Source organism: Lathamus discolor, chromosome 2, assembly GCF_037157495.1.
Source record: "Lathamus discolor isolate bLatDis1 chromosome 2, bLatDis1.hap1, whole genome shotgun sequence".
Classification (NCBI taxonomy): domain Eukaryota; kingdom Metazoa; phylum Chordata; class Aves; order Psittaciformes; family Psittacidae; genus Lathamus; species Lathamus discolor.
In genome coordinates, this window is record NC_088885.1 from 84,964,532 (window position 1) to 86,051,467 (window position 1,086,936).

The 1,086,936-nt window shown below is 39.1% G+C and overlaps 3 protein-coding genes and 1 long non-coding RNA gene across 16 annotated transcripts; 3 read left to right on the plus strand and 1 right to left on the minus strand.

The window, feature by feature from the left end:
• Nucleotides 1–215,175: 215,175 nt before the first annotated feature.
• CTNND2 (catenin delta 2) lies at nucleotides 215,176–870,562 on the plus strand. Of its 12 annotated transcripts, none has more exons than XM_065667609.1 (24): nucleotides 215,177–215,445; nucleotides 229,260–229,355; nucleotides 340,927–341,060; nucleotides 476,031–476,143; nucleotides 565,257–565,291; nucleotides 565,774–565,890; nucleotides 585,990–586,162; nucleotides 595,474–596,041; nucleotides 617,282–617,476; nucleotides 635,314–635,566; nucleotides 702,655–702,787; nucleotides 721,800–722,013; nucleotides 739,600–739,783; nucleotides 769,750–769,867; nucleotides 773,236–773,421; nucleotides 782,889–783,062; nucleotides 793,792–793,942; nucleotides 828,956–829,166; nucleotides 832,498–832,582; nucleotides 840,557–840,682; nucleotides 854,271–854,397; nucleotides 858,428–858,559; nucleotides 865,656–865,729; nucleotides 868,171–870,562. In XM_065667609.1, the coding sequence occupies exons 3-24, from the start codon at nucleotides 340,932–340,934 to the stop codon at nucleotides 868,429–868,431; spliced, it is 3,759 nt and encodes a 1,252-aa protein (XP_065523681.1). In that variant the 5' UTR covers nucleotides 215,177–215,445; nucleotides 229,260–229,355; nucleotides 340,927–340,931; the 3' UTR covers nucleotides 868,432–870,562. The 12 variants fall into 12 exon arrangements, 11 of the variants coding, with proteins under 11 accessions (XP_065523678.1, XP_065523681.1, XP_065523677.1 ...); XM_065667608.1 differs by lacking the exon at nucleotides 215,177–215,445 and adding an exon at nucleotides 216,410–216,499; XM_065667606.1 differs by lacking the exon at nucleotides 229,260–229,355 and having other exon boundaries at nucleotides 215,176–215,445.
• A 76,168-nt stretch (nucleotides 870,563–946,730) lies between these two features.
• On the plus strand, nucleotides 946,731–995,653 carry DAP (death associated protein). Its single transcript, XM_065667618.1, has 4 exons — nucleotides 946,731–946,872; nucleotides 953,490–953,586; nucleotides 991,569–991,611; nucleotides 992,841–995,653. Exons 1-4 carry the CDS (start codon nucleotides 946,818–946,820, stop codon nucleotides 992,958–992,960), a joined length of 315 nt encoding a protein of 104 aa, XP_065523690.1. The 5' UTR covers nucleotides 946,731–946,817; the 3' UTR covers nucleotides 992,961–995,653.
• A 15,124-nt stretch (nucleotides 995,654–1,010,777) lies between these two features.
• ANKRD33B (ankyrin repeat domain 33B) lies at nucleotides 1,010,778–1,051,587 on the minus strand. Its single transcript, XM_065669302.1, has 4 exons — nucleotides 1,051,165–1,051,587; nucleotides 1,024,362–1,024,491; nucleotides 1,019,081–1,019,221; nucleotides 1,010,778–1,013,877 (listed from the first exon to the last, which is right to left on the minus strand). The coding sequence occupies exons 1-4, from the start codon at nucleotides 1,051,585–1,051,587 to the stop codon at nucleotides 1,013,027–1,013,029; spliced, it is 1,545 nt and encodes a 514-aa protein (XP_065525374.1). The 3' UTR covers nucleotides 1,010,778–1,013,026.
• Nucleotides 1,051,588–1,062,301: 10,714 nt separating this feature from the next.
• Nucleotides 1,062,302–1,081,954, plus strand: LOC136009287 (uncharacterized). Of its 2 annotated transcripts, none has more exons than XR_010610465.1 (5): nucleotides 1,062,302–1,062,364; nucleotides 1,070,413–1,070,522; nucleotides 1,073,333–1,073,517; nucleotides 1,073,635–1,073,716; nucleotides 1,080,998–1,081,954. It is a non-coding gene; the product is annotated as an uncharacterized LOC136009287 (long non-coding RNA). The 2 variants fall into 2 exon arrangements; XR_010610464.1 differs by lacking the exon at nucleotides 1,062,302–1,062,364 and adding an exon at nucleotides 1,062,388–1,062,657.
• The last annotated feature ends 4,982 nt before the right edge of the window (nucleotides 1,081,955–1,086,936 follow it).

Here is a 1,086,936-nt window from a genome sequence, read left to right on the forward strand (position 1 = left end):
AGAGAAGATTACCTGAAATAAAATCACGTCAGTTGTTCCACTTGGTGTGGACAGACTGGTCATGTCTTGCAGTGTGTTGTAAAAAATGCAGAGAAAAAAGGATCAAAGCTACCTTTTGAAATTTCAAAGGACACCTGAGCCTTATGACTGAGTTCAGATTAAACTAGACAGCTGCCAATCAGATCTAAAAGACGTTAACTTCTACTGGTAGCAGTCCCAACTTTCACGATTTGAGACTTAGCTTGAGAAAACTAACAGTCTTCAGTCCCACCAAATAAATGTCCACAGGACACCAATAAAAACACGTAGTATTTGTTGTGACATTTATGTACCCTAGAATCAGATGAAGAATTCCATTTCAAATAAGATGAATGCAACTGAGCTGTGCTTTGCATGGGGCAAAATACTGATTGCAAGTATGTAACCAGTCTAGAACTGTTAGGGAGGTGTAAATTCAGGCAGGTCTCAAAAATATCAGTCTTGATCATGACATGGACTGAGAACTAACAGAATTTCTAATACCTCCCTGAGAATCTGCAATGGCTCAACTGAAGAAGGTTTTTTATACTAACTGCAAAAGTGAAAATGCAAATATCAGATATCTTAGTTTGGTAAAGAAAGGCAAGCAGCAGTGTCAACCCATTGGTTTTGTAAAAAGACCAGCTTTTTAAAGTAAGGAAAGGAGGACCTTACATTCGGCTATGAGAAGAAATATTATTAAGGGAACAAAACCACAGCAAGGGACTAAACTTGAAGAGACAAGTCATATAATGGCAAAAATATTAATGAGAAAAGATCATTCTTTCTTCTATCATACAGAAAGACTTTAACTATAATAGTGACTAACTATTCTCTTCCATCTGGTGTATATGCCCACTTGAGACTAGAAGGCAGTCAGAGAAGTAAACCCCTTTGTCTCAGCAAGCCTTCTCAACTGAGTGAAAAGTTCTTTTCTGCCTTTTTGTCTTTTTTTTTTTTTTGTGACACTTTCCTTGCCACCATGTGCTTCAAGACTTTGAATTCAATATGATCTCCCATCCATAATGGGGTGAGGGGGAAGCTGACATTTTATTTGTTCAAAGTCTCACCAGTTCACAGCACCAAATTAATAGGGTAGAATTAATTTGTCTATTGGTAAAGCCAATTAATCACACTAAGCTAAAGAACCTTTCATTTAAAAGCAGTAAACTTTAAAATTTTATAAGGAAAGGAAAAATATTCTCTAAAATACACAAAGATTTAAATTTTTTTAGTAATCTTAGACCTACATTGGGTTGTAGAACTCTATGGCCTCCACTATAACTCAAGTGCAACACAATCCACACTAAAGTGATGGCATTAATGGTTGGTATTTAGAACTCATCAACAGTGTATAAATTTTCACTGAAATGGTAAAGATTAATCCACAGGAGTAGTAAGATTGAAAAGCTTTTCCCTAGACCAAAGAAAGTAGAGTATTTTTATTAGGGCAATACGAGCAGGCTCTGATCTTACATATCAAGTTATTGCTTACAATATACGTAATAAATTTAGATATATGCTTGGAATTATTAATGATCCTAGTACTCTGATAACATTGCAAATAGTAAATATTGCTATGGCAAATGCATTGTGTCTGAGCCCCAAATTAATGACTATTCATGTTAATAAGTATCTCCATGTCTTTCAAGCAAGCCAGAAGGTTCTCAATAACTTACTTAATAAACAGCAGACTGTCCTTGAGATGGTCCAATAAGAGTGATACCATATTACAGCATCAGTGCTAACCACTGAGAAACATTACAATTTTTTGTGGCTATAATTATTTGGAAACCAGAGCTAAAAAACCATCAGTCCTGAATTCCCTAGATTTTATACAGTAAAAACTTCGGTTCTGTTTCACAGTGCTGCGTTTAGTGCAGGAAGCGAGCTAAAACAAAAACAGATTCAAACTTTATCTATCCTGAAAAAAAAAAAAAAAAAGAAAAGAAGACAACTGTATGGTACTTTTATACTACATAGTTCAATATATAGTAAGCCACAAATTCAGAAATAGCTACAGAATGCTGCTGTTTAAGAATAAACCCACAGTCTTGTTTTCCTATAGTGTACTCCTTGTTCAAAAACATTTGCTTCGAAGGTCTATGGTACCATTTGTTAAGGGCACTGAGTGAAAATGTGCTTCTATCACTTCAAGAAAGTATTTTGCTGTCATTTTATCTTATTGTTGCCAACTCTAAAACCCATTTGCTTTGATAAGAAACGTCACAAAAGAACATTCAGCAAATCAACACTGTCCAGACTCCAGACATTTAATTATATATACTTTCCTCTGCACCTCATGATGATAGACTGTCATCCATAAGATGAAGTACAGAGAAAACTGAGACTTATTTTTTATTTATCTGACAAAGATAAATTTCTCTGATAGCATCACTTTTATTCTAGAAGTTATTATCTCAACCTGGAAGACTGACAGCATGCTTTTCCTGTTTTCATTCATCAGCCTGAAGCTTTTTCATGGCCTTGGCCTCTGTCTTCTTGTGAAAGACAACAGTATATCTAAAAGGACAACAGAAGTGCAACTTTATTGTTTCAATGAACTATCACAAGAATTCATTGTGTTGTTCACCTCTTCAACCTGTTTCCACACTGGAGCAGGTTGCCCAGAGAAGCTGTGGATGCCCCATCCCTGGAAGTGCTCAAGGTCAGTTTGGATGGGGCTTTGAGTACCTGGTCTAGTGTCCCTCCCCAAGGTAGAAGGATGGAACTAAATAATCTTTAAGGTTTCTTCCAACCCAAACCATTCTATGATTCGATAATTGTTAGAGTAAGAAACACTTAATATCAATGCTTTAAGCACATTCTCTTTGAGTGTGGAGGGATGTGGAGGAGTATTTTGTCTGTTAAGATTTGTAAGCCTCTGAAGCTCGATACTAGTGTCTGTCTTTTGAACACCTAGTAACAAAATCACACAAATTCAGATACAGCAAGACAGGATCCATGAGTATGTGCTACCCTGGGTTTTGTTACAAGAATGGAGCCCAAAAGAGTCTGTAGAAAGCAAGAGTTCTGCAGAGATAAAGGAACCTACATTGTGCGCTGTGGCTGCTGAGGCTAGCTGATGGCTGCAATCAATCCATATTCCAAATTCACAAAGGGCTGATTGTCAGCAGCCATCGGGGAAGTACAGAAAGATGCCTGAACTTCACCAATGGCACCTTTCCACTCCTCTACTACCATGTTGGTACTAGCAACGTTTCTTCTTTAGTGTACAGAAAGGCTTGACACATAGAACTCCAGTGAGAATTGCTCACTAAACTCAGCCTATATACTATGGGTTTGCAAAGACTGAACTGAAGCTTACAGTCTTTTCTGACAATTAAAGCAAAATAAGTCTGTCATAAGCTCACACAATCTGGCTACAGCAGCACCACAAGGTTTACAAAGGAACTAAGAAAAAAACAACAATGAGAAAGAATTTCTGTACCTGTTTTTGTAGTAACAGCTCAACAACACCATGGTGCTCTCAAAGGCTGAAGTCAATATAATAAAATATTCAAATGATGCATGTTGCAGACTCATTGCTGTCACCATTCAAGGGCACTTTTAACTAATTGTTGAAGCTGAGGAATTACTTTCTTAAGCATGCTAAATTTACAGAGGTATTCAAGCTGTTACATCCAAGCATAATTCTGCTTTCAATTTTTAGTGTCATGTGCTTCTTTTTTTGAATTAAAATATCACCGGTCTTGTTTACACAATAACTGTGACATTACGTTGGAGATAGAGTTTGCTTCCGATGCTGTTGGAAAAGAAGACTACAGAAGCCTCCATTTTTATCCAGAGTGCATCTCTATGGTAAAGACAAACTGGTATTCTAAATTTCTGCCATTCACAAACCATCTAAACTGCAAAACAGTCAGCAAATGCTATGCTAAGATTAGGTACTGTGTCAGGCAGCACACTCCATGGCAGTTTCCTTTTTATAATAGTTAAGGTTTAAAGTGAGTACAGGGACCCTTTCGGGTGATTCATAGAACTTGCTAAGAACTTGCCAACAAAGTTGAAGTTGACAAGCAGGTATTCTTTATTACAGCACTAGGAGACATGGGGTATCTCTCCTCCTCAAACAGACTGTGATTATGTTGTTGCTTAACATAGATATTCATTACATTTCCAGTAAATGTCATGCATGTTCATTAGATTTCCAAGAACAGCTTTACATAAGTCCACGCCCATTTCCATATGTGGCATAAGAACGTGGTAGTTGTTTTTGGTCGTTTCTTCATCGTCTTCCTCTTCATCACTTCATCCTTTGCCTGAATTTTGGGTTTCGAAAGTCCGGTTGTCATGCCAGCAAACACTAGTTCAGTTCTAGCTGGCTATTGTCAGCCACTTACCTAAGATAATTCTTCACTGTCATCTACCACAAAGCTCTTACCCACTGCTACTGTTACAAAGCTACCACTCTCAACATTACTTAACGACAAAGCAGAACTGATTTTACTTATTTACAAAAGTCTATACTTAATTTTGCATTTCTTTGTTTCACTTGCCTGTTGCTCCAGTTGCCTTATATTGGATAACTTCTCAGAAGTTATGACAGTCTGAGTACAGGAAAGAGCCTCGGTTTCCACCTACCTATTCACTCCCCCCATCTGAAGAACCCATGTAGTAATAATGAAAATGTTAGAAATGGCTGCAATAAGTGCAACAGAAATGTGTTTCACTGAGCTACTAGTAGTGTGTGGACACTCAACAGCACTTGCAGCAGATTTTTAACTGCTTCATCAGAACACTACTTTTTTAGGTCAATTTAGTGAGAAGTCAACAGCCATATGTTTTGTTCTGTACTAGGGCTACAGCTGAAATACATTCACTTATTTCAATGGGACCCATGCTGTACAAGACTGCCTGATCTGGAAGCCAGGAGAATATGAAACATGGCAGAGAAACCTGGCAAGAAAAACAGTTATTTTGAGACCCTTAAGAGTATCTCATATTGAAGACTTAGTGCAAATTTCTGAAGCTGCTGAGAGAAGATAACAGCCTATTCGCAGCTTCAACACAATGGAAATTGTCTCAAGAAGGAATTCTCTATGTCAGCCACTGCCCAGTCTGCTGTGTCCAGCTGGCCACTTAAGGTGACTAGAACAATTTTCAGACAGAATTAAGTTCTTGCCTTCTTTTATGTAATTTTTCACTTACTTCTACCCACACAGTGTGCTGTTTAAACAGCAGTGTATAATACAGCTGCATGAATCATATACAGACTATTCACAGTTAGTGGGAAAATGTGAGGGTCCCTGAAACAGATCTTACCAATAGTAGGTGCTAGTGCAAAGTAAGCATTTAGAATGAGATTCTGTTTAACCATAATGCAAATTTACCTACGGAAGAAAGAAAGAAGATTATATATATATATAATATATATATATATATATATAAAAAACATACATCACAAAGTAAAAAAAGAGCAGATACCTAGCTTTTTTCCTAGGCTTGTCTTCACTTAGAGATCTCCCTGGTTACACACGCAATAGCATGCAAGACATAATACAGCAGTATTCAGAAATCATACTGGTTGCCCCACATCAAGTTATAATATCAGCTGAAAACAAGTAATGAATTTTCAATATAATAATGTTGGATTCAAAATCATGGTTTTGAGCCTTCAGAATTCATACTCCTTTGTAACTCTTCTGTAACTCTGAAACTTGCCTTGCTTTTAGTTCAAAACAATTTACTATTAAAAAAATATAATCTTGTCATGAGTCATAAGGTGCAAATTCATCACATAAATGATGTTTTACAGGTCAAAAGCGAATTTCAGGGCGACGACCCAAAGAGAGAATATAACGTCAGCTTGTTCTCTAATTCCTTCATGAATAGTAGTCACTATTACTCATTTATATTTTTCCAAGTTTGTTCAGGTTAAAGAGCAAAAAATGTTATAAAAAGATTCATCTTACACTTCAGTCCAGATTGTAATAAAATGTTCCAAATGTTGACTGCTACAAAAAATCCATCTGCTTTTGTCATATTTTCTCTGAGGAGTTGAGGAGTAACTGCTCTTGTAACTTCTTTTTGCTCTGATGATTTCACAGGGCAAAGGGTTAGGATTGTGATCACATGATAAGTACAAGGTAGATAGACAGAAAAAAACATTTTCTATCTATCCATGTATATGGAAAACCTCTGGGGAATGCAAGATACTGCAGCTATGACAAGTGTGGACCTCCCTGAACTATACGACAAAACACTTCTTTCCTTGGCTACAGGGCACCATAGTTTTTTCCTTGACTTTGCACATATAAGATGTAGTGAATAAGTATCTTGCTGCTCCAGAGACAGTAAGGGACAGGGATGAGTAATACACAAAGTAAGCCGTTAACACAATAATCTGAAGCATTTTTATGTGTGAAAATTATGAGGCAAAGAAAACCATTATATCTACTTTTTATCCAACCACACAGGTGTAAATCCATTAAATTTCACGTAATTATATAGCATCTCTCTAAATTTAGACAAAGTAGTACCAGAAGGTACGGAGATGATAAGCTATCTTCAAAGGAAAATTTAAATTATTTTCTCTGTAAAGACTTTGTACCTGACAATAAGAATTGTGAGACTGCTGTCATAAATCAGTGTTCCTGAGTGTGAGTTCCTTCTGATAGTAAATATATGTTCCAAAGAGTGCTTTCATGAGCTGTGTTTTAAAATTTGTTCGTGTTCTTTAGGGCAGTGAAAACCATGGATACTGTCCAGAGACTAGACCTATGTACTGTAGGTCCAAGTCCTATTATGGAGAGATATTTCTAATTTTAGTGGGTTTGCATGTGTAAAATATAAAGAAAATCTCTAAAACTGTGAATTGAGTTTTGTTGGCTGGTTGGTCTTTGTCTCCATTTCTCTGCTTTCCTACATTTCAAAACTCCAGGATTTGAAGTCTTGAATAGTTTGCCTAATTATTTACAGGGTATGTTCCTATTTCGTTAATCCTGGCAGTCTCTTGTTTTAATTTCATATAGTTTTTTCAATATTTTTTCTCTCCTGCCTCAGTCTTCTTATTGTTCTACTCTTGATTCTTTTCCTTTTCTTCAGTGTCTCCTATATTGGCATTTATAATAAATTATTTACATTATTTAGGTTTAGTTATGGTTTTAATAATATTTGTTATATTGCATGACTTTTCTTGTCTCAGATGATCTGTTCCCTGAACAAGGATGATGCAAACATCTTTCAATTTGTATCCAAACCTCAGAAAACACAGTTGATTTTTCCTCTGAAACCTTTTTTTTTTTTTTAATTAATTAAGCATTTTTCTTTAACCTGTGTTGTGGTTTGGCAACATACTGTTTCCACAATCTTGTTTTTCATAAAGACATACCTTCACATTCTAGAATTGTGGCAAAAAGGCAGGAAGCAATTAAAAAGATGTTATTAAAAGTGTTACAGAGAAGCGAGAAGGCGGGTATGATTGTTACAGTTATTGTCATAAAATTTGTTTACTTTTAGAAGCAAGTAATTATTCTGTGATCCTTTATCAATTCTTTATAGTAAACACCTACCTTCATTTTTCTCTTTTTGTTGTTTTAAAATAGTTTTTTGAGTTACAACTTCAGCAGAAATAACCAGTAGTGGTCAGGTAACTCACAGCTGAGTGATTAAGGTTGCCTCGTGTTGCCATGTTTCCTTCTGGATTTTTTTTTTCTAGTGCTTTTTGGTTTGGAGTTTTTGTTTGGGTTTTTTTTTTTTTTTTCACTTCTTCCTTTCTTTTTCTATTTCACTTGAAACGCAAATGTCACCAAGGAATATAAGTGAGCACAAAAGTTCTTTTCCAGTTTTCAGTTTTACCTTGTTTTCCAGATTTCTTCCCCAGCTTCCTTCTTTACAAATCAGAAATATAGAACAAAATTTAAAAAGAAAAAGAAGAAAAATAAAGCACAAAACCCAAAACACATTTTTTCAGCTTTTTCATCTGAACTAATTTAACTGCAACATGTTTTAATGATACAAAGTTTTAAAAGTAAAAATATTGAATGGTGACCTTTTTATTTATATTAAACAAGAAGGGTAGTATTTTGATAAATAATTGGATTCCTCAACAAGACATGCAACTCACCTTTAACAAGGAATTTTTCTGGATAAAAATAAGTTCTAATGTTCTAAAAAATTATTTTTTTATTATAAAGAAAAAAATAATTTATAAGTGGTATTATTTCCTATATTTGTTTAAGCATTTCACAGGCCCAGGAAACACAGAAAGATGTTTTCATATAATCAAAGTTTTGGCTGCTGTTCATTGTCACTGCTGATCACACACGCTACTCACTAATAGAAAATTGTAGTATCTGATCTTGCATTGACTGTATTCTGACTTTTCCTGTCTTATAAATATCACATACTGAATAACATAATCTAAAAATATTTAAATTGTCTCAAAGTAATAAAAAATTTCAAGGATACTAAAAATATTTCTAATATAAAGGTTGGAGAGTAGTTACATCGGTTTTAAAACATGAGGTATCCACTTCAGTTCAGCTCTGTTTGAGAAACTTGCGACTGTGCACTGCAAGTAGTTACTGACGCCACAAAGATCCAATCAAGCTGTAAGGTACTTGATGATTGCACTTAGCACTGATTGACTAAAACATACTAAATTTCATTTTAGGTAGATAATTTGGAGGTAACAGTCCAAACAGGACATTCTTGGTTTAGGTAAGATGATGACATTACATGAAAAAATGATTTTTCTAAGCCCTTATTAAGTCTACAGAAGATTAGACTACAACCTACCATTTTCTGGAAGTTCATCTCATACCTTTGCCATTAACCTGACTGTCATTATGTAGGGAATAATTTTTTTTTTTCCAGGAGGCTGCCGAATCTCTGAACATGTAGAAACTGACACTGTAATCTCATACAATTGTTTAATTTTTCTAGCTTTTATGATTCAGATAAAATCTCTAAAGCAGCAAAAATCTATGACAGGGTTCTTGAGAAAATATATGAAACTGGGAAAAAGAATCCCTTAAAAGAAGTCAATCATAAATTATAAGATTATACTTGTATTCATAGGAAAGCATCTTTCTGAAGTTTTAGGAAAGATTCAACCCTTTTATGCTCAACAACGCTACTTTATTTTTTTTTTTTCTCTTTTATCATGTAGCCAGATTTAAAAAGGCACTGCATGATGTTTTCCAGCCTTGGACTTGGAGCATCATAGTGATGACTAAGTGACTATTAAAATAATCTTCCCCTTTCAAATAACCAGAGTTCATATTAATGACCAATAGTCAAAGAAATAGACAAGATAGTTGCACATCTTTGCAGTGATCCCAGTAAATTTGTAGTGACTACATAACTAAAAACCTGTGAATATTAATGATATTATTATTAATAAATATTAATGGTTTTCAAGAGACAGTAATGTGATTAGCAGTGGGCCATTTTCAGTTTGCACTGCAGTTTTAAAAGTGCCTTTGGATAACAATCTGATGCTGAACTGACATGTTCTGCTAGAAGTAAAGATTTAAAGGACTTTTCAACATCTTTGTTTGCTCCCCTCCTATATTTACCCTTTTTTCCATGTCTCTTCTATTGCTTTCACTTTTAACTTTTCCATCTTAGCCAGGAAAATGGACTATAAGCTCAGTCAGCTCAAATCTCTATAGTCATTGTGACAGAAACATTCAATAGAAGGTAACAAATAGTATTTCATTATAATTAGGATTTGCCAATACTACAAACATGAACTGGACAGAATTTTATTAAAGTTCAGCTGTGTCCTGACCTGCTTGTGAGGTGATTGTAATTTGCAGTATAGACAGTTAGCCTCCTTTTATCTTTTTCCCTTTATAACCTTCTTGAGTACAGTAATGATAATGGGATCTGATTCTTTCCATTTTATTTTTATAAGGAGCTTGGAGGTGTACACCATGGAGAGCTGTTGAATTACTGTCACGTGACCCTCAAAAATCAGCAAGAACAAAGTACAGTAAATTTCATTTTTGACACTCAATTATAATCCATAATGTTACACTATATATTCAAATAAAGAGCTAGTTTAATATTAATTTTATTCTCATCTTATCAAGAAGGTTTCATATCTTGTTTGATCTGCATGCTAGCAAAATCAGTTGTTTCAGGCTTTTCTCAGTGATTTCTGTGAAGTTATTTACCAGACACATTTATCTGTATGTTTTCTTGCTCATATGGTACTTCATTTCCTTAAAATATTTTGCCTTATTTATTTCCAGGAAAAAAAAAAAAAAAAAGCAGAATGACAGACCCTAATGAAAATGGTTTATATCTCAGGCAACACAAAATGATATTCCATCTATGGATTTAAAAGAAAAAAATATATATAAAAAGTTAAAAACACTAAAACCAACATTTTGATTCTATCCTAAATAACTTTATAGCGGGGTCATTTTCTAACCCCACTGTGGGTGTGGATACCCGTAAAGGTAGAGAGCATTCAAAGTAAATCACTGTCTCTTGTTAACTCAATAATTACGGTGACTGTGTTCACAAACCTTGATGTATGTGCTGTTGCGTCTGTTTATGGTAACAGCACATCAAGCCAGGACCACCTAGAAAATGTGGGAATCTTATGGAACATCCAGTTAACAGTTTACTTCAAGTGTTCACCATTCAGAGTGAAAGTCCCTCATAACTGGTGTCCCTCAAGGGTCCATACTGGGACCAATGCTATTTAATATCTTTACCAGTTACATAGACTTTGGAATTGAGTACAACCACAGCAAGTCTGCAGATGACACTGAGATGAGTGGTGGAGCTTGAAGGAAGGGCCCATTTGAACCTCATGAGTTTCAACAAATACAAGTGCAAGGTCCTGCTCCTAGGTCAGGTCAACTCCAAGCATAAGTACAGTCCAGGGGATGAATGAATTGAAAGTAGTCGTGCAGAGAAGGACTTGGGGTACTGGTGGATGAAAAACCAGACATGAGATAGCAATGTGCATTTGAATTCCAAAAAGCCAACTGTGAGCATCTCCTAAAGGTCCAGACTTTCCTAGCTTGCTTTGGCTTTAGATCTCAGACTTTTCTGGAAGAGCATGACACTTTAGAAGAATCAGTTCTGTGAGTTTTCTTCCAGTTGCATGCACTAGATATCACTGTCTCTTAACTGAAATAGACAAGCTCTCTTGCTTTGCAGCCAAAACTCTCAAAGTTTGTAGTTTTCTCAGTTAAATTTTTACTTTGTAATCTGAAAATTTTTTTGCCTCTCCATGTCTTAGGTGCACCACTTTCACGAGTATTACAACTAATCATACAGAAAAAGAGTGTATTTTGAGATAAAATATTTTCTTATTAACGGCCAGAATTGATGCAATGCCGTAGCACCTTACAGGAGAAAACCTCACACAGTTGTGGTTTTGTGCCATTGGCAGCAGGTCAGACTGGCAATGATGAGCTGATAAACAAAATAATTTTTCTGGTTTGTTTTGTTCTTTGACTCCATTATCCAAGTCATGCTATCATACTAACCCTTGAATAGTTGGCTGCACCAACTTTAAAGACTTCTATCTGCTGCAGTGTCAGTTAGGCTTATTAACCCTTTGCACTGAAACCATCATCTCATGTCTGAAACACGGGGGATGACAGTCCTATATTATCAAGGAGAATTTACATGTTCCTTTAATTTCAGAGAAAAGTGTAGAACTTTTTTGCTATTTAGTGTTTTATGGACTTTAGAGAACTGTAACTTCCATGGCTCATATTCAGCTCAGTTGATGATTTCTTTATCAACAATTCATGCAGAGCCACTGTGTGGATGATTAGGGAGTTTTCTGAGCCAAACAAGTAAGGAGGAAATATTCTGGCAAAAAGTCAGCTCTTTCATAATCCATTAGAGAAAATAGAAAAATGTATCTGTCAGTTTCACATACTGTGCAATACATTTCATGCAGGTTTGAACATTATTATTTCTCATTCAGGAATTTGAAAATGAAGGTACAAAAAGTACCCCTCCCACTCCCCAGATATTCACAATTTAATTCAGTAAAATCATTTAAATGGCACATCATGTTGGGAAAAAAAATTGTTCCAATTAAGTAATTGTCAGAGTGTCATGAAGTTATATCCACAGACAATTGTTTTTATTAGATGAATTTCCAGAATAATACCTGTAAGTATCATCAAAAGTGTTTGAATGTTAGAAGAATGTTCTGTAATGAGGCTGACTATATAAAAGCTTTAGTATAAATAGGACTGTTGGAGAACTGTAAGCCCCACAGTGGAATGCATACAACATGAAAAGAGAGAAATTCTTTTAATTAGGTTTACCCCTCCATGTAAGAATGAGATCAAATGTAGCCATTCAGATCTTTCCATATGTACAGCAATTAACTTCATTCTTACAATATATAAAGGCTTATCAAACCAGCAGTATCATCCTGATAAAAAGAACTGGTACTTTATAAAAGAATGATGTTGTTACCCATATTGCATTTCAAGACTGTAACCCCCCATAAGCAAAATACCATTACCACAATTACTCTCACAGGAGGGGGTAACTTTTGAAACTGTGTAATGCTGAAGTAATAGCTGACTCCTGTGACAGCAATTAAATCTTAACAAACAGCTAGGGTTCCCTGTACAGTAGTGGACAGACCTTCACCTTCACAGCAGGGGTCTACTGTGTTTTGTGGTTTCTAATCTGCGAATATGAAGAAGATCTCAACCAGGAAGCATGGCTGTAATACATTTCTAAAATGCATAATAGATTTAATAGAAAATACACGTAAGCCACATTTTACTGACTGAAACAAAGTATTTTTTCTTGGAAAGTATATCCACTGAAAGCTACCAACAAACATTAAACACTACTAAATCACATAAATGCGCACATAAATTGGTAAGCAATCATGAAAAGAGCCATTTGGCAATGCAACAAATACGTGTCATAAATATCATAAAAATTAAAAAAAAAAAAAAAAATTTATAAAAGTATACGCTCTGGGTCTTGCCCAGATACTTTTATAAACATACCCTGTATAATATGGAATGTATAATGCATTCATCGTAATTTGGAAATAAGTCATTTTACTGGAAATGAAATACATGACTTTAAGAGTTTTACAAATACTTTAAAATTTCCTGCAGTTTAAACCTGTCACAATGAGTTTCTATAATAGGTTGCATTTTTTGATGTGCACTGGAATTTTTATTATAAATTGAGTGATGGGTACATGAAAGGGAATATAAAAGTCTACAGTTCTTTCCAGTACCTGACAAAAAATTAAAGTAAAATGAAATGAGCAGCTAGTATACACTGATAATGAAGAAAATAAATCTTTGAAGAATTACAGCATGGTAGTTGTTTTTTTAATTAACAACTTTTGGGGATTTGTTGGGGTTTTTTTGTAACTAGCATTCATACCATAAGGAGATCTATGGAGAATACAGAATACACTTATTCATGTTCTTTAAACTGTACTCCAGGAATAGTATTGCATAAATGGGTTTCCCATTAGCCTTTGCAAAATGTACCACACCTTTCAAGATGTGGGACTTCATGAAAACTGACTCTTTATGCTACACACAAACACACATTTCAGTGGAGAATCATGTCATCAGTGGCTATTATTTTCTATATTTCTATATTAAGTTTGAAATTAGAATATTTCTCAACCACAGCTGGTAATTCTCTGTCCTGGCAAGAATCTTGTCTAAACAGTGAAAGAATCAAGCTCATAAGAACAGTGGCTGCCTCTCCTTTTGTCGTCTTCACTACAAGGAAAACAGTTGAGGCAGAGGAACCTTGGTGATACCTTTTCAGACATAAAGTGCTGGGAAGGGGAAAGACGAATAGTCAGAATTATTGTTAGGGAAGAGGGGGAGTGAAAGAGTGCAAAAGACTCAAAGCTGAAGAAATACAGTGTGGGAAAGGTAGGAACTTAGGAATGGTTTTGATAAGACATGTTGAAGAATATCCAGAGCTATAGCAGAGGAAAAGACAGAAGAAATATTGAGAGAAGAAGAAATGGTGCCTCAGAAGAAGAAGCAAAGAAAACATTGCTATGATCATCTGTGAGAGCAGCTCTATGTTTTGGGCTGTTTGCTCTTTGTGAGTTCCTGAAAGACTGGCTCAGAGGACAGGGACAGTCCCTGGGAGCCAATTGAGTTTGTCTATTGGGAACAAAAGTTTTAGAGCCTGCAGTATGCAGCAGGGAAAGGAGAGAAGAAGGATTTTTCTCAGAGAAGCAGCAGGTACCCTGAAGGCTAGGACCAAGCAGCAAAGACCAATCTGGAACATGCTGAATTTGCTATAGTTCAGAAAATAATTAAGTTGCCAAAAACCACATCTGGAAGCAAAGACATCATGGAGAAGATTATGTATAAACACATCTTTATTTCTGTTTAGTCTGATTTAAATTGAAATTTCCCAATTTAAAAAAAAAATAAATTAATTACTTTTCTATAATAAAAGCACTTTTTTTTTCTGTTTAACTTTTCTGGTCTTAATTGGAGACTCATTACAGGATCTCTGCATCAAAGGTCTGATGACTCAGGGTGCAGTATCTTTTTGAAAGACACTGAATTTACAGACACAAAGGGCAAATATCTGTGGGAAGAGGAGAGACAGGGTGGAACAGAAAAGCTATCTTTTTTGGAGACCTATGCTCTCACCTGGGAATTCTGCTTTAGATCGTATGTTGAATTCAAATGGATCCTTACATACAGTAAATTTGATTAAGTTCTCTGTTGGATTATTCTGGATTTACATTATTTTAATCTATGCTCTCCAATTACTGTGCTGAATTGATATGACCACAATTTTCTTTCAGTAAGATCTATCAAATGTAGTTGCCTAAGACATACCTGTTCATGACATACTTCAGGGCTTGATCCCCTGGGTCATCTGTCCACAGTAACCATTACTAACACAGCAGTAGATAGTTATATATCACAGTGCCATCTCAGCTTTTTGTCTTTTCTTGGTCTCAGGGTTATTATTGTAATAGTTCAGATAATTCCTTATGCAGTTGTTTGCTTTTAAAAAATTATGGCTATTACAGCTCAGAAACATTTATCCTAGCATGTTTCCTCTGTTCATATATTTGTTACAGCTAACATAGCACAGGGTAAAATAATGTTTTTTCTAACTATGGATTTATGAGCAAAAATGCTTGCAGTATTAATGGAAAGGATGTGCATAAATTCCCCTGTGCACTGATGGCATTGTATTTCCCAGAATGTATGTGTATTGCATGTCATTTGGTACTTAGTGTGCCTAGAATCCTCCCGGCCATTTCTTCAATACTTTAAAATCCAAGCCATTAAGGTACCATAATATGCACAGGAAGATGTTTCTGAAAAACTTTCACATAGTTACTGTTGCTAGGTAAATCACTCCCTTGACATCCATGTATTTAGATATGCTTCTCTTTCTTTGTCTCAGACCTGACACAATGACATGAATTTGGGGGCGGGGGTGAGGATAGATGCATGAAGCCAAAGAAGCTGCTGAACTGTGAGAATAAAAGAAAAAAAGTGAATTTCTTTAAGATATTTTAAATATATTTTCATCATATCTGGACAGAACTTCTTCTGACATTGTGTGGATATCTTATCAAGTGCAAGGATCAAGAACAACAGTTGCAGCTAAAAAGATATTTAAGCACAGGTCAGTTCTGGCACTACCTAATTGTTGAGCAATTGCACTCTCCACACTGAACTTGTCTTTTTCACTCCCAATGTACTTCTAATCAATACGTACATGTGTTTATGCACATCTGTATTTAGGCCAGTTTTGGATGATGTAAATAATGCAACGAATTATTTGTCCAGATCCTGAACATGAAAGCTTCAGTTTCAAAACTGAAACATGAGCATTGATTTCTGACTGTTGGGATTTATGGGATGAATACATAAGCTAGGTTAAGCAACAAAAAAGACAAAACATCGAAAAATCTGTGGGTGGTGAGTGAGAGAGGGAGCCTTCTTTTCCTACAGGGAAGAGCAGATGGAATTGACCTTTCGTATTCTACAACAGACAGCTAGACATTATCCTCAGATTCTTGGAATTAAACAGCCTTGCAGTAGCACACTAGTTCTAATGCAAATGTTCTGTAAAAGGGTAAAATCTAACCTATGTGAATGTTCAATGTATTTTTAACTGTACCAGTGATATATGTAATGGATAAGTTACCATTCACAGAATGCAAGATGTGCCTCACAGCTTCCATAGAAATTTCTTAGCCAACAGTTCCGTAAACAGTAGTAAAAAAAAAAAAAAATAAAATAAATAAAAAAATTGTGGAACTAATAGATAAAAAATGTTCTAGACCAGCCCACCATTTAAACAAGATTTTAATGGACACATGACAAGGCAGTTCACGTAATATCTCGCTTCTTTAATCAGTTTTTCGAATTTTTATCTGGAAACATTTGATCAACTTATTCTTGATCTGTAATCCAAAAATATTAAGCTCAGAAGGAAGAATATATGTTGAAATTTCTGATTTTCAGAGTCAAAAAAATTACTGGTAAACAGGATTCTTTATGTCACTGTGTCACTGACCAATAATTCCTGAAGTGGAAGAAGGCTCAGACAAGATGGACAAGGAGGATGCGTCCATGAAGCTCAGGGAATAGTGCAGTGTGACTGACCACTGCAGTTGCAGAGAAGCTGACTGTATCTCAACATAATGGGGACCAGAGGGTGGCCTTTGTTTTAGATAAACAGCTATCAACAGTTCAGTGGTGTAAATGATTCTGAGGAAATCAGGAAATCACTAAAGGACTCTGAATGTCTCCTTGAGTTAGGCAGATCAGCACAGGGGAAGTGAATATCTGGTTCAGCCCAACACAGACTATAAAAACCAATTACCTAACAAAAGTATTTCAAAGAGAGCAATAGGCATGAGCTGGCTTTTTCCTTCCCAGCATGATCATGAGCATATTACAGAGACCAGCAATTGGGACCACACTGGTATTGTGATTGAACTATGTAATGCAATTGCATTTTTTTGCCAAGTGCAACTTACAATTGTATTATGGTTTCAGTATATTTTGTATCATCATCCTGCTAAATCATAAATCCCGTGTAACATCAACTGTCTTCAACTAAATGTGATATTCAACATTACACCCTCCACTCATATCTAAGTTAACCTGGTCAGGGAGTATTGGACTCTGACACACTGATTTCCTTCCTATTAAGCAATGTATTTCCCTATGTTCATGTTCCATTTGAGAAGTTTAAATTATAGTTGTCACTAATAACATAAGTAATAGCATAAATGAGAAATCTTTATGCATGCACACACACACGTGCCACATAGCTAAATCTATGAACTAAAAATGCTAATTAGACATAAGTTACATACTTTAGCATTTTTCTTCATGCTCTTGCAAGATCACTTTTTAAGGGAATCAAAGCACTGCTGCCACAATTCTATTTTTCTTCTTTCTTAGTGTCCACATTTATCTTCACAAGCTGTCCATCTACAACTTAAAATTAAGAAACTTTTTGATGTCGGTACCTGGATCACTATTCTTCTTTATTTCTCTGATAGGAGTAATGTCTCAATTTGGGGATATTAAGGGTTTTTTAGCCTTACTGATTAAAGACATTGTAACCTTCCCAACCTGAATCTTTTAAGATCATATCCACTGCCAAAATAAAAGCTTAAAATTACATGGGGAAAAAAAAGCCCAACTGAGTAACTCAAATGCCTGTTAATTTCAAAGTGGTTTGAAAAATGCTACTATCTTATATGGAACATAAAATATTTATTGATATTTGAAAAAAAACTAGAAGGGAAGAATATTCTCAGGTTAACCCTGCAACGTTTTAGGCAGCGCATGATAACATGCTACAAATAAGAAACATTCCTCTAAATAAAAGTAGAAAATACAATCTGAAGCTTGTAAATCTTTTTAAGATCTTCTAATATCCACAAGCATACCAACAAAAGTGGTTGGGCCCTTTCCTCCCCAGCCCATCTCCCACCCTGCCCTTTCCTAAGTCCTTTTGTTTGCTATTACTGAAGGGCGAGCAATTCTGGATTTGAATGGAGCAGGGGACAAGCTCCTGATAACCCTGTAGGTGTTCAGGCAGGAAACAGCCCTAGAAAGCTCTCCTTGGGCCACTGAGTGACACCTCTGGGAACCTCAGTGCAGAGCAGGGGCCAGTGGTACCTGCTGCTTCCCTTCTGTGTGGGCATGCAAGGGGAAGCTGGGCTCGCAGCTGGGCAATACCAGGCAATAGGATCCTGGGGGATGGCTTGGAAAAGGAAGCTGGTGATCACTCACCATAAGCATGAGAGCTGCTAGTTGTCAGGGATCATCAGGAGATAGCCATAAACTCTACTAGTTTAGATTTTTTTCCACTGTGTATGTTCTTAATGCATTAGTAAAGCATGCAGTGTCCAGATATATTCTTCACTGAGGGGTGCCAATTGTCATTTAAGCTAATTAGAGAATATGATACTTTGGTGTGGCAACTCTGTAAACCAGCAAATGTTACCACTTGTTCCAACAAGCAATAAAAAGGAAGTCTTCACCTCTGGCAAATGAGAATCACAGAGAGAGGTCTCCAGACTTTGAAAATCCGATGTTATTATCTATACATGGGATTAATAAACTTTAAAATGGACCTTAATTTAGAAGACAGGACCCCAGAGTATTTCACTTCTTTGCTGAACACTTTAATGTATTCTTAATAACAGCAAACTAGAGAAAGAAATATAGTGGTATCATACAAATTGTCCACTTAATATTTGTAGCTACTTAGCAGACTTCATTAGGAGCACAAATAATAGCTTTATATTACAGAAAGCACACTTCAATTTACATAGCAGGAAGTAGTAAAAGAAATAGAATGAATAGAAAATAAAGCCATGTCTGCAGAGACTGCTAATTCTCCATCGTTCAAGACCTTTGGAAAGAGATTGGATAGCAGTACCAATCAAGAATTTTCTAGGCACAGCTGACCCTGCTTTAAGATAAAGGAATGAAATACGAGACCTCATTTATAGTGTTTCAACGAACAGTCAGCTTTCATGAACTATAATATGGATTTTTCCAACAACAGAACAGCAGCACATGAAAGGGTAAAAGCTGGGTTAATTTGAATGACATGTGCCAATGAGGAGAGGTAACACCATTTGGCTTTTAAAAAGTAGTTCAGCAATAATGATTCATAATGCTTTTGAATTTATGTAACACCTTTCATCTCAGAGCACTTTGCACATAATTCAGTGCATCACTGGAAAGGAGCCTCTTCAGAACTGGCCTGTGACAAGAACAGCAAAAGCAACAAAAAAAAAATATAGTTTTTTTCTTTACTTTGAACCATACATAGTTTTAAAAGGAAAACAGAAAACATAAAGCAATGAAGATATTCATGAATGCCTACACTAGCTGTGTACCTCTGTAACAAAACTGAGTTTTAGGAAATTTTTCACTGCAGATGCCAAATTGGTTGTCTATTTATTTATGAGTTTACAAAGAGCTTTCCACAAAACCACAAACAGAATTTCAGCAAAAGCAAGGATACTTCTTAGGAAAAAACATGTTAAATAGGCAGTAAAAGTTCTGCATTGCTGAAGTGGAAGAAAGAATCAACATGCAGTTCTGGTGTCCTCAACATAAAAAGGACATGGAACTGTTGGAACAAGTCCAGAGGAGGGCCACGAGGATGATCAGGGGACTGGAGTACCTCCCGTATGAAGATAGGCTGAGGAAGTTGGGGCTGTTCAGCCTGGAGAAGAGAAGGCTGCATGGAGACCTCATAGCAGCCTTCCAGTATCTGAAGGGGGGCTATAGGGATGCTGGGGAGGGACTCTTCATCAGGGACTGTAGTGATAGGACAAGGGGTAATGGGTTAAAACTTAAACAGGGGAAGTTTAGATTGGATATAAGGAGGAAATTCTTTCCTGTGAGGGTGTTGAGGCACTGGAATGGGTTGCCCAGGGAGGTTGTGAATGCTCCATCCCTGGCGGCGTTCAGGGCCAGGTTGGATGAAGCCTTAGCTGGCATGGTTTAGTGTGAGGTGTCCCTGCCCATGGCAGGGGGGTTGGAACTAAGGTCCTTTTCAACCCTAACTATTCTATGATTCTATGATTTGAGTAGCACACAAGAGAAACTGAGTAGAATATGCTGTGAGAAGAAAAGCTGTTAAGTATTTTTGACATATTTGACAATACCAGTCCTTATCATTTCTCCTTGAACAGGATACTTCTAACTGGGATTTAAAAGGGAGATTTTTGAGATCAGAAAAGGAAGATGGCATTACAGAAACCATGAACTAATGAAAATATTATCCATTAAATAATAAGCAGGAATAAATAATCAAGTTTGAATTTTAAATGCATTTTAAGGAAACGAACAGGTTCCATCAGAAATCTCATTCGCAGGGTGCTTCACTGCGATATTTTCACTAACCTAGAACTTAAGATCCATTTGAGAAAGCTTTATTTTTTTTCTTTCCTGAGACATTATACATCTGATTATTTCTTTAGTCTGTCCTATTGTCAAACTGCCCTATATATTTTCCCTTTCTTTGTGAATTTATGCCCCCCCCCCCCCCCAAGAAATTTATTACTTTTTCAATCTGTAAAATCTTAATCTTGGTTGTGTTTTGGACAATATGAAACTCTAAGGAATAATGATTCTTACTGTGTAAAACAGCTTTGCCACCAGTCACACATAAAAATAAAAGTATAATATTTCCGGAATACTTCATTTTCCTAATTTCCAAAAATTCCTCAAATTGTTGTCCTTCCATTTGCCCATTGAATGCTGAATGCATGTGCAACTACATAGTGAAAAGTATCTGTGGAGGTTTCAGGTTTTTCAGTGGGAAAGGGTAATTCCCTGAGCAGTGGAGTAAAATAATCTGTTCCTTTCACAATTTACTTTCATCTACTTTACATTTTCAAAGCACTGTAGAGTCAATTGATGGTTATCAGCGTTTTTGTGGGAAAAGCTACTGCTGTTATTACAGCTTTACAGAAACACAGAAATGGTGACTAATCGATAGGATTTACTCCACTGACAGTTTTTTGTCTTTGTATTTAATTACAGGAGTGGTGACTTTGATTCTCTTCTAAAGAGAATTTTACCTAGGATAAACGAAAGAATTTTTGTGCACCTCAGGTGATTTTGTCATCAGACATTATATGAAATCAAATCTAGCATATTTCCATAGAGATGACCTTAATCCTCTGGCTAAAATGGCAATGCAAGTAGAAGATACTGTACATAAATGTGCAAATAATGACCATACTTATTTCCACTTTCTTGGAAAGTTTGTTTTGGGATTAGGAATTTGGCTGTATAATCCTGTCTTATAAAAGAGAATAAAAATAGCAGTTTTGGCAGCAATTTCAGAGGATATGTGTTCTAACTTGTCCAGATTTCTATTGGAGAAGTTTGTGAAGTTGTTTTAGGCTAATTTGGTTTTATTACATGTACCGGTTGTTTGGGGGAGGTTGTTTTGTTAGTGGTAGTTTAGTTTGGTTTGGGTTTTTTTCCCCACAAACACTATATCCATGCCTTAACATGCACCCATACTTTTCATTTTAATAATTTATTAAAAAAAACTCTTATTAATGACAAGATTATTCCCCCCACACACATTTTTGCCTCAGCTAAATTTCTACAGAATACATGGGGGTTTTTTGCAAGAGCTGCTGATTTCCTTTGGAAATTTTGTGGCTTGTTTTTCTTCTTTTTATTAGTCAGCTGTGTTTTTACTACTCTTTCTTGATATTCTTCTGATAAAAACTGTCTCAAAATCACTTACAAAGCACTTGGAAACCTTTGTAGACTTCTGTTCAGTGTCATGTGGTGCTCTGAATTTAAGGAGGACCCGGGTAATTATAGACCAGTCAGCCTTACCTCCATCCCTGGAAAGGTGATGGAACAACTTATTCTTGACTCCATCACTAGGCATATCAAGGATGAGGGGGTCATTAAGAGCAGCCAACATGGTTTTATGAGGGGGAAGTCATGTATGACCAACCTTATAGCCTTCTATGAGGAAGTGACTAGGTGGAGGGATGATGGTAGAGCGGTAGATGTAGTTTTTCTTGATTTCAGTAAGGCATTTGATACTGTCTCCCACAGCATCCTCATAGATAAGCTAAGGAAGTGTGGGCTTGATGATCAAGTAGTGAGGTGGATCGAGAACTGGTTGAAAGGAAGAAGGCAGAGAGTTGTGGTCAATGGCGCAGAATCTAGCTGGAGGTCTGTGACTAGTGGAGTTCCTCAGGGGTCGGTGCTGGGACCGGTGCTGTTTAATATTTTCATCAATGACCTGGATGAGGGAACTGAGTGCACCATCAGCAAGTTTGCTGATGACACAAAACTGGGAGGAGTGGCTGACACACCAGAGGACTGTGCTGCCATTCAGCGAGACCTGGACAGGCTGGAGAGTTGGGCGGGGAGAAACTTGATGAAATTTAACAAGGGCAAGTGTAGAGTCTTGCGTCTGGGGAAGAACAACCCCATGTACCAGTACAGGTTGGGGGTTGACCTGCTGGAAAGTAGCGAAGGGGAAAGGGACCTGGGGGTCCTGGTGGATAGGAGGATGACCATGAGCCAGCAGTGTGCTCTTGTGGCCAAGAAGGCAAATGGCATCTTAGGGTGCATTAGAAAGGGAGTGGTTAGTAGGTCAAGAGAGGTTCTCCTCCCCCTCTACTCAGCCTTGGTGAGGCCGCATCTGGAATATTGCGTCCAGTTCTGGGCCCCTCTATTCAAGAAGGACAGGGAATTGCTTGAAGGAGTCCAGCGCAGAGCCACAAAGATGATTAAGGGAGTGGAACATCTCCCTTATGAGGAGAGGCTGAGGGAGCTGGGTCTCTTTAGCTTGCAAAAGAGGAGACTGAGGGGTGACCTCATCAATGTTTACAAATATGTAAAGGGTAGGTGTCAGGATGATGGAGCTAGGCTTTTTTCAGTGATATCCAGTGATAGGACAAGGGGCAATGGGTGTAAACTGGAACATAGGAAGTTCCACGTTAACATCAGGAAGAACTTCTTTACTGTAAGAGTGACAGAGCACTGGAACAGGTTGCCCAGGGGGGTTGTGGAGTCTCCTACACTGGAGATATTCAAGGCCCGCCTGGACAAGTTCCTGTGTGATGTACTGTAGGTTACCCTGCTCTTGGGGGGGGGTTGGACTAGATGATCTTTTGAGGTCCCTTCCAACCCTTGGGATTCTGGGATTCTGTGATTCTGTGATCCTTTGAATATTTAGTAATAATCATGACAATGTTACCATTCCACTAACTGTGGGGGTTTGAATCTGTTTGTCTTGTGAAGTATAAAATGTATATTTCATGTGCATCTTGGAAAAGCTGAGGATTTCCTTAGGCAGAGTATTAAAACAGTATAGGACATATCACATCACTTTCCTTACCTTGGACAAAAAAAAAAAAAAAAAATAGACCATACTGGGGTCCTTAACATTTATCAGATGCTGCTTTTTTACATGCCAAGTGAGCTGTATATTCTTCAAGGATGGTTAAAAATGGCAGAACTGTGAATAGACTTTACCACTATATAAGCCCATCTTCTAGTGACTACTTTCTCTGATTAAAGCTAGTGGGAGTTTTGAGTGAGGGAGGGTTGCAGGGTCAGGTTGACAGCATTATCAAAACATTGAAGAGAGAAGAATGGAAGTACTTAATGACGCAAAGACTTCTGTGGATACTCTGTCATCATTGTGTTCTTTAGTGAAATATATTCTCTGTCAGCCATCAGGCTCTTTGTAAGTACACATGAGCTGGGAAAAACTATTATTTGTGTGCTTTTTGGTGGTGTCTGGCCGCAGTCAGGTCAGAGTGTTTCCTTTAGCAATGTGCTAGACACTTCAAATCACGGAATTATTTAGGTTGGAAAAGAAGGTGGAGATCATTGTGTCCAACTATAAACCTATCACTGCCAATAAACCGTGTTTCTAAGCACACATCTTTTAAATATCCCCAGGCATGGTGACTCAACCACTTCCCTGGGCAGCCTGTTCCAATGCTTGACAATCGTTTTGGTAAATAAATTTTTCAAAATATACAACCTAAATCACCCTTGGTGCAACTTTAGTCCTTTTCCTGTTGTTCTATTGCTTTTTACTTGGGAGAGGAGACCAACCCCCACCTCACTACAACCTCCTTTCAGGTAGTTGTAGAGAGCTATAAAGTCTTCCCTGAGCCTCCTTTTCTCCAGGCTAAACAAGCACAGTTCCCTCAGCCACACCTCATAAGGCTTGTTCTGTGGACCCTTTAACAGCTTTGCTACCCTTTTCTGGACCTGCTCCAGCACCTTTATGTCTTTCTTGTAGTCAGAGGTCCAGAACTGAAGGCAGGATTCGAGGTGTGGCCTCCCCAGTGCCAAATACAATGTGACAACCACTTCCCTAATCCTTCTGGCCACACTCTTTCTCATACAAGCCAGGATGCCATTGGCCTTCTAGGCTAACCGGGCGCACTGCCAGCTCATATTCAACTGGCTGTTTACCCTGGAGGTAGAGGAGCTGAGCCATTACCCCACCCTTGTCTTTCAGAACAGTGGGCTACCTGAGGAGGAAAGCATGTTTAGAAAAGCATGTTTTCTAAAGCCTATAATTTTAAGTTAAATCTGGTCAATTAAGAATTAAATCCAGATAAACCTCCTGAAGTAATTTTGTCTTGCTGATTTTTTGATAGCTAATCTGAGTATGGAGCTTGCAGTCCTAACCTGGAATGTCTGGAGCTGTCCAAACAGAGCAAACAGCCTACGTGCCTTCCTCATCAGGTACTCTGCAGAGGTGTCAGAGGACAAATATTGTGTCCTTGATAGTATTAGACGGCTTTCTTATTTTCTGTTCCTCAAGGTTTGACTTTATTTCATGTCCTGATGAACACTTACATATAAAAAGTTTGAAACGGGTACATCAGAGGATGAAAATATAGTCCTACATTGATCTCTATTTTAGCAATCCACCAAAACTGTCACCCTTATTTTAATGTGTATCTGAAGTTTTAGTGAGGTGCAAGGGAGCAAACTAATTTGTGACAGCTCAAGGCGATGTTGGTTAGATGTGGAAAAACAGTTACCGAACTGAGATAAAGATGCCATTATCCGCACTAGTATTTTCGGTTATACAACATAGATGATTTGCAGTTGGCACAGACCTGTTTCCCATAGGAAACTAAAACTGCAGCACACTACTAGATTGTACTCATCAGAAGACCAGAGCAATCAGCAGTCTCCTGTTTCCTTTTGAGTAGGGAAAAAAAAAACCACCAGTACAGTCAGAAGGTTGGGATGAAATAAATGTTGTTACTGTATACATCCTTGTCATAGCTGAGAAGCTCAGCTTCCAGAACACAAAGTTCTGTCAGTTTTAGCAATGCCCATGCTGTTGTAGCTATGCCCTCTAGAATGTTTTACTGTGCTGTGAATCAGTTGTACTGACAACACTTATTTGTGTTTATTTACACTAATCAGCCTCACTTAGCATTTAAAGCAGAATAGTTCAAGCATGTTCATAAAGTATAGCTTTGCTGTTGAGGCAGTTATTGCTGTCTCATAAATTTTCACTTAACTGACTGTACTTTCGGAAATTTATTTTCTGCAATGGTCTTATTACTGATGCAATATAATTTTGGGTTTAAGTTTATGCATATTTTAAAAATGGCACTATTATGTCTCATGATATTGACAAAACATCTTATTTCCCTGTATTCTGCCTTTCCTTGTATTCTGTCTCAATGTAAGCCAGGAGTGGGCACAGAACACTGCTCTGTTTTGTTCATATAGTGGAGAACCGTTAAATATGCTCTTCATGTATGAAGGCTGAAACTGTTACCAGCATTTCTAGGGACACTGAACAGCTTTCCTGACTGTATCCTGATCTGTGTATCCAGAGCAGTTGAGCTCTTTGGAGGGTAGGCATGTTTTCTAATGATAGTTTCTATCTGTTTGAAGTCAAAGTTTCACTATTTTTTCTGAACCTTTGTGCTTCAGGACATTTTTCATTAATGTAATATATTTTGGTTTAGGATTTGGGGTTTTTTTGCAATTTTCAAGATCTCCTTTTTTCATTTTTTTTAGCAAGGGAGAAGAAAACAAAAACTGATGGATTAAATGTAAATAAATACACTGCAAATTAAAAAGAAAAAGAAAAGAGAAAAAAAAAAAAAGGATGGGATGCATTCCCTGAATTGAGAAAAAATCTCTATATAAAATTTTAAGAATGTATGAGGGTGCAGCGAGCTTCCTAGCAATGAAAAAAAAAAAAGAAACAAATAACAAAACCCAAAACCAAAAATCCCAAAATTAGTATTTCAGAACTTTGTGTTCTTTTCGTCATACAAGAAAATTCTAAAAAGTAGCAACAATTGTTTCAAATATTCATAGGATAAAATGATTTACAGCTGATTTGTAAGTTTTGAACTTACTGCAGAGAAACTTGCATGGATGCTTTTAACATTAGGTCTGGATAACTGCCTGATGAAAAAACTTTTATTTAATGAAAACCTCAATGGAGTTTCAATGGGAAGCTTTTCTTTATTCACATGTGACTAAGATCTTTCCATAAAGTGTGATATAATCTGCCTTCAGTACATTGCTCTCCATTAATAACACTTTGATGACTATTTGTGTCTTTCCACAATTTTTCTGCAGAACTCTTTCATAAGAAATAGGCATCCAATGCTGTGAATTTTTATAGATGTTTTTATCTTTCCTCAAATTTGTAAGGTTTTGGCAAGTATGTGACAGTTTGGGCTCTGACAGTTATGACAGTTTGAGACTAGCATCTGTTGAAGAGGTAACAAAGCAATTACTCCAACAATCCCAACAATATGTAAAATTTTATCTATAGATTTAAGTAGGCTACTGGTCATATTGACATCCATTGGCCTATTCAGAAGACTTCAATTGTACATGAACTTGGAAGACTTGCTATGCTGTCACTTAAAATTTTGAAGCCTGTCCTAGTACTTGGCAAGTTCTATATCAAGGTTTAAAATCACTAACGTGTTTCTTATTACATTTTGTCACTGCACTGTTAGAGATTGCTTTGTTTCTTTATCGTTAGAAGTGCTTAATGTGTGTTAAACTTTCTGTCACATAGACTCTGATATCCTACCTGATGTCACACTAGCCATATTGCCTAGTTACCAGTTACAAAGAAAAAAATTCAGAAAATTTAAAATTAAAAACCAAAACTACACCAACAAAAACCTCCTGCTGTTTGAAAAGACTTTTTCACTATTATCTCATTTTGGTAAGCAAAATGTCTGAAGAAATCTCTTTTTTTTAATAAAAAAAAGAAATCTGATTCATTTGATAGAAACTTACAAAAAATTATCAGTATATTATATACCCTGTGATCTGTTCTCTATTTAATCTTAAACTTCTTATATTTTACATTCTTAAGAAAATATGAAGGCATTTAATGAATATGGATTTATGCTGAGCTTAGTAAGTATCCATATTCTACACAGCAGAGGTAAGATAATTCTTTCTTTCAGGAGTTTATGATTTCCTATGCATGTGTAGGAATTTCCTACATCCTATAAAAAATTAATGGATCTTTGCCTTTAAAGAATGATCTTTAAAATAATCCCATTGAGATTAAGAATGTTAGGGATACTAGGAGAAAAAAACTACTTAGATATACATCAGTTTTGTTTCTACTTAAAATCAAATATGTTGTTTAACTGCGTGTTTTTCATTTCTTACTGTTTCTAAGCATTTTTTATTTTTTTTTATTCAGCACCCCTTGACAGTCAAAATGTGATAAATGTGCGATGGTTTCCTGTTACGCACAATAGACATTCAGAGTTTTGTTCAGGGGTTTGTTTACCCATAAAGTCAGGGAGTGTTTAACCATGTTAGCTTCTACATATTTATCATACAGTTTAGTTCATATGGAAATGGGAACTCTTATGACATCAAACTAGGCCTTTAGTTCTCTAGAAATAGCAATTTGGTTTTCTGTGTAGGCTACTATTTCCCTAATTTTGTCATAATCCCATAAATAGGGATTCCCACTAAGACACCAGGTCTATGTACATTGCTTTAAAAGCAATAGTGTTTGTTTTAAGAAGCCTTTCTTTGTGATTGATGACAGTAGTAGAAAACTGCCCAGATAGGTGTATGTGAGAGACCCAGTCTGAGCGAAAAATAGTATTCCTGGATCTAATATTTTTTTGTTGATGACTGCTTAAAGTGTATATTGCAGAAGAGAAAGCACCTGTACTTTTAATGATAGTGAAATTACTGTCAAAACAGGGTTAGCAATCAGTCTTTACATTTTCTATTGTGTGAAGAAATTAAAAGACTACATGAAACATCAGACGATTTCCAAATCTGGGAGCACTCTGGGACAATACGTATCATGCCAGGCAAAAATCTGGTCAGTTGACTAGATCCATACGTAGACATGAGCATCAAGTTCAAAACATGACTTCTCAAGCCCTCTTCTTCTCTGTCATTTAACTTTCCTCGACAGTCAAGAGCATGCTTTTATTATACAGCATGATGTGGATAAGAGATCCTGAAACAAACACCAGAAAGCTGACTCTGGGGATGGAAGCAGCACAGCTTCATCAGTGTGGGCTGAATAAAACTATTCTTCTTTTGGATGTGAGCTCCTTACTTCATGCAGTCCTGCACTGTGTAAGTAAATATGAATTTGTTTTATAATACCGGACTGCATTGCCAAAACATACTTGAAGTATCATCAGAAAAGATCCTTTAGATAATGTTATGCATATGTATAAATGGACAAACTCATGACCTGCCTTGATGGCACCAAGCAGCTGTCACTTAATTGCTGCCAAGGACTTCACATGCTGGACTGCACTGCCTCTTATGTCCAGTCCCATGGTATTTTATTTGCAAACTCCCTGTGAAATTAGGCAACAGTGTGGAAGAAGTCACCATTTCTAGTCTAAGCAGCTTAATTCACCTCTGGGATCTTTCTTCAGCAACATATAGTGTTCAGTGGACATGAAAGTCTTAGACACAATCTGCACCATTTTCTGTTGCTCTTTGTGAGTTAGAATGATGTGTTCAGCTCCAAATCAAGCCAGGTTTTTTATATTTTTATGTTTCTATAACCAACTGGGATACTGAAACCTTCATTGTCACTCAGCTCAGTCTTTCACAATCATGTCATATGTCATTTCAGATTAATTCCTTGACAGACTAAGTGAAATTTTCTTCTAGTAGGTCTGTAACTTTCTGTTGTTTGACCCAAACAATATATGTGCAGTTAACAGTTCTGATACAAAGGTTCATGAAGTTGTTTTTATCTGGATTGTCTCCTGAATCAGTTTCAGTCATCACAATTAACCACTTCAGCCTATATCTTCTCTCCCTCTCCATCTTTCACCTGCTGCAGCCCTGGAAATGAAGCCCATGTTTCTTGCAGAGCGATTTACCTGAATCCAGTTTGTTGACTGGTTTGTTTTCCCATTTAACATTTAACACTTGGGGCTAAAGAGAAGATGGAAGTCAATTATTGCTTCTTGCAGTGTTTGAATATTTCATCTAATCCAGCAGGAAAAGTACCCACTCTCATCTGTACGTTAATTACAGTACAAATAAAATTTTAATTACCATAACCAGAAACATCATTTTTATTCTAAGAAGATCATGAGGTAACACCAAAAAGACCCCATGTAATACTGTAAGTGCCACCCTGTTGCATTGTAAAGCAACCCTAACAACATTAGCTACTGGGCATTTTTCAGGCTAGAAATATACTGTATTACGTAGGAATCAGTTAACTTTTAAGGGTTGCATCATTTCTCTGTCCAGCTTAGTCATTGCATAGACACCTCATCTCCCTCAATTTACAGCATTTTGACTGTGTACAGTTCACTTTTATGTTCTCCTTAGGGAAGGATGGTATCATCTCTAACTCAAACCCAAATAAGATTTCAGTCTGTTCAATCAGCAGTCAAAGAGATGAAGATAATTTACCTTAAATCAGACTTTATTATTTTTAGTGCTCTATTCTGAAATTAATTCTGAGTTATTCTTGCAGGCAACTAACATATAATATTAAAAAAAACGGAAAGAAACACACTATTTATTTTTTCAGAAAAGGAAGTTGATGATGAAAGCAAGTGACTACAGTTCAGTCTGAGATGCCCCCTGTCAACAGATTTATCTTCTAGCTTGAAGGTCAAATTATATTCCTTTATTGTGCCCAATAAGCAAGTTGCAAATCTCTTGGTAGTGTATTACAGGGGGTTTTTTGTTTTTTTTTTTTTGTGAATAACTGCTAACATGATTTAACAGAGAAATAAAGTTACCTCTGTTCTCTCCTCTATTAAATTCTTTTCTCACATACTAAATTAGAATGCACTTGTCTAAAACAAAAACATTTTCTAAAATTTACTCTTTCCCATGTGCGTCATGAATTACTGACTTCTGCTATTATGATAAGACTCAATGTATTTACTTCATTGGTATTAGGATATACAATGCAACAGTCATTGATTTAGTACTGTTTGAGATAAAATGACGTATTTTCTTATTTGGTCCTATAATTGTCTTAAGTATTCCAGTGTTAACTACATTAAATACGTTGACCTGAGTTTCAATTTTAGTAGTCATTCTATTGACATTTGTAAGATGCAGCTACTAATGTAAGAGCAGCACACCGGCTAATCTTTTCATATTTATTTTCTAATTGTGTGATAAAATAAAAACTTTATTTAGAACTGAATAAGCTGCCCAGAGTACTTTGTGCTTCAGTTTGCTACCCATCTGTTCTTTGGCAATAGAGGTATGAGTGTTATATGAGGCATACTTAGAAGTGTGCTATCAACACAGTGTGCTGAGAATTTTTTATGGAACTTGCTGAAACTTGAACTGCAGCTTACAGCTATCAGCTTACATAGAATCATAGAATAGTTAGGGTTGGAAAGGACCTTAAGATCATCTAGTTCCAACCTCCCTGACATGGGCAGGGACACCTCACACTAAACCATGTCACCCAAGGCTTCATCCAACCTGGCCCTGAACACCGCCAGGGATGGAGCATTCACAACCTCCCTGGGCAACACATTCCAGTGCCTCAACACCCTAACAGGAAAGAATTTTCTCCTTATATCCAATCTAAACTTCCCCTGTTTAAGTTTTAACCCATTACCCCCTGTCCTGTCACTGCAGTCCCTGATGAAGAGTCCCTCCCCCGCATACCTATAGGTCCCTTTCAGATACTAGAATGCTGCTATGAGGTCTCCATGCAGCCTTCTCTTCTCCAGGCTGAACAGCCCCAACTTCCTCAGCCTGTCTTCATATAGCGGGTGCTGCAGTCTCCTGATCATCCTCATGGCTCTCCTCTGGACTTGTTCCAGCAGTTCCATGTCCTTTTTATGTTGAGGACACCAGAACTGCACACAATACTCCAGGTGAGTTCTCACAAGAGCAGAGTAGAGGGGCAGGATCACCTCCTTGGACCTGCTGGTCACGCTCCTTTTGATGCAGCCCAGGATATGGTTGGCTTTCTGGGCTGCGAGTGCACACTGCCGCCTCATATTCATTTTCTCATCGACCAGCACCCCCAAGTACTTCTCCACAGGGCTGCTCTGAATCTCTTCTCTCCTCAACCTGTAGCTGTGCCTGGGATTGCTCCGACCCAGGTGTAGGACCTTGCACTTGTCATGGTTTAACTTCATAAGGTTGGTATCAGCCCACCTCACAAGCGTGTCAAGGTCCCTCTGGATGGCATCCCTTCCCTCCATCACTAAGGTGATAAGAATACCCTGTTCCACAAGCAGTAGAAATATTTTTGAAACTCGAGCATATCAGTCTGTGATCTTCTCAGTAAAGATGGTAGAATCAAAGAAGACATACCATATACTTTGTTGTATCAACATAAAATAAAAATGTCGTATTTCTGTCTGTCCTCATTCTAATTTTGACACCCCCCAAAAAAGTATTACTGAGAATTACATAAGCACAAATTGTCCTGATGACAACTGTGTACTATTTCCCTGTAGCAAAGTCTGAACTCATAAAAGCTTATGTACTCCAAATTGTTGGGTTAGAGTAAAACTAAACAAAAGAATAATTTAAATGTAAAAGCAAAAAAAGACAAAGCAGCAGATCAATAGACTAGGTTAGAATATGTATGTGTTTATTATTTATGTATGTGTAAATAGAAATAACTGATTCCACTTTAAAAATAAATAAAATTGTTTGGGTGATGGAAAAATTAGAAGATCTAGAGTGTAGAAGATGGCCCTGAAAACGGAGTGGAAATTCCCTGGAACAAAGAGTTGGAGCAATAAAATATAGAAAAGACTATAGGCAGTAGACAGCTATGGGAAAGTGGGTGAATTCTGGTGGCAAACACTAAAAGTGGGAAGTGTCATATCAGAAGCCATTGTGCAGGCTACCATTAAATACTGTCTGCTGCATTATACAGCTGAAGACTGTGAAGACTTGTTTAGATGATTTTAGGGGGTGGAGGTGAAACATCTCAACCACACAGACCAAGAGTTTTATTCTTACAGGGTATTATCTAGCACATGAATGATAAGGCACACACTATAGACATGGCTTAGTTAACTGTTAAAAGAGCAGCCTAGACCTGTGGAGAAACTGTGTATATGGGCAGAGTGCCTCTACAAGAAGAAAAGTACAATTAACACTTTACTAGCTAGTTTACAACTACTTGGATATTACTTTTGTATGTTTTAGTTCTGTGTTTCAAGAAATTATACTGCATTGAATTCACCTTGTACAAAGGAGGTATCTGAAGGACATCAATTAGTGAAATTTTTTATTTCTTGCCAAGATTCCAGCTATGAAAAAGAGTGCCATTATGTGCTCTGTGCTGGATTGTGCTGGTGTAATTTATTCATAATCATGTATATGTGAATACCTTCAGTCTGTGCTTTTTGTCCTGCCATTATCTGATTACTTGAGGTTCTTTTCCTGGTTACATTTTTCTCAAGCTTTTCAACCACAGATATTTAAGGGTAGTTAGGTACTTAATTGCTGTGGAAGATCTGTGAAATACCATTGTGATAGATATTAAATACAGTCTTCCTCAGTTTGGATTTTTCAAGCACTGTGGAGAAAGTTGAGCAGTCTGGGTCAGATTGATAGATATTTTTAAAGACAAGACTTAAAGGAAAAAGACACTATGCTAACTGAAGATGCAGAAGTTCCATACCCCTCCCTCCTATGATACTCAGGATCAAAAAGAACCATATAAATTTTGCTGCTCTTCATTTTAGAAATGCAGCTGTAAAAGTTTGATTTGCTTTTGTTATTTAATGGCTATACAAGACTTGTGATCATACAAGCATTGTACATTTTCAGGAAAGAAAAGAACATTTTGGTTTTATAGTCTGTCTTTTACTATAGTCTGTCGCTTGGAAATAGTGAGTTGTCCCTTACTGACATGTGCCCTTGATTATCACTCATCCCAATGCACAGACAACCTGTTAGAATTGTGCATTAATAGTACAGCATCTACAGAAGGATGTGACCAGGGTTTTAATGCATAATAAGCTTTTAAAAGTATCTATCTGTCTGATTTCAAATATAAACCTGAAAAGATATTAATGACCTTGCTCCTAACCTAGAATAAAGTGAGACATTCATTTGTTGCAAATTGTTACAGCTTCTTTGACTGTTTGGCACTAACCTGATTTACACATGAAAAGAGTCTGGCCCAGTGAAAGTAAATGTATTTCCTGCACCATTTTAGCTGTTTGTTCTTGTTTCATCCCTAATCCTGTGTTTGGATGACATGAAAAAGAAATGTGCAAATACTGTACACATGAGTTGGAGAAGATTGTTTACTTTGGCTTGCAGATTCCCTCCATCTCCCATGGGTGAATTATAACTCCCACTGAATTTTAACTCCCACTAAAGTATTTGAAAAGAAGGACAGGATATCTTTCAGAATTTAGCATGCAAATAAATGGAAGGTTCCCTTACTGGTGAAAGAATAATAACATCATAGCTAATTCTGAAGAGGCACATGATGCGTTCTGTTTTAATTCAAACACTGAATTGTCTACCTACATACCAAATATTTTCAGAGGTCTCCTGCTCACCATGTATCTGTGCAGAAGTTTGAAGGCTGTGCATTTTTGCATAATGAGCAAGTACTGTGTGTCTTATTCCATACGAAGAGGGTATATGCACCTGTACTATTAACAAAATCTCTTTTTTGATAGTAACAACATTAGTCTTCAGTTGTTTCCACGAAAAAAGCTGAATCGTGCTCCCTTGGATGTTTCCCTGTAGTTTCAAGGCCTCCTCAATGGAGCAGACTAACACAACAGTGAACACTTAATAGTAAGGACAGTGGCCTGGCCAGCAATAGATGTTGCTGCAAGAATGGCCAAGAGACAGCAAAGTGCTTCTCTGGGACTGTGGAGGAAAATGCAGTTAACAGGGAATGAAGCCTTTCCTTCTCTGTGTTGCAGTTCTGGTTTGCTGGTTTGGCTTTCTTTTTTTTTTTTTTTTTTTTTATTTGTTTTTCTGTGGGTGTCGTGGTTTAAACCCAGCTGGTAATTCAGTGCCACGCAGCCGTTCGCTCACTCCCCACCTTCCTTCCCCCACTCCCGGAGGGATGGAGAGGAGAAATGGAAGAATGTAAATCCCACGGGTTGAGATAAGAACAGACCAGTAACTAAGGTATAACACAAACCACTGCTGCTACCACCAGTAATAAGAATGATAAGGGAAATAACAAGGGGAGAGAATACAACTGCTCACCACCTGCCGACCGATACCCAGCCCGACCCCAGCAGTGATCTACCCCTTCCGGGTAACTGCCCCCAGTTTATATACTGGGCATGACGTGCTGTGGCATGGAATACCTCTTTGGTTAGTTTGGGTCAGGTGTCCTGTCTGTGCTTCCTTCTGGCTTCCCCTCCTCCCTGGCAGAGCATGAGACTCACAAAGTCCTTGGTCAGAGTAAACACAACTTAGCAACAACTAAAAACGTTGGCGTTATCAGCGCTGCTCCCAGGCTAAGAGTCAAAACCACAACACTGCACCAGCTACTAAGAAGGAGAAAAATGACTGCTACTGCTGAACCCAGGACAGTGGGGTGGAAGAAGGGACCAAGAGGGATGGTTACTCATTTGTCAAGCATGACAAGCACATTTCTGCTTCTGGAAGGAGATGTAGGGAAAGACAGAATATTTGGGAAAATGAAACAACAGCAGAGTCTGTTTGTGTGTTGGTAATGCAAGTGCCATTTTTTGTTTTGTTTTTTTCATCTGGAGGAAAATGACAGGGACTAAAATTTCCAAGAAAGACTATTAATTTTGAACTGTGGCAGAATCGTCCGGGACTTCCACAACAATCGTGGCCTCCAGCCTGTAGACTTTCTTACTTGGTGAAAGAACAGGGACATAATGAAGAAAAGGAGGTCAGCCATTTTTAACCAGAGGTGGATTCTCTCTCCTGCTACAGGATTCTCCTGCATGGAAAAGAACCCCCATTGAGTGCCATGTGGTGACTGGTGGCACTGGTGAAGCTGGCTGCTCCTGACCAGATAGGACAGTCAGGGCTGGTAGTGCCCTCAGGGCCATAATAGTCACAGTCGTGTTCTGTCTCATGTACACTTTTAATTAGGAGTGTATTTCATTGATAGAGATGGATTTTTTTTGAATCATCTGTGTAGTTCCTGACATTACATATGAATAAGGCATATTTCAAGCACTGTAAATAATTTACATACCAAAAGCCTCTAATTGGCCATAATTTCATCTCTTTTCACTATAAATCTAGAAATATTTAAATCTCTTCACCTTTGGAAGTGAGCTACATTAGGTCCCACACCAGCTTATAGACAGAAATTACTTCTGTGTGTTTCTTTGCAAAGCTCTCCACCAGCAAGGTGACTAATAGCTAAGTGGCCTTTGGCTAATGTCACTATGTACTCTGAACTTTTCAGAAGTATTTTGTTTGGTTGGCTTTTGGGTTTTCTCGTTCATTTGTTGTTGGGTTATTTTTTTGTGTTTTGGACTTCAGCTACATGGTTTTCATCTTATTATCTTAAGCAAGTCATAGACAACACATAGTGAAGCAATACATTTGTATGTAATGAAGGATGAAACGTTATGTGATTTTTTTCCTTCTGCTAGCACACTAATTCTTGTCTCACTTAATTCTAAATTGTAAATTATAATAGTGAGAGAGAATAAACATGAAAACAAATTACCAAGCAATACAATGGTTGTTTTCCTGTTTTGAGGCAAGATATTTTTCTAAAACATTTGTTGGAACTAAATCAGAAATTAAGGATTTGATAATGAAATTAATAGATTAAGTTCTGTTCCCTGTAAGCTGCAAGAGTAGACTAGATCAATCTGGATCACAACAACCACTTTGAGTATTAAAGGCTGTCACTGAAATTGAAAATTAATTGTATGCATTGTCATGCTAGTAATTAGAAAGATTGAAAAGGTTTTGTTACGTCTCCAGAATGTCTGGCAATTTACATTTATAGGTCATAGGATATCATTTGTCATGCTCAGTGAATGCCAAAACAGATTTTAGTGGGAATACTGATTTTGTGTTTTGACATTTGCCTTGGAAGAGGGGAAGGGAAGAGGTCACTTGCTTGATTTTATTTGTTCGTAGCCACCCAAACAGACTGATCGAACTTGGCTCAGTTGCCCGGTAAGTTCAACTGCTGTCTCCATGTGGCAAGACCCTGAGTTGGCCTAAGTTTTAGATTGGTCTGAGTAGACTTTTTTCCTTATACTAAAACCTGTAAAACAAATTTGTATTTTAACAAAAGCTAAAATAGCCCCAAAGTTTTACAAATAGACTAACTGGAATGATTTTGAATACTAATAAAAACAATTCCTTTTGTTCAGGCTTACTCTTTGTCAAGAACATCTGTAGGGTTTTTTTGTTGGGTTTTTTTTTTTCTTAGTACAACAAACTCTGAAGTCTCCTCTAAGCCTCCAGATAAAGTTTCTTCTTTTATTTTTGTCACCTCTGTTACTTGGTTGTGTTTCTGCTGCCACTTCCCCCAGCAGTCTCCAGGTGTACAGCTTGCTGAACCCTTGTTCCTGGGTTTCCCTACCCTGCAGTCAGGGAATTATATTTTGTCTTTTGTGTGAACATCCTCAATTTCAAGAGAAAGTGCAGTCTCCCAAGGTGATCTGCGTATTTCCCACCCTTTTAGCCACCGCTTTGCTGCTTCTTCTGGTTAAAATAGATGAGAGCGCTAGCAAGGATGAGTTGTCTGTTTTTAATGGATTGATAGATGAACCGCATACCCTGAATACCCCTTGACTTTGTACTGCAATTTAGCAACCTGCATTCTCTTTATAATTACATATTTTTGCAGTTGACATGTTTCAGATCACAAAGTCTAAAAATTGGCTTCTAAAACCACCTTGAATTTCCAAAATAAGGCATAACATTGTTTAAGCCTTATTTTTTGATAATGTTAGTGAATATTAATCTTTATGTTCAGTTTTCTAAATAAATTACATTTTCTGATATTAGTTTTCACATCACCATTGGATTAAAACACCAGTTTCAATAAAATAAAAATAATAAACTATTTTTCTCAATCTAGCAAGAAATAATAGATCATCTTTTAGCCAAGTACATTTTTAGTACTCAGGTAAATTTTCAGGCAACCCGCATTGCAACTTTCATTATGATTTGTGTTTGGTTTTTTTTGCCAAACTCACACATTCAAGATCAAAAAAAAAGTTTTTCCTCTCATATTATTTTATTATTATAGTACAGTGCTTTGGAATTTATGTATTTATGACTGTATTCTGTAATCAAAGCACAAAACTATTCCACACGTGTAGTAGAAGCACACTTCTAAGTTAAGCAAATAGACTCAACATTAATACAGTAAGACAATGTAACCCATAGTGATACATTTGTATACATTTTCACCACTGAACTGTGGAAGGATTTGCATGCAGTTTTGACTATGGAAAAAACATGTAAGATGACTGGAAGTTTTAAGGTCAAGTCTTAGACCCATATTTACTATGTTCTTAAACTTCACCTACCTGATGGGAATCTTCTGGGTTTTGTTTCCAGACAGAAACAGAGGAGACAGAAAGATCATAATTTCATAAAGTAGTATGTAAAGTGATGTTGCCATATTGGAGGGCAAGGGGGATACTAGACTTGCCTAAACATAGTTATGTTACACTTACATAGATAGCTATTCTATGTATGCATGCAGTAACTATGTGTAGTACGTTACTATACTTAAATAGTTAAACTGAGTACTTCCAGTGAAATACTCCTTCCAAAGTAGGTTATTGCTGCCAAACATAAAATCCTTTTGTAGGAGGGAAAGTATTTTCATGCTTGCTTTGCGTCGGGTTCTATGGAATATTTGACTCTTAAACAAGGCAAGAGAAGTCACACAAGGTGGATTAACAGCTTGTACTTCTACTTGTTTTTACAAAGAAATCAATGTACATTTCAACAAATTTATGTTTAGGCAGACAGATGAGGAAATATTAAGTTAAAAATCAGTAGGGAACACATTAATAGACAGACAAGTGGTAAAAATTGAATCAGCTTTCTGTCTGATAATCAATCACAGGATTTTGAAGCTAACAGCTACAGAGAGAGGTACCATTTCTGAATTGATCTTCTGAAATAGTAATGGTCCTTTGGAGTGTCTTCTGCAGCCTTCTCCTCTTCAGACATTCTCTTTTTGTGGCAACATTTTACACATGCAGACCCTGAGAAACTTTGTTATACCGTGCCAAAAGCTTTGATATGGCTATTGTACATCTCCTGTCTGACATTTTCAATATGGAAATTTCCATTTAGAAATTGGTTTAGTACATTGACCAAATAAACCTGTGCTTTAAAGTTAGTTAACATGATTCTTTGTAATGGGTATGGGAATTGTATCCAGAGGTAACTCTCAGAATCTAACTTCAGTGCAGACATACCATAAGAGATAATCTCTCTTTCAGTGATTGTGTGTAAAATGTGGAAACACAGCATGGGCTGGTGAGAATGAGGTAGCAGTAAAAGCAAGCAAATTACAATGCGATTACTGAAGTCTCAACTTACTCAGACGTGGTCTGCAGCACACCATGTGCTTGCTGTATGCTACTACACAGAGAAATTCATAAATATAAATACCACTGCTATTCATAGGGCGCATAAACACAAGACTTCGCAACCCTTTCAGGATGATTAAAACTTCTGTTTTAGGATAAACGCAAGAAGAAAATAAGTTTAACTACAGTGAGGTGGGTGGGAGGTTTGGGATTTTTTTTGTTGTTGTTGTTTGTTTGTTTCTGTTTGGGAATTTTTGTGAATTGAAATAATAAGAATTCTGTTTTATATTAGATTCAGATTTGGCTCTTTAAAATGTTTAAGCTGCTCTAAATTAATCTAAAAGATAAAAGCATCCACACCACCAGGGAAACCCTGTTAGAGGCATCAGATGCTCGACTTGCACATATTCTTCAAAAGCAATCAGCCTACTTCTAAAAAACACTTCTAAGATCTCTTCTGACCAAACTACTGTTTTCCTCCCCCGTCCTTCCCTTTTCCTCACAGGAGCTCGGTACAGGCAGCTTTTCTTCTTTTTTTTTTGCCAAGTATTTTCCTGTTCACAAACATGAAAAATGCACTATATGGATAACAAGCTGACTAACTGTTGCTTAGGTAAGCCCAGGCCTGATAATTTCTTAGTCTTTTGGTGGGTAGTGAGCATTATTGTTTGTGATTTCAGCCCAGTTCTCAATGAACCAAACATTGTCGCTTCTCCAACTGCCGTAGAGAAGTAAAGCTTAGAATAAAATTGTCAGGTAGAACATTCTGATACCTCAGATCTGTCCTGTATCGCAGAAAATATTTATTATGAACAGCTTATTAAATCATTTCAGTTGAAAACATAGCAAAATTCCAGTCTGCAGTATTTTTTATCTATAAAACCTCCTCTTACAAAGAAATACTATTACAGCTTATTTAATCGTATGAAACACTGTTTCTGTATAGCTTGTATCATAGACAAAACGGCAAGATGTGTGTTTGGGCACTGAGAAAAAAAAACAACACAGTAAGTTTTACAATGCGGTCCACATACATCTGACTGATGTGAAATGGTTGCAGGCATCTGTTTTTCAATCATGAGAAACGCACAGCTGTAATACAATTAACGGATAATCTTGTCTTTGAAAGTTTATTAAATTGTAGTATACTGGGTAATCCCTATTATTAATGATAATTCAATTTATTCCTAAGGCTAACTACACCAGATTAGCGATCAAACCATGCTTTCCATTCTCAGCAGTATGAGAAAATGTATTTTTCTGTTTCTAATCTGTTCACGCTGAATTAATTCTATAAATATATATATATCATTAAATCACAGTTGTTTGTAGTGTTTTTTTTTAAAAAGAATCTTTTTATAAATCGTGAAGAGAGCACTTGAAGAGAGGTCTTCTAGGAGGCTCCTTTGGGTGCTTATCAGTCTGATCTTTTGTCTAAAGATCTGTTCTCAAAATCATGCTATGATTTTAAAACCTTGGGCTTGATGATGTTTAAATTCATTTCAGTTCTCCTGAGCATCACTGGTTGCACTTGAAACGTAAGATTAATTTGGACCACATATGATTAATATCAAATAAACTAAAATAAACAAACAAAAAGGTCATCTTGTTTTCTAGAAAAGCTATCCCAAAATTTTTAGGAACTTTCCCTTAGCTTCTTCGACCTAAAAGTCCTAACTCTCACATATTTTCATATTAAACAACATCAGACTTGTGTATCACAGTTTTGATCCTTAAAGAGTCTGTAACAAATTCTTAGGACAGATGGGACACTCAAAAAGCAATAGTAAAAGCTGCATTGCAGGAACGCAATACTGGGGAGCAAGACATTTTACACCAGAGGTGTTTAGTTGCCTTTTGTGTTCTAATTGATATTTAACCATCTCTTATGTACAGGAATAAAACTGCTCAAATTGAGAGCACTTGAAATCCTGTTTTGTACTCTGCATTTTAGTAAACAATATTTTCATGCTAGCCAAAATAGAATCAACTGATTTTATGGATTCTATGTTTGTATTTGAATTTTTTTTTTTGTTAGGAAAAAGGAAAAAATATAATATTAAGTCATATTTCTTAAAATGTATTGTTCTTTCTATTTTTTAGTTTTATAAAAAAGGATAACCACAATTTTCAAGGGCTCTGACCAGTTGCCCAGGCTAATTTTGAAATCAATAGATTAAAAAATATCTAAAGAGAGAAAAGTCTAGGGTTATTATGCAATATCTTGATTTATATACTTGCAACTCAAAAAAATATTTTTGAAAACACAGCCGAAACTGATACTCTTTACAGGTAATTTCATTGTAAAGTTCTTTCAAAAGAAAGGAGGGTTTAGCTCCTTAATTTTGTAATTACAGATTTGCTCTTTACAGAAACACAACATTTTGGCAAAAGAAAGAAAATAAAATGAAATTCCATGATCCTTTAAGGAATTAATTCCAAATGCATAACCTTAATACCTGTTCAATTTATTTTTCTTTAGAATCCAAAGCATATTAAGACTGCAGCAAATTAATAGTTCACTGCTGAGACTTAGTAAACAACTTTGTTTTCATTTGTTTTGGTGAACTTCAGCACTGTGTAGACATTATTGTGAGGAGTGCGAAGATATGGACTGAATGTTCAGGAGCTCCCCCACAATGTTTTCACAGAATTAAGATGAGTTCCTTCTAAGTATTAACCATGTGAACTGTGACACTGTAGTCAGTAGGACTATTTGTTGCAGGATTAGTATGTGCATAGCACTGTGAGAGAACTTTACACTCTTCTAGGGCTTACCAATATATAAGTAAAACAGTAGCAATGGTTCACCAGCTTTCCACTTTAATATTAGTAATTTCTTCTCAGTAAGCAACTTGCTATTCCTGAAATCCTCATTAAAGTTCATTGCCATAGTTTTTACTATTGTCTACTTTGTACTTATGTATTTGTACATAGCTAGGCATATTAGGCTTACCTTTTAAGGTTTCTTAGAAACATTGCCTATAGCTTCCTGACATATGCCTAGAGTTAGGAACGCCTGTAAAGAAGCAGAAACAAAACACTTCCTGCTAGCATACTGTAACAGAGTAATGAGAACAAATACCAAGGAAATGAGTTTATTTCTGAATAGATTTGACAATGAAATTACACAACCTTTGATATTTTACTCATTTAAAATAAAGCAAACAAGGCTCCTTGAATGTGTGTTGTAATGACATTCTTTAAGGTGGTTTTGGAATATCATTTATAGCATATTTTTGTATTTTCAGCTTTATAGTTTCTTCTCTCTGTAAAGAACTGATTTCTTGAACTAAAGTTGGGACACACAAAGAGAAGAGTTTGCACATGTCAAGTGAATTGAAAAGGCTTTGTTAGCTGCATAAAAAATTGTCAAATACATGACCTAAACTGTATGAAATGAAAGCACAATATCAGTCTTAAATAGTATTATTAAAATAGATTTTCTCTGTATTACATCATTTGTGAATATTAATAATAAGGAAACCTTGTCAAGCTTGAGCCATAGTCCTAAGAAAATTTATATCAGAAGTATTTTAAGAATAATCAGAATTTCTCTTTTATTTTTTTTTTTCTGAGAGCAGGCCATTACTCCCTCTCTAATGCCAAAGCTAGAAACAATAAATCTAATACCTTCAATTGTCTTTTTTTAATCACTATATTACTTCAAGAATAAATGATCACTTGAGCTACCCGTGAAAAGTATGTCATCCTATTAGCATTCTATCACGTGTTGATTATAGTCTACTCCCTCTGTAATGCCAAACCTGCTTTCTTATGGAAGCTTAATTTAAAAAGCTTATCATTAGTTTTGTATTCTTATACCTTGGAAATTATATATTCTGTGATTTTCCTACATATAGTTTGCACCCTTCATGTACTAGTGATAAAAATTATATTTAGACCATATATATTCAAGTAGGTGTTAAAAAAAAAAGCTTAGGAGCCTGAGTGCCTGCTGAAAAAGTGTGCTGTTTTCTTCAGTTTGTGCCACAACCAACACATTTTGAAATTTTTATGTACACATAACTGCTGAATAATTTTTTTTATTCATATAAGTGTCCAAGCACACTTTTAAACCCCTTAATCACCTGTTTTATATTTCTTTTTATTTGATAAATATTTTTCATCACTTAATTGCATACATATTTTTTGTATGATGGGAGAAGGTGTAGCAGCAATTATGATGTAGAAAGTAATGCATGGCAAATTCAAATAAATCTGCATGGGGTAATATTCAGCTCTATGTCTGAACTAACATTACTTCATCCTCCAAGGGAAAACTGGTGACTGAAAGTAATCCTTCCACCCAGCGTCCTGAGGTATGTTACACTTTTTTGTTTCAAGGACTTGAGGTTTTTTCTTTTTTGACTCTCCCTTTCATTGATAATTGCTAGCTCCTTTTATATAAGCAGCAAGACCATGCAAAAATGTGACAGCAAACAGCAATGTAAAAACCCATCAGTAACAAAAAAAAAGCTACCTAGAACCAATCTTCAATGCAGAAGTTGGTTTGCAAAAAAAACTTGAAAACAAGAATCCCCTTAAATTAGATTTCTAGGCTGACTCATATATTTTAGATCTGAAGCACTTGAGAAAGATACCAGTAATGTGAGAAATCTGAGTTTTGGATCAGTTCTTATGTTTTGTTTCTTGCGTATCTTGGATGTCGAAGTACTCACTCTTTTCGGAAGGTACAAAACCATTGGAAATCATTAAAAGACTTAAACTCCAATGAAGCTAAGTTCTATAAGAGCGTCATGCTCATCAGGTATAATGAGTTGTCATGCCAGCTGACTCTCACAGTCTCATTATCAGTATTTTGGCTCCATTTGCCCACACTGCTTTTTTGCCTGTTCTCTATCCCTATAAACCGTGTCTCCTACTGTAAAAGTGTAACTCACACTTTTTTTTTTTTTTTCGCATCCCTTTGGTAGTGCTGTAGACATTCCTAGTGTGAAACAAATGAGTAAAATAGTGTCATCCTGGAGCAAAACCATAAAAGGCCTTGCTCTTTTTTTCAGATGTCTCCACATCACATTTCTTAAAACTACCAGAGGACACTAAAGATGTTCAACACAAATGCAATTTCACTGGAAAAATTGTAAGGTTACAGTGAGGCTGGTTTACTCACTGGAAATTTCTGTACACACATCTTGTGCTGTTTTCGCTGCTTCCTTTGCCCTTTGGTTTGCATGGCATTGTAGATGCCCCATTGAATATATTCAAACAAATTTCTTCCTTCCAGAAGCTGTATGGTTTCTGTTCGCCCTTGTTGCTTATCCCCACTTGATATCAGTGATGTCATGAAACACCATCTGTTGCCATGGCAATGATCAGTGGTGTGTGGCGTGAGCTGTGATGATTACAGGTCTGCACTGCTCCACTGTTTTTTCCAGTCAGTTCACAGAGACGTCTTTTGTTTCACAGTATACTCCAAGTTGTGTTATTAACACACGTAGCCAGTTTTGTACGTATCTAAGTGCCTGTTGCTGTAGAAAATACATTCCCCAAACGGCTTCCCTTATACCCTTTTGTATGCACTGCTTTAGGGAGCATTTACTCCTTTGAGTAACATTGCCTTAGAAGTGTGGAATATGGCATATGGAAGGGTTAATTTCTCATGTGAAATACTACTTAAGTCAATTCTTCTTCCAAGGCCTAGAGGCAAACAGGCCCAAGCAGAAAGAATTGGGCAACTTGTGACCAGATATTAAATGAGGGACAAGGTGCTGTACAGGGCACTTTCACTAACAAATGTTGTCACAGAATTTCTCTCTTTCTTTCATTGTTTTTTTTTTTTTTTGGTTTTTTGTTTTAAAGAACAAAGGCGGAGCTGTGATTTACAACCCACATCTGTGTTCTGAAAGAGACAATTTTCTGACGACATGTCTGCCCGTGGAGGAACTCATATTCAGCTGCTGGAGACACAGCCGCATCTCAGCCTATCTCATGTGGTATGTAGCAAAGATTTCCTTTTAAGCTTACTTAGTCACAGTTTGCATCTGTGTGGAAAATGGACAGAAAAGATCATTCTGCTTAATTTTGTGGTCAACAATGCCCCACACCAAGATGTAGCTATCAGCTCTCATGCATAATTTATTAAAATGAAATAAGCTCAACTAGGATTTATCTGCACTTTTGCATTGGGCTAGCAAATCCTTTTATCAATTTTTTCCAACTCATAGTAAAAGAAAACAAAATTTTCTGCTTGCCAAGTATTTACCTAGATTTCTCTCTCCAAACTTTATGACTATGTGTGTTGTATGTTGTTTTAAAAGTTTAGAGAAAAAAAGAATACAAATTTTCTATCCATTCCTCATCCTCCATTAAGTGTATAATTGAATTTTCCTTTCCATCCCTGACCCAACCCAAATCCTCATGAAAACCACTGAACAAAACCTGGGGAAGTGAGAAAAAAGGCAACTATTCTGCTGAGTGCTGCAGAGGGGCAATACTCCTGTACCTTGGCAACACTGTCAGGGAAAGGAACTGTTCATGACTTCATATAAATCCTTCCTTTCACAGCCATGGGGCTCTCAAACTATGTTTAGTTTAGCACATCATGTGACGCAAAACAGTGGATGCATAGAGCACAGGAGCTGTGGTCCTGGAACACATCTTCCAATTTTTGTTACAACCATAAGGTTGCAAAAAGCGAGTCTGTTCTCTTGATACCAAAGTACAGCAAATGAGGACAATGGAGTTAACTTCAGAAATGTTTTTCTTATCTGAATAGAAATTTGGCCCTGAATTAAAAGCTGCCCAGGAATGTTATAATGTTGCTAGTGCCTTTCTTTAAAGGAAAGCTGTTTTGATTGTTGCTTTTTTAATAAAAAAAAAGTGTTCTGTGCTCATGTTCTTTAGATAACACTTGAACATCTCTGAACCATGCTTTATCATTATGTTTTGCTCACGTATTCATATTACAGGCACCTAGGGGACTTCAAATATTTCAGAGATTTTCTTTTTCCCCAAAGAGAAATTTTAAATACATGGGAAAAATATAATGGAATAATCTACTCAAGGCTGTATAAACATTCCTAGCATAGTGTCTTAAAATACTAATTGATGAAAACATTTCGCATTAATTTCTTAATTCACCCTTTATAATCAAAATAGGTGGTTTTGGGAAAGAAACCCACTTTTTTAAAAAGCAAGTCAGCCAAGCAGTTCCTCTGTATTTTCTTTCCGTTTCAAAAAACCTACAAGAAGTCGTCATAAATATTTGATGAAATATGTCAATTAATTTGCTCAGTTTGAATTACAGTTCTAAAAAACAGCGTCAAAAGGAAGGATTTATTGCTCCTGTGCTGGAATCAAAGATACTTTTTGGTAGGAAGTGTTCTTTCTTTGATCTCTGAGAAAAGGGTTTACATTGAGATCACTCTACATTTTCAACTATATAATGGACTTTACACATATAATATATTCCTGATTTAACCACTGGCTCTTATTTTCTTCTCCAGTCTTTTGTTCCTTGACAGTATAGAGGTGAACAGCTATGAGAATTAGAAGTTTAGAAATAACTGTTTAGTATCTAAAAGAATTGAACTTTCTAAGCACTGGGTTTATTTTATTTTGGTAAGGAAGGTGAACTGGATTGTTTAATTCCACTAATTCCTTATTCTCCTAGACATGGACAAATGTCTGTTTCTGGTCTGCAGGTGAAAGCCTCTTTCTCTCATTTGTTTCTGTCTCCTTTATCTGTTGTTTTTCTAAAACTATAAATTAAAAAAAGGAAGAATAAAGAACATTCATACGTATCCTATGGTAAACTGTCCCCTTTTTTCTTAATTTCTGTTCTTCCTGAGTTTCAACAGTATATCAATGTGAAACATGTGCCTGCATAGAGAGAGAGCGAGCAAGCGAACAGCAGTATTTGTTCATGTTTGTCATGAATTAATTTGGGATTTTGACATAAATTTGTGCTAGTCATGTATATAAGAATGTTGATGCCTTAACACGTCAATTAATTTTGCAATAGGATTAAATCATAGAACCATCACTGATTATTTCCCTGTCTAAATGTTTGGCATTTAATCAATGAAATGAGAATGTACCAAAACCCAGAACCTTACGTAAATTAGACTGGTTCCTTCAACAGAATATTAAATTGCTGTTGTTATTTATCATATCCTGCTTATCTGACACAGTTCTGAAGAAGGGGTTGCATAACCTAAAGGCACATGATCTCAGTAACTGCCCCATGCAGGAACTGCTGGCATTGGTAGAGTCTGGGTCTGCTTTCCTGTGCTCCTCCCACAACTGCAGGGATAAATTTCTTCTGTTCTTACCACATTTCAGTTGCAATTCCAGTTATTTCTTCAACAGCCCCTCGCCACTAAGGAACCAAAAATATCTGTTTATTATGCTAACTTTCCGGGTGTAGGCTGATGGCAAGTTGAACTAGCAGGAAGGGGTAGCTTCCAAACAGTGGGTAATGTTCTTTTATTCAGGCCACTGATGTGAGGATCAGGTAAATACCTAACGACTTTCATGCACTTATACTGAGGCAAATGCTCATGAAAGAGCAGAAGAAGCATTATGCTTGTGCTCATTTTCTTCATTCTCTTAATACCATTTCAAGCAATTGATCATCCACTGGGAAAAAGAACATCTAGGAAATTTTCCATGTGTGTTGTTGCTATGAGTAGCTGGAGTCCTAAGTGTGGAGAAAATTACTGTAGCCTATTAGCATAACTAATACATAAACAATACTAAATATTTTGCATTTTAACAGGCATTTTGTCAAAGAGGATAAATGCACCTTTTGTTAAAATTGAGGCTGTCTCAGTAATAGTTGTGGCAAGACAGTGTTGCTGTTTGCATTCTGGTTAAGAAAGAATACTGTTCTTCTTTGGCATGGAGCAATTTATTACGTAAATATCACAGTGTTACTAGCCGCTACTAGTTTATATTGTAGCAACATTGAAGTGTCTAAGCATTATTACTATATGATCTACTTGCTTTTGAGAGGGGCAGATACTGTTCCAATGGTTTAAAAGATTTTAATTTCCATGTCAGAGCTTGCTGAATCCACAGGAGAGAAAGACTTGAAATGTATCATCCATTCTTCTAGTAATGATGCTTTATATCTTTCAAGTGAGCAAAAATGTTTAATGCAAATGGCTGTGTGCATGAAAGATACTATTGTATGGTGCACTTTGGATTTCCTCAGAGACCTGTATACTATAACTGGGTGCCTCAGGTGATGTTAACTTTTTGACTAAAGAATTGAAATTGCCTCCTGAAGAACAAAGGGTATCATTTCAGCAGATTTGTATATTTCAGTGAGTCTTTTCTAATATTTAAATTGTCAAGTTCATCTTTGTAACAAAAAAATTATTGCACTGTTGGGTTTTTTTGTTGTTGTTGTTTTTTATTTTGCATTTTCTTCTTCCTAGCTTTATATGCTGTTTACAAAGCCTGCTTGTCTTTCTCTCATGTAACTCAAGTAACTGATCCCTGCTCAAAGAAGTAATGAAATAACCTCTAGTTCTGGCAAAAATGATTGTGGTAAAATAAATAAAAATACTTATAAATGCCTACTTTCAGATATTTTGTATTCTACTTTTATTTTATAGAACTTCTGCAAGGTAGTACTTCGCAGTTATAAAACTAGCATATCCTGAAGACACACAGAAAACACCGTGCAAAACTGCAATTATATTGTATCGTAAATACATCTGATTGCAAAAGCAGGGTCTTCTATCTATACTTTTACTTCAGGGTCCCTTTCACCTTGTTATTTTTCACATTAGTCAGATTAATTCCAGCTATACTGCGGGATACACCAATAACCAGCTAGTTCTACCTCTCCTTGTTTTGAAATCAGTTTAGTAATTCCTTCTCTGCTTTGAAATCATCAAGAAAAATATAATTCTATTCTTTTTCATTTTTTCTTAGTTATAACCTTGTTCAACAAGGAATGACATGTTTCTTAATGCATTTAGAATGCCTCTGTAGAATGCATACTCTTAATACTTTATGTAGTTTTCCCACCACCAGGTACTAAGCAGCCTTAGATTCTAAATGCAAACAAAACTTAAGATGCAGGTTAAAAATTAGACAACTTTCCTGTGTCTAAGAAATGAGGCAATCAGCTTTATGGAGTAAGGGACAAATTTTAATCTAAGGAACTATGATATTTCCACCAGCTGGAATTTGCATATATTTTTTTTCTGTTCATTATTATCGAGAAAAAAAACCCAAGCAGACAAATAAAAAAACAAACAAAAGCAAAACAAAACAAACAAAAAATTGATTAAAATACCCATTGTTTGTTTTTTTGAGGCTTTTTTTTCTGGAACAATTCTATATGGATAATTGAAATTTGGTTATATAAAGCCTTTATTTAAGGGAAATAATTATTTTAAAAAGAAAAAAAGTGTTAAATATGCTTTGAGTTAAACGTGTGATTCAAAATATTTGGGGAGCTGATTGGGAACACACCATTTCAAGTTAGTTCAGTGAATTTGATTCTACTGTTTATCTCAATTATTTCTCATGGAAGATGTGAGTACTCAGATGCATTCTGTGCTTGGGTCATCACTCTAAGTTACGAATATATGATCTACCTATTTGGAGCAGTTAGGAGATCTGGGTTGAAATCCATGCCAAGACAGAGAAGTGAGGTTTATTTAAAGAATTTTGTGCTAGTTCAGAACGCTGCTTGCTCAGAAATATTTTGCTTCAATATTGAAAGTGTTGGAATAATAATTTTATATACAAAAGATTTTTTGCACACATTTTCACAAGCATATCCTAAAATACATACTAAAAGTTTAATTTTTCCTCCCCAATTCTCATCAGAATAACAATTTGCAATTTTGTTCACTATTATTTATTTCCAGTCCTGTTAGAGATACTTGTGATGCAAAAATAAGACACGATTTACAGTCTTCTTGTCCTAGCAGTAAATTACCTCAGGGGAAGCAAAGCTCCTACTTGTCTAAGCAGAAGAGTTGAACTTGGATGTTATCAATTCCAGCTCTACACTCTTGTTACAATACTAAAAATCTCTCTTTAGTAAACATTACTTCAAAGCAAAATTGACAATATATGGTAGAACCAATCCTATTAAAGCACTCACAAAGCAGAACAAAAACTGGTTCAGCTTTATTTGGCTTAAACCCTCCCATTAAAAAATAGAACAAATCAGTGTAAGAGATACAGCAGATATGGCCAAAATAGGTGTAAGGGAAAAGCTTTCTGCTTTTGGTATGTGACAATCTCCAGTAGCTTCTGTTTTTAGGACAGACTATAAATTGTAAAATACTTGTAAACAAATCTAAAAAGGTAATTTAGTAGCCTAGTTATGATAATTTCAAAGATGAAGAGGAGTAATAGATAGTTCTACAGCTAAGCAAACGTAACCAGATAAACGTCTGGGCTGTAAAGTTGTCCAGGCATTTACATTCTAATATTCTGTAGACTCAGAATGATAAAACTACTGAAGTTGTTTTTAAAATTCTTTAGAAAGTAATAAAAAGACCAGAATTTGAGTGTCAGGGGGAGGAAACAAAACAAAACAAAAACCAACCTTTTAGTATGTTTGAGGACTCATTACAATCATGTAAACAGGTTTTCTGGCAGGAACTGTGGCCCATGGGGGACCCATGCTGCAGCAGGCTATTCTTGAAAGACTGCATCTCATGGAAAGGATGAATACTGGAGCAGTTCATGAAGAAGTACAGCCCATGGAAAGGACATATGTTGGAGAAGTTTTGGAGGACTGTATCCCATGGGAGGGACCTCATGCTGGAGGAGGGGAACCACCTCAGAGAGGGGGAGAAGGGCATAGAAGAGTCAGGAGTGGAGCTGTGCTTGGGAAGATGGGTTTGGTGAGAAGGTGGGTATGGTTTAGTTTTGGTTTTGTTTCACTATTCTACTCTAATTTTAATTGGCAACAAATTAATCTTCCACAAGTGCAGTCTTTTTTGCCCTGACAGTAATTGGTGAGTGATCTCTCCGTCCTTATCTTAACCCAGGAGCTTTTTAATTTATTTTCTCTTCCTGTCCTGTTGAGGATGAGGTTGAGAGAGCAGCTCCGTGGGCATCTGGCAGACAGCCAAGGTTAACTCATCACAGATTTACACAAAAGAGAGGTGAATAATTGTTGCATACCTAAAATGTGTGTCTGGCTTGCATTTTTTATTTGCTTCCTTCATACTGGTACTTCTTTCTGAAGATGTAGATATGCTTGAGAAGGTATATGTTGCATCTTTTTAGGCCTTTACAAGAGTGATTTTGAATGTTTAATTTAGTATTGATTTCTTTCACAAATCCTTATTCTTTCCATTAAAACGTCATATATTATTTTCATTAGTTACAAGTTCGTAAGGTTCAATAACACAGTACCAGAAGGACAGAGAAGTAATGATATGCCCCTTCCCTTCACACAAGCCTCTGCACTTCAGGGAGAGCATGGGAAGCGTCTCCCTGGGGTGGATGCAGGTGGAAAGAATGGGAAAACTGCTGGGCTCATTACAGTCCCCTTTTCTCAGCTTGTAAAAGCAGCAGTAGGCTGCTAAGCTTCTGCTTGCCAAACACCTCTAATTCAGTGCCTCCACCTTCAGAGGCAGTAACTGGGGCTGAAAGTTAACCTAAGGAGTTACCTTCCTCTTTCCCAGTAATTCTTGATTATTTGTTCACAGCTCCTACAGAAAGGCAGATTTTCTTTTCAAAGGCTGTTCACATGAACAGAAGGTAACTTACATTAGTCATAAAGAAAAACTGCGTAGTTTTTCTAGGTGATAAATCCTCTGGGGGATGCTTTCTCCTAAGAAGCAGTGTTTAAAACAAATACCAATTGCGTTAACGCAACAAGTAAAAAAGAAATTGTTTTTAATATTTGGTGCTGGTTGCACTGCTTTTGTAAATCTATGTCGAAACATTCAGTCACATTCCATGAAGATGTGATCACTAAGTCAGATAAGGAAAAATGGTCTTGTACTAAAATACTGGACTTTTAGGTATTTGTCTCATTCTTTTTTTTTTCACTCTTAACTACTGCCCACTACAATAGACAAGATTGTAGAAGAGTTTGGGTATAGACCAATCCTGCTACAGCAATTTCTATTCCTACTTACCTTCTGCTTTTTACTATCATCAAAATATAGAAGCTGTAAATGTATTAGCTGAATGCCAGACCTTGGGGAAATGTATGTGAAATTTAATAGCAGCCATAGGGTTGATGTACTGAAAAGGGATTTGGGGGTATTTGGAAAGCAATAATAAAGGGCAAGTGAATTCAGAAAGCCAACTATTAAAATGCTTTCATAAGAAAAAGAAATTTAACTTAGAGGGGCAATTTTTAATAAAAATATTGCTTGCAGGAAGAAAATTGTATGAACTAATGGAAGCTCAGTATGAACTTAATCCTTAGACCGAAAGGGTGGAAAATATGAGAACTTGTGTTTTTTCCTTTTAGGAGAGGCAGTTAATGTGGCCATTCTGGGGACATACGCACAGCATGCTGGTCATTTGGCATCTGTCAGAAGAACTACACCTCTTTCTTATTTTAATAAGAGGAAAAACTTTTTTGTTTCTATTGTGTGTTAACACTGCGCTATGTCTAAGGATTTCAAAGTTGTTAGGAGAAAACCCAAGCTCCTATGTCTTTAAGGACTCAGACTCGTAAAGCTGATTGAGGATTTGTGGAAGAAAAACACAGAAGTCATAAAATTAATTAAAAAATGAATAAATATTGCAACCACAGGCAATGACTTGTCTTTTGAGACCAGACAGGAATTATTTCTCTCCCCTGATGCTTAACTTGGTTTTGCATTTTTATCTCTTGATTTGGAAGTACCAGAAATGTGATATAAAATCAGGCAGTTAGGTGATGACTTAGGACCCTAGAGAAATTAATATCTCTCAAGTATTTTTTTAATGTCTCTTTCTAAAACATTTGGGATACCATCACATCTACTGCATGTTACCTTCCTACATGGTTGATGGTGATCACCAGAAGATACTTCTTATTTTTATGATATCAAGTCTTCCTAGACCATAGGATTTCTTCAAATTCGTGGGAAAAGCATGTTGGGGAGTAGAGCACTTGTAAGGCTGTTCAAATACCCCAGGTTTGCTTCACATATCCCTGTGTGACAAATGGCTTAATATTAGCAGTAACCTTGCAAATTATCCTTTTATCAAGTGAAATAAAGTAAAATAAAAGTGATATTACAACATCCAAACCAATAATTGAATTTAGAAATACACATTAACATTAAAGTGAGGCAATTAAAAAAAAAAGTCTTTTTATTCAGCTTAAACCAAAATTGTATTTAGAATGCCTCTTTCTCATTTCATAAGGACTGTCTTTTCATAAATGATTTGTACTGCAGTTTGTGCATCTAACATAGTAGTATTAATTGCTGAAGCACTTTGATTTTCAAACTGGTTTTGGATTCTTCTCAGGGTCATCCAGAGGTTCTACTCAAATTTCGTGTTTCACCATCAAAACATATTCCAACCACCACTAAAACCCTTCACTGTCTTCCTCTGCTGACAGATACTACAGTTTCTTATCATTTTTCTTTCAGCAACACACTGCCCAGTACCCATAATCTTCTCCAGCCAGTTATCGCTACACATGTGGCACCATCTCCGATTTTTCCTAGCTCTCTGTGGTTGAGACTGAACAGAACAGATGCCATCCCCTTTGAAAGACAGTATCTTTAGAGTGGTTGAGTTTGCAAGGGTGATTTTCCACATAGGATGGGAAGTAACAATTCCCTATGATTTTGATGCTGTTATTACATGATGCAGCTTCCATTTTATGAATCCCAGTTAGGGACTGGGAAGGAATTTTTGGACTAGGTCAGACTGACAGTAAGAACAGAAAGGATTTTATTAATCACTGTAGCAAGTAGTCTGCTTTATAACATTGTCTAACAGCCTTTACTAAAACTATCTTCAAGCCTTCACCCCTTCCTAGATTTGCACCTCCTGCATATTCTTAGAACTGCAAGCACAGACCCAGCTGATAATTTTTTGTGCTTTTTCTGTTGGAAAAAAAAAAAAGAAAAGAAGAAAAGAAAAGAAAAGAAAAGAAGAAAAGAAAAGAAAAGAAAAGAAAAGAAAAGAAAAGAAAAGAAAAGAAAAGAAAAGAAAAGAAAAGAAAAGAAAAGAAAAGAAAAGAAAAGAAAAGAAAAGAAAAGAAAAGAAAAGAAAAGAAAAGAAAAGAAAAGAAAAGAAAAGAAAAGAAAAGAAAAGAAGAAACTTCAGACTTATTTAGCAAGACAAAAGAATGTAGTATACTGATGACAATCTTGATCTGTGATTTTTTTGTGCCTTAAATGGTTGTGGATTATGGCTGACCTATCTCCATAGTTCTTAAGTGTGTTATAAGGTAATAAGAAGCCTTTGGCATCCTATGTTGTATGCAGCTGGCTTTGTGTGTGTTTGCATTTGCCAAACTTCTACACTGCTGTTGTTTGCAACAGTTGAGATTGACAGTCCAGGAGTTTCATTCAGTTTCTGAAGCTGAATAACGTAACTGAGGTTTGTAGATGACAGTCTGCCCAGGACAGACAGAGAACATCTATCAATTACACTAGGAGTTGGTATGGGTCTGGAGCATGTGTATCATTGTTGTTAAAAGTTAGTATTTGCCTAAGCACTGTAAAGTGAAGGTTTACATTGTGTATAATATTATAAACTTGAAGGGACATTTTTGGAAATTGTTTTTGAGAAGTCTCCTGAGTATGGAGTAAATATAAAGAAATTAATGTAGGAAAAGATTCAGATTGCTTTAATTTGGACCATATATTTGTTTCAAGAAATGTGAGGGGTGTATATATGTCATAAATGGTTTTATTTCACATATTACATCTTGCAGTTATAAAGGATCATATATTCATAGCTTCTGAGCTTTTCACTAACAAAGAGATTCTATGAAAATCTCTGAACATTAAAGAATATTAAAAATAGAAAGCAACTGTGCAGTATGACCTATCAATATAATATCACAGTATAATATTGCAGTGATAAATATTCACTCATTCCCTCAGGACTATGGAGTCATTAGGTTTACTTCAACACAAGAGCTTTGCACTTATTTTACCATTTACATCAATGCATGTTGGTTTGAACAACAGAAAACTACAATCATAACATCTAACTAGTGATTTTGTTGAATTTATAGCTGCACAACACCTCCAATAAAGCTGGAAAGAAAATGAGACTGAGGCAGAGGAAGAGGAACTATATGTGGAAGCAGTGGTACAGGGAAGGGGGTGGATGCTGACACAGGGGCGTATGGTTGGATGAGGAGACAGGAAAAGAGAGTTTATGTTTTCTGTATAAGAAGAGAAGAGATATGAATTTGGCCTAGGTTTTGTTTAGTAGTAAGTTCACATGTCAAAATGTGTTACTAAGAAACAACATGAAGTATATGCAAAGAGGTGCAGCTGAACTGAACAGGCTATTCCAATACTGTTGATTTTCCAGTTATATCCTTTGCTACCTCAGACACACCCAAAAATCTATGGAAAAGAAATATGTTTAATTTCTTTCTAGCTCAGTAGCAGTGCCAATTACATGCTGAGGAAGTCACAGATGCAATGAGAACAGGAAGCACAGCATCAACAGAGGATTTAATTTACCTTGTTACATCTTGGAGAAAGGTGACACTGAAGCATGATGCTAAGTTGAAGTTTTAGATGCACATCATGCCACCAATATGAAGCTAACAAAAAAGAAAATTCCAGCATAGTTCTACATGGTTTTCAAAAGGGGAACAACAAGAAAATGAGGAAACTAGCAGGAGCAGTCAAAAAGAAAAATATTTGAAAGCATGGTAACTGTGCCGGAAGCATGAAGCAGAAGCATACTGCCTGTGTGATTGTTTTGGCTGGGATAGAATTAATTTTATTAACAGCAACTAGTATAGAGCTATGTGTGCTGTTTTGTGCTGGAAACAGAACAATTCAAGGATATTTCAGTTATTGTTAAGCAGTGCTTACACAGAGCCAAGGACTTTTCTGATCCTCATACCGCTCCATCAGAGAGTAGGCTGCGGGGTATACAAGAAGTTGGGAGGTGAAATAGCCATGACAGCTGACCCCAACTGACCAGAGGGAAATTCCATACCATATGGTGCTGTGCACGTCATATAAAGGTAGCAGAAGAAGAAGAAAGGCGGGCACATTCAGAGTAATGATGTTTATTTTTCCAAGTAACAATTGCACCTGATGAAGCCTTGCTTTCCTGGGGCTGGTTGAACACCTGACTATGAGAAGTGGTGATTGAATTCCTTGTTATCCTTTTCTTGCATGCACAGCTCTTGCTTTACCTATTAAATTGTCTGTATCTCAACCACATTTGTTCTCATTTTTACTCTTACTATTATCTCCCCCATCCCTCCAGGGGGAGTGAGCAAGTGGCTGTGTGGGGCTTAGTTGCCATCTGGGGTTAAACCATGACAATCTGTCAATAAAAACTTAAGAAATTACATAAAGAAATAGTTAAGGAGCAATGTAAAGGAAGCTAATAACTTAATATGTCATTTTTCAAAAAAGCTGATTAGTGTCCAAGAAAATATAATTAATTCCAACAATCACAGTGTAAAAGAACAGCAAGATAGGTAACAAAAACATCTGAAGAACAACTCAGAAAAGTTCAAAACCTGATATTACACATTTTTTCATATACAACAGAACGAAGAAGCTCTCCAGAGGATCTGCAGAGATAATAGAACAACTGACATTTACAAATAATGTCCCAAGTAGACAAAGGTTCAAACATTGAATTTGTATTTATTTATTTATTTAATCCATGTTAACTACAGAGGAATTTGAAGTGTAGAAACAGGGACCCTTCTTTTCAGAGTATGTGCCAGAGGCTTTGTCTAAAATTGAAGTATTGGCGGAAGAGTTTATGAATCAAAGAGGTTATGTTAGCAATAACAAATCACCAGGAACAGATGGCTTCTGCCCCAGAGTTCTAAGGGAATTCGAATGCGAAATAGCCAAACTACAAACTGGTGTATAAAAAAGGACTCAGTGTCAGAAGACTGGAAAGTGGTTAAAACAATGCCAGTTTTTAAAAAAGAGCTCCAGGGGAACTATGGGTGAATAAAGACTAGAATTAAGAGACATATGGATAAATATGAGATGTCACAAACCTACTGGAGTTCTTTGAAAAGATTAGCATGCATTTAGAAAAAGGAGATCTGGCCACCATTCCTTTAGATTCGCAGAGTGCTTTCACTCATGTACCTCACCAAAGGTTTTTAAGAAAACTAAATAGGGAAAATATTTTGGAGGGTTAAGACTAATTAAAAGAAAGGAAACAGAAGACAGGAGTAAATGAACAATCATCCTTGCAGTGGAAGACAGTTCACTGTAGAAGTTCCACCTATGCTGGGTTCTTTGCTGTTCAACATATATGCATTCTGGAAAAGGCAGGTGAATACAGAAATGACATAAATTGCTGATTCTGTTAAGCAATTCAGGGTACTAAAGATGGTGCCCATCTGTGAAAAGCTGCAGAAGCTGAACAAGTGGGAGCTTAATTAACAGGTGAAACAATGTGTAGACATCTATAAGTTAAATTAATATCCATGTCTGAACTATTTTCCTTCCAAGATCTAAATCCTGCAGCTGGAAGAATGCAGTATAGGTTAGAAAATCATCTCCCTGATTCTCCACATCCCAGACTCTCAAATTTCATGCTACATATGTGTGCTGCATCTATCTTGAAACAGCTGTAAAATGTACTGGAGCCAGTCCTTATTCAAACCTTAGACGAAAATGTACTTAATCCAGAGCATGCCTGTGAAAACGTGGATGATTTGGCCTTTTCCTTGCAGTCCTTCACTCATGGTAGTTTCAAACTTAACTCATTTTATTTTGACTGTGCTAAGATTCTGCCATAATCAGTATATTTTCATGATGGTCAAAATGCAAATCTCTGAAAAATTTTATTTTTTTTTTTCTTCTTTACATCTAAAGTGGAGAGAAAAATGACAGACAGGGCTAAATTACTTTTCACATATGGATGCTCTTAATTGCTGTGTGGCTAAAAGCAGAAGATACATGCCAAAGGCATCTTAATTTTCACTTTTGATTGTATTTTATGGGAACTAATAGTCCATTTAATATGACAAAATTCTGTGCTTTATACAACAGAACAGTTTTTAAGACAGTGAACTCTTAGAACAAGTTACTTCTTAGAATGCTTACTTCTTAAGCATTATTGTCAATTAAGTTCTTTGCGGATTGCTTGGTTCAATATGAAATTTAAAGACATTTTGTTAGGCAATGAAGAAGAACTGCCAGTCATGTTAAATTGCCAAATTTTCACTATTCTGAAATTTTTTTGTTGGAAAATAATGGTGCAAATAAAGCTCTGTTCTAATGCTCCTACTTGGTCATGGTTAAAATGTGTTGGATTTCTGGGGGCTATTAATGGTGGAGATCTTGTGGCTTAACCTCAGCTGGCAACTAAGTACCACACAACTGCTCAATCACTCCTCTCTGCCCCAGGCAGCCCTTGCTGTACCCAGACTGAAGAGAGTTGTGAAAAATCAATGTTCATTGTTGTTCCTTCCTTAAAAAGAAAAGTACTAACTCTGCTACTTCCTCCATGGTAATTACTTGCATTCTGTATTGTGAAGTACTGTTTAAATGTACAACTTCCACAATGTCATGGTTTAAACCCAACCACAAAAGCTCGTTCACTCACATTCCCCCCCACCCACCCCCCCTCACCCCCCACCCTCCCCGCTCCCGGAGGGATGGGGAGGAGGATCAAGAGAATGTAACTCCCACGGGTTGAGATAAGAACAGCCCAGTAACTAAGGTATAACACAAATCACTGCTGCTACCACCAATGATAATATTGATAAGAGAATATAACAAGAGAATACGATACCACCGCCGAACGAGTTCGACCCCCCCGAAGAGAGAGAGCCTGCCCTTCCGGGTAACTCCCAGTTACCTCCCTGGGCATGACGTGCTGTGGTATGGAATACCTCTTTGGCTAGTTTGGGTCAGGTGTCCTGTCTCTGCTTCCTCCCGGCCTCCCCTCGTCCCCAGCAGAGCATGAGACTCACAAAGTCCTTGGCTAGAATAAACATTACTTAACAACAATTAAAACCAATTGGTGTTATCAGCTCTCTGCCCAGGCTGGAAGTCAAAACACAGAGCTTGCACCAGTTACTAAGAAGGAGCAAAATGGCTCCTGGTAAACCCAGGACACACAATAAGCAAATATAGGTATCACAGATTTACGATGCAGGTTTTGCTATAAATTCTTATTATGTTTTAATAGTATCTACATTTAACAGTACCAGTAGTGTATTTCAATAGAGAAGCATTCTACAGTTTCTTTTCCAGCTTAAGAACAAAAAATCTTTTTTGAAGATTTAAATCTGAAAGTGTGTAATAGGCTAACATTCTACAGGTAAATGTGTGAGACAATCGGAACTGAAAAAGAGCAGTGTATCAACCCAAATCACCCCTAGTGATAATCAGCCAAGAAATAATGCTGAACAGAACAAATACAGCTTTTCCTTGATTGATCTTTAGTATTTCTGATTAGCTCAAAATTGATTTTTCTTTTATGCCAGTCTAGCTTCATGAAACAGACGCAATATGGCAATATGGCAATATGCCATATTACTCAGAATTGAAATGCTGTTTATACAAAAGGAACAATCAAGTTCAGTAAATGAGGTTAGATATTGCATTTAACTTATTTTATGATTATTAAAGTAGTGCTAACCAAAATTGATCTTGCTGGGATAGAAGGGTGCGATAATGATTTCATTTTTAAAAAGAAGAACTGGAAGTAATGGCATAAGGAGGCTTTGTGCTGTTTACACTTTCAAATCCAATTAATTAGAAATCAAGTTTAAACAAGCAAAGAAGTGAGTCTTCATGAAAAATTTAACAACATTTCTGGAGATTGTTGGGAAAATAAGATTACGTTAGTTATGAAGACTGGTTCAGGGGAAGAGAAATCCTATCAGGGCCCTTAGTTCATGACACTTTAAAGGTTGGAAGGTATTAAGGGGAAATATCTTGCATTCTTGCTCTGTTTTCACTCTTTCCTAACCATTAATACATGCATACTCTGCTTATTTGTTTTCTCTTGCAGATGGAAAGATCTATCTATCTCTAATATATCCTCAGAGCCTTCCCTGAGAATGAGGTTAAGAAAAGATGTCAAGGAGCAAAAAAAACAAAAACACAAAAAAAAAAAAACACAAAAAAAAAAAAAAAAAAAAGTGTCCAAGACAAATCTGGGGCGAGGGAGCAATGAGAAACACAGAATAAACTGAAGGTCAAAGGCTCTAAAGTGGAAGAATGAGGAACCCAAAAGCTAACCTGTAAAATAGACACACCTCCAGCAGCACCCTCTGCTCCTGTGAAAGCGTCCAAGGAGACGGCTGATGTGCATGACTGGAAGGAAGATTCTGAGGTGGATGAATCATTGGTCTGACCCATTTCTGTGTAGCCTGCTAAAGTGTGTTATGAGACAGCACTGTCTGTTATCTGTGTGCAACGTGGAACAGTTACCAGTGGGTGATGTACTGTAGGTTACCCTGCTCTTGCAGGGGGGTTGGACTAGATGATCTTTTTAGGTCCCTTCCAACCCTTGGGATTCTGTGATTCTGTGATTCTGTGAGAGTACTTACACTGACAAAGACAAAGCATGTGTGTTGACAGATTGGCAGTGCGGCTGCAGGCTGAATGGGCTATGACAAGAAAGGCAATTTTAGTTGTCTGTGCCAGAATGGGATCTTCTTTCTTAGAAAAAAAGTTTAATGACATACAGAACTCTGAAGGTAAGTTAGACATGAAAATGCTTTCCTTAGTTACCCAGGTACCCATTACAAGCGGTTGAAATGCCTAACCACATAGCTTCAGAGTTTTTTTGATTGTTTCTGTTTTTTTACAGAACAGTAAGCAGAAGTTTTTCATTGAGTTAGAGAGGCCAGTTCTTTTTAACTTATTTCTATGAAGAATGTGTGAAATATCCAATATAGTAAAACCAGGATGTAGCCAGATATTACATTGGTGTTACTAAGTTTTACTTTAATTTACACCATTGAGATCTTTGATCTTCAGGTATCATTAGGTAACTACAATCTTTCCTTTTCTAAAGACAGTTTTTTTATCTTAAACACTCAGACAGTAAAGATATTCCTGTGGATTTGTTTCACTTGATGAAACATATGCAATAAGGATATCAATTTGTCATAATGCATTTTTTTAACATTATTTTTCTTGGTTTCTTCTATTCCATTTTGATTTTTCTAAGTTAAGTATTTAATACTAGAAAGCTTATACAATTGCAAGGAACTATAATAATGAGACACTCAGGACTGAAAGCATTGCAAGCTTTGATTTTGCTAGTAGGTTACTTTGTAGTACAAAACCTTCAAACATAATTTAATTTTGGTAGTCATTGTGATCACTTTCTTCATCTCTGTTCCTTGTGTTGCCAGCCACAAAAAACCCAAATCAAACCATACCAAAACTTTCAGTTACATAGGCACACAGTGTTGCATATAATGGAAGTGCAAATGCTGAGCATATTGTATCTAGTTCAGGATAAGTGTACAAATGCCATTCTTCTATGATTCAAGTGAAATAAGACGTTCAGTTAATTAATAATAAATTATTCTATTATTTCAAGAAAATTTGAATACTCTGATGCATTGCGTTCATTCAGTACTGTCTTCTGTAATCTGTTGAAAGAGAAATTATTTACCCACCAATTCATTTGTAAAACTGTGCATTTACTTACTTAGAGTTTAATTTCTTCCATCTGTCCTGATTCTCTCAAATCAATTATACTTAATTTTATTGCCATGATGGTTTTCATAAGAAGTCTTTTAGTCATAATATATCATAGTGAAGCTATCAGAAACCAGAATATTTTAGGAGGATTCACTAGCCACTAAAAGCAGTCCTTCTTTTGGTAAAGACTGATGCAGCAGTTACTTCCCTTTCTCATTTACTCATGAGTCCCAGTATTTTTTCAAATTCCTCTGTTATCAATATTCTTATAACAAACCAACATATTTGGTTGTCATTTTAATAAAATCATACCCTGTGTCCTATTTTAACAATATAATTTTCTAGGGATTTCTTCTACAATCTGAGGAAAAAAAACCCACCATGTTTTGTTGGTATTGTTTCCTTTCCTTCTGGGTGCTTTTTAGGATGAATGTTGAGCAGAAACTTTGACCTTTCAGCACATAGTTTTGTTTCTTTCATCATATAGTTTGTACTTAAATGCCTTTTTTATCCTTCAGTTTTATTATGAGTCATTTCAGAAGTGTTTCTCTTCCACAGTAAATGGAATTTTACAGGATTTTGATAAGTATATGTTTTGAAATGTTAATATAATTCAGTATTTGTGTTCATATTTTTAATTTAACTGAAAAATGTATATAGGATATTTACCTATATATATACTTGGAGGCACTCATCTCCTATTTTTATTGTTTCTTGTAATAATGTTGATTGAGAACTCCCCTGGTTTTTCAATATGTTCTCATCTACCTAAAGTAATTTGCAATATGGTTCTGAAAACTGTACTTTCCAGAGAGGTGACATATCCTATGTAATGCTTTAGAACAGGCTGAATTGGCTACATAAAAATTTATTCCGTGATGTCTAAATGTTTTTGTTTAAACCACATTTGAATTTCACATATGGAGGATCATCATATTAGATCTATTGGGGAAAATAAAACCGTTAAACCAAAAAGTCTATTTTTATGACAAAAAGATGGAATCTGGTACATAATGAAGGAAAAAGGTCTATAAGAAATGTAATCTCTTTACTGAGTCAACATAGCAACTGTGGGAATTAACTTATTTCAATGTCATTTTAATTTAATTGTTACTTTCAGTGGAATCGAATTCCGGAAATAATGTGATGCATCTGTGAAGAAAGCAAATCCAATCCTAAGATGCTCCAAGCAAAACATTTCCAAGAGAAGTAAGGAAGTATTAGTGCCATTGTATAAGATCCCACTTCAAACTCGTCTGGAGAACTGTACAGTTCTAGTCAGACATATTCAAGAAAAAATTGCCAAAATGGGAAGAGGTACACAGAAGGGCAATGAGGAGCATCAGGGGAACGGAGAATCTGTACTCAGAGAAGAATCTGGTGAAAGAGCACAGCTTGTTTGCATGAGTAAAATAAAGGTTGTAAGGACTGTGTTTACTGTCTTGAAATACATGATAAGGGAAGCTCTTAGAAAAAAAGAGTAGCTGTTAAAGCTAAATGTCAGTGTTGACACAAACACAAATGGGAATGGACTAACTATAATTAAATTTAGCATAGATATTGTAAGATGCCTGGCCATCAGAATAAAGAAGTTCCGAAAAATCTCTCGGATCAGAGAAAAAAAAACAAAAATGTATTTTTAAGGTGTTTAATTAACATTATGAAAGGGTTTAGCTGGATGTTTGTTATTACAGGGTCTTAGAGAGTTTACTGACTGCTAAATATGCTTGCTTGTATCATCATGGCATAATTAAAAAAGAACTAAATGGTAAAACAGCTTTCAGTTTCAATATGACACTTTGAGTGATTCTCTTTGAGCTACCGTGGTTTTGAATTATTTTCTTTTACTTGTAACTGATGTATTTTGTCCTGATGTTGACTCTGAAGAAACCTAAGACTATCTTTCAGTTTCTTTCAATTTCAATGTCAATTCTTTCAAAATTAAAAAAAAAAAAAAATTTTTTTTTTTTTTTTAAACTCTCATTCTAGTGGTACCTTTTAAGATTTGCTTTTACCGCCACTTGTCCCTCCAGGTTTTGTTCCCTTCTGCCCATATAATTCTCCATCCCTGAAAGTGTTGAAGGCCAGGTTGGACAGAGCCTTGGGCAACATGGTATAGTGTGCCTTGTCCCTGCCCATAGCAGAGGGGGTGGAACTAGATGATCTTAAGGTCCTTTCCAACCCTAACTATTCTATGATTCTATGTTGAACTAAGGGGAAGGAGATAAAATTTCAGAAGAGATCCTGAATTCCCTCAAGTGGACACATAGATTACCATTTTTGAGGAACAATGCTCTGCTGAGTTTTAGTCTCAAATTCATTGTGTGTTGAAATCCAGAAGGTGTATAAACATGCAGGAGCCAAAGGTCAGGTTCCTGAAAAAATCACTGCATTTCTGATAGTGACAAGTATCTACCATTTTATACTGAAATTAGGATTATATTTTGGATACTGTCATTTTGTAGAGAGCAGCCACTGATTTAAATATATATACTAAAAGACAAACCACATGAAGTTTGGGATGTACTTGCAAGTTTTCCTTTATTGCCAACAATTTTCCATTACATAATCAAATTGTCAGTAAAGTGGCAAGCAAATGAGTAGGCAGGATCCACCTGTTTAATAAATAGTGTTAAGATTTTGATTTTTAATAATTTCCATTGCACTTCATTTGTCAACTAATAAAAATCACTTTTGGAAGAGAAATGTGAGAATTTACTCAGTTTTGAAGTGAATAACATAATCCATGCAACAGTTATCTTCAGAATTGTTTAGATACTTGTATTAATGAATCCACTGAATATACCTGGTTAAAACTGAGTATCCTAGGCCTCTGTCATGTGTATTGCTAAAACAGTAGTAGGGGGAGATCAGCCTTCTGCTGCATTTTTCTTTCTGTTCAGCATGCTCCAAAATACCAGGGAAACAGATTCCAGAGGCCAAACGTACTGTTTATGTAGGTATCAGATATGAAGATGAAGTCTGTCAAATATATTTTCAGCTCTTCCATAAAGCCCAGTGCCTGAGCTCAGCCAATAGGAATGTCATAGGAAGGCTTCATGCCTTAAATCTTGCTTTTTTTGAAACAGTTGAGGCATGTTCTGAAACTTGAGACTACACTGACTGAAATGCATTACCATTAGTAGTTTCTGAGAAGCATAAAGGTACAGGACAGGTAAAAGTCCATTGAAAGCTCCTCAACATGAAAACTTCCAGAAAACTGCATTTTGCCTAGTATCAGTTCTGAGTGGACAGAAGACACACTGGACATATGCCACACAACAGGAATCTGTTGCTCTCAGCTCCATCAGCTACCATTATATCTTTCCAGTAGTGCTAAAATTCCATTAAATTTAATGTTAATTCAAAACAATATTGCTAAACTACTAGTTGATATCTCTGAGCCCCTATGCATTTCTGATCCACCAGTTATATTGTGTCACTTGACAGTATTGGCTCAATCCTTTGCAGTCTGATCCCTTAGGGTTACCCCTCAATCTGAAGTCTTCTATCAGGTATTTTATTTGTCAAAACAGAATGACTTCTGTCTGACCTACATAAACATTTCCAATTCATGTCTATAAAACACTCTGCTTTGAACTAGTTCGTTATCTTCAGGTGCATCAGTCACACAGATGTGATAGCAACACTTGTGCTTAATACAGGTGCCCAAACCATGGCTGAAGAAATTAATTTTCAGTTTTAAGTATATTCCTATTAACAAGAAAAATCAGATCATCACATAGCTGGTGTCTGTTTCTCATATATCACAGCTGAGATTTAACTATGCAAATAAAATCATAGAATAGTTAGAATTGGAAAGGATCTTAAGACTACTTTGTTCTACCCCCACCCCCACCCCCCCACCATGGGCAGGGACACCTCCCACTAGACTAGCACTCACACCCTTGTAACAATTATAGAGCACAGTAACTAAAACATGGTAACATGGATGTATGCATATATATGTGTTTGTATCTATGCATATAAAAGTTGTTATTTTCAAACAGCAAGTCTAAAAACAGTCTTTACCTTCCTGAATCTTGTATCTTTCAAAATAGTGCCGCTGTCTATACTGTTGTTTTATAGGGGTCTTGTCATTGAAGGCAGTTGCCAGGGATTCAGTATTTTCTTGAAAACTTTCAGGCTAAATATAAACTTAGGATACTTTCAGTAGATACCAATTTCTGAAAATGCTGACCATGGCTGATAAAGAAGAGTAATGTTCAAAGCAGGAACACATTCTAACATAACGCGGCCTTTCACAAAAACATGGAATGAGATCCATGAACTATATGGGAAGAGGGCAAAACACGTTATTGCTTTGTCAGATATTTACAAACAGGAATGTTTGGAATGTTTTGTCAAGTAATTTTGAATGTCTGTTCACAGAAATATAAGAATGGAATCAGTCTTCAATGGGCAGAGTAGCTTGCTGGAGTTCAGGGTTAAATTATAACATGCCAGAATCACTCCTATGTTACCCTTTTATGTTGCAGGTGAAAGTTCTTACAGGTCCTGTTTGCATCTCTCTACACAGATCACAGTTTTTATCTGTAGCACTCCTCTTTCACATATGCCCATTTTATAAAGACTGTTCCTTTCCCAGGTTCTTCATTCTGCTAACAACCTTTCTTTTCTTCTCAAAGACATTATTTTGTTAATCCCTCTTTCCAGAAAAACCTTCTTATGTCTGCTGAATTTATGTTCTTGGAGAAAAATAAATTAATTAATTAAGGTCAAAGATTTTAAATCACAGAATTTTAATGTGTGTTTAAATGCATATTTTAAAAGCTATACTTATTCATCAGGCAGATTAAAGAGAGCCATAAATCTGTACATGCCCCTTTGAAATCACTTCTTTTTTTTTCCATTTAATCTATCTTCAATATTCCTAGTAGGAATAATGCTCCAAAATAAAACTCCACATATATATACGTCATAGCTTTTTTCCCAGGAAATTCTACCTGTCAAGGGGGGAGTCTGTTTTAGGTTTTCTGTATTTTTATCTCTTGCTTTAAATCAGATGCTTGTAAGGCTCATGGATCAGAACCAAAAAGAAAGAGCAATTACAACTATGGTGTGAAGCCATATCTAAAGATCATATAAAATCAGACTTCAGGACACTTCACAATTGATGTTTACTCTGAGGGTAACTGAAATTAATTTCCCTCTAAATTAAATTGCAGCTCAATCTCTTGAACCTTAACTTTTTCAAAAACTTCATTGCATCATCCCCACTAAGAAAGTATTTTCCACAAATTTTCTACAGTGTTAACTTACTTCTTTGTAAAAAATGGTGTTGGGGTTGGTGTGTGTAATGCTCTGGGTTTGATCCTAACCTTTTCCTTAGAAAGTTTAGAGAGGAGACTGTTCACATACAGGCATACAAACTGAGTTAAAATGGTATCGGGTGGCTGTCCAGTCTAGTATGTTGTCTACAGCACTGCATCAAAAGAACATGTAGAAACTTTTCAGCCAATTATTATACAACAAACTTTCTTAGGAAAACAACACTTAGGGGGCACTGCTTTTTTTCTTCTGTTAAAGACATAAGGAAAATAATTCTGCAAAATCATGTGTTACTTGCGCTGAGATATATTGCACATATTACTTCCCTATAAAGTGGCCATTCAGCAATTCCAGCTGGTATTAAACACTTTCTTTTTTTTTTTTTTTTTTTAATATCAACCTATATCTCAGATGACAAATGATTCTTAATGTGTGAACTTAAGAAGCAGGACTTCATGAAATGAGAACAGTTTTCCTCTGTGCTACATGAAAATGTCATTTTGCTTCTCTCAGCATGCTGGACAGAGGTAATGTAATGTAGAAATGAGATCTAGGCCTTAAAACCAATTCTGTGTCTATAGGTTTTTCGAAAACTGAAATACATGGCAAGTACCTTGATGACAGGCAGCATGAAAGAGAGGAGATGTCTGAAAGAAAAATTCAGCTGACAAAGGTGTAATTTAAGAAGGCAGGCTCAATTTGAAATGCAAGTGAGATGCAATAAATCATTCTTTTAATAAAGAGATTTTTTTTTAATTGTCTACTTTCAGAGCTTTTTTATAAGCATCTGTTAGATATGTTTCATTGCATGTTTAACATCTTTTTGCTGCTTCCTAGATGGGAACTTTTTTACCTGATAACTTGATTTTTCTCTGACCATATCTGGTGTCTTGGAATATTTCTATAAAATAAGGTTTTCCAATTTTGTATGCCAGTAATCTAATATTTTACTTCAGTTAATTTAGGATTTGTTTCTTGATTATGAACCTTTGAGAAAGGCTATGAATATGTATGAAACAAATGGATTATCTTGGAAGGAATGATGCATTCTGTTTTGGAGAAAGAAAAAAGTAAAGATCGAAACAAAGCAGCTGAATTGAGCTAGCTCTACGATCATTTGACATTCCAGGATAGGCATCATGCACAGATTAAACCCACTGCTTGAATATGTCTTGCCCACACTTCCATCTTTCCCTTCCCTTCTGACTGTTTTACACAGGTGATAAAACCTGCTACACTCATGACAGTGCCACTGGCGGAGACTTAGGCCTCTGATTTCCCTTCAGCCCCATTTATCACCATTTTCCATGGGGCATTCTTAGACTTATCCAAAATTGGGGATTTAGAAACCTAATAAATAAATTCCGTCTGTATTATTACACCCTCATACACAGGCACTCACACATGTAAGTAGGCATGATCCCTTTAAAACGGGATGAACTTCCAGCTCCCATATGTAGTATTGGTGGCTTGGTACTTGCTTTGCTAGATTGTCACAGAAGTGTAGCTCTTCCTTGTTGTCATTTTCTTCACCCCTTTACTATCTTTTAGCTAAGGCTTCTGAGCATCATATGGAATCCTTCTCCAGATATTTCTGCTGTTGGAGGTAAGACTGGTTATCGAGTAATGGTCTATTCTCACAAGCAAATATTTCCGGAAAAGCCTGCAACTGTCTAACGTACATTGCAGCGGTGTTACCAGTGCAATGTGAGAATGCCAGTCAGCTCGTAAGTTTCTGGTCAGCTTAAACTGGTGACTGCAAAGGTAGTTGTGCTAAGAAGCTGCAAAGTCTCTGCAAAACTTTCAACATTTTACTGGCAATATTCAGTTTCTTGAGCCCACCCACATGATACCAGTTTTCAAAATGAAGCCATTAACAGAGCTACAAATAGTTTAAAAATCAAAGAAGTTACATTGAATAGGAGTCGACCTTATTTTGCGGTACTTCAGTATTTAATCAACAAGATTTTCTGACTCACTGAGATCAGCAGAAAACAAACTTATCAGGGTTAGCACCATGAGAAAACTATTAACCTTTGTTTAAATGCACACTGATTTAGGAATCAAAGAGGCACGCAGGAGTTACAAGTGATTGCTGTGAACATTAAAGAGTGGAAGTTTAGCATTCTCTACATTTAAAACAAGTAATTTCTGTCATAAGTTCATTCAGCACTAATTGTGGGAGTTGTTACTCCAGTTTCAGTGACTGGGAAATGAATGAAAACAGTTTATGAAAAGCTACATTTCATGTCTTTTGGAGCCAGAAGGAAAACTTCTGGAATCAAATTATTAAATAAATAAATAAATAAATTCGCTTTGACAGGTCAGTTTTGGTGCTGTAATTTTTGCCAGAATCTATGATTAACTAAGTGATCACAAATATTAGAGACATAAACAGCTAAAATTGAATATTTCTTTGGGTATGTTGCACATCTTTATTCATTAAGGATGACAGAACTGAGAGTCACTTGCACAATGGCTGTATTTTCTAAGAGGGCAGACTAATTTTATCATTATGAGATCACTTGAGATTATGTGAGTAGTCGCCTGTTCAGAATGCAGATAACAAAAAGGAATTTTAACATCACCCATTCATGTTTAGGGTGTAATTAACTCAGGTGATTTAGAAGTGGAATTGTATTTCACCAGTCTTGTGGATTCAGTCAAAGACTGTGTACTCTGTGGTGCCATTTGTACTTACATAAACACTTGAGAAAGGATGCACTCAGATGAACAATTCAGAAGCTTGCTTTTTTCCTTCATATTAGCATTCTGTCCCAAGGGCAGGATATACACTGTTTTTATAACAGGCTACTAACAAGGGATTATTCTTTTTTCCCCAACTAATTCAACAGTTTGGACTTTTCAGACTGTGAATTGATAAAGCTCTAAAAATATTCCTGAACAGATTTCACTAAATTATATACATGTTCAGTTATGCGTGTTAGTCCCAGTCATCTGTTAGATATGAATAAATACATTTTTGATAGAAAAAAATATCTTGAAAGCAAGAAAGACATTATAAGGTTTCTTTTAGAAAATAAAATTTACTCTGATATCTATTTTCTACAAATGCAATGAGAAAAAAGAATTTACAATTAGAATGCTGAGCTCTTTTAGTTGGCATTGCTGCTCTGACACACAAAAAGGCCCATGAGATTAATTATCTACTGTAAATTATCACACTGTTTCTTTGTGCTCCTTTTGCTCCTCAAATAAGTGAGTTTAAAGACATAGTAACTAACCAATGTGGTTGGGGTTTCTTTGGTTTGTTTTTTTTTTTTTTTTAGGCACTTATACAGCTCCAAATAGCATTTTTCAGTTAATTTGGTTGCTTTTCTTTAGACATTCACTTGTAAGTACTTGTTCTGTAAGATTACTGAAGTGTGCTTTTCTTGATTTACAGCTCGAACCCATGTATTCTCACCATGAGCCAAATTACTATAACTGTATTATGCCCTTATGGCATGAGCCACCAAAGCATGTGCTATTCATGTGGAGTCCAAATTATTTTGCAAGGCATTCAAATTTGAAATTTGGCTTTGCTGTATCTCATATTAACTTTTGAATTCATCATTCTTGGTATGCATTCCCTCCATTTATTTAATTTTTTAGTCATTGAGTTATTGTACATAAAATATTAATACAGTAATTTTGCTATGGAAATTCAGACAAAGGGCACATCAGGGAAGATAAAAAGAGTATCTGGCTTTGGGAATTGGCAATGGGAATGGAAATCTTTTCTTTGTTAAATCACTGAAGTAAATTATGTGCAACATAGTTAGGAAAATGTTTTGATCCAGAACTGTTCTGGATGTGAAAGGTTCCTAAATCTGTGAAAAGACTCATTTTCTTCAAAGAAATTCTGCCTGGCTATAGGACAAACACTGCATTTTGTGATCAGTCCCTGGGGTTAAGTGAAGGAAGGAAAGAGACAGAGATTTTTTTGAGGCCTCCACAGAATGCTACTCAGTTGAACCTAGGGCTAGAGAACAGCATTATTTGTAACAGCATGGTACAGCAATAAGCTTATTAAGTAGCTCAGAATATGCTATTATTAATATTTATTCTTTCAAATAAACGTGGATTTTTTTTGTGCTGTATAAAGATATTCTGCACTATAAACTGATTCTTCTTTGCAGTTCTTTTGTTCTACCTGGAAAAGATATGTAGCAATCTCCTGGGGTTTTCTTTGGATTTAAAAAAAGCCCTAAGGTTTCCTTTGAAGGGGGATTCCTGGAGAGTGTCTGGTATTCAGTGAATTTCAGAGTGCAGAGTTTAAACTGACAGAGACAGTCTTGTAAGAAGGGGAGCTGTTAACTGACATCTTCTCCCTGAGTAGATCTTAGTCCAATAGATGAGTAATTGAATGTTTTTACTTTACATGTTTCACATATTGTAACTAAAGATAGCCTGGGAAGTTCAGGTACCCAGTTAATATCAATAAAGCATTTCATTAATTTCAATATGTGCTTAAGTTCTATGCTTTCATTCTATTAGTTATACCATATTCTGATGTTAATTGTGTTAGGGATCCCTCTATGAAATGAGTAAAGAATACTGTTGTATTCTTCATAACTATATCACCAGTGTACCCAAAAAGTATAATATTAACTATACTTTTCTGAGAATTAATGATTAGAGAACAGGCTCTGAAAAGAAAATGTTTTATTAAAATGTTATACCTTGCATATTTGGAATACTGAAGTATGTAGAAAAAAATCTTACAGGCATAAAGGATTGCAGGCCAAAATCTGTAGCCTTAATAACATGCTAACATATTTCACTGTCCTATCAGAGTGCCTTCGAGCATGTAATTCACAGTTTTCAAGGAATAATCTCATGGGCCTTCAGTGGCACAGTAAATATTTACTCCTCTTTTTAGAAACTATGTTGCATTGGCTAAGCAGGAAAGATTGCTTCATAGAGGGACAATAACAGTGAGGGAGCAGGAGGATATGGTGTAGTTAAGACACCATTTCCAGTTAAGTGCTTGATAAAGAGGTTGTATAACAAGGCTATGAAGTTTGCAGTAAAAAAATCACCCCCATGACAGTCCAGACTGAAACTGACTCAAGAACATCCGAATCTTACGATGCTGAATAAAAATTGCAAATTTAATTCTATATCCACATAAGAAAATAAAACATGAGAGCACAGACAACACCATACACGGACCATTCTGGTTCAAAAGTAGCTACCACTGCTTAGAAAAGAAATCTTAATCATTGTGGATATCACTTTACTGCTCACAGGGTGTTCAAAACAAAATAGAAAACAGCAGTATACCAGCATATAATTTCATTGCTACCACATCTTGTGCACTGCTTCCCCATTGCTCAGGACTACGGAGAAAATAACAAGGTTGGTCAGAAGTACTCTCTACAGAAGAGAATAAACAAATAGCAATGCTTCTGTTTAAATAGCAGAAAACTGAGGGTTATCACAAAATCATGGCCAACATAGGGAAAGTGAGTAAGGAATAATTGTTCACTTAGATGGTCCTTAAACCATTGAATAACAGAAACTACTAAGTCATACCAAAAGAATGTCAGAGTTACATTTTTCTTCCTTTTTTAAACTCTGATAAAACCAGGATGTGCCGCTTAGTCCTTTGATGTGAGAATCGCCATACTTATCACTTTCTTCAATCTTTCAGGATAAAACTGCTTCAGTGTGGGCTGTCTGTGGTCCGTGTTCTTCTAAGGAACATCCACTTTCTCAATGGGGTTCTCCAGGGGCTGCAGTGTGGATACCCCCTCCAACATGTGTCCTCTCCAGGGTCTGCAGGGAGACACCTGCTCTATCAGTCTCTGCTGGGGCCACAGGGGCACCTCTGTCAGATGCCCAGCACCCCTCTGTCTCCTCCTGCTCTTGCAGGGCTGTTTCACACACTTTTTCTCCCCACCCCTCACTACTTATCCTCATTAAGGCAGCCCCTGCAGCCCCCCGCCATTACCAAAACCTTGAAACCTGCACTCAATACAACTGTTCAATTTTCAAATACTTGGGGTCAGATTTTTTTGCAAATATTTCTCGCATGATTTGCATTGGATTATGTTACTGAAAAGTTCGTATCTTACAATTTTAAAATAATGGAAACTTTGCAACTCAATGCAGAAATCACCCAATTTGTTTTTTGCAAGCCATGAATAATCCATACCTCTTCAAATATACTACATATTACTTTACAGATTCCCTCCCCCCACTTTTGCTGTGCCCACCTTCTTTGACTGTATATGTTTATTTTGTTGGCCCCAAATATTTAGCTTTTTGGCAATATGGGATATCCTTTTCAAATATTCCTTTCCATTTGCATGGCATAGGCTAATCTCACTTGTGTCAATTGAGCAATGACGACACAGAATGAAGTAGTTGAAAGATATCCAGATAAAATTTTTCAACATTACTTATTATTATTGACCATATTATGCTCAGTAGATGACATAGTAACATGGTAAAATATGGTAAACCTTTACAATTCTTTAAGTTTTAAAAAAAGTTTCTGCTGAAGTTGCGATGATTATTCTACAGATATCTCTTAAGAGGCAATTTTAATCTCTGTATGTTCTTCAGAGATATAACCATCTCTCTTATGACTTTTTGGTGACAAACGGCACTGAATTTTTTCCAGAACATTAAAAAAATTTCTAAAAATTCAGATTCACACAGAAGGCTTCACCAGAACTTCTAGCTTCCTCCCTCCAATATTTCATTTATTCTTTCAGAACAGACGCATCTAAATACTGTCTAAATGCTCAAGGACTGATCACAAGTCAGAATAAAAGCTAAGTCCTTTCACTAATCATAAATATCAGTGACAAAAAGATCTCAGGGGCCTACAATTCCTTGTGAAGTCTCTGATTATTTCAAGCAATAAGCCAATTAATACACTCAGATTGTTCATGAATAATGTATGGAAAGAAATATAGAAAGCATTACTGTCTTTGAAGAGCTTGTTTGCTCTAGTCAAGATCTTTTTTAAGGATCAGTTACTGTACATCTATAATTTTTTAGATCAAATACCACCATCAGCTACATGAAGGTCTCCAGTAACGACCAGAACTAGCAAATTACAACAGTGAACAGCCTGATCAAGAAACATTTGGTGCAAATTCAAGGTCTTGTTGTTGTGCGACACTGAATTAAAGAAAAATGTTAACTGAATATAAGCTTGAATTACAGCCGTCGTGTATAATCAGTGGGTTTTTATATTGTACTTTTTTGTGTTTTCCTTCTCAGAATCTTAGGTGGCTTTTGAATAACCAGGAACAGCTCAGTGCAGAGATGTTCTTGCATCTCGCTAGTACAAAGTAAGCTTCTTATCTACCATATCTCAGGAGAGAGAAACCTGAAAAATACATGCTTCTTGTTTAACCATAATGTATAACATATGCCCTTTTGTTGTTTTTAGTTTCCTTTATTGACACTTACAATTTCAGTGCATTTCCTGCCAAAAAGAAAGTAATACTTTATATTCATTACATTCTAGGGTTATGACAGTTTAAAGGCGCAAACGAAACAACTAGCAGACAGAGAAAAAAACAACTAAGAAACTGGTGTTACCCCTACATGGCAAGAAAATAATGTGCGCAGAAGTTGCATGGTCAGGATGCAGATTTTCTCTCTGAAAAGAACATACCATAAGGTAAGAAAGCTTTTATTCAGCTCACAGATACCAACATCTGCTACACCAGCAAAGACTGACTTTTCTTTCTGGATCAGGCTTGATTTTCTCCAACTTTTCCTTGGAGAGATAACAAAAAAAAAGAATAGTTTTCTCTTTTTCACTGCTATAACTTTTGTGGTTCTTGAATACTTTGGGGAAGAAAGTGCTTTGATAGTCCTGTGCCTGTCTCATTCTCAATTTCTGTGGAATTTCTACTATTTTCTGATACTTTTACAAAAGTTTTAAAAAGATGCCACAATGAACTATGCCACTACAAGCACCAATCTTCCTTAACTTTTAATTTAACTCTATCTGAATTCTATATCAATTCAGAGAAATTCCCAATGTTTGTTTGATTTTTTTTCTAAACTTGCTTGTTGTTTCAGTGAAATTATACATATGTGTTAATTCCTCAGCATATGGGGTTTCTCACTGGAGCTGGAACAACCAGATTTTTCTGAATCAGCAGCTTCTTCTCAAAAATAAAGGTTAAAATCACAGAATAATGCATACTGGAAAGGACCTCAGGAAGTCATATATTCCAACCCTCTGTTAATGAAAGTCATAGAATAAGGCTGCAAACCAAAGTTTCTGTTTTCAGTTAACTAAATGTAGAGTTGGGGTTTCAGTGTTGTTCTTGGCACTTCAGGAGTTCAACACCCATTTCAGGAAAACTCACAAAATTGTTTATTTTCTTTTCTTTGATATAATCTGAATTATTGTCGTGTTTAATGGCAACATTTCAAAGTGTAGAATAAGCTGGGTATTTCTTGCTAAAGAAAGCCAGATGATGTTCCAAAGTACCTGCCTTTTGGGAAATGTCTCAGGTATCTAGGTTCTTGTTTAATGAAACCTGATGCTTATTAACTGGATGGAAAATGATAATGTTAATATACATCTCTGGGTTTGTCCCCAGCGTTCTCCCATGTTTGAAAATTCTCCTAACTGCTCTTTTTAAAAGATTGATTAATATTTTTCTTTGGACAAAAGAATAACTTCTTTCAAGCTATGAAATGCTTTTAATTCCTACAAAAAATACAAAAATTTTATTTAGAATAAAAAGGAAACTACTCACATTAAGAATAAACGAGATTAGAGTAACACAGAAAGTTCTTTCTTTCTCTACTGTGCACTTATCTGGACACATACCTCCCTAAAGCACAGTAAAAATTTTCTGAACTTAATGAAACTCAAAATTCATTTAGATGCATATATATAATGTTGTGCAACTGAAACTATTTTTTTCAAATATTCATTTCATAATCTATCGTATTACACAGCTTCTTGCTTGCTATTGCATTGCATGGTTTTTAAACGGGTGACGGACTATTGCTAAGTCATTTCCAGAGCTTCTCTGACTTGTTTTCATAGGCTTGCTCCTTCCAGTTAAATTATAAACTAAACCTGACCACATTCTGAGCTTCTTTCTCTCTCCACCCTCAAAGTCCAGTTGAGTCACTATCAGCTTCTGGGAAAAAAAAGCTAAATTTTATCATAATGCCTACACTATGAAAGAAGTTTAAGACCTCCTCAAACTCTGGTGAGGAAGCACGGTGCAAGCTCCACTGACAAATTAAGTACAGGAAGCCTTCCAGAGGGAGACATTGGGAACAATACAAGAATTTAGCTAAAGCAGGGATTAAAAGCACAGAAGACAATTAAAAATCTCAGAGCTAACTTATTTCCTTACCTTTTCTATTGTGGTCTCTGTGGAGCATCTCTGCAAAGGCTGAGATTAGCATTTGATGGATCAGTGAAGGATCCATGGGGTTTTGACAACAAAATGACAGCAAGGAAAAAAGAAAAAGGTTTGAAGAACTATAGGATTTTATTTTTTATATTTTTTTTTTACTATTAAATTACAGGACAGGTAAAGAAGGATTGTGGAAAGGGAGCCTTAAGCTGCAAGACTATTAGTGTACCAAACAGTGGCTGTGTATGTCACTAGGTTCCATAGGAGCTCACCCACACTGGAGCTCTCTTGAAAGCATATTTTACAGTGAGGGTATTTGGCAGCAGCACACTTTGTCTCAGTGCTCAGTGATGTACTGACATAGCAGTGATGTTGCAAGCCAGTGCTTTGCACTGCTATTCTTCCCTCGGGTAGCCAGAAGCAGTTCCAGACATGTTTTGCACAGTGAGACAAAACTCATCAACAGTTATTTGTTCTGCATTGTCTGAGCCCTCTACAAGTTCTGTCTCACTTTGCTGAAATGATGACTTTTAGGCATATGACGTCTTAAAAGTAACTCACATGTTGCTTTTAACTTTTCCTGGTTTATATGAAAATAGCCAAACCAGTACAAAATGCAAAAGTGCTGAACAACATATATATATTCTTATGAAATAATCTGATTAATTCACACAGTCTTTTCTTATTTATTAAAATAAGACATTATTTCAGTATGTTTTAACAGAGTAACTTCCTGTACATGTTTTCTAAATAAGAAAGAGAAGGATAGAATTTTCCCTGGAAACAAGGCGGAAAGACTGGAGCAAAGAGGACCTACCCTTGGTGGCATAACAAGTCAGAGGATGCTCAAGCAAACTGAACGTATATGAGTCCATAGGTCCTGATAAGGTGCACTCATGACTGCTGAGGGAGTTGGCTCAAGTCATTACAAGGCCACTCTGCATAATCCTTGAATGATTGTGGTATCTGGGATACGTGTCTGAAGGACTGGAGAAAAACAAATGTCATTCCTATCTTCAAGAAGGGCAAGAAGGATTCAGGAAACTACAGACTGGTCAACCTCACTTGATTGCTGGGAAGGTGATGGAGCAATTAATCTTGAAAACTCTTTTCAGGCACATGGAAAACAAGGTCATCAAGAGTAGTCAGCATGGATTTACCAACATGAAGTCATGTTTTACCACCTTGATAAACTTATAAGATAAAATGACTGGCTTGGTAGAAGAGCAGTGCATACAGTTCACCTAATCTTCAGTAGGGCTTTCAGTGCTATCTGGCGTATGATCCTCATAAAGAAGCTGATGAATTATGGACAGACAGTGAGATGGATTGAAGACTGACTGTATTTCTAGTGCCGGAGTGTAATAAACAGTGAGTGGAACAATGTCTAGTTGGAAGTCAATATCTACTGATGTTACCCAGGGGTCAACACTGGCTGCAATGCTGTTCAACAGCTTCATTAATGATATGGATGATGAGACTGAGTGTGCCCTCAACAATTTTGCAGATGACACTGCTTCATTACTTTATGTTACAATAATTTGTATTAAATTATTGTATGAACTACAATATCATGAAAACAATTTCTCCTGATCAGTTTATAGTACCTTTAAATTTATGTGTATTTCACCAGATTATTTTATTTCCCTACAGTGATAATTTGTACAAGTTATGAGGTAAACCTCATTTTATGTTGAGTAAACAATTCTTGAAGTGAACATCTGTTTATGCAGTCATAGGTGCATTAGGTAGATGTTTCATACTGAGCTTTTTTTTTCTTTCTTCTCCCCTGCATCCCCCCACCCAATCTCAGAGATGACAGCAATTAGCAGTTAAGATCTTCTTTATGCTTTTCCATTCCAGCAAACAGTAGCATTTCTATGTATAGTATAAAGAAGTAATGATTTAGACTCCAACTGAAAGATCAACTGTTTCCCTGATGGTGACTGCTTTTCACTATACCACAACTTACACTGTGTTTTGAAGATACAAGGTTATTTTTTCTTATCAGTTATCATCCTGAAAAATCCAACAGTGCTCCAGTGGATGGCAAATTTTAAACTTCTTAAATATGTTTCTCAAAGATTATCAGTGAGCCACAAGGAACAGCTGTGTGCCCCTACCACCACTCCAAATCTGTAATGTTCTTGCTCCAAAAGGACTCCTTTCTTCTGTTACAGCTATATGTCTACATCCATGGAAAGTCAGAGGTGTAGAGAGTTTGATACAAAGACAGCAGGATTTTGGCAAGGCAAGGCCTGGAGACATTAAGCATGATTTCAGTTTGTGGTCCAGTGGTGATCAGCAAAAAATATTTCTTTCACATTGCAGGGTTAAAATTAGAAAGACATATTTTGCATTGAGTGAAAATCCACTTAAAAATGCAACCTTTTTCCCCACCCCACCGTGACCATTTCTGAAATACCTGCTGGGTCTCCATATATAGGAATATAGATATAGGAATTGCTCTTACAAAGCCAAGAGCAAAATACGATTTGGCATTCTAGCTGGGAATATAGTTGAGAAGTTAGTTGTGTTATGGGTGATTTATTTGTTTTCTCACTTACTTTTAAGTGCAAAAGAGAAATATATAGCGCCAATTGTGTGAAATTTGTTCTATAGGGAGTATTAAAGGATATGCACGAAATTAAAGAAATTTACAAATGAAAATCTAGACTAGGGGCTCCTGACCCTTGGCTTGGAGACAAAGTTGCTTACATCTTTTGAAGTTGTTACTAGTCACTGGGAATTAGAATGAGAAATAGCCTGTAATTGATGTAGCATATGTTTACACTTTGGCTTTAAAGCAAACCAATGGTCTCAATTGGTCATTGCTGAATTGCATGCATTTCCATACAACTTCATGATAATGGCCTTTGCAATCACATACTGGAAGTCCATACATTCGTCCACTTGTATACCATTACATCAGGTTTTACTACATACTACTGCATACTGCTGCATCACACCAGGAATTGTTACAGAAAATAGATACTCTGGAAACTTTGTCTTACTAATGCTACGATGCCTTCTGAAATAATTTTGACCATTGCATCTTACATCATTTCTTCCGTTCTTGCTGTGTAAACCATATGATCTTCCTCTAAAAGAGCAGCAGATAAGCCTGGATATGAACAAGCCACTGCTATTATGGCTGGATGTCAGATACCTTCTGGCATATGGGATGCTAACCAGGTGGGCAGCTGGTATACCCTATACAGTGTTAGGTCCACGGTGTGGCATGTGGCTGGGATGAATCTTGCATGGCGAAATGGAAATTTTACAGTTAAGAGACTGATTTTGACAATTACATTGCTGTCTGTAATGTGTGGGAGAGGTGGGATCTGTCATTCTGGCATGTCACTCCTTATGACAACCTCTTGAAGTCAACGTGGCTTTTTTTGGGTGTAGCACCATAAGGCCTGTAAGATGCCAGGAATGGTGAGAGTGCTGTGTGTGTGCACCCATGGCTGGCCACAGGTTTCTTCTAATGGCCACTTTTTGTTCATTTTCTCCAGAAGCAGTCTAGAGAAATTAGTTTTGACAGGTTTCTTCTGAGCTAGTAAGGAATGAACCATGATACGTTAGGTTGCTCTGACAAGAACTGTCAAGTAGCCAGGGAAGGGAGGTGTGAAAAAATAATGCATTGTCCTTGGAATGTGGTCCCTTGTCCTATAGTGTTTGACCCCAAATTTCAGTGTTGGCCCAGAGTACAGACTGTCTCCACTTGCCTCACAATACCTAGCATCTGTGGACGACATGTTGTACATGTTTGCCTTTTCAGACAAAGTTTTAGGTGACCTCATTACAATATATTGCACAAAGTTTTCCTGGCCACTGGTTGTTGTCCTTGACCTTCATTCAACCAGCTTTCATATTCCTGAAACAGCACTATTCTGTGCTTCTGTCAGAAGTTACTCAACCATGTTTCTCCATGTGTTCCTACTGGGAAATTCTCCAGGCAGGAACACTTCTTCCAGCATAATCAGACCAAAAATTCATTTGATTCCAGTCCCCAGGTTATCCTTCTGTGCTCCTAAGACTGAGATTACAAATTCTTTTTCTTTAGTAGCAGCTATAAGGAGTAACATATGTGCTGCAGGACCACATACCCAGAATGTTGTTTCCCGGCATGCAAGACCTGAATTTTTATAGCTTTTTGAAGCTTTGGTCTCACTAAGTTAAAAGAAATTCTGGCAGAAAACATTGGTAGGTACTTTTGCTCATGTAGCAAAGGAGGACTGGAGTTTGCAGGCTGTTAGTTTATTATATTCTGTGGAGGTGGCACATAAAACAGGATATCCTCTGATACATAATTTATTTGCTTTAATGTGACTGGAAAGTGTGGGTTTATGCAACTTTCTTCTCTAGGATGTCACACATGCAGTATGGGTCATCAGGTAATAAGATACTCTAAGTAACTCAGGTACCATTACTCAATATACTTTCCAATGTCACTGCTGAAATGGAAAAATGCCAATGCAGATAAATGCGACTGTAAAATCACACAAGCAATACAAGAGAATCAAAGAGGTGAAATACAATTACCATCAGCAAAACAGAATAGCCGCCGGAGCAGATCATTGTAATCTCTGAAGACACATTTTTCAGAGTTGTAGAAATTTCAAAGAAAACCATCAGGATTTCTCAAAAATTTTACAGAATTATGCAATAAAACATGAAACTTTACTGGTGCAGAATGAGCTTATTGGTAGTATAATTTATGGCAAATGACAGATTTCCCACACCATGACATATAGTTAAAATATTACTGGGATATTTATAAAATAGGAAAATGAGGAAACACAATTGGCTAAGAAGTTTGTCTAAGCAAAATTCCATTTAGCAAAGAGCAAACTTCATTCACTGAGTTTTGCACTTAAAGGATTTAGGCAAAATCACTAATACTTAACTGTTTCAAAGAATTATTCAAGTGATAGTCTGTGGAGACAGGATAGGGGGATATCCTTGTCTCTTTAATGACAAAAAAATTGGACAACACAGTGCACACACGTGTGTGGCTGGCAATGGATTTGACTAGGTGACCTATGATGTCTCCATGAAATCTAAACTCTCTGCAAATGTCTAATGGTGTAACCCAAAACAATGCCCCTTGGTAGAGTCATGAGCTGTGCATGTTCTTGGGACTTCTACATAAGAGAGGGGTGAGACTAGAACGGATTTTTTTTAAATGGACAGTGTTTTTTACTGTGCTATTTTTATTTAACTGAACAGAGCCCTCTGTACCTGCAGTTGCTAAAAGGGGCCAGCTACTATAAAAAAGTCAAGAAGTTATTGGAAGCTATCACGCCTTTTACGCCAAGTTGTTTCAAAACTGTTCAGAATAAGGAAATATTGTAGCTATTTTCAAACTTTGCTCTAAACCGGCCAGAGCGCAGAGATCTACTGAAAATGCTAGCGCTGGCAAGAAGCTCTGGCAGTGGCATCAAGCAGATTTAGCACTACTGTTTTGATGATGTTTAGCCTTCTGCATGCTTAATGTCTGTATGAATACATGTGGAGAAGATACCTTTTTAAGGAGTCACTACTCCCCTGAGTCTCTCATATTCCCTGAGTGTTCCCATCTGAACTGTTTCATATCCATGAGTCAGAGAAACAGCTTTTTTTTCAGATAAGAGCACAGAATATATTTGGAATTCTGGAAAAGAGGCTGTTTCAACCTGGACCAGACAGTATCCCAGCTGTCAAAACAAAACAATGACAAAACAATGCAGAATTTTGAAGACTATTGATTCTCATCCAGAAACCACGGCAGCTGGGTTATCAGTAAAACACAGCAACAGAATTACCTTTTATAGTACTCTGCTGTACTTGATGTAAGGCCCTGAATATTTGCCATGAGAGAAACTCAGTACTTTGCCAGTAGCAAATATCTGCTTTGAAGTTTCTCTAAAAACAGAGACTTTGTCTGACAACAGTTGGCAAGTGTCTCTCTTATCTCATAACTGCCATTGAGACTAAGAGGATTGCGATTTCCAGTTTCAGTGACATAGTAGATGTTTTTTACTGGAAGGATGACTGTAGACTTAAAAAAACTCATCTAACATAAGTAATAGCAAAATTACTCCAAAATTACAAATATCTTACTAGTTAAGTGGAAATGCTTGAGACAAATTAATCTAAAATCTATGTTTTCTTCACACCACAAAATAGATGAGTGTAGGACGAAAGTGAGAAGAATTCTAGTACATACACCTATGTAAAAGAAAAATAAAATACCTTATTCTTCACAGACATTATTTGCTTTTACTCAAGCTTACTTCTCCTGAATTAACATTGCTTTACCAGAACAGCCACAAGTTGCTAACAATACTACATGCTGTAGGCTGGTCAGCTCTCAGGTTTCTCCTTACAGCAGCTGATGTTGTAATAGGTGGCTTTAGGGACTACCATCATTGTCACATTTTTACAATGGGGTTTGGTTGCACGCAGCAGGAGTAACAACAACTGAATAACCAGTTCTGCAGAGTAACAACATAATACATCCCACAGTCCAAACTGCTCTATATAAAATATAGAAACTCCAATATTTAAAATCTATGATTCGATAATATTTACCAGTATGGCGAAATGCTTCGTCATGTCTTTCTGTAAAACTGAGTCTTCGCATTTTAAATTTATTGTAATGAATGGTTATGAGAAGTCTTTCTAGTGGGCAAGAAATATTAATCATACTTGCAAAACAGGAAAGGCAGTTGGAATGAAGCTGGGCTATTAATGAAGATGATTTTAGAACCAGTGCACATTTAAAAGCATTAATTACATGGATCTCCATAGTATGACAGACCTCAGATGGTGGTTCTTAAGAAACAGAATCACCTGAACACTTGAATTATGTAATTGTTACTGAACAGAACCGTTAATTTGAAGTACAGTAATCAGAAGATTGTTATAAATGCATATAAATATGCAGACAAAATTCAAGGCAAGTGTTTCATCTTCTGCAGCTATGCGCTTCAATCATTATAGTTGAACACAACAAAATTTGTGGAGAAAAGTAGTACTTTTAATTTGCTCAGCTGATGTTACTGGGAAAGACAGACATATCTTATTATACATTATTAGACATACCAGTGTATCAGTCTGAGATTTCAGCCATGCCACTGATTTTAAGGGGGAAGGAAGAACAGAAAACTGGAGGTTTTAGGCAAGTGACTGTTACAAAAAAAACCCTTAAATACTGGTTACAAAAATGTTTGGTTTAGGGCTGCGTCAAGCATACATAATAAAATATAATACAACTTCATGATTTTCCTCAGTGTTGGCCAAAGATGAGGATGATCTAGCTGAATTCAGGCTTATTCCTGGGGACACTGTCTTTATCAAAGTCACTACTCAATTCATTTCACCTTTCAAGTATGAAATTTACAAACTATAGAGTAAACAAGATATGTACTATCTTGTCCAACAGGAGCACACGGCCCAGTTTATTCAAATAGAAAGGAGTTGAGAAAAGGCAGTAAAGTGAAAAGCATGAAAATCCTGCTAAGCCTGCCAAGCAGGAAGGTTAGGCATGAACTAGCTTGGTTTTTCATATGGGGAATTCAGGAGGAGATGAGTAAACCCAGCTGAACTGTGCCAAAAGAAGTACAGAAGATGGGTGAATCATAAAACATAAGAATATTGCCATTATGTTTGCACCAGATTAAAAAAAAAAAAAAAAAAAAAAAAAAAAGAGTGCAGACTTTCATAACACACATTAATTTTTTTTTAATACATGGGTGGTTTTTGCAGGCTTCCTTTACAAGTATTGTTCAGGTATTCCTGTTATAAGAAATAATGCATTAATAGCTTGATGAGGATTAGCTCAGAAAAAGTTTTAGGTGAAATACTCCATAACAATTAGGTTTGTACTTCGATCCCTCAGGGTCTAACTTTTTGCAGTGGAGAATGCTAAAAGGATTTCTGAAATTAAAGCAATTACTGAGACATAAATTCTAGAACATCCAAACTAAATTATTTTGTGCTGGCATGACACTCTTTTTTTGAAAGGACTCAAAATCTGAACTTCTTATTTGAAACAATATATACTGAGGTGAGACATAAATCAGGATAATTTGGATTTTAATAGCTATGTTAATCTTGTATGTATATATACACAAATTGTGCACATATATGTACTGATTATTGAACTTCCATTCAACTAATATTAACTTTTAAGTCTTCATTATACAAAAGAAAGTGGATTAAAACTATTTTGGTATAACAACCTAGAAAAATTGCCATCTGAATCTAGTTTTAAGAAACATCAAGTAATCCCAAGCACAAACACAGACTGGGCAGAAAATGGATTGAGAGCAGCCCTGAGGAGAAGGACTTGGGGGTGTTGACTGACATGAAGCCAAACATGAGCTGGCAGTGTGTGCCTGAAGCCCAGAAAGACAATTGTGTCTTGGGCTGCATCAGAAAGAGTGTTGCCAGCAGGTTGAGGGAGGTAATTCTCCCCCTCTGCTCTTGTGAGACTCTATCTGGTGTACTGTGCGCAGTTCTGGGACCACCAAAACAAAAAGGATGTGGACCTGTTTGAGCAAGTCCAGAGGAAGGCCATGAAGATCAGAGAGCTAGAACATCTCTCTTATGAAGACAAACTGAGAGCATTGAGGTTGTTATATGTGGAGAAGAGAAGGCTCAGGGGAGGCCTTAATGCAGCTTCCAGTACCTAAAGGGACCTACAGGAAAGTTGAAGAGGGAATTTTTGCAAGGGCATGAAAGGATAAGACAAGGGGGAATGGTTTTAAACTGCAAGAGGGTAGGTATGGATTAGATATAAGAAAGAAGTTCTTTACTATGAGGGTAGTGAGGTACTGGAACAGGCCGCCCGGAGAAGTGTTCAAGGCCAAGTTGAATGGGTCTTTGAGGAAGGTCTATTAGAAGGTGGCCCTGCCCATGATGAGGGCTGGAATATGACCTTTGGAGGTCCCTTCCAACATAAACCATTTTATAATTCTATGATTATTTACAGACTGCTCAATATTGTTATGAAAGTTTTAAATATAAATCAAGTTTAAAAGCTTCTCATACATTTGTGTGATTGTTGTAACATTAGAATGAATGAATCGTGATATATAGAATGAATGTAACTTCCTCTTTTGTTGTTTTCAGAAAATGCATGAAAGGGACACATATTTCAGTGACATCATCCATGGCTCTTACAAGCCCATGAGCATTGAATGACATTTATGCTGTACTATATTTACCAGCCAAAATTTATGTGCAGCAAGCCTCCTGTGTAATTTTGAGCTGCTGTATGTAAGAGAAGTTCAACATTGTGTGCTCAAAAAATTGTTGCAGCTGACTAAATAGAGGATGCTGTTTCACAGCAGATAAAAAAGTACTCTCATAAATGTGGGATAAAGTTCTTTTCTCTCTGCCATGCGTCCAGCAGATGAACTGGTGATGAACTGGTTCAAGCCTTCCAGACAAAACTAGTTTGGGAGAAAAAAAAAAAAATTAATAAAACAAAATCCCTACCCTACTTTGATCTTACAAGTACAAATGTTAGTATAACGGAGGGAAAGGCAGTGTATAGGGGAGGGCATGGCAACAAAAGAGGAAAGAATGAGAATAACATTATGCTAATACCAATTCAGATTGCTGTAAACTTCTGTGCAGTTTTCCCTTGAGACTTAGACAACAACTTTTGAAGAGACTTTTCTTGTCTTTGTGACATTTTCTATATTAAAATGAAAGTGTAAAATGTATGCTAAAATGAGGGACCCAAGATGTCCTGGGTTCAGCAGTAGCAGTTATTTTTCTCCTTCTTAGTAGCTAGTGCAGTGCTATGTTTTGCTTTTGTGGCCTGGGAACAGTGCTGATAACACCGATGTTTTTAGTTGCTGCTCGAATGTTTGGTCTGGCCAAGGACTTTGTGAGTCTCATGCTCTGCCAGGGAGGAGGGGAGGAGGGGAGGCCGGGAGGAAGCAGAGACAGGACACCTGACCCAAACTGAACAAAGAGGTATTCCATACCACAGCACGTCATGCCCAGGATGTAACAGAGAGTTACATTCTCCTGATTCTCCTCCCCATCCCTCCGGGAGTGGGTAGGGTCAGGGGGGGCGGTGAGTGGATGAGCTGTGTGGATTGGTTTAAACCACAACACAAGAAAAATCCATTATTAAAATATTGCACTAAAATATGTGTATGAAAATACTGCTGTTCACTGTTTTTAAAATATAAACTTCTCTACCCATCCCTCCTATAAAGAAAAAACAACAACAACAACAAAAAGCAGGTTATTAATGACATTTATATGGATATAAAAAAATTCTTCCTGAACTGTTTGTTATGCCACCTTAATTAACTTAGTTATTTAGAACAGTTACTCACTAGCTTAAAATTTTACTGTATGTTCGCATGTGTATACATATTAACTCACAACAGTATTGAGTTGTTATAAATTTTTTCAGAATAATTTAACAAAAAAAAGAAGAATAGCCATTTGCAGAATTCTTTCTTACCAGAAAAAAAGAAAACTAACAAAACCCAGATTTATCCCAATAACATATTTGTTGTCTCCTCTTTTGGTTGGTTTTTCTGTTGTTGTTGGTTTTGTTTTGTAATGGTTTAGTTACACTGTTCTGTGTAACAAGTTTGACATTTCTTTAGGATTTGGTTATTATCATTCACAAGTAAGTGTTCCAGCAATAGGCCATATATTTCTTAAAGGGCCTAATTATAACACAACTGATAGTCACTGAGAAATTCAAATTAATCACAATATAATAAGTATTTTATATACACACTTTAAGAGATTTAATTTTTGAGAGAATACTCTGTGACTGAATTCCAAGATGAAATGCAAAATTCATGTTCGACAACAGATCAGCAACAATGTCTTTCCAGGATATACTGATCACATGTGACCCTCTGTATTACTTATTAGACAATGTATGTAGACAGACAGAAAAGCTGAATATCCTTAAAGGTGCCTTTTACCTTTAGTTCTTTTTTAAGTCTTGGAAAGCTCTATTAAACTCTTCTGAATGGTATACATTAGGGATACTTTTGAACCAAAGGGCTTCTTTTAAGCATACAGTAATAGCTTACTGGAAGGCTTAGCTTTGAACACATCCAACAGAGAATTGGAAAGGTCCCCATGTCAGGTTTTTGATTAGGAGATTGTGCATACATTTCAGATGGGTTTGCAGTCTAACAGAGGATGTTGTAGCAGTCCTGCTCTTACAAAATTAAATTAGAATTACAGTTTAAATGTTTGTTTGTTTGCTTGTTTCTCAGAGTTTCTGAAAACACTGGAAAGCACAACAAACAGCTTGTTACAGTCTGCTTTTGTGCCTTAATGAGACACATGCCCTGTGCATATAGACCTCACTGTTGATTCCTGTTTGACTCCAGACTTCTTATGTTAGGTTGCAACAGTGTACCACTGTCCTTTAAGCAGAAGATGTACCAGCAGACTAAGTTTTCAGTAACTTTTTTAATCCATGGGATGTAATGTATAGGCATGATTGACACCCAAACCAGTTTTATTGCCTTTCTGATTCTCTAGTTGTTTAGAACTACAATTACCTTCCTTCCCTGACACCATTACCCCCTTCCTAAGGTTCCCTGCATACTTAGATTCTTAAAGAACAAACTGACAATTAATTAATTAAACATACATACACATAAACTGAGGAAAATAATTTCTTAGTCTTAGACATAGGACTTATTAAGAAAACACAAGGCTCCCATCAGGCTACTTCTGTAAGAATAGACATAGTCATTGCATCTCTATAGAGAATATAACTCATATTCTTCAAACTGTAAAATATGTGTAAGATACAGGCCTGTAAAAATATTGTTATATTTTTTGCAGGGTAGAGATATTAGATTATGGTGAAACCCATTGGTAAAAAGTAGCTAGCAATATTAGTTCAGCTATATTCATCAAACAAGCTAGCATTAATATGCTAATAATGATTTTTTCACAGCAATTTTTTTTCTTTCAAACTACTTTTGTCACTTATTCCTGTTAATGTTATATGTCATGTATGTAATTTTGTGCTCAAGCAGGCAGAGGTCATAAACACAAACTGGAACAATTAAAGATCTTGTTGTCATCATCAAGTGCCAGGTTGTGCTCTGCCTTTGGTGGGTCATAAATACCTTTATTTTCTTTACTGTCTGTAAGGAGTGCTATGGAATTTGTTAATTTCAAATTGTTCTTGCAAAGTTTACAGTGAAAAAAGCAGAATTAGAGTTCAGAATTTTAAAATTACCTTTCTTTTATCTTGAATGAAAGCTTAAAATCTTCAGTGAGAGAAAACTTGTTAGTCTGGACATCAATGGTCATTATGCTACATTTTTGTCAGAATAAAGATCTAACTTGTAAGATGTGGGAGCAAATATTAAGTTGCTGTATATCAGTATTGATCTTTGCATTCACTTGGAGAAATCCCCGAGTCTGCTGAAACTAATTCATTTATACTAACTTAACACCAGTCCATAGTCTAACCTGTGAATTCAATAAATGCAATGTGAAGGATATGCTACAGAGAAAACATGACAGAATTCAAGACACTTGCTAACAGGAAAAGAATGAAATTTTGAACAACTTTCTTGCTTTAGGATTCTGCATCAGTCTCAAATGCATTATGACTGATGATAAACTAACTCATTTCTAGGGGATTAAAGCTCCACTCATTCATTTTTTAATTTGAAAGATGCAGTAGTGGTTAAAGGAACATACACTGCCAGGTAAGTCAAATTTGTTAAGTACTGTCAATATTTGTCAAGTGCCTTACATTAAACGATAAACAGTTTACTGGTGCACTGGCAGTTAAAAAAAAAGAAAAAAAGAAAAACAAAGAAAAAGAAAAGAAAAAAGAAAAAAGTCAAAACTGAAACGCAACCAAACAAAACAAAGCGGATCACTTGAAAATAACAAGGAATATGTTTTGACTGTATTTTAACTAGGATAGCAATATCAAAACCTTAGCTGAGCGAATGACAAAAATTCAAGCCCTGTAAAACCATTTTGACATACTGCACAACTGTTCCGTGAGCACTTGAAGTCAGCATATGTCAGCATTGAGCTAATAGAAGTGGTCTTGCTGTCATCCCTCTTAGCTACCTTTTTTTTCCCTTTCAGCAGCTTGGCTCCCTCCTCTTTTGCTGGTGAAGCAGGTGCATGGCTGGCAACCTGCATCGGGGAATTCCTCTGCTCCTGCTAAAGATCTGCTCTTTCACAATGAAGAATCTCCCTCATCAGGCCAGACAGAGATGAGGAGTTCATGCTCAGGAGAGCTAAAAACTGACATTACAGTATCTTTAAGATGCTTACTTGGACAAAGTGCCTCAGCCTTGTTCTCTACTCCCAGGCACCTTTTAAATTGATCCAGTGAGTGACTTAAATTAGTGCTTGCCATGGGCCTTCCTGTGATCTTACTTGGGCCTAAGAAATTTCTCTTCACAAACTGATTTGATATAGGAGGTGGCTAGTACCAGTCTCTTGGTTTATTCATAATTTGAGCCATTAAAGCTTTTGTTTTGAACATAAATCCAAACCATGAGGCCCAGGACTTGCACTGTGTAATCAGACTAAGAACAATGTGAACTATGTAGGGTTTGGAATATTATCCAAAACATTATTTTACTAGAAAAAATTTTTGCCTTTGCTATTTTAATAATACTTCAGCCCAAATAGACTTTTTTATTTAAAAGTAAATTTATTTTTTCAATTAAAGATAATTTTGTGTCCCTGTGTGTGTGTGTGAGGTTAGTGTATTTATTACCCTTTGTTATTGACTGAAGAAATGAAGAAGAAATGTAATAGCAAAATGCAAGACCTACAAGTTCCCAATTTAACTGCAACAGAACCTGAGATAAATGCACACATTTGCATATTTGAAACTCAAAAGCTTTTCTAGTAAGTGGAATAAATGTTTCTGAGCTGTCCAGCTGCTTCAAGTAAGATTATACTGCATATGTTTAAATTAACCACAGAAGAAGGTTAATTCTGGTAGTATCCCTGAGTGATGCCTTGCTTTTTTTTTAACCAGAATTAGAAAATTAGGTATTCCACTTAGTCATTTATTCATTAGTAGAATATAATAGATAAATGAAAAACACAAATCAGTGTCTTTGGCATTGTGTAAATAATGAAAAATATATTTCCCTACTGTAGATATATTTTTTATGACTAGACTAAGATAGTTTTCATTACATGAATATTACATTGTGCTGCCTGACTAAAAGAATTAATCTAATTTTTGTGGAAGAAGGCATTGTGTTTATTTCAATGAGATTGCAAAATGTGATATAGAGAGTTAGTTTTGTTTCACCTCAATAGTGTAATATGTCTTTGCAGTGACAAATGTACTGCAGAAAGCAAAGTTAGGCTTTGCGCCAGATTTGCAAGCACTGTACAAAAGCTTTGTTGTCCTGTTCCACCGGTTTTCACTCTAGGCAAAATTATTTCTGCCAAGCACTATCTGTTATAGTTGAGTAGAAAAAAAGGGGAGGTTAAAGAGCAAAGTTTAAGGCAACTTGTTTTATTTGCTGTGGAACTGCAGCAAGTCTGTGAAGCATAGCAGTCTCACTGAAATGAGCACACAATCAGGCAGTCTAGCAGAAGGCATATACTGGATCTGTATTGCCTTTGAGATGTCCAAAAAAGGCGTTACAAAATGAGGAGAGGATAAGGCACATGTTTTCTTCACAGAACTCTTCTCCTATCTTGATCTTGTGTTTTAGTGCACCTCTGAAAGTAGTACATGGCACAACTCATTTAAAAAGAGATTCTGATTTTTTGGTAAGTCTCGCAGTTTTTTATGTTGTTTCTTATCTCTAGTAAAAAAGATAGGTCCCCTGAGCTCTGTAGAAGGAAGTCTCCATAGCGCATATGGCTGCAGAGGTGAACCTGGGTTTCTTCCCATTCTTGATATCTAACAAGCAGGGATGATTACTATTTTTGGGCCCTGACAAAATACAATCATCTTTTCATTGAGTAACTTGGTCTAGTTAAAGGTGTCCCTGCCCATGACACGGGGGCTGGAACTAGATGATCTTTAAGGTCCCTTCCAATCCAAACCATTCTGTGATTCCATGATTCATTCTGTCAGTAGCCACCCAGGCTATAAAATTATTTTTCTTCTTTTTTGTTTCTTTCCAGAAGCACTTCAGAATTCCTTGGGCTGTAAAAAATGGACAAATATTTTGAAAAAGTAAACTCTGCTACCTATTAACCTTTCTGAATTCAGCTTTCTCTTAATGTCCATAGATACTGTCTCTCATGCAAGTAACAGCACCTAATGTAAATATTTGTGAAGCTGGACACCAGGGATAGGAGTTGATTCCAGTTCGTATCTTAGCTGGTTTAGTCTTTATTGGTAATGCAGAAGAAAGTGCAATTCCTTGATTTCTTCCAAAATACATCTTTCAAAAAGGCCAGCACTGTTTTGAAATAATTACATGTGTGTTTTTCTCTTTGATTGAGTTTCTAGAATGCTACGCTCTTTGAATTGTTTCTGTAAATGTATATTTCTTGTTGCGTTTTTAGGACTTTTGAGGTAGTCTGTCCCGGTCATTAGATTGTCACCATCACATGAATGAAAAGATGTTTTTATCATCACATGGAGGTCATGTGGCATTTGTCTGCATGTGTGGTGAATATTAGCTGTGAAAAAATCATATCTGAGGTTTGACTATCAAAGGTACAGTGAGTACAGATACCAATGCCCTGTGAACATGAGTGCATTACTGGAAGTATAACATAATTTCTGTTGTCATTGTTTTTTTGCAGACCTGATAGGGCTTTAAGATGGATAGTGTGGATGTCATTTTTTCTAGGTGAGCTGCTAGGCTTTACTGTAGGTGACATTTCCATTCTGCGCCTCTTTGCCCTCAGGCTCTATGAGCATCTGGCTGTTTGGGAATTTTATGGATATCTCTCCTTGTTGACTTTTTTTCTTTAAATAACTGGGGAAGGTTCTGTTTTTCTGGAAAAAGTTGATGTATGTTGTCCACATCCTTTCTTTTGTTCTCAACACAGCAAGAGACGTGAGATTTGTAATGTGATAAGGTACCTGTAGAGTTCAATCTGACCTCATTCATTTGTATGAAGCTCATTTATTTGAAATACTCATTTCAAGAAATTTTTGTTTCAGACTTATAGAAATTATATTGTTCAAATCTTGTTTTACATGTGAATGTTAGGGATATTTTTCATCAAAATTTTCATTTTAATAGTATTAGCCTACTAATTGCTCTGATTTTTCAGTACTTTGGTGTTAGCCTTTGCAAGATGCTGGCCCCTCTTAAATGATACGTTTCTAATCAAGTAGAAAGAATAATGCATCTTTTCCATTAATTTTCTGTTATTTTTCCTTAGCAGAGAGAACTACAAGCAGGAAAAAATATGAGGGAGCTCCGTAATGCCTGACCAAACAAACTGCTTTGAGTGACAGATTTCAAATTCTTAATTTATATTATTTATTTTCTTACAGCATAGATAAAGCAGGACATGGAGTTGTTAGAACAAGCTCAGAGAAGGGCCATGAGGATGATCAGGGGATTAGAGCACCTCCCGTATGAAGATAGGCTGAGAAAGTTGGGGCTGTTCAGCCTGGAGAAGAGAAGGCTGTATGGAGACATAGCAGCTTTCTAGTATCTTAAGGGGGGCTGTAAGGATGCTAGAAAGGGACTCTTCATTAGGAACTGTAGTGATATGACAAGGGGTAACTGGTTCAAATTTAAACAGGGGAAATTTAGATTAACTATAAGGAAGAAGTTCTTTCCTGTGAGGGTGGTGAGGCACTGGAATGGGTTGCCCAAGGAAGCTGTGAATGATCCATCCTTGGCAGTGTTCAAAGTCAGGTTGGACAGGGCCTTGAGCAACCTGGTTTAGTGTGAGGTGTCCTTGCCCGTGGCAGTGGGGTTGAAACTAGTTGATCTTAAGGTGCTTTCTAACCCCAGCCATTTTATGATTTTTGATTCAAATTAATGTTAATTTAGGTTGCATTTACTTCTTCTATCTGTCCTTGTGTACAGACAGACAAACCAAGACAAAGAGCAATATCAAACTGAAGAAGGGGTTGACTGTAGCAAGGCATCCAAAAAGTTTTGTAGTCAGTAGATTTTCTTTTAGCCTGAAAAATTGATGCAATGAAGAGCAGGGTGAGGGAAAGAGGAGAATAGACACTTCTTGTCTTACTCTGCAGGCAGTAATGAGTAGATGTCCAAGCCAGCTTTTAACTATAAAGAATTTAAAACTGTGGCCACAACAACCTCAGTGAAGGCTACTTGATTGTGGGTTATTCCCAGACTGAATTATTTTGTTGACATTCACTTGGTTTGCTTTAGTAAAAATGTAACTCCAGGCTCGTGTTTAGAAGAATCTCCTCAGAGTCACTCATTCTTTCCCAAGGAGGAATTTCTGTTTAAGTAAATTAGGCAAAGTTCAGAAGAGTTCTTCCGGCTTGTCATGTAGTACACATGATCCATGGCTCCAGAACAGCTTGTTATTTAGTTAGTCTGTGTGCCATGAGCACAGGGGACTGTGAGAAAGATCCACGTGAACAACTGTGTAATATTAATGAAACTGATTTCTTTCCTGGTTCTCACTGAGTAACCATTTATAAAACTGAAGTAAACTTTGATTTACTTCTCAGTTCTTACAGGTCATTGCTTAGGATAAGCTTCACTATTCACTACAATTTAACAACTTAGAAAACATCAGTAGGAAATACATCTGAACCAAGAAATAACAGACTGCATTTCTTCTTCTCTGGTAGAAAAATGCATACTTTAAGAACTAACAAAGTACTGTTACTCTGGAGTGATGCTTGAAAGAGGCATAGCTGAAGTAGATCCAGAGGGCGTTTGCCAAGAAAATGTACATCCTTCCTTGTCTGAAAATTGCGAGCACCTTAAGTACTTGGCAAAACGCTTTTAAGCAGAGCAGGCAACATTCCAGCTGCAAAATAAGAACTTTAAAGAGTTTTGATTAATTTGCCATTCAGACTTGTACAATATAATTATGTTTTCTCTTACCTGTTTGATTAAAGAAAGTAAACCACTTCAGCATTAGAGCCATTAATATCCAACATGCTGATCCTGGTGGGAATTTAATACTTCCTTCCATACAGACAGTGATACAATCACTTAGTGTGTGGGAAACAGCTTCTTTGTCTTCAGGTATCATGCTCTAACTAATAACAGCAAAAAGCAAAGCTGTTTTGCCATGGTCAGCTCATATGATAAAAGAGGCTGAGTCATCTCTGCAGGCAATAAAATAGACGTGTGCCTCCATAAGAGCTCTCTCATTACAAAATATTTATGGCATGTTTTTTCACAGCAGACTGAAAAAACTTAAAGTGGAAATAATTAAGTCAAGACAAATACGGAGATTGTAACCAATGCAAAGGCCTCTGAAACCAGTAAATTATAAATTGACTAATGAGGATATAATTAACATCAGCTATATTATCACTATTAAACTATTAAATCCTATAATTAAAGTAGTATGTTATGATATAGCCAGACAGAATTTTACTTAAAGGTGTGAATGACATAATCACTTAAAAGGCAAACAAGGCTAAGTCTAATTGCTCAGAAATTTTTTCTTAAAGAACAACCAAAGAAAGCATGATTACCTCTGCCTATCGTTCATATCACTGATAGAAACAGAATGCTCCCCCTTTAGAACCACCCAGGATTCAAACCAGATATCTCATGTATCTTAGGAGTGTCCTTTAATTTACTCTCATTTTCATTCAGGAGCTACTTCATGCAAATTGCAAAAGCAAGTTGCACCATTACTAGACTACAGATGCAGGCTCTCACAACCATTATTCTGCCTGATGTCATGAATTTTGAAAAGTATTTCATGCCCTTTCCCCAGCAGTAGCACAGCTTCTATTGTGAAGCCAGACTGCTCAGAGCTCTCCAGAACCACGGGAACTTGTCTTGGGAAGTGTGAGCTCATCTCATTTCAACTGAGGTGAGCATAAGCCCCTAGGCAAGTGCCACAATAGTATTTTCTTCCAGCATTTTTAAAGGAGTTGTTGCAATCACATTTAGTGGGAAATGGGCATGTGGGCAGATTTCTGGTTCTGCTCATAGTCCAAGGCCTCACTGGACCTCCATGTGCTTTTCCATGTGGTTAAGAAAGGAGAGGAGGTGGCAAACCCTGCTAGGTAGACAGCATAAAAAATGAGAAAATACAGCAAACTTTTAAGGCAAGCAGAAGCATGCCATCGATTATGCATGGAGTGATAGGACAAGGGGTAAAAGGTTTAAACTTAAACAGGAGATTCAGCTTAGATATAAGGAAGAAGTTCTTTACTGTGAGGTTAGTAAGGCACTGGAACTGTTCACTGCGTCACTCGTGGTTTCTCTCTTTGAGGAAGGTGGTCAGTATTGATGTTAGTACCCACTAGGACATTGCAAGGGTAATCATAATACCAAAGAAAAGGAGCAGATATTTGTAGATTTTCTTGTGTAACTGTGTCAGGGTTATTAGTCGTAATGAGACTTTGCAGCACTGTTAACTGGTCTAATGATAAATGTTTAATATATTTTAATTAGACTCTTAATGTCTAATGGCTTCCTATGTATGGCATGTTCCCTTTTGTCTGTAGCAGGATTTTGGGTATAACGAAAGTATTTCCAGTGTTGTTACTGGCTGAGTGAATACAATACTAATATGGAAACGAGTGTTGAACTTTGTCAGATTTTGGTGAACTAACCAACAGAAGGAATATAGGACTCAATAAATAGGCAGAAATGAGTAAACAAGACAGTAGAGGATAGCCATCAAAAGGCAACAATAGCAGTATTCATAATTGCCCTGCTAGAAGACAAGACAACCATCTGCCAGCCTGAAATCACATCCCCAAGGAGAAGGCAGATTCCTCCTTAGTGTGAACCTTCAAGAAAGATAGCATGGTTATGACAAGTTTGCTAATGTATCTCAGTGTTCCAGAGTTCAGGTATTCCAGGTGAGAGAAAACGAGAGACAGAGAACTCCCAACTAGTTTATTAATATGGGAAAATACAGAGAATCTAATAGATACAGTAAAGGATATTTCTCAAGAGTGTATACCTTACTAACCCCAAGTACCCTGTGAGGAGGATCAGGAAACCAGCTCCAAGGATCATCATCGCAGTGCAAGGAGGCAGGCTCTACTGTAGCGGGCATCCCTGCAGAGGCAACATTGACCTGGATGGTACAAAGTTCTGCTTCCTCGCATGGCATGAGGCTCGGGATTTCATACTGACAAAAATGCACACTCATCCAGACACAGCGGGCCAGCCTACATCAGAAGAAGTGGCAAGCAATATCTAGAAAGGTCTCCAATGGTAGAGACTTTTCTGGGGAGTTCTAAGTGTGGAACTTTCCAGGTAGGAACCAAAGCTGGACTCTCTGGGGAGGAGCCAAAGCGGGACCTTCCAGGGAGGAGCCAAACAGGACAAATGGTACTTTTCTATCTTTGTGTGTTTCACCACGGACCACTATCTATTGTCCCTGACAAACTCAGTATTAATGATCATGCAGCCTCATGGAGGAGATATGGCTTATTCCATGACACTGATCTTTTAGTGAGGTATAATATGTTTTCTTTTGCCTTCTTTGAACCAAGAAAATTCAGTCTGAACACATAACTTACACATAAACTCAAAATAGCACAGGAACTGAAGAGAAACCATGTGAAATCTTCCTTTACAACCAAAATTACTTGGTTAATCAACATCACAGGAAGCTGGTGAAACAAATCAATAGAATCAGAGGGCTGGTAAAATAGAAATAGTTTATTCAGGAAGCAAAAACAGGAAAAAATGAAACCAGTATTACACTGCACATCAAGAATGCTTTGAAGTCAGTCTCTGAAGTTGAGAAACAGGTGAGAGGCAAATTTGTTGCATTTCTCTGGATGAAGATAAAAGGAGTAAGAACAAAAGAAATGTCCTTATCAAAAAGAAGCTGTAGATAAAATTTTTGATCAGGCAACAGCAGCAACCAAAGGATGACATCAATGCTGGACTAAGTACCTAATTATTTATTGGGAAACAGTATGTAGGGTACAGTCCTACAAGATGTAGAGAGGATGACTTTGGATAGGGTAAGTTAAAGAGGTTCAAATGTGCAGAGAATTATAATATTCATCCTGGAGTACCTGATAAGTAATTGAGAGCATCTCACAATAATTCTTGAAGAAATGGTTAGAGTGTGATATTTCAGGAAGTTTACATTTCCAAAGGAAACTATATTAATAGAAAAATCATAGATACCGAGTTATAGATTTATTCCTTCAACTTCCCTTCTCAAATCATTGAGTAATCAATTTATAAGCAACTGAATGACAACAGTAAGAACATATACTGTTTCTGATCATTGCAATTCCTTTTTGACAATATAACTGCCCTAGAAGATAGGGATGAAGCAACACTTCTGATATATTTTGACCACAGTAAGCTTTCCAGCACTAACGCTCATGACATTTGTGACATTAGGAAGATCAGGTTAGATACTATGGCCATAAGCCAAACTCTCAAAACTCAGTGTGCACTCTTAGAGTAGATAGTAACAGTTTGCTGATAGGCCAAGAAGATATTTCAGACGGATAACTGGAGACATCTGGCTTGGGCCAAGTTCTAATCAATATTTTCCTAAAAAAAAAAACCAATCTAGAATGTGTTTGTAACATTTGCAGACTGTACCAATCTAAGGGGATTTGCTAGCTCAAAAAACAAGAAGAGAATTCAAAATGCATCTGGTGATATGCACGAGATTAAAATAAATGAAAAGCAACAAGTACTTTGCTGGAAAGGAGACATTAGACAATCCATCAGAAAGAAAACGGTTTGCTCTGCAGCGGGCACTGAGCTCTGTGGATTTCTGTACCTGGGGACTGCTGTGAGTGCAAACAGCAAGAACTCATCCCTGCCAATAAGGGGGATGACCCTGGCAATGACCCCAGTGCCAAACTCATCCTCAGTGATGGTGACTCCCTTCGAAAAACAAAAGGCAGGAAGTCTAAATGAAAATCTTTTCTCCTTCTTCTTGCTTCTGAGCTATCAAAAGCTTACCCCTCCACTACAAGACACTAGGTTCATTGGATCCTGCCTTTTTTAGTTGGAAAAGCTCATCCTCTTTTTCTGGGGCTGGCTTTAGCAAAAGGGCTGTCTTTGATTCTCTTAGAGTTCGTTTTCTTCTCCAAAAGCAAAGTATATTTGCTCTTATTGTTTTGAGACCTTGAGGAAGGCAGATTTCAAGGCAAAACATTGTTTGGCTGAGACAGGTTCCTGCCAAAAAATGACCTTCCACAGTCTCATTTGAGCCACATTTGGGCTTCAGGCTCTAACTGGTGAACAGAAACCAGAAACTCGTGGATACCATTTGGTAAGTTTCCAGCTTTCCATACTTTTCCCCTGACAAGGGACTTCTTGTGCTTTTTAATGCCACCATACTGGCTTTCTCAGGCTTGCAAACTCAGTGCCCTTACCTGGAAAGAAACAGTCAAGCTTCATAAAATGACTCAAAGAGAACTCCAACCTTAGGAAAGAGAGTGGGTTCCAGAGCCAACTCACTCACATGGCTATCCTTTGCTTTTTTACTAGAGATAAAATAATCCTCTTCATTAACAAAGTCATTAAGAATCTAGCATTCAGAATCTAACAGACCCACACTCCCAGAATAGCAGGAAGAGTGAGCAGAAAGTATTGCACATCTTGCAGGCACAACTTATGTTTCTTTTTATGCTTGGCCTTTAAGGTTTTCATAATGGCATGGGTAAATAAAATGGCCACAGATCAGTAAGAGGCTGGAGAAAGGCCCCAGAAGACCAGAGTTTCTGGGTATGAGATCTTCCTCTTCTAAACCACTGCAAAATAAGATCCAAGTTTGTGATTAGCTATGAATATTGCAGCAAGATCAATTATATCCATGTTCCTGTCTGATTTTAGTGCCTGTTTTGCACTGAAGAGGTAACACGGTAACGTGGTAGTTATCTGTGTCTTTCTGAAAACACATTAAACGGAACAATTGCACCATTAGAGTGCATGCTTTTTTTGTTGTGAAGATCTTGAATACCAAAAAAAAAATGGTCAATTTGGCTCAGGATCAGAGTTGTGTAACTGCAGATTTGACTCAGTTCTTCACCCTTAATGATAACAAATCACCGTACTTTCCAGAGGTTCTGTCCTTGGTACTGTTAAACAGGCCACAGTACCAATTTAGATCCTCTAAATACCAACTTCAATAGCTGGTCCCTTAACCTGCTAGGGAAGATCACCACTACTAGTTTTATTAATGCCTATTAGCTCGTATGACCCACTGATTGCCACAGACCTCTGCCTTCAGGTAATATAATTAGGTTAAGAGCCTTAAGTTTTTCTTCCTGTGTCAGCCATTTCTTTTTCCTTTCTTTCCTCCTCATTTCATTTCATTGCTATTCCCACTGGATTATTAAAGATTTCTGAAGCTATTCCTGCTAACAAGAAACCTTATTTCTCCACAGAATTAAACTTGATGCTCTACAAAGTTGGAAATTGTTCATTACTCTTTCTATAAAGACAGTTTTTCTGGAGGATGTTTCTTCTGCTAGGAAGTAGGAGATTCACATCATGGTAATCAATCCCTCTTACATTATATCCTTTATGAATAAGATCTCTGTCACTATTTATCTTAAGTTCTACCTAAGGTGAAATAACTGACTTGGTACTAATCCAAGTCGGATGTAATCCAGACATATCTTTTTTCCCTAGTTTTAGATTTAGGAGCTTAAGTGATTGTTTTTTCTGCATAGGCTCAGTCTTCAGTCTCACTGCAATATGTTTCTAACTTATTTTCTGAGTCTGATACTGAAAAGTTTTGTACCAAAATTACACTTGTGTGAAGGGAGAAAGCAACATAGGGTTTGTTTTTTTTTTTTTTTTTGAGAACAGAAATAAGACACTGAGCTCTTTCTCAGGCTGTTTGGATTGAGGGGTTAGATTCCAATGTATATCCAATAGTATATCTCATGAATTTAGCAGGTAAGTTTAATAGGGATAAGGGTAATAAGGAACGTTTGATAAAGAGGATCAATGCATGTACCTGCCATGCAAGGAAGTTTTTAATTAAGGAGCACAAGCAAAATTATTGAGATTTGCCTGAAATGCAGAAAGAAGACGCTATGAGAAAAGAAAGCCATAGGGCCCAACTGTACAAAGATGGCTTAGCCATCTGACATAGGCAACAACTGAGCAATAAGCTACAGTTGACTGCACAGATCTCCTTGATTTGTTTTTATGTAAACCTCTGCTTTGGCAAAGAGAAACTGTAGAATACTCTTCCTTTGTCAGCAAAGGGCTTATGCCTGATTATAGGTATTAAATATCAGGAATTGCCTACTGGGGCAAAGGAGCTGACTGTTCTGAAATCTTCAGTGGCTGTTTTTATCAATAGTTAGAGATCTCTGAACAAAGAGAAACTGGATCAGGGCATGTGTTAAAGTATTTTATTCCCAAGTGATCTGCCTTCATTGATCAAACTATATTCTACCAGAGCCAATATTATTGCAGGTGTCTTGCCAAGTGATATCTCCATTAGCATGTTAAAAAAAAAAAAAAAAAACACTCCTTAAAATAAAAAATTAAAGAAGAAAAAGGAAAAAAAATAATCACCCACACTGTGAATACATACGTGGACAAGCATTCCAAGTAGAAAAGTAATGGGAAATTACAAACACACTAATTATTTATCCATTTTCTTATCTTCTTCAAGATCTTGTTAGACTCTGCTGAGGTAAAACTGAAGACTATTCAGACTGCACTGCCCCATATACCCAAGTATTAGATTAACACATCAGGAAAAATGGAGTAAAAATTGACTTCTAGAAAGTATTAGCAGAATCCTTGTTACATTGTGGAATATCTGTTTTACTGTACAGGCCAGAAAGCCAAAATACTGTGTCTAAGTTGGTAAGAATGTAGAGACTGACAGCAGAGGTAATTAAAAAGAGCCTAACAAGCAATGTAAGCTGTTTGTACACCGACCTGTAAGGACTGAGTCAAAAGATTAAGTCCAGAAAAAAAGACACTAAAAGAGGACAGAAGTTTCCCTAGCAGAAAAACTTACTATAACCAGTCAGTCAGTTGGCTACTGTTTGTTTGGTTGGTTTATTTAGAGACGGGATTGCTAAAATATAATTAGTATAGGTGATCAGTTATTAAGAACAGCTTTCCATCTGCAAGACTAACTATAAACAGATCAAAAGTTTTCTTGGGTGGTTCATAAAATCTTTTTCACTGCAGATTTTTTTAAAAAGAAGGCAGCCAAACAGATTTCAGGGTACGGATTCAGGTATATTTATTTTCCTTCTTATGGGACAGACTGAATAGACCTCCTGAGGCAAGTCTGTCTAGAATTCTTTTAGATTTCATCTTTCTTCTCAGCCTGTGTGAAAAACTTGTGTTGTGCTACAGCCAGGTTGTCATGAAATAACTTGTTTTAAATTTAATTCTTGGGACTCTCTAGTACTGCAGGAACATTCAGATTGTAACACTGATAATCTAGTTTTAGGGGTGTTTTAAGATTATTTGCAAGGCCAAAAATCTTTCCTCAAACAAAGCAGTTCTTAATAGTTTCTTGCAGTAATTCCATGATTTTACTATCCCCAAATCAGCAATAGTATAGATAATGACTTTCTGCCTTCTAAGATGATGAAGCTAGATGCTTTTCACTCCACCTTTTTTTTAAGATTGTCTTTGTTCATTTTTAATAGACTTAGCATTTTATTTTCTCTGAATAGATTGATTTTTTTTTTCTACACAAGGTATCACACTATATCAGACATCAATTTCAAAGAAGTAGCCTTTGAAGTTAATTTTTGTTTCTAGTAGACCTTTCAAATGTTTCTTTTTAAATGGAGATTCAATAGCAAGGACAATCATTTCTATCCTTTGTTATTATTCTCACGGTTTCCTAAAACATTGTATCTACATTTCTATTGTTTAGTTTAAAATATTTCTCTATACAGAATCTGAACTGATGATAATTTCTAGCAGCCATAAATTATGTTTAAACCTAAAAAATACTAAATAATTTTAACTACTGTTACATAGATCATCCCTTGTCATTTTCTAGGGATTGTTTACTTACACAGGAATACTTAATTTTAGGAGGATTGGTTTGGGTATGATTGCCCTTTTCTGTTGGAATAAGAAGAGCAAGAGTCTGGGAAACAGGGAAAGCTTATCCAGGCTTGGAGGATGTTATTAGTAGTGTGTCTTGCAAGCCATCCTGTCTTGGGCTGCAGACCTCTCCTGACAACCTCAGTAGCGTGCAAAATTAGAATAGGTTTCAACCTGGATAAAAGCAGATTAGTGAAGTCATGCATGAATTACAGATCTGCATGAGAGTAGGGCTCCTCATAACAAACCCTGTCTATTCATTCATCTTTGTTAACGGGACTTCCTCTCAAATTGCTCTTACCCAGACAGCAAAATCGTCTCCTGACCTCAATACTTACATTCATCTTCACTCACAGTCTTTCAATCTTTTGTCCTTACAGAAGGATGTCTGTAAGATAACACTAAAGAGAACAGTGATAATGATTTATGGTAACCATCTTTCCTGGAGGAAACAAAGGATAATAAAAAATAAAGCACACGGGTTTGGATTCATTTCCAGCATTTCTGAAAGCAAAACAATTTCCTTTTATTAGAGATTTTTTTTTTTCATCTTAAATGTATGTCTCTATTTTCCACTGATAAACATTTCAGCTTTTGTGAACTCAGTCTTAAAACAATTGTTATGTAAAAAGTCTTATCACTGCACAAATCTTTCTGACCAAAGAAACAATTATTGTCTGCCTTGTATTAGAAATAGGTATAAAAATTTCCTGCAATTGATAGGGGTAAAAGAATTCAGATATGATTAGGAAAAAAAATTGTCCATTTAAGGTTTCTAAAATGGTATGTTACCAAACCTGTAAGTACATACTGCTCTGCACGGAGAAAATTTTTGCACACTTTTGTTGTTGTTGAACTGCAAACTTTAACCTAGACTTCTGTTTTCCTGAAGGTCAGCACCTTCCTCCAGAGGAAGTAACTGAATTGGGATGATGATTTGGATATTTCAGTCTTAATACTGATGCTAGCAATGAAAGCGTTTGTTGTTCTTAATTTTTTTTTCCTGGACTGTTTGAACCTGGGGTGTTTTTTTTTAAAAAAAAGAGTTACAAAGTTTGCACTATTATTTAGTGTTTGGCATCATAAACTTCAACATGCAAAGATGAATTTATTACTATTTAAAAACTAGAATATGAAAAAAATGGCTTTGTGAAAAAATAACCACACTTCATTTGGTAACAACATCTTTTCCTCATGACCTGTAAATGCAACACTTCCTTAGACAACACAGTTGGGTTTGTTGTCTTTGGGTTACTATATAAAACCAGCTTCAAGAGGCTGGAACCTATTTCAAAGGCCTTTACATCTCAGGGTATTGTGGCAACACCCTGGTGTTTAAAAAAAGGCAGAGGGTTAAGCTTCAAATAACTTAATCATGTTTTTTTTTGGTTTTTTTTTTTTTTTGTTAAATATTCATAACAGAGTTTAATTTCTGTTCATAAAATAATCAAACAGGAAATAGTTCATTCCTTTATCCAACAGTGTAATAATGAGCAACTGTCAAAAATATAATGATATTTCCGTGGATTGTGGCAACAGTTGTCACAAACAAAACCATATCTTTTTAACTTAAGTCTTTGTTCCTCTCAAATGAAAGAGAAGCTAATACATTGTTTTACCAAGATGAAGTAGTTAAGCTTTAGGTAAATCTTCAGTGATAATTTCATTTCTTAGTTTAACAACAGTCATTTTATTTATCTTGATTGATCTGATCAACTTAACATTGCTTCTCTTACTCAGTTTTAACTGGTACTCATAGCAATAAGGGGACAAAAAAAACCCCACAAAATCGAGTTGTTAGAAACTGCTCTGTAGCTGGCTTAGAGGTGATACCTTTACTGGGATTCTGACAATTATCTACGAGTGATGGAAAAACTTCTTCTGTATAAATGATACTCTTACTGTAGCAATCACCTCTAAAAATTCATTAAAACATCTCAGTTCACCCTTGCATAATCAATTACTCTCTCTGCTCACCATCACTTGTTTTAGGATAAGTCAGCCTAGACTTGATGCCCATAAAACTTGATATTTACTCCATGACACGGGAAATGAACAAAGTCTAAATGGCAAAGCATTAAATGTAGATGATATTTTTTAAGAACAGACCTATTCTGGAAATAAATTTTCACTTCAGTGGTAACAGAATGCCTTTGTGCAGAGTTTTATAAAATATGAGGTATCTAGAGATACGTTCTGAGTTACAATGAGATGTCTTATCTTCAGTGTGCTTATGGACACTCCCAGATACTTAGGAAAACTAGAATATCTGTATTAATACACAGAGCAGCTAAAATTTTGTTCTATTCATCAAACTCTTGAGTTTATTAGTTGTTAGGATTCCCTATATGTTAAATGCAAGGTAAGAAGTCTTACCTTTTGCCATCAATTCCTAAATGCTGAAGTCAGGCTGCAGTTAAAGGCCTAATTGTAATAATTATGAAGCAGCATAGCTTCGAACTCCTCAAGATTTACTGTGCCAGGTAAAGTTTTATTCTGTAATGAACTCCTACAAAAAGGAACATAGTGAAAATGAGAGGCAGCACCTGATAGCATGAAGTGATCTTTGCTCATTTTAATGACAGTTTTGTAAGCCTTAATGTTACTTATATTAAGCAAGTGAAGACAATATTAGATTTTGTATGTAGAGCTTAAGATTAATGTTCTGTTGGCCTAGGACAAAAGCCAAAGACTAAACTCTATTCTGAGCATGCCATTAAAAATCTGAAAATCGTAGCTGCTGGAAACATTTGTATGTATGTGAATATAGCTTTGCTACTAGTTCATGTTTTACATAATAAGTGCCAGTTAGACTCTATTTTCAATTTCTGTTTCTCTGACTTCATTATTTTCCTGGGAATATATTTGATTTCATACTAAAGAACAGTTTTCTCACTACTAAAGATGCAGTACATCAAGATAATGACAGGTACAAGCATAAGTCATCACATTCTCTCAGCACATAATGCATCCATCACAATGTGAATTTTATCTTACAGTTCTTCATTTCTTCTTTAAAAAGCACAGGACAGAGTTATAAACTATATTCAGCAAGTGCTGATGGAGGAGTCAAGATGTGAGAGAAGCAAGTTTTAACATTAAATAGTCATGTTCTTTTATTTTTGTATTAAAATAGTTAATTCTGATTTAATACTTTAATTATTTTTTCAAAATGGCTACAGCTTAACTGTAGGGATATTTAACAAGTTTTCGTGATATTTTTGTCCACTTTTATTTACTCAGCGAGTTGATTACTTCCTTATTTCTTGTAAAATTTTCTTCTTTATTTTTCCCTGCTTTATTTTCCACCACTCTATGGTCTACATTTCATCTTGACTTCTTATTTTTTATTTGCCAGAAAATTTGAAAATATCAGGCTGCAGATAAAAATACTTGCATAAGCAGGCAGCTTAATGCTGTAGTTAAATGGAGCAACTTCAGCTGACTTCATTTCGAGCAAAATCAATCATCCTGACACCCTGAAAATCCTCAGTGTCTCACATATTTGTAAAGATGAGAGGATGTTCTTCTGCTTCCTCAGCTTCTGTAAATGCATTATTGCTTTCCACCAAATTTAATTTTTACAAGAGTGTACATCTGCATTTTACCTGTATTTGTACATTAGGTTTTATTGCCCCATACTAAAAGATACCATAGATTTGGTATCACTTTTCACAAAGATACATTTTTGTAGCATAAAGCCAACCAGGAACTTTATTATGCTTTGCAAGACAATTTCAAAGGAAGAATGTCTACTGTTTTATAGATATTTGGATGCTTGAAGTCAGCCTTTAATTATATCCCCTGTGGAAAATAAGCTTCACAGGTATACATCCGAGAAAAAAGGGGATGAAAATATACCTGCTCAGATATGGAATATCTTCACAATGCATGCCTCTAATATAAAAATGCACTCCAAAAACAGAAGTTAAATTTGACAGAACCTATTAGGTCTGTTAATAGTTAAAACTCCCTAGATAACACAGCTTCAATGACATTTAACCTGTGTAGCCACTGGCTTGAAACGTACATACTCAGTTAGACTGTGGGAACTTGTCCAAGTCCTGAAGCATGAACTGTCTCCATCGAGCTTCTAGCACATTCATTTCAGAGAGCATTGGCCATATGAAAGTTGCCACAGAGCAGTGCTTTGCTTGAAAATGAGGATGTGATGCATTTGGAAAGAGAGATGAACCGTCCTGAATACCATTAGGTATGTAATTCTGGGCAAGACTTTGAAACAGAAAGCGCTGAGAACTAGCAAAGCAAGACTTGCATGATTCGGTGTGTTGTGCTGTGTGGAGGTAAAAGTTTGTCCCAGCAAATGCAAGATAAGTATAAGGAAAAATCTGATTTGGGGTAGTTTTTGTAGATGCAGGAAAGATGTAACATAATGCAGAAATTTGGGCATTCAGATTTAGAAAGCCTTAAGCCCAAAAAGTTTGAGACTTGTATCTTCCTGTTACGGCAACAACTGGGATTTCCTGCACCTATAAAGTGTTTTGCAAAGTGAAGTGAAGAGAAAATCAAGTATGGAGGACATCTTTCCTTCCTTTCCTGCTCAAATAACTGCAAATTCCATGTAACTAATAGCTATCAAGGGTTTTTAACATCTGAGTGCCACTGCTTACTAAAAATTACCTTTAAGAATACTGAAGCAAAAATAATTTTTTTGTTGTGCTGTCTGAAGACTTTTGTATGATGCAGTAAAACACAGCAATTAAACGCTTCCAGGAAAATAAACTGAGCAGCCTGCTAGGATTATTGCAGACAGAAGCTTTTTGTTACTCCAAGAGTGAAGAGCTAAGGAGCTAAACCTATAGCAAGTACCTCTGACCTCCTCCTTTACAAGGTCTCAGCTATGCTTACACACCCTCCACAAGGACTAGGGGAAGCAGGGCCAGGTCCTACAGATGTTGACTGGTTAGGTCCTCCCAGCTGCATTGCAGCATGCCAGTGCATCACGGGAGCAGTGGCAGTGTACCACAGCAGCAGCCTGTGTGCTCTGCCTGTCCCTCAGCACCCAGCATTACCCATAACCTGGCAGCAATGAGAAGCTCAGGGGATCCAACCAAATGGACCTGTTGGGTGATAGGACCAGAAGCCAGCCATGAGGCTGGCCCTGTTACTTGAGCAGGGGCCAGGGTAGTGTAGAACAGAGAGAGCTGCTGTGTGCCTTCAATTATAGTTTAGAAAAATCACTGGCACCTGTATACTTGCCAAAGCATTGTCCTTCACAGTGTCCCTTAAAAAAAGATAGATTACTGTAGACACAAAGACATGAAACACTACATCATAATAAGTGTCCCATAATTCAGTGACCAGGATGAGAAAGAGCATATTGTTCACCATTAAAAAATACCAGATGGGAAGTTAAACTTTCTCATTTCTGTCTCACAGTCTACCTAGAACTATCTCACTCTGTCACAAGTATTAAATTCTCTTTAAAACATCTGAGACTGATAATATTTTGCACAAGAAAAATTAACAGAATAAGGTAGATAAATTTTGATAAGTGATTTATGTGAAAGCTGGGTGCCACGAAAGCTGTATGAGTTTCAGTATTTATTCTACAAGAATAAAGGCTGTTCTTCCTGAGATTTAGCAGTCTGGTGGATTTGGCCCAGATGACAGCCGAACACTTACCCAGCTGCTTGTTCACTGTCAGTGGGGCATGTACAGAAAATAGGAAGAACAGGAATGAGAAGCCTCGTAGGTCAATCTAAAGGTTGGAAGATCGCTTACTGATAGCCATTGTGGGCAAAACAGACTCAACTTGGGTAAAATTAACTGAATTTATTGCCAAATAAATATTTAATTACTAATTTGAATAGTGCCAAACAAAAGACAAACACTTAAACAACACTTTTTCTTCCCCCTTCCCTCCTTCCACCTGGGAAAGCCCAGGCTCAACTTCACTCCTTTACTCTTGATTTCTCTCCTCCCACCCTTGCTGCTACCACCTCTTCAGCCGCTTTAACTACTTCAGCCCCTTCAGCAAATTTAGCAACGAGCAGAGGAAAGGTGGGAGAGGGGATTATGGTCAGCACATGGTAGTTTCTCTCCTTAAACTGCCTGACTGTGACAGCTATTTTTATGAGTTTATGCAATGGTCTTTATAAGTAAAATCTGTGTGAGATCTACCTGTGCACACACACATATATGTATGCCCTTAGACATATTTTAAAGTTTTATAATTTTAAATTGCTTTAAAGGAGAACTACTTATTTTGTCTTCCAGAAGCTGAATGGATGATATTAATTTGATTTGTTCCATTTAAATATATGTTGTGCTATTGTATAGCTACAGTTCTCCAGGATCCCTAAAGGAAAAGAATGACTTTTGTGTTTAGTTCATAAAAATCAAGTTATTTTTATGAGACACATTCATTTCCTACCCACAAAGGATGTGCTCAAAATGTTTATTTCACAAGTCTTTATTAGCTGGAGACTTGAAGAAACAGATTTGACCCTAATGTTGCCTATACACATAACATATACTTCATTACCTATGCTTCAGAATAAAGGATCCGCTATTCCTGTGAGACAGATGCAGTTACCTGATCTTTGTTTCCATTATCCTATTTAAATTCTCTAATAACTAAACTCCACAAAATGTGTATGTAATTTGCACAACAAAAAGCTTAGGATAAATTGGCACAAATTCTGTGTTTATGGCAAAGCAAAGCAGACTCAGGGGTTATGTGCAAATCCTGTTCTGCATCCTGCCGGCATGAGAAATTCAAACTTTTTGTTGTTTTTTCCATCTGTAGGAGTACTCTGTATATTGCTACCTGATAAAAAGATTGCTCTGGAAGTGACACTCTTTTTTTCTATTCCTGTTTTTGCTTTCCTATCTTGTGTTTCCTCTTCATGGCCTGGTATCCTGCTACTGAGCACTGCATTATCCAAGAAAGAGCAGCCTTTCTTTTTTCTCAAACTAAACCACAAGAGATTACTGCAGAAGGGTACTTTGAGTAGTTTTACCCACAGGTAGATGAGTCATGTATGAGGCTTAGAGCACTTAAACTGATCATATGCAGAGCCTGAATTAATGAAAACTCAACTATGGAACAGGAAAAGCAAGGTCAAACCACCCAAATCCCAGACTCTTGCCTAATCTTCAGCACCACTCTACACAGTAACACTTTTCTTCCACACCTTCTAAGTATCTACATCTTCCTCCTAAATTTATAATTTTCTACTCACTTTCTTATCAAAATTCTTCTTAGCCCTTTCTTGTGCCCTGTCCTATTTCCTTTTCTAACCAAATCTATTCTTCTTGCTCCAAAATTCTTTGAGTCATCTGGTTTCCTCACCACATCAGACACCAAAGTACTCTTTACCACCCACAAACAGCATATACTGCCAAAAATGTGAAGCTTTGATTTTAGTGTATGTTGTTCCACTGGTGGCAGTACTGTTGGGTGGATTGCATGGACTTTCATGGTTTTGTCCATAAAAGACTGTTTAAAACAACTTTTTTATTATAATAAAACTAGACAAGAGCATAACTAATTCTTCCTGTCTCCCCTCATCCCCCAGTGCAGTATAAGCTATTTTCTTCAATAATTGAGCTTTTTGACTTTCTTCCATTTTTTATTTAGTAATATAATCACGTTCTGAAGTAATTGCTAGGCTCAGGACAGGGTGGGTTATTATAGTTCTTTGTGAGAAACCTTCTGGATTTCTAAAATATAGGACTATTCTTTCCACAACATTTGACTGTTTTTTTTCCTCAAGACTCTGCCACTATGATATTTCTAACTTCATGTAAATGTTAAAATCAGTTGCTAGACAACATGTAGGAATCACTTTGAATGTGTGTAGGTGGCATTTTAGGAGGGTCTTTAGGAGCCAAAAGTTCACTGGTTCAGTCATTTAATTAGAATGAGGAAAATCGTCATGAATTATTTACATCTGGTATTTCGTTAGAAATTTTTCAGTTGATTGAGTTGTATTCAGTGTGGACCTAGCGTATGGTAAATTGACTTGTAGGACGAGTTAGTATAACAAAAATTAACACGGCATAACATATATACTTAAAGATTTATTATAACAGGAGAGGAATTTTTTACTACAAGTCCCTAGTACCCACAGGGTCTGCACACTTGAAAAGTAATCACATGGAAAAAAATTGAAAATTCAAAGGGTAACAAGCATAGTTACTGAAGAGCACTACAGAGTACCAATACTGCAAAGTAAAGTATTACCATCATTATGACTAAACAGCTTTAAAATTAAGTAATGTAAGTAAGGAAAATTTTATGTGTTCTGGACAATCAGTTAGAGAAAAAAATTGGACTGCCCAGAAAAAGCATTTCATTGAAGTTTGGATGAAACAACTAGAATGTGGGTTAAGGACCCACATATTAGAAACTAATGCTAATTCAACCAGCAGACAGTATTGCGATCTGATATGTCATGCCATCAAGCCTCAAAATTAAGGACAGACATCACTGGTTCTGTAATATATTTTATAATAAAGCAAAACCAATCACGAACAAAACATAGCAGATAACACAGCAGTTAATGTTTACTGGATAAGGTCTCTTTTAAGCCGTTGTTGCTTAGACTTTCTGTGTCTGCACAGTTGGACCTGTTTTGTCATAGAAACCTTACCTCTCTGTAGGATCTTTCTCGTGGCAAGAATGGCTGGTTGCTTTCGTAATTAGGTAAATGCTGTCTAAGTTTTAAAGCTGTGGTTGGTATGCGCAAGTTTAAAGTCTGCCTTGTGAAAATTAAAAAAAAAAAAAAAAAGAACCAAACTAAAAAACAAACAAAAAAAAAACCCCAAAAACAAATAAACAAACAAAAAACAAACCAAACCAAAACACAAAACAGCAAAGCAGTGCCAAATTGTCTCATTTATTCAAACCAAGCTCCATATATTGAAACTCAGTCTTTGGGGTGCAGGTGCATAGCAGGGATGCCCTGGGCAGTCCCATGGAGTTTGACAGCTAGAAAGGATGATGACTCCATGTGCTTTTGTCATTAGAAGGTAGAAATTCCCAGAAATTATGATGCAATATTAGAGAAATATGAAGCAATGAGCTTTCTGATTGTGAGCTGGAGCTATATTTTGCTGTATAGCTGGGGTTAACCTTAGGCAGAGAAAAGGAGGAACTGGCGTGGTATATTTTTCTTTTGCAGCATGCTATAATTATCTCAACAAAAATGACTTCAGATTGGTATCTGCACACTTCCTTAGTGAGAAGACCTGGTAAGTTCAATTAATGATCAGCAAGCCCTCACCAGAAAAAGCACTGTTTACTCAGAACAGGAGCGTTACAATGAAAATGAAAACGAGATGTGTCTGTCTTGCTTAGGAGTGGCCTATTCATATCCCAAAGGAAATATAAATCTAAATGTCTACTCCCTGCTCACTCAGCTCCTGGCCAGGTTTTGGCCTAACACACAGCTCATACTAAGGCCTGATGTATGCTGGGAGCAACACCATTAGGTCAACTCAAGAGCAACATGTAGGCAGGACAGGATGGACAGGTAGGGATAAAGGTCATTATGCAGCTGTTATCACCTGCTGTTTGCTGTCCCCTGCAGCCATTGTCTCTTGCATCCTTGCATATTAATTGCCTAAAGTTTCTTCAGTATCCATCAATTTATGGAAATGGCGTAGACCAAACTTACGAGCTGGGAGGTATAAATACAACAGCTTGCTCAAAAATATTTTGAAGCAGATCCAACAGCAGCCAGACTGCTGAGGCTTTTGTCCTTCCTCATGTGGTATGGGGGACACCCATACTGTGAGGGAGGAGGACGAATGGGCGCTCCCACCCATTACAAGGTAAGGGGTTTGCTCATTGACATGTGAGTTATAAGTTAGAGAACTTTTAAGTCACGAATTACTGATGTGAAGAATGAGTGAATTCATGTTAGGTTGGCCTGTACAAAGGAGACTGGGCCCACTTTAATGTATTAGTTTTCCTTCCAAATAAGTTCATAAAGTAAAATTTAGTTTACAGAGTATATTGTCCTATAAATTTGAGAGATTCATATGGACAATGACAGTGCCCCTGGTGATTATTATGCCTGTTACTGTAGCAGATTAGTCATTTGCAAACTGTCTATTCTTTCGGGTCAGGACTGCCAGTTTTGTATGTTTTATTTCCTTTCCTGCCTCTCTGACTAGGTCTAACTACTTCAAGTATTCCTTCTAGAGGGGAGAAGATTTCAACAGCAATGCTTTTAAAAGACCTTTTGGTTGCATGGCTTCACAAAAAGGATGTGGCCTTACTGGCCCCTAACATCTTCCAGATTCTTAAGGAGCATCGTTTAGTTCACCAGCTTGCTTTTGGGCTTGCTGCTGACTGAATTCCTGGAACCCTGTATATCATTTATATCCCTAACACAGTAGTCTTTTGCTACTCTATGGTCCTATTGCATTTGTCATAGTGGGTATTGATCACTCAAATTCAGGAATATTGATTTTCTGTAAGCTATGCTTTTCAATTATTCTGCATGTAAATAATGCACAAGCAAATAGAGCTTCTGTATAACAGTATACCAGCCACCCCCTCTTACAAATTTCATTTTGACAGTTTTTGTTACTGTTAACTTCCTGAATTGCTCTATTTATGAGTGAAATCACCATTTGCAATTTAACAGAAAACCAGGATTTCTTGTAACAGTAATTTCTGAACTAGCAGTTGGTTTCTGTTCTATATATGGGGATTAGGGTTTTATTTAAGCAGTAAAAATAAATCTCATCTAAAACTAGAAAATGTTGCTGTCAAGTGCTTATTCAATGCTATTTCAGTGCTGCAATAACAAATTAAAATTGATAATAGCACATACTGCATCCTACTGAGGATACCTGAAAGATCTAAAAATGACTATGTATTCAGACATAAGAATCCCGTAAGGTATTGCACACTTTAAGAGGAGACAAATCTACTGTGCCATATGGCAAATTGCAACCATATCCAAATAGACTGATTATTTTGTGGCTGTGGAATAAGTTTTCTTTCATTGTCTAAAGTAGAAACAATAGCTAATTTTCACTTGATTATGCTTTTATAACTTAAGGTAAGGAGGTTTTCTTCTGTTGGGGTTTTTTGTTGTTGTTGGTTTGGTTGTTTTTGTTTTTTTTTCTCTTACCACTGTTGTGAATAATGTTATCACAAACAGGACCACAAACTTATTTGGACGTTCATAGATGATCAAACTATTAATTTATTTTATCAAACCATAGAACTGTATGATTACATCTCCATTTAACTAGGTAACATCCATCACTTTTCAGACCATTATCTGTAAAGGAATAATGGAAAGTTTTTTTAAATGGTGAGGTAGCAGAACTCTGTCAAGCCTCCAGATTTTATTACCTCAGTTTACAGAAACACAAAGGAGACATACTAGAAAGGTGTGCTTCTCAAGATGCCTGTTTGTTTCGCTCTAGGAAATACTGGATCCAATTTAATTTGGGGGATTATCCTTCTTGGGAGATGGGCCTTAATCTGCATTTTTGATTATGATTTATTTTATTTCGTTTTATTTAGTGGGTTTAGTTTTGTCTGCATTAAGGAACAAAGCACCGTAACCTAGTGAAACTTTGATTAAGCAATGTGATACCTGAAAACCAGCAGTAGTCACTGGCAAGGTAATGAATTTTTGTGTTCACAAAAAAAAAATCCACTTCTTATCTTTAAGCAACATTTTATTATCAAGTTAGGGCACCCGAAATTTGACTTCAAGTCTACCTTTTAACAGTCTGCTGCTGTCCCGTGATTACTCCCAAATGTGAAGTGAATGAGTCATATCTTTCTTTTAAAAATGAGGTAGAAGCTCTAATGTTCTTTACTGGGTTTTTTTGTTGGTTTGTTGGGGCTTTTTTTCCATTCAAGGTAAGTGAACAGAAAGAATACCCACTTTATCTGAGGAAGATAGATAGTGAATAGAAGTTTCTGACTGTACTGTACCTATGTAAAATGTAGTAAGCATGGTGAGTCATTCCTTTCAGAATGAATAGCTACAACTGCTAAGCAAATACCCATGGAAAGACTTAAGCCTCAGTACACCCTGCAGGAAATATCCTTTTTTTTTATATATATTTGCAGGAAAAGTTCCCCCTTATTTACAGAATTCAAAACAAACCAAAAGACAGAATCTCTTTTTCAGCCCCTCTGTTTTAAGAAGTGAGTCTTTTTTAACATAAATATTAGCTTTTCTTCAGTGAAAGCCAGGAAGTTTAAATAACACCTTGTCATCAGTACCAGTTAGAAAGGCATAGAGCACATTCCCATTGCAGATGGGGTTGCAGAGAAACTTAGCTGCCAGACATTAAAAAGCACTTCTTAGTGTGAGTAAACTAAGTCTTGCAAGAGTCCTACAACTTGATAATATTTCATGAAGCACCATGACTTGAGAACAAGGCTCTGTTTAGCAAAACAGCTGAAGATAGTATATTTTTCTTAGAAATGACTGCTATAGGATGGCATACTTGCTTTCCATAGCTGCAGAAATCTCAGAAATTTAATGAAAGCAAATACATAAAAATAAAAGGCAGAGGAAAGCACATGAAATAAAAATGTTAACCCCAAAACCTCTAGTTTAGCCATGTTGTAACCAACTGTAAGTGGTTTTTTATCAGGAAAAGGATTATGCTATCATTTCTGTAGGCGGTGTTATCACTTACACTTACTATAGCACCATATAACAGACTTATATAGATGATTTATAAAACTCTAACTGAAAAGAGTCTTCCAGACACCCTTCTGAATTCATCTTTCTTAGCTGGACAACTAATGACCTGCTGTCCAACTACTTTTTTTTAATGATGTGGTGGGAATTATCTCGTGCTATTTTTAGTTTTCCATTTGCACCCAGAATCTCATAGGACAGTCCCCAGAGCTGATCTTACTAAGCCTGCACAGATATGAGTTCTAAGCCAGACAGCATGAGCTGGTTATATTGATACTGCTTGTAAGGTTCAAGTTTTGAGTTCAGACCAGTTGTCAATCTGTGCCAATATTTCCCCTTGCTTGGAGACTGATATTTCTCAAGCTGATGAAAACAAAATACAAAACCCCAAGAAGAAAGCACCGATAGAACTTATCCAAAGTAAATTCAAGCTCAACCCTAAGGCAACATAATGCCATACTGAACTAATTAAAGTATTAAATAACAGACTGGAAAGAGTCTATCAAAGTATCACTAAAAATAGCTGGCATAAGGTATAAAGAGATTGGGGGAATTTGGTTTATTTAATATGATTAAGAGAAGATTTGAGGGGAGCTAACTGCAGCCATCCATTTCATTAAGGATGGGGTATGCAAAAGAGGAACTCAAAATAATCTCAGATCTGAACAATGAAAGGATGAGAAGCCATACTCATAGACTGCAACGCAGAAATTTTAGTTGGACACAAGAAAAAATTAGTACCAAACAAACGCAGTGGTCAAGAGCTGGAACAGGTGGATGGCAGAAGCTGTGAAATAACTATACACACAAGATTTTCAAAACTGGATTGACAGGGTCCTAAGCAAACTCATCTAGATTTGAAGCTAGTCAGGCATTGCAAACTTGAGTGATCCTTTCCTTTTTTTTTTTTTTTTTTTCTATGATTTCCCTGAAGTATGCCTTAAACAACAACGCAGTCAGTTCTGGGCTTCCCTTACGAGACAGATAAGGAGCAGCTGGAAAGAGATCAGTGAAAGGCCACAAATACAATGAAGTTACTGGACCATTACTTCTATGAGGAAAGGCAGAGATGGATGAGGCTATTCAGCCTGGAGGAGTGCTCAGGGAGGATCTCATTCATGTGTATAAATAACTGAAAGGGAGATGCAAAGAAGATGTAGCCAGGCTCTTTTCAGTGGATGTCTATTGACAGGGCAAGAGGTAATGGGTGCAAACTGAAACACAGAAGATTCCCTCTGAACATCAGGAAACACTTTCACTGGGAAGGTGACCAAGCACTGACACAGGTTGCCCAGAGAGGTTGTGAGAACTCTACCCTTGGAGATATTAAAAAGCTGCCTGGATGTGGCCCTGGGCCACCAACTCTGGGTGACCCCGCTTGAGCAAGGGAGTTGGACCAGATAATGTCCAGAGGTTCCTTCCAACCGCAGTCTTTTCATGATTCTGCATTACATGCTATGCTAAATTCTCCGGGCACTGTGTTGACAATACAGATTAATCCTGTGAGTTTCTCTTTCTTTTTCATGGTTACAACTATAAATTACCTGAATGTCAACAGTATTCAATACTCAATGACTGGTTTTGTCCAATTTATAAATTTTGAAATTCTTACCACATAGTTATTAATTACTTAACAACTAATTGTGTATGGTTTGATTAAAACAGGAGTACTGAGTATTCATGACCTTTGTAGCCTTTAATAGAATTACTTTTTTAAAGCAACATTTGTTATAGGTATAGTAAGGTATTACTCAAGATAATTGAGGAAATGTCTTGCTACGTCCTTGAAAATATTATATAACCAAACTTTTAAAATAAATTGAAAAGCACCCCCTTCCCTCTCCCTATCACAGCAACCTTTTCTCTGGTGCTCACAGAAAATACAAGAAAAAAAAAAAATCTGAGTTTCGAAATGAGATTCAAATTAAATGCATTTGGCAATAAGAATTTATTCCCAGTTTGAACTCTAATACACAAAGTTCTATCAAGGTTAAGTAACAATTTAAAGAAATAAACACAGATGATATCTGCTGGTCCCTGTGTAAGCATCAGCAATGCAATTAAATAATTGAACTGTTCTACCTTGTGCTGGAAGCAACATTTTCCCTGGAGTAATTAATGTTCACATGGAAGCAAAACCAAATGCAAACCCCGCAACTGTATGTGACATGTTTAAGAAAGCCTTAGGTTTTATTTTTCTAATAGTGTTGGCTGCATAAAGCAAAAGCTCAAGTGAACATCTAGGTCTGCTATTTAACAAGACTCTCAAATATAGTAGCTGTCTAGCAACTTTGCTGTCTGAAGAACTCTAAGGTTTTATAATTATTTTTTCTCTTTGTTTGCTTGGTGTTTTTTTCCCTTCTCTTGACAGTTCTGGATAAGATTAACCAGAAGAATAAATAGCGCTTTTCTGGGGAACCCGTAAGCAGTTCACTGAAGCATACTTCCTAAGAAATGATTTCAACAAGCAGATTGGCTGATAAAGTTTCTTTATTTTTATTTTTTTTAAGCTGAGTAGAATTTTTTAATTAGGCTTAGTTTAGAATCATGTTCATTTATGTCCCACTTTATTTCTTAGAAGCATTTTTACTATAAATGAAATTAAAGGATAAAGTATTCTCACATACTGCACATTTATTATTACAGTGGCATGCCACAGACCAGTTCAATGTACAGATTTCTGTTTTTTCCGTATCATTTCCATCAACAGTAGGAATAGGGATAAAATTGTGGTGTTGGTTTGTTTGGGATGTTTTGAGGTTTTTTGTGACAAATAAATCAGCTCCCATTTTTTTAAGAATTAACAGGAATTAGACAATGGCAGTCCAGCAGGGCTGGGGTAGGTATACGGGGAATCATAGAATCATAGAGTGGTTAGGGTTATATATTAAAAGGAGAAAAATCAGGATAAAACACATGTATTTTTCTATTTACAATAACAAAACCTTATGCTCAGACAGTTCAGCTGCTTTGTTTCTTGCTGCCAGCTCAGAAACAAGAATGGAATCAAACGGACTTTCCACTCATTTGGTTTATGTGGTTTAATACTTGCCAAGTAATTCCAACCACAATTTCTTGGTTCTTTCCAGGACTTCTTAACTTCCTAAATAGGAAAAAACTGGTGCAGGATGTCCATTATAGCTGTGGGTGCAAGAGTGAACATTCTTGTTTATCTATATATTTTCATGTTTTAGGAAACTACTTGCCTTCCTTCAAAAATGAGATGAATTTAGTATTCTGCTTTCTTGTTACTTCTATTTCCCTTTTATTCATTTGTGACTGGAGCATTAAAGCACTGAATGGATTCTTCATTTTATTTTTATATGAGAATATAAATACACACTACAATTGTTTCTTATGGATTCACAGTTGAATGAAATGCTGAAGTACTATATTTTAATATAACACTTAGCTTTGTAAGTAAAGCAGTAGTGTAAAGTGGTCTGAAGGTCTGTTTGAGTTGAAAGATGATTGCAGATGCTCCTGAGACTTGTAGGAATTGTGATTCATTACTGGGTAGTTTATATTTGAATTTATTAATAATATTCTGAAATAATGCAAACTCTTGCCAGCGACAGAAGGATTCATGGAGAGTGTTAGTGCTTTGCGACATGACAAAATGACAGCTTTCACTTCAGTGTGTGTAAGTTGCTATAGAGTGACACCTTTGCTTTGCTGTCAAAGGTTTTCTGTCTGAAAAGGTGTCCAGTATGCCGTGCTGCTCATTAAGACAAGCAGAGTACGTTGGTTTCTGAGGAAAGCAATAGGGAGCTACCATCTCAGTTTGCTGGTTTAAACACTTTTCTTTTGCTCCACTGACAGTAGTATGAAAACAAGAAAACAAGACGACACTCAAGGTGGAGAATAAAAAATGTAAAAGCATTTACAGAGGGTATCCAGAGTAGTCAGTATAAAAGCAGTAAGACTGCTCTAGAAATAAGTAGGGTGGAAACTAAGCTAGAAATCAGTTGAGATTAATGAGATACAAAATGACTAAGCAGATGAAGGGCCTAACTGAGCTGAAAATGGATAGGGAAATATAGGATCCATATGGCTCCCAGTGCGCTTTTCATTTCTTCATACAAGTATTCAGAAGGAAGCTGTTAAAAAGAGTGGAGGAGAAACCAAGTGACTCAGGAACATCATGGCCTCATTCCAAGTTTCAAGGAAGACTTCAGTGTTTTGCTTCTGGTTCTGTTAAGTCTCTCTCCAGGTGGATAGATCTCATTCTCAGTTACTCTAGCATGTTTCTGATCAATCATTCCAGGGATGCACAGTCGTATCCGCAAGTGAATCTTTTTTGCAAAGATCTGCATTTTGCCTGAATAGAGATATTAAGCAGTTTATTCATTTTGGAGAAGCTAATGTCTGACACTTTCATAAGGATACACACTTAATTGAGGGAAGCGTGTTTCAAATGAGTGGTACAAAAGACGGAAATTCCTTCACACACACCAGTGGTTGATATTAAGACATAACCTTGTTTACTTCTAGCTCTAACCTCTCTCCCCTTTAAATTGTGCAGTAATTTCACCCAAGTAAAAGTCTTGAAATGATTCTACACCAGAATAGGAGCATGTCAGAGTGTTATATGGACCAGGGGACTCCCACAGCAAAGAGTATGACTGACATTTCAGTGCTACACGACATGGTGAAAAAGGCAACCACACTTAGATTCAGTTCCTTACCCTATCAAAATAATGTCAGGAAACTCCTGTTGCTGCTGTTGCTGCTGCCACTCTTATTAAGAAAAAGAATTCCAATCTTGTTTTCGCTTCTCGTGAATAAATTATTTTCTACTTATTTTTCACCAATTTTAATTTCAAAATATTTTTTGTGAATGCTTATTTAACTATTTCTCTTTGTTTGCTACTGTTTACAATGAACTTTTGAACTTGTATCTATAAATTGTATAGGCTAATGAACATCTTTCATTTCCTCAGAGTGTTTTCAGGTATTATTTTCTACAATCCATAATGCTCAGCTTATTCTGCTACACTGATATTTACCAGACTGAAAGTAAAAAAATATTCAAGATGGTTGACAGAGTATTTTTATAACCTCTAGAACCCTTACATCCTGATTTTATATAAAAGAATAATATTGACAGGTAGAATTTGTAGAAAGAGGGCAGGATTTCTAATTGTACTGTAAAAGATCTTTTCTTACACATTATCTTTTCTCTTAACAAAATGCTTGCCTGTCCCCTGCCAAATCAGATACAAAGCCATTAGAAAATGAAGATTTAGACTCTCCTGCTTCACCACTGTCATTACTGGCTGAATTGAAACAATTATAACAGTGATGAAATTCAGTAACAAGGACAGAGACTTAAAGCCTTAAAATAAACTGTGAGCTGTGATTATAGTAACAACAACTTCATTATAAAATTGAGTTGGGCCAAAGACAGTGGCTTTGGTGGCTTTGGGGGCAGAGGGTGTTTCTTCTTTAGGTTGAAAGTTATTGAAAAGATAATATGTATTTGTACACAGTACTTCCATTTTAACTTTTCTTTGTCTTTGTCAGGAAAATTCAACTATAAAATTATTTTCTCTCTGTTTTATGTAAAAAGAAGCAAAGTGTTCCTTTCTTTGAATTCATTACTCGTCTTTGGGCCTGAAACACTTTCGTTATCGCCAATACAGACTTTTTTACTTAAATTCCAGGCAAGCTTTTAGACCTAGTTCTTGGCTTCTATTTCAGTTCTTTTATCATTCAAAAGCATTTAAATGGTTTTAATCTTATGTTTGTAGCTCTAGGATTTAATTTCCTATTTACTTTTTTTTGGACATGGTTTTGCCAACCGCTTTGCAGAGAAGCTGGCTTATTTTTAAAGCTTCACTCCATCCCTACTTACAGATTGCAAAGAGACAGATTTACTTACAAAGAACACCCCCACCACAAGTGTCTTTGAAGACAGCTTAGCAAGAAGAGGAAGAGGTGTGAGAGAGGATATAAATGTGTAGCTGTATAATTAAGAAGTCATATACGAGATTTGAAACTGATTAGGAAGGCAAGGGAGAATACAAAGCAGTACAATTTGGATAAAACATATTGTCTAGCTATTCCTTTCCTTATTTGTATTCAACATATGAAGACCCAGAGAAAATACTACCTCCCTGATGAGCTGTTAACACGAGCCAGTATTACCAATGAACAGATAACAACTTCCCTCTAACACTTAGGGAAGAATTAAGTTTCAGTATGCAGTAGTATGTATACGTATGTATGAGTATATATATTCATATAGATACATATATTAGTATGCATGTTAGTAAAGCATAATATAGGCTATACTATTAGTATAGTATGGATGGTTTAGTACATATATATACACGCATACATGAAAACCCTATGCTAGATAGTACACATATATATATATGTGTACTTGTTAACATGTTTTCATAGATGTAAAGAAATAAACAGATTTTTGTTTTTTTGTGTACTTGTTAACATGTTTTCATAGATGTAAAGAAATAAACAGATTTTTGTGTTTGAAAGTATAGCTGGCAATAGAATTATTTTGAATTGCCCAGGTATCAGAATGGCTGAAGACATCACCTCTCAAAAAATCTAGTCTGATTGAAACAAAGTTTTAATCACCAGCAGCTTTTTGCTGAAACAAAAGTGACTAAATCTAAATGCGGACGAGAAGGGAGAAAGGAACAATCTTCAACTGTTCCTTTTCCCTAAGTGCCAGACAGTCCTTTTAGAGATCACCATTTCCTTTAACTGGTTTCTCAGTCTGAAATTTCAGGTTTCTACTGCTCATTGTTCAGAATTTAGGAATTATGGAGACACCTGGGAGACTTCATAGCCTGTTAGCTATGCAGACTTCATAGCTCCCTGTTAGCTAATGAAGGAGTAAAAAATTTCTTAGGCATGCTTAGTGTTCAAGATTGGTATTTAGACATACTTATCCTTCTGTAGCCAGCTGAAGTCTCTGGAACAGTGTTTAGTCAAATGATTGCTGTTAAACATCTAAAAATTAATTTGTCTTTCATAAGCAGTCGACTGCAGATTGGCGAGGTTCTTCAGAGGTACTCTGCAATATTCCCTGCCATACCTTCGACATATGGATTCACATGTAAGCACAAATAGAGGCATTTCTGAATTGAAAAATACCCCATCTCCCAAAAAAAGTTAAAAACCAGGAGTTCTACTTTTCTTGAATTCTCTCATTTCTGCTAAGGAAGTTCTCAAACCACTAAGCTATTTTTCTCAAGCCTGCTAGCTACTACCCTGTCTCCTTGAGCTCCTTGCATTGCTTGTTACAGCGTCTTGGAAATCAGGGATGCAGGCAAGAAAGAAAACCCTATGGAGGGATAGATGCATAGGGACCTGTGGAAGGCAGTCAATAGGAGTATACTGCCTTTCGAGAAGAAAAAGTGGAATTTTGCCCTTCTCCCTGCAGACAGGCAGTGGTACCACAGAGAGCTGGTTACAGAAAGCGGAAGTGAGACTTGGATGTGGGATGGGCAGGATATTGGTTGAATTCTGAGGGGAACAATGGCTGAATTAAACTCTTAAAATGCCTATGTACTTGTAATAAAAAAAAAAAAATGTGATGGACAATCTTCTTGGGAGTAGTTGTTTAGGGACTACATTGATTGTATTTGCTGGAGGAGGGATTTTACAGAACCACTGAAATATTAGATGTTCCCTACTTCCTGCATGACAAGCTGAAAGATACAACCAACAACCTTAATTTTAAAATGTTGACAAAATAAAAAAGGGGTCTTTGCCACTTAATGCATATTTTGAGAAAACAGACAGGCTTTTCAAACAAAGTTAGTTCTTTCATTCAGCTTGGAGCTGTGCAGGTCTGTTGCATTCTGGGGGATCATATTAAGTGTTCAGGTAGAATAATACAAGTGTGTGGACTGGAAGAACCTATGTAAGCAATTTGGATAATATATTTGAGGCTTTCAGAGACATGAAGAGAGACTGTCTTCCCCTGTTTCTCAGCCACTCTAACTCACAGCAGAAGTACACACTCTTGCTTTTAGTTTATAAATGAAGTGAGTTTTAACTGCCTGTAAAAACAGAACTGCTGGTACAAATGCTGCTAAGTTTTTGCGGAATAACACTCTGGGGAGCCATTAAAAAGAATCCTGGAATGTCATAGAAAAATCAAACATCATGACAGAGCATGCTTCAGTTGCTGTTTCTCAGAAGAAAGTGCTTTCAACTGAATTTCCAGCACCACATCCTAGCACATCCTGCATGCTTTCCTGGGTCTCTGCTTCAATCCATTTTCTCCAGTACAGTCTGTTAGGAGGGCTTGAGCTGGTGTGATTATAGTGCTGTGGCTAAGTCAATTGAAGCATATGAAGGTCTGCAGAATCTCTGTCTTGTTTAAATAAAGCTTAATTTCATGAAAGAAGAAGATGATCAGGATTTACAGGCAAAGATGGGAAAGCAGAGAAGGAAGAGGAATAAGTCTGGATATAGATTTACTTGTTACTGTCAAGCTTTGAAGACCTCACTTACAAATCATCTACTTGTTCCGTACTTCAAATACAAAGAAAGGATTTATAAATCTACTCACTTAATTTAGAATTTATTGGGATGATTTGTAAATTAATCATAGGAATTACATACCGAAGGTAGGATTTATAAGCCTAGGGGAGGATTATAAAGTATGATGTAGGATTAGTAAATCTATTGTATGTTTATAAATATATTTCCAGACTTCTAAAGCTACTACATATATTAGCTAAATCATGTGTTTTAATTAATGATGTGTAAATCAAAACTGAGTAAAATACTTCTTTTTCTTTTTAACCTAGCGGCAACATAAGACAAGTTGGTACAAGGTCTAAAAAAAAGAATATTAATGCGTACAATTTATAGAACAAAGTCAATATAGAATGCATGGGAGGAAGAGTAAGGGATAATACTGAAATAGAGACTTTCCAAAACTGGTTTCAACTTTCAGAAACCTCTCCAGATGGAACAAAGCAGCAGTCTAAACTAATAAATTCAGTGGTCACATACACGATAGTGAGAGAAGTCAGGACAGGGTAACTGAATAAAGCCAGGGAAGCGTGCATACGTTGTTTTGACTAGGCTAATTACAATAGACAATTCTGGTGACAGCGCAGTGATTAGAAACATCAGGGAAGTTACACTACAAGTCTGAAAACATACTGGCCACACACAGTAATTTTGGAATCTTTTCTCTTTTTTCCTTCTCCTTAAATCTTAGAGCAAGGGAAGACCGACTTGGTGAGCAACTGGCACTGAGCCGCTTAAACCTAAAGAACTGATTTATCTTCCAGATGGCGAAATTAACTGTAATAACAGCATGAGCAGTTTGAGATTTTTAGTAATAGCTTTAGCTTTTTAGTAAAATAGCTTTTTAGTAACAGCTTTCTAGAAGAAAAGCCTTATAGAAAGAAAAAAATGAGAGCTTTGCAGTAACCTGCAATCATTCAGTAGAAGACACCACAAAGTAGCAGTTAAACCCAGCCTTAAAATGCAAAAGAAATACAACTGGCAGCACAATGAGAACAATCTAAGCAATCTGACTCGCACTGTGAGTGTTTGAAATTTTCCTTGGCCGGCAGTCAGATTTCATTTGCCAACTTGTAGCAAGTTGCTCAGATTTGCTCTGTGTTTGTAAACACCCTACAGAATTTATTTTTATTCTGTTACAAAACTTATTTTTATTCTGTTTCTAAATAACCACAATATATGAGAAGAAAAGTCAAAGCAAAACTGGGACAGAAAGACCTTTAAAGGAAGAAAGTAAATGTGAAAGGACTTCGTTAAGTAGACAGCTTAATGGTATAAAAGTCACAATTCTCTGTAATTGAATGAAAGAGATTGTCCATTTAGGCTTCTACAGGCAAACAAATTTCATCAAAGATGCAGCACAAAACAAATTACTCAGGTGGTCAGTTTAATCCATATTTCGTTAATAATTCAACAATAACACTTCATGAAGAAATGAAAGTTCCCTTTTTTCCTTAAATGATGATTTTTACGCCAGTTCTATTTTTTCTTAACTACAGTGTAATTGTCTGTCTGACTAACCAAGCTGTGATATAAAGGATCACTCTACCAGATCTCCCAAAGTCCTGTGACCTAATCAGGATAGGTTTTTAATACTCTGTATTCCTTGCTAAAACTTACCAATGAAAGGACTAGCTTTGGCTCAGGAAGTCCCCAACTCACACACTCAGTCTTCAGCAGTTTCTGCTCTGAGAAGATGTACTACGTGCTTATCTTGGGTTTAGCTGTTTTTCCCTAGTCATCTGTTTTTGGTGACTGATGGAGACAGATTATTTGGCTAGACAAATGCTTGGTCTGAACTGGGGTAGCTACTCTTATCTATTTTTCAAGATTCTCACTGTTAGTGGGTTGCTTACATTAGCTGACAAGTGCTTTTCACCACTGTACCACAGGCAAAAAATTATGTGTAAAATGAATGGCTAACCAGACAGACAGATTTATCTCTATGTACATCTGTCTGTTGACTTTTGTTAGCCCCTGAGGCTGTGAGGTCACGAGATTAGTTCAGCTCCCTGTTTGCATCAAGGGAATGTCTTAGTAAATTACAGCAATAGGCTCAATCATTTATTCTGAAAATGCATTCAGTGGTCACAGAGTAAATGGAAGAACGGCTTCTCCTTTAACTCACTGACAAGATTTGAGGAAAGCTATGACTTGATTTTGAGTTCCAGAATAAACTTGCACAGCAGAAATTAAGGAAAATGTTCTTTACTGAAAAAGACCTCCTGTGTCTAGATAATAGGAATTGAAGTCATAGGATGCCAATTTTGTAGTTGAATTTGTATTCATTCATTTAAAATACAGAGGCATAAGAAAAATGCAAGCAAAGCAAAAACAATAAAGCAACAAAAACTGCTTAAAATTGAAACCTACATCAGGATAGCATTTAAGCATAAACAAGGATGAAAAGTTAGAATTGGGATACCTGACAGGTATTTACCCTCTCTCATTTTCCCACAGAACTCTTTCTGCAGTGCAATTGTATTTAAGAAGTAGCATGTTATCACCTCCCAGTCATCTAGAATGTTAAATCCTGCTTTATATTGCCATTTTGAAAGAGACGAGCCTGAAGCTTAAATATTTTCCTGCAGCTCAAAGTACCTTAAATTATTTCAATTACATGTGTATACTGCAACTGCAAAGTACAGGAAGACCATCCATTAACTCCCACCTGGTCCTAACCTTACTGCCTATTTCACTTATGCTGTACCATTCTCTTCTTTTTGTGCTTTTATTATATAATACTCCCACCCCCACCCCCCCTGTTAAAGGCAACTGAAGAGGGCTTCTTACTTGCATCTGCTTTTCTTAGGACTGTGGAATTGTAGAATCATGCAATTATCTAGTTTGGATGGGAGCCCCAGAGGCCAGTCTCATCCAACTTGCTGCTCAAAGCAAGTCTTATTAGATCAGGTTGCCCAGGGCTGCAACTACTGGATTCTTGGACAACTCCAAGGACAGTTTCTCCAGTCTCCCTGGACAACCTGTTACTTCATTCCTACCCTATCTTGTGAGAAACAAAAAATCCTTGTATCTAATCTGAATTTTCTATGTTCTAACCTGTGCCTGTTTCCACATGCTCTCTCACTGTCTACCAAAGGCTAGGTTCTTTGTATCCTCACAAGTAGCTTTAGACAATAACAAGGTCTCCCCTTAGCCTTCTCACTCTGTTTACTTTACTCGTACCCTATCTTGTGAGAAGCAACAAATCCTTGTATCTAATCCAAAATTTCCATGTTCTAATTTGTGCCTGTTACCACGTGCTCTGTCCCAGTCTACCAAAGGCTGGGTTCTTTTTCTCCGTATTCTCACAAGTAGCTTTAGACAATAACAAGGTCTCCCCTTAGCCTTCTCTTCTCCAGGCTGAACCGACACTATTCTCTCAGCCTGTCTTCATGCATTATGTGCTTCAATCCCTAAACATCTTGGTGTGCCCCACTGGATTCACTTTTAGGATATCACAATCTTCCTTGTGCTGGGGAGCCCAAAACTGGACAGAGAACTCCAGGTATAGTCTTGTAAGTGCTGAAGACAGTGGAGGGATCACTTCCCTGAACCTGCTGGCTACACTCTTATTAATGTAGCCCAGGATGTAGCCGGTCTTTTTTGCTCATGTTCAACTTGTTATCTGTCACAATTATGATAAGGTGACATAAAAAGGTGATGAGTGAAGTAATTATCCATTAACACTTCTCCATCATTCCAGCTAAGGTTTTTGACCTTGTACTTGAAAAATATACCATGTACTGTATTGTTACAGCTAATTTCATTATTTTAGCTGTTTCTCTTTTGATGTGAATAGACACCTTTGAAATTCTTTATGAACTCTATTAGAATGGAACAATTTTCATAGCCATGCCATTGTTATGCTCAACTTTACACGTGTCAATAGCACTGGAAAACAAACCAAGGAAACCGAGGTTCCAGACCTCAATTACTCACAAATGTATTTGTATCGATTTATTGAATGCATTGTTCATGAGCTCTCATTGCAAAGATTACACCGTTTGACATCTTTTTCCTTTTTTCCTGGCACTTGTAAATCAAACATCTATTTGAAAGTCAAGAAAGCATGTTTACATTACATGCTTGTTAACAAGAAAGCATACCAGTTACCCTCTCAATGTGCTGCTAGACCTTGGAAATAAGGCATGAAAAGGAAATGAGAGGTATTTGAAGTAACATGGAACATGAAATGTAGGAATGAAAACCTAAAAGTAAACAGCATGAAATGCAGTGTATGAACATGTGTCAAACTTACATAGCTTTGTGTCTGGATTATTCTATTCTTTACATAGGTATTTCAAAGATAGGGGGAAGCCTCTGTGTGTGTCCGTCCTATTTTTAACTCCTGACAATGACAGTTCTCTCATCCAAACTACGGGGAAAAGCAGTCCTGTATAGCATTAGCAGTAAAATCACGAACGATAATAAAAGAAGTGAAACTAAAAGGGTAGAGAAAAAAGCAAATGACCTAGGGCCAGCACAATTATACCCATCTCTTCTTAACAGATCCTTGTCAATCTCTTTTTTAAAAATTCACAATGATAGTAATTCCAAACCTTTCTCAGACAGTTTACTGATGTCTAAGTGCACCTAACTTTAGAGTTTCCTCTATGTCTAACAGTAATGCTATTTTATCCTACAATTAATGGTCCATACTATTTTCTACATTTTACTTAGAGTGAAACTAGACACAGTCTATTTCCTTCTTCTGTGTGGCAAAAAAAGAACATTCAGAAACCATCACTGTATGCAGAACTGGGGAAGAAAATGGAAAGGAGCTTATGAAGATGAGAATTACAGTGTTAGGTCCCTTTGTTACCTTCCAAAGAAGTTTTTTTCCAAGGTATTTTTTTATCCAAGTCTTTTTTAAAATTCTCATTTGGGAAACCTGTTCTTGGTATGTTAATTTTGTTTGCTTTATAGTATTTTTAGTAAAAATTCTTTAAAAATAGGCTGCTGGTTATTATTCATGATTTTATACTCACTGTTTTTACTGACTCTACTGGGTTTGGTTGGGATGGAGCAAATTGTATTCGTTCACAGCCTGTATGGTGCTGAGTTTGGGTCTGTGACTAAAGCAGTGTCAGTAACAGAGCAGCATTTTGCCTGTTGCTGAGCAATGCTTACACATCATTGAGGCATACTCTTTTTCTTGCTCTGTCCCTCTAGCTGGTGGGCTAGGAGTGTGCAAAAAAATGGGAGGGGACATGGCTGGGCAGCCAACCCAAATTTACCAAAGAGATACCCCATACCATATGTTATCATGCTCAGCAATAGTAGCTGGGAGAAAGCAGGAGGAGCAAGGAAATATGGTACACACCTTCCCAAGTTACTATTGCGTGTAATGAAGCCCTGCTTTCCAGGACATGACTGAACATCTGCCCCAGTGGGAAGTAATGAATACATTGCTTATTTTGCTGTGCTTGCATGTGAGTTTTGCTTTACTTATTAAAGTGGTTTAGCTTTTCTGATTCTCTTCCCCACCCCACTGAGCAGGGAGTAAGCCCGCAACTGACTTGGTGCTTAGCTGCTGATCAGGGTCAACCCAGCACACTAACATTACATATCAGAAAAAGCATTGTCAATCACAAGAATTTCTAAGTTTTTACCCGTTCACTTCAAACTCAGGGTCTTAGTAATTTTTAAAGGCATTTTATTATTTGCTTTTTTCCATCACTCCTTTCTCTACACTTCAAGTGATATTACTGGGCAATTTAGGAGTAAAAGAAGTCATAATATGCTTCATCTGGTATGCTAGGTGCCATCATAGTAGCTAGTGAAGCTGGGCACCCAAATCAGCCTATAGAATTACTAATAAAGACATGCATCTGACATTGTGGAGACACTCTCCCGCAGAAAATCACCCCATAGACTTCTCAGCATAGCCACTGTGGCAGAGGATCTCCAAGGTCATTCACCAGGGCTCCCAATGCCAAAACACCACTGAGGATATGCCTCTGCCTTGGGGAGGAGGCATATGGCCATTCAATGAGTGATCAGCATACAGCCCGGGATTTCAACTTTCCAGTTACACTTTCACACCACTATCTTCATGTTTCCTTTATACTCATTTACACAGAGTTTCAGCTGATACTGTATTGCCTCTCAATTTTCTTCCTGCAATTTCACAGGCAAACCTCATATTTCACGTCCTAAATAGCCTAGTATCATTAGCAGATTTTTACACATGACTGCTTCCTGTCTTCACGGGTATTTGGGGTTATACTAACCAGAAGAACTCCACTGCTAACCACCCTCTCCCCTGAGGGATGAATATTTAATTTAATTTCCTGTTTTCTATCATATAAATAGTTGTTGGACATGATGGTACTTTTACTCTTTTCACATTTATTTTCTTTAGAAGTCTTTTATGAAGGATTCCATCAATATTTTTTTTCTGAAAGTCCTCCAAATTAGACTCAAGGATTGTCTGGATTATAGGCACTTAATATGGAATGTCCTAGAATTAACAGTTATATTATGAAATGAGAAAGTAGACCAAGATTTAAAAGCAGCAACAAGTCATTAAAAAATGTATCATTAATTAGGAACATATAGGTGGCAGCCTCCTGCTGTACAAACATCTCTTAAGTACTAAGTTTCATAGTCTTAATGCCTAAAACTACGTATTAATTACAGATAGTTATTTTGCGGCATGTTCCAATCTTTCCCTGCTCCTCTCACTTCTTTGTATTGTAAAGACCATGAACTACTAGTTTCTCTCCTTCCCTTAGGAGATTGATACCTTATCAGCTCTCGGAAATGGATTTTTTTAGAAATAGAGGTCACCCCCCTAAAACCTTTTCCACTGCACAGGTAGCAGCTGCCTTATCTTTCAGAAATAGTCTAACTGATACATATCTAATTAAATTCCAATTGGTTCTTCCAAATTTGCTTTTAGTTTTTGTTTCTTCCGTTCACTGACCTGAAGAAGGATTTGATTGCCTGAAACCTTGTCTGATTTTCTTTAGCTATGGCAGTAGATGTAATAAAAGAAGCATTACTGCCGCTTGTAAACTTTGTCTTGCCTGTATCCTTACAGCAACACAACCATTATAAAGATGGTATCAGTTTAAATTCTCTCAGCAAGAAAAGAGGGCTACCTTCTTTCTCCTTCTTTAACTCTGAGATTACATGCAAGATTGCACAATATGACATTTTCTTCTTAACTTTATTAATTCTGGAAAATTAGAGATACAATTAAAGATAAAATTCACTATTTTATCTTTAATTTCCTTTCTTTCTATACAGATTTTTAGTCATGTAGTTATGTTTATGCTGCTCTTTTGCCTAATAGAAAATTAATGTATTAATAAATTTACAAGAAAAAATGTATGGCTTGGTTTGCATGCACCTTCAATAAAAAGCTTATTGTCTAATGTATTTTAATAGCAAATATCAGTATGCTACCATATTTCTTCTTTGGTATGCCAGCAGAATAAACATTTAATAGGATTAAAAATTGGATAAAGACATGTGCTATTTATAAACTTAAAATTCTCAACAAAACCAGTATGCAGTCTGGATAGCCAAGAACTATAGGAATGGCTAGAATCCAGTGTTGCCAAAGGCATATTCTAGCTTGTCCAAGATTTTGGTGATACTCATGGTAGTGTCAATACTCTGATTTGCCTTGAATTTTTACAAGTACTCCTAATATACTAAATTTTTACTTCCTGTTAAAAAAATGACAATCTTTCTAGCCATAACTTATGCTGCACTTCTCACATCTTCCACATGGTTAAAAGTAAATGGAATCTTCTTTTATTCCTGCACACAACTGTAAGGTACGAGGTAGACTCTGAATTCAACGTGATAACTTCTTGCAGGTTTTTAAAATGTCTGATTTTGGGGTTTATTTTGTATTTATTTGGGTTTCACATTTATTTTGCAGTAAGTTATTGTCTTTAGGAATCTCTAAACAGGACTTAGAACCTCATTTGTATTTTTAAACATTCTTAATAAAGGGATAAATAATTTATTTTTTGCCAAGAAAAAAAAACAACCCAACACAAAACAGCTAGATACAGTTCTGTATTTTATCTAGCTTCCCATTAATGTGGTGTTCATCAGAAAACAGCAGGAGAAATTCACCTCCAGAAGCTGCAGCAAAACAATTTAATCTAATTACTAGATATAGCACACTGCATGTCAGCTTCCAGACAGCATACTCAGCTAACTCTTGGTGTAGAGGAGGCATAGCAGAAAAAAAGAATAGATCATATCTTCAATGCTTAACTCTTGATATATGCAAGTGTTTCTTCTTAGGAAAAAGTGGGCGTGAACAGCATATGCTTTTATTCACACATTTGTTCCACTTTTAATTCTTCAACAAAGTGCAGTACGGATGAAGCAGTGCTTTGTTTCCAGAATGTTGAAGACTTAAAGCTGAAGCAGATTTTTTAAAAGCTCAGCAAAAATTTCATATCATAGAATCATAGAATAGTTAGGGTTGGAAAGGACCTCAAGATCATCTAGTTCCAACCCCTCTGCAGGCAGGGACACCTCACACTAAACCATCCCACACAAGGCTTCATCCAACCCGGCCTTGAACACTGCCAGGGATGGAGCACTCGCAACCTCCCTGGGCAACCGATTCCAGTGCCTCACCACCCTAACAGGAAAGAATTTCCTCCTTATATCCAATCTAAACTTCCCCTGTTTAAGTTTTAACCCGTTACCCCTTGTCCTGTCACTGCAGTCCCTGACGAAGAGACCCTCCCCAGCATCCCTATAGGCCCCCTTCAGGTATTGGAAGGCTGCTATGAGGTCTCCATGCAGCCTTCTCTTGTATACAGTCAATTCTCCCTGTACCCAGCACCCACCAGGACCATCATGTCAGATTTTTCAAAATAATTTGGCACTGCAATCTGACCATAAATTGGGAAATGTAGATGAAAATTCAACCAATCAAAAAATCTGCCACTTCATATATGCAAATTCCTTCTCTTGGGGTTCAGAACTAAGGATGAGCCTTACTTTGAATTTTACTATAGTCAAACAGAACAAAAGTTTCTTCAGAATTCAGGGAACTCAGCTCCAGCACTTGAGAGTTAATGTCAGATTTTTATTCCATTTGCAAAGACAGGACTAATCTTTTCCAGTTTCCTTGTCCTCTGAGCCATCAAGAGACTAATTTTAGCTGACATTGGATTCCTATTGATTTCTGACATTCTAGGTGAGAGTTAAGACATTAGTGACAATGAAGAATTACTTGTCTGCATAGCATGTTGTGTATTGCATCATTCACTACATGCAAGAAACTTTGAGCAGTGACAATGACAGCTTGATATGTACAAGACTTCAAAATTACTGATGTCACACAGAATATCAGGTTTTAAGTGTGGTTTAAAGTTCTTGACACCTAATTTGTCACATCCTTGCACAGAATTACGAACTGTGTATTTGTCATATTACTTTGTGTCTCCATTTGTACTTCCAAAATGATTTCACAAACATAAAACCATCAAATTATGATGATAGATTTTAAATGCTTACCTATCTTGTGAATGCTTGCACTAAATTCACAGCAACAGATTTGATATTTTGTCTTCCATACTTAAACATTGTGCATAAAACCATAAAATCTTAACTGTTCCCCCATTGAAAAATCAACTGCAAAAATATATGTTCATAAATTCATAAATAGAATTCAACATTTTCAATCTTCTTTATGATTATTGTGCACTTTCCTTATATTTCTACTTGTTTGAGGGTTTGTGTAAGGTGAGAAGCCTTGAAATCTTAATATAGTTATAATTACAAACTTTTAATAATCTAGCAGGATGTAAGATAAAAGCCACTTGAATAGCCTGAGGGACTATGTTGATTCCTTTTTGCACTCATTTCTTAGAGTATTAAAAATGCATTATTGGGAGTGCTCTGATAACTGCTTACATGTCTATTTATTCAATTCTGCAGTTGTTTATGTTAGAATTATGGACTTGGTTTTCTATTCAGACAGTTACTTTGCTCGCTTGCTACGTCTTGAAGCTATTTCAGTTCAAATTATATTAGAGACTCACATACAAAAGAATTCTTTGTTCACAGCCTATCCAACAAAATAGAGGGCTACAGAGGCATCTACAGCTCCAGGGCCCAGTAAATTAGGTCTTGACTAGAAAAATAAAAGAATAAAAGTTGTATGTAAGAGGGTGGATTGGATGTGCTGTTTGCCACCAAGAGAAAGGAAACTGTATTCTCTTATAAATTGAAAGTCTGTTTATTTTACATGTTAAAAAGAAATCACATATTTTTAGATAACAATCAAAGATAAAGAAGTTGGCTTTATATTCTTTTTTTCTATGATCAAAAAGAAAGAAGTCAGACTGGATATCTCCATGAAATTTACATTATTGTGGCAACTGTCCATTTTTATACCAGCCATAAAAGATGTGGAGGACAGCAGCTCCAGACCATTTAAATTTTGCCACACCCTTATTAGTGTGTGTACAGCAGTACAGTCAGAAAATGGGATGTATTTGCAGAGGCTGTTTCACAATAAAGTGGCTTTTATCTCTTCTTTCTGTGTTTCTATCTTTTTACAAAAGCCTGAAAATTAATTTGCAGTGCACTCTTCTACTGAAGCAACACTGAAAGATAGCTTTGGAAGGTCTTAGCGCTGAAAATCCTGGTATCATCAAAATGTTGCTTTATGACCCTTACTTTTAATGTTCATGTAATGAAACTGGTATCTTTTAAAATATTATTCACAGAGCAGAACACATTTTGTTTGTTTCCTGTAGATGTCTTATTAGCTACGTTATTTTCCTTAATATTTGTACTTAGCTAGCTGATGCATAGAAATAAGTGGAAGGTAATAAAATGAGATTTATGTACAATTTTGATTGTTTTACATGGAACATTACTTTAATACAAGCTGTATACAGTGGATTATTGTTAAGTTGATTAGCCCTTAATGTTATAGATAGGATGTGATTTTAGTCATGTCTGTGTCAGGCTGTTTGCAAACTTTCGCACTGTATCAGAGAAATCTAGCTCTATGTCACATTTCCCATTTGTTCAGTATTAACTTGCATGCCAATTGTACACATGCTATCCTTTAGTTACAGTCAATCTTGTTCTGATTTCTACTTTCTTACATTCACACTTCCCAGGGATGAGGATCCATTTTTAGTTTTATTTCAGAGCTTGTTACATTTTGTTTCAATCACTTTGAAGATCTTTAAAAGATTAGATCCTTTATCTGATTTCTAACCACGACACTATATCTGAATAAAAAAAAAAAAGAAAAAAGAAACAAAAAAACAGGCAGAAAGAATTTTGTCTACTGAAAACATTGAAAAAATTAATAGTATATTGAAAATATGTTAGAATATAACAGGCACTATTTTTGATTCATCTGTATTATTCCTATTATCCTTAAACCACTATGTTAACTTATTTATAATTTTATATACCTGTTGAATTCATTAATGTAGTAAACTAAAAGCTCATTCTTTAATGCTTCATGTGGTGTTACTTTGGACCAGGAGGGAATAATTGCTATTTTAAGAACCTTAGTCGGAAGCTATCAATCAGAATTATAGATAGTTTTTCATTACAGCAATGAGGTATTAGGGTTTTTTTCTACAATCATGTGGGCCAATGCTTTTTTCTTTAAAAGCCTTTTCTTAAATGCTTTTTTTTTTTTTCGCTTCAATGTTCACTTGAAGGATATTCACTCTCGATCAGTTGCTGAGGTGAGTAGCTTGAGAGAGGACGCCTGCAACACCGGAGCGGAGAGGGGAGAGATCAGCGTCCAGGAGCCTCACCTCAGAGCGACAAGAGCCACTGAGGAGGGAGCCTCAAGTCCTCAACAGGACTTGCCCAGGACTCGGAAGCTCAGCTCCCGCGAGGGGCTGACTCACAGGGGGCGGAGCCAGGAGGAGTGGCACCAGCTGGGAGTGGCTAAAAAACCTTCCCAGGGAGCGCGGCGACCAGAGGGCGTCGAGGCAGAGGGTCGAGGCAGTTTGCGCAACAGAGCCGGCAAACAGAGAGCGTCGAGGCAGAGGGTCGAGGCAGTTTGCGCGGCAGTTCGCGCGGGCAGGCGAGCGGCCAGGGAAGCGTTCCAACCGCCTCATCGAGAGGACTCGCCTGGAGTACAGGAGGAGGAAGGAGTGCTGAGAGACGTAGACGGATTGATTGACCAGATAGATCATGGTTACAACACGATCGAAAGCTGTAGTGAGTACTAATGTGGGTATCCAGACTGAGCCTTCCTGCAGACATGCAGCTGTGCAGGTCTCTGGCTGCAGCGAATGCCTGAGCCTGGCACTTGTATTGGAGGGAGCCAGTGATACTGCTTGTGTTCGCTGTGAGCAAATAAATGACCTGCTCAGGCAGGTGGCTGAACTGAGGGAGGATGTTGAAAGGTTGAGAGCCATTAGAGAGTGTGAAAGTGAAATAGATTGGTGGAACCACACCCTAAGGCAAGGGCAGAGGGAAGTGGTTCAACAAGATATGGATCCCCTTCCCTCCTACCATCAGACAGAAGGAGAGAGCTTAATGGACAAGGATGGATGGAGGGAGGTCCCTCCTCAGAGAGGTAAGCGAAAACCCTCACAATCTCTTCCTCCCTCCCAATTGCCCTTGAATAACAGGTACGAGGTCTTGGAAATTCAGGGCCAGGTGAATGGAGATGGAGAGGCAAATCTATCTAGTGAGTCACCCAGGGCTAGTCACTCACCCACATGCCTCAGAACTTCCCCAACCAAGAAGAAAAGAAGAGTAATTGTGGTGGGTGACTCCCTTCTGAGGGGAACAGAAGGGCCCATTTGTCGACCGGATCCACCCCACAGGGAGGTCTGCTGCCTGCCTGGGGCTCGGATTAGAGATGGTAAAAAGAAACTCTCTGAACTGGTGCAGCCGTCTGACTACTACCCACTGCTGGTTTTTCAGGTTGGCAGTGATGAAATTATTACGAGGAACGTAAGGGCAATGAAGAGAGACTTCAGGGCCCTGGGACGGCTGGTTAAAGGGTCTGGAGCGCAAGTGGTGTTTGCCTCCATACCTGTTGCAAGCGAGGGTGAAGGGATATATAAGAAGACTCTGCAGGTTAATGTATGGCTACATGACTGGTGCCAAAGGCAGGGGTTTGGGTTTTTCAGTCATGGGCTGCTGTATGGGACACCTGGTTTGCTGGTGACAGGCGGGATACACCAGTCCCAGAGAAGGAAAAGGGTTTTGGGGCAGGAGTTAGCAGGGCTTATTGACAGGGCTTTAAACTAGTTATGAAGGGGGGAGGGGATTTAACTGGGCCTGTTGGGGACAAGCCCAAGAGGAACATGCTAGGGATTGAAGGATGGCGGGCTAAGGAGGACTATCAGTCTCTTGTTTCACTTGTGGGAAAGGATAGCTTTTTAGACCCTGTCCCGCAGGGGAAAAAGGGTACTAAGACTGGCTCCCTGAAATGCCTGTACACCAATGCACGCAGCATGGGGAATAAACAGGAGGAGTTAGAAGTCTGTGTGCGGGCTAAAGGTTATGATCTAGTGGCAATTACAGAGACATGGTGGGACAGTTCACATGACTGGAATGTGGTCATGGATGGCTATGTCCTTTTTAGGAAAGATAGGTCAGCGAAGCGAGGTGGTGGAGTTGCTCTTTACGTGAGAGAGCAACTAGAATGTATTGAGTTCTGTCCGGGGTCGGATGAGGAGCAAGTGGAATGTCTGTGGGTACGAATTAAGGGACAGACTGGCATGGGTGATACAGTTGTGGGGGTCTATTATAGACCTCCTGATCAGGACGAAGGAGTTGATGAGGCTTTCTACAGGCAACTGGAAGTAGCCTCGTGACTACATGCCTTAGTCGTCGTGGGGGATTTTAACTACCCCGATATTTGCTGGAAGACTCACACAGCCAGTCATTCACAGTCTATGAGGTTCCTCGAGTGCATTGATGATAATTTCTTAATGCAAATGGTGGACGTACCAACTAGGGGAGCAGCGCTGCTAGATTTAGTACTCGCCAACAAAGACGGTTTGGTCGAAGTGGTGACGGTCAATGGCAGCCTTGGCTGCAGTGACCATGAGATGGTGGAGTTTAGGATCCTGTGTGGGAGGAATAGAATACCTAGCAAAGCCACAGTTCTGGATTTCCGAAGGGCCAACTTTGGCCTCTTCAGTCAACTGCTAAGGGAAGTCTCATGGGAAAGTGTACTAGGCGGTAAAGGGGCTCAAGATAGTTGGTTAGCATTCAAGGACCGCTTCTTCCAAGCTCAGGATCGGAGCGTCCCAATGAGTAGGAAATCAAGTAAGGGATCTAGGAGACCGGCGTGGTTAAACAAGGAGCTTCTGGGCAAACTCAAGTGGAAAAGGAGAATCTATGGATTATGGAAGGAGGGGCTGGCCGCTTGGGAGGAATATAGGACAGTTGTTAGAGGATGTAGGGAGGCAATTAGGACAGCTAAGGCCTCCTTGGAACTCAATCTTGCTAGTCGGGTTAAAGACAATAGAAAGGGCTTCTTCAAATACATAGCAAATAAAACTAACACAAGAGGCAATATAGGCCCACTGCTGAACGAAGTGGGTGCCCTGGAGACAGAGGATATAAAGAAGGCAGAGGCGCTGAATGCCTTCTTTGCCTCTGTCTTTACTCCTGCAGACTCTCCCCGAGGGCCCCGGATTTCTATAGCCCCAGAAGGAGTCAGGACAAAGGAGGAGTTTGCTTTGGTAGATGAGGATTGGGTTAGGGATCAGCTATGCAATCCAGACATCTGTAAATCGATGGGTCTGGATGGAATGCACCCACGGGTGCTGAGGGAGCTGGCGGAGGTCATTGCTAGGCCACTTTCCATCATCTTTGGTAAGTCGTGGGAAACGGGCGAGGTGCCTGAGGATTGGCGGATGGCAAAGGTCACACCAGTCTATAAGAAGGGCAAGAAGGAGGACCCGGGTAATTATAGACCGGACACGGGTAATTATAGACCAGTCAGCCTTACCTCCATCCCTGGAAAGGTGATGGAACAACTTATTCTTGACTCCATCACTAGGCATATCAAGGATGAGGGGGTCATTAAGAACAGCCAACATGGTTTTATGAGGGGGAAGTCATGTATGACCAACCTTATAGCCTTCTATGAGGAAGTGACTAGGTGGAGGGATGATGGTAGAGCGGTAGATGTGGTTTTTCTTGATTTCAGTAAGGCATTTGATACTGTCTCCCACAGCATCCTCATAGATAAGCTGAGGAAGTGTGGGCTTGACGATCAAGTAGTGAGGTGGATCGAGAACTGGTTGAAAGGAAGAAGGCAGAGAGTTGTGGTCAATGGCGCAGAATCTAGCTGGAGGTCTGTGACTAGTGGAGTTCCTCAGGGGTCGGTGCTGGGACCGGTGCTGTTTAATATTTTCATCAATGACCTGGATGAGGGAACTGAGTGCACCCTCAGCAAGTTTGCTGATGACACAAAACTGGGAGGAGTGGCTGACACACCAGAGGACTGTGCTGCCATTCAGCGAGACCTGGACAGGCTGGAGAGTTGGGCGGGGAGAAACTTGATGAAATTTAACAAGGGCAAGTGTAGAGTCTTGCATCTGGGGAAGAACAACCCCATGTACCAGTACAGGTTGGGGGGTGACCTGCTGGAAAGTAGTGAACGGGAAAGGGACCTGGGGGTCCTGGTGGATAGGAGGATGACCATGAGCCAGCAATGTGCTCTTGCGGCCAAGAAGGCAAATGGCATCTTAGGGTGCATTAGAAAGGGTGTGCTTAGTAGGTCAAGAGAGGTTCTCCTCCCCCTCTACTCAGCCTTGGTGAGGCCGCATCTGGAATATTGCGTCCAGTTGTGGGCCCCTCTGTTCAAGAAGGACAGGGAATTGCTTGAAGGAGTCCAGCGCAGAGCCACAAAGATGATTAAGGGAGTGGAACATCTCCCTTATGAGGAGAGGCTGAGGGAGCTGGGTCTCTTTAGCTTGGAGAAGAGGAGACTGAGGGGTGACCTCATCAATGTTTACAAATATGTAAAGGGTAGGTGTCAGGATGATGGAGCTAGGCTTTTTTCAGTGATATCCAGTGATAGGACAAGGGGCAGTGGGTGTAAACTGGAGCATAGGAAGTTCCACGTTAACATCAGGAAGAACTTCTTTACTGTAAGAGTGACAGAGCACTGGAACAGGTTGCCCAGGGGGGTTGTGGAGTCTCCTACACTGGAGATATTCAAGGCCCGCCTGGACAAGTTCCTGTGTGATGTACTGTAGGTTACCCTGCTCTTGCAGGGGGGTTGGACTAGATGATCTTTTGAGGTCCCTTCCAACCCTTGGGATTCTGTGATTCTGTGATTCACAACCCCATATTTTAAACAACCAGTTTAAGGTTTATAAGGGAATAGAAACAGTGACAGAATTGGGAAATAATAGGTTAAAAGTCAGTCAAGAGTTTACTGTAAAGTGTTTAAAAGTCAGTCAAAGAAAAGTTTTTAGTTTAACTTACAGGAAGATAGGCCTGATCTTGGAGGCAGGGGGACTGCAGCACAGTGCATATATTTCAAACAGGGGAAAGGAAAATGGGAATATGAGGCTACTTAGCTTCAAAATTTGAGAGATATTAGTACTAATTAAGTAATTGGGGTGAGCATATATAAAAGATGAGAGTATAATAAATGTCAGGTGTGAATTTGTTGAGACTCAATGTCCTTCTTTGCCAGAATAACTGGCTTACTGAATGGAAGGAATGGCAAATATGATATAAAGTAATTTCAGTAATATCTTGATGGGATCATATGGCATGAAATTCTTATAAACAAACTAGGAAAACACATTTTAGAAGTGTATGTTATGAATTATGTGAGCTACTGGGAACAAAAATTGCCAAGTAATTATGAAACATTCATTGTCAATGGCTAGGCTGTAAGTATACCTGCTGGTTAAAGTACCATGACCAGCTTCACCCAGGGACTTCATCCAGGTACCTTCTCACCCATTGGCTTGAGAGCTGCATCAAATGTCTGACTCTCTGCCTCCATCCCTGCCTTACCTCTAGAGTGTGAATGCTGTGTTGTGCCACCTGTCTTGTTAATGTTCTGGTTGATTTTGGACCTGTCTTGTCATTGCAATCAAGTCTGCTAGTCACTGGATTGTGGTTGAAACCAGTTACTATCATAAGATCTACTTTGCTTCCCATGCTAATGTACCATGGGTACAGTACTCCTTCATTAAGGTATCTGCCTCTGTCTGTCCTGCTGTCACCATTGTCTTCCTTTGCAAAGTAATCTCAGTCTGGCTGCTCCTTGATCGTCAGTGCAGGGATCATCTCAAGTGAAATCTGTCCTCAGTCCATTTCTACTCTCCACAGCACTGATAACATGCCAAAGCTAACTGCTGTGAAAGTTATGCATACTTGGAATACCCATATTGGAGAGGAGAATGAAATCCAATAAGATAATAGTCAGGGTCTGATCTACTGAGTAGGGTAAAGAAAGGTAAGTATCTTTCTGTATCCTGTAATGCTGATGCTCTCCTTCCAAACAGAAGAATTAGCTTCATCTCTGCCATGTTTTGCTTGGCACAACATTTCTTGCAAGCTTATAAACCCCAGGAAAAAAATAGAAAAAGTTGACACCACTGCGATCAGCTTAAAGAGTTTAGAATGTTACTTGTGCCTTTTAATCAAGTCCTGTTTAACAAAAAATTGAAATTAATATAGCTTTAATATACCAGTTAATAAAGTTACTGCATTTTATGAAGAAAAGTTACTTAGCCTTTTCCCTTTAGCCCCGGACAAGCTACAACTCCTCTTCTGAGATGAGATTATAGACACCTCTTCAAATAACCGCTTTTGTGCAGAAGTTCTGAGTGTATATGTGGATAATGACTTCTCTGCTCAGAAACACAGTTTCAAAGTAAGTGTAGACTAGCAAAAAACAGAAAATGTCTTTCTGTTGTTAGCCAAGGTATAGCATGAAAGCATCATAGATCTTTTTTTGGCAATGCACCATTTTATGCTAATACCTGTAGACACCACTAGAGTCAGGAATTTTACTCCATGGTGGGAAAAAAAAAAAATAAATTCAAGGACTGGAAAAGGTTGTCCAGACAGGCTATGCAGTCTTTACTGTTGAATGTATTCAAGAACTGGAAAAGCCATGAGTATTCTGATTTGATATTGCAGCTGATCCTGCTTTGAGCATCAAAGTCCATCCAAAGCCATTTTGAGTCCTGCTTTTCAACCTGACTTTTCCTATAACCATATGACAAGCAGCTTTTCATATCATTAACTATCAGGGTTTTCTTCATAGAATCATAGAATAGTTAGGGTTGGAAAGCACCTTAAGATCATCTAGTTCCAACCCCACTGCCATGGGAAGGGACATCTCACATTAAAACATGTCACCCAAGGCTCTGTCCAACCTGGCCTTGAACACCGCCAGGGATGAAGCATTCACAACTTCCCTGCGCAGCCCATTCCAGTGCCTCACCAATCTTACAGTAAAGAACTTCTTTCTTATATCCAATCTAAACTTCCCCTGTTTAAGTTTTAACCCGTTACTCCTTGTCCTGTCACTACAGTCCCTGATGAAGAGTCCCTTCCCAGCATCCCTACAAGCCCCCTTCAGATACTGGAAGGCTGCTATGAGGTCTCCACGCAGCCTTCTCTTCCCCAGGCTGAACAGCCCAAACTTTCTCAGCCTGTCTTCATACGGGAGGTGCTCCAGTCCCCTGATCATCCTCGTGGCCCTCCTCTGGACTTGTTCCAGCAGTTCCATGTCCTTTTTATGTTGAGGACACCAGAACTGCACACAATACTCCAGGTGAGGTCTCACAAGAGCAGAGTAGAGGGGCAGGATCACCTCCTTCGACCTGCTGGTCACGCTGCTTTTGATGCAGCCCAGGATATAGTTGGCTTTCTGGGCTGCGAGCGCACACTGAAGCTGGCTGATGTTCATTTTCTCATTGACCAACATCCCCAAGTCCTTCTCTGCAGGGCCGCTCTGAATCTCTTCTTTGCCCAATCTGTAGCTGTGCCTGGGATTGCTCCGACCCAGGTGTAGGACCCTGCACTTGTCATGGTTGAACTTCATAAGGTTGGCATCAGCCCACCTCACAAGCGTGTCAAGGTCCCTCTGGATGGCATCCCTTCCCTCCAGCGTATCAACCGAACCACACAGCTTGGTGTCATCTGCAAACTTGCTGAGGGCGCACTCAATCCCACTGTCCATTTCACCGACAAATATGTTGAGCAAGACTGGTCCCAACACCGATCCCTGAGGGACACCACTAGTTATTGGTCTCCAGATGGACATTATGCCATTGAGCACAACTCTTTGTGTGCGGCCGTCCAGCCAGTTCTTTATCCACCAAGTGGTCCACCTGTCAAATTGATGTCTCTCCATTTTAGAGACAAGGATGTCATGTGGGACAGTGTCAAACGCTTTGCACAAGTCCAGGTAGATGATTTCAGCAGCTCTACCCCTGTCCATCAGTTCTGTTGCCCCATCATAGAAGGCCACCAGATTGGTCAGGCAGGATTTCCCCTTAGTGAAGCCATGCTGGCTGTCACCAAGTGTAGAGAGCTTAACAACCGAATGGCTAAGTAACAAAGGGCATGATACCGTGCAGCTGGTGGAAATGTAGGCCTCCAGGGCACAGCAATCTCGTGGTTAATGTTTACCCTGATTTGCTTAAGAAACAGGATATGCATCTTGCTGAGATAAGAGCAACGGTATCTTGCTGGAATAGCACAATGGTCTTGCTTGGGCAAGTTGGGACATGTTGAAACATGTTGAAACAAGAAGTGGTCACAGTTACCTGGAGACCCCTGCGTCGACACAGGCTGACCAATGATTTTGCTGTATCTTATCAGACAATGTAACTAACCCTGCAAGCTATAAAAGTGGATGTATCTTGCTAAATAAACGAGACTTGCTGACCATGAGAGCATGAGGCTTGTCTCCCGCGACTCCAACAACTGGCGCCCGAACAGGGACCCTTCCCTTTGCCTGAAGGAGTTGCGTTGGGTGCAGGTCTCGATTTAAAGACGGCTTCTGCAGAACGGGAGTGCTACATCGGTGGGCTGCTCGTCTCCTGCTTTGGCCCAGAGTGCTGCATCGGCAGGCTCTGCTGCTACGCGCTGCCGACGCCTGGAGGGTGCAACGGATCCGGTAAAAATGGACAGGCAAGCGGCGTATGATCTTTTTACTGCCTTCCTCCGTCGTCGGGGGGTAAAAGGCTTAGATTTTGATAAGGACCTCCCTGCCTTTCTTTCCCATGCTCGGTCCCTCGGTATTTTTAGTGATCCCCACTCTATTCACCAATTATCGGAATGGCGTCGCTACGGCGATAAATTATGGGATCTTACATTAGACGATGATAAAATTGCTAAAAAATTATCTAAATTATGGCGCTTGATACATAACGAACTCTTGATGGTACAGGCAGAGAAACGTGCGGCCGAAAGTGCCCGTTTGGCACAAAATCAAAATCGTCACTATGATCCTTCTGCCCCTAATCCGCCGACCGTTTCGACAGTCGAGATACCCCCCCCCCCTCCTCCTCCTCCCCCTCCCCCCTCGGACACCCCCCCCCCCCTCCTCCTCTTCCCTCTCCCCCGTCTGCCTCTATTCTGGAAAACGGACTATCTGAGTCTCCTCCAAACTCCCTTCCTTTGTCTCCTAATGCCACGGAGCCGTTCCCCGGAGCCCTTTCGGACCTCGCGGAGGCTATGGCAAGTCAGAGACGGGAAGTTTGGGCTGCTCTGGCACGCCACGGAGTCGAAAACGGAGACAGGGTCCTTGCCGATGCGGCACAAGACCATGTTGCTACTTCTATGGCCTTTCCTGTTATTTTTCACCCTCGACCAGGCGGCGGTCATAGGGTAGATATCACTCAAATGGATTGGAAAATATTGGCACAACTCCGAGCTACAGTCTCTCAATTTGGGGTTACTAGTGAACCGGCCAAGCAGATGCTTGATTACTTATTTAATTCAATGATTCTCCTGCCTGTAGATATCAAGGGTATTGCTCGTTTAATTTATACCCCTCATCAGAAACTTACATTTGATGCAAGATGGGGGGAGGAAGCGGCTGCTTCAGTAGCATTACCTCGTGGCCGAGGAGATCCCCTTTTTGGAATTACAATGAATGAATTACTAGGAAACGGTGATTATACTCGAACAGATGCCCAGGCTGGTATAGGAGTAGAAAAATTAAGAGAGGTCATGCGGGTGGCAAAAAAGGCAATGGACAAAATTCGGGAGCCGGGGGGGCCCCCCTATGTATATGAACATTAAACAAGGCCGAGAGGAACCCCTTGGGTCATTTGTTGACAAATTGATGCAAGCCCTTTCTAAAGCTGGTGTTGCGGAGCACATGCAGGACGCACTCCTAAAGCAGTGTGTTATACAAAATGGTAATCAAGTTACACGCTCCCTTATCGCTACTGCTCCTGGCAACTGGGTAATCCAAGATCTCTTAGATAAAGCAAATACTCTCCCCTCGAGCAGTCAGATTTTTGTAGTGGAAGCCCTTAACAAAATTGGTGAAGGCCTTAACGCCCAGTCTAAAGATCAAAGCCAAGTTTTGGCAGCCCTTGCACCTCTTCAGGCGGCAGTTGCGCAGACTCGTCCAGCAGCTCCAGCCACCCGAATGAAGTGTTTTCGATGCGGAAAATTAGGCCACATTCGTCGCGACTGTCAGGCCCCTGGTGTTTGGACCCAAGTGGATCCCTGCTCGCTGGACTCGAGCTGCTCAAACGAATGAACAGCCCAGAACTCCGTCGTCGTCATTGTCTGCAGCTGATCCTACGCCCGTTGCTGGAACCACTTGAAAGACGTTTTGGGATTCGCTTTTCCTATTCGACTCAAGAAGAGGCAGAACTCCATTTGTTTTGGGAACTTATGAGAACATTTGATCGGATTTTGTCTCCTACTCGTCATTGTTTAGCGTGTTTACAAGATTATCATAGAGCTTGGATCAAAATTAAGTGTGGAAATTGTCACCAAAAGGTTTGGGTGTCCCAAAGCCAATTACAGGCACATGGTGCTTGTGTAAACTGTACCTGGAATCCCCATCATAATTATAATCCTTATAGAGCACTGCTGGCGGAGGCAGGTATAACTCCTCCCATAAATCTACCCTTAACGTATCTATTAGTCGAGAACCGGGAAGATCTGGAACAACGATATTTGAAATATCGGGTTCAGGAGATTCTCTCCCAGATTCAAACCGCACTAGCCACAGTGCCTCTAGAGATTAAGTGCGGTAAAGATGTGGGTATTCCGCTTTTGTGGCAAGTTAAACCTGAAGATTGGGATCGCATTTGTCGCCGTTTTCGGCCTCAATACAGAAGCTTGGGACACTCTAAACAAAATAGAGGAACGAAAAAACATGTGGGTCACTTGGGCTGAAAAAGTTAACCGAAGTAGTTTATGCCTTGCTCTTGCTAAAGCTTCTGACCCCTTTAGAACCTGTTTGATAGGCGTCCCAGCCAATTTTACCTTTCAGCTCAATATAAGAAAAAATGTCTCTGAAATCCAAGAATTTCACCTGCTTGGTTCTGCGCCTGCACAATATTGTTTTCACTTTGACTCTTGGAAGGACCCTTTTGGGCTTCCACATAACTCAGTAAATGTTTCCTCAAATAGGCCTTATAATGAGACCGCTTATTGCAAAAACATCACACACAAAACCATTGTAACGTCCAATACAGGCTATTTGCCTGATGGATATTTCTTGATCTGCGGTGATAGGGCGTGGCAGGGAATCCCCAGAAGCCCGGAGGGGGGACCCTGCTATATAGGCCAGCTAACAATGTTTGCACCCGACATAATGACAGTTCTTAAAGCCAATAAAACTCATATACGCCGTAAAAGAGCCACCACACAACTGGGCCCAGAGTGCTCCGATATTGTTACGCTCTGGGATCCTCCTGAAGTTATTTTAGCCAGTATTTTTGCTCCGGGTATAGCATCTGCTCAAGCTCTCACTCAATTAAGAAAATTGGCTTGTTGGACAGGAAAACAAATAAACATTACAACAAACATATTGTCAAATCTAGCCATGGACTTAGAAGGAGTCCGGCATGCAGTTCTCCAAAATCGAGCCGCCATAGATTTTTTACTCCTCGCACAAGGTCATGGGTGTGATGAGTTTGAAGGTATGTGCTGCATGAATCTCTCGGACCATTCTAACTCCATTCACAAACAATTGGCACAGTTGAGAAACAATATGCGAAAGTTACAAGAAACAAGTGATCCCTTTACCAATTGGCTGGCATCTTTCGGGCTATCTCCCTGGCTTGTTACCTTAATAGAAAAAATTGTTTTGGTGGTGGTTGTAATATTATTAGCAGTATTGCTTTTGCCGTGTATTATGCAGTGTTTACAGAAAATGATATCGAACGCTTTTAATCATAAAATGGCTATGCTTGCTGTTAAAGAAAACAGGGGAAGTGTAGAGAGCTTAACAACTGAATGGCTAAGTAACAAAGGGCATGATACCGTGCAGCTGGTGGAAATGTAGGCTTCCAGGGCACAGCAATCTCGTGGTTAATGTTTACCCTGATTTGCTTAAGAAACAGGATATGCATCTTGCTGAGATAAGAGCAACGGTATCTTGCTGGAATAGCACAATGGTCTTGCTTGGGCAAGTTGGGACATGTTGAAACATGTTGAAACAAGAAGTGGTCACAGTTACCTGGAGACCCCTGCGTCGACACAGGCTGACCAATGATTTTGCTGTATCTTATCAGACAATGTAACTAACCCTGCAAGCTATAAAAGTGGATGTATCTTGCTAAATAAACGAGACTTGCTGACCATGAGAGCATGAGGCTTGTCTCCCGCAACTCCAACAACCAAGCACCTTCTTGTTTTTCATGTGCCTTAGCATGCCTTCCAGGAAAATGTGCTCCAAGATTTTGCCAGGCACAGAGGTGAGACTGACTGGTCTGTAATTCCCTGGGTCATCCATTTTCCCCTTCTTGAAAATGGGGGTTATATTTCTCTTTTTCCAGTCTCATGCCTCTCTCTGGTCTGTGTTTAAGGTACTTAATAATATAGCCAATACAATTACAGCCTGACATTTTTAGTTAAAATTTCCACCTTTTTATAGATTGTAAACAAAAATGCTAAGTACACACATACTATTTTGGAGCTAAACCAGACTCACTAAATGAGACGGCACACATCTTACTTTGTATTCTAGATGACATTTTTCTGTGGCCAATTTAGTGTTGTTGTTGCCTGAATTGTATGTGTTGGTCTGCTGCTTTCTGGGTTTCAAGGCATTATATAGCTGTTACAGTACACTTCTAATACAATTCCTTTGTTAAAAAAAGTGAAGTCAATACAGTCTTTTCTGTTTGGGCTTTCTTATTCACACTAATGTTTACATTTCTAACCTCATAGCTGCTAAGAAACAACTTTCTGTTTCAAAAGAGAAAATAGACCATCTCTTTATATATCATCTTCTTTTCCCCAAGTTTCTTTTGACCTAAATGGAATTTTGGAAAAAAAAACCAAACCCCCAAAAAACCAAAGATCTATTGGAAATGTTTCACATCTGGTCAGAGGGAGAAATACATTTGATGGGAGCAGGAAATAATTCATGGTTCTTTCTTCACACTAAGAAAGATCTTGTTAATATGATGCCATAGAAAATTATCAGTTATACGAAATAATATCTTAAAAATTAATTGATGCTCTATAGACCATTATGACTGGGATTCCACAGTTGCAGAGGTCTGTAGAGACACCTTCACAGCATCAAGATCCAAGGGTGTACATCAGTGCTTAAGGTGTGACTGTCACAGCTGCAAGATAACTATTATGATTTAGAAAGCACAGAAACTTCTAGGTATGTTTGGTGACATTTACATGTTTTAATTATTAAATATTTGGAAGACTGTGATTGAAAAAGATGGGTAGGTTTGGCATGTTTCTAAAGCTACATGAGATATAATGAGCTTGACCTTCAGATTAATAGCTAAACTTTAGCTTAGTCTTCAGATTTTTTCTTTACAAATTTAATCATTGTGTCTGCATGGATTTGCAGATATTTCAACCTACATGACCTTTTGGGCAGAGAGGAGTCCTGTACAATGGAATGCTTCTTATTTTGCTTCTTAATGTGATTTGAAAAAACTTGTGATTAGAAACTTCAATATAGTCTAGAAACTCACAGAAACCAATCTTTCTCTTTTAAAGACAGCTGATAGTCCTACATTTCAAACTAAAGAGATGTCAAAAAAGTAATGCTACAAGTAATTCTGCATGATATTTTCTTATTTTCTTTTCCATTACAGAATTTCAAAGGTAAATAAAACATTAATCTGTACTACTTAAATGAGTTTTTTAAAGAACATTTAAAGTTAAATAGCAAAAGAAGCACTGGAAGTCTTTATGAAATAGAAAAAACCCTCAGCAACAAACACAGGAAACAGATATTACCCTATGCCTGGGTAAATATTTGCAAGATAAGCATAAACAGTGGTGTAAACAATTGTGTTTACTTATATAAGACAACTGGAAGCTGAATAATTTTTTATACAAAATATATTTAATTGAAAACTCTTCCGAGTAATTAAAATGTATAATTAAAATGAGATATGTTAAGATAGTCCTTGAAATGCTCAGAGAAGCATCTACTTGAAGGAATATTAAACAATATACAGAATAAAATACTATCATACATCAATATGCCATGATTTTGTTCCTTATGGTTAAGATTTTTTATCTGTGTATTGCAAAAATATTAAGAAACTACATTGCTTTTAAGTATTGAAAAGTTCCTGATCCTAACAATCCACATAGAGGAATCATATTTCTCCTGTGATAAGAAATAATGTGATATATCTAAGTATTTGGGAAGGTTTTTCATTATTTTAACAAATGTTACTGAAACCAGCAAATTATATTTAAATATTTACTTTAATTATTGATAAAAAATTGTTTTTTCATTTAAATTGTACAATATACAGCAAAGCAACTGCTTTATAAAAATGAACTAATGTGCATGCAACAAAGCATTATTGAAATAAAATGCAAAAAGAACATATTTCATAGAAAGCTGTATCCCTTTCTCCTGCTCTTTTTCTGATGTTACCATTTATTGGCCTGCACCATGATGTCTATATTGTATACGCACTTCAAAAGTACTGCAAATAGTTAATTGCTAAATTTCTTTTTAAAGCACAAATATATTGTCAGATAACTGTTTTCAATGTTTAAAGTTTTCCTATGAAAATTAGGATATTTAAAATCATTTTTACCTTTGTAAGTACACCCTTACAGGGGACTAAGCAGTCTACTGTCTTCCAACAGAAAGTTGATCATAATTTTTAAGACAAGTAAAACCTAAAAAAAACTATAAAAAGATCATGTAGTAAATTTAAAAGAAAAGAAATTGTAAGTTAAAAATCCGTACACGACTTTACTTCTGTGCTTCAGGGCACATACTATAATCTTCCACAGTATTATTATATTTTTGTGTAGTCAACTACATAGATACAAAATTGATAGAAAGCCTCAGCATTCTGATGAGATTGTATTTTTTTGCTGCTGTGTTGACCAAGTTATTTTTATCTTCCTGTGTATCATCCTGTGTCATCTGTTTCCTAGGCTCATTAGAGCATATTCACCTAAAAAAGTCATCTTCCATTCTGCTGACACAGGGATTGCTGATACACTTGCCACCCTCCTCTTTTTGTGATCTTTTACACTAAAGATCTTAATTTCTAAGGCAGTGAAGTGCTCTGTGATGCAGGGCATGTCTGTATGGCCCCTTCTAGATGAGATATTTATTAAATGGCTGGCTGGATGGATGGATTTGATGGGTCAGGAGGTCTTTCTGAGAGCTGTAGTCCTAAAAACTAAATGTGATTACATGAGGTGTGAAGTAGTAAAGGATATTTAATTACAAAATCACATAGGTTATTATTTATGAAGGCAGTGATGCATATTGAATAAGGCAATGGAGCGCATTGCTTTTATCCTTTCCTTTCAGTAAGCAAGGACATCAGCATCATTCTTCTGTAGGCTGTTTATCCCACCAGTAGGGGTTGTTCTTGTGAGCATAGCATAAATGAGATTCTTACTATCTTAAAGAAGACTAGGGTCTAAAACGTATTGCTATATTTGTTGTTAAACCAGCATTTACATCCTTAAGAATTTTTTTTCCTGAAACTCAATCTGTTGTTCTGTGTGTATTAAAAGAGACCCTATTCTGATGATTTTTTTTGTCATTCAATCATTCCCCATTTTGCTGGGGCTGAAGTGTGCCTAAGTCTTAGACTGGGGTTAAGCTAGCTGAATAGGCATGGGAAAACTGCTGGACAAGAGAAACTCCTGGATGGAATAAGATGGATGTATGGGGATCTAACAGAAGTTACAAAGGTGTCATAAGCAGATGGCTGGATTTCACTGGTGCTTCAGGACTTAGATATTCAAGAAACCACCAAACTTCACAAGATGCGAGCATGGGGCCCTTTGAGGAAGGGAACAGTGCAAGGCCTAGGAAATCTAAGAAATCCTGTCAGCCATACCATACATGGCTAAAATCACATTGTTAACAGCATCAGAAATGCCAAATTAGAGTGCAGATGTACCAGAACAGGGACTAATGAGGTGAAAAGTAATCAGCTACAGGTTGTTTATTTGATAGGGAAGAGTGCTGAAAAGGAAGAACCTAGGAGAGGAAAAGGAGCATATAAATTAACAGCTGAGCATGTGGCTGGGGCTGTGTAGGCAGACCACTCAGGTGGTCTCAGTGCTTGATTGTCACACCTCGGACAGGACAGCAAAATAGAATTGTTGTTTTGACCATACAAAATGTGGTGAACCTGCCTCTACCCTTAGGTGGATCAAGGGGATCCAGATGACTTTGTTTCCTAACAGAGGAGAAGGGGCAAGGCAAGCCTTCTAGACTCACCTTGTCGGCAACCCTTCTGGGTCTCACGGCACCACCACCTCCCTCACAGATTCCAGTCTGACCATAGGAATTATATGATTAAAAGCCTGCTACAAGATATGGGCAAGGTCTGCTATCCCATGGCTGTGGGGCTGTTTCAGATGGGTGCACTGTTGCAGAAAAAATTATATTAACACTGAATCAACACTCGGCAAGCCCAGAACAAGAGAGGAAAATTACATTAAATTATACATGAAAAACAGTCTTCTGGATCTGTTCTGCCGCTTTTAATTCCAAGCACAATGAAGAATTTTCAAACTTCACAAACAAGTTTTTAAAGTCTTCAGGAACTTCAGGTTTCAGCCTGGTCTAGGATGATAGGATGGAGAAGTATCACTGCGGGATAACTCTGTTTTTACCCTCTTTCCCAGGCTTCCTCTACTGAACACTGCCCAGAAATGGGTACAAAGTCAGGTTGCCTTTTTGTCTGGTTCTGCACAGCTAGCAGAGGAAGGGGAAGCCCTGTCAGGACATTTGCATTGATGCTTTACTTTCGGGAAGCTTCCTTGGAAGCACTGGTCAGTTTTACAGGAGGTTACGCATTGAGCAGATCCATGGGTTTGAAGGTGAACTCCAATATTTCATACTCCACAAAGTCTCCTCCTTTTCCGCTTAATGGAAGTATTCCACCTAATGGAAGTATTAAGAGGAAACATCATGAAGAATTTCTCCCTTGATAGTCTGCTAAAGATTTTTCCAAATGTCAAGTTGGTCTGGGTGACTACAGAAGATACATGACTGCACACCAAATAAAGTGTAGGAAAGTACCAAACTTTTTCAAACAATTTTAGGAGGGAAAAATACATTAAAATACCTTAACCAGAAATTTGAAGGTGAAGTTAAAACAAACAAGGACTAGTCTTAAGGAAGGGGATTGAAAATAAAACTTTACAAATTCTAAAATTTATAAAAGCTTCAGTCCCCTAGCCTACAGTCTAGGCAAAGACTTTAAAAGGTTATTGTCTCATCTGTCCACTAATGAAAGCAAGCAACAAGGTAAAATCGATCTGTGTGTTTTTCCAGCGTAATGGCCAAATGTAGCTTGTCTTCTTTAAATCTGACTGCTCTGAAATCAGTCTATAGTTAAAGGTAAGCAGGACTAATGTACCCAGTGTCTAGCCTGAGGTCAGTGGAGCATGACTGTCCTTCTTCAGGTCAGACGTCAAAACAGCAAAAAAGGTGAAGGTAAAATGCAATAATCTGTTCTAAGAGTAGCAACATCAGGGACAGGGACATGACAGGATTTCTGAAGTGAGTAATATTTCTCTTAAACATAATACCCTGTCCTTCAATGCTAATACTAAGTTCCTTTTCCACAGAGTTCTTTATAGTTGCCTGAATAGGAGAGGAATACGCTCAGTTTTCAGCAGGGGCATTCAGTCTCAGTATGGTCTAGATAACAGCCTATCAGTTAATGAAGTTCAGAAATAAGATATAATTCTCCAATAAATTATTTAATTTCTGCCCAAGCAAACTGACTTTAGCTAATATTGTGCATGTTTTGCTATAGTTCCTTGTAGCTCTGCTTCAAAGACTAGTCACATAAACATTGTAAGGCTTTTTCCTTTCCCATCCCACACATACTGAGAGTTAAAATAATATTGCATTTATCTTCACAGAATACATCTGCTAAAATGTGTGTGAGTACACAACATAAACAGTGCATGTAATACACAGACAATGCTGTCAACTACCGGTTGATGCCTTTGCTGTGTATACTGGAGAAGACTATTACAGAGATTCAGCTAATGCATGAAAACATTTGCACCTATTCTTTTACATTTACTTTTTTACCCCTACACATTTCCTTAAGATTTATTATGAAAAGCTTAGAAAATAGTAGAAGTTCCTATGCATCTGTTCTATTTTAACAGGGTTTCTTTAGAACGGCATGAAATAATAAAGCAGAATGTACTGAAACCTATTGCGCTACCTCCGCCATATGTAAAAGCTGAAATATTTACAAATACTGTTCTAACTACATGACCAAAAGATGTGCATATATTTTCAGTATTGCTGCCTGAATCAGAATGCAATCATTCACAGTAATAATGGATCTGCTTCAATACTTTCTCATGTTTCTAGGCTCTCATAACAAGAACATTTTTTTTGAGAATGGAACAAAATTGAAGCCGTATAGGAAAGTAAAATGCAAATTCCATAGCTTTCCTTTGTAAAGACTTTCTTTACTTGGAACACAGGTGCAAAATACCCAAATGTCTGTTCTTAGAGTTAGATAAAAACTTCAATTATGCTTATGATTTTTTGGCTGGTTTTGTTTGGCTACTTGCTGAGGACTGGATTGGGGTTTTTTTTTGTTTTTTTCCTTAGCTTATTTTTAAGAAACATATTTATGTCATCTTTCCAAAGGAAAAACTTGTGTCAGATGCTCTTCCAGGACTGTTTTGCCAACTTTGCTTTTTCTGCTGGAAAATTAAATACATATACATGTAAATTCTTTTTCAAGTGTTATTTGGCCATCTCAGTGAACTGCAAAACACAGTTTTATCTTCCTCTTCCAGTAGAAGTCTAGAGAATGTGTTAAATTTGTCTTTCACTAAAGTGAGCATAAGACAACATTCAACAAGCGTAACTCTTCACTGGGGATTGTTTGTGAGTAGAGGTGTAACATTTCAAAATACTTGCTTTTGTTGATGATTGTTTGTATTGTTTAGTACTTTCCTACAAGCAAATAGTTTCCAGAAGTTAATATTTCCTAATCAGAATGATTTAGAATGGTGTAAAACACATATGTACCATGGTGGAGTCAAGATATGACCCCAACTGAACCTCTCCTGTAGGTTTCTAGGAAAACTGTAACAAGGGAATATTAGAAGATCTAGAGTACTTTCTCTGCATCACATGGAACAATGAGTCAGGAAAAAGGTTACTTCAGAAAAAAAGAAAAAAAAGTTTGATGCTTCAACTTTTTTAGGCAGCATACTCTTGCCAATTAGCATTCCAATTCTTTTCCAGTAGATTGTCAGTAGATTTTTCAAAACTATTGTCATTAAGTTTTCCAAAGTATCAGAAAACTAGAACTTTTTTCCGCTATGTATATACTGAATTAATTTCTTCAAAATTTTCATAATTCATCTGTTCTAATCCCTTTAATGATTTTGTCAATGCTTTTGAATTCTCTATTTATTGATATAAAGTTTTATGATGAACGATGTCAGTCTGTAAGTTTCTACATTTTTCTTTCTCATCTTCAATAAATCAAGGCAGTTCTGAGCAAAGGTATTTATGAAGTCTAATCTACAGAATGGTGACACCAGCTAATATCTCAGAACCCACAAGTTTTGTGATAAGAACCCTGAAATATTCCTTGTTTTGCCATCAGAAATACTGCTCACATGAAGCATTCCTGAAAAAGCTAAGAAAGGAAAGGACAGCAGAGGGAACAATCTTCTTTCAAAAATTAAGTGTTAATTACTTTTAACAAAACCTCCAATTTTTCAAATAGAAAGTTCAGACTTTTTACGAGTTATAAGTAATAACGTAGTTGTGAGTATAATGAAGAAAAAAACAGAGAAAGGTGTAAGTTTATTATTAATTGCCTCTTAATTCACAACATTTCAACTTTACCATCCACGGAAAATTTGAAGGAGGTGCCAGGTGCTTTTTATAGATGTTTATGCTCAAAGCAAATAAAAGTTTCTAAGGAGCATAGCACAATATTCGTAATAAAAAGTCTATGTGTAAATGTAGGATTTGTTGTTTATAAAAGGACATATATTAAGAAATATGAATACAGAGAGCATGGAGAGAGAAGAGCAACATGGGAGGAATTTCAATTGACACAGAAAGATTTAAACATAAAACTCAGAATGTCATTTCTCTTGACTGTATTTATGCTTAAAAAATGCATTAATTTCTTTCTATATTTTAACTAACACTGCTTGAAAAGGGCAACTAACAGAATGGCTGGAATCCTAAAATTAGATGAAGTAGCTCTGGCTTTCCCAACTTCCTCCAGTTGAAGCCACCGGCACGGAAGACTGAGATGACAAGAATGAATGAAGATCAAATCTTAAAAACATAAGTTTTAATATTTATAAAATTGATGTTAATATAGTCACTTAACATTTGCAATGCTTATTGTCATATAGGTTCCTACATTGCATATAGGATCCTGTGTTACTCTGCCCTCAGATATAGTAATTACCCTCTTGCATTATTTTCCTGCTTTTTCCTTGGTGGTAATTGAGTAGATGGGAAAACTGTTATTTCTTTGCACGTTATTGGCTGCGGATCTCAGAGAAGAAGTCAAATTCAGGGAGGTAAATGTAAGGTAACATTATTATTTAGAGATGAAAGGATGTGGCAGTGTAAAAACTGTGGATATCTATCAATAGGATGAAGAATTTCCAAGGATGTATCTTGCTTAGCTTCATATAGCAGATCTAAGTTACTTCAGAGAGAAAGGAATCATTCTTTGAAAGGTCCTGCCTCTCCCCATGAGATGAAAAGGTAGTCTTAAACACCAGGAAAACTTGGTGGTTAAGTAAAGGTCAGCAAGACATATTTAATTCTAAATTGGTGAATTTAGGCCACTGATTCTATGCTCTTTGCTTGGCTTCATCATATTCTAAGTTACCAAACTAACAGTGTTTGTATACCACATTACAATGTTCTGATCATTATGGTTGCTATGGAAACTTAGCTCAAGTTTTATCAATATAAACTCAAATAATTGAATTGTGATTAAGCACAGTAGGAGAAAGAACAGCTCACACCACATCCTTGTACTTCAAAGCAAATTACAAGGTCATAAGTCTAGGCATGCAGGAACAGGACCTTCTGGGTACTCCCACTGCTCCCATCAAGGCATAGCTGAACAGGAGCACAGGCTACAGAGGCAATGGCTATAAGTCACCATTGGTACATGCTGTCAGTAAAGTACTGCAGTAACTTCTTTTGCCTACTGTGCTTCACTACAGGATAAAAATGGAACTTCAGGAGCCTTGCAATGGCACTGAGGGCCTGGATACAGCTGCAAAGTTACCCATTGTTCCATCTTACATCTACAGCCTTGCCCCTAAGTGTAACGTAAATTAGCTCTAGTTATCAAATAACTAGGTGCATATGTTCAGTGTGGGGAAAAAAATGTTAAACATTTATAATACTTTCTATCTGTGGAAAGACACAAGTTTTCAAGTCAGCACTAGAAGAACTCAGCTCAATAATCAATGATTTAGAATACAGTAGAAAAGAGTCAAATCTCAAATGACTAAAAAGGTTTTGGGCCCACAGCAGTAGGCCAAAAAAAAAAAAACCTTGGAAAGGTTTTCAGAACAGCAGGTAAATAGAAGAGATTGTTCAGTATTTGATAGTTAACAATTACAAAGCAGTGCCTACTGCAAGGGTTAATACAGAATCATAGAATAGTTAGAGTTGGAAAGGACCTTAAGATCATCTAGTTTCAAACCCCCTGCCATGGGCAGGGACACCTCACACTATAAACCATGTCACCCAAGGCTCTGTCCAACCTGGCCTTGAACACTGCCAGGGATGGAGAATTCACAACTTCTTTGGGCAACCCATTCCAGTGCCTCACCACCGTTACCATAAATAAATTCTTCCTTATATCCAATCTAAACTTCCTCTGTTTGAGTTTGAACCCATTGCCCCTTGTCCTGTCACTACAGTCCCTGATGAACAGTCCCTCCCCAGCATACCTATAGCCCCCCTTCAGATACTGGAAGGCTGCTATGAGGTCTCCATGCAGCCTTCTCTTCTCCAGGCTGAACAGCCCCAACTTTCTCAGCCTATCTTCATACAAATTGATGTCTCTCCAATTTAGAGACAAGGATGTTGTGTGGGACAGTGTCGAATGCTTTGCAGAAGTCCAGGTAGATGACATCAACTGCTTTACCCTTGTCCATCAGTTCTGTTGCCCCATCATAGAAGGCTACCAAATTGGTGAGGCAGGATTTCCACTTAGTGAAGCCATGCTGGCTGTCACCAAGCACCTTGTTGTTTTTCATGTGCCTTAGCATGCCTTCCAGGAGAATCTGCTCCAAGATTTTGCCAGGCACAGAGGTGAGACTGACTGGTCTGTAATTCCCAGAGTCATCCATTTTCCCCTTCTTGAAAATGGGGGTTATATTTCTCTTTTTCCAGTCGTCGGGAACTTCATCTAACTGCCATGATCTTTCAAATATGATGAACTGTGTGTGCAAACTGCAGGGTGCAGGCTGCTATGTGTGCATATTGCTGTCCTGGGTTCAGCAGCAGCAGTCGTTTTCCTCCTTCTTAGTAGCTGGAGCAGCGCTGTGTTTTGACTTTCAGCCTGGGAACAGAGCTGATAACACAAATATTTTAGTCTGACCAAGGACTTTCTGAGCCTCATGCTCTGCCAGGGACGAGGGGAGGCCAGGAAGAAGCAGAGACAGGACACCTGACCCAAACTGACCAGAGAGGTATTCCATACCACAGCACATCATGCCCAGGATGCAACGGAGAGTTACCCGGAAGGGCGAGGGACTGCAGGGTTGGACGAGCTATCGGTTGGTGCTCGGTCAGGTGGAGCGAGTTATCAGTGAGGTGTTGTATTGTCTTCCCTTGTTATTTCCCTTACCATTATTATTATTGGTGGTAGCAGTAGTGATTTGTGTTATACCTTAGTTACTAAACTGTTCTTATCTCAGCCTGTGGGAGTTGTATTCTTTCTGATTCTCCTCTCTGTCCCTCCGGGTTTAGAGGGAGCGAAAGAAGGGGGGGAGTGAGAGATCGACTGCGTGATTCATGTCTTTGTTTAAACCACAACAGTTCTTTTTGGCACCCAACATGGGGCTCGAAGCGTTGAGATAACAACAGATCTGACCAGATTAATAGTTACTCGCCACAATGCTGATTTATTTGCTCTCAAAGTTGTTTCTCTTGGTCACACAGTTTCAGAGTGCTGTACATTACTTAGAGCTGGTATTTGTTGTGTTAGTGTTTGTCAAGTGTGGGGCTTGGGCTAAGGTTCTTGTTTCACTGTACTTTATGGCAATGGCTTGTAATACGGGTGGGCTCCAGCAGCAGGGAGAGATGGACGTGGCCGTGGACTTGTACCGGGCCGTCCCGCTGCTCTTCACCGCCCTGGCCCTTGTCCTCGCCTCCGTCTTCGTGAGGCTGCGGGGAGCCGAGGGGGAGCGGCCCCGGGAGCCGGCGGCGGCCGAAGCGGCCCGGGAGAGCGGCCCCGGGGACCAGGCGGCGGCGGGAGCGGGTCCAGAGTCCAGAAGGAAGGCGGCTGCTGAGCAGCGGGAGGAGGCGGCCGAGGAGCAGAGCCCCGCGGAGGAGCCGAGCCCCGCGGAGGAGCCGAGCCCCGCGGAGGAGCCGAGCCCAGCCCTGCGGCGGCCGAGAGCGTCCCCCGGCAGCCGCCCGCCGAGCCCCAGGAGGATGCAGCAGCGCACGCAGCATTTCCCAGCAAGGCAGAGGAGGAAGAGCTGCACCCAGGGAAAGAGAAGCTGGTGGTGGGAGAGCCGGCAGGCACAGCAGCTGCACCAGCCCCAGGGACAAGCACAGCAGCGTCATTGGAGAGTTCTGAAGGGTTCGAATGGCCTCTGGGTACCCTTGGGACCTGCCTGCTGATTGTGATGGGGATCAGCATGCTGGCACACACACAGAGGGTGTTCTACCCACGGCCATTTTGTCTGATCTCAGAAGTTAAGCAGAGTCGGGTTTGGGTCTTGTCTAGGGTTAGATGACGATACAGGAGGAGCAGGATATTTTCCCCAAGGCTGGACAGCCATGAGTGGCAGTGTGTGGGGGACAGAATGAGCAAGTATCTGGTCCACTGGGCCCCTCCAGTGCTTTGGAAGTGTCGGAGATGGAAGGCAGCTCTATGGAGTCCCCAGCAACAAGCTGCAGAAACTGCTGAAGGGGACAGTGAATTATTTTGAGCCTGGTGGGCCCATGACACTTCAGGCCATCAGGGCAGACATGCAGCATAGAGATGGACTCATGATCGAGGGGTGGACTTAGCAATGGACACTACTGACCAGGCTATTCACGAGTGTGAGCACTGCACACAGCCTCTCCTGCTCTGAGAGACTGTTACAAGAGATGGAGCCTGACATCATGGATCAGATGGACTCAGCAGCTTTATAGGGACTGGTCCATGCACTAAGAAATGATTTCTTTCTCTCTGTCTGTGTGTGTATGTGGATGTATATACATACGTAAGAGAGATGGTATATTGAAAATGTGGATCTGAACATGACATGAATGGTATGGAATAAGGGGTGGATACTGTCCTGGGTTCAGCAGTAGCAGTCATTTTTCTCCTTCTTAGTAGCTGGTGCAGTGCTGTGTTTTGACTTTCAGCCTGGGAACAGAGTTGATAACACAAATGTTTTAGTCTGACCAAGGACTTTCTGAGCCTCATGGTCTGCCAGGTTCGAGGGGAGGCCCGGAGGAAGCAGAGACAGGACACCTGACCCAAACTAGCCAAAGAGGTATTCCATACCACAGCACATCATGCCCCGGATGCAACGGAGAGTTACCTGGGAGGGCTACGCACTGCAGGGTTGGCCGAGGTATTGGTCAGTGCTTGGTTGGGTGGGCCGAGTTTTAGGTCGGCTGGTGTTGAGGTGTTGTATTGTCTTCCCTTGTTATTTCCTTTATCATTGTTATTATTGGTGGTAGCAGTGGTGATTTGTGTTATACCTTAGTTACTAAACTGTTCCTATCTCAACCGGTGGGAGCTGCATTCTTTTTGATTCTCCTCTCCGTCCCTCCGGGTGCAGGGGCAGAGCAAGAAAGGGGGGAGTGAGAGAGCGACTGTGTGATTTATGGCTGACTTTTTTTTAAACCACAACAATTGCTCAGGCACAGCTATTCAGGAAAAAGATCTGGGTACCAGTTATGAAGCTCACCTTAAAAAGAGAGTTCAGTCCTCATCATCTAAATTAAGAAAGGAAACAGCACATGAGTAGTCTCAGTAAGAGTCAATATGACTCAGAAGAAGTAGTGAAAAAGCACAAAAGAAGCTTTTCTGAAATATGTCTACTTTAGTGAAGAATAAAAAGCATTACAGTATCAAAGAAAACAGAAGAAAAAGCAGAAAATAGTAAATCCCTTTGCCATTTCTTTCAGGAGATGAGAAAGGGCAGTCAATCTGGAACTACTATGTGTCATTCACTTAAAGAAATCCTTGCCACAAAATATCACTGAGAGGAAGTTTTAAGTTGAAACTGGAATGGAATTTGATGCTTACATATGTTGGTGAGTACTTCTGTAGTTCAACTCAAGCAGAAAAGTTTGTAAACTGACTCTTCAGGACCAAATGACCAAAGGTGCTTCTATCATGTGCCAGTTTTTCCCACTGTTTTTCTTATGGATTATTTCACACTGTCAAATATCAAACACAGCATTGTCAGGTTATGGCTAGCAGTACAGTTAATTAATAACAGTCTCCAACCATTTCTCTGACTTCTTCACTCCCTTATAGATATGATGATCTCAGATCACAACAATGATACTGCAATTACATATTAAATAAATCTGCAACAAAAAGAAAATTTAATGAGCTGTAATTGTTGACCAAGTTTTACCATGGGAAAAAAAAACCCAACTGCTAATTTATTTAAATACATAGAAAATACTGATGTAAATGACCTGCTAGAATCATCAAGCATAGCTGTGGGGGGCGATAGTAAGTTCGTGAAGTGGTTTTGGGTTTTTTTCTTTTTTCTTTTTTTTTTTTTTGACAGAGATCAGAACACTGGTCTAAATTTGCTCCTCAGCATAGATTCAACTTGATGTTGAACTGCAGTTCAGTTTCTGAGAAACATACATAGATAATAGTGTGTAGTTATTTCATAAGGATACTGTGAGAAATAATTAGGTAATAAAAAGCTCACTGTAAAAAGCAGTATTTTTAAAGAAGTTTTACATGAGACAAAATACTGCTGCAAATTCACCAATAACACAATATCAATCCATAAAACAAATTTCCAAGGAAAGCAATAGGAATTCTGTGTTAGAATACAGAGAAATTAGAAAGGAAATTAAGCAGATACTTTTGGTTCTGAGGGGGGCAAGTTTTTCTGGCTTGGTGTCACATGGCTCTGTGTTCTTTTTCCCTCAATGAAATAATTTGATCTGGACAACAAGTGCTGTAACAGACTATACAGTTGATTTGTATGAACATGCTAACTGGTCAGTTTTCAGGGTCTTGTACTCAGAATGTGATCTTTCACTCAAGGGGGCACTAATTTGAACCTCCAACTTCTATGCAATAGTTTATTTTCATGAAGCTCGTGGGAGCTTAATAGCTTTGAGTCCTCAGCTGCACTTTCAAATTTGGTTGAAATTGGGTACCAGGTTCAAAAGTTGGTGAGATTGACTGACTGACACCCAGATAAATGAACAGAGACATGATTGCATAAAACTTTTCTTCTGAGGAAACCAGAATGAAAAAAAACTCACATTATTAAAACATCCAGTAGACTTTTTAAGTTGCTAAGAAAGCTTCCATAATTACAGTACTATACTCCTAAGGCTGTTTGAATTTATATAATGGTTATAAACGTTATTCTTGTCTGACTACTTGTAAAATTGATGCATGCCACTCATTCTTAACAGCTGTTTAATGATTATTATTGTTGAATATGTGCTACCAACCACCTATAGCTGGAAAAAACAAAAGGCAAGACAAAACAAAAATCTCAGTATTCATTTATGGTTGTCTTCACAGAGGTCTGTAAACACCTGTTAACTGAGCTGGGAACATTATGAGCCCATATGAGCTGTGCAGATAAGAGTTCAATCCAAAAGAACTGAACTCTTACAGGAAAGCTCTCAAAGGACAATCATATAGTTATGGAATTGTTTAGGTTAGAAAAGATCTTTAGGATGATCAAATCCAACCATAAAACCAACACTGAGACGTCCACCACAAAACTATGTCCCTAAGCACCACATCTACACATCTTCTAAATACCTCCAGGGGTGGTGACTCTACCACGTCCCTGGGAAGCCTGTTCCAATGCTTTTCAATCCTTTCACTGAATAAATTTTAATATCCAATCTAAAACTCCCTAGCACAGCTTGAGGCCATTTCTTCTTGTCCTTGTTACTTGAGAAAAGATACCAATACCCACCTCACTACAACCTCCTTTCAGGTAGTTGAAGAGAGCCCTAAGGTCTCCCCTGAGCCTCCATTTCTCCAAGCTAAACAACCCAATTCCCTACTCATAGGACTTGTGCTCTAGACCCTTCACCAGCCTTGTTTCTTTTCAATTACAAGTCACTCATAAGTATTTTAAAATACTTTTCACCTTTTGAGAATCAAGCAAATACTTGATTCCAAAGTACACTAGGAAAAGCAGCGGCCTTTTGGTCATTTAAGAGAGTACAAAAATCCATTACAGTAAACTATGCTCCTAAAATGAATATTTATTCATATTCTGAAGTGGCTTACTTCAATAACTTCAAACTTCAAAATTCATCTTTGCCTCATTCCAATTGTTATGCTCAGTAAAAAGCTTGGCACTTGCCTAGAAGCAGAGGAACATTTGCTTTTAGAAATAACCTATTCTAGTGAAATTGTCAAGTTTATAATGTATGCAGCATTCAACAAAACCAAGTTACCTTTCTGGAAATTTCCAAATGCTTAGTTTGATTGAATTATTTAGTATATGAAAAGAAAGACCTGTGACAACTCACCCAAGTATAGATTTTCCTAGTATTTGTTTTAGTCAGGGAAAAGAAGCCATGGCTGGAAATTTGAAGCTAAGCTGAGGCTATGCAGACTCCATTGCTGGCATTAACATGACAATTTGGGTGCAATTTGGGCCAACATCACTGCAGCTTAACCTTGAACTACATGTTTTTGATTAAATACTGAGTAATGATACTTGAATTTTTAGCTGATATTTTTCAGTATTATGGCCATAAGCTATAAAAAGGTCAGATCGTGTTCTTTTTTATGCTTATAGAAAGGCTTCTATTGTCAGACAGAAGTCATATATGCTTGAGTTTTATGACCTGTTTTGTCCTGTATTGCAATTGTCAAGCACAGAGGAGCTGAGCTGTGAGGCCATTAGTTAGGGGGAGAAAAATACTGTTTTAGTTAATCAAGTTCTCCGTTTAGTTAAAATAACATTGGTCATATTTATTTCCTTTGTGATTTTTTTTTATCTTTTTATTATTTCAAAAGAAAATTGTCTCATGATGAAGAGCCTGGTATAGTGGCATTGCAACTGTACTCTAGAATAATGTAGGATTCAAATGTTCTGCCCTTATCACCTTGTGGTACTTTAGTCTGTCTCATAACAAGCAGCAAGATGGAATACTGAACAGTTTTTTTACATCAGTGGAGAAAGCTTACTGTACCATAATGATCCTCTTTGAACAAAATCTAAAAATGGTGCAATGCAGCTCAGCTCACCTTATGTCTAAAGGCAGTCCTTAATCATTACACTGGCTTTCCTGATGACAGAGCTATAACATGTGTTCTTGCATCTAATTCAGTTCAGCTAGAGTTTTCTAATGAGTTTGCTGCTAAGTGTAAATAACAGACAAGATGCCAAATTAAGGTACAGACATTTTTCATGAGAGGGCATTGTGTCTTTTTTAAATATATATATATATATATTTCATGTCTTGCTTGTATGCATTCATTTGCTCCAATGGCATCTCAGTGTTTTGTTTCTCTTTAAAGACCTTGGATGTGAGATTTTCTTTTAGATGAAGGGCTATTCAGAGCTTAGTGTTTTCATATCTTAAAACATTCCATGCTGAAAATATATACCCTTTCCACCACATGCCAGAAAGAAGACAATAAAACTGCCACAGCAGAATACACTTCAAGGTAAGTAACTGTTTTCTAGTTCTTTAAGACAACTTGTAAAAAGAAAATGGGCAGGTTTTTATAACCATAGTTTAAAGACTTGATGTATTTAACTTGAAACCTGGAGGAATTTTTATATCATCAGTAAGTTCTGACCTATTGATCTGCCTTCCATCTGGTGACACCATTTATACTCATGCAGAGCACAATCAATAGTATAGAAAAACCATATTTTTCCTGTATTACAGTGATATTTTAAGGGACAGTATAGTCAAGGGGGAAGGCTTCAATAAAAAAAAAATATATAGTTTGGGGTTTAATAGCTTGGTCATATAGATTTTTACCAGGGTTATTTGCCATATTTTACCATCAGAGGATCTGTCATCCCTGCAAAAGCCATTTTTTTCCCAGTTAAATATTTTCAGTTGGATAAACAGATAGGCATACTGCAGAATTAGTGTGCTTTCCTGAACTGTAGGTCAAACCTTCCTACCCTAGGATACTGGAGATTTCTGCCCCATATCCTTTAGCTCTTTGGCATAATTTAACCTAAATATTTTTCAAAAATATGAAAAAAAATCACAGCTCTTTCCCTAGCTTAAGCCGTGCAGACAACTATGACACAAACCAAAGAGGTTCCCAGAGGTTGTGTTAGGAAGGGGGAAAACAAGAGGACACTCTTATCTGATGCTCCAGCAGAAAGTGTTTAGAGAAACACAGGCTTCAATGCTGTTCTTAAGCAACAACTGTGGCTCAGTATTGCAGAGGAACACGTAGAAAAGCCCAGAGCCCAGTCTGACCTGGAACCACAGTCCTTCCTCACTCCAAATCCAGCAATTGGAGTTGCAGAGAGTGTTTCATGGGATAAAACTTGCCTGACACCACTGCTCAGGTAAACGAGATCTTGACTGTGTCTTCACAGCTCTGACTGACTACACCAAAGCAGTATACACTGGAGAAGAAAAAAGTATAAATTAACTTCTTATCTTGCTGTTGTCAAATTCACACACTTTTAACATATTTGGGGGCAGGAGACCAGAGTGTGATAGAAATCCAGATAGAAAATGCTAACTGGCCTTCAATATAGGGAAACTCAAAGAAATTTGCTTGGGCTACATGATTAGCAGCTTATCGAATCTATTTAGAATGCAATAAAAAGTGAAAACAGTAGTCTCTGGGGAAGCGAGGGGAACTGTATGCATAGAAATCTGACACTGTGAAAAAGACTGAGTCCCAGGTGGAACCACTATGCCCAGTCGTTAGGATGACAGCAGACTTGGAAATGTTGAGAAGTTAGACTGGTGTCATGCTCCCCCAGATCTGTTGTGCTGGTCAGAGCTGTACTGGAGGGCCTAGATTACCATGAATGAGAAGTCCATGAGTGTTGTGGAAGAAAAATCTTAGAACTTATTATTTACCTTCTATAGCTTATTAAATAACGTGTCATCTGTCCAACTCAGGTTCTCTCCAGGGCAGGATGAGAACAAGAACAGCACAACTATTTTTCAGCCATTGGATTTCCTGAATGCCATCTATACGCTGATGCTGCCTTCTCTGGAGTTCCCTGCATTCATATATGGCCATTATCTGACACTTTAGAGGAAAAGGGGAGGAAAATAAAACATAATTCAAAAGAAGAAAAAGATCTTGCTTGCCTTTGCAGTAGATTTCTATATTCATAGCCACTTCCATCAAAATATTTTGTGTTGTTCCCCTACAACTGGCTGGCTCAGTGAAAAAACAAGCTGGCTCAGTGAAAAAAATACTAAGAAATAGTAATAAGCATAGTGTGCATGAAATGCCTATAGAGATTACATGAATTGCTGCAACTCTACTTTATTCTTCTAATTATAGCCTGGAGTATACATATGCGTTTGCAACCACTGATGAAGGAGTTTGCAGCTCTCTGCTGAGGCACTGTGGCTTCACAACTCCAGAGAGGCTGTGTCTGTCAGTGCGATGCCCCATCTTAGCCACGATTTTCTTCACTTTAAGAACAAAGCCAGAGAAACTGCCAGGGAGTTCATCTTGCACAAAGTAGCTTGACTTCCTCTGGGCCCTGAAGCAATCAGCATCAAGTGGTGGAATCTAAAGAGCAGAAAGAAAAGAAAAAAAAAAAAAAAAAAAAAAAGAGGTAACTCGGGTACAAAATGTTTACCTTAAAAGTTAGGAAGAAATGGATTGTAACAGGGTAACTGCTACTGTTCTAACAGCCCTCCTTTGGGAATTGTAAATTCCCTGTAAACTTCAAAGAAAGAAAAGCTGAAAGATTATTCATCTGAAAACAGTGAATGAAGAAAAATGCAGCTGGAAGAGCAAAAAGGTGTTCACTCTTCAACAGCAAAAAAATTATTAATTCTTTAAGAGGAAGATAACAAATGTCAATATTGTGCACTTGTGCACTGCACAGCTAAAAGTAAGGGACAAGGGGCAGCTGGAAGTTTTGCAGGGGCCTAAATCAGTAAACACAACTAGTTTTGATAAACTGGAAACCTGAGGCTTAAGCCGCTGAGGACATTTCCTGTAAAATGGTACAAAAGCTAGATACTCCTTATTCCAAGGTTGTTTCATTTCTTGTTCGTTTTGCTAGGCTTGTTTTAGTCCTTTTGTTATTAAAGAGGGATGGAGTTAAATAGATAACAGCAAAATAAAAAAACAGGTTTCCGCTGAACAACAGGAAACCTCAGATTTAAGTGGAATTTTACATGAAAGATGAAGGCAAGACACTGATTTATGTGTGGTAAATGTTTTAAAGCAACAGAACAATCCCTTTCTTCTTACAGATGTATGAATAATGTCTTTGTTCATTACTTTGTTCATTAAGCCAAAATTTTCAGTGTCATCCAAGTGAGTGTCTGAACATATTCTCAAACTAATGAAGTTACTGTAACTTCCTTTGGGTTAGAGGCAACCAGTACTAACATGCAGGACTGAATTATATTTACTTTAAAAGGTGCCTGGAAGAGTTTCCTAGAATATGTGTGGTCACACTACCTTCCACTTTATAAAAAAAATGTGTAAGGGTCATCGGAATGCTTTAAAAATACCAGTGAAACTAGGCAGGACACTTGAAACATAGATTTACCTAAGGAAAGCACAGAATAGCATCAGAATAATTCTAACTTGAAAGAGTTTGACATGGTTATACCATGCATCACTCTGTGTTTCATAATGTCACAACCCACTTTTTATAAAGATATCGGAACATGGATACTATGAAAATGGGAAGATACACAAACTGCACAAGTCATAAGTATTACAGTAACCTGGGGGAGTTCTCTCATTACAATGAATGTTTAGACCTTGATATGTGTTAATAGACTATTGTATTTGGAGTAAACAAACCTATTCATAATGATCTAGCTTCCTTTTATTTCACCACTTGTTCTTACTTAGACTCATAAACTCGAGCATACCAACTCCAATATAGTGGTCATAACTGAAGTCAAATTCAAATTTGCAATACTCTTGCTTATTTTCAGAACTAGAAATCACAATTTTGTATACTTCAGCCATGTAGCCTAATGTTGCTTGGCTGGGTGAACTTAAATTCTTTTCCAACATAAACAATTCTATGATTCTAAAATGTTAAAATTTATTATTTTTATTTTAAAGACTTACTCCCTGGACCAGGTATAATCTAGGTACAAGGACACATTATCATATTTGCAACTTCATTGGAAATCTGCTTTAATCTGTCTGTCTTCAGTTTGGAGGGGATTTTTTTTGTTTGGTTTGGTTTTTTTAAGTACTCCTATTAAATCAACCTGGTATTGTGGAGCTGTTCAACAATTTCATAGTTGTAGAAGAGTGGTAGATGGTACAATCCCTTTTAATCTGTTGCTGGCTAACATTAAATTTTTGACTAGTGGTGTTCAGCTAGATGTCATGTAAACTCCATAGACAAGACAGTTCGAAGACAAGTTACAATACCTTCACTAAGCTAGATTTTAATAGCAGCCAGTACTCAACTGAATCCACACTCAGAAGGATAGATGTGATTGTCTGTATTCATTGTCCCCCAAAAGATCACTGCATGGTGCCACCTTTTAGGCTTAACATAACATATAAGAAAAATAAAACAAAACCAGAAAAAAAAAACCAACCAAAAAAACACCAACAAAACAAACAAACAAAAAAACCCTCTTGGAAGTGTATTAATTCACCTGTCAAAGATATTAACAGTGGCTTCCTGATACTAAAGAAGAGTTTGGAACCTGAAAGGAAATGCAACAGGCAAAAGAGTAAAGTGCTTCCTGGTAGCCTGAGTGAATATCACATCTGTGTATGATTTTGAGATCACATATCTAGACAGTGACAATGACAGTTTTTTAGGTTTGAACCAGACTAACATGCAGGAATTGCGTCAAGTGATATTATTAGAAGTCACTGTGTAATGAATAAGCATAGGACATTTGGATTCCAAAATCCTGAAGCCATTAAATCAAAAGGTCTACTGCTGATTGATTTTTAAAAAAGGAAATCACACATAAATGAGAAACATTTTTAGAAAAAAGGTTAAAGAGATTAATCATTCCCAGGGGCATTGTGACTATCTAATACCACCATATGGCTTCTCAAAGTAAAGGAATACAACCTAGCAGCAAAGACTTGAGAAAATCCATCAGGCTAGGGTGTATCATTAGAAAGGGAAATCCTAAAAAAAAACTTAAATTTGGATACTGGAAGGAATAAGAATGACTAAGAAGTCAGTTATCTGTAAAACCTCAAAATGGCAGCACCAAAAAAAAAGGGGGGGGGGGGGGGGGAGGGGTGGGTTGAGAAGCTACCTGCAGTTCCCACAAAACCAAAGAATAAATCAATTTTCAAACAGTTGAGGAAGGAATCTTCTAGGGAGTCTGTAGCTTGAGGAAATGAGTCAAAGCATGAAAAGAGCATACAGAGGCAATGAGAACAAAAACTACTTGTTTATGTCCCTGCTTAACATGGATAAGTCCAGGGAAATTTCTGAGCTGAACCTCTTTTTTTTTTTTAAGCTATAGACACATTAAAGGATACATCCAACTGTTGGCAGAAGTTATTGAAGAAATAGATAAAATTAATAGTGAGAAATTTTAAGACTGATTGATATTCATCTTTTGGCTGTAAGGAGGCTTGAAGATCAAACAAGTAAATCACAAATCTCTCAGAAAGTGTGAAGGCAGAGGACCAACATACATGATATTTCAGAAGGCTGTAGGGTAATTCAATGACTGACCAGTATCTCAATGTGTTGAGAAGGTTAATTATTTGAAACTGGCTGAAAAATAGAACTAATGCACACACCTGAATAAATATCAACCATTATGTTTCATAAATATGAACAATTAGGGTAGAGCAACATAGCTTTCACAAAGGAATAGCACTTCTCACAAACACACAGTTCTCTGAAGAAGTCAGCAAGCCTCCGAACCAGCAAGCAGGCTGGTACAGTGCACCTTGACTTTGAAAAGGCATTGAACAATGTCTTATACCAAAGGCTCTTAAAGAGAAGATGACTGTGGAGAATAGTACTAAGATGGATAAAAAAATCGCTCATTAAGAGATAGAAAACACATGGCAAAAGTAGTTTTCACAGGGGAGGAAGATTATCAGAAGAATCCCTCAGAGATTTGTACTTCACATAATAAGTTCTAATTTAGTCATTAATGATCTTGCGAGGTGGAAAAGTCTGTCAATGTTAATAAGTTATTTAAGACAGCACATATGAGCAACGGCTGTGAAAAATGCAAAAGCACTTCATCGTAGTATCTGCCTAGGGGACAAAATGGTGGATGAATGCACAGGAGAAAGCAGAAGTCCACTTTATTACCTTAAGTGTGCTTTAGAGGAAAGTTCTAGAAGTACAAAATTGAAGTAATCAACCTGTTTTAGAAACAATATGGAACCCTTAGAAAATACTGCTTCACTTCAGAATTTATATCTGCAAATTGCATCTTTAAGTCTACAGATATGATTTGCAGGTTTTGGACAGAACAGACTAGACTGAAAAATCTGTTTTGTGTCCTATTAAATCGAATCTAGATATAAAAACTTCTGATGTAGTGTTATAATCTAATTCTTATTTTACATACAGATAAACTATTTGATAGCTCTTTCCAATGTAAAGACCCAGAAATAAAGTTTTAATCATCATTAAGCTACACAACTTTTAATGATGTTTAAAATAAGTATACTGCAACCGGTTTATGGAGCTAGGCCAGCAGTAGAGTGCCTAATACATATTATAAAATAAAAAATACAACTTAAAGCAAAAAATCTCCTAGAACTAAGCTTGAGAAACATTTCTACATGTCTCTCCCCTGTGGGTCACTTCAGTCAAATAGGAGTTAATGGAAACTGTTGTTTATGCGTATTTTTCTGTCTTAAGAAAAGAAGGTTTGATAAATTCTTTACAAATAACTTCAGAGAATTTGCAGAAAAAATCCTCCACTGCTTAACCTCTGAGTACGGACAACACAGGTGGTTGAGAACAGCTACTGAGGATTATGTACAAATTCCTTTACCTCAAAACAGGGGAAAAAAAAAAGAAGGAAAGAAAAGAGAAAAGATGCCTACCTGGCTAGGTCAACTGAAAAAGCCACAGGTCACAGGCAAGTCACACAACCATCAAAATAACAGGTCACAGGCAAGTCACACATTCTTCAGAATGCACATATATGCAAATAACAGTGCAACATCTCTCAAGCTCCTGAACCTCAAGGCAGGAACTGGGGGAATGAAGTCACCCTCTTTGTGGGAGAAGATCAGGTTTGAGACCACCTGAGAAACCTGAACACATGCAAGTCCATGTGACCTGAGGAGATGCATCCCAGGGTCTTGAAGGAATTAGCTGGCTAATCTAGTGGCCTTCTCTGATTGAGTGACTAGGTCAGTGGACAAGGGAAGAGCTATGGATGTCGCATCTCTGGACTTCTGTAAAACCTCTGATATGGTCATCAGCAATGTTTTTGTTGCTAAATTGAAAAGATTCAGGTTTGATGGATGGAATGCTAGATGGATAAGTAATTGGCTGGATGTCCATATCCAAAGAATCATAGTCATCAGCTCAATGTCCAAGTAGAAACTAATAATGAGTGATGTCCCCCAAGGGTCCATACTGGGACCAACACAATTTCATACCTTCATCAGTGACACAGATAGTGGGAAGGAGTACACTCTCAGCAAGTTTGGAGATGACATCAAGTTGAGTGGTGCAGTTGATGTGTTTCAGGGAAGTGACACCATCCAGGATGCAGTCGGTGTCCTATCACTGGAAGTGTTCAAGGCCAGGTTGGATAAGGCTTTGTGCAACTTCATCTAAGAGAAGTTGTCCTTGCCCATGGCAGGGTAATTTGAATTTACAGGTCATTTCCAACCCAAAATGTTCTCTGATTCTATGATTCTATGATCCATAGAGTGATGATTACATTACTTTGTAATACAACTTTTGGTTCTTTTGGATAAAACACACAGTAGCATTCTACTGTGATGTCCCAAAATGGTCACTTTTGTGTAATCTTTCTCAGATTTATCAATTACTAAGTTATATTGAGCATTTCTAAAAATCTGCTTATAATATTTTATAGCAGCTAAAAATGAGAAAGTTAACTAAATTCTAATGGATGGGAACCTAGCTGAGAGTTGATTCCTTCTCATGACTGAAAGATGGAACTAAGTATGGTTTTTGTCCAAGTGTATTTGGCAGAGCATGCTTATGTTCATTGTGACCGTTTGTCACAAAGAGGCAGAAAAACATAATGGTGCAGACCTTCATACCTGACCATGCCTGTGCACCTGGCCAACACTCTCAGCACAGACAACAGTGAGATCATGAGAAACTGCATGGCCTCACAAGTAAACAACTAGAGAACTAACATAAAGTCAGTTGTTTTGTTGAGGGTACAAAAGTAGGATCCTCTTGTAGCCAAATCCAAAGCCTCACTTATGGGTAGACACACTGCATAGGAACTTTCCCAATTACCTGAGACTCCCAGCATCAGCTGTAATGGGGCTGCCACCTTTGAAGTGTGGGCCTGGATGATGATTCAGTAGTAATTGCTGATGTATTTTTTCTTAAGCTCTGTTCTCTCTGCAGTAATGATTTGATGTATTGCTAATTTTCCTCTGTACTTTACTTATATATGATCTGCTTTATTGTACTTATTTACTGTATATAGGGAGTTATATACCCAGTTCATGTTGATGTGCTTGTTTGCTTTAGTGTGCTTATTTACTTCAGTGTGCTTGTTTAATAAACTGTGCATATTATACAGCTAGTGTATTGTTTTGTTGCGTACCCTGCCTGTCAGAAGAACACAAATGTATATCAAACATGCAGAGGACAATTAGAGAAAAAAAAAAACAAACAAAAAACCAAACAAAAAATCTAGCTGGAAAAATGTGGTTTGAAATAATGAGAATGTTAAAAGATACTTTTAAGGAATAAAGCCGATCAACATTATCCAATGAATGTAAATAGTATTGACAATTCCTAATCTGGAGCTTGTGTATATAACCATGTAAATGAAGCATACATTTCTGCTTTCTTTTCTTAAGGTGCTGTTCTCTCAGCTAAAATAATTTTGCTTATAAGTGCTTGAAAAGTAGACCAATTTACAGAAATCATCTGCAGGATGTAATTGCCACCTAGTATTCCGGGCAGCTTTGCCCATCTATGGGGAGAAAGAAAAAGATAAGGGGGAAGCATAAAAGACAAACAATAAGAAAGAAGTGGAATTATAGACTGCTGAGAAGAAAAACTGCTGCTATCAGTCTTGCAGCTCATGAGAAACTGATCTGCAATTCATGAATGTGACAAAACACATTCTCCTTACAAACAACAGACCAGAAAGAAGACAGATAAATTGGGGCAGAAGGAAAAGTGCCCTGCCCAGCTACAGAACTGTGAATAGTATTTCTACTTAGGTAAATCCTTTATGTGTTTACAAAACAGGAGCATGAGGAATACAGTAATAAGAAAAATAAACATTTTTACAGTTGGAAAAAATGACCCCCCCAAAATGAAGAGGTAAATGAAAATTATTTGAAATTATATATAATCTTCAGCTCACTGAGGAATCCTCAAAGCCTCGTAGCCTTCATTTGGGAAGCTGTGAGAAAAACTGTTTGCATTTTTCTTGTAATCTAGGTTTCTTTCTGGCTGGTAGAAGTTGAGATTCTTTTATGTGTTTTCTATTGTTGTTTTGTTTTTTTCATAAAAGTAGAGCTCCTGTGATCCTTTGTTTATGACTCTTCTTTTTGTTTTATTACTCCACAGTAACCAGGTGTCTCTTTTTCCTTCTTTGTATTCACATATCTTTAAATGCATTGGATGGGAAATTGCTTTTTCTCCTCTCTGTTGAAAATGCACGGGTGTTGTTTTGCTTCTGGAAGCAAAGAAGGGAAAATTCATGGATCAGACTGAGTAGAGTTTTTATGAGTCTAGGCATTTTAAAATCAAGTCAAATACTACATGCTATGATTACTCATTCAAGTGCAAGCATAGCACTCAATTGCTATTTTCAACTTTATCAACTTTGGAAAAATACTGTCACAGAATTTTACATTACTTCTTCCTCCATGAGATTTTTGGTTCATTTTAAAACCCATCCATAGGACTTCTAGCCCTGAATCAGGGTTCTGGAGTTTCAGATTAACATGAGGAAATAGGATAACCTCTGATGTAAGAGGTCTTAAATCAAACAGCTACCCCATGTCACACTGTAGAAACCCTTATTTTAACATGTTCAGCTGCACAATAAGACCTTTTTAGAGCATTACAGCATCACCGTTTCCAGAGCAAAGGGTCTGCATGTTCTTGTGCATCAATGTTTCCATTATAAGCACTTTTTGTCAAGTAAGAATTTTTTTTTTTTTTACTTTTTTTTGGGGGGGGGGTATCTGTATGCAGAACAAATAAGGGTGATATCTCAAAGGAATTACACTAACGGGTTAAAAGTAATGTGCAGGATCACAATTGTATTTGTCCAAAGTGAATAAAATAGAATTCATTTCAGATTTATAATCACAAGAAATGAGGCTAATGAAAGGCACTAATAGCATCCCTCTAATGTGTTAAGCATAAGTATGGACTATGCATTACTATTCTGATGCAGAAGCATAGGTTTTCAGGCAAAGTTCTAGGTAATGGAGAAGAGTCTATACCTTTAAAAATAGCAAAGGTGTCTGGGATATCAGATTTTCTTGTTGGTCTCTTGAGATGACACTTTTCAAAACTTTATTTTATACCTGTATTAAGGCCAGAAAGAGATAACTAACTCCTACTTTGTGAATGTTCCTTGGAGCATATTTTTTATAACTTTGACTCCTTTTACATCACACTATGTTAATTCTTTACAGACATTTGGCAAATTATTGTTTTCTTAAGAATACTTCCAAATACGGATTTCATTTGTATATCTCAGCTTACTCTGGAAAATAAAATTTTCACTTATGAGTCACCATAAGAAAATTATAAAAAAAAGAGTTAGGTGTCCATGCAGGAAACAGAATTACAGAGTATGGCAAAGGTATGGAAAACTAGTCCATATTAAAATTATAATATTGAATATTTACAAGTAAGAGCAAACAAAAGCATTCAAAGAAATACTGAGGAAATTATGTAAATCCCAACCTTAGTGATTAGTAAATGGAGGAGTCAATTAGCTTGTCCTTTAACTGTTATTTCTGAAGCATGATTGAATCAACTTTACATCAAGGTCAATAGGAGATTTTCAGCTTCCAATAACATTCTTTCAGCCATGCCTGTACTGTTTATTACCTGTACTCTACCTTTGCTGTTATTTTAATATCTAGTGTCTAAAATGCTGTTTCATAATATATTATTATACTAAGAACTCAAAAAACCTCTGTGAAGATTATCTTCTGAACATGCCCTATTCTAGTAAATAGTTAGTAACAATTTGACATAGAACAAATGACAGAAGAATTTTGTTTGGTTTACCTTACAGACAGTCTTTATACTACCATGTTAAGGAGTTTTCCTCTTTAAGTGTTTGATTTATATAACAATACTTCTTGGGATCTCTACAAAGCTATTACTGAAATCAAACATTCTCTGTAACAGATGGTCAGGTTTGCACCGAACCTTCCAGTGCCCATTACCCCTTTATGTGCAGTATTCTCCTGAACTAGCAGATGCAGTGATGAGGAGAAAGCTTTTAAGTAATGCCTTGTGGCTTGTTTATCTTTAGGTTCTGTGTCAAAAGTGTGTTCTAAATGGCATAAGTGTCAACTAATGGAAGTAAAAGTCTCTTAGCAAGTACATGTTTTCAAGTTGTTTTGCCAGTGCTCTCAAGTAGCAAAGCAGAGGAGCATGGGTTTATTCTCCGCATAGCCCTACCAAATAGGGGAAGCCACTCTCCTTCAGTTTGACCAGAATGAAGCATGTGCTGGAGTGATTTGTTGAACTGGTACTTCTGAGTTCATTAAAAGCCCACTTAGTAAATGAAAAATGTTGTATTAACATTATTAAGCTTCAGAAACTAAAATCCTGTGATCTGTACAGCATGAAGCTGATTTCACAGTAAATTGCCTCATTGCAGTTTTTGAGCTTAACACATGTAATGAGATTAGAAACCCCTCACATGGATATTCCTAAATTCACAATATAAATGGATATGTAATGTCTATAGATTTTTTTCTTGTCTGTTATTTACCACCAACTAATAATTCCATCAGATGCATATTTTTCTTCTTTCATAATGCCTTGAAACTAGCTGGACTCAATTAAGCATTAACATAGAATCAGAATGGTTTGGGTTGGAAGGGACCTTAAAGATCATCTAGTTTCAACCTCCCTGCCACGGGTAGGAGCACCCTTCATTAGACCAGGTTGCTCAAAGCTTTGTCCTGATCTTGAACACTTCCGGGGATGGGGCATCCACAACTCCTCTGGGCAGCCCGTTCCAGTGTCTCACCACCCTCACAGTAAAGAATTTCTTCCTAATACCCAATCTAAATTTACCTGCTTTTAGTTTAAAGCCATTCCCCCTTGTCCTGTCACTATATGTCCTTGTAAAAAGTCCCTCTCCAGATTTCTTGTAGGCCCCTTTCAGGTACTGGAAGGATGCTGTAAGATCTCCCTGAAGCCTTCTCTTGTCCAGTCTGAACAAGTTCAACTCTCTCAGCCTGTCTTCACACAAAAGGTTCTCCAGCTCTCTGATCATCTTCATGGCCTCTCTTGTGGGCTGGCTCTAACAGATCCACATTCTTCTTATGATGGGGGCCCCAGAACTGCACACAGTACTTCAGGTGGGGTCTCACGAGAGCAGAGTAGAAGGACAGGATCACCTCCTTCAACCTGCTGGTCAAACTTCTTTTGATGCAGCCCAGGATACAGCTGGGCTTCTGGGCTCTGAGCACATGCTGCTGGCTCATGTTGAGCTTTTCATCAACCAACACCCTCAAGTCTTTCACCTCAGGGCTGCTCTCAATCCAGTCTCTGCCCAGCCTGTAGTTTTGCTTGAGATGTTGACTGACACCAATCGACTCCTTATTTTCCATGTGCCTTAGCATAGTTTCCAGGAGGATCTTATCTGTGATCTTGCCGGGCATTGAGGTGAGACTGGCCACCCCATAGTTCCCTAGGTTTTCCTTTTTTCCCTTTCTAAAAATAAGGGTTATGTTTTCCCATTTCCAGTCAGTGTGAACTTCACCAGACTGCCACAACTTTTCAAATATGATGGGTAGTGGGTTGGCCACTTCATACACCTGCTGCTTCAGGACCTGCAGATGCATCTCGTTAGGTCTCATGGACTTGTTCACCTGCAGGTTCCTTTCAGAGAAGGCTCACATTTTCCTTACTATCACCAGTATACCTATAGAAGCTTTTCTTGTTGCCCTTGATATCCCTGGCCAGATTTAATTCTCTTAGGTCTTCAGCTTTCATAACTTGATCCCTGACTGCTTGGACAACTTCTCTGTATTCCTTCCAGCCTACCCATCCTTTCTTCCACCTCCTCTAGGCTTCCTTTTTGTGCTTCAGTTTGTCCTGGAACCAATCAGGTCTTGGTCACCTTCCAAGTATGACTTGGAAAAGGTAACAACTTTGAGCCAGTACTTCAAAGAATAAAATTAGAAAAACAGACATTTTCATTATTTCTGCACAGCAAGCACACTGATTAGACTGTGACTTTCTGAATGAAGAAATTATGAAATGCTGGTAAGCAAGTGCTGGTATGACAAAATTTGGTTGAATTGTTTCATTGATCAACACCTTAAAAGACAAACTTGGCAGCATCTATAAGATAAAAAAGCAGAGAGAGTCTCAAAAATACAGTTTTTAAAGGGAAAACTTCCTTTTAGGAGCAGGTAAGGATTTTAGTGAGAAAGTAAATCAAACACATTGGAAAATGAAAACCTCGTCAAGAAATGAAAGCTGGCAGCAAAAGAAAACTGTAAGCCAGGTTGCTCATCCTATCTACGTGTGTCTTTAGCTGGATCAGAGTACTGGCTTGCTTTTAATATCATGCCATGAACAGTCAAAAAGTCTGCGGACACACACTCTGCACAACTTCAGACTTTCCCAGCAGAAGAAGGAAACTGAGGCGACATCTCAAATTCCAGCCTCACCGCTGCAACATGTGCCAAAGGCACAAGGTACATTGCCCTAGAGGAGACAGCCGAAAGAATTAATTCCATAAACCGTAAAGTACTCTTAAATGAATGTTACAACAGGATAGTCGGAAAGCGGCCTGTAGTTCCTGGTATAGGCAAGCTGAGGATCTCCCATGCCAGCATAACTATCTGTAGACGTACCAGTTGTAGCAGATTATTTTGTACCAGCAGAGCATTGCAGAGATACCCCACTGGAGCAGTAAATCTCGCCCAGCGTATTTCATTACAGAAAAAACTGCTGAGCCTGACATTTACATGACCTGTAAATGATATTGGTCTTCCTTATTTCACAGTAGACTGACCATGTTGGATGTCACCTCAGGTGATATGGGTATACTTAGGTTTATGTATATGGTTTTGTGAAAGAACTGTAGTACCAAACATTTTGGTAGGAAAAATCTGCTCATACCAACTTTGAGTCTTGCAATAAGCAAAATTAACATTGAACAAATCCACATTTTGTTTGTTGAAGAATCATAGAATATGACAAATCATCTTGGCCTACCCCAGAAACAGGTAACAAGGGGCTGTTTAAATGCTTTAAGATAGTAATCAAGCCCATTTCAGGGGCGCAGGAGTATCTGAGAAATATATATATGACACAGATAAGGATAAGCACAGGTCAGGTTTTTCTTCTGGAGTAGCAACTAGAAGCTAAATAGAATACCCTGTGCTGAAATGGCACAGGTAACTGAATAACTAACTACCCTATTGCTTATGGGAGAAAATAGAAGCAAAAAAAATCAGTTCAACAAACCCAAATACATACACTACCAGTTAAAAAACTTTTGGCTGCGAGCGCTAGCACTGATCACATGCTGAGTGATTATTCTGAACCTTTAAAAAGAAAGTCATCAAGGATTTAATGTGGCGCCAGTACTGAAATTATAAAATATATGCTGTGCCCTCCTTGTTTCACAGCAGAACCATCCGCCCTGGCCTCTGAAATGCACAACACACTCTTTTGTTTGGCATGGGGCGGCTGTGGGTGTCAGTGTGTGGGGAGGGAGGGAAGGCAGCATGTGTTCCCCAAATGCCCTGGAGAGAGCTGGGCTGCTGATGATTTCTGTTCCATCACTCCCACGTTGCTCTCCCCTGTTCATCTGCTTGTCCGCCTCAGCTCTCTTGTAAAAGCAAGAGGTGACTTACACAGCAGGCAAGCACAAGTCACATGTTTCAGTACACAAAAGTGGCTTTTGCATTTTTTTCATTTCAATGTGTTAGACAACGACTAGGAAAACATATACAGAATGCAAAGCTTCAGATTGCTAAAATGAATGGCAAGATTGGTATTCTCATGTATACAGCTATCTTATGCAAGTTGGCAGATGAGCATCCACAGTGACATATATGCGATTTATGGCAAACCCAGCTAGCTGAATGGTAGCAGAATTTGTGCCAAAGACTACTTTAAAAAAGAAAAAGAATATGTACGTGGACCTTATTTTCAATTCATTCTACAATTCAGACAATGGAGTTTTCCAGGAATAACTACAGAGTCATTGACAAACTTTATAAATAAAAGCATTATACAGTACACATTATCAATGACTATGCAGATATACACATAGAGTACAACATTTAAAGAAAATGAACATGATTCTTGCTTTTTTTCATGTAAACTACATTAAGCTTAAGTATGTGAACGTATCTTTGACAAACTGAACTGACTTGAACACTGTTTTGAAAACTGAAAACACAACTGAAAATTGAAAAAGCTGGAAAACAAAATGCATAATTTCTCTGCTCTTGTGTTGTATTTAAGCAAGTCAAACAATTTATTTCCTACATCATCTCTTCTCTTCCTGGTATAGTTTTCTTTTCATCATATGATCAGTTTCACTCCCTGTTTTATATTAGCATTATGTGAAATTATTTTAGTGAGTCCTTGCTTTCCCTGCATGCATGCTATGTACTTTAGATTTCGTGTACATTTTATTTAGGATATGACAATTTTCAATATATTGCAATCTTCTGTATTCTGTTGTCTTTGTTTTGTCATACGCTTATTTATTATATATATAAAATACTGTATGGTGGTAGATTTTTGACAGTTGAAGTCTCTCTGACTATACATTAGAGGTAAGATCTTGCTTGTTAAAGCAAGCTATAATGAACAGCGTAAAATTTCCATTCACATCCTTCAGTTCTGCTAAAAATATATTTTAGGTTGCTGGATAATTAACTTTTACCCCTCTTTAAGTATAGGCTGGAGTTCGCAAGGACCTGCAAGATTAATGTACCACAGAATGTGCATCTTAAAGGAGAATGACATTACCATTCAGTGCCTCATACTTCAGATGAGTCAATTATAAAATTTCAGTAGCGGCAACACCACTAGAGGATTTTTTTTACTTGAAGAGTGGCAAAATAATTAAGCGTGCCTTCTATTTTAATGCTTTCAGATATGTTCATTGCAAGCACTAAATTCATGCTGGATGCAGACTGAAAACTGATGAATTCAGATAATTTGTGAGGGAAGAGCAAAACATATTGGGACTGTATTAATGTATTTGTTAGAAAACAGCATTGATACAGTCTGCATGTCCAGGGATTAAAGATTTTATTAGCTCTTGGTTCCTGCATATTTTTCAATTAGCCGAATTTTAAGGCTAATGTTCACACAAATATTGTTGAGGAATGCAGAGGATTCATCTAAGCCTGCTTTTGAATGTATGGACTACAATTGCATAGAAAGAGTCTACCTGAATCTAAAGTAAAAAGGAGCTTCTCAGAAGATCATTTCTTAAAAATAAACAAAAAAGTTTGCTAAAAAAGCTACTACATTGTCAGGGATATTCTAAGATGCAAAGAAGAGGAATCAAAAACAACTTAGAAAACTCAGATGAGAAAAAATAGCCTGACTACTTTTCCATCAAAGTTCACATTCAATGAAAAAGAAATTAAAATAAAAGCTTATTGTTATTTTCGCAAGCTATCAGTTGGCTGCAGGTATCTGTATCTACTAAAAGCAGTGACAAATGCCTGTTTATTTTAAAGGGAACAGAATTTCAAAGACCCTTCAAAAAAAACCCACTGAGGAAGTTAAGGTATTTGACAAGCCTGGACAGAAAAAAAAAAAACAAAACCCAAATCAAAGCCAAAACAACAAAGCCAAACAAACCAAGAAAGTTTTGTTCTCCTTGGTCACACCTAATGAGATGTCACAGTCCAGGATATAATGGAATACAAACACAGATATCCTAATTACTTGGCATGCTGGAATTAACATAAGAAAATCAGACCAGTACTTTCCCTGAGATAATTTACCCTCTATGGCCCAGCACTGACATTCCACACCTGAGAGAGAGATACATCACCACACTGTTGAAGTGTTTTTCCTTTTCTTTCCAAAATCCTCCACATCATCCTAATGAAAACTACATGTGATGTTTTCACAGAGAATCTTGATTCTCAGCTACCATTTGTCTTGGAAAATTTCCCTCTATGAAACATCAGCTAAACCACATGCCTTCCAGCTTAGACAGAGATGAAGTGATACCTTGAAAATCACAGCATCCTCATGAAAGCTGGCAATCCACATAGCAACAGGAGACTGGAAACAGAGTAAGAACTCTGCTAAACATGTTATTTCTAACCAGGTAGTCTGTGAGATACTTCATACAGCAGGTAAGAGTCTGAAAGCTGCATACATGTTAGCAGAAAGCACATAATAGATGGGCTGAAAAGAACACAAAGCTGTCTAAGCTGTCATCCCATTTGGGATATGCTAAATACTTTGTATGGCAACAAGTAGCGAGCAGAGATTTACATAATACAGGATATTTACAATATCCTCCTCCTGCATGTCTTCAGATCAATGAAACAATTTACACCTACCTGTTTGGGTTTTTTTTTTACCTTCATAATATACCTTAAGAAAAATTAAATTTAGGACAGAGGAATAAAAAGATACAAAAAGAAGGAATATGGACCAATTTGCCCCTGCTCATTGAAGTATCCATGTTCTGTGATATTATGGATTGGCTGCAGATAAACTAGTGTACAGTCATGTAGATCTTAAGAGTTTCCTTATTGTTCTTTTTTAGAGGTACATATTGCTTTCCCATGGAAAACACATACCAAAAAATCAAACAAGAATAAGAATGATCCCATGATACAAGAAATCACCTTCTTAGAGCCATCACTTTTTCAAGACAGTATACTTTTTTAAACTGCATTGTGGGAAGATGTTTTTGGGTGTTGAATGCATCTAACATTTAAGTTTAAGCCCAAGTTGCCCCAAACTTAAGATAGATTCTTTAATACTTAAGAGAACAGCAAGTCTAGACTAATACATAACTTTCAGTGAAATCCCAAAACACAGAACACATACCTACCTCTAAGTTTTAATCTCTGAAATGATCATGTAGATCTAGCATGAACTAGATTCTCCTCCTTCATCAAATATAGACAATTAAACAGGAAGTATTAAAAATAAATGATTGCAATGTAGCCTTATACACAAGCATTCACCTGCCAGTGAGTACATGAATACTGAAAATGGAACCCATGGCTATCAGGATTCAAAGACTTGTACGCTTTAGCTCACATACTTGAGCTAAAGTGAATCTGCTGGTTGTATGAAAGCTTCATCATATATTTCATTGTAGAACAAAAGTGTAATGACCATCATATTCTTAAATTTCTTGCACAAATATATTTTGTACATTAAAGTTAATGATAGAACACATAAATTGCCACAACTCTGAAATTAAAGTCTCTTAAACAGAAAGTTTTTGAGAATCACTTTCTACAGTTTACTCAGTAATGTGAAGATATGTTATGGTCTCTAAATGTAGCAATAAATCAAAACTGTAATGCTAAGAGAAGTGTGATTTATTTCTTCCTTAATTTATTTTCATCCTGCTCTTTTCACTTCTAAAATATAAGGTAGTTTCAGACAAAAGCTGCTCTGGGGCCTGAAGGACTGTGCGCTTCACTATTCTGTGCTTATGAATGATTGTCTAAATCTGAATTCCCTGAATTTGTGGAAGCAAAGATCAATAAAAAGCCCATCTCAATGCACACATCTTCCTGACTATCTAACCCTGAAATCTATGGAACCAAGAGAGTATACTAGCTTCCCAATGTAAGTGTGATGAACAGTATGAGTCCTTGTCTTGAATGATAAGAATTTTATTTTGGACAAGGTCCATTTAAGCTATTTTTCCTCTTGAGTGATCTGTCAGTACAAAACAACTGTTACATGCAAAATTTTACTACAGCTGGCATTTTCAGATACTCTCAAATTTGTAGCATAAATCTTGGAACACCTTCAAGAGAATCATCATTCAGAATGTTTTGCTGTCTACTGACAATTTAAATAAAAACTAAAATTCCACTTTTTCTTACTTCTACCTTTTACTTTACATCTGTTTTCTACATTCTTCTGTGTTATTTCCCATTGTATGTTGTACTTAATGAGTGTATATTGTGAGTTTTGATTTCATAGAATCATAGAATATTTAGGGTTGTAAAGGACCTTAAGATCATCTAGTTCCAACCCCCTTGCAATGGGCAGGGACACCTTCCACTAAACCATGCCACCCAAGACTCTGCCCAGCCTGGCCTTGAACACTGCCAGGGATGGAGCATTCACAGCATCCTCGGGCAATCCATTGCAGTGCCTCACCAACCTTAAAGAACTTCTTTATACCTAACCTAAACTTCCCCCATTTTAGTCTGCACCCATTACCGCTTGTCCTATAACTACAGTCCCTGACAAAGAGTCCCTCTCCGGTGTCCTTGTAGGCCTCCTTCAGATATTGGAAGTCTGCTATTTTGACTATAATTTAGTCTTTTAGTTCTTAATATCCTGATATTTTCAGGCAGTATGCTCTTAATAAGTGAACAAAGGAGGGAGAGTTCAGAATTTATATGAATCTGGCACATAATGTGATTGCCCAAGGCAAGAAGAGGACATTAAAGATTATACACTGACAACTAGCCATGACTAATCATGGCTAGCTGTTGAAGTATCTTGCTGTGCTCTACAGTATGCAAAAATACTTTGGGAAACCCATAAAAATGCCAGCAAACCAGTAAAATTTGCAGAAACATTATGTGTATGTGGACATTTTTTTTTTTTTTGCCACAAAATACACATTCGTTTGAAGTTGCTAATAAAAAAAAAATAATAATTCCTAGGTAGGTTCCCTAAAAGTAAGTTCCACATTAAGTAAAATCCATATTACAATACTAATATTTCAAGGAACATAGAAATTCAGAGTAGCACTTGTTGGTGAAAAATAGAAGTTACTTAATATCCTGCTGAATGGTAGATGCCATGCTTTGGTGAAGAGCTGGAATCAGTCATAGCTCTTGACAATTTCCCAGGCTACATAAAGTCAAACAGAATTACAAGAGATACTGGCTATTTATGATTTAATTATTTCAGGTTGATAATATATTGTGCTGTTTTAGCAAACCACATCTCAAGTACTTTGCAAACATCATCTAATTTGTTTATAAATACGTCTCTCTGTTTGGGGTTTTTATGTATGCCATACTTTGTTTTGGATAAATGTGTTAAATTAAAATTAGCCACCCCAATAAGTAATATAGTAAAAAATATAGAAGCGGGAGAATGTAAGAGGATTTAATGTAGCATAGAGCTCATTTTAATATTAACAACTGTTATGTTGGAATTCAGCTTTTGAAAGCTGCAGTACTGCAGGTCAGACTGTATCACTAAGGCACATGTGTGGAGGTGCTACAGGGAGGCTATTCAAGTCACTGAAAGAATGCTTTTTCCTTAGATATATGTGTTACACCACTTCAGAGTCAGACACCCAAGTCAGATAGGGGCACAGACGTACAAACCAGGGTGAAAGCTGCTGTAGTTTAGCATTGCTGCAAATGCTTCTGCTTACAGTAAAGCAATTTTCCATATATCTCCACCCTACAGACCAGGAGGTTTGTAATGGTACTCAGCTTTAGTCATCTTGAAAGACTTGAGAGTTTTCCTGAAGTTTTTCATTACATGAATTCATGTCCTGAAGCAATTACAGATATGAGATTCAATGTATCCTGTGTTAAAAATACTGTGTAAGTCTCAGCTGACTTCTTTCAGAGCTAAGAATAAATCCATCCACGAGGTGTCTGTTTTAGTCTATTATACAGCGAATGACATTTCTTACTAACTCAAGTACATGAAATAAATAAAAAACTAGGTATGAAGGAAAAAACAATTCAAAAGAACAGATGTTTACTTAAAATTTCCACTAATTTTCAGTGCATTTTGGCTTATTTCTATTTAAAGCTTGTTTCACTAATCAGGAAGAAAATTAAAATATAAGATTTCTGTAATAAAGTTGCCCTCATGATGGATCTAGGTTAATTACAAGAAATGAAAAGGGGAAAAGAGGCATATATTTGCAGTTAATTTTTTAAAAAAAAATTCTTCTCTACCGTAATGTAATTCAGATTTTAATCTACCCTGTAAATGTCTGAAACAGGAGTAGGCAGATTCTGATACCCAGGTGACCAGATAGCCTTGGAGCAAACAAAACTTGCTAGAGCTTTTTTTTTTTTTTTTGGGGGGGGGGGGGGAGGGGGAGGAGTGTTTTTTAGCTTGAGAGTTCTCAAAAAATGTGTATACCTAATCTTGCCTGGCTAAACATTTTGAGTAGTGACTCAGGTCTTGGTTTGAGCAAACGAAAACTCCAAAAGAAAGAAGTGGCACGTAAGGGTTTTGCAGCCATGCTTAAAAATGGCTAATGTGTCCCAGTGCGTTCAGATGTCTCAGAAAATGTTCCAAATAAAGAGGTGTCTGCTTCAGACCCTGGGTGGCATCAAAATTGCCTGAAATAATTTTTTTTCAGTTGGTGTTCTGGTGTTGTGGATCACTTTTGCATGATCATTCATTTCTGCCTGAATGACTTATGAGGTATATATGAATGTGTGCATGGACGTATATATGTATATGTAGGTATACAGTCCACATATATACGGACATACATAAAAATTGAGTGTATGTATATGCTTACCATTGAGCAATGGACAGTGCTTCTGGGGCCCACTTGCTTAGCACAGTCACTTAGCACACCTTTTGGCACTGGAGTCTTTTACAGACCTGTCTGTCTCCTTCTAATGACCTCTGAAGGCCAAGACAGAAGCTCAGCCGTCTGATGCTGAGGCTCCAGATACTTAGCTGAAAAGAAAAAAAAAAGAAAGACAGGCTGCATCTAAAATACTTCACCATGTATATGCAACAAGAAGTGCATGTTAAGCTTGGTTTATGAACTGATTTTCATTATTCAATAAGATAGAGTATCACTGGGACTCATTAAAACAACTAAAAGTGTCTTTTGGGGAACAGAAGATGCTAAGCACATCTATATGTTTAATTTCATTTTTTGAGCAAGGAACACATCTTTCTCATGTTGCAAGTGACACAAAAGTCGGTCTCTATTGCTGCTTAGAAAAAAGGCTTCATAAGGATCTAGTAGCCACTTGGACACAAGTAACTGTCTGGATCTTTAAGATAAATATGTGACTCCTGACAGCAAGCTTTAGGAAAAGACCCAGCCTACATGCATATTTCAATCAGTATATTTATACATAGGTAAAGAGCAGTCAGTTTAATACACATATATTGCTGGAGTTGTTTTTGTTATTTACTTCTTGTCACTAAATGATGACCCATAAGAGTTTAACTTTTCTATACTTTCTCAATTTACTTACTAAACTACAACAGGGATCTATTTTATCTTATGTGGCCAATGAACATTTCAGTGCATTTTCACTACATTTGACAACTTGAATAAAAATAGGTATTTGAAGTTTTTAATGGATCACTTCATGGAGGGTCTAATACTTGTGGCAATCAGAGGGCTTATGCTCTTCCTCCCTTATTCAAACAAATGTTTTCTTTAACAAATAAGAATAGAGAAGCATGGGAATAACCATTTCAAATGTATCTAGATCAACCAGCATCTTAGATCTAGCAGTGGTCAATATCAAATCTTTTAAATAGAAACTTTAGATCTCTGCTAGGGATAAAGAAGTGAATGCTAGCAGTAAGATGAAAAGGATAAATAGTGCAAACAGTACCTGGCCATATTTGGCCATTTCGACTGGAAAGGAATCAAGCCAATGATTTGTTGGTACAGTAAAAAACAGGTCATAAAAATATGAAGAGGAAAATAATCATGAGCCTTCAACTATGCCAAGCAGCTGGGTTGAAATATTTCCATAAAGCAGCCACTTTCTATGCTGAAAACTGTTGAGTTTTCTCACTCCACTACCTACTGGAAAGATGGTTCAAAGTCTTATTTTGCTAAATAATATCTTTTTAGTTCCATTCTAAACTTACTTGTGCACAGTATACACCTTCATTTTTTTTTTTTTTTTTTTTTCATTTGTACCAGTATTATCTTTCAGGTTTAGAAACTCCTCCACAGTTTTCATTCTACAGAGGGAAGTGAAGGTCTCTCACAAAGGGATCAAGTGTGTACCATTCAGTCTTTGTTTAGTGAGACTATTAAACCATATTCTGCTAGTCATTGTTTGCAGAAAGTTCTGCTCTTTCTCTGAGCAGTCTCTGTACTCCTTTTATTACAAATTCCGTTTTCTTGAACATGGATGTTCACAATGTTTGTATTACTCTTCATGATAATTTGCTAGGGCCCTGTATTAATACTTTTTACACTCCTGCAAATTCTTCTGATATGTTTAATTGCATTTCCTTTCTCTGGGCCACATCACATTGATAACTTATAACCAATCTTGATGAACTCAAATTTTTCTCCTCCACTGTCATTTCCTTTTCATGAACATTTCATTTATGGAAGAAAATTCTTTCATTTATAGATGAAAATTCTTTTATCAATCTTTACTAGAAAGACCTTTTTGTTCTTCATTTTATACCCATTTCTATTTGCCTCTCTAGTCTTAATTTCTTTTTCTTTGACAATATATTCTAAGTTTTGCACACTGCAGAGGTCAAAGTAATTTATCTGCAGCTGCCTAGATAACTTTTTTCTTCTGGAAAGTTACTGCTTCATGAACTACTTTTGATGCCATACAACATCAGACTTTCAGTAGAAATCATTGCTACCAGAATCATTTTCATGCTTTTCCATGTTTCTGCAGTCAGAAATAAAAAAAAATGGAGGTAATCCGTCCCACCAAGTACTCCTTTCATTACACCGAGGAAGTACCTGATGAAGAGGTACAGACTCACCAATGTCATTTCATATATCTCAGTTTCCAGTTCCATACCATTGTTCTCATAGTAATCCTACTCCTGCTACATAGTTAGCAATGTCCCATTTTCCACAAAGAGAAGCAGAGTGCTAATTTAAGCTGGAGCCACGCCTGTAGTTATTTTGACCACTTCATCACTGATCCGAATGAGCTTGACTTCAGTTAATTACTTTCCTCTTTCTTAACTTTCTAATCTCCCTGATAAGATTCCTTGATGATCAATATTTTCTAATTTTTTCATCCTTACAGGTTTCCAGCTTCTTTTTAGTACCCTATTTCAACTGCGTAGTTATCCACTAGATCTAGAGCTCTCCCAAAAGAATTTCCTTTGTGCTTGGCAAAAAACTCCAAGTACTCTTTGTATGTTTCCTTCACATCATTCCAGAGCCTTTGACACATGAATCTTTATAGTCGGACCTCTGAATTCCTTTATATACCTCAAATCCATGATTTTGAACTAGAAAACATTATATAACAGCCTGTTTGTACATCCTTCCTTTTCATTTAATCTGAACAAGCTCAAGGTTGTGTACTCAGTACTTACCAGCCTTCTGGAATAGCTTTATTTCTTGAAATTGTATTACTTTCTAATGACAAAATCTCTCAGCTATCCCAAACACAAACGGCAGTGCTATTACTAATATTTTTTCTGCTATATGAAGAAATATGGATTGAAATTCTCGAAATCTATAGAATATTTTTATGTTGTTGTAGTGGTACAATTTTTTTTTAATCTTTTCCCAAAAATACAAAAAAGTCAGAACCTCTGCTTCTTTTAACACCTAACTCACTCATACTTGAGCTATTTCAGTGGGAATATTTGTCCTCAAAGAGTAGCAATTAGTAGATTTTTCTTTGTTTTTTCTTCCATCAGAATGTTGGCCTTTTTTTTTTTTTTTTTTTTTTTCTTTTTTCCTCTTATATCCACTTTTATTATTCTTACTTTGTCTGGAAGGCAATTAATTTTTCCATTTGCTAATTCTGCTTTGCCTTTAGGGCTGTCAGCTTTTTAACAGCAGTCCTCACTAGTGAAAATTTAGACAGATTTGTGATGTTTGCAACAGGCCTTTTTATTTCCCAAGTAGTACACTTTTAGTTTTCTCTTACATCATTTACCTTTTTGGGAGATTCCTGCCCCTGTCTGCCTCCATTTCCTTCTCCCTCTCCTCCTCTGGAAAGGAGACTTCTGTCTTCTTTCTCCTTGTCCTTGTCAACCCTTGTCACTTGACTCTCTTTTTACTTCCCCAGCAGAGCAAAGCTTGTTCCTCAGGCAACAAAAAAGACTTGGTTTTCCCTGTTTCAGGAATTATCCAAGCCAGACCATATTAAAATTGTGAGCTATTGGTTTGAGCCTGCATTCAGCAGTGAAGAGGGGGAAATATGGTAAGTTGCCGCTGGAATGAGATGAAGACTGCATATAGCAGCGTCCCAAAAAGCAGCTACTCTTGACTTCTGCCTAGTTCTTGTCAGTCGGCGGTCATAAATTTTCTTATTTAATTAGTAGTTTATGCAATTACGGGTCTAACAGCAAGGCTGTAGTCAGGCAAGGGTCCTGCTGTGTTTTTATAGTGACTTTTCTCCAAGTTTTTCCTTTCTAGACTTTAAGATCAAGCACAAGAAAAATAATGCCTGGGTTCCTTCTCTTTTGTATCCAGACTGATTTTCACACCATTTGTAATAAGCATTTTCAATCAACTTGTTTGTGCGTTAGGGTTCTGTAAAGAAGAAATGTGCTGAGAACACTACTGAATTGATTCTGTTTCAAAAAGGGACAAGGTCATTATGCGACTAAGTCGTCGGAAACTTCTAGTGTTAGACATTACTTCAGAGTTTCACTAAAGTTTTAAAGAGTTTAGTCATCAGCAAACATAGTAGCTTAGGTTCATGATAGATAATAATAAGCTTCATATACCACAAAGATAACCAACTATCTTCACATTTTATGATGAGTTCCTTTTGGTCCAGATTTGACCCTTATTCACTCTATGTAATCTCCTGCATAACGGAGTAATTTCCTGACCAAACTTCCCAAAACCTAGACTTCTGAGGGACAGTGGAAATGACAAGGGAAACTCTATGATTACTTAGAAATGTCAAACCCAGTGATCTAGCAGCGTTTCCATCTTTTTCAGTTTTGTTAACTGTAATATTGAATCAGCTTTACACTGAGAAAATAACGCATCTATTTCTGACAACTGTAATAACTGAGGCTCCTGAGGTCCATCCCAGTTGTGAGCCCAAGTGCTGCAAAGTCAATGAAGGCTTGTAAGATGTTCCAATATGCTAATAACATACTGAGGGGGGAAAGTAAAAAAGAGAGAGAAAAGATGGAAAAGTTACCTGAGAGCAAACCATATTACTCTACGGATACCATGAAAGGGCTGCACTGAAGCCACCTTGAGAAAAAAATGAATTAACTAAAACTGTTTTGTTGGAAACACAGTCTGTCCAACACCTGTCCTTAATCATTGTCTTTTCAATACTGTTTAAAAAGGCAGTTTGAAAGGAACAGATAGACACAGAATCCAACCATCATGAAGGCCAATGACTATTTTTTTCACTCCAGAGACTTTGGCTTTTGTCTGTGAGCCCTGAACTCGCCTCCCTAAGGATGTTACCAGATTAGCTCACTATAAAGCTAGCAAAAAACCCTTACTGATTAATGTGAGGCCTGACTTCTCTGTATCTTCCAAGGATCTTCCACAGTAGAATCTACTGTGATTGAGCTCCAGCCTTGGATGCTGAAGATCACAGAAAATAAAAACCAAACCGAAACCACATTTATCCTCCATTACTAGATTTCACTTTCTCCATACATGTTTGTTTTCTTGGAAAAAAAATAGGATAATTACCATCTTTCAAAGAACTAAAAATCAGAATTAACCTTTTTTCCCTATATGGCTTATGTCCCTGTGACAATATATTAGATTTCACAACAGAGTACATCCTTACATAAAGAACAACTTTGATACTTTTTGCCCACAGTTTTCAGTTTTCTAATCTTCAGTTTTTTAATTTTTTAAATAATTATTTCTTATTTTAACACTATTTCCTACTGTCTGTGAAATGTTAACTAAGTACAAGTATCTGTACTTACAACCTATTTGCCATCTGACGCACCATTACAATGGAATTGCCATATGGATATTGACAATTCACTATGTTTATTTATCCTTTTGGAATAAAGGCAGCTGTATAGAAGCTCAAGTACAAGTGAGCAACCCAATGTGACTGCAGATCTGCTAAATCATTGCCCCAAACAAACCACCCTCCATGGGCAGTGGCAGAACATCTGAGGAGATAGCAGAGACTTGGCTGAGAAATAAGAGGACATCAGACCACAGAGACAGAGGACGCTGTTCACACTGCCACAGCTGTTGTCCAATCTACATTCATCCATTCCTGGAAAAGTTTATGCTCTTGCCAGAACACAGCTGCTGCTGACTAATAAGTGCTGCTCAGAATAAGCACATTTTGCTGCAAGTAAACTACAGGCACTATGCTTCCCCCCTGAATACTGATGGAGAATGTAACTGAAATATGTTATCTTTAAATAGCCCTATGATAGCTTAAAGTATATTTTATTTTGATAAACAGGTAGGGGGCTTATGGAGCACTATGCATTCTATACCTACCTTTACATGAATGGTGCAAAATAGTGAGGGTCTTACAGACCCTGTCCGAGTAATAATTTTTATGGGTTAAAGCAGATTTCTAATTTTTCTGTGTAAAAGGTTACAATGGTATATGAAAAATGCATTTTCCTTTCACATGTAGCAGGATGGCAAGCACAAATGCAACCCAAAGTGAAATTATTCTGAAATCCTATGATCTTGTTAACACTTAGGTAATTTCTCCATGAATTATTTACAAATCTCTGTTCCTTAGACGCGTTCCCCACTGCCTACTGAATACATGATCCAGGTTATTTCATCTTCCTTTTGCATTATCATGCACTTCCCACGGTCTTGCCACAGTCTTATTTCTTACTTCATTTCTTCTGTTTTATCTTATTCATTCCAGGGCATATGACTCAACTTAAGAATTTAATTCTATTTTAGCAGGTAAAGTTTAAAAGTTTTGAGTCAGATGCATCACTGGATGATTTTTACATAGCCCAGTATAATATAATATACCAGTTTATATTTTATATTAATATACACTTCTCTTTATTATATGAATGTAAGGCTTGCCTCCTCCTCAGATGACACAACTATTTAAATCCTGTATTAACAAGGATTTAAACAAACTTACCAGCTTTATGATAGCTTGCTTTATGGTTGAAGGGGGTTCAGTTGGCCAGTTGTCATTCATCACAGTGAAATAGCACTGATATTTACTGATTATTGAACCTTCAACAAGCTGGATACACAGTATTTCCTTACCAGCTGACACTGTATTTAGTTGCTAGCACATTTGTATTCTGGAACTAATGTTATGAGGCTATTTGGTTTCATATTCCTGAAAGTATATATTACCGTAAAATGCAAGTACTGACTGGCCATGAATTGTTCATTTCTTAATGATTTAAAATCATTGTCAAAGCTGTTCGACTGAAATTATTTCACTTTTTTCAGCCCCTGATGTTCAAAATGTATGATATTATTTAGTTGCAAGAACTGAACTCCTTATTAAATATTTTACATTATCTCTGAGGTTGTTATTTTCAGTCTATACTTCTGTAGCCAACACTTCCAAGTTATGATGGAGTTAAATGATTTAAGTAGACTGAAAATAAGGAAAAATCATTCTCTGCACTATGACTAACCACTCTCGCACCTGAAGTTTATTGCCAGTATTATCTCCTATACATAAAATTCTTCAATCAGATTTCAGTTCCTAGCAATGCTTAACCAATTTGAACTGATTTTGTATTATATTCTGGGGGGAAAAAAAGGAAAAAAAAAAAAAAAAAAGGCTCTGTGCAAAGTAATCTCCAAAGAGGACTGAGATTTGCACAAGTGGAAGCTAAGGTGACATTACAGTTCAAAAGTTCAAATGAAACAGCACATTGTTTTTCCACAAGAATTCTGATATTTGATTCAACAGTGCTATCGTATGATGGTCCTAAAGGAATATATCCATTCCTGGATAGGGATCCTAAGGCTTTTATTCATATGGCTGAAATTAATTTTATAATGGACAAAACATCATGGTTCAGAAAAAAAAGGCAACTGATTAACACAGAATGGATTTAGGCAGTGTTTTGAGACATGAGCATGATATCAAGAAGTTGCTACAATGGCCATCTCAGCCTGGAAAAGGCAAAGACGGAGCTGACAGAAACCATTCACCTAGAAAAATTCTTCTGTGATTGTTACTGATTTTGTTAGTCTGGTTTATTTTAAAAACAAGAAGATTTGCAGTTAGCATGAGAGGAGATGTACTGTTGCCGGTTTCTACACAAAATGCAGCATTCATAAATAAAAAGGTCATTTTTATTTTGCTCAGGAAAGTTGTTGATATTTTTGCTTTCTCCATTTTCAAGCGCTTTGAAGAGCTGATGTTCCCAAAAGAATGGGAACTCTCCTTTGTTTATACCTAAAGTACACAGACATATGCATGCATGCACAAATATACACACAAACATCTGCTTATGTCTACCAGTTTATCAGATTTCAGATAAATTCATATTGTAAACACTTTTGGGACTGGTAGTACAAACCGGACCCTCTGACAAGCACTGGAGTTAGGGATTACAAGAAAATGGGAGGAAAGCATTGGGGAGACTCTGCTTAGTTTAAAGGAAGCTAAGGAAAACAATAGTTATCCTGTACCATCTGTTGGGAAAGATCCGGAAGGAAGAATATGTATATGAGGACCTTTTTAAGATTCATGGAATATAAGAATGAGATGACAAGGAAATAAGTAACAATAATGAGTGGATTGGTCAGGTAAAGTTCTGAGCCCTATATTGAAGCATGATGGTAGAAGTTCCAAGAATGGTAGAAGTTCCAAGAATGATAGAAGCACTGACCCTTTGGTATGCTGTCATGTGCACCACAATGCACCATATGTGACATTAAGAACAGAGGTATTTCCTCCGGCATATAATAAAAGGGGAAAAATGTAATTGCTGAGGAGCCACCAACCGCTGAAGACAGCTACAGACCGTAGGGATGCTGTTGGATCCACAGTGTTGACTATCTCTCTGCGCTCCGAATGCTTGCAAAATTTTTACCTTTTTTTTTTTTTTTTTCTAATCTGTCCTATCGCTATCTTTTTTTATAATAATCATCTTTTTTATAATAATTATCTTTTTATAATAAACAAACTGACCATTTGAGGTACTTGACCTTGTTTGCATCTTAATTTCACTCTGGGGATCACGAACGAAATATTTCCAGCACTAGGTTTTATCCAGTTGGACCTTAACACTCCTAAAATGAATTTTGACTCATAAGTAATAGAATATCTTATCACACTTATGTATAGGTTTTTGGTTGTAAATTAATATTTTAAAAATCAGATTGAGGTCACAGAGTGACGGGTTTATTCAGTTAGGAAAGGACCTTTGGACACTGCCTGTTCCCAACATCCTTCTCAAAGCAGGATCAATGCGCAGTACAGACCAGGCTGCTTTGGGCTTTGTCCAACCAGGTTTTGAAAACCTCCTTAAAGCTTTCAGAGACATCTCTGATATGAACACCAGTAAAAGTGCTGTGAGAACCTTTTGGATGTTTCCTTCTGGATTGATTCAGCAGATTACCTCAGAGCTACTTCAGCAAGGAATTTCCTCAGGAATTTCCCAGGTGATAACTTTGCAGAAGAATCATAGAATCATAGAATAGTTAGGGTTGGAAAGGACCTCAAGATCATCTAGTTCCAACCCCCCTGTCATCACAGCCTCCCTGGGCAACCGATTCCAGTGTCTCACCACCCTAACAGGAAAGAATTTCCTCCTTATATCCAATCTAAACTTCCCCTGTTTAAGTTTTAACCTGTTACCCCTTGTCCTGTCACTACAGTCCCTGACAAAGAGTCCCTCCCCAGCATCCCTACAGGCCCCCTTCAGATACTGGAAGGCTGCTATGAGGTCTCCACGCAGCCTTCTCTTCTCCAGGCTGAACAGCCCCAACTTTCTCAGCCTGTCTTCATACGGGAGGTGCTCCAGTCCCCTGATCATCCTCGTGGCCCTCCTCTGGACTTGTTCCAACAGTTCCATGTCCTTTTTATGTTGAGGACACGAGAACTGCACACAATACTCCAGGTGAGGTCTCACAAGAGCAGAGCAGAGGGGCAGGATCACCTCCTTCGACCTGTTGGTCACACTCCTTTTGATGCAGCCCAGGATATGGTTGGCTTTCTGGGCTGCGAGCGCACACTGAAGCCAGCTCATGTTCATTTTCTCATCGACCAGCACCCCCAAGTCCTTTTCTGCAGGGCCACTCTGAATCTCTTCTCTGCCCAATCTGTAGCTGTGCCTGGGATTGCTCCAACCCAGGTGTAGGACCTTGCACTTGGCATGGTTGAACTTCATAAGGTTGGCATCAGCCCACCTCACAAGCGTGTCAAGGTCCCTCTGGATGGCATCCCTTCCCTCCAGCGTATCAACCGGACCACACAGCTTGGTGTCATCGGCAAACTTGCTGAGGGCGCACTCAATCCCACTGTCCATGTCAGCGACGAAGAAGTTAAACAAGACCGGTCCCAACACCAATCCCTGAGGGACACCACTCGTTACCGGTCTCCAGCCAGACATCGAGCCATTGACCACAACTCTTTGTGTGCAGCCATCCAGCCAGTTCTTTACCCACCAAGTGGTCCACCTGTCAAATTGATGTCTCTCCAATTTAGAGACAAGGATGTCATGTGGAACAGTGTCAAACGCTTTACACAAGTCCAGGTAGATGATTTCAGCAGCTCTACCCCTGTCCATCAGTTCTGTTGCCCCATCATAGAAGGCCACCAGATTGGTCAGGCAGGATTTCCCCTTAGTGAAGCCATGATGGCTGTCACCAAGCACCTTGTTGTTTTTCATGTGCCTTAGCATGCCTTCCAGGAGAATCTGCTCCAAGATTTTGCCAGGCACAGAGGTGAGACTGACTGGTCTGTAATTCCCCGGGTCTTCCATTTTCCCCTTCTTGAAAATGGGGGTTATATTTCCCTTTTTCCAGTCATCGGGAACTTCACCTGACTGCCATGATTTTTCAAATACGATGGCCAGTGGCTTAGCAACTTCATTCGCCAGCTCCTTCAGGACCTGCGGATGGATTCCATCAGGTCCCACGGACTTGTGTGCGTTCAGATTTTGAAGATGGTGCATCTTCAAAGAACTGCAATGACACTTTTCCAGCCTAGGAAGTTTGAATAGGTTACTTGGTCTTACTGTCTGCATTTGTTTATGAATTAGTTCTGAACATACTGGTGGGATCGGAGAAACCTTTGACCTTTGATCGGTAGTGTCTTTAACAGGACTCCTTTAGGGAATTACAGAACTACCCATGGCTTCTATTTCAGTAAACATGATTCCTGCATTGACATCAACCCATAGTATGCTGGTAAGTAGTTTGTGAATTTGTTTTGTTGATGAAACCACAGGCTACAGTTTTAGGAAAGCAGCTCTTTCTTAAAGAAATTAACAAAAATAAAATTGTCTGCTTAATCTTAATTTGTAAATAGCAGACAGATGCTTGTTTTGGTAGTACTTGGCTTTGATGCTCTTAAGATCTGCTGTGTTACAATGTGAAAATTTGATTAAATGTAAACAGCTTGATTAAATAAAAATGAATTTGTAATGCATTTATTCCTCTGATAGAGCTACTTTCTAAGACTTAAATTATTTCATTTTAAAATATGTTCTCCCTTTCTAAACTGTCAGAATTAGGATCTACGAAATAGGTAAGAAAACTTTCTTTGTGACATGTATGGCATCACCTATAAAAGCACAGTAAAGTACAACATCTGAGTGATATTTCACCTCCATATGATATGAGATTACCTCTTCATGAAGAATAAAAGTTTGACCTTGGCTAAGCCAGGTCCCTTCCAACCATAACAATTCTCTGATTCTGTAAACTGTTACTCAGAATGTGACATGAACACGTTCTGATTAGATTTTTAAATTGTTTTTCATCATTCCAAAATTAAGATTAACACTATTTTTAGCAAAATGGAAGAAAATAATTACTTCTGTAAATAAAAAAAAAAAAAAACTAATACAAGGCAAAGGTTGAATTGCTTCAAGGATTTCACTGTTTTATGTAAAATTCTTGAGATTGAATGCAAGCCCATTTCCTCACATACCAAAATGTATAGTTTTAATATTTTTTTCTCCTGTAAGAATGTTAAATGTATTTCCTCTACATTAAACTCACTGAGAGCATGAAACTGTAGCCTAGTGCCTGTGCTTAGAGGAAAGCAGCAAGTAATGTGTAGAAGACAAGCAAGAAGTACAACTGAGGAAAACCCAATCTTTTTCAGACTATGGATTCATACTGATTATTTTCTGGTTTGTTCGGTTTTTTAACCTTGTAAATTCTGATTTTAGTTTTGAAATGGGGGACAACATAATTATGAAACACAGTCACTAAATCAGGGGCCTAAATATAAAGATATAAGTATCAATTTAGATACTTTAGAATTTTCTTGATCTAATTTATTTTAGAGAAGGTTACACTTGTGAAGAGAGAATTCTGATGTAGTTCGCAGTTTCCGTGCTTTAGATGCTGAGATGGACATTCACAAACTGCACTGACAGTTTATACTTGTAACAGTGAAATGGCAATTCCATTTTCAGCTCAAGTGGAACCTTATAACTGGATATTCTATTCAAGATCTTCTCAATCTTTTTCCTCCTACATCTTAATATATGTAATCACACTTTCCATGGCTTTCCATGACCCTACAACCACCGCTTTGCAGCAGCTCACCCTCAGATACAGAAGTGCTCCAAGATGTTTACTCTATGTTTTCCAGAGACACAAAAGTAACACCCATGAACCTGACAAAAACTTGTTCTGTGCTCTGGTCATAAGACTAAATAACTCATAAATTGAGATCTTCTGATCTACACAGAAATTGGCAGACTACATGAGCTAGAGGAAATGCTGAAATATTTCAAGACTTTATCTCTTAAAAAAGCAGAAGGAGAAGTGTGAAGATCAAGCAGATGGAGATTGTCAAAAGCCTTTATTAATGTTTGATTTTATGTATCACATTATATGAGGCACTGATACACTCAATCTTTTTACTGCTCCAGATATACATTAGATAGGATCTGTGTTGTCTGGAAAGGATTATAAACGTAAAACACCTTTTGTAATTGCAAGAAAGAAGTAGTAAGAGTTATTACACAGGAAGAAGATTTATAATGATGCCACAGGGCACATTACAAACAAACAGGAAAACAAATGAACATTAAAGGCCGGAAGATGATGACTTTATTGTTCTTCAAGGTCTGCCCTCACCATATGGTCTATCTAACAATCTATGATTGTTTTTACCTTTCCCAATTTTTTATGGTCCCTCTGTGTTACACACATAAAATGTTAGGAAAATTAACCACTGGCACATTCTGGTAAGATGGTTTGCAAACATAAAATGAAAAACCTCTCAGCATTTTTCCCTTTGAAATTAATACTAGCTTCATTTCGTGTCTAGATTTAAAACCCTTATTTGTTTTCTAGGAGTTAAGAAATTGGGTCCAAAATGGTACCTACCTGTATCTTACAATACAAAAAAATGTCTATTCTAATGTAATCAGAAGCAAGTACTGCCACTGCATTGAAAATCGGGTGGACAAGAGAGGAAAAAGGCCTGACAGCTGAGGTGATAGCAGCTCTTCCGCAGGCTGTATATTCCCCAGCATTTGACTATCTCCAGAGCACATACAACCCTTATTTCCATTCCAGAGACTCTGCTACCAGCTCCTAGCTCATTTACCTTCTTCAAGTTACAGTCAGAGCATCCAAGCAACATGGGTGGTCCAAGCATCTGAGATGGATGGGGCTTTGACCAAGGTATTCTAGTGGAAGGTGTCCCCGGCCATGGCAGGGGGATTGGAACTAGATGAGCTTTAAGGTATCTTCCAACCCAAATCATTCTATGATTCTATGTGGGAGACACTGACCTGCTGTTTAGAGTGCAGGCCACCACCCAGTTTTGGGGTGCTCTGTCTTTTCCTTTGAGACTTGCTCATTATTTCATGCTTTTCTTCCTGGCTAGTGTTACTTTCTGCCAGTTTCTACTTTCATCAGACTGGGCCGTCTGGCCCCAAGAGTGGAGCAGAAGATATGCTTTACAGGTACATCTTCTTTAATGGGGGCAGAGAGGTGAAAGATGTCAGAAACTTTTAACCTTCCTAAGTGAGGTGTATTTTTAGAACCACCTCCCTCCTTCCCCTTTCATACACAGGTGCAGGGTGAAGGATTTCCAGATCCCTACCTTGTCATTGAAATAACAGGAGAATACCATCCCCCACAGCAGTGGACATGTTTCCCTGTGCCTTCCTTCCTGGCATGTTAGTTGTAGGTGTATGTGCTTGTGTGGACATGGATGGCCATGTGGTAGAAGAATCACTTTTGGCCCTCATGGTTTTAAGAGCCCTTCATCACCAATAGGACAGAAGAGGTTTCTAAAATGCACACATACCTGCTAAGCTGATGGACAATTTCCACCCTTCCTGGGCTCACCCTTTTCCTCTTCCTTTTGATAGCAATAGCTTCTGCCAAACTGGAAAGAAGAGTAGCAGACGATGATACAAAGAACAGCCAGGAGCACCACCTTGACTATGCCTCTCAAAAGCAGAGTGGTGACCAGCTAGTGACTAGTCTCCTCTGAGTATTCTACAATAGTATGTGTAAGAAACACTGAAATTAAACCTAGCCCATTTTACCCTCAGTCAATGCCTGTGGGAGCATTGCTCTACAAATCTAAGCTCTGTGAATTTGAAATGCATAGTCGACCTTCAATAACGTAAAGGTTCTTTATGTTCTTCCCAGCACAGAGAATGCTTCATGAAGTAGGAGCTGCACTTTGATAGAGGGCTGTTTTGTGCAATGGCATGTTCTCCTGAGATGGTAAGGAATTTCTCTGCACAACAGCAACTGCATCTCTGACATGTCAGAGGTGGATCCAGTAGAAAAAGAAAGCTATAAAGGGTCTTGAGACTAAAGATACAGTAAAAAAAAATTGTGTTGGCTACAAGCAGGTGTTATAGTGCTATGGGAGTTTCACTGTGGATCTCAGGACAAGGAGGTTTGCCGATTTCTCTCTTCTAACCAAATCACAAAAGAATGGGAGGTCAAATGGACCTCAAAGCCCTTCTTCACTGATAAAACGTGGCACTATTTCACAGCCTGAGGCATGTAATACAGCCATTGTTTTGTTACTCACTGTTGCTCTTTCACGGACACCCCCTTGTCGTGGGGAAAGAGCCTGCATGCGCTTGTGATGTTGGGAGCTATGCTGGTGGTGGCATATGCCTCCGGTAGGGTCTCCCATACCAGACAGGTCTCAACTGAAGGGTCAGACAAAGTGCATCCATGGGCAGGATGGGCTCACTAGCCTTCGGGCAACCATCCTAGGAGAAGGACAACTCTTAACTTCAAACCCAGGCAGATGGATCTCATTTAGCTCTGTAAGGCCATTCATCTCAGAGAAGGACACTGTAACCAAGCCTACAGGTGAGGACTTTGCTGTCACTGTCCAAGCTCGCTAGGCCCTGGCAGATAAGCTTCAGGTGTAAAGGGTGGGGCCAGTTCTGCACATGCTGTGCCTCACCTAGAAAATCCACTGCGCAGGCCCGAAGGGTTTACCCACACTTGCAAAGCCCTGTAGCGACAGGTGAGGGATGAAACAGCAGGTGATAAGGTGCACTGGAAGCTGCAGACCCAACCCTGCATGCAGGTGGTTCAAGACATTGGTCGCTCTGTAACGCCAATGTCTCCTTTGAGAACTCACGCAGAATTGGTCTCGAGGAGAAAAGACAAAGTAGAAAGAATCGCGCCCCGCCTATACCACCCAAGGAGACCTTTCACTGTGCTTTTTTGCAACCAGATTTGCCTGTCCCACATTGGCCTTTTTAGTCATCAGCACACTTGTAGTAAGCGTGGGTAAAGCCCTTCCCAAATCTTCGTTCATGAAGTCAAGCCATCATGATGATGACGATGATGATGATGATGACGATGATGACGATGATGATGATGATGATGATGATGACGACTCACTGTTGACATGTATGACAGCATGAACTTAAGATCTTTTCTTGCATATTATTTGGTAGATAATTTTATTTTATTTTTTTCTTAGAGTGAATGGTCATCCTTTCTCAAAAATTAATAGAAAGTATTATTTATTACAAAGGACCAAGATACTGTGCCTTGCCAGATGTCATTTATTGTGTAAACACTGAGGCTATATAATGCTTTCAGCATAAAGGGACCCACCCTCACCCACCAATACTGAATTTTGAAATATAATAATTCTTACAGGCCATAGTGACAGCTTTTAACAAAGGAACAGCTGATCTCCTGTAGATGCATCAGTTGCTAGACTAAGTCATCTTTTAAGCCACGATGAGCTGATGAGTCCTGTTTATCAGCATGCGTGTGTAAGTAATCAAACCAAAACCAGTCAGAAACACTTAGAAATTATAATACTGGCATTGTTCATACCGATAAATTCCTGTTCAGTGACTCAGTTGGTAATCTGCTAGGTGTTTCCAGGTTTTGTCAAGTATTAGCTAGTATAATCGACTGGTATTAGCACTGTTTGCAAAACAGAGTTAATGAACTAGTTGTAGGATTATAGAACAGACTTTATAAAACAGGTAAGAGACAAACAAGGCATTAACACTCTCCTAAACAAGGTTATTGTATTAATCTTAAAATCTTTAATTGATAAACTCCAACAATTCCAATGACTCTGCATATCATGTACAGCTGATTTAGAAAAAGCCAACTAACTTTGCATTTTACTAGTTATAGATGTCCCTCTGTTAAATTTGTATCCATCTTATCTACTTCTGAGTAGGTATCACCTATTTCAAATGAATGTCATTTTACACATGACTTTTAAGCCAGAGTCATATTTTCACACAGTCTTACAGTGCAGTGAAGAGGAAGGATAAGAAGCAGCAATCAACTTAACTAATGAATTGTTCAGTTACTTCAGCCAAAAAAAAGAATTTAGGAAGTGGAGACTAAATCAGATTGCTAAAGATAAATACAAAATAACATAGGCAAGCATGTGGAAACAAAAGACCAAAGCATAAACCATATGAAGCCAACAACACATATCACAGTAACAAATGCATGCTAGCAGAACAGTAGAAAGAAATCCTGGCTCATTACCCAACAGAGAAAGAAACTACTAACAGCTAAGAAAAACCGTGTATTTCGTGCCCTTTTTGAATCTTGCCTTCCTAAAATCACCCACCTGTCAGTACTGGCTTCCACAAGTGATTACTTCACATCAGTGGGATAAGATCTCAGCCTAGAGCAAGGCGAAAACAGGTATGAACACATTTAGGTATGATATCTGTTTGGAATGAATATATTTAGGTAAGAAAGATAACTATTCAGAGATCAGCTGGCCCTAACAGATTTCATTCTAAAATATTTATGCAACTGGCTGAAATAAAGCCGTTCACTAGCAGTTATTTTGTAAGTTATTCCTAGGTACAAGAGACAGCCTAATGCAGGGTAACCTAAGAATGGTAAAAGGAAGCAAGCTGGAGGATTTAATTGGGATTTTACAGTTTTCCAGCTTCATTGTAGACCCTGAGTAACCTTGACACAAGAAACTAAACCATTTGCAAGTAGAAAAGAGACTGAAAGATTAATAGCAGCTAATGTGGTTTTGTAAAATATTAAATGTGTCAAATCAATATAATTTTATTCTGCAATGGGAAAATGAGACATGAATAGAATAAAAACACAGAAACATAGAAATATATTTTCACATAATGACAATAATAGAACTTCCAACTATGTCCTGCATGATATTCTGATAAACAGGTTAGGAAGACATGATTTTGACAAAATTTATTACAGGACTATCTGGATAAAATCCTGTACACGTGGGTGTTGATCTTGTTGGGAAACTGTAATTAGAAGGGTAGCTACCAGTGAATTACCATCCACAGTAGAAGAGGTCTGCTCAGAATATGTTTTTTTTTTAAATCTTGTAATTAATATATTTGTTACTGAAGTAAAATCAAGATTATTAAATGTGCGGATGATGGAAAATGAGGTGAGGCTGCAAGTTGAAACATAACACTGGAATTCAAAATTACTTTGACAAATTGCAGAAATGATCCAACAGAACACGAAATTCAGTGGTGAGAAATGCAGTGTGCAGTTCTGCAAGTAAAAGCTGAAAAACAACCTGTTAGAAATCAATCCTATGGGAAGAGATAAACAATGTAAGCATAAGAAGGTCACTCTTACAGGATCGTTTTTGAGACAACACACTTCCGAACCGTCCATGTGTTCAGATTGTGCACCTGTTATCTAGTCCTGTTATCCATATACCAGGAAAAGAGAAGAAAATTAGGTATCAGCTACGTACACTGAATATTTTAGGCAAGATTTAATTTGGGGTATTTAGTGGGTTTAGATACAATTGGAAAAAGGATGAGATCTATTGTATTGAAAAACAATGCCAGAAAACATTAGTTATCTGGACTATAAGGCTTCTTTACTAGGATCTTGAACTGTAGCAAGAGGTACATACCCTTTAAAATATTGCCTCCAGAAGTAACTTCCATTAAGTATGCAGGTGCAGTAGACCTGGTAGATATTTTGACCTCTACATTGGCTGGCTGGCTCAGCGCATGGGAATGGACTTTAGAGGGAAGTTACCTTAATCTATGGACTCTTAGAATCTGAGATGAACAAAATTGCCACCAGTTTCTAGGAATGTATGTTCTTTTTTTTTTTTTTTTTTGTGTTGCGCTATGTAAGATGCAATACTGGTCCTTTCCAAAGGAGTTTTTAAGGTTGAAGGCTGAAAAAGTCCATGCTATTGCATTCAGCAACCATTATTGTTAATCCCTGTATTTTCCTATATCTGGGAAAGTTCCTGCTTTTTCTGATGTAATTCTTGGAAAGGACAAAATGGCTTTAAATCCTACCTCCCCACTCTTTCACTGTTTTGAGCTCTAGGTCAAAGAAGTCTCCCAAATTCATAATTCATTTAAAATTCTGATTGTCTCACAGTGAGGGAACAGGTCTGGCTTTTATCAGACAGAAACACAACAGAGAAGGGTAAGCTGCCTCTGGGAACAGGTTGGGGTCTAGCCAATCAAAATTGAGACAAAATTGTTTGGTTATTTTGGCTTTTTTTTCCTTCACATAACAGTTTGTTCATCAAGTATTCTCTTTCTGTAGGAGAAGATAATTATTGAAAACTGAGCTTTTTAATAATTTCAGATCCGCAGCTGAAGAACATCATGTTAAATGAAGTCTCATGTGCAGCTTCTCACATAAGGCACTGCTGCAGTGAAATTGCCAAGAAACAGCTCAAGGAGATACTCTGGGGTATGTAGAGTGTTGCAGCTAAAATATCCTGGCTTTCTTTTTTTTTGCCAAATACTAGGAGTTCTATGCAGAATACACAGACTCTCACAGTTGCTCCTGTAGAAAAGCTGCCAAAGCAGCATTTAAATATCTGACACAGGACACTCCACAGGACTGGACTGGTTCTTGAGTCTTCATTTTAGTTATGGTACAATCCAAGTGGCTAGTTATTCATTGTTACCATAGGTGTTTTAATGTCTGCGTATTTCTTCTACAAGTAAAATACTGTGGAAAAATCAAAGTAATTTTCTGTAGCTGTTGCTCTCTTCAGGGCCTGCAAAAAGCACATTGTATTGCTTGGAGAGCACTGGGTGATATTATTATCAGAATCTTGCTCATAAATTATTCTAACAAAGAAGATTTGCACTTCTTGGGGGGGGGGTTGATTGGTCTTTCTTTGATTGGTTTTCTTATGCAGATGAGCTCTAGTTGCTCAAACATGATGGAAAATTAATTAGGGTATGTAGAAGGTAAAAGCTAAGTGAAATGTAAAGGATATATAGATATCTGTAATTTAAGAACATTTCTTGAGTATATTGTTGAAAAATAAAAAGAAGAAAAAAAGTAATAAACCCAACCTATATATGCAGACCCTAAGAAACAAGATAACAATGACAATATCAAAGGCCAGATCTCTCTGGTCACAGATTGAGGGACCACAACTGTATGAATCACTCAAGGCCTTAGAGAGGCCTCACCAGCTTTTTTAACTGATAAGAAGGGGTGCAGAGGGGCAACGAGAGTATCAGGGGTCTCACGGGAAAAAGGAAACTTACTCTCAGAGTCTCGAAGGGGTTCTTGGGAATGGGTGAAATTTATTACAGGATGTTTAAGGGAAAGAACTGAAGGCAGGGAAAGGGTCAATGCCTTTGTCCAGCTGAGCTCCACATCTGATCACTGCTGGCTGTCCTGTATTCCTGAGCCCTGTTCCTCACTCTTTTCTGTGTGACCCTGCTCTCTGTGTGAAGGTGTGTGGAGATGACCCACTAATACACTTCAAGTTGGACTAGCTGAGAAGTTGGAAGAGACCAGAATGCAGACAGACAAAAGGTCAGACCTGGAGATGGGTTAAATGGGGCCATGGATCCTGGGTGAACAAAGAGTGAAGGTGCATGAATGTACACTAGTAAAGTGATCATCTGGAGAGGGGGCACGGGACTTCACTGTGTCGTTCATTCCTGTGTTGTGTTTAGGTGGGTGCACACTCTGTCCATCTGTGTGGCCCACTGTGTGTGTACTGTGCTTATGCATCTACTTGGAACACATGCTAAGCCTTACTAACAGATCCTAATAACAGGAATATCAGAAAACAGACTGTGTAGGAGAAATCTCTTGGGCTTTAAACTCCTCTGGATTTGGCAAACCTTCATACATACCCCAAAAATTCTTCACATAATAGCTATATTATAATTTCTATTCAAAAATGATGGGGAGGAGGAGGAAGAGGCAGCAGTGCTGAATTGCCAGATATATAATCTTGTATTGTCACCTTTTAATTATATACCATCTCTCCATTAAGCCACTGAAGATTAGGTACAGACAATTGACTAAACACTTCAGGGGAAGCAGAGAGCTAAGTCTAAAGGTACTGCTAACTAAATAGTCATAGTTTCCTACATCTGCTTAAGAAAAGTGGGAATATGATGATGTACAGAGAAGGAAAACAGGGTCCCTAAGAATAAGCATGGAAGTCCATATAGTCTCTTAGCATAAAAGGGTATGGCATAGAGTCAATATGGTACTTGACCTGAAAGTAGCAACAGGTCTGCACAGAGCTTAGCAGCACAAAGGAAAAAACCTGAAGTATAACAGAGCTGGCTGTAGTAGACAATAACACTGAAAAGAAATCAGGTGATGACAGATATACAGAGACAGGACATCAAGAGCAAAGGAGACACCTGTGATACAGTAAGTGAAACAGCCTTCTCCATTGCTCTGGAAGGCTAATAAAGCGCCACTGCCTGTGCTGGTCTGCAAGGTTAGTCAGGACTGTTACTGTAATAGTCAGAAGTACATCATTTTGGCCATTCTCCACAACAAAATACAGCAATTTGCAGTATATGGTTGGCAACCTCACCTCTTCCAGTAACATCATGTTTCTTTGCCAACTACTTGTAAGATGGAAAGCTGAGACCACCTGGCAAAACAGTGGAAGAAAAGAAGCCCACCAGCATAACAGCCACATTCTATGCAATCTCTGCCTTTCACTGCAGTTTGCGTTTTGGTGGCTTTTTATACTTGCCCACTCTGAAGTATATTGGCTATATTCAGGGATTTTTTTGTACCCTGCCTGTATGCTATCCCTCAACCAAAGACCTTTCTAGTCCATCAGTGTGTGTGATATCCCCATTTTATAAGTGAAAAAGTAGAAACCGGTTAGCTGGAAGTCACAGACACATCCTGACTCAGTGAAGACCCAGAACAGAGCATCCTGACCCTCAAGCATCTGCTCTAATGCCAGCCTCATATACATGCTAAACAGAACACACTGAAGTCTCTTATCTTTATCACTGTAACAATCTTGAGATTGTTACTGGATATTAAAGTTCCAGATCACATTTCTTATAACGGACTAATGCAATATCATACCCGAAGAACAAGTCACTAAAACACTGCTGATGAAATATCCTTCACATACCAAAGTATTTTCCTTTACCATAAAACACTGAGCATTACTTCTATACATGAAACCTAACTGAAAGATAAAATTTACATATTCTTCAAATTAATGTTTGTCATTTTAATACTTTTAAACACATGCTGTATTCCAGAAAGAGGCATGCTTCTCTCTTTTGAGCTCCGTATATGAAAACAAACACTGTAGCTTTCAAGAAGGCTGTATTTTTTTCACCACTAGGGACTACTAAAATGACATGGCAGCAAGATTAAATGCCTCATATTTTGGTATTGTGGCTTACGAGTGCTTTTTTACAAGAAACAGAGAGGCAGGTCTACAAAGTGAAAGGCCATTCTAAACTTAAATTTCATATTAATGGTATGAAGATCAGAGTCTACACTATGTCACATGATTGCCTGATGCAGTATTAGGTTAAACTGCAAACCACTTTGCAAGCTACATATTGGAATAAATAAAAGGAAAAAAAAATCCAAAGATGGATAGTTGCTCACCAGTATTTTTCTGTGGAATATGTTCAAACTTCCAAAAGCACGGTATTATTCTCTGTTGTTTTGTAACAGCTGAAAATCTCCCAGGCATCACAAAATAACATAAACATAACCAAAGGTCACTGAATCTAACGATTCTCTTAAATTAATATCCCAGAGTAAAAAAGGATAAGATTTGCCATCTGAACTTTGTATGTGACAATAGTAACTTATTTTAGGGACACAGTTGACATGCGAAATGTCAAAGATCTTTTGTAAGTCAGTTAAAAGGTTTTACCACTTTTAAAGTATTCTTGTTGTTGAGTTTGTCCGATCTGTCCCAGCACACTTTAACATCTTTCCAAAAGGACTGACGCTGGGACTAAATATGCTATTTTTGAACACCAGTTGTTCTCATAGAGTATGGCCACAGTAGAAGTCATGGGAATTTCAAAATCCAGCCAAAATCACTGGCTAAATAAATCTAATATAAATACATTTTTAATAAGTCCTTGATAAAAAAAGGGAAATCTTTACAGTAATATTTATAAACATTTTATTTCCCTCTCTGGACTTTGTGCTACTTTACAGCTTACTGCTGCTTTTTTTTTTTTCTTTTTAATCTTCTTGCCTGAAAGGTATGAGAATACTAAACTTGGTTATCTTTTCTTTTTTAATTTAAGCCGGTGGTGCTGATAAAACATATCTTTCTGTTTCCCATTAAGTTAAAAATAACACAAGGGAGGTCAGATGTGCTGTAACACAGAGATTTAAGTAACAGGATTAGATGAAAATAGCAGGTACATTTTCTGCTGAAAAAGCATAGGGTAAGAAACTCAAGTTTTCCTTCAACAGCTGTTACCCTGAAACTGAAAGAGCAGAAGCAGAACAGGAAGTGAGGCAAAACACATCCTGCCCCTTGTGCTCCACCTGTTTTCTTGACGCATTTAAATGTCATGCTAAAGACTATCAAAAAGAACACAGTAGAATAGTGTCAGCCTTCAACAGAGGTATCAAGCTGAAGAACTTCTAATTGTTTAAAGGTTGTTTCACTATTTTTTCATTATTTCCATTTTTATAACATCATTGTGAAAATCTGATCTCCCAGTTAGAAAAGCGTGATGTTGAAAACTTTTGTAAGAAAAATCATTGTACCTATCCACTGCACGCTCATCCATTCTACTCTTAGGTTGAATAGCCATTTTCCATTGGCAGCAACTGATGCTCCTGCATTGCTGAAAATTATTATTTCTAAAGTTAGCTCATAGAAGTACGATTATTACTGAAACTATGGGATGAAGACAGGCACATCTCTCTCTAGTACAAATCACTTATGAGACTAGAGATACCCAGTTATGCAGGATAGCATGTAGGAAAAAGCTGTAAGACTGGTTAACATGCAAGAACCAGATGATATCACAGAGTCCAAGATTTTCTGAGACAAATTAATTTTGGGCATGACAGAGAGAATTATCAGGCAAAGCATGAGACAATCAGACATCTGCTTCACAAATATAAAGTACAGAAGACTTCAGCTGAGAAAAAGAAAAGAGGAAATGAAGTAGTTTTGTTTCTTGGTCTGCTTGGCTTAAATGCCCTTTTTCCAACAGGTAATATCAACATTACTTACCGGTACAGCGCAAAGAAGGGAAAACTGGGGTTTAGTTTGTTGAGATCTATTAAGGTTACAGGACTCTGTCCACATTACATCTATATCAGCACTAAAGTTCACAGTAGTTGCTGGGCCTCAGTATGTACAGGGCACGCTGGAGGACCTTGGGCCTATGTTGCTAACTGCTCTTTTGACATCACCTATCTATCTGTGACTTCATCCTTGGTGACACTGGTGGGGGAACCACTTTGCATGCACCAGAAACATACTTCAGAAATTCCAGGTATGGATGCAAAGAATATTACAAAGTATCCTCTAGTACACTAAAACACCAGTGTATATGCCACATAAGAAGACTAAGGGTAGGAAAATTCTTGCAAGGAATCTTTGCTGACTTGTACACCCATGCAGCTTCAGTGGTTTGGGCTTTCACAGCAGCAGGTAAACGTGTTACCAGCACATTTGATAGCTGGTAGCTATCAAATGAAACTGAGAAAAAGGATCTGAATAGGTGTCAGGTAAAACATTAGTTTCATTAACACTGGTAAAACAGATCAACAGTCTTTGTAACTTGAAGGTATGCTGACTGATTGAAAAAAGTGTGTGATTGTCAGAACATGATGTTCATGGAGTATAACAGCCAAGTAAATTTAGCTTCATCTTTCCTCATACTGACTAAATGTATTAGAGAATAGGCTAGAAAAAGAGCCAGCACTCCATAACTGCAAGATATGCCAATTCATACATTTCACTTTCAAGGTAGGTTGATATCTCAGTCCTACGCAATATGAGGTCTAACTGGATGCTCAACTTACTGGTTCCTTGAACTCCGACAATCCTTTACACTATAGAAAAATATGAAGTAAAACTCACACATAACTGGATTAAATAAAAGGATAATCAGTATAACAAGGTTTCACAAACTTCAAACAATGTAATTTTCTGAATCTGTGGCAAGATTTCTGCTGCCTTTTGCAGGGTGGTCATTATTGTTGAGATGGATTTTTGCAATACACAAGTACTATTGAAAGGAGTTAGAATCCTAAAGGTACAACATGGTTTTGTAAGTGTTATACCTTAACCTTAAATGCTTTTGCAGCTCTAAATGTGTTAAGGGATATATTCTAAGAATGGCTTGGCATTTCAGTTGATACTAATAGGAATAAAAGTGTTTTGAAATATTAAAACTAGACAGTAATTTGCAGCAGACTTTACATCGTACTGCTCATAAAACTGGGTCACATGAAGATAGAGTGAGATTACTTTCTTTCATGGGATTAGTGTTTAGAAATAATTTCAGAACATTCAGTTCTTTGTATAGCCTGTGCATGTACAGGATATGAATCTATAATACCAAACTTTCTCTTACTGGATGCTGAAAAGAACAATTTTTACATTACATTAAATTTTGTTTCAACTTCTGGCCATTTGTCTTCCAAATAATAATATACCAAAAAGTTAAAAAAAAAACCAAACCCCCCAAAACCCCACATAAAAACCCCAGACCCTCTTTAATTCAGATTTAATTGATAGGAATAATCAGTACTAACCTCTTAGTATTTTCATTATGTTTTTCATTTGAGTTGAGTAAAACTTCAACAGGCTTATAAATCAGGAACACTTTAAAAAAGTTTTATTATTAAATAATGCAGTCCCCTTACTATAGCTTGAATAAGAGTGTTGACCACTTGTGACTGACACAGACAACTGAATTCAACTGAAATTTTACCTTTTTATATAATTTTATAGGAAAAACTGACATATCAAAAATGCCAAATTACTTAGGAAATTAATGGTACCTATTAATTAAATAATAATTCTTAAAATGATTATTTTAAAGTCAAGCAGGTGCAAAAGAGGTTTTAACCCAGCAGTTTCAGAGTGATTTTGTTCATAACTGTCTGTCTGATCATCTGTGGATGAAGCTGAGAATAAGAAAATCCCAGTCAGGTCCTAGGGAGTTGAGAGTTGTATTCAGTACATACAATCCTACTTCCCCAATGCAAACATGCATTCATTTACAAAAGCTGTATGTACTACAAATTCTATTGTATCTTCCTATTGCCAGTCGAGCTTAGCACTTCAACAGTAATTTACTCATAACCAGATGGAGTCAAAACCAGCTGTGTCTCAGAACACGAAACACCTTATATTTCTTTAAGAGACTGCTGCTAAAAAACATTACCATGAGATTAGGGCACGAGTTTATGCAAATATATTTGTGCAAACCTTCTCTTGGACTTTATTTTTGTTGCATAGAAAGCCATCTCCATCCTGGGATTTACAGGTACTTTGCTGTTGGGTACAAAATGTTGTATATAATATTGTGTAACAATTTAGGAAAAGTGGAAAATACAAATAATACTACTATAATTCAGTGGTGACTTGACTTATTAAAGATGACATCATAGTCAAATAAGAGAGAAGAAATTTTAGTTATTTAAAGCCATTTCCACTTTGATTTCATTATGACACACTAAGATACTGTGTCTCAAGAAACATGCTGTTTCTTATCTAAAATATACTTCGATGGATGTTGTCAACTTCTTTTAATAATTCCACCTTTAAATAATTCTTGGAAAATGACAAGACAGTGTTTGCAGTAACTTCCTTTAAGCATTGATCTAGACTTGAAAAACTAATTATGCTCAGCTGATTATTCAGTTTATTCTTAATAAATAAAAAGGGCAAAAAACATGCTTTCCTGATTATATTCCAAACTGGCTAAAGATTTCCTGAAACATGAATGTGCTTCATAGAGCTAATTTTACTTCAGTTAGTTATGTTCTCAGAATTGAAAGCTCCCACTGACTTCAGTGTGACAAAGGGGGATGTTTGACCCTGACCATGATGGAGGCTCTCAGCAATCTTCCTATGAAGCACACGCTTAGTTTTATACATAATCTAAAAGTAAAAAAGTCAAACCACTCAGGAAATGCTTCCCATTCTGTTCAAAACTTCAGAAAACAAGTTCCCCAATTCTGTTCCAAAAACAATTAAACCAGGATTAAATATGGTTTATGTCAACACAGAACAACTAATGCTTGTGTCTAGGTATCCTACATATTAGAGGCTTTGTCTAACTGCTGACCAGTGTTCCTCCCCTGCCAGCTTCATCCTTTACCTGAAGATGAAATGTCCAAAAGAAAAAAATATATTTCTAGTTAGCAGGGAAAAGAATTACTGGCAACTAGCTATAGCAACATGCAGGCCTTGGGCATAAGCTTAAGCATTTTCTTATTATTATTGATCTTTATAATAGTAATTTAGAAGACAAAATATTTGAAAATTCCATTACTGAATTTAAATCTATCCATGTTACTACATTTTTTTTTTATTTTCTAAAATTTTTACTTGTCATGATTTTGACCAAATAAAAACTTGAGGCCTCAAGAAACTTTGTAAATCTTACAGGCAAATATAAGTGTCAAAGATGCTTTTGCCGCTCCTGTGCTTGAAACTCTTTGCCTTGATATAATAATTTCCTTTTGTTTTTCCATCTTTTTTCAATTAGAAAAACCCCACCCAAACAAACCCTTACAGACGTTAACTAAGAATTAGGCTACCCTAATTCTTACCTAATTAGGCTACCCTAATTAGGTACACCGCTCCCAGGCACAAACCAAGCAAGCCTTAGGTAAGAAACAGACTGCCTGCACCTGAAAAGGCTGGGACTGACCAAAAAAGTGAACAGCCTCCACCTAACTATGCTTTTGGCTTGTCAGAACAAGAGGCTTATTCACTAAGAAAGAAGTAGGCAGATAGTGACTGGTACAAAGAGGGTAATCCTTTCCAGAAGTCAGTTCCACTCCTTTCTACCTTCTTACCCCTCATTGCTCTCCCCTACCCTTTCTCCATGACAGCAGCAAGAGGAGCAACAAGGCACTTTTGAAGCCTGGTTTAGTTCCCTTGTCCCACTTCTTCTCCATATCCATAAGCAGGGCTCAGTCCTGACCCCTTCTCAGACCTCCCCTAGTGTCAGGTGCTGAAAAGGTGATGCAGGGAGAGTCAGGGAAGTTAAGCAGTAGGAGAAGGAGTGGTTCTGTGAATCCTGCGGTGTCTTAAGATGAATACTCTGTTACGCAAGATAGTGATTAGAAAGGAGGAAATTTTGTGAGAGAAAAACAGATGTCTTCAGACTCCTCCCAGATTCCTCCGAAACCTTTCTGCTTCCAGTTCTCCCTTCCCCTACAGAGGGTCTGCATTGGTTAGATACCATATTGCTTATTACTCCTCTATTTAACTTCCAGGCCAATAGCTTCCAGACTTACAGACTAGTACTTATCCATCAGGGAGAGTTGAGTATCTTAGGTGCATCCTTCATCAGCACACTCTGCTCATCCTAGAATTAGGCCAGATATGCATGATTCTCAGGACAATGAAATGCCCCTATTAGGTGGCTATATTTCAGGGGAAAAGAAAGGAGGACAGAGACTGTTTCTAGCCCTCTCTTTACTGACAGAAAAACCTCTCAGCTCTGAAGAAAAGGCTGGCTGCAGAAGATGGATCACAAGATGCTATGGTCGATCTAGGATGCTACGACACCCAGTAATTTTATTATCAAGTACATCTTGATGTTTAACAGTGAGGTAGTGACTCTAGGTATCTACTGGATAATACATTAAGTCCAGAGACAGATGCTGATCTCAGGCTGGGAATCACAAACCCAATGTCTTGCACTTAACAGACATTATGTTCTTCCTCCAGATGCAGATGACAAGCTGCTTTTTTCTTTTCTCTGTCCTTGTGAAATGGCAGCTACTGGTGGGTCTCTCCTTACTTTGCAACACTTCGGAAGTTTGAACATTTGTCAAGAAACAGGACAGCAGAGTTACACGTCTGGGAGTTTCAGAGTGGAAGACCAGTCTGCTTTGCAGTATAGGGCTCTAATCATGAAAGGGTTAAGTTAGCAAGCAGGCAGGTTTTATGCCTCCAGCTGCTGACTTCTCCAGCCTCAGACATCAAGGCCAGGCCTGATAATGCTGTTACAAGTTAGGACAATGGAAGGGGAATCAACTTTCCTAGTTTTTTAAGAGGAAAAAATGGACATAATCACTACAGATTTATTTAACCATTTACTGTTATGGCTTCTTGAATTGCTTAAGTAGGGTTCTCTGAATACTATTTTTCTCTTCTGTCCCTATGGTGCAACTTTGAAAACTGGTGTCCTTATTCATGAGGCTACAAATAGCTGATAAACAAGCTGGCTTCAAGGCAGTGCACGTAACATTCTGCATTTAGTCCTTTCCTGGGTAAATAGTGAAGGTAAAATGAAGACAAGTTATACAGGGAAATAAAACAGAGAGACCACAGGCAGAAAACAAATCTTTCTGGCGCTGGACACAGCACGAGGAATGGGAAGGGACGACACACTCGTGAAAGGAGCTGGCGCAACCACCACCTTAGCACCTTAGCGACGTGCGGCTGGAACTTAGTGGGGTGGGGCTCCTCAGTGGGGAGCGCTTGGGAAGCTGCGAGAAGGCCAAGCGAAAGGTGGCAGCAGCGAGTCGCTCTTCAGCTAGAGCGCGGCGGCGGGTCTCGTCGGGTGCCAGCGGGCAGAGCTCGACGGCGAGCACGTCCTGTTACCCCACGGCCGTTAATAAAGCGCTCCTGTGATGTGCGCGCCGGCCGGGCCCTGACACGGGAGGATGGCCGCTTTGACCCGTCCCGCGGGGGCCGCCGGCCTCCCCTCACACCGAGGGAAAAGCGACATCCCTCCCGTCCCGTGCTGCCGAGCCGCTGCCGGCAATTCACCGGCTGTAGGCGTTGCCCTGACGCCTCAGCCGAGTAAACGGGTTTCCCGACTGGCTGCGAGCGTCAATTAGCGGTAATTACCGCAGGCAGCAACCAAAACCCTGGTGTTTTTCCTTAGTCACCAAAACTCTGCGCGGCGAGTTACGAGGGTCGATGGAATGGCAACTTTCAGGTGAGTGCTGCAACTGCATTCTACGCAAGCTTTTCAGCGAAGGGCTAAGCGTGCACATCTTAAACATGACTGTCCCACGCCCTGCCCTCCCTGCTCTTGCCAAGACTTCTGAAAACATGGCACATTTTCAACCTAGGCTTCCCAAGAATGGGGAGGGAGAACCAGCCGAGCAGTAGGATCGGCTTTCCCTTCCCTGTTGCTTTTGCCGTTTTGCCTGCCAGACCTCAAGTTTCAGTCCCCCAGCCCAAGGCAGTGGGTGCAGCTGTCAGTGCCAAGCGACTGCTCCCCACCGACGCCCGCCAGCCGGCCGGCCTGCTTTCCTCCCCTTCCCCGGCAAACCCCAGTCCCCCGGCCGTGGGGGGAGGCACCCCGCTGCGGTGAGGTGGGGGCACCTGGCCCGGCCCGGCGCTTCCCGACCCCCGCCAGTCGCAGGCAGTGGCGGCGCCTCAGCGAGAGAAGGGCCTCCCGCCCCCTCCCTCTCCTTAGCGCCGGCTGCTCGGTCGCTGGCGGGCGGGCTCCTGCCGGGGAGGGGACAGAGGAGGGAGGAGCGGAGAAGGAGGGAAGGAGGCAGGGCAGGCGGGAGCGCGGCGGCGGCAGATGCTGCGGCGGCGGCTGTGTCTCCTTCGGCCACATCCCGCGGCCGGTGCGCCCGCCTGGCGCGCTGCGCTACGGCGGCGCCGCGCAGCCTGCCCCAGCCGCCGCCGCAGCGGCCCCGCGCCTCGCCCGGGCGGCGGGGCGGTGGGTGCCGAGCCCGCCTCTCCCCGGCAGCCGGCGGGCAGCCGTCCTGCGGCGGAGCCCTTCGGACCCGGATCGGCGCGCTCGCACGGACACGGGGACACAGGGACGCAGACGCACGCCGGGGTTGGGGGGGGGGGGGGGGGGTGGGCAAGCCGAGGATGTTGCAGCTGGGCAAGGTCAGGACCTTGCGGTGAAGCCCGGGGCCGTTGCTCGCCTCCTCCCCCCGCCCTCTTTCATCCTTGCCTAGCGGACTGAGGATTTGCTGTTGGGTTTTGGTGTATGTTTGGGAGACAGCAGGCTGAAGCGGCGCCGATCGGTGAGTACGACAGACACCGTAATGGTGCCAGGTTCTCCCCCCTCCTTCCCGCTTGCGTGATATCTCCTCTTGGTGCGGGCTCCTGTAGTGCTCCCCTCGGCGAGGCAACCGGGATGGGCTGGGCTGCTGGGAGCTGTGCGAGAGCCGTGCTTGTGCCTTCAAGCATTAGGGTAACAAAGTGCGTTTATTTCCCTTGTTTCTTCCTCCCTCGCCTTCCCGCCCCCCTCCCCCCCCCCCCCCCCCATCCTTTCCCTCTCTTTCTATGTTAGTCGTTGCTTATGTAGGGCATCCGCGGCACCGTGTCTCCCGACGCTCTGCACTAGAGTACTCGTTATGGCAGTGAAGTCATGGGCTGAGGAGGAGGAGGAAGGGGCCCGGAGACCCGCGGGCGGGGGCAGCTCCCGGCCCTGCGCGGAGCCGGGCGGGAGGTGCCGGCACGATGGCCCTGGCCCTGGGGCGGCTCTGGGTGGCGGCGGCGGCAGCTCCGTGTGCCTGTCTGTGTGTCCGTGTGTCTGACCGTGTGCTGTGGGGAGGGTGGTGGTGTCTTCCTTTGAAGCCACCGTCTGCGAAATCCTGCGCTCGAGGAGCGGTGGGAGGGGAGCCGAGATGTGCCCGGTGATGTTTCGTTGATCTATATTTAATGGCTGAAAGGAAAGATGCTTTTCTTTCCTTTTACCCCTACCGTACTCTTATTCTGGTGTGTAATGTGCTTGCATCGATCGGTCAAAGCGTAGGTTCAGCTGAATCGAGCCGCCACAGAGGAGGCGCAGCAGCGCAGGCGGTACGTGTAATACACAAATTCATCTGGTCGGGGATCTTGGAGAAAAATAAAAACCCTGAAGAGGAGTCATTTTAGAAACCGTGTTAAATTTCCCCTGGAGGGATTGGAGGCACGAATACGTAGAATACAGCATCTTGTGCAGAGACATTTTCTTTCTGATACTTTAAGTGTTAGGGTGTCGTAATTAACCTAGTGTGTTGTAGAAAAACACCCCAAACATGCAGAAAATATCTAGAAATGAATGTTCCTTTATTAAACACCCAACTGCTAACTTTATCGGCTGTTTTAGCTGATACTTATGCCCCTTAAAACATGTATGCCTTTTTATTGGCTATAACAACATAAAGTAAAAACTTCATGGTGCAGGTTTATTTTCACAGACTGTAGAGCTAGTCTGTATGTAAAGTGAAATCAGTGAATCGGCTTGAGCTGCGGTTTGTAGCAAACCTCTCTGTGGAGTACGTCAAGACTTGCATACCTCAAGATAGCGAGAGAACTGCACAGAATTATATAGAGTTTTATGTAAGTCTGTTGTGAGCTTCTGCAAAATCAAAGGAGGGGAAAATATCTTTTGTTATCCTGTGTTTAAGGATGTATTCATCTTGTCTGAAAAAAATTATCTGATTACCTAACTCATGTAGGCTGGATTGATACGTTTCAACAGCCCTAGTCAGCTGGTCAGTGTATAAATGACGTGGTGCGAGGGAGTTAGGTGCCGGTCTCCAGAGGAAGATGCTGCACATCCTACTTGTGGGCCTCTGGGGCTCAGATGGCTTTAGGGCTTTTGTGAGCCTGTATACCTTTATGTGGTTTATCTGGGGGGAGGCCCCAACCCTAAACCCAAACCATCTGGAAAACTGTGATCTGTAAGCAAAATGTGGAAGTTCTGCGGTGATAGAATACCCTTGTAAGACCTAATTCTGAGCCAAGTTGGTGAAGCTGTCTCTTCAGTCAGTGAATGACTTGACTCTTTGGGAGCCTTGACTTGACTATCAGTCTGCATCCTGCAGAACTGCAGAGAGCTTGCAATAGATCATTGTCATTAATGAGAAGTTGATTAAAGGCTTGGGACTGCGTTGAATCTGATTATGTTGAATGTTGTAGCACTGAAATAGGAGATCACATCTTGATCACGTTGTTCAGAGATGGTTTTTGCAGTCTGTTACATAAGAGAGGCTTGGGGGGAAAAAAAAAAAAAAAGGAGTAGCGGGCTGTGCTGTGTGTATGTACCAAAGGAAATACCCCTCAAAGCTGCTGGTGGAAGCCAGGTGTTTATTTCTGAATGCCAGTTGCATGACTTCTTGTGGATTGCAGGAAAGATCCTTTTGGAAGGGAACTCTAGCTTCCGTGGCCCAGTTCTGTTTATCGGGTACCTTAACAGATGTTAAAAGCAGTAAATAATAGCTCATCAGTGACACAAGCTTGTGACTTCTGCTGTAGTTTAGTTGTTTGTTTTTTTTGACTAACACTACTAAAATAACTTTATCCTCACATAATGAGCTCTGACAGACAGCTGCACAAAATCGAGTAGCAACTGAAAAAAAAATGTGTTTGCATAATTCTGATTTGCATAATTTACCTTTGCTGATGGATGGTATCAGTTTGATGGCTGTGGTTTGGTGTTAGGTGTTTGTTCCTGAAGGCACATGTAAAATCAACATGCTACAATGGAAGTGCTGGAGCAGCTTATTTTAAGGGTTTTAAGAAGTGCATTTTTAAGTAGGGCTGTAGATTGTCATGTAAATGGAGCAGATAACAGAATCAGCCCAACTCATGAGTGGCAAATTTTGCAGTAAATTTCAGATACATTTTCTGTTTCATGGTTCAGTGTGATATGATTTTTAGATCCTGCCACTTGTGGAAATTCCAACACATCTTTGTTAGTATTTCAAATGTGTATTTTGACAATTCCTAAAACCAGCTCTTTTCAGGAGTATCAGCAAGATAAGGAAAATACATCATTACGGTACTCTTTACTTAAATAAGGACTTGTGGCTTTGATGCTTATTGATTGGGCTTGTAAGTCATGAAGAGCTTGATATTTCAAGTTACAGCTGAGGTTTGACAAAAATGAAATTGATTGTTTCTCCCCTTTGAAGTCCTGAATGAGATCTTATTACAAGATGAGTTTTGGATGCTTATTTAACTGCACAATATTAAATGTAGTAGTCTAATTATTAGACTATTATGTTATTAATAATTAGTCTAATTATTATTTAGTCTAATTATTAATAACATAAAAGTAAGCCATCAGCCATAATGGAGACAGCATTTTTAAGTATAGCACATTTGTTTTTTGAATGACAGAATGACTCTCAAATAGGACTAAAATACATCTGCTTTTAAATGAGATTGATTCTCTCCCTCCTCATACCTCTTCCCCTCCGCCCCGAACAAAAGTCACTGCACCTGTAAAACTGTAAATTTTTCTGACCTTTTCTCTAGTTATTTATCCATTCCCCACCCCCCCACCCCCCCGATGGGGGCATTCTGTTACATCAGTAGGAACTCTCCATGCAGGACAGGTATGCTCATGCACTGTAGAACATCAGAACATCACCCTTTGGCTAATGGCTCTTCTCTAGTTAGGCTCACTTGGAAAAGTCTGAATTGCAGCATGACACACTAAAACAGTTTCTTCTATCCCCTTGGGATGTGCTAACTCAGTGTCATGAATGGGTTGTAATGCTGATCGCCTGACTAGATTCTTTGGCAGTATGCTGGACGAAATTTAAATTCAGTAAAATTAAAAGGAAATATGGTGTTGTTTATGTGTAAACTGATAGCCAAGTTAATAGATTTTTGGTTTTTATTATTGTTGTTGTATAGTTGCCAGTTTAGTGTAAAACTAAGAAATGGAGAAACATCTCAGTATCTATGAGAGCAAATATTTAGTATTTGTTTAAGTGGCTCTTGGCATGCTAACTCACAGTGCATTCTGCTAGCTCTTAATCTGCCTGTTCTACTTTACAAAATTCAATTATAGTAATAAGCAATAACTTCAGGAGATACAAAGCATGGAAGAATATGTATTATTTTGTCCTTTTGGCCACTGCCTATTTTATAGAAGTTTCTGAGAAAAAAAACCAGGCTTGTAATGAAGCTTTAAAACTGTACTTCTCAGACCTACCCAAAAGGTGGTAACTTTTTTTGATTTGTATGTAAAATAACCATGTTTTCTGTTATATTTTATTAGAGTTTATTGCATTAGCCATTATAGTTCTACTGTATGACAGACCGTTATTTTCCACTTGTTCTCATTCATTTTAAGAAGCCACAAATAGGCAGAGACCACTTTGAGCTGTAACAACCAAGTCAAGAACATCTTGTGAGTCAAAAGGGTTTGTCAGAAAAGGTTATCTGGGGGATGATTTTGCATTTTCCCCCTTCTACCCTTTCCCTTCTTTATTTTTTCTTGGAAGTTTACGGTTGGTTTCTTCATCTCCCAAAAATCTTCACAGTACAGAAACTTCCTTTTGGCCAAGAAAATGACTTTCAAAAATTGACAGTACAACTTAAATTTGTCTGTTTAGTGTAACATAAGCATATTCTTTCTTTAAGCCATACATACATTCTTCTGCCCTAACACAGTCAATTAAGTGACACCATAATATCCCTTTAAGGCTGAATTTTTGAAGAGAGACAAATGAAAATGCAGGTAGCTTAAATAGAGATTCTAATGATGTTCCTAGTGGTTCTCAATGCACTGGATGAGACTTAACTCTTCCATATTAATTTAGATCAGATTAATTTCTTTTAAATTAGTAAGATATTTGGGGCAATAATGAGGAATAAGTTTCAGAGTGGTCGTAGAAAATTGCTGTACATTTTGGCACTGCTGGGATTACTAAAATTTGTAATCTGCATCCTGTAAAAGGTATGTGCCTTCATTCACAACCAGCAAGCAGTTTGGGAGGGTGACTGGCAAGGGTCTCAAGGGTGTAGTAAAAGGCTCCAGACAATTAATTTCAAGGAATGTACTGTATTTTAATTCCCACTTTCCAGGAGGGTACTTCTGCCATTTTTGAATCTGGGTATCTGAAAAGCAAGAAAATATGCACTGGATGTTGAAAACAGAACACATGAACCTTAAAACTTTTCTTTATAGTATTCCATCAAAATACTGAATCTTGGGAGTGTGTGTATGTCTGGTACAGAAGCTGATGTACAGGCATGTGTGTGTGTTTTGATGTGGGTTTTTTGTGTTTGTTTTTATTTTTACATCATTTTAGATTAATCTGAGTGAAGAATCTAACTTCTGAAGGTGGCGTATCTGATTATCTGAATCAAGTCTTGGTATTCTGATATTTTCTCCTAATGTTGTACTTGGCTGGGTAGTAATTGGGTTTCTCTGAAAGCAGGTAGTTGTTGTCCCAGTCGAATTTGCTTGTTTAAAAATAATTGTTCTTGCTAAGAGGGTGACTCTTATTTTACCTGTTTGGCATATGGGAAGGCAAAAGCCTTTTCATGCTCAGTTTTTGACACGAGAAATGGTATGGCAGTGAATATAGAGGTTCATATTCAGTGAAAAGCAGAGTGAGAAGGCAGAAGAGAAGGCTAGGTCAGAGAATGGTTATCGAAGGAAACAGTAGCTTAAAGGTTTTCAACAATGGAAATTGCTCAAAATTAGACAACGAAAGCCTTTCTGGGCAAACCTTGTTGTTGTCTTGTATGCCAGAATTTTTAGAGAAATCGAATTCTTTAAAAATACCGAGAGGCATTCTTATGCCATCTTTTTTTGCACACATATTTCTTTCAACTGTAATTCAGGGCAGCTTTTGAACGCGCCTAATCATCTCATTTCTGAATGGTGTGATACATCTGAAAATGACATTCTGTGCAATTTAGAAGCTGAAGTCTCATGGAAAGTGAGAGTTGGGCTCCTAAATGGTGTGGATGCTAAATAAAGAGTGGATAATCTAGTGAATTCTTACAGATCAAAATCTAGGTCAGTCTTTAAGCATTTTGACAAATTTTAACAAAATGACTAGTCATATTCAGCACTTTCTGAATATTTCTTATGAAGTACCTCTGTCCTTGATTACCACATGATGGTAACCTGAACCTTGAGTTCAGTGCCTAACCTTGTCTGACCTAGTGTGCTCAGAAGTGAAGTGAATAGAACAAAAGAGACTTTGGGTGTTTTAAAAAGTTTGTGCTTTAATGAAGGAGGTTGACAGTAATTGATGAAGCACATAATTCCTGCTATTCTTACTGCAAATGGTTTTGAAGCTTGAGTTACAAGAATAACGTGACTTTATATGTGGATTTCCACTGTAGTACTGATGTATGTCATCTGGCAGTACAGGGGAGAACCTGAAAGTGTGATAGTACATCTCTTCTTTGTGTCAGTAATGTAGAAAGCTTAATGCATTCTTAAAATTATCATTGTAATTAAAATGACAGAAGACAGTTGGCTTCCGTTTCCTTTGTTTCTGTTGTTGAACCACGTTCATAGCATTAATGACCTGCAGAAGAATTTTGAGTAACAGGGTTGGAAGTTCTGCTTAGGGATCACCAAGTTAATTCCCAAATGCCTCTCAGCTATGTCTGCATGATTTTGAGAAGGTAAAGTTTGCTTAACTGTGAGTGAGAAAACTAGCATTTATATGACACCGTACTCATCAAGTACTAACTACTACAGATGCTTTTATTTTACTAATGACATACAGCATCCTATGGGCGAATGCATATGACAGATGCCACACCATTTCCTCTTCTTCTCCTGTGTAAGTATGGTGGCCCCTTAAAGATTTTATAGGTTCAGAAGTACGTATTTTTTTGGTTGAAAGAGTTTCTGACAAGCTTAGCAGATTATTTTACTTATTTTCTACTTCTGACTTGTGTTGTCTTTACCAAGAACAAGTACATTATTGCACAAAGCCTCAAGGGTCTTGGGGGACTCTGACTTTAATCTCTTCTAAGAAGAATGGACAGGTTGAGCTTAATTAAAAACATGCATGTCTAATCAAAGGGTAAATTTAGAATCGTAAGTTTTAAGAACTGGCATTAGAAACAAAGTAATGATAACCAAGAAATCTTTTTCACATAAATGGGAACATTGAACAGAAGCCATAGTATATGTGAGAAGCCTAATACAATATTCTGTTAAGCAATTATTTAATACTCCTAGGTAAATAGGTTCTTTTAATGTGTCATTACATGTGGGTGTTGTTTTTGATTTTTTTTTTTTTTTTTTTTTTGGTTTGGTTTGGTTTGGGTTTTGGTATTTTTTGGTTGTAGCTCCCTCCCCCAGTAAAAGCGAATTCCAAAGCATATTTTTCTAGTCAAATTAAGGAAGTTGGTTAGCCTCTTTTTTGTGAGTTTGCTTCCACTGGGATCTTGTGCACTTAATTCTCAATGCTAACTGTCATAATGAGCACTCAAAGGATGGATAATGCTCCTCATTTCAGAAAGGAATAAGCATTTCCTTGTATTCTGTGTCAGCTTATGTAGCATAGATCTATGCAGCAATTATTTTAGGTGGATGAAATGCAAAGGTATAGTATAAAACTTAACATTTACATCTCTTCTTTGCCCTTTTGAGGTTGAGCTTTGATCAGTTGTCTTAAATGTTGCCTCTCTGTAAATACCTTTTAATTAAAAGTAGCCAAGATTAATCAGCTTTGTAATTCTTACTTTTCTGTCTGCAGGTCTAGGAGGTACAGTGCATGTGTAGGTCTTGCTGTCTTTTTTTTTTTTTTTCTCCTAGTCTGTTTAAAGAGATGTGAATTTTTGATAGTGAGTAGTAAATATTTCTCCTATTTCATGTCTACTGGCATAAAAAGACTTAAACTAAGCAGAAAAAGACACCTGTTTTTGAGAGGTAAAACCAAGACTTTGATCATGTTTTATGACTTCCATTTATCTTAGAATGGCTGAAACTTTGCACTGCTAGATTAGGAATTTAGTTCGATTTCCAAAGTAAGATTTTATTTTTTCTTTCTTTCTTTAGTAAGTGCAGTGTTAGTATTTGAGGAATATTCTGTACCTGATACTTAATGCCAGTGAAGTGCCACATAAACTTCACCTCCTTTCAGAACTTCGGGACATTTTAATTTTTTTGACATCTGGCATCTTTGTCTGATGACCTGAACATGCTATTGTCATTTTCACTGGAAGGCCTGCTGGGCAGAGTCATTGCAAAGAATGTGATTTTCCTGTTTGTGTGTGAAATCCGTATATGCATTTACTCAAACTAGAACTGGCTGGTGAGGGGGAGTGGGGGTTTCCTCTGCAGCATTGCTCTGTCCACTGGAGTCCTCAGGCTGATGTTGCTGATGGATCGCTCTGTCTGAGACTCTCTCAGCATGGTCTGCCCTCCAAAAATATCCAGTGAGGAGCTACTTGGCTTTTGATTAGTGGTGATGACAATATTTCAGGTTCCCAAATGACACATTGCTGGTGATCTATTGACAGAACAGACTTGGAGCAATGATGTTTGTCAAGGAGCCAAAGACTCTGCAATATAAATTGCTTTTGCCCCCTTGATTTTTTTTTTGTTTTTTTAACTGTGGATCTAGTGTTTAAAACAGGGAAAGAGATCTGAGATACTGTTAATAGCAAACCAAAAAGAAAGGCTGGGGAAGGAAGGTGGGGACAGAAACAAGCAGGAAAACACAATTGCTGTATTGTCAATGAATAGGAAAGATGCTGGTTTGTTCTTTTACCACAGGTAGTTGGGACAGTCTTGATTTCCAGAAAATGCGTTTAGAAATCCGTTTTTCAGTAGTGCTTCATTTACAAATGTATCTCAGTTCTTACAGGATGTCTTGCACAGATACATAATCTGAACATGTCTTAAGAAATGTATTCATATATTCTGCTTGTATGCTACTTATGGAATTAGCTGCATCTGTGTTACATGTGTGTTACTTGACTATTAACCTCAAAAGCAATGGAATTTTGTATTTTCCCCCCCATCCCTCACCCCCCCAAAACCCAATTGTATTCTTGTTGGATTTGGTAACAGAAATCCAACCGATTCCATGGGAAGTGTGCTATTTAAGATGTGCCTTGGTAAAAATACTATTTACTCTTTATTCAACCAGCTTTCACTTGACTCTTCAACGATTCTACAATCTAATGTTTGTCATGACACAGTTGTGTGCACGTTTAAGAAAATCACACGTATTAAACAGGCAGGATGAGTACTTTCTAGCAGTTTATGATTTCAGTACTTTAGAACTTGTAAATTTTGCCATACTGGGTTAAATAATTATTTTCCAGATTTGATCAATATGTGAGTTACAGATTTGGGGGGGGAAAGGAGGGGGTAGAGGAGGAGTGGGAAGAGGAGGAGCAAATCAGAATGCTAGTTTGTTTAGCTAACTTACCTTACAGATACATCCTTTCTGACCTAGAGGACAATATAGTTCTGGAAGTATGAGGTTTGTTTACCTGATACTGTAGTATGCTTGCAATAAATGGAATTGCTCTCTAGGAAGCTGTATAGACCTCTAAAACAACTAAGTTTATGGAAATATATATTCTTAAGAATGAAGCAATTATTTCTCACCCTTCCACTGGTTTAAAATTTACTTACTCATAACATGTTTAGCACGCCTCTGGCAAAATACCAGGACTCCTAATATTTGAAGGGCTTAATATTCTCATTATAAAGTTTAAGTTTCCATGTTTTTCTAAATACTTTTCTCGTAAATCTTTATTTAAATATGGTCTTTCAGTTCCACTTTGGATTTAATAACTACGTAATACTGGCAGGTGGCCAAAATTTAAGGTTTGGTTTTTTTTTTTTTTGTCCCATGGTTTTATTTATGAGTGTATAATTTGTATTGCTATGCAATATAGTCATATTTTTGCTTAACAAAAGAGAATGAGTGGTTGGTATGAAAAAGCTGAGTTGACTAGAAGGAATGGGACGAGTGGAAAATGAAGCAGTCCTGAAATGCAGATGTATAGCTGTGCTTCAGAAATACACTTTGAATCTAAAATTTGATACTGTGAAATAAATCACAAGTCTCTTTCATATAAACTGCTGTAAGTTGCACACTGAAGGAAATGGAATACAAACCTAAAATAATTTTAGCTATCCTCAAACTCCATTGAAGTTACAGAGGACTTACTGCAGTGATGTTGCCTCCTTTAGGTGATCCAGAACATAACATCTCTACTTGTACCATTCCAACAGGCAAGGCTCTTGATGAATTACACAGGCCATCCAAGGTGCTATGCTTGCACTACTTACTGCTGAGGTTGGTTTCCCTTCCATGTGGGAGCAGCCACTGAAAACCCATACCACGCTTCTACGTAGACATTTGTACTTTCACATGTTGCCTCACCTTCATACACATCCTGAAGTATGTCTGTCTCTCTTACACCATATTAATTTAGTAGTACTGTAGTCTTGCTTGTTTCACTGTAATAAAACATATATTTTTGATTAAAAAAAAAAACCAAAACAAAAAAACCTTCACCTAACCTGAAGGTGGCTACTCTGTTTCCTATCAGTAAAAAGAGACATTTACAGAGTTTAAATTCTCTCTTATTCTTCTTTCATGGAATCATAGAATGATCTGGGTTGAAGGGACCTTAAAGGTCATATAGTTCCAAACCCCTGTCATGGGCAAGGACACCTTCCACTAAACCAGGTTTTTCAAAGCCCCATCATTCAAAAATATACAGAAAAATGGGTATTTCTAAATGTGTTCTCGGTATCCAAAGCTTGCACTTCTATCCTCATTCTGTGAAAGGGTTAGAGACTTGTGATTTATTTCATAATACCAGGTTTTTGATACAAAGTGTATTTCTGAAGCACAGCTATACATCTGCATTTCACAGGAACAGTTGGGGAAAGGAAGGGCAGCACAAAGCTTTTTCTTCTTTGCACATGAATCATTTTGGAGCTTCTTCTAAAAGGTGACTTACCCAGCTGAATGAATTTATAGGACATTGTGCAATGTTTCTGATGTTTTAATCTTCACCTTTTTCATGTATGTATAGAAGAGAAGAATAAAAAGGGACTTGCAATTTTAAGTTCTGAGCATTTATATTCCAAAACTTTTGAAGTTTGAAGGTAGATGCAGAGTTTCTAATAATACCTTAATATGACATTCAGATATTAACCCAAAACATCTATAGCAGTATTGTCTCTCTTTTAATTTTTTCTTCCTGTCAGGCAGGCTTCCTCTTTTGTAAAGACTTTTGTTGATTTGTCTTGAAACAGTCATCAATGGCTTCAATAGAAAATTTTAAAATCTGTGATCTTTCCTGCTCTCTGACAGGATGTAGGTACTATCACTTGTTAATAAGTGTGCATGGGTTATGTATTGCTTCCCTCTACAGTTTAGGATACTTCTTCATAGCTTAAATAATTTTATGGTGCAAGAAAGGTGGTGTTGGGGTCTGAAGCTGATACCTCTAGGTGCAGGCTAGCAGGTAGAAGTATCAGGTAAATCTGTCAGTTGTCCTGTTTACAGCTCTCATTTCAAATTTTCTTCTCATTCTACCAATATGAAACTGAACTTCTCAATGTTTGAGTGGAAATGTATTCACTTCTTACTGATACTGAATTTCAGTATGCTGATTTTGTTGTGAAACTGGGCCTTAGACCTAAGTTACAACAGGACCTTGAAGCTAGTTAGGAATATCCCAGGGTTTTCCACCTTGAAATTCAGAGTGAGCTCTGGCCTTTTACAATCAGTAACAAACAGAAGAACCACAGTCAGGACTATGATTCAGCACTCTCTCCCCATGCAAAGTGGTACATAACCAGCTCCCTGCCAGGGTCTGTTTAGAAAATAGTGTCATGTGGATTCATTAACTGTACCATATATGAAAGGCCGTATGCAAGAATGCAGATGGAGTAACAGACAGTAATGTTAATTTATCAATCATCTAAGTAATCATAGTGGTGGCTCTTTATTTTGTATTGCATCAGTGTTTTGATGACTGAACTTAGATCATAACCTTGTTGAACCTGTGCTGTCCAAAACATACTCACAGATGGTCCTGGTGCTGAAAAGTTCACAAACCTAGCCAACACAACTGCTAGCAAGGGAAAACAAGTCTAGAGAGGCTGAAAACAGGTCAGGTACCAGCATGAAAATAGGATCCTGGTTGCTTATGTACTCTGAGTTCCTTAGCACATGTAACCGTTTCCATGTTGCTTAAGCGAATCCTTGTCTCTTGTTGTACTGCTCTTGGTGCACATGTGGCATAAAACTAAATTTTGCTTGTATTCTTATGATATTTTTCCAGGTAATTAACACCATGTTTTATGAGATGCAGGAGGTTTTTTCCCAGACCAGGAAATGTCATTATTGAGCTTTGATCCCTTCTTTAAAAACATGAAAATGAGTTAAAAGGAAGTCATGTGGAGAGTGGAAAAAGGCGGGGGGTGGGGGGTGGGGGTGGGGGGAGAAGTACGGGGAATGAAGTCAAATGTACTAGGTCCATTCTCCTTGAGAAATTTGAAGAACAAACCCAAAACTTACTTTTGCAAGAATAATGAAGCTGTACAAAGTATCAGTGAATACTTTGCTGCTGGTCCTTTACTACAGCATTTGCACTCTTGAGTTAACATAGAGTGTATAAGGAATGATATTAAACAAGAGCCTGGCTATTGCTTGGTCACGTACTAAGAAAACTGGACAGGCAGCTTCTATTCAAGCTTTGTCATTGTACTAGCAATAATTTCTTTCTAATCCTTTCCTTTTTTGTTTCAAGCAGAAAGAAGCATTCTCAGAGCAGGAATATGAGGGAAAAATGTTTGAATTTACTATATCCATAGGTTGTTTTCTTCAAATAGGGGTTAAATTGATGTTGAAGTAATTAAAGATTCTTTCAGGAAAATAATTAGCATAGGTAAGCCCTAGAATATTTGGACAATTTTCTCTCACAAAACATGAAATACTACTCTGATTTTTGTTTGTCTTAAATCTCAGAACTTTTCAGATGCTTTCTCAACACTGGTGTGTTCTGATGTAATTTTTTTTTTTTTGACATTCATTTTGTAAGGATAAACAAATGGAACAGGAAAGAAACAAAAGGAAACAAAATGGGAAGGGGTCAACGTGGCTGAGCACCCTAGGCTTTGATTCAGTGGGTCATAAGGTAACTGTAGACTTTCTTTGCACTTTACTAGATAGAAGTTGCCTTTATCACTTCATGTGTTTGAAATGAAGTAAATCATCTCAACAAGTATGGGTGATGACTTAGGTGGCAAGAATGTATAATGATTTTTTGGGCATATTACAGATTGTGTTTATTGTTCTGGAGTAATTTTCAGGTAGTAATATAATGCACAATCAAAAATACATTTAATGCAATATTATTTTGAAAAATAAAATTTGTTAAACTTAAATTCCATGAAACATTAATTGTAGCTTTTGTACAGCTGCTACTATTTCAGTTAAAATAATAATTAAAAAAAAAAAGGATCGCTGAGCAGAAATTAATTCACTTTATTGGAGGAAACAACTTTGCACAGCTCCATTTATATATGTCTTATCAGCCTTGATAGTATGGTCTATTGAAATGTATAGTGAATTTTAAAACACCTGCCCTCTTAGTTATTCTAAATATCACTGTCCTAAATGCATGTATGTAAGGCGATCAGTCCTTGTGGGTTTTATACATTTACATTTTAGAAGCTTCTCAAATCATGTCTTTATTTTTCTTACCCATTGTTCTCTAGGTTGTCAGATTATAATCAGCAAGACTTGTGGAGTTAGCAAACCACTTGCCTCAGAAGGGTAAATACAATATGAATGACAGTGGTATTTCCTACAGATAAAATCTCAGGAGAAAATTCAGTTTAAAAACCATAGTTTCTAGAAGATAAGTTTGTTTGCTGCTATGTGTGGGTACAGCAGAGTACATGATCTTTACTGATGATAGGTTTTCTTTTTTTGTTTTTCCTCAGAGGATAGCCAGATTTAGACTCTTCTTTTCTTCCCTTTTTTTTTTTTTTTCTTTTTTCCTCCTTTTTCTTCCAATAGACTGTTCCACAGCTGAGCACTCTTCCCTGACATCACTGCCTGCTGCTCTCATGAGCTTTGCTCTAGGCTTCATTACCTGTGTTTTTAGCCAATATCTGTCTTGTTTTGGATACTGTTTTCTCCCAAGTTAGGGCAGAGGCTGTTATTACTGACAGGGAGCCTGAACTCACTCATCATGACTAGTAACATTAAATTCTGTGGCATCTCATTTATCTGTGGCTATCGGGCTGTCTTAGGATGGTTACAGTAGGGCTTTCCCTTTTATCCTTGTGTGCACTCTGGTACAGATGCAAGAATGTCTCTGATCAAATACTAATAAACAGCTGACTTGGGCTTCAGAATTACCCTGTAGGCAACAGTATATTTGCTCATGGAAGTGTGGAGGAGTTAGTACAGATCCACTTTTATCATGGCACCTGCCCATCCCCTACATGAAAAATTCTACTTTTGTACTAGTTGTAGGAGATTTAAAGTATCTAATGATTATCTTTGAAAGGTCATGGCGATCAGGGGAGGTTCCTGAGGACTGGACGAAAGTGGACGTCATTTCTGCTGTCAAGAAGGATAATCTGGGGAGCTACAGGCCAGTCAGTCTCACCTCAGTCCCTGGGAAGGTGATGGAGCAAATCCTCCTGGAAATAATTCCCAAACCTATGAAGGACAGGAAGGTGACTGGGAGTAGTCAGCATCAATTTAAGAAGAATATGTGCTTTACCAGCCTCATAGCCTTCTACAGTGAGTGGAAAGAAGAATGAACTTCTACTATAATGGATGAAGGGAGAGCAGCGAGTGCAACTTACTATGAGTTTATGGGAGACTTTTGACATTCTCCCATAACATACCCGTAGACAAGCTCTTGATGTATGGATTGGATAAATGGACAGTGATGTGGGCTGAAACATGGCTGAACTTCTGGGCTCAAAGGGTTGTGGTCAGCACCATGAAATGCAGCTGGAGGCCAAGCACAAACGGTGTACCCCAGGGCTTGATATTGCATCCTGTATTGTTTAACTTCTTCATTCGTGATCTGAATGATGGGACAGAGTTACACTCAGCAGCTTTGCAGACGATACAAAACTTGGAGTGGCTGATACGCCAGAGGATTGTGCTGCTGTTCAAAGACATATTAACAGGTTGGAGAAAAGAGCTGACAGGCACCTTGTAAAGTCCGTGAAGGAAGAATGCCATGTTCTGCACCTGGTTTGGAATAAATCTCACGCACCAGCACATGTTGGGGCCAGCTGGCCAGAAAGCAGCTTTCCAGAAAAGGATCTGTGGTTCCTGGTGGACAAGATGAACGTGAGCCAGCAGTATGCTCTTACGTCAGAGAAAACCCAACAGCTTTCTGGGCTGTGTTAGGGAAAGCATCTCCCTGAGGTGGGAGAGAAATGACTCTTCCCTTCTACATAGCACTGATGAGGCCACATCCAGACAGCTCTGCACAGTTCTGCTTTTCTAGATAATTCACAACTGCTCTTTGACTTCTGCTTTGGCATCTGCATTGTCTCAAAGAAATCAAGAAATTAGTGGGGTTTTATATCAGTTTAACTGTTACTTCACGTCGAATGAGGAACAAGGCTTTAAACTGGGAATAGAAGCTTTGGGACTGGGGAAGTCTTGAGTATGGGCCCCAGTGTGTTTCCAATACTTGCTTTCTGACACAATAGGCAACTGGTTTCTCTGCAGATAGGACTCTCTGTGTGTGGTCTTCAGATTGAACACTCGATATGCTGATCATTGCAAGGATGTCGGTTGCATTGGTTACTGTGGCTTGTCCAGTGTGTGAGAGAAATTTCTTGGTAGGCAGATGGCAAGTGAATGTTCTGATACTGCCTGAAAACTTAGATATAACGGGATGTAAAGGAGCTCAAAGCTTTGCATGGCTTCTAGTACGGTCCGTATGCCTGCACCAAGGGTGTCTGTGTATCACCATTCAGCCTTGTCTGAGACGCTTCTACATTCAAGAGCTAGTCTCCTGAAATACAAAATTCACAGTAGCTGGATCCCTGAGGAGCCATCATCAGGATATTTCAAGAGTCTCATTATGGTTTTCTCTGAAGCAGATGCTGTACGATTTTGTTAGCAGTTGGTCTTCATTTCATTTCACCATTTGCTGATGCAGCAGTTTACTTGGAATAACATGATGTCTGTGTCTCAAATTACTCTGATACTGGAACTGAAGAAGTATATGTAGCATGCTCGCTTTTTTCTGTTGTTCCTGGGATACCATGGACACCCTGATCTGTATTTTTTTTTTTTTTTTTTAATTTTCTTTCTCAACAAAACAAAGGTGAGATGTGTGCAGCAAAAGACCAGTCTCTGAGTCGGAAGGCTGTGGATTAATGCCTTTACAGTTTCAAACTATCCTAAAAATAAATACTTCACAGTTGGAGTTCACATTTCTGTGATATCATTGATGATGGGAAATGCCTGTTTAATATTCAGATTGTAGCATATTTTTTGATATATTCTTTTTTTCCCTTTCATATTTTTGAAGAAGTTGCATAAATCTACACAACTGCTTGAAGGACCCTCTGCTTTCAGTCTTGGGAGGTGATTATAGCAAAAAAAATAATGCTTAATGTTTGAGAACTAAGATCCATTTGTCTTGGATCTGGAAAACATGGCCTACTAAGATCCGAACAGGTTGCTTCTTTATATAGTATGGGAAGTTGCATCTTAACACCAACTCGATCAAAAAGTCAGAAAGCTTTTTTATCATAAAAAGTCCATTTCCATTTATATTTTGCATGGGCATGGTTTGGTGGGAAGGGAGAAATCGCTGGGCAAATTATGGAGAATTGGATGATTAATACTGCTTTTATTCAGAGAACATGAATGCAATTTTAATTGCATTTTACATAAAAAAAATCCATGTGACACTAACAGTTTGGAATATTGTTTTACTGTGCTGCACAGTTGGGTGATCTGTTATTTTGCTAGCTGTCTTTGGGTTTGGTTTATTTTTCTCAACTAGGTGAAATATTAGATTTTAAAAAGCTCCAGAGTCATGCCCTGGAAACTAGGTTCTGCCTGTCTTTTAACAGGGGAGTATTAATTGTGATGGTTTGTTTGTTTTTTGTTTTTTTTTTTCTAGTATGTGTTCTGAAGTACTCAGAAGTCATGGGGTTAACTGAATGAGATGAGCCATCTGATCACACAGAATGGGACCAGAACTAATCCTCTAATGTGCTGGTTTTGCATTCTCTCATAAACGTTTTTGTCTGTGCAGGTTACAGGCTTGGCTCTGGATCATAAGCTCTCCCCAGTTTTGTAATAATTACAATAATTTATCTTCTGAGTTGTTTCTCTGTGGGAGCAAAACCTCTAGAGGGTGCCAAAAACTGGTTTTGGTTCACAAAGCTGTTAGGTCCTGTACTGGTAATGTCAGAAGTGCAGGTCAGAGTTCAGTTCCTGAAGGATGTTCCTGTTCTCAGTAATACAGGTGCCTTAAAAATGCCTGCTTCTTCAGTTATGGTTCTAAAGTCTTTCTACTCTGTGGTGATGGTATTTTTTTATTTCTATTTATTTAATACTAGACACTAACTGTATGATTGACAGTACCAGTTTTATATATATATGTGTTTTTTAAACATACTTAATATTTAGTCATTATTTGTCCAGACAGGAAGAATACATGATGTTTTTAATGTCACACAGGTCTTACACTAATATAAATACTTTTTCTTTGACCGAGACTTCTTATAAGAGCAGAGTTTAGATGTCTACAAATTACACATTTTCCCATTCCTTTTTAAATCTGAGTCTTGCTCAACATCCTGCCCATCACTATTGCCAGGTTTTGAAAAGCCCTGGCTGCTTTAGGCACACATACATTTGAAATAAAATCCCAAAACTCGGGGGAGGTGAAGAGAGTGGAGGTGTTCAGTAAGGAAGATGAGGGGACAGGTACAGGGTAGAAACTCCAGGAAGAGGTTCTCTGAAAAGTTACTCCTAATTGACTTCTTGACATGTGATCACATTTTTAAGAGAAACTAAACCATATGTTTTTTTAAGCAGCACTGTTTAATGGCAGTTAAACGTGCAACATGACAAAAGCATTGCCAGTTGGACTATATATCAAGCAGTGTCACTGCCAATCAGCTGCAATTCGTGGTGAAGAGGACGCTATCAGAAGAGGCTAGTACTTGTTCCTGCTGCACCTTGTCAAAGACACAAAATTTACTTTTCTTGTGTCCATATAGGTGTGCCAAAAATACCTGGATATATTAATGTATTTTCATTTGAAATATTCCTAGGAATTCCTTGTGAATATATTCAGGTATTTTGAGGAGAAGGTTCTTCAGGGTTTTATAGATATTTGGAAGCTTCTGCTATAAAGTATGATCATTTGGGAGTTCTGTGTATGACCTAGGATTGCTTCTCCCACTCCTCAAGGTATGGGAAATCTTTGTATTCTGGTCAACATAATCAAACCCTGTTCATATTTATTCTAAAAATTCTGTTGATACCGGTGGGACTATTTACGTGAGTGAAAACCGTGGGATTTGTCCTATTGAATTTGGTAGTTTATATGTATTAACAGAGCATTATTTGTAGTGGTTCAAGATCATTATTTATTTACAGAAATTGTACTGAATATAAATTAATTGCATGGCCTGACAAAGGAGCACCTTCAGAACATTGCAAAATTAAGTGCGTGAAAAAATCCCCAAACAAATAACTTCTCTTAAAAAATAGTCAGCATGTATCCTTAATTGGAGATGCTCATTTTAAAGAGTCCTGGGGAAACATGGAGAAAATGGTGAGAGAAGACTAGCTATAAGAGGATGGCTTGTCCCAGTAAAATACAGACTTGTTATAATGGCAGGACTAGTGGGTGCAACTAATGTAATCAATTGGTTTTACCAAAAGTTAAGATACTTGCGTTTATGCAGCTAGTCACAAGAGTGCAGAGAAAATCCCGTGTCACTTCTAGGTAAGAACAAAACTTGAGGATTAAGGAAAAGGAGATGGGGGGAGGGTAAATATGTCCCAAATAAAAGCATATGGTATGCATTAGCTTAAAAATCAGTTGAATGATCTCAAAAAGAAAAAGGCTTAAGGATCCTTACCCTTCTGTGCAATCAGCTGAGATACTGCAGGTGTGTTGAGAAGGGTCTTACTGGAGTGAATCATGATCTAGAAAACACACCTGCAGAAGATGATAAAGAACCTTAAGCTATCTTCTTTTGCCAGCTGAAGGGAGTAAATTGATTGCAGTCTGCTAGTACCTCAAGGAAGTGATTTCCTTTGGAGGGCTTTTTAATTTTGTAGCAAATAAAACAAGGAGAGTTGATGGCTAATATTAAACAAATGGATTGTAGAAATGAGTTTAGACTCTTCATACTGGTTGCAGTTAACCACAGAAATGAAACTACCAAATGACAGTCTTAATACGCTTATTGAATGCATAATATATTTATGACACATAAATAGTAAGGTTGGTAAACAATTCTATTGGCTATCACATCAAATTACAGTATTTTCTGGCCTTACTAATGAATCCGTTACTCAACTAATGCATTTCAAAGGTTATTATTTAAATTGCTCTCAGTCGCTAGCTGGTGTTTAGTATACTGTTGTGTATTCTGCCCTTCCTTTTGAAAAAGAAATCTGAAGCTCATTTATTTATGCTTATGTTATCAATGGTAGTACCACTGGTTACATTACTAATGCTATTACTTACGTACTACCACTGGTTCTGGGATGATTCCAATAAAATCGTATATTTATAGGTACAGTAACCACTGTTTTCATTTTTTTTTCTTTGCATTTCGTGGTACTGGAATGTAAGAATCTTACAAGATTTAAAATCATGAACAGAATCTCATGTGCAGCCCTAGGGAGCTGGTTCTTCCTCCATCTGAAATTCATGAACTATTGGAATTCAATCTTTCTGCCTAAGTATTCCTCAAAACTAGCACGAGAAGGTAAATAATAGTGTTTGCCTTTTCCGGTTGTTTCTAGGATTTTAAGTCTATCCACTTCGTGAAAGTGTAAGGGAGAGTTTTGTTTAAATAGGATCTTTGCTAATAATGTAGTAACAGGTACTGGAAGTATGCTTTAGATGATGCCCTCTTTTGGTCTTTTGTTTGTTTGTCAATTTGGTTTGAAATCTGTCTTAGAATAATTATCATAAATGTCTGTTCCAAATCTTGGCTAATTAACTTATTGCATAATAGTTTTCTTTTTATAAAGAAATCTGAAGAAGTGTAACTGGTAACAAAATTTGCTGAAGCTAGAGTTAGTTTCATCTCTGCTATTGTTCACTAAGCTGCAGGAGTGAATTTTTTCATGGTGTGTGTATGATGTCACCAGATAAGACTGAGGAGCATAGGAAGACAGAGCTTGGTGTCAAATTGTGTGGGTTTTTCTGTAATAAATGTGTTGCTTCTAAAATAGTTCAGCTACTTTGGTGAGGTAGTCTTAAAATGATGCCATTCTCTGCAGATACTGGTGCGGCACCTCTAGCATAAGGCTTACTCTGTATAATGCTTTCCTGTAATGGTAACTTCAAAACTTGTTCCTAAACCTGACTCTACAATCAATACAGGCTTAGTAAGTATTTTGGTACTTCGCAATACCTGAGTATCTGGATACTTTAAATGGTACATGCCACTTAGTTTCTTAATAATACTATAAACAACTAGTGTTATGATGCTTAAGCTCATCCTTGCACTGGTACAATCTAGGCTTGGACAGCTGTCTAGAACACGGGTTTTGAGCAGCCTTGAAGTGTGGCAATATTTGGCTTTGCCATTTAAGAGTAAGTGTGTCTCTGCAATGGCTATGAATACTTACCTGATTGGCACTTCTGAAACTTAATTTAGGCTCTTCAGGTGTGCTAATTAGACATTATTAATTTTAAATGTCGTAATTGTGTTACGAAGAGCAAGAGAGTGTGTGTTTATGTTTTAGAGAAAAAAAAAAAAGAGATTGATGTTTCTGGTTTGCTTTTGTACAAATCCATTACTTAAGAAATAAAGATCACCTCCTCAAATTGGAGTAAAAACTACAGACAACTTTTACAAAATCCAGCTGTTACAGACTGACTGGTCAGTAGTTTTTGGTTTTTAGTAATCTAAACACCTTCAAGTTAAACTTTCATTTTTGGGTTTTAAGGTTTCTTTTTTCCAAGCCTTGAAGTATCTCTCCTACAGCACACCACTGTTTTTTTATTTCTTGAGGATAGAGAATTATATTTAGGGTAATGTGTCTCAATTTTGAGACAGAAATAGATTAATTAGCAATAGAAAGTGATAGCTCACTCCGTCGTGAATTTCTGCTATATCAGTCAAGTGTTAAATTGTTATATCCTGATATTCTACTTTTGGTGGTGCTGATTAGTAACTGCATCATGATGTCATTTACCTGTGTGTGAGGAAGAACAATCTAAATCTCCTGCGTCTCCAATGTAGTGAAGAAGGTTCTGGGATTACAAACTCTAATTGGTGTGTGCTTTTTTTTCTTTTAAGACTTTTTACATTGGGATTGAGCTCAAAGAACTTGAATTACAACTGTAGCAGTGAACTCAGTTTGTACTGATTTACTCATTTAGTATTTTACTTAATAGTAGATTATTTAATATGACAGGTGTTTATAGCATAATGAAATATGTATACAATATTTATAGCGTCTTATCACACTTAAGGTGGAGACATTTTAATGTTACGAAATTCCTCACAAATGTTTCTGTTGACAGGGTGACTTCTTGTGATTTACTCTAGTAAATACTTTGCCAAAGGAAACATTTGTGGGCATTTAATAAAATTTCAATGGTTAGAAAAATTTATTGGGAAATTATAGGACCTCTTATGAATAATGGAGAGCTTGTCAAACAACATAATTTTTTGGCTTGTAGCGTGCATTTTATGATTTCCTACATAAAGAAAATGCATGGGCACTTAGAGTGCCTGTATCCAGCTGATTCCAAGGCAGAATGCATCAGTCTTTTAAACCCTGTTTTTCGCCAAAATACAATGGCAGTTTCTGTGATTATCCTCTCTGAAGAGTAATGACCAATGTAACCCAAGCAACTTTAAATGATGCATAAACGATTTGTTATATGATGATACATATTTTAGAACAAGGTAATTCTACGAGTGTAATGACCAAAACTGTCACTTTTTTTTTTTTGGTGGTTTTTTATCTTTTATACTTGTAAATTAAAATGGATCAGATAATAATGAGGCTTCAGTATTTTTCCATCAATTATAGTAGTGACAGCTCTTTAGTGAACTAGGAGTTCAGAAATAGAGCATCTCATAACTAAATGAGAGAAATATGCATGTGTAAGTAGAAAACGATTCTTGTGCTTATTTTTATACTCTGTGTTTAACAGCTGCATTTTCAATTATGTGTGGCATATTAGAAGCCTGGCTTAAAGGCAGTACTGCTTCTGGTTTTAAAGAGTACATTGGGTTGTTTATCACAAGAAAAAGTTCTGAGTTGATTTTTACTCTGGATTTCTGTGGTGCAGACAGTGTTTTGGTGTATGAGTGCTCCATATCTGCCTGGAGAGATGTGGCATTGCCTTCAGTTGTATTTTGGTTACTTAAGCACTCTTTCATAGAATCATTTTTTTCAGGGGATGCAAACACAGTCCTGTAATCACTGTGTTTGGACTGTCAAGCTGTTGGCCTCTTAAAATGTACTCTTTATCTGTGGATTATTTTAAACTATTTTTTGGTAGTAATATGTGCACCCAAATATTTGTTTCAAGAATTTGGAAGAAACTGACTGCGAGCTTCTGCTTGCTGTAGGCAGAAGTGAAGTCTTAAAGTAATTTTGACTGTTTTCTGGTGGACTAAGTGCTGGTGGACCTAGACCAGCTACCTGCTAGTCAAAAGGTCAAGTTCTTTTTCTCTCTCTTGCTTCTTGCATTATTCTGTGAGGGGTTTGGATAAGTCATTGAAATTTCTGCCTTAAGCAGTGGATGTATTGTGCCCATTTAAATGGTGTGTAGCTTTCCTTGAGCCAATTTGGGCTTTGCCAAGAGAGATGTGTGTGCTTTATGCTGCTGTTGGGTTGTGCAGTCTGGATGAGTTATATCCTCTGTAAGGTGCAAAGACCAGCTTTGCACCATGGTCTGGGTCCAGAACTGTCACTCTCGTTCACTGTGTTGAAGATAAGGTTTTCAGAAAGGGGAACTGAAGATGCTTTCTCAATTTGTATAGATCATGCTTGAAAGGGCAATTGCATTGTCAGGTGAAATAAAAGAGCATTATGTAAGGGGTCTTGAAACATCCCCAAGCTGAAGTAATCAGGACAAGATTCAGTTCAGTTTGCTGACAGTTTGCTTTCTGCATCCTTCCTTATGGTAAATCTGTTAAAATTCACTCTTGACTCTTAACAAAGGAGGTAGTGGCCTTAATGATTAACTGCTAGCGTTATAAGACTAGCTTTACTTCAGAGTGAAATGGTATGTCTAATAATTTCATACAGATGAAATACGTATCTTCCAAAAATACCCCATGAGAGTATGTCACCCAAAGGTGGTGAAATACGTTGACTTACAGAGAACATTAAGCAGTATTTTGTTGGCATTCATAAATGTACTGGAAAGTTCATCATGAAGCATATTAGATGCTATGAAAAGTAACTTGAATTCTGGTGCAAACTGTTTAACCCATTTGTTAGTTGTAAATAAACACCCATTAATACAACTTATTTGGCTATTAGTGAAGCTCAGACTAGTTCAGAAAGGCATGTTAGCTTTATTAGAGTGGGGCATTTGTTGTTTTTTTTTGGAGGGGGTTTGTTTTGTTTTATTTTTTCTTTTTTTAGCTTAGTCTAAGAAAAACTGGTTCTATCTTCACAATAATTAATGCTTATGTTCTTGGTGCCCAAAGACACCTAATTCTACATAGGCATTTGAAGTGTGCAGTTGCAGAATCATCACATCTAATTTTTTTTTTTTTTTTAAAGACATGACCTTTTCTTCTTTGAATGGATTAAGAATGGGCAAATAACTCAGAAATGCTTCAGAAGGGAGTAAAAGCGCAAAGCCAGATTTAAACATGATTCAAAATGACGTTGGTAGAACTTTATTTTCACTTTTAGAATCCTGCTTATACAAATGTGCTCTCTCCTGTCCACAGATAGCCGTTGAGTTCAAGGGGGAAACTTGATAAACATGGACAGAATCAGGTCCACAAGCACTAACATCCTTTTTCACTGAGCATAAAATACAGTCTTTCCCAGATGTTTCAGAAGTTTTCATTGTCATCTTTTGAACCTGGTTTTGATGTGGTTAATTAAAAGATTCATTGCTTACTTAGCAAATAGGGGAGAATAAATGTTTTACAGTGTTTTATTGAGCACGGCCAGATGTCACATTATCAGGCTGTATTATTTTTCTTTGAGATTAATAGTGCTTTGTCTGTCTCCCAGATGTGTGCTAACCACCTGCTAGTTAAATATCTGTCTAGGTCATTGTTCTATAAACTCTCTTCACATATATATGCCGTAAGGATATCTCTTGTAAGATGGCTTTGCTCCGGTTTATGCTGCTTCTGTTTTTTGGCATTTAGAGCTCCAAGAATTGATCTCTGGAAGTGGAGGAGAAGTCCTTAACTCACTTCTCTGTCTTTGGGCAGTGAGAGGGCTCTTCTGTGCTTTCGGGCCCAGTTTGCAGCGGATGTGAGAGGAAAGACTGTTTCCTGGTTTGGCCAAAACCTCCATGCCGCTGCAGATATCAGGATGGAGAGTAACAAATCTGTCTCTTTCACCTACTAGTCCTGTCAGAGGAAAAGAGAGGTGCAAATTTCTTTTGCTATCCCTTCATCCTCTGCATGGTGTTTCTGGCATCCATTTAGCTTGTGAATAACTGCACCGCTTGTTTCAGATGCTCTTCACAGGGTCTTGCCAACAGCAGTGCTGTGAAATATGCGTGGTTCATGTGAGGTGCCGTGGCTCCCCACTGGGCTCTCAGTGGCAGAGCTGAGTGATAATAACATGGTCTTTTTGTTTTCACTCTGCCGTGGTTTAACAAGCCCGTGTGTAACGGTGGAGATTAATTCAGCTTTCCATCTGCTGACTTGGGACAGCATTACAGCCCTTTCCATTAGGAAGCTTAGGTTTACTATTACATGATCCAGTAGGATTTATTGTCATTATTTTGTAGGAATAATTTGGCACAAGAAGGCTGTCAGGCTGCTTGGCTTGCTTTGAGAGGCTCTACCCCTTGATAATTAGCAAAGCAAAATTTGAATGTAGGAGCCTTTTTGTGCTGTGTAGTCTGATCAGTGTGTTTTGTCTGATTCCCACAAGGAGAAAGAACGACTGTTTATGGTGGTGGTGCTACTGATAAACTGAGTACGGCTTGAATCAAGAAGAAGCTAGTCCTGCAAATGAGCCACATTTGCTTAATTTAAACATTCCATTGGGTGGTGCTTTTTTGGTTAGTGAGGGCTATGTGTGCTGTTGCTGACCTAAGAGTCAAGTCCATTACTGGGAGAGGATGCAGCCTTTATTTTTTTGTCTGCTTGTAAAAACTCCAGCTGTCAGTTCTCCTCACAGGGCAGCATGGTGGGCTCTTCGGTCTCTTCTGCATGGGATCACCACAACTGCTGCCACTGGTTTAGGAAAGGTCTTCCTTTTCCGGCTTCCCCCACTCTAAGGTTTCAAGACTTACTTACGTCCATGTCCTGATGTCATAGCTTTTTCTTGCAGCATAATTCCCTCCTCAGTGGGAAGAAGGAGGAAGAAAAAGTCTCAGCAGGATTTTTGCTGCTGTTACTGGATATCTTGGTGTACAGTGGCCTGCTCATTTTTAACATGCTTTTGAAGTGCTCTGTGCTGTCATCATCTTCAGGTATTTCAGCATGTGGTCTGTTTCAGACTGTCTGAATAAGATACTTTGTGTTTTATTCCTGGTGATCTACTCAACCCTGTTCTTCTCAAAAATCTAAACTACAGAGGGCAAGAAAGTCGCAGGAAAGGGATTTGTTTGTGGTCTGTGTTGTACTGGCAATGCTGGTGTTGCACCTTTCAGTCTTCAGGCTCCTGTTCTGGAAGCTCGATCACAATGCGCTGTCCTGAAAGAAGGAAGTTCTCTGCTTAGCATGAATTTATGGAGGAGAATGTCCAAATATCCCACTCTGCAGCACTGTCTAAAGACGGAATCTTATTTTCAGTACTGTGATATCTGTTGAGTTGTGATGCCCCTGCAGTAATTAGTTCTGTTTTAATACCATAGTCTAATCATAGAATCATAGAATAGTTAGGGTTGGAAAGGACCTCAAGATCATCTAGTTCCAACCCCCCTGCCATGGGCAGGAACACCTCGCACTAAACCATCCCACCCAAAGCTTCATCCAACCTGGCCTTGAACACTGTCGGGGATGGAGCACTCACAACCTCCCTGGGCAACGTGTTGAGCCTGCCTTTGCGATGAAATGAAAAAAGATGGACTGAAAGATCCATGTGCAGATCTGAAATGTATGGACAAATCTGTTCACCTCCTTCCATAAAACGCTTTCAAAATTGCCATGGAGATGCAGTGTAAGAGTTAGATGTTTGCTCTCACTGATGAAGCTGGCATTTGTACTTAATATGGTGCAGTTTATTGGATTTGTTAATTAGTTTTAATATGTGATTGAGGCTGCTTCTGGTACCTACAAGAAGATAGGGACTGAAGTTGCCAAAAATCAGTTGTCATTGCAGCTGCTTCTACTTTATGAAGAGATGGAGTGTATCTATGATGCAGGAACAACACTTGCCGATAAACGCCAACTATTTGCATCCAGTTGAGACACTGTTCAGAAGTCAGTTAAAATTACGGAAAATTAGTTTCTAAATGTTAAATTAAAATGTGTCCTTTCATTTAATGTCATATTTATCTTGAAGATTGAGGAAAACCATGAAGTAGTATGTTATTATAGGCTTTAATAAGCATTTACAGCTAATTTTTGGAAAATAGAAATTACTCCATCTGCTTGTTGTTATTTAGAAGTGTGTGATTTCTCAGGTGTCTAGGTGATGGAGCCAAGCTATTTTGGTGCACACAGGGTAAACTCACATTCACATGTCAATATGAATTTTCAAGTATACCTTTAGACAGATTTATGCATTCTCAACCTTCAACCTTTCATAAATTGAAATGATCTTTACCAGATATTAACTTGTGATACTTGAGCTCACTAAAATACAAGTGCTGAAAAGGAATGAAACGTTTACGAGATGTGTGGTTACTGAAATTTTGATAAAATAAGAAAATTAAACAAATTCTGTTTCAATAGCAGAAGCATTTAATTTTGTGTATTACATTATTTTTAACATGGGGAAAACCCCTTTTGAAGCATTGTTCTATTCTGTTCTTATCACCATGACATTTTGCAGAGATTCAATTTCCCCCCCCCCACCTTTAAAAATCTGGCTTCAGTGTTCTAGCAAATAATTTTTGGCCAAGCAGAGGTACTGTGCAGCAAATAACTTCTTATGGTATTTCTGGGTACTTTTTGAGAAGGTGAAGCAAAGGTTTGTAAGAGTGAATATTCATCAAAGCAGCAAGCCTATTACATGGTCTGTCAGTGCAGTCAGGTGCCTTAGCTGGAGTCAGCAAGCAAAGGCCAGCTTGTGTTTCTGTGTTTTGCTGGGCTCTTTGCTGATGCGGGGAGCTTGGGTTTCTGCTGTAAGTGTTGAAATACGTCCTTTTCAAATGTTCGGCAGAAAGTCTGTGGATCATATGGATCCCAATTTGCTAGTACTTTGAAGGCTTTATAAGCCTGTGTGTGAAGCACATGCTCTCTGCTGAGCCTGTTGGTTGAGGTGCATTTAACTGTGACTATGACACAGTGAAATAATAATTTATATTTTGTCATGTTGAAGGATGTAGATACTTGTTGTAAGCTGGGTTGTCTTTTTATCACATTGCAAACTAAACAGCAATGTGTTTTAACTGAAGAGAGTGTGCCTTTTGTCTTTTTCCCCAGTAAGGACCAATGGTCTGTGCTCTCTTCAGGGTGTGATAAAGTGAGGTTTTTCTCTGAGCTGGTGGTCTCTGTTGTGAATTACCCATCGGGTGTGTTAGATTACTGGCAGGTTTTAGAAGTACTCTGGCTTCTCTGGGCTTTCCTCTTGCATGTCCTGTTCTAAAGTGGTCTTCAAGCATAAGATAGAAGCATTTTGCCTGAGAGGGGATACGAGGTTCTTGCTCATGGTGGAAGCTCATCTCTTCATGTAATCCTGCTGTTCTGGCACACCCAAAGTAAATCTGACCTGCTGTGAGTATGCTGCTACCTACAGTGAGCCCAGATGTATTTGCCTCATTATGTATATAACATGAAAGTAGTGAGGAGATCATGTTGAGTTAAAGGAACGTGACTGGGCTACCCGCATAGCTCTAAGGTGACCAGAACTTTTGACATGTATCTCCCTAGACCTTCCCCTCTTAGGAGGTCTCTGTAGAAGCCTGGATGACTTTTACATTAAGAAAGTGTCAAGTTTTATTAGGAGGAAAGACATTTCATGGGTTGAAAAAAGAGTTAAAAAAGCTAAGACAGGAATAACAGAGGAGGATTGTGCGTAACTTTGTTGTTTAAACGTGGCCTGGCAAGGACAGCCCATATTGCTGGGCTTAGCTGTTGTAGTGGAAAACTGCATGGTTCCATCTGATTTTTGGGGAAGTTTTTTCCATTTTACAATTCTGGAAGAAATGCTGTTTGGCATAAGCATTGTCAGCATAGGGCAGTGTAGTGGGTTTGCACGGCAAGGTTTTTTGTGGTGGGGCTACACGGGTGGCAATCTGGTCCTGAAGGGCTGCACCCATGGAAGGGGCCCACGCTGGAGCAGTCTGTTCCTGAAGGGCTGCACCCATGGAAGGGGCCCATGCTGGAACAGTCTGTTCCTGAAGGGCTGCACCCATGGAAGGGGCCCATGCTGGAGCAGTCTGTTCCTGAAGGGCTGCACCCATGGAGGGGACCCACGCTGCAGCAGTTCATGAACTGCAGCCCATGGGAAGGACTTACATTGAAGAAGTTGGAGGAGGACTGTCTTCTGTGGGAGGGGCCCTACACTGGAGCTGGGGAAGAGTGTCAGGAGTCCTCCCGTGAGGAGGAAGAATCAGCAGAGACAGCATGAGATGAACTGACCACAACTTCCATTCAGTGTTCCCCTGTGCCACTGGAAGGGAGGAGGTAGAGAAAATCAGGAATAAAGTTGAGCCTAGGAAAGAGAGAGAGGCGGGGGGAAAGTGTTATTCAAGATTTGTTTATTCCTCATTATCCTACTCTGATTTTATTGATGATAAATTAAACCGAATTCCCCAAGTGGAGTCTGTTTTGCCCGTGATAGAATTGGTGGGTGATCTCTACCTGTCCTTATCCCAACCCATGAGTCTTTCGTTATATTTTCTCTTGCTTGTCCAGCTGAGGAGGGCAGTGGTAGACTGGCTTTGGTGGGCACCTCGCATCCAGCCAGAGTCAACTCACCACGGGTATTAATGACTAGTAGATCCTTACTAAGTGTTTGCTAGTAGAGCTGGATTAGCTCAGACAAGATATTAGGAAGCTAAGTAAGGAACAAGCTTTTAAATCTACTGTAAAATAATTTATTATGTTTTTTACTGGGTGTTTTAGTTGCATCCGTAAATAATCTTTCATTGTTCAAGTAAAAGAGCTAATTGAAGAGTAACTGTATATATACTGCCTAATGATCTTAGGCACTTCAGTTTAATTGCGGGTGTTCCTATTTACTTTGTAAATACTTTTAAAATCAGAAAAAAATTACACATTATGGGGAAAGAGAAGTTTACATGTCGAGATGGTCATATAATGTTCAGGTGTTTAAAAACTAGCATAGAAATACTAAAATACCTTTTGAAATGGCTGATTCAATGACGAGCTTTATCAGCTGGTACGTGCGCTGTGTGTAGGCTGGTTCCATTGTGAAATTCAGAAAAAAATACTGCCTATTTGCCAGTGATTTCTGTGTTCAGTGGGATCTTGGGGCAAATAAACCTGAGGAACACTGTGATACGGGGATCGTCAAGACTAACATTTTTGCTGTGTGCTTAACCCCTCTGTTTGCTGCTTTAATTGAAATTTACATGCTCATGGCTAAAGGAATACCCTGATATAATTAGAAAAATGTTGTGTTATTTTAAGGTTAATTTCACAATGAGCGTAAGTCATAAAGCAAATATGAAATCCTGTGAATTAGATGTTACGTTACATGGTCTGTGTATAAAATAGTTTCTCCTTTCTCTTTGCTAATGTAACAAAAGGGAAAAAAGAGGATACATATTCCTTCATAGCTGTCCAGAAGACTTTATATATGGTTTTACTTTAAGTGAAGAATTATGTCTATTTTGATTTTTAGTGTCTAGACACCGATGAGAAACGAAACAGGCTGACAGCTTTTTTCTTCTTTCTTCTTTAAATGAGTGTTAAATGGTAGTACACTAGAAAGTCTTCCTACCACCCCCAAGAAGAACATTACCCCTAACCTCACTGAATGAATACTACTGGAATGACCATACAGTGTGAACTTTGCTGAGAAGTATTAGATAAATTGTTCTTTATGAGGCAGAGGAGGGGGTAGAGAAGGTCAGAATTCCTTTTATCTGGTGTAGAAGCTAAGCCATGCTACACGTGGAAGATACGTGGCTAAAAAATACAGAGATGTTTGAGCTTGGTGAGGATACTTGTTACTGCTTGTGTTGTATTACAGTGTTAAATTCAAAAGTTATTGGACTAATGAATTCAGGCTGTTGCTTCCAGTTACGTTTTGACAGGCTTTGTATGACCTCCTCTCTGCTTTATGAGTTATGAGCAAAATTATCAGAGATCATAGAGAATGAATAAACTTCAGAACTAAAGTTCAGGTAGTTCATTTCTCTAAATCTGAACTAATAGAAGCATATGCAGTTTTGTGGGAGTGTTTGAATAGAACATGCCACGCATATTTTAGCTGATTTATGGCTAAATATGCGCACATAGAGGGGGAAAAATAAGGAGCTTGTTTATCCTGTCTATGAAGATTGTGTATGTTTCTTAAAAAAGAAGGGGGGGGGGGGTACCCCAAACCCAACATTCCCCTCCCTTCAAATTATTTTCTTTATTAACCTATGGTATTTCTTGAGCATGTTAGGCTTTACTTTGTATATTATTCATGCTGTCACTGTGCGTAGGGCTTCACTAAAGCTGCTAAATAAATGCATCAGCTAGCTTGCGCAAGAAGTCAGTTCAGCTGGAAGGCTGCTTCTGAACTTCATCAAGGAATGCTTAGAAAAGGAGTTAAGCAAACTGGAATACCTGTATATCTAGGAATTGTATATTTGCAGATGGTGATAAAACTTTCAATATAAAGTTGTTGCTTCCTCCAGTGTAATGCGTTGTCCTGCATTCAGACCTCTGTTCCCTTAACATGAGAAGCAAAAGCAGCAAAGTACATAGGCTGCAAGCTGTGAATGCAGTAGGAGTCAGCTTTGTGTGGGATTGTGGAAGCCTCTGCTCTCTTGTCCCTGGCTGATACTTCTCTGGAACAAAATAAAGGACATTAAAATATTAAGACCCCTCACCCCTTATAAAAAAAGAGTGATTAACTTCTTTAGATGAGGCATAAGTAACTGGTGATAAACTTGTGTAAAAAAATTGGAGTGCAAAAAGATTACCAGGCCTTAAAAACTGTAAGTACAAGAAAATGTTTTCTCAGATGGGATTAAACCAGAAAATATGTCCTAATACTTTAGGGTCCCTGCTAAGCACAAAGAGATTAGGAAGAAAATTCTGTAAAAGGCTATTTGTTGCATGCACACTTAGAATGGGTTTTATTTTTTCAGAAGATATCCTCCCATAGTCTCCTGTACCAGCCATGTAGTGAGATGTAGCAGGAATAAAGCAGTAGGGTCTGATCCCTCCTATTGCCTGTGTAGAGGATTGCAGTACCAGTCTTAAAGGTAATCTGGTTAGGAAACTTACATGTGTGGAAGAACCAGGAGTGTTAAATTGCAGGAAAGGGGCTATAGGAATGAACAGGTCTACTTGAAGCTTTTCCTGAGACCCAGGTAAAGAGGCAGAGGACAGAGATTAAGTCCCGATGATCCTCAAGATGAAAAGACTGATCCCTGGCAGCTCCTGATGGCTGCAGAAAGCCCACCCAGAGCAGCGCATGGCTGCCATCCTGACAGAAGGAGGACTCATCCTGGGAGCTCCTAGGCTCCCAAGTCATCATGGGGGGCCCTGGATGGATGCCAGTGTCACACTGACCCTTCAGCCTCGCTGCTGCTCGGACCTATGTGTTTTGAATTTGGTGGTGAGTATTTAGGTGTGAAAGTGAGAGTGTGTGAGCAAAGACAGCTTGTTTAAAAACAAAATTACCTTCCTTTCCTGTAAGATTTGCTACACTAACACTGAGATAGTGCAGCAATGTTTCCTACATGCAGACAGCAATGAGCATCTGTTCACCAGTGAACCATTTCGTGTGTTTCTCCTTACGTAACTAAAGCTTATGGGAGTCTTACGGGGTCTCTGTGGGGTGTTGCATAAGTTCTCCACAAATATCCCATCTGTGAGCAGTTAAGTACTGGAAAAACACTTAAACTAAACCAAACCAGAAAAATATAAACAGAGAAACTCAGTCACCAAGATGACGTTATGCTTCCTTAGTGCTTTGGTCCTGGGGTGCTGCTTGTGTGGGTCATGCTGCATGGTTGGCTTGGCTGGGGTGTGAGGAGGTAGGGGGGCTTACTGGTGTGTGTCTCCCTGCAGGAGAGCCTTATGCAGTATCGGGTCAAAGCAATAACGAAAGTTGTTCGTGGTTTTGTTTTAAATAAGAAAAGGAGAAGGTTTTGTTATATCTTTCTTTTGTGTTTTAGAAAAAAAGCTTTGAATGGCTTGTAGGATTTACAGGATTACGTTCTTTCTGTTTGAATTGCTGTTTCTTTAAAAATTGAGGCTGGAGGTAGATGATAAACAGTCTTGTGTATTTCACAAGCATCTGTGATCTGCTGAGTGTGTAACTGTTAATTTCTTGCTCTGTTTTTTTCCATGGGTCCGATGAATCAATAGGGGAAAAAAAAAAAAGAGTGGTTTGACTTGTGTCCCCTTCCATGGTACTAATTATAACTATTTTTCATGTCTCATAGTGTCATTGCCTCTGTTACTGCTTGCCATTGGGCTCCAGGAAGCCTTTTAATTTGTATTTATTTATTTACTTGTTAACTTGGGCTGTCATCAGGTTCTCTCATCTACATGCTCCAGCACATATGAAGATGTTCTGCCAAAACAAGGTGTAGTTGGTTGTTTATACTGTGGGTGTGTAGTAGCAGAAGTTTCATAGGTCTGCCCAGGGGTTGTTCCACCTGCGTTTGTTTTCCTTGAGTGGTTGTAAAGACTTTGCAGCCCTGGTGTGAGAAATTATGCATTCCTTTAGAATCATAAAATCAACTAGGTTATACACTTGTGTATGTCGAACAGGAGCAGGAGGTCACTAACCATTTCTTCCTGAATTATGGGACTTCAGTCAGCTCTCTATCTCTGCTGCCCAACTCGGGGACCTGAGTACCCTGAAGATGGCTCATGTAGGTATTAAAGACTGAATACAAAGGCAGCATTAAGTAGCTCAGCTTTTTCCTCATCCTCAGTTACTAGGCTTCCTCAAGTATCCGGTAGAGGACGGAGGTTCTCCTTGGCCCTCCTTTTATTACTAATACATTTGTAAAACTACTTTTTAGTATCTCTGTGGCAGTGGCCAAACTTAAGTGTATCTATGCCTTTGCCTTCTGTCTCTCTACATAACCTAACAACATCCTTGTACTTCTCATGGGGTGACAGTCCTTTTTGCCATGGGTGATGAATTCTCTTCCCCCCCCACCCCCCCACCCCCCCACCCCATCCTGAGTTCAAGCAATATTTCCCTATTCAGCCAGGCTGGTTTCTTCCTCCCTGGTTTGATTTTTGGGATATAGGGACTGCTTGGTCCTGTGCCTTAAGGGTTTCATTCTTGAAGAGTGTCCAGCATTCCTGAACCCCTTTGTCTTTTAGCAATGTTTCCCAAGGAATTCTGCCAACCAGCATCTTAGAAAAGGTGAAAGTCAGCCCTCCGGAAGTCTAAGGTGAAGGTTTTGCTGACCTTCTTCCTGACTTCTCCAAGGACTGAAAATTCAATCATTTTGTGATCACTTTGCCCAAGGCAGTCATCGCATCACCCACCAGTCCTTCTTTGTGAACAGCAAATCCAGCCAGGCATCTCCCCTGGTTGGCTCACTGCCCGGCTGCGTTAGGAAGTTATCTTCCACACCTTCCAAGAACCTCTTGGATTGTTTCTTCTCTGCTGTGTTGTACTTCCAGCAGACATCTGGTAGGCTGAAGTCCCCCATGAGGAAAAGGGCAAGCGATCATGAAACTTCTCCCAGTTGTTTGAAGAATGCTTCATCCGTAGCTTCATCCTGGCTGGGTGGTCTATAACAGACTTCTACCAGGCTGGCCTTTCACCTCATCTTCACCCACAAACATGCAGCCTTCTCACTCACACCATCTAATTCAAGGCAGTCAGTGCACTCCCTGACATACAACACAACCCCACTACCTCTTTCTGTCATGCAGCTCAGAGGTGAAGGGTGTGGTATATACACAGTTCCCCCAGACTGCTGAACTGTGTACTGTGGATGTAAACTTTGGCATAGTGAAGAAATCTGAGAGATTGAACACTGTCACACAGATGCAGCATTAGAAAAGTTGATCCATTGGGATGCCTGTATAAGCCTTGCTTTACATAGGCAGAGTATTGTTTGTATCATAGATCAGTCTGAGTGAATACAATTTACTGAAGCAAATAGGCAGTGGAAAAATTTTCTGTTTACATGAATTGATGTTGATTTGATGTAAGGAGATTAACTTGAAAATTTGATTCCAGATAATTCCCTGAAAGTGTTAAATGTATTTTTACCAGCAGTAAACTGATCTTTTATTAGTCTGAGTCTAGTCATCTGTTATTTTAGCTGCAGGGGTGCAGACTTGAAACTTTATTCAGTAGGAGAGAGATCTGTTGAAATGATTGTATTGGAAGTATATCCTAACAATGCTGAACAAATTCAGTTGTCTGAAAGATCACATTCAGATTATTGTGGTTAATCCATCTAATAATATATTTTTTATGAATATGTCAAGATTACAAGGCAACCTTATGAAGTCTAAGCTTTTACTTAATTTCATTGGTTGTTCTTTCAGGTATTTCTATTTCTTGCCACAAATTAGTACCATATTTTCTTTAAATTATTTTTAAATACCATTGTGTATAACATTCAGTTATTCTACTGGGATTCTGAAAGAATCTGTGTGTTACTTTGGTCAGATCCTGAAGGAGGATAGGGGGAGACAAAGCAGAACTAGTGTTAAGGTGATCTATCACTTTTCATTTGAATAGAAAAAGTTGCTGTTCAAATGGTTTCCAATACTAAGAGGACTCATGTTGCAGAGTTATGATAAATGAGCAAAGTGAATGAGAAGTAAGCTCTGACAAATCTGTAAGGGTATTAATAAATGAGATCAGATTTAAAACCTTAACCTGGAAACAAAACATATACCCTCTGCGTTGGTTGCATTTAGTGCTGTTTCTTGGTTTGTCTTTTTCACTTGCTTTGATACACTGAAAGTTTTTCTAGGAGACTGGCCAATCTGCTGGTGACATTCAGGAGTGGCGCAGAATTACCAATGTATTTCTTTGCTGTAAAGGCTGGAATATATTTATTTCAAAATATACCAGAAAGGCTTAATCCCATTGACTAAGTGTTTTTTTTCTTGATGACCATGCTGATGACATACTTGTCACTACTAGTCAAGCAAGACCAATGTCCCTCCTAACTTTTTTTTTTTTTTCATGATGAAAACATTAGACTTTTAATTTTTTTTGTCACTTCCTGCATCTTCAGTACTTCTTGGTGAAAAGTGAGCTTTCTGTAGCACAAGTCCCAGTTTTGGTAGCTCAAAGGATTGGAATATTCTTTCAATATTATTACTGTAAAAACATTTCTATAAGAAGTTAAGATAAAGATTTTTCTGTTTGTGAATCCTGTTTCTGTTTTTCTTCAGAGACTCTATTGCAGGATAAAGATGCTAAACTTTTCTTATTTTTATTGCTAAAAAAATTATCTTCCTGTAATAAAAATAAGCTTAATAAATAAATTTGATAACGAGGATCCAAACTAAGGAATATGATACCTGTACAAAGAATAAGAATAATGTGCTGTGTTGCTTCATCAGCACAGTTTTTCTCCTGAAATGTTTACATTTCAGAAATTATAAATTCATAAATTCATCTTAAAATGAACATACAAGTATCTATAAGATAGGGCCATCAGGTAATTATAAAATATGGTGGTCCGTAGAAAAATCATTCAACATGCATACGGTATTGAAACAATGTTGATTTATGCTTTATAACCCTCAGCTACTGATGACATCTTTTAGCAGTGACAAAGGCTTGCTTCTTCACAGGTTTAGAAAAAAGGTTTTTACTTTGAAGGCAAAATGAAAAGCTTTTTAATTTTCAACAGTTGTGAAACTTTACAGTTTTGGTAGAAAAAAAACATTGTTCAGGTAGATGGTAATGCAGGTACTTTATTTTCCTTTGGAAAACTACTGTATATTACAGAACTTGGTTTATAAAGTTCGTGGCTCAAGAGTTTCACAATTCTGCTTTCTCCCCCTGAGAAGAATAATGTATGCCTTTAAACTGTGGTTCATTTAATGCAGCTAAACTTGACTATCCTTAAGCTCCCAGTCTCTATAGATGGTGTAACATTATTTTATCTGAGGGAGGTGAGGTATGATGGTTACAGGGATGGCCTTAGATGGTAAAGGAAGTGCCGAAGAGAATGTAGATCTGTACCCAGTACAGAATGGGGAAGCTTTTCCATAAGCAAATTTGTGACTCTGCACTGAATGATACTGAGGAAAAACTGGTGATGAGAAAAATGGCTTACTGTGAGGTGAAGTTTAGTAAATTATGTGCACAATTAGTTCCAGATCTCGTGGAAAACATCCTGTGCAGCCAGACTTCAGTTTTTTGCTTGATATGGCTGTGTTAAGGTTTGATTTTAATTAATCTAGCTTAACTAAACATTTTTGTTTTCTTTATTGTAATTACTTTTGCTAGGGCTGTAACATTTAAGCACAGGTACATCAAAATGTTAACAACTGTAAAATAATTTTGGGTTTGGACAGTAAATATTTCTCCACAAACAGGAGTGTGGTTCTTGGCCTTACTTTGGCCAGACAGGAACAGCTTTGGCCTTTTTTTGTTTGTTTGTTTGGTTTTTTTTTTTTTTTGGCCAGAGTTGTATGTCAGGTACAACTTAAAATAAATCCCCTCTTTTTGGTGTTTAGAATGTGTAAATCTATCTGTTTGTGACAATGCGGTGTTATAAAGGTCTGAATATCTGACATGTTTGAAGGGGTGGAAAGCTGTAGTAGTGTCCCTGTTCCTATGTGGTATTACATTTTTTTCCATTTGTTCTTTAATGCCATGTTGCAAAACATTGAGCTCTTGTTTGGGCTCTTTTAATGCTGTGAATGTTTCAGGTTTTAATAATCTCTCAAATGTTTTTGCACATAATCTTTTTCTCTGACACTGTAAGTCTGGCACATTTAAGGTAATTTAATTTTAAAACAATCCAAATGTTTGTAAATTACTTGAAACACAGTTGGTATTTAAAAAGAAAAAAAAGCAATTATCTTTTCATTTACTATCCAAAATAAACAACAAATGCTAAGGAATTACTCTAATTCCTCTATTTGGCTGTTTTGAGGTAATTGATGAAATTTAATTTATCAAGGTTCTTAACTCTGCAAACATTTTATATTTAAAACTGGTTTGATACCCTTGAATGGGAAAGGCATGGCTGTCTCTATGAATGATACACATTACCTGAAGCAGAACAGCTTTTGTGCTATTAAGCATTGCTGATTTATTTCATGCTGACTAATTAGAGTCTTAGAGCCTGGCTTCAATGGGACTTTGAAGTCATTCTTAACTGGGCAGGGTGCCTCAATTACTGAGATGCTGAATGTATGGTATATCAACATGACTCACTAAATAATATACTTAGCCAGTGCTGGAGAACCTTTAGAGCACAATCAAAAAAATCTATTATATACAGTAGTTCTGTATTTCTTGCGAGGTAATTGAAACTTCCTCTGCTCTTGAATTCCCCACTCATCAATTATGAAGCATGTATCCAAGATGGGGTATCTGGGAGATCAAGGCACAAGAGATTTATGCAGACATGGTCATATCTCATATAACAGGATTTAAATCCATGGACCAGCCAGCACTAGGGGCAATGGAGAAGTGATTGCTATGCCTCTGGGTAGATCCCTACTGGAACAACTTTAAAGTTTAAAACCAAAAAAGAACCCCAACCCAAAATAAGTAACAAAAACTACAGCACCCCAAAATAACAATCCGAAAGACCCCATGACCAAAACGAATGTTAGGCAAAGTGTGGTTTGCCCTATACAAGAGACATGGTGGGAGCTGTTGTGTCTTAGAAGACAAATATCTCCTTGTACTTTGTGGATGCTAAGTGGAGGGAGTCTGCTGTTACCATATTGAGTCTGCTAAAAAATATGTTACTTTTCTTGGTGAGTGCCAGAATTTACAGTGGAGTAAAAATATGTATTATGCCTGCTATTAATTGCAGTTCATGTTGTACCGGTGTTCTGTTGCTTCAAGTACAGGGTTTTTAGAAGGATGTATACCACCACTGTCAAGTAGTGTATTGCCCGTCCCTATTTGGCAGTCAAACTCAGTCATAGAGGATAGTAAAGACTAACTAGTTGCAATGAACATTTTCCTTAGTGAAAGCCGGGCCTGACAGAAATTGCTTGGCTTTGGTAGACTAGCTTAGCTGGCTGAGAAGAGCACCTCTGGACTTAATCTTGGGTAGAAAGTATGTCTTTCCATTGTGTAAGTGTATGAATACAAAAAGGGTTCTTATGCTGTTAATTTTGGGGGAAGAGACACAAAAAAATAGGACGGTATGTTCCAATATCTTTGAAAATAAGTTGACCATAAAAAGTGACCAATAAAAGCATGCCTGCATTGAATTGACAGTGTAAAATCTTTGTTTTATTAAGTTGTGTTTGTCAATAAAGTATTGCATTTGTATTTCTCTCAGTTTAGGAAGTTTCTGTGAATTTTAGTACCATAATCAGATTTTGGCTTCTGAAATATTTGGTTTTACAAGTTGTTCAATGCATATTTCTTTAAAATTGGTAGAGCTTTTCTCTTCAGGGTGCTAGTTGTATTAATGTTGTTTTTTTTCAGGTTTGTTACAGCAGTCTCAAGTATGGTGCTGTATTTCTTGCAATGGCTCTTTAAAAAGTCCTGAAAGGTATCAGGTCTGTTTGCTGAGGGTGGGGAGAATTTCTCTCTTGGTCTGCAGTCTATGTGTATGGGAAGATTAAACCGCAGCTTCCTACCTGCCCTTCCAGAAGCTGACTTGTTGCCTTTATGCTTGTCTCGCTGCTTTAGAGGTGCTCCCATATGGGTTAAAGAGTTAACTGGGTTTTCATGGCATGCACACTAACCAAAGTATGAAGAATGTCATGGCAATAGGTTGAGTTCCCTACCTGGTCAGAGAGACCTGTCTGAAAGCACCTCTGCCAGGTAATTCCAGAAATGATGCTATGTGGTTTTGTAGCATGATTTTGTAAAACATTTGCAGTCTTGGCAACGTGTGCGCAAGCCCAGTTGTTCAGTCTCAGTTGGCAGAGAGGTATATACTGTTGTAATACAATGCATGTGTATGTCCTCAATTAAGTGAGACATATCAACACTTCTACAAGCACCTGTAGCCTCTGTATAACAACTGCATCCAGAAAAGAGGAAATAATGAAACTGATGCTTGTATTTTCCAGTCTGTCTACTGAGAACTCATGAGCAGAATGAATCCATTTGCATCTCCGCTGGAGAAGATGATCTGTTGGTTTCAATATTGATTTCTTTCACATAGTCTTTTAAAGAAAACCTGGAGGTAGATAATCACTATATTTAGTAGCTGGTCACATGGGTAAGCACGCTTAACTTTTCAAAGCAATTCCTGCAAATCAGCCTGAAGTGGGTGGTAGTGGAGATTTCTTCTGGAAGAGCGTGTTGGCTGAGTGAGTGGACATTTTCTTGGTCTGACCATTGCAGTAGTTCCCTATAAAAGGGAACTACCCTTTACTTAGCCTTCTTCTGGAAGGAAGGTCAGGTGTGTCTGTGCTATTATGTTGAGGGGCAGAGGGAATTAATGGCATTAATGGACTCACAGAAGTTCGTAATAGTTCATTAGTAGTAGTCTCATGAAGTAAGGTGTATTTTAAACTCTTTTGCTGTGGTAAAGATGATCCTCCTACAGCACTTAGACACAATTTCATTATAATGGCAAGTATTAATGCTTAATTGGTACTATATAATGAATAAATTATAAAAGAATGGCTTGTAATAGACTTCAGAATGTCATCACTACAATTTCTTAAATAAACATTTTTTTAAATACAGGTGGTATGATGTTAAATGTTCTATGAAAAACTCTTTAATTGCCTTTTTTTTTTTCTTTAGCTTAATACTTACATTTGAAATTAATCTCATGGTTTAAAAATTACCCTGATTTTAAAGATGGAAATAACTTCAGAGGATACAAAGTGAGTAACTTTTAATGATGAATTTTAGCTTTGAAAGAAAGATAAGAATTGTGTACACAGAAAATTTATTCAGCAATTGATTACTAAAAGGTAAATACTGAAGCACCTGGACTTAAAGATTATTTTTGCTTTTAAACCTTTAGGGATGTGGGGAAATGTCCTTATTTTTCTGTGGGTGCTAAATAGTTTAAGAGAAATAAAGCCTTTCTCTTCCGTTTCATTCTCTGCTGTTACAAAATTCTTGCTCTTTTTCTGTCATCTGTTTCCTCTGCTAAACAGTGGATTGTGTTAACATTTAAGCCTTTGTTTGGATAAATAGATGGTTTATTTTGTAAATGGTAGAGAGACTGATAGTCTCTGTAGCTTATTTGTTGTTGCTAGAGAGAAAGATGATGTTTTGCAGTTGGTTGTGTTTCTGTTTCACTGCTACTTTCTGAAGGGTTAAATCGCTTGGGCCAGTATTTTCTCCACACTCCTACAAATTGCAGAAATGAGATTCTCTTTTGGCCAGAATCCTCTCAATGTCGATACATTGATTCCTCATTGGAGAAATAGATTTAGTTTAGTTGTTACTCAGAAGTACAGCATGAAGACTTTCTCCTCAGCATTTTTCCTTTTATTTCTGCAGCTGTTATGGCTACTAGTATTCTGTGTGTCCTTAACAGGTAAGGGAGGCAAGTCTCCATCCAGACACAAAGATCTCCTTGAGTAACCTCTGTGTCTGTGCAGCTTTACTCAAACTTTTCATCCATTTGTGAGTCTGGTAAGTAGACCAGTGCACACAGTCCTAATGCAAATGAATGAGAAGTGGGCATCCAGGGTATTTGGTGATTGAGATTCGAAGTCCCACCCCTCCATTTCGTATTGTGATACTGAGTTTGTTTGCTAAGTATAAGACATGCTTGTCTTGTGTGAAAAGGGGTTTTGCTGGAGTTTCGGAGCCGTTGGTTGATCATGCCCTGAGGAGCTTGGTGTGCCACTGGCTTCACAGCTAACACAAGCTGTGCTGCGTGCTGGTGTTGTTTACATTTTCCTTCAGAAATCATGGCCCTGACTTGGTCGAAAATGCTGTAGTTACTGTAGATCTGTTGTATGTGTCAAGGTACAGTGACATTGCTAGATCCTAACGTGAAACCTGATGGTGTGTAGTTTAGTTGTTCATAGCATGGGGAGAGAGCAGCTGAGATGAGTGCTTTGAGTACGTGGGATGAGATGACCTTTGTTGCCTTTTCTCTGAGGGACTCCTTCATAACCCAGTTTCCATTGCTTTTGCCTTCCTTGAGTATTTTATTTCTGTTTTTGGCTAACCATAAATGGTAATTCATGTACAGAACAGATCCTGCTGACTGTAACTGCCTTGTATTTCTGCTGAGACCTTGCTGGAGTTTATAGTCAGCATTTTTGATATAGTGGAATTAATGTTTTACTGCTGCTTAATGTACAGGAAGTAACTCCTGTGGCAGAGTTGCTTGTTACTTGCCACTTCTTAAAATAATATTATTTTTTTTTTTCAGCTCCTTCTGTATTTCCCTGTAGAGAATGGTGCTTGTTCTCTGCAGTTGTAAGTGGATTGTGAAACTTCCCACCCTGAGCTGTATTTCCTTCACATTTGTTTTGTGGCAAATGTTTTAGGTTGCCTGGCATCTTCCCCAGACCAATTAACATTAAAATCTGTCAAGAACAGTTCAAGCAAAAGAACCTAGCCTCTAACGTGTCAGACTACAGTGAGCAATGGCATTTTTGACAAAATTTAAGACAAGCATCTTTACTGTTTAAATTATTATTCCATTTAGCTGGGATTTTCTTCTGCACTGTGTACTGTGTGTCTGGCAAATGTATTCCCTAAACATAAACAAAATGCTCAAGTACAGTCTCTGTTCCAAACATCTTAGAGTCTATAATCTCCCCAATCAAATACTTGTCAGATCCAGAATCAGATTTCTATAATCTCATTTTCCTTAGTCTCATGAACAGCAGAATTACTCCTCCATCACTGTAGGAAGAACAGGGAGGATTGCTCTGTGGTGAGGCAGGTTTTTTTTTTATGCCTGCAACTTCTTCCTCTGTCTCTAATCATCAAGTTGAGCCATTCTCCAGTGCTTCAGGCATGGTTATGGAAGATGAACTGAGAAAGTGACTTACATGTTTCCCTGCTGTACTTAAAATGTTGTTAAGGCATAAAGATAAGAAGAAATTTTAATTCATTTTTTTTTTTGCAATAGCAATTGATTTTGTGGTAGCGCCTAGGAAGTCTAGTCAAGGGCAGTGTTACAAACTTGTAAGAAAAAGCATAGCCTCTCCTGTGAAGCAGAACTGTGCAAATTTCTTATCAGAGGTGAGCAAGAGACGAGCAAATTTGTTTCAAGTTTAGAAGGCTCAAATACGGTCTTGCGGCATTCCCTGGCAGCCGGGAAAGCTAGCAGCATCCTGGGCTGTGTTAGACACTACACTGATGGAAGTGTTTAATTCTCCTTTTTTCTTTTTTGGCACTCATTGGAGCACACCTGTTGAGGTTTGGAAAAAAATAAATGAAGAAAATAATCGATTGAGAGCTGTTAAACAGGATTCTGCCATAGACTTGGGAAGAGTATCTGGGAGAACACACCTCCATGAACTGCCCTGTCCTGGTTCAAGGAACAGTCTGTTACCTAAATGTGAATTGTATCAAAATTTGCCAAACTTGCAAACCTTAGAATTGCGCACTGTCACAGTCTGACAACTGATGGGTGGTTGATGAACACTGATGGTCTCAAAGCCTGGAATGATCACAAAGGCATGAAATCAAAAAGACGTTTTTTACTGGAAGAGGCACAGAGGCAGTTTCCACCTTGCTGCTGGTTTTGTTGATGTAGCAGTAGTTCAGCATTCCTTCTGGCAAAAATGTGTTTTATCATTGGATCTCTCCCATAGAATTTGCATCCTGTTGTAAGTTTATTTTTCTCTGGTCAAAAAAAAGAAGTACTTCGAAGATGTTGGTAAACTTATATATGTAGAGGTGTATTTAGTTCGGTAACTTTATGATACTTTGATGTAATAAGGTCAGAAGGAAACTATTTCAGATTGCAGAAAATTGCACTTGGATTGTTTCATCCTTTGAACGTCAAGCACGAGTAATGTCTGCATTCAAAGTATTCAGTGTTTAATCATGTTCAATAATATTCAAGTTGCAGTCTTACTGGACAATCTGAGTAGGCAGCTGAAGTTCAAATGCCAAGAAAGTGAGCTTTTTAAATTAGCCAGATTTTGTCCAGTGTGGTTGGTTGCAGTGTGTAATAGTCTACAGAAAAATACCCAGTACAGAATTAAGGGGATGTAACTTAACCTAATTCAATTTGAATGCTGCAAGGGAGCATAGGGTATGAGGATACTGTAACAAATGTATTCACTGTAACAAATGTATTCACTGTAACTTTTTTGCAATGTGTGTTCGATTCTTAATCATCACAACATGTTTCAAGAACTGTGGATAGAGAATTGCTATAACAGCTTCTTCATATTTGAATAAATATATGTTAATAGCAAATGTGATGGCTGCCTGAGGCGTAGGAGCAGAACTCCAGAAATACTAATGAACATCCAGAGCTTTATGCATTTCTTCCTACTTCTGATTCAATGTATATTAAGTCTGCTGTGTGGATATAGCATTTCTTCCTACTTCTGATTCAATGTATATTAAGTCTGCTGTGTGGATATAGCATCTAGCAGCTGCCTTTGGAATGCATGTGAGTGGGATGGAGAGGACAGTGAAAGGGAAGTATGGGCCTGACTACATCTGCCAGAAATGTTGTTTATAAAATGACAACTAAACAGGGACTGTATTCCATAAGAGTTTTTCCAAGCAAAAATAGGCTGTGTTTTGGCATGCTTTTTGTTGGTGTTTGGCATGTGATTCTCATCTTCCCTTCAGTGCTGAAACAACTCCTAGTAGTCACCATATTATGTCTGTGGCTGGAAGACAGTTGTCTCCCACATGCTGCATCCTTCGCACTGATCTTTATATGGAGAAGCCAGAAAGTATATGCATATATGCCTACTATTTAGTTGATGGCTTTACTTGACTTGGTGGTGGTCTTTGTTCACTTACACTCTCAAACACCATGTTTTAGAAAGTGAAGTCTTAAAACAAATTGCTATCCCTAGGAGGCATACTTAATTGAAAGGTTTTCCAGATTTCAGTGTTGCCAATGGCTGACAAATAAATACATAAGTTTTAAATTACCCTCAAAGCTACTATTAATACAGTCTTTACATGGCATGACAACAAGCAATGTTAAATCGTATTTTAAGCAAAAGAGGTAACGCTTAGAAGAAAAAAGTGTATGTGCGCTGTAAAGCCAAAGACGTGATGCAGTTAAGCAAATACACTCCTTTCTTCATTTGGTTTTGGTCTTACATAATTAGAATCATCTGTTAAAAAACAAAACAAACAACAAAAAAAAACCCAAACAACAAAAAAACAACCAACCAACCAAAAAAAAAAAACCCACCCCAAAACCCAAACAAACAAAAAAAAAAAAAAACCCAACATAAATCCAATCAAATTATGAGGGCTTCTGTCTATTAGTGGATGGCACAAGTTTGTAACTAATGAAATTTGATTGTCATATATACTTAAGAGCACCAAAATACAGTTATTCCATTGGGTTCACTTTATGCTTTCTGCTTGAAAACACTTGTAGTGAAGTGGAACGTTGAAATATATGAGGTACATTGTACTAGCTTATACTTTAAAAAAAGAAAAAAAATAAATGTTTTCTTTCTCAAAGCTGTAAGCTCAGAGGTTTGTGTTCAGCTGTGAATAATCAACTGGCAATGCTCTACTTATTTCTAATTTTAGCATCCTTTTATGAATCTGCATGATATAGAAAATGTATTAAAGAATTTACATGAATTTTATCTGTCTTTGTGTTGGAGGTCACCATACCATAAATGGTTTTCTTTTGCGGTGTCAATTCCTGTGCACTTTATTTTTCTTGGTGGCCCCTAACATGCACATGTAATGGTATGTGGTGCAGCTCAGATGGTAATTAATTTATTTGTCTGCATTAATTAGAATTGCTTTTATTAAGAAAATCTGAAAACACACACACACACACACACATATGCCAAACAGCAAAAATAATTATTTAATAAATAGCCTGAAATGGTGTAATGGGAATTTGTGGGAATACTCTGAAACCATTTGGAGAAAGAAAATTAAGTATTCTGAACAAGGTCATCTTTCACACATAAAGTCTGTTCCTGGTGAATGATCAAATGCTTGTTTTAAATTATTTCTGGGAATAATGAAATAGTCTCAGCTATGGAGTTGATCAGATGTTTATGACAGACAGGTGATGTCAGATGAAGATATGCTTCATGACTAACTCCTATGCACCGGTTCATATTATGTACATGAGTTAAATGGTAAAATAGCTACCAAACTCTTGAGTGTTGCTAGTATGTTAACAAGTTGATTTAGATGATGGGAGACATTTGAATTTATCTGCCACTAAAATATTTTCACTATAATTTATTAGTGAGGATCAAAAATGGCATTGCTGTGCATAGGGAGATGACTTCTAACTGAAGCAAATGTTGTTGTGTTGTCAGTGTCTATTAAATTATGTTATAGTAGCCCTAAATAACACAAGCTCTGCTCTGGAATGTAGGAAGGGCACAGTGAAGTGATTGCTAATGGAAGCTGCTAATAAGTCAGTGTAATAATTGTGTGTGTGCTGATTTTGAAAATGTGACAAGTGTCAATAACGCAGCCAAAGTCACAGTTATGCTGGAAAGAAATTTTCATTTTGGAGACCCGTTAGGCTATAGTTACTTATTTTAAACCCCACTAATTACTGGAAAGGTGTCAGTGAGAGCAGTTAAATACTAGGTAGGCGCACTTACTAAATATCTTGGTTTTCATTTGGAAGTTAGTTGCTAGAGGACTCAGATAAAATCTGCTTGTATTTAAACTAATTCAGTAATTTACAGGATTATTATACTTGCAGCTGACTGGTTGTGTCCATTTTTTATTGTGATTAAGTTGTATGACACTGAGAACTGGTTCTCTAAGACTTTGTGCACAGCAGAGCAAAGATGAGATGTTTTGAAGTCCTTTGGTGTTGTCAGTTGGATTTTTGTAGCACAGTGGGTATATCAGTCTTAAAGAAAGGAGGACCCTGTGTGGTACTTGCATGCCTCCATCAGAACTTCTACTGGTTGCTGGGTGTGTTTACTGGGTGTTTCGGAAAAGGAACCCTGAAGGATTTGCAAATTAAGATGATGAAAGTTGAACATCCTTCCTAGGTCAGATTCTTTCACTTATTTTGCTCTTTCAGGTTCAGTTTAGGGTAGTGCAACCATGAGCTGAAAAAAACATTTATTAAAAAGAAAAATTATTCAGTGCTAAACATGGTCATGTCTCATTCTGTAACTTTCTGACTCTTCAAAGCCGTGCACATGAGAATATTCATGGTTGGTCTTGTATGGAAGCTGCTGTCATATCAGGACTTCAGTTTATTTTTCAGCTTCCTCCTTGATGTCAGGTATGACTGTGAAAACTGTCACTTACAGAGGCTATTGCAGAAACTTCATTAAAGTATTCAAGACTGCACAGTCCTCAACTTGTCCTAACAGGGGGGCTGGAAGTTAATCTATTTTTTCTGCTAACTCTTTTCTTGATCTTGACAGCAACTTTTCTGTTACAGGAGTAAGATAAATCTTGCTGGGACTAGCCACTACTAAGCAGTGGCATCAGCATAGCTCTCTAGTTATACTGCACAAGAATCTTCCATTTCTAATATTGAGGAACAATATATATATTGTTACATGTATTAGTTCCCTTCATTTGCTTTGTAGTTCACGTACAGTGAGTTTCCCTCTTTATTTCTCCTTGTGTTTTTCCCTGATGTTTGTTTCCTACTTTGTTAAACCAAGTTTAGACATTTAAAAGAATCAGTGGGGTTGCTGGCATGACAAAGGCTTGAAGGAACAGACCTTTAAATAGTGCCCTGGAGAAAAATCTTGGAAATTCATATTCAGAACCTGATTCGCTTTTTCTGCTTTTTTTTTGGTCTGCCTTCCCATGTTAAACATTTGGCAAAATTATTGTTGTTTTGTTAGCAATTGCTTCTATTCTTGTTTCTGGTACGTGGATAATGAGTATTTCATTATGTCTTGCATTTTTGTATATGTAACACACACTGCTGTGGGACTTGTGCCTTAATCAGAACTTGCTGATCTGAGCTGCCAGTTACCACACAGGTATGACAAAAGGTCTGTAGTTTGGTGGCTTTTTTTAGTCTGTTTGACAGATGTCAAGGTGAGGCAATAAACAGGGGGAAGAGATTGTATAGTTAGCAAAAAAGTAATTTTTCTGAGCTAGCACCTATTCCAGGAATCCTTCACAAATTGCCCCTTTTCCTTTTTTTTTTGAGCTTATTCAATCCAGTGCCCAAGGAAGGCTGCACAAAGACTGTGTAACTATTGCTTTTCTTTTAAAGCCCTTAAGGAGCCATTTGTTCTAGTAATTCCAGTTTGTAAAACAGTTCAAAAGTGTTTTCTCCAGCTGCAAAAGAGAGCATTTGTCTGTGGAAGAATGGAAGAGCTTAAATTTCATAGCTGCAATGTGAATATATAGTTAATATTTCCCTGTTTCCACTTTAATAAAAATTAAATGGTAACCCAAAGCATTTTCTCTATGAAATTTAATTGTAGAGAAAAAGCAGTGCTGCTGAACTGGCAGGTTGAGCATTTATGAGAAATCTCCACTTAATTTAGTAACCTACTTGGTGAACAAGGAGACACACAAGAAAAAAAATCCCAAACTACTAATTATCAAATATTTTAGTGCAATGAAATTGAATTTCTTGAATGTTTTGCTTTTCCCTGAACCAGTAGGTTCATTTTTGAGAAGTAGGTTACATTTTTGGAAAAATACAAACGTGTGTGGTGGCTCTGTGTCATTCCAACTGCTGGAGAATTTCTTTAGGGAAAATGCCCTAGGAGCATCCTATTCTCCTGTATTTCTTGGTTCTGGGAAATATTCCGCTCCAGAAGGGATGTGTATGCAGAGACTGCCTGCGTGTGTTTTTTTTTCATGAGGTGGACCATTAAGAGTGGTGCTTGGCACATGCCTTCCGGCTGGTGATACATGCTTGAGGTGAGGGTGGAGTTGGCAACATGCTAGGGGAAATAACTGAAGAGCTAAAGGGGTAACCGTTTGGTTTTAGAATAATTGTTGAAAATGTCAGTTTTATGCATGGAGGCACATCGATACTAAGAAACAATAGAATGATCTGCATGAGAAGTAAACAGACCGTACTTCTCTGTGTATATCTAGTCTGAAAACAGATGTACAACACTGACATTGCTCAGCTTTTGGGTTAAGACCATATTAAGACCATATTAGAAGCATTTGTTTTCTCCGTAGGAAAAATTAAGTTTTGTCTTCTATACGCTGTTTCTGTATGTATGTGTTCAATTTATTTTCCTTAATAAGGTACTATTGCAGCTCTCATTACTGACATAAAAGTACGTAATTCCTGTCTTGCTATCTGGTTTAAGTATCCACTTCTTTAGTGTTTTAAGGAAGAAAATACTTGAACAAACAATTGAATCAAAATCTGTTAATGGAGAGATTCAGGGTTCAGAACAGTCAAGGGGTTCTGGGGCATGGTCCTGGAGTGCCAGCCCCTTGGTACGTCTGTCTCTTAACTGCATGCCTTACGGGAGATCTGTTGAAGTAGTTTGAGCAGGCTCAAGCTATAATGCGCTTAAGATCTCATTATGCTTTCTGTTTGCTTTAAATGGATAAATATCTTCCGGATGATTTTCAGTGGGATCAGGGTCTTTTTCCCTCATTACTTCTGTTTTGTGAAATATACATTATTTTTTTAAGACGCTTCCTTCCTTCCTTCTGTCCTTCCATGTTATTTACGGTAACATCCCTGGTAATTATTGCCTGGGTGAATTTGAAAGTAAGACTTCTTACCTTGTTTCACTTGGGAGTAAGAAGCAGGCAGAATTGAGGATGAGAAGAGGAAAAACTCTGCTGAAGTTCACAACTTTTTAAGGTCACCACAGTATCACAATTTTAAAACTTATTAATCATTTAGTAAATTCATATTTTTAGTATTTAATTTATTAAAAGTGTAAAATAAATTTATCACCATTTTCATGGTACTTAATTAAATATATGAATGTATTGTGCTTGTCTGTTGCCAGAAATAAAAATACAAAGGAACATTGAAAATTTTAACTCTTGCCTAAGAAATTCAGCAGCATGGCCAGGAAACAATTGTTTTCACTATTAATGTAGTTCTCTTCAACCCTTTTCGCCAAGAGTCATACCAGTAATGAGGGATGTCACCACTGCCCTCACCTAGCAATTTAGGTAGTGAGAGCAGCTTAGGGGGCAGCTGATACAGAGACTTGTCTCCTGTAGCTGTTTTTGCAGCAATGCCATTAAGAAAGCTGCTAGAGGTACACTGTAGTGATGGATTTATGTTAAAGGTTGATAATTTGTATTTAGGGTATCATAAAATAAATCAAGGAGGTTCCAGTCTGCCTCAAATTCTGTCTAAGGACAATGCTATGTGTTGCTCCTTAAGGAAAAAAAAAAAAAGTAGTTAAAGCAGCCTGGGCTTCAGTTAGTTCCATTATATGCAGTAGTCTGTGATTATCTTCATGCTGTTTTCTTGCTCTGTCATGCAGGCTTTTTAATCATTTGCAACAGTAAAGTAAGATAAAGCTTATACATTAAATAGTGAAAACCAGTATGTTTTGGACAATACTGTTTAAGAGATTGGGAGGGAGGGGAAGCAGTATTGCAGTTTTCTCAACTTTTGTACGACTATTTCTTGTGCTGTTTAAAATTGATAGTACTTCTGCTGTTTCTTCTGAATTAAGCTTGTACCATGAATAAAGTCTTCTGTGTCCAAATGAACTTAGTTTTATTACGTCTGTGTGATTACTGAAAGGGGGGTCTCGTAGAAAAATCTGAGCTGGATACCCGACCTGCCCATAATGAGTAAGATTGTGTCCTGCTCATCAGCTGCGCCTGGGAAGATACTGGGGGATGGGGGGAAAGCAGGAAGGGGGTGAAGTGAGAACTAGGGATGAAACACTCGATCTGTATCTGGGAGTCCACTGACTGAGTCTTGTTCCTTTTATTTTTGTTCCACTCCTTTTAGTGGAAATGGTGTTCAGGTACTGACAGTGCTACTGCAAGCTTTCATGTTCTCGGTGTAGTCTTTCTCTGGCTCTTTCTGAGGCTTCCATTTCTTTGGGAAGTTGTCTTGATTATTTGAACTTTGTGTAGGGGTGTTTGTGGTCTTTATTTTGAAAGTGCTTTGTGATTTTATTTGTCAACTTTTCATAAATTCCTACTTACAATATTTCATGGACATAAAAATGAAGGGGAGGATGAAATTTCATATAGTGCACTCTGACATGGATATGATTTGGCTGAAGAGTATTTATAGGTTAATGTCAGTCTTTTTAGTGAGTTTGGAAGAACTCTGCCTTCTGTCCCAGGGAATGAGAATGATTGGTACATCTCCAGAACTGTAAGTATGAAAGGGGACAGTTTGCTTACGGCTTAAAGCACATTAAAATTTAGATTATTTCTAAAATGCTGCGACAACTGACTCAATTTTTGGGATGGTACTTGATGCTGAAATATTTTTCTAAACAAATACTTATTTTTAATTTGTCTGTGTTTGTTGTACAGAGCTGGAGGAAAAAAATCCGCAAAATGCAATAAACTCTTCTTTCTCAGCTAAAAATTGAGCTTTCTCCTTGATGACAGTGGGGTATGTTACTGGAAATTGTAGATGTTTTGCAGAACAGCTCTCTACCTTCACAATCAAGCAGAAAAAATACTTTACTAGTAAAGTTTATAGTTGTATTTTATGTTCCGGTATTCAGTAGATCAAGGAAGTCCTAGAATGCTAATATTTGCCGCTCTTGTTCTCTGTAGGTAAAGCCGGAGTAGTTTTAAGTGTGTGCATGTGACAGATTGAATAAGCAGAAGTAAATTGATCTTACTTCACTGGTATTGTTTGATAATGGATACATACATTGTGTATAAAATAAGATTTTTATGCATTAAGTAGTTAAAAGGAAATTATTAGTTCATACAGAGAACCATCAGTTTGAATTCATATGAACTAAATCTGTAATTTAAAGGTCAAAACTGTTAATTGTTTCTCCAGGTGGGAGATTTACTAGAGATTAAAAACTACTTACGTGTCAGGCTGATACACTACTGTGACTGATCTGTGATACAGGAAAGAATGGTGTTCCTAGCACAATTTACTTGATCTCTGAAATTTGTAATTCTGTAAAGGAACCTGCCAGGGGTGCTAGGTACTGCACTCTGCATAAAGTTCCTGATACTGAGGTAGAGGTGATTCCTGAGAAGTTAATTTTCTATGTGTTCTTAGTATTTGGTGTTCATTTCAGGGTTCAGTCATTCAGAATTGCGAGAACTCACGCTAGGATGTTTATCAAGAGCAGGCAAGCACATAGATTTTCAGTGAAGTCAGTGCTTGAAAATAGCATCTGTGCTGTTTACACACTGCACCCCTGCATTACATTTGACTGTGTGAATGCAGTGTGAATCACTCTTTTCCCCGGTATCGTTTTGCTGGGCAGCACCTTAGGATCAGTGCTCATGCTAGTATGGAAAAATAGGTAGTGGTGGAGGTGGTCTATGCTTTTTGACTTTGGTGGTGTTTGGTTTTTCTGGCCAACAAACCAAAAAGAGAGGAGGCACAGGGAGGACACTGATGCTACTGTGCCAGTTACTCTAGCACTTTGAAGGGAGAGCAGGAAAGAAGAGCACTGCTGCGAAAGTACAGGGCTATATAACTTTCATGAGTATGGAAAGCAGAAGTTAAGCAATCATGGTTAGAAGTGTGTAATGTTACGTTACACTTCATACAGTTTGTAGGTCAAAGAAGCCCATCTTAACTTGTGAAACCAGAAATTTATTGTTAGTCTAACTGAAGTTGTAGCAGTCTAATCAAGAAGTGTAATTTTGATTGAACTAATAATGCCAGGTTATTTTGGACTCAAAACCTCCTCATTAACAGTATGCTTAAAGTTGTTCATAAACACCCTTGCATTGACACCTTTTGTGTCCTGCCCAACCATAAATCATACCCCTAGGTCCTGAGGTTACAGTTTCCTTGAGGATGGTGGGGCAGGGGAGTGTCAGCATCTTTGGCTCTTCCCTGGGGGTGCCGTGATACTGTGTGAAGGGGAAGCTTCTCCCCCCAGTCTGTTTGCGACTGGTTTGATATATTTAGAGCCTTGTTCATCCACTCTTTCGTTTCTGAATAGCTCACAGGTAATTGCAGAAGCATTGCTTATTTCACTTGGCTCTTATCACGATATGGTTAGAGCGCATCATGGCAGAGTCAGCATTAAGCTGTAGCAAAGGAAGCTCCTGTTAAGCTGTGGAAAATATGTAGAGTCATTGTGCATCTATAGGAAGTAACCTTCCTGACACTCTCCTGACACTTGCCAATATTTGCAGTTACAGTTAAAGCAGACCTGTGACCATTTAAAGCATTTCTGATGAAGCCCCCAGGCCACAGTTATGGAGCTGCCTGTGAGCTGCTGATGCCCATCACTGGGACTGCAGCTGCAAGGAGGAGGGGCACACTGGGCCATGGCATGAGCATCCTTGAGCTGAGGTGCTTGGGGAGGATGCTGAGGGCAGGCGCAGAGAAAACAAGACTTGACATCGGTGATGGACAGTCCATGAGCAGATGTTACCTAGCACTCCACATATGGATTTATGAAGACCATTTGTTAGCTTAGGCCACGTAGTAGCAGTTCACAAAGACACTTTTTTTTTTTTTTTCCCCAGATTATGATCCGACAAGGCCAATTTGGGCATATGAGAAGGTCAAAGTTTGAAGCCTATGTTGCCATTTTTTTTGTATTTTAGATCTTTGATTCTGCTTTAAGCCTTTAGCTTTCAAATGCCATTGATTTTCATTAGAATGGCTTTGTAATCTATTTCAGAACTGCTGTCGTAAAAAAAAAAAAAAAAATTAAAAAATCTATGTTGTTAAGGAGCTATACCGATTTCCCATTTTGGCCTCTTTCCAGCCTTATAAATTGGGATTTAATCAGGGCTACAGAACTGAAATAGATTTTACAGAGAGTAACAACCCATTAATAAAATCTTTTGCTTAAATAAGTCTTTAATTGCAGCTCTATACAAATCTTGTGGGTTTCTTAGTGCTATGACTTAGTATTGACTAATATTTCTTCTTCAAGAGAAATATATGAAGAACTATATTAAATAGAACCAGATCTGGATCTAAGCTTTATTTCCCTAACCAAGTATATTTTGAGTGTCTGTCAACCTTGTATAGCACACTTGATTCAGCAGTTTAGAATTCTAAATTATGAGGATAATCTAAAGAAATTTTCAAGCCTTGTAAAAACCCTGTTAGAGCTTTCTGTTGTGTCTGTCACCCCTGTCATCCATCCCCCCTCTCCCTATCAGTTCTAGTGTTGGCAGGGGGGGAAATCTGCCCAGCCCAAATATGAAAATGAGACAGTGTTACTCTTAAGCAGGCAGTATTTATTCCACCACCATCCCGCTGCCCCACCCCAATACCATCTTTCTTTCAGACTACATATCCCACTGAAATACCTGAAGCAGTCTGGTAACTGTTAACACAAGCTGTCTTTAAAAAGCCTGCATAAGTTTCCCTATCAGTTGTACTATGTTCGGTTTCAGATTTTATTTGGAAAGGGCCCAGTTGAAAGCATTTCCTCTCTCCCTTTCAACAAGCCTGTGAAAATGAGAGATTGAGAGGTGTCTTGGTATGTTGCTGCAGAGCTGCCTGTTACAGTCAGTGATGTGTCTCTGGCTGATTAACATAAGCGCTACTCAACATGGTAAAATCACTAATCCTTGTATAATGAAGTGGTTGTGCTGCTATTGCTCCTGTGCACTGTCCTTCCAGCAAAACTGTCTTGTTCCTTAATTTCAGAGTTCTCAAGTAAGTGACCATGCTAACTTTCTGGGACAGGGGTTATCTTTTTCAGCTGTATGCCCAGGGCCCATTTTGAACTAAGCTACAGGTTTTGACAGCCTATACCTGGGCATCTTCTCCCATACAACTTTACAGTTATTAGAGTGTAAAAAGGTCTGGTATGTTACAGCAAACATTTAGTACATTTGTGACCTAAAGATTTCCGACCTATTTTCTGATAAAGAAAACAGTTGGACTTTTTCCTTTGGAAGTAGCTCAAGTGTTACTCTGAGCCTAACTAGCTCCCAGTCCCAGGTTGCTTTACCATTCTGACTTGGAAGCACAGCTCTTTGGAAAAAGGATATATGATTTTTATTTTTTTTAATTGGTTCACCATTTATCCACAAATTAGTTGGTAAATTTGTAAATTAATCTTTCAAGTTTGCGTTCCAAATAAAACTTGCCAAAGGAGTATTTGCATTACTTTATGCAGGTGGAATAATTACCTTAGCTAAATAGCACTCCGTAGATTTTCAGCTTAGATAAACATGTTTAAACAAACAGAAAAAGGCAGAGTCATAAAACTCTAAATAGTCTTTAAATCTCAGAACTAAAATCTCAAACTCGTGAAATCTCTGAAATTCTTTAAATCTACTGCCCACCCCCAGGATATGTAAAAATGGCCTTATGTAGCACACAGGCAAAATGAAGTTCATTTTCCCCCTCTTTGCCAAGAATCCTGAAAACTGGCATTACCCTAATCCTTCCGAGGGGTTTTACATCCTCCCAAGTCAGTTCGTTCTAATACAATATCTTTGTAAAACTTGTAAACATCAAGTAAGAAAAAACAACCCAGACTTGCTGTATCTTAGGAGGTTTTTTTCTATGTGTATGAGTATAGCTATGGAACATGTATTTCGCTTAGTCAAGGGAAGGAAAACTAAGGGTCAGTAATAAAATGCTAGAAATGACAATTGTTTTTCAGAGGTTAAAACCCAGAAATGATTAAGGTAATGGATAGTATTGGGGTTGGACCAGAGCAGTTAGGCCTTAAGTGCTTCAATTAAAACAAAACCAAACCCAAATAACCAAAACCTCTAAATTAAATAATGTGTTAATTGTGAGAGTTAATGAACATTTGTAAATTAGTTGGAAAATTTTTTCCCAGTCACATTTTCATGTTTGTTATCAGAATGACTCTTCTAATGACCTTTCAAATACGATACTTTAAGAAACTCTGAGTATTTTCCTACTTTGTATATGCCTTTGTTATGCATAAAATGTACACTTGATGGGTTAATCTTACATAAATAATCTTATAATTCTTTTCATCCTGTTTCCCTTCATTATCAGAAACTCCTCATAATTCCAGAATCATAACTGAATGCAAACGTAGTTTCATCAAAATGGTTATAGTGCTTATTTCTAAATTCTTGGTGTTATTGGTACAGCGTAATTTTCAGTCTACTTTTCAACCTTACTTCTTTCCTTTCTTCTCCCCACAGTACCCCAAGCATGAGTGTGAAACAGGTTATCCATCCTCAAGTAAAACATTTCTGCTATGTGACAATAGATTGTATCTGCTATTTGCATAATTTGTTTGAATGAGACACTACTAAAACCATACAAAACCTCCAACCAGCCAGGAAAAACAGAAACCAGCCCAAGAAAGGAGAAAGAGAAGGCAGGGATGACTGTATTCCTGGCGGCATAGAAGATAGGAAGGGCTGGAAGGGAACCTTCAAAGGTCATCTAGTCCAGCCCCACAGTAATGAGCAGGAACATTTTCAACTAGGTTGGGTTGCCGAGAACCACATCCAGCCTGGCACTTTATGTCTCCAGGGATAGTGCATCCACCACCTCTCTGGGCAACCTGTGCCAGTGTTTCACCACCCTCATTGTGAAAAATTTCTTTCTCACATCCAGATTGAATCTTTCCTCTTTTAGTTAAAAACTGTTGCCCCTCATCCTATTGCAACAGGACCTGCTAAAAGTTTCTCCCTGTCTTTTTTATATGCCCCTTTTAAGAACGGAAAGACCTCAATGAGGTCTCCTTGAAGTCTCCTCCAGGCTGAACAACACCAACTCTCTCAGCCTTTCCTCATAGGAGAGGTATTCCATCCCCCTCAATCGTTTTTGTGGCCCTTCTCTGGACCCTCTCCAGCAGGTCCATGTATTTCCTGTACTGAGGACTCCAGGGCTGGAGTACCAGGACTCCAGGTGAGGTCTCCCCAGAGGAGAGCAGAGGGGCAGAATCACCTCCCTTGGCTTACTCTGTATGCAATCATTTATTAGTTTAATTGGTGAAAGAATGGAATTTTTTTGGGTTTTTTTTTTTTTTTTGGCATGAGAAAACTCAAACTATTTCATTGTAGGCTTGCAGCACAAACATTTGTGAATGATGCTTAAATTTGAGCATGTGTATCAGAAGATATCACTTAGCCCTAGGCATGACCTGTCTTTTCAGGGAGAGCTTATTGAAGTTGCTAGTTATCAGCCTTCCTTAAGACTTCTCAGTGGGTAAATGGATCACTTTGCATGTTTATTATCAGAAGGGTAAGCATGCAAACTTTGCTGAAATGGCTTTTACAGAAATATATTGAACTTCTTACAAGAACATTTATTGATAGGAGAATCGGAAATGGATTTAAACTTAGAAGAGGGGATGATTCAGGTTAACTATGAGGAAGAAATTCTTTACTGAGGGTGGTGAGGCACTGGCACAGGTTGCCCAGAGAAGCTGTGAATGCCCCATCCCTGCCAGTGTTCAAAGCCAGGTTGGATATGGCTTTGAGCAACCTGGTCTAGTGGAAGGTGTCCCTGTCCATGGCAGTGGGGTTAGAACTAGATGGTCTTTAACGTCTTTTCCAACCCAAACCATTCTATGATTCTATGATAAAATGTTATAATGCTGTCTTTAGAAGATGGTTCTTTTTAGTGAGTGCCTAAGATGCTTGAGTGTAGCCATCAACACCTATTTCTGAGGCCTATGTTGTGACTTTTGAGCTAAAAAGGCTCCTAAGGATATGCCTAAACTGAAGAATTTTTGTGATGTGACTAACAGGGGAACATGCTGTTGAGTCCAGGCAGACTGAAATTTAATTTTGTATTCCTTTGTGGAATTCCTGTGCTACTATGGTGGGAGGAGTTCTTTTGGTTCTGTCAGCCAGTGGAAATACCTGTGGTGGTAAGACCTCAGCATGAACATGCTCTGATTTGATTTAGGAACTGCCCACTTGTGTCATGGTAGTTATCATAGGATTTGTTTGTGGTAAAGAACTTGATGCATATGGTTGGCTACTATGATGTATATCTAGGAAGATTCTCAACTGCGGCTAGTTTGAAACCTGATGGCAGAGCATCAACCCATTCATGCATGCTTTCACGTGGACCTTGCCCAAGCAATTTGAATTTTGTTTACCCAAAAAGAATAGTAAAAATGGTTATGTTTTCCCTGTTACAGTTTGGCCACTAGACTCTGTTCCATGAATAGCGGCACTGTTGTCAGACCCTCTACAGTCAAATTTCAAATGTTTTGGTGTCATCAGGACTGACATGGGGACCACCTCTAAAAAGTTATGTAAGGCAGTGCATAAAAGATCAGGAAAATGGATTCTCTTCCAGTATCATCCAGGGAAATCCAAGTTATCTGTAGCAAGTTTATTAAGGAGATCAGGAAAGCTTATGAGAGCAGAATTTAATAATGAAGATTTTTTTTGAAGTGTTGATAATCTGAAATCATAAATTACTTTGTACTGATACTGCCTTTTAATAGGAAAAGTTATATAATGTTTGTCAGAAGGGGTATTTAATCCTAAATTAGCTTTTTAAGGAGGAATTGAATTGTCAAATAGCACTGACATGGAAAATTACAAATTCTTCTATAATGGTTAAACATGCAAGAGGAATGAAATGGGGTGGGAGCTTTGGAAGCGCAAGGTGAAGGTCAAGACTGACGGTTTGAACTAGGTAGCAAAATGCAGAAGCAATTGTGTGAGAACCTGCACATGCATGGTGTTGAATCCTGTTCACTCAAAATGTACCCCATAGTTACTTTTGCAGCATGATGGGAGGAGAGGAAGGCTGGCTGGCCTGAATGATAGTGCCTCCAAGGTTGAGAACTCCAGAAAGGGTGTTGAGGAGCAGTACATAAACTACAGTGCAGCGTCATTTTGTTACTCATCTGTGTCGCAGATCTCTTCAGTCCTTGGCTCAATTTAGAACAGCCTTGCAGCTGCTGCTGCTTCTGTGACGGTGACAATTCCTTGATAGCTGTGCAGTTGCAGCACTGCTCGAGTATGGCATCCTCATCTCTCCTGATGGCAGGAGCAGTTAGGATGGAGTCTATTTTATGGGGGTCTCTGTCAGTATACTTTGTCTTTATATACAAAGAAATGAATATGGCTAAGTATGCATCTAGAAAGTAAATAAACTTCCTGAAAGCTGTGTAGGAGTCTGTACAATTTTAAATATGTAGTTCAGCAGAATGGGGAAATAACTTATATGTAAAAGAAGTTTATCTTCTTATCTTTTATATAACTATGATCAGGTTTTTCTTTGTCTTCAAGTTCAAGTTTGGTTAAGAAATGCAGCATGGGATTTTTCACTGGATTTTGTTTCTAATTTTTTCTTGGAATATGTCATAATGAATTACATCTTGCTACAATGCAATGCTGTTTCTGTGCTACAGTCTTCAGGTACAAATAGCATAGTCCCAGTGAAACTAGTATAGGTTTGTCCTGTAACAGAAGGGTAAGTTTTGGATCGGTCATCTGTCTCTCGACAGCTTAATAAAACAAGGTAGCTATTACTTGCCATCTGGTTATCAGTGCTGATCCTGCTTGAGATCAAGTGATGCCACACAAAATGGCACTTGCAAACAAGGGCTACTTGAGGTCTGACTCACTACAGCTCCAGAGGCAGTTCTTGAGTGTTTACCCTCTGGATGCTGTTTCTGAGAAGATAAGTGTACTACAGTCGTTCCCTTTCAGTATCCCACCTTGTGAAGTTTGGCTGTTGGGGTTTTTTTCATCCTTTTTGAATGCCCCCATTTCTAGGGTTTTTGACACGATCCACACTGACAGCCGAACTGCAAACAGTAGTTTAAGAAGATGGAGTTGGCCATAAAGGAAAATGAGAAGCAGAACAATGATGGGGGGAGGGGGGGAATTGAGTTTGCTGGATATGTTGAAATGGGGTTGTCTTTTGGGGGGGTTGTCACAAGTAATGTAGGAGAAGGGGAAATTCAGCAGTGTACAGCTGTGATTTTCCTGATTCTGTTGAAGGCTGACTGAGCCATGTTGAGCCCCATGTTTAAGCATTAGTGTTTTGGAGTTTTTAATTGTAAAACTGTGGTGTTTTATATTCTCCTGACAGATAAGATCTTTACTTTTCTATCTGATGACACAAGACTGTGTAGGGCTGAGCTTTCAGACCAGGCTTGTGGATTTTACACAGGCATAAGAATTTGTCTACTCAAATCAGCTTATGATATGCGAGCTGTGTCAGGGGTGGCTCAGATTAGAGACAAGGAAAAGGTTCTTTACTGAGAGAGTGGTTGTCCACTGGAGCAAGCTCACTTTATCAGGGAAGCTGTCACAGCACCAAGCCTATCAGAATTCAAGGAGCGTCTGGGTGTTGCTCTTAGTTAAATGGTTTAGTGTCAGGGAGTCCTTCGAGGAGCAGGGAGGTGGACTCAACGAGCCTTATGGGTGCCTTCCAACTTGAGATATTCTATGATTCTATGATATATATCAGCCAAAATAATAAGTATTACAGAAACAGGTAGACATACAGAATTAGGCTATTGTACTGATTTTCTGTTCCTGTACATTTAAACAAATTCAAGTTACATTGGGTGGACATGAACTTGAAATGGCTGGTTATTGTTGCTTGTATGGCACTGCTACCCATTAACTACAAGAGTGTGTTATTACTGTGAAGAAATCTTCACATCTATGAAGATGGCAGGATTAACTTTTACAAATTGCGTTGTAATTTCCAGCATGGTTTGGCCTGATTTTTGTGTAATTCATACTTCACTAGATGTACTGAATATGAAATATTTCAACCTTTTCACTTAAGCGGTCAAAAAAACCTACAGCCATACTTATGGCCTAGCTAACAGTGTTCCCAGAGTACTGAAAATGTTCTGATTTGGCTAAGGACCATATCCTCCTTTCAAATTCGCCGTATCGGAGAGGATGAATGAGAGGTTCTTGGCAACTTCTTCAGTATTTCTCTGTGCAGTCAAATAGCTTGTTACCTTTTAGTGCAGCATTTCATAGCTAGAAGCATTTACAAATGAGAGCTTTTGTAAACAAAATAGGTACCTCTTGTTTCTGTAATCAGCTGGATATCAACTTCTGTGTTGATTACAAACATCTGAAAAGGTTGGACAATGCATGTTTACTACACGACTAATACAACAAACCATATATAGCCTTTCAGAAACGTATGATAGAAGAAGTAAGCAGTAGTCGGACATTAAAGAAAATGTTAGTAGCAATAAGAATAAAATCACCAGTGCCAGGTAGTGATCCCTTTTTATTTGGACACATATTTGCCACTAGCTTGCTGGGGAAGGCATAGTGAGGTAACGCTGCCTTAAACTAGTAGGCATTCTCAGTGTTTTCTTTGGTAGTAGCCTTTTTTGATGCCAATGTCAGAAAACTAAATTCAGTTACCAGAATTAGAAGACCTTTGTATTTCATTTTCCTGAGTCTAAGGATCTTAGTTGGTAAGCTGAAGTGGTCCACTGTGGATTTGCTTATAGTGAAAGGTGAACTGCAACAGGAAGTACTTAGTGGGAGTGACCTCAAAATGTGTTATATCTTACTTCTTTCCTTCTGATTTCAAATTCAATCTTTGTCCATTTAAAAATTACCAAAGCTATTCTTCTAAAAAAAAAAAAAAATCCAAAGCTATTCTTCTAAAAAAACCCCAGCCTACCAAGATTGTATGCAGTATGATTTCTTTCAAGTGGTTTTGTACAGATTTGGGAAAGTAAGGATGAAGTCCATCTTGTTTATCTCAAAGGGTGAGAAATCCAATTGCACTGTATCCTGCTCTGCCAACAGAAGTACTTTGACTAAATTGAAGAGGGTCATAAAACGTGAGGAATGTGACAGATTGATGAGTAGGTTGAAAATGTTTATCCTTTAGAATATGGAGGCTTGGGCATGAAGACCATCATCAATCTATAAAGGAAATGAGATAACTTGAGAAAAATGTGAGCGGAATGTGGCATAATTTAGTCATAAGAAGTAATTTATGAAGGTTTCTCATTTTTTTTCCCCCCACAAAATCATTATGTCTGTGTTGGGTTGAATAAATGACTTTCATATCGTGTTGTCAAAGATAGTTGTTGTAACCATTCACTATAAAAATGTGGCTCCTCAGTCCTCATTGTTTCTTATCACTGCCTGAGTATTATCTTGGGATACAAGTAATATTTTCTGTGGAAATTTATCTGTTGTGAATTTTCTCTGGGAAAGCCAGAAACATGAGATAAGGAGGACTGGGGGCAAGGTGGGGAGGGAGGGTGGAGGGCAACAATAAACAGGTGAGAAAAACTTTGCAGAACCCCATGCGATAACCCTTAATGATTATTTTTTGTTGTTGATTGCTGCACTCTGTTCCATGGGGATATTCCAGAGATACAGAAGGAGACTCACCTCCTTATTGTTAAGGGCTGTGATTTTGTAGAATCCCAGCTCGTTATTTTAAGTCCTGTGTGCCTGTGGAATACATGCTTCCTCTTGCCTGTGCAAAAAAATAATGAAACAAACCCCTTGGCGATACCTATTCATGTAGTGACTTAGGGATGTACCATCAGTAACTGTTAGCTTTTATGGGAGATACGGCTATATTGTTTATAGGCTCTTGAACATTTACCAAATTTTGCTCTATCGTCTATAAACACAAGAAGCTAATTCTCATTGACTGGATTTAGTGCAGTGTCACCTGAAGGTGTCTGTATCACTAAATTTAAACATAAGTAGAATGATGTATGTAGCCCAAGAGAAACTTCAGTGTGTTTCTTTTCTGCTCTGCTTAGCAATTAAAGAGTGAATCTCTGAAGATTAGCCAGGTGCAGTATGCTGCTACTCACTTCTCTGTGTAGCATCAGGTACTGCCCAGTGCTGGAGGCTGCATGCCAGATTTCACAGAGCAGCAGTGTGATCTGCTATGACAAATCCTGGATGTTCTTTCAGGGAAGTGAAAGGCTGCTCTTGCTTTGAATGCTGGTGCATTCTTTACAGATTGTGTTTGTGGGGTTAATGGCATGTCTCTTTTTCTTCATCCTGCTTCATAGTAGTAACATTTCCCCCAACTGTTGGTCTAGAAACATTCTTTTGGGGTGGAGGAGATGTTTGCATTATTTTACATATGAGCATGAAGGCAGTTAGAGGGTTTTAAGTATTTAGAAGGAAATTGGGCAGGAGAAACAGAGATATAAACCAATGAGGAATGCATAGGCAGGGCTACCAAGTTTTCATGGCTGCAGGCAGCATATTTGGTAGGTGAAAATGAAGCAGGAGTTGCTGGACTATAACAGAAGCTGAGAAACTAACCAAGTACAATGAACTTAAGCTCTGCATCACCACTCCACAGTTACTGCCAGAAAACAACTTCTGTTAACTCATGTCGTGTTTTGAAAAGGCTTTTGTGTGACATTACAAATTTCTCCCGGCCTTGTAACCCACGAGTAGGAAAGGTCACCCCAGGTACCGACATGCTGGGGACACCCAGCTGGCCAGCAGCTTTGCAGCAAGTAAGTCCTGGGGTTCTGATGGATACCCAAGTTGAATGTGAGCCAGCAATATGCCTGTGACGCAAAGGCAGGAAATAATACCCTGGGCTGCATTAGGAGGAGTGTTGCCAGCAGGTCATGGGGCGTGATCCTTCTCTTCTGCTCAGCTCTGCTGAGGCTACACCTGGAGTGTTGTGTCCTGTTCTGGGCTCCCCAGTACAAGATATACATGAGCCTACTGGAGAGAAAGTCGAGCAAAGGGCCATGGGAATGATGAAGGGATTGGAGCATCTCTTCTATAAGGAAGGGCTGGGAGAGCTGAGACTGTTCAGCCTGGAGAAAAGGCTCAGGGAGGATTTTAGCAGTGTATATAAATACCTGAAAGGAGGTTACAAAGAAGATGGAGCCAGGCTCGTTGCAAGTGGTGCCCAGTGACAGGACCAGAGTCAGTGGGGACAAACAAACACTAGAGGTTCCCTATGAATATCAGGAGACACTTTTTCACTGTAGCGGTGAGCAAGCACTGGCACAGGCTGCCCAGGGAGGCTATGACATCTCTGTCCTTGTAGATAACTCAAAAGCTGCCTGGATGGTTCTCAGCAACCTGCTATAGGTGGCTCCCAGGTTGGACCAGATCATGAAAAGGAGGGACCAGACCAAACAAATCAAGAGCAAAAGGAACGAGATGTTGCAGTATCAATTAAATCAGTAATGAATAAAAAAAGGGAAAGAGGAGGTTGTTAGTGCAGTGTTGAAGACTTTCTAGCTCTGGAAAAAAGGAGTAGGGACTCCATTTTTAGAAGGATGACTTTGCAAATCTTTCCTTATTACTGTTTTCATGATAGTGCTTCAACGTTTCAGAACTCTCATTGAAAAAGGCAGCAAAAGATGATAAAAGAATTGGGGATGTGGATGATGGCAATAATTTCATTCTTTATTTCTATCTAATGTCAATTCAAGGAACTTGGAAGTATAAAGCCAGCTTGAAGGATTACAAGATGACAGGAATTAATCTGTATTAAAGATAAACTTTACAGACTCTGCTTGTGTATGAGGAAGATTCAAATTCACAGTGTAGGTTGCTGATATAGTGAACATCATCTTGTGCAATTTTCTTCCCTTCTTTTTTCTTCTCCTGTCGCACTCTGGACTTAGTTTAAAAACTTTACTTCTCATCACCAGAGACAACTGGTTAGTGAGTACAAAATGCTGAATTCCATGTCTTGAATCAGTGCTTCCATCAGTTGTTTTTTGATAGTGTGATAGTCTAGTTTTAATTCCAGGATGATGTTCTCGAACGTTAATAGGGAAAGGTAGGGGATTTTTTTCCCCTACTTCACTCCCCACGACAAGGTGTCTAGAAATTTATTATCCTTATGTGACTTAATACAATATGAAAACCTCACTGCTGTAATTAGTTGAATTTATGTGATTGGGGAGGAAAGTGTAAAGATTGTCAACAGAGAATAAATGATGTCAGGGTTCACCCAGCAGAGGGTCTAGGTTGAGGTAAAGAGCAGGGGAAGTGGAGCAGGCAAACCTATCTTTTGGTGTGCTTTTGTCACAGTCTTCCTAGACTGAGATCCTTGGAGGAGTGCCGGAGATGTTGGGGATTCTTGTTTGTCTTTTTGCATGTTGAACAGTTTATGAAAGATGCCAAGATGTTGACTTGTGCGATGGTTTCAGCCACCTATCCATGCTCATGACAGGATCTCAGAAGTTAAGTGTTCATGGGGATGACCTACGACTTTTCCACTTCCTGGTTCAAATTAAGGAACAGACTTAGAACACAAGCAAAGATATCTTAAACTAGGTTTGATCTGTTCAAAATGTTCAGAATTGCCCATGACTCACCAGGTACAAGACAAATAAGGATGATTTCTACTTTAGGGAATTCCTCAAGATATTGCCTGGTACCTTGCAGATGGTTTTACTTAGACTTATGATTGAAAGAAACAAAGATGTTACTTTTCACCTTTTTTTTTTTCCTTAACACAACCGATAAAGTATTTTTCCCGAGTCACCCCAGGACAGACATTTCTTGTTTGTCGTTGCCACTGTTGAAGTTGAATCCGGCTAAACAGAGTAGATCACTGTAATTTCTCTGAAGAAATAAAAGGTGAATTGCGTTACTATTCAGAGGGCATTCTAAGTCAGTAAACCACGACAACATCTGAAACACCTGCACTAAATCAGGGATCCCTGCATAAAAAAGATGCAGTAGTGGTTGCACATATTTCCATCTCTTTGGTGATAGAATATAATGCTTTTCCATAATCTGCTTTCTCTGGTGCAGAAATTATTTTAATGTATGCTTGCACGGGTAAATAATCGCAACATACTATTATTTATAGTAATGGATTGTTTTGTACATTGTAATGGTAGGCAGGGATGAAACAAGTGCAGATTTACTGTATGATGTATGTTTGTTTTAAAAAAACAAATAAACAAGCTTAATAGCAGTAGCTTGAAAACCTGTGAATCAAAAATCTCAAAAGTGCCTTTATTTTAGCCTCTCATTTATCCTTAATTTCATCTAATCGGCAATTCGGATCTCCTCCAAGACTGTGCCTTCATGGGATTGCACAGCATACTGTACATACATAGAGAGAATAAAATACACTTTAATGTAATAATTTGACTTTATATTCTCACATTGGTGTTTTTTTTTTTTTAAGGCTATGTGAGGTTATGTTTTTAGTTTTATTGGTAAGCCATAACCAAAATAATTGAAATGCTATAATTCTTAATGCTCACTACAAAAGAGGGAACTTTGTTTACTATATTTTTTACTAAACCAAAAATTGTTTGATATGTCTTGGGGGAAAAATAACTTGATCTTGAATAAGTGTCATCTTTTACCAAGATGCATTTATTTTGCCCACAGATTGAGAGGCCTGTTCGAGTTGGATGCTTACATCCTAATGACTCCAGGGGCACTGCACACAACCAAATTCTTGTAGCCTCGGGCATTCACTTCGTCCTCTTTTGGGGGGTTTTCTGGGAATGTGAAAAATCTGTAAATGAAGCAAAAAATCTGTGACCTTCTGTAATGTAGATTTTTTTTTTTTTTTTTGGTTTCATCATCAGACTTGCTGAGGGCACACTCGGTCCCACTGTCCATATCCTTGCTAAAGACGTTGAACAGCGCTGGTCCTGATATGACCCCTGAGGGACACCACTTGTCACTGATCTCCACTTGGACAGGGAGCTGTTGACTGCAGCTCCTTGAGTGTGACCACTTGGCCAGTTCCTTTTCCACTGAGTCATCTACCTATCAAATCCATGCCTCTCCAGTTTAGAAACAAATGTGTTGTGCAGGACAGTTTCAAATGCTTTGCACAAGTCCAGGTAGATAATGTCAGTTAAGTAAGATATTCACTGGTGAATAAACATCGTTAAGCTGCTGCTGTGGATTTTTAACCTTTTTGTTAGAAGCTTGAAGTGGATTCAGAATTCAATCTAGCTATTCTTGAGGTCCACCTCTTAATCTAACAGATAAAGATAGTATTTCTGTCTTGTTTACTGGTTCTCATATAATTCATGGAGATCAAGATTTTCTGTAACCCAGTAAGTTATTGATAATTGATTCAAAAAATAAGGCTTCCTCCTCCCCCGCCCCCAGAGGTGTTCCTGTGGCTCTCTTCTAGTGCACCTACTTTGTACAATGGATAGCAGAACTTAACATATTCACCATGTGTTTGGCATTGGGTTTAGTAACTCTCCTTTCACTGTCATTTCAGTTTATAGGTGTTACCTGTGTTCATAGAATGGTTTGGGTTGGAAAGGACCTCAAGATCATCTAGTTCCAACCCCCCTGCCGTAGGCAGGGACACCTCACACGAGACCACGTCACCCAAGGCTCTGTCCAACCTGGCCTTGAACACTGCCAGGGATGGAGCATTAACAGCTTCCTTGGGCAACTGATTCCTGTGCCTCACCCACCCTCACAGTAAAGAGCTTCTTCCTTATATCCAGCCTGAACTTCCCATGTTTAAGTTCTTCCTCAGTAAACAGAAAATTTCACATTTGTGTATACCTGGCAGTTTTACATCCATTCAGTGTGTATATGGTGACTTTCTAGCTCAATTTTTCTAACATTTCAATGGACATGAAAGCATGCGCCTTTAGAGAAGAACACCAACATTAGTATTGCTTTCAGCCGAGCAAAGTCCTTCTGTGCTCTATTCCTTATTTAATATAAAATGTTATCTTGAAAGTCTCATAATTGTTCTAATTATTGTATCAGTAGAGCATTTACTGGGGGTATTCTTTTTATTCAGCCTACTTAGTATCTTAAGAATTCTCACTAATTTCGCTTGAACCATAAAATTAAATCTAGTATTTAAGGAAAATGCTAAGTGGCATTTAAACTTGTGTGTATCAACTTACCTATTTTTGGATTTTGCTAATTGATCTATTATATAGAAAAGGTATGCTGCAATGAGATTGCTTTGCTTTACAGTTGCAGGTAGGAATTTAGAACTACATTTAGGATGACCTCAGGGTGTGAAGGCAGGCAGCCTCTTTCCTATGAGAATATGTGAGACTGTCTGGGGGCATGGAAGTTATACATCATTCTTCCACGGCTAGTAATTTTAGGTATGTAAGTGCTTCTGTAAATTGGACATGTTCCCCCTGCCTTTAATATAGTTTGGTCTTGCACATATTTGACTGTTTACTGGTTTAAATCAATACAATTTTCAGTAAAAGTAGTAACACCTGAGTTCTATATCATGTTTCATTTGTAAACCTGGCCTGCCACACAAATGGAAGTCATCACTATTCACATTTTGTAAGTCTGAAAAATAATCCCCTCTTTGTAATAAAATGTTTTAAAAACCTGTGTATCAGTACTCTGGAGCACATTCAGATACTAGCTGGCACAGAAGTTGAATTGTGGTATAAACCTTAATCCAGCAAGTTAAACTTTAAGAAGAAAGGAAAAAAAAAAAAAAGCCCTTAAGGCTGTATTTCACATTTTATGTAGTTATAAATGAGACAGATGACATAGTCATTATATAATTTTGAAGGACAATCTGTTTCCACAGATCAGGGCCTATACCTATTCAGAACTGGATCCATGGTGTAATTTCAGATGATGAAATTTCAAGTATATTTTTTTCTTCAGAGCATTTGTGGACTGTCAGATATGTATGTTCTCATTACAAGTCATCAGTTTTGAATCGTTTTCCTGGGAGTACCTTAGCTTTCCTGAACAACCTTTTTAAATGAAAGGAACGCACTTTTTTTGATAAATGTTCTCAGCAAAAAAAGAGATGGTTTTAAAGTCTTGGAGAATTTTACTGCATAATCCATTTTAATGTCTATCCAAAGCTATGATTGAAGCATGTATTTTGAGCATATATTTTCCCATACACTTCATGTAGAAAATGGTGAGAGCATGTATTCCCCTAATGCTTGCTCCTTAAATATTGTTTGCAATCAGAGATAACTTTAATCTTACTGTTGCTAATTTGTAGTCTACACTGAAATACCTGTCTCCTGAACAACACAGGAGTGTCCTTTTTCCTTCACTTTTTTTTTTTTCTCCTAATGAATGTGTCAGGTTTTTTTAGGTGTTGACCATTCACTGATCTTTTTCTGTTAACAGCAATAGAAACATTCACAGCAATTAGTTACTGTGAGGAGATCACTGTCACAGCTTGATAGTGACATTTGACCTTGCTAAAAAGAAATGAGGGAAGAGAGTGATAAATGAAATAACAAACATTTCCATACTCATGGGACTTTTTATGTGTGTATTCTAGTCTTTTTGTAGGCAAGTGTTCTGTTTGTCCTTATGAATAAATCACTGAAAGTGTATTATTGAATACTTTTTTTTTTTTTAATAGCTGCAATAGATAGCTTAAGGAAAAGCTTATTAAAAAAATTGTTCTTAATGTTGTTGCAGGGTTTTTGCTTTGTTTTTCATTTAAGTGCACGATTCAGTAGGTAGCCATTGAAGTGATGCATTTCTATCACAATAGGTGAACTAGCATTTTTTGTTTTATTCAGATTCTGTTGAGACACAAGGTTTTGTTTTGTCCATGGCTGGCAGCAATGAAGCATTCAAATAACTTGTGGAGTAACAGACCTGTGTTGGTTAAAGGGCTGTCCCCTTCTCAAACTGCATGCACAATTTGCAGCATTTCCTTTCTCCTGCAAGAGATTTTTGCTATTGGAAATAATTAGTCCAGATGGTTCCAAGTATGAGACACAACTTTTTAAACTGATGTGTTCCCTGTCTCCACAGCTGTAGCAATTTCAGCTTTGACTGATTACTTTCCAGCCTTTGGTCAGTTTAGGCTGATGTGGAGGTTCTTGGTGAACTGTAACTAAACAGTGTTTTTTAAAGCCTGTTCGTAAGATGGTGGTATCCATGTGTAAAACATTATTAAAATGTATCTCTGTCTTCCCTTACATTCCGCATTTTTAAAACTTTCCATCAAATCCTCCTGGGATAGTGATGGATGATTAGTTTCTAAACACAATAAACACAAGAGCTTCTAAACACAGCATTATTTTTGGCTGCTGAAAGATAAAAGAAATACTGTTTAAAGCCATCTAGAATAAGTCATTCCAAAGAACTTCTATGTAGAAATATTAGGGATTCACTTTCTTTGTCCCAGAAAAGCAGCTGTCATCATAAAACTGCCATCACAAATAATGTATCCAGTATCATTTACACAGTTCAGGAAAATTTTGTACCATGCAAACATCCGGGCAGTGGATCAGGTTGCCCAGAGAAGTTGGGCAGCCTCCATCCATGAGAGTTTTCAAGACACAGATGAGCAAGCTAATGTATTTTCATAGCTGACCCTGCTTTGGCTTGGACTCTCCGAGGCCCCTTCTGACCTCATTTAAACTTTGATTCTGTGAAATTCAGATGAGACCACCTGCTGCTACTGAAAAACAGAGTATTTTGTGGCTCTCTTTTAATCTGTTGTACTTTCCACAAAGATAGCTGAAGCAGGAGTAGGATACAAGGAAGAGGAACATGGGAAGGCAAAAGAAACAAGACATAGTGCTTAATGCAGGAAACCTTTCATCCCTAAATGTTAAGGTTTTTCCAGTTGCCTTCTGATGTCAGGAGAGTATAGTCGCCCCAAAATGTTGCTGTTCATTGGGCAGGCATAGGGAGTTCATTGATTTCCTAGTTTGTGAAAGGATGCATTAGCTGGTCAGCAGTCAAGGTGTGTTTTTGCAGTCCTGGAGAAAAAGTGTATGCTGTCCTTGAAACTAATAGTAATTGAGATCTATCTGGAGAAAGGTGGCAGATTAGTTCTAGATACTAAGAAGTGATACGCCGAGCTCAAAGAGTTTGTTGCAGAATGCCTTTCAGAAATCCAAGAGAGCAAAGACTTGTAAAATCAGTAAACTCATTCTTCATTTGATATGCATTGAGTTACTTTCTGAGATCTTTAAATACCATTTTTAGCAATTCTCTTTTAGTTTTGCTTATGAGCAGTGTTCACAGATTACTTTTATTAGCCACCTAGTCTAACACTAAGTATTTTTCTTGTAAATAGGAGAGCAGTCGGAGGCCAGGTTTAGGAATATTTAGAATAGCATAAAACTTTATTTAATTTCCCTTGGCAAGAAGGGCAATATGCGCAAGACTTCTTTGAAGCAAATGGTTTTCACATTCTTTTGTTTGTTTTCTAATGTGTGAGGACATCTGCACAGACAGTGAAGAGTCATAGGGGTTTGGTTGTGGGGTTTTGCTTTTTGGTTTTTGTTTTTGTTGATCACTCTCTGTTGCCTTGTTTTCAGTGCATTTGCTAATCTCTGTGTAGTGTCTGTGGTGCCCCTGGTCTAGCAGGATAAAAAGATTGACAGGAGGAAAAATGGACAGATTGATTTCATCCACTCTCCCACCCCTCACCAGCTGTTGGGGGCACTGGGATAACTTTCTGAGTAGGAGGGATGGCCTCAGAAGGGATGCCTATAACCCTAAAGAGTTGTCCGGGTGTCTTGTCTCCTGACAGTATGGGAGGTGCCAGCTGGTACTGTGCACAGGCTGGTACATAGCCCCTTGACTTGCTCTGTCCTGTAATTCTGGTGTTTGTGTGCTTCGAGAGTGTGAAGCTGCTTCTGTGCTTGCTATGAGACTGCTTTGTATATCTGAATAGATTAAGCTATCAAAGAAGCTTTTAGTTATTAGAGGATAAATGTGCTATAGACATTTTGATATCTAGTCTGAGTCTTTGCTCAGGCTTCACTTTTGACATTTACTATTAGTCTGTGTCTATATTTAAGAGCCTTTGTATTTTTAGCATGAGATAGACCTGCCACAGGCTTTTCAGAATATTTTGCTATCTGAAACAGTGTGATCAAGTGGGCTAAGATACTTGCTGTGTGTTACACTTAGACAAGACAGCTCATTACCTTGAGAAGCTATTTGTTAGACATGCCTGGTATGATCTCTATCATGCTGTCCTTGATAAAATAAGATAAAATGTCTTAAAGTTTGCAATTTGAATAAAGATTTTTCATTGATCAGGTGAGAAAATATGTTTGAGAGTTCTATATACATATTAAAAAGTTAAAATGCCACTGTCTTAAAAGTAAAAAATCGGTGCTTACATTGGTTCTAAAAGCTGAATCTTGATGTAGTACCATGCTCCTCAGAAGTCTTGTCTGGACTTCCCGAACACTGTGGGAAAAGACTTTCAAGTTTCTTGCAAAACAAGAGAACAAATTTTATTTATTTTATTATATTTTTATTTTATTTTACTTTTATTTCATTTTATTTCATTTTTTCCCCCCTCTTTTTAAAAGCACGTTTATGGAAGAGATTGACTTTCAGTTGGTGAAATTCCACATCATGTAGTGAGCATTATCTTTGGTGAGTTCAGAACTATGTTTACTTCTTAAACACTCAACGGGTTCAAAAGCGATTGGGCAGAATCCTTGAGTCTAGGTGCCTGGGTAAAGTCTGTCTTTGGAAATTAATTGGCTGCTTCTGTGGGTAAGTGTTGGATATTGGCATAAAAATTCCTCCAGTCATGTTCAAGGCCAGGCTGGACAGGGCCTTCTGTGTGTCCTGTGTGAAGTGTCCCTGCCCATGGCAGGGGGGTTGGAACTGGATGATCTTATTGGTCCTTTCCAACCCTAACCACTCTATGATTCTATTACAGCATAACATTGTGGATAGTGAATGTGGGCCTGACATACAAAGGCGGGAAGATACAGCTTAGCAACCATCTTGTCTTCTTTTCTTCATTCTCATTTTTCTTTGAAAATGAACCCATGCTTTAGAATCCCTGAAAACATGAGCAAGAGAAGATGTTGGGAGTGTCGTGGTTTAAGCCCAGCCGGTAACTCAGAACCATGCAGCTGCTCACTCACTTCCCCCTCTTCCTCCCCCCACTCCCACAGGGATGGGGAGCAGAATCAAGAGAATGTAACTCCCACAGGTTGAGATAAGAGCAGTCCAGTAACTAAGGTATAACACAAACCACTGCTGCTACCACCAATAATAATAATGATAAGGGAAATAACAAGGGAAGAGAATACAACCGCTCACCACCCGCCGACCGATACCCAGCCCGACCCGAGCAGTGATCTAACCCTTCTGGGTAACTGCACCCGGTTTATACAGTGGGCATGACGTGCTGTGGTATGGAATACCTCTTTGGCTAGTTTGGGTCAGGTGTCCTGTCTCTGCTTCCTCCCAGCTTCCCCTCCTCCCTGGCAGAGCATGAGACTCAGAAAGTCCCTGGTCAGACTAAATATTACTGAGCAACAACTGAAAACATCGGTGTTACCAGCGCTATTCCCAGGCTGAAAGTCAAAACCACAGCACTGCACCAGCTCCTCAAAAGGAGAAAAATGGCTGCTACTGCTGGACCCAGGACAGGGAGTAACACATGTACTTTTGGGGAACACACACTATTTTATTTTATTTTATTTTATTTTATTTTATTTTATTTTATTTTATTTTATTTTATTTTATTTTATTTTATTTTATTTTATTTTATTTTATTTTATTTTATTTTATTTTATTTTATTTTATTTTATTTTATTTTATTTTATTTTATTTTATTTTATTTTATTTTATTTTATTTTATTTTATTTTATTTTATTTTATTTTATTTTATTTTATTTTATTTTATTTTATTTTATTTTATTTTATTTTATTTTATTTTATTTTATTTTATTTTATTTTATTTTATTTTATTTTATTTTATTTTATTTTATTTTATTTTATTTTATTTTATTTTATTTTATTTTATTTTATTTTATTTTATTTTATTTTATTTTATTTTATTTTATTTTATTTTATTTTATTTTATTTTATTTTATTTTATTTTATTTTATTTTATTTTATTTTATTTTATTTTATTTTATTTTATTTTATTTTATTTTATTTTATTTTATTTTATTTTATTTTATTTTATTTTATTTTATTTTATTTTATTTTATTTTATTTTATTTTATTTTATTTTATTTTATTTTATTTTATTTTATTTTATTTTATTTTATTTTATTTTATTTTATTTTATTTTATTTTATTTTATTTTATTTTATTTTATTTTATTTTATTTTATTTTATTTTATTTTATTTTATTTTATTTTATTTTATTTTATTTTATTTTATTTTATTTTATTTTATTTTATTTTATTTTATTTTATTTTATTTTATTTTATTTTATTTTATTTTATTTTATTTTATTTTAAACAAAAAAATTGAACAGCTTAGAAACCAAGTACATGGGAGGAACCGATACATGAGTCTGGAATGTGCTGGGCAGGAAGTGAGGGGGCATGCATCTGTGAAATACCTTTGGTACCTGGCAAATTCTCCCCGTGCTGTGTTGGAGTCTAATTCTATTTATGTTGTGCTTGACCTCATGCAAGCTGCACGTTTAATAACCATGATCGGTAATCTAGGTGTTGGGAGTAATAGCATATTAGATTGATGGGAATTGCACTGTAAATATCCTTCTCTTGCGATAGTTACCATTGACAGCTGTTCTCAGTATTGTTTTCTGAACAATTTTATACCTGCTTTTCTTTATTTAGACCATGTTTCGTTAGCTTATTTTATGGTGATGGGAGATGGTAGGGGGATCACTCTGTTTCTTTTCTGAGAATTCAGGTGTGTCTTTTACCGTGGTTGCAACCATGTCAATTTCTAAGGGGAAAGTCATTAATCTTTTTTGGTTGCTCTGTCTTCTCTGCTCCAAAACATTGCTGCTTGCCAGTCTCTAGCTTGTTTAGTGAGCTCAGAATACATGGGTAGTCCTGTCCTTCATGTGCAGAATGAAAGTTGCGGGAAAGATGCTCATTCATGTGAAAATTAGTTCTGGCAAACTGTCTATCAAAAGACCCATTTTTTTAATGCAACAATATCAGGAATATGTTTGTTGCTTGCCTGTTACGTGCAACATTAGAATCAAAGTTGCCAGTTATCACATTGAAGATATTCAAGACAGTAAAGCTGATTGTAACTGAAAGCATATTTATATTAAATGGCAAATATGCTCATTTTTAATATACAGAAAAGCATTCATTAGGAAAAAGTAATTCATTTCTTTTGAATTGAACGCAGTGTAAGTTTAATTTTCAGAACATTGCCTGAGGCAATGGTTTGGCATATTCTTGAAACCCATCTGATTAGTTCTCAGAATTATGCTGAGAAGTGTCACTTACTATGGAAAATACCTGTTTAAGCGGTGAACCTCGGGAAAGAAAAATTATTTTCTTTCTTTTCCTTCACAAATTGCTTTGTGCATCTCAGTGGCAAGGGCAACACTTAGCTCTAATTGTGTATTGAGCTTGTTTTTATATGATTATGGAATCAATTCAGAGTCTTAACAGAAAAATGATATGGATTGAATCACATCCATTGTGCTATTTTTGTGAAGGTGACCTTAAAGAATAAGCGTAAAGACTGTTAAGTTTAAAATTTCAATGCTTTTCTGCTGTAATGACATGAAGCTCAAAGTTGCTCATGTGACATTTCCTCTAAATGAAATAGGCTTTTTCATCTGAAGTAGTGGCAAAGATATATTGTATACACTCAGAGTGGGTTTTGATTGAGTGAATAATAAAGTTACATAATATAATTTACAGGACTTGCTCATGTAAGTATTTTGCCTATAGCCATCATTCAGTATTACGAAGAATTTGATAGACTTACTAGATCTTACTGGACAGTGAAATGCTATTTTAAAGTATTGCAGTCAAATTAGTATGGTTAAACAGACGGTAAGATTTACAGAGTTTTAAACCAAACATTGATAGTCTGATTTCACACGGTGCAAAGCTTAGGTTTCTGCCAAAAGCACCGTTTTCACATCTGAATCAAGATTTATGGTTGTATACAGCAGGAACAGCAGAATGCATTGTATGGACGATGATAATTTTCAGTACTGGAGTAGTTTTAATTATTGGGTGTAACACTCCAGACTTATGTTACCTCCTTCATTAAGAACATATATATAAAAATAAAGTCTGTACTTATTTTAGAAACTTAGGATTGTTCATGATATTAAGTCTCCACTGTATCTGCCATTTTTTTATGAAAAGTCAGGGATTTTGACCTCCTTTGCTAGATGACTTCAGTAGGATAGTGTCTATTTTAATGGAGCTTACTTTCTAATTAGAGGTTTTTTTATATTATAATAAGATATATCTTACTGCATTTAATCTATCTGTTTTCTTGCAGTGTTGAATGTTATTGTAAACAAATCCCTATTTTCAAGACACTTCAGTCTGTCCATTGAAACGAGATGAGAAAGCCAGTTGTTTTTATTCCCCTGGGTTGTAGAAAATGTCATGTGCATTTCCAATTAAAAAAAGTATTCATAATTAAGAAAAGTTCTTTGCAGAGGAAAGAAGTTACCTTTAACTGGTGCGCATAGTGCAGGTTGTGGCACAGAACACGGTCTCTGCTAGAAATGAGAGAAGCTTCTTTAAAATGGTTACAATGACTTTGGGCTTACATTGAAGTGAACTCCACCTTGGACTGCGCTTGTTGCTAAGTTGATTGATTTAGATGTTTATATGTTAATGCATATGTAAGTAGTTGGATGTGCAAACTGATGTATCTACAATCCATTCTGACTCCTGTTACCTGAAATGCCTTTGGCTTTATCATTTAAAAGAGTATTTTTAGCATTCAGGTGCTTTGTGACAGAGGTCAGTATCTTTTTCTTCTTCCTTCTCATTAATTCCCAGGTTTACAGGTTGGAAAATGGGGAGAAAATTAAAAATCATTCAACCAAGGTGAATTACGAAGGGCAGCGATAGGACCCAGGTCACTGTAGTCCCAGTCATATGACTTCCCTTATTCTTAATCAAATTCCCTTTCAAGCAGTGTTAGTTTTAATTAAATAGAAGTAGTCCTATCTCTAAGCTTCATTAAGGTATCATTAAGAAACTAGGGAGATGAGGAAAGGATGTCAGAGTTTCTTCAGCAGGACCTTAAATTCCGTTTGTAAACCATAATGTAATTTCGTATTCCAGTTTATTTAATTGGTAAGAACACTGTTTTCTTTTGAACCCTTCTGAAACATAAAGATACTAGTTGTGTTCTAAAGGAGCATTCCAAATGATAAAAATAGATCAATTGAATGACTCATCTCCCCTTAAATATTTGTAGGGTTTGGAAACAACAAAGCAGTTGTAATCGTGGGGGAAAGTTGCATAAGTACAGTACTTGATAGCTCAGACACATGTCGTGACTAAAGTATAGCTACATGGATGCTAGCGTTTGGGACCATTCAGAAATAGTAAATTTTTAGATGCTTTCTTTTGATGCTGAAGCATTGTTATTATCCTGAAATATTCAAGTAACAGATTTGGCTCTACATGATATTTTGGTTTGGGTTCTTTTTTTATTTATTTATTTTATTTCTTTTTCATTGAACATAATGAAGTTTGTAGTTCCAGCCTTTCATCCGCAAGCAGAGAATGGTGTGACTCTGTGAGGGTGTGTCTTTTAAAGGATGAAGAGGAGAAAAATGTAATGTTGGGAGGCTGTTTAAAACCAAGCAGTTGAAAATCTGCAGCACCATATGTGAGCATTTTAAAGTAGTCTTTTTAATTACACAGTGTTTTAAAATTTGCAGCATATGTTTGTGTGTTGGAATGACTAACTGATGTCCACTAGGTTTTCACAACACTCCAAGGAGCAGAAGCTGCACTCCAACATTGTGACATTTTGTTTTTTAAAGTAATGGTAATGGCAAGCTGCAGACATTAGGAGGTGATGGCAAGATGGGCACTAGGCAGGCATTTTGCCCTAAAATTCATGTATTTCAAATTGCTTGCGATTCCTGTGAGGGTTATGAAGGAGCTAAAGTTAAAGCTGTCTCCTTAATTTCTTCTGAAATTACTTTTCCAGCTGACTGTAATCATCTGAGACGTAGGGGACAGAGGATGTGTCCTGGAAGTGCATTGGCTTGTTTCTTTGGTTTGGTTTGTTTTTCTCTGGAGAGAGCACAGCCAGTGTTATCTTTGTGAGGCAGTCTCACGAATGTGCCTTATCCCTGGCCAGTTCCTTCTCTATTCCTACAGAGGATAAACCAGCTTTCATCCGCTTCTGCTCACCACTTGTGCTATCTGTAGTGCTCTTCTTTTGAGGCATTTCTTTTACGCCTTTGGTAATCTGGGGTCTAAACAATTGGCCGTGTTAGTTTCCACCACCACTAAATTAAGCCAGGGACTAAGGGAGGGCTAGCAGTTCAAATCCAAGCATGGCTGTGATAAACCCTATGCTGATTTAAAACAGAAAAACAAACCTCAAACCACTTTATCTAACGTTTGATTCATCACGGTGCTTTAGAAAGAGATGACTCAAGAAACTGAATCTTCTTTTCTTCCCCTTCACTTTTCTTTGTTATCTTGGTGTTTTCCTTCTCCACTTTCAGAATTTGCAAGTTGGCTGTATTTAAGCAGGGTTTTACCCCTCTTTATTATTCACTCTAAAGGTAGGTTGTGCATTCATTACATATACAGTAAAAACTAATGAAGTGATAGGAAACACTGGATAACAACAATTTAATCCTCTCCAGCAATGACACCTGCCACACAAATGTGCTCTATGTTGTGAGCATCAGCCGTGTTTTGGGCAGATTTCAGTTGTGTTTAAAGTACAAACTGCATTCTGGTTCCTGGATGGAGCCATAGGTATCTCTTTTTCCAGTCGGAAAATGTGCAAAAGTGAGAAATCTGTGTAGTTTTAAAAGTGCAAAAATTCTTTTTGACTCTTCATGTCTTTCAGAATTTAGTCTCAATTGGATTTGGTATTCTGCATGAAGCAGGGTCACAGTAACAGACCCAAAGAGGCTGACTACAAGGAGTTAATGCAGGTGAAGGATGAGCTCTTATTTAGCCTTCCATTTAGTTTCACTTGATCTGAAGTGATTTCATCAGCTTCACTGCTCTCTAGGAAGAAACAAGTCCTAGTTGTAGGCTGAAAACTGGGTTATGGTATGATAAGAGAATGAGGTGGAAACTTGCAGTGACCCCATCTGTCGTCGGGTATTAATAACATGAAAGCCTAGGTTGCTAGCAGTCTTTTGTCTGAAAAGTTCATCCCAAAGAACGTCTAATTTATTCATCTGGATGGGTGTAGCATCCAGAGGAAAGACATGCCACAGAAGACAGACTTAACAGGCATGGGTTTTAACAAATTTGCTGATATTTTGCTACTGAAAGCCATTTATTTTCCATTGCTGTGCTGAGAAAAGTACACTTGCAATGTTCTCCCCATCTTTGTGGTCCTAGCAGAGAATTTGTATCCTGATGCTTTTTTGAATACTTGCTCAGCTCTTATTTTTAGGACCAGTTGGTGTCTCTAAGGTTTACATAGTGTTTCAGTCCTGAAAACAGATGCAAGAGGAAAGTAAACCTACAAGCTTGTTGATTCAAGGAGAGATGAAGCCTCCAGTATTCCCTCCTAGCTGTTTTCCTGGGGACCTGCTTTTCTTACTGAGGAGTTCAAGTGTGGTCCTGCAGCTTCTGTCAAGCCTGCCTGCCTGTCAAGGTGCCTGTGAGATCTGGTATGCCAATACTGCAGTTATTGGTCTGCAGTATTGGCCTGCAATTACTGATCCAAGCATGCAATCTTTGCACTTAATAAGATACACCTATTTGAATTTGTCTACTCCACAGAAAGAGCCTGCAGTGAAGGACTCCCATGAGTCCATGTCATATAAAGGTTACAAGATATAGATTACTGTGTAATGAGAGTTTGAAAGTAAATATGCACTCATATATACATATATGTGTGCATATAAACATGTATGTAATATGTAGGGTGTCTTTACATACATATGTGTGGGTTTTTTTTAAACTTCAGTCCCTCTTGCATGGTGAATACATGTGGTTCCTTTCTTTAGTCATCCATTTTCTGTCTTGAATTGTAATTTTTGCACTTGTTAGTATTTCTAGGAACAAGCTATATAGCCACAAACCTGAAGCAATAAGAAGGAATATTTATCATTACATTGTTCTATCTTTTGACAGATGAAAGTGACATTCCCATTGCTTCCTTCTTACACATTAGATACACATTCCCCTTAGGATTTTTTACCATCAGAAATTCAAAGGAAAGAGTGATAGCCATGCCAGCAAGACAGAGGGGTTGACCTACAGACATGCAGTTTTCTGTTGTTTGATTTCCCATTGATTTTTCCCTGTAGTTATTTTCAGTCTCTCTTAATAAAAGCTAGACAAAATAATGTTGGATGCCTAAGTATATGTAATAGTGATGAAAAATTATTCTTCATCTTTGGTTAAGGTTTTGCACTCTGTCTTAAGACATTTCCATTTCTGAAGGGAAACTTTGTAAATAAGGAACTTTGGAGAAGTTTAAGATTTCTTAATGCTTCAGCAGTGACTAAAAACTTGTCAAATGTCTTCCACTGATACAGTAACTTTGAAAATAAATTTAGTATTTAAGATGAAGATTCCTTCAAATAATAAATATTTTAACTTAGTGTTTGACCTTATGCAAAAGTAGAAAAATTTTATAATAAAGGATCTATTTAACTAACTGATTGTACTGCCCTCATTCATGCATGGAGTTTGACCGATTTTGTTGATGCTTCTCATCTAGGTCCTCTGCAATTTTATCTGAACAGTACGAAACCAATGGCACTGTTTATTTCAAATATTTGTTTACATGCGTTACCCCACTTTTTTTTCTTTACCTTTTTTTAAGACATCCATATTTTCACTGAAGTAATCACAGACCTTTTTTCCAAAAAGCATAGGCAGAAGAAGAAACTAACATACAAGCATTTCATCAGTATGGTGTTAGCTGTTCAAGCTGGATTTGAAAGCTGCTCTGCTGGGATCTATGCAAGAAACAGCTTCTATGTTATGTATACTGTGTATTTATTGTATATATAATTAAATATAAAAGGGGATGATAATTTTGTTCCAGGTCTAATATTGTGTAATAAATTGAGCAAACTAATGGGCTAGTGAATGGAAGTATCCCATCTTATTTAATCATCTAAATGCATGCATTTTATTGTAGTTGAAGTACAGTTACTATAATTTCTTATATGTATGTACTTAAATTAAAATGTTACGTGGTGGTATGAAGTGGAAAAAAAGATGCCTTAAAGTTTCCAAAACCTGACTTACGAGTATAGCGATCGTTTCAAGAAATTCTATATAAAATCGCTTGGTCTTTTTGTCATGAATTTTACATTTAAGTCAGTGGAAGCCGTATAGCTAAAATCATACTGAATTCACTGCGAATCTAGGGCATGCTTAAGGGGCACTTCTTCTGAGCAAAGAAATCATTGCTTTGACTATGGCTATGTTAAGTGAGAGATGGAAGTGAATAGCTTTTAGTTTATTGCTCATTTGAAAGCTGGAGGGAAAAATGGCCTTTGTCTACCTGCCAAGCTCTTCCCCTCCCCTGCCCAGACTTCCTAAAAATGCACGTTTAAAGTCTGGCAGCAGTTACCTTTGATTTCTTTCAGTAGCTTTTCCAAGGTTTTGTTTTTTTTTTAACCATGCTCCGTTCCTTTTCTTTTGTTTCTGTAATAAATTGCAGCTGTTTTTTAAATATATTAAGTAAAAATGGATGTGGCTTGAAACAGGCCCCAAAGAAAATGTCACTAAATAATAATTGGTACCTAATTCAAAGTCTGATCACTAAGATGTAGTCTTGAGTTGCTGAGTCCTTCTCTGTTGATATATGAATCTGTTAAGTTTCTTTAGGTAAATTTTGAAAGCCCTACCTTTTTTGTACTTACTATAATACTACCTTATTGGAGATGGAGTCTAAGTGTGTGTAATAGTGCTGAAAAATAGTAATCACAGCTTGTAGCAAATTTGTGATCTGTAGATACGAAACCTTGTTGTTACGTAATTAAACGAGGAAGATGAAGTTATGAAGTCTGTTGGTACCTTCAAAAATAGTGATTTTAAGGCATTAATTAGCTTCTTTTGCTCTGAGACCAGCATAAAGCACAGAAATTTTTTGTTGTTTTCATGGCAGAGTATTAAATAACAGAAGCTTTCCTTAATAGGAGTAATTTTGGGTTTATTATGGGTTTGAATATATTTTACTTTTTTATCTTCTTTAATTGGGTATTTTTTTGAGCTCCTGACATCAACACGAATGTCAAACAAGCAATTCTTAAGAGACCTTCCGGAAAGATTTGTTTTTATGGAGGAGCTAAAAAAAACCCAAACAAACCCCCAAAATCGGTCTTCTAATTTATTTTTTTTTCTTCAAAACTGTGTTATGATAAAGCACCTTCCATACTCTGAAGTTCCAATTAGGTGTAAAGCTACTTAAACATGGAATCTTGCAAAGTCCTGCATCCCATTGCAAGAGCAGATGAAAATGCTTTTTGAACAGTGTGTCTTGCTAGATTATGTGATGAGCATGACTATTTATACTTTCTCCAGGTAAGACACGTGTTACTTCCAAATAGCTTTTATGTTTGAGGTTGAGTGACTACTCATACCAAGTATAGAGGCAAGAAACAGTTTTGCAAGTATAGCAAAAGAAGCCGTTTTAGATGAATTCAGTTTCCATTACTGTTCAAACTGGATTCAGATTTTATTAGTGAAACTGAGAAGGAGGCATTGATGATAAAGATAAGCACGTGACCAAGGGTGTAGACTGCAAAAGCTAAACCTTGGGGTGAGTTTAGCAATGAATTCCTAAGCTGTGCTTTCTGTTTTCTGCACTGCTCTTACTTGCTGGATTTTGAGAAAATCAGGTAAAACATTCCTAACAATTAAAACCCTTTGCTAAATTATATATATTCTGTTTATTTGAGTGGTTAGATATTTTAAGCTGGTTATCTTGAAGCACTAAGCTAAATTTGCTTTCGTTTAGTTTTCTACAAAGCATAAAAATAGACAGTTATTGGCATCTCACAGACATCATAATCTTGTAATTTTCCCATTTTACTTCCTTTAGGAGCTGTGAAATACATTCTTTTGTTTTGTGAAAGCAGATTTGGCATAATCCACATGGAAGTCCTGGTTAAAAATAAATAAAATTCATAGCAGTTTGGAGATCGGTGTAACATTCTTTACCTTAGGGGTTATGTCTCTGTCATCTTTGGGCAGAATCCTCCTTGTAATAATATTACAGAGAGTCCTGTAAAAACAGAAAAATCTGGTTCTGGCTGACATAACATCTTTTACCCCCATTCTTTTTCCTTTGAGGGTCCTCTCAGCTAGGTTCTGATGTTGTTTTAGCTATTGCAGTCTCATATCCATCTCTGTCAAAATTAAAGCAACTCCTTAATAAACACTTAAATTCCAAGGACATAAAATAAGATGTGCTCTTTGTGACTGCTAATTTTCTCTCATTAAAATGCTGACCAGTGAAATAGAAAGTTGCAGCAATATAATGATTTTTACTTTTTTTTTTGCTTGACAAAGATGCTACTATAGATAATGATGCTGCCAGATAAATGCCATTAGACTGAGACGTCTTTCAAACACAAATGTCAGGCCTCAGTTACTAAGCATATTGATCCAATAAATAATTTCTTCATGAGTGAGTGTGGAAGGTGTTTATTTTTGCAGTAAGGGTAGGCACTATAAGGTGATGGTTACTTAGGAGAGTTAATTTCTCTTTTTGCCTTCATGATTAAAGGAGTGCCCACTTGTGACATATCTGTGCAGTGCAACCTTGTCTTGGCAACACATATATAATAGGAGAGTTTGGATATGTGTGTCGGCTAAGATTCATGCTCAAAATGCAGCGTATTTTGACTTATCTATCACTGAAGTATGTGTTTTCTGTAAGAAATTGTATCTTCTGCTGGCAGCCAAGCTGGGAAAAAAATGGAGCAGTGGTGCAGGATTGGCAGTTTCTGTAAAGGTCAGAGGTCCGATTAAAAGCTGGTAGCTTGTGGTTTATGTACCTCTGTGACTGAATTTCATTATTAATATGCATTATGAAATGGTGCTTGTAATAATAGTGGTACAGAACTAACCATCTTGGTTGAAAAAAAAAATTTGGATTAATACTAGTAATTTGATCTAATAAATTTTAGTTAAGCAGGGGAAAAAGCTTTTTTTCATAATGTGACTTTAATGTCTTTAAGGCCCTGTCTGTTTAATAGATAAGACATTTTTAATCAAGGATTATATTCCTAGGAAAACAGCTTTATTTTTCCTAGTAGTTCACTTCTGTCATTTCAGAGATATCCTTCATGCATTTTCAAGTAAACTTCAAAAAAAAAAAAAAAGAATGTTAAAAGCTTTCCAGGCCACTATGTAAAAATGATGTCTTTATGAATTATTTTACAGAACCCTGTTTTTCAGCATTACTGATCTCTGTTTCAAAAGAATTATGATTGACAAGGTTCAGTAGATGTTTGATTTCCACGAGGCTGATATTCCTATATGGAATTAAGTTATCAAAGGTACAGAGCTCATAGTTCTGAATCTTTGTCTCCTTATAAACAGATGTAATGAATAACAGCTTTTTAGTCATCTTGGCTTATTTAAAGCAAAAAAAAAAGATAAAACTAGTTTAGCGTTCAGTGTTCAGTTTAGTTTTGTCTTTGTTATGGTTTTGGAGAGGATGGGGAGAGTTGGTTTTGAAGTTTTGTGGTTGGCTTTTTTTGTGTGTTTATTTTTTAAATTTTATTTAAATAGTGGCATTGTGATATTAAAAAACCCCAAACAAACAAGCCAAAAAAAACCCACCTTTTCCTTGGAAGCAGTGTTTAATTTAGGCAAACTAGTTTTCTGGAAGCAGCTGCACTTCGAAGCCTTTTCAGTTTACTATGTAAAATGTTAAGTAGATAATTGGGTCTCTGGGAGGCATTTCACAAGAGTTAATATTTCATAAGGTGATATGTATTGGCTGTTTAGAAAATGACAGTCACCACACTATTTGTGCATATATCTTAGTAGTATGAATCTGAGGTGTTAATGCTTCCTGTTAAAAGTGAAAATCAAGATACTGGCCACATTGCCTACAACTTGAATGATCAGGATGTGAATAGTATCTGGCCATTGAACATAGCTGCAGGATGTCATAGCTGGTAGTCGTAAGGAAACACACTGAAGCCTTGTAGTTCGTTGTGATTATAGCCAAGTCTGCTCTTGGAGTCCATTTCTGCCAGTAGCAGATCCCAGAGATACACATCATCTGCCAAGAATTCCCTCCTCCTGGCTGTTGGAAAATACAATGCTTGGAACCCGTCAAACACTTTGTGTGGCTTGGTTAGAGAAGGGTAGACAGTTAGTCTTCAAAAAGACATTGCATCCAGGCGACTTGCAATTGTATAGGCTGCTCAGCACTGGGTATATCATGTAGAACATGTACTGCCAGCTGTCACAGCGCAGCAGCACAGCAGAAATCGTGTTATATTTTTACTTCTCACGCATATGTTAGAGATAGCATGATACAGTTTTTACAGCAAAGTTCTAGGCTAGAACATCAGAAGTCACATTTCATTGACTTGTGTGTACAAAAATCCCTCCAAACCAAAAAAACCCAAAAACCCTGACTTACAGATGCCATGCAGTCTTTTTGCATTTTATTATTTTTTAAAAATATATGTATATCAAGGCTGAACAAATTCATTTTCCTGTCAACATTTTATCACTCCAAACAACAAACCCCCGCCAGACATTCTTATCAGTCATGAATGCTGTGACGTTCAGGGCCCTTGAAGACGACTTGCCAAGGATGAAGTGATGCTTGACTTTTCATCTGCTGCCTTCCTTCCCCAATTAGAAGAGATAGACTTGGCTTTAGTGAGCAGAGCAAAAAATGTCAGATATAAGAGCAGTACATGGAGGCTTTCAATAGCAGTGAATCAAGATATCCTGAGCTTTTTTTATGTTTGGGCAATGTTTTTTATTGTCAATTTGCCTGTATTTTGCCAATACTAAAATTATTTATAAAACTTTTCTAAATGTAGAATATTACAGGTTAATATAATATGTGGATAGGAGTTTGGACTACTTTCCCTTAAACACCCTTTGTAGTAACAAAACTGTTAGTCTGTTTGGCAGTGATAGCAACTGTGCTAAGTTCCTGTAAATAGTATTGCTATTTTTTGATTTGACATAGAAATGTTACCTTCCTAAATAGCACCTGAGTTAGTTATTAAGTGACAGATATCATTTAGATTAAAACCCAACATATCTGGTCCTCCCATTAAGGAGGCTGTGAATAGTGCATGATAAGCAGAACTTAAATTCCTTGACATTAAGATGAAAAAATCAAAAATTCTTATCATTGTTGTGCCCTTTTAGTAAACAGAACACATTTAATAGTATCTGAACTTCAGCCCATGTCCAACTTAGGTTGGCTTGTAAATGTTCTTGGGTGTCATACATTGCACTGCCCTTCTGAGAAAACTTGCAAACTTCCCTCTGTTGATGATGAACACTTTTGTGTGGAGTTGGATAGGTTTTATCTGGGCACTGCAGAAGATATTAGTGCTGTTGAGAGAAGTTCCTTCTACAGAGCCTTCAAGGTTTGTCACATAGAAACTGGGAAACTGCCTTTCAGTGTGTTGCCTAGTTCGGAGGAAGAAAAGAGCCCTAGGCCTTGTGAGGAAGAACAAGCACAATGTGAATGTTCTTGCTTTGTGATTTGCCTCAGACAAGCCAGAGTAAGTTGCTTTCTTTTGTCTTGTCTGTTTGCTTTTCACCTCAAGATTGGCTGGCAGAACAGCTTTCATCAAGGCATCCTTGTAGCCTGCCTAAGCTTAGACTCTGTTTTCCAGAATCCTGTGCCTTGCTTTTGCTTTCCCTGCTTATGCCTTTATCACTCATTGTGTTCCCATTCCTCTCAGTCACTGTCTAGTGCATAACCTCAGTGTTTACTACTTTGGCAGGGCTGCTATAATATTGACTGACATTCTCCTAAGCAAATGTAGAGGAAGATGCCAAAATTGTGAAGTAATAAAGTTATGCAGGCATGATTTTGAGTAAATGAATGTATGTAAGGTGGGTTGAATGACTGTTGATTCAGTGTTATGATGTGGATTTTTTGTGGTCAGGGTTTTGACTTTATTTTTATTGATCATTCACTTTTGAGACAAGGGTAGTCTCCAAGCAAAGAACATATTTGAACAGCCTTTACTTTTGTCCGTTACTAATATGTTCTTAGAAAAACTTGCAGTAAAGTGTTCCAGTATGTACTCATACCTGGTATTATTTTTAGAGTCTGTGTTAAAATAGCCTTAAACTTGCTGATATATAAAATAAATTGTTTAAAAAGTAGTGAAAATGGAGACTTTTGAAACAGTAAGAAAATCAACTGATCTTGAGTAAGGACTACATAATATGCAGTTTATTTGTGCTAGATATTGTTTTCAGAATCATAATAGAAGACTGTATTATGTATGTGTTAGAATGGCAACCTACGTAGCCTCATGGTCAGTGTGTAAATTGACAACCAGAAAGCCTTGCATAGTATCAGTGCTATATGAAAAGTAAAGGACTTTTGAGTATAGGAGTGGCAAGCTTAGAAAAGCATTGCGTATGGTGTGAATATTTTCAGTTTGCCTGGGAAAGGTTTCCCTTTAAACAGGGGAAAGTCTTGTTGGAGCAGAACATTCGGCCTTTAGACACAAGTCGAAGTGAGACTCCTCTTCCCATTTTTGAAATTGTGGTATAAATTTCTGTAATGTATTATAAGGACCTCTGTTAATAATTTTTTTTTTCTTTGGAAAAATGTGTTTGCAGAGAGAATCATTTCATCTGCTCTAAGACTTTTTTATGCCTGCTACCTTTGCATGAATCATAGAATTGTAGAATCATAGAATAGTTAGGGTTGGAAAGGACCTTAAGATCATCTAGTTCCAACCCCCCTGCCATGGGCAGGGACACCTCACACTAAACCATGTCCCAAGGCTCTGTGCAACCTGGCCTTGAACACTGCCAGGGATGGAGCACTCACAACCTCCCTGGGCAACCCATTCCAGTGCCTAACCACCCTCACAATAAATAACTTCCTCTTATATACAGTCTAAACTTCCCATGTTTTAAGTTTGGACCCATTACCCCTTGTCCTGTCACTACAGTCCCTAATGAAGAGTCCCTCCCCAGCATCCCTATAGGCCCCCTCCAGATACTGGAAGGCTGCTATGAGGTCTCCACGCAGCCTTCTCTTCTCTAGGCTGAGCAGCCCCAACTTCCTCAGCCTGTCTTCATACGGGAGGTGCTCCAGTCCCCTGATCATCCTCGTGGCCTCCTCTGGACTTGTTCCAGCAGTTCCATGTCCTTTTTATGTTGAGGACACCAGAACTGTACACAATACTCTAAGTGAAGGTTATCAATAAGTTTATTACTGAGTTTACTTTTAAGAGCACCAGTGGCAATACCACTTGTGAGAACTTTCTTCTTTAGTAAGATACTAAAGTATTGAGCATACTCAACTGGCATCCTGTATTTTAGCTGTTCATTTAATGCTGTGTGAATATATACACATGTAAAAATTTATATAATGTACATCTAAGGCATTCAGCAGTCTTACTTGTGGAGAACTGCTTGTTTCTAGGCTGGGAAAAGAATGATGCTTTTACTCGGGGGGGAAAAAATCCTTCTGTTCTTTTAATTGGCTGTCTTGAAAAGGGCTGGCAAAATTCGGTGTTCTTCTTCATGTGATTCAGCTCTGAATACCTTCCTTTCCCTCCCATGTAGGCTGCAGAGATGTACTATAGTATATTTTCAACCATGATTTTGTAATGAAGGGCTAGCTGGTGAACTATTGCTAACGCTTCTTCCTGTTCCTCTTCTGCATCTTCTGTTGCTTCACCCTGATAAAAGGAGTATCAGAAGGAAAACTGTCCTTGCTGTCTGAAGTTTCTTGGATGTGATGCTGTATCCTCCTTTTTCTCTGTAATTTTTCTGCCTGTCCAGACAGTTCTTTGAAGCAACTTACGTAACATGTGGCTTGCTCTTATGGTTTCATTACTTTTAAAAAACTTTATTTGCTTAACTTTTCCAGATGTCTCCCAAAGTTGTTGTGCTGCAGATGGTGGCGTTCTGCAGGTGGCAGAAGGGGAGAGTGCTTGAAAAAATAACAATAAATAAAAGGCTGAAAAAGCCCAGTATCTTCCTTTTTTTTAAATCTGAAATACCAGAAGCTGTTCTCTTACGTGTCTCAGACTTAGTACCAGCATCATAACAAACCCTCAGAACCTAAGTAGTCCCTCTAGATACACTGCATCCTTTTGTCTCCTTTGTGTTGTGGGCAGAGATACATTTTTCTTTTTCAATTTCCCTTTGTTACCTATTTTTATATGTATATTTTTCTTTTTCCGTGGCAATTCAAGGATTTGGATATGTATCCAATTAGGAAACTTATGATCTTCTGTTGATGCTTTCTTGATACTTTTCTGTGGCCATATGGTTTCGTAAAACATTCATTTTGCATTTGGTTAGAGATAGTTTTATGTAGTCCTAAATGACTGCATTCTAGATTCAGCTTATTCAAAAGACAAAGTACTTCCACTGGAGTACTGGAAAGACCAAGTAATGGGATATGGCAGAGAGCCATCACCAGCAATTGTTAGCTTTGTAAGGTGATGAAAATGTTACTCATCTGCTACATAGATGCCAAGAAGAGCAGGAACATCTGCCTTCTTTCCATACCTTGTCTCAACTAAAGCGCAGGCACAGGAATGAGAGAGACGGTTTCAGAAAGTATCTGTTTCCAGAGCATGGATTGTTGAATTCCCAATTTTCAGAAAAAATGACTAAAGGGGACAAAGGCGGGAGTGCTCATCTGTGACCTGCAGGTATTGATCCAACCCAGAAACTGTTGTTGGTTTAGGGGTATATATTCAGGATTTCATCACTTTTTTGTATTTTTTATTTCCCTCCTGAGGGATGCTAGGAAAAATGATGCAAAGTTCAGGGTTATCTTCTTTATTAGAGGCTCTCATAGCCAAAATTTGGAGAACTAAAGGTTGGAGTCAGTACTAATTAGGTTGTTAGAATTAGTCTGGGCTTGAGAGTGTGTGTATTTGTACATTCCTCTCTTCCTTCATTTATATGTATACACACATGAAATACAAAATTAGGAGAAATACTAGACGATGTGAAAAGCTGCATATCTATTATTTGGGTCTCTTGTACTACCAAGGTCATAGACCAGAGAAGGAATAGGGTCATGTTTTCATAGAATCATAGAATGGCTTGGGTTGGTTGAAGGGACCTTAAATTTCATCCAGTTCCAGCCCCCCTGCCATGGGCAGGGACACCTTCCACTAGACCAGGTTGCTTAAAGCCCCATCCAACCTGGCCTTGAGCACTGCCAGGGATGGGGCAGCCACAGCTTCTCTGGGAACCTGTGCCAATGTCTTCCCACCCTCACAGTGAAGAACTTCTTCCTTACATCTAATTGAAACCTCCTTCTCTTTCGGTTTGAAACTTTTGCCCTTTGTCCTGTCCCTACAGGCTCTGGTATATTGAAAGGGCGCAATAAAGTTTTCCTAGAGCCTTCTCATGTCCAGGCTGAACCACACCAACTCTCTCAGCCTGTCTTCATAGGGTAGATGTTCTTTACAACAATGATTGTCAAATTTTGCACGTGCAGTGATTTTGGAGAAGTTTTTTTTCCCCTCAAGTAGTGAATTATACAGGCTGATCAGCTGTACCAAGTTTAATTTCCCCTTTAAAATAATTATAGCCACAAAATCTACAATCACACATAATTTATACTTACATTTATTTGAAATATTTTATATATTTTTATAAATAAAGACATTTTCTAAATGATGAATTGAATTAATATCAGAGGGAGTTCTATTTCTGAAAAACTAATTATTTGAAGTAAGTACATATTTGTAAAGAATAGAAGAGGTAATTTAACTTTTTAATTTATAGTGATAAAAGCCTGGAAGGAGAAAACAAATAACAGTACACTGTAAATATATTTTTTTAATGTATATAAGCCAATGACTTGCTTCTAATTTACTGGTAATATTAAGCATGGTAGCTAATTTACTGATGATATTAAGTGTAGCTGTGTCCCTGATCAGAATGAAATCTGATGATGTGAATTATGTTTGCTGGTGGCAAAGTGACGCAGGGTCAAAACATGATGTGCTAAGTTGTAATGAAATATCTTTCTCTTAGCAAGCCATCCTGGTGGTTTTGCTGAATCTGATCATGGAGCCTGGTAGTTGAAGAGTGAATGTTAGCAGATAAGGTAATGTAAGAAAATAACGGAAAGCCAAGTGAAGCCTGAACATTAAGTGAAGCCTTTTGCATTGTTGGTGGTGGTGATGCTGGGCTTCGCACTAGGCTTCTGCTGAACCGGCATTTATATAGCTGGGAACTTTTTCCTCTGGTCAGAACAGAAGAAAAAGGTGTGCTTGAGATTTTCCTTTTCTCCCCAAACTGTTGCTAACAGCAGGTACCTCAGCTTTCACAGTCATTGTTTTCCTCAAAGTTACCCAAACTCTGTGGAAGTAGTGACAAAGAGGGACATTTGTTTCTTGTCAGATTGACTTGGTTGGTTGAAATACTGCATGTTTAGTGTGTAACTAATTGTGGGGAGATCACTCCCAAATTCTAATCAGACTCAGATTATAAAACTGCTTTGAAACAATTTCCCTCCTTTTTCCGCTTTACTTTTTTTCCCAGTCGTGCTTTTATGAATTACTGATGCGTGTGTGATTCTTTCATCTTATTAATACTGAATATGTATGCTCTAAATGTCAGCTTAGGTGGCAAAGCCAAGAGAGCTGTATATTTTGGTTCAGTGCTTTTTGCCACTGTATGCTTTCTAAAGGGAAGCAAAGAAACTGCATCTGCTCGATTTGTTTGTGTTTTTATGATCTATAAATATATGCTAGGTGAAAAGCCAGAATCATTGTTCTCATTTAAAAGAATTGTCTTTGAGGGACAGTTTCCTCCTAAGGTGCCTCCATTTAATTTGTATTGATGTGCATGTCTTAGAGCAGTTACTCTTTTTGTGCAAGCTTGAAAAAATCGTGATGGCATTTGGACCAGTAGAATATGTTAAATTTATAGAATGTTACTCTTAATATTATTTATTTGTTTCCCTTTTGGAAGGGATGAACGTAAATGTGCCCTTCTGATTTAGGATTGAGTTTTTGAATTCACTGTCTGGATTTTAAATTCTGTTCTGACTTCAGTAGTGCTGCTGTAAATCTGAAACTTTCTCATTAGAACTGATGATGCTAACTCAACATCCTCTGTGACAGAGCACTGCTTTTGTTATACTGCCAGTCAGAAATTGATGCAAAGTAGCCATATCAGTTAGGTCCTTATTGACTCACACAGAGATAGCTTAAAAAATGTTTCCAGCAATACCTTCCATTAATCACTTTATTTAGATTATAGTGTGTTTTCCCTCCTCTTCAGTTGCTGTTCACCATCTTCCTGGAACATCTCTGTGACCCTTCCTTCCACTTTGTCATCATGGAGATTAGTTTCTTTGCCAGTGTTGAGCCTATCTATTGAAAGAAGATAAACTGGGCAAAAATAAACTGGAGGCAAGCCTTCATTATGTCCATTGATGTTTTAATGTTACTGGAATGAGATGCCTTTGTAACTGTCCGTGCAGTCCAGCACATAAGTGTATTTTAACAGCCTATGAACTGTGCATCTTATATGGACTCTGATGGCAGATGTTGCTAGCTGCCATGGTGGTACAGAGCCTAAAAATTGCTTTCATGGGGAAGGGAATGTGATTGCTGGGGGATTTTTTGGTTTGCTTTTCAAGGCTGCTCTGGTGCTAGTTTCTGTTGTTGCAGATTTTCCTGGAGAGAATGTGGCTATGTCTTTCATGTTTGCATAGTAGGCATGTGACAGAACCCAGTTTGGCTACTCCTGTGGTAAGGATGATTTTTGTCCACTGTTTGTAGCTATACCTCTCCTCACACTGGTAGATAAATTTACATAAAGTAAATTATTCTGAAGAGACAGGAAAATCTGATGCTGCTTGCTTTCTGTTTGTTAGAATTCTGTTGAAGGCCTTAAGGTATATTTTTGATTTGTAGAGAAAAGACATTGTGATAATTCATGCATAAGTTTTGGGTTTATCATTTACCTCAGTTGGATGCAATAGGTATGACCAATCTTTTGAAGTTCCAGTGTTTATTTTTCTCTGTCCCCAACCCCTTCCAGTTTTCACTTGCAATATGTTCTGTCTGGGTACTGGATTTTCAGTGGCTTCTTTTGAATTTAGGGCAGGACTACTCAAGGGTATGTATTGTTTTTCCATTTGTGCTTCATAGTGTAGATTTCAATATTCTTCTTCTTACAGTGTTTCTACAACTACAGTTTTATCTACTCAGAGCTGCTGCAGCAAAATTTGGTAAAGTTTATTCTGCAAGGGAATGGTAAATAAAAATCGGTGCCTAGTGTAAGTGCTATTTTCACATCAGCTTAAGAAAATTACTACTTTAGCTGCCTGAAGTGTCATAACCTCATGTTGTTTGGAGGTGATCCTCACCATAGCCTTGTAGACATAAAAACTTAACCAGTGCTCAGGTTGTTCTCTTGATGTCAACATACTTCAGCTTGTCTGATGCCTGCCTTCCTATGCTTCGAGTTACAGCATTGTAATAATTACTGCATTGAATCAGCAGTCTAAGCCACCCTAAAATGGAGATTGATAGGTACGTGCTCTGTTGTGAATGAGAACATGTGCCTGCAGTGCATCATCTCGGCTCTGCACCATCAGCTGTGTGGGTTCATGCTGGCGTGGTGGCTGGCTTGTCGCAACAGGCATGGGGACTGGGGGCAGGAGACAAACAGGGGAATTAAAAAAGGGAGAAGGGATACTGGCAGTATCTCCTCATAAGGATATAACGTAAGCAGAAATTGAAAAGGAAAACAGAAGGGAAGGTTATGTACCCTTCAGCAGAGGTTAGGGATTTATTATTTTAATTTGTAAAAGCGTATAAGTACATCAGACACCCAGTTCAGGTTACTTGGGCAGAGTCTTAAATTTAGCGTTATTAAGAAAGAAATTCCTTATGTAGCACTATCATGTGCTAACTTTTTTATGTTTTACCTGTAATTTCATAAGATTTTTGCCCTTTAGCGGTACCAGTATAGGCTGTTAGACACTGAGTACAGGATTTCTAATCTCATGGAATAAATTCATAGACAGTCTTGTAAAAGCTGAAACAAATTTATTCAAACTAGCTTAGTGAAGCAAATTTGGGGGTTTTGCTGGAAAGAGAACATCTTGTACATCAGAGAACCAAATTATGTATCTGATTATTTGAGAATTTGCATAGAAATAAGAAATTATGCAGAAATCAAAACATAACGCTCATTCGAGTTTGGACAAGGGCAGTAAAAAGACTGGGAGTTACACAGAGTAGAAAATGAAGGCAAAATCTCTGATTTATGCTGCTTCTGTTGACATTATGTTCAAAGAAAGATTGTTTTCTTTATTTTTCTTTCCCTTACCCTCTCTCCTTTTGCATATGCTTTTGAACTGGAGTATCCATTGTACGTGTAACACTATCCTTTAGATATCAGTGGTAGTATTGAGTATATTGAGATCCACACCACTGATCGCTTTTGGAGTTTGTTTTAATGTATTTTTACCTTCCAAAAATGTTTGTTTATGCTTGCACCTATAAGCAGTGCTCAAGTGGATTTTAAGTTAAATTCTTCTTGTAACACAGCTCATGGATAAAATTTATGCCAAGGGAATTCAGAAAGCTGTTAGCCTATAAAAGTGGTTGTAGTTACAGAAAACATGGATAGCGTATATGCTTTTACCCACTTATAGGCAACAGATAAGAGAGTAGTGCCAAAGAAATTTTAAAGCCACCCACAGGCAAAGAACAGTCATAGTGTAACAGATAACACCAGTGAAATGTTTTGGAAAAAATGACTGGATTCAAACTAGAAATGATTCTGTAATTTTGCTTGTGCCATTCCCAACCAAATGAGCAGTGGGATACCGCCTTTGAGTGTCGTAGGAGAAAAATGAGATGGGCTCTCTGAATTAATTCTAATCACGCTGAAACTTATTTCTTGCAATGGTAAGTACAAAATATGTGAATCTTTCTCTTTTTAGAAATAATTTTTATGTCTTGCTGTCGCTGGATGTGACTTTGCTTATGGATGTTAGATGATCTTACAGATGTTAGATGAGTTCATGCATAAAGAGACGATGTAGAAGAAAGTATGACGGTGAAGGGAGAGGTATTAATTTCTGAAATAAAAATGATGATGAGGATTCTGTGGCAGGGTGTGTAGGAAGGGCTAATGTACATGAATTAGAAGCATATTAAAGTAACTTAAGGCATTTAGAAGGGGTATGCTTGCTCTCAGTACTTCAGAATTATTCTGAAATAAATATTGTAGAATGAGAAAGGTAAACATCAGATCTGGAAAAAGGATATGATAGGCAAGTCTATATGGAAATGAAAAGCAAATGACATAGTGATGCTGCAAAGCAAATCTAAAAGGCAGCCCCAGCTCCCTGCACTTGCAGGGGCTCAGGACAGAATGGTTGAACTTGCTGTGGCGAAGGTCTAAATAGGCTCAGACATTCCTATTGGTAAAAAACTTAAAGGAAATCATAGTTAAAAGCCTTTGAGAGTCTTCCTTATTCATTGGGTTGAGTTTGAAGTAGCTGTGAAGCTTCAGACAAATGACTAACTAAAATAAAATTAACTCTTTGTGCTAAGGACAACTGTACTGAAAATGTTTGTGTAATCTTAGTTAAAAAAAGAAAATTTATCAGATTTGAGGGTAAGGCACAATGCATGAGCTGACAGCCAAGGCAAGGGAAATCATAAAAGGACATCATGCAATTAAATTAAGGGACTATTAGCCTACAAGGTGATAATGGACTTCTTCATGAAGGAAATTACCTGTTGACATCAGTACAGCTGAATCACGCGGCAGTAAAAATATAGTTGCAGTTCACAAGTACAGGCTTGTAACAGACAAAATGTGGGATCACCATGGAGTAAGGAATTGCCAATTAAAGATCAAAAGCAAAAAGGATTGCATTTACATGAGGAGGAGAAGGAAGGATAAACAAAAGCAGAAAAAGCTTTATGAATACAAACATGAAGTAATAATAGAGAAGACTTTCTAAAAGAAGGAAATTTTTTTTTTGTGAAGTGTAAAATAAATAATCAATGAATCTCATTTCATTCTATCTATAGGGCAGAAGTATAATTTTGTGATAATTAAAACCCCAAAAAGCCCAGAAAGTATTTCTTTTCCAGCCAAGCTTCTTTACTAGTAAGGTATCTACAAGGTACCTTTGAAAATGGATTTTTGTGCAAATTACATGACTCATCTATATCCTCAGGGTATAAAAGAGGGTGGAAAAAGAAAATTATTTCTTTATGTCAATTTTAGCGATAGAGGAAAGGGAAGTACTAGCGTTGCACTAAACAAACCAAAACAGTGACTTTTTTGTATATAGCTGAAATAGCGTTATATACTGTATTTCACAACTATGTGAAAGTGCTAAATGCTTCATAAAGATTAAGTCAAAGCACTAACTTTGCAGCTGTTTTCATTGAGAAGGTACTTGGAGAATAAATATTCCTAGAAGATGAATACATGAAAACTAACATGGTTTCAATAAGGGTAAATGAGGTTCTCCCTGCATAGGGAATGATAATGATTAATGTCCACATAATGAATGTCCATATGTCTAATGATGAATGTCCATATGTCTAATGATGAATGTCCATACCACAGCACAGCATTTCCCCAAGGAAATACTCAGCATAATGAACATTTTGGAAAAAAGTAGATCCCACAGCTTTTGTGAAGGTGGATTTTATTCACTGTTGGAGGGACGCATACAAATCCCTGTTCTGAAGTTGTATTCTCCAGCTTTAATGTCTTTGCAGTGAAAAGTTATGAGCCAATGTGCCAAGGTTATCTTCTATGGCTTCCTGTATATTCTCTGATTTGTCTTTCACTTTCTTGATTAACAGTCTAGAAATTGTTTTCAGGTGCTTTATTCCTCAGCAGCATCCTGCTTCGGCAGTTTCTTCAGAGGAAGCCACTTTTCCAGGCCTCTGTATGTCAGCTCTGGTCAAAATCTTGCCTTATTTATTGGTCTTAACCAGTCCTGCTCTCTGCCTGGTCTTGTTAGCAGCTTTGAAAATGACTGGCTGTTGTCACTAGTAATTTCATTGTTTCTCTGTATTGTGACAATCTGTTGACCACACAATAAGCACAAGTCACCTCATAGCAGTAATGAGTGCCACATTACTTCAGTAAATGCTTTATTTAGAGAGTGGTTTCCAAGCAGACTTGACAAACTTCCCAGCTGGACTCCTTTACAGTTCTACAACCTCTGGACTGATTGATTTCCACCAAAACGGTCTTTGTAGGCACTACCTTTAGGTTCCTGAAGTACGGTTTCAGCATACAGAAGGATATGGATTTCTGTCAAATTATTTTTTTTTCATGTCTGATGAAGAAATTAGATTGTAAGTGTTGACATCCTAGACTTCATTAGTTATTCTCCTGATCTTTGCTAATTACAAATTAGTTCTTTTCAAGTAAGCTTTGTATTGTTTTTCTTGATCTCTTAATAACACTGATTTCCTGACATATTTCCCTCAGATCTAGTTGCTGTTATTCATGTTGAATATAAGCTTTATTTTTATGGCTGTGAACACCTGTGTTTTCTGGATCGTTACATGCTCTTAAATATAATGCACAATTTAAAATCAGAAATACGAGGTTTAAAGATCAGATAGTATTTGTACAGACCTTAAAATGACCTGACTCTACCTCGTCTGGAAAAACTACTGCTCCATACAAGTATATTTTTACTGACAAAGGGCATTTATTTTAAGTGTGTATGAAGGGTTTATCTAAAGTTCTGTGGTGCTTTGTCCATTCACAGAAACACAGAATTTATTTAATATAAAAGTGTATAATACTTTTTAAAGTAAAACCTGGTATCTTTTTTTAGAAGACTTTTAGAAGACTTTTGAACAATTTGCATTTCTTTGTGGTGCTTATATTTTCCTGAGATAACTGCTTCATGTAGCTTTTGGAGGTCAGTATTACAGAATGCATTCCCAAATAACTCATCTTTTTTCCAGTATACCATTTTTTTATACATGCTTTGCTGAAATTCTCTCCTGTTCAATATAGTCTGCCCAACCAGCTGATCTCAAGGTTTGTAATTGTGAAGGATATGTCAATAGGCAAATAATAAGCCTATTAAAATGATAGGGGTTTGTTGTCTCATTTTCTTAACAAAGTCACCAAAAAGTAAAAATAAACAAACCCAACAAAAGGGGAAGTGTTTTGAAGCAGCACATTATATTGAATAAATAATAGTATTTCTGCATATCTGTAAATGCATTACAAAATATTTACACAGGCATTTGTAAAGCTTAGCTTTGCAAAGCTATTTCATTCATCTGCTCATCTTTGTTATAAGTAATCTTTGGTGCATGTCTTTTGGTGTACCTGTTTTCATCCTGTAAACTGTTCATGAGTGAGAAATTTAGTTTCAGAAGAGAGAATTCATACAGTGCCAATTCCATAGCTGTGTAAACCTTTGCAGTATCACCTTCTTTGATGAATTATTTTAAATTTTTGTTTTCTTATACCAAGATGCCTGATGTGTGGCAGGAAGAGAATTTAGTGTTAAGGGGAATAATTCAAAGCTCTGATAATGGAATCGTCTTTTTATTTTCAGTCCAGAGGTTTGGACCTAGCTGACCATCCCTTATTAGTTTGCAGATGTTGATGAACGTATGGTTAGGGCTACAGATCAGGCAGCAGATCGTGTACCACAGTTGATCCTGTTGTACCTCTCTTTACAGTCTTGTTCAAGAGGCCACAGGTTCACTGACTGTAGAGAGGACTGTTTTCTTGCTGAGGGTACACGGTGCCTTCCTTTTTCCTGGGTGTGAGCTATCTTAGACAGGCAGAAGCTTTGTAATGCAGCTAAAGTTTTAAGGAGAAATGATGAGGTGTCTGGTTTTCTGCAATCTGCTGGGTACGTTATGTGTGCTCAGTTACTTTCGTGATCAGAGAATTATTTTTAGTATGAAAAATCTTCATGTAAGTAGTCAAGCAAAGCCTCGGTCCTGAGGAAACCTTTGGCATTACAACCATCAGTTTAAATCTGTATTCTCAATAACATGGTATAATCAGTTTGTATTTGTACTCTGTGTACGTATAACTTTATGTACCCTGAATGTGCAATGTCAAAGCAGAATTTTAAGTACTATGTTACTTGCATTTCTTTTTGCTGTTGATTTCTTGTTTTGGACCTTAGTTTCAAGGTATCCAGACCTAATTTCAGAAATTACACTTTTTAAAAAATTACATCCTGCAATATGTGTCACAGGAGCAATTTCACCTGCACACGAGAATAACACATTGAAGAGAAAGTGACGTACAGGATTTGTTGTACAGAAAAGACCTCAGTTCGCATCTACCAGCTCAAACGGAGCTTAATAATGTGTGATTGTTCCACTTGGTGTGCTTGTCTAATGTGACAGACTAATGGCGTTTTGCCTTGTAACTCCTGAACACCAGCCCTTCTGAAGAAGACAACTTTTGGTTCACACAGCGTGGGCTCTGGCCACACTCCATTGCTTCCTGCCAATAATTCTGAGGATTTTGCTGGCAAGTTCTGAAATTCTTGGGACATGGAGTAGTTGGGAATCTTTTTTGTGTACTTTCAATATGTATCATTTGTCAGTAGATCTTAGATCTGCTCATGTGTGCTGGCTGTATTGCATGCCTAAAGAAGAAAGGGAAAACCATGTTTGTGTTTGGGGATTTTTTAACAAAATGACAGAGTAGAAGTCTTAGGTGGTTCTTTTTAAGTTACAGAGGTTTAATAAAATAGTTAGGAAATGAAGCACAATTTTGAAACAGGTTTTTTCTAGTATTCTTGAGTTTACAAAGTTGTTTAAGTGACATGGTTTGTATGAAAAGGAGTTCTAAACTGTCAGTCTAGCAAACTGTATAGCTGTGTAGGATCTTTCCAAAATTATAGTCAAATTCTCTGTCAGAGCCTTTTAAAAAGGCAGGATAGACTTCTGCATTTCCTTGCATAGAAATCATTCTGTATCCTCACTCGCTGTAGATTGATTTGTCACTGGCATAGCTCTGAAGCTTAAGCCAACATGCTTGTTAGTGTCAAGATTACTTTTTCTGTTTATTTTTTTTTTTTATGTTCATGTTGATCAGTTTGACTTCCATTCATAACCTTATGTGGCTTTGTCCATTTGATTAGTGAGATCTGGTCTTGAACCTTTGAAGCTTTCCACAGTCCATTGCTTAAATCAAGTGTAACTTCTAACTACTGAGGGGTTGCAGTGCTCCTTCAGTTGTGCGCTATGTCCATTCATAACTCCACAGCATGGAGTAAAAATAAATACCTTGTTTCCATAGCAAGCTCTGGTGCAATAAATTTTTCTCTGATTTAGGTGTGCACTGTGAAAACAATGGCTTTCCATGAAAAATACTTTTGTTTTTCCCTGTATTATGCTCTTTATAGGGCATTTTTCTCTTGTTTTGCAGTGTTCTAGGAATGGAGGGCTCAATTCAGTTACCTCAACATAAATGTCTAATGCCATTTGAGACAGCCATAGTTTTTGTCATTCTGGTGTATCAGGTAGGATACAGGACTTATGTAAGTCCTTCTGGAGTGCTGTCTGGAGTCTAGGCAGGATTATCTAAAGATCTCTCAAAAGGCAGTAGACATCCATAGTTACCTTTAGTGTCATTATTTCTGAATTGAGTATCGTGGGAAGTCAACGTAAAAAACTAAGAACTGCTATATTAGATCTAACTGTCCTGCCCCTTAAAACTGTTGAAGACAAATGATCAGAAAGGAAGATATAAAGAAGGCAAGCACATGTTACCTACCTGCTGCACAGGATCAGCCTCAGGGACTTTTCAGAAACTGTGGTTCTGTGTGTTTAGTAATCTCAGTGCATTTTTCTCACCTGAAACCATATACCTGTTTAGCAACTGCAGGATGCTTTCACAAGGACTTCAACAGCTCAGTGATGTATAAAGAGCCCTTTTCTCTGTGTAGAACTTACATTTGATCACTTCATCAGCTGATCCTGTTTTTTCTTAACCTACGTGTGGTACACAGGATTTAGAGAGTTTTCTTCTTTACCCCTCCAGCCCTCTCTTTTCTGGACCAGAGAGTTTTGGCATGCGTCCTTGTTCCCTGTGTGGGGGCTGTTCTTTGCCAATGATTGTCTCTGTTGCCTTTCCAATTCCACTGTATCCTTTTAACAAAGGGGAACTAGAGCTGCTCACAGTATTCAAGATGCAGGTGAACTATTGCTGTTTATTGCCCTGTCATTCAGTCTTGCAAGGTCCTCTGCAGTTCTCCCTAATTGGGCATTTTCTGTAATACTTTCAATTTAGTATCATTAGCAACTATTATCACCTCCTGCGATCCAGAAAATGGAATGAGCACTATGAATACCATATGTTAAACACAGCTCGCAACCCAGCTATCTCCAGGAATCTGTCAGTGGTCTGTATAGGAAGAGTTTATTCTCATTTATTTGTTCTCTGCTATGTAATTAGTCACTCTCAAAGGGACCTTCCATCCTGTGTACTCTCTCTCTAGTGTACCCACAAACATTCAATAAAGGACATTCAGAAAATGTTCAGAAGGGCTTTGGCACAGACTGCCACAGCATCCTTGTATCCAGGCTGGGACATTACATGCTAGATGAGTGGTTTACTAGATGGATGAAAAACTGGCTGGGTCTTCAGATTAGTGGTGTATTCTGTGCCTTTGTCCTGTTTAAATTCTTCATGTGACATGGGGGAGGTGGCACTCCCATCAAGTCTTTGTGTGACGACAAATCGTGATGTGCAGTCAAAGCACTCTGAGGAAGGCCCGGCTGCCATTTAGAAGAGCCTGCACATGCTTGAGGAGAGGGCTGACAGTGACCTTGTGAAGCTAGGTGAACAACTTACACTTAATCCTGAAATGGACAGACTGCCACCACTGGTACATCCTGAGCACTCACTGGTTGGGGAGCAGCTCTGCTGAAACAGACAATAAGGTCACGGCAGATGGCAACCTTAGCACAAGCCGGCAGGATGCCTTGGCAGCCAGCAGCATCCTGGGCTGCATCAGTAGGAGCACAGCCAGTAGATCAAGGGAGAAGTTTATTCACTTTTACTCAGCAGTCGTTAGACAATGCCTGGACTACCATGCACACGTTTGGTGGACACCCCAATGCAGGGAAGACATTGATCGATAAACTAGGGCAAATTCAGTAGAGGGCCTCCGGGCTGGTTGGTGGCAGCAGCACTTGCTCTGTGAAGAGAGGCTGAGAAATGGGTTTTGTTTAGCTTGGAAAAGAGATGGCTTAGGGCAGCCACCTTAGCTCTGTGAGGAACTTACCCTGAAGACTGAGGCAAGCTCTTTTGCTGAGGTGTGTGGCTGGAAGTTGACTTTTTAATTGAGCAGAGATGTTTTGACTTGACTTAAAGAGGGGAAAAAGTTCACTCTAAGTGTAATTAAGCAGTGGAAGAGATTGCCTGGAGAGATTGCTGTAGGAGCCTTATTCTTGGACTTTTCAGTATCCAAGTGGACAAAGCCCTGTAAAAACTGGTCTTGAAGGTTGATCATCTAGCTGAAGCAGATCACCCTGATCTACTTTGGTCAGGATGTTGGATGAGAAGACCCGACTGGAGTCCCTTCTGACCCGAATAATTATGTATGATGATGATTCATTTTATACTTGCATATTTGTTAATAACATCCTTCTTATTTGCATGTTTAATAATATCCAACTTGTTAGCTAAAAACAAAGGTTTTAAAACAATTGTATTAGGGAGAATAGATTTGTTCCTGTTGTTGAGTACTCACTTTTTTTATATTTTAATACATAAGCTAAGGAACAGGTAAAAATAACATTTTTCTAAGGGCTTCTAGTTTGGAATAAATTCTCCTCCCATGCACTGGAAGAGTATTTTATCATCTCCTTTTCAAAAGGAAAAAAACCCAATCAAGTCTATCATAAATGCTGCATACTTTGCATAATTATTTTTGCACTGAATTTGCATACAGATATATTTCTGTTGAAAATAATGTATGAAAAGAAAACCCTCTGATACTTAATTCTGTGCAAGAAACAAAAAAGGGACAGGAAAAGCTTGTGTGTTTTCATGTCAGGGACAATTTCTAATACTGGGTACTTATGCTTATCTTTCCAGAAGTAGTTTTGCATAACCTTTTGATTATATAGCATTTATTTGATGAGCTTGTTTGTTGGTATATTTGTTCTGCATCTCAGATGCAATTCATCTTACCTAATTTTAGCTACCTGAAAAAGGTAGTCATTGAGTTTAAAATAGTTGCCTAGGCACATGTTAAAAGTAATAGAGATTATTTTTCCTCTCCCCAAACATGAGTCATCCTGCCTGCCTTAGAGGCTTGGCTTGTGATAGAATTAATCACTCTGCAGAAGCACCTATTTTACCCTAACAACTCAAAGAACACTATAGGCAGCTAGCTCTTACTGGACAGCTAGTTCTATATGCTTATTCGGCAAATCTCTACATTCAGACTCATTCTGTATTATGTTTCTTGTACTGAAATACCTTGGAGGAATAGGAGTAAACCCAACTAAAATAAAAGTTAATCTTAAATTCCTTAACGCCATTTTAGGGAGGTAGCTGATGCAAATTTCCATTGGTGCATAGCATTTTGGAATGTATCCCAGCTGGAGCCCAAACAGCAGATACGTACCTGGCGTAATGACTCATTGGAAAAATGGATGTCAGTAACACAGATTTCTCTTTCCACATACACAGAGTGGGTTGCTTACAGGAGGTGGTGGTGTGGTAGTGCTTGTTTTTTGGATTGTTTATTTTTTGTGCGTGTGTGCATTCCTTCTCTGGGTGGCTCACAGGAGACATCACTTCTCTCATTGGAGTCTAGTGGCAGCCTCACAGCTCTCAGCAAAAGACAGTGAAGTGACATTTCATCTTGGGCCACAGCACTCATGCAGTATACTGAGAGCTAAATTCATGCAGGAAGTACTCATACTTCTGTTAGGCTTACCTCCCTCTTTTATTTTCTAACCAGGAAACATAGGCCCATCCACATACAATATCTCTACTTCATGGACCACAAATGTATTTAAGCAGGGTAGGTATCTTTGGGAGACTCCATGGAAACTGTAGAAGTGATGTGTGGGAGAGAAGTCTCCAAACATGTTTTGGATTTTCCTTTTCTTTTGTTTCTTTTTGATTACTGTGTAGACCCAACAGGTTGACATTAGATACGTGCCTCTGTTTTTCCTCTGTTGGCAATATACGAATCTTCTTAAGGACAGGTCAGATGTAGGAGTTTGTATCCACTTCAGATTAAATCAGATGAAATCTGAGGTAATACTTCTTTCTTTTTTTTGGAGAAAGTAATTGAAAGCAAGTTCTTTCTTCTAGCAGTGGAATTGAGAGTACTTCATAGAAAACGCATGTAATTATGAAGTACTTCTAAAAGCCTGACTTGAACTCATGGGCTAAAGGTGATAGTAATAATGCTTAGCATTCCCAGACTGCCCGTAGTTGAACAATGAAAGGAATACCGGGTCAGCTCAATAAAATACCTGATGATTTAAGGTGTATGACTGGAAATAGCCGTCTGTGTTGTTAAGATTTGTCTTTGGTGGGCAACAGCATAATAAGTGTGAAGTCAAGAGGGTTCATTAGAATAACTGTTCTTTTGAGAATGTACATTCAAGTATCTCTAGCAGATTCTAACACTGTTAATAAAGGAAATGGATAATGAGGATTGCAGCAAATGAATAGCTATTTCTAGACTTGCACAGTCTTTGCGTCCGGTATTTTCATTTGGTAAATCTTGCAGATCCTTGCAGATCATAAAACAACAGTTCCCTGTCTATTTTAAATTATTCTTAATGATTTTAAAGAGTTGGGGAGGTGTTTTTTTTTTTTGTGTTTTTTTTTTTTATTTTTATTTTGAACATGAAGGACAAGGAAGAAAGTGATGTTCATTGAGTTCTCATAAAGAGGTCATGAAGACTATCTGAAAAATTTGAACGTGCACAAGTCCATGGGACCTGAAGAAATCCATCTGTGGGTCCTGAAGGAGCTGGCGAATGAAGTTGCTAAGCCACTGGCCATCATATGTGAAAAATCATGGCAGTCAGGTGAAGTTCCTGACGACTGGAAAGAGGGAAATATAACCCCCATTTTCAAGAAGGGGAAAATGGAAGACCCGGGGAATTACAGACCAGTCAGTCTCACCTCTGTGCCTGGTAAAATCTTGGAGCAGATTCTTGTGGAAGGCATGCTAAGGTACATGAAAAACAACAAGGTGCTTGGTGAAGGCCAGTGTGGCTTCACTAAGGGGAAATCCTGCCTGACCAATCTGGTGGCCTTCTATGATGGGGCTACAGAACTGATGGACAAGGGTAAAGCAGTTGATGTCATCTACCTGGACTTGTGCAAAGTGTTCAACACTGTCCCACGTGACATCCTTGTCTCTAAATTGGTGAGACATCAATTTGATGGATGGACCACTCGGTGGATAAAGAACTGGCTGGATGGCCGCACACAAAGAGTTGTGGTCAATGGCTCGATGTCTGGCTGGAGACCGGTAACGAGTGGTGTCCCTCAGGGATCCGTGTTGGGACTGGTCTTGTTTAACATCTTCATCGCTGACATGGACAGTGGGATTGAGTGCACCCTCAGCAAGCTTGCCGATGACACCAAGCTGTGTGGTCCGGTTGATACGCTGGAGGGAAGGGATGCCATCCAGAGGGACCTTGACACGCTTGTGAGGTGGGCTGATGCCAACCTCATGAAGTTCAACCATGACAAGTGCAAGGTCCTACACCTGGGTCGGAGCAATCCCAGGCACGGCTACAGATGGGGCAAAGAAGAGATTCAGAGCAGCCCTGCAGAGAAGGACTTGGGGGTGCTGGTCGGTGAGAAAATGAACATGAGCCGGCTTCAGGGTGCGCTCGCAGCCCAGAAAGCCAACCGTATCCTGGGCTGCATCAAAAGGAGCGTGACCAACAGGTCGAAGGAGGTGATCCTGCCCCGCTGCTCTGCTCTTGTGAGACCTCACCTGGAGTATTGTGTGCAGTTCTGGTGTCCTCAACATAAAAAGGACATGGAACTGCTGGAACAAGTCCAGAGGAGGGCCACGAGGATGATCAGGGGACTGGAGCACCTCCCGTATGAAGACAGGCTGAGGAAGTTGGGGCTGTTCAGCCTGGAGAAGAGAAGGCTGCATGGAGACCTAATAGCAGCCTTCCAGTACCTGAAGGGGGCCTATAGGGATGCTGGGCAGGGACTCTTCATCAGGGACTGTAGTGACAGGACAAGGGGTAACAGGTTCAAACTTAAACAGGGGAAGTTTAGACTGGATATAAGGAGGAAATTCTTTCCTGCTAGGGTGGTGAGACACTGGAATGGGCTGCCCAGGGAGGTTGTGAGTGTTCCATCCCTGGCAGTGTTCAAGGCCAGGTTGGATGAAGCCTTGTGTGGGATGGTTTAGTGTGAGGTGTCCCTGCCCATGTCAGAGGGGTTGGAACTAGATGATCTTGAGGTCCTTTCCAACCCTAACTATTCTATGATTCTGTTCTATGATTCTAAGTTATAACTGCTTTAGCTTTAAGTCACTGTAAAGTATGTGAGGGCACTTCAGATCCATGAATATCTGCTGCTCCTCCTAGTTGGCTTTATTGCAGGCTAGTGAACTTCCAGTTGCATTTCTTTTTCCTGTGAATGTTTGGACTAACAAGCCCCCAAGTCTCTTATCAAATGAAAGTGTCAACTTAGGAATAATGCTTTTGAGTAATTTTGTAGTCAGGAAATAATTGCATATGTTAAACTGTGTGTTTGTTTGATGGAGCGTATTGGATTAAGTAGAGAGCTGTGTATTATGTTTTTATGTTAGTGCCTTGTCTTTTCTTAATTTGTATAGTCTTTACACCAATGAATTCTCAGTTGCAGTAGAATGCTTTAGATGCTCCTAATTTTTTCTGCTATGCCCTGTAGAACATCAATGCTTCCAGAGATACCCCTTTTTCGAGACTTTCTTATAATGCAAGCTGAGAAAGATACTTCTCAGAAATACAGTTCTTGGAAATGCCTGTACTGGCAGGGCTGGGGTGTGTGTATGCTTAATTATGAGACAGCTGCTTTGGTGGAGTATTGTTGCCCCAACAGTGGGCCTGTGAAAAGTGTAAGAGGCTCAAAGTAGGATCTTAAAATGAGAAGTGCTAAGCACTGCTAGTTCTGCCTGTAACTAAAAGAAAAAGCTAGAAAGAAAATTGTGAAAATTCCTTACCAGCTTTACTTTGTGAAATACATGAATTCCACCAGAGCTGCTTTTGAGAGCTGCTTCAGCGAACTTTCCTAGAAGCTGTGATGTCTCAGGTCTGCACTGTGCACCTTCCCCATTCTCACCAGTTCCATTTCGGGAGGCAGTGCCTCTCACCTTAAGGTAAGGGAAAGGGAAGAAGAGGCACAGGGAGGAGTGGTGCCTTCTTTCTTGGCTTCCTGCCCATGTCCTTGGCCTCCTCCCCAGTATCACTGGATGTATCTCTGGCAGCACATCACTGAATGCAACGTTCGCTTAACTTGTGCAGACATTTTTAGGATAAATACTGGATTTAGGATAAAAACTGGATTTTCTGTTGTGATGTGTAATTTGACAGGATGAGCTTGTAAATAAAATCATAAATGCAACTGAGATTCTGTAGATATAAGTAGATTAGAGCATCCTGTAAATACATTCATAGAGTGTCTATGTAGGTGGTAAAACTAGGTAATGGAGACAGTCGAAAGAGACACTGGAAAAGGTATAGAACCAGTTGTGTGCATCTCTTTGCATAAGCAGTGAAAGATACCTGTGTTGAGTGGATGTTGCTGCTGTTCCAGCCACTTGAGAGTCCAGAGGAGTTCACTGGCATCTAAAATCAACCTCGCAGTGAAGACTAGGGACAGCAGCTGCTGTACCATTCCAGTTTACCCAGCAAAGCAATGTCAAGGACTTACACACTGCAGTAACTTGGTATTAATTCTGTCAAAGACTTGGGTGATAGTTCTTGTTTGAAAATAATCTGAAAGAAAGAAAGAATGGTTAAAAGAAGCTGGTTTGCATGAAGACTGGGATAGAGTCATGCAGAAGTAGACAATCCATGAGAAAGAGTTTAGAATAAAAAAGAGGGAGTAGTGCATCTTTGTATGGCTACAATAAATGGAAGAAGAGGATGCTGGAGGATATATACTGAATTGCATATATTGATTTCTGTTACCTCTAATAACTTTGATTTAGGAAATAGAGTTACACAGTGTATAATAAAATTCTAGTACAGGTAAGTCACAGGCAATTTTAATTTCTGTGTAACTAGCTGGTTTAAACCCAGGCTATTGAGGGGAGAGCTGACTTGCTTCTTATACCCAGTTGCCACTACAACTTCATTATTGTTTCTGATATCTTAGCATACCCTTTAATAATAGCCTGTTGTTAAGGAACAGAATTGCGCTCCAGCATGCATTCTTCGTAAGTCATATCAAAGTAAACAGACTCCTGTTAGAAAAGACAGAGATACTACAGTACTATAAAAAATGCCCTAGCCTAGGCTTTTTAAGAAAATTATTGCAAGTACAGTGGTAGGTGTAACAAAAAAGTAATCATAATTAAAGGCCACTGAAGAGTTGCCATGTTAGTTTAGCTATTTATCCTCAGTGAAAAAAAAGGTCTATCTATACATAGACCTTTCTAGGAAATGTTTGTGGCTCTTTAGACAACTCATCACTGACACTGAAATAAGAAATTTGGCTGAGCTTTAGATAGTGCTGTGAGACCATTCTGGTAAGTTACTAATACACTTCACTATCTGTTGATGCCACGTGAGGTTACTTTTCACAGCCAGTATGCCTGTGGATAAGGAAGACAAGCTGTACGTTCTTCACAAATACAGTTCAAACCATCAGTCTGAGCCTTTCTCACACTTTATTTAGCTTGTGTTTGGAGAAATGTTCTATATTTTGTTTTTAAGCAACAGCAGAATCCTTGTGTTATTCTGCTTCCTGTCTTACAGAATCATAGAATCATAGAACAGTTAGGGTTGGAAAGGACCTTAAGATCATCTAGTTCCAACCCTACTGCCATGGACAGAGACACCTCACACTAAACCATGCCACCCAAGGCTCTGTCCAACCTGGCCTTAAACACCGCCAGGGATGGAGCATTCACAGCTTCCTTGGGCAACCCATTCCAGTGCCTCACCACCCTAACAGGAAAGAACTTCCTCCTTATATCCATAGAATCATAGAATAGTTAGGGTTGGAAAGGACCTCAAGATCATCTAGTTCCAACCCCTCTGACATGGGCAAGGACACCTCACACTAAACCATCCCACACAAGGCTTCATCCAACCTGGCCTTGAACACCGCCAGGGATGGAGCACTCACAACCTCCCTGGGCAACCCATTCCTGTACCTCACCACCCTAACAGGAAAGAATTTCCTCCTTATATTCAATCTAAACTTCCCCTGTTTAAGTTTGAACCCGTTACCCCTTGTCCTGTCACTACAGTCCCTGATGAAGAGTCCCTTCCCAGCATCCATCCCTATAGGCCCCCTTCAGATACTGGAAGGCTGCTATTAGGTCCTCATGCAGCCTTCTCTTCTCCAGGCTGAACAGCCCCAACTTCCTCAGCCTGTCTTCATACGGGAGGTGCTCCAGTCCCCTGATCATCCTCGTGGCCCTCCTCTGGACTTGTTCCAGCAGTTCCATGTCCTTTTTATGTTGAGGACACCAGAACTGCACACAATACTCCAGGTGAGGTCTCACAAGAGCAGAGTAGAGGGGCAGGATCACCTCCTTCGACCTGCTGGTCACGCTCCTTTTGATGCAGCCCAGCATATGGTTGGCTTTCTGGGCTGCGAGTGCACACTGCTGGCTCATGTTAAGCTTCTCATTGACCAGCACCCCCAAGTTGATCTTCCAAGTAAGATCTTCTATCGCTTAGTGGTAAAAATATTTTAAGTGAATGTTTTCTGAACTTCCACCTTGTAGTTTATGATTGCCGCTGGCTTACAATTGCTACCTTCTCTCTGCTATTTCTGTATGCTGATCTTAGTGTTCCTGTTGATACTTAAAATGCTTTATGGTGTTTTGCACTCTTTGGTCTTATGCATGCTTTGTCTTTCTACATATTAGCACATTCATTAGATTTTATTTTGTAGGTTCTAGATCAATTAGTTTCTTGAAACTAAGCTTCATAGTTCATTATCTGGAAGGATCAAAGGATATGAAGTTCCAGGCTGGTGGTGAAGGTGGCCAGGAATTCTTAAATGACCCTTTAAAAAGTTGGCTCTGAAGGAGTTCTGCAAAGGTTTAGGCTTGTCTGTATTTTTCCCCTAGCAATTCTTGCTGTCATTTAACAGATTATCCAACTTGATGTATTAAAAACAGGAAGAAGACTTAATATAGCCAGTCTGTTATAAGTCTTGCAAGTGATGTGTTCCTATCTGATACATTTTAAGAATGTGCTTGACGTATGTGTATAAAGATAACGCTGTAAGCTGATACCCTTTTAGTGTGACAGACTGAAGACAGAAACTATTAGAATTAATTACAGTCTTAAACAATTTAAACATACATATCATGCATTCTTTTATTCAATTACCTGTCTCTAGCATAGCATCATTTCTGCTAGAAAAAACCTAATATAGATATGTACTATGTAGGGACACTAGGTTGGGTTTGAGGGGTTTAGTAATTTCCAAAATTTCAGAGTAACTGAAGACAGTACAAATGACTATTCTTTCTGAATCACAAGACACAACATACAAGTAGGCATATGACCTCTTATTTTGTGTACTTTATGGTAAGTTGCTCAGTTAATTCCACAACATCTGGCTATAGGTCTTCAACCAAATGCATCACATTCTTAGGATGATTGTCATTGTTGATTTAAGTGTATTCCGGTTAAATCCAAACTTTCAAACTTTGCGGATGTAAAGTATACTTTGTAGAAGACTGTACCTGATGCAAGGAACTCTAACTCTGCTTTTTGGCAGGCAGAGATCCAGAGACAGTTTTCTACTCTGCTTGCTTTGTTTATGACTGAGTTTCTAATGCACTTTATTAGTTAATGTGTGAGCAGAAATTTCACTCAGCATTTATTTCTGTGAAAATCCAGATTCCATGCTTGGGAGCACATAAAATATTCCTTTGTATGCAGTTTAGAAAAATAGCTAGGATTGTACTGATGGAATTTCTGTTTTGTTTTGTGCATTAAAATGTACATACTGTGATGGGGATCAAGAAGGCTTGACTCCTAGGAGAGCTGGATTAAACTTGGATCTGCTTTAGACTTCTGTTGTATCCCAGGTGAGGTACTTTGCCTCTTTGTGCCTTTGCACTCTGTAAAAAGAGAACAGTAGCATTTTGTTTTTTTTTCAAGAGTGCTGTAACGCCCACTTTTAGATAATGACCTACAAACTACTTGAAGTTTCATGGCATCTCAGATATACACAGTGTCAGGAATGCTATTGAAATTTGTGGAAAAACTAGGCATATCCTTGCAGATGTGTCATGTCATATGAATGTTTTATTTTTTGTTTGTTTTGGTTCTGGTAACAGAAGTAGTTTATTTTTCATATTTACTTAGCTTCTGTAAACTTGTATTTCCAGCTCTACTCTTCTCTTATCAATATTTTAGGAGTTACAGTTTTACGGTAATCATGCACATGAAGAAAACTATGGCGCTGGTACTAAATCCATGTATATCCTAAAGCAGAACTGTGTGGTTAACATCAGTTTGTTCTATCTAGATTTCACAGCAATATAGTTACCAATGCTTTCGTATGAACATTTTTTTGTGTCTTCTCATCTAAAAGCTGTTTATTTCTCTATAATAAAAGCCATGGGGTCCCCTGGGTGCTCTCTGGTGCTCTCAGGTCCTCTGAGTGTGGGTGAGATGATACCAGATTCTGATACAGGGTCATGAGGTTCTCACCTCTCTCTTTCATATTCTGGTTTGCCAAGATATTAAGCATGCTTAGTTACAGGATTGAGCAGGGAATTCAGTGTTGGTGATTAGTCCTTTCAGAGGTGATCTTTTATGATTTGTGATTGCTGCTGTTGCTGCTCACAATCTGCTTGTTCCAGATACTTCTGGACATGTTTGCACTGATGATCAACAGGCTGTTTGCATAGTTCAGTTGTTTTCTTCAGCACACAAAAACTGTTCTGTTCTTCAGGTGGTTGACTATATTTCATCTGCTTTTGCCAAAATAAAAAGTTGGTTAACATTTACTGGCTCATGCTAACAACTATCCTGTCTAGACATAAGTCATTCTAACTGCTACAGACAGAGAAGTGGTATATTTAGGGAGCTTACCATCTTGCAATATTCTTTGTGGGGATGCTTTAGGGTCTCAAAATACTTTAAAGAGTTAGTGAAGAAAAAAACCCCAAATAAGAGATGACAAATATTAATGTGGATAAATGTAAAATGATGCATTTGTACAACATCCCAATTTCACACATGAAATAATGGATTCTGAGCTCATTTTACCACACAGGAATCTGACATGGGATTTGGTATTTTTTGGGGGGCTTGGGCGTCAAGTCCCACGTCAAAAGGAGTGAGGAGACAAGACAAGCAGCCACAGATCTCAGTAGAAGTACTGCTCAGTGCTGTGCCTCTCCGCCAGACAGCTCTGCCATTACTACACCAGCAGGATACTGTAAGTGGAGAGAGTGAAAAGCATGGCAGTTAGTCTATGTGCAGACATACCTTGTCTCTTCAGGAAAAGCTAAGGAGATGTTTGATGTCATGCGTATCTCAGGCTGGGGAGGTGGATCCAGCCATTTACAAGAGAAGACATCCTTACTCCAGCAGGTCCCTACTTCAGGAAGTAGTGAACAAGCGAGGCAACTTTATGCTCTTCTGTCAGCTCTTAATTTAAGGCATATGGCCATGAAAGGAGTCCCAGAATGACTGATGTATTGATTCCCAAGTACAGCCCTAGCTGCTAGACATTCTCTCTGAAGTTAGTCTGGAGGTGCATTGTTTGGGACTTGGAAGTATGCGTTCTGCTGTCTGGCTCTAATAAAAGTGTGAGGCAAAGAGGATCTGTGCATTAAGTAAGATATCTAAGTAAGCTCCTTAACTGTAGGAATTAGTGAGGAAGTAGATTAGTTGTGAGATTACACCAATACCAGAACTGTCTATCCTCCTTCATGTTTAGAGCCATGGGAAACATTAAGAGTAGTCAGCATGAATCAGCCTGCAATTTAAATTTAAAGTAGTAGTAATAAAGAGTCTATTTTGGCACAGAACCTTAGTGGATTACTTCCCTCAGACTCAAAAGGGCTGTGCTTTTGTCTTCCTATTTCTGTTCTTTGTAATGAACACATGTCCTCAGGTGTTGCTGTCATTGACCCCAACTCTTGCATTACAAAAGGTTGTCTTTTTATTTTTACCCCTTTTATTACTGTTGGTGGTGTTTGGAAAGTAATTACTTAATCATAGTGTGTGGTGGATGGACCCTGGCCAGCAGCTAAGCCCCCACAGCAGGATGGGGAAGGGAACTGGACAGGCATAAGTGAGGAAATGAGGTAGTGAGTCAATATAAAGACAATTTAATAAGTGAAAGATAACAAGTGATGCAAAAATGCTCATTCACCACCAGCAGGCTGAGGCCTGCCAGTTCCCAGGCAACAGCTGTTTCAGAGAAATTGCATCCCAGTTCTATTGTTGAGCATAACATCATGTGGTACAGAGTATCCCTTTGGTCAGCTGGGGTCAGCTATCCCTGCTGTGTTCTCCCCCAGCCTCACTGAGGGGCCGAGTGAGAAACAGGGAAGGGCTCAGTGCTGTGCAAGCACTGTTCAGCAGTAACTGAAATACTGTTTTGATAACAAATCTAATCCACAGCACCACTGTATGAGCTGCTACAAAGAAAATCAACTCCATCCCAACCGGACCCAGAACATGACATCACTTAAATTTTCAAGTCACTCCCAGGCAAAAAATGACCAACAAACAACAAAAAGTAAATACAAAGGAACACGCCATATTATGCTAGTATCACCTATTCCTATGGTATCTAGGTCATACAAGATTTTAAGGATTCACTGGAGTGTTTCTGGCTTTTGTTTGTAGATGTGCATTTTGGTCTGTGCGCTTGAGGATATTGGCATTGTCACTGAAATAAGAACTCTTGTTCCCTCGGTAACACCAGCAAACAATATTCTCTTATTGTATTTCATGAATGGAACATTTTTGCTTGATTTATGAATAGACTTTTCAGAAAAACTGAAATCAATTACTGGAAATCCTCATGCTGAGTTCTCTAACATATTGACAGGAGTATGATTCTTTTTTTTTTCTGCTTTGTGATCATGTTGCTGACTCTAGCTGTGAAATATTTTCATATGGATTTTAGGAGGTTGCTCAGTGTGTGCTAGATGGTTAGCGTAAATTCCTGCAGATTAGGTAGGTGGGTTCAGTGCCAATAAAGTAGGAACGTGTTTCAAGCTAGCATGTGGTTTATCTGTGTTGATTATTCATTTATTCAGTTGCTATTAGGGATAGAGAGAGGGGCTGGGGGCAGTTAACTGACACAGCACTGGTTTTGTGGTTTGGGTCTGGTCTTCAAATCTTCACTTGAGTCTTGAACCTGAGTCAGCAGTGGTGCTGACTCCAGTTCAAGAGTAAAGAAAAATAACAAAACCCCAAGGAATGTACAATTGGGCCATCGTTCTCTTGCCTTTTTTTTCAAAGCCCTTTGGGCCAAATGCTGTAGCTTTTCTCTTGCCAGCATTACTTCTGTGTTACCCCACTAAAATCATTGGGAATGTTTTAAGATTTCTTTTTCAGTTTGATTTGAAGGAAGAAGGCTGTATAGTAATTCAAAGTACTTGCAATCTTAAATCTGACAGAGAAAAAAACAAAACTGGCTTACTTTATGATGTACCGCTTAACAAAACAGTACTTAGAAGGAATACACTGAACTAAAATATTTGGAAGTGTTGAAGATGGCTTTAGCTGTAGTCAGGACTTTAGGTTTCTCATGGCTTCCAGTGTTCTGGCACCAGTTAATATAGACAGTGGTAAGAAAATATTTGATGCAGCCTGCAGAGACTTCATACAAGCTCCTGTGTGCATGAGACCCTTCATTTTGCTTCCTCTTTGGAGAGTAGGAAAATAGAAATGTTTAAATCAGAGTCAGGGCAGAAGTATAGAGTGCCTAATGAAGAAACTTTTCTCCAGTTGAGCTGTAGTCTTCACATTGTTTGAGGAAATGCCTTTGAGTCAGGCATCTGTGGAAGGGAAAGGAATAGAAAGTTTCATATAGATTGTCTCTGTATGTGCCAACAGTTGTAGTTTCCATTTTAGGTATTACATATTTATCTGCAGGACATTAGGGTAGGATGAGTCAAGGAAAGTGATGGGGGAAGTTTGCCAATATAGCTTCTATTCATTTAGGTTTTAGAATATGGTCATCTTTATCCTTTACTGTGATAGTTGTGATTTTTTATATCTTCTACCACACTTCTGCAAAGAGCAGGGGAAAATAAAGGGAAATTTTATGGGTTACTGAACCCAAACCTCAACTTTGCCTAAAATTTAAAACCAGAGGATTCTTTTTTGTCAATTTAGAGGCCCTAAAAGATTAAATGGTATGGTGGAAATAACTGAGAATGCAGCAGTTAGAGGCAAGAGACAAACTCACCTGTCTTGGCGAACAGGGAACTGGATGGGTTTATGGGCAAAGAACAACCCCAGAAAGGAAAGAGAGCCCTTTGGAAAGCTCCCTTGATGGGTTAGCTAGAATAAGAAGAGTTGTGACTTGATCCCTCATATCCCTGATCCCTAATTGAGCTTAAGCCTTTGTAAAGGTCTTTAAGATATCATGTCTCCTTTAATTAATCTGTTTTCCAATCTAGTAATTTCAACATAGGAGATATATGATTTAGGATGTTGTGATAACTACTTAGGCAGTCAGAAGACATTTTTCTCTCCGAGGTATTTGGCAGGGTATGGCAGATTTTCTTATCTTCCTGTTGACTCAGGGGATTATCAGTCTATTTTTAAGACTACTTACCCAGGCACAAATTGTATCAAACTGTCAGCAAAGATAGGACAGTAAAGGAAATCTACAAATTCAGTGGTTGTGTGTGCAGGAGAAGGGATGGCCTATCTTTGCAGACTTCCTGCCCTGTTTCACTGTCGTACAGCTGAAGGTTTCAGCTTCACTGCAGAAAAGTTTAATGCAACAATAGTAGATAATATATCTTGCTGTCTAGAGCCAATGCTGTCTCAGCCTTCAGTCGCCTCCCTAGCTTGACATTACTGAGGGAATACAATAGGTCATCTTTCTGCTGAAGCTGATTCCTGGCATGTCTAAATTCTCAAGCAGTGCCAATTTCTACTTCTTCCAGTTGGGGTTTTATTCTAAAAAACTACTGTAAACATCTCAGTTAGACTAATAGTCTTATGTATGTGATACTGTTTGAACTGGCTTTACAATATGTAATAGAGAATTACTATTTTGGGTATTTTTCCCCTCCATATCTGTATTAAATAGGACTTGTGATATAGGTAATAATTTGCAAGAATGACCAGAGCTTTGGTATTCTTTATTGTTCTTGCTCCTGATTTACACCCACTGAATTCTTAGCTTATTAGAATGACTTGGTGAAGGGTATGAAAACTGGTGGTTTTCATGTTCATAGACACAGTGCCAAACCTATTTCTTTTTTTTTTTTTTTGCTTGCCACTGTTGTTAGAAGCTAGTCTACTGGAGGTGTTCACGACTGTAGGCTTTCAAATAACAACTCTTGTTCATATACGCAGGGAGAAATAGAGGTTCCCTATGGCAATCATGCAATTATTATGCTGATGAATGTTGGAGTATTTTATGTATTTCTTAATTAAAACCAGTTAGAAACAAGTTCAGCATTAGTCCTTGCTTCTGAAATCTTTATATGAGTTACTGAAACAATGTAAGTATAGTCATAAAAATGCAGTTTTAAGTTAAAAGAAAGTATTATGAAACAATAGCAAAAAAATTAAGAGCAACTTTAATAGGAACAATAGAAATGTGTATTATTTAATGGTAGTCATGCTGTAATCTCTACACAGCATATCTAAGGTAGAGGAAAGGAAGCAAAGAGTATTTCCAGATGTATAATTGCATATTGGATTATTTTAAGTGATTGGTTCTTATCCAAGGCTAGTTCAGCATCATTCATAGTTCTCCAGATTAGCTCAGTAACAAGCCAAATTTGATTGCTGTGCAGTAAGACAGCAGGACTTAGACTTTTATAATGAGCGCTCTCACTGATTAATGGTTCATTGTACAGGGAAAACCCACTGGGGAGTACATGTTCCGTACTGCAGTAACTTTTTAATAAAGAAATGTATTTGGATTATCTGATTTCACTGATCTGATGCAGTTGCCAGAGTAGGGGATAACTTGGCTTTTACGACAGATTTTCAGACATTGCGGAGCTCTTTGCGTTTTTCTAACCTATTTACAATCTCAAACCATGAAAGTGTGATGTAATATTAAAGTATGTAAACAGCATTAATGAAGTGGCTTTTAAAGGAGTATCAATATTTATAAACAGAAGTCTGCCTCTTTAAGCAATATTCGCTTTTTCTTTAAGCACAGTTTATAAAGAACCTATTTAAACAATGGAGTTTAAGTTGGAAAAAGAATTAAATAGTTTATAGTTGATGCTGCTGCTTTTTCAGTTATAGGGTTGTTGGTTGTTTGTTGTTTTTTTTCCCAGTGTTCTTCGTGGATACAGTGAATGAAGCCTAGTACTTCTGATGTGGAGAAGGAAGGGAGTAAGATTATTGAAATACAGACTTAGCCATCCATCTGAGAGAGAGTGACAATGTGTCATTTGTGAACTATGCCACCGAAATGCTTTAGCCAGTGATGGCTTCATGGCTATACCTCATTAGTTCCCTACTTAGTACATCCCTGTCCAGTATGATTAAAATCTATATAAAAGGGTGTATGCAAAATCGAGCTTTCAAGTGAAACCTCAGCATCTGACATTGCCATGTTCATGTGCATTTATAAATTATATAAATGTTTTGGTTTTCCTAAGGATTTATGGTACCTCTGTGTAGTGTGTCTACCTCTGTGCCTGAGTTCAGCTTGAACAGATTTTTGCAGTTTGACCTTGGAATTAGCTAAATTGGTTGTATTACCCTCAGAGAAGGCACAAAATCCTGCTACAAGGAAGGGTGTCTGCCATCCAGCGTCCACTGCTATCCTAAGGGTTACATAAGGAATGGGTTCTTGAAGTCTGTTATTTCCTAGTTCTGAATGTCGTTGCAATTGTTGCTAGGTATTTGTGGGATCTAGCAAAGATGTTGTATCTTTTCTTTTTTTTTTTTTTTTTCCTTATTGTGAACGTGTCCACAATGCATTTGTAAGAAAGGAATTAAATATATAAACCACTGCATCATTCATTTATGTTTGAATAGAATTTCATGGGACCGAGAAAGGGCTATCAGCCTGAGAAGACTCCCATGAACTCACTGGAAAAAAAGTAAAGTTGTCCATGTTCAAAAGAAATGCAAGAGGATTTTAAAAATTATTTTGAAATTTGTATTGAGTGCTTGGTTTGAACAAGCATTTAAAAGGTAGCGAAAGCTCTTTGATAAATAGTTACACAACAAAAGTGATTTTTAACCTGCTTTTCCAAAGGTTTCTATAGCGGTTTTCTTAATGGTGTTAAATAATTTTTAATTCCATTGACTGACTTTATTCAAAGTGGTAAAGGCTAAAAAAAGTTTTGGAACAGAACCAACAACAGCAAAAAAGGCAAAACAAGAAAAGCAATGTTTGTTGAAATCATTTGCTATAGGGAGTAAGATAGATGCCTGGCAGTTTGTTACGGCTTATGGAACTATACTAGTTAGTGAAGAATAAAGAAGTGTAGCTGAAGTTATTTTGGTGGAGAGTTAAAGTAAACAGTGTAGCCATGGAAGCTGTTCAGTTTGTTTTGATTCAGTTCCTCACCGAGCACTGCTTGCTCATCTGTATTCAGGCAATAAAATGAAATTCAATTACGTAGTTTGGCTTTATTTTCATGATGTTTATCATATGAGTTTTCCATAGCTATATAGGTTGTCGTTGTTTTCTTCTCTTATTTTGCCCAGTCAATTTTTTTAAATACTTCCACCACTGTGCTTAATAGTGACTGAAGAACAATCTTAATCTCATTGGGTTTTACATGGCTTTCACTGGCTCATGAGATGGTCGCCATGGTAGTTGTCAGTTCTAGATGGTAGTTATATAGCGTACACAACTGTAGATTCTGTCTGTGTGTCCAGGAATACATGTTGTCACAAGATCAAACCAAAACAAAAAAACCCAAGCCATTTCTGTCTACCTTTCTTGTTGAAGTCAAAACCAGCTTGTGGCGTGTGGTGGGTTGACCTTGCCTTGCTGCCAGACCCCACTCAGCTGCTCTCCCACTGCCCGTCCTCAGCAAAACAGGGAAAAGCTCCTGGGCTGAGATACAGGCAAGGAGATTGATGACCAGTTACAGTAATGGGCAAAACAGACTTGAGTGGGGGAAAACTGACTTAATTTGCTGCCAGTTCACACCTGGTTCCCCTCAGCCCCAGCTGCCGGGGACCGCTTGCCCTTCCTTACCCAGGCTTTCCCCGAGGTCCCTGCCTGTGTCTGAGGAGCTCAGCTCTGCCATGTGGTGGGGCCGTTGGAGCTGGCTGGAACTGGCTGTTTTCAGCACCGACAGCCCCAGCCGCCCTTCAAAGGGGACACCCCTGGAGCCAGCCCATGAGCACCCACACCCGGTACATGTGGAGGGGCATGTGTGTGTTTGGGTTTATACGGTTGTGTTTTTTTTTTTTTAGTTAAGGTGAGGTAAAGTTTTTAGATGGTTTTAGAAAGACAACCAAAAGAAAAAAACACAAAACAACCACAAAAAAGTCAAACTCCAGATAGAATTTTGCCAGCGCTGTGGAGTACAGGAACCCTTGAATTATTTATGTCCGACTTCCCAGTACGTTCCCAAAAGGCTGGTAGTATTCTTCCTGTTCATCTATCTATGATCGTCTAAGATTTTAATTGGATTCTCTCAGGAGCATGTACATGCTCTGACTTACAGAATCTCACTTGTATTTTTGTGACACTGGTAGGAAATACTGTTGTGGCAGTTAAATGCAGCCAGTTTACTTCTGTGTTGTGGTTGTACACTCAGGTACGGTGTACTTTGATAAGCTGCTTGATTTTTATTGTTCTTCTCATGCCTGCTCAAATTTTCCTTCTTGCTTTTAGTGTTAAGCTCTGAGGAGTGTGGGTTAAAAGGCTATCAGCCAGCTTATTTTATGAGGAAAAGGGAAAAGAATTGGGGTGGCTTGTCTAGAGAGAAGCTGGAGCAGACGTAGTACAATGGTGGTCATCATCATGTGCGATAATGTTCTTCTGAAGAGGACTGATGGGAAAATCAGTGTTTTGTGCCCATGGTGGGCAGGACAGGAAGCACTAAGCTTGAATGTACTATATTAAACACTAAAGCAAGTTTTCTACTTGTAAGGCTGCTGGAGTGCCAAACAGAGGGAAGTGGCCAAGGGGATGCTGCAGTGAGGGAAGCTGTGAAGGACTGGCTATGTGTATTAAATATCCAGAATGACTTAGGGAAAAAAAATCTGCCTTGACTAGAGATTGGGTAGTGGTCCAGGGGCTCAGAAGCCTGTTTCAGCCTTGTATTCTGTAAATCTGTGGTACTGGCAGCTTTGAGTTCCATTAAAACCCAAGAACGTCCAATTTCTTATACTGAAGACTGATGTAAATTTAAAGTCCATCTCTGACTGGGTGGACTAGGGCAAGTGAGGGCCTTTGGTATGTTGGTGTTTGCTGCTGAAGTCTTACTGCTGACTTGTGTATGATTTTTTTAATGTAACTGCCCTTGGTACAGTACCTTCTGCCTTTGGAAACTCATTCTGTGTTTCCTGTGTGGCATTTCTCACATGAATTTGTGTAATGCAAAGATGTTAAAATATGTAATGTTAGCAGCTCAGCTGGATAACATCGTGCTGTAGGCTCAATGATACTAGTACAGTTTATTGTAGCAGCTGATTGTGCAATCAGATTGTTTTTTCCCAGTTTTTTTAAACTGGTACTTGCAAAATTGTAGATTACTAAAGCAGTTTTTGAAGTGTTCTCTGGTGGAAACAAAGTGTTACAAAAATTTACAGCCTAAAAATTAAAATTTACTGATCCTGAATACAGTCCCAAAACAAGTTCAGCACTGCAGCAGGCAGTGGCTGCCTGTGTTGCACAAATGTAATAGTTCTGAACACACAGATAACAGTGTTATCTTATTGATAGCATCTTTCTGGCACAGAGGGTCTTCTCCATTGACTATGCGGCCTTGCTGTCCCTCTCAAATACACTTTAATTTTGGAGTGTTTGTGCTAGTGCAAGTATTCTTTGTAGCAGATAATTATTTTTTTCACAGCAGCTCGGGCACACTCATTTCCCCCCATCTTCCTGAAAACTTAGCAACAGAAACACACCATGCCTCAGAGGGTCTCATTTGGATTTGCTCTTTGGGAGTGTCACAGGCCAAATTCTTTGTGTCAGGGAATTTCACTTAATTTGATATATGCAAATTAACATAAGCTTTAAAGTACTAAATTTGGTATTGAGAAATAAATAAGACATTCAGTTAAATGAATGCACAGAGAAGACACTTTTACCCATCCTGGTGTCCTATGCACTTGCTATTTGCTAGAATCGGTCCCTTTGTGAGGTGATGGGGTGAGGTCTTCCAACACAAGCTCAACCCCAGAACATAAACACTTACTAAACCCCTACCAGTTTTACTTCCTGGTGGTTTTGTGTCTTTCCAGTCAGGTCCAGTAACCGTGTGCTGTGGTAGAGAGCTGGGGTTGGGGGCAGCAGGTGGGTCATTTTGTCAGGTGAAGAACTTAAACGGACCTCAAATGACAATGATTTGTGGAGCTGGGAGCAGGACAAAGGAGTTGCTGACTTAGTCTGGCTTAGTTTGCTGGATTTTATCTCCTCGGGCTAGTATTTATGGAACAGTAGAGTCAGTGGAGTCTCCCTGCTGGGGTCAGGCTGCCTGGAGGAGCAGGAGGATGAGCAGAGCAGACAAAGGGGCTTTTTCGTGGAAGCTTCTTCACAACTACAGAGAAAGTAGTCCTACATCAGGGAGCTGCTCTCAGGCACTGTGTCTGAGATTGTTTTTTCAGGAGCATCATTCGCAGCTCTGATATTTCTACCACTACCAGTACAGGCTTGGGGAGGCAGTTCTTCACAGCTCATGCTGTTGCAATTCCAGTGTCTCCCTTGTGAGCTGTCCTGACTGGGAAGCATGGCTTCCTACTGCCCAGAGAGGGTGTCTGCAAGGGCAGTAGGACTGCTTGACGTGTCCTTACTCATGTTCTGAATACTGTGGTCTCGCTTGTTCTTGTGCACAGTTTTCAATTGGACATGCAGGGCATGCAGTTGATAGCCAGGAGTGTTGTGCTCCAGTGTTTTCATAGAATCAACTAGATTGGAAAAGACCTTTAAGATCAAGTCCAACCATTACACCAGGACTGCTAGACTACTACTAAACTGTATCATTGAGGGCCCCATCTACACGGTTTTTGAACACTTCCAGGGATGGTGATTCCACCACTTCCCTGGGGAGCCTGTTCCAACACCTGATTACCGTCCTTGTGAAGAAATTTTTCCTGATCCCTAGTTTAAACCTCCCCTGGTGCAGCTTGAAGCCGTTACCTCTTATGCTCTCACTTGTTACTTGGGAGAAGAGACCACCCCCCCACCTCGCTACAGCCTCCTTTCAGGTAGTTGTAGAGAGGGATAAGGTTCCCCCTGAGCCTCCTTTCTCTGGACTGAACAACCCCAGTTCCCTCAGCTGCTCCTCATAAAGCTTGTGCTCCAGACCCTTCACCAGGTTTGTTGCCTTTTCTGGGCACTCTGCAGCACCTCAGTGGCTCTCTTTTATAGCTCTTCTAGAACTGTTAGGCTGGTTTTTGTTTTATTGGATAACTTACAGTACTGAGAAGAAAATGGTTTCTATTATAATATGGCAGTTAATAATTTAAAAAATAGATTGTTGGAAAGTAAGGTAATAGAACGTGTATATGAATGTGTGTGCATGTCTTTTATGTAGTACTTTACAAGACAGTAGCAACTTAAACAGTGTGCCACAAACTATGTAACTTGTTACAATAGAAGCTGATTCCTATCTTGCAAAAAATGGGAAAATACAGCTCAAAAGTCCTTTTAGATTGATGTATTGGAATCATACAGAAGTTTTGTACAGTATCCTTGCACTTGTGACAGGAGGAAACACGTGTATCATCTCAATTTTTAAAGATAAACTTTTAATAGTGTACATACCTGATCGGGGATATTGCCAGAGCCACTTCACGTGATATGCTTACAAAAACTGTGAAATGAAGCTGTATGAAAATATGCAGCTTGTTTAATTAAAACTATGTTTAATATCATGCTTCAATATATAAACTAATCTGGTTTGAGATTTAGAGAGATTTCTCTTATGAGAAATAACTGACTTTTTGATGAATAGTCTGTATTCTCATGGTTTTTTTGTCTTCTGTATTTATGACAGTGCCCTGAGCTTTGGAGAGATTTTGGAAGAGGCTACCTAGCTGAGCTGAGTGAGTGTTCTTGGGTAGCAGTGTGGCTTCAGAATCATCTCCCCTTCTTTTAGACCCCTATGGCAGACTGATGTGGGGATGATTGCTCTGGGTATTAAAATTTATATTGGCTTTTACCAACTACCCTTTCCCACTCTTTTCAGACTTTCATCCAGAAAAAGTTAGTTACACTTTATGAAAACATGAGCTTTGAAAAGTAGAATGGAGGCAGGGCAGGATTTTTGCCATTGACGTGAATGGAGAGTGCTGTGCATATATGACCCTTCTGGTGGCATCCCTCTGAATATCCCCACTGCTCTTCAGGAGGCCCATCCAGCTGGCAGCCTGTGGGCCAGTTCTCTTCCACAGAGTAATTCTGGCCAGCTCCCACATGAACATGACCTTATCCTAACTTGCCTGCGCATAACCATGCAAGCTGCCTCTCCGCTCCTTGAATTCTGGAATGTGGAACAACTTGCCTGCTGAGATGTGCCTGTAGTGACATTTAAACAGAGATGCTACCCTATAACTTAGCCTTCAGTAAAATACATTTTTTTCCACTGTCACACAGACATTTCGCTTTCTAAAAACTAATACTGGAAATGCCTTCCAGTACTAAGAATCTTTTCTGTAACATGTCTCAAAATGGCTTAACAACTGGTATGCTGTTTTTCTCAAAAATACTCTGATAAAATGTTGTCAAAATCACCTTGTAGACTAGAAGAAAGGCAAAGCTAGTTGCCTAGGCTTAAAATATAATAAATATTAAATAATCATCATGTTAGAAAGTCAACATTAGATGTTTTAGTTTTCTGTCATGTATAATTTGTTGGGTTTCTGTTTGCAAAGCATTTCATGATTCATTACTTTCATGATACTGTAATTTCATGTTGGATGCTTCTACTGGAACACTCTGCAAAAATCGTAGCTGTAAATGGTTTGAATCTTCTCCAAATGTACTGCAGTGAATATTTTGGAATCAGACTGGGAGATCATTTAATATTTTGTTTTATAATTAATTTAGGACTAGTTTTAATTTTAAATAAGTGATAGATTAATTCTATATTACAGAACATAAGCATGTTCTACATTTTTTTCCTTAAATTAGTGTGGTTATTCTTATATGCATATGATTTATGGTACGTATCAGGTTTCTAATAACAAAATCATTGTTTTGTTTTTCTATTAACTGCAGAAACTATGCCTGTTCCAGACCAGCCCTCGTCTTCTGACAAGACAAGTTCCCTTAGTCCTGTGTTGAACACATCTAATGGTGATGGCTCTGAAACCGAGACCACCTCTGCCATTCTAGCTTCAGTTAAAGAACAGGTATGCAAGTGCTTCATCTGCAAACTAGAAAAACTATAATATAGTCTTTTTTTACAAAGGTTTCATAAGTGGTATCTGAATAATTTCATTCACACATGTACGTTGCAAAGAATGTTAAATATTACTGTGTGTCTCAGTATACTTCCATGTGCTGTCCTACAATGAATTTAATACAATCTAATTGTTTGTTTTATTCTCCATTTTCACTCTTACTGTGAATGGTGGTTTTCAGAGATCTCTCCTTTTCTTGTTGGCAATCTGCATGTGGAGTTAGAGCATTTAACCATGGCATATAAAAACTATAGACAAATGAGTAGTTATGAAGAAGATGTGTTGTCCTAGACATTTTAGTTAAAGGGATTTATAAGAATCCTAGGATTTAAAAATGTAAGATATACATGGGGGTTTTTTTTCTTCCTTTTTTTTTTTTCCATTTTTTTGTTTGTTTTTTTAAACTTGATGTGAGATTATTTTAGGACAAACTTGAGTAGGGACGGAGGATTTCAGCCTCGTATGATTAAAATCAAAGGTATTAGAAATTTTGGAAAGAAAGGTCTTCAGTGTGGTTCTCTGCTTGATTCTTATAAGACAGGTTTGGATGTTTCACTATAAATTTTTGTGGGCCGAATGTATGAGATTTTGTTTAGTGCTTCTTTGTGCATCAGGAGATGGTTAATATTCCAGTTCATGAAAATGCCTGGTTTCTGTCGCTCCCTCATTTGGCTCAACAGCAGCAGTAGATATCCAAAAGAGACACATTAAAAGATATCTGCTTTTAGTCAGCTTTCTCCTTCTGATTGTGTCTAAATTGGTTCTCCAACTATAAAGTCGTGATCATTCACTGCTTCTCTAGTAAAATCAATGCATGAATTCATCTTATAATATTGCCATTGAAGTAATAGCTGTTCAGTCCTTGGGCTTTTATAAAAATTATGACCTTGCTTTTATTTTTTTCTTTTCCATGTGTGCCAGTTGTCTCTTTTGGGTGGTAAAAGTTACTCGTATTTTCTGGTTCTGAAAAGAGGAGTGCAAAAAAGCAAGCTTGTAGCATGGAGTTTTATCTTAAGACTCATGGCATGTTGTATTGGAATTACCCATGGTTTAGATGTTGTTATGCATATTCTTTTATGGGACAATAACATTACTTGGGCATGTACCAGTAATGTTTCAGCCTGTACCTCTGTTCAGTGCCAGTGTTTCAAGCTGTGTTACTGTGTTTTTGAGGAAAAATATCTACCTAACTTTTGACTCTCTAATGTTGAAACAATGTACAGGGAAGTTACATAGGCAGAAGATATGCGGCATCTGCTTTTACAGTGTGAAATACAGTATTGAATAGTGAAGAGTTCTTCTCTGTTGTTGGGTTTTGTGCTGATATTGATAGTTTATACCTGGTCATGTATTTTGCAGCTGAACCTTCTATCCCCATAAATCAGTGAATTGAGTACTAGGGTGAATAGGTGCTGTATCCATTAGATTAGATGGATTTTAAGTAGTAAAATATTAGCAAAGTGATTTCTGATGCCTGTGAACTCCAGCAAGAAGGAGCCTGTAACAAAGGAATTCTGCATTCTGTTATCCCCAAGAACAGCTTAGCCAGCTAACAAAAGGTACTGCTAACAAGATAATCTCTTGAGTTACGGGGGTACAGGGTACCAAAATTTCACAGCTGTTGTTAAGTAAACTTCAATATTCTTTTTTTCTTTTTTTATGTGTAGTAAAGATTTTGGAAAAAAAACAACCAACCAACCAAAAAAAAAAAAACCAAAACCCAAAACCAACCAACTAACCAAACAAAAAAAACCCCAACAAAGCAAAACAACCAAATGCACATAAACCTGCTTTTGAGCCTTTTCTATTCCCCATAATACTGTGTGTCTTGACAAACTTCTGTAATGTTCTGTTGGAACAATTCTAGGTAAGGCCACCATTGCAGGCTTCAGGCAGTTGAAATCCATGACACTGATTCTGCGTTAGGGGAGTAAATGAAGTAGGTTTCTACCTGACAGTTCAGATCAGTAACTGGCTGCTTTTTAGAAGGAGGAATGATTTGCTGCCTGGAATGTGAATTTGTGTTAGTGCCCTTTGTAGCTGAAAATATGCACAGAGTTTTAGAAATAGGAACACAGACAATTAGTCAAAAGTATTGCTAATAAAAAGGTAAGTAAGTTCATAATCAATGAATCAAATCAATTACGTTTTCTTCATCTGTGCTGATGTTTAAGAAGTTTCCTTATTTTTTTAATTCTCAGAAACATTTGTGGCAACTTCGTGTTTTGCTTCTCATGAAATAACTAGAATGATATCTTTGAGTGATTGCAGGATTTATGGTACTGATGTCTGTAATAGATGCTTGCAGTCTTTGAAGAGGGCAGGATATATGGAATATGCAGAGAAGTCATAGATGTTGTCTTTATTTGTTCTACTTAAATTTCCTATGCGAAACCTAAATGTTCGCAAAATTCACAAAACATGAAGCTTTGCAGTGCTTAGTTCGAAGAACAGACATCTATGTGCTGTCTTATTTTGAGGAGACTTGTTGGGTCTGAAAAATTTATTTGGTCTAAAACGCTGTGCTTGCTATGTCAAACGTAAAGTGATGTTGGTGCTGGTCATGACTGGATCAGAAGGTATAGCCACATGCTTTTCAAGTGGGGGATTTCTGTCAAAGTGGGAATTGAATCCTGTATGTTGATGTTGACAAGTCAGGTTGATTTTAGGAAATGAAACCCCCAGATTCCTTGCTTTAGTGTATATTTGTATTTTAGCTGTGGGCATGCATGTTGAATCACTTTCAGGTTTCAGACTTCTGAGATGCAGTTGAGAAGAAGTGATGGATAACGAATGAATCTTTCATGATTTCTTTTTATTTTTCTCTTTGTTGCTAACTTTCTAAAGGTCAGCAGACACAGCTGGAGGAGAGGTCAGAATCATGCACTGTATGTCTGAGAAATTGTGAGGTTAAAATGTCAGGCACTGAGCTTTGGCTTCAGTGTTTTCAAGCTGTCTTCATGAAGAGGAAGGGTTAATAACTTCTGAGAAAGTAAAAGCTGCTGGGCCTTTTTTGTCTGTTTGTAGACAGTCTGCATCAAGTTCTTTAAACAGAAATTAAGTAGTGTTAAAACATCTGTATGAAAAAGGATTTTATTTTTTCTTACCGTTTACTGGCAAACACATTTGGCCCAGTGCTTCATGGGTTTTAGAAAACATAAGGCCATTTGTTTCTGCTTTGTCATCTGTGTTTGTTTCTGTAAATATGGGAAAAATATTCAACAAACAATGTGTGATATTGGGACTCTGATTTATGAGAACACATGTGATAGGTACAACTATTTCTTCCACAAAAAGCATGATACATTTCTGACTGCAAGTTTCCACCTGTGCAAGAGACATCGGATCCCACTCAGTGTTAAAAAAAGTTTAGGAAGAGAGTTATTGATAATGCTGTTTGGAAGAATCTGTTGAGTAAGTATGTAGATGTAACCTGATGCACTTCCTGGAAGTCTCCAGCTGTACGTCATGCACAGTACTTTTGTTCTTGGCATACAGAAGCTGCTTCCTTGGAAGCTGAGGAGGAATGTGATGACAGTGACCTAACAGAGGCTTGTTTTGGCAGATTCTCTTAGTAAAAACACTTGGAGGACACAAGATAAAATGACTTCCTAAGAGTGAGATTCATTGTGAAGCACCAACAACTATATTCCACTCAGACATAGTATCATACATTTGTTTTAGTTTATTTGTGACTAGTTTCCTTTACCATTTTAGTAGTAGGCTGTTTCAGAGAACAGCTCTTTCCTCTTCAGAAAACTTATGCAAAGAAAAAGTTGCGTAATGGTCAATGTTTCTTACGAATCCTTTTTATCTACCTATTCCAAATAAAGATACTTATTTTAGATTTATAATGCTCAGATTTTTTTTAATAAAGTAGCTTCTATTACTTTTAAATGTTTATCAATTTTCCCATTAGAAAGCTACTTGTCTGTCAAGAAATTGTGTTTAAAACTAGTCTGAAAAACATGACTTAAGTGAACTTGTATGTGAGGTGTTAGTACTCTTTGGAAATGGGGTTGTGTGTGTCATGCACATCTTGCATATGTGTATGTAAGTAAAACTGCAGATAGAAGTGGCTGTAGAAGTTGAAAGATTTAATTGCTTTGCTTTGCTCTGCCATGTTGTTTTTCCCATGTCTTTAAATGGAAGTTTTAGAACGAAATCACTTATCTAGATGGATGTTTCAGTTCAGAGGATTTTTTAAGGTTTTAAGGCCAGAAGAGACATGTGAATTCATCTGGTTTGACCAGCAGATCATGATATTTCATACAGTCATCCAAATATTGGGCCCCAGTTCTGATTGCAGAATGATTTTTGCAGCCATTTTCCCTAATATAATGCATGACATATTGTAATACGTGATATTCACAAAAATAAAATCTCATTCTTGCCTTATAGGAACAAGTAATTACTATAGTAACCTTGGGTATTCTGTAGCTTTTCTAAATAGGTTCAATTACAATACATTCATGTCTTGCTTACCCTCAAACATCAGGCTTTATCTCTGCCTTTAAAATTTTTCGCAGCTCTATTTCAGACCCATGCCAATTGTACTCAATCGATATGTATTTCTTTCATTGTATCTCTAAGTAGCATGTCAGTATACTTACTTCCATAGTTACAGAACTCCCTTGTTTCCAATGAGGTTTTAAAATACTCCAGAGAGATATTCCTCTTCTTTCTTGCCATCTTTCTATTTTCATTAATATATTGATTTTTAGGTAAGAACTAAACTTAGTAGTACAAGTCTATACAGTGGATACTATACTTCTTAGTTGCTGGATAGACCAACGTACTGTTGAAATAAGGAGCTTTGTGAGTACAGCTAGTGCTTCCCAAGTATGTCCTCCAGTTGATGGGAATTGCTTTTGGAATGTATGATTCCACTACTGGAAATGAGGACTTTGATGGATAAGTTTTGAAAAGCATCATTGCAATTGCTGGTGAAGGAAATAATTTAACATAGCAACTATATACCCTGCTCTGTAGGATTCTCAAGTTCTCGGTTTAGTCTAGAACTGGTTTCACAGAGCTCTCCAGAGCAGCCATGAGCGTATTCGTGTTGTGTGTCTCAGGAAATTGTGGTTTACAAGACCAGAGACCTAGACAAGTAATGTCTGTTCAGAAACCTGCATCCTGGAAGTCACACGAAAGAGATGATAGCCATAGTAGGTGCAGTATGAAGAAACTAAAAATTACTTGACTGTGGTCATAATCCAGAATATGTATTTTGGCGATTGGTTGAAATGAGCTGGGAGTCGAAGGGCTTCTGTGAAGATTTAGTCTGATAGAAGAGTATTGAGAGAGAATATATCCTCACAGTAAAACCATCTTTGAAGAGAGGGAATAAAATGCTAATTATCAGAACAAAAGTAGAGTTAAATATGATGCTATTTTGACTTAAAGTAATGCTGAAAATTAGTAGTTCAAAGCCAAGAATTTCAAAGAAGCTGGGTAGAACGCCACTTAGTGATAGCTCAGCCTAATGCTGATTTAAAACACTATTAAAGGGCATCACAAAGAAAGGCAAAATATCCTTTCTCAGCATACAGCCAGTGTGTGAACACACTTCTTGCTGCTCCACAAGCACTTCTGCCTTACCTTTTTTTTCTTTTGCCATTACTGGAAGAATTTCAAACTTTGAATAAAAATACTGTAAGAAAGTAATAATGCTTTAATGCTTTCAATTTTAATAAATTTAAATTTTATTGTATTAAATTTCTAACATTTTGATGTATTACATTTGTAACATTTTAACACTGTTGATTTCCTTTCCTCTGGCATCGTTCATTGGGGCCTTTTAAAACATAAAGTATTTTCATACCAAACCCTGAGTCTTTTAACCAGCATAGTGAAATAGGATGTCACTCTTAGTTACTTGAGAGGGAGATCTTAATGAACTTAAAATAGTTAGAGAAGTGGCTGGTCAAGTTGTTCTTCTTCCTGTACCTGATGCAGCTCCTTCTGTTGTACTGACGGACATGGACTTAAGCATTCCTATGTGGGGAATGCTGCTGGGGGAAGCTGGGAAAGCTGAAAATAACTATCTGAAAAGAAGCAGCCTTGTGTTATGGGAGGTTGAGTGTGTTGTTTTCTCTTTTGGGAAAGGGTGTTTGGATCAATTTGCCAACTTGTTTTCAAGAACTGGGCTGTTCAGCACATAAAAATATACTTCAAGCTGCTGGTTTAGTCAACTTTTTTGTAGTGTTTGGAATGATGCAGAGTGCAATGTAACAACCCTATTTAAATGTACAGGGGAGTGGTGGCTTTGGGTGTGTCTTCCCATCCCTGCCCCACTTCCTTGTCTTAAAGGAAGTCACAGTTATGTTTCTGTATACTTTGTTCCTGAGGCTTAGCTATCTTACCTGCTTTCACTATTTTTCTCTTTCTATGCTTGAATAAAGCAATATCCATCAATAGTAATTTTAATTTGCATAGAGAGTATATGAGACTGTGAGTGCCACAGCTTTCAAAACCAGCTTACCTCTTCTAGAGAGAAAAGAAAGTGCTGTTAAAAAAACCAAACTGTGAACACTTTGTTTAGTGATTGTTGTGACTTCTGTCTTCTCTTCTCTAGAAATTAAAGAAAAACACTGAAAGCACTCTCTGGACCCTTCTCCTTTAATTTGTCTTGCCAGTACTCTTCATGCAGCCTGCTCTTACAACTTCAGTTTTGAAAGGGATTTTTGAAGATTTAGTTTTTATGATTGTTTTAGCAATTTTTGTTCCTTTTATGTAATTTTTAAAACTTTAATACTTCTGTGTTTTTCCATCTGTGTCTGTGTGTTTTGTCACATGATGGCATTTTCTACTCCTGATGCATTTACTGATAAGTGGAACTGTATTTTTCTGGGGGTAATTTAAATCTTTTGTATTCCAAGAAAAAAAAATCTTCCTGGGTAGTTGAATGCTGTGTATGTTACACTTTGGTAAAGTATTCTGTTTATTCCCAAACAAGAAAACTGGAACCCAGCAAATGCTCAGCTATGGTGAAACTTAAGTCTTTACCTGAGAGTTCAGGTACATTACTACTCAAGTAAGCTTAATTTTGGCTGTGAGCTATGTAGTTATGATAACACTAAACCAGTCTAGAATCACACAATAAATTGGGGGTTATGTTTCTGGTTTTGGGGTTTCTTTTTCCCCTTCTCTGTAGTGAATATTAAGTATTTATTTTTGAAATTTCTGGTGACAGAAACTTACAGCTGTCTCTGAGAATCTTTGCAGTGTAAAGGGACAAAAGGCCAGTAAAAGATACTAATCTTTAAAAAGATTTGAAGATTCATAGTAAAGTTCTAGACAAATTAATTACTTAATTCATAATTAATTCTTTCCCTTGGTGTTAACACTGCATTTTTGATAGAACATCACTCACTGTTTTGGAGGGAGTTTTACATGTATGTCCCGTAACCTGTAACAGTGAAGCGTTTTGCGTGGGTTCCCTGCTGCTCTTTATATATGCGTTTTCCTTTTCTGTTCAAACAGCTAATCCAAGTCCTGAGGAGTTTCTTCTCCTTTTTATTTTTGAAAAGATTGCACTGGAAGGTTGTTTGTTTTTTTTTTTTTTTGATTTTTTTTTTCTGTTTATTTACTTCTTATTATTTAAGGGATAGATATGATGAGATGATAGTGACTTGAATTTTGCAGTCTTTCCTAGGATGTTACCCATTTTTATTGTTGAGATCTGTCTAGTGCAATATTCTTCAACCATGGTCTTTTAGATCTTCCACATGTGGAAGACTTAGTGCAAAGTTCAATTGACGTTACAGGGGTTTTTAATTTAGTACAGTGACACAACAATGCACTCAAATCTCAGTTTAATTAGAAACTACAGCTAGCGGTGTATAGCAACTGCGCTATAAAATTGACACAATATAAGTGTGCATCTGATTATCTAGAATATGCTCACCATCATGACGCTGAGCAGCCCCCAGTCACCAGTAAGGAATGCTGAAGTCAGCTGAAGCTTGCAGCTCTCAACAGAGTTCTCCTGTTTGTGGTTTGTTTTTTTTATATTGGGCTTAACCACATGTATGCCCCCCATGCTGGTCTCACTGATTTGTTTATAGCTGTGAGGTCCCCTTGTTTATAGCTGTGGGGTCTCCAGGGCCAAGTTGGTGGCCCATCTCTTTTCCCTTCATGCCTATACTATGATATTCTGCCTTCACTTCTGAAGGGCACTGCTGTCATGACAGGTCTGTATCTCATCGTGTCAGTTGCATTAAATACCTTGTTCTGGACAGAATGACTGCTTTATACTTCTGTCTGTATAAACTGTAGTCAAATTAGCCATAGGCACTTGCTGGATTATGGAAATTGCTGTTACAGCTAAACCAAGTAAAACAATGCTGCAGGCAGATCATGAAAAGTTCAGACAGAAAAATCCTGGCAACACTCAGTACTGAGGTCTTGCAAACTTGTTACAAAGCTAAGCGATTAGTTGGTTCATTAAGTGTTCCATGTAATTCATATAAAGGTATCCAGCAAGCTCCATGATGGTGGAAATATTCCTTCCTCCATCACTCTGCAAGTCTAATAGAGTGATCTGTCCTGTGCCTGGAATTCAAGGCTAGCAACTGCTGGGAAGTGAGGCTCCTTTGGCAGGAGGTGTGTCCCAGCTCAGCCCACTTGCCTGGAGTCTGTGCTGTTGTGTTGGCACTTCAGCAGTCACTAATTGTAGGTGGAATCACAGTGGGCAAGGTCACTTGCTGAGGGAATGACTGGGCTCTGCAGGAAAGCACAAAGCTTTAAGCTAAATACCTCTTGCAGTTATATGAGTAAAAGATGCTCTTGATTAGAGTTGTAAGCAGATCCAATGTGTATGTTACATTATTTTAACCAGAAGCACCCCAGAACTGATAATGTTTTGCTCTGGGTCTGCATTCCTTACATTCAGAGACAGGCAGTTACACAAACACTTCAAATACCTTGCTGATACAGTCAGTTTGTATAAAACAAAGGCACCCTTAGGTTTTCCTTTGGCATTGAGGTAAGTTTGTGTTGTAGTTTAAAACCAGCCACACAGCTCATCCACTCACTCCCCCCCTTATTTCCCTCCCTCTACTCCCGGAGGGCCAAAGAGGAGATTAGAAAAGAATGCATCTCCTATGGGTTGAGATAAGAACAGTCCAGTAACTAAGGTATAACACAAATCACTCCTGCTATCATTGATAATAATAATGATAAGGAAATAACAAGGTAAGAGAATACAACACCTCAACACCAGCTGACCGATAACTCCTCCACCCCACCTGACCGAGCACCGACCGATACCTAGTCCAACCCTGCAGTGCCCTAGCCTTTCCAGGTAACTCTCCGTTACATCCTGGGCATGACGTGCTGTGGTATGGAATACCTCTTTGGCTAGTTTGGGTCAGGTGTCCTGTCTCTGCTTCCTCCCAGCTTTCCCTCCTCCCTGACAGAGCATGAGGCTCAGAAAGTCCTTGGTCAGACTAAAACATCAGTGTTATCAGCTCTGTTCCTAGGCTGAAAGTCAAAACATAGCACTGCACCAGCTACTGAGAAGGAGAAAAATGACTGCTACTGCTGAACCCAGGACAGTTTGGCTTCCTTTTTAGCAGTTGTGATTAATCATGTCATTATTCTCCCCTGAGCCTTCAGGTCATGTAGCTCGATTTACCTCTTCTGAACATTCCTTCAATGTGGCTGTGGGACAGGGGCTGCAGGGGGCAGGGGTCTTTGATCAGTCACAGCCCTTTGTCCCCTTAGTTTGCATAATGTGACATGATATCTTGTTTCCTTATGTACAGAAATTTACCTTTTTGGTAATAATAACAACTTGTGCCACCAGCTTTTGTAAGTGAAAACCCACCACTGGTTATCTAATTGAGAGAATACAAAGAAATATTTCTGTTAGTATTCCCTCAATTTCTTCGGTCTGGGTTGTCATACAGCAAATAGCTGCTTGTAGTCTATTTCATTAGTTGTCCCCAAATGTGTGTAGTACTTACCAATGTATGTTCCTTCAGTTGCCACGTTTCTTTTTCCTTAAGTCCTCATAAAGCATTACCCTTTACATTTTTCACACAGTCCCAGCTCTTAGGAATCTGTATTGAGCTTCCCTTCTTTAGGTATGTAGTGCTCTCCAATATAATGATCTGATTAATCTGGAATGACATTTTGCTGATTAGGGTGGTAGTCTTATCACTGTAACCTGCAATTCATGTTGCAGTGTTATTCCATGGTCACGGTTATCCATCTACCCCAACAGTAACACAGTGCAATTATTTGCCTGGATGTGTAATTAAGATTTAAATTGGGTCTTTTGTAAACCATTACCAGGCTCTCAGTCTAGGAAATCTGTTAGTTTATCTTCTCATTGTTAAGCATTTTTCAACAAATTTTTCAGTAAAAAATTAAAGAAAAAAGCAGAATGGAAAACTTTTCCGACTTCGTTCACTTCTACGTATTTCGTAGTCCAGAGTCTGGATGTAAATAGGTATCTTGAAGAATTATCCTCTAGGCTGCTTTGAAACAACAGCAGGTACTAGGAATAAAATAAACTCTATCCCAGCTGAAACCAGGACAATAGTGAATACATTCTTGACATTAAGTGTAGTTTTATCCTACGCCCTTTCTGTGTGTACAAGCCACGTATTACAAAACCAGGTATAACACTAGGTAAGTATCTCTGTCTCTGAAAGTAGGGCTGGATGTGCCACTGTGATGCATATTGGGATTTAAAAGCATTGCAAAAAGGTGTACTTAACAGCGACTTCTCCCCACTGCAGTCTATAAAGATTTGGAAGCACCCCACAGCTTATGCAGTGCCAGCATCTCCTTTAGAGGTTTTTCATGCTGAAGCTGGATGAAGGACTAGAAAATGGACAGTTGTCCATTATAAATTTGATAGCCACTCAAACTGAGGTTTGACACAGTGCCTGTTTGCTGATACTGAATCAGCATGGCTGCTGGTGCTGGACTTTTACTTGCCAGTTTCACTGTCAGACGCAGAAATATAAATTCATTGACAACATATGCCACGGTGATGCCTTCATAAGTGAAGAAGAGGTAGTTAATTACTCTAATACTCTTATTGCTTTAATAATAGGTGAATATTTCAAGGCTGACTGTAAGCCCACTAAGCACTTTTCATTTAATCTTAGAAAATGAACTAAAGTTGATTCCATGAATGTGTGAAAAACCAGATACAAATGACAAAGTACTTTTCTGCATGAGTGGTGTGTGGCAGATACGCAGTTGTGTTCCCTTATTTGGCTTGAGAAATTGTTCAGTACTTAAGACCTTGCTAGATTTTCTGTGTATGAGAGAGCATTGTCACTCATTGTAGTTGTGGTGTACTTTGGTTTGTGAAGTCCATACCTAGCTACATTGCCTTTATGTATTGGGAATAAAAGCATTGAAAGAAATCTGTCTGGTTGTCATCCATTTAATCTGAATAGAAATTAATGTGTTCCCTCCCCTTTTCATCTATGATGAGATTCCTGAGAAGTTTACTCTTCCAGATTTCCCCACCACATGCAGTTTAGGTTCTGATTTTCTTGCGATGGTAACTGTATCTGCTCCCTCTCATTTTATCTGTGGTCATGCAAGGAGCTACTTTGTTTTCTGATGTAAATTTGAATGATATATAGTGTCCCTTGATTTATTTTTTTTTTTTGTGTTGCCTTTTATGTAATAAAGTAGGCTGTGAGTCTGTAGTTACGATGCAAGATTTATAGGCATAGTTAATCTATTTATGAGGCCAACTGTTAAAGGGAAAAAATATGCAAGCTTTTCCGTGGCTCTAAGTTATGCACCTGAATGTTTGCCCTTTTAATTTTCTCACTGTTGGTTGTTCTAATCACATATACTCCTCCTCATTCCAAGCCTTCCCTGATGTGAAGAAGTCATATGAGAACAGGTGTTAATGTTTTCCTGGTTCATTTGGTAGACTGTTTTTAAAAAAATATATTCTTATGTCATGAATCTTGTGTTGTTAATAAACCTGGGCGTTAATGCTCTACCTGAACTGTTCACATAGTTCACACCTGGATTAATGAACTCAGTAGCTCCTTTGAATATAACAATGCACTTGTATGCGTACAGAGAAGTAAAGTTGTTTCATAAAAGCATATTAATTTGTATCTCTTTGGTATTTTAGATGTTTGTGAAGATTTCTATTTTGTCGGCCTTAAGTTTGAATTTTTTTTTTCAGTCACCTTTTTTTATTCCTGATCTGCATTAATAATAAGCATTACTTGAAAAGGGAGAAATAGGCATAGAGGTTCTTCCTCTCATCAGTGACTGTGGTAAGTGAGGGATGAATGGGCTGGCTTAAGAAAAGTGTGAATCTTCAGGTTAACACTGGAAAGGATTATATTAGCATTGACAAAGACACACAAGTTAGGTAAAATAATTCTTTTTGAAATTTGAATATTCTTGACATATTGCTTCCTACTTGAGTATGTTTATTCTTAGCATTCCTTTTCTTGAAAGAGTTGTCAAATTATGGAGTCAGCATGTCCTTGCAGTTGTGGCCTAATGCTGCCTATTTTCTCTGGAGTTTAAGATTAATTGGTTTATATAATACAGTCTTGTGTAAATTTAAAAATGTTTCTATTGATTATTAAAAGTCACAGTATGAGAAAGCTTATTCAATTCCATTCACTTTAACTCTGCTCTTGTGAGACCTCACCTGGAGTATTGTGTGCAGTTCTGGTGTCCTCAGCATATAAAAGACATGGAACTGCTGGAACAAGTCCAGAGGAGGCCACAAGGATGATCAGGGGACTGGAGCACCTCCTGTATGAAGATAGGCCAAGAAAGTTGGGGCTGTTCAGCCTGGAGAAGAGAAGGCTGCGTGGAGACCTCATAGCAGCCTTCCAGTACCTGAAGGGGGGCTATAGGGATACTGGGGAGGGTCTCTTCATCAGGGACTGTAGTGACAGGACAAGGGGTAATGGGTTAAAACTTAAACAGGGGAAGTTTAGATTGGATATAAGGAGGAAATTCTTTCCTGTTAGGGTGGTGAGGCACTGGAATGGGTTGTCCAGGGAAGTTGTGAATGCTTCATCCCTGGCAGTGTTCAAGACCAGGTTGGATGAAGCCTTGTGTGGGATGGTTTAGTGTGAGGTGTCCTTGTCCATGGCAGGAGGGTTGGAACTAGATGATCTTGAGGTCCTTTCCAACCCTAACTATTCTATGATTCTGAAAGATCATCATCAGCTGTATTCTTGTTTTGTGGCGCGTTAGTTATTTTATAGTAGAGAAAAACTTACCAGTTTTAATTTCTCTTTCTGCAAATCTTCCTGAGACATTTCAAAAATTAGCCATCTGCATTCCCTGCTGGATGAAGATTTCAGCATGTAATGCCTTATTGCAGTGAAGAAAAAGCCTCCACCATTCCTTCAAAGAATATAGAATTTGATTTCTAACCTTATGCCTATTTTGATCTAGAAGTTGAATGTATTTCTACTGTGGTACTTCATATGGTAACTTCAATTTCTCCTTCATTATTTCTGGAGAAGGCAAATTGAAATCAGAAAGGCCAAAACTTATTTGGAGCTGAACTTGGATGTAACAGGAAGGGATTGTGCAAATATTTCCCTGACGGAACTCAGGGAAATGTGGGTCTGTGGATCAGTGCTTGAGGCAATCTAATGGTGGACAACACCGAAAAGGCAGAAAATTCCTGTGGGTTTTATTTTTTTATTATTTTTTTCCCCCCCTGTTCCCAGACAAGGAGCAGTAAGATGACGAGCACAGGTTAAGGCCTGCTTAGCAGAACTGGATGTATTCATCTTATTGGGCCTCTGTTCCAAGATAGACAAGAGCACATTTAGGTGATAGGATTGCAAGGCAGCTGTCATCCAAGAAAAAACATGGTAATTGAGGAAATTCCTGAGAACTAGGAAGGGACTAACCTTATACCAGTCTTTACAAAAGATAAGGAGAATGGTCCAGGTATCTGCTGGCTGTCTCAGGTCAGTGACAGTCCCCTGCAGAATCACGGAACACATCATGTTGACATTTGCTTCTAGACACATGAAGGGCAACAGGGAAATAGGAAGAGTCAACAGACATATCTGAAGTGCAGATAGTGCTGATCTGATTTCGTTCTAGGATGAAATGTCTGGCAGTGTGAATAAGTGGAGCACACTTGATTTGGTATAAATGTAGCTTTATTGACTCCTTATACCTTCTTGCGCACTCTTGTCAGCAGTAGGCTGAGGAAGCATGGGCTGAAAATTGGCTGGACTATAATCCTGAAAGGGCTGCTCAATGGCTTGAGCAGTTAGCAGACAGTAAGAAGTGGAATATCTCAAAGGTTGGTTCTGGTACTTGTGCTATTTAATTCTTCAGTGACTTGGGTGATAGAATTGAAAAGAATGCACCTTCAGCAGTTTTGTGAATGATAATTAGGGTGATGCTTGGAAGGGCAAAGTAGAGCTTCTATCTTAAAGCGTCTTGAGATCTTGAACAAACTGAGGACTGAATGTATTTAAATTTTGTAAATTTAAAAAAGAGAAGACTGAAATTCTTCATCTGAGGAAGAGTAATGCCATGCATTAGTCCAGGCTGAGAAGCACCTGGCTGAGTCACAGTCCTGCTGGAAAGGACTTGTGATCATTAAGAATGTTAAGCTGAGCATGAGCCGATGATGTCCTTCCTGCAAAACTGTGTATGGGTCTGTGTTAGAAGGAAGGAGGAACATGACTAGCAGACTGAAGGATGTTGTTGCCACCTCTACTTGGAGCTGTGAAATCTACTTGTTGGACAACAAATGTGTGTCATTTTGGTAACCCCTAACACAGAGGGGATATTGAAAAACTGGAAGTAGTCTAGTGGGGAAATACTTAACTAGTCAGAGGCGTAGACCAACTGATGTGGTTGGGGAGCTAGGATTTTTAGGGAGCTGCATCTGATGAAGAGGAGGGTAAGGGGGCAGTCTTAACTTTGCCACAATGACTTCAAAGGGAGAGGTACAGATGGTGGCTCCAAACTTTTCTCAGTAGAGGCATACACTTCAGCAAGGGGCAGTAGACATTGATTACAACTTGGGGTAGTTCCAGCTGGACACAGGAAATCTTTTTTTGTGAAGAGGATACTTTAGTAATGGAAGAGATGACCAGAAGGGCTGTCACCGTGATCTTTCCCAGTCAGCTACACTGGAACTCTTAATCTGGTGCTGGAATTTATCACATTTTTACTGAGGTGAGACTACGTGACTTGCAGCCAAAAATTTCTGTGGTTCTTTGATGATTCTATAGTAAGTGAATGGTAATGCCCAACTTTGCTCAAATTATGATTTATGCCTTTGTGTGTAGACCATGGAAAATATAGTCTGAGGGAGGATAGTTTGACTTAAAAATTACACCAATTTGATTACTTGACTTTTAATGCTTTAAAAAAGAAGCTTAGAAACTGAGGATAGCTGATCATTGAGGAATAATCTCATTACTTTTCAGTGCTTGTATTAAGTGGAAAGAACTGAAATAGTAGATCAGCAAACAGGATTGGTGGATGAAGGGGAAAACTAATGCAGAATGCTATCCTGAAGGATTTCGGTAACATTTACTTTCATTCTCCTGTCTTCCTCCTTCCCCTCTCCTGCTTGAGTTATCCTCTGTCTTCACATAAAGTTTTCACTTTCTAAACAGGTTTTGGAGACCAAGCTATTACTTCTCGAACTCTACTAGACCATAACATTTAAAAGAGAGCAACATGTGGAAATAATGTTTTCTTGGTGTTAATAATAAATAAGTGTAAAGGTATCCTCACATTCAGATTTTATATCCTTTCTGTCAGAGTTTATATGACTGAAGATTCTCTTCACAATTCTTTAGCTTCCCTTTTCTTTTGAACTGGGTATAGTAACATTTGCCTACATTTCGGATGGATTGTACATACATGTACATGAAGAGAGGTCCCTTAAGGAAGGTAGGGTGCTTTTTTTTTTTCTCTGCCATTTACTTATATCAGATTTAATACCTGGAAAAGAGTAAAATAGGTACAAATCCTATGTTAGACACTTAAATATGGTGAAGATTCCACTCTCATGAGGGCTGAACCTTCCCTTCTGACAATACAGAGCTAATTCACAAACACTGTGCATCTACCCATGTGATTTGGACCTCAGGTCACATAAAATAAGACCAGGAAAGTCATTTATGCTTTTAGCAGGAAAATTAATTACCTCATAGTCTGTGTATAGCATATAAATAAATAAACTGGAAATCAGGGCAAGCTATTCCCAGTAAAGGAAATCAAGTGACTATTCATGCTGCTGCAATAAGCTGTCTGTCTTTGACTGCTTAATCTCAGTGGCACAGAGAATAGTCAATGCTTTTTGAATACATGATCAGGTCTGCAGGAGACTCTTCTTTGGGTTAATCCTTCAATTCAGCAAGGTATTTCCTGGTGTTTGTTGAGCTCTCTCTAGAGCTAAGGGAGAAATACAATGTAATTGTTGCAATAATGTATTTTAGGATATAGTAAGTTGATTGTTATCTCTATAATACTGAAGTGGTTACCGTGAAAAGAAGTGATTGTTCAAGTCAGAGACAGTTCTTGTTCTTTAGGGGTTATTCAGAGGAAATTCCAGTGCCAAAATGCCAGGTATGGATTTCATGCAGCACAAGTCGGATTGTGGCCTTTTTCTGTCTAAGTTATCTTACTAATTATACAGTAGCCATATACCAATACCTGTTCCCTCCCTCCTATCTTCCAGGTTAAATCCCAAGAAAAGCTTTGTGCTTTAAAGAAAATCCATGCTTTAAGAGCTTTTGGTGTGGGCATCTTGTCGTTTACTGAAATGTTATTCAACAGTAGCTTTTGTGCTACTTTTAATGGATATTTTCTTTCAATTCTGTGCTATACCCTATTGACTCCAGTGTGTTTAAACAGTGCCTGGAAGGGGGATATAATAATAATGTTTTCTGTAAAACCTGCTGCAGCTTATATTGTCTGATGTGCCATGTACCACCATTTTCTGCAGCAGTCTGTTCACAGTTTACTTTCTCCAGTTCTTTCTGTTGCATCACTGTTAGTAAAAACTAAAAGTGTTTTCTGTGTTTTCATATACTTGTAAAGCTGTATTGTCTGAAATGAGTTTATGTAATTTTGAGTGTTTAAAGTAGTTTTGCAATAGTTTTCTTGGTTACCACACGGATCAATTTGCCTTCTGTCTGATATACTGCCTAGATTTGAATTATAACTGTTGTCTGATGCTGTGTTACTTTTTCAGTAGGTTGTGCTATTCTGAACATACTTCAGAATAGTTAAATGAAGACTTGGAGCTTATTAAAGGAAGGATTTTGTATCAGGGTTAGGTTTTTAAAGCTTGTTAGTTATGATGTATTGGTTATTGCTGCACTTGTTAATTTTAGCCTTAATGAAGCCATACTTCTGCAGCACAAGAATTGCTACCCAATTACCATGCCTGTGTCTTAATTTTGATTCTTAAGTGAGATTTATTTTATTGTAGAGGGAACATGTGTATTGTATAAACGGCTCACGTTTCTCCGTGAGCTTCTTTTTAACCAACACAGTAAAATCCTTTCCTATTGCTGGGACCTCTGGATGTTGTCATGCATTTTTTGAGTTACACTAACTCAATCTTCAGTATCTTTGACACTTTCACAGCAAGTTAACACAATCTCTAGAAATAAATTGTTCTAGAAAAGACTTCTTTATCTGCATACCCTTTGTAATGGAACAGCATAGACATGACAGGTGTAGTGCTCCCTCACCTGGCTTGTCAGCCAGTCAGTGTTTGGGAAAGGGTAATACTGAGCTTGTGTCAATATGCCAAGACAGACCTGACCTGGGTTCGTGTGATCAGATGATTGCACCATGGTTTTGGCCACTTGCAGTTTCAAAAGTAAAGAAATGAAAGAAAGAAAGTGAATTGCTTCTAGATCTGAGCAGGTATTGAATGACTTACAGAATCTTGGTGCTATACCTGTCTCTTCTTGACCTCTCATCTTTCCACAGTTCCTTAGGTGAAAGACTTCATCTTGTTACATTTCTGTCTCCTGGTCTTCTGTTCCCTAAACCCTACCTTTTCTCCTTGCTCCAGAGTTGCTACAGTGCCTTTGTTGGACCAATCTGTATTCAGCCTTCTGAGCTGTGAAAGATACCAAAAGTTTCTAGCTACAGGGATGTTAGAAAAAGAAAAAAAAATTACACAAAAGGAGGTCATAAAGCATGACTACTTGCCTGGTATGGCAAATACAAAACCATCGTTTCTCTTGGGCAGGAAAAGGGCATCTGAGCTCGCTGTTATACCCTTGCTATACTTGTGTATCTAGGAAGCCCTTTCTCATGTACTTCCTTACCACAGGGGATGTGGAGAACAGACAGAGAAATGTAGCAGTTGAATAAGCAGCTGTATTCATTTGGATGTTAGAAATTAAATTTTCAACCTGTTTCTGTGTAAATATAATCTGAGAGGGATCTGATCCTGTATATCCTTGGGCATGACTAACTGTACTCACCTGAGTGTCATGTTACAGCTGATGAAGTTATATGAGTTTTGCAAGTCAGCGGGCTTAGAGATTTGAGTTGAATTTTGATTTTATTTCTGAAGAGCTGTCTTTGAAGACTGGGATTAAAATGTTGGTAATTATAGAAAAACCTTATATGAAAGTAGAAAGCTATTTTAACATGTAAATATCTATATGTAAATGATGTAATATCCAAATACTATAACTTTTTACATACTTATGTGTTTCATTATTCTTTCCTACTGCTGGAACTTACTTTCCTGTATGAGAGGGAAGTAGGCCATAGTATTTTCATAATTTTAAATACTACAAATAATTGTAAATGTTTAGCTGTAATTTTTTTGTAAATATTTTAGGTTTTGATACTTAATGGAATATAACATGAGTTACGTAGGATGTTGTTTGGCTTTTAGAGGATTTTTGTCTAGTTTTTCACATATTGTATACTTAAGATGGGTTTCAAAGTTAAAACACCGGTATCTGTTAGGCTTGTTTTCTCTCTCCCACCACCACCCATTGGCTGGAAAAAAATGCCTGATTAATAATCTTACAATGGAAATATGGTATACATTTATTCTACTTCAGGAGGTTACTTTTAGAATATTTCTGTATCAATAGAAAGTTAATGTGCAGTTGATGACAAAGAAATTACAGAAAATGGTGTGATGTGGAGGCTCAGTTAATGTTTTGAGGATTACTCATCACTGATTAACAAGGTTATTTTCCTGTCTTACGATGTATTAAAATATAATTAAACTCTGCACAATCTAGTTCTCTGAATCGCGAGGTTCCAAATAGAGTTCTTTTTCCCCCAAACAAAGTAGTACTTTATGTGAAAAAAACCCAAAACAACTACTCCTTTCTTGTCCCCAAAAAACTCCTTTCTTCTCCCCTTCCCATCCTCCACCCCCACTTCCTGCCCCTTTCTTTCAAGGTAACATCTTGCTCCTGACTAATCAGCATTTCCCAGCAAGTACATATTTCAGTGGAATATTTTAAAGTGAGCCTAATGATGAACACAGCTAGGGTTTTAATATTATCTTATAATTTTGCAAAAGCAATTCTAGACCACTTGCACAACCAAATTCCTATATGATAAGTATAAATATAAACAGTGAAGCTTATAAATATGATCAACCTACTGATACAAAAGCAAGTTATGGTTATTTATTTAACATGAAGATGAAACTATTTTCAAGGATCTTACCCATTAAATGCATTTCAAAATTTACTTAAAACTGCAAGGTTGTTTTATGCCTGGTATCATCGTAGGGCTGTGGAAGACTGAGCAAAATCCCTTTTGTTCTCATACACCTGCTCTCTGATTCTTTTCTGAGTTCTGAATGTTTGCATTATGTCTTCACTTTCTCCATTGAATTTTATTAGTTATCACTGCAAGCCAAATGAAATCAAAGGAGTTGCACAGCTGCACTTATATGGCTCTGAACTGCATCATCCTCCTTGCAGTAATGTGCAAATGGGAAAAAATGGGCTTGATTATAGATCTCAGAAACTTTGCCAGAACTGATATTGAAGTGATTCCCTCAAAATTGAACCATTTTGCAGTGGGAGTTTTAAAACCTGAAAAGAGTCAAGAAAAGATAGTCTCTTTTTTTTTTCACAGATGCTAAGCATTCCTTGCCCTCTGAAGTCAATGAGAAGTGTAGGCTCCCACTGTCTTTTAATAATTGGCCCAGAATGCAGAAAGGGTTTTTATTGAAGTTATCTTACTGTAAGAGAAGTGCATCTTAATGCACTTCAGATGATCTTGTGTAATTGTGGTAGAAACAGCTGTGGCTGAAAATGGATATTGGCTATCACAGTAAACCCATTTATTTTTGTGTACTTAGAAATATATAATTTAACCTTCCAGAATGAGCCCTTTTGTACTCTGCAGTCAAATAATTCTACAGTATTACATTAGGAATGAAGTCTGGAGTGAAGGGACATTTCTCCAGTGGGGCTGTCACCTGTTCAACTGCTGCAGGTAGTTTGTATTTAGTGCAGGCAACTGCTAACATTTTCTTTTCGAAAAAGAAGCCTATCCAAGATTGTTCTGTGTGTTTGTTTAATAAACAATTTTCATGGGGCTCCTACTGCATAGATCCACAAAAACTGTGCCTGAAGATTTCACGCTGATTTGCCCTGAGATTTTTAGCGGTGGTGCAGGTTGGCTTCAGCAGCAGAAATCAAGGTAGTGTTGTAAACAGGTGGCAGCAACATGTCTTTTGAGAATGGAGTTACTAGTAAGAGCTCAAAAGACAGTGTATGCTTTCACGTGTGCGGCATGTCTTTACTGAGTTGCGTACCAGTCTTGTAACTCCCAGTGGAGTCACAAAATCACTGTGTAGCTTAGACTCTGCAAATAGCTGATAGAGAAATGAAACATCAAGTATATTAAAGGGAGTCATGGGACTGGGTATCTTCCATTAAGTACAGTTACCTTCAGTTTATATAACCAGGAAGGACAGCGTAGTCCGGGTAGACACAAAAGGACATCAGCAACTTCCAGTACAGAGCCATTCTAGGTTGAAGGTAATGGAAGGCTGTTTAACAGCAGAACACCTGAAGGGATGTGCTGTTCAGAACTGTACATTGTGTTTTGCCTTCATTCCAAAATAGTTTTAAAGTTTCAGAAACAGTTTGTCAGAAAGGCATTGCGAAGTCTTTAAAAGGTAAAATTACCCTTTCAACTTTTCCCAGGTTATTAAACAATATTTATTCTTAAAAGTATTGCAGCTGTGTTTGTAAATTTCAGCATTTTTTTCTTTAGCTATGGGTTTTCTTGTACTGCAAAATTACCACTCTTGAAACCACTCTTGTTGGGCTATGACAGCGTAACACATCTGTAAGGGCAGTAAAATAATACATTAATTATGCAATGATGGTTCTTCTGCCTAATAGGCCTCTTTTCAAGTCTTCTGCTCATTAAAATAAATATACCTGTTTTAATCTGATAAAACTGAAAATCAGGACAGCAGTTTTGTGGGCATACATATGAAGTTTTTATGTGAACCATGGTAACAGTACCAGGAACAGGCATTAACAGGCAAAACTGAGTTTAGTCCCTGTGGCTTTCTTCTTTCAACACCATTTCTATAGGTTTTGGTTAAAACAGTTGTAATACAGTTTTTGAACATGTATTTTGCATTTTTGTTTTAGAGTCCTCAGAATGCAACTAAGGATCAGATCTGACATAATAATTTATGAATTTATTTGTAAAGAAAAGAATCTGTAGCAATTTATGATTTGCTTTTTAATCTTTAATTTCCAAGGTAATGAAACTAATGTTCTGTTTCTTTAGTATTTAGAAAAAACAAACAACAACTTGAACAGCTGTTTATTCTTCCACCCTCTTGCTTCTGGTAATGGCAGTTTTGGAAGCTAAAGAGGAAGACTGGAGAAACAATATCTGCCATCCAAATATTGTCAGTGTTCAGTTATGGGTTCTTTTGGTTTTGTATGTATTTATACTGTCTAACATCAGTTTCAGTGGAGCAAGCAAATACAGTAATAAACAAAAGGGGCATTTTGAAATAGTATCTAAATATTTTATATTTGCTCTTAGTAAAACATGAGAATTCAAATTATATTTTCCTGATTTGATTGTATTTTTTTTATGTTCTTGCCTGACGTGCCTGTGTGCCCTCCGAGTAAACCTGTCAACAGATTTTAAAAGTGCTGTCCTCCTGCCTGTAACATTTTACTAGGGTGAGAGCTTTCAGTTGCTAAAATCAATCCTTGCTTATTTATTTTGTTAGAATAAGAAATTATTCCATTGTTGGAAAAAGGTGGTTGTATTCACTTGCTTGAAGAGTAGGGTGAATTTATACCTACATGGGTATATAAATAAGAATGGAAGTTTACACAGGTAATGTGCTTTTGTTTCAAAAAGGGAAAAAAAATAGTGCTGTGTCCTTACTTCTTTTTGATTTGAAATTTTACTCTGTGTTTCAAGTATTTGAGTAAAATACAGCAGATGCTTCAATTCTTGTGTGTCTTCTACAGTCCTCAACTCCTACTAAACTCAACTGCTAGCTAACCCCAATATCTCTGGCCGTTGCTGATACTCTGTGACAGTAGGTGGTTTAACACTGAGAACAGTATGTGTTTGACTGCCTCTTACAAGCTACCTGGGAAGAGGAAGCAAGACAGTGCACATGTGCTGCTACCTTAGTGTTACACTAAGAGTTGTATTTCCTCTTTCTCCAATATTATGTATAGTACCATCTCTTAATTTTCTGACCTTTAATGAACAAACATGGTACCTCTGGGGTGATCAATATGCAGCTGGCTTTCTGGAGCATAAGGAGCACTGAAATGTTTTGACTTTAACTTCTTAGTATTAGTAGATGTTAAAATATGCCTTTGGAACCCTAAAGGGTCTGCAAGGTTTGTTTCAAAGTTCAAAAATACTAGTTTTGTATATAGGCTGAAACTACTGTATTTTCAGTTGTGATTCACATATAATAGATGCTTTAATCTTTACTTGCATGATATACTTTTATATCACACTAAAGCAAGCAGAATGCTGTGGAAAGAATGTGGAAATTTGTACTCTGCAGTATTTCTTTAAACTTAATTGGAAAAGTGACTGTTTTCAATTGCACTGATAGGTTATATAGCTGTAAGTAGAGAAGCTTCTGCTTCTGACTCCTGTAAGGCTGTGGCAAGCAAGATAGCCTCTTGCCTTGTGTCACGGTAGTGGTACCTATAGAAACAGGACTGTAAGGATTCCTTTTCCTGTATCCTGGGGGAGATAGAGCCAGCATCTGCTGGACAGAATCTTCAGTACCAAGCATGTTACTTTTCTTAGATAGGCAAACAAAAATGCTTGTGTTTTATTTTAGATTGCTTTTATTTAACCTTTCAGATTTTTAGCTTAGGAATTTGCATTTTCAGGCTTCCACATAAACATAGGAATGTCTTTTTTGATGAAAACTTAGATTTCCTTGGAACTTCCAGAGAATGAAGAAGGCAAAAGTATGACACAAAATGACTGAAGGCTTCCATTTTTGCCTACCTTTTTTAGTAGGTAAGGAAAAAGTATGTGAAAAATTAGTTGCATCCCTTTAGGCACAATAACAGCAGGATTTCTTAATGTTCTTGAGAATTCTTCAGAAAGAATTCTAAGTTACAGGGAAAATAACTCTTCAAGGTTCATTACAGAATATTAAAGTAAGCAATAGCCTACAATATTGTCTGAGCTTAGCTAATATTTTGCAAATATTAGAATTCCTAGAATAACTGTCATATTTACGACGGTTTGTATACCAGATAAGCAGGTACTATATATTCAGTCTGTTAATGTGTGTGTTAACTTTATTAAAATTATTTCTTTGAAATAAAGTTTTGACTGCTGTTGAGGTATAAGTAAACCACTTTGGGTTCATTAGGAGCCACCATACATATAGATTGTACAAGTGTAAATATAATAAAAAGTTTGATTTCTTGAGATTAAACACAAAGGATAAAATTAGAATTTATTTCACTTAACAGAGCATTTATCTGACAAAACATTATTAAGTCTTTGTCAGAAATAGCACTTAGGTTTTTCCATTTGTAAAATAATTTCACAATAATTAAGCTCAGAATGAGAAATGATTCCTAGTTTAGTTTCAAATCATAGAATCATAGAATCATAGAATAGTTAGGGTTGGAATATAAGTTTTTATAATTACTAACAGAACAAATCTATTTCATGTCGAAATAAATTATCTAACATTACAGAAAACATTACAGAATCACAGAGCAGTTAGGGTTGGAAAGGACCTCAAGATCATCTAGTTCCAACCCCCCTGCCATGGGCAGGGACACCTCACACTAAATCATCCAACACAAGGCTCTGCCCAACCTGGCCTTGGACACTGCCAGGAATGGAGAATTCACAACCTCCCTGGGCAGCCCATTCCAGTGTCTCACCACCCTAACAGGAAAGAATTTCCTCCTTATATCCAATCTAAACTTCCCCTGTTTAAGTTTGAACCCGTTACCCCTTGTCCTGTCACTACAGTCCCTGATGAAGAGACCCTCCCCAGCATCCCTATAGGCCCCCTTCAGATACTGGAAGGCTGCTATGAGGTCTCCACGCAGCCTTCTCTTCTCCAGGCTGAACAGCCCCAACTTCCTCAGCCTGTCTTCATGCGGGAGGTGCTCCAGTCCCCTGATCATCCTCGTGGCCCTCCTCTGGACTTGTTCCAGCAGTTCCATGTCCTTTTTATGTTGAGGACACCAGAACTGCACACAATACTCCAGGTGAGGTCTCACAAGAGCAGAGTAGAGGGGCAGGATCACCTCCTTCTACCTGTTGGTCATGCTCCTTTTGATGCAGCCCAGGATACGGTTGGCTTTCTGGGCTGCGAGCGCACCCTGAAGCCGGCTCATGTTCATTTTCTCATTGACCAACGTCCCCAAGTCCTTCTCCACAGGGCTGCCCTGAATCTCTTCTCTGCCCAACCTTTAGCTATGCCTGGGATTGCTCTGACCCACGTGTAAGACCTTGCACTTGTCATGGTTGAACTTCATAAGGCTGGCATCAGCCCACCTCACAAGCATGTCAAGGTCCCTCTGGATGGCATCCCTTCCCTCCAGCGTATCAACCGAACCACACAGCTTGGTGTCATCAGGAAACTTGCTGAGGGTGCACTCAATCCCACTGTCCATGACACCGACAGAGATGTTAAACAAAACCGGTCCCAACACCGATCTCTGAGGAACACCACTCATTAAGTTAAGTCTATACAACCCTTTAAATAAGTCTATTCAACCCTTTTCTTAGTTAAAGAATGAAGTATTTCTATGGATACTGCATAGTTTTTGAATTTCAGTTATTTCCCTGGAAAAATAAGGCACAATTGCTTTGAATACTGGTGGAAGTTTTCTCAGAATGTTAAGGGAAAGAAACATACAACAGCCACTGGAGCTGCTGGGATGTTAAGTTTTTTTTCAGGTCTTTCTGTTACTTTCTAGTGCTTTTAATAATGATTTTCAGTGTAGTGGGTGAAAGAATACCTCTCCGTCACCTCCCCCATTATTCACCTAAATATTTGCATCATCAGAACACTGGCAGTGGCACCACTGCTTGGAAAAGGCACTCCTTATGCAACATGTGCATATGTCCAGGTGATATCCCAGTCTTTTAAACTCTTGAGGTGCAGAGTCTGTGATGCAGAATGTTGCACTCAGAAGCAGTGGGCAGTGGTGTGTACATGAAAGTTGGTTTTGGCTTTTGGGGAGCATAATAATCACAGAATGGTTTGGGTTGGAAGGGACCGCAAGATCACCTAGTTCAAACCCCCTGCCATGGCAGGGACACCAATGAGGCGTTATTGCTTGCACTCCATTTATTATAGAGTCTGTTAATTTTAGTAGTATTCCTTTGGTGGAGAGGGCAAGTAGCACATGTGTGTGTTGGGATTTTTTGATTTTGAACTTAATATTAATCTACCAAATACGTGTTTGGGCATGTAATATGCAAGGGTGGTGGGGCATCTTGAAACTAGCCGTATTAAGCATCTAGCAATCACTAAAAGTTGATAATTCATATTTGAATGTTTTAGGGAATCCAGTCTTCTTTAATAGTAGTAGGAGCAGCATTATGCAGCAACAGGGAGGACTGGCCTCAAACTCTCGAGTGACTCATAGAAATTTATTAAAATATTCAGGGACTTACTTGAAATATAAAGGCATTTTCAAATGTTGTTTCTGCTCAATCACTTCATTCTCTTTACTGCTTTAAAAAGTTCAAAAGGTACTTCTGGTCTTTGCATTTCACAACCTGTGAGTCTGTGTGATTTTAAGTCTGTGCTTTTATAATGCCCGAAATTCTCTACAAAGGAGTTCTTTTTTTCATTCAGTCTGTTCCACTTTGTTTCAAGTTACAATTGCAAGAGAAGCCTTTTAAGCCCCTGTTAGAAATAAATTAAACCGTCACTCAATAGCAAACATTCATTGCCCCTACTAGAAAATTTGATTTAGAGTGTAATTTGCAATTAAACTAATATTTAACTTGCTGTCAAAGCTGAATTTAAATAACAGTCTTATTAGAAATGCTGACAGACCAGCACAGGTACAGTTTTTAATTTACTTTCCTGGAAGCTGCTGTGGTTGTGCGGAAATCTCAATATTTGAATCCAGTGGCATAAAGCAAGGAATTCTACCTGAACAGAAAATAAAAATAGCATGGCACCTCTTGAGAATAGTCTAGAAATAATAAAGCAAGGTGTTAAGGGCCACAAATAGTTTTTGCCAGTGTCTTTTTGCCAGTGGTTTATGGGGGAATGAGTAAAACTCATATCAAGGCATAAAGACTTCCTTTGCTTAAGGAAGTCATTACAAAAATAACTGAACACAAAATTTCTGATAGAGGAGAAACAAATTGGTGAGAACAGGGATGGCAAATGTGGCCTTTCTTGTTGTAAAAGATGTTGCAGTAAGTTTTCATAGTGTGGAGTTGTTGTTTGGTTTGGTTTTGGCTTTTTATTTCCCATCCAATAGTCCTGAAATCCTGAGGCTTACTGTTAGCTTCTTCTGAGAGTCAGGACAATGCATTAAGTTGTATAGGACTCTATCTTAAGTTCATTTAAGCACCAAAACCATTTCTGGTAAATTGCTGGGTGTGTAAGTATGAACAGTTTAATACTGTGGGTTTGCCATGTACTGTTCCTGATGACAGGATAAGGAGTGAAGTGAAAACTACGTCCAGCTGAATTTTATAGTCATGTCACAGTTAGAACTGATTATAGAGAGTACTTTTCTTGTAATACAGACAACATTATAAAACCAAGTTGCTATTTTGATTTGATGAATGATTGAATTTGCAGTTTTGGTTTCCCCATCCACATCCAGCTCTGCAGGTAGCTGAGGCTCAGAGGATGTGAAATGCTCAGTATCACCTCATTCTTAATTAATGTGTTGATCCTGTGTGTACTAACTCCTGTAAACACTGAAAGATCACAACAGATGTTTAATGCCGTTTTCCACTTAATTCACTCCTGTCTGAAAATGCATGTCAGATTGTATTTCAAATAAAAAGTACTTTATGTAAGCTGGATCTTCATAGTGTACTATAGGGGCAGGCTTCACGTTTTTCAGATGCTCTTATTCATGAGAATCTTTTTTGAATGTCTGCATTGACTCAAGAAATAGCCACCTGCAGATATGAAAGTGTCGTGGTTTAAGCCCAGTCAGCAACTCAGCCACACAGCCGTTTGCTCGCTCCCCGACTCTTCCCCCCGCCCCCCGGAGGGATATGGAGGAGAGTCGAAAGAATGTAACTCCCACGGGTTGAGATAAGAACAGTCCAGTAACTAAGGTATAACACAAATCACTGCTGCTACCACCAATAATAATAATGATAAGGGAAATAACAAGGGAAGAGAATACAACCACTCACCAGCCGCCAACCGATACCCAGCCTGACACGAGCAGTGATTTAGCCCTTCTGAGTAACTGCCCCCAGTTTACATATTTCAGGCATGACGAGCTGTGGTATGGAATACCTCTTTGGTTAGTTTGGGCCAGGTGTCCTGTCTCTGCTTCCTCCTGGCAGAGCATGAGACTCAGAAAGTCCTTGGTCAGAATAAACATTACCAAGCACCAACTAAAACCATCGGTGTTATCAGCGCTGTTCCCAGGCTGAAAATCAAAACCACAGCCCTGCACCAGCTACTAAGAAAGAGAAAAAAATGACTGCTACTGCTGAACCCAGGACAGAAAGCCAAATCAGTGACTTCAAACACCTGTAGTTGTTTTCTGTTACTGTAGCTCATGAGAAAAAACTTAGGTACAGGCTCTGCTTTTTATGCTGTAACCCCTCTTTAGGCAATACATTTTGGAGCATGCAGTTTTCCATAATACAGTCCTAAAATGTTTGGCTTCCTGTTACCTGAGATGCAATGGGGCTATCCTGTGTCGTGTACCGTTGGACATGCAGCTGTCCCCTGAAGCACCTGTAGAAATAGACACCAGGGAACTTAAGCAGACATGCACATCCACCCACTGACTGCACAGAAGTAGGATAGCCCATGTATGGCTCAGTCTGTGTTGAACAAGACAGCTTTAATGGGTTGTCTAATTCTGAGGTGACTCCTACATAGCTTAAGGGAACCAGAAAAGTTTATTTGCTCACACATGGCTTTCCAACTTAATTGGTCCCCTGCACATGCAACAAGACTGTTCTGATAAATTTCCATGGACATAGACTTTGGATTCATGATTCAAATACCTAACTTGTTAATTGAGGCTCAGCTTGGGTATAAGCCCTCTTGCTGGCTCTGCTTCGGTGTTGATACTGGAGCAGAGGTAGGCTTTGTAGAGGGGCCGTCGGGAAAGCTGACACCTTGTTCCTGGTTTTCAGCTATCTCTTGTTAAGAGCTGCATATCTTAGTGCTGGGTGCTGATGGACAGTTAAATCTGCCTGTAGAAATAGTTAATAGGATGCTTATCCTCTCCAGAGTTTTAACAATTAAGCATGCTCATATCTGGTAAAAGAATACAGCTGCAAGTCTCACCTGTGTGTCTAGTTGTTCATGGTGTATTGCTGGGAAGCAGAGGAGGATTTGCATGTCCATAGCTTACAGGTAAAAAGCTCAGAAGGTGCTTAAAAAGGTTATTGAAAGACTGTGAAACACTGTTAATAAGGAAATGTCATGTTGAAATGCAGTTTTCATTACATAGCTGATAGATTTTTAAACGCAGCTTCCTCAAGAGCTTTTGAGAGGGCTGAAATTATTTCAGGCTCTATTTCAACTTGAGGTCATTGATTTTTAAGCTTTTTTAAAAAGGGGAAAATGTAAAAAAAAATAAGAAGAAAATGAGGGGGAGACAACACCAAACGCCTATTTCAGATTGTGGAAGAGTGATGCATTTTTGTTTTTATGTACTAAAAATATAAAGCTTTTGTTTAAACCTTCCTTGTTCCATGACTGTTTAGACATTTAAACAGTAACCGTCACATAAAGAAAACTGGTGCAATAACTCAGGGCTTTTCCTTGTAAAACACTGTGTTTTATGAGACATTAACTCTATAATTATTACACTGATTTGTATGTATAGGAAAGGTTGCTGAAATAGTTTATGTGAAAAGCAAGCAAGCCTGAAGTACCCGTACAAAATTGAACTATGAGTTACGGTTCCATAAAGTTTGACCTGTTTCATTCACAAGCACTTTGTTGTAGAAGAAATTACACTCAAGTAGTTAGACTTTAATGGATACAGTTTAATTTACTGTATTAATTTACATTAATTTACTCATTGATACTCAGTTTTCTAGATATGCGTGGTAGAAAGGCAAAGGTTACAATTACCAGTAAAATCATATTCATTGAATATTTACAAAGCTGTTTCTTCTAGAGTATTGAAAGCTTGCCACATAAAGATGTCCCATCATAACTGTATAGTATCCTACATAATAGGTTTTCTTGAATGAAATAACATCATCTCAGCACTTAGCTCTTTCAAGGATTTAAAACACAACCCATAGACTCTCACATTTTGGGTTAAATCTGGAAGGGCTCTTTCCCTTATTCAGGTTTACTTAATTTTAAACAGTATTTAATTACTTTTTTTTTGGGGGGGGGGTAGGTGAATGCTATGTGGATTGTACTTCTATTTTAGCTGAAGTCAGAATAAAGAAAAAACACAACAATAAAATACACACAGAAGTTTTCTTGTAAAATATTTTTTTACAATTCAGACGCAGGTGGCCTTTTCCTTAGAGATCAGTAGCAGTGAGGTGAAAGTTAAATGAGATCTTTAAGTGTAATGCTGGATAAGTAGAAATACTGTGGTGGATAGCATCATGAGTACTGTGAGAGGGATTGTGTAGGCTGAAAACAGTGTAAGCGTAAGCAGATTATTTTCTTTATATAGAGTAAAATGGGCTTTTCACTCATTAGTGCAGCTTTCTAGTAAAAATGTGTAGGTTTAGAAGCAGTCTGTGCAGAAGGGGAACAGTGATGGTTGTAAGACAGGTAACTCGAGTTCTAAATTTCAGAGTATATAAGTAATAGAATTTGGTTTGCAAAAGCAATAGATAGCATTGACCAAATTTAAGTATGCTTTAACCACATATCTTGTCGTTGACATAAGATGTAATGCAAATACTTCTCTCAGGAGGCCATGTGGACACAGGGCAGGTATGAGGATGGTAGCCGGGGCTTGTGGCAGTGCTCTCACTGTGGTTTATTCAAAGAAAATACACAATGACCCAGGGCTTCTCCCCACTTCTCTGAATTGCTGTGGGAGTGGCTGAAGCTGGAGTTTTTCAGCCTAACTACTTAACGAGACTGGTGAATGAACTCACAGTTTTGATTTCAGCCCTAACAGCTTAGGCATCTGTGGGGAAAAGTAATTTTAAGCATATAACTCTTAAAATTTAAGCTGATTAACTACTGTGCTCTATTCCCTAATCTCTCATCCCTTTCCTCATATAGGCCATCACTTTTAGCTTCTCCCTAACCCACAACATTTAAAGTCATTTTAGAGCTGATAATACTCAAAGTGGTGTCCTTTTTCTCTTTTGTGCCTCTCTTTTGCTGTGTGTGTATATCACAACAGTGTATTATGTGGACAGCAAAAGCTAGTTTGTAATTTAGCTCGGTTTACATGTTAAATCATGCTTTCCCATTTACCACGTCTTCAGCTGTTTACTCACAGCTGAAATTTAGGGTTTATTAATCTCTCTGATAATTTCTTCCACTTTGGTAAGGCCGCAGAGGATTATGATTGTCATATGGCAACAAAGAGAGATACTGAAGTCCTAGTCACATAGGAAAATAGGGACTAGAGCCTAAGCCCAAATCTGAATACAGACCTGAATACCCTCCTGCTGCTTTGTAGGCCATATTTCTTTGTTGAATGCTCATCTTTATAGTATCTGTGTCATGTTAGTGTCTAAAACACGTCTAATAATTAGATAAATCTCTCTTCCTCCCTTCCTCTTTTCCCCTTCCCTTCTTCGCTCCCTTCACCTCCCCTCTTTACCACTCTCCTTTCCCTGGATCACTGATGCAAGCCTTTTGAATGTTAGTAAGTGTGAAAATTTCAGAAGACTTATAAATTCTTCCTAAATTTAAACTTGACTACTATAGACAGATGCACAGCAGGTTCTCAGATGAATGAGAATGCTTTATCTAGAGATCTAGAAAGTGCAAAAGCTTATTCAGCTCTGTGATTGTACATCTGCTTTCCCGGTGCTGGGGACACATCGGTGCGGTCATGCCAGTTCTCTGTGCTTCATCCCAGTTGCCACCCAGGGTGCCCCTCTGTAGTCCTCTCATGCCCTGCTCACAGAGGAGCACAGGTGGATCTCAAGACTGCTCACATCTGCAGTGCGACAGGGCTGTGTTCCATCAAATGTGGAAGGAGAGCTTGCTTTTCCAGTGCACTGACATGGAACCTATTTCTTTAGAAGGCAAGGGTATCTTATCCAAGTCCTCTGAACCAGAAATTAAAAGGGCTGAAACATGCTGATAGGTCCAAGACATTCCTTTCCCCCACCCACTGGCTGAACACAAACGCAAAAATTGTACTCACTCTTTGTCTTTCATGTTAGTTGCAATCCACTCTCCAGCTATCCTTTTGGACATAAGACAGCTCTAGGCATGCTTGGGTGAAACTCATCATGTCCCATGAGTGGGTCGAGATTTCTCTCATGTAATGATTGACTCAGTCCTCCTTCACTGCTAGTATTTCCTTTCCAAAACTTCCCTCCGGAAACAGAGGCCTGGAAGACCTTGTAGGTTCATTTTCACGCTGAGGCAGAGGAGGCACCAGGTACCTCAACATGTATCTGTATCTGTTGTCATTAAATCACCAACCCTATTCAACCACAGTCGCATGTTTTCCTTGTTCTCCTTTTGCCTAGTGGTCTGTTTGTTCTGTTCAATGTCTGTTGCAGATCTTACCTCTGGTTCAGCTTTGGCCTTTCCTAATAACCATCAGTGTGTGCCCAGGCAGTATTTTCAAACTCTTCCTTTGTAGCTTGTCTCTGCTTCCATCTCCTGACAGAGGAGGGAGTTTTATTCCACCAGTATTTAGCTTTAGTTTTGTGAATGCTCCCTGCATGTGTGTGAAAACTGGGAAACTGCATATAAATTAGAAGCAGTTGCAGTTTGCACTTTCACATGGGCAGAAGAGACTTTTAGATGGGCTTTCCCTCATCAGTTTCTATGTAACAGTTACTGTGTGAAAAACCAGTATCAAGTGCTTCTATATGAAAGATGGAGTATGTGCAGTATGAAACATTTGCTTTCTGTTATCATTTACTCTCAGCTTCACTGGAGTGACTGTAATATAGCCCAGTTTGTTTATAGGTGCAGTACAACAAAGCTGCATTTACCTAGTGCTTTTAGTGTTCCAGTCAATACAACTATTTTTGCAACTGCTTCACAAGTCTTTTGTATATTCCATGATCACTGAATCTTAAATAGACTGTATTAAAAAGAAGAAACACTAAAAAATATCAATTTTCATTTTTACTTGTTTTGTATAGTAACTTCTCATATCTAGTGTGTCTCTAACATTATAGTAACACATTCATCTTAAAGAGTTACCAGTTATTCCATTCCAAATATTTATTATAGTAATCTGAGTGATATTCTGTTGCTATCTTGTGGTACTCAATATGATTATAATCCACATGATGATCAAATGTTTTCTTTTCATAGTGTCTTGTTACTGCCCACTCACAACAGAGCCAGTATGTTTGTTATGAAATGCAGTTGACAATAAGTGATATTGAATATTCCAGAATTTATAGTTTGGAGGAGCTATATAGTAATGTAGTAACTCAGAAGAGTTACTCAGTGAATCAGATCAAGCCTGTTACATGTGGCAAGACTTGTGCCTTATTTAGCTACGTGAAGTTTCAGCTATTTCTGTCTTTTTTAAAATTAGGTCAGCCATATTGTGATATGAAAATGTACACTCAGGGCACCCATGTAACCTTAACAGCCCTATCACCAACACCCACACAGCCTTAACTGCTTTATCACAGCTGCTTTCCGAAGGCACACTGCCATTTCACTGAAATCTTCAAGGCAGAATGTCTTTGAACGCAGGAATAATTCTATTTTTGTATAGCAAAGCTTATGTCAGAGTTCGAAGTTGGCTGTTACATAACTGAAAACATTTTGGTAAGCCACCATCATCCATGGATCTTAAAAGTTGTTCTGCTTTATGCTTTTAAAGACAGATTTTGACACCTGACTGCAGTTTTTAGACTACAGGTAGCAGGTATTTGAGAGTGTTTCTGGTAACTGGTTATCAAAGAACCAGCTTTGTGTGCTAAACCAAGCTTAGCTTGCAGATAGTTAGTTAAAAACTTAGTTTAAAACTTTAAAGGCACATTAGGGACTGAAATCGCTCTCTACATTGATTGGAAGCTCTGATGCTACATTCTGTCCAGACAGTAGTGTGATGAGGTGATGCCTTCCAGCACTGTTTGGAATGGATGACCAGAGTACTGCAGCAGTAGAAGAGACATTGTAAAAGAAAGGGCAAAAAGCTCATCTGGGTGAGCCTCTTGAATGTCACACAGGTGTTAATTCAAGTAAAAGGGAGACCTGAAGAACAGCAGCATGGTATGGAATAGTTCCAAAATCCTGAGTGTCACTGCTGGTACCCCTGAGCAGCTACACTGCTGAGCAGCTAAGTGGATATCACAGTCTATTTGTATAAATAAAAACTGGTAATCTCATCCATAGACCAGTGTGGGTGAGCAGCTATAAACATGCAGTAGGTATTTTATATGGAGATAACCTGGGGAAGTGGGTTTAAAAGAAAGGAAGCATGTAGGTATATCCTTGGTATCGATATTCATTTAGGATTTACTTATATTAGTATTACAGCTGCAGCACATATGCCAATATTCTTGAATTGCAAGTATCAGCTATATGTCTGCTGTAGAATACCTTAAATTCAGTTGGCAGATGTTGATTCGTATGAACTCTCTCATATTGTGGAGAAGCGAGACCTCTTCAGTTCTGTGTTGTCAAGCTCTTTGCCATTAAAAAGGCTAGGGAAACTATTCCCATTTTTAAAGTAAAAAAAAGATTCCAGATTTATTTTATTTATGGCTGTTGGTAATTCTTAGATTGTGAGAATGCAGAGTGTAGGTCTGGCCTCACAACTTTCCCTTTAAATTCCACACATATGAAGTATAATGTTGGCTTGTAAATTTGGCATTTCGCTTTTAACACACCCACATTCATGTTTTAGATTTGGTTTTACATATTTTCTGCTGAAACTTGCTGTTTAGTCTACATATAAGGAGGCTTGGATGAGGGGTTATTTGCTTTTAGTTTGTAAGTTCTCTTCATATGCTTTGCTAATGAGAAAACACAACTGTTACCCATAATAGTCAGAAATAGCTTGGATATTCAAAATAATGTAACTACATGAATAAAAGCAAAATGAAATATTCATGTAACTGAGAACATACTGTGTTGCAAAAACTGAAGGAAAACATGGAATTTTCAAACTTGGTTTCTAAAGTCCTGAGCCTCTGTGTAAGCACTGAAATATTTGCATCAAGAAATGGGTAAAGGGTTTGGTTAGTGAACCATCTGGTAGTATTGATGGCAGTGGGTACTGCGAGTGCTCCATGTTTTAAAATCAATTTATATACTTGATGAATGAGTAAGGATCTACAAGCCTAAATTAGGGCATCAAGCTCTGAAAACTATGGATGAAAACAACATTGATTCTGTTCATATGTTGTACTTGTTGTGTAGCTACAGGCATGTTCTGCTAAAAACATACTCTTCAAATCTCATGCTGACTGCTGCTCCTTTCAGATTCCCCAGCAAAAGGAATACCTCATGTTGGATATTTCCTAGCTCCTCTTCTAGTTTCTGATTCCGTGCCCTGTTGTTGAGTCTTCTGATAAAGGAAATCAGCTGTTCCTGTTACTTACAATTATACTTTCTATATTGATTTTCTAGTTTGTACACTGAAGGGTGATAAAAACTAACAATATGATGTGACTAATTAAAAAAATAAGTCCAACACCCGTGCAATTCATTGTTTTGACAGTAATTACATAGAGATTCCATTTACCAAAGTATCTCCATAGCAATGCATAGCAAATTAGACCAGGATTAAACTACATAAAATGAGCAGACATTTTTAAAGTGTTCATAGAGGAGTTAAAATTCATTAAAAACATAAAATGTAAAATTTCGTATAGACATGTTTGAAATGTCATGTCTCAATCCAGTCATTTAAATTTGATGAGTAACACTACCCCTCTGTAAAAGATGTAATGTAGTCGTTCCTGGAGTATACAAAGTAAATGCTTCTGCTGCCTTACTGTGGATAGCAGCGTGATCTTGGATCCCAGCAAGTATGTTTCAGCCCTCTGTGAGAAGAGAGGATGTAAAGTATATGTCACAAGGTGGCATTGGGTAATTCTTTGAAGTAAAATGGGATTAGAGAGCAAATCCTACTTCTGTAGCACTGGCAGACTTCATAGTGCAGGGAAGCAAGGTAAGGGGTAGTGAAGAGAAAATGTTACTCTTCTATACTATGTTTTTCCACAGTGGTCAATATATTTTATTATGGATTTAATTCATTACTTAACTCCTTCCTAAGAGTATTTAGTTTTATGGCCAAGAAAGGAGACATATTTTCAGATGGAAAGTTTAAATGACCCTTGCATCTGTGTTACTCCTAAAACACAAGGTCTTCAAAGGCTGAGACATCATACCTAAGTTTGCTGAGAGGAGAATGCTCATTCTCCTCTCAGAAAGAGAGTAGGTTTAGATTAGATACTACAAAGAAGTTCTTCCCTGTGAGGGTGGTGAGACACTGGAACAGATTGTCCAGAGAAGCTGTGGCTGCCCCATCCTTGGTGGTGTTCAAGGCCAGGCTGGACAGGGCCTTGAGCAACCTGGTCTAGTAGAAGGTGTCCCTGCCCACAGCAGGGGGTCTGGAACCAGATGATCTTTAAGGTCCCTTCCAACCAAACCAGTCTATGATTCTGTGATCCTCTTCCTTTGTTTGCACATGATAAATTTCCTTCATATTAAGAGCTTCAAAGTGAAGGTTATGTGGGGTAAACAGGGGATATAATATGTGTGTAGATATAGTAGTATATGTGGTGGGGATGATACTAGATATTTTTGTAGGAGCTATTTTTATGAGAGTTTTCTTACCCTTTTTCATTTAAAGATTTAAAACACTTTCATATTATCTGGTTCCTAGAAGGTTTTATATACATCTTGGCTCTAATGAAAACACCAGGGCTATTTGGGGATTTTTATTTATATAGGCTGAGTTTAACTGACTCTGGAAATGAAATTGTATTTCTGTATCGTCTTCTTTTTATTTTGGTTAGCCTTGTAATTTTGTTCCTTTCTTAATGAATTTGTTTAGAACCTACACTGAATACCTACTCAATATTATTTAGATTTCATTTCATTTCATTAACTAATGTTAGCAGTGCTGTACTTAAGACAATGCTAGCATTGATATTATATCATATTCTGGCCTCAAACTGTATAAGGTTTATTGCAGCTGGACATTTGTGTTTTATTTTGATGTCTAGGAAAGATTTTTAAATCATTTGTACAACTCAGGTTGATCAGAAGTTATTTTGATCAGTTCTCCCTAGTTAAATTCATGTTCTGTTTTTCTAAAGATTCAGAATTTCTGTCACTAAGCTGTAATATGAATAGTTACGAAACTTGATTGTAAAAGTTAATTTCCATTGCTTTATTCACTTACATGAGAAATGATGTCTCAGTGTCCTTGGTTTGAAAAGACTCTCAACTACAGGAATTGTATAGTGGTGTTTTTCTTATTTCTTCTTGTTTTATCTGCTGTAGTTTTGTTTGTTTGTTTTGGTTTTTTTTTGGTGGTTTGCCTGTAATGCTGTAATCATGGTGACTGCTATTTTCCTGAGAGGTTTTTTAAGTTAAGGAAGCATGCCAGGGACTTCAACTTTTTGGCTTACGCAGATTCAGAAAATACCTCCATGATTTCAGCAATTATTGACTCTTCGTTTGTTTTGAATAACTTTTGATGATTAAGATGATAGATTCATATGATAACATAATTGCTGAACTTAAGTTGCAGTTTCAGCCCAAGATAAAAATAGTAAGCATTTTCTAAATAACTGCTGTGGTCTCAGGCCCCAGAGCATGGCATGGCACGTGTGAGGCAGACATAAGTTCACCACATGGGGTATGGTGATTTTGCCTTTTAACGCTGGTTGGTACAACAGATGCTCTTGCAATATGTGGTAGAGTCACGTGTCTGTCCAGCCATCCCCTTGTATAAATTGAAGTTGTATCCTTCCATGTAGGATGCTAGTACAGAAAACAGATACGGTTTTACGTTTCTCTATCAGTTTGAATCCCATGCAACAGATTTTGGTATCTCTCAGTGCCTTATCTTTCCTCTCCTTCTACGCAACATTTACAGAGTACAATTACACACTGAAGTAGGAAGAGGCCAATCTTTACTGTGTAAGCTGTGTATATTATCAGATATTTAAACAAAACATTTTGGAGTATGTGGGTGTCCTAAGAGTTTGTGTGTAATCTGAATCTTCTCCTACATACTAAGAGGTAGTAGAAAGGAAGAACGATTTTGTCTCAAGAGCTTCCTGAATGCTCATCAATACAGGTCAACTTCATTGTGTACCAGCAAAAGGTATGCCCACTAAAAGCAACTATTTCAGCGTATGTGTTGGACTGACTGAACTGTTACACTAACTTATGTGCCAGAATATGAATCACATTTACTTCTGCCGCTACACAATTCAAATATGTGTCCAGAGTAGTTAATCATGAAAGGGCTCAAAGTTAGGACAGATTGAAACAAGATTAGGTTGGTTACTTACCAGCCAAAAATCAATAAAAGAGAATCTAATTATCACTTGAACTCTGTCCTTGTCAAATCAGTTGTGAATGAAAAAGACCAATAATCTAAGGTTAAATAAATAAATAAAATAAACTTTGAAACCTGTTTTAGGAAAGAAATACGATTTTCTTTCTACTTGAGTAACTAAGACATGCCATGTACATCCCCATACTTTGCATACCTTGTAAAGTAATGAACCAAAGCTACATGTTAATGTTCAGTATCGGAATTCATGCTAAATAAGCCAATATTTTTATTCTCACTTGATAATAAATTCGTGAAGGAAGGCATCAAGACAAAAAAAACAAACCCAACGCCCTCAATCTGGGGGACTCGTATCTGGTTTTGATTGGCTTTGAGGGATTCACTATGTGTAGCAGAGACTTCAAGAAAGTCTGAAGTACTCTCTTCATTTCCAGGATTGTATGGGAGAATGTGCATTTATTCCAAAAGAAATCCACTTCTCTTTAGTTGCAGGGTTTCAAGTTGTCATGACAAGAACAAGATCATTGGAATAGGCGATCTTTTTCAAGTCCCAAATATTGTGAATTTCTTTAACCATACTTTAGTTCCTTAAATTTTCTTGCTTCTTCAAGAAATTGAAGCTATCCATGCATTTTTTGAGGTATAGGTAGGCCTTATTGTACTTTTTTTTTTTTTTTTTTGGCTGTACATAGTCCTCTAAAATTGCATGTCTAAGATCCCACAATAGACAAGAAGGAATAGAAACTGATTTTTTTTTCCTTCTATGCAAACCTTGTCTAAGATTTCATAGCTAGAACTAAAATGGTGTTCTGTTTTAGAGGGAGAACAAATTAAATAGTTAAAAAAGAACAAGAGAATAAACTGAGATTTTTTTCCCTGTTATTTTTATGCTTTGTTATGTTTCCCACTTTGACAACAATCTGTGTCTTGCTTAGGACTCATTTCCATTAGATTTCTTCGTGATCTCTCTCTTTTTCATAACTTCTATAGTAATAATCTCAGTAGCTTTAAAATTTCAATGGTACTATTTTTTGGTTCCAGAACTAGTTAAACGGGAACATCCCATTCTCACTGCATAGCTGCTTCCCACAGATTAACTTCACTTTTATCTGACCATGCAGAAAGGCATCTGACAAGCTTCAAACAGAAGTTCAGAGGAAGCTTCTAGAGAGTGGGACACTTGATTGGGTTATAGGTGCTCCTGTTTAGCACAACCATGGCACATTCCTCCTGTTGAAACAACGGATTGCTCCTGACTATTCTGTGTCTTAAAAAAGACCAGCCAGCAAGTGAAAAGTTGCTATAGCTACCCAGTGTGTGGACAGAACCGTTGATTGTATAATGCTCTATATATTTTGTCAGTTATTGCCCAATAGTAGTCCGTTGAAACACTTTGTGAAAGTCAAAGTTATGTTTAACCACTATAATAATAATAAAAAAAAGGTCTGTGGGACATATCTGAAGTCTTCCGATAGAGTAGATTACTGCATTCCTTTTTTGTAGCCCATATAAATGGCATTTTACATATTATAGAGAGTAGATTGATTTTGTTTGTTATATGGAGCTAAAGGAGAATAGAAGCCTAAGCCAGTGGTCATCCACAGAATTTGGAGTTAATAAATAAGCAAATAATGACAGAGAAAAATGAAACATTTGTATCTCCCTTAATCTTATTTTATTCTGTAATGGGTACAGATTTTATGTAACTGTAGGACTGGATCCTGAAAAAGTGTGGTGAAAAAAAACAACCTTGAGAAATCTGCTTCATCTGTTCCATTTAAATTAAAACATTTAGTGTGAAAAGCAGTGAGTGAGTTTTTTAGGGACCATTGTTTTTTTGCCTCTTCTCTTTTGAAAGATGTGTTTTAATTCTGACACTGAAATGATCTGATGTTATCCTTACATTTTCTTCTTTGAGAAATCGTAGCATTTTGCTGTCAGTAATTCAGAGTGCTATGGTTTTAGGCGGTGTAAGGTTTATTTCCTCTCTCCCTCAAGCCTTGTATAGGTAGAATTTGATGGGATTTCTTAAAAATAAAGAATCTTTTATTTAATTGGAGGTGCCTCTTATCTTAGAATCATAGAATAGTTAGGGTTGGAAAGGACCTCAAGATCATCTAGTTCCAACCCCCCTGCCATGGACAGGGCCACCTCACACTAAACCATCCCACACAAGGCTTCATCCAACCTGGCCTTGAACACTGCCAGGGATGGAGCACTCACAGCCTCCCTGGGCAGCCCATTCCAGTGTCTCACCACCCTAGCAGGAAAGAATTTCCTCCTTATATCCAATCTAAACTTCCCCTGTTTAAGTTTGAACCTGTTACCCCTTGTCCTGTCACTACAGTCCCTGACGAACAGTCCCTCCCCAGCATCCCTATAGGCCCCCTTCAGATACTGGAAGGCTGCTATGAGGTCTCCACGGAGCCTTCTCTTTTCCAGGCTCAACAGCCCCAACTTTCTCAGCCTGTCTTCATACGGGAGGTGCTCCAGTCCCCTGATCATCCTCGTGGCCCTCCTCTGGACTTGTTCCAGCAGTTCCATGTCCTTTTTATGTTGAGGACACCAGAACTGCACACAATACTCCAGGTGAGGTCTCACAAGAGCAGAGTAGAGGGGCAGGATCACCTCCTTCGACCTGCTGGTCACGCTCCTTTTGATGCAGCCCAGCATACGGTTGGCTTTCTGGGCTGCGAGCGCACACTGCCGGCTCATGTTCATTTTCTCATCGACCATCTTGCTCTTCTTTAAGTAGCTTGCTGTAGCATTTTTGTTTTTTCATCCTGTTTTTTGTAGACTTTGGTTCTCTTCCGTTCTTTCATAAACATCAATCAGTTTAGGTCTTGGGGATGTTTGACAGATATTATTGTCAACCCTAGGTCTGCTGGTCATTGTTTTCTTCCATCTTTCAACAGCGTTATTCTGATCTGGTGAGTTAGTTAGCACTCTTCGAACTTGTCTTAGGGGCCTTGTATTTTACACATCTTTCTTACACTTTTTGCATACCTCAACCTCAGCATATCTTCCTGAATCTCATCCCATCGAACTTCATTGTTAAATATTACCCTTAATTTTTCTGCCTATCAGTTGAGAGTTGTTCAAGGTGCTGTGATTCCTTTTTCTTTGTTAGGCTCATGTCATTTGCCTAAAGGAATTGTCTTAGGTACTTATTATCTTTCTAAACACTTAGGTAGTATTTAATATATAGTTGCCCCTTGCAAGTATAAGTGCTTCAACTCAAGTAGAGATTATATACATTGAAGCCAACCTGTTCACATTTGGCCTATGAGCTACAATGGGAATCGTAAATAGGGACATTGTGAGGAGTTACCAGAACCTTTCATGTGCAAAGATTATTGCAAAGACTGACACAGAAGAAGGGTGAGAAATGGGGTGTGTTACTTTTAATAAAGATACAAGGAACATTTGTCATCTAATAATGTTAACACATTCAGGAGAGAGATGGGTACAATTGTAAATGATAAAGTAGACTGATAGCACAAGGTAATAAAAATGCTTAAGAATAGAGAAAATCATAGCTTTTCACATCAGCTCTGAGCAAGATGTCAAATCAAAGTGGGAGGCAAAATATCTTAGGATCACAGATGTATTAAAATCTACTTATGTAATTTTGAAAATTTTAATTCTCTAAATATGCAAATAAAATTATTTGGTGGGTGACTTTATAGAAAGCTTAAATTTTAGCTTTAGAAGAAAAGGGCTTTATAAAATGACTAAAAAAATTTCATATATGTAACCATGGACTGACTTAAATATGGTAAAATTCATTAAAGCTTTCAGAATTTCTTCATTGAAATAACTGTCATTATTTGAAGTCATCTTAGCAGGGCTTCTAGAAACTACTACCAGTCAAAGCTCATGGTTAAGAAAAGAGTTGATGTAAGCCAGGAGTACCTGGTTTGTATATTCACTATGCCACATTAGAAGCAAAAATACCTGCTTGTAGTCTTTTTGTGTTAAAATGCCACTTTTTAGAAATTTGCAAAATTGATAGGAAGCTTCTTTGCTTTTTATGACTCAATGCAATAATAAGTCAAAAGGCATAAGGATAATTTCATACGGAGAAGAAGCAGTAAATTCGAGATCCTAGATCTTAATTGTGTCTAAATCATAAAAGGGAATTTGCACTGCTTTTGTCATGATGCAAATTTCTTTTAATCTGGTGAAGTACAAACTTTGATTTTTAAGTCTCAAAGAATGTGGTTCAGTACTAATTTTAAAAGTGCAAATTGATTTATATAATTAAAAAAAAAAAAAAAGAAAAAAAGATTAGTGCTGTTGGATAAGCTAACTCAAGTATGTCCACAGCTTCCCTTGTTTCCCGGTTTGCTGTTCTGTGACTTTGGATTGCAGATCTGAACTAAGTATCATTTCATGGAAAGAGTGTCCTGCAAAAGCTTGAAACAGAAAAAGTATTCATTTGTCTCTAATTCTGCAGCAGTTTCTGACAGAGGCAGGGAGGTTTAGTCCTAATACTGTGTGACACTGAGCTGCATCACACAAGCAGGAAATCTGGCCTTGGTGGTATACAGGGTGACCACTGCTTCAGGGTGAGTCACCCTTTTTCCCTTTCTGTTGGGCCTGAGCCCTGTCTCCAGGAGTTACAGTCATCCACATTCGTCTGCTGAGCTGCTCTGCAGAAGTGTACGGCATATACGGCTTGTGTGGGAAGGCTGCTTTAGCTTAAAGTGAATGTGAGAGCTTTTGTGTTCTGTTGACTTCCATTAGCTGAGGACTGTTCTGAAACTGAGGAGCTGGTAAACACACTTTCTGCCCCTGGAAGCTTCAGTGTCCCAGTGAATGTTTACTACAGCCTCTACACGGGAGTAGCGCTGTTTAACATCTTTGTCGATGACGTAGACAGTGGGATTAAATGCACCCTCAGCAACTTTGCCAACAGCACCAAGCTGTGTGTATGGAGTCATGGTTTAAGCCCAGCCAGCAACCCAGAACCATGCAGCCACTCTCTCATTCCCCCTCCTTCCTCGCCCCTGCTCCTGGAGGGATGGGGAGGAGAATGGAAAGAATGTAACTCCCATGGGTTGACATAAGAACAGCCCAGTAACTAAGGTATAACACAAATCACTGCTGCTACCACCAATAATAATAATGATAAGGGAAATAACAAGGGAATAGAATACAACTGCTCACCACTCGCCGACCGATACCCAGCCCGACCCGAGCAGTGATCTAGCCCTTCCAAGTAACTGCCCCCAGTGTATATAGTGGGCATGATGTGCTGTGGTATGGAATACCTCTTTGGCTAGTTTGGATCAGGTGTCCTGTCTCTGCTTCCTCCCGGCTTCCCCTCCTCCCTGGCAGAGCATGAGACTCAAAAGTCCTTGGTCAGAATAAACATTACCAAGCACCAACTAAAAACATCGGTGTTATCAGCGCTGTTCCCAGTCTGAAAGTCAAAACCACAACACTGCACCAGCTACTAAGAAGGAGAAAAATTACTGCTACTGCTGAAACCAGGACAGAATCCACCCCTTATTCCATGCCATTCATGTCATGCTCAGATCTCGCATTTTTCAATATGCCGTCACTCTTGTCTCACCTATATATATATACATCCCCAGAGAGAGAGAGAGAGAGAGAGAGAGGTCATTCCTTAGTGCATGGACCAGTCCCTATAAAGCTGCTGAGTTCATCTGGCCCATGATGTCAGGCTCCATATCTTGTAACAGTCTTTCAGAGCAGGAGAGGCTGTGTGCAGTGTTGGACTGTTGCCTGCTGATGATACTGCAGGACTCGTCTGGTTTCATCAAAGTTCATTCTTTGTTGGGTTGGTGGTCGGAGGGAAGTCAGGGCCAGTCGCTGGTGACCTGAAGACATCTAGTGGGTGGGTTATAAAAGTGCTACATAGCAGGCAACAGCATACAGTTGTGTTCATTGGCTGTTTTTCCCCAAAGTCATATCCCCTTGAGGTGTACATCAGACTTCCCCATCTTCCTAAATTACCCACCAAGTATGTCTGGGTCCCTGAGCAAAAGCAATCCCACGAATGGGTTTCCTTTTACCTGAAGCAGTGTCGTGGTTTAAACCCAACCACAAACCTCGTTCACTCACTCCCCCCTTTCTTGCCCTCCCCCTGCTCCTGGAGGGACGGAGAGGAGAATCGAAAAGAATGCAACTCCCACGGGTTGAGATAAGAACAGTTTAGTAACTAAGGTATAACATAGATCACTACTGCTACCACCAATAATAACAACGATAAAGGAAATAACAAGGGGAAAGAATACAACACCTCAGCACCAGCTGACTGATAACTCGCCCCACTCCCCCAGCCGAGCACCGACCGATACCTTGTCCAACCCTGCAATCCCAGCCCTTCCGGGTCACTCTCCATTACATCCTGGGCATGACGTGCTGTGGTATGGAATACCTCTTTGGCTAGTTTGGGTCAGGTGTCCTGTCTCTGCTTCCTCCTGGCCTCCCCTCGTCCCCAGCAGAGCATGAGACTCACAAAGTCCTTGGCCAGAATAAACATTACTTTAACAATAATGAAAACCAATCGGTGTTATCAGCTCTCTGCCCAGGCTGGAAGTCAAAACACAGAGCTTGCACCAGTTACTAAGAAGGAGCAAAACGGCTCCTGGTAAACCCAGGACAAGCAGGAATAACCCAGACTGTCTTCCCCATCAAATTCTTCATGTGCACTACAGGAACTTTGTCCCCCTCTACAATATGTACAAGTTCTGACTGGGCTGGGCCAGCCCTGTTGGCAGATCCTGTAGTGTTAACCAACCAGGTGGCCTTTGGTAAGTGTGTATCCCAATGCTTGAAAGTTCCCCCACCCATTGCTCTCAGTGTGGTTTTTAACAGCCCATTGTACCATTCGATTTTCCCAGAGGCTGGTGCATGGTAGGGGATGTGATATACCCACTCAATGCCATGCTCTTTGGCCCAAGTGTCTATAAGGCTGTTCCAGAAATGAGTCCCATTATCTGACTCAATTCTCTCTGGGGTGCCGTGTCGCCACAAAATCTGTTTCTCAAGGCCCAGGATAGTGTTCCGGGCAGTGGCGTGGGGCACAGCATATGTTTCCAGCCATCCGGTGGTTGCTTCCACCATGGTAAGCACATGGCGCTTGCCTTGGCGGGTTGGTGGGAGTGTGATATAATCAGTCGGCCAGGCCTCCCCATATTTGTACTTCAGCCATCGTCCTCCATACCAAAGAGGCTTTAACTGTTTGGCTTGTTTAATTGCAGCACATGTTTCACACTCATGAATAACCTGGGCAATAGTGTCCATTGTTAAGTCCACCCCTCGGTCACTGGCTCATCTGTATGTTGCATCTCTGCCCTGATGGCCTGAAGTGTCGTGGGCCCACTGGGCCAAAAATAATTCACCCTTATGTTGCCAATCTAAGTCCATCTGAGCCACTTCAATCTTAGCAGCTTTATCCTCTTGTTGGTTGTTCTGGTTTTCCTCAGTGGCCTGACTCTTGGGTACATGTGCATCTACATGGCGTACCTTCACCACCAGGTTCTGCACCTGGGCAGCGATATCTTGCCACAGTGCAGCAGCCCAGATGGGTTTACCTCTGCGTTGCCAGTTGTTTTGCTTCCATTGCTGTAACCACCCCCACAGGGCATTTGCCACCATCCCTGAGTCAGTATAGAGATAAAGTACTGGCCACTTTCCTCATTCAGCAATGTCCAGGGCCAGCTGAATGGCTTTCACCTCGGCAAATTGATGCGATTTGCCCTCTCCTTCAGCAGTTTCTGCAGCTTGTCGTCGAGGACTCCATACGGCTGCCTTCCATCTCCGATGCTTTCCCACAATACGGCAGGACCCATCAGTAAACAAGGCATACTGCTTTTCATTTTCTGACAGTTTGTTATATGGTGGGGCCTCTTCAACACGCATCACCTCCTCCTTTGGTGACATTCCAAAATCTTTGCCCTCTGGCCAGTCCATGATGACTTCTAGAATTCCTGGATGACTGGGATTTCCTGTTCGAGCTCGTTGTGTAATTAGTGCAGTCCATTTACTCCATATAGCATCAGTTGCATTATGTGTAGAGGAGACCCTGCCTTTGAACATCCAGCCCAGTACAGGCAACCGGGGTGCCAGGAGGAGCTGTGCTCCAGTGCCAATCACTTCAGAAGCAGCTCGAACCCCTTCATAGGCTGCCAGTATCTCTTTCTCAGTTGGGGTATAGCTGGCCTCAGATCCTTTGTACCCCGACTCCAAAAGCCAAGGGGTTGACCTCGAGTCTCCCCTGGAGCTTTCTGCCAGAGACTCCAGGCAGGACCATTCTTATCCAGGTAGGACATGTGGTCAGCAAGCTAGAGGGAAGGGATGCCATCCAGAGGGCTTGAGAGGTGGCCCGTGCAAACCTCATGGAATTCAACAGGGTCAGGTGTAAGGTCCTGCACTTGTGTCTGGGCAACCCCAAGCACAGGTTACAGTCTGGGCAGAGAATGGATGGAGAGCAGCCCTGAGGAGAAGGATGTGGGGGTGTTGATTGATGAGAAGGTCAATGTGAGCTTGACAGCATGCGCTCGCAGAGAAAGCCAACTGTATGTTGGGCTACATCAAGAGAAGCATAGCTGCGATGTCGATGGAGAGGGTTCTGCCCCTATATTCTGTTCTCGTGAGAAACCCCCCTGCAGTACTGTGTTCAGCTCTGGGGCCCCTAGCACAAGAGGGACATGGGCCTGTTGGAGCGAGTGCAGGGGAGGCCACGAAGATGCCCTAATGGTGGGAGCATCTGTCCTGTGAAGATGGGCTGAAAGTGCTGGGCCTGTTCAGACTGGGGAAGAGAAAGCTCTGGGGAGACCAGATGGCAGCCTCCCAGTACCTAACAGGAGCTTAAAAGAAGTCTGGAGAGGGACTTTTACAAGGGCAGGCAGTGACAGGACAAGGGGGAATGACTTTAAACTAACAGAGGGTAGGTTTAGATTAGATGTTAGGACAAAATTCTTCATTGTGAGGGTGGTGAGGCACTGGCACAGGTTGCTCAGAGAACTTACATCTGCCCCTTCCCTGGCACCGTTCAAGGCCAGGTTGGATGGGGCTTTGAGCAACCTGGTCTGGTGGAAATTTTGGATCCTGTATTTTATTTGTTGTGCTTTTTATGTGGGGTGATTTTTTTTTTTTTGCCAGTTCCCTCTCCCCTTCTGGCCCTAGAGATTGTATCCAGAGAAACAGCATACTGTTCTGATACTTCTAACTGGATGATTTAAGCTTGGCATCTGACAAGGTATCAGAGCAATGGGCTGCTTTGAGAGGTTAGCTACTTGTCTCTGCTGTTTTATTTTTCTATTGCATGGAGATCTCTGAAATTCATGGTGATATAGGTGAAGTGCAATATCATCTCATCACTATCAATTCATTAATAGCAAATAGTGTTTTTTGCTTTGTAGAGGCATCGTGTGGTAAGCTTTACTTCTGCTAAATAGGATTGGTTTAGATTCTTTTATGAACCTTCCTTTAGTAGCATAAGGAGCAGCTATTCAGATACCCAGTTTACATATTTTGCTTATAGTGTTTACGTCACGTGTACTGCATAGTATGAAGGTGATTCAAACGAGGTGTTAAGATGCAAGATGATTCACCAGCAGTGGGCTACAGATGGTCTGTTATTGAATTACAAAGTAACAGTGGGAAGGCAGGGACAGTAATTATAGTATTTACCTGTGCGGGGGCCAGCAAGCTGTTCAGAGCTAGTTGCATGTGAGGGAGCATTACTGTTTTGCACCTGAACGTTATCTTTTTTGCTCACTTACTGGTAATCAGGAGGCAACTGAGAAAAAGAAGCCCTCTTCAGGTTGGTTTGGCATAGACCAAGAGCCCATTAATGCCCATTCTCTAAATTTTTACTTTTATATCAAGTATTAGTCAAAACTAACATTATGCATAAAAGATCATAGCCATGTATGTCGCATCTCTGTGACGATGTGTACAATTTCATGTGGAAAAAAGTGAAACATGCTTTGCTACAGTATCTGTATCTAACAGACCAAATACATTTTTGGCCTTTTTATCATTTTTGATACATACTCATGTAATGTACTTTTGTATTTCTAATCTAACTGCAGTATAGATAAGAACTTCACAAGCACATTCATCGTAAGAAGGATGAAGCAAGTATGTAGCAATGTGTAGATATTACAGCAAAGTATAATTATTCGTACCAATTTACAATTGAGTAGGCAAAGAACTCTCGTAAAAGTAGCATCTAAGTAATTAGCTGCGAAGACGGTCTAGCACATTATTTAAAAGGTATTTTGATGTCTTTGTCTAATAATTTTAGTCTTTTTTAACTCAAAGTTTAGGTAGAAATGAATTACACAAACTCATTTTCTTTTTAGCCGTCTGACTATCTGTTTGAATAATGTCCATGGGCGAACAAACTCCCCAAGGCGTTTTTCAGGATGTCTTCTGTGTTACAAAGCAATAGAAAGCCTGATCACCCAGTAGGTTTTATTGACTGACATCTTCTGCAGTTCTGTCTCTCTTGGTGGAGGGATTTTGTCTCAGATTCCCTTGAATTTGCTGAAGTGGCAGAATTGTGCAGTCCTGTTCAGTGTTAACATGGGCACCCAAATTTTTTCTCTTTAAATAATTCACTCTGTTTTGAAACCCTTTTTGTAAACAGCATCTGACAGTACAAGACTGCTCATATTGTTTCTATTCTTTGCATAGAAATGTCACTCAATCACACATTTGATTTCATAGTTTAAGTATGAATTTAATATTAAGCACATCCTCAGTTCTGCTTTATGCATGGTATGTTGAGCCAAACAATGCATGTAGTAAATGCTTATGTATATTACTTCATTGGAACCACAGCAACTAATATTTTACCCTAGATTAAGGCGTTTTGTTCTATTTTATTGTCTCAAAAATCAGAATTTAAGGCATGAGGACTTGGAAAGGATGATAAATTGGATGGCATGTTAGCTGTGGCTAATGACTTTAAATGGAAGAAGCTTTATAAAATGGTGGAAAATGACTGATGTAAGTACAGCATATACTTCTCACTTTTTTTCCTCATAGTCAAATTGCTCCCTCTCAAGCTGCTGCAGATGGTTACAGTCTTTTTTTTTTTTTTGTCTTGCATTTCCACAGCATTAGGCTTGATTATTTCTGTGGAATTGCTTTAGGGAACCCAACATCACCACTCGTTTGCAATACCCAAGTAAGATGATGCAGTATGATAGCTTGCTCTCAAAAGAAGGTTGCTATTTTTTTCTTTAACCCTTCATGTAGAAATTCCATAGCCAGGCCCATTCTCAATAATGCCAGTAGCTCCTTTAGTAAGAGGGAGGCTGCTGTTGGCAAAGGTTTAATGTAAGCTTTCATGGTGCATTTACTTTCTATGTCTTTTTCTGTATTAACCTAATTCCATACAGTATTTGGTACTGTTTCTGTTGTTCATTTAAAGATTAATATTATCTGTCATTTCATATTGTTTCATTTGTTTTGTTTCATACAATCATTAAAAAATTGAGTTAGAGGAGACCTATGAGGTCATCACGTTCATCCCTAGAGTCCAAAGGCAGAAGTAACTTTGCAAGTAAATTATTATTGCCATTAAGTAAAATGTCACTTTTCAATTCAAACTTTCCCTGCTGCAGATGTTTGATTAGCTTGATCGTGACCAATTTGCATGTTCTTTCTCCTATGTAACAGATTCAGCAGTACTGCAGTTTTAAGTTGTTCTGCTTCAACTATTTCCAACTAGTGCAGTGAGTGATGTTACATCCTGTCTCTTTTGCCTTCCTGTAAATTATTAAGGGACCCAGAATTCAGATGAGCATTAAAATTTTTCATACTTAGGCTAGGCAAACCTAAGCTTTTCAGTTCCGCTATTTTAATAATGCTAATACTAATATAATCATTATGTAGTCATAATTGCTTATAATAACAATTGTTTCAGTGGCACTCTCTTCCCAACCTTTCATAAAATCCTAAAAACCCTCGTACCTTGGTGGCCCACCAAATGTTGCAAGCTTAGTCGAGGCAAATGAAACAATTCTGAATTTAGCAGCTGAACGAAGGAAAAAAAGGAGGTTTTGTTGCTAAGGAGAAAAAACAGTATTTTTAAAATAATTGATATTTAAAAAAAACCAGTGCTTTCAGAGAGAATGGGAGGCATTTTTATAATGTAGCAGTAGAAGATCTAGCTAGCTGATTGCTAGCTGGGAGCTCTGCACGTCACTACCTAAGGAATGGAGGAAGGAGTAAAAAGGTAACTGAAGAACCTTAAGAGCAGCAGTCATTGTTCAGAACTAAGGGGGAGAGGCCTTGCTTGCTAGCAGATCTGCAAGTAGGTGTGGTGGGAGAGAGTGGGAAGGAGGAGACTTGAAAAAGATGTGAAAGTAGTGGCCAGAGCTTGGGAGGGAGAGGGCAATTTCTTCATAAGGGTTAAACAAAAGGTTTGGCCAGCTGATCGGAAAAAACCTGTGGGAAAGCCCTTTTTTTGATAAAGGCTGCATTAGTGACCTCGCAGTATGATTACCGTTCTTGGTTTTCAAGAAAACTGCCCTCATCTTTTTTGGTTTAATGAAGCATTCCTCTCATACTAGGCTGCAGTCATAAATTAGAAACTTGCTGGTCTCCCACCATGCTGAGCTACTGCCCAAGACACTTGCAGCCCTCTAGGAGAGGTTAAGATTCATGATTAGTATCATACTGTTGGGGCACCAAGTCACACCTCTGTTTTTGCAAGAGTGGGAAGGGTTAGGCATTGATTGATAGGACAGTAGAGCCTTGGAAGTAAAAAGTATACGTTATAATAGCAAAAACGCAGCTTAGCAAGGGGCAGTTGCAATAGAAAAGAGCAGGTAAAGAAAAGAAAGGGTTTCAGACCAGAAACGTGTGACTGAGGAAGGGACCTGAGTTGAAGAATGAGTTGAGGACTCTCAGTCATTTGCAGTCACTTTACAGGGTGGAGGAACCTCCTAATGTCTGCTACAGTTCAAGAATTTTTAGTGGTGCTGAAGTTGCATGTGGTAGTGTCAGCTCTCTCTGAGTTAGAACCTAATTATCCTCATTGAAGAGCGCTTTGGTGGAGTACTTTTAGTTTAGTTTTCTGAAATCTAATTTGCACACAAAACTGCACTGAGAACTGAGCAACAAGCACATAGAAAATGCAGCAAAGTGAATCAGTTTGGTTTTAGAGTTCACTGTTTGTCCAAATGGGATTTCTAATGTATACATAGCCTCTTAAAAAAAAAAAAAAAAAAAAAAAAAGTCAAAAAAGCATATTTTGCTTGTCTATTGTATTCTGCCATCGGAATGGGGAAAAGATCATTTGTTGTAAATTAAAAAAAAAAAAAAAAACCAAACCAACAGACTTGAAACTTCTGTTGAATGAAGTTTTCCAGATATTTTTCTTAAATACATGTTCAAGTGTTTGACTTCAAGCAACCTTGCTTTGTTTTTATTTCCCTTACTTTTGCATTCAGTGTATTGTTTCCAGCGATCTAAGCTGTTTAATGGGTTTACACAGCTTTAAACTGCATTTGAACCACAGGCTCAGATCATAATATGCATGACTAAAAATCCTCATTTACAGAAATTTGTCTTTTGATTATTTTTTTTCTTTACAGTTTACTCTATAAACATGTAATATTTCTTTGTGCGGTTACTTCATTTATATCTGGTATCTTTGTTCTGACATTTGAATTTCTTCATTTAAGAAAACAGTGTCTTCTGTGTATAAACTAGTCATCAAGAGACAGAAATAGTGTTTTAAAATGAGATAATAGTTCAAACTTGTGGAACTGTGGCCAATTCTCGCTCCTTGATTTCCCAGCCTAAGGTAACTTGTTTTGCAATAGAATAGAATGGATGCTGTTCTAAAATAAAGACTGAAACAAAAAAAAAAAACAGAATTAAATCAACTTCCTAGCCTTCATAACTTTGCTCTCTTCTGTCAATGCAATTTGTTTGATACACTTGTACAGACTAATTAATTGTTTGCAAAGCACTTTTCAGATAAGTGTTAAATGTGTAATATTATTATTGCAAGTATATTTATTTGCCAGTCATTTAACTGACCTCTACTTTAGTAAAGCTCATAATGTCTATCAATTAAATTTTTTTTCAGCCTTCATTGATCTTCTTTCATCCCATACTGTGTTTTCTAAGTGTTTTTCATCTCATATCTCTTCAGAAGATAGGAATAAACTTAAAACTGCTCAGAAGTATTTTGGCTTCCGCTTCTGTTTCTCAATCTAGGTGCAGAATATTTCAGTTACAGAAATTCCGAATAAGCAGACTTTTTTTCCAGGGTTGTACAGCTTAAAGCATAATGACCCTCATCAGTTGAAGTGGAATACACCAGAACTGTGATATTTTATCAGTGTGTTTGAGACTAACACAGAAAACACCTCAGGTGTTTGTTCCCTTCAGTGGCAAAAGTGAAACAGTCCTAATAATTTTTATTCCTCACATGAGGAATAATTGGTCAGTTCTGTATTTTGGCTGCAACACCCTACAGCAGGAGTAAATATCTCTTCTGTCATGATTTACTCTTTCTTATTGCAGTACTCCTGAAAATGTCAGCTTTCATCACTGTGTCCTCAGAAGCAAGACCATAAGCTTGTTTAATGCTTACTTTTTAAAGAAAAATATTTTAACTCGGTTTCGTGGGGTTCTTTTTATAGAGTTGTGCAGGTGATTTGCCAGTGACTATAACACTTGTAAAATCTCTTTGATGTGATGCATAGTCCATATTGACGTTTTAAACAACTAGTTTTCCAAGATCTGTTCTATCTTGGTATATTCGACCCTGAATATTACTTGTCAAAGTCATTAACTTGGAGCTGAATTAGTTATACTTTTAATGGAAGATTTCTCTTGTAATAGGGGTTCATTTTGTATCAAATCTGTTTATTAAAATGAAAAGTCCCAATTATGCTATTATTTTTCTAATACTTGTGAATAATTTGGAACAGTAAAAACCTGCTTACCTATCTGATGGGATACATCATGAGAAAGAATGTAGATGTGAAACTTCCTAAGAGTGAAAATGGGAAAGGCCTATCAAGATGAGTGAGAAACGTAAGAAATGCCTTGAAATATTAGGGGACAAGATAGGTTTTAAGGTTTCTTTCATCTATAATCATCTTCCAGAGCTACAGGTAGCCCAGGAAATCACAACAAAAAAAACATCGTGCAAGTACTGACTGGCAAAAGGAAGAGAGTATGCCCAGAGCTTGTAGATCATAAATGTGGGGAGGTTCCTTTTTAAGCTTAAGGTAATGATTCAGAGATCCTTGCTGCATCTGAGCTTTTAAATAAAGGCTAATGAAGTAATCTGTATAAATATTAGATTATTAATAATCGCATTGAAATAGATTAAAATATAAGTCAATAGTAATGATTCAGAGATCCTTGCTGCATCTGAGCTTTTAAATAAAGGTTAATGAAGTGATCTGTATAAATATTAGATTATTAATAATTGAATTGAAATGGATTAAAATATAAGTCAATGGGAATGTTCCTAAATATCCATTTTTGTAGTAGTGGAAACCATTATCTGGAAGAAAGTATTTAAAGACAAAAAGATAATAATTGGGAAGCAATTAATTTTCAAGAAAGCTAGGGAATAATGCTGGTTAGAAATAAAGTGGGATAGAAAAGAAAGCAGTAAGAAAAATATGATTTGAAGGCAGTTTAAAACTATGTATATATTTGTGTGTGTATGTATACACATCCAAACAGATAAAAAGTTCAAGCTATTGTATGTAAATACAATCAGAAGGAATCTGAGAAATATAGAAAGCTTAATGGGTGATAAGAACTATAAATGATCTAGAGGTCCTTTCCAACCCTAACTATTCTATGATTCTATAAACAGAAAAATTAAGGCAACACAAAAGTGGTTTTTGAAGGATAATAGAGATTGATATCACACAGCACATTTGCCGTCAAAAAATATTTAGAGAGTGAGAATTACCAAACGACTAGTAAACTTCCGTGTGGTGAAAGATTCAAGGAACTTGGTCTGACTAGCTTATCAAGGGGGTGATAAAAGGTACTTGCCTAGGAAAAAAATAACTGACAGCAAGGTAAATTTGAAGTCCAGTAGAAGTACATTGCTTAAGCTCTGGAAATTGAAACTCTGAAAGTTCAGACTTGGGTAGCAAATTGCTAATAGTAAAAGTACATAAGGTTTGGCATACTGCTGTAAGACTTATCACATATGTACCATCAAGATCTTCCTACTACATGTACTGTATTTTAAAATGAAAGTGATTAATTCAGAGAAACATTGTAAGTTGTTTTATTTTGAAAGCCAATGGGGATATGGTTACAAAACACTTTCTCCAGTCCAACAAACTTGAGAAGTAATATTAAAAAATCCCGAATGTCACTGTTCAAAATAATTTTTATTACTCAGTAATCCTTCATAATACAGAATGATTAGGTTCACTGATTTACAGCAGTGCATTTTGTACTTCATATAAGCAATGTTACACCAAGCTAGTGCTAGCTAGTCAGTCATAAACTTGTGTCTAAAAAAGGAATGAAAGAGAATAATTATTATGTGGTAGTTCTCAGGATGCTTTTTACTTCCTGGACGAGAAGTGGTGCATTTTGAATTTTTCTCCCCTTGTACTCATGTACTTTTTTAACAGCTACCATATCCTTAGGTGTTCCACAGCTTCACTATAAGAACCACCACCTTACTATGAATCAGCTGCTTCATCTGATGATTGCTTAGTCTTGTACTGGAAGAGAAATTCCATATTTACTCTTCTTCAGTAATATTTCCTGTTTAGACATGGTATTTTTTCATCTTCTTTGCTTGCTTTTCCAATAGTAGTTCTCCATTTGTGAACTTCCTATTACTCATCTGATTTTACGGTCTCTCGTCATTTGAATGAAGAGGGGACCAGATCTGAATAGTAATCAGGATGACCTGGTGAGTTTCCTGACTGCTTGCCAGAGAGGAAAAAAAAAACTTGATCATCCTCTTTGAAGGATTTTCTGAAAAGTTGCAATGACTTCAGACTTGTATCACAACTGAATAAGTTCTCCTGTGGAGCCAGAATCTTCCTCTTAGACTTTTGCAGCCACAGAAATTTCTCAAAACAGCTAAAGGCCCAGAGTGTCAGAAAACAAGTTTTGATGCGTTTTGCACTGACAACAGAAAACTACAATAAGGGAGATTTCATAGAATTTTGTTTTAAATGCTTATTTAAATAATCTAAGCTAAATTATTGCCCAGTATAATGATGTTGCTGAAATCACTGTGACGATGGGTGACCAAAGAAGTGTTACTAAAAGCCGGTATCGGCAAAAGACTTTTGGATTGGATTTCAAGAGAAAAAAAGTTGCGTGTTGGAAATGTGGATACTGTTTTCTGTCCTTTTCATCTTTGCCAGCGTACATGGTAGTGTGAGAGAAGCTTTCCATCACTTATGTTTTCCTAACTAGGACAATTCTCAAGGTTTCTCACTTAGCAGAACCCTCAGATTAGATTGAAAATAAGCGCTAGCCATGTACCACGGTGGTTTTCTAATGATTCCAACTGGGCTTCTAAATTATGTTGTGAATTGTAGGCATAAAAGGTAAGGGAATATGTGTTGAAATTGCAGGATAAGTTAAAAATGCACTGAATGCACCAAAGATTGTATTGAAGGTCTTGTATCTGTATTTCAGCAAAATCATGTTTGAGTCTACTTGGCTTTTGTTTCAAACACTTTTCTTGACAAAATTATTTCTGTGTGTGGTTAAGAAAATGAGAGGTGAAGAATGCCAGCAACCAAGAGTTTTGGTCACCTTGGAATTTATTAGCAGAGGCTCGAGAGTGGCAGTCCTTCCTGAGTTCCAAGTGCCAGTCTTCTGCTGGGGCAGACAGCAGGCTGTTACACAAAAAATATTGATACAAGTTCACATGCACGAAGATTCAGTAGCGCTGATTTGTGGCTGATGGCACTTATTGACTCTAAGGGTGGAAGTTACTTTTGGGAAAAGTGGAAAAAAGAAAAGAGGATGTGGGGAGGAGAGGACAAACTCAGTGGCTAGCTGGGAGGAGAAACACCAGCGTGACCCCAGGTGAGGACCTTTCCCTGTGTGTCCTCTTTAGAACAGCAGGCATTTTCCCCCACAGTATTTTTCCCACAGTAACTATGTAGTGTTCTTCAGGGCCCTTTCAGACTCCCAGCTGTTTGGTCCTGCATGTGATGCTGTTGAATCTGGCAGGAGCACACTTAGATCAGTGGAAGGTGTCGCACGCTCTCTGCATGCGTCTTTCCTGCCCAAACGTAAACCCAGAGCTACAAATGGAGGGCTAGGAAAAAGGGGGAAGGAAGGAGTCGCTTCCTTTGATAACCACCATAACAACACTGTTGGGGTCTACAGGTACAAGGTCATGGGAGTGACAGCACAAGAGCAATTGCATCGGAACAGCAGGAAAAAACACTGCCACTGAGGCTCTAGGAAACATTTCCCTGCCAGCTTGGATGAAGGGATACAGAGCTGCAGCTACAGGGCTCTTACCATCCAAAAGGCACAAAAAGCGCTGTGTGAAAAATACCTCTTTGTTTTCATCATGAACAGATGTATTTAATACATCTCTAGTTGTCTGTAAGATGTTTTTCCCCTTCCAAAGCCTAGTTATAATGTTTTACAGTCTCTCAATGCGCTTGCTGCTACTTGTCATTGAGTAATGTTATGTTAGCTGCGTTAGTATGCAGTCATGCGATGACACCATCTCTTGGTTTGAGCCTAGTAAGCTCTACATTACTTTTTTTTCTTAATTTATTCCCTCTCCTTCTCCCCTGCCCCTCCCCAACCCCCCCCCATTTGGACATTGCTGTTTGTTTCTGTATCCTCCCATTTGACATCCTCCTTTTACTTCTTCATTGTTGTTCTTACTAAAAAGGGAGTGAATTGCTCATTTAGTACTTAAGCCATTTATTGATTGCCTTTAATTTTTTCTCCAAACTCACTATGTAAAACCTTCCTTGTTCATTTCTGTATTTCGTAGTTGTATCCATATTTAGCTATTTTAAAGTGAAATGAAATACATCTTAATGGTTACCAACCAAAGGAAGTTTTATATCCTTTTTGAAGGATATAAAAAAAAAAAAATAGAAAAAGAGTTTTAAAATGTAGTGACTTAACTTCATTTTGATTTAAATCAAAGAACCATGAAGAAGCAGCAGCATCCTTTGTGTGTACCATAGTCAATGTTTCTTCATAAAGGTGTCTGAAAGAAGTAGAATGCCTAAGAGGAAACATTAAAGAGGGCAATTTGAATAATTCTTTAGAACTTCAAATAAACATTAGTTTTGTTTTCGATTTTACAAGCTGAATTGGCAATCTTGGCTGAGACAGAAGTCAAAATTTTATCTTTATATTCCACAGCAAATGGTAAAGAAGCGATAAGCCTGATGGGTCAAGGTTTTTCTTTTGCTGGCTTTTGTGTGTGCGGATACTCCGTACAGAGATTTTTTGCTTTTTACATGCATAATTCACAAACTGCTGTGGGGATTCAGCTAAATCCAAACATGATTGTACAAGACAAATAAATAAGTAAACACTTTTTTTTTTTAAAGCCAGTGAGTGCATTAGGAAGTTTACAATTTGAATGTGACAAATTATGAGAGGAATAATTAATCTTATTAAGAATGACATTTTATCATCAATTTTTTACACAAAACTGACTGATTGCCGCGGTGTTTCTGTCCATACAAAAAAAAGATTATGAAGATTTAACAAGAAGGCAAAATTAAGATTATTTTTTTCCCTTTTTAAAAAGATTTGTTACTAAAAAAGTAAATTAATAAACTGTGGACAAGATTTGTTCATCTTTATTAACATATTTTATTGTAGGGTTTTTTTTTTGTCTTTGGGAATTTGGGTATTTAAAATTAATAAAAGAAAAAGTGTAACAAGGAAGGGAGGGTAATCTACACTTCAGATAGGAAGGTTGGGATTTTTTAACACTTTTGGCACTTGTACTATACTGAGCACTGCTATTTACCATTGAAATCAGAGTACAAGATTGCTCCTTTAATCAGGCTGTGTCTGATGGAGATCTGATTTTGGGTTTTGCCCGTTTGATTTTGGGTCATAGACTTGGTGAGTTCAGGTGTTTATTTGCAACATACCAACCCAGAAAAAACTCTTAAGAGGGCTGTCTGAAGAAAACACTATGCTGATGGTATTAGGCCTCTGTCATCATACAGAACTGGTAAAGAAGGTACATCTACTGTGTGTGTGGGGGGAAGGTGACAGCAGATATACGTATGCATGAGTTTGTCCCTGAAAAATCCCAGGCAGCAGAAAGAACGTATTGCTTTTATAGTTGTTTCCAAACAGGGGAGTAAAGAATACCACCAAAATGCCTGTTCTTCCTGGAAGTGTCACACTTCATTATATTCAGGCTAGTTGCCCAGAATAGATGCATTTGATTTAGGTATTTAAAGTTGATTGGAAAATAATGTAGTACTTAAGGCTTAGATACTACTATGAGGTTCTTTTAGTTGTTTATTTTGTATTACAAAATATGAGTATAATCATCAACAAAACTAACTATAAGTATGATAAAATCAAGCTTTAATCCATTCAAGTTTTTTGGACTGTGGGATGACTTGCTCATTTAAGCTATCCCCATTATACCGTGGTAGTAAAAAAATTCATTCAAGTAGATAATTATATGAGTAATAGGAAGATCTAGCATGAAGCAAAAGCAGAAAAAAGAACAGTGGTTTCAAGCACTGAACAAAAAAATTATTTATGACAAGCAGAATAAGGACAAAGACAAGCAACTCTTGTTCACCTTGTCCCAAAAATGATAAACACAGCAGTGTAGTCGAGATTCTCAGTGCATACAGTGGGGTCTAGCTGTACCAAGACTATGCTGCCCAAGAGACCATGCCAACCTCCTCTGCTTCACTGCAAGGTGTCCTGAAGGAACCCCAAGGTGAGACTCTGAGTTACAGCATATTGCAGCGTTGGATGCTGGATGGCATCCTCTTGAGTAAATGATAGAGCTAGAAAGAATGTATTCTTTTTTTTAAATAGGTAAGAAAGAAATAAAAAGAGACATGATTGTGCAAAGGGAACTGTGCCATGAAAAGCAAGTGAGAAAAGAGAGACAAAAATAATGTGTGAGTATATCAAGCTTTGCCATTTGGTCTGTGACTCACCTTCAGCAATGCCAGTGAATGTCCTGTCCTGACTCCATACTAATCAAGCTGGCAGAGTTCTCTGGCAAAAGCAGCTTCCTCTTATGCAGGGAAATTCCCTCTTAAAAATGGGAACCAGACATCTTGGCAGTATGACCTCAGCTACAAATGCAATTTCAGTCTCAGATGCAGAATGCTGAATGATCAGTGAAGTCACAAACGATGCTGGACTTAAAAAATACCAGCCATGTGTCAAGTGTGATAAATGTAGTTCATCTGGGTGAGCACCTAGAATTTAATAGACCAAAAATGGTTTCTGTAAGTAGTAGTAGGAAAATACCTGACTTCAGAAAAACAGGCTCTGAAAGAATATGGAATGAGCTGAGAAATAGTAACGTCTGAAAGATCCATATTGAGGGTAAAGAGATATTTAAGTGTTGAGCAATACATACTTGGAAGTCATATTGAAAACCTGAATATCTGAGAAAGGAACAGAAATAATTGTGGCTTAGTAGAATTAATAACATACTGAGAAAATTAAAACGGAAAGAAACAAGGGAAGTGGCTGAACACTATCATTTTGTATTAATGAATAAAGAATGAAATAGAGAACCAGCAACCTGATGAGAGCAAACTGCAAAGGTGATTTTCTAGTTGGAAGGAGAAGCTGAGAAAAAGAGAAAGTAGTCACCATGCAAAAAGGCTTAATGTGTTTTATTAAAGGTGAAGATGAGGTGTGAGGTGGTCTGTTATTTATAGGGGGTAAGTATGGATTTATAGCAAAAAAGTATTGTTTTTGAGAGGCAAGGGGCTAATCTTGTAAGAAGTCATACAATTTAAGGGAAAAACTACAACTGTAGTAGTTTGTAATAGCAACCAAATCTGTTGCTGTGGTTTGACTTTCCATATGATTCTTCTCTCTGTAAGATCATTAGCCTTGCTCCTGTCAGCTGTACATGCTCCTACTTAACCTACCTTTTCTGCTTGTGCACAGTTTAATGCCTGTTTTCTCCTCCACCTGACAGGATGTATGTCAGGGCAGGCTTCTTTGCCTGAAATTGTTATTAGAAATAGCTAAAAATTATTGGCAGTCCTGCATAATTGTACTGAAACGCAGCTCAGAAGAACTGCAAGTATCTCAGGCACTGAGGGGTGATCTGAGTATGGGTCTCTCTCAGTTTTCCTTTGCATTCTAAAACTAGCTCAAATAGCATTGGCTGCTTAAGAAGTGCATGTGAAGAAAATGTGCCAGAAGGTTGGGATATCTATTCGGAATGTGGGCCTACTTAGTACCTGAAACTATATGGTTCTAGCAAAAGATGCAAGAAACATCTTGTGCAGAGACCTGAGATGCAGTACAGTGTGAATATGTGCAGCCTTCATTAAATATATGAATAATCTGCTACGTATCTAATGTTGGATAAAACCCTGCTCAACTCTCACTTGTTATGAAGATTAATTAAATATTTGATACAATGCTTGAGGTTTCTTAGATGGCATAATAGTTTTCTGCAGGGAGAGGAAAATGAAGAAATAGTATCCCCAAGCTCCTATTTTGAGAAGATCTTTGGTAACCTGTTTTAAAAATGTGGCAGCATAACACCTAGTAAAACAGTTTGATAAAGGGTACCCAGCATGAATTCAGGCAGAAGGGGTCACGCTGAACTAATCTGTTTGAGTTCCTTGAAGATATTAGTGGTAAGAAAGATAAGGAAAATTCAGAGGATGTAGCATCCTTGCATTTCAAAAAGAATTTGACAGGCTTTCACATCAGAGATAAATGCTTACGGAAAGAACTCTGGAGTAGGAGGTAAATGAAGATGCTGGTAGAAAATTCTTTGAAAACAAGGAAATGGGAACTTTGTGAATTTCAGAAAAGTGGAATTACATTCCCCATGTCATCCTGTTTTTTTAAAACTTGGACAATAGGGCTATATATGATATTATTAATTTTTATACTGGTTGAAGAAAGAAAGCAGAAATAACTCTGGGTTATTAAATCACTTGCACAAAATTTGAGTCATTGTGATTAAGATTTGTCAGGAGCCTATTTATGTTCACACTCAGATAATCTCTTGTTACATGATCACACCACGATTTTCCACAGCATTTGCCTTCTTCAGTGTATAAAGTATTTAGTATTCAGTGGACCATTCAGTAATTTGCTTTACCTTCATTCAGCCTCAGGTCCTGTTAATTGTTACCACTTGACTTGTGGTTTGAGATAGATTTTGTAATTTCCTCATTGGTTTTTCCATGACTGTTTCCAATAGCATACACTGTACTACAGTGGAAGAATATAAGTTCCATCTTTCAATGATGGGGAACTGAGGCACTGAGTAATTACAGGCAAAGGAGTCTACTTATTTTGTACTATCAGCCTGAGGTTCCTAGAGCACGATCTTTTTATTGTACTTACCTATTACAAAACACAACTTCTGTTTGCTTAGAATGAAGCACTGAGGAACTCACAACTTTTGATGACTCCCTCTGAAAAGTTTTAAAATTATTTAAATCTAAATTAGTCTAGTACAGCATTTGACTGCCTGAACTATCCAGCTGTCCTGCCTGTTCATGCATTAAAACTACAGGAAAGGACTGGAAATTACAACTTCCTCAACAAATAAGGAAGAAAATAATCTCGCTGACTGCAGAACTTACATATCCCCAGGATATGTCCAACCTATGATGTGAAATAGGCAGATTTCCCTTGTTGAAAAAAGAACTATTGTAATTCACTGAACACTTTTTTTTTTGTGATAATTCCTAATTTTGAGTTGCTGTGCAATCTCGATAATAGCTTTTTGATGTATCTCTCCTCTATTTATAGAGGAGAAAGTTTTCCAAAGGTAAATGAGAAGGTACCTTTCAGTATATGGCAATGTGCTGACACCTATAGAGCTGGAACCGTTTTCACAAAATCAGTGATACATGTTCTGATTACTGTGTCTCCTGTTACTCCTGCATACTTTGCACAAGGGTGATGTGGTGTAACTGCTTTCAATTTCTACGCTAAGAAAATGCTACCGTTTGTTATTTCCAAAGAAAAACTGTAGAATATTGCATCATCATCTTCCACTCTGAAGTCCAGGAATAAAGTAGTGGTTTTGGTTTTGGCATTGTGCTGGTTAATAACCACTCAGCTTAACACTATTGAAATGTATTTCCCTCGTCCTTATCCCTTCCAATAATTCCGTGGACTTGTCTCCTTGGAGTGCAGCATCTGGAAGAAAAAGAGTTCCTTTCATACCTATAAATTGAATCTGGCAAACCTGAACTCTGGTTTTAATTGAAGCCTCTTGGATATAATAAAAATGCTGTGTTACCTTGGTGTTACTATGTCAGCCCAGCATGAGCAGGAAATACAAACATGTAAACTGATGTGGGATTTTTTGGTTGGTTTTTTGTTGGGTTTTTTTTTTTTTTTTTTTTTTTTTTTGTCTAGAAGTTTGATATCTTCTAACTGTTGTTTGTGGTTAACATTGGGATTAGCAGAATAAATAGAGGTAACTTCTCCTGCAAGCTTCAGATTTTAATTCATGGATACTTGTTCCTTGACTTGTCATCCAGTTCATATCTTCTGTTGTAATATCTTTATCTGTCCAACTTAAATGGACTGTCTGTCTTTGCAGTGAGTTCTGTCAAGAGAGAGATTTTCTTCAAAATATTATTTTATTCCAATACATAACAAGCTAAACAGGACATGATTTTTTACACTTATGGGACATACGTATCTCCTGGTTTATTTAATGCAGGGAGTGAATCAATAAATAAAGGAATTGAAAGCCATAAAGCATTATTTTCTTGGGAAAAAAAAAAGATTCTATTGAAAACATGCAATTCCTTAGAAATATGTTGGAATTACATCTGTTTATATACTGTGTGCCCTTGCTTTGCGGTGTATTTGCTATGGATTTTCCCTGGAGCAACTCAGGTTTAACATTCTTAAAATTACAAATTGGCAACAGAATGCACAGAGACAATGTGCATTTCTATAATAGACATGAATCAAAGGTGTCAGTTGTAGGTGTTTGGGAAAAATCCAAAACCAAACAGATGTGGAGTCATGTCTTGAGTAAGCATTAGCAACTTGAAAGCCTTGAAGATGTGGCAGTTACTGAATCTACAAAATCTGTTGTGTTTCCTTCTTTATGTTAATCTAAAAAGCTTTTAGAGACAGTCCTGCTTGGGTCCTTGAGTCATTAAGAGATCATCTCGAGGGCTTGGACAGTTTGAACTTCTGTATGTTTTTTAAATGTTCTATGCTATCACATAAGCAATGCTAGTATTTACAGTGATAAACTCCATGAATGAAAATTGTCAGTCATATCACCATTGATGAGTCAGGCTTGACTGAAGCTTTTTTCAATCAAAAGAGAGTACTGTTAAAGAAGTATTTATGTTGTAGTCATCCAGCTTGAGTCATTACAAGACTATTTCATGAATTAGCTGTGTAACAAGTTTCAGGTACAGGTTTGGGGATTTGTTTGGGCTTGTTGGTTTTGTTTTTCACTAAATGGACAAGTCAGGGAAAGGGAAAGAAGGAAAGCAGGGAGGGAGGAAGGGAGAAAGGGAAGGAAAGAAAGGAAAAGAAAAGAGGGAGGAGGGGAAGAACTGAAAAAATCAGAAGCCTTGGGCCAGTCGCTGGCCTTCAGTTGCAGCTGTGGAGTGTTTTCATTCAGATGGTGTTTAACTCATTTTTTCACACTGTTTTCAGATCCTAAAGAAATTATTTTTGCCTTACTAAAAAAGAAGTATATGAAAAACAATCATCCTCTTCCATTGTCATTTTTCCTCAGTAAAAACAGGAAGATATCTTTGCAGATTTGTGACTGCACCTCTGTGCATTGACTCATGTGAAATGAATGTCACATCCTGTATTCATTCTGGTTTGTACATCACAATTTATTCAGGTTGTTAAAGTTCTGGAATTCATTGCTAGTCCTCTGGTTCTTCATATTATCACAGGACAAAAGGAATGACCTCTATGGGTGATTTCATTTTATTGTCGTTTTCTACATGGGTTGATGATGGCAGCCCATGGGGCTGAGACAGTAAAGCTTAAACAGTAAAGCTCTTTTCAAGGATGAAGTAGTAAAAAGTGAGGGGATTTTTTTCTTTCTTTATAAATAAAGAAAATGGTTAGGCTTGATGAGTTATAGCAATGAAATTGGTGAGCTGGAAAACTTTAGTCAGGTGAGAGGCTCTTCTTCTCCAGTCAATTTTTGGAGGCTGCTTGATCGAATATGTCTGTTTAAATAGAAACTGAGAGTGTAGAAGGAAGATTTTATTGAGTATGTCATCTTTGTGTTATGAAAGAAATTCTTCTTGAAGTTTAGAAGACAATTTGCCCCTAGGGAGCTTTTGGAAAATAAGAGGGTTTTTTATTTTTTAATAGAGAAAGTCTTTAGGAATATTAGAAAGGAAACTGATGCTTTCAGCAGTCCCAGTTTTGATTTTAGAAAATTATTAGCTCAATAACTGCCTGGGGTAGGAAACCAGATTATTTTGCTGTGTTCCAGAAAAAGTGTAATTGCAATATTTATTTCTAAATGTTTGTTAGGAAAGAATTTGATTGAATTTTATTACTTTCCCTGCAAAAGGAGAACCAAACCTACCCTTGATATGAGCAGGTACAACTGATACTGACCCCATACTTAAAAAAAAATGAACAAGTAAGATGAGCGATGACCAGACAATGCTCAGCTGGCTTCAGCATCATTTCACGATACACACAGAAATAGGGAAGACTGACCATATTTGAAAGCAGTTTAAAAAAAATCCACAGTGGTATATAACTGGACAAAATTACGATATTCTCTTTTTTTCCCCCTTAATAGAAAATAGAATATTCCAAGGCCAAAAATGGCTATCCTTTCTCACCTGAAGAACTAGCTGTCAAAAATTTCATATGTGTAAGACCCACAGCTATATACCATGGAGGCAGCTGGAGACACTAATGTAGTCATAGAATGGTTTGGGTTGGAAAGGACCTTAAAAATCATACAGTTCCAACCCCCTTGCCATGGGCAAGGACACCCTTCACTAGTCCAGGCTGCCCAAAGCCTCATCCAACCTGGCCTTGAGCACTGCCAGGGATGGGGCAGCCACAGCTCCTCTGGGAAACCTGTACTAGTGCCCTCACAGTAAAGAATTTCTTCCTAATACCTGGTCTAAATCTACACTATATCAGTTTAAATCCTTTGCCCCTTATCCTGTCACCACAGGGCTCAGTAAAAAGTTCCCTTCTTGTCTTTCATACACTCCTGCATCATATATAGAAGTGGAAGTGTACCTCTGGGCTAAGTAGGATGTGGTGAGTTGACAGTGGCTCAAAAGAGTGGAACCATCCTGGATATGAGTGGTTGTTAAAGTTAGTGGACATTGATGTACAGTTCAAATGTGCAAGAAGGCATTCAGAAGTAAGATGCAAAAGCAGTATTAGAAGCTTGCATGCCCGTGGTAGTCAACTGAGTAAAGTTGTGTGAATAAAGACAAGCCCATGGCTTTGTGTGTGTTTTGTGTATTTCACATTTTTAATCATTGCTCCAATGTGAACTAAAGACTCTGGCCTCCAGACAGACTAGACAGACATGTAGGTGATGTCTAGGTAGACATCAGCTGCCTAGCTGAGGCTCTGGTCAGCTTTCCCAGCAGATAAGCCATGTTTAGTTCCATGGCATTGCAAGCTGTTGTTATTTGATCGCTGACCTTCAGTAAAACTATGCACATCTAATCTTCTTTTCAGAACTTCCGCTTTGATTTGGAATTGTGTTATACAAGAACACCACCAGCATTTAAATAAGTATTCTGTTTATTCCAATCCATGTAGATATTTAAATAACTTGAGTTTTATTTACGTGGGAAAACTTTGTCATCTGCTAAATATCAAGATGACTGGAATCAGTGATTTCTCTTTCAGTAGTCAGGAAGAAATAATTTGTTGCAGTACTTTACCATGCTTAGGGTTGTTCTTGAGACCAAGGCCAGTATTCTAAAAGTTTGTCCAAATTTACCTGCTTGCCTTGTCATAGGGCTTGTGTGATGGGAATCAATTTCATGTGTTTTATTTTAGGAATAGTGATCTATTTTTATCAGGTTTTGCAAATGTTTGGAGTTTATTGGCAAAAAGTGGGAAATGTACCAGCAAGCCAGGGAACTTGAGAGTTTCCCTGCTGAGCTTAATATAAGAGCAGTTCTCACTCCGCAGGGGCGCTTCATTTTCTGCTAGCTAATGTCCACATGGTGGGCTTTTTTGGTTTAGTGAAGAAGGTATTTTTAAAGTCTGCTCCAGAGCCCATTAACAATTGCAGGAAAGCTTTTCTGCTCCTGCTAGAAGTAAAACATTTACTTAAGTGCTTTCTTGAATCTGAGCCTCGTGTGCTGATCCCCAAAGTAGAGATTCTAATTTTACACCTGCAGGAGCTGATGTTGCAGGTGGAGATTGCATTAATGTCTAAAAATAAGTTAAGGTTGTTACAAACAAGTCTCATCTGTTACACGAGTAAGGAGCAAATACAGGGACGCTTTGGATGATCCATGCAATACTGGGTAAAGCTACATGAAAAGTCACTACAAGGGGCTTAAAATTTAGTAGTCTCATACTATAATGTAGCATTTCTAAGACACTTCTAAAGTTATGAACAGCCTGACATCTTCTGTAATGCATCAGTTACCTGTCGTTCACAAAGAATTGTTTTCCTGATCAGTAAGAATGCACTTGAAATATGTAATAGTATTTCTTTTTCTGGGGAACTTGTTTAATTGGAGTGTCTTGTAAGCCTGAAATAGGGAATTTCTTCCTTAAATGCCTTCTTAAACACTTTTAGTGTTACATAATAGCAATTCTAATTTTGTATACTGTTAGGTGGCCCTAGCCATAGACTTGACCAGTCTTTACTTGAAATGGTATTCCCTTGTGGCTGTGTTTTAACTCCCTTAAATGAAAAAAACCCCAAACAAACAGAACCCCCAAACAGATACTTTGTATTTTTCTTTCTCTGTTTATTTAAAAAGGGTTCAGTGGGGGGACTTTTTCCTTCCTGGTAAGAGAAAGCTGCAAGGTGTAAAGTCATTTCATATCTTCATATAAGAAGTCCTTCATAGATCCCTTACACTTAGAATTACCTCAGCTATTATTTGTAATTATAAAATCCATATTTTTCAGATACAAATGTAGTGATTTTTCCGTTACACAGAACCTTGTAATTGCGAGAGCATGGCAGTAATTATCTTGGAGGGGGATAACATTAGTGAACGGTGTTTTCAGTAACACCTTTTCTAATTTGATTTTAAAAACAGTTATATCATAAAAGGTATTTCCGAAGCCTGTGGAAACACTGCCATATATATTGATTTCCTAGTACATATAAGATCCACTTCTAAAGTGATAGAGTTAAAAATGTCATGCTTGAAATGTCTTCCAGTCTGTTGTAAAGCAGTTTCTCACATCCTGACAGGCCACTCTGTTGTATGAAATCCCTTTGGGTTCCCAGTAATGGCAACAGACAATATGCTTGGTCTGTTAATCATTGAGATGCCAATTTAGAATACAATTAGAAGCACTTTAACATACCCTTAAATCCCAATAAAGCCTACTGAAGCTATGTGTTTAAATATGTCACTGCAGTGAAGACTAAAGGAATAGAGGCAGGCTGTCTGAATGCTTGTAAAGTTTTTGATCTGAACAAAGTGTTGAAAAAACAACTTAAATTCTGCTCTTCAGCTCCACTATGAAGTTTGGAAATACACACGTGAGTTCCAAAGTGGCCAGCATTTATTTTCCTTTGTTTTCCTGTTAGTATAGAACATGGAGGCTGGTTTCCTGGCCAGCAGCATGTAGTTTTCTTCCAATAAATACATGCTGCACCTCTTGACATCTTATAGCAGCCATAACAGGTAACTTTTCTGGTGCAAGAAATGGTCAAAGTGTTGCTGGTCCAAGCAAGTTTTTCTGCTCAGTGGTGATGCATCCATACAGTGTGCTGTCTTTCTGGATTTTTGTGGGGCAGTGCAGATGTCTCACTGAAGTAAACTGACCACAGTGAGGGGGAATAAAATCTATGTAGTGGTGTTCTTATTTCAGTTTCTGAGAAATTGCGGGGCCTCAGCTGCAGCAACTGACACAGTGAACTCTTTTTTTTATGTGTAAACATATACTATTGCCTCCTTCTTCTGGTGGAAAGAGTGAAATAATACAGAAAATAATATATAATACAGGAATCATAGAATGGTTTGGGATGGAAAGGACCTTAAAGATCATGTAGCTCCAGTGCGCCTGCCATGGGCAGGGATACCTTCCACTAGACCAGGCTGCTCAAAGCCCCGTCCAACCTGGCCTTGAACACTGCCAGGGATGGGGAAACCACAGCTTCTCTGGGCAACCTGTGCCAGTGCCTCACCACCCTCACAGAAAAGAATTTCATACTGATATCTAATCCAAACCTACCTTCTTTCAGTTTAAAGCCATTCCCTGTGTCCTGTCACTACATGCCTTCGTAAAATGTCCCTCTCCAGTTTTTTCTAGGCTTTCTTTTAGGTACTGGAAGGCTGCTGACAGGTCTCCCCTGAGCTTTCTTCAGGCTGAGCAAACCCAGCGGTCTCAGCTTGTCTTCACAGGAGAGATGCTCCAGCTTTCTGATCGTCTTTGTGGCCTCCTCTGAACTCACTCAAGCTGGTCCATGTCTCTCTTGTGCTGGTGGCTCAAGAGCTGACCACAGTACTGCAGGTGGGTTCTCACAAGAGCAGAGTAGAAGGGCAGAATTACCTCCGTTGACCTGCTGGTGGCTTTTTTTTCTGATGCAGCCCAGGATACGGTTGGCTTTCTGGGCTGCAAGTGCACACTGTTGGCTCGTGTTGAGCTTCTCATCAGCCAGCGCCCCCAACTCCTTCTTAGGGAGAATCCATTCTCTGCCTAGTCTGTAGCTGTGCTTGAGGTTGCCCCAACCCAGGTGTAGGACCTCGCACTTGGCATGGTTGAACTTCATAAGGTTGGCGTTGGCCCACCTCTCAAGTGCGTCGAGGTCCGTCTGGATGGCATCCCTTCCCTCCAGCATGTCGACCGCACCACATAGCATAGTGGCATTGGCAAACTTGCTGAGGGTGCACGCAATCCTATTGTCCATGCTGCTGATGAAGACGTACAACAGCGCCACTCCCAGCCCCAACCCCTGAGGGACACCACTTGTCACTGGTCTCCAGTTGGACATGGAGCCATTGACTGCAACTCTCTGAGCACAACCATCCAGTCAGTTCCGTGTCCACTGAGTGGTAGAAGCTGATATAACAGGCAAGGATTCAGCATTTCCTGAGTTAATTAGACCTTTTTACCTAGGAAGCAAATGGCAAATATAATACTTTCTCACATAATACATGGTGAAGTGTTACCATGATTCAAGAGTTGCAATATCCCAAATTTCAGCATAACTCTTACTTATAAACCTTTTACACAGAATCCCTTGTATATGATTGATGGTACATCAGAAGCATTGAATACCAACCATCTTTTCTGAAGGAGAATGAAGTCAAAGGCATTTGAGTGAAAAATATTTTGCCAGTGCTGAAATTGAACTGAGATTCCTACTTCCCTGTCAGCTTTGAAGATAATGCTAAAAGAGCAGTAATTATTTGTTAATTATGCTTCCCCGTTAGCAGCAGCTGACTTCGGTAGGCGTAGAGATGCCATCTCCTGAGTGGCAGTTATGATTTCCTGCAGCAGCAGGGGTTAATTTGAGCTAATGTATTTGATGAAATTTAAGATTAGCTGATCTGGTCCAAATGTGGCACAAGTAAAACTTCTTTGCTTTCTGATCACTTGCAAATTGAGCGTCCTTGCAGTTTTCTACCTGAGTGCTTCAAATGTAATGAATGAATATTAATGAAAACTTCTAATGAATTTAGATCATGGAATGTGTTTGATCATTAGAGTATGTCTTTGAAGAACTTCAGGTAGAACAATGAGGGAGAATTCTGTGCTGAAACTTGATCCCTAGTTTATGCATATTAGGTTAATTTCTTATTATGTTAGAAGGTCATTAGGTTTCACAGGACACGCATTCTGCAGTAGAACTGTATTTTTGTAAAAGGCTTACTGAGAAGTGTCAACAAAGTTCCTTTCCACTTAAATCAAAATTAGTTTTATTGCAGTTGTTAACGTTCAGCTGAAACTGCTTGTTAAAGAAAATGTAACTGTGATGAATTTATAACATATTAAAATTGGTTGATAATTTATATGGCAAATGAAATCTGGCTTCTCACAAAAGGAAATGAAAATGCTGACTTTGTGCCAGTTCCTTCTATCTTTATTCACAGTGTCTTATACCTTATTCCACATTAAAGCTCTAGCAGAGAGACTTGGACTGCTTGCCTAGAAAAGTAATTACCTTTATAAATGAAGATGGCAGAGTTTGTTCTTAAATAAACACTAATAATCCTTCTACCAGTTCAGAAAGCTGAAGGTACGGGTGCCATCTTATCCTGGCATAACAGTTTGTTAAAAAACCCCAAAACGTTCCTTTTCATTCACCATTTCAAAGGGCTGGATTAAGCTACAGTTATTTTAATATTTCCTGCTCTTTATTCCTGGATTTAAATCATAGGTAAGTAATAGGTATTACAACAATTTAGGATGAACTTTGTAATTTTTGCTTGAACGGATCAGAAAAATAGTCTTTTTAAGTAAGATAAGCCTTTGCAATTACTGTTGCAATTAAAGTTTCATGAAATCAGCAGGACTTTTTTTGGATACTTCTCAGTGCAGACATTATGTTCCAACCAAAAATAATATCAGTATATGAAACAGTGGAAGAAACGAGGTAAACCCACACAGCAGGTTACATTCTTGGTGAAGTGGTACTTCATGTGTATCCCATTTCTTGTTTGGCAAAATATGTCAGAATTTCATATCCTATTAATCAGGTTATTTTCATTATCTTTCATTGATTCATTTCTTGTTTAACTATTAATGAAGATTTTCCTATTATGGAGAGGATGATCCAGAGCAAAGCACTTGCTCTTCCAGCTGTGTGGTAGTTCTTATTTCTGGTTTCTCTTAAGAGAAAGATTAAATTGCAAGGGTTAACCCCTCATATGTTTGTAGTTCTGCACTATAACAAAGAAGAAATGAGCCAGATATCCCAGAGTTTCACAGACTATAGTATCTTTCCCCTATATCAAAATGTATTTTCTGTAGGTAACAGGATTGTCTTCGCAGAATTCAGTTGGCCAGATTCATACTGGAGCAATTTAAGAGGTGGATGGATGGCTAGCTAGATTGATAGATAGATAGACAGATATTATTGTTAAGTGAAACTGTGGCTGACCCATACAGATTGCAAGGTTCTGCGAAAGGATGTCATGAACCCATGAAAGCAATGACTAATGTACAGCTTGCAATACAAAAAAATCCAGTCATAATTCCTGCATAGGTGCAGATGTCCTGCCACAGTCACATACTGCTGTTTCTTCTTTTCTTCTGCTGTTTCTGGACTAATTGAAAGAGAAAATACAACCATTTATCAGCTATTACTACTTAAAAAAAAAAAAAAAAAAAAAAAGCCGTTGTATTTCACCAGAAAGACCCTGAAGGAACTATTCTCACCACATTTATTTGCCTGGGTAGGCTTCAGTTCAGTAGCCACAGAGGCCTCCAAAAGCTGTAGCCTATTTCAGATAACAAGAATGACCCAGACCAGAAACTTGCTTTCATACAGCACCAAGGCCGTCTGTTATGCCTGGGCTCTGCTGTCAGGGGGTAGAGCTGCTTGCCAAGGATTGACAAGCCAACATGTCAACATTGCACAGGCACTACCCTCACCTAGGGTGCAGCCCATGGTACCTGAGCCCGGTAAGCAGTGTACTGGCAGTAACAAGTCTTACTGACGGTCTAGGCAGTCTAGGCTTGAAGACCCAAGTGTGAGCCTAAATAGAGCTCCTGGACAGAGGGTGTGGGTGAGGACCATGGGAGAGGACCATAGGTGAGGCTGGTCAGAGCCATTAAACCCTGGAAGCCAGTGGGTTTTTTTATGACAACTCATTATACTTTGCCATTGCTCCCCTTATTCATCTTTGAGTTCAGGGTTGGCAGTAATGTCTGCTAGAAGCAGGATTAAAAAATCCAACCTTAAAAGCAATTGCTGTCACTCTTCAGCTCAAAAGAGGGACATAGAGTCCCTTAAGCAAATAACTTCTTGCCTGGGTTATAGTGGACTAAATTCATCTGTTTTTAAAGAGCACACACCAGGACTGTTTTTGAAAGAGTGTATGTTGGGTAGTTTGTTTCAGGTCACTAGTCAGCCAGGCTGGACTGGACACCCATGGGAGTGATTCTCTTAACCTGGATATCATTGTGCTTTTACTGTGCTATGGAATTATGGAGAATATATTGGCTGGAAGCATCTTCTCTGTGCCGCTACCAAGGCTACTGAAGCTGATTGTATGGGGCAGCCAAACCAGACTCTGAAATTCATCTCCAGCTGTAGCTGGTGCAACTGCTTTTGGCCCCTTGAACAAGTACACTGCAAGATACAGATGTAGCCCCCACAACGAGAGAATAGGTGTCCAGGATCTGTCACTGTTTGCTAACCTTTGTGCTGTCTGGAGCGTGTTCTTTGTGACCTCTGCCTTGAGAGCTACCTGCCAGGGCCTAGGTGGCCTCTGTGTGCTGGAGCTTCCCCTGTAGCAGCTGTAGTCTCCATATGAGCATCTGGTGACTCTGCTGAGAAGGGATGTTGCCAGAGCTGCCACTGAAGAGCTACGCATACAGAAATGTGCCTGGTAGTCCTATGTCTCTGGCCAGGAAAAAAAAACAACCCAGTGCCCCCCCCATTATCCACACATAGCTCTGGATTCTGCAAATCCCATTAGGCAGCCTTCCTAGGCAGTCCATTAGGCTTCTTAGAAAATATTCACCACCAAGAGGTTGTAATCGGCTGTTCTATCCTTGCCCCTCTTGTCACTGCAGGACAGACAGCCCCTCTGGGGTAATGGGGCTGGGGGAGGGAAGCATGTGGTTCCCAGACTTTGCTGGGAAGCAGGGAGAAGGGGGCAGGCTATGGTAAGAAAATTCATAATAGGCCCAAGCAGATCCCAAGACTTAGCAAGAAAAGAATCCTGCTGTGAACATTTTACTGCTTTTAGCAGGTACCTCAGGATGCCCGTAATTTATACATCTCTCTCTGCATTCATCTTGAAGAAGACTGAAACTGTCAACCTTGGGATGCAGAGGGGCATTGAAAGGGTGTGCACAGCCCCAGAGAGAAGCAGTAGGTTTTCTTTGAAGGAGTCCAGCGCAGAGCCACAAAGATGATTAAGGGAGTGGAACATCTCCCTTATGAGGAGAGGCTGAGGGAGCTGGGTCTCTTTAGCTTGCAAAAGAGGAGACTGAGGGGTGACCTCATCAATGTTTACAAATATGTGAAGGGTAGGTGTCAGGATGATGGAGCTAGGCTTTTTTCAGTGATATCCAGTGATAGGACAAGGGGCAATGGGTGTAAACTGGAACATAGGAAGTTCCACGTTAACATCAGGAAGAACTTCTTTACTGTAAGAGTGACAGAGCACTGGAACAGGTTGCCCAGGGGGGTTGTGGAGTCTCCTACACTGGAGATATTCAAGGCCCGCCTGGACAAGTTCCTGTGTGATGTACTGTAGGTTACCCTGCTCTTGCAGGGGGGTTGGACTAGATGATCTTTTGAGGTCCCTTCCAACCCTTGGGATTCTGTGATTCTGTGATTCTGTTAGATTTAAAACATTAAGTGGACTAACAACATTTGGAGTGTAACTCCCCTGCTATAGCATGTCCTGAGCAGCAGCTGAGGACGTAGATGGTGGCATGCAGATGAGGTAGGGAAGGGCTGGCACTAGAGCAGATTCCTAATACCACCTGGTTTTGCCCATCAGGACCGCTCTCAACTGAAGAGAGATGAACTTTCAGCCTGATTGATACCTCCCAGTTGTATCAAATTGAACACTGCAACCTAGCTTTTATATGTGGTATTTTTGCCTCTGCACTTCGGGCTTCCCTTCTTTGGATGTGTTGAGAGATTCAAAACTCTCTGCAATATGCTGAGTGGCAGCATCCAAAATGTATTTGGATGGTAACAAAAAATTCCACTGCAGATTTTAAACAATATGGCAATCTGTTGATTTGTAGCAAAATGGATTTTAAATATACCACAAAATGGATCCAAAAAGCTCTAGTCTTTCCCATAGATGTCAAATGTGATCTGTCATGTATCTGTTTGCCTAGCTTTAACCTACACAACAGGCCCAAAGTTTTACTGTTTAAAGTTTGCCTGGGCATTTCTTCAGAACATTGGAGCTTTCTTAAAATGATGGAACTAGTTACTGGAGTAATTTCTCTCATAGCTATCATGATACCGTCGTGACTAGAGCTCTTCCTCCCCTTCTTTCCTCTTACCCCTGTATCCGTAGTTGCCTTGAGGGTAAATTACAATGATGAGTACCTGCAGCTTCCTTAAACTGAAGCAGATCCTGCAGGAATGTGATGTGTACGCCAGTGTTCCCATAGCAGCTTATTTTTTACTCTTAAGATATGACTTCCAGTGACCTGTGTCATAGGTTGGTTAGGGTGCCATGATGTATTGTCTATTCAGGAGGAAACTGCTTCATTAAGTTAGCACCTTTGTTGATTATGAACTCCATGTACTATTTTACTAATTATTTCCCAAGAGCTATTTCACTGTTGCTTGGATTTTTCCCTGAATTAATCTGCTGAAAAAAACCCATGTTCTAATTGCTTTAACATTTCAACAATCTATGCAATTGATTCACTTTAATAGTTCATTCAAATTGATAATTATTACCACTTCAAGCAATATTCCCTATTTAGTGCATTTACAATGAGGAGACACCGTAGGTACTAATAAGAGTGTTAACTCTTACAGCACATGTGAACAGTAAGCAACTATATAGATGAAAAATTACTTGTGACAACATTTTATCCTAGGGTCGTCTACTTGAATGAATTTTTTTTCCGTGAATTAAAATGTACGAGATAAATAAGACATACTTTTTAGGTATTATTCTGACAAAAAAAATTGACATTTTTTTAGCTAATTTTCTTGAAGTAATTGATTATCTGTATGGATTACTTGTTGTAAAAAAATTACTTGAGTTAATGGATTTCACTCCTTTCTGAGTTAGGATTGAAACTTCTGTAAGATTCCTACTGATGTATTATGATGCATTCCTAAAGTTCCCATGTAAGCTGCTGAGGGCTCCACTTTGGCAGAATAGTCAGATGGGAGAACACTCAGTTCCAGCATTTAGTAATTATTTTGTTGCTGCTGTTTCTTTGCTTGTTTTTAACAGCCAGTTTAGTTATTCTAGGTAATGACTGGTATTTGTTAAGTCAACCTTCTCTTTTTAGACTTCGTCTAAGAGTCTAGCTTTATAATCTGATTTTATTTATTCTGCAGCATGCCACTGTTGCGAAGTAAGAAACACGTTGACCTTTTTAGTGATGTAAATAGGGAATCTGTTGCATGTAAGACTTTCCAAAGACAAAAGTAGGTTTAGTGTGTGCTACAATAGCAACTGTTTCAGTCAAGGTATAAGAAGTAAGAGAGATGTAAACCTTAGTGTTGCCAACATGACCACCTATCATGGATATGGTTGTCAGCAACAGTATTGAACATAATGTTTAATGGATTGACCACTTGGTGAATAAGGAATTGGCTGGATAGTCCCACACGAAGAGTTGCAGTCAGTGGCTCAATGTCCAGTTGGAGACCAGTGGTGTCCCTCAGGTATCGATGTTGGGACCGGTCTTGTTCAACATCTTTGTCGGTGACATGGACAGTGGGATTGAGTGCGCCCTCAGCAAGTTTGCTGATGACACCAAGCTGTGTGGTCCGGTTGATATGCTGGAGGGAAGGGATGCCATCCAGAGGGACCTTGACACGCTTGAGAGATGGGCCAGTGCCAACTCCTGAAGTTCAGCAATGCAAAGTGCAAGGTCCTACACCTGGATCGGGGCAACCCCAGGCACAGCTACAGGTTGGGCAGAAAATGGATTGAGAGAAGCGCTGAGAAGGACTTGGGGGTGCTGGTCGATGAGAAAATGAACATGAGCCGGCTTCAGTGTGCGCTCGCAGCCCAGAAAGCCAACCGTATCCTGGGCTGCATCAAAAGGAGCGTGACCAACAGGTCGAAGGAGGTGATCCTGCCCCTCTACTCTGCTCTTGTGAGACCTCACCTGGAGTATTGTGTGCAGTTCTGGTGTCCTCAACATAAAAGACATGGAACTGTTGGAACAAGTCCAGAGGAGGGCCACGAGGATGATCAGGGGACTGGAGCACCTCCCGTATGAAGACAGGCTGAGGAAGTTGGGGCTTTTCAGCCTGGAGAAGAGAAGGCTGCATGGAGACCTCATAGCAGCCTTCCAGTACCTGAAGGGGGCCTATAGGGATGCTGGGGAGGGACTCTTTGTCAGGGACTGTAGTGACAGGACAAGGGGTAATGGGTTAAAACTTAAACAGAGGAAGTTTAGATTGGATATAAGGAGGAAATTCTTTCCTGTTAGGGTGGAGAGGCACTGGAATGGGTTGCCAAGGGAGGTTGTGAATTCTCCATCCCTGGCAGTGTCCAAGGCCAGGTTGGGCAGAGCCTTGGGTGGGATGGTTTAGTGTGAGGTGTCCCTGCCCATGGCAGGGGGGTTGGAACTAGATGATCTTGAGGTCCTTTCCAACCCTAACTGCTCTGTGATTCTGTAATGTTTTCTGTAATGTTAGATAATTTATTTCGACATGAAATAGATTTGTTCTGTTAGTAATTACAAAAACTTTACTCTGCTCTCACTTTCTGTCTGTGTAACACCAAATGCCTGAAACTCTGCCTGCTAAAATACAAATAAACCATTGGTCCTTACCAAGAAGAAAAATTACATTACCTTTCCATCCTTCCATTTCCTAGCAACAGTGTCTTCAAGTTATATTTTGTACATCCAAAAGTGGGTAAGCTAAGCTTCACACTTGTCCTGGCCTAATTCAGTTTCATTCCTTCATTTATTTGTTTATTTTAATCGACTGGTGGACAATTTCAGCGAATGTCATTATGAGGCTGTGTCTGATGATTCTGTCTTTTGCGGAAGATTTGTAGTGACATTTATGGTAGTGAAAAATAATGCTGCCTTTGGTATACTGACTAATAGGTTTTTCTTCAATTTTTAATTTAGCAATGAAATACCATCAGTTTTCAATAAGATTTTCAACCCCATCTTTGCTGTACAACACAAATTTAGGCTTTGTTTCTCACTAAATTTTTTATAAGTATAGTGTTGATCATTACTGTGAATGTTTTACAGATCAAAACTTGGATCATCTCCAACACTCTGTAATGTCTTCCATTCCTCTAAGGATAAAGGTCTGTTCTGTTGAGCTAATTCAGTGTGAGCGAAAAAGAGTATTTTGTACTATTTTCCTGCCAGGGAAGTGGAAGGAAGCTGAACAGCAGTGTCTTTGTAGGAAATATTTGTAGAAATAGGGTAAGAGTGATATATAGAACAATATGTAAGTGCAAAAGGGAAGGTGGATTGCTGTACACTGTCTTTTTAAAGGATCTTGGTTGAAGTAAGGAGCACCTGTACTTACAGGTGTTTCATCTTGTGATGATGTAGGCAGGCATGATTTACAAAGAGAATGCCTGTAATGTGAATTTGTCAGTCTTGATGTGTTGAGAAGAGTAAAGAGCAGAAGTACTTTGGTCTAAAAGGTACTTTGAAAGTTGTTGGTTTGGATTACTCTAAATACTGGCTTTCACGTGCTTTCACTACTGTAAGGACAAAATATTTCACATGTAAGATCCCAGGCAGAAGTTGTCTAAATATTTTCAAAGAGTTTCAGTCATAGATAGCATGCTTTGCTCTTTTGGTACAGTCAGATATTCAAAATGGTGCCTCATGGGCACAGCTGCTGGATTTATTACCCAGCACTTGAAGGACTTAGCTATGAAGTCTTACTTTCAAACTCAGAATAAAACTGTTGTTAAATTATATAGTGAATTATTGCTTGTGGAGTTTCCTTCTCTGGAGGTACTCAAAAGATACCTGGACATGGTCCTGGGCAACCAGCTCAAGGTGGTTCTGCTTGAGCAAGGGGTTAGATAAGATGTCCTGAGGTCACTTCCAACCTCAGCCCTTGTGCAATCCTGCGAAGATGCCTGCCATGTGTGGTTAGGGACTATGTCTGATGTATGCAGGCATCTTAGCTTCTTGCAGTAGGATAAATATTTACTCCTTTTTCACGATCAGGACAGTTTAGGCAGCTGACATTCTAGACACATGGGCAAAATCATAAAGCCTGCTGTGAGCTAACAAACAGTCATGATCTGTCACAAATTCCCCACAGGAAAAAAAGGCTGACTGATGAAACTATTTGAAGCTAGCCCTTTCATTGGCTCACCTGTTCTGGTAGTGTCCTTTTGCTGGAGGTAGAGAGTAATTTTCTTGTTACAAAGGGAATTACTATGAGACCTCAAAAGGTGTACTGCAAGATAGCATGCTGTCTCAAGATAGCTATTTTAGTCACTTGACAGAGCGGTGTAATCGAAAGATTATGCAGTAACAGCGAGAGTGTTGATGCATGTGCACTGCCATCACTTGTTTTGTGCTCTTGACAAAAGATTGAGCAGGACAGCCTGCAGGGCCAGTGTGCACAGTGCAGCAGGATGCCTGGATCTTGTGATGTGTGTTGAGGGCAGAACTCCTGAGCTTTCATGCCTGCTGTTACACACTTCTTTTTTTGCAGGTGTGGCTGTTGCTTCTCTTCTCCCAGTTGCAAAATGCAGTATTTTCTTCCCACCGTGTTGTAAGGATTAATTAGTTGACATTTAGAAAGCGTTTCAAAGAGGAGAGTTAACAGGACAGTGTTAAATCTAAGGCATGAGAGAACACAATCAATTTGGTTTTTATCTGAGCAATCTCAGTGATGTCAGAGAGCCAAATTCTTTTTCTAATCTAGGAAGTGAAAACCTGGGAGGTGAAAAACCTCTGCAGCTTGCATTTGAAAATTTGATTTAATATCTGTCTGACCATGATTTCTGAACCTTGGCATGGTGAATTGAATCCAAGTAAGGCAGCTAAATATGTGACTTGGTTTTCTTTTCTGAGTACTCAGCAGCTCTCACTAAAGTCAAGAGGAAATGTGCAAAGATTTTTGGTTTTTTTTTTTTCCTTTTTGTTTTAAATGAGGTCACTTAAACAGCTGCTTCAAGTATGGATTTAAGAAGCTGACTTCAGTTATCTTGGCTTCTCAGAATGTTAAAAAATTTAAGAAGGGCTTTCATTATATAGGGAAGTCATAATGTGCCTTCTCTAAAGACTTCATCCATAAATAAACTCTTGTAAGCAGGACTTGATATAAAATGAGTAGAGTCTGCAGCTACAGCAGGTGTTTGAAAAGCAAAGAGTAGCACCAATAGGCATAATTCAAAGTTTGTTGAAACCAGCAGAAGAAAAAGTGTGTCATCTTTTTATTATGTTCTGTGTTTTAGCTAAAACTTTACAAGTGTATATATGAATTGTTTTTTAAAATTAAATACCTAACAGCAGTGTTAAAGTGCTTTTTAATCATTACAATATGCTTCTGAAAAGACAGGTTTCTAAATAAAATGCAGACGGAAAGAGGACTTCATTAGAACTATTAAATAGCTTTAGTATGTAGGGCTTGATTACAGTATCTATGGAGGGCTTGTGCAAATAACAAGAATCCCAGGGGTGGATTCTAACACTTCAAGAGACATTTTGTCTTCAAAGTCCATCAGCAGAAACCCCATGGTTGCAGAAGCTGTGTGTTCAATCCCCACATCTCCTGTGACTACAGAAATAACGCACACTGGGGTGCATATCGTGTTGGGATTGCACAGAAGGGGCAGCCTTATGTGTCACTTTCACAGCCCTTGAAGATGAAGTGGGGTGAGAAGAAGCCAGCCTTTGCCTTTCTGAATGCTGTCCGTGTGTCGTCGTCCATCCCCCCCCCCCCCCCCCCCCCGCCATTAACCTCCAGACTGTTTCATTGCAGCTGTGCTGAAATGTATTCCATACACCAGCTGTCAGGCTAATGTAACCTGAAATGGGCTGCTGTAATAAACCATTATCAAAGCACTTGAGGAGAATGTGAGCCTTGACCTTATCTGGATAATTATCTAATGGAGTGCACAGAGTGATCCCTTTAATTGGTGTTGTCATCTTTCACAGCCATGCTAGAATGTGCTGGTTGGGCAGTTACCCATTCCTAGGGTATATCAACATCTCTGTTACAGTTCTGTAGCTTTTGCTATAGATGAGAATCACACAGGTTGATAAAAATTGTATTGGGAGCACATTAAAAATCCTGTTATTCAAATTGTTTACTAAATTGACCCCAGTCAGGAGTCAGTTCTTGCCAATTAGTAATCTTTTAGACTGCATTATGTGAGAAATCCGTGAATAATATAGCAAGCGTAGGTGATGGTGAGTAGACTGTAAAAATGCAGGTCCCTTTGGTCAGGACAGTTTTTTCACCCCTTTGTGACCCAGTGTCGTCATATGAGGCAGGAAGTTCAGCTATTCTAGGATGCAAATTTACCCATTTTGGTTACCACACAAAAGCAAATCTTTTCTGCCACGGATTGGTTAGTAGGGTTTAGCAGTACATCTGTGGCAGTTTGTGTCCTCTGGTTTGGTGAATGGGGGCAAAGAAAGGGACCCAAACAATTTCTCATAGAGTGATTTAATTTAAGAGCTTTGAACAACTTTGTTTTGTGATGCTCAAAGAAAGCCTTTTCGGAGGATCTATATTTGTGGATGGGGGAGGAGGGGTAGTTTTTAACTCATTCTTTTCTTCTGTTGTATCTTTCAGCTGCTTGCTGTTGCAAGTTAATCTGGTGGGGAAGATGGTGGTACTCCTCCTTGAGGAGCAAAATATACTATCAGTTTACAGGAGCTCGCATTTTTTGGACCAAGAAAAGATTATGCCAGTGTTCATGTGTTAGTCGTATAAATAGTTGTAATTTGGTTAGAATGTAACTGAAACTTCATCACAAACCTGGTTTGACATCTGTGAAAAAAGTATTTCATAGCCTGTGCTGCTGTCACATTTCTGGTCCATCCTGGATTCTGAAAGGTCACATTCTGGAGAGCAAAATCAGTAGCTTTCATATGTTGGGTTTTTTTTCCTAAAAATACATTGGACAATTTTTTGCTGCATATTTATGGTACCGAAATGATACTATTCCATTTTTTACCTTACTAAGAAGCCCTGCTGTAGCCTGTACTCTTGGATTTGTGGCCTTGTATGTCTCTCAGATCAAGTGCCCGGAAGAAAATGTGTTCTCATAAAAGGTGTTTGATTTTTTTTTCATGCTCTAGGCAATTTTTCCTTAATATACTATGAAAATACTCTGAGCATTCCTTTATGCTGGCAAGTTTATCTCAAGTTACTGTTAGTTGATTACTGTATTTTCCTAATGAATAATTTAAGCCACTAGATTAATCCACTGAAATATTAGCAGTTTTGCACTTGCACCCAGTGAGACAGCGACTTCAGATGTGAGTAACAACTCATATTTCAGACTCTGAGAAGAATGGATGCACTGCAGATGTTTAAAAACCTTTGTTGATAACAGAGGGCTTTGATTTTTTTGCATGGACATAAATGAAAAGACAATGCAAATATTGTCTTTATTTCAATAAAATTAAGATTTAAAATATAGCAAACAAACCCATTATGCCAGTGCTGTAAAAAGAAAGTAACTGTATGAGTGAGTAGTGATTTAGGTCAATTCAGCTGCTCTCCATATTCGTTCTGACAGTTATTGAAATAGCTGGAGGCGGAGTGGTTACTGATACACTATACTGTATTTAGAGGTTTAGATGCTATGGCATCAAAAGCAAGACCAGTGGGAGCACTTAAAAGGATACTGGTGATACAGAGGCTGAATTTCATCCTGAGAGAAGAGGCAATGATTCTCATGGATTTTGGTGGTAAGATAAAATTGACAAGGCAGTAGATACTGGATGCTTATGTTACTGATGTTGCGACACTTAATTTCTCTGTTACCCAGTTCTCCACACTTCTGTACTTAATGGGGACATAAGGAGAAACCTAGTAACATAAATCATAATCCTAAACTGCCTTGTTACGTTGATCAGGCAGTCAAGGATGAACATGGTCATGCTAGGTACTGGGCAAGGAGAAAGTCATAAAGAGTTCTTGTCCTGACCAATTTGCTAGCCACACAGTTAAAGCACATGTAGCTTGAGAGGTGCACCAAACGAGTACTAGAAGAACTACTGTGGAAGTTTTGGGATCCAATTTTACTTGTATGGATGAAGACAAACGCTGGGAGGGAGAGAGACGATGGTCAAAGAAAAAAAACACAGAGTGATAAAAGTGTGGGGTGCAGTGAAGGGACAGGGAGTCAGGGTAGGTCTGGTCTGGCCACTACCACACTTGCCATTTGGCTGTTTTTTTCAAGCAATTTTCCCTGGGGAAAAGGAGAGGAGAGAGTTACAAGAACTGTTGTGGTTGTTACTGGACTATATTTTTATCTAATGGAAAATATTCATTTTTTAACGCAGCGCTTATGCAGGCATAAATTCATTTGAGAAATGGACTCTTTCTTCTTTTTTTTTTTTTTTTTTAGCACAGGCCATGATTTCAGGAGTATTAAATAATACATGTCATTACCAGCAGAATTGGGATATTCTCAGAACTGCTTGTGGGGAAATAAATACTGTAGCTTAGAAACAGATAGACTGACCCCTGAAATTAGTGCAGATCTTCTCACTTCACATTGAGTCTGATGCCTAGGCAGACAAATTTCTCATCTCTGCAGATTTGTATCTCCTTGATAAGCAATCCAGTAGACTTGAAAGGTTGCTTGGGAATATTGTAAGTAAAGGGCACATAACAAGACCTTTCAGCTGATGGTTGTAGTTAAAGGTGAGAAAAGGGTAGGTTTCATGATGACTGATGAAGTTTGGAGTTGCACAATGCCTACAACTTAATAGCAGTTATCGGCAGTCAAGATGGAATGTGACTAGTGTGTTTGTTCTATTAATATTATTTTAAAGGACTGTGTTCTTGCCTGTAACTCTTTCTTTATGACTTCTTGTCTGAAAACTGCCTTAATTTTTATGGCAGTGAGGAAAAAGCATTTCATCTGAACTGTCGTGTTAGATATAAGGAGGAAGTTCTTCTCTGTGAGGGTGGTGAGGCACTGGAAGGGGTTGCCCGAAGAAGTGGTAAATGCTCTATCACTAGCAGTGTTCAAGGCCACACTGGACAGAGCCTTGGGCGACATGGTCTAGTGTGAGGTGTCCCTACCCATGGGGGACCCAAACCATTCTGTAATTCTATGTAACAAATACATGTTGCAGATTTATGAAGATCTGTATTTCATAATCACAACTCTAGCCTTTGCATAGGCACCTGTGCTAATGGAGCTTGAAACTTTTGGTCAAGGTATGAGTCCAGTTCCATGGTGCACATAGAATGCTGTGCCCTGAAAGCAAAACCAAATGTGATTTTTCTTTTGTATCAGTTATTAGTTATGCTGCCTTAATCTTGCAGCTCTTTGGCTCTTCATGAGTCTTCTGTTGCAAGATAAAAGCAAGATTTAATTTGTTATTGACTTGACTTTCGGATAACTCAAGTTTTAGCAGCAAGTAGGTAAGATTTTTATATGCACCTGAATAAAATTGGTACTCTGTGCTAATTCTCATTAGGGGATTAAACTGTAAGCATTTTATGAAGTTACTCTCTATAAAGTTATTTTTATCAAGTTACTTTTAATTGACAGAAGAAGAAAATTAGAAGCACTCAAAAGAGGAGAAAGTGCCATTATTCAGAAGCTTCCAACCAGGAAATTATTTGTGTACTTTGAATATGAAAAAACAAGTGCTCTGTATTATACAGAGAGCATGCTGGGCAAACTGTATTCAATTTTTTTTTTTTCCTGGGCCCTCTAATAAAAAATTCATCTGAAACATACTTCAATTTCTTGGGTCATTATTCCCTATAATATGAGGATTTTGAGTGTGAAGAGGAAAGGTGCTGTACTTTCTTCCTCTTTCTTTCCAGCTTCATCTGTGAGAACTGACAGAATTTGTAGTGTTGATCTGTGTTTATTCTGTAAGAGGGTGAAAATCTGCCTATGTGAAACAGGGCAGTGAAGGGACTGTTGAAGAATAAACCAAGAAAAGCCTTGTGATTTGAAGATAACTTCCCTGCCCCACTTTGAAAAAAGGCCATTGCTTTTCATACGTATCCTGGGCAAAGGTAACCAGATATTTCATAGTGGGACTCTTTCTGTTGTATTGAGTTGCATAAGTGGTTTTTATCTTACCTTTACCCTGCTGTGATAAAAATCACATCTCTTCCATCTCTCATATCTAAGTCCTCGTGGTCCCTGTACTGTCCTGGGAGAATGAGGAAGATAATACCTTTCCTTCTGGAAAAGCAGTGTGACCTGACTAGCCTCAGATGGCTAAGGAGAAGGGAACAGAGTAGTTCAGGAAGCAGAATTGCTGTGGCCGAGTGACAAGGATGAAACTAGAAAGCTCTGTGGGTCTTGTAAGGAGGAAAGAGTAAGGAAGTAGTGCAGGAGCCAAAAAAGCAAATGGTGACATTGGAAAAAGGGTAGGAAGGAAACTGAATTACCAGGGAAGAAAAACAACTTTAGATATGTTATTGCTGAATTGGAATGATTTTGTGCTTATTTATATTCTGACAAGGAGAACCTGAATTAGAATTTTGCTCTAATAATAGTAGAAGGCTACTCTCCATTTAGAGAGTAGCAGCCATGTCATGGAAAACACATAGCATACATGCAGGTATTAAAAACTGAGCCCAGTGAGTGAGGTGATTGTGAGCTAGTTTAAAAGTGATATAAAAAGATAAAAGCTATTGTAAAGAATAACTTGCTATTGGTTGCTATATAGTTATTTCCAACTCAAAGCATACAGTATATCTCTTTTTCACTTCAGTCACAGTCCTTCTTTTGTATTCAAGCTTAATATAGTGTTAATGGGTCATATAAATCTATTGAGTTAAAAGATATTGTGTACAACAATTTGTTTTAATTACAGAATGCCACATGTTCTGTTTAACTGTGGGTTCAATGAATGGCTATTTAATTAAGGGCTTTAAATCAGGTAATCAGTTTGCATCACTGGGCAACAAGTAATCAGTTTAGGATATGCAGTTGAACAGTCAAAAGGAGCCATATGCAAACCTTTCCCTGCTAGTGTTCATTGGCTAATTAAATAATGTAGACTCTGGGGTACCTATAGAACAGGGAATAGATGGTAGGTAGGAAAGATGCCAGAGGAGGGTACTTGACAGGACTTGATGAAGTCATGAAAACTTCGGTAGAGGCTTGTCATACAGTTCACTGTGACCTATAATAATTCACTATATATACTATATCACATTTTGGAAACAGAATGTCTTTTATCTTTGCCTATCTTTGGCAAATACATGACAACTATAATAATGAGACATTAAAGGTATTTGTTGTCGGCTGTGATATGAAAGAACACATCATGTGAGATTTTGTAGTAATATTGAACCTCTTCTTTTTTCACTCTCTCCCCCCATCCCCAATTTGCTTTTTCTTTCTAACTCTGTTACATCTTAAATGATTTCTGGTAAATAAAATTGATTACATATTTCTGTGAGTAACCTACTGTTTTAATCAGTACCTTTCAGAACACATGCAGTGATTGAGTATACTCACATCCTAATGGTGATAAAACTTCTAAGGTTTAAAGTGAGGTAAAAAGGCATTTCTACCTTAGTCCTCCTTCCCACTTGTATTTATGATTATAAACAACTGCCTTCATATGATGTCTCTGCTGTCATCCATTCAGATTTTGATTCAGTAGATTGTAAGGAAAAAGAATTGTTTGGGAAAAGCTAGTGGTTTGTAAAAGGTTCAGCTGAGAGACTTCAGTTCAGCTGAGAGACCAAAAGCAAGCATGATCCTGAACTGAATACGGGAAAGCGTCACAGATTTGCTTACTAGTTTTAAGACTTTTAGTTTTCATAAACTGGTTTGAGATCAGGTACACACTACATGCACATAATTTTTATTTTTTTTTCCCCCTGTTTAGGTTATGGAAATACAGGTTTTGAATTTAGACTTCAATAATAGATTTATTCTCCCCCCATCATACAACAAATAAGTTATCATGATGGTACATGCATGCAAGACGCACAAGACATACTGCATTATAAATAAGTGCAATAATATTGCATATATTAAAGTTCTTTACCTGTGCAGCTTTCTTCATTGCCTGTTAATAAAGGATTTCTTTTCCCTTTCCTTTTCATTTTGCTGGGACAGAGGAGGATGGTATTTTATTGTGTAACAGTTTTGGGAGGGGGAATTATAAGGTTTTTATCTGGTCTTCTAGGTACAACTTCATAGTATGTATTTCCTCATGTCAGTCTAACAGTGCCTGCACAGAATACTGCATCTTTACAGTATACTGGCTGAAAAATTGCTTTTCAACTTTTATAGCTATTTTAGATTGGGTCTTGTTCTTGATTTCCACTCAGATTACAGTTTCACTTTTAACAAATTCAGTGGCTATTTGAGTGAATTACAAGAATGGGAAGAAATGAAGGTAAGTTGGAGCCTTAGGTTTAGGTAAGTCATGCTTAGATGTAAGTTAAAAACCACTGCAGTTTTAATACTGCTTAGTAACAGCTGAAGAGCAGCTGTAGTAGGGGGAAAAAAAAAAGTATCAGTGATCAGAACATCCTTCACTATCTTACTGGAGTAACATTTTACAGTAAGGACTACCTATAGATGGCACCAAGAGTAAATATTACAAGAGCTGCAAGGAAAAAGTCACACCTTTAGAATCCAGCATACTTGTGGTTGTATAGAAGCAGTATTCGATGACTTTCTGAATATTTTTACAGTGTTAAAGTATTTTTATTAATTCTTACTAGGAGTAATTTAAATCCTTCATCTGGCCTCAATTGAATATAGAAAGTGGGGATTGGATTCAGCAGATATTGGGCCTAAATGGCCTTTGGCTTAATTTTTGTCTTTCTAGCCTATTGCTCTTTTGACATTTCTGGATAGCGTACCTTCTCCCAGCAGCAAGCTACAAATCTCAAGGCTCTCAGCTCCTATGTATGTGACTGTAGATGTATGGCTGTAACACTGTCCCAAATGTTCTTCCTTTCCCCCAGCTAAATCCTGGTTCTCCTGGAACACTGCAAAACCTTTCTGGGAGAAAACAAAAGTGTGCTTAGTTACGTCAGCAATGATCCTGGCACTGTCACGTTTCTTTATGCCTTTCTTGCACCCTGTGGGCAATAAAATGCTCTGAGACTGCTGGGAAGCAGCAGCATCAGCCTTTGAAGCAGCATGGACTTTGGTGTCTGTGATTAATACACACATCACTATATTTTTGCTGTCAGTCTTTTTGTCCAAATTGGCTCAGAATCCCCAGTAATGAAGCTTGCAATGCCAATTGGAAGCATCAGCATCGTTAATAATGTTATGTTACTTTCCATCTTCGGCTCCCAAATAATGACCAAGCAAAAACCTGCCAGTAGAAATTGCACAAAGAAGTCTGTTACAGCATCAGATAAACTTTATTTGCTTATTATTTATTATTTATTTTATTGCTTGGACTTCGAGTAATGAAGTTTTCTATGCAAGAGATAGATACACAGGTGGTTTTTAAGTCTTTGCCCTCCTCCTCTCTGAGACTAAGTCTCAAATCCCTACGACTAGGGGTTTAGTACTCTAGGAAAGCTTTGTTCCTTTAACAAACACTGATTTTCTGGTTTGTTGGCTTTAAAAACCTTCCATAAAATAAGTTGAAAACACAGTGCTTGGCAGTACCATTTTGGTTGAGTGCTGAAACATAACCTACAATACATAAGGCTGTTACAGTGCTAAAGCCATGTAACTTTCTTTTAGAAATGAAATATTTGTCTCTGAACAGGCACAGCCTCTCATGGCATGGGTCATACTCTCATGTTACTATTCTTTTCATCTCAGCCATTTCAAAAATAATAAATGCACTATGCTAAAATTATTTTATAGTGCTTAACAAAAATTTGAAACAAAGTCTGCTACTTTAATGGTATTATTGCCTTTATTTTCTTAACTGACATTCTGTAATTTAATTACAAATTCTCTGTCATTGTAAGAGTGAAAGTCTTAATTGTTCTAATGTAACTGTAGGAAGATGTGTAACTCTAGCCATGATACATAACTGTTGACCTGTACTGATACATGTGATTGGCACTAGTATTATCAACAGGGGCACTGAAATTATGAAACTGTGTGTTAACCTCTTGGTACCTATGGTAGGCATTGGCACCATGGGTATTTTGTGTTTGGAGAGTAAAGAAGTATTTTGGATAACAGAGCAAAAAGTGAATTCACCTTATCTTCTGCACAGTTCTTTTGTCCTATCTTCTTTCATATTGCAACAATCTTGCATAAACTACCATGCATAATGCATCTGTATTTTTCACATATTTAGTTATACACCTGGTAGTATTGAAAGGAATTGTCATTGGTTTGTCTTGTACTGTAAAATTTCTTGTGCATATTTCACATATTCTTTTTAATTATGCTCCTGCTCCAAGCTGATACACAGTTACTGTTACTTTCAATGCAATTTTTAATTTTTATATTCCAGTATGTTCTTTAGCTCAGAAATGCAATTCTTGCCTTTTTCAGTCTGCAACAAAAAAAAAACATTATTTTGTAATGTGTAGGGATGGTCTGGACTTAATTTATTCCCATCTCTTAAGTGTGTTTTGCCAGAAAAGAATCAGTGTATTTTCATCTACAGTCTGATAAATAGTATCTCATACATTTTCTCTAAATCTCCAATTGCATGCATATTAGAAGGCCACATAGTACTGCCAGCTTTTATCAGAGCTCCTTACTGACACTTACTTGCCCAGTATGGCCAGCATCTACTTTAGGAGTTTCATCATAGTAAGTTTATCAAACTAAAAATACCTTAACACTGAGAAAAATATGACATATGGCACACAATGTTTTCTGGTTTTTTTTTTCTCTTGGATATTTCACTTATCTAAATCAAAACATCTTTGTTATAGAAGGAATTAATAGGTATTCAAGGCTTCTATCTCCAGTGATACAGCAGCAGATGACAAAATGTATGGACTACAAACAAGAATTCTTTGGCTCTTCGATTCCATAGCACTTTTTCATTACCTCGGCTCTCAGCAGTATGTTTGGGGTTTCTTTGTTTTATGCAAAATCCCAATTTGAAATATTACCTGGAATTTTTTGGTTTAATAGAATTTAATAGGTTTGTGAAGTAGTTATGTTAGTTAAAAAGAAGAAATACTGTGTAGCAGCTCTCCAGTGTTCTGTGCGAACTTTAAGCAGTTTTAGATTTAAGAGAAAGAAAAGCATAGTTGCCCTTACTCTTCAGCATGCAGGAGAATAATTAGAGAGATGCTAATAGAAACAGCAAAAGCTGTGAGAGACCCAGGAAAGAAACTGAAAAAGGCAGAATAGGAAGAATAGCTTCAGAAAGTCAGGTTACAGAGAGTCAGGAAAAAAACAAACAAACAAGGAAAAGCTTTCTGCGGTAGGCCTTATCTCCAGTACTAAATACTGCCTACCTCTGTACCCACCTGTCTGCTTCATTAACAGTACCAGCTGTCATCAAGAAACAGAAATCCCAGAAAAGGCCTTCCCCTTCTGAATGACTGGGATTTATTCAATCATGTTGTTCTCCATGATGTTCCATAATCTTTGGTTCAGCTCAGGTTCCCAAAATGTTCCCAAGCTCATGATGGATCTCAAGGATGTTGCTTGTGAATTGGTGAACAGTTTAAGGAATATAGCTGACATCCAGGACAGTGTTTCCAACTCATCATCCTGTTCAGTGAAAGCCTCCCTGCGAGCAAGGCAACAAGCACACCTCCATGAGCACTGGCTTGTTATTTCCTGCAGTAACGCTAACAGTGAATACTCCGCAGGCTGCGGGAGCTGGGGAAATAGCCTTGCTGGGCTCTATCCTCTCCTTGCTCACTGCTTTCAATTATGTTCCCACAGGCTAAGTAATTGGTGTAGGCTTATGAAGTAGTGTGAATTAATTTCCAGACTGATTTTATTCCACTACTTACCACTAAACAGCTGGCAAAAGACTTTTAACTGAAGCATTCCTCATTTTCTCATTGTCTTTAGTAATAAGAAAGAGCAGAAACATGGACATGATTATCAATGATGATTATTGCTTATTTACATCTGCTTCAAATTCTGGATGCTTGAGAAGTCTGCTAGTTTTACTTAGGATGAGAAAAATCTTCATTAAAACCTCACAAATTCTTGATAATTCTCTTCGTACTTGCTGTATTAACGCAGTCTCTAAGAACATGTCATTTTGAGGTGGTTGTCATATATTACCTGCTAGAAAGCTGTACTGCCTACTGCTATAAGCAGTATAATAGTCTCTAAATTCTTTGCATAAAGATTTCTTTTCAAGTATAGAAAATGTAATTTAAATAGTTGCAAGAATTTCTGCTCACATATTTACTCCTGGGATGCATATGGCAGCTGTGCATACTAGTATTGCATAAACATTTACCTGGTACAGAGCTTTTGAAACGTGAAGTCTTAACTTCTTTCCATTATCATCTATTCTGAGTTTAGAAGTTTGTTTGCATTAGTTTTTATTGTTAAAATAAAAGCCAAGTTGCATGCTGTCTAAGCCGTGTGGGTCTATTAGAAAACAGCTTTATCTGGCATGTATGCCATATGCCTGTATGAGAGTGAGAGCAGAGTTGCTCTCCCTAGGTGATGGGAAATGCAACCTAGTCTGTGAATTGAAGGAAACCAGCATGTGCCAGTTTAGGGTTGTTTGGTTTTTTGTTTGTTTGGGGTTTTTTGGTTTTTTTTTTTTTTGTTTAGAAATGTGCTGTAGGCATCTCCTTTCTTCATCATGAAAGTTAAAAAGTTGTTCCCACAAATGCACGCAGCATGTGTTTAAAGATTCTTTTAGGCAGATGTAACTGATTTTCTTCATGCAGCAAGCCCCTTTCTCTGTCACACCGTCAGTTATAGTGTCCATCCCAGCTGAGAGCAGTTCTGTCTGCCCTTAGCAAAGTGTAGAAGTCAGCTTCACTTACAGTAGTTAGACCCCTTGGGTGCATTTTGTGAATGCACCCAACCCCTTTCCTCTGGAGACCAAGGAAAGGAGACAGTCTGCCCTGAAATATGGCTGTTGTTAATTATTTAAAGATCATAGAACTATAGAATCACAGAATGGTTTGGGTTGGAAAGGACCTTCCAACCACCTACCACAGGCAGGGACACCTTGCACTAGACCAGGTTGCTCAAAGTCCCATCCAGCCTGGCCTTGAACACTGACAGGGATGGAGAAGCCGCAGCACTCTGGGCAACCTGTGGAAGTGTCTCACCACCCTCACAGTAAAGAAGATGTTGCAGGAGGCATGAGTTAAGGAGGATTTTAGCCATTCTTTTAATAAATGTATAGAGCTGAAAAGGTACTCACTTGGAAGGTTTAGCTTTCTTACTCTAGTAAGATAACCTGGGAACTGCATTGGTACCCTTCCTTGCAAACTTCTGGCAGGTATTTTTAATGTAGGTCAGTTTGAGCTCTTATGTGGGACAACATAATTTAACTTTGCCTCTTCCAGATTATAAAGACAACATGGTCTCAAATATCGAAGTAAGTCCTTGGTCCAAACAGTCTCTTCAGTTATCATTAGGTAGTTTCTATTAATGTTTTCTACATAGTATGTCAGCTTAACTTACTGGTAGCTATAAACATGCCACATGAGTGCAGCTACTTAAAAAGCCTGGGAACAGATTTCGAATTTAACACTCCCAGGCAAGGTGTAAAGGCTGACAGACAGCTCAGCATGGGTCAGGGCACAGGCAGAAACTCTTGCAAAATGTGTTGCCAAAAAAAGAAAGGAGACAATAAACTTGCATCTCTGCATGGGGATAAGCAACGACCAAAATCTCCTGAAATTTGTGAAGGGGGAGAAGAAAATGCTATGGTGGAACACTCTGTGCACTGAAAAATAATTATCCGTTAGGTCAAGTTACTCATGGCTGACTGGGCAGGTAAAGGTGAGGTGAAGGATGTTGTAGGCAGTGATATATATTGTCACCTTTTAAAAATAAAGGAGGTTCTTCTGTAAGACTGCACCCTGCTTGGGGAGGACACTGCCCATGCTGTGGGCACTCTCTACCCCCTCCCAGTGCAGCCCCAGACCAGCTGCTCCCCGATCATCTCTGGGGCCAGCACTGGGAGCCCCATGCAGAGCTGGAATGGAGCCCCTGGGCCCATGGGCAGTGGTGCAGAAGGGGGGTCCCGGAAGGCAATGAAGGTCTGGCACTGGCATTGCAGGCTCTTGGTGGTATGCAGGAAGTGGTAGGTCTGTTTTCCAGGCTGAACTGAGGTGGTTGAGTGTTTGTAGAGCATGAGGGATTTTAAGGTGCTAATCGCCTTGTTCTGTATTTTGAAGTGTAAACAGGAAATTGAAAGCAAGTTGGATACAAAAAAGACATACTAGTGCTGTTACTGCTTACTACACTGTGAGCAACTAGCTACCTAGTCTGCAGTTGTGTGTACAGTAGGTGTTTTTTCTCCCCAGAATATTGCTGAGTTTGTTTGAGAGATAGAGAAATAACATGCCAGCAGAGAGAATGGTGTGCTTTCAGAGGGTTGCTAGGATTTTGTGTTGTTTCTTAAAGAAGCTGGACTTTGCCTAGAGAGAGCGAGGTGAGAGAAGTGAAAGAGAAGGAAAGGTAAAGGGAGAGATTGATGAAGGAGGAGGAAAAAGATGAGCTGCAGAGTGAAGACACAGTATGGAAAGGATGTTAGCTAGATGTAGCACTGGTATTAGTTATTAGCGTGCATGCATGATTGGAAAATGTTAGTGGAAGTTGAAGTCACTTAATTGACCTGTTACTGCCTTTTTGCAGGTGTGCTTAACAGTGTTTGTTGGGTTTTGCAGCAAATATATGTATATATGTATGTAAAAGTTCTACAGATAAAGTTTGAGGCCTTGAATATTTGCTGCGGTAGTATGTGAGCATACTGCCGTAACTTCCAGGTTTACAAAATCATTATATCCTTAATAAAACTTAGGAAACAAATGTGCACAATGTGCTTTTTGGAGGGGAAATGTGCACAATGTGCTTTTTGGAGGGGAAAAAATACAAACCACCAACCAACAAACCAAACCAAAACACAAAAACCCACCTCTAACTTTTCATGATTAAAAGCCTAATCTTAGATCGCAGTATCCAAGCAGTCACGATTGTCCCAAAGAATTCTCTGAAAGAGATTTATTTTGTTCCTGATGCAATTGCTGCAGCAAGTGAAGGTTAATGTGCCAATCAATCCAAAAGGAGTGGTGGGTGCACATATTATTGAGTGCCTCTCTCCCTTTTCTGTTAGTATCGATAGCTCAAATACCTTTCTGAACATCAGATTCCCTCCCTGCTGTTCTTTTCTCCCTCAGCCTCCACAGGTTCTTCTGATCAGGTTAACTTGTGTGCATTTGTGGCAGTCTTTCATCAGATTATTCTGAGATCTTCCCCAGCCAATACAGAAATCCATTAAATCTATATAAAAGGTTAATCTCAACTTTTAATTCCTCATTAATCTTGCTGGAAGCACACATTGTCTTCATCCCATCCCAGGCCAAGTCACCAGCCTGAAAAACAGTGAAGTATTAATCTGTATTGTAAAGTTAGTTAATAACAAAGTCTGACTGACAGGTTGAAAAATTAGGTCCACTGTGTTGGGGTGCTTTCAGTTCAAAAAAGTGATTAACTATATGCCAAACTGTTGAAGAAATTTTGCATGAATAAGGAAAAGTTCTTAACATTATGTCTGTGCTAATGACATCTTCCCTCAAATCCCCCCTCCTTTATCTTTGACTTGAAAACCACTTCTATTTTCCCTCTAAAATTTTAGTCAAATCTACTTGCTAATTGAACTGACCACAGACTTTGGCTGTCTTGAAGAGTTCCTCCTTACTCTTGACCTCCCATCAAACCACGGCTGAATCCTGGGAGGCTCTGTTTTCCAGTGCAGCTGGATTCACTGACACAGTAGGTCACAGCCTGGGATGATACAGAAGTCCCACACTTGCTAAATAATTCAACCTATTTTAAGGCTATTTGCTTAATATCCTGTTTCTGTAGAGCTGGTAAAGTGTCTGACAAAAAATCAAAATGATTGCACAGTATCCCTCCATTGAACTGGACTTCTGCTGCTTCCTGGTGCTGCTCTCAGTGTATCTTCACTTGGGATTGATTTTCTTAATTCAAAAATTGATGAAAAAAGTCTTTTCTGATGAAAAGCGTGTTTGTCAATATTCTCCACTCCCTCCATGGATTTCTGTTATGTTTTTATTTTGATTACTAGCTCCTGACCTGTCTCTATTCTGGTTTGCTTGAAAACTCAAATCTTTGCTCTACATACACAATATCACATTTGCTCTCATCTTCTGTATCACACCATGCTCTTTGGCAAAAGGTATAATTTAATTTTCAAGATCTTTTGGGGAGCAGATACCAGCCTCATGTTACCAGACCAGTGGAGTATTTTTACATTCAGAAACAGAAGAAAAATAACCTGTTGTGAGCAGCAAGTCTTTATTCTTGGTCAGAGTTGGATTCTCAGATAAAAGGCTGTATTTCTTCTTTGCCTTGTGACACAAAGTCAGACTTAAAAAGCCTTCTACTTGTTCAAAGGGACTCTGGAGCTGAAGAAGTGACACTGCGTAAGACTGTGTATGACACACAACCCTGCAATGTGCTTGTTCTGTGGGTTCAAAGTATTGAGTCTTGAACTCTTTTTAGTTTGATAGAAAACCCATCATAATGTTTGACTGTTACAAAGCTTCAGCATTACCAGTGTTGAACCGTACCTGACGTTTGTATATATCATACAAGATGTAGCAGGTGAAATTGGGTTGCAGACATTGTTTTGTGTTGTGGTGATGAATTATTTCTGTCACTGATCACCACACCAGCAATGGAATACACAGTCGTAATAACACATTTTCACATTTCACTTGTTAGTTTCATATTGATTTAATCTTTTTCTGATATACCATTTTTTTTCCCTTGGACCTACTTTCCTATTAAATAAAGCAACTTTGAGGTTTCCTTTGTTCAAAGAATAATTTTTAACTAAAACCAAACCCCCTATATTTGAAGGAAAAATAGTACACATTACCCAGTTCTCTAGGGTTTTGTACAACTGAGCATATCCTTTAATTAATTTGGTTTTCCATGGTTCTGTGTTACCAGTGTGACAGGCAAGTTGTTGAGGTGAGACGTAATAAGAATGTGCTTGTGACAGAAGCACCTGCCTCCTTTCTTTCCTTACTGTTGTGCAAAATATTGGTCTCCTGGAAGAACAGATCTAACAACAGGGTTTCCTTTGCTAATACAGAGGATCATTCCTCACTTGGGTAACTTGCACCCCTTCTTCATCAGTGCTTCTTGTCCTAATGCATTGTATTCAACATTGCTGGGCATCTAGTGGATTTTTCTGATACAGTGAACAGGCAGCTGATTTATTCCGGAAAATTTAACCAGGAGTCATGCCTATCAATACACCCATTTTCTTCTGGTTTAACTGTTGCAGTTCAAGATGAAATCCTGTTAACAAATTATGGACTACAAGCTAGTCTTATTTGTGCTTATAGCAAGACAGCCATAAATGCACACAGAATATAGAAACAGAATATTCCTTGGGGGGGTGGGGGGTGGAATTTCTTCAGTTTCTGCTATTTTCACTTCATAGCTCAACAGCCAAGATTCAAAAACAAGAGGGGAAAAAATCTCACTAGAGTCATGGGTTCTGTGCCCCCTTTTCATGCTTGTATTAAAGCTTTTAAATAGTATAGAGTGCTAAACGGTATAGAATAGCACTGACCATTGAGCTTTGCTTGTGAGAGGCAGATGGTATGGGTTTCTTGAAATTTTCTTGAAATTAAGTTTATCTGTAAGGCACTGATGGGAACTAAATCAACCACAGAAAAAAAGTATGCAGATTGCACTGTTTGGAATAGCCTATTTCCTTTTTGCCCTTTTTTATCCCTCCCACCTCTCTTTAATACAGTACTCAGAGCAGCTTTCCGTAACAGGGCTCTGCACAGACCAGGTGAGGTTGCAGGCATCCATGTTCTCTCCCTGACTCTGGGATTATCTTCAGGATGCCTGCTTAGGTACAGTTTCCACTGACATTGGTAGAGTTTATTCAAGATGGATGTGTTTCTATTTTGTTAGCATTTGTAGAAGGATAAGAAAGCATGTGTGTGAATGGTCCCTTTTGGACAGGGAAAAAGGCAAGCGGGAGATATAAAAGAGTAATTCTAACTTCAGATAGGAAAGGAAAATAGTAAACACAAGTCCCCAAGGCTGAACGGACAAATTACAATCCCGTTTACTTTTATTAATACTTCAAAATGTGGACAGCAGCAGAATTAACTGTTTTGTACAATCTAAAAATCATGAGTAGTCAGAAATTAGGTAGCAGCCAAGTAAATTACCAAGAATAAAGCTAAAATTGTATGTGTAATCTGAAGTGATTCTCACATCAGTGCATTTACCAGTCTACTTGTAGCTCTGTCATTGCCGGACACCTGCAGGTTTCATTGTGGCAGGTGCTTGCCATTTCCACTACATATAGCCCTCCTTTAAGGACTCGCTGGTCATTTCCATCAGTGTGAGAGGTATTTATGAATCCTATAAAAGGGACTGCTTGTTGAGGGATGATAGAACACATTGCCTCCAGATTACCAGTTCAGAAAATGAAGCTGGCTGAAGGTAGAAGTGTTTTCATATTGCAGATGGACATTAATATACCTATCTCGTAGCAAAAATTGTAAGATGTTTCATACTGCTTTTAAAATAATCAGCACAAAAAAAGAAAAAGAATTATCAGATATCACAAGCACAGGGTCCACAGTAGGCAGACACCTGAAAGAAGAAAAGCTATTATGTGGGTAAATGTAAATTATAGCAAAAGGCAAAATAATTTTTCTTTTTCTCAGAATTCACCTGTATTTTTGATGTTTTGACCTTTCATGCTGCCTAAGCAGATCACACTTCCGGGTTTGATTGTCGTGAAGGATAACCTTACTTTTAAAACAGAAAACATGACATCCAGTTAAACTGAGTAGCCATAAGAAGTTTGGCGAGAAACTTTCAATGAACTTTTAAAATTGCAAACCTTCATTTTCAAAAACTTCCTGAACAGTATATCCAGAAAATCCTTTTGTAACTCAAAGAAATCACCACTAACCCAATTAACTGGGATTTAAGTACAGTACTTCCGTAAGTGTTAGCTTTCCAGTGGTAATTCTAGTTGACCTAAATCTGTTCTGACTGGAATCAGTGAGTTTTACTTCAGGTTTCCAGGAAGTCGTGCCCAACCTTTCTCAAATTGTTTCCCTTTTCTACTGTGTGACTTGAAAGTTGCTCATATTCTCCAAAATTCCTGCTGTGTGTCAGAAACTCTCAGGAGTACTTACAAAGCTGTTACGCAGTGGTAGGAAATGTCTTGGTGGCTCTTTCTTTGGTTAGCAAATCTTCAAGTGCTTAGGCATGTTCTCTGCTTTCTCAATGTTAATGAGTGGTTATTCCCACAGACAGTGAAACAAATTAAGTCTTAAAAATTCTGTGTCTTGTAATATTTTCTTAAAAGAATTCTGCTATTCATTAGTGTTGCAGCATATAAAGAGCAAAAGTTGGTGGAAATAAGTGCTATGTACTACTGTGTATTTAGACCCAGAGAAAGGCTTTCTTCACTTATTATGTAAGAACAAAATTCCCTGTTTACACTGTTTGCCTGAGCTGAGTGTGCCATGGAAAAGAAACTGTGGGGATCTGCAGAGCTACCATGCACAGTATCACACAAACCCCTTACTTGTTCTGAGAGTGGTCTTCCCCACGGGGTTACCAAATCAAGACGCAAACTCAAGTAAAACACAGTAAGAGATTGTAACCCGGGACTGAGCTTCTGAAAACAGTACTTGCAGCATTGTTTCATGGTAACTTTAATGTCACAAACCAGAAAATCTGAGTAGAGACAAGGGAAATATTCTGGAATAATCTCTGTCTGCATATGCACAGATTATCAAGCAGAACAGCTAAATGTGCCCTGGAAAGGGTTTAGCAGGAAAAAAACCCCACAACCAAGTATAGAAACAACTACCAAATTAATACAGTAAATATTTGTGTGACTTTAAAATGAAATAATCTAATTTTTGCTCTGTACAGCGATTTATCCTGTGCATGCATCCAGTTGGCTCAGTAGACACAGAAGGAGAACACAAGCTAACTCTTAGCTCTGGCCTTAGAACAGCTGCCTTGAAAAGTTTATAGATTTTTCTCTTCCGAAAAAAACAGATTTGAGCGTTGATGTTTTTCATTCAGATTACAGAGAATCCACCTGGTCTTTACACTCCTGATGTCTGGAGGTGGTTTAAATGATTCTTGAACAACCAGTGTGAAAAGGATGTGTTTGTGTAGATGAAAGTGATGTTGTGGGTGTTAGCATAAAACCACTGAATTGTGGGTCAGACATAACCACCTGCGTGCCAAATAAGCAACAGCCAAATCCTGCACCTAGCCTCCTATCTCAGTACACCAACTTAAAAGACATTTTTTCTTGAGTTTTACTGGAAAGCCTAAAATGCATTACAGGATCTCCTTCTACTTCTTGTCCAAATGCTCAAAGTTTGCACAGCTTCAGCAGACAATTAAACATCAACAGAGCACTTAGGATGTGATGAATTTGAAGTGTATAGGAATTCTTGTGATTCAGAAAAAGTACATATTCTAACGACAGGAAGGGTGTATGGGTTTGGAATAAAAATAGTTTACTTCCACTTTGATCAGTCAATTTTATGAGATGGGATCACTCCATCATGAAGGTAGCAATCTGTAAAAAATGTCAAATTATTGAACAACTCTTTCATGAGTATGTGGTAATCCATTTTAATACCAATCATTGATCTTGGAAATGAGAGTGAAATCCTCTTGAATTTTATTGTTAGGTTAAATTTCTCTATTAAATGTACTGCAATATTACGTGTATGTTGTGCACTGCTGAAATGGATGTAATGAATTTATAGTACCTTATTTCTTATTTTTTTCAAGAGAGCTTTCCTGAGACAGTGATGGAATTTTAGTTCTGGCTTTCCCATCCCTGGCAGTGTTCAAGGCTAGGTTGGATGGGATTTTGGGCAACCTGGTCTAGTGGAAGGTGTCCCTGACCGTGGCAGGGGGGTTGAATCTACATCATCTTTCAACACAAACTGTTCTGTGAGTCTGTTTTTCTATGAAACAGGATGGCTGTTCACAATATTTCACTGAAAGAGAGCTCAGACTGCTGTGTAACTAATTACCCCTTGGAGATACTATTTCATGCGGAGTAGATATTTTTTCTATTAAATTGCCATGTATTTGTGACCTTTAATTTATCAGGAACAGTCTCCCTTTATTGTAGGAAACAATGGAGATCAACAGTAAGCTGTTGCATTGCTCTCCTTAAATGACACTTACAGTTTGGCAGGATTACAAGGAAGCTAGTATGTTTGCCATTCATGAGCTAAAATAAAGGGCTTTACAACTTAGTTTTCCATCCATTGCCCCCAGCAACATTTTACCTCCCTGAAATTTTGGAAATATGGTTAACTGTTGGGTTTTCCCCTTCCAAAGTACTTCCTCCAAAAGGAAGAGGGAGCTGATTGTGTCATCATTATTATTATCATCATCATAATCATGATTGCATTGGCCTCAGCTGGTGTTTAAAAGCAGTTTCTAACGCTAAATCTCTGAACCTACTTAGCTGTTTTCTGTTTCTTCCTGCTCTTCCCTTTTTGAGGGGAGTTGAGGGCAACCCTTGCACTTAACCTCTGCACCAGGGAGTGCTAGTAAACCCACGGAAGGTTGGTGGAAGTGTTCTTTTACCCCCTTCGGACCCTGAAATGCCACTCTTCTTTCCTCCATGTGTATATGGTATCGCGTCAGATCAAGCAAGACTGACCTCAGCTTCACTGTCATGTTTTGAGAGAAGACTACTGAAATGTGGGCTGAAATTTTATGCCTCACAGTCAGTAATTGTAAATGCTAATGGCAGTGGATGTTAGTATGTGGTCATTGTGGTTCAGAAAGAGGGACGGCTCTTTCTAAGTGGAAAGTAGAAAGAAGCCTTTTCTTTGAGATTGGGATTGAATGTGGAATTAAAAGAAAATGCTAAACCAGAGGCATCTAGTCCAGTCCTTCAGCCTTTTACCTAAACGTTGGCAGGAAATAATTAAGGCACTGTGAACTATGACTTATTTTTAATTAAAATGGTATAATAATCACATTTAGTTTCCTTCAAAACATGAGGAAGGAAAGGGCTCATTTTGGAGTCTAAGCTGATAGTTTATTCACATGAGTGTGAAGCTCATATTTCTGTGAAAGGGAAGGTTATTTTTCTTGACAGGATCTCTGTATACAAAATAATCAAGCAGTTGTTTTCCTCCAGTGTTCAGATCGTACAGGTGTTGGTGAACTGAAACCCACAGAGTGATAAAGGCCCTTTAGCAAGAAATCCTTGGAAGCAAGTTAAATCTTTCTGACATCAGCAGAATAATTGAATTACTTAAACATTTGCACCACACTGAAGAATTATCATAATCTTTTACAGGCATCAATTACATCTACAGGGGTCTTGCACTGGGTTGTAGGAACTTGTCATGACTAGGGCTCGAGCCTCATTTCTATCTCAGGTATTGTGATCCTTGACCCGAGACCTCTCAGGCTTCAGGGCATACAAGGAGTCTTGCTGTGTTCAGTGGGAGGAATCCCATATGTACATAAAGTTGTTGCTTGTAGTGTGTGTTGGAGCCTTGGAGTTGTCCGTGCTGGAGACCAGGCTGGGCATTTAGCCCTTCGCTTTTAACCTTCCTATTTAGTGCTGTGCATGCTTCTAAGAACACGAGTGTAAGTTTTATTTTCTAGGTGCCTGTGTATTTAGGACAAAAGTTTCGTAGCTTTTGGTTGTGCAGTCTGAAAAACAGAAATTTAAAAGAAAAATAATTTAAAAGCTCAAAATAAAACATTTTGTATTAGAAGAAACTGACAAGACAGGCTGAGAGAGTTGGGGTTGTTCAGACTGGAGAAGAGAAGGCTGCGGGGAGGTCTTTCAGTACTTAAAGGGGGCCTACAAGAAATCTGGAGAGGGGCTTTTTGCAAGGGCACGTAGTGACAGGCCAAGGGGAATGGCTTTAAACTGACAGAGGGGAGATTTAGATTAGATATTAGGAAAAAAAAAAATCTTTCCCTGTGAGGGTGGTGAGGCGCAGGCACAGGTTGCCCAGAGAAGCTGTGGATGCCCCATCCCTGGCAGTGTTAGAGGCCAGGATGGATGGGGCTTGGAGCAACCTGGTCTAGTGGAAGGTGACTACTGCCTACAGCAAGGGGACTGGAACTGGATGATCTTTAAGGTCCCTTTCAACCCAAGCCATTCCGTGGTTCCGTGATAAGCTGAAGAATGTGGGCATTTCAGCTAATTCAGAGTGAAGTTATGCTGTCGTTCTGTAGTAGCATATCGAGTTCCACCCTCAATTAGAAAGCCTAGATGGCTGCACTCTGGGGACAAAGCGAAACACAGCCATGCTGCAGGTTTAGGGCAGGGCCGCGGGCAGCCCCGCTCGGCTCGGGGCTGCGGCTGCCCTGTCGCCGCTGCTGGTGCTCCAGCTCCGAGGCGGGTGCGCGGCCCGGTGCCGGCGGGGGATGCGGAGATGCTACGGGGTGGATCGATCGATCGATCGCTGCGGGTTTTGTTTCAGGGGGCAAGCTCGCAGGCAGCGCCAGGCCGTGGGGGGGCCGGCGGGTGGGCGGGGCCTGCGGCGGCGAGGTGTTTCCTCAGCGAGGGCGATGGGGGCTCGGCCCGCGGTTGCCATGGAGACCTTTGTGCCCGGCGGAGCGCGCCTCTCGCCGCCCGGCCTGCTCCTCTCACACCCCCCCCGCCGCCCCGCTGGGCCGGCGGCAGCTGCCCGCGGCCGGGCCTCGCCCCCTGCCCGCCTGCCAGCCCCGGGGCGGCCTGGAGGCGCGCGGAGGCGGGGAAAGGGCTGGCTTTTGTTGCGGGGCTGCCGCCGCCGCCGCCGTCCTTCCGCGGTTTCGGAATGGCCGGCAGCGCCCGCCGGCTCCTGTTTTCACCAAGTTTCGTCTTGTAAGTGGTAAAAAGAGGAAAACAAACACAACCCTCAATGGCTAGTCCGGCTTGAGCTGCTGCTCCGGAGAGGAGGGAAACTCAGCTCGGCTTTGAGGAGACTTCCCAGAGCGGTGCTGAAGTGATCAAGGAGGTTAGTTTACAAGTGGGCGACAAAGGTAAAAGAGTTAAAGAGGGATCGCTTGTTTGGGGCTGTCTCGAAATTTGTTTGTTGGAAATGAAGCGGAGGCTTTCGTGGAAAGGTCTATAAGTGTTTTTAAACGTCATTTCTGAATGGATTAGAAATGGTTTTGGACCTCAGAGCTCTTTAAAGCAAGAGATTCCGTGGAAGGGTCTCTACGTGGTTTTGAACGTCTCTTCTGAGTGCCTTAGAAATGGTTTTGGACCTCAAAACGCTTTAAATTGTGTTATCCAAAAACATATAGGTACACCATTGCTGGATTTTAAAGTCCACGTGGAGTGGAATCGAACTTGTGGCTGGTGGGTCTTGGTCGGGTTTTTATCTTTGCTTACAAACAGAATTCTGGGCCAACCCCAGTAAAAAAACCAAACCAAACCAAAACAAAACAAACAACAACAACAAAAAAAAAAAACAACCAAAAGCCAACAAACAAAAACAAACCAAAAAAAAAAGGAGAGAAACCGGGACTTTAAAGTCCATTGAAGGCAGGAAAGTAAAATGTCAAAGTAAATGTTACTCTTCAGTAAAGTGTCTTGTTTCCCTCAAAATGCTTCACGTCCTTGTTTAGCAACACTGTATTTGACTGGTTATTTCTTGTTTCAGCTTGCCTAAAGCAAAGATCTCAGAAAATCACTAATTCCACTGAGATAAAATAATTTCACAGGCTAATCTTGTGCAGAAATGTATTTTCTGAGGTCACAGACCTGTAGCTTTGTACTTTTACCCTAAAAAATGTTCTCAATAAATGTACTCAATGTGTGGTGATATCTTTATTTCAGATTATGGCTTTAAATTGGTGAGAATGGGATTTGCATCTCTCATAATTATGCGTAACCTTTAAATCTTTACTAAGCTTTTCGGGTAGATTTTTTTTTGTATGTGTGTGTGTTTGTAGATGGGTCAGCTAATTTGAAATTCCTTAGAGAAGATTAGTGAAAATGATGCACAGTTGTGACCTCCAAGTTTCATCTGGTGCTGCTCAAGTCCCAGGAAAATGTGACTGACTGTTCAAGGGATTAAATAAATCAATGTGAAAGTCAGTTATGTGAAAAAGCCCCGACAGCCTTTCCTGACACAGCTCTGTATACTTGTTAAGGTAACAGTTTGCTTACCAGTTTGATCTTTTGGCTGAATTCAAGTGAAATATCTAAAATGTAAGAACAGCCAATCCTCTCTCCTGCAGGGCCTAGTAATTCCTACCAAATGAGAAAAAAAATAGGAGGGGGGGATTTAGAGCAGATTGGTTTACATATTATTCTTGATTTAAGACACTGCAGGAATATGTTACTGTGGCAGTTGCATTTGTGAGATTACATGGGTAAGCATGTACCCTCCCAAAGTCCTATACTAATGTTATTTCACAAAAAGTTTAGTAAAACTAATTTGGTGTTTGATGAGCGCTCAGCAGTTTAACTGCTTTGTGTGACTGATCCAGGCTTGTTCCTAGTTGATCCAACTAGTCCTTTTAACTAGTTTTTGTGCCACTAATTTTAATAAGGTTGCTTACCTTGTTATATGGTACTCTTGAGTTGACTGGGGTGCCGTAAAGCATGCTTTTTACTGTGGATTCTTTTAGTAGGTTTTTAGTTGCATACAGTTGAATTTTAGTGGCTTTTGAAGTCATGTCCGGAAGCCCATTGCCTTCCTCTTCTCCCCTCCCAAGATGCACTGTGTAAAGACCTGTTAGTCTTGGCTGTGGAATGAACATTCAAGTGTTTCAGGAACAGTTGTGAAAGGACATGTGGAGCCTGTGGTGACAGAGTACCTGGAGTTGCTTTAGCAGTCAATTCCATCTCCTTTTTTATAGTCCTCTGAGTCAGGTGTAGAAATAAAAATTCAGTGGAGTCCCTAATAGAGTGTGCTCTTGGTGGAACCTCCTGCATTTGATAAATATTTCAAGAAGCTGAAAGTTAGTGATATATTTTAAATGCACTGCTAAGCTGAGATGCTTCATGGTCCTTTGCATACATATTTGCATTATTCATTTGTTCTGTGCAGGTAGATAGTGGGTCAAATCTGTCTTTGGCATTCCTCTGCTGATTTCTGAGTGAACTAATTCAGCCGTATGTGTGCATCTTGCTTTTTGGAAGTTCAAAGCAAAGTTGGATTTACTTCACTGGTTTTATTATACTGTAGTAGTTGTTTATGTAATCACTAATGATGTTCAGTAGCTTAGGAATTTTTTCCTTAAAATAATTGTGAGCAGAAGGTGTAATTTATTTTTATTTCTCCTTTTTCTGGGGAAAAGAAAAAACAAAACAACCAAACACCCCCCCCAAAACAAAACAACCCAACCAATCAACCAACCCCCCCCCCCAAAAAATACTACAAAAAAAAAAAAAAAACAAAAAACCCAAACCACTCAACAACAAAACTCCAAAAAACCCCCAAAACAACAAACCCACCCCCCCAAAAAAAAAAAAAACCAAACAAAACAACACAGCCCTGTTTAGTCTTCAGTTCTAGTTGCTGAATCCTGAAGTGACTGACAGAGATACGATACTGCAGCTTTCTGTCATTGGTAAAAGATTTATCCTAGTAACCTGCTAAAGTGAAAGTTTTGAAACACTTTTTTGTATCGTGATACTTAAATAGAAACTCACCATGTTTTAAGCAGCCCTCCAAACAATGGGTCCGTGATACTAGTGTGTTACATTTGTGTGTGTGTGCATGTATACAAATATGTATGTATAGAAACTGTACCTATAACTGTACTTTAAATATATTAGGGACTTGCTTTAACCCCTGAGGAGAGGTAAAGGAAATAAAAGATGTTAAGCCCTGATCTAAAAACATGCACGAGATTTAAAATGTTGGTCAGGCCATTCAGATAGCAGAGTATATAATACATTTGATGGAAACTACTATCCCTACATTTAAATCTGATGTATGAAAGTGGCTATTGGGTTTTTTATTATTATTTTTTTTTAAATATATTATTGTTTTAGTAGAAATATATGGGAAATAATGGGGATCATTTTAATGAGACATTTAAAATATTTCTCTTTGCGATTCAGAGACGTCCTTTCAGAAGACTCTTAGAATGGGCTTCATGCTGTTACAGATAGTTTCTGCCAGAACTCAAGACTTGCGTATGACATTCTCAGAATAGTCATTCCATTAATGGGTTTTTGAAAAAACTAACCTGACAATTAAAGCAGGGGCTTCATCATGCCCACCATGAACACATGCTACGCACCTCTGTATATGCAAATGCTATGAAAGTATGCAGTTTTGAAGATCTGAAAGAAAAAGTAGTTGGAAACACAGCTACACGTCAGTCAAAGTAAGGCTCTGTCTGTGTCTAACGAGTTTAATGACACCATGTAAGTTACTCAGCAAAGGTCCTTGATTTTGTGGCAGTGTGGTGGAGCAAATCAGAACTTGGGAGTCAATAGGAAAACACCTACACAATTAGTATGTTACCCAGGAATTACCACAGTTGTGTGCAATTTGTATTTAGACCAGTTCTAAAAAGTTTTATTTTCAGTGAACTGAAAACATGTTGAAGCCAAACAGCTTTCAAAGATTTAGAATTTGTCAGAGAAGCTAAGAGTTGGGACACCTCTCCCTTCAGTGCTAGGAAGGGCTGTAAAAGTCTATTGAGACTGCAATAAGCATTCATTGATAGTTTCTGCTAAAACTATAGACAAAGTATTTATTTATTTGAACTGCTGACTTGTAACATGAAATCATTTGGTGATCAGCAGGCACCCAGACAGATGTCATGTCCTTGTTTTGTTGTTTTGCCTTTTTTTTCCTAGTTGTGCCCTCAGTTTTCCTGGTAGTAATGAATACTGGTAATTTTTGTTCAAAGGAAAACTTGCATTCTTCTATAAAGTATTATCACTGAGCATGTGTGCATCATGTGTTACTATAGTTTGATTGTGTAATAAATTAATACTGCTTATTACCATTCTCTTAGGGTTTTACAAGAGTTGTATATGGAAATTACATTTGGAGTGTAGCAAATAGTTCATTTGGAAACAGAGGGCAGATGTCTTTGCTTTCTAGTACATACAAGCTCTCATTCTAGCATATGCAGGCGACTATTTCAGATGAAACATATACCCTTTCCTTATTAGACTTGCAGGAATAGTGGCTAGAAGATGATGTTGGCTGCTGTGATGAGAAAAAGTAGATTGCTTGTCCAGCCTGCAGGATGGCACAGCAGACTATATAGAAAGTTACAGCATTTTCATTGCAGTCTTAATTGAGCAGTTGCTTATTTCTGTTTATAAAACTGTTACACAGTTGGAATGGGTGATAAATCTAAAGTTTAATATGTTTAAAATAGCTTCTGCCACTTTTCACACTTTTTTTTTTTTTTTTTTTTTTTTTTTAGTGAATTTCTTGGTAACCTTATTTCAACAGTAACAGGCAGTTCTATTTTCTCACCTGAGCTGACTTGGTCCAGTACTGAGTTGGCTTTTCTGTGTTTCCAACTCTTTCAACTTTTCTTAAGTGCCAGAGATTGTGAATGTGCAAAAGGGACATGCCGAAACCTGATACAGATTCTCTTGAATAGAGGATTAAGATTAATCCGTTATTGATTATGTCAGAGGGGTGCTGTTGACTAAAATGTAGATAACAACATAAAAGTGAACTACACTTGTAGGGTTTTTTTGCTGTTATTTTAATAGCTTATCTTCAGAAGGGTCAATATTTTATTCCTGGGCCCAGTCTAGCATGAACCTTCTAATGCTTTTATCTTTTAGACTGCTGCAGCTGTTCTCACAAGCTGGACTTTAAGCAGTAGAAAAGTCAGTCTGTTGCTAGCAAGTTGTAACTTGGAAAACTTCAAAAGTTCTTCTCCTGCAAGAGATGGTTAATTGTCAATACGTAAAGACAAACAATTAAAATGGAAAGATCTGCTAGCAGAGATTTTAAGGAAAAAACCCCCAGTAAGCACTTTGGCGTTTTTTTTTCTCTCCCCCCCCCCCCCCCCCTTTTTATTTTCTTTCCCCCTTTTCCTCAAGGTTCCAGTGTTACACATCTACCCTGCCCTGATTTCAGATTAGATTTCTTTTGGCTCCAGAGCTGTCTCTCCCAGCTGGCTTTGGATGTGCTAAAAATTTGACGTCTGAATTTCAGAATGAGAGTCAAGCACAGAAATGTCAGCTTTCCGTGAGGAGCAAGTTTTCCCATCTTGGAATTCAGCTTGGGCTGCATTGTTTCTCTCCAGTTCACTCCGCACAGTGACTTGGGTATTTTTCATTGTCTGTCTTTCTCAAAGCCATTATCTGTACACAGTCCTATACCCCAAGGCTATGGTCTTTTAATTGCCCACCCACCATGTAACTGATACTCAGCCTGGTTTGGGTTGGAAGGGACCTTAAAGACCATCGAGTTCTACCTCCTCTCTCATGGGCAGGGGCACCTTCCGCTGGGTGAGATTGCTCCAAGCCCTGTCCAACCTGTCCTTGAGCACTGCCAAGGATGGAGCAGACGCAACTTCTCTGGACAACTTGTGCCAGCGTCTCACCACTTGAGTCCAAGCTGCTGTTAACCCAGTGCCTTTCATTAGCCTGGGAGAACTGAGGAGTGGCACTCATATGAAATTCAGTGCCGCAAGGGAGGGAACTTTGTGGCTGCTGAGTGAGAGGAAATGTTTTTAGTGATTTGTCTCTAGTATTTTCTGTTTATTTTTTCCTAATCAAATCAATAATATGCAGTAAAAGCCAGAACAAGTTCTCACATGTTTTAAAATTGAGGTATCAGGATCTACTGAGATTAGTGGAACCTGACTGACTTAGAGGAGGTAGGTCTGTGTTGGATTGTTTTGTGATACCCTTCTAGTTGTGGAGGAGGCTTACCTGAGCTTCCAGAACCCACAGGTCTTGTTGTGTTTTTGCTGAAACTAAGTAACATGACTGCTTTAAGTAACTCCAGACATAGTAAGTTAAACCACATATGAGCATATCCTATGGAGGAGGCGAAAGATCAACAGCTTTAGCTACATAAATTGTGTTTGAAATCACATTTGCTCAGAATGATGTGATTAAAAGAGGAAAAAAATGTATATGAACTGTGAAAGCCCTTGGGCTTTCATAAATAATTTTACAGCATCCTGATCATATTTGTTCCCCTCTATATAGTCACAAGGTCAGATGTTGCACTGGAAAGGCATGTGCTTGACACTGATAAAGCGTCAAACACTGAAATATTTTTGGTTTAATTTTTACCACGCACAGATGCCTAAAAAGTCATTGCCAGTAAATGGTGTGCTAGAATTAGATGAATAGCTCACTTTCCCCAAACTACTAATCGAATAAACATATGTGAAAGAATATAGAGCAGTTTTATTTCAACATAATTGTTCTCATGCAAGATTAATTCTACATATGAATGTTGAGTAACCCCTGCATTAATCATGTTGCCTTCATCATCCTTTTTTCTTCCTCCTTAAGTTTACTTTAAGCCTATACGCTCTGGTGCAGCAATGCTGTGTAATTTTCATCAGAAATCACAGAATTGTAGAATGGTTCGGATTGGAAAGGATCTTGGGATCATCTAGTTCCAACCCCCCTGCCATGGGCAGGGGTACCTCAAACCATGTTGCCATGTTGCCAAATAATATTGCCAAATAAAATAATAGACCTTCCGTAAAAGAGACTGCATATTCACTACCAAAACATGAAATGTAGTGTAACTGTAGTTATGGAGCTGGGGAGTTTTCTTCAGCACTGTCATAATGGAATGTATAGATTTCTCATTCATTTTTGTCATAGGACTCAGGGTTTAGTTATATCTCATGTACATTTTTAGAGATCAGGATATACCTACTGCAGATAGCTGTATTCATGGATGTGCTGGCAATCCATGGGTTTTGTGGTTTTTCTAAGACCATTGCTCTAATTTTGTTTCAGAGATGAAATTACTACTTTCAGTTATAATATTGCTATTGCTCTGTTTACCCTATGTACTTTATTTCGAATAAGTATTTACCACCAGAAACGTTTACTTTTCTTTAACATACCTGTAAGTGGGCTTTTCAAGTGCCATTGTCCCTCTTAAATAAGCTCCTGCAGTTGCTTAAAAGCCCATATATGCATGCATTAGCCACATCAAAATCAGCTCTGCATTAGTAGTAACTTTATGTAGAATGTACATCTGTATACTGTCCCAGTGAACAAGTTGCCTCTCTTTGAAGGATGACATTCCACATGACGGTATTCTTGGCAAACTTTGTTTTCACAGTACCGTTTACTTTGACAATCTCTGATATTTTCACTGCATTTCATAGTAATTTAAAGTATGTCTTTAAGTGAGTATTATCATAATGAACCTTTGTAGCACATCATAAATAAGTTTCTAATACTGTAGGAACTGCCTGGCATATATTGTAAAAAAAACCTTCTGGTATGCTGAGGACTTGCTGTAGATCAAACATGCATTTGTTTGTTCTGAGCAGCCAAACTGTCCCTTTCAGTTGACCGAGTAGACCAGAACTTCATTTGCTTTATAGCTGTAGCTCCATGCTGGAGACCTAAAGCTAAGTCACAGCTTTAGGGAGGGAGGGAAGGAGGAAAACAACATACAAATTCTTAAAAGTTGCTGGGGGTCTAAATTTTTCATTTACACATTTAGCTCAGGTAATCGGACCTTCCAACCAAAGAAAAAAGCTGCTCTTTTTTTAACAGAGCAGTAAAAATAGATAGTCTCAAGCAAAGATGAAATCAGGAAGGGTTACAGATCCATCATGTGTTGAATGAGACCCAAAGTACAATTCAGGGTCCTTGTATGCATCTCAATACTAGGTTCCACTGAAATGGACTGGGGGAAAGTTCATCTTTTTTTCCTCCAGACTCTGGTAATACACTATTTGAAGGATTACCTGAGAATATTCCTTGAAAGTTACAGGATTTCATTTCATGGATAGACTCTTGTGATAACACCTTCCTGAAACTTTGTATCTTTAGGCTGTATTCTTTAGCCTTCCATGGCAGGATTTGTTTAGAATGGCAGTTTATTCATGTGCCAGTGCCGACTTGCGTACAGACACAATAGCATTGCTCCAGAGCACATGCATTATGTGTGTGAATTTCCCTCTTTGCAGAGAAATGTCACCTGTACAAATATTCTGGAAACACCAGTAGTCTACCAAGTATATGAATTGGTATTTATACCCTTGCCATCTGGAAAGCCTTGTGAATGTGCTTCATGATGTTTGAGGAAAACAAGGGGAGTAACTTGGGCTCCTTTGTCATCCATTTTCCTTCAGGTACATGCATTAAGACACAAGAGGTAGTGTTTCATAGGGTGAGATGCTTAAATAGCAGCAAAATTCTGCATACTTTGTGCTGTATGTATGTAAGTTTAAGTTACAAAGCAACAACACAGCAGTGGTCAGCTTACAGTGCCACTCAAGGTCGTTTTTGTTGCTACCTGGATGTTCAGGTACCAGGCTAGTAAGTTACTTTGTACAGTGCTGCAGCATGTGACCTAAAAAATGTTGACATCCCTGATGTAAGTTTGCACTTACTCACTTTTCTAGAAAGTACAAATCCAGAAGCAACTTGACAAGTTCAGTTGGTCTGCCTACCTGCCAGCACTTCCGGGAGCCAGGTGAGGTTACCTTGCAGGCTAGATCTAGTCCTTGGAGTGCTGGACATAAATGGACTGATTTGTTTCTAAACAGAAATGCACACACAAATAGTATTTGCATTCATCTGAGTGAGGCTTTTTTTTTTGTATGTATGTGCATGTAGATTAAAGTGGGTTTTGTGTACTTCTGATTTGCAAACATTTTTCGAGCAAAATCTGACTTTTTTTTTTTTTAATTTCAGATATCATTAAATCCCGCTATTACTTAGTGGGCTGCTGCCAGTCGGTGTTTTGAATGTAGAAAGTCTCCTATGGCATTATTTGACTGTCAGTATGCCTTTACCCTGTTTCTTTTTGTAATGTTTTCAGAAATCATACAATGACAGAATCAACTAGGTTGGAAAAGACCTTAAGGATCATCAAGTCCAGCCTTTACCTGAGTTCTGCCAAGACCACCACTAAGCCATGTCACTGGGGGCCCCATCTACATGGTTTTTGAGCACTTCCAGGGACAGTTATCCCACCACTTCCTTGGGCAGCCTGTTCCAATGCCTGATCCCTCTCTCGCTGAAGTAATTTTCCCTAATATCTAATTTAAACCTCCCCCGGCACAGCTTGAAGCCATTATCTCTTGTCCTATCACTTGTTACTTGGGAGAAGAGACCAACCCACCTCACTACAACCTCACGGGGCTACTGCATGGCTCTACAGTGATCTTAACTCTTCCCTATTCTTACTTTTAGTTGCTTGGCATCAACATTATACTGCCTCAGAATGGAAATGAGCTTGGATAAATGTAAAGGCAACATGTCCAGACACTGGTTTCTGGAAAATAGCTTCCTTCTGTTAATAAGTCATACAATATGGATGGCTGTGGCATGGCTACCAAATAAAGCAAACAAAAAAAAACCTGCGTGGTTGTGACCTCCAGATAGACTCTGAGTATCTCACTGGACAAACTCTAAAAGGCTTTATGGTTAAACGTGTTATCCTGCCAGGGCATTCTGGCCCTACATTTACATTTCTGTGACAGGAAAAAGGCTGAATCTAAGCTGTAATTAATACTGGCTCTTGAAAACCAGAAATGCTGTCCACAGGGGCACTGCAGTTCCTATTTGGACACAGTCGCGTTCTCCAAAATCTTACACAACCTGCTTGTGCAAATTTCCATCTTCTCTTCCTTTAAACTTTTATTTTAAATGTTCACAGAATGCTTTAGAAGAATAATTAGCCATTTGTTTAACTAGGTAGAGAAATCAGATGCAGATTTGAGACAGTCAGCATAGGGACTTCGAATTTTCTGATTGAATTTCTGAATGACAGAGGAGGTTTGTTTAAAAACAATAAACCCGCATGATATTCCATCTAAAAATTAGTGTATCATCTTGGAAGAGAATTTTGAAAAATGAAATCCATACCTTGTGAAGGGATTTAAAGTGTTGCTGGGGGTGGGAGCCCAGTCATTATTGCTTCATTACACCTTTCTGTCATGACATAGTTTTTATATATATATATATAAAATGGAATTACTGTTTGTTAGTTTTTTGTCATTCCCCTCATGCTGCCCTCCAGTGAAGTTTCGAAGCACACATCAGTGAAGCACAGTGTAGTTGTAGAAAACAGCGTGTGTGTATATATGTCTATTTTTTTTTTTTTTTTTAAATTAGGTTGAAAACTCATTTTTAAAAGTCAGTTTGTCCCTGTTTACGAAAACATCTGCAGGATTCACAAACAGCTTGTTGGCTGAGCTCGACAGCAGGAGAAGCTCTAGTCGATCAGTTCTGTACTCTTCAGCAGGTGTAATACCAGTTGATGGAAATTGCAATACATGGTTTCAGGGGACATGCGGATAATGTGTCCAGATGATAACAGACATCAACAAAGTGTAGAAAAAAATGTGGGCAGATGTTTGGCTTATTCTGTCTACATGGTTACATGTACTTAAATTCACTCTAATGGAGTTTATCTACTGTCACATTGTGGTTTGCTTTGTTACAGAGAAGGATTTTATGGTAGGCTGCTAATCTTACAGAGCAGTTCACCTGTTGCAGCAGCCATATTTTGCAGTGTCTCAGCTGCATGTTTTTGATTTATTTTTTCCTTAAATCTTTATTTCCAAACATATTTGAGTGTTAGGTTTGTCGACATGGGATGAATTGCTTTGTGGTTTTGACAGGTTATTCTTGCAGTGAGACCGGATACTTCAGACATTCACAGACAGAAAGAAGATAAATTACACACTTTTTCAAACCTCACCTTAAAAAAAGTGCCTCCAGGTTTATCTGACTGAATGACTTTTACTTTTGGTTATCTGCTGTGTGTGCCAGGAGTACAGTCAATTCTGACATTACTGAAATAGAACTTTGACTTAACTTCATCAACAATATTAAAATACATCAACTAAAAATGTTTAGCCAGACTGAGAAATTATAAGTCATTGTTCTGTAGGTCCATTCATGTATAAATAAAAGCAGTGGTGAATCCAGCTATCCTTTAATCAGAAGGTCCTGCTGTCAGTATGCAGATGTAGGCAGAGCACCCCATTTGTCTGTTATCTGCTCCAGTCTCTTCTCTCTTCATTCCCACTGCTATAACTCTTTAAAATTCTAACTCATCGTAGCTTGCAAATTTAGATTCAGTGCTTTGTAAGATTAATTCAAAAATGTATCAAACTGTAATTTTGAAGCTGATGCGAGCATTTAAAAAAAGGGGGTTTATCTGTTATTCATTTAATGCAGCATGAAATTAACATCTGAATCAAATGGCAGAATTTTAGTAAATAAGATCCAGCATTTATTATGAGGCCTCATTATTCCATATACATAGTAATATTTTTCATAGTGCAATTTTTTCTCCTTCCTAAGCCTCTTGAAACATTTCCCCCTGTTTTTCAACAAGGCATTGTGTGTTGATGTTTGTAATTAGATCATTTGCATAGAGTGGTTGTCATTAAGAAGTCAGCATTTTCAGCAGTTACAATGTTATGGTATCTGAGTGATCCAAAGATTTTTCTTTTGTAAGTATTTTAAATTATAATTTAGATCACGTAGTTCTTGTCATGCTAACCATTATTTTCAGTGTTATTTCTCATATGACTGCTTCTCCGGCTCAAGTTTGTTTTACTGTAAGTAATTTTGTAGCCTCCATTGTAGTGGGGTTCTAACTGTAGAGTGTTTTGTTTATGTAAAACATAGTTGCATGTTATTTGCCTGAAGTCCAGTATCCACAGCCGTGTGTACTCAGTTGCTACAGAGAGTCCTGTCACCCTCTCTTCACAAGAAATAGATGGATGAATGTGGTACCAAACATGACGAAAGTAGTGCTGTGGATAAAACTGCCTGTAAGCTCACTAGGAGGTACAAAGCCAGTTTCACTGGAGTGGAGATGTGCTCTGTAAATTCAGAAAAGGAAATTAAAATAAAAATAAAAAAAAAAACAACAAACCAAACAATTGATATGCTCTTGAACACTGCTCTGGGAGGTTCTGCTCCCCTCTGTTCAGTCCTGACTAATCAAGATGCCAGTGCCTCATAACAGAATTAGGGTTGGTTTTCGAGGCTCCTCTTGGCTGTTGAGAGGCTATACCTTATGCTTATTGTAGGACTGAATCTGAAAGGGCTCCCTACTCCTTTCTTGTGTCGAGCAGGAACTGGAACAACAAAAGATAGAAACTGCAGTGTGGAGATGCAAAGCTGCTTAAAGGGAAGGAGCTGATTTTTAAGGGTTACATTTTCAAAACCCTTCTCTTTAAGTGGGATTACACTGTTGTGGAGGGGTTTGCTCTCAAAAAAAAAAATGTGGAAAGTGGTTAGAGACACTTTATATTCTGATGATGCTGTCAAAGACACCCCAAACATTGTTGCAAAGTCATGAATGTATTCAAGGGAGGGAATGCTGTATTTCTTTCACTCTGTCTCTCTCTTTCTGACTTTGCTCTGTAATGGACATGAGCCAGAGAAATGTCTCTCTCAGTCAATGCAGTCTCTTGTTTGAGGAAATGAAATAGAGTTACTACAGTCAGTGCATCCCATTAAATTATTTCTTTCGTTGTAATTCCAGTGTCTTTGCTTTTGGAAATGATACATACTTTGCCAGCTATGTAATATGAAAAAATAAGTCTTTACCAATTAGAAATCAAGGAATGGGGAAAGAACACAATAATATAAAAGCTTTGGCTTAAAATCCTGACTTTGGTATGCTAAATATATACTCTTCCTTTTTAAGGCAAAGAGGAAATTACTTTATAAATTTCCAGCACTTGCAGTAATCAGTTTGATGTCACATTTTGCTTGCCAGGTGATTGGGTAATCTAAAATACACAAGGAAAAGACCACAAAACAGAACAGGCCCATTCTGTTCTGTTTTTTTCAGTAGTCTTTCTTCTAAGCTTACAGTTTAGCATTGCAAATGTTGCTGACACTTGTGTATTCCAGGCTGCTGCGACTCCTCAAAAGGGTCTGGATCAAGGAGCCAGACTTACACATCTAAATCGTCTCAGGACTATATCCAGTGTAGCTTCTCAGGTAGAACGGGGAAACAGTGCTTTGCATGGGACAGGCTATTACTGATATTGGAGAGTGTCTGTGAGCAGAGAGGAATGAACCTTGTAAGATAAACCAAGATGGATCATCCATGATCAATTCAGGAAAAAATAAAAAATACAGTTTCCCATGTAACTTTTCATATAATTGGACATCCTATCCATTCCTATCCTCAGGCACACAATGAAGAGGCTATACCTCTCACACTTGTCAGAATGGGAAAACTCATAAAAATTCTCTTGTTTCCTTCAGAATGGGAAAACTCATAAAAATTCTCCTGTTTCGTTCAGGGAAGGAGATGAATTTTAATGTCACAGGAAATTACCTAGTACTGTGTGTGTGTGGCAACGTCCAGTCAAACTTCCCTGCTTCTGGGGTGACCATGTTTGCCTCAGTAACCTTGGCAGTGCTAGCTGCAGACAGGAGTATGCTCCTTAATTCCAGGCACCTGTACAGGCTGAGGCCACTCAGCTGGCAAGCAGCTTTGTAGAAAAGGACCTGTGGGTTGTGGTGAATGCCAAGCTGAACATAAGTTAGCAATGTGCCTTTGTGGCAAAGGTGTCCACCAGTATTCTGGGCTGCATTAGGAGGCATTTTACCGGCGGGTTGAGGGAAGTGATCCTTCCTTCCTGCTCAGCACTGGTGAGGCCACACCTGGAGCACTGGGTCCAGTTCTGGGCTTCTCAGTTAAAGACAGGTACGGACATGTTGGAGGGTATGAGGAGAAGGGCTTCAAAAGATGATGGACTGCACCACCTCTCCTGTGAGGAAAGGCTGAGAGAGCTGGGGCTGCTCAGCCAGAAGAGAAGGCTGAGGGGGATCTCATCAACATCTGTAAATAGCTAAAGGGAGGGTGCAAAGAACAGGGAGTCAGATTCTTTTCTGGTACCTTGGGATAGGACCAGAGGCAGTGGGCACAAATTGGAACACAAGAGCCTCCATTTGAACATCAGGAAATCCTTTTTCACTATGTAGGTGACTGAGCACTGGCACAAGTTACCCAGAGGGGTTATGGAGTCTCCATCCTTAGAGGTATTCAAAAGCTGCCTGGACATGCTTCTGGGGAACTGGCTGTATGTGGTCCTGATGGAGCAGGGGGGTTGAACCAAATGATTTCCACATGTCCCTTTCACCCTGAACCCTTCTGTGATCCTGTAAGACGCCTGCCAAGCATGGTTAGGGACTATTTGTGGTGCTGATATATTGCATTGTGGTTTGTGTGCAGGTTGGGATTTGGAAGTGGCCAGAGTAATCTTGTGTCTTTGATTTGTTCTGCAAACATAGATTGCAATTCCAGATTCTCATTGTTTCAAGCTAGTGAAGATCATTCAGAAGTGTCACATTTCATCTCATTTCTGTCTCTGAGACATTCAGCTGTGCAAATAGTATGGCTTGGACAGAATAATCCCCCAAAAATCATGGTCCTAAGATGCTGAAAAATTTAGGTAAGACTTTAGAACCATGTCTAGGAGATTGGTGAAGTAAAAAAAAATAAAATGAGGTGCCATCGTGGTGCTTCAGTTAATGGCAAGTGCACATCACTACTTCCCCTTAACCAGGGAGCAGCCAGAAATATATCTACCATAGGATCACAGACAACATGCTCTCAGAGGACCCGGCAGGGGAGATGAGCTGAGCGCTTGCCGGCCGTGGCAGAACTCCTTCTGCTTACCTGCACAGCCGGGCACTCGAACCACCATATCGCGTGTGTGAGCCACAGCAGCTCTCATCAGACATGAAAGGAGGTTTCTATGCTGCGTGGTGCTGCCGGTGCCTTCAGCCCCTCCCAGGCTGCGTGACCGGCTTCGCTCCTGCCCCTGATTTCTCAGAGTGCCTTGAGCAGGGAGGCAAGAGCCCTCTGCTGCGGCCGGTGCTTCTCCTTGCCTCCCGACTCCGACCGGTTTGGAGTGGTTTTCCTGGCGCTACCATGGAAACGGTGCCTGCAGTCACAGAAGGGGGAATGCGTGTGGCATTCAGCCGCTGCCAGGTGTGGGGAGGAGAGAGCCTGCATCTTACCCAGTCCAAGTTCCCACTGCGGGGAGAGACCTTGAATTCAACATGGGGGGCAGGGGAGAGAACAGATACGACTCTAAAACACAGCTCAGAAACCAGGGCTGGAAATCAGTTCAAACCCTCTTTCTGCCATTAAATTCACTTAGAGCCCTACATTTAAAATTCAGTATATGCTGGCTTGGTTTTCTTTACTTTGCCTTTCCTTTTCAATACTGTGGTATCGTGAACCAGTGTGTTCTGAAAAGAGAGTTGCAGCTCCTACCTGCTTGTAGGACTAATCGTCAGGGGCTTTAGAGAAGTGCATTGTGTATGCCAGATCTTGGACAAAATTGCGGGGTTATCGACACTGCTAGAGGATTCCAGCATTCCTCACAGGGGGGTAGACACAATTTTGATCATGGTGTTTTGCTGTAATAAGGGCTTGAATTTCAGATGACTTCCACAGTAATGTTAATGAAATAACTTGGAACAAATTGATTCATTCATTATTTTTAGTCTCTCTCTTCTCTCATTTTCCTTTCTTTCGATTTAGTGAAAGTAGTAATGATTCCTGTGATTTTCTTATTTTGGAATTGTATCACAGCAATAATTCTGGTATGCCTCCTGTAAGGAACATCCCTGTAGAGATGCTTCTGGCCATTTTAATCTACCAACAGCTTTCTGAACAGCATTTTGGTGGCAACTGACCGGTCTTTGAACTGGTATCCATCCTATAATTGAGGAAACAGCACCGTTATTTTAGTGAGGCTTGGTAATTCTGGAATGCAGCAAGTGTCTCCCAGAGCCATAACCACGAATCCAGTCCAGTATTCTTTTGTTCCATTCACCATTTTACTTAGAATAAGTAGTGCAAATCTGGGAGTCTTGTTTGTTTGTTTGTTTGAGTTCTCAATAGCAAAACTCTTTTGTGTTTTATTGGAAGGATAGCCTGGATTCCCAAGCTGGATGTGTTATGGATGAAAATACGTCTTTGCATAAAAAAAAAAAAACACAAAAAAAACCCACCACAACAAAACAGATTCATTATGTTTTCTGGTTTCTGTTTTGTATCAATAAATGTATGTTTCACTAATGAGAATGGCCATTGTTAGTTGGACAACTTGTCTCCACTGATGACCTTAAATATATACTGTGGGCAGACTGAGAACAGGGGAAGAATGCATGATACCATTGCCTAATACTCAAAAGCCACCTGTTTTCAGATTTCCAGAACCCAATGAAGTTATGATGTGCTCAGTAACCATCAAAAGCATGCCTGTTACATAAAGAACAATCTTCTTTCATCGCTTTTCAAGTCTGGCTCTTATTTGCTTCATTTGATGTGTCCTACTTGTTTTGGAAGAGTTAGTGAATATGCCATGTGGGATTTTGTCCTCCTTAAGCTGTCTTTTTTTCCGGACCGAAGATTCCCAGCTTCATAGTTCCTTGTACAGAAGCCGTTATCCCTGTAGCCCTTTCTTCTGTCTCTTCAGTTCTGCCACATCATTTCAGATGTGGGAAGAACAGAACTTCATGTGATTTCCAAGATGCTGGCACACCATGAATTTATTCAGTGCCATGAGTCTGTTGGTGCTGTCTAGGTAGGAAAGCAGATGATCAAGTGGTAGTGACGTGACTCTCGTGTCAGTCCACAGTGCTGTTCCTAAGATGATAGGGGCATTGACCATCCAGAGCTCCTGGGTGTGGATGTGGCCATTCAGGTGAGGGAGAGTGGGGAGGGCCTGGTACTCCTTGCTGGGCTAAATGGGGTGGGGACCTCACATGTTGGACTTGTTGCCTAGTGGACCACGAAGCTGGCAAGCATAGGACCTGTAGAGCTCGGCATCTTATTCGGTAGCAGGGGGAGTGAGCAGAAAACCAATAGGATGTCAAACAATGATGCTGCAGAGGTAAGAGCAAAGGGCTCGGTGTGCAAAATACAAGACCAGAAGTAAGCTTAAACAGGGAAGGAATAACAATGCATAGAGCAAGACACCCCAGAAGCTTGTGACCTGAGGCACTTTTCCCTTCATCTGGAAAATTTCAATTGAAGAATGGATCTGAAGTCTTGGGAATAGGCTGGAAGATGAACACATTACCCTGGAAAGGATAACCAGACCAACAACTCGGAAGGTCTGACTTGTGAGGGAAAAGTAGTACTAACAGTAGGAAACTCCCTTCTGTGGTAAACGGAGGTCACAAATCTGATGACACAAAGTCACATGAAGTTTGCTGCTTGCCTGGAGTTAAAATACAGCTGAAATCCTGTGCAGATAGACAACCAAGACTCACCGAGTCCAAGGCTTGCTACTCTTCCAGATGAGCAGCAATGATACTACAAAGCATGATCTGGGGAAAAAAAAAAATAACCAGGACTGAAGAGTCTTTGGTGTTAAAGGAGACAGAAGCTCAGGTTGTTTTCTCCTCAGTCTTTCCAGGGAAGAGTGCAGGCAAAAGCAGGCATATTGTTTAGGTCAATACCTAGCTGTATAGCTGAAGTCAGAGTCTTTCTCCTTCCATGGTCAATGGACTGTGATACACAGATTGAAGAGATCCGCATTTCAAAGAAGTGCAAGGATTCCTTTACCAATAGATTGGGGAGCAATGAAGTGGATATTAAATGAAGGTTAAGGCAGAGTGGGGAGAATCAGGGCTGGAGGGGACAAGGTGAAAGCTTGTGTGGAGCAAAACCATAAGAGAGGCTACTGCATTCCGCTCAGAGAGAGGGAACAGATGGCACATTGTCTCAAGTGCCTGTGCAACAGCCCTCACACACTGGGAAGAAAACAGAAGAAATGAAGTTCCTTGTACAGTCACAGATTTACAATGTTGTTGGGATTACAGTAACTCAGTGAGAGAGGTCATGGACTGGACTCCTGCGATGGACCATTAAGACTGTAAGGAAAGACAGTAGAGGTTGGGTAGAAGAGAAGAAAGGGTTCTGCTCTGTGTAAAAGAACATTTTTAATAAATAGAGGTCAGCTGTGGTCTTTAGAGTGCTTTTGTGTCAAAGAGCCACTGAGAGAGACCTCATGGTTTCTGCTACAGTCCTGGATTAGGAAGAGGAGGTGGATGAACCCTCCTTTGTTGACCTCCAAGAGGCCTCAGGCCTGCAGGCCTTGGTTCTCAAGAGGGAATTCAACCATCCTGATATTTAGTGGGAAAGCAACAAAGGGGTTCATAAGCAATTTGGGAGATTTGCAGCTTGTGCAGAGTACAGCTTCCTACTGCAGTCTGTGGATGGGCCAACTAGGAACAGTGCTCTTCTGGACTGAATGCTTACTAATAAAGACTTGTTTGAAAATATGTATGTCAACAGCAGTGCTGGCTGCAGCAATTGTAGGAGTGTAGAGGCCAAGGGTCTTGAGAAGGACAAGTGATAAAACAAAGACCTGAACTTCAGAGGAGCAGATTTCAATACATTTAGGGAACTGTTAGGAGATCCAATGGGAGTCTGTCTTGGAGCAGCTCAGGAATTTTGGGAGATTTCCCAATATAGCTGCTTCGTGAAGCCCAAGAGCAGCCTATCCCCCTAAGCAGGAAAAGGAGGAGATATAAAAAGAATTTGGTTGGAAAAACACCAAGCTAACTAAACAAGCTGAAATTAAAAAAGAGCACTAGAGCAGTGCAAACAGGGGCAAACTCCCAAAGAGGAGTATAGAAATACTGCTTCAGTGTACAGAGATGCAATTAAGAAGGCAAAAGCTCAGCTGGAGCTAAAACTAGCAAGAGATAACAAGAATAGCATAAAAGTTTCTGCAGGTATGTTAGTAGAAAGCCAGAAGTACAAGCAAGATGTAGGCCCATTGCTGAACAGGGCCAGCAAGTTCATAAAAAAATGACACAGGAAAGGCTGAAGCACTTGGCCTGTCTTCACAGGTAATGTCAGGCCCCAAATCTCTGTCAGGAAGCAATGACGAAGCAAATGACAAACCACTACTCACAGAGGAGGGTCAAGTGAGGGACCATCTGTAGAAACAGGACATGTACAGCTCCTGATAAGGTGCAACTGTGGGTGCTAATGAGACTTGGCTGATACGATCACAAAACTACTTAATGTCATGTCATGTAAGTAAGGGGGTCATGTAAGTAAGGGGAAATCCCATATATCTGGAAAAGAACAAATATTGCAGCCAGCTACAAAAAGGGCAGAAAGGTAGATCTAGGAAGCTACAGGCCGGTCAGCCTAATGTTTCTGGGGAGAAGTATATAACTCATGGAAGAGTTTCTAGGAAGTTGAAGGACATGGGAAATTAGGTTTGGTTTTGCTCCATGAGGATCACCTTTTGCTTATCTACAGGGTATTAAATCTCCCACTTTGTGTCCTGCTTTTTCAGGCTGTGAAAACATCCTTATAAAGTTCTCTGTTGCTGCCCTTCAGCCTTACCATCCTGCATAATTTTGCATTGTTGCCAAACTTGGTCACCCTGTTTTTCACTCCTTGTTTCAAGTTATATATATGTGTATTGAACAGTGTGGAACACAGAACCAGAACTTCACTGCTGGACACCTGTAATGGATGGGAACCTACCTGAGAGCTGGTTCCCTCATGATGGAGAGACATAACAAAGTATGGTTTTGTCAAAGTGTATTTGGTAGAATTTGCATGTTTGTGTTCATTGTGACTGTTCATCAGAATAAGGCAGGACAACATAGGTGTGCTGCTGTTCTATGACCTTCATACTTAGCTGCACTGGGGTGCCTGGCCAATGCTCTCAGTATGGACAGCAGTAAGATCATGAGAAACTGCATGGTCATGCGAGAAAAGAATTACAGAGCTGGCATAAAGCCAGTTGTTTTTCTGAGGGTACAAAAGCAGGACCCTCTTGTAGCTGAATCTAAAGCCTCACCTATGGGTGAATGCACTGCATAGGAACTACCCCAGTTACCTGAGACTCCCAGCATTGGCTGTAATGGGGCTTCCCAGCTTTGAAGTGTGGGCCTGGGTGGTGATTGGTGGCAATTGGTGATGTATTTCTTCTTAATCTCTGTTCTCTCTATGAAGTAATGATTTGGTGCGTTCCTAATTTTCCTCTGTGCTTTACTTATATATGTATATGATTTGCTTTATTGTGCTTATTTACTATATATATATCTATATATAGGGTGTTAGTGTGCATGTTTTTTAGTGTGCTTGTTTAATAAACTGTGCATGTTGCAGGGCTAGTGTGTGCCTGTTAGCAGAGCAATACCCTCAAGTGTGGGAATTTACAACTTATTTCTAGTCTTGACCACCTATTTAAGAAAGTACTTATCCTTACAGAAACTTTCTGGATAAATAGTTTATGTTGATGTCACTGTCCATGTTATAGGCTCCACTAATTCCCCTGATATGACTGGCTGGCATGCTGCTTTTACAGATATTATCCTATAGGTCTTCCTGGAAACTGGCATTGCATTCAATATCTTTCAGTTCTCAGGTACTACATCTGTTTTAAGCCATGTGTTTTTTAGTTCCTTCAGAACTCTTGAGTGAATGATATCTGATCTTCCAATTTGTTACTGTTTGTTTTGTCAGTTTCACGACCCATTCTACAGTCACTTCAATTTCAGGCAGTTCTCAGATAAGACTCCCTCAGTGAGTTCTTAGCATAGGAATTTCCCATGAAATAGCAAAAGCCTGTCTGAAGGATTTGTTTAGTTTCTCTTCAATGAACCCTTTTATATCCTGATAACCCATTGGCTCTACAGACTCTCCAGGCAGCTTCTTGCTCCTGATGCATTTAAAGAAAGATTATTTGTTTGCCTTAATGCTTTTGGTTATTTGTCTCTTAGAACCATATTGTGCAATCTTGAATTTTTACATTTAACCTGTCAGCATTTATGACCCTTCCTTTTCATCATTTGAAGATGATTTCAACTTTCAGAAAGAGTTTTTTTGTTTCTAATGACTTCTTTGCCCTCCTATTTAACTCTGCTAACTTCTTGTTTTATTTTAAGCTTTTCTTGGCGTTGGCTATGTACTACCGGCATGGGGGTATCAAGTCATTTCCATGCTGCCTATGAGGACTTAATAACTCTTAGGTTTAAACAGACTTTTTGATTTTTTTGTTGTGTACTTTATGTGGCTCGTAACTGGCAGATTTTCTGCCTTCTGTAAGGATGTTGGATCTGGGCACAGAATAATCACTTAAAGAGGGGCTTCTCTCCTGCAAGATGTCAAACCATCTTTTGTACATTGCCCAAGACCAAGTCAAGAATTATGTATTTCTTGTTGGCATAGAATCATAGGATGGTTTGGGTTGGAAGACACCTTAAAGATCATCTGGTTTCAACCCCCTGCCATGGTCAGGGACACCTTCCACTAGACCATGTCACCTAAGGCTCTGTCCAACCTGGCCTTGAACACTGCCGGGGATGGGGCAGCCACAACTTCTCTGGGCAATCTGTGCCAGTATCTCACCATCCTCATAGTGAAGAATTGCTTCCCAATATCTAATGTAAATCTTCCCTCTTTTCGCTTTAAAGCTATTTTCCCTTGTTCTATCCCCACATGCCCTTGTCAGAAGTACCTCTCCAGCTTTCTTGTAGGCTTCCTGTAAGTACTGGAATGCATCCTAAGCAGCTGTCTATGATAGTGTCCAAAATTCAGTCTGTGCGCCATGTCTGTCTTTTGAAATTGAAGACTCCCAAAACTATCACACTTTGTATCCTTCTTTCAAAAGATATGTCTCTGCCTTGATGGACAGCTAGTACTGCCAACTCCATACTGTCAACCCATATGTCAACCCATACAAGTTCTTTTTATTCAGTGATATTGTTTATATAATTTGATTCTGAGCTCTTTTGCTATCTTTGCCCATAGTACGAATGTTATACTGAACTGCATGTTCCTTACCTACTTGTTTTCAAACAGGTAACTTTTAGGCTGTAATTTCATTATGAAAACCTTTTTACTTTGTTCAAAAGATGAGCTATTATGAGAATAAGATCATAATGATAGTTCTTAAAACTAACATTTTCATTACTAATTGCTTTTCTCTTTCAGAAAGAACAGTATGAATCTGTTGGGAATTTCCTGTATCTGTGGTATGTCTGCAGGGTAGCCAGAAAAGGAATGAATTGCCTAATTATTTTTCTAGTTCTTTTCTTTGTAATAGAAGACGTCATAAAAAAGGAAAGATCCAAAAGCATAGCTGTTGTGGTTTAAGCCCAGCCACACAGGTCGCTCTCTCACTCCCCCTGCTTCCTCCCTCCCACTCCCGGAGGGATGGGGAGGAGAATTGAAAGAATGTAACTCCCACGGGTTGTCGTAAGAACAGCCCAGTAACTAAGGTATAACACAAACCACTACTGCTGCCACCAATAATAATGATGATAAGGGAAATAACAAGGGAAGAGAATGCAACCGCTCACCACCCGCCGACCGATACCCAGCCCGACCCAAGCAGTGATCTAACCCTTCTGGGTAACTGCCCCCAGTATATATAGTGGGCATGACGTGCTGTGGCATGGGATACCTCTTTGGTTAGTTTGGGTCAGGTGTCCTGTCTGTGCTTCCTCCCAGCTTCCCCTCCTCCCTGGCAGAGCATGAGACTCAGAAAGTCCTTGGTCAGATTGAACATTACTGAGCAGCAACTAAAAACATCGGTGTTACCAGCGCTGTTCCCAGGCTGAAAGTCAAAACCACAGCGCTGCACCAGCTACCAAGAAGGAGAAAAATAACTGCTACTGCTGAGCCCAGGACAATAGTTTAGGCTATTCAAGTGAACTGCTACTGCCACAGAGTCATATGTGAGAGAAAATGTGCAAATCTCAAGGGTTTGCAGTTGTGTAGTTAAAATCTTTTAGCCCGTGCTGTTTGCAAGCTTGTTTTTTCCCATAACACTTAATAGTAGTGAATTATTTAATTAATAATAATTTGCTTAATTATTTAATAAATAATAATTCACTTAATAAGTGAATTATTTGTCCAGTCAATGTACTGTCTGTGAGAATACTTGAATTTTTTGTTTATGAACACTCGAGTATTTGTGCTGAATTTTCCTGCACTTTTGTTGTAATACTTTTAGTTTGAAAGTCCATCCACATTCAGTTAGCATAGCAAACTGAGTTGTGCAAATATACAGAAAATCACGATTCTATGTTATCAGTTGTAAGACAAGAAAAACCAGAATTCTGTAGGTATTAATTTGCATGCTGTAGGTTACCCTAAAAAAAAAAAAAAAGTCAAAAACCTATCTTGCTTTGTTAGATAACACTTGAATCCCTTACTAGCATTGTAATGGCCAGCTTTTTAATAGCTACTCATGGCAATACTCAGTTCTAGTAGCCTAATTAATTCAGAGATTCAACGGTAATTGCAAATTATGGAGTCTGTTCTTGGATATGCTGCACTGACAGTCTGTGTATGGAGTGAGAAATCAGTCTCTCTTACAAGGCAAGGAAAATCAAGAGAAAATCATGCACCAGAACGATTTCTCCAGTGGAAGCAGGAAAAGAGGAAGGTGCTAAATGTCTCTAATATCTTGGACCATTCTGGACAACTGTACAGCTAAGGATCTGTAATGCTGGCTCTTCATCTGCACTTGATGCCTGGGATGCAGTGTGTCTTCGAAATTCTGGAAGGGAGAACTGTTTTAGAGATGTGTAAACAGGAAACTCTTGAACCCCATGAATAAAATGCCAGAGAAGACTTCAGCTCTCTAAACATGTAGATAGACTGTAGAAAAAGTGTTGTGTGTTACTGGTATCCATATATGTTCGTGTGTATACTGACACCTCTGTAGCATCTTGGCATAATGCCCATCAGACCACAGATCAGACGAGAGAAGAAAGGGAGAATGTGAGTTGAGTATGTTGTCAGAAACAAGAAAGGTTTTCTTAGTGCTTCAATATCTAGAACATTTTTAGAAGTTTCACTTTTTGAAACCACATTCTTTCATTTTCTTAGCTTTTCATGGGCCTTTAAACCATACAGTTTTTACATCATAATAAAGCACCTTCCAGCTGCAGCAGGACTGTGTTGCTCTTTTCAGAACAAAATTGCCCTACAGATGTGTATTGGGATATCAAGATTAAAGACATTAGCCCAGTTTTCTGTCTGATATATTAGATTTACCGAGCATGCAAAGTCAGGCTCCAAAAATGGCTACTTTAAATGGAATTACCCTTTTCAACTTAAGACATAGTAAATCTTTGTGCCTGGGCAACTGAGAAGTAAAGGAGAATTACAAGCCAGTGTAACACTGAAAAGTCAGGTTTTGTTACCAAACTCCATGCCTTTTTCTCTCACTCTCCTTGGAGAAGATTCATCATCTTTGAGGTTTTGTTTTTCTCCCACATTGAGCTTTACAATTAATAACAATAAGCCCTAAAGCAAGGAAAAGCTAGTGAGTTAGAAAGTTAATTTATCTTACATCCTCTTTAAATTGCTGCTGCAGAGGGTGGAGAAGTGAAAGTGTGAGATTAGAAAGCTCTTGGTATTTCTAATCCTGTCCTAACACTCCAAGGCTTTTACTTATACTTTATTACTTTGGGGACTGAAGTAGTTTGCATGGGAGGAAGTGGAATAGCATAGCAGTCATGGTGGGTGATAAACCATTGGGATTGTTGGCAAGGGATGCAAAAGCTGGTGAGAAGAAAGGACTGAGCTGAAAGGCTAAAGCTGAATACAAAACAGAGGGTAGAAAAAAAAAAATGGGATAAAAAAGGACCAGGCAATTTGTAGCAGAAAAATGGAGATAATCTGAATAACTTTGGTGATTGTGCTGGAGAAGAAATAATACAATTTTCCTAGGAACAGAAGTCCAGGCAATTGGGCAGCCTGCCTTCCGAGAGCAAGGCTTGCCTGTAGCTTACAGAGGAACAGGGCAGTGTGCCTGGACTGCTGAAACATGCAACTGAATGCATTTGTGACCTCATTTGTATCAGAGTCCTAAAAATAGAAAATAAAATAGGGTCTGATTTCTATAAAAGTTGTTTAAAGTGTGAAAGGGGCTTCTCTGATGTAATCTTACATGGAAAAGAAGGAATAGTGTATTTCTTAAACACTATAATCAGTCAAACTGGTTTTCTAACCTGTAAATGATCCATATGCATAATAGCCCAGATTCCATGCTAGTCTCTTGCAAAGAAGCATGGGTTTGCTAAAACCCTGAGATCAGCTGAAAGGAGTAAGCTAGAGGAATGCAGGTTGAGGCTGCTAAAATACTAGCACTTTGATGTGTCTATGTAGGGGTTGATGATCACAGAATCTGATAGCCACTGACCTCTTATAATAAGGGTTGGTATAAAACCTTGGGAAAATTTCCAGAATTCATCAGTTACAGGATCATAGAAAAAATAGGTTAAAAGAGACCTCCAAGCAGATGTAGCTTCAGTGCTTCTCTCTCTCCCAGCTGGGGTTATTCAGAAGAGAATGGAGTTGTCTCTTCTGAACAGCCCCAGCTGTCTCAGTTTGTCTTCCAGGAGGTCCACCAGCCCTCTTAGCATTTTTGTGGCCCTCCTCTGGTCTGTGTCTTTCTTGTGGTCCGTACCCCAGAGCTGAACACAGTACTCCAGGTGGGGTCTGTCAACCTGCTGGCCAGGCTTCTTTTTACGTAGCCCAACATGCAGTTGGCTTTCTGGGCTGCAGGTGCACATTCCTATCTCACACCTGATTTTTCATCTACTTACCTCATATTTCATCCCTCCCTTTCCTTATGTCTCCTGTTCTGTTCTCCCCAACCATACTTCTTTTCCTCCACTGGCTACTCCCATTTTTCCAGAACTTCTTCAGCACCCCTTAACACCACCTATCAGTAAAACAATAATAATCCCCCGTTAAGAAGTAAGAGTCTGCAATTAGATCCTCCCTAGACCTTCCCTTTTCCATGCTAAACAGCCAAATTCCTTCAGCTTCTTCTTGTATGACATTCTATGTGCTTCAGTCTTCTAACCATCTTTGTGGCCCTCTGGTGGTCTTGCTTCAAAATCTTGTCATGTCCTCATGGCCCAGGACCAGATACTGTACTAAAGATGTAGCTTCAGGAGTACCAAATAAAATGGAATAATGACTTCCTTGTTCTACTAGTGGCAGTTCTGCTAGTGCAATGAAGTAAGTGGTTGGCCATCATCACCACAGAAATGCACTGCTGAGTCAGAACTTGTTGTCAACCAGACCCTCAGATCTTTTCTGTGGATATGCTGCACTGTTACATGGGATTTCTTCCTCCATGAAGGATTTTTCATTTTCCTTTCTTGAACTTCATGACACTATGGTTGGCCTGTTCCTACAGATTGTCAGGGTTTCTCTGAGTGGAGTCCTACCCTCCAATGTATGAATGCTTCGTTAAGGTTGATGTTGTCTGGAAACTTGCAGTTGCACATAGTTGCAGTCAGAGCTTCTAACAAGACTTTTTTCTTTCTTTCTTTTTTTTTTTTTTTTTTAAATCATAAGTTTTTTGGCCTCCATTAAGATCCTTCAACAACATACCCACCACTGAATTTCTGAATTTGCTACCTCTCTGCTCATCTGATTATTAGCTTGTTGTTTTTTCCCTCCTCTCCCCCCATTTTATTTACTGAAAGGGAAGAATGAAACAATCCCATGAAAAAGTACCAGGGAAAACACAGTCCAGCAATGGAGAAAGTAGAGAAGCTGAAAGAATTGAATACTGTGTTCTAAAGCACCAGTTTTAAAGCTTCTGAACAGCATTCAGTGTTAGATGGATAGGGGCATTGCTAGTGACGTTTATATCTTGTTTGAAAGCATCAAGACATTCTGTTTTCTTTCTAGTTACAGGATGGGCTGTCAGGTCTGGTTTGTGTTTATGCTGTCCCTAGATTCCTGCCAAGTTAAACTTCCCTAGATTTTGATGATTTCCTCGGGAAGTATGTGCCCCAATTCTATCTGCCTATGTGTGTCCAGTATGATAGGTTAAGAATGGCTTGTTGCCAACACCACACTAAGTAATGGCATTTACTTGGATTTTATCCTGTGCAGTATATGGAATTATGCATGATGCCATAGGATGTGCACAGCAATATACACATACTGCCTTGTGATGCTGAGGTACACTTTTTCTGGTTTAGTAGGTTACAGCAAAATAGAACCAAAGTTCTGCATTTCTACATTCAATGTACTTTAGGAAGTTCTCTGGTTTCTAAAATGGCTCTTATGAGAGGTTTCAGTCCAGGAGATGATTTATTTGTTTGTGTAGCTGTAATCGGACTTTCTCTATTCATCCCACCAGGGATTCCCAGCCTTACCTCAGTGCTGTTATTTATCTGTATTTGAAGATTCAAATGATCATCAATGCACCAATTTGGTTTTATGTAGCGTGTTTACAGTCAAAAGCTAAACACTTTTCTTCTTTTAATGTTATGAACTTAAGATTCTTGGGAATTCAATAAGGCTGTTCAGCTGAAATTTAGATTTTATTTTTTTATCAGCTGCTTTTTACTGTCTCTACAGATTTTGCTGTGTCTTTTGCTCAGCATCAATATACATCTCTGTGTGAAAGGATTGAAGGATTACTTTAAGATTACAAAGGACAGAGTAAAGCGGGATCTATTCTGAGTATCTGCCAAATATATTTTGACCTGTTTTACTGCTCCCAACATTCACATGGGTCAACACAGACCCCTTGGCAGGTGCAAAACATAAAAATAACCAAATACCCTCTTATTTGGTATGCCCTGAGCTCAGGAGTTCATAACCTGTCCAAAGGCTGTGAACTTTTCAATCAGGCTTATTCAATTTCTGGACCACTGTGAAATGTATCACCTAACTCAGGTCTTATTTAATGTTTGACATTTTAGTGGCTGCAGAGGGTAAGTAAAACATAAATCTCATACTGAAAAGGCAAATGCGTCCAATTGCTGTCTATGGAATAATGAATATTTTTTACAGAAAAACTCATGGTAGCGGACAAACACCACTTTTAAGCAGAAATTGCTTCAGGCCCTAGCAGTTACATGGTCTTTTTATCACTTCAAAACATTTTGATAACATTACCATGATGTTCCTCCTTTTCCAAGCTGCTCTCTTGAGTGATTTCTCTGGATTACTCGCAACATTATGTCTAATCTTTCTGTTGGTTTCCCACTCCCACACCCTTTATGGTGCCAAGGATTGCCAGACTGGTCATTTCACAGTGCAGTGCCTGTGCATGTCCACTTGCTTTGGCACCATTGCCCTGTGTAGCACAGTCTGTGAAGTTGCACTTGACACGGCATTACTTCAACTAATGTTGCTGTTGCGAGGTAGTTTCTGCAGTTCTTCATTCTGCGATTGTCTTGACAGCAGATTTGCATAATCAGTGGGTAGGAATTTGTTTTTAATTTTGATGTTGCGATTAGCTTGATTCAGACAAATAATAGAAGGTTGTGCAGATAACACAACATGGCATGAACTGGTGAAAATGATTGTAAACAGAATAAATAAGACAAATGATGGAGTCAGGTTCAGTGGTTATTTTTATAAAATGTAAGCAAATACTATTTCTAGTGTCTGTCTTCTGGTACTGTGACAGCTGCTTGAAATCTAAACATATGGATTTATTCAAATATTAGTCACTCTCACTGCCTTCTTGAATGAAGTGAAGGAAGCTTATTCATTAGTTTTCTGCCAGGGATTCTTGGTACGGACGGATAGCAGACTCTCACAACTTTTGCTTCAGTTCTTCTTTTCTTCTTTCATTCTAAAGGCAACCTTGTGGTCCTGCACCTTTGCCATCTTACAAGGGAATACCTAACACAGTTGTTTGTTAAATTTAGTGTAGAGGATAATTCTGAGGTAAGAATTGTTTGGCTCTGGCCCTTCACATATCCCACCCCTCCACCTTTTGTCTCCTTCCTTCCATCCCTAACTTCAGATGGCACCTGACAGAAGACAGTTAAGTGAGAAATATCAGCAATTAAATCAAGCTAGTAATAAAGTTACTGTTCAGCTATTGTAGCCGTTTTCATGCATTAGAAACCCAGATTATTTTTTTTCTTAAGTGATCCAGCGTATCTCTGCTTCCTGCTGGAGGAGGAACATAAACACAACTGTCCTTTTCCAGTCATCTCTGCAGGATAGGACTCAAATAGCGTGGGCAGTGAAACCATGTTACACTTTCTACATCTTATGAACAGAGTGCCATCTATAAGGGCACAATTACCAAGAAAGAGGCTGTTTAAACTGATGATTTTAGGATGTTTGTTTGAGTAGCAATTTGTATAGGAGGCCTGAAATATTAGTGGAGGATGAATCATGAAGTATACTAGAGAATAAAAGAAAGAAGGAATCTGGAAAAGAACAGAAAGGGGTAAGTAGGAAGGAAAGATAAATGACAGACTCAAGAGTAGAAGAGTATATTTTGGAGATTAGAATAATGAACAAAACCTGTTCTGTAGATGAAGTAATCATGACATAAAAGTTAGGAAAATGCTGAATTGTGTGGAAAGTAGTCACCTGGAGTGCTTAACTGAAGAAATACAAAGCATAGAAAATATACGAGAACATAGAGAATTGTACAAAGGTTGGAAAGGACCTTGAGATCATTCCAGATAGCAGAAGAAAAAGGCAAAAGAATATTTACTGTTCAAGTATTTCAGTAATACAAGTTTGGAGGCATTTCTATATTTATTTGACTTGGGATAGCGTGGACTAAAGGGAGCTGGAGAGAGGTTGTTTGCACACCTACTAAAATAAAAGGATGCAATCAGCTACATGTCTGGGGAAAGGCAGATGTAAGGTGATTCTTAGGTTCTCTTTGCAAGGTTATGAGGACAGCTGCACCTTCTCACTAGGTGGGTAAAAAAGTGCCCTCGGTAGGCTATGACAAAGAACATCTCTGACCTGCCTCACCTGGCATGGCGGGAAGCGAAGCTGGGTGGATGACAGTGTATATACTAAGCATCAGAATGTGCATCAGTACCATTGTCATGATAGATTCAAGTAACTTAAACAGTGCAGTGGAACAGAATAACTGTGAAAGCTTTTGCTTTTATTTTAAAAGTAAACTTAATGCTCTGTTTGGTTTTGTTTGGCATTTTATACTATCAGGATTTCTTAGTGCTTACATGCTTTGACAGAGGCATGCTTGCATAACAAATACTATACCACATTGATTTTAAATTCTTCAAAACTTCAGTAATATTTCTGTTGCAGTCCTTTCTGCAGTAGGGGTATTATTTTATGCAAACAAGGCCAGGATTTGAGTAATGACTCTTGAAAAGTTGACCAACAGTCTCTTCATTTTTTTCAGACAATTGATTCTACTAAGTGAGAGACAAATGCGCTCTGTGAAGTAGGCATATATGAAATAGGTGATTTTTATTAGGTAGTTTTTTTAATAGTCCTGCTTACAAATAACACTGAAAAAGTAATTTCTGAGTACTACAAAAATGTGCAGAGAATATTATGAACTGTGATTACTAATGGACTATTAACATTCAGTGAGCAGCCATGTTTTGCTCTTTACATCAGTCTGACTTGGTAGTATTCTTGTACTCTGGATAGTGTTGCTTGGAATAACAAATACAGAATTAAGTAGGCTTTGTCAAATACTCAGTGACCATTTAAGTACACACAGTACCCTATTTCCTGCTATACAGAACCTGTGTGGACTCCCCTTAGTCACAATGCGGGACACCAAGCTATTTGATGCCAGTAACAAGAGAAACAGAGAGGACTGATGCAGCTGAATTAGGTAGAGTGACCACCAGCCATTCCTTTCTCCGTTTTAAGTTGTGGTTTGCCTTGTTTCAGAGATTTAAAAAGTTTAATGCCTCCATTTACCCTTTGTTTCTTGGTCAAAGGTTTTAGGTAGCAGATATGAGGAAGAGTTCCGAATCTTTTTCTCCAACTATTTATTTCTTTCTCTGAAATACCAAGGTCTTCAGTGGTGCTTGGTGTATGCAACTTATTTCCAGGGGTGTTTTTCTTCCAGGCAAGGCATTGCTGGGGAGTTGTTCAAGGGACTCTCTCTCATAGCTCCAGATTAGGGGAGCTTTTGGAAGAAGAGAGAGAAAGAGATAGTGGGTGCATTTGTGTGGACACAGGAATGACTTAACAAGTGAATTATCAAAAATACTTCTCCTTCAGCCTTCAACAAACCCAAGGAAAAGGTGCAAGAAAGCTGTTTCTGTTTACCTGCAAAAATGACTTCATGTAACCATAACCAAAATGAAACCACGGCAACTTTTGGAAAATTTATAACAAACATTAATTCCCTAGAAGCATCTCAATTTTGTATTTGATAAAACTGCTGCTGCCATATGTGGCAAATGCAGCTCTTTATGGCATAGTGGGGATTTTACTTGTATTGATTTTGCCTTTACTTCTAATTGAAAAAAAAACTTTTATATAACACAAAAAACTCTTTAGATTTTTAAGCTCTGCAGATAAGTCTTACCTTGTGGGACTGGTTTGGCTTTCTTGACAGAATAAAAGGATATACATTCAATTAGCGGAAGGATTTTTAACACAGCTTTTGTCTGAAACTACTTGAGTTTTCCTTTTATGCATCATTAAATGCAGAAATTAAACTGCCTGCAGTACATATCAACACACCTTCAATTTACTTTATTTTGCTAGTGTGTACTGTGATGGTTGTCTTTTTTGACTGCAAAAGCTTTTGTCACCACGTGATCGTCTGCAGAACTTTGCATCTTTTTTTTTTTTTATAGTACCGCAAATTATTCTTATTCGTAATCATACTTATATCGGCTTGTTAAGTCATTTGTGTGCTACTAAGAGGTCTCCGTGAACTATGAATGATTCTGACGTAGGCCTAAATTGTTTAATGTATTTGGAAATTCTGTTTCTGGTAAAGTGTCTCATTCCATGACGTACATCATTAGAGTAAACGAATGAATGAATAAGTGTTACTACTGGAATTTGAACTGTGAATGTGTTCGAAAAGGAAAAACCAAAAGCTTTCCTATGGGATATTATACTAACAGTTCTTGAACAAATTATAATTTTATGTGTGGAAATTCATAATCTCAAAAGAAGTAAAACCAAATGGTTTATTTTTTTCAGGAACTGCAGTTTGAGAGACTGACTCGAGAACTTGAGGCTGAACGTCAGATTGTAGCTAGCCAGCTAGAGAGATGTAAGCTTGGATCAGAAACTGGAAGCATGAGCAGCATTAGGTAATGTACAAATTGTTAATTTCTTTGTAACGTAATTAATTTTGTTGCTGTTATGAATTGCCACCGAGAACAAGATTGAACATCTTTTTGTTCTTTGTTTTGTTTTTTTTTAAATACACACCACATGCTCCACAAAGGGAGCATGATTTTAGTAGAGCTTAAAAATGTGCATTTTTATTTGCTTTTTAGAAAGAGAATTTCAGGAAGAGGCTTAATTTCATGCAGTTTGACATCTGATTTGCCCCATAACTAAATAATAGTCACATTTGGAATTTATTGATTTGCTGTAGTCTGAATGGATTAACAGTAAAACTCCTGTTTCTGTTACCAAGAAAGCTGTATTTTTCAGCCAGAGATTTTTAGCTTCTTCTAGCCGAAATGTATTGAGAAGTTTTGTGAACCTGTTTTCTACTTCATTTAAGGTATTAAAAGCTTTAGTGATAATTACGTAAATCTGCTGACCTGACATTGAACTGTAATGATAAGATATGAATCATTCTGCTTTTTTTTAACATTGGCTTTCTTTAATTAAGAAACTGTTGTGATACATTGTTCGGGTGATGGCGAGTTGAATTAAGAAACTGTAACAAAAGGAAGCTGATGTCTCGGTCAGTTTGGTGTGAGTAAAGATATTGTAGTTTTGAGCTTCTGGTTTCTTTGTTTTCTCAGGTGAACCTAATAAATGATAGGTGGTAGAATCCGAGTTACAACGATTAAGAAAAAACCCATTGTACAGATGTATCTTGTGTTTTTATCAGTGGAAATACTAAGTGTGTTACCTTTTCAATATATAAGATAAAGTATGATATGCTAAGCTTAGTGCCAAGTTCTGGGTGATACTAGTAGAAAAACTACAAAACTATCTATCACTATTGGAAGAAACTCTTTAAGCAACTCAGACTACACATCAATCAAATAAATGATTGATTGATAGTAAATAATTATTCAGTAGAATGGCAAAGATACAGCAAAAATACTGAATCTAACAGTTCAGTTAAAATGGCAAAAGTCAGAAGAATCTTTCACTAGTTCAGCAGAAGCTGTACAAGAAGTTGACTTGAATATAAAAATTTTTAATAATTCAAGTGAGAATTAACTCCCTAAGATAAAATCTTACTTTATTCTATATAATCTTTTCCACCAACTGGACTTATATCAACATTAGAGAAACTATATTACTTAGAATTATTTAAGCACAGAGGAGGTAATATTTACCAATGCAGTACTAGATTTTCACCTTAAGTACCCTAAGTGCGCTCCCTCAGTACTTTAAAGTGTGGTGTGACTGCATTTCCAAAAAGCTGTATGAACTACTGAATAATACTATTATTTTAGGATTATCCCAGCCAGTGGTACGGAGGCTGGGAAGTTTCTTGTTTAGAGGAAGATATTTTCTTGGTTAAGTTCTTTCCTGCTGGTGAAGTTATACTTTTGAGTTATCAGTGGCACCAAGGTCACTCACTCAGCTGTTTCTGAAGAGGCTCCAGTTTGTTGGAAAAGTTTAATATTTTGACTACTAATTTCTGTGTGCAATAAATTCATACCTAAAACAACAGGAGATTTCGTGCAATTTTTTGACATCTGTAATTTGCACCAGAAACATTTTACATATGAGAGTTTAACAGTACTAGCCTTTCAACTAAAAACATTGTAAGAAATACTTGAAATACTCTTGTCCAGAAGATATCATCAAAAGCTTACAAATATATAGGTGTTCATAGACTTAACAATTGCTTTAAAAAGGAAATCAATAATAGTCTAATATTGTTTGTGCTGGCTTGTTGGTTCTCCCATGCATATTAAATGAATAGTTTTTTGTTAGTTTTAAAAATAATGAATCATTGTGGGAGGGGGTAGAACTAACACAAATGTTAAGTGAAGTCAAAAGCCAGTCTGGCTGCTGTGCTGACTTTCCAGTGCTCATTCAGATTTGGGAATATTCCTTTTGACTTAGTATAGTGAGACAAAAACTTGGAAGATAAAGAGCTATGTAGTGGAATAATATGTGTTAAGGAAAAAAAGTATCCAACTTGTTAGAGTCTTTTGGAATCTGTGGGAGCAGAAGAGGCTTGCTTAAAAATACCTCTTTTCATATATATGGCTGCTGTGAAGCTAAGCTTTTCAGACACACCTGCTTTAATTCAAAGTAATTAATGTTGTGTTTTTAAAATTCCTTCCTGATACAGGGCAATTGGAAGATTTTGCCATCTTTATTTTATTAAGCTACTGAATAATTGTTTTAAGCAAGATTTCCTGGCAGAACACAAACTAAAATCAGGCCTTGTAGCTGTTATTACTAAGCTTTTACTGGTAAAGAGCTTTTTAAAGCAATCCTTTAATCAGTTGCATTTATTCTAAATACTGTCAGTATTCAAAGTGAAATCCTACCTCTAAGTCTCCAGCAGAAGTAGAATAATACACATCCTTCAGTGATGTCACTGTTGGCTGGTGACACATAGATTTATTATTCAGATGCTTTTCCATATCAAGGAATAATCAAACTGGACTGACTGTAATCAGCATATTTTAGTATTGGGAAGTTAAGATTATTTTTTTCCTGCTCCAAAATAATTCACTCCAAATATCTGAAAAGCATTTTCGTGTTAATATTTGCTACCTTGTACCCAAACATCTAAATTTAGTAATGGAGCAGCAGTCCATATTTACAATTTTAGTCAGTCTAAAATAGCTTACAGTGGTGTTTTTTGCTCTGTCCTGGTCTAACATCTCAAAAGTACTGCAGGTAGACATAATAAGTAGTTATAGTGCTCTTTGTTGTGGAGATACGAGGAAAATTGATCTTAGCTTTAACTCCATGGTATAGTAGTTTCATGGAGTCTTCCTGTATGTCTTAAAATCGTGACTTTGAAACCAGGTTTTAGGAACATGCTAAAGGGCTGTTATTTCTGCCTTCAATTTTGTGTTCTGTACTCATCTTGTGCATTTGACAGTTGGCCCATAAGGAGTTGTGTATCCAGCTGTACCATGAAGCTCTATGTGGCTCATTTTTCAGTCCTTAAAGACTTCCTATTTCTTGACATAGAAATTTGGATCCAGAAAGTAATGCACAGAATTATGCAGCCTAGATCTGTAATGGGAATCACTGTGTCTTACACTGGTATAGCTCCATATCTCACACTGATCAAGCTTGGTGAGAGGCACCTCTGAGTAGACAGGAAAGAATCTGACACTCAGTTTCTGTGATACAAAGTGGTATTGCTGTACTGTAGTTTGCCTGTAGATGTGCCAATATGTTCAGAAGAGATTGTAGTGGTAGATGTGCCAGTTTGTTCAGAAGAGATTGGATTAGCCAGAACTGACTGCTCTATCCAAAGCTCTGATTGTGACAAGTCTTGCTTCACTGAAGGGACACAAAAGCTCTGGTCTTCCACAGGACCATTTCCTAACCTTTTAAGAATTTATTTGGGCATGTGAGGAAACACCACAGCTTAAATATTGTTCATCATTTCTGTGCCTACCTCTCTCACAGATGGGCCCCATCAGAATACCCAAAGTAAATTTTGTCATATCCTTGATCGGTAGTCATTTTTTAGAGGGTTAGGGAAATTCTTCCAAAAGAGCTGAAGTGCATTCTCTTCAGGAACAGGTTCTTGGCTGTGCATCAAAGGGAGAATCAATGGCTTCTGATAAAGCTGAATAAAATGCTTAGACCATGAAGTAGGACAAAATTAGGGAACTCTTCCGTGCCGCAGAGTTTTCCTCTGGCAGACTCTGAGCAGTTCATTACTCAGCTTGCTGAATATTAAAATTTCATCATAAATTGCATAAGGAGCCAAGTCATGTTCGATACTGCTCCATCCCTCTGGCTGAGGTGCTTGTTCCTTCTGTGCCAGATCCATCAGTGTGTCACCTCCTTTTGTACAGAGGGCAATTAGATGCTGGAATTATCTTTGAGATCTTCCATCTCTGATCATTTTAAGCACCTGTTAATGTATTTCAGATTTCTGAATTTCTCACAGCCATATAATGTAGTTCCTCAAAACAAAAGCTGATGAAAGTGAGAATGTTTTTTTTTTTTCCTGCCAGAGATGAAAACAAAATCTTAGAGTCACTTTGAAAAATCAGCTACGTGTTTTCATATTTTCTGTTTTCTCTTGAAACAAGTCAGAGAAAATATTTCCATAGAGTAGAACAACTGAACAAGTAAGAAAAGAGATTTCATGCATACATGTGTAACACATGTATGTCTTTACAAAAACAAGTGTCCTTTGGACTTCGGTGAAGAACTATACTTGTTAGTAAACCCTTAAAACACGTTTCTGTTTCACATTCTTTATAAGTGTTTTATGTGAGCAACTTATATTTGTTTACATTTGTGTTTTTTTATGGAGCCTTACTGTTTGAACTCCAGAATTTAGCTCAAGCATAGCCCACTCTTAGAATATGCAGTTTGCAAATTGGTCAGGCAATCAAATTTTTCAAAACTGAATTTCAGCCCTCCACTGAAATTTGGAGAAGTGATTTGCCATTTGCTATTGAAAGTCTCCTGAAAAGCCTGGATCATCCTAAGCAATATGCTACAATTTCTGTATTTTACAGAAAGCAAAAATTTAATAGAACTCATTGAATTGCATGGAAAACTTACCTGCTTTGTATATGCTTTTTTTGGTGTAGTTTTCTGTCTTAGAGTTGCTTGCGTATTCATACTTCTTTGCTCTTGAAACTGATGTTTTACTTAGGAGGATACAGTTTTTGCAAATTCCCTGAAAAAAACCATCCAGCAAGTCTAACCCATAAGATCCTTCATTTCAAGAGCATTTAAGAGAGAGATGAAATGCACTGTGACATAGGTAGACAATTTCTGCTGTGTCAGTCAAGTAAATAAAATTGCAGTTATAAAGTTTTCCTGTATAGCTATAGGTGTTAGATCTAATTTAGGCTACTTACTGTGGAAGTATATATAATAGCCTTTGTAGATATTTAATATTGGGGGTTGAAAAATCCAGCACCCTAGTAGAGGTGAGGCTGCCACATCCTAGACCTGCACAGGCTGGAGAAATGTGCCGAGTGGAATCTTACGAAGAGAGGGGATCCTTGACTGCAGTAGCAAAAACACAACCAGAAGATTAAGGGAAGCGATTCCTTCCTTCTATTTGAAAGTCAAGAAGCTACATCTTAAGTACCATATCCAGTTTTGGGCTCCCCAGTATGAGAAAGGCATTAGCATGCTGGAGCAAGTTCAGTACCAGTACATGTCTGCCAAGAATGCAGGGGACTTGAGAACACTTGATACATGAAAAGAGTCTGAGGGAACAGTATGGGGTTTAGCTATGAGAAGAGAAGGATCAGGAAGGGTCTTTCTTCTGTCTACAACCAGGTAATGGGAGGACATAGAAAAGACAGGGCAAGACTATTCTCAGAGGTTCATTGTGATAGAATGAGAAGTGGCAGACACAACTTGGAAACTTTTTTGGATACATGGAAAATTCTGACCAGATGTAATGAAAACATTTTTCACCATGAGTTTAGATAAACAGTGGAACAGATTGCATTGAGAGGTTGTAGAGTTTCCCTGCTTGGAGATAATATAAACATGACTTCTCCTTCACATCTTGGTTTTGTTGTTTTGTTTTGGTGTTTTTTTTTTTTTTTGTGCCTTTTTTTTTTCTTGGTTTTTTTTTATTGTTTTTCCATCTAAATCCTAGGAAAATAGTTGCATTAGAATTCTGTATTTTTTATATTAATTTTCTCAAGTATTTCAGGTGAACACCTATCTCTAGTCGAAACTAATGAAAGCATAGTTTGCTCTTGCCTGTGAATGTAGGTATTAAAAAAGTGAAGTTGAAAATTACATGGTTATTGTGGAGCAAAAACTGAGCCAAAGGATAAAGATATGTTTCTATTATATTAGGAGAGCAGAAGAGCTGGATGCATGCAGATAGTTTGGCTGTCAGTCATGTTTAGTTGTAATAGAAGATAATGCAACTTTCAAGTAAAATTTATACATCATCGTTACTGGAAATCTGTCTTGCATGCATTGTGGTGATTCACCAACTCAACATGTTAGAAGTTAAATGTGTTAAACTTTTTCACATTGCTTTGGTTACACTGATGTCTCGAAGGGCTCCTGGGAAGCTTTTAAATCAAAAATTAAATCCCCCCCTTTTAATGGAATATAAATTAGAAACTTAACCTTTAAAAAGAAAAAAAAGTCAACAATTATTTCAGATCAGAAATAAAAAAAACCCAGTATTTTGGCGTTACTTATGAAAAAGCCCAGTGTAACTTTCATACTTGCTTTTTGAAGCATAAGCTAATAGCATGTTATTAATAGTTGCTACATTCAAGAAATATATTCAGCGTTTTAAAAGTGATGTTCTTTAATAAAAGGGGCATTCCACCAGTGGACAGAGAAGACTGACTGAACTCTCGACAGCAAATGCAGTAGGTCAAAATTTCATCTTTCAGGAAATGTGTGTTTGCTCAGTAGTTGAGGAGTTGAATAAGCTTAAAGTTTTGTCACATGCTGCTGCTCATCTTCATTGTGGACTGTGTAAAGCTTAATAAGTCATGCTTGGATGAACTTCTGTCAGCTGAGTTAATAAAGTCTATCTGAAATAAAATTAAAAATGGCAATAAAAGGTTTTTGAAAATCTGAGTTGCTGAAAACACTCTTTACAAATTTGCAACTCTGAATATTTAGGTGCAGTAAAGCAGCATTTTGTGGGGTTTGTTGGGTTTTTTCCTCATTGTCTCACAGTGATTTTATGTTGCTATAAGTGGCCAGGTCAGGTGGAACCCTGATTGCTCCATTCCTGAAGGTCAACTAAACTTAGTCAGCAGGGGAGATGCCAGAGAGTTCAGGGTCCAGCAAACAAAGGAATTAAAATAGAAAAGCAGGGAATCTTGAGTTTGTATACAAACCAGTGTCCTGGTTTCAGCAGTAGCAGTCATTTTCCTCCTTCTTGGTTGCTGGTGCAGTGCTGTGTTTTGACTTTTGGCCTGGGAACAGCACTGATAACACCAATGTTTTTAGTTACCGCTCAGATGTTTTAGTCTGACCAAGGACTTTCTGAGCCTCATGCTCTGCCATGGAGGAGGGGAAGCTGGGAGGAAGCAGAGACAGGACACCTGACCCAGACTAGCCAAAGAGGTATTCCATACCACAGCAGGTCATGCCCAGGATGTAACGGAGAGTTATCCGGAAGGGCTAGTGCACTACAGGGTTGAATGAGGTAGGGGTCAGTGCTCGGTTGGGTGGGGTGGGACGAGTTACAGTCGGCTGGTGCTGAGGTGTTGTATTCTTTCCTCTTGTTATTTCCTTTATCATTATTATCATTGGTGATAGCAGTAGTGGTTTGTGTTATACCTTAATTACTGGACTGTTCTTATCTCAACCCGTGGGAGTTTCATTCTTTTTGATTCTCCTCTCCATCCCTCTGGGAGTAGGGGGAGGGTGAGAAGGGGGGTGGGGGGAGTGAGAGAGCAACTGCGTGATTTATGGCTGACTTTGTTTGAACCACAACAACCATCCAGATGTATGAGTTCATACACAGCCTGCGGTGAACATGGGAGAGCAGCCAGCCAAACCTCAGAGTAATGGAATAAAATTTCTAAGGACCAAGTGCAACTGTCTAGATTTGCATCAACTCAAGATGTTCTTCAGTTGACTAAAAGCAAGGGACAAAGTAAAGATCCAGCTGTGAAGACACAGGAGCTAAAGAAGAGTGGGATATAAACCTTTAGTTGTCTTAAGGAGGGGTGTGTGTCTTCTTCTGAGATTTTTCTGAATAAATGTGAAGTTTCTATTTTCTACTCTAATAAAAGTTGTGTGGAAAAATGGGGTTTGTTTAGAAGTTTTTCAGTTGTTTTTGAAAAAGACCTGTGTACGTCTGTCACAAGGTTCTGACTGGTTTCAGATCTTACAGCAATTCAGAATACTGTTTAACAGCAGAATATTCTAAGGTCAGAGTCTATTCTATTTCCTCGGCATTTTACTTTCTCCTTTGCAGCCGAGAACATCCTAACAAGGGTTTTCTTTGTGAAAAAGAGGGTAACAAGTCCCCACAAATCCATAATAAGCCTGCTGTCTTCCAGTCATCAAATTTTAGCCTTGAGTTTTATGTTTAACAGGAACTGTTGGCAGCAAAAAAGACGTAAGTACAGCATATATAATTTCCCTCTTTCTCAGAAGTATAATGGAGAATCTGTGGAAAGCAGTGGTGGTAAACGTGAAGAATCATTTAGAAGTAAATAAACTGAGTCAAATGAGAACTCAGAGAAAGGAGGCTTTATTTAAAGCTCATCAGCTTATGGCTGTTGTTTTCATTAGCAGGAGTGCAGCACAATTCTTGGGGCTCAGCAGAAGGAAATACTGAATTCTGAGAGTAAAGCATCCACATCATAAGCGTTTTGAGGGGATTTGTAACCGTTTGGTCCTATGTATTGGCCTGCCATTAGTTGCTGAAGTAAAGCTAGGCACTTGAAGAGCCTCTTCCAGGTTAGTTTCTGAAACAATTCAGTTGGTGTGCCACAAGACCACTGCATGATGCAGACTAAGCCTTGGGAACCAGAGAAGAGCAGGAGATTCACTTCAGAGATGCTCTTTTACTTTGAAGGACAGTGCTAATGTTAGTGGAACTGATACTGAACATCATTATCCCTCATAGTGCCTCAGTCTGGGGTGATCAGAAGGAAAATGTTTACTAGATCGGTTGATATTTATTTGTATCACTTGATTCATGACTGTCCTGTGTCTTATTTGAAGGCAGTTCCATTTAAAAACCTGTGAACAGATACAAAATCAACACTGGGTCATACTGAACCCAGGACACTAGGAAAACTAAAATGAAAGGTGGGCCATGCTTACAATGATGTTCTGGGGTAGCTCAAATCTGTCTATATTGATGAGAAATATTTTGTCAGTGTTAAGCATGGTGCTACCTGATGTATTTCCAGATCTTGTATAAAGGTATTATTTGGCTTGTGGTAAAGCAGAATACCATGGTAAGTACATGTTGTATGTTTCAAGGTAGTAGAGAGAAAAAGAAAACCCGCAATATTCTTTACTAGGAAGCCAGCTTCCTTGTTGAATAATCATGCATCATTGGTTATAATCCTACTAGGCCAGCAAGAGAATGAAATGATCTGGAGGGAAGCATTCGCTTAGATCAGAATGGTGGGAAAGTGTGCAAGTATATGTTATACCGTAATTTTTTCTTTAAAGTCTTTGCATTATTTCAGTTCTTTGCTATCTCAAAAAGGCATAAATAAACCCAAAATTCCTTTAAAAACTCCCAAGCTCCTCCTCTCCAACCCCAACAAAACAAAGCCAGAGATATTTTCTTAGAAAAAGTTGTAGAAATGATATCTTTCTTACATTCAAAATCCATAAGGAGTTCATTTTTATAATCTTGGAAGAAAAGAAACTGAAGCAGCCTTCGTCTGACCACAATTAAGAATGAACAATGAATTCTTGGCCACTTCATTAAAATGTGTTTTTTTTTTTTCCCCACTCTGTAGCCTGTTTTCAGTCTATAGCTTAGCTAAGTCATTTAGGGGTTCTCCCCTGTGCCATTCATGTTCTTCAGCAATGTACTTCCCTACCACAAAAATCATGCTGACTTTCTACGTGTCGGGTTGCTAGCTGATGAATGACAGTCACTGTGGGAATGCATGTCTGCTAGGTAATAGCTGAAGCCCAGCACTTGTGAAAATTAGACTACTGGTTTACTTGCCCAAACAGAGCATTTATGCACTTGTGACATCTTCAGGAATACAGTAAGTTCTCAAGAAGTGGAAGAGACAGATTCTGCTTGTTGTGACAACTATTACAGTCTACCAAGCCTAATTTCCTATGCCGGTTTGACAGCAGTAGTTAATGTTTGGCTTTGTGTGTGCCACCACATATAAGTTCATTTGGGTCAGATATGTTTTATAAGTAAGACAAAGTGATCAGGGGAATACTGAGATGATTAGTATTTGCAATACTCCTTTTTCATCTTTTACTTGATGTACTTATGCTCTTGAACTTTCAGCTGAGATGTGGGTACCTGAAAGGTGATGAACCCTGTATCCTATTAGACTTGGTCAATAAATTAGATGGAGACCACTATCAGGAAAGGAACATTTGAAGAAAATGGTCATTATAGGAAATAAATTGTGGTTGGAACAGTCAATACAATTCATAATAATAATGTCATTAGTTAATTATATCATGTAGATCAAATGTTTATTGGAATAAAATATGAGACTTGTGATCTGGTCATTGAGAACAAGCTGATACAAGATTAAGATAGAATATTTAAGCCTGTCTGTACTCACTCTGTGAAAGTCTGGTATCTATGAAAATGGATAAAAAATACTGGCAGAAGAAGTTTGTAGAAAAGCAAGAAAATGAGATACAGTAAAAGGTTGTGCAACTGTTTCGTATTTCCATTAATATAACATTTGTGGGGGCTTTGTGCTGGTTCTTCACAATGAGGCACATCAAGAAAACAGATCAGTCCTGTTGGTCCTTTGCAGGGAACAGTTTTGTAGCAGATAAGCTTCTGTTGCTGAAAGGCAAATTTCCAGCAAATGTCCAAGCAATCAAGTCTGGTCTAATTTTATTTTTTACAGCATATCCGTATCTTTTACAATAGTATTATGGGTCGTATCATTCCCAGATAGATACATCTCTGAAGGCACCAACTCCAGCAAGACTTTTAAAACACCCCCTCCACAGATGCTCTCCCTCTTTTACTTGCCAAATACCCTCCTGAGATATCACCTTCATGAGAGCAGTAACATAGTAATATTCAGCATTGACAAACTTGTAACACTGGCATGTTTGTGAAATTAAGGTATCAGATTTTATTTTAATCTCATCAAAGTTACTGCAGGGAAGCTATGACAGTAAGGTTGTAGATACTTTTCTCTCAGGCTATAAGATAGGGTCTTGTAGGCTCAAAGCCTTCTCTGGGGCTGCCAGGTGTCACTTAGATTCTCTTAGGCAGGTGAAATCTTTAATTATTTCTTCTGTTTAAGTAAGGCCAAAAGAAAAGGGAAGAAGGGAGGGAGGGAAAAGGAAAGAAAACAGGAAGGGAGGGAAGGAGGGAGGGAAGGAAAAGAGAGAAAGAATACTTAATGTACTCTTTACCTTTGTGTAATTCTGGCATAGTGCTAAGAAATCTGAAAACTCTTTCCAGTTCTTCCATTCATAACTTAAATCTGTTATTGTAAGCCTAACACTTGAATATTGCACTGATTTAAAATAAACATGGAAATACTGATCTTAGGAAACGTATTGTTAATGTAAAACTTGGTTATATCTTACAGAGTGAGGTTCTGTGTTCAGACTACTTTTGACAAGCCATTTGTTGAAAAATTAGAGCAATACAGTTTACTATTAAGGATGGATGAGCATTGTAATAGATTGCCTAAGGAGACCATAAAAACTATCATTTGAAGCTTAAGGACATGTAGAGTATATATCAAGAATGGGAAACAAGTGACAAGGCTATTTCTCTACAGCCCTTCTAGCTCTCCTTGTTATGATTCCTTGCTGTGCTCTGCTTTAATAATTTGACAACATTATTTTTGTCCCCATTTTTACCTACCAGATGTTGAAATGGTTTTTGATGGGTTTGGAGGAAGACAAGATTGAGCATAACGCCGAGGGAAAGTAGCTTGCTATTATAAAGTTATTGAATTTAGAGTGTAGGCAAGTTTGGTAAAACTTGCAGAGAAAAGGTCTTTTTTAGTGCTTACTGCACTGGGTCAAAGGTACTAGATACTATTTTTGTGATATCTTAGAAGTATCTAGTTTGTGACTGAGAAGAAATCCTGTGACATGGTGACAGTATTTAATGGCCACGGGCAGTTGACATCAAACACTGAAGCAGAAGTAAGGTATCCAAGGTGTCAAGAAGTCAGTTCTGAAGAATCATGGGCAGAGACTGTAACAGTGTCTCTCGTTAATGTTGCCTGCTGGTTTGTACTAAACCAAGATTTTGGCCAAGTTGCACTCTCCAGGTTGAGTATTTCCTTCTTGAGATGCACATACTGAGGTTTTGAAGGGAATTTCAACTAACCATCATCACTATAGTCATCATCGTTATAGATTTGCACCAAAAGGCCTTGCTTTCAAAAGAGGATCTAAACATACATTTGCACAGAGTTAGAAAGATAAAATCCCTCTTTTCCTACAATCGTTGTTGCCATCTGACTAATCTGATGTACAATGGGGCAGAATACTGGAGCTGGGAGGGAAGTCTTTCAGGGTTATTCCATCCTTCCCTCTGTGTTGTGAGGGTAAGGAAGGGGTCCTTCTGAGTCTGATGGCAAGAGGTCAAGTAGCAGACCTCCAGGTGCATTTAGCATCCCAGTTACATGCATATATAGAAGGAAAAGTGGGGGAGGAGAAGCCTTTGTTTAAAATGTGGATGAGGCATCTAGAAGAAACCAGACTCAATCTATAAAGTGAAGATTCATATTTATTGGTCACATAACCGGAGGGTCTGGGAAATGAAGTAGTAGGATGGAGCAGGATGAGGAAAAAAAAAAAAAAGGGCAGAGAAGAGCAGCAGGGGAGCATAAGGCAGAGTAGTCAGGGAATCTGCCTGTAGTTGGAGGATCAAAGGTAAAAGTTAAAAGTGCCCACTTATTCTGCATACTCAATCTGGGAAATCTGGGAGTAATTGCTGCAGAGATCTTACTGGCTTCATTTGCTGCTATGAGTAGCCATCACATCTGTATGTTCCTGCTCTGATTATTAGGATCCCTGCATATCTGGAAGGCTGTACGGAGAAATGAGAAGCAGACAATACCTGACAGGGTTTCAAACAAATCTTTACAAGAACAGAATTAAGCATGAGAAGTTGAAACAATTCCACTGGATTTCCTCCAGCTCTTATAAGCAGATAGCTAGTTCTTTTCCTGATGTACATTTTGCAAGTTATGAAGCTCTATTAGACTCCTGTAGATGACAGCATCCCTTCACACAAACGTGAGTTATCCCCAGAGCAGTTTAGAAATGAAATGGTCATGAAACAGAAGTTGTGTAACAATGCATTTATACAAGGAGTAAGGCAAAATGGAGCCACCTGAGGGCTTTCCAGAACTCCCATTCCTCTGATGAAGACAAAGCCTATCTTCTTGCCAGTCTTGAGAGAACAATTTCAATTTTGTGTTGAGTTGCAAAGAAGTATTAGCCAGACATAGTGTTTTCTCTCCCTTCACCACCCTTACCTTCTGCTTCTCACCATCTGAGCTTGTGTAGGCAACCTTCACTTCTGTATTAAGCATCCTCTCTTTTGATACCTTTCTTCTTCTCCATTGCCTAAGTTATATTCTGCCTAACTCACTGAACACTGAAGTTTGCAAAAATAAAGCCCTCACCTCCTGCTCTTAGCTCTGTCTTTGCTTTGGATTGTCCCTATCACCTTTCACCAAGTGCAGATATGGTAGCGGTTACTAATGCTTCCTACCAAAACCTCATCGAGGCTAGTTTGCCTGTCACTGGCAAATGACTGTTGCTTTTGGATTAAGCCAGCTTGTTTGGGTTGTTGGTTTTAATAAAAGCATAGTACTTTGCCAATGCAGTCTTTAAAGAAACTGGAAATTATCAATAAAAATGCATTGGTGGAAGTTACAGATTTATCAATCGCAGTTTTCAGATTCACAGTCCTTTTAACAGTAGTCATTTCTGCTGTCACATTGAAGGGGATCCTGTGTCTTGCCATGACCTGTCTTGACAAAAGAAAAAAAAGTTGTTGTATTAAGCTGTAGTGTTTGATGCAAAAAAATTAAGATTTACTAATTCACTTAGAATAGATTCCTCCACACACACACCTACCCCCCCTTCCCCTCCCCCCCCCCCGCAGTCTTTCTTCCACACCTTTAGAAATTAACAGTGCTATTATTCTTAATTATTAGGCAGTCTCTCCTATAATTTGCACAGGAATTGATCCTGATTTTCCTTTGTGTTGTCTGTATGTGTCTGAGGGACTGACATAAACATCTTAATGGTGCTGTTGCAACTGCTATCACTCTGTAGTCGAAACTGAGCTATGCATTACTTGATACTTGAGCATATCGAATATCAAAAGATCACAGGAAGTATTACTAATACATTTAGTTGAATTCCAGGAATGACATGAATGAACACAGTTCTGTTTCCACAGGCATCTCACAATTGGCTAATGTTATATGCTCTCTAGGCATTTTGCCATTTCAGCAGCTAAGGAAGATTTTATAGATTAACACGTTAAAGGGGCTTTTAAATCCCTTGTGCTTTCAGCTCATAGTAAATGTAGGCTCAGTTACCGCTAATTGTGAATAAATATCTTGCCTCCTTCTGACTTTCCTTTACCTCTTTTATTTTCACCTTGTTCCTCCGCACTTTTCATTTGCACAATGAAAGATATAAAAAAAAACCCAACAGACTCTTGCACACCAGCTCTTTACTTCTTCACTCTCTAGAGAGTACTATCCACCAACTCCCCAGGTGCAGAGGAGGAAGATACAGAACAACTTTTACATTTATATCTGCTCTGTTATATTGAAACAACTAGATCAAGATTAAATAGTCGTATTCTGTTTTAATTTAAATCTTTCTTCTACATTTCATTTTGAAAGTCTTTACCATAAATGTTATCGCACAGATGGCTGTGAGTATAGCTGCAATAGGGTTAGCATCAAGCTGAGCAGAGCATGAAGTTTTCCTCATTTCAGATATCCTGTGAAAGTTACCTTAAAGGTTCCCAATATAGCTGCTAAATTTTTCGACTGTATTCATGAATGGCTAAGAGGAGCCAGTGACTCAGTGACTACCATGAAAGGAATAGGAATGTCTTTAGCTTAGATAAAAATACTTTCTTCAAAGCTTATTAAAAAAGAAAAAAATATATAGGTCCCCAGTGTTTGGTAGAAATGTTCGAACTTCAGAGGGGACTTCAGGTAGCTTCACAGGAATGTCGTTCCTCCCCCCAAAAATCAGACATCAGTTTCAAGAGGACAAACCTGGTAGCAGGTTCTGCTGATTCTGCACCAGCCTGCTGATAGGTGAGAGCAGTGCTCTCCAAACTTTCTGATCGTGCACCCCATCAATAAAACCTTTCTGAGCATAGACCCACAATATATGTATATTTATTTATTTATAGATTATACATGCACTACTGTATGTATTATGAACCTTATAAAAAAAAAAGAAACAGGAATTAGGAAAGGATGAGATAAAAATGGAATAAACATTTTTTTGTTGTTTTATTTTTTTATAATAATGGTACAAAAATATTTTCTTTCTGCACTCCAGTGACTTGTTTTGTGCAGTGCCTGGCATGTGTGCACCCCACTTTGGAGACTACTGGGATGGAGGACTAATAATGTCACTGTGGTAATAACCTTTCCTGCAAGCTGTCTGATCAAAACCTTGTAGAAGCAACCCAGCTTTAGATCAGGCTGTGCAGGAAGGACAGCAGCATTGGCAAGATACCTTTGCTGGCTGAAAGCGAGGAAGATGTAGGGCTGTGCGGGAAGGGTAACACTGGCAGAAGGAAGTTTCCCCTCAGGTAGGCCATCTGACAGCCATAGTCTTCCTTTCTCAGTGATGGACACTGTGTAGAGAATGCAGCAGCAACAGTCACATCGAAGTTACAGTTTTCTTCTTTATGACTTTCTTTAACTGCCTTTTTTCCCTAGTCTGCCAGTGTAAAAGGAAGGCATCCTGAATACTTTTTAGCTCATGCTTCCGGGTTTACTGAATAATACACACACAATTATCTTCACGATGTTAGTGTTTCACCTGGTACTTCAGTGATCTTGCCCTCCAAAGGCAAATAGTTGCCTGTGTTGAAATACCTTCTCGTCCGTAAGATGTGGCATATATAGTTGGGATGGTATAACATGGTTAATAATTCCATTTTACTTTTATATTACTCATTATGAAATTTGTTTATTCTAAAAAACAGTTTGTAAGTGGTATTTGAATCTAAATCCATTTCAGCCACTTAGACGTAATACAGCATTTCAGCAACATTAAGCATTAGGCTGTGTTGAGTCTCTTCTAGTCAAAATGCTAGACTAGTAGATGCAGAACATGACAAGAATTTTCTTTATTACGCTCATATGACTGATCTAATTATAATCAATGCTTTGTAGATCAAGTAGCCAGTTTTTCCCTTCGAGCTGATTAGCAGAAAGCTCTAGCGTATCTGTGGAAGTTCATGGCCAAATAATTTGTCAATGAAATGTAGTGAGTGTATGTAAATTGATAAATGTAGCTGTTGGGAGGAAATAATCGTTTCAAGTTGCTGATGAGAACAGAAGACCCTATTAATAATTAAAAGTAATCATCACCTTCACTTTCTATCTTAATCTGCTAAATATATTACGTCACAATATATTGCATTTCTCTTCCTAGAGATATGTAAACGTCAGGGCATAAGTGACTTCATATATGAAAAGCTTCTGCAAAAAGCTCTCTAATTTTCTCTGCCCAGTCAATGTTAATCCTGTTGAAGGAGTAAGCAGAAGAGATACCAGCTTATCCACATGTAATGGTGTTTATAAATCTAGTCTTGGAAAGCGAAGTGTAGCTTACACAGTAAAGGACAGAAGTCAGTCTGAAACAGCTTCTGTAGCAGCATTTATGTTTCACAGATTTTTTTTTTCTGATTAATAAAACCCCACACTTGACTTTAGATGTCAAAAGAATAATACTTTTATCATCAGGTATTCTTCTCTCATCCACCTCTCCTCTCTTCCTTTCCTCTTGACTTCCTTCCCCCGGTGTCTTCAATTAGTGCTGTAATTAAGAAGGCAATAGCATTTACATTTGAAGTTAAGACTTTTCAAGGCCTTCACCTTCCTTGAGTCTTTATTTTGGCTCTAATCAGAAGTTTTAGAAATAGCAGAAGGTTGTGAGTTACCTTATTTACCACTGATCTGATTGTACTACAACTCTCTGTTGTCCTGATTCAAAACTGTTCTATAAATCCATGTAAACATTGCTATGGCCAACTTTACTGGTGAAATCTAACAAAATCTTAGTCTTGTCACCTATGGAATGAAGAATTAACCAACAATCTTTTTCATGCCTTCTGCTTTAATGTTTTGGTAGGTTTCCACTTAAAATCACTTAGTGTTTGTCTTTCATGATCCATATTGCAGATAAAGGAACAAAATAAAAATTAAATAAGATCTGTTAATGCCTCTAAATATACCTATTTTAGTGACCGAAGAGCAGTGTTTTTAGATTAATCTCTGTTTCTTCAGTGAAGCACTGATACTACGTCGCTTTATTCTTTGCAATGAATTTAGATGACAGCTTATATTTAGCTTAAAAAAAAAAAAAGACGCCAGCATCAGAAAGGCTTATTGATGTAGTTGCAATAAATGCCCTTGTTCACGTCATTAAGAGAATCTGTGACATGAACCTCCTAACATCGGCGATGTTTAAATAAGCATGGGTTTTATTCCTTGGCGCGTAAAAGTTAAAGAAGGCCCTGTTACCATGCACAGTATAACCCTTGTCAGGTTTTGGTTATTTAAAGCATTTGCTGAAAATGTAGACTATGGATGACTTTTGTTTAACATAATGCAGGATATATGCAGTGAAAGATACAATTGTGACTAGTAATTTAGAAAGATATTGTGGTTAGTGTACAGCTTTCTGCATTAACGGTGACTTTAGTGAAACACTGTACTGCATTTAGCTGAGTATTTTAACACTAGCACATCATTAAGAGTGCAACCAAACCTGGGGTGCAAGATTTTGGATTCTACTACTTTTTCTTTTTTTTTTTTTTTACTTTATCCTGTTATTATTTAAAGCTATATTACGTGATGCTAAGCAGTAATAATGCTCAATAGTCTTAATCTACTCCGATGATAAAGATAGGAATTTAAAGGTTTCATTTTGCTTCTTCATTCAAATCCTACATGGGAGTAAGTTGTTTTGATATTACTGTTTTGCTGTTCAGAATTCAAGCATCTTGAATTTATCTTGATACATAACGATAGTTATCTTTGATGAAACAAACTACAAGAAGCATTTCCTGTTTAGTGTGTGATCCAGACTCAAGTCTTAACACAGAGTAGATTGGTAGCTGGATCAGGACTGATTATGCCAAGACAGATAGTGACTGAAATGACCTTGGATTGAGCAGGACTTTCCACCCCAATGCAGTGTTAGTTGGTCATGTTAACATATTCTTGCGTTACAAACCCCAAGCAGGCATCCATATGCTTTAGTTCTGAGCTGCCATTTTATTTCCTATTCATCACAGTTGATGGTGTAACCAAGGAGAAATTGTAATTACTCTGCAGTACATTTTTTAGGGGGTATAAAACATGACTTGATATTCTTAGCATCATTTTCTGTCCCTCTTGCAATCTAATATTTTCAACTGCTTCCATACTTAACATGTCAGTTCTAATTTAACTTCTTGCCATATTTATAACTGTTCCTTCTCTCCCTCCTTTTCTCTTTTATTGATGCTAGAAATGTGTAGGTCTTTTGATGAGCAGTGATCTGTTCCATATGATTCAGTGTTTTTTCCAACCTGGAATGTCTGATGAGATAAATAATTGATTTTACCAGAGTTATGTCATATTCGTGAGTTTCCAGACCCAAGGGTCCCTAGAAAGTCTTAAGAATTTTAATTCCTTACCAGTTAACCCTCTCTGAAAAATAAGATGTGTCTAAAAGGACAGAGATACTTTTTTTGTCTCTGTTGATCATCTCTGGTTCTTAGCTGATCTAGGAATAGATGCAGAGCTTTCCAATCTGCTGTCTTCAGTTAAATCAGAATCCCCTTCTGACTTTCTCCTTTGGCTTTTGGAGGTATTTAGTGGTGGACTTGGCAGTCCTAGGGGAATGGTTGGATTTGGTGATCTTAGGTCTTTTCCAGCCTAGTTGATTCAGTGATTCTAATAACCAATCACCTTGTGTTCTTAAGCTTTATTTTCACTTCATGATGATGAGAAATACGTGCATAGTCTCCTGTGTATTCTGCTAACATACTCCATTCAATAGTGGTTCCCATATCAAGAATCTAAGGCTGCAAGACTAGAGGTTAAAGTTTGGAAAAGTTGATAATGCTTTCAGAGATGTTGCAGTCTGAGAGCATAAAGTACTTCCGTGAAGGTTTGTCAGAAATATTACATGCTGTATTTCTTGATAATAGCTAGAAATAGAATATTATACGCAAACATATGCGCTTACTGCAGCTCACATCAGTTTCAATGAAATGTGCTTGCCTTCCTCCCTTAGGCCTCTTTGAATTGCTCAGTCTGAAAGTATTGCACCAATGTTTCTAAAGTTTGCGAGTAATCTATTAAAAAAATCTATCAGTTTCAACTGATGTGTGATTTTACTGCAGCCAAATCTCCAAAGGAGTACTGTGCAATCTGACTTATAAACAGGGAAGAAGCCTTATCTTAATGGAAGATACAAATCCTGCAACTGATGTTAATTAAGTGACGTCTCATTAATTTTTAAGGTATTGCTTGGGTAAAGAACTTAGAAAATCACCTTTGATTTTGCCTATTTAAATTGCTGTTGCATCATCCTTATGGAAAAGGAGTATGGAAGTAAAGACAGAGATGCTAAATGTGTGGTTAAAAGTACATTTTGTAGAATTGCTGCTCTGTTGATTTTCACAAGCTTGGTAATAGCTTGACTTGCTATGCCATGGTTAGAGGTTTATCTCAAAAAGCCCCCACCTTACAGCATTGTTTTGATATTGGTTCTTGTCTTAAGGGGAATTGCAAGAGAAGTCAGAGAGTTTAAGAGGCAAGTACAATCACAGCTAAATTTAAATTTGTATTGGATTGCAAGTTCTTGTTTGTAGAACTTCAGCTCCTCGAAGATCTGTAAGAAGAAGATTTTGAAGAGTTTCAATGCGGAAATTAAAGGTCATTTTCTGTTGGACCATTTTAATGATCCAAGGTCAAATCTTAATGGCTTTTTATACCTCAATTTGTACAGAGATACAGAGGTAAATGCAGAAGTTATACTTCTCCATTGAATTGTTGTACTTCTTTTTAAAAGGATGGGATGTAGATACTGTACTCCATGGACACAAGCTGATTTCCTTCTTTCAGTTCTTTCTTTAGCTGGTCCCACACACAGGGAAAGAAAAAAAAAAAAAGTTTTATTTGCATGGAGGAAGGGAAGATTTCAGGGGTTGAATGAAGCATTCAGTTCTGCCAAGGCATCCATTCTCTTCTGTGGCATCAGGGCTCTGCCAAGATTGTCACACTGTGATACCTCTTTTATTTTTAAGTTGGAGACTTTCTAAAACTACCATCTTTTAGGTTTATGGGTTTGCAATATGATAGCATGAAGCCTGATGGGAAAGGTTCACCATCAACTGCTGCTCAGGAAAGCCTGGCCTCTTCTTTTTGAGCATAAAGCTTGCGATGAAAGAAATGGGGAGGGAGGGAAGGAGCAATGAATGTGGAATAAAATTTCTTTACAGTGATAGAACACTGTGTGTAGTTAGTGTGACTTATCTCTTGCACTGTCGTCCTGATGGCCTTTTGGTAGCATCAGGGGGCAAAACTATTAACAGTAAGAAAAAAATACTCAAATACATGAGGACAAACAGACTTTTATGGGAATATGGCATCTATGCCAACATTGCTTACTTGTTGAACTCAGTTCAAAATGCCTTCAAATGCCAGTTTTGACTGCATTGGGGTTACTAAATGGTGCTGGTTTAAAAAAAAAAGAAATACAGGGGAAATCAAGATTAAAACAAACTCACTACATTATTAGCAGTTATAGCAACCATAGGGATTTCGGAGTATTACCATAGGAAGAGAAATGTCTTACTGCTCAAATTAAATTTGTTTCAGTGTTGCAGCATGTAATTTTTTTTCTGTATTTCATCTAAGTTCATAAGCTATAACATAATTACTATAGGAATATATTTTACATTAATAGCTGGCTTTGTTTTTTTCTGTTTCCCAGAATCCAAGTCACATTTGTAATTAATAAAAGTAATAGCTAGTGTTTCTTTGAAAGGGTAGTGAGTCTTTCAGTGATTTCCAGGTTTTAAATATTTACATTCAGAACTATTAAAGAATCACATTTATAGTTAGAATATTTTGGTTATAATGAATTGATCTACTTACGAAATACTGCACTTAAGCTGTCTTCTTGATTAAAAAATAAAATCAATTTGTTTGTTTGTTTAGGGGATTATAATTAAGTATCTTCCATCTGGAACTCACTGTTTTTAATTACTAATATTTTGTGTGTGGACTTTTAGAACACTCTGTTCTTGAAATCCTAAATCATACGGCAGTTTAGAGAGAAAACTGAGTTTCTACCCTGCAGAGTCAGACCACACTGAGGCTACCTGCAGGCTGCATGCTGACACGATACTCTGATTTGAGGAATATAGTAGACAGCCATTTAAAGGTTTCTGTAGTGACTAGGTGTATTTACTCTGCAGGGTCATAGTATCTTATTTTACTTGTCCACCACTTGTCTAGTCATGGAGTTCTGAGTGTCTGGTTGTAGCTCTATCAGTGTTAATTTAGGCAAGTTTCTTTCAAGTGGAAACCAAGGTGTGCAGGGTCATACTGCACGCTCGTAGCTCATTATAACTGGTAGTCTGCTTGCAGTCAGTCTCAACAGTTGGGAAACACTTCTGGGTCCACAGGAGCTTGATATACCCCTTGTTTTTGAGGTTTTGTGTGCCTTTGCAACTGTTCTTGAGTGTTCAACTGTTATCACTCTGAAAGTACTAAAATCTCTCCTAACTTCAAACTGCTAAGAGCACCAACTGTTCTGTTTGGTCCTTATTTCACCTATGAATTTTTCATTGTTTTAATCTGGGGTTTGCACTTGATCTTTTAAGTTATGCTTGTTCCTGTATAATGATAAAGAAATATCAGTGACAGTTACTGTACTGTAGCAAGTATGTAGGATCACTGTGTAATAAAATGCAGATGGTGTTAATGAAAGATCACTTTCCAGTGGGAACTATTGGCTGTGAGTATGAGGCTTTGACAGGCATTTTTTAGAGAGTGCACTTAAAGGAGAAGAATTATATCAAATTAAAAGGCCAGGACTTATTAAGTGGGGACTGTGTAGTTGTTCTCTGAAATAATTAGACCTGAAAAGCCTTTCTGAATATGTTCCAGTGCTTTACCTGCAGAAAATGCATACGGCTTCCCTGACAGATAGTGTCAATTTTTACCAAGTGTTGCAGCTAAGTGACAATGTATTTGTTCTCTGTACAAGATGACTGCACTTGCAGACTGGCTGTGAGAGTGATAGTGACACAGAACTTGCTTTTCAGTTTGCTTATATTCCTCTATAAATGTATAGTCAGGTTGTGCTTGAAATGAATGTGTTAACATTACGCTGCTATACACTGGTATCTTTAATGTTATTTCTATTTCATTACCCTGTCCAAAACAATTTAAGTTACCTTATGATAGTGTTTGTCTTCTGTCAACGTAGTATTGGTAAGGCATTCAGGGGACAATCTTAATAAATGAGGAGTGTGGCTATCCTCACCCCTACCTGTGACATAAATTTGCAGAATGGTGCAGTAGTAATGCTCAAGTTTCTAAAAAACTTCCCACATTCATTGGGAGGACTAGCCTTCAGCCAGGAAATGTGTGACACTGAGACTGAATGTCAGTGTCTGGAGACTGCAGAGCCATTTTGTAGGTATATCTCTTTCCAGTCCTGTCTCCTAGACGAACATTGAGCACCAATTGTAGTTAGCCTTGTCTCCAGTCCTGTATATGGTCCTGTCACCGGGGTGGACCTTGGACATATCTCACAGGTAGTGTGTTTCCTGGATGGACCTCTTGGACATGCACTATAGCTTGTCCTCGGTCCTGTCCCCAGCCATACCTACTGATGCTTACGAGTGAGGCCCTAGGTGGATCCTGGAACCTGATTGATCAGTTCACTCTTTTGGGAACTGTTGAGAGACTCTGTTACCACTCCTCTGCTCTGTTCTGCTCAGTTCCCTGGCTGAAGTGAGCAGCCTTGGCACAGTGCACTATGGGACATGGAACAGACAAAAATGTGTCCCTGAATGTTTCTTAACAAGGATCTTCTGTGGGGTTCAGCAATGCTGAAAAGTTCACTGTCCTTGAGGACTCTCCGATGTGGCAATCTTGGGTCTGAGGGTGTGGATATCCAAATGAGTGGAAAGCTTACTGCTTTGTTCCCACATGAAAACAAGCTCAGGATCTTTGAAACAGAAACATGTCTATTTTACTGTTCCTTATGTGTGGTGGTTGTTTAGGGTCTTTTAAAGACCAGGGCTTTCATCTTCATGAAGACAGTGCAGCACTGGTCAGCTCACACATCACAGTGCAGTATGAGAAGCACTACAGAGTAGCTCCAAACCCCTAAACTTGTCAAGAGCGTTTTGGGTGGCATATGAATGTTTAGCGAATATTTGGTGTACTTCTGGAACAGTGTTTTCAGCTAAGTTTCCTCCTAAAAGCATCTAGGTCGTATGCACTATAGCTGTTCTGCAAACAGAACCAACGTCCATTAGGGCCATTATTCCATAGATGCACTTCAAAATCATACTGTTGCTTCAGACTGAAGGATTAACATAGATGAAGCCTTAGGACATGAGTTCATTTTCTGCATAGATTGGTCTAATGATTGTTATTGAAAGGACCAATAGCCCTCTCATGCTCATATCACTTTTTGTATGCTGCTTCTGCTTCCTTTGCTGAGTTGGACTTGTCATGGTAAATCTTTCCTGCTTGAGGGGAAAGCTAACTCATGAAAACCTGTGATTTTTCCTTCAGATCAGCAAGCTGATGGGAGTCACTGCAGAGTTGCGCAATTGGTAAATTTAACACAAGGGAAGAGGCAGAAAAGCAAGGGGAAAGCAGGTCCACCCCCTCTGGCCTCCGCCTGCCGTTAGATTGAATTAAGTATAATATGAAACTACACCCTGAAGGAGAAGCATGTAAGTTTATTCAGAGATTATCGCTGTTGCTGCTGGTCGAGAATTCACAGAGTTGAGGATTCACTGTTTAAAAACCATGGTGGAATTCCTCTTTCAGGTGTCTTGTGAAGGTCTTTCCTGACATATGGACAAACAGTAGATGAATATTTGGCTGTCTTTGTTTTATCTGTTGACCTCCTCAGAAGAATGGAAGAATTTCAGAAAGTAATAGCAAGCTGTTATACATCAGTATGATATTCATAGGCAGCACATTTGTGGTGCAGCAAATGCAACATGAAGCTTATGCTTCTTTGACTGGGCTTTCCCAGACCTTCATATCAGTTTTAGTGTGAGGTCCATTTTCCTACCATTTTTAATTTGGCTTTGTCTATCTGTAGTTAAAAGATTATACAAATAGAAATTGTAGATTGTGTTTTCCTACCTATACTTTACAAAACTCACATTCTCTGCTTTCTTTCCGAAAGACTTTTCTTTTTCCAGGGGAAAACAAAACAAAACAAAAGAAAACAAAAGAAAACAAAAGAAAACAACAACAAAAAACACAAACACCCCCCAAAAAAAAATCCAAAAAACAAAACAAAGCCCCAGCAAACCCTTCCCTCCCCCCCCCCCAAAAAAAAAAAAAAAAGGCAAGCAACAAAACAAAACCAAAGCTACTTGAAATACCATGTTAAAACACTGCTCATTCAGTCTGTGATTGAGTCTGAGTCCCCTGTTGGAACTACTTTCACCTCACTTGAAAACATATTAAAAGGCAAGAGAATATTCTATTCCTTGGATTTACATTTTGTTAGAAATAGGGTTATCTACTTGGAACATGCTAGTTCTGGAACTTGGGAAGTCTCAGTGCTGGTGTCCATGAAGACTGAAGTCAAAATTCTAAAATCAGATCTGTCTTTTGTATACATGTACCAGAAGTTGTTTCTTTCTGCTTGTACACTAGCAGCTTTCAGAGATTTTTATGGGTTGAATACATACCATGCAATCCCTCGAGGCTCCTGAGGATTTGTTATGTTTTTCCTCCCCCTCTCCCGGATATTTCTCTGCAGTAAGGCTGAGGTTTGCTTTCTGCTCTGTGAAGAACATCTTCCCACTCTGCCTTTCTCCCTCTCTGCCTCACCCCGGAAGCCTTTCCTTCTCCCCGTGTATGATTGCTCTAAATCTTGAGTGCAGCCACCAGGAAGGATAGCTAACCACACACACTTTTATTGAAAATAGCAGATAATGTTTATGCATCATGTTCAACAGTGCAGTGCATCCAACACACTGCTAAAGCATTCAATAAAGAAGCAGAGATCCTTTAGCCTTAGTTGTATCTTGCAGTTGTTGTAAGATGTAGCTAGGACAGGCCAGGTTTAGTACCAGGTTTGTGTCAAATGATGTTAAGTAAATGCTTGGACAGTTTAATGTGCTTTATATTTATTATATCCATTATATTAAACATGGTTTAGGAAAGTGAAATCTGATAAGCAGGTCTGGCATCTGAAACCTTGGCTCATCTGATATTTCCATGGTTACCATTCATGAAACCAAAATCATTTTTCTCTAGGGGAAAACACCCATGTGAATATGTCCAGCAAAGCTGTGACAGGTTGTATCAAAGTATATTAGTTTGTGTGATGGAGCTTTACACAGGACTTACCAAGGCAGTACTTCTGAAGAATGCTTAAGGACTGTACTAGAACACGCTTTAGAGTCATCCTACATTTACAGAGAATGTATCATTTACAGAGAAATTGCATACATTGCATTTTATCACAAGCTAAATTTTGCTAGCTTTGAGGAGGACCTGTGTCGGTTTGTGAGTGGTACCTCCTGCTCCTGACCCCTAGTGCCATCGTTATTTTGCTCAGGATCCCCAAACAGCCTGTCTGTCCTATAATGCCAGGTGACACTGCTCTAAGGGCCTCTTCTGATTGCACTTGTGAGTTTCATCCACCTGAAAAATCAAGAGTAGTCCCGGAAGAAACTAACCCAAGGCACCTCCCTGGGCCTTTCTTCTTGATGTGAGGAAAGGACACTGGAGCCTAGCTGCAGTTGCTGACTGGGCAGTGGTCACCCTGTGGCTTCTTTCCTGTGTTCTAGAATCAGGGCAGTGGGAAGCACAGCTGGGCCCCTGAAACTATGGGGATGATTCATCTTTTTTTTTCTTGCCTTACTTTGTGTATGAGTAAGCTATTGACACAGAACGGGTTTTGTCCCAAGACTGCCTCCTACTTCAATCCCAAAGCTGCTATACCTTTCCGCAGCTTGTGCCAGAGTGTCTCTCCTGTATATTAGCCTTTTAGCTAGAAGTTTTCAAGACAGTTCTTGACCATATAGTATTGTGGAAGTCTTGTAATGAAGACCTAAATACCCCAAATGCCCAAACAGTCCTGTGGGACCTGGGATGAAGTCCCTGCAGTCTGGGTGTCCTCATCTTGTTTTTTATGACTGCTAGACTTGCATTTTCAAAAACTTCTATGCTTTGTCCCATCTCCCAGGGTTACTTTTCAAAGAAGAGTTTCTAAGTGCAGAACAACTTTATTTGGAAGTGTGCGCTCAACTGCGTTAGCTGCTCAGGGTAGGGTCTGGTCTGGTTTTTTAAGTCTTAAGGACTGATGAACTAGCACCTGATGTGCACCAACAGGCACTTAATCTTAGACCCTTGGAGGATCCTAAAGGAACAGGGGAAAAATAAATGTTTATGTAGAGCTGTTATGGCTCTGCAAGCATTTTCCAGAAAGAAGTGTGGGTGTAGATCTGCCAGACTGCATCCTGGTCTTTTATTATAATGGCCAGTATAAATCAGTTTCAGTGTAGTAGTTCAAGTAATGACAGCCTTCTCTGTTCTTGAAGACAGAGCAAATTTGCTTTGGGGGTTCCAAATCTTCCATTGTACATCTTCTTTTCAGGGAACAAAATTTCCTACTGATATATATATATACACACACATACATTTTATTTCTCTGCCCTGTTTGGGGGTTTTTTGCTTTAATGTTGAGAAAAGCAAAACTGCCACTTTCTCAAACCTAGCCTCTTTGGATGTCATGGGCTTGGGACTGCAGTGTGGGTTAAGTACAGCGTTTGGCTTAGCTGGGAGAAAGGGAAGTGGATTAATTACAGTTCAAATAGGAAAAGTAGACACTGTGAGAAAACCTCATTTTACATAAAGGTAAGTTTAATATTTTAAAAACTTATGACAGAATCGGTTAATTTCTTGTTCCCAAGTCGTTTCTGTTTCTCACCTGAGCAAATAAGTCAATCTTTGTTTTTCCTAAGCTCTTAAACCTCCACACTGATAGCTACGGCCTCTCTAAGGGGGCAGGAGAACCCTCCCCCCTTTGTCTAGATTAGATTAAAGATAAGGAAAACCTTTTACAGCACAAAATGGTGAATGTTAGGCTCAAAATCTCAGTATTATCAAAAGGGATCACACTATATGTCTACAAACAGGAGCTTCTTGTTAGCCAAATAAATACTTTAATTGTCTAAAAGTCCGAATCAACTATAAAACTCCATTTAAAATATCTTTTAAATTTGTGTACAAGAGAATCTTTCGAGTAGCTCCCCCTTCACTGTGCTGCTATGTGCATTCTTCAAATGTTCCTTTGGGTCCTAGGGCTGACAGCATCCGTCTTTCTGAAAAGGAAATGGGGGACAATAAGAATGAGTTTTCAGCAGCCTGAGGTCTTTTCTGGTGGAAGACCTGGTTCATCTTGGAAGTTCCTTTCTCCTTGGTTTTGCCTCTCTTTGGAGATATTTTTTATATAGTGTCTTACCACGGTCTGCTTCCTTCTCCCTGCTTCCCAGGCAAATTCTGGGAGCCATACACTGCCAGCCCTGTACTCCAGGTGTTCCCAGAGCAAAACCAGCATAGGGAGTCAACACGCATATGGCCACCAGGGAAGTGCTGCCATGGATGAAACCAGCTCCCACTGAGGCAGGGCCAGACCCATGCTAGAGTTATAATCAAACTGGAAGAAAATGCTCAGAAATGAGCTTACACGGTGCTGTGCAGAAGGATAGGTCTGACAACTCCATACCCTGAGAAACAAATACCACAGTCAGCCAAGTGTTTGCAGTATTTGTGGATTAAGAATGCCCTTCTGGAGAGTAGGGTGGAGATCAAAATTGAACCTGCATATTCCTATTCCTTGCTGTCAGCCAGTGTCTCTTGAGAAAGTATGTCCAGTCTTAATACAGACAGAGCATACCAGCCTTTAAATCTGTCAACTACTCTATAATTTCAGAAGACTGCAGACCTGATCCAGAGAGCCCCATCAAGCTGTTGATCTGTGTAGATCTCAGCTTGATGCTGTATACATGAAGTCAATTGTGCAACCAGTAGCATCTCTGTTAGAGGTTACCCAAGGTAACGATATTTTATACTTTGTAAATCACAATCCTTAGTAACATGGCCATGAAAGTGATATTTTTCTACAGACATTTTTGCCATTCTGTAAGCAGGATGGATCATCTCTAAGAATGGCTCGAAGTTATTATGCAGTTTAAGGTATGAAGAAATTAAATATAGAAATAAATGAGTTGTATTATGCTAGCTATTCTCAAAAATGAATTCCAACTCATCTTATATGTATGTCTTTGAAAGCATACAGAGCTCTCCACTCCTGTTTGCGTACCGTAATAGATTTTGTCAGATCATGTCAAGGCACCTGTAAGTTACTATATAATGAAAAGTGGCATTTCACCTGTGCTTTTGTTATATATTGGATGTACTTAAAAGAAGACAGTTGAATTTTTATTCAGTCTATGACAGCAGCCTCCTGCTGTTTTCTTTCTAGGAGCTGAAGAATTTATCAGCAAAAATAATAGATGAGGTTGAAGCCAAAGCATATATTCATAATAAGAGAAACAAGTTTTGTGTTGACGCTGTAGTGCAGGAATTTTGGTTCCACTGTATTAAATGGCTGGTAAAAGTAATAATAATTTTGTTTGATATTGCTACAGTGAAGCAATAACTTAGATGCATTTTTATTATCTTTCAGAAAAGATTGATTTGTCAATCCAGTCATCAATTTAACTTATTGGTAAATTGAGCTACAAAAATACAGCTCAGTACCCATACATATTTTAGGTTTTGTGTGAAAATAGCACATAATGTGTCACTGATGGAGAGGCTTCATTAATTTATTTTTTAGAAAAGGTCACTGATGTGCTTTTTAGGAAGAAATCCTAATGCATATACAGCTTTTATTTGATGGTTTTATTCAACTCATGGATGCTTATTGTGGCAGAGATAATGATTCAGGGAAGACTGCTCAAACTCAATGCTTAACTCTCTGAAAAGGACATGTACCTCGCACATACTGGCTCTTCCTCTGTCTAGGTCTTTTTGCTCTGGGCATGGAAAGCACAGCCAGGCTAATTCAGCTCTGAAATTGCAGAAAAAATGTTCCTATTGAGCTGTAATTGAAATGCCAAGACTGGGGGAAGGGCCTAAGGAATGCAGAGGAGAGCGAGTTTAAATTATAACTCAGAATCTATTGTGGCAATGTTTGAAGGCATTCCCTTTTGCTGACCTGCTGCCCAAGCACTTGAGTTGCTTGCATTTGGGGGATGGCAGGGCTACCTTTCCTAGATGACTGCAGTTCCTTTGTTTTGAGCTAGCTGAGCCTTCTGATTTGCTCCCTGACAGTATCAATGTGTCTGTCAGTGAGGTTGGGCTTCACTGTGCTGTGTTTTGCTGTTAGGTGCAGCGGTACCGAAGGAGCCACAGTCCGTTCTGTGAGGGTAATTCTAGAAGCAGTGCACAGAATCAGCTTAGCAGCTGTCCCCAGGGCTCTCACCTGCGGCTGTCACTGGTTTTATGTATCCTCCAAAGTAGGCGAAGAGATGTAACTAATGAGCTCAAATGCGTTACAGTGGAAAAGCAGTTAGTTGACCCATATTTTCTCTGATTTCACCATCTTTTGCCAAGCCATGGTTCTAAGAACTTGTGCATTCCAACCATCACTGTGGGAAACGTAAATTTTGATGCCTATGTCAAGTACCAGGATTTGATGCATGGTGTTATTCTAAGTTGTGAACTAACAGAAGGAAGAGGATATATTCCATTATCTTGTATGGGGCAACTTTAGAATTGGCAACTCAGAATCAGAAAATGCAGATTTATCAAATTGCTCGCTTGTCAAATGTCAGTTGTTCTATCAAATAGGATAGGATTTTAATCTACAGTAAATGTTCGGTACTTTGTGGCATCTCAGTTGATGCCCAGGACCATGGTGGCTCTAGGTGACTTTCTCATAGAATAGTTTCTCTGTGAAGAATTTAAAGTGCTTGGGATAATTTGATTGAATGGCACAGGATTTTGGATGCTGTCTTCATCTCTGTATAGTGTGTTATAGCATATCCCTTGTTTCCTTGTCAAAATGAGTGTATTTTCTCAATGTTAAATTTCAGTCTTGTACAGTTTTCTTGTGTATGTGACTTGGCTTTTGATGCCATTCACTGCTTATGCTCAAATGCTGTTTAACTGGCCCAGTACTAAAAAACTGATCCCCAGAAGCCTTCCTTTGTGATCAGGCTAATCATTGTTTTGGCAGTCTGTTCCGGTCGTGCGGGATCATCCCACACCACAAAGAGTTGCGGGGAGCCAGGGTTCTTTTTAGCTCAATGTCAAGCTGAAGGAGTATAAATTCTGCTTTAGAAATGACTGTTTGAGAGGTTTTACTTTGCTGCTCTGCCAGCATCCCTTACAAAGGCTACAGTGTTTGAGTACAAAATAGTGTTTCTTACCACTTAACAGGATGCTTTTGGATTCTCCTTCCAACTCAGCAGTGCTCTAACACGGTGCCAGACCTTTATTTTGTGGGTATCCGGTCTGTACTCCCAGTTCCAGCATTACTGTCAGCCCCAGCGAGGGATGGCTGTCTCACAGACATGGGGAGCTGGGGCAGAGTGCACTAACACACCCAGCGGAGCTGGGGACTCGCCAGCCAGGACCCCATCCCACAGCACCCAGGCAGGGCAGATCTGGAGACAAGAACGGGATACAGAAAAGAGTAGAGATCACACAAGGTTCACTGAAGAGGTCAGACAAGTTCATGGGGATGAGGCAGATATGAGGTGAGGCTGGGAATACAGGTCAGCAAGTCATGTCCAGGGTGGACGTGAATACAGTAGGCAAGATCACAGTGGTGGGGCGGTTCCTGAGGCAAACTGGGAAGTCAGTCTGGTTCTGGGTCAGTAGGGTATGTGGCCAGGCAGAGGCATGTGCAATGAAGCTGCAGCACAGCTCAGATGAGGGTCCAGCATGACAACCTGCTTCCAGCTTTCTCTTGAAAAGCTCTTCAGATCTGGTCAAGGCGTCTCAGAGCTGGCCTTTGCCACTTAGAGCCAGACTAGAGTGTGTTGCAGTCCTGGTAGTCACTGGGAAGTCTTTGTGTGTGATCAGAAAATGCACTCTTTTTACTAATGTTCAACCAAGCTGAAGAACATTCCTGACAGACTTCCAAAGATGATCTACTGAGATGTCTTCTGTAGCACGTGAAATGGGCAACAACTGATAAAAAATTTAAAACAATAATATATGACAAGTATATTCCTACTTATCCATACCTTTATCCACATATCTATGACAGTTAATCTCTGTTCAGTATGATCTTGAAGGCAGACAATACATGTTAATTAGTGATGGGCAGACATGAAGTTCTGTTTCAGAGACTGCCTTTTTCTTTCAAGTACCTGAAGGTAGAATAGTTTATTCCTGCCACAGAGCAAATCTAAAGGAAATATTTTTAAGGAAATATTAAAGGAAATATTTTTAAGATCTTCGGGCCTCTGGATGTGCTTTTATCAGCAAAGGGGTGTCAGCAGGGCAGTAGGTAGGGAATGGTAGAAGGCAAGCCAAGTGGTCTCTGTGGGATGCCTCCATTAATCACTTTCCTGACTCCTGGACGTTCAATCAACACATGAAAGCTCAGGTTAGGACACGGACTCCTCCCCTCTCCTTATTTACACTCCACATACCTCCAACAAAACTGTTTCTGTAAACCAGTAACAGGACCTCAAATATTGAATTTATGGGATCTGGCACAAATGCTGACCATAGGATTAGCATAAGTGGCATCATCCGTTCATGTGGTCTGAAGCAAAATACCAAAGGCATCATAGGATCATAGACAGCTTTGGGCTGGAAGGGATGTTATGGACCTCTGCAATGGGCAGGGAAAATAGGGGATAAATGGAGGGTCCCTGCATCTTTCTTTTTTTTAGGACTAGCCCTTCAAGTCCAGCACTGTAATGGTAAATTTTGTGGAGCAGCAAAAACTCTGCAGGAAGATTTAACAAGGACCTGGGTTGTGGGCATTTTGGGCAGAGCAAGCGTTGCACTGCTGGGGACAAGCTGCACATCCTGTGCCATTCCTTCTGCACACTAGCTTTGGGAAGGGCTTCCTATTTCTATGGCTGGGAAGCATGGGACAGTTCTTCCCTGCTGTAGTGGGCTCATCTGCCCCAATGGGCTTATGCTCTCAGCTCTCCTGCCTCAAGATTTCTGGGGCCTTGGGCATACTTCAGTGGGCAGTTTTTTGGAGGTGGAATGATACCACTTCTGGCACTTGCTGACAAGTGAGACTTGCCTCCGGGATGTACAGAATGGATATTTAGGGTCATGTTTTTGTGGACCTCATTACTCAAACCAAGGCAGTGTTTTATGTAAGGCCTGTGCAAAGCTTTCTGTACATAATGGGGACATTCGGAAGGGAGTCTGCAGGGAATTGCTGGGGTATTTTTCCACTTCAGAGTTTCTTTGGCATTCACCCCAGCTAAAGGCACCAGCTGCTGTTAAGGTTTGTTTTTTTCCTGTATTTTCTCTGCTTTTGTTTCTCTGCAATTAAATAATTACCTTAATGAGACATTTCCAGTTGTTCTGATAATGTCTTGGGACAATGTTGAACTTCTGTGATCAGTGGGAACTCTGGAAGGTGTAACAGCAGCCCTTCTGTCATGCAGAAAGGTGCTGAGAATCAGCCAAAAGCAGCGTAAAGCAGTGACAAAGCACAAAGCAGTTCAGTAAAACTCAAAGTCCTTCAAATCAAAACTAACTGCATATTCAGTGAAGGTTACACTGTAGCGAGGTGTCTTAGTCACTTTTGCTCACTTTTTTTCTGACTAGACAAATGCACTGGAAAGGAGTGAGTAGGAAAAACCGGAGGTTGATTTCATAATAAATAAAATTATAACAATATATTTATATAATACAGTTTACTTTGATACTTAGGTTAATACATACTTGTCAGGAATAAAAGTTGGACTTTGTTTTTTCTCCAGAGGCAAAACAGGACATGAAGAAAACTTATCTGTAGCTGTAAAATTGTTGTCTGGGTCCTCATTCTGAGTAGTACATGGTTTGCGTGCCAAGTTAACACATTTTTTTTGCTGCATGTGTGTGGTTTTTCTAACTGTTCCACTTAAGTACACTTGGAAAGTTTTATTTTGAAATGGTGAGTGCATTCAAGCAATGCTGCCAAATTCCAGGATTACTGCAGTTAATACAGAACATTTTGTTGACTCTAATTTGTGAAAATGGTGTTTTAGCAGTGTAAGAGTTGTTAAGGGGTATGCAGCTTCAATTATTTTTGGAAACATTTCTACAAAATCTGCAAGTGTTAGGATACCTAAAGGATTCATAGAAATAGTAGTTTATTGTCCAGGAAAATGGACCTGAAATGCACGTGCAGGATAAAGTCTTTCTGACAACAAACTGGCACCACCCTAGTACTCCAGTTTCTGTTTTTTAAAAACCCACCACCCTATCTTTGCATTTGCAGCTTCCTGGAGGAAAAGCTATTAAGCCAAAATTACGTGGTAGCTGTTTTGAAAACCATGCATCAGAACAGAACCTTGGTTTTACTGAAGTTGTCTTGCTGTTAGAAGTTGTACATTGTAGGAGGTTGTGCCAAGATCCTAAGATGAACAAGCCTAGTCTTCTTCCTTAAAATGAACTTCACAAAGAAGACCAAAATGGTTTCTAAGGGGGAGAGGGGGGAAGGGAAGAGGAGAAAAAAAAGAGGAGAAAGCTAGAATACTTACCTTTCAAATACAGAAAATTCCAAGTGACTAGGATAAAACAGCATAGAAATGAAAGTGGTTCCCACTGTGTCACTGTGTCATGTTACAGTGAATTAGTCCTTTTGGGCTTGCTTTATGCCAAAGTTTTGAGTTGTAGGGGCCTGTGAACATTCCCACCCCCTGCCACCACAGCTTTCTGTATTTCCCCTCCATTCACCCAATTGCCCAGCTGCTCCAGCATTCCTCTGGCTGTCTCTCTTCCACCTGCACCTTGCATCCTGCTGTGGTCACCTGCCCCAGCAGGCAATCCATCTTTCTGGATCCCTGGGTGTCCCAGTGGGGAGGCACAGCCTGCACCCTTCACCTGCAGCCATGCTACGTGACCAGCCTGACCCCTATGGGGAACTCTCTGTATGCCCAAGAGTTCAAGCCTTGCAGACGTATATGATGATAGTTTTCCCCAACAGCCACTGAATTACTTAATGTGCAGCTGCTTGTTGCTTTCCAGCAATTGCTAAATCACAGTTCAGGCTGAAGCAAAAACAAAGCTGCCCTTGACTTTACAAATAATAGGCTTCAGCCTTAATTATTCTTGAATTTAAAGGCCTACTGTTAGCACTAGACAATCAAAGAGAACACTTTAATACTGCTTGTGATACGGGTTTGCTGGTAGCTGGCACTTAAAAAAGCTGCTATTTCTTCATTTGAGCAAGCTACCCTAGTTTTTGTGTAATTTCACACTGCTTCTCTGGAGATGATAAATGGGGGAGTTAAATTTCCTAATTCCAAGCACAGGATTAGGGGAGGTTTTCCTTAGCAGCTCAGAGCAACTCTGACAGCTTTGCTCAGTGGCTGTCCTCTCCATGGTGTTACACCACATCTGCTAATAAGGGTCCTTGCAGCACAAAAACTTGCTAGTTCAAAGCAAACAAGAAAAGGTGCCCTGTGCTAAAGGGCTGCTGGAGGGACTTTTCAGAGTGTCTCACCACACCAGTCAGAAGTGGGCTGGATGCCTGTCGGGACTGTGGCTTGATGCGGTTTTTACTAAAGACCTGACACTGTCATTACATTTTGAATTTTGTACTTCTTCACACGTTGAGTGAGATGAATCTGTCAAATACCAATCGAGTAAATGATTTGTAGAAATACTTCAAGTTGCATACGTTGCAAAAACCTTGGCTGTGTTTTTTCCCCCTTTTACTTTAGAATTTACTTGTGAGCAAAGTGACTATCAGTACCTGCATTTGTCTGCACATTTTAGAATTGTTAATTTGGCAGTGTTCTTTTAACTTTAGAAATCCTTAAATAGAGAAAACTATTTTCCCGCATGACATCCTTGTACCTAAACTGAAGAGACATAAATTTAATGGATGGACATGGACCACACAGTTGAAATGAGTCTAGAAATCATACTATTTTTTTCATTCTCTTTTCCTTTTTTTTTTTTCCTAAGGTCTATTTGATATTCTTAATTAACAATTAACTGTTAATTGTGTGCTTTATCTAGGTCTTTTAACGTGACCAAATACAAACTAAGATGCCAATTCTCTCTTTGAAGATATCAATTGTATTTTAAAAAAATCAGCTCAAATTTTGTGAAATGATTCTGAAACTAGACCAGGAAAAATGGGATACAAAATATACAAAAGAAATTAACGTTTCCTTACTGTACAGATCAGTTTTGAAGCACTTGGGCTCTGAATTTAATAGCTTGTATTTCTAGACTGCTTTTACCAAGTTTTCTCTCCTTGTCCTGCTTTATTAACAAACCAGGTCTTTTTCAAAAATGGCCACTTTGTCTTCTAAGGTGACAGCATCCCTGGAAGGCATTACATTCCATTGGCAAATAGTTCTTGATTTGCATGTTTGCACTTTAGTGACCAAATTCAGAAAGGTGCAACAGATGTATTTGATGGTGCTCTCATTTGAACAAATGGTTATCCATGATAATGTCTCTTAAATGCTCATTGTTAATGCTGCGTTAGGTTGGAGACTTACTTAAGATTCAAAAATAAGTCTAGTATGGGAGTTACAGCAAAACTGAAGTTGTAGTGCCATTTAAAGGAGGGAAAATGTTTTACCAAGTATTTGAATGATAGTCTTGAAGCATATTTAAATTAAATAAAAAACAATCCCTCTTTTTGCAACTCATTTTCAGTTCACTTTCTTCGCATGCCCTCTTTAACTTGATGGTTAAAAAAGAATTTTATATTTATTTTGGAAACTGTGAACGTGTGATAATGCTGTTCCTTGCAAAAAGCACATTTTAGTTGTTTTTGTGCTTCAGTGGCTTTATTTAGTGTTATTGGTCTGTTCATCCAGAGGAGGTCTCATGTAATATCCACAGTATATTAAGTCTAGTCTGTACCCCACACACAGCAAATAGTGAGGCCAAAGCTTTTCAGAAGCACTCTGAACATGCAGTAGGTCCAGAGCTCCTGCAAAACATTAGATTTTTCTTTGAGCAACCATCTCCTGTAAACAGACAGGAAATCAGTTAAATTTGTCATTGTACACTAGGATTCTGATCTGTCTTTCAGAGGCAAAGACATCAGTCCTTACACACAGGTAAGAGTTAAAAAAAAAGAGATGCCTATTAAAAAGAACTAATGTTTTGTTACCCTAGGACAATAGTTCAGTAACTAAATCAGTGCTGAGGTTTTCTTCCGTGCCAGTAGATTTTCAGGGAGGCTCTCATGCATATCACTTGCAGCATTTAAGCTTTATGAAGAGTAAGGATATTTTTTAAATCAGGCTGGCTTGTGTTTGGCTGTACCTGCCCAGAATGACCACTTCATCTTGTCAGGTATGTCAGTATACTTTTTTTTTTGCACTGGGATTGGAACTTACCGATAAAGACAAAGAGAAACCATGAAGATGAAAGCTAAAAAAGAGGTAAAAAATTCAGATAAAATGTTAAGCAGGCAAAATAGCAAGGAAAAGGTGATAGAAGTTCCTCTGCTTTTGAAAAATTCTCATTTAAAATTACTTCTGATTTTTTAATTTTTTTTTAATTTTTTTTCTTCAATTTCCTGTCCCTTTAAGTCTCCGTAAATAACCGTTTAATTTTGCCAGTAGTAATTGCCATCAGTGTGGACATCTAGTTCATCTCATTGTCACCTAGTTGAAACTAGATGATTTTAAAAGGTCACTTCTAACCCAAACCATTCTATGATTCTGTGACATTAGGAAAATACCTTTGACTCCAAGCGAGCTTGACAGATGACAAAGGATGCAACTATGCATATTGTAGGTTATGGTTATTGCTTGTAGTAATTTTTCTGACTTGAGAAAAAATAAAGTTTATTAAAAATCTCTAGTTCAAGAGAACAGATGTTGGGACAGCAGTGTATGTCTGTATTTCATGTTTGAACAAATAGTTATAAAATTTATTGATGACTATTCCAATTGGGGATTGGCAGAAGAAAAGCTGAGAATGGCTAAAAGCTGAAAACAGGAAAACCATAAAATGATGCTTCCTATAACTGTCTTTCTCATTCAGCATGACAGTGATATGATAAAATGAGTGTCAATAATTCCAAAGTCATACAACTTGAGGTGATTCCATAAAGAAGAGAAATAGAAATGAGTGTGTATGGAGAACACCTTTAGTTTTGAGAAACTTTCCTTTCTTCAAAGATTAACTGCTGTGCATTTTATTTTTACAACCAGTAATTGACAAGAAGCATTTCAGAAATGTAGATGTAACAAAAGGACTTGAATGTAATCCTTTCTGTAAATCAGGAAAGAAACAGGCCTCCATTCAAGATAGAAGCTAATAGCATTTGCTTCAAGTTAAGCATATCGATGAGTGCCATTTTTGCACTGGAATTTTCCTGGTTTTACCCTGCAATTACAATCAAACAAAAGTTGAAACTTGTTCAGTCATCACTCTTGAGGTTACAGCTGACAAGTCAGAATCGTGGTCTTCAGCCCACATGCCTCCAGGGGAATAGCCAATTTATGTGCTAGTAGTGACTTCTAGAACTGTAGATTTAAGAATGAGGATTTTTAAATCAATTTCTTGAGATAAACTAATTCAGGAACACTTTCTGACTGTGGGTTTTCAAGATGGGAAGTGTAAAGTGTGAGTGTGGACCATAATCGGAGCAATGGGTTTCTATTGAGAGGAAAAAGAAAAACCTTACATTTCTGAGAAATCAGTTATAGTGAATTTCATGCATGACTGCTTGCCTTCAGTTTGTCCTTATTCTCGGTACACAGAGGCTTCACTATCATAACCAGTACTCATGTTTTGTGATGTTATTTAATGTGTAATTTCATTAAATAAACAAGAGGAGTTAGAGGTTTGTGCATACCTTCAGTGTTGCGATCTTTTAGGCATCACAGAGATGTGGTGGGATGGCTCCTGTGGCTGGATTGTTGATATGCAAGGATACAGGCTTTTCAAGAGGGACAGGTGGGGGAGACAAGAAGGGGATGTCACTCTCTATGTCAGTGACCAGCTGGAGTGTGCAGAGCCTAGGGATGGATGAGGAGCTGATTGAGAGCTTATGGATCAGGATCGAACAGAGGGCAGGGACAGGGGACATTATAGCGGGGGTCTGCTACAGGTCACCCAACCAGGAAGACTGAGTGGAAGAGGCCCTCACATTGACTTGATTGACAAGAAACTCAACAAGAGCTGACAGTATGTCCAGCCCAGAAAGCCAACTGTATGCTGGGCTGCAACAAGAGAAGTCTAACCAGCAGGTGGAGGGAGGTGATTCTTCCCCCCTACTCTGCTCCTGTGAGATACCTTTTGCAGTACTGTGTTCTGCTCTGGGGACCCCAACATAAGAGGGACATGGACCTGTTGGAGCAAGTCCAGAGGAGGGCCATGAGGATGATCAGGGGACTGGAGCACCTCCCGTATGAAGAAAGGCTGAGAAAGTTGGGGCTGTTCAGCCTGGAGAAGAGAAGGCTCTGGTGAGACCTTACAGCAGCCTTCCAGTACCTAAAGGGGGCCTGTAAGGAATCCAGAGAGGGGCTTTTTACAAGGACATGGAGTGATAGGATAATGGGGAATGGCTTTAAACAGAAAGAAGGTAAGTTTAGATTAGATATTAGGAAAAAGCTCCTCACTGTGAGGGTGGTGAGGCACTGGCACAGGTTGCCCAGAGAAGCTGTGACTGCCCCACCCCTGGCAGTGTTCAAGGCCGGGTTGGACGGGGCTTGGAGCGCCCTGGTCTAGTGGAAGGTGTCCCTGCCCATGGCAGGGGGGTTGGAACTAGGTGAACTTACAGGTCCTTTCCTACCCAAACTATACTATGATTCTGAGATTTTGTGGTTTTGCTGGCTGGTAAATATCATGAAGAGTGGACATTACAAAACTCAGTCATGTTTTAACAGGCACTGCCTGTTAAAATTAGCCACTGAAAATTGCATGGAGGCGTGTGGATTTCACTGAAATTACAGCTGTGTCTGACAGCAGTGAATCTGTGACACTTCTGAAACACTGAAATACTGACATTAAATGTGTTGATGGCCGTTGAGTTTACAGACTTCAAGTAAATCTTTCAGACAGGGAGTTGCCTTGACCTCTTTAGAAACCGTATCCTGGATCAGTTAATCAGAACTTCATCACTGGTGTGTGCATGCTCAGCATGAAACCCCAGGCTGGCAGGATTTTTATTTGGAAAACATAACTTACAGCATACCAAACATGTCAGGATCTGAAGGACACCACTCCAGTAACATACAAAACTGGTTATCCAACGTGGACCCTTAAGCCGTCTCAATTTTTTAAACACTGAAAAGAGCACACAAAGAAAGTAGTTGAAGCTGTTTATTATCCTGTAAAGTATTTTTTCCTTTCCTTTGTTTTATGAGTATCTCACAAAAAGTTTTGCTCTTCTTCTAGAGTAGTGAGTGAAACATAAGTGAACAGTAGATACCAATTTTATGTTTGTTGAAATTCTTAAAGACTGAAATATTGTATCAGGGAGTAGAAGAACATACTGTGACAGGAAACATTATGAATTTGCTTCAAGGAGTTTCATGTTACTGGAAACTTAAATTGGTGTTCATGACTCCTGTTTGTCTGAGAGACTGTTGTCTTCCACACATCTGCTGTGGGGTGTGCCAAACTGAAACTTTCTCAATCATGACAACTGCTAAGAATTACTTAGAAACTTGGTTTCTACCAGCCTTTTAATGCATCCAGAATGTGTGTATTTCCTTTCTACATAAGTGATTTTCAAATTTCTAACTGCTTGTGTGTACTGAAAATTGTTCCTTGTTTTCTAGTAAAATTGTAGTCTGTACGCAGATGCTGCGCTGCAGGGCACACAATTAAATATCAGACTATACACTCGATGATTTATTCCTTCTATTAAAGTCAGAATTTTATGCCTCTCTAAAAATTTGATTTAGTAGCAGTTCCTGCTTTCCCAAATGCCAAATTTTATCCTGTTTTATCAGTGTATTTAGTTAGTGCTTGTGTACAATACTTTCATTTGAATGCAAAAAGGATGTGCTACTGCAGTAGCAGTAGCCATCTAAAACCAGTCAAAGAGTGATACTAATGCATTGTTTCACGCCCTGCGGTCTTAATAATGCTCCATCACAGAGGTCAAAGGGAGAACACTGGATTCATTTAAAAACCACCTTGAGTGTAAGGACCAAAGCTCTTTAAATTTATTAATTAACAAACTGGTGGAGGTAGAAGCTTCCACAGTACTTTTCTTGTTGCCTTAGAAAGAAAGCAGCCTTCCTCAACACCCTGAAGGGGTGTTGGGACACCAGAGCTATGTGTAATTTTGTTGTCTTTCAAATCAGATAATTGGACGTTAGTGACTACATCTGTATTTTACTAAAAGCACAAGATGTTGACAGCAAACACTGAGACTTCTTTGACTGCATTTTTTAAATAATTTAACTGTTGCACTGAAATATTCTCACCAAATTAATGAGCTGTTGTTGCCACAGGGACTCACAGTAAGTTCACAGGGTCTTTAGTGTATTGTTAATAGTTTACCTTAGAGATGAAATACTGTGATACGTACAGGAATGTATACCATACTGTAGACATTGCCTGTCATCTTTATTTAACAATCAACCAAGAGCAGATCCAACTAGCAGGAAAAAATACCTGAACAGTGGCGGGCCTCAGTGTGTTACTAGAGAAAATGCTTAAAGCGTCCTTTACTGTTTCAGTGATTTCACAGATTGGAATGAATTCCAGTTTTGCAACTCCAACTCTGTAATTCAGTGTTGGACTGAGATAGTATCTGGATTTCTTTCCTTCCTCTCTTCCTCCCTTCTTCTCTTTTTCCTTCCTTCCTTCTTCCCTCTCTTGGTAAGGGGGAATGAAACGTTTTTCATTGCAGCGATAACATACCTGACCAATCATTACTGACAAGATGCAGAAGGATAGAGACTTAGTTTGTTATTTCATTTTGTGTGGAGCTGAGAGCACTGAGCCAGAGAAACGCTTTCCTCAGTTATCCTAAACCAGTAAAAAATACTGGGAAGCACAAAGAGAAAATGGTGTAAAACAGAAAAAAAAGAGTTGTAAAAATATGGGGAAAAATATTATGGCTAATGTGAACAAGAACTAAAATTGGATATTACATTAGGTCAATTGGATAGTACATCAGGTAAATTAAGACAAAATAATTAGGAAATTAATCTTCTGATTAAGAATTTCAGAAAAGTCCTAATAAGGTTATCAATTCCTATTGGTTTTAAAGAAGAGTTACAGGCCTAATTCCTTTAAGCCTTTTTCAAAGCTAGAGAATTTGATATATCATCTTAGATGCAAATGATTCTCTCATGAGAAAACAGTTAAAATAGGTGTACAAATATGAAGTTCTTACTGTAAAATATGAATGAGATTGCAAATAAAATTATAATAAATGATAAGTAACATTATATTGTGGGAGGAAAGATTGTAAAACAGAAGACAAAGATTTCACTTCTGAGGAAGAATTTATAAATTAAAATATAGAAGTCTAAGGAAACAAGTATGTTATTTGCTAACAAATGTTGTTAGCAAATACTAAAGATAGATACACCCAAAAAATACATATTTGTGTTTATCCACTGTTGATGGGCACATTAATTAGACCAACTGGATATTCCTGACTTTTCATTTAGCTACAGGCTTGTGAATTAGCAATGTTTTACTGTCTTAAGTATTGCATTTAATACTAGAGTAGGTAGTACTGGACGAGTTTTATGATGTACTAAAATACTGCATCCTTGATGTGTGTCTGTATTTTCAGATGCATGTTGTGAAAGTTTCTTCAATTTCACAAGTCACATCCAGCTGTTAGTTTTCATTATCATAGAATCATAGGATGGTTTGAGTTGGAAGGGGCCTTAAAGATCGTTTAGTTCCAACCCCCTTGCCACAGGCAGGGACACCTTCCACTAGACCAGATTTCTCAAAGCTCTGTCCACATGTCCTTAAATGTTTCTGGGGATGGGATGAAACAACTTCTCTGTTGTTCCACTGTTTTACCACCCTCATTTAATAAATTTTCTTCCTTATATCTAGTCTGAATCTACCCTTCCTTTAGTTTAGAACCACTAATGCCTTGTCCTGTCACTGCAGGCCCTGCTAAAACGTTTGTCACCATTTTTCTTACAAGTCCCCTTTAAGTATTGAAAGGCTGCAGTAAGGTCCTCCTGGAGTTTTCTCTTCTCCAGGCTAAACAACCCCAAGTCTCTCAGCCTGTCTTTGTAGGAGAGGTGTTCCATCCCTCTGATCATTTTTGTGGCCCCCTCTGGACCTGTTTCAGTGAGTTCATGTCTCTCCTGTGCTGAGAACACTAAGTGGGGTCACACCAGAGCAAAGTAGTGGGGCAGAAACACCTCCCTTGACTGGCTGCTCACACTTGATGCAGCCTCTGATACGGTTAGGTTTCTGGACTGAGTGCACACTGCTTGGTCATGTCCATATTTTCATCCACTGGTGCCCCCAAGTCCTTACCAGCAAGGCTCTTGGTCCCTTCATCCCCAGCCTCTATTGATACTGGGGGTTGCCCCAACCCAGATGCAGGACCTTGCGCTTGGTTTTTTGAACCTCATGAGGTTCACATGGGCCCACTTACTGAGCTTGTCCAGGTCCCTCTGGATGGCATCCTATCCCTTAGGCATGTCAACTGCACCGCTCAGCTTCGTGTTACCTGCAGACTTGCTGAGGGTGCACTTGACCCTGCTGTCTGTGTCATTGATGAAGATATTAAACAGTACTTGTTCTAATAAGGACTCCAGAGGGATGCAGTTTGTCTCTGATGTCAATCCGTATATTGAGCTGTTGACCACTATGCTCTGGATGCAGCCATCCAACCAGTTACTTATCCACCAAACAGTCCATCAATCACTGTTACAGCAAAACATGGTCTAGTCTCCTACAGTATATGCTGTCAACAGTGAATTATTTTCACTTTTTGTATCTTTAGTGTAAACCCAAAGCATTAGTGTAAGTGAGGATTACATATATCTGTCGGTATAGAGGAACAATCTATAGCATATAATGGAATTGTAAATAAGTTAACTATGTGGAAGGAGTGCTGTCCAAGCTCTCTCTTCTGCTGCTGGAAGGAATTTGCTGTTGCACTGTTGAAATGGCTGCTGTAGAACTCAAATGATGATGTGGGATGTTTCAGCTGATTTAAACACAGATTCTTCAGTGAAATTGTGCATTTTGCATATCAGCGTGGAATTCAGATAAATGTCATTATCCACCATGCCTTAACACTCCTTCAAAAGATGTACTGCCTTGTTAGTCAATTTTGATTTGAGCAGGGGTGGTTAATGTTTCATAGTCACACAGAATAAGATGTTGACATCTTTGAAGTGAGTGACTAGTATTTAATTTAGGATATATATGACTAGTGAGTACGGGCTGAAGAAATCACATAAAGTCAATGTACATTCCTGGAAACTTATCAGAACTAAATGCTTAGTTAACATAAACCACCCTGAAAGTCCTTTGTGTTTGCTAATTCTTCTTTATCTCTCTTTAGCTTCTCAGGAGATTTACATCCCTTTTTTAAGATACTTTTGTGGTAAGAAAGTAGTATTCTGGTATCTATATATGAAAAATTAAAGGCATATATGTGGTGCATAGGTCACTCGCAGTTTCTTGGATTTTTTTGTGAATGTTTTTGTATCAGGGTGTCATATTAATTTGATTGCACTTTTTTGAACATGGGCATTTGGTTAAATGATGAGTATCTGTTAAAACTAAACAAAGCAGATAGCTCTATAAGAGTCTGCCCAATGGCCATCATTTACAACTAGGTAATTTAGCAAACTGGTGTGGAATATTTGTCTTCCATACATATTTTCCTGATGAGAGCAGAACAAGAAGGAAAAGAAGGGATAGAGAAAATTAATTCAGTTGACAACTGAATATCAGTTGACAACCCTTTTTAGTGATCTCTGTTACCGAGAAGATGGACTTGGAATGCAAATAAAGCTTGTAATCCTCTCACCCAGGAGGTTGTAGGATATATTAAAATACTTCATCAAACAATTAATAGAACTTTAAATACTGCTTCATTACTCACCTGTGCCAGTTGGTGTCCTACCAGTACTTAGTCTTATGGAAGAAATACATCCCCAAAATATATGTAGTAAGCCTAGAGGAAGTGAATTGTTCACATCTATAATTTGTATTTGTCAGTGTAGCATCTGCACAGAAGTCAAGACATTGAACTGTCATTAAAAATGCAAATGAATTCTTATCTTTTCCAAACACTTGATAGTGGATGAGCAGTGATAAGACTGGCTCTTTGCTACACAGTGCATAAATCCGCAAGCTGTGTCAATGTGAGATGGTTGTGGTGGGGTCATTTAGGCTGATGCAAAGCGGTAATGCAATTCCCCAAACCTGGACCTCTATTAAGCGATATACTCTCTCTCATCAGACCTTTTCAGGTCTTTCACATATTGCTAAACATAATTTCATTCACTGAAATTATTTCTGAAGCACTTGTTACCACAAGGTCAATTGATGTCTAATATACAGAAGAAGCATCTCACATGATCCAGGATGATGTGTAAGTAGTACAGGGTAAAGTTGCTACTCATGAATTCCATGAAAAGAAAAACGGTTTATTAGAAATTGAAATGGAATTGTTTTTTAAAGAAAGCTGTTTAATTATAGGCCCACTATAAATACTTATATATGTGCCATTTAAAGTTTTACAGAAAAAGTGAAGATTTATGTGATTACCTATTAAAGACATGCAAGATGTGTCCACTGGCACAGTGGAGGATGATATAAATTAGGATGAGACCTTTTTTCTCCATAGGTTAGTGCCTAATAATGTTACAAACACAGGTTTTGTTGCATTCAGGAGAGTGTACCAGTCTGGAGATTCTTTTAGACCCTTCTGGTTAGTGGGTATCTCAGGATTTTGTTTCTCTGTTGATTATGTGGTCAGTGTGGTGACAAATCTGACTTGTCAAACAGCCTTAATTCACCTACTCCTTCCGGACTAAATGTGTAAATCTATTATTTGCTGTGTTTTGAATTCTGCATTGGTTTAGGTCTCATCTTTCACCTACTGTTGCCTTGACAGAACAATCTCTTTTAAAGAAATGACAAAGACTCAAAGAAAATCCTTAGCTTCTTTTTGGACAGCCTCTTGCTATGGGTTTCTTGTACCTGAAGTATACCTGACATGACCAGCCCACTCTCCAGTTCCTCCATGAAAAAATCCTGCTCTTGGTGCTACTTGGCTCCTCCCAGTTTGCATTTAAGGGTGTGAATCTGCACTGAACTTACAGAGTTGAACTGATTCCTTTTTAGGGAACTCTTGTGGTAAAGAGACAATTGGGAATAACTGATACAGCCTGGCTTCATTTGAGATATGAGATGGGAGGCATCAGAGACTCGAGCCTGCATGTGGATGTAGGGTTTACAGAATAGCCAAGATACTGAATCTTGGAAACCATGCAGGGTTTAAAAAATAGGATAGTTTGTGAATTTAAGGTGAGAAATTGGCTGCAATAAGAAAGTTCTAATGAAGATAACATTCTCTGTCTTCTGTCATATGTATTATGAATCATTTCAATAACTAAGACATTACTGTTGGCCACTTCAAGGATGATACAAGAACAGCTGTCTTTAAACCTTTAAACTCAAAACTACTGACATCTTTATTTAGAAAGAGCACTATTCCCTCTGGGCTTGTATAGGATGAGAGTAGAAGTGTCTCATCAAAAAGTAAGTTGAAAACTTAGTTCCACTTATTGTTGGTTCCATCAGATAAACTCCCAGGGTTAGATATTATAGCTAAAGCAAGGCTAGACAAAAGCATTGTCAGAGACTGCTACTACTATAAAAAATCATAGTTACGTAGATTATAAACTTGTAGAATGTCAATAGTATATAACTGTAGTAATTACCATTCTTGTTAATATGGTGTCTGTCTACAGAAAAGTGATTAACTTATGACCAAATGTTATTAAAACTAGTGAACATAACGCTCTGGAAAACTACAGAAGTGACTGTCATGCAGAAATGGTGCTTTATAGCTTCTAGAATGCCTTCAAGTGTTTTGATGGTTACGTACTGTCATCATATGGATAGTAGAGGATGCTTGCTTTTGGTACTGAGATACCGATACCATATTATGTGCAATTTATCCCTCTGCCTACTTGATATCACAGAATGGTTGAGGTTGGAAGGCATCTGTCATGCAGGACCACCTAAAGCTGCTTGTCCATAACCATGTCCAGGTGGCTTTTGAATACCTCCAAGGATGGAGATGTTACAGCTTCTCTGTTGTTCTCTGGGCAACCTGTGCTAGTGCTTGGTCACCCTCACAGTAAAAAAGTATTTAATGATGTTCAGAGGGAAGGTTCTGTGTTTCAGTTGGTGCCCGCTAGCTCTTCTTCTGTCTGTGGGCACCACTGAAAAAAGCCTGACACCATCTTCTTTACATCCTGCCTTCAGGTATTTATATACATTAATAAGATTCCCCCTGAGCCTTCTCCAGGCTGAAGTTACAGCTCTTATATCTGGTCACTTTCCTTACTATGAGGCTATGCCCTTTGGGTGCTACTTCTTAACATGAAACACTAATTTGCAAGGCAAAGGGTGTTTGAATTATATGGTGAAATATTACAATGATCATATAATATCTTAAAAAGCATTGCACATGGTTTCTTTTTAAATTATTTTAAACAGTACTCCTAAACAACATTATTTATTTAAGTAGAAAAGCTAATTATGTATTCTTAATGGTCTTCTAGAAGTAAAATTTGTATGTAGCATAACATAATATCTTCTGCAGTTTATCTGTTTCTCTTGTCATGTTTGTGACATGATCTGATCAAGGACCACTTACCATTTTCATTATTTAACATTTGAATATTTGGAAAGTAAGTTCAGAATGGTATATCACCCTGGTTCTTGATTCCATTGCAACTTCTCAGGCTTTAAATAGTTAAGCAAACTTCAGACTTAAGGATCCTTCTTTATGTCATGTATGTGTGATGTGTGTCAGGTCAAAACCTCAGCTGAATTGATGGGTTTATACATTCAGCCTTAAGTATGAGTTTTGTCATGTCTTACTCCATATAGATACATCCATATAGATAAAAAAGCTGGGGTCTTGAAAGAAAAAAGATAAATTACTGACTTTGCACACCAATATAATTCTTTGTATCAATATTGATATACAATATGGGATTTCCTGATATTGAGATAAAGAGTTATAATCAGTTAAATTTGGGCAGCTTATGGAAGTTTTGGGGTTTGTTTCCATGCAGCTCAGTACCAGAGTATTTCTCTTCTACTTCTGTGGTACCTGACATACTAACTGCTAACCTACATTTGCAGCTATATGCAGAATGTCTCAATTTGATCAATAGCAGATTTTAAATTCTGTTAATTGTGGTGATTTTTTTCCCTGTTGAGTTTGGCTTCTATGTTTTCTCCTTTTCTTCCCTTACTACATACATAGGGGCTCCAGTATCACAGTGCTTGCCTGCACCACATATATGCAAAATACAAAGACAGCTGAGAAGTCACGAGTTACTCATGCAGAAACAAAGCAGTAGTAAGCTGTGGCAGAGTTGTATTATAAATTGTGAATCATTACTTAGGTGTCATGCTACATGAGATAATTGATAATCTGATGCTTCTCTCATCCTGCACCTCCACCCTACGTTACAAAGAACTGAGCTGCTGAATAGCTGCTGTAAAAAAACCCAAACCAAAACAAACCCCTAGAGGTGTGTACTCAGTGGAAAGAATATGTTTCATTAATACCTTTCCACCCTGTACTCTGTTCAGTCACTTGTGACAGGTGTCCCTCATGTCCTCCTGTTCTTTCCATTTTGCATGCCATTTAAGTCATGCGTTTGAAATGGAATAACCCCATCCAACAGTACAGGCTGGGGCTTCCTGGACAGAAAGCATCTCAGGGGACCTGGTGGACAGTATGTGAGACATGAGCCAAGTGACAGAATGAAAATCAATGGACACAAACTGCAACATGGGCAATTCTGATTAGATGTTAACACTTTACCACAAGAGTGGTCAGGTTCGGGGACAGGTGCGGAGTTTGGTTGTGGAATCTCTGTCCTCAGGGATATTGAATCCTCACCTGACCATAATCCTGAGCATCCTGATCTAATTGAACCTGCTGTGAGCAGACAGTTGGGTTAAATGATCTCCAGCGCTCCTTTCCAACTTTAATTTCTCTACATTTTTGTGCTAAGCATGGCTGAGCCCTGCAAAGGTAACAGTAGCTAATAAAGCACCTTCAATTCATTGTTAAAGTTGGAATGACAGTTTTTTTGTGTGTGTATATAATTTTTGATCTAAATAAAGAAGTCAAATCTAAACGAGATACATTTTTCAGAAGGTGCTTTTAAAGTTTGTGACTTACACTGCTGTATATCCAATGAATTTGCTCTTGAATATATTTTAACCAGATTCTTTTGCTCTGGAATATATTTTAACCAGGTTCTTTTGCTCTTGAATATATTTTAACCAGGTTCCTAATGACCAACTCAAGTTCTAGGTTTACTACTAGTGATATATGAGAAGCCTGAGTTGTAGGGCGAAAATACTCAACACGAGTATTAAAGATACATAAGTTCTATGTCCTTGGAGTATCTTAAAAAGTAATTTAGACTGAAAGATTTTTAGGGGCCTCAAAACTTTATATCCAAGCAAAAGCTTAGGTGAGTAGGCCCATGGCAATAAGCACCTATTGTAAAAATATTAGGAGTGTTAATTTGTCAGAGATACAGTATGCAGGTTTTTGTTGCACTGCGATTTATTATATTTTTTTCCTGCTGAAGGAAATGTAATGCAGCCCTTCTTTGAATATCAGGGTTTGAAATCTAGGAAAGAGAAGACAGGGCTCTGATTCTGGCGGTTCATTGCCAAGATGAACTTGCCTTTTGGATTCTGCCAGAAGGGTGGGACCTAGCGTCTGTGCAGTATTGATCAAATTGATTTTTATTCCTTCAGTGTAACAGAGAAACTCTATTGCTTATTCATTCTTGTAAATACATAAATTACTTTGTATATGTGTAGATATATAAATGTAAAACACACATATATTCTCCTGAGTAAAAAAACATAAAAAATAAAAATCCCCAAAGAAATCTTCCCTGCAGGACTCATATGCTTTTGGGCTTAGAAAATAGCACATAACATCCTAAACATTCTCTCAGATATTTCCCTTCTTTCTACTCCAGATATGATCTTTTTTCAGGAAGTAAAATCACCCCAAAGGCAAGAAGAGAGGCGGGAAAAACACTACTGTATGAATGTCTACTATATAGCCAATAGAGAGGCATGAACTTAATCTGTAAGGGTAGCCCCATTTACTGAAATACTTGAATATTATAATTTTATGTCCTGTAGTTTGGACATTGCTGAACAGTGTTGTGTTCTGGCATTCGTTTCTGCAGGTTTGGGTTTTTTTAATAACATGGCAAATGCAGTACATTTTTACTACAGCCAAGACCAACCAAGAGATGGCAGCACTGCTTTTAATATTCTGTGCGCACAATCTGCGCTAAGTGGTCCATCTGTCAGTAATACTGTTGAACTTTTCCCTTCATACCTGGTACACACTTTCACTGTTCAGTGAATAGGACTTTCTTAACCATAGACCTTTTAAAATTAGCAGACTTGCTGCTAATGGAAATTGTCTTTTAGCACTGCATATTTGCATAATGCTGTATCATCTCTGTAGCAGGAAAAGCCTAGCAGACATAGGAACTCCAGTGACTATTTGAATGCCACAGGGCTGCTTTGACCAGTGTGCCTGAGCTATCTCACTTCATCATTTGCTTTGCTGCCCTGCAGTTATTTCCATTTCATTCTTACTCTAGAAAATATTTTGTTTTCCTCACCATGAAGGTGTCTTAGAATTTAGGACACGGAATTGTCCATGTCTAGTAGTGTCATTACCAGTGGTTTTAAATGCCTTCTACCTCTCTGAAGTGAGCATTAATCAATTCAGTTTAATCCAAAGAAAACCCCAAGGGAAATAAGTATCAAAGGATTGTTAATATTGTCAAAAGTTTGTTAGCTTTTTTGGTAATCCTCTATAGGCTATATAAAATCACTTTGTTTCTTGCTCTGTAATGGTCATGTTATATCGCTATGCATATACAAAGACTCAATTTTTTTTAACTAACTAGTTTTCTTTTCATACTGCATTTTTAAATGATTTTTTTAGCAAGTATTAAACATCTGCAAAGGACGACAGAATAAAAATGAGGTAATTCAAACTACAAATGAAGCATTTGAATAGAAACAAAATATACTGGGATACAGTGGTAGATATTCTGCATATAAATGTGAGCATTTTTTTATATATATTTAAAGAAGTCAATAACTCTATTGGCTCCAGTGTCAAGTTTCTCATTACAGATTTGGTCATGTTGAAAAGCAAGAAAATTTAGCTTGAGCCTCCTAAAATCAACCTTCATTTCTAGCAAACTGACTTTCAGATCACCACTTACTGTCATTTTCCAAGAAAAATAAACAACTAATATGCTGCTTGATCTTTGAGGTTTGGGGTTTGCATCTGAACTTTTAGCACCTTTACTCTCACCAAGATAGACTACATAAAATTCATTCTGAGTGACATTATGAGAATTGCATATCTGTGTACACCCAAACATTCAGGAAAAAAAGGTGAAAGTTCATTGGCTTGAACTTGGTTTTTTTAGCATTATTGGACAAAATGCTTTGCCATGTCTCTCCTGAGTAATCAGTATTGTCATGAGAAAATGTGCCTATTTCTGTCATTACTGATCTTTCAGTACTCACCTAACTTGGTCTTAGAGCGGTGCTGCTGAGTGGAATAGATGATGATTATTTTAAAATGAGCACTTAGTTTTTTCCTTACACAGAAAATATTCAATCCAAATGATTAGCTATATTCAGAATTAGAGTCATGCTCTTTCAACATTTCTCTTCAACTGCTGCAGAAGTGTCTATCACCAGGCAGCTCCTACAGTCAGATTGCCAAACTGCACATTGATAATTTTACTCAGTGGAAAACGCTTCTTCAGATGCAGAAATGGGTATGCCAGGAAGTCTTCTGTGCAGAGCTCGGGCAGTTAGGAGATAATGTGCTGGGGCGATCACACAGGGCCAAGGTTAGGTGGTGACAATCTAGCAGAGCTGTTTGGGGAGTCCTGTCTAAGCCGGTGAAGACACCGCTGCAGAGGCCCTTACGGAGGAGACTACTGTTGCCACTCAGACAGCACAACTGGCAATCCTCTGAGCTGCTCCTTGCAGGCTTGGCTTCTCACTAATGGCAGCAAAAAGGCAGTGGATTAGGGCTGGTATAAACCTGGATCAAGCAAGGCAGCTGGGGGGAACAGGGGCAGCCCCAGCCCCAGCCACCTCCCTGAGTATTTGGGCTGGGCAAGGCTGGACTGGCTCATGGGCTGGAGACAGGGCAGGGGCTGACAGCCCTGGGGGCTGCAGTAGGTTCCTGGGTCTTGGGCAGGGTTGGGAGAGCCTCAAGGGAGACTGGGCAGGCACAACAAGGCCTCTTGTGGTCTTCACATGTCTGGACAGCTCATAAATTGACCAGCCATTATAACAGAAGGCTTTATTAGCGGCATATAGTTGAAAGAAAAAAGAACAAAACCAAACTAAAACCCAAACCAGACAGGTGTAAGTAGATATTACAGGCAATAAGTGTTTGTATACCTTAGATATATTTTAAAAAAACTGAAGTGGAAAATGAAGCAAAAAGCTTTGTTATGAAATTAATATTGATAAGTGGCAACACTAAAGAAGGGTCATTGAAGCTTAAAACTGCTGTGGTATGTGTAGAAAGTCCAGTGGAGTAAAATCACAAGGAAGACAGTCAGGAGGCCAACTGAAATGAGCAACTCCTGTTTCCTTACTGACCACCACTTCAATTTTCTGCCTTCATAAAGGCCCAGATTTACAAAAATAGAGATGTTTGCAATTGGGCTGAAGAGATGCTGTTTTTTCCTGAAGTGTTGTCTTGACATTTCCCTTCCCTCTTCTGTGAGTGGGAAGGTGTTGTCGTTAATGAAGTAGAAGCCTCAGGAGAATCTGAACCTTTTGAAGGACTGAACAGTCCAATGAACTTTCACAGCTGAAGACAAGTGGGAAGATGCTGGGAGGTGTTTACCTGAATGATGGTTAACAGGCCTGTATACAGCCTAGGCCAGGGACAGATGCATTAATTCTGTTAGTAACTGTGTTTGAATTGTATTCAGACCATACAGTAACAAGAGCTTTGTGACAGTAATGTTGGATTTTAAAGTCACTCTGAAGCCTAAAATCTTTCCAGAGCTTCACTAACTTGAAAGTGGCATCCCAGTTTCTCTATAACCTTCAAGGTTTTGATACAAACCAAATCAGAGAAAATGATAGTAACAATTAAGGCCTAAGTCATTATTTTAATTCATTATATATTCATAATAAGTTCATCCACTATTGCTAACTAAGCAGAAAATGCAGCCACTTTTAATAAATAAGTATGTATTTGAGTAACTTAATTGGCAAATTACTTGAAACAAAGACCTGAAAGCATAAAATTGATCAAATCAAGATCAGTGAAAGGTAGAACAAATAGTTTGTGTTCACTGGTAGAAAAATAACTATTGAAACAAAATCCTGAATAATCTTTAATGGGACTTGAAGTATGTCCAACAAACCAATAAAGTCCTTCACAACAGAGATGTGCAGTCATGCAATAAAGGAATTCAAATAGCATTGGAGAAAGTATTCCAAGTGTAACAGTGAAAGTTAACTCAAGAATTTAACCCAGGTTTGGATTAATTAGAAAGCATTCTATTAGCAGAAAATCTGCAAATTTATTTGCAGGTAGAGAAAAAGGAAATCCTAATAAGGAAGTCCACATTATAAATACTACAGTGCAAAGTTCTTAGATTTTAAAGCTGAATTTTTTAGCATCTTTATGGGTAGTAGGAGCCAATTCATATATTCATACACGTCCTCCCCAAAAAAATTAGAAACCCCTACAAAATTATATTTGAGCACAATATCTATGTTATTCCTCTGTCTGATATGAAGTGACGAAGGAATGCCAAATAAAGCATATGAAAGCAATTAGTCAAAAGGAGAAATTTTAAGAGAGAACTCCCCAGCCTTAAAACCCTAGTCTTTTGATTTTCGTAAGTATTCAGAGATGTAGTTTGCAAATAAATCACAAAATATTAGCACAATTACTAAAAAGCCCCACTGTTTTTCCACATGTAAACAACAAGCTGAGTAGAAGAAATTACTGTATATTGTGGCAGTTTCACAGTCTTATAGGAAACAGTTGAAAATAAATATTGTTGAGAGCCTCTATGTGGGATATGCTTCCAAAAAAGAAGCAATAGATTAATGACATTTTGTTTAAAAAGTGTTTAAGATGTCATAATCTTTCATTAACATGGTTAAGGAAATCATGGATAAGAAGGAATAGTTCTTACTTTAGTTGCCGCAGAATTAGAACAGGTTGGGTCACCAGCAATTGCTGCCACGCTGATTGAGAACATACTGCCTCAGTAATGCTGTTAGTGCCTGGAGGTGTTTTATCTGATACCAGAGAATTTCTTGCAAAGAACACATATTCATGGGAGACAGAATGAAGGAGAGTTGTGAAACCTCATCAGCACCCCACTTGTGTGAGCTTTGCAGGTAGGAGAGAATTGAATTTTGGATACCGAGTATTCACTGGCAGGCTGCACAATGCATCAAGCAATAGACTTTAGGGAGAGTAAAATAACTTAAAGGATTACATATGGGCAGTTATGTGTTTGATATATATTTATTGGTGCATAATTTACTTTTTGAAGATAGGTGGGCATATTGTAGGACAGGGGATGAGAAATGGAGTTTCGAAGGGACTAAAAGCAACTTATACAGAAGTAGAGCTGAATAGTTTAAAAATTTGGTTGCTTTGGCATTAAGAAAAAAATCAAGGTCATTGACTTGCAAAGCCCCTCAAAATTACAGTCTTGATGAACTAGAAATCAAGTTAAGGTATATTTCGCAATTAAAAGACAGGCCAAAGTCCAGACTTCACATCCTGCATTTTAAAAATGGAAAGTGAAAGCCTGTCCTTCTAAGAAGTATGCCTTCATCAAAGCGAACATAATAAAACTTCAGCAAAATTGGTAATGCAAACCTTTCATGTACAAGTAAAATAAACTGAAATCTAAATTAGTGACCCTTTCTCAGTGGTCTGATTCATAGCATGACGTTTATGCGCAAGAAAAAATTACTGTATTCAAATACAAAACCACAAAAAATCTGAGTTGTTTGGTTTCCATTTTAGAAAGCACAGTTACCCAGATTATGTGGGCTGCATACAAAAAGCAGTTTCGCTGTAGGGAGCAAAAATCCTCCTTCAGGCTTTTCTGTGTCAGCAACAATAACCTCAGGGCTGCAGTGTCTCAATGGCGACGTAGATAATGTGTTATTTAGATTCTCTGTTTCTCTGTAGCTGGCTTAGCAGGTGACCTCAGATTTAAATTCTCTGGAGCAGGGACCATACATTTATATGTGCATGAACAGTGGGGATTTGATCTTGGCTGGAGCTGCAGGCTATGACTGTGATGTAAATGTCAGATCATAATAGAGTAAGCTCAGGCAATTTTTCTCAAAAATAAAACTCGCCGCTTTCAAATGTCACTAGGCTAAAGAAACTTAAGCATAAACTAATGCTGAAATCAGTGGAAGATACATTTATCCACAATGTTGCTTCAACATAAGTTATTTAATTGTAAGGCATATTAAAAATTTATCAATCCAGTTATGCTGTATTCTTCACTCTAGCAGGATTGTGTCATTTGAGAGGAAAATCTTAATGGATGCCTGTGGAATTGTCGTACTTTCCTTATGTCTCTCAGGCATGCTGAAATTTTTGACGGGGCATAGTCTAAAAATAAATAAATAAATACCCCATAGTAGTATCTCTAAACATAATCTCGTGTTCAGTCAACCAAAGTGTGTACTCTCTTGTTAAATCAAGTTGAACAATGACACTGCATGGCACAAGCTATCCAGGAGGTTCCTCGATTGTGTGGAAGATAACTTCCTTCTGCAAGTAATAGAGGAGCCGACAAGGAGAGGTGCCATGCTTGACCTCGTGCTCACCAACAGGGAAGGGCTTGTTGAGAATGTGGTACTCCAGGGCAGCCTTGGATGCAGCGATCACGAGATGGTCGAATTTGAGATCCCCAGGAGAGTGAGAAGAGCGTGCAGCAAGCTCACTGCCCTGGACTTTGGAGAGCAGACTTTGGCCTCTTCAGGAGCCTGCTTAGTAAGGTTCCATGGGATATAGCCCTGGAGGGCAGGGGGGCCCAAGACTGTTGGTTGATATTCAAGGATCACCTGCTACAAGCTCAGGAGTGCTGCATCCCAACTAGAAGGAAGTGCAGCAGGAGGGCCAGGAGACCTCCTTGGATGGATAAGGAGCTGCTGAGGAAAATTCAAAGGAAAAAAGAGGCTTACAAAAATGGAAGCAAGGGCAGGCGGCCTGGGTAGAGTACAGGGATGTTGTCCAGGAAGCTAGGGACCAGGTTAGGAAGGCTAAGGCCCAGTTAGAATTAAACCTAGCCAGGGATGTTAAGGATAACAGGAAGGGATTCTACAGGTATGTGGTGAACAAAAAAACAGACTAGGGACAACATAGGCCCCCTGAGGAAGCTTTCGGGAGAACTGGCTACACAGGATTTGGAGAAGGCTGAGGTTCTGAATTACTTCTTTGCCTCGGTCTTCACTGGCAAAGGCTCTGACTGCACCACCCAGGTGTTAGAAGGCAGACGCAGAGACTGTGAGAATGAAGACCTTGGGCCCACTGTAGGAGAGGATCTGGTTTGAGACCATCTTAAAAATCTGAAAGCGCACAAGTCCGTGGGACCTGATGGAATCCATCTGCGGGTCCTGAAGGAGCTGGCGAATGAAGTTGCTAAGCCACTGGCCATCGTATTTGAAAAATCATGGCAGTCAGGGGAAGTTCCCAATGACTGGAAAAAGGGAAATATAACCCCCATTTTCAAGAAGGGGAAAGTGGAAGACCCGGGGAATTACAGACCAGTCAGTCTCACCTCTGTGCCTGGTAAAATCTTGGAACACATTCTCCTGGAAGGCATGCTAAGGCACATGAAAAACAACAAGGTGCTTGGTGACAGCCAGCATGGCTTCACTAAGGGGAAATCCTGCCTGACCAATTTGGTGGCCTTCTATGATGGGGCTACGGAACTGATGGACAAGGGTAAAGCAGTTGATGTCATCTACCTGGACTTGTGCAAAGCGTTTGACACTGTCCCACATGACATCCTTCTCTCTAAATTGGCAAGACACCAATTTGATGGATGGACCATTCGGTGGATAAAGAACTGGCTGGATGGCCGCACACAAAGAGTTGTGGTCAATGGCTCGATGTCCGGCTGGAGACCGGTAACGAGTGGTGTCCCTCAGGGATCGGTGTTGGGATCGGTCTTGTTTAACATCTTTATCGCTGACATGGACAGTGGGATTGAGTGCGCCCTCAGCAAGTTTGTCGATGACACCAAGCTATGTGGTCCGGTTGATATGCTGGAGGGAAGGGATGCCATCCAGAGGAACCTTGACACGCTTCTGAGGTGGGCTGATGCCAACCTTACGAAGTTCAACCACTACAAGTGCATGGTCCTACACCTGGGTCGGAGCAATCCCAGGCACAGCTACAGACTGGGCAAAGAAGAGATTCAGAGCAGCTCTGCAGAGAAGGACTTGGGGGTGCTGGTCGATGAGAAAATGAACATGAGCCGGCAGCGTGTGCTCGCAGCCCAGAAAGCCAACCGTATCCTGGGCTGCATCAAAAGGAGCGTGACCAGCAGGTCGAAAGAGGTGATCCTGCCCCTCTACTCTGCTCTTGTGAGTCCTCACCTGGAGTATTGTGTGCAGTTCTGGTGTCCTCAACATAAAAAGGACATGGAACTGCTGGAACAAGTCCAGAGGAGGGCCATGAGGATGATCAGGGGACTGGAGCACCTCCCGTATGAAGACAGGCTGAGGAAGTTGGGGCTGTTCAGCCTGGAGAAGAGAAGGCTGCATGGGGACCTAATAGCAGCCTTCCAGTACCTGAAGGGGGCCTATAGGGATGCTGGGGAGGGACTCTTCGTCAGGGACTGTAGTGACAGGACAAGGGGTAACAGGTTAAAACTTAAACAGGGGAAGTTTAGATTGGATATAAGGAGGAAATTCTTTCCTGTTAGGGTGGTGAGGCACTGGAATGGGTTGCCCAGGGAGGTTGTGAGTGCTCCATCCCTGGCAGTGTTGAAGTCCAGGTTGGACGAAGCCTTGGGTGGGATGGTTTAGTGTGAGGTGTCCCTGCCCATGGCAGGGGCGTTGGAACTAGATGATCTTGAGGTCCTTTCCAACCCTAACTATTCTATGATTCTATGATTCCAAGTTCTCAGTTGTCTTCCACATCATCAGTGTGATTTCTGGTTCATCTTCCATTGCTGCAAGTTCAGGAAAAAGGATGTCACCTTTATGAGGAATGATAATAAGCTGGAAAGATTTCATCGGTTGAACTCCTTAGAGCTACTTACCCTGAATCTCTAATAGCCGTGGTGCAATTTAATTACAAAACATCAATCTTAGTAGTCTATTCTCAGTGGGTGAATGGAAGAGAACTCTGTATGTGTAATCTGGTTCACTTCTCTTGCAGGCAGCCTTTTACTCCTGGAATATATACCTTTTGGTTCTAGGCTTGTTAATTTGTTTCTGTACTTGGAAGAAGTCACTATCCTCTCTCTCTTTCAGCTATAGGGTTTCTTTGTAGAAAAAAAAGTTAATAATTTAAATGTGAATTATAGTAGGACTATGAAGAGAAAATTATATATGATGCAAAGTACAGAAGAATATATTTGAGTCAGTATATGTGAACAATTATGTTTTCAGGAATATGTGTGCGGTCACTCTCCTTAATAGTATCCCATAAATGGTTAGTGCTTGAATTTCACAGCAAATAACTACATAAAATTAGATAATGCTAATTTGGAATCACAGCTACAAAGTCTGTTTATCTAACTTAAATAGCTGCCATGATTAAAGGGAAAGAATTGAGAGAAAAATATGGGACGTTACAAAGTCTTACAGAGCACAAACGAAAAAGGTTTGCTATGTTTGTTTTTTTTATCTTTTTGCTGCATGTTTTGAAAAGTTTTGTCTTTGATTTCAATGAAAGAAACTTGAGGCCTCAAGTACTGAGCTGATGCACACTGGGTTCAGGGGCTAATGTTTTTCATCATGAAAGATGCATTTAGGGCCTTGGTCTTACACCTGTTTTTTTCTTGATCTTAAAGCGGGTAAAGTTGGTTGGGTGCGCGCTTTCTTGGAGTGATAGCTGTCACTCACAACTGTAAGCTCTAACCCTTGAAGTGGAGAAGCTGGATCCTTGAGGCAGACTCAATAGGCATGTCCACTTTTATAGTTTGTTCATACACCTTTGGGAGGAAAGGAGAAAGTTAACAGGAGGAAGCATATCTCCACCAAGTTAAAGCTTGTATGTAGTTCTGTCTGCTTTTTCCTAGCTTATAAAAGGCTTTGTCTCAACAGCTTTGAATTTGATGTGTGGTGTGTGATGTCTTAAATCTACCCTGCTTCAGCTATGAAGCCTTGGCAAAGAGAAAAAACGAACGTAGGTTCTTGGTGTTGTATCTAGCAGTGTTTTCCTGGCATATTTGTCACTGAATGTAACTTACAGAATCATGATAGGCCTTGAAAACACATAGTCACACTCTCACATGAGCATCTATTACTAAGATGTAGCAGTCGGCATCAAGTTGTGTATTATATTAAAGATATGTTCATGCATATGGGGCCATCACGTAGAATTCATCTTCTTGCTTTAAGAAGAAAATGTAAGTAATACCCCCACAAGCAGAATGTTTGAGGTTGGAAGGGACCTCTGGAGATCATCTAGTGTAACCCTCTCATTGCTGAAGCAGGTTCACCTAGAGCAGGTTCCACAGGATCGCATTCAAGCAGGTTTTGAACTCTTTCAGAGAAGGAGACTCCAGAACTCTGAGCAGCCTTTTCCAATGCTCTGTCACACTCAAAGTTTTTCCTCATATTCAGATAGAACTTCCTGTGTTCCTCTTTGTGCCTGTTGCCCCTCATCCATTTCCTTATGTCTGGGCACCACCAAACAGTCTTGCCCCATCTTCTTGACTCCTGCCCTTAAGATACTTGTATGCATTGATAAGGTACATGTGAGAGCAGATATTGATAAGATGCATAAGAAAGCAGACTTTGGTCTGTTCAGGAGTTTGCTTAGTAAGGTTTCATGGGATATAGCGCTAGAGGGCAGGGTTGCCCAAGACTGTTGGTTGATATTGGATATAAGGAAGAAATTCTTTAATGTAACGGTGGTGAGGCACTGGAATGGGTTGCCCAGGGAAGTTGTGAATGCTCTATCCCTGGCAGTGTTCTAATATCCCCTATATATATAGGTGGTTCTAATATCCCCTCTCAGTCGTCTCTTCTCCAGTTCTTTCAGCCTTTCCTTATAAGAGAGATGCTTCAGTCCCCTCATCATCTTTGTAGACCTCCAGCTGGACCCTCTCCAGTAGTTCTTTGTCTTTCTTGAATTGGGGAGCCCATATACAGCCTCACCAAGACAGAGCAGAGGAGCTGGATTACTTGCCTTGGCCTGCTGGCCAGTCTTCCTGATGCACATCAGGATACTATTGGCCTTCTTGGACAGAAGGGCATGGTGCTGGCTCATGGACAACTTGTTGTCCACCAGGATCTGCGGGTCCCTCTCTGCAGAGCTACTTCACAGCAGGTCAGCACCCAGCCTGTACCAGTGCTTGATGTTATTCCTCCCCAGGAGCAGGACCCTGCACTTGCTTTTGCTGATCTTCATTAGGTTTGTGTTTTGGTGTAACTGGAGGGTTCTGAGGCGAGAGCCTGGAATGGAGATGTAATCCAAGGCAGATATGAAGAGTTTTACAGGAGTAACTGATAGGCTGCAGGTGTATTTGTAACACAGTATGTCCATATAAAGTTGTAAGCCATTCTAACGCAGACTGAAGATGAATACTGAAATGCTACCGTCAATCTAAGGAATGAGCTCCTCTAAGATTTGAGGCCTTAGCTGAATGCGAAGGCATCTGCACATCTTCCCAAAGCTTTGAAGGTTGCAGCCTGTAACCACACTTTCCTCAGAGAGCTTCCTTAGGCCACCTGACCAGAAGAGCTGCATTGATGGTGCACGTACTAGTGTGAAGTTGCAATGTATAATGATGCTTTTCTTGCTGCACAGTTTCTATTCCCTTAGTGCTCTGAAAAAAGGACAGAAAGGGAAAACAAAACCAAAAAGACGTCACATAGCTGGTGAAAAGAGATGTTCTCACTTTATATGCAAATTGTAAAACATTTTAAAGCAACATTTTTGAAGGGGTGGTATATGTGGGAGATCCTGCTGATTGTAATAGTTGCTGGTACAAATAATACAATGTGTTGATATGAGTGAAATAATTATTTACCTCCATCAATTAGGTACTAGTAAAGTTGCTTAGCAGATAACATGATACTCTTATGATTACTAGGCACTTCCTCACAGTATTTTATTCCAGTGTCTCAAATCTATTTGTAAACTGTGCAACAACTGCTCTTTCTCTTTTTATTCAATAAGTTATTTGCCATAAGCGATAAAATCACACATGGATTATCAATTTGGGTTTTTTTTTTCTCTTTTAGCAAATATATCACAGTTTATAATAGTCGTCATCATCATCTGATGTATCAATCACTGATGATCAGTAATTGTAATCGTGGTTAGTGATGTACTTGGTTCCCAAAATAAAACGTCACTGTTTGAGAAAATTACAGACAAGTATTCTTATTTCAGTAAACAAATGGAGTGCATTTACACACCCCACCCCCCACCCCCAGCTTCCCTCAAGATTAATGCATTTCATCTTCAGCCTACTTTGAAATTAGTTCTGGGACTTGAACAATTTGCAGTAAGTAGAATTCTTGGGGTTTTTATTGGCTTTTACATATCCAAGTGTAATGTAGTCTTAAATCTTGATTTGCTGACTAGAATTAGTACCTCTTCCAAATCAATTGGCATGGAAACTCCTGCATTCCTAATCTGCATTTGCTTTAAACAGTTTTCTGTTCAATGTAAGAAAAAAAGCTAATGAAAGGTTTGAGACCTTTCCCCAAGATTAGTTTCCTTAGAATTTTACTATTTGAATCTGATTCTAAGGGCTGAAATATCAAATAATGTGAAGATCAGCTAAGATCTCATCTGTGCTTCTGATCTGAAAGCTCTGTCAGTGAAGTTACTCAGTGAGCAGCTCTTTTGGCAATTTTAACATTCATTTAGAGGGAGGGCTACCAGGAACATGAAAGGTTCTGTGAAGAAAAAGTGTTGGTGATGCTGTAGGACTCAGAGAAGGGGCTTGCGTGCCATCTGTTAATGGCTGTTCTACTAAATTACCTCTCCTCTCAAAATGTGCCTTGCTTGAAGGCAGAAAAAGAGACATTAGGGTCTGAATGGTTTAGAGGATGAGGTTAAAGATTGTAATAAAATCTGATCTTCTGCTGGTCTTCAGTATGTATCTTCATGTCTCTTGCCAACCCTAATATATGACTCAAGGCATATTCACTCACTTTGGATATGATTCCTTAAGCTTACTGAAATACTTACGCTTTCTATCCATCCTTATGTGGTACATTTTACTTAGCCAGGTACATAATTTGGTACACAATAACAGCAAGATATCTCCATAAGTAATTTTATTCTTACACCAAATACTCTTCCAACTCAGCTGTACAGTTAGCAGGACTTCTAAGTAGCAGAATACAGTATTCATCTGAGTAATGCCCTAAAAAAGTGTAGAACCCAAATACACTATTTTTTTCCTCCCTGTGCAATTACGAACACGTGTTTCAAATTGATGTCGCCTTGTCTGGAGCTTAAACATGATCTTAATTTCACTGATAGTAAGCTGGCCCCTGTGGCCTCATGTTTCATACATGTGCTTCCAACAGTTACTCTCCAAGCCACACTTGAAGCTTTTTACATTCTCAGCTTGTGTTCTTTTCCTTATTATTATTTCCTAGGCTGAGAGTCATGTTAATACTGTGATGGAAATCTTAGGCTAATTGTCTGTGAGAGCAGGTAATAGTTTAGAAAAGAAGAAGGGAAAATATTACACCACAACAAAAGAGCTTACTGCTGTAAAGTTTGCCAACTCTGCTTTGCTGAAGTGAATGGCATTCTTTCACTTTTTTGAGGCAAGCATTAACGTGTGTCAGTAAAATATACAAAGGAAGGTGTTTATGGTTCCAAATTTTTCTTTCTACAAGCAGCAGTATGTTTACAACTGGGATGTGGTTGAGGGAACACTGCATGTTCATGTTCGTGCCTGTAGATGTCCCTTGTGTTAGTAGAAAAGACCATAGCATAGCAAATATTGCAGAATCTGTGCTGACAAATGTTTATCTGGTTGGATATTACTTGGCTTCTTTAATAAAAATGTTGTGCTGGTCTTAAAGTTGTCACCTATTCAGGGAATTTCAGATAAAAAAGGAATGTGTTATCCAAAATATACATGATAATACCAAAATACTGCTTTGGAATAATTAAGGCAAATGCATTCTCCAAAGTTTTCTTTGACATCAATCGGATGACCGGTCTTCTGATACCTAAACACAACATTCACACAGAACCTTAAAAACAGTAAGCAGTTGATGCAAAAACCAGTGTCGCAGTGGTATTGCACATAAGTCTGAGAAAAACCTGGTTCCTGATTGTGTAGTGGTCATGAAGGTAAGTATAATGTTGAATAACTTAAAGCATAAAGCAAAACATAAGTTTTCGTTCTTTCTCCATTTTGCTTCTCAAAATATCTCTAAAGGATGATCTGTTTATTTTGTTCTACCTAGCTGTCATGGATTTACCTCTCTTGTTTTCCAGTGTTAAGTTTTTGCACATATCTCTTCTGACATGTATTAGCTGGGGGTCAAATCCTACAGTTTTGATAAAGTCTTTGAGGATGAGTGAAATTTTAGCTCAGTAAAAATGGAGTTTTGGCTTCAAGATTTTTCATTAAATGCTTGAAAGATATTAAAACAGATTCTTGGTAATTCTCAGTGTCCAGAAAAAATAGTATAAGGCCAGCTCCAGGTAAGTTGTTATACTGAGGCCTCATAGCCAAATATTTTCAAGGCAATAATAATGACAACCACCACTACCATCTATCTTTTGGACAACTGTGGAAAGTTTCACAGCTTTTAGTGTGTTTACATTTGATTGAAACTCATTTATGTTGATACATTTAACCTGTAAGCTCGTGTCTGGCATATGTGATTTGGAAAAATAGATGCATAGAGCAGTGGAGTTAGAGGATGTCTCTCTCAGACATCTCCTGAGTGTCCTTCGTTATTTCTGGAGTATTTCTTGAGTGCACTGAGCCCCAAAGCGTATAAGTGCTGGTTACTAGCAAGATAACTTGCCTTTAATTTGCTGTGTCTGCGCGCTAAACCACATGAGGTTAAGAGCTTCCCAGTGTGATATGAAATAGCAGCATACTGAATGGGGTATCACCTGAATTCAGTGTACTAGAACGCAGCTGTACACATCTAGTCACATTTTAGTTCCATCTCTGCAAGCTGCAGGAGGTCAGTTCTGTGTACCTGAGACATGCTGGCCTATATGTTTTCCTGTGTATTAAAAAATGAACCAGATATCTTCCACCCATCTCCACAAGGCCACCGGAAAAGGTGGTTTGATGCTTGAGGAAGAGAATGTGTGAGAGCCAAGTTCCATTAAATTCCTCAGTCTGCTAGGGAAATTTTCTAATGACCAGACATAAATTATTTTTGCTGAGATTTATTTTTATACTTCCTGTGATGGCTGTTCTGCTGTACACAGAAATGAAGATTCATTAGAGTGGGAAGAGGTCAAGGGACATTATTCTGACAGCTGGGGAGGTACCTGTACTCACATCTGTGCTTGCAGGGCTGTTTCTGAACTGTGGTTTCAAAGACTGAGACATCAACATTTAAAATATAAAGCTTTTTATTTTTTGCCCTCTGTCTTATGGCCAACCCCATGTTAGCCAAAAGTGAAATTCTATTTGGGTAAACAAATATTTTAATATAAATGTAAAGATGTCTTAACATTGCTCTGATCCCGGGTAAAAGAAAAGAGTAGGTCTTTTGTTGCTTTGAAGGTGGGAGTATGGTTTCTGTAACTGGAATTGTTAGACATTGTTGCCTCTCTGAAGGTTGTGCAATAAGAGGCGTAGTGAGGTGAAAGTTTCTATCCTCCATCCAGGGTGCCTTCAAGTAAAGGGGAGTTTTCTCAACTCAGAATGATGCCTCTTACAGAATTGGAAGTAGTTTTACTGTGCAAGAGATTCGTATCCTAAACTGTCTGTTAGGATTTTAACTACTTTTTATCAATCAATCAAATGTGTTTTTAAAGTATGAGGCTTTCTGTTCAAAAGGTTTGTGCCTTTTTTCTTTTAACCACCAGCCATGGACCCGTGAGTGTGGTTCCACATCACTGCTAGTGTGCTGGTGGCAACAGATAAATGTCAGGCTTGAGTACTTCTGTCTTGAGAATATTCTACAAGTGGAAGTTGGAGAAGGAAGTCCAGGACAGCACAGAACTGTGCCTGTTACCTGCAGTTGTACCCAGCATTGCTGGGGTTGTAAAAATAAATTAACCAGGAAAATATTTTAGTTGCTCAAGAGAGCGGATCAGGAGTATAAGGCCTATGAGGGGGAATGGTAATTCCCTTCTCTCTGCAGGTTCTTCTAAAATGAGAACAGGACAAACCAGAAAGTCAGTAGTTACTCTCACAGAAGAAAGATCACAGAGAGGAATGCTTATGTGACAGCACGCAAATCTCTAGCATGAGAAAGAAAATCAAAGCCTGTAAAATACTAAGCCTTAGCATTTGAGTCAGATGTCATAAGATTAATTATCTTTACGAATCCTGTTTTTAAGTCTACAGTTTTTGTGCAGTTAACAGTTCTAGTTCAGTGCATTCATTCTAGTGGTTACACTGGGTTAGCCTTATCATACAGAGGAAAATCACACGTTCCAAATAAAAGACCAAACGCCTTGAAGTAGATCACTTGGAGATAAACAGTATTAAAATGGAAGCACATCTGCCAAGTATCAGCTGTCAAAGCCCTGCAGCTATCTGAAACCAATCAAGTGTTAGAATAATCCGTTGTAGTGCACTTCATCTTCAAGTCTTTGCAATCATCCAGCCAGTTTCATGAGCTACATGGAAGAGCATACATATGTGTTTGTAATTCTAATAATGCTTTAAGTGAAATCAGAAATAAATAATAGACACTTAATCTGCAGCTATTAATTTTAGCACCTTATTTGATCATTATTTCCTGATTTCTTATTAATTCAGAATTTCTTTTGGCAGCTAAAAACGTGTATCTAGCTAAGAATTAAGAAAACTAGATGTAAATACCCTAAACCTCTTACGCAAGTGCATACAAGACTTAAACGATTCCAACATATGCATTGTTGCACTTTTGTCCTTTAAAAAATGTTTGTATATAAGACTCTTTGCAGAGGGATAGGAGAAGATGTTTGCTGAAGTCCAAAGTCTAATTTTCAGCATATCTGGTTGTCAGCTCAGATATATGCTGTATTTGCGTGGGGACTGCAAAAGTTAGATGATTTCTTTGTACTCTGTTGTGATGGCTTTATAAAACTAAAAGCATTCTTGATGGTTAGAGAAAAAGTTGATAATGAGAACTGCAAGACCGTGACAATTGGAAGACACTGTGTGTGACAACAGAAAAGCTACTTCATGGTGCCCCTTTTTCTTCCTTTCTCAGGTATTTCATCCATGCTGTGGTACTTTATAGAGCAAAAACTGACATTTTTGTAAACGAGGTCTAGCTTGTTTGGGCATTCATAGAGCACTTGGGCACTAGGCTGTGCAAACGAATTATCTTTCTTATGCACTCCCAAAGACCTAAAGTTTCTTGTTACTGGATGTTCAGGTGCAGAATAATTCTGGTGGGGTGAAGGAAATGCACGAGAGAAGTTTAATGCGAAGTCTAAGCCATGTCCATTGGAACATAGTAGAAGCTACTGAATCATAGAATCATAGAACAGTTAGGGTTGGAAAGGACCTCAAGATCATCTAGTTCCAATCCCCCTCCCATGGGCAGGGACACCTCACACTAAACCATCCCACCCAAGGCTTCGTTCAACCTGGACTTCAACACTGCCAGGGATGGAGCACTCACAACCTCCCTGGGCAACCCATTCCAGTGCCTCTCCACCCTAACAGGAAAGAATTTCCTCCTTATATCCAATCTAAACTTCCCCTGTTTAAGTTTTAACCCGTTACCCCTTGTCCTGTCACTGCAGTCCCTGACGAAGAGACCCTCCCCAGCATCCCTATAGCCCCCATTCAGGTACTGGAAGGCTGCTATGAGGTCTCCATGCAGCCTTCTCTTCTCCAGGCTGAACAGCCCCAACTTTCTCAGTCTGTCTTCATACGGGAGGTGCTCCAGTCCCCTGATCATCCTCGTGGCCCTCCTCTGCACTTGTTCCAGCAGTTCCATGTCCTTTTTATGTTGAGGACACCAGAACTGCACACAATACTCCAGGTGAGGTCTCACAAGAGCAGACTGAGTATTGATGGCTAAAACTGTATCTCACCTTTGCCTTTGGTTTTCTGGCATTCAGCATAATAACTAGATTTTGTGTATGGATAAGCTGTTTTCCCTGATACATGGATATGGATTGGGTGCAGTCTTTAAAACTTTCATGGACAGAAATGGCCCTTCAGGTGTTCAGATCTGAGCTCTCACCTTAACTCATTAAATTTCAGTCAGCTTATATGTATTTGAGTAGCATGTTTACCTCAACATAATTTTCAGACAAATGCAAATTCTTACCTTATAGGCATTAAGGGATGGAGAGTCTATTAGTGCCCTTTGTAATTTGTAGTCCTAGGGGTTGGCTACCTTTATGAATATTTATGTCAGACTTTGGAAAGAAGAGCTTGCTGTTGTAATGTTCTCCTGTTAGGCTTTCTGTGCTAGAAGAAAACCATAGTGCCTTGACTGGGACAAATAATTTTGTATATATTGTAATCAGGCAACCTCAAAATCTTCTTGATTAACTGATCAAACTAAGCGTTTTAATCATACAGGTCATACAGAGGCTATTTCATCAGTTTAATTTGTAGTAGTCTTCACTTTCTTCTCCAGCCCTTTCAATGCCCCTTTTTAAATTTGATCTCTGTAAACAATATTTAAATATCAAGAATATTTCTGAAAGGCTTCTACCAGTATTTTTATTCTCTTTTTATGTTCATATATTATATTACCTCTTCCTGCCACAGCATATCACTCTCACTTACCTAATGTTAAGCCATGACACCTAAAATCCTGTTACTGTTTTTCCAAAGAACATTCTCCATCCTGCAGGAAAGACCAGAATTCCTTATTGTTTCATGAATTGTTCTTCTTTTGGATGCAATAAAACACTTCTATACCTAGGAAAGTAATCACAATCAAGTCTTCCTACTTGTTCCTCTCATATCTAACAATTTTGCCAATTCCAGTCATCAGTAAGCTTTGTGAAGTCATTATAATGCTTAATTCCAGCTAGCAATGAAAATAATGTTAGCTATCCCATAAACGGTCCCCATTTGCTACTGCAGATACCAGCCACTTCTCCAAACGTGCTTTTATTCTGACCAGACCTATTTTTTAACCAATAATATTACTCAAGATGGCATTGTGGAAACTGTTTACTGCTACTTTTAAAAAATGAAACTTTAGATCTAAGAAGTGATCAAATTAGTTTGACAATACCTTTTCTCGGTGAAGTCTTACCGACTGACACTGGGGACCAGCTCTAGCTTGGTCAATGTAAATCAAAAGATATCTTAATAGACCCATCAAAATTTTGAAGGGAAGAAGCCGATCTCTGCCAGCATTTGCAAGCGTACAAGAATAATGACAAGGTAGACTAAAGCAAAAGTAGTAGAAATCTTTCATCTACATTTGATCTTTCTCCATGTGAGGAGAGCATAGACACAGTCTGCTCTTGTTTGTCCTGGCTCTTGATGCATAACCCCACAACAGAACTTCAGATTCAACAGCTGCTAATCAGGCAAGATTTACTTCAGAATTTATGCTTAGAATAATACTCTTTCTGTTTGTTTGTTTTTTTGTCTGAATTTGCTAAAGCAGTTTGCAGTTTAAACCAAGAGATGGTCTAATAACTAGACTACAAGTGGTGTGGAGTAGGTACACAGTCTAAATCCTGATGAGGCAGGGAGAAACCCGAGAGTACTTTGTCGAGTTGTACCAATAATTTGTTCTTTATTTTAGATTCCATGTATACCTGGATGAAACATAAGTTGGGATGTCGTTTTTGTTTCAGTTCTATTTTGTGGAATATGGCATGCTAAATAAACATGCAGTTGTGTTTGCACTTGTTAGTTGTCTTACCAGGATACAGGCTTAAATATAAGTTGCTAATTAGACTGTACGGTTTAAATGTCATTGTGAATCTTAACATTTTCTAAGGGCAAATCATGTAAGAGATTAACCTTGAGCTTTTTTGAAATTCATTGACATAGCAGGGTTTTGTATCGGTATCTGAGATCATGGGCAAATGAACCAGTACTAGAATTACTGTCAATGCCCTTCACACGCTATCGCTTTGGAAGATGTTGCATTGTCTATTCATTGTAAATAATTCACCATTCTTTTTAAAAAGATCCAGGTGTAAATTAACCTATGAATTGAATGAAGGGTTTCTTGTATTAAATTTTCCTCTTTCCGTTAAAAAAATCAAATCTTCTGTTTTTCATTATTCGAACTATTAAGTAGTTTGGACTGTAGACTAAATTAGATTTTCATACTCAAATCAGAGCAGTGTTAAGATTTCTTTTTTGTTGAGACAAACCTGTTCCCATAGCTTGTAATATGCCTGCAGGTTTGAGTGCATAATGTTCAAAGTGACAGTATCCCATTCTTAAGGTAAAGGAGTTCAGCTTCCTCATTTTTTTCAACACCAGACATACTATTAGGAGATGGTACTTTCTATACCATGCTTGGCAAAGGGACACGCAGTAAGTTCAGCAGTTCCTACAACCTATAATATTACTAACTGGTTGACTGAGCTACACTTGAGGATTGGTTGTGAAAGGGTCACAGAGCTAGGCAGGCTCTCCTCACTTGACAGCCCTGTTCAGGAGTTCAGCTAAGGAGATGTAAGTAGGAGCCATATGGCTTGGATTACCACACAGTGTAAAATCTAGAGATGAAAGGGAACAGGGACTTCCCTGGAAGGCTGCTGATAGGGTGTATGATCCCACCAAAAAGTAAATACAAAGATTTGCATATTTTTGCAAAGTCTAGTAAGTTACATTGAATTTGACGTTGAGAGCAGTTGGTACGGTCATTTATAATAAAGCCAAGACCTTTTTGTTTTCCTTTTCAATGAAATTCCTTCATCCATGATTGAAAAAATATCATCACAATTTTGCCAGTTAGCAGGATGAGGTACTATTATTCTTGTGTGAAATTGTCCAAAATACTTCAGGAACTGCAAGCATTATCTGTGTCAGTGTTACAGCTTTAGCAAAACTACATTATGAAAATTAAAAGTATTTGTGCACATATATAGTTTGCATTAGTGGGAACTCTGCATGTAATCACTTCTGTGTTTCCTGGTGAATGTGCTCATAAGGAAACAACGGTACAGCATCACAGCACTTTGCGATACTCGGTGATTAACCTGATTAAATTATATGCCACTCACAGTAAGGAACTTAAAGATATGAAATATTCAGAGACACAAGAAGGAGAAAACAGGCTTTTCATCTGAATAACATAGTATTGTCTTATTTCAGTATGTGCTTACTGTTAACTGTTCAACAAATGGCCTTTTGCCTTTGTAAAACACAATGTAGTGTCGTTTTAAATGCAAATTATCTGACTTTTGTGAATGAGACAAGTGGTGCAAGTGTTAATATATCTCAGCATTCCTTAGCTTTAAGGAAACACTTGTAAACGATGTCAGAGCTTGCCTTCTTCCCTTCAGAATTTTGATCCATCACAGATTATGGCTCATTACTTCTCTTAGGAGTTTGTTCTCTGTAGCTGATAATGGGAGTTCAAGATTCCCACCCTGTCTGAAGTTGCCTGTTGAATCATTTAATTCCAATATAAAATTTTTAGCCTAATCTTTTTATCCAGGAAATGACACCCAAGGAGAGACATGAGCTCTGTGGAGCAAATACAATCTGGTAGTTTCATCTTAAGTAATATGAGATAGATTTTTGCAGTTGGAGCTTAAGAAACACTGGGTAGTGAGTAATGTTATCCAAAAAACATTCCCCTAATTTTGTCATTAAAAAACCCCAACCAAACAAAAAACCCTCCAAAAAAAAAAACAAAACACCAAAACAAAAAGAAGTCCTTTAGCTACGTATATGTATTCTCAGCCTGATAGCCTGATTATGCAGTTTGAATTTTTTAGCCAAAATTCTCTTTGGCTTCCTCATAATGATTGTACTGTAATATGCCTGCAGACGTTTCTAAAAATACATATTAAAATTCAATAACCAATTGTAATATTTAGTATCTATAGATCTCTGCAGAAAAAGCTTTTTTTTTTTTTTCTATGAAGTTAACTCTGGAGGCACTTATTCCACCCTTACTGTTGTTTTATTTTTTATCTTGCAATATTGCCAGCATCATTACTAAACATTTATGTACAGCTGTGCATGCACTGTCATTATGATCTGACAATATTTTGCAAGCGAGAGAAACTCAGTGTTTGCATCCTCAGTAGCTTCATCCTGATTTCTGAAAGATGCCTTTCTAGCAGCAATATTTACTATGTACTGCTCAGATTTTAGGCTTTGTTATTTGATTCAGCTACAAAACTGGAAATTTCCATGTACAGTATTGGCTTTAATTGCCTCTGATTTGTCTTAATAAATCACAAATATCCTGAAACTACAAAAACATACTGACTTCATAAAGAGGATGTTAAGTACATGAAAAACTATAATGCTCTGAATATCCAGGTACTATTTGGTAGGTTTGCTTATTTTCAAGAATATACTCCAGGATGTCTTGTAATAAGAGAACATCTTCAGGCCCACTTGTTGCTGAACTAGGACTGATAAACAAGGTATCTTTAATTAGCATTATTTATGTCTGTGGAGAAATTGGACTAAAACTACCCACTCAATTCTAATCCACAGACTAGATAGCTGAGGAGGCAGCCTTTCCAATTTGGATTCCAGTTTAGACAGTAAGATGAGTTCCTTATCTTACCATTTGCCTGTGCCCTTCTGAGTACTAGAACAGCATAGCTATAAAAAAATCTGATATTTTTAGGGAAGGAGTAATCATGGTAGGTATTTATTCAGTTCTGAGATTTAGAAACTAATAATGGAATATTCTGATTGTTTAAAATTATAAGCAAGTTTGTCTCAGAATTGTAATTCTTTTTATTTTCTATCCTGACATAGCTCAGGTACAAAAGATGGCATTTAGTAGCAACTACTGCTCTGGTGGGGAGTGCTTGCGCCACACTTTGCGTGAAGGAGAAGATGTCAAATGGTTCCAGTGTCAGATTATGATTATATTAACATTTGCAGAAAATTTTCACAAGGAGTTTGTTTTCTGTATTTACCTGATTTGTGCCGATTATTTTTTAATACATCACAAAAATGTGGAATTTAAAAATATGCTGCTGTGTAGGGATAAGAATCATCATCCTGGTTTTTATTATTATTACTTTGCAGAGTAGCAAGTGGAGACCATCTGTCTATTAATTTTTCCCCAAGTTCCAACTGTAATTATTTTGTAGTATCACATAGCTTCTTGTTCAGGCATTCCACTTGTATGAAATTTATTCTTTTTTTGACACATCTCAAGGGTAACGGAAATACCATTTCCCAGCTCAGTCTGGACTGAAAGTAAACCTGTAGCTCCTGGCTTAAATGTAGTTCTTGCTCGGCCAAGGTGCATCCTCAGTTAAAAAAAAAAAAGTCTTCATTATCTGGTTTTTGTAAATGCCTCAATTTAAATATTTGCAGAATGCAGTTAGCACAAAATTGACATTTATCATAAGACAGTTCTTGAAATATAAGATTTACTGAGCAATTTAGATGTGGGAGGAACCCAGCTTTCATCCTGGATGCATAATGTTCTGAAAATAGAAATGGTATTTCCGATGCTTGCTTATGATCCAGCTAAGTTGATATATGCTGGCAAGGCTTTTGGGAGCTGCAAACAGTTCTTATTTTCAGGATGTCTTCTTAGTTTGAAATCAAGTCTTGCTTTATTCCAGCTGACCATTAGATGATGGGGCAGTCGCCCTTTGGATTTCTGAAACTTGAAAGAACCTGAGCTCCAGGATAGTGTGGTTCTACTCAGATTCTTTTTTAAGATTTGCTTGGGGTTGGATTTCATTTTGCAAATTTGAACATCCATTCCTGTCTTCTGAAAAATGTGTCTATTTTGTCTTCCAAATATTTTCAATTTGAAAACTAATGATACAAAGTCTCCTTAATTAGGTCTCTCATTTTGATAGCAAACAGCAAGGCATCAGGTGGAAGAGATGGGACTTTATTGTGGGAAAATATAGTAGCTAAGTTGGGAAATAAGAAACTTTGTGGGATTTTTAACATGTAGCTTTGCTTCAATAAGACAACTACATATAAGCAGCTTATTGACAGATGGATAAAATACATAATTACAAAACTATACACATAGCGATACGTGATTAACCATTATGTAAGTACTGTTTTAGTGATATTATTTCAAAATAATATACACTATTGTATTTATAGCAAAGTTAGAGTCTTATTTCAGAAAGGCTTGTAAGGATAACTCACATGACATTTTTTTCTTTGTATGCAACCTCGGTACTAGATCAGAACGGAGCCATATGTTGTTAAGTAGTCAGAGAGTGCCATGCCTGCCAGTAACATCTCTGTATTTGAATGGTGAATGCAGTATTGTGCATTAACTCCTTATGATGTATAGCTACAGACATACGTTGGCAGGGACAAATAGCACTTCAGCTTCAGCCAGGGAAAAACAGGACAGGTAGAATTTGCAAACTTTGCAGACTGTTCAAATGAACCACCCTTCTTCACTGCATGCTGAGGGATGCCAAGAGCTGGGGAGCCAAGAGCTGAAGCAGGACCAGGCTTGAAAGTCAAAGGCAGGGACACTCTGTTAGGATAAGGTTAGCTACGACACCAGTGCCTTCCAACTCCGCTTCAGCTTTTACTTTCAGTGCCTCTAGAGAAGAGCTGAAGTAGTGAAAAGCTTTCTTGATGTCTAATTTTTAGTTTTCAAGTCTTAATTGTGCCTGATAAGAAGCCAGTGTAAAGTGTCATACTTCCTCTGTATTGCATGTGGCCACAAAGTGATGTGTAAAGGTTGAAGATGAAGATTTCTTAGGAGTTCTGTTAATTTATTTGCTTTTGTTTTGTGCTTTCCACCATGCATGGCTTTAAATTCTGTTTCAGGATTTATCTGCACTTGTTAACATTGTTTTAGGGTAATCAGGTAGTAAAAAAACTGTTCACTTTCTTTCTGTTCCTTTCCAAAATCACATAGAGGTACCAATATGCACAGTCTTTTTGGAATTCTGATGTAAACCACAGAATGGCTGAGGTTGCAAGGCACCTCTGGAGATGTCTGCTGCCCCCTCCCAGCGCAAAGCAGGGGTCAACTAGAGCAGATAGCTCAAGGTTGTATCCACTGGCAGTTGTTCTCCTAATGCAGCCCAGGGTGCTGTTGGCCACCTTTTACTGCAAAGGCATACTGCTGGCTTATGTTCCACTTACTTTATAACATGACCCCCCAGGACCTTCTCTTCAAAGCTGGTTTCTAGCTGGTTAGACCCCACATGCCTGTGCTGGTGCATGGGGCTCTCCTCCCCAAGTGTTGAACAGGCATGCCCCTTGCTGAACTTCCATGAGGTTTCTGTCAGCCCATTTTTGCGGTCTGTTGAGGTCTCACTGAATGGCAGCACAAGCCTCTAGTCTCTCAAACACTTCCCATGATTTTCCATCATCTGTAAACTTGCTGACCCTGCACCATGTCCTACCATATACATAATTAAATTATGATGGTCAAAATGCTTATCTCCACATAGATACTAATCCATGTGGTATTTTCACACAGCTGCCTTTCACTTGCATTAATGTAGAAAGGGGACAGATGTTAAAGTGATAGATGTGCTACATCTAGCGGAAGAGCTCTTCTCCATTTTCTGTAGTCTCACAAGGGGGTCCAGAACAGAACTTTAGATATAAAGGATATTTGACTTGGAAACTTAGGTGAGACTAGTTCTGCATATGTATATAAATGTAGGATTTTCAGATGTAAAGCCTCATTGTGACTTTTATTTTGAGCACCAAATTTACTAGTTTTGGTTCTGGCTCATTGAAAAGGAAATAACCTCTAGCACGTGTTTCTGGTTTTCAATATATACCACTTCTACCTCACACACATAACCTCTCTTAAATTTACTAGCATCTATATTTGATTCTGAAGTGAAGTGTGTAGCTGTCTCTGTTTAAATGTTTTCATGTACACTGCTTTAGAGAAGTTTTAGGAAATACATCTTGAAATTACTGATGTACTTTAACTGTATCTTACATATATCTATACATAATACTGAGAAGTTGAGAGGAGTTCATACTGATAAGCAAGGCACTATTTGGCACTCCAGTGAAGAGCATTTTACCCACATTGCCATTTGCTTCTGATCATTGAACCAGAAGGGGATGGAAATGCATTGAATTAAGTGTGGTAGGCTCAGAAAAGTATTTGCAATAGTGCCTTATGTGGGCTATGGTTACCCTTGGCTCATGGCTCCACTTTGCTGATGGGGAAACTCACTGTTGCAGTTCTCTGGCACAGCTTTCTTCTGTGAGCTGTGTCAAAACACTTCCACAGAGAAGCTATGGCACTTTTTATGCTGGGCTGCTGGTGGAGAAGAAGAGGGACCTCTCCGTTTCCCTGATGGTGACTTGTTAGATCGTCATACTCCCAAAAAGCACATCATTTTGAGAGCATCAAAATAGCTTTCATGGATAGTGTCTGTAGTTCTGCCTTTGTTCATTAAAACTTACTTCTCTGTGTAGCAAGCGTATGCATAAATCAAAATTAGTCATATACTTCCATGCATCTCTACAAATTGCTGTCAGCAAGGCCATGCAGTAGAGCCGTATCGTAATTAATTCCCTGCAATGTGTAGTGACTTTTCCATTGCTAATGAGAGGTGGTTAGATGATGACAAGTAACAGTGTGCACTGCAGAAGATGTTTCTTTTGAAAGACATTTGCGTAATGTATGGTTGTAAATACAGTAAGTGAAGATGCAGATCCAGGCAATATACACTGCAGTGGAGCAATATGGAATCTGACAGTAGAAACTGGGAAGTTTGTGCCAGGGGCAGGTACAATGCAAGATAGAATGGGGGCAGTCGGGGATCTGGAGAGAAAGAAGGGTGAATGCAGGGCAGGTATAATCCATGTCATGGTAGGACATGCCTTTTTATAGATTCATTTTCAAGCAGTCGATTCTTGAGTGTCATGAATTCATTTATGTAGACAAATAAGCTTGAGCCCTGTGGAAGAAAGTGAAAACTACAGAATAAGTATGTAGTCAGAAGCACCCATGAAGTTGATTTTGCCATGCACAAAAACTATGGAGTGCCCCAAAGCAAGTAATAGACTGACAAGGGATGATTTTTTTATGTTGGGTTGGGTTGGTTTGTTTTGGGGTGTTTTTGTTGGTTTGTTTGGTTTTCGTTTTGTTTAGCAGAAGTCTTAGGTTATTCTTTCCTTTAATACAAACTTGTAAAGGGCTTGAAGGAAAAAGGGAAAGAAGGCCACCTTCTGTCAGATAGCCCTACACTTTAGATAATTCTCCATTTGCTCTTGGCAGGTTGTTCTTTTGCGACCGTAAGAAAAGTCACCCTATCCTTCACATGCATACCTTGTGTCAGGACTTTAAAGAGTGACTTGGAGTGAAGGCAAGCTTTTTGTTGAGTTCCAGGTGATGCCACCTATGTTTGGTTGCCCTCTGCTGAAGAGGAAATTGAATAATCCTTTCCTTTCAAATGTGTTGATGAAAATGTAGTTCAACCATGAGAAGATGGTATCATGGGCTGCTGCCTCTGCTGCCCCACTGATTCCATGTTACATTTGCACAGTTTAGAAGCAAAAATAGGGGTTACATTTTCCTTCTCTTTGCTGTGTCTGAAGTGCAACTTCAGACTGGATTTTAAATGCAGGCCGGCTTCTTTCATGCCAGTTAGGACACCAGCAGTAATACTGGGCACACTGTACAAGCCAGAACAAGCCAGCTGTTTTTCCCAAGCTGCATTGGCTCTGATTTTGCAGAAATTAAATTTATGTGCCTAATGTGAGTACTGACATGCTCAAAACATACCTGTTCCATGTATTTGGAATCAGATTACTAACAAATCCCCATTTTTCATGCCATGTTTTATGGCAGCCTTACTTGCATAATAATCTAACTTCTTCAACACATATTAATTTGAGTAAAACTTGAACTGCTTAAGAAGAAATGAAAGGATCCATGAATTGTTTGAGATAAACGTTTATTCACTGGGTAAGTCATGTTTGGGCTTCCGGTGTACTTGGTCTTGTCACAGGTTCTGTTAATGCTTTTTGTAATAGGAAGAGAGGAGGAGATAATGGCTCTAAAATAAAAAAAGGAAACAAAAAAGATTAAAAAACCCAACAAACCCAAACAACTTATGTCAAAGAACGACAGCACTTGTAGTACAGGTGCAGTTAGCAGCTAAATGGCAGTTCTGTCAGAAGACTACTGTTTGGATTGGGGTGGACAGGCACGACCTAGGCAGTCAAGCCACCATTTTTACAAGCACAGTCTGCTGTAGGAGAATTTTCCTCACACAGATTTACTGGGAAATCTTTCTTGATCCTCCTCCCCTAGTACTGATGATATGCTCATTCCCATACTTGGGTGTTTGCGGCTTCCTCCTAGCGCTGGGCCAGCTTGCCCTGAGGACATGGCTGGTGAGGGTGTTGGTAGTCATGCTGAGATTGCCTCTTGTGAGGATCTCCAGCTCTCTTTGCTCTGCCCCTGCCTGGCGTAGACTTTGCACACAGAGGGATCCTGGCCTGATGGAGCAGTACGTGTGTTTTTGTGCAGGCTGGTGGTTTTTTTTCTTTTTTTAATTATACAGTAATTCTCAAACTCACTTTTACTGTTGTAAAGCAGACATTGTTGTGCACGTGAGTCTTGAGGAAGCAGTTTTTCCTTGTAATATTGGAACATTAAAGGTGTTTTAGGCTCACAATGCAGCAGAAGAACATGTTTTAAAATTCAGCCAGTCAGTGATGAAAACAATGACTTTAGGAAAAATAGGACAGAAAACTTGTGTCCACTACACTGCATCACCTACACTTCACATGCAGTTTGTCTAATAGTATTTGGTTTAGATGCAAGTCTTTATAAATAGCTACAAGATGCTGACATCATGATAGTTAAAATGTTGAGTTTCGTAAATAAGTGTGTTAGGGAATCATTTGGATGTATATAACTGCAAAATTTTGTTTCAGGCTCTTAAAACTGACTTGTATTTGCCATTTTGGAAGATTGAAGTATTCTGCAAAATGCAGATGGCACATGTGCAAATACTGTGGTGCTTATGGAAACAAATAGCTCTGCTTTAATGTGGCTTTGTGTCAACTCTTTGCTGTCCTATGCTTTTTTTTTTCTCTATCAGTTGCAATGTTTCCATGTTGAATTTAATTTAATAAATATACCTAATCCAATCATGTTTTAACTTACTGTTTTATGCATGTAGTGGTAATGATAGTAAACATTGGTTTCCTCAATGTCTGTCCATTTGACTGTCGATATTTTTGGCAGTACATTTTGGAGTAGTTTATTAAAGACCTGTTTATGAGTAAGAGAAGTTGTATTGCTATTACAAGTTCTATTTTATAGGTAGCCATGAAGTGTTTTCAGAATTCCTGTTCAAAAAACATTTCTTCTTTTTTTCATTATGTCCAAGGAGAAGGAAGACAGTTTTCAGTCTCAGTTTCCTGAAAAAATTAAATCCAAGTCGTGGTAATACGAGGCTGGAATTAACCTAAGGAACAAAAAAAACACAGTCTTGTCTGATATCAGAAGACTGCTTTAATATGTTTCAGGTACTGATCTTTTCACGTCTTCAAGCTGGCTGAATTTGTCTTACACAGTCATGTGGAAAAATATATTCCCCCAGGAGTGATTTTTGAGTAATTCTGGATTGTTTCCCTGTCACTCAACACCACTGGTTGTCTCTTGTCTGACCTTATTTATACCAACTGGTCAAATATTTTACTGTTTCCCACTTTATTTTTTAAGCAATTAACTCAGCAGTGTCATCTGATAATGGGTTAAATCCCAGATGGAATTCCAGATATATTAGGTCTATATTTCCTTGTTTTACTCTTTGAGAGAAATTTACCATTTTATGTGGTGTATGAAGTCTTAATAAAATCAAGTGCATTTATTTATTTTCCTATTAACCATTACAATATGAATTCTTAGCAACTTTCTAACTTTGGAACTCAGCCTACACTTGGGCTGTGGTTGGTTTAGTTTCTTTCTCCATGTATTAAGTAGGTACAAATAGCCAGAATAAAGATTGTGTGTGTACAGCAAATAATCGGTAATTTCTGTTTAGAAAGTGCCATCCCCAGTTTGAGAGATTAATAAAATCTGTGATTATCTTAATTATCTCAGTTTTGGACTGGAGATTATATAGTTGTACTGTAGATGTAAAGAGTTCTTTGAATTCTCCTTGTCATGATCCCTCAGTAAAACATCATTCTCATTGCAAAGAGGCCAGATGTAGCTTTTGACTCTGTGTAGATCACTTTAATTCCAGTCCCATCCTAAACGCAATTTTTTTTTCTCTATGGTAGTAAAAACTATACAGTTGTCCTGTTCAGTTTTGTGTTGAACTGAAATTGTTCAACACAAAAAAGTTGTTGAAATGGTTTGACCATTTTTCTTTATAAGTGGGCCTTTTCATCGTTTTTTCACAGACTTTTTCCTTACTTATTTTATTCTTTAAAGTGTAAAAACATTAAGCTCTGGGTACAGTTTTTAACAATTGAAGACTGGTAATAGCTCCCAACCAGTGCTCATCGACCGTGCTTTGATCAAGGGAGTGAACTAAATGATTGAGATTAAAAGTCTGTCTCTGCTTTTGACACTGACTGCCCTTCAGCTAACTTGCAAACACTGTTTTTCCTCAAAATGGCCATAAAACACATTGCATTCTTGTTTTCAACTATGAGCTTTAGCATTTCTATACTGTGAGAAATTAATTTTGTCAAGTCCAGAACAGATTTTATGTGATTCATATTTAGGGGAAAAAAAAAAAAAAAAAATCAGTCTCCTCTCTTTTCATATTAGCTCTCTTTTGCCAGTGAAAACAGATTTAGCTTTTCGATTGGACTGTTTCCAAGATGTTCTGAACAAGTAACAGAAAATTTTCAGTTTTACAATCAGCTTTTAAAGCTAGATTAAGATATTTAAAGGGAAAGAAGTTGCAGAGTTAATGATAGGATAACTCAGTTGAGAACCCCTCAAAATTCAGGTTAGTGTAATTAGAGAAAAGAAAGCTAAAATAAGTGCAGAGCTGGTAACTTATGTACTGTTTCTGATGATGGAACGTGTGATTAGATGGGCATGGAGAGAAAAGTATTACTTAGTGGCATGAGCTGTAGTGAAAACCAACTCGATTCTGGATCTAGCAGCCATGTGGAAGAAAGAATTTTAATGAATTGAACAAGTGATGTTGAGGCATCCTAGAGAGGGATTTGCGTAGGTGGCCAAGAACTTAATTTTCCTATGGTTCAGCAACCTTTTCACCAAAACAAAGGGCTTGTAAAAAATTGTATCTGCCAATGTAAAGCTCAGCCAGTTACTTGAGATCTGTGTTTCATTTCCCTTGTCTGCTTTTTCAGCAGTCAGCAGAGAAAATTAGTGCTTTTATTTAACCTAATACATTTTTAACATTTTTCTGCATAATTGTACAGACTTTCCAGAAAGTCCTAGATGGCCTTTTGAGTAGAATGAAGATCAGTGCCCTGTCTTAATGCTTCAGAATTCGAATTCTTCTGTTCAGAGGCTCAGAGGTACAACCTCAGTGCTACCATAACTGATAGACAGTCTCTCTCTTAAATTCTTACAAGTGGTACAAGTGTATAGCTATGCCCACTCTATTTTTTTTCAATGCATCATGAGAACATGCAATATTTGTGAAGTCACTTTTTTAGTATCTTAGGGCCAGATTTTAATTGGAAATTTTTGTGATAATAAAGTAACAGGTATCTTTCAATACCGGTCCGGTTTTCTCTCCACTTTGGTCTCCCTAATGATAACAGATGCACACAGGAATTTGGTACTTGTTTGGATATGCAGGCAGTGAACAATAGATAGGTTATGGAAAGCAAAATGGAAGAAAGAAGTCATGAGTAGAACTTCAAAGATAGATAACTTTTGATTTGATCTACTTTTCAGTCTAAGTCTTGCTACTATTACAGCCCTTCATGGTTTACCTGGCTCGCAGACCTAAACTACACATCGGTTGTCTTGCAAAGTTTTAACTCACTATTGAAATGTGTAAATTATGGGCATACACGAGGATGAAAAGATTCAATATTTAGCTATCTTGTGAAACTTCATGTTCTGGATGTAGAATGTATTTAAGTAGAAATGTGGTTTCATCCTTTCGTTAACAAAACTTCAAAGTATTTTTTTTGTTGTCAGGTAACTTTCGCAACATATTATATTGTAATATTCTTCTAAGAATAAAGATGACTCAATATATTACTGCTCTCAGTATTACTAGTATGATATCTGGAAGATCATTTTCATGAAGCTTCTACAAAGATATCTTTTTACTCCTTAGGAATATTCTCTTTAATTTCTACCTACTATTTTTTAAAAATAGAATTATAATGTATTTCTTACATCTGTCTTTGCCAAATGTCTGACTTACAAGCCTGGTTTTATATGCATAGTGTCTCCTTGTGTTGCATTTCTGTAGTCACTGGTAGGCACTGAATAATGGAACAAATATTATTTTCTTAGGGAACTGATTCTCGTTTTCCACTCTGAGCCTCAGTGGTGGAAATAGCCAGAATAAAAAGACTGTGTGCTTACAGCAAAGCTCCAAATCCGTCTAAAGGTTACATTTATTTTTTGTCAGCTTGCATTAATATAATTTCAGTAATTTTCAGTAATGAATGTGTGATTAAAGGTTATCCATATAGCTAAATAGCTGTTATTACCATGTGCCATTTTAGTTACTTGGATAATTTGTCAACTCTGTATACAAACAGACAGTTTACAAATAAGAATTTTCACTCCCATAGTTAAAATCATAAATCATTATCAATTGTTCAGGGCTTGATCTATATGCTTATCTCCCACCTAAGAGGCCAAATTACCTTTATATTCGTTCAACATTTTAGGTTAGAAAGTAGCTCTTTGCTGCCTTTACATTCATCCACTGAAATGTAAATTTAAGACTCATCGCTTCTTGCATACATGATTTTTGTACTGCCTGCTTCTAGAACAACTGAGTTTCTCCATTGCTCAGTGTTTCTGGTGGTATGAGGTGTTAATTTATTCAGTTGTGTTTATACTCCTTTATGTAACAATCACCAAGATGCCAGCAGCACAGATGAAGATAATATCAGTTATAGAACTGGAGAGACCATCCTGGGATGTAGTGGAGTTCCTTGAAGCTGAAACTAAGATCAGCTCTTCCTAATAAATTTATCAAACAGCCTTCTAAGAGCAGCATGGTTTTACCACCTCCTCTCTAATTGGATGGGGGTGGCTGCTTCCATGATGTTTCAGTACTTTTTTTAAATTTCCATCAAAAAAATCAATGACCAGTTTGAACCTGTTTGTTGCTGTCCCACCTGTATGCCTCCCCTGGTTATTTCTTCTTCTTTGGTCATTTAGTCTTGTTGCAGTATAAAAGCCAGTTTTGCTCCCTTGTAAGACTTCAGTTGTCTTATCTAAACTTAACAAACAGCTCTAACTTTATCTTTTATCAGCTTTTACTTTCTCTCTCAATAAATAAGAATTAACTAAACAAGTTCTGAACAGCAGAATACTGAAGGATTCTCCTGCATGCCTTGCGACAGCATTATGTCCAGGACATAACTTTGAAGTTAGCCCAGCTTAAGTCGGCACTAGACCAATAGATACCCAGAGGTCATTCCAACCTAAATTATTCTATGTTTATTCTTCTTTCAGTTTTGGAAGTTAGTTGTGAAGCAAACTGAAGAACTGACATTATTACCTTAGCAGAAATCCAGCCATCATCCTTGTAAACCATCATCATTTTCTTAATTAATTTAGGAAAATTTCAAAATTAAGTAACTTGATCTCATTTTAGCTTCTCTAAGACTAAAAGTATGGCAGTGCTGATTCAGAGTTAGGGTCTAGCTAACCCAGTATCCTGTCTGGGATACATAAGGGCCAGAAATGGACACGAGGGGAAGCGTGAGAATAGTCCTGTAACAATACTTTTTTCCCTAGTACTGTCATTGCTTCCAAGTTTAAAGTTAAATAAAACATAACAAGTATTTTATTTGCATTATGTGTTGCCCTGCAAATTCTTTTCGTTGGAACAGTAGAGCTTCACAGGTTTCCACTGGGAAAGGATTCTGTCTTCACTGTTACACAAGTAACTATCTGCTGAACTGAAACTAAGGAAACTGATACTGCAGGCTAAGTAGCGTGTGTTTTGTTTCTAGGTGGCTAAGTTCAATCAAAAGTTCAGTGAAATGTTTGTGGAGAGTTGGTGTATGTGAAATTAATTCAGTAAAAATTAGTATAATTGTACTCATTTTGGCCATTTCAGGAGTGATGGTCAAAAACTACAGGGAAACAGACTGTATTATGTATGCTTTCTCCATTAAATAGCAGCCTTTGCTGCCCGCTTTGCAAGCACCTAAGCAGCATGCTGTGTGGAATGCTGCTCTGTACTTAAATACCACCCTTAGCAGTGTAGCACACTGAACTTTAAAACATATTTAAATAAGAAGAAATAGAGCAGTTATTATTAAGCACAATCAGTATAGAAAAAATGATATAAATAGAACTGGAGCAGTTAAAAAGTTGCTTTTAAATGAAACTTATGTTTGCTAACTCCTGCGACTATTAAATGCAGAAGAGAGCATTTATTTTGAGACCTTTTTGAAAACTTGGCTGTAAATATTTCCATGCATCACTGGAAAGATGTACAAAAAAATCATAGCACAGCCACAAAGTTCTGCTATTGTTTTTATAAAACTTAGGGGATAACAATAGTTTGTGTGAGAAAATAATAGATAATTATTTTTCCCTGTAGGGACTTGTAGCAAGGCCTTTCTAATACAGGTAGGAATTAACTACCTGAATGGTTTTCTGGCATCTACAGCTACGGACAACTTTGTAGTAATTTAAAAAGTCAGTCTGAAATTCATAGGGTACAAAAGAGCAGCCGTTGGTAAAATACATATGAATTTGTGGCGGTACTGTTTATTTGATTCATTGATTTATTTTGTTTGATTACATTATCCAGGATCATTATAGGGGATTTCATTAGGTTTGTTGGAACATCAAAAGGACTTGTTGATATAGTAGCCAGATTGATACCACAGCTGACTAATAGAGTGTGATTAAATATTCCAGAGACATTATTGTGTCACATCTACAGGCATTTAATTTAAATTGGGCAACAAAAAAACCTTGCACTTGGGGGTGGTCTTCTGTATCTTTGTTGAGCGGTTCCTATGTTTTCATGGGATTATTTAGTGTAAAATGTATTCTTAGGATTTTGTTGTGGTTTTGTTGTTTTTTTTCCCCAGATAGTTGATACTAAAGACTGCTTACTGTTTTGCAGATAACCTGAAGTGTACCGCTGATTTAAAATCTGCTTCTCCTTTGCTGTAGATGCAGTATTAGTTTCTCAACCTCTTTGCTTTTTGTGGAATACTTCTGAATCTTTTTTTAGTCCACCTTCTACAACCAGAATAACAATTCAGAAATCAGTGAGACAGTTTCTGCCTGTAATTATATGCAGTGATGTTTGTGTGGCTCCATTGCAGAAATAATTGAAAAGATCGTGTGCTGATACAACTCCTTATAAAAATCCTTTCATGGTTGTTCTATAGTAGTGTTAGATATAATTTCATTAATTGTTTTAGAAAACAGAAGTATTTTTGTGTAGCAGATAGCTGTAGCACTTTCTCAAAAAAATGAGTGACAACTGTAAACTGAATGACTTCACACAAAGAAGAGACACACAAACATTTGTTGGATAATTAATGGACTGTATCCCTTCCTATCAAGAGCGGAGTTTCTTTGCTATGTTCTTCCAAGGAGTGGTAAGACATAGGACTCGAATAGCCAAATCATATGGCTAAGTGTGCATTTGCACTGATGTACATCGGTGCACAGGGTAAGAAAAATGAATTTCCATAGGCTGCATAGTAAATACGGTACTAGAAATGTGTACAGTGTGGTGAGCCTCCTTCTTGCACAAGGTGCTTCAGAAGCTATCCAAAGGCATTAATCTGAAGGGAGTCAGGCCTCACGTTAGTCCATGTAATGTCTAAACCCAAGCAATTCTGCAAGTACCGCTGTGACGAGGCAGTGTGCAAAATGCGTGCATCAGGCTGGGAGTTAGATGTAAGTTGCCTTTGCCCCACTGTTGTCTCTGGTGCCAGGGCTTTGGGCACACTCCTGACTTCTTGGAGTTCACTTGAGTCCAAGGTGCCTTTGCTGCTCCCCAGCACATGCTTGGAAAGCGAATCAGTGTTCACACCCTCAGTAAATTTTCAGTTGCCCCAAGTTGGCTGGGAGTGTTGATCTGCTGAAGGCTGTGCAGAGGGATCTGGACAGGCTGGATTGATGGGCCGTAGCCAGTGGTATGAGGCTCAACAAGGCAAAGTACGGGGTGCTGCACTTAGGTCACAACAACCCAAGCAATGCCACAGGCTTGGGGAAGAGTGGCTGGAAAGCTGTTTGGCAGAAAAGGACCTGGGGTGCTGATTGACAGCTGCTGAACATGAGCCAGCTTGTGCCCAGGCAGCCAAGAAGGCCAACAGCATCCTGGCCTGTATCAGAAATAGCACAGCCAGCAGGGCCAGGGCAGTGATCATCCCCCTGTACTCAGCACTGGTGAGGCTGCACCTTGAATGCTGTGTTCAGTTCTGGGCTACTCACTACAAAAGAGATACTGAGGGGCTGGAGTGGGTCCGGAGAAGGGCAACAAAGCTGGCAAAGGGTCTGGAGAACAAGTCTGATGAGGAGCAGCTGAGGGAACTGGGGGTGTTTAGTCTAGAGATGGGTCATTACCACTCTCTACAACTACCTGAAAGGAGGTTGTCGTGAGGTGGGGTTGTTCTCCTTTTCCAAGTAACAACTGACAGGGCAAGAGGTAATGGCCTCAAGCTGTGCCAGGGGAGGTTTAGATTGGGTATTAGGAAGGATTTCTTCACTGAAAGGGTGATCAGGAATTGGAATAGGCTGCCCAGGGCTTAGAATAGGCTGCCCAGGGCAGTGGTGGAATCACTGTTTCTAGAAGTGTTCGAAAACCATGTAGATGGGGCCCTCAGTGATATGATTTAGTGGTGGTCTTGGGGTAAAGGCTGGATCTTGAAGGTCTTTTTCAACCTAGTAAATTCTATGACTCTGGTTTTTGGTTTTTTGTCTTTTTATGTATTTGATGTGGGTATACAGTCAGTTGTACTGCTCTCTCTTGTGAAGCTGGAAAACACCTAAAAGAAAAGCACAAAAAGTACTTTTTATTCACTCAAGCAGATTTGGCACAGTTGTGTGACAGCCTAAAGGCTCACTGCACAGACATGCCAGGATGCTTCAATCAGGAATCATTTTCAGGACAAAATGGGGAAAAGCTCATTTGGAGAAAAAAAAAAGGCCAAGATTAAAAAGAAAAAAAGATTAGAAAGAAAAAAGAAGAAAAAAGCAGGTTATATAAGTTTAAACTGTCAAATTCTAATAAGATTTTTCTAGGGAAACCCTTTACTTGTTTGTCTGAAAAACTAGGGCATGAGTTTGTAACCAAGAAATGGCAATTGTCATGTGCACTATATTGGACTATTCAAAAGTTAAAGAGCATTAATTTAACTAAGGAAATGGCACGCTCTTCATACCAGAATGTATTCATATCCTTGTAGGAACAATTACACTTTAATATAGAATCATATAATCATTTAGGTTGGAACAGACCCTAAACATCATGAAGTTGAAATGTTAACCCAGCATTATCAAGTCCACCACTAGACCATATCCCTAAGCACTGCATCTACACATATTTTAAATACCTCCAGGGATGGTGATTCTACCACTTCCCTTGGCAGCCTGTTGCATATTCCATATTTTGAATAAGAATATTGCATTAGGAAAAGAAAAAGATAGTGAATCTGTTACCCTGACTATAAAAGATACAGTATTTATTACAGTAGTTGTGAGGAGAAGCCAGACTAAAACTGGAAAAGCCAAAATACGATCAAAATTTATTGCAAACCTTCTTTAGACCTTCCTATTTAAGATTTTCATAAAGTGAATACATTAAAATTTTTCTATGGAAGCCAGACTAGTTATCAGGGATCATTAATAAGCCACTAGTTAATAATGAAATTCTACATTTTATACAAACTTGGTGCGTAAAAAGGGCTAGGCTGGAATTCCTGAAAATGATAATTTACCCTGTGCACAGAATTGATTTTCTTTTCGTGCTGATGTGGATCAGGTGGCACAGTCTTTTACATCAGCATGTTCTTGCCAGCAACGTGTTCAGTATGTCATTCTGGCAGCAAGAATGCCACCTGATATATTACTTTTTTCTGTCTTTTGAGGTGGTATCTATCACATAGAAATCTGGATACTGGAAGAAGGACTGTGTAGTGAAAAGTAATACATTGCTTATTATGAATGATGCAAATTCCAGAAAGGAAGATTGCTCTCAAGTCCCACTGTGTCAGCAGAAGCTGTAGTTGTTCAGTGATTCTGAAAATCAGGCAAAAGGAATTTCAAATTAGAAAAAGTAACTTTCCAAAAAGAGCCGCTGGCCCTAGTCACCACCCACTAGGGCTCCGTTTGAAAAGGTGATTTATATTGCAGTAATATCTTCCAGTTTAGGACTTTGTCATTATTATTTGCTGGACTACACTGGCTATGTTTATCTTCCATATTATTAACTTCAGTGGACTTGAATGCAAGCATTTTGGTTGTCTCATTCAGAGGCTAGCTTCTTCGTCTATGAAATCTCACCACAGTGAGTCAATATACAGCACAGATGGTAGATATTTGGAAACTGATGGTCATGTATAGACTTGAATTTGTCAGATTAACACTTTAGATGCCAGTCAGAAATTGAAAGTTGTCCTTTTAGAAGTATTTCCATGTAAGTTAGGCAAGTACACTTTTTTTAACACTATCAAACCTGATAAATGATTAACCCAAGTTCTTTTCCTATGAAGAGAGAATAATGTGAAGAGATCATTTCATTTGTTATTCTTGTTCAGAGCGTAGATCCTAGGAACTATACTCATATATTCATAAGAGATCCAGCATGTCTTGGGAAAAGGGAAAATAATTCAAGGTTTAAAATCCTTTTACTCATTAAAAAGAACATTTATTCTCAACGTCAGAGAGAAATTAATTTATTGTTTGAAAAGTTAAAGTAATTTCTGCTTTTATTTTTTTAAACCAATGGATGCAACAGATCATTTTGTTCTCCTGTATAAATATCTTGTAAAAATGTACAGAAAAATGTTTTAATTATGAGTATAATAAATCAGTTTACTGTTATCAAAAGAATGGTTATTACTGAGTAACTTCAATCCTTTTTGTATTCTCGGCATGAGAAAGACCTGTAGTGAAGCACAAACAGATCATGCCTTGGAGGAAAGTGTACTCATTGCCTAATTGAGTAGATCATTCATTTTATCATTTATTTGGATATAGAGTTCATTTTATAGAAAAAAAACAAAAACAAACACCCTACCTAACCCATCCTCTAGAGTGCATGTTCATTATTTTAAAATTAAGACCTTCCATTGCTTAAGTGCTTGTACTTTGAAGCACAAACACATCTAAATTTACTCTGTTGTGTAGGCCAATTGAATTAACTTAGCTGCACATTTGGATAGTATAAAAATGCACATAATGATAAGTAGAACCAAAAGCCATACTTGTAATTTCTTTTAGAAAGCACATGTAATGTTCACTTGAGAAAGCAGTTTATAACTTTTTCTATAAAAATGGAAAATCTGACAAATAGGAGGATCAAAAAAAGTTGCAAAATGTTTTTGCTTTGGAATAGTATAATTTGTATATCAAGACTAAGGGCAGTTACTATATGTATATTTGGAATTACTTAAGAAGTGAAGATGCTTCCCTCATGCTGAATGAATGTTGTGCAAGTCATTCACTTAAAAATATGTAAAACAATCCTTGGTATGTTTTCTTATTTATCCTTAAGTCAGTTCATTTATCCTTAAATCAGTTCCTTCAGAATAGATTTGCAGCTGAATTTTGATGGCACATTACTGAATCATTTCATAAGAAAATAACACTTTTTTCTCCCTCTTTTCAGTTCAACGGAAGAGCAGTTTCACTGGCAAACGCAAGGTAATGTACTTATCTACATATATGTGCTGCATATATCCTCTCTCAGAATGATCATATTTCCTGAAGAATATAGAGGGGAAAACAACATATATTTATGCAATTTGTTGGGGTTTTTTTCATTGCTTGTGTGTGAAAACCCTACTTAAAAACTGGTGGAATTTGGCAAAAGTTGTTAGGGTTGACAAAAAGAACACTGAGCTCTCTTTGAGAACACTCTCAAAATGTAGAGCGTTGTGAGGGGCATTGCTAAACATGTCTCTCACTTTTTTTTTTAAGATCTGACATGAACTTTCTCATTTTGCTTTTATTAATCCAAGGCCAGCTTTCAAAGGATGGCATAGTTTTCAATACATCCAGCCTCCTCTTAATATGTGATCTCGGTGTGTTAGCCTCTTCTTTGTCAGCTGTGAAGGCTTAGTCACATGTAGCTGGTTTTACCTTTTGCCTTCTTATATGTTCTTATGTTGCTCATTTTATTACAGATGGGCAGAAGGATATAGAAGATGAGCTCACCACTGGTCTGGAGCTGGTGGACTCCTGTATCAGATCACTGCAGGAATCAGGGATACTTGATCCACAGGACTATTCGGCCAGTGAAAGTAAGTTGCTAGAAATGTGTTTTTCCACATTTTCCAGACATGTTTGTAACATTTCATGTTTTAAAACTGAATGCATGTCTTACAGTGTTTTTCTTTATTATTTCTGATACAGGCTAAAGACAATGTAGATGTGAGCAAGCAAATTGCGTCCTTGCCGTTGCAAGTTAATTTTTGGCTTTGTTTATACTGAAGAGACTCTCACTGCTAGTTTGTGGGAACACAAAACCAACAAACTAAACATGGGGAATATATTTTAAGGAAAATATTTTGTAATTGCAGTATTGCTGTACTATGCTATAAGATCATGTCACAAGACCTCATCATCTCCACTACAAAAGTAACTTGTGAAGTAGTGTAGGGCTGTGAATAATTCTGATGTCTCTTTTATAAGCACTTTGGCCAGATAGCTGGTACTCCTTAAAATTAAAATTTTCAAGTGCATACACAGACAAAAATAGTTAAGTGAGCTTTTAAAGATGTTGCAGAGAATGGCAGCTGTAGCAAGCAAGCTGAAGTTTCTTTTTTCTCAGAGGCTGGCTCATTGGTCATTTAGCAGTCATTCTGTTTGCAGAATTGTGGAGGGAGTGGATAGATCCTCTGCTAGGTCCAGCCACTGGAGAAGTGTTTCAAGGCTAAACAGCAGCAAAAGTGAACGAGAGACATGTCACCATTTGTAGAACAGATGTCTACAAACATGAGTCACGCTGAGACAAAATTTTCCAATAGGTTAACAGGTCTGTTATCAGTTGTAGCACTAGATACTGAAAAAGCAGGTTCTTTCCCACTTTTCCTTTTTTTTTTCCCTCAGTCTTCTGCCACAATATATACTCTTTTTCACTTCACTCGTGATACAGTTCCTGACACTGCTTTGGCTTTTCAGTTTTCTCTAGTATTCCTCTACATCTCATTTCATCTGGAGCATTTCTGACTTCTCTAAGCAATGAGTAGAACACACATGCTAAATGAAATAAAAAAATCTCATACTCAACAGTTCCACTTGGCACTTAAAATTTGTGTCCTTCTTTCATATCCTAAAGTTCTGATGTTATGCTTGTGAAATCATTCAAGGTATCTTCCACTAATACTTAGGTGTTGCTAGTTAGTTCGCAGGTGTGCTGAGAACAAAGAGCTTTAAGTAGACACTGGAAGCACAGTCTCAAATAGACAAAGCTTGGTATAAAAGGAAGTTTAAAACTCACTCTGAAGTGTCTTACATGCCACATTTGTATTTCATGGAGACTTTCTGTCTTAAATCCTTTAATCTCCAAATAGGAAATAAGATCTATATAAATGCCTCACTTTACAGGTATTCTAAAAATCAGTATTTGTATTTGTGATGTATTTGAAGTAAACATTGTCACAGACTAATCCAGCAGGGTGGGGCTTTGTTTCGTTTCCTTTGTATTGGACATTTTTCAGTGAAGGCTTGAGGTCATGTGGTTAAAAATGAGGCAACTACCAAACACTGAATAGTTTTGTGTTGTGCGCACTGGCCATAAGACAAGGAAGGCAGGCAAGAGCAATGACTCAGAAAGGGCACCTTTATCTGGGATTTCCTAATTTTTGAGCTCCTGACTTTACTGTTTTAGTTATGTTTACTTCTGGGTTTTTTGACTGCACAGCTGTATTTTAAGTAACAAGGCTGACTGATGAGAGCATTTCTGGCCTTCCATGGCAGCCCTAGTCTAGTTAAGGAAGATTTTTTATAAATCATCATAAGAAACCCTGCCTGGAGATGTGACCACAGCTTCTTTTCTGAATGATTTAATCTATCAGTAGTACTGTCTTTGTAGAGGATTAGTGTGTCTGTAGTCAGGATCTTTACAATTTGGTTTCATGCACTCTGATTTTCTCAGAATTAGTTTAAAAAAGTCATCACATAGCAGGCAGCTGTTATAATACTGCAAATCCCAAACATCACTTCACATGTGCTGTTCCTTTAGTAGCAAATAAAAGCCATGAAGAAAAGGCTAATGGGACAAGTCACATGCAAGGGGCTTACACAGGAGGGGTTCTGTATTGCTAATAGAGATGCTCACTAATTATCTTTTCTGAGTGTGAATCAGCAACTAAAAAACCCAAACATAAAGCTTTTATTTGGTGCAATGCAAGCAGAGCGATCACTGGTTTTAAAGTAATTATTATCAAAGATGGGCAGATTTATAACTGCTGCATGCTCTCACACAAGTTTTCCGTGGTTGCGCTGGCCCTGGGACAAGGTTATACTTGTCTGAGGGAAAACCCTGCACTGTTCCCGTCTCTTTCTTCTGTCCCAACCAGGTATTTCCTATCATTGCCCTACTGTCTCAAAATCACACAACTACTTCAGATTCATTCCTTTTGCTACCTAGTGAGTACACCTCCTTTGTTTTGTTTTCTTATTTCCACCCTCCCCCCTCCCATTTCATGTAAGAACAATTGAAAAGGTAGAAAGCTTCATGGAAAGAAGGAGAGTAAACACAGATATACAACTGTCTGAGTGAATAAGGGTAATTGCTAGGACGTTTGTCATTAAGGCTTGATAAGGTCACAGTCTGGCCTGCAGATAATTGAGAAAGGTCTGATGCCTGAAGCCCCCTGATGTCCATCCTCTTTGGCAGAGAAACTGGAGGCCTCTGAGCAATCATTAAGGACCAACCTACCTTTTCCTGCCAGTGTTTTAAATTTGCATTTTACAGATGTGTAGAGCAAGGGTGAGATAAATGTGGAGCAATAACAATGTGGTCCCGTATTTCTTTCCCTCCTGCTAGTTCCCTGTGGGTCATTAGCATGTCACAACGGAGGACTGCCACGGTACTAGATCAAAACTGTTTCTGAGATAATTAGCTGAAGCTCATGGAATCCTTACAGACTACTTTGAATCCTTACAGGCTAGAGCCGTGGAGACAGGCAACAGTTACTCCCTCTGTCATGGCGTTAGCAAAATGAGGGTTAGATGGACTGCTGAGATTACTGAGCAAATCCATTGGCACTTTCTTCCTAACTTAAACCACAGGCTAAAATGTCTCCCAATCCAGAAGTCTCTTAATTTTAATTTAAGGTATCTATACTTAAATCTTTCATGCTATTTCCTTTGCTTTAGTCTTCACAAAATGAGCATAAGACTGGTCTTAAAAGGATTATGGGACAGATTTATGGAGCTTTTGGTGTTTAAGTTTCTAACTGAAATGAAATTGTTCCCTATTTTAACTTGCTTGATCAGTTCGTGTAGCAACCCTCCTTCTTTTCTCTCTAAATCTATACCAAGACTGCACACACAGAGTTCTTGTCGACATGGATCAGAAAGCCTCTTGGATCAACCTTCCAATTGTCTGATATATTTAAAAATCTATATTTCACACTTCAATTTTAAAATAAGAGGTTTATACTGGAATTGCATTTTTTTCCACCTGCTATTGCCAGTACTCCAGACAATTTTTCCCCCCCAAATTTTATGAATATATTTGTTTTTCTGTCTGTGAGCCTGTTGCCCTGGTGCTCAAGAGTAATTACAGAATTCAGCACCCTGATAAGGAAATAAGTACAATGTAGATTAAATAACACTGTCTTCTTGGCCGATGCCATTTCAGAGTGCACTTCACTGAGGCTAAATGTTGACAGAAATGCAGACAGTTAGGGATGTCTCAGTCTTTCTGGGGAAGAAAATGCACGGCTCACCACTGAGTACTCAATCTCACAATATATTAACTCTTTCAGTCACTTCAAACTGTTTGCCCAGAATGCAGCATGGGTAGTAGTACCATTTAGATTTTTTTCCTCTAAAGAATAACTGATGTTACAACAACAGATTATTTTATCATATGAAATTACATATAGCTGTTGTATCAGATAGATGTGGTTTTCACATAAATAACCTGTATAATTCTGAAGCTAAAAAAAAAAAAACACCAACAAAAAACCAGAAAAAGTGGGCTCTTATTATTTTAATTCAGTTTTGTTTCAGCAGTTTTTTACAATAAGAGAAATCCTCCTTACTCAGTGTGAAAGCAGATGTCCCAGTTTGAAAGAGCACTCCTTGTTCAACCTTTATGATTTTCATCCTTTATCAGCTGCTTTATTCATAGACACTGAAAATGGATTGAAACAAAAAGGCACTATTGACACAATGAATGTGTGAAAGGATGTGTATTTGTGTGTTTTCCATCCCATAGCTCTTGCCTTGTGAAACTGCCACCTGTCAGATGGCTGACATGCTCAATGAGATGAAATTTGGCATCAGTGGACCTCACAATTTGTTGATAGATGAAGTTATTTCCATTTCATTATCTGCTTTGAGAGCCAGGGCAATCCAGCTGAGTCATTCTTTGTGCACACAAAGGAGGTGTTCTTACGGGATCTCCTGGTAAACATACACACTAATAAAATCATGTGCTCTCTGAGTACATTGCAGACCTGAAAAATACCTAGCAAGTCTGTGTACCCTTCTTTCATTTTAGAATTTGAGTCTCTGGAGCAGGAGTGGCAGAAGTGAGTAACACAGGTCACACCACCTTTCTTTCTGCTGCGTTAATGCAGACCTAGTAGTTTTCTGACTCAACAGTCCTTAACTCCAGATAAATTGTTCAGAGCATAGGCTCTGAGAAGATTTTGATTTATTGATAAAACTTCCATCAGTATTGTAATATATTCAGGGTAAATATTTATGGTTGGGCATTTTGGATGCCTCGTCTTATTCCACCTATCTCTTCTAATACAAGCCTTTTCAATATTTTGGCTTCAAAACTTTGGGGTCTCAAATTTGTCTTTGCTCAATTTGTAATGGAGTGAATCTGAAAGGTGGACACCTTTTGTTAAAGGGTGGTCTCACAGTTATTTGTTGTATATTCTCACTGAGAAAGATATACAGAAACTGTCTCAACTGTGGGTAAAATTCAGTCTTTCAAAGTAGTTGTTAAATACTTAGATTTCTGAGCAGTGTTAATAAGATGTTGTTTGCTTTATCCACCTCCCCTTTCTGGCCCTAGTCCCACTCTACATGTGAGCATGAAATAATTATCATGGCATTTAACATTGCAATAGCCACTGGCTGGTAGCAAACACTGAGACCTACTTCCAGGGGCAGTCCTCCGCAGGAGATAAATGTCTTTACAAAATAGCTGACCGTTAAAAGTTTCTGTAGATCACTAAGACATTAAGATTTGATAATACGAAACAGGCTTTAGTGCTGATCTGAAAGCCAGCTCTTACATCTTAGCATCACAGCCAGTGCTGCCTCAGGAAATGCTCCATCAGCGCTGAGCATCCTGAGCTTGGACTTTATTATCTTCATCCTCTGTCAGAGGCAGAGTTCAAAGGTATTGGGAATAGCATCAGATGAAAATATGTAGCTCAAACACTGTCATTCAGAACTCCATCACTTCTGCTCTTATTAGTGTTACCAGCATGATAAGGGCCAGGTAAAGCAGGCACTACTCTGTGGATGACATATCACATCCTATTAAATTCATGTCAGTGTTCTTACTTCAAGAATATGAGTGAAGTTCTCCTTTTCAGTCTTTACTCTTACGGAGGCAGGAGACCACTGCAGAAGAGTCCAGCTTAGGAGTGGAGCCGCAGTATGGGCTCTCACCACCAGGATTCCTTGCAGGCTTTGGTGTCTGCTTCACCAGCCATGGTCCAGTGTGAGTTTCTGCAATAGAGTGTTAGGGAATGTGAGTCAGGTGCAGCTGATCTCATTCTGGTTTGGTTTGCTGCCTGTCTTCGAGTTCCTGTGTGGTTGTTTGCAAGCAGGAGGCCTCATAAAGGCTGAAGGAACCATCACTGTTCAGGGAAGTAGCCCGTGTTTTCCCTGGTTCCTCAGGTGTGGCACAGGGGTTCAATTGCCTCAATTCTTCTGTAGCCCTTCTGTAGATTAGTAGGGTGACTGGGGAGTTTATAGGCTTTTTAGGGAGGCAGCACTAGAAGTCACTGGCAGAAGTACTGTTCAAAACGTGATAGTCCAGTATGTGCCCTTACTGTTGGACCTAAACTGCTTCAGGCTGCCTCTTGCAGTTTCTTCTCCTTAGGAAGGAATCTCCAGCCAGAGACTCTCACACCATCTTAGTATCTCTCCCAAGCACTCTCCTTTCCTGTGATCTCTCACCTTTTCTTGCTGTCCCATCCTTCCCTAAACTACCTATTACTGCTTACCCATATCCTTACGTCTGCTGCTTCCCTTCTTGTTTCAATTCCATCTTTTCCTTTTCCAGTTCCTTTACCTTTTCTGTTCTCACACGTTGTGAAATAAAGCCTCAGTGTCTTGACCCAAACACATGAAGATTCATCCTCAGAGGATAGGGCAAAACCACCAAAAGAAACAAAGAAAAAAACAAGATCAAAACACATTTTCTGTGTAAATGTGGCCTTGCTATCATCACTTTTTATATGCTTACCTAACTTCAGGCGAATACACAGTGCTCATTGGTGTGTCATGTTGAGAATCCAGAGATAACTACGGCAATACTGCAACTAAGTGATTTCTAATTTCCCCCCATTTGTTTACAGCAGCCTGTAGGCTGATTTTTTTCTCAATGTGCTGTCACCTGCAACGTGTTTCTTTGAGTTCCCTTATTTCTGGTTATGTCTACATGCTGAAATGTGGGGTTTTTTATAAGAGCAAGTAGTGATAGGTCAAAGGGGAATGGATTTGAACTAAAATGGGGTAGATTTAGATTAGATATGAGGAGGAAGTTCTTCAATGTGAGGATAGTGAGGCACTGGAACAGGTTACCCAGAGAAGCTGTGGCTGCCCCATCCCTGGCAGTGTTCAAGGCCAGGTTGGACGGGGCTTAGAGCAACCTGGTCTACTGGAAGGTGTGCCCAGCCATGGCAGGGGTTGGAAATGGATGATCTTTAAGGTTCCTTCCAAGCCAAACCATTATATGATTCTATGGTATATAAACTCTGTGCTGATACAATGGTATTACTTCATATCTCTAAGCTTGATTGTCCTGAGATGAATCCAGTTTTGGTACCTGGTTTCATTTTATGCTGTGCAATGGTCTGAAAATCCTTGCCCAAAGAAAACAACCCCTTACGATCTATCGTTAATTACGGTTGTACAAAATGTGTACAAAACCAATATCAACTGAACACAGAAGGAGTAATAGCAAGTAAGATATATATGGAAGAGGGAAATGTATAGGTGAGAGTCAAGACCAGGAAAGCAGGAACAATTAGTAGCAACATCAAAGGTGGAAAGGAGGTAGTGATCAGCATGTATTGCTTAGCACAAATCCTGCACAGGCAACCAAACAGGTGTTCCCTTATCCACCACAGGAAGCAGTTACTGAAACTCATTAGAAAATGACAGTGACTTACAGTAGCATTTGTAGGAGCAGAACAAAGAAAGGCTTTTGGCATCTAAACCTACCACGCAAAAGAACATCAGTAAATATTGTGTCTGTAGTACGGGCCAGGAAACAAATTCACCCACATCCTCAGGCAGTCTGATAAACCACTCACCCTACTTGTGCCTTAGTGGCATGCCAGCCAGCGCTCGCGCGCTGAGCACAGTCAGAAGTGCCAAGAGCTGCATCGTTCTGGGATCTGCTGATGCCAGCTTGTAAGCATAAGCAGTGTGTAGATGCAGCCTTGAAAAAGAGGTAATTGGCTTGTTAGCCTGTGTAAAATGATGTATATGGAACTGAAAATTTTGGCAGGTGTTGGTTTGGGGTTGATTTCTTTTGTTGTACGTGCAGTTTTACATAGCTCTCAATAAAGCAGGATTTTTGTGACTTCTGTGATAACGCAGGATAACGAGTTGCCCCCATTTTTTGTTTTCCATTCTGGCCTTATAAATGGAGAAATACATATTCTTAGTTCACCATGAGAGCAGAGAGTATTGCACACTCGTGGACACAAAAAGAGAAAGCAAAAGGTTGTACTTTCTGGTTTATGGCAGGGGAGGTTTTGGCAGATGAAAAAGACTATCATAAAATTTCAACCTTTTTGACTTACTTCTTAACATTCTTACTTCCTGAGGCAGTGCTAAACACATTCTGAACTGGCTCGCCTCAGAGACCAAATAGACATTTTCTTTTGTGGACAGAAAATATGTAAGCCTGTCAAAGGTCAGGAAAAAATGGAGTTCCCCTTTGCACGAGAAGAGGAAACCTGTTTTGTGCCAGTAGTTAAGTTCATAGAACAACATAATAGCGTAACAGATCTCCTGATTCCTTTTGTATTAGATCCATATATCTCTGAATAGTTTTATCTGCCTCATATAAAACTACCTTCAGAAGCTAGTAGGTGCTTTTTTAATTGCAGTTGCTATGTTTCAATAATTTAATTTAGGTCTATCAGAAGAGATCTTTCTGTTTTTTTGATTTCTGATAATGCATTCGGCTTCCATGTGAGTCATGTTTGTGTGATGTCTATAGCCATCTAATTTTACTTCCTAGAAATAAAAAGGGAACATGTTAGTTTAATGTTATTGGTAGCAGGTTTTAGGCTGTGCTAGGCACAGAGGGTGACTAGGAACACTTGGCATTCACAGTTGGTGTTCAGAGATATAAAATACTTCAAAAAATTAGGATTTATTATTGTAAAATATGTTCTTAATTTACTTTGCTTTTTTTTCTGTAGAAAAGCATACACTCCATTTTAAATATAATTATTCTCTGGAAAATGGGAGGTTGATAATGAAAACACAAATTTAAAAATAACAATTATTTATGCCAAAATTCAGTGTTTCCTGAATTTTCTTCTGAGTTGGAGCATGGTGTCTGTGTCGTTGCACACAGTGCCTCCTCCCGCATGCACTTTCTTCTTGTAGTCACATTCAGAAATGTGTTTTATCCCATCCTGAAGCCCAGTTCAGGGGCTTCTCTTGTGGTTCCATAGTCTGGTCTTTCCAAAGGAGCAAACTTCTGCTACAGTGAAGTGTTCTGTGATTCTGCCACTCCAGGTATTGTGTGCCACCTGCAGAGTTCACAAAAGTAACACAGTCACCTCAGCAAAGCATGCCATTTCTGGAAATACGTGATTTATATTACAGAATCACAGAATCACAGAATCCCAAGGGTTGGAAGGGACCTAAAAAGATCATCTAGTCCAACCCCCCTGCAAGAGCAGGGTAACCTACAGTACATCACACAGGAACTTGTCCAGGCGGGCCTTGAATATCTCCAGTGTAGGAGACTCCACAACCCCCCTGGGCAACCTGTTCCAGTGCTCTGTCACTCTTACAGTAAAGAAGTTCTTCCTGATGTTAACGTGGAACTTCCTATGCTCCAGTTTACACCCATTGCCCCTTGTCCTATCACTGGATATCACTGAAAAAAGCCTAGCTCCATCATCCTGACACCTACCCTTTACATATTTGTAAACATTGATGAGGTCACCCCTCAGTCTCCTCTTCTCCAAGCTAAAGAGACCCAGCTCCCTCAGCCTCTCCTCATAAGGGAGATGTTCCACTCCCTTAATCATCTTTGTGGCTCTGCGCTGGACTCCTTCAAGCAATTCCCTGTCCTTCTTGAATTGAGGGGCCCAGAACTGGACACAATATTCCAGATGCGGCCTCACCAAGGCTGAGTAGAGGGGGAGGAGAACCTCTCTTGACCTACTAACCACTCCCTTTCTAATGCACCCTAAGATGCCATTTGCCTTCTTTTCATATAATTCACTTTGCATACCTTAGGCCACTGATGAGGGGTTTGTGGTTTTTTTGGCAGGAGCTTCTCATGGAAGTGTAACATGTGCCAACAGAAATTTTACTGCCAAAAGAGCTCCAAATCATCCTTAGATATCCCTAGATGAAAGGCCAGAGGATATCCTTTTTCCTCTTTGTATCCTCCGTAGTGCAGAAATGTAATTTAGTTATGATCCTACTGCCCATTTTGTTCCTTTGTTGTTTCTCTCTATTGCTCCTACAAAGCACATCATCCTAATGGCCAATGATAAATTATCTCTTTCAGAGACTATCTGATTTCGATATCTGTAGAGTTTAGCAAGCAATTTCATAGAATAAGATTAATCTTCTACAAAATAAGTTGTTTAATCTTGGGGTCATTTAAAAAATTGCAGTAGTAGGTTATCCTTGGCTTTAATCTAAATTTAGGATAGCTTTTTCTGTTAAAAAAAAAAACAAACAACAAAAAAAGTGAAGGCAACATCTGTGTTCTGAGCATAAATACATATCAGCCTATTCTTGCACAATGCATGTCTTTAGGTCTTGTTCTCTAGCATCTTCAGTAATTACATTAAGTAAAGGAACTCCCAATTTCTTCCTACTGTCAAACATTACCAACTGTTGCTTATGAAAGAAAATCTGACTGTATTATATCTCATAAACCTGGAGTAATGCTATGTGCGGTATGGTATAGAAACCAAAACATATACTATCTGAGTAAGTAACCCTGAAGTTACCCTATTATGTCAGGATTGCTTAGGCTTTGCTATGTTATTTTGTTCCATGAGCCTGCTAGTATTTCATATTTGCAACATATTTCCAAATTTCCAGAAGACTTTTATGTAAACTCACTGGAAATTCTATTATCTTTATAATATACTGCCTACAATTTTTTGCCATAAAAGTTATCTATCCCGAAAGAAATTCTTTCCTGTTAAATATTTCCTTATTAAGCTCAGCTACTGAGGAACTACCTGTTTCTCTCTGGTTTTCTTCCTGTCCCTCATAGATGCACAGGTGGTGAATTTTAACCACCCGACAATATTTTGTGAGTACCGAAATTCTGAAGCACTATTTTCCCAAACACTGAGAGATTGCATTTGCCATTCTGTAGTCCTAGTTTAATTGCACAGGGATCTTTCTTATTTGGAGGCACTTCATTAGTGTTACGCAGTAGGCTGGAAACCTGTCCTCTCTGAATTAGACATTGGTGCTATCCCCACTGCCCTGATTCTGGGATTTCAATACAACCATCAGAAAAAGCCCCACACTTTCAGTAATCAAAAAAGAATCATTTACTCACAGGGCGTATTTATAATTTAGAGAATTCTTGAATGAAAATGAACTTTTTCTACATTTCTGAATACATTCCACCAAATCCTATTTTCTAGTACCTAAGAATAGGTTCTATAGAAACACAAAAGCCCTTTTCTGTACTTGTAGGTAGAACATAGACCTCTTAATGATGGTAGAGGATGGTATTGCATATAAATTATTTCCCTTTTTTGTAAAACAAGCTTGTTTTCAGTGTATTCAAGAATTGCTGCCTCTCATCTAAAGAGATGTGTTTGTTTCCTAACGAGACCTGCTTGTGATTTAGCAGATAAAGTATTATCATGTATTTCTTCATTTTAAGTATGCACATACCCCACACACACTTTTCTGAGCTTTATTTACTACTAGGGTATAGAATACCTTTGTTATATTGTAGGCTTGGCATGTTTTTCTTGTTAAATGAAGGTAGTGATATATTTAATATATGCTAGAAGGTAGATCTTGAAATACTTTCCTAGTACTGGCCCTGGATTTGAAGGGAGAATGGGGGCAATGCTTATTACCATTGTTAAATCATAGCTACTTATTATATTCTGTTTGATATCACAGAATCATAGAAAAGTTTGTGTTGGAAGGGACCTTAAAGCTCATCTAGTTCCAACCCCCCCACCATAGGCACGGGCACTTTCCACTAGACCAGGTTGCTCGAAGCCCCATCCAACCTGGTCTTGAACACTGCCAGGGATGGGGCAGCCACAGCTTCTCTGGGCAACCTGTGGCAGTGCCTCACCACCCTCATAGAGTGAAGAATTTCTTCTTTGTAGCTAATCTAAATCTACCCTCTTTTAAAAGTTTGAAGCCATTCCCACTTGTTCTATTTGACTAACAGTTGGCTTGAAAGTCCTTCTTTCCCTATAGAATCTGTTTAACCAGTTGTAGCTGACAAGATTAGCATTTTTGCCAAAATTAGGATCTGCAGATCTTAGGTTTTGCCTTGGTTTAGTATTTCCTTTTTCTTCCTGTAAATAAGAAATCTTATTTTTATGATATCTACAAAGGTCTCTCATCTAGTTCCCAGGGTTTTCACTCACAGTAGCCCCCTGCCTCCACTGCTTCCAGCTGCACTTTTTGCACTTTCCCAGAGACTAGAAACCGAGGACAAGAGGAGAGACCTCTGTACTTAAGTGGGAAGGTGGCTGTTGCTTGCCACCCTCTGAGGCACTTGCAGGGCTTTCTTTCCCCTCACTCAAGTCCTCCACTTTCCAAAGTCATCCTAAGTCATTTCATCAAGAGAGAGTTTCTTCAAGGAATGTTTCTGATGACCTCAAAAATAAGCCATACAGCAAGGTATGCAAGTAGCTTAAACCAAACAGACAAACAAATCTTCCTTACCCTTCTAATTTGGAGGGAAAGTTAACTCCTGGTCCAAGTCGGATATGCATCTTAATTAATTCTGTGACCAGGACGTGGAAAACAGAATATACTGGTGAGAGGCCAAAGAATTTGCTATCACTAGGAACAGGTCCATCTTTATCATCCCCTCTTCTTTACTGTCAAACACTGTGGAAGGACACCAAGAGCTATTCCTGGTTTTGTTCTTATTTATTTCAGTCTAGTTCTAGGATTCCCCAGCATCCCAAACACAGTTTAATGCTCAGAATTGTGTGACCACTTTACAGATGCCTGACCTGATCTTTTATTACATCTTTTTTAATCGTCCATTCCTTTGCACAAGTGGGCAACAACTAAAACCCAGCTTTAGGGCCAGTTAGCAACTACTTACTATGAGTATGCACACTTAAATGACCTAGCAAAAATAGTAGGTTGTGGAGTAGGAATCAATATTTCACATTGAAACTAAATGACCTTAAAGGCAGAGGAAACAGTATGTGATGACTTTTTGGTATTTGAAAATCTTAATTAGGCTTATACTAACAGTTAGGAAATGGTTCCTCTTGCTGGGATGTGAGGCACCTCAACCTATTAACTGTATAAATGAATGTTTAAAGGACATTAAAGGAGTTTTGCTGGTGTTTCAATTGTTACCCAAATGAGCAAAAGCAGGTTGAAGATGTGCGAAGTGATTAATTACACTAATTAAAACCACTTTATTTACACTTACTGTATAATTTATCATTACTACTTCTGTCAGTTGATCGAAGGTGAGTGAAGTGTTATTTATAATTGGTATGGGAGCTAATTAAATGTTCATTCGAGCATGTTTTGGTCTATTTCCTTTGTCAATTAGAAATGGCATCCCAATAAATGACTGACCAAATGGAAATGTATAACACAATAGTAGTGCTACACTTTACTACTTACTTGGAAAAGGAATTGTGTCCCAGTAAGCCAAGTGGCTTTAAATCTTAATGAGAGAAAAAAAATCCTTCTCCTTTCACTTGCATGATATTTTTGTTGGGAACTTCACAGGAAAAATTAAGTAACAAGCATGCAATTAGCTCATGAGGACTGGCCAGGTGTACATTTCTGTAGTTTGCAGTGTAGTTATTTTAGCCAATTCAGAAGTAATTATTGCATAGATTCAGAATACTGAAGTAATCATGCACTTACCTTGTAATAATATAGTACTGTATGTAACTTTCATTATATGGTAATTATTTTATAACTGAACAACTAGCAGATAGTGTATTATTGAATACTTCCACGGTAAGTTCTGCTCTGTAATGAAATATATTAATCCTGTTTCATAAGTCAGCTTTTTTTGTTTGTCTTGAAGATTGACGATGCTGTTGCTATAGTATCATCTTGAATTGTTCCATGCTGTGAGGCTATACTTTGTGAAGTATTCCCTCAGATACTGTAGTCTGAGGATTAGTAAACGGGAGTTACTTTTCAGATGTTTGACTGGCGGACACTAGGGATAGGCTGTCATTGATCTCTCCTCAGGGAACAATTTCTTTGGTTTCTTTTTGTGAGTTCCTCATTTACAAGAATCCCACATTCATCTGCTGTTTAGCTTTGTGACCCAGCAATGGTGCTACAGTATATGATAGAAAAAATACAAAGTTCCCTGAATTTGTAATGGAGTTGATCCACAGATTCCTGCTACCTTAACTGGCTTTCCTGTAAGTAAAAATATCACAAATGCTGATGGTACTTAAATCCTAACAGACTTCAGATACTGTGTTTGTTTTTAAATCCTCACTCATGATCTAGTAATATTACGAATAGCAAAACTTAATAGGATGTGCTTCTTTGTCCCCCATCTCTAATCAGTGTAAGAAGGGTACCTGACAGTCACTCAGCACATAGAAAGCTGCTTAACTTCTGACACTGGTAAGCTCCTTAAAGCCCAGGTTCCTACTGGATTTCTTACATGGAATACTCTTGCTTATGACCACTATGGGATACAGTTCTGCTACTTGAGCTAGACAAGGCCCTACCTTCTGGAGGAAGGGAAGAAAACATATGATGACTTGCCAGCTCTGATTCCCAAACAAGTTCCCTGTCTTTTCAACTACTGTTGGTTCTGATGCCCATTTCTGTAATCTCTCACTGGAGCTCCAGTCAGCATGAGTGACTGGAACAAGAACTGGAATTCACTGAAATGAAATGTAGCACTGTGCTGACGCACTTTGGTCTTTCTTTCTTGCTTCCTTCTTTTTTCTTAAATGTAGTCCTTTCTCTCCTTAATTTGGGCATCACTCAGCCCGGGGTTGTGGATCGTAGTGTGCAGCTGAGCATCCAGCTTCTCTTCGGATTTGCTTCCAAGCGAGCGAGGAAACAAAAGCTACATGCTGCACTCTTGGAGTTCAGCAATGGAGTTTTGAATCCCTTGTTGTCAATGGAGGACTAGCCAAAAAAAAAAAAAAAGGCTTTTAAAATTTGGAGCAGCAGTGCTGATGCAGTTGGCCTGCTAAACGTTTCTAACAATATAGCCACTCTTTTACCTGCATCATTTTTGCTAAACATTGATTTTCTGCTATGCATTCAGTTGGTACATTGTCAGCACACATCACTTTAATACACTTAGTATCTTAAAAACTGATTTGACTGCTACTGAAATCAGCAAACATATTCCAATGGAGTTGAATGTAGTAGCGTTAGCCATTGACAGTTTCTAAGAATGCAAACATGGACTTTTGGGGCCATTCTTCAATGCGTATGTTGGATTGTTTGATGAAATATAGGCATTAAGTCAGTTGCAGAAGTGAATATATTTTTTAATGCTGAGGAACAGGGTATTATTTAAAAGCAAAATACACTTTTTCACACAATGGTAAACTTCTTTTATCTTAAGTATGCTGCAAAATGTGGTTTGAAAAAAGGAAATCTAAGGCACAATCTAAATAGAGAAATCTGGTAAAATACTGGTGGAATCTTACTGTTGCATTACCACTATTATTCTTTTTTTCTTTTTTCTTTGCTTACTGGTCTGTAATATCTTGTCACTTCTTGCATAAGAAGTATAAAGTTTTCGTTGCCTAATCAAGCACTGATAGAGCTAGAACAGTACATGCTGGTACTGAGAATTCTGCTGTTCTGAAACAGCCATATAAACTATTTTTGCCTGCAAATACTCTCTGTTCAAGAATAATACTATTTTTTTTTTTTTTTTTTTTTTTGCTTGGGTCATTTGGGTTTGGGTATTTTTCACTCTGAATGATGGAAGAAGGAAGAGGAGCTGGTGTTGGAGGAGAGCAGAAACAACAAAAGGCAAAAGATTTTATTTCCAAAGAAAATACTGCTCTTGAAAACATGAGGACAAATGTTTCAAGTAACTTCATTTTTTTCTCTCTTTTTGAGCCAGCCATAGATGCTAATAGTAACCTGGATTCTTTTTGTCGCTTTGGTTTCCCGTAATCAACTGTTACTGTGATGTCCTTGAATTAATAATAATCACATCATTTAAGACCACTCACTTCCTTGGTTTGGTTTTTAAATAGCAGCACTGCACTTTACTTCAGCATTGCACACTGTACTATTACTCAGAAAGAAAAACAGTGGTCCACAAAAAATTCCTGCCAGCAATGCCCCACTGCTCACAGAAATAGCCCCAGCTGCATATGCTGGAGCTTATTCTGCCACCTTTGCCTCCTGCTTCCCTGCTTCCCCCTTGACAGAAGCAGATAGATGCTGTGGAAGCTCTGCTTCTGGTATGGCTCGTGATGGAGCCTGTAACTCACCAGTTTACATTTATCGCCATATGCAACATACTAAATGCCATGAATCAGCCTGTTCAGCATAATGCCAGACTATGCTTATTTTGTCGAATGCAGTATGGCAGGAAGGTAGCAAACATGAGATTCAGTGCTGCTCTCTTTAGCGGTAGGACTCAGGGTAGGGCCAAATCCTGCACTGCATCTGCACCTCTCTCCTGCTTTACCTGAAGTGTGCCAGGTACTCTCAGGTGCTTCAGATCTATTAAACTATTGGGGTTTTGAAAGAAAAAAACAGTAGCCGTATAATAGCCAACATAACTGCCAGTAAGAGGAGTAGGTAATGTAAACTAATTAAAAGAGCTTCTGCAAGAAGCCTGCCTCTTCCTTTCACTGTGTTCATGGGTGTCTCTTTTCCTGAAAGTCTGCCATGCCTCCCAGCACCTGGGTCTCCACACTGCAAAGAAACCTCCTGTTTCCTACTTCTGAGTCCTAGACAAGTCCTCTGCTCTCCATCACCTCTGAAGTTTCATTCTGGATTGCCTGCATGATGTGGGCATGGCCTTCATCCTTTTCTGTGCTGTTTTTGCCTGGTTTTCTGTGTGGTCCAGCAGCTTTCCCCAGCTTAACGGCACTTTGTCTGTGTCCCTAGCAAGATGCACACCCTCTCCCTCTCCTTTGAGCTCGTTACTGAGCTTACTGGTTACAGCAGCCAAGGTGAAGAAGATGGGGAGCTTTGCACACTGCCCTGCCCCAGGTTAAGAGGAAGAGCAAGGTATTTTCCGCAGTACGTGACCACCAAACTGGAGACAAAGAGTTAATTACTATACCCTGCTCCATCTTTTGAAGTTAGTCCACAGTGCTGTCTCTTGCAGTATGGAGGCTCTGGCTTAATTCACACTCATATCTGTACTATTTATGTTTACACAGGAGGAAAGTGGCACTGACTGAGTCAGTGAAATTTTCGTACTATCCGTAATTTAGTATCTGCTAAACTAAGCCTTACGAAGATGGAAGTGTTTGGTTTTAAGCTTATTTTAAATTAAAGATTTGTAGTTAGTTATGTTGAATTACGGGAATAAATAAGACTGAATTGTTCTAGCAATCCCCAGTGCCTACCTTAAAGTAGAATATCTCCAGCTGCCTTAACACTGCTGAAAACAAATGAAAAATAGTTTCACGAACACTTTCTTATACCAACACAACAGAGTTTACATTTTTGCCAGGAAGAAGCAGTAATTTGTTTTCAAGAGCCGTCAGCATACAGAAGTACAAAAACAAGCCACTTCTCGTCTGGGTGAGCTGCGAGCTCCTCAGAAGGTTTGGTCTCTCCTTCAGACTGAAATCTCAAAAACGTTAATGAGAAAAGCTATCCGTCTTTTCCCCATCAGACAAGATAGGACTGCTTGTAGTCCCTACAATCTGAAAAAGAACTTGTGTGTTTTCACGATCACGCTGACTGACCTCAAATGTATCTTGTAGTTTGTATGCTTGGTTTAGACTTAGTTATTTACAGGTGAGCAGCCACAACTCTATTCCACATTTGCTTGAGAAATGCAGGTTTCTTTAAAATTAAATGTCTATCTCACTGTCTCTCTCAAATGACTTAGTACTTATTGAAATGTATGTTTTAATTGTTCATTACTGCTTGTAAAGGTGCAAAATGAAAACTGTTATACAGTAGTTAATGAACTTAAACCATGTGCTCCAACCTTGTTACTAAAAATATTTTTCAACGCTTTGGGTAGGTTTCTGGAAGTGCATAGAAGTGTTTGGGTTCAGTGGTGCAGGGAACCCGTCTGTGATTCTAGCTAGCTATGTGAATCCCCCTAGTGAGCCATAGTAATATGAAACGAACACTTGAAGGCCAGATGCAGTTGAAAATTTAAACATACTGAGTTCATATCATGTGATAGTTTAATCATTATTTAAGCTTTAGAAATGCCACAGCATAATTTCAGAATGAGTACAAACACTTCCATGCAGAAAAATTGCTTTCTTGCTGCAACTTTTGCCCTTCCTGGGACAGTTACTCTCTTGTGAATTTTCTTGATCACAGGCAAATATTCAGTAAAAATTCGAAACCCAAAATATTAAAATAAAGCCTGCAAATACATTTAAAAACTAAGCCTGTTTTTTTCTTTATCCTCTAAAAAAAACAAACAAACAAACAAACAAAACAGAAAAAAAAACAAAAACAAAAACTGTGAAAATATTTCTTCCATTAAAGGCAAAATTTGCAACAAAACTGGTTAAATGGAAAATGCTTAGCCAATCCTGTTTGCAGAGTCAGGGAATTGAATCTTGGATTTATAAGCACCCATGCAGGATTAAATTCAACTCTCCTATGCATGTGATACATTTTTAATACCCTCACAGCATACATGGAGCCCTGTCTCCTTCTGTACTTGAGGAAAATACAAGGACCAGAACTTAACTTTCTGAATTTGTCCTGTATCCAGAAAATTCTGATGAATGCAATTGACTTTGCAGCATAAATTGTGTTGATATGTAAAATAGTGTCATAACCCCAGTCTACATTTAGAAAGAACACTTCCACTTTACATAGCCTACTATGATTTGTTTGTAATAGGAACGGTTCGGGTTGGGTTTTGGAAAATATCAGTTATAATGATTCTGCCATTTCTGAGAAACAGGCTAGGGATAAAAATGCTCTCCATATTAATTTTTGGGGGCGTGTTGTTTGCACATTTTCTAAGTGGGATCTTTCAGGACCAGCTGTACATCCTCATAGCAAAGACTTTAAGGTCATAAAATTTGGCCTTTGTATCAGGAATGTACTGGGAGTTATTTCGGGTAAAATTCATTGGAATTGTGCCATTGTGGGTGTTTTTTAAAACTGAACTTTTCACATGTTCTGTAGGAGCAAAATCAGCATAATCATTTCACATTCCTTAAGGTTTGTGTCACCTTCTATGCTCTCATGAGCTTGTTAGTGCTAACCAGAAGATGAACCTGTCATTCCTGTAGAGCCACTGAATATGTTATAGATGATAGCTGTTGGGTTGAAGGTAGAGTTCTTTGCAACTCATGAAATGGCCAAGGCATTTCTTTTGTCTCCTCTTGTATTTCACTTACTGGTTCTGGACACCACGGAACAATAAGTTAGTTTATTGAAAATTAGAAGTAAAGGACAGGGAAGGATTAGGTGGGTATTCTTTAATGTGGCTCTTCATGTATGGAGACAGAATGAGTTCACGATTAAAAGTGTTTGCTGGAGGTCTAAATCATGCAACAGTGTGGTGCAGGAAGAACCTTTCCTTGTCTGATACATGTTCTTGGAGCAAAAATTGGGGAATTACTATGGGTATATCATAAGCTTAATCACTGGTAAATGAACCCAGTGTACATTAGAACATGCTTTAGTTTCACGGAACAACTAAATAACTGTGGAAGGTGTCACTGTTAGTGCTCCTGACATCCTCTTCAGTCTGGCAGCCCCAGTTTAAACTCACTGCCTGCACTTGGCTCTCCTGGCACACAGTGCTGTGATGGGGAAGATAAGACAGGCTGACAAAACAGTCATCAAAGATTCACTCACATCAGGATGAGTCCTACAGAATGAGAGGAGCTATTAATATTTTAAAGGGTGCCATCCATCCCTATAGGCACCAAAGTATTACATCACTGTGTGTACAGGACAGAATGGCAGTAATGAATAGATCTGTGCTGAGAGCCCAGGCAGGGACAAGTTAGAATTTCCCATGCAGAACAACTGGATACAATTAAGTGAAATAAACAAAACTTATCCTTAGGGGGAAAAAAAACACCTCATTGGCTATTCTGAGCTGCAAAGCAAGACTGTATCAAATAGTATGGTTGGGTTTGTTCAGGCTTAAAATTTCTTCACCAGTTGAAACCGTGTTTTTTGCAAAGAAATGTGATCTGTAGCTTGAACACAATAATAGTGACGACTGAGTGATAAACAATTTGATGTATGTAATTTTTATTACCAAAAAGCGAAACTGAAAAGCTGAAACCACATATATCTGGTAATTTTGAGGCTCACTTGACAGAGCATGCAGGTATGCTCTTTCACTGAGACTGACTGCTCTTAAATCCTGTCCCCACAGGGCCCAGCCTCCTCTCCCAGAGTGCGCTCCAGCTCAATTCCAAACCTGAAGGATCCTTCCAGTACTCAGCCAGCTACCACAGCAACCAGACCCTCGCCCTGGGCGAAACAGCGGCTGCCCAGCTCCCGGCCCGTGGCAGTCAGGCCAGAGGTGCCATCCAGAGCTACAGCCAGGTACGTGTCCTAAGCAGCCTGGGTCTCTTGCACCTGAAATTGTGTAGGATATCTTCAAGGAAACAGAGCTCGTTGGTGCCCACCAGTATATGAATGTCTGCCTTTACTTTCTGTCTTGTTCAGTGCATCTGCAGCAGAATGAATATCACCTTGATTTTCATAACTCTAAAATGGGTTGACTTGCATAGTAATAAAATAATCGTGATTGAAAAGGAGATTTACATGGCAGTTCCTTGCCTGCATATACATGTTGGTGATAGCATGTTTAGGCACTTAAGTTTGAAAATTTCTGTGACTGCTGATTAGGAGCCCTAATTAAGGTCTAGGACCTCCCTGCATCGGTATGAGGATATTACTGAAAGCGGTAAGTGCCAGCAAACAAAAACAAAGCCAGGCTGAGATGAAATGCAAAACCTTCTTGGGATACCGTGCATCACCTGGTGCCATGGCCTAATCCCAAGTCTGAGAATCAATTTTTGCCTTTTTTCCTCTCATATTTTAAGACAAGCAACTTTTCAAGACAGCCGCCTGTATGTTTCAAACATCTTGAAATATTGTTTCAGGTACTACAAAAAATTTATAAAGCTGGTTTCCTGTCTAAAGGATCCCTCCCGGATCTGACACGCAACCCTCTCACCCTTCTCTGCTTTTTCACTGTTACATCAGAGTTTCTCACTGGGAACTTAAACTTCAGTTTAGACAAAAATTTGTGAAAGTGTACTTACATATGCAAAGTCTGACTTATTTTCAAGTTGGGTTATTTTCTCTATTTAGATGTAACCACCCCAGCAAAGCAGACACTGCTCAGTGTGACACAGGGACACTTTATAACTAAGGATTCTGTAGAAGTGAGTAGCATCTGAATTTTGAAACGTTAAATTGCTAAGAGAATTCAAGTATTATATAGTCATTTCACAGTTTGCAGGATACCAAGAGACATACAATATTCTATTCTCAATTTGCTCAGAAAAGCTCCCTGTCCTCTTAAGATTGAAAAATGAAATAAAGCACAGTTAAATTTAATTTCAAATTGGGTAGGTACTTTTTTCCTTCTATAAAGCCAACCATATGCTGGGCTGCATCTAAAGGAGCATGACCAACAGGTCGAAGGAGGTGATTCTGCCCCTGTATTTCACTCTCATGAGACCCCACCTGTAGTACTGCAGTCAGCTCTGGGGGCCCCAACAAAAGAAGGACATTGGCGTGTTGGAGCAAGTCCAGAGGAAGACCATGAAGATGGGGGACAGCTGGACCTGATGATCTTGAAGGTCTTTTCCAACCTGGTTGATTCCGTGACCCCATGAGCAGAGAGCCAGAGCACCTCTCCTGTGAAGACAGGCTGAGAGAGTTGGGCTTGTTCAGCCTGAAGAGAATGGTCCAGGGAGACCTTATAGCAGCCTTCCAGTACCTAAAGGGGGTCTACAAGAAAACTGGAGAGGGACTTTTCAGAAGGGCATGTAGTGATAGGACAAGGGGAATGGCTTTAAACTTTTAAAAGAAGGTAGATTTAGATTAGATACAAAGAAGGAATTCTTCACTCTATGAGGGTGGTGAGACACTGGCACAGGTTGCCCAGAGAAGCTGTGGCTGCCCCTTCCCTGGCAGTCTTCAGGGCCAGGTTGGACAGGCTTTTGGGCAATCTGGTCTAGTGGAAAGTGTCCCTGACCAGGCAGGGGGGTTGGAACTCGGTGATCTTAAAGGTCCCTTCCAACCCAAACCATTCTGTGATTGTATAGTAAAGGGTTCAAGGTGAGCCTGCTCAGTGGTAAAGCCTCAGGGTTTTTCTGTTTACCAAAGAGGACCTCCCTGATATTCTTTGGGATTGGAGCCAGTAGGAGAGCAGGATTCCAGCTAGAAAGAAAAAGGAGACTCTAATATCCAGTTCTAGCCCGGGCAGATGTCATCACAAGTTGTGCTTGGTGAAAAGCATCATACCTTAGGGGTTAGCCGGAAAGAGTATGATTCATTCTTCAAGGAGGCTACAAAAAGTAAGATGATGGAAAAGGAACAGTTATGAGAACAGAGCAACAGAAACAAAAACAAAGGAGAAATGAGAGGGGAAGGAAAAAGAATTTTATTTTATTATTATTATTATTTATTTTTGGAAAGGCAGGAAGGAAGGAATTTCTCTCAGGTGTGAGATTGTCTGGCAGTTAGAAGTAACGATATTCTTAATGTAAGTTTATCCTACTGATAGAAAAGGATGAGTTTATGAAGGGGAAAATTAATTATCTAGATCTCTTTCATTGAAATCACAGGGAACAGCCATTGCTTACAGCTGAAAACCTCTCATGAACCATCTACTTTGCAGAAAAATGGTTACCTTCAGAAAAGTAACTAGTAAGTTTTCTTGGTATGAGTAGGCAGGAAATAAGTTTTCTTCCTCTGTTCCTCCAGATTGTATGGTAGATGTTACTGCAGGAAAGTAACTCAGCATAATTTTTCATACCATCATCCTGCAAAGGGTGCTTGACAACCTGGGTCAATCAAAATATATATTGGAAATATCAATTGAGAGCCATATAAACTATGAATTAATAGATAAAAAGCATATAAAGGTAGTTTCAAAAGAGGTAAACAAGAAGAGTAAAAAGTCAAAAGTTAGAAAGTTCTGAATATGACCATTGCTGATTCCATAATTAAGAAGAAAAAGTGTCAATACTTGGAATCGTTTTGCTATCCCTATTATAATTAAAATAAGCCTCAGGAGTCAAAACTGCTCAGATTGTGATAATTTCCTTTGGTATTTGTGTGCAAGGAATATAGCTATCTCTGAACATGAATGATAGCCCAAATTCATAGGGAAAAAATGTAAATAGTCCCAAGGCCAGCTGTGACAGCAAGAACAATTTCTGAAAATGCAATTGTATAGAAAAGAGAAACTAATTAGTCTTGGGACTTCCTGCATAGTGCTGCGAAGTGCAATCTAATGTTTTTGTCAATTTGGAGGACTTCATTATAGATCACAGAGTTTTTCTACTGCTTTGAGTACTTTAGAACATGGAACTTTTATCTTCTAAATGCTACTGGAATAGGATCTTTTAGCAACAACTTCTTCTCTGGCAGAGAATTACTCTGTTTCCCACTTAAACCAGCTCTTCAAACTTAGTGTCTATATCCTGATGCATCCCGTATCAATCGATTAAGGTTATTTGTGAAGAATCAGTGGTACTACAAAATGTATCAGATTTTGCAGATGAATTGCTCAAATGTGACTCTTCTGTTTGAATAATGCCATTTGTGAGCAATTGATGGTTTGAGACTACTGTCATCTGGAGAATGGTCAGCTTATGTTATAGATATCGTAGGAATATAAAGCACAGCATGCACTCCAGATAGTGTTTTTCCACATGCTTTACCATGTATTTGCAAGGGGAGAGGAAAGGAAGTGAAACTAGTTTACGTTTCTGGATGATAGCTTTTTTAGCCTGTGGTGATGCTGCAGTCTTTTCAGAGGCTGGGGCAGTAACAGAGGTAGATCCTTACTGCATATTATCCTATTCCTGAAGCTTCTGGACTGATCAAGCTGAAACAGAATTTGAAAACCCTTAAAAATAAAAAGTAGATAGAAAGCAAAGGTAATAATGATAATAAAATAAAAGTCTTCAAAAGTCACGTAATGGTTAATTTTCTAACTTGTCTCCTTTTTCCCACAAACAAGTCATAAGTTTGTCACTCACCAGACTGCCACACCTTCCTCTAGCCCTATTTAGAATATTATCAAATGAGTGCAAGTACGTGTTCAGTTGTCAAGCAAAAACTCTATTCTGGCCTTTTTCAGTTAGACTCTTGGCTCTTCCCACCATCAGCCATCTGTGCCACAGGGTGATAGGCTGCTTGATAATCTACCCAGACAAAATCTAAAATGAGGACTTCGCTTCTGGTAGGATGTGGCAGATTATGATGTGTTTGAAACTGGATTCCAAATAGGAACATGAGAATTCTTCTGTCATGAAAGGAAGCAGATGAAATCTTAAGACAAATTACTCTTACTACGACACTCACAGAGAACAGTTCACTAGTATGGCTTATGGTAGTGAAGAACTGATCAGCATAATGCTGGTTTGATACTATAATAGGTAATTAATGATTGCAGCTTTCATTGCTGCTTTAAAACCAGAGACTGACCATCTCTCGACACTCTGAAAGGATCTCACATGATTCTGTTTGTGGCTGTAAGGCTACAATGGTATTACGTACCTTTATCTATACGTACGAGATTAGGATCAGGTAGGCTGACGAATTTTCCTCATAGTGTTGGGGCGTATTTTGCAAAGACAGCATAGCCATGACCTTTGTGCTAAAATCAGGAAAAACAGATGGAATAGGCCACATTGGAGGGACCCAGAGGTATAGTCTGGCATCTATTTTCATATAAGTGTATTTGAACATAGGTAGCATCTTCCTAGTTAAGTCAGGAACTTTTAAATGACAGCAAAGCAGTCCTGCAGAAAAAAAGACAGGTGCTACCAAGGACTGAAGTCTGTCTCCCCAGGACTAGAGAATGCTAAGCATTTTCATACCTTCATCTGCCCTTTGCAGAAGAGTGTTGATATAGGCATTGGACAAGAGCAGAGTGGTGCTTTCAGTGAAGCCATATGGAAGATTCTTGGGGCTGACAGAAGAAAATAAGCACTCAATAGACTGGCAAGTCCTGCAGTCACTGAAAACAGCACAGAGCATGACGGAGATTGTGCAATAGAGCTGGACCCTTCAAAGAGCACCTGTGACTCAAAAACTCTATTAAGGATGACCAAGTTTGCTGCCAAATCCAACAAGACCCACCAATATTCAAGAAGCCAAAGCAGCCTGGAGGGTTGTCTTCCACACAACTTGAGTGTCCATTGGAAAATCCTCCCTCAAATCAAGAGAATGGGTCTTCTCATTGGCCATAATATACTGCATATGACTATGTTCATATTGAACAGATATGACCTTGTTTGGGAATTTAAGGACCAAACGATCCTGAAAGTTCAGAAAAGCAAAACAAGCTGCAAGTTGGTGCTGGCATTTAATGCTAACTAAAAATGCTTGTGAATACAAGTTCATCCAGACATAAGATGGACATACAGACTTCTTCAAATGTAACACAACTTTCCAGTTTCTTCTGCTAGAGAAGTATGCAGGACATTGAGCACAAATTGTAATTTCTTTAGGGTAACCGGTATCATGATTCAAACCCCCCAGCATTTTACTGGAAATTATATCATTATCTCATTCCCAAGAAATTACTCTGAAGCCATTTCTGTTCTTAGTTCTGTTGCTAAGACTCAGGGTTGCGTTACCAGAAGCTCTTAACACCTTAATTGAATTATGAAGCATAGATGCACAAAACCTACCAGGTTGTGTGTTCCTAAGAAGGAAGAGTCTGAAGGGACTTTAGATGATGTAGCAAATAGATCTGCTGCACTAACATATTCATAATGGTCATCTCGTTGTTGACCAAGACTTCTGTTACTTAGGTTTTGCTGGTCTTACAAACCATTTTCCCTCTGGGAGCAATCTCCAAGAATCAACATGCCGATGTGTCAGTAATTAGCAGCTGACTCCAAAGTTTTGCTGAAGCCGTCAAGCCATCTAGGATTTTATAACGCCTTACCCATGCAAAATTTACATCAGAATAAATAATTCAGCACAGTTCTTTGCCCCGCTCAATTCCGTGTCATAAAACAGAAATCTCGTTTGCGGTCATTCCATTTATTTTTTGTTAAAATTCTGATTTAAGTTTTTAAGTGGAATTGTAAAAAAAAAAAAAAAAAGAAAAGAAAAACTATCCTGAAATGTTGTGCATTACATGAATGAATTAAGGTAGGCAAACAGCTGTTAGACTGTTCTCTAGTCTACTATAACCTAACTGGACACCCTCAGTAATATTCTATAGGTCTCATTTTGTCCGTATCTGCAGAGGATGATCTTTCTCATCAGATTAAATGGGAAAGAAGGTATTTGCACAGGTGTATTGAAGTTCTTACGGCTTTTTTCACACATTTCTGCTGCTAAAAATAATATATCAGAATCCATCTTTTAGCTCCAAATAAGCAAATCAAGCTTCTTCTCTTTTGGATATCAGCAAAATTATACCTCTGAGTCTTGGAATAGGTACTTACAGGGCTGTAATAAGAAAGTCCTTGATCTTTTTTCACATCTATGAAATAGGTTGATGTGGGAGGATGTAACAACTAGAAAGCATATCTGATCTCAGTTTATTAGTTTAAACACAGTTTCATTATCAGGTGAACAACAATAATGGAAAAATAAAGGAAAAATACCATTGTATTTCATTCTTCCACATGAAGTATAATGTCACACTGCAGGATGAACAGTGGCATGTCTGCATGGTTGCCTTAAGCGACAGGGAGAAACTGAACCACATTTTGTCTCTGAAGACATGAGTGAAGAATGCATCTGTGCACTTGGCCCTTTAAAAAAAACAGAAGAACCTCGCAGTAAATTTAAGACAGGTCTGAGATTAGTCACATCCTAGAAAATACTGTGCGCTAATGTTTTCACTGCAATCTGTTCATCCAAAAGTTCTCTCCTTCACACAGAGAAAATGCTTTGCTTTTTAGGAAGTGCTATACACTGTGTTTTTAATTAAGCATTTAATACTCGTGTCTCACCACTAGACCTTCTTCCCTGTAACAGCCAATCGTGAAAAGGGATTTTTTTTTTAATTGGTACTTGCAGACAGCCTGCAGCTTTATAGATTCATTAGGAACATGGGATAATATTGGTTTACCTGAAATTAATTACTCTGAATCCTTGACACATCAAGCAGTGTAGAAGTAAATTAGAAATTTTGTCTGCATGATGACAGCTCTTGCCTAAAATCGTTATCATCAGTGACAAACTAAGTTACCAGTACATTAGCAGTGTGTTGCAGAAGACACTGGTAACATTTCAGAAGACTGTATTTTGGAACAGTGTTGAATACTACAAAATACAAAATTTAACAGTCCAAAAAGTAAAATGTATTAATAGATATCAATTGATAATGTAACTGGTTCAAACAACCTTTCATCACTTGCAAAACTTGCTCTGTCCATGTTGTCTTCAATCTTGCCAGCCTGATTTTGTTTTGTGAAAGTTGTTACCATACAGTTTAAACCTGGAAAATGAAAACTCTGCTCCTGTCAAATACATTACTGGACAGTCAGTTGCAGATTAGCCCTTCTTTCCAGTTTAAAGCAGAGACGGTAAGTAGCTCAGCATGAAAGTAGCTTTTAAAATTGATGTTTCCCAGAGTTTGCCTCCCTGGTTTTTGTAAGAAGTCTTTCAAGTGAGAATCTCGAGCTTGTTGGCCATTTATGACAACTTTAAAGCTCTTACTTGATGCTGTGGTGTTTGTAACTCATGGCCGCAATCAAAACAGTCCAGCTCAACAGCACGCAGGCCACTTGCATTTGTGATCGCCTTGCCCACCCAAGACTTACCGTACAGAGCGGCTGTAGGGAACAGCTTACATTTACCTAAAAGGCCATTGTTCTGAAAGCAATGAGGTTTAGGTCTGGCCATGCTCCCTTGAGACACCTCAATGCTGCAAGTGCTGGGCGCTGCCATGCTAACAACTGGGAGCAAAGCACCAGGAGAAGCTCCACCTCTGAAGCCATGCTTTTTCTGCAGGTCTAGAACAACATGTTTTCTTTACTCAGATGCCAGGTATTTAGGATGAGGGGTTGGGCTCCAAAAGTACAAAAAAGAAAAGGACAGAAACATTTCCAGTAGTCACACATAGGAAGAACATATTTCTGGCCTTTTGAACCTTATTTACTCTTTGTTCTGATTGGCCGTTTATCTTGGCCTCAGTTCCTGACCAAATCCCTTACTTGGTATCCTAGTAAAAATAAGTTCCATGCCCAGAACACAGTGCTTTTGTTTACTGTTTACTTGTTTGTTGTTCTGTTTGTTTTTTTTTTCCTATAGGATGCTACTAGAAAAGCCGTTGCTATTTAAATGTGAAACAACGCTGCTGTTGTTGTATCACACCTCTTTGAACTGAATCACAAAATTCATTATTCAGATTTTAAAGGATTTTCTCGCTAAGGAAATCGGTAGCCGGGAGGTGTGTGTGTTTGCGTGAGGTATTGGTCAGGCTGACCCAAACTGCACTGTCTGCTCCCAGGATCTGGGAGTGCTTTCAGAGATTTCAAGTAAATCCCTTGCATAGCCAGGAAAAAAACAGTATCTGAAACGAGAGTGCATCTTCTAACAGCGCTGAGCTGCCGCTCACTGCGAGGTGCACTTATTAGAGGATTTTAATGTTTCCAGATTCACAGAAGATCTCTTGAGCCCAAGATCCCCGGTAAGAAAAGGGAGAGCCTCCTGTGTGTAAGGGCGAGCCCCGTCCTTCGCTGCTCCAGAAGCGGCCCAGGAACGCAGCTGAAATGTCTCATGGGCAGCATCTGCCAAGGATTTTCGCTCTGCACTCCCCAGCCCCCTCCCCGTTACTGGGCTTACGGTGAATTTTGCGAAGCCCTGCCCCGCGCTGCCGGTCCCGAGGCCAGCGGGGCAGAGCGCTCCTGCCGTCCCGGGGCAGGTTCCCCGCTGGATGCGGCCCGCGAGGGGCCGTGCCCAGCCCTGCCCTGCCCTGCCCTGGGTGCTCCTCCCGTGCTCTCCTTCGGGCCGCGCAAATGAACGCTGTTCCCCCGCGCCTCCAGGGGGGTGCGAGGCCGAGGCGAGCTTGCCGGCGCTGCCACGGCGTGCAGGCGGCTGGGGTGAAGCGGTCGCGCACTGTCGCGCCGCCGGCAGCGGCGACACCGAGGGCGCCGACTGTGTCCGCCTGGGTTCGGCGCGGTGTCCTCCTCGCACGGACAGCGATGGCTTTCTGTGAGGAAAATCACCCCATCTAAGCCCTTTCCGTGGCTGCAGCCGCCCTCTGCCAGTGTATGCAGAATACAAGTTGGGGGCATTTGTCTGTCTGTGTAAGCTGCAGCTCACCCACGCCTGGTGTAGGGATAGATAGGTGTGCGGTGCGTTTCAGAGCACGAGTCCCCCGGAGCCGTGTGCCCGACAACCCGGTGCCGATTTCAGCCGCGACGAAGAGTTTTCACCCCGCTCCGCCCGAGCGGGCGGCCGGTTTTAACCCAAAGCCTGGAAACGCTTTAGCAGAGTAACGACTCCCTCAATCCCGAGGGCGCCGGGCGCCGGCCCGGTCTGTACTTCACAGAAGCGGCTGCGCTCGGCTGGGGGCACTCCTCCGGTGAGCGAGCCCCTCGCCCCGCCCCGGGCAGGGAGGGCCGGTGGAGCCGGGCCCGCTGCCGCATGTCCCCCGCCCCGTCCCCTGCTGACGCCTCTGCCTTTCCTTCCCGCAGCAGGGCCCGGGGGGCCGCGGCGCCCACCCGGGCGGCCCGGAGCCGCCGCCGCCGCCCGCCGCCCCGCAGCCGCGGGAGCCCTTCGCGCCCAGCCACGGCAGCGCCTTCCACCTGCCCGAGCCCCAGCACGCCGCCGCGCTCTACTACGCCAGCTCCACGCTGCCGGCGCAGCGGGTGAGCTCCCCGCTGCCCGCCCAGCCCGGCGGCTCCCCCACCAAGCTGCCGCGGGCCGGCTCCGCCGCCGAGGGCGCCGCCTACGCCGCCGCGCAGCGCCTCTCCTCCCCGAAGCAGTCCCCCAGCCGCCTGGCCAAGTCCTACAGCACCAGCTCGCCCATCAACATCGTCGTCTCCTCGGCGGGACTGTCGCCGTCCCCCATCCGAGTGACCTCCCCGCCCACCGTCCAGTCTAACATTTCCTCCTCTCCTATCCACCAGTTAAGCTCCACCATCGGCACTTACGCCACCCTGTCGCCTACCAAGCGGCTGGTTCACGCTGCCGATCAGTACAGCAAGCACTCCCAGGAGCTGTACGCCACCGCCACCCTGCAGAGACCCGGCTCCCTCGCAGGTAAATCGCGGCCGGCAGCGCTTCGGGGGAGAAAAAGTGGGATGCACGGTGCCGCCGTGCCCGCGGATGGTGGGGAAGCGGGGCGGGGATCGGCGGCCCCGGTGTGTCCCGGGGCTGCCGGCCGAGGAGGGAACGGAGCGGGGTGGGTCTGGCAGAAGAGCCGTTTGGGGAGCTGAGGGTTTCATTCCGGCAGCGGTGAGTGGGGAGATGCAGGCTGCCTGCCGCCTGCTTCAACAAACTACCTCGCTTCTCCTGGCGCAACCCGGTGTCGGGCAAGGGTGGCGGTGTCGGGAGGGTGCGGGGCGGGCAGCGCTGGGCGCTGAGCTCCTTCCTCTTGCCCACGGATCGGGTGGGGAGTGTGTTACTATGGTGAATCCCTTCTCTGCCGCGGTTAGAAACTGTGGGCCTTTGCAGAGAATTCGTTCTTCCCCGGGTTTACAGGCAGTTCTAGGGTATTTGACAAGTTTGGGGTTACTCAGCAGGAACTCCCGGTATACCAAGTTGTGCCGGGTAATAGGTAGCGGTTATTTGGCTCCGAGTGCTCTTTAGGGAATAGGCTGCATTTAATATCTCTGTAACAGCAGACTTTGAACAGATCCTAGAAGTGAGATACTGGTGCGCTGTTCCTAAACCATCTCTGCTAAACTGAGCATCCTTCAGGGGTGGGTTTTTGTGTTCTCAAAATTCCCAGTTTCATTGCTATAGTAACAGCTGCTATGCTCATATGTTCTCTTGTGTGACATAAATAGAATTGAAGATAAATAGGATACATAAAGAGGTTTGGCTGTGTATACCAGGCAGGTACACAAGTTTCTTACTGGAAACCTTTTCTCATCCCCCTTTCTCCTCTCACCCATCTCTTCTCCCCTCCTCCAGCAGTTGTTGGCATTCTGTATAAATAGTTCCAGTGTGTTTAAACGTACAGATTAAATGAAGTGGTAATAAAATAGAGTATTAACGTATCTCCTTATAGGAACTATTTGATGGGGGTTTTCCTGTTTAAAGGGTGGGGATTTAAAAACTTTTTTTGTTGCTGTTTACATAACACTGTTTTTGAAGTTCAGAATTTGAAGAGAGAATATAGCTAAATGATGCCAAAATCTAGATCTCAGGACACATCAATCTTGTTGTCAGATATTCAGTCTTAAATTACAGAGTGGTTTGTTTAGCAGTTATATTAGTATAACTTCTCCCCTCTGTAGTCCAACACACTGTTGGCCACAGGTATTAAATATGCCTTTGTAAAGTGGAAACATAGAGTTGCCAGCAACTTAGTATTGCAGGGAATTTTGCAACTTCATCCTAAGAGTTGTTTGAGCCTAAATAGGCATAGAGTGAACTGTCAGCATCAATGGAACAGAGTATAATTTAATTTAGAACTTACACCTGTGGGTATGAGCTACCAGCATTTCCCTGATTTTCTTTGCCTGTGTTCTAGAGTAGAAGTCTCTGCTTTGGGAAGTTTCTAATGGGCACGGTCCCTATTTTTCTTCATGTACTTTTAGCATTGGAATTTGTATTGTACCGGGTTTTGCTTTTTGAAGAAGGCATCTTCTGTATCCTTGCAGCATAAAACCTGTGATGGTATCTTAGTCAAAATTTGCTCTATAGGGCGTAAGGCCCACAGTAATGATTCTTAAGTGCTGCAGTGTTTGTCCTAGGCTCAACTCAAGTTGCAGTGCTGATTTGGACTTCTTTGGGCTTTTTGGATAATAGTGCTTGGACAGTCATTCCTAATGGGGTTTTCTACTTTGATTTGAATACATGTTAAGAAACTAGCATTAATTTTCTTGGATTGCTTTTAAATAAAAGCTTTTGATGACATTTCTTCTGCATCTTGCATAACATAGGTACTTCCTTCCCTGCCTCTTTTTAGGACCCACTGCAAGGAGTCACTTGTCATTGATTTATGACTCGGATGAGAGAAAAACTTACAGATACATGCATTTAAGAAATGGCTGGTGTATTTTTGTGTGAATTTTAGAATGGGAGGGGGATAGTGATTGATCATTTGAACTTGCCATTCAGTTTGTAAAAATTGGCAAAGCAACACTAACTTTTCCAAGTGTTGTGCAGAACAGAACAAACATAATGAGCTTCTGAGTTACTGTGTCTCATAGGGATTTGCTTTTAAGATACGTGATAAAAATCTCAGTGTCTTATTTTATTACAAATGGAAATCCCTGTAACATGAACAAGTATTAGGTGATAGATTTAATTTTATTTTTAAAATGCCATCTCTGCATGTCTAAGTGAAGCAACAGTATGTTAGTAGTGGTTTCTTTACACAGTGGCGACATGCCTTTCAAGTGGTCCTTGAAAGGAGCTCCATCACATGGCCCATTCTTTTGCAAAAGTTTCCTATTGTGTGCTTCCACCTGTTCTTTTCCATTGCCCTTCTGTGACATGTTCCTCATAGCCTCCCTGCCATCCCAGACTTACACATTTGCTAGCAGTGTTAAGTGCCTGACTAATCTTCCAGAGTTTCACTGGATTCACTGAAGTCAGTGGACTACACAAAGCTTTAAAATTAACATATGCCTCAGAGTTAGCCAGGATCAGATGTTAGGGATACTACTAGAGCAATATTTTCTTTTTTTTTTTTTTTTTCTATAGGCATTTTTTATTAGAACAGGTTTAGTATTTGAGCTGTCACTATATTATACTATCATAGGAGTTTTCCAGTCATTGTGTTAGTAATCAAAGCTATTGAAAAGGAGAGCAAGCAGTTGTACATTGAAAAGCTAATGTTCAATAAATGAGATTTTTGCTTCTTGTTCACGACATCCAAAGATGGGTTGGTTGGGTTTTTTTCTTCAAGCAAGGAGGAGGAGGAGTGGAGGATAGTTGTCACATTGCACTGATTGATGGTTTGCCTACTGTGATTAATGTGAACTTGCATTGGTATGTATGTGTCATCATTGGGATGATGTTACTGAAAGTAATCTTTTCTTATCTCTGGGAAGAAAAAAATAATTATTTGGAATAATTACCGGGGATACAAATAATGCATTTGTCTTTAATTTTTGAGCATGATATTAGAAATTTGTACTGGAGCTGTCAGGTTCATAAATACTGCTAGGTCTCAATGTGCTAGACAAACTGAACAGTATCAGTACCAGGTTTAGATGTTTAAAAAAGACCTTCAGATATGATCAATTTTATGAAAGATTGTAATTGACTAAATGTATGATACAAACATTGATTGCCCAAAAATGAATCTGTATAAGACTTAATTGAAGAGATGGCACTATTTATTTAAATTTCCTACAAAGTCAATTGTAAAATAACTCGGAATTACAAAAATGGCAGTTCTTGGACTGCATCTTGAATGTAAAATAAGATGTGCAGCAGCATGCAGTGACTCAGTTTTAACCGAGTAGCCTTAGAAGTGTCTTCAGAAATGTGTTTTAGTCTAGTTATACTTAAACTGTCCCCATTGCCAAATGTGTGTGGGTATGGGTATGTGTGCACTTGTGTATATAGTGGTTCTTGTGAGTGTACATTTGCTGTGTTTATTCTTAGTCCAGCTGCTTCATTGCTGTGATCTGCAATTACAGTTTTGGAAGTAGTTCTCCTATCTGTGCTGCTCCAAAGCACACTTGACTGTCCAAGCAGCAATCTGAATCCAGAAAGCACAGTTTGTAAATAACCTTCTTGTAGCTTCCACACTGGGACCAAGCTGTGGAGTGCTGCTGAGAGTTGGACTTCCCAAAGCAGCCTGTTTTGCCTGGAAGGAGAAGAGTGTATAGGACGGTGAGGAGCACAAACATGGGAAAACCCTTCAAGGACGCAGGTCATCACACAAGTGCCCATCTCTTCACAGTCCTCTGAAACATTTCCTGCTGGGCAGAATCAGATGGTACTAAGGAAGCAGTGGGTATTCTTAGGAGCAAAGAGAGAGAGGAGGCACTGAAAAGCTGTTGAGATAGCCTGTGATTCGGGTTATGTGACAGGGGAGCCACTCCTGCATTTTCATCCAGGCTTAGGGAAGACTAGGGACATGAAAGAAAATTGCAGGTAATTTTATGCAATGCTTTATTAAAACAAAACAAAAAAAAAAAAAAAAAAAAAAAAAACCACAACCAAAAAACAAACAAGCAAAAAAAAAAAAAAAAACAAAGAAATACATTTGAAGGCTGCATCATGCTCCATCAGCTGTACTAAAGGGTTAGGTTTAAGAAATGAGTGTTGGTGCGAATTATTTTGTGTAATGTTAGGTAGAAAAAATATTACGCAGCTATTCTTCATGTAGTGGTGACATGTTCCACCTCAACAAGGGCTGCAGCATCCTTCAAACGGGCCTGGTGCCACTGCTGAAAACTCCAGTGCTCAGCCTTGTGTTTGAGAACAGAATCTTCTTCCAGGTTGCTGTAAAACCAGAAAGAAAGGATTTTGTCCTTTCTGAGGTAGGACTGTTTATAAAAATGTGGCATGGATTAATATACAAAATAGGCTTTCCACGCTTGATCAAACAAACAGTTCTAGGTTTATCAGGGTCTTGACTGGTTCCTTCTGCTCCCTCATCTGTCTTGCCTTGCTCTTCTCTGTCTTTCCTGGGGACCTTCCTTTGCCCTTTCTCCTTCTGTGTGCTTTTTATTGCATGTGGCATTTTGAGCCCTCGTTTCCTGTTGAGATTTATTGCAGGACTGCTATTTGATGGTGAGTGTTGGCATGTTTCAGCATTTTCGTGTGCTGTCATACAGGCGCAGAACAGATCAGCCTGTGCGAGTGTGTATGAGATAAGTGATACACATTACCATTAGCATGGATTTAGATTTCCTTTCAATTGCATGAAAGTATTGGATCATCTGTGTATCACTGGCTCATTGCATCTTTACAAAAAATTACCTGGTAAAGTGTTACAGTTCTCTAGTAAGCCACACTGTACTTTGTGCTGGAATGGCTGTATTACTGCTTGTGAGCATGCATGCATCCGGCCCCTTCTTTCATACCTCAATATGGGGGAGGAGTAACTCTTAGAAGAGTTAGTATTAAAATCAGTGTTAGTGCTGACTTGAGTTAAAATTAGCCTTTTTGAGGGATTTAAAATATGTACAAGTAAATATTCGTTTTACACTAAATCAAACCCAAATTCTCACCAACATCTGCAAATACAGACAAAACTTGACTGCATAACTCATTGGCTTTTGGGCCAGGCATTATAGGTAAGAAAGGTACAAGCAAAGTGTTAACCGATAGTAAAGCCAATCTGCATCACCTCAGATTTAAAAGTTTTCTGTGCCTTAAAATCCCCACCTGAGACACTGGGCTGAGCTAATAGAACAGTCTTAAGTATGATGTGTGATTGCCTTTCTTTGGACAGGTAAGGAAGGAAAATCTTTTGATTTTTTTTTTGCTTTAAGATAAGCTGGAGGACTTGGACTATTGATATGACGGATCATCATGAAAAGGGCACTCAGCTGTTTGCCTTAACTATGTTTCTTGTCTTTTTACAGAATCCTGTATTTCTTCTACAGTGAGAACAAAATTGCTTTATTAATGTGAACCAAAATTGTGTTCTGTAGGGTTTGGGGTTTTTCCCCTAATTTTTGTTTGGTTGGCTTTATTAGCTAGAAAATTCCTTTATCTGCTGTCAGAGCCTTTATGCATGAGAACATTGTTAATTCCATCTTGTTCTGGGACAGACAGTGCACTCAGATTTATTTTATCTTTTTCTTCTTTTACTCTTGTTTGTCTGGAGACCTTTTCTTTCAGACAGGAAACAAAGTATTTTGGGACACCCAGTATTACTTCAGATATTAATTGGAGACTTAAGATTGGGTATCTTTCTAATACCAAATTATTTGTTTCCACATTGTAACCTGGAGGTTAAAAATGCTGATCTTGGTCTTGGAGCTGATACAGGTACAGAGTGTTCAGTGACACTTGATATTCACTTTGCTGCTAGTTCTACCTATTCTTTCAGCTATAATTATGTTATTGTTACAAATGAAACATTTACAACAGTGCTCAATTGCAGCTTGGACAAGATATACAAAATGGACAGTCTACAGAAATAAAGCAAAAGGAATAAGGTGGATGTCTGAAATATCTTCTTACTGCCATGATTTTTTTTCCTGTGTCTTTCAAATCTAGCTTACATGAAATCAGTTTGCTCGTAGGAGAGGAGTGATTGACAGGAGCTAAATACGAAGGCCTCTTGTACCTGGATATATCTTTGAGCTACTGAACTTGAGCATTGACTTCCTGTGTGAGCAAGCACTACAAATATGTCTAAACTTGGGTCCTGTTCTCATGCTGACCATATCCTTTCCCTTTGCTTCCTGGTTTTGATAGGGGAAATTGTTTGATCCTCCCAATGGTCTTTCAGAGGGGTGTGAAATCAAGTAATATTGCGAAGTAACAAGCTTTTAGGGAAAAAAAAAAAAAAAGAGAGGCTGCAGCATTGCTGAAAATATATTGAACTGGTATGAACCTGCAAGTATTTTAACTGAATGACTGTGGTTAACTAAGTGGAAGTGGCTGTTCCTGAGCTTCCAGGCAAATGTAACATCAAGTGCGCTTCTAGTCATGTGCTCCTGCTTGTAACCACATCACCTGGCATGCAGTTTCTGGCCTCTGGTCCTGAACATTAGCAGTGTACATAAGAAAGCCAGGATTCAAATGGAAGCATGCAAGCCACTGGAAGGAATTTCTTAAGCATAGAACAGAGTTTAACAGGTCTGTGCTTACATACCTGCTGAAAAGAAGCACAAGAAGGAACTGAAGTTGGCAAAAAGCTGGCAGAGTCAGTGTCCATAGAAGAAAGATGGTTCATTCAAGGAGCTGGAATTCTTCTGTCAATTTTTCTTGGCTTTCCAATTCATATAGCTGTGTCTTGCATATTTTGGTTTGTATCATTTTTAGTATGCGAGATCACAGGAAGAGGCTGAGGCCTCATGAACTGTGATACATCTAAGCTTTAGGCTCTTGAGGGCTAAGTGCTAAGGGCTGAGTGCTAAGTGAGGTTGAGCCTTGTCTGTGCTTGTCACTACCCCTTTTGCCCTGAGGTCTGAATGCTGTCCTCACATACCTGGTGTCCTCTTCTGTTGCCAGGAGCATGATTCTGGGTCCTCCCAAACACCTTTGGCCTTGAACTCACTTGTTCAGAGCAGGAGGGAGTGCTGTTTTGTGCAATAGGGAGTATTAGGCAAGGGGAAGCCCCTTCAATCAAACTTCTGATACTCAGGGGTTTGTGGCATCAGTGGAAATGCTTCTGCTGTACAGTCTAAATTGGGATGACTGTGTTTGTCTTGCTTGTGCACTGGGCAAAGAAGGCATGTGTGGAAGCTGTAGTTTCCTCAGGGTCTGAAACCCCAATGCAAGGCCTTATCCAATAGCTTGGAAATGTTTGTCACAAAAGTCTCAATAAATAGCGACAGAAATCTTTACTCCTTCATGGTCTTCAGGTATTTAAGAGAAGCAAGAACATTCCCTTCATTTCTACTGTGGTGAAAACTTCATCTGTTACAGTTGCTGAGGCACACAAACTGTTCACAGTAGATGGAGTAGATGAGATCTAGAAAGTCAGCACACAGCTCACGGGTAGCATAAGCATTCAGTTGTTGGGTTATCTAATATATTTCTTGGTTGTTGTGTGTACACACCAGCTTTAAAGGAGTACAGGTGTCTCTGTTTAAAAGTGATTAACTGTGGTAGGAAGAAGATTACAAGTTGGGGAGTTGAGTTGGGCTCCCTTTATGTAAGACCAGAATTTGAGTGCGGAGGTGCCCATGGCTGTGAAGTGCTCACAGGTGAAATATGTTAGCTAGCAGTGGTGGCTCCCAGAAACAACACAGGACCACATTCATTCTGTGAACAATCATGGCAAATAAATGAGGCAATTTTTCTGTAAATGTAGGGTCAAACTTGAAGATCACCCAGGTATGGACCCAAAATGGACACAATACTTCTTGTTTTTATAAAAGTGTTATTACAGAGGGCAGGGAGGTATTGTCTAATAATGAATTCATGGAACTGTATATTATCATAAGTGAGTACAAGCAAAAGTCAGAATTTAATATGCTGAAATGAGAAGGACCAAGTGATGACTAATCTTACAATTATAAGGCATGGCATATGAAGTTGCCACTTGGATCACATAGATTTTTAATAAGTACATCAAGTTGCAACTTGTAGTGTATAAGTGAAGAATAGAGAAGTGCTGTGTTAATTTGAATACCATTGGTTTTAAATCCTAGGCAACTCATTTTTCTGAGGAAATTTTTGCATAGTTTTTCTATTATTACCTCTTCCATCACATATGTCTTCATCTTGCCTTATGGCCCCAACCCTCCCTCTCCAACGCAGGTGTGAGCCATCCTGTTTATCAGATAGCCAGCTGTGCTGATCTCTGGCAGTAAAACCTTTTGATCAGAGGACTAAAGCTCTCCCTGGGTTTACAGAACATTGCCCGTGCGGAAGGCAACGGTGGAAAAGGAGCTGTGGCTCCCTGATACTGGGGTAGATTTCCTGTACCTGGAGGGCAAAAGAACTCCTCTCTATGGGGTCCTTCCCCCACCCACACCCTTCCCTGAGCATCCTGGTTTGGCAGGGATGCAGCCGTGTTTACATTTGCTCACCAAAAGGTGCCATAAGCTCTTCAAAGACTTTGATACGAAGTCCTGGGAGCATGATCCAGGGGGGAGGGTGAGTTGGATTCTTTCAGATATTGGAGGAGTGCGGGAGGGGAAGGTGGGAGGAAATGAGAGGACAGCCGTTTTGTGTTTGGGGTTAATACACATTAAAGAAAGAGAGGACTGGGTAGAAGAAAAATTGCAGACCAGCTATTCATAGTGCTTTGCTGGACATTACAACAGAAACTCATAGAAGGGATAATTGAAGAGGTGAAGGTGGTAAATGATTAACGGGATAATTTGCAACATGAGTTCACCAAAATCAGATTGTACTGGAATAACCTGCTTGCTGATTATACCTGATGTCTTTCTATTCCTATCAGGGCTCTGAGTACACATTTTCTATAGTGCCACTTGGGAAATCTTCAGTTAAACTACAGAAGATGGATATTCTTGCAAGATAGTAGTGGTGCAAGGACCTGAGCAAAGGAGCATTGTCGGTTTGTCATTTTGAAAATGAAATTAATGGAAAGGAAGGATGCTACTAATAGAGTCCCACAAGGAGAACTCTTTCAAGCCACTTGAAAAATCCTTTTTTGTGTTATTATTTTGGCACAAATCCCTGAAATATGCCAAGGAGACTTCTTGATGGTGGAATATTAGAAGGCATTTTCTGAAGAGAGGAGGATAAATCTTGTGTGGAAAGTGTTTTGCAGGTGGGAGAGAAAGAATTGAATTGGAGCTGAGCTAATAACACAGCTAATAGCTAGTTACAAACTAGGGATCTTTGGCTGAAAACAAGAGTAGGAAGAGACCTTGGTGGCCTGCTTGACTGTACTATGTCTCAGCCACCTATATTAGGAGCATAATAGAATATTTCATGGCCTAATCACATAACAGGGAAAATTGGGAGTGCTGTGTATGGTTAGGACTTCATTTGGGGAACTATATACAACTGTAACCCTCTGTGGACAAGGGGACTCTTTCCAGTCGCTTTCTCTTCTGAACTGATGTGACTGGATGACCAAGAAATTAAGAAGCCTGTTGTACACAGAACTGTTAGTGTTTTTCTTACTTAACAGCTTACATAGCAGCTATTACTATACTACGTACTAGTTAATGGAGGTTAAGACTGCTGAAACCTGGTAAGAGTAATTAATTTGGTGAAGGATTTGCTAGCCTTTTTTCAAAGACAAGATCAGTCAAGTCCTTGGCAGCTTTTAGGATAGTAGCACCTGACAAAGGAAGGGAGTAAAGGCAAAAGTGAGTGGCTTGTTTTCACCAGCAGGTTTTGCTCTTAGGGCTTTGACTTGCCAGCCGTGATTTGTTTGGCTGGAATTAATGCTTTTCAGTTTTCCCTCAAAGAATTGAAGCTGTTGAAGATAGAATGATCATTGCACCGTGTCTAGTGTCCCACAAAGCCACAAAGTTTTCAAGGCTTATTTATCATAATTTTGCATTTCTTTCAGTCTGAAGTTGGAGTTCCTGTCTAGGTCACGTCATTCTTGTCTGTATTGCACCTTGAGCTGCTTTTGGCAGGAACTTGAAGCTAATGCTTCATATATGAACATAACTGAGCAGTCTTCTCCGAAGTGATCTTATTTGCGTACTACCCTGCAAGGCAGGTACAAGATCCTATCTTGTGGGTTTGAGAATTCAAGAATTAACTGTTCTAGTAGAGAATCCCTTTTTCTCTGAAGCTTGTCAAGATTGTGATGGATGGCATGTCACTGCTTTTCTCAGTCTGCAGTAGGTCTCAGACTGCTTTTGTGAAATCAGGCAAATGCCTTCAGCCAGCCATTTGACCATGGAAGCATTGGCTTCACAGGTGAGGCAGCCATTTGTCATGTGAATGATGTCGGTTTGCATTTTTGAATGACCAGGAACTAGCTGTGGGACAGTTCAGAATCCCTCAAGTGTTTGTCACCTTTGGAATAACATGCATCTCATCCTTCTGATTGAAAGCCCTTCTTGAAGCTGAACCCTTCCAGTGGTTTATTGCGAACTCCTGTGAACACATTTATGTTTCTTATCTGAGGTCTGCTTTCCTTTTGATGGCAACCTTCTGTCACCATTTGTGTCTCGCAGCATTTGTTACAGCCGTTTGTTTTTAGCATGGACTCTCTGCTCGAGTGACAGGACTGTTTCTTTACAGTCTTTTCCTTACCATGCTTTTCAGGGATAATATGAATTTTTGAGATTAATGGCACATTGCAAAGTCTCTTCTGGTTTTATTTCTTTACTTACTTCTCTCTTTTTATTATTTCCCCCTCCCCCCCCCCCCCCCCCCCTTTAGTAAGTTCCTGGAAAAAGTATGTAGTCCATTCCCTTTTTTGCTTGCTGCTTATTGTGGAAGGATTTACATAAGATATTTTTCTGAGTTTCTGGAAATTGGGTACTAAATGCTTACTATTGTGTGATTGCTAGCATAATGAATTAGAAGAGAAAACTTTATTTTATAGGATACAGTGACTACTCCAGCATAAACTTTGCTTAAGTCCTTAAGCTTCTCATGATCACAGTGTTAACAGTATTCCTTTTCTTTGTCTCTACATTCAGCATGTCTTTTACTTCTTTTATTTAAAGCAAGCCTGTTAGAATCACTGTAGATTATAATGATTTTAATAATAGGAGATTATTTTAAGTGTTTTAGCAAAGGTCTTGGTGTGTATGTAATGTGAACAACCTAAAATGAGCTAGAGTAATGCTATGATAATCTATTAATCTATTAAACGTAATTGTAAAAGTGGATAATTGCTGGTCTAAACTTTGTTACGGGCATAACTAAATTCTTTAGTTAGATTGTATTCAAATTGATTATGTATACCTTTAATAAGTTCCATGTTTTCATTCTGGTATTTTAAATGCAGTGAGTCTCAAATGGATAAGGAAAACTGGTGAATAATGTAGTGTGTTTCAGAATATCCAGAGAGATCCTCCCTTTCTTGATTGTGCCACTGAAGGAAAGGCAATGAACCTCATTTTTTCCCCTGGAACACTGAAGATTTATATGTTGGGTCTTGATGAATTCTGGAAACCAGGGACTGCAAGCAGATGCTCACTGAGGAGGAGAAAGTGTTTAATATTCTACCAAAGATGTCTTTACATAAAAGAACAAATGCTATCTGATGCTTTTCTCCGTTCTCTCAGTAAAATGCAAGTTTGAGTACAAAGTGTTGCAGTCCAAAAGTTCATATTGTTCACACATCTAATAGTGTGCAATGTCATTGTAAAAGGAATTACAGAAAATAAGTTACAGAGTGACTCGTGTGAGCAAACCCCACATGTGGGGTCTTGGGTTTCAGTTGTGTGTATCAAACTGGAGAACAGGTTTGCAAAATATGTGCAATACTCATTATAGATCAGTACTTTTTAAAAAGATACATGCATGGTCAGGATTCATTGGAACTATCTATTTTCATTTTCCTTGTTAGCAGGAAAGCCACTTGCTGGAACTGTGAACTCCCAGGAATGACAGTATGATTAGATCAAAAATTCAAGTTGCCCAGCAAAAACCAGTTGAGAAATACTATAGCTGAACAGACTTGACACTTCATTACCCTTCTCATAGTGCCTGCTTTCCCTTTGGGAGCCACTGTTCCACAAAACATGTTTGTTAAGGAACTTTCTGTGCCAACATTGAGATTTTCACTTCTACGTGGAGTTAAGATCTAGATATTCTTCCTGTTTCCATGTGCAGGGCCGAGTCAATCCAATAAGGCTTTCCCCTTTCCCCTGTGCCAGAGCTGTTGTGAGAACTCATTGCCTTTAAGGTTGACTGAGCTGATGCTTGTTTTGGGGGGCAGTTTTGAGTTGCTGGGGTTTTTAGCTACTGTGCTTTTCCATGGTTTTAAACACGATCTAAAAGTTGAGTTTTCACTGGTGGGCATAAGTGGAATAGTGCCTGATTAATTTTGCTGGTGGCAGCAATGCTTTTTAGCAAATCACTGGTGCTGCTGGAGGTGGTCTCCAGCCCTAGAAAGATCTATGGTGTTTTGGTTGTTTAATATTCACTGCTGCTTAGCAGGCAGAAATTGAGTCCCTAGTTATTCTTTGGTACAGCCTTGTGCCTTGGGGAGGAAGGAAGATCCAGTTTTGGGGAATTAAAGACATACTTGTCTTCCTTTTGATTTGCAATCCTTGTCAGACAAGTGCTGACTAGGGTTTTGCAAAATATCCCATAGTGGTGGGTTTTTGTTTGGTTGGCCTGCATTTCTTTTGGATATTTACTTTTGGTGCATGCCTCTCTGTATCCACTATTATTTTTATTCCTTTACTTGTCCAGTTGACTGTGTTGTCATAGCACCTACTTTAGCACAGAGCCCACAGTGCAGCTCGGGCTTTGACAGGTCAAAATTTGCAATAGTAAACTTTTACGTTTCACCAAGATAAAGATGCTTAGCAAAACTTTAAAGAAGATCTTTGCTGCTACGAAGGCTTGAAATTATATTCAGTTGTCCTGAAGCTGTGGCGAACTATCCAAACAGCGTATGCATGGCTGCTCAGCGTTGTTGCTTAGTAACATCATCCTGCTGCTGAGGCACTCGGCCCGCAGTCGAAGTGGTTAGTGAGCGGGAAAGTTAGAAAGGGCGATTAGTATCGCTGCGTGGCAGTGTCTGTTCCCATTCGTGCATAGCACTTCTTTCCCCTTTCTTTGGGGAAAAATTGGCAGGGCTGTAGAGTAGGGAAGAGGCAAAGCTTAAGAGAAGGGAGGGTAAAGAAGAATAAAAGGGTACCCAATGTGATCATTCAGTTTAATAGTTGAAAAAAGAAATATTTAAAAATTACCTATCACTTCCTGCCTTGCTGATGGCAAGTTGTTGCTGTGTGGCAGCAGTTGGTTTGGAGCAGTTTTTGGTTTTCATTCTTTCTTCACTTACAGTTCCCTAGATCAGAAATGAAATGGGAATTATCTCTCTGAACTTGTCTGTCACTTTTAATCTGCTATTTCTTCCCAGCTATCTTTGCCTCTTACCTGTTTGCTTCCACTAACTTCTCCCACTAACAATTTGGTTTTGATAAAGTGTTTTGAGCAGGTGCATGTTTTTCAACAGGGAGAGGACAGCAGCAAGAAAAAAGAAAATGCTTGTGAGGAAGCATCATACATTTATGGTGCAGAGGGGTTGATCATCTATTTTTCCTAGATTTGTAGGATTAAAATAGCTGATACAATGAAGTCACATTTCATGACTAGAAAGCAAACATAGACAACTTAAGAAAATATTCTAAACTTTTTTAAATACACTTAATCTAATTAATTTCAATATTTGCTTAAAAACTAGTTTAAGTAGGATAAGGATTATCCAGATACTTCTAAAAAGACATAGTAAGCTTTATCAAATGATTTTAAAGTTTGTTTTGGGCCTGTTTATGACACTCAAATAATACAATCCATTTTCCTCTCTATCCTCCTTTTTCTTATTCTCCCTACATTTCTTTCTTTTTAGCACTGATGCGAAAAGTGGAAACCCTAGGTCAGAGGCTGATTTTGCAGTCTCGGTTAAGCAGCCAAAGACAATCCGTTTTGAGGAGACTTTCCTAAGATACTTAATCTGGTTAACGGACAAATTGTGTCTGGGAAATTCCACAGTGTGAGTCATGCTGCTGAACATGACAGTATCCTGACAGTGAAACTGCTAATAGATTTGACAGTGCAATGTTTACCAGAAATACTCCAAGCCATGCATCATACTGCACTTTAAGTCTTTTAAGTAGAAAACCTGAGGAAAAACAGTCTAAGATACTTAGAGGTGTGGCAGCTCTGTTCTTCCAGTTCTGGGAGATGGTATGTTGTAGCATTTAATTGTTTTGCGGTAATCTCCTGCAGCGTGGACTGGGGGTGTCAAAGTAGCACATCCGTGTTTTTTCCAGATGTCCAGAGTTTGATATAAAGGGAAAGGCACCATGTGTAATTAGTCAGTTCAGTAATGGTATTATTTCTGTCTTTATTTGTACAAATAGTTCTGAGCCACAGACAGAATACCGTAGTGAGGATGGAAAGAGTATCAAGACAAAAATGAGTTTAATTCTGAACATCCATTAGTTAATCTTTAATTTCAATATTTGGGGAAAGTAAAACTTCAGGCCCAAATTGATATATTTTGTGTGTGTGTAAAATATAAAGAGGTGAGAAATGTATGTTTGCAAAAAATCTGAACCCAGTTAAAAGGGATTAGCTGCATACTGTCTTCTGGTGAATGCAGATCTTTGATGTGCTTGGGGCGCAAGCTGACACACCCAAGGTGTGCATTAGCTGGTACCGCCATATGGTCTGTCATGTCTTACTGGTTAATTTAACCATCTGTCATGTCTTAACAATTTGCGTTTGCTTTCACTACCTGGGTTAGATACATTTTCTTCTCTTCAGCATTGTACTTTTCATCACATGCTGTTGGAACATTTCCATTATCTGAATTCTTTTATTTATAGTGACATTTGTTGTAGATCGTACAAGTCCTTTTCCAGTGTTGGAGTAGAAGCATGTATTCAGGCAAGCATTTTGGAGACGCTTCTGCATAAATTTCTGGCAGAAAAAAAAAAAAAAAGGTCAATTTTAAAAGTCTAGTTCTGAACGTTTGATTGCTTTCTTCTCTCGTATGTTCACTGCTAATTCTGCACTTTGGTGCACATCAACTTCTTTACCATGTAAACCAGATTACTGTCTGTAAAATAGGTTTCATTATATACGAGTTCACAGTAACAATCCTACTATTCATATCCTGTCCCTCACATGTGGGTTGTTTTTTGTTTTTGGTTTGTTTTTTTTTTTTTTTTTCAGAAATTCAGAATTTCAGAATCACAGAATGGCTATGACAAGATCTGTTGTATTATTTTTTTTTTTTTTTCCTTGTAAGGACAGTAGCATTTCTAGGCAAGCATCTACAAGAAACTCATGTCCAAAAGCGTTTTCAGCCCTGATGTGCCATTTAAATCAGAAAGTTCTTCCAGCCCTCTGGAAAGCATGCAACGTACCAAAGCTATAAGATTGCTGTGATTCTGTTTTTAATTTCTAAGCCTGCAGTCTCTTTTCTCGCTAATGGGCTTATTTCGACATTACTATCCTGTGGGGTTGGGATTTTTGTTTTGTTTTGGTTTTAACTTGTCATCTAAGAAAAACTCAATTCAAATTACATGAGCAGTGTTGTCATTATAGTTGAAATTAAAAATCTATACAGTCAGTTGTGAATGGTAAATCCTCTTTGTTAGAAAATCAGATCTTCTGAGTGCAGCATGTCATACTGTGTTTGGACTCTGAGTTTGATACCTAGAGCCTCAGGTAGCCTGAGATATACTTCTTGTTGAAATGTGTGGGCTTGTAACCAAGTTAAGTGCAAATGCATTATTGGTAAGTGGTAATAGAGTGGTCATCGAGCTTCATCCTCAGCCTTTATCTCATCAATGATGTTCCTGAATCATAGACATAAGGAAAAAATATTGAATAGGACTCTCGACTATATTTTGTTGTAGAGGAGTTCTAAATGGAAGCTGGATAATTTTATCTGGTCAAATCTTTGTGTTGAGATATCACTTACATACTTCATGTTTCCAGTGAAATCCTGGGAGGAGGGCAGTACCATATGATCTGTCAATTAGAGGTGTTTAGAGAGAATCATGAATTTGTAAGACTTCTTTGGGCTGCAGTAAGGCAGGATGGCTGGTCACAAAGGCTTTGACTAGTGGCACACATAAAAACTGTTCAGCCTTTATTAAAATGTGAATTGAATAGTTTTAATATCTTTAGCTTCTTGAAATGACAGATGTTGCCAATATACTGGTGTACTTTATTGACCTAAACTGTCAGATTAGCAGTGTCATTCAAGTGTGTCTGTTATATTTATTTCCATGACAGTCTGCAGAAGCTCTGAAGAGCAGTTAGGGGTTTTTTTTTGTGTATTTCTCTCACATTACACTTGTCTGAGTACAGTATTTTTCTTCCTGTGCAATATGAAACTTTGTCAAAAAAGAACATTTTCCTAGGAAACAACCATTTCCCTGTACTATTGAGGAACATCTGTGAATATGTGAGGAACATATTTCATCTAGTAGGGTGATGGGGTTTTAAATGTAAAGGGTGGAGATTGTCTTTTTGATCCAGTCTGCACTCTTCTTGGGTTCTTCCTTTTGCCCCTCTGGAATGTGGGAGGACAAAGATTACAGGAATGTGGTATCTTCATCTGGTAAAACTTCTGGCTGGTTCTAGGTTATCATCATTGCCCCAGTGTGATTAACCTGGCTAGAGCTCACATGATACCCCTATGCTGAAGCCTAACCACAGTCTAATTTTACAAGTTCCACAGATGTGGAAGAAGGTGCATTTTGCTTTCCATCAGGTTTCAGTCCCAAGGTCTCCATAAGACAGGAAAGTCTCTTCTGTGTGCTTTCTTCTTCCAGTTATTTAGTTTCTGGTTTGTTTGATTAGTTTTTTTTCTAAGTACCCTATTTAGATTGGGGGTTGTTGTTTGTTGTGGGGTGTTTTTTTGTTTTTTAACTTGCCTGCTTCACTTTTGATGTTTCAGTTATTTTAGAGACTTTCAATCCTTAGCCTTTCAGTCCTTTCTATCCTGTCTGATGTGATGCACCTCTGGCAGTGCAGTCAAATAACTTCTCGGTCTTTTGCCAAACTAGAGATTGTACTATTTGAGGAATTGATTATCAAGTGGTTTCTTCATGCCCTAAAATAAATAACAGTTTAGCACTTCTCAGTGTTTGGGGAGTTTGCTGTTTTGTTTTTTAATCTAGAAGGGAGAAAAAAAAATCCACTCCTTCACAACCGTGGTCATTAGGGTTCTGTGTCTACTCTGATGCTAAATACATCATCTGTAATTAACAGCTTACAGAACTGAAAATTTAATAATGAATTTTCTTTGAACTTGTATGTGGGCCTGTCTTTGGGCTCATGCTTTATACTTCTCGAGGAAGAAGATCTTTGCTGTTAGGGACAGGTTGGTCAGGGAGGGAGGATAAGTCCATTTTCAAAATATGCAGGAGAGTTGCATGTGGCCTTGCTCCACGTCACTGCTCTTGTTTCAGGCAACCCAGAGCATTGTGACATTATTAGTGGGGTGAAGGGATGGCAGCTGGTTGAAAGCAGGGTTTAGACAAGTGCAGTTTGGGGTGAGTGATGCATTCATGATGCCTCTGGGTTTAGGGAAACTGCTTCTGAGGGCAGTGAGCCTCCTTGGATGTGAGAATGCTAATGGACCTTGGGAATCTGATGTCTTATTGCTTCCTGGTAGTATATTGATTACTGCTTTTCCATTCTTACCTTATTGCTTTTCCAGTCTCTGTGAGCTTTAGACTGCATTAATGCAAGGGGTTTTGAAGCAGATGATACAGATCAGCTTGCAGCTTCAGGTAGTAAAGGATGTAGTGGTTTGCTGCTAACTCAAGATGCAGGCAGGAGACGTGTTGCACCTCTCTCTCAGGGCATCAGTTCTTACAGTTCATGGTCTTTGCTTTGATTGATTATCTTAACTGTTTTCAAGTATCCTCAAAAGTAACATGGTGGAGGGGCTGAGTGTGTAGATGAGGTAGAATGCAATTGTCTGAAATTCATCACAGCTCCCCCCCTTTTTTTTTAATGACATAAAGATCTGTAAGTCTTTTTTGTAGACTTCAGCTCTAATTGTGCTTTAGTTTTTCTGAAATTTGTTTACGAGAGCTTTACTGCATATGATACAGCGCTGGCAACAAAGGTGACTTGCTATGATAGCTATTGGTTAGTTGATATTAACATTCAGGAAAACATGCCATAAAAAGCTGTTGCTCGTGGCTTGAGACTTGAATAAATTAATACATGCAAGAATTTTAGGAACAATGGGAAAGAGATTTTAATAGATAACAGAATTTGCTATTCCAGTTTTTTAGTTATCAACATAATAGAAACATCAAGAATTATGGTGGTGTTCCATCTTATTTATAAACTTCCTGGGTTGTTTTTTTGGGTTGGTTTGTTAGTTTTGTTTTTGACTAGATTTAAGAGCTATAAAGGCTGCTAGTGTTTTGTGTTTAAATACTGATACTTGATAATTTTGGAAATAGGGTAGTAAAATTGTGTATTTAGGCCTGTAGAAAAGTATCAGTTTTGTTTGAAACTGATACTAAAACTAAACTAAAAGGTTTTTGAGACATAAAGTATATAAAGCTATAAAAAGTATATTCATCATTCATATATAAAGTATATTCATCTTCTGTTGTATTTAATTTCTGAGATTTAAGTGTTCATGTTTTTAAAATTAAAAAATATTTTAATTACCTGTTGAAATCCTTGTTTTCTTGAAATGTGAAAGGAATAGTGCAATTATTCCCTAATAGAGTTTTAAATCCTGAGCCTCTTTTTGGGGTGTTAACCCATAATCTTGTTATTCAGGTGCTTCAAGTTATTTCTAGAGTGCCACTTACCTGCTTTCAGACAAGTTGCGTTGGTTTTCTTTTGTCGTATGTTGCATCTTCCTTGTCTTGGTTGGTTGAAATGTAGTGTATTTTGGTCAAGAAGTTTCTCTGGTTATTCGTATGTTTACTGTTTAGTACAGTAGTGTAATGTGCAGTATGCAAATAAACCTCTGTTTAATATTGGTGTAATAAACTACTACTAACCTTCTGTTTAGTATTAGACTAGTTAATACTAGAGTATTAACACATACTCTACTGTTGGTAGAGTATGAAGGACGTTGAATTAAGCCCACCTCACCAGAAGGCTAGTGTAACTGAGAACATTTTAATATTTGGGTTATACTGCCACTAAGTGCAGTGGGAAAAGTCTTTCAGTTCGCTGGAAACAGGTTTAGGAATCAAATGTATTGTTCCAAAGAGCAAAGTGAATTTGTAAATGGACAAAGGAATTACAGTGCTTGTAGAAGGGGTATAATTCTTTATTTTGTAGCAAGTCTGGTTTGTTGATGCTCTGTTGAACCTTTGAAATATTGCCCTCCATTTCTTTATATTTTTTTCTCTGAATACAGTTTGAAGCAAGTACTCCATGAAACTTGTACATAATCGCAACAGTCTGTATTTTAGGCCACTCTGGAGAATACTAGACTTTGGTGGAGCCATTGAGCTGCTTTGAGAATCAGTCTCAAAGAGGCAGGGTTAAAATGCATTTTGAAAATGCAGACCATGAAGAAATTAATTCTGTAATAAAAATATCAACTTCCTGGATAATTGCAGTAGTTAGAGGTAAAATATATCTTTGGGATTCTTGGCAGACTTTCTAGTAATGGGAGCAACAGAATTACTTTCAGTGTTGTGCTAATGGCAAGTCAATCTGAAAAGTGTTTGAAGGGAAGAATATGCAAATAAGGTGTTCCACTCAAAGCATGCGTGCTGAAAAATTCGGATGAAAGCACATATGACATAAGCTGATTAGAAAGAAGGAAATGGAATAAATTATTTTTTCTTCCAGACAATTTGTATTAAAGCTCAGTAACATTGTGCCTTTGCATCTTGTCTCATTTCTCTCATGTTGCCATCACAGATTACTTTATATGTGTGGTTTGCATTTTAAAAATAACTAGTGTTTGTTTTGTGCAGCAGAGCCACTCCTGACCCAATGAATGTGGTAGGGAATTTTAACAGGAATGGCTGCACTGATGGTCTGAGCAGTACAAGTGAAGTTAGTAGAACACTGCCCACATCCAAGATTTTAACCTCACAGGCATATTAGCAGTTCTGTCTTTGACTGCTTTCTTTTCTAAACACATAAATAGCATGTGATCACTTTGTGGTGTAGACCTAACCTTTGCCAAGTGTTACTTGCATACTAGCTTGATTCCTGCCCTCGTAATGTGTGATGTTTGTATGGCTTCCCTGTGATTCTCCTTGGGAATCTTGCTAATGGAGCACAGATCTGAAGTACCTAAGTGACAGAGAGCTTCAAGTGAAAAGTAAACCCAGCTGGAAATATACAAGTCTCTTTTTTTTTTTTTTTAATAACATGATAGAAAATAGTATTTTTATTAGTAGAATAAGATGTTTTAATACAATCCCAGGTGATCTTCTTATTTATATTAATAAGAAGTTGTATCAAAACAGATTTTCATTCTCAGAAGATATTTGAGTTGAAGAAAGTCTTAGCAATATGATTTTTTTTTTTTTTTAACTGTTGAGGGCAAAATGCTGATAAGGCACATCCATTCTGTCATATTTTAGTGAGATAGCAGAAAGATCGGCCTTCTTAAAACTGCATCTGTTCATCAGCTTTAAATTACTTCATTTATAGATCTAAAGATATGGTGTAACACTTGAAACTAGTTCTGACTGCTGCTCCCGTATTCCTGGTTCTTCTGCAGACCCCTTTGGTCTAGGGCATTCCTGCACTTGCACAGCTTTTGAGAAGATTGGCAGGTTTTGTACTCTGATTAAGAAGAGATGATATATATGAGATGATGATCTCACCAAAATACATAGTTTCCTTGGAAGAAGTGAGGTTTTGGAGTAAATGCAGACAACTGGATGATGAGACTAAAGCGATTATCTGGAGCTGTTGCTGCTCTTGCATGCTGTTTCTATTTTTATGTTGAAAACATTTATTTCTGTGTTTTGTTTGGGGTTTTTTTTTTGTTTTTTTGTACTACTTTCAAGTAAACTTTCAGTAAAAGTCAGATCCTGTATTTGTCAGTTTATTTTTCTCTCTCTTAATTGTCTCTTATAAATCTATTTGCAGCTGGGTCTCGGGCATCTTACAGCAGCCAGCACAGCCACCTTGGCTCCGAGTTAAGGGCACTGCAGTCTCCAGAACACCATATAGATCCTATTTACGAAGACAGAGTTTATCAGAAGCCCCCTATGAGGAGTCTCAGCCAGAGTCAGGGGGATCCTCTGCAACCAGCACACACAGGCACATACCGCACTAGTACAGGTAGGTGGATGTAACTTGCATGATTGTCTTTTTATGAGATGTACCTTATTCTTCAGTACTAACTCTTCTTTTCTTTCTGATGTGCTAAACAAAATGTATTTTGTGCATGCCAGCCAAACAAAATACCTTGTGCAGATGGCAGCTCTCAGTAGAACCCCAAAGGCATGTGCAAATGGAGAAATACTTAATGTTGTTCTATGTGTACAGAAGGTTAAGCTAATTTGGGGAGGGGGCTTACTCATAAGGAGAGAGAATATTTTTACTAATTTTTGTATTGTCTTTTAGAAAAGTCTGTTGTCTCTGAAGAAATGGCTGGGTTTTTGCCTGCAAAGGTATTTTGTGTATTGCAAAGGGAGTGCAAAATTCCTTCCATATGAATCTAAAGGATTGTTGACTTGTTTTCAAAGTGAATCATGCATAAATGTTCTTCCTCTCTCCTGTAGCAGTAGGCTTAGGTATAGGTACACAAACATAAAATTGAACTATGGCATAGAGGAAAGCTGTTAGCATCTCTGGTTTATCCATAAATAATAATGATTATCCATGAAATGTATTGGTGTACAAGTCCTACTTGCAGAATGTCCTCTCAACCAAATGAAATACAGCTGTATGTTGAAACCCACAAATAGATCACAAATCAACAGGGATATTTATGGTATTTAATGCACAAAATAAGTAGAGTACATAAATGCTACAGCTAAAATAGCCTAAAGCAGATGTGGAAAGAACTTGCCTTAGGAATTGTAAGTATTTCTGGTGTTTTATTTTGCTGTGTGGATCAGAGGAAAGATTATGTCCATTCTCAGATGACTCTCATTTTCATCAAGAAAAAGTTAAGTGTACTTCTTGGAGTGAGATACTTTGCTTTCTTCTAAAACTTTTTAATTTTTAAAATCTTTTTTTTTAAATCTCTAAGGGCAAAGCTGTCAGGTTTTGCATGTCCAGAATTTTCTGTTGCTTTATGCAAGTTTTGGATGTTCAGAGTACAGAAGAAAATCCTTGAAAAGAATTATTCCCACAGAATTCTCTTGTTAAATACCTGTAACAGCTTTATACACCATTATGCAATTTCCTTCCTGTTAAAGAAACTACCATAGTGTATGTTTTGTGTAGTGTTGTACATGTGTATGAGAAAAGATTACTATTCTTTGCATGAAGGGGACAAGACTTCTGCCTAAATCATTGAGCAGCAGAGGCAGTGATAGTAATTGAGGCAACTTTAAGCCTCATTTTCCATGTGGCCACCTCATATTTCCTATACAATGCTCTCTTTCCCAGTTTTGCCCTGAAGAGGTTTTCTTGTTTTGCTTGCAAAATATCCATTGGTTCTCTGTGCTGAAGTAGCAGGCTGTCTTGTGACTGTAATCTTCACAACACCTCTGCAAGGAAAGAAACCCTGTCAATATAGATCACAATTATAGTGAATGAAACTGGGATGCACAGTGTTTGTGGTAGTACCTGGGGATGGGTTTTTAGAGAGGGAGAGAGAAAGCTAAACGAAGTATGCTGATTTGGGTAGCAGAGATGGGCCTTGTGAAGGTCAATTTTGTTTTACTGTTTGAGATATGGATTTGAACGTTGCTTCAGGCTCATTCTGAAGAACAACCCTATTAGTCCAGCTTTGTGTTGTGTTGATCCTCCCTTACTTTCTCTCTCATCATCAGGGGGGGACCCCTATCATCAGGGTCAGGGGAAATAACAGCAGGTGGTTGTGTCCCAGGCCAATTATTCTGTTGCTCTGTTGACAGCTGTTAGCTGCGGATGCTGTCAGCCTTTTGCACAGCCAGGCTGAAGAGCTGTCAGCGCTCCGAGGGAATTTTGGGCTGGATCAGATCAGCTCTCAGACTTTTCCTGCCTCTACTGCAAATGTCCGTAGGAACATATCCCTTCTGATGGAGACCATACAGTTTTTCTAAAATTGGCAAGGAAGGAATGAGTTTAACTGAAGTTTGGAACACACAGCTTTTTATTTCTTCATTCAGTTGTCTTTTTTATTGTAGGACAGAATAGCTCTTCATCATGACTATTTGGTATTAAATATGAGGGATGTGGATTGCTGTGTACTTCTTGAAGGTACATGCCAAGGGTTCATAACCTCTATCTTCAGTGTGTATGAACTGCACTGGATGGGGTGTGATGGGGAGCTTTAAGACTGCAGTGTGGTCCTTCAGAGACCAGAGTTCACATTCTTCTGTCTATTACATCAGTACCTTTAATCATGAAGATAGTGCACAGTTTTTCACATCTGATAGGGAAACGCAAATTTAGTCTAAGGACTTTGTCCAAAGCTTGGATTTTTTTTCTCTGCAGTTCACGTTGCCCATTCAAAACAAAACTTATGCTAGTTGTACTTGCAAACCATTTACTTTTCTGGTTCAGTTTTGTTTTGTTTTCAAGAGAACATTCTTCCCGAAGTTGAAAATCTCACTTAATTTTGAAGATCAAGTGACTCAGAATGAAATTTTTTTTTTTTTAATGTAGACATCACCTCTTTTATCTTTTGTGAGCTCTTAAATACTTAGTACATTTAGTAATGTAGTTTACACAACTAAGGATAAAGCCCACTCAGAGTTTTTCGTTCTCTAGGTGAATCATCATTCAGTGAGCAGAATTCAATAAGCTAAAATTGCTCTACGGGGTAAACTAAATTAAGTCTGTTCTGTTAACTTAGGTTTGGTGTTTGAAGTTTTTTTGTGGGGTTATTTTTTTCCCCTTTTATTCCACTTGAATAAAATGTATGATGATAGCTCTACACTAAAGGCTACATATTGCAGAAGGTATAAAATAGTAGGAGCTTACTGAAGATCTCCCTTACTAGCACAACTTCAGATAGGGGCAGGGTGAATTTTTCATCACTTTGTGGTTTAAATTATGACTGGGTGTGTTACTGTCATGCTGCCTTAAGATAAAAATAATCTTTCAAAGTTGACAGCGGTAGCTGCATAGGCTTTTTTTGGTTGGTAGCTTTTACTTAACAATCCCTTTTGGTCTTCAAAGGATAATGCTTTCTGTCATATATAAAGTACCAGCCCAAACTCATGTGCTAAAAGTAGCAATAAACATGAAATTCTGCTTTTGAAATGATCCACAAAAGATGTGGTTAAAGGAAGTACTCAGACACAATATAAATAACAAATTAATTTACTTACCGAGTAACAACTTACATTTGTAACCCAGCTAAATAACAGCATTACTTTTGTCCAGGCAGGCACATTATTTATTTTCCTTTATACATATAGAGGCTTTGCATTATTAATTTAAACCCTAGTTAATAATATTTTCAAGTCAATAATTTGCTTCTTTGATGGGGCGTTTACATGACCACCACTGGAATTTCAAGAAAACTGTTACTTAAGAGGGGCGAAGGATTGCCTTTCAGCCAGAGTGGGACAGAGAATCAGTGATCATTTGCTTATTTGCAGAATTAGAGGTTTGGATTAGGGATTTAGTCCTTAGTTACTGGCATTGAATTCATGTTAAACGTGAAACAAATCAAAGCAGGCAGCATAGCTATGTTCCAAGCCTGGGATTTCCATAGCTTCCTTGAGGAAATAGCAGCTTTGCTGCTCAGATTCTGGGCTGTCAGTGCCACCCTGCAGCAGAGCAACACAGCTTTGGTAGTGGTGGGGTCTGTGGGACTTTCAGAGGGACATCACCCTCTGAAAGCTGGCAGCATCCTGAAAGCTCTTAACAACGCTTGCTTTCATCATGGTGCCTCAGTGAAAGACATGAGCTCTCTTCTGTGAAAAGGATGTGATTTGCAAATAAAGTTATTAAAAGCCTTCAAAGAGTACTGTCCTCAGCAGTCTGGGAGGGACGGATGGTAAATGTGAGGTGTGTGTGTATTCTGAGCTCTCTACAAACTGGAACTCTATCAGATAAAATAAGTGCTGCTGCTTAAAAACACTGGTGAGCTGTGGACATTAGACCTGAAGACCTGCTCATGGTTTAAGACCCACTGGCTTCAGGGTCTGAGGGAGAATATCTTTCTCCCCAGCTTCATACAAGTGGCAAGGATGAACCACTGGAGAAGTGAACCTGTCCTGCGTTCTGTGAAGGATGTACGCATCTCACCAGACAAGAGAATCTTGACTGCCTTGAAGAAAGCTTAAGGATTTCCTCTGGATGCACAGCCTGAGGATTGCCTCTGGTTCTGGCCCCTGAAGGTCACCATGGGAAGGCCTTGTGATGCAGCTCAATCGTGGCAAGTCCAGCAGCTTTATATGGTTACACGCCCAGTTGGCATTAGTTCTGAGTGTTGGGTGCGTGGAGCTTAAGTTCATCCTTCATGAAGACAGGGCATGGAAGGCACTGTGCGGACTCTTCTGAGCTTCCCAGAGAGAGCAGGAAAGAGTTAGGAAAAGCAAGATGAGAGTTTGTTGTTAATATTACTGAAATTAAAAAGAGGACCCTGAGATAAAAGATTTATTGAAAGGAGATAGAGTGGTGAAAGGATAAGCAGTCAAAGTTTGTGTCACTTCTGAAGAGTGGCTTAATGCAGGACTTAAAGGGTTTAGCAAGCACGCTGTTGCAATGGGTTATGCATTGGGGAGCGTGTGTGGGGTCGGGGCACTCCTTCAGCACTTCTTATGTTAAGTCCAAAGCTACCCGATGTCCCTCCAGCATGTGCAGGTGGTTGTCAGGCTGCCCTCCAGGTTCCCGATGGCCTTCTCCAGGCCAGGTCTCCCTGAGGTTCTTCCCACTGATGCTTGGGGGGTTCCACCAGTGCAGCACCACCAATGAAGCTGTCTGTTACCAAAAGCTGTGCTGCCACAGGCTGCACCACCTCCTGGGTGCCATGGTGGGGGTGCTGACCAAAGAGAAGAGTCTGTGAAATTCATGATGGCAGGTGTAAACAAGAAACGTGGTTATTTGCAAGCTGGGTTTCTGTGTGGAGGGAGAGTGCTGTCAGGAGAGTCAAGGCAACTCCTTTTCAGAGGGAAGAGTTACCTTGTGTTCCTGGTCATGGCTTCTGTCCAAGTGCTTGCTAGCAGCAGGGAAAAACTGTATTTCATTGACCTGTGATGTGGCTCAGGAAAAATGCTGAAGGTGAGAATTAATGTTGTGTTTCTGGACAGATGTGATACTCGTCCACTTTCTTCCTGCTCCCACCTGGTCCTTACTTGCTGAAGGAGAGGAGGGATGCACTGAGGGATGTCTGATGTCAAGCACTGCTGCTAGTTAACTTGTAGTGCTGTCTTTCTCCATTTCAGGTGTACCTAGCTTTAGTGGGGTAAGGCAGCATTTGCTCCCAGAGTCCAGTCTTTCTTTACAGAATAGGCATGCTGGAGGGATGAGAGGAGTATCCAGGTGGCCTTGCCAGTGAGTTGCTACTTCACCCGTGCTGCACTTGGACTGAGCTTTTGCTGTCCTGGAGGTTAAACAGTGTCTGAAAGGAAAATTTGCAAGGAAAATCGGTATTCATTCTCTTGTCACTGAGCTGGTGGCTTTCTCACAGCTTGGCTGGGCTGTTTCTCTCTCTTCCTCCTTGCTCTGTCTTGTGAGGTGCCTGTGGTAAGGATATCAGGTCTCTACTCAGGACCAAAAGGAGAGGTAGAAGCAAAACCCCCTTTTTCTGCTACCCCAGACCAAAATAGCCCATACTAAATTGATTGCACTGTTGGTTTTTGGGGGGGTTGTCTTTTGTGCAGGGAGGGAGAGGTAGCTAGATTTGTTGCTTGTAGGTGCTCACATGGTGCTGATCTCCTTGTTTGCACAAGGGAAGCAGGTTAGTCCCAGCACTTCAGTGTCCCGCCGCTTCCTGTTCTTAGTGCCAGACGTGTGATTCTTACCTACAATTTGGAGAATCCTTCCTGGTAGGAAAGTCAGCTGCACGCCTAACCCGTTTGAACTTCCATTTCGTTGATGTAATAGGCAGAAGTCTGGTGTGGGGTTCCTGCTGGAAAGCTGCACCAGCCACCAGCTCTTTGCCTCTGCCCTGCCCTCCCACTGCTGCCTCCACTGTGGGGCAGAGACCTCACTTTGCTCCGGAAGAGTGTGCTGCTCTGCTGCCAGCTGGCTCTGCCTTGCCAGCAGGGGAGCCAGTGGTCTGTGGGAACAGTAACTGCTCAGTAGGTGCAAGTTATTCCTTTCTTATTTTGAGATTTTTACATCAAACATGGACAAAGGTGTTGCATGGGCTACTTAGTACGGCTTCCATATACCCACATACTTGATTTGCTGCGTGGTTTTTGTGCTGATACAGGTTAGGCTTTCTTCTATTCTCATTACTTAGCTGTTTTGTTGTTCTTTGCAAAAGGACCACAAAGCTATAAAGGGTACATGAATTGGGCCAAAATACATCATCTTCACAAGACCGTAAATATTTGTCTTCGTATATAAAGAAGTACTGGATGTGATTGGTATTTTTAGAAGTCATTATTTCAAGGTAAAGATATTTTCATAGTGAGACAATTTTCCAAACATTGGAAAATTGGCTGTGTGAGAAAAGGTAGACATCAGTTTCCTGTAGAGTGATTTTCTTCTTTTGAGAATAATTAAGCCTACTTTATTGCAGCCATGTGGCATCACAAACTGACAGTGGTTTTCTGTGTCTGCTTTTGAAGATAAATTGTTCTTCAACCATTTTTAAGCTTTTACGGATTTTCTTTTTTAGTGGTTCTGAAGTAGTTTATAACAGAATCATAGAATGGTTAGGATTGGAAGGAATCTCCAAAGATCATCTAGTCCAGTCCCCCTGCCATGGGCCGGGGCATGATCAGGTTGCTCAGAGGCCCATCCAACCTGACCTTGAATGTTGCCAGGGATGGGGCATCTTCCACCTCTCTGGGCTGCCTGTGCCAGTGTCTTACGGCCCTCACAGTAAAGAATTTTTTCCTTATATCTAGTTTGAATCCACTCTCAGTTTAAAACCATTTCCTCTTGTCCTGTCACTACAGGCCCTACTAAAAACTTTGTCGCCATCTTTCTTATATGTTAGGTGTTGAAAAGCTGCAGTAAGGTCTTCCCAGAGCCTTCTCTTCTCCAGTCTGAACAAGCCCAACTCTTGCAGCCTGTTTTCACAGGAGAAGTGTTCAAGCCCTTGAAGCATCTTTGTGGCCCACCTCTGGACTTGCTCAAGCAGGTCCACGTCCTTTTTATGTTGGGGGCCCCAGAGCTGGACAAAGTGCTCCAGGTGAGGTCTCACGAGAGCAGAGGGGCAGGATCACCTCCTTCGACCTGCTGGTCACGCTCCTTTTGATGCAGCCCAGGATACAGTTGGCTTTCTGGGCTGCGAGCGCACACTGAAGCCGGCTCATGTTCATTTTCTCATCGACCAGCACCCCCAAGGCCTTCTCTGCAGGGCTGCTCTCAATCCAATCTCCACCCAGCCTGTAGCTGTGTCTGGGATTGCCCTGACCCAGGTGCAGGACCTTGCACTTGGTACTCAGTATTCAGATGATACCTGAAAGAAATCAATTTTTATTTATTTATTTATTTTATTTTTCAGTAAACATTGAGAGGTATATTTTTAATAGTAAGTTGTTCTCTTCACCCATTTCAAAGCACTGGAGTCTTCTATGACTTTAACATGCTAAAAAAAAAAAAGTGTAGAAAATTAATTCAGCATCCTTAGGTTGGAATTAGACTACGTAAAAATGACATCGTGGAACTCTAGTTCTAATGTCGTGATCAGTCCTATATAGAGAGTTCACAGCTTTCTGCTGCAAGCTCTCCCAACCACCTAACTTCAGCTCTGGGAATCAGTCTCTGAGGTCAAGCCTTGCATATCACCAGTAGCAGGATCTACAGAGCAGTTTATATCCTAGTTGCCCTACAGCTATCTGATCCTTTCCCACGTTGTGTTAGTATTGCTTCTCAACATGGAAGTGGAATTTAGGTCATCGGATGTATCACTTGTCATTCCATAGACTTCAGATTAATGAAGAAAAGGAATTTCAAGGGGGTTAAAGGGGGAAAAAAATATTTTCTATATACATGCAGTTAGGTGTTTTCAGATTCTTATGTTGAACATCAGTGGGTAGATTGATACAGTTTTACTTTGGTTTTAGAGCAGCTTCTAGCTACTTAGGAGGAATTGCCTGTTTACATGCTAGTTCCTGTATTAAAATACTTTATTTGACATTAAGAAGGGAATCTTGGTTTCAAATATATTTTCATTTGTTTTTAAAGTTGTCAATTCAGCCAGAAAGGAGGAGCAACCGAAGAAACAGCTTTGACTTGCCCCCCTTTGGATTAAACCCTTGTTTCTCAAATCTTTATTTAGTTGTTGCTTAGCCCTAAAGTGCAGTAGTTAGGTTATAAATACTAAATCGCTTCTTTCTGCTTAGGTTGTGGAGTTTTTTACTGGTTAGGGACAGGTTTGAGTTTTTCTGTTTTGTCACTGTGCTCTGATGCCACAGCTGCAGATTAATTGAAGATCATGCTGGTAAATCACACAGTATGGAGTTCTGGCTATAGGACATAATGTTTTCAAGGAAATTAAAAAGAAAACTTACACCTACCATTGCTTATCAGTTTGGTAAAGTTGTGATAATAGACCTGCATTCCTAAGTGACATCCACTTGATAATATTGCTTTGGGAGAGAGAATTATAGGAAACAAGTAGGGAACAAATCTTCAGTACAAGGTAAATTGAGCAGAAAATACCTTAGTGGTCTGCATAGTGAATAACAAATCACCTCAAAGCAATGCCAAGTCATAATCCCATTTCATTCAACTGATCCAGGATGTCTGATACAGCCTTATCTGTGTTATATCATTGCATATATGTTTTTAGCTGATTCTCTTTGCAAGTATAGTGGCATCTTCTCTGAGAAGTATTTCTCTTTTTAATTTTACTTCCTATTAAAATTTTGGCAGGAGTATAATAGAAGACACTCTTTTCAACTTCACTGGTATCCAGTGGTCACTGTAAAGCTGTGGACAAAGAGCAATGAGAGAGCGAGGGAAGTGGCAGGAGGTGAAAAACCTGCAGAACCACATTTGTAATCTGTGAGCAATATCCCACTTATAGTGGAGAAGCATTTGTCCAAATATATATTCATAGCTTCAAAGTATTAAGTTCATGGTTGAGTTACATCGAGGAACTGTACCTATCTGAAAGCACCAGAGATTTCACTATTGCTCAGAATAGAAACCTTTTAAAATGGCCAGTATCTACAACCTGCTTCCTGTGTCGCACGAGCAGGATACCTTCAGAAGCTTGCGTTTTGTCCTCTGCATTTTCCAATTCTTCCATTTTCCTTTTTCAATAGAAGGTTGACTTGGAGCATGTCTGAACGCTTCTCAGATGTCCCTTGACACTTGCTACCTACTGAAAAAGAAGTGTGATTATAAAATCTTGGTCAGGGAAGTACATACCCTGTAAATCTCATCTGCCACTATTGAGAAAATGCAGTGTCTGCTGTGTGCCAGAAACTGTGTATTTATGATCTGTTTACTGTACAGGTGTAGTCTCAGGTTAAAGCCTCATCACATTAGGCTTTAGTGATGCAGGACTACTTTCATTTTATTTACTTCAGTGTTGTGTCAAAATACAGGTTGTCATTCATGAAATCAGAAGCAGTTCAAACACCTTTCATAAATCTTTTGATAAATCTTTGCTGAATAAAACCAAAATACTGTGTCAGGGGTAACTAGCCAGTAGTGTCTTCAAGATGAATAATGCTTTTGTGTTAAAGGATCATTCTTTCTGCAGCATTATATTTAAAGGCACTTTTTAAAACCTCACCAGCCTGTTGATTTTTGTTTGTTGGGTTGGTTTGTTTCTCAAACAGTAATTTATTTATTTATTTATTTTTATTAGAAAACTGTCTCATTTTAGAGGTAGTCTCTTCTATAATTTCAGCAGTTCGTGTTTAAGGTTGGAGTTTTTAAAAGTACAGCAAGTGTTCAAAAAAGTTTGGGTTTACTCTAATGGGTCCCGCAAGTTTCAGACTATCATTTGCAGAAGTTAGGTTAATGTTTAAGATGCATGTATCACATGGTCTGGCAATGCAGTGCAAAAGTGTTTAACTTAATAGTAAAGTAACTCTCTACTCCAGAGCAGAAACTGTTAATTAAAATAGCTGAAGCATAGTAAGCTGTTGTAAAAAATACCAGTTATTATCCTTTCAGTTACTTAGGATTATAGTATATTAAATAGGGAGAAGTCAAAATCTGAATTAGACATCCATGTACTTGATGGCTGTAGCATGAGCCAGTGCAGGCTGTTAATCTGTTATTGTCTCATAATATACATTCTTTTAATAACGATTGTGACTTTTGTCCATGTGTTCTATGTTGGCCAGCTGGACAGGAAATTTTAAACAGAGGGGTTTCAAGAGAAGGTGAATTTGGAGTGAAAACAGAAATTTAGTTGCCATAGGCTGTCTGTGTGCAGTTGTATGGTCTGTGATCAGGTTTTATAATCGTTACGGTCCTTATGTCCCACACGTACAATGTGAAGACTACAAGGAGGAGGAAGGTGATGTGCATGTATTGTGTAGTGCCATTGCTCAGAGATTAATTTTATCTCTAGTGAAGAAACTGGCATGATGAAATTCTGAGAGGGCAATGGATTTTAAGGACGTTGACAGTTATTACTTTCCCTGTTTAATGCTCATGTAACAAATGAGTCAACTGCATGTTCTCCCCAGATTGGGGGTTGCAACTCAGAGAAACAAGAGACAATCTGATAAAAGATCTTGGCATGACACCTTTAGCAGCTGAAGTTGGCATACAATTATCACATTATGTGGACGCACCTTTTGTGCAGAGCAGCATCACTGAAACATGCTACAAGCTGAGTCTGAGAATGGAAGTTGCATATATTAGTGGAGATTAGAATCTGGCAGACTTAACATGCATTCAGTTCCTGGAGGTGGAAAGAAGTATTATATTTTTTAATACAGAAAATACTTGAAAAACGTGACTTCTGCCCTGTTTGGTTGTAAAGAAGAAAGGAAGTCACTTTTGTCTTGAGTCAAGAGAGCTGGGAATCTGAAATAATTGCAAATATGTAGTTGCTTGGGGAATCTTAATATCTATGTAAAACCTTAGTGTTCCCTCAGACTACATGTATTTCAGAACTATGATTTAGCTATATATGCTTTTGAGATAAAGGCTGTATTACCGGGATGGACACCCCCATAACTTTGGCAACTGATGGTGAGGGGAAAGAAGAATGTAGAATTTGAGGAAGTTGTGGGTGCAGGGATGTGAGGTTGGGTGTAGCAGTGAAGCCTTGTAACAGACCTGGCTGTGGAAGAGGCTGCGTTCAGATTTTGATTTCGGGTTTCATAGAAGTTGCATCAAGCAGAGCTGCAAATAAACTTTGATTGGACCTTGTTCATCTCGGGCATCTATTGAACTGAAATATAAATTTCTAAAATACAAACTCTGTCACCATTGCTGCTCACTGAATTACTTGTCTACCTATTTCTCAATTTAAATTTACTTTAGAGCTACAAAAATCCTTATCGATTACTTTATTCATAACGTATGTATTTGCTTCTGTTACTAACCCTAATGGAACTAGGTAATTTCAGATCAATTCCAGCTAATTGCATGCTTAAACTCGTAAGTAAAGTAATTACTAGCAAAGAAATGCCAAGTCTAAATTGGTGATTAAGAAAATTATTCCATATGCCGAGGGTTAGGCAGTAGCAGTTACATGTCTTCCCCCAGTGGAACTGTTCAATAAAAGGAAAAAGAGGTATGTATTTTAAACAAGAAATACACGTAACAAGGAAACTTAGACACAGACAATGTGAGAATGTACAAACTGAATAACAATATAGACACAAGGAGCCTTCAAAGTGACCAGATTGCTCTATAGACAGAAGAATAGCTCAAAAACTGAGGAAGCAGCATTTTGCAGAGCACAAGTGATATTTTGATTTCTATGAAGCAAGGAGCTGTTCTCCCACAGAACAGTGGCATGTAAATACATCGATGATCATGAGATGATTTTAAGATTTTTTGAAAGAATCAAATAGCAAATGGGTAATGATTCATTCCTGGGCCACACAAGTGCTTTCACTATGTATATGGTCTCCATTAGTGTTCTGCAGCTGCTGGAGGTGGGAATGAACTTGTTAACTAATTTATTTGCCATACTGGGCTGTTGAAGATACTGAGCTGAGCATGGTGGAGCTGACTTGAGGGATGGAGGTTGTAGCTTCCCCCAACATATGCAGAATATGAACATTTGGGAAAAGCTGGAGCCAGCAGGAAGAATTAGGGGGAACAAGGCTAACTGAGTCTTTGCAGCATAGGTGAGAGAGGGGGAGGATATAGAGATAACAGGGAAAGAAAGAGGCTTTTCCAAATAACTGTGTGGAGTTTGATGTGATCCTGGAAGCCCTAAAATGCAGGCAAAGGAGCCCTAAAAGGAGCAAAGGAAGATTTACTTACAGGTTCTTTTTATCTCCCTCATGCTGAGAATCTGGACACTGGAGTTTTGACTGCAACTATATAGGACAAAATAAAGAGTATGGAGAAGTGGAAAATGAGGAACAGAAAGTTGTAGTACTTTTGACTGCATTTTCTCCCGTTTTGACAAGACGTTAGGTAGCAAAGTTGTCAAGATACACAGGACTTCTGTGGTGTTGATATTTGCATAAGATCCTAGAGTTTAAATCTAAATGACAGCCTTGTATCTTGAAATCCTTCAGTGTTTGAGGTTTTTTGTTCTGCTCTCAATTTTTGTGTTTAAAATATGAATTGTGCACGTGTACTTTGAACAGAGGATATGATAGTGCCTTCCTAAAATCATAACATAGAGGTAATTGTTAATATCAATTATGGCTTGGGCTTGGTCTTTTCCCCTTTTGGTAAACATTTTCACATTTCCCCAGTCATATATTTCTCAAAAATATTACACTTCCAATGTGGGAAAGTGCTGCTAAAAGAAAGTAACTGTTAAGAAAATGTACTATATATTATATGTATTATCATACATCTTGAACAGTGTTAAATTTGACTGCATGTGCTTGTTACTTTGGATTGCTGATTTGCTCCTAGCTTGATTATACACTATTTTGTTAAGCTGCTGTTGCAAAAAAGCTGATGCATGCTCTAAACCACTCACTTAAATTTAGAGATAAAAAGTGGTTGTATCCCCAAACTTGGTGAATTCTGTTTCCTACTTGACAGAGAATGCATAGTGTTATTTTTGTGATTGTGGGAAAGGTATTTGTTTTATAAATCTTCCTATATATTTGCTGCCAACAGAGGCAAATCTGCATCATTTTATGATATTATAATCTATGAACTCACAAAGGGATGGTGAACATACATTGCATTAAAAGAACAACTTACTGAGTGGGATCCAATTTGCAGCTTTCACCCCAGATTAAGAATCAACTGCAGATGCAAAATTAGTGAAGAATATAAAATATATAAAAAATGTAAAGAATAGTGAAATCTGTATGAAAGGCACAAGGAGAAGGTTAACACAGGAACTGAATGTCTAATATAGAATAATAAGAGGAAAATTTTACAAGGTAATGCCCACAAATGAAACAGCAGCACCAGCAAAGTAATTTTTGGCAAGAAAGCGTAGCAAGATAAATTTCATAAATCAGTTGATCCTTTCTGAAGGTCTGATCTTATGTATGTTAAAAGGGCAAAATGCCTGCTGACTTACAGAAAGTCTGAACAACTTAGCAGTTCTTGTGTGAATTTGGTCTCCCTAAAATACTCAGCTATGGTGCAGTAGTATTCCTGCCTAAATCAGCGTGTTCTTTCCTTTAGAGTTATGTTGGTTGTTTCTAGAGATGTCACAGATTTGAAAAGAAGATACTAAAAAATTCACTTTCTGATTTTGTATCTCATCATGAGTCTGTGAGCGTATTTAGTGATACACCTAAATTTTCAGCATTAATCTAAAAGTTGCTCTGTCTATGTTAATACTATGCAAAAGCTGTAGAAAAGTTTAAAGGCTGTTTTTTCTATACACCATTTCTGCCATCAGGAGAGCCATAATCAGGGCCTATGTCAGGTCTTCGGACCTGGTGGCCCAAAAGTGTTTTCATTATAGTTAGCAGGGGCTTTTCTTTCTCTTTGATTTGTAAGAACTTGAGAGACTTCATAGAATCATAGAATCATAGAATAGTTAGGGTTGGAAAAGACCTCAAGATCATCTAGTTCCAACCCCCCTGCCATGGGCAGGGACACCTCACACTAAACCATCCCACACAAGGCTTCATCCAACCTGGCCTTGAGCACTGCCAGGGATGGAGCACTCACAACCTCCCTGGGCAACCCATTCCAGTGCCTCACCACCCTAACAGTAAAGAATTTCCTCCTTATATCCAATCTAAACTTCCCCTGTTTAAGTTTGAACCCATTACTCCTTGTCCTGTCACTACAGTCCCTGACGAAGAGTCCCTCCCCAGCATTAACCACCGATTTCCATCTAAGTTTTTAAAAAGTGGGGTAGCAGTCACTATTAAAAACAACACTGCCATGGGTGGTCACTTTGGTGAAGCAAGACGCAGGATAAGTAAAGTTTTGAGGCCTTTCTTTATTTGATTTTAGTCTTGATCAGTTTGGGAGCTTATGAAGACCAGAAGCAGGTCTGGTCTTGTGGACACCTTTAACTCCAAGCTTGTTAAATCAGCAACGAGTCAAGATGTCCACAAAACTTGACCTGCTCCTTCACAGTCTGGTTGACTTTTGGTTTTACTTTTATGCAGAGGCAGAATAGAGGCCGCTGTAGACCCCGGGCAATGACGATCCCGCTTCAACCAGGCCAGATCCCAGGAAATGTGGGCTGGTGGCTGGTTCTGGGAGAGGTGAAAGCAGTCCATTTCTCCAGAAACAGCACTTCTGTTACAACTCCTTCCCACCCCTCTCTTCCTTTGCTGGGACAGAACCTTGATCCTTGTCAAAGTAGTATTGCATCTTACCCACTCTGAGCTGATTCCAGGCAAGGTGTAGTTGCCTTGAACTTAAGAGGAGAGTCGAGTATGGAAGTTAGAGAAAAAGTGAAGTGTCTTCAAAATAAAAACACATAGATTGAATGGCCATCTCCAAACTTCGCTGGTACATGAATACTTTCTGGTCCCCTCCAGCTGTGTGCTTTCTGGATACCCCTGTGCTCACTAAAAGTTTAATTTTGCTGGGTGAGGCAAATGGTCTTCTGAATGTATTTATTTTAGTAGATGTCTAATAATCTCTATGGTTTGCTGTTCCAATAGCTAAATAAAAGGGAGATCTCAAGAGACAAAGTTTGTCATAGCGAGAAGAGCCACACTTCATTCAGTAAGTCTGGCTGCCAGAAGGACTTGTTTGAGCAAGTAGCGTATTGGCAGGAGATGGATCTGCTTCAGTTTTACATTAAAATTACTGTGTGCAAATGTCTGCTAAAGCTTGACCCTTTTACAGTTTGTGAAGGTGACTGTAGTCAAGTTGGGTGTAGAAGCTACTCTAAAGCTTTTTGTTTTGGTTTTAAGTGATCTGGGTAACACTGGCCAAGCAAGCTTATTTGTGAATGTTTAAGTCATAGATCTGTCTCATTCTTATATTCTGTCTATGGCACTTCTGTGCTCATTGTGATAAAATTCAAAGGGAAGTAACAATCTGCTAGAAAGATAATTTGAGAAGCGAATCAGAGTGACTCAAAAAAGCGTGTAGGTGTTAGGGTGACAGCTAGTTTCAGTTCGTATAAATACTTATTTTGATAAGAAGGCAAAGGAGAGAAAGAAAAGTTTTCAAATAATTTTTAAACAAACACTGTTCCTATTGAACTGTCTTGCAAAGGAGAGAAAGGGAAAAGAAGGCAATCTACATTACAATGAAGTTCTTGTTTTCAGCAGTATTAGTGTTATAGGGTCTTTTGCAGTCCCCCGTGTAATGTGTCAAAAGCTAGGAGCGTACTCTGTGAAGTGACAGCACCAAAGAGTATGCTATATCAGTATAGAATTACATTTTTGCTTTTTCATTTGAAAATATTTCCAGTATTTTCTCTAATATGTTTTTTTTTTACTCTTTTTCTAACAAGGCACCAAATTTGGGTTTGAACTGTGTGTATTCTCTGTTAAAATGTGATGTTTTTCTTGTGTCTTCCTAACACTGGGTTTAGCATGATTTGTGCATGGGTTGTTTCACTATGCTAATGTTATTGCATTTTAGCTGATGTAGTTTTATGTAAAGGCCTGTATGTGTCTTATTACTCATTTCTCAAGGAAATATATACCAGCAATTAAACAAGAGCAATACTTGTAAAATGTTACTATATATATGTTTATATAATCATAGACTGGATTGGGTTGGAAGGGACCTTAAAGATCATCTGGTTCAAACCTCCCTGCCATGGGAAGGGACACCTTCCACTAGACCAGTTTGCTCAAAGCCCCATCCAGCCTGTCCTTGAACACTTTCAGGGCAGTAGATAAGTGAGTGATCTTACTTATCTGTGTTTGTAAGAGATCTGTAAGATGATCCTTCTATTGTAAAATTATATACTTCAGAACCATAATAAAAAAATAAAAATAAGACAAAGATTTGATACAGATTTAAGATTTTCAGGTGTTGTAACTTTGACAAGTACTAAATCGGACAAAACTGCTGTAATTGCATTTAAAGCTCACTGTAATTCATTTGCTGACTTTGAGAGTCACTTTGAGATAAAACACTTAAAGTCCCTTTCATGGACCTATAATTTATTAAATATTTTCTTAAATTGTAAATGTACATGTTAATGAGAAATGAGTGGGAAATCTATTATGCAAACCTGTCTCTTGAATATGTGGTTTTGCCTACAGATTAGCGTATGAATTTGGCCAAGGTAAAAATAGTCACGGACCTGAGTCCACTTGTCGTGGCAAAAGTACTCATCTTGGGACAGGGGGAAATGGGAGCCACCATCAGTTCACGTGCCGCTTCAAACAGCCTGAATTTCCTTCTGAGCGTAACCAGTACTTAACTTGTATTTGTTTCCAGGACAAAGATCATGTGGCTATTGGTCCTGTGGCCTGTACAGTGATAATCCATTTCCTATTATCTGGACTTGGTTAAAAAATATTGCATGTTAATAAGAATCATAAGGCAGACTGGATCTCCAGTACCTGGTGCTGCAACAGAAAGATAATGGGCTACAAGAGAGATTAATAAGATTTTTGAGTTGCAAAAGCATTAAGTCAGTTTAAGTCTATTGCTTTAGCCACTCAGAACTGCTAATGCATTAATCTTGAGCTGTGGTATGTGAGCACAGCCATTGCTAGCGTGCATTAAGACATCTACGTGATCACCTTGTGCTTAGCTCTTTTTCAAACTGAGTTAGCAGTAGCACTCCCCTAAGCCTTACTTAAGATGAAATATTCAGAAGATGGGTCAATGTGGTATACGCAGCCACTCTTAGTAGCAGCTGTCTGGTTTTACCTGCTTTATGCATACCAGGACTACCAATCTGGAACGGCTATGACTGCCTATTTCTTCTCCTGTGAAGCCACTCATCTCAGTTTGGGACTCTGTTGGGGCATCTGACTGACTTCTGCCCCTGTAAGAACTGCAAAAGCCTCACTCAGTGGTGGTTTTGAGTCTTAGCTTGACTGTTCCATGCTGCTTCTGTACTTCTTTCATTTCAGGTTAGTACAGTTAAAACTCCTAGAGAAAAGCACTGCTGCAGTCTGCTTAACTGGTGTAAAGGTCTTGTAGTCCAGAAGCAGCATGTCATTTAGAAATTCGTTTAACGATTATTTACTTCAATGGTTTTGAAAATTACAATGTTGCTTGTTCTTTTTTTTTTTTTTTCCTCATTTTTTTTTTTTTTAACCCCTGTTCTATATGTGTGTGTTTTGGTTTTTTTCTCCTCTGCCTAGACCTGGTTAACCATTTCTGTGAACAGGTCCTCAATTTTTTACTTTGTCCCTACTTTCCTGTCGTAGCCCCATCTTCCCCTGGTGTCGACTCCGTACCCTTACAGCGCACAGGCAGTCAACACGGCACACAGAACGCAACAGCGACCTTCCAGAGGGCCAGCTATGCAGCCGGCCCAGCCTCCAATTACGCAGACCCCTACCGACAGCTGCAGTATTGTCCTTCTGTTGAATCACCATACAGCAAATCTGGGCCAGCCATCCCACCTGAAGGGACCTTGGCTAGGTCACCTTCCATTGATAGCATTCAGAAAGATCCCAGGTGGGTGAAACCTTCATTGTCTACTACTGTTTCTTGCTTGTGAAGAGGTTTTTAATTTTGATTTGCTTTGTGTATTTCTGCTGTTGGATATGAAAAAAAACAACCCTGTGACAGAACGTGAAAGATTTCGTTTGCATAGCAGCTTTGTCCTAATGCTTTCCCTTGGAAGGCTCTCATGAGCTCTTCTGTGAAATAAAATGATAGGTATGCTCCAGAATATGCATGTTTAGCCTGCTTTCAGTAGCACCACCCTTCAAAAGCTTAAGTAATTTTCTGTGAAAATGGGAGTGGTATAACTCTTGACTGTAACCATTGTGGATTGAATTGTCAAGTTGCTTCTTGGGCAGAAGTTGTAAGAGTTCTTGGTTTATCTGCAGTTAATATTCATAAAAGCGGCAGAAAAGGATGTTCTGGTATTGGGCAATGGGACTGAGCAAAGTGGAAGCCTGATCACGTAATCGGGCTTATGCTTCATCCTGTGTTGTGCAGGCTTCCAGTGCCAGTACGTGGTAACAGAATGTATACGTTACAGCTTTGCAGAAATGGTTGTTAATGTGCGTGCTTTTGAAATATATAGTGCAACTTTTAATGTTGCTGTGAGGCATGACCTTCCTCGTATACCATGGAAAGGTGCAAGGAAAAAACTCCAAGCAGGCAGATTAATTAGAGAGTTTTCTTCGACTTCCATGATAATGCATTTAGTGATTTTTGTTCTGTTTTCTAATGGAAAAGAAAGTAAGTCTCTTTGGTGACTTTTAATTAAAACTTGTGGAAAGTGTTAATTTATACAAGGTTTTTCTATGCCAGATGATGTGTTTTGGGTGATTTTTTGTTGTTACTTTTTACTTCTGCTGCTAAATTTAATGTAGCAATAGGAGAGCCCAAAAACTTGCCACCAACAAAATTCCTGGAAGTGTTCAAACAACAGTTTGAAAAGACTTCTTTCCCTGCATTAAAGAAAACCCAAACATTCACAACGTGATCTCTCTGCTTGTTTAACATTGTAGCGGTCCTCTCTGTCTCTCCACCTGGGGACACAACAGCTAATTTTTATGGAGCATCAGAAACACGCTGCATGCAACTACTTATGGCATTACAGAGTTTCATTTGTTGAGAAAACTTCTGTCTTCAACTTTCCCCCCCTTAGGTTTTTCCCCAGAAATTTGAAAAATTATAAATTAAATTCGTACCCTTCTTGCCCCTGCCCCAGAGCAAACATTGCTAACCAGAGGGAAACAAGTCTTTGTATGAAACCTTGGTATTTTGATAATATTGTATTCCACAATATAAAAGCTCACATGGAAGGAGCTTTGCTTTGTCATTGTCTCATGGTCAGATATAAAGAAAACTACATTAGGAGTGCAGTAAACCAGAGGAAAAATGACTGTAATCTACATGCGATGTTTTTAGGAGAAGCGTGATGATGTTGAAGGCACTATTCCCCTGAGACAGGGAAGATATATTTGCAGTATCTCTACAGGTCCTAGACACAATATCTTTTTGAGGAAAGCCATCTCTGTTCAGTTGCTCTGCTATCTCTTCAAAAGTGTTAGTTAATAGTTAGTACAGGATATGTAAAAGAAGGCTTCCTTTTGCAAATTTTTCGTTTGCTTGCTTTTTACTTCTTTCTCAACCTGTGATACCATTTTTGCATTCATGAGTATTGATTTCTGTAAATAAAATACCTATAGCCCACCTAGGCAGACTGGTTTGTGAAACTATGTGTGGCCTACAGCAGTTGTTGACTATTCGGCTATTGGAAAGACATTCAAAAACTGGAAGGAGTTTGATGAAAAGCAACAAAAGCAATCAGGAGACCTCTAACATCTTGATTTCTATGGAAAGGTTACAAAAACATGGATAAATGACAAGTGTGGAAAGGAGGTGACAGAAGATTTTCCAGATGTTTGGAAAAATATTATGGAAAGACAGAAATTATTTAGGGTAGCACATGAGAGGTATAATTAGGAAAAGGAAAACATGGCCCAAATACAAGAGAGACTTTCAGTGGCTGTATTAACTTGCACTGTATTCCTCAAAGGGTTATCATTTATACCTTCCACAGCAAGAAAAAAAGGAACATGTTGGTCAGTGGATGGACTTTGTCAACTGATAAGGTTTGAGTTTCCTTACAGACCTACTGCTGCTTTGTTTGGCTGGTTGGTTGGGGTGTTTTGTGACTGACATGAATCATGAAGCGGAATGGCAGGCATCATTTTCAGACACCGAGACTACCTGTTCAACCAGAGGTCCAAACAAAGGCTCACTGGAAGAGGAAAATCTGCAGGACAAAAGCATCCTAATTACAGGCGTATGATTAGCGTTTGTGATGTCAGTCAGCTCAAGATGAGAAAGAGATACCCGAAAGAGAACATACTCACCCCAATAAGTAATTAGCATGCCTAAAACTGAACATTATTTTCTGGACTCTTCATTTCAGGCAGAATTTCCATCTAAAGTCCCAGAAAATGGTTGGCAGGCACTGATGTAGTTGACAAATCTTTTCCATTGTTTTCACTATGTAGTTTGAATTGCTAGTACTCCAGTCTCACATATGTGTTCTGAGCTGATATTTGGCAAATGAAATCTTAGCTCAACATCCGTTCTGCGTCACTTAGCTGTCATAAAATGCAGTTTTGTGTTCATTAATTTAAAGCTTAGGACAAAAACTGTTTTCATGACGTTTCAAGCCATTTTTTATCAAGTTTGTGGTAGGGGATAAATTTTAATTCAGGCAGGTAGGCTGTTAGTTAATAGGAGCTCATGTAACAGTAGTAAAAACTATGTACATCTTTACTTGTGGAGAGTCTGAGGCTTTCTTACTTAAAAAGGAAGTAAGCCTCTTATCACCTGTCAGAAATGAAACTTAAGTTCTTCAGATGGAAAACGGAAGAGTTGACTATCAAAGATAATTTACAGAATGAGTCTTCAGAGCATTCTTTTATGCTTAGTTCATGTCAAAAAAGGAAGAGAAATATGCAGTGGGGCTGCAATATATACTGGTCCATGCCATAATCTCTTATAGGGAAAAGTGGCATAGTGAGAGAGGGAAAGACTGCAGTATTGATTTTCTAGTTTTTGTCTTGCTTTTGGTTCCTGCTGAACTGTGATTGAGAGACCTCATGAGTATTTTGAAGTATCTTAAAGGATCAGGAATATATGTTTATGTGGTATTTTCCAGCCTTCTTTCATTTAGAAAGATTAATCTGACCCTTGGCACCAACAGATTACCTAAGGTTTGTCTGTTCCTAGACTTTAGGGCAACTGGGGAACCTTAGGAATTGAAATGCTGGTATCCAGTTGTCTGTCTGTGTGCCTTGCAGTTTTTGCTCCAAAATATGAACCTCGCAAATGCATGTAAATTACCTGTTTTTTTTAATTAATCACACTTGCTGCTTAACAGATGAAAAATGCATAATTTTAACATTCTTCGGTCAAATACATACCAGTGAAGTTTTGTGGTAACAGTGGTTCTGCTTGTTCGTGTGTCTGGTTTGATGGGTTGAATCAATATGTTTCCTTCATTGTTTTGTGAGTTTTCTTCTTAGCTGTTTTTATTTATACATCGATATACACGCACCTTCTCCTGTAAAGAAGCTGTCAAGAAGCTGAGTCAAAAGCAAGAATTATGTGGAATACACTCTATTAAGGTTACCAAAATGAATTTCAGAGTTCAAATGCCAATTTTCATATTATATATTGAGCTATGGTTACAGTTTTCCTTTATGGCATCCCCCTTTCCGATATGTGTTTCAGAACCTTTAAAACTATTCAGGAGAAATGGGGTAATTTGGTGAATGAAGCTGTAAAGGGTGAATTATTCATTATAGAGCAGAGTACAATAATGATTTGGTTCTTATTTAAGAAAAAAGCAACCAGATCAACCCCACACACAACTAGCAGTGGAATCATATAGCAGCTTTACAAGAAAGCTACTTTCAAAAATTTTGGTTATCTGGTAGTGGTTCTCACCTTCAGAACTGACTAGGTATAGGTCAGCAGAGAGAGTTTTCCTGGTGTTGCGTGATTTAACTGTGATACTCTGAGGTATCTGTGCTCTGTTTTGTGCTTTCAGAGTCAACTTTCCATTTCATTACCTCCATTGGCCTTAATTTCCTCCTGAGCAGAAGATGATGGTGCTCGCTGTCTGTCTCCTAAACTTTTAAATTGGCTTTCTTTCCACTTATGAAAGGAAATAAATTAGAACATTTTGTGTGAGCTGTAAGTTTCAGAACTTATCTCTTTTCTTTCTTTTTTTCTTCCTCCTTCTTTGTTTTTGCTTTCTCCAAAAATAAGTTCCATTTGCAGAATACAAGCAAAAGAGCTTTCTTACTCTGTAGGAAAAGTGATAGAAGTAAAATAAACTAGTGAAGTTTCTGTGCTCCAGTAAAACTGCTTATGAGATTAGCATGCAGAATTTGGAACACAGCCTGTTAAAAGATAAATGTTTCTGCAGGAGTCTTCTCTGCGTATTTAATCTCACTTTGTTCCAAGGATTGTCTCAGTGTTAATACTGTTAGTCTACTATAAATCTGCATAGCAGCCAGGCACTCAAACAGTATAACGAGTTAAGAAAATAACAGTATAAACCTGCATGTGTGGGAGGTTGGACATCTTGGTGGGAATGTGTCTGGTAGCTTCTTTGGGAAAGGTTGTCCCCTTCACAAAGAAACTTCTGATGGGGTAGAAGGCCATTTGTGACTACCGTACACCTGGTGGCAACACTGTGCAGTACTGCTGTGGTCAGTCCTGAGCTGTGGGCTTTGTTTTTCAGAATCTAGAAGGCTGTTGGTTGGTCTCTGGCATAACTCTGTAACTCAAGAAGTAAAAGATTAAAGTTTGTATTCCTGATCTGAGCAAAACAGAAGAGGGCTTGCAGACCAACCCCTGGTTTTGTGTAACACAATGTGTGATAGAAGCTCTCCTTTTTCCTCAGTAGTTTTCAAAGGTCTCTCTTACCTGAAATTAAGAGTATAGGAGGAGGTGATTTTCCAAAGGTGGGAAGAAACCATGGGAAATACACTTCTAGTGGATCTGAGCATGTAAATGTTTGGCAGTGTAGGCTTACCTCCAGAAGTGGTTCTGCTTCCTAGGTCCTGCTATTACCCCACTAAGAATATTTTGCAACAAATTTACATGGGCCAGGCCCTTTGTGTTGGTAAAACCAAGCAGATGGTGTTTCAGAGTGCTCATTTTGTAGTTTAAGTATATATTTCATTCAGCAAGGAAATGCCTAGTTTATTTTCCTGTATAAAAATTGCACAGTCAGGCTTTAATGTATACTCCTCTGAGTATGAAAAATTGACCCTAAAAGAAAATAAATCTTAACAGTCTAAACGGCACAAAAATACACCAAATTCAAGAATAGCAACTCTGGAGCAAATTGTAGTTCCTCATACAGATCCTACATAGAAGACATAAATTTTACTTAAAAATAGTTTTACTACAAAGTAGTTTTAAGAAAACATAGCAGATCTGATAAAATAAATAGCAGTCTGTTTCCCCTTCCTGCTGTAGGTAACTAAGGATGAAGCCTACTTCCTTAAAGTAGGTGGGGTGGGAATCCATAGGCTATCCTACAGTTTGTTAAATTAGGATTTCAGGAGACTTACTTAGCTGGAAGCCTTGGCTGGACAAGACTTTCCTGGAGGATAAGTTCCAGCTTGAGCGTGGCAAAATAAATAAGGAGCTAACTGATGTATGCAGGTGTCAACTTGAGGTGAAGTAGCTGAGGGAAGAAGCAAGACCAGTGTCTCCTTTTTGGACAAGTTTATAATTTACCCTTCACACTTTGAATAATGCTGGTCTGCCACTTGAAGAAGAGCAACAAAACCCTTTCCACTGTTTCTTTCCTAATCTGTTTGGTTTGGGGGGTTGTTTTTTGTCTTAATTCTTTCTTTTCCTTCTGTCCCTTTGGCTTCAGTCATCCAGGAAGAAGCAGGTGAACAGTGTACCTCATTCCTGTACTGTTCATACAGCATTTCTGGTTCTTGAACAGCATAACTGGGCTTCTAATGGTGAATATATGTCTCCATGCAGCTTCTGCTTTTGTTTGCCACACATTTTGCTCTGTATCCTGTGGCTCATTTGCAAACTTTGACAGATGTGAAATCTGTGTGGTGCCTTTCTGTGATGACAGACTATAAGAGCCAAAAAATGTACTATTTTCCAACTAGACATTAAAATCTTGGGGAAGAACCATACTTTCAGGCTTTACTGGGCTCATGTAAGCTGTTACGATCTGCTGGCAAGATAAACCACACAAGAAGCTTCTCAGTAGTAGCTCTTGGACATCTCATCAGCCAAATGGATAGTAATGATCTTACTGTTCACAGAGATGTTGAGAGGAAGTGAAATTTTAAGGGGCTTTGAAGTTCAAAGGATAATCCTGGTCTTACTTTCACGAGAAACATGATGGAAAGAGAGGGGAAGGAAATGTGTTAGGACAGAGAAGTTGAATGGGGAAAATTTTGAAGAAGCTTGTGAAAATAAGGACACATAGTTTCAAATTTTCTCATTAAAAAAAGTGCAACTGGAAGTCATCCTCAACACTGAGACATAAATTGCTGTGCAGAGGTTATTATTTTCTGAAGCTGGACCTGAATGTGATATTGCACAAGTATTTTATAAGCAGGGAACAAAAGCCAAATAATGTTGTGGCCTTTGTACAAAATGCATTGAGAGTACAGGAGATTTCTGTAAGAGTAACACCAAGAGTTTGCTGAAATAATGTTTCTCATATAGAGTTGAGCTAAAAATGATGAAGGGAATTATCAACAACTTTTATTAGTTTCTAGCTGAACTTTATAGCTTTTATAAATTAAGAGCCTGACTTTTAAGAACCCTAGGTCTATGTAGGTTAAAAATGTTAGATAGGAATAGACCGAGCTCCTCCAGCCCACTCAAGATCAGAACCTAATGGGAACAAAGTCTGACCCCTAGCCTTTATGTCTCTGGTGATCTCCACCACTTTCACTTTTATCATTCTTTGTCTCCCCACTCCACTGCCCCACTCCAGGAGCTCGATTGAACAAGTGAGATTCAGAGGTACATCAAAGTTCTTAGCATTAAGCAAGCAGTTTCCTTGGAAGCAGAAGCCACCAGTGATCCCATAAAAATCCTACAGTCACTGTTGCCAGGGAGACTCCTAGGCTTTAGACTTACTATGGTTTGTTCTTTTTGTTTTTTAAGCCACTGCAGCAACAGTGGGATCACTGGCTATTTAGCTTGCCACCCTCTGCTAATAATTTGGGGGTTATGTTTATCCTTATTGTGCAATGAAGTGGAGGGATCTGGACAGCTGAAGACCTGGAAAGAAGTGGGAAAGTTTTCTTAGCCAAAAGGAGGACAGAGTGAATATAACCAAAGGTAAAAAAAATACAGAGGAAGAAGGCACACGTGGGGAAAAATGGAGCTGTGCAAACTCTGTCCCAAGGCAAAATAGGTAATTTACTTCAGGAAATAAGCAAAAACTATGAAAGTTTAAAGTATTTGAATTCAGTTTTTCTGTTCTTTAAAAATCATTTGAAGTTAGCTTGATAATCCTTTTGTTCCATGCCAGGACATGATGTATTTGGTTCATATAGAACATTTCAAAGAGGAGGGCTGATTTTTGTTTTTATGCTGTTTGATGCTGTGATTTTTCTTCCACCTACCTGAATCTGAGCATCTCAAGTATAAAAACTCAGTTTGAAAGTTTGGCCCTGATAGGTGTTGAGGCTAAGGAAAAGTGATCCTGTGCAGTGCTGGTGGAAGTGGGAGGAATGAATACAGACAGCACAGGTGTAACAGTTTTTAGTAACTGCAGCTCACACATAGTGCCTGGAGTTCCGTAGTCCTAGCTATCTCATTACAGAAGCACTTCTCTATACCTCCAAAAATCAGCAAGGTTATTTCCACAACAGTTTTGCAGTGTAGGATTCTCTTATTCTTGGTTTATAGATGGTTGAAGTGCAGAATATCATGTGATCTTCACGTATCAAACCATTTCTGGCAAACAACTAACCTTAAATCACCTGGGGTGACCGGGGGTGTGCGTGTTCCATTTTATTTCTTAACATGCCTCAAAAAAGGAGGAGGAACATGTTCTGGGGTAGATTCCTTTGGCCCAAGGGGCATGATAGTGAGTAAGATGTTAGGTATAATGTTCATGACCTGGGATTTTCACACTAGCAAGCTAGCAATACAGGTGGAAAATGACACTACTTTTCCTGTGCCATGGGGACAGGTGACATGGGGACAGCCCATGACCACATTGAGTGTTAGCTTGCTTCTCAGAGGGGACCTGCCCATGGGACTGACTATGTGGAAACAGTGCTAACTGGAGATACCTGATGATCTTGTGCCGCTTGTATTAAGGGCAGAGCAATGCCATGCATGTAGGCAGGGATCACTGGACATGGGGACATGGGTGGTGGCAGGTTACCAGCAGCAGAGGCTGGAGCTACTGCTGCTCTGCAAGGAGGACCCAAGGGAACGTCATAATAAAATCACAGAATGGTTTGGGTTGGAAGGAACCTTAAAGCTCATCCAGTTCCAACCCCCCTGCCACAGGCAGGGACACCTTCCACTAGACCAGGTTGCTCCAAGCCCCATCCAGCCTGGCCTTGAACGCTGCCAGGGATGGGGCAGCCACAGCTTCTCTGGGCAACCTGAGCCTGCGCCTCACCACCCTCTCAGTAAAGAATTTTTTCCTAATGTCTAATCTAAACCTCCCCTCTGTCAGTTTAAAGCCATTTCCCCTTGTCCTGTCACCACATGCCCTTGTAAAAAGTTCCTCTCCAGATTTCTTGTAGGCCCCTTTTAGATACCAGAAGGCTGCTCTATGATTTCCCCAGAGTCTTCTCTACTCCATGCTGAACAGGTCTGTCAGAGCCTGCCTTCAGTGAATTCCAGGAGATGTCTGTCAGAAATCTAGGCAGAGGGTGAGCCTGGAGCAGCCTAAAGGTTATTGTATTGCTGTGGAGTTGATACTTCACTGTTGGTTGAATTACATTGCTGCTGTGCCCTTTCTGGTTCAATACTTTTTTGAGTCGCACATCTCTGAAATGCAAATACATGCTTAGTTATCTGTTTGCAGAGAGTGGGGGTATCTTGGCTTACAACAAAGTTTTCTTCAGTTGAAGACATAAAGTGTTTGATCTGTTTTATCAGTTGTAATTCACATCCAGTGATTCATGGATAGAAGAGGCCTCTGTTTTTCACTGGTGTGATCCTATAATTACATAAGGTGTTCATATCACCATACATAAATTTATGATCTTGATTTGCCTTGAAATGGATAGCTTCCCCGCCCTCCCCCCCCCCCCCCCCCCAAGAAGTTGGCTTTTATAAGTTCTTCTTTTCATGCCTTTAGAGATTTCTCTATAGTTCTGTGATTTCTTCCAATAGCTTTTAATAGGGAAGGCTTGAAATTTTTCTGCATTGGAGTAGCTTCCAAATGTCTTGTGAAGCTCTGACTGCAGACAAATTGGCACACAGAGGGTCCTGTAGATGTTCCGATGCTGGATAGCTTTTTCAGGAAAAAGTGGGAGAAGGGGGGGGTTGATTCTTCCTGTGGCTTTACCATCCTAGCTGAGAACAGAGTTTGCAATGGGTATCCAAAATGCAGAACCTCCATGTAGGCAAAGCTTTTCCTCTCATGTATGTAATAAGCTCCTTTAAATACATAAAATCTTCTCTGCGGGATGGTATCTTCTTTGCAAAGTCTTTTCTGGTGGATGGGTTTGTTTTTTTTTCATTTGTCAGCAGCTGCATTTTTTTAATGAAACTTTGCCCTAAACTGGAAAGGTTTTATCTGCAGCCACTAAGGGATAACAGATCCTGTCAGCCACTGCATTTTCTGTGCACAGTTCCAGCAACCATCTGTTACCTTTCTGCTTCTGCACGGTTTGCACACCAGAATCTACCTTCCTAAAAGAGCAACACCCCCCGCCCAAATAAAAAAAAGTAACCCTACCCACCAGCAGAGAAGTGCTGCATAGAAGCTTCCTTCTGAAGAATGTAAGATTATGTATGTTATTGCATTAAAAATGGGAGGCCAGTTGGTCTGATAAGAGAGGCTTTAGAGCAGCTTGATTTTGCTATATAGGAAGAAGAGGGGCTGCGTTTTCACAAGGCAGAACTTCCTAAATGAAATATCCTCATTGAGAAGTGTGTGCTTGTGGCTTTGAGGGAAATTCAAGAGCTGATACCTCAAAATACATGCTGAACACATCTCCACCTTTTCCTTTCCAGTTATGGGTTCTATCTAGCTGATTCAGTTGCCAAGTCAAGTAGGTGGAAATGCTTTTATTGAGGAGCCCATTTATCACCACCACCACCCCACCCCCATATATGCCTTTAATCGGTTGTACGCATGGGTACAGTGAAACTGAGCCTATTAGTTCTTAATCCCAAGCAGGTTTATTAGTAGGCTGGATTTGCTTCATAATAATGAAGGGAACAGCTTCTCAGAATAACTTGAAATATGAATTCAGAAGCTTTATTCTTGTTCTGTTACATATTCATTGACATAAAGCTGCCTGATAGAGAACTCACAATTTCTTTCCTTTAGTTATTTTCAGAGAAAATCAGATTTTGGCTTTGGTTTTGCTTTTCAGTCACATTAAACACGACTAGTTTCATTCTGTGCAGTGAAGTGTTTGTGTTGTGGTTTTGGGGTTTTGGTTGGGTTTTGTTGGATTTTTTTCCTTAGCAGTAAGAGTGGGATAGGAGTCATCAGCTTCTCGAGTGTTCTTCAAGAATCTGTGATAAGTCTGCACTTCGTTTCTAAAAGTTAAGAAAACAGAGTATTTCAGAATGAAGGGAAGAACTGCTGGAGTTGTTTTTGCTTCAGAAGAAGGAAAAAATCTGTGCATCAATCTCTAAAATTTATTTCAGACTGTTATTTGTATTGCCTCCATGCAATTAAGGATAGAATGGATGTTGTAGGAATAATAGGTGGTAGGTGACTACTGAGACATGCAGAATAGTGAAGGTAACCTGTCATGCTTGTGTTGACAGTTCCAGCATAGCGTGAACGGTAATGAAATGCACCAGACAGTTTTCAGGAACATCTTAAAATAAACTATTTATGAGCTCACTTCTCTAATATTTCACACTTCTTTGAAAAATGAAATTCTCTGCACTTGGTGTTGATTTAGTTCCTTGGTATCACAGGCCTCTTGGGAAGGCTAAGCTTCTGGTGCTCCTAGTCGTGCTGAATAGAAGCAATATAAGCTAAATCTTACGGTCTTTTCACAGAGGAAATTCCATTTACTTCATAATGTGACTTTGAAAGGAGTAAATGCAACAATGCAGAGAAACCTCTAAATGGAAATTTGTTGGCGAGTCTTGATCAGCACTGTTTGGGAGGCAGCAGTTGATTTTTGGAGCACTGTTAGTTTTCCTAAGAAAATGAAGAAGATAAAACTTTCACATGACATTTTGTTAGATTAAGATTAGAACTAATGAATTTCAGAAATACAGTAATGGTAATTTGACGTTCAACATTTGTCTCAGTACAGGCAGAGACTGGGGTTTTAATAGTGTATTTTTCCACATTTGGTGAAACTGTCTGTTTGAGGGGAGGATGTTTAAAAGGCACTGTTCTCAAGTTCACTAAACATGTCCAATGAGAAATATGTAGAGAGAACTTTGTCAGCCTGTCTCTTCTAAAATGCTTTTGTAGTTTCCCTGTATCTCTGTTAAAGCCAACAGCTGAGTCTCTCAGCCTGTTCACAACAGCTAGAAAGAGTTCAGAGTTTGTTTCTTTTCTACTTTCAGACAGATAAAGCGGCTTGATTCAAATAACAAAAACATTTCTTGGATAATAACTGTCTATTAAAATAACTTATCATTCAAATGTTTAGATGACACTGTAACAAGAGAACTATTTTCCACTGCCAGCATCTCTGTAGAGTAAAGGTTTTGTTCCGATCTGGATGTCATGGATTGAGCTTTAAAGTTTTAATTAAATCTATAGAGAAACATGTTTTAGATTTTTGTAGTAAGACTGAAGTTTGAACTCCTTATTCAGTGATAAACAAGGAAAGCGAATAAGCCTTTAGTAGAGCAAGTAGTAAGTTTCGTATGCTGGCATTTGGGTTTGCTTCGTAACATCAGAAAAATAGTAATGCTGTTTTGAAATAAAAGCCTGAAAAAGGAAGGAAAAACTAAACAGAACAAATGAAGCTTCTGAGTGTTCTGGGAATTTCAAGTGATTGAGTGCTTAGAAAGCTTAGAGGGAAAAGTGATCACTGCCTTCACCTGAGCATTACAGTAGCACTAAAAATACAATCTCTGAGTTTGTTTCTTTTACCCTGTGGAAAGAACATTTTGGGGAAGAATGTTTGTTTTCTTATTTTTCCCAAAACCATGTACAATTCAGGCTTCGTAATGCCAAATTCTCTTAGGATACTATTGAAAATGAGATTACATGAAGTGTTATGTATTACTCCCAATATATGCATATACTAGTGATAATGATGAGGTGAAACTTGGAATGAAGGCTGTGAAAAGTGCTTGGTGAATTACTGGCCTGCATTACAATGTAATACGAAAAAAAGAGGTAAAATCAACAGATTTGTGCTTCTGGTTTTGCACATCTTCCTAGTATTTAAATGATCCAGTGGTTTAATTTTGCTGTACATGCTGCAGTAACATAAAATTGTACATTTTTGCTCTAAAAAGCTCGTGTTCAATTTCAAATGAAATGCCAAAAGATGGACTCATGAAGAATAAGAGAAAGTACAAAGGGAAGGCAGGGTTAAAACCAAAAGCAGTTCAATAGTTTAATTATGTCAATATATATAGTTTTCTGAATCAGTTAAAATCTGTTATTCTTCACAACAAATAATTACTCATATCTCCAGACTGCTTTTAATGTAGTCACATCTCACTGCTATTCTGGTAAATATCTGTCCTCTAGCCCAAACCAGGACAGTGTCTCCGTAGAAAACTCAAGGATTAAGAAAGGGGGCAGTTTCTTTCTGGTAAGTCAGCTGTGAAAGCCTGTAGGAAGGATGTTGTGTGAAAGTAGCAAAACAATCTTTTTGGAAGACATGGGCAAATATGTGCTCAAGGTTGATGCTAGAAGAGCATTTCGAAGAGTGCAGGGAAGGGCCTTGGACATCTATGGAAACTATGTAGAAAATGTAGCTAACTATACCAAACAATCTCATGCTGTCATCTGGTAAAAATCAAAACTGCTGTGAAAGCTTGGTTGCTGGAATAACAGAAGAGCATGTCTTTCACATAGGCTAACAATCTGAATGCTCAAGTATTAAGTCTAGTTAACTAACTCAGGAAAAAAGAAATCTGTTTACCACACCACACTTAGCATTTGCTAAGCTTAACTTACTATATATACATACGAATACATGTTTATGAATATATCTATATGCATATTATTAAGTAGGGCTTTTAGCCTAAGCACATGGTGGCTGTGGAGTATCATGGAAAGCAGAAGCACAGAGCACAGGATTTTCCATAGCAACAGCACCCTCTGGAAGATTTCCTGCTTCTACCCAGCCTACAACATTTATGCAGTTTGTAGGAACTTCAGTCATTGTGTATATATTATAAATACAAACTCTAAAAATATGTATATGCACAAAAAAAAGCATGCAATATGTATACATGTCTAGAAACTGTTATCCATATATACATGGTGTGGATACTGTCATATGGGCACAGGAACGGGATATGAATTTCTTTCAGAGGTGTGTCAGATTACTTCATTTTATAAGAAACAGTAGGGTAGGTGCAGTGTGAGTGGAATCTTCTTGCCAGTACAGTTTACTGCTGCTGAAATTTATCGTATAAATGCTGATGAGCACTTGGCCTGATGTAGACACCAGCTTCTCCAGCACTTTTCACACAGAAACCTCATGTTCAAAGGACAGGGTCTTTCAAGTGTCGCCTTCAGAAAGGATATATGGTTGTCATTTGTGTTCTCTACTTCGGGTAGTCGTTGCTGTCACCCTTGTATGATCTTTGTATTGGTCAGTCCCAAGTAGCTTCTCTGTCTGCTTTGAAGTGATGAGCTCAGGAGCTGCGAATTTTGCCTACCCAAATTTGATTGCAGCAGTTAGTTTTATTGATGCCATTGGGATTTGCTTGATTATAAAGTGGAAACTACAGTATCATTTTAGTTTGGTTGTATTTGTGATATCTTTTGTTGACATGTTTATGTTTGCTGAATGGGCATGTTCACTTTCAGTATTTTAATAACAGGCTAGTTACAGAGAGTTCTCTGTTTTTTTCCTTGGCTTCAAATGCAGGGTAAGTAGGGATGCTTTGTTTAAAATAAATTGAAGTAATCTGAGTATTTAAAAAATCGTAGTTTTATTGCTGTGGTTCTACATTTTTTGGTTGTTGTAGTTTAATACTTTGCCTTGGACACTGCATACAGTAGCACAAATCTAGTTCAGTGATCAAGCAGATCAACACATGCTACACCATATTACTTCAGCATGCATATTATATGAAGAACCAAAATATGCGGTAAGAAAGTGTAATTCTGAAGTGACAAGGACTCTTCTGACTCAGTTTATGTCTGCTGGTATGTCTAAGAAAGCCTGGCATTTTACTAGGGGTATGGTATTTGGAAATTCTTGCCCAGTAGAACCAATTTGAGATTGAAATTCTCCATCTTTGTTTCTTGAACAAGTTTATGATGAAGAAAGTAGCTATCCAGTTCGAAAGAGGTAAGGGAGTAAACAGGTTTTGGTTTAGTCCTAGCTAGTTTGCTTGCTAGAAGATGTTGCTGTTCTTGGAACACCTAAGCTTGCCTAAACTTTAAATAGTACTAATACTGCAGAGTATTACTTTTTTAGACTAATAATACTCTTCATATTAAACACATACGTGTATTTCTTACATATTTCATATATATGTGACAAAATCCTTCCTTGTGAAAACAGCAATTTGCCATATAAGACAGCAAAGTCACTATTTTTTTTAATGAGATTTAATCATTGACTGATACGGTACTATTTCATTTTGGCTTTGTTTTATGTTTGAATTGAACAGAACTGTTTTAAGGAGATTATCTTTAAGTAGGGTTTTATTTTTATGTTTTAGGGTTAAAATCCCTTTTGCTGAGGAGTTGTGGGATGATTTAAAATGATTGCATGTTGCATCCTTCGTTTAGGTAGGAAGCAGACTTCCAAAATGCTTATTGAAGAATGAGGTTTTATAGCCTGTGATGTAAGACTACTCTTCATGGATGCTTGAGAAATTAGGGGAAGTAGTGAAAGCACATTTTCTGTATTTTGGGGGGTAATCCTGTGGAATCTCAAAATCCGTGCAATAATACAAGCCTAATAAGACTCAGTTAAAGAATCCCCCACATGTTACCTCACCTGCAAACCAAAAACTTTAGTCTCTGAAGTCTTTAGAATAGGTATTTTCTTCCTGGCATGTTCTCGTTTGACACTTCAACTAGATGTAGTTAAGTGATCTTTAACAAGTAACCAGAAATGTGTAGGAGAGTGACAGATATAAAACTAGTATGAATTAAAATGGTCAGAAGATTGACATGGAAATGTTTCCTTTAAATTCATCAAAGGGAAAAACAGAAAAATGCTTAAGACGTACAGTAGACTTGCATGTGAACTCCAAGAGTAATACTCCTAGTTGTAAATTTGTTTCTTGCTGATTTCATCCTAAGAGGTATTTCTGGCTCCTAGGCTTCTGAACCCTTCAGATTTGAAGTATGACCTGCAGGCCTTGGATGTTTCTGTCTAACGTTTGGGGGAACTGTAGCATACGCGTGTCCTGCCAAATAACGCTCTCTTGGAATGGCAGTTGGTATCTGCCTTTTAATTCCCCTTTCTCACCATTTCTAGAGCCTCTAGTAATGTGGTGTGTGCCAGAGTGCGCAGTCACCTCATCAGCCGTGGTTTTCAACTATGAAGTGTTCCCTGCTTGAGTGTGAATTCTGTCCCCTTGCTTCAAGGCAGTTTTCTGGCTGGCAGACCGTGAGGTTTTCAGAAGCAGGTCTAACAGGGACAACCATGTTGCAGTTGGTAGAAGAAGCTGTGAGTGTGGACAGTTAAGCTGCTGTTGAGAAATTATTTATAGATTAGTTAATGGTAAAAGCACTTTGTGTGTATCAGGCTTCTCAGAAACAACACTGGAGATGGTGTCTGGATTTTATTCCTGGATCTGTATTATATAATTAACAAACTTCACCTTAGGGTTTAGTGAGCATAGGCATATTATACTGATAACTAAAAGGCACACAAAGCCTGATGATAACATGGTTGGTGGTTGTTTTATAGATAGGAAATAATTCTTTTTGTGTGGGGTTACTTGGTCTTTGAGCTAGCCAGGGGTGCTTAGGAGAGGATGACTTTTTTTGCCTTCCTTCCTCCCCATGTCTACTCCACAAATTGTAATAATACTGGAGCAGAATTGAAGAGGCGTGCAATTTATGGTATGCCATATGGAGTGCCATATGGGGGGGGGGGGGGGGATAAAGCAGGGATCAGGAATCTTCTGTTATCGAAAGCTAATGAATATTTTCAGAAGTATGGTTGACCTGGAAGTAATGACTTGACGTTGCAGTTACTTGCTTTAGGGTACAGCAAGCTGATCTCAGTTACTCTGGGAGTCCTGCAGAAGAATTCTATGCGTAAACAAGAAAAGGAGTGAAGTCTGCCCTTCCCTGTGGAAAGGCACTCATCGAAGGGTCTGAGGGTTCTCCTTGAGACAGATTTAGTAAAGTTGAAGGTTATACAAAACCATGACCAATTAGTTTGGCATTCGTGAGTGTTTGCTGTTCCGCATTTATTGTCGTGTAGGTTGAGGTGAGTTTTATTTCCATCTTACTTCTGAATTTACAAAAGAAATTGAATATTCTAAATTATTTCAAACAAATTTCAATTTGTTCTATAGTTTAACTTTTTATTCTTGGATGGTTGAAGAAGTGCATAGGTGCATTCAGTAAGTTATGTGCCGTTCCACAGCTTTTTATGACTAGAAGTCATGCAATTGCGTTTCAGCATTGCACTCTGAAATATTTACCTGTGCTCTCAGATACATGAACAAAGTTTTTGTTTAATAGAATTTGAGTATAGAATATTTGAGGAGCATCTGAAGTATAAAATCCTGAGAGGAGGAGGATTCTCAGTGCTTTCATATAGGACAGCTTTCTTCACAAGGTCATTTGCTGTATAATTTCAACTTTGCTGTTTGTTTTGATGACAGTTCACACTGTGAATTAGTAGCTACTAACTTGATGGAAAATTTCATCCACTGGCTGTTTGCCAAAGTTTTGTTTCCAGTGTAGTCAATAAAACATAATAGGCAAAACTGGGGAAAACCCCTGTTTCTAGGAGTCGGATGTTCATTTCTTGCTTGGGTTGGGAGGGAAGAATGTGATACAGTAACAAACCACGTCTGAGGTGTCTTTGAAGGCAAAGGTAATCCTTGGCTTGCAGTCACAAGCTGATTGTACTGATGTAAAGGTTTTGTGAGTCTCACAGGTACTCTGGATAGCAGAGCTAAAAGTAAGCTACATAATCATGATCAGAGTTTCTTTTTGGTTCACATATTGTTGAAATTAGATACTTTTGCTAGCAAGTCCCTGTCAGAGCAACCTGTATGGGTTGGCAATTCAAGACACTGTGGTAATCATTTACTTACTCAAGCAGGTTCATGCCAGTGTATTTAAATGACGTTCATTTACCCATCTTTTTTAAAGGAAAATAATTATATAAGTGCTTGAGCATTTTTGAGGTTTTGGGAGAAGAAATTTCCATTTTATTTGCAAAATTTGCCTTTTACGTTTGAACAGTTGATTGTAACTCAGACACTATACTTTCTGTGATAGATGATTCACAGGAAATGCTCTAAAATTTACTGGTCCATAGACATAAAATGGAATGGAAATTGTTTCTAACCCCTCTAAGTTCCTCGTGTGGAAGGTGATGCCACTTTTCACCAAAGATAAACATGCAGTACTGTTACTGTTGTGCAGGAAGCATAAATAATGTAATACGCATCTGAGCCAGGCAGCCTGGGTTTTGATAACAATGTGCAGAACCAAGATTGTTCTGCAAAACAATCTGAAAAATGAGGCTATCAGTTGCTGTCTCAGTGGATAGGTGAGGCAGCTATAGCTGAAAACGACTTTGAATTGTCAGCATAAACTGTAGCTTGTGCATACTCTGAAATTACTGATTTCTCTAAAAAAATTGTCACAGATTGTCAAGAATATTTAGTTGCTGTATGTGAAAGAACTATACCTGTCTTTATGACTTCCAGAGGACAGTATCTGAGTGCATGACTGCATTTACAGAGTATATTATTTTTAGCATGGGTTGATTCTGATTCTGCAAATTTTATGAACCATTCAGAAGACTAATCGTTCTAAGGGAAGTGCTGTACGTATGTGTGTGGGTTATGTATGTGTGTGTTTATCACAGAAACAGGCTTAACCTGAAAGACCGAGAAGGGCTATGATGGAAAGGAATTACAGAGACGGAAAAGGGGCGATAAAAAAAGTCATGTGGCACCCCTCATGTTTTGTTTGTACTGTCCAGCACAGAATTCGGCCTGTGTCATGTCATGGAATGGTCATTGCAGTGCTGTGCAGCCCCAGCATATACTAATCCAGTTTGGCTTGTGAAAAACAGTCACAGTTTAGTATGTAATAGTTTTTGTTTAGGTATTTTCCTATTTCAACCTTACCCATGAAGCAAAGCATTGCTTTTCTGATTGTTATAAACACAGATTTTTGATAGAGATTGCAGTCTTATTTCCAGTATTTGGAGATAAGTTGTATTTTTTTACATGATCCCTTTCATGTGATCTTGCTAGTTATCCTATAGCTGTGCTTGTAAAGCCATGATCTGTATTGTTTTTATTGTCAAGGATTGCTTCAAGCCCAGTGATATTTACCTATTCTCCTTAATCCCCTTATCTGCTAATTGGAAAATTCTTGGAAATTTCTTGAGGTAGTATTATCTTAACTCCTCGTAACAGGTAGTAAGTCATAATAATTCATACTTCTAATGTACAGAACTTACTAGAGAGATGCCTGAGGGTGAACTTGTCCTGTAATTGTTGATAGGGTTTTGAGAAGTGGGATAAGAGGTTGACCTGGAGCATTTGCAGGGGGGAGGGATATTTTCATTGGTTAAAAGTGTCTCCTTAAGGGTATTTACTTGGTTTTTTTTCTGTGTGTTTAGTTGTTATGGTGGTGTTGGGGGTTTCTTTTTATTTTTTAGATGACTTGACAGAGTTTGATTATAAACTGTGGCTGCTTGGCTTTATGGTGGTTAAATACCTGCTCCATGTCTCCACAGAGGTTTGGGAGTAGCCATACTGTCATTTGTACAAATGAGTTGTGAGTAGCCTTCCAAATTGTAGTTGCATTGTTCAGCCATGCATGATGGTGAAAAAGCAACTGTGTAGCATATGAAATCTTGTTGCCCAGCTTTCATTAAAAAGTATTGGTTTCATGCTATATACGTGTCATTTCGGCCACAGGTTAAATGCAGACATACAGGTCCATTGCTACAAAAAAAAAAAAATCCAGGCGAAAAAGGCTGAATACTGTGATCTAAATTTAAACAAAACAAACAAACAAAAAAAGGCAGTTTTAATTGTGCTCCTATTACGTATTCTGTTTATGAACATTTGCTATTGATTGATGGCTTGGCTTCGCGAGCAAAGGTTTGGGAAGGGGTTTAACCACGCTTATTACAAGCACGATGACCACGGGCACGTGGGGTATGCAAATCTGGTTGGAAAAGGGTGCTTAGGCAGTCAGGGAGTGTCCAACCAGGACTGTCATCTCCTGAGTAATCTCGAGCTACCCATGCGCTGGTCCGCCCGCATGCAAGGTTGGATCTGCAGCATGGGAATATCGCATCATTTGAAAAATAGCCACCATGACACTTAGATGTTTGTCATATAGCACATTGATACATCCATGAGAGTTACAGCATGCTAATTTTTTCTGATACCCATCTCTCTCTTCCTGTACATTGAAAAAGATTAACTAGAGTTCAGATCAAAAAAGGTGTTGGCTTACTTTTTCAGATGTATAATTGGCTTCATATTATTAAACTGAAAATCCTGTGGGATACTAGAGTTTATCTTGAACAGCTGTTCCTTGGTGGCCATCTGGGCTTTTCGATGATAAAACAATGTACTCTTTTTTCCTAACACTGTGATATTCTGGAGTACAGTGCAAGATTTGTATTAAAACCAACTTCCCTAGGGGGCTTCCCCATCATCTGTGTCTTTTACACCTTCCCACTACAGTATTTTTTTTTTGTGCCCTGCCTACAGACTTTGCTTATATAAAATCCAGAAGGAAAAACTGCTTATGTTGATTCCGAGCGTTTCTTACCTTATATAGGTTGAAGTAGTTCATGAGGTTCTGAAACGTTAGTTACTTTTGTTATACTGTACAACATACAAATAAATCTTAAAGGTTTTTAGACTGATACTGCTTCGGGAGCTTGGATGTGGCCTCCTATCTGTTTTACTACAAGGTGTTACTAGGGAATACTTTCTAAGATTACTTCAGTTTTTCTAATAAATTATTCTTCAGAGTTATATGCATAGATTGCCTATCTTGATTGCATCATTTAATAACAATGTGAGTGATATAAAAGAAACAATTTTGTTTTAAGGAAAGGAAATAGGTTCAGAATTAAGGACTGAAATCATCAGAGTTCAGACTTGATGCAAGTGAAACTAACCATGGGTTAGCACCACCTGCTTCCTTTGCATGGGGACTCAGTAAGTTCTCAATGACCTGAGGGCTGTGACCTACACTGGTGGGGTTCCACACCTTAGATGCAATTGAAATACATGCCTGCTCACTGCCTGCTGCTCAGCTTCAACTGACATAATTATTTCATCTCCAGGCTTGAATTTGGGTGCATAATGTGGAAATTAGGTGGCATAGTATCTCTATGATTTTTTACAAAGGTTACTTTTCACTGAGAAAGAACAAGTGTGGCTGTGTGGTTGCCTCAAGGTGAGCTACCGTGACAAAGACCTGCTGGTTTAGGACAGCCTCTCTTTCCTCTTGACTGGTGGCTATAAAGAATGTTAATGGATCAGTCAGAAGAGCAGCTCTGTGAGGATTCAGAATCTGAAGTAGAAAAGCTTTGCTACAATCTCAGCTTGCATATCCTCCTGCTGCTCAGGGAAGATGATGCTGGGGGCTCATCGTTACTTCCCTGATGTATAAATCTCCCAAGATAGCTGCTGTGGAATGAGTCAGTGTCTTTCAGCATGGGGCTTAGTGAAGCAGAGCTGTCCCTGACCAGACATTTTCTCAGGCCAGACTCAAAATACGTTTCAAGTACATCACACTTTTTTTTTTATTTTTCTTTTTGAGGGGGGGCGGTGGGAGTTGGGGAGGGAGTGACCAAAACAACAACGGGCTCTTAGCCAAAATTCGTATGTGGGCAGTGATAGAGTAGCATGGCAAATGACATCTTCCTGGAAAATCCTTCTCTGAAAGACCTTCAGGATGGAATATTACTCTGTTTATTCTCTGAATCTCTACCAGCTAATCAAAAGCAGTCGATTTGAGGATGCTGACAAACCATTAGAAAATAAAATGGATTATTTAAGAGTCTAATTTTCTGGGATCTGGAAGATTGGAAAGAAAGAAGAGGCATGAAAATTGTGCTAAAGCATCTCCATAAAAGTACTACTTGCTTTTGCAAATATGAATCCTGTTTTCCTTGATGAAAGTGATCACTTAGATTTTAAAACATAATTCCATATGCCAAACATTCTCGGATGTTTTTATCTCCAAAACTGCAGCTAGCCTAAAGATATCCAGAAGATTTACCCAGATAAAGTAGAGGAGTAGAATAATGGCATGATAAGTTTGAGGGTTTTTTTGTTCGAAATCCAAAACAGTCCTTGTCCCTGGGAGTCCACCTGCTGTCAGAAGTGCCATTGTTACTAAAGGGAAAAGCTGAAATGAAAGAAATGCTGGATGCTGTAACTTGTTGAAGCCTAGGTTGGTTAAAGACTGTGAAGAAAGAAGAAAATTGAAAGGAGTGCTTCAAAGCTAGTGCATTTTCTTCAATTTTATTTTTTTTTCCCCACAGCTGTAGTATTTGTTGTTTCTTCCAGTTCAGCGAAACAGTGATAGTTGAGGTTTTCATACAAAGGTGAATGGTCCTGTGCTTTTACAGCTTGGTGAAGAAAGGATATTACTGACTAAAGATAAATTATTTATCAGTGTGAACGAGATGAGCTTGTCCTTGCAGGCTAATAGTGGGAAACAAGGTCACATAATCAGCTGCGTTAGGTGGCTAAATGCCCAATTTCTGAACTTAAGGGGTAACTGCTCTGCAAAGGTGGTTATCTTGGCTTATTTTGTGCACTGAGGTTGCCATATGTTTTTATTCATCTCTAGAAAGCTGACAAGAAATACTAGTTTACTTTATAGATATCTCCCCTTAGCTGATAGAAATGTTACAGATCAACTACTAGGAGAATATTCAGGGCTCTAGTTGATTTCCTTTCCTCATTTACATGTGTGCATGCACACAAACACGCATGTAAGAAAGGCAAGGAATGCAGAGCTTGCTAAAGAGATTGATCAAGCACATCAAGAAACTTTAGCATCTCTTGCTGGCGCAGTCTCCTAAAAGGGGTCACCTGGTGCCAGGGACCTGTTAGAATATTATTTGCATATTCACATCAGACCCCACTACTTGCCAATTTCTTTGCTTTTACTTTAAAAATCGTTGTTGATACCAAATAGCAACATGCATAAGCTGGACCTGTTTGCAGTCAGATACAGTTTAAGGATTCATAATTTCCTAAAGCAACATCTTTAGTAGTCTTGCAAGGAATTATTTTAAATCTTTTTATTTATATATTGATTTTTATAGCAAATTAAAATGTGACTTCTACAGCGTCCTGTTGGGAGAGACAGAGATGTAGAGTCTTTTCTAAGAAAGGTCTTGACTATAGAACAGGCCTTAAAGACTGGAGGCAGACAGGTACCGGTACACTGGTGTGTCTACACAGATAGACACAAAGGCAACACATGCAGCTTTCTTACACTTACATGCATTTGCTAATCATCGGAATAAGGAAGAAGCATTCCTGAAAGCAGCATAAGCTTGTATGAAGGGTGCTATTCTAGAGGTTCAAAGCTTGTTTCTCTTCATAAGATTTTGCTGATGTGCATCACCATGTGTGATGTGTGTAAGCTGTGTCTGGCTGTGAAGTTTGCTTGGGGTATGTGCACTGCAGACCCGTTTGTCAGTGAAAGGAGAAGAGAAGCTGGTTCAGAACTTCATGGAGGCAGAAGATGAAGACTGTGTGACCCAGCTATGTGGTCCTAAGATAAGTCTGAATTGCCTGAGAAATTTGCAAGGCCTGCAGAGGTGGACTGGGAGTGAAAATCTTGGACAATTGCTGTGGTCAGTGTTCAGAGTGGGTGTAATTGGGTACCGTGAACACTTTTAAAAAATAGCATTTGTTTAGATGCAGGCCATTTATTTTGAATAATATTTTTAAAACCGCCTAAAAATTTGCATTAATAACTTGTGCTTAAAAAAAATGAGGCATGATATTTTGTTGCTTTTTCTTCACTTTGCGCTGGGAATGTCTTCCTAAGGGCATTTATTTTGACTGGCAAAAGTTATAACTGTTGCCAAGCAAGAGCATCATCATGCTCTCCAGGGCTTTGGATTTATTAGATGCTGATGGTTTTAAAATCAATTGCTACTTAAGAGCTGAGAGAAGCTGACTTAGAGATCCATTGTAAGACAAGATACTGCTAATCATGCTACATCTAAAAAGTGCACAATTAAATATTGTGCTGACTTCCCTAATTGTTTTTTCAATGTAGATCTTTTATGAATCGTTTTTCATTTAATAAAGGTTGTCTTCATTAGGTTTCAAATGTTCATATATTGCATGATATACCTATATCACAGGGTGCAAGAGCAGCTGAGATTATAAGAACTGGTGTGAAACAACCCAAAGCAGTATTGTTAAAGTGGATATATGTCAATCTGTTATGCAGTTCTGCTTACTTTATGCTTTTTATACAACTATTAAACATGCTAGAGACAGATGTATTTCCAGTCCCTCCTTGCAAATTGCTGTTGACTTCTGTGTGAGATTTTAAATGTTGTCTGAAAGAGAAAGCAATGTAGCATCAGAGTTATAGTTCTAAAATCAAAGGTCTGTTGAGCCCTATATCCCTTCTGACAGAGGCCAACACTAAGTTGCCTGGGGAAGAGGACAGAGCAAGCCTGCTGTTATTATGCAGAAAGCTTTTGCTGTCTCGAACAAGTATCATAAGCCAGGAACCTGCAGTGTTACACTTAGTACTCCTTTGTGGACTTGTCATTCCTCAACTTGCCTAATCTCTCTTCGAACATGTATAAGCTTTAGCATCCATTGTGTGGCAAGGAGTTTTTCAGCTTATATGCAGCTCGTGCGAAGACTTTTTTTTCTGAACCTTCCACTTGAGAGTTTCATAGGACATCTGTTAGGTCTCGTACTGAACAGATCTATAAAAATAGATCCATATTGCCCTTTCCTGTACCACTTGTAATTGTGTAGATCTCTACTGCATGTGCTGTAAGTCATTGCTTTTTCAGGTTGAGGGATTCCGCATATATTTAGTAGTTGTGTGCTATGGAAGCTGTTCCTTAACTTCTGTTACTGGTAAAAGCCCTTCGTATTTTTCTTTGGGTCTGTTGCCAAGCTGAGCTCCAGCTGTGTCTTGGCTTTCCTGACCCCATCCCTATACAACTGGGTCAGAGCAATCCCAGGCACAGCTACAGGTTGGGCAAAGAAGAGATTCAGAGCAGCCCTGCGGAGAAGGACTTGGGGGTGCTGGTCGATGAGAAAATGAACATGAGCCGGCTTCAGTGTGCGCTTGCAGCCCAGAAAGCCAACCGTGTCCTGGGCTGCATCAAAAGGAGCGTGACCAGCAGGTCGAAGGAGGTGATCCTGCCCCTCTACTCTGCTCTTGTGAGACCTCACCTGGAGTATTGTGTGCAGTTCTGGTGTCCTCAACATAAAAAGGACTTGGAACTGTTGGAACAAGTCCAGAGGAGGGCCGTGAGGATGATCAGGGGACTGGAGCACCTCCCGTATGAAGACAGGCTGAGGAAGTTGGGGCTGTTCAGCCTGGAGAAGAGAAGGCTGCGTGGAGACCTCATAGCAGCCTTCCAGTACCTGAAGGGGGCCTATAGGGATGCTGGGGAGGGACTCTTCGTCAGGGACTGTAGTGACAGGACAAGGGGTAACGGGTTAAAACTTAAACAGGGGAAGTTTAGATTGGATATAAGGAGGAAATTCTTTCCTGTTAGGGTGGTGAGGCACTGGAATGGGTTGCCCAGGGAGGTTGTGAGTGCTCCATCCCTGGCAGTGTTCAAGGTCAGATTGGACAAAGCCTTGTGTGGGATGGTTTAGCGTGAGGTGTCCCTGCCCATGGCAGGGGGTTGGAACTGGATGATCTTAAGGTCGTTTCCAACCCTAACTATTATGATTCTATTCCTATGCTCTTTCCTGCTTCCACTGCCTGTGCATTTCTTTCTTGCTCCTTAGTTTGACCAGCAGGTCTTGACTCATCCACTGTGGTCTGTTGCCTTCCTTTCCTGATTTTTTACACCTGAAATCAAGAGCTCTTGTGCTGTATGGGAAGTGGCAGTTTCCCAGGGAGTCCTGTTGACTAATTCCTTGAACAGCCGGACCTGGCACTTTTGTTGTTCTGTGTTTCATTCAGTTGCTCCATTCCCTTTTCTGTGGCACTGAGTTTGAGACCGTTTTCTTAGTGAGTTCCTTTAAAGAGCTTTTTGACCTTTCCCTCACTGAACACAGCAAGAATGAATATGTGCAGTTCCTCTGCTCTTGCTTTTATCTTCATGAACAATATTTTTATACCTTGCATTTTGAACACATACTCCTCAGGAGTGCGTTCAGCTCTTGATATCCTTGAGAAAGGATTTGTCATTCCCTTTTATACCTTCTGAAAGTTGTTCTTGAGCTATTGTTTTGCCCACTGTGTCAACCTGCCTCATTTTCTATGTTTGACCTGTTTGGGGTTTTTTTTCCTCCTCATTCAAATACAGTTCCAAGTTTTCTGAAGACTGCTTTTTTAAACTCTAATTATGCCATTTTCCCTGCTGTTAATGATAACTTTTTTAGCTTATATTTGTCTCAAACTTTAGTGTACTAAACAGTGCTAAGTCTTGACAGATGGTAGAGACACCGTTAGCTGCTCCTCTTAACCTCTTTTTCTCAAGCTGTTTTATTCTGCTGTGATTCCTCTCCTTGAAATCAGACACAACTGTAGTGATTTCTTTGTGATTTTGCTCCTGCAAAGATGTTTGATCCATGTGTACCTTATGGTTTCTCGGTAGATGATTTATTGATTGTCATATTGTGGACTACACCTTTGCACACATGAGGACCAAATACAGATGTTACACTCTACGCAAATTAGCAAAGTCTAGCCTTTCCATACAACAACTTTGCTGACGTCTCAAAATTAACCTTAACATCGTGTTCTCCCTTCCAATGGTCTAGACGTACATTTCATTGGGACTGTGGGTTTTGCCTTCTCAGGATTTCTGTTTTTCTTGTGCTTGTCACATTTGTTGTCACCCTTTTCTGGGTGGTGACTGGTAGTTTAATCCTAACTGTGCACCTATCCTGTCTGAGCTTAGCATTTCAGTTCCTGTGGTTTTGCATCACTGCCTGATATAGCTGAAGTTGGTCTAAGTCTAACCTGTCTTCACAGAATCACAGAATCACAGAATCCCAAGGGTTGGAAGGGACCTAAAAAGATCATCTAGTCCAACCCCCCTGCAAGAGCAGGGTAACCTACAGTACATCACACAGGAACTTGTCCAGGCGGGCCTTGAATATCTCCAGTGTAGGAGACTCCACAACCCCCCTGGGCAACCTGTTCCAGTGCTCTGTCACTCTTACAGTAAAGAAGTTCTTCCTGATGTTAACGTGGAACTTCCTATGCTCCAGTTTACACCCATTGCCCCTTGTCCTATCACTGGATATCACTGAAAAAAGCCTAGCTCCATCATCCTGACACCTACCCTTTACATATTTGTAAACATTGATGAGGTCACCCCTCAGTCTCCTCTTCTCCAAGCTAAAGAGACCCAGCTCCCTCAGCCTCTCCTCATAAGGGAGATGTTCCACTCCCTTAATCATCTTTGTGGCTCTGCGCTGGACTCCTTCAAGCAATTCCCTGTCCTTCTTGAACTGAGGGGCCCAGAACTGGACACAATATTCCAGATGCGGCCTCACCAAGGCTGAGTAGAGGGGGAGGAGAACCTCTCTTGACCTACTAACCACTCCCTTTCTAATGCACCCTAAGATGCCATTTGCCTTCTTGGCCACAAGAGCACATTGCTGATGAATAGAGCCATGCTGTTTATTTGGGCACAATAGGGAAGGAGCTTACCTGAAAGTTACTTACATTTTTTGGATAGTTTTAATTATCTTCAATCTGGATTACAGAGATTGATATTACTTCATGTTAACAGTGAGTCACATGAAAAGACCAAAGAAATGGCATGTCTTAGTATTTCCATTACTGAGAGCTATTCAATGGATATATACTTACTAACGAAAATCAGAGGCTGAGAATTCCAGTTCATATAACTTCTGTGGATTGTTCATCTGAGATGTGGGTAATACTAGATTGTGTTTACCTTCTGTAAATAAACGGAGGACAAGTACTTTGTTTTCATATGTTACATTTACTTGGCTTTTTAATAAATGTCTAGAACGTCTTGGCTGATTTTCTGTGTCTGTAGGATGTGTTCTTGTCTGCCTTTTCGTAGAACAATTTTCTGTTGCTTAGAAGGCTTTAGAAATTTGGGAAATGAGCTAATTAGTGACACGAGTTGGTTTGGCGTGAGTATTCCCCTCACAAAGCATCCACTGACATCACAATTACTAATTTATTTTTTAGATTTTGAGTTTTAAAATTTTGTGCCTATGGAGTTAATGAAATGGGACTGTAAAGTGACCTCGTCTGGTGTAGGGGGTCTTTCTGGTAGAAGGTATGGGCATGAGAAGGAGAAGATGATTGGAAGCAGTCACCATGGATTTACTTAGGGTAAATCATGCCTGACCAACCCGGTTGGCTTCTCTATCAAAGTAACTATATTTGAGAATGGGAGAATTGCAGCACATTGCTGACTTCAGTAAGGCTTTCAACAGTCTCCCATAGTGTCTTTTATCCACACTGAGGGTGCTATGGTCTGCAAGACACAAGAGCTCAATGAATAGAGACCTGGGTTTATGGTCAGGCTCAGAGGGTAGTATTTAAAGGACATACTACACCTGAAGGCCACTAGCAAGCGGAATATCCTGGGACCTGTCCTGCTTAATGGCTTTATTAGTGACCTGGTGGAAGTAACAGAGAATGCTGTACTCAAATCTGCAGATTACACCAAATTAGCCTGACCAGTTGTTTTCCTCGAGGGCAGGGCTGCCATCCGAAGAGACCTAGGCAGGCTGTAGGAATGACCCAGCAGAGAACCTTAAGAAATTGAAGGAGAACAGATGCCATGTCCTGCAGCTGGGAAGGAATAAGCCCATGCAGTAACTGAGGCTGGTGCCTGCCTGACTGAGAGCAGCTCTGCAGCAGGGGACATGAGGCCTTGGCAGGCACAAGCTGGGTGCAAACCAGCAGCGCCCTGGGCTGTGTTAACAGGGGCACAGCCAGGATATCAGGGGAAGTCATTATCCCCCTCTACCCAGAACGTGTTTGGGTGCCCAGTTTTGCACACACACATGACCAGACTCAGGAGACGCATCAACTGGAGCGCATTCAGTGGAGGGGGCACCAAAGATGAGCAGGGGTCCGAAACGTGTCCCGTGAAGAGAGCATGAGAGAATGGATCTTACTGAGGCAGGACCTAATGATGGCTTTCAAGTGCCTAAGAGGATATTGAGGAGTTTTCACAGCGACGTATGGTTGAAAGAGAAGGAGGCAAAGGTTGCAGCAGGTTTGCTGCAAAAGAGGTCTGATAAAGGAAAAGTTTTTGTCAAAGGGACACTCAGGCAGTGCAAGAGGTTGCCCAGAGAGGTGCTGCAGTTTCAGTCCCTGGAGGTTTTTAAGGCATGTCAAGTTCAAGGCCTGGGCAACTGGGTCTGAAGCTCATGTCAATCAGTCTTGTCAGCTGTTTGATTGGACTCATATATTTCAGACAAAATTGCAAAATTGTGTGTGTATTTATAGAGACGGACATATATATATATATGAAGAATTTGAGGTGCATTAATCAAAGTGTTTTAGAGAGACTATGAGAGAAAGCATTGTTGGTGATGTGAAATACGGAGCAGTTAGTTGTGGGAATTGCCGTCTTTTGCTAGAGAATAGTTGCTAACTTACTGTTCCAGGAGCCAAAGCCCCTTTACTGTACTTTATATTCTTACATAGAGGACTCAAAGGCAGGGTAGATTTTTTTTTTTTTTTTTTAAAGGGGAAGAATGTGGGAAGCTGGGGATTAAAGGAGTATCAAGCAGAGGGCAAATGTGCCAAGAGTTCATACTTAGGAAGGTTGGTAGCTGTCCTTTTGTCCCTGTATAGTTGTTTGTTCTGTCTTTATTGTTCATGAAAGCATTCCTTTCCTCTCTGGATCTTCATCCATCAGTCTTCTAGAACTCCTTAAATACTTTCTGTATTCCCTATTTGTATCTGTTGGGTTTCTAATTAGCTGCAGCTTAAACCAGTTTAATTTTCAGATGACTTTGTATTTACTTTGCTACAATCTGAACCCAGCTAATTATTGTTTCTTAATTGTCCTTGGGTAGGAAGGCTAGCATGGGAAGACAAACAGTCCCTGAAGCACTCAGATCTGATACTGAAAAGTATTGAAAAATGCTTCTCATGGAAGAAAAATGTTTCCTTCAGTTACTAAGGCTTTGATGGAATTTGATAAGACTAGGTTTTAAACTTGATTCAAGTATATAGAATTCCTAATACACCAGCTAGCAAAAGAAGTAAGCCTAACAGAAGTGCTGGTGTATGTGAACAGCATTTTTTTGTTCTGCTTCTTAAAGGCTGTCGAGCACTTTTTCCCCTAGTGTGTCTGGTTCATTTAGGCTGGATTTCTTGTGTTTCTGTGTCTCCCAAGTAATCGGCATTGAATACGTCCATCAGTGTAACATCTCAGTTTAAAAAAGCTCGGTTGAATGAGCTCAGCATAGTCTTGCTTCAGGGCGGCATTTGGACGTAAGGCATATGCGCTCTTTTTCTTTTTGCATGTAACTGATGCTTTGTACTTCTGTCCCTGCCATAGGCAGGGACACCTTCCACTAGGCCAGGCTGCTCAAAGCCCCATCCAACCTGGCCTTGAACACTGCCAGGGATGAGGCAGGCACAGCTTCTCTGAGCACCCTGTACCAGTGCCCCACCACTCTCACGGGGAAGAATTTTTGCTTACATCGAAGTATAAAACTCCCAACTATAATAATAATCTATGATGCAGTTCTTAAACATTGTTTTCTGAAAGCTAAGAGGAGACTCAAAGCTCGTAAATTAGGATGGTGCTTTTCAGCATGGTCACCACCTAGAAATGTCACTGCAGGTAACAAGATAAATGATCCATTTTTTCCTCTACAAGTTTTCTCTACCTTTAGTCTTTGTTCTGTAAACAGAAGCAACAAAAACAGTAAGAGCTTAAATAGTTAATTGTAACTGACCACTAATTTCCCATTAAAACTGCGGAGGAACAGTGAGAAGACAGGGATATGACAACACTCAGGTCTCTCCTGCTACCTTTACCGATAGCAGGAGACTTGAGCGAGTTACCTTTGAGGCTCCAGTTCCTTGGCTCTTCGAGAGACTAGTCAAGTCTTAGGTGCAATTGCACAAGAAGGCATTTTAAGGCAAAAACATTACCTTGCCACTACAGCTCACTAGTTAATCTGTTATTTTGTCCAGTCCTTCCCTAACTCAGGTTCTAGCTAAGGGAAGTCCTTTTCCATACCTTCTGGAAAAGCAGAGAGAACAAGGAAAATCTCCAGTTGAAAAAGTGTTGGACTAGAAACAGGGAGCCTATAGATAATTTTATAGGGCAGTTAAAGGGGCTGCATACTATAAATTGTGATGGTGTGATAGGAGATCTCAAACCTGATATAATTAGGAGCAGTTTAGCTATCTGTAAAAATTGTTTACAGTTGCCATCTAAACCATCTGTTCTTTTTCCTTGTGTTGTAGTCAGTTGGGGTAGATGATATTCTTTAATAGATGAAAGGTTTTTTAAAGTATGGTTTATGTCTCTACATATACATTTATAGCGTACATCTCATAACGAGGCCTAGATCCCATCGGTGCTATTTGGGGATGCCACTATAGTAACAATGATATATTACATGCTGTTAATGCTGTGTTTGCAAAGCATTTCCAGTTAAAATCGTTATGCAAATGAAAGTTGCCTCCTTTCTCCATCTGGTTGTTTGCATACAGGCTACAGCATGCTTTTCAGTGAAGTAATTTTTGGTGTTATCTTTTAAAAAACTTTTATCTTCAGTGTTGGCAGGGGGAGGGGAGGGGAGGCTTCGTTCATAAGGAGTCATAGTGTCACTCAACACAAATGGCCACCAGTCTGTTAGCTTCCTGGATATACAGCTTTGTGCTCTAGCGCTTGAGTTGATTGGTAATTGACAGCAACCATGTTATGGTCTATGTTCATTTGCTGGTTAGGGTATGGAGACTGCTGTTTCATGTCTAGGATCGCAGCTGCTTTTTTTAGGTGATCAGGTAGTATTAGAAGCCTGTAATAGGTGTTCAGTTCCAGACATGTTATTGCGGTGTACTTCAGGGTAACGGATAGGAAAATACACAAGATGTGGGCGGATCTGGTTTCTGAGCTGCCCTCCAATACATAAACTTGGTTCCTCCAGATCATTTATGGCAGATGAGAGACAGCTATTCCCCTTCATCTTAACAAGAACTTCACCATGCAAGCCTGCCACTCTTTAAGATGGGAACCACTGGATAAACAAAAGGGCTGGAGAGTTACCTGTCATTTTGAGAATGAAAGATAATTCCATTATGTGCAGGCATTACAGTTGAAAAAGCAAAATCTTCATTAAGATTCCACAGAATTAAGGTTAGCTGAGATTTAACACACAGTTACAAATGTCTTTACTTCAGTGTAGTTTTCATCAGGATTTGTCAGTCTTCCATGCACCCATGACCAATCTATTTGAGGGCCCATTCTGAGTGTTTACCTAATAGTTTATGTGATAGTTATTTCTCAACATAATATTCACTTCAGAGTAATGACATCTTCTATTTTCATTTTTACAAAAGTTGAGAAGTTTAACATCTATGGAAGAATGTGTTCAGTTTGGATATGTTGCTCAGTTTTCCTTGAATACAAAGAACATGACTATGGAACAAATAATGATGAATCTGAGGTTACGTGGTCCCCTCGGAACAAAGTAACAAGCAAAACATCTCTGCCAGCATTATTAAGTACTTGCTGTAGAATCTTACAGAAGCTAACCCAGTAGGTTTTTGTCATCCAACCTAAATGACTCTTGTGTGCTTGATGCAAGACAGGTCCCAGCATCTGTGATCAGCACTTCAAACAAAGATGCAATAAACCTGTCTGCAGTTTCAGCTAGAGATGTATTACCTTCCTCTAGGATTGGAGTATGTGGTTTTCCTTAGCAAAGTGATTTTTAATTCTATTTATAACTGATTTACTACAATGCAAGTTTAGTCTGATTTGGGGACCAAATCACAGCAAGTTTCAAAAGCTGGTGTTTGCTATGGACTCATTGTCAAAATGCTTTTCTTTACCTGCAGAGAGCTTGGGCTTTTCCTCTCCTACTTGTGGATTTTGGTAGATAATAATCACCCGTTAAGTGTCTTGTATTTATAAGAATACTGCAGAATGAGTTTAGTTTATGAATCCTACTGGCATGTTAAAGGAAGGAATCAAATCCAGCATCCAGTATAAGTTTCACATATTAACAGAGCAAACATACATAAATACCATGGAGTTTGATGACTCTGCTCCTCTTTATACGTACTACTTCAGAAAGTTATAAATTGTTACATATTTTTATATATGTATACATACATGCATATATGGATTTATAGTTGTATGCATATATTATACATACAGAATATGCATTTGTATAGATAATATATATACAATATATATGATTATATATATTATGTATGTTTTTTCCTAAAGGGGCTGTTGCTGTGAAGTTAGCATTCACATTTGGTAAAGAACTCATAGTACTGCTGTCCTTTCATTAGTGTTCTGCTTTACCATTTCTAGTTGTTGGTTCTGAAATACTTAATAGTGTTTAGAGATTAAAAGAACAATGCCACATTTTCTTTGGAGTAGACCTTTGGCAACTAAACGCTCAGCACTGCAAATCCTTGATAATCTCCTTTATCTCTAAGGAGCCAACCAAGGAACGCGTATAAGGCAGATATGAAAAATTGCTTGTTATTGTAGCTAGCTGACAGCTCCAGACCTGTTTGTCAGATAGTGTAATTTCATTCACATCCTGTTCCACTACCACCATAGATTATGGTGAAACGGGTCACACAGTTCTGACAGAAAAATTTGTCCATGGTTTAGGAAAACCACGTTGGAATCTTCCTTACTGGTACAGCATGGGACAGGAGCTAAAGAGAAAAAAGGTCAAGACGAAGTTAAAGTGTACTGTTGTAGTATTTCTTCATAGTTTACATGTTCAAAACACTCTGGTAACTTCCATTAATGTAAATGTTCTAATGTACAAACTATCTCAGTATATGGTAAGGGAATTAGTAAATAAATGATAAATACCATTAAAAACGCAACATTATTCCATTCTAAAAGACAACTTAAGAATTAACGCTATAAATACAAATTTTAAGTTGAAGTATTGGTTATATTTCTATCCTCACAGTCTATGCTTTAGCTCAGAGGCTGAAAACTCAGCTCTGTTTTGTGAGACCTCTGAATAACCTGGATATATGAAAAGGAAAAGGAAAAAAGGAAGAATGGCAGATAGTTGTCAGTTTACATAGTTTGTTTGATTTAATATTTAATGTGCATGATGAGTTTCTAAAATACATTATGTGCAGTAATTCATTACTGAAAGATAATTGGGTTTACATTTTTGTGTGTGTGTCGTGTATGTTTGTGTTGGTACTGATCAAAGAAAATAATAGAAATTTTACCATAATTTGGAATTTTTTTTTTTTACTTTGAAAATTTTCCTTTTTTTCGTAAATGTCATAAACATCGGTTGTTTCCTAAATACTTCAGAACTTAAATATTATTAATGAGAAACTTAAGCATCTTTTACATCTTGTTTTTCTTTCTGCTTATAGGAGAATAGCCACAGGTTACTCATGGTTGAATTTCTATTTTTTCAATAGTCCAGAGAATACTTAAGAGAAAAGTGCTTGTTATGACAAAAACATATTTTACATTACTGTGTTGGGTTGACCCTGAATGGACACCAGTGCCCACCAAAACCGCTCTGTTACTGCCTTCCTCAGCTAGACAGAGGCAAGGAAATACAACAAAAGGCTCGTGGGTCGAGACAAGGACAGGGAGAGATCACTCCCTAATTCTCTAGTTGGCAAAACAGATTCAACCAGAGGAAGTTAATTTAATCTATTGTCAGTCAAATCAGAGCAGGATAATGAGAAATAAAACCAACTCTTAAAGCACCTTCCCTCACACCCCCTTCTTCTCAGGCTCACTTTATTCCCAATTTTCTCTACTTTGCTCACCCCCATGCCATCCTTCAGCAGCTACAGGGAAAAAAAAAAAAAAGTCCTAAAATTTTCCTGAGAATTTTTGGGGGTTGTTGTCAGTTCATCACACATTGTCTCTACTGCTCCTTCCCCCTCAAAGGAGGACTCCTCACACTCTTCGCCTGCTCCAGTGTGGGTCCCCTGCAGCGGGATCACAAGTCCTGCAGCAAACCTGCTCCAGTGTGGGCTCCCCTCTCCACAGGGCTACAGGTCCTGCCAGGAGCCTGCTCCAGCATTGGCTTTCAATGGGCCAGAGCCTCTTTCAGGCATCCCCCTTACTCCAGTGTGGGGTCGTCCATGGGCTGCATGCAGATGGAGAACTGCTCCACCAGGGACCTCCACGGGCTGCAGGGTCACAGCCTGCCTCACCATGGTCTGCACTATGGGCTGCTCCGGTGCCTGGAGCACCTCATCTGGAAGAAATCAGGTAGAATAGATGTCACCTTTGTGTGTCTGTATAGCATTTGATGCCATCTGTCGTGAATTCACAGTAGCTGAAATAAAAACTTGATCTTATAGGGCAAGGAAAAAAGCTAAACACTGTTTGAAGAATAAAAGATAAGACAGTGATGGTAGGGATAGACAGCAAAGCATATGGTGCCAGGAGCATGGTGCTGGGAACAGTCCCACTCTCTGTCTTTATTATTAATTTGGAAAGAACGCAAACATATGCTAACTTTATATTTTGTCTTGCTTAGATGGAATCTTATAAATTGAAGAATCTCGTGAACCAGTGAATATTGAAGAACGTGATTTGGCACAACTATTTTTTTTTTTATTAAAAAAAAAAAGGTGAAATTGTATTTGACTTGGAAATTACAAACTAATGTGATTAAGGGGAAATAAGCCAAATTTATTTATTTAAAGGCAGAGACAGTCATGTAGGATATGGTGGTACTAGAAGAGACCCTTGGGACTTCTCACTGGCTGCAGTATGGGAGCACAGAGCCATCTGCTCTTGGAAGAGGGGAGAAGGAGCTGCCCTTTCCTGCAGAGACATGTTGCCATTGCAGAGGCGTAAAGCATGTCAAATGGGGGTTTAAGGAAGATGCTGTGAGAGTTTTGAGCGAATGTAGACTTTCTGCTTTTAGTGATTTATGATAGTAATCAGTTCCTCTGCACTTAAATCAATGTTCAAGAGCTGCGTTAAAACGTCACAGGGCAAAAAAGAAAACCGGCATATGGCTTAATCTGTCACTGCTGTAAGGATTTTCTGGGAAGTTAAGATCATGGTTAAAATTATTCTGGAGAACAGTATTAAGCAGAATAGAAGCTATGGCAGCCGTTGAATTTGGCCACTTTGTAGTGTGAAAATGGCACCTGAACATGTTTTAAAATGTGAAGAGCAGTTAACAGCAAACTAGAAACATAAGTCATGCAGCAGTTCATCAACATAAAGCTAGCTAGCAGCGTAGCTGGAGCTGGTTCACAGCAGCTCAGGATGCCAAGTGTGTTTCTCACACTGGTGTTCGTTCAGGCATCAGGTACTTGCCTGCCAACACTGTGGTGAATGAATCTGGGGCATAAACAGAGACCAGAATTTCCTTGATGTCTGCTGTCTGGGAAGTGCTGTATTTCAGTAACAGGTATCTTTGTGCCTAATAATCACATAATCATAGGATAGTTAGGGTTGGAAGGGACCATAAGATCTAGTTCCAACCCCCCTGCTATGGGCACGGACATCTCACACTAAACCATGTTGCCCAAGGCTTTGTGCAACCTGACCTTGAACTCTGCCAGGGATGAAACATTCACAGCTTCCTTGGACAACCTTTTTCCTTATTACTTCTGTTCTGTACAGAATAGTAGTTTGGGGTTTATCTTTCAAAAAAAAAAAAAAAGAAAAATAAGTCAGCGACCCAATGGAATAATTTCAGAGCTTAAATTCTGTGATCTACTTTCCTGGCCTGTGTTTTAATCTATTTCTTTTAGAACTTTTGTTCAAACAGTCAGTTAAATACTTTTTTTCTTTAAATAAATAATGACCTCTCTGCTGCATTTGAGGTTATACTTGACATTTGCTTGATATTTGCTAGTATATCTGGCTGGTTTTATTCCCTAAAACTTTGTTTCTTTGATGTACATTGAACAAGCACTTCTTAGCATTTAGCAACTAATGTTGGCTTTATGTTTAATAAATGCTAATTCATTAAATGCTATATTAGTAATAATACAAATTCAGAAAATGAAGGTATAATGTGATTGTTGTTTCCAAATTGGATTTTTATTTTAAATGACTCCTGCAGGAAGTTCAATAGCCATTGCATGCTGTGTTCATCTTGCAACTTCTTCTGAAGACTTTTTTTAGAAAGAAACGATCATTGCACAGTAAGCTGCACAGCTCTTTATATAGTATATGTAACATAGCATTTCTAGGAGTTACTTCCTATAGGGATTGCTCTAGAACAATTACAGAATCTTAGAATAGTTAGGATTGGAAAGGATCGTAAGATCATCTAGTTCCAGCTCCCCTGTGCTTAAGAATTTACTTTCAGAATTTAAGTAAATTATTGTTTCTTGTGGAAACAGTCAGGAGTGTATATCTAGGAAAACACCTTTGGATTACAGATTTAATAATAAATTTCTGATGTGATTTCGTTTCCACGACACATGCCCTTTGTATTGCTTGAAATCACGGAGCTTGCTGTTGGAGGAGCTGTTGTTGACATCTTAACATATCTCGAGTGGTTGTATCTAAGGGGGAATAATACACGAACAAATTGGAAAATGTACTTAGAAAATCTAGCACCATAGTTATTAACTGGAAGAAATTGATAAGCTGGTGTAACAAGAAGCAGATAATTACTGAAAAGCAAGCTTCATGTGCACTTACTAAAGAGGGTAATCCCCTTTATTTTAAAATATAATCCAGATAATATTGGGATTTCTCTTAGTTGGCTTTGCAGTTTTTGAGGTTAGCTTTAAAAAAATTCCTTTTCTCCAGTCAGCTTAAGAAATTACCTGATACGGGCTAGTTTTCAGTTTCATATTTTGACTTTTTCTATAATCTCTTTGGATGTCTCTCAAAACACAGTGATTCCTCAAACCAAAACTGCTCAGTCACTATGGAAATGTTAAAGTGTCACAAAGATTTTACCTTCTAGGGTGAAAAATCCCAAACAGTCCAAATATCAGGTACCCAGTGTTCTCTCTAGTATTGTTATGGGTGATTTTTTGTAGTTTGATATTTTCCCTGGAGTTACCAGGAATCTCCTCTCCACATTTGCAGTAGGTGGACAATAGGTCACACCAGCCTGATTTAACAGGAAAAAAAATAACGAGAGTTCAAGCAATGACTCAAGTTATAATTGCTTCTCAGATTTCTATGTGTTGTGATATATTTGGGGTAAAAATAAATATATATTAACACGATATATATATAGGAAGTCTTGAAAATAGAGTTCAGATTTAGTTGTTTAGATATGTAGTTTATTTCCACATACTTCACTAAATTGGAATACAAAAGATCAAGTGTAAGCATGTTGAACAGGTCAAAAACATTTAAATCAGAGTCTTATGTACTTAAGAAGTGTGTGTGAGTTCTGTATTGAGGATTCCAGATATTATCCAAGTTAACTCAGTTGCTGTATATGAGATTTCGTTTTTCAAGATGGCACTTAATGATCTTGATCTCTTTTCTCTCACTCTGAATTGATGTACTTGATAGAGGTAGCATCACTGCCAGAAATCTGCAGAAATGGCTCAGAAATTTGTCTGGTTGTGATCATAAAAGATTAATGGCTTCTTCAGTAATGAAGAGGGTTTGTGGCCTCTTTTGAATACAGGATATGGAAAGGGCATTCAGATGGGATTAATACATAATATGAGCGTATTTTGGAAGCATACATTTGAGTTTCACAAAGTGTGTGTTTTTGATATCAATCAAAAGTAGCTACTAGAGGATTGAAGAAGTAGAAATACTGTGATTGTTAGTAGTTGTTCAGGCTGTTCAGTAGACATTTATTTTAGCCTGCTTTTTTCTAAATTATATTCCCTGATTAAGGTATGCTGGTGATCTCATTTTACCTCAGTTAGAATAGAGTCATAGAATCAACTAGGTTGGAAAAGACCTTTAAGATTATCAAGTCCAACCAATAAACTCAAAAGTCTTAAGAAGTCTCTTTTTTTAAACGGTTTCAGATGGACTTAAATGCTGAAAGAGAAAGCATCAAGAAGCTGAACTCCTTTCCTGGCTTATTACTTTAGAGTTTATCGCTGGGGTTTTTTCTCCCATTTGTCCCTTCCGCCTTGTTTTTTCACAGTGGTACTTTTTTTTTTTTTTCCTGAAGGTTTCATAATGTTCACCTTTTCAAATAATTTGTTTGTAAAGATCTGACAGTTGCTGCTTTGGTTGGTGCAAATCAGCCAGTATTCATTAATCACTGTCTGGAGTTCATTATTGTTCTCGGTATATCTTCACGCAACAAAGATTAGAAAATAGTTATTAGTTGCCTGCTGGGGTTAAACCATAGCAAGTTCTTGATGTCACTCTCACTTTAACATAGTGCTTAGTCCTCCTACCAGCCTGTGCATTTTTGCAGGCATGTTCACAAGCAGCTTTTCTAAGGATGGTGGTGTGAATGCAGCAGGTGAGGGCAGCTCTGCCTTTGAGTCATCTGAGCCCAGAGTGATGGTAGGGGAGTGCCAGCAAAGAGAGAGAAAATCCAAAGCACCAGCTCTTTTTTTTTTTTTTTTTTTTGGCCATTAATAGTCTCTGGCTTTATTTGTTCCTTCCGTGAGGTTATTAGCTAGCTCCGGAGTCTGTTCTAGCCTTGCACTGAAATAATGATGTACTCTTTCTGAGCATTTAGAAACTGGGATAGGTAACTGTTGAGTCCAAGTGCAGATGTGACTTCATTCTTAAATCATACCATTTTATCCATCTCAGTAGGTTAATGTAGATAAAGTATTTTTCATCTCTTTGAACAAAATGAGAAATGCACAAAAATTCCTAATGCTTCCCATGCAGAGATTGTCTGATTTTGCACATTGTGAAACCATTTAAATACTACATTGCTGTTATCCTTCAACCTCCATGCAAATGGTTCTTCCATTACTGAGTCATCTCATGGGTCTAATGCAATCAGTGCTTTAGATGGCTTCTGAATTCCTCTTCACTACACCACACTTGGGACAAATTTTACTCTTTTAGCTGCTTGTAGGTAGAATCACATCATTTCACTATGCCGGTGTTGAGCTGATGATCTAAGCCCACTCTTGAATTCTCCTTCATTCTCCAACTTCACTAGCTTGTGTGCTTTTTAGATTAACAGATTTCGAAGACCTCAAAACCACTTCTTCAAAATTTTCTCATCTTTGTAGTTCCTTTTTACCTTTCCTCAGACTCCTTTTGATATGTGATTTGCACTACCATAGTGCTTTCCTTATAGTGTCCTGAGAGAGCATTTAGAATCTTAGCTACCCTTTTTATTAAGACAATCTTTTCTTGCTTCTGTAGTTCACATCTCTGAAGTTGAGTGAGACTGAAGGATATTTTATATCCTATTTTTTTTACATAGGGATGTTGAACCTAAGTCACTCTGGTCACTTACGGAATGCGTCTTTAGTTGCAAGAGTTCAAACAAGAGCTTGCATGCTGTCAGAACCAAGTTGCACTTTCTATTATGGACTTCTAAGCAGAAGTCTTACAATTTCTTTGTCTTCATTGGTAGTAGAAGACTTATCCTACACCATGTGTTATTCTGCAACCACCATTTCTACCCTTCCTCCCTCCAGCTCCCACTTATCAGTAAGAAGGTCACTCATGACATTCTGGTTTTGAAGTGCTAACAGGTTGATTACCTTAAGACTGATGAGTTCCATCCCTCCAGTATAGGCTTCATGTTTCCAGCATCTAATGTCTCACACAGAAGAGTCTTTACTCCATAGTGAATATGAAACCTCACTTTATAGTCAAGCATCTTTGTATTTCTGTCTGTTTGCCATCCTGTGTGGTATACAAGTACATAACTACATGGAAAACCTTGTCCTCAGCTTCCCTTGCAGGGTTCTAGATTTTTCTCTCCTAAACCTTTCCCTTGCCCTTTCCCTGTGCTGCTGGTGCTCATGGAGAGCTGAAGTGCAGGCTTATTATACCCAGCGCTTCTTACCTGTTTATCAGTCTTTGTGCCTTTCGTATGACCTTTACATCCAGCAAGTGACTGTGTGGTGCCGTTTTGTCTTGCTGTTTGCAAGGCTTGCTGGTCTTGCAAGCTCACCTGACCCCTGGTTTCTAAATGCAGTCCCACTGTAATAACCCCCATCTTCCCTTCATCATAGGGCCCTGGTTCCAGAACAGAAGGATGGATATCCATCTTTGAATAGAAGGGCCTCAGCACTGCAGTCATTTCACCATCAGTGGTTTAATGCCATGCCCTCCTGCTACATGATGTTGTGGGTGTTAGTCTGGACTTGATCTTGTTTTAGGATGCTCCTGAAAGTCTCCTCTACCAGTCTGATTATCTTCTTTCTGAAAGGACTTGTTTTCTGTGTTTGGAGACCAGACTGCTTGCCAGTGTGTCTTGAAGTACAACATGTGAGCCATACACGGTGCTTCTCTGACTTCCTTCGGTCCAGCTGCCTCAGAAAAGCTCCTAAAGACATTGTCCACATCGTGGTGCATCCAAGCTTGCCCTGCTTCCAGTTTTGTTTTTTCAGATGCATCTTCCTTCCATCCCTCCTTTCTGCCACCCCCCGGTGCTTTCCTGAGTGAGTTTCTGTCCTTGATCTCACAAAATTGAGAGATAAGGCTGAACTATTTTGATGCAAGAGGGACAGCAGAAAAACATGTAAATATTTCATGTGGCACAGAGTCGTACTTTCACATAATGTATTTTAAATTACTGGAAAAAAAACCTAGATTCTGTTTTTTGAAAGTAGGAAGAGCGTTAAACAATATGCCATGATCAAAACAGAACTTCTGATAGTTTTTATTTCAATTTAAACAAGAAGTTTATAGGGAGGGTGGGGGAGGAATTGTAATAAGGACTTTCTTCTCTTTAAGCATCAATTATGAAATAGCAAAATAATACAAAAACATAAGTAGATCAGAACTTCCCTAGTTTTAAGAGAATTAAACTACAACCAGCTATGTCCTCTGATCAGGAATCAGCCATACTTATAGGGGAGAGTCAGGTCACAGCTTCAGGTTGTCTGACCACCCTTATCCATAACATGCGTGTTGATCTATATTCACACCATTTTTGAGGGTATTCTTGGAGTTGGCGAGGCTTAGGTGGGCCCATCTTCTTTGGGGTATCTCCAGATTTGCTCCTTAGGCTTTCCCCATGATATTCCCTGAACTCTGAGACCAGGATTCTTAAAGACGTTATCAAGAACACCAGGTTGTTGGCTGGACCCTGCATCCACCCTGTATTAGCTCTTTCTGTCAGCTGTTTATTCTTCCTAGAAGCTGACACCTCAGCCTTACTAGACTGAATAGCTTTAACCACTTGGGACCACTGGAGCTGAAGTCCATCATCCTCAACACAAATAAGCAAAGTGCATGTGTACTTTTACCCTCTTATACCAAGGAGCTGCCAGTTTAACAATTGGTAGTGTTGTGAGTTAATTCTGCAATTGGCTGGGGTCATCCTAATCTGTGAGCAGCTATTCTGGTCCTTCAGGTATTTCACAGAAACTCTTCCTGAGCTTTCATCACCATATTTTATTTTCCGTTACTGTGGCTTCATATCTCTGTTTGGTTGCAGTATGATAGTACATTATTCTGTTTTCTTCTGCTCAGAGTAGATGACTTGTGTTTTCAAAGCTACTTTGTCTCAGAATGGGTTTTGAGTAAGGAAGAATACGTAGTTGCTGAACACTGAATGATTCAGCAGTGTTCCAAAAGAACAGACTTTGACATATAGACGTGTAAATTACATCAGTTTTTCCAATATGCAGAACTTAAAACATTGATTCATTTACTTATCCCTATTTTATCTTGCTATATTTATTCATTCATAGCCTGGATGTTTTTCTAAAGGACTCTTTCAGTCTTTAATAATAAATTTCCAGCAATCATCAATCTTTTATGACCGTTGTTTCATTATTATTGTCTTAATGTTTGTCTGTTCTACAGAAAACTGAATAGAGATCTATAATTTTGGTGTTTCTTAGACTCTAAATCTTCTGTCTGACAATTTTGATGTTTTAGAAGTACGTTTGGGGGTTTATAGTAACAACCAATAAGATAAGAGGTAATGGCCTAAAGCTGTGCCAGGTGAGATTTAGATTGGATATTAGGAATTGCTTCTTCACAGAGAAGGTAATCAGGCATTGGAACAGGCTGCCCAGGGAAGTGCTGGTATCACTGTCCCTGTAAGTGTTCAAAAACCATGTAGGTGAGGCCCTCAGTGATATTGTTTTGTGGTAGTCTTGGCAGTTCTGGGGTAATGGTTGGACTTGATGATCTTAAAGGTCTTTTCTAACCTAATTGATTCTATGATTCTATCTGGAATCTGTTAAGATTTAGCATTTTGCATTTTGTACTGTGCCTCATGAAATGTGACTCAAGTTAATTCACATATTCTGAGTTTGAGTGTTGTCATCTATTCCAAGAGCTTGTTGAACAGCTTGAGATTAGGCATGATTATTAAAGCTTGTGGTTTAGGTTGTGGAAAAATACTTTTTTTGAGACTGTCTATATCTGATCTTTCTAAATGAGATGTCCTTCTCAACAAAGTGGGAGAGGGAGTGAGGAAGCATAGCAATGAAAGCCATACACAGTTCCTGTTTGGAAGCCATCCTTGCAGTACCTCAGAAGAAGGACAGAGGAATATAAAAGAACTAGAAGAGTCAGTGAGTAAAATACTCATATTAACATACACATTAATAATGTGTTTGAAAACGAATGCGAAGAAGTAATGACGGAGACTGATAATGGATGGTAAATCTGATATTTTAGAGGTATGATACTTGAGCTACAGTAATTTGCAAGACTTTTCTGTGGTCAAGTGAAAAAAAAGTTAATTGAAAGCTAAACAGCGTAACATGCAAGAAAATATTCTTCAGAATTAGAAGATAGACAGGCACCCGCTGTGCGTTGAACACAAGAAAGCAAAAGCTAGCTAAAATTTTCTTTATGGGTTGCTGTTTGCCAGAATTTTGCTGTTCCTTTGGGTATCAACATTGTAATTGTTTTCCAGTTCATCTGAGAAACATGTGCTGAAAAAATGTAAATAATTGTGTTTATCTAAATCAGATTTTTACTCTTCATTGAAGAAGCAGATTGCAAAATCTGAAAATAATGGAGAAGCAGATCACAAAGACCTTTGTTGCTGTTAAGAAGGAATTTATGACATTTCTCATTAACATAAAATAAATATTGGAATTACTTGTATAATTTGACTTCTCACAATGCAGTTTAATACATTTTTTTCAATGAAGAGACCAAAGCAGGAAAACAAAGCTAAAGTTCAGAGTATTAGAAGAGAGCTATTAGTGAACAGAGATGAGCAATACCTTTGAAGGGAATTACATTCCAGAAGCGCCATGTGCTTGTAGAGCTCTGTACTGAGAGGGTAGGTCCTCTAAAAATCGGATGTTTTTCTTTTTAATATGTTGTTCCAGAAATTACCATAATGATTAGCCTTGTGTTCTTTTAGCTAGCTCTTGTCCAAATTGTACCTGCTGTCAGGAAAGAATCTGCTTCTTATTAAGATGGCAAGGCTTGCCAAGACTTACATGCTGAACGTGATCTGTGTCTGCATAATTCCTTGAGGAGACAGAAGAACTTGGAATGCTACCAGTGCCTCAGTCCAACTTAAACATTTTTTCCTCTCTCTCAGTCCAACTTAAACATATTTTCCTCTCCCATATAGTATTTATGAATTTTTAGGTGAAGAAGCACAAGATGGGACCAATAAGTTCTGATTCACAGTATTTAGAATTAAAAAGCTTTTCACTGTTCAACCATAAACCTTGAATTTTGTTTCAAATTTGGTGTTTAAAAATTTCAATACATTTTATTTGAGACACCACATTAAATTTGATCTTTTTTTCCTGATATGCACTGAGCATATGATTGGTTCCCTAATCCCAGCCCGTTGTCCAGTGGATATAAAATATTGCTCAAATTATCAATGAAATTCCAAACCAGAGACATCTTGTCTGATTTTGATCTTTTTAAAGGATTTTCTACAACTGTAATAATTAGTCATTTTTAGAAGTAGGAAGAATGTGAATGCAACATTTGAACATCATTAATCACAAAGTGAATCTGTCTAGTGAATAAATGTGAGACTGATTCATATGTCAGTGGTTTGTCATTTGTGGAGGAGATAGAACATAATGAGAAATAAGAATTCTTATTTGTAAAATTTAAAAATTCATAATACATTTTTATTAAAGCTAATTTGAAATTCTGAGATAATTACAAATCCTAACATTTACTAAAATACTTTCTTGTTTCCTTTTTATTTTGTTTTGTTCTTTTTAAACAGGCAAGTTTTAGAGATTGTCTGTAGAGAGAATATAGTGCACTAAACCTATATTCAGTGAGTCTGCTATGGGGTTTTACATCATAGCATCCCTGATACAGGATAAACATTCCCAAGCCTAGCCATAGCATCTGTCTCAATCTCTAGGTTTACACCTTTTCTTGTGGCAATGACTGAAGGTAAACTTGGTCTGTAAGGCTTCCAGGTTTCTCACTCTTTTGTATGCTCAGACTTACAGAGAAAATTTCTAAGTTTCCTTTGCTGTTTTAGAGATGATCTGCCATTCAGTCACATAGCTCTGAGAAGCAGTAAGCACTCTTAAGTGGTAGCTGTTGACTTTGTTGCTCCCTTAGCCCACACTGCCTCAGAACCAATTCCCCCAGTTTTTAATAGCATAGACATACATGCCAGTTCTCTATCCATGGACAGCTCTTTAACTGAAAAGATATTGCTTGTGATCAGTCAAGATGATGTAAGTTGCTAGAGTTTGACATCCTGAAATCAAGGTAAGGAAAGCTTGGAAATGGCAAGAGCTTACGTGGGATGGAGTAGAGCTTATGTGGGATGGAGAAGAGTGTACTAAAGAAGTTCACTGAAAATGCCCTCTCTTATCAGATGCTTCTGTGGACTTTGCCAGTAGTCAGCTCAACCTGTGATTCACAGTGTTTGTTACACTGAAAGAACATTTAATTCTTCCTGAATTTCCGTGCCAGTATTGCAGTTCCCATTGAAACATTTGAAGAGCAAGTGAAAAGTTTTCACTTTCCCTTCTTCTCCTTTTTGAGGGAAGGGGAGATGAACTTACGGAATCTATCTCAAAATGTGGTATCAGTGGCAAAACTTGGGGAGCAAATACTGAATCAAGAATAACAAATTGCTGGGGCTAGATAATGTTAATCCAAGAGTAGTAAGAGCACTCAGACACAAAATAGCAGACTGAAAGCTATAGTGCTCCTCTGTTAGCTGCAGAAAATGTCTTATGGGATGGCTTTTTTCTGAAGGGGCTTCAAAGTAGGTCTAGGCAGCTCAGATCTGCATCACGTTTATATCAAATTAATAGAAATGCCAATCTAGAACAGAACTGATGAGCTGCTGTATTAATATAATGTGGTGTGAGAGAGTAAATAAGAAAAATGCAATGCCACACCAAAACCAGGTGAAATTAATCTTTGGTAAATATGGGGTGATATATGTGGAAAAAAAAAAAAAATCACTTACACGATGGTGCATTTTAAGCCACTAACAGGCATGTACAAAGGTCTTGCAGTGATAATAGGTAGCTTCATTAAAATGGCCATTCAGTGGTCAATAACAAAAATAAATAGAAGGAGGTGCTTGGAAGGAGTGTCTGAAATGAACCATTAGCCTGACCCGGAATGGCTTTTCCTGCTTTGTAACATACAACTCAGCATGGCATTTCTGACAACTTTGATTTAACTTATCAAGTTCCTTTGCGTTTCAGATAGTAAGTCCTGAATTGCTTCCTGATTTTGCCAGTAACATCTGCTTGTGGCAGGTCTGTTTCTCTTCATCTGGCCTTCTTACTTAAAACGGCCAAAGAATAGGCAGTCAGAGATCCTGGTTTTGTTGAAATAACGTATTTTCAGGTCAAAAACCTTGATGACAACCATTTTATCATTTTGAGCATAATGTGGGTTAATATTACCATTTGTGAGTAAAATAGCAGTGGCTTACTTAATATAGTCCATATTATTTTTAGGTACAAGAGTCTGTGTTACATATCAAGAGAATCAGAAAGTGCCTGTCGTTCTACTACTGCTATTGTCCAAACCACAGGCCTTAATTTCTGGTGGAGTAAAAGGTTTTAGTCCCTATGCAATACTTCACAGAGTCTTAAAATCTAACGCACCAGTAAGCCGCATTTTTTCACTAGAGAATCTTTCCACTCATTAAGCTAGATTTTTTATTAAATTAATTATCCCAATTTACCACACAGGTGTTTCTTCCTCAGAAGTGTTATTTGTTACATCTCATACCTGAGCTTTTGCTATGTGTATTCTTAATGATGTTAAGAAGTGTGCCCCAAATAGAACCGTAGACATGATCTGCTTTTCAGATCATGTCTGTGATTGTCCATGACCAACTGCTATTTTTGCATACTTTCCCAACAGTGTCACCCTAACTTAGAACATTTCACAGAATCACAGAATTGTTAGAGTTGGAAGGGACCTGTAGAGGTCATCTGGTCCTTGATTTATAAACACAGTGACCCAGATACGTTATCCACAGGAGAGTTTGACATTTTAAAACACAGGGTAAGGCTGGAGATTTTAGAGGAACGTAACTCTCTAAGTAAAAGGTATGTTCGTACAACAAAAACACTACCCAAAAAAAACACAAACCAAACAAAAACAAAAAATCCCAAAAAAAAAACAAAACAAAACCAAAATCTCTGTTAGCAAATCTAAATACTCATTCATGCTGTTTGTGATAGAGATAAATTTTAATGCCTTCACACTCCAGAGCAGCAAAAAAAATCCATTAGCGCACAGATTCTCACAGTCATTTACTGTGTGGGAGGATACAGATGGGTTTTTTTCTTCATCGCAACAATATCACTAACAGCAGGAGCTGAAACATACTATGTCATGTCAACCTGAAACAAATTAGGATTTAAGAATCTAATAACGTTGGGATTGCTCAGTAGTGCAGTTTGCTAACAGAATGTCATTGCACACAAGTGGCGTGTGCTCAGAGTTGAGTAGCTCTGGCAGTTAAAATAACGTGTTTCCCTATTGAGCCTAAATGCCAGCTGCTACCCCACTGGGGGTTTTAGGGTGTTATGCCAATCCCAAATTTTCCTTGGCAATGGGTGGTGGAAGAGCTGTATGGCCTAGCAATTGAACTGAAGTTCCATTAAGAAAAATACAAGTAACCTGTCAGACTTTGTTATCTTCTGCTATACTGATATTGCCACAAAATTTATCACTATTAATTGCTGGTTTCAGTGTGCATGGAAAGATTTTGGAAAGAATAAAGTATCTGTAACTTGTGAGGATTTCTGTATCTAAGAGTGATCACTATTTAAAGGAGAAGAAAACTCTTCTCTGCTGTTTTCATGTCCATTACTGAAATAAAAACAGTAGCAGAACTTCTGTATGGAAAGCGAATGTTCTGTTTAAAGACTAAGAGCTGAAGTTGTAAAAGAAGGTCATAGGGAAATGCAAAAAAAAAAAAAAAAAAAAAAAAGAAGAAAACTTGTGCAGCACAGATTTTCCAGGCTGACTGCTCTTTGGGGATGTTTTATGGCACCACTTTCTTGTGTCTTAGGAGCTGCTGGTACAACCCTGGCATGCTGTGCCTGTATGGTTCAGAAAGCTGTCCCAGGGCTGCAGTGTTCTGCAGCTAATTGCTACTTCTGTCACTGGATTTTACAGACTTAAAAACTCGTAACTCCCTGCTCTGCATAAACGTAATGTTATCTTTTCCATGTCCTTCCATCTACCCATGGTAGGACAATATTCTTAGAGCAAATAGTTATATAGGGGGGTTATTTTCTGTTGGGGAAAGGAGAATAGCTGGGGGTTTTTGTCTGCTTACCGTGTCTATGCCTACCCTTGAAATGGGAATCAGGTAGCAACAGATACTTGAAGGCCAGCTTGCTCTGAATGTACCCTAAATTAAGTATGTACAGAAATTAAGTCACTATTTAATTTTTCTGTATAATCCTTTGACTAGTCCTTAGCTTCCACCACTGCTGAATGAACCTCCTATCTCACAGAGAGCCATAAGGTTTTTACAGCTGTATTGCTGTTGTGTGCTGGATGGTCTTCTGACTCCTTATCTGAGTTTCAGAAATAGTGAGCCTTAAGACATCATTATGCAGTCTGGCTCAAAACAAATTACATGAAAATGTTTATTATTGGTGAATACTGTACCTGCTTTAGAGCTCTAGGAACTGTTTGAGTTCTCATGGATTTTGAGCTTCTGGGATTTGATTAAAAACGTCTCAAGATTTTTATGTGACTCTAGAAAACCTCTGAAGTTTTTAGAATAGAGGGATAAATGTGACATTCTGCAGCGTTGGTGTTACATTGTGGTGGGTGCCATGCCTTTTTTCTTTTTTTCCTTTCAAAAAAAAAAAAAAAAAAAAGAAAGCAATTTCCTTGCTGTCTAAAATTTCAGGAGCTGTTACATCTAGAAAGTGGGATTTGCTAAAACTGCTCTGATAATTTCAGCAGCTACTTCAGTCAGTACATTTCTGAAGGCCACAGCGCCTGATCTTGTTGTGGTCTGGGCAGGCTCTGAGCTGACCTCTTCTCTGAAGTTCACACAGCACAAGGTAGTCATGGAGGGTAATTTATCTGAGTGTTGCCTTCTCCTGAGTTCAAATGGGGCTTTGGACTGTTTAGATTATGATGAATCATCACAGTAAACTGGAATAGTTCTTTGATTTAACAGTTTGATGTGTAGGGAACTGCCTGACAATTAGTCCATCATACCTGGAGATCATGGGCATTTTCCTCCTCACCAAAGAAACATTCTGTGAATATGTTTTAAATGTGCAGGTTCATAATGTTACCTCACAACATTCATTTTTAAGTAGGTTTTCCTTAAGATCCTTACTCTGAAATGCGTAGGAGGAAGGAAGAAGGTAGGCATGCAGTTTGTCATTTCTACCAAACTTGTGTCCTCCCTCCAGGATCAGTTAATTACTCATGAAATAAGCATGCAGTGTATTTTATCTCCAACTCTCAGAAGTCTTTTCCAGGATAATGGAAAAGTATGTATCGTGTTCCTGGTTCTCCTTCATTTACATTGTGCTTTCCTCATGAAGCAGGCCCCTGAGAGTCTGTGCCTTGTACGGTTGTAGATACCATTTAGGAAGAAAAGTACACTGCACAAAATGCAATGTCATAACACACAAATTGCAATTGATAAAATACGCAACAATGAATTTCAATTAAAAAGAAACTCTTTGGTTTTTTGGTTTGGTTTTTTTTTTTTTTACACTTGACATAGAATAAAACGTCATGTAAGTATGTGGTTTCAATAGAAAAATTAAAGTGTTCGAAAAGTAAATCTAGTGCTGAGCAAGCAAACATGCTTTTTGACATTTGACAAAACTAAATTTTGACAGTTCAAAACATTGTCCCTTGTTGACCCAGAATGAAGTCAATGTTTAAGCCATAACACAAGGCTAGCAACATTCCCCAGAAATGTAAGCTTCTTATGCAGTTGTAGTACATGGTGAAAGTGTTTTTATGGAAGATGATATAAGCAGTATTTAGGTCTTTAGTAGCTGGTGAGCAATTGAGAAAGCTGAACAGATGGTGATAAAGGCTGATAAGTATTGGTGAGTCTGGTGAGTGATACCAGATGAATACTTGGCTATTCTGTTTGCACATCGCAGGATTGTTGGAGATTTGTCAGTTGCTGTTGGGAGTATGTAAAGTAAAACCCAACTTTTCAGACAGATGAGTCTTCCTTTTGACATACCAGTATCGGTGAGGCATTCCATTATCACGTTAAAAACCAAGAGCAAGTCTAACTTGCTAAAGCAGTCATGAAACCTCCCAAAGTGTTTAGTAGTGAGAGGCATTCACTTTTTTTATTGACAGCTTCGTAACAAAACAGGCAAAATGCTGACTTAAGGTGTCATTTTATTAAGTGCTATCCTCAGTGAATGTGATTGACCATTCTTGCAGCTGCAATCACTGGGATTATTTTTCATAAACCGAGGAATTTCTTTTTAAGCCTCTCTTTCTCACTGTATTGTGTAGATACTCTTTAATCAGCATCAGTTTTCAATGCTGGGAGATGAACATATTCCAAGGAAATGCAGTATTTAGGGCAAGAGGAAAACACCTGGTAACAGAAATGCAAACCAGAAGAACCTCTTTGGGCATGTGAAACAACGTGCCTTTTATGAAGTTTCTCTTGTTTTCTTTTCGCGCAGTGCTTGCTTAACAAACTGTAGTAAAAACTACAGAAAGAACCAGTAAAAACTGGTTCTTTCTGACACCCTCTTCAAAACCATCCAAGTCTTGGTGGCCACTCTGCACCTCTGTGGCAGCACTGGTAATAACATTTTGCCCTGGAGTTAGCGATTTTTACAGCAAGCTCTTAAAAATCTTTCATGAGAGCCTTTCAGAAGGGCCTTTTTTATAGGTAGCAAAACAGATGTATAGAGAGATCAAATGACGTGGAAAAGATAACAATACATTTGTGGCTCCCATTTCCTTGTCTCTTGCTGTGCTTACTCTGCATGATCTCTCCCTGACCTACAGGGTTGGGTTTTTTTCTTAGTTTAATTTGTTGAGTTTGTGGCTGAGTATATTGCTTTGCTTTTATCTCATGTCTTCAAGACATAACTCTTTATCTCCTGACTCAAAGCTGCAGGACTGAAGGCTGAAGCTGAATTTCTTTCTTCTCCCCTCAGCGCTCTGATGCTCTGGAAAGAAAAATTGGCAGAGCTAAATGCTTGTCAAAGAGAAAGAACAAGACAAACATAGGACCAAGATTTTTGAAACTGGCTAGGAATTTTAGGTGTACTAACTTGGGGTGTATGGTTTGACAAAGACTCACAGACAGGCCTCTAGTTTGGCAGCCAAAATTACTATCATGTTTGGATGATCTTAGCTACCTTAGTATCGTTTTATATAATCTGATTTCAAACAGATAGTTAAAGTGAAATTTTATTAGAAAAGGTAATTAAAGTCTCCTGGAAATTATTACTATTTTTATTGCTTGTGTATTCTGGTCTTAAGCATTACAAGAAAAGTTAACCTTCCAGAAAAGGTTACTGTTTGGCTTCTGACAAGCCAGCTTGTAATTTCTGACATGTTTTAATTCCAGTTCGAAGGGGTGGCTTTAAACAAAAGGCTTGGCTGCTCTTGGCTTTGTGTTGTAAACTGATGGGAGCTGCAAAGCTGTGGCCGCTAGCAGACCTGCCTGCTGCTGATGCAGGATGTAAGGAGCATCCTCCTAAGCAGCCCTGGGCTTGAAGGCTATGCAAGTTTTGCAGGTGCTGAACTGAGTTAGCCATGGCCCCGTTGCCTCTGTCCCTACTTCTGCCAAAGGGGGGCTGCCTCAAAATGAGATTGCCTCACTGCTGGGGGCGAGGCAGAATGAGCAGCGTCTTGGGGCATCTTCTTCTGTTTAACTTGTGCTACTGAAACTTCTTGAACTGGCTGTTTCTATATAGTCTGGAGACAGTAGTTGATGCATTGTTTATATGTCTGAATAAAAATAGCTCTCTTAGTACCTCATTCAGGATGTATTTCGTTATCTTAAATTCTAATCAGCAGTTTGCCTAGTTGTATGTATTCCTAAGAAAGCAATATGTTGAAATAAGTATTGCTGATCTGTTTTCCTTGTAAAACTGATTTATCCATTTCCGTTGTTCTGAATTTATGTTGAATTTTTAGAATATGTCCTCACATGTTCCATTTCAGCAGCATGAGTTAGTGACTTATTAGTATGCAGAGAGCATTTTGGTCCTGGCCTTGCTTAATAGTACTAACCTCAAAATAAAAAGTTAATTAGAGCGAATAAAGTTATTAAAAGTGCCAGTGTGATTTAAAAGCTGAAGTCTACATTTTCGGGAGAGTCTTAGGCATTTTGGAAATCTGATTAAATTAAAATCCTTTATGAGGTTACATGAAAATAGGACTTTGGCTTTAAAACACCCTGGTGATTTTGAAAATCTTACTTAGTGTCTTTCATCGTCTCAGACAATAAATGGTAATCCTTCACAGGTGAAATTATACCATTTATAACGATGGAAAGAGAGCAAGGACATTACCAACAGCATATATTCAGTCAAAATCCTTCACAGAGCCTGAGAGCACTTCAGATAACAGTTCATTTTAACTACCATTCTTTAGAAACAGATGAAGACATGAGCAAGGCTTTTTTGGTGGGGTTTTGGTTTTTTTTGGTGGGTTTGTTTTGTTTTTTTTCCATTTTAGTTCTTCACTGTCAGGAGAGACTTGTGGCTGTTTGTGTTATAGTAGAGGTTACATTTAATATCCAGACTTACAAGTCTGATATACAGTGACACCCAGCACATTGCAGGTTTAGGCAGAAGAGCAAGCAGAGTCGGTTGCTGAGTGGCAGCAGAGCCTTTCCTTCAAAACTCCTTGTTCACAGAAAGCACATCAGTACGCAGGTGCTGTTCTCCACATACCTCTGCATACGTATTGTCCACGTTGTCCCATAGAAAAGTAGTTTGGTGTTGTCAGCCCAAGTACCAGGGAGTAAAGTGTCCATGAGAGGCCCAGTGGCTAGTAACTGGGATGCTCAGTGCTAAATCCTCACCCGGAAACCAAAGACTAAAAGAGCCTGGAGACTGATCTGCCTCTTCACCTACAGTGACTCTCTTCAGTGAGAATTGACTGCCTGCACTTAAATTAGTTTAAGAGATGCAAAATTGTATGCATTTTCTTTTTGAAGGAAACTAATACACTGAACAGGATAATGAGTAATCTGCTGGCTGTCCTTGGTGGGGATGAGATGCAATGACAGGGGATGAAGGAGCTGTGAAGGACGTGGGACCACTTCTAGTGAAGTGGCTGAGGGATATCTCAAGCTTTTTAAGTGTTTTGCTTATATTCTGTGAAAACATCTTCAGATGCTTGTGATAGTTCAGATAGCATTGAATTCATACTCAGTTTTACCTGTACTATCTTGATAGTGTAATAGGTGTTTATTGCAGCTCTGCCGTCTCCCTTTTTCTAATTGTCTAGAATATCCTTGGCATTTAAAACCAACCCTTATGTCAACTTCTTTAATAAAGAACGTGCTGCGGAAATTATGCTAATTAAGCCGGGGTGTAATTATGGGCTAGAAAGATTATTTCACAGTCAGAATTGAATTGTTGTAGATAAATGTGCATTAACTTAACAGTGTACAGCTAATTAGTTTTGCTGTTTACTCGTAGAAGTTAAAAAAAAGATGTAATCAGTTATGCAGAAGCTTGAGGAATGACTGTATTGCAAAGCCAATGGGAAGCGTACTCTGAATCTCACTTTAATTATTGTTTTGCTAGAATTTTTCTGTTTTCCTGTTCTGAAATTACAATGGACACAAGTAGCTAATTAATATACTTTATTTCTAGTTAAAATATATATTGTACGAGTTAAATGCGTGGTTGCCAGTTTTACAGTTACAGATCTGTAATTCATATGAAAGTGATTACAGCATCAGAGTGCCTTGTGCTTTCCACAAAAGGTAAAATATTTTGGATCTCATTATGGGGCAAATTAAGGTAGAGACTCTATTTGCTGTGCATTTTTTTTTTTTTTTTTTTTTTAATGCTCATCAGCAACCTGGAATTTGTGTTTAGTATCACAGAATCACAGATTGGGTTGGAAGGGACGTTAAAGATCATCTAGTTCCAACCCCCCCTGCCACAGACAGGAGGAACACCTTCCACTAGACCAGGTTGCTCAAAGCCTCGTCCAACCTGGACTTGAACAAGTCCAAGGATGGGGCAGCCACAACTTCTCTGGGCAGCCTGTGCCAGTGCCTCACCACCCTCACAGTAAAGGATTTCTTCCTTATAGCCAAGCTAAATCTACCCCTTTCTGTTAAAGCCATTCCCCCTTGTGCTGTCATCTACATACATATATATGCTATTATTGATATTAATAAGGTAAGAACTTACATACTGGACATACACATACATTAAATACCACTTATAATAGCGAAGGTGCTTAGTTGCAATAAAGTACTGAAAACCGAAAAACACAGAATTACTTGGCACCGACTGAAAGTCTGTAAACCTTGAGGAATTTGCCAGCGAACATTTAATTTTGTATGTTCCAAAAATACCCATGTTTGCTGTATGTCTCAGACATTCACAAGTGTGAAAAGAAAGCTGCAGAGCATTCTCCTTAATGTAAATTAGTATCAGCCTCTGGGAAAATCTGATATAGTCATTTGATTTGTGAATGTAAATTCATAGATGGAAATTCTTTATAAGCCACCTCAGAGCATAATATTTCTTCCATTGACTTAGGAGTGAAAGCGACTCCGGTATAAATTACAGTGGTTAAAAAGTGTGATCTCAAACTGAAGAGCGATGTGCTCTGAACTTCATCTGTAACGTTGCCTACAGAGCTTTCTTGTGTGATCACCTTTTTCCTTGCGCTCAAATGAAAAAACCTGGAAGCGGGAGATACTTTCAAGAAACAGAGAAAAATAGTTTCAGTAGCCTATATAGTGATTTTTCCACTAATAAAGAAATTACACCAGCTATCCTATCCTCTGTTTTAGAAGAGTTCCATGGCTTTTCCACATAGTTTTAATGCAACTGGATATCGGTTTCGTATTTATCAAGTTATATCAAGAACACCAGCTCCTGTGTGAGTTTGTATTTGCCATTAGAAGAAAAGTTATGAAAAACAGGTATTGACACGGACCTAAAAAAATCTCAGACTTTCACCATTTTTGAGCCTCCCCTTGTGCAAACAACATGCTGAAAATTTGTGTGTTTTGACTTTCCAGTGTGCAGCAGCAGTTGTAAATACGAATTTCAAAATCGTACAGATCTGTCTTAAAATGGCAAAAATGTAAAATTAAGGATGTGTAAGAAACTTATTTTTTCTGTTTGAAGACATCTGTGCTATTAAAAAAGGAAAGGGAAGGGGGGAAATCAGAGGTTGCTTCTGTATCATGTGTGACAGGCATTTGATTGCCAGGCTAGACAGAGAAGCTCTTGTGTCTGTTCTGTGCAAGCATGCTCATGTCTTTCATAAATCAGGTTATGCTGTCCAACCCTTGATCCAAGTATATCTCTAGGGAGGAGAGAGAAGCAAATAAATGGTTATCAGAATGGGGTCAGTGTCTGTGAATGAGGGTTGATAGAGATTACTGGAAACACCTGTCATTACAATTTTCATCAGCATAGAAAATGAACCCACTATTCATTTTTGGGACCGTTTTAGAGCAAAATCTAATTTCTTGGGTGATAATCTACTCAAAAGCACATAGCTTCATGTAGGGTACACATGCTGCATGGCTTGTTCATACTGCAGAATCAATGCTTAAGGTTTTAACCACAGTTTAGTCGTAATTTTAAACATATTATGAATATGTTTTATAAAAAATTATTGTATCAGTTGCTTAGTCATATGTAACTATGATCTGAGCTTGGTTGCTGAAATCTGAGGCAATCATTCATGTTAGAGCTATAGGATATAAATATTGGAGGGTTTTATATCTGGAGTCGATGCTGTCAGCTGATTACATTGAAAATAGTATCAACGTCAGAGGGAGTGGCATTGTCCTTTCAGCTTCAATAAGGAAAATTGGGGTAAAAAAGTTAACCAAAGTCTGAAAAGGAGTTAGCTCTGAAATGACGAAGGGAAAGTTGCAATTCAGTCTGTACTTCTTGCAGTTGGCAGAATATATTGCAGGGTATCACACCGCCAGCTAAAATCTTGGATCAGTGATGGTAATGGACACTAGAATTCAGTATACCGCCAGAAGAAAATCCCACCCAGAAAGTGTTGCATGGAAATAAGTACCATACAGCTAAGAGCTAAGTACCATATGAATAACTTGTCCTTCTTCTGTAGGTAGCTGTACTTCCACAGTCGGAGGACAGAGTTTTGATAGATATTTTCCCTTAATATATTCAAGTTTCAAAGGCCTCTTTAAGGTATTGATTCGGAAATCTAAATGACAGATCCTTGGCAGTATTTCTCTCATTCATTAATAAGGGCAATTGCCCTGAATCAATAGTATGATTATTTTCTGCAGTGGATTTATTAGATATACACAGTGTTTGCCAGTTCAGCTGGAAATATTTCTGTAAAAGTGCTGTATAGAATAGTCTGCAGCCTCATTCTTTTTGTCAGGGATAGAAACGTCATGTCCCAATCATAACCTGATAAGATGGCAAGTGAAGGATAGGCTGGTTTTCCCCATTCAAAGGATGTTTTTCAGGAAGTTCCATTTTACCTAGGTAAAACTATCAAATATACATGAGATGCCTATTTTATGTTTATTTAAAATCTACAGCCTACTTCTGTGCTGAACTCTGAGTATCGTTCATGTAAAATAATTCTTTTCTGATTCAGCAGGTGCATTATTTTTTAGGTAAGACACGCTGTTCTTGGTCTGATTTTGTTGCTGACACAGCAGTTGAGAGTTGTGGATTTCGTTGGTGTTGTAGAGCACTGGTAGTACTTTCCGTTAGTCATGTCTGTCTGTCCATGAGCTCTTCTGTTTTTATTCTTCTGCTGGCTTTTGAGGCATTGTGGAGACTCTCTCGGTTATCCTGTGGCCTGGAGAACAGAGATGATGCCCAGGTAGAAATCATCTTTTCTTCATGTGCTACTGTAAGTGCTGTAGTACAGTCTTGTTTTCTGATGCAGTACTCTGGTGGATATTTTTCTTCCCATCCATCAGCTTTCCATTTGAGCAATTCTTGAACAATTTTACTCTTTTTTTATTTATCTCATGAACTTCCTGTCTCCTGAGTGTTAAATACATCTTGCATTATTATATCACTTTGGTGGTTGTACATTGAGATACATCAAGCTAGCATACGGGAGATCAGGGTTGTTTTTTTTCATGCTTAATAAAAACTGAAATTAAGGCAGTAAAGAAAAACCATTAGTCTTATGTTTCCCTTTGACAAGAAGATCAAATTCAAGCACATTTATAGAACTGTACAACTTGCAACTCTAATGAACAGAATTAGTCCTCTTTCTCTAAAAGACTGAAAAGGAGTCTAGTTGTAAGAAAATAAAAAGAGTTTGTTAGTTGGGTTTTAATTCAGTGTTAGAAATTTTTGTGTGTTTTTTCTCTTGGCTTTCCGTATTTGGGATTTCAGGGCAAATGGTGGGGTTTATCAATTTGTATGATTATTCTGAGTGACCTTTAACTTTTATTGTTTAATATTCATTATTTAAGCATCAAAAAATGTCTACTCTGAAGAGTTTCCTGTGCTTAGGAAGGGAATGCTGCAAAGTGATACACATATAAAAGTGATGCCTGGGCATGTATGTGTAGAGATAAGGTGAAAGTTGCTGCTATAGTAATGCAGGTAGTGCACTGGACAAGTCATCACTAAAGAATGAGATACCATGAGACATTTAGGATTGATGCTCTCTAATACTTCACATAGGCACCCTTTCTTTGCCTTCACCCAGCTGTAGGAAGTATTTCTGCAGCTTATGCTAAGCTGCATGTACTGTTGGCAGTTCCTACTGTCTGCTGTTTGCACACATAGAAAATACCGTTTCTGGTTGTGGTGGTCCTTACATTCCCATGGCAGTCTACAGGTTCCCCAGATGGTCTGATGCCCAAGCTTTTTATTTGTGAATAGGAAGGAAACATCCAGTTTCATTTGCTTGTTTATTTACCCAAACCTGAAAAAGCCTGACTTTCAGTCATCCCTGCTGGAAAAGGGTGGGAGCTGTTCTCCTGTCACTGCCATGCAACTCAGGAGATCTGCTGGGGCCAGAAGCTTGTTCAAACTCAAGAGAGTGATGGGTAAAGACCATTCATGTGTTGTCAGTTACCATGAAACTCACTGTGCTTAATAGCACAATGTTAAAAGCTTCGACTGAAGAGGAGTGCCCCAAAACCTTTTGGGACCTCTTGTAGTGGAGGTGATTTCAAAAAATAACGTAGATGCTCTTAGATTTTCAGGGAGGATTGTGTATGCGAGCTTCCTCTCCTGCAGATGAGTGTGGTTTGAATTGTTAACATTGGTACTGTTAGGCTAATGCTAAATGGTTCTTGCTGCTTTTTGTGCTATTTTTTTATAGCTGCAAGTGGTTAGGTGTTATGCATGTGGGGAAATAATAAGTATCTTCTTGTCTAAAGTGCTCCTCCTTTTTCTTAAGAAAATCAGGGGGTTGTGGAGTAACAACTGTTCTTTAGAAAGTAGACATTTCTATATGGCTAGATGGGAGCAGGACCTCAGAAACTTCTTTCTCCTGATGCTGAAATACAGAAAGGCTTAAAAGCCTCTGAATGGGAACACTAGTTCTAGAAAAGGAGACAATTTTGATTTGAAAGTCTCCAGAGACAGTGAATCTATCAGGTCTCAAAGAAAGGCGTTAAATGACTGTGTCTGACAAACTAAGTCAATGACAGAATCGAGGCTGGAATCCCTTAAATCTGTCTACTGTTTTAATCTCCTGTCTCTTATTTCCACCTTTCTTGTCTATGAGGAAAGGGTATCCACATCTGTGGCAGCTGTTCTGATGGTGAACAGCATTTCACAATCTTCTGAAATCTTCCCTGTAAAGTCTGAACTCCTGTAGATGGAGAGAAGCACATGTAAGCTGGTCTCTCCGGGAAAGGGTAACTTGGCATGTTTGCACAGCTGCAGTGTATTAAGCTGCTCTAAGGCCTTTCTGTAGTAGGGGGTCAGAAAGATGTTATGAATTGCAGGGAGAAAAGAGATTAATTGGGCAGCTTAAAGACATCTTGATAGCTTACCTAATTTGCCTCTTACTCGCCTTTGCAGAAGCAGTCCCTGTATATGTGTATGCCTGCAGAGGAAGAGATAAAACAATATTTTCAAGGCTGTTTTAGCTTAACAGCCCCAAAAGACAATTGGCACTTCCTAACCACTGAAAAAAAATGGCAAAAAAGCACTGAACAAACTGAATAGTACAAAAGGCAAAATTAAAGATACCCTAAAGCACTGAAGTCCCCAGTTTTTCTCTCTTCCCTACCCCCCACTTTAGAGGAGAGATAACATTATACCAGCTACAGCAGGTAGGACACAGGCAACCTTTTTCTTAAAAGCTCCCTCTCTAGGAGTGAGGGAATTAAGTATTTATAGATCAGTACCAATAGCAAGAAAGATCATTTCATAAAGGTCCAGAAATATATCTCAATTAAAAAGAGATCTGTAAATGAAATCAGAGTAACCTCAAGCAGATAATACTTACACATTTAAGTGTAATCATGGAGGCACTAACCTAAAGCTGTAGGTAGTACCGTGTGGGACAGTGTCATTAGATAATCTTTACTCAACTGCATCATCTTTAAAAATCATTTCATCTTAAAATTAAAATGTTCAAGAAATCTACAGACAGTTCCACTCCAGACCATTTTTGGTACGTTAAAGTTGTTCTCATCTTGCCTTTTCACATTCTCACTTCTTATGGTTTTCTTATTTTAAAATCTAAATCACACGTAGTAATATAAAACCAGGAAAGTGATGTCTTGCCAGAGAATATATAAAGGATACAAAGGCAGAACTGCAGGATGGTGCAGGTCGCCCGTTGTTATATTGGAGAGGTGATTTTTTGAAGTGCTGGATTAGCCCTAAAACCTCAAGTTTATGGTTCTGTTAAAGACCTGGGACATGCTGAGCATCTCTATCACTGCTTGGCAATGCTGGCCAGGAATCCTGGGCATCTGCCACAGCATATCCTCCTCTCCACCTCATTAGCAGACACAAATGCATTGTAAAAACCACATTTGTGATGAATCTCTGTAAGCACCTGCTGTATGGTAGTTCTAGTTTGGGCACCATGGAAGCGTAAACCAAGAAAAATGTCATAACCCGAGAGCAGTATCCAGGGTTGCAGCAGATTGACAAATGTTTGTACAGCTGGTTTATACTCAGATATGCTAAATTTGAAAGCTAAGGAAACCTAGATTAAGCTACATGATTAACTAAAAATCAAGTGTCTGTTGAAGTACAGTCAAATGGTGTTAACTGTTTATGTGTTAGACACGTAAATATTTAAATGGTACGTTGCCAAAATGCAAAGTGTTGCCTGTTTCATCAGTGAAATTATTGGATCCAGTAGAGTGGGTCCAGGTATGGCGAATAATATCCTAACACTGCATATACTAACGGGTTACAGTATACCTGGGTAAGCAGATCCCATATGTTGTAGACTTCTTTGGCCAACTTTTGACTAGAGAAGACCATATTCTGAAAGGTTCTGAGGCTTTCCAGCGTGAGTGGAACAGAGATTGACATCTCTGTGTGCTGTTTCCTAAAACTGTGTGCTGAAAGTACCCAGTATTCATGTGTAACATTTTCAAAGCAAATACAGTAGTTCTGCCTCCTCTTAAACTGTAGCCGATCATTTAGACCAGGCTGACAATCTGTGTATCTGTATATGCCTACATATGGTGATGTATGCTTGAAAAAGGGAAAATACTTTAAGGAAGTGCTTCAAATTTAACTTACAATAGATTAAGTGTAGTGAATATGTGTTCACTTTTTTTTTGACCAACTCTCATGGAATCACAGAAAGAAAATGAGGGAACAAGTTGTTAGAGAGGGCTTCTTCCTCTTTATATTACAGTCTGTGTCTGTGGATTATATTTAAGTATTTGTCATGTTTTTACCAGTTAAGTTTTACATCTTGTCTTTGCTCTTTTTAAATGTGCTAAGATAAAATCATTAGAAAAAGAGTCCTGTAATATTGATATATTCCCTTCCAAATATTTTGAACAGAAATAAATTTATCCTTTTAAACATCGGAGGTAGTTCTGTCTTTGATCTTCTCTTGGCTCTTGATTAGTTCTCCTTGTGTTTGATCCTGAGCTACATGTAGTTTGTTTTTTCCTAGTACTACCAGAAAACCATTCTCACAGATCTCGTGAAACAAGGCAAAAGAAATTTTCAGGCGTTATTTATAGATTTCGAGGGGGGAGGGAAGCAAACAGAAGGGTATATGTCTGTAGGCATAAGTTCAGCAGTCTTGTAGACTGGCGTTAGCAAGACAGCTATGCGCAAAAGTTAGATATTTAGGAAAAACTACCCTTAACTTGGGTTGTATTGTCTTTGCCTTTGGGCACCATGTCAGCAGTAAGGCTGTCTCAGATACACATACGTGTATGAAGACAAGCATGTGTATACAGACTATTCTGGTTTAAACATTGTAATGTATATATCTAAAAATTGTGCATTCTCTTTCTTAGATAAATGGTTGATTGTAGTTCAGCCTTTGTCAAGCCTATGGTTCTTTATAGCAGGTATCTTCACAGCGCTTTCTTTGGGGAATGTTCCTGAGATGGAAAAATCTCTGGGTGTCAGTGCTTGCCTGTGTCAGCTGCTTGAGGATGTGAATGTTCTGTTCTGGTAATAGAAATCAGAAATGAAAACCCAAAGTCTCGTGAGATTCACTGTGACCACTGGATGGAGAGTAGACAGGGCCACCATGCCTGCTTCTCCAATCCTGTGTAGAAGCAATCTGTATCCTTCGTTACTGACTGGAGACCTGTGTTTTTAAAACTTCTTTTGTAGCCTTTATAAAGTAAGTGCAGATACAGATGTAACAAGAATTTTGTGTCTTTCCTGCTTGTCATCAGCATTTGAAGTAGCAGAAGAAGAAAATTCTGGCATAATTCAAGCAAAGTCAATTCAGATGCAGTGTATAGTCTGTGTTCAGCAGCACCTTTAAGTGATCCCTCGTAGCCGCTGCACTCTGCTGTGTTACTGACAGTCTCTTTTAAGTCTGCATCTCCATTGCTTTCTGACGTGTATGTGGTATGATAGCAAGAGCAGGATTTAGTTTTGATGCAATACTTGCTGTACCCAAATCAGTCTCTTGGTGCTACTGCTTTTGCTGCTATATTTCAGAGTTGTGTTTTATGTCCAGCTCCTTGATGATTTTCTTCAGTTGTTCAGAGGTAAAATGCAGCTTCTTCTGATATTCTAGGCATACATACTGCCAACTTACATATAACTCAGTGTTCCCCTTTGGGTCCTCTTCTATCTCTGGATCAGTAGCCTGCTGTAATCTGCTTTAGTCACCACTTCAAGCTAAAACCTTCTGTGGGATTCAAAATTAGATCAGTCCATCAAAGAAACAAGGTTTAACACCTTGGCATGCTTTGGTCAGTCTTCTCAGATGACGACAATTCCTACAAATAATACACTTTTGCAATCTGCTGAAATATTTAGAATACATAGCAAATGCTGATTTAAGGCCAAAGCTGTGAAGTTCTTACACACTTGTAATTCTCTTTTCGAAAATCCCACACCACCAGAAGCCTTTCACTGAACAGCTTAGTGTTGGTATAAGGGAAACGCAGGCAATAGTAGAAGATCTTGCACATACAGATGCTAGCTTATCTTCATTTTTGGATCAGCTACACAAACACTTCGTTAGCATTCTCAGAATCAAATGCCATGCACCTCCTCTGATTTACTCTAGCCTGGCTTCTTTTACCATCTGTGTGGGTCACCTACCTCATTCAAATTTTCTGAGCATGGGGATGTTAATAAAGGACACAGGCTTAGCTAGTGCTTGTATAGGATATTTACTACAGTTTCATATTTTGCTTAATTCTACATTATAATTTTACTAGCAATTGAATCCTTGTATGTTACCAGTTTAACTGATTTCCATGTAGCACAATATAAGATGATTCACAGAAATGGAGGTAGATTTAATTTTCATTACCCTTCTCCCTTTTATTCTGACCCTTATCTTCGTCAGCTACCGAACCTACTACTGCTTTTGTTTATAGCCAGTAAAAGGCATTTTGTTAATTTAAATTACCTTTCTAGCATGCAGCCCAGTTTATTCCAGCCTTTGAATTCTACAACCTACATTCCTTCCCTACTAGTTTTCTTCTCTTACTACTTGTTTGGCTCTCTATTTTAGATACGCATTTTCTGTCACATAGGTATGCTTGGAGCCATGGCCTGAAAGTTCCTTCACATTTGTGCAAAATGTTCCAGGTAGTTTTGTACCTAAGTCTTCAAAAAATTGCAGCCCTCCACCGTTCTCAAGACCTCTGCCAATTGACTTCTTTCTTTTCATAATGAAGCCAAATTCAGAAAATAAGTTAAATTTTCAAGTAAATGTTACTGGAGTCTCAAGCTTGCTGTTCCTAAAAAACCCAAAACTCTGTAGCTCACTTTTGCCACCTATAAGAGTGGCATATATAACATATATATATATATTTGTGTATGTGTGTATATATATATACACAAAGTATATAATAAATGAAAAAATTAAACTGCTGGAAACTGGCCCTTCTTGCCTTGAAGGCTGCTAAAGTTATTGCAATTATTCAAGCAGCCTTAACTGTTGACAGAAGTTTTTGTTTGTTTTATATAGCTACTGTATTTCATTTAGAAACTACTAAAAATATAATCATCTTAGAGACCATCTGCTTGAAATGACAGTGCATACTGGGCTAAAATTTTCAACTTCTTTCCCTGCTTTGTTCATTATCTCTCCTAAAATTGGTTACATGACAAACTCAGTGTTCAGTGCTAAGGGTTTCTTTTCTGAATTAATTTTCTACTTATGTCCAATGTGTGCACAACCATACTTGTCCAATGATGCGTACTTGTCCAACAAGTATTCGTGCATCATTTATTTGCTGACTTTTCTGTTGGGAGATCAGAGGGGAAAAGTAGGCACAGCCTTGTTTTCATAAATAAATACCATGTCAACACTGCAGGTTCATCAGACCAATTAACTATGCCTGTAATAAGTGCACCTTTTCCTTTTGTCCCCTCATTGCCAATTCTGGCTTGTATCCCAGAACAAAAGGAAGAAGAATCTGAGCCGCTTGTTGAATTCCATGCTGTACTACTGCACATAACAGGCTTCTTGGTTGGTTGTTTTCTGTTCAAGTAATACACATATTCTGAAGCAGGAAATTTCCTTTGGGAGAGAATTTGGTGATAGAAGTGCAAACATTTTGAAGTACAGTTGTTTGGTGTAAAACAACAGATTTCTAATGTTCCTCCTTGCGGTCTTGTCAGACAACCTGTTTTCTTCTGGTATTTTGTATCCTCTCCAAAATACCAACACCTGTGCTTTGGCATCTAGGATTGAAAATGAGAATAAATTCACTAAGGTTACTAAGGTTTAGGGGTTTCCATTGCTTATTTTTAATTTTTAAAAGTCTGTAAGATGTCTTTGGTTGGCTGAGAGCCATGTATATAAGAGGCAGATCCAATATGTTTGAGCAACCTGTTAGCAATCTTAATATGGTTAACAGTAAGAAAGCAAATATAAGAGGAAGTACAACACGTTAAATTGCATTGTTTCTGTCACCTCTGTCAAGTTATGATTTGTTTATGGATCTGTACTACCCATTCTTAAACAGAAGTAAGTGTTTAACCAAAGAACCACTTCCTTTTCACCTGGTAACAGTCACAGTAAGTTGGTAGCGCAGAAAATGTGGCGCTTGCCATCTTTGGCTGCTGAAGTTTATAGTCATCATTGTTCCTTTTACATTGTTGTCTGACTTTGCAAAACATCAATTCTGTCTGAACATATGCCACATCTTTTGTAGAAACTTCTCAACAGTCTATATGATCTAAAGATACATTGGAATATTCCATATGTGATTTATTACTATATTTTTATGGTTTCTTTGCATTAAACACTTAATGTGAGATTTAATATTCATGAGTTAACATCTGTTTTGTCAGAAGAGAAATAGGTGATGAAAGTCTGTATTTTTTTTTTCATCTATTTATATTCTGGATGTTCATAAAGATACAACTGTTAACAACAACTCTCAATCTGACAAACATCCCATATGAGAAGAGAACAGACAATAATTCTGGTCTGTAGTAATTCATTATTACTGCAAAATGAATCTTGTTTCCATGAAGGGTCTTAGAGAACTGTTGTACTTAAAGTGTGAGATGCCCGAGTCTACTTGAAATAGACTGCCCAGCTCCTGTGAATTCTACCAGTGGCTTACAGTTGGCCTCCGTGTAGCAGAGCACCTATAATTTGGGAAGGAAACTAATGATCAGGAATATCTTTTAAAAATATTATAGATGGACTGTGCAAGAGTTCTAAGGTTTTTTGGCAATGAACTTTTTGGTCATCATAGCAACTGCAACAGAGAACCTACAAGCTTTTTTACAAGTCACTTCTTTCCCCACTTTCCCTCTATGAACCTTGTAGGTGTAGCATTCGATGGAAGACATAAAAAATATTTATATGGCACAAAAAATTAGCTCTTAGGGAAAAGGCATGTGACAATTAAGTGTCTCTTGCAGAGTATCTGTGTGCAGCTCTGGATCTTGGAACACAAAAGTCCAAAGCCGTTATCATGAATTATTTTACCTTTAAACACAGAGGGCAAAAAATCACCTGAAGTAACAGACTGATTTTAAGTTTTGTTCTGGAAGCTGTAGAATACCTGCAGGGACTTGTTCAACATTCTTGGATTCAGTTGTTTCATTTGATGTTAATGGTGTTTCATGTTTTGTAGGATGAAAGAAAAGTTCAAAGACTAAGTTTTCCTATTTGCCTACCTGCTTTAGATTGAGTAGTAAGAGCAAAGATTTAAAAGTAATCTGAATAAGTAATACATAAGTGTATAATTGTAAAACGACCCAATCACAGAAAGGGCGAGGTTGGAAGGGACCTCTGGATGTTGCCTGGTCCAACCCACTGCTCAAGCAGGGCCAGAACTGTAGAACAGATTTACATTGAGCCTGTGCTGTATCTGGAAAAAAGAAACCAAAAGCCAGAATAAGTAATTGCTTTCTATATAAAGTAGCAATTTAAATCAAATAAAGATTGCAATAAGTAAAAAGGACTTTTTGACAAACTGGTACTTCATAGCAAACCATTTGTGCTTCTGATCCTAGCCTCCATATTTTAGTTTTAATATAGAAATAATAATGGTATAAGCATGTATTTTCTCTCTTGTATTAAGATTTCATATAGCCATTTTTATTCAGGAAACTTTAGCAGTTGGAGATGTAATTCCATGAAGTTATTTAATTATACTTTATATAACCTTATTTGCATAGAAATACAGTTTAAAATGAAAAACACCTTAATATTTGATTTCATGTTTGCTTTGAAAATAATGGGGAAAAAATCAAGATTTTACTTAGACATGTCTGTCATCTTTGTTAACTATTGCCACATTTATCAATTAACAGCAGTATTTTTGATGAGTCTTTCTTGCTTGTTTTCTCACAGAGAGTTTGGATGGCGAGATCCAGAGCTTCCAGAAGTTATACAGATGTTACAGCATCAGTTTCCCTCGGTACAGTCCAATGCTGCAGCCTACTTACAACACCTCTGTTTTGGAGACAATAAAATAAAAGCAGAGGTAAGATTTACAAACCCTTTTTTTCAGCAGTGATGCTGTCTGCCATTTATCATAGCCAATGATTTTTATGTACCTCAGAAAGAGTTACCAAAGAAAACATGTATATATGGCTGGACCCGTTTTACTTAAGCTTTCACTTAAGTCATTTGTTAACATTAGAAAAAGTAAAAAATTCATAAATTATTGTCAAACTTTTTTTGTTTAGTTTTCAGTATCTTGATTGCATGCCATTTAAACACCCTATCAGTAATAGTTCAGTAAACAGCTTGTGGTATAGTCTTGATCTCACTGAAGCACGCAGGCATTTCCTTAGGATTTTCAGAGAGGGATTTTTGGATACTAAATACAGGAGGTAAAACTTAAGCAAAAGGTTCTGAATCAAAGCCCACTTTAATGTGTAATTGTGTGAATAGAGTGTCATTTCACTGGGTTTGCAGATTGAACTGTGAACATTGCTCTGTGATCTTGAAATTCAGTGCAGATTGTAACTCTAATGTAATTCAAGCAGCAGTATGGACTTTGTTCTGTACCTGTAGCTGATTGGTACTTTTTGCTTGTGTGTTCCCTGTGGTTAATGGGACCAATTCAGCTTTTGGCACAGGTTGAAACAGAAGGCAGGCAGCTCTGAGGGATATGACAAACACACAGGAGTCAATTAAAATTGAATGAGTGAAGCTGTTACCAGCCCCAGCTGCCTCCCTTGGCCCTTTCAGAGAGACTGCTAATCAGGGACATGTGGTGTGCACATAAATCTCTGCCTGTTCTGGCATCTTTTAGCCTGGCAAGTAAAGGTAAACTGAGATCAAGATCTGCTATTGCTTCTTTGTCAGAACTGTGCAGTGATACTGGCTTGCTAGTGCTTCATTATCTTTCGGCACATAAGCACTCTGTGGGTCTATCCAGCTGCAGCAGCTTTCCCTTGTAGGCTTTTTCATGCTGAGGAAAGTCCCAAGTGAGTAGGTATGTGGTCTTCTGACACTGGTAGAACTGCATTGGCTGTGTACATCGCCTCAAACATCTTAGAAATAATAATGAAAAACCAAATATATACATGAATGTTAAAAGGAAAAATGTTTGTGCACTGGAAGAAAGAGCTCTGTTACAGGCACTGCTGAAAATTCTGATTGCACACTCTCCCCATACTCTTTTCTCATCCTTACTCACAAATTAGGTTTTCAGTTAAAAAATTGATTAACCTCTGAGAAAGGCAGTTAAATGATTAGAGCAATTTATTCATTGTACAGTCTGTGCTGCCTCCTGTTAGCAATAGATTGAGAGCCCTTAGGTAGCTATCACATCTGAGGGAAGAAGACGGTTTGACTCTTGTTGCTAACCATTTAGTGAAAAAGGCAGACTGTTGATCTAACCCACCCCACTAGGACATCAGCCTTTGTAAGCTTCAGGCTTACAAGCAGGGGAGCACTTAAACAGTTTCTGTGTTTGTTCATTGGAATCAGGAGCTACCCAGAGGGCTCAGTAGTGTGCTTAGGGTCTGCTTGAGCTCTCTACTGCATGAGAATTTCTTGAGGAACCTTTTGTGTGAGGAGTTCTAAATCCTGTTAAGGGCATATCATAGCAGATATCCCGGATTCTTACTAGGCTTATGCCAAGCCAGAGGTACTTGAGTGGTGCTGTTAAAACCTAGTTGGTTTGTGAGAGCTTATGAACTCTCATAAGAGTTCAGTAGAATCTGTATAAAATTTCTCCTCTTGTATGTGATAGGACAAAGGTCTTTATATTCCTTTTGAGTAGAACTATGTCATCTAAAATTTAGAGAGAAACAGAAAATAGCAGCTGTGACTATATGCATTTCTGGGGTTCTTAACACCTTTTATGGTTTTACCATTACGTTTTTCTCTTCTAAAATATTTTAATTTCTGCGGCTGAAGTTTGGAATACTGCCCCTTGCTTCCCAAGAAAAGAAAGTGGAAATACGCTGCAGAAGACAACTATGAAGAAGAAAGTTAGTTAAAAACATTTGAAGTAAGGCTAGGGAAACAAGAGATATTTTTGCCGTCATGATCATGGTTTTTATGGTAGGTGCTATTTCTAAAACACATGTTGATGACAGGCATACTTATGCATTTGATTTTATCATCCTAAATGTGTCTTTATTGTTCCATAAATGCAAATGCCCTGCTCAGTGTTTTAAGTAACAATGAGGTCTGCAAAAGCTCTTCTCTAACTTGAAGGACTGTTTGCTGTCTGTAGTGCTTCTCATTCTCTACCTTTGTTCCCTGTGTGTGGAGCTTAGGTGGTGTATCATACATTAGAATGGAGTTGAAGAAATTGGATTTTTTATAAGGTTTGATAGTTGGATTTTTCATCTCCTGTTGAGCACTGACCCATCCTGAAGATCTGAAGATCTCACATATGTGAAAGGGGACATAGGGAGCCAGAAGGCTAAAGGTTATAAAAAGTGCCAGGCAGCCCATTACAGTTAGGCATAATAATACTGCAATTCAGAATCTCAGGATACTTTAGCAGTTCATTATATAAATTATTCTTTCATTGATGACAGCGAAGAATGTAACTAAAAGTCGAAAGGAAAGGAGGAGAGAAGTTTTGATAGATATTTGAAGGCAAATGAAAAGTTGATCAGTCAGAAGAGCACAAGAAGCCCCTTTCAGATGGCATTTTCTTGTTAGGAGAGGGCTCTTACACCAACAATGGTGAGACTGTGAGCAGAGCCAGAGTAGCCGGTCCTGGATGCCAAGAAGGAACAGACAGAGGATATAGGAAACGAGAAGCATTTCTAAATACTTAGCAGAGAACATTTCTATAAAAGAGCACGTTCTTGTAAACACAGGACTCATTCTTCCATAGCAGTTTTTCTTCCTGCAGTGACATCTTACTCCTTTGTATGAGGTCACCATAAAAAATGATTGAGTTGTGCAGTTTCACACGCCAGCACCATTTTGCTCTCATGAAAAATGGCAGCCTGCCATCAGCTGCAAAGGTGTAGCAGGTCACTCAGGGGTTTTGACACCAATGACTCCTTTCTGCAAGCTAGGAAATTAATTTTTGCCATCAAAACCACGACACTTGAGGTTCTCCTCTCAGGAAAATTGTGCCAAGGTGCCAAATAAAAGCACAGCACCTGCTCTACTGCCCTGCCTGAAGCCTTTCCTTGCATCCTTAATAAAAACTGCTGGATCAGACAGTTTTCTCTTTATCGTGGAGAGCATTCAGAAGAAAAGTTATCAGTCCAGATGTTATTGCGTGGAGTTCTTAAAACAGTAATTACATACTGAATGCATTTATCTTCCCAGCTTACTCAAAACCATCATTCACATTCATTTGGTCATTAAATTTAAGGTGTTTCTACATCTTCTGTGAGTTCTTCAGAGCATGATGAGACGCCTTTCAACACAGTACTCACACCTTTTCACGTGTAAGGCAGAGGGCATAGACCATATTAACCGTTATCTTTGTTATAATTCACATAATCGCAATGTTGTGGTAACTTTGATGCCACCCATTGTGCTGCTAGATCTATGATGGTTAAGAATACAAATGTGCCTCTTTCTAGTATGGCTTTCTCACAGGGAATATTTACACTTAGTATAGGGTGATAGAGAAACAGTCCATGATGTTACATTTAGACCTGATGGCTAACACTTAAATTCTTCAGTCCATAACATCTGAGGGATCCAGAAGTGGGCTTGGAGGTGCTCTCATCATCCCTGATGGGTGTCTTGATTTTGGTTTTGAAGTGTTCTGTGAGATTCCCCTTTGCTCCCCTAAGGGATTTCCTAGAAAATGGAGTACCTTTCTTTTTCAGTGTGTTTGAAGAAGAATCATAGTTTTGCATTCACCTACCTATACCCTTTCTCTTGTTTGTTTGGTTTTCCTCCAAAATGTCTTCAGTGAAAGCGCAGAATTTGGCTTGTCCACTGATGATACTGTCAGTTTTCCATTAAAGACATGCAAGATAATATAGACATGGTATTTAGTTTAAATTAAGTAAGTGTCTCATAGGTGATACTGAAAAGTAATACAAAAATTGTGGAGACTTTAAAACATTTGTTAGGAGTGCATTTTAGTGCATACAGTAACAGCATACATTTGGAGAAAGTACGCTTCCCTGTTCAGTTAATTTTTATTAGTGCTTTGAAAACCATGATTTTCATATGTTAAACATCTGTATGGGTAAAAACTCACAGTTTGAGAAATACTTTCCTAAATGACTTCACAAGAAATTTACTTTTTTCATTATAATTGTTAATGTGATGGGGGGTGCTTGCTATACCCGCTTCACAGAATGAGCGCTGAGATGGTCATGCTTTTGCTTACCTATGTTTAGGTTGCTGCATGCAGGATGGTTTGGGTCTGTCTCGCCTTCACCTTGGGCAGTTGTATTCCCTGTGCAAGTAAATGTCAAACTGTCCCTTTCTAACACACTTTCTGTGTAGGTTTTACTGACAGAAATTACTCTAATGAAGTAAAGCAGCACATAGTGACATAACCAGAAACAGTCTTTATATAAGAATCTTTTTTATTAATATTTTATAAAGCCTCATATCTTTCAGGGCCCGTAGTCTGCTTCTGATAACTCAATCAACAAATGCTGTGTTGTTCTGCAATATAGCTTGGGTTTTTACTGTCAGTTACGCATATACAAAATGCTAACTGATTGGGGTTTTTTTAAATGTTTCACTCAAAGTACTTTTGGAAATAACCCTTTAATTTGTCTTTTGTAAATTGTCTTTGTTGGTATTATTGGAATAGTTTTTTCCAGCAAGATGGTACACTCCTTGCACCTTGTCATTCAAGGGTATGATTTTGCACTGAAAGCAAGTTAGGTGTAACTTCCAGGCACAACCATCAGCAGCATCACAGAGCCTTACTCTTCACAGGAAGACAAAATATACAAATAGTTTTGTGATTAATTCTTATCCCATTGCATTCAAGATTTTTTTCTTACTAATAAATTGTGTTTGCTAATAAATTCCAGAAACATGGTTAACTATGAAATGATAGGCCTTTTCATTGGGAAAAAAAAAGGGGGGGGGGGCATAAAAGTCCACCTTCTATCAGGGAATTAAATTTTAAACTGGTAGTCTTGCTTTCAGAAGCATTTCTGAATGTATTTCTTCATTCAGCTTCACAATCTAATTTACGCACTGTCATTTTCTGAGATTTATCTCTTCCAACAATAGAATGCACATCTTTGTTTTGTGCACCATCTTTACATTTATTAAGACTGAGTGGTGTGCTGTTTTCCCACAATTTGTGCTTTCTGTAGCACAGAAGGAGTTACATTTTACACTCTGGGATTCTGGAGTCATTTAACCATAGTTATTCTTGATTTCATTGTTAGGATACTGTGCCTAAATTATTATAATGATCTGCTTTGCACCTGGCAAGCATTTCATGATTGATTTAGATTAGGAAAATATTCAAGTTGTTCAATAAATATATTAATGACAATCCCCACAGGAGTAACATTCAGTTAAAAGAGGAAATTCAAGAATTAGGACGTTAACTCAAGGCTGCACAGAGATTAGTGGCAGATTACAAGGTTCAGTTTTTGTCTTTAACTCTTTTCTGCTAAGGATCTTGATGAATGCTTTGGGTTTATTGCATACACATTTCAAAATCATTCCTTTTGAATGAAATGTCTGTCCTGTAAAGTGACATGGTCTTAAAAATAAATAGACAAGAATATATTATTTCATAAATGTAGTGGAACATCTAACGTGTTTGGTTTTTCTCTGTGTTGATGATAGCTAAGCAAAACTAAGACATTCTGCTTGCTGACATCTTGTTGGTTTCAGTCGTTTTGTAACATAGAATCATGGAATAGTTAGGGTTGGAAAGGACCTCAAGATCATCTCGTTCCAAGCCCACTGCCATGGGCAGGGACACCTCAAACTAGACCATGTCATACAAGACTCCATCCAAATTCTTTCTCATCTCACCAAGAGACTGAATCGAATGAATTCACGAAGTTACTAAAACATTATTTTATAAAACGATGGGCTCGATATTGAGAATATGTATTAGAATTTTTGCCCCCCACACTGCTTCACACTTCTTTCATGTTCCTTGCTCCATGTCCCATCCCCCCCCCTCAGTTAGTCACTCTCCAGGGAATAGCCAAATGGACAAACTTTTGCCCACTTTTCCCATATGTTCGTCTTTAAGGTACATTTTCCTATGATACTGATAAATACTCAGCAATGATTATTCACAGCCAAAGCAACATGATTTTTTTTTTTTTTTTTTTTAATCATTAACTGCCCATGCTTCATGTGGATAAATGCAGCTTCACTGCTGTTGTCTGGACTATCCTGTTTATGCAGTCCAGTGCAGTGTCTGCAGACATCTTTAGGATACGGAGTTTGACCTCTATTTTCCTGCCATTTAGGGGCCTGACACTGGTCTTCTTGTGGGCTTAAGGGTTTGAGTGAGGTCTGGAACAAAACCTGTCTCTAGGCCTCCTCATTACCTGGGTTTAGGACTCACTTCTACAGTGTGTGTCTTGCAGGAGATGAGAATACTGGCTAAAGGTTGCTATCTTTTTCAGCTCTGGGCATCCAGAGTTTGCCTCTGAATGAGTAACTGCATGGAAGAAAATTTTAGGTAATAAATTCAATTAGCCAGAAAATTCAGATGTGAACATCTGGTGATAATGCTTTTTACGCAGTTAGGAAGAGAGGAAAAAAACTATCACTATTAGGTGTGCAAGATGAATGCCTTCATGCTATTTTCTATGGCGTGCAGCAGGTGCAGGAAGAACATTGCACTACATTGTGAATCCCTGTCCTCTGGGCTGACGAAAAAATGTCCCTTTTTTACTGAAATATTTGTAGAAACTGTATCTTTTTTATTGGAAAATATTAGGTGTTAGGGAAGGAAAGATAATACACGCTGAAAGACAGTGTCATTTGACATAGGTAATATGATGTTCCCACATTTTGAATGGGCAATAAATATATTTGCAACTTTTTCAAGCAGTATAATGTTCTACTATATGTGCTATGGATTTCTTTCTATTCATAACTCTTCTGCCAATTGCTTCTCTGATTTATTAGGCTGATGTGTGAATGCAGAGGATTACTTTCCTATTGTAGAGCGTATTTTTTTATTACTGTTCTCATCATCCAGCAAGCCACAGTAAGATTTTGCTTGCTATATATAGAAATAAAATAACCTAGATCGATATCAATATCTGTGATTTGATGCTTTCTCAACATATCCGTGCTAAAAAGGTTGGCAGCAAATTGATTTCAATAAGGTGAATTGTAGCCCTCATAAAAAAGCCATGCCAAATGAAACTCCTAAGGTAAAGACAATCAGGTGTGCTCCAGACTGTGTTTAAAAATGCAGAGTTACTAAGCTACCAAGAATGGCTGCAGCAGAAGGCACAGGTTTGTAGAGGCATAAGGGCACCTAAGGCTTTAAACTTAAGCTGCCTACCTGTCTGTTCAGCCCCTGCAGAAAACTGTTGGAAGTCGCTTGAAGCAGAGAATCCTTTATGTAATTGCGGAGTAAATTCATGGCAATGCTGCTGAAGTCAGTTCTGTTCTTCTAAGGTTTACACTAGTGTAACTTAGAGTGTGACTCGTACCACATAAGGAAAATAATAATAATAAAAGTAGTATACATATACGCACACTTATAACATACACTTCTTAATATATATATAATTTTGCTTATTGAACTGTGGGTATTACAAAGTACGTTAGATATGAGGAGGGAGGAGGGTTTAATTGTGCTTTTATTCCATTTATGTGTAAATGGGGAGACAGAGGGAAGATTATGCAGTGCCTCTTCACACTGGAACTCTTTTAAATTTCAGGTCATAGTCATAGCTGTGCCACAGCCTCCCTTTGTGAGCTTAGGCAAATAACTTTATGTGCCTGAGTTTCTATTAGCAAAACTTCCTACCAAAGAGGAATGTTGTGGGAATGTATTCATTAACTTTAGAGGAAGTAATTTGCCCCCAAAATACTTCAGCTTTAAGACAGAAAATTCTCACGTGCCTGAGAGATTCTTTGGTGCTCAATATATCAGTTGTAAGGAGAGAATACCCACTGTTTAAATCACAGTGGAGAATGTCAGGGGAGCAGAGGTCACCAGGGACAGTGTGATGCTTGATTTAATAAATGCTAAACGTATTTTTAATCTGAGAAGTGGCATGTTGTTCTTCTGTGATGCAAACTGTGATAGCTATAGCAAGCATCAAAAGAGGATCTTGAATTCCCAGTTAAAGCTGAAATGTCAGTTGGTGTTGTTCTGTTGCTTGCACTTTTATGACTGAGAAAAAAGGAATTTTCTGTGGTCTTCCTGGTGACCACCTCATTCCAAGGTGCTGTTTGTGTTCACATTGACTAAATCCCACTAATATTACGTTTAACTGAATATAGTTAGCTGCAGCTTCAGAAATTTTCATCTAGTACTAAGCTGATGTCCTCTGTTAGTGCTAGAATGTTTGAAGTACTGACCTACTGCATTTGTCTAAAAAATTTGTCGAATTGTCTGTATCTTGTTTAACTTCACTGGGAATCTGGTTATAGGAATACCAGGATGTTATTAGGTGAAGTATATGTGTCAGGTTTTTTCCTCAGTAATAAGCGTGATCTTTCATTCTCAAATAGCTTGATTCTTTTTAAATATTAGAAAGTAAATGATCCATACCCTTGACATTAATCATCATTTTTCATTTAACTTTAGACAGTACAAGTTCAGTGCCTGAGCAATGCTAATGTCTTTTGCATCCTAAATAAATACTACTGTTGCATTATCTATAAAGTGCACGCTGCTGAAACTTCTTCAGTATTGTGCCTTTTTTGAGTGTTTTGAAAAGCAAAGACCCCAAATTAAAATCAGGTAATTGCATACCTTCGAAGGGCTTTGGTTTTTGTGTATTTTTCCCAATTTGTGTGTGTTTGTCAGTGTTATTTTATGCCCCCAATGGGTCAGAAGTTGAAAAGGTTGCTTAATGCAGGTCAGTGCCGATCTGTTTATTTTATGAGATACTGTTGTTAACAGTGGGATTGAAAATCACTTTTCTGATACCTTCACAGTCAGACAAGCACTTTAGGTCAGCTCTACACCTGCCATTAGGAGTGTTACTTGGATGATCCCATGCATGCTTGATGTTTAGATTCAGAGTAGGATGCTTGTGATAGTCTACAAATTTAATGTGTTTTAAGAGCATTAGGGTAAACTGCTTCACTATTACAGATAACTTGCACCTAGCTGGAGATGTTTTTAGTAAAAATAAAATCATGCTAAAACCTTGATTTATAATAGACATAGCCTTCCTACCAAGCATGAAAAACAAAATGTATCACAGTGCAGAATACATTAAGACTTACTGGCTGAGAAAGCAGCACGTTTATTCATAACTTTTCAGGGCAATTTTAGAACATGATTTTGAGTCTCCTTCTGTACAGAATATGTTTTTGAGCCTCTGTTAACCCCACGCATAGATCCCAGGATGTCAAGAGGTCACTTAAGAGACACAGGGGAAAAACAAATGTATATTCAATAATAGAAGACTACAGAAAAACTTCTGAATATCAGCCTCGTGCTGTGCATCCTTGTGTTGCACAGCCATTCCTCGAAACACCTTCCGGATTTCTACGGACACAGAAAAGAGTTGCCCTTCTTTCTGTATGCACTGCAGTCTGGCACCCAGGGAACAATTACTGTTTAACTTGGAGCAGAACACTGTATGTACCAGTGGTTGAATTTGTTTTTATTTTGCCTCCTCACAGCTTTATGTTGCCTTTGTGTCTGATCAAACAAGACAAAACCATTCTTAAATGGGACCTAGAATCCAAACCCTGATTTAGATTCCTTAAACAAATTAGACTTCAGTGCTAATGCAGCAATTTGCATAACATTCCACTATATTTTAAGCTAAAATCGCTCAGCACTTTTTTAAACTTGCAGCAAATTACTTTGCTAATGAGACTAAATTACCCTGTGATGTTACAGGTAAATTTGTCTGCAATAAATCTCATGTGCATTTTCAATGTACAGATTTTGTATTTTGTCTACCTGCTGTTCTATAGGCACATCAGAAGAAATAGTGGAGTGGTATTAAAGCTTGAACCAGTACATATATCATGAGACATATTGTACTAAGTACTATTACCATATTCTGTTTTGATGGAGATTTGTTTTCTTCCCTTCAAAACTAATTTATGTTTTAGGAATCAGCCCTCTGAAACTAGCTAGCAATGAGGCTGCCCATCTTTAAGACCCTTCTGAAAAATCACAGGGTTTTTCCTTGTAGATGAAAGTTATTTACTAATGTAATCAAGGCAAAGATAAGTAACAGAGAGCTCTTATGGAGAGAAATTGCAGTAAAGAAAATCTAGAAGTATGATAATTTCACAGATACTGTTATCAGTGTGGTCAAGTTGCTGTGTGGGCAGTGTCCTCTTGTGCTGTGCTGTAGTCCCTGGTCTGCTCAAACCATAAGCCTGAGAGGAGTAGGGTGGCCATAGTCAAGAGTGTCTCAGAAGCACTACGCTGCCTGCCACTGTTTAAAAATGCTCTTGACATTTGGTTCTGTTAATTTGTAGTTTCTCCTTTCCGCACCCATGGAACAGAACTGTTGAGAATCCATTCGTGTGTGAAATAATAGGCACTTATTCTGCTAGTTAGAAAACCAGCATCTAAGAACATTAAAACCAATTATTACTAAAAATTTCCAGAAGCAGACTTAAATTGGATTGTCCTTTTAACTTGGGGTCTATTGGATATATACCATCACCTGTGCTAACAGTCAGTTATATTTTAGTTCCGTTCCATATGTTACACAGTGGCATTAAAATTAATTCCGTGTGTTTAAACATTTGTATTTTGCTATATTGAAACTTGCTTAATAATGGCAATGTCACAGAATAAGTGGTGGATGATGCAGTGTGTTATGTCAATTAAGCTGGCAATTAATATCTATAATGTCAAAAAAGCTTGATTATTGTTAGATTTCCTTCACCTTCTTTGGATGAAGAGTTACTCAAAAGTGATTATCAAGAAAAACGTGGAAAGTAAGCATTTAACCGTGAATTAATCTTCAAATTAGGGCTGTGGAGCTGTTAATACTGGAACACTTAATGTCTTATTGACAAGAGGAGATTGTGTTATTTTAGAAACACATTTTATCACTCTGTCAGCCTCTAACAGTTTTTGCCACCTATTCTTAATCTTCTTCTTTTTCCATTATATTTTACTTTTTAAGGCAGGGTAGTCAGAATTAAATGCAGAAGAGGATGTTCCAGTTATACCTACTGGCAAAATTTTAACAATATCTCAGATACCCACTTGCTGAGTATAAATAGAAGAGGAAGGGTGTTTTGGTTTCTATCACAGCAGTATTTTTAGGCTGTATTGGAATACTTCATTATCTAACAGTCTTTGGCTAAACTGTTTAAAACTTGAAACTTCACTTTTCTTCCTTTTTGTATCTGTAACTCTGATTTTTACAGGCTTCCAGGAGATGGAATAGACAATTTCCAGTATGCAGTGATTGAAAGAAAGGGGTTTGGTTCTCCACTACTGGGAAGAATAGAATAATTTTCATTTCAAAACTGAGTTCAGAACTATAGCAATAGTCAAAACAGCTAATTGCTTTGCTTTGACTTTGCTTCTGCTGTTGCAAAGCCATAAGCAATGGCCAGATTCCAGGACCAATTTTCTCATACCTTGATATGAAGAAAGATCTCTCACCTATTTTGTTCACGCTTGAGAAGTTATCTGTCTTTCTACCTGTGAGAAAGTAACACTTTTGACTGTAAGTCAGAGCATGAATTCTGCTTGCTGGGACAGTCCTTGTTATCCTCACTTTTCAGGCAAAACTTCCCCATTCCCAGGGAAGGAAGCCAGTTGGGTTTCAAAACTGATTGTTAGACTTTAAACAGAGTCTGGAGGAAGTGCGGCTTCTGTGCTGAATCACTGACAGGTAGCATGTTTTGCCGGTTAAGGTCAGGGACTCTAATGCTATTACTGCTTACATCTGACACAGTTTTAAGCTGTGTTACGATTTATGCAAGCTTCAGCATGCATTTGTCATGGCAAGTGAAAGGTAAACTAAGAAGGCTACAGTATTTCCTACAATACTTACCCTTTTTTTGTTTCTTGAGAGGTCTCATGTTCATAAGTCATCCTGCTGTCAGTCTATTTAGACCACAGAAAGTGTCCTTTGACCAGAGTAGTCTCAAAAATAGTAAAGCTTATATTCAACCAGTGTAATAGAAAGCAGGGAGAATATACCAAGAGCTGTAAATCCAGACATCTTTCCTGAAGGGAGCTAAGTATTCCTCAAGAGAAGTCTTTGGATTGTTTTTTTACAGAGCTCTGTATCTGATACTCTGATTCCAACATATCCTTTGTATAAGAGTAGCATTTGAATTCTACATAACCATCTCGTCCCATCCATGGGATTAGCATTAGCAGTCTTTAGAGTGATTGGGACCAAACTCTTTACTGCTGCTTGGAAATGGAGCAGGGCTTGTTACAGCATTTTATCAGAAGGTGAGCACTTCTCCATTCACCAGCTGAACAAGCTAGCTGGTGATTTCTCTTGTTTTGTATCCTTCTGTAAACATATTACAAGGCTGAACATGTAACCCAGTTAAAATTTCAAGTATAGTGTGGTATGTTCTAACCTAAATTACATATCTGGAAAGCCAGTGCAATAAATGGATGAGAATTTAATCAGATACGGATCATCCTAGAAATAAAAGTGTCCCTGTTATTTTGGTTAGTTTATATGTTAAAGAAGCTTGAATCACAAATAAGATCAACACAAACATGAGACAAGTACCTGTGCACAGGCACCCCATGACACAAAGCAGTGCTCACACAAGGCAGTAATGAATGGTCCTTAATCTCCAGCTAACCAGGCTCAAAATTTGCTGGCAGGTCTCATCTCACACACATACAGACAAAAAGAGGCCTCTGTAGTAGCTGGCTTGGACCTTTGATCTGCCTGGTAACAAATCCTCAGACTTTGGTCTGACCAGTATCTTATCCCCTAGATCTGTAGTGTCTTTGGTAGCTCATTCCCAGATTTACTGTCCTCCTCGTCAGCTGTTCCAGCTCAAGGTTCACTAGCATTATGACAATCCTGAATGAAGACCATCCTCATCCGGAAAAATTGTTAGAAGTTAGGTTTAATGAGATAGAACAGACTGCAGTGGTCAGGCACAGGGTTTGGGCAGACAGGCATACTGAAGTGCAGCTCATTTACACATGACCAGCCCCTTTCCTCACATCCTTCTCTCTATTTTTTCATGCATTTGGATGTGTCCCCTTTCCTGCCTTTGCCCTTCTGCTATACATTCCATGAGTTTTGCACAATGCACAGTGCCTTGAAAGCATCCCATAAGCATGCTCTTTCCTGTAGGACCCGTGATAACCTCATCATTCATTCCTCCCTCTGTACCCCACCCTACCTTACCACTTAATAGAGCTCAGGCTGAGCCTCTCCAAGCCTTTGAGCAGTTCCTTCAGCAGCCCATCAGGGAGCTCACAGGCCCAGCCTTTGGTACTGTCTCTTGTTCTGTAGGGTTTGCGTGTGGAAGTGTGGCATATTACTTCTCCTGTCTCATCTTTGTTTATACGCTTTACAGGTATTGACCAGATGTCCTCACAAAACAGGTGTCCTTACACTTCAGGTGTCTACATACCCTTCACATCCCACATTTGTTGGGTTTTTTTCACGTATCTGTCCAATCTCTTCTGTTGAATTAGAAAAGCATGCTGTCAAATAGTTCATAGGCTAAAATCATACAGTAATCAAGTATATCTGCATTGTTTCAGACATACCATCAATGTATTATTGACTTGTTTTGCCAACGCACATGCTTCAGGCTGGTCACGTGTAACTCCTGGTAGATTAAATATCTAACAGTCCACTGTCATGGAAAATTTGTTGTGGTAAACACCATTGAATCAAAAGTCAGCCTTGAGACTTATAAATTGTGTTTCTCAAAGGCTCTTTGCATGAGACATCCAGGCTGTCCTTATTAGGAACATAATTAACACTTTCACTGCCTCTAGCATTGGTCTGAACCCCTTTGCAAGTCCAAATTCATCTTGTATCTGCGTAGTGTGAATACAGAAATGTTATCAGATGCAGTGCAAAAGCAACCTTCATACAATGCCAAAGGAGAAGACTCTGGTATCAAGCTGACATTAGTACACCCTTACTGATCCATGGACCAGACAGCCTGGCACCTTTTCCTGTCCTGTCTGTGTCATGACATTATGAGACTTGACCAGAGCAAGTGCTTCTGACCAGCAAGTAGACAGTAACATTAATAGTGGAGGGCCAACTTTAAAAGGAAAGTTTGCATGTTTCCTGGAAAAGGAAAACACATGATCCATCAGATGAAAGCAGCTCTGGGCATTCTTCCATAGAAATGGTTTTGTGACAAAGTTTATGTAATCTTCATACTTTCATTTTTTACTTTGATTGGTGTAAATTTACACTACACAGCATAGATTCCTTATTTATTAGGAGAACTCAACAGAATGAGTGTCATGTGTGCAAGGATTCCTGGCCCTGGTGGGATTTGTCATACACTCCATAATGCCATGTGTGGAAGAGCACAGCCTGTTTCATTTATTTAACACCTATCCAACAGCATCTTCCAAAGAAGTATGCAAAATACTTCTAGGGAGGGAAATAAAAAAGGAAAGAACATTCAGAAATTAACACTGTCCATGGATTAAAAGAGTCACGACAAACACCACAGCACAGATTCACCCAGCATTTCTACTGCTTCTAGTCTGGTCCTCTTTTTCGTGTTTGGTTTGAGAGGAGACAGCATAAAAAAGGGACACTATATACAAGACAGGGAAGATGAACTTTATGATATGACTGGGTGAACTCAGTTATGCTGCAGAGTTGAAGGTCATTCTTTTTACTCGAGGAGCGGCTACTCTGGGATTGGTCTGAGATCACAGTTGGCCTCCTGTATCTCCTGTTTATTTGCTGTTTGTTTATCTCCTGTATCTATGCTGTTTATTTGATTGTAGTGGGCAAGCAGTCTCCATCATATTCTATTTTCTTTTTCTGTTATGCAGCAACCACCAAGGTGTCAATAAATATTACTTTAAAAAACGTTCTCTTCATATAAAGTCAGGAGAGAGACAGAAATATCTATCGAAAGTCCTTTGGGGAGTGGGATTTGATGCCCCATTGAAGCAAATTGCTGCTTATCCACCCATCCCAAAGACATTTGGCAGTAGCACTGCTGAACTCACTGAAGCTGTGACAACTTAGCTCGTCTGAGATCTGCCCCAAGAGACTCACTAGGTCAGAACTGTCCTCCAGACTGCAGCTCTTAACTCCATAAAGGACTTGAACAAATAATTTCATGTAAATAGAATCTGGTAAAATCCATCAGAGTTTCACCGTTTGTCAGGCATAGTTAAACCTGATGGAGAATATAGTATTAAACAGCTAGATATGTGATGGAAACATAAGGGTGGGGTCAGACTTCTAGTGAATAATATGCTATGGGAAAATAAAGCCAGACAGTAGTCCAGATAAAGAAGGCATCAGAAACTGAGCTCCAGTTCTGATAAATCTGCTTCATCTCTGCCTGCATGACATGGCTACTTTGCCAAGTGTCTGAGCCTGGAAATTCAAAGAAAGCTTGCAAAATAAATCTTGTATTACCCGGGTAAGAATAGGTTCGTTCTTCAGTAGAATTAAAGAAATTTTGTCAAGTTAGGTAAAGCGTTATGTAATAGCCATTTCATTTCTGTTATATTACCCATCTTTTTTTCAGACGGAAGTGCAATGTAGATGAATATTTAATGCTTTTGCTTTTAAGAAAGTATCTTTGAATCCCTTCAGTCTGCTGCTGACTTCAGGTTCCTGGGAGAGGAACTGCTGCACGAGCTGCATGCTAGTGTGCTGTCAGATAGCGTGACTGAAAGGGAAGGTGCAGCTCAGAATGACAGCTGAATGGGGCAGGACCACACATCTTCCCATAGAAATGAGCAGAAGAAGACATGTCACCTGAGTGCATCCACTGAGATGCTAGTTGCCTGTGTCCAAGAGGGAGGGTGGGAAAAACAGCAGATGCATGGTGTGCTTCAGAAAAGAGTCAAAGCCTCTTCAGATGGCACCTTCAGATGAACTGTAGAACACAACAGTTTTTGCTACAAGTTAATACTGTTTCTCATTCTTAATATTTTTTTTTAGCAGTGAAGCAATTAAAATATTCATTCAGCATATTGTGCTTTAAAAATAAAATTCATGAAGATCAGCAGGCATGTTTTCATTCTGTCGTTGCTGATATTACTCATCGCACCAGAACAACTTGTATATTTTTTAACTATGTTCTTTCTTCAATCAGATCTCGGCTCTTTTCAGAGGTTGAAGTGTGAAGCTCAGTGATTGATTCACCTTTTGTAGAACTGATGCATGAATTTTTGTTTCTAGTCTGATTCAGTAAATGTCGTCTGTTTTGTCATGTAGGTGGTTCTTCATGTACTATGCTTGCTCTTGAAAATCTGGTTAATAGGGAAAGCAAATGCATTTTAATCTGAAGATTAAATGATGATAGATTGTAAAAACAAGCAAACAGGCCTTACGCACACCTACCTTTTTCCCTGGTAAACTTAGAAAATTTTCCCTGGCCTGGAAAGGAGCAAATGATTTCATTGCAGGTCACCCTGTTCACTTTGGTAAAGTTTTGACCAGTGGGATATATTGCAACACCTTTTGACCTCTTTCTCTGGTTTCTGAGCTGAAAGATGTCACAGTTTCTCTGAGCAGCAGAAGCATAGACTCTCAAAAGGATTAATGAACTTTTCTGCCTGAAGCTGATACGTTTTACATTTCTGGGCTCTCCATGTGGCTGGCCACTGTAGTCTTCTACACCTTCATATTGCTCAGAAAGGTCTACCTAATATACTGATAGCAATGCCTATTGAAAGGAGAATATCTTAGTTTATCTTTAAACACTGTGATTTTGGCATTTAGCCCAAAGCTGTGTTGTAACTGTATAGACATTAAAGCATTTCAATTTAATACTGTTACATCTCAATATATACACTTTTTAACTACAGAATGGCTCTATTACTGGGTTTTGCCATTACTATGAAAACATGAATATGCCAGACAAACCTCTAGAAGAAAGAGAGAACTTCTGTTTCATCAGTGAGTAATTTTGATAGCTTAATTTTGGAACCTCAAAGGTTGAATCATTTTTAAGTCTTTACATGCAGTGAATCATGAAATCATTTAGGTTGGAAAAAACTTTTAAGATTATCAAGTGCAACCATTAACCCAGCACTGCCAAGTCCACCACTAAACCATGTTCCTAAGCACCACATCTATGTGTCTTAAATACTTCCAGGGATGTTGACTCCACCTCTTCCTTGGGCAGCCTGTTCCAGTGGTTTTGGTGAAGACATTTTTCCTCATATCCAATCTAAACCTCCCCTGGTGCAACATGAAGCCATTTTTTGCCATGCTGTCACTTGGTACCTTAGAGAAGAGACCAGCCCACCTCACTACATTCTCCTTTCAGGTAGTTGTAGAGAGCGATAAGGTCCCCCCTGAGCCTTCTCCTCTCTAGGCTAAACAGCCCCAGGTGCCTCACCTGTTCTTCATAAAACTTGTGCTCCAGACCCTTCACCAGCTCTTCTCTGGACCCACTCCAGCACCTCAATGTCTCTCGCAGTGAGGGGCCCAGAACTGAACACAGCATTCAAGGTGCAGCCTCACCAGTGCTGAGTACAGGGGAATGATCACTGCCCTGGCCCTGCTGGCTGTGCTGTTTCTGATACAGGCCAGGATGCTGTTGGTCGCCTTGGCCACCTGGGCACAAGCTGGCTCATGTTCAATGCCCATCAGTCAGCATTCCCAGGCCCTTTTCTGCCTAGCAGCTTTCCAGACACTCTTTCCCAAGCCTGTAGTGTAGCATAGAGTTGTTGTGACCCAACACAATTGCTTCACAAATCATAAACTTTCAATCAGAAATTAAATGTTTCACCTCTCCCTGCAGTTTTGATAATATTCTCTAACTGTTTTACTGTCCTAGGCAAAATACTACTAGAGGTGGTAAAATGGTCAGCTAAAGTGTCTGGCTTGCTTTGCACCTTAGCCAACAATACACATGGAAAAACTTTCTGACAGAGATGTCTGTATAAATTACTTGAAGCTAAAACATTGTACTTTTACATTATTAAAAACCAGTCTAGTTTCTTGAAATGAGATTCAAGACTAGTTACTGTTTGAGGAGCAGATAGTGCCAGAGGACAATAAAGATGGGTTTGTTGCAAACAGATTTTATAATAAATTTTTCCTTGTATTCTTGATCTTCTTGATCATTTACCTCAAACACTTTTGTGCTTTTTCTACAGTGATATTTTGTGTAAGATACTACGTTAGAAATTTATTTTGTAGGCCACATTTAGGAATGAATAAGACTTCTGTTGCTGCCTCACTTAAGGGTCTCCCTCAATCATGATAGAACAAGCTTCCTGTGATGTATCCGTCATCATTGTCTTTGCAGGCTTCCTCCTTTTCCTTTCACCTTTATTTTTCCTAATTTTGTTGATACAAGATTCTTACAGAAACTACAGTAGCTGCTCACATGCCCAGGAATTAAATGTAAAAGGAAAGACTCCTGAAAACTTTATTACGTTAAGTGCTTTTCTTTGTTTGCTGTAGTCTTGTGGTTTTGCCTCTAGCCCATCTAGCAGATGATGTTTCTCCAGCACAGGAGAACCCCTTGCCGGGGCAAACCTTGCTGAACCTTGAGAAACCTTAATCGACAACACTCTTGACTAACTTTTGGCTGCTTTTACAGAGGTTCAGGTTTGTCTTTGTACAGTTATGTTGCCACTGAAAAAATAATAGGAGGAATCAAAGCACTGTAACATAGCAGCTTTGCCGGGCTACCAGCGTACCTTTGATGACCTGTAGCCTTCATAAACCACAGCTTAATTGCATTAGGTAGCATATATAATACCTCTGTTTGTTTCTTAATTTTATGATTATCACTTTGGCCTGTTTCAGATAAGAAGACAAGGTGGAATACAATTACTGGTGGACCTATTGGACCATCGGATGACAGAAGTCCACCGTAGTGCCTGTGGAGCTTTGAGAAACTTGGTATATGGGAAGGCAAATGATGACAACAAAATTGCTCTGAAAAACTGTGGTGGTATCCCAGCATTAGTACGGTTACTCCGCAAGACTACAGATTTGGAAATCAGAGAACTGGTCACAGGTTTGAATCTTTCAATATATTTTGTTCAAGCTCTATATAGCCCCTGAAGGGACAGTTCTGTGCTCTATGTCAGTTGCTCCGTCAGTAACTCTATTCTGTCACCATCTTTGCTGTAATAAAACACTTTCAAGCCTTTTGGATATATGTAATATACAAATAGCTTTATTCAACATCATGCAGACAGTTTACAGGTGTAGGCATGGTTTATGCTTACAGTTGCTGGTCACTTGGTCCTTGGCTAGCCATGAATGCTCTTGCAGGAGATATGCTTTGTACACAGATACGTTGTGGTGGGAATCCTGCTTGCTCTGTGTTCTCCCTCCTGTCTGGTAGGGCTGCACATACAGAAGATGTATTTTACTGAATTTTCTTAAAAGCTGTTGCTCATTTCTTTTATATCCTTGATGGTGAAAAGGAGGATTGAGTTGGGGTTTGTTTGCTTTCTTGTGGTTCTGATAGGAAAATGGAAAAAGCATTGAAGAGATGGAGCTGTTGGAGAGATGGACAATGTCATCTTCTTAAAGCTTTTTCCTGAAACTTGGTAGCATGCTATGTGATGTCTGTTAGGCACAGGGTATCAGGCCGTGACAGAGTCCATTTCTTTTTTTGATAGAGTAACATCTGATCTTTTTATGATTGTTTGAATTTTCTCCCTTTGGAAATTCAGGGTGGAGTGTTTCGTTTAGTTTAGTTTTCAAAAATACAGAAATACTGTCAAACAGCACGAAGCTGAAATGTTTGCAGATTTTTAACCCTTGCTCCCAAGTTACCCTACGAAAAAAGGAAGTTAGGTAGTTGGTTTGGGGTTTTTTTCACTTTGTGATTTCATTCTGTTTGATTGCTAATATCAGTGTGGTGATTAATTTAATGGTACAAATATAAAATCTTAAGATCTTTTAATTTTCCCATTTTACAATGTTTGTATTTCCATTATATTTTCCTACTAAAATATGCAAGAAAAGTCCTCCTTTTTGTCATAGAAGCATAGAAGCATATGCACTATCATCCTGCAGAAATTATTTACCCTTGCGGGTCAGGCCTCATTTAGGATACAATTTATAAGATTATTGTCCTTTGGTTGACTCCAGGCTCCTTCCTTTAGGGCGTCTGAATAAACTGCATGGTGCTTATTAAATGTAGATTTTTATATTTAATTTTGTTTCTTAGTTACAATACCTATCACCTCATACTTGTTAGGCGGGATTAATGGGCTAGAGGTACTAGGTTACACGAGCTTGGATGGTGCTTCCTGCAGAGTGACAGAATTACTGACACATCTAATAAAGTGTAATCACTGCTTCGGATTCAACATACTTGTTTGTCTCTTGATTATGTTGCCTGTGCCCTGGCTCCAGGGAACATTCTGCCTATTTATTCTGAGTAGTAGGTGGCAAACTGCTAATGAACATCAGCACCACACCTCTGCGGTTGCAGTGGCAATCCCGTGCTGTCTATAGACAGAACACATAATGTCATTAGGTCGTTTGAAGGAAAAGTACTAGGCTACAGTTTACATTCCTTCCATTGCATAGTATGTTGTTAAATTTTCCTGAATTACCACAGAAAAAAAGGATGTGTGTCCTAGCATGCCTACAAACTGTTACTACCAAGAAGAGTAGGTCCTGACCATCAGTGGTAGGCAGTAGCCAGCCTTTGTAGAGATAGATGCAGCTTCCAGGAATGGTGAGCATCAGGAGTGCTGGACACCTGTGAAAGGGGAGCAGTGCAAGATGGTGACCCTGAGGAATGGAATCAAACTCAGTGATGATAATCCTGGGCCTGGTTTTGTGTTGGGTTTTTTTTTTTTTTTTTTTTGTTCTTAATAGCCACTACATCTCTGGAGGCCAGTGCTTGCCCTGGATGGGGTTTGTGCCTTTCAGAATGCAGATAATTGATCTTCGCAAACCTGGTTGTGGTAGTGTTCTGCAAAGCTCTTTTCCACATTATGGCTCATAGCTGCACCTCTCACATCACTTAGGAAACAAGCTGGAATTGTATATCTGAATCAGCTATCATTTGCTTATTTGTAGAATGTTGTAGTGTGACAGCTACCCCAGTTAAATCCCTTCTGTCTGTCCTTTCTGTGGAAGGAAGGATAGCTCCTGCAGCAGCTGCCTCAGTAAGGAAGAAGTTTGGCTTGGTGATGGGCACAAGGGAAAATAAAAGTTTCCATCAGCCTTCGTGAGTTGAGGTGACAAGAAGGTAATTATTTCACTAGTGTCACCATAGCCTGAAGGAAGTACTGAGAAAATAATAGCAAATGTGTGGTTTAGGAGTGAGTAAGCATAATACCTTAAGCCTTTCCATCTCATGTTCATTGTGTATCCTGTCTACATAAAAACTCAGAGAGGTCATAAAGTTCCTGCCTTAGGAATTCATACAGGCTCTGTCATCACCACGCCTAAATACTTCATTTGTCCTCAGAGCTCTTCTCTAAGGTGGGGAAGCGTCATTATCTTGGTTGTACAGCTGGAGAACTGAGCCTATTAAGTCTAAATAACCTGTCCAGAAATCTAGGAAGATGAAGGTGTGAATCACTCTGAGTAGCCACTCAGCTGCAAGGGAAGAAATAGGGGCAGAAGAGCTTTTTAGCAGCTCAATTTGTCTGAACAGCAGCGAAGCATTCGTCGCCTGCTCCAAGTACCATGAAGCACACACCCGCCAGAGTTGAAAGTTATGATATTAGTTCGTTTCTCAAACATGTACATTTTCTTCCTTCATGTTGCTTCTCTCTAGGGAAACTACAATTTCAATTTCCAGCTATCTCAAGACTGGTTTTGGAAGAGTATTTAACCCTGCTTTCTATCCTGGTAGCTCCTTGCTTCTCAGGATTGCCTTCACCACAATTCGTGGCTTTTCCTCTTTTCCAGAGATTCTTCTTGCCATAATCTCTCCAAAACTGAGTTTTTAATTTCTTCCTTTATCTCATGTTTCTCCAGTAGCAGAGGTCTCAGGCTAATACTGGGAAGGCTTACCATGCTTAAAATTTGGATTGTGCAAACTGAACCTTATTGCAGACTGATAGATTCAAGGTTTTATGGAGAGCAAATGGTTTTGGATCAGCTCCCATGTAGAAGCCACTAGGGAAGTGTGCTGCATAGCTGTTAGGAAATTAAATTGTATTAATGTACAGGAAATATTTCCGAAGGTACTGAAAGGTTATTCTTCCAGAAACATTTCCATAGTCACTGTTGTCTGTTAGAGGAACGTGGATAAACTGAAGTATACCAGTGAATATATACATTTATGCAGAAATTAAATACTCTGATAGAGATTTCAGCATGGCCTACATTCTCTGGTAATATCCAGAGACTCTAGGAGAACCTGAATTACAATATCTTGTTTCATATAGGTCTGTAAATGAAAATAAATTGGTATAAGTTGGACTCACCATACTTAATTTAGCCATCTTTTTGCCCCAGCGCTGTGCTGCTAGTTCCCACAGTAGCTCCTGTTAATGGGAAAAAAATAAAAGCCTTCTATTTTAAAATAATTAAATGTTAACACTTTTCTAATAAATATAAATAGATGAGAACGCAGTACAAAATTAGCACAGATCCTGCAGATGGTAGAAGAAAATGTTTTCACTTGTTAATAATGACAATGAGTGGCTGATTTCTGATTCTCTTGCCTTCCTGAGTTAATTATGAACCCTTCCACAAAATTCTATTTTAGCTTTCTTTCTGTTTGTTTTGCTGTCAGGAAAAATAAATGACATGAAAAATGTGAAGTGTTAGCAAGGATAACACAGGAATCCCACTGATATCTTGTGCGGAAGGTAGAGGTCAAGCAGCTGTCTTTAGATTCAGCCTGCACTTGCTTCTTGTTCCATCAGCTCCTTCTGATAACTGGGTACCTGTCTCAGACAAAACATTTTAAACTGCTGTTCTTCTCATTTTGGTAAACAAAATCCATCACAACTAGAAACGCGGCTTCTGCCTGCAAACAATAAGCTAGCTCAATTAGAAACAGCTCCGTGTGAAGAGGCCCCTTATATGACCGTATCACCTGTTTTCAAACTGTATATACCATATGTGATTGAAAGGTAAAAGTGGATGATCCACTTTTAGGAAGCACATGATGATAAAGAAATATAGCTATAAATAATGACAGGGGAAATTGATTTTTCCTGTGCTGGCAGCCAGCCTGCTGCCTTTTGGTTGACATTAAGGTGTCAGAGATTTAACTATTGTCTACTGAAAATACGTAAACCATGAAAATCGTCACATGTACAAAAAAAAAACAACAAACCAAACCCAACCAAACAGAAACTCTCTGACACTGTACACATATACTGAATGTAAACAGATAGATAGACATGGACTCTGTATATTTTGTTCACATATTTATTCACTGACTCAAAAACAATATGTTCCATTCCTGCAAAAAATCGGAAGACATTTTGTACATGATGTTCCTTTCAAAGAAGCAGTAGTTCTCCAAGTGTATTTGGCCCATTGTCAGGTCATACTGAAAAAAAAAATTCATTTACTTCCCAGATCTGGGATTCCAGTATTCATTAGTGTTGTCTTTTAATTTCAGCTGTGGCCAGTTCGTGTTTTGGCTCTGTTGTCACCTCATGTTATGCAATGTTATTATGAAGTTGCTATACGTTTCTGTTTGGTTTAATAAATGCCACCTGTTTTATAACGTGGTATTTATAACCTTATTGATATTCTGTCAGTGTTACTGAAAGCAATTATATGTTATGCTCCTTGTATCTATCTGATTCAAAGTAACCACTGCAGTTTAAACTTTGTTTTGATTGCATACTGCTTATTAGTATGTGCATAAATTGTTGGCAGGTTGGTCAAGAAACTCCAGAAGGTCCCTTTGAGCCTTGCAGGTGTCTTTGCTAATCAGTGTAATTGCAAGTTAGTGAGCCTGGAGTGATGTGTGAAGCAGGTTTAAGGGAGTACTCTGCTTAAATGGCCCTTTTGGCCTTCTTCAGTGGAAGACTAATGATAATTTTATGTGGGGTTTTTAGGTAATTCTGTCCAGTTCTTTAGAATTTTTAACTTCTGAACATTAGCGGGTCTTCTTTTGGGGGTTCCCAAAGTCAAATCCACATGCCTGCTGTTGTTTGCTCTTTGTGATGGTGTTTTCTAATTGGACTTTGTAAGATATTACACTTGTGATTTCTTGTATAGTAAATCATATTTAGCAATATTATGGCAAAGGGCTGACTATTTACTACTTAGGATCTTGAAGCAGTGTATCAATTTAATAATTTTCTGCAAAAGTGCCCTTGACATTAGCTTAGTAACTGGAGTGTGTAAACACAGATGTGAAATTTTATTGTGATACAAACATTCATTTAGAGGTGGTAACTATTTGTAACCCTATTGCTCTTTGGAAATTCGATTTGAAATTGAGCAAAGGCTGTTTTATCCCACACCGAAGTGACGCTTCCACAGACCTAAGTAAACAAGAATCAAACTCTTCCATGAGTTGCATTCTTCCAGTATTTCACCTTGATATAATTCTTAAAATATCTTTTAATATGTAATATCTTAAAATACCATCTTGGGTTTTAGTTGTTAGGTTTGGGGGGGGGTTTGCAGGTTTATCCATGTAATGTGAGGTGTCCCTGCCTATGGCAGGGGGTTGGAACTCATGATCTTAAGGTCCTTTCCAACCCTAACTATGATTCTATATCATTCTAGTTTTGATCATATTGAGTATCCCATTTCCTAATTAAGTTCAAGTTTTGTCATGGAGCAGTGCAAGTATAAGGAAGCCTGGCCAATGGAAGGCATAATTAATTGGCAGCTTTTGATATTTAGTGTAAAAAGATAGGTAAGAATTTAAATGCTTATAGAAGGTTGGGTTTGGAATCTAGAAGAGGATTTCATCATTAAACTAATTGAAAATTAAGTTATAAAGATCAAAAATGTTTTAGGTTCAGGTACGTATCCTGGATACCGTAAAGTTTTCAAGCAGACAAGGTGAAAAGTCATGTATGTGCTGAAATTGTCATGATGGCATAACCATGCTAATACTGCCGCTACAAAGTTGATGTAAATTTGCTTCAGTATATGCTTAGCTGAGAAAATAAGACTGCCAAACATAATTTGGGGCTCATAAGTCTCTGTAGTTAAAGAAAATGGAGACATGGAATAAATGCAGAAAGTATACAAATGTCTCTTCAGATGCAGCTCTGTGAATTAGCTTCTCTTTCTTCCCTAGCATCCAATCACTGTGTCCTGTCAAGTCAAGGAAATTAGGAAGGTTAAGTGTGGAGATAGATAACTGCTAGCACAGAACACAGCTTTCAGAAATGCTTGTTTTGATTTTGACAAGAAAAGATACTAATTTATTTCTTGCTTAGTTTCCCCTCTGCAGATAACAAATTATCTGTAATAACCTTAAACATGTTTCAAGAAACTTACCAAGCACGGAGGCCGGTGACCTACAAATTTTAATCTTAATTGTTTTTAAAATAATAGATTTAGGCTCAGATTCACATTTTTCAAACCTGCTTGCTTATGCACTAAAATTTGCTTGTATTTTTTCAGTGCCTTTCATTAAAAAGGGAGATTTGAAGGGTCTGAGTTCTTTTAAATCTTTCAAACTCTTTCTTTAAATGGTTGTAATTTTAAGTACAATGTCCCAGCACAATCAATTTTAAAAGCTGATTAAATCTTTTGTACTAATTTACTTCTAATTAGGTGTTTTAAATAACAGCTGTTTTCAACATGAACAAAATTATTTGTGTGCTGAAAATTCTTAGCTGTTTCCTCTGGATTGAAGCCAGTGGCTGAATGAGGAATCACATACTACAGTTTCTTCAGTACTTCTTTCTTCAAGTACAAAAGCCTTTTCAGTTCCCAAAGGTTACGTAATACTTTGACTCCCTCCTGTTGCTTGAGATACTGTTAACCAAGGTATTCTTCAACCTCTGCCCTCAGTTTTGTAAACCAGTGAGAATTTAAAATGCCAAACTGTCAGATCTCCTGCAAGTCTCAGATTGCCATAAAAACAAGAATTGCATAACACAGCTCAGACTTTTCCTACACTAGTTCATGGTTCCTTCCTGTTACATTTAAGATCTTGTTATGGAGAAAAAAGGAAACCAAGGATTTGTTGAATGCAGGAAAACTCCTTGTTACTGCTGCCTTGATAGAGTTAAGCTTATGCCACGCAATTATGCAAAGCTAAGCAAAAACACAACAAATGAAGCCACCTGGTCTGGAGAAGTGGTTGCTAGAGTTAATCAAGCCAAAGGTCCAAGTGCCCCAGCACAACTTCAAGTAACTCAACTTTGGAGGTCTCACCGAGGTAGTACTAACCCTCTGTCCTGTTTCTAGCAATGGTAATGGCGTGGTTACTGGGCAACAAGGCAACTCTGCTTTTCTCGCCCAGTTACTTTAAGGTTTTACAGAGACTCTTTGAAAATCATTATTGCATCACCATAATTTTTAGAAAATACATTAAATATCTGTTTGCACTTCTCCAGACTAATTAGCTGGCATTTCACAGGCAGTGGATGTGTTGTAACAAGGGACAGCCATGTAAGAGGAACACCATTTTACTTTCTAGCATGATTCTACAGTCTGGCAGAATTTAGATTTTAGTATCACCCACAGGAAGCAGCATCATCATCATATCTAAAAATATGAACTGATTTCCAAACAAATTAAGAGCAGGAATTAACTGGCAGTTTAGGAAGTCTTCCTATGAACCCATTTTTTAATCACTTACCTGAGACACCAGATCTTCACAGCCATTTTCCTTGCAAACCAGGAAGCAAAGAGGCCATACAGCTTACACTCGTAAGTTGCTGGGAAACTGATTTCCAACATGTAGGCTATGACATCTTCAAGAAATTCCAGAGCCATTCAAAACGCATCCTATTTATGGCTCATGTGTAATGGCACGTCTGAAAGTAATTCAATAAATTGTGCAATTTTGCCTCAGAAATGATGCTGTCTTATCAAATAACAGTTACGTGAACAATATTGACAGTTCAACCGAATCACTGTATACAAAATCTATTACAATTTACTGTCTAATTACAAAACAATCTCTTCCCCCTTTCTCAATATGCTGTCACTATTTTGGCTCTGAAAATGTGCAAAACCACCGGTACGATTTGTTGTATTCATGAAGTAATTCTCAACTGTTCCTGAATTATCAGATTAACTACTTCAAACCCTGCTGCTCCTTGTTAAATACAGAGAGGTTTTAAAAGAGACACTTCCTAAAATGCTAAAATGGTTCCCAAGCACATTCCCACTCACTTGTCCTGAATTTACTGCGCTCAGTCCCAGCACGAAACCCAAAGTGATCCCTTTTTGCTCTCCTTTTATCCCTGCCACTGGGATCATGCCCATGAATGAATCAAGTGAACTTCTAAATCTGAATGGGAAATAACTATTTTTCTCTTATACAATCAGTGAGATGCATCTTCAATGGAAAATTCATTCAAGTTGTCTTGAGTCATATGGCAGTGAAACCGATTTCATAACTTGGTTTTTGATACACCACATAAATGATTTTGGGGTGTTTTCTTGTTTTGCTTTTTTTACTTTGGTCAAATCTAAGTTCAAGAAGAAATATCAAACAAGGCAATCTGGAGTGATAAATAGGGGACATCTGTTGCAGCATATGGCTTGACATAACAGCTGTATTGAACTTTTTTAGCAAGTAGTAATCCTTTGGTAAAAATCAGCTGGGCGTGCAATTTTCATGTCCCTGCCCAAGTGATGGACTCTTTGAACACTTGCAGTTGAAAACATTTCAAACTATCTAGTTTGAAATGTTTGCCATTAGCAACAAAAAAAAATGCTTGCATTTTATTATGAAAATAGTTTTCATTTAGAAAAAGATCTATATATTTCACTTTTTTATTTACAAAATGAAAGTTTGAAGATCTGCTGAAATATTTTCACATCATAATCATAGAATCATAGAATAGTTAGGGTTGGAAAGGACCTTAAGATCATCAAGTTCCAACCCCCCTGCCATGGGCAGGGACACCTCACACTAAACCATGTCACCCAGGGCTTTGTCCAGCCTGGCTTTGAACACTGCCAAGGATGGAGCATTTGGCATGGTTAAACTTCATAAGGTTGACAGCAGCCCACCTCAACAAGTGTGCCAAGGTCCCTTCCTTCCCTCCGGCATATCAACCGAACCACACAGCTTGGTGTCATCGGCAAACTTGCTGAGGGCGCACTCAATCCCACTGTCCATGTCACCGACAAAGATGTTGAACAAGACTGGTCCCAACACCGATCCCTGAGGGACACCACTCGTTACCGGTCTCCAGCCGGACATCGAGCCATTGACCACAACTCTTTGCATGTGGCCATCCAGCCAGTTCTTTATCCACCGAGTGGTCCATCCATCAAATTGATGTCTCTCCAATTTAGAGAGAAGGATGTCATGTGGGACAGTGTCAAAGGCTTTGCACAAGTCCAGGTAGATGACATCAACTGCTTTACCCCTGTCCATCAGTTCCGTAGCCCCATCATAGAAGGCCACCAAATTGGTCAGGCAGGATTTCCCCTTAGTGAAGCCATGCTGGCTGTCACCAAGCACCTTGTTGTTTTTCATGTGCCTTAGCATGCCATCCAGGAGAATGTGCTCCAAGATTTTGCCAGGCACAGGCATGAGACTGACTGGTCTGTGATTCCCTGGGTCTTCCATTTTCCCCTTCTTGAAAATGGGGGTTATGATAGTGAAATCAGTTTTTTTACTGTGGCCATTAATTGTTTTTGCTTATAGGTTGACTTCCCATTTTACTTTCCAAGTAATCTTATTTTCAATGTTGTCTTTATCTGGTATAACAATTTCAAGATTTAGCTTAATAAATCAGTGTTTCCTGCTTCTTTTTTTTTCCATTTTTTTTTTTTTTTTGGCAGCTGTACACTGAGCTTTTGATTTTGCCTGTACCTGCAACCTTATTGATAGGACTAACCTATTAATGGGTTCTTGCGAGAAAGGAGGTTGGTACCAAGAGCTGTAACTGGATGTTCAGTTAGAAGCAGAACATTTTCATCCTCTGTATTAGGGTCTGTTACCAAAAATATGTTTGGATTTTGTGTGCTGGAAAAAATTCTTCAGTAAAATACATGAGTAAGCATTGGAAAAAAAATGTTTCCATTCATATATGTATCCTTGTTTACTAATAAAGTATTTAATTGGGAACGGGATTGCCATTAGTCATTTCTTGGGATGAAATTTTGTTTGAAAACAGTTGATTTGGGTTTTTTTCTGTGTTTCTCTCACTTAGAATTAATTGCTTTTGGTTTGGCCTCTCTGTTTCACAGGGCCAGTTTCATTTCATCAGTTAGGAAGACAAGTTAAGCAGGAACCGCTGGTGTTTCCACAGTAATTGAATCAGCTCTTGTAGTCATTCCTCTGCTGTCTAACATTAAAGCTAATAACTGTCCAACATTTTTGGCTGGCGGGTCTTCCCTTCCACAGTTACACTTTATTTTAAAGTGTACATCAGAGAGACAGAAGCAATGTTAGGGCAAAATTCAGTCCTGTGAGAAGAATACAGACTTTTCCAGTTAATGCGATAGCGTTTGGACAGAATTTGTTTGCACGCAGTATTAAAATTGACTCCTCCTTTTTATTTTAGTAAGATCTTAGATGAAATTTTGGAATTAAAGGAGCAATAACTGACACAGACTTAGCTATTCAGAGGAAATGTTTATATTGCTTCTATTATATGTAGTCATGTACTTCATGTAGTCAACATCAGTCTGCGTTTGTAATTATTCTCTGTGGAAGATTTTGCTTTCTAAGGCTCTGAGTGGCTACAAAGAGAAAAAAAACGTGTCTGGCTGTAACTTCACTTACTGTTTCTTAAACTCCTGCCTGCTTATGACTTTTACTGCAACCCAGCTTCTACCAGCTTGCACTTTTCATGGGTCATCTTATACACAGATAGAAAACCTCTCTGTGCATGTAAATAAGAGAATTACAGGAAGCTGCATAGAGATAATGCATTCAGTAAGTAGAATAAAAATTATTTCAAGAAAATTGGTGAAACTTACCCTCTGGTATGCCAATTTTAAACTTGTTTTTACAGTGTGCATATAAGGAGCTGTCTTAAGAACTGTTAATTGCTCAGGTGCCAGAATTCAAATCAGACACTTGTTTCCTACAGAAGGTCTGTTACCCAGACCATTTCTTCACCTTGACAGCTGAGCTGGGTGTGAAGCCTTATTGTACTTTGTATTAAGAAATGGTGTGGTTGATATTCAGCACCTCTACAACAGAGCTGCTGTAATACATTCGGGAGCCCCCACCCTGCTGCCAGGGAGCAGATCCAGCTCTGCAGAGCAGCGTTACAATTACAAGGGGCTCTGAGCATCAAAGCTGCAGTAAGAGCCAGCAAATGACTTTTCTAGCACTTGAGAGCTTGGGGTAGAAGATGCTTTTCCTGAGGACTTCAGCAAAAGATCCCTTGTGCTCTGTGCACAGTATTTAGCTCTCAGATTTAAATCATAATTGTCATGTTCATAAGGGAAACTCCCCATAGTACCTGTGTGCCTTCAGCATATAAGCAAAAAAAAGCCTTCCAACTCCTCCTTGCATGCATACTCCCAGCACTACCAAATTACATTCTGCATCAGTCCAGAACCAAACTATTAAATTAAGATGAAAAAGAAAAGCCTAAATGAGTTGGAAGGCTTTTAGATTTTTATTTTTACAAGAATACTGAATAAGCTAAATCTTCATATAAATTTCAGGTTGATTTAAACTTACCAAATTGGAAAGAATCGGCCTTGTTTCTCCCAGTAAGATTTGTTTACTTAACAGTCCTTTTACCCTCCAATTTATTTGGCAAAGTATGTCTTTTGCAGAACAGTAAGACAAGTAAAATACATAGTGGCAGTGTGACAGGGGCAGTGCTTTTTGAAAAAGCGGACTTTTCCAGTTTCGTGGTTTCTGCTTATACTTTTAGTCTTAATTTGTTCTTAGAGGCTTGTTTATAGATACGAAAGTCATAAAATAAAAGTCATAAAAAGTTCAGTTGATACGCTGGAGGGAAGGGATGCCATCCAGAGGGACCTTGACACGCTTCTGAGGTGGGCTGATGCCAACCTTATGAAGTTCAACCATGACGCGTGCAAGGTCCTGCAACTGGGTCGGAGCAATCCCAGGCACAGCTACAGACTGGGCAAAGAAGAGATTCAGAGCGGCCCTGCAGAGAAGGACTTGGGGGTGTTGGTTGATGAGAAAATGAACATGAGCTGGCTTCAGTGTGCGCTCGCAGCCCAGAAAGCCAACCGTATCCTGGGCTGCATCAAAAGGAGCGTGACCAGCAGGTCCAAGGAGGTGATCCTGCCCCTCTACTCTGCTCTTGTGAGACCTCACCTGGAGTATTGTGTGCAGTTCTGGTGTCCTCAACATAAAAAGGACATGGAACTGCTGGAACAAGTCCAGAGGAGGGCCATGAGGATGATCAGGGGACTGGAGCACCTCCCGTATGAAGACAGGCTGAGAAAGTTGGGGCTTTTCAGCCTGGAGAAGAGAAGGCTGCGTGGAGACCTCATAGCAGCCTTTCAGTGTCTGTAGGGGGCCTACAAGGACACCAGAGAGGGACTCTTCATTAGGGACTGTAGTGACAGGACAAGGGGTAATGGGTTAAAATTTAAACAGGAGAAGTTTAGACTGGATATTAGGAGGAAGTTCTTTACTGTGATGGTGGTGAGGCACTGGAATGGGCTGTCCAGGGAAGTTGTGAATGCTCCATCCCTGGCAGTGTTCAAGGCCAGGTTGGACAGAGCCTTGGGTGGGATGGTTTAGTGTGAGGTTTCCCTGCCCATGGCAGGGGGGTTGGAACTATATGATCCTAAGGTCCTTTCCAACCCAAGCTATTCTATGATTCTGTATTTCTATAATTTGAGGTAGCATTAAATCATACACTGCATAATTGTTCAGACTCCCCCAATATAGCACATGCTTTCTTGCTAGCGTGGTATTTTTTGCATCCAAATGTATGATCTCTATTTTCTTAACTTTGAATGGAATAAGGATATCATGTGGCTCAGGAGGTCTTCAGTTGTATCTGACTATAGATACACATGTGTGAGTACCAGTTCTAAGTAAAACACTGGCTAAAAAATTCAGTGAAGAGTTTAATCAGGATAAGTTTGAGCCCCAACCTAATTCAGAGATGATAGGGTTTTCGCTCAGACTGCTCTAGTAAATTGAGTTACTTAGAATTTTTTGAATTTGTTTTGCTTTGTTTCTTTAAGGTGATATAGTATCTATTATAATAGCTTAAATTCATTTATATAAAAAGGTATGTTGTTTCTAAGCTGAAAGCATGGTGGATAACCTGTGTGTGCTAAGCAGTAGTAACTCTTTTCAGCCCACTTCTAAAAGGGTTGGTCTTGTCTTCAATCTTCTGGACTTTGGCTAAGAGAAAGAGAAATTGAAGTTTTCCTCGTTCTCTGTTCTCTCAATTCCCTCTTCCAGTGGCAACAAACTTAAATTGTCTTTACTAAGATCTATGTGTGGTTTTCTTTATAAACTGTGTCTGTAATATGTCTTTGACAAGACTGATTATAATCTTTTTCAAAATTTATAACCAGTTTTTAAATTTGATTGTTTTAAATTTGATCAGTGTAAGGCCTTTTTATAAAAGATTTGCATTTAGTGCATTAAATGACCTGTTGAACATAGTAGATGCATGTGCTCTGATAAGAAGTAACATAGTACAACGAGATCTCCATAGTGAGCATTTCTGCAGATTACTCTTAAGAGTCCGTCATCTCATATCTGCAGAACTGGTACTGAGATCCCAAAACCAAACCACCTGAGTGCTTTCAGTACCAGTTTGTCATTAGTTCTCAACTCAAAATGAGATTGCAAGAGGCTTTTCCCATGTGCTTTAGTTTGTTATGTGTACGGGTGAGAAATTGTAACCTGCGAATAAACATGATCAGTCTGGTGTAGGTATTGAGGTATTTCTCTACGAAGCATCCAGCACAACCTAAAGTGGTTGGCAACTGGGGAGACAAAGTGTCCACTCTGAATGCCTCACAACCTTAAAATCAAGGAAGAGGTAAGATACTGTGAACACAGTTGATTAAGAGGTATTCAACACTGATCTGATGAGGTCTTTCTTTCCCTTCTCTCCCAAGAGTCAGTCTGTGGATGCTAGACTGTTGAGCTGGACTATTGATTCATTGGATTAGCAGCTCTCTACCAATAGATGCACAGTAGGATGGTTTCCACTATTGTGACGAATCGCTGGTGTGCTGAGTCTTACCTCCTCCTTACCTCCCTGTGGGCAGCTGATGACACACAAATGATTTAGGGGGCAGTCAAGGCTGTTCCAGACTTGCTCATTGTGCTCAAACCCAATGCATTCAGGGCTTTCAGAGTAAGGGTGGCATATCATCTCAGTGACCAGATCCTTACAACAGTCTTAGTGCGTACGTGCTTGGAAAATATGATCATAGTCTTGTGGAGAAGAGGCAGCTCCGTAATGGAACGTGCCTCAGGTAAAAGGTTGTTTGGGTTTTTTTACCACTTTCCCTTGCAAAGACAAGGCAATGGATCATCTTCTTAGACCCCACATAAATCTATCTCCAGGTCGTGCTCAGGAAAAGTAATGGGAAGTGAATTGACAGTGCCCTTTCATAATTGCAAATCTTTAATTAAGGAAGGGTACAAGGAGCACTTAAAATGCCAGCCTCAGCAAGTGACGGACTCCCCTACTTGTGAGAATAAATTACAACTTGTCAGAATAAAATTGTTGTTTCCATTAATGCGGTTGGTAGTATTCAAAGACTTAAAATCAGGTAAAACATTCTAGTGTGAAAGATTATCTTACTCCTTAAAACTGTGTGTAGGTACAGAAACTTCAAAGACAGTTTCAGGCTTACTGGGCAATGCTGTTTTGCTTGATTCTGCCTTGATTTAGGTTCCTTTTAGGAGAAGGTAGAACTACTGATTTGGTCTGGTGAATGCTTCATCCTCTTACTGGGAAGGTTTAATTTCCAGTTAATGAAAACAGACCCCACTTTTCGGCTCATGGGTGAATATGTAGGGTTTTATTTGGATTTGGACCTCACCCGTTACTATGGCATTTTATTGAGCAAAAGCTCATGTGTAACGTCAAGTGGATTTTAAACAGATAAAAAAGGCTCGAAGACTATTTCTGGGCTTCTCAAGTGTCGCTGAATAGCAACTTATCACAATGCTTATGTGAGTTTACTTTTAATTAGCAAGAACTTAGAGCGAATAGAAAATAGAGTAGACAGACACATTTTGAAGTATTTTTCTAGGCAGAGCTGTTATGTTTGCTTCTTTTGTGGGGCTTTTTCATCTTTTCCAGTTTATGAGTAGTTCTTGAAACCCAAAATACTCTTTTGTTGCCATTAAAGCACTCTTTTCTGCTTCACTTCCACAGTGGGACTTCTTCACAAAGAGTAACACACTGTCTTGCTTAAGGATTAGATTGGACCTTGAAGGAAAAAGATTCGCATTCAGTTTCTCTGCTTTTATACCATGCATGTCAGTTACACCTGTCTGGATAGATGTAAAAAAAAAACCCAACAAACCAAACCAGCCACATTGTTGTTTGTGCTGACTAAAACCACCAAAATACTAGCATTTCAGGAATAGTAGATGTGTCAATAAAGATACAAAGAGCAGATCATAGAAAAGTGATTATAGATATCTTTATAAGCTATATAATCTTTCTGATTTGATATCTTTATGAAGGTCTTTATTTTTCATAAAGGTATTCAGAACAGAATTCAAAGATTTTTTTCCTTTAAAGCACTTATTCTTAAAATATGAACACTGTTCTTACTTCTGCCTTTTTTCTTTTCTTTGGTCTGTAGCTGAAGTCTGTCAGTTTCTGCCTGTTTACCATATTCAGATTATTTTAAGGTGTTTTGGGTTTTTTATTAGTATGCTAAGCAAAATTTTCACATTAAAATGCATAACTGTCTTTGCGTATAGTTCCATATAAAATAATCAAAATATGAAATTGTATAACTGAAATAGTCTCCCCATAGAGGTAATTAATTTTAAAGGGAAACCCAAAAATGTAGGTTCATTCCTGTTAATTGCACCTACTTCAGAACACAGAATGCTAAAGAAAGCTTTGAGCAAGTGGTGTTCTTGCTGCTTATATTTATAAATGTCTGAAGTCAATGTTCACAAGGTCTTTAGCAGTTTCTTCCCACCACCACTCGCTTTGTTTTTTGCTCATATTTGTTCATAGTGTTCATATTTGTAACCTCATGTGTATAATGATGATAATGCTCCATACCTGGTAGTGTTCAAGTCCAGGTTGGACAGAGCCTTGGGTGACATGGTCTAGTGAGGGTTGGAACTAGATTATCTTAAGGTCATTTCCAACCCTAACCATTCTACAATTCTATGAATCTCTGTGTTGGTTCAAGACTTGGTAGCCATAAAAGCAAAACTCAGTTTTGTCACTCAGGGTTAGTGTGTGATCAGGCTACTGTCAGTACAGGAGGAAAAGTAACAAGGAGCAGAGCTGGACTCTAGAGGAGAGGGCGTATGTTGACAAGGGGAGGGGAGGAAGAGGTAGGCTTGCTCTTCCAGCTACCCTTGGGAGGACATTCAGCTAGAATAAAGGCCACTGCTTCTTCAGAGCAGTGTGCTGTCCTTGGCCTTCCACCAACACTGGGAGCAGCACTAGGGCAGCACTGCTGCCCAGCAGCAGCAGGGTTTTGGCACAGCACAGAAATCAAATGTACTTTTCCAGCAAATATACAGATATGCAAAAGGGAATGAAAAGCAGGGTCTCTTTTGCCCCTAAAAGTGTCTCTCCTGCTTTCTGTGTGGCACATCAGCAGTGGCCCTGATCCTTGCGACTGTGCTCAGAAAGCTTTGGCTTTTGATTGCTCTTCCTTTTCTTCAGCACATGATGCATTTTAACAGAAGGGTTTTGGTTTTAATTCCAGCAAATCTTCTTGTGAGTTGCCCAATTAAGCTGGTTGTTTCTGTGCAAAACTAGTAGTATTCTGTAACTTTGAGTAGTAAAATATTTGCAAAATAAGAAATGACTTGTTGAAGGCTGGGTTAATACCATACTACCGTATCAGGTTGTGGAGGAAGTCTTTTTGCTTGTAGTACCGCCTACCCTAGACAGTTACTTTCATTACAGTGAAGATCACAGAGTTGTGGGTTTGTTCTCTAATTGCTTATCTATCAACATGACAGCGTAAATCAGGACCTATTTTCTGCTGTTGGTTTTTATTATTTTCATTTAGAAGACAGAAATCTGAAGTCCAAGCCCTAAAAAAAAGTGTGTAATAGTTCTTCATTCCATGTGTGGCTCACAGTCTAAACAGGCCGAGATCATAACCACCTGCTCGTTTTTTAGGTTTAGTTCTCAAAAATTTCCAGTGTTGCTTTGATTATTTGTGTATTCAAAGTCGTATTTGCACTGCAAAACTGTGAGGGTGTCATTCAGCCCCATTTAAATTGCAGGGGCATTTTTCTTGACAGAAACAGCTTTAGTAAGCACACCCATGTTGTGAAATGTTTTGCTGGTATTTTTTTAAATGAAACGTATTCAATATTTTTTGCAGAAATATTAATTATTTGTTACTTGGGGTTTTTTTGTAGGAGTTCTCTGGAATCTATCCTCCTGTGATGCACTGAAAATGCCAATCATCCAGGATGCCCTTGCAGTGTTGACCAATGCAGTGATCATTCCTCACTCTGGATGGGAAAACTCTCCGCTCCAGGATGATCATAAAATACAGCTCCATTCATCACAGGTGCTGCGCAATGCCACTGGGTGCCTAAGGTGAGTACTGCAAAACATTTGCTTTTCCTTAATCATCTCGCTTTGGCTTGAATTGGCATTTCTCATTCTTAGGCATCTGTGTCGTAAATAATTGGTTAATGCGTCAGCAGAGACGATGACTTTCAGTGCTGTAAATTTGAAGTTGGAAACTAATTAGAAAACAAGCTTCAAGCTGTTTAGAAGACAATCTAGAAGAGTTGCTGTGGGTTTTCTGTTTTTCTTTCTTAAGCAGCTTCGACCAGTCTTCTCATCCAAGCTTGTATATAATGGTGTTTTTCATCTTGTAGATGTGCCTCATTTCCTCAGTTACTTAAGTGAAGTCGGTATGTTCTCACTATTACACCCAGTTTAATAAGTGCAAAAAAGTAAGCAAGATACTCACAAGACTTACAGGTTCCAGATGCCATTGCTGGAGTTATGATAAATATTTAAAGTAGATTTTTTCTGCTCTGTGAAGGTGAGAAATAGATTTCAATAAGAAACCAACCAGTTTAACGTTGTGCAACTTAAACACTTAAATAGATCCTTAACAAGTATGTTTATATTTGTATATCAAGCTTGTATATGCAACACCAAGGTGCACTTATATAAATATGTGCAATATGATCTCTGCATTCCTAAAAATTGCTGTAGATGTGAGGATGAAAATAGGATGAGTAAGAAGAGTTTCAGTTCTGACAAAACCTTACAAAGGCTTGAGTCATAGCAATTTCTGAATATCATTTTGTTGAAATATTTTAGCATATTAGGCAAGTTCTTTTAAGCATTGATTTTTTTTTCTCCTTGTATATTACAGATTCTGTTAATATTTTTACATACATCACAGGAAAATTGTTAGGTGAATAGTATGTATCAGTAGTACAGTCTATTTTGTATGCTGCATCCAAACCAGATATCCTTCAAAGAGCTAAATAAAACATACATTGATAGCAGGCAAAGTAAAATAGAAATTTTTTTTTACATATCTATAGCAAGCACCTTTTTGTCTTTGTGCTGTTTCATCAAATTAAGTGTCTCCCTTTCATAAGTAATATGTGAAAAGTTTATGGGGAAAAGTAATAGCTACTATTGACAGTTTGTATGTGATTGGAAGAGAATGAAAGATAGAAGGTAATAACTTCCATATTGTAAATATATAGTTATATTGGGCTTAAATGCAGATATGTGTATGCGAATATCAGCTGTTGGTATATGTGACTGAAGCTAGATATTTGTCCCAGAGTTGAATTGATTTTGAAGAGCGTTTGGTAGTATAATTGTGTTGCTTTGCACTGAAATCTCTAGAAGAAAAGTTGCTCAAAAAAAAGTTGTTTCGAAATGACGAAAGTCATTCCGTAAAGACCTGTACCATGTCACGTGTCTCACACTTCCCATGTTTAACCTATGTCAGTTGAAGAGCTGCCTCTGAAAGAAGTGAAAAAATGTCCATTATAAATCTGGGGCTTAGTGATACCCTTTCGCTGAATGAGCATGTCCAGTGTTGGTCTGCCCACACCATAAGCTCTGTCTTCATGTTAATTTTTCCCAGCCTCTTCTCAGGGACTCATACCGATCCCTGATCCTGCAAACCTTACTTCTTCTTACCTCACAGTTGATGGATTCGTTGCACATTGGTCTTGAAATCTTTCTTCTTCTTTTTATTTTTTTTTTTCTGTGAGTGTATGTGTACACCCATTTGCAAACTGATATGAGTTACTATAGCCTGCACCCTGCGTCAGCCCGAGGACTTGGGGCCACATGAGAATGGTATGTTGCCTGATCTAATACACACTGCTTTGCAGCAAGTGCTCAATGGTATGCTGTCATAGCACAATGGCTTCTAGTTTGCTCATGCAAAATAAGCTCATATCTGCCTGCAAAAGACTGCATATTACAACTCTTGACTCCTTCACGGGTAGCTGTAACTATGTAGCTCAAATGGCTGTCCTGAGCAGGTTGACTCTCCAACCATATTATAGCTTTGTAATATCTTTCTGATAAAAAACCCTCCCGATTTCCCAGATACATCTTTCTGCCCTCTCTAGCAACTTCAGATACTTATTTGGCCTTTGTCTGTCTTCTCTAGACAATTTCATCCCACTTGTTCTGTGTGGATGCTCTTTGACAGAGCCAGAACTTTTTTAGAGGGTTGAACTTAAACTTGCTTCATACCAGAGGAAGCAGTCTTGCTTACCTTTCCCCGGTTGCTGTTGAAAATCTGTCTCTCTCTGAGCAGAATGTCAACTTGGAGTTTGTCAAGAGAGAAGAGTGTAAGTTGACCTCTGAGATGGTAACTGGATTTTTGCATTGAATGCATGTATGATACTGGGACTGTAGGCTGAAGGAAACTGTGAATGCCAGAAAAAAAAGAGAGCAGAAAGCTCTGTGGAGATGATTGGAGTAGCATATGCTAGTACTGTAGCTAGCATTCCTTAAACACTCACCACCCCCAATAAACAGAACAGCTCTCACACTTTCCACTTGTGACTAGTTACAAGCCTCCTATTCCCATTTCAAGATCTCACTGGACAAGGAAGGTAATGTAAATCAGGAAGATGTAATGTTGCTGGCTGAGATAGTGCTGTGTTTATCTAGAAATGGAATGGTCTATTGCCATCTTCCATGGCAGAATTTCTTCTAAGACCAGTTTGGTTGTTCTCTGTCGGGGGGGGGGGGGGGGGGGGGCGGATCTGCTTTTACTAGAGTTCTTTTTGAAGTGGCAGTGGTTAAAATTCAGTAGCATCAGGCTTATCAGTGATGATACTCAGTATCATAGGAGAAGTGGTGGTGTTCAGAATACTTCACAAATGTTTCTGAATGTGTAATGTTGACAGATTTTAGAGGCATCAGTTTATATTGCATAAGGTTTAATGCTAGCAATTATGTCAGGAGGAATTGGGGGGTTTTTTCAGTCTTCTGTGCTTTTGATTTTCTGATGCGTTCACTGCTGAAAACCTTAAATAATATATGAGAGGTGCTGTAATATAATCTATCCCATGTGCAGGGCTAATAAGTGGTTTGCAATAGCCATTCTATGGGAATAGTCAGATCTTTGGTTTATGTTTTTTCACTACAGTATATGAATTATTCTTTCTGCTGATCTTTTGTTTTCTCAGTTTCTTGATGAGAGTTTCTTATGTCTTTTCAATTAAGGAGTTGCTTATTAGCTACAATTTTTAGTACTCTTACCTGCTTATTCATTATCATTCCTAACCAAGTACTTAAGTCTGCAATTCCAGTCATGCAGTAATCCAGCTGAAAAACAGCAGCAACATCAAGCCTTCTTTTCATATTTTATTTTTCTTCCATAAAGACATTATTTACAAACTGCTTTTTGTGCACTTTGGTGAATTGAAAAAAGGAAATAGCTTTAATACAATATTGTACTAATTGATTTTACAGAACTTGAATACTGTGAAATGGTTTAGATAATTCAAAGCTCCAAATCGAGCGTTATACCTATCATTACAAATTTAATCTGAAAATTCATCTTTCATAAATTGCCAGACCTCAGTGTGAGATGTGTTTGAGTTAATCACCTGATTTACTTACCTCCCCGCGGAGATACTAGTACCTTGCCTCATAGTACCTTGCCTCATTAAGTTCTGTGAAAGTCTGACTTCTGTGTTTCCTTTTGGATTTCAGCTGTGACTGCTTTACTTGTGCTAGGGAAGTACTGCATCTTTGTCTTACACATTCTGATTCATTTAGACTTATTAGGGAAAGTCGGGTGAAAACTGAATTTGGAATCCCTGTTATTTATTGGAGGAGGGGAGAAGGGGTGTTACAATCCCTAACATGAAATTTAAAAATCAACATCATTGCATAATGTTGTCTTAACCTGAAGCTCCAGATTACTTATCACAGAACTAAGTCTCTGTTCAAAGAATATGCGCAAAAATCCTCTGGAGAGTTTTTGTCCTGAAGTGAAGTCTGGAACCTTGTTTCAGCTATGAATTTAAAATGAATTTAAGTTCATAGAATCTCATGTGAGGACTTCAAAGGATTTTAAGAATTTACTGGTTTAAGATCCTAATCTGGTTTTAGATGCAAAATCATAAAATGATGACTTTTTTTTTTTCTTTCATGTTTTTCTTAAATGTTCATCATACACTGAAGGTACAGGAGCAATTGTAAAAATCAAAGCTATGTTAGAATACTTACCTCCCCTCATTAGTTGATTAAAATTGCATGGGAGTGCAATTCAAATTGGTTTTGTTTGTAAAGCCCCATACCTTTCAAATTTCCATACTTCACATGTTCATACTTGTCAAACCTTCCACATGAATTATTTTTCAGCTGAAAAACATATAGCAAGCTCTCAGAGTAGAAAAGCAAAGGGGAAGAGAGCTTTTAAAATATGAATTAAATGTAACTGACCCAATAGTATTCTCTGGAGAGATCAGATTTTGGGAAGAAATTAAGTTGTTAAAACTTTTTGTGTTCTTTTTGTGACTGTTTTGTGGGTAAATTATCTGTTGCACAGACATTTACAGCTAATTCATTTATCTCACTGTCTTACTTCTCGTCCAGTTCTCTTCTAAGCATCCAAAATCTATTGATTCCTGTTCTTAGGAACTTCTATAATCTGTTATTTTCAAAACATTCTGCTGCATACTGACAAAAGGTGTGGGAGCAGCATAAAATAAATAGCACAGGCTGTATTATTCATCATCTGTTTAGTTTCTAAAGAAACATGCATATATATGAAGAAACATTTTTACATAAATGAAACGTTTATTACAAAGCTAAACTGATACGGGTGCATGTGCATATATGTGTTTGTGTGTGTATGCATAGATACAGAAGCAGTGATTATTGAAGCTGTAAGATGTTTCTGTCTTTACTGACTGGTAAAAGCTCGAAATATCTTCAGTTGTGCATAAACAGAGCTGGCTTTTTACAGTAGAACTTTGCTGCTGATACATGATTCTTCTTCTGCCAGCACAACGGTCACATTTTGTCTGTCCCTATCCGTGCTGTAGTGGATATAAAGCTGTTGGACTTGACAACTGATCTCAGTGTTTCCCTTGCTTTTTCTAGAGCTCAGGAGCTCTTCTGAGGCTGACCTTGCAATCTTGTGCATCAGGTAGCAGAAAGTCCGTGCTCCATCAAGAAGCCAATTACAATTCAAAATTAGGACAAAACTCCTATTAATTGTGTATTTCTTCTGGCCGCCTACTCGAGGGAGAGACTTTTACTACAGACACCTACAGCAAGCAAGTGGCATGAGAGAGAGACAACTACCTAGAAAGATACTGAGGCAGGGTTATCTGCTTGTAGAGAGGAAGCTGTCCAAATCCAAACCCACAATTTTTCCTCCTCTTACCCTCTTCAAATCCAGTCTAATATTGGAGAAAAGGGTAATCACCAATGTTCTTGTCTTTTTAATGCATTTTCAGCTATGAAAATTACAAAGTGGTATAATCAAATCAATATCTGAGGACCATTAGATCAGCAGATTTGATGCCAATTATCTAGCTATATTCTATGAGTGTATTGTGGTGAAGCAGAGGTTATGATTTATGTAGTCTGTGAAGTTGCACACCATGGGCTGAACCTTATTTGACCACAGCTAGGATGTTGTATAACCCCTGTGGTGTCCAGGGTTATATTGGCTGTACTGGTATGTTGTGAAACACACACTCGAGAGCTCTCCTCAGCTTGATAATTCCTCTAGGACCTGGAGTTGGCAGTAAGTGCTGAGGATAGACTTGACAAGAAGCTAAGGAAAAACTTAGCTGTAATGTCTGATTTTGTGAAGTTTAATCCCTTTTAACTAATATTATTATTAAAATCTATCATTTACGCTCCTGGGTCCCAGCAACAAGTTGTTGAGGAACTGAGAGGCATATGTCAGCAACATTTTAAAGAAACTGAGGATTCCTGGTACTCACTGTATGTACAAATGACTACCAGATAATTGCCAGTTTAATATAACCGAAGGTATCTCGATCACAACTTCTAAATCTTGTCCTTCCAGGTTACAGCTGAATGGCATATCGCTTACTTTTAAATACATTAGCTCAGAAGTTCTGTATTTCTTGTACAAATTGAATTTTGATAAACTCTGCAGTAAGTTTGATAATGCGTCCAAGAGTAGCAGACAGGAGCATAGTTCACAGGAGGGAAAATGAGCGGAACTGTTGTTTCTTTTCTTTTAAAACACTGTAAAAAGGAGTAAACTCTTATGTTGCATTTACTTTAATGGCGGGCATTTTAATCAATTACTAGGTTTCTGTACAAGAGCCTGATTTTTAGAGGCTTTAGTGTTTCTAAACTGTCACTGATTTACCAGCTTTGAAAATTATTTGTGGTTTTGATGTGGTTGATAATGAGTTTGTCAAATTTCATAAACCCCAAATCAAGACTTTCAAAGAGGCTGCTTTCATGGGCATGAGCTATGCAAAATGTATTTTTAACAAGGCCAAAAACTTTAACTAGTTCATGTGTAAATGTTCACAACCATATGCCTAGTTTTCCAACCACAAACAAGAATGGGAGAAATCATAGGAAATTAATACAAGCCAGTCTGCTGTGAAAAATGTATTTGACCTTTCAAGAAGCTGACAGGTCCGGTCTAAAGAAGAGTCACAAACCAATCTGAGAGGCCACAATAACTGCATCCCAGTTAAGCATAAAGTTTCAGAGGTGAATTTCTGAAAGGTATAAGAGGGACTGTTCCTTACTGAATGCTGTGATCATTCAGAAATGTAGCTGAAATAAAAATCTAATGTTACGGTTTAGGGGGAAGAGGGAACTTTTAGTGTGAATATATCAGTGTCCTCTGATTGCTGCAGTAATATTTTTATTCAGAAGATACTCAAGGGAAAAGTAGCAGCAGAATTAAATGTGTAGCTGTGTCAGATACTTAAGCACCCCACTTTTTCTTCACAGTGCAGTTACTCTCACTTTGCATATTCATGAACAAATCTATAAGGTTTATGCAAGGTCATACTGAATTAATTATAGCAGTGGTATTCATATAGCACTCTGAAGTTTAATGCTCTTTCAGCATTTCTGGTAAAAGCATTACTTCAGCCTATCAGACTGATACTACAAATTCCACATACCTCTGGAGGGTCATTCTGGGCTCAAGCTGGTCAAAATCTCAACCAGAAATTTTGTTTTTACACTGCTGTTGTGGAATGCCTTTTGTATTCTCCTTTGGTCTGAAAACTAGTACAGCAGAATTCCAGACACTTTTTACTTTCCTCTACTTAAAGCGTACCTCCTTCCTCCATCATTTTACCTGATAAGAGAGGCTGGGCTACTCTTCCTAAATCTACCTTCTGGTGCAGAAGGAGCTCCCAGTGTACTGATTTTGCACTGGGATAGCTAAAAAGTGATGTATGGGCATCCATCTTCAAAATACTTTTTAAGTAATCCCTGGACAAACAAGGAAGCTCATTTATATTGCAGTGGGGCGTCAGTTTGAATAAAAATTAGAAATGTTGGACCTATACATCAGAGTCTGATAATTTAGGACCTAGCTGGAATTCAGTTCCTGTTCTCTTAAACAGAAATATTTACTTGCTACTGTGGCAGGAGTGTGTTCTTCCTGTAATTTACTAATTTACTGTTGCTGGAAATTATACGTGCACATATAAAAGAACCAAAGTGCCACAGTACCTTTGCTTTCATCTTAGGATATTCTTAGGCGCAGCGATGATGGTAAAACTATCAACTGCAGCCTCTTAGGCTGAATAGCTCATGGTGTACCATGGATTAGGGATGTGTTGACTATCTCAAGTATGTTTTAAATTACTGTTTTCCCCACTTTTGGAGGGTTTAATTCCTTTCAGGTTGAATGCCTGCTGTTAACTTGTGCCTAATGTGAAAATTAAATGTCCTCTCATATTTGCATGGTTAGGTACTGTTAATTTATATTTACTTCTGTCGGCGGTTTAAGCCTTGTGGATGTGAAGGCTCTGAAGAAAGTGAAATTGTTTTGTGAAAGGGTTTAGATTCTGTGGTTTTGATTTTTTTCGTTTCAGAACAGTTTTCCTTTATTCAGTAGTGAATGTTAGCTTGGCAGGCGCTGTAATAAAGTATGATCTGAATCTTGGTGGCCAGCTGACTTGATTTGAGCTGACTCCAAGCCCAGCTGACTACAACTGGCCTCCTTCTCGCTGGCCAGCTGCAGAGCTGTATGACAGTGGCTTCACTATTTTCTTTTTGGGAAGAGTCTCCAAGCCTGCGTGGCACCACGTGTATTTTAGAATGTGTCAGCACGTCCATGCAGTCACTGCACGGGAAACTGGAGAGATGCAGCCAATTCTGTCTCAACTGTCTGGGTCTGTTGGAAAGAATTGCAAGGGCCCAGGTGCCAGCGGGAACCAGAGTGTACCTCTGTTGTTGCTTTGCTGACTATCCAAAATATTGGATAGTCCTTCTGAAATGGGTGCTTTGAAAAACTGGTATAATCAGTCTGGCTCCACAGAAAATACTGTTTGTCTCAGCATGAGAGAAAATCTGATTTTGACTATTCTGTAGTCATGGTCATGGTGACTGATAGTAGAGGATGATGTTTTATTTACCCAAAGACAATGAGAAACGCAGTCATCCAGAGTTTGTATGCCCACTCAATTCCCCCACCGATAATGAAGTAATACTTGCCTAAGGTTCAGGATCTTTGGTGCTCATAGCTTGATTTGTATATTAACTAGCTTTTTTCCTCTAAAAACTGTTTGTATTATTAGGCAGTGTGAAAAAGGAACGTGTGAAAACACACAGCTCTGCATAGTGAAGGAAAGGCAGGGCATACTTCTGCAGCTTTCACCCTTATCTTACGGTGGACTGCTTCAAATCTGAAGAAACTTCCCATAGGAGTGAGATCATTTGGTCTTTTCACGCAGTCAGAGGAATTCCAGTAGAGATACCTGTTTGAAGTACATTGAGCTAGCTTCATCCTTCTGGATGAACCAGCCAACTTCACAGAGTAAACATTTTATCACCCCCTTTCAGAATGGTTTGGGCATATAAGCTATCTCACTTCAAGTGCAAGAGAGTAATGCCAGCAGCTCAAGTTGAGCCAGTGCTCAAGTCTTTTCCTGCAAGAAGGCTTTTATGCCTTTCCATCAGAGAAACGCTCACTGCTAATACCCTTAGCACTGAAGCCCTAAGAACTGCAGCCCCCACTAACCACACTTAACAAACTTCATTATTTTTATCCATTTTTGAAGTATTTTCTCAGGAAGCCTACTGATGAAGTAAGTAAATAAATAAAAATAGGACTTTCAGGGGAGCATGATGAACTAGGCTGCAGACTACCAAGTCTGCTTAGTTTACATTCCCCTCACGATGTCTGAGTTGAAGCCTGAAAAGCAGCACATCGTTACTGGATGTCATGTTTTGTGAAACTTTGCCCTGTGAGTGTTGAACTTGTGTTCTTACTACCACTACACATCTCCATGGAGGATTGTTAGCACTTTGTAAGATTTTTCCTTGAGCAGAAAAAACAGTGTAGTAAGAACACTTTGAGAAGGAAAGGTGGAAGTCCGTTACTCGCAATCAAGTGGATTTCCCCCTTTCTGAGAGGATTAGCAAAGTGGATAGTTAATTTGGGGGTAAATGGAGACTTTTCAGAAAGACTGAAGTAAGAAGGATGTGATGCCTGTCACTAATTCAGTTCCATCAGTTTTATCCAGTTTGAATATTTCTCTGGACATTATACTAACTAACACACAAGTGGAGTAGGATGGTTCAAAGCTAGAGCAAGGTGCAAGGTGATACTAATTTCCAGCTATAGCTCACTGGTGCCCACACAGCCCTGCAGGCACAGAGTAGGACAAAAAGATTTTCCTGTCTTCTGCCAGCAAAGTCTGGGCCAAGTTTCTGTCTCATACAGCTAGCAGGGAGGAATATATCCCTCTTTAAAAATGAGTTAATGATATTAGAGGTTAGTGGGGTTTAGGTTTTTTCCCCTATTTTCTTCCCTAATTAGCTTCATATTCTATTTTCAAGTCTTTTATTATTGGTAAGAAAGTTTCCTCTTTTTTTTTTTAATAATATTATCCATGTATTTTAACTGCTTCTGTATGTGCTGTATGAAAACATTTAACGTCTGCCTAATAGCATTTTTAGCTAAGATTGCACACGGATTTCCATGACAAAGTACTCTTGAAATATTTGTCCTAGTGTAGCTTTTTTACTTTCACAGTTCATTTCTTTTTGTCAGGTACTCATTTATTATAGTTAGTTGGTTACAGCTTCAGTGTTTTCTCTTGAAGGACAGTAGCATTGTTAAATGCCTCCTCCTCTTGCCCTGCTGTCATTCATCCATCTTTATATGTGATTTACTGTGTGCAGAAGTACAAGACTTGGAAAGTTTTTCAAAAGACATAGTCATGAAAGCACGCAATATAAGTATGGTGCATATAAAAGTAGGGGTGGTGTATTTTTTTTAATCCCGTTATGAAATGAAAGTTCATAATAAAATAGAAAATTTTATTTCCCAAAAAAGAATTCCTGGGTTCATTGTAGGTAATTAGTAAATGTTCACGACATTTTTCAGTAGACTGGTCAAATTGGTGGATGTTGACTGCTACCTGCTGTCTCTTGTTGCCCAGCTTCACATTAAGAAGGAATGTCCTCTAATCTATGTAAATATAAGAAAATGGGTGCTATCGTTTGTACTTTTGGCAGTTACTTATGTGTTACAGTTAGCTGCTTGTGCTCACTGTCTGGTAGCACTAGGGTGATGTCTTGTATGCTAGACATCATCTGTCTTGAAAATACATGTCATCTTGTCTAATGCTCTTTAGCCCAATCCTTGGCACAATTGTGTCACATTTCCACACACATGCACAGGATCCACCAGCAAAATCAGCTGGATCATGGCTGTCACAGGGTTCACAAGCGCTGAAATGGGAGAGAAGGAAATTCACATGAATGATGCATTTTTCCTGAACTGAAATTTCACATGATTTACAGGAACAATGTGGGAATTTTAAATGCATTTTACAGGAACAGTCTGTTTACCTTTTTAGTTTTATTATGGCTTTACTTCTGACAGGACAGCTAATTTTTGATTTTGCCTTCAATTAGATTGTAGAAAAGTGAATTAGTGTAGTTTTTGGACACTAGGTTAATTCCATATTTCCTAGAAATTTTGTTGTGCTTTTTATTTCATTGGGTTGTGGGGTGTTGTTTTGGTTTCGGATGTTTGGGTTTTTTCCTTGACTGAAGAGGTTTATTGGAGTTTTAATCAAAAAAAAACCTGAGGTACACGTTGTTAAGTAGGCAGCATGTCCACCTTGGAGGAGTTCAGGAAAATCAGTCACCTTCCTTTGATTATAAAAGCAATTTATGACTTGTTCTAAGTGGCTTGCTTAAGTAGGCACCTGAATGGAGTACTGCCTGTTTGGAGTTATACTACTGCTGTATGTCACATTTGTGTATACACAGATGACCTGTAAATGCTGAGTTTGTTTAACCATTTGCACCTCCAAAAGTATAGGTACTTTAAATACTTTGACATTATTATTATCTATAATGAAAATATATCATTACTTGCTAATAAACCAGAAAGAAAGATGTGTGTGCGTCTGTTTGTGGGTTTGAATGTGTTTGTATAGCTATATACTTTATTTTTTCAGGACTGTCTGGCCTGAATAGTGGCAGTTGGTGGTATTATTTCTTTAAAGAAAGCAGAAAGTGACTGCGTTAGCACAAAAAATTTATTCTAGAATTGCAGTTCCACATATCATGAAACACATGGAAAGCATTAACTGATTAATTATCCCCCATAATTCTCTGACATATCTCTGTCTAGACTATAATGCGTGCAGTATTGCTTCTGCCAGGGTTGCATTTTGCTTGACCTTATTGCAGACATACAGTGTAATTACTAAATGGGGGGTAATTTATGTAAACAAATGTTAGTTTTTCATAGCATGAGCCCTATCATTATGTTTTATTGCTAGTGTATGTGTTACGTAGCCATTCTTCAAGGGCTTGGATAGATCATTGTTGTAAATCACCTTTAGACTGTAAACTCTTTAGTGTTTACAAAGTGCAAGTATCGTAATCCCTACATAAAATTTTTGTTTCCTCTCCTACAACTATGTGAGAACTTTAATTGGCCATGCTTTAGCAAAATAAATATACATTTCTAGATAGTACACAGGGAGTTTGGGGGATGCTGTTGCAACCTTGTCCTGTATTATCAGAAATAATAGGTAAAAACAAATATGTAGGTGTCATGGTTTAAGCCAATCCACACAGCTCGTTCACTCACTCCCCCCCACCCTTCCTCCCTCTTTCTTTCATTCCCCCTGAAGAGAGACCGTTCCCTTCCGGGTAACTCCCAGTTACCTCCCTGGGCATGACGTGCTGTGGTATGGAATACCTCTTTGGCTAGTTTGGATCAGGTGTCCTGTCTCTGCTTCCTCCCGGCCTCCCCTCGTCCCCAGCAGAGCATGAGACTCACAAAGTCCTTGGCCAGAATAAACATTACTTAGCAACAGTTAAAAACAATCGGTGTTATCAGCTCTCTGCCCAGGCTGGAAGTCAAAACACAGCACTGCACCAGCTACTAAGAAGGAGAAAAACTGCTACTGGTGAAGCCAGGACAGTAGGGAATGAAATATATTTAATACTTTGATAACTGTCATGTACTGGCTTTCATCTATCAAAAACTTTAGAGGTAGCTGACACACAGTGGAAGTAATTGACTTCCATTTCTCCTTATAAACCAAGCTAACCTAGTGGCTCCCACTCTTAAGTCAAGTGCAGGAATATATTATTGAAGGTAATAGTGAAATTATCCACCAGTTTTCTTCTTGGTTTCCAATAATACAAATACTACCATTTCTTTCTTTCTTTCCTTCTGTCAAGGAGATTGATCATGTTTCAATGACATCTGAATAGCTGGAGTTTTCCTTGGTGCAGACATGTAGTGGTTTTGGGAATGTGATTCTTGGCAGGCATCTAAGCTTATTCATTCCTTTCCTGTTTATTCATTTCTCATTTACTCCTCCCTGTTGAAGCTCTGTCCTTGTGCTTTTTATTTTGTAAAGCTCATATGGTCAGTAAAAAATAAACTATTAACCTGTCTTACCAATAATAAATACTTGTTCATGCTCAAAATCTGAGCAGTGAGAAACAAAACAGTTTCCAGCAGATGCCGGCGTGGATTTTGCTCTGCTCTTTTTGTAGTTCATGTGAAACGAATTCAGTGGCCTCAGCACAATTCCTGCTGCTGTCTCACTAAGCACTACTACTGTTGTCAGCCCTTGATACCCAGGCAGGAAAGAGGACTGATGTCGGCAGTAGAACTGGAAGGCTAACTGGCCTTATTGGGTAGATATACCTGCAGCAGCTTCACATCAGTATGTTCAGCCAGAAGTGCAGACTATTGCATTTGGTATAAGCCTTCTTTGGGCCTGGACTATATGTTTAGATTGATAATCTAAACTGTATTGGCGTAATTTCCATTTTAACTTGATTGTTATCCATAACTGCCTATGCTTTGATCATTCCTTCATGCAGCATCACCACTGTATCCATGGCAGTCACGAATTCAGTGGATTTTGAATCAGCTGTGGAGCTGCTTCAAAGGAAAAGGGTGCTCACCAAATGTAAATAAATAAGTATTTGCTTACAACTTGGGAACAAACCACCCTGTTGTGTGGGAAGACCACAAATTATGGCAGAAGGCTCACTTGGATGAACACAAAGCTTCCTGAAGCACAGGAAGAGACCAAGATGTGCAAAGGCGAACAATAAAGGAGTATGAAAAGCCTTGGTTGTGCAAGAGGGGGCGAAATGAGGAAGGTAAAGCCCAGATGGAGCAAACTCCATAAAAGATCACGGCAGGGGATTTTATGGCCTATGTATCATGAAAGTGAAAGACATTGAAGGGAATGTGAGTCAGTTGATGCATGGGGAAGACAAAATAGTGACAGACAAAAGGGAAAAGACTGAAGAACTCATCACCTTTCATGCCTCAGTCTTATCAGGCAAATATTATTCTTAGGCTACTGTACATTTCAGCATGTTTTGGGAAAGAAAAGGTGAAGCCAGCAATGAGCAAGGAACAGGTTAAGGACTAATTGGAGAAAACACATGAGTCAGACCTATGAAATTGTATGAGATTTACCCAAGGGTACTACTGCAAGAGAAGCTGGTCGTGGAGTACTAGTGGACAGAGGGGAGCAGGCTGACAGAAACCAACCCCTGCTACAGCATAACTCTGATTTACATCACATAAGTCCATCCTGTGCAGTACATGTGGCATGAGTCCTGTGGAGGTGAAAAGTGACAGTGTAGATAACGTACCATGATCATTCTGTAAAAGGGCTCGGATTGCAATTGCAGAGGCCAGCTCAATTTCGGTATTACTGAAGTTTTTAGTGCTTGAATTTCTTTATAATCCATAATGATGAACTGATTAGCAATTGTAAGTATGATTACTTTCAGATGTCAACCAGGCAGCTAGAGAAGGATTTCCGTTTGAAACATCTTGTTTTCAGTTACAGTAGTGTAGGTTAATAAGTATACATTTGTTTTCTTTTAATTTCCGTTAGGGCTAATTTTAAGTCAGAACATTTTATGAAATAAATAAAGTTTTGTGAATTAGTAACTGGTATTTTGATGGTATTTTAAATTGAAGTGTGCAGTTATGACATTGAATGTATGTAATATGACGTTTACTTATATAGACAATCTCAGAATTGCAGTTACAAGCTGCTGTTTAGAGTTTTTTAGATGAAGATGAAATTGTAGTCAGAAAAAAGTATTGACCATTACTAAGTGTCTAAAGTGCCATTTGCAAGTCTGTAAAATCAGTTAAATCCCTCAAAGTTGGGATCAAACTTTGAAATTCTATGCAAAATATTAATATTACATTTTTTTGAAGGAATGGAGATTAGGAAAACCCAGTGGATTTTTCATTAATTAATGAAAATTAATTCAGTAACTGATAGCATTTAGGTGTTATTTTTCAATGTCATTGATACCTCCGTATTTTTCTGGAGTTCTCTGAATTTTTTTACTGAGATACTTCCAAAAGTCTTTTATGTTTATTTCAGAATTACTTCATCATTGGGCTAAAGATGGCTGCACTTGATCGTTGAAGTAGTTTCAGAGTTCGTGCTCGTTACTGCTGTTCTTTCTGGGTATTAATAGTAGCAATCAACTTCTCTGGCACTGCGATATTTTTTGGCTGTCAGGCTTTGTTCAGTTAACAGGGTGGATTTCTAAAGCAAGTTTACAGTATGACAGGCTGCCTGAATCTTATGGGGCAGGTTGTAGTGCCACTCTTCAAGTGGAGTTTGGGTTATGACTGTGTAAATTGAAGACCTGAGTGGCCTAAAGCACTTTTATTTGGGGAAATTCGGGGGAAGGGGGGGGAGCATACTGAAGTGATTACTGTAAGAGGGTAGAGCAAATAGCAAAGGCAGGTTTATGGGATTTTGCCATCTGAATTATAAATGTTAACAGCTCAGTCTAATTAGCCATGTTCTGAGAAAAGATTTCACTGTGTGGATTGAAACTCCAGCATTCAGCTACATGTGTTCAAGTGGCTTTGGCTGCAGCCGTCACAGCAGTACCGCTGACTGGCAGAGGCAGTATTTGGAGCAGCCCAGCACAGCCACAAAAGGTGTGGGTAAACCCTGAGGTTCGTGCTTTCTGTCTGCCAGGGTGCTGCTTTCCATGGAGATTCTCAGAGAGGTGGTAACATTCATGCCAGTGGTGTTGAATGGCTGAATACTTTGATGCTGAGGGCAACGATTTAGGTAAAATGGTCAGGCAAGAGTGCAGATATGATTGGTGAGAAGTAGGCTTAAAGGTTAAATTGATACTGAGTAAGGGTTACAACTTGGGTGTTGTAAGCAAGAGTTTTGCTTTAAACTTGTCTACACAGTGGGCAAACTGAAAGCAAAGAACTGCAGAATAGTTGCTTCTCAGTAGCTCTATGTGAGTACTGTCAGGGTAGACCATGGGTTGCCAGAGGAAGTTGGTACAGGATAAATATTGCATATGACATTCAAATAACTTGTCTGTAAGCTACCTACAGGAGAAGAGTCCATATAGTGCCTGGATGTTCCTGGTTTGTTCAGTGGCACCCGTCAGTACCAGAGTGTGGGTGTACAGCTCTTCATCTAAACACTGGTGTGGTTTCATACAGCTAAGAAGTTTGTTCCCAGAGGGACACTTCCAAGGATGCAGGGATTGGTGCTTGTACCTAGCAAAACTGAAGTCATCATCTGATCCTGGCAGCTAGGGAAGAGCGGCTGAGCCTCTGCTGAGGGTCCTCCAGTATCTGTACCCCACATGGTGTGGGAGGGTATAGGGCCTTCAGCAGCATAACATCTCATAGAACAAAAGCTACACGATGGAGAGGAAAGTACAGGGCTGTTTTGACCTTCCAGTCTACTCATAAATAAAATCATTTAAATATTACATACTTACTGCTTTTGGTTTATTGAAGAGCTGAGATGCAGGGTCTTCTGGATGGAGACTATATATTTTGCACTTGTGGAGGCTTATGACATCAGCCTAGTCCAGTTAAGTATGCAGGTCTTAGGGCATTCAGAATAACAGACCTTTAACCAAAAGTGATGCTCAGCCTTCAGGGGCTTTGGGAGTGTAAAGAGAAGGAGTATCACATCCAGAAAAGCAAAATTGAGAGAGTCAGCTACCTAATGAATTGTGTCAGGGAGCAGCAGGAGCAGGGGCTGCTCCCCACCGTCTCCAAGCCAAGAGATGAGCGTGGGTGCAACATGGACCTTCAATGCCCTCACCATTGGGCTCAGACAGAGGAGCAGAGTTGGGGAGATGCAGTTGGGGTCCTGTTGGCATTCAGGGTGCATCAGGCAGCAGCAGTGGATCAAGTCACGTCCAAGGCTGAGACAGGAAATCAAAACAAGGCCGGGGACCACTACTGCTGCAGCATTGCTGGGACAGGGTCAGGGCTTCAGGCTCAGTGGCAGAGGGGTCCTTTACATATCAGTGCATGGTCCTGGGCCATGGGCACTGGTGTGTAAAGCTGGCAGGTGAGTAGGTAGGTATGTAAAAAATGAAGTAAATCAAATAACACAGAAGTGGTAGGAATGACTTTAAGCATAATTAATAAATTGCATGGTAATTCTGCCTTTCTCAGTGCAGTGTCCATAAGACAGGTAGTTTATCAGTTATGATCACATGAGCCTTTAATATCCCTCCCGGTCTGGGCAGGAAGATAACTCAAGCACAAAGAACTGGAACATTGTGATACTTAATTCATCCAGTTACCATCCTGATGGAGTGTCATTTTACCAGAGCCACCTGTTCAGGAAGGAAAACAAAAATCCCCTAGTATTAGGTATTAACATGCTTATTTCAGTAAGATTTGGCAATGGAAATAATGTCTGAGCTAGGGAATAAGCACTGAGCTTTCTAAAGTTGTATTAAATAATTTGCAGTCTTCATACCTCATGTAAGAAATTCTACTGTAATTCTGGGAATTGTATTTGCACTGTAGCAGAGGAAGCGATGTTGTTGAGTAACTGACAATTACCTGAGAATGGTAAAATAATAATTACAAAATTAGAATGAGTGTTTATTCATAAAAGAACAGACACCTTTATAAGCTGTAATTATCTTTTTGCTAATTTGGTCTCTGACTGGCACACAAAGCATACTAAGGATTAAACTCTTCCCAAGCATAACACCACTGCAGTCAAAGCACTGTGTTAGAGATTAAGTTTGTACACTGGATGTGTTGTAAAAGCAGGTCGCACAAAGGCAAGTCCGATGAGTATCTGTCACTCAGGGAATGCTTATCTGTCAACTGAAGAATTACCACAACCGCAGAAACCCCTTAGTGTAGGAGATTTCAAGAGGCTGGGGCTGAAGGCTGCCAGAGCATCTGTAACTTTGTACTTGAAACCAGCTCTCCACTTTGGGTGAGATTCTCATCCCACTCTTTTTTTTTTTTTTGTGATTGGTCGGTCATAGGTTGTTAGAACACAAGCACACTCTGCCCATTGGCACAAAGAACATACAGTTCTTAAAAAGCCCCTTTTTAAGGTGAGGATTGATGGAAATAGGATGCACAAAAGTGATCATGAAATAAAGAACATGATGATTCTGCAGAAGCTTTTACTCAGATACAGCTCCTATGTAGTCAGTTTGGGAGGGAAGGGGCAGAATGCTTGTGAGGGGTTGTCCTCTTTCGCTACATACAAGTAATTTGGTTCAATTTATAGCAAGAATCAGGTTAAAGCAAACAGAGTAACATGCTACATGTATACATTTACAGATGGGAGGAAAGACTATCTGAAGGCAAACATAATAATACATTCCATGGCAAAGCAAATTGACGAAGTTGGAGAAGAGAGCCTGCTATTCATGCAAGAGTTTCATAAGCATCTGAATGCCCAATGAGAAGTGTGAATTTTGGTGTTTAGTTTAACAGGAAGAAATGAAATTACTCCAAGGGTATGTGTTAAAATGAAAAGGGAAAAATGAAATCTCTGACAATACGTAATCTCTGTCCCCAGAACAATTACTGTGACACACAGAAGAGTCAGGCATTGAGTCAGGCACTGAGACAGTGCAGTGTAGGGTTTTCTAAGAAGTTTGTTTTGGCAGAGGAGCCAAGTTGTCAGACACCGTCCCTGGGGTATATAAACCAAAGGGGTAGAGAGCATTGGTAATAACGCTAGTAGCAGAGAGGGTTTCTTCATTGGTTTGTATGGCATGGACCAGGTGGGTATAAGTAGGGCTCTGGCAGAGTGATTCCCTTCTCTTTTTACAGGCTATTTCAAGCAGCAGTGATGCACAATGACTCATTAAGATGAAGGGCATGCTAGAGGGTCAGTTCTTTCATCATCTTTCAGTATGCACATAAAGCCATTTGGAGATAATGATGAAGTGACATAATCTGAGGTAGGATACACACTCTGGCAATTTCAGGTTAACTGACATGAAAGTAAGACATGAATATACATACTTATTCCTTATGCTGAAAGTATATTTAGCCCAAGCATAAGAATTATAACTTATTATGCTTTTTTTATTATTTTTTACACTATTAGGCAGTTTATGGATGAGATTTTTTTTTACAGGTGTTTAGCTTAAAAAAATAACACTGTGGGACATTATTAGTGAGAAGCAGCAGAGATACCTTGATGTTTATAATGGAATTAAAGTATAAAAATAAGGAAATTGAGGGGAGAGATTATTCTAGAAATAGTAAAATGCAATTTCACAGGAGCAATATTGTATAATGAGTAATGTAACTAGAAAGAAATAACATAAGCAAATAATAAATGAATTTTGAGATGCCTAGATGAAAATTGTGAAGGAAATGCTATACATACTATAGAGCATTGGATAATGACAGTAAAACAAAAGGTAGAAATAATATGCTAGTAACTAGTCTAGGCTAGGAACAGGGAGAAAAGCCTTTCTCAGAATTTTTAGTTTGGTAGAGGAGAAAGGCTCCTCTCAAGTTTGTGAGACTCCAGCTGGAGAGATTTCCGTAGCAATCAATTCACTGATAGTATCAGTATACACGCAGTTGAAAAACAGTTGAATTCTACTCTTCTGTGCTCTGCTGTAAGTTAATTTGTTTAATTCAAAATAGTGTTTCATACTTTCTAACACTCTGCTGAGTGTTCTGCTTTGTGACTTCTTATCCTCTGTATCAAAATTTGTAAGTAGCTGATCAGAAAAATATGAACCTAATAATCCAGTGAACTGATGGGTGTTGTAATTAATTGTGATCATCTGATTAGTCAACAACCAAAGCTGATTTACCGTCCTTTCTTCTCAAGACTGCGTACTGATAATGTTTTTTCAAGACTGTAAAATAGATGCAGAAAGGCACTTGAAATTCAGATGTGACAGGGAGATTGCTTTGTAGGTTAGGGGAATCATCTTGAGCAGTCATAATCCTATTTGTTTGTTCCTCCTATTTGTTGATAGGATTGCTCACTGCAAATCAGTGTTTGCTTTTGTTTTTTTTTTCTTGGAACTTAATCTTTATTCATAGGATTTTCAGACTGACAACTCTGCTAAACATAACTATATACATCATTTACGGTCTGATTTTGGTGATTATCCTTTTCACTTGATTCTAAAACCAAAGTGAAAGAACTGTGTAACTTTACAATATTTTGATTATAGGACCTGAGAACTGCATTACTAATAATTCTTTTAAATGTTTCGAACTGAAGGACACGTGCGAACAGCTTAGGTGCCTACCTAAGTATATAGGAGGAATATACAATATAGTGTAGTACTTGATCCAAATTGTTTGGCTTGGTTTAGTGTCAGCAGTGTCAACTTAAAAATCAGCATAACAAATGGAAAAGTGAAAATTAGAACATAAAAAATAGAATCTTACGTCAAAATGGAACCCAGAATGTATCTGTAATGCCATTATTTATTTTCATCATTGTACAACTAGAAAGTCGTATCTGAATTGTCATCTAGCCTAAGTAGAATGCTTGCCTAACAGAGTGAGAAACCAGAGTATCATGAGATCCTGTCTAAAGATTTAAAATAGTTTGCCTTCATACAGGTGCTATTCTGCGTTAATATGTATGAAATAAGCTCTACTTCCCCTTTTTTTAAGATACAGCTTTTGTGTTTGCACAGACATACTCACATCCTTATATAGCCAAACTAGGAGATCTTGGTTTAGCTTGCCACCATTTTAAAGTGCTTATTTGGGTATATAACTGTCTGGCCAGTTGACTGTAAAATTACTGGGTTGTACCTGAATCACAGATTTGTCTTTTTGTGTCATGTTGTAGAAGGAATTTTTGACAATTGTGGCACAGGACTTTCTACTGCACAGGCTCGGGTGCCCTCAGTGGAACTTGTGTGACTAAAACTTTAGGAGATCCTTCAAATATATTGCCAGTGGGTCTGTTTAGCATATGAAGGCTCTTTCAGGATATTCATTGGATATTTAAACTGCCTGTTTTGTCTGGGAGACTAACACTCATCTGTGTTTTGTTTGTACGTGTGAACCAATAAAGATACCCAAGTAATAACATGAGCAAGATAGGGAGCTATAGTTTACTAATTAAAATATTTTTGCTTTTATAATGGACATTTAAGAGAATGTACGGACAACAGTTGGGACTCACCGGAATCCAAGATAGCCAAATGACTGTGTAAGTTTAAATGCAGATGTTAGGCTTTGAATTGCTTTCCTTTTTGCTTCTGTGGGATAGCACAGACATAGTCTTTCAGCAAAGACTTCTCAGCGTGCTGAAGAGCCAGTTCCACATGCCTTGTTGAAGTGGAGCAGAGGATGGCTCCAGAGAATACAAACTCTCAGGACTTCTTGGGTTTGTTAATTCTTGACAGAGGGAAGAAAGGATGCACTAACTAGTCTTTTAAGAAAGAAAGATGTGTAACAATTGAGGTATAACCTGAAGTATGTTTTCTGTGGAGTCTGGCATTTGGTTTTTGTTTTTTATTCTAATTCCAAAAACTATACTTGTGGAACTTGTTCACAGATATTTTGGTTTAGGAGTTTTTTAAAACAGGCAAACTGCTCTGTTTGGAAAAGTGTCATGTTTATTTTTAACATTAATATTATGTGATGGTCTGGTCCTTTACTATTACTCTAGAAACAAATATATCTTCTATAGATGGGACGTGCCTGCAAGCACTAGACAATTTCAGGTAAAAACCTGGAAGCAGGTCAGGAATGCATTTTGGCCCCATGCTGGATTCTGAAGTTGCACTTTCATCATAATCAAGTCTGGTTTATGTGTGTACAGAAAAGAGGCATGTGTGTATCCCTAAAAAGCACATGAGCTATGCTGGGAATAAGTTAAGGGGAAAGAACTGTCAAAACCAAAAGAATTTTTAGTATTGGTTTTTCTTTAGCTAAAACAAGGTCAAACACATCAGAATGGCAAGAAATTTCACACACTATGTGAAGTTACCTAAATTCCTTTTCACAAGTTTCAGGTATGAAAGACAATCTTTTTCCCTGGCTGTCGTATATGTTAAAATTTTGGCTGCAGGAAGGTGATTTTTCTTTACAAAACTGAGATTATATTAGAGAAATTACATTCAAAGGATTTTATAAAGTGATCTCAGTTGTGTAAGTCATGTTGATAAATACCATCAGAATAATATTCTTAAGCATTAGTCTAAAACATTTAGCAAAAGACTGTTTTTACGGATCTTACATTTCTTGAATGCTTATTCTGAACTCTAAAGCATTTTGCCAGCTTCTTTTCAGTTGTTCTTATGAACACAACTGTGATGCCAAGTTTTTTCTGAGAATATAGCCTACAGAAAATTAAGGGGAATATTTTTCTTATCATGGAATTGGTTTTGCTATGCAGCTCATGCAAGTCAGAGACTTTACCATAGGACTAAACAGGACAAATACAGACTTCGTCTCTTAGTGGAGGAGGAAAGTAGACACAGAAATGCTGAACAGATAACCTGAATTTTAATAGTTTAGAAATTGATTGAACAGCTTATGTAGAGGAAAGCAATTAAGGAACATCAAAACAGAAAAATTTGTAAGCATTTGAAGAAAATAATCTGATAAATAATCGGTAGAATGAGGTTAATTGAAAAGCATTTGTGTCTGACCAATGGTTTTGTTCTGAGTAAGATAACAAGCTGAGCAGAAAAATGCAAAACCAGGACAGACTACTTTACAATACTGAAGCATCTGACACAATATTTTTGAGTTTTCACAGTGACCGGAGTAGGTAACCAGGGAAGAAGAAACTAGATCATTTTTTTCGCTTTAACAATTTACCTATCCATCTTCCCATGGATGCTTAGTCTCATTAAAGTGCATTTGTTAGAGATCTTATCAAAAGTCTTTTTAAAACTGAAATAAATGCTATCAATCTGTCGCTTATCTAACATGCTCATTGGTTATGCGTCTAATCTTCAGAGTACAAAGGTAGGATTGTGAGTCAGCCCTTTTGACTCCTCGTAGCATATCTTATTTATTCCCATATTTACTACTTCTGTATTTTATTATGGTTTGCTATAGTTTACAGCATTTTTCAACATGCTAATATTTACTTTCTTTCAGTCCTGAGTTACCAGAGTGGTTTAAAATGGGAGGCTGTACACTGTGGTTATGGCTCAGTTAGATAATAGTGAACGGTTTGGACACTACCGTTAGAGATTTAGATGATGGTCTCTTAAGATCTTCAAAGTGCTACTGGCTGAGTGCAGTGTACATTGAAACAAAAGTAGTGGTTGAATTGTTATGCCTAACACCTTTTCATTTAAATTCATAAAATCATAGAATCATAGAATAGTTAGGGTTGGAAAGGACCTTAAGATCATCTAGTTCCAACATCCCTATCATGGGGGTTCGTACAACCTTGTGCTTTTCAGTGGAAAAGGCAGCCACTCAGACATCTTGGATTGGCCATTTTATTATGCTCCCTCAGATAAAGAGGAAAAAGGAAAGACTGCTGAAAATAGAGGTCTGCTTTTCCTCATCTCTGTATTTTCTGCAGTCTCTGGGCACAAGTGAGAAGCAGTGTGGTGCTTGGCTTATGGCTGGGGCCACCACACCACACCAAACCTTTCTTGTGTGCAGTAAGTCTTTAACGCATGCAGAGCTCTATTTGGCAATGTTACAATTCTGAATGGAGAAAAATGTCTTCACATTGACATCTATAAACTCTTCCCATTATGACCTTCAGAGTCTGCATCACAGCAGCTTCTTCCCAAGGGCGGTAGATGGCTTTTTCACCTCCTACAGGTAATGCATTAAAATCAGTATATACATAAACAGCTGAGCATTAATGAGTGCAATTATTTTTATGGAGCCGAATACTACTTACCAGCGAAATGAAATACCAGATCAGAAATTTCCTGCAGGTGTTTTTTTTATACCATAATTGAAAACATTCCCTGAATATACAATATGTAATTCTGTATTTAAATAGAAATTTTAAGTTTTGTTTAAGTAGAAGTTGCACTTCAAATAAAAATGCATAGCAAAGGAGGAGAAGGGAAGCTAGAAACACTTTTTGTTTCTTTCAGATGAAGCTATGGTTGATTATACCATGAACCTTACCAAAAATATTTTATGCATAGAATTTTGACTTTGTTTAGGGTTTTTTAGGGAGACAAGTTCTTTTAAGATGTTTATTGCAGTTTTTGCGCTCTTCCACCACATATCTCTTCAAAACATATCAAAATAGCCAAGAATTGTTAGAAGTCAATTGCTTCACAGATCACACAGCGCAGTCATTATAAACAGTGCATTTATCATGAGGATTGGACATGCAGAAGCCCAGCAGTAAAAGCTACCTGTTGAGTGCTTGATTTGGTAGGCTAATTGCTCTGGTGTTTTGAAAATGAAAGCTATGGCTGAATAATCAAAGCTAAATGACATTGTTGTAGCATTTGATAGAAAGGTTAATAACCAAGACTGTATGCACATGAGGTGCAATCAGGTGTTTGTCTAATTGCAAAGTATGCTTTTAAAGTTAAATGAATACCTAAGACATAAAGATCTGGGGCCAAATTCCTTCTTATAAAATGGTCTCACTTCTTTAATTACAGCTTAGATATTCTGATTAATAAGAGAGAATTTGCCCCAAAACCTGTGTTATTCTTAATCCACATGCGGGACTGGTAAATTATTGCTCCTCTAAAGGTGAACGTATAGATAAAGAAGGGTAAGAACATTTAGCAAGAAAAAATCTGATGCATAGAATGCATAGAACTGTCATTCAAATAGGGCAAAATTGCAAGGAGGATCTGTGGCAGATCCCAGCAGTTAGAAACTCTTTAATAATAAACATTAACTGTCTTGTGTTTTCTTTTTTTTTGTCTCACTGCCTTGTTTAAATATGTATGTTGTCTGAGAAATGCTACTCTTATCAGCTCTTTTAGTTTTTACCACTGAGGAATGATTAAAAAAAAGGCTTAGTGTACAAAGAATGATGGAAAAAGTAAAATTTGTCTAAAAGGTACAGCCGTAACCATAACTACTACAGCTAATCTATTTACTCTATGTCCAAAGGCTGCACTGAGTACTTACAGATAAGCCATTGTGACTCAAGGACTGCTCCATTACAAAAAGCCCTTAAAATTGTGTAGTTGTCAAAGGTACTGATGATGACCATGAGCGCACTTGCTGGATGTGTGCATAATGCTGGTTGTTTCTTTTTGCTGTCTGAGTTACTATATTAGATCTGTGCACCAAAGAGCCTGAATGCTTATAGAAACAGCTGGAAGTACAAAGAAAAAGTAATAGCTCTTATGTGATCATCTGCTACACTGCAGACCAACTCATAGAATCATCGCCATTCACTTCAACCTGTGGTGGTGCTGGAGATGCCAGCTTGCTGCTGAGACAAGGCTCTGTCCCTGAAAGAGAATGTTTGGTCAGTCAGACAGAATTAAAAGTAGGCAGCATGTAAAAGAGCGCATGTAGAGGAGGCCAGTATCAGGGATATTGGTATTTCTATTTTTTATGCATATATTTTAAAGATGAGTATTTAGCACATCAGCTGCAGCTTGGATACTCAGTATTCTTCTGACGGCTTTCCCCTTGCGAGGTATCCTCAGAGAAACATAAACATGGTTCCTACAACATTAGTGGAATTTTTTGAATTCTTGATCAATATAAACTTTTCCCCCTTTCTATGAAAAATCTCTTTTTGATGGCTATTACAATAAGTAGAAGGATGAAAAAGTTTGAGGCTGTTAGGATTAGTCCCTCTTACATGAGACATTTTGGAATAAAGGTGTACTTTGGATGATCTGAAGTTTTATACCAAAGAAAACTTCTGCATTCCACCTGATACAGGGTATTGTCCTTCTTGTGTTTGTCCATTCTTGCATCACCTCAGTCCGTAGCAAAAATATTACATATACTAGATATCAAACATGCTTTCTGTTTTTATCATGGCACCTTGACGAAGAGACCTGTCTCCAGTTCATCTTTGCTAAACGCTGTCTTTGAGATTTTTTGAGCTGCTACTGGGAGTAATGTCAACAGCTTCCTAAATGTTCCCATCTCCAGAGGGCGTGTTTCTCAGAAGCACACTGGCTTTCTGGATGATCTTTCCCTAGAATTAGATGTCCCTTCCCTGGATAAGGCAGGTGAACTTAGTTATCCTAGAGCCTTAAGAATTTTGCTCAAAACTTCCCATGGTTTTTACAAGTCTGTGCAAAATGACCCTAAAGGAGAAAGCAATTACTTGGCACCAACCATCTTCCCCTACCTCAAATTCCACCACTTATATTGAATTGTTAGGGTAAATGTCAGGGTTGATAAGAATCAGGAACATGTTGCACGTTCTTTCATACTGCATGCTTCACACCCATAGAGCACGGGATTGACACCCCTAACATGTGCTGGGAGGATCATGCCTGCTGTTAGTTATCAGGTGATGACATGATAGCTGTGACATATCTTCCCATAAAACTGAAGCTGGATTATTGTAATTCTCTTTCCATTCCTACATTATTATCAGTCTTTCATTTGTTCATAAAATAGCAGTTTGATGAGCCATAGGTCTGAGCTCTTTTTCTGTCTGTTCTTAGTGTTCTTCTCCTGAGAAGGTATTTACGTTTGCAGGTTTTTGGAGGTCTGAGTGGGAGCTTCTGACTAAGCTGAGAATTATTCTTCAGTACTCTGTATTCTTGGTATTCCTGTGTGACTGGATTCCAGATGAAATTAATTTACTGGAGTATAGGGGTCTAAAGGACTTCTCATCCAGTTTGATTCAAAATACCAGCCTATACCTCACATATATCCTGTGAATAGAGTTTCTGCAAAGAATCAAAATTTACCAGGCAGTCAAGGTTTTGCTGGACTGCCGTTATGATGGCAAAGTACTTTTTTCTTGAAAACCTGTCCATTGTATCTCTGCATCTCATCAAAAATCAAGAAAATGTGGTCACTTGTTTGGAGACTGACACTGGAGAAATATGTTTACTTAGTGGGACATTTTACCAACATTAGATACTACTAATGCTCCAGTTTAAGGCTTGCACAGTGACCTGTAAATTCGCGAATGACAAATCATGTCTTACTCCCTGTCACACTGACAGCTACAGCATGTTCCAGTTAACAGTGAGAAATAAGAAAATTAAGATGGCAGCATATTTTCTTTGACAGCTTATACAGTCTGGAGCTTGCTTCTGTTTCCCAGAATTACATAGCTTGAACAGGATGAAACTAGAGACCTTCTGTGAAAGATTTGTTAACAATGATTCCATCAATAGAGGTGGAATGGGAATAGTAAGATAATAGGAAGTATTTCTTTTTAAGCAATCAAATTATTATTTCTGCCAAAATGTTGATGCAAGGTTTGGATTTGTCTTGGGTTTTAAGCTATTTCCCATGTAAATAAATATGCCAGCTCTGGGGAGGGCTTGAGTAGCTGAGTCAGTGCAGAAACTAGACAGAGACTTTTAAAAGAAAAGGAAAAGCAGTCATGGGAATTTGGTATACTCACCTCTTGGTTGCAGAAGCAGCAGGAGCATGAGAAGGATGATAAACAGAAGAACTGAATTTGACGTCTCTTCCACACGGCAAGGAAATATATTGTCTGTGTAAGATGCATGCCTAGTGTGTCTGTATTACTTTGTATAGTGTCCTCGTATTCTTTGTTTGGCTAGAAATGAATGAGGCAGACAGCTCACAGCTCAGGGACTATAAGGTTGACATTGCTGTCTTGGTGAGGAGGAGTTTCTGGTGAACCTGGAAAGGAACTGACAGGCTTCCAGCCTCTGCATGCTCTGGAGAGTCAAGGTGACATGGAAGAGCGAAGGAGAAACTGCCTCAATGAAAAGATGGTGAAGAATTTCTCTCCCTGTTTCTGCTAATGTATGTCTATGTAATTTGAAAGCTTGCACACAGTATGCGTAACTGCAGAAGATGAAGAAGCCTGGACACATTACATTAGTACAGACTGTTGCATCTAGTTCTGATTAAAAAGATTCAGTAATATTTCCTTTTTTAGATATATATGTAGCGGTGCCAGAAAAGGGGGTGTGCTAAGAACAATTCCTCAGCACCTTCCTATTGTAATTTGTGCAGTTACTCTTTTAAGGCTGAATACAAGTATCTTCCTGGAGGTGGGAGAGTAGAATTTCAAATGAAAGAAGTGCTCTGATCCCCCTTTTCTGCCCACCCCACAGTGCACTTTTCATATCCATGATTTTGCTTTTTCTGTATGTGCTGCCCTTCTGGAATTTCACGTGAAGTTATTGCCTTTTGTAAGGCGGAAGCCTACTAAAAATAAACTGTAGGCAGAGTCCCCAGCCCTACAAATACGGGGTGTGGGCACTCTTTCGGGAAAACCATGCACTGTAATTTTACCTACTGATTTCTGTCATCCAAAGGGAAGTTGGAAGGTTTCCACCACTTCAAAGGGAGAGCCAGTGAAAGACGTTTTCCAGTTGATGCTTTTCAGACCCCGGTTCCTGTATGACAGAAGAGGGTTTCCACATGAACTGGACGAAAAGCCCTCATCTGCTGCTCTTAAGCAGCAGAGAAGGGGGAAGGAGGAACAGAGTTCAGGGACCAGAAGACAACACAAAACTTGCAAGCCATTATGAAGGGCACACTTCTGGTGTGTAATGATGTGTGGTGAACCTGGAAGTCTCAAGGAGAATGGAAAGCATGAATTTGTTCATGCTTTCATGCTAGGAAATGAAGGAATTCATTCTAGTGCTCCAGGGCTCGTTTTTGTCAGGCTGTCTGCAGAAGTGAAGGGAATGGTATTGAATTAATTGAAGCAGTTTGTGTGTGGAGAGCAGAACTAATTAAAACTTTGTAGGGATGCAAGTATAGATGGAAAATCATGTGTGTTTAGGGAGCAGAATCAATTAGGAACCTGCATTGGAGGGACTGGGGAATTGTCCAGTTGTAAGATTACTTGATTAGGAAAACTCTTTGGTGCTTTGGGGGAATGGAAATTCTGGTTTTTAGATTATAGGGAGGCAGAAGAGGATGAAGTAGATAGAGAAAAAAAAAAAAAAAAAGAAGAACTGAAAGGAAACCTATCCTTTAGTCGTCTCACCTGCCTCCATCTCAAATTCATTCTCCCCTCCAAGGTTTCTCATCCTTATTCCACCCTTAATGCAAAGGCATTTGAAAATTACATAATCAATGGGCCAGTGCCAGAGGGTTGTCTTCCCCTACTGAAGGAGACTATATGAGAAGTTTCACCCTGTTCCTGTGATTGCTAATTCAACCATTTCCAAATCAAAATTGCTGTGCAAATTTGAATGTGTCAGGAAGACTTGATGGTAGCAAGTATAGATTCTGTTTATATATGCTCTTCCATATATGTTTGTTTCTTTATATAGTAGTATTTTGAACTTTATGACACATGTTATGCAGTAAATTTTGTTTTAATTGTGTTTTTATCAATGTGTTGACAAGGCCCTCTGGCCCTGTCTAAGGAACACAGTTACTATGACAGGCTGAGGTTTTAAATTTTGCAATGTAAAACAACCTGTGAGTAACTATGTAAAGAGAAGATTGAGGATTAATGTTCTCTCAAAATGAGAGAGAAAAGGAAACACTCATGTCAAATGAGAAGCAAGCAACACCAGGTGGTTTATGTTATGCGTTGATAGTATTTTTCTCTCAGGTTAAGAGCCCTTACTACTGGGCTCTTCAAATCCCAGGAGATTTCCTTGGAAAACCTCTAGACTTTTTAAGCCTGATTTATATGTACATATGCACATTTTAAATACAATTTTTTGCTACTCATAAAAGAAAAAAGAAAAAGAAAAAAGATGAGCCTTTCTCCAGATTTTAGCAGCCTGTGAGCCTCACTGCTCAGGTGGGCACATGCTGCTTGGCCTCTCTGCCCCTTCCTGTGGAGCACCTGATGACTTCCATTTGTTCCCCTCCCTGTTACATTTCCTGAGCTCATTCACAGCTGTCTTCATTATTCACAGCTCTGAACTGATGAAAGGAGAACAGAAAACAACCGTTTTATCTCTATGTTAATGGTGAGAAGGTTTCAGGAGGGCAGGTGGTGACTCTTGCTGTTGCCTTGCAGGAATGTCAGCTCTGCTGGAGAGGAGGCCCGCAGAAGAATGAGGGAGTGTGATGGCCTGACGGATGCATTGCTGTATGTGATCCAGTCTGCTCTGGGGAGCAGTGAAATTGATAGTAAGGTTTGTCATCTTTGTCTTTTCAAGTACAAGGGATCCAGGTATTCAGGGTACATCAGGACTATAAGGTGACAGGTTGTTTTATAAAAAATGTGTTGGGATTATGCTTTAGCAAAGCGTAATTTAGCCAATCTTTTCCTTCTGTTGAGCTGTGGGTTTTTGTGTGCTAAGTATTGGATTTGTGTCTGCCTGTGTAGTGTGCACAGGTGAGCATGTCATCCTCTCACTTCTAAGGGAGAACAGAGGCTACTTGTTTAAGAGCAAATATGTCATATCCCATGTAAAGTTCCTTATGTTGCTCTGCCAGGTTCACCTTAAAATGGGTTTTTCAGTACCGTGTATGAGACAGAGCTAATAACAGTGACGTAGGCTTACAGAGCAAACCAGCAAACAGTTAATGGCCCTTTTGGCATTACAGCCAACATTTTTTTTTTTTTTGAAGAGGATTAATTAATGCCTTCAGTAACAACTGTTTTAAGATGTAGTTTTGTGTCAACTTTATTTCTCTGAAAGTACTAGGGTATGGACAGGCTTTCCCAAAGGTAAAAGGCACTGCATAATGGAAAAGACTTCAAGCATTTACAACTGAAGATTTGTAATACACTAAAGTATTCCAGAAAAAGAAGAAAAAGGCTAGCTTCAAATACCTTTTACTTTTGTTATATGGTGTTAAATTAATTGCCATTGCTGCAGCAGAGCAACCTTGGTCCATTTGCAAACCCTTAAGAATCAGAGATTTCAGTTTCAAAGGAGAGCAACCTTTTATGCAGCAGTTTTAAAGCCTGATTCGTTTGTATTTCCAAGTGATCCTTCACAGATAGTTGCCTGTGGACCTCTGTGGGTTATATGGATTGGAGAGTGATATTCTCCAGAAATCTCTGATCATTAGCTTGAGCCAAATAGGTGAAATTTGCCTATGAATTTAGCAGACAGAGAGGGGAATTATGAGAGGTTTGTACTGTGTGGTGCTGGTGTTTTACTGTTAAAAAGGCTAAATAAGGAGCACAGTAAGCTTCCTAGTTTGCTGCCTATTATTAAAATTAACTATTCTGTTCATATTCTTATCTGGAATGACTTGGAAAAACTACAGGCTGACATATATGAAGGAAAAAATGAAGAAATGCAAGAAACTATTCTGCCTGCCTTAGTAGTTTTAACCTCCTGTCTAAATTAGAATGTAATTTAATTAAAATATTTAACTCTATATCACCTGTTATCTAGTTTCAAAAACTGTGCTATTTTAACAAAACAATTGCACTTTATTGTAAAGTTATAAATGTTGTTTTCCAAATAACATGACAATTGCCCTATTAGATGATTTTGTAATACTGACAACTAAAATGCTGAAAAACTAGTCTCTGCTCCCGAAGGCTCTGAAAGAGGATGATGGACTTGCAAGCACATGCAGAGTTGTTAAAAACTTCACCAACATGAGGAATGACAAAAGTGCATAAATTATAGCAGCATTACAAGCATCTTAGCAGCATTGTTTCTTGTAAATACATAATAAGAAAAAGCTATGCTAATTCAAGTTAAAGTGTTAAAAATTAGTGACTTAGACATGGTTACCTGGCAGTTGCTGGCCATAATCTTAATTTAATCTATTAAAGTAGAAAGACTAGTGAACTTGTATTTAGTCCCCTTATGATGAAACTGATAAAGGAATAAGGAATACAAGGACCCTGGAAAGTTCAAAGGCACAAGTCAAGAAGGAATGAAATCTGCTCAACTGTGTGGTTAGAACCAGCTTGCATAGGAGTTCACCTTAATGAAGAAGGTGTTGATTGCATTTGAGCCTTGAAAGTTTGCTTATCAGTTTTCAGTTTGAGGTAATGTCCTTGCAGTGGACTTATACCGATTTGTTTTCAACATAATGAGAATTAAGTGTGAAAAATATTGTTTGTAAAAAGGGGAATTAAAATTTAGAACCCTAATTGACAAACACAGCTTCAACTTTGGTGCACTATCGCTGTGCAGAAGTAAATGTTAGCAAGAGTGAATAAAACTCATATATGGAAGAAAAAAAAGAGGCATCGCACTTTTTTTGAAAATACATAGTCACTGTGAGGTCTGCAAAGCTTTCAGGTATGAAAGATGTACTAAGAACACTTTCTACGCACACATTTCTACATGTGTTTTTGTATTTGGCTGGAGGTGTCAAATTAGTACCAGTGTGTTGTGAAATTTCACCTGTTTTTAAAAATAAAATAGTCCTGCATAGATGAGTCTGAGTATCATCTCTGGAACTTAATGTCATGGCAAAAACTATGTGCCAGCTGCATACCTGGCATAAGCTCACACACTATATGAAAGTAAATGAAGCTCCATCTGTTTACCACACTGGTATATATGGCAGAGTAAGACAGAGCTGAAAGCCTCACAGTCATTCTGCTCTGGGTTAATGGAGTTGGTATGTAGTGACCATAGCTTTTTACCTCCAAGAAGCATTAAGAATTGCTGAAATAAATACAGATGGATACAGGTGATTTTTTTTTTTTAACCATGTTCTCTCTGCCTCCAGAAAATTAAGCTCATATCCTTCTTATTAGATATAGTCTAACCAAATCGAACAAACTAAATGGGGAAGCTTCAGATAAGTATAAACTGAACATCTTTTAGGCTTGCAGAAATAATATTGAATTATCAGTGAATTTTCCTCCACTGGGTTTCACTCCATTTCTGGATTCCTGCCAGCATCTTCTACAGAAGGCACAACCTGTTTAGGGGACCAAATGGATGAGAAGGAAAGGCTGCCCACAAGGTATCTGCAGCCTGGCTAGAAGCGAGGAGGACTGACATATCGAGTCTTATCTCTGGATAAGAAAAATAAATCAAGAAGCATCGTATGGTCATGCTACAAGTACTTGTGAAACAGAACTCGGATCCGATTTTTCTGTTGATTTCTGCATTTTTGTGTTTTCTGGTATAGAATTCATGCCAGAAAAGAAAACAAACCAAACCCAGAACCTGTTGCCATTTTCTGTTTGGAGCATTTTCTGTTCATTGAGGTGGGATTTTGCCGGCATTCTCTGTGTGTTCAGGTTCTCTTGATGGCTTTATACCTCGGGTTCTGTTTCATGTAGGACTCCAGCATGAAATTGAGAATGACAATAAGAAAACTCCTGGTAAAATACTGTCCAGACTACTGATTTGTTTCCATAAGCATTTTGAAATCTCTTAAGCTGTGGTTATCTAGGAAGCACTCAGAAATGAGCAGATAAGAATTGTGCTGGGTAAATTTATGTGCAAAGATCGGTGATGTTTCTTCTGCTTTGTATACAGAGTGAGTAAGGGAAGGATTTTAACTTTTTTTCTGGTGTGTTTCTTTTTTTGTTTGGTGTTTGTTTGTTTGTTTTTCTCATACTTTTCAGACCGTGGAAAACTGTGTGTGCATTTTGAGGAACCTCTCATACAGGCTAGCTGCAGAAACATCTCAGGGACAGCAGATGGGAACAGATGAACTTGATGGATTACTCTGTGGTGATGCCAATGGAAAAGACACAGAGAGTTCAGGGTGCTGGGGAAAGAAGAAGAAGAAAAAGAAATCACAAGATCAGGTAATGGAAGTTACTTGCAGCTGTGTTGCAAGTACTTGAAGTGCCCATCATTTAAAGTATATATATAATTAATGCACTGTGTTAGAAATAAAGTGCATGATGCATAATATACAAAACTCTTGTCTTTGTTAATTAGTTGAGAGCTTAAAGAAGAAATTCCTGTGGAATAATGGACTATGTTTGCCTGAGAAAGTTGCACATTACATGGTGGCACCAGGAAACTGTTGTCATAGGTGCGCTGCCGTAAATACTGTAAAATGCTCAATCTGTAAAAGGAAGCTGTTTATCATCAGCTGTGTAAGTCTTAACATTCAAATGTAATCTGCATATACTTTACGCTGTACTTCCACACAGTGCGTGGAGAGAGACCTTGGTACAAGCAAACATCAGGCTTATATTCGCATGCTTACTTTAAAGTTAGTTTTGTACTATCTCTCTGTACGTTGGGAGAAAACTGTACAGGATTGAATCAAGCAATGTGAGTAAATGTTTAGATATATCAGAAGATGCATGCTTTTTTGTGTCATTATCAAAGATTGAGAAGTAAAGTCTTGATTGTTTCCTCAAATTATTAAAGGTGCTGCAGGTTTTATTTTAGGTGGGTTGATTTTCAAGGTGTATTTATCTCCTTGTTTTTCCATTAATGACTTAAAATTTGGGGATGACGATGATGATATTGCAGAGAAAGACATTTTCCTGTCAATGCACACACTAAATAGCAATAGGAATGGCTGCTGATTTAAGAGCTTTTTCAAACAACCCGTGCTGGCAGCAGGTAGTTCTCCATCTCTTCCTAGACTTAGTCTTTTCTGTTGCCATTTATTTCTGTTTCAGATTGCTCAAAGAAAATACTCATTTGAATAAGCAGTTATGTGCACTGGGTATGTGACTAGATGGTGTAAACCGGTATTGAAAATATCCCTGAGTTCATAAAGACAAATTGTGGTAATGTGGAAAAGTTATAGAACATCAATGAGCTAAGATTCAAGTGCTGGAAAACACAGCACTCGTGGCTAGTAAGACTTTCATTTTCACCTACTCTTCTAGTTAAACACTGTAGTCATCAGAAAAGTTGGATTTATTATGGCCTTTTGTTGGTTTTCCTGTATTGGGATACTGTGAGATAAAAGGTGACAAAGCAAATTAATCTTGCTCCATGAAGCAGTCATCATTCCTGTTCCCAAATTAACAGTTCCCACACACTACACTTGCAGTTGCTCGAAGTGCAGGAACAAAAATAGCATGTCTGGGTATGAATGGGTCATACTGCAACTCTCCTTTCTCTTTCAGTGCTGTTTGCCAACACATGCACACGTGTGGATACACGCTATATGAAGTCTTTTTTAATTCTTCCTTTTATATTCCTGCAGTGATTTCTGGATATCAGTTTCAGACTTCTAACTCTGTACTGCTGACTGTTGAAATGTTCCTGTCGCGCGTCTCTGAACTTTAAAGATTCCCTATAAAGGATCTTTTTTCTCCTCCAGGCCAAAAAACTAATGTCTTCTCGCTGATTTCCTTTACAATATACATGTTCTGCCTGTTCCTGGATACCTTTTGTATCTTTCTGTGGGTGTTCATTATCAGCATAGTAAAGGTATCTTCAGATCTGCCTGTGTTTGCCTAATGGAAGGGTTTAATATAATTTTTAAAATCCAAAAAAAGGTAAAGCTATGCACATACTTTAAGGTTTCTGTTCAGTAGCCTTTTCTGTGGCAAGGAAATAAATTTACCAGAACTAATTTTTTTTATACACAGGACCACTGTACCTTACAGAAATTCAAAATTTATTTTTTTTTTTCTTTCATCCAATTTCCTTTCACTCTGGACAGCCTACCCCATCTTGCCATATACCAGTTCTCACCCGTAGCTATTACTCAGTTCAGAAGTTTCAGGCATCCTTGTGAACTTTCTTCAGAATGTAATATTCTCACCCCATGATACTTGACTATTGTTGACCATACCAAATATTTTAACATATGTTACCAGATTAACTAGAATGCTACTAAAACCAAATGTGACTGAGGTCTATCAGCAAGATCACCATGCTGGAAACAGCTCTCCCAAGTTACCCTCATAAATGGAAACAAAAAATAGAATGTTCTTTCTGCTGCTTTCGCTCTGTCATCTTGAGTTTTTTCAGGACCCACGTAGATTCATACTACTGAAAAGCTGTGTCACAGTCAGCAATACTCTGGTTACTGTTTCTGTGTGTGTCAAGATAAATCAGTATTCATGAAGGGTTTGGAGTATTGGGGTTTTTTTTTTCCCAGGCAAAAGTCTCTAACAGCAGGATCATCTTGTGTTCCTTAGGTTAGTCAGAATTCACCCATCTAAATTAACCTCATTAACACTTTCCGCCAGAGAACATTTTTGCATGTCCTTCCCCTGTACGTTGCCTCCCTATGTGCTGACTGCTGCCCTGTCTATTGCGCATGTACATATTCTTTTACAGTAGGATTCTTAATTTTTTCCAGGTAATACCTCTGATAATCTCTCTTCAATTGCAGTACTTAAGCTGTTACATACTGCTTGTTCTGTCCCTCAGAGCTGATCTTGTGCTCTCCTTGGGATGCTATTTTTAGAGTGCTCATTCCTGTAAGTGCCTCAGCAGTGAAGCTTTTATGCTGTGAAATACCCTACAGGTCTGAAAATCTTACTCATGTTGAACAGTGTTTTACACATAAATAACAAAGGCATGCCTATGGAATCTTCATAGGATGCAGTGATTTAGAACATCTGAAACACAAAGTGCTTCACACCACCATGGATTGAACCTGTGGAAGGAAGCCTCAAAGAAATGGAGACAAGAAAGATATAAAAGTAGTCAGTTACTCTGATGCCCCCTGAAGAGAAAGCAATGAGTAATAATTTAAAAAATCATTCTTTGAGCTCATTATTATTGTTCCTTACAGATACACAAGGTGGAGTTCAGCCCAGTATTGAAACTCAAGTTGTTCACCTCTGTGATTGCATTAAGACTTGAAGTGCCATTCCTGTCAGACAATACATAGGGCACAGACAAATCTGTTAAGAGCTGTGACACCTCAGTATACAGAAGCATTTGCCAGTTCTGCAGCCTGCTACAATTTATGTCCCCAGAAAATACATGTCGAGAGTATAAGTATCATTCTTTTTTTGGCAGTGCACGGTATTCTTGTATAAGAATATGGACTGTTTCAGTCTTCCTCAGAAGATAAGGCTTACAAGATAGGGTGGAATAAAAATACTCAGATTTTTGTGAATGCAGTTTTGAAATCTTCCTTTCACAGTGTATTTCTTCAGTCCTTCACTTAGTTTCTCAAGTGCATATGTTTTGAACTCCTTCTGAAGTGACCAATATGGAGTGGTTCTTAATTTTTAAATTAAAGTGTTCAACTTAGTAGCAAAACTACTGTAACTGGAGAATAGTACCGGATGTATCATTTTAGATGGTGGATGAGGACAAAGTTGCAATTTTCATTACTAAAAAAAAGAAGTCTCATATAGTTAGGAAGTTTGTTTCTTAAACCATTAAGTAGGAGAAACTTTCTGTAACTTTTAAGTCACATTTTCATAGGTTTTCTGTAAAGAAAGAAGAAGTTAATTTATTTGGTTTATGACTTAGGGAAAAAACTATCCTTATTTCTCTAGGTTATATTTCACTTGTAGTCACACATGAGCTACTTGAAGAAAACAACAGGACTGAGTGGTAATACAAAATGTGGTTTTCCTTCAAAGGCCTTTCAAGAACAAATTGGGATATACTTGTCACAACATCAGTTGCCTAAATTGCAACTTCTCTACATCGTGAAATCAGAGAATTTACTTGGTTCACGTTATAGTTAAATCTAATGACAACTTCCAAATGACTGTACCTGAGGAGTTCCCTTAGGATCACAAGAAACAAGTTTTCTTTATGTTTCGGAGTAAAGTTAGGTGATATTAAAAGAGCCACAATCATGCCTCTCATGGTGGTTTACCAGAGCTCCGACAGGTTCCTGAGGCGTATGCTTTGTCATTAAATTTTAATGGCCCAAAGCTTCTAAAGGTTTGCAATAAAAGCCAGGTATAAAATTGTTATTATCTGTGGGAAAATAGAAAGCAAAACTTGAATAAAGGCCACAGGAAAAATAGGCGGGGCTCACCTGCTTTTTATTTCTGTCTCGGATCCCAAGAACTGTAATTCCCTGCTGTCACTGTTGTTTGTTATATTCTCTTTGCTGCTTACCTTGATCAGTTTGTACCACAAAGTTGTCCAGCTGCAGAGGCCCTCATCTCTGACTAGGACATTGCAGATACAGACCTCTTTGCCTTGCTTCATGTCACTCTTCAGATGGGAACTAATTTTTCCACTGCTGCAAATTTTGTTCCTGCTGTTGGCAGCCAGCAGGTTTATTCTTTCAGCTGTACAAGAAACAAGGATTATGTTCAAAAAAACAGGGAAAATAAGGTCCATGGTCCAACATCATAAAAGAACCAGGAAGAGGTCATTAATCATTACTCTATTTCTTGTTATGCACCCATTATATGCACATGTGGCACTATTTAATTTCTTCACTTGTAAGAAACAGGCTGACTTCTTGACTTCATGTTCCTCTCGAGTTCCCCATCTGTGATCGTTCTTGTCAACCCAGAATCTAGCCCAAATTACGATTTTTGATTGGAAGTGACACTTTTGAAATGAGCCTGACCTCTTTTACCTTCTGTCGGGAGCCTTAAGTTGTAACAGCACCATTATATATCGTTATGAATTCACTGGCACATCCCTTTACCATGCTTGCTAAATGAGCTGTAAATTCTTCTATCCAGGTGAAATAGTGGGTTTAAGATAATATTTCAAAAGGAATAAAAAAAATAGAGCTGTCAGGCCTTTTCATGTGGTGAGACCACTATTTTGTCAATTACATTTCATCACTCTACCGAGCCATACCAAAATAATGAACACAGAAACCGAGAAATGGCAGCAGCTCCTGGATTTAGCTAATAATCTCAACTGAGATTAGGGGTGAAAGGCTGTGTTGCCAATATGTTCTGCTCAGGAAAGTATTATTTCCACTTGTTACTTCCTTGTCTTTTACAAGTTAGTTACGTCAAGTGTTCATTAGCAAGAAATCGACTATATTGAGCAGCTCCTCATAGAGCTTCTTAGCAACCATTTCTTAATTCTTGCTTATCTGCACAGCAACATCTTGTATGCCCTGGGAATCTCATTATCATGTAATGCCAGGTTGTTTTCAAAGCCCAAACAACAAAAATTCGACTTGATCTAAATAGCGGTATTCCTTCTTCCTGTGTGTCAGCTGCATGGATTCCCATCACCCCAGAAAGCAAGCACTGTGATTTTGATTAATTTTTGTTATTTAAGTTTAGACTTCTGCTCTCAACAGTGTTGCTCAATGCATCTCTTGGACAGAGGCTTCCGAAAGATGTTGTTGTACTGACATGCTGGCATAGACTGCCACAGCCACTACGATACACAGGATGAGAAATCATTGTCCTCTTAAGGGGCTCGTTAGTTTAAAAGTCTTTGGCGTTTCAAAAATGCTTTTGGTGAGCACTGTTTAATTGCTGATATAATTTTTGCCACTGCAGCTGCAAAGAGCGTAGCTACTATGTTATCAGACTATCTCAAATGTCTAGGGTCATTGGAAACAGATCAAGATGGGTTTAGTCATTGCTGGCTTTTGTTTGAGTTTTCCTAGATTTCTTTCTTTAGTAGTGTTATTTTGCGCAGACTGGGAGAGAGGGAAGTAATCACATTTAATAAACAAAAATAAAACACTGTTGTGTTGTTATCAAAGGAAAAGCTACCATCATGTGACACTCCTTAATAACAAACCCCACCAACTTGATACTTTTGGTACAAAGCAATATATGGGGAATGCACTTCTTACTGAGTTTAAGCCTTCCATGGTATTCCGTACAATTACACTATAAACATTGGTTTGCTTTCATTAATATGAGGAAGAAGGCATTAGATAATCTGTTGTAGAGCATTGGGGAGTATCTCAATGGGTGATCTTTTTCTCATCTCAGACTTCCTTACGTAATGTGGAAACTTCAGGAACTTTATTACAATACTCTTGCTCTTAAAAGTCTGTTGTTCTTAAAGATCTCTGCATTCGTTTTTTTTATTCTTCATGACTTTGATGCTTTCTTTGCACCAGTTTCAGGAAATGAGAGATTTGTATCTCACCCACGTAGCAAACAGTTTGTCAGCTTCAACCATAATATATGTGGGTAATTTCAGCTGAAGGAGAGAAGCCTGGAAGGAATATTTGTTTATGACTTTTTTTAACTTCTTAACATAAGCTAGGGAGAGTAATTGCATGCAGTCGTCCTCTTTTTCAGAGGCTCCTACTACATCTACAGCCTATCTCAAATAGATTTTCCTGATCATTCCTGATGGTCTGCAACAACACAGTAGCCATTCCAGTAATTCCCGGGGTAGAATTGTTTAGCACGCTGCCTCTGTTCATTAATATTGAGCAATGTGTACTACACAGCAAATTCTGCCGTGCTTTAGCCACAAGAAAATGGACTGTAATGTCATAATATTTTTTTTCATTCAGGCAATCAGTGCTTATATTTATGAAATACAAAACAAACGCGTGAAGTTCAGGAAAATCTCCTTTGAGATAGCTTCTTTTCTGACCTGTATCAGCCCTGCATGCCCTGCAATTGGGCTGTACAGCTGCAGGCACTAGTCTCAGCTATGTGGAAGATGCCAGAAGCCATTAAACCCTTCAGTAAAGGGTTAGCTGAGGTCACACATGCATGAGCAGAAAGGAACTGAAACATGGAGACAGGAGTATGTGGCAGGTCAGTTGCTTGTGCCCTCTAGCTCCTGGAAAGCAGCTAAATTTCTAGCACCCTTTATCACACAACCTTGAAGGTGTAGGCACAGCATGTACATCATGCATGGCTGGCAGTGACACCTTCCCTATGCATGCTGCTCAGCTGCTCTGGGCACACACACCACATCCAAAGAATAGGCAGGACATTATCCAGTGTCACAGGATTTACTGTGCCTTCACTGCACATGCATGTGCAGTACCAAAGACTTCTATCACCTTTACAAGGAACCTGAGGCTTCACAGTGCTTTGAGAAAAAGGTCTTTCCCCACAGTTGGTGATAAATTAATGCAGTCATGCTGCCACTGAGTTGAAAGAAAGGCAGGGAAATGCAGTAATTTGTCTAGCCTTTTTTTTTTTTTTTTTTTATGTTTTCTCATTACTGGGCAGAATGGCAAAACCACATTAAAAATTAATTTATCTGCAAGTATCATTTTACTGCTTTATATGTACCAGCACAGCATGAACATATATACAGTTCAATTTACATCAGCTGTTTTTAATAGTCCTTGGCATTATAAGAGTGTAAATACCTGAATAAAAAAATAAGTTATATCCCCACATATGCACAAAAAATATATTGGGTAAATACGGTACATTTCATAGAATCATGTACTTTGTCCCTGAAATAATATAGTAAATAGCCTGTGCAAACACTATTCAGTTGCATAATGCGTCCATAATTTGTGCAAATTGGAATGAGACAGATGAAGACCTGAATTTGTGCCCTTGGACATCACAAGTCATTAGTGGTGTAGGGTCAGATTTGACCTGTAAGATGTTTCTCATTTGTTTCCCAAGAAATTCTGACAGTGGAAATGATTGAATTCCAAGAGTTAAAATAAGAAGCAGGTTTTAATGTATTTTTTATGAGCTGACGAGAAGTCATTTCTGGCAAGAATGGTGATTTATATGGAGAAAAAAAAGGAGAACTGAGGCGTATGCGGTGGAATCAACCTGTTGGTTTAAAGGCAGAAATGCATTAAAAAATTCAAAGGCACAGCTCTATAATGGTGTTATTTAAAGGGATTGTTTCTCCAGAAGGCAATTTTCCTGTAGTTTGTCAACCACCGCTGGGTATTGCGTGCAAGTTCTTTTAAACTACAGTAACTTTTGTCCAGTGCAGTGAGTTTCATATCTGAGCAGCTTTCTGGTTTTCAGTAACTGTTCATGTGTGCTGAATGGTTTCACTAGCTTTCCACTTTGGTATTTGTTCTGCTTTAATTTAGAAAACGATAGTGGTATGCATTCTCAGTGGTAGTCATCTAGTAAGACATTGTTAAAATTAAGTTATGATAGTTGTTATTAGAAAAGATGTTTTTGATTGTCCCTTAAAATACATGTAGATTTTCAAAGTTAACTTAAATGATGATTGACGCTTCCTGAAAACGAGATAATCTTGGTCTTTCCAAGTGCAGGTATTGTGGTGTTGGATTCGTAAAAGATCAAATTAACTGTTGCAGAGCTAAACAAGGGATTAATCTGGCTTGTGCTATCTTTGTTTGTCTGGTAGATGTTTAATGTTATGATACACGTTTTTCATCTATGTAATCACATAAGCTCTAACCCAAGGCATTAAAAGGTTTACTTTGTATCACGGCAGTCTGGGCATGTCAGAGGTGTTAGAAAAGAGATTTTATTAAAAAGGCAAGGCTTGTTCCGAACAATGGTATTAAGGCTATGAATTTTCTAAATCTTTTTATCTGAACAAAGCAAAGCGAAATATACATTACACATATAGATGGAAATCACATTTAAGCTTTCAGTAAAACTGTATTCCCCATCTTTCTTTTGTTTAAAAAAGGCAAAAAGTCCTTGAATTTCCTTCTTTTAAGGTGTTTCATACTTGGCTGCAGATATTGGGCATTCCACTCTAGAGGTGAATCCCTGTTCTCCTGCCAAAAATGTTTCTTTTTCTGTTAAGAGAAGGGTTTGTGCAATAACCTGCTTGTTCTCTGGCTTTTAATATTGCCCATTTTGGCTATCAGACCAGGATTATATTCATGGCAAAACTCTGTATGTGATGAGAGGAGGAGTTTGTTTTGTGAGAGGTGGTTCTACCAGCTTCATGTCTCAGGCCATACGGCTGTCTGGCCGAATGCTGCAGGCATTTGCACAGCGAGAAAGCGGAAGAAGTTGTGCAGTTGAGAAAGACTTGTTACACTTGGGCCTTTCAGTGGTGGAGGGCTCATGGGCTTGAATGATTCAGTTTTCTACAGCAGTGTTTCGCGTTGTTGTTTTTTCCCTCATAAGAAGAGAGAGGATGCAGAAACTGAGCAAGATATGAAAAAGGAAAATCTCTTTTTCCCATGCAAGTTCTAGATTTGCCTCTTAAGATACATTCATGTTCACTGGGCTTCTGTGCCTACCTCAAAAAGTAAATGCAGTGAAAAGTGGTTTTGTTATGCCAGCTAGCTGAAACACTGTGATCTCTGCCAATGCTATAGCTATTCTATAAGTGTTGAATAGGAAATTTGGTTTCCCTATGAAGTGATGTGCTAAAACTGAGAACGGCTCCTTGTGGGCAGCTGCCTTCATGCATGCACACACAGTCGTTATAGCTTCAACTGAGGCAGTTTTGAAATATTTAACTTTTCCTTGCTGACAATTTGATTTCTGCTTTCCAACAGTGGGATGGCGTAGGACCTCTTCCAGACTGTGCAGAACCACCCAAAGGAATCCAGATGCTGTGGCACCCTTCAATAGTCAAACCCTACCTCACACTTCTTTCTGAGTGCTCAAATCCAGACACGCTGGAGGGGGCAGCAGGGGCACTGCAGAACTTGGCTGCCGGGAGTTGGAAGGTAGGAATATTAACTTGATATGTATTCTTTTTCAATTCAGAAAAACCCTACAGATGACAGCAAATTGGTAATACAAATGTATCTGAATGCTCCTGGTAGTGGAATAACTCTGTTTTCACAGAGCTATCTACAGTCAAATTTGAGATAGTATTTTAAGTTCTCTGAATTGTTACAGATAGTCATATCATAGCAAAAGTCAGCATACAGCAGGAAAAATCACATTGGTCAAGTATGAAAAATTGCAGCTGAAAACCAATATCCAGATGAGGAGAAGCAGCTTCTTTATGAATCTGGGTGACAGAGCAGTGAAAAATGAGCTAAAAGTATCACCAGTGACAATCAAATGAAACCATATTGTTCTGTCACTGCAGAAACTGGTTGACATTCTGTCTCTTAAGAGAAACCAGGCCAGAGCAGAAGAAGATATAAATGATGTAACAGCAACACAAGTCATCTTACCATCTACTTTTTAAAAAAATAAGACATTATTAAAATATGTCAGTATGATTAAATATGACCAGTGACAAAGGAAACGCTTAATCAAGGCACTCTATTCCAAGTAATCCTACTTTTCAATTATATTCCATAGATCCGATTTTCTCTCTTGCATTAATTGTGGTGAATTAAGAAAAAAATTAAGGGCTTATTTACTAGTTTTTAAAAATATTTCTAAATGTAGAACAAATCAGTAATATTCAAGGTAACAGTTGAGCCTGGTTTACTTTTTAGGGCAATTTCTTTATTGCTTTCCTCGTGGTAAACTGGTTTGACTGGGTGAAAGTACTATCTAATCCTATTTTATGTATGCGATGCATTGATTTTATGTTAACTCACAGTGAGAATTTTTCTCATTTACTATGAAAAAACTCATACACAGAAGAGCAGTTATCAAAGTTGCGTCTCAGCAGATACCCTGTTTGGTTTTAAGCAGTTGGACATTTGTATGTGATAGGTAAATACCAATTTAATTAGGCATTCATTTTGAAATGTTATCCATAACACTAATAAATTGGGAAGTTTTGCCATAAAGTTTTGTTGGGAGTTGAGCTGGCGCATTCAGTAGATCTTCAGAGGCATGACATTTTTTTGAGCACCGTTTTCTGCCAAACTTGTAAAATGCCTTTGACTGTTGCATTCAGTGACGTATGAAATGAGTAACAAAGTATTTGTCCAATGATTTTAGTCCTAAAAAATGCCATGTACACAATGTGCCTGAAAATCATTATACTTTTATTATTCTCATGTTGTAGACCACATCTGATTATGTAATCCTGGTGCAGAAGCACAAAAAATGTGTTTTTTCTCCATCTGGGAATGGGTGTAGCCCTGGTCCAAATGAGAAAACAATGCATGCGTTTTTGCCAGAACTAGTAGGAGTGCTAAAATCCAAGTGATACCCCTTCTCCCATTTCTAATAAATCTGTATACCTGTCATTCTTTAGCTGGCAAAAGCGAGCAGGGAGAGGAAGCAAAGCTCTGCAGAGCTCTTTGGCAAGTGCCAGGTTAGAAAAACTGAGTCAAACTTTCATGCTGTCTCACTGATACCATGGGAAATGCTCAGTTGTTCTCAGGTTGCTCTGTTTTTCTAAAATTTCATCAATTCCATTGCAAGTGATGTGCAAACACAGTATAAATGTCCTTAATTTCACATGGCATACTAGCCATTTTTTGTGAGGGGAATAATCCTTTTCAGGGATTATATAAGCATTGATGTTTCCACCTTTTGACCTCTCCTTTCCACTGGTTCAGTTCTGAATATAAAATGACTGAAATAAAAGGCAGAAAACTTTTAAAAGAAGAGGCTATTCCTAAGGGAGACTTCACATTTTTTAGCTCCCCCAAGAAATTGTAGTTGCAAAAAGAATGCAAAAAGAAGTGTGGGTTTTTCTTTTTCACCTGAAATCTTTCAATAATAACTTTATGATGGACTGAAAGAAAAAGAGCAAACTGCGTGAACATAGATTATGTTGCTATTAATAGCAATTTTAGTGGGTTTTTTCAATTAGCATTATTTTGATGTCAGAAGAATCCCAGAATATACGAGGCAGACTGTGCACCAGGCATGCTCACAAACTTCTGAAGGTACAGTCTCTTATAGGAAAAAATGACCTGTTTGAGTGATTCTTTCCTAGCTCTTTCATCCTTTTTGATCCTCTGGTATGAAGTTATCTAATTCTCTTTGGTGACCAAGAGGTAACACAGACAGTGCTCAGCCAATGCCATTATGAAGGGAAAGTGAGCACAAATAAAAATAGGTTTGCTGACTCACTCAGCTGTATTCTGAAGACACTTGCCTGCTTATGAAGAAATTTCTCTCACTATAACCCTTCAAACCTGAAGTGCTTTCTGCAACCTTATATCATTATTTAATACCTTGGATTAAAAAAAAAAATTATGAGGTCTAAAATTACAACTCATCCTGTACCAGGAAACCTCCATAATCTTTTTATATGTAGTCTGGCATCAGTATTTTTCCTTAGGTGGTGAAAATAAAAGTGGCAAGTTCTTTTTAGTTTTCACCTTGGTCAATAGGCTATTAATACATTAAATCTATCGAGCATGTAAAAAGTTACATGCAGAATATCCTAGACTTAACGATTCAAGAATCCAAGGTTATATCCCTTCTGAATAAAATTTCCCTCTCCAAGAGAAAGGAGATACGGGATATCTGTATATTACTATGTCTGTCTATAATCTATGTCTATGTCTGTCTGTTGTCTGACAGCTGAATATAGGCTGATGTCAGTTCATTTGCCAGAGACATTCCTGCAATAATTGCTGTTAACTTGTAGAATCACAGAAGGGCTGAGGTTGGAAGTGAACCATGGAGGTCATCTGGTCCAACCCCCAGCTCAAGAGGGTCACCTCAAGTTGCCCAGGACCATGTCAGAGATGTTTTTTTTAATATCTCTGAGAATGGACACTCCACAACCTCTCTGCAACCTGTGTTAGAGCTCAGTCACCTTCACAGTGAAAAAGCATTTTGTGATGTCCTGCAAATGCCCTGTGTTCCAGTTTGTCCCCATTGCCTCTAGTCCTACGATACTATATTTTCTATTATGTACAGTTAAAAACACAGTGTTGTCACCACAAGTAGGGTTTCCTTAGTTTTGTCAAACCTTTACAAATAATTTCTTCACTCGTGATCCTGTTTTGTTTCAAAATACTATCATAACTTATGTAGGTAATGCATATCTTTTAAAACCGAAACACAAGATCTACTATGTTTCTGTTGGCAGCACAATGACTTACACTAGAACAGGTAGCACAACTGCTCTGGGCCTTGGTTAATCCTTCTGTGTTCCCAGTCTTCTGTCCCAGTTACGTGTCAGGCTTTACAAAGTTCCTCGTTTGCTTTAATGACTGGATCATGGAATCACAGAATGGTTTGGTTTGGAAGGGACCTCTAGTCCAATGCCTCGCTCAAGTAGTTTCAACTAGAGCAGGATGCATAGGGTCACATCCAGGCGAGTTGTGAACTTCTTTAGAGGAGACTCCACAACCTCTGGGCTTTGTCACCAGTGCTTTGTCACCCTCAACGTAGGGAAGTTCTTCCTCATACTCAGCTGTAACTTCCTGTGTTTCATTTTTTTGCCTGCTGCCCCTTATCCTGTCACTGGGCACCACTGGAAAGAGTCTGGCCCCATCCTTTTGATAAGCTGCCCTTAAGACATTAATGTAAGATATCCTCTCAGCCATCTCTTTTCTAGGGTAAACAGGCCCAGCTTGCTTGTATCCGATTTAAACCTCCCCTTTTGCAGTCTTTGGATATTTCCTCTTGTCCTATTGCTTCTTACCTGAGAGAAGAGACCAGCACCCACCTCACTGCAACCTCCTTTCAGGTAGCTGTAGAGAGTGATTCATAAGGTCTCCCTTGAGCCTCCTTTTCTCCAGGCTAAACAACCCCAGTTCCCTCAGCCCCTCCTCGTAGGACTTGTTGTCTAGACATTTCACCAGCATCATTACCCTTCTTTGGATGCACTCCAACACCTCAATGTCTTTCTTGTAGTGAGGGGCCCAGAAGTGAGCACAGCGTTTGAGGTGCAGGGGGACAGTCCTTTCCCTGGTCCTGCTGACCACACTATTTGTGATACAAACAAGAATGCTGTTGGCTTTCTTGGCTGCTTGGACATGCTGCTGGCTCACATTTGGACAGCTGTTGACCAACAGCTTGGGTGGCTGGGTACCCAGAGAACAACTAGTATTACTATTAAAGGCAAAGAAGACAATAGGTACCTCAACCTTTTCCCCATCCTTTTTCGTCTGATTTCCTCCATGTACAATAAAGGATCAAGATTCTCCTCTGCCCTGTTTTTGTTGCTAATGTATTTATAAAATCATTTTCGATTTCAGAAACTAAAGACTCCAGAAGTCCAAGGTAGTAGTTCTGCTGACCCCCCTTTCTTTCCTCTCCTTGGGCTCCTTATCATCAGGAGCAAGTAGTGTTCTAATTAAGTCTGCAATTGCATGAGCTTGTAGCATTCCTTGGCTAGTTCTTTCTAGCTCCTTTGCTTTCACTTCCATGTTTAATCGTACTCAGCAGGAAAGGATAAGGCTCTTTGGTTAGACAACTGAATGTCCCTGACTTTGATCCCCAGCAGGTGCAATACGCATGTGAATGGCCTTTATGGGTCATTTGCTTGATCTCTTGAGATAGCTAGATGCAGTCTTGGTCTTTGTTCCTTAGGCTAGCAACTAGACTTTCTTAATTCTGTCATAGAGAAATCTGACTCTCGTCAGAGCAAGAGCACCAATAAGTAGATTATTAGATAAGGAAACTGCAAACATTAAATGGACTGATTCAGTCACAAGGTCACTGCGTCTACTTCAAAGAGTAGCATGAAAAGAGTTTCAAGCTCCTCACCATCCAGACACTTGCAGATAATGTGTAATTATTGTCTAAAGCAGCAGACATCTAGGTTATCAATCTTCCTCTTGTCAGGCAAAGACATACTGTGCATTCCTGGGCAGACTTTTCTGATTATTGTGGTTACCTACATGTTAACCCTTCAGAGTTTCATTCGGCTGTTACAAGAGAAAGTTTTTTGGATTACAGTGAAAAGGCTTATATTAATTTTCTCCAAAAGTATTATCTTTATGAATTCTTATGTTATAGGGTGGAGAAGTCCCTCTTATAACACACCACATAATAAAGGCAAACTTCTTGAATAACCAATGCTTTAGGCTGTCAGGAGCTCTTACCTTGGTGGATTCCCGCTGTAGATTTGGCAGCATCAGTTAATACAGGGAAACATATTGGCTCCATGGAAAGAGAAACAAGATTCAAGGGACAGGAAATACTCAAGAATCAAGACCTGCTGCTGCAAACGGCGGTATAACAGACATCATGGAATCAGTTTGGACATCGGTTTGTAGAATTGGGAGTACAGTAGCTCATGGTGAATTCATGCTCAAAGAAATCCCTTACTATAATCATTCAGTTTGCTTCCCCTGAGAATGTGTCACTTTTGTCTCAAAGCCTTTCTTTCGTAATGCTACTAGGTACAGTGTTTGTAAAACTCATTGTAATGGCTTTCAGATCATTCTGAATACACCGTACATACTTGTACTGCGGAACCAAGAATGATGAGGTGCGAGGACAGTTCCATATGACTTTTACATTCCTGAAACATTTAAGATATCTTTTGTTAACACCATTTTAGTTTTCTCACTGTATGTCTTTACCCACCAGATTTTTACCTTTCTCTTTAAGCTTGACTGAGGTCATGAAGCAAGAGGACAGAAAGCAGTTGATATTTTCTTGTGTCCCAACACAAAGATGTAGAGAACATACCCGTGACTTACAGGATGGGATCATTTCTGAGAACAAAAAAGTGCCATCAGGAAGCAGAAAGTCCCTGGGACACTCTTCAGAAACTGCAAAAAAAAAAATAATCAGGATTTCAGACCCTTGCTTTCTGTCAGGTGACTTGTGTGATTTCTCAGAGACCCCAAGAGAGTTATCTGAGTAAAGCAGAGCTGTGATTTTGTGAGCAGAATGTAAAATATTTTCTTTTTTTCCTTATGCATGTATTACTGCATTGAGTATGATCAGGCAAAGAAGAATATTGATCTTTGATTATTCACTGATGTTTATTTTTCGACATGCAGTTGTCTTCCATGGTCTATAGTTCCACTCCTGTTAGCGGACTGCCCCTTTCTAAGCCTCTCCTAGCAAATTCTGAGTCTCTCTAATCTTCCTGGTTCTGTTGGTAATGTAGTTTGTTTCATCATACTTGCTGCCCTGATTTGGCTTTCACTTTGTAGCTTATGTCTCAGGAATTCCCTTTAGTATTTGATACTTTAATAGTCTTTGAGTCATAGTGTTGAACTGTACTAATGCAATGCAAATTCAAGTCAAAACTGAGGTGCGTGATCATGAAATATTCTGGAGGTACCGCAATAACACTGATATCAATGGCAGGAAGGTGAATCCATTAAAAATATCAAGTGTATACAGTTGCTAGTATTCCTTGGCATGGAGGGAGAGGTCAGTTTATTTTGGTGGATTTTTTTCTTTTCCATTTTGTGCTGAACATTTCTTCAGTTTTAAGCTTGGTCTCCTATGGTGGGGCTTTACAGAGAATAAAGAATGCCACAAGAAACACTAAAAGGAGTTAAGTACCTAGATGCTTTTCTTTATCTTCTGAAAAAAAAAATAAGAAAAATTACATTTTATTTGGATTCATTACTCTTTTGTTGAGTGTCAGCCTAATGTAATCTTAATCCCCAGAAGCATTCAGCTCTGGAAATAGTACTTTATAATAATAACTGTGACAAACTAAAAAATAATTTTCTGCTTTACTATATTTTTCTACCTAATTATTATGAGAAAGATAAAAAGGAAACTGCTAATGAAAGTGGACATATAGATGCACTATGTGCCTTCAAAGTGATATATATTAGTTATGCCCCCCAAATTCAATTATCTGTAAAGTGTATTCATGCACAGATTGTGGCTTCTGTGCTTGTCTCTGATAATTTAGCCACAATCTGATGCAACAATAATGGTTTTATTTTAATTTTTGGCTCCTTGTTCCCTCTAAAGTGTTTGCTGTTCCCATAGGAGCCCTTTCTCTTCACAAAGTGAACAGCTATTTGATCGCTGACACTGCCACTGATTTGTGGAGTAACGGGATGATGAAGTATATTGGCAGAGTGCCTCATTTACCTACTGATAGGCAACAAACCCTTTGTCTCTTTTTTTTTATGATCTTTCATCTCTTCTCTTTTATACATCACTGAGCTCATATTAGCAATTGACCTGCAATGTGGAAATGCAGGCGTGTTTCACGATGGCTTTAGGCAAACAAAAGGATCATCAGGATACGCAAGAACGAATCAATTTTTCCGTTCTCTGTGAGAATATAATACCCGTTTGAGGCATCTCAATTTGAGCGTTCCTGAAATCTGCACAACATAGCATAATTGCTTGCAGAGACTTGTCCTAATTGGCAGCTTAAGGAAGGAGACACAGACAGTTCTTACCACTTTCCGCATGGAAAGTTCTCCAGAGACTGTTGCAACAGTTAATAGACATTTCTGTCTTTCTGCCTAAGGTGCATGACTTGAAAACCCAGATGAAATGATAGCAAATCACACATTGAGCAGTCTGAACTCTTCCCAAAGTGGATGACATCCTTTGGAAAAAGAGAGTTTGGGGGGAGAGGAATACACTGGGGACAGGAGAGGTTTTGTACATATTTTTCCTGTTTCTTCCATTGTTTTATGTATGTGTGTGCATACGTGCATCTGTAAAACATTATAGATGTAGCCTTCCTCTATGAAAACTTGGGAGCGTATTTTTTCCTATTGTGATCAAATTAATTTGTTCATTACAAATGCTGAAGGCTGCATTTCATTTATTCAGTAAGAAGGTTTATATTTCGTCTTTTTTTTCATATTGAGTTACTGCAGTGTTTCTCCTAGAACGTCTTCTACTCTCCTCAGAGTTTAAAAAAATTCTTCATTTGTTTCTTTTAAACTTTTGTTTTGGAATGGATGATGAAAATATTACAACCCAAGAATTCTGTTGTAAACCTGGGTTTCATAAGACAAGTACTTGTGTTTTCCTGTCATAGCTGCCTAAAAATATCAAAGCAAAGCCATTTACTAGGCTTTAATATGGAGGTTTTTATCATATAGTGAATAACCTATAAGATAATTTTAAATTCCCTCAGATATTGAATAAACACAAATAATATTTTAAAAAAGGAAAAAAAAAAAAAAGACAAAACACCCCAGCTGATTCCCCATTTGATTTCTATTGGAGGCACTTCATCTGTGAGGTACTTTTGCAGTGAACAGCAGCATTGTTCAGTATACTGTCTGCTAGCTTGAACTTTCACCTGAACCAGACAGGCTCACTCCTTTCACAAGATAGTCTCAGTGCTAACCATGAACTCACTCCAGCAGTCACCTTGTAATAACAGCAGACACAGCAGAGGCCTCCCCTGGGAGAGGTGCAGAGAATACAGCAGTGGGAGGTTTTCAGTGCAAAGAGAGCTATTGCCTTGGGTAACTCCAGCTGCAGGCGAGTGTGTGTTTAACTGGCAGGTAAACATATGTTTATTACAGCAGGAAGCTTAGAAATATTACTTAGGTGTTTTCATAGCATCCTTTATGTTTACTATCCCATTAAGATCAAGGTATAAAAAGAAATTTTTCAGCAGATACTTCCTGTTAAACTCACTGATGCTTAAGATGTATTTTAGTTTTTTATCTGATGATCATCTTATACACTGACTTTAGAGAAGACTGGAAGAGAGAGCATAGAGTAAGGTCAGTCAAAAATCCTGTTACCACTTCTCTGACCTAAGAGTTATTTGCTTTGCTGCAGAAAATGATGGCGTATTTACATTGTAGACATAGTACATTACTGTGCTCAGTGATTTCGTGAACCCCATGTCCCATTTACCTGACTTGAAGGCTTATTGTAACTGTTACCACTTTCATCTACAGCAAAGTTCAGGCAGTTGGCTTTTGTTACGCGTATTTACTACAGAGGAGAAATAATAAAATAATATTTTTAAAATTCTGGTTTCTTTTCCTTTTTCCCAATTCCCCCTGAATGATGTCACCAGGAATGAATTTGCACTCCAGATATAGCAACATCACAACCCTTGTCTCTCTCCTCTTACCATAAAATATATTCTGGCTTCTGCTATTCAGGGTACCCATCTATAGTATAAACAGATGCTAGCATTTGAAGTGAGCACTTCATGGTAAGTAGAGACCATATGCAGAGGCTAAGCATGGTCTGCTGGCAGTGAATATGTTTACCTTTCTACAATGCTTTATTTCATGGCATTCATTTTTGGCATTTCCGTTTAGGGATGAACACTATTGTGATGTAACTTCTCTAAGGTCTGATCTAACTGTTCTTTAAGGAAGGTTTGTCAAAAGAGAAGGGTTGTTATGATCCGAAAATTCTCAGGTCTGTTCTGTTTTTGAAACTTTTCAAAGAACTGTCTTCACCTGGTATGATAGCATTGCGTAGCACTGAAAGAAGGGAGAAACTCTGCTTCAATAAATTCTTTTCAGCTGTTAGTACAAGGAGCACAAATGTGAACTTTCTAAAAATTCCACAGAAGAGTTTGGGATGTGGGAAGGAATATATGCCTAGTAGACGGACTGTTTTGAAGTGGGCTGTGCTGAGAAGGCATGCACATCCTGCAGGTGTTCAAATATCTCAACTTTGGCAATACCAGTAGGTTTTAGGATCACAAGGTCACAGTTTTGGTCTTGCTTAGACTTCTTCCAATTTCAAGAGCTCACAGTGGAATGAAAAAGAGGTAGTATAGTTAATCTTTCATCCCTTCAAGTGCTGGGACCCCAGGTTGTGCAGCATTGGCTGGACCTCCTTGTCACAGCACACTGCACAGACCTCATCCATGGAGAGGTTCACTGGCATGATAGTCTTTAGAGCTCTTAGACCATTTTCTTAGAAGCAAACAACTCTGTTCATCATTTTTACTGTCAAGCAAGAAGGATGTTCACATGAGAACATGATACTTTACTTTGACATGCAGACAAGGGCATGCCAGGAGTGTCATGATCAGCTGCCAAGTGGGAGATGCTTACAGGCTTCTCCAGTCCCATCAGCCACTGGGTTTATCCTGCAACCACATGGTACATGCAGCATGGCACAGCGCAAGCCTGTGCCTACCTCAGGTCAGCTCTTAAATGAATCTCTTAACTGCTCAGTGTACAGTAGTCTTCTGGTTGGGATCACAACAGATGCCCAGACTGGACACATGATTGTCCTTATTTTAGCTTTTGAACAAGTTGACAATCACAAGAAAAATTGTAACAACATTTTCATGGTTTCAGAAGAGTTCTTATGGTAGTAAGAAATACTCAGACCTCTTGAGTCAGTTTCGTAATACGTATTTTGTAATATTGATGTTGTTGGTTTATGAATGAACAAGCTGTTGCATAGGAAATACTGATGCAGAGCAAGTCGACTGCAGACTTGGGCTGTAAAAATGTTACCAGGTGTGCTAGGAGTACAGTCAATTCATCATTTAATTTTTCTGCCACCATAAAAAATAAGTGTGTATTTCCAAAGCAGGTGGTTGCCTAGCATCATAAATGCAGTTCTTTCCTCTCTTTTGTGCTGGCATTCACATGCTTCCGTGACCCCTTACTTTGTTACAAACTCAGATGCCTTGCTTTCTGTAGCAGATTCCTCTTTTTCTTGTTCACACTCTCCCATGTGTCTTTTCAGTGGTCAGTGTACATCCGTGCTGCTGTCCGCAAAGAAAAAGGATTGCCAATCCTGGTGGAGCTGCTCCGAATAGACAATGACCGGGTGGTATGCGCAGTTGCTACAGCTTTACGAAACATGGCCTTAGATGTCAGAAATAAGGAGTTAATAGGTATGTTCTTTCCAAACAGTTTATATATTCTGTGGGTTTGGTGGGGTTTATTCTAGTTTACAGCAGAATGAGCTCAATGAAAACAATTATTCTCACATTTCTAGCATGATTTCTTTAATTTTTCTCCAATGCGTCACATTCGGGTTTTATGTGACAGCTTAGTGCTATATGGCAAGGAATTGTTAAATTAATTAAACAACATGCCATGTTTCATGATCTGTCATGCTGTAATCTCCAGAAAAAAAAAGCAGTGCCTTTGTTCTGCTTTGTCACCTCATTCCTAGGCTGGCAGTAGCACTTGCATCCTCCAGATCAAGGATCTAAGCAGAACAGCCACTCCTTATCCTCAGATTATCTATTGCAAGTAATTTGGGGGTCATGAAGTGATAGATCATAAAAATTTTGAAATGGTTCCAGGATTTTACAGGGCATATTACTAGCTCTAGCAGGAGAACTGTGAGATGCTTGATTCACAAGCACATATGCAATTAAAAGCAAGAGGACAATAATTTGTATTATAAATCACTGTTGCCCTGAATGCTGATGGTATGGTAAGCACGCATCTTGGCGTTTGTTGGGGGGAGGGGGTTATTTATTTTGTTTAGGTTTTTGGTGGCGTTTTTTAACTGACATTCATCCAGCACTGTTGACCTTAGAACTTTTATTTTCATGTTCTGTGTTTGAAAAGCAATCACTTCCTTCATTTTGAACTCTTTCACCAGTCATGACAAAATGATTTCTACTTCTTTTGTACATTAAGAGCGTATTTTTTATTCATTTTTGCTAACTTCTTAATTTGTACCATTACAGCATAAGTCTCCTGTGCTTTTAATTACAGAATTACACAAATAGATACTTTGGTCATAATATTTTATTATTTGTATCCATTGCTATCTCAGGGTTAGTGCTTCATTACATCAATTCTCTGCAAGTTGTTAAAGCAATCACTCCTCACATATTGCACAAACTAAAGAGACTTCACTGGCAAAATGTTGTAAAGCAAATAGAAATAGAGGTTGCTGAGTAGTGTAAACCTGCTGTGGTTGTCCAGGGATTGAACTCAATACTGATGCTTTACGTGCAAGACCAGTCTGCTTGTTCAGCTTCTGCTTGTGTTCTAGTTGATAAGTTTGGCATGAAATTAGATTTGTTCTATGTATTGTGTTCAGCTTACAGGAAGCAGGTTGCTGATGTGTGTTCCTAGAGGAGGTTTTCTGTTTATTTTCTGGGACTTTTTAAGTAGAAATTACTCTGAAGCAAGTATATCAGGAAATCTGACCAGGATTAATAACAGACCTTTTCTTTTTCTCTCACGTTCCCACCTCCACATTCAGTCTACAGCATGTCATAATCTCTATTATTTAACATCTCATTCCGTTATTTGTGGGACTTCCTCTACAGGGTTCACAAACTTCATTCATACTGAGTTATCTTATGTAATCTCTTATCCCTACTTACTGACATCACAAAAAATCTTTGCAGCTGAATTTAGAGAGTATAAGCATGGTTTGCAATGCCATGCATTAGACTATGGTAGTATTTTCTGTGCTCTGATTGTTAGGGTTTTTTTAAAGTTTTATTTCCTTCCCAAATCTGCAAATTTCCTGTAGGAAAGTAAAGTTATCTTGTGATATCAAGCTGTCGTAATATAATGTATGGGTATATATTATATAATTATATATGTAATAAATATATATATGGGTAAATTATGGTTAATAAACTTGGACAACCTCAATTTTCTAATATTTTATTAATTCTTGAAGAATATGTGATAGAAGCAAAGATGAATTTTTAAAAGGTGTGAAAAGTCTGTTGAAAATAATTACCTGATAAATGTATTTATGTAGCAAACTTGTAATGGCTGTCCAGTGCTGCTCAGGTTTATTTGTGGTGTGATTCTGGGGAATCATACTTCATAACTGCAAGACAAATTTGCTGCAATTTAAATAAAGTCCAAACATTCCGATATGACAGAGAAGTTATGACTATAATTCCTGAACCATTTCAGCTGTGATCATTGTATGTTCTTTTCTTTGGCTTTCATCACTAAACTTCAAAGGAATAATCATGACAATCATTATTGCTCTTGTTCCTGAATATTTTTTTGGCAAATAGGTCATACTGTATGGCTGATTTTCAGAATGCTAAACACCTAGAGTGGTCGAGAATTTCAGCTCGTGTTGTTGGTGGTCCATTTTTGTGAATATTACAGTTTGACATATGCTATAATGTTAGTAATAAGCTGTTGTTATGGAAAGGAGGACTCAGAAGGGTCCACTTCAGGTTAGTGTCTCAAGCGTCTTTCTGCATCCTCTTTGCAGTTTTTGTTTGTGTATCAAATTCTTGTGTTGACAAACTCTAGTTCACAAACCAGAATTTCCCCCTTAAGGTAACGTTTTTGAAAGGTGAATTTTCCAACTGTATATATAATAGAATTCCATAAGTTAAATTGAGTTGATTGGGGTTTTTTAATGCAGCTATAAACCTTTCATTTCAGTTGTGCTATGCTTCCATTCCGTCTGACAAATTCTTACTGAAATGTGCCAGAGAATGAAGTATTTCTTTCTGCTGCTGCTAAGCAGCCCATAAATCAGAGTTGAGGCATCTGGCAAATATGTCATAAAGCTTGCTAAAATCCAGAGTCGCCTGTAGTGAACTACAAAACAAACAGAAAACCCTTTTTCTAAATGGCCAGAAGTTTCTTTCTGGAGTTCATTGAATTGACCAATCTGTTTTGTTTTTCACACAGATTTATTTCTTTTTTCTCCTCCATCACTTTTGAATTGTACCATGTGTCTCTAGGCCAAGACAGCAGGCATATTCATCTTTCTCCTTCCCAAAATTGAACTGTACTGAGACAAAGACATGGTAAAACTGGCCTGTTTAGTACTGGCACTAGATAATCCAGCACCTGGGTTTACCTCATTGGGTGTACTGCCCAGATGCATTCCTGGTCACAGTCAGATGACACTGGTTTATACCTGCCTTTCAGGACCCTTGTATGCTTGAAATAGTACCCACTCTATGTTTCTTCCAAAGAGTGCACCACATGGGAAAGTTCATTGGCCTTTTGTCTCTCCTGGCAGTGTCACAGCTGAGGGGAATGGTGCTGCCAGTACTAATATTGCCCATTTTGTTGTTTGGTTTCAGCAGTCTAGGCTGCTGCATTCCTGTGTCCTTTTGGTATCCCAGCATCTTCCTGCTTCTTTTTACATGTTCTGTAAGCGTTTTGGAAGGCTTCTCCTTCCTCAAATCAGGTTCTGTCTGTGCTAAGCTTCTCCACAGGGCCATTATCTTCTCCCCCCCAGCCTCACTATATGTCTCTGAGTTGGCCAGAAAATCAGAATTTTTTTTGCTTTTGATCGTTCATTTAGATAGAAGAAAATCACTTTTGTCCCACAGGTCCTCCAAGAGCTTTGTTGATGACTTCTGTGCAGTCAGGTCAAGCCTTCCTTCTTATCTCTCTCAAAAAAAAAAGGGGGGGGGGGGGGAGGAGGGAGAAGTAGCATAACAAAACCACCCTTCTGTGTCCCTCAGCACAATACAGGTGCCTTAATCTGAGGGTATGGCATTTTACTCCCTCCCCAGGAATGTCATTTTTAATCTGCAGACCTGCTGCTTCTGGCAGTGCCCTTTCAGGATGTCAGTCAGGCCAGCACCTCGTGCCAGATCTGTTCCACCATCTTCCATAGTGAGTGCACCTACAGACTTTAAAGGCACATTTTATTGGAGTAAGGTCCAAAAATTGATAACTTAGAATAAGGGTTTTTTTTCTTTAGAGGAAACTTGGGCAGCTGGGCAGGGCAGAAAAGCTTAAAAATAAATTCATCTCCAGTAAGCAGCGTCTCTGCAGGGTGAATTGTTCCCTTGCAGTGTGTTCCAGCAACCCTCAGTTGCTTTCTGATTCAGACACTTTCCACACTGTTCTCTGGGCTTCTAGGAAGCTTTCTGTGGATCATCTGAACACGTACTGTAGACCTGTGTTTCTCTCTTTTCCTCCCTGGAGTATTCCAACCAGCACCAGTGCAGCAGCCTCCCTTCTTGCTATTCCCATTCCCTGCTCTACATGTGAGAAGGCTTTCTAAACCAAGCTTTCCCATTCAATTGTCAGGAACAAGCCAGTTTCATATTTCTTTAATCTGAAACATGGGCAGCAGTTTTCCCCTGCTGTTGTCCATGACCTCTTTAACCAAAAAGGATATGAAATCTACAGTTAATTGAAAACTAGCTGACTTGTTATTTTACCTACACAAGCAGGTACAGACTGTCTCTGTTAGTGAAATTTTTAAAGGATGAATCTCTGTCCCCAAACTTTGCATTTGCATTGTTCTTGTGTATGCACAGTATTTACCGTTGATTTTCAGTGACAATTATTGTGGCATATTAAAGTGCAGAAGGTGGTCTTTCAGAAGGGTTAAGCTGATATTTCAAACTGCCCCAAGTGAGAAGTTAGTCACTGTTCATGTGCAGCAGAATATGTACAATACAGGATTTGCCCTCTTGAGGTACCATTTGGAGATTGTATTAGTATTGCATTTCATACTGTTTAGTGATAGGTCCACAGGGTATGGCCTTTGGAATGAGTGCAGAGCTGGAGGTAAAATGTGTAAAATTTCAGTGCATGGTTTTGAGCTTCACGTCTTTCTATCAGTTTTCTCTTATCCTCACAGTGGTTTCTGATGCTATTCTGGGTCAGTGTTGATTGAGAGAATATTGTGCTAGTAATTCAAGAGCACCATTCTTTTGGCCTTTTGGCCTGTATTTTTGTAGTTAAATGTAAGATGATTTTAGAGACTGGAAATATTTTGGTCACTCATCCTTGAAAATAAAAGGAGGACAATTCCACATAAAGGCTTTTGTTGACTTCTTGTCCTGTGTTGGAAGATACATCCTTATGCATCTCTTCCCTTAAAATGTGTGGAGAACACGTTTCTGTTCAGAGCTCTAGACACTGGGGAATTTCATGGGGTAAATTCAAGTGTACCAATATATAAGGCAACTTTTGGGGGGCTATTGCTGTACAAGCATGATTCAGATGAGTAGCGTTAGTGGTACAATTTCTGCTGCCTTCACAAGATTTTGAATCAAGTCCTGAAACAGGGCCTGTAATAGGGGTCATTTGTTAATAATTGTTCCTCAGTTGCTGTCTACAAGGTGTCAGTACTGAATTATTCTCAATTCGCTACTGATCTGTTGATAATACCAGTTATAAGATATATGCAGAATTCAAGGATAAAGTATCAGTTAGATTGTTAATGTGGTTTGGAACCTCCTTAATCTTGCTAGGTGTTTGAAAGTTCATAATCCAATGTAAGATACCTGTATTAGACTCCCTTCTAGGTGACTGAAAGAGACTTCCAGAAAGTGATCTATTTTATCTAATGAGATGTAATGGGTCTCCCCCCTGTATTACTGTCTCATCATTGCTGAGTGATGAAAAAATTCTAGGGAATGTGTAGGTTGCCACTGAGTGTATGCCTTGCCAGCTCATGAGCAGTGTGGATCTATTTGGGTGCCTGAAACAACTGGTGTTTGTTTCAGAGTTTTATTGCTAAACTTGAGAAAGTTTGACTGAAATATATATAAGGAGTTCAGAACCCTAATGAACTGTTATACTCGCAGAGTAATTCAGGTTGGAAGGAATCTCAGGAGGTCATCTTGCCCAGCCTTCTGCTCAGATCAGGGTCATGTATGTTATTTCAAAGTGTGATATTGATTCACATTTAGAAAGGTTTTCTTTCAGCTGCTAGGCTGAAAACACGTCAGAAACAAGTATTTGCAGTCTCACAGCAGAACGTGACTCTTCTGGTGCAGAAATAACTATGTGTGGTCTCTTACCTTAGAACAAGGCCACGTTTTAAGACCGTAACTTTGTTTCAGTATCAGTAATAAATCCAAGTGAAGACATTGTTCAGCTTTGTAGTTACAAGAACAGCAGCTGTAAGAAATTCTAAGTCCTAGTAATGTACGTTGATAGAGAATACGGGGGTGGGTTGAGAGATGATTAAATCAAGTATGCAGCTTTCGTCCCACTTAAGGGTGTCTACATGCAGTTTTCTCTCCTGAAGTGCGAGCACTTCTGAATTTCTCACCCATATATCTGCAAGGATCTGAAAAAGAGAGCTGAATTTTTTGATTGAATTTTTAATTGACTTATAAAGTATCTTAGTCACTGAAATGTAGAATTGACATAAATTTACAATGCACAAGGTGCCAGAAAGCATTAATCAGGAATCATAGACATTTGTTCATAAGAAGGTGAAGACAGAATGTATGTTCAGTCTGTGTCATTTTTTATTGTGCTTCATTGGTTGTGTTTAATAGTTGAGCTGTGCTAAACCTGTATTGCAGCGAGCAGATACGTGAATAAAAAGAGGCTATCATCAAGAAGTTGATTTAGGAAATGGAATATATGGTCATGCATTAATAGTTGGTGCTCCTTACTCTATATCATAGAATCATAGAATAGTTAGAATTGGAAAGGACCTTAAGATTATCTAGTTCCAACCCCCCTGCCATGGGCAGGGATGCCTCACCCTATACCATGAAGAGAAAGATGTTAGTTAAGGTGGTAAATGCATAATTAGACTTTGATGGTTTGTAACACCTATATGGCAGAATCCAGACTCCCTGGTTTCTAGTGCTGTATACATAAATTAGCTGAGAATTTAAACTGATAAAAGGTTAAATGTTAAATATTTTCTGCATTACAGTGTAAAAGCCTGTGTCAAGGAGATTTTGACTTTTCGTGTGCCTTCAACCACTTATGCATTGCCTTTTGCTCAAATTATCTCAAAACATACTGGTGTCAAGCAGACCGGTTAGTTATGGAGGTTAGGAATGGTTTTCTTCCTCAGTCATTTCTTATTAAATAACATTCTCAAGCTAAGAGATTTAAGGGGAAAACAGGATTGGTAAAACTGAATTCTCTTTTTTAATATCAAAGTCAAGATCAAGTATTTTCAAGATTAGATTAAGTCTTACATCTGAATGTCCCTATTGCCTAACTATGCCTGGATTTGGAGGGATTTTTCTCTACTGTTAACAGTCTAAAGAAATGGTCTTTCAGCTAAGAAGGTAGGCTTCTGCTGTGGACAGTAGAGAGAAAATGAGTGTTCATCTCACTCACTTCTATCACTTAAAGGCTTGGATCTTACAGTGTGTGAGAACCTAGAGAAGTAGCCAGAGACTCTATGGCTAAATTCTGGGTGACCGAAGGTAAGCAAGTAGTAGTATCCCATCAGAATTTGTTCGGATAATGCAGAACAAGTACTGCCCTGCTCCCATTTAATTAGCTTAGTAGATTTTGCAAGGGCAGTTAGTGAAAAAGCACAGCAGTTTTTCAGTCACCCAAAACAGCAGAAGTAACTGTGTACAGGCTCAGCTCAAAGACAGTGAATAACACCACTTTCACAGATCAGTTTTTCACTGTAATGCCAAGTCAAAGAATCACACAGCATTTAATTCCATAAAATAAGACCAAGGTTCCTCACAAATACTAACCACAGCCCAACCCTAGATCAGCTGTTCCTCATAGTAGAATAACCTGTGGGGAAACACCTGGAAAATGCCTGTATTTCTGTTTTAAATGCCAGTTTCAAGAGAATCGTCTTCAGTATTGAACCATGACAGCTTATGTAGATGATAGTGGTAATTTTAAATTATGCCGTATAATGGTTTAAAGTTTATAAACCTTAAAGTCTTTATTATAGGTTTTATAAGTTTGTATTCAAAGTCAGTATTACTTCAAATTCAATTCTGAGTGCAAGTCATAAAAGTTGCAAAATCTTGTGGAGGTGCCCCAGGAAAGCGTAGATTCAGTGTGAGTGCCAAAACCAACACCACCAAAAGAAAACAAGCAGGCAACAGATGTGTCTTTTCACTTCATTGGTGCACATTTCACACGTACAAAGTGCCCCAACCTGCACGGTGCTTTTAATTTGAGATAAACAATTTAAGATAAAAAGCTCGGTTCTGTGCTGCACAAGGTAGAAAGCAATTACACTGTAACTGTATCCACTTTTCTCACTCATAAGATTGACATTTCAAACAATTCAATATTAATTTTCATCTCTGTTTCTCAGTATGTTCATGCTGAGAAGTGCTACTTATCTTTTGAAGATTTGGAGTTCTGAACTAAAAAGTGCATATAATTCAGTCATATATTCCATAAAACATACAAAGGTAGAAATGCAAATGTCTCAAAACAACAAAGTAATTTTAAAAGTACTTTTAAATCCTTGAGGAATTATCCCAAATCTACAAAGTGGTTCTGAAAAAACAAATTTTGTGACAGCCTCATATTAACAAATAAGTGTATCAAAACAGATGTTTCCAGCTTGTTCTGTTACAGGCTTCAATTTATGGAACTGAGCTAATTTTCTCCTATGTAAGATGCAAAGTAACCGTATCTCCTGAAATCTTTATCAACTTAAGTGATCTTCAAATTACAGTAATCACACATATGGAATTTCTTACTAAAAGCACTGTTCTTTGAAGAAGCTAAAACTCTTATGCATGACACAAGAGTAGGACATGGCAGGTGAATTAGTACTTGATAGAGAAAAGCAACATCCTTTTCTTCTTGCACGTGAAGACCCTGAGAATGGCCTGGGGTGCTGTAGTTAAAAAGGATGTTGGAGGTGGAGCAGAGAAATGGAAGAATGTGTGTGATTAAATTTATGCTATCTATAGATTGCTTCTAGCCATCTTAATAGTAATTTTCTCTGTGCATGTGCATCCTTGCACTCTCTAAATTGGTGTAGTTGTTCTTGCAAAATATCATGCAATCTTAGTTCCTGAGTTAGGTGCTTACAGGGTGAAGTGTCACTACAAAATGGCCCTTTACCCACATGTGGCTTTTCAGGCAGACTTCTGTTTCAGTGTCCCCAGATTCATCTGCATGTTTCAGAGTACTGGCTGCTTAAAAAAAAAAAGAGAGTATTAGGGACAAAAGCTAAATACCCTTTGCAAAGGTGACATAGAAAATTCAGGTTTCAGAGATGTAAAAGATTGCTATGCCCCTGCACAGGAGGACTATGCTGCCATGGGTTTGTTGAGCCTTGAGAAGACCTACGGGAGACCTTACAGCCATCTTCCAGTACTTGAAGGGTGGCTACAAAGAAGATGGAGACTCCATTTTTGCAAGGAGTCACATGGAGAAGAGGAGGGGTGATAGGCACAAGTTACTAGGAGATTCCGATTGAACTCAAGAGGAAAACTTTTCACAATGAGAACAATCAGGCATCGGAATAATCTCCCTAGGGAAGTGGTGGATTTCTCAACACTTGTAAGATTTGGCTGGACAGGGTGCTGTGCCATTTAGTCTAAGTCATGCTTTGCCAAGAAAGATTGGATTTGATTATCCCTGAGGTTCCTTCCAACCTGGTATTCTGTGATTCTGTGATGTAGCTAACACAGAATAAAGTACCTGTGGATATGCAACACAGATATTTGTCATCATCCATTAAATAAATATTTGCACCGTAAACTGTCTCATTTTCTCAGGATAAAAATATGACAAAGGTAAAAGATACCATTGTCGGTGTTCAAAGAACGCAAGATTAGGAAACAGTATGGTTGTCTGGATTCTTACAACTGGCATTCTACCTAAATCTCACTGCAGTTAAATTGAATCAGTTTGTCTTTCAATTCCTGGCTATTAGGTGCTTATGCGACATCGCTGGTTGCTAGCAGTTGCCCCAGTATACACAGAAGGTGATTGCATTTCTTTTTTGGGTTATATACATTATGTGCCAAAATGCAGGTGATGCTAGTGTTAGTTTCGTCTTAACAGTTATGAAAGGGAAACTCAGTCTCATACTTGCTGGTTTCGGCATGGCATCCTTAGATGACTCTGATTTCTTACAGAATAGTTGTTCTTCATGAAGTACTTTGGTGTAGGATTTGCTTGCTTGTAAGAACTAAGTCATACACGCTAGTTGTTTCCATCATTTATTATTTGGTTTAATATTACAGGCACTTGTTTAAGATAATATTATTAAAACTTCAAATATCCTTTTGATTACAGAAAGCAGAATAATGGTCTTTTGCTGCAGCCTGTGCAAGTGAATTCTTGCATTTCCTCATGAATGTTGCATGTTTATGTGCGTGTAGTATCTCCAGGAAGGCACTGTCCAGGACTGGCTGGAAGCGCTGTCACTATATGTTAGCTTTCTGGGGTTCTTTTGGATACTAACTGATAAATCAGCTTGTACCCCTATTTAGCAAGCAGTTTTTTAAAAATCTAAATCTGCTGTTTCATGCTTATAACTGCTATGATTGAATAGCAGTAGTTTTATAATATGCAGTTATGAAATATTAAAAGGGTAACAAATTCTCATCATCTGAGATAAGTGAGGAAATAATCAATTTGCCGAGGGGCCTTATTATCATAATTCCATAAGGTAAGACTGTGATTCTGGTACTTAATATCTCAATGGGCTCAATTAAACAAAAATAAAGAAATGTAGTTTTCCTCCCAAGGAAAGACTAGAGAACCCTTAGAATCAGCTTCAAAGACCCATTGATCTCTCCATGGCATCTCTATGAAATTATTTGAAATCTGGTATTGCTGATACAATCTTTAGTATTATTATGTTTTTCATTTTTCTTTTGCTTCCTCTTGTGGCTGCATTATGCAAGAAAGAGATTGTGCAGACTTGAAAAAGATACAATGACTGCCCCCTAGAGTAAGCAATTTTATATGTGTGTAACGTATGATACTTTATAATGATAGATTAGACTTCAGGACTTGATCTAAGCACTTACATGCATTACTGCTTAAACCTATGCTTTTAGTGTGGAAATGTAATGTGTAGTGCAAATGGAAAGATCAGATTAAGACAAAAGAATACAGTACTTTATTAAAGCTTACAATTGAAAGATTTTTTTCAGGGCTTTTTTTTTAAAGAAACTTGATAATTGAATATCTTGGATACAGTCACTCCTATATTCCAAACCAAAGATTTTGAACAAACCGTATCAGAGAACTACCTCCAAAGAGATAATTTTGAGAACTGGGGAGCCCTACCCTACAGAAAGAAATGGAAATCTACCTTGTTGCTGGTGCATTATAAACTGTCGTGGTTTAAACCCAACCACAAACCTCGTTCGCTCACTTCCCCCCCTTCTTGCCCTCCCCCTCCTCCTGGAGGGACGGAGAGGAGAATCGAAAAGAATGTAACTCCCACGGGTTGAGATAAGAACAGTTTAGTAACTAAGGTATAACACAAATTACTGCTGCTACCACCAATAATTATAATGGTAAAGGAAATAACAAGAGGAAAGAATACAACACCTCAGCACCAGCCGACCAATAATTCGCCCCACTCCCCCCAGCCGAGCACCGACCGATACCTCGTCCAGCCCTCAGTCCCAGCCCTTCCGGGTAACCCCCCGTTACATCCTGGGCATGACGTGCTGTGGTATGGAATACCTCTGGTCAGTTTGGTCAGTTTGGGTCAGGTGTCCTGTCTCTGCTTCCTCCCGGCCTCCCCTCCTCCCTGGCAGAGCATGAGGCTCAGAAAGTCCTTGGCCAGACCAAACATTTGAGCAGCAACTGAAAACATGGGTGTTATCAGCACTGTTCCCAGGACAAAAATATGAAAACATAGCACTGCACTAGCTACTAAGAAGGAGAAAATGACTGCTGCTGCTGAACCCAGGACATAAACCCTGATGAATGTGCAAGGAAGGAATCACCAATAAAATTCAGAAGTTACTTTGTGGGCAGTCTTAACTGTTAAGTAATTGCTAACAGCCTGGGATGCATTACTATGAAATTCATGTGGGTACTAAATGATCCTGTGCCAGTTTACCTCCTTCTGGTTCATGGTAAGCCTAAAAAGTTAACTGAGTAACTTCAGGAAATGCATTTAAAAAATAAGCCCACTTTCTCAGTTTGTAGAGAAGGCTTCAGTCTGCCAGTGCAACACAAGACAGAATTTGGTCTTACTGAATCCACTAGGCTTGGAAGTGATCTCTAGAGGTCAGCTAGTCCAACTTTCTGCTAACCAGATGTCACATAAGAGCAAGTTGCTCAGGATCTTGTCCAGTTAATGAAGGGATGGAGATCCCTGAACTTGCCTGGGCAATCTTTTGCATTGTTTAGCCACCCTCATACTAAAAATTCCCTTCCATTTATCAGTTTGAATTTCCTGTGATCCAACTTACATCTTGTGCTTCTTTTTGTTAGACTGTGTAACTATAAGATGAGCCTAACTCCATCTTCTCTACACCATCCCATTAAGTAGTTGTAGACAGCAGACTTAACCTTCTCTTAAGGCCTCGAAAATGCCGTCCTTTTGTGCCGTTTGTTCCAGCCTCTGACAGCCTTTGTTCCAGTATTGCAATGTCTTTCTTGTTCTGGGGAGACCCAAACTGGATGTGTTACTCAAGATGCAGTCTAGAGGCAGAATGAATGTGAATCTAGAGGAGGAATTATTTCTGGGATTGGTTGGCCTGTTTAATGCAGCCCAGGATGTGGTTGGTGGCCTTTGTTGCAAGGGCACACTGTGGGCTTAGGCTCAACTTGTCCACCAGAACCATAGGTTTTGAAGGTTTTTTGAAAACCTGTTTACTACTGGTGAACGCTGGCCTTGTGCTGATGCAGGGGGTTATTTCATCTTGAGTGTGGGACTTTACATTTGCCTTTGTTGAATTTCAAGGTTCCTGTCCAACTGTACATCTGAATAGCAGTACTGCCTTCTAGTATATTTACTCCTCCAAGCATCACAGTGTCCATAGTCTTTCTGAGAATACTTTCTATATCCTATCATTCAGGTTGTTAATGAAGATGTAAAACAGTATTGCCCCCTGTGGGACACCACTAGTAACCATCTGCCAGTTGGATTTTGTACTGGCGATCACCATTTTTTGAGCCCCGGAGTCCAGCCAGTTTTCCACCTACAATATCATCCGCTTACGTGGTGAAAATCTCAGTGAGGATGCTATAGTGAATAAGAAGTGCGTAAGCTGACATATTTGTTATTTCATGCCATGCAGAGTAAACTCTGTAATTCCTAGATGAGAAGTGGATAAGCACAATTTAAATGTGTTTAATCTCAGTAACATCATTGCATATACTGAAGTTACTTCAGGACAAGTTTCACCAAATTTTAAAATACAGTTTCAGTGTGACAGTGCATAAGGACCAGGGTCAAACCATCTTACTGTGAAATTGAGGTCATAATAGGATATTTGCTGCTAAATTCACGTAGACACAGAACTTTGCTTTATTTGCCAGAGCTGAAATTATAATAATAACAGAAAACTTTGTGGTTTTAGTAAGGCACTGTAGTTGTATATTTTAAAAGAGAAGTACTGTGGAACCTTTTTAACTGTCTTTGGAATTGGTTACTTTAAAATCAGTGGAAATAAATGTAGTTTCCCTAGTTTTCAGTAACAATGGCTATTATTAATCTCAGTAATCGTGTAAACCAATAGATTCTGACTGATTTGATATGTAATTATATAGCAATAACATAAGTTTTTAATTATTGCAGATAAATAAAAAAAATGGTTATTGTAAGAAATATAATCACAAACACTTTAATGTCCAAAGGCATTTTCATTCTCTCATTTATTGTAACTTTCTTCAGCTTCACCTCTGTGTATCAGCAGCAGGATTATCCCCATATTAAAATGACATAGTGTCTTTAATCCTTATATATGTGAATATATATACACATAAATTACACGTGTGTATGTTTGTATGTATGTATGTATATAGATAATAATTTGGCCTTTTACCTACACCAAAGAGGAAGAGAGGCTGTGTTGGGGAGTACACATCGTACAGAAAGGTACTCCATTCATTTAAAAACATATAGCATACAATTGCAACAACCAGAGTACAGTCTTGTAACTTAATCTTACTCTTTTGAAAGCTAAAATGATTTTTTTAGCAGATTCCTGAGAAGCAGGATTATACTCAGAGTAGCAAAGCAACATTGTTAAGATAGAATGAGTAGGCTGCAAAGGTGCTAATCATCATAACAATGTCAAACAATGGTGAGGTCTACTTTATATCAGTTAGTGAAAATACAGCCGGTTTGTACCATGCTAATAACGTGTGGGTAGAATTTTTAGATGCTGGATGGTGCATTAAGAACTGAATTTCTATTTTCAGTCAAGATGTAGGTTATAAGCAGACTGTTTTAAAGGGACTAATAGTTTATTCTGAAAAATAGAGTGGAATGCCAGTTAAGTCACTTCACTCCTTTGAAAATGTTGCACTTTCTCCAGTAAATGTATATATAGAAATAAATTTGTGTTAAACATATTACATTAAACAGTTCCTTTTTTCAATAGTGGAATTTCTGTTTTCACTCCAGAATTAGAGGCTCTCAGTTGATTGAGTTAACATGTTTAGGAAATTACAGTTTCCTCACCTAAGACATGGTAACTCACCCTGAGGCAGTCAGTGGCAGAAGATATCCTTGCTGCTAGGCTCCCTCGGGTCTTTCATTAGCACATCACACCTACAGTCAAACCACTTGTGTGTGTCAGCACTGCCTGAATTATCAGTCAAAATGAGCTGGGTAAGCGAAGAATTACTCTTTCCTTTCACAGACAAACTTTTGTTAAACAGAAAAAGCTCCCAGCCAGTCATGTGAGCAGCCAACTGCAGGGGTGAAAAACTCTCACTTGGCCCAGAAGGGCTTGTGAGGCTCAGAATGTGGTCATTATCAGATAAATTTTCACACTTGCATACTAAATGTCTGCCTGCTCCCTGAAAGTTGTTTCATTTTGTTAGAATCAAGCCACAAAAAAAAAAAAAAAAAAAAAAAAAGGAAAAGTAATTCCTGCGTGTCTTTACTAGAAAATTAGAATAACAAAACAGATAAGCTGCCTTCCTCTGCCAGACAAAAGCAAGGTCCTTTGAAATGTAATGATATCAGATAGGCTGGCAAGCTGGCATGTATAATTTCCCTGTATAGGTATTAAATCTTAGCAGTTAAAGGTGTTATCCTCAGTTGTACAATACTGTATTGCAATGTCTAAATCAAGCCCCAAAGAAAAGGCCATGTCTCCTTCTCTCTTTTGAGCCATTAACAATCTGAGATACCAAGTACAGCACAAGCAGAGCCTTTGAGACAGGGGGTTCTGAGAAAGGATTTTTGTGCATTATCCACTCTCGCTAAATCTATTCTTCTGCCTTGGGATTGAATATGTATATGCCTCATACTCAAGAGCTCTGCCTTTTCCTAGGGAGACTAAATTCGTTTCATTCACTCACAGCCCTGTTTAAGCATCTCATTCACTGGGATGTTTCTGATAAGCTATTCTCAGCTTACAGAAATATCAAAGCCAAGGCAAAGTTATTAAAAAGAGAAAGAAAAAAAGAGCTGCACCTTTACTTTGAGCTTCAAACAAGACAAAAATTGATTAAGAGTCAGAGATTAGCTTAGTTGTAACCATTTCTGCATTCTTAGGGAAATCAAATGTTGTCTCTTCCATTGCCATTTTTATTCTAAAATCTATTTAAAATTTAAGAGGTCAGTAGCTATCAGCCTGGCAATATTAATAAGATGCTGCAATTAGGAGACCTGTGGCTAGAGATTTGTTGTAGAGTTGCCACCAAAGTAAACGAAGTAAGAGAATTAAATGGTTTAGAAAGCAAATACAACAAAATCCCATCAGGAAGTTGGAAGTTAATTTGTTCTCTAAATGATTTTTGTTTTTCAGTGATTCCCAAGGAGGAAAACCGTTAAGTCTGAACTGGTTTCTTTAGTTGGTCATTGGCCTGTCTTGTCTTGGTTTCCATAACTATGAATGAGTGATCATGTGTCTTTGTTATTGTCAGGGACAGTTAATGTGCAGAAAATGCCTAGACATCGTTAGCTAAAAGTCATTATAAAAGGAGCGTCATTATTACAAAATTGATGGGAGTACTTTCAGAAGCAGTGATACTCATTTGAAAACTAGAATGATATGAACTTTATTACCAGTCCTGGGGCACAGCCTAGATTAAATTGCAGCAGGAACCCAGGAGAAAGCATCCAAGGTGTTCACACAATAATCTTGCTGGAAGGAGCAGCACTCTTGAATATTGGCCTTTCAGTGTGTGCATAACTTGCAGGATAGGTGAGTCAGAGCACAGAGCAGGCACTTGATCAGTCTGGCCTTGGCAAAAGCCAGGATTGCCAAGTCACCTGAAGGCTGTGAACAAAGATAAAAGATATCATAGAATGGTTTGGGTTGAAAATTCATTAAGATCATCTATTGTCAAACTGCTTGCCGTGGGCAGGGACACCACCCACTAGACCAGGTTGCTCAAGGCCCTGTTTAGCCTGGCCTTGAACACTGCCAGGGATGGGGCATTCACAGTTTCCTTGGGAAATATTCCTTGGATTATGAGGAGGGAGTGGAAAGAGATAAGATGTTTCTAATTTCTGCTTCTCCTGATCCTGACAGAAAGAGAGCAGACAACAGGGAGAGTAAGAAAAAAAGGTTGGTAGTCAAATGAACTTGGAGAATTATGAAGTGAGAAAGTGTAAGGAAAACAGATTGAGAGACCCAGATCTGGTGATTAAGCTTGCTGAATCTGCCATTTTTCTCTTCTCGCTTCTTTTCTTGGGCCTCTTTTTCGCTTTCTTCCAAATACCAGGAAGTGGTTCATTCCTTTTGCAGTATCGTGTTACCTTATCTTCCAACCTTATCTTCCAAATATATTTCATACATTCACAAGCTAAAAGATTACTTCATCTAAGAATATTTACAGGGCCCCTGGACCACAGAGAGTGAAGGTCTCAAATTATTATAATCCTGAAGAAGACAAAATGTTTTGTTCAAAGCTGTGATCACAGGAGTTTTGAAAATAAGCTGTCTGTGCAGGTTCCTGCCAGCCATCACTGAGTCCACTGATCCAATACATTAGCAGTATCAGCCGAACTTCACCAATTATTCTAAAGGCAAGCCGGCTGATGCCAAGTCAATGGACAGGTCTGTCGATGAAAAGCATTATAAGCCAGTCTCTCAAATTACAAGCCCTCCTCCTACTCCTTCACGGTATACACAGTATATACAATGCAGTATACACAACCTCAGTCAATTAATTGTCCTGACCTCTCTTCCAGCTCATCACAAGCCTGCACTTCCTGAAGTTAACTCTATGCCTGACCCTTCTCCACCACAGAAAAAGCCAGCAATTTTCAGATCCTCTAGAGAAAACACTGTGCAGTCCAATCTTCAACCTCAGAAATACCAACAAAGGCCTGTTAAAGTAACTAACAGATTCAGAAAAACAGTCACTGCTTCTTACAACTGTTTCACAATAAAACCTTACCTCGGTGCTGGAGGGCCCTTGGAGTGCAAGTTTGAAAGTCTTAAACCCAAACATAATCTCTTGACAAATTAAGCTCAGCATAAATCAGAGAAGCCATCAAAATCTTCCAGCTCTTGTCAGCTGGTTTTGAAAGCACAAAGCTCCTTGCAGCCTCCTGAATTTGACAATCAAATGGATACTTTCAGTGTACAGGTTCAGCAAGCCTAAATATCGGCCCAGTGATATTACTGCTGTGCCTAAAGCCATTCCTGTAAGCCCTTCAGCACTGGAGGATGAGAAGGAAGACAATGGACACGCTGATGCAGCCACAGCAAATAGTGTGTTTAACAGCAGTGGTGGTGGTGTATTGAGCTCTCTAGAGACTGGAGTTAGCATTTTTATAGCACAAGGAGCCATTCCAGAGGGAATAAAGCAAGAAATGTATTTCAAAGTCTGCAGAGACAACAGTATACTTCCACCTTCAGACAAAGAGAAAGGTGAAACTCTTCTTGGACCCTTGGTAATGTGTGGGCCTTATGGGCTAAAATTCCTGATGGCAGTTGAGCTGTGCCTACCATATTGTAACCCCAAAACGTGACAAACAGGTCTCTTCCTGGGGATCCAAACTATCTTCTTGGAGCAAACTGTGTCTCAGTCCACTCAGTCCAATGGTCAAATGACCACTTAATAAGTCGTCTGACTGAGTAAATAATGTGAAACTGAGATGGAACTTGCATATAGATTGATGCATTCTACTTCAAGGAGAAGTTTGCAAGTCTAAATTCAGAACTGCCCCATTTCTTTCAAATCTGAACAATTTCTTTAAAATCTGCTGATTTTAGACGCTTGACTAGTGATTTTCTTTGATCCAGTTCTTTAAGTAGGCCATATGAAGACCTCATCCTTAATGTAATGGAACCCTGAACATGTTCATGGACCCTGCACTTTCTGTCTTGCCTTGATTATCTGCAGCCAACAACAGAATCCATATATCTAGCCATTTGTGAAGACAATCAGTAAGAACAATGCCACTGCAGCACAGTACCACAAAGAAGAGAGCATTACATCCTGGTTACAGATTGAAGAAGTATAGATGGAGTAGCTGAATGTATTACTGGAGCTGAGATAGCAGTCAGTTTGGTCTGTCTTCCTAACTATTCTTGTTACTTTGACTTGGACTCATTCTAGTTGGGCCATTTCTTTCCTGGCATTAAGCATTCAGACTAGTTGTGGTATTCCTCTATAAGCCTTGCACAGAGAAGCATATTATTTACTTATTCTGCCAGGAATAATTGTCAATACACTCTTGTATAACTGTCTTTTCCACAACAGCCTATCCTGTAACACATGCCTGTGTGTCGGGCTTCCTGATAATTTTCTGCAGTTATTACTCTTCAGGTTGTTCTTTATTCTGTATTTCTGTGGGTAATCATCTCCTGCTTGTGTGTAATACCCATTTGCCTTCAGTGAATGCCATCTTGCTAATTCAAGATAACTGAATTCTAAACCAGGCCTCAAACATTTTTCAGCCCCTGCTACCATCCTGACAGTAAAATGCAGCTGCTCTAGCAGTGTATTCCTTCCAGGGACATAACCTTGTGCCCACTTTTCTCCCAAATTACAAAATGTTTGAAAAGTAGCATGGTTTCAACTGCCGTGACAAAAGAAGAGAAGCATAGGTTTTTGAGATAGTTCAAATATGGATTAATTTAAAATGTCAGTGTACTAGTGGTTTGTGTTGGAAGAAAGATTCGGGTTTTAAAGGCACCTGCAGCTGCATAGTGGTATGTGCATGTATGAATAGGAAACCCTATTAATTTCCATTCTTGTTCCATCAATAAATGCATATTTTCTGCCCTGTATTAGCTAATCTTTCTGCTTGCGTACTCTTGCTTCCTTAATGTCTCAGAATATGTTCATATCAGAAATAATGGAGTCCATTGCATTTATGTAGGCAAAATTCTGTTTAAAAATTGTACTGGGAGAAGAGCCTAAATGTGTGTGCACACATGAAGAGACACATTCATCATATTTAAATATTTATTTAATTATGAACAGTAGCCTTTTAGCAGGAGAGCAGCAAAGGGACTCTGTGCCATCCAGTGTATTATGTCAACTGTATCAGATATAATGCATATATTTTTAAACAGTCTTCTATTGATATGCAGTTGTCTCATGATCTTTTTGTATTGCATTGATTTTGCATTTGGTTTAGTCAGGGAGGTTGGAGTAGACAAACTCCAGATATCCTTTCCAACCTCAGTTACTCAGATTCTAAACGTAATTATGAAATTTGTATTAATACAAACATTTTTTCATGTGTATGTAAACCCAAATACTGCTATGAATTATAAGGAGAGCATTATCTGGCTCAGTCTCTGAAACGAAAAATAATTCAGGACAAAGAGAACTTGAACGTAAATGACAGATTTATCTCCTTTAATTTGTTTTAAGAAAAAGATTTCATAGCTCAGAAATGGGCCAGGTTCCAAGATACTCTCCAGGATGTTTACTTTTAATATTTGAAATAAATATGTACTGAGGATGTATTTCAGACAATTTCAAAGATAAGAATGTGCATGACAATAAAACTGGAAGCTAAGGAATATCCAGTAGTATATCACATAATTGGTAAGAGTGTGCTTTGTATATTAATGATTTTTAAAGACTCTTTTCAGTATGGGTTGTCTGCTATAAATTTCATACAATGTGATTGCAAATATTTTTATATTGCTGATTATAATAGATAAGGCGTTCATGTTTAAAGGAATGCGTGGCTGCACAATATTGCTGTTAACTTTGTCTCACTCAAAAGCTGATATGCCAATACTAATATTCTTTTACTTCCCCTCATTTTTCAACAAAAGTTTCATTTAACTGAGTGGAATTATTCTGAAGAGTAGGGCTATGATATTTAAGATCCACTGAGTTTAGTGATGCCATTTTTATAGATACTTAGCCTAATTGTCAAAGGGAAAACCAGTGCCATTTGCTAGTGCATTGCATCAGATCCATCACTATCTTCCAGGTGCTTTACACTGGATTTGATTCATAGGCTGGAAATTTAATTGAGTGTTTCTGCTAAGTCAGATAAGCTGAGAACCAGTTTGTGCTGCAGAAACATCATGGCTACAGGAGGAAAATCTCTAGTTATGTTTGCTTAAGACAGTGATAAATGATGCCTTACCTCACTCCTCCTGCTCAGCTTTATGAGAACAAGATCATGCAAAAAAAAAAAAAAAAAGTGATTTCTCTTTTGACAATTATAAATATTCTTATGGCAATTTATTCTCTTTTTTACCAGATTATTCATTATTGTTTATTGTTACCGTATTTAATTATTGAAGAGAATAAGGGGAATAAGTTCACCTTTTGAGGAGAGGGATTAGGCTTTGTAGTTAGAGAAGGGCTTTGGGTGAGGGTTGGGAGTTCTGTGTAGGATTTATGGAAAGCAGTTAGGGTTAGCAGTTGGAGCCTGATTTTGGAGTACCAGTGAGGGCTAAGGTTAAGGTTAGGAACATCAACTTAAGGCTGGTGACCAGTGCAAGGGGTAAGGGTGGGGACAGCATAAAGGGTTAGGGTTTCAGTCTTTGCAATAGCACTTGGTGTTAGGTATTAGAGAAGGGTGCTGGGGTAAGGGTTCAGAGTCAGGTTGCAAGGGCCCTGGGTTACAAGGGCTTAGGGTTAGTGGCCAGAGTTAGGGTTAGGGCTTAAAAATGTGGTCTCACATTCACTGTGCCATTACTTTAATTGCCAAGAAAAATAAAATCAAATCGAGGAGTCAGCAGCATGCCCCAGCAGCAAAATGGGCCAACAGCCTCCTGGGCTATGTTAGGAATGTTACCAGCAGGTCAGCGGAGATCATTCCTCTCTACTCAGAGCACTTGTGATGCCACAGCTGGAGTACTGGGTCTGCTTCATGTGTCTAAATGCCTCATGGAAGGGTGTAAAGAGGTCAGAGCTGTACTCTACTTGGTGATGCCCAGTGTCAGGAAAGGGGCTCATGGGCACAAGCTGAAACACAGGGAAATCCATCCCAACACAAGAAAACACTAAGCTGACCCTGCTTTGAGCAGAGGGGTTGGACTAGATGATCTCTAGGGCATCCTAACAACCTCAAGTGTTCTATGATTTATAAAGAAATTATTTGCATCAGGTTTTGTTTCCTTTTTTTGCACCTTCCTGATGACTTATTTCCTCAAATAAAAGATCTTATTAGACATGTTGATCTCATTAGACAAAGTCCATGGTCAAGCATGACGAGGGTGGGCACCTCATTCATGTCTGGTTGTTCCTTGGTTTTATACACTTAGCCCTTTGGGGAATAGGAGCAGAGGCAGGCTGATCTTTCTAACATCTCTAGCTTAATCTTTTAATTAAAGAGTAAGTGACCCTGATAGTTTATGGCTGTCCTTGCACTTTATTCAACATGCAGGCTCTGAATTTCCTTTTCTTCTCAAAATCCTGAGAAGTCCTCTGCAACCCTAAGAAAGATAAAAAAGCTCCTAGTCCAAGTTTATAGATCTTGCAGCATACGGCTGTAGTTCAGCTCCATGTACCAAAAAAATGTGCAGTGGTGGTGTTCAGAGTTCACCTGCTGTTTGGTAGATCTAATGTGCAACATGAGGAAAATAAATTGCCTCATTACTTACTCCTCTCAGGAGAAAAGTTACAGGATCTCTTAGATTGTGTGCTACTCAGAGTGCTCTTAAAGTGGTATGTTTTATACATTATTTGGATTTCATAACTCAGGATTATTCTAGCAAATAATCAGAGTGCTAATTTTAATTAGAGGAAAATATTTCTATTAGCATGAGTATATGCAAAGTCATATTTGTGTGCAGAATTCTTCAAGGTGACACTGACAACAGCAGTTGCTCTCACAAAGGGAACATGATATTCTGCAAATTCAAATTATCATTTGCAATGGAGCAGTCTATCAACAAATAGTTTACATTTGGGAATATTGCCCTTTGAATCTCCTGTGGTTAGGAGGTCAGGTTTTTGTATCTGACCTTTTGCCTGTTCTGCTTTTCTGAGAGCGTCTATTTTTCAGCTGTGCTTTTTTTGTTGTTGTTAAGTCACGTCTTCGTAGCACTTCAAACCTGATCTTCCATCCTTCCGCTGCAGTGCAGTGTACTTTATATTCTGCCATGTTGCAGGGAAGTAGCAAGGCTGCAGAGTACATTTAAAATTTGCACTCTGACTCTACCCTTGTCTTTCAGAGCACTCTGATCATTTAGAATAAGGAATGTGGAGCCAGGGAACCAGCTGCTCTCTGGCACATTCTTCTTTTCCCCGAGTCTGAGGAGAGGAGAAGACTTTTGGAAGACTTGCCCCATTCTCCCCTTACTTTTGGAAGTAGCAGATACCAGCCAGCATTGCAGGGGTCTGAGAGAGATGAAGTTGAAGGATCTGAGAGGTTAAGGGTTTTGCCTTAAGCAGATCTCCTCTGTCCAGCTTGATCTCCAAGAAAGAGATGAAGTCTAGTACATCAAGTCTAAAGTGTAGGCTCTCAGACTTTTACATGTAAGCAATTGCATCCCCATGGAGGTAAGAGAAGGAAGTTGAGTGAGTGCACAGTCCTGAGAATCCTCCCTCCATGTGTTACTCAGATGTAGGTGAGCAGCTGTGACTTAAAAAAGCAATGATATATTGACACTGAGCAAGTTCAAATGGATGCCTGGAGGCAAGACTTCTTTGAGGGCCACCAGAGAAACAACTTGGATCAGCTACTAGCCTGAAGATGCCACCTGCAGCTGTTAATTTGAAAGAAACACCAGTAGCACTACCCCAAAACTAAGTCATATTATGAACCTTTTGACTCCCGCCTCCTGAGGAAGCACACACAGAACTGTGCTGTAGTAGATCTGTACTCTGATGGAGGAGTCAGGACTAGGATTCATGTGTTGTCACAGTTTCTTTAAACACAGCTAATAATGAATTGGACAACTAACAAGAGGTGAGGAAGTTTTTAATGAGAAGTGTAAAAACTAGTCATGTTGTAGCTGAAACAAAAAAAATACGTTAATGTTTTTAGATGCATGTTTGCCCTTTCCTTGAGAACACAAAGTCTGTGCACCGTATCCTTGCTTACACACCTACTATATTCAGGCCTTAAACTATAGTAGTTTCAGGTGAATTGAAATATAAAACTACAATATAGTTTGTCTTTTCTAATGACTCAGTTGCTAAGAACACAAAGCATTCTGTCAAGAACAGGAATTAAACTGAGTCAGAACATTATCTGCAAAATTAATTGACCTCCAAGGAATAACTGTTAAAAATTAGTACCTGTCCATGTTCTGAATGACTGGTGTGAGAGACCCCATTTCTAATGAAGGTACCTATAGCTTCATTACTACGTCAGATATTAGTATGGTCTGTTTTAGTTACACTAGTACATCTGCAGTTTAACAGAGAGATACTGTGTCTTCATGAGGTATTTGCTAACAATTCCAAATTGCAGGAAAAGAAAGCAAATAATGTGTTATACCTTTACCCTTTCATGGATAAATTTTCTTGACGTTCTTAAAAATATTTTTAAACAGCACTTTTTCTGTTGCTGTTCTTTTTCTTTTTTGCCTTCTGTCCTTCGCTCAGACATTAGCATCTGTGAAGGTGGTGCATGGCTTCACTGAGCCTTAGATACTAAGCAGGATTTTGTTATTAAATATAAATTATTTTATTGTATGGTGCCTAATAAAGCAATGTGAAATACTGATATGTATCCTCAGTATTATTGTTTTGACATCATGCATAACTAGTAATTTTAGCTGCTTCATGTAGAGTTTTCATGGTGTTTGAAAGGTTTGAACATTGCAGTAGTTAAGAAATATATGAACACTTCAGTATGACATGGAGTGATTTTGATATTTGTTGGAAGAGTTGTTATCAAAAAATATTGTCACTTTCCCAAGATTTATATTTATTGAGCTAACACATTTGCATCTATGCATTTTATTTAATCTTTTATAACAAGATGTGTCCGTGAGGATCCATGTTGATTTTATGTACCTCAAGATTTTAATATACATCTCTAAACATAAGATTTTTTTTGTTTCACCATGGTGTTTTCATAGCTATGTATAAAAGCATGCAAAAACAGTCTTTCAGACCATACAATGGGGACACCTTTGTTCATGAGTTTCAGGCAGTACTGGAGCATAAGAAGAAGAAAAATTGTAGGAGATAAACAGCAATAGCTACATGGGCAGTTAAAGTGGGGTAATGTCTAGTGGCAGTTCAGTCTGGTTACGTCAGTTTCCTGTCAGAATTTTGTTCTGGTTTGGACACAAAAGTAAAAGCCAAAGCAGAAAAGAAAAGCTACTTCTTTATTAATCCAATTTAATACCTTCTGACATTGGTAGACAGGCTTATTAATTTCAGTAGGTGTTGGATCAGGGCACAGATCTTGAAGCCTAAACTTGTTTTTCCAAAAATAGACTACATTCATATTTCTTCATTATGACCTGGCTTAAAGTCCCTTGCATCATACTATTAACAACATATTACCCAACCTCAGAAAATAATACAGATAAAACCAAAATTCCACTCAGCACTCACATAGCACTTTTCCTCTTCAGAGCACTTTAGAAACACTGATTAATCATAACATTAATTATACAACTATATTTTTTAAAAATTCAGCCTTCCAGAGCTCTGTTCTCTGCAGGGAGCAGGGAAGAGGATAGCAATGGACTAAAACCAGCTCCAGTAATCAGAAAACTTAACCTGCAGCAGTTAAGCTGAGAATCACTTCCCTTTGCAGAATCTTTTTTACCTTGGGCTAGTGGAAGATGAAAGGAAAGATGACAGTACAGTCTATATGAGAAATAAATCTGCTGGTGTGTAAAAGAGATGATTAATTAGATATATTTGCACTACCTGGGTCAATAGATAACCTAACAGCTCCTTTCCATGTCTTGTCCAGTGTGTGGCAGGAAATTAATTTAAAAGGAAATTAGTAATTGCCCACATGGACTCCATCCATTCTGGATATAAAACACAAGCACACAAGATCAAATTCCTTGGATCCAAGAACAATAAAGCCTGGGTCTGTCACTGTTGTTCCCAGCCAACCTACCAAAGCTAAGACTGTATCCTGGGTTCAGCAGTAGCAGCCATTTTTCGCCTTCTGTGTAGCTGGTGCAGTGCTGTGGTTTTGACTTTCAGCCTGGGAACAGTGCTGATAACACCGATGTTTTTAGTTGTTGCTCAGTAATGGTTACTTTGACCAAGGACTTTTTGAGCCTCATGTTCTGCCAGGGAGGAGGGGAAGCAGAGACAGGACACCTGACCCAAACTAGCCAGAGAGGTATTCCATACCACAGCACGTCATGCCCACTATATACACTGGGGCCAGTTATCCAGAAGTCTAGTTCACTGCTCAGTCGGGCTGGGTATCGGTCAGCGAGTGGTGAGCAGTTGTATTCTCTTCCCTTGTAATTTCCTTTATCGTTATTATTAGTGGTGGTAGCAGTAGTGGTTTGTGTTATACCTTAGTTACTGGACTGTTCCTAGAGTGGGCAGGAGGAAGGGGGAGAGTGAGCTAGCAGCTCTGTGGTTCTGGGTTGCCGACTGGGCTTAAACCATGACAGACTATAAGGAAGGCAGCCATAGTGACCATGCAAATCTTTTTTTTTTCTGGCTGGGGAGACGATATAGGGATTGCTGAGCTAAAACATGGATTGACATTCAAAACAGAAGCCATTCACTGTGCTGGGTGAGAGGTGCTGTTGAGAAACAGAAATTCCATTTGGCCACGGTACCCATAAATCTGTTTCTGTACTAGATTTGTAGCTGTAGACATCTACTCCCCCAAAGGAGACCAAGTTTCTGCAGAAATCCACTTCTCAGTGGCAGCATACATCCCATGACAATGCCAGAAAGCTGCACATGTGAAGGAAGTGGAGATGTACAGCATGGTCTTCATACACTGCTCTAGTGTTGGCATTAGTTTCGGTGCAGCCAGCTGAATTGCTTCTGCATGCAAGGGGTAGAGGGATCTAGCCTTTAAAGCACATGTTGGGACTGATAGGCTGTATGAATAAGCAGGTTATGGCCAGCTAAAGAGCCTTGGAAATTCTGTAATCCCTAGGTTTTAAGACAACTGTTAATATAAAGCCTGAATATCTGCAGTCTTGCTATGTGAGAGAAATGCAGAATATGAAGGTATTCCATTGAGATGGGAGAAAAATCACTATTGGAATAACAGTAGATTAAATAGGTAGTTGTCTGTGGAACTGAGAAACAAGAGAGATAAGAGTAGTATAAGTGCAATAGCTTTTAAACACACTGGTATTTTCAAGTCTAAAACCTATGCTTGTAAGCTAGTTAAAATTTCCTTTAGTTCAGAAAAGTAAAGGGCAGGAGTTGGGGGGTGGGTCATGGGCTTGCAGGGTTGTGACAAAAACAGGATCTAGCTGAGCATCAAACTGAATGTGTTTAAACTAGTATGAGGAGAGAATGGAAAAGGTTGGCAGACAAGGCAGATGCAGAGACACATGCTTAAATATCAGGTACATAAGAGGTAACAAAGGAACATCAAAGCTTAAAACAGTTAAGATCCAAGGAGCTGAGGGTGTACAGCGGAAGGAAGGAAAAATATCAGTCATGTAATAGAGGGGAGCAGGGGCAACCCTGGGAAGGTAAGTTGAAAGCAAGAAAAATGGTCAGCCAGAGGGAGGCAGGAAATACATCAAATGGAGAAGTTATGTTTCTAGAAGCAGAGAATCTGAAGGAAGAAGGTGGCTGGGTTAAAATGCTGCTGCAGGAAAGAAAATCTATGAAGGATCATGGGTCTGAGAAAGCAATGTGCTGAAAAGTGGTGATTGCATTGCGCCCAGTTGTGATTTCCCACGGCATGTTCAGACTGAAGATACCAAAATGATTCTCTTTTGTCCAGTGCTGCTAACTTCTGTACATACTGCTCTTCCATCCCTGTTATGACTGTGCCCTTTGTGAGTCCTAGTTCTCCTCATGCTATACCATTTTCTTGCAAAATATAAAACCAGCATCTTTAATCTTTTTAAAAAGATTAAAGCTTCTGTATCAGTTACCCTTTCAGATACTTGATTCTTTTACAGGCAAATCTCAATTGACATTGTCAACACAGACATTGGTAGTTCACATACTTTCATCATTCTATGAAAGCTTGAGGGTATCTTCCCTGAAACTGTAAAAGATTCCTGCACCCTGTAGAGCTTTATGTGCTACACTACCTATGGCTGAATTTATTCTCAATAAAAAAGATTTTCAAAGAAGAAAACCACTGAATGGCACGTCACGTACAATGCATCAGGGAAGATACCGTACCTCTTTGTCATGGTCCATACAGAATACCATTCTTATATCTTGAAATCTTGCTGCCAGCCATCAGAGGTGGTGGAAAAGTAATAAGCGTGTATAATTTTTCTGAGGGAAAAAGGGAATCTGAGACCTCCACCTGATCTTATGTTCTGTCTCAGCAGCCATGAGCAAAGCGCATCTCAGTGTTTGGGGGCACAGGAGGGCATGTGTGTGTAATGGTTTTCATTCTTCTGTCTTCTCCAAAAATAATTTGTCTCCACAGAGTCTTAAATTTTAAGTTCAAATAAACCTTAAAGGAGGTGAAACTCAGCATTGTTCTCTAGTCAAAGCACTCATTATCCCAACTTAATTGGCAAGCTAGGTTTAATGAGAAGCTGCTACAGCAGTGGCTCCAGCCCGTGAGTTTTGAGGTGCTTGTTCGAACCAGTTTAACTCATCACTCATTCTCTTACAAATGATTGAGCTGAGGTGATAATATTTTCTTTATAGGGATAATCGCAGTACTATAGTTCATGAACACTATGTAGTGAAATGTCTTCATATGCATTTATGTTCAAGTGCCACAGATGCACACAAACATCTGTGCACATCCCAAACATAAGAAGTTAAAGGACCTGCATACCGAAAAACATTTTTGGCCAAACAATGAGATTTAGGTGCCTATAGGTAAGCATTAAACATTAAAATGTATAGGATATCCTATTTTGTCTCCATCTGTTTTTCCATAAGGCTGTGTATCTTCCACAGGCCTACTAACTGTGCAGATAATCTCAAGTACCCAAGAGGATTTCAAACTTTATTAGCCCTTGCATTTAGAGACATGAGTTGCACCCTACATGCCTAAAAATGGTTTCATTTTTCCTTTTACACCTAAATTCCAAACTGTACCAAAATCCTCTGTTCTCTGATTCTTGTTAGAAGTGGTAATTCCCTTGTTTTTTTGGGCACACGCTTTCTGGTCCACGCAGGTTTTTTACCACTTTCGTCTTCCCGTACTACTTCATGCATAGTGGTCTGTTGTGATGAGCAACATCACAGACCTCTAGCTACTACTGGTCAAGCTGTGTGGGTTTGACAGTAGCCGTTGCCTTTGACTCTCAGAAATCTGCTCTTGTTAACAGCTTAATTCATGTCAAACCAGAAGCTAAAGGAAAGACAAAGTATTGTGACTTACAGTTCCCTCATGTGCAATGTACTCTGCAGCTGGCAATGCTAGAGACTGTATTATGGAGCAGCATGAATAGCAAAGTCACTGGCTCAGTGGTTAGTGGAAAGCCTGTCTGAAAGTCAGGTCATTCAGCACTGAACAAGAGGGCATTAAACCTTGGGGTGGGTAGTGACTCTTACTTAAAGTTTGTGCTGCTCTAGCTTCTGAAATAGGGGTCTTCCTTTGTAAACCAACATTGCCACATCAGTTAGGTTATTTCTTGTTCTTGACTCACCAAACATTTCCTAGTGCTCCCCATAGTCTGAGGAGTAATCATATAGGGACAAGTGTTTCCCAACCTCAGTGCTGCAGCCTTTCTTGCTTTCAAAAATGTAACTTTGTCTCCTTCCATCTGCTGCCTCTGCTGCTTGCCCAGCAGCTCTGGTGTTATCCTGCTTCATATTCTTGGGTTTGCTTCCTCCTCTGTCCCACAAATAACTACACGTGTTTGGCACCAAAACCTAGTCTGACAGTATTTCTTACCTCTTAACCTATTTTGCCTTTAAAATTCAGGGTAGTTTTTCTCCTTGAGTGTTGCAGTAGCAGAGGAAAATCTCCCTGTGATAAGCAGCAAACCTTTACCCTTTTAAATCACATGGGTTTCACTGCTGCCTTAATGCCTACAAAATACCTTATACTGTCTAGGCAGTCCAACTCCAGAGGTTGTGGCGTACTGTACAAGCATGTTAATTTTTTGTGGGCTCTTGCACTCCATCTTACACCACAGTATGTACTAGATGTCCTGTGTTCAGAGAAGGGACAGGATTCCTCTGGAACAGCAGCAGCTGCATCCTGAGGGGCACTTTCAGGTGCTACCATAGTGCCAATGCTGATTACCAATTACAACTTAGAACAACAGTGTCTGACAGGAGAAAGCATGGTGCACAGGTGAACTATCTATCAAATACAGCAGTGGTATTTCTGCCACGACTATCGTGATGAATACCCTCTAATTTATTAGACTATCAGTTGAATACACTGACTCATGATGAAAATTTGTTCCATCTGAATTAAATAGACAATTTCGGCACATTTAGTAAGTAATGATTGAAAGTAATAATAGAAGCTTTCCCAGTTATATTCTTTCTATAAAGGTTTTGAAATACTGAAATTGGATGGTATTAAAAGCACAAGGATGATAAAAATGTACAGAGCCACATACGTCTGGAAATTTAAGTGGAGCACACATGCTAGAATGAAGAGACCAAAATTCACATGCATTGTGACATGCAGACACCAGTAGTTCTGGAATAGAGTTTCTGTAACATTACAGTAAAATGTAGTGGGATTTTGCTGGTTTTATATTATCTAGCTACTTGATGTGAATTAATGAGTATCTTTGAGGGGGAAAAAATGGTGATGCATAACCTTTATTAGAGCAAGCTCTACCTTTAGGGCAGGGTTTAAATTAATAGCTGTTTGAGGTTTCTTGTGTTCTCAATAGGTTAATTTTCTCCATCTTGTTCCTTCAAACTAGGAGCCATGTCACAACTATTTAATAAATGTGCCAATGTGTCAAAGTCATTTTTCAGAGATGAGTGAAAATGGAAATGAAGTCAATGGGGTTACATCAGCAGTGAATTTGTCTCCAGGCAATAGCAGGGAAATATTTCCGGAAGTGGAACCTTATCTGTGATGATTTTGCTCCTGTTAGATCTGCTGATTTGCTCTGAATCTTTCTTAGCAGAGCTATCAGTTTGATCCTATGAAGGAAAAAGTTTCCTGAATTAAGACACATGAATTAAGAAGCATGTACTAAGGCGCTAATGAGATTTTATCATGGGAAGGATGTTAACTCTACATTGTTGAAATGTTTAGGAAGCAAACATTATTATCTTTTAGTCAAAGACTTAGTGTATTGTGATGGATGAATCCTGCCGTCAATATAAAAGTGGTAGAAGTCCTACCTTATAAAATAACTTTTAAATTTATAGTGTCAGAAAAATGCTGTCCAAAGCACCTGCAGGACAACCCCTTTCCTGTGATGCCCCCCCCAAATTATGGCTCTGTAGTCTTTCTTTCTTCCTTTATGAGTGAAATTGAACAAATAAATATGATTTCTTTTTTCCCTGTCAAGCTGGTTATGTTTAATCATATTATGTAAATCCTCTTTAAAGGCATCAAATCACTTTGGGGTCTTGTAATGTGTAATTTTGCTCAAATAAAAAATCAGGTTTTTGTGGATAAATCTGTTCTGTATGAACCCTAATGAAAATTAATAATGCTGTTTGTTTTAAATATCATTCTCATGCACATCCTCCTGTCTTCTTAAGACCCTCATCAGTTCTCACTTCTTCAGCTCAGGGAGGCTTCTTAAGCTGCAAGCTGAATTCCCCAGCCTTCCTACTGGTAGTGCTATATAAAACTGTGCTGACATTACAAGGCTAGTTTCCGCTACACATTTCAGTCTGCTTTTAGAAGAGGTTGCTAACATTGAAAAAGTAATTCAAATGGCACATGCTCTGCAGGTTGTAACATGCACTAATGCAAAAGTCAAGGATCGCATGTTTTGTCAGCTGTGTTGGGCTGATGTGGCAGTAGCTGTGCTTTCATTTGCATTACTCAACATTACACCACTCCAAAATAGGGGTTTCTTCTATAGCTAGTGCTGGACAACATGAGTCTTCTTTCTTTCATGTCTGTTGTAAAGCAGGGGGAACATAACTGAGATAAGAGAAGTTAACTAATTGATTTTTTTCTTTCCTGTGAATGTAGTACAGTAGTATTTTGTGAACTGATTTTATGTATGAGTGTAGAAAACACATTTAGAATGCAAGCAAGTTACTGTGGAATGTTTTCTGCAGTATAAAGAATAGTACTCAACTTTTAATTTTCATGACTTAACTCTATATTAAAGCAAGTTTACTGCTTTTTCAATATAATTTCATGTGGTTTGAATTACATTAACGACACAGTTTTTTTATGGCTAAGGCAGGGGTTTTTCTCATCCCAAATGTTTTTTCAGATATCTAACAAAGAGTTTAAAGTACTAAAACCACAGAAAATATGTTAACAGTTATACCTGTTAACAGATTTGATGGCCATGTAAACAGCAGCTTAGATTGACTGTATAGGCCAGCCACTCCCCTCGTCTTCCAGCCGGTGTGCCCTGTTGTTCTGGTGAACATCTGAAGGCCAGTTTGAGCTGTGGGGCCAGTCTTTGCAGTCAGCTGCTTCAACTGCTTGTGTGAGCAGCTCTGTTGGAGGGGGCAGTTCTGGCTTCTGCTGCACCTCAAGGACAGGGCAGGGAGGAGGAAGCCTGTCCTCTTCACAGGCAGCCCCTGGCACGACTAGGGCCTGGCATTGTCATTGCAGGTTCTGATCAGGGTGTATCCAAAGTGGATACCAGCTTGCACAGCTGCCACAGTTGCTATACACTGACTAGATTATAGGTCTGCAAAATGTGCGCTGTGAGTCTTCCGGCACTTTCTGTCCAAAGGCTAAATTTGATGCAATTCTGAGAAACAAAACCAAAACCACTCAGAATGTATTTTAGTTAAAATATGGAACTGATTAGGAATTTAATAGTATTATTGACCTGGAATTGCTACAGCCCCTCAGAATAAGTGGTGCTGTACTGTCCCACTGTAACACATTATCTATAAAATGCCTGGTTTACTGTTTTGATACATCTAGTACTGATTTGATCTTCTTATGCCTGACTTAAGTGTGTGCACCGCAGAAGTGTTAGAACTGTTGAGCATTAGCATGTCCAGAATGTCTATACCATGCTTGATTGTGTTTATTTTAGTTTTCCTGATGAGCTTTTCCTGATACCTCCAAAGCCTTTGTTTATTCTAAGAAGCATCCTGTGTGTCTAGGCATGTGTACTGGTATCAATACTACTGCCTGGAATACTAGGCCAGTTCCAGGAAAACTGCTTAGGACATCCATCCAAGTTTCCTTATAATCAGTGCTAAGGGAGATAGTCTTTGACTGCTAATGGAATGATCACAGTAATCTGGTTCCACCAGAGGACTGAGATCGTGAGGCGCTCTGTTGCACTTTGAGGTAGAAAAGAAAAAAGGAACATTGATTTGTTCTGGATGTGTGTACAGAGTAAAGCAGAAAGTCTCACTGATGTGATTTGTCTACTTATTCCTGACCCATGGCAGACACTGCATCAGGAGAGTAAAAGTTACAGCAAATCATGGTTTATTTTATTTTGTTTTCATACACAAGCTTAGTTTGCTATATGCTCCAGACTGAGCTATCAGTGTAAGTGATAAGCAACTATTAATGTACTCGTGTTACGTAGAACAGATGCAGATGTATCTAGCATTTCAGGCTGTTCAGTGTTTCAGATAGGTGTAGGGCAAAAACGTATTCCATTTGCTCAAACCATTTCTGAAAGAGAAAGTGGTGTTAATGTCTGTACTACATCGATATGAATAATATTGCTGAAAAGCTAATAATGCAAACAACCAATTTAATATTAAGTGCAAAGAAATAAACAAGTATGAGGAAAAGGTTCGTATCTGTATTGCAGCACACCGTTAAGATTCAAAGCCTACTGCACACATTTTGTTGGTAAAGTTATGTTTTTTATAATCAGGAACGTTTTTACATGATACAAAGTGAGTTGTCTCTTAAGACCTCACATTACCGCAAAATCTCTTCATAACCTGTAACATTTCACTACAGATTTTAGGTTTTATCTGTATTAAAAATACTCTGTTCCAAATGATTGACTATATTTCTACCACAGCAGGCAAAATTGTGAGAAATAAAAGTAATTTAACCTCTGATAGTTTAAAGATGTGATTATGTGATTTTCCTCTTACCTCTGCTTTCAAATATGGACAAACACAACTGAATTTATGAATTCAGAAGTAAAATTTTTAACAAGTACTCATAAATACTAATTGATCGGAACTTTTTTAAGTTATCAAAAAATCTGATTAAATTATCATATTCTATACAATGATCACACCTGGTTATTTCATTCATAAAATGTGATGTAGATTAGATTACTAATTATGTTTATTTTTCCCAATTTTCCTGTCTTTTTCATCCTGCATGATACACTCATGGTGATTGCTGTATGCAAATTCCTAGCACAGCTGCACTGAAGGTGATTCAAAGTTGTTTCACTGACCTCAGCAACAACTTTATCAGGTCCTTGCCCTCTCTGATCTTGTCTTCATCGCACTGAAGGGCTAAGATATTGTTTTAATGTAATAGTGACCCTACAGAATTGGTGTGAGGCTTCTCATATAGTTGTGCCATTGCTAACCCTGCTCTACATTTATATATTCACATTTATATATTTACAGTGATACAATATGTATATATATATAAATTCTCAGAAGCCGCTCTTGTGTTATTTTCCCAAGCACCACATGACTTTCAGGTGCAGTTTTGCAAAACAAAATAAAAATCCTTTATTCATGTAAACATGAAAAAGTTATAATTGTCATAGAATCATATCAGTTGGAAAAGACCTTTAAGGCCATCAAGGCCAACTGTAATCAGTAGATTTTTTTTTTTCCAGGTCTTCAGTTCAATGTGACCATTTTAAAATTTCATTTTCCCTTTATATTTTAGGAGATTTTAAGTTCTGGAGGTTATTGTAACTCCTTAGTAAAACATCAGACAGGAATAGATCTCAGAACAGCTCCCTTTTCTTGTCAGTATCAAGCATACAACTAAGTATGTGTGGAAAAGATGGTGTCCTCTAATGAGCAATAAAGTCTAAGAAACATTAATAAACCTAATTAAATTAGTGCATGTAGTATAGAATCAACCTTGTACAGTGAAACTGGTCCTTGAGAGAAGATTTTTGCACGAATAGCAATGTCATTGGCTTTGCATTTGCTGTAGTATTTTTAACAACTGATGCACATTTTATTTATCATAATGAGTTACAAGTTGTGCGATGCGAGATGAGAACTTGCCAAGTTCTGTAAGTTGTGATATTAGGGTTATATTTATGTATATACTTGGCTTTTTCTGTCATCATCTCATTCTCCTAAGGGCATGATGTAGCCATATCCAAAGTCTCCAACTGATGTATTATGGGAATATTAAGAGTCCCTAACGTGTGAAATGATTGACCATGCAATTATATAAATGTGGCTCATTCCAAATAGATTCAGTAGCCAATTAGATTACCTGCAATGATGGAAGTGGTGCTAATAGTCTCGCATGTTTTCCCTGTACTTCTTCTCCGTCACCCTTTATTGCTGTATCTTCTGAATTCTCCCTTCATTTTCTTTCAACAAAGGCAAGTATGCCATGAGGGATCTGGTCCACCGACTGCCAGGCGCTAACAACAGCAACAGCTCAGCAAGCAAGGCCATGTCTGATGACACCGTTACTGCCATTTGCTGCACTCTGCATGAAGTCATCACTAAAAACATGGAGAATGCCAAGGCCTTACGAGACGCAGGCGGCATTGAGAAACTGGTTGGCATATCTAAGAGTAAAGGAGACAAGTATGTTTCGCAAATCCCCTTGCACTTTTTTAACATCTCCAGTAGTTGTTACTAGTCCTGAATGTGTTTGGCTCCTCTATGCAATCATGAGTTGAATTCTTTAGTTTCATCAGAAATCGTATGCCCAGTAAGAAAGGTGGCAAGAAACAGACAATACCAATAGCAAAAGTCTCTGCTGTGGTTTATTTTTGACATACCATCAGTAGTGCATGGAGTGTTCTGCCTGTGCAGTTTAAGGAAGAGTAATTATGTACAGTAACCACTGTCTCTGGGCAGAACAACCTGAAAAACATTAGAGACCAGAGCTGTTGGACTGCACCCCACAGAACGGGTAGCATGCCGGTGGAGGGATCCTGTGAAAGGACCTTACCACAGTTCTGTTACTGCTCCTCTTGCTCTGGGAGTGAAGAATACAAAATCACTGTCCTTCTTCATAGCACCCTTTTGTGGGCCACCAGTCTGCTCATAAGGTGGGGCATAGTGCAAAAATGGATTCAGTGATTTTCCTAACACCTTTCTTCTGAGAGAGCATTAGGATACCTGCAGGCTACTTTGTGAGGCACCAAAACATGCAAAAATCTTACACGTGACAATGATATTTTCAGAGAAGCTATGGTTTCATCTTGTCTGTTTTCCTGTGTATGCAGCCCCTGTGTATGCAGCCTACATGAAGAGTTCACCCTTTATCCTTCTTTTGCCTAAAACAGCCTGGTTCTCGTATTTGTCAGCCTGCAGAAGTATAGTGCAGTGGGACTATGGCAGTTTGAAAACAAAAAGCCTTCACAGTAGTGTACAAAACCCATCAGTCCACCTACTTGAAGCTGTCATCCCACAGCCTGTTGCAGCAGCAGAGCTCTAAAAGAGCCTCACAAAGCCAGGCAACACCCTGAAGGGAAGATTTATGCACCCTACATTTGGTATGAGAACTTATGTTCGCCTATGTGATTGAACATTGCCAAGATAATGTAGTCACATTTCTTTTCCTCTATTGTCACCCTTTTCATACCAAGTTCATTACTGAAACATTATTACATTCTAATTGTAAGGGGGTAAAAAGTAGTAGTGTAACAAAGTATGTGATACTAGTTGTGCCAATTTGTTTCTGTTTGAATTTTTTATTAGTATTAAATCTACTTAAAACTTTGTTTTACATTTTGTAGATCAGATGTACCAATATTGCAAACAGGTTAATATCTGTTTTACTGAAGTTGCATGTGTCTTTTCTCATAATAATGCATTTGTTTTCCTGTTCATTATCTGGTAGAGATTATTAATACTCATTAAGTCTTGACTTTTCAAAGTTTTAGGGGATCCAAGGGTATAATTCCCTAAGTATCCCTCATAACTGTGGAAGCTGTATCAGTGCTGAATAAAAGTATTTAGCCCAGGTACTGTTGACTAATTCCAAAATGCTGCCCTAAATAATGATAGGTATCCTTCCTCTCAAGTACTTCTGAGTTGCAGTCCTGTGTTATTACTGTTACATGTTACACAGTTCTAGAACAAGAAAACCTGTCAACTCACAGTGCTACAAATGCCTATCTTGATCAAACATTCTATTTTCTAGCTTTCAGAAATGTTAGTATCATGCACTATTGCTGTGGTTTGGTTTCTCACAGGTAATCCATTGTTCAGAAATCAGAATTGCTGTTTGTTGGACTGATAGGAAATTCTGGCAGGCTCACTTTAATACAGTAAAACACTTTAGTATGAATTTATCTTGTCCGGAATGAAGCAGCTGCTTCTACAAGTGCATGGTACTAGACTGGATGCATCCTGGTATATATCAGTGCCAGGAGTGTGGGGCTGGCCCCACTAGCTTTTGGAACATTCCCAGGGCTTGAGCACTTCCCCTGTATGACAGCATGAGGGAACCTGGTGTTCATAAGGTCATACTGGCCAAGCCCGTATTGGCTTCTTACATTTCCTGTTTCTCCTCAGTACTCACAGTATGATTGGCACAGTTATTTTCCTAGTTGTTCCATGCTACCAGCACCCCATGAGCCAGCACAGCTGGGAGTGTAATAAAAACAATTTTGTTTGAAAGGGTTTATCAAATTCCTGTTTATTCCCCAGTTACCCACCTACTGCTGTACTCTGGGTGAGAAATGGATGAAAAGGGGAGAAAAAAGAGTCACCAAATAAATTCTGTGTAAGTTAATTGAATCAGTTGTGTCATGAACATTGCTTGACCAGCTTGAGTGCCGGTGTACCAGTGGTCCTCTCAGAAGTCACGGGATGCACCAAAGCCTGACCCCTGAGAAGACTTCCTGCCCAAACCAGTAACATACACTTCTGTCTTTCTGGTTTCTCTTTGGTTTTGCAGTCCATGTGCCTATTCTGAGTAAAAATATGAATCATCTCAGTGACTGCCCCCAACTCCATCAGTCCTCACTCCAGACGTTGAGCTTTGCAAGATTTTCTAGCACTCTCCCGCTTTAAGTGTATTATTAGTACAGCACAGTGTTTGCTTCCTCAGTAAGCTGGGTTATCTTCCTGGTCCTTTTCTGTTTGACCTTTCTTCACTGAGCTGAATACTCCCTGGTTTTTGAATTTTGGGGGTTTAGATTTTTTTTGAAGTTACCTATCCCAGGAGGAGTATATGACTCCAACATATTGTAACAATAGTTTAGAGATTCTTTTGAAACCTTTCTGAAGAGAAGGCCCATGTGAAGTTATCTGTGGTTTTCAACGTGACACTGTATTGCTGTCATTAAAGGCTAAGAGTGTGAGCAAGAAGCAAGTCCTAATTTGGATTCCTAATGAAACTTTTCTTTTTATAAACAGTTGTATTTCTGCATCTTGCCTCTGCATTTCAAGAACAGTGCTCATCACCCACGCAGTGTTTCTTTTGACCACTGCTAAGAGGCATTTAATGTATTAAGCATGCTGTCAAGAGTTAAAACTTTGGCACCTTACAGAGAAAGAAACTCTGGCTCTAACTTCTTGTCCTTTATGCCAAAAGTTGTAGCCAGGACATCTCAGATGTACAGAATACCATTTGGGTACTTCACAGTTTTGCCAGTTGCTACCTCTGCCATTCCTCCTACTATGCTTTGAGGATGAATCCTTGTTCTCAGTGTGCTGAGGAACGCACATTTTGCTCCTCACTGAATAATTAGCACTGTAGAAATAACATGTATTGCCCTTGCTTAAAAACACATTGGCCTCCAAGACGCCAGCCAATTGCGGCACATTTGAAACACACTTTAAATGGGGGTTTAACTCCATAGCAATGCATTTGAAAATTGGGATGAATGGAGTCTTGTACTTAACAGTCTTTCTCACTCTTTCTTTCTCTCTCTCCCTTTTTAACATATGTGCGTAACAGGCATTCGCCGAAAGTGGTGAAAGCAGCATCTCAGGTCCTCAATAGTATGTGGCAGTACAGAGACCTGAGAAGTCTCTACAAGAAGGTAAGGCTTGGGTTTTTTCTAGATTTATCATCTTTCCTATGGTTGCCCAAAAACTTCAGATCAAATGATTTATGTGACTGAAAATTCACCTAGAGTTCAAAGTTTCAGATACTTGGAGCTATGTTCCAGTGTACTTGGAGCCTCATTTCTACTCTTAGCATAGAAATACCTTTTGAAAATACATGTGGTGATGAAAAGGGGATGTGAATTTGTTATTCAAAATAATTCATACAAAAATTGCTGGATCTGACAGCCCTGGAGAGTGAAGTCATAGAACAAACCTGTGCAAGCTCTCCTGCTGAAGCTTTCCTTCTTACACCTTGCCACCCTGTCCTGAGGAGATTACCAGACTTCCAGCCCTTCAGCTCCAAAATTTCCTCATGAGATTGTAAACAAGAGTATCTGAATGAGTGGTGCTTAGGGACCAATTACACGTGGAGCTGGGCTGAAACTTGATAGCTTCACTTCCAATCAGCTGGCAGACAGTAGCATCATATACTTGGTTTTCAGAGAGTCTGTGGAGTCTTCAGTACCATACTGTTCCCATGGTCCTACTAATCTCTTAAAAATTAATTGCAATATGGTAATACGATCCTGTGAAATAACATCCTATATAGCTTTTAAAACATCAGTGTCTACTTAGTAAATGATAGCATATAAAGTAATTCTTGCTGAAGATTTCCAGACTGAATTACATTCCACATGAATATCAGCCTTCAGATTTAGTTGTCAAAGGTCTTCTTGCTACATGGAATTTTGCAACTTAACTAATTGATATTTGTACTCGTAACCTTAGCAAGGAGAGCTAAGACTTCCTGTGGCACAAAAGTTCAGGTCCTAGTTAAGGTTAAGGCATAAGAACAGTGAAGTAGGGAAGGTTTACAGTGGTATAATCTGGGTTGTATGTATTTTGCACAAGAAAAGAACTTAATTACATGCAATTTATGCACCAAATCTCAAAATGAGAGAAGCTGACCTTCTGTTTAAGATGCTGTTCTTTTGCATGCCTCAGCCCTGCTTTTGTCAAGTCTGAGGAGTAAGGAAGATGATTATTGAGTCTCTCCCATTGTTCGCTTGCAGTATTTTTAGTCATCCTTGGCAGCCCTAGGGATACCATATGTGGTGATGTTCCAAGTAGCAGCCTGGTACTCAACTGTCCCATTAAGAAGTGGGAACAAACATGAGCTAGAGTAGTCTTTTCTTGATGGAAGGCAATAACACACTGGAAGTGCGCATAGCCCAACTTCTGTGCATGTGGGTGGCTGCACTGTAGAGGCTGAACTTCATTGCACCATAATCTCTCAGAGATTCTTACAATGTCTGGCTCATTTCCAGCCTTCTGTCTGTATATATATGTGCTGTGATGGAAAAGCAGTTTCTGGGGTTGCTCCACACATAAGGTAATCTATATGCTGTATGGCTTCTGAGTACACATACTGCTACGTAAAGGACGTTCAGTTGGCTGCCAACGCAAATGCCTGGTAATGTACTTACATACTAAGCATGCTTTGGTACTCAGTACCTTGCATGCTTAAAAGAACATTTCCTGCAACCACAAATGCATACTTGTGGTATGGAAAACAGGGTCAACTAGCCTTTGAGGTAGTTTCCAGGAATCTCATAGCAGACACTGTCTATATTCTCATGAAATATTTTATTGCTCTCTCTACTGGCTAATTCCTACAGCCTTCACAAATTCTTAAAATGAAGGTCAGCCTCTGCTTAATATTTTTATCCTCATTACATTATGATGCACGCTCCTGTTTTTTAGAAGATATACAGTAATCTTTATAAAGTTATAGTATTTATTAAACTTGCCTACAGTAGGCTGACTATTATGCTGGCTGTCTGAGTTTCACCACTGTTGGGGAAACAATGTTTTTATGAAAGGAAAATTATAAAAGTTTGTGTTAATCTGTGTAATGCAAAGATACTGGGTCAATGCAATCTTTGTTTTGTCCCATTAAAATGCATACGTGAACATACATTTGACAGTATAATATGGTCGTCACTTTGCACCTGCACCACCTTTTTTTGAAGTGCGGGTAAATCCCACTGCATAACCATCGGCAATTTCTTCCTACGTACTAAAATATCTATACAATTACTTTCAAAGTATTGGTGGCCTACAGAGAGGCACAGTTCTGTATTGTAATACAAGGAAATTGCAAGCATCACACTTAAGAAAAAGCAGCAGCACTTACCTGACTGAGAAACAGTGTAACCAAGTAGTTTGAGTTGTGTATTTTAGAGCTACATGTTTACAGTAAAGTAAGGAGAGATAAAAAGAAGTATTATCATTTGTATTAATGGGGAAAGAAGGCAATATGTTTACTGCAGATGCAGTAGTAGTCAGTATATTTAGTTCAACTATGACTGCATCAGCAAAAACATGAAAACCTCCTTCACTGCCTAATTTTGCTCAACAGAAGAGAAATCATCCCATAACTGGCAGAATATAAACTGCACAGACAGAAAGTTCATCCAGAGCTGGGGATTGGTGTGGTCACCTAATGATATGTCACACCTGTGGAGGACCAGAAGCCATGAAGTGCACAGGCACCAGTTCCCTCTTGCAGCAATCCCCGTTAAATTCCTGGCTGGGAAGTTAAATGTAGGAGTCAGAAACTAGTCCTCTATCTGGTACCAGTATGGGGCTGCCCTAAGCAGGGCGTGTGCAATAAAAGCTTCCTGCAAGCCTCCAGTCCCATGATGGGTGAGCAAGCTGTTCAGCTGTAACATTAGTATGCCTGTGTAATGAAACCTGAATGAAGCTGCTTCTAAGGACAGTGTCAGAATCAGCTGTGGCATAAACAATAGCCCAAATTTCAGGGATTTCAGGCTGCCAGCTTCAGTTATGTTCCTTAAGAAGAATAGTAATGTTCACAAATTTCTTTGTGCCATGCAGTGTCTGACAGACATCGCCTGTTTCTCTGGGCCATTAAAAGCCAAAATGTGCAGCAGCAGCTACAACGACTCAATTAACTTCATTGACCAAATCAGGCAGTATACCCTGACTGAAGGTCATAGTGCAACTAAGAATCCAAGCAGTCTTTTGACAACACAGAATCTTAAGGTCCTGTCCATCTCTTTTATCCTGAAAAATGCAAAATTATACTACAAGTCAGTGAGATGGGAAGCACAGAAAATTAGTAAGTCAGGTTAGGCTAGAGAGATGTTTCTGCAAAAAGAGTTTCAGGCTAGCCCACATAGTGTGTTTAAACAGAAAGGCAGAGCAGGTCGACAGAATAAACCTTGCAAGCAATGTAGCTTTGACAGCCCAAAGCTCAGAGTTCTGGTACCCAGAAGCTTCTCTGCAATGGGCTTGATCCTGCTTCCAATGAAAGCAATGAGAAGGCCCTATTGTTTTCAGAGGTCTTTTCTGTAAGGTACCAAAAGCAAGAGCTGAAGCTTTTGCAGTCAGTTGAATTTACTGTGGAGACAGGCTAACTAATCTGCAGCATCCAGTGTGTCCTGAGATTCCCAAGATCCTATAAAAAACAAGGATTGAAGGTTTATATATGGCTTTCAATTTGCCGAAGCAGGAACATTGTGTCCATTTATTAACAGCTACTACAAGAGGAGTTACTCTCTTTGAACTGTTGGTCTGTCTTATCAGATAGGTTTTTTATTCTCTGAAAAGGATGCACAGGTAGAGACTGTAGCTTTTCTGGATTAGGAGAATAATGGATAGATTTCTAACTTCCCACAGCCTGGGCTGCATGCTCAAGGAGGAGGAGGTATTGGCTTTGTTGTCTCAGCTTTAACTTGGAAAGCTCTGTAAGCCCACAATACCTTATGTACAGTGTTTGCAGAGCTGTATCACACACACCCTGTACCCTCTGCTGACAGGTTCTATGCAGTGTACTAGGATTCCAGTTCATAGCTGTGCTGTGGTTTTAGTGGGACACTTAGACTTGTTAGGTTGGGCTGCAATGGAGAAGGCACAGAAAGTAAACAGTCAGCATTCAGATCCATGAGTGAGATGACAGTGTTTACCATTCTTTATAGGCTGGGGCTTTGGGGAACAAAAAGATCATTATAGTCCCTAGTATCATAGAATCATAGAATAGTTAGGGTTGGAAAGGACCTCAAGATCATTTAGTTCCAACCCCCCTGCCACAGGCAGTGACACCTCACACTAAACCATTCCACCCAAGGCTTCATCCAGCCTGGCCATGAACACTGCCAGGGATGGAGCACTCACAACCCCCCTGGGCAACTGATTCCAGTGCCTCACCACCCTAACAGGAAAGAATTTCCTCCTTATATCTAATCTAAACTTCCCCTTTTTAAGTTTTAACCCATTACCCCTTGTCCTGTCACTACAGTCCCTGACAAAGAGACCCTCCCCAGCATCCCTATAGGCCCCCTTCAGATACTGGAAGGCTGCTATGAGGTCTCCACGCAGCCTTCTCTCCTCCAGGCTGAACAGCCCCAACTTCCTCAGCCTGTCTTCATACGGGAGGCGCTCCAGTCCCCTGATCATCCTCGTGGCCCTCCTCTGGACTTGTTCCAGCAGTTCCATGTCCTTTTTATGTTGAGGACACCAGAACTGCACACAATACTCCAGGTGAGGTCTCACGAGAGCAGAGTAGAGGGGCAGGATCACCTCCTTCGACCTGCTGGTCACGCTCCTTTTGATGCAGCCCAGGATACGGTTGGCTTTCTGGGCTGCGAGCGCACACTGCCGGCTCATGTTCATTTTCTCATTGACCAGCACCCCCAAGTCCTTCTCTGCAGGGCCGCTCTGAATCTCTTCTTTGCCCAATCTGTAGCTGTGCCTGGGATTGCTCCGACCCAGGTGTAAGACCTTGCACTTGGCATGGTTGAACTTCAAAAGGCTGGCATCAGCCCACCTCACAAGCGTGTCAAGGTCCCTCTGGATGGCATCCCTTCCCTCCAGTGTATCAACCGGACCACACAGCTTGGTGTCGTCGGCGAACTTGCTGAGGGCGCACTCAATCCCACTGTCCATGTCAGCGATGAAGATGTTAAACAAGACTGGTCCCAACACCAATCCCTGAGGGACACCACTCGTTAACCGGTCTCCAGCCGGACATCGAGCCATTGACCACAACTCTTTGTGTGCGGCCATCCAGCCAGTTCTTTATCCACCGAGTGGTCCATCCATCAAATTGATATCTCTCCAATTTAGAGAGAAGGATGTCGTGTGGGACAGTGTCAAAGGCTTTGCACAAGTCCAGGTAGATGACATCAACTGCTTTAGCCTTATCCATCAGTTCCGTAGCCCCATCATAGAAGGCCACCAAATTGGTCAGGCAGGATTTCCCCTTAGTGAAGCCATGCTGGCTGTCACCAAGCACCTTGTTGTTCTTCATGTGCCTTAGCATGCCTTCCAGGAGAATGTGCTCCAAGATTTTGCCAGGCACAGAGGTGAGACTGACTGGTCTGTAATTCCCCGGGTCTTCCATTTTCCCCTTCTTGAAAATGGGGGTTATATTTCCCTTTTTCCAGTCGTCGGGAACTTCACCTGACTGCCATGATTTTTCAAATATGATGGCCAGTGGCTTAGCAACTTCATTCGCCAGCTCCTTCAGGACCTGCGGATGGATTCCATCAGGTCCCACGGACTTGTGTGCGTTCAGATTTTTAAGATGGTCTCGAACCAGATCCTCTCCTACAGTGGGCCCAAGGTCTTCATTCTCACAGTCCCTGCATCTACCTTATAAGAACTGGGTGGTGCAGTCAGAGCCTTTGCAGGTGAAGACCGAGGCAAAGAAGTCATTAATTTGACACTATCCTAACACAGTCCAACAAGGAAAAGTTGTAAAATGCATAAAGGTTTCTGGTCCTAAAATTACAGGAAAAAAACCCCACCTTGACAGTCCAAGAGGAAGCAACAAATTTGGTCTTGAGATGAAGGAGTTGCCATCCATCCCAGAAGTTTAACTTGCAGGTCCTTCATCAGGGAAGAGTTTACAGGAAATACTGCTCAGTGTTCCGAGCAATAGCTGAAACAAAAATCTAATCTCAGGAAAATCCCATGAAGAGGAAAATAAGGTTCAGTTTCAGTCTCATATAGACAATGTTTAGATTATTTAAGTGTGATTCATTTCCAGATACTGCTAGAGCTTAGCAAGTAAAAAAAAAAAAAAGAGGTGATCATCACAGGTTTTCATCAGTAGATGAAATGTTGTCTGCAAAAGAGTGACTTTAATGTCATGTTATTTTCAAACGTCTTTGTTCTCTACAAATAAGACTTTTTGTTTCATAAATTTATCCACCTCTGTTTTCTGAAGTCTATTCTGAAATACTTAAAATCTGATTTTCAAAAGTGCTTAATGGTCACATGCTCTGTAGCCCTCTGGGTGGCTCAGCACTTGAGAAGAACTAGGTAGAGGAGCTATTTTGTTTGTCCCTGTGCTTCAGACTCACAGTGTACCCTTCTTCAAGTGTCTTGGTAACCTGTACAGCCAGCAGGAGAATTAAGTACTGCTTACAGCCTCGAGAGAGAGGTCCTGTTCCATTTATGTTTAGCCACCTAAGCAAGGTGAAAGGAACTACTGTGGTGATTCTTTAAAGATGCTTATTTCCATGTCAGGAACACTGGATCCCACTCCAGTCTTTAGGGAATTAGCTGACTGAAGATTCAGGTACAACTTGGAAAATACAGGTGTGACTGTAAGAGAACAGATTTCCATTAGCTGGTAAACTCTTACCTATGTCAGTTTTCCAGACAATAACCAACTACTCTTAAACACAGATAGCTTGTTAAATTGCATGAGGAAATTTGAGCAAAAGGGTTGTGCTAAACGGACTTAACATGAAAAAAAAAATTATAAAAAAGCTTCAATTAGCATTAAGTGTGTGTAATATTAAAGAGCTGGAGGAACTGTCAAGAAGAATGTTTTCTATTAATTGGTTTGTTTTGCCTAATCACTTAGGCTCCAACAAAATACGTTTACATTCTATCATTATGCTTGCACTTACACCATCTTCCAGTATATAAGTAGAGATCACAGTGAATTTACAGAAAATATTTTTCTTCCCCATTTATTATCGTAGGTTTCTGTTCTGCATGGAATAATATAAATGCTTGTCCTATTCACCTGCCACATGAATAAGAATACAACCAATTATTTGAAACTAGAGAGGCTGTTCAGGTTGGCTGTCCTTCGGCATGTAGTGTGCCATTTACAACAGGGATACTATTGCGATAGGCGTTTAATGAAGTCAGAGTAGGCACTCTAAAGATGGCTTTGTCTGTCATTGGCTGGAAAAAAAATGCTTAAAATTGCCTGAAGCCTTAGAAGCAGTTAGGGCAATCCTGATCTAGAAAAGGACTCTCTTTTCATGTGATTTTGGAGTAATAAAATGATGACTCTGTGAAAAGGTCCTTTATGGCTAAATGTTCCATGAAAATTGACAGCAATAAACTTCAGAACTGTAGTCAAGGAAGTTTAGAATCTAAAGTCCTTTCTTAAGCAGAATATAAATACCCTTTAAAAATGTTAATTACACAGTGCTATCATGTAGACTTGGAATGCATCATTTGGATTTTCTTCAGTTAAGGTTATAGTCTGTCGGATGTCCCCCCAAAAAGATGATAGTTTAGGGTGAAATTAGCTAGTGAAAATGTCTGTGCAGAACTTAAACCCTACATTAAGGATCTAAATTCCAAATCCATAACATAATAATTCCTAAAAAAAAAGTGGCTTGACTTGAAGGAACTATTCATGTGCTCAAATTGTTTGTGAGAATATGTCTTTTGCAGTGCTGGTCTTTCAGCAGGGCTTGATTTATTTCGTACGACTGGCAAGACACTTTTTCAGATTAATATGTCACCCTTTTATAAAAGGGATGGATTAATTTAAGGTAAACTCCCCACTGTAATAGAAAGGTAGATTATCATCATAGAGAAAGCATTGTCTAGAGCCCATTTTTATATTAAGTATGAAAATGCAAGTACCTGATTAATAAATGATTGACTGATTGATTGATTTATGGCAGTGGGCGGCCCCAAGCTTCAGTGTGGCTGATGACAGAGGATTTTCACCAACCCACCACTCTGGGTCATGGCACGCTCAGCATACTCTCTCCCAGAGCCAAGAAACCAGAATCTATTCCCCAACCCAGGTATTCTGGCTGTCAGCTGACCAGTGTTGAATTGTTATGTTTCATCCATACTAAGATTTGTACCCAAAAAAGTTCTACAGAAGACATTTGAATCAAAAGGAACAAAGCCTTACTAAAGAATGTGTTTTTAAATTATACTGTAGATTATTGCTTCACTTAGGAGAGCAGCCCCATTCATTTCAGCTGTGTGAGGAAGGTGTGCAGAGTTTTGCTCTCTCTGAGGACAGCATATACAAGAGAGGGGGACAAGTGCATTACATTCAGTTCCCTGACAAGCTTTCTAGCATTTCTGTAATCTCTTTTTTTGATTGCCTGAACCTTTCAAACAGAAAGGCACTATGTTGCAATAGCAGGTTAAATTTATCAAGGACTTTGCTTACCTTTTGTGGCCCAATGACATCTGTAAGAAAGAAGCAATAGCTGCATATTTCAGTAAAAGGATCCCAGGTAAATTAGGATATCTATAGAAAAATCAGTGTGTCCGTGAGTGAATTAAATTCATAAAATGCTAATTTTCAAAACAACTATTAATAAGAACAGTGGAGATTTCCTCAGACATAAATACAGTTGATGAGAATTAGCACAACTGGGCACTGTTCAATTTTCAGTGCTAAAATGCCATTTCCTTAACCAAGTACAGTCGTTTGGTTTGCTCCCTCTATATTTTTTTCATAATAAAATGCGACTCTGTGTCATTATTGCAAAAAAACCAAAATGCCTTCTACATATGAACAGCATTCAAGTAAATTCTTGGATAAACCTTTTGGTATATTTATATATATGTCTGTGTATTATTTCTGTTAAAATATTTAGAGAAAATAGGACTTTACGCATTATTGCTGGTCACAAAGGATATAGTAGTTATTTTTGGAGGGTTTTTTCTACTAATTTTGCCTGGAAGAGGGAAGACATCAGAGGAGATCTCATTTAAATACTTTAGACATAAATATCTGTCAAGGTTGGCATAAAGCCCTTTAATCTTTAGCTAACAGGAATATGATACTTAAAATGTGCAGCATTTCACCATCTGATATATGACATTGCTTAGTTTAGTTAATCAGGAATTAAGCAAATTCCTAAATTGATTTTAAATAAAGGAAATGTGGAAATTTGCTGTGGAATTACGTTATTCAAGCCTTTCTAAAATATCATTTGAGTAATTTTAGGAGATGCAGATTCAGTACCCAAAAAGTGAAAAAAATTACCATCTTCAAATATATACTTCCATTTTTCATTTCTGTTTCAGTTTTTCTTGCCTCTAAACACGTTATTTGCATTTAAGTGAGTATTTTAAATGTGGCTTTTTATCAGACAGCAGTCTTGTTAAATACTTAATCATGAAATTGTCGTTGGCTTCGGTACTGGAAAAAAGTTGGAATTACTGATTTTTCTGTGTGTATGTTGAGTTAGTATTAATGCTATATTTTATGCTGTATATTAGTTTCCAGTATTCATATAAGATATGTTTACCTTTCCCTATGCACATGCAAATATGAAGTATTTCTTCATTAAAGCAAAGGCGTATTTTCTGTTCCACAAGAAATAACAGCTAGCAGCTACAGACCAAAGAAAAATCTGTTGATCTGTTGATCTGGAATTTAGATTTTCTTTTTACCTCAGTGCTGGTTTTTTTAACCATAATTAGTACTAGGCAGCATCACTGTATAAACTTACCATTTAACTAATTTCCTCTTTTGACTGTGTATGCCTTCCCAGAATTGTTTTTTCAAGAATCATACAAAACTTTCCCAAGTAAATTTGAACATTTGTGCCTCTTTCTTTGCCAGTTGTCTGCTTAAATAATATCCTGTTTGCATATCTTCATACATACCATGACTGAATCATGAAGCCTTAAGAGGAAAATAGTGCAAATAAATTGAGCTTAGCTGTACAGGTAAAAACTGCCATACGCCAAAGCATTCAGGAGTATTCACACATGATAAAACTGGTGTATACACTGTGCTGGACTTTTTAAAAGAAAAGAGTGAGGGAGGGGAGAGAAATTCTCAGTATTTGGCAAAACACAAATCCGTTCAGTGTCTTCACCTAGCGGTTTTATCATTATAAATCATTTGGCTAGTTTTTAAGAACAATTAAGAAAAAAAAGACAAAAATGTATCTAAAATATTAAAAAAATCTAAGTCAAAATATTGTTTTGATCTTATTTTAATGCAGATAATTATAATTTCAGTTGTGGAGTCAAGTAGGTCATGTTCTGATTTTCCTAGCTTATCCATCATATGAAGTAAAATCTTTCCTAGTTCCTTCTAACCTGCTTTGAATATAACAGTATCAAGCAGTACTATAAAGAGAAGGGGTTGCCATTATGTTGTTGCAATGTTTTTTATATTTTATTTGGCCTAAACAGGACAGAAAATCTTTTGGGATCCAAAATATTGATGTTCTTCCCTGTAGTGACAGTGACAACACATATTGGAATATCTAAATTTGTGTTTCTGCAACAATTATTAGAGGGAGATGTTTTCAAATGTTCTATGCTTCTGAGTTCCATCATTTACTGTATAATAGACTTCATTTATTTGGAACATTTTGCATTTTACGTAGTTAAATTGTGATACTCTCAAAGGTTTATTTACTATGCAATACCACCTACCGTTCCTTTAGTTGTGTTTCAGTTATTTCCGTATTTATATGTTTCTTTCTGATATTTTTTCTGTGTTTACTATGGTATTTAAAATATTAGCAGTAATCTAAAATACAGTCTGTGACGAACTGAAGACTCAATACTGATGATAGTCTTTTCATTAAAACAGTCCAGTGTAGCTGAAGCCAAACCTTGCCCATACTTACACTGTTTTGGTGTGGGCTTTCTTACTGAATGGTATCCAAAAAAATCAGATATGATGACTAAGCGCAGTTAAAGCCAAAGTAATGGCTTGCTTTTTGGTTTTTGGGTTTGGTTTTTTGGGGGGGGGTGGGTTTTTTTTTCCACTCCTTGCAAATACTTTTATGGTTGTGGAATGACAGGCCTGCAATTTTGCTGGTAAATACGTGTATCTGCTTACATGTGTATACAAGTGGGGGGTGTATGTAAAACAACACAGCATGAGTGTAGAACATGCTGCCTTTCACCATGATGTCTGAACAAAGAGAGCTTGGGAACACATAAAGGAATAAACCTTAATGGCTTGAGCTACAAGCTAAGAAAATTATCTGCAGCTGTGCTTCACTGTTGCTTTCCTAAGGGGGCCTTAAAAGGCATGATAGTACTTTAATACTGAGCACTGTAGCAAGTGGTAATTCACCAACCAAACTTAGCAGCTACTCTTCTAAATTGTCAGTAACAACTGCATGGAAGCTCACACCATTCTCATCCAAAACCTGCTAGAGCTAGACTCAAGAGGTGCTAAACAAAAAAGAAAACAATGCAAGTTTGTCCAAACAGTTCTCTAGAATGATCCATACATATATGTGATGCTAAGGCATCTTCAGTATTGATAGTGTCTCATGGTAAACACTAGATGACTTACGTGGGAATGACTAGGTATTGTTCACTTGAAAACACAAGTCTATTTTTAAGGTTACTAAGTACACATTTAGAAGAGAGACATTTTTAATCTCCTGGTTGTATAAAGTCTGTCTCCAGAGTACTCTACCCTTTGAACTTCTCTGAAGAAAAGAAAAACTTAAAATGCAGCCCAGGAGTCAGTATCTTTGACTTGGAACCTTCTGAAGGGAATTGTGTAACTGAAGTTTCTGAAATATCCTTAGGGTAGAGGTATGAGTAGACAAACAGAATCTGGAGGGTTATGCATAAGTGGAAAGTCACATCTGCAGAATTTTTCTTCTCAAAAATATGATTCCTCAGAAGAAGACTGGATTTTAATACTTGAATACAAAGGAGATAGTAAGAAAATTAATTGCATGTCTTTTAGGACATTTTTAGTCCACTTAAATAATGTATCAAGTTTTTTTAAGCTATAAATAACAATAATTAATGGCAATCAGAATTTATCTGGATTCAGATGTACAATACTGAAAAGAATCCAAAAGTTTTTCTAAAGACTTTTAAAGTCTTTTAAAGATACATGTTAAGAGAACCCATTTTTGATTTCTGTCAATCTTTTTCTCCAGAATCCATTCAAGGAACATGACTTCTTGCATTCAGAACAAAATATGATTTTTAATTAACTTGTATGCTTAATGTTTGCATATCTACAGATAAAAAAGCATGTGTGAGGAAAAAGTATAGGTGAGAAACTCAGTTTCTCCCCACCAACCTTAACAGGTATGTTGGATGGCTGCTTACAGTTTTGTAAACACGTAAGATCAGTAGAACTTTTACTAGTAGTACGAACATACACAAGCAGTACAGAGGGGATGGAAATCAGATTGAATTTATTACTATGGCAATCAAAGCATATTTTCTTTTCAGAGGTAAATAGTCTAGCTATGATGGTCGGACATGTAACACTGGACTTATGTTGCTGTACTTATGCTATCATCATCCTCCTTCTTCTGGGTCCTGTAAGGAGGTTAAAAGTGTTCGTTTAATTCAGCCAGTACATGTAAATTCAGTCAAAGTTCAGAGAAATATTAAGCTGATGCATCAATATCCTACTTTAGGTCATGAAGAACATCTTTTAATATTCTACATGATCTAATAATGGGTGGGGAAAAAAATGCTGGGAAGTTTTCGTGGTTGTCCTTCTTGTTTCTTCCCTCTTCTTGTGCTAAAACTGCTAACAGAATTCAAAAATGGCCTAAATATGTCTGCTGTTTCAGTCTTGGAAGAAAGAAGCCCTATATTTTGAAAGGAGTCTCTTTTGTAGTATGTGTGCTTTGTTCTGAGGTTTTTTTTACTTCATTTGCTAGCTGATACAGTATGTCTTGATAAAAGATCTATAGCTTCTTCTTCCTAAGGAGGTAGAAATGAAGAGTTTCACTGGCAGTTTCTAAATTGTTTGTATTACTTTTAATGTAATGCAGTGCTTTTACAGAAAGTTGTGGTTCCCCTAGAGAGTTGTAGGCTTTGGTCCAATAGCGTGTTCCTGTTTGAGTTAACGGTACTAAAGCTCTTCTCATTATTAATGTCTAAGTGTTAATAATGAAACTACATGTTCAAAGCAGCAATTCCTTAAAACTAATACAGCTTAGCAGTAAGCAGTCAGATATCTAAAGTCTTTAGTTAAAGAGTATTCATGCAAGAGCTTTTGACCTAAACCCAAGAGCAGCATGAGTTTATCTAGTGATTCTTCCAAAGGGGCACAGATTCCCTTTTTGTCAGGCAGCTACATATTTGTGTAAAATATGTATGGTTTTCAGCCACAGTGCCGCGCTTCAGGAAGCAGAAAGCTCTGAGGGCTCTTGATCACAGTCAGTATCAGCAATCCTACCATGTTTTTCACCAGAAGAGACAATAGTGCATATTTTATTCTGATAGTGATCTTTTTAAATGTTTTATGCCCACAGGTACAGTAGAAGAGTTGCATTTGGTTAATGCTGATCCTGAGCATAAAGTAGTATTTGTCCTGCCCTTGAGATTTTGTGGGCAAGAGGCAGAGTTTGCATTTCTAGGGCATAAATACATTCAGATGGATGAAATTGCATTACTGGAATGAAAATGACAATGCACACGTTTCTTGAATGCAGGGGGTTTTGTGCATACAAGATACAAACAAAAATAGTTAATTTGTGATTGTAACAATTTAAATTACAGCTTACATACCTTATGCAGGGGACAATAGAAAAAACAGAAATTCTAGCTAAAGGGCCAAATCTTACCTTCATTTCCTCTAAAGTACATTAAAATAATTTTATTTCTGTTTAAGAGGCAAAGAGATGCTTTGAAAAATGAATTTAGTTCATTTTATTACAGTGTTTTGAAAGGTTTTATTATTTAGCTGCATATAACCTCAGCAAAATGAATAATGAACTCTGCCATATCTGAAGTCTTGTCCTTCATGCTTTGCCTCACATACGATTCCCTTTTGTTATAGCTACTTTATTCATCAGATTAGGTCTTGTCATCTTTGCAACTTGCACAACAGGAAATCAATAATTAATTACGGATAGGTAAAGTAATGCCTCAGTGATTCCCTGATACATCCCACTATTGCGCTATGTAAAACAACCAGGGATAGCTACCTAGCTGTTCCTCACTTGGACAGATTTGGCAAGTAATTAACATATCGCTCCCTTATCATGTGTCTCTTCATAGCTAAAATCAAGGGATGGGATGTAAAATTACGGTAGACGATACGTGATTAGAAAATGATAACAGTGCACACGACAAAAAAGGCACTTGAAAAAGAGAAAACCGGTTGACTCTATCTGGTTATTTTGAAAGAAAAAGATTGGGTGGTGCTCTCAGAAGAATACACCTCAGGCTCTGTGGTGACAGGAGAAAAAAAGGGAGAGAAAATATTCTAGATGATTTTGGGGTGGAATGCTGACAATAGGAGAATAATAGCTTTGCTTTCAGAGAAGCTGAGATGGAGGCTGGGAGGAACGTGTCTCGTTTCAAAAAGAATGAGTTGCTAACCACTGATTCTGAAAATGTCACTTTAAAGAGCCTACAGAAAACTTAATAATCTTCATCCAGTGCCAGACAGTTTTCCTGTGCTTAATATCTGTCTGTTTAGGAGCCCTTCTTTAAGCCTAATGCTGCCCTAAATATGTATTTCCCTCTTAGCTTCTTAAGCAAATGAATTTCTGCTGTGTCTGGGATGCAGAAACAGTCACTTATAAGTAAGAGGTATTTTGTACCTTGAAATTCAGAGTAAATAGGAGAGAAGTGCTGAGGTGAAGCCCACTGCACATCATACAAAAGGAGACTGAAGCAGGGCATGTGTGTATCACACAGCCACACCACTGGGGAGCAGCGAGGCACCCCCCCCCCCCAGCATCAGGCACTGAGGCAGGGGGCTGAGAGCCCCTGGGAGAGGTGGCTGCTCCAGTGGCAGCTCTGCCACCCAGCTGACTTGGTCCTCCCCTGCCCAGCCCAGCCACCTCTGCTCTTTGCCTTGGCTCAGGTGATGGCACTGCTCCTGTGGTGCTCTCAGCAGAGTCTCCATCCTCTCCCCTGAGTTATGTCTGTGCAAGGGAGGTGTGAGTGGCGTTCCTCCCAGGCTCACAGAGCAGCAAGTGTCATACTCCAAACTTAACCTGTAACCAGTAACTAACTGGCAGCATCATCATCAGAAGGCATGGAAAGCAAACAGTATTTTTCTTTAACCAGTTTGGCTGAGTGGACATACTGTGAACAACTTATGCACTTTTATCCAAATTTTTGTATCCCCTAAACTTGAATAATTTCTCTGGTTTAAGTAATTTTCCAGCTTTCATAAACTGGAAAAGAGACTATAAACATAAACACAAAAATCCTCAAATTAAGATGACCTTCAGTGATCTGTGTTCTTCACTTTGGTTTTGAGGGACTGGCTCATAACTCTTTGGGAGAGGAGGAGAAATGGGACAGTTGGAGTCAGCAACTCTTTGTCTTTTAAATACACTAAAATTACTGCAGATTTCCAGTTGCAGACTTAATACAGAATTCGTTCTAAGGATTTAACCCAAACAGCAACTGCGAACGTGTAAGCTGGGAGAATACCAGGATCTTCCAGTCTCTGTCCCTGCTCCTCTCTTCAGAAACGTATCTTGAATTACCACTTTGGAAGCAAAAGATAAAATCTTAGGAGTAAAAATATCAATATGCTGCTTAATAACTGTTTGCAGTTTAGATGGTAGGAGTAAAAAGCCATCAGTGAAGTAATCTATTCAAAATGCATCATAAAGCAGATCAATGCCCAGCTATTCTCTGCTGGTTTTGAGTTTTCCTGGAAACAATGCAAGCAAATCCAGAAAGGACAATTGTTCCAGGAATCATTTACTGGTAATAGGATTTGGCACTGTAAATTCAAAGAAAAAATTAAAGAATACCTTTATTTTTTAAATTAGATAGTTTATCTGAAACTATTTGATTGATTTCTCAAGAGTGTTTCCAGAGTTGTTGAAGAGGTAAGCGTTTAGTTGAAATCCCTCTTCCAAAGTCAGAACACTTCAAGTAGAAAGGCAGGGGCTTTTTTAGAGAACTGCCATCTCTCCATCTCCTTTAGCAGCTGGCATTTCCTTGTCAGCTGCTTTGGCACTCAGGGAGCAGTCCTGCTAGCACACTCAATATTCAGGTGTATTGGTGGGGGGTAGTTAGCCGCTGCTGCCATGGGGCTGGCAGAGGGAAAGAAGTCAGGCTTGGTATCTCTGTTGAGAAGCACTGAGGATTTATTCTTCCTCTTGTATTAAAATAAAATTATACAATCCCAGCTTGTAAAGCCTAATGATAACTGTGGTTGTTGGTGAACATTTAAAGCACATCCATGAAATACATATGTGAATCCCCCCAACCTTGTTACCATTTTAGATTTCTCACCGCAGTCAAGTCACGCACGTAACTTTCATATGTCAATGCATGTAGATAATTTGATCCAGTTCTAATTTCTGTTATGTCTTATTAGCATCGTGACAACAAATTCCCAGTGAAGATTTGCCCAGACCTGTGTAAGTCTGATGAGCCTTGACTTAATTCACATCAGATTTATCTTTTACTCTAGACAGTGTCACACTGGTGCACACCAGTCCGGATGTTTCATTTAACGTGACAGCAGCACTTCAGCTTGCAAAAGAAGCAACACCAGGAACTCAAAGCAATGTCTGGCTGAGTTTCAAAGCAAGTAGATCCTACATCACGTACTTACAGGCACTTTGTTTTGTTGCTGTATCACCAACTTCTAACACCACAGTGGGTCTAGTTACTGATTCCTGCAGGTGGTTGCCTATCATATTTCTGCAGCTTATTACCATTAGAGGAGCAGTGGTTATCACAATTAATATCCTAGAAATAGTAAAATGCTGCCTTACAGATAAGGAAATAGAATGACAAAACAAGTCTGGTCCTGCGTGCTTCAAGTCATCTGGAAAAATGTCTATTTAGTCTTGGGTGGGATGGTTTAGTGTGAGGTGTCCCTGCCTATGGCAGGGGGGTTGGAACTAGATGATCTTGAGGTCCTTTCCAACCCTAACTATATTCTATGATTCTAAGTCACAAAAGGATCAGACCAGAACCAGGAAGTAGCATCCTGGCGAGTTTGTAAACCTGGGGGAGGCAAGACACATCCTCTGTAGTTTCTCAGGTTTTAGCTGTTTCATTGTTGGGTTTGTTGCATCGTTTTTGTTTCTTTTCCCTAGTGATATTTCTCTGCCTCCAAGAAGTTGCTCTTTTTCTTCTTGACAATGTTAGTATATCAGTGGCTGGAAGTCAGGGCAGACTGTGCTTTTCAGCGTTGGAAGATACTCATGTGCATGCAGCCATCGTATGGTTTTGCTAAACAACTCAGTGCTTTTTAAGTCAGTATCTTCTTAGCAGCTGATAAGCGTAATCAGTCAGCGGGTAGGACTTGTTCTTATTTTTGTTGATTGGCTATTTGCACATGAGATGGTGTAGAGCTTCCTTTTGGACTGAATGTCATGAAGTCATCCAGGATAGGCACTGCACGAAGGCTGGCAATGTTGGTGCTCCATCCCCAACTCTGCCACCCACCCATTCCTTACTACCTCATTGTGCCCGGTCCCTTCTTTCCTCTCATCTGTGAATTCTTCAGGCAGGAGCTCCGGTTCCCTGTGGTCTGAGCATGGTGTCAGTTCCTATCAGGGCTTAATTTCATTCAGTCCTCACAGTGTTATTGCTACTGTACAGGTGAGAAAATGGTGTGTCTGGTATCATCTACCTCCACAAATCATCTCCTCAGGCTTTAATGTTTGGACTTCATGGATTGTAATTGAGAGAGAATACGTTTATCCATTATAGTGACAATACAGAGAAATACCCAGTAGCAGATACCTTGAGAGAGACAATAAGGACATATACTGGTATTTCTGTACTCTTGCTGTTCTGTGCCTTCCTGTAGTGTGCAGTTGCCAGCTGTTAATTAATTGTTGCAAATTAACAAATGCATCCATTCTGTAACAGAACTGCATTGAATTTCTTTCCAATTTGTCAGATCTTTTTGTTGTACTCTTCCTCTCCTAGATCATGTTTATGGCTGGTAAATTGGTTTCTGAAATGCAGCCTCACACACTTTGGTTTTGAGTTAGCTTTCTTCTCTGCAGGACAGTGCTATATACTGTACCTTTAAGTACCCAAAATCAATTTAATTAAATTTCATTACAGGCACTAGAGCTGAAACAAACTAATGAAAGCCGCCATCACGTCAGGTGGTATTTATCTCGGCATTAAATTGAAAATACTCCCTTTAGGCTCTTAAAAATTAGTTTTAATATTTAACGCTAATAGCTTTTGGAATTGTTGATGGGGATAGTTTTAATAAATTTGTTACCAACTGTTTACCTTTCCATAGAAAAAAGCTTTTTCTTTGTGGCATAAGGGAGCTTAAGATAGATGACTTAAAAGTATTAGGATTTTTAAATACTGTGAGGTCTGGGAGCTGCCCATAATGCTGTTGAAAAACACCATGAAGGTTGTCGTGCAGTGACAGCAATATGCCTTGGTTAGACAAAAGCAGTGGCAGTCACCACAATACTGGGGTTAGTTTATTGTTTGCCTGACTTGTTTTATTGAGCTGTTCAGGCTTACAAACTTGAAAGTTTGCAGCCGATTTTATTTGAAGACCTCACTACAGGCGCTGCTTTTCGGCAGAGAGAAAAATGAAAACTTGCAGGGAGGAGGAGAAGAAAAAACATCTACCGCACAGAAGAATGCTATTGCCTGCGCCCCAGCTACAGCTGGATTTTGCTCTCTCACTGTTCAGACACCTTGCAGTGCTGTTTCAGAGGAAGCAACATTGACAAAGTACCTGTTGATACTCTGCAGAACAAAACTGGTGCCATGCACTCTTCCTGTAGAGTTGTTGGACTGTGCAGATAGCAGTGGATTTCATCCAATTCCCATCAGAAACAGGGTCCAGGTATTAATTTAAACAATGCAGTTGGAATAAACAGGAAGAAACATTTAGGGGAAGATTTGGGTCACTTTTTCTGACCCACATGCCAGGGGTTTATTTGAGGGAAGCAAGTGTGCAAAAGGAGAGCGTACCTGGCCATGCATATATCCAGATTCATAAAGCTGGAGCATTTATGACTTGCACTATGTAAGCGTGACTGATGTCTCCTCCTTTTGCAGACAGGCAGTAAGAAGTAGTCTATTCCTTCTCTTTTTATCTGATCTGGAGTCTGCCTTCTTGTTATCTTACTCTTCAGCAGTCTTATTAAGAAAAAATAAATGATAAGAAAACTGTAACAGAGTAAATTATAGAGAGTCACCTTTCTGGTAAGAACATCTGACCCCAGAGGAGGAAGAAGGGAACTGTTTTGTCTTCAGCAGGATAAAGTCATGGGCTTCTCACGTGTTTGCTACTCCATTTTTACAGTAGAGAAATCACTGTGCAAGTTATTATTAACAGGAGAAGGAAAAATAATGCTAAGTATGTTATTTACAGTACTGATGCTTGGATAGGATTATTGTGCTCAAGTTATTTATTATAGCTATTAGTTCTATAACTAATAGTTCTTAAACTATTAGTTCTTTAAAAATATGCATTTTATATATGTACATTATATATATGTACATATATTGAAAACTTTCTAATAATTTCCAGTTTGATTTTAAGAATGTAGGGCTTTACATGTGTTTTTGTTGGTGTTTCTTATTGGTTCTCCTTCTAGGTTGGAGGATGCAGCTTGTGCAGAAGTAGTGTTGTACATGAGAGATTGGATATAGAAAATGTTGGTTTAAGCAAGTTGTATTAAAAATTAACTATTTCTTCAGTCATCTTGCTTTTTTTTTATTAATTAACTGATTTCCTTCCTTACATTTCCTTGTATGACTGTCATGAAATACGAGGTGCAGTTCAGTGAAGTGTCCTAAACATTAGTGATCTCTGTGGTCAAGCACTCACTGTCAACTCAAGGGAGAGTCATTACTACTGTGAAAGCCACAGCCCAGAATTTTCACTTCTTATTTCTTCTGAAATTACAACTGAGATACATCCATGTTTATACAAATGTGCTATGTAAGGAGTACAGAAATTCAGAATCTGTAGTTAGGTGTCACAGTTAGGTGTCATAGATAGACATTCTATGTATTTCCCTCTACATCAGCTATGAATATCTTCTTCCTTCTGTGTCACACTCTTGCTGAGTTCCCTTTCCTGAAAGTTTAGTGGAATGGGGATATTCAAGCCATTTTCTGTTGGAATTCTGAGAGCCATGTGACCATGGTTTCTGTAGACAGAGCAAAGTCAGACGCATGCCTTGAGCAAAGGCAGAGGATAGGAGGGAGTAGGGTTCAAGACTGGATGTCTGGAGTAGCCTGAGGTGGGGGGGAATATTCTTTACCACCCCAACAGAGAAATATTTTTCTATAAGCAAGAGGAAATTTGGGGTTTCATAATATTTTATTGGTTTTATTTTTATACAGCATTTCACTGCAAAAATTTTGTTTAGCGCTGTGCCAGGCACTTGGCTCGGTTTTCACTGAGCCCAACAGAAAGTTAGCATTTTTAAAAGGCTTATGCCTTTATTGTGAGACTGGGAAAGCTCTGTGTTACTGATTTAGATTTAACATTAAGCAGTTATGAAGACAGTTAAAATCTGTCAGTACTTGAAGACATTTGTAACACTGTTCAAGATGAGGTTGAGTGGGCCTTTGAGCAACCTTGTCTAGTGGAAGGTGTCCCTGCCTGTTTCAGGGGGTTGGAACTAGATGATCTTTAAGGTCCCTTCCAACCCAAACCATTCTGTGATTCTGTGATTGTAAGAAGACCAGTAGCGAAAGTCAGTTTATTCTCTCATGATACTTTCAAACTATTCTCAATATGATATTCTTTTAAAAATTTAAATTACTTTATTTTGGATTATCGCATTATACTATGGTACTGGAATAAAACATGGACAAATTAAAATATCTTTTATTTCTGAACTTGCTGATTCTAGTATTTGTATTTCTTTCTTTGGTTGGGTTTTGTTTGGGGTTTTTTTTGATACATCACCATTACCACAGCTTTAAGTAGAAGGAATAGAATTCCTTTCTGTACATCTTGGGGAAAAAATGCAATGAGAAGAATGCACTGATTCTTTTTCCCTCACATGTGAATAAATGTGCAGTTAATATAACTGTCCCCATCTACTTACTCAAAAACTTTCTTATAAGATAGAAATGATTCAAAGCAAAAGCTGGTTTTCACCATGAAAACAAGCAGTCTTCTGATTTGGAATTTTCATAGCCAGAATGCCATTTGGAATGTGAAAATAGAGGCATGGAAAAAGACAGAGCTATTAAACAAATAGCCTAAAATGTTGTTCAGTGTTATCATAATTTGGGTGTTTCAGAAATGTGTTACTTTATAGCACTTTCTGCATTTTGATATTTCTTCTGGTATGTCAGTACAGTCAGTATGTCATATCCTGCACCACTATTTGCCACCCAGTGGCAGTGAAGAGATACTAGCCTACTTATGTATATGTAGTGAAAACACTAGAGAAAATTACTCTGTACTTAAAATGGGGGCAGGTATGGCATTTTCACTGAGTACTGTCATAATGTTTGATGTTGCAGGATGGATGGTCACAGTATCACTTTGTAGCCTCATCTTCAACAATAGAAAGGGATCGGCAAAGACCGTACTCTTCATCCCGCACGCCCTCCATCTCTCCTGTGCGCATGTCTCCTAACAACCGCTCAGGTAAGACCAGGCTTTCAGGACTGAGGTAAAGACAGAGGTAATGCAGCACTGTCATTTTCGTTCTTTAAGCAATGTCACTGACATCCAGATTTGTTATTAACAGTGGTGGAAAGGCACAAAATACATTTTTTACTCTTACCTGAATTATCTGTTCAAAACAGGATTTATTTTTTTTTATTAGCACCTTTTGAAGTTTTACAGCAGGAATAATATTCCATAACTTGTTATCAATTCTCATGCATTGTTTTCCTGATTTGGATTGCCTGGCTAGATCTCAGAGCAGTGGTGTCCGTGAAGGAAATGGACATGAGGAAATTTTGTTACTTAATTTTCTAGTTGTTAATGATGACTTGGAAGTTATCTTAGAACACTCAGAAGTTGTTGAAGGATCCACGTTATTTTTTGTCAGCTTTTATTCTGATTATATGTGTATGTATATATAACTTGTGCATACACATGTATGGATAAGTTTCACAAAAGGTTGACTACAGGTCTTCATGTAGTGTTGGTGGCGTATTTACACCAGCTATCATTAGTTCTCTGTGATCCATAGAATGAATTAATGTAATTATCTCAATTTACGCTGCAGCGTTAATTAACTTTTCTGTTCATAAATCTGGGCATTTTTCCCTCAGCTTATTCTAAGGCACAGCATACCTTGGTTAGATAAAACCATTCTCAAATAAAAGCTTTAAAGAGTCAGCCTTTCAATGTGCTTTTCACTACTTGTTCAGTCAAATGCTGTCAATCCATAGATATACCAAGAATTTAGGATTAAAATTGGCCAAACTGATTATTACAATGAGCATCATGACATAGTTTTGTTTCTAAGAAATAATCCTTTTTTTAATTACCTAGAAGCTGCCTCTTAGTCCTGCAGAACAACCTCTGAGAAATTTGAAAATGCAGCCAGAAGTGCAGTGAGAGCTGCTATTCAGTTCTCAAAATCCATCATTACGCAAGTCCGTAAAGGGCTCTTGTTCCTTTTTTCTTCCCCCAAAAATCTCATTTTGACTGTAAGTACAAGACACTTGAAATGTCTGGCCCCAAGATCTTAGTTCTGTCTCTTTCCAGAACTGTCTCTTCACTTATGTTACTTTGTTGCTTATAGAACATACTTAGAGAAATTTTGGATGAAATCTTACTGCCATCATCAGTATCATGAGGCTGCAAAAGGACTAATATAGTGCTGGTTTCTGAAGGAAGGAGACCCATGTAATTACAGACCAGGCAGCTCAACTTCATTCTAGAAAACTGCTGTAACAAATAATCACAGTCTGAGCATCTCAAAGAGCAGGAACACAAGATACTGTTTAACTCTAGGAGTACCTATTTCTACGCAGCGTAAGTTACTGTCTGACTAGTAGTATCCGTATCAAATCCAAGCATTGGTTCAGTACAATTTGTTCTTACGAAATGCACCTGAATTCCTACTACAACATAGTTAAAGCACTTTACGGAAAGAATAGTCAGTAAATGAAATCTACTGTAATCAGTAAGACTTTTTCAGAAAAGAATTTTATGGGCAAGCTAGGGCAACCTGGCAAACAGTCCAGAAAGTGTCAAGTGTGGTAAATAAAAAACTGACTAAAAGCCATTCACAAAGAATGGGTATTGTTTATTGCCAAAATGGAGGAATGCTTTACTTGGAGGTTTGCCTGGGTCCCAGTAGTCTTCAGTGGCTTCATTAATAGCCCAGATAATACACAAAAGATGCCTGTTAGCTTTGCAGGTGCCACAAACCTGGGAGAAACACATGTACCATAAAGGTTAATATTGGAATTCAGAGTGATACTGAGAAATTGGAGATACTGTCCAAAGGGGAAAAAAGATCCATTCCTTTACAAATAAATTATAAGGAGAACAGCTGTATGGACAAAAGTTCTTTTGAAATTATTTAGGGATTTTTTTTGTCAGTTGCACACGTGAATCATGAGATGGAGAAATCAGCATATGAAAACCACTGCATGTACTGTAATTGTTTAACTCAAATAAGAGAGACACAAGATGGGGGCAGTGGGAAGAGGTACACACCAAGTATTCAAGCCAGCTGTGAAGAGGGACAGCGTAAACTTTCTCTGCTTTAATAGCAGGCAACTGGAAATAATGAGCAGCGAGAAGTCACGCTAGACATCAGGGAACATTTCCTGACAGAAGGGAAACAAAGCACTGGAACAGACTGCTTGGAGCAGTTATGTGATCTCTGTCATTACAGATCTTTAGTTTTAGATTAAAATCTGTCAAGAAATATTTTGGTATACTGGATCCTACCTTGGGGTAAAGAGTTGAAGTAAATGAACTCACAATGTCCCATTCATCCCTAGGACTTAAGAGTTCTGTTTTATTCTCTGTGTCCTTTAAGAGTAGAAAACCTTGATACCACTTTTAGGTCTAATGTTAAGCAGTGATTTTATATCTGCTTCCAGTAAAGGCTCTGAAAGAGGGCACTTCTGGACTTTAACACTTGCCAGAAAGCAGTTGCTCTCACATGGGAGGAGAGAGACAGTTCCCATAGAGAACAAAGAGAGATGTTTTTGTCTGTGTTGCTCAATTGTGTTCAAAACACCAGAGTGCTTAAGAACATTACCGAAGTATGTGAGACAAAATGCATGCCCTTATAAGCAACTTCTTCGAGGTTTGCATTCTGGTTTGTTCCCTATTAGACTTAAATTGTCATTAGCTGATTTGGAAATTTAATGTCACATTCCTTTACACCTGCTGGATTATCAGCTTTAGAATTACATCACTGTAGACAAGCAATTTAGAAGCAATCCCAACTGTTAATGGCCTCATAAGAAAAAACATTTGTCCTGCATTTGCTTTGCATATACAGAGGCCAAGGCCAACAGAACCAATCTAAGCAGAATTCAGCATCTCTTTTGCTTCCCTATTCCTTAACTAAAAAATGCAACATAGTTTAGAGATGCTGAAAGATACAGTTCATGATCAAGCATCACAAATGAGCTTGTGGGTTTTGTATAGGCTTTTCCTTCCTTTTGAGCAAGGACATTGTTACCGCTTTTGAGGTTCTTTTGACACACCAAATACCTGGGTGGAGGTAGGAGAGGGTGTGGAAGTAAGCGCTAGTCTTTAGTTATTTTTGTACACTGTGCCTTCACAAGGCTCTGGGGTGTGCTGCCACTCGCCCTGCACTCCTTCCCCTGCTCTCCACAACAGCGAAAGTGAGTTGTATCTGCCTACTCCTACATATAGTGAAGTCAGTTTATGTGAAAGCCATTATTTTTTCCTAAGCATCACAGGCTCTTAAGTCTTCATAATCAGTGCCAGTGATCACCTTCATATTCTCAAGTACATGAAAATGAAGTACATACCAGTTCTCCTTCTAGTCACCTTGCACTTTCCTTCTCTTAGCCATACCACAAGTATAGGTGAAGGATTTCATTTTAACAATAGCTTTAAGTAGCAGTTGTTCTAAAGGCAATTGTTCATAGATATTTAAAGACAGATAATTATTGAAGTTACCTTTAAGTGTTAGGCATTCTTTGCTAAATGTTTTCTAAGAAAAATATGTTTCTTTTCTTCCCATCTCCACTAGAATCCTTTAATTGGTTTGTTTGTTTTCAAGAGAGAAAGGAAGAAATCACTTTGTGTCATTTTTTTTCTACACAGTCAATAGTTAATGGTCTTTTCAACAGAAATAAATTAATCATTTTGAGAAAAAAAAAAAAAGTGCCTATAGCAGAAAGTTTTGACAAGTTAAAGAACTTGGAGAGCAAGTTTTTAATTGTTGTACTTTTTTTTGCAATGATCATCTTAGTTGTTGAATATAAGTGAAAAAAGTAAAACATTCAGAGAGAAGATTATGTTTGGAGTTGATTGTCGCATGAATACATTTGTCCTGTACTTGAAATAACAGCACCTTTTCTTTTCCTCCATAATGGGGTAGTGTTTCTTCAAACAGCTTAATCTTAGTATGCAAACATTTTACTGAAATGTTTATTCTAGAGTTAAACATTCATATGTTCAGTCATATGTGGCAAGAAAAAACAAATCCATTTTTGTGATCTAGCAAGTGCCCCAGCCTCACCTCGGGAAATGATCAGCCTAAAAGAAAGAAAAACAGACTATGAATCAACTGGAACAAATGCCACTTACCATGGAAATAAGGGGGAACACACTTCCAGGAAAGACACCATGACAGGTGAGTTTATGCTTGCATTGCATATGTAAAAATTAGCTGTGATAGACCACTGATTTTATAGGCTTGGCTGGGTTTGCTGAATAAGTACTGGATCCTAATGAATAGAATGGTATGTGAAAATGATTTGTGAAGACCATGTTTCTTCAGAGAAGGCTATAAAATCAGATTTATGTTTCTTTGTAACTTTACATTTTTATTTCAGAAGGAAGTTGGTAGATCACTTTGAATTAACTAGTGTTGTTTCTATAAGCACGACAATGGTTGAGTATGTACCCTAACATCTGTCTTTGACAGGGAATGGCTTTCCAAGGCCAGTTAGCTTATTTTGCACATGAGTGCAAAATCTAGGAAATTTGGTGGTGTTTGTGGATTCTGTCTGTGTTACTTTCCCAGCTGGGCTGATTTAAATGCAACAATTTTCTCTCTGTGTGTTATGGCATCTATTGCAGGTTTCACTGAAGGCCTCTCCCCCCTGGTGAGCTCATTAACTTGTCAGCATTTCAGTAATTACAAAATTTTGAGTGCTTTGCCCAGTACTGCACCTCTTAATTAATTCTCTTGAAAAATACATGTTGGTCTCCATCACCATTGCACAGGCTTATATAACCTTTACTGAACTTGTTGTTACGCTTACATAGTACTGAGCATCGTGGTGTCCTCTTCTCCAAATGCAACCACAGTGAGGAGTCACTGCACATTCTGAATGGCTGTTACTGTCCCCTATGCCCTCTGTAGAAGTCTTACTCAGAGGATGCCAGAATGGGGGTCTCTGGGTTCCTCAGCTCACTGGGTCATCAGGAATATGCTGCCTCAGAATCAAGCCATCAGTACTAGTTTTCAAGACCGTATTCAGGGTATGATGATAGTCATACTGCATCTACTGCGTTATTCACTGCTGCGTAATCAAAACCTAAAGGCCAGCCTTTGTGTGAAAATGCGATATGGAACATTAATTAGCATGAAAGTGAAAACATGAAGATGAGGAATAACAAGAGCATTTGGAAGCCACTGAAATTAAGAGTCTCCTGAACGACATCTGCAGAGTACTACGTGAGACTGCAGCAGATTCAGTCAAGGTACTGCATTCTATATATCTGTAATATTTTGAATGTTTCACAGTCATTGCACAAGGTGTTTCTCTAAATCACTTCAGTGGTCCTTATTTGTGTGATTGTGAAGGACAGGACTGTGTTTCTTTCAGTACTTTGTCAAGGACCCATGAAGAGGGAGTCTCAGGAGTAAGAACAGAAGGCTGTAAAGGCAGAAACACTAGCATTTTGTTCTAGCTGTATCTGCAAATTCAGACTACCAGGTTTATTAGAAGGTTCACCCAAAAAAGAAGTGTTCCCATATGGAAAACCTGTGTTTACTTGCAGATAGTCTTGTCTTTTGCCACACATTAAAAAAAAAAAAAATAGAGAGTTTTCTTTTTCCAAAACCCTTTTCATTTTGTCTTCTACTGCAGTACTTTTCTTCTCCCATTCCTGTTTCCCTTGTTTCCTTTATCTTTCAGTATACTTTTTGGAGTGTGAGGCTTGTACTTCCCCTGCAACCTTTGCTCCACTTTGAATTTTGCATCATGTTTTCCTTTAATATCTGCTTGTATTTGTCTGTTCTTATTGATCTTTTGGGTGGGCTTTTAGTAAGGAAACTTGAAAGACTCAGCATCATGCTCAGCTATTGACTATTTTTCCAGCTGCTGAGCTCAACGAGAAAAATGAAAACCAAAATCAAGTTGAAAAGGGCAATAATATTTCACAGTCACACATGACCATTGTACAAATTAATATGGAGTTAACAAATCACTTTCTCTTTCTTTCAGGTCACCAAATCTCTGCTCATTTGCTCTAAGTTCAAATTAAGCTCCGTTCTAAGAACAAAAGAAAATGACAAAAGGAGTCTTGCCTGTCAACATTCAACATGAAATTTGTGTAACATATTTGTAGCTCACCAAATAATAAATACTTCATTAAAGAATGATATTAAATCAGTATTTGTAATTTCAATTGTGAGACATTTTGGCTTTATTTGAATGGTCTAATATAAGTTCATGTAGCAAGTTCATTGCAATCTCTGTATTTAATTTTGTGGATCAGACAGTGCTTTGCAGCTAATGCATCTGTGGAATCTGTGGGATAAATGTTTTTTCAGGTTCCACCTGTTGCGTGCATATTTTGAGCTGCTCTTGTATTTTGTGCCAAGCTGATGTATCACACAAAGCTTTCTTTGACTTACAGGTTTACACGGAACGTAAAGCCACAACTGTAGTTCCCATTTATCCATGACTGTCTCCATGTTCTTCTCCAAAACTCTTCCCAGTTTATAGTTCAGAAATTTTACCTCTTGGTTGGGACTGAAATGAAGGGGTTTTTGATGGATTTTTGAAATAGAATGTTGGCTTCTAGCCATTGTGGGGAGTTGTTAGGAAACCTCGGGGGGAAATAGAGAATCTATGAAATAAACAGTGTGGCTGAAGATAATAACTTACATCGATTTCACAAGGACAACTAAAAAAAAAGAGGAACAATATCAAAGTTCTCATTGCCCTTTTCACAGGTTTATGATGTCTTTTATATTTACTGTCCATCTCTTCTCTGTAGAAAATAATAGCCAATAATAAAATTTTATCACCTAAAGTATATTTTTAATATACTTTAAAACCTAAAAACCTATTGTATTTCTTTAAAGACAAAACCTATTGTATTTCTTTAAAAACAAAAAAAAAAACAAACAAAAAAAAAAAACAAAAAAACAAACTTTAGGCGCATGTGATAACATTAATTATGCGATGGTGTTTTCCTTCAGAACAGGAAAGATAAGGCTACTGTACACTGTCATGGGACCCCTTTCTAAAGTTTCTTTTTGCTGTGTTAGTTCACTTACTGAAGTAATCTGTGCATCGCAGACTGCACCCTGTATCTTCACTTTCACCAGCAGAAGCATATTCTGATTATTTTGTTTTCTTTTGGTTTTAAAGAATCAGTCATCTGTACTTTTGGTTCTTAAACTTGTTTTCAATTCCACACATACAGAACACAACCAACCACCATCATCTTTTACAATAGCTACAGATATTAAGGCTACTCATTATTATGTTAAGAAACCATAATACACTGTAATCTTCTCTCATGCCCTTACCTCATCTTTCACCATGCAGGAAGGTGGCAGTGGCAGTGACAGGTAATGATCTGTGGCAGCTGAGATTTGTGAGACATAGAAGCATTTTGCTTTACTGTCTTGAACTAAATGTTAGAAAATGGAGTCCTGCTGCTTGTAACAGAAAAAGCAGGTTACGTGGTACCAGATGAAGACCACTATATGTCCTAGCTGAGTGTTCCTTTCTTACTATCAGTCTGTGTTTCTGAGGGAGAAAGGCTAGCCTCTTGCTATTTCAAAAGTATCTCTGTAAATGTGTTCAGAATAAGTACTTGAAAGAACTGAAAGCTGAATGTTAAACCATGAATCAAGTGACTGAGGTATATGAGGACAGGTTTGGTCAGGGATACCTTTGTCACGTAAACCACAGTGTGACATAATTTTGAAAGCTGTTGTCAGCTTTGCAGAAAACTGCTATGGGGAACTGTATGATCTTTTTGTTTAACCAGTATCACCTTGAAAACTAAACAGGGGGAAAAAGAAGGCATTTTTCTATAATGTTCTTTATGAAATACGACCACAAAATACTGCAGGTTGATCACAGTGCTCATTTTAGAATCTTCACAATTTTGCTTTGCAAAAACTGCTTCTTCAGTACTATCACATACTGATGTTTAGGTACTGCATATAATACACACACTCTTCACTCCTCAAATCTGTTCATCTGTAGCTGCAATTCTCGCATCTCTGTAAGGAAGTGTGGCTGCTGGAAAATCTCCGTCTCTTAGTCCTTGTACCCCTTCCCCTTCTCTTGCCATGTTTTAAAGAAGAACATTATTTCATTAGTGTTTCTTTCTCCCTATTTGAAAAATTTACTATGATAGTTCGTATACAGTATTAACAGGAAAAATCAGATTCTAACCACACAATATCTGTCCATTCAGCTAGCTCATCCTCTCCCTTTTTCTCTTATATTTGACCTCTGCTTTTGGACAGCAAGAGTCAGCTGCTCACTGAAGCATGGCAGAGCAGGAATGGAGTTCCCAGGGATGCCACCTGCATGTTCAGAAGCAGGTAGTGGAGGGGGCTGCGTGCACTGCTAGCAGCTACATGGCTTGACTTGCATTCCCTCCAGAGAGAATTATCTCAGCTTCCCAGTTAGACTAAGCCAAGACTTGAACTCTTGGCATTTATTTACAAGCATTTGATGTGTCATTGGTTTTATTACAGTAAGAAAATAATGCTACCTTTTTGATAATTTTTTTTAATTATTTTAAACTCATGAATTTGTACTCATCACTGATTTCACATGCAGTGAAATCAGCAGCACAGACCTTGCAGCAATTTTAATAAGCTGATACTATCCATTTTCTATTGCAGAATTTGTGATCTGGGAGACCTTAAGTCTTCGGTCTGGCATGTGACAGTATATCAGTGCAAATGTCACAGTAATGAATTGGACAGCTATGCACCAACTGTAGACTATTTCTGGTTTTATAATAGTCATGGCTATTTGCTGTTAGTGGCACATATGTACAGTATGCCTTTTTACCTACCTGTAAAAAGATGGACAGGTTACGTTGCTCCTTAAAGTCTCTCTGATTGCCTGTAGAAACAACATATAAATAAATTAGCGTGTGTCCAGTTTGCTATTTTTCATCAGATTCTTCGTGAAACACTCAGATGTTGCACCTTATACCAGTCTTTTATTCTTGACATCAAACAACCATGAATAGTATGGTCCCGTCTGGTCGTGTCTGACTAAAATCTTGCTTGCAGGAAACTTCAGCCCTGCGTATCTTGCCATTCATGTACATGAAAACAAAATGGTTACAGGAAGTTCTTCCTAGGTTTATGAGATTCCAACACATTGAATATCACTTTCATCTTTTTCAAGAAGTACCGCTTCACAAAATGGTTAGCTGAAATGCTAATTATGAGAATCTTTGGATCTTGAGAAGAGGCATTTGTATAACCCAGCTTCTCGCACTTTGTGGGGCAAGCAAAAAGCTCAGAAACAGCATGAAAAGAAAATGATATCAAGGGAAGATCTGGCAGTTGCACTACTGAGAGTCATGCCGTCATGAGATGCACCATAAATAGCAATGCTGATGCAGACTCCTCTAATACCAAAGACTGTCATCAGGAGGGGGAGTTTTTTTAACTCTAAAGCAGAGGATGCGGCTGGAATAAATAAATAAATAAATAGATACATAAATAAATAAATAAAAATGCAAACGCTGAAGTAAGTCTCACACACCACTCAGGGTAGGTGACAGAATGCAGCCTGAACAGAGAGAACCTCTGCAGATCGAGCTTTCGGCACTAACACCTAAGACAAACTGATCAAGCACTTCTCATTTCCATCTGTTATCATCTAGTAGCACAGAGGTGCAGGTAAGAGTACATCCGTCTGGAAAAGACCATCCAGCATCTGTTACCAGGGTTTGTATTCTTCCCACGTCAAAGAAAGGATCCTGCTGCACTCCTCGGAGACCTCAGACCTCTTCTCCATTTCCTATACAAGACTATGCACTGTCTCAGTAACTGTATCCAGCTCTTCAACAAGAAGTTTTTTCACACCTATTAATGGTTATAAAGTGAAATGTCTTTTTTTTCCAGCTGTTAGGGCTCATCACCCTGCCATATAATCCCTGTCTTTATCCTGTTCCAAGAACACGCTTGAGGTATTTAAGAACATGATCTGAAAGCTGTAAAACAGCAACATGGAGCAGAGGGAAGCATTTGTCCATGCTGGGATCCATGCTAGCAGGTTGACAAAGGAAGAAAGAGTTGTTCTTCAGTAACTGTGATTCTTCTTAGCAATGTGGCTAGCATGGGTCCCATACCCAGCTTTCAGCCCTGATGCTTAGTCCTCACTACAAAAGTTTTTGAGCTGTGAAGGTATTAAAAGCAACACTTTGGTGCCTTCAGGTTTTGTACCATTACACAGGGACCTGAGAGAAGTCATGTGCCCAGCGTGTTTCGTCTCCAGTGATGACTGATTCACAACTACTCAACTTTTATTTTCAGGCACGTGCTTTTATAATGAGAGTCCTCATGACAGTATCAAATCGTTAATTCTGGAAAGTTAATAACATGCCTGGTAAGAATGGTGTGCAGCAGCCACACACATGCACAAAAAAATACTGCTGTCTTTCAAATACTACACTCTCAGATATGAGAAATAGCTACAGTCTTTCTAGTTCGACCAGCAAACTAAGCTTCAGCTAGATAGCAAAATCAATGTGATCAGTGAAGTCAGCTTTGCAGGGAGGAGCCTTAGCTTTTCACGGGGTTTTGGGGGGCAGAGTGGGAAAGAATGGGTTATTTTGAAAACTGTGTGTTATCCTTGACTTCAGAATTACTTCTGCTTTCAAATGCATAGCTCAGTTTGCTCCATGTGTTTTAGAGGTAGGACATATGAGAAGAAAGTAGCAGCAGTTCATGAGTTTCAGACTGTCTTCGCCAGACCTCTTCAGTATAACTACATACAGCCTTTTTTTCTTTTTGTGTAACTCATCTTTCAGTTGCATTTAATCACTTTTTCCATGAATAATTTTTGATACAGTAGGATAAATAATCCACATCATCCAACTGAAGTGAAAGGACTGAAATGTTTCTTAATGTTTACAACTGTTACCTGTTCAATGTGTGTGTGACATAAAATCCCATATGTAACCTGATACATATTACCAAATACTAGCTGTATATTTTGTTATTTATTGAAGTTATTTTGCTATTTATATGTGAAATGCGCAAGATTGGTATGAACATGACATAGCCCCTGTTAAGAAGTGCATACCATGTACATGCATGTACAACACAGCAAAAATTATGACTGTATAGTGGGAGGAAGAGAAAACAGAAATCTGCAAATGTTTTTGAAGATTTTTTTTTGGGGGGGAGCAGGCATTTAATGAAGCCATAGGAATTCATTTTGAGGCCAAAGAGGTATGTTTGGTAAACCTGCTTTTTCCTTCCTTTTTCCCCTCTCCAGCTCAGAACACTGGAATCTCAACTTTGTACAGGAATTCGTATGGTGCACCTGCTGAAGATATCAAACATAACCAGGTAGGTAGAGAGACAAAAATGCTACAGTTCCAATGTAACATCTTATACGGAAATGAAAAAATATCACAAAGATTGGTAAATCTAGATTAGAGGAACTGAGTCACCTGCTAGCACAAATGCTAGCAATTTCACTGGCTTCAAAGAAGCTATATTCCTTATGCTAATGGATAATTTCAGTTAAGTTTCAGAAATGTCCAACAGGTTATGATAGCATATGCAGAAAAATTATTTAAGGTGTTTAAGCCTGTAGTTCAGAATGAAGGCAAGAGGGGCTTGGGACCTCAATACCTTTAAAGTTCTGGATAGATGCCACATCCCTAGAAACAGTCAGAGCCAGGTTGGATGGGGCTCTAAGTAACCTGATCTAGTTGAAGATGTCCCTGCTCACAGAGAAGACCCTTTGCACTATGGACATGTATGGCAATCATATGTCTGCAGTTTCCAATATATTATTTCTTTCATCTCCAAGAATTAAACGTTTTTCTTCATCCATAGACTTCTGTTTCATCATTACGTGTAGTGCTACTTTATCCTTAATAGTTTCTCAACTTCCCTATGTAACATGCGTAAGTTACAGTACTTTTATCAAAAATGAGGCCAAAAACATTTACGAAAAACACTGAAAATTCATATTAGTATCAAACAGGCAAAATAATACGTAGTAAAAAAGATTTTTCACCAAATTTTTTTACTAGGTTACCTGAAATTTCCGTTTTAAGAGAATGATATTTCAATCTCAGTCCACAAATTTAAGGTGAAGAGAGTTTCTGATACTCTTTTCCCCCATTTCTCTTTATTCTTTTTTTAATTAAACAGTATTTCCTGTAGTGTACCATATTTCTTTGTGCAAGACAGTGCATGAAGGTGTTTCTGCTTTTATTGCATTTAAGGAGGAAATAATGGTATGAGGTGTTGAAGCAGCAGGTGCACTCTAATTGCAGTCATGAATAAACCAATTTGATTTGGGGGATGAGAGTCTGAGCAAAACAAAACAACCCAAAGCCCACTAGTTTTCCACCTTTTTGCACTTGCTTTCTCAATGAAATGTCAGGTTTATGATTGACATATTGGAAACAATGTTTTTAGCTAAAAAGAACCCAGAAGTACTACTTCAGTCCCCTATTTTCTACTCAAAAAATTACCATCTCTTAACTTTTTGTCATATAAGTAGGTTGCTTCAGACAGAATTTTTCTCCTGCAGCCAAAATTAAACAGCTGTGTTTGAATATATGAAATTAAAGGAGGAACTGAAGGTCCTGTACACCTGGATAGCAGTACTAGAAATAGAAGCTAGAGTAGTTGTGCTCTTTTGTGCAGTTCTAATACTGCGCCAAGTCTTGTCAGATTGATCACTTGTGGGATTGTTAAGGCAGCAGACATAGGCAGCATTTTGCACCTTACGCATGGAGTCCAGTAGAGACGTTCTTTGTGCCACAGAGTTTGGGCCGCAGCAGTGCAACTGTTCCTCTCTTCTTAAAGGAGCATTATCAACTTTTGCAGAGTCAGCAGGGTATGCATTCTCCTGCCACTACCATCTGAGCACCAATATTCCAGGGGATGACCATTTGAAGATTGAAAAGCTGTATCATTTTGCAGTCACATCACTGCCCAAGCTTACAGAGGTGGCATAAAGCAAAAGATAGCATTCCACTGAGATACTTAGCATGTGTTTATAGTTTTCAGATTGTAATTAAGTCCCAGCTTTAAAAACAGAGACTCCCTAAGGCTGTCTGCAAAAACCTTTATGGAAAACTTAGGTTTAGGGGACCACCCAAGGGGTGTTTTTGCATATCATACATATTTCAGCGTCAAGGCAACTTCCTGGAATGTACCAACACCACAAGATTGCCAACATGAAGTGTTGAGGAGGTGGCAAGAAGATGGTTCTGCTTACAATTAGCAGAAGAGCACATTTTAGAGCACTTAGCTTGAAATTTCCTCATGTCAGTGCCCTTCAGACTATCAGTGGTTCTTAAGGATACGATATCACCCTAAATCTCACTTTTGGCAAAGGCAGATGCAAAATGTTTAGCATTTTTGGAGCATATATCACTTCCATACGAATTTTTCAAGGCTGAGTCTTGGCCACCAATGTTTACGTTATATAGCTGCAAAATAGTCAATAAGTTACACACAGATTGTAGTTACAAAAGTAACTGTAAGCCGTGATGCTTGAACTTCATTTGAAGTAAATCATCATCTTGAGCAGCAACAATATTAAATAATAAATGTATTTAATAATGACATTAAATAGATATAAAGAAATAGAATGACAAGGCAAAGCTGTAGAATTAATTCACTACCAAGCAATACCTTGAGGAGATGTTAAGCTAATGCACAACTTGGTACTTCCAGCATGATAAAAGTGAGATCTACTCCTACTTCCATCCTGTTGCCCATAATAAGTTGTATCTGACAAACCGTGGGTATTATTCTTTCAGGTTTCAACACAGCCAGTTCCACAGGAGCCCAGCAGAAAAGATTATGAACCATATCAGCCATTTCAGAATTCAACAAGAAACTATGACGAGTCCTTCTTTGAGGACCAAGTGCATCATCGCCCACCTGCAAGCGAATACAACATGCACCTGGGACTAAAGTCAACTGGCAACTATGTCGACTTCTATTCAGCTGCTCGTCCCTATAGTGAACTTAACTATGAAACAAGCCACTATCCAGCCTCTCCCGACTCCTGGGTTTGAGACTTGGGCAGATACAAAAGCTCCAGGAACTGTGCATGTGCATGCATACCACAAGACGTTTTTTTTCCTGCAGATTTAGTTTGTTAAAGCCTGTTCCATAGGAAGGCCCAGATAACCAGAATGGAAGAATTTAAGAGATTTTTTTTAGAAGGCTAGAAGATACAAAAGCTAAACCTGGGAGTAATTAGAAAGAAATATATATACATATATATATTTTACAGTGTGGGGCAACTTTATTGTTGGCCTGTAGAGTCTAAAGTTTGGTGCTGTATACTGAATGTGGCTGAAGGAAGGAGGGAGAACATGGCAGTGGATGTGGGTCAGGAGTTAAGCACAAGTAACTGAGCAGCGTACATACTTTATGGGGAACAGCTTCTCACACTTTGTTTAATATCCTCATTCATTGTGAATCTAGGCTTCAAGTTGCATTTGGGGTTTCCTCTGTACAGCAAGATGTTTCTTGCCTTTTGTTAATGCATTGTTGTAAAGTATTTGATGTACATTACAGATAAAAAAAAGCAGTGCATTGTGTATATTACACCAATGCCACAGTGTTTCTTCATCTATGGTTCTAAATATTGCTTCAATTTCAAATTTTGAAAGATGTATGAATTTCCAGGTTTTTGTTTTCTTTTCCCCGGTGCGTTTTACCAAAAAAAAAAAAAAAAAAAAAGAAAAAAAGAAAAAAAAAAAGAAAAAATCAAAAAAAAAAAACCAAAAAGGAATATTTAGCAGTATTGTTTGTTCTGATATGTGAATTTGTTTGTGGCAACTAAAAACAAAAAAAGGCATTCAGCAGTTTCTGACAATTAACATTCATCATTCCACACTCCTTGTCAACAAAGTGCTTTTTCACTGCCTAAAATTTTAGATGTAGATACTTGAAATAGATTTTTTCATTTATACCAGTTTTCTTTATGATGATACAGTGTTAAAAGAAAATAAATTACAATTGATCTGTCATCCATATTTGCTAAGAATGTCTATTTCCAAGAACCTACCATACAAATATACATTCTTACATGTGTGTGTCCACGTATGCATAGTATTCTGTGTGCGCGTGTGTGTTTGAGTGTGTGTGTTTGTGTGGCGTAAGACTTCTTCTCATCCAATGTTTTCCTTATTCAAGCTTCAATTTTTGTTTGATTTTCAGTTCTTTTAAACAGTGGAAACTCCAGTATGTGCTTTCTCTTACTCACTTTCTTAACCATTGATTGCAATTCAAAATTGTCCGGCCACAAACTCATGAAGGAAGGGGTTATTGGATTTTTTTCACTGACTCCTTCACCCTTAGGTGCCATTTCCTTTAAAATAGCATCTCTTGATCTTCTCTTGAGGAAATTTCATTCCTCTCCAGCCACCAAGAAGAAGTGCTCAAGGAAGGCAGAGTTTGATCTTGCCATCTCCCTGCGGGAATGGAAAACAAAGACCCAACAGACTAAAGTCTGGAGTCTCCAAACTCTTCAGTTTCATAGAAGGGTCCAATTCCTGAACCGTTAGGATAATCCTTTGTTTTAACCCATAGTAAAAAGAAAACCCAACACCCAGAATACTTTCCTCAAATATGAAAGATACCGACCCATTTCTGTGCATTTAAAGTAAAACCCAAAAGAAATGAAAATGTAAGCGACAGAGATACTTTTTATTATCATTATTATTTAAAAGAAAAGGAAGCTAAGCTAGGAGGCCAGAAGAGCTGGCATATTCATTTTAGCTCTTGGGATTCTGGAAATTAAAGAATTCAGTATTTCTTCATTTCTTTGGTTCAGGCAACAGTTCAGCGTACCTTTTTCACAGTGTAAGACCTACCACAAATGGAGTAGTTGCAAGTTGCTTCAATTGCAGTTAAAGAGTTCGTTTTAGGTTGCAGACATCTCTGTGGTTAGTCGTTGTAATAGTCTTACCATCACCTGGCACACTTCTGTCTGTGCGCAGGGGGAGAAGTCTCTCGCAAGTCATCGCCTGCTCTGTAGGACGCAGCCCGAGTAGTTCACGCAGGCGGGTGTTGTGACGTAGCATTGGTTTATCGGTGATCTAGGACTATAGTTGAATATCTTGGCAGCTTTTCCCAGTGTACGATATGTAACCTTATCTGCTCTTTGTAGTAAACAGGGGGGAAAAAATCGCATGCAAAAACATTTTTAACACATGTAAGACAGGGGGGGTGGGAGGGGCACAGTGGGCCAGATGTATAGCGAGGTAGATAAAAATATTATTCATAGTTTTGGACACAGGTTGTTTATATTTTATTTATTACATTGGTTTTAATAAGTGACATTTGCAGTGCTCTTTTGAACAAAGCACGTTTTCAGTATAAAAGCTTTTTTTTAATAAAGAATGTCACTCGCAACTTAAAGTTCTTCTTGGCTGCCTGATGACCACCAGGCCGGTGCAGTTCTCCAGGCACCACATTGCCAATAGGCAGAGGGGATCTGTCATTCTGTTTGCAGTTCTTAGGACAGGAGGTTATTGCAAGTTGGATTTATTTCCATTCTTCAAGCTACTGAAATGCCCACGTTGCCCCCCTTTCAGCTCCTCTTAGGAATTACTTGGAGACAAATGTTGACCATTGCTCAAGTGAGAGATTCTGGATCAATCAAGTGGCATAAAATACCTTTTGTCTATACTTTGTGTTGTTTTGTTTCCATTCTTCTGTAGTGGCAAGTGCTCCGACTGATAACGTTCACTCTTGCTGTACTGAGTTTTGAGAAGGTGTTGAATTACCCAGCTTCTTTTCCAGGCTTGGAAATCCAACACTGCTGCCATACTGAGCAAGATATATATATGATGCATTCTTTTTAATATGGAGGAAAGTATCATTACCTATTGCTGTTCCCTTCATTCTTGTATTAGATCACACACAGAAATAGAGAAGAATCAAAACTGTTCCAAAAACAAATGTATAAAATGCAATTGATGTACTGTAAAATGTCAGATTTTTTTTTTAACAAGCTTCGCATTAGAATCTTGTTCAGCTGTGTAGAGCTATATAAATCTCACTGTTTGATTAAATGCTGTTTATGGTCTGGAAGGAATGGTTAACCTATCTCAAGATTAACAAATTTGCACTAACATGAGCAATATTGATTTGAAAAAAAAAAAGAATTCAATATTTAAAAGATAAACTATGCTTTTAAAGGTATATTAACACTGAAAGTACATTTTGACAAATAACATATTTAAGCCCAAATTATAAATGGTTATGTCAGATAACACAAAAGAACTATAACAATATAGATTGAGAAAAAAAATGTGTTTCACTGTACATGTTGCTAACATGTACAAAGACAAATTCCTACTGACATATTTTCTATTAATAAATCCTACTGTATTGTGGAGAATCGCTGGTCATAGTGCAATATGTTTAAACTCAGAAGCTGACTCCATAGACTGATGCCTAGATTCACGCAGCCAACAAATACCATTGTTTATTTAAAGTGTTAACTGGATACTTAACTTCCAGCTTTCAAGTCATTTCCTCCCCCATCCCTCTCCACCATGTTTATAAGCTCAAACTACTCCGCAACTCAAAGCGGAGAGGTATTTATTAAAACGCCCAACTCATAGCTGCAAGAGTCGAGCTGCCACTGGTTACAGAGAGGGAGTTTAACTACAGCAGTAGGAAGAAACTCAAAAGCTGAAGGCTGGTGCCACTGGATAGGAACATGCTGTAAAAACCTGTGATTTTGGCCCCAATGTTACCTAGACCACAGCCAAGAAACAAAAAGCAAACCATTAATTTACTTGTGCATTGCTGGGTATCCCGGCATGTGCTCCATGTAAGGGCTCAGGGACAAATGTTTCCTGGGACTGGTTGCGTTAGCCTGCAGAAGCATCTCGCCAGGAGACTTACAGCTCAGAAATGCTGACTTACTTTTTATACCTCGGCACAGTGCAGGCTGTGCAAGCCAGCGTGCTGCCAGGGAGGCTTCCTCAGCTCCTGCACCCCTGTTACTCATCCTCTCCTGCCAGCAGTCAGAAAGAGCCCTGGGTTTACTGTTACTGCTTGCACCGAGAGGAGTGGGAGAGATGGAGACAGCAATCCAAGGCAGGTGGGATGACACACAAACAAGAGCCCTAAAAATAGAGAAACTTGGAGCTTGTGTGTGAAGACGGATACACGCCCATAATTACTAACAGTGGAATGGACCCAGCAAGAGATTTTATGCGCTGAAAACATAGATATGACTAACAACCTAATGTAGTGCAAATTGAATAGCAACAGCATGATACACGCAGAGCTGTATGCTAGAAAAGTGTGAGAGAGCAGCAGAGGGAAATCACAGGTCACCGCTGGGCATTTCCAGCTTCAGCCAGCAGATGTTGGGCAGGAGAGCAGAGACTGCTTACTGCTGTGAAGGAGAGACAGGAGGGATAAGGCTCTTGATCAAAAACTTTAAGGCAAAAGGACATTCGCAGCCAAAACAGAGGCAACTTTTTGCAAACACCTACGCACACACCTTGCCCACCATCCTCAATGGAAGAGTGTGGTCCTCCCCTCTACAGCTACATGGACACAGTGCACATGGGGTTGCAATTTGAAGCAATAGGTGCACCAACATCTGCTGAAGACTTGTGCAGTGCCTTCTTTTTCCAGGGGACTAGCTGGTACTTAAGCAGTGGCCTAAAGCCAGTTTTGGACATTTAGGCTGAAAATGGGAGATTTGAGTTTCATTCCCAGGTGAGGGGGGATTGAACCATGCAGCTGATACCTATAGGGATCAGGGCATTCCTGCCTACCAGGCGCTTGTAAAAACCAAGTGAGAAAAGCAGTGACTATCATGTCTTTTGATAGCCTGGGTTAGCAGCACTTACTCCTGACTCTTGCTCGAGTCTTCCAAGGGCCACATCAAACAACTCCATCTAACACAAACACTTCAACTTCTCTCCAATGTGCCCAGGTTTTGCACCACCTTGACTGCACCACATCATTCAAAAGATGGTACAAGGTACATGGAAGAGCACTGGTGCTGGCCAGGCACAGTACTCTAGTAAGACACCGGGCTGATGCATTATTCCTAAATCTAATTCCCAGTCAACCTCACTGTAGTATTTTTAACCCAATTTTAAAAGCAGCTTCCTTCCTCTGTGGGCATTGGTATTGCTTTGCTGGAAGAAAGCACATGCTAAACCTCCTGCAAAGTGTAAACTGTTTGCTTACACCTAGTTTTAAAGACCACAGAAGTTCCTGTAAAGGCTTCCACCTTCTTCACCAAGCCATGCATGAGGCCAAAAGTGAAAACAGGTGAAGAATTGCTGCAGCCTTCTCAAAGGATGAGCACCTAGAGGCCACTCTTGCCAACATGCCAAAGGCTAAAATCTTCAAATAGCTAAAAAGGAGAGAAAAGGCAAGTTGTTTGCTAATACCTGTCAGTCCAAATTTACTATGGAGCCTTTGGCTCCTTCAATTTTATTTTCACTGCTTTAAGAGAGTGACACAGGTAAAAAGTACTTGCTGTGACTGGTTGTTGCAGTTAATTTCAGTAGCAGATGAGTAGTTTTAAACACCAAAATACCTTTCTTTTCCAGACAGGCAAAATCTGAAGCTTGCCACTAAATCTGGGAAAGCAAAATAGCGGTCGTTTGCTGATTCACTATTTTTCACATATTCAATTAAAGTATTAATTCACATAAGCTTTTTCGATTATATATATAGGCCAGTGGCAATGGAGATTACTTTTTTTTTACATTATTTAGTTACTTTACATGAATGTTACATAGGCAGAAAATGTTGATGACTAAACATGTCAAGACAAAAAATAGGATATCAAAGCTGAAGATAAAATTGAGGCTACTATACAGACAATCAACTATTACTTCTGTTTGCCATCCACTTATAGGGAAAAGAAAAGAGGAGTATGAAGCCTAATATACCACCTCTCACAAGGCCATCTGTCAAGGCACCGATGAAGCCCCACAGTTCAGCCATCAATGTTTTCATGAAATATAAGCAAAAGTATGTGTTTGGGAAGCGAAACAGCAGGTCTGTGTCTTGCCACAACCCAGCTCTGGATCCTTCCTCTTAAGACCTTCCTCTGTGCCATGTAGAGCTGGAGGGCTGGAGGAGCAGAAAGAGGATATGACTGCCCCAACCTTCTATTTCAGATAAATCACTGCCTGGAACTAGGAGCAACTAAAACTGTTTAATGACATCCTATCTCTAGTTCTTTCAATCTATGGGCTCCAGTACAGTTTCCTTGTGCAATTTTGGCTAAAACGGAATAGAATAGGTTGTTTTTTGTTTTTTTTTTTTACAACAGAAACACTTAGGAGCAATTTCAGCTTAAACAAATCCACTGGAAACACGGGGTTATTCAGATACTATTACCTATGATGGACCAGGTGCTTCTTGCTCTTCTGTGCCATCTAGGTAGATCTACTGGCTGATATCTAAAAGCAAGCAATCATACCTGCAAAATTATTCCAGAGTGAAAAGGTAGCTAAAAAAGGGAGAAGTACCCTATGAAAATGTGGTGCAGAGAAGGAACGAGAAGTGGAGTGACCAGTGAGCTGTCCTGTGACAGGGATAGCTGGCACTTGCCATTTCACTGTGCCTGGGGGGCATTTCTGCTGCAAAAGCCACCACGCTGTAAAGCAGAGAAGGGTTTGTAGGTGTGTGAGAGGCCAGTTAGGTGCCTGGAGTATTTCCTATTGTTGAGATAAAACAATAGCAGCCAGTCCTGGGATGCAAACAGTACACTCTAAAAAGGAAAAAACAGCAAGCCACTTTTTTTGCTTATGACTTTTGGAGTCAACTGTAAAGCAACAAAACTGTTCTAGAAGTGTCCTCTATGCAAGAGGACTTCATAGCTCCATACATCAGTTTTGTGGCAAGGTGAAAGAACAGAAACAGCCAGCAGAGTTGGCTGGATTAGCCGGCAGAGCAAGGCACAGTGCAGGACACAATTAGTTGCTGAGTTCACCTCCTCCTTAGGTTCTCATTTTTCTTCCTTTCAATAAAATCTTGTAAGGCTACGGGTGCACCATGGCACAGGAAGAAATTTACCTTATCAAATGCAAAAAACTATTTTTTTTCTTATGCCTCTGAAGGGTGCTGTAGCCAGTATTTTGTTAGTAACCTCCTTAAATGTACCCGCTGCTCCTGTTACTGCCAACCAAGTCCTTGCAGGCTTGACTAGTTATTGTACCTGTATCAATAAGCAAGATAGGAAATACTGCCACTAGCAAACAAAGTTAACTAAGGCTTAAGGAAGTCAAACCAGTTTGATGTGATGGAAAAGACTTACAAGGCAAAGGTCCTAAGACCTTTTAAAGTGCGCTCTGGAAGAACAGCTCCTGTGAGCACTGAAAGGGATGTAAGGCAGCATGCCTGCAGGACAGGCAGAGGTGCACTGAGTCTGCCAGGTCTTTGCACAACACTGTACAGCTCCCTGCTAAGCTGGACATACAGTTTGCTGTGCAGTGCCTTTGCTCAGGATGGTGGCACTGGCCACTGGGACTGACCAGGGCTTTGCAGCAGTGTGTCCTCTGGGGCAGTCCCAGTGAGCGGCCACTGAAATGGGGCTCATCGTGTGCATAGATGGCAGTGGTGGAGGTGCAAAGGGTAAGGAGAGCTGCAGGGGAACCAAGGCTTTACTGAGCTCAGATACTGGGACAGAGAGAGGCCAAGGTCAGCAAGGCTGTCAAGCATTAATAATATTAATAGAAATGATGCATTTGTATTAAGTTTTAAGCTTTATAAAAATAACAAAATGTGTTAAGCCTCAGCATTTGTCTGGTCTTGAACCCATTTTAGCAATATTTGCAAAAAGCTTTAGTAATAGCAACTCTTGTTATCCACTTTTCTTAGTATTTATATGTCTTAGCTGAGGTTTTTATAGCCTTGGACAATTGTGTGGTGTCAGCCATCAGCACAAGCAAAAATACTCATCCAAATACAGGAGGAATAAAGTATAACCAATTTAACAATTGTAGATTAAGGCATAAAGAGCATGTGGTAAGTGAGGAAAAGAGGACATAAACTGCATTCAAGGCCAAACTGATACGTATTACCCAGCATGGATGTGCCCATGAGGCAGTCAACCTGAGGGGAATTGACAGGGACTGTATGTTAACCTGGTTAATAGCAGACATTTAAGGGAGACACTGTTTTTTCCCCCACAGGAGCAATACCAGAAGAGGATGCTCTGGACAGAACAAGCTCCTGTCCAACATTTCTCAGGCCTGGCAAGCTTAGGGAAAGAAAATCAGCTTAGCTCTGAACGTGTGTCTGTTCTTCACATGTACAAGATCTTGCTAGAATTATGTCAAGAACCAGGAAGTATTGTCAGGTGGTTGTTGTGCATCACAGACAGTACCCAAGACCTGTAAAACAGTGTAGCATCTGCGCCCATCCCAGAATGAAAACGCACCAGAAGGGGAATTGCTTCTGCCTAGTACATAAATGGCTGTGAGTGAATAGGTAAGGACCTCAAAGATTGTTCTACTAAGATAATGCTTCAGTCAGTTCTCATCTGCCAAAATCACAGAGCCGCTCAGCTTTGGTTTTGGCTTACTTTGTTGGAAATGAAAAATTCCTGGGGCATATCTGGTAGTGCAGGGTCAAACATCAAGAAAACCAAAAGCTTTCAAGAGAGAAAAATGCTGCATGGCATTCCTTCATGCTGGAATAAGATGGGAAAGGACTCAGTAGCTGGGAGAGCAAAAGCCCTGTTGAAGTCTAGGTCCAGCTGAGGGGATCTCCACAAGACAATGAAAATGTTGTACTTGGTCAGGTTGAGATTTTACTACATTCAGCCTTTCTTCTTGACCTCAGTTTTCTAGAAGCAGAATGAGAGTACCCTTTGCCTATGGCCTGCTGAAGCTGAATCTTATTGGGACAGGTGCTTTAAAATAGAGAGTTCAGTGCAGATAGAGGAGATCAAATACCACTTTACTTATTTGTGCTCTTTATGCTGTTGTTATTGCCCCTGGAAAGGATGATGTTATTTTTATGTATTTGATAATTGATTTGCATTATTTACTTCTTTCATAGAATAGTTAGGGTTGCAAAGGACCTCAAGATCATCCAGTTCCAATGCCCCTGCCATGAGCAGGGACACCTCACACTAAACCATCGCACCCAAGGCTCTGTCCAACCTGGCCTTGAACACTGCCAGGGATGCAGCATTCACAGGTTCCTGGGCAACCCATTCCAGTGCCTCGCCACCCTTACAGTAAAGAACTTCTTCCTTATATCCAGTCTACACTTCCCCTTTTTAAGTATGAACCCGTTACCCCTTGTCCTGTCACTACAGTCCCTGACAAACAGTCCCCCCAGCATCCCTATAGGCCCCCTTCAGGTACTGGAAGGCTGCTATGAGGTCTCCACGCAGCCTTCTCTTCTCCAGGCTGAACAGCCCCAACTTTCTCAGCCTGTCTTCATACAGGAGGTGCTCCAGCTCCTTGATCATCCTCATGGCCCTCCTCTGGACTTGTTCCAGCAGTTCCATGTCCTTTTTATGTTGAGGACACCAGAACTGCACACAATGCTCCAGGTGAGGTCTCACAAGAGCAGAGTAGAGGGGCAGGATCACCTCCTTCGACCTGCTGGTCACGCTCCTTTTGATGCAGCCCAGGATACGGTTGGCTTTCTGGGCTGTGAGCACACACTGCCGGCTCATGTTCATTTTCTCATCGACCAGCACCCCCAAGTCCTTCTCTGCAGGGCCGCTCTGAATCTCTTCTCTGTCCAACCTGTAGCTGTGCCTGGGATTGCTCCGACCCAGGTGTAGGACCCTGCACTTGTCGTGGTTGAACTTCATAAGGTTGGCATCAGCCCACCTCACAAGCGTGTCAAGGTCCCTCTGGATGGCATCCCTTCCCTCCAGCATATCAACCGGACCACACAGCTTGATGTCATCGGTAAACTCGCTGAAGGTGCACTCAAGACTAGTCCCAACACCGATCCCTGAGGGACACCACTCGTTACCGGTCTTCAGCTGGACGTTGAGCCATTGACCACAACTCTTTGCATGTGGCCGTCCAGCCAGTTCTTTATCCACCGAATGGTCCATCCATCAAATTGGTGTCTCGCCAATTTAGAGACAAGGATGTTGTGTGGGACAGTGTCAAACGCTTTGCACAAGTCCAGGTAGATGCCATCAACTGCTCTACCCCTGTCCATCAGTTCCGTTGCCCCATCATAGAAGGCCACCAAATTGGTCAGGCAGGATTTCCCCTTAGTGAAGCCATGCTGGCTGTCACCAAGCACCTTGTTGTTTTTCATGTACCTTAGCATGCCTTCCAGGAGAATGTGCTCCAAGATTTTGCCAGGCACAGAGGTGAGACTGACTGGTCTGTAATTCCCCAGGACATCCATTTTCCCCTTCTTGAAAATGGGGGTTATATTTCGCTTTTTCCAGTCATCGGGAACTTCACCCAACTGCCATGATTTTTCAAATATGGTGGACAGTGGCTTAGCAACTTCATTTGCCAGCTAATTTTTCGTTAATGTTGATATAGCTAAGTAGTACAGTATGGATTATGTTGATCTTTCTAGAAACAAAATATTTGCCTGCAATTTCTGTTAATTCACTGAATACATTTATGCCTTACAGTGATAATAAAATGACATGCAACTGGCTTTCTGTTGCTTTCAGGCAGCATCAAGGATGACGTACAATCAATTCATAAAGTTTGGTAGACAATGGAGTTGTTCTTTTTTTTTTTTTCATAAAACTCTCTTAATTGTCTTAATAAAAGTAAAAACGAGATGCTAACACTGGGTTTACATCAGAGGATGCCTACAGATCTTCATCCTGCATAAAGCTTGGTTCCAGAATTCACTTGTCCATACAACTGATCAAAGTTAAACATTTTGTGTTGCAGGGAGCATCTCTTGCTTTAGACTCCTCACACATGGTGTAGCCTGCAGGATTACGTTCCGAGTTAGGATAAGCATCCATTTTAGTTGTGCTTTTTGACTAGATATGTGTTTTTTTTTTAAAAAAACACGTGCAGAGGGAATTGTTAAAGAGAGATTTTATAAATTTCAGTGAGCCAATATTGCTCTTCAGTCCTGAAGGGAAACCACAGACATCTGAAAAATCTTCCTTGCCTGGGTCTGCAGTCAGACTATGAAGAATCTGTATGGCAGTATCCCATGTCAGGCTTCAAAGCTTATGGTCAACTACCCTTTTATGGCAATGTAACTGAAGTCAATTGCGTTTGCCGATTCTAACGCCTGTCAGCACAGAAAGACTTATTTGGTCAAGATATTTCCAAGGTGAATTCCTGCAACATGTCTATGAGGACAGGTTGGTTTATCACATTGACTAGGATGTGAATGTGCATTTTGCCCAACAAAATAAGAAAGATAAGGCTGCAGCATTTGTCAGAATTACAGTTCATTTTCTGCATATCATCCCTGCCCCTAATTTAGGTCTCATTTTTTTTGTTAATTCTTGTTACACAAAAATCATTTCTTTCTCATGAGGAAACAATCTACCCCCTTATCTGCTCTAAAGGGTTAGGTAGCTTTTTCACCATGCTTAGGAACATAACTGTAACCTTGAGTTTTTCATAAAAGCTTTTCTTTCCTTCAAGGGCATACTGACTAAATCCATCCAACTTTGCCACTCTGATTAAAGAATATAGTTTCTTCTTGCAGAAAAACAGTGTGAGTTAAATCCATGGCTTTTGATGCCAACAGTAAGTTAGATTAATGTTGGAGAAAATAATTACAGAAACCAGAATAATATATAACTTACTAGAGAACTAACAAGGCAGCAGCTAGTCACGGGGTTAACAACTTGAAGAGAGAGTTCTGTTTCAAGGGCTTTTATCTTCCAACAGATGTCTGTAAAAGAAATCATCATGAGAATACCTAACACTTAAATACCATGCTGTATCTGTAGAGCTGATCTGGGAGGGCATAGATTACCCACACACAAAACCATATCACATAAACAAGCACTCCAAAGCCAACATTTGGTGCAGTAGCAAGAACAGACCAAGGATTCTGTAGATGCTGTGGACTCTTCATTTGAACAGTCCAGCTTCTACAGCCACCTTTTAGCCCTTTTTGCAAAGCACTGCAAGTTTTAAAGTGGACTATGACATCTATCTTATGAAGGATTTAACATGGAGACTGACTGACGGTCATAATCAGATTGATATGGCCATAAACTTGAGTATTGAAAGTGTTAGAATCTTTAGATTTAGAGCTCTTTGACTGTTTCAGAAGGTGGGTGGGAAAACCAAAGAGACACTCTACAGTCTGCTATAACAACTATTAGAACTGCTTCCTCTAAGGAAGCTCTTGTTTGTGGAGAATGCCTTTCACCAGCTATCAAGGCTTCAGTATATCAACAACCACTTTAATTCAGGCCTATGTAAGAAAGTGTTGCCACATTAACATTTAGCTATTGAAGTCATCACAAGCTTTTGCATCTCATTAAATAGTGGCATGTTCTGCGGTAGTTCTCTTCATATTTTCTCATTTACAAGCATGTTTTTTGACAGAGGTGGCACATAGAAAGTTCTCCAAACCAACTTGCTTGTTCTCATTCCATGACTGCATGCCTTCGCCATTTCTACAAAGAAAGACCATTCCAGTAGCTGTCTTTTTTTCTTTAAATTTCCAAGAAAACACATACAGCAAGCTTTCCACTCCTTCCTACCATGAAACTAGATGTCTAACACATCTAAATTTCAGTCTCTCTACGGATGCTTCCAGTAGTCTATGCCAAGGCTTTATATTCTGCTGCACCATTTCACTTGGATAATTTGTGCTGAGCCTCATACTTCTCTGCATTTATATATATACTCTGCAAAGCTTTCACAGCACTGGTTTAGTACTTTCTCAAACTTAGGAAAGCAATCAAACATGCCTTCCATAACAAGTCACTTCAACAAATGTATTGGCACTTCATCAAGAGACTTTTCTCACTTTCATATTCTTACCTGGTTTTATGACTTGCTCCTTCTAAATACAACCAATATCATTCTAGTTGGATTTACATGATTTAATTCCTCTCTTGCATTCTCTTCATATGGTACTCTTGCAAAATAATCACTCCAAGCATTGCTAATTAATTCAGCATTCGTTTCCAATATACCTTATTTACCTCTAACATAAGCAAGTGTGCTCGTAACCCTTATCATTTGTTCTCTTGCGTGGATGAGCTTGCAAATTATTTTTTTCTATGTCTTTAGTCTTCCCCTCCCTGGAGAGCTATAAAATCCACTGCTAACTCCACTTTCAGCTGACACGGCTTCTCTGGCTTCCTTTTTCGCTTGTCATTTTCACTGTTCAAGTGATTGTCTCCTCTTTTCAACTTAACAGACTCTTGAGTTTTTCATAAACAAGTCTATCATCTGGTTCAGCTCTGATATTAGTACTGGGGTAAGTTTTGCTGAAAACTTAGTATGGTTCCTAGCCTGGCTGATTTACCTCAATTGCATTTACTGGTTTACCTCAATCGTATTTACTGGATCACAGATCTCAGAGGTGTTGCTAATGTCACCTGGAAAATGGGGATTGAAAGAACACAACAGGATACATTCTTGCCCACCCAATGGGTTTGTCTCAATGATTTTTCTGCAGTTGCAATGGTATCCTAGAGAGCAAAGAATTCCTTTGCCCCAGGGTCTGTTAGCATCAAATTTACACCAATGAGGAATCAAGGAATGCAGAGCACACAGGGAAACCTAACAAGCATTTAAGAAGTTTTACAAAATGCTCAGCACTTTAAAGCATCAAATGTAATTTTCATGGACAGATTTTTTTCAGAAGATCTCATTACTAAACATGAGTTCCTTCTGAAAAACTGGTGCCTGGTCTTGAAGTACGTCTTCTACCAAGCAGCTGATGGCTGCACATCTACCAAGCAGCTGATGGCTGCACAGTGTGTTCATAGCAAATCAGAGAAACTGGCCACCATAACTTGACTCACTATGTTGCGCTTTTACCATCCAAAACCCTTCCACTGTGCAACCCTTGTTTTGTCTGCCGACTGTGCATAAAATTCAAGTAGAAAACAGAGGAAAAACTTGGCTTTCTGGAGAAGAGGAAAGTTTAATCATCTTTGCAATGTCTCAGTGTTGCAATGGAAAATTATTTCTGTGGGGCAGCAGAAGCATGTGTGCAAAAGCCACCTGCAGCCAAGAAGAGAGAAATGCAATAACCTCTAACCAGAACATCTAAAGCTCTGTCATTGCACTCGAGTGTTAATTTAATACTTTGACAAGGTTACCTTAATTAGTTGGCAGCTGATAGAAAGAAACCTGACAGGTAAGCATAACCTGACGGGTCTTGAATCACTGCTGTTCCCTCTGCCTTTTCATTTTGAGGTGAAATTCAGGCTAAAATATGCATTGCCATGAGGCTAAATGTTGGCATAGAAGTTCCTGCACCAGATGTTAGTTTCACTTTTAGGAGGTGTGGGAGGCATACTTAGAATATTTAACAACAACCAGCAACAATAAAGGACCAGAGTCAAGGCTGACCTTTTCTAGTTTTAGTCAGCAAATAGGAACTGCTCAAGCCTTCCCAATTTGAGAACATTTATTTCATTCCAAATGGGATGAGGAAGACTGGCAAGATATGAAAATGAAACAGCTTTCATGGTCAGTGAAGAAAAAATTAAATAAGGCACATTTCAGGGGAAAAATAAAAGTGTAAATCTGTTTCTATTTTTATTATGATTTAAACAATTTTACAGTGATTAAGATCACAATTCACTGTATAACTAGGACAGCAGGCTTGCTCATTTTCAGCCTGCCTTCTGGTGGCTACTACTAGACCTGAGAAATGGGAATTACAGATACCACGACTGGGACTGCTACTGATACTTTGGGCTTGATCCTGTAAATATTTCTGCATGCCAGAACCATTGCCTACATGAAGGCACTCCCAGCTCAGCAGGGCCATTCATAGCTATTATGCTGCACAGAGCTATACACTTTTTCTAGGATCATAGTCCTAACTTCTGACTTGGTTTTTGAGGTGCAAAATGTGCTTCTGATTCCTGAAGGTGAACACAGCCCACATTTTCCTTTCCTCCATCACTTTCAGGTAAATCAGTGGAATATCTGATGAAAACTATTTTTTTTTTTTTCCTTAAATGGATCTGGTTGTGTTGACTCCCTGGAGGCCAAATGCCAGACGTGATACATAAAACCTCAAAAACTTCTATATGACAGTCCTGTTTCGTAATGCTGTTCTGACTTGTAAGGAGCACGAGTGAGAGATGAGCCAACAATGTGGAGCGATTCAGGGCATTTCAGCTCAGTTGCGTGCATATTGATTTGATGGGGTTTTTCTGCATTGCTTTTCTGTTACCTCAGTTGTAATATTAGACACTGCTCAGTAAAGCAGCTTGTAATTTCTCCGTTGAGACTTTTACAGCTTTCAGGCTCACCAAGTAGTCCTTTCTATGACATCTGATGTATTTTATACTGACAGTTCTTGTCTGAAATTTTGAACTTCTCGCATCCTTGAACACAGGGTGGGATTTTTTTATATCGAGCTTAAGAAAATACTTAGCTTCATATTAGACACTGTTTAGAGTCTCATTCAGTTTGGGCCAAGGGATATTCCCATTTTCTACATATTATAGAAATGACCATGATCAGCTGTAGGTAAGGGTCTGCTGGCTTTTGAAACAGAACCCTGCAGTCAGAGGTTAGCACATCCATCATAAAACATCTGATATGGCAAGCTATTTCTCTTCTCATGGGGTTAATATTTCAGTATGGAAACACTTCATTATAGATTGATCTCTGTTTCCAACTTCTCATTTTCTGATGATAATCAAATGGTGTCTCTCTTTGAGGAAACTGTGTAGGGCATGCTGCTAAGACCCACATTTCCAGGGACATGGCCCTTCCTGGGTCTAGCAACTGTCACTCTTTTCAGGCTGCCAGGAAATGTCCATCTGACGGAGCCTTCACTTCTTGTTTTGTCACCCAGGAGAGGTGTTGTACCTACACGCTGCCAGCCCACGGCTCCTACAAGTGATATGCTTTGCTTAGGTCTGATCCTTGGTCCAACTGTTATGGGTGACAGCTAAATTCAGAAGTACCTTCAATGCTGAAACAACTTGCAGAGAAGTTGCAGACCCATAAACCAGGGGCATGACCTGGGTGTTACTTTTGCTGGCTAAGATGGGAAACAATTTCTTTCACAAATGGAAACAGAAAATCCTGGCAACCACCTGAATCAAAGCCGTAAGTAACATGCAGGAAAGGAAGCTGATTCTCCCAAGCCACCCAAAGTTGGTTGATTCCTGATAAGATTTGGGTCAGAGTTGTATAATTAGCACCACTCAACATGTTCCATTAAAGGAACCTCTGCCTCAGCAGAGAGTCTGTATTCTGTTTTCTCTTCTAGCTGGAACGTTCATTGCACCTTGACTTCTGACTGGCTGGCAATCATTTTAGAGTTTAATAAGGAATAAATGTTGACTTAAACCTAGTGCTTTTTTGTTATAATATGAGCACATACATCAGAAATGCTGACTTTTAGTTGCTAGGCTTTTAGATTTCAAACCAATAGGCAGGTTTCTTGTGAGACCTAAACTTGACTATATGACCAACATACAAGCATATAACTTTTTTTCTGCTACTCACAAAACCAAACTTTGAAATATTTAAAAGATTTACTTTCTAGTTCTCTGAGCACAGTTACTTCTGTTTCAAATTTTGTTTCCATTTTACATCTTGTACTCTCGCTGTCTACTTACAGCACCTGGCTTGGAATCTATAAATAATAACCTCACTTTCAAGGGAAAATTTCCTTTCTAACGGAGAAAAGAAAAAAACCCAAAACAAAGCACAAACCCAATACCCCAAACTCTGTTAACATTACAACAAAGTTGTAGAGTTTTTGAAAGAAGAAAAGCCAAAACATTGAAAGCCAAGGTTAAAGCTGACTTTCAGAGATAAAGTGAAATTATAATTACGTACAGAACTTTCAGACAGTGCTATTAAAGAATTCTGCATTGACATTCATATATATATTATATATATTCATAGCTTGTGAATGTGTACGCATATTTGGTACATTAGTATTTATTTCAGCAGCCGGCTTTGCACAATTCTCAATCTAGTACAATCTGGTTAGATCTTAATACGTGTTATCTACAGATTGTTAATAACATCACAGGCAGGAATTTGGACAACCAAGATTGCAAAGATCAATGAGAATATGATGGTCATACTAATGGTTACAGCCCTTAGTCTAATCTGCCAAGCCTATGGTATGCCCCAGTCCTTCTCCCCAGGGTCACATCCCTGTTTCATAGCAGGAAGATACTTCAGCATTCTGGTGTCCTTCCCAAACAAGAACCATACACAAAGAAATCCACAATGAGTTTTTGAACAACCCCTGTTGGAAGCAATAAGAGTTGGGAAGTAGCGTATGCCAGGAAACACCTCTACTTAATAAGGTAAACAGCTTCAATTTTTCTTGCTCACTTATATTCCACGATTTAAATATCCTGATTATGGCAAGATATCACACTCAACCCAGAGCAATTATGATCTGCAGTTTTGACCCTACAATCAAAACTGTTCAAAAAGTTCTTGACAGTAATTAAGTCAATGAAGTTCTGGAGTCTCTGGTATAATTGTAAGAAGACAGAGTTCTCAGCCTCCTTTTGTAGTTAAATATTTTTTCAGCACATCATTTGCACAGAAATAATTTTACTAACCTCTCCGAACACATGCTTTGAAAAATTAACTGCTGTTTAAAAGAGAGCAATTTCCATTTCCAGAACCTCCCCCAGCCATGGTTTTTAATTGAAAGATCCATCTGAGCTGGCTGTCAGCTTGCTGCCTCTTTTGATAAAATCATGTGGGAGAACTAGAAGTCACTCATTGCCTACCCTTAGTGAGTTGCCTCAGACCACTTCAAACAGATGGAGTTTTTCCTTTTCTCTTTGGAGAAGGGGAGAGTTTGGGCATTGCTATTCCTCCATGCACAAGCCCAAACATTATTGGCTAAATTAAGTTCAGAACTGCGGTTGTGCTTTTGCTTATTGAGCTTGTATCTCTCAGTAAAGAAGCAGCCACAGGTTCAGGCAGGTCTTATGCAGATTTTACAATCAATTTCTCCAAGGCACATTTCCTTCACATATAACAGTACATAAAGCATTGCCCAAATGTTCACTAATTCCATTGGAAAGCAGATGAAAGACTTCCCCCCAAGACATTTTAGTTTATTGGAAGGAGGAGCATCGATGGGATTTCAAGCAAAACTAATTAACTAGAAGATTATATTGCAAACACCATGCTAATTGCACAGGTCAATATAACGTTTCTGAGATGCTGTCTTACAGCCAATTGCCCCACTGCAAAATATTAAATGCATAATCCTCATTATGCTATATTATCTTGAAATCCCCTTGCTAACCTTGCCTTTAAGAGCTTTAGTTGAAATCTTGCATAAGTGTGTAACACTTAACACAGCCATGCCTATAGGCAACATAAGATGGTTTACCGCATCTGAAATTATTATATATTATATGTTATTCAGTCTATGAATAAACTATTAAATCTTTAGTTCAGACTTCAGCAGCTATGCAAAACTGTAGCTGGAGTCAGTGCTGCAGCACTGAGGTGGCAATTTGAGGATAATGGTTTCATGAAGTTTAATCAGAAGCAAACATCAAATGCACTAACGCAAACACTTTTGAGAGTGTTTGGACAAAAAACTTTCTCAGTGCTGCAATGCTTTTGGTAGACTTCAGACCAAAGATATATTTAAAAATGACATGTATTGAATGAATTATTTGCTTATACGATTGTTGCCAAATCAGTAGAGAGAAACATCATTGCAAATTTGAATGAATATTCATATGGCACAAATAAATAATGAATACTCATCATGGCAAGCTGACAAAAATTATGCTAAAATTATGTTGAAATTGGTCTTGGAACAAATTCAAAATTCATAGCCTGTTGGCAAATAATTTGCTGAAAGAAAAGGAGCTCCAATTGTCATAAAACCATTTGCATACTTCACTTGTTACACTGAATTATTTTATTTAGCCATAAGGACTCTAAAACTTTCAAGACTGAAATTAATTCCTATGTGAAATAAACAGGTTTTAGAAGATATGCTGATAAATTGTCTTTGGCTCCCACCATTAACCCTCTTATCAAGACAGATGAACAAGTCTGGTCTACAGACTCTCTTATTTAAACACTATTACCTACCCTTGGATATCATTACTGGAAATCAAAACATTAATTTCGAATTCCTGTTCAATACTGAACCCAAGCTGATCTTTTGCCGTCTTTCTTCCATGTCAGCTGATATTTAAGTGGAAGTTAAGAAGACAGCCACCTTTATCCTGGCCTGACTTTTTCATACCTTTTAGTTCAAAAGTCACTTCAGCCACTGAAGCCCATCAACACCTGGTATACCTCTCAGGAGGCTCTAGCTCATTCAACACTTGTTTGGCTACTCCATCAGCTGGCTTTTATTGCAAACATCTCCACGTCCTGTTTTGTTCTCATTCTACCCCTTCCAGCACTAGTTTATTACCTACTCTAGCAAAACATTTTACTTTAAATAGTCTACACAGACAGTTGCGTTTGCAGGTGCCCAGTTTGCCTGGGAGGGATTTCTGAGATTGCACTTTTCATAGGAGGAAGCTGAAGACATGGTTTCTAAAGACATTTAAGTTTGTGCTTTTATTAATAACACTGAATTTCATTAGTTTTGAAATTCAAAATTCACTTTTTCTTGTCTGAATCACTAATAGAGAGGATAAAAAGGCAGATGCTTTTCTTTTTCTTTAAACAAAAAGGCAAATTTGAACCCACAAAAAGTGGTAACAAGATGTAAAAATATGAGTTTAGCCACAGCTGGGGCCTGGCAACTGAACTGATGACTGTGTGTGCTTTAACATGTAAGCTGAATGGTACCTACTTGTCACCGTATCCCTGGACTTCCTACCCACAATGTCGCTGTTCTCCTTACACAAGGGACTGTACTGTACACTTAACTAAGAAAACTGCTTGGGGATAATTTTTCAAGTATCTACAGCCATCACATAGTCAAAAATCTGTTTCTTTTAGCAAGCCAATAAACTTGCAAACAAAAGTGAGAGGCTGAAACACTGAACTCTATTATAATGACTTCACTCACAAGATTTCCACAAACTCAGCAAAGCTGCAGCTAATTACCACAGTATTACAATGCGGAGACGAAGGCTGCTTAGAAGATCTCTTTAGAAAAACGCAGTATGGAAGGAAGGCAGGAGTTGAAAACCATCCATGGAGCCAACATTTTGAGCTTAATTAAAACAAGAAACTTTCCTCCAAAAGGAAAACTCTACTGTTGAGACATTGAGAAGTGGTTGGAGGAATATTTCCAATTCCAACTTAATGACAGTTGAAATCTTATAGGTACTTGAAAAAAACAACACAAATTTGATTGAATATTCACTGTTCCTGCCAAATCTTTACCCTTCTCTGTATCTCCTCAGCTCATCCCTTTCTGGTGTAGCAACCCTGACAGTACCTTTGAGCTGTCTCCATTCGCAAACGTAAGCAGTAGAGTTTTGTATTGTAATGAACCTGGGCTTTTCTGAGTTTAAAAGCTGCCTGGGGAATTCACTGCAGGAAAAGGTCCAGGCAAATCTTTTTCACATTTGTACGCCATCTGGAGTCCTGTCACATGCAATTTTGAGCATAAGGTGGTAAATGCTGAAGGGTCTTTGTCCCATTAGACTTCAATTTACATGTCCTTGCTCTGTAAGTGTCTTTGGGCAGCACTGCTTCCAAGAAACATATCTAGAGGTCTCCAGCCTCTCTTTTGGGCACATTCAGCCCATCCTCTGCCCCCAACCTGTGCACTTGTTGAAGGGTAACCAGAGCGCACTAGCTCTCTTTCACAGCATTTCACCCAGACCACAAGCAACCCCAAAACTCAGTGACCTATTCCAACTGGTTCATGACAAAACCTCCTCCTTTTCGCTCAGAAACAAAACCAACAGCCGCAGTTAGGCATAAAAAATGGTAAAACTGAAACCCTGACAGAGTTTTCGTTACCTGGAGCCTGATGGCTAATCTGTGCAGTAGCCTCTTTTGAAATGTATGGTCTCTGTGCTTGGACATTAGTGAGTCCTGGACATTGATTTTCCAAACTACATCTGTTGCTAAGATCTTGAAAGCAGAACCAGCCACCTTTGCTCCCCCTTTTCTGGAATTTGGAGGTGACATTGCTAGTGGCTTTGCAGAATGGAGCTGTCTGATGTGACTCTGTCATCTGCATATTGGCTGAACCCCTACAATGCTTGTGCGAACGTGTATATTCTCTTGCTTTTCCTGGGTGATGACAGTTAACTAGGATGCCAAGATGCTGTTTGGTGTTATTGCCACACTTCAGAATATGTTCCTTAGCTGTAAGTCAGTCTCAAACTATTTTGTTTCCCCTTCTTTTGTACTCCCTGTAAACACAGACAATACCATTCACATGTCTGTAAAACAGATCTGCAGTTGACTGAAGACTGGTAAAAACATCAGAGTTATAAACTGAAGGCACCCTCTGTGCCATTCATGTTAGTAGCTGCTGTTCACAGACCCAGAGCAAGGGGCTGTTTTCAGTCTCCCAGGGTCCTCCAGGCTTCTGGAGAGATTCAGCTTTCTTAGAGATTCTAAGTGCTTCTTCATGTTTCCCAGGCTGTTTCTATAGGTGGGGTTTTTGTTGGTGTGTCCCCCACCCCAGATGCAAACCAGGTTCAGCGATCACTGGAGAGATTTGCAGAGAGAAGCTGCCTGAAGTGTTTCAGTTGTACCTGAGCATTATAAGAGGAGTGACCCGCCACTACCAGGGCCAGACGCATTTGGCACTTGCTCCCCTGCTGCTGGAGCCACTGTTACCACTGATTGATGGTATTTTTTGCTGTTGCAAATACACAAAAGGACTGCAGGAAAGCTTTCTGTCTCTTTACTTTAAAAGCATGCTGCTTTTTTTTTTTCTTTTAATTTTTGTCCTTTTTTCCCCAGCATGACAAGCTTTTGCACTGTATTACAGATAAAATCGCTGCTCCTCTTCCAGAAAAACCCCATTTGTTTCCATTTAAAGAAGGTGCTCCCGCTCCTTTTCCTTCCATTTGCAGCTATGTCTCCCTTTCTTGTCAAAGCAGATGGATTCTATAGCACCACAAGAGCTTGAAGTGGCTGATGCCTGAAAAAGTCGAGCAGCCTCTCCTCTTGATATCTGTTGGAGAGAAGAGTTTACAAAACCAGATACATGGAGCATGTCTTATTTTCACGTATCTGTTGGGATATTTTGCCTGTTGTTCCTTTATGCTATCCTACTTTTTAAGGCAATTAATTTATTGTTCACAAGTGAGGAAGGTTAGGTCATTGAGGAACTGCTGGTTTCATTTAATTTCCCGCAGTTTCTGGATAGGAATACACACCGGTCTTTTTAGTGACTTCTGAAATCTGAACTGGGCCCTTATTGCTCTCAGTCAGGTCCTGGTACAAGGGTACCAGGTACAAGGGTCCTGGTACATAGGTACCACAAAACAAGAATGTTGCAGATGAGGTATATCCTGTAATCCAAGGCACCTGCATTTCCAAAGAGTTACAAGGATGCGTCTTGTTACATTATCCAGGTAGGAACTGACACAAAAGTATGTCAGATTGCCCAGAAATTTTGGATGCTGACGAGGGTAGGAAAGTAGGTTTATAACATAAAATTCCAGCAAAACATTTCTCATAGTTGTGACTACACATATAAGTAATAGGGTAGGTGAGTTTTCAGTCATTCCCTTTTAATTTAGAGATTCAGCACTAGGAATAATAGCTCTTGGCAAAATTACTGTGCAGTAACATCCAAAGTCCCACATCAGGAGTCTCTCATATTACAACATCCGAGTTTAATAAGAGGGTCACAGAGAGGAGGAAAACCAGAACAGCAAAACATGCCTAAATCTTCAAGGCTTTATTAAACTAGAAACTCAGAGTTTAAGAAAAGTCTCATGTAGTGGCTAGAAGTGCCACCTTAGAGCTTACTTTATCTTGTTAGATACAGGAGTAGATGCATTCTAGAATCAGGGAGAAAACAGCAATAACCCTCTATGACTTCTATTAATTTGGCTGTCTGGGTTTTTTATCAGGGTAAAAAGTTGTAAAAATTGGTGTATTCAGAGAAAACCATGCACATTGTCACGACCTGGGGTTTCATTCCTGTTCTGCAATTATAAAATGATTTCCAACCATCAGATGGAGGACTTCAGTCGTGCTATTGGAGATTTACTGGTTATGGTTCATTGTGTCTCAGTAGCACAGACCTCAGCTCTGGCAGTGCAGGTTCTCAAGCTGCTCTAATATAGAAGCAAAAGAAAAATGATTCCATCAAGCAGTGTCAGACAATAATAAGGAAGAGTAAAAGTTGATAGATGTGACCACTGGGGAGATACAGACTCAAGAAAATGTTTACATGAAGGAAGCTTACAAATATACCTGCTTAATGAAGTCCATCAGCTTGCTTTTGTGAGCCGAAATCTGTGCACTGAAGGAGCTGAATACAGCAAGCTTTCCTGAATTTGTAATTGACATAGTTAAGGAAACAGAAGGAAATGCATTTGCATTTATGGAAGTTACCTTCCACTGCCTGCCCTTTAAAGTCTTTGCCCTTGTAGAAAGTGACAACAATGCGCTGTGAATTAATTCTCTTCTTCCACATGTGCAAGAGAATAACTCTGCCAGAAAACAAACAAACCAACCCAAGTCATACTGTGACTAACAAATTACACACAGAAAGGATCTCTTCCTGTCTTCAGGGATTAGCTGACAAACATTCCTCTTGATGTAACCCTAATTGGTGGATAAACTCATGTCTGGACTGGATGATCTACTTCATGTCATTCACAATGATTTCCATGAATTTGGAATATGCAAAACATTTTTTATCTTGTGTTTACATTTTGCTGATTATGGAATAAATGAAGTGTCCACTTGCCTACATTTTATCGACTGGTGGTAATGAGATCTCTCAGTTACCCTTTACTAGATTTGTATTAATAATGGATGAAATGCAGGCAACAGCTCCAGCTCTCTGATCTCTTGTTGCCTTCCCCAAGCCAACTGCATCTATCAATCATCTCACTTATGTTCCTTTTGAAACGAAGTAATAAAGTCTGATTAGGCTGCCCAAGGAAAGGAGAGCAAAACATGAAATTTCTGAAACATTTTTAACATTTCACTCTGGATTTTCTTCTTCTGGTCTAACTTCCCAATCAAAAATTGTATTTGATATAGAAACTATGCGTTGTTTGACATACAAAACGTGCCTTAAGTACCTTTTTCATTTTATAATTCAAAATCATTCCCAGCTTTTGAAGAAATTTCAGCATATCCAGAAACTATGGTGTATAGTATTCTTTGGGTGTTACCAAGCATTAAATTGTTCTTAGAGTTTGGAGTTCTTAAGAAGCATTTTTAAAATATGGAACAACATATTGTGCTCTCTTATTCATTCCCATTCCTCTTGCAAATGATTCAAGACCTCAACCAGGTCTACCAGGACCAGCTGCATAGACATCCCTATTTCTACGATGTTCTTTATCTGTCGAAGTGGTTTTGTACATGCTAGGGCTTCTTGAATATACTATAACACTTACCACAGCTATCCTTTCAAATATTTAGTTGCTGGAACAGGTGCATGAAGGCTATGAGTAGGTTTCAATAAATATTGCCCCAAAGAAGCTACTGGAGGCCCCAGCTACACAGCGTATATGAAGAGGGAGTAAGAATATACACAAGTAATTAAAAAAATTAATTAAAAGTGTGCCTAAAAATAATTATTTTATATAAATTATTAAGAAACATTTCTAAAAGCTAACCAGCCACAGCCATTTTTGGAAGATGAAAGTAAAAAGGGTTTACAAAAGCACACAGACTATTGCCAAGAGAAAGAGAGAGAGAAGAATTCTTTGGAGTCTTAGAAATCATGGTCTGCAGTGAACTTTAATTATTGTTTTCCAGGGGAGGCTGAAAGCAATAAAAGCGCTGATAAAAGATAACCTGAAAAGCAAATCAAAGGTGTCTGTGTTTTCTCTGTGTTTTTTTGTTCTTCTGTAAAGCTTTGTAGTTTCTTATCATATCTATAGTATAACACATATTTGTGCACTATATATTGTATATTACATGTTTACATAAACATGAATCAGCATAACATATAATATTTTCTAATTATATATTCATAATATACATTTCATAAAATATTTAAAAGTATACACAAAGTTTTCCTTCAGATCACATTCTTGCAAGAGATGCTAAGCAAGAAAGGTTTTATATCTGCTTCAGGAGAAGTTATGAAGAGGGCAGTTCAACCAAGTAAACAGATGAAGAGACCAAAGGCTATTTGAGTCAAGAGATCTTTTGATCCAGGTCTGCTCTTTGATTAGTAGTTGTCCTTCCTTTCCCATCTTGCCTGTGGCACCTTCAAACATCTGTTGCATTAAAGGGGTCACATCATGGAGTATATTGGGGATTGGCCTTAACCCTCACTATTTCTTAAAGAAGAAAGATTGCCTGCCCTACTACAGGGAAAAGGTGTTTTCATTGATATTTTGGATGGGTTTAGGAAGCTTTTTTTAATTTGTTTTTTGTTTTAATTGTTTTCTGGGGCAGAAGCAAAGCATGATCTGCTTTTTATTTAAGCATAGGCTTCTTAGCCATGGACCGAACAGATGCACAAATCTGTGCTCTTGCCAGCTATGTGAACATGTGTAACCACATCTCCTACTCACTTCCAAGGAAGTTGTTCGTCTAGACTTTCGTTCAGTGCTGTGAAAAAGCAAGGCAAATGTCACTGCTGTGTCTCAGTGCTCTTCTAAATATTTATCATGTCTTTATTCTTAGAAAATAAACCAAGGCATTGCATATGATGTTTGTTGTCAATGCAACAGCTCCTGTACTATTAGATGCTTTCTAATAGCTTGTCTGGGCTAGCTACTGGGCTATGTGCCTTCCATCATCTGTCTGGCAGTTGACTAGCTTCAAGGGAAGGCTAGCAATCTGTAACAAAGACCTCAGACTACCACTCCACGTTTTCCTGTTAACTGCTGCATAACTCTGGCAGGCAGGCTTATTTGGATGCCACCTGTGGGGAACACAGTTGCAGGCACTGGCGCAAGTATTTCAGGAGGCTGAGCACAGCCCCAGCTGTGACGGATGCCTCAGAATTCAAAATATGTTGCTGTCCCTTGAGACACTTCTCTGCTTTAGATTTAGACATATGGAGCAACAGATTGGTGGACAGGGAAACTTGTTAAGTTAGTCTGTAGGCATACCAACGTTAAGTCTAAACAGTCTTCCTGAATGATGGTTGACATATTTGCAGTTGAAAGGGTACAGTTTCAGGTCCACTTTCAAGTGAAGTGTCATTGTTTTGTGATCTCTGGACAGACTGATACGTGAGAATGTTTTTGCAAGCTGCTAGTAACCTAGCATCGCATAATGGCTGGGTGATGTTTAGCATATTTTCTCTTTAAAGTAAGTAAGCACTCTGTGGTCATAAGCCTACTTCTCAGAGAGATGTCACCTTTCTGTGCTCCTGAGGAAAACAAATAAATAAAAGATAAAAAATATCTGCCAGCAGTGCAAATAATATTTAACCTCATAAGGCTTTGAAGGAGACCAAAGCCAGGAATTTGGCAATGTAGATTCCAGGACACTGAGATGTGACTAACATGGCTCTCAAGTGTGTCCCCTTTCACTCGTTAATGTTTGAATTATGCTTATACTGTTCTTTGCAGTAGATTTTAGGACCATGTATCAAGCAGTAAACATCCAGCTGTTGATAGTGTCGAACATACAGCTAAATGAGTAACACCAAACTCTTTCTAAAATACCTTTTAGCTAAAAAATACCTATTTTTTACCACTAATGCAAAGTAGAAATGAACAGAGGCTATCACTAATAAAAAAAGCCCAACTAGCCCCATCTCCCAGGATTCGTATCCGCTTGTAGCATGATCATCTTCTTTGGAAATTCAAATTCAAAGCTAGAAGCATATACTATTCTACAGCTACAATGACTGAGCAAATAACCTGGCTAGTGAGGAAGGGAAATTAGGCATGATCTAAAAAGTGCTGTATTTGAATTGTCTCATGTGCATATGCATCTGTGCTATGGAGCTACAATAAGAAGTTTTGTACTGCTGTGAATCTAAAAGTTACTCTTCTTTTGGCCATGTGGCAGAGTCCTCCATTTTCAAAAGAGGACCTGTCTCTGTCTCCCACTGCTGCATGAATTGGCTGTTACATGCAGCAGCAGCAGGCATGAAGCTGCACGTGTTTATACATTTGCAACTCTTAATATCATGCTGGACTGGTGAACACCAAATGATGCACGGACCTTTTCTGATTAGAGTGATCTACTAGGAGCTGTGTACAAATAGTACATGCAAAGTGTAGATTGAAAGGAATGAGGGGAAAAGTGAAGAAATATTTTTGTGTATTTACATATTTATGTAATTTGGTGCATGTTTGCTGCCATGCAAAAGGAACAAAGATAGATACACTGAGAACACGTACTGTAGTAAGCAGAACACAAATGGCCTAATAGGTTTATAAAGCCAACCTATAATAATGATTTTTTTTCATCTTTAATATGTCCAGAATTTTTAAAGATCAAGGATCTGAGCTCTCACTGAAAAATTATCAACTGCCATTCAATGGTACATTAGAAAACAGAGAGCTGTGTAGGGTCACAGTTTTTTCTCAACATGACTGGATATTTGAAGTTGGCATGAAACGTATTTGCAGATGCAGAAGAGCATAACTGCAGCATGTTTGGAAACAATCTAAGTCTTCAAAATAATGATTAAAGGAATGAAATAAAACAAATACCTGAAGAGCCTCCAGAGATACGAGAATCTTCGTTATCTGGCTGATTCCATTTATACATACGATTCCACTTATACTTATCAGGTCCTGGATGGTTCTCCTGAGAGGTGGTAAGCAGGAGGACTTCCCTCTGAACACACATCAGCTTAAATATCTGTAATTCTCTGAATACAGCCTACAAGCAGCTGACAGAGACCTGTTTAAACTGTACGGGACAGGAAAGAAGTACCTGGAGTCAAGAATTCTTCATTGATCCACAAAGCAGAGAGAACATGGATGGCATAATATCGAGCAGCAACTAGAATATCTATCTTCTTAATGATGAGAAACTACCTATATATGCTGCTATTGGAATAATGCATTTCAAATTTGAAACTGCCTGATAAGGTTATGAATAGGCCCCATGTGGCATGCCATTTGGTTATCTTTATATATGCTTTTTAAAAATGAAGGAGCCAGGCTTGGAAAGATTATGCTGCACTTTGAGTAGTTCACTTTCAGCAAACATTACAGAAAATAATTTGCAGAGTCCCCAGAGACTGCATATTACATAGTGCATAAGGCAAAGAAATGGATACCATTTAAAATAACGAAAGGAAATGTAGAGAGCTGATCTGAAAATAACAGCAACTTGTTTTGCTTTCACACTGCCTAACCCAAATTGTAGAAGAGGGGAGAGGCAAAGTAGAAATTTTGAGGGATCAAGTAACTGAGTGGTGTGTGACATGGAAAAGACTAAATGCACTTGGAAAATTAAAATCTCAACATTGTTATAAGCATCTGTTATGGTAACTTGTGTATTTGTGTGAGGAGGAGAGAAGAGAGCAAGTTTATTACTTTGCAGGAATACTAGTGGTGTGGAAGGAAAACATGTTTTGGTGGTATTACCAGGGCTGATTTTAGAGACAAGAGACACCAGATGATGAACCAGATGCCTCTCCTCTGAGGGGGGACCACGTGGTGCATGCTCTGGCTGGAGGGAGCCTGTGTGGGGTTGTCCTTTCAGATACCCTGACATCAGAGCTGTAGGACAGAGCAGTAAGACCATGTTGGGCTTTCACAGCAAGAACGGTTTTCAGATGCCCTCTCTGGAGTATTTGAGAGGATTCAGATTCACATGCTTAAGAGCCGAATGGGAAGTGTATTGAGAGTTTCTTCCTTTTTTTGTTGAACATTCGGACCTTCTGCTGAATATTATGGAGAAAGAAAAACAAATAACTAAATACAGCCTCTTTCTTAGGTTGTCCTTTGCTCCCAGAAGTGACTGCCCTCCTCAGCAGTGTACAAGCCAGCCATTTAAAACAGACAGTTGAATTCAGGGAACAAACCATGCTTTTTTGTGTCCTGCTCTTTTAATGCTTCCTCAAAGAAGCTTCACATGTGACAGAGAAGCACAATCACTTTTGGGAACCAAGACTTCTGTATGTGTAAAGCCTGGCTTTCAGACCTAGGTTTTAATCACAAGCACTAAATCCTTTCCTGGCACCAGCTGCAGTCAAATCCTTCTACATCTCCATTCTCAGTGCCATTGTAAGCTGCGGCAACTGAATAAACTCGGTATTTCTGGAATGACCTTCAGGTCTGCTTGACTGGGTTTCATCATTAATGACTTATGAACATTTAAAGAAAACTTCCTCTTAGATAGTTTTCCTTCCCCAGTAAAAGGCATCAGTTGTTGCAGACAACCCATCGAAACCAAATTTGTAAAAACAGAAAACCAGTTTGGGAAGGACTGGGGGTTTTACAATGGAAGTGCAGCACAGCCATGTGTTTGCTGTATTGATAGCCTTGCCTAACTTCCAGCAGGAATCCTGGCTTGGTTACTGCTGTCTACATACAAAAAGGACTTTAATATCTACATGTGGTTAATATCCATGTGCTTTTCCATCCAAGGCTCCAGCTAAAAGAGCTAGCTGGGACACTGAGTGGCCCCCTGCAATGAAGTGATTGAAGCTTGAAAAGGACAAATGGGACATTCTGCAATTGCACACTGTAGTTCTGGCGAAAAGTGATATGACCACTCAGAGATCAGATATAAATATGAAATCAGCTTGAAGAACTTTGTCCTGTGTACTAAGGTGTTGAGAATATAGCCATTTATGACTACGTAGTGCTCAAATGTGTCCTCAATCAAAAAATTGCTTCAAAATAGGAAAACTTCAAGATAAAAACACTCTGGCCCCCTGAAGCTGCTGGTGGCTCACAGGCAGAACTACTCATGTTGGTTTCCTTATGTTTATATTTGCATTTTAAAAACTATAGGCAGATGTGCACAAAATGCATCCACAATAAGGGTGTATTGCAGCTGCAAGGTCATGTCAGTTGAAGTCAGCAAGAGGCAGAATACCGTGATACCTTAGCTTGTACCACTATGTGTTTATCTATCTACATGTGCAACTGCCTGGGAACCCAGCTTTCCACTAGGTGGAAAGTTGCATCATCTGACTGGAAAAAAAGTCTTCTGCACTGAATAGAAAACAAGAGAAGTTTGTCTCCCTGGACTAGAGGGCGAGATTCTGCTTCTTTGATGAGAATGAAGGGAGCTCTCTGCACTGTACACAGTTCTATGTTTTCTGTATCTGTATCTTCACGTCTATATTCTGGGTTGTGACACCCTGCCTTGAAAGCTTTGTTCATGGTGCCTGTGATGGAAAGAGACAAGAAGAATTAAAAAGAGAGAGGAAAGGACAGAAGAAACTTTTGACAGCAGTAGTTGTGCTAGGTTGAAACTCAGTAGCTCCTCCATTTTTAGAAAATGGGACTGTCAGTAACATCTTGCTGTTGACACTGGGCAACAATAAAAAGCCAAATGAAGAGCTAGAGCACTGTAGCAAGTAGTGCTTCTGCTGCTCGCATTAACAGTCAAAGCATGAAGCTGGACTCCTTCCCTTGCTGGAGACTAAGCAATAAATGAATTTTCAAAGGTCTGATGAGCAAAAATTCCAAGGTCACTCAACCTGAGTAGAATAGATAATAATAAGCTTCACTATAAATAGCAATTCAGTGACCTGTTGTTGCAATTCTGGATGAGTTATCAGTGATGAATTTTCAAGTATTCCCCATTAAGAATATTATGCATCATGTTAAATTTCAGACTGTAGACATTGCAGCCCTTTTTCTTCCTCAGACATAGGGGTGAGACACATCCCATCAAACTGCAGCCATTTATGAGGCATCTAGTTTATGACAGTTATTTAGGCTTCCTCTATAATAGAGATTTGTCTTAGTATTGGGTGAATTGATTTCTGGAAGCTCCTATTTTCTTTTCTGTTAACTATGATGGGAGCTTACATGACCATCCTTAAACCAAGGATTTAGCTTTTAGGACAACAAAGCATAAATTCTGTGATTATGTTTAGTGATATCTCGTGTCAGTATAGTCACTAGTCATGACCTTACATCTCATTCTACAGGGTTAGTAAAATAAAGGATGCTACTTATGCTAGATATAGACATTTAAAGCACAAATATTGCTAAATTCACATGGGAGGAAAAGGACAAGGTGGTGACAAATTCCTGGCGAACAAGAAGGCATTCAACTGAGCTTGGAAAACATCACTGGGTGGAGGCAGCCATGTGAGCTGGCTCTCTTTTCCTCCATTAGGAAGGGTCAAGGTGTTATGTTTGTGTGAGTCACCATTTGCAGTGTTAACTACAAGCACAAATGACACAACAGGCAACCCATAATGTCCAGCAGTCCACAAGATTTTAAAAATTGTCTTTAAAAGAAAGGTAAAAACCTGGAACCAGCCTCATGGTTCCAGGAGCTGAGGGTCTAAAAGTAAGACTTCTGAGGGGAAAAAAGGCAAGGAAAAAGCACAACAGCATGACAGATGACAACCTTAACTGCTGCCTTTCATTAATGTCAGGAATGTCAGGGCCTGACCCTTCCCTCATGATAATATACGTCAACCTAATGCCACTGCAGTTGTCTTTATCTTTCTTTAAAGAAGAATGAGGGGACAGTTTACATTATCAGGAATATGGGCCACCTTCTATTGATTCCAAGTTTTGCATCTCAGCAACTGCAATGAATTCAGTGTAAATATTCCTAACCTTACAGTACAGGCAAAAAGAAACTGATAAATGTCATGATTAATTCTCTTCCAGTCAGAAATTATGTAAGTAAGGCATATTCTGTATTGGATTCTCAGTGATACTGTATGAACATAAACTTGTATTGTTGAATATCAATTTGCTGTGAACAAAGCCTCTTCTGACTTCAGTGTGACTCATGAATAACAATTTAAACAAATTTGGAGCTGTTTGTTTGGTCTTTAAAATTATTTAATCAGACATATCTCATTTAGAAAGTAATTTAATAACAGAGGCAAAGTAACAGTTAACACCAAAAGAGTCATGCTTCACCATGAAGCAGATTATTTAGATCAATTTGCTTATGAAGCCAACATGCAGTATATAAAAATGCAGACTCTACTCTTTGAATTCAACAAGTTCCTAAACACACATTCCAAAGAAACCGTTCACACAGAAGTTTCTTACCATTTTGACTTGTGAAAATAATGCTGCATTCAAAATTTAATGTATCAAAATGTCAGTATGGGGCAGATTAATACTAATTTACGAAATCTGAATCTCTGATGTCGTTGGAGCTACTCTTGTTCATTCCCATGATGGATGTATTCCTAGGCATGTGAATGCATTCTAGTAAAAGTGCAATATGAAAATCCCCTGTGGAGAAAAGACTTGATAAGCAAGTCATGAGTAATAACTTGTCAGTGCCCTAACTCCGTAAGAAAAGGATTCATTTGTTTAAGGAGCAGGACAAAGATGCTCTGCCACTACTGTAACGCTGTTACAAGAAGAGAAAGGAGACAGATTTGGGCTTTCCAAAAAGCATTGTTATTACCTTCTAAAAATGTATGTTTAAAAAGTGCTCTACAATTAGTACAAGAAATGCAAAAGTAATGAAGACAAGCCATCCTTGTATGTTCACATTGAAATGATTCATGCTGCTATATAAAAACCTTCATATTTCAGCAGGCACAAAAAAAGGACTCAGTTGGGATACAATGACACCAATTTTTTTCAGATTATAATTTTTATTACATAATTTAGCGTTTGCATTCATCTCTCTTCAGCTGAGAGATGTAAATTCCTATTGGGTACCCAAACAGGAACTCTACGAGTCAATTGGGCATACATTAAAGACTTTACTAAAATACGTAGTGGAACTCGATACAAAGTGATGTTTACATGAAGAATCACCACATTTCAGCTCTGACGTACTCCCTACCCACCACTCCTGTGCTAACCTCACCCCTCCCTGGCCTTGGACCACATGTTCAGCATCATGCCATGGTCCTCACTATCACAAAACACCCTCAGCTCTGCAAACTCTCACACATCTCATTAGAGAAAATATTTCCTTAGTTGTTTTACTACTGTCTTATTGACTTAATATTGCCCTTCTTCCTTCAGATTCTTTACTAGCCTTTGTTTCAGCAGACCCTCAGACAAAAGGAAGCACAAACCAGGATGCTTTCCTGCTGAAGATGCACTTTTTAGGTGGTTGTTTTATGGAATTGGAAGGCCAAGAGGCACTGGCATCATGTTTAGCTGACAGAATACTGGGTTTTGGTACTACCTGTATTTACAGAGATATTAAGAGACATTAAGACATACAGAGACATACATAGACATTTACAGAGACATAAAATAACATCAAGAGGACTGCAGTGGGTCAAGCCAAGCATCTGTCTAGTCCAGAATCCCCAGTTCAGCAGCAGTCGACAGCAAATGTACATGGAATAGTCTATAAAGCAAGGTAATATACAACAAGGGTAATATTTTCTTAAAGTTTTCTCCTAGCTGTAGCCCTGTAAATATGATCTTTGACAACAACAAATAAAAGGCCACAGGTTTTAGCCATGGCAGCAATTGCCTGATGGCCATGTGTCTGTTGCATCCCTGCATTTTCTTCACTCTTGGAGGGCTCAGGGCAGGGGCCTGGCTTCCCTGCGAAGTCAGTGCAGAGCAAACAGCCCCTCCAGGGGGTGGGAGGGCACTGCACACCTCCCAGACTTTCCTTGGGAAGCAGGGAGGAAGAGATAGCCTGTGATAAAACATCATACAAAAATATCTCACAAGAGACCCAAGGCTGAGGGGAAACAGACCCCTGCCACAGTCACCACACTGCTAACAACAAAGACCTTGGGACACTGATGACTTGTTGCACTCAACTCCATTTTTCATGAGGGAGATTCAGGTCCTTGACCTTAGCAGAAAGAGGGACCTCGGAAGGTCTTTCAGAGCACCAGGGAAAAGGAGGAGATATCAATAAGTCTTCTTGTAAAGCAATTTTAACTTTATTACTAATGAGGTTTCTCTAAATTAAATAGAGTGCATGTTATTGTAAATGCACTAGTAATTTGGACTATTAGACTGTTAAAATGCTAATAGGGCTGATGCTAAACTGTGTTCCCTTTTGTCAATAACAAGGTTTTGAGTGTAAACAAATTTCTGAGTGTATACAGCTCCCGGTGAATTGTCATCCCTCTAGGGGCTTTCTGAACCAGAACTGGTGTCTATATAGTTAGTAGCTGTGAATGGGCTGTTTCTACCATGATTATGTGCAACCACTATTTAAGTCCACACATATCACTCCTTTTGCAAGGTTGGGCTTGCATTATATGTTATCTCACAGGAACTGCTGATCTGAACAAGGGCTTTGGGGAATGCGCATTTTAGAAACCTGCTCTGCTTTAAAAGACAGAAAAACAGAAATTCCTATATTCTCAAAAAGCTTTGCAGAAACTTCTCCATGATTTTGAAGATGACTGAGAACATACGATTCTGCGTATTATTACAATATCCACATCAGCATATTCCTATTGTCAAAAAAAACTTTGTCTCTGCCGTTCTCCAGCTGTGTGGCATTGTTGATTTTGATTTTGTAAAGTACCTACTACTGGTAGCTGAAGTGCACTTACTTAAGTGCCTTGTAGGCAGCCCTTCACCTCCATATACAGAAGCAAAGAGATGAGCTCTAAACAGTCTGTAATTCCTAAAGGAGGAAACCATATTTGAGATGTCTGCCTTGATGTTCACCCTTGGCTTACAGAAACTACAGAACAGCACAAGAAAAGTCTGTCAGATCAGCTAAACCCAACAAATGAACCAGCTCGGGACACACTGGGGACACTTTCTTGTGTTTGGACACTGCAAGCCATAGCTTTACATCCATAGGTTTGTTTGCTGATGATGTTATTTCTCCCCTCTTTATAAATGAGTCAGGCATGACTCTGCTGTTAGAATATCTGAATACGAATTGTGACTTCATTAATTTCCCTCTGAGTTGCGCCTCTGCCCTGGGCAGTATGTAAACACTCTCAAAGGCAGTGACTGAAATAAAACTGATACAGGAACTTGTCAGCAGTTCTCTATAAAACAATCTGTGGGAACTTTTCTGCCTGTGCAGCAAGCAGCAGGGGCAGATACCCAGGACACTACATCAAAAGCACTATGAAATTATGTATTTTTATTTATCTTGGGAGGCTGAAGAATATGATTTTCTGAAAATTTCACTCTATTCATATTGTAAAACAAAACAAGAGTTTTAACAATTATTAGAAGGTAGTTATGCTGTGGTAGCACTGAGCTAGACTTTAGCAAAATAGCATTTATCTAATAACTCATCTTTCCCCATTCTAAGCAAAGTTTGGTGAATCATGACATATCTCCCTGTCTTGGTTTTCCACTATATGTACTCCCTTTCCTCCACTCTTTGTCTGCCCTAGGCTGCCCACTCATTAAGCCAACGACTCACTCTTACTCTGGGTAGCAACAGACACAGTAGTGAGAGATGTTCTGGCACTGCTATATGCTGTCATCATCAGTGTTTAGTTAATCTTGTTCAATGTAACAACAATCATCAGAAGGCTTATATTAACTTTTACATTTGGAAAGGCAGAAATGTTGTTGTATATGCCCTTATTTCAGGAAAGCATACTTATTTTGGACATCCCTTGCCTAAAGCATCTAAAGTAGAAGATAAAATTGAAAAGTGAACTCCTGGAACTGTTCCTCATCAGTGAAAATATAATACATTTCTTCTGGGAAATTACTACTATGCTTATAGCTCATGTGGATAGGTGATCTAGAATGGCTTTGTGGTTGGTGATGGTACAAAAACTCTCATTTGTACTCCAGGTTGGTGAGCAGATCAGACTCGTAGTCATATTGGTGGGAAGGGATGTCTAAAGGCTACTTAGTCCAACATGCCACTCAAAGCAAAAGTATCACCAATACAGCATCAAGTCAGCCACAGCACTGCCGGCCATTTCTTGAAAACATTGAGGTTTCCTATGTTCGCAGGAAAGCTGTCCTTGTGCTGCACTGACCTCTTAGTGAAGAAGTTTTTCCTCGAGTCCCATCTGGCTCTCCCAAAGCACCACAGGTGTCCTTTGCATGTTCCTGTATCATCCATGACTGCTATGCACAATTTGGCTCCCCATCTTTGTCACTTTCCCCAAAGTAGCAGTTGGCAGCTGTTACGTGGGACCTTATTTTCCCCTCCTCTAGACTACACAAGCCTGACTACCTCGTAACTGCAGGATCCTGACCATCCTAGAGAATAAAAGTCTGTCAGCACCACAGCTTTATTTGATTCTCCTAAATTAATGGAAAGAACTCTTGGTGACACCTAGGGAAAACAAACCACAACAAAATCCCCCAACCAACCAGAGAACAACTGAGAGAGTTTTTTAAGCTTTTGTGGAATAATCGCTTTCGCACAAAATCAAGGGGATATTTTTTTCGTTTGAAAGCCACGTTATATTGCACTTTAAATGTTTCAGCAAACTCTGCACAACCAAGCACCTTCACAGCACTTTTGCCTGTAATAACTGAAACTACAGTTTACATTAAAATGGTTTTGGGTAGTTTTGAAACCGTACATCAATAGTTATTTGCATATTAAGTGCAACAAAAATATCTGTGCCTATCATGGAGTACAACTATGCATTATACAGGATTCAGCATCTACAGAACACATACCAAAAGGCATATTTGCATGCAGGCAACCAAACACACAATATAAGTTCAAAAAGTGATAAACTCCAAAAGAACTGTGGAATAACAGATTCAAATCTGTACAGAAATTACTGAGTCAATTCCAACATTGGTTTAGTGATCTGGAGCCACCCCGATATACTTTAACAGTACTCTTTTTCCATCTGCAGCAGACATGGGTTCTGTTCCTGTTCAGCACAAGCACTGCAGTGACTTCATGTACTTTAGGTTGGATTCTGGAAAACCTGAGCACAATCTCTGCTGTTTTGGCAGTGTTTTCATGTGTTTTGCAGTATGTCTGCAGTAACTGAGAGTATACTGCAGCTGTAAATCTGTTTTGGGGTTTCTGTCTGATTCTGTCTAATCTTTGCCTAAGGTGGCCAAAGGTGTTTCAATTATGTAAGCCATTTGGTTTAGATCTTTCATGCCATGGGGGTAACATGCCATTTTTCCGAGGCAGTACATAAGCAATGCTTCAGGAAAGCTCTTTGTCATCAACTGCATGGTTCAAACACCCTAATCCTGTCATGAGAAGTGCAGGCCCCATTGTGCACTGCAGGGATGGAGAGGTTAAACTGAGGGCACATCCTTGTCACCAGCTTGTAGTATACCAAGGAGAAATGAAGGAGTGGAGTCCTTGGAAGCTGGTTACCCAGGGAAATGTCTGGCAGTACCACACTACCAAGGGAAACAGCAGAGCACAGCACTCAAATTTACCATATTCATCCTCTGCTTTTCCCTTCATGTTGGCACTTAGAAGTGTTACACTCTCTTGTCCACTACCAATCCTGCAGTATTGCACAGCTTCCCATTTTTAAACAGATGGTTAGGCAGGGTCACTTTAGTAGCTCACTATAGCCATTCTTTCAAGAATATTGTGCCTGCTCTACCCTTATTTCATATTTATCCCTTCATGAACAATATTCTCTACAAAAATCAGTCTGATTAAATGAAAAGTTGTGTGTTGAGGGATTTCAAAACTGCTTTTTGTTGCTGTGTGCACTAAGCCTTAAGTAGCTTGGTTTTCTCTAGTCGTGAAACATGGTTCCCTGTTTCTGCGAAGGGGAACATAGCTTTCTTCTTAAGGATTTCTTAATGTGTATTAAGTAAGCACAAACCACCACTAAGACAAAAAGAAAAAAGAAAAGTTAGTGTTAGCCTTTCTGTTAATGAAGACCCTGTTGAAACCAAGATACATTTTGTTCTCATTAGAGACTGCCCAGTTTCTGACATAGAGGAGACAGATACCCTTGGACATCTAAGACATGCTTTCACTTTCTAGTGCTTTCATGTTATTTGAAAATTTCCACGGAAAAAGTGGAGTAAGACTGCCAGCTGAGTTTTCATGATCCCTGTCTGAGGAAATCTTACCGAAGCAGTGCATATCAGGGAAAAGAAAGGGGAGAGAACCTGCTAAATTAAGTGAAAGCAGGAGAGTAGATTTATATTGTAAGACTTCTAAATTTTCTTTTTAAATACAGAACATTATCTGCTGCTCAAAACAAGAAAACAATTTACTCTGATCTCAGTGAAATCCAGAAATGATGGCAACCTGCTGCCTGCTGCTGCTTTACTTCAATGGCAACTTCTAACAGCAAAATCCCTTTCAGGAAAGCTATCTTTTATCTCAGAAAGGGGCAGAAAATAAGCTCATTAGCACATTTTCTTTGTACACAAACTGTCAGTCCAGGATGTGGGGAGAGGCACTGTACAGTTGCTGGGACCTCAGGGTTGTCCAGTTTCATTTTTCCTTCCCTTGTGATTAGAAAATGGTCTTAAAAGTTATGATACAGCAGGACAAAAAGGACAGAATGACAGAATTAGGGCTTTGTGTCCAGACTTTGAGAGCTTTATTGCACACAGCATTTGGAGATTATTTGTTTTCTATTAGTTTGACCTTTTTGCCTTGCTTTGCTTGCATTCATGACTTTCTCTTCAGCCTGACAGACCTTAACGACCATTACCAGGATTTTCTTTTCTCTGAATTTTGCTGCCAAGCTAAACAACTTGCATGGAAGAAGTTCACTGATGTTAATGATAATTCAGCTAGAAAGCATTCCCTAAAGGAAAAAAAAAAAGTCATGAGGAATGTGGCTTCATAAAAACTTAAGCCTTCAGTTTTTTTCATCTATAAATTTTTTCCTAAGGTACTGAAAAACATTGGCTTATAATAATGTCCCCTCATCCCCAGTAACCTTAACAGGTCTGGTCTGGTAACTTGTTTAAATTGGTGTCACAGCCACCTTACCTCTTTCTTGGGAAATACTGCACCAAAGTGCTTGGTTCCTTTTCTCACAGAAAGATTTGTTGGGTGCTCTTTCTAGCTCCATAAGGTTCCTCTAGTCTGGTTGTAATTCAAACAATTATTGGCTAGAGGAAAATTATTGAAGCTCATCATGACAATGTTTTTCATCACATTAAGCAGTGTTGCTGAAAAAGTTGCACTGCCAAGACAACCTGCAGAGAATTAGCTGATAAATGAATAACAGACATGTGGCTGAAAACATTAATGGGGAAACAGATTTTTAAGATGAACTTGGGTTTTTTGCAACAAACTCTAAATGCCTCCTCTGTGTGATCCTAGCAGCTAAAATATCTGGCATTCCAAAGATGCAACAATACATTTTGTGCCACGGAAAGGAAAATTGCTCAGCATGTTTTCCCTCTTGTGTGCTGTTTGGTGGTTCTCATTTTACCACTCACACTAGCATTGCACAAATAAATCTTCATGGCTGGTGATTCTTTTCCAGTTCCACAGAAAAAAGTGGGAGCATGTAACGACCTTTCCAAAAGCGGCAACAGTGTCTGAGCCATTTGTACATGCTTGTTCAAGTACTATTAACTATACAAGTTTATGATTATTATTTTATATTTATTCTACAGTAGTAGAAAAAGATACGAGCTTGTTGCTGCCAGACCCTCAGAAGTATTATCTGGATATCTAATTCCCAGACCTCAGCTGTTGTGCAGTGCCTGACGTGAGAGGAGAAGGCTGTGTACAGATGGAAGAGGCAGTCAAGCATCAAACCACACTGTCTCCTATAGCACCCTTGATTCCCCAGTTCCAGCTTTTGAGAAGTATGAGGTGAGGGAAGAAGAAGCCTGCAGGAATAAGAGGAAGGAATGAGCCAGTGGAATGGTGCCATGGAGAAATGTACTTTACCCCCCAACCTGCTGCTGGAGAATTTTTATGTGATGCTCATTATTAAACTTCCCAGTGTTCCTTGGTACCCAAACTCAAGCATAGAAAGGGCTGGGTTTGCTGAAGTGTTGATCTCTGAGAAAAGTGACAGAGAAATTTTGGGGTTGTGCAGTGAACTGCCATGACAATACAAAGAAGAAAGTGATGAAACTCTCTACTAGTTGGTTTCATGGTCATGCCTGAATGCAGAAGAATACAGAGGAGGACTTTATGGAAGTGCCTGGAAACATCTGGAAGGCAAGAAATCTTTCTGACCATCTTTCTCTCTCTGTATCCCAGACCTCTAAAGGGATCCAACTAGGACTGACTCTTCTGTGCCAGGTGCTCTCATTCTCACCCCAACCTCACCTTTTTATCTTCTGGTTGCATCCTTACTTTCCTCTCACCACGCTGATTTATTCCCCATTGCTTCATCTCACCTACTGCCTTTCACTTCTTACCTTTAATCTTTCTTTTGCAGTGTTATTTACACTGTACTCCACACCTTTCCTCTCTCCACATCACAACTTGCATTATTTCCTCCATCTATTTCGTTTTCTGGCATCAGTAAAGTATCATCAAATTCAGTAATTGTCAGTGAAGTTTTGATCATTCCCTGAGTGCCCATTAAGTGCAGTCCCCTTGCTGAGACAAATCAACCTCAATTGACTTAAATTTTCTTCTTTCTGTGGGAACATGTCATATGCCTGATATCCAGATGTCTAACCTGAATCTTTCCTCCTGAGTTTAAACCTATTACTTTATCCCCTGCCTATTACAGAAATAGAGAAGAGCTTATTCATTTGCTTTTAGCAGCAACATCTTTACACATCTGAAGATTGTTATTGCATGTCTCCTTGACACTTTCTATATTAAATAACCTCAACTGACTTAACTTTTCCCTGTAGGTGATGTTTTACACTGCTTTCACTGTTCCCTCTGCAATGCTTTTTTTGCACACCCATTTTAAAGCATGTCACCAAAAGTGGGCATAGTCCTCCTGCTGAGACCCTGGCAATGCTGACTGCAGTGGTATTCAGTCTTTTAAGCCCTTCTTTCTCTAACTATGTATAGATATAAAAATAGAAAATATCTTTCAGTATAGTGGGTTTAGTATTTCTCCTTTTTTTTTAGCACTAACATGACACTGCTGACTTGTGTTCTTTACTATAAAATCTTTTTCTACTTTTTTCCCTGCAGAATGATTTCTTGACAGTTCTTGCTCCTCCTCTGTTTATGTAACCTACATGCTCCTCTATTTCCTGCTGAGGAGTATTACTTCTCATTACTGAATGGTACCCTGTCTTCTTTGCAGAATATTCCTCCAAGTCAACAAAATTATCCAGAATCCTAAGCTTGCTCTATAAGGTCCTTCCTAGTTTGACTTCAGATTCGGCAGTCATACTTTCCATTTTATTGCTTCCACTGTCCAGCTTTCTGTTCCCAAACTTCCTGATCGAGATTATCAATGAAAATGCAAAAAAACACTGTATACCTATCAACCTGTGGTGGAATGCTGCTTGACATATCTCCTATTTTGATTGTTGTTATGACAGTGTCTCATTTTCCAGACAGTTTTTCCTCTGTACAAAATGAATTTATGTAGTAGTCTATGTTTCTTTAGCTTACTTACAGAATGTAATGGGAGCCAATGCCTTTCTAAAGTCAAGATATATGAAATCTGATGCTTCCTCCATATAAATAAGACCTGTTATTGTAGTGTAAAATAAAAAGGATTAGGAAGTTCATGTTGCATGTGCCACCTCACCTATGATCTTCTAGGCGCTTATGTACAGATTGCTTGATTTTTTTCCCACTATTTTTCTGCAAGTGAAGTCTCTGTTATGTATGTGTTGGCTTAGGTGTTTCTGATAGCCTTTGTTCATAGAGACACTGTTCTAAGAGACATTGCTGGTATTAATATAAGCTATTTCTTGCACACAGACCCCCAAAACAACAGAGAGACAAATGAAGGAAGTGAGTAGCTCTGGCAGTTGACATCTGCTGTGTTTGTGGTTTACTAAGTAATGTGCATAATCTCACAACCTTGTCCTGCCTGCTGCAGTCTGAGTCAGGAGGAGCTGGATGGAGCCAAAGATCATGCTTTCCCTGGGAGCCACTGAATAAGGCAGTCAAGATGCACCCGGTGGAGGGAGGCAGGGAGCAGGCAGTCAGGCAGCAAGGAGTCCACCAAACAGCCACGGACACTGCTGGGAAAAGCAAAAGGCAGGTGGACAGGTAGCAGCAAAAGGATGTTTCCTGCAGAGCCAAAGGAGATGGCACAGGTCTTGTTACAACCAGAAGATAACAAGTCTCAAGCATGTAAGAAGGAACATGCCCTGCAAAGGCATAGTGGTATAATGAAGGCTTGTAAAAAAGTCCTTTTATTTCTGTTCTCATCCTTAATTTTCTTTGTTTGAAAAAGTTTAGTCTTTTACTTCATGATACAACCTGACTTCAGCTTTTAACTACCCTTTTGATGTTCTGACCACAAGGAGAGGTCCAATACTACCATCTCAGTGCTCAGGGTGATACAAGGTGTCACTGTAGTGGTCATAAGACCTCAGCTCCTAATTTTTCATCACCCATACCAACCTGTTCCCTCTTAAGTATTTTGGACAGTGCTGCTGTTTCCAGTGTGATTTCCAATGTGATTTCCTACCTGATTTTTCATTTCACAACACTACTGATGCTGTTGGCTGGCATATGAGCATGCAATACATGGAATTTGGTTAAGGAAGCTCTGAAAGGCTCACAACCCTCAGCAAGCTGAAATTTCCTCCAGAAAACGCTGATCACGGGGAGACGTGCATCTGTGGTTGAAGGGGATTATGGCAAGCACTACAGGTGACATAATTTAATTTCCTTTGAGCTCGTCTCAGGCAATCTAAACAACTTCATAAAAAAGTGTTACATTGATTTGTATGGCTGATATTTTATTTATGAATTAGATATCTTCCAAATCCTAAATGATCTCTATCATCAGGCTCCAGCTGTGACACGCATAAGCAGAGCTCACGCAAGGCATAGGAAATATATGCAAAATCAAATTTTTCTCACACAAGGATGACAGACCAATACCGATCCCTCGTCATTAAAATAGAGTCCTGCAGAGTTGGCTTGCTACTCACAGGGAGCAGGAAGGGGGAAGGTGGCAACCACAATTGCTGAGAGCAGCCAGGGTCCCCATCTCACGGAGAACCTGGTCCTCTGGGGTGGCAGCAATGGCCAGCCTGGCATTTCAGGACTGAGCATAGGCAAATGCAAAACAGAAAAGGCAGCCTCCTCCTCCTCCCCTTCCACCCAATGACCATTTTACTTCCCCATGGCTTTAACCAAAAGATAGATGATTGCCTAGGGCCCTGCCACATTGGGACTTTATCTATTTTTAGCTGATTTTACAGTGTATTTATGGAGCCTGTCATACCCCAAAAGGGTGTGTTAGGAACATGGGTGCCATATACTTGCATATCTTCTGCCCTGTTGATTTTGAGAGTTAGCAGAAGGGCTAGGAAGATGGCAAACTCCATGTGTAACATGTGTTTGACAGCTTGACACATGCATAAAATAAAAAAAAAAAAAATTAGAAGAAAATAATAAAAGGAGTTTAGTGTCAGAAGTGTTACAATAATTTCCTTTTCTTTCTCAGGGTTTCTCTGATTTCATGGTCCTCACGAATTCTTTTAGGTTCATTTTTTTTACTATTAAGCCAATTTGATATCTTTAGATATGAATGTATACTAAATAAAACCGTAGCCACAAGGATATAAAGCCACTTTAAAATTGCAACAAGAGTCTGAGGGGTTTTGCTGGGCAGGGCTTTTCTCCAAGACAACTCCTAGGTGTCTGTGAGCAAAGATTTGTATAGCAAGGCAAAATCCCAACAGCTCAATGCCTAAATACATGGCCCTAAGCAAAGAGTGCAAAATTAAAACATCAGTGCCTTAGCAAAGAACACCGGATCTTTCTACTATTATTAGGATGGCTGTTCGAATCTTTCCCTTCAGTGGCAGCTCAGAAAAGCTTCAGTCCTGCAGACTGATAGGCTTGGAAAACCCTGTGCTGTGCAGAGCCTCCTCAAATACAGTAGCTTCTGGAATCGCAAGGCAATTCTTCAATTATGATCAGGTAGAATTTACTGTCTAAAAAGGCATTTTTAAAAAGGAACTTCCATTTTGAAACCTCTGGAAACTACAGCAAATATTCTAGCAAACTCAAAGGCAGATTAACTTCTTTTAAGCTTTACATTTAAGAAGACCTGCTCACTCATACCTTTGAATATATTACTTCTTAGGGTCATAGTATCTGAGACCATCTGTCACTACCACTTACAGATGTGATGGTTACTGCATTATAGAGGCTTTGGAGTTTCAAAAGGGAGGATTTAATTCTTTTAAGAGGAAACTCAGATAATACCACTCCAAGCAGGAAGTCCAGCAAGTCACTAAGTTCCCATTACAGGGATTTTCTGTAGGAGAGAATTTTGCACTGTGGCCTGCAGCTGCCTCAGATGCGCACTTCTGGTCCCTGGCACTCTCTATCAGAAACAGGGCAGCTGAGAGTGAAGACGATGGTCACATTCTGGTTGCAGATTAGCTTGAAACAAGATTTCACTAAGTCGTGGGTGCTAGAGGGTTTCTCTGAGTTATTGTAGTCATGATGTGTGTGTGTACTGCAGGATGTAGATTGTTCTACACAGGCTCCCAGGCATTAGCGAGGCTACCAAAAGTAATCTTTCTGGCAGCAGCAGCCTTTGTTGATTGCAAAAACAGTAAATGCCAGGGGCTACTCCAGCCAAATAGCATATTTCATCCTTTGGAGTCCTGAGACTGCAGGCAGGCTTGGTCAGGCCTCAGTGACTTATTTCATCTCAAATAAGGGAAGCAGAGTCAGCACCAACTGAACTGGCTGTTATCTCCTATGTCAAATATTCACACAAAAGAATTCTTATCAGGATAAAAGAATTTGTCACTATAAAATAATACTTTCAGCTTTAAAGTATTACTCTACCTATGTAATAAATTATTTTAGTTTATGGAACACTTCAGCTTTGCTTTTTTATGATTTTGATGCATGGGAATGATTCTAGAAACTATTAATATCTGATTTGTTTTTCTAGCATAAATACGTCTTTGCCTTCAACCTCCTGCATGTTCTAAGTATCGAATGTCTAAACTAACAATGTGTTGTAAAATAGTATAATTTAAGTTTTAATGAAATATCAAGCGTGTATTTTCTTAATAACTGAGCAAGGCTGACACAAAAGTGCATTTAGATTCTAGAGACAAAACAATTCCATAATTATTCTGTAGCGGTATGCTAGCTTCTGCTTGTGATACTACACTATTGACAGACTATGCCTGTCACGGGATAGGAGTGAACTGAATTCTCAGATATAAAACCCAGATCATGCAGCAGTAACTCAGGGCTGAGTACAAACACATGCAGAAGGTTAGGGAGATTCTGGTGGAGATGTCACTTTACAAAATGATTGCTGAAGTCTACACCTTCCACTGCTACGATGAACAACAGTTGGCAGGAGCAGCTCAAAGAGGTCTACTTACAAGAGAATGTCTGTCACTGCTTATTTATACCCTGTTTACCCTCGTGGCAGAAACTGGCACACTTCAAAAGACCTTACCTGTATCATAAATACACTGAAAGTAAAACTTGCTTCTTTTTAAAGGCCTGAATTTGTTGTTACATCCTGACATCAGTTACTCTAATCATGGCATGTGGCAATAATACAAACAGTAGATCAGCTCTCAAATTTGCCAGGTTTTACTTGGACAGTAAAACCAAAGTCTGCTCTTATCCTCTCTCTTGTTTCCTATATATGTGTACTGCAGTCTTTAAGTTGAAAGTTCCATCCATAGTAAAAGATTTTCTGCTCTTGTTCATCAGATTATTTAAGTTGAAAGTTCCATCCATAGTAAAAGATTTTCTACTCTTGTTCATCAGACTATCTCATGTAAACACGTCTGTCACTGCTGTGGTTTGTACAATTAGCTTTACCCTAAGTGAGAATTGGAAATCTAAATTGCCTGGCACTCTCTTGCCCAAGACAGTCAGAGTAATTGGGAATACTGGGAACACTTCCTGAAATTTTTCTTCCAGTAGGTCTATAACAAGGACTTTAAACCTGAAGAATTTAGGGTATCTGTATAAAATTTTGAAATCAAGCTGGGACAACTTCCCTGAAAGAGGGTCTGTGAATTTCAAATCATTCCCCCAAACCTCTTTCAAAGCTGGTTTCACAGTTCTTTCCTCTTTCTTCTTTGTGTGCCTAACAGCTGCCTGCTCTCTGCACTGTATCAATTCTCCCTTGCTTCTCTTCTGTACCCCTTTATCATCTTCTGATTTCAGCACTGAACGATAAGCTTTACTAGACTTGTGTGCCTGCAGTTAAGCCTTTAAATACGGAGCTTGATTTTCAAAGGCACTGGACACTTCCTACTTCCAGTGGAGTCAGTGGAGTTGCTCTGGAATTACTTCGCTGGCATTTTGCGAGAAGAGAGGAAGAGTGCGGTAGCATGCACCTAAATGCCAACCTTACCATGTGTTCAGGTATTGACAGCAAAAATTACCTGGTAATGCTTTCATGATCCTGCATGATGATTAAAAGTAAAAAAAATACAAGAAGAAAAGAAAAAACACATACAGATTTCAGTTTATTAGTGTAAGTACACTGCTTGGGCTGGAATTACACGATACTTCATAACAAAATAAGGAACAAGGCAAAATTAGTCTGAGCCTGAAACTGTGGTGGGAGTACTCAACATAAGCCTAAGTCACAAAGAAGGTTCGGGGAAACAAGGGCTGAATTTCTGTGGGAGAGACCAAGTTTTGAACAAAGTTAGCTTAAGTCTCAGCTAACTTCAGGCTGACGCTTAGGTAAGTCTTGGCTGACACAGAAATCCTTTTCATGGCACAGAAAACTCAGCAAGGGCTCTTTTTCTTCCTGCAGAGAAAATTGAGTGTATCCCCTCTTTTCTTTGCAAAGACTTCACTCCTGTTGGCCCAAAGCAACTGCCTAGACTGCTTGGGAAAAGCCCCCTGAACCTACATGGGATCTTTCTCCACATGAGAAAAGGTAAATCCCCAGACATGACCTACTTAATGAAATGCCTATCAGTTTCTGGCAAGAGGAGACAAACATCTGGGTTAGACAGCCTTTGTGAGCCAAAATGCACCAATTACACACATTGACTAAGGTGCTCTTTTCCACAAGGCTTCACAAAGGAGAAAAGTTTCCTTCCAGAATGTTCCAGAAGCCTTTTTCCTTGAATACTTCAAGATAGTAATGAGATAAGAAAATGTCTACTTTCCCCCAGAAACACTAGAACCTAATTAATTGTAACTCTGTCATTAGTACACAGGAATAAGGTACATACTGACTATAGTAAAGAAGGGTTACTACAGATTTGGCAGTTAAGCAGCAGTGCACAAGAGACCCCAGACATAAGGCTATGTTTTGAAATGCTGGAATAAAATTTTGCTTTCTACATTTGTGAAGCCTCAATTGTAATAATGCAAAGAATATCAATTAATGGAAACCGAAGTTCAAATTGGCAACATTCTCCTTTTCCTAGAAACCACTCATGGAAACCATGCTCAGCTCCCTAAATAGAGCTGTCTGTGTAATTGTGCGGACTGAAAGGTACGCTTGCAGCTACAATCTGCCCATGTCCTAAAACAATTCAATGTTCAGAAGACGGCCTTATCTTTAAGGACAAAATTGGAACATCCAAAGGTTTTAAGCATGTGTATGAAAGTAAAAATCAAACACATGTAGAATCCTTTGTGTATAATTTGCAATGCATTTAATGCATAATGAATTACTTCCTGTTTGTCCTTTTACATAGTAAGGTCTTTATTACTTTTGCTGCCATATTTACTTGTATTTTTTAAATGAAGTACTAAAAATAGGACACAAAATAATCTATTTGTTAACTCCAGCCATTGTAAAGTAGTGCCACTCTCTGCAATCTAGATGAGGGTTAGCTGGAAAGAGGTAACATCAGGTCAGTCATTTGGGCTCTTTGCTGGAAGTGTTGGGCTAAACAGCTGTTCACAGGATTATTCACAAACAAGACTGTAAAACGAAGACTTTCAAAAGGTAATCTGCATGCCATTTTAGGAACAAAACTAAATCCCCCAATTTTGAATAATCTGTAGTGCTTGTTAGCCGCCTTTGCTCTGGCAACACTCCCAAAGTTAATTACCTTTTTTTGTTCCAGTTTTTTCACACATCATTTCAAATACAGTGTTAGTAATTTTACCTTTGATGCTCTTTTTAGCTGCTCACCAGTTCCGGCAGCCATCTTCTGGGAATGCTGAGATCTGGCTGCAAATTACAATGCTACAAGCAGACTGCTCAGAAAGCAAGAACGGTCAAGGAATGCAGCGTTAGACTATGTTCATGACAGGTATTTTTCATTAGGTTTTGACTTAGGTTGGTCTAAACATTTCACTCTCTTTCCTTGACTGGAGCCAACATTTTTGTGATTAGATGCCTTAAGGAACTGTGCTACACTAAAGAAAAAAAATGCGTGGTTCTTTGATGCACAGGAAAAAGAAAAAGAAAAAACTGTCATGTTGGCTGAGACTCGTTAATAGTTCTTCTACTTTTCAATTTTTTATAACTTTGCTGCTTGTTTTGGGAAAATGGGACATGAGGGAAAAAAAGGATCAATGCAAAGCTGGTGGCACTGTGTTTAATGTCTGCTTTTTAGACTTACAAGTTTGTTGTGACAACAATGAAAAGATAAGAACATCTTGGCCTCTAGCTATAGAAATACTGATGCATAGAAATTATGTATTGAATTTACAGGCTATGTATATATGTACTGAAAGTATAAGATAGATTGTAAAATAGAATAATGATGTGTTTTGTATAAGAACCTCTGCTGGACTTTAAAATTTCCAGCTAGGTTTATGTACACAAGAGCCTCCATCAAATCAAACTGTTATATGATCTTTACCATCAGCATTCAGAAATTTTTAAACTAGGCTACTCTCTTTGTCGTCTGAGGACCTTCCAGTACAGCACAAAGCAATTTGACTAACATCAGTCACAACTTTTTCTTCTCATACTCTTAAATCTTGCACACTGGTGTCACAAAGCCATCAGCGAGGTAGAATACAGAAGTTTTTTCAGACTTAGCTTCCCTACATAATACAGAGGGATATGTGCCTAAGGGATCTACACAAGCCAGCTGTCCGGCTCTACCAGGCAGCTAGCTTACCTAATCAAAGTAGAAAAACAAAAGCTAAGATGTCCGCCTTACATTTTGCCATCTTTAGAGTCTGGATGCCTTACCCTAATGAAGAGGAAGGTGACTCACTCCCTTCGGGATCCTGCACCCTCTCCCAGGGTCAGGTGCCAAAGGCAGTATCTCACAGAAAAAAAGAGGAAAGAGACACATTTTATGTGACAAGTTGGCTACTGAAGAGGGAACTTCTGTTTCACCTTTCTCTTGATATACCTCTTATGAAGGAAAATGTTTTGACCATCTAGCTCCAGATATCCCAAAAGAAATGCAAGCCTTATCAAAGCAAAGTGTGTTGTATTGCATTGGAGATTAAGGGTGTGTAAAAGGATACATTTTGCTATAGCAACCTTTTCACACCTTCTTCTTTGGAAAAAGCTGGATCATTCATAATTTATTTTTTGGGATGCAATAATTGGGAAGCCACCAGGCTGCAGCATTCTGGTGTAAAAGACTGTAGGGCATGCTCTGTTTCTTCTCTCACACTAGTTCCACTTCACATGAAACTACTAGAGAAAGAATAAACATGTCTTCACCCTATTGATTTGGATACCTGCTTAGGCAGAAAGAAACCACAGGTCACTGTCCGCATTTCAATGGGGAAGCAGTTGAAGCTGAGTCTTTCAAATCCTGGTCAAGTGCTCCAGTGAATACCTCTCCTAATTGTCCAATATTTAAAGTAATTCTTCCCTACTGATATCATACCCTGCATATAGATGTTTTTTAGACAATATTCATACTCCTTTCTCTAACGAGGCTCTTCAAATAGTCTTCTGTATATTAACCTCTCTTGTTCTCATAATTCTAATAGACCTCTGCAGTGCTGTTTCCAGCTAAAATTAATTTTTCTCTAACACAGGTACGCCGAACTGCAACATTATCAATACAAACTGCTTTTCCTTCTGGAAGCATTCTGTTGTTTTGTTGGCTTTGTTTGGTTGGTTGCTTGCTTGGTTTTTTAATGATGGAGGAGCTTGTTCATTCCAAGTTGGACTACACAGCACAATGGAGCATGCTGCATTTATTGAATTGGATGTCTTTTAGCTGGGCCACCTCCAACATCACCTGTTTTGCGAAAGGTCTTCTGAATGGGTAAAGCTTCAGTGTGGTTGTGATTTGCTTCATTTACCTGCCAAGACCCTATAAAATAAAAATATAAATTATGTTACAGGAAGGCCAAGTATTTGCAGCAACTTTTGATGAAACTCATAGCAGAAATATGCCTCTCATTAATAATTTTTTATTTCTGTTAGTTGTAACATATTCCGTAGGTCATATCTGGTATTTTTCAATTAAGTTGAAAATAAAAGCCAACCATCTTGCTTCTCACAGATGTTTTCTCTTACCACATGCTTATATTTCTGTCCTGCCTGTCTTCCCCACCTCTCAGTTGATCGTTATGCTTATTCATGGCTCTTACCTTAGTTTGCTCATGTCCTCCAAGCACTGCTTCATGTGCTTGACATTAGTGCCCTGCCAAAGTAGAAACATGAATTCCAAGTGGACTAGAAATATTTTTTGGATATAGGATGTACCTCTGCTTCATAAGCCTTCCCATAAAGTAGTCTCTCTCTAACCTGAGTTATGTGAATGAAAAATAAATTATTTTATAAATAACCCCAAATGAGAAAGGATTCTTGGCTGCTTCTTGATGTAGGAACTGCTTTTCCCAGTTGCCAAGCAGAGTGCCTGGTCAAAGTAGCTGGTTCTTGCCACGTTGAATGGCCAGAGCAAGGAAATTTGCCAGTTTGTGGACTTGCTCTAAAAAAGTTGTATGCAGATACATTGGAAATGAGGAACAGATTTTGAAAAGTCATGCTTATATAAACAACAAATAATTGCCAGAGAACCCTAAAATGGATTTTGACAAAAAGAAAAATATATGCAAGCATCAAGATCACTTAAAAGAAATGCATCTATGTTTGTAACTTCAGAACATTAAGGAAGACATTGATTCCAGAGAGGTGTATCAAGCATCTCGTTAATGTGAACATTATACTTCAATACCAAACTAACCCAAATGGGAGGTATGGATTACTTTTTTCATTTGTCAACAGCTAAAGCACTTAGAATAGCAGTGGCAATAGCAATAGTAGTATTTCTGTGTCTTGTAGTTAGTGACATGCAGGACTTGTTAGAGTGCTATTGTAACTGTACATATTAACTGTAAGGAAAAAAAAAATCTAAAAACCACTTGGAATTGTATTTTAATTTCACTACATGCTTTACAAGCTGGGAAATTATCTAGACAGAGTAAGGAGTTCTGCTCTTAAGGAAATTAACTTCTGAGCTTCACTCAGTACCGTTAAATATAGGACACAATTTCAATCACTAAAGCAATTTGCTGTCCTTTCTTCCAGGCACACGCACCTGCCCCTGAGCCTTTTTCTGCCCATGCTGGGTGCTGAAATTGAAAGATCTTTGCATGCTGTTAAAAAAAATAAAAAGAAGAGGAATTTTCTGCTGTGAAAAGTAATGAACATCACTTAAACCTATAATAGGGGCTAGCTTCCACCTTTAAAATCAGAGTCCATTTACACAGGGATAAAAAGGGTGCTGCAGTTAAGTGAGGCCTCTGGGAAATATTTCAGCTGCCTATAAATAAACACTTTGTGGCCTTTTTAGTAGTCTTCAGTGTCCTGTATGCAGTCTATCTCTGTGACACCTATACGTAAGGTAATGGAGAAAAACGATCATTCTACAAATAAATTCCCCTCTATACTAACTTTCATTTTATTTCCCCTTAGTCAAACATAAACCTTCACTTGAAGTTGTCAGATGTGATTATTGATCTGGGTCTGACAACATAACTCTAACCAAACAGTCCAGGAATAACTAAAAATTTGAGTCTTTCCTTTTTCTTTGCTTTTAATTTAATTATGATTTTAAAGAAGTGTAGCAAAGAATGGAGAAAAATGTAGCGAACTACTGGGGTTAAAGCGTATTATCAAAACAGTCAAAAGACACTAAAACTGGGGCAAGTATTGGAGCACTGTCAATGTTGAACAAAGTCTGGCAGAAGCATCTTCCACCATGACTTGCCCTGAATGTTGGAGGACGACAGAGTCCCTTCTGCATCTTCTCTACTTTTGTCAATTCTTGCAGAGTCAAAACTGTGTGTTCTGAAAGTTTCATTCATGAAGTTTTGTACCTTGGTTTAGTGGCAGGCTGTAGTCTTGTTTTGACATATGGCAGTCTGTAGTAGGGGAAATATTTCTGCAAGTTTGGTATAATGAGGACTCATCTGTTTTGAAAGCACTGTGAATGTCCTGGAGGCTTATTTACTAACTGATACTTTCATTGCAACTATTGCAAACTCCAAATCTTTTACTCCACTGATTTCTGGGGGAATTTGCTTGCATAAGATATGTGATGAAGCTTGAGTAAAAATATAAGATGAATCCCACATTTCTAACCTGAGGCAGAGCTGGCTCAAGGCTTTGCAGAAGTAGAATTATAGAATCATAGAATTTTTTAGGTTATAAAAGGCCTTTAAGATTAGAGCCCAACCATTAACCCAGCAATTCTGAGTACACCACTAAATCATGGCACTAAGCGTCACCTCTACATATCTTTTAATTTCCTTCAGGGGCGGTGACTCAACCAGACCGGTCCAGTGGACCCTTAACTCACAGAAACTTCCAGCATTTGCACCATCTGTCAGAAAGACATTTGCAAGGTGAGCTTCATGATATGAAATGTATGAGAAGTTACTTCCATGTGTTTGTTATGAACTTGCCACCAGCTCACTTTGTCTGATGCCCCCCTTGGTGGTAAACAGCAACCACAACCCTAATGGTGGTTCCTTCTTTGCCTGCCACCAGCTGACCTCCATTCCCCTATCTCCAGAGCTTTTGGTTTATACCACATCTCTCCCAAATGGGCCTCTTCCATAGGACCATGCTACCTTCTCACACGTGCCGCAGTCCTCTTGGCTTCTCTTCCCATCCTCCCTTAGAGGATGCAGGAAGGTTTGCTCTGCAGATACCTATGCCTCCTGCAGCTGATCTATTATTAAGAAGCTGCCTTGCAAAAATGACTGGCACATCTGGGATCCCTGTTGCTTTTTTTAGGTGGAAGCTCAAAGCTTGAGATGTCATGGACAATGACTTCCCAAGAAAAAGAGCATTTGTAGATTAGCATAGTAAAGTGGGAATAATTCCTGCTTTCATGGAACCTGTTTAGATGACAGAAGCCTTGGAGTTTCTGGATACACATAATAGCAAACACATGAAATAATAAAATCTGTTAAACGATTGCCATTTTCCTAGAGGAAGTACTCGATTTAGTCAATTTGACATTTTTGAGGACCTTTAAACACAGAAAAGGCACAAATCATATAACGTATGTCTTACCAAAGCTGGATTCTAAAAACCAGCTTCTGCAAAGGAAAAGCAGGGACTTAAATTCAGATTGCCTGAGCCAATGCACTGACTGTAGACTCGCTGAAAAGTGGGTGGAAGCGGAGTAGAATGGTAGCCACAGCTGCCCCCGGAGACCCCAAGTAGATAACCAACCATTAAATGCACTTAGGCAGTGCCTGTTGGCAGCATCCCTCTGAAAAATAGATGGGCAAGTACTTTCTATCAGTTACTAACTAGGCTTATGCATGAATAGGTTTTGAGAGAACCTGTCAAAACTGAGACACTTCTAAGTTTGCTCACAAGTAAAAGTGCACCCCTAATACGAATATTAATTTTTTGTAAGAAGGTAATTTTTAGGGAGTTAGGCATGAGCAAAACACAGGGTTTTGAGCATGCAATGCTGGTCTTAGATATCTAAATCCTGTCCAAGTAGTTATGTGGGCGGGGTTGTAAACATCTTTTTACAGCTTTCTAGGGTGGTATGAGAAAGGATAAATCATACTTCTGTGTAATAATGAGGAATAATTATGTATCTCTTCTAGAAGTGGAGAAAGAAGAGTCACTTTTTAAAGATACAAAGATTTCAGGAAATGTATTGTACCAATTAGATTTAGTAGTACCATTAGGAGATAAAACTGTATTATTCAATTATCAGTCACATTTATAGCCATTAGTTCCCCTGGAAACTTGTCAAAGCTTTAGGGTGCAGCTGTCAAGGCAAAAAAATGCAGAAAAGGAATACTTTAAAAACAATTTGCAATTGACCTTTAAATGTTATTTTCATCAATGAAGCTAATAATGTGGAAGATGATTACTCAGAATAAGTATCTTGTGCCTGACTAAAATGATACAGTATTCTTCTTGCAATTTATTTAATATACCTATATATATATATTTACTCAATATGCATACATATGTACATATATTATGCTTGTATATTACAGTAGATGTTTCTTTTACCTGCAATAGGTTTCCAAAAATACATTTTGGACAAAAATTAGGACATAAATATTAGAGGAGCATTCATGTCTTTTGCTCCAGGTCTAATAATGATCTTAGTAAGAATGAAGATTAAGTTTCTCCCTTACATGTTTAGTAGTACACAATCAGATTGCTGAACCATAAGTTTCGTTTTGTTTGCTGATGCACCAAGTGCTGGCCGCTGCCAGAGACAGGATTTCAGGCTTAAATTGAAATATATTTCGTATGAACTTGCAACTGCTTGGTTCCTATGCAGCAAAACCAGAGAGACTGAATAAATAATCTGAGGTTTACTATGTTCAAATAAATGAGAGTTTCATTCATGAAGGAAAGATTGGGTCCCAAGTGTATTACCTAGGATGTACACAGGACATACCTAACATAGATATGTTTTTATACAAGATAAATGTAATTCTCAATCTTTTTTCTACTTCAGCAAGCAAATGAGGGGCTAGGTATATGTCAGGTATTGACTGTTAACTAAATTATTTGTTTGTATAGGACTTTAGAGACTAGTATAACATTACGGTGGGAGACATTCAACAAGAGTTCTACTTAATAATCCTAAGGAGTTTCAGTATTGTAAGGAAATGTGTACTGTACTTAAGCACTAAGAAGAAAGGTTTGTTGCTTAGTACTTTAGGATAATAATCTAAATGGCCTGGTAAAGCCTTTATTCCAGCTTGGGTTCAAAATGAAGCCATGTCTTGCCAGTCAAAGAAAAAGAAAAAAACCCAAAAGCTTGTAACAGTCTCTCTCAAATACAGAACAGTGATTGCAATTTTTATAGCATCATCATTTGCTATTGATTATTCCCAGGGAATATCAGTCTAACAGAGTGGCAATCATCTAACCTCTGTGTGTGTGTGTGTGTTAGATCTATTTAAATACATGATACAAGGGGAACACAATGTGGGAACACTGTAAATGAACATAGGTTCTTCAACTCTACTGATAAATGTGACGGGGTATTTTACAATTCATGTTTCGAAAACATCTAGTAAAATATAATAAAAGAAAAAGTAAGGATAATAAAAGCGTAGGCACATGATGTTACCAATTTAATGGCACTCATTCCTTTTATTAGTAGCAATCCCACAGATGCCTGAGGAAGCATATTTGCCTGTGTTAAAACAAATCCATTCTAGAAACTGTTCTGACATCCATCATTAGAGCATTTTATGTGAGTAGTCTTTCTTACTGTATTATTAAACCATTCATTACCATGATAGATAAAAACTCCATTCCACTGAGAATCTGCCACAGCATTACAGAAACGTACCCTGCTTGGCAATGATGAAATATGCCATGACAGGAAAACAATAACACAATGTAACTTACCATTAGGCTTTTCAAATTGTAGAACATTTCTATTGTATTGCTCAGAATATATACCAAAGTCAATTTTGTCTTTAAATAAATAAAGAAATAAAGAAATAAAGAAATAAATTCCATTAGTACCAGAATTAAATCTTGGCAGTGCAGTCTCTGAAATGATTGCTAAAACATGACAGAAAACAAAGATGGAAAACTCTTAGTGTAGCACCCACTGCACTGATTCCATGTCATTTTAAGTTCCTGATAAAGTTCTTATATGTGTCTGGACAGCCTGAACTGCATCTCTGTTATTGAGCAAATGGTAAATGACTGTACTTAAAACATCTGTGCAAACTGCAGAAGTTTCAGTGAGCAATACATTTAGGCATGAAGGAGGATATCACCAGCCTCTTCTTTCTTCCGTATGCTACAGGGAAAACTATATTTTCAAAAATAGGCTTTATAAGTAATTTCTCAAACTATTACTGCAGTGTTTAAGCACCTCACAGCCTTCATTACCTCTTGTAGTATCCCTGTGAAACAGAAAAACACACCTTGGAAACTGAGATAAACCAGAATCACAGAATCATATAATCACTGAGTGTGGAAGAACCTCTGAAGACTGTCTAGTCCAAATCCTGTTCAAAACAGAGTCACCTAGACCAGGTTGCTCAGGATCATGTCCAGTTAGCTTTTGATATCTCCATGGATAGAGACTCCACAACCTCCCTGGACTACGAGCCCAGGCTCATGGTAAAAAAGTGTTTTTCTCACGTTTAGGTAGAATTTCCTGTGTGTCACTTTGTGCCCACTGCCTCTTGCTCTGTTACTGGCTACGACTGAGAAAAGTTTGGCTACATCCTTGCCTGCATCCTCCTTTCAGGTATTTACATACATTGACAAGATTCTCCCCTGAGCTTTCTCTTCTTCAGGCTGAATGAGCAGTACCAGTTCTCTCACTTTCTTCCCCTGTGAAAGGTGCTCCAGTCCCTTAATCGTCTTTGTGGCATAAAATAAGCATAAAATACTACAAATTAAAGATTTAAATTTGTATTAAATTGGTGGGGAATTATCTCCATTATACCAAAATTGCCTTTGAACTGTAAAAGCCATGTCCCCCAGTTTAATGGTAGAAAAGTAGCAACTGCTACAGTTCTTATAGTAGAACTGTTAATCTTAAATCGCATGGAAAAAAATACTATGGAATCACATAAAGTTGCCAGTGACCCCAAACAAAGGCCTTAATGTTTCTAAACTAAAACATCATTATGTTGTATGCTTCAGCAAAAGACCAAGTTATTCTATGGTGTGTCCTTCAAAGGGTATGTTGTTTGGAAGCAATAACATATTACATGAACAGCACCAAAGCCTGGAGGAGACGGGCTCCATAAAGCTTAGAAGATTTAAAGACACTCCAAAAGCAACACACTAGAGGACATATAAAATATTTTCTCGGGTCTGTAGAGAGAAAAACAACTAATTGGGATTGCTGCCAGCACTGAACAGCACTCAGATGCTGGCATCAGACAGATTGTTATCCAGCATACAATAAGATGAACTAAGCCTAGCCTTTGAAGGGGTGAACACATTACCCTGCAACAAACTACCAGATTCAGGAGGCCAAAGGAGTTCCATTTCATAATGTTGTCATGCAGCTTATAGTGTAAAGCAGAGAAGGCCTGACCCATCTGGAACCTCAGGGTGCCTTGGAGGCTAACACACTATAATTTGGGGACTTGGTTGAGTAATGTGGGAGATTCAGATGAAAGGAGGAAAGGCAAGGATAACTGCATATATCATCTTTTGATATCCCCATCAACGGTCATATCAGATGAACCATGTTTATGTATATACTACTGCTTCAGTGACCATCCAAATGGCTACATAGGTATCTGGAATTGGAAAACTTCAACACAATACTATGGTCAATTTTCAATACTGCAGTTAATTGTAGTTGGCAGAGCTGAGATAGTCTACAGCACTGAAGGATATTATTGCAGTCAAACTGCATTACTGTTCTCATGCTCAAACTATTCAAAGTCCTTGTTTAGCCCTCATTATGCTTTTATGTGGATCCTGTAAAATCATTATGTTATTCATCCTCATGACACTGAGTAGAGGGGCTTGTGATTACCCTCACTGCTGATAAGCTAAGGCACAGGAAAGCTAGAAATCAATTTAACCACCTAATTCTTAAAAGCTCCTTTCTACTCCAATGAGCATTTTTGTTTCCAGCAGTTAAGTTAGATTCTGAAAGTTTTGCTCTCCTACATGGACTAATCCTTTTTTCTGGCTGTGCTTGGACATCTTACTAGATCAGGATTTAGAGGCATGTTCAAGCATCCTCTGGCTGCCTTATTCTGTTCTCACTGCCTCACTGTAAGCACACTCCTCAGCATGGGTTCGACCACCCCTACCCACAGCCTCTCAGAGAGCTAAGCCATAGACCAAGAACACTAGGCAGCACGGACAAGACTGTACCACATCTATCTGGTCTGCACTGTCCTTCAGTGCAATTGCAGGTGACTGTGCAATCTCAAACTTTTTTATGTGCTGTCACGCCGCACCATAATGCACGCAGCAAGTAAGTTCTATTTCAGCAATGACAAGCTGTGTTACAGCACTCTCCTTTGGCTTCTATGAGGAAAACCACATATAAAATACAGTGAGACTGTAGTACTGTGCTAAAAAATGCACCTGATCAATGTCATCCTGTTTTTGTCTGGGATAGAGTTAATTTTTTTCCTAGTAGCTGGTGCAGTGCTGTGTTTTGGCTTTAGTCTGAGAACGTTGCTGATAACACACTGAAGTTTTAGTTGTTGCTCAGTAGCTCTTACCCTGATCAAGGACTTATCAGTCTCATGTTCTTCCAGTGAGGAGGAGCATGGGAAGCCAGGAGGAAGCAGAGACAGGACACCTGACTCAAACTAGCCAAAGGGGTATTCCATACCATAGCACGTCATGCCCAGTATATAAACTGGGGGGAGTTACCCAGAAGGCCCAGATTGCTGCTTGGATTGGGTTGGCTATTGATCAGCAGGGGGTGAGCAATTGTGCATCACTTGTGTTTTATTGATTTTTATTCCTCTGTCTTTCCTATTGTTAATACTAATATAATAATAATATTATCCTCCTTTATTTCAATTATTAAACTGTTCTTATGTCAACCTGTGGGTTTTACCTTTTTCTGATTCTCCTCCACATCCCAAGAGGCAGGGGGAGAAGTGACTGAGCAGCTGCATGGTACTCAGTGACCAGCTGGGCTTAAACCACAACAAATGTTTTCTCTGAGAGAGGGAAGTCTTGAAGATCTAGAGATGTTAGTTATTGAGGGGTGATCAAGCACAACAACGAAATACTCTGCCCAAGCATTATCTCAGTTACACAGTGAATCCTGCTGCTTTGGATCTTCCTCCCAGCAACATCCCCAAGAGAGTAAAATTAACTCGTGAAAAGATTACATGATGGTTCACTCATTGAAACACTCAGAGCCTTTAATGGTATTTTGGTTTAATCTGAGTATATATGCAGCATGTAATGAAAGAAACGTCACAGAATCAGCTATTAAATACTGTCAAGAATATGCTCACTGCAGCTCTGGCTGTCCTGAGTCAGCTAGTGAGGCAGCAAGGACAACCCAAACAGCAGAGACAACAAGGCCTCCTAGCTCAGACAGGCAGTTGCTATTGATCATTTGCAGCGCGGCTTTAAGTCAGAGAACAAACCCATGGTTGTTATCATTCATCAGCACAGAAGCTTCAGCGTTTCCTTAGGGAAAACAGCAGTACCTCCCAGCAGCTAGTAATTTTGGGCTACGCATTGATGGAGCACAGAAAACGCAATAATTAATCTAGACACAAGCCTGTTAAGTTGGGCATGCCCAACCAACACACCACTACATTGTTCTGCGGGAAAAAACCCATCATAAAGTATGTAGTCAATAAAATACAGTAAAGTGAAATGAGGCTCCTTAAATGTGAAAATTTGATGGCAAGGACTATAGATAAATGACAAAGCACTAGGTAAGATTATAGTGTTAACAGTGATGGCTTGTGCAACACTTCTGGAACATGTTTTTCCTGTACTCTGCTCTGCCAAGCAACCTCCTCCTTCTAGCCAGCCTGCTGGGAAGCTCAGCGCTTGCTCAGCCAGCTGATCCATGGTTTTAGTGACAATGTAAGAAACAGCCTGTTTTAGGCATCTCCGCTTAGTTTGTTGTAGGCTCAGATGGGAGTACACACGAGGTTAGGAGTCCATAGGACACATCAGTAAATACTAATTAGATCTTTCCCTTTGCAGCCACAGTCTACACATCTGGGCAGTGGCTTTGTCATAAGAGCTTAAGCACCCTGTTTTCAGACATGGCTGGCAGATGCTTAGATACTGCATAGCAGGTAATTGCTTTTGCCTGCTACCAAAATCCTTGTGTGTCTTTGATGTGCTCACAGATCATTTCTGACTTAGAACAGAACAATTGCATTTAAATTGATTTAAATATTTAATGTCTGTCTTCACAGAGTGAATAGCAATGCTCTCGAAACTTCCTTAGTTATGTACCTGCAGGAGTGCTTTTTTAGTCTCCCCTGTTGCTGTCAGCTAAACATAAGGAACACGAATTATCAGTAGCAAGTGTGTGAGCTTTTCCTTCTGACTTGTGAAGCTGCAGACATAATTTTTTGGTGTATACTGCTCTGCCTGACCTCCTCTTTCTTCTAAATGATATTGAAACTATTATCACTGGCTCTCTCCCCCTTCCTATTGTTCTTTTCTTTCCAAGCTCTTTTTCCCTCTGACAATTCAATTTTCTGAGTTTCTGTGGTATAATGTGAATTTTCCTGTGGTTTTCTAGAATTGTCTTTAAAGGCTATAAGGTCCTTCCTTACAGGTTTTTTTGTGCTGTAATACAGAGAGTTCCTCAGGCTTATCTAATTAATGTGGTTTGTATAAGTTTGTAGCAATTTAGCCAAAATGAATGAAAATTTGTATTAAGTTACCAGAGCACAGAAGCCAGCACTTCTGATTTTTTATTTAGGTAACTGACAGAGCCTAAAGAAGTACCACAAATGCCTCAGTGTTGCTCACCATGGAGTAGCATTTTATCTTCAGACTTAAATCTCTCCACAAAGTATCTTTTCTATTTTCTTTCTGCTTTTATCCAGCAGCCTCAAAGCCTTTTGGAGGGAAAAAAAAAAAAAAAAAAAAGGGAAGAAAAAAAAAGCCAATGAAACCCCCCCAAAATCCCAAACGAACACCCCACCCCCCCACCAAAATCCAAGCAAACAAACAAACAAACAAAAAATAAAAGCCAACAAAAAAAAGAACCCAGACTAGTTTTTTTGTCAGGGTGTTTCTAAGAGAGACATAAACACCAGAGTGCATGCAGTAAAGCTGATTTACCTGCAACGCAGATGGAAAGTGAAGTGGCTCTGTAACAGACTCACACTAAATGTCGCAGTCACCCTGCTCAGAGGAACGCACTGCCAAGTGCATCTTATGATTTCCTTAATGAAGGGTAACATGAGTCCTTCTTCAGTGGAGAATGACATGTGAGGCATCTGGCCCAAAGGCTGCCCAGTGTCTCTGACTGGTATATCTGCCTGAACTGTGGGAAATGAGGGACACTAACTGGCAAGGAAGATTTCTTGCCTGGCATACACCAGCCATCTCCTATTATTTTGAGAACTACGTAGGACCCCGCTGTGTTGTTTATACAGCTGGAGACAGAAGTTTTCATGCTTTATGCTTTCCCTCTGACCAAGATTTGCTGGGACCAAACACAACTTTCCAGGAACCATGTAATAACATCAGAGCAGTCAGGAGTAACAGCTGTGAGTCCCAGTTGCCACTAGGTGTACTATGAGTACATAAAAAAACAGATACAAAAAACTGGTCTGGGCTTTTCTTTTTTTCCCTTTGGATCTGGAATGTATTCAGACCTCTGAGGAATTGCTGACTTCGATATCAGCTGTTTCCCCAGCTGTTCCTACTTAGAAAAAGCTTGTAAAATCTGGACTGTGCCTTCGAAGGCATCCCAGTAAGAACTTGCAATACCACAGCAGTGAAGAAAATGCAAAATACTCATTTGACCACTGAAGCTCTGCTACCAGCTCTAACAGATTTTCACAAAACTAAGTTCTATTTCAAGAAAGGAAGTGTTATGTTACTTCGGTCAGTGGCACAGCAAGAAAACCTATCTCACTGGCTAAGACCTGCCTCCTCCTTTTCTCCGCCAACCACCATCCAGCATTTCTTTTTATTAAAAAAAAAAAAAAATGTAAAAATTAATTAAAAGAGCTGCTAAAGCAGAAAAGAGTATTTTAGACATATGATCTTCTGAGTTCCCTCCAACAACATCATCTTAGGTAATGGCTTATCATCCAACATTTGCTTTATTTTCTCTGTAACAGTAGGATATTTCCAAACTTGTGCATCCCATCTGTATCCATTTTCACAATGACTGAACAAATGCAATTAGTCTGCAGTCAGCCATGTAATGGTCTGCTACTACCACTAGGTATTTTTAGTCCATGGATTCTCTTCTCAGCTATGCCTTTACTCTTTTCCTAGCTTACTTTATTATCAGAGTTGCTTTTTCCCCTTCCCTGCCATCCTATGTTCTTGAAAGAATCCCGTATGCTTTACTTTTTCATATTTCTCTCATGGTCATTTTGTTACAACATACAGATGGTTGAAAAAGGAGGAAATTTTTGCAGTAAAACTATTGCAAATTTTGCCTTTTATTTCTTCTCAAATTCTGTAGTTGGCATTATTTCCTAGAGCTGTACAGTCTGCATTCTACCCAGACTCCCTTCCATGATTATTATGTTTTTATAAAGATATATGAACTGCTGGAGAAGAGAAAATCTTCATGTCAAACTACTGAGACAGGAGTTCTCTTTCCTTCTCCCACAACAGATTTTCAGTGACCCACACACCTTGCAGCAGAATGTGACCCTGTTTTTTGTTGAAGCCCAGACTGCAGTTGTCTTACGTGCTGAACGGAGCAGGGATGAACATGACTTTGCATGTACTCTCCTTTGCCTATGGCATGGAATCCCAGCAGCCTTTACAATTTTGCTCCAATACATTAACAACAAAGACATATCACTGAATCCTTCAGAGTATTAAACATGACATGCTTTAAATTCTCCGAATTTGTTAACTGGTTTCTTCACCAAGCTACATGTGATGCTCCTCTGTTTGTATCAATGTTCATCGCTTTTCTTAAAACCACTTCTTGAGCATGCCTTTCTGTTTTTCAATGTCTTTGATTCTTGATTTTGTGATCCGATTTAAACCTGTGTATGCAGAATTTCTTGTTTGTTTGGCTGAATGGGGTGCCTATAAGGCAGTCAACTTTTCTTAATTCTAGTTTCTTCTCCAAAGTGCTTCTCTGAAAAATGGTGAATCCTCAGATGTACCTCCTCAGCAGTGAGATGCTTTTACCACCAGGTTTGTCTCTCATGTGTGCAGTTCACATGGCGTAGGCCTTCTCTATGACAGAAAGATGCACTGATTAAATTTTAACCAGGTTTTAAATGAATCTAGTCTAACTAATGTAAATTCTTGTGTAAGACCTTCTTGCTTGGTGTAGCACACACAAGTTTTTAATTGTCCTGAATTAAAAATAGAAAACAAAATGGTTTAAGCTCAAATAGGTATGTCAGTGGATTTACTTAAAGCTGCGTACCTAACCAGACTGGCAAAACTTTCTCATGGAGAAAAGGCTTTAAACTATACACAGTAAGACAAAGAAAAAAAAAAAAAAAGGTACATATGGTCCCCTACCGTATTTTTCCTCTATACTGTCAGTTCCCCATCATTCCAAGACTTCCTTCTCTGACTGCAAGCACAGTTTTTTAGTTGTTTCCCAAAACAAAAACTTGCATAAATTTCACTGCCACTTCTGGGAACCTCAGTGATCTCAAAAAGTGCTCTTCTGCTCACACTTCCTATTCACCAGTTCCTGTTTCCCATTTTACCCTGCTTTTTCCACATTGTCTCTGTGGATTGTACTGGCTCTAGAACAATTTTCAACATTCAGACTACAGCATCTCCCTTCTAAAATGTAACCAAGCTTCTAGGACTATCTTCTGAATATATATCTATATTTTTTCCCCTGATAAATACTTACCTTTTAATAGAAAAAGAACCATTAAAAAGAAAATTAAATGGATTTCTACCTCTAGATTCACCTAAGTTATATTCAGAGGCAGGATTGTGATTCATATACTGAAGAAGTTACAGAAATTCAAGCCTGAATCTTTCATTACCTTAGAGAATAGCCAACCTTAGCAGCAGTGATTTCATCTCAAAGTCAAAATCTTCAGCTGGAAATACCTTCCTTGCTTCCTTTTAAACAGGCTCAGAAACCTTTTCTGCCTTCACCTCAGTTCTCTTTCCTGCAAAAGAAAGTATTCTGGTTTCTCAGCCTAGGGATTTTTCACTAGGGATTTCAGTTTGCACCTTCAGCTCAGGTTCATATATATGAACTACTTAAGCAGACCTGATAGGATATTACTATTGTCTTTTTTCCCCCTTATGCATAGGCATATTTGCTATCACTTTTCCTTCCCTTTGATATCACATTAGGGAGGCTACATTAATTACCCATTCCTCCAGGCAACAAATGCTGTGTGTTCAATAGCTGACTGGCCCACTTCTTTAAGCTCAACAGAGATGTTAGTTTTAGCTGTTCCAGGGAGGACAAAGGAGAAAAGATACCTCAGCAAGAGTTCAAATATTTATAACAGATCATTTTCCTACTGCTTCTCACAGTGCTGCATGCCTTTCACTTAATGTAACTTGACATTTAAAAAATCCTTTCATTCAGTGCAGGAAACCCTTTGACACCCAAACTGGCAGAATTCCTGGGTATAAGCATTCTTCTCCACTGTTCTGCTGCTTCCCTGCCTAGCACCGGTCAACAGCAAATACTTCTTCCCCTTAAACCCTTATCTGACAAGCTCCAGAAAGGAAAAAGAATATTCCAGCAAACTGATTCTAAGATTACCTGTACCCATGGGATTAAGTCATTAGCTATTTACCATGAAATCATTCTTAATGCGAGTCAACCTAAAGTAAAAGGGAAGAAAAATGTTTGCCTACAATATTTCAAATCGGTGATTGCAAGATTTTCTAAATTCCAAGGCCAAAAGGAAATGGAAAATGCATGCAGAGGTTTGGTCATTATTTATATTGGCTCTAAAGTTTCCTCTCACCCATTATGAGACAGCTGAGAGACTGTTAGAAGTTCGCATCTTCTTGACTTAGGATCCAGCTCTGGAATAATTACATTCCCATGGAAGGGGATCTTGGCTCAGGGAAGAACATTACCTTTCATAGTATGTTCCTTTAAATACATTTTAAGGATGTGCTCAAAATCGAATTTATCTTCCCACAAAATTTTGAACTCTCACTTCTTCAGCGAAAGGTGATCCTTCACTTTGGATTTGTTTCTATTACTTACCCTTGCCTCTTTAAAAATGCTGCTTTCTTTTTGGCAAACCAGACATAGTAATCTCCTTTGCTTGAGTATTAGCAAACTATTAATCACTTTATCACCAATGAATACACATCTCTTCCACGTGACCAAAGCTGACAATACTTCTGAGAATCACTGTGTATTATCCTTAATCAGGAGGTTTTATTTCACGCAAGGCTTCACCCATGTTTTAGACAAACATAACAATGGACTATGCCATATCTGTCTGTTGGTTATAATCACTGGAGCAGACACAACCGAGCTCTACCCCATAAGGTAAATCAGGCATGGGATGACTGAAGAGTATCCCGAGCTGACAGCTACATTTATAGTACAGGGTCTGATTCACTTTGGTACATGTTGTAGCTAAGTGGGGTCAGCGGTGCCTGCGGGTTCTCATGCAGCACTTCTCAGGCATTGCAGCAGCACCCCAAAGCCCCTGCAGGAACAGGCAAGTCCTCCAGGCACAGGCTACCTTTGCTGGAGTCCCAGTATTTGCGGAGAAGATGCGCAGGGTAAAGCCTCTTGTAGCTGAGGAGGCAGCAGAGACACCCAGGTAGGACAAGGAGCGTGCTTGCCAGGCCACAAAACCCACCCCAACAGATGGAGTGGAAGTGCTTGAGGACTGTGAGAGATTATTTTGTTTGGGATTTTTGATTTTGTCCCCTACAGACCTGTGAGTCATGAGATATGAGAAGGGCCCATGAGACTAAAAAGCAGCTAAACTGTTTTCATATACATGAGTTTGATGCAGCAGAACTTTATTTCAGGATTGTCTTCAAAGGGCAAACTAATTATGTGAACAGAAGGTGGGCAAAACAAGTATTTAACCAACTTATGGGACTGAGCAGACCAAAGAAACAGGGCATTTCTTCCTGAGCAATCTGTTGGCAGAGGGATTTCTATCAGGTGTTCAGAGATGGTAGCAATATGGAGGACTGTCTAATCTTCTGGAAAGCTATTTGGAACAGGACCAGACGGAGCTATTTTCATTGTGGCATTGGAAAAAGATAGCAATAGAGCAGAGAAAAGAGAAGCCAGAGATAGTAAAAAGCCTTACGGAAGCAGAGGCAGGCTGTGTAGAGCCTTTTGAAGGATGAGGTTTTAACCTGTGGTTGAATTTAGACAAAAAATAACTGATGGACAGGGGACAGTGGAGTGAAGTATGACTTGTGGCTCTTGATACAGATAGGAGAAGTGCAGTTCAATTTCAATGTAGAGCACTGTCTTTTAGGCAGCTTATAAACTTTCATACTGCCATGCCTGATGCAGGTTCAGAAACTAAGATTAAGTTTGTGCTATGGAAAAGGGCAAGTAGGATGATAAGGCATAGATGAAAAGGGCAAAGAAGGAGCACTAATCCTTAGGCAGGAGGATAAGGCAGTTTGGGGAGCCAGAACTTTCTCTGTTAATCTGTATGAATTTGAGGCTCTGTTTCAGGATGACTATAAGAGACAGTATTTCTAGCAGACTTGTCCTTGAGGGAGAACCAGGAGCACTCTAACACCCAAGAATGTAAAATCAGTAAGGGGTTAGAAAGAAATAGCCAATAAAAAAATAAATGAGGTGGCTGCAAAGTGGATTATGGGTGCCTTCATTCCTCTAGGACAGATATTGACAAAAGGATGTGATGAATTCAGAATGATCCATTCAGCCCCCCTCTTACCCTCGTAGAGTGTCCATAAATGATGGTGGTGACCCTTGATTAGTAATCTGATACACATTTTCCTTGACCTAGCAGTATCAGTCATTCTTACCCACGGCCTTGTAACATGGCTTGCAAATTGTAACACCAAATTGGTATTTCAGCTATTATCAGCTCACCATCATGACTTCAATTTGCTGGGATGCAGGATTCAGGGACAGTATTTCTTCAAGAAAGCAATGTCAAGAGGTTGGCTGGTGACCAGCACAGCCTCTGGCAATTCATCAAAATGCAGTACACAGACAGTGAAATGGGAAGAGGAAAGCCTCTGGTAGCTTACTGTCCTCAGGACTTTACTGAAAAGGGAGGGAAGAAAGGAGAGTAGTAAACAACAATGTGGTAGCAGACTGTGGTAGCAGGAAGGTATGAAGTCCCTATGGCCACATGGAAGGACAGAGGGTTTCTGAGCAGAAGCTGCCTTGAGAGTGTAAACAAGCTAGACACCCACGTAGGACCAACCCGTGTTGCCACAGGAGGAGTGGAGGGAAATTAGAAGGGGGCCAAGAAGGATCATTCAAACAATTGCAGATGTTGCTGGGGGACACTTAGATCTTGTATGCATAGTGGCAGTGATTGCACAAAGGCACGGTGCACTCACCACTGCAAAATCTGATGGTCATAGACAAACGAGGTTTATCTGTTAATGAGCAAACATGGTTCACTGTAACAAACTTGTAAGGAGTCTGTGGTGCCATTTAGGACTGTTACAGGTGCTAAACAGCTGCCATTACACAAGCTCATCATAGGTCAGCACCTTTCAGTACCCGACAGGGTGACTGTCTTTGAGCTTAGGCACAAGCAGCCACTCTTAAGACAAGAATGAAGCTGGTACTCAGCTTCCCACAGTACAGCACTGTGGTGGGTTAACTTGGGCCGACAGTCAAGCACCCACACAGTTGCTTACTCCCTCCTTTTCTCCCACTCACTGCGGGGCACAGATTGGGAAAAAAAGAAAGCCCTGATGATGTGCAAGCACTGCTCAGCAATAGCCAAAGCACTGGTGTTTTATCAATGTTTTGATCACAAATCCAAAACACAAACACCATAAGGCCTGCTATGACAGAGAATTACCTCCATTCCAGCTAGACCCAGTACAAGCATGATAAATCTTCTAATGATGTTTTGATAGATGCTTCACACAGGCTAATTGTTGAGCATAAAACTAGACTCCTGTGAAAAACATTAAAAATTGTAATACTAGCAACTAAAATAAATTAAATTATGTAGTCTGGAAAAGCAGAAAAAATTGAAAGCTGGTAAACAAAGTGAATCTTTGTGCAAAGAGAAGTAAAAGAGATGCATATTTTAAAAATGTCTTATAACCTTTAGGTCTCAGACAGCAAGTATTTTGAAAACATTCATTAAAAAGGACATAATTCTGGAACACAACTGAAAAGCAAAGCAAACCTTCCACCATTGTTCAAATGATGCAGTTTCCTAAGGAGAAGTCATAAGAGTTCCCAACCTAAAGAATGCTGATATTTTGCATTCTTTTCATGTAAGAGGAGAGAGGACTGGAGAGATAACAGAAGAAAGAATGCGTTAGCCTTATACCCTTGAGCTGTGATGAAATAACAGTCTACTTACATTTAATTTTGTTCAGTTTATAACAAAGCATTCAGCAGAAAACATCAATAAGAATGTTGACACACTCATACTCCTTCTAATAAGAATGAAAAAGAATTATAGTTGCAAATCTGGCATCTAGAATTCAGCTGAAAAGGGATTTTTGCTGTTTAGCAGTTAGTTCTCTCTGTAACATAGTGTCTCTAAAGGAAGATTATTAGGTAGATTTACAGCTGAGCTATGTGTTAAGATCAGTTCAAAGATTAAAAAATGACTACATTACTCTAGACAAAGATAGATACATTTCAACTATATATACACCATACTACGTAATTTCTTGTTGTCTATTTCTTAACATTCTCTGAAAGGAACTTAAATAAATGATGCATAGAGGGTAAAGACCTGAACTTTGCAATAGATACATTTGCTGCAAATTTAATAGAAATCTTAGGTCATCTGCCAAAGGTCTGAAACTAAGGCAGTAAGGCTCTTCCAGGAGAAAAAGTGGGTTTCAGAATAGGTCTGGCTATCTCTTAGATGGATAAATTGGGGTCAGGTGAAGCCTATGTCAGGTACCATTACTGTGGGAAGCTGAGTACCAGCTTGTGTCTTAGGAGTGACTACTTTTGCCTGAGCACCAAGAAAGTCACTGTGAGCTGACCTATGATGAGCTGATGTTAATGGCAGCTGTTTAGCACCTGTAACAGTCAACCCTACAGTCTTAAAAGGTTATTTCCTAGAGGCTAGTGCCAACTGCCCATACTTGGGTACATGCAAAACCACCTCTGAAGCCAGGAACAATTTCTACAAAATAAAAGAAAGAGCCTGAAGATATAGAAATCAATAAAATTGGGTGTATGTACCATAGATGTGGTATCTGACCCTAAATATTAAATATTGAAACAAAGCAACCATCAATTTTATAATGAGTCCTTACTATAAGGCTTCCTGTCAGCAAGGTTCTATGTTCCCACCACAGCCACCAAAATCCGCCATATTCTGATGTTAACAGTTTTTTGAATTAAAATGCAGGAAAACAAAACAATACGAAACAAAAAACAAACACAAAATCCAATATGTTTGGAAACGCTAAGAATCTAAATTAACTTGACCTTCTTTTCATTTTCATTTTTTGACCAACATAAATTCTTTCCTTTATTCAAATAGCACAACTTCTACAGGCCTAAATCAGTTGCAATCTCAAAGACAGAATGTGATGAGAAGCAGAGGAACAGAAAAGTAACGCAAAGACTTGTACAATACCTGATTTTCTTGAGCCTCATTTGGGAGCCATGCCAGTAGCTTCCAGGAGCGATCACAGTCCCATTCCCACAGACACTGAAGTTGTGATGTGACTCACAAACCCTGAGAGTCTGTGCACGCTCATGTGGAGGGCAGCCTTCTCATCTGCAGAGCTAGAAGAACAAGACCCTCTCTAACTGGGCAGCAATAATATGCCTGTTATCTATAACAACAAAATATACATTCTCTTTCATAAGCCCCAGACTAATGAGAAAATGGAGAGGCATGGCTTCTGTTTTCAATTCTGCTGCGAGTTTGGCTTTGTCAACTTATTTATACCTCTCTGTGCTTCCATTTACCAATTTTAACACAGGGGATAATAAAAATTACATCTTTTATGCAGAATGTTGAGATCTTTGAATGAAAAAGCTCCAAATGATGGCTTTTGCTTTTACTTTGCCTGTTGAACTAAACATCATCTTCCCTCCGTCTCTCTGTCCTCCCTTCTTCCCTCCTTCTCTCGTCTTCTTTTTCCCTCTCTCTCTTCTTCCCTCTGTCCTCCAGCCTTCCTCCTTTCCTTCTTTTGAATCTATAAATTGCTCTATTAATCTTTCATATCAGAATACTTCTGCAGTATTACCACTGTGAGTAGTGTCCTAAGGCAGAACTGAATTGCACTGAAGAGGAGGAAAGGAAGAACAAACAATGACATTTTGTAGAGCAAGGTCTCTGGAAACTCACAGGGGTTTATTCGCTTTACCTGCTTTATTTTTCTTTCAGTATATAGTGTGAGACATTTATAAAGATTTTAATGAAAAGCACTAAATTTTAGCTTAATGTGAGGCCATATTGTGACAGTGGTTTCCATTTGGGTTTTCCTTTAAGGCGTAATTCTCCTGTAAAGTCAATATAAATTTCTACTTCAGCTGCATGGCAAATAACAACCTGCAACTGTTCTTGAGAGAAAAGAAACCTACTATGAATTATGTCACTCTAGCCTGCACTATGTCTAAAATTTAACAGCTAAATTAATATTGTAAACAACAGTGGGGAGAAGCAAATGTAAAAAGTAGTAATTGCGTCTAAGATAACAGTTAACAAAACCAGAATGTGTTTGTGAAAAAAGCATACAGAGCAGCTTCTGCACATGCTACAAACCTCCTGAATTTGATTCACATCTCAACAGTAATCCATCATACTGAGAAATTGCTTTTTGTGCTGATTTAATGTTTGATAACAGCTCAGAAGTCTGAACTTTATGACAATGTAACATAGCAGTGGCAATGTAAGATTGCTACATTTCTTTATTCCACCTTTCTGATGAGATAGACCTGTTGTACACTTTCTACCAGAAACATTTCCAAGGAAATTTACTGAAACATTAAGATAAAAGAGTGTTTGAGTTTTGCAGTTGCATTATGACTAATTCAGTAACTTTTAACACTTACTGGATTTATAGGTTTTCCCCAGTGGGAACTTATTCTAACTCCAAAGAAAAAAAAACCCAAATTATATAGGTCTTCCTGGAAAACTGGATTAGTTGTCGTGGCTTAAACTGATCCACACAGCTCGTCCACTCACAACCCCCTCGACCCTCCCTGCTCCCGGAGGGATGGGGAGGAGAATCAAGAGAATGTAACTCCCACGGGTTGAGATAAGAACAGCCCAGTAACTAAGGCATAACACAAACCACTGCTGCTACCGCCAATGATAATAATGATAAGGGAAATAACAAGAGAATACGATATCACTGCTGAATTAGTTCGACCCCTCCCCCCGCCCCGAAGAGAGAGCCTGCCCTTCCGGGTAATTCCCAGTTACCTCCCTGGGCATGACGTGCTGTGGTATGGAATACCTCTTTGGTCAGTTTGGGTCAGGTGTCCTGTCTCTGCTTCCTCCCGGCCTCCCCTCGTCCCCAGCAGAGCATGAAACTCACAAAGTCCTTGGCCAGAATAAACATTACTTAGCAACAGTTAAAAACAATCGGTGTTACCAGCTCTCTGCCCAGGCTGGAAGTCAAAACACAGCACTGCACCAGTTACTAAGAAGGAACAAAACACCTCCGGGTAAACCCAGGACATTAGTATACCTAGTGAGCAAACAAATTTGTGTTCCTTGTCAGAGTAACAGTGCAGTTAGAGTAAGTAACAACATGGAATCAATACAATCATCAAGATACAGAGAAACCAGCAAACACTAGCAATCCAAGTGACTTTAATAAGTCAATGCAAAAACATGTGGTAAGGGAAGACTGGAAAACAGCATGTTACTCCTTGCCCAAGATTTCTTTGCTTGTTTTCTTACACAAATTAGTTTTTTTGCATGGTGGTCCACACGATCTCTGAAGATTTCCAAGCAAACCACAGTCTTAAGAACAGTATCCTCTTCTTAACCTGGAATAGCAGTGGACAGAACTGAAACAACCATTATTTGGCTTCCTTTACATATTTACATGGAAGTAGAAAATCAGGGAACTTCCCCATCTTCTGACTGTATTATTTTAAGTAGTGGGTACTGACATACACAAATAAAACTCTGCAAACTCAAAAAGTCAAAGTGAAAGATCAGATTCCAAAGAAAACCTTTTAGTTTGTTTATCATTTCTTGGAGCTATCATGCTACCCTAAAAATGTCACGAAGGATTAGAACTACACGGAGAACCGATATTTTTATTAACTGGTTGGGAAGAACGTGAAGAAGAGAAAAATAATCTAGTTTCTTGGTGGTTTTTAATCTTATAAAAATTAAAATTCTTAAAACATGCTGTTGAAACAAATAGCCCAACCTTCAAAACAACTAGCTGTTTTCAGGCAAAACTATTTTGGACGCATTATCAAAATCAGCTGGTAGTTTCCATTGACTTGATTTTTTTCTACAAATTTGGCAAAAGCCTATTCACTGAGAGAGTTTTGCTCACCCTATGGCTAAATACAGAGCAGTTTATCATGCATCCCAGGATTTACAGCAAGCATGTGCATATGTATGCTGGAAATTACAGCAGAAGTTGAGTGGCAAAACACTTTACTGCCTTTTAGGTGTTGCATGACCCTTGGTTGTACTATAATTTCCCCCTGACTTGAGCCCTGAAAATGTTTTTCTATGTGTTTCCATATTTTCAGAAAGAATATAAGACATTGCTGGAGGCCCTAAGTGAAAGAAGCAAAATTGCAGCCATCTGTTAAGTACTAGGGAGTATTTTCAAAATAGACATAAACGGTGTCCTAATCATAGTTCAACAGACTGCTTGCTTTTAAAATAGACTGCTTACTGAACATACTTTGGCCTGTAAGAACCTAGTATTACTGTCAAAAGTCCTGTGGAGGGCCAACTGCCACTGAAAATATTTTTTATATGTATGCTTTTGCACACTTTCTTATCTGATCTCTTCACAAGTTTTCTTTTAACTTAGTCTTTAGGGTCTGTAAAGGGCTTTTTCCCTATTTTTGGTTGGTTTTTTTTTTTGTTTTGTTTTTTGTTTTTTTTTTTATGCAGGAGCTGGATTTTTGTCTGCACCATTGCCACAAAAGACATAGCTTCTTTCTGTTTGCTATTTCAGTTAAAATTAGTAGTAGCTGGAGAGTAGTCATTCTTAGTTGTGCTGGATAATGTCACGGATACTAGAGATGTCTATTATAAGCTCTTGCCTATTAATTGAAGAGTTGTGGAATCTTTCACAAAAATGCTCTTATTCTAGAACATCCACCAGTCCTCAAAACACCTTAAAAAGTGAAATAAAACCAATCTGGTTTATTTAGTCTTCCATCACTGTTGCATTTCAGTGCCTTGTCTCATGATGCTGTCATTCACAAGCTTTCCAGTGGAGACTTGCCTTTGCTACAGTCTGTGGGAAAGGGTGTCAGCATGAGGCGTGGTTGATTTGGCAAAGGAAGTGACTCCACAGCCAACTTTGTGTAAAAACTCTGCCTGTTTTCCATTGTAGTTTCCCACAGCTGCTCCCATTTGTGCGTGCTGGTACAAACAATGGGACTGCCAACTCCTGGCGTTATAATGCCTGTCATTATACCTCTGTATTTCCTGTATGTTGGCATAATCAAGAAAGACATTGCTACTAATATTACGGCACCACAGCTAGCCAGAGAAATGCATGTTGCCTTAGGTCTGCCAAAGAAACAATCACTCTGTTTCACGAAAGTGGAATCTCACTTACAACCTTTACAGGACATCCTCATTTAGGTGCTTGATTTTACAAATCCCTATCACTAAGTCTTTTTTGAATCTGGGATGTCTCCTTTTTGCTTTTCTTGCAACATTTAAAAAACAATAATGGAATAAATAACTGAAAACTAAATTCTATCCTATGGTATCATACTGACACCTATATAACTCTTCTGCAGGCATAGAAACTTACCATATACACAGGTTCCTGTTTCTTGAGAAAATGAGTAATTATATGTACTGACAAGTATAGTGAGGTCTCAGAACCTGCTCTGGAAAGCAGTGATCTTTCCCTCTCCCTCCTGCAAGCCTGATCCTCTGTGTGCTGGCTCCTGCCTGACCTACCTTCAGTCTTTCTTTCCTCCCTCCCCCAGGGCTTCTCATCCTCATCTCACCCAACTAGTCCTGGCTTCCACGTCATTGCTTGAGGAAAGATTTTTCATATCTCCCACCTTGTCACCCACTCTGCTTCTTCAATTCTCATGTCACTTCTCCACTGCTCCCCTACTCAAGTTTTTGTCCTTTTATCTCTCTCTCCACGCAGGCCAAGTCCTCCTGTGCCTTGTTTTATCCTGTCTCCATCTCTCTTCTCCTCTTCCAGTCCTTGTTCCTTCTGTACCAGAATGGTTGCCTTGGGATCCCAGCTTCCAAACCTGATGCAAAGCTGCATTTGTAGAGAATACCCAATTTTAGCCCCACATTTCAGAGACATACTCAGGATAGCTGCTGTATTTTGGCTTTTGCAAGACCAGCCAAACCACATCTTTGATGTAATTCTTCCTCCCAGTGCACCTCCACATACCAAATCATTGCACTGAAATATGAAATTATAAATGATTCTTAAAGAAAAATACTAACTTGTGGGGTTTTTAATCATAGAATCATAGAATAGTTAGGGTTGGAAAGGACCTCAAGATCATCTAGTTCCAACCCCCCTGCCATGGGCAGGGACACCTCACGCTAAACCATCCCACACAAGGCTTCATCCAACCTGGCCTTGAACACCGCCAGGGATGGAGCACTCACAACCTCCCTGGGCAACCCATTCCAGTGTCTCACCACCCTAACAGGAAAGAATTTCCTCCTTATATCCAATCTAAACTTCCCCTGTTTAAGTTTTAACCCATCACCCCTTGTCCTGTCACTACAGTCCCTGACGAAGAGACCCTCCCCAGCATCCCTATAGGCCCCATTCAGGTACTGGAAGGCTGCTATGAGGTCTCCACGCAGCCTTCTCTTCTCCAGGCTGAAAAGCCCCACCTTCCTCAGCCTGTGTTCATACAGGAGGTGCTCCAGTCCCCTGATCATCCTTGTGGCCCTCCTCTGGACTTGTTCCAACAGTTCCATGTCCTTTTTATGTTGAGGACACCAGAACTGCACACAATACTCCAGGCGAGGTCTCATAAGAGCAGAGTAGAGGGGCAGGATCACCTCCTTCGACCTGCTGGTCACGCTCCTTTTGATACGGATACGGTTGGCTTTCTGGGCTTCGAGCGCACACTGAAGCCAGCTCATGTTCATTTTCTCATCGACCAGCACCCCCAAGTCCTTCTCTGCAGGGCCGCTCTGAATCTCTTCTCTGCCCAACCTGCAGCTGTGCCTGGGATTGCTCCGACCCAGGTGTAGGACCCTGCACTTGTCGTGGTTGAACTTCATAAGGTTGGCATCAACCCACCTCACAAGCGTGTCAAGGTCCCTCTGGATGGTATCCCTTCCCTCCAGCGTATCAACCGGACCACTCAGCTTGGTGTCATCGGCAAACTTGCTGAGGGCGCACTGAATCCCACCATCCATGTCAACGACGAAGATGTTAAACAAGACCGGTCCCAACACCGATCCCTGAGGGACACCACTCATTACCGGTCTCCAGCTGGACATCAAGCCATTGACCACAACTCTTTGTGTGCGGCCATCCAGCCAGTTCTTTATCCACCGGGTGGTCCATCCATCAAATTGATATCTCTCCAATTTAGAGACAAGGATGTGGTGTGGGACAGTGTCAAAGGCTTTGCACAAGTCCAGGTAGATGACGTCAATTGCTTTACCCTTATCCATCAATTCTGTAGCCCCAACATAGAAGGCCACCAAATTGGTCAGGCAGGATTTCCCCTTAGTGAAGCCATGCTGGCTGTCACCAAGCACCTTGTTGTTTTTCATGTGCCTCAGCATGTTGTCCAGGAGAATGTGCTCCAAGATTTTACCAGGCACAGAGGTGAGACTGACTGGTCTGTAATTCCCTGGGTCTTCCATTTTCCCCTTCTTGAAAATGGGGGTTATATTTCCCTTTTTCCAGTCGTCGGGAACTTCACCTGACTGCCATGATTTTTCAAATATGATGGCCAGTGGCTTAGCAACTTCATTCGCCAGCTCCTTCAGGACCCGCGGATGGATTCCATCAGGTCCCACAAATGTCATAAGGCACAGGGGTTTTTAATTTCAGTTTTGTAACAACGGGTTTAGAGTAAATATGCAATGGCAAAAATTCATACCGACTCTGGTAACCAGCACAGGGACATCCAAACAAATATATCTGTTAAAATGAAGAATAACTGAAAATAGAATCTTGTAATTCTAATCTAGAGGATAGTGGACAAACATTAAAATCTCAATTTAGGAGATAATTCTGCTCTGTTCTATAATCTGAATAGATTTTGACAGACTGGAAAGGGAATTGGAGTAATTTGTGTTAAGATACACAGAAGGTGACAAAACTGAAAATACAAACTGAGACTCTAAAGTGTCATATGTGTAAGAATTTGCAATTACCCAGCAGCAAAATGCAAGGACTTAGTTACAGCACTTTTTGTAATGTTTGTTCATGCAGGCTGTTAAGTATACTATGATGTGACTGTATTTCAGACTGTTGCCAAAAGAACCCTGTATATTTTCCCATCACTTACATTTTTCCAATGGTAATATGATTGTAACAAAGAGTACTAGCAAATAACAGAAGTGTTACGACACTAATTTCCATATTAGATACCTGGGGACAATAAGGCAAAGTGCCAGGTCCTGCACTTAGGTCACAACAACTCCAAGCAACGCTCCAGGCTTGGGAAAGAGTGGTTGGAAAGCTGCTCAGCAGAAAATGACCTGGGGGTGCTAACTGACAGAGCTGAACATGAGCCAGCTTGTGCCCGGGCAGCCAAGAAGGCCAACAGCATCCTGGCCTGTATCAGAAATAGCACAGCCAGCAGGACCAGGGCAGTGATCATCCCCCTGTACTCAGCACTGGTGAGGCTGCACCTTGAATGCTGTGTTCATTTCTGGGCTACTCACTACAAGAGAGACACTGAGGGGCTGAAGTGGGTCCAGAGAAGGGCAACAAAGCTGGCGAAGGACATGGAGCACAAGTTTTATGAGGAATGTCTGAGGGAAATGGGGGTGTTTAGTTTGGAGAAGGATCGGGGGGAACTCTACTGCTACAATTACCTGAAAGGAGGATGGAGTGAGGAGGTGGCTGGTGTCTTTCCCAAGTAACAAGTGATACGATAAGAGGTTGAGAGACTCAAGCTGTGCCAGGGGAGGTTTAGAGTAGGTATGAGGATAAATTTCTTCACCAAAAGGGTGATCAGGCATTGACACAGGCTGCCCAGGGAAGTGATGAATCACCATTCCTGGAAGTGTTCAAAAACCACATAGATTATGCCCCTAATGGCATGGTTTAGTGGTGGTCTCGGCAGTCCTGGTGTAAAGGTTGGACTTGATAATTTTAAATGTCTTTTCCAACCTAGTTGACCCTACCATTCTATGAAACCACATACATTACCCAAACTGGACTTCAAAAGGCGGTCTGCTGCCTGAAGCAGTTACAAAAGGTAAGAATAATACCTATTGCTCGTGGAGGGAGGGTGGGGAAGAAAAGGCAGGCTTCAGCAGGGGAGCCGTTTCGCAACTCCCAGCTTCGCACTTAGCTGTGGCAAAAAGGATCATGAGCAATTAAAACTCAGACCGCTAGGGAAACGCACAGGGAAACGGAAACGGAGATACAGCGAACGGCAGAACCACCACCCGCTCCGCCGCAAAGGGAACCGGCTGTAACACCCACCCCCGGCCCCAGCCGCACCGTCCTCCCCTGCCGGGGCGGGGCGGGCAGGGTCACCGCGCCCCGTGGCCCCGCTCCTCCGCGTTGGCAGCGCAGCGTGGGCGCGCCCGGCGGCCACGTTGACGGGGCGGGAACGGGGCCGAGCCGCGCACGGCGGGGAAGGCTGGGCGCGGGCAGCGGGGCCGCGGCCGCAGTCAAAATGTCTTCGCCTCCCAAAGAGAAAGCAGAGACGCGGGCCGGACACCCTCCTGCTGGTACGGCCGCCGGGTCCCGTCTCTCCGCTCTTTCTCTTCCCATCCTGGGGACGGGACGGGGGGGTCTGGGCAGCCGCGGGACAGCGGGGCCGAGCGCCTCCGGGAGAGCCCGGTCCGGCGCCGGTTCCCCGCCATGTCCCGGGGCGGAGGAGGGTGAGTGAGGGCGGCCCCTCCGCGCCGCTGCTGCCGCCGCTGGGGTGTAAGCCCCGGGCGGTTTCCCCATCCTCCTCCCCTCGCAGGATGCGGCTGACTCGGCTCCTGGCACCGGGACGGGTGCGCGGGTACCCGCGGTGGCTGCCTGCCGCTCGCCCGCCCACCCCGCAGCTTCCCTGGCCCTCCGGCAGCCGGTAGTGGGGGCCGCGGTCCTTGCCTTGCTTTTCCAGGAGAGCCCTCATGTTCCAGGCAAACGCCCACCGGGTTTGTGCTGTTCGGCATCTCCGGCTTCTGACCCGGGAGACGAATAGCCTTGTCTTCATGGGTCCTCGTCTGTGAGGGCATCCCGGCCCCGAGAGGCCTACGAAATCACCGCCTGCGGCTCATGCCGGCAGGAAGGGGAGAGGAGCAGTCTGGCGACATCGCAGCCTGTGGCTGTTGGCAGCACAGGGCACGCCGAGAAGACACAGTGCAGATCCCTTTTCCTTGGGCATCCCTTTCCCTTTTCCCTGTGAGCATTACGGGGCCAGCGCTGGAGCCAGTGCACGCTCCCGGCTTTAATTCTGAAGGCTGGCAGGGCAGGAAACGCATAAAGCGGTCAGCAAGCTGCCCTGCGAAGGAGGTCCAGTACCTGCTACCCACTACTGTGAGCTCATGAGTAAGCCGAGCAGTGGGTGGACTGGGTAGAAACCTGGGGTTCTCCTTTGGTGGGGCGCTGGTCTGCCGCTGACGCTACACAACAGTTCCTCTCTCCTACACAGCCGGGGTTCAGGTAGTCGCATTACCAAGGTGTCTTGTACCTCCATGTACCGTTAGCTTCGCTTCTTTATAAGTTTTCTTTAAAAAGGGGACTTTGGTCACCACACCAGCAACTTTTCATGTGTCCTCAGTGTTTCCTGGTGCAGTTCTTGATTCTAAACCATGGGATGGTTAATTTTATATTCAAATCAGTTGATGAGATTTAAAGCTAAATTTGAAAACAGTTTTTGAACCCTAATCAAATTATGGGGTTTTAGTATGAGGACCTGAAATCCTTTTAAATAGGTAACAGAAGTGAGCAATAATGGCTTTGCTTTGAGAGGCAGATACAGTTCAGGGCTTAACAGTTAAGCTGATGTCCTGGCCGAGTAGAGTTTTCCTATTTCTGCAGCCTCCCTTGTGACAGTAGCTCTTACCTGACCTCCTGGGGAGCTGGCTCAGGGAACCAAACCAAAGCAACTTCCTCTGCACGAACAGCTTTTGCTGCCATAGCGCCTTGAGCTGGCTTGCCTTGAAGTGGGCTTCAGCATGAAGGGGTTAAGGCCTTGGGTTGGTGTAGCTTTGTCTTCCTGACACAGGAATGGACACTTCCTTCATTCAGTGGGAAGGGAATGAAGGATAAGTGGCAGATATTTTCATTTGGATGCTTTGTAACCGTATTTTCTTATTCTGATTTTATGTTGCATGTTTGAGAGTTTTGCTTCAAAACCTGTCTTTTTTAAAAGCTGGGTTCTTTTAGAGCTGAAGTGAGCCTCCGTAGATGACAGGTGAAACCAGTGACACACAATGCAAAAGCACAGCTGCAGTACAGTACAGATTTCCCTTGCTTTCAGAGTATTTCAGCATTTTTTTTATTTTTTTTTTATTTTTTATTTGTAAAACATGCCTCCACATATGAACTGAAGAACTTTTGCAGCAATGTGCCATTCAAGATCATTAACATCCCTGAAGGGGGTTTTGTGAGTATGTAACCAATTCAGCTCTGGGAGGAAGGTAATACCCAAGTCTGTCTTTGAGGCCAGAAAAAACCTAATGCTTTACATTATCTTCAGATTGTTTCTGAAAGAAGATGGTTCTGAGCTGGTTGGCAGAGGAAGCTGGCCTTGTGGTCTTCTAACATAGGGAATATCCACAGTAAATGTGCTGAGTAGCTTCAGTTTATATTTACTGTAGGGGCTGAAGCTAGGTGTTACTCCTCTATCTCAGGCCAGTTTAGATTCCCGAGCAATAGCGTAATGCAGTAGGGCACTTTGCAAACAAATTTTAATAAAATGAAAGTCAAACGTTCTTAAATAAAAGATCACTATGTAAATACAGGTGGAATTGTGTTCCTAAATAACAAGCCAAGTTCCTAGCAAGGCAAAGACGTGAACAAGGGATCATTTTCTGACCATTGGCTTAAATGCTCTGGTTTTGCTGCATGCAGTAGTATAAAGAACCCTACCGGTAATTATGGATGTGTCATATTCCACAGAGCATGAATTAAACACATAAAAGTTAGGAAGGATTCAAGTCATCAAATTACAGCAGAATTGTCAAATTCATTGTTTTTCATATGTACTGTTGGCCCTCGCTTACTCAAGTGTATGCAGTCTGTTAGCTTCCTCTCTGCACTGATCTTCTGGGGGAGATGAGGGCCAGAAGAGACAAGAACAGCACTTGAAAAGACAAAGGATAATGAAATGGAGAGAAACTTCAAGACCTCAGGCTGGTAATAGGGTGCACAAAGCAACTTTGAACTCCATTCTGAAACTTAAGAGGGCCCCAACTTAAGCTTTATTAAGTATCCATCTGTTAGTGAGATTAATGCATCTGTAATAGATTGCTGAGTAGGTTTGTGCAGCTTGCAGTCCGTCTAAAGCAGTCTGCGTAATTACGCTTTTAGCTGTTCATTTCTTCTAGTAGATACTGTGGAGGAATAAAGCAAGGTGATTGTGTTAATAGTTTATTTATGAAGCTTTGCAGTTGGTTTTTGAAAATAATTATGTGCTTTATCCTGCATTAAAAAAATATAACTCTGAGCCAAGATTTCTGTGGGATGAAGGTATGTAATAGCTCTTACTTCCACTCTTCATACATCTTATTGATGTAATGGAATCTATTATACTATACATATGAAATAAATTTTGTATTAATATTTAATACTAAAGGAAAAGGGGAAGCTGCTATAGCTCTTGATTATACTCTGGATTTCTAAAAGCCCCCATCTTGTTGCTGTGACCAGTGGGTGATGTGGGTTGAGCTCAAAGGTTTCTCCAGAAAGGACTGCCCCAGGTCTGCAGCCTGGGTGAGTGAGCTGTGGTACTTGGTGCTTGCTTGAGCTCCTTGGAGTTTATTTCAGAATTCAGTCCCAGAAACTGGGAGCAGTTTGAAAGAATTGTGGAAGCAGGGTGGGGGGAAAGGAGGGGTGGTAAATAGACTGTTTCCTGATTCCAGATTGTCTTGGTGGTAATTGATTTACAGAGTTTAATGCATTTCCAAAAGGAGTAGTCACACCCATAAGAGGAACATATGCTGGCATTCACAGGACAAACAAGGCAATCCTGTCTGCCTCTCAGGGGGAAAACATGACAGATAATGATTAAAATCCAAAACTTTGCTGTTACCCAGCAGCGGGACAAACAGACCTGTGCGGCACTTTTCTTGGAGCATGCTGGCAGGTTATCCCCTCTATTTCATGCTTTAGAGGCTGGTGGCATCTTGGCCATCACCAGCACAGGGAGCCATTCCTGGTCCCCTCCTGCCTTAGCACACATCCCACCTGACCTCTCCTGAGTGAGCATATGCAGCTAGAGCTCCTTCGTCAACTGGGAGCTGCTTTCTTACTAATCCCAACACGGTGTCGCTGGCACCCTCCTCTTCTGTGCACGGATATCTGGCAGTGTTCTGGAAGGTACTTTATCAGTTATTTAAATCCTCTCTGCACTGTGCTGGATTTACTATGAAGAAATCAGCTCTTGCTCTTTCAAGGATGACTTCTAAGTGACAAAATCACAGTGCTAAGCATCTGTCAAATTATGTGGTGAATGCTAGGCGAGCAAGAAGTAGATGAATCCTTGTAAATCCCAAGAGAATCTTGCAAATGGAGTGGGTCTTTCTTTTGCTTGGTGGATATAATAATAATTTCTTCTCCCTGTCTAACCCTGAGGTAGTGTAGTCTGGTTGAGAGACCTTTTGAAAGGGAATGTGAATTATGTTGCAAAGGTATTTATCTTAAGCTAAACCTCTTGGAACTAGATTGGGTATGAGCATGCTGTGTCAGGGGTGGCAGAGATGTACATCACCTCTATGTACACAATCCTCATCTAATTGCTTCACTTTTGGTCTCAGAAATATTATTACTGCAGTTGTTTGCTGGATTCTTCTTTTGGTCTCCCAGCTCTGCACAGTAACCCTGGACTACTAGATTATTCAATTGTTCAACAACATACTTTTAGCTGTCTGTATTATGCCTGTTGATATTAGTACAGGAAATCAGATTATTAAAATTATTAAACTATTGCCTTGGTCAGACACTGCTATGCCTTTTAATTGTCTGTTTATTTGCTTTTTAATACCTGTTAATTCTGCATACAGAGAGACCTGAATGTGTTAACTGCATATCTTCGCCAATGACAGATAAAGTGCAAACAAGTGGCTGGTGGCCTGCTAGTATGCAATATGAGGGGAGATAGATTTTAGACCACTTAAATTAGCATTGAATTTTTGGGTACTGTTTTCTGTTAGACAGTGAAGAATGTTAAGGTGTGCATGTATATACCAGAAGTGCTGTTGTAACCAGGCAGATGTTGCTGTGGAGACAGCATCTTCTGCAAAAAGTAATGTGAAAGGCAACTAGTAAGAAACGATTGTGCAATGTTAAATTTATAAAGCAATGTAAACAAAACATACCAATCACTTTGATTACCTGAGATGTTAGAAGAAGGCAGCACTTGACAGAACTAGGAGTGTTTGCATTTGCAAATAAGTTTCTAAGGACTTTGCATCAGGAAAAGTTAATAGGAATTTTACTTTTGTTTGATTTTTAAAATTATATTTCTTTGTTGCCTAACCTTTCTGGTTTTCCTTGTCTCATGTGAAACATTTCTCACCAACTTAAATCTTGTAAGTTTTATGCTGGAGAGAGGACACAATAGTTAGTGTTTTGATGGGGTTTTGTGTGTGTGTGTGTGTGTGTGTGTGTATGTTTGGTTCTTTTTTAATGCATTATAAGGGGACACAGGTTTTGATAGGTTTAAAAAGATACTTTGGTTTTGACTTAACTTAAGCTTTATGTGTCTTTAGTTATGTGTCTTTAGTTAATGTCCTTTATTGAACCAGAAGTTTATCTTTCAAATACCACATAGAGTTTAGAATCCATCTAAAGTATCCCAAGGCCAAAGACCTGTCACAGTCTCTGTCCTGGGGGGCAGGTTGCTTTCTCTTTGCTGCTTGACTTCACCCAGGCTGTAAAATTAATGCACAGGAGTATCTTTTCCAGTGCTGTCCTGTTTAAGAACTGGGAGTTAAACCTGGTCTTAGATTTCAGGGATTAGCATTGGACTGCTGTGAGGTGCTTTAATTGTTCTGAGACTGGACACAGAAGAGCTGTCAGAAGTACACGCTGGCAAGCCACTTCTACTCCTTCCGACTGCTGCTCTGGCATCCTGCTTGCTCTGGCTGCTACATCTCTGCTGAGGCTGTCCACAGACTTACTGTGTCACAGCAATGTGTAACATACACCAATGTGTTCGTAGGTGGTTTTACTGAAGCCTGACCACAATAGTGATTTTCTGATATTGTTACTGATGGCTGTGTAACCCACTGAATTAACTAACAAGTTGCATCATCTTACCCTGGGCTGTCCTGTGAGTGTGTATAGCAATGATTAAAGCAAAAAAAAAAAAAAAAAACAAACCAACCCATACAAACCAACCCATACAAATACAATATTAAAACAGAGGGCAAATCAAGAGCAGATTGCCTGTTGCTCTGCAGTTTTAGGTCTGGTTAGGTGCCTGGTTTATATTTCACTTTGGAGGAGATAACTCATGAACACAAGTGGATTTGCTTTCACAGTTAATTTTTTGTTTCAAAGGGGTTCTTTCAGTTTTGTGTCATTTCTAAAACTGAATCATGACAAGGATTTGAAATGTGGTAAATGCGTATGTATTGCAAAACAAAAAGCTCTGTTCTAAATGGTTGTTAACAGTTGTCCTAAATTTTGCTTTTTATTATACTGCTTGTGAAGTACTTCTTTGTATAAATAGTATTATTATAGGTGTTGTTTTTAGCTTGAAAAGACAGAGTAAGGTTCTTCAGCCCTTCTTGTTTTATGTGAGTATTTAACATTGATGTTCATGGACTTCTGCATAGTGTTACACAAACCATCACCTTGGTTTGTTCTTCTGACTGCTGCAAGTTAGTAAGGGTGGGAGGAAAGCTGAGTTTTCTAAAATAGTTTTGGAAGCAGGTGGTAAAATGAGCTACAGCTTCTCAGGATGAGCAGAGATGGATGGCATGATGTGATAAAGAATGGCAGATGTGGTCTTGAACCAGCTGTTCCTCAGGCTTGCCACTTTTAAATGCTTCAGGCCACTTTTTGTAACTGTGATTACTATTACCCTACTTGGCAAAGTTTTAGGGGAGAAGGGAGGCTTATCCTTAAAACATTTTTCACTTATGCTGCTCTGACTTTCATTGTGTCTCTTTAATTTTTGTTCCAGTGAAGGCTGGTGGGATGCGTATTGTGCAGAAACACCCGCACAATTCTGATGCCAAAGAAGAAAAAGATAAGGATGACCAAGACTGGGAAACCAGCAGGTGAGCACTTTGATTTGGTGCATGTGCTACAGTGAATTTCCGTGACCTTGAACCTTGTCACCATTTGGTCAAACCAGTTGGTTTTGTATCATAAAATCGATTTAAAGCAGTAGGACGTTACACGCTCTTTCAGGAGAATTGGGGAATTTGGGAATTTTTACCTTGCTGAGCCTCCTTTAAATGATCTTGCCAGGTAAGTGAAGGTTAGGAAAAAATTACAGTTAAAGAAAAACATCAGCTTTCCTAAAATCTATGCATATTGTTTCAGACTGCAGAAATACAGAGAGTAGGCATATTTGGACACAAGCATTAGGCTGTCAATTTGTATATGAAGGTGGTCTTGCTGTGGGATAGATGATTCCTTGTGCCCTTTGGCCCATACTTCTTTATGAGGTATTTGACAATGTGGTGCTTTTAAAAGACAAAAAAATAATGGTATTAATATCTGCTTTTATTTTAAGTAGGAACGTAGCCGTTTCAGTGATGGAGCACACAAGACAAACAGCAGTTACCTAGATCTATTTTTAACTAGATCTGTCTGGTAATTGTGTAGAATTGAAAGCAAGGAGGTTCAATGGACTGTTGCTGTATTTCTGTTCATACAAAGACACCTGGTTTTGAGCTGCTTTTTCTTGTAACCAAGACTATATTTACCCAAAATCTTTGTGTACTAGCTTATTGCATGGGTTTGTCCTTGCTATTTGCTCAAGGTAAAAAAACCCAAACAGACATTCTTGTGCTTTGAGAAGTAGCCTGACTTACATGATGTTTATTTTGCGTGTAAAACAATGGTAATAAATAAGCTTGTGAAAATGTCTGTATAAATAAGAACAACCATGTCTATTTACTAACTCAGAACTTGAAAGGAAACACTTTCATGATAAGGGAAAAATCATTTTAATCAATATAGCCAAATGAAAGGCAGGAAGATGAACTTTATGCCATTTCTCCCTTAACCGAGTTGGTCATCTTGTATTTCTGTTCAGAGGCACAGAACAGAGTCTGTACTGCAATGAGTTTTGTCCAAAGGAAGGAACTGTATCTTGTGGTTAATTTAAACTGTGCTTGGGGATACATTCTCTTATTTGAGGTGTGTTTGTGTTGAGTTGGCTTTGGCTGGATGCCAGGTCCTCACCAAGCTGCTCTGTCACTCCCCTCCTTAGCAGGACAGGGTGGGGAGAAAATAGGGTGGAAAAAACCTGTGGGTCAAGTTAAAGGCAGTTTAATAAAGAAAAAACAAAGGCTATGCATGGAAGCAATGGAAAACAGAAGACATGCACTCTATTTCCCATCAGTAGGTGATGTCCAGTATGTGTAGTCGTTGGTTCAGAAGACAAACATTGTAATAACAGATGTCCTCCTCCTCTTTTCTCTTTGCTTTTGCTGCTGAGCAGATGTCATATGCAATGGAATATCCCTTTGGTCAGTTTGGGTCAGCTGTCCTGGCTATATCCCCTCCCAAGATCTTGCCTACTGCCAGCTTACTGATGAGGGGGGAATGTTGGAGAGACAGCCTTGATGCGGTGCGAGCACTGCTCAGCAGCAGCTGAAACACCTGGTGTTACCCACACCTTTCTAGCTAGCAGTACAAAGGACAGCACTGTGAGGGCTGCTGTGGGGAAAATTAACTTCATCTCAGCGAGACCCAGTGCAGTGTTATATACCTGTTTATTCTTACATTTCCTCAACCTCATGGTGAAGGAATCTCATTAGGATTAGTGAGAGGACTTCTTATGCCTGTTCACAGATCTACACCTCTGCTACAGTATAGCTATCTGCTTTGTAAAGGATTCTTCAAACACGATTTTAATTCCCCCAAGCCTCTCACTGAAATAGCATAGGGAAAAGTTAATTTTTAACCTTGATGTTTGTGGCCGTGTCTGCTTTAGCAGGTGCTGTGTCACAATAGAAGCAGATTGGCAGGGGGAAACAGGCAGTGCTGGGTACTTCATGTTCACACTGTGTGTTTTGGAGATTATTTAGTCTGGTCCTCTGGACTGAAGGTCCAATCCTAGCTGGCATGTGTGAGGTGTTCCCTTGGACTGTCTGTTCTAGTTCAGTGTTATCTTCAGGGAGTCCAGGTCAGCTGCCCTGAGAATAATCTGCAAAGCAAAGCCTGTCCAGTTGAAGGATCGGGAGGAATGCGCTCCTGATCCTAAGATGCTAACAAATACACACTGTATATTTATATTGTAAAGTAGGTCTGTGAGCAACTTTTATGGTTTAAAGGCAGAGGAGGAAGTTTAATGACCTCGACAGCTACTGTATTAACTAGGGAGTAGTTGGCTGTTGCACCCCATAAAATACACTCCTTCAGCCACCTTATCAGTTTATTTCCAAAATATGCACTCGGAGCGCGCTCTTCACCTTGGTTTTCTTGTAGAGGATACGTTATTAGTCTGTATTAGGCACTTGTGTATTCATTCAGTTGTTCTTTGTATATTAATACAAAAAGCATTAGTCTGAACTTCTTATTTCCTTGATTTAATCTTTTTGAGACAGAAAGCGTCAGAATTGACAAAAGGAGCATAGTTAGATGGGAATGAGCGTGAATTATAAAACAAAACTATGAGTTGGTTTACAAGTCTGAGACAAGTTGTTTTCCTGGTAGAACTGTGAAACCTTTGTTTCTGTGAGGGAGAAGGTTTGATGTGCCTGTTGTAGGCTCCTGTGGGAATGCTTGTACAGCTCCGGTGGCTGTACAAGCTATAGATGTGAGCAAGAAGTTATTTAGCCTTAGACAGAATAGGCAAACTCCACAGGCCATAGTACTTCAAGTTGTTGTTTCTCAAAATTAAATTACGTTTGCAGCATGTCAGCTGCTTTTGTGCAGGAAGGTGCAGTCCCCTGGAGTTTCTCTGTCTGCTCCTGCTGATTCACAGTGCCCTTCTGAAACACTTGGATGTCTGATGCCTGTGGAGGGAGGTTTTTCAGGAGATGGGAACAGATTTATCAGGAGGGGGAGAAGAAACCACTAGCATTCTATTCTGCTTCCTCTGTTACCAATGTATATGTACCTTTTGGTCTTTGCTTGCTGGTATTTTATGTCCCTTTGGTAAGGAGGTTCAGAGACATCTGTGTGTTCAACTTTCTAGTCTGGTGTTTTTAGTCTTTGCCATTTTAAGGTAGTATCATTGGTATGATGCAATCTCCACCCCTTATTGCATTCAAAGTCAGAAGAAGTAAACAGCCCTTCAGGCAACTGGTATTGGGTGATAGAGGCAGCTGACAGTGACGTGAGACAAAATAACAAAACAGAGAAGTGTAATTTGTGTGTGAAGAGGGAGGCTAGGATGACTGAGTGATTATTTTAATCTCATTTCAGGTTTAGATGAGCACAGATTAGTGGAATTGGGAGTAAATCGAGGCAGAAGATTTCGAGCTTTCCCAGAGTTCCCTGGGAGCTCTGAGGGCACGTGTCCTCCCCATGATGGCACAAATCCGAGCAGCTGCTCAACAAGAAGGCTTTTGGCTAATGTTCACAGAAGTATTTGTGGCTTTGGAGACAGCTGACTTCGGTTTTTGCATCATGCTTGCAGAAAAAGATATTGGGTCAGTGCTTCTAGTCTTAATGTAAACAAAGCTGATACAGGTAAACACCTCTACAGTAGCTAATTGCTGTGATAAAGGTGACTTTAACATTCAGCAGGTATATCATCTTTGACATTTCTTTTCTCAGTTGTTTAGCAACCTGCAATCTAGTTACTGTAATTTACTCTGCAAAGTATTTTATTTAGTTCTGTTTCCTAGAATAAAATTGTTGTAACAGCGTACTTTTTCATGAAATGGTAGGCTGAGTTGTCATAATGGTGATTTGTGATCCCTTAAAACAATATGGGGTAAGATGATGTTACACGGATTTAAACTGTTCCTGCAAGGTAGTGCATGGCCTTAAGCGATATTGGAAATACTTCTATAAGTCTGGTGTAAATACAGTTTTGCGTAAAGAGGAATGGCTGAGAATGGTTATATGGAGAAGTCTCAATGAAAGAAGGGAGGGTTACATCATTTGGTTTAGGTGAACTAAAAAAAATTTGTGTGGCATCCCAAGCCAGTGCCAGCACTGTGGTCAAGATGTCAGGGGCAAACTTGACTGTGAGGTGGGGTCCTTGGCCCACATGTTCTTCAAGACAAGAGAGATTTTGATATCTCCAACCTAGCTGGAGATAGTTATACAAGCTGGATGAGCTTCTGGTGTGTTACTGGTTTTCTTAATGTTTCTGTAATTGCTTAACACTTGAGTCGATTTGGGTATTGGATGTGGCTGCAGTTTTGGTTGATTGACAGTCACACTGATTGCTGCTGGAAGTGCTTTTGTTTTTGTTCTGTGATGATAGATGAAGGTGAAACATAGAGGAAGGGTTATGAATAGAAACCGTAGTTTTCCAGGGCTGTATGTTGTCATAGAAAATATTTTGAATAAGTAGGCTATCCATAGTCCTGGGCTTATTAGAAGCCCATTAATGCATGTTTAACTGCAATTTGTAATACCATGTGCACTCCTGGTGCCAGCATCTGGCTCTAGCCATAATAAGTACTAGCCATAATTTGAACTGAGAGCTGCTTGTTAAGTTTTGCAGAAAAGCTTTATTAATTGTCTCTGTGGGACTTCTAGAAGAAGAAACTGTAATTATGTATCAGCATCTGGATTTTAAGGAAAATATTTAAGGCAAATATATGACTCATTTTGCCTTTAAACAAATGGTAAACTGCAGATGCTTTCATGTCTAAAGACTCTTTCCCTTTCCTTTGTTATATTTCTGAAACAAAGTGGGTAATTACGGTGATTTAATTCCTGAATATGAATGCGGTAGAGTGGTTTCTCAGTATACATATGTAAATTATGTGTTTTATAACTTAAACTTACCTGGGGATTGTGAATCCAGCATGATGTCTGACTTTCCATTAGCTTTAGAAAGAATAAATTATGTAGCCTGGATTTTAATTCGCTTAAGGGTGTGGATTTTGGCCTCAGACATATTCATCGGGTAAAAAGAAAAAAAATCAACAAAAAAACCAAACGAGAGGATAATTTAGAATGTGGTGACACAAAACCAGAATCATGCTAATGAAGCATACGGGTGTCCATATGTCAAAGAGCCAGTCTTGGTACCTCCTCAATTACATGGTGATAGAGGAGTTGTTGAAGGCCTGTGTTATCCTTCAGGTATCTCTGTGTTACTTGTTAAGTTTGAATATGTTAGTTCAGCTGCACCTGCTTTTTTTTCTTTTGGAAGTGTGATGAAGGTCTCAAAAATTTAGGCTGCAGATACAGCATTTAACTAAGTATATTTGTTTTTCCTTTCCCTCACTTAGTTCTGTTGCAACTGACAAGAATAACAACAGGCATTGTTATTTCCATTTTTCATTTGCCACTGAAGGTTCTGCTGTCATTGAAGTGTATTTAATATTTGCTTTGTTAATGACCCCAGCGTTGTCCAAACTTCTGACAGAATTTTAAAAATAGGAAGTAGATTATAGAGCTAAGCCATTAGAGCAGGCTTGTATGTTTGTTTGCACCCTAAATATGGAAGTGCTTGAAGCTCTTTCTCCTCCTTGATTTTACTCTGTTGTTCTGGTTGTTTAGCTGGGGCAGAAACTGTAGAGTCAAAGTCCTGACCCTTTCACTTGGGAATAGCTGCCCTTCAGCACAGCTAAGACTTGGGAAATGACATCTGGTGTTCAGCTTGCTTGCACACACGTCCTGTAGGAGGTAGTTTCCGTCATGGATGAAGGCGTTTCAGTCAGGTTAGTTCTAATGTTGCCTGTTGTAGAGTCAATGGGTGCTTGTCAGTGGGAAATCTTGAGAGTTCTAAGAAGGGGAAAAAGAACCTGAGATACTTCAGAGTTTGTTAAACATGGACACCAAACCGTTGTGAACAGGTAGCATTGTATTTCCACAAATACTCAGAGTGAGTGTTTCTCCCATGTAGTTCACCAACATAAAGTTGAAAAAAGACCTCTTTGCTCTGTTCATGCATCTGTGAAACCAAATTATTGGAAAAGCAAGGTGGCATTGGCTCAGCATGATGAATATTTAAGGTTAAAAGATAGTGATAGGTTGGGACACATAGGCCACTACATCTTGTGCTTGAGTTTTTGGAGAGGAAATGTGCAGCTTCAGTGGGTAGAGTATTGACGGAGTCTCCTTTTCTGGCAGCAGGGCCTCTTACGTGTTGGCTTAAAAGGTCCCTTGGCCTATTGTGTCAGTGGAGGAAGCTCTGAAGGAGTGAGCTGCTGCTGTGTACAGGCATCTGTCATCAACATCTAGATTCTCCTCTTTGACAGATTTCACATTTCTTCCAACACTTCTCTAACCACCTTTATTTTTCCCCTCTTTTTGGGGCCCAATTCTGTTAACTCTCTGAGCTGATGTGGCTTTACACAAAGATTTTATTCACAGAGTGCATGTTGCCATTTTATGATCGACCATCTAAAACCCGAAACTTGATTAAATATATGGATATAATGGATATGACTCTTGAGGGGTTTTATTCATGTCTTTGTCATTCGAATTCTCATTACTCAAAGGTGGAACTTTAGAGACAGTTGGCCTTAGAGGATGAAATGTCAGGGGAAAAAGCAATCCAGCTGTGAACACTGTGCCTCCAGCAGTTTCTGGGAAAGGTGCAGACTGCAGCAAACGTTGGGCATCACCCCACTGCATTCTAGAGTTTGGTGTGACTAACTTTTTCTTTACTTGCTTAAATATTTCAAAGGCTAAAAGGAATTTCTGCTGGCAAAAGAGCTGTAAAAAAAATATTTCAGCTATAGCTTTGTAATATTATTAAGCAGAATACATAACATAGCTCAGTGAGGGAAATAGCTTCCTACCTTCTCCATAACATCTTTATTTTCCAACAAGATTTGGTGTGACGTTTTTATTTTTTCTTCTTTCTTCTTCTCATCTTTATTATTTTGGACTGAAATTCACAGTTAAGGGAATAGCTTGTTAATAGTGTCATGCTCTTCTTTGCGTAAGTAACATTGCCTTCAATGCATTTTCCCACCTCATTCATCTTTTGTCTTAATCTTTTGCATAGAATTTTTATGATTAACAGATGCTCAAGTCTACTAAAGTTTATATATGCATAATTTGCATAATAAAATCTAAACCCGATATTAGCAATTTTCCTGAGAGTTTTCAGGATAATACCTTCTACAGATTTGTTACTGGAGAAGTAGCAAAGTAATTGCTGTGACCTGTGTTGAACTATATGAAATGCATATATGTTTATAGATTTAACTATAAGTATAGGGAATAGAATATGTAATACTGATATTTATATGCAGAACTACTGTAAGGCAAGAAAAGAGGCTGTGAATATCTCCATTTAAGATGTGAAAATATCTGTGAGTGTAGGGAGTGGAGAAAAATATAGACAAGATAATGAATGAAGCATTTTCGTACAGAAAGATGTGAGTCTTCTGAGAGACTGTTTCGTGCTTCCAGTATTTCTTGATGCAGTAAGTTGATAAATCCATCAGTGTAAGTGCTAGTTATGACATGATATGGATAGCTCTTTTCATATTCCTGAAGTACTGTGTGCATGTGTGAAGGAACTAAAAAAGATCTGATATTTCCCTCCCTCAGAGTGGATAGAAGATACACCATGCAGCTCAGTGAGAGCTGAGTTTAGTCCCAAAGAAACATATGCTGTCTTAGGAAATTAGCTGGAAAGCTGAGTTGAATTGTCAGCCAAGCTGGTGTAAAAAAAAAAAAAAAAAAAAAAAGATTTAAAAAGAATAAAAGTCTGTAATTTGTATTCTGTGTGATGAGGAAAGTGAGAAAAGCTTAGTCATATGTGAGAGGAAAATGGATGGGAAGTAGTATCTTGTGAGTGGTTTTCAGTATCTGTATGGAAGAATAAAGTATCTTAAGCTAGTAGCTTGAGTAGTGGCATTTTGCTTTGTGCTTTTCTCTTGGAATCTTTCTGAAGTATTGGAAAGCATGGGATGGAGGTCACCATGCCAGTTTGAAGGCACAGTGTTGAAACAGATATTGCATGGGCATAGAATTGCAGAATGGTTAGAATTGGAAAGGACCTCAAGATCATCTAGTTCTAATTCCCCTGCCAAGGGCAGGGACACCTCACACTAAACCATGCCACCCAAGGCTCTGTCCAACCTGGTCTTGAACACTGCCAGGGATAGAGTATTCACAACATCCTTGGGCAACCCGTTCCAGTGCCTCACCACCCCCACTGTAAAGAACAGCTAACCTGAACTTCCTTTGTTTAAGTTTGAACCCATAGCCCTTGTCCTGTCGCTGCAGTCCTTGATGAAGGGTCCTTCTCTGGCATCCTTGTAGGCCCCCTTCAGATACTGGAAGGCTACTGTGAGATCTCCATGCAGCCTCCTCTTCTCCAGGCTGAACAGCCACAACCGTCATTATAAAGAAGTTTCCATATCCCAGAGTACAGTCAAATCCTTTTCATTATACCACCTAAGACCAAACCTCCATTACTTGTTAAGCAACACTGAGAGCATTTCTAAAGCTAAAGGTATGAATTTCTGCTAGAAAAAGCTGCCAGAGAACCAGATGCTACTTGTTTATTTAAAGTCAAAAACCTATGTTTGAAGGAAAGTCACCATGAGCTGAAAATGAGTAGGAGGTGTGTGAGATTGACACCATGTGCGCTGAGGGGGATCTGGTTTCTCAAGTAGCACTTTCCTCTCCCTTAAGTTTCTTCTGCCTTAGCTGCATCAGGCACTGAACTTTGAAGCGTTAATATTTAAATAAACATAGAATTATCATTTGTTAACTGTCGCTAGACCAAACAGACCAAACAAGAGGGAATTTCATTCAGCTGCTCCCACGGCACTGGTACTAGAAGCAGGAGATATATGGAAGATAATTAAAGACAACACTGAAAACATTTATTGTATTAGCATCCTAGTTTTATTTAGTCTGCTGTAGCAGTTGATGGAGCTGTTCATTGCAGCACATTACTTGAGAAAGCGTTTGCTGCGGTAGGCTTGCTGCCTTTTGATTTTATTGTAACATTTCATTGATTGCATCTTGGTCACAGGCATTTGTTAAATGGCAATTAATAAAAAATATTTTGGCAACATTCACACAAATCTTGGTTCTGATGAGTTTCAGTTTCTCTGGGATTCATTCCTTAAAATATATATAACATAGGGAGCCTGGGGCTCTTACTGTGTTCAAAGAGGAGCTGGCTTTGTTGCTGCGGGGTATAACCAAAATGGTTCCCTAATGATCTTGAAATGTAACTTTTTTCCTTTTTTTTTTTTTTTTTCTTCTCCCCAGGTTGTTACATCCATAATTAAATACTCAGCTAGCTCTTAATTATGGAGAGATCCATGGCATGCTTCGTCTAGCACCCCATACTGCAGTACTGAATGAGACAGTCTGAGAGTCCTGGTGTGTTTGGTTTCACCGGTGTCTTTTGCATCAGGGGCACTCTGCCTTCCCCAAGTCTTGAGTCACGCATTCAGACTGAGCTCCTGTTGCTTGCCTTGGGATTCTGCCTGGGGTGGCAGGTAGCATTAAGCTTGCAGATGACAGTGTGCCAAGGGTATGACTGGGTTCCATGTCTTCTGAAATTATAAATTTCACTCTGGGGAAAATGACAAATACAGGGTGCTCTATTAAAGACAAATGCTGGGGGGGTGGGATTTGTACTTTGCAATACTGAATGTTTTGTCATTGCTTCCCAAAGTATACTCTAAAGCACTCTTCTTGATTTGAAAAGAAAAAGAGAAATAATAAATGCAGAGCCCCAGGTATTGGAAGAGCAAGGCTGGTTTTTGCTAGAACAGCTTAAGTTGTAGTGTCCCTTTTGAGAGTGGTTGGAACTACTGAAAGTCTTCAAAATAATTCAGTAAGCACGATTTCATTACTGAGTGTATGCATCCTTGTATACATTAAACTCTGATAATGAGCTTGATTGTCCTCCCGTCCTGACAAGTCGCTCTCCTGAAACTGTAACCTTGTACTAGTATTTAGAACATTAGTATTTAGAAACTGCGTTTACTGTTTGGTAGTTGTTAGGATGATGAAGAGTACTTTATATTACTTATGAAAGCTGCCATTGCTAGATTATTTTTAGTATTTCATTTTTGCATCCAACATATGAGTGTATTTACTAATATGCACCATGTTGTTGTTGCTAATAACCAACTTATTTGCATGCAATAGTTTAGACTTTTGACTTTGTGGGGCACTCATTAATTAACTGACCAGTTAAGGCCCAGTCCCATTTGGCTTGTTTGTTAAAATGTTGCTTTTGTATTGGAGGTGATGGAATGAAATTACAGTAAGTTCCTGGGTATTTCTACACTTGTGTGATTCTTCTTTTATTTCTAGGATGATGCTAACTTGTGATTCTAGAGGAAAAGTGTATGTAGCCATGTGTATGTTGTTTTATATCAACAGTGACACTAATAACATTAACACAAATTCTTCCACATAGGGCTATGTAGAAGGCTTTTGACTAAATGGAATTTAGCGTTCTTATTTATTGCTTTGAAAACTGCTGTAGAATTAATTTCCAGTTTTCAGGCATTGCACAATTCTGTTTCTGCTGATGCATTTGAAAGATTTTATTCTTGCTTCAGTTTACAGTGGGGAAAAAATGACAGAACCTCAAAAGCTTCTATGGAACAGAGCTGCATGTTCTCCTGTTTTCTGCAAACGTAGGAGTGTCTGATGGCACTGGCTGTTCTGATTCCTTCCCTGTATTGGGATGGTTTTGATGACCTCTAGATGGCTTGGAAATTAATACTACGTTTTTCCTTAATATTTTACACGTGAGCACAACTGCAGAAAATTTGCAGTCCTGCTGATAATGTATTACTTATTCCTGCTGCTGCCCTGTGGAGGATCTCCCCTTATGCCACCTTGTTTCCCAGTCTTCATGTTCTTACTTTGTGCTGTGTCTTACCCTTAAAATTATTTCTGTATTGGTGATTGCCAGTTGTCCTCTTCCTGATGTGTTTTCCTGAAATCAACCTTTTTCTGAAAGAGTTCTAATGTTGAGAGACCTCTGTGTATGTGTTCCGCCTTCTGTGCAGAGCTGAGTAACAACATACCTGATTCTGATGATCAGGACTTGGCTTCTTTAGATTTTCTGTGTCAGACTGGGGGGGAGGGAGGAGCGAAGTTTTTAGGAGCTGCATATTTCTAACAGAAATAGATATGTGATAGTCATAAATGTTTTAAAGTAGTTTCTGATCCTCAAGAGTGTCTCCTGCTGTATACCATGATAACTCAGTTTAATGAGGAATCTTGTTGGCATTTTTTGGAAATCTGTGCATACCAAGTAGGCTAGAAGATATTTTTTATTATTTCTTTGATTCTTTCAGGTTTTAATAAGTTTAACTGGGAAGAGGAAATTTGCCAAGTTAATGCACACAGTTTTCTTGTGCCAATAGGATGAGGAAAGGGAAGGTAACTGCTTGCAATTAATGCACCAGATTTTGTCTTCCTCTACAACATTCTTTTTAAATTTACATAGGTTTATTAGCTAATGGCTTTTTAAGATGCTGTATAGATCATACTTCTCCCTGCCTGTTGCCATGTCTTCTAAAACAATAAAGAACTATTAGTACAGTGAAGGAAGGGGGAATTATAACCTCATTATAATCTCTTCCTTCCTCTTCTGTTTTAAAGAATATGAATGGCTATGCAGGGCCAGCACAAAGCTCTTGTCTGTCTTCGCCTGCCTGTGTAGCACTCCCTGGCAGATGGTGCTTCAGAACAGTGTACAAGAAGGGCCAGTGTAGAACGAGCCTCCAAGCATCTAGCAATCCAAATTACTGCTTAGAAATTTGCTAATCATGTTAGCCATTGGACCTAGTTCCTATTTCTCTTGTCCTCTTTTGATCATACATACATTTCTCACTTGGATAATCATATTTCTGTTGATGGTAGCACCACAGTTTGAGTAGCCTGTGCTGCAGAAAGTGTTTGCTTTTTGCTTGCCTGGGAACTTCTTACTGTGCCCTCAAGTCCTGCTTACTAAGAAATAGTGAAGAGCTGTGTTTGTTTTAGCTTCTCCTCTCTACTGTGTATTTTTCCTGGAGTTCTCTTTTTCTCTCTGTTTTATTTGTGGTGGGATAACTTGAATTGCAGTGTGGAGGGTAAAAGTACACCCTAGACTTACACACTGGCATAGTTCTTTTTCTGCTTTTTTTTCCTTCACTTAGTTGTTCTCATTTTCCAGTTGACTTTGTAACTGCCTTTGGGGTATTAAGCTGCTGATTCCAACATTTGGTTTTGAGTGTAATAACTGTTATAGAGCCCATCATTATTATGTACAGTTAGGATTGGTTTTCCCAGTGTGTATATTCTACATTCATCAAGGTGTCATCTTTCTCTTTAACTTTATTGTTCCATCTTTCCTCTGAGATCCCTTGTAACCATATACGTTCAGGGTTGGGTTTTTTTTTTTTTAAGCTGAATAATTCACTAACATTAGCATATATTGTCATCTAGCTATTTAGGTCTCTTTTTGAGATTCCTGCAGGATTCCACTGTTAACCTCCATCATTATATTTTATTTATCCCTGTGCCTTATTTCTAGTTTCTGATCCTTGAGAATGTCTTCTGCCATATTCCATGGGAACTTGGTTTATTTAATAAGAATCTTTGTGTTTTGTTTTTGTTTTTTTTTAATCCTGCACATCCCAAATAGACTGAAAGGTTTTTCTTCCTATGGCCATTCATACAGACTTTGCTAACAGTTCCATCAACATATATCACCTCTGTTTTGGGGTAACTTTACATTGAGAACCCACTCATTTATTTTTCTCTAGAAAATCCTGAAGTTTTCTGACGCTGTTACAATCACTAGGTGGCATAGGTAGAAAACTATGCAAACAAAAGAATTAAGTAATAGATTCATATGCTGAATCTAATTCAGCATTCACATTGCTGAAGCAAATTAACTATTTGCCTGTTAATATTTTCTGGTTTTTATTTGAATGTATTCAGAGAAAAACCTTGGCAAGTAAATAGCTTCTATATTCATTTGTTTTTATTTGAACTTGTATTACTACAGGATGAAGATTATCAAATAAGGCAAAGTGTCTGTAAAAGAAAAACAGAACTAGCAGTAAAATTTCTAGCAGAAGTCATCTCAGAATTTAACAGCCTTTGTAATGATACTTGCTAATATTTGAGTTGTTGAATCTGCGTAGTTTGTTTAGTCTGCCTTAATTTCAGTGAGTGTTTACTGCTATGAGATTCCATAGCCCATTTCACCTTTCAGTACAGGAGGCAGTGTTGGGCCAAGCTTCTGGGCGAATATTCATGCGTTAGGATTTGAATGAATAAACAAAATCTATATTTACAGAAATGGTAGACGTATGACTTCATATATATAAACAGTGAAAGTATTGATTGTTGCTAGTGACCTTAAGGAAGTAAACAGTGAAATCTTCAAGTTTGCAGGTGATACAGAGCTGTTTTGTGTTGTTAAAAGCCCTACCACTGATCTTGCACTAAACTCTGCAAGAAGTAGTGTTGGATTACAAAAGCCACTAGAAAATTCATGGAAAATAGTTTTTGTTGAGGGCTACTAAAGACAAGGACACAGCCTCTGGCCTGGGAGGTTCCCAAGCAGCAGGTTTCTGCAGAGCACTCTCAGAAGCACTCTTCTGCATGATTTGTCCTCATCTCCTCTCCCACAGCACTGTCGAGACTGCTGAGAGTCGGCAGAGTTGAGTATGTGGTCTAACACTGTATGACTAATTGTAGACTGACTTAATGTTAAGAGCAATTGCCATTTCAATAGAGACATATGTGTGCTGAGAGGAAACAGTTATCTCATGAAAGATTTATTCATTGAAAGTGAGTAGGAGGAGTACTTGGGTATTTGGCTTCTTGGTGACCGTGGTGACATTAATTGATTATGGAGACAATCCAGTAGTACTGCTGCAGTAGTTAACAGAACATTTGTGGTAGAATTTTAGGGGCCTGGAAAGTTGGAAGCCTCCATCAGGGCACTTTCTAGGAAGGCATTTGAAAACTGAATCCTAAATTATTCTAGCAAATCACTGCTTTTCTTAAATATATTTTAAGTAGCATAAGTAGGCTAGACTCTCAGCTGGTGTCAACAGGCTTGTCTCAGTATTGTATGCTTCTTTAGTCCACAGCGTATCTGTAGGCTCTGTAGCAAGTCCAGAAAACAACTCGTGAGCAGTGTTATCCTCTGGATTTACTGCTGTTGCACATGATATTAATAATATCTTTAATCTTGCAAGATTCCCTAGGCAAAAAGGGTTAGAGAAAATGTAAATCTAATTGCTCAGACATAACCCTGATACTGTTTACAGTACCTCAGGAAATCTCTCCTGGTTAGATTCTGAGCATTAGCCCAGGGGGAGGGAGAATTTGAGACATGCATATATGTTTGGGAGGCTTTCTTTGGCTTCTTTTTAAGATAGCATGCCAAAGAATGCTTCCAGGAGTTTAGTTTTGGCATAGCAGTGTATGAGTTAGCACCTTAACTCTCCTAGGCATTGCTTCAATTTGTATCCATTATCTTTAATATGTGGCATAAATTGTATATGATTAATTCTATCCTAGTTTCTTCAGACTGTAGTCATGGACATGAATACAGACTGAGCTTTTCTAGCAGATACAGGAAAAGAATGAAAAGCAAAGAGAGAAGAGCCTTGATTTGTACATTTTTTCAGTTTGATTTCCTGTTTCTTAAGATGGAGATAAGAGTTGCAGTGTTAGTTGATGATTCATGATCTGCCAAGATCAGTTTGACTAAAAGGAGTGGGGGGAAGGGGAAATGCCTAAAAACATGTTTAGCTTTCAAAATATGAAAAAAGAAGGAAATGTAAGACTTGTCTGAAAAAAAGAATTTTAACACAAACCTGGCAGAGAAATGCCTTCATTTTCCCAGCTGAAAATTGAGAAGACAACCTGGTAAATATAGCTGAAAAATTTAAGTAAGTGCCACGTTAGTCTAACTAGCAGAGTCTAGTGAGACTAGTCAATCTATGTATAGATGCCAAGAGATGGATGGTTTTGATGTAAAAGTTTAATTTGGTTCTGCACATCCATCCCTTACTTTCACTTCCCTAAAGTAAACTGTTGGAAGAGATGAAATGCAGCTTTATGGGAAATAGCCTGAAAAATCTTTATGCAGAGTGGTGTTGCTTTAATTCAGTGTGTAGTACTTGATGTTCATGACTTTTCATACTTGGTAATGAGCTTCTCTTCACCCCCTACCTCCTTCAGTCAAGGTGTGATAATTTTCATTTAGCATGTAAGTCTGCGGTCCATCTGCTGCTAGGCATCTTGAAATAATTTGGAAGTGATACTGTTTTAGGGACAGTGTCCTGGAATAATTTGCATTTGGTAGGAGTAGTATTGGCAGCATAAACACGGACTTCCTTGATAGTCCTTGTAAGCTGGTAATTATAAACAATCCTGAAACGATCAGAACTGACGTCTGTCACGTGCCCACACAGTAGTGGGCACGTGATTGTGGGAACAAAATCACAACCACCCAGTTCAGAGTGCAAACCTGACCTGAAGCTGCTGAATAGGTCTGATTTCAGGGAGGACTGCTCTGCTCGCTTCATCCTTGTGCCATCCTGATTCAGAGCTCTCCCCTGAAAGGGGTGCATGATTAAGTGAGAACCTCCATTATTTTATTTTTTTCTAATCCCCCCAGTCTTAACTAGTCCTGAAGATGATGGCTAGGGGAGGGAGAGGCAAAACTGGTGGCTATTATTGCAATGTAAAGGTAAACCTGACGGAGTAGTGGGGCTTATTTTTTTAATGCATGTGGGAATTCATTCTTTTTTTACATAACACTTGGTAGGTTTTCGGGGGGGGAGATTATTTGTCCTCTTAAGTCAAAGCCTCTTAAGGAAGAGTCAAAAGCAAGCGATCTTTTGATCTGGCCATAAACTGGGAACCAGCTACTGTAATAAAAGCCTTTGCAGGGAATCCAACAAGTTCTTTAGTCAGAAAATACTAGTGGTGCCTTTATGCTAGCCATACAGTCTTCATGTGAAAAATACTGCAAGTGTTCAACCTGGAGAAGAGAAGGCTGTGTGGAGACCTTATAGCAGCCTTCCAGTATCTGAAGGAGGCCTACAAGGATGCTGGAGAGGGACTCTTCATCAGGGACTGTAGCGATAGGACAAGGGGTAACGGGTTCAAACTTAGTACAGGGGAAGTTTAGATTGGATATAAGGAATAAGCTCTTCACTGTGAGGGTGGTGAGGCACTGGAATGGGTTGCCCACGGATGTTGTGAATGCTCCATCTCTGACAGTGTTTGAGACCAGGTTGGACAGAGCCTTGGGTGTCATGGTTTAGTGTAAGGTGTCCCTGCCCATAGCAGAGGGATTAGAAGTAGATGATCTTAAGGATCTTTCCAACCCTAACCATTTTCTGATTCTAAGAAGTGGCAGGAGCAGTTGCTAGAGAAGATGCTTAGCCCCACATCACCCCAGCAGGAATGGGTGGTCACCAGGGTGGATGCTGTCATCAAAGCAGTCAAAGGAGTGAGCCAGGGCTAGAGCCCTTCTGGGGAGAGAGGTCATTGAGTTGAGATGAGAGACAAGGCTGAGCACAAATGCACCAGTGGTAAAATAACATGAAAGAGTAGTTTAAAAAAGCAAAAATCAAGCCATTCCTGTCTACTAGGGTATCTCTAGCACTGAAAGAGGGAAGATTTAGATTAGATACAAGCGAGAATTGTTTTACAGTGAGGGTAGCGAGACACTGGAACAGGTTGCTCAGAGAAATTGTGGATGCCCCATCCCTGGTGGTGTTCAAAATCAAGCTGGACAGATCTTTGAACAACCCGATCAAACCAACCTTAAAGATATCCCTCTCTGCCTATGACAGGTAGGGGTGGGCTAGATGGTCTTTAAAGGGCCCTTCTAACCTAAGTCCTTCTGTGGTTCTATGTCTACAGGTAGTACCTACATTGTTTACTATTTTGTGGGGTGAAATTTCAGATCATTGGATGGATTATAACCATGTTTTGTAAAGTCCAAGCAAAAAAAAAAAAACCAAACAAACCAAAACACGTTTGGCTGAAGCACGTTTGACCGAAGTATGTTTGACCTAGAAAATTGACGGTATTGCAAGCAACAGCCTTGAACGGCTTAAAAAGAAAGATTTAAGCAATGTTTATAGTCTCATTTATGTATAAACCATCTTCCTCAAAAAACCATGATAAAGTAGAAAGAAATATCCTTGTAATCAGATTTTGTATAGGTTGTTTTGTTGTGTGACTGGCACCTCTTCCTGGGACAAGATGAGCCTGTAAATGAGAAGGAGCACCGACTGATAATTAAAAATGCAATACAATGGAATAGTTTTGTTGGCATTTCTTTGAGTGTTTCTTTTGACTTGAACATGGGAAGACAGCTTGGTTTCTGGTAGCTGAATACCAAGTGTCCTCACTGTGTTCCTTTGGTTATTGTTCCTTGATCCTGGAGCCACTTTGTAGACCTCAGCTGCAAAAGGGTAGGGACATGAACCGATGAAGAACCTGAGGATAAGCAATGAAGTATAGAGGGTACTGTGCTTATTAATGTTTCTCAGAGAGTGCTGTCATCTTCATTTAACAGGCTAATGTAGAAGTTCTCTCTCCCATTCTGTTATTACACATTATTAGCAGCTATGCTAGTGAGTGACAGGAGCACCTAAGTCCAGATTTCATGTCTGTTTCTTTAAGGAGGGGAGAAAAACCTTCATTTTGTGTACCACATGAGGGTAAGTTAGAGCCTTGCTGTGTCCACAGTAGGAATTTGTGGAATGACAGGAAGAGCAGTACCACCTAGCAGGAAGAGAGTATCGCAAAAGCTGTATGCTTGATGAAGGAGGTGTTTTGAAAGAGAAGAGGTATGTGTTTTAGTTAAGTCAACACGTGTTTTTTCACCAAGGGACTGCCTGTCAAGTTTAATTCAAAAGGAAGCTGATTGTTAGTCTGACAGCTTGGTGTGCTGGGAAACACAATAAGTAACATTGGTACCAGAATTGTTTTTAGCTCTGTTATCTCACTGTTGTTTGACTTAATGAGAAAGGAAGAGCTGAAACATGCATGTTTTTAAGGACAGCTGCCTATAAATTTTGCTTATGTAGAAATAATGCAAGTTTTCATGCTCTTTTCATCAGATGCTTAAGAAAACTTGTTTCATAATATTTGCTAATTAACATAGACATAAAAATATTGCTAGTTTTGGTGACATGCTAGTATGTTTATCCCAATGTCTTTGGTCCTGTTAATATTTTCTTCTCTACTCTAGTGTATCTGGGACAGAGAACAATCCAAATTCCCTAAACTATCAAGATGTAGAACTAAAGCATTAATTTGCATTTTTGGTCATAAGAGATTTCATTAGCATCACTTGAACTTTAAAGAACTAATTGCAAGCTTATTTTACAGTTGGTATTAAAAGGACAGCAAGGTCACTTTCTCTGATCAAAGCAAAAACTGAAAAGAACCGCTTGGCAACTGGAATAGATAAACTTGGAATCAATTGTATGAATCATCAAAGTTTTATTGTTATCACTTCAAACTAGTGTAATTAGACATTACCTTTTAGTCAGTCACAGAATACAGTCGGTTCTCTCAAAAATTTAAAGCAGCTTGCCAAACACTTCTGTGAGACTGGCTTTGAAACGGAGAAGACAATGGTTTCTCAGGAAGGTAAGACTTCAGGCACCAATCTGGATTAAGTGCTGTCATTGCAAGCAGCTGTCTTTACTGCTGCCACCAGTTTCTTGTCCTTGCTTTGTTCCAGCAGTTGTTCAGATTTTCTGAACAAGTGACACAACGTTTATCAGCTCTTTCCTTGTGACAGCAGCCAAAACTGCACAACAGTACCAGGAAGATCTTTAGCAAAACTTCTGAGTTAAGCTGAGACTTAAATATATGTTGGCATTTACTTCTTTCCTGAAGAATAGCTTTTTTCTCTTTGTGACCTGCTGTCAGCTCTGCAGTGGTACTGGTCAGCGGCAGCAGGAAAATGTTCCACTTCCTGAAGTTCTGTTTTGATCCTGCGACAAGAAGTAAATTGGCAGAAGATCCTGAATGTAGAAATATCCAGGGACTAATGTCTCCAAGCAGTAATTTATTACAGCTAGATAATAAGGGGAAGAATTAAAGATCCTGAGGGGATGAATATCTTTCTAGGACAAAGAAGGGAGGTTCAGGGAGTAGGAGGAGGCTTTTGAAAGCAAAGACTGTAATTGTCTGAAAAGATAATTGGAAGGTGGAGTTGTCGAAGTGTGTAAGAGAGAGACTTGAACTGCCCTAAATAGGGCAGAAAACTGATTGAGAGGCCTGCTGAGTTAATAAGGAACTAGGTAGAAAGGGGGAGAGGAATGAGGAGATCCAAATCAAGGTGCGAACTGGAATGGCAGAAGGAATTAAACTTGAGTAACAGAAGGGAGTGCAGAAAAGCGTATTTGCTTCTAATGCTGCTGCTGCTTTATGGCCAGGAACTAGATACAAGATACTAGCAGAGTGTCCTTACCTCATGCTGTGCTGAGGATGACAGCTCATTGCCACTATCACTTACCTTTCTGTCTTATTAACTAAATTTCCCAGTGAATATAACAACCTACAAATCTTCATCAGTGTGATGCTCAGTATGATGCTGTATGATGAAGTTTGTTTTCCTACCTTGCTTTTCAAAAGCAAAGTTGCAGAAGATTTCATCCCATCCAGGCTTAGCATCTAATAGCTATGTGCAACCTTGCATTATTGCTATTCAGGAAAAAAAGAAAAGCTATCTTGCTTATTCTGCTCCAAGAAGGATATTTGGAGAGCCTGAATAATATCTCTGGGTTAAACTAAGCTTTAAAAACTTCAAAAATCTACTTAACCTTCACTGAGCTTTGGTTTGGTGGTTTCTTCTAAAAGTAGCAGGAGTTGCAGAAAACCTGTCGGTTCTTTTCAGACAGGTTTGTGAATTTAATAAGAATTGTTTCAGACTTCTTTTAATTGTTAGACCATCATAGTTAAATGATACCAATCAGAAGCTTCATGCGTGCCAAAAGTTGTCTTTGAAGTAGCAGTAAGACTTCAAACAAAAACAAGTAACACACAAAAGACTCCCCCAAACATAAAGAAATAGGGTTAAATCTGCTCCCATCTATATATTCACTGACAAACTTTAGTTGCAGGATCAGCTCTCCCAAGCTGTCTTCAGAACCTGCTTTATTTCACAGAATTTATGCCACTAAACAGCTAGTTTCTCTACCTTTTATAATCCCCACTGAATCTCCAGTGGCTCTAGTTCCTATTTATTGCACTTTAAAAGACTTTTTTCACAGCAGTAATTTCCTCATGGGCTTTTGCATGGTGCTTGTAAGTGATGCTCCTAGCATCAGTTTATTTATAAAACATTCTTAAGGTACGAAGAAGCTGAGTTTAATGTTAAAGTGCAGAAAGTACAATTAATTGGCTGGCCATTTTGACCCTAAGACCCAGACATGTTACAATACTTAGCTTGCATGTAGCTTTTTGTATCTTCCAACCATTGCTCCTGTTTCCTTTATTTGTGTTGACATTCTTTCTTACAATTGAGGATCTCAAGTTGGACACCATATATATATAAAAAAGTATAATTATAGAAGTTTGGTTATGTGATTTTTCTAAGTGTGGCTTCGGCATATTCTCTGGGAAGTCATTGCACTCCCTTAGCCCTAGATATTTTCTCTCTTGAGCATTTCTTAGCTTATTTGCTAAACCCTTTCCAACTGTTACAGCAAGGGGATCTTCTGTATAACCTTACATTGGTAAAAACAATACAAGAGTGCAGCACAGGCTGGGACCACCCAGCTGGGGAGCAGCTCTGTGGAAAGGGACCTAAAGGTCCCAGTGGACAACGTGCTTAGTATGAATGACCAGTGTGCTGCTGCAGCAAAGGAAGCCAACAGGATGCTGCATTGCATCAATGGGGGAATCACCAGAAGAGGTAAGTCATTATCCCACTCTAGTCAGCCCTTGTCAGGCCACACCTGGAATACTGCATTTAGTTTTGGTCCGCACTATACAAAAAAAGATGTAGACAGGCTGGTAGGGTTTGTCTTCTCTTTAGCTTCAGGAATCTTTACCTGTCTTTCACAGATCCCAATCTTTTGCCTTTTTTTAGCTTTGTCTGTTTCTGCCTGCTCTGTGAAGCTCCTATATTCAGTGCTTGGATCTCCTGGGATTCCTCTGTGTGACAGTGTAGTAGGGACAATGCATAGAAGCAGTGATGATAAAGTAGAGCTGTGTTATAAAATGTGTTGGTTTTGGGGATACTGCTGTTTGATGAAATTGCAGGACAGTCCCTTTAGCTCACAAAGCTTTGGGAATCTTGTACAGGGTGAACTGTATTTGTTCTGCCTCATATGTGCGTAGCAGATATATGCAAGCATAAATGCTTTATCAACAAGCACAGATGGTGTATCTCATTAGACCTCCTAATATAGCTGGAAATTTAGATGAGCTTTTGATCTTGTGGACTTCTATATATTTGAAATATTCAGACTTCTATTTCGTACATGGAGATGCCTACACATCTTGCTTTGCCTATGTCCTTAGGCCATCATGAGGACAACGCTGTTACCTCAAACCCTCATATTCTTTTCCCATGCTCAATGCCAGAGGGAACATTCTTGTCAAAGAGGTGGTAATTGAGACTCTCCTATAAGATGTGGCAATGCTGTTGCTTCTTAAAGTTGCTTCCACTCTCAGTGTGGCAGAACATCTTACCTTCTCGTGAAGCTAGGTGTTCAAACAGCTGGGCTACATCACTGTTTTCCATGGGATCAGCACTTTGTGTGATAGAGATTTCTTTTACCTGCAGAGGGTAGGCAACCTCATTGCTGTCGAGGAAGTCAAGTCCTGGTGGGAACTGTCTTGGTTCTGCTGTCAGTCATGCATGAATATTTCAAACGTATCAGGATGAACTTTTAAAAAGTCAAGAGGTAATGTGCCCTGATGTCTGTGTAGCTAGAGGTGGTCAAGTATGTAATGTCATGTGAGTCCCACCCCATGACTTCTGTTGTACACGTCTTCAGGGTCTTTATCTTATTTGCATTCATCTTCCCTTAGCTGATGAATTCCAAGAACCAGCTGATCGCAGAAAACAACCCTTAACTAATCAGTCTGCTGATCTTAAGGTATCTTGTTTGCCTATGTGTACATATTGCAGTTTTATAATATTTTTGTGGTGTCAGTTTTACCAGTGGTTCCCTACTCTTTCCTTTCAGAAATGGATTTTTAAAGTCTTTATATTTGTAATTTACTGTGGTAACTCTGGCAGAGACTTTGCTTCATCTGTCATGACTTTGGTCTCCCATGGAACGGGATTAAACAGCAACCAGCCAAACTTTGGGCAACTTTGTACTGTTTATATTAGGGTGAAAATGCTAATGAAGAAAAAGCCAAAAAACCAGTTTACAAGTTAATTTTCATGGGATTTGGCTAAGATGCTGCTGCATCAGAAGTTCACCAGTCTTCTGTTAAGTTTTTAATGTCTCTTAATCCGCATGGTTTCTGTGAGGATTAACAGCGTTGTCTATAGAGGCGCATGCTTTCCAATTTGTTAACCCTCCAGGAATCTGGCATGAATCTTCCCCCAGTAGTTCCAGGAGCTCAAGGTTTATCTAGACCTTATATCAGAGATGCCGTACTGTTAGTGTTACTGTTAGTGTTACATGTACCGCTTACTTCAAATATGTCTTCATATAATAATTCCTGATTTTTTTTCCGTACCCCAGAAGTCTGATCTGTTAGATTGAGAATATTAGAACGGTTGAATTGTTTTACACAGAAGTTGAGTTTATAAATGCAAGGAAGGAGGAAATAAAATTTTGTGCAAATAGCACCATGTAAGAACTATAACAAATTTTAAGACTTTGTGTCAAAATCTTCTTAAGCAGGGCAAATGTAATACTGCTGAAATTCACTATTCTGCTGCTCGTTGTACGGGAATGTACATGTACATAGTTAATTCTAAACAGTAAAAAGGTGAATGTGGCTATCATGATCACTTTGTGAGTTAATAGTTATGTCGTTATCTTTGGTATTTATTGCAGAGTAATCACTGCATAATCTGATGTATATGTCTTCACTTAAGGTTTGCTCTATATAGAAATATATTTGATGCTTTCAAGATTCAGGTAAGTTAAAAGCTAAATGAAAATAAAATATTTTGAAGGAGAAAATGTCAAAATTATGAATCTTTCAGTCCCACCTTTACAGTAGCTTTTTTTGTTTTCTTGAAGCTTTTAGTGTAAGAATTGTAATTCTTTCAACAAAGGAAAGCAGGAAATTCCCAATGTTTATAAGCACTTCAAGAAACACAGTCAGGAGGAGCCAGGAAGCTACAGGCTGGTCAGCTTTACTTCAGCCCCTGGGAAGGTGAAAAAGCAGCTAATCCTGGAAAACATTTTGAGGCACTAGAAGGACAAGAAGGCAATAGGAGTAGTCAGCATGAATTCACCAAAGGGAAGGCATGCTTGACAAACTTGATAAACTTATGTAATGAAAACACCAGCTTGGTAAATGAGGAGAGAGCCTGGGATATTGTCTACCTGGACTTCAGCAGGGCTTTCAGTGCTATCTGACATGGGATCTTTGTAGAGAGGACATGATGAAATATGGGCTGGATGAGCAGACAGCAAAGTCAATTGAAAACTGGCTGGGGCCAAATGATTACCAGAGGCCCCTGCTATAACCTCAGCTATTCTGTGGTGCTGTTGTGGACTGCTCTGTAATTACAGTTCTGTAATTTGTTTTATTAGTTCTGTCAGTGTGGGTTGTCTTTTAGATTTGGTTCTGCTAGGTCTCAAAAATAAGCAGAATCTTTGAAGACAGTTTTGTTTTATGAACTCTGTAAATAGTATGCCCAGGGAATAGATTGAGTGTTTCCAATACTCCGAGCATTAGTTAAGAGACTTAGAGGAGTGATATAATCCAAGACAACAGTTTTAAAACAATTTAAAGTTGGTGACGGACCTTTAGTAAGAGTGGTCTTGGAGGAAGCATGTCCTTTGTGGCACTGTCCAAGAGGAGTCACTGAAGCAGCACATACTAAAGACTCCATGATCCAGTCTAGCCTTTTCAGGGTGTCACCTTATGCAGGCATCCCCAGTTGTTACAAATTGGGTTGACGGGACAGCAGGGAACCACTCCTTTCTTATCTGTACAACTTTACAGGTCCAGACTGCCTGATCAAGACTGGCCGTGTCAGATTGAGTACATTTTGTGTGCAGAAAATACAGATATGCAGTGATGTGCTCCACAAAGGAAGAAAAAGCTAGTGATCTCTGGAGTGAAACAACTGCCATGGCCATTTGAACCTCCAGAGGTAGCCTGCCCTGAGCACTGAAACAGTGCATCAGTGTAGCGATGGGAGTGTTCTCAGTGGTCTGGCGCCTGCTTGTGAGCACTGCTGACAGAACCTAAGCCGAAGTCATATAAACCACTAAGGAAGGTAATGAAGCACAGGTACAGGGGCAAGGTCACATTAGCAGTGGTGTTTGAGTTGGCCTCCGCTTGCATTGCCTGTTCCATACTTAGAAGGACTATGATCTTTCAGGCTGGCAAGTCCACATTTTGCACAATGTTGCATTTCCTTATTGCAACCAAAGTGTTTATGGAAAATATCAGTAAGCTATCAAAAACTGGACTCTATAAAGTCCAAGACTGTGTGTGAGGTGGACGGCCAGCTCATTTGCTCTGTCGTGTTTAATCTCTGTATTCGTGCTCAAATTCATTTTGCATTTTCCCCAAGGATTGTATCAGATGTTTCCTTTTTGTCATGCTGCTTTGACAGTTTGTGCAGGCTGGGTTACACATTCTACTGAAAATTCAGAAGTGGTTTCTCAAGGGCAAGTACCATACTTGATACCCTTCACTCAGTTTTCAGAGGTATGGTGTCCTTGTTTAAATCAAGTGGAACTGTGAATGCCTAACCCCTTTGGCAATTGTGGCAGGGTATATTAATGAAAATACCCAGACTTTAAGTTTGCAAGCTGCTTTTGAAACTGATGCATTATGTGCACAATAGCTGAGATACTGAATAAGTTTTCCTTAGGTTTTTCCAAGACATAAACGCCACCAAATTACACCTTCACATTGCTGTGTTAATATCTGATCCAAAACCTGGCCTACATGAAATAATTACAAGCCTTCCTGAAGTTCTAAATATGCATTTCCATTAAAAAACAACCACTGAATAGTCACACCTGTCAGCCTGGTTAAAGTTTTTAATTAATTTCTTCCTCAAGATTACCATACCTAAAAGAAACATGAACAGCTGATCAAATTGCTTCATATGCCAAGAGTTGCTCTGAGATGACAGTGAAATCAAAATGAGACTTTCTGATGGTTGGTGAGAAAATTATGAGAGGCTGCTTGCCATTCTGTGAGACCTAGAGAAAGGCAGATGGGAATTACTTCAGAGTGGACTTTCTTAATAGTAAATTGGCTCAGCTCATGTTTTATGTAGTGTTTCTATTGTGTTAACACTCTGCTGTTACTTGAAGTTCTGCAAAGGGAATGCAGACTAAAATCAACATGACTTCTGTTACTTCTGTGAAGGATCATAGCTACCCCTTCGACACAATCCTAGGTCTTTCATTTCTGTATATAATTTTTCATCATGGTTGTACCATGCCAGCATAGAGCAGATGCGCGGTGTAGGCAATTTCCCACGTGTTTCTTTTCTGCTGTGGACAGCTGTGGTCTTCCAGTTTCAAGTGCTCAAGTCATAACGTTTTGATACATAAAAAATTGAGGATATCTAGTGGTCTGTATAGAAACTTAAGTTTGCAAATTTGTCTTTGGTGCGCTCAAGAGAGTGTGCTCCTTGTCTCTGCCTAGGCTACAAAACACTTGATCACACTTCATGTGAAATCAATAAAATGTGTCAAGGGAATTGAAGACATGACTGTAGTTAGCCCATCCACACGGAAAAGGAGAAGGAGAGAGAATATTTGTCTGTTGTCTCCCTTTGTATGCTTGACAGGGTCATAGCTGAGCTCTTTGTCTGAAGGAGGTGATAAGCCCATGGCAACATGCCCATTACTGATGCCCTGTGGTATCTCATCAAAGATTTCATGGGCAAATCAATGGCGTTTTTGCACTGTCTTTCCGTGTGCTTTCTCTAGTAATACTGTTGTCAACAAAACACGATACCTGGTTCTTGTAACATGAAATGTGTTCCTGGATCTGTCTGCCCTGTCATCAAGGCCTGTCACAGAAGCTTCCACTGTGTTTTATGAAATTTGTCCTGATACTTATTCAGCAGTACTGTTTAAAAAGAGGATTCTCTTTTTTCCTTCCTGTTTTGTTTTTTCCTCCCCTTTCGCCATCTCTTCCTTGCCTTTCCCTCAATAGTTTGCTGTCCTCCTGTACTTCTGCCCAGTACTCACAACATACTTGAACTATCTGTCCTTGGAAAGAATGGGCCCTTCTGTCCTTAATTCCATTCACAAATCAAGTAGTGTGATTGCACCATGTGTTTTGTGAACTGTGGATTATGCTATTATTCTCTCCCTGTTGCATCAGTAAATGTTACTGTTCTTCACAGCAGAGCTTCGGAACAAAGCTTGCTTTTCTTGCTTGAGGCTGACATATACTTCTTTCTTCTTCTCTTGATCCGTTACAGTTATGAATGAGGATTGCTGCTGTGAGATCTGTGTAAATTTCTTTCTTTGCAACTGGAAGTAGCAAGAATAGATCCCTCTGATAGACAAAAATGAAATTAAATTTCAGTTTGCAGCTGGCCATTATGTTGCAGCAATAGCATTGCTGTCATCAGGGTGCCTAGGGTATGTCTCCATGGACAACTTCTGTATTAGGATTTTAAATAAAAATGACAGGAGCCCAATACTGTTTTGTCAGTTTTAATGTCATAGAGGCAAGTATTCAGAGCAAGTATACTCAAGAGGCCTGAATTCTCTCTTGAAAGTGCAGGTTAGTAATAGGAATGCCACACTGGTTAATGCAGTCGTTTGCCTTAAATTTAGAGGATGAAAATTAGAAAATTGTTTGGCCTTTTGATAAATTAAGGACATTCTCTTTGCACCTGCTGTTATTGCTTTTTTCGTGGTGATAAACTCAGGATGAATGGGTAGGTATTTGACACAAAAGGGGTTTGTGAAATTGTTTGTTGATCAAAACTTTACACATACTGCTTTCAGCTCTGGGGACCCCAACATAAGAAGGATGTGGACCTGCTGGAGCAAGTCCAGAGAGCCACGAACAGGTTCAGAGGGCTGCAGCACCTCTTCTGTGAAGAGAGGCTGAGAGTTGGGATTGTTCATCCTGGAGAAGAGAAGGCTCTGGAGAGACCTTAGAGCAGCCTTCCACTACCTAAAGCAGGGGCAACAAGAAAGATGAAGAAGGACTTTTTACAAGGGCACGTGGGAATAGGACAAGGGGCAATGACTTTAAGCTGAAAGAAGATTTAGATTAGATATTAGGAAGAATTTCTTTACTGTGAGGGAGGTGAGGCACAGGAGCAGGTTGCCCACAGAAATTGTGGATGCTCCATCCCTGGAAGTGTTCAGGGCCAGGCTGGATGAGGCTTTGAGCCTAGTCTATAGGAAGGTGTCCCTGCCCATGGCAGGGTAGTTGGAACTAGATGATTTTTAGGGTTCCTTCCAACCAAACCAGTCTGTGATTCATATCAATTTATAAAATGTGATCTTGTAATTGTCCTTTGGCATTATTTCCAAGTGAATGCAAGTACAAGCGGTACATGTATTAGGCATTAATTTGAAGAGAGTTACTATCCAAAATGGTACAGTTCCTCTGAAGTCGTTTTAAGACTTCTTGTTGCAGAGGTTTTCAGCTGCTGCTAAGATAATGTGAATTCAGAAGAGTTCAGCTGAATCAGGGAGTGCATCATCTTGCACTTCATCCTGCAGCAGAATTAGGTTGCTACAGATTCCAAATTCCTGTTTTCATTAGTTTTCACACTGATGTACTGGGACTCCATTACTCTTTTGAACTACACAGAGTAAAAATGACCTTCTGAATCAGGAGAGATCTCTGCATTTGCATATTAATAGACTTCTACAAAAGGTATATCCTGGTTCATTAGCAAGTAGAAAGCTATTAATTAAAATGTTTGTATGTCCAAGTACACACAGGATGTCTGAAATAGCTTTTTGAAGCATACAGAGGGATTAAGGAATATTTAGAAATTTTTTTTTTTTTGCTAACCTAACCTAAATTGATACTTAAATAGGTCCACATTATATTTGAAATAAGTAGTCCATTTTACTTATGCTCATTGTCCCTGATTTCAAAGGTGAGTAGGCTAATGATTTCTTAAGTCGACTCCCATTATTATATTGTCACTTGTTACAACATCTAGACAGTGGCCAAAGGTACTACTGCTAGGCACTTGTTTTGGAAGAGCTATGTTGTTGCTAAGGACACCATTCAGCTAGAACAACAGAAATATAATTTTAGACAGTGCCATAGTCAGCAGTGTCCCACCAGGTAATAGATAAACTAAAATGAGTGATTTTTAGTGTCTTTTTTTCTTTTCTGTTGCGCTCTGTACAGAAATTACCAGTATAAAATACTAGTACAAACTACCAGTATAAAATACCAACAGCATTGCTGCTGTTAATAAATGTAAACTCAGCTGAGACTGTGCGTGCTTGTTTTATTTTTGTTCCTCAAAGGGACTGATCTATTTGTTGTGTAGAAGCAAAGTGAGGAAGCAAAGCTACATGTATATCACACATGGGGAAAAAATGTAATCTAACCCTGTTCTGTGTGGTAGAAGATAATGTTTTCAAGTGGGGTAGCTGCCATCTTGCAGGAGCTATAGTGCTTCTTTAAGGAAATGAACTGCTTTAGCTATTATTAAAGCAATTAAAAATCATTCAAACAAATGGAGCACCAGGATGTGACAGATCTAACAAACTGAACTAGAAAATTAGCAGTCGTTTTTGTTAAAGGAAAAATCACTAGTGATATTGACATGCAGGAGTTTGTAGTTGCTTGAAGATTTCTACATCCCATTGAAAGGAATTGGTACTGCTATAGAACTATACTCAGATTTAACAGCATATTGATGTTACTCATTCGCATTGTCATGGCTTTCGTTATCACTTAAAGCTAGACATTTATTTCACACTGACTGAAAGCTTACTATCCAAGACCTCCTCTTAAAATCCTTCAGACAATGCTTTGAATTCCACTGCTATTGATTTTTTTTCAAGGTCATTTTTTGTTTATTTTCTTGGTACCAGGTTCCAGTCCCACTGACAGTGGAAGTTTTGCAGATTGTAGATTTTGTGGATTGTATCTGATGTTGACCTTCTAGATTAAACCCTTAAGGTAAGGGTTAAAGAGGTGAAAGGAAGAAACAGCATGTTCTGATTGTATTCAGGTACTGAATGTTCCTAGATGGAAAATTAAGATGCTGCCTTTCCAACACACAGCTCAGCAGCAGGCATTGTAATGGTAGTAGAAGAGTGAAGTGGTTTCTTCCTCTCAGGCCAGTTTCGGACAGTTTCTCAGTGGAAAAACTAAATTTCTCTAAGTTCATTTAAACAGACATGCACCCTGAACCCCTTTTCAATAACTTTGTTCCTTGAGAGGGTGACTGAGCATTGGAATAGGTTGCTCAAAGAGGCTATGGAGTCTCCTTCCCTGGAGATACTCAAGAGATGTCTGGATGCAATCCTGAGCAATGTGCTCTAGGCAACCCTGCCTGAGCAAGGAGGTTGGACTAGATGACGCCCAGTGATCCCTCCCAGCCTCAACCGTTCTGTGATTCTGTCTTTTGTCACATTAAAATCCTAGCTGGACTAAGTTTATTACCTGGTAGGATGTTTCTGACTATTAAAAGTAAGCTGTTAAGTTGAAAATGTTCTTTAATTCTGTCTTCTGTTGCTCCTACATGAGCTCTAAATGTAAGATTGCATGCTTAAAAAATTGTTTTCTTTGTTTTCTATGTCTGAATTAAGAGCAATTAAGAAGTTCCAGGATTTACTGGTCTCATTCCTATGACAAGATTTATCTCTAGAAATGCCACTTGCCACTGGCAAATAGGGAGAGGTGTGTCAATAACTTTGGCAGAGTTTGAACTAAAGCAAGTTCCCGGCCAACGCAGCCAGCTCATTCACTCTCCAGCATGGAATCTGGTACTACCAGAGTGTCTTCTTGACCTTCAGCAATGCCCTTTATTGTGCTCAGAGTTTTCCAAGGAATGGCCTGTTGAAATGGCCAAGAACAGTCACAGCAGTGCTGACATTGCTTCATTGCACTGACATCCTCTATTCCTAGTACAGTGTCACATTCTTTTTCCAGTTCTGCTCCATCTTTTATCTGCTGGGAGATGGAGGAGCTACAGCAGTGCCACAGCTGACTCGTGTCTCTGCAGCTGAAACACTGCAGTACAAGCTTATGGTCATGACATTCTCAGTATGGAAATGTGTTACTGTCATGGGAACATGCATGGGGATGCACTTCAGCACTTGACTAATACACAGAAGACTTGGTCCTCTCTCCCTTTTGCACCAAAGCTTTTGCTGGCCATTTTGCAAATGCTTAAAGCCTACCCTACTCCATTCCTTATTTTAGAGTTTCCTTTCAATTGTTTCACCATTTAAGTACTGCTTGCTTTATGTCAGTTTTCACAGCTCTCATTTTTCCACAGTTTAGTGGCTAGATATTAAGAGGGCTAATGCTGCAGTTGCTGCCTGTGAGAAGGTTGTCACTGATGTTCACTAAGAGCTAATAAGTGATAACAAGGTTGAAGCCTAATAAATGAACCAGCAGTTGAAGAATTATTGACTATTTCTAGATCTTCCGAGTTTATAGAAAAGGTGAAATACTTAAATCTTCATTTTGTGATCAGAAGAAGACATGAAAGGAAATTTACTCTCTGACAGCAATGTAATGTACAACAATATACATAAGAGATGGTGGATATCTTTCTTAAATAATTTTCTTTTATGGCTAACACATGCACTAAATCAAAGATGAATGAGGGGCTGGTGTGATTAATCAGGCCATATGCTGCAATACAATGACAGAGAATGTAAGAACAGTGAATGTCAATCAGTTGCTATTAAATATAATGGCCAGTGATTTACCACCTCATTAAATGATCAAGACACCCAATTCATTTGTATGTGAATAGCAAAACAAATAGTCATTAAAATTTCCTGATAGGGCATTGAGTTCTTCCTTCAAACTTGCATTAATTTTACCTGTATAGGAAGAGGAAAAGATTAGCAGAGTGGAAGCTATCTCATGGGGTGTATCAAGGCACAGTCTAATACATGGGGACAAGAAAGTTGTTTTCCAAAGGTAGCGTTTGTAGGTATGTGTATGAATTTTTGTGTGCCTGTATGTACTGCATATCATCATGATATGGTATCAAGGGAACATATTCCTTTTTACTTAATTTGTTGTCGTACCTGGATTTCTTTGAGGTTGTTCCGTACTTACTGTACACAGTACTTAGAGGTTCAACAGTGCCATCCTGTGGGTGATCTTAAAGGTTTGAAAGCTATGGCAGGTAAATAAATGACCTCAACAGGATAAATTTTTGTAGAATATCAGATACAGTATGTCCCCATGCAATCAGCTAGAATATTTCCCTCTGGTAGTCAGTCAAACTAATTATTACTTTCTGTCCAGAAAATTAATAACCTGAATGTATCATAACCAATGAGAAAGTATTTTAGGCAAGCTGATGAGCAGTGTGCTTGTTAGTTTTACTCTGTTGCTGAAAAATGTGGTTTTAATCATCTCAGTGTGTTTTTAATCATCTTGGCATTTATTTTCACAGACAATACCAAAATCAAAGGCAGCTATGTAAATTCAAATAAGCATCTCTCTAAAGAAGTATCTGGACATCTTTAAAGAGGCATTGAACTGAAACTCAGACTAGTTAGCTCCTGTGTTTCATAACCAGAAAGCATGAATTCCCAATCAACCTTGAAGATAAAGTTGGATGATTTAAGCAACTGGCCAAAATGCTATTAATTCCAGAAAGATAAGGGCAGGATTAAGGTCTGAAGTCTTGTTGACTGAAGATGGAATTCTGCTCAGAATATTTGGAGAACTTTCTGTTCATGAAGGACAAGGTACAAAATAGCCAAACTGCTCTAATTAGGGGATAAATGACTAACTGCAGATCATACTATTTCATGTATGTCTTTCATTTTGCATGCTAAGCAACCTGCCATGAGAGTGAATGATGTATCTATCTGGAAATGAGCAAGGCAATAAAGGGCAAAATGCTTGGTAGAAGTTTCTGCTCATTTTTCAATTTCCTGTTGGAATGGGGTGCTGGAGGGGCAAGGTGTGTGCTGCCTTTGCCTAGTGGTTCAAGGAGTTGCGTGCAGCTCCAAGTTTTGCATAGGTACCTCTCCAGTTTGCATCCTTGCAGGAATTTCTCCTTTGCTTTCCAAAGCTATCGTCCAGCTATGAGTCGCAGTACATGCCACTGGCTGACTGGTTAAATTAAGAAAACACCAAATTGCAAACTCCACCATTATTCTTTGGTAGTTAAAAATAGCATGATTTGTGGTTCCTAAGTCTTTGAAAAACACATCATGTCACTATTTAAATACTTATATGCCTGTTTGCCAGATCCACTTAAACAGATGTATCGATTCCCATGAGTGTGAAAAGACAAATATGAACCATTCCCATTTAGAAGATTAGTTTAGTGTAGTTTTAATGCATTTAACTTTTTTTTACCTATTTTGACAAAAAAAAAAAAAAATCTTGTAGCCTAACAAAAAGCTTGCATCTGTGTAGTTCTGCCTTTTTTAAAGGAGGCTAACCTGTTGTAAATGTTTGAAATGTTGGCATAATGGGAATCTAGAGACTCTGCCTGTATCCTGATTTACAATATATAGATGGGGTTTGGATAAATCAGATATATCGGGAAAATAATCTCTTACAATATTTAACTGAAGGCAGAAAGGGTAATGGCATACCAAAGCTTAACCTCTGCACAGAAGAGATTTCTTCGTAGTCGTGATCAGTTTAAGTTGAGCCCTGGAGCATCAACATTCATATAACTTTTGCGCATTTCTATCTGAACTGATATGAATGGGTTTGTGTCATGTAAGTGTCTAATTCTGGTTTTGAACCTCATGAAACTCTTGATCTTGATTTTGCCTTATTTTTATTGTATTTATTTATGTTGCCTCCTAACTCAGAAGGTTCTACATTTCGTTCAATAGTATTTTAAAGGTATCTGCAATTATTAGTTTTAAATGTATGTCTTCTGCTTTCTTCAAATGTCACATTCTACTTATATTACAAAGAAGATAAATGGGAATGATATTCTCCACTGTTTAGTATCCTGTATGCAAATAGTTCCTAGCTCTTTCCTCATACAGAAGTTTCTCCATGCTCTCTCAGTTGGGTTTTTTTTCCCATCTTTATTTCTGTTCTAATTCTTTACTTATGGTGTTCCTGGACTGAAAACAACGGCCAGGAGAATGTGCCACACTCTTCCCTGCATTTGGGACCACTCATAACAGCTGTGAATCTGCGTAATCGATCTGTGTGTACATTCATAGCCTCTGCACCTATGTGTGTGCATTCACTGCATAGATAGATACAGTAAGAACTATGAAATTCCCTGTTAACTTAGAGAACTAATTTATTCAGTTTCTCTGTTTTAAATTGAGTTGGATAAATACTCATCTGTCCAATGTATGTTCTGTGGCCTGTAGGAGATTTCACAGTAATTCGAGTGTCTCTGGGCTTGACTTTAGAGTATGTCTGTCAGACTTCAGTTCAACTAATCCATCTGAGGTGAAGGCATAAGAATTTGGTATTATTAATGCCTCATTTCATCTAGTTAATGATCTTTTTAAGTCTTCCATCTTCTTTGTTATTTACTTGTAATGCCAGATAAAAGTCTTATTTAAGTGAAGTATTATGGAACAGCAGAAATCTTTATTTCATTTTAAATTCAATTAATTAATCCAGTAAAGAGTCTGATGTTAAACAAGTGCATTTCTTAGTAGCATTGCACATGTAAAATTAGGGTAGGTTCTTTGAGCACTCAGATCTTAACAAACAGATGTGTTCTTTTTCTCCATATGTTATAATAAAATAAGAATTTGCTGTGAAAGTATTGACACACTCACTAAGCAGTCTTGGCAAACATGCCATTTGTATTCCTTACACAATATCAGCTGTGGCTATTACTTAACTTTAAATAAATGTGTGCATTAAATTGCTGTAAAGCACATACATATATATATATAAACAAAACCAGTTTTTCTCAAAAAGTAATATGTTTTTTGGCTTTCTTGTTTAATGATGGCTAGACAAAGGAATGCTGCATCTTCAAAACAACATCTGTCAAACCGATTTTCATCAGATTAAGTATATCCTCAAAGCAACCGTAACAGCTTACAAAATGCTAGAAATGTAGGTTGTGCTTTGCATAAAGCACCGATAGAATTTAAAGCACTTGAAGTGTTTTACAAACATAGTGATGCTAGCCTGTGCGTATTCTCCATTTTTGTTTCTATTTTCAGTAGGTTCTTGGGGAAGATAATGAGTGATGTTGCAACACTGCTATGCCAGTAGATGTTCCAGAGTGCAATTACAGAGTTATGATCCTGGAAGCTAATCTGGGTCTGCAAAAGCCAGTGGTTTGAGGGGCTGGCAGTGGAAGTTAAATTTATTGCAAAGAAGTTCATCTGTAGAGAGATTTCTCTCGTTAAGAGTGAAATTAAAGTGTGAATCAGTGACTGATTATCCAGGCCTTTCTCTGATCCATTGAATTCCTCCTCATTAGTATAGATGTGTGACTCTGTATGCTCTGGTCTGATTCTGGTTCTATAGATCATCAAAGATAATTGGTAATATTAAATTTTTAAAGATCTTTTCTGGGACAGTGTAATCTGATAAAAAGGGGGGGGAAGCCAGTGGTTTTTTATATAGAACATAAATAAAGACACACTTAATCATTCACATTTCTATCAGCTTTCCATCTTTCTTTTCCCTTGCTAGGGAATAATTAAGGCATGAAAATGAGCTTCCTAATAGGCTGATGTGTCTTCCATAAGAGTGAAGCATTTTGCCTTTGTAATCACTTGAGAGGTGAAGTCTCATTACAGTGTGTGCCTGCAGCTGAGTGTGGGAACTGAAGTCAGCCAGAAATGAATGATGGGATTTCTGTAAAAGATTTTTGTGGATGGAGGGTAGGGGTGCTTGAGCTGGAAGCCAAGTCAACATTACCATTAGTTCTTACATTTTGGAAATCTAGCATAAAGCAAGAAAAGTCTAGTCAAAAATCCACCAAGAAGACAAGTAAGGGTGAAAGTCAAGGACCAATCTGTTCCAGCTGCATCTGGATGTAGATACAGTTTTGCAACTCTGGTTTCCCCTTACCTACCTGTCTGTGAATTGCCTCTGTGCTTCCTTAAAACGTTCTGCTTGAGCTCTAGGCCACTTAGTGTGAGGTGTCTTGGTGACTACTACACACCCATGGGGCAGTCCTAGTTAGCATCCTGGTCCCAAAACAGTGACTAAAGACAGTCAGAACCAATTGCATATAAACAATGCTAAGTATGTTATTTCATGAAAGAGTTCAAGATAAATGTTTCACACCTGAACATATAGCTTTTGTCCGGAAACCCATATTGCTGATTTGCTAGCTACTTCTACAGCACTACCTGGAACATATAGTTTAACTGAATCTGAAAATGGTCTGTCTAGAATCTACAGCCTAGTTCCTTAGACAAAAGAACATGCTACTAAGTAAAAGGAAGTACAGAAATGTACCAGATATTCTAACTGTATCCAGCTCTGTTGTGTACCTGGGGAACTTCGTACTTCAAGGTTTGGGTCCTTTGAATGTTAATGGCATGACATTTCAAACAGGAGACCAGAGTTTCTGGGAAAATGTATGCAATTTGCAGCTGGGAAAGCTGTTTTTGAAGCAGCCATTATGCAAGAGATTCCTTCCAGTTTTCATTTTAGGCCAAAACCAGGGAGCATTTAACTTGTTCTTAAAGCAAGAAGTATGAAACACACTGCAGATAACACAGTGTGGTGATGGGCAGACAAGCCGTAGCACGTTCAGCAAATACAGGCTCTCTGGGAAATGTTGATTTGAATTTCATGCATCATCTGAGCATAGTGAACACTGAAAGGTCGTGGTAAGAATATAAGAAAAAAATCCATCTGATTTGAATTTCACGCTATCCAATATTGTTGTTGATGCACTGTCAAAGAAATAACTGTTTCTGTGAGTGTGACTAAAGCCAGATTCCGTGCAGAAAGTAGTTGAAGAATAACTTGTCACACTTTCTTTTTTTTTTTTTTTTTCATTTACTGTTAATTTCCTTTATAATGTCATGGTGTTAGTTTATGAATGGTACCTTGAGCCACTGCAGTACATCTGTGTTTCCCCAGTCAGTTGTTTCTCTGAGTTTGTTACTCAGCATCCAGGAAATCTCATGCAGATGGTAACGTACTAATTAGCTTAGTACAGTTTGGATAAAATGAAAGTGTTTTGCTGTTGATCTTCACTTGTTAGTAATTTATACTAACAGAAAATTGGATTGAAGATGTCTAATATAGCTATCAAAATATTCTTTCTTATAACAGGAAATGTTACTGGTGCTCTTTAATGGAGGTATTTCAGAGCAGAACGTCCTTTTCTCCCTTTTCCTAATTCTGTCTTTCTGACTTTAAAAAATCTCTAGAAGGGATGATGAGTGTTTTAAAGTAAACAGGGTGTTCAGAGACTGTGTAGCAATACTGTGACTTAAACAGGGCTCAGGCAATATTTATTAGACCATTATATCAAGTTCTAATACTGTGCTGCTCGTTACCTTAACATCACATAACATCATATTAATAAATCTTTACAAGCTGTGTAGTTGTAAAGTGCATCATAATAATCAGTATCATTCCTCTAATAAATCATTTGATTTGTGTTTGCTTTGTGTTGTTCCAACCTGATTAGCTATAACATTACAGGGCAGGGACCCTTCTGATGGTGCAAGTTAATGAGCCACCTGCTTAGAGTCCTCAGTTACGGACATGCTCAAAGGGAGGCACAGCATCACCTCTGCACTCTCCTTCCCTTTGCAATGACTCAGATTACGTGGTTTTCTTACAGAAGTATTACCTCTGTTGTGGAGGTTTTCTGGAACTCCTGGTCTTGATCCTTCTGCAGACTCCATGCACACATATGGGTTTTCTTGCCCAGGAGACCACTGCAGTTGCTGAGTACTTATAATTTAGACTCTGTGAAAATGCCCACCTGCAGGGCTGGACTGCTAGACTTGGCTTCTCCTTGGCCTTCATGTAGTGTTGGTCAGCTCAGTAGGCTGGTGGCCCAGCGATACTGATTGAATTTGCTAATGGAGTGTCTGTTCCTACTGGCATGGATGAAGGTCTACAAATGAAAAAGCAGGGTGGGCTTTGCTTTATGGTTTTGAGTGTTTGTTATGTTGTAGACTTGATTTTCCTGTGTAATAGAGTAGATAAATACCCGCTTGAAAAATCTATGATACTGGGTGTTGTTTTTTTTTCTGAGACTCAGAATCTTAATCCATTTGATTGACAGATATAAACTTGAATTTTATTTTATCCTCCATCACAGCAGTAAGTTTAGTCCAAGTACAGTTTTCAGTGTTGCAATACAAACACACTGAGCCTAAAGTACTGCTGGCAGCTTATCGATAAAATTTGAGGATTAAGAAACCAATGCAAACAAAGAAAGACTCTCAGCTTTAAGTAAGGAACAGAGTGTTGCTGGACTAGCCTTTAACTGCTGTCACAATTAACGTGAAGCAATAGCAGCCAAAACCAATAGGACTGTTCTTGCTGCATTAAGAATTATTAAGGCAATGGTCATTTGAAGGGGAAATTTCTCTATTTGAAACATTCATTAATTGTCAAAAATGACACTTTTTTTTCCATTTTATATGTGATGTACTTTTCATTTTCAGCTTCTAAATAATTTATACAAATAATCTCTCTTATTTTTTTTTTTTAGCCCACCTAAGCCAACGGTGTTCATCTCTGGTGTTATTGCTAGGGTAAGATTATCATTAAATATCTTTAAAGGAGAGAAAAATTACTGTAGGCTTTCCAGAATTATCATTGATGAGGACAAAATTAATGTTTTGCTTTCCCCTTTCTCTTTTATCAGAAGAGGCTTTATGTTTTGTTTGTTTGCAAGTCCCTTTGAGCATTCTTTTTGCTTTTGTGTGAAATTGAAATTATTTATTGAGATTACTTCCATTGTTCTGTTCTGAATTTTAGCACTTTAAGTTTATTGGATCTTCTTTTCATACCTAAGCTAGTCATTACTGCATTCATTTCCTGTGAAAGCAATTGCATGTTAAGTCTACAGCTATAGCTTGATCTGTGATGAGGAGTAACATTCCTGCCTGTAAGGATATGTGCTTGAAGATATGTGTTTCAGCTGCCATTTGTGCATTGAGGTACATGGGATTCAAGATGTTATTTCCCGGTTTTCCAGGACCTGGAAATGCATGAGCCAAGTAATTAGCATTAGCTAGCCATTAATTTAATGATCAGTAATTCATGCCTTGTGTGTCGTGACAGGGTTTTTATCGTGGCTTTATATGGTGGCCACCTTTACCATTATAACCTTACATCACTGAGGTGTACAGTGTGGCTTACTGGAACATGCTGTGATTGCATCAGATCACGTAAGTGGAAAGAGCTGATGCCATTTTCCCTAGCCCATAGGGGTAGTAGACAGGCAGTGCTGTTTTTCCTGGACCTCCATCTGCACCAAGGTGGATACCTATTTAGGCATTTACATGCCTAATTACTTGTAACTAATTGTTGCCTTAATGTTTAGTAACTTTGATAGTACTTTAACAGTTGTAGGATAGTGGTATTTTTTTTATGAGTGACTCACGAAATGTCACACATAAAAAACACAGGCTGCCAGTTTAGTGGGCATGCAAAAGATTCAAAATGGGAAGGAAATACTCTCTTAGTTTTGTAACTCAGCTCTTCTTCAGATAATTATCTAACAGAGTACTATATTTATCCTTACTGTGCTGTCAGCTACAAGTTGGTGTATTAACCTATGAAGAGCAAAATTGTTCTATAATTTTCTGAGTCCTAATAGCTCCCAAACATGTATAGAAATTTCTTCTCTAGGTAGCAAATCGAGTAACATGCAACTTTGTTTTCCATCTGCTTTTCACATTTCTAAAAACGTACACACATTTCAACTGGAAAGTACACTTTTAAGAGTAAAATTTTTCCTGGTGTGTTCTTCGAACAGGGTGATAAGGACTTCCCTCCAGCAGCGGCTCAGGTGGCTCATCAGAAACCACATCCTTCTGTGGAAAAGCTTCCTCCCCCACAGCATGTCAAACAGCACATCCACCAGCCTCGCAAGTGAGCTCTCCATCAGAATCCCAGCCAACTTGACAAGAGCGAATAAGTTTTCAAGAGAAGATGAAAACCCTTTAGGATTCACACTGTCAAATCAGTTAAATTGACCTCTAAAATAATATGCTGTTTCTTTTACTTCAATTCTCAAGGGTTAATGAAGACATCGTTTTTTGTTATCCCAGATGGAAAATTCTCTATTAAGTGTGTGCTGATTAGGGGTGGGTTTTTTATAAGATTTTTCTTATTGCCAAGATGAAACTTTAGTATGAATAATAAGATTAATGAGCTTAAAACTTGTACTTTTAGGTGTGGCATCACAGTAGCAGATAGTTAATGCAGCTTTTATGTTAAGCTGGTAAGGAAGAATAGCCCTTTTGTACTGGTATCTTTAATATCTGGAGGGAGTCTGTGTATGTTAAGACAGAAATTGGTGGTTGTCTTGCTTATGTATAGCCCTTGCAGTCTTCAGTATGCTATAACATTGCACCCCAGTGGCTGTGCCCTCGGATTGCAACTAGTGAGGTGGTAGACGGGCCCCAAAGCATTCACGAGTCGGCAGAAATCCAACTGAATCTTCCTTACACTCCTTTGCACTCGCACAGCCCTGCTGAGGTTCTTCCATTTGGAGGTGTGTGGGTATGGAGAGGGGTGAGACATCAGAGTTGCAAGAACACTGCTGCTGTTGGTAACTGATACGTGATCTCATGGGTCCCATTGAGGGCTGCATTTTTATGAGGTAATGATTATTAATGATAAATAACAAGCTGAAGGAGCTGAGGACCCTCTGGAATGAAACTTAAACTGATGGAAAATCAGTATTCTTTTTTGACTTACAATTTGAGATCACTTTTTGAGATCAAGAGATACCATTAGTAAATGTGTTACATTTTATGACCCAACCTCTGTTGTTCATCGTGGTATTTTTAAGAACAGTAGTGATAAGAGAGAATAAAAGTTACTTTTCAAATAGAGTGATCAGATTAGTTTTGGCCACATAGTTAAATCTTTTGGTTACAGAGTTCAAAATCACTTAGTTCTGTTGTTTTCCTTCTGCAGCTCATATCTGTAAAACCCAGGAAAATAATTTTTTAAACATTTTATCTACTTTTTTTCAAGTGTTCTTTTGGTTTTAGCTGACTATAAATACCATAGAGTATGGTAGTGCCCTCTAGGTTTCTGAATTTTCTAGTAATTTGAAAAGTGTGTACCAGAGTGTGCTGCAAACATTCATCTGGCAAATCAATGAAAACTTGGGGTCACCTTGGCCTTTACTAGTTTGTTTATGTTTAAAATCAAATAGTACAGAAAACCAGTGAGGAGAGATTTAAAAATACTCTTTCTATAAAATTTCTGCAGATTAAATAATTATTCCCTGAGCAGCTGTTTTAAAACAACAGCAATCATGTGAAATATGGCCCATTTCACAAGTGGAATAACTCACTTCATGTGGGCGAAAGGGACTTGGCATTTCCATCTCTTCATAGCCTTGAAATGGAAATGATGTTTTGCAAAGTATATGCATGGATATATTTATTCTACACCCAAGGAAGGATGTACAAGCTGTGTGTACAAGCCTTATTACCAATTTAATTAGATAACTGTACTTGCCTTAAGGAATGACTGTTGTTTATAAGAATTATTCTGTATTAGAATATGCATCATTTTAAAAATACGCTTTCTGTTTCTGATGATGGTACGTCTGAGGCCTTATTTGTAGCTGCTCATGAGTGTGTGATTCACACATGAGTAACTCATTCATAAGGATAGTATTGTTGAGCCTTTTGGAATATCTGCATGAGGTAATTTGCTGGCAGAAATGTTTGCAGATTCAGGACTGAAAGTAGTGGCATCTCTATGGTGCAGCCAGTAGCTGCCAGCATGCTGCACCAGCAGTGAAGCAAGTCATTGCAGTTGCTTCGAACTGGTAGCTACTGGCTTGAGAATGAGCTGAACGCGATTCAGCTCTCCTAGTCCTGTGCCTACATCTGAGGTAGTGTCTAGACTCCAGCTATAGTCAATGGTGATGTAGTCAAGACAGTCAGTAGAGTTTAGGTATGGCATCTTGAACCAAATGGAAGTGTCTTTGAAGATGAGCTGGATCATTCTTGACTGTGTTGACTGCAGTGGAAAACTAAATATACCTCAGTGTAAAAGCGCACAACTAGATGTGGCTGGGTACCTCTACTCTGTGTCTACCAATAGCTGGTAGAAGTGCTTCTGAAAACAACACATTTCCATTCTAATACTAAAGTTATGAATGTGGATGCCTTTGGATTACAAACTACTGCTCCTGGATGTTAATACAATATATACACCATGTATAGAGAATACTCAAATTTTGTCTTTAGTTACTTAAAGGGATATGTACGTTTGTACAATATAATATGGCTTTCAAGATAGCTTTAGTGGCTTTTAGAGTGCAGGAATTCCTATATGGTTAGACAATGTCTCTGTATGAAAGCATATTATATATTGTTGGAGGTATCCATGTTTATAGGTAGGTGTCCTTACCAAAGCATTACCTTTCCCAAAATAAAGAATCGTATCTGGTCATCTGGATTGCTTTCTTATGGTTATTGGTACTTTTAAAATGTTACAATAACATACAAGCACGGGAGATGTTCAGATGTTACCTTGAAATGATTGCAAAAGAAATTTTCTGTAATTGTCAATGTGGCAATAATAAAGCATGAAGTTGTACATTGGGCTTCTTTTTTCCGTAAGTACGATGTAAAGCAGCAGGGTGCAGTTTTGTGGGGTTTACGAGATTTTATTACAGAATGGTCAATGACTAATCAACATTTTATAGATAGTGAAATTTATTAGGAAGTTTTATGACACAGTGGATGAGCTGTTTTGGGTAGTCCAGTCTCATTTAAAATAAAAACTAGATGCTACCAGCTAGAATGGGGATTGCTGTTTTCCACTGTGAAATTGGAGATCCTCACTTATCTTTATGAAGCTATTGAATCTAAGCCTGGTAATAAATCAGTCTGATAAAGGAAATGAAATTTGGTGTTTTCCATTGCTTTTCAAGTTGTAATATTCTTTCAGAAAAAAAAATGTAATCAGAAGAGGTAGCAAGCTTCCTATAAAACTGCAATTAACATTGCATAATGCATGCCATAAATGATTCACAAAAGAGTTTGAAGAAATAGCTGCAGTGCTTCTGGAAGGCTGCTGATACTTCAGGTATCCTGTATTTAGTAAATATGTAGTGTGTATATAATAGAGCAAATGTATGTGATACAGTGCAGATATGATAGTTTCACTGCCCTGGGACTGTTGCAGTGTTACACCTTTAGATGCTGCATTCACATAATCATAGAGTCATTTAGGCTGGAAAAGACCTTTAAGATCAAGTGAAACCCTAAACCTGACACTGCTAAGTCCATCCCTAAATCACACCTCCACATCTTTTAAATACTTTTAAGGTATTTAAAAGGACTCACCTTCAGGTGACTCCACCACTTCCCTTGACAGCATGTTCCAGTGCTTGAGAACCCTTTCCATGGAAAAAATTTTCCTTATATCCAGTCTAAATCTCCCCTGGTGCAACTTGAGTCCATTTCTCCTTGTTCTATCACTTGTTACTTAGGAGAAGAGACCAACACCCACCTCACTAGAACCTCCTTTCACATAGTTGTAGAGAGTGGTAAGGTCCCCCTGAGCTTCCTTTTTGTACAACATCATCAAAAAAAAAATTTATTTCATTGAAATTAGGGGAAAATACATGTGCATGATGTCTGGCATGCTGTTGATTGAGCTGTTCATACTTATCCCAAGCTTCATGGCCAACAGTATTGCAGATGTTGTTAGTAATTAGTATTTCCTTCTAGTTTCAATAGTATGGTTTACCCTTTTGTTGTCAGATGTCTTGAAACCTGAGTCTTGCACTTTTATTTGTGGTAATACGATCATCACATGCTCCTGGCTCTTCAGCAAAGTTTTCAAAGCAATCTGTTTCATACAAAGGTGAGGAGGATGGACTGGATGTAGGAATTTTTGTCCCTTTGGAATGACTTCGTTCTGAATACTCATCATCTTCATGGAGGAGGGAGATGTGGGTTTTATAAGCTACTTCTCATGTACCCTTCAGATTTGAGTATATCAAGTTAAAATTAGATTTAAGTCTTGGCCAATGGCTTTAGTTATAGGATTAAGATACATTAATTACATTTTAGAAAATGTGGGAATGTCAGTAAGTGTACAGTTAATTTTACAGGAGGGAGAGATTGCTGGTCAGCTGCTGCAATGACGTAAAGAGTTAAGAAGTCAAATCTGTTTTAATCAAATATCTTTTTCTTCCACACAAACCTCCTTCCTCACAAGAGAAAGACATTTAAATGTAACTGGTTCCAGCTTACATTATCTACTCTGTCAGTAAAAGATGAATGCAGACCATAGTGACTGGAAGAGCCTTGATGAGGAGAAACTGAGTCAAGTCTACATTGGTAAATCTTAATCAGATTTCTTCAGCAGATGGGTAATATAACCCTGCCCTCTAGCTGTAGCCTTTGGTAAGTGCGGTGCATGATCGTATTACATATTTTACATAATACATAATGGTATATTAATAATTGGTAATTACCAAGTGACAGTGTATTAATAATTGGTAATTACTAAGTACCTGATTTGCTTTCCTGAAGAATTTTTCCTTTCATCAGAATTTCTGTACGGCACCGCTGGCGCACACACACTTGTCTTAGGAAGGTGGAGGTTTATGTTTTGCTTGTTGCTGTGTTCTTGGGTCTCCTTCAAGAATGTGCATTTATTGTTTTTCCTCATCCCCTATGAGAAAAAAGACTGCATGTAGTGTATACTGCTTTCTGAGTCTTCTCATAAAATGGTAGCACTAGTATTTAGACAGGGAAGCCCTCCGGAATGGGCTGTATTTTACAAAGCCCTCCCTGAACGAAGAAGTCAATTCTGTTGCAAAACCTCCTTCCCTTCCCATCAGGATCCTGATCTGAGGTGAGAAAAAGAGTACAATGCCTTTTTGTGAGAAAGTAATTCATTACTGCTCGGGGCTGACCGGCATGCATGGATGCTGATGGTTTTTTGCAAAGCACACTCCCAGTGCTGCCAGGGACAAAACTGAAACACGGCTACTAAAGCCATTGCAAGCATGGATCTTGTAAGCGACCTTGAAAGAAGCCCTGTAATATAATCTCTCTGGCCCAGCTTGCGTTGGAGCTATTTTTAGAAACGTGGAGAGGCTGGCATTCTGTAGGTCACTCCTGGCTTTAGCGAAAGAAAAGCATTTGTAATCCACAGTGATTTTAAGGATTATAAAAACTGTTCAGCTGCTAACGAGCTGTGAGCTCTCTGTAGCCAACAGTAAGGACATGTGTGCTACCCTTGGTGCATTCTAACGTTGTTGGGACTAATGCTTGTTCAGCAAAGTGTCGTTTGTCGTTCTTTCTGGCTGACAAATAAGCGGTGGGTTACGAAGGTATGCGGAATAACTTCTTAGAAGCTGTTTTTGGTGGGCTGTCTCAGGTGTCAATGGGTATCTGATACCACCTTAAGGATAATCGCTTTCTTACATAGGGAGGAGCACAGCAACTAACCTGGCTTCCCTCTTAAACCAGCACCTCTCGAAATATAGAGCAGCAGATTTAGCTTAAATGAAAAGCAAAAGTTAACTACTAATGTGTGCAAGCTTCCCGCAACTTGAAATAACTAGAACCTCACCATGTTTCAGACATGACTGGAACCACATATACATTCAATTCCACTCTTGAGTAAAATTGTACCAGCATGCAACTGTTTGGGCTGGAAGGAAGAGAGATGTCAGTTTTCTCCCTGTTTTACACTTACTTGTGAACCTACTGTATTTATCTGATCGCTTTGTTTGGTATTTAAAAGACATCTGTATTTCTAAAGTCATGTACACCTAATCATTTAATTTTTCAAGTGATTGACGTGTCACTCTGCAGTAAGTTAACCTTCGCTTACGTTCTGCTGACCTCATGGTTTATTTCTTTAAAAAGCTATTCTAATCCATGATTGTTTCTCTGCATTCAGAGCAGGTTTTCAGAAACAGCAGCCATGGACAGCAGATTGCTGCTGAGACTCCTAATGCCCATCAAGGTCAAGGAGCAAACGGAGAGCCCACAGAAGCAGTACATGATGAAGGGAGGTGAGCCTTCAGCTAGTCCCAACCTAGCAGAACAGAGCAGACATACAGACCTTTTTCACCTCTCTCTGATGTCCTGGTGTGTGTTACTGAGGTATCACAGAAGTGTGGGCTGAGTAGAGCTCTGGTTCTCAGCTCCAAGCCACTGCTCCAAGCAGGTCTGTCCCCAGTGGCAGGGTGGGTAGGCTGGGTGACAAAGTGATGGGGAACTTTAAGGATGCTTAAGGCGTTGTAGCTTTGCTTCTTGGAAGACTAGCAGACTGGGGCACGTGCTGGTGCAGTGTTGTGCACTTCATTTTATTTTGTGATGTATTTAAATCTGCAGCGAACAGGAGCTGTGACTAAAGCAGTAAACCCTCAAGTATTAAAACTAGAATAGTAAGTGGATCAGCACAGAATTGGGTTCAGTTGTGCTCTATAAAACTGTTGTTAGAAGATGATGAGAGAAAAGAAACTGAGCTGTTATCGCATTTCAGAACTGGATACTGACCATTTCTTATGCTGTTCAGTGACCTCAATTTCCACTGCCTAATTGTATACTGAAAGTACAATTCATTGATTTGTAAATTTATACAGCCTTGAATCTTTTTGCATGGGAGAGACCTTCAGATGAGGCAAATCTGCAAATGAAATGTATTTTGACAAATCCCGGTTCTTTTAACCTACAAAGTTCAGCATAAAGAAATATGTATTATCTCTTCTTGCTGCAAAGGCCAGCACTGGGTGTATGCTTATGTAGAACTTGGAATCGAGACATAGTCCAGTTGAACTGAGACCTAATTAATATTCTAGTGTGTGTGTGCCTACAAAGAGAGAGCACAGTCAGTTGTAGAAACTAAGATATAACATTTTATTCATCCCAGAAGCATTAAGCAATGTGAGATCGGATTCCTTGGAACACGTAGTTTAGCTAAACACCTTTAACATCCTCTTTGCAGGCAGCTTTTCGCTGTGTAAAATCTTTTTGTGCTAATTCCTTACCTAATTCCTGCTCGCTGGATAAAAGATAATGAATATCAAATGCAAAAATTCTCTTTTAGGGCCTGATTTATCACCCAGAACATAATAAACATTAGCCTACTGCTGATGTAAGAATTTTGACAGCTGGAGGGGTCTGGAATGAAAGGCTGAAGCCTTAAATAAGCTTTTCAACTGAGCTTATTATAGTCCATTTGTTAAACACACAGCCTTCCTTTTCACTGTGCCAAATAGCTCCTACAACATACACACTGGAAACCTATACTTCATAGTATGAGAGCTCTACTTTGCATGCTAATTGCTGGTTCACCATTAGCTAATTGTTTCTAAGATAAATATTTATAGAAAGTATAGAGGGGGATCTGACTATTTATTATGATTCATAGTATTCCTCTCTTTTAGTTTTGTACGTTTACTCTGTTTATAAGTGCAGTTTTTTTCTGGCTGCCATTTTGCAAGGTATGCATAACTCTCTGATGGTCAGTCCTTTGCAACAGGTATTAATTTGCTCAGTGGGAGCAGGTTAAAAGGCAGACTATTCAAAGGCAGAAACTACAAGTTGAACATATAGAAAATGGTACCAATGGTATCTGAATAGATATCTCCTGGGAGATTAAGGATTCCTACAGATGTAGCTTCCTTGAAGGCAGGTTTTTGTACCATCCCATCCCATCCTATCTTTCAAGGAGGATTTCTACTTTGTCTTTACGAGTCCTGTCACCTTCATTCCTTGGTGAGTATCACTGAAGTTAACTTCAGATTTATTTTGCAGGAGTGAAGTGTCAAACTAGATATTTTCCATGAGGTATGGACCTCCAAACATCTTTCTTCTCAAATGGTGTAAGGCATATCAACCTGAAAAATGGTGGAGGAGACTTGCAGGCAGATCCTTTGCCCAATGTGAGTTGTTTCCTCTGCAGAAAAGTGTCAGTGCTAGATGACTATGTCCCATCTCCAGTTCTGCAGTTTGGTGGCTACGAAGGCACTTTTTTAAGGTTGGTTTCTGGGCTTATTTGCTGACTTATAAATGTGTTGTAAAGCCTCGGCTACAGGGAGTGATATGTAGTTTGTTGTGCAAAATATGCCCCCAGCCTGTCATTGTGTAGGCCCCGTGATTTCGAAAACAGGGGGCTGGAATTCAACAGAGCTCTCTGGAAGAAGGAGCATGTGTCTGTGGAGTGCTTCTTATTGGAATAGCAAGTTTAGAAGAAAAGATGGTAAGTGAAAAAATGGTGAGTGAAAACCTGAGTTATTTTGAAAACAATTGAACAAAATGCTTCAGAGTAAATTAGCTTACTAGGTAGGAAGAAGCAAAAAAATCACTATTGTAACACACAGGTCTACATGTACCTCCTTACGTATATGTGTTGTATAATTCAGTATTACCTGGTTTTAATAACTATGGGAATATATCCTAATTTTGCAATTCCTAGTAATGAGTGTACAATTTGTTTCAACAGAAACAAACATAAGCCCTACCACAGCCATTCTCCAAGGGATGGTATAAACCCCATGTTAATTTACAAAAGCAGTCCTAGTGTTTCTGCTCTGCAGTTCCTCCTTCACGTAGTTATTGCTTGCCTATAATCAAACAAGCAGTAGTCATGATATCTGCTCAGCCTGGAGATACTTTTGAAATGCTTTTAATAGCTAGAATCAAGCAGGAACTTCACTCTTGATTTATTGTCCTTTGTGTTCTGAAAATACGAATATTTCTGTGGCTATTTGTAAGGAGCTGAGATTATAGAGTGAAAAGATTAAAGCACAGCACTTCAGGAAGAAGAGAGGTACCAATTACCCTGAAAAGCAATTCTAAATAGCATTAGTGACCTAGCACTGCTATTCTGAAAGGTCTCTAAATAAGGATGGCACCTTTGTATTCCTTATTGGCCACTGCATTTTGATAGCTTATAATATGTACTCAAGTTAAAATGCTAGAGCTGATGTAAATGGAGAATATTACTTTGATAGCATTATAGTTTTAATGGATAATATAAGCTACAAGCAACGAATATGATCCCTGTGTATTTTCAGCCATATTTGCTGGCATTAATAACAACACAGCTGAAGGCTTTTTGCTTTCCATCAGCTGTGCAGCAAAAGCTCTGCAAGTGTAAAAGGAGAAGTGAACTTGGTTTTACTCTGCAAACTTAACAGAAATGCCTCTCAAGAACAAATCTTCTATCTCAGTGCAGCTTGCTGACAGCATCTGCTGGAGTCGGTTGGTGCGTCGCAGCAATGTGATCAGTGCAGATTTGGGGGAGACATTTTCTGTCTTCACAGCCTTTCCCATCAGGAACAACGAGGGAGAAAAGAAAGAGAAGGAAAGATTCTGCAAAAACATCAACTAAGGAGTAGGAGGAGGGACTTGGAAGCAAAACCTGTTGGACTGCAGTCATTCAGAGGCAGCAGTGCAAAACATGAGGGCCTGTCCCATCTGCTGGCATCTCACTTCCCAGTGCTGCCACACTCAAGGGCAGGCTGTCATGCCATGCTGTGGTTGACCACTGTACTGCCCATAGTATTTACTTTTATATTTAGTTCAATAACTTCGTATAAATGAGATGAGAAAGGGTTGTGTTTCCTCCAGCCTGTGACAGGGTTTGGTCTCAACTGCCTGTGGCATCCTGTCGTGGTTTAAGCCCAGCGAGCAACCCAGAACCATGCAGCTGCTTGCTCACTCCCCCCCTTCCTCCCCCTGATCCCCGAGTGATGGGGAGGAGAATTGAAAGAATGTAACTCCCACGGGTTGACATAAGAGCAGTCCAGTAACTAAGGTGTAACACAAACCACTGCAGCTACCACCAATAATAATAATGATAAGGGAAATAACAAGTGAAGAGAATACAACCGCTCACCACCTGCTGACCGATACCCAGCGCAACCCAAGCAGTGATCTAACCCTTTCGGGTAACTGCCCCCCGTTTATACACTGGGCATGATGTGCTGTGGCATGGAATACCTCTTTGGTTAGTTTGGGTCAGGTGTCCTGTCTCTGCTTCCTCCCGGCTTCCCCTCCTCCCTGGCAGAGCATGAGGCTCAGAAAGTCCTTGGTCAGCGTAAACATTACTGAGCAATAACTAAAACCAGCGATGTTATCAGTGCTGTTCCCAGGCTGAAAGTCAAAGCCACAGCACTGCACCAGCTACTAAGAAGGCAAAAAATGACTGCTACTGCTGAACCCGGGACACATCCCCACACACATCATGCTCACTCATGAATCTCTCTTGGTGCCTAGGAAGTTTTTACAATCCCATCGAAACTTCTCCTGCCTCAGCTATGTTTCTAGTCAAGTTCAAAGGGACAAAGACAAGCTGATGCTTGAATACTGCAAGGACTAATTAAAAAGTAATCTTGCCCAGACTAGAAGTGGTGACATATTTGCTATTCTTCTAATGCATTTATCAGTGTGTGCTCAGAGCATCTCATACCCATTTTGCAAACTTTATTGTCACATGTCTGGGTTTGATAACTATGACATGACTGGCATGCCTGCTCTGGCACAGGGGAGAGACCTTCAGGCAATGAGTGAAGGAAATGCTGCTTTCTATTGCTCTTCCCTGGCTATCTGGGGTCTGTGCAAATCCACAATCGTCTAAGAAGATTCATGTGCACACATGAATGTGATTTTTTAATAACTGGTGGAGAATTACCACTGTTAAATTGGAACTTGGCTTTGTTTGACTTGCTGCTGCTGGGTTGATGCCACCACCTCTCCCTCCTCTCTTCTGCCCCAGGTTCATTTAAATTCCTTCTAAGTGTTCTTCCCTGATATGGCTTCCCAGCTGGCACACACTTTCAGAAGAGACCAGCTAATGGGAAATGGCAACACAGGGATTTAATGGCATTTAGACTGCATGTACCTGGCTTTCACTTTCATAACTTCATAAATCTGTTAAATAGCCCACTGTTAAATAGCAAAAGCTGTAACTCTTCAGAAAAGTATGGCATAATGGTAGTGTATGAGGCAAAGCATTTTTAGTCTTGTATTTCTAGGCAAAGCTTTCAGTGTACTTTTTGCTATACAGCAAATACTTATTTACCAAAAGAAATCACTTGGTGTGAAAAACAGGCCAAAGACACTATCAGTTTCCCGTTACTCCAAGAGTTGTGTTTACTTTGGTTTTTCATGTTTTGAAGGATGACACCTTTAACAGTATATTCTATACTGTGAGGAATGCACAAACACTCTCGCACATCTTTGTCTTCTGAAACTGTAGAGGTTCAGCCACCCTCCAGCCATGAGCAGCAGACGATCTATGTTATGGATGTGTTCAGCATCACCATCATTTGAGATCTGCAGTCTTCCATCAGGATTGCCCCAGGCTTCTCTCTGGCCCCTATTGTCCATGCATCTACCATCTGTAAAGAACTTCACTGGGTTTTCCAAAGCCAATAAATGACATGTGATCTGTTTGCTTGATTGACATTGTTTTCATTATGTGGGGTATTTTTTCTATGGGTTTTCCCATCCATCATTTTCGCTCATTACCTGATAACCAAAAGCTGACCTTATGAATTAACTTGGGATTTAGGAATATATTTCTAATTGCTGTGAGACTGATGCACAGAGGAAACAAACAAATCTGGCTGGAACCAACCTTCCAATCTATCCAGCATGTGCCAACACAGGAACCACTGTGGCTTTGATGCTTCTGGAGATGCCCATGTGGTGATACTGGCTCTGTTCTGTTTTCTTCCCTCAGTGTTTTCTTCAGCCATATTCCCCTGTGGTGGTTGTTTCCTTTCTCTCATCCAACCACACATTCTCTTTACTTTGGTCATATCCTAGACGACTGGTGTACAGCAGTCAGCTCTTCACAAGGGCCTAATTTTGTTGCTTTTCCAATTTAACTAATTCTTGCCCTCAGGAAATGCCACTCAATCCTGACAAGTACAGCACACAGCCTATGTCCTGGGAGGACGGGCTTAGGAAGAAAAGAGGCAGAGCTTGCCTGCTGTGTTTACAGATTTTGCCTACCATGTTACAGATTTTCTGCATGTTTTTACTTTCTGGAATAGGTAGACACATCCTGAAGCTGAAACTTTTTTTTAGTGACTAAAAATAGCTACAGTTATGGATGTGCTCCGAATAGTTGAAGAGCATACCTGGAGATAAAGAAGGAATAGAGGTGTCCAAGCAAGCCCCAAACTTGGTGGCTGGGAGGTAGGATGTTTGCCTGCAGTATTTGGTTAAATCCCATGGCTGACTTCTGTTTGAGCTGTGTTTTACAGGAGGCGGCCTTGGGAAGACCTGCAGACAGGGAATTACTGTAATCCAGCCTGGATGTCATGAAAGCATGGATTAATATTTCATCTTCTGCCTCTGACTGTTGTCAGGCTCACTTTGTTCCTGGGCTGGGGCTGTGATCCTCAAAAGACAGCCTTGAATTAAAGATTAAGCCAGTGTTTTACTTGATGGAACGAGAGCAGTTCTCTGCGGAGGGCGGTTCTTACCCAGCTCTACATGCAAGGGTTTAAAGTTTCCCAAACCCAAGCAACAGAGCAAAGCTGCAGTGTGGTGCTGGGGACTATGTGAGGGGAAGGGTCTCTGGCAGTTGTAAGCCGCGTTAATGAAAGTGAGAAGAAAAAAGACTGCTAATTAGCCAATAGTGAGCAAAAGGCACTGAAATGCTGCAGCAGGTGCCATTGACTGCTGTGTCTGAGAGCTCATCAACAACAAGCTGTAGGAGAAAAGCGAGTATCTTACTGTCCTGTTGGGAAAATGAAAGCTGTAAGGAAACCAGAATGGGTCATCAGACAGTTCAGGCCAGAGCCTTCCCCAGGTCAAGGGTACAACCAGTGGCAGGGCAGTGCTCTCCACTGAAAACAATTTAGTTAAGCTACCACTATTCTCTGGGTGGAAACTCTGATTTTAGGATGAATTATTTATATTGCTTTAATCTTAGACTGGTTCTGATTGGTTAAGTCAAGTGAATATTACCACAATTAAAACCGGCCCGCGGGAGGGTGCTCACAGTTGGTCAGCTTAACTTTTCAGTTAAACCAGTTCAACTTTTTATATTTTTGGGTTTGTCTTTAAATACAGACAAGACCTGCCTAGCTCTTCATTGGCCAGTTGACATGCAGTCTAAGTAAGTCCAGTACCTTTATCCTTGGCTTTCTCTGAGCACAACAGCTTAGTCAGTCATGGGAGCCCTAAGACAGTACAGGGTATTTAAGCATCATAAATGGGCACATTGTTAAGCAAGTGATTACCGAAGAATATGGAGAGCTCTGTTTGAGCATATGATCAAAACCAGTGCTCATCCATCACTGTGACTGAGATGACTGCTGCCATACAAAGAAGCCTGGTTCATGTGGCTCAGCCACTGAGTAGCTGACAGAGTTTCTTGTAGCAAAGAGCTGGTGCAAGACTCTCCGGAATGCTGTTGCAGAATACCCTACATAAGCCTAAAAAGACTCTTGCAAAAGGCTGCCTCATAATTGCTGGGAAACCACAGGCAAAAACTGCTTATTGTGCCCATGATAATAAAATGGAGGTGAGTACAGTCAATTGTATGAAGAATAATAACCACAGTTTTTATAAGCCACAAGAGAAAAAGCGATTGTGTAAAACATCCATTATGTTCTTAACTGAGCACGTTTCAAATCTGGGTTTGCTAAACAAATTTTCAAGAGCAAAACAAAGCAAAATTATCTTAATATTACTGGTTTGTTCAGTTGTATTGCTCACCGAGCAAATGCTGTTTCGTTTCAGTTATAACAATGCACTTCAGGAGGTTGCAATGGCAGCTTTTGGAAAAGGATACCAGGTGGTCAAAGGCCACATATCCCTTGCATGGAAACTGGGTAAGTCCTGAGTGACAGCTATGCCACTACTGTGTGAAAGCAGCCAAGCTGTTAATACAGCATGTCTGCTTTCAATACAGCTATGTCTGTATATTCTTTTGAAACATTGCTTCACCTTGTTTTGGAACAGAACTTTTAGGAGAGTCTTTACTTAATGGCATCGCTTATTGATTTGTGTCACATTAACACTGCCACACAAACATTCAGAGCATCCCCATGCTACTGGTTCTGCAAGAAGCTGGCTTCAGTATAATGGCAGCAAGCACGAGGAAAACTTAGCTCCTGTTGCTGAATGCAGTAGGAGAGTAAATATTTTATCATGTTTGTCAGCAGAAGGCTGCCTTCAGAGACTCAGAAAGCGCCTTTGGTGATGAACACTGCCCTGAGCAGATTTCAGCTACTGTGGCACCAAAAGTAAAATTACCACAGGTACACAGACAGCAGAGATGTTTGAGCAGTTCCTGTGCCCCTTTCTTGATCCACATTCACAAAAGCTCACTGCTCCATCAGTGCCCTATGAGAAACAACTGAATGCATCCAGGATGATGCCTCTGAGCATGGGTTTTGCACATCTGCCGCTTGAGGATTTCTGTTTATTTTTCATTTGTTTGGGAGGAAGGGCTTGGGCGAAGCAGCAGACTATCATTCACGTGGGAAGCTGCTATAATGGGAAGGGCAAAAAGCCTGAGTCCATTTTCCCAACCTCTTCTGTTTTCCCAAGAGTGGACTGAAACAGCAGCATTTGGCCCACTAATTATCCACCAATCTCTGCGCAGTTTTATAGCCATAAAAGAACGCCACAAACATTGTAAATTCAAACATGCTGAGAGAAGTGGGAAATTTAAACCTGACTAGGCAAAATTAATATGCATAACAACTTTAATTACCCAGCAAAACACACAGTTTTTCCCAGAATCCACTGCCTCTTTCCATGTAAGCATTCCACAGTGTTCACTGAAAAGGCAGCTGGTCTGTTTTCTCTTTGTAGGCTCCATATTATACCCTGAATGATTTGTTCCTCTTACAGAATAATTATTTAACATTAGCTTTCTTCGTGATGGTCATCATTAACATATTCGAGTGTTTCACGTTATCACTGGGAGGTGAGAGGCTTTTTATATGTATGTATTTTATAAATTCCTAAACATATGTGAAGGAGGCTCGTATTGAATCACTTTCTTTTAAAATAATATATTCCTTAGCAGACCAGAGCAAGCCTTTGTGGCTGCTTTTCACTCTTGTCTACAGAACAGTCAGAAAAAGCAGGGTCAAAAAGCCAACCTTGTTTTAAATCAGAGACCCACCACAGATGTAGATGTGTTTTCTCTCCCCTACCCCCACTGCCTCCATGACCTCTTGTCCACTCTTCCAGGGCTTATCCCTTCCCACTGTTATATCTGATAATGTTAGCTTAGCAGTTGTCAGTGACTTGGAATTAAAAGATTTAGTTGCAAAATTTACTATATGGAGATTCTAATGAACTGTCAGTCCAGTTTCCGCTTGCCTTGAGAAGAGAGCGGGTAGACATCTCAGCAGCTCTCTCTGCTGAGTACACTCTCTGGGTGTGTAATTATCTAAGTTACGAAGAAGCCCTTTAAATGAACCAAATGTCCATATGGGTTTGTAATTCCACCTGGGATAATTTAAAAGAAAGAAAAAGTGAGGATAATTTCCAATTCTGCCCTACTTTATGGCTGAAGTCGCTGAGCAGCTTTCTTGCTGGTACTACTTACATCTTTCTGAAGAGCGCTCAAAGGAGGAGAGAGGGGCTGTAGTTTTCCTGACCATCTGCAAACCTGTCCAAGCCCCTTTCCTTGGGGTTCAGAAGAGATACAATTATCTGTAAGAGGGTGTCACCTGTGTGTGTCACACAGCTGGACGTTTCCTGGAGCTGCCTAACTTGTGCAGTGGAGCTCTTCCTCACTGCTTTGGGCATACCCTGGAGCACTGAGTGAGCCACCTGGCAGATGGATGGCTCTGAGCAGCACGGTCCTGCCCCTTCCCTTCCCTGCTCCCCTGCGCTGGCTCCAGCAATTTTGTCTAGCTCATTAAGTTGGCAGAATACTAATCCATAGAATGCCAGGTTTTCAGGGGGCACGCAGAATGCATGGGCAGGAGAGAGGGACATGGCTTCCCTTTCCAGCTTGTCGACTACCTCCCACCTCTGGGTATCTAACCAGACTGTGGAGTGTTTGAGGCACAATGAGCAGACCCAGCAAAACCAGGCTGCATCGCATGGATTACAGAACAAAAGAGGAGGCTTCAGCAGCCCAAACCACCTGTAAATTGGCATACCCTGCATATCCGGTCCTAATTTCAGTCATACTTTGGGTGTTTCCTGCAGAAATGTAGATGTTTAAAAAAGAAATACCCTCAAAGAATGTTACATTTTTCTATCCAAGGTGTTTTTTACCAGCTGCTCTGGTATCTGTCCCGTGGCAGATTAGCATGAGCATTCAGAACTATTAAGAAAAAGGCATTCGGTGAAGGGGCCCAGAGAGGATTTTTGTCAAGGCTTAAGGAACAGTTTTCGTTGGCATTAAAAAACCCAAATGAATAATACATAGTGGCACAAGGATCCAATTATGTGTAATTCTGTGTTTCTGCCTGAAAAACCTTCTGCAGGGTTAGTGATCTCTTCCTTGTGACACCGCTGCTCTCCAGAGACAAGAGCACAATATGATTTTGAAGAACACTGGGAAGTGCTTGGCATTTCACTTTATGCCTTCACTGTATTAAATTGCTTTTGCTTACTGTAGAAGTCAGCCAGCTCATTGGGCTGTTTGCTCCCCAGTGAGTGAACATTAGATGGTGAGAACCTGGCTGTCAAGCCAAAGCTTACAGTGTACAGAGACAAGCAATGGCAGTGAAGGCAGACACAGCCCTTGCTCCAGCTTCACTCACAATGCTCAGGAGCATTGTTCCCACTAACATGCCAGACTGGCATTGAAGGCATGTAAAAAACCTTTCTCCGCCCTAGGAATCAGTGTCCCCTTCCCCTCTGTGGGAGCATCCTCCTACAGCAGCATCTCTGCCTTCCTTCAGGGGCTGCAGCTCCCAGGAGGTGCTGCCAAGGGTTCCCATACTGGTTTTAGGAGGTAAACTGATGAGCTGCTTGAGTGACCAGGAGCAACGTGAAGTACAGCGGGTATTGCTTGGCATTTCATAGCTACAGGTCTCTTGAAAACAACAACAACAAAACACAAACCACTCTGTTTGTGCTGGAATCCATCAGAAATCAAACCCACCTCAGTGGCAGCAGCTCAAGCCAGGCGTGCAGCTTCCACTACTATGGTCCATTTGCCACAGGTTTCTAGAAGCATGCTTTGTGGGAGCTTTGCCCAACCTTCAGATCCTTCAGATAGACAATAAGAGCAAGAGAGAGAGGCGCAGCACTTTGGTGAGGATGGTAATGAAGGCGAGGAGTAAGACAGCTGGGTGGGTGCAGTGGTGCAACAGGGGATGAAGGCAACGAGGAGAGACCTATGCCTGCACTTCTCAACCCAGCTAGTGCAAAGCTTTACGCAGATGCACAGAATGGGTCCATGCTGTCTGTAAGGGTGCCAGGGGACTGCCTGCTTGCAGCAGAGTAACGTGGCTGCGTGTCATCAGAGCGATGGCTTCTCTCTCGACCAAGGTGGTCATCAAAGGCTGATGTTGGGACAAATGTAGAGGTTTCCTTTTACTCCTAGAGAAAAATTCACAAGCAGTGGAGGTTAACCCAGGGAAACCAGACTGCTTTCAGATGATACTGATTAGTCCATTGGTGAAAGTGGATGGGCTTTTCGATCTACTGAAAAGTGAAAGACAGCATGTTCAACCCACCCTGAAGAATAAGATCGCCAAATAAGTTTGACAGTTTGTGCTTCTTTTAATGGAAATATCACATATTTATACACATATACACAGTAAATTACAAAGGGTTAGAAAACTGACTTAGTTTTCAGCCCCTAATTCTAACATACTGTATGTTAATCCCTGAGAGCACCTGTCGGTTGTGTGTCTCCTGCAAGTGATATTGAGAGTGCAAATTCAAATGTTCACCTGCAGCACAGGTTGCTTTTCAGATACTGAATCTGAATGCTGAACCTTCTGTACGCTGGGTTGGCAGTAAACAAAAATTAATAGTTAAAACCATTCAATCCAGTGTACAAATTTGAAATCCATTGTGAATCCGTCGCAGTATCTTTGCCACAGACAGCTAAAAGATTGTCTCCCTGCTCTCCAAAGACATAAGTTTAGCTTATATTCTGGTTACCAAATCCATAACAAAATTGGTGTCTACAAATTGCACTAATGCACTTGCAGACTGAAATCCTTTTTATATTCACAGGACTGGGGAGGTTGATTAGCAGGGTGCATATTCCTCCAGCTCTGGCCTTGGAGGCTCCCTGGCAATGCAGTCCAGCCAGCACTGCTACTCCAGCAAAAAGTAAAAGTACAGGTTGTGTGGAAAACCCTTGTTTCACATGTCTGCCATAACCTCTGTCAAGCCCTGACCCTGCAGATGCTAGCTGGCAATATCAATCTGGGCACTAGTTTTCAGTCAACTGAATTTATTTCTCCCATGACATGCACAGTTTCATTACAGCTTCAGTGAGACCACAGACAGCCTTTGTGCTGTGGGAGCAAAGGATGGGAAAGTTTTCCCTCTCTTTAATTGAATGGAGAAGCTGGTGACAGCGGCAGCTGGGGTCTGCCAGGGCTCCAGCAGAGCAATGCTGTCAGGAGGACACACTGCAGCACATCTCATTTCAAATGGGAGCAAAGCCTGAGAAAGTGCTGTGTGACTTGCTGTTTGCAGGTGACCTCCGCTTTCACAAATGTGGTGTTTTATCAGCAAGCAGCAGGTTTGCAGCCCTTCCTTAGCAGAATTTGCCAGGGTTTGCATGCCATTCAGACTGACTGCTGGTAAAGCCTTCATGTGGACCAAAAGAACACGCAGCAACCTGTGAGAACCGCCACTTTGAGTCGCGCTTGTATACTAGAGACGGTTTTCTCCCTTTGTTGAGAGAGCAGGGTGAGGTATTGCCCTCCTCGGGCACCGAAGCATGCTACCAAAGCTCACAACATCTGACCATAGTTTCCAAACATTTAGTGGCTAAGCTGCCACTAAAGCTGGAATTTATACCTGGGAAAATTGCTTGAACTGCTAGAAGCTGCATAACTTTCCTGTCCTGGCTGCAATCAGGAAAGGCTCACAATAAATCTGGCTGTTTATTTTTTAACAGGAACTTTAATATCAACCTAAAAATCCCCACCTGTGTCTCCCCATCTCCCTTTGTTTCACAGTTAAACACAATGACAAAAAATTCCCTGAGACTAAAGAGGAGACAGCAAACAGCAGATACAAGGAAAATTAATGGGGGTGGCAAATCTCAGGTGATGGGGGCATTAGCTCAGCTTCTCTGTTGCTCAAAAAGAATCAGTCTTGCCCCTGATTTATACCTGCAGAGGATGTGAATACCTCAGCTACAGAAATATTTCATATGCGGCCCTTTTTATGTTCAGCTGAACAAAAAATTGTGTTGAGAACTGCATCCATACAGACTGTATAGAGCTGTAAAGTTTAATACCTATCCTGTCTTAAACTTTGATTACTGGGATTAAAATAAAGTGCTTAGTATATCCAGAATGATTGTAGACCTGGATTTTCACTGCCCACCAACACTGTGGTATATTTTAAACTTTTTATTATTACTATAAAACCTTGAAATACATCTACCTAAGGAAGGAGAGGGAGGAATGCCTAGTGTCAAAAACACAACTCCTTAATTTTGCCCATTACAAAATGAACAAACACAAAACATGATCCTTTCACACGTGTTGTTTTTCAAGCCATTTCTCAGTCATTCACATGGAACTGGAAAAAAAAGGAAGCTGCAAAAGGACTGTGCCACTTAAAACTTCCTATCAACAGCAGACAGGCAAACTTAGTAAGTCTTCCACCTTAAAATACCTTCCTGCTCCACCATCAGACACGCCACAGCATAGCCCTTGCCCTGTTTCTGCACCTGAAAGGCCATTATTCAGTATCCCATCTCCATGAGCAGTGGGCATGCACAAAGGCATTCAGTCTGTTATCTTGCTCAGATAACAAGACTAATGGCTCAAAAACCTTCTAAGCAGCTGCCTTTAAATCAGGTCCTGCATCTGGCAGGAGACACCTGCTTCAGCTTTTGAGCCTCTGCTGCTTTTTTCTTTTCATGTTCCTCTGCCTTCTTCCGCTCCTCTTTTATCTCCTTGTACCTCCACTTGGGAATCTGCAGATAGGGGTCATCCTTTGCACTGCTCCTCCTTCTTGCCTTTTCTGGCTGGAAGGTGGGAGGAGGAGCCTTGCTGACTCGGACTTTGGGGATTACAAATCCTGGCCTGACGCTGCTCCGTCTGAGCAGGTGGAGCGGCAAGAGGCTTGCTTTCCTAGTGGCTATGGTGTTCACTTGGGATACTGCAAGGCTGATGGGCTGCAGGCTGGCTCGCCGGTCCTTCTTCCTGGGGATCAGCGTGACTTTGGAGTTCTGAAATAGCTTCTCGTAGCTGCTAATGTGATCTTTGTCCTGAGATCGGATCTCCTCCGCTCTCTGCTGCCTAAGGATTTCTTGCACAGCCAGTCTGCGTTTCCCCACAGAAGGCGGGCTGCCTGGGCACACAGTCCGGCAGGACAGGGCAATGAAAGGACTGCGCAGACTTGTTGTCACCTTCACCATATGGTCAAGGACCCCGTCTGCTTCTGGGCCGTAGAAGGATCGGAATGAGATAGCTGCCCTCATGCACTCAGAAAACCTCTGCAAACAGCTTTTCGGCTCTGCAGCCTTGGCAAGAAGTTCCTTCATCTTTGGCCATTCTGGTTTATATTGATCACAAAGCTGTTCCGGGCATGGCCTGTCCATCAGCTTTTGCATGATGAAGGCAGATTCTGATCTTCCTGTGTAACAAGCCCATTCCCATGAAGTCAGTCCACGGCTTGGGTCAGTCGCATGAACATTTGCCCCTCGAAGAAAAGAAAACCAATTAGTGTTAATTAATGAAACTGCCAGCACTTTTGTTGCTATGATCAGAGTGGAATCAGGGAGATCCTTACAAGAAAATGCACATATGAAACTCAATAATATTTGTGTCAAATGGACATGCCATAGGGAGATACCAGGTTCCTAACTTTCTGAACTCCTGATCCACTAGAAAAATAAAAAATAAGAAAATAGAAGAAGTTAAGGCTATGTATATGAAATTCTCTTGATGCAAAGAATGACATAAAGATTTGAAACTGCATTGAATGTTGCCTGCCATTTTAAAATCCATTCACTTGAGCTTGCATGAAAAGAGTGATGAATACAGAAACAATTCTGTACACAGAAATCCTTCCCATAAAGAATAATGGCCTTTGCCCTGGTTGATGCTACTTGGAAGAGAGATTTTGGTCTAATGATGACAAGATACATGAAAATATCTACTCAGTGCTTACTAGGGGACTAAATAATAAATAAAACAAAGGAATTTCTAGAAAAGCATTAAAAATAGAGAAAAAAAAGAGAAAAAAGGCTTGGGGCGGGAGGGAGGGGTGTGGATAGAGAAAACACCAGGTGTACAATTCTGGTTCTCTTATGTCTGAGAGGACACTAGAATTAGGGAAACTTGAGAGGATGGTGACATGGGTAATCAAATAGAAGGAAAGTTCCCATACATGTTAAAGAGTGGATAATGGGCAAGATTCCTAAGTCTCTATGAAAATACCTAAAAAGAGCATGCTAAAGACACAGAGCAAGAGTAAATGTGGATGGAGACATTGTAAGCAAAAGACCTGATGTCAGTTTAAGTATAATTTAAGTGAAATTTTCAGAAACGACCACTCAAAGAGAAAGCACATGGGCAATGCAGGGAGTCAAGCATGGGGCCCAGACTGGAAAGCAGAGAGGAGGCAAAGAACAGGAAGATAGAGGAGGAAGAGTTAATCAAATTAAAGCTTTATTAGCTGTGGACTGAAGAAAGGACTGCGAGAGCTCAAAGGCAGCAGGGTTTGATAACGTTCCTGGCTGCAGAAGACAGACAAACGAGTGAGGGGAGGAACAAAGACTTAAAAAGACATGTCTTCCTGCTGCACTAGCCTGCTTTCAACCATCCCACCCAAATTTCCTGCCCCTTAATCTCTCCAATCTTAGGCTGTCTTCTTGTCCTGTCACTTCTAAACACTTGATTGGGTCTTCACTCCTTCCCATTAAAGCTGACCAGGAACATGGCAGATTACGTGGAAGTTCTTTCCATGTCATACACATAACAGGCGAGGATTTACAGCAGGGACAACAGTAAATAAAGGAATTGTCTCCAAATATAAATTTTAATGAACAGGATGTTCTGCTTGTAAACAAGCAAGAGGTTTAGTCAGCTGCTTATATTTACCTTTGAGAAAGGGACCTGCCAGCTCCAGTATGGTGCAGATGTGAGACCTTGGATTTGAGACATGCAAAAAGAGCTGTGTGGCAAAGTGCCCACTGGGGACTCCTCACCTTTGCTTGGGGGCTGCACACACACTCATCTCTGATCCTTGCTTGAGCGGTGGTACAGCTATGCCTGTGCCTGTCCATGTGCCTTGGTGATTTGGAGCCTCACTCACAGACTTAATTTCTTGGTTTGACTTCAGACTTACCTTAACTCTATGGACTTGCCTGTCAATCACTACAGTACTGGCTAATCTGGGCTATTGTCACCAGCCCTGCTCCTTTTCTTTAAGGAGCACCTTTGTTGATGAGGCTAGTGCCTCTGTGTGCCTTGCTGTCACCCTTGGCTTACCTCCATTTGAAAAGAAGCCCAATCCTGCTGCTCCCTGGCAGGTGTGTCCCTGGTGTTTCAGAAGCCGTATCTCAGGAAACAGTACTACAGAGTACTGAAATTCCGATCTTTCAATTTGTACCTTATACCACAAAACCACTTCTAAGGCATGATGTACTACTGTGGTATTGATTCTCTGTACAGATCAGGAGACATTTCTGAACAACCTTGTCATTCAGCAGATTGCCCCATCTGGAGGAGACATGAATAGTCATGTCCCTTTTAAAATGTGATAGCAGTCTTATTGAACTGTCATTTCCCTGTAAGTATAGCCTACAGGTTTTCTTTTAGAAAAAACGTTTTGCCAATTGCCTTGATTTTCCTACGGAAGTTGCATTAAGATCATTTTCAGCACAACTAGTTTGAATACAGATGCCCCTTTGGGATATTTATATCCTATTTGATTAAGAAGGTTTAATGTCCCTCTTGATGCAAAACTGACATCTGGAGTTTAAAGGTAGGGAGTGAAAGAGCTGAAGCATCTGTTACTGACTTGTTTTATATGCGGTATTTAAAGACCAGTCTCCAGATCCACAGCCATTCTGATGACTTTACTAAAGCAGCACTGAGTTTACACTGGAGATTACAGCAGGGCTTGACACATGAATTGCAACCAGCGTTTCTGTGTTCCTGCTCGGGCTGGCTCGCTTGCTGAATGCTGGCATCAGCGCAGTCCTGGCAGTGCAGCAGCCTGTGACAAACTGCCAGTGAGTGACTGAGTTCCCCCCCTAACTCGCTGTGCACTCAGGAATAGCACATTCAGATGTTCCAAAGACTCACTTTGAAAGAACAACATTATGTCCAAGTGTCTCAGAGCGCTTTAATCTTGTAATGATTGACCTTGGCCACCCTCCAAATACCAGAAAGAGCATTCACTTTGACAATCCAGCCCAATCATCTGCCACACGTTGCCCTTACCTCTTGCCCATCTGACTGTGTTAAGTTCATGCTTAGGTGGCTATGAAGGTGAATTACTTTCCTCCTGCATTGCCATAAGTAGGGACCTGTCAATAGAGGTCTTACCCAAGTCCCTAAACAAATACTGGGTTTAAAAACCTCCTGGCTGTAACTCATTTTCTGTGCAAGTAGACCCACAGCTGATTATGGGTGTTTTCCTCCTATTATTTCCATGTATGTTTTAACATGGTTTCCTCGTGAAATTGATTATTTGTCACCAAGTCTTTAATAACAATTCCTTTCATCTTCTTCAGCAAACTAGCACTTTATTATTGGCTGTCACTCAGTATCTCTTAAGTCCTGAACACTTCTAAATCCATTCTGGATGAGCAGCTCCTTCCCTCCCTACATTTCACCAGAGTGTACAATGCTAAAATATAATCAGATATTAAAATGAGTGCAAGAAATTTACCACGCTTCCTGTGCAGCCTCTATTTTGAGCTAAAAACGTGAGGACCTGCAAAATACTCACCAAACATGTATATTAACTGCAATTTAAAAACTGTATGTTAATGGTACACCTCTTTAACCAATGCATGATCTTTGGTATCCTTACTACCTCTCATGCGCTAACAGGCCAATACATCTTTCTACAGGTAAACTTATATACAGATATGCAGGCTAACAAAGCCACTTTCTGTCTGGCTAAACTGTTGTTCTCCCTAATATTCTGTTTTTTTATGAATCATGAAAACAAGAAGGTGGCTATTTGGTGCCAGAGGCAGAAAACACATAGCAAACTTTGATACCAATACTTTTTGTACAAGAAGTAGAATAGAAAGGACTGAGTAATCTACAAAGATGGAAAGGTTGTGAAATAGCTTCTAGTGATGAAAGCAGAAAGAAGAAGCTTCCATCAGATCTCCAGTGATAATAACAGAAAGCCATGACACTGTAAGGTCAATCTGACAGCTCATAAGGCCTTGGGATTGAAGTTTCATTTTCAGTGATAATTTATAATGGGCACTGGAAAATTTGGAACTAGCATCTGCATGAAGTATGTGTTAGTCCAGAAAGTGCGTCTGTGTCTAGCAGTACTCTAGCTCTGACAGTCATCTTACAATTTTGTGTCATAAAAAATTAATTCCAAAATGAACGATCCCATTCCAAAGCCTTGATTTCAGTATAAGAGGCTACAGAACCTTGCAGAAAATAACATGCTGCTTACCACATCATCCAAACTTTTCCTGTGTCATGTCAACACCTAGAAACTGGATGTTATGAAAATGGATGATAGTAATAATCACTATGCTTGATAAATGCCTGCAACTTAAAATATTCATGTTACGAGGGGGTTAGACTTCTGTGACAACCAAATCACTGAAATGAAGTCTCATTGAAGAGAAATTGAAGGTCTCTCCCAATGAAATGGACCTGTAGGATTCACAGTCTAGACAATAACAATATTCACATTAATTTCCATAATATTTGATTTGTGTCGAATATCTGCAACTGAATTACAAGAACATATACTAATATATGCTAATTATTTAATTATTAGCTAATAATGTATATACCAATTATTTAATGTAATAAAAACATACAACATTGTGTCTAAAAGGTGCTGTATGCTGGGACTGCTCCTGTAGAGGCTTTTGCCCCAGTGCCTCTTGCCTTTCCAAGATCCCTTCACCTCGCAAATGCATACAGCTGTAAATTAAACTGCAGTCAAGAGCCCACAGCAAGAAACGTATTTCCTGTTCTCTGTTGAGAAGAGAGGCAGGTGGGCAGAGATGGATCTTCTCACTCCCTGTGCCACGACTCCCTCCATCCAGCAGATACAGACCTGCTGGTGAGCTATTGCCCATAAACCTGAGACCAAACTCAGATCTGTAGAGGGGTTAGAAAGAGAGGTTGTTCCCTATGTTGCCAAATTTCCCACCAATGTCACCTATGGGATGTGAACCCTACATCCAACTCTACTGATGGAAGCCAGATCCCCCAAAGCTCTCCACTCCCTGCCCCAGGACCTGCCATGGCTGAGCGGAGACACGGAGGTCTGGCTGTGGTCCCACCACCATCACACAGTCTTGCACTGTCACACGCAGAGAACTGGCAGCAAGAGACCTGTGTGTCCTTTCCAGCTGTGCCATGAACTTCAGTAACTCCTTGTCTACAAATCTTGATGATGATGCTCCCCAAACCCTCCTGGAGACAATGAATCTCCCCCTGAGAGCACTTGGAGAACCCCTGGATGGGTTTCCATAGGCAAACTGAGTGCTCCTGCACCTGCAGCGCGTTGCTTCACCACCTTCTCTATGACTTGTTTATGTTGCACACATTTCCAGGGAAGGCTGCACTGTATGTCTCAGAGTAAATACCCTAACAGACAATTTTCTTTTTGGTGTTTGCATGTGACTGTCTAGCATTTACAGTTAGATGATGATGAAGAAGCAACAAAGCACTTTGCATACCTGCCAACATCAAGGCTTTCACACATTCGGTTCGGCCCTGCATCGCAGACTTCATCAGTGCTGTGAATCCAAACACATTCCTCTTCTCAATATCAAGCCCAGGAAAATAGTTCAACAAATAATTTGTAATGGTTATGTGCCCTTTAAAGAAAAGAAAAAGCAGAGACAATGTGTCACAGAATTTAAGCTCTGTCTCAGGTTTAAACCAAAAATTACTCCCGCAGGTTTGGTAACTGAAAAAATGCAGATAATTAATAAGATACAGAAATCCCACATTTTTATTTTTCTGGCAGTGTAAAGCCACTTACCTATTCTCCAACAACAATAAAATGGGGCTGATGTTCAGGTTTGGTACTAATAAATTCTGTTTCTAAAAGCAACACTCATGCCATTCATTCGCCTTGTATGCTGGAGTAACTAGTGTCAAAGCATGTACTGAGTAGTTGAAGACATCTCTGGCTAAATGGTTGGAAGACCAATTAAAGCATCAAGTCTTTATAATTGGGCTATCAGAACAAGAAGAATATCTAGTGCCATTATGACTTATTCAAACCAGTTTTCTCTTCACTTGTCATTCATTTTATGATGCTGTGATGCTTTATGAAATAATGCAGTCTGTCAGACAGCTGCAACAATCACAATTTAATTACCAGGAGCTGTAAAAATATTCTCTCATCTCACTCTGTAGTCCAGCTGAATATCCTGTGATGCATGTCATTCAGATTCATACAGAAGTGTTACTGATGCAGTTTATAATTCATACAGGACAATTTTAAGTCTATGGTGTCACATCTGGTGCAGATTTCCTCAGCAGTCACTTTGTAACAACACAGTCCTGTATTCACTTTGGAAAACAAGTTAAGAAAATCTTTACCAAATAATTTAAGATATTTTCCTGGATTTCCTGGGATTTCCTGGCCTTGACTACCTTGCTGCATAATAACTGGGAACTGTCCTGAAACCTGAGGAGATGTAGGGATAGTGCGGATCAGGTCAGCAACACCAGAGTCAGAGAAAATCCATTAAAGAGTTCTCTGTACCTTGCACAGTCTGCTGCAAATGAAATATAAATATCGGGCAAATGACAACCAGCTGAACAGAGGAAAGGTGGACTGGGTGCAGGGTGGGATCAAGTGACCCAGTCCTGCTTACTCAATACAGAAGCTGTCTTTATGGCAGAAGATCGAATCCTAGCAAGGTATCAGTTACTCCCAGGAGAATCTTTGTGCCCAAATTGTTTTGCAGGACATGCTCTGTTTCAATGATTTTCAGTGTGTGTCTTCACGTAGATTTTGGAACAGCTGAAATGCTGCTTTTTGATCACAGGAACTGGTGACAGGAACTGAAACACGGAGAATAGCAAGATGAAAGATTTTTCAGCAGTTGTTACATTTCTAAAGATGTTCTCCCCTTTGCCAAAAGCATAGCTGCAGTAAAAGATATTTTGCAAATCTGGGATGATCCTAAGAGTCAATCCTGAAAGACCTTGCTCAGCCAAACTTCCCCAGGGGGCTACAGATGGCCTCAAATGAGACAGAAAAAAATACCAGCAATGAAATAACAAAGAAAATGAAGAGGTTTGTGATTCTCAGAAGTTTTGTGTCTCAGGGATTCCTGAAAACCACTTCAGTTTTAATCTGCAGGAGCTTCTGTCCTCTGGGGTTTGCTTCAAATTTCTAGTTCAAACATATCAAATTCAAAGCAGAGCTCAGAGTTGCCAAGTTTTTGTTCAAACCCTGTCAAACACTTTTGATTTAAGGCCATAAGGTTTGCTTCAGTTCTCCTGTGTCTGGGCAAACTAGAAGTGTGTATCTAAATCATAAGCCAGGTGAGGCTTCTATGATTTAAAGTCTGAAAGCTGTATGCAGTTCTAAAACAAATTAGCCTGGCCTCAGCCAGTTTGGTGATACTGAATTTGTATCAGGCTTTTGCTGTTTATAAGACAGATCCGTCTTCTACCAGAACTGGCATGCTAAGGTTACACTTCCTTACCCTGTGAGCCGTATTTAGAGATCAGCACAGAGGACTGTAATAGCTTAATTCACTTAATTGCTGCCTATAATAAACAACAATATTGCTTCATAATCTATGTAATACAGGCAGAAGGATAAGCTGTATAGTAAGGAAGATGCTCTGTCATATAACATATACAATTTCGAACTGTACCTGCAAAAAGCCTGTGTTTCGTCCATGGGTGGTGAGTGTTTTTTGCTGGATGGATGGAACTGAAGATACCCAGAATGTTTTATCCTTTGAATGGGTGTTTGTGTTCTCGTGTCTCCCCTAACAAATAGAAACTGGGATAAATCCTGATTTTGTGTTGCTAGCTCCACAGCCCTGCCTCAAACTGGCCCCTGTAACATCAAATATCTATACTTTGAGAGAAAATATAACTCTCTGAAAAAATCAGTGCAATGTCAGTTACCAGACGCTGCCGCTTATGTAGCTATGTCCTCGGCAGCAGCAGCAGAACCAAGGGGTAAACAAGATGATGTAATTTTCCTCCCTTTTCCATTTTTTTGAAACTACTCTCCTCCCTTTCTTTCCACTTGTTATTTCAATCTCTTGTTTGCATCAATCTCCCATTTTTTTTCTGCATTGTCCTTGTACTGAGATTTAATGATTTTGCTTCTGCTTTAACAGCATCACCAACCGTTTCTGGGCACCACCTGCTGCAGGCTGCAATGAATTTACAGTTTGGTAAGGTAAGCACTCTTTGAGAAGGGATCCCACCTCTGTAAGAAGTATTGAGAATGCAAGTAAACAGACCAATTCTCAAACCTGCATTTTACACACTAAGCAGAACACTTTGTGGTTATTTTTCTACACTATTAAACTTGTCGTGGAAGCACTGTTTTTCACTGACCACTCCACCCTATCATTCTCCGCATGGGTCAGCCCATGCAAAAAGATGTCAGCTTTAGATACTTTCTTTGAAGGACAAAGATCTTAAATTACCAAAATCAATACGAGGACTTGAATTTGCTTATCTTCTGAGACTCTATCTGGTCTTTAAGATAATTCTATTTAACTCAAGGTGATGCTCAGATTTGAGCATCATGTCTAGGCAGTCATGAAACAGCCTAGGTTTCAGGCAAGTGTGGGTTTTAAACTTCTCTAGCAAAAGTAAAGAGGCCTCACTTTCATCTCCCTTAGTATCTGTACCTCATGTTACAGATGCAGCCTCTGAAACACAAAGAACGATCCCTCAGGACTGCAGCTTCTTTCCCATCCAGCTTCCCTTCAGGGTCTGGTGTCCCACCTGGTCACATCAACAATGGCAGCACCTTCTGAAACCTTCTGATATCACTTTACAATTAACTGAAATAATGTGGATTTGCTATTAGACTTTCTATAGGAAATCCTATACTTTTGGTATAAAAAAACCCACAACAAACAAATCCTCCACTAAAGGAAAGCTCACATAAGATTTCCTTTCAGTTCTTTATAAGGCTACTTAACATTTAGCAATAATTAAGCAACATCTATTGCACTGTAGCTCCTCTGGTTGCAATGTTCACCTCGCAGTAATCTCTATTAACACTACAGCAGTATGTTGTGATAATGAGTTAAATAACTGGTGTCAACACTGTAGCTCAGGATTATCACAGGCAGGGGAAAACATCCAAGTTGTTAGGAGTTTGTATTCGCTTCTGCTGACTACAGTCATTTCCAGTTGCTTTGGGGATCAATAGCAAGTACTGGCAGAGAGTGTCAAGTCAATGTCAGCTCTCTGGATTAATTCTGAGCTCATTACCATGAGTTATAAAGGCCAGGAAGGAGTCAGTGTTAAATGTTTTATAGTCCAAGTTTATATTATGGCAGATAAATAATATTAGGTTAGAGCTTTGGAGACTTCTCCACTTTCTTTGGAAAACTACTATACTCATGACTTTGCTAGGGACTTGACTACTGTGGCTGCAATTCCTTCTTCCAGTATCCAAGACCTATCTGTCAGTGCCTTCTTTAGTGGATTTCACTTTTTGGTGCAACACAAAGCAAAGTTTGGTACTACTTGGAAATGTCTAGTGGCAATATTATTAAATTAGCATCAAAACCAAACTGCTCCAGTCTGAAGACACGGCTTTTAATGTCCATTGACACTGCTTGGTGGAAATTTGTTTCCTCCAGGCAGCCAGGATATGGGAGGTCATACCATGTCCGATGAACTCCCATGAACATCCCATATTCTTCAGTAGCAAGAAGACATGATAAAGACCAGATATGCATTTCCTTGCAAAGTTGCCTTTGAGGAGCACGCTTGAGGAATGCAAAGGAAACCATAGTTGCAGAGCCAGGCAGCCTTGGAAGAGCTTTAGACTACAACATGATGGTCTACTTGGTTATTTTTTTTTATTTACATGCTTTAGGACTTCATTAACACTTGTAAGGGAAAACTACAGCTTCATTTACAGGTTAAAGCACAGTGTTGCAGTTTTAACAAAAATTATCGACTGATTGCTTTTTAACTGTACACTAAAAGCTCTTTAGGGACCGTCTCTTACATTCATGTACTTTATTACATTTATTCACTGAATATTGCCATGCTGGGTGGGACAAAATAAAACTTGGAGATAAACTCTGCTCTCGCTACAGTCTGCATCAGAATTAACACGTGTGTTATAAAAGCAGCATTGGCAAACACTGAACCCTGGTGAGATTGTAAAATCTATGTAAACAGGGGTTTACACAGACCTATGTAAACAGGGTCACATGTAAATGTGACCTGTAAAGGGTCACATGTCACCTATGTAAACATAGGTCACCCCTATGTAAACAGGGGTTTTTTGCTTTTAACTATGGAGTGGTTGAACAATGTCTTGACAGCTAAGATATTTCTAAATGGTGAAACATTTTCCTACAGTCAGCAGTTACTACAGACCCGCTGAGTTTGATTGCCACAAGCATGAGAAAAGAGATGCTATCAGCACTAAAACTGCATGTTATACGACCAAAATGTTGACTAGTTGCTTGCCAGAGCAAACATAGGAAAATAAGCTTAAAGGAACAAAGCAATATAGTACACAAGATTTTCTTTAAGTTAATGGTATCTACTAGAAATGTCTGGCTTTTTTTTGTCTTAATCCGTTGGATAAATATCACCGTAGATTAATTATTTCAAAGAAAATCATGACAGACCTACTTAGGAGTGGGCTTGTCCAGGATTATTTCACACAGACTAATTTCTTTCAGGGCCTTGAAAAAATCCTAAAAGCAATAGCCACAACTCATACTTCTCCTAAGATCCTGCGTGTAACAGAGGTGAAACAAAGAGCCTTACCTGCCTGTGCAGCTGTAATGAGAGCTGTGTTCCCTTCATTGTCTTGCCAGTTCACATCAAGGTGTGGGCATTGTGCTAAGGCTATTACAATATCCACATAACCTTGGTAGCAGGCAACAATAAGACCATTCTGTAAGTAAAATGTAAAGAGAGAGTTAGGTTTATCAGACTCAGAGAAGTTCACTGAGAAAACATACTAGGCTCTCTTTTAATTTTACTTTATTTTTTCCGACTGAAGAACTGAGAAGGTATCAGCATAACTAGCGATTAGCTCCAGGCACAGTGTTCAGATCCAAAGCACCGCTTTTTATCTCTGCTCTTTGGTGAGCAACATTTGGTATTCCTCAGAAATACCTAAGAGAGTAGGTATTATATTATGTTACTTGGAAAGTAAGTGTTTATAAATGGCTTATGCTTATATGACTATATACTCTACATAGAAATGAGAATAAATCAGATTTTATTATATAATAAAATGAACCCAGCAGGTAAGATGAGCTGGACTTGCTCTGAATATTAATTCTCTGAAAAACAACTGCTTGTTCTCTGAAGGGGAAGTGGTAGGCAGGAGTTGCGTTCATATTGCCAGTTCGGAACTTCAGGTTTCCCATTAGAACTAGACCTCTTTTAATAACCATAAATATAATAAAATTGCTTTAGAGACCCTGTATAATGTGTTTTATCATGGTTGGAAGCTGTAAAACTTCCAGGAGGAGTCCAAGCTAGGAGGTAAACCTTGTAACTCTGCTTGGTACCTAGATAGTGTTTCACTCCACAGCCGCTAACTGACAGCTTCCGTAAAATACAGCAAAATACACTTGTCATTAATTAAATGGAACTACAGTACTTAATTCTGGCAGCTCACTTGACCACTAGGATTAAAACCATTATCTCTGGTCTTCCAGATTACTCAGGCAGCCCAGTGTTCATCCTCACAAGACTGATGGTTGCAGGGGAGGGCAAATCAGTGTGGATAAATCAGTGCTCCCTGCACTCCCTCTTCACTGCCAGTGTATGACACAGTTTTTCTGAGCTCAGCGTCACTATCTGACTATTGAAAATATAAGGGCAGAGACACAAATCTCAACCTCTCTGGTAACCCTGCCTGCCTAAAACACACTCACACAGACATGATGCAAGTTCATAACCACAAAAGACTAGCAAGAAGGAGAAACCAGTTATGAAATCTGAATGGCCCTCCCTGAATCCTCCATCATGTTTTTTAAGCACCTTTTGCCTAAAGAGGTAGATGAGGTGCTTAGGAACATGGTTTAGTGGTGAACTTGTCAGTGCTAGCTTAACAGTTTGACTTAGTGATCTTAAAGGTCTTTTCCAACCTAAATGATTCTATGATTTTATGATTATTTCATTTCTTTTCCCCATGGATACTACTGAGACAGAGACATTCATCAAATGACAACCGCCACTTCTGATTTATTGTCATTGTAACTAGTGTTATTCTGGATAGTCCTTTTGGCTTAGGTGGCAAACAGCTTCATTAAGATACAGAGGCAATTCCAGCTCTTTGGGATGCTCACAGGCTACACAGAGTATTTCTCAATTACATCTTTCAATAAAATTATCACTCTGATTTCTTTTATTTTCAATTCACTCTTGTCCTCAGCATGAAGCAATACCCTCTACTGTTTTATAAAGAGCATTTCCATTTCCTTGTGAAGAATCTGTAATACTGCAAGCCATTCTATTGAAATTGCACAGATGATTCTGCTTAAAGTCATATATATACATATTCACTAAAAAGTATATACTCTCCTGGTGGGGTTGTTCAGATTAATCCAAGTTTTACCACAATGTAATCATTCTTGGATTAGGAAAAAAAAGGTGCCAGTGTCCACTTGGTAGGCACTTGAGCATTATTTTAGCTCTTTAATAATGGAGGACGATCAGGGGACTGGAGCACCTCCCGTATGAAGACAGGCTGAGGAAGTTGGGGCTGTTCAGCCTGGAGAAGAGAAGGCTGCGTGGAGACCTCATAGCAGCCTTCCAGTATCTGAAGGGGGCCTATAGGGATGCTGGGCAGGGACTCTTCATCAGGGACTGTAGTGACAGGACAAGGGGTAACGGGTTAAAACTTAAACAGGGGAAGTTTAGATTGGATATAAGGAGGAAATTCTTTCCTGTTAGGGTGGTGAGGCACTGGAATGGGTTGCCCAGGGAGGTTGTGAGTGCTCCATCCCTGGCAGTGTTCAAGGCCAGGTTGGATGAAGCCTTGTATTGGATGGTTTAGTGTGAGGTGTCCCTGCCTATGGCAGGGGGGTTGGAACTAGATGATCTTGAGGTCCTTTCCAACCCTAACTATTCTATGATTCTATGATTCTATGATTCTATGATTCTAATTTAATTTTTCACAATATAGGTCTTTACAACTCAAAAAACTCTACAGATTTAAAGCATCACCCAGTGATTCAGTAAAATAGCAGTTCCTAAAGAAGTGACAGCAGAAAACTAAGTATACAATAGTTTGGAGACCTAAAATTCTTGACAATAAGAAGAGGGATCTTACTGGTCACTGAAAAAAAAAATAGCATTTTTGAAGAGAGTCCTACTTTCAAAAAGCTGAAAGAATAACTTAAAGCAGTTACCATCTCTAATGGAAAAAAGTGCTTCACACAGTATCTGAAGGATGTTTCCATAGGATCACAGGATATTTTTGTGTTCTAAAAGACAAAAATACTTACCAGATGCTTCAAAAAAAAAAAAAAAAAATTCAATTTTTGGTCTCTTTAAAAGAAAACCAAACTGTAAACCGGTAAACTCAGCAATAACAAACGTTAGCTCTTTTTTGCAAGAGTCTTTCGCATTGCAGTATTTAGGGACTTTTGTCCTACTTTTAGTGGGCACCTCCATCAGACAAGATCTGACATATTTACACACACTTGCGTTCTGATCTCAGCAAACATGAGACACAATTTATCTCAAAATCAATCAACCTCCTTCACCATTCTGAGTTTCGAAACCAGAAGGATTACTTTGGTATCAACATTTTCTGAAGTTTTTTTTCCAAAGATGCTATCAAACACTGCTTGCTTAAAGATAAGGAAAGGCAATGGAGAGTAGGAGCTTTCTGAGGGATTACATGGTGCAGTAGCATGGAAAATCATTTCTGAAAGATGGTTGTATGAATCTGAAGTGGGTCAGATAAGAGTGTGAGAACCTGGTGTTCGACAGAGCGTGCCCAGCACTGTCTGGTTGAGAAGCAAAACAAGCAATAGCATGAGGAGATAAAAACAAGTCACTTTAATGTCCAGGGCTGTGAAGCTGATGTAAGTGCTCTCTGATTATGTGTTTCATAGGGAGGTAGGTGAGACAGACAGCTTGATGAAGGGCTTCTTTCCTTTGCATAACTCTTCCAAATGTGTCAGATATTGAAATGAGGTGCAGGAGGCTACAGTTTTACAAGGAAAGTAGCAATAAACCCCTAGATTTGACAATTATCTCCCAAATTCCGGTTCAGTGATACCATGATAATTTGTGGTTTCATGTTGCTTTTTTTCCCTTCCCCCCCTGCCCTTTTTTTTTTCCCCTCTTTTCATCCATTTCTGGCCTTGTCTGTCCGTCTTATGCTTGCTGAAAGTCAGGAAAAGCAGATCAGCCAAGACACGTAATGGATCGATCACAACATTATTAGTCTGGAATCTTTAACTTCATATACTGATAAATACTATTATCCACAGCCATAATACATCATGAACTCTTTCAATAATTTCAATTAATAAATATAACTGATACAAAGTTGTTTTCAGCAACCTGCCTTTTGAAGCAATCTGTAAAGCAGCTGCTTGCATCATATCAGTCTGCAGGAAAATACAGCTGTGCACTTAATGTTTTTCTAAAAGACAAAAATAAAGCAGTATAAAAGAGTTTTAGCTAGAATATTTTGAACCTGAATAATCTCGTTGTCCTCAGAAAAGAGATGACATTTTATATCATTAGTGCACTACCAAGGCATCAATTATTCTGCTCCTCATATGAAGGGTCATGGTACAGTTGTGAAGTGGTCAGTGTATGTGCAAAAAGAAAAACTTAAAAAAATTGAATCTTACCATTATTTTGTCAGTAAGAGCAATTCTCATCATATTCACTACATGTGAAAAGCTTTAGGAGAAGGAAAATGGATAAATTAAATGCATGTCATCTCCTTGAGATTTCAACCTTTGTCCTTCCACAGCATCCTTTTCCCTCTCTTCCCTTTCATATGTCCTCAACCACCACCTATTTTAAATCATAATAAAACCTGAAACTGTTCCCATTAATATATAATTATAATAAATTATTAGAAAGACTAACTATACATATATCACCACATGCAGGCACAGCATCCTGAATTTTCAAGAACTGAGATGTTACCTAAACTTGGCTCTCCCGATCAGAGGGCACAGTTGCTGCCCATCATTCTCCCAGACCAATGAAACAGAACAGGCAATAACAAATCTTCTTTAATCCCCTCTGCAGAAGAGACCTTAAACATGAAACTAGGTTTCCAGCAGATCCTATTTAATTTTTCAGATTTCACATAACGACTCAGTGTGAAGAAAAAGAAAGTATAAGTCATCCATCACATCAACTACATTAACATTTATTGTGGATTTTTCCACATAAGGTAGAAATTCCACTCAGTCACAAGGTTTTCCAAGTAGAAGCCATAATACTGCTAGGTGTTGAAGGCACTATCTTTCTTCTGTGGAATATTTGGCATTGTATAGAGCTTCCCCATGGTTCTTCTGCAACTAGCACAGTTTTGAAAGATCCCCTTTTGTTTTTAAGTGGCAGAGCAAAATTAACAATACTTTATTTAGAACATATATGACAAAACAGTCATATTATTTATTTTTTACTTATTAATTACTTATTTTCCTTATATTCTAAATGAAGTATAACAAATTATAGTCATTTCATCCCAGACATTTCGGGCATGGAACTACCCAAAGTTAATTAGTTATTGCAACACCTTCCGCGAGCAGTGTTTACGAACTGCAAGTTTCAAAGTGCTCTTCTGTAGTCAGCCTAAAATCACTGTATTAAAATTTCCTACAAAAGTATGAGCTTGAAATTTGCATGTTTGAAACAGAATAAAACAGTCTTGGGAAACTTTTGATTCCTTTTAAACTGATATTTCTTCATCCGCCTTTGATTTCATGCAGAACTGGAACAGTGCTGCTACTTATTAAGATAAACTCCTTTTTGCTCAGCTGTGTTGGCTAGTGACATAACAATGTATCTGATGAAGGGAGGTCGTGGATATCTCAGGAGGCAATTTTATAAATGAGATGTTTTGACAAAATTACAGATGTAAGGCTATTTGTACACTAGATCATTACAGGTAATAGACATCACAAGAAATACTAGAGGATCAATAACGAACTCAAGCTGAACAGGAGAGCAAATCACATACAGCATGCAATTATTTTAGCCTTTGAAAAAAATCTCTTTAGACAACTTATTTTCCACCAAAATGCTGAGAATGTAAACAGCTTATTATAGCTTTTCGCCTATTATCCCAGTCAAAAATGGGTCTGGCAAAAGACTAAATTGACATTACCCGTTGCTTTGCATGAGCATCATGATAAACAGCTATCCAGTTTGCTTTGTTTGCATCTGTAAGTATTAATGACAATTCTGCAGGGTTAGTTTACAGCAATGATTAAAACTGCATGTAATTGAATTAGATGGGATAACGATTGCAATTCATAATCACATATAGGGACAACTATGAAAATTATGTCTAAGTCAAATGCATATTACTCAAACAATGTAATGAGTAATAGAAATTGAAGAATAATGCAACATAAAGGAATACAAAGTTGCGTTTAAACTTTTTCTTGTTGATTTACTAAAACAGCAGTTCATATATTTAATATTTTGTGCTATGTATAGCTCACTATCATAACAGAATTACATATGACTATCACTTGCTATAACATAATTCACATACAAAGAAAAAAATCAGGTCAAGTATTTCAAAATAAGTCTCTCAAAATTATTTGAGGGAAATGTTGATCTTCACTCTGCAATGCTGTGAAACTTGGGTTAACTGAGATTCTAAATGTACACTGTATCTAAAAAGAGCAAACTTTAGTCCTGAGCATCACTATCCTCCATATACTAAAAGTTGCGTATAATGCCTGAAACCTTTCAGTCTGCATAAAGCAATCTGAGACACTTTCATAAATGGCTCGAGCTTGTATCATAATTGGTTTAGCCGATTAGATCAACCGTGACTGAGATGAGGTAATTATTCAGGTCATCAGTCCCATGAGAAGTGGTGTTTATGTGCTACAGAAATCCATCAAGCACATAAGCTATAATATTATCTGCACAAAATAATTTAGGTTGACCTTTTAGAGAAAGGGCTGCAAGAGCTTAGTCACATGCAAATTTACACTGAGAAAGCAATTAAAAAAAAGCTGGGAATTTAAATGAATTTTGTCTGACTGTTGCTTGGACAAAACCTCACATTCTTGGTAGAGGAGCAAGGGGGTAGATCCTGGTTTTGACAGGTAAAGCGATCAGACAAGTGCAAAGGAATATTCTAGCAGGGGCAGAGCAGCAGCATGCAAATCTGTCTCCTCTGCAGAGGAACACAGTAGCCTGAAGCACAGTCTCATATCCAAAAGCAAGCTTAAGGGGCAGGGCCCCTTCCAGTCCTGAATACTGAAGGCATAAAATTGCCACCTTCCCTTCACAGCATCATGAATGCTCACAGATTCATTTCCCAGTGTGAAGTGCACTCTGCTAGCTAAATCACAGGCCAGTCTGTGGACAGGGAGAAGGTAAACCACCATTTTTCGCCTTCATTTTGTGGAATATGTTCAACTTCACTTATTTTGTAACCCCCTCTTATATCAGTCAGGCCACATGTCTTTAAGTAAAGGTATAGCTTAGTATATGTATCATCTCTGCAGAAGTCCTTACTTAATCTGTTCTAATCCAAATCTCTCTGATCACCTCTAAAAATAGTCCCAGGAAACTTCATTTTACTATGCCTGCAAAAGCTTGCATTACACAACAAAGACAACCAGTGCCACTTGTGTAATAAATCAGACAACAAGAAAAGGTAATAAAATTTGTGTAACTTTCCTTATTTACTAACATGAATCACTAGTGGTATAAGCAGTTGAGAGAAACCTCAGGAGGCTACTGGCAGGCGCCATAAGGGACACACAAGGCAAATAAACACGTGCCATGTGGTCAGAGATATTCTAGTAAGTGGGATATAAAGGAAACACATTTTTTATTATATGGCGATACGGAGAGACACTTATGACAGATTAACCCTTCTCTGTTTCTTTGTTTGTTTGTTTGTATCAAGCTATGTAATAAAAGCAATCAATTCAATGGGAAATCCAAAACCCCTGAGTTGATGGGAACTTGGCGGTTGTGTACTGTTCCACAGGAAACTGGAACACAGCCCCAGATCTCGGCCTGCCTGACCCCTTCTCCCAACACCAGGCATACAGCTGCTGATTGACATGTGTCCCTTGACTGAAGCTGGAGGGATAGGATGACTATAGAGTCAGATAATTATACCGTGAACCCACAGGAAGCCTGATGGGAGGAAAACTGGAACATTACACCAAAAGTAGCAGTCCTTTTTCCTCCTTACTCCTGGTGGGGAGTTCTCATTGTCCCAGGAGGCAAACCCCAGGTGAGACAAGAACCAGTTGCTCAGGAGCCTTTCAGCACACCCCATCCCCGAAGGATGCTTCGAGAGCCACAGAAGGCAGCTTCTCTCTTACACTCCTTTACTGGCAGCATCTGCTGCCACCTCTCACCCAGCATGTGCCTCCTGCCAAATCACACAGTATCCAAAGGGCTGGAGGGCTGCTGAAGTACTGGCTGTATACCTGGCCATCAGCCAGTGCTCACTGGCAGCTCCTCTCCTGACCACTGGAGAAAAGGACCACTTTGTTCCTTGCTGTATTGTATCCTCTTGGCCACCCTTTTTGCCACAGAAGGAGGCCAGAAGCAGAGGGCACTCAGGGCTACATCTAGCAGTGGAAACAGCCCTGCAAAAAATGATGAGGAGAGGGACGCTATGTCGGCTGAGTTACAGGAGACCTGGGCTGCATTGCCATCTGGTTTACCGTGAGTCAAGATGACACTTGGCGATGCTTCTAAAACCAGCACAACTGGACTTGTCACATGAAAAATCTTTTATTGTTCTTTCCTCTCTGAACCTCAGCTCTAAACAAAGAACCAAAGGCCTGAACATGTGAAAAACAGCTGGTAGCAGCTACAACTCAGGCAGATTTTAACATTGAGGTGTTCGAGTTAGAAATACAATGCAATTCCATTGAAAAATATATATTTATATTTTTAAAATATTCACTGAGGATGTTAGCAGGTATACACATCCTTGGTCAAGATCAATTTTGTTAAAATAATGTATTATTTTGCAGTGACAGCTGGTAAGATTGTATTAGGAATTTACGCATCAGCCTGACATTTCATCAGCTGCCTTTGCTAATGAGAGCAGACCATTGTGCAACAAAGCAAGATACAGGATGAAGAAGTTTATATGGAAAGAGGAATAGTTCTCCCACAACTGAAAACAGAAGTGACATTTGATGCAGACCAAACAGTCCAAAATTAAGCTTTGCACTGTATGTGAGATCTCTGGTCACAGCAGGAGTAAACAAGGAAAGGAATGTGTAAGGAAACTTCAAGGACATACTGTTAAATAAAAATAACACATACTTAGAATGAACTGACAGGTCACCTAGCGGAGCTTATTGTCATTACCCATACGTTAAAAGGAAGTTATCTATCTCAGGATTCAATAACATGGCAAATCAGCTCAGGATCCCATTTTTGGGGAAGAGTTCTGTGTCCTGTTTGTGGGATGTCTGGCTGTAAAGGACAGGAAATATCATGGAAAGATGGTAGAGAAAATAACACAATTTTTGTCATGTTAAATTTCACATTTTCATTTTATATAGACTGTCAGGTACAAGTCCTAAATAGAGATGATCCATGACAAATAATGCAGCCTGACTAATCCTGGCTTTCCTGTTTGTATAGCACTTACTAATCAGTGTTAATACTGTCAAATGTTAGTGCTAAGTTTTGATAGTGTTGACAGTAACAACACACGATATGTGGCAGCCAAATTTATACAATCCTCTTTGCTATGCCTGCTTTTTGGTATTTGTGCTAGACAGGGGTCACTCTAGCTTAAAAGTAAGAGAAGAGATAAGAAAGAAGTGAGAGGTTTGACTTTAGGAAACAATGTAAATGATGTATTGAAATCTAATGGGGGGATCCTGATATAACCCATGAATGCATTCCTACCACAACTCCCATGTCAGCAGTTTAAGGTGCTCTAAACATTAGCAACCCAAACCATTAACTGCAGAGGGCTGGGGAAGGCAACACAACAGACTTCCACTGATGTCAGGATTCTGCCCCAGCAAAGAGTGAGCTAACTTCTTTGTCTTTCACTGGCTTGCTAGGCAATGTTCAGCAGGGCTTCCAAAGGTGCAAACCATCCTGTGAACAGGGATAATGTATTTACAAATCCTTAAATAAACAGCACATTATTACACTTTGCTTGGAACGGGTGCTTTCAGCTATCGATATATTGAAAACAGCAAAGTGCTGACTGCTTCCTCCTATGGGCATACAAGGCTAGGAGCGCCTGCTGCTCCAGCCAATTGCTGCACAAAGCTGCAGTGGGATTGGGAACCACTGAAAGGAAGTGAGTTTGTAATGAGGCTAAAATACATCTTTTGTGGAAATAATTATATGTAAAACATTTTGGAGAACCTCGATTGCCAAATTACTTCAAAATCTGACATTACAGTAATAGTTCTCCTATCCATATTTAATTGAAGCATTTCGTTTATTTGATTTTGTTTTTCAGAAAGGCAAACCCCCTAAGAACTAAACAAAATGATAGTCAAAGTTGGGTCATTTAACAACGTAACCCAAACCTGATATGACTTGTATCCAGCACACTCTCTTACTCCGTAAGACCTTTAAGAACATTTGGAAAACAGTTTATATCTGAGCTCCAAGTCCTGGGCTTGATGGACATTTCTGTTAACTTCTCTCCTGGTCTCTAAATATATGTACATATCCACACACATTTAAGATGAAAAGGAGAGCTTGCAGCATTTTAAAAATATATTTTGTAGTGCATTCAGAAGCCATGTGAAATGCATTTTGTGCGCTGACATAACTGTCAAAAACTACTCCCTTTGGCTTTGAGGCATATGATCCAACTCCTCTCTGTGTGTTTGATAGACACACTTTCCTTTATGTTATGTTCTATCAAGCACAGGCTGACCATAGCTTAGATCTATTGCAAGAGGCTAAACAGAGTGTTTGAATGCATAGGTTTTTTTCAGGAGACCTCTCCAAAAATAATGACTCACAAAATCCTTGTAAGCAATTCATTTCAGTTTGACACTGGCTAAAAGATATATGTTCAACCTTCTAGTCCATCATTATCTATCATTTTATCTAATCTGTCTCTTCTATAACCAATATTTGAAAGACCTCAGCCTTCCACAGATTTTCACTGTAGAGTTCTCTGAAGAGACATAGCGATGAGCTTGTTAGCACTCTGTTTTGGCTATGAGCTCCTGTGGTTTCATCAAGAAAGACCTTCCAGAGAAGTTTCAACTCCATTCTTCCAACTTGTGTAAATTCATTTTGTTTGTGTTTGAGCCTCTTGGTTACGGCACAGGACACAAACCTTGTAAAGAAAGATCCCGGGAAGAGGTTGGTCCATCAATGGCTAATCAGCCACTGACAAAAATATGCCAAACAAAAAGGTCTCTTTCCTCATAAGGAAATCAACTTGACAAAGAAAGAAAAACCATCAGGATGAAAGCTCTTCCTTGCAGAGGCCCCAGGCTCACCAAGAAAAGCACTTCTTGGGACACCAGAGATGGGAGGCTACCTGCATGTTACACACAGAAGTACCAGCCTATTTCCTCACCCTTTGATCTAAAGAAGCTGTAAGAGCAATAAAAGCCCAGTCTCCATCTTTGTCTGCCATTTCACGGTAAGTTCATAACAACATAAGTGGGTAACACCTTCACTGTCTCTTCTTCCCAACAGCTCCTGTGCTCTACCTTTTCAACCTCATTGCTTCCTTTTTTATAACACTTCTAAAAATAACCCTCCCTATTGATCTTGGATAATAAGCCTCACTGATGCTGGATCTGACCTGAATAGAGCAGGAAACTGTGGTAAACTTTCTCCACCAGTGAAAATAAAAAGAGGGGAAAAGACCAGCTGCCTTGCACAGCAGGGGTGCAAATGATTCTCAGATGACAGAGATGTGTTAGTATTTAGCCTATGGGATTCACCTTATGTGCTTAAGCCTAGATGTGTTATCACATAGCAACAGCCAGCATCCTCTTTTCAACCAAGAGAATAACATCATAAAAACAATCAGTAGTTGTTGTTGATGAAAATGCAGGTAAAATACTGATGCTTAGGAAGAAACACGTTGAAATACTATTGGTAGACATGAAAGAGGTGTTACTCTTTTACTTGTATAACACAAAGATTCCACTGATTGGATCCCATTAGCTTGCCTCTTCAGATTATCATCAACTAGTGCAAGTGACAAGGGTTCTTTGGATGTTAAAGTATCCAGGCTCTTGAAAGCCCTTATCATTATGCTTTCCACAGCGAAAGAGACTCCTTTATCTGGTTTTACCTAGACTGGTTTTCAACTCAGTTGTACCCCTTCCTCTTTTTTGCCCCAGCAAGGCAAAAGATTAATTTGTACGTAAATGTGAAAAAGATATCACGCTTTTCCTTAGAAAAGAAACTATTGAGCAATAGATGCATGTGTGGTGAGTTAATGGGAGGTGTCTGTCTTTCGCTCAGTGACCTGAGGTGGAATTTGGTATGTTTGGATTACTGTCAACTCTCATGAACCTAAAGGGTTACAATCCTGTAATTCCACACATCCATGCAAAGCAGTTGCTGTGGAATATCACAGGTGACCGTGCTGGACGCTAAAGCCTGGATTTTTGTAAGTATTATTCCTTGGACCCAGACTTGTGAAACTTGGAGGAAAGTGACACAGTTCCTGACTTCCTTTTGCTGTTTCCTACCCATGAGTTACTTATTACTAATGCTCCACATGTTGCACTGAAAAGTAGGTCTCCACAAAGAAAGAGAAAATGGGCACTAATAACTGTAATTTTTTAAACACAGCCTTGACAAATTCAGTCTCTGAATACTGGAGATTTTCAGTTCTGGGTGAAAACACTACCTTCAAACAAAGTATGCAATTTTCAAGTAATGCATAGTGAACTGGCACTACTAAAATGGAAGAGCACACATTTTACACTCAAGTTTTTCATCTTCTGTAGCTGTTAGAAACACTGATGACTATGATCACATTTTAAGTTACAGCAGAACAAGTGGATTATGTTTCAGTAAGACTTTTCCAGTTTTCATGTAAATATGCTTCGGTCAAGGGCAAAGACGATTGTGCTCTTGTGACATCCCACCTACACCAATGACTCCGTAATGTTCATGGCTGGTTAGAGAGCAAGAGCTAACTCCTAGTATAAAACCCATCAAATTAGAGTTCTCCCTATTTTAGAAATAGAGTAGCTGATTGACAGGCTGCATACAGCCACCAGAGGAGCTAGCCTGCCTCAGACTTCTCATTGAGGAATGATTCCTTCTTGAAGGTTTAGCATCACCCTGTGAAAAGCGCATCTTTTTTAACAAAAGGCTGAATTGTATTTTTTAAAAATCAGAGACAACCATTTGTCTAAATCAAGGACAACGCTGCTGCTACTGGCTTGCAAGTCCTAGTGAGTAGCCCTACATTAATTTAGTGCTGCATTTAGGGAATGGGCTTATTCAAAAAGATGCTAAAAAGAGGCTTAGCCTGGTGGTTTTTCGATTGAGAAAACACACATTGTCGCATGGAATTCATCTGTTCAGAGGGAATTTTTTTCCTCTGGTATCTCACTGTTTTTTGTAGATTCAACTTTTTAAAAATCCCAAAGAATGTGGCTCAAAAGTGGCTCTTCTTTTAAAGTGTGCATTTCCATATTTAATTTCTCTCTTCTATTATCTCAATTGGCTAAATAAGGATTCATCATCCACTGCAGCTGTAACAGGTATTAGTGTGTGAATAGACAGTTTAGCAAAGGTGAAAATCACATTTGGAATATTCATGTGAAAGAGAGTAGCATTGCCACCCTATCTGTTTCAAGTCAACTACAGTACTGCAACTTGAGTTTAATAAGCAGATGCAGCACACGCTCATACTGTATCTCAATACCTGGTGGCAAGCACTGAGTGAGGCTCTACCTGCCACTGGTGCAGTCTTCCCTGTTCTACAGAGCCTGTGACCACCCTGTTTATCTCAACTGCGTCTAGCTCTTGCAATAAAGGCATGAAGGCACCTTCTGCCTCTGTGTTTGGATCTAAAAATCTCATCTTCTAATGAATACACCCTCTTAATCTAAAAAAACAAAGAAACACATGGAGGGATTTAATACTAATACACTGTTGAACCTGAGATAAAGAATTTCAGGTATCTCAGATATTTAGTGCAAATACCTGAAAAAGAGAGGGTGGATCAATTTCATATTTATATTCAAATGTCTGGATGACTAGGGATGACCTGCCTTTGTAAAAAACTGCTAGCTCATTAAAATTACATATCCACTTTATAGAATCGTTTCAGTCAAACAATCCAGAAACTGCTCTTCTGCTTCATAAAATTGGAGAATATTTGGGTAAAATGCAAACCAGTTTCTCTTGAGTCAGGACTTCAGGGATTCATGTAAGCATTCTACTTTTTAATTTAAGGACCTAAACCTATGAGAGAAATGGTAGGCATTTAAAACATAGTATTCTTAACAGAAGAATAGCTTTTTGCTGGAGAGAAACACACTACAACAGAAGTGGTATGCATTAAATGTATCTGATGTGTTTTTTTTCAGAGCTATTTGCAGTGAGCTTGACACATATCTGCGCACCACAGCAGGTGAAATACAACAGTCTTTGGGTACGTCAAAACATTGCTTGGCTGTAGGATGGCATTATTGTTGCTAGAAGCTCACTAACCAGAGCAATATCTGAACACACTAAGGGGCATTCAAATGATACTCTAGGCTCCTCCAGGAAAAAAAAAAATAGATAGCTGGCTTATAGGGGATTTTCAGTATACAGTTGGAAACTAAGACTCATCACAAAAGCTTTCATAGAATCATAGAATCATAGAATGGTTAGGGTTGGAAAGGACCTCAAGGTCATCTAGTTCCAACCCCCCTGCCATGGACAAGGACACCTCTCACTAAACCATCCAACACAAGGCTTCATCCAACCTGGCCTTGAACACCGCCAGGGATGGAGCACTCACAACTTCCCTGGGCAGCCCATTCCAGTGTCTCACCACCCTAACAGGAAAGAATTTCCTCCTTATATCCAATCTAAACTTCCCCTGTTTAAATTTTAACCCATTACCCCTTGTCCTGTCACTATAGTCCCTGATGAAGAGTCCCTCCCCAGCATCCCTATAGGCCCCCTTCAGATACTGGAAGGCTGCTATGAGGTCCCCACGCAGCCTTCTCTTCTCCAGGCTGAACAGCCCCAACTTCCTCAGCCTGTCTTCATACGGGAGGTGCTCCAGTCCCCTGATCATCCTCGTGGCCCTCCTCTGGACTTGTTCCAGCAGTTCCATGTCCTTTTTATGTTGAGGACACCAGAACTGCACACAATACTCCAGGTGAGGTCTCACAAGAGCAGAGCAGAGGGGCAGGATCACCTCCTTCGACCTGCTGGTCACACTCCTTTTGATGCAGCCCAGGATACGGTTGGCTTTCTGAGCTGTGAGCACACACTGCCGGCTCATGTCCAATGTTTCCAGCTAAAGATTTGTAAATAAATACCTTTATGTAAAATAAAAGGATAAAGTATTGCCTACCTGACTCATTCCGCCTCAGTTTGTGACAACCTTTACTGCTCACAAGACCAATATACCCTATCATGTTCAGTGGTGGCCACACATCATAGCTATTATCAGACTAGCACTTTCACATAACTGAGCATTTAATTGCAGCCACATTATTCATGTGTTGGAAAAATTAGGAATGAGTGAATGGGCCTGCACATTTATCAGCAGTCTGTGTTGCTTTCCAGGATTTTCTGGTTTTCTGCTAGAGGATACTTCCCATCAGTATGCTCAGTATGGCATTAGGCATTAATGCTCAGTATGGCATTAGGCCACACAAGCTGTCAGGGCTGATCTGTTGTTATTAGAGGGCTCCATCTAAGCAAACCAGCTGGCAAGTTCAGAAAACTGGGAGTGTATTTCTACTAAAGGTATAAACAAAGATACGCCAACACCTGCAGAAATTACTGTGTGCTACATGAGAACCTTTGGTAGAAATAGACTTGGTTAATTAAAGAGACTTGACCACTGAAATAGTATGGAGGTGAGCTGTAAACACAATTTTCTGCATTTTTGTGGTGAATTTTATAAGATACGGAAACACAGAAACACACACTTTGAAGAAATATTGCAAAGAAGATTCCGTTAATATTTGATGAAGAGCATGATAGAGAACGAAACTCTCCAGCTACTGGGTAAGCATAGGGTGGTTAGCAGTAAGGAGGAATAATGAGAAAAAAGAGCTGGGGTGAAGAGTTATTTCTGCATTTCAAAGGAAAATAGTACATGTTTGTGTAACTAAATGCTTATAAATTTGGCATTCTGTTATTAGCAATGTATGACATAGTCTTAATGTAAATATTCAGCTATGCAGCCCAATTACATACATTACACTGAACAAAAACCATTAGATTTCCACCCCAAAAGGAATAACAGTAATTTTCCTGAAGTCAGTCCTTGGTCATTTAGCAGTGACTCACTGACCACACTTGTGGACAAATCAAGCAGTTTTACAGGAGGCTGACGAAAAGCAGATGATTGGCATTTCTAGATTTGATTGATGATTAAATATACCCAACCACAATTAAGGTGATAAATGGTAAATGTCGGTATCTTTTTGGCACTTGACTTCTTTCTCTTTCATCACAACTGAGTACATGGAGCATTAGCTGTCCTCCCTCAGCAGCAGGCCTTTAGGAGCATACTTAAACCCATCTTTGCACAATCTGAGAACAGTAAATCTCAGCAGCATTAAACTTCCCAGCTCCCCACGGAGCTCCCCACAGAGCTGAGCTGTGGCACCAGCAGCACAACCTAGGGACTTTTTATAAGAACATATAGTGATAGGGCAAGGAGGGAAGGCTTTAAACTGTAAAAGGGGAGATTTAGATTTGATATTAGGAAGAAGTTCTTTACTGTGAGGGTTGTGAGGCACTGGAGCAGGCTGCCCAGAAAAGCTGTGGATGGGGCTTGGAGAAACCTGCTTTAGTGGAAGGTGTTTCTGCCTGTGGCAGGGGGGTTGGAACTGGATGTCTTTAAGGTCCCTTCCAATTCTAACCATTGTATTAGCTTGCTTTTACAGGGAGTTTTCCACATATTGGATCCAATACACTTAATAAGAACTTGTACGGAGATAAGTAAATGCACTGAGACATCTGACTTCAATAAACTTCATACATGCCATTTTAATTCAAGTAAGGTACTAACGAGATTATTATGTACCTAATATTCATTTCAGGTTCCTATTCCACAGGCAGCTCTGCTCATGGGTACCTTCACATCATGTGTTGCATCCACACAAGAAGAATAATTTTCCAGTCTAGGGAATGCCCACAGACAGTACAGCAGCAGAGCAGTAAAACAAAACAAAGCACAACCAACAACAACCTCCTTTCTGTACATGATAAATAGATGGCAAGGAAGATTCAGTCCTACCCGACATGACAGCAGAACACAGCACGGCGTGGACTCTGTCCCACCGGCAGCTGCTTGCAGAAGGCTGATGGGGGACCCCAGAGCTGCCCAAGCCTTTCCCCACCACTTTTGCTTGCAGGCTGTGGGACACTCTCTGCCTGAGGGATTGCACTGAGTTTCTGTCCCTGGGGCAGAAGGAAGATGCATTCACTCTGTTCACAGGGACCTTAGAGTTAATCATTTTTTTCCCTGTCACCCATTAATTGACAAATGGTTTCACCCTCCCTCAAACCACAGACCAGACTGCCCTTGAGGAACAGCATGGGTTTCATTCCAGGCATGTGGTGTTTCCACACAGGTTGCTCTGCTGAAGCAGCGCCATAGAGCAGTGTCTCTGACATACTGCTCAGTCTCCCATGCAGACAGGACTCACCTGATGCAGCTGTGATGAAGTGCCTGCAGCACAGCACAGAAAATAACCTGTCGTTTCCCAGACCTAGGTTTCCTCTGGTTGCTGTTCCTCCATGCATCTGGGCATTTACTATAGAGTACAGCTTATCTCAGAGTAAGCAGAAAACAATTCTACTGCATTTGCATTTTTTACTAGCTCAGAGGGGCTCTGTAAGTCTAAACACTATGGTTTCATTAATATTTGGGGCATTTCATTTTCCCAGACTTATTATTCTATTAAGAGTACTTGTTACTCTATACTCATTGTCTAACAAGCTATTCTATTTCATATACTTTTCATAGAAAATCCTTCTATATTCTTCTGTATAGAAAGAAAAATATTTTAAACTAACTCCTTAAGCACCTGAGTTTCCTGAAACCCTTATCAAATCTAGATACAAAGAAGTAACCTACCACCTTCCCTTTCCTCGCATTCACACTTACGGACACTTTTATGAATACCCATTCTCCCCATGTTTCCCAATCAGATGGCTAACAAGTGTGCTGTGCTGCGAGCTACAAACAGTAAGATATCTAGGTTTTGTTAAAAAAAACAACCACCACCAAATACACCCAAAAGGCTGCTTTTATGAACAGAATGAATATATTCAGTTATCTGCCACTTCCCCTCTTCAGAAAACTAGCAACAATGGCTTATGTGTAACCTCCCCCTCTAGTAGTAATCGAAACAAAACTTCCCCAAAGGCCCAGTTCTGAGCTGTGGTGGCTACTGGCAGCATCTCTCAGCAGCAGCAGTTGGTCTGTCTACACACAGGCTGTCCAAAAGATGGGGCCTCACATACTAAGAGGCAAAATACCAACCCCCCCCCGCCCCGAAATTGTACCACATATTTGAGGGGGTATTACAGGATCAGGCTCAAAACGTTAAGCATCCAAAATGTATGAAGTAACAAAAGCCTGGCCATGAGTCATTCTCATTTTGCATCAGCCTGCTTTCAAATTGCTCCCTGTGGAATGTAATAGACATAATAGAAAATAATACAACCGAAAAACGGGAACTATTTCCACATTGTGGGTTTTTCCCACAGTGGATACAATTTGAATTGCTAATTCACTGCCAGATGTGCAACCACAGACTCTGACAACCATCCTCTTCCTGAGGCACTTAATTATTTCTTGTTGTGACACACTGGGTATGCTATAGGATTATATTTAGCCCAGGTTGGAGGGTTTCTGGGTTGGTTTTTTTTAATGAAGGAACCCTTAGAAATGGGTAAATTCAAACCTCTGTGGCATAACATTTTAAATAATTTAAAAGGGGAATCTTCTGAGAGAAACTTTATTTATGAAAACATTAAAGGTGAACTCCTGTCTCCAATAAAGCCTGTGGGAGTCCTTCAGCGCTTTCACATCCTCCTGAGATTTTCTTTTCTATTTAAAAAGCCTACCAGCAGTTTTTATTAAGTGGCCTTTGTGCAACACTACCTCAGTCACAAAATTTTAACCTAATTCCACAGTGCAATGACAGACGATTCAGGAAGAATATGCAGAAAAACTGTTAGGAGGCAATATACTATTTATTTCAATTGCTAAAAACCCTATCCAGAATAAAATAACTCATACAAACAAAGCATAAAACCTGGAAAAAGTATCAAAATTAATGACAAAACCACCAATTTGGGAAAAACTGCAGCATCATATTATAGAATCATAGAACGGTTTGTGTGGGAAGAGATCTTAAACATCATCTTTACCATCATCAACACCTGCCATGGGAGGAACACCTTCCACTAAACCCTATGTCATCCCACTTGAAAACTACCCTATTGCATCTGAAAAAAGTATAAAACATGTGCAAATAGGATTTCTATCCCAGCCATCTCAAGTGTTGTGGTCTGGCTTTTCAGCTCCATAAAATGTTATCTTACACAGAGCACTGGTAGTGTCAAAGGTGCCTTAAAACTGGACCTCTCCAAAACCATCTGGGAATTTTCCTTACTGTAAGGTACTGCTGAAGTAACCACTGTTTGAACTTGCATGGTGGCTTCTGGGCAGCCCCAGAGAACTGGGCTGTTAACATTCGCTCGCTCCCGTGTAGCTCAGTGCTTACTAAGGGGTGCTAAGGCACCTTTGGCACTACCAGAGCTCTGTGTAAGATGAAATTGAAAAGCCAGACCACAATGCTTGGAGGAATAATTGGGAAGCAAAGCAGAACCGGGAACAAATTATTAAAAATTGGTCATTTCCTGCTATAAGAAGACACAGGATTGCTGGGATAGAAGTGTTTCTTTTTCATGTCCCAGGATGCTTCCAGAGATTTCTTATCCTGTATCAGGCACCAGTTAAGCATTTAAGTCTTCTGCATGGGAGTTTTCAGACCCAGCATGTGTAAACAGGAGACCAACGTCGCTGTCTTTTTCCACCTCTTTTACTGAAGGATTTAAACCTGGCTCTTCTAAAGACAGTTGCTCTTCATGGACTTTTCTGAAGCTCCTTTCTTCCCTCCAAGTTCCTTTAGACCTGCTCTTTTTTGCAGCTTCAGCATTAAAAGGAACGTTTGTTGGAAGCTGCCTGTTTACAATAGCTATGCATTACTTGCAAATAGCCCTTTTAATATGCCAAGTTACAAGAAACTTAATTTTAGCTAAATCTTGGATTTTGGAGAGTATTTTATGCTTCAATAAAATTTCACAGAAAGGATCTTAGGAACCTTTAAGAGAGAAAATTAGTGCCAATATTCCTTCTTGAGTAACTCCTCCACAAGAACATGAATTTTCATTTCCTAATGGGATGAAGGAATTAGCAGCATCACATTGTGCACTGTGAAATAAGCCTCAAAGATTCTTCTGGAAAAATGCAGTTAAGACATCCCAAGGTCACATTTCTTACCTGTGTTATAGACACGTTTTATTAAAGACACCATTATAGATCTTTCATCATTATTGATGACAAACGTCCCAGACAACCAGTCTTATTAAACCATTATTAGATTTTAAATGCAGATATACTTTATTACATCTGGAGTCAACCTGTGCTCAGCTGGGTAACCAGGATCATCCCTGCATCTCTGAGGAGCTCTGTAAGTCTACATACTTGATTTAGGATACTAATGTGAACCACTGCTTGAACTAGAACAAAAGATTGCTATGACCTTCACTTCTGAGCTACCATCAGGCTAAAAACATCCCCCCTGTTCCATACACTTTGCACTAAGTAATTTGTCAAAATTCTCTGAGAAACTACTCTTCACCTGGTTTCTCTAAAAGCTGCATTACTTGAAACTAGATTAAATTTAAGCAACTTTCTCATGTTGATGAGGTCTTCAAATCTGTATCTATCAGTTTCAGTAAGAGTTACAGCTGTTACTGATGTAACAGCTAGTGCTGCTTTTGACGCTAACTGCAAATAATACCTTACTACCTGTCAACTGCATGGAGGATGCAGCAGGTCTGGTCATGCATTTCCAGCGATTTGCTAAAGATCTGCATTTCCATTCTTAATGATCAAGCACCCTCCTTCACGGTCCTTATTATTTGTCCTTTTTATTTTAGAAATTGTGTACTGTGTGTATACTTCTTCTTAGTCAAGTTATTTTAAAGGCTATGCTCTTGTGCCATATTTACAAAGGCATTACTCACCTAACACTAGAGGTGAATGCAGACAAGGGCAGGCAGGCAGCTAACCCACGCTCTTCTGACAACGCCTCTGAGTCCCCATACGTGTCAATATGGTCCACACTCTGGTTAGCTCACAGAATCTCCTCTTGGCAAACCAACTTTGCATTTTCCATGCTCTATCTACTCCTTTCTGATGTCTTCCCTTGAGCTGCAACTACAGGATTTGAAGGGTTCCAAATTTGTTTGGAGCAGCTTTTGTATTTTGACACCTACTATTCCTTCCCTTGCCTTGCCTTCCTCACTTCCTTTTTGAACAGATACATATTTCCAGGGACCTTCTTTTAGTATACTTGGGTATTTCTGTACTTTTTTTAACGATTAAAATTAGATTACTTTTGCCATTAGGGTCTTTTAGAAACTATTTCCACCAAAAAAAATCCCTTTCATGGTTTAGTGTCATGATGTTAAGTTTCAGTACAAGCCTTTCCATAAGAATACCTTGTGTAAGAGAATATGAGGGAACTGAAATTGCCTAAGAAAATATGAAAAAAGTTCCCAGCACTGTAGCAGATGACATTCTTCAAATTCTTTTTTTGACATGGGATGATTTCAACTATGCACCATGACAACCGAGAAGCAATACGTGACAGGGTTATCTTTATCCCTCACCACAAAATGCTCCACTCATTTTTTATAAGTTAGCATTGTAAAGAGAACAAAAATAATATACACAGGTTAATGGAGTGCTATGCAAGCTCTGGCACTTTTTGTAATACATGACTTTCTAGCAAAGCAGTATCCAGCACAATGTTCACTCACCCGGGAAGCAGGAACTGAACCACTGGCTCCCTGTGCCTCTCAGCCAGACACATTTCTAGGAGCACAGCCCTTGGGCAAAGATAAATCCAGGTGCTAACCCCATGGGGGATTCACTGCGCATCCGTCTGTGAAACACTCTGAAGTGTAATGCTCTCTAAACTAGCTGAGCTGCCCAAAGCAGCCTCTCTCTGGTACGACAAATCCCATGGACTACTTTGCCTGGCTGAGCAGCAGTCTGCAGCATAGGGCACAGAGACCACTAGGACATGTCTGAAGCCTCAGAGGCTGTCATGGGTCCTGTAAGGAGGCTGGGTAAGTGGCACCATTCGAAAACATCATTTTACAACCAGAAACACACAAACAAACATAGGCTGCATTCAGAGAAACATCTCCACTCAAGGAGGGTCTCTGGCTGATGCTCTCCAATGCAGCACATCCACTGCAGGAGGTTTTCCCTGTGCCCAAGTGATAAGTCTCATGTGCCCTGCCTCTGCAAAATCTCTCGAAAGTCAGCAGAGGGAGGCTTTTGGGCAAAAAGGGAAGGGACAGCAATTAGAGCATGAACATAATGTAGGCGCCTGAATCACCCTCTGGAGAAACCCACTCGTCTCTGCTGAGGAGAGAAGGAGAGCAGGGAAATAATCTTCCTAATTCATGCACTACACCACGGTGTGAACCCTCTCTCTGGGAACTTCTCTCCTGCTCCTACTTCTCTGGTCTTACTTTCATGTTTGGCACAAGCTTATGTTCTCACAAGCTTTTCAAGAAGGTTTCTAGCTGAGATACCACTACCTTATTTTTGTTTAGTCAGTAACAGCAACTTCCAGGCTTTGGTCCCTCTCCAGGACTAAGTATCATGAGAAGGGAAATCAAAAGAAATTTCGAGCAAGAGGAACAGCAGCCTTCAAACCCCTGTTTTCTTCCTTCAGCAAAAAAAAATGAGAAAGGAACAAACAAATCCAGTCCCACTTGGTGATGGAGCTGCAGAGCTATTGTTCCTCAATGGAAAACTTACTCCAAACAAGTACAGATCAACAGCATCCTCTATAAACCATTAAAGGAAAAATTGACTGTGCTCATGTATGAATTTGGGAGTATTTTCTAAGAGGAGAAGAAAGAGCCTGCAAGCTGAGCCACATAGATTATTTTGTCTTCACACCTTTTAAGGGAACAAACCAAAGATCACAAATGTATGATCCCGCTATATGATACACTTGCTGTTTAACTGCAGGTTGGTTCCTCGTTATCCATGGAACTGGGCAAAAGACTCACTGAACAGCTATATAAAACTGAAAAGCTGAAAAAACCTACATTTGAGAATATATGTGAGAGAATATTCTCTCACATATACCAATTCTGAAGTGCAGAGTTACAGAATACCGACTAATACAGACTGCACCACATGGATGGTTAACATAAAGCCTTTCTGAGAATGAGCTGCAGTGATTACTTTCAATCTGTCTCTCCCCCATTCCTTATTGCCTTCTCTATTGTCATGGCAAATGTCTAAATTTGCTTGCATTCTGCAGTTAGGTAACATCAGATTTTGTAACTCTGTCTTTCTGAGTATATACAATCCTGGTCACCAGGCAAAATTTAATATTAAGTAATGTTAAACTTACGAGATGCAAATGTCCGAAATTCTGGAAGCGTGGTTAGCAAGGACACAAAACCAGTCCCTATGGTGAAAAGCAGCATCACTGTCAAGATGACCTTCTGGTCTCAGTCAGGTCAGCAGATTGCACCACAGCCGCAATTTTGTTTTGTCATATATATTTGCAAATCCCTCTTACTGCTAGCATGATATATCAACAAATCAAAATACATCAACATTAATGAATGAGAGGTCACCCTGTGTGATCTACAATTAGTGTATTATATGCTGTCACAGGTATTTTCCAAATATTTCAGTATTAGATTTGTCAAGGAAAGGAAACCAGCAGGACCAAGCCAGTCTTTTGGGACTCCACATACAGACAGCAGTGCCACAGAAGATGCAGGGATCAACCCTTTGGGGATTCTATGCAGACAATGATATCTAAACTGTTGTTGTCTCAACAGTAATGGAAACGAGACAGGGAAGGTACCAGTCTTCAGGCTAGATGTGGTGACTAATAAATCGGATGTTGTGGAGTCTGGTTTACTGCAGGAAGGTGAATTTAATGAAAACCTGTGCCTGGCGGGAAGTAGTGCAACTCACAAACAAAGCATGGAGAAAATCTGCTTCTGCAGAAACCCCAGGAAAAACCACTATACAGCCTTGGCAAATTGACTCAGAGGAGAGAATTGATGTATTTTCATTAAAAAGATGGAGGAAAATAAGTAAGGTTACCTCTGGATCTTTGTGTTTTTAGAAACAATTCCTTCTGAATCTGGAGTTTATACACTCACATTTTAGGGACAAAGTAAAAATTTTAAAACAATGGCAAAACTCCAGCTGTTTGTGCCCATTGATTGAAAGAACTTAACCATTAGGAAGTTTCTTCTTCATGTTACGTTTTGTGAGCTGAGTTTCCTTAGTTTCAGAAGCAAAGTATGGTATTGTCTTACCACTACAACCTGTTACAGGCTTTTGTCTATTTCGAAAAAAAGCCCTAATTTTTTAACAGTGAAATGAAACTCTGCCATCCATACGCAGCAGGGGATTGTGAAGACAGCTAATATACTCACTTGAAACCATCCTTTCACTATCCCACCTCCCAAAAAGCAAGTTACTCTTCCTCCCTGTCTTGTCTCACAGAGAAGAAAGAAGAACTTATAAGAAACAGAAGGTCAGCAAAAAAGGCTTTCCAATAAATGCATGCAAGATAGCATTGGAACACACATCTCTGAAAGAAGTGCTGAAAGCCTACAGTGTAAGTTTCAGTAACTGTAAAATTTTGTCAGCACAAATGGTGTATGTAACTCATTCAGTTACTTTTTGGCAGTAAAATTAAGTTTTGTTTATGGATAATGCCCAATGACTTTATGTAACATGCAAATTCAAGAGCTACAAAAATTGCACAGGAAGGGTGACAAAAGACCTGAGAAAAATTCCCTTTTGTCAGTTAATGTTCTCCAAAAAGGGTGAATTTGCCCTGATGTTCTCTGTGGGGACATCGGAACTGTGGTCACACCAGAAGTTCCAGCTTCCCAGCAGAAAGGTTTCTCCTATCCCATTCATGTCTGTCTGGAAAAGAAAGACTGTCCTGCTCTGTACTGGTGCGATCAGGGCACATCCATGAGGGAGGCAGAGAGAGAAACTGAACTCCTGTATCCCACATCGTTCATGAGGCTTATAGACATTGCTGAATTACAGAACTTCCTTTACTCTGCTTTCATAAAAAGTGCAAAAAAACCCAGAACGGATGTCCAAGTTTAATTTCAGGTCAAATGTCAAATAGTAGAGACAAACTTTTTCTTTTTTTTTTTTTCAACAGTATGAACAAATAAGAGGAACTTTCAGTCTGGATTCAAGCTATAACTTTGCTTCTTTCCTAGGAAGCTGGAGAGACAAAGACCAACCTGCTTTTTAGGAAGTGGGATGGTGAAGGGCTTCCAACCAGGAGAATTCACTGTTTTCTCAATCCTGATCCGATCACCTCTGCCCAAGAAGCTACTGTGGGACAAGGGCTGATGTTGACACTGAACTTTTTCTTACCTCTTGATCAGCTCTGTAGGACCCCAGCCTGGAGATGGAGGGTGCCTGCAGCTTCACAGCTGGCTCCGACCCTCTGCTGGGTGGGAAGGCCTGCCCTGTGGATAGGATGGCCATGGAGCACTTGGTCCTCTATGCCACGTGTACAGGGGGGCCAAACCTCTCCACCGTCACACACTTGAGACACACTGAATCAATAGGCCTCAGTGGAGGCAAGTGTCCACGCAATGTCAGGGCTGGGTTTGGGCTCCAGCTCAGGCCTTGACCTCCTGTACGGGACAGATGTACCTGCAGGATCTTAAGAACCTCCTGTAATAAGTGTTTGGATCTCACGTATTACCTACTGAGAGTATAACTACACCATATGTTGGCTGAGACAGAAAAGTTGATTTAAAACATTTCTACCTTACGCTGCTCATTCCCACCCCCAAGCCATAGGTTGCTGCCCCCTTAGAAGTATTAATACCAAGTTTTGTATTTGTATTGTTTGCAGAAATTTACAGTAAAACAGATCACTAACAATTTGTATTAAAAAGCCTTTGGTGTGGAAGTAGAGATATTTGTGGGAAAAATCCCCAAAGTACATGCATCTAAGACACAATGAAAGCCCCTCTGCTAACAGCACCAAACCCAATCACTGCATTATTTTTGACGTGAAGACCATTTATGTTGCCAGAATGGATAAGTCACTTGCCCAATTAAAATAACACAGCTTTCTTTCAAAACATTTCTGTCACAGACTATCCCAGAAAGTTTTTGGAGATTGTTTATGCAAACTGTAAGTAAAAATTTCTTAGTTTTAATATCAACGTGAGTAACAGCAGCAAGAGCAGTTGCTGTTGATAATATTCAATATTGCTGCTCGAACATCCCAATTGCACATTACCCAGGAGCTCTTTCCCAAGTTTTCACCCTCTGGTTTAGTCAAGTACACTTCCGTCCCTCCAGTTAAACTAAGTAACAGGCAAAAACCAAACCACAAACCTTGTACTGATACAAACCACCAAAACAGCTCACCAGCAAGCAAAACAGATACCAGAACTCCAAAAAGTCTTATTTTAGCATAGGAATATCCTGAGCCATGCTGCGAAAAGCATGAAGTACTGCAGGGGATGGGCTGCCCAGCAAAGAGGGAGGCTTAGCCCTGCTGAACACGACTGCTACTAGCAATGCGCACTCTCTCACCAGTAACCCTCGGGGAAACAAGACCCATCCCAAAACCGAAGGCAGGAAAACTGTAATCTCAGCCTTCCTCTTTTCCCGTAAACTGGACGCTTACTTCGCCACAGACGGAAAGCCATGTCTAGCACGGCGAAGCTTCACGCTTTCCCCTGTCCCCGCTGCCTCCGTACGGGACCGCAGACCAGCACCCTTCAAACGAAACTGGTGCTCCCCACCCCGCGCCCGCCTGCCCTTGGCCCTGCTCCAGAGCATTCAGGGTGCCGGGACAGGGGGACGCTTTCCCGTCGCGGGGCCGGCGGAGCAGGGCGTGATGCTCACCCGGCGGTTACGGTCTGTCTCCCGCACCTCCTCCTCTTCGGGGCCTTGGCGGATGAGCGCCTTGAGCACTATGGTGTTGTTGGTGCAGCAGGCTCGGAAGAGGGTGAGAGCCTCCGGGCTGTCGCGCTCCCCCTGCTCCAGGGACCACTGGTCCTCGTCGTCCTCCAGGCCCCGCGGCGGGTAGAAGGAGTCATCCGAGGCGATGCTGCAGGTGTCGGGAAGCTCGGAGAAGTCCTCGTACTCCTCGCAATCCTCTTCCTCCTCTTCCTCCTCCTCCTGCTCCTCGCCCAGCCCCTCGGCGGCAGCCCCCTCCGCACCCTGCTCGGGGTCGCTCTCCTCCTCGGCGCTGGCCATGTCCGGCGCTGGCGCAGGGTACACGCGCTCCCCGGACAGCTGCTCCCCGGCCCCGGACAGTAGCACCATGGTGCCCCGGGCGCCGGGGGTCCGCTCCGGCCCCGCCGGGCCGCCCTTGCCCTCACCCGCCGGGGGGTCTCGCTGCCGGCTGCCCTGCGGGGACTAGCGGCTCTTCGCCGTGCAATCCCGCGTACGGCGAGGGGTCCCCCTGCCCCGCTCACGCAAGTTCGAGGCCCGTCCCGGGAGCAGCCCCGCAGCAGCCCGGCGGCCGGCAGCCCGCGGGCCAGGGCATGGTGCTGCCGCCGGGGCTCCCGCGGGGCCCGGCCGGGCTCCCTTGGTCAGCGAGGAGAGGTTGCCGGCAGGCAGGGCCGGTCTGCGCAGAGAAGGCAGTTCGCAAACTCCCGGCCCGTAATCCGCTCAGCATCTCTCTGAGACGATTTGGGCTCAGGCTTAGCGGGGTAAAAGCGGCTGGCGGGGAGAAAGAGGAGGAGGAGGGGAGCGGGCGGTGGCTCCCTTCACGCGGCGCAGCCCCGCAGTAGCTGTCGGGGGGAAACCTGCCCTTCGGCTGTGGTTGCCCTTCTGTGCGAAGAGATGGGATGGGCCACCGCAAGCCCACCCGCGGTGGGAAGAGGGGCCGCGGGACCCGGGCGGTGAGGCGGAGGCTGCCACCAGTACCGCAGCACAAACTGTGCGGTCCCGAGAGCCGCGATTACAGCGGTGTACGCAAAACTTTTCAGGAATACGGCTAGCCCGGGTAGCATTGCTCTTTTGAAAAAGATACAGAAACTAAGGAAAATAAGGCATTTCTGTGCTTTGAAAGAGAGCTTTAAAGCAATTAATTCCTTAAATCACATCACACAGACCTGACAGTTTAACCAGCTGTAAGAGATGTCAGGCACTTCCTTTTTATGGAAGGCATTTGGAGATTAGGCTGAGAGGAATAAAGCATGTACAAATTGAGTCCCCGCTTTGTCACAGTGCCCCTAGAATCTTTTTCTTTTCAAATGCCGTGGATTAGCACCATTCTCTGGCAGCGAAACAGTGGAGGGGAAACACTTTGGCCAACAAAACGGGATATTTGTTTTCTTCAAGAACACTTTGAAGTGACCCTCGTATATATGACATGCTTCAGCAGGTGAATGTCCAGGGTCTGGGACCCTGTCAGTCTGACAAGAGAAACAAGCTGGTATTTCTGCATGAGGTGAGACAGCATATGATGCACACTTTATTTATTAAAAGAAAGTATGAGTGAAAAGAAAACATTATCTGTGAGTAATGGGGCCCAAGGAATAGCTGTTTACAGTCTTTAAAGAAAACACCATGTGAACCAGGCGTCGTGAGTGAGAGAAAGCTCAATGGCTTCTTGCTGTTCTCTAACTGGAGGGGTTAGCCCAGTGCTAGCTGGAGGACATCCGTAATCAGAATTAGTAACAAATAGCACCCTGATTAGCAAGGAAGCTAAATTGGGAAGAAAGGAGATTAAACTGTTCACTCACCTCCAGACACATAGCTCCAGATCACAGCTGACGTGTATTACCAGCCATGCTTAGGCTCATGCTGCCCATCTCCCACTGGGAAGAAGGGCCCCATACTCCAATACCACTTCATGTGTCTGTTCCCAAATCAAATGCTTCTGAGCTGTCTTTACCTGCAGCATGACAGCTCTGTTGGATTTTTCCTTTTATTGCCTATCCATTTGTTAAGTACTTGTATTCACAAATTTTAAGGGCTCCATTCAGTTACCTTTTTGTTTCCCACTCAGTTAGTGCTGCCAATGATCTGCTCAACAGAATGATATTTCTTAAAGCAGTACTTGTATTTTGGAAGAACTTCATTTTTGCTTGAGACTCTGCAGCTGGAGGGGAGTATTTGCCTTGTTCTCAGCCTGAACTCATCATGAGAGCTCAGAAAGACTTTTGGCTCTAGTAACTTTGGTAGCAGACAAACAAAAAACCCAATTCTCACTACAGAGAAACAAAAATTTTTTGGGGGGTGAAGATTCAGCTCATCTGTAAGAACTGACTAATCAAATATACTTGCTTTGCTTCTGTCTTATAGACTAATTTCACAGGAATAAAGATTTACTTTATTTACCAGATTTTTTCTTTTTTAATTTAAATATGAAATATGTTAGCAAAGATGCAGGCACCAGTGAGCTTGAATAGCAAAAACAAACCCCAATCCTGAAAACCTCTAATTCTTACTATAGGGAAACAACAGTTATTTTAACACAGGGAGAAAGTCTGAATCTGAGAAATCCTCCTCTTTTTTCCCTGTATTCAGTTTACCTATCAGTTTAGTAATGGAAGAGAAATGAATCTGTCTGCTTCCATGGCTGACGTGGTTCTGCGGGGACCTCAGAGATGAAAAACGTTTTCTCTCTACTGTGCCTGACACTTTCATCCTTTCCCTGACAGAATAGTGTGATATTGCCTGAGCTTTCAGAGCAAGGTGTCAGACTAGTTCAGAGCAGGCACTGTGCTTCCCATTGGAATTTTCACTTTTACAACTGCTGTTGAGACTGTAGCTCAGACTATTTAATCTCTGTGCAGCTTGACAATAAGTCACCACAGAAAGGTGCAGTTAATTGGACTTAAACTGTTACATGACTCCTTAAGATGCTGCCGCAGCCATTTATCTTGTCAGCATAGAGGCTCCTACCAAGGCTAGTCTGCTTGGGCATGGCTATGGATTTAAAACAGATTATTCCCGGATTCTTGGTTCTTTCGGTGACACAGGTTGTATGTGGCAAGCAAGGTTTCTTGTCATTTATACTCCACTGTGCAAATCAGATTAAAACAATGTAAAGAAAGGCTATAGAACAAGTTCACAAATGCTTTCAAATTACCAAAAAAGACATTTTCAGGGCATTTGTAAGAGGAGAGCCTCAAACCTTCTATCTAGAAAAGGTACCAGTTAACATCATTGAAGGTAAATGCTGGCATTTATAAAACTTATCATAAAAGTGAAGAAATAAACATTACCACCTTAAAGCAAATAGCCCAGAATTATTAGTCATTATCATCATGAATATCTGATCACAATTTATTGCTGGGAATTAACAAGGCGGGAAATTAAAATATTCAGAGCTGATCTCACCCATCCCTGGGCAAAGCTTCCCTTGAAGAAATCTGTTTTTGTAATGACTATAGCATTGGGTGCCCTCAGTTTGCCTCATTCAGATTTGTAAGCCATTCCAATTATAAACAGTTCTGAGACAGCGATTGAGAGTCAATGAGACTAATGTGTGACTGTAAAATTAGTATGAAGATTCAGTGAGTGTTATGTGTCCTTCTCACATTCAATAACTTCACCAAAGGAAAAAATTCACAACACACTGAATGTTATTGCCAGTGTTCTTAAAAATGAAATCTACTCAAAGAAAAAGCGGTTTCAATGATTCAAGGGTTTTATAAATTCTCAGTTGCACATCAGATCACTTTTTCTGCAGCCAGTTGGCTCCTCAGTCATTGCGTTGTAAGTCTGTGCTTGGAGCATGTGAAAGGATGGAGCAGTGCATCACTGGCTGGCAGTACCACCAGTCGTGGCAACACAGCACTGTTAAACTCAAGAGCAGTCTCCCTTCCTTCCTTTCTTTCTCTGTTGAACAGCTTGTAAAAGCTTTTCTTTTCAGAGCCATAGAAGTTTCTGTGGACACCGGATGTCTCTCTCACAGTACTTCCACCAGAGCCACCAAAGGAAGTGTTCAGAGCAAAAAGAAACCTCCCTCAAACTATCTGGCCATCTTCACAGATGGCAGAGGAGCTGAAACCTCCAAAAGGCCCATGTAGGGAATGGGTTTGGTGGCGTGACCTAACCTGGAACCACCTCAGTGCTAACCTGGTCCATTCCAAGGGTCCCAGTGGGCAAGCTGTGGAGGAAACATGAGTTAACAAGGTGATAAAAGGGATGGGGTATTGCTTTTTTACAGCAAGACAGTGTTTTTTGGACCTTTGGAGGTAGACTGATAAAAATACTTTCAACCTTCAAGCCTTGTGTTGGTCGTCAAACAAGGCTGGTTGCAGCTTCAATAACTGGCTGCTTGGAGTTAATGTCAGTACAATATTTAGGCACGAATGTAAGCAAACTGGTTTCTGGAGTTGCTGAGTTCTTGGCAGTGCTGGGAGACTAATAAATCCAAACCTGTGTTTATTATGCCAAATAATGTACTTTTGATTTGGATGCTTTGCTGGGGCTGTAGCAGGATGGTAAACAGACCAGCTGCTGTGAGGCGTGTAAGTGCAATTAACCTAGTCAAAAGACATTAGGTAATGCACTGCATTTATGCTTTGCTGTTGGCAAGGTATGTAAGAAGGCGGCATCCGAGGTAATGGTTAAGATTTCAGCTGAAGAGATCACTGAGAAAAAAATTCCTGTCAGTTAGAAAGAGCCAAAGACAGACAGCGAGTGCTGGCTTTCATAATTACCTGATTTGATCTGGTCACTGTGCTTACAAATGAACAGATTCAGCAGCACTTGCTACGACCACCCCGTTTATAAAGTCTTTTGGAAAGAGCAGAGTTGAAGCCTCAGTTTTCCTAAGCTCTGGCCAAGATTTGATGTGAAATCCTGCTTGATCTGAGACGTAACATCTGCTGAGGAGCTATGGCTGGAAGTTGCAATATGTTTCCTAGAAACCAAATGCTTGATCTGAATGATGAGAGCGGAGACAGAGAACAAGGAATATTAGCAATCATCTTGCTACATGTTAGTGTTTTCTCTGTTGCTGGTATTTTTCAGCTGTTGCTTAGTCAGATTAAATGTTGTTTAAAGTATCTGTAATACCAGCCCATTGGTATCACTGTCAAGTCAATACAACAAACAGATGTAAATATAAAAACCTGACACTGGAAGAAGGTTAACAAAGGTTGAGAGTAGGAGAGCAAAATGTTTTGCAAATCGTAAGTTTAATTTTCTTTTCCTGTATGTTGATATCTTTTTCCAAAATTACAAAATACTAGAAATTAATACATGTATAAAAATGGGGGAAAAGAAATCTTATCTACATTCAATTTCTCAATTAGAATTATCAGATCATCAGGGTTTTTTTCACTGGATCAGTGTGCTTCTTTTTGAATTCTAGTGCAGCAGAGGACTCCCTATACATACATGTGTGAGAAAACATGTCACCCCAGCGTCTAAAATCAAAACGTAATGTTGTCTTTACGCCAAATTTTTTTGTTCCTTCCAAAAGGAATTTCTTTCCACATACAGAGAATAAACCATGCATTTGTTTCAAATTTTCCTAAAATTTTTCCTCTTCCTTTATTGTTGAATTAATACAACCAACAATAGTTTGGTTTGACGCTGGTATGAAAAAGCCCACTAACACTACTCCATATGCAGAAGATGTGTAGCACATCTGCTGTCACACTTCTGAAGCTTAACGTCAGTTGTCTCCTCTACTACAGATTTCCTGCACAACTGTGGGAGCTTCAAGCCTTTCCATCCCTCTGGTTTTGCTCCTGAATGACAATAATGCTGTGTCTCTCTACTCCTGGGATGTTTGGGAGCTAAGGACATTACAGTTTTGTAGAGGTTCAGATCGTATTTGACTTAAAGCCATGGAAATACCACAGATACATACTCATCTATCCTCACTATTGCCCTGCATCAGTAAACTAAAGAAGGCAGTGCTGAATTCAACCTAAGTCTAACTTTTCTGGCAAACCCCAGGGAAAGCTTTAATATTTGACCCAGTTTCTATTTCTGAAATATTATGGTTTTAATCCTCTCTCTATTTCAGTTTCATCTAATTCAAACTAGGGGTTGGACAGTGCTATCTAATGCAATCTGGTATTGGAGAAACACTGGTACAAAAGCAGAACCAGAAATTATTTCACTAAGTAAAGAAAGCAAAGGAAAATCTAGAAGTTTTGTTGCCATAATTTATTCATTTATACCACCTCATTTTATTATCTTCCCTCCTGTGAGAATTCAGAGTGCTTTAGAATATAAACCGCATCGAGGGACATATTTCAGCAAAGTATCTCAGCTCATGCTGTAAAGGTGAATATCATGCTCGTTTTATAGGTGCTGAAATTGAATTTGAGACTATTCAAATGCAGCCGAGTACTGTATAATGTAATGTCAAACATACAGATGTCTTATTTTGGCACTACTCAAATGCTTTGAATGACTCATGGTTTAAATGGCTTGTCCAAATCTGTATAGCCAGGCAGATGGGGAGTAGGGTATGGCTCCTCACTGAGACCATTATAGAAATCCATCTGAATACATATGGTGTATGTATTCAGATGAATACATACAGATACAGATTCTCCATGAAGGAGATGCTATAAATGGTCATCCTGAAACTATTTATCTTTTGAGAACATAGTGAATGCTGGCCAGCAAATATAAATGGCGCTTTATGATGAACACAGTTATTATATTCAGTATAATGGATTTTTCACCAGCTGTTTCTTCTACATTCTTAAAATACATACATAAACCAGGACACTGAGAAACAAGTGGTATCCAGCAAGGCCATATGGATACAAGACCACTTGGTTGCTTCAGTACGGGATTTCAGTTTGCGTTTGTTTCTTTGTACAGTATCAAAATAATAACACTCTATATTTGGAAATGCGATTCCTTGTATGTGCAATGAATCACGCTCAGAGGATTTCTTGGTTTTCCTCTCCCACCTCTTCCTGAGATAGCTGGTCTTTCTGGTCTTAACTGGCATTTCACCAGGTTATGCAATCAGAAGATTAACTAGAGGCTTGTACTGAAAGACAAATATGCTTAAATATTATGGAAAGGATCTGTGCATGTATTTAAGTGATGTAGAGAATTAGTGCCCTGATAAAGGTGTGTGTGGCTTGAAAACACTTTAGAAACTCATAGAACAACTATGGGGCTATTATTATTTTCATGATATGCACATTATCTATTAGGTTTCCTTGTCTCTAATAGGATCACACTAAGATTCATCTTTGCAGATATGAGATGCTCTTCAATTATGTTATTTATTTAATGTTTCAGTGAAATCATCTAAATCGCTATTCGTCCAGGTTACAGTGAAATCAATGCTCATCTCACAAAATGGTTCCCTTGTTTCTTGGTTTTGTAACACAATTTTCACAAATCATGAACATCATGGGGCTCATCCCAGGAGACGCTCAGGTGCAAGCAGATTATCTGTAGACCATTTAGAAACCCAGCCTCCCATGGGATCATTATTTAACCAATTTTAGATATCTCATTTTATCAGATTCCTTCTGCTTAGGAAAATATATTTCCTAAAAATAATTTGTTATAGAACTTAGAGGGGTAAGTCAGTAGTAAACGCCAACTAAACTTTGGTGGTAAATTCTATGCAGTTTAGTTTCAGTTCTGTCACTATCCATACTCCTTTTTATGGATGTAGTATATTAAAATGAAGAGCTATCACCGTTCAAAGCATATTATGCCATAAAGGGCATGTATGGAGGGTCTTTCTGCCCTCCCTGTAGAGAGTTATTTAAGAAGTAGTACCAAATGGAGAATGCATTATCTCCTTCCTGCACTGCTCTTCTTGCCTGTATTTTCCTTACAACTCCAAATAAAGCCTTTTACTGATTCAGTAAAGGAAATAGATGCTTCTGTGTGGTGGTATTTTCTTTGGAAACATCCTACGAGTCTAGTGCAATTTCCTTTTGACTGCTTCTTGCATACCCAGCAAAAAGAAAGTTATTAACTTGCTCTATAAGAAGGCAGCATCGAGGGATGATGTTCCCATGGTCAAACTGCTTCAGCAGCAGCTATTCATAATCAGAAGACACTGAGGTAAATATTGTTATCTCCGCTTTTCAGTTGGTGAAACTGAAATAAAGAGGTCAAGGTCAACGTCTTCCAATTTAAAATCTACGGCTGGATTTCAACAGCTAAATTAGTGACATGAATCGCAAACTTCTGAAACCTAAAAAATTAAAAGGACTGCACATTCTTGGGAATCCTGGGAATCCCAACACTCATTTATACACCAGAAGTGTTGTAACCAAGTTAAACTTTCTTGCTTTATAACTGGGGCAATGTTAGGTCACAGATATCCTGAATCTCTTTAGGTTTTGGAGTTTTGTACTAGGTTCAGCAGTAGATACCTGTATTTATGTTTCCCCCCTCTATTTATTTGCACTTCTGTAGTACCAAGATGTTAGGAGGAAATTCTCCTTAAATATCTTGGTTGCTCTTAAAGTTGTATTTAGACTTTTTCAGTTCCCTTCACCACAGTCTGTATCTCATTTATGAAAGAACTTGCACATGAAGTGAAGGAAAATGCATCACCTACTCTGTGGCTGATTGTGGAAAAGATGAAAATGCACACTTTCATGATGAAGAGAGAAGAGGGAAGAAAGAGCATCTTACTTTCCTAGAGGACAGTCGTAGGGAAGGGACAGGACCAGACAACACAGTTCTCTAGAAGAAGGTTTGCACTTGATTCTTTTCCACTTCCACACAGTCCTGTTTGAAAGGGAGTCCAGAGTATGGTGGTGAGCAGTGATGCAGACCAGGAGCCATGTGACTGATGTGTTCTCTTCACTTCCAGATAATTTGCTGATGAAGCGCTGAGCAGATGGCACCCCAAATGCATTGCACGAATACATGGATTTTGTAGGACTCTTTAAAAGTTGGAGGGTTTAACTGTAAAAATCGACTGGTTTGGACTGATCGGCTCTTTTAGCCCGCTCCCTCACATTAAAGCATGTGGCCAAAGCAGAGGTTCTTCCATTTTCAGCAGACATGACACAGAAAAGAATTATGCTGCCTATGTTAACAATCAGTGGGGGAAGAAGACAGGTGCTTCCTTTATCTTAGCCCCACATTCACATGATATGACTCTCCCTTGTGCTATATATTTCTTTTTCCCTGGCAGAGCTGTGAGAGTCAAGTGAGGTATCTCCTTTCTTCTTATTGCCTGGATGTGGCATGTCCTGCCTGGAGGCACTGAGCATCCTGATCATGTTCTGCCCCACACGTGGCCAGTCGATAAGGGGGAACACAAGCTGGGGGCTGCTGCTGAGACAGATGATAACTCTCCCATTGGAAGCCTGGAGACAGTATTTTGGCAGTCCAGGAAAGGTACGTGCTCTGCCTTAATTGTGAACACAGTTTGTTGTATCACTTGTAAAAGTTTCATTACACCCCTTAGTATATTAGCATTACAAACAGCATAATGAAGCATAATTGGTCCAAGGGCTCAGTGTGAACTAACTGGTCTGAAAATAATGCCATTTCAGAATGCAAACAGGAAAAATAAACCTTGACGTTTCCTATAAATTTCCAGGAGGGATTTTATTTACAGAATAGTAAGAGAGAATTGAGAACTTGCTAGCAAGCTGATTGAATTTTCTTTTTTGTTGATTGGTTTATAAAAATGGCAGCTTACTTATCACCAGCAATGAGATTTACCAGCAGGGACTTGTATATTGAGCTGTGTTTGATTGCAAACTCTGCTGAAAACGTTGTTTCGGGAATAATAGGATAAAACATATTTAAAAAAGAAAGATTGTTGATAATTTTTGTTGTAAATGTAAATATCTCCAAATAAGGCTACTCAGAGGGAAACCCATTCTAGCTAAAACAAAGCTGTCAGCACTGCTGCTAGACTTTGCATTGTGCTGGGCTGTGTGGCGTGCTCTGAAGTCAAATCACAAGAGTTTTTGCCAGTCAAAAATAGCAATGTGGCCTTTGATTTAAACCCCTTCTGCTGCACCTCTCTTTTGTTCTTAGCTAAATTAGATTTACCTTTTCCAATAACGGGGGAAAAAATAGACATGTAATACTTAGTTCTACAAATTTGCCTTTCACTTACCCTTATTAGAACTAACTCTGGATCTGCGCTACCATAAACCTTCCTTATGTGAGAACCAAAAGCATGCCCTCTGTTTCTTTTAAAAAAAATGGAAAACGGAATTTTAAAATTATAGTTGTGAAAGATACTGAAATGCCCTTTAAATAGCTACCAGATATTGTATTTTAAATGAGGACCTGCTGCAGCAATCTTGGTGAGATTCAATAGTATTTATGTTTGTGAAGCACCACTGCCTTTCTGCGCAGACAATCCTTCGCTGATGCCACTGGGATGCCTTCTGCAGCAAGACGCAATGGTGTAAAATGGGCAGAGCCCAAATCATGGATATATCTTGGATCACACGCATGTTTTCAGCAGGTGTCACTGGTTCTACACCGCATAAGGCGTTCCTAAATATTTGAATAGTGTGGTCAGAAGGCTCCTTGCACTCATAAAGTGAGCAGAGTGGGTGAGCTTTCCAGGTGATCTCACAAAGAAGAGTGGGGCCAGCATGGTTCCTCTGCACCTGGGTGAGGAGGACTGCAAGGAGGCAAATACATTGTGCACCATGGTGGAGAAAAATGCCACCTGGCTGGTCCATGGGCAGGTTACGTGCTCCTTCTCTCCCAGAGTAACAGCTGTAGCTGTTCAGGGTTACTACCAGTGGCGTCTTCCATGCTCTTCACCCCAGTTGTGTTTACCACCACCTAGTAGCTCCCTTAGCAGCTAAGACAAATGCATTAATAACACTTTAAACCGCTTCAGAGCTGCAAGGAACGCAGAGCTGAGGGCTGTGAGAGCCAAGCTCAATTCACACATCATTTCCCCATTTAGACATTTTTGAGTGAGTCATTTCGGGCTCCGTGTGCCAAGTGCGCCAGCACCAGTGCTGTGCAAATCGGCACAGATGGTGCAAACCCCCGTCAATGAATCACCTGGCTTCATGCAGCGGGTGGGTTTGCTTCCTCCAGGGGTGGAGGAAGAGTGGGTGGGATGGGCTGAGTAAGGAGACCTCCCCAGGCCAGCACTGCCGCTCAAAACCACACCAGGCAGGGGCTACTCAGCAAGGTATGTGTGGCCTGTCAGCAGGGGCTACTCAGCAGGGGTTTGAGAGAAAATGAGTTTTAATCATTCATTAAGTCAATAGGTATGAGCTTTCTAATTTACAGCGTTTGAGCTAATTAGAAATGTGGAGCAGGGTCACATTTCTCTGGTGGTGCTCCTTTGGTCCAGTTGGGAAGTGAGGCATGGTCCCTGTCTTGGTTTCCAATGGAGTCTCACGATACTTCCATTTTTTTGCTGAAAGTCAGAGATCCTGAAATCACCTGCTTAGATGGAAATCACATTTCTAAACTAGAGAGGTGAGTGAAAGGGATAAGAAAGCTGCTGTATTAAATACCCGATGGTTTTGAATAATACGGTGATTTATGTTGCTGAGTACAGGATCTTTAAAAGCTTGAGTGTGGCAGTCCTTGAAATCTGTGACTCCACTGTGATGCATTTCCTAAAGAACAATGCACAAACTGGGAGTAACCCCCAAATTCATAGCCTATCTGAGCTAATTCTGCTGCAATCTGGGATACAGATCGCACTTTCACAATGCTTGCTGATGGCTACAGTATGATGGTATCTCAATGACTTCACAAGTTAGTTATTAATTAGTAAAAATCCTACATAATTTGAAATTTAGCAGTTAGGAATCAGTGGTTCGGTAGTACACCTGGTAATGGTTCTGGTGAGGAACATACATTCATGGGTTAGCAGCACAGCAGGCACTGCCACACTGTACTGCGCCATTATTCTGTTAGACAAGCAGAATAATCTTTCAGAAATAATATGCAGTCTGTAACTCACCAAGCTCTCAGATACTTTTACACATCTACCCTGAATCTCAGTTTCTGTACTGCAAGCTCTTCATGTGCGGCCCAAGGACATAATCAAATATTTCATACAACCAGCTTTTCATTAGTGGGGAACAGGTTTCACTAGCTGGACTTTAAGAGGAAAGTTTCTGCAGCTCGTGATCATGAGCCTTCTGTAACAGCGATTCAGTCTCTTGGGTCCTGATGGGATTAAGGCAGCTTAACACTTTTCCATTATAAGGAACCCTGTTCTGTTCCTTACAATTTCATCAGGTTTTAAATGATCAGCTAAAATTCCTTAGTTTTTTAGGAAGATGGCTTTTATGACTTTGGTGGGATTCTTTTACCCTAATTTGGTTTGCTGCTTTCAAGAATGGAAGCAAAGAAAGGACAAGTGTGCTGTTCTGGCATGTTAAAAAACCTCAGGTGTCCTCTTTGAAAATTGACTTTCCATAAATCATAGAGTCACAGAATCACAGATTGGTTTGGGTTGCAAGGAACCTTAAAGACGTCTAGTTCCAACCTCCCTGCCATGGGCAGGGACACCTCTCACTAGATCAGGCTGCTCAGATAAAGACTATTCTCAAGTAAATATTATGATGACTTCTTTTTCCCCAGCAGTGTTGCCTGTCAGCCCTTTGAAGCCAGCTGACTGGTGGGCACCAGCTGTGTGCTCTTGTTTTTCAGAGGGTCTTGATTCCTTCTGTCTAAAGTCCTTCATTGTTTTTTTTCAAACACATTGACCATTCACTACTGCAACTAAAGCATACCTATGTTGGAGAGAGAGAGAGCATCCTGCAAAATCCTTGTGGGAATGGTGAGGTAATTAGGCATGTGTATTAGGTATCTCAATACATTTGTTTGCCTTATTTGCAATGGCAAAATCCAGATCTTAAGCACCTACAGCAGTGTGTAACGCTCATAACCCCTGTCTCTTCATGCTTCATCTCTTTTGAAAAACCTTTTCTAGTGTGTGACAAAATTTGTTTCACAGTGAATCATTCTCTTTAAAAAGCCAGACTTCTTTTCTCCTATTATCCCTTTTTTGTTCTTTCTTACCAGGATATATGAGAGTTAAGCAGAAAGGGGAACTACAGTAGTTTCTGGACAACCTTAAAAAAATTGCATTTCTGACAGACTGCCTTTATTTCCACCAAACTCGTTTTCACCAGCCCCTCTTCCCCTTCAAAAGTGTATCTCACTACATTGTTAATTGTGACTCCTCATGTGTCTGGCATTGCGCTGCGGTCCCTAATCAGGCAGTGACATTCTTCCTACCTGTGCTGTGAGCGGCACAGGTGGGGCACTGTCAGAGCTGAGCTACTGTGGGACAGGCTAAGTGGGCTCTTATCCTCTGTGCAAAGCAGCTTCTTTGAGAAGAGGCAACGTACACAGCACGCCTGCCAGTCCATTACACAAGAATCTGTGAGACATCTGTAGATTACTGGCATGAGGGTGCTCAGTTTATGTAACAGTACCCAGCTTCCAGGCAGCATTTCTCGTCACTAGGTATTAAAGTGCTCTACACAGAAAGGAGGTCAGTGTTATCATCCTCAGTTCTGTGTCTGGCTTTGAGGAAAGAGCATTTTCTCATGGTTAGAGCAGTGGTGAGAGACAAGACAGCTTGTGCAAAGATTTAAAACACTTGAGCAATGTGCCTGAGCAAATGAAGCTTAACTATTTAGTACTTAAGACCTGCGTCTGAATCTGAAACATGCCCGAATTACCTTTGTGTAACCTTCCAAGTCATAAAATTTAATACTACTAATTCTCTCTCTGCCTCTGATGTCTGGTGTTTCGGGCTGCAGAAGTAGGAGTCCCTGTAACTCGGTTTGCTTAACACTTTTCATACAAAGACGTTGTCTTTCGATGCATATGGTTTGTGTGTGTGTGCACTACTGTGCAGGCTGGGATTTTCAAAGCTGCCTCAAGCTGATCTTTAAAAACCTTTCAGAAAAAGTGTTTCTACAAAAACAAGTCAGCACAAATTGAGGGTCAGGCAAAACATTCTTAGGCATATCATGGTGGAGTTTCAGCCTCACTGTGTCAATGGGTGCAAGCTTTAAAGTTGCCACTGTTTCTTCAGCGACCACAAACCTCCTACGCCCCATTCCCACATCCCTCTGCTTTAGTTCTGTCCCTTTAAAATGAAATAACAGCACTTTCTTTCTGCAGTTTTTCCTGTGTTTTTCCTTTTTGGCCTGTAAGGTCTTGAGACCTGAGATGCTGTCTTAAGCATACTGTCTGGACCAGTGTTATGCCAGAAACTTGTTGTAGCTTCATTACAAGAAATTTATACTAATGTAATATTATTCTAGGCTCTTTGATCTTCATTTCACAATGTAATGAAAGAAATACATTTAGGAAGAGGAGTGTATCTCGTAGGAATGATCATTTGTTTGACCTTAATCTGTCATTGGCAAAGCTTTCAGGCTGCACTGTATTAGCAGATGGATAACAGGCTCCAGCTGAAATTACTTGCACAGTTAAGTAGTTTATTTTCTCATTTTCCTACAGTGAGAGTCTCCAAGAACAGAGCTGGCATATAAGCCCTCATGTATGCTCCTGAATAAATGTGCTGGGCTCATAGTCTGGGCTGTTTAAGTGAGAAGCTGAGGTGTACCTCTCTTCTCCGGTGCTTTGTGCAAGGAACAAAAGCTGGACCCAGGTCACTGTTGCTTTCTTTTGGGGGAGAAAGTCTGGTACAAAAGCGCAGCACCTCATCTGGGAAGCATTCCAAGGATATGGGGAGCAAGGTTTTTCACAGTCGTCACTGGATTTTGCATCATCTTCAGGGTTTTTCTTCTTAGAATAGCTTGCAAACCTCCTCTGTATTGAGCTTTTCAGTGATGTCTTTGTGCCATGTAAAGAGAAAGTAATTCAAAGAGAAAATTTACCATAGCAGTTAACAAGCCTAGAGAATCACCAGATTAGGAGGAAATATGGTTCAGGTGATAAAACCAGAGCAAACAATAGAATGAACACTCATTTTGTACTCATACAATCTTATTGCCTTAAACTTTCATTGACAGCCTAAGGAGAGATCTTATGAAGACATTTATAAAACTGTAAGCAACAAAAAATACCCCAATAATTATCAATGCTGCTAATTACACACCTTCTGATGACTTTGACATCTCTGGAAAGGAACTCTTCTCACCATGACTGGGTCAGATTTGCATAGTTTTGTCAAGATGACTACTCCCCTAAATTATTCAAATATTATTAGAGCTGAATTAAGCAATGTGTAATTCCTGTCTGTGTCCCCGGAACAGTGTCTTATTTGAATATGGAAGATGTAGAGGGGTGTTGATCATAAGCTGAAACAAGGTGAGCAAACTGTGTACCAAGAGGCGCATCCAAGAGTTTTGTTAGGGAATAATGCATTTATTTACTCAGGAATGACATAAAGAAATTAACTTCTGATTAATAATAACATAGATGCTCAGTAATGTAGTTGCAGAAATGTTATGTTTTTGATATGGTAGAAAATTGACATTTGAAGCTGGCTTCTTTCCTTGTCATATAAACCTGACATAACTGTTACCAATGACACAGAGTACTTTTCATGAAACATAATTGAAAGAAATTGAAAGGTAGGTTAGGTTTGGAAAACTCCCATCTCAATTAATTCTGCTTACGATTAATTGTTAATTCTGCTTATATTAACCACAGACAAAAGGAAACCATTTAACTATGCTTTATTCCTAACAAAATCATGGGTAAAGGACATTCAAAGAAAATAGAAAAAGAACCGTTCCTCTGCTTAAAGTTGTAGAAGCTGAAAATAGAAAAGGGATTTTTCTGAAAATAAGGAAAAGCTGTAGCAGCTAGTGAAACAGTCACAGTTTTTGCAGGGATGTTCAGCCATCCCAGGTTTTGTGACATGAAGAAATATTATTCAGGAACAGACAAGATGAAGCCAAACACTGTTGAGACAAATATGGGCTGGTGGTGCTAGTCTTCCAAATGATTTTAACTTGTGTACGAGTTGCTATTTTGTGTGCCTTGGTAATATTTAGATACTATGAAGTTGTTTGGAGAAACGGTGCCCTTTGGAAAGGCTCCTGTAAACAGAGTTCATTTACTCTGTTGCTACTCCATTGCACCCAGTTCTTGGTTCACTGGACCTTAGCGCTGGCTTGAGATTCTGAGAAGAAGGGATTGGCCTTAAAGCTGTTTGACAATCCCCCATTCAGGTCTGGTTTATAGATAAGAATAAAACAATTTGCCTTTGGAGTCTATCCAAGCAGCCAACTGTTCTCTCGTCTCTACTTAAAAGACAATATTCCAGTATCAGCTAGTATGGTAAGTGGATGCCCGTGTCAGAAAAGGAGGCAGCTCTAGTGCCTGATGGAGCAAAACATTCTGGTGCCATGAGTTCCAGTTCAGTGAAGTATTTGGAAGTTTTTGGTTTGGGTGCTTGATCCAGCTGTTCCAGTATGGGGCTAAGCCATGCACCATGTTTCGTTTGGTTTGGGGTTTTTAGAAAGTGTAGAGTCAGATGGGGTTTTAGACATCTTCCAGCAAGTCCCTGGTGTGATGAGCTACTATGGTAGCAGCATGGTCAGATATCCAGTGGCCAATTTAGAGGCAAGTAAAGAAAGCTGGGAAGAACTCAATGATCTGGATGTGGAACAGAAAGGAGTAAGCCATTACATGAAACCACAAGGAAATACAACGAATATCAATTAAAAATAAGTGTTGATTCAAAAGCCATAGGTGTTTCAAAAATAGACAGAAAGCTTTGACCAGTTTATCACCCTTAACAGAGTTGATAACCCTGGTGTGGCAAAGCCTTGCAAACATAGGAGCCTGCAGTCTCACTCATCCTGTGGCTTGCCCACACCGCTGCCAGAACACTGACAGAACTGGGAGGTGCAGAGATGAATTAGTCCAGCACTGAAGCAGCACAGTGCCATGCATGAGCTAGTTAAACCTGCTAAACTGGGACTGGGACTTAGGAGTCCACTTTGAGGTTCAATTTTCTGTGATTGTAAATAAGCATGGTTTTTATTGTGTGTGCTACACAGCACACACAAATCAGCCCCAACAATAGGTGTGAAGAATCTTCCCAGATTGCTTTGTGCCTGACTATGGCTGGTAAGACCAACAGAGCAGAAGCAGGTGGGATACTTTTTATTTACCTTTAGGGAAGCAAACAGCATAAGCCGTGTCAGCATTAAAAGATTCTACACTGTGATAGGAGCAGGTCAGTGATCTAAATGGCAGTAGGCTCCCTACATTTATGTTGCACGAAGCTTACATGTGTTACATGTTAAATAAGATGACACGCAGTCAGATACAACACAGGGCCCACAGAATACCTGTACCCTTCTGACACAGCAGCTTGGAGGGAGGTGGATGCTCTGCTGCATCCACAAGGGCATGAGGTACTTATGTCTACATCTGAGACAGCTGTGTGGGCTCCTCTTACAGTCAGTGGAGTCTGTCAAGGAGGATCAGTGGAAACGAAGTGTGACTCTGCTCTCCACCAGCAGCATTAGGTGGATCCTACACCTAGCCCAGATATAGATACTTCCCTGTGGCCACTCAAAATTAAGGAACAAGAATCCTACCTACTTTTTTTGCCATTAGCGTGAGTATGGCAGCTCTGCTGGTACTGCAGGTCTCGGTGGCACAAAAGAGGGATGATTACATATTTCTTGTACAAATTATTTGGAGACTACTGTTGAGACTATTCAGGATTCATCTAAGGGCAGGGTGAAAAGGTGCTGAAAAAGCATGCATGTGACCAGTGAGTGAGCAAGGAAGATCAGTACAGCTAGATATTGCCTGTAGAGGCACAAGGAATGTAAATGTTTTAAAAAGCTCATTTTTTTTAATCTTCTAGCAACCTTGTAGTGTGCAGTCTGCTGTCCCAGAGTAAATACTTACACTCTTAGTTCAGGGGCTGAAGTAAGAAATCAGGAGGGTTTTTTTGTTTACTGTAGGCTGAAGTGTGGGAGTAACAAAAGTACTTGCAAAACCTATCTGAAACTGCATTTTCGGTGGACTTCAAATTTACAGGCAACATTTTCTCAGCTCTGATGAGTCCCTGGACTTTGCATATATCAGCAAGCACTGGCATTTTCTTAATGTCACTAATGACATTTCAGCCAAAGGGCTCTCAGCTGACTTTGTTCATTACAGAACTGCACATGGCGTGTCCTGAGGGGAATCACTGTGTTTGTTTACATTACTCTTTAGGCTGCCATCCCCAGCAAGTGTAATTAGTTGTCCAGTGAAACAAGGTCTTTCATTACCATCTTTCCTAATGCTTAATCTAGGAATAATTCTCTGGGATATTTGTTCTATACGGAGTAAACAAAATGTTTCCTTCTCAGTGTGGTGGATAAAATTACTGCTGTCAAATGCTGAATCGTGAATGACACAGTTTACCCAAAGGCACTGGTGTGGTTTTGTTTATGGGGTGTTTTTTTTTTGGGGGGGGGGTAAATGAAGGAAACTGGACATAGATTTGATGCAATGTTGTTGATGTTATTATATGGCAAACTTAGTGAAGAACATATTATTACAGGCTCTTTCAGAATTATATCAGCCAAGGGACCAGCTAAGAAAGTAAAAGCCTCTTTCCAGGAGAACAAAGACCACACTGAGTATTTGATAGTAACTGTGCTGTTATTCAAGTGATAGTGATGGATTAAGCCAAGGTTACTATAACCTAACTGAACCCATAGCTACTGATCTATACAGGAGGGAGGTCTGGTAACACCACTAGCTACCGTACTGCACTCTGGGGAACAAGGGAGTGTGCTTACTGTAACAGCTGTATGTCTTTATCACAGCATTCAGGCAGATTGAGTGTTTTTGGCATCAGCAGTCAGTGCTTTGGGGAAACAAAGAGAGTCAAAAGTGCTCCCACAGAGTGTGTGAGGTTTTAACAAAACTTCTAAATCACTTATGAATCAGACTTGTGTTAGGACTTGGGGGCATAGACCATTACAAGAGTGTTGTGAACCTGCACCCAGGATACCTGGCTTCCTTCCACCAGGGCAGTTCAGCCATGTTTCTGATTGTGAGCAGTGATTTAGGCCAGTGCTGTGCTTTTAAATATCCCTCCTTAACTGCTTTTTTCCCCAGTGAATGTGTATTGCCCTCTTTCTTCTGAAAAGGTCAGTCTCTGCCTAACTGGAGGGGTATGCTGGTGCTGTTACAAAATGGGTGATGTTTTTTGGCACATCTTACTTCTAAGGTTTGTTTGTTCTAATGTTTTGTTTCTTCACTGCACAGGCTGTGTTAGGGCAAGGCTGTGAAAGTACTGATATGTCACTGGTCTCAGCATAGCATCATTAGAGGACTCAGGATAATAAAGTGCATCAAGGGCCAAGGGGTATAAAAAAGTAAGTATCTGACATCTAAGAAAGCCTTCACTACATAGGATCTGTGCTTTCCATGCTCCATAGAGGTTAATTATTTCTTGGGCAAAATATGGTCTCTGAATGGCATGTTCCCCAGGAGGTTAAAATGCTCCCCTGTTTAATTGAGTTACTGATTCCCTTCACCATTAAGAAAAACTGCATCAATTTTAGTTGGAGAGTAAGGTAGTAAAAGAGGTGACCAAATAGCTCATTATTCCAGTGACCATAACCTGTGACTCAGCTTCCACAGGCAGAGAAAGTGGAAGAGACAGTAAAAGCTATGGAGATGGGTCAGGGGAGATGGGAAGGCAATCCCAACATTACTCATGAAATTAAAGTGGTGAGACAAGTCTTCACATCGGAGCTGTTTGATTTATAACAGAGGTGCCCTTTCTCATATTTTCAGGCAAATGAGTAACAGGGGCGGGGGGGTTATTTCATCAAAATAAAGTTATCAAAGAAGAAGTTAGCAAAACATGATTTTTACCAGGCTGACACCAATGCAAAGAAAGGGAGTGAGTTTGCATTTAGATTCTGAGGCAGACAGGTTGGACCAGTGGAGAGGTAAGCACATTGCTCATTGCTCCTCCTTTAAAACACTCTTCCCTTCTTGTCTAACCATAGTTGCCCAATTTTCTGTTTTAAATACACTGTCGAACAACTCTATGGCAGTTTAACTAATTTGGAGGGAAAGCAAGTCATCCCCTCACTTGAACTGCTCATCTGTCATAGCAGAACCTACAGAATAAGGAGGTGAACCCTGCTGTACAGCACTTGGCAGGAACAGAGGACGATCTGCCTTGAAATGTGCCCCACATAAAAGTAACACAGTCTCAGGACTGCTGGTGCAATGTGGTCCTTCTCCCCAGTTAGGTAATTAGGTAAAGAAAAACTGTAATCAATTCTAGAGTATGCACAGTTCGAACATGCTGCAGGAGTGTTAATTAACCATAGTCCAGGTGTGTGCAGATGGAGAGAAATTGTTCCGGCCAAAAAAGAGAATAAATAAGTGACTCATGCCCCCACTCACTCCTTTCCCTGAATCGTTTGGCATTTGTGCTTCTTTGCTACGGGGTGAGTGTCACACCTTGAGCAGTTGAGGACCTCAGCATACTCAAGTCCGTCATGCCATCTCAGGATCTCCTCTGTCTCAGCTGTAGAGTCTTCTGAGGAAGGGCTGGAGGTGGTACTAGTCTGACACCAGGGACTCTTCAGGAGGCCTCAGATGAGCAGTAATCCATCACCCTTACTTACGTTCTTATTTTTTTAACTGCAACTTAATTTCTGCTTTAATGAAGAAGCAAAACAAATGTTTTTGTCAAATCATCTTTAAACCACTATACAGAGGAAAAAAGACATAAACCATACACACAGCTATGGTCCTTTGTTTCCTGTTAGAATACCTGGAATGTGAAGAGAAATGGCTTTTATAATACAAGAACATGTTATGGGATAACTCTTTCCCAAGCAATTACTTTCTTTCACAGTAATGCTTTCATGAGAGCTAATCTGATGGAATTCTTTTGGTGAGGAGTCTGTTTTTAATTAAATACCCTGAGGAGAGCTCTAAAAGAGAAAACATTTAGCTCACTTGGCTTTAATGGATGTCAGTAAACTCAGAAGGATTCACGTGGTCAAAGAAGCTGAATTTGTGAGTAAATCCTCTCATCCCAGCCTGAACATATGGTTGGGCAGGGGAGTTTAAGGAGACCTTCTCTGCTGCATAGGCCTCTGGAAGCTGGGGAAGTACCCATACCTGCTTGCCCTGCCCCTATGCTCCCCAACAGGCATCTGCTGTAGGACACTTTCAGATGGACCACTGGTCTGATGCAGTGCAGCTATTCTTGTGCTACTATGTTTAAACTCCCTAGAGTTTCACCTTTTTCATACTCAGCAGTCTTTTGGGTCCCAAACATAATGGGTGCTCAAGAAAACTCTCCAGAACTGTTTATCCACAGCCTTGATGATGGGCAGTTAAACATACCAGGGAGACCAAGCAGTGATGTAGACTGCCTACATCTCAATACAAAGGGGGCCTGAAATTTATACATATATTAGACATGTACACAAATACACTTACATACATGTACATAATACATTTGAAGGCATTCACGCAAATTAAATGCATACTTGAGTTAATATACACGGAGAGCACACAAAGGTCTATAGGAACAAGTGCTGAATGTTTCAGTAAGATAGTTTTGGCTGCAAGCAACAGAGGCAGCTGTTTGGTCAGCAGTCTCTGCATTCTGCTTTGGGAGCTTCTGGGCCTTTTGGGGACAAGGTCCAGGATCATCTGGCACACTTGGGAACCCTCTGAGAAACTGGAGGGTGCCTGTTGCTGCCAGGTAAGGATGAGGAAAAGAGAGCCAGGAGGGCATGGGTCTAAGGAAACTCTAGCAGCTTCGAATGAGCATGATGAGCTGCCCTTGACCCAGGGCGCCTGCAGCCTTTCTTGCAGCTGTCCCTGCTTAAGGAGGGTGAAGCACCCTTTAGCTGGTGCTCAGCAGAGGGCTGTGTAAGAGCTATGGCAGAGGGCATAGCTCTCAAAGGTGGCAGTCTGCGCAGCAGAGCATGAGGAAGGGGGCCTCAGTTGTATCTGTGCTGCTGTCACAGCCTCAGCTATGGTGGTGGCATGCCACAGGGCAGTCTGCCCAGCAGCTGTCAGAGCAGCTGTCCCTGCTAGGGCAGAGGCTGTGATGCACACTGGGTCTGAATGGCAGATGCAGCCCTCCAAGCCCTGAGCTGCAGGGAAGGCCTGGGGCTTCTCTCCAACGCCTGCTGTCCTGCAGGATGTGTGCCATCGTGGAGGAGCTGTGCTGAGAAGCGGAGGAGTTACAGGAGGAAGTGAGCAGGCTGCGCAGCATCAGAGAGGGTGAAGAAAGAGATAGATGGGATCTTCTCTTAGACACAGTGGCTTAAACCCCAGACCTTAACTGCAGCAGGGAAACAGGCAGCGTGCACCCCTAATATTAAGGTAAGCGAACTCCCAGAGAATGGGAAGGGTGGAAGCTGGTCACCTCTGGCACCAAGAGATGGGCTCCTGCCCCACCTATGGACTCACAACTGAAAAGTATGTTCACCACCCTCCAAGGTGATGAGATGCCAGGTATGCCTTCAAGCAAAGGATCTGGTACACCTGACCCTAAATCATGTAAGGTCACCCAGGAAGAATGGTGAGTCCATGTAAACAGGTGACTCCCTGTCGCATGGGAGGACTTGTTATCTAGAAAGGTGTGCTGCCTGCCAGGTGCCAGGACTGGGGATGCTGTGGAGGGCTGCTGCAGGTCCTCCAACCCTCTAACTACTATCCCCTGCTGTTACTTTGTGTGGACACAAATGATGTTTCCAGGGAAACCTGGATGGTATCAAGAGTGGCTACAAAGCTCTAGAGGCTGTAGTTAAAGGCATGGGGGCCCAGGTGGTGTTTAATATCCTTCTTGAGCCAGGAAAAGGGTATGAGGAATAGGAAGGCACTGACAGTATAGGTCAATAATTTGCTACAGAGCTAGTGCCGGTGACAACATTTTGGGTTCTATAACAGTGGGGCCAACTTGACAATAAACTATGATGAAAGGACTGGCCTGGCAGATGACGGTAGAGTGGTGGGCTAGACCTCAGTGAGGTTTTCAATGCTGTCTGCTGAAAGATTGTCATAGAGAAGCTGATGAAGTATGGGCTGGATGACCAGACAGTGAAGTGGATTGAAAAACTGGCTGAAGGGCCAGGCAGAGGGTCATGCTGCCATCCAGAGGGACCTTGACAGGCTGGAGAAACGGGATGACAGGAACTCTGAAGTTCAATAGGGCAAGTCCTGCACCCTGTTGGGAAGGAATAACCCCATGCATCAGTACAGACTGGGGGGCCACCCAGCTGGAAAATGGCTTTGCAGAGAAGGTCCTGGGGAACACCAGATTGACCATTAACCATTAATTGCCTGTGCTGTAAAAAAGGCAAGTGGTATCCCGGGCTGCGTTAAGCAAAGCATCGCCAGTAGATCAAGAGAGGTGACCCTCACTCTCTCCTCAGCAGTGGGGAGCCACACCTGGTACACTGTCTGATTCTGGGCTCCTCAGTACAAGAGAGACCTAGGCATACTGGTGTCCTGACTTCATCTGGGGTAGAGTTAATTTTCTTCCTTGTAGCTGGTGCAGTGCTGTGTTTGGCTTTAGTCTCAGAACAATGTTGATAACACACCAATGTTTTAGTTGTTGCTCAGTAGCACTTACCCTGATCAAGCACTTTTCAGTCTCTCATGCTCTGCCAGTGAGGAGGGGCACAAGAAGCTGGGAGGGAGCAGACTGAAACACAGGAGTTTCCTTTTGAACATCAAGGAACACTTTTTTAACTGTGAGGGTGACTGAGTGCTGGTACAGGTGGCCTAGAGAGGTTGTGGCATTCCTTGAGATATTCAGAAGCTGCCTGGACGTGGTCCTGAGCAGCCTGTTCTGGATGACCTTGTCTTGAATGGTGATTGGACCAGGTGATCTCCAGAGATCCCTTCCAAACTCAGCTCTTCTGTGATTCTTCCTGTTACTGCACAGGGCTTTCTGGTAGCAAGACTAGAAATGTACTAAACATTATTGTGTTATTCCACATTTTGATTTCACTTCAAATTTTCGACTACACCAGAAAAGTAAATTTGCAGAGTGGTACCTTGAGACAATACTCTAATGAGAATATGCTCATTACAGATGGAGCTGTCTGGGCTTATTAGTTGTGCAGAGAAGAGTGTGTCTGAAAAACAGTCCTCAGAGCATTAAAAAGCCCCCATTGATTATGGCACAAACTGAGAGACTAACACAGAGGTGTAGCCTCCCATGTAATGCACTATAGATGGCCACATTGCATCAAATGTGCAGGCACTTGTCAGCCCTGGTGGCTTGGCCTTGGTCAGAAAAGCGATGGACTCCATCTCATGGTGTTAGACATGTAACTTTAATTCGGCAGCTGGAAAGGAGGTTTACATTATGCGTGACTAACTTAGCATGCTGGCTGTGCACACACTTGTCCTAAAAATAGATGTGGCCATATTGTCAATGGTACGGTGAGTTTACCTTAATTTGAGGCTCACACATGGGCTCAACATCAGCAAACAGAGCCAAGTCAGGAAAATATGCTTCACTCAGAAGCAAAATTGTAGAATCTTATAATGTGTCTGAAATTTAACTTTATACAGTCATGCTCCACAGACTTTCTGAAGAGGAAAGAAATAGTACTTGGGTCTTATCTTCCACTGAAGATTTCTTCTGTTTACACGTATTGCTGAAATAATCCCCACAGTAAACAAAAGAAGTATTCAGTTTCTTTGAGGGAAGTGAAGTAACCAACAGCTTAATGAGTTCCCCCAGGTCACACAATATATTTGTGTTCTGTTTAGAAATACAGATGAGACCTTTCCACTAGCTGCAAGCCCTCCTTTCCTGAAAGCTCCTTGAGAAAATGACATTTGGATTAGGAGCCAAGAAATTCTTCAATCTACCAAAGCAAAGTTTTTGTAGTGCAGAAGCAGATAAGGTTTGAATGCTGCTAATAAGCTAATCAGTGAATCTGTTTCTCCTGGTCTTTGATGTATTTGAACAATTGACCTGAAGTTTCTGATTAAATTGAGTATTTCAGCAAGTACTTATTAATCAAGCCCACTTTTCTTTTTACCAAGCTTGAACAAATGTTCTGATCATATGCAGTTAACACACTTTTAGTTAAAAACAACATATAGCCTTAATTTAGGATACTATTGAAAATGTAACTAAATAATGAATAGGTCCATCTTAAAGAAACCTCATGAGTAGCAGTTTATTTTTACTATTAAAGAATGATTTTTTTTTTTTTTTGCTGGTAACAAATATGAAAAGTGGTCAGGATTCAGCCTACAGCGTTCAGAAAAGAAATTGTGAGTTATTACAACCAGCCGCATCCTGAAAATGGTCACAATCAGCAGACTGACAGTCAAATTGGACTGTTTGGCTGAACTGCTGCAGTAATGCCATATTGCTAATGACTAATTTCCACAGCAGTGAGTTTTCTTTCTGCTGCTGTTTATTTTTCCCTTGGCTCTTTCATAGGACTCTGGTTGTCTTTTAAGCATAATACTGTCTTGCTAAAGTGTGCTTAACAGTCTATAATGGCTGTTTAAAGCTTTTTTTTTTTCCTTTCCTATAATTTTTACAACATGCTTAGGAGTAGAATACAGTGCATTGGATTAGAAAATGTGTTTGTCCAGCCTGGGTATTAACTGCTCCTGGGGGCAGGTCGCAATACTTATCTGTTTCAAACCACAGGTTTCTCTTTGAAAGGCAGTCCTTTGGCTAATCCATCATTTTACTCTGTGTTGGATTTGAACACAAATGCTCACAGAGCCACCAGTGCTATTCCACAAATACGCAGTTGCTCTAAAATGCAGAAGAATCACAAAGCAAAGTCACAAGACAATACAGGAATTTGCTCATACTGCTGAAGGAATATTTATGAAAGAGTCTGGGAAGGTTAAAAAACCTCACTAAAACTGCTTATTTCATTTTTACCATTTAAAATTGAGAGCAGTTGCTGAGAGGATCAGAGGAGGGGGAGGTGAGCAGGTGAGATGTAGAGCTACACCTCTGTGAAGAGGGTCCATGCCCCAGAAATGTGCTTGGGGCTGTCACTGCCCTCTTGCTTCATCTGTCCATTTTGTTGACTGTCAGCTGTATGATGTGGTGTCCTGGCATTGCCCCAAGGGCAGCCCAGGCTCAGGGTGAAAGTAGGTTCCTGCTACATGCAAACATGTTTTCTTGAGGAGTTTTATTTTAGCAAGGACAAATGCAACCCCAAACTGGCTGTGTATTATTCTTCTCTCTTTTAATACTGCAAGACTGCATCAGCCAGTGTGAAAAGGGAAATTTTCCATCCATTCTTGTTAAGGACCATAGAGCCACCTTGTGTGACATTACAGCAAGGGCTGCCGATTCAGGCAAGACACATGCAGCCAGCCATACCTATTGCTGTTCCTCCAATCCTGCTGAGAGGAGCTTGCTTAAATGGTTGTTCAAGGGTGTAGTGCTGATGCAAGCCTTCCCTCTGCTGTGCCCTGGGAAAGAGAGAGAGCTGAAACACATGCCTAAATGCAGACAGGACAGTCCCCACTCACACTCCTGCAGTGCCTGCGAAGCTGTATGGCTGGGTGCCGTGCTAGGGACCATGTATCAGCTTTGCAGGACAGTAGCAGGGCTGGTGCCTGGGTTGAGTGGGTGACAGTCACAGCTCTAGCAGTTGGGAACACCAAGGCTACGTGGAGCTGGCAGTTTGGGAGCAGACACAGCAGAAGACCAAGTGAAGTGGGTGAATGAGGTAATTAAATCGCTTTCTAAATAATTAACCTCCCCCTAAGAAAGGATGAAGAGTGCCCGTGTTCTGCCTCTTTTTTACAGGGTTTTAGTGTTCTATAGCTGCGCCACAGATTGGGATAGCAAAGGAAAACTTTTTTGTGCCTTCAACAATCCAGATGCTTTCTGGGAAATTTTGGCATAAATCAAATCATTGCTAAACTATAATATTATCATCAATAATAATGAATAGACATAGTAAGCCATTATTATGCCATACATAAGGCTTTTATTACTCATTGTATATAATTCCTGCTAGAAGGGACCTCCTGTCCTGAAGGATTTAAAGTCTAAGACTCCAGTCCTGTAATTTACAGTATATGGCTGCATTTCTTAATCTGCATGAAATGCCAATGCAGTCAGCTACAGGACTGTGGCCTTCCTAGAGCAGAACTGAAAATTGCCTGGGAGGACCCAGCGCTCATTTATTAAATTTATCTAATATGCTTTATTTTCTTGTGAAGTTGAGGCAGTGTTGGGCAGCTCCAATAACCCACTGTGACTGCCAAGTGAATCCTGTTGTGATGAGCCTCTGTAAATCCCAGAAGGTCTCCAGGATATATTTTGCCTTTCCTTTAATATGGAAATGGTTATTTAGAGCCAGCAACGGCTCTGTGACATACAGAAATGAACAACTCGCCTGAAATGCCTGTAGCTCCTGCCTTCTGACTGGACAGACAGAAGCCTAAAGCACTGATCTGACTAGTAGCCTAAAAACTGTCATTAATAAATAATTACTATAATTTAGTAGTACCAACTTTACTGCAAGATAAATGTCTTGGAGAAGCCATGAATTCTGTTTGTTCATAGTGGCTAATGTTGGTGAAGGCACAGCACTCTGCATTCTTTTATGCTGACAGGTCAGTGGTAGTGGAAGGGGGATTTTGTCATATGTGGCCCAGTGTTTTATTTGTCCATTTTTAAATGTGCAATTGCCATTCTCTGGATTGTCATCACAGTTTGACACCTGCTGAATGAGAGCTCACTTGGAGGTGGCAGGGGGATGGTACCCTTCAGGGCTCTGAATGGCAGCCAAACCCAAAGCACTTGTTGAGCAGCAGTGTTCATGACCCAGCCCGGTGGTCCTCCAGTCTGCTCCCCCGTTTGGCTGCCCGTGTGAAAACTGCACAGTCAGGTCCCACATTCACCGCAAGTGTTTTCCTGTGTATTTTGGAATACAGAGCTCATATGCACAGGAAACTCAGTTTCCCAGTTGTGTAGTCAGTTTCTGAAGAGGAAGATCAGAATAAGCCCTATTTGTTGCTGTTGTTGTAGACAGCACCAATTAAAATAGCTCTTGGGAATCCCATGTTTAATTACTCAGAAGTCCACTCTTCTACTTAGTCCAGATGCTATCTCAGACATCCTTTCCCTCCCTCCCCCAGCCTTCACTGGAGTAACTTGTATCTCCAAGCGTTCGACACAGCTATCATGCCAAAATGAAAGTTAACTGTGTGGGTTTTTCCATTTATTCTGAATGTGCATAGCTTAAAACATAAGAAAATGAAGCGTGAGGAGGGCAAATGTCTTCATTTGTGACAGGACTTTTTGATAATCTATCATGTATTGTAGGGTTTTTTGCTGCTCCAGAGGTGGGTGAGATGTATTGCTACATCTTAGAGTGCTTGACTCTGTTTCTTTTAACACTGGGTATCATGAGATTTCTTCAAAACTGAACTGCTGCCAGCTAACCTATACTGGGGCTGTGCTTTGAGGAAACCAATTCCCCAGCAAGTGTGGGTGTTGCCTGTTGAGGGATGGCAGTTCTGCCTCTCTGTCAATCTGCCAGCTGCCTCAGCCCACAGTCTGCTGTATTTCCAGCTGGGAAATAACGAGCTTCAAAACAAGGTAGCAAAATAGTTGAACATATTTTGAAATAGCTAAACCATTAAAACAGCTATTTAGTAAAAAAAAAAATCATGTTGGCTATCACAGCTTGGAGCATAAAGCTCTGCATTAGCCTTTGTGTCACTTACAGGTAAGATGGTCAATTCTTCTAGGTCAAGTTTACCTTCCCACCGTGACCCGTGAAAAACATATAAAGCAATACATAGAGCAGCTTAAAACTATGTGCACTGAAAAGAAAATAAACGAAGAGTTGAAGTCAGCATGATGAACACTTAAATAGTCAGTCCCTCCATAGTGTTTTCAATAAAAGCGTAGGTATAAAAGCAATCACTGCTTCCTCTGAAAAAATCTGTGTTTACTTCAATTTACTTTGTACTACACGGTCATATGTTGTTTTTCATTTACTTTATGCATACATATATATGAAAGAATATTTCTTCTCTCATACTAGCACTTAGAAGTTATTTAACTACTGCATATACAGAAGATGAGCTCTCAGAGTACTACTCATACTGTGCAGTATTATACTTTCCCTTCTATCTGCTTTTCTCCTTACCCCCTCTCTAGCCTGATGCGCACAATAGCAATACTCCTTGCCATGTCTCATTTTTGCTACCAAAATATCTCCTTTTCAGTGTGAGATAGCCAGGGGGCTGCTCTGTGTGCAGCAGCATGGGATGGGGTAAACGCTGGCAGTACTGTAACACAGTATGGAATCCATAATCTGACTCATTTGCAGAAGTGGTAAGAATATTTGACTGTTGGTAATTATGCAGTTGAGCAAGAAAAGAGTGAGCCTGCTTTGTTTATTAAGGCTATTTATGATGGGTTTAATCACAGCTGCAAGGGGTGGTGTACCTGCACCTGAAGCAATGCCCCCCAGGGGAGTCCCAGTCAGGTCAGACTGAATTCTTACCCCAGCTCGGCTGCCCAGCTGCATTGCTGCCTTCAGCATGCCCTGCTGTCTCTCTGTCTCCACTCTCCATTTGTCAAGTAAGATTAATTGCAATCAGGTTTTCCTTCCTGCTACCAAGATTAGCAGGGTAAAGCCAAGCGTGTCTGCAAGGGAGCCAGGTGGCATGTTGTTAAGAAACTGTTTTCCTGGTTTTGTGGAAGTCCCTTTTTAGCAATGCGTGGTCAGGCAGGAATGCCCATGATCTCCCATTGACCCTTCTCCATTTGGGAAAGCACAGGCATAATCTCCTTAGCTAATCTGTGCTGTTGCACCTTTGCATTTTACCTGTACAGTGTTTTTCAGAGGAGCAATGAAACCTGTCACAGAGGAACACAAGAAAGACCCCTGCCACCGATGCCTGCACAGAGGAGCAACACTGTGATCCTCCTTATTGCCTACAAATCACGAACTGTGAAATGGAGAAAGAAGAATTGACAGGGGTTTGCCACAGCGTGCTTTTACTGTCTTAAGGCTTTCCATGGGGGAAAAAAAAGCATGCCCAGGTGATTGAAAGCATTGCTTTCATTTTCCATAAGATTCTTCCCTGGTGCTGCTCCCAGGTTTCTATAAGAGAAGATTTTTGGTGACTCTGCTTTTTCCCATCTCAGGATTTTTCTCTCACATTTAGTGGTTCTCTGACCCCCTTAACACAAGAACAATGATGTTAGTTACCTGGATAATGCTACCTTCTGAAGTTCAAACACAGGTACTAAGATACTGTGCTCTGACCACCAGATCAAAGCACGGGCTTCCATGCATAGCCTGAGCACATGAAGCCTCGCTGTCCCATTAACGTGTATTATTGTTGGTCACCACAGAGGTGACACAAACTTCAGGATGATATCTGCTTGAGCACAGGAGTAAAGATTGCCAGTTTATAATTTAACTAATCTGTACCTACAAGTTTCTGGCACTAGAGTTTCCACAGCTTCTCTGACACGAGTTTATTCCAGATCCCTTTCATTTTTTAGGGACAACATCCAATCTAAGCATATACCTCCAGAAGGGGCCTTACATGTGTTCAATAAAATATAAGAAGTACTTGCAGGACTACTTATAGTTCTTGTTCACTAGTATTCTGTTCATACAGCCCTGTGTAGTGCTCACCTATTGCACAGCAGTCTGCCACAAGCTTGTGTTCAGTTTATGGTGAACTGTAATTCCCAGACCCTCTTCTCCAACACTTCCTAGATATATGGTCCCAGTTTGTACTGATGTTATTGATTGTTCCTGCCAAAGGTTGTGCTTTGCACTTGACAAAATTTCATCCTCATTTCATTTTCAGTCTGTTTCTCCAACTTGTCATCTTTAGATTCAAATCCTGCCACTGGTATATTTGGGGGAAGGAGCTGAAACGGTGATGTACTGAGTGTAGCGAGCATGATCACAGTAACCTCATATCCTTAGGAAACTAGTGAAAAATGCAACATGAGGAGAATTCAAGATCTGGCACATTGCATTAACCTTCCTGTATTTGCAGTAGAAGGGAAAAATAGTGACTACAAACTTTGTTCAAAATTCCAAAATTCATCCTTTGGCGCAGCCAGTCATAGTAGAATCCTGCTGCTGCCCATTGCAGCCCAAGGCTCCCCCAAGGATGTCGGAACACCCAGAATTTGTCAGGGTGTACACAGACATGCTCCAGCACATGTTGTCAGCATGTGTCTCTTGCCGTTGAAGTCACTGAAATTACAAAGCAATGTCTGTTTGAAACTAAGTGTGCATTTGTTACTTTGCTGGACAAGAGCCTTAATCTTCAGATGAGGAGTGAATACAGGAATGCAAGTAAAATTGACCAGATTTTTCTACCTCCTAATAAGAAGGATAAACCAAGCATTTCTTGGTTTGATGCCTATACTGGGCTGACAGGACAAGCACTATTGGTGTTTAAGTGAACAGCAATGCATGCTTTCCATAAAGGCACTCATGGTCAGTACGCAGAATAAGGAGATTGTACTTTTTAGTCTTGCTTTCAGTAGATTATTGCCTAATTTACAGGCAGACTTGGATATTTGACAGTGACTACAGTATTTAGCAGCAGCTATTTTGGCCTATTTGTTTGGAAGCCTCTAATAGCTTAGTCTGGTTGAGCTCATTTCAGAGCTTCCTGTAAATGTGGGACCATCTGTTATCCACCTCACTTTTTTTTCTTTGCTTGATTGGTTTCACACAGACCCTTTAGTTCATTTTAAATTGGGGTTGTTTGGAGAAAATCAAACTGCATTTTTTCCCCCCTCCCTAATTACATTGAAAACATCCCATGATGAAGAACACTGTTGAATTTACAAGGCTTTGTGGAAAAGAGGGGGTGTGTGTGTGATTTTCTCCAAAGCTGGAAGGCTTCTGCAGGTAAGCCTGTAAAACCTGCAGAAGGCAGCAATGATTACAAGCCTTTACTGCCGTCCTACCAGGTGACCTCTGGTATTTGTTCAGCTAGACAGAACAGCTGAAAATATTGAGACTCTACTCATACTGCTGATCCTTTGTGCCTATATGCACACACATTCATACATATGTATAAATACACAGTATTCACCTTTAAAATATATACATAAATAATATTACATATAAAAAACCTTATTTCCTTGGAGATTTTCTCTTTAATTTAAGAAGCTCTGGCTTCCTTCTCCTACAGGTCATGAGCGAGGCTGGAGAAGTATAAGGGAAACAAAAAGATATTAGAAAATTCCTCTTGAAAAACCTCTCCAGACACATGAACCTGGGGGCCTGGTTTGTTTCTGAGACTTTTTTTATGATCTCAGACTCTGAGCAAGAGCTAGAGAATGTTGGACTGGGGAATTGCTACTGTGGGGAAGATATTTAGAAGCAATACTTCAGAAACAAAAAGCAATGCCAAGCTGAAGGAACCTTGCCTTTCTTCTATTGTCATTTTGACATAACGAAAGAGCCCTGTGAAATCCTCTGGGCTTAATTCACATTTCAGACTGAAGAGGAAAACAAAATATCAGGGAGAAGGTGACAAGTTCCAATATCCTCTATGTTGTCTGAAATAATGTTGCAATAGGCCTAACCATCAACAAGCACAGGAGTGATCTTAACTTGAAATGTTAGACTTTCAAAGCACAAAAGGTCCACTCACTGGCTGTAGGAAATGGGGTATTTGCAGAATTGCTTATGGCATGTAACTGCTGTGGGATTTGTCCAAGTACAGCCATTCTGTCTGTCCCATGGTGCCCTCAGTCTGAGCCTGGCAAAAGCTCCTCCAGTTGAAATCTTCTTGTGTACCTTTTTCATTGCCACAGAGAAGAAAAAAAGCAGGAAAATGCAAATGTCATTAAATCATAGAATTGCGTGGGTTGGAAAGGACCTTAAGATCATCAAGTTCCAACCCCCCTGCCTGGGCAGGGACATCTCACACTAGACCATGACACCCAAGGCTCTGTTCAACCTGGGCTTGAATGCTTCCAGGGATGGAGAATTCCTAACTTCCCTGGGCAACCCATTCCAGTGCCTCACCACCCTCACAATAAAGAATTTCTTCCTTATATCCAACCTAAACTTCCCCTGTTTAAGTTTTAACCCATTACCCCTTGTCCTGTCACTACAGTCCCTAATGAAGAGTCCCTCCCTGGTGTCCTTGTAGGCCCCCTATAGATACCGGAAGGCTGCTTTGAGGTCAGCCTGGAAGCACTTCCATTTTGGCAGGGAGTAGGGCACTGCATGGCTCAGGCTGGCTGGGAAGCCTTGGAAGAGCTTCTGAGTCTCTCCTGCCCACCCTCTTACAGCCAGACTGTAGGTACCTGCTGCATCCATGGCTTCTGCCACCTTTGTCTGCTTCTGGAGCCTGCACCGGGCTCCTAGGACAGTGGAAGAGTGAGAGAAGAGCTGATGGGACAGGGACAGTTTCAAGGGTCCCTTATGGGGCTGGGAAAGAAAACACCAAATACAATGGAAAGAGCAGGGTGAAGGACATGCTCCAGGTTTGTGCTGGGAGGAGCTTGATGGCTACCCCAGTGATGTAAAGACCAGACCCCTCCAGAAGCTGAGGAAAGTGGCTGTGCAGCTGTTCCTTTACTGAGACGTCACTGCATCCGTGTTGCTATGCTTTTCCCAGGCAGAGAGACGTAAATCTCCTGCTGCCTGCAGCAGTCAGGGATGGGACAAAGAAGAGCGGGGGTCCCAAGACAAAGCCATGGGTGTTTTGTTTGGGGGAAGGGAACACCTCTGTGCACCCTGTGCCACCAGCTGGTGCTGCAGGCCTTCAGAGCAGTTTTCATAGTCCCATCTGGTGTTGGGCTGTGGCAAGGGAAGCATTCCCAGAGCTGTTCCCATCCCAAAACTTCCCTCTGCTCTTCTCTCTGGGCATAACATAAATCTCTGCCAAAGCCTCCTGAGGTGCCTGGTGAATTCCACCACCCCTTGCCCTTTGCAGCTGTGGCAGGAAGCTGGGGTTTCTAAGAAGGGATCGACTGGCATTTGGCTTTTATGCTAAGTATCACTTACTGGGTTTAACTGGTGGTAACCTTCTCATTTATCAGCATGAGCAGGCTGTAAGCAGTGACAAACCGTGGGTGCAACCTGAAGCATGGCTCTGCACCACAGGCTCGTGTGGTAGAAAACCACACCGACCCTTGTTAATCAGGCTTGCTTTCCATCAGCAAGAAGAGACACAGCTAAGGCTTGTTTTAGGAACTGTGTGTTTACAACTTGCTGCACTGCTGCTCCTGCAGACCCCAGGGTGAGGAGACAGAGGAGGTAGCCGAGGAGTTCTTTGCCTCTCGCCCTGCAGCTGCTGCCTGGGTGATAGCACCTGAGCAATCCCATGAGGAACCAGGGGGAAGTGCAGGTACCAGGGAATGCGATCGTGAATCTTCAGCTCTGAGGTTTATGTCTGCAACCAGAAAACAAAGCCTGGTTTGCAGGACCTCACGTTTTTCAGTGGTAGGCAGAAGCAGCTGCTTTTTTCCATTACTGAGTGAGGAACTTTAAGAGCAGTGATGACACTGCTATACCTTGCACAAGCATCTGGTTAAAATCAGCGTTGCTACTTGATTCCTCATCTGGTTTCCTATGTAGCCCCCTACAGCCTAGGAAAGGCAAGACCGAGTTAAAACATCCTGACTTCCCTGACTGCATCTCCATTCCTGTAAGACGTGTAAATATCCTCCCTCTTACTTTAGCAAGAAGGGGGAGTCTTCCAGGCTTGCAGAACAGCTCCAAATCCCCCCGAGGCAGCCACAGAGACTTTCAGAAGGAACCTTTCCAGCCGTGGGCTGTTGCTTATCCTGCTTGTAATCACAGCCGTACCCATCAAGACTCTGCTGCCGGAGCCAGGAATAGAGCAGAGTAATCCCGGTGCCCAGCAGCCTTATAGATAGTTCTGTAATTCACAGCCGCGTGCATGACGTATTAATTCAGCTCCTTCTGCCGGGGCACTGCCACATACAATATGTATGGGTGCAATCTGCTTCCCACCCACCAACGCACTGCTGTTCTCCATCCATGTTGCAGACCTGAGAGGTGTCTGCACCCTCAGCTACAAATCTGGCTTTTCCTACGTTTGAGTGTGCAGCTTAAATGGTGTAGTCTTAAAGCAGCTCTTTTCACACAGCTTATGCCTCTGTACATACCAGGTGGACCCTGGATAGATTACTGACATGCTCTTGCTTTGTTAACAGCCTTTGCTGATGTCAATGGGGCTGTCGTCTGAAGATATGTCCTATTAGAGTTTCTATATTGCTTCTGCTGTGGTGGGTGGAAGATGTATCCGAGGTGAGACACTTCACTGCACAGTGCGTTTGACAGACATGAAGAACAGCACATGCAAAGTTCTGCCTCAGCGTCTGGAAATAAACAACTGTTAAAAGAAAACAACCTTATTCTTCATGCACACTTGTGTGCCAGGGTGCTGTGTGTGCTGGGATGGAAGACAACTGGTGAAGCGTGTGCGGGGGGGTGCTTTTCCTTTCCACTGGAGTCAGTGCCTTGTTGTGAGGGACAAAGTGTATGCAAGGGGACGTGCAGAAGGGTGGTTCAGAACTGCAAAAGTAATGATGGGCTGAGCAAAACGGGGTGCTTTGCTTGGCTGGGAACCTTTCTTGTTTGGAGGTGAAAGTGTAGTAGCACAGTGCAGCGGCTCCTGCATTTCACTGAAGAGGTGAGGTGACTGCAAAACATGTAAAATGGCATTTACATGCCATGATCTGACTGGGGAGGAAATGGGTAATGCCTGCAAAGAAGTAACAGAGGATAGAAGGAAGCCTACACTGAG

Bases quoted from the DNA above. Each gene is read 5' to 3' on its own strand.
- CTNND2 (XM_065667605.1), top strand. From the start codon at position 216,463: ATGTTTGGGAGACAGCAGGCTGAAGCGGCGCCGATCG. The intron at 476,144-565,256 runs GTAATGTACAAA...CCCTCTTTTCAG, and splicing joins GGAAGCATGAGCAGCATTAG to TTCAACGGAAGAGCAGTTTC. The intron at 769,868-773,235 runs GTTTGTCATCTT...CATACTTTTCAG, and splicing joins GCAGTGAAATTGATAGTAAG to ACCGTGGAAAACTGTGTGTG.
- DAP (XM_065667618.1), top strand. From the start codon at position 946,818: ATGTCTTCGCCTCCCAAAGAGAAAGCAGAGACGCGGGCCGGACACCCT. The intron at 946,873-953,489 runs GTACGGCCGCCG...TTTTTGTTCCAG, and splicing joins GGCCGGACACCCTCCTGCTG to TGAAGGCTGGTGGGATGCGT. The intron at 991,612-992,840 runs GTAAGATTATCA...TTCTTCGAACAG, and splicing joins TCTCTGGTGTTATTGCTAGG to GGTGATAAGGACTTCCCTCC.
- ANKRD33B (XM_065669302.1), bottom strand. From the start codon at position 1,051,587: ATGGTGCTACTGTCCGGGGCCGGGGAGCAGCTGTCCGGGGAGCGCGTG. The intron at 1,024,492-1,051,164 runs GTGAGCATCACG...TTTTACTTACAG, and splicing joins AGACAGACCGTAACCGCCGG to AATGGTCTTATTGTTGCCTG. The intron at 1,013,878-1,019,080 runs GTATGCAAAGTG...CTTTTCTTCGAG, and splicing joins GAAAGCCTTGATGTTGGCAG to GGGCAAATGTTCATGCGACT.